The sequence below is a fragment of the Malaclemys terrapin genome, chromosome 1 (assembly GCF_027887155.1).
Source record: "Malaclemys terrapin pileata isolate rMalTer1 chromosome 1, rMalTer1.hap1, whole genome shotgun sequence".
Lineage (NCBI taxonomy): Eukaryota > Metazoa > Chordata > Testudines > Emydidae > Malaclemys > Malaclemys terrapin.
The window spans coordinates 39,135,237-40,288,669 of record NC_071505.1 but is presented as its reverse complement, the minus strand read 5'-3'; the positions used below and the strand labels follow the sequence as shown (position 1 = coordinate 40,288,669).

Sequence of the window (1,153,433 nt, the reverse complement as noted above, 5' to 3'; positions counted from 1 at the left end):
TTTAAACATAAACTACTAAAAATAAAGGGGACATTTTAAAAACGTAAGGAAACTGTGTTTGTTTCATTTAAATGAAGATGGTTAAAAGCAGCATTTTTCTTCTGCATAGTAAAGTTTCAATGCTGTATTAAGTCAATGTTCAGTTGTAAACTTTTGAAAGAACAACCATAATGTTTTGTTCAGAGTTACGAACATTTCAGAGTTATAGACAACCTCCATTCCGGAGGTGTTTGTAATTCTGAGGTTCTATTATATGCTAATTTTCTCCATCTGAGGATGTGGCCCTTAGTTTTTGAATAGTGTTGATTGTGACAGATATGATGAACACAGGCATATCTTTGAGACTATTTTTTCCGCTTTCTATATGTTATCTGCCTTCCTACCCTGGTCTGCCAAATTCCAGGTAGTCTTTGAAGACAAGAAGTACATCTTTTTTTACCTGGGCCCAAAACCTTATGTCTTGAGCATTTAAACAAAATGAAGGGTGATCATCTGGTTGGTGATAATTTTGGTGGTGCTTAAGTAAATGTGGGACCAGATTTCCAAAAGAGCTCAGGGCCAGATTTTCTAGGGCTCAACACCCACAGTTGGGGCCACATTTTCCAAAGAGATTAACTCCCTCTTAGGTATTCAAATAAAGACCAGATGTACTTTGTACACTGTAGACATTTTATTCCAAAACAGACAGCAGTGTTTCTGATGTTCACTTAACTTATTTGTTTATTAAAATATTTAGTCATATACTCATATCTTATTCTATAACCAAGATGTTTGGATGTCTTTACTTGACAAAACTTATCTAATGTGTTATCTTCATGTTTTCCTTTTGATAACTATTTGTCTAATTCACCAAGACATATACAATACATGTGAAACTATAAATAAAATACTTTTTATACAAGAACACATGTATGCTGAAAAATTAAATAAAAATCCCAGTGCAGTGGGGATTTCTGATTTTACTTACTCAATAGTACAAGTTTTTTGTTTGTTTCTGCTTAAAAATATGTTTTAGTTGCTAAAATTTCCATCTTATCCTTCCTAGCATACAAAGATTTATGTTCAAATTTTTTTTAAAAAAACCTTCTTTTTGTTTCAACTCAGGTACAATTATTTTTATTTATGAAAAGAGATTTTTATTGTATTGCATTGGCTGACAGATCACTGACATTTGCTAGACACATCACCTTCTGCTTCATCTTCCACCCAAGATTTCCTACTATGGCAGGATCAGTCCTATAATGAGGAGATACATTTCCAACCAGGGTGATCTCTTGTAAAATATCATGAACTGAAGTGACAAAGCAAATAGCTCCCTGCTGGAAAACAAAACACTGATATATACCTATTTGTAGCTGGAGACAACTACTATAAATTCATCGTGATATAATAACTAGTGTTCTTTCTCAAGTGAAATAAAGACACTGTGAAGAAGTTCAAAGGACTATGATTATTCATATTATTTACAGGCAGGCAGGCAGATCAGGTTTAGCTTTGTTTGAATTACCAAAGAACTGTTCAATCTAATTTTAATCAGTTTGAAAGTAAAGAATTGCTGAAGCGGTGTTAACACAAGACATGGATCTCAAGCTGAAAAGGAAAGAGTTTTCTTTTAGCAAGGTGTATTGACAGAGAGAAAACAGTGGCCATTTCAAATAAACAAGGACAAAAGTCAACTTGGAAAATAACATGGGATTGGGGAATTTGTTTTGTCTGATTTCAAACCCTCTTGAACTTCATTGGTTCAACCTGAGTGTTATTGCATTCATTTTAGACAGACTGCGGGGAAAAAAGGAACAAAGAAAAAAAAACAAATAGAAAAAATAAATGGAGATAGAGAGTGAAGAGTGAAAAACAAATAGAAAGAGAGACTGTGAAAAGGGACCAGAGATGAGGAATAAAACATGTTAATGAAAAAATAAATATAGTATACAATGCACCCATTTGTCCCAGTTTAGATTTTGGGGATTGGTATCACCCATACTCATACTTCATAACATAGGTTTCCCTTTAGCTAGAAAAGTATAAAATTAACTTGTGTTTTATTGACTTTCCCTAGTGAGTGTTGTATTGATTGTAAAATTGCCTCTTTCTTGGGGTGGAAAAACATATGGGATTGCATTATAAGGAGGGAAAGGATTAGTTTTGTAAATCTTGCAAACCCAAAACATTTTGAGAGGTTTGTGAACTGTCAAATTTCAAGCTGTTCAACCACCCCTACCGTAATGAGCAGTTGTATTCCTCGTGTAACTTCATTCACATCAATGAAATTACATCAGCAATTAATTTGACCTGATTTACTGTTTTGCTGGATGGTGCTAATGACTGCTATCAAGTAAGTCTTTGATCCAAAGACAATCGCAGACCTTGGTAAAGTCAATGGGTGTGCCATGCATTCTTTCATACTCAATGGAAGGAGCAATTACATAGTAAAGATAGCTACAAACAAGGAAAACTGTGCAAGGCACAGGGCATCAGGTCAGAACTAAGCCTTGTGATCTGAGGGGTTTCTCTGATGCAGATATAGGGGCTAGAATATTAGTTTGGTGGCAGACTGTGTATGATAGGTGTGTCTATGCTTTGAACTGTTGGTGTGATTCCCAGCTTGAGAAGGAGATATATTTATCTCTAGCTCTGACCGAATTAGCACACTAACTGGGGTGTAGTCATGACACCACTAGTAGCAGAAGGGGCCAGGTGCCCCGAGCTCATACCCGTCCAAGACACATGGGATGCACTCAGGGCAGCTATCCTCCCATGGCACCATGACCGCATTCTATTTTTAGTGTGCAAGCTTGAGGAGAGCTATTGCGGGTATGTCTCCTCAAGCTGGGAATTATTCACCCAGCTGGAACTGCAGACATACCCTTAGAGGCAGAAAGCCTGAAGAAGAATTGTGTCATCCTGAGAAGAAGCAGAGAATAAAGCTTCTTAGGGTACGTCTTCACTACCCGCCGGATCGGTGGGTAGTGATCGATCCAGTGTAGACGCGATAAATCAATCCCCGATTGCTCTGCCGTCAACTCCGGAACTCCACCGCATCAAGAGGCGGAAGCAGAGTCGACGGGGGAGTGGCGGCAGTTGATCCTGCGCCATGAGGACGCGAGGTAAGTCGAACTAAAATACGTCAACTTCAGCTACGCTATTCTCGTAGCTGAAGTTGCGTATCTTAGGTCAATTCCCCCCTCCCCCCCCAGTGTAGACCAATCCTTCAACACGGAGCTTGATGGAGTGAGTCTCGGAGATTTCTGAGCAATGAACTTGCCTTCTGTTGTTTGTTTCTACTGTGTTGAGGGAAACAGGACTTAGTGTGTATTTTCGCTGAATGAACAAGATTACAGCAAAGAATATACCTGACCTGACTAGTATAATCGATTTCTTATTCTAATGGAAACAACCCCTCAAATATCGGCTAACCTTCAGGCCAAAGGGCAACTATAATAAGATCTAACACAGTTCCCCTATTAGAGTGACAAGCTGCTGTCTCAGATTCACCTGCTACAAGAGGAAGGTACAGGGTTGTGACTTGCCAGTTAGCTAGTGAGAAAATTGAGTAGAGGATCATGTTTTGCCATTACATGGCAAGAATCATATTTTTCATCATGTGCCAATTAGAGAAATGAAAAAATAATACCTAGCTCTTATATAGTACTTCCATCAGTATTCCTCAACGTACTTTACAAAGGAGGTCAGTATCACTATCTTCATTTTACAGAGAGGGAAATTAAGCCACATGGATAATTTTCCCAAGGTCACCAGATAAACCAAATAAACCAACAGCAGAACTCAAGTCTGTTTTCTAAGTCCACTGAGCTATCCTCTAGTCCACAAGATTTAATAATTGCTATATTGCTTGATTACAATGTACTGCCTAATTAACTGCCTCAGAGGGAGGGAATTTGTACCAGCAGCAGGAGGGGAGCTGCCTCTGTCACCTTTTCCAATAATAAATAGATGATGTTCTGTTCTTAAACTGCCAAAGTCAGTATTCTGGGGACTGTATGTGGCTGTGCTCACCCACCAATAAGGAGACAATGAGATCATATAATGGGACTGGGGTCTTCAATTTTAATTTCCAGAAGTGAGAGTAGAGCAATAGGTGGGAGATCAAGCCAATCATTTGTATTTAATTTAAAGGAAACTCCTAGACAACATTTGAATGTTGCCCTTACTGCTGCTAGTGACACTGGCAGAAGGGTTACATGAATCTTCTGAACTCAGATTCACCATGTTCAGACAAAGCTGGGGATTTACATTTCTGCCTGAACTGTTCACGCACCTTAAATAGTAAATTTGGATAAAGCTTTCACAAAGGACAGTGAGGTAACTGAAGGGCACTCCTATTGATACACAAAGTGATGAGGAAAATTTAGGAAAATTAGCTAGAGTTTGAAGGGAATGACAAGAATTAATGGACAAGTACATGAAAAAGAGGTGGGAGAAGGGGAAGAGTACCTGAAAGTACAGTTGTTATCTGTCAGGTTTTCATTGAACCCCTTCCTGATTTTCAAACATTTGATAGGGCAATAACATTACCTGCAGTGGGGCCACCATGCAATTGCCACACTGGTGATGAGTATGAAAAAGGAAGGAACTTTTTGAGTTACATGCCAGCAGGATTTCTCAAGGTCAGCTCAGGGACGTGCACTGCTAGGTGGGAGGTAAGTAGATGCAGCTGAGCCTAGTTAGACTAGATATTTAAAAAGAAGCTGGGCTGCACTCAGGTGAGAAAGGGGTGGTTGTTTGGAGGCTAGAATAGGAAGGAGGAGAAGGGCTGCTCTGTTTATATTGTTTTGTGCTACTTTTAGTCAGAGTTCAAGGGTTTGAGGCAAGTAAAAGGAATTTCATTGGAGCCTAGGAGGGGGAATGGAATGGAGTGGAATGTTGTTTTGCTTCCACAACAGCCCTGTAACTATAACTTCAAATCCCTACACGTTTACACTAGGACTGTCAATTAATCGCAGTTAACTCACGGATTAACTCAAAAAATTAATCATGATTACAAAATAATAATCACAATTAATTGCAGTTTTAATCACACTGTTAAACAATAGAATAACAATTGAAATTTATTGAATATTTTGAATGTTTTTCTACATTTTCAAAAATATCAATTTCAATTACAACACAGAATACAAAGTATACAGTGCTCACTTTATGTTATTATATTTGGTTACAAATATTTGCACTGTAAAAATGATAAACAAAATACATTGTATTTTTCAGTTCACCTCATAAAAGTACTGTAGTGAAATCTCTTTATCATGAAAGGACAACTTACAAATGTATATTTTTTTGTTATATAATTGCACTCAAAAACAAAACAATATAAAACTTTAGCACCTACATGTCCACTCAGTCCTACTTCTTGTTCAGCCAATTGCTAACAGAAACAAGTTTGTTTACATTTACAGGAGATAATGCTACCCACTTCTTAATTACAATGTCACCTGAAGGTGAGAACAGGCATTCACATGGCACTGTTGTAGCTGGCGTCCCAAGATATTTACGTGCCAGATGCACTAAAGATTCATATGACTCTTCATGCTTCGACAACCATTCCAGAGGACATGCTTCCATGCAGATGATGCTCGTTAAAAAATAATGAGTTATAATAATGAGGAATACTGATGAAAGTACTATATAAGAGCTAGGTATTGTTATTTTTAATGAGTTAATTAAATTTGTGACTGAACTCCTAGGGGGAGAATTGTATGTCTCCTGCTCTGTTTTACCCGCATTCTGCCATATATTTCATGTTATAGTAGCCTCAGATGATGACCCAGCAAATGTTGTTCATTTGACAAAATGCAAAGAAGGTACCAATGTGGAATTTCTAAAGATAGCTACAGCAGTTGACCAAAGGTTTAAGAATCTGAAGTGCCTTTCAAAATCTGAGAGGGATGAGGTGTGGAGCATGCTTTCAGAAGTCTTAAAAGAGCAAAACTCTGATGCAAAAACTACAGAAACCAAACCACCAAAAAAGAAAATCAACCTTCTGCTGGTGGCTTCTGACTCAGATGATGAAAATGAACATGCATCAGTCTGCACTGCTTTGGATCATTATTGAGCAGAACCCCGTCAGCAGCATGGATGCATGACCTCTGGAATGGTGGTTGAAGCATGAAGGGACATATGAATCTTTACTGTATCTGGTACATAAATATCTTGCGATGCCGGCTACAACAGTGCCATGTGAATGCCTGTTCTCACTTTCAGGTGACATTGTAAACAGGAAGCAGGCAGCATTATCTTCTGCAAATGTAAACTAACTTGTTTGAGCGATTGGCTGAACAAGAAGTAGGACAGATGGAACTTGTAGGCTCTAAAGTTTTTATTTTTGAATTCAGTTATTTTTTGTACGTAATTCTATATTTGAAAGTTCAACTTTCATGATAAAGAGATTGCACTACAGGACTTGTATTAGGTGAATTGAAAAATACTATTTCTTTTGATTTTTACAGTGCAAATATTTGTAATACAAAATAAATATAAAGTGAGCACTGTGTTGTAATTGAAATCAATATATTTGAAAGTGTAGAAAACATCCAAAAATATTTAAATAAATGGTATTCTATTATTGTTTTACAGCACAATTTATCACACAATTAATCATGTTTAATTTTTTAATCACATGCTTAATCACAATTATTTTTTTAATTGTTTGACAGCCCTAGTTTATACTCTTATCTACTTATCTATCTATTCACCTATGCTACTTCTTATAATAATACCACAATCTGAACTGAAGAAGAGCTCTGTGTGGCTCATAAGCTTGTTTCTCTCACCAACAGAAGTCCATCCCATAAAAGATATTACCTCACCCACCTTGTCTCTCTAATATGCTGGGAGCAACATGGCTACAACTACACTTCATACCACAGTCTCTGATAACCTCAGACTCCTGAGAAATTTCTCTTCATCTCCCAAATCCTTGTTCCTGCCACAGCCAGGAACTTCTTTTCTGTTGAAAATAAACTTAATCACCATAGCCTTTCTGCGTATTAAAAATTCTTAAACCCATAGTCTCCCTGGCTGCTGTATGTTCTATATGCTCTCAGAGCAAAAATATTCATACCAGAGCTGGTTTCAAAATTTGAAAATTTTTGCCCTGCTCTAATTCCTCAAAAGTGAGAAAACTGCACCTGAGATTTCCGGGGGGAACTATTATAACCAGTGCCTTATGCAATATAAAAACCTCACAGATTTGATCTACATGCTATGTATCTTTTTTACTGAGATACACACCTGTTGATGACTACTTGATCCCTACTAGATGATGAATAGGAGATTTAGGGAGGAGTAGGCTCGGCCTTTAAATCAATAACAAAGTTCAGTGTTCATGTCATCTGCACACCTGTATGGAAAGGTTCTCAAATTACATGTAGATAAAGTAGTAATATCACATGAAACAATTAATTAGCAATCTTTTATGATCTAAAGACAATTAAAGTCAATGAGATTCTAGGACCATTGGCAGTCCTTTCCGGTCATTTTTACCAACAACTCAGTAGCACAGATCCTACAGCACATATTCTGTGCCCTGAGTGGCTGTTGATAGAAACTAGCAAGACCTCTTCTAAAAACACAGAAATATTAACAAGCTGAGTGATTTTTTTTTTCGTTATCTGAATGTCAGTTTGAAAGAGTTCCCTTCAACAAGTTGCTGCTTGAAGAAAGAGATGATGGATGACTGTAACGAGGGAGACTAAATGAACTGAAACTGATATTGTGGACATCTCATTTTCTAGCATATATAAAAATGGCTCTTTTGCTTCACCAGTAATTCAGAGAGAGTACGTGCCCTGTTTCCTAGTCTACAGATATTATTATGGAAATACCTAACTGTACATTATTTGCTGGAGCTACAGTTTACTATGTTATTTCAACAGGGAAAATCATTGTCTGAACTGATAGTAACATTTTGAGAAGAAAATCGTTGCATACCACTTTTACTCTTTAGATTCTTCAGATTGCTAGACTGCATAATACACCAAGCCCTACTAGGGCCTCCGGGTGCTATTGTAATACAAATAATAAAAAAAAACAACCTTCAACACATTCATCTTGAGATTGGTGAGCATCTCCTACAAATTTTTAGGTGTGAAAGTTGACACCAGTAAATTGTGTTATTTTTATTTAATAATAGAGAGAACTATTTATTTTAGGTTTGAAAGTTAACATCAGTATAGTGTCATTTTTATTTATTATTTTGTTATTTATTAAAAAATGTGTCCCTCGTACTCAAATAGCAATCTTTTTAAAACAGAGATGACATTAATTGTTTGGGTTTTTTTCATATAAAGTAAAAACAGTTCAAAAGTTGTATATCTGTAGCCTTTCCTCTTTCTTTTACCAGGAAGTAAAAGATTCCTGTCATATTAAAACAAAAATCTTCATCAAGGTATATAAAAGGATAGAAATTGCAAAAATGTCTGATAAATATCCTTATCACATTACATATAACTATATAGTAAATATCTTCTGTATCACTGAAGAACACAAACCAGATTTTCTTACTCCCAGCCCTATCCTTAACCACAGACCACCCTGTGACAGCTATGACAATTTCCTGCAATATCTTTGGGAGATCTTACTGCATTAAGTTTATGTATCATTGCGAGCCAGGGATTGTATGTAATTCCAAGGGGAGGGTGACCACATAGCTTTCAGATCAGTGGGACTGATTAGGCAAATTCACTCAAGTTGTAGCATCTCTGGAGAGGTATCACAATCTGGAGAGGCTCGTATAAACTGGTTCAGATTGGATTTTCCAGAGACCAACAGACAAATAGAGAATTTTTGGATAAATTTCTTGAGTTTAACTGACTCAGGGCCTTCAGCAAACAGACAGGGCCTTCTGTCCGAGGGTCACCTCACAGTGTTTCCTGGCAAGGGTTGGAAGGACTTTGGCCTACAAAAGCCTCAGAAGACTGTGGGTGGCCCTTGGTAAGTTTATTAGTGTGTGTGTGTGTGAATTCTTTTATTGTTTTTAAGGTTTTCTTTGCAGTACTTTCACCTGAAGAATAAATGTGCTTGCTTAGGAAGAACTGTGTGGTAGCTTATAACTGTGGACAATTACACTGTTTATAGCCTCCGAAGAGAGAGAGCAAGGTGCAGATGCTGGCCTGTTTAGGGTGTTTCACTTGCTCAGAATAACCAGGGTAGGCAGGGAACTGTGCAGCATAGAAAAACCCGGTCGGGGGGAAAGAACCATGGGTTTCTGCCCAAAAGAGGTGACAGCTGGGAGTTAAAAGCCTAGAGTGGGTGTAATTTTCTGGACAACAATTGCCCTAAACTGTAACCCACCCTTTTTGTCCTCTTTGGTGCTTGTGCTGCAAGTGGGGGGATGATTGATTGATTGTTTGATTTTTTAAAAAAGCTTTCAGATGATTTGGAACTGATTAGCAATAATTAACCTATGTAGGTGTGAGTTCATCATCATTTCCCTCATCCTCTTTGCTTTGCCCTTTTTCCACCTCTTTCCTCCATTAATCACTGTTGTGTTTTGTTTCAAAACCACATTGTAAGCAATTATGGGAAGGAATTGTTTCTACCTGTATTTTCTACCCATCACAATGGGGCATTTATTCTCATTGAGCATGTGGCACTGATACAATACAGATAGAAACTAATACTAAAAGAGTGAATATCGTACTTCCCATTGACTCTTCTAAACAACTTTACATAAACATGTTTTTACATCAGTTTTGGAACTACTAGCATAGTACAATGCTAGTACAATAGTACAACGATCACACTTATGAAGTCTTTCTGATTTGAACTGCTGGAGACCTATTTCCTAAAGTTAAAATGGGGTTTAATAGGAGCAATGATAATATCTCTCAAAACAGTAAAAGATGTTTATGGGCATGTGCTGTTCTTGTATTTCCAGAATGAGTATTGCAGTATCAGAGATATAAATTTCCTGAAGGTACGATCTGCATAGTAGCATTCCCATGTGGACATTGTGCTTTTAGGTATAGTGTCAATCTGAAGCAAGTCAGAATACCCGCGTGTGTGGGATGGGATTTAATTTTGATTTTTGCCAGAGGTCAGTTATTAAAATTCCAGCCCATAGGCAGACATAAGTAGACAGTTCTGTGCCATATCAAGTACAGCAGAATAAAGAAAAGAGACAATTCTACTGTGCATTTTTAATTTAGTATTCAAGTTACAGGATAGTGGATGTGGAGTCTCTTATGTTGATAAGGCATAACAGAATCATTCTTAATGCTTCACTTCTAGCTCTATTTCCTTCTATTTCTAGTCTTTCTGCTGCCTGAGTATGAGGAATTCTGAAGTGCCTTGAGCTTCTGACAGTTCCTATTCAATTTCAGTACATAGGTGGATTTCAATCTAGAAACAAATTCCATGTATCATGGTCGTAAGTGTCATATTTCAAAACCTAATCAGGATTTATTGCTGAAATACTAGTTTAAAGCCATCCACACACATATCTGTGTAGTATGTTCTGCCATTTAGTTCTGTGTGAGTAACACTTTACAATCTCTGAGGCATAGGTATGTTGACTGTGTGTCTCCGTTTTTATTATGATTAGGTAAAGCCAGGCTGGTTGTGGCACAGTTCAGGGCAACTGCACCTGTACTCCCACTCTATAGTCCAGCAAGGTTATCTATTTTAAACTTCAGTGTCACCTGGCTGTCATCTCTCTTGAGTGGTGACACGTGTCTCACTCCTTCTAACCAGGATTTCCAGGCTGCACAGTCCCCTGACTATACTGTGATATCCCAGCAAGAGACTCTGCCTAAGCAGACCTGCTTATTACTTTCTCTTCTGAGACAAATAACAGAGTAATTGCCCAGCATTACAATGTAATACACAGCACTTCCTGTGCAAGTCTGTTTTAGTCCTAAGGTAAAAGCATTACAGAGAAAATATATTAAAAATAATAAAAGAACCTACACACATGTTACTAAGCTTACCAGAGATCACCCCAATTTTAAGATGGGCTCTGATCGGATCAATACTTCAACGCCTCATTGAAGGGGTTTCCTTGTGGTTTCAAGTTCATCAAAGCTTCAGCTCAGAACAAGCCCACAGTCTTATGGGGCCTCAGTAGACCCAGTCCTTCTAACCATTCCCTAAGGTCTCAGGCTGTTCATGGACTAGAGGTCCTGTCCATTTGCAGGATCAGGAAGAAGGCCCTGAGCCTGTTTAAACCCAGGCCATTTATCCAAAACTCCTTTCTTTGTTGGTTAGTCCTTGGAGAACATAGTTGGAACTAGCATATGTGAACCTTTCCAGAGGATGGCTTCACAGGGCTAATCAGAAGATTTACATTAGCATCCTGCCCCTCTCCCCAGGGGAGTTATATACAGTTCCACAATAACACATACACTATTGCATTTTTAATACAATGGACCCCAGACATATTGAACCTAATTCAATAAGGCTTAACTTAATTCAATAAAATTTATCTTAATTCCATAAGCTTTCTCCGGGATATTGCAGGATATTGTCAGTCTGTTACGGGCCGTAACCTTGAATCTGCTCTCTTTCAAACAGCTTTTGATGTAATATGGCTAATATAAAGTTAATGAATTGTGTGGTTATTGATTTAGGTAATTTTCTACGTTTATCTCGAGAGGCATTTAAGAACTTTAAAAAGTTGCTTGTGGCTCTGGTTACTGTGAATTTAAATCAAGGCACAGGGATTTAATATTGACTGGTGTATATAATTAGAAATTTTATTTGTCAGATGTGCACGGAACACCCACAATCCTGTTCCAGGATGCACTGGTCTCAGTTTATATTTTGGGAAGGATTCTTGGATCAGTCTCTTCTTTGGTTTTTCTAAAATCCTGTACAGGTTTCTGAGAATATCTCCCCCTGAAGTTCATTATTTTCTTATAGGTGTCAGGCTTCTGCTTTAGTTTAAGGTTGAGTTTTGGTTGAACTTTTATAGCTTTCTGATGCAGCTTTTAAATTAAAACTGAGCAAACTACAAACTGAACTTTGAAACTTTGAATTAGCTTAGACGTAGGAAGACATAATACATGCAAGAAAAAAGGACATGCATAAGACTGAGGCATTAATGTTTTTCTCTCATTTACCTCTATTGTTCCAAGCCTTGCTCAGCTGCATATGATGTGAATGTAGACAGGAAATGTCTCTTTAAAAAAAAGATTTATGCCTCTTAGCCAAGAAATTTGGTTCAAAATTATGTATTTGGGATATTGCATGTATCCATCATTCTACAGGCCCTGATTTTTTTACAGTAACTATGTCTTGTTTCATTCAGTGATTTCAGAGGTCATGTGATAAAGATGAAAAAAGAGGCCCGGGTATAAAAAAACGGGAAGAGCTTCTGATTTAAGCAAAAAATGGCAACCTTTACACTACTCCCTTTGATTCAGTCTCTCCTTTTCTCTTTTATTCATGTTTAATGAGTCACCTTGAGCTCAGTAATATTTAAATTGGATAAGACCCCAGTTTAACATGGAAGTTACTATCCCATATCCTTAATAAACACAAAATGCAAGACTTTTTAGAAGCACTTGTTAAAAAACTGGAGAGTATGCTAATTATTTATATCATTTCTACAGCATTACATCAGTTTAATGATTATGTCACAAAATCCAAATGCTCCTGTGACAGATATGGCAATTTCCTGTTATAGCCTGGAAAAACTGTATTGAATTAAGTTTAAGTATCTTTGGAGTCAATTGTATAACATGCCAAAGTTATTTATTATTGTGGGCTGGGGTTGTAGGTAATCTCTCTATGTAGGGAGATGTGGTGTGACCCCTGGGAACTGTTATGAACTTCAGAGTACTGTACTGAACAATGTGCCAGACAAGAATGGAGTTTTGAAACAAAGAATGTCAAGTGTTTTCCTGGGGAATCTTTAGGGGCAGGTGAGTGCAAACCTCCCACCTCCGTATATGCAAAAACCCTGACTTTTGAAGCTACACCCTGAGGAGAGGACCTTTGTCTGCTGGTAACTTGTTCCTGGAGTCATAGAATCATAGAAGATTAGCGTTGGAAGAGACCTCAGAAGGTCATCTAGTCCAATCACCTGCTCAAAGCAGGACCAACACCAACTAAATCATTTCAGCCAGGGCTTTGTCAAGCCGGGCCTTAAAAATCTCTAAGGATGGAGATTCCACCACCTTCCTAGGTAACCCATTCCAGTGCTTCACCACCCTCCTAGTGAAATAGTGTTTCCTAATATCCAACTTAGACCACCCCCACTGCAACTTGAGATCATTGCTTCTTGTTCTGTCATCGGTCACCACTGAGAACAGCCTAGCTCCATCCTCTTTGGAACCCCACTTCAGGTAGTTCAAGACTGCTATCATATCTCCCCTCACTCTTCTTTTCTGCAGCCTAAATAACCCCAGTTCCCTCAGCCTCTCCTCATAAGCCATGTGCCCCAACCCCCGAATCATTTCTGTTGCCCTCCGCTGGACTCTCTCCAATTTGTCCACATCTCTTCTGTAAACTGGACGCAATACTCCAGGTGTGGCCTCATCAGTGCCGAATAGAGGGGAATAATCACTTCCATCAATCTGCTGGCAATGCTATTACAGCCCAATATGACTTTGGCCTTCTTGGCAACAAGGGCACACTGCTGACTCATATCCATCTTCTCATCCACTGTAATCCCCAGGTCCTTTTCTGCAGATCTGCTGCTTAGCCAGTCGGTCCCCAGCCTGTAACAGTGCATGGGAATCTTCCTTCCTAAGTGGAGGACTCTGCACTTGTCCTTGTTGAACCTCATCAGATTTCTTTTGGCCCAATCCTCCAATTTGTTTAGGTCACTCTGGACCCTATCCCTACCCTCCAGCATATCTATCTCTCCCCGCAGCTTAGTGTTATCTGCAAACTTTCTGGGGGTGCAATTAAACCCATCATCCAGATCATTAATAAAGATATTGAATAAAACTGGCCCCAAGTCCGATCCCTGGGGCACTCCACTTGATACCGGCTGCCAATTAGAGATCAAGCCGTTGATCACTTCCCACTGAGCCCGACAATCTAGCCAGCTTTCTATCCACCTTATAGTCCATTCATCCAATCCATACTTCTTTAACTTGCTGGCAAGAATTCGGTGGGAGACTGTATCAAAAGCTTTGCTAAAGTCAAGATATATCACATCCACTCCTTTCCCCATATCCACAGAGCCAGTTATCTCACCATAGAAGGCAATCAGGTTGGTCAGGCATGACTTGCCCTTGGTGAATCCATGTTGACTGTTCCTGATCACCTTCCTCTACTCCAAGTGCTTAAAAATGGATTATTTGGGGACCTGCTCCATTATTTTGCTGGGGCCTGAAGTAAGTCTGTAGTTCCCCAGGTTCTCTTTCTTCCCATTTTTAAATATGGGCACTATATTTGCCTTTTTCCAATCATCCAGGACCTCCCCCAATCACTAAGAATTTTCAAAGATAAAGGCCAATGGCTCTGCAATCACATCAGCCAACTACCTCAGCACCCTTGGATACATTAGTTCTGGACCCACGGACTTGTGCATGTTCAGCTTTTCTAAATAGTCCTTAACCTGTTCTTTCACCACTAAGGGCTGTTCACCTCCTCCCCATACTGTATTGCCCAGTGCAGCAGTCTGGGAGCTGACCTTGTCTGTGAAGACCAAGGCAAAAAAACATAGAGTACTTCAGCTTTTTACACATCGTCTGTCACTAGGTTGCCTCCCCCATTCAGTAAGGGTCTCACACTTTCCCTGAGTCTCGAGATCAAAAGGCCAAGCTTTATCAAGACTAAGGCCTGGTCCACACTAGAAAATCATGTAGGCATAACTACATTGCTCAGGGGTGTGAAAAATTGACTTTCCTGAGTAGTGTAGTTAAGCCAACCTAAGTCCCCATCAACCTAGCTACCACCTTGTCTGAAGGTAGATTACCTACACCAGTGGAAGAATCCATCCCATTGGTACCACTGAAGAGTTTTAGGTGTAGAAAAAACCTGAAATATTCATGGGTGTGGTAGTTCTGAGTTAAGGCTGTTATGAACTTGAAATTACAGAACAAACCCCTTGGTGGGGTTGGATGGACTGATTCCTACCAGAGTTCTTGTTGGCGTTGGAAGTGATTTCTGGTAAGCTTATTAGCTTAGTGTAGTTCCTTTTATTGTTTTTTATTATATTTTCTCTGTAATGCTTTTTACCTTAAGAATGAATGTGCTTGCTTAAAGAGAGCTGGGTAATAACTTATAATTGCTGACAATTACAGTTCATAACCTCTGGAGAGAAACCAAAGCACAGATTCTGGCCTCTTTAAGTCACCTGGGTTGCTAGGAATACTATAGTTTAATCAGGGAACTGTCCAGTTGGAAAAAAAAAACATTCAGAAGGGAGAAAAATGTAGGTCTCCCTCCACCCAAGAGAGGATGATGGCTGAGGAGCTGGAAGCCTACAGTGGGTGCCCTCAATGGACAACTTTGGGGGAATACAGTGCAGTTGCCCTGAACTGTGACAACACCTTTTGGCAATCCTGAAGAAAAGGCTTTTCACAGGGTGTGTTGGGACTACTTACATTTGGCTCTGTACATTCTGCCCTGGGATCAATTTATTGGATATAGAGATGGAAGGGTTCCTAAGCATTTCCTCCCTTCTTCCCCGGCTAGGACTTATGTTAAGGGTGTCTTTTTCCCCTACCCCTATTTGATATAGCAGGAAAATTCCTGAGGCCTGAAATAGGCACCTGTGAGAATCCAGGGCATAAAGCAGAGTTGCAGAGAATAAACATCAAATATCATTTGAAGCAAAGTGATTCTGATGCGGACCCCACATTTTTAAATATCCAGGTAACTGGATACTTGGCATACCTCTAAGAGTCTCTCTTATAACCTGGCCCATCTACTGAAAGGAAGGATTGTCTAGTGGTTAGACTGTAGAACTGGGATTAAGGATGTCTTGATGCTATTCATAGTTCTGCTAGCAATTTGCTGTGTGGCCTAGGAAAGTTACTTCCCCTCTTTGTGACTCAGTTTCTCCAAAGACAAATTGGGGACAACAATATTTCCCACCTTTTCAGATTTTCATATGAACATAATTCTATAAGTAAAGCAAATATGGAGCCCCATAAGCATTTTTAAGATTAGTATATTACCCAGATTAGTTTACATGCTAAACTGCCTACTAGTCTCCCAAACACTTTTCCAAGATGTTAATGCCAATGGGGGCGCCAAATGATATGACCTTTTGCCAAATGTACAAGTCCACTTTTAAAAGAGGTTTCGGGTTTTCTAATCTGAAAATATTTTGGCAAGAGCCTGGGGTCCAACAGCTATACACAGGTCAGAGATGTAAGTGCAAAAGTGGCTTAAAGCTTCACCTTGCACTACCCTGAGCCTCCTGCAGCTCTGTGAAGTGTTAGTTCCCTTGTGAATGGGTACAGTAACCAGAGGACAGCAATGCCACAGGCTGCACGAAATCATAAATGCAGCAGGGGATTGAAATTGTAAAGAGGCATCCCATTCATGATCTTTTGTCCTAGCCACACCTCTTTGTCTCCTCTGCTGAGCCATGCCATGGAGGCAGGGGGTGACCCTTGCTTTGTGATGATCCTTCCCAGGCCAATTAGGTAATTCCATTTTATGCTGGAGATGTGAGGCAAAGCAGCTGTATTGCACCAGAGACGCTGACAAATTATGTTACCATTTCCATCCTGCTATACTGATAATATGGAGACATTCTGTCTTCTGATAGGGGGAAACTCCTGTTATTATGAATACAGATGGAAAAAGATTTATACAGAGTGCCCCAGGTGAGCACTAACTATTCCCTTGTCTCCTTCATGGATCTCTGCATATTGTGTGAGCTTCATCAAACCTCAGTTTTGGCAAAGCCACCAACTTTAGCATATGTTGTTAGAGGTATTTGGGGCAGATCTCCTGAGACCCCAGCCCTAACTGCTTTTCTCCAGAAGAGGGCTTTGGGGAGCCTTTTTTGGGTGCCCTAGGAGCAAGTCCTTCAGAGGAAACCTTAGTTCCACAGAGAGAAGAATAACACAGTAAGATGGGGAGGATCATAGCCCTGGGAAAAGCCATGTGTAAAAAAAACCCAAGACTATATTCAAATAATCCAGATAATTTGAGACAACCTGATCTTTATTTTGGACTGTTTATTGACATTGATTTATTCATTTGAAATTGATACCTTGAATAAACGGGTGCTAAATATTTTCGGTCCTTCTCCACTCTGATTCTCTCTCTCTCTCTCTCTCTCTCTCTCTCCTCTAGAGGACAAATAGACAAACAAACCAAAATAGAGAATGAGACATGCTTAACTCAAAACTTTTAGTGATTTTTTTTACTGAGGCAAAGTTTTCTGGAAATAAACATTAGCCAGAAAATGCAAGCCATTTGTAGGAGCAATATGCCATCCTATCTAAAGTTTTCATGGACTGCAATCACCTAATATTATATATTTTGCACAATTAGTGGACGGTGAGCACTAGGAATGGAGCAATCTGAAAAAGTTCTAATCTGAATTCAGTATGATAAGCATCCCTGAATTCAGATAATTAACTGTTTAAAGTCCTGCCCCCAAAATTCACAGTCTCCACACAACAACTTCCCCTTCAGCTGGGTTGTCTATAGCATCTGTCACCACAATATCCAAGCGCAAAGAGTAAGGGAAGGTTATTGAATGTCAAGAGAGGTCTTTAAAAAGTTAAGATAAACATCTTACATATAGTCTGTGTCTACATTTGTGCACTTCCCATGTCTGTGTACTGCTTGCACATGTACCCTATATACTTGTGCTGCGGAGTCCTAAGTATCATAGGAGACACTCTGGGAAAAATCTTGCTGCGTGTTGCTGAACAATATGCTGTCTTCAAACATTTGGCAATGGCTGCTCCTAATCATCTCTCCCTTCCCGCCAAACTGTGTTGGAAACATGGAGCAAATGTATGATTATATGGTTCTGCTCCTGCTATTACTCACAGGACAAATGCTCATACCATGCAATACTAGATACTGAATGGAATCAGTCCAGAAAAATTTGAGACAGTAAAGATGGCTGATCAAGAGGGAGAATGATCCCACCCATGTGTACACAACTCCTGGTTCCCTGCTAGCCAGGAAAATTCATGAACTTTTGGGTTGACACTGCAAGTCTGTCACCTCTCCACTGCTAAGAGATATGCCGTGCAACCCCTGGAGCAGATGCTTCACCAGCTTCTACTTCTCCCAACCTCCGCAGAGCGTCTCAGCACAGGGAGAGGACAGACACCGGGAATGGTACAAAACATTTGAAATTGTCACAGGGAGAATGGACCACCTTGACCTTCCTTGGACACCCAAACAATTCCCTTTCCTTTCCAGAACCTAGTCAAGCCTGCACACGAGCCATCAACCCCTCCCCCACATTTCCCTTTGAGTGGTTCCCATTCAGAAGGAAAAGGAAAGAGAGGGATGAGAAATGGGAGAATGGTGCTGTTGGGTTTTTGCACAACCGTAAGTGTCACAAAACTGTTCTTTCTCCACCTGAGCCCTTTTAAAACCAGGCGACTTCCTTCCCCAACCCACATTTTGCTTGGCCCAGGGATTATTACTGTCAGGGCTGGCATACAAATTCACAGACACAGGGGCACAGTTACTGCTCAATAATAATCTGTTGTAGCTTCCATGAATGCTTTACAGTGGTTCATGGAATTTCAATAAAATCATTAATTTACAGCCAGGTGTTGCTTCAGGACCATGTCAAGAAGAAGCGGGGTGTGTGTGGGAGAGAAGTTGGGCTGAAACATATAGCAGTGGTGCAAGAGGGGGTATTGTCAGGGTGGGTGGGGGTCCACTGTAAAGCTTACGGGCATTGGAATCTGGTTCCTGCAGCAGCTGTAGTTCCTGAAGCTCCCCAGGAAGGGCTTCTTCAACTGGGTTCACCAGTAGAGGTCCAGAATCACATGCTCCTCTTCCTAGGGATTACTCCAGGATTTCCTCTGAGGTCCCCACTACCCCCACTTTCTGTGCCTCATCAGTATCCTGTCATATGATGAGACCAGCAGGGTTGAAGAGGAGGTTGTGAGTCACTTCAGGGTCCCTACTTGCAGCCCTGGAGAGCACACAGTCCAGTTCATCACCGCATGGAAATGTGTTAGGTCCCCTCCTGGAGCATCTGTTGGAGTTCTTCACCCTCCAGTACAGGAGCCTAAGGTGCTTCATGTGCTCCTGGCACTGGGACAGGGACTGTGAAATCTCCAGGTAGAGGTGAATGTTCCTGCCTGCACAGGCAAAGTTCTGGAGGATAGTGTATTCTGACAACACATTGATCAGCACCTATGTGCACTCCAGAGACCAAGTCACTGTGCTGTAAGACCATGAGATCAATGTAAGGGATCAATGCATTGTGGGAATGGCCTATCAATACCTGTGACCTGTGAAGGGGGTACACACTCCTTGCCCCTGTCCACCCTGTACGGTAGAATGGGCATGGGTCCATGCCACAGTAGAGACATTTACATACCCATACCCTTCATGTGTGCTAGCTTTCATGCATTAGACTGTCCTTCAGGAACATGCATCGGGGTTTCAAATGTGAACAATAGGGGGATTATGGTACGACAATGCTGTGATGGGGTGTCCACCTCACACTTGCCCTGAAGGGGTTAATGTTGGCCAGGTGGGCCATTTTACCTATTAGGCGACAAGCTGGGAGAATTAAGGCTCAGAGGAAAACCTTCATTAGGGGAAGCTCACCTGTGTGGGAACAGAGGGGCTTCTATGAAGCCAGGAAGCTGATAGCAGAAAGGGGCTGCAGGAAGTAGTCTGCAGTTACTCCCTGGGGGAAGGGAGGTAAGTTCGGGGGCCACAAAGGCAAGTAGTGCACAGTTACTCCCTGAGAGGAGGGAGTTGTGAGACTGGCAAACCCAGAGAGGGGGAAGAGCTAGAAAAGTAGGGAAAATCAGTAAGGTCCAGGAGGGACCAGGCCTTCACTGCTAACTAGAGAGTCCCTGCGTAGATAGCAGGCCCAAGTTCCCCCACCAGCCACTGGGGAAGTGGCACAGACCAGGCAGTGAGGAGTGGACTGACTGGGACAGTTTCCCCGAAAAGACCTTGATACCCCGGAAGGGGGAAACATGCATAGTGACCTGGCCAGAGGGCCAAGTCACAGAGAAGAAGCACCTGGAGTTGCAGAAAATGAGAGAGTGAAAGCAGCAACAGAGTGTGCAGCAAGCAGCAGAAAGGGACCTCTGACCTGGAAAGAGCAGATGCCCCAGAGTGGCCAGAAGGAGCCATCACCTGCAGTAAGTGAATCCTGTGACATGTATCTGTGTACAGTCACAAGTGTAAACTGACCCTTATTGTGTGCTCCCTTTGCCTTATTGCAGGTCTTCTTGGACAGTGATCAATTGTTCTCTATGTCCATTGTAGACAGGACAAGGAGTAACAGGCTTAATCTGCCGCATGGGAAATTTAGGTTAGATATTAGGAAAAGCTTTCATTAAGAGGCAATTGAACTGTGGAAAGATGTACATAGATTTACTCCCAAACTTTACACACTGCAACCAGATAAAATCATGGGATTATGTAAAGGCCATTAGAAGACCTCGGACAAAGTTTATCTGAACATTTCAAAGATTCAAAAAGGATTTTATTCCAGTTTGAATTTTGGATAGAGATGAGCTCAACCTTTAAAGTCCAATCTGGGCCTGGTTTCTGAATACCTAAAGTTACAGGTTGTTCACACCTGTGGTTTGGTTTGGCCCCATCTCTAATTACGGTCAAAGATTTGGGGTGTGCTTATTTCATATGAATTGGATTTGCTATTCCTAGTGAATACCTGATATATTTATTTCTCTTTCTGAGCACTGTTGAAAACAGTAGAACAATTAGATGTAACCAAAACCAATTTTATACTATCTCTCAGAAACAACATGCACTATGGAAAGATACATGCATTTAATAGGTCTGATTCATCACCAAAACAAATACATTTTAGCTATTGTTTTTCATTACTTCCAGACAAATATAAAAAGTGTAAGAGTTCATCTTTGATCTGATCAAATCCGAATCATTCTGACATTAATGAATTTCTTTCTACAGCACCCACTGTGAAAGCACACATTAATTATTTAAGCAGTCATTGTGATACCATCACAAAGGTGCTGCAGACTTCTTTTTCTGATATCTTTTCCTGGTAAATGTTAGAGGAAATGAGTTCAAATTACCGAAATAAGAACATGCTGGAAGTTCCTCCAGGTATTTTTAGTGAAAGTTTTGTTTTTTCCTCATGTAAGAAAATTGAAATAATAGATCCCCACAGGACAGCACACCACATGCTATCGCACCAAAAACACTCAAAATAGAGAGATCAAGGCTGTTCCACAAAGACCTGGGTGCCAGTGTCATTTAATCTATGCAAAATGTAGTATCTCAGGGTTTTTTTCGTGAGACCTTCAAACATACAGGATATTTAGATATTGAAGCTCTTATGGCATATTTTGTATGAATAGAAAATTATCCCTGTGTATTTGGACAACCTTTCCCATTCCTAGTTATGTTGTGTTCAGTGCACTAGATGCCTCCTGTCTGTTGTCTTTCACCAGAAAGGTGGCTTCATTTCAGTGGTAAATAACTTAGACAACTGTGACACATTTTGAAATATTTTGTGATAAAGTAACACCATCTAATGTAAAAATGGCTATGAAATGTATAAAATAGAGATTTTGCTACACATCGGACTTTGCTATGTCCCTTTCCAGGCTTCTCACCATTTCTACGGGTGTTGCTTCTATCAGATTCAGTGTTAGAAGTCTTGCTTTTCAGATATTGCAAAAGTGTTTCTGGAAGCAGAAACTTCTGGGAGCTAATCTTTCTGACAAATAATTTTTAGTAATGCATTCACTGTGGGCTGTATTACCTTAAAATGAACTCTTATTTACAGTGTAGATTTACTATGGCCCTTTATAAAAAAGTGACGATTTGATTTCTCCATTAGATTATCTGCTGCACATTTTTTTCAGTCCATTTGTTTAGGCCCCTATGTAGGGAATCATCCCTATTCAAGACAGCATATACACATGTGGTTGACTTTAGGCTCATGATTATATCCCATTAACTTCAATAAGAATTAAACACATGACTAAAGTTAAGAATGTATTTAAGTGCTTAAATGTTTTGCTGAATTCAGTCCAGAGAGAATTGAGTTCAATAAATACATAGTTTATTTGATTAATTTTGGACACTCAATTACAGACATAAAAGTCGCAATTCTTCAACAAAAAAACCTTAAAAAAAACAGACTCCAACGAAAAACTGCAGAACTGGAATTAATTCAAACTGGACACCATTAAATTAGGCTTGAATAAAGACTGGGAGTGGATGGGTTATTACACAAACTAAAAACTATTTCCCCATGCTAATTTCCCCCTACTGTTACTCACACCTTCTTGTCAACTGTTTGAAATGAGCCATCCTGATTATCACTACAAAGTTTTTTCCTTCCTGCTGATAATAGCCCACCTTAATTGATTTGTCTCGTTAGAGTTGGTATGGCAACCCGCATCTTTTCATGTTCTCTGTATATATATATATATATATCTTCCTATTGTATTCTCCACTCCATGCATCTGATGAAGTGGGTTTTAGCCCACGAAAGCTTATGCCCAGATAAATTTGTGTGTGTCTCTAAGGTGCCACAAGTACTCCTCGTTCTTTTTATTTAAACCGGGTTATATGGGTTTTTTTTTTCTATTCCATGATGGGTTGAACACAACTCTTATCATGGAAAGCAAGTTGAAAATTCACTCTTCAAGACTGCATGCTTAAAATATTCTGCCAGTGAGCATTCATAGTATTAAAACTCAATCATGGGATGTTCATCATGTCCTGATATATGGAATAACAGACACTCTGAAACAGTAGGCCCTTAATAAAGAAAACAATTACAAGCTACAGGCAGGCTTCCACACATTGAGTTCTAGCTTTGTCTCCCTTATTTACTAGAGACTCCACCATGTCTGGAATGATATATAGCACAGAGACATCAAATGACTTAATGACATGTTTTAAGAAAATGATATCATATCTTTAATGGCTGGTCCCAGTGGCTATTACAACCTACTTTCTCATACCGGATAGAGTTTATTCAGATAGTGCAGGGGAGAACTGGACTATAGGCACTGTTTCAGCAAAACACTTAAGCATGGGCTTAAGTATTTTGCTGCATAAAGGCCATAATATTGGACATCCCATGTTCAATTCACCTTGATGACTGTGATGTTTATATATAAATGGACACAGGTTATTACAGTGATGCAATTTGAGTTTTAGATAAATAATAATAATTAATAATAACCACCTTTATGACTTCAAAAATCCCTGTCCACCCAAGTACCATTCTAACCATGTATCTTGACTAGATCATGGCTAGACATTCAGTCCATGGTGAGTTGTGATCATCAAATTTCTTTGCTCTGAAGAATAACCAGAGGCATGATCTTCAATATGTTGCTCTGGAATGGATTCTCTGACCTTATTAAATGCAGTTGGCAAGACTTTGGCCAAGGACACATTCTGAAGTGTTTCTAACTCTGTATTTAATGAACTAGTGGTAGGCTACGTATCATTGTGTTATTTTGGTGGTTAAAGCTCTGAAATAGGAATGATTTTTCTGTCATGAAGAGTTGGATATGATTTAAAGTCAACAAAAAATGTCCAAGGACATTGAATGTGATGTGTTCTCCATTTCATCTGTTTCTCTTGGACATCGGGGAAAAAACTATTTGACTGATTTGCTACACAGCAAACTTAAAAATGAAATGGCAAGGGATAGCCACCAAATCAGTGATGCATTTTAAGTGGGAAGAGGAGGTGCAGTAGTAGTAGGGCATGTTTCTTTAGTGCTTTGAAACCCACCCCGATACTCAGCTGAGAGTAATTCACGAAAGCTGTTTATGGCCTCAGTTTGGGAAGCTTTGAGCATCACATTTTTTCCTTACCCAGAATTTTAGGACAAGCATGTCTTATAATTTAGAGCAAAACAGCACTGGCCACTAAAAATAGAAACAAACACATATTTCCTTCCTTCTTAGGAAAGATGTAGCACACTCATATTCAGCCCAACTTCAAATGCCATAGCCCTTGTGCCTGATTCTGACTTCACTTACACCAGTGTAAATAAGTTGAAGGCAATAAATGAAGTTTACACCAGTAAAAAAGAGTATGAATAAGATCAGAATTGAGCCCCTTACATTTGTATTGCTTTATTTTATGTGCTTTGCCTGTACACTGAGCACAGCATGCTGCCATCTCAAGAGATATTGCAGCAGTAAGTAGTTGGCAATATATGTCCCAAATGACAGCTGTTACTGTCCAGTGGTCACCATTACAAGTCATATTTGAAATATGACTGAGGTATCTCAGATTCCACTGTGTGATAACTGCTTCTAATTGCTAACTTTATAATAGTGACCATTAGACTTGTTGAATTAGTTTATTGCATATGGACTCAATATTTTCCCTCAAATTAATACTGAGGCATTGTTCCCTTTAACAGTTATTTTGTGTTTTCCTGATGTAGTCCTCAGCTGTTCAGTGAGGAAAAGCGGCTTGCCCTTTAAAGGCTGTGGAAAAATATTAATCCTAGGAAAATCCAAATGGCAGTTATAGTGCAGATCCCCATAGAGTTCTCAATCAGAAATATTTTAAGGGGCTTTTCATTCAGACCCCTCTTATTGTGTTAAGTAAAAAGGAAGGAACTCTGTTCCCTCAGCAACAAAATAACCCAAAATAAGAAGAGAGATGGCAGAGAATTATGACCTACTTAACTGAGACATTATTCTGTTCCTCTTAAGGCTTGAAAGAATCTCTTAAATGTTTCTGGAATAGAAAATATCAAACTGGAAAAGCAGGAGAAAGAGCCAATAGAACAGACTTTGTTTTTATGTTATATATAGACAGATCAAAGTTAAATCTTTCATGGAAGAATTTCCAATCTAATAAACCAAGCGACTTTTGGAGAGTCTGTGGCTTGCTGTGTTTATCACAAATCCATGAATGCACAGTAGGTAAATTGAGTATGTGAACTCTACATAGAGGGACTGCTGAATGTTATCTAGATAGATTAAGACACTGAATATGCAGCTGCTTAGGAATGATGATTACAGTTAATAAGCGTGAGGTTGTGTACCACCAATATAATACTGATTTCAGTGAGGAATAAGAAATTGAGAAATATATCTTTAGCGAAGATGTAAATCTGTATGCATATGTATCTTCTTCAAATACCCACTACTTTAATTCATGATGAGTGTGAATTACCACTTAGCCTACTGTAACAGGGTTGGGACTCACCACCGCGGCACTTCCTACTGGTTACTCCGGGAATTAGCTCAGTCCAGTGGAGTGTCCCCTCTCGGTGGTATCCCGCCTGTTGTCTTGCCCTCGGTTGGCTTCTGAGCCCACATCACTCACCAACTCACAGCATCCTCTTCAGGACCACTGCCCTCCGGCAGTGCCCCTTAGTCCTTCCACACCCCCTTCCAGGAGAGGGGGCCAATCAGCAGTCTCTATGTCCAGCCACCATGGTCAACCACATACCCCAAAGTCTAATCCCTCCTGTCAGGCCCACCCTCTACTCTGGGTCCTGACCCAGGGACCCTCTGACGGCAGCCTCACTGTCCTCCTTCTCTCCCCTCCCCTGTCCACTTCCCTGGGCCACTTCCCCTATGGCCGCTTGCACCCACTAGGCCCTTCCCTTCAGGGCCTGCAGCCTGGCAGGCTACGGGCTAAAGTGCCCTTTTGCTTCCCGTGCCTGGCCAGCACTGCGCTGTCCACGGTGCTAGTCTCCCTGCTGTGGAGACAGCCCTTCCCCTGTCAAAGGCCTGGGACAGACTGACTCACCTCTCCCTGAGCAGCCTTTTTATAGGGCTGAGCCTGGCCCTGATTGGTTGCCTCCAATCTGGGCCCTGATTGGCTCCAAATAAGCCCTTCTCCCATTGGCTGTGTGTCTGCGCAGGCCCACTGGCCTGCCGCAGCCCATACTCTCAGGGAGTGGGGCAGCCGCCCCACCTACCCTCCTTAAAAGTTATAAAAGCCTAACTGCTCAAGTGATGCTATAAAAATACAAGTCTGAGTCTGTGTGTGTCTATATACTCGAAAGAACTGTGTTAAAATAATATTATTAAGGTTGCAAAATCAAGCACTGAAATGTTATGGAATGCAAGAGTGGCTATTCAATATTTTGTTTACTCCTCATTTTTCAATGTGTGGCCCCAGGCCTTATTTACTGCACACTATGCAAACCCAGTTCTGAATACAGAATTATTAATTTCCTCTTGGGCTTTTCAGTAGTTGTCATCACTATAATATCTGAGTGCTTCAAAAACATTAATGAATTTATTTTCACAACACCTTTGTGAGATGAGGGGAATGGTATTATCCCTACTGTACATACAGGGAACTATCTATTAATTTTCAGTGCTCAAGTTTAGGCACCTATGACCTGATTTTTCAGAGTACTTAGTATTATATAATATGTTATATGTTCAACACAAAGTTCCCATTGACTTAGCTGGCATCATAGAGATTTGGCGGGATAATACATATGACTGGAATGTTGGTATAGAAGGGTACAGCTTGCTCAGGAAGGACAAGCAGGGAAAAAAGGGAGGAAGTGTTGCCTTATATATCAAAAATGTATACACTTGGACTGAGATGGAAAGTCTCTAGAAAAGGATAATAAACAAGGGTGATATCATGGTAGCGGTCTACTATAGACTACCTAACCAGAAAGAAGAGGTGGCTGAGATTTGTTAGTTGTTTAATAAAAAATTCATCCAAAGCACAGGACTTGGTATGATGAAGGACTTCAACTACCCAGACATTTGTTGGGAAAATAACACAGCCGGGCACAGATTCCAACAACTTCTTCGAATATATTCGAAACAATATTTTATTTCAGAAAGTGGAGAAAGCCACTAGGGTAAAGGCTGTTCTAGATTTGATTTTGACAAATAGGGAGAAACTGGTTGAGAATTTGAAAGTGGAAGGCAGTTTGGGTGAAAGTGATCATGAAATGATAGAATTCATGATTCTAAGGAATGGTAGGAGAGAAAACAGCACAATAAAGATAACATATTTGAAGAAATCAGACTTCAGCAAACTCAGGGAGTTGGTAGGTAAGATTCCTTAAGAAGCAAGTCTAAGGAGAAAACAGTTCAAGAGCGCTGGCAGTTTTTCAAAGAGACACTATAAAGGGCAAAAGAACAAACTATCCCACTGCGTAAGAAAGATAAGAAATATGGCAAGCGACCACCCTGGTAATTTCAATTATCTGAAATTCAAAAAGAGTCCTACAAAAAGTGGAAAATAGGTCAAATTACAAAGGTTGAATATAAACAAATATCACAAGTATGTAAGGACAATTACATTAGAAGCAAGAGGAAGACCAAGGACACAGCAGACCCATCAATGAGGGGGAAATACAATAACAGAAAGTGCAAACATGGCATAAGTGTTACATGACTTCTTGTTTCAGTTTTCATCAAAAAGTTAAGTAGCAATTGGGCATCTAACTTAATGAATGTCAGTGAAAATGAGGTAGGATCACAGGCTAAAATAGGGAAAGAACAAGTTAAAAATTACTAGCACTGTCAAGCGATTAAAAAAATTAATAGTGATTAATTGTGCGATTTAAAAAATTAATCGTGATTAATCGTGCAATTAATCAGGCTGTTAAACAATAAGATGATACCATATATTTAAATATTTTGGGATGTTTTCTACATTTTCAACTATATTGATTTCAATTACAACACAGAATGCAAAGTGTACAGCTCACTTTATATTTATATTTTATTACAAATATTTGCACTTAAAAAACAAAAGAAATTGTATTTTTCAATTCACCTAAAACAAGTACTGTAGTGCAATCTCTTGATCATGAAAGTTGAACTTATAAATATAGAATTATGAACAAAAATAAACTGCATTCAAATATAAAACAATGTAAAACTTTAAAGCCTACAAGTCCACTCAGTCCTACTTCAGCCAATAGCTCAGACAAACAAGTTTGGTTACAATTTGCAGGAGATAATGCTACCTGCTTCTTGTTTACAATGTCACCTGAAAGTGAGAACAGGCATTCGCATGGCACTGTTTTAGCTGGCGTTGCAAGATATTTACGTAACAGATGCGCTAAAGAGTCATATGTCCCTTCATGCTTCAACCACCATTCCAGAAGATATGCATCCATGCTGATGATGGGTTCTGCTCAATAACAATGCAAAGCAAAGTGGACCGATGCATGTTCATTTTCATCATCTGAGTCAGATACCACCAACAGAAGGTTGATTTTCTTTTTTGATGGTTCGGGTTCTCTAGTTTCCAATGGCAGATGAAATTCAATGCTGATAAATGCAAATTAATGCACATTAGAAAACATAATCCCAACTAAACATATAAAATGATGGGGTCTAAATTAGCTGTTACCACTCAAGAAAGAGATCTTGGAGTCATGGATAGTCCTCTGAAAACATCCATTCAATGTGCAGCAGCAGTCAAAAAAGCAAACAGAACGTTGGGAATCATTAAGAAAGGGATAGGATGGCTTCCATATGAGGAGAGATTAACAAGGCTGGGACTCTTCAGCTTGGAAAAGACACGACTAAGGGGGGATAGGATAGAGGTGTCTAAAATCATGACTCGTGTGGAGAACATAAATAAGGAACTGTTATTTACTCCTCGTATCATAAGAACTAGGGGTCACCAAATTAAATTAATAGGCAGCAGGTTTAAAACAAACAAAAGGAAGCATTTCTTCGCACAACACACAGTCAATCTGTGGAACTCCTTGCCAGAGGATGTTGTGAACTTCAAGAGTATAACAGGGTTAATAAAAGAGCTAGATAAATTCATGGAAGATAGGTCCATGAACGGCTATTAGCCAGGATGGGCAGGGATGGTGTCCCTAGCCTCTGTTTGCCAGAAGCTGGGAATGGGCAACAGGGAATGGATCACTTGATGATTATCTGTTCTGTTCATTTCCTCTGGGGCACCTGGCATTGGCTAGTCAGAAGACAAGATATGGGCAGATGGAACTTTGGTCTGACCCACTATGGCTGCTCTTATGTTCTTATGATGCCAGCAGGAGAGGTCACTGAGAGCACAGGAGAATAGTTAGATGGTTAATTCATTGTTACACAGCATGCTCTGCTACACATTCCTCAGGATACTTAAAGTATTTAAACTTGTTTTACTGATTCTCATATTATTTCCAGCTCCCCCCCTTTTTCTATAAATCAAAATCTGTCTATAAGTCTAATTATTAAAATGTTAATTATATAGTTTATTGCCAGAGATTTATGTCTGGAAACAGATCCTGAACCATTGCAAAGACTGCTTAACTATCCCCAAGATATTCTTTCCAGGGTAGAGTAACAGGCTTTCAGAATTGCAAAGACAGATCTCTTTATGCCAAATATGATATGCATATTAATATGTAAAGAAATACAAATATAGTACTTCAGCAATGTAAATGTGTCTTTATGAAGTTTTGGATTAATGCTTTATATTACAGACTAGTATACAACTATTAGATCACTCCACAAGTGAAACCCATGGAGAAGTGTACAAGGCCAATGAACATCAAATTTTCAAAGTTTAGTTACATAAATGTAGTTTAATACAGGTGATTCTGTAATCATGATTCCATGAGAAAATTCCATGTTTAATAACACTGCAAGTATCCAAGTGCTAACACACCTTAATACCTGTCCAGTGTTAGTAAAAGGGTATGTACTGAGAAGATACCGAAGGGCTCATGTATCATTATTATTATTTTTTATACATTACAATTATCTCTTGTGAGATTTCTTCTAAATCTGAAATCAATAACTTATTGTGTTTTTAATGAGAATGAGATGCACCATTACATTCTTTATTCTTCCCATATAGTGTGTACTTCAATACATTCATCCAAGAAGAGTCCTAATATGTCACTGGTTTAAGCACCAAAATATACTGACATTTGTACTAAAACAAAACAAAAAAGTGGAATTAGCCAATGTTTAGGACATGAACTATGACATTTCTTCACCTTCTTGAGTTTCTTGCACACCTAGCTGAAAAGAATGCAAAGCTGGTTTGACAAAATCTTTGGGGCACCAGATAAAAACATCAGTTGACCTGTCATAAGAACATTTCCTTTCCACAGAAAGATGTTCTTTTGAACCTGCTATAAGAAGATTAAGATGATGGATGATGACATACGGTTTAAATAGTATACAGTATTTCATCAGCCATATGTATAAAGCTGAAAGTCACCTGGAACTTTTCAATTCCAATTCCTGTGACTCTGATTCATATTGCTGAGACTTAGCCCCAGTGATTTGCCAAAGGTAAAACATCAGTATCAGAGGAATATAATTGATTGTGGGTTTTTTTTAATCTTTCATATCACATAAGAACAGAGCTGTCTGAATGTTGCAAAAATGTTCTGAGGATATTCATCTGAATTTTCAAAGACAGTCACAATGACACACATGCAATTAACTGGATTGTCAACATTTGTATATGATTTACTAAGCTGAGTGACTGCCTGTTCTTATTATTGTGAGTTTCACCTTTCTCTTCCCTTTCTAGCTCTTTCTTTGTCTGTTCACGACCTTCACATAAATGTAGGCCTCAGATCCTAGCCACTTACTCATGTGCTTAACTATATATACCCGAGTAATCCTTTTCAATTCAATAGAAATGCTCACATTTGTAAAGTTATATCATTGTGTGTTTCCGAATTGGGGCCTCAGATTGCACACTTTTTTGCGCGGGGACTGTGGCATATATTCTTTCAGTTACAACATTGTAAACCCAGAATGTGGCCTAGAAGAACAGCATGGTATCCCTTTAAATTGTTGTGAGTCCTTTAGTGGTATTCACAGTGTTCTGTGTTTCAGAAACTGACAGAATTCAGTCAGAGCAGCAGTAAGTATGTAGCTAGGCCTTGCATGTTTGTCTATAGTTAATACACACAATTATTTGGGACCCAGCTGTGCCTCAGTGGTTTCTTCATGTTCTTGTTGTGAAAAAGCTAAAACATAATACAATGTATAGTAAGTAATTGCATTGACTGACGTAAGTGAAAGCAGAATATGGCCCCATTACTTTGATTGTTTTTAAGAGGCTTCTAGAACATTTCTGCGTGCTTGAAAATCAATAATAATAACAATGATTAAAATATTAAGTATTTTCACTTCTCTTTTGTGTTTGGATTCCAATCATATTTTAGCATATTAAATTACTTAAAAGAATGTTTAAACAGTCAGCAAATTTTAAGGGGACAGTGCATAAATATTTACAGAATACAAATTTCCAATTTTGTAAACATAAATGTTTGCCTTGATTGTAAGAGTTACAGTCACCCAATCAGAGAAGAAACATTCTCTGTGGCATAGATATCCAATCAGAACAACTCAGATTTTAAATAATAATAATTAACTGTTTGTGAAAAACCTACACATTAAGAATTATTCACAGAAATTGTTCATGAAATAATTCTGAAATATGAATACATATGATAAAATCATGATCTGTTCTGGTACAATTCCTGAATAGAAAAAATAGTGAACTTTGTCTAATAAGTCAGTATTTGTCACTAGAGGTGATTGGAATTCCTTCCCCCGCCCCCATGTTCAGGTTTTTCTTTTTAATCAAAAACTGAATTTTTGATGAAAAAATCATTTGAAATTTGAAAAATTTCACCAAGCCCTACTCTTCAGTGAGCTACACATTACAAAGTCTAGATGATGCTTCCTTGGGGGCAGATGCATAATGTATATATTTCACCATGGGCTTAACTGCTTCTAATTAACAAAAGAAGGAAGGAAGAGAAAGGAAAACAATTCTGATGTGATAGGTATGTGAGGTTTGTGTCTCTTCATGGTTGGTAGTTAGTATCTCTGAAATGGGGATTTTACTATACATCGTTTATCTGCAGCTGCATTCCTTTGAGGCATGAAATTTGTTCTTTTTAACTTTAAATAGAGAAATAGATTTTGCAAATCACATTACAGTGTTTGCTTATAGCTTTGGAATATACTGTCTATTTTATTCCATGCTTATGGGAGAAAACACACTTTGAATTTTTGTCCAGCTAAATATCACCACTGAAAGCACCTCATTTAAAAAAGTAAGTCTTGATCTTTGCATTATTATAGCATCATAAATGAATTTTCTGGCTTGATGCCATTTTATCTTATTGTAGTGTCTTGCAAATATAAATATAAATACTAGTGACCCCTGCTGGAGTATGATGCACCTTTTACTATCTGACCTAGAAGATCTTTGGTTCGTTGTGGAAAGGTACTTTTGAAAATGAATAGTCAGAATATGAAACTTATTGAGATGTGAGTACATAGGTGCCAAAGACCCCATCCTGTGGGGTGCTGAATAGCCTCAAATTCCATTGGAGTCAGCAGGAGTTGAAGGAGCTTGACATCTCCCAGGAGACACTCAGCACGACTGAGCAGGATTTTTTCACCCAAAGAGAAGGAATACAATTAACACCATCTGGACAGAGCTCTTACAAAGCAGCCCTTCTGCATGGCATTACAAGCAGCAGAATGAAAACAGGTAGGATAATGCTATCACTATGCAGCTTGTACCCCATGGGGAATTGGTAGTGTATAAAAGCACTGTACAGAGAGTGCTAATTAACCTGGAGTACCATGCTGCAGAGGAAGAGGGAGAGAGAAGAAAAAACATTAAGGCAAAAATAGAAGAGGAGCAAGTAGGATGGAGGAAAAATGAAAAGCTGAGGAAATAAGCAGAACCAAAAATGAATAAGTTATCCTGAAAAAACAGGAGAGTTTGACACAATTGAGTGTCTCCTCAGAGAGGAAAAATACACAATTGATTTAAAAGGCACAGAACATTATAGAAAAAATAGTCTGACGGGAAATACAGTTTTTGACAGAGATGAAGGGAGAAATGGAAGCAAGAAGGAAAATGAAAGAAGAAGTAAAGCAAAATTGTCATCCGTAAATTAGCAGTCGCACAGTGTGATAGAGACACTTTGACGTGGTTTATTAATAATCTTTTCTCTAAAATATTGTACTAAAATGTGCAAAGCTGGAAAGAATGTAACTGGGGAGAGGGGAAATGTCAGGGAGGCAGTTCCAGATGCCTGAATGTTGGGGCTGAAGTTCTATTACTGGATCCTATATCAGGGGAGGATTTTTTGGGGGGTGCAGAACTGCACCATGCCCCCAAAGCATCCCCTGCACCAGTAAGGAGGCAGACAGGCAGGGCTTGGATGTGGTGCAGATGCACCTGCAGCAGTCCTCATATGCCAGGGGAATTCTCGACTGGGAATTGGCATGATTCCCTTTGTGGTACCTCAGTGGGGCAAAGGAGTCATAACCCAGCTAGAGGATCTGGCCTTATATTGTGTGTGTGTGTATACGCACATGTCTGGTAAATACTATATATACACAATACAAGATGAACTGTAGTACATCTTCATACATATGTATATAAATGTAAGTGCACTATACATTGCATTGTACATGTAGTGATTAGGACCACAAGATAAATTCATCTGTTAGTTTATGTAGTTTTCTTACATTTTAAACCTATCTGAAAGAAATATGCAAAGATTCTGTTTTCTTTGGCATTCATACAAGAATTGTTGGTTTGCTACCCTTGTAAATGTAAGATTGTAAAATCCACCTTGTTCTTTTTGTTGATATTATCATAAACAATGCATTGTAGTTATTATCTAGTTATAAAGAATCTCTGTTATGTTGGAGTGAGCTGATGGTGAATAAAATTGTACTGAGCCATATATTTATTGATACCCTGTAGCCAGTTTGGGAAATTACATTCCAATTATCTGACCTTTTCATGGGGCCTGATTCTGATCTCCATTGCTCAAGTTTTACACCTGACTTCACTAGAGTGAATCCTGATTTACACCAATGTAAGTAAAATCATGAAGATGGTCATAGCCAATGAAGTTTTTGTGTCCGTTGGTGGTGCTGATAGATGACTAATTCATAGTTTATGAGGTGCCTCCATGAGCTTAGGTAGAAAGGTCTCATATTCCATTTTGTGTGGTGTGGAGGGGAGTCAACATGAGTGGCAAAAGGGGAGGGTGATGCAGTAGACACAAAGTATATTCTGACTCACCAGCCTAGTTTGTGAGATTTTGTTTTGGTCTTACCTAGATACGCACATGAAGATGAGATGGATGTTATATTTTGGGAACCCCCTTACCCTTCTCTTCCTCCACAGTCCCCATGTTTTCTTACAGTCAAGCTCTCCTGGAGCCAAAAAGGTTTAAAATCAAGGGAACCTGAGGTGGAAGATAAGATTGTGGGTTTTGGGAGGTGGGAAAACAACTTCAACTCTTTTGAGGTCATGGAATCCAAGTCAGAAAAACCTACCAGCTCAACAAGGAAATGTTTTCCTACCTTATGTGGTCCAGCTACTTTAAATAGGAATTTTAAAAGTGAGCAAAGTAGCCCAATAAAAATACTAGACTTTTGAGACCTGGACAAGTGAAGCCAAAGGATCTGATGACTGTCACCATCTATGTGATAGATGGAAAATATCAAGTATAGGTAAAATAATGTGGAAACTGCAATGAGGCCACAGTAGGGTGACCAGATGTCCCGATTTTATAGGGACAGTCCCGATTTTTGGGTCTTTTTCTTATATAGGCTCCTATTGCCCTCCACCCCCATCCTGATTTTTCACATTTGCTGTCTGGTCACCCTAGGCCACAGGGAATGAGATCAGATGGGTGTTGGCCATCTGTCTGTTGGCAGTTGGATTGACGATCACAATCCACTGGATTAATCAACCTCAGGCAAGGGGTAGCAGCAGTGCATTTTCAACGAGTGATCTTCCTCAACTGTGAAAAACACTTCCTACATTAGCTCAAATCTTAAAGCCATCTTTGCACCAACTTGTGTGCTGTGCTGAATGGAGTTTGGATGTATCCATGAGTTTGACCCAGAATGCTTGGCACTGAAAGTCCAGCTACACGCTCTTTTGTTTTTTCTTTACGTGTCAGATTGATTCTTGATTATTAGGCTAATTTTAAAAATGCATTCTTTATGAACATTATTGTTATTACTTAGGATGTGCTTTATGGGTGATTCCAGTTCTCTCAAATAAGCCAACAGAGATAATAGAATGACAAGTGTCAAAGATGAAAATGCCTTCTACAGTGGGTTATCTGGTCTATCTCCAATCCAGTGCAGCATTGTCTCTGAGGTGGCTGCTTTCATTTGAATGTTTCACGGATTGAATAGCGATGGACTGAAACTGATTCCTCATCTACAAAGCTTCTGGCTCACATAATTTGTGTATGAATAGAACAGACTTACTGCTCCTTTGGGAATGATACTCCTCTGTGGAAGATACCTTGTGATAGCTTCTGATTACTTTCACTCCCCTCTGATAAAATGTATGCCTCCAGAAAATAGAACTCACTCTCTTCTTTAAAAGCTTGAAATATTCTTTTTGCATCTTTGTTTCCAGTGAATATTTTGCAATATGATTTATTTTATATTATTGGAAGGTAGATTTTTGTTTATTTTTTTCTCCCTGCAATTTTGATAAGAAATATTGCATCCTGTCTGCTTGTTTTGAATACTTAGCACATTCCATCTAATAGGCAGTTTTATCAGAAACTCAGTATAGTGTATAAAAAGGAGGTACAAGAAGGCTGACCAGCCATAATGAGCAATCTCTATCTCATACACATGTTGTATACAAAACAATACAGTCCACTTGCAGAGGAAAGCAAATGATAATTTATTTCATGCTGGAATTTCTTATGTCATTGTAATAAGATACCCACCCATTTCACAGAAGTAGCAGCACCTTCTTTATCAAAATAGAATCTTAAGGATTTCAGTGGGTCTCTCAAGACAGATGGATGGTGTATCTGTCAGATGCCAAACTGGTTTTCACTGAGATTGCACATTAATACTCTTTAAAGGTAACAAAATCTGGCACAAGTATTTCATAATTCTCTCTAGTAATTTAAAAAAAAGTTTCATGAAGTTAGTTTCAGGTTTTATTATCATTCTTTATTGAAATTTTTCCAAAACTATCTATCTATCTATCTATCTATCTATCTATCTATCTATCTATCTATCTATCTATCTATCTAAAATTAATACCCATGCAACAAAAGCAATGTCTCATTCCTCAGAGCACATTTATTTTTGTAAATGTCTTTATGATTTTGAACTATCATTGTGTTAAAGATTTTATATCACAAGCTAGTTTTTGTTCATTTACAAACCAAAAGGAAGGTGTATTCTTCTGAGGAAGTGAATATTATTATATATTATATAGGTCTGTAATTGACCTAGGTTGATGTGTTCTCCGACTAGTTTTTGAATGTTATAATCCTTGACATCTGATTTGTTTCCATTGACTCTTTTAAATAAATAAATAAATAAATTAATGGAGATATCCCATCTCCTAGAACTGGAAGGGACCTTGAAAGGTCATCGAGTCCAGCCCCCTGCCTTCAGTAGCAGGACCAAGTACTGATTTTGCCCCAGATCCCCAAGTGGCCCCCTCAAGGATTGAACTCACAACCCTGGGTTTAGCAGGCCAATGCTCAAACCACTGAGCTATCCCTCCCCCCTTGCATAAAGACTGTCCAGTTTGGCCAATATACATGGCAGAGGGGCATTGCTGGCACATGATGGCATATATCACATTGGTAGATGTGCAGGTGAATGAGCCTGCACAGATGAACAAGATGGTATGGCTGATGTGATTAGGTCCTATGATGGTGTCCCTTGAATAGATATGTGGACAGAGTTGGCAACGGGCTTTGTTGCAAGGATAGGTTCCTCAATTACTCAATTACAGACCTAAAAGTCACAATTCTTCAACAAAAAAACTTCAAAAACTGACTCCAATGGGAAACTGCAGAACTGGAATTAATTTGCACCATTGAATTAGGTGTGAATAAGGACTGGGAGTGGATGGGTCATTACCCAAAGTAAAAACTATTTCCCCAGGATAATTTTTCCCCTACTGTTACTCACACCTTCTTGTCAACTGATTATCACTACAAAAGTTTTTTTTTCTCCTGCTGTTAATAGCCCACCTTAATTGATTAGTCTCGTTAGAGTTGGTATGGCAACACCCATTTTTTCATGTTCTCTGTGTGTGTGTGTATATATATATATATATATATCTTCCTACTGTATTTTCCACTGCATGCATCTGATGAATTGGGCTTTAGCTCATGAAAGCTTATGCCCAAATAAATGTGTTAGTCTCTAAGGTGCCACAAGTACTCCTCGTTTTTTTTGCTGATACAGACTAACATGGCTACCACTCTGAAACCTGCCAGTGGTTAATATATAACAGTTAATCAAAAATCCATACTTTGAAAACTTTGTCTAAGCTATTCAAAAAATATGAACAAATTCCAAATACATTCTCCGCTGATAAATAAATCACAAAACAACTATTCCGATAATCTTGACGAACACTATTTAACCACCTCTACCATCAACTTGGTTCAGAGTCACATGTGCAAACTGATGATTTGGAGGCATTTAGCAAATTTGTTCTGTGGCAAAATGTTATTCTTTTAATGGTAAGGAATAAAAAAATCCTGCATTATTTGGCTTTCACTAATGCAGAAGAAAATACGTTCCCCTCCCCCCATAATTCTATGGTAATAATGAAAATCTTCACTCAGCTCCCTCATGGGGTTTACTCTGCCATCCTCCTGCAATATCATGCCCTCTGCTAACACAAATCTCTCACATCCTTTGTGAAGGGATGTTGGGTAAATGTGTAAACGTTTGATTTTGTGGGATCAGGATGGGACCATCTGTGATCACTATCATCTCCTAATCAATCAATGACAGCCAACATGCACGTGTATTCACAAAGGACTGGATTGTTCCAGGTAAGATGTTGGTCCACTTTTGGGGCTGTATGGAGGGTGGAATATGGTAGTTCTTACAATAAGAAGGTTGCTTTTATGGTTAAGGCAGTAGACTGGAACTCAAGAGATCTGTAAATCCATTTTGAACCATGAGAAGAAAGCACACCATCAAAAAAGTTGTATTTGTTTTTCAACCTTTATATGTTTCAAGGATGCAACTCAGCATGAGTAGGGATGGTAGACTTTGGGCCTTAACTTCTCTGTCTGTTTTCTCATCTGTAAAATGGGGTAACAGTATTGCCTATCGCCTACCACTGATAGGAAGAATTAATATTTGTAAAACACTGAGCAGTGATATCTAGTGATTCTTCAATCAAACAAAAGCCTGCAACAGGTGAAATGCGTGACTGCTTTCATTAAAGCATATCAAACTGCAGAGTGCAGGCATTAAAAATAAAAGAATCCAAATCAAAACAAACACAAGACAAATGCCTAGTCTGTGATGGTGCCTCATTTTTCAAAACCTGTTTCAGGTTTTTACTTTGTTCTCCATGGTAGTCTTCTCAAGCATTCTGGACTGTGCGATATTCATAACTAAAAATGCAGAGCCCTTTTAAATAAAACATTATTGCTGGCAGTATTCATCTTTGGATATGGAAGGTAACGCATTTTCTGCTAAGAAAAAGGCAACACAATGACAGCTGAATCTCTGAATCTCACAGGAGACAGACAGCACTATGTGAAACAGGCAATCCCTAATGAAAAAAAGATTGATGTCCTTTGTGACTTCAGTGCACTGAACCCTTCAGGTATTATTGGGATGTGTCTTATGGTAACTTATTTCAGTCGCATTTTGACTGACCTATACAATATCTGTGAGACAGATAGAAATACATGATGGCAGGATCCACTGTAGCCTAAAAGCAGCCAGCAAAGCAGTGGAATCTCAATTAGTCAGGTGACAATCAGATGGAATCCCAGAGGAATGAGCTACTATATCTGCTATGTGGAGCGCTTTACACTGGTTTGAAGAGCTTAATTGTGACATTGGTTACATTGATGGGTATTGTTTGCTGTGTTTATAGTGACTACTTGGGGTTACTTTTTCTGTCACTGTGTTTTTGTTTCAGAGATGAGATCCACTGTACTATGAATCTTTGAGTATGGTTTAGTTACAAAGAACCAGAGAAGATGAGTTGGGACTTAGCAAAAGAGAACAGAAACAGCAGGCTCATGCTTTAGTAACCTTAAATCTAGAGTTGCAGAGGTTCTCATTTTACATAATAGCAGCTATTTTAGCTCTAATGAGCTTTGGGATTTTGTTAACATTGTGGTGCCCTGTTATTTCTTAATTCACTCAGTGTTTTCATTCAAAACCTCTTTATCCAGGGTTTTATAACTTAGCCAAGTAGCCCAACTCTGAACAGAAACTTGGAATCTTGCCTTGAGTAATTTTTTAAAATATTTTTACCAAATATGGTTTGAATTAATTTGGATATATTAATACTGTAAAAATGTGGTGCCTTTGTCTATGATTCTTATGAGTGTCGCATTGAGAAATGGGCCAAAATTGGATGTAAAAATATGGCTTTGAGTTTTGAGAGGTAGGGACTCAAATCCCTAAACTTGCCATGAGTCAGATCCATACCAGAAGCAGCCTATTTTCTAGTTCTGGTTAAAATGCAGACAAAATTTTGACTCATAATGGTGGAAGTCATGAGAGATTTCACAACATTTTTACCCTTAAAGATGGCAAAATTCTTACAATACCATGCCGTGAGAACTAATCAAAACTAATACTGTCCTCTTGGAAAAAATAACATTTAATAGGATGAAACCAATAAAGTTTTATTGGAAGTAATGTAAAAGCTTGTTGAAATTAATAGCTGACGATGTATTTTTCAAAGATTTGTTTAATTCCATAGGCTGATTTTTAAAGGAGAATTATATAATTCACCTATATAATTATTTTGATTGTTTAAAATACTATAGAAAGATTATAATTATTAAATTCTATAGAAATTTTTGTTAAAAATGAATGCTACGTTTGACCCAGATTTCAACTAGAACCCAACATAAACATAACCAAAATCTAGGTCTAAACATTACGTCCTTGGCTCATAAATAATAGCAATAGTATTATTATTTGTTGTAATAATACTTTCCCCTATTTATAAAGTACCCCACACATTCCCTTTCCCAAGATGCTTGGACACTGTGGCATAGCAAATATAGATTGACATGAATAAGGTAGAACTGAACAGGTGTCTGGAATTTGAAAGAATGTTTGTGAACACTATTTTTCACCTCTTTGTCTATCTATCCATTTTAATGCACTAATCATTGGGGCAGGTGTATCAAAAGCCACCCAGGTCTATCATGATCAAAATGGCTACCTGGTCCTGTTTTAAAACCAGCATACTATATCTGATGATCCTGCTAACCAGTTTCAAAAGAAGGTCGGAACTCACATTAGCATCTGTGCAGGATGGCCTTGAAGTCAAGGTGTACCTGAATCTGAAAGGTCACTTAACTCCCCAAAGGGGAGGAAATAATAAACTTTCTGGCATCAAAACATGGTTTAAGGAGGGAGGTAGGGAGATCTGCATGTTTGTTGATAATATCAGTCCCCAGAAGAGTAGGTGAATGGGAAAAGATACATTACACTATCATTACATATCAACATTGCATTATAAAGATGTATTACAGATCTGAACTGAGAAAGGATAAACAACCAAGTATTATCAGCAATGAAAATATACCTGCATTTGGATATGGAGCTATGCCATGAGCATTTAGTAAACTGATTATTTTATCTTTGAGATTGAGGCCCAAGATGCCTTTCCTGGCTATATAGAGAAGGATCATATCAATTCTACAAGCAGTATTTGCAGAACTATGTAAGTAATATCTCAGCTTCAAACTGGCTGACTTTCTGGTAAATTCTGAAATATTATCTCCAGAATTATTACTCTATTTAATTATTAAGGCTACAGCAACTTTACCAAGGACACTCCTTATAATTGTAGATTAATTTAGTTACACACCATTTCACACCAGTATTTAGCATTAACAACAAGCTTGGTAAATGTAATTTCTTGGAGCCAAATTGAGATAATAAAGAGTTTCTGTATTTCATGCCAATCCACCCAAGCACTAGAAAATATAGCAGTGGGTTATTTTTTTTTCTCTCCCTAGAGACTTTACCATGTTTAATGAGGACAACAAGATTACAAATTATAAATTCAACCTTAAAATTATAATGGGAGTCAGTTATATTTGTAGTATTTCCCATTTTCATTACATTAATTATCATGGCAATAAGCTCATGTTCTGTTTCATGTTCTCAAGACAATTTGTCAGAGGGGTGCTGTATCAGAATGTCAATGCCTCACCTCAGCTATTCTAAACTACACTGCTCTGATTGTTTTGCTGTTGAATAATTTCATTCACTGGGCATTTCCTGTCTCCCTGATTTACAGCTACAATAACCTGGACGGAAGAGGTAAAATGGGCTAGTGATCAGATGAGAGAATATTGAAAAGTTTGAAGTCCCTGTTCATATGTCTATTCAATATTTATACATTTGTCAATGCTATTACAGGGCATCACAATTCAGATGTCTTATTCTTTTGACAATGATTATAATAGTAATGGGAAACAGGTTTTTTTCCTTGCTAAAGCCAGTTGAATTATTAGCTGAGAATAATTTAGCTGACAAAAGCTGGTATTCTTTTGTGTCATGTAAATTAATTGCAAATTATTCTTTTTCAAAAATCAACCTGCCATATACATGCTTGAAAATATTTGGTGAGAATTGACTCAAAAAACTTTTCACCTATCTTCAAATATATTTTCTCATTATTCAAGCAGTTTTTACTTCTTTTACCCCAATTCCTCTTTTTGGTCTACTAAATATGATTTTCCTGGCATAATATTAGTGGATTTATTGAATGCTGACAGTGCATACATCCATACAACTAATACTAGAGTTATGATTCTAGTCATATGGTACTCTTCTAGGCCCGAATTCAGCAAATCACTTAAGCATCCGCTTAACTCTGCACTTAAATCTTAGCTTCAATGGGAATTTAAATTGAGTTAAACCTGTGCTTTACTGAATACTGATGGGATTACTCAGATGCTTATCGTTAAGCATATAGTTATATAATTTGCTGACTCAGGGACGTTGTGCCTAATGAGAGTTACTTACTGGAAAAAACAAAGAACTAACTAAGAACTGTATTGTTTATCATTTTATATTATACACTATAAGTATCCAATCTGAGTCTTATTCAGTAGGAAGTAGGACCAAGATCAAGTTCAGATTTTGAATAAAGTCTTGCATATTGCACCAAAAGGGTTAAATGTTCCACCTAGCAAAAAGTAGGAATAAAATAATAATACCATCACCTGGCTCTTACATATATTCAATGCTTTTCTTCCATAGATTACAAAGTGCTTTACAGAGGAGGTCAGTAACTTTATTTCCATTTTTACAGAATGAAATGTACCATTTGGGAAAGAGATTATTTTAAGGCGAAAAAAAGGTGGACCAGAGTAACAGAATGGATGAAAACCTCATCGGACTCCACAAAAATGTATTGAAGCGAAATCATGGACTTGGAGAATTCAGATTGACTCTGATATTATCCTTCACCAGCAGAATGCTCTGAAGAGAGCACTTGTTTACCTTGTAGGATATTTCTAAAAACAGAAGTAGTATAAAAGAATACTGTATGTAGGAATAAATAAAATGGTTCTAAGGGCCAAAGGACATGCACCTTCTTACCGCAGAGCTGAATTTGGCTCAATTTGATGGATATATATAATTAGCCTCAACGTTAAAAGACCTGGAACTAGACTACTTGTCTAGACAGTGTTTTCTGTCAAGCACAATACATTGTAATGCTACACTGAGAATACAAGCTTTTTGTTTACAGCTCTCTGAATTATCTGTATTTATTATGGCTTCGTAGAACCTTCCACAAAACAAACAAACAAATAAAAACAAAAACAAAAAACCCATCACACCCTATAACAGTCAATACATGCAGTTTACTTACTGGAAATTATTGGGAATTGCCATATGTATTTTATGAACATTACAATTATTAATAGTTTCTCTACCTAAATGTGAAGGAAGGTCAATTCATACTTTATGATTCTCTGTTTCAATCTATAATATAGATTCAGAGTGTGTCTTTATAATTAAATACAAATAGCCAGACTGTGACTGTCCCTCTGAATGGGTACACAACTGATGAAGAAAGGGCCAACAGCCTTTCTCTTTTTGCCTCGGTGCAGTAGCTAGCCACAGTTAGTCTGGGTAGAGTCAGAAACAGTCACAGTGGGGAAAATAAATCAATACATCCTCCAATATTGTAGGCAAAGCCTTTTATTTTCCAACCCCACTCTAACTTCTCAAAGTGTCAAAACTTGGGTATGCATGGATGAAAGATATTTGAAAAACTTTCTAAATGTCATTTTGATTTTTTCAGGGTTTTTTTTTTAGCTTTTGTCTTTTAGGGTCCCTACCCCGTTCTGGTCAAAACAATTTGGTGAAAGCAACATGAATTCACAAAATGTTTTGGTGTCACTGAATTTGCATATTTTTGCTGAAAATAGTTTGGTTAAACAATTTCATGCATCTTTAGTGCTGATAACATTTAATAAACTCTCTTACATAGCTATTTTTGTGCATTATTTTTATATAAACGTTATATATTTAAACACCAGTTTGAATGAGCAGCTTCACTGAATCCAATAGTTCAGTTTGCATTTGATATTGTAATTGCATATTTTTGCACAAGCAAATCAACTCTATATCCACTATTCATACAGGCCTTTATGGAGAAAGTTTAGTCATCAATAATTCAAACAATTACATCTTTACACACCTTTCCTGTGTACTGGATGGTGGAGAATGGGTCGTTACTACAGCCAATAGTCAAACCTTGTTATAGCTACAGAGGGTCCTGTGGCACCTTTAAGACTAGCAGAAGTATTGGGAGCATAAGCTTTCGTGGGTAAGAACCTCACTTCTTCAGATGCAAGTAATGGAAATTTCCAGAGGCAGGTATAAATCAGTATGGAGATAACGAGGTTAGTTCAATCAGGGAGGGTGAGGTGCTCTGCTAGCAGTTGAGGTGTGAACACCAAGGGAGGAGAAACTGCTTCTGTAGTTGGCTAGCCATTCACAATCTTTGTTTAATCCTGATCTGATGGTGTCAAATTTGCAAATGAACTGGAGCTCAGCAGTTTCTCTTTGGAGTCTGGTCCTGAAGTTTTTTTGCTGTAAGATGGCTACCTTTACATCTGCTATTGTGTGGCCAGGGAGGTTGAAGTGTTCTCCTACAGGTTTTTGTATATTGCCATTCCTGATATCTGACTTGTGTCCATTTATCCTCTTGCGTAGTGACTGTCCAGTTTGGCAGAGGGGCATTGCTGGCAAATGATGGCATATATAACATTGGTGGACATGCAGGTGAATGAGCCGGTGATGTTGTAGCTGATCTGGTTAGGTCCTGTGATGGTGTTGCTGGTGTAGATATGTGGGCAGAGTTGGCATCAAGGTTTGTTGCATGGGTTGGTTCCTGAGTTAGAGTTGTTATGGTCCGGTGTGTGGTTGCTGGTGAGAATATGCTTAAGGTTGGCGGGTTGTCTGTGGGCGAGGACTGGCCTGCCTCCCAAGGTCTGTGAAAGTGAGGGATCATTGTCCAGGATGGGTTGTAGATCACCGATGATGCGTTGGAGAGGTTTAAGCTGAGGACTGTAGGTGATGGCCAGTGGAACTCTGTTGATTTCTTTTTGGGGCCTGTCTTGTAGCAGGAGGTTTCTGGGTACACGTCTGGCTCTGTTGATTTGTTTCTTTATTTCCTTGTGTGGGTATCGTAGTTTTGAGAATGCTTGGTGAAGATCTTGTCGGTGTTGGTCTCTGTCTGAGGGGTTGGAGCAGATGCGGTTGTACCTCAGCACTTGGCTGTAGACGATGGATCATGTGGTGTGTCTGGGGTGGAAGCTGGAGGCATGAAGGTAGGCATAGTGATCGGTGGGTTTTCGGTATAGGGTGGTGTTAATGTGGCCATCACTTATTTGTCCTGTGGTGTCTAGGAAGTGGAGCTCCCATGGTGCAAAAATCTCACATAACCTCACAAGCACATCAGCATAAACTCTCCCAATGCTATATTGTTTATATTTGGATTATAGATATTGGAAATTTTTGTAATGTACAGCTGTTACTATTTATTTACTATGTGAAACTAAGATCTAAATCTTTTTGAAATTCCAGGAATGGACCAATTAGGCTAGTATGAGGTAAATACTAGAGGAGAGATTAAGTCCAAAGCAGACTTCAAAGAGCTACAAGGGGATCTCACAAAACTAGGTGACTGGGCAACAAAATGGCTCATGAAATTCAATGTTGATAAATGCAAAGTAATCCACTTTGTAAAACATAATTACAGCTATACATATAAAATGATGGGGTCTAAATTAGCTATTACCACTCAAGAAAGAGATCTTGGAGTCATTGCAGATAGCTCTCTGAAAACATCCACTCAATGTGCAGCCACAGTCAAAAAAAGCAAACAGAATGTTGAGAATCATTAAGAAAGGGATAGATAATACAACAGAAAATATCATATTGCCTCTATATAAATCCACAGTATGCACTCATCTTGAATACTGCGTGCAGATCTGGTCGCCCCATCTCAAATATATATTGGTTATATATATATTGGAATTGGAAAAGGTTTAGAAAAGGCAACAAAAATGATTAAGGGTATGGAATGGCTTCCGTATGAGGAGAGATTAATAAGATTGGGACTTTTCAGATTGGAAAAGAGATGACTAAGGAAGGATATAATAAAGGTCTATAAAATCGTGCCTGGTATGGAGAAAGTAAATAAGGAAATGTTATTTACTCCTTCTCATAACACAAGAACTAGGGGTCAGTGAATGAAATTAATAGGCAATAGGTTTGAAACAAACAAAAGGAAGTATTTCTTCACACAACGCACAGTCAACCTGTGGAACTCTTTGCCAGAGGATGTTGTGAAGGCCAAGACTATAACAGGGTTCAAAAAAGAACTAGATAAATTCATGGAGGATAGGTCCATCAATGGCTATTAGCCAGGAAGGGTAGGGATTGTGTTTGCTAGTACCTTGGAATGGGCGACAGGGGATGATAATTACCTGTTCTGTTCATTCCCTCTGGGGCACCTGGCATTGGCCACTGTCAGAACACAGGATACTGGGCTAAATGGACCTGTGGTCTGACCCAGTACGGCCGTTCTTATGTTCTTATGAGCTACTGTAACGGAACTGCGTGGCTTTTAGAATGTAGAACTATTTCAGGTTTAATGCAAATCTGCCAGTCTGCTAAACTCATAGCCATTTTGCCACCCCTCTTCCAAATTTTACTTGTACTTTCAAAAGTCCTTTGAGAAATTCCCTCTCATAAGACTACTGACAAAAACTAAATAGTCTTGGTGTGAGAGTCAAAGTAAAATAATGGATCAGAAAATGGTTAAATGACAGAAAACAATGACTAAGACTAACCCTGCAGTTTCCATTATGACAAAATAACAACAGACTGCCATTGGGTTCCACACTAGGACTGGTGTTTAAATATATTTATAAATGATCTGGAAAGGGGAAGATTAGTGAGCTGGCAATATTTGTAGATGACAAAAATGATTTAGATTTGCCAAAACTGGAGAAGATTATGGAAAACTTGGGAAATCTTTCAATACCTTTTTTAAACCATTTGTTTTACACTCTGGTTATAGAATTCCATGGGATGGTGTAAAAAAAATGGAAAGGCAATATTTCTGTTAAATTCTACATATTTTAGATTAATTTCCTTAGCATCTTAATACATTTATTCAGAAGCCTACTGATTTCATCTCTATTACATCCTATATGTGATGAGCTAGAGCCTGTTGAGTCATCCCTGAGCCTGACTGTTCTGACCCTGATGAGTCGTTTAAAAGAAGTTACCTGTAAATTCTAAGGATACAGTCAATCCACAAGCACGGGTATAACCAGGTGATCCCAAGGAAGGTGTATAGCATTCTAATGAAAACAACAGAGAGTCCTGTGGTACCTTTAAGACTAATAGATGTATTGGAGCATAAGCTTTCATGGGTGAATACCCACTTCGTCAGACGCAGTGGGTATTCACCCATGAAAGCTTATGCTCCAATACATCTGTTAGTCTTAAAGGTGCCACAGGACTCTGTTGCTTTTTACAGATCCAGACTAACACGGCTACCCTTCTGATACCTAATGAAAACAGCCATTCCAGTCTGTTCATCGTCACTAAACTTGTTTGGGATGCTCCCTACTACCTGGTAGTTCTGTCAGACTGCTCCTGCCTTCCCCTGCCCCACCCCAGTCTGTGCCTGCTCCTGCTCCAGCCATACCCAGTCGTTTGGCTTCCCTGACACTATAGGGCTTTCCCATAAGGTGGTGATGGGTCAACACTGGAGGGTTATAACAGTAGCAACTGCAGTAAATGGATGTTGACCCTGTCACGTTACAGACTGATCAATCTTTTGAAACTCTCACCTGTGTCAGGTGACTGAAGCCAGGAAATAAACGTCAAGGTCAAATTCTTGCTCTCTGCTCTGGCTCCTCAAGCTAATATTCTTTTAATAGTTTTCTTCTCTTCTAGTTTTCTGATATTATAGCGTTTTCATAACAACTTCTGGGCTAAATGGCTTTGGGAAAGTTTACTAGACGCTGGCAATAAGGTTTAGTCCCTCTGCCCATAAGTATGTGAACTGGTGATCCCAACAACCTACTGTAAGATGCTATGTCATGTCTATTAAGTACGTATAGCAGGTCCCAAACAAAAAGTGAATGACAATCTGTCAAAATAATAGCTATACACTTGACCCTTCAATGGCTTACCAGGCCACTGCAGAAGGAGCACTATTGAAGGCAAGAAGTGGTTATGTGATCAGAAATCCCTTGAGATCCAGAGAAAGTAATTCACTAATGTCCACAAAGAATCAGAATAATTCTCTCAATGATTGAGGCCTTCAGTTCATCTCTCCTGACCTCCACCATGGAAGTCACTGTTTGTGCATTTTATCTTTTGCTGTTTTAGTTTGTGGTGGTTGTTTTTATCTGATATTGTGTTGGGCAGGTGAGAGGTTAAGGAAAAGTGTAAGAGTATCACTAACATTAATTAATTCGTATTAACTATGTCCTGAAAAAAAATTAGTTTCCTGTCAGCACTCCGGTGACTCATACCCTTAGTGCGGAGCACACACCACACCCACGCCACTCCAGCTTGAACTTCTCCTGAGCCCCCACATAAACTGATCAGACTTATTCCAGAGGTTCCTGCTCTTTGTACCCCAATGGAGCTAGCGGTTTAGTGGTAAAATCTGGACCAAAATTAGAAATTGCAATGTGTGCCTTTACTTTCTTTTATTTTCTTCTCAATGTCTGTCTTTTTATAAATGAGCTGTTTTAATAGCTGGCATTATTTACACTTTTCTCCAAAAGTGCGCTGATCCAGGCACATTGATACCAGACCTCATGTATATGTCATGGAGCTTAGACAAAGTTAAAAAGAAACAGCAAAGCTTCAAAGTCAGGAATCGTTCATCATCTCTTGCTAAGATTCATTTCTGCAGACATCAATCATTTTGTTCTTAAGATCCATAGTTTTTAAAACTCATTCAGGAATTGAAAGCCTACATTTTTTATAGCCTGGAAATTTGTATAAAATTGTCTCATCCAATCTTAAAAAATGTTTTTCTTTGCAGGTGCTAACCCTTTACAGACTTTGGAAGAAATATAGCACACAAATAGCACCAAGTCTAGAGTATATATACACCACCTAGAAGGCTAACAATGATCTAACTGGAAAGTTATGATTCCTTTAGATGATAGGAGGGAATTAACCTTTATCATGAGCAGCAAAATGAATCTAGACTGGAGATGAGCATAATGTATTCCAAATTATTTGGGAACTGTGAGCACAGCGCTGCTTGAGATCTCTTAACTGCACCAAATATTTTACTTTCTCTCCTTTGAAGCCACATCACCAGAGCTGCCTGGGTCATGATTTGCCAAAACACCACATTCCAGAATCACCTGATGGCACAGTCATCCAGAAATTCCACAGGTGTTGGTATATTTCGGGAGTACAGCAGAAAGTGAGTGTGATAGTGGGTGCCATCTGCACTATCATAATTGACTGTCTTTGCAAAACAATGTAATGGTGTGAATAATGCTACCCTAATCAAGAGAACTTCAGCAGGATTGGTTTTGGAGTCAAAAAGAGAATTGGTGAGTTATCATTAGGCATGAGTAGCATTAGAAGCAGCAGAAATGCAAGTGCTGCTTATTCATGACTCGATTCACTAAAATATAAGGGAATAAAATGTTGATTAGATTTATATGAACTACATTCACTGAAAGTTGTAACACTAAATAAAAAAGCCTACCTGGCTGAATGACTAGAATGTATTTAAAAATAACTAATAACACACCAATATTTTGAGGTAATAAGAAATAAAGCCATTTGTACAATACAGTTTAAATATGAGTACTTCTTGTGACAATCTATAAAAAAGAGAAGATAGACACAAACCACATAGTACAACTTTGAATTTCTTTTTCCGGTACTTAAATTCTTTCTTCTTGTTCATTTTCAAAATATGCTGTATAATAGTCAAAAGAAAAAAAGACATGGACTCTTTTTAATAATGGTGCTATTTTTCTGTGCTTTGCTAAGAGAGAAAAACTTGGAATTCTAGATTACCAAAGGCAGGTTTGGTCAAAGCTGTTATCGAACAGTCGGTTAAAAAAAAGCATTGTTCTCTTCTTGCAATAATACAGTGCTCTACTTCCCACATATCAAACAGAAAAGATTCATTTCCATAATGAACTGTCTTTTGTAAAACTGACACAATCATTTTGTACTATGTAATTGTAAAGAGTTTTAAAATATTTTATTAAAATAATCAAAATGTTCCTACAATCCTACTATATATTTCCATTTTATTTTACTTAATCCTATAGATTAACTGGCTGGAGGCCAGTTGTCTAAATAGTATTGAGAAAAATCCTATTGTTACTTCAACCAGTGAGGTGTTTTTTCCCCTCTGAAGTCAGAGAACAATTAATTGCACCACTAATAGCACATTCTAACTTCTGTTCCAGCTGAGCTGCTCTGAAATAACTCATTCTGATCAGGTGTTACGTGCTCATCCTTCCTGAATAGTCAACTAGCATATGGTAGGATATGCATCACAGAAATACCTGAATGTTCCCTGTAAGAGTGTCTTTTATCAGGTAGTAACACAAATGCTTTCTTGAAGAAAAGTTGAAGAATTTTATCTTCCTGGACCTTGCTTTTCCAGTAATATATTTTTGCACTAGAATTTTAATTCAGGGAATTTCTGTACAAAGTTAGCTGTGGCATTAAGATACTGTATCTTGCCTCGGCATTATACTGACTTCAATTGTGACTTGCTGTTGTTACCAGTGCATGCATTTGACTATTAGAAGAATGACCAAAAAGACAGATAATACAGGCTGAGGCCTGAAATATATTGGTAGCCATTGAATGAGGTGTGAATAGAAACTAAATGTGCAATAAAGTTTCTACTTCACTTCTGCATTATACAAAATGTTGAGAAACTTCTTTGTCTTACTTTGTATATGTTTTATAGGTCAATTTTGCATCAGAGTAATAATAAATGCACAAAAGTAATTGCCTGTTTCTGTCATAGTCATGTCTTCTAGGCATCATTAAGGGACTTATTTTTATCTCCTCGATATGTAAAGGAAAGAAATCAAACCTGTTAGTGACTGGCACCAGGACTAACTTCTGTCTGGAGAACCAAAGCAATGTCTGCCTTCAAAAGGAACAAAATAATGCATCTGGGAACAGCTCCTTATTTTCTTTAGGAAAAGTGGGGGGAAAAAACCTCTCACCAAGCATTAATAATAATCATCTTAATTTATTTATTTGTATTGTGGCAGTGCCAGGTCATAGATCAGGACCCTATTGCATTAGGTGGGCACTACACAAGCTGTTAACAAAGAAATGGTCCTCGCTCCCAAAGAGCTTACTGAAAGGAGCAATTATAGCTGGTCTAGGAGATGCACTGGAACACCTAATACATTTTTTGCAGTTCTTCCCTATACGGTTCTGAGATTCAGACATTCATTTCCCACAGTTGTCCTTTAAGGCATTTCCATAATCAATAGGGGTTTTTGTTCCTGTACAAATTTCTAATCTGATTCAGCCATATTTGTCCTCTTTTTTGGTCCACTTTTTGAGAATATTTGTGCAAGCAAAGGTAAATTTCAGTAAGTTTTGGTCCTTCCCTGAAATTCTTTTAATCAAGAAATTAAATTCATCTTGCTTTGAGGAAATAAAGGGTTGCATTACATACGATTATATTCTTCTCATGTTGATTCATTGATGCATTCAGTTTAATCAATCCCTGGTGTCACTCTGCTAACTTCAGTGGAATTATAATAGGGGTGAATTTGGCTTAGGATGTTTTACACTATTATTTTTATGTAATCACTCGTTTACCCAGAAGCCAAAAGTGTGGTGAGTGTTCCACAGCCCACAGACACAACACAAAGAGAATGTGTAGGAAAAGGGGAAGGTGTGAATAAGCAAAACAAGTGAGGTGATATTAGTTATACTTCTTAGTTCCATGATTAATTTTTTTAAATATAAAGTCTGTCTCTCATACCCCGCCTGACCTCCTAATTCTCCTTCACTAACCTGCAGCAGCTAGACATGGCTTTCCAACCCATTCCATTCCCGACACAAATGTGTCCTATGCCCTGTTGTATCCCCTCTCACACAATCCGTATGGGTGAGGAGTGAGGGAGTCAAAACACGAGCCACTAAAAAGTCCCTTTAAAGTAATTCACAAGTCTTAAGGGAGTCTCTCCTTTTATAGGTCAAAAGGTAGTATGCCTCCTCCCTGATTGTCCTTAGCAAGCAAAAAGAAGAACAGGAGTACTTGTGGCACCTTAGAGACTAACAAATTTATTAGAGCATAAGCTTTCGTGGGCTACTGCCCACTTCTTTGGATAATAAAGCTTCTTCGGATAATAAAGCTTATGCTCTAATAAATTTGTTAGTCTCTAAGGTGCCACAAGTACTCCTGTTCTTCTTTTTGCGGATACAGACTAACACGGCTGTTACTCTGAAACTTAGCAAGCAAGCAATTTCACCCTGCTCCATGTGTGGGAGGAAGGAGGAAATGTTCCATCCAGAACTCAGAAGTTTTGCAACCATTCTTCTACCAGTTGCCTGACTGGAGGTGGGACTTGGATCCTGCACCACCCAATGAGAAATCTGATTGCTGCCCCCATGTACAGGAGATGGAAGAGGACAAACACACTTAGTGGATCTGAGTATTAGGATAAAGGAAATGATTAGGTAAGAATACAGTTTCCAGTTTTTTCATGGTGAGTTTTAAATTAACACATAAGAGCTGAGATTTAATGACATCTTCGGGTCCCAGTAAAGCCTCCTGAGATTTTTCTCCCAGAGGGTGGGAGAACCTGGCCACAATCAGTTATTTACAGCAGGTAGCTCCAGCATGGGCCCCAGTTCTTTGCTACTTACAAGGGAGGCCTGCCCTTTGCAGGCCTTCTTAAGTCTCTTCAGATTGGGGATGGAAAGGAAAGTTAAATGTCCCAATGAATTCAAGGGTCCCCCCTTCCCCAGATCCCTCAAATCCAGGTGGAGAAAGGTCCACAGTGCTGCCAATGATGCAGCATCATGTAGTGTGTTGAGAAATCTCTCTGTCTGGGGTGCTGAATCGCACTTACTCTGTCTGGCTTACCTTGGCCATTCACTGAACTCCCCATAGGGTTGGAGTGAAGATCTGGCTGGAAGTTCTCTCTATGGCTTCAGGGATTACTCCAGCGGTCTCCTGCTTAGGGCAATATTGATCCTGCAACCCCGCTCATATGACTGTGGTTTCCTCCCTTTTAAAGCACTCCTCCCTACAATACATGATTGACAGGGCTGCATGGGTGCAGCTAGCCCTGCACCAAGGGCTCTCTGGCACCTTTCTCATCAACGTGGGGTCTATACACCACATCACAGTCCCCATTTTATAAGAAAAAATACAATTAAAAGCAGTGTCAGGACATATGGTATGTTTACATGCAAAGGGCCATACATTTCTCACATTGTTAGGAGCATGTTGCAAATATACAGCACACTGGAATCGGCCAAATGTTGTTTTCTCAGTGCCAGTAAGAGGACATTACAGGCACTTAACCATTCACAACAATTGCCAGAGAAAAATTATGTAAGGCCTATCTTAAAATAAGCCTTAATTGGGAACCATTTCTTGGTCATTCTGCCATATCCATCACCATTACACTGGATAACACCTAAGGAATGAAATGGCAACTCCCAGTTAATAATCTAAAGCAACACACATCACTTTTCAGTTGGGAAATTTTACGAAAATGAGTTACTTAAACAAGCTTTTGTGAGAGGAACCCATGTGCTGGCTGAGTGTACCTCATGCCAATCCCACTGTTGGAGCCTTTGGAAACAGAAAGCAGTCAGCCCATCTCTATTTGTATAAACTTGATTAATATTTTGGCTAGTATCTCCTAGACAACTCCCGGGAAAAGGCAAGTGCTTAGTGCTTTGAAAAATGTGTCTCATAACATTTTAAATTAGAAATGCTCTAAAATAACACAAGTAAAACACTAGTTAGTGAGGAGTAACTGATTATATGCCAAAACATACCAGGGCAAAGAATGCTGCATCAGTCAGTACCTGTTCCCTCATCGTATAGTGAAAGGCAGATCTTAGTCTTATTTTCATATATGGAAAGTACAGATTCCTCAATGACAATTTGACAAATTGTTCTTCCTCTGCATATATCTTGTAAATCACAGATTATCAGCCCAAAGCAAAAAGGGACTTTTTATTTAACTTCATTACACTTTAATACCTTCAGGTTAAAATGAATTGGCTTCCTACAACCATCTGCTCCTTTCCTTTAGGATAGATTTTTCCAGGTATCACCCTGCTATTTGGTCCATGTAATCTGTTGCAACCTCCAGAGTTTGGACTAAAATCTACAATTGATTACTAACCCAACTTTACTGGATTATTTTCCCAATTTAAAGAGATGGATGTTTTATTGCTACCAATTGATTACATGATGCTATGAAAAAATTAGAAAAATGACTAAAATGAAGTAATTTGAAAGGAGATGAATAGTAGCTATCATTATCTGTGCTATGTATAATGTTACCTTTGTAGCATAATTATTTCCAATGAACATTATGAATGATAAATGAATAATAAAACAAAAACAGGTAAGAATATCTTGTCCTTGCATACTGCAGATTAGGTAAAGAAGTTGAGCAACATGGCTTTCATGACCATTTCAGAAAGGTAATTTAAGGAAGAGAAGGATACCATGCAGCCAGCTCAGAGAGTAAGTTCTGCGAAAGACCTGGGATGGAATGTAAAGCTCCTTACGGGATTCAGAGTCCCCCCCATATACTAAAGTGGGGGTCTCAGTTCCCTGGGGAAAGAACCAGCTCCCCATGATAAATTAGGGGGTTCTTGTAAAGTGACCTCATTGTTCAAGTAGTTGGCCCGAGGCCCAGAGGGGGAGCTTACAGTACTACAACTCAGACACTGGCCTTGCTTCAAGCACATGGATTTGTGATAAACACCAGGAAATGCTCCCTGATCCCTTCCACAGAGATAGTTCATCTTGGAGTGGATATAGACACATTTGCGGCCAAGGTATACCTCTTCCTAGACAGATTCAAGCAAACCCAGAACCTGATATCCATATTCACAAGGAATAGAAGACTGTCCCTAGCTCAGAGTATTATATATAGGACTTCTGGTGTCATATATAGGAATTACACCATGGAGGAGATTCCACATTGGGTGTCACCAGAAGTTTCTACTGAAGATATGGAAACATATAAGATAGAGTGCTGATTCCAAACCAAACCACATACTGGAGTCCCTCAGACGGTGAACAGTCCCAGGGAACATCTACAGGGGTCTTCCTATCTGCCATCCAGCCCTTCATGAAGTAATTTGAAAGGAGATTTTATTCGACATTGGTGAGTCCTCATCTGGAATACTGTGTCCAGTTTTGGGCCCCACACTACAAGAAGGATGTGGAAAAATTGGAAAGAGTCCAACGGAGGGCAACAAAAATGATTAGGGTCTGGAGCACATGACTTATGAGGAGAGGCTGAGGGAACTGGGATTGTTTAGTCTCCAGAAGAGAAGAATGAGGGGGGATTTGATAGCAGCCTTCAACTACCTGAAGGGGGGTTCCAAAGAGGATGGAGCTCGGCTGTTCTCAGTGGTAGCAGATGACAGAACCAGTCTCAAGTTGCAGTGGGGGAGGTCTAGGTTGGATATTAGGAAAAACTATTTCACTAGGAGGGTGGTGAAACACTGGAATGCGTTACCTAGGGAGGTGGTGGAGTCTCCTTCCTTGGAGGTTTTTAAGGCCTGGCTTGACAAAGCCCTGGCTGGGATGATTTAGTTGGAAATTGGTCCTGCTTTGAGCAGGGGGTTGGACTAGATGACCTCTTGAGGTCCCTTCCTACCCTGATATTCTATGATTCTATGATTCATGACAGATGTCAGAATATTAGGGTGGGGAGAACATCTGGGGTACAGAACAGCACAGGACATTTAGAGCTTGCTACAGAGAAACAAGAGCTCAGAATGGTAAATCTAATCCCCTGAGCTACCACAAGGGCAACCATATCCTGGTCTAGTCAAACCACTTGCCACACTGGCATACCTCACCAAGCAATGGGGAACTCGAAGCTTGATGCTATATTCTGAAACAATGGAAATAATATAATTGGCAGAGGAGAATCTGGCTTTCATGAGAGTCATACTCATATAGGGAACACCAAACCAGAAGACATATTGGCTCAGTGGACACTCAGAATATTGTCTAAATCAGGAAGTCTTCAAACTCATGTCACAGAAATTCATCCTCCTGGGAGTAAATCTATTTGCCGGTCACAAGAAGAGAAAACTGGCATAGTACTTTACCATGGAAGTAGATTCCAGGTCACTAAGGATGGATGTACTAGCATGCAGGTTGCCAAAGGACTTGGTTTAGCGTTCCCACCATCTCCACTTTTAGGGAAGGTGATTCAGTAGAAAAGACAAGAGGAAGCAAAGTTCCCATCCCCCATCCAGACCCAGGATATGTCTAATTGATAGCATGGTCATTGAGAAGGAAGTGTTAATTGCACATGGATCATCTTTCAAAGTGAATGGGACTTGATTGTTCTCCAGACAGTTTTCAGTGCTAAAGGCTGACTCCTTCATCCGGTTATGGTTTATCTCATGGTGTCAAGAAAACAATAGAAACCCCCAGGCCTTGGAATGCTAGTTATTCTGGATTTTTTTTCAGGACCATATGGGACAAAGTACTTCAGCCCAGAACCATACATCATCAAGTTTCAGCCATAAATAGTGTGTTGCATGCAGAGTCCTCAGACTCCTCATCTGAAAAACTCAGCAGTTTACAGAAAAGTTGTAGCATAATCTGGATGTATGCAGTGCATTAAATACCTACCTCAAGCACTCTGAATTGACAAGAAGATCAGGATCCTTATCTGTATCCTTATCTCCAAAGTGTCATGGTCTTCAGGCATCCAAACTATCACTGACAAAATGGATTAAATTATGCATTGTGGAGACATACAAGACAGCAGGTGAATCTATTCCTGAAGGAATCAAAGCCCACTCACAAGAGCTTTAGCTCACCATCTCCATTGGTCATTACATGGGTGGGTGGAACCATGGCCTCACATTCTCCTCACCTCCTCCCACCTACTTTGAGATATCTCACACCCTCAGGGAAGCAGGAAGGATGCAGTCTACGTATTTCCTTCAGTGCAGGCGTACAATTGTGACAAGCCCTTTTGCAGATTATGCAAGGCAAGGAGAAATGTTACTTTCATTCGCTTCCTTGTACACCAGCATAAGGACCAGATACATTCTGGTCCAAGTTGCTTACACATTTAAGGCCTAATCCAAAATGCATTATGATTAATTGGAGTCTTTCTATTGACTTCAATGGGCATTAGCCTAGGCAGCTTATTTTCCAGCTAAAGATAGATATCACCAGTAACAAAGCCTTGAAATATGGATAAGGGTGGGATGATTAATTATTTGATATTTTCTGTTCCCCTGGAGGCACATTCTTTAGTAACTGCCTGACCTGATGCTCAGATACCATAACATAACCTCGCTTTCTTCAAAATATGACACCATTTGGATTAAAACAATTAGTTTTTCTTAATTTCCTTTCTTGTTAACAGAAAGTTAATTTAATCATTTGGTTCAGACCCTCATTGCCATTTTGGATAAACTTCTAATTAACTACAGAACAAACACTGACCTTAGATAATAGAATATGCAAAGAGGCTAGACATTAATTATATACACATGAAAGATCAAATCTGTTTTACAATAATATTGTAACCGAACTTCCTTGATTTCCAGATGGGAAGCGGCATATTTAATTTATATTCTTTGAAAGTTGTCATGGGTTGCCATCACTTGGTCTCTTGGACATTATCATTTATTATTATTACTACTAGATATTAATAATACTTTGTACTCATATATACCATAACCTTTCATCCCAAATGGATTTTACAAACATTAAGTCCTACTTCGCCCTGTGATGTAGATACTATTATACCCATTTTATGGATGGATACACTGAGGTACAGAAATGGTAAATTACTTCCCCAGTGTTTACCACTGAGTTGAAGGCAGAGCCAGAAATAGAATGTAGGAGAAGTCTAGATTCCAGTATGACGTTCTAACCTATAGATACATTTTCTCCTCCTATATGACTTTCCATCTCATCACCTTATATTAATTAACCCATTTTTTGCCAGTTAGTATAGGTTGTTTATTTCAGCATGAGTTATTCTGGTTTCCAAAATGCAATCATCCAAATTAAAGAATCTTAAAAACAGATAAAAATGTATCCTGCAACTTAAAAGGAATTGTTATTGGATGACACATATTGAAATTACTTTTAAAATTGCACTGGTGTATTTATATCTGTAAGTACCAAGTCATGAAAAGCGTACCCAGCATTGCCAAGAGGCATGCATAACTTTACACATTCAAGTGTTTGCATGTGCAAAAACCATTGATTTAAGTATGTAGACTGCATTTGCCCACATAAAATCCAACAGCACAGTTTGAGTAAACAAATGTAGACTGTGCACAAAAGATTTTGGACAGGCAAAAAGGTTGGTGTGAACAGCTACAGACATGAAATATTACATTCACAAGTTTAGAGGCTGCTTGTAAAATTTGGCCAGGTAAGTATTTAGATTTTGCTTATTTATTGGCAAAAAAGTAGATCAGCAGTGGATGTCAGTAATACAGTAATGCTGCTAGTCACATTTTCATGAATATCCCGCTTTTGGCAAGATCAATCTTTATTAATGAGTTCAGTTCATTCTAATTAGTTGAAAATATTGTTATATATTACATTAAGAAACTTATTGATTTTCAAATACAACTTTACCTTTTCTTCTATTAATGAATCATGCCAAAATTTCTCATTTCCGCTACAGCCATACTTCGTAAAGATATCAGCAACCTGAGTACTAAACTGCAAAAGGAGGAAAAAGAAATTCTGACACTCAGGCATCACACTTCACCAAGGAGCGAACACTACAAACTAGCTGATAGGAAATAAAATGGAAGTGAAATGCTGGGTGAGATGACACAGATGAATCATATGATGACACCTATACATAGTGAGTGTCTTCTGTGCAAAGCCATTTATCAGAATGGATTGGCTGAGTTCATAAAGCTCATGTTGAATATAAGGCACTGACATATGGACCAATACACAGAAAAATGACCATTGCAAACAAAGTTTAAAGCTCCCCTTGGTGCCAGGAGATGGCATTTATTTAGCTTTTCTGTGTTATTTCCAAAGTGTTTTGGCCCAAAATAATGTTTTGGAAGATCACCTGCATTTTCAGACCTTGATTGCGAAGGATAACATTTATTCATTCAGACTGTCTTGATCCCCAAATGCTTTCTGTCTATTTCAATTTTTGCTCGGACATGCAGGTCACTGAAGTACATTTTTCCTCAGCAGCCTTGCTTTTATACTGGTGGCTAGGAAGCACACACATATTTTATTGTTTGCTCAATTGAATAAACCAGGAGTTATAGCATCAACAACATTTGCTGCTGTCTTGAGAGATCTTTGTGAAAGATAGAGTAAGGATGCATTAATCAAATAGGAAATTTGCTGCAATAGTTTCTTCCCCTTGTAGACAATCAGGGCATTAATCTCCTCCAAAGATTTAGGCTGATTTTTTAGTATGCAAAAAAAGGCCAATTACAGCTGATAGCTACAGGAGATGCCTGGGTTTAACTGAAGGCAAAATTGCACCCAACAAATTCACACAACATGACTGTTACATGTCACATGCCCTCAGTCAGAGCCCATTGATATGCATTTGTCATAACTGCCATGATGAGATAAAACAGTGAAGTATGGAGTGGGTGGGTGAGAAGATAAGAATAACCAAAAGAGAGAGTCACAGGGGAAATGGAGGATCCATTCATAGTGAATGTAAAAAATGCTAATTTATGAGAATAATTTTTTAAAAAAATAATGAAAAATATGAAATAAAAGGTCAGACAATGAAAATATACATTCCAGAATAAACAACTCAAATTAATTTGTTGCCATTCGGGAGATTCACACTGTCCATTATTATTGAATATTCAGGGTTGTGCTGGTACGCATGAAACTAATTATGATTGCTGGAAGTTATGCAATTTTATACAGGAAGTGAATGATTTTATTCATCATTTGCTATTCATTATTATCCAGTTTAAAAAGTTCATCTGTGCAGCTAGGGAGCAAGAACAATACCTCAAAAGTGGGAACAATATAACAAATAATGAATAGTGGCCTATTTGCAAACAGGTCACAATGTAATCCATAGTCTGAAAATTATTCAACCAAACTATTCACCTACTACTGAATGAATGCATTCACACTGAACAGAACTGAATCACAAACCAGTTGTGAGGAAAATAATCAATATTTCTAGACTTGTAGGTTCAAAGAATGCAGTTTGACCACCTCTAATTTTTAAAAAGTCAGATGTAGGCAATTCAGCTTTTGCCATCAAAATTAATCCAAGATGTGCTTCATTGACAGAAGTAGCATTATGGACCCTAGGCAAAGCCCACTGAGTTCAAAGGAAAGAGTCCCACTGAAGTGAATGAGGCTTTTGATAAGGCTTTATACAAGTAATAATTAGGCTTGGAAGAATTCAATTTTTATTTTTTTATATTTTTGACAGATAATATGCGTATTTATTTAAAGCATTTTTTAGATTTGTATTATTTAAATGTTCACAGTTGTGGGAAATTATGGGGGCAGTCAGACATTTAATAGTAGATATTGAGATTCATGAGGTTAAAGCTCTATAACTGTTGAAACACAAATTGTCAAAATATACAAAGTAAATATCCTTAAATCAAACTCTAAGAAGTTTTCAAGCAGAATTTTACTTACTTTACCTATCTGTAAACTTCATTTATTACTGATGGGAATATTTTTGGTCCTGTTAGTGTGTGTACAGTGAAATAGATGTTTATTGACATGTACAAATAAAAATCTAATTATTGAAAGCTTAATAATAACATTTATAGGCAGGAGAGAACCTGATGGGATTTGGGAGTTTGCACAATTTTTCAAGATTCATAAAACACTTTTTCTCTTAACGGGATGACTAATTTTAAAATGTGTTTCTAAGTAAACAGTTGCCTGTCCTGTGCATATTATAAAGATTCTCCAATGACATTTATTCTTGTAAGACTATCCATGAAATAAATATATAAAATGATCATATTTTGCCAAAGCCAAATGATACTGAAACCTAAGAGGAGTAGATGGTTCAAGTCAAAAAATTCAGACCTTGGCCTGGATCCAGATTTTGAACACCTCAGAATCTGCAGGTGTTTGGGGTCAAAGTTTTAGTTCAGGCCTATTGCTACTATAATATTTTGAGTTCTATTTTAAATCCTGACCCTATAATTTTCAAGTTTGGCTAAACCAGTTTTCCCACCTTTAAATATGACAATAATTTTTTTATATTCCTACATATTGCGGTCAGGAAATCACACTCCACAATAAGTTTAATTAACATTAGACATATATACTTTTTAAAATCTTGAAAAAATATTTGCATTATGTAGTCAGGGCAATAAAAATCCACATCATTTGTGTTTTACTTTTCACCTGTCCTTCATACTGTATATTAGGGGAAAGGATTAGAAATGATTTTTCTATATTTTTATTTTATTATTTTGAGAGAGAGAAGGTCGGTAAAGTAATATTTTTTATTGGACCAACTTCTGTTGGTGAAGAAGAAAAGCTTTTGCGCTTACAAGAATGTTTTTAAAACTCTTGTGTCCCTGGTGTCAAACATTCATCAAAGTGATCACAGCATATCATGTTGCATTTTGACATCTCAGGTTAAAAGATCTTATGCAAAAGCTGTTCCCTCTTTGTCGATGAAACCCGATTTTCCGCACCTTGACATGTGAAGATGCCTTTTGAGCCAACCCCTACAAGTGGTCACTGGTACTAACTGTGATGTACCACATAGCACAGCAGGATATAGGAAATCAGTTTAAAGGAGGTAATCAGACTCTCCCTTCCTGATACAAAGGCAACAACCAGTCAGTGCAATCTACACTCAAAGAAAGCTTGCTTCTTACATTGCTAATTATCATGTAAATAGATGCAGTCAAATCACTCTACTTAGCTAATTCATCTTTATGGGGATACTTAAAGTCAGTCAAATTGATGCATTGCTCTGAACATTATGGTCTTATCATTACTAAGTAGACATCACACTTATCCCATTGCATGGAAAATGTGTTCAAACAGGAAGTTATGTACAATTATTTCAATTAATTTATAAGGTGAGCATGGCACACACAGAAGTTCATGTCAAAGGGCTAGTTCTTTAGCTTCAGCTGAGATATGCTTGACACAGATAAAGTGTGAGAGGACAATACAGATGATTATCAGCTATCTTTTCATTACTCCAGGCCTGGACCTCCCTGAGGTATCTTAAATCAGCCTCAGAAGTGCACTAAATTATGGTCAGCTGCCAGCAGCCCCAAGGGGTTGATCTAGTAGCCAGAGGTTGATAAGGATTGATGCCCGGGTCATTCTCCCTTGAATGTTCCCTGTGCCAGCGGCCAATGAGGGGCCTGCACAGAGGCACTATTCCCTATGTCCCCTGGAGATTTCCATTACAGAAGGGAATCTTCAGGGAGTTGGTGAAATGGCACGAAGCATCTAGAATTGGTCTGAGAATTGGGCCCAAAGTGAGATAAGTTTGTGGCAATGGTGAAGAATCCTTTTTGCTTGCTGCAGAGGTTATGATCCTAGAACTGCTTCTGAAATCTAACACCTAGAATTCTATCATTCATTGTATAGCAGTCTGCTAAAGAATCACCATTTTAACTTACAATTGGATCTTCTGAAGGTAACACTAACGGTTGTGTGTTCTCAAACTGCACTAAAATGTTAGGAATGAAAGTAAAGTTCTGTTTCACATTATATTCCATCTATAGCTCTCTGAAATTAGTATTCCTTTTAACTGAAAAAAAAAAAACACAAGGGGCTTAATTCCAATCCCATTGAAAGATTGAGTTGTAGATGAACAGTGGGTGAACTTGGGGGTCTCACAGTTCTTCTTAAAGTACTTGGTTTATCATAGATGGGGTAAAAATAGTACAGTAAGGAATATGATGTATTTTGGAAACCTCAGCAACTAAACAAGTATTTTTCTGATCCAGTAAAAAGCATAGACTAGCAAAAAAATGGACAAATAAACCAAAAGAGCCTCTTATACAGAGCAAATCTTGCAAACAATTAGAATACAGCAACAACATCTCTGTCATGTAAGATAATATTGACCCTAGTTAGCACTATCTGACGTGATCTCTGCTTCTACCAGATGTTGCTACAGACATTTCTTGTTTATTTAATTTCAACAGGCAATTAATTCCTCTAGACTTCTCCAAACAGTTACATGCATTCTAATATATATTTATTTCAGAAATAAAACAGTGCAAGAAAATTAAAAATAAAACACTTACATGTTAACCATAATATTTTTAAATAACATAAACATAACATGATCTTTTGGATTTCTCTTAAAATTGCAGTTGCTGTATTTTCATTTGGACTACTCAAGAAATAAGGTACTACTCAATGTGAGAAAGGGTATCACAATCTAACCTTTTATGAGGGTATTGAATGTTCTCTAGTCAAAATGTTTTGCTATTACTTTCCTCTTAAAACAGCTTTTATACTCCCAATTCTTATCTTTATCTTATCTAATGTCAATTCCCCAACATAAAACAAAGGCATTCTGATAGATATACATTATAATGTAATCAAATACCATCATAAATTATTTTTTAATTATCTTAAAATTTCTACCAGTCAATGGATGCTTGAGTACATTGTTGTTCAATCATCATCATACAACATGTTTCACAGCTATTACTGGAAAACTCTCTGTGTCTAGACTATTTGAGTGTAGGAATATGTCCATAATATTCTGATTGTGTAAGAAAGTTTTTTTCTCACAAGATCTCTTTTGAGACAGTATTTGTTTGGAAAAGACTTAATCACAAATGAAGAGATTTGAGGTCGCCAACCTGCACCAAAATCAGAAGAAAGCACTGGACATATTTGGTGCATGTTCTCAGCTACCAACACACAGACTCCCACATGAAGCTGTGAAGTGGAAACCAAGTGGTGTGAGGAAACAAGAAGAATCCTGAGCAAGAAGGGCACAATAGTTGATCTCATTACCATAGAGCAAGTGGAAGCAGCAGCAAATGACAGAGTGGAATGGAAGAGACTGTGTTCTGCCATGTGCACCAACATTGACCCAGGAAGGATGTTTATTTTTAATTACCTGGAGCTTATTGATAAATGATGCATCTTTTCTGCCTGCAGATACAGTCATGCAATTCCCATTGATTCCATTCAGTTCATATTTTGATACTCATTAGAAGACCATTGTTTCAGGAACAACAAGGAGTCTGGTGGCACCTTAAAGACTAACAGATTTATTTGGGCATAAGCTTTTGTGTGTAAAAACCTCACTTCTTCAGATGCATAGAGTGAAAGTTACAGATGCAGGCATTATATGCTGACACATGGAGAGTTATATTGTTTCAGGAGCATCCAGTCTTCCCTGACATTTATTACAAATCAATCAAATCTGCTTTGTTAGATAGATACAGGAAATGCAACTGTAGTCTGAATTTCAGCATTCCACCTGGATTTTAGTTCAACAGTTTGGGAATCTGACACTCAGTGGTATCATTTAAGGACCTCTTCCATTTAACGTAACATTTATCCACACAGAAAATGTTATTTGTTTTAAATACAAGGAGGTACAAATATTTACTGAGAAAATTTTACTGGAGACGTCCTAGAGAATAACAATATTGTGCTTGTAAATAAGATATTCCGAAGGATCTGGTTTTATTTATGATCTGGATGGCATGGAGTGTAATCCTAGCTCCACTGGAGTCAATAGGAATTTTATCATTGACGGGAATGGAACTAGGATTTCACCCGCAGATCTTCAGTAGGACAAAATGATTCCTTTCTTGGACAGATCCATTCCCCAGGACATCTCAGGTGTGGTCTGATGTAATTTCAGTACTTGGAAAAGGGAGACAGAGAAAATTACTTGGCAAGAGCCCATCTCTGCAGGAAAAAAACCAATGGATTATTCTATATTTGATGACTAACATATCACAATTGGTATCATTTCCATTTGTGTTGATATGGGCCTTATGTGTGAGAATTTAGAGAATATTAGCTGCAAGCTGGACACATACTTCTTGTCAATTATTTAATATTGTTAATTATTTAATATGATTAATTTTCAAGCTCTAATTTGCTTTTTCAAATTGCTGGCACTGGTTAAAAGAAGCCCAGTAGTCCACTGCCCCTTTGGAAAGTCTGGGTTTGTCTCTTTTCAAATCAAGTTGATTTCCATTATTGGTTAGTTTATTTTATAACCACACTATTGAAACCATTCACTGTCATGCACTTTCTGTGTAGAAATGTATGGTTGATGATACAAGACTAACCAATGTACCCCTTTAGGTGCAGTTGTTCACTTCCTTGTCTTAAAAAGCTGTGCCTTTTTAAGTACTGTTGCTGCTGCTTCCTCTTTCCTCACTTCTTTTTTGCTGTTCATTTCTCCTTTTCTGAGCCCTGTAAAAGTACCATTCATTCATTTTGTTTTTTTTCATATCATCTTATGATATTAATAAGAACACAAGGTTGATGTCTGTAGTGAATGCTGTGGCTCATCTTCATAATCTCTGTGGTTATCAATAAATTGATACTTTATTACTGCTCTTCTTTCCCATTGATTCTGCAATTCATATTTCCTATTGCTCTGCTGTTACACACCCATCCTTCCTTTGTGCTCTTCCTTTTGTTGGACCTTTGTTCTTCACCTTATCTATCTTAGACTCTGGTCCTTTGAGTTATCCCATGCAGACAGACTTCCTTTGATTTTAATAAGGCTCTGGACAGGCACATGAGTCTGCCTTGTTGTAGCGACGTGGGACTCACCCCTGCGGCGCCTCCTGCTGGTACCGTCCAGGAATTAGCTTTTTTACAGCCTGGAAGCGCCCTCTGTCGGCCGGTGTCCCGCTGCTGCTTGGCCCCCACGTCCCTCCCAGGACTCCGGTGCCCTGTTACCTGGGGTGCTGCCCCCTGGCAGTACACCCCTCAGTCTCAGGGTCTCCCTTCCCCAGGAAACCTCCACCCCCTATCCACCACCTCTTCTCTTGTAGGCTACTGCCAGTCACCAACTAGCCCCCACTCCCTGGGGCAGACTGCAGTATAAGCCACTCATCACAGGCAAGGGGGTTTTGACCTGCTGTCAGGGCTTGCTTTAGGCCGATTCCCCCAATTCCCCGAATCAAGCCCCGTACCTAAGAGGGACCTATGCCTAAGAGGGCCCCGCGCCCTAAAGAAGAGCGCCTAACTTAGGTGCCTTTTTAATTTTTACTCATCTGGCAGTGGTCCAGGTCTTCGGCAGCACTTCGACTGCAGGTCCTTCACTCGCTCCAGGTCTTGGCGGCAGTTGGCAGCATTTTGGCACTTCAGTGCCGCGGAAGACCTGGTGTGAGTGAAGGATCCGCCACCGAAGTGCCGCTGAAGACCCAGACCACCACCAGGTATTCGAATCGGGCCCCGCACTTCCTAAAGCCGGCCCTGCCTGCTGCCTTTCTCTGCAACCCAGTACTTCTATTGGTCCTTGGACAAGGCCTTGCAGCCTGGGGAGTTGCCAACCTGGAGCTCCCCTGCCCCTCTGGCCTTTCCCCAGCCCTGCCTTACTCTAGGTACTCTGAGCTTCCCAGCAGCCATGCCCCTCTCTCTCTGAACGCAGAGAGAGATGACTGCTCCCCAGTCCAGTGCCCTCTTATAAGGGTCAGCTGCGGCCTGATTGGGGCGTGGACCAGCTGTGGCTACTTTGCCAATCAGCCCAGGTTTTTCCCTACCACAACCCTGTCCCAGGGCTGTTTTAAGCCCTTCAGGGCAGGAGCAGGGTTACTGCCCCACTACACTTGTAAAACAACTTGCAAGATTTTGAAGTTGTGGATAAATGTGCAGACCCTGAGCTTGTAAGCACCACAGAGCAGCACAAACTCTTATTTATCCATAAACACAATGTACAGCTAAGGCATTGCAGAAATAATACTGCTCAAAGTGAGTTGCAATCCAAATTAGATTGTAGTTGTACCCAGCAGGGAAAGACATTTTCTTTAATTCTTTTTTATGTCAAGTCACATTAAAATACTTAATAATAAGTGTTTTTTGAAGATGTTGTGGAAAGTGATAACCAAGGGGATGAAAAAGACATTCCCATTCCTATGGCTCATAATTAGCTGGTGTTTAAATCAGACTGTAACGTAGATTAGACACAGTGTCTGTCTGCTACTGTAAGGTAAACTGGATATAGCAACTAACAGGTACAGAGCAACAAAACAAGAGAAAGGAAAAATGAAAACTTAGAAAACTTACCTGTCTCCCATAAATTAATTATTAACCTTAGCTGGTTACTTTTCTTGCGGCAAACAATTTATTACTTATCAAAGGGGTAGCCATGTTAGTCTGGATCTGTAAAAGCAGCAAAGAGTCTTGTGGCACCTTATAGACTAACAGATGTATAGGAGCATGAGCTTTTGTGGGTGAATACCCACTTCTTCGGATGTCATGGCATCCGAAGAAGTGGGTATTCACCCATGAAAGCTCATGCTCCAATACGTCTGTTAGTCTATAAGGTACCACACGACTCTTTGCTGCAATTTATTACTTGGATTTGGCTTTTTTTCCCCCTGTTTACTAATTGCTCAGGAACATCTCACAATTTTTATAAACATGTTTTTGTTGATAATTCTTTTAATGAATATAGTTGAGGCATGGATTTTCATAAACTGCACCAACCAAGGAATCTATCAAAAAGTCTGCACTCAGAATGTGAGCTTCAAGTTGTCTGATTAGTCACCAAAGTCACACGGTGTGGTTTCTGCTCAGATCTTGGATTACCTACCCCTTTATAAACAGGAAGTATGCCTGAAGAAACCATCTGGGCATTGACTCTCTCAGGGAGAGGGCAGGGAGAACTTTGGTATGTGAAATAGAGCCAGAGTTAAGCAAACCTCCAAAATGTAAGGACATTTTTAATATTTGCCTGTCACCTTTAGCTCAATGAAGAGTATATATTTAGCTGCATGGCATAGGTGGATCCCATCCCAGATTTTAAAAGACGTACATTGCATCCTGACTGATGGAGACAGAAAAATAGAGGCTATCTGGCTGACTATCAGACATTTCCTTTTTGACTGTCAAATAATGCATATATTAAGAGGGTCAGTTGACAGTGCATAACTCAAACATGTGTATTTGTACATGAATGCGCAAATTCACACACAAAAACCTATTTAGGCATAAACAAAATTCCCCAAACAGTTGTATGAACAAAACCCACTTATACTAACATTCTAGAAAGAGTGACTAAAATAGAATGAACATAATCAGATCAAACAATGGCAGAGATTTCACCAATATGGATGTGAATAATGTATCCCACTATTTGGCCAGCTCTGTTTTTAACCGAAAGTGAGATTCAGGAGAGAGAGCCCCAAAGGTACCATTGAGAAGTAGATCTAGAGATAGATAAGAGGAATTGTACAATAATAATAATAATAAGAAGAAGGATAATAATAATTAATACAGTCATAATAGAATTGAATGAACAAAAAGTGAAAAGGCCTTCAACATAATTACATGAAATGCTACTCACCAATATATAATAGATGAAACTCACAAATGAAAGAAAAGTCAAATAGATACAGCTGTCAAAGTGTATATCTCATGAAAATTCAAACATGATTCAAAATCAGGGACAGTAGTTTTATAATTTATCATCAAACAAATCACATCTTCATTTTTATTCACATCTTTATTCACATTTTCATTTTTCTTAGATTGTGCCAGAAAAAATATAGTACCATCTTAGCCATAAAACATATTTTCTCCCTTAACAACCATAAACAAAACCATAGCATTTGTTCACAGGGCAAAAAACGGTCTTTTATTTGCTCTTCTGTGCCTGTGTTCTCTGGGATATATATCATGAAAGACATGTATAACTTCTTCCCTTGAAAAAATAATACCATAGCACATAATTTTCAAATGGCATGCATGTCATAGACTTCAATTCTGATAGGGCAAAAAATTACAACAGACATATCATAAGAATAACTGAAAACGTGATCAGGATTTTTACGTTGCATACACTGACCCCTGCAGGGAGGTAACAGGCCAGGTGGGGCTCCTGTCTTTGCTCAACCCTGAACATGCATATTCTGGGACATGTCACCAGGAACCATATGACTGTGAGCTCAGACTGTAAGGGAAGCTTCTGGGTCAGTCTGGAGAAAAGAGTGGTAAGACAATACCTAAAATGAAGTAATCAGTCAAGAGAGCTGAGTAAATAGCCTGGGAGAGGCTGTGAGTTATGGATGTAAGAGTAAATTGTTAATAAATGAGATGCCACCAGCTGGTGCTCGAGAATATGCAGCATTGCAACTAGATTTTGAAGGACCAGTGAAATGGTTTGTGGCTGTACACTGCAAGTAGATTCTCCATGCACTTCTTAAAAGGCCCAGGGAAATGAGTGGAGGAGGAGGCTGTGGACAAAAAGAATAGAGAGTTTATGATGGGAACCAGGCACAAACTTCCAGTTTTGGGGCCCATGGCTGGATCTTACAGTCAGTGTCAAAGTGGCTGGAACTAGGGGTTCTATGGGTGCTGCTGCATCCCCGACTTGAAGTGGTTTCCATTATATACAGGGTTTACAGTTTGATTCAATGGCTCTCAGCACCCCCACTATAAAAGTTGTTCCAGCGCCCCTGGTCAGTGTGAAAGAGAGCCACCTTTTCACTCCTGTGTCAGTACAGGAAAGGCCAGCGCTGATCCTAGTGGAGAAAGGATTCCTGAACTGTGTGGCCTGGAGAGGGCAAACTACTTATATTATTAAGCAACTCTTTGTCAACAGGAACGAAAGCTGTAGCTCAATGAGTATTGAAGGACTATGGAGCAACCCTATATCAACAAAGCTAAAGGACTATTAAGCCTGGGGATGGCAAAGGATTGTTCTATGTTTGAATTTTTTTATTTGCCCAGGAAAGGGAGTACTTTATAGTTTGGCTGTAGGACCAAACTGCTCCACCAGCAGAGAAATTGAGGCATGAACTACTTTCTCGTCAGGGAGAGACTGTGGAATATGTGAAAACTGAGGCATAGACATGTGATCTGAGCTGGAAAGGTTTTTTACTGTCATTGTGTTTATCTATATGAAATTTTTATATTAAATCTATCACCATAGAGGTAAGCACTTCACATCATTAAAAAGGTCTTCTGTGGTTGCACATAAACAGACCTTGTGGGTGAAATCTTTTCCCCAGTGCAGGGCCGGCTCCAGGCACCAGCCGACCAAGCACGTGCTTGGGGCGGCACCTGGTAAGGGGCGGTCAATCTTGGAGTGGCAGGGGGGCGCTCAGGGTTTTTTTGGGGGGGGGTCGGTCAGGCGGTGCTGGGGGTGGGGTGGGTTGTTTTTGTTTTGGCGGGTGGGCGCGCGGGGGTTGCTGGGGGGTGGGATTCGGCAGCGGCGCTCCGTGGGGGGGTGGAGTGGCGGCGCGGCGCTCAGCGGGAGGTGTGTGTGGAGGAGGGGGTTCCGCAGCGCGGCGCTTGGCGGGGGGTTCAGCAGCGCGGCGTTCCGCGGGGAGGTGTTCGGCGGCACTCGGCAGGGGGTTTTGGAGGCACAGCATTCGGCGGGGGGGGTGTTCAGCTGCGCGGCACTCTGCGGGGGGCTGGAGGGTTCGGCGGCACTCTGCGGGGGGGGTGTTCGGCAGTGCTCGGAGGGGGGGGTTCAGTGGCACAGCAGTCAGCAGCGCTCCACGGGGGGCGGGGTTCGGCTGCGCGGCGCTCTGTGGGAGCCTGGGGGGTCTGGTGGTGCACCGTGGGGTGCTTGGGGGATTCGGTGGGGGGGGGTTCAGTGGCGCGGCACTCTGCGAGGGGGGGGTGTTTGGCAGCGGGGGGTTCGGCGGGGGTGTTCGGCGTCGCAGCGCTCCGCGGGGTGTGGGGGAGTGGTGTCGCGGTGCTGAGGGTGTGTGTTATGGCGGCGCTATGGAGGGCAGCACTCTTTTTTTTGCTTGGGGCGGCAAAAAAGTTAGAGCCGGCCCTGCTCCAGTGGCAGAACTCCCATTGACTTCAATATGGTCACAATCTCATGTGTGTATCTGACAGAGAGTGGAATTTGATCTAAAGCACCTATCCCAAAGTCTGATTCATTCAGCCCAGATACGCTCATCCAAGAGTTAAGGATCAATTGCATAAACATTTATCAGCTCAACATTGCTTCATAGTTCTGCAAAACCTCATCATACAGTAAATGTTGAAAAATTCCACCATTTAAAATATGTAGGAAATTACATGAAAAATAAATAGTTTTGCAATGAACAAATCTTGCAGAGTGAAAGTGGTAAGTTGTGCAGGCTTTTAATGATGGGCCTGACTCTATGACCTTGGAGAGGAGAAGTGCATTGTACATGCTGATTATGTCCTGGAGGACATAGAAGTTAGACGTTAGCAATATTGCCATGAGTCAGACCCAAAAAAACCATGAGATTTGCTTTAAAATCATGAGAATTTGAAAAAAAATATATGTGTGGGAGTTTTATTTGGTTTATCAACATTTAGGTTTCATTCAAGCCAAATCTTCAGGCTGCTTGCTGCATTCGGGAAGGATAGTAACCTACTTATCTTTTTTTATATGAAACCTGAGATGCACACACGTCATTCGAGGAGGTGGAGCTTTAAGAAAAGCACTAAACAATTCAAAACACAGATAAAATTGAAAGAGTTGTCAATGCAGGATTTGTGGAACATTTACAAAAGAATAATTTGCTGTATGATCATTTCCAGTACAAAAATAACTGAGAGGTGGATTTTTTTAACTACTCAAAAATCAGTTGGAATCATAGCTTCACAAAGGAAAACATACTTTGAAGCTTGTGAGCACTGCAATGCATTTCTACTGTTACCATCTGGAGCAATCAATTCAGCTCATTTAATATGCCTGCAGTCCAAATGAAGAGCAGATATTTCACTTCATTTAATCTAAAAACAAAAACAAAACAAAAAAGTGGCTCTTCTTTATAGTATAGTGTTTTTATCATTCTCACATTCATTGATTTTTATTAATTATTATTATAATAATCTCTCTCAACCTGCAGGGCCTAAATGTAGGAAAACACAGCATGATAAAGAACCAAAAAGAAGGGCACAAAAATGCCATTCATATAAAAAACTTTAAGTGTTGTGAGATTCACTTGATTAGTGTAAATTACTCCCTATAATATCAACAGAAGTTGATCCATTAAAAAAAATTACCTCACCCACCTTGTTTTTTCTATAATCTCAGTTTAATGATTTTGCATTTCTGATTAAATAATTTTCAGCAATAAGACTTGGGGGATCACAAATGTGTGTGGAATGTATCTTGGGTTTAAAATGATAAATGTCCCTTGAAAGAAGGGGAGGTATAACAATATATATCAATTAATGTTGCCAAAAGTATGATTACAGAAATGTTTCCCAAATCTGAATGTCAAGGACTGCGAAAGTTTTCATGAACTTACTTTATTCTTGGGGAACATAGGAAAAAAAATTAATGATTAAACAAAATGTAACTGTTGAGTCATAATTATATCCTCACATTTATAATTTTAAAAAAAACAGCAAGTATATGATTTATGGACACCCTTGTTACATACCTAGGATATGGAGGCAATATTATGTCACTTAAAGATCATGGCAATGCCTAAAGTTCATGTCATGCCAACCAACTCATTTAGAAAACAAATAAGGCTTCTGGCAATGACAGTGATCATCTACAATGGTACTGATTGAACCAGTCATTTCCAGCAATTAATATTTATAGATTGGCGCTATTAGTGTGTGTATTTATCTACCAAAATGTTGCCTTGGGCACTGGATTCCTGAACAGATACAGTTAGTAGAAATGCAGTAGAAGGATAATGAAGAGATTTTTTTTGTTCATTTTAAAGATTTACAATTTTTTGTTAACTTTAAAGATTTACATATTGATTATTGATCTCAAAACTGAGGAAACAGCAATTGTTTAACACATGCTCACAGGCGTGCACATGGGGTTAGTTAGGACTATAATTTAAATGTTGATTTCAGAATTTTCTTGTAACTTTCTAAATGTTTCAGTTGTTCACCCACTAAAATAAAGATCAGCATACTGAGTGTCCTTTTTCATATCTGAAGAGGAGTACAAGAGATGCAGCTGCCACAATCATTCATGTTATCATGGTAATCTTGGCTGGAATGCATTCCTCAGACTTATTTCATTATGTATCAAAAGGCCATATGTTATCATGATGAAAATACCGCAGACTCAGAGAAAGTACCAAACAATCACTTAATACACAAGAACTCTAACTATTATTCTTGGCATAAGAACAGCGTGCACATTAAAAAGGCCAAATCCTGTTTGCCTTAGTTTCATGAGTACTTTCCATGAAGTCTATAGGATTATTTGTGAGTATAAGGAAAGCAGTATTTGGATCTTTGTAGCTACATAAGATCTTATATTTAGCACTTATCCAGCACCTTTTATCCATAGATATCAAAGTGTTTTACAAGAGAGGCTAGTGTCACTATCCCCATATTACAGATGGAGAAATTGAGGCACAGAGTGGTAATGTGGTTTGTCCAGGGTCACGCAGCAGGCTAATGGCAGAGCCAAACATAGAACCCAGGTCTTCTGAGTCCCACTCCAGTGCTCTATGCACACTATCATAGAATCATAGAATATTAGGGTTGGAAGAGACCTCAGGAGGTCATCTAGTCCAATCCCCTGCTCAAAGCAGAACCAACACCAACTAAATTATCCCAGCCAGGGCTTTGTCAAGCCGGCCTTAAAAACCTCTAAGGATGGAGATTCCACCACCTCCCTAGGTAACCCATTCCAGTGCTTCACCACCCTCCTAGTGAAAGAGTGTTTCCTAATATCCAACTTAGACCTCCCACACTGCAACTTGAGACCATGACTCCTTGTTCTGTCATCTGCCACCACTGAGAACAGCTTAGTTCCATCCTCTTTGGAACCCCCCTTCAGGTAGTTGAAGGCTGATATCAAATCCCCTCTCACTCTTCTGTTCTGCAGACTAAATAAGCCCAGTTCCCTCAGCCTCTCCTCATAAGTCATGTGCCCCAACCCCCTAATCATTTTTGTTGCCCTCCACTGGACTCTCTCCAATTTGTCCACATCCCTTCTGTAGTGGGGGGACCAAAACTGGATGCAATACTCCAGGTGTGGCCTCACCAGTGCCGAATAGAGGGGAATAATCACTTCCCTCGATCTGCTGACAATGCTCCTACTAATACAGCCCAATATGCCGTTGGCCTTCTTTGCAACAAGGGCACACTGCTGACTCATATCCAGTTTCTGGTCCACTGTAATCCCCATGTCCTTTTTTGCAGAACTGCTGCTTAGCCAGTTGGTCCCCAGCCTGTAGCAGTGCATGGGCTTCTTCCTTCCTAAGTGCAGGACTCTGCACTTGTCCTTGTTGATTTCTTTTGGCCTAATCCTCCAATTTGTCTAGGTCACTCTGGACCCTATTGCTACCCTCCAGCATATCTACCTCTCACCTCAGCTTAGTGTCATCTGCAAACTTGCTGAGGGTGCAATTCATCCCATCATCCAGATCATTAATAAAGATTTTGAACAAAACCAGCCCCAGGACCGACCCCTAGGGCACTCTGCTTGATACTGGCTGCCAACTAGACATCGAGCCATTGATCACTACCCGTTGAGCCCTAGCCAGCTTTCTATCCACCTTATAGTCCATTCATCCAATCCATACTTCTTTAACTTGCTGGCAAGAATACTTTGGGAGACCGTATCAAAAGCTTTGTTAAAGTCAAAATATATCACATCCACTGCTTTCCCCATATCCACAGAGCCAGTTATCTCATCATAGAAGGCAATCAGGTTGGTCAGGCATGACTTGCCCTTGGTGAATCCATGTTGTCTGTTCCTGATCACCTTCCTCTCCTCCAAGTGCTTCAAAATGGATTCCTTGAGGACCTGCTCCATTATTTTGCCGGTGACTGAAGTGAGGCTGACCAGTCTGTAGTTCCCCGGGTTCTCTTTCTGTTCTTTTTTAAATATGGGCACTATATTTGCCTTTTTCCAATCGTCCGGGACCTCCCCCGATCACCACAAATTTTGAAAAATAATGGCCAGTGGCTGTGCAATCACATCAGCCAACTCCTTCAGCACCCTTGGATGCATTAGATCCAGACCCATGGACTTGTGCATGTCCAGCTTTTCTAAATAGTCCCTAACCTGTTCTTTCACCACTGAGGGCTGCTCATCTCTTCCCCATACTGTGTTGCCCAGTGCAGCAGTCTGGGAGCTGACTTTGTCTGTGAAGACTGAGGCAAAAAAAAGCATTGAGTACTTCAGCTTTTTCCACATCATTTGTCACTAAGTTGCCTCCCCCATTCAGTAAGGGTCAGTATCCTCCATAAATATACACCATTGGTCAGTGATTACTTTATAAATATTGTATACATTGTCCTGATATTTTAATCAGGACATTATTAAAAGATTCAAAGTGCTACTGCTGGTAATTCTGAAAATTAAGAAAACACACATATGCATTTTATTTGAAAATTCATACTGTCTGTCAAATGTTTTTGTTTTTAATTTTATGTACAATTCTAAATCCACAATATTTTATGGCATATTTTGTCAACTTGATTGGGTAGGGATACAAGGAGTGACTGCAACGGATAGAAAGTTGTAAAAATGGGAGTGGTGTTTTGTTTTGTTTTGGTGTGTGCAGTTGAGGTTCTTGGCATATGTTTCATGTCTTGAGAATGAACGTGATCTGTCAATGTTAAAAGCAAATCAGAATCAGCACGAAACAGAAGAAGCACTGTTCAGAATAAAGCAAACTGATAACAACTGACCAGTAGTTAATGAAAATGGATGTAAAAGAAATGGACAACAGAGAAAGAAATAACACAACGAAGCCTGCTCAGGCAGAGTCTCAAAAATGAAATAGAATTGTTTATTTTCTTCATTTGGAAACCTACTGTAAAATAGATGATAAACTTCACACACACTAATACTGTAAACAAATATAAATATATTTAATTTTTAAGTTATCCTATATACAACACTGACTTCTGTTCTAGAGTCTTCTCTTAGGAATATTCCTCCCTTTCATCACATTAAATACTTATTTCCTCCCTGTGTCTATCAACTACTGTGAATTTGCCCTAAAAATGTACAGAGCAAGAGCTATTACATTTTTTTAAATAGTAATTCAAATTGAGACTCTCTTTCATAAACTTCCTTTTATCTATTCCAATCCTTTTTTTAATTGTTCGAGCTTGTCACCTCATGTGTCTTTCCAAACTTGTTATGAATGTAATTACAATGAATTACTTGAAGAAAGACATTATTTAGAAATGTGTTATAGTTATCCAGAAACAGCTAGTTTTGTTTTAAGTATAGCTATTTGAAAGTAAAATTCCCAGCAGTAGCAGTCATTAAAACTGAAATCCATTTAGCTCTAATGCCTCCTGTTTCATGTGACCTTACTGTTTCTTCAGCATAGTAAGGGGAAAACAGGTTTTCTTTCTCTCACCATACTGAGCATATAATGTCACCTAATTTATCAAGTCTTCAGTACCCTGAAGAGAAATGTGTAGCTGGGGTTGCCCCTTGGCTTATTATTTTATGGCTGCTGGAGACTAGAGGGAAAGAGAAATAATAAAATATTTCACCCCAATAGTCTACTAGGTATTATAGAACTACTCTGTTATTGCTGCTCTCTTATGCTCTATCTTTTCCCCCTTCAAATGACAGTGTGTGTTTGGAATTTTTGTCCTAACCAATACAGAAATGTGTCACTCTCATAAATTAGGAGGAGAATATAGATACATTATCAACTAACTGTAGAGAGAGAATACCTTTCTAAAATTACTCTTAAAATGTTAGAGAGACAAGATGTGAGGTAATATCTTTTATTGGACCAATGTCTGTTGGTGAAAAATACAAGATTTCAAGTCTTCTTCAGGTCTGGAAAGATACTCAGGGTGTCACAGCTAAATATAAGGTGGAACAGATTGTTTAGCATAAGTAATTAGCACATATTGTTAGAGACTATTCAAGGCAAAGTAGCCAGTTAACACCTTTGCAGTCATGGACAAAAGAAAAGGTTACAGATTTTTGTAATAAGCTATAAATACAGTGTCTTTGTTAAGTCCATCCCTTTTAGCACCTAGCAAAATTATGAATTTAAGCTTCCAGGCTCATCTTTTGAAGGTGTTGTGCAGGTTTCTTCTGAGGATGAGGACAGAGAGATCAGCTATGGAGTGATTGGTTTGTAAAAAATGTTCACTTATGGGTGATACGGTGTTTTTGTCTTTTTTGTATGCAAGTTAATTCAACAGCATAGTGATTGTTTCGTTTCAGCCACATAGTTGTTATAGAAGCATTTAGTGCACTGGATGGCATGCATCACATATTGTGATAGGCATGTGTAAGGTGTGTTGACGAGAGTATTGATGATCTTGGCAGTGGAGAGATACCTGCAGGTTCTGCATCTGTTGTTCTGGCAGTGTCTGGTGCTGCTTTGAGTTGGTTTGTTCTTGTCTGTGAGGAGCTTGCTTATGATTATGATCTTAGCGAAGTTGGGGGAAGGGGGAGTATTTGAAGGTCAGAAGAGGGGAGTTGGGAAAAATTTCTTTCAGAATATCATCCCTGTCAAGTATGGGTTGTAATTGTTTAATGATACCCTGTAGAGCTTCCAGTGTGGGGAAAATGTCTCTAGCTCAGCTTTATTGAGCACCCACCTAGACATCATGAGCCAGTTCCAGAGCTGCTGTAGACTCACAGATTCACACCAGCACAGTATCTGGACTCTGAGGGAATACAAACTTGGTCATGAATTTTAGGAAGATCCTACTTATTGTCTAAGGAAAACAAACCACGTCAAAAAAAAAATGCTTCCTTGAACAGAGAGGCTATCTTGAAAACATCTTCTATGGAACTAATTTGCACTGCAATGCGGAAATTGGGGAAAACTATTTTGGAGATATTTTTCAGTGGGCTGGCAAATCTTGTTTAAAGTCAATATTAAAAAATCTGAACTTTCTAGCAGGTACCATGTATGGTGATTCCCATACTTTCCCCACTAGTATTATTTCTAGGCAAGCCTAACAAATGCTTCAGAGAAACTAAAACAAACAAAAAACCTAGAGCTGGTCAGAAATTTTCCAGCATAACATTTGGAAAATGCTGGTGCATGAAAATTGATCTATTCTTCAGGACAGAAACCTTTATGATGGAAACCTGCCAGGTTGACCATTTCTCTAGCTCCCCAACAGGTGAGCTGCTGAGGAGCTTAGGAGTAAAGGTTTCCAGGCTCCCACAGCATGACTGAGGGGACAGCTGGGTATCCCAGGGTGCATATTTTCTTTCGGACCACCAAACCAGTCCCAGTGCCTTGAAAAAAAATATTGCAGCTTTCAACTTATGCCAAAAAAAAATCAAGTTTTTGGCTTTTTGACCCATAGTTTCTCATGGAACTTGACTTCCATTTTCTGGCCAGCCCTAAAAAACCCAGCTATCTATGTCATTTGACAGTGGGGATCAATTTTCTTTCTGATCCTCAGGGGTGACCCCTCTTCCTTCTTCAGACATATTAATATATCTTATAATCTTCTAGGCAGAATGGTGCTTCTGGCCCCATTAAACAATTATACTCATCCTCAACTATTAGAATAACTATCAGAATAAAGAGGGGAAAGTCTCAATGGAAGCACCTATTATCCTTTGAAATGGGCAATTCCCATGGCAGGGGACCACACGCCCAACCCTTTATTGGGGGCAGGGTAGGATCAGGGCATGAAGCAGGTCTTCTCTTCCATGGCTGGTCCTGCTAAAGCCTCACCCTGGTACATCTGAGTGGCACACTTATTAACATTGATGTATGTCACATCAGCACTAAAATACCCTTTTTTATATTGTCTGTAGGAAAACAGTGATTTTCAATAAGTTTTATGTGCATTTATACCATACTGTTTAAGTTATGCAGTAGGCTTCACTTAAATTGGCAACCATTTGTGCATAGTTTTTATTTTAGTAACACCCACTAAGAAACTTCAGGATGCATTTTCCCTTAGTGGTTTTGTCCTCCATTTAGCTAACATTGATTTCTTTTCCCCCTGTGTTTTTAATGAAGCAGAAACCAACCCAGCTTCCTTTTGTTTACATTTTTGCCTATACATTAACAATAGCAAAAATACACGAAGGAATGCACATAGCTTTGGGATGAATGTTAATTAATGTTAGTGAAGGGCATGCCAAAAAGGGGAGAGATCATGGGATTTGACGGCTCATATAAACATGCTCACAGTTCTTTTTAAAAAGTTATTATTTCTTAATGAAATAGGATTAGGATTAGTTTCTAATATGGTTGTTAACATTAATTTTGGACTGTAACATGGCATCACAGAACTGTAGGGTTAGACAGGAACCTCGGGGTCATCTAGTCTAACTCCATATATTGCCTTGAGTCTGTGCATTCAGCTTTTATTGTCATTAGAGTTCCATCATGAATCAGGAAACATATATGGTAATATGAGAACCAGATACATCCTCATTGACTCATATTAATAGTTCCCAGGGGCTACAATGCATGAACTGATTCAGGACTTTAGGGTCAAATATTGGAAATCATTACACTGATGAGCAGGCAACTGGACTTTTTTTAACTTGTAGATTCTGATAACATTTTGAAAAGGGGGGTTATAGATAGATTGAAATAGGACTAAGACCTTGTTACCTTACTCAGGTGAGTAGTTCCTCTGAGAGTAAGGAGAACAGGATTTATTCCTTATTTCTATAAGATGGTAAAATAAAACATAAAATTATTAAAAGTTATTTACTGATGTATGACAAATATTGTACCTATCCTTAAATTTCCAATTTAAAAACACAGGGCCAGACCCTGCTTAACTTTTGTGTGAATATCCCCATTCTTGTGTGGTTCACTTTAGGGCTATGCATTAAATGGGAGAGAAGAGAGGTAGCCCATTTGCTGAGAGTGTGTTTGGCCCCATCTGGCCTTGTCACCTGGCTGTGCAGTGAGTGGGAACACAGCTGGAGTAACTGTTCTCCAGATAAGAGGAAAGTGTACTATAGGGATGGTGACATTATAAGCACACAGGGACAAAATCAGAAAAGCTAAGGCACAAAATGGTTAGCAAGGGACATAAAAGGCAATAAGAAAAGATTCTATAAATATATTAGGAGGGAGAGAAAGACCAGTGTATGTCTGCTATTTGACGGGGTAGGGGAGCTGATAACAGATGACATCAAGAAAGCTAAGGTGTTTAATGTCTGCTTTGCTTCAGTCTTCACTAAAAATGTTAATATTATTTGTGTTAAGTATCTGTTCACAATTAACAAGAAGGAAGAAGGAACATAAGCCAAAATAGGGAAAGAACAGGTTAAATAATTTAAATAAGTTAGATGTATTCAAGTCAGCAGGGCCTAATGAAATTAATCTTAGGGTACTTAAGGAATTAGTTGAAGCAATCTCAGAACCATTAGCAATTATTTCTGAAAAATCATGGTGGACAGGCAAGGTCCAAGAGGACTGTAGTATGGTGAACATAATACCTATCTTTAAAAAGTGAAACAAAGTGGACACAGAAAATTATAGACCAGTCTGCTTAACTTCAGAACCTGGAGAAATATTGGAACAAATTATAAACAATCAAGTTTTAAGCAGGTAGGGCTGGTCCACACTAAGCCCCCAGTTCAAACTAAGATACGCAACTTCAGCTACGTGAATAACGTAGCTGAAGTCGAAGTATCTTAGTTTGAACTTAAAGGTACTTACTGTGGGTCCACACGCGGCAGGCAGGCTCCCCCGTCAACTCCGCCTACTTCTCTCGCAGAGCAGGATTACCAGCGTCGATGGTGAGCACTTCCGGGATCGATTTATCACGTCTAGACAAGACACGATAAATCGATCCCAGAAGATCAATTGCTTGCCGCTGAACCAGCGGGTAAGTATAGACGTACCCTTAGAGCATAAAAGGATAATAAATAACAGCCAACATGGATTTGTCAAGAACAAATCATGTCAAACTAACTTAATTTCCTTCTTTGATAGGAATGGGGGGAAGCTGTATATGTGATATATCTTAAGTTTTGTAAAGCTTTTGACACAGTTCCACATGATATTCTCATAGACAAAATAGGGAATTGTGATCTAGAAGAAATAACTATAAAATAGGTGTATAACTGGTTGAAAAACCTTACACAAAGAGTAGTTTTCAATGGTTCATTGTCAAACTGGGAGGACTTACCTAATGGGGTCCTGCAGAGGTCTCTCCTGGATCGAGTACTATTCAATATTTTCACTGATGACTTGGAAAATGGAGTGTAGAGTATGCTGATAAAATTTTTAGATGACACTAAGTTGGGAGTGGTTGCAAGCACTTTGGAGGATAGGATTAGAATTCAAAACCACCTGGACAAATTGGAGAATTGATCTGAGATGAACATGATTAAATTCAATAAAGACGAGTACAAAGTACATCACTTAGGAAGGAAAAATCAAATGCACAAATACGAAATGGGGAATATTAGTATTACTGAAAAGTGGATCACAAATTGAATATGAGTTACCAGTGTGGTGCAGTTGTAAAAAAGGCTAATATCACTTTTGGGTGTATTAGCAGGAGTGTCATATGTAAGACCCGGGAGACAATTGTTCCACTCTACTCAGCACTGGTGAAGTCTCATCTGGAGTATTTTGTCCAGTTCTGGATGCCACACTTAAGAAAGATGTGGACAAATTGGAGAAAGATTAGAGGAGAGTAACAAAAATAATATAAGGTTTACAAAACTGACTTATGAGGAAAGGTTACAAAATTGAGGCAGTTTTAGTCTTGAGAAAAGGAGATTGAGGTGAGACCTGATAGCAATCTTCAAATATGCTAAGGGCTGAAATTGTTCTCCATGTCCACCGACAGTGGGACAAGAAGAAATGGTCTTAATCTGCAGCAAGGGAGATTTAGTTTAGATATTAGGAAAAACTTTCTAATTATAATGATAGTTAATCACTGGAATAGGCTTCCAAGGGAGATTTTAGAGAAAAGGTTGGACAAACATCTGTCAGGAATGGTCTAGGTATAATGGTCCTTCCTCAGCTCAATGGGCTGGGTTGATGATCTTCCAAAGTCCCTTCAAGCCCTACATTTCAGCAAGCAGTGGCACAGTCTAGCTTCCCCGAGTAAGTAGCGAGGGGGTCCAGGCAGGTTTTTACTTGAGTGGCTAACCTGTGCCACTACTCGATACTGCCTGTGCTATCACAGCTACACTACTATTTTTAGCATGTCAGTTCAATGACAGCTAGCACAAATATGTCTCTGTAAGTTGGGAATCACATCCCTAGCTCCAAATGTAGACGTAGCCTTAGATTATGTTTCACAGTGGAAGTGTCTGGGGTAGGTTAGTGAAATAAGTCCCGTATTAGAGATGCAAATGTGAGTGAATGTGTATTAGAGGATTATAAAATATTCATTATAAATAAAATGTTTTGAAAATGTTTCCTGTATTTGCATATCCCTATTGGTACCACACACAGGATTGTGGAACTGGGGTGGGAGTTGGCAGGTGTGCAAAGGGGGCAGCTTCCTGATGCAAGGTTTGGGAGCCTGTTTCCCTGACACACAAAATTTGGCACCAACACAAGCAGGGAAAAACGAAACACAGAATTTGGGAGAAAAGCCCAGGCCAGGTTCTCTCCCTCACTCATACCATACCTCTGGCCCCATGCCTAAAAATTCCTTCAGTGGTTTCCCCACCTGTGGTAGAAGTCTTGTAGAGGACAATGGCCTAGGCCTGGGGCCTAATTCTCCATTTCCCTGGACTATGCGCTATAATTAACATCAGTACAATGTGGGTGTAAAGCTCCGCTGACTTAGGATGCAGAGGTTTTCAGCCACTTTTTACCAGAGTAAATAACTATACAAAGTACAGGGCAAGAGGGAATCTGACCCCTGGCTTGTTCATGAGGAAGACTCCTATGAGTCATGCTCCACTTACACATGCAAAGTCTTTGTAACATAAGACCAGATGTTTACATGTCTTCCCCCCCCCCAAAAAATGTTGAGACAAAGTTTTAAAAACACTATAAATAGATAGATACAGACAGCTCATGGCACAGATTTTAAATAGAGGTTGTTTTCCTACATGAGTTAGTAGATTCCATTAAAATGACGATAAACATTACAAAGTTGAGGGGGTTTTTTTGGGGGGGGGGAGGAGATAATTACACACTAAACAACTTTCCACTCTGGATTTCTTCTAAACACTGTAAATTTTCATAAAACCTAACTCATTTCAGCTAGGAAAACATAGCCTATTCCTACAACCTATTAATACCAGTTAGTAAATATTAACCCTTTTAGTCCTTTACTTTCTGTATATTTGATTCATTTATATATTAACTATTCTTTAGAATCTTTAGGATATTAACAAAGCCCAGAATACAAGTCCATGTTCGATAATTCCTATTCAGAAATTCTATGTGTTAGACTGTACATAATAATCCTGAGCACCTCTATGTCCATAGAACTCCAGATAGTCTCGGAAACCATTCCCTTAAAGTATATAATTAGCATATATAAACCTGGCAAACTGATAAGGGATAATTGTCACAACAGCTAGAGAAGAATAATTAGGGGGAAGAAAGACCCACTTAAATATATTATCTTGTGAGTCCTCTTAGCTGCAAATAATCATACCTTGATACATAAATCAGGTAAACTGAGAATGTATAGAAATAACATTAGAACATGTTTTTTTTTGGCAAAAGACGTTTTCTTTGTTTGAAAATCCTATCTAATGACACTGGTGTGGGAAATTAGTTGGGGAATGAATCTCCCATGTCCCTCCAGATACAGTGAAGGAGAGAGACAGAGCTAGCTCTTGGTCTGATAACAGAGGGTATTAATGTCTCTATTGTCTTTGTATTCCATATGTAAGCAGGGTTTGAATGAACTCTCCCCTGACAGCTAGTTGGGAAGGGGGAGAGAGTTTAGGAGCAAACTGTATTTACATAAACATACCTACTCTGTGTAGATATCTGGCAGACAAGAGCTGTGTAGCTCCAAGTGACCAACTTCAGCTGGTATTGGGTTACAAATCACTTTAGTACTGAATGCAAGTGTAGTGAAATGTTGTTATCAATGTTGTCTTTATTGTCTGAGTAAAGGGGACCAGAACTGTGCTTAACTTGGCCCAAATGAGGGGGTCACCCTCAGCTGAAAGGACCTCATTAAGCCTGGGGCTCAAATGCCAGACCGCCCGTGAAAGCAGAGGGGCTGGGGACAGGTATTCCAGCCAGGAGATGTGGACGCTCCCTAAGGGTCGCTGGTCTGGTTTAACCTGTTCCTCCTCACTGTTTGAAACTAGAGCTAAATAGGATCCCTTAAGAGCCTTTGTTATTTTAAGTGCTTAAATCACTTGTGGTGGGACAGTGTTTCTGCCCAGACTGCTGAGAGTTAAAAATCACTAAGAGCTGACAATCACTAAGGGACTAACCTACAAAGGTCATAGAAGAGAGGAAGGTGGCAGCAGAAGATGATTGGTGGGAGCGGCTGGCGGCAAGCACATCTGGGTGGCCAGGCGGTGAGGATCAGTGGCTGGTGAGACGGCCAGTAGAGAGGAACAGCAGCAGGCGAGGAGGCCAGCCAGAGCAAGCCAGGTGCCTTCTTCCCTGAGTGGGAGGTGAACTCACACAGATGCACTTCTGAACCCAGAGCCCTCACTAACAAAGGACAACCACTGTGAGTGGGGTATGGTGAGGGAGCAGAGGGGAGCACAGTAAACAGAACTTTTGGTTGTAGAACTCAAGAACATGAGGCAGAAGAGACTGCCCCACACACTCTGGTGTGGGTGTCCTGCTCACAGTTTTATGTTTATGACTCTTGCTTGTGGCATTTTCCCTAATTAATGTTGGGTGACTTCTCTCCTTTCATTAAAAGTTTCCTTTCTACACTCAGATTCTGTGCATGTGAATGGGGAAGTATTGCCTCTCAGAGGCGCCCAAGGGTGGTGTGTAATTTTCTCAGGTTAGTGGGTAGGGGCTCAAGCCGGTTCTGTGTTGTATTGTTGAAAAGGAACACCTAGATATGGAACCTGTCCCTGGTTGCTGCCGGCTCCACCTGGCAGAAGGGTTACACATATAATGCTGCACTAATCTCTTATTGATAATCTTTGATTAAATAATTCCAATTGAGCCTGTTATTCAACAGACTTGAGTCGTCATTAACTCAGTCATGCAACAAATCTCTACTCAGGTAAAACTGCATTTCTTCCTCATGATAATGTTGCTCTGTCTTATTATTATTGTTACAGTTCATTATGTGTCACAACCAAGTTTAGTGCCTCACCGTACTATGCTTTTGCACACACACTCTTAAGAGATGGTTCCTGTTCTGTCCTTGTTCCGAACTGCTTACAATCCTAATAGACAAACATGAGGATAGGAACTATTAAGCCCATTTTACAGAATGGGAACAGAGGCACAGAGATATTAAGGGAGTTGACCAAGGCCACACATGTTATAGTAGTCTCGGATGATGACTAAGCAAATATTATTTATTTTAAGAACACTTTCGCTGCAGATTTGACAAAACGCAAAGAAGTTACCAATTTGAGATTTCTAAAGATAGCTAAAGCACTCGACCCAAAGTTTAAGAATCTGAAGCACCTTCCAAAATCTGCGAGGGACTAGGTGTTGAGCATGCTTTTAGAAGTCTTAAAAGAGCAACACTCCAATATGGAAACTACAGAACTCGAACCACCAAAAAAGAAAATCAACCTTCTGCTGGTGGCATCTGATGCAGATGATGAAAATGAACATGCATCAGTCTGCAGAGCTTTGGATCATTATCGAGCAGAACCCCGTCAGCAGCATGGGTGCATGTCCTCTGGAATGGTGGTTGAAGCATGAAGGGACATATGAATCTTAAGCACATCTGGCATGTAAATACCTTGCCATGCCAGTTACAACAGTGCCATGAGAACGGCTGTTCTCACTTTCAGAAGACATTGTGAATAAGAAGCGAGTAGCATTATCTCCTGCAAAGGTAAACAAACTTGTTTGTCTGAGCGATTGGCTGAACAAGAAGTAGGACTGAGTGAATGTGTAGGCTCTAAAGTTTTACATTGTTTTATTTTTGAATGCAGTTTTTTTTGTACATAATTCTACATGTGTAAGTTCAACTTTCATGACAAAGAGATTGCACTACAGTACTTATATTAGATTGAAAAATACTATTTCTTTTGTTTTTTACGGTGCAAATATTTGTAATAAAAATAAATAAAAAGTGAGCACTGTACACTTTGTATTCTGTGTTGTAATTGAAATCGATATATTTGAAAATGTAGAAAACATCAAAAAATATTTACATGGTATTCTATTATTAAAATTGTGATTAATCACATGATTAATTGTGATTAATTTTTTTATTGTCTGACTAATCATGATTAATTTTTAATCTCTTGACAGCCCTAATATTTTTGTCATCTAATACAATACCTTTAATGAGAGATTAAAATATACATTCATTTCCTCTCACATTCCATAGTGTGAGAAAAGCACATTTATTTTCCTCACTTTCTCCTCCCCCATCTTCTCCTTCCCTACAACTTCCTGTAGCTCTCCTGATTCAGGATGGGACAGATTACTAAATCGCTTCCCTTATTTGGTAGGCTAGATTAATCTCTGACAGCAGTTCAATTGGCCTTAATTCACACGAGGGATACATTTGTCCCAGCAACTCCTACACCACTGAATCCCCCTTTGAATTCCTAATTCAGTCTCCATCAGGAGATGTGGTGGTCCAATATCTGAAGCACTAATCAGCTTGATTCCACTGCTTCTGCCTTGTAATGTGAGATATTTGGCAAGGGGCCAATTCTGTGGCAATTCCTATGATCATTATGTCACTGGGACCTTGATTTCAAAACATTGGGAACATACAGTGAGATACTGTTTAATAGTGTAGTACACTGGTACCTTACGCTAAAACTTATACCTGGAAGAAGAGGTGGAAATCACACTGATATTTGACTATACTAATAGAAACAACCTTTTTGAGTATCAGAGGGGCAGCCGTGTTAGTCTGGATCTGTAAAAAGCAACAGAGAGTCCGGTGGCACCTTTAAGACTAACAGATGTATTGGAGCATAAGCTTTCGTGGGTGAATGCTTATGCTCCAATACATCTGTTAGTCTTAAAGGTGCCCCAGGACTAACCTTTTTGAGGAGTCTCTCTGCCTACCTGTCACATAATGGCAAGAATGATGACAAGAATCTTTGTGGCCACAAGGACACCAGCAAGCTAGAGGAGATCATATCAACCAGAGCAACTTATTTCAATAAGTGGAAGAGGTGGAGCTCTGATAAGAGAGGACACGCAGTTCATGCTTGCATGTACCACAGCCCAGAAAAGAAATCAACAACCAAGAGTGATCATTGCCAGAGCGTGTGACGCACCACAGCAGCTACATGAATATACCCATTACAAAAACTGTGGCCATAACAAGGTGGCTTGGCATTTATAACACTTCTCAGAATGGTTTCTACTTCAGGATAACTTTGACACACCTTCTCCATATTGGGCTAACATAAATATAAATAATGTAAATAGATGGTGCAGTGTCTGTAATTTTAGAAGAAATGTAGAATGAAGATTTGGTAATTTAACAATAGGAAAAACTGATGTAGCATTTAAAAAACTGTAGTTAAGAGTAGATATAGGTATTAGTATGCCTGTGGATCAGTATAAAATGCAATGGCATTTACTTGTGCTTAACATTAATGGTTTCATAGGGAATGGTCTTTCACAATTTGGCAGAACTGGCTTAACTAGATAAAACTGGAATGAATGTATTAGATCTGATGATGAAATATATATGTATGTGTGTGTCTGTGTGTGTTTGATACAGTCATGGAGTTAGTAAAAGTCAAAAAAGCAAACCTACTGGCAGCTAAAAATGCCATACTTCTATTTCTGAAATCTTGTTTGCTCCTTATCCCTTCTAAGAACCTGCAAAAAGGCAGTGTGATGAACTGGGGTGGTCTTCAGCTGCTGGAGCCTGTCTACTTTTTTAACTAAAAAACGCAAACACATCAGTTGGTTTTCCCCTTGAAATCTCCTTCACATCTGCAGTGAAGGATCCCCATTCCCCTGATTTGAATGACCATGTGGAGGATCCATGTTAAAATCTATATCCTGTCAGCCAGGCCTGCCACCGGGGGGGGCACCACTGCCGGCAGTGCAGTGGAGCTAAGGCAGGTCTCCTGCCTGCTCTCACTCTGCACCGCTCCCGGAAGCAGCCAGAATAGCCCTATGGCCCCAGGGCAGGGGGTCTCCATGTGCTGCCTCCACCCCCAGTGCTAACTCTGCAGTTCCCATTTGCTGGGAACTGCAGCCAATGGGAGCTGCGGGGGGCTGTGCCCCTGGGCCCCTCGCCTAGGAGCCACTGCCAGAGAGGTGTGCCAGTCGCCTTTGGGAGCTACCCGAGGTAAGTGCCGATCCCTTGACCCCCTCATGTACCCCAACCCCCTGCCCCAGCCCAGAGCCCACACCCTGCACCCAAACTTCCTTCCAGACCCCGCAACCAAACTCCCTCCCAGAGCCTGCACCCCGCACCCCATCCTGCACCTGGCCCCCTGCCTCAGCCAGGTGAAAGTGAATGAGGGTGAGGGAGAGTGAGCGACAGAGGGAGGGGGGAATGGAGTGAGCAGGGGGAGAGGCCTCAGAAAGGGGCGGGAAAGGGGTGTGGGCTCAGGGAAGGGAGGGGCCAGGGTCTTTGGGTTTGCACAATTAGACAGTTGGCAACCCTACCGGGAAGGCATGTGAAAGCCCTGGCCATGCTGGAAGAGCGCGCCCAGCAGTGCAGCTGGCAGCTCACTGGGCACCAGCCAGCGCAGGTGCAGCACCTCCCAAATGTCAGGCGGATTGCATCCGCATGGGCACGGCTTATGCATGCATGGGGGCCCATTGTCTGTTCTACCCTGGGGCCCGGAATTGCTGTCAGCGGGCTTGCTTGCAGCTGGGGAGGGTTGGACTGAATTCCCTACAGAGTCCATCAGCAAAGCTCCTTAATTACTCTATTTGACATTCACATTCCTGCCAATCAGTAAAGCAAGAGAGAATTAAACCCAGGTCTCGAAGATGGCACTGGAGGATGCTACCTCTAGGCCACTAATCTGACCTTGCCACATTTTCAATCACTATGTTACCAAGGGAAGGTTCTTATTCTTTTTAAAGAGTTCCAGGTTTTTTTCCCTTTTCCAATTAAGTGCTTGCAGCCACAATTAAGATATTTGTTAACACTGCTGCCAGTTATTCTACTTGATATGAGAACCTGATTGCTATCTTGGAGAGACAGTCTCCATAGGTGAGTTTTATAAGCAGAAAGCTTAGTTTAAAAGAGAGAGTCAGAAAGTCAAGTCAAGTAAAACAGCCATTGCAGAAAAAAATAGTGAAAGAAAAGATTCATCTGTTATAACAGAAAACCATGCACAAATAAGATAATAGTGGCATTTTAGTAATAATCAATGGTGTATTGTATTCTGTAGAAAGAGGAGGTTATTTTGTTATTAATGGGAGAGTTCTTGCTGCAAAAGAGTCTGGTGGAGAAAAGCAGCCAATAGTTTGGAAAAAGGAATTATTTTAAGGTAGAGAGATAATAGTGAGTGCCAAGAAGAAATCTAACATGCTGGAGAGAGATTATTTTCTGATGTGGCTGGTCCAGACAAGACTATCATAAATTCAAGTGGAATCGAGCAGTGGCAGGTGATATATTTAAAAAAGAAGCCCTGAATGAAATCAATTCATAAACAGACAAGCCAGGTAAACATTGGTAACTACCAGTGAAAATAAAGGATGAGCATCAGCCACAATATTCAGCCAGGAGAGACTGGATTTTGAACAGCCATGCATTTTCAGGATGTTAGGATCCAGGGCTTTGCTTTTGTCCCATATCTATATAAAAGAGAAATATATTGTTATTTGGGATGATTGATTTTCTTTTATACCAGTAGACTGAAAGTGTCAGGAGATACAGAGATGAAGCCTTTGTGAAATCAGATTATGTGAATCTGATGATTATACAAATTGAGTGGTAATGGAGTAATGGAAATGGGTGCTTTGGCTACCAAAACTATGAAGACAGTTTTCAGAGTGGTAGCCATGTTAGTCTGTATCAGCAAAAACAATGAGGAGGTGGTGTCCAGTTTGCAAATTAATTCCAGTTCTGCAGTTTCTCGTTGGAGTCTGTTTTTGAAGGGGTTTTTTGTTGAAGAATTGCCACTTTTAAATCTGTTATTGAGTGTCCAGGGAGGTTGAAGTGTTCTCCAACTGGTTTTTGAATGTTATAATTCTTAACATCTGATTTGTGTCCATTTATTCTTTTGTATAGAGACTGTCCAGTTTGGCCAATGTACATGGCAGAGGGGCATTGCTGGCACATGAGGGCATATATCACATTGGTAGATGTGCAGGTGAAAGAGCCCCTGATGGTGTGGCTGATGTGGTTAGGTCCTATGATGGTGTCCCTTGAATAGATATGTGGATAGAGTTGGCAACGGGGTTTGTTGCAGGGATAGGTTCCTGGGTTAGTGTTTTTGTTATGTGGTGTGTGTGGTGTGCATTTGCTTCAGGTTGGGGGGCTGTCTGTAAGCAAGGACTGGCCTGTCTCCCAAGGTCTGTGAGGGGTCTTTCTTCAGGATAGGTTGTAGATCCTTGATGATGCGCTGGAGAGGTTTTAGTTAGGGGGCTGAATGTGACAGCTAGTGGCATTCTGTTACTTTCTTTGTTGGGCCTGTTCTGTCCTACTACAGGACAGGCCAACAAAGAAATAACAGAACACCACTACTACACCATCAAATTAGACCTGAATAAGGACTGGGAGTGGATGAGTAACTACAAGAACTAAAAACTAATTTCCCCATGCTAATTTTCCCCTACTGTTACTCATACCTTCTTGTCAACTGTTTGAAATGAACCACCCTGATTACCACTACAAAAGTGATTTTTTTTGTCCTGTTGATAATAGCCCACCATAATTGAATTGTCTCGACCCCCCACATGGTAAGGCAACTCCCATCTTTTCATGTACTGCTATATATATCTTCCTACTGTATTTTCCACTCCATGCATCTGATGAAGTGGGTTTTAGCTCATGAAAGCTTATGCCCAAATAAATTTGTTAGTCTCTAAGGTGCCACAAGTACTCCTCAGTGTTTTTGCAAAACTATGAAGGGCAACTAGTTTAGTCTCATAGACTCATGGACTTTAAGGCCAGAAGGGAACATCATAATCATCTAGTCTGACCTTTTTCACATCATGGGCCGTAGAATCTCATTCATCCACTCCTATGATAGACCCATAACCTGTGGCTGAATTATTGAAGTCCTCATATCATGATTTGAAGACTTCAAGTGATTTGTCATGTAATTTAAAAACAAAAAGATAAAATCTCTCTGGGAAGTGGATATAGACACCAAAGCAAACACCATATAAAGCCGTATAACTTACCATGGGCATATTTATTAAAGTTGAAAAAAAAAAAACACTTGACTCCACAGTATCATGCAATGCATATGGAATAGTATATAGTCTCCTCAATCAAATAAACATCAATATAATCATTAACAATATACTTTATATGAGTGAATTCAAGTCCCAGTTGCATTCAGCCCTACAAATTTGAAGTAGACCTGATCCAATTGCATTGGAGTTAATGGAAGTCTTTCCATTGACTTCAAGGGGCTTTGGATGAGGCCCAAAGAATTTCAAGTCAGTGGGAATGCACAGATGGGAGAGATAAATTTGGAGAAATTTATCCAGTTATAACATCTGGAAGAGATATTAAAGGGATTCAGGGGAAATTTGCTTCTGTGGAAGGAAGAAAATGACACTTCTAAGTATTACTAGAGTAATTAATTCTAGCAGCTGAAGTGGCCTAAAAATAAGTATATCATTAGTATTGGTCTTGGTTTTAGCAATTCAGAGTTCAAAGTAGCAAGACATTGCTGCTCCATGAGACACATAATTAAGACACTTAAGTAAATAACCTCTTTTTATAAATCTTTCCATGAGTGTATATCCCATGTAATGGTCTTTTTCAGTGAAGAAATAACTGCTTTGAAATATTCTGAAGTAACTATTAAAAGTAAGTAAAAGAAAGTAATGCTTTCTGTTGATTTTTATAGATTCATAGATTTCAAGGCCAGAAGGGATAACTGTGATCATCTAGACCGGGGTCGCCAACCTTCGGCACTCAGCCCATCAGGGTAATCCACTGGTGGGCCGCGAGACATTTTGTTTACATTGACCATCCACAGGCACAGCTCCCCACAGCTCCCAGTGGCCGCGGTTCGCCGTTCCTGGCCAATGGGTGCTAAGCCTGCAGATGGTCAATGTAGACAAAATGTCTCGCAGTCCACCAGTGGATTACCCTGATGGGCCATATGCTGAAGGTTGCCGACCCTTGATCTAGACTGATCTCCTATATAAAACAGGCCATAGAACTTCCACAAAAAAATTCCTAATGCATATATTTTAGGAAAACATCCAAACATGATTTAAAAATTGTCATTGATGAAGAATCCACCATGAACCGTGGTAAGTTGTTCCAATGGTTAATTACTCTCTTAAAATTTTTATGCTTTATTTACAGTCTGAATTTGTTTAGCTTCAACTTCCAGCCGTTGGATTGTGTTATACCTTTCTCATCTACATTGAAGAGCCCATTATTACATATTTGTTCTCCATATAGGTACTTATAGACTATAATCATGTCACCCCTTAAAACTTTCCCTTAAATCTTTCACTGTAAGTCATGTTTTATAATCATTCTTGTAGCTCTTCTCTGAACCGTCTCTAATTTTTCAACATCCTTCTTTAATGGTGGACACTAGAACTAGATACAGTATTCCAGCAGCAATCACACTAGTGCTAAATACAAAAGTCAATTAACTTACTCCTTCTTGATATTCCTCTGTTTATAAGTCCAAGGATCACATTAGCCGTTGTGGCCACAGCATTGCACAGAGAGCTTATAAGAAGCTGATTATCCATCATGACCTCAAATCTTTTTCAGGACAGTTCTTCCCAGGATCGAGTCCCTGTATGTATATATTTACATTTAGACATATTAAAACACATATTGTTTGCTTGAACCCAGTTTACCAAGCAATTCAGATCACTCTGTATCAGTGATGTGTTCTCTTCATTATTTACCACTATCAGATTTAAGGACCTGCAGCAGTCTGCTTACCTGCTGACTTAACCACAGGAAGTCTTATAAGTGCAGCTGGGCCTCATTTGAGACACCTGATTGGCCAAACCACCCTATTGGCTGAGGGGATTAGCAAACCTGCTCTGAAGAGCAGAAGTAGGGCACTGGTAGCTCAAAGTATTATCCAAGGCAGCAATAACTCCTGTAGGTCCTTGTTTCCAGCCTTGCTTCTGCCCTGCTCCTGCCTTAGGCCCTGACCTTGCCTCACTCCAGGTAACCCAGTTCTGACTTTGGCACTGACCCTTGGCTCTGAGCTCTGACTTCAGTTCTTACTCTGGGCTCTGACTTCTGGTTCTTGATTCTGGCTGTGATCCTTGGCTCTGACACCTGACTCCAGACCTCTGCTCCAACCACTAGACCTTTCTCCAGATCCAACCACTTGGTACAACCACGCATGTCTTGGTCACTAACAACCATTCCCACAATTTTTGTGTTATCTGCAATCTTTATTTATGATGATTTTGTTTTCTTCCAGGTCATTAATACAAATATTAAATAGACTGGGGCTAAGAAAAAATCCCTTCAAGACCCTACTAGAAATACACCTATTTGATGAGGATTCCCTGTTTACAATTACATTTTGAGACCTATCAGTTAGATGGCTTTTAATCCATGTAATGTGTGCCATATTAATTTTATAATGTTCTAGTTTTTTTAATGAAAATGTCATGTGGTACCAAAGCAAATGCTTTACAGAGGTCTAAGTATGTTAAATCAATGCTATTACCTTTATCAATGAAACCTGTAGTCTCATAAACAAAAAAATTAAAATTTAGTTTGACAGGATCTATTTTCAATAGACATGGGGTTCTCAAACTGGGGATTGGGACCTCTCATGGGGTCACAAGGTTATTACATGGGGGGTTGTGAACTGTCAGCCTCCACCCTAAACCCTGCTTTGCCTCTAGCATTTATAATGGTGTTAAATATATTTAAAAGTATTTGTAATTTATAAGGGAGATTGCACTCAGAGGCTTGCTATGTGAAAGGGGTCACCAGTACAAAAGTTTGAAAACCACTGCAATAGACCAATGTTGATCGGTGCCAATTCTATTACTCTCCTTTTATTCTTTGTTAACTGAGTCCCATATCAGCCATTCCATTATCTTGCTTGGGACCAATGTCAGACTCATAGGCCTAAGGTCATCCCATATACCCTTTCTAAATAGTGGCACATTAGCTTTCTTCCAGTCTTTTGGAACTTCCCCTGGAACTTTTCAATATAAGGAAGTGAATACTGTTGCACAGTCTTTCCTTGAAACTGTGACATACCTCGCCACCATTCCAGTTCTTTATGATCTTCAGGACTGAGAGAAAATTCTCAATAAAATAAGAAAAAAAGAAAGAAATGTTTAAAAGGTCTCAACTGATGTTGTTCTCATACTAATTTCAGTCTTATTGTACCAAAATACAAAATAACAACAAAAAAAGATCTTGTGGTGTTTATAAAAACTTTTTGAGAAGAAACTATTACCGTGATAATATTTTTCTCAGCCAAACAACAGGTGAGGTATAAAGACAAATCATATATTTTCTAGGACAACATGATTTACTGACTTCTGGAAAACTGTTAAAAGTGAGAAGCAGCAAAAGAAATCAAAGCAAAAGAAAAGAAGCCTGAAAAATTTTCTTTTTCTCTGTATCGATTTAAGAGAATACTTTCTGTATTTTCATGAAGAACTATTATCTATACAATCAGATAAATACGCTAAAAGTAATAGTTGTTAAATCTAACAACCTATAGTTAGTTTAGCCTTTAAAAAAAAAAAGAGAGATTATTCCCGGTTAATCACTTTTTCAATAACTTTAGCCTCTTCCTTTCTCTTCATGGATATCAGTGAGCAGAACTTAATTTCCTTGCATTTATTTTGTGAATATATTACATATTTTAAATACTTTACTCTGTGTGATGATTGTAAAGCTTTGTGGCTTAGCTGTGATAGACCATATAACTAAAAATGCCTTGTTCCTTTTCCTGATTGGATGGATGAGTGTGCAAGCATTTCTGGGGCAAATATTTGCACTTTTACATTTAAAATTCAGTTTCCACAAATGTTCATGACTTTTTGAAATTTGCTTTAAAAAATAAACATATTCAGCAAAGCACATCACTTTAATGTGTGTGACATGGAACACAAAAAGAATGCATACATGGCAGAACAGAAAAATATTCGTTTATCTCTTTGCCTTGTTGAATGCATCTATGAAACACACTATATAAATATTAAATATTGAGGTTATTTTAAGAGCTGTTGTGAATAAATCAATTCGTGAAATCAATCTTCAGTTTAATCCTCATCTGCATTTTAATGATTTAGATGTGTCATCTTCTTATGTGACTGGAGGTTACGTATTTTACCTACTTCCTGCACAGTACTGTGGCTCTCCATCTCTGGCAGCAATAAATCTGAATAAACAGAACCATTATCAGTTTTTGTATAGGGTCAAATGCATCTATAACACTGGAAGTAATGTGTTAAGTTATATCTCAAGGATGTTATGTTGCTCTCAACTACTTATTAAAGTATCAGCATCAGGTCTTCACAGGAATGATTGAACACTCCTCACAATAGTTTTGCTTGCAGTGATCACATTTATATTGTATAGTGGGTTTCTGATAAATCATTACACTAAGGTTTCAGACTTTAGAGATTCTCACTTCAATTTATGAAATATGAAGGTAGCACTATACAGTTAAAGAAACAGTTTTTCACTTAAAGTAGTTCCTTTGATTAAATAATGTCCTGGAAAACAAACCAAAAAAGTTCAATCAAACTACAGCCACCCACATACTATAGATACAATGTTTCTTTTACTGTATACTTGTAATTGAGATGAGGCAGGGCCCAATAGTGTAAAAAATGTGGTGGATGCCATGATTATGATATTAAATTGTAAACGGTTTGGGGGAAGGGATTAGAAGAATATACGAATGGCCATACTGGCTCAGACCTATGGACCATCTAGCCCAGTAACCAAATGCCAGGTGCTTCAGAGGGAATGAACAGGCAGGTAACTATTCAGTGATCCATCTACTGTCATCCATCCCAGCTTCTGGCAATCAGAGGCTAGAGACACTCAGAGCATGGGGTTGCATTACTGACCAACTTGACTAATAGCCATTGATGGAGCTATCCTCCATGAACTTCTCTCATTCTTTTTTGAACCCTGTTATAGTTTTGGCCTTAACAACATCCCCAGCAACAAATTCCACAGCTTGACTGTGCACTGTGTGAAGAAGTACTTCCTTTTTTTGTTTCAAACCTGTTGCCTATCAATTTCAGTGACCCCTGGTTCTTGTGTTATGTGAAGGAGTAAATAACACTTCCCTATTCACTTTCTCCCCACCAGTCATGATTTTATCGACCTCTATCATATCATCTCTTAGTCATTTCTTTTCCAAGCTGAAAAGTCCCAGTCTTTTTAATCTCTCCTCATATGGAAGCTGTTCTGTACTCTTAATTTTTGTTGCCCTTCTCTGTACATTTTCCAATTCTAATATATGTTTTTTTGAGATGGAGTGACCAGAACTGACCAGGAAATACTTTGTTTTTCATTTGTACAGCACCTAGCACAATGGGGTCTTAGTCCATAACTAGGACTCCTAAATGCTATACTAATACAAATAAACTAATCCCTCATTCATCACAGAGCAGATTTGCAAACACAGGAAGTGGTACTGTTACCACAGAATTTGCTATTCCTGCATGTGCCTCAGAACTTGACAGTACTGCAGTCAGCCATTTTGTATGTTCAACCACTGTCAGCTGACATAACTAGCTAGCTAGGAAAACCTTAGGCTAGGATAGCTAGAAAAATCTTAGGCCTTTGTGAGGCAAGGTCAGACAGCTGCCTACTTACAGTTTATTAATCTGAAGGGAGGATGGGATAGAAAGTTGTGGAAGAGAGTGAGTGAATAGCAACCTGAGTTTTAAGTTCCCCTGACATATTGTTGTTATGACTAGGAATACTAGAAATGTTTTGAGATAATGAGTAGATTGTTGAAATTAGGAGAATTGGTGACTCACTATGTGCTTTGTTTAAAGTTAGCTATAAAAGATTACGTGAAAGACCATGCTTTGGACCAGTCTGAGTGAGCTTTTGTTCGGGCACAGAGCTGACATCTGAACTCCCCATCAGCTGGACAGAAAGAGAGCTCCAGGAAGCCTGGCTGCTGATCACTCAAAACCATCTCAGACTGTGAGTAACTATATCTGGGATGTCCTAAACCTATTGTGTGTGTGTGTGCTTAAAATTTAATTAACAGTAGATTTAGATAAGATCACGCTTGTTTGTATCAATCATTTATCAGAAGTATGAGCTGTGCCCCTATTGATCTATTCCTGATAAAGCCTGGAGAGAAACAGTTAAGTTACCACTGCTTTGGGTTCTGAGAAAGCCTGGGTAACAATACAACATCACCATTCATACCTGTCCATGGCTTGTTCTTACATTAAGTCCAGCCTGGTCATGTCCCTGCATATGGTGTCCTGCCATCTCATCAGTGATTGGCCTCTAGGTCAGACTGACCAAGGTTATGTTTGCATTATTTTCTTTGGCATCCTATAATCTATTTCTCTTCTGCAGTGTTCCCACCATAGTAATCTCTTTGATTGTACCCAATCCCATACCCTGGTTTCATAGTTTACTCTCCTTCATAGAATATCAGGGTTGGAAGGGACCTCAGGAGGTCATCTAGTCTAACCCGCTGCTCAAAGTGGGCCCAATTTCCAGACAGATTTTTGCCCTAGATCCCTAAATGGCGCCCTCAAGGATTGAACTCACAACCCTGGGTTTAGAAGGTCAGTGTTCAAACCACTGAGCTATCCCTCCTTCATTTGTCTTAATCATGCCACTTTACACCTGCCATCTTTTGAAGAATGCTCATCTCTCTTTCTGGTGTCTCTTTCATTTAATGCAGCTATTTCCAGAAAATAGAGTAATACTATTAATACACTGGTTTGATAAATTTTCACTTTTCTACCAAACAATGTTTCATCAGTCCATAGTTTCATCAGTTTCTGTGAAGTACTAGTAGCTCCTTTTAACCTCATCCTTGATGGAGCCATCTGCACTGATCAAGCTTCCTGGGGTCACATATGATGCTACTTGTTCTATGACTTCACCACTGCTGCATTTCAACTCTTTATCTATTGGCCCTTTTTCAAGAAGCAAGAACTTCATGTTCTTGGCATTTTCTGTAACTCAAAGTTAAGTACACAAATATGGGACCCTTGGGGTAAGTGGCTGTCTGTAGTGTGTGTTTGTGTTTGGGGGTTACTTGCTGTGTGCTGAGGTTGTGTTTGTCTGTCTGTTTGAAGGATCATGTGCTGTGGCCAGCAGTTGGAAGCTGTGAGCTTCTAACCAAGGTTTGAAATCTAGAAGCCTCTGTTCATTGGCTGAGCCTTAGTCAGAGGGCAGGGCTATTAGGAAGGCCAGGGCTTTATAAAGCAGTGAGCAAGTGACCAGGCAGCTTTGCGAACAGGGGCCGCTAACATGGAGTTTTGAGAGGGAGTTAGGAAGGGGGCAAGGTACACTTGCCATTCTTTAAAACCTTTAACCTAAACTATAATCAAATCTCCTTGATTTAAATAAAATCCCTATCATTAACCTAGGTAGCTGTAGGACAGAATGCAGGCACAAGCCCAGCAGCAGAGTGGGGGCTATCATGTTTATTACACTCAGTGTAGCATGTATGATTATCTGCCCTGTGGGTGGGTGGCATATGTGTGCATTCAGTGCAAGGAGCTCCTGGCCCTCAGACAGGGCCGGCTCCAGGCACCAGCCCACCAAGCATATGCTTGGGGTGGCACCTGGAGGGGGGGCGGCATGGCAAGGCGCTCTGGCCCGAGAGCAGGGCCGCGACTGGGCTCACCACCCTTCCCCCGGCACTCTGGCCGCCGGGGAGAGCGGAGAGCCCCGGCCGGGCTCGCTGCCCTCCCCCTGATGCTCCGGCCAGTCGGGGAGAGCGGAGAGCCGCGGCGGGCTCGCCGCCCTCCCCCCAGCACTCTGGCTACCGGGGGCTCTCCGCCCTCCTCCCGGCACTCTGGCTGCCGGGGAGAGCGGAGAACCCCGGCCAGGCTCTCCGCCCTCCTCCCGGCGCTCTGGCCGCCGGGGAGAGTGGAGCCGCGGCGGGCTCGCCGCCCTCCCCTTGGCGCTCTGGCCGCCGGGGGCTCGCCGCCGGGCTCTCCGCCCTGCTCCCAACGCTCTGGACACCGGGGAGAGCGGAGAGCTCCAGTCGGGCTCTCCGCCCTGCTCCTGGCGCTCTGGCCGTCGGGGAGAGTGGAGCCGCGGCGGGCTCGCCGCCCTCCCCTTGGCGCTCTGGCCGCCGGGGGCTCGCCGCCGGGCTCTCCGCCCTGCTCCCGACGCTCTGGACACCGGGGAGAGCGGAGAGCTCCAGTCGGGCTCTCCGCCCTGCTCCTGGTGCTCTGGCCGCCGGTGAGAGCGGAGCCGCGGCGGGCTCGGCGCCCTCCCCCCGGTGCTCCGGCCAGTTGGGGATTGCGGGCCTGCGGCCGGGCTCGGCGCCCTCCCCGGCCGCTCTGGGGGGGGGGGGGCAGCGGGTGGCTTTTTTGCCTAGGGTGGCACCTTGCCCTCAGAGACTGGCTTTGGAGGCCAGGATGGCAGAACTGGAAGACCTAAGGGAAGCAGAGAGGTATGTTGATGAGGCTTTCCAGGACACTGTAGATTTGTCCCACCTCTGGTCAGACAGCCCCTGCACTGTTAAGGAGGATGAAAGGCTCAGGGAAGGAGAGCAGTCAACGGGAGCAAGGGAAACCTTCCCATAATTGGGAACCTCCTTCCAGATAATGTTGGGGTATTTTCTCGCACTGAGGTTCTCTCTCCAGGGGAGGGAACTCCAGTCATTTGGAAAAGGCAGGTGTTATTAATAGGAGATTTGATCATTAGAAACATAGAAAGCTGGGTTTATGATGACCGGGAGAACCCTATGCTGACTTGCCTGCCTGATGCGAAGGTTGTGGATCTCTCAAGGCATCTAGATAGACTTATGTAGTGCTGAGGTGGAGCTGGTGGTCATGGTATATGTAGGTACCAATGACATAGGGAAGGGTAGGAGACGTCCTGGAGGCCAAATTTAGGCTGCTAGGAAAGAGACTGAAATCCAGGACCTCTATGGTAGCATTCTCAGAAATGCTTCCAGTCCCACGCACAGGGCCAGGTAGGCAGGCAGAGCTTCAGAGTCTCAATGCATGGATGAGACAATGGTGTAGAGAGGAGGGGTTTAGCTTTATTGGAACTGGGGAAACTTTGGGGATAGGTGGAGCCTATAGAGGAAGGATGGGCTCCACCTAAACCAAAGTGGATCCAGACTGCTGGCACTTAACATTAAAAAGGTTGCAGAGCAGTTTTTAAACTAAGAGATGGGGGGAAGCCAATTGCTGCAGTGGAGTACATGGATCGGACAGAGACTTCTCTTAGAGGAGAGTCTATCGATAGAGATTATCTAGGTTCTAGTCAGGAGGAGAGGATGGAAGAGGATAAAGTATGGGCCAGATCAGATGAAAAACATTCACATAAAAAATAATCTGACACATTAGAAAAGGGCAGACAAATAAACAGTGACAAGTTTTTTGAAGTGCTTGTACACAAATGCTAGAAGTCTAAATAATAAGATGGGTGAACTACAGTGCCTCGAGTTAAAGGAGGATATTGATATAATAGGCATCACAGAAACCTAGTGGAGTGAGGACAATCAGTGGGACACAATTATTCTGGGGTAAAAATATATTGGAAGGACAGAACAGGTTGTGCAGGGCCGGGGGGGAGTGGCACTATATGTGAAAGAAAATGTAGAATCAAATGAAGTAAAAATCTTAAGTGAATCCACATATTCCATAGAATCTCTATGGATAGTAATTTCATGCTCTAATAAGAATATAACTTTAGGGATCTATTATCGACCACCTGACCAGGACAGTGATAGTGACGATGAAATGCTATCAAAATAAAGAACTCAATAATAGTGGGGGATTTCAATTATCCCCATATTGACTGGGAACATGTCACCTCAGAACAAAATGCAGAGACAAAATTTCTTGATACACCTCTATCCCAATATAACGCTGTCCTCAGGAGCCAAAAAATCTTACCGCGTTATAGGTGAAATCGAACTGGTTTTGATCCGCTGGACTGCGCAGCCCCGTCCCCCTGGAGCGCTGCTTTACTGCGTTATATCCAAGTTCATGTTATATCGGGTCGCATTATATCAGGGTAGAGGTGTACTTTAAATGACTGCTTCTTGGAGCAGCTTGTTCAGGAACCCACAAGGGGAGAGGCAATTCTCGATTTAGTCCTGAGTGGAACGCAGGATCTGGTCCAAGAGGTAACTATAACAGGACTGCTTGGAAATAGTGACCATAATATAATAACATTTAACATTCCCGTAGTGAGAAGAACCATCTCAACAGCCTGATACTGTGGCATTTAATTGCAGAAAGGGGAACTATGCAAAAAGGAGGAGGTTAGTTAAACAGAAATTAAAAGGTACAGTGACTAGAGTGAAATCCCTGCAAGCTGCATGGACACTTTTCAAAGACACCATAATAGAGGCCCAACTGAAATGTATACCCCAAATTAAAAAACACAGTAAAAGAACTTAAAAAGAGCCACCGTAGCTTAACAACCATGTAAAAGAAGCAGTGAGAGATAAAAAGGCATCTTTTAAAAAGTGGAAGTCAAATCCTAGTGAGGTAAATAGAAAGGAGCATAAACTGCCAAATTAAGTGTAAAAATGTAATAAGAAATGCCAAAAAGGAGTTTGAAGAACAGCTAGCCAAAAACGCAAAAGGTAATAACAAAATGTTTTTTAAGTACATCAGAAGCAGGAAGCCTGCTAAACAACCAGTGGGGCCCCATGATGATCCAGATACAAAAGGAGCACTTAAAGACGATAAAGTCATTGCAGAGAAACTAAATGAACTCTTTGTTTCAGTCTTCATGGCTGAGGCTGTTAGGGAGATTCCCAAACCTGAGCTGTCCTTTGTAGGTGACAATTCTGAGGAATTGTCACAGATTGAAGTGTCACTAGAGGAGGTTTTGGGATTAATTGATAAACTTAACAGTAACAAGTCACCGGGACCAGATGGCATTCACCCAAGAGTTCTGAAAGAACTCAAATGTGAAATTGCGGAACTACTAACTATGGTTTGTAACCTGTCCTTTAAATCAGTTTCTGTACTCAATGACTGGAAGATAGCTAATGTAACACCAATATTTAAAAAGGGCTCTAGAGGTGATCCTGGCTATTACAGACCAGTAAATCTAAAGTCAGTACCGGGCAAATTAGTGGAAACAATAGTAAAGACTAGAATTGTCAGACACATAGAAGAACATAACTTCTTGGGCAAAAGTCAACATGGATTCTGTAAAGGGAAACCATGCCTTACTAATCTATTAGAGTTCTTTGAAGGGGTCAACAAACATGTGGACAAGGGGGATCCGGTGGACGTTCTGTACTTAGATTTCCAGAAAGCCTTTGACAAGGTCCCTCACCGAAGGCTCTTACGTAAATTAAGTTGTCATGGGATAAGAGGGAAGATCCTTTCATGGATTGAGAACTGGTTAAAAGACAGGGAACAAAGGGTAGGAATAAATGGTAAATTTTCAGAATGGACAGGGGTAACTAGTGGTGTTCCCCAAGGGTCAGTCCTCGGACCAATCCTATTCAACTTATTCATAAATGATCTGGAGAAAGGGGTAAACAGTGAGGTGGCAAAGTTTGAAGATGATACTAAACTGCTCAGGACAGTTAAGACCAAAGCAGACTGTGAAGAACTACAAAAAGATTTCACAAAACAAAATGGCAAATGAAATTTAATGTGGATAAATGTAGAGTAATGCACATTGGAAAAAATAACCCCAACTATACACACAATATGATGGGGGCTAATTTAGCTACAACTAATCAGGAAAGAGATCTTGGAATCATCCTGGATAGTTCTCTGAAGAGGTCCATGCAGTGTGCAGTGGCAGTCAAAAAAGCAAACAGGATGTTAGGAATCATTAAAAAAGGGATATAGAATAAGACTGAGAATATCTTATTGCCTTATCTTATAAATCCATGGTACGCCCACATCTTTAATACTGCGTACAGATGTGGTCTCCATCTCAAAAAAGATATACTGGCATTAGAAAAAGTTCAGAAAAGGGCAACTAAAATGATTAGGGGTTTGGAACGGGTCCCATAATAGGAGAGATTAAAGAGGCTAGGACTTTTCAGTTTGGAAAAGAGGAGACTAAAGGAGGGATACAAAATCATGAGTGGTGTGGAGAAAGTGAATAAGGAAAAGTTATTTACTTGTTCCCATAATATAAGAACTAGGGGCCACCAAATGAAATTAATGGGCAGCAGGTTTAAAACAAATAAAAGGAAGTTCTTCACACAGCGCACAGTCAACATGTGGAACTCCTTGCCTGAGGAGGTTGTGAAGGCTAGGACTATAATAGGGTTTAAAAGAGAACTATATAAATTCATGGAGGTTAAGTCCATTAATGGCTATTAGCCAGGATGGGTAAGGAATGGTGTCCCTAGCCTCTGTTTGTCAGATGGTGGAGATGGATGGCAGGAGAGAGATCACTTGATCATTACCTGTTAGATTCACTCCCTCTGTGGCACCTGGCATTGGCCACTGTCAGTAGACAGGATACTGGGCTGGATGGACCTTTGGCCGTTCTTATGTTCTTATGTTCCTTGGTAGTGAAAAATACCATAATTAATTAAAATGTGCCTGCCAATTGTACAGTGTCATCTGCATTAACTAAGGAACTTAACTCTAGATCATCCAATGTTACACCCTCCAATTTGTCTACAATTCTTAATGTCCAGCTTAAAAACATGAAGAAAAGTGATGGTGATTCCAACACTCCTTGTCTTACACCAAACTATGATTTGAATCAAATGCCTCTTTGAAGTCGCTGAAAGCAGCAAACATCTTTAAACTTTTTTCCCCTCAATTGTTGGAACATGAATATCAGACCAATGCAACTTTGGCCTGGTTTAAAGCCACACTGGTCTTCACCTGCTACTTACTCAAAAATTGGCCTTAATCTATTAACAATTACTTTCATAGTGATTTTTTCCAAGTATTGACAATAAGCTTATACCTCTATCATTATTTGGATTAGCAGGATCTCCTTTCTTCAAGGTTGGTACACCTCTACCCCGATATAATGCGACCAGATATAACACGAATTTGGATATAACGTGGTAAAGCAGCGCTTTGGGGGGGGCGGGGTTGCACGTTCCGGCGAATCAAATTAAGTTCGCTATAATGCGGTTTCACCTATAACACGGTAAGATTTTTTTGGCTCCCAAGGACAGCGTTATATTGGGCCAGAGGTGTACAACTATAGTCTTTAGCTAGTAATCTGCTCCCATATCTTCTTGTGTATTTTTCTAATGCTTTGAGTGTATCAAACTTTCCAGTTTTTAGCAGCTCAGCCGTTATATTGACTATTTCTGCAGATTTCCCATTGCTCTATTTCTTATTCTGATGGTGCTTTAGTGCTGATATATAGTCTGCCTTGCAAGCTGCCCTGTTCATCTAGCATGTCTAGAATGCTTGTGTCTGGATGAACTACAGGGTTAAACATTTTGTTAAAATGTTCTTTCCATACTTTCAACATGCGTTCAGCTTTGTTGTCAGTTCACCAGTAGCCTCTCTTACTGCTTGCATTATTGGCCTGATTGTGGTTTCATACGACGTAACCTTTTTGCATATTGTTTTCATATCTTGTTTGCTTGACACCTCTTCTAGGTGCTGAGCATTTCCTTTCCAAAATTTTTGCTTGTCCACTCTGTGATTTCTTTACTGCTTTGTGCAATGCTTTTACTTCTTTGAAATGGTTATTGGCCTAATGGATGTGGGAAAGAAGTAGACATGATATACCTTGATTTTAGTAAGGCTTTTGACACAGTTCCTCATGACATTCTCATAAGCAAACTAGGAAAATGTGGACAACATGAAATTACTATGAGGTGCATGAACAACTGTACTCAGAAACTACTTATCAATAGTTCACTGGAACTTAAAGGGAGTTAAACTGGGAGTTAACAATGTGATGCAATTGTGAAAAAAGGCTAATATCATTCATGGGTGGAGTAGAAGGAGTGCCAGATGTAAGATACAGGAGGTAATTATCCTTCTGTACTCAGCAGTCCAGTTCTGGGTGTCACACTTTAAGAAAGATGTGGACAAACTGGAAAGAGGTCAGAGGCCAGCAACAAAAATGATAAAAGGTTTAGAAAATCTGACCTATGAGGAAAGGTTAAAAAAACGAGGCATGTTTAGTCTTAAGAAAAGAAGACTGAGTGGGGACCTAATAACAGTCTTCACATGCAATAGGGGCTGTTATAAAGAGGATGGTGATGAATTTTTCTCTATGTGCAGTTAAGGTAGGACAAGAAGGAATTGGCACAATCTGCAGCAGGGGAAATTTAGGTTAGATATTAGGCCAAACTCCAGCTACAAGGGTGGTTATTCTCTGGAACAGGTGTCCAATGAGGTTGTGGAATCCCCATCAGGGGAGGTTTTTAAGAACAGGATGGACAAATACCTTCCACTGGTGGTCTAGGTTTACTTGGTCCTGCCTCAGTGCAAAGGGCTGGACTTGATAACCTCTCCAGATGCCTTCCAGCCCTACATTTCTAGGATTCTTCTACTTTCCCACCCGTCTCAGCTTGTTTACACTTTTCCTGTAATATTCTTGTTTTGTGGCTTGCCCAGCTTTCGTCTGTTTGCTTACACCTTCAAATAACTTAGTCCATTGTGTTTTGCTTCCTTGAATACTTTCCATCCGGTTTGTAGTGAGATTTCTTCATAGTCAAAAATTAATGGCCTGAACCTCCCTCCAAATGCCACCTTGGATGTTTCCGTCACAGAGATATACTTTAACCTATCAATTTTGTCTCTAGTTACCTTTTTCTTGACCTTAAACTTAATCTTTTCCATTAGTAGTTCATGATCACTGCCACACTTGGTACTTCTATAGATTCGGACATGCAACAGTAGCCATCTATGCTTTTAATGATAACAATGTGCTCAGTCAGGATTTTGGTTTGACTATCTGGTGAATTCCTTGCAACTTGATGCATGTCTTTGTGATCAAACCAAGTACTACCAATAACCATATTGTGCCTCTCAGACCAAATTCTTTCCCTATTATTGTTTGCAGTCCCAATGCTATGAGTCCAACATTATTCATTTGCCTACCATGTCCACTATCAACCTTTGCATTCATATCTCCTATTATCATGATAATGCCAGGATCAGAAATCTCATCTATGATGCTATCCAGCTGTTGATAAAATCCTTCCTTCTCTTCCTCTTCTACTGCTTCCATTGATGGATAACAGCAGATCACATTTATGCATAGTGTAAGCAGTAGTAAACCTTGCTATGACAATCTGCTTAGACACTGGTTTCCCACTGTTCAATGAGGTAACTGTTCTCTTGTCCACTGCTTTAGCAACCCATCTCTATGCTTCACTTGTCTGCTTGAACGTCTGAAATAAAGAAAAGGGTAATTTTCAACTGTCAACTTTCTATACCTAGCCAGTGTATCTCCTGCATGTCAGTAAGGGAAACTTGTAGTTTCTCAAACTCCTCTGCTATTAGCTCAGTCTGGCCTAGAGAGAACAGGGTCTAACTTTACAGCTCGCATTGGATGTAATATGTTTAGTTATTATCCAAAATCCATGAACATTTCCATTTATTTGTTCCATTATCTTTCCTGGTACTAATGTGAAACTGACTGGTCTGTAATTCCATGGGTTGTCCTTATTCCCCTTGTTAGAGAAATCAGAGTTCTCCTCGACAAACTTGCCAGAAGAGGTCATGCGTGCTTTTTCTGCTGTTTGAAATCAGAATTTTCCTTCTCCTAGATACTGTTGGTTTGACAGCAATGGCTCTCATCCTTTCCAGACTACTGTACCCCTTTCAGGAGTCTGGTTTGTCTTGCGTATCCCCAAGTTTCACCTCACTTAAAAACTAGTTGCTTACAAAATCGACATAAAAATACAAAAGTGTCAGAGCCCACTATTACTGAAAATTTGCTTACTTTCTCATTTTTACTATGTAATTATAAAAAAATCAATTGGAATATAAATATTGTACTTACATTTCAGTGTACAGTATACAGAGCAGTATAAACAAGTCATTGTCTGTATGAAATTTTAATTTGTACCGACTTCGCTAGTGCTTTTTATGTAGCCTGTTGTAAAACTAGACAAATATCTAGATGAGTTGATGTACCCCTTGGAAGACCTCTGAGTACATGTACCCCTAGTTGAGAACCACTGGTTTACAGAACTTTAGTCCATAATGTTACATAATATTTGATGTAACCCTTCTGGGTTTCCCAAGACAGGTTACCCTCATCCATTACCTGTCTGTTGCACTTCTACATCATTGTATCCCAGCATAAGTTAAATATTACTTAATTATTATTTTAATAATAATAATACATGCAAATGTGACAAAGTTCCTCTTCTGCCTTGGTGTGTCCTGCACTTATTGGCGGATTTGCTCGTCTCAGAGATTCATGGCAGCCCTCAGTCTAGCCACTTTTGCTAGTGGCTCAAACCTGCCGTTCACTCAGCTAACCTCATCACTGGCCAGCACAGGGATAGGGAGGAGAACAATCCCCACCGTCTCTGCTGACCCACCTCGTCGGTCAGGGGACAGGACAGGGACCCTCTGGTGGGACCCACAGTCCAGGTCAACTCCTTTTGTATCATATAGAGAGTTGGGGGGATGGGGGAAACCCAGGCCTGCCCTCTACTCCAGGTTCCAACTGAGGGCCCTGTGGATCGCAGCTGTTTACAGTGTCTCCTGTAACAGCTGGGTGACACTACAACTCCCTGGGCTACTTCCCCATGGCCTCCTCCCAACACCTTCTTTATCCTCACCGCAGGACCTTCCTCCTGATGTCTGGTAATGCTTGTACTTCTCAGTCCTCCAGCAGTATGCCTTCTCACTCTCAGCTCCTCTCACGCACCTCACTAACTGAAGTGAGGTCCTTTTTAAACCAGGTGCCCTGATTAGTCTGCCTGTCCTAACTGATTCTAGTAGCTTCTTGATTGGCTCCAGGTGTCCTAATTAGCCTGCCTGCCATAATTGGTTACAGGAACTTCCTGATTTTCTGGAACAGCCCATCTTACTCAGGGAAAAGGGACCTGCTTAATCTGGGGCTAATGCATCTCCTTTCAATCATTCCCCTGTAGCCCTCTTGCCTGACCCTGTCACACAAAGAACTACTCTATGAAGCCATTCATTGTGAGCATCAGGTGAAAGTATCACTGAAGGGGAGAAAGTAAACCATATTTATTGTGGACTCCAACAAATTTCTTCTAGGCATGAACTGTAGCTCCACTCACTTGAAGTAATTTAAGGGCTGAATGCACAATGAGTCTTTTCATAGATTTTAATGGGAGCTAGATCAGTCCTTTTTAAAGTGGAAGATTAATATTCACCCGTGAAACATAATGTGGCCTTATTCCCTGGCTAATAAACACAAAAGACGAAAACATCGTTCATTGCTACAGCCAGTTGAAAATTAAAAAATAATTTCCAAGAAAAATGTCAAAGGAAATTATACTTTTTGTTTCCTATCAATTTGTTATGGATTTTTTATTAATATATTTTTGTTATTTTATTTAAGTTTTCAAAAAAAAAATGACATTTTATTTGGGTTTTTTTCTGGATTCCCTTATTTCACAGGTAGGGGGAAAAATATCCCCTCCACCTCCCTTCTGCCCCCAACCAACACTGGGAGGAGCAGGGAAAGTAAAAGAGTGAGGAGGAGGGACCCAAAACCTGAAATCTAAAACTGAAGCAAAATTGTGGATTTACAACTAAACAAAATGATTTTTTTCTCTTTTGCTTAGGGAGTTTTGTGACTGTCTCTGCCATTTCTTCCTTGTCTATTTGGGAAAGAAAATGTAAATAGATGGGGTTTGTGATTTGTTCCCAAAGTCATGAAATCCTTGGTCATTCTAATGTATCCCAGGAAGGAATGTCTGACTTTGACTATGTTAGCCATTGAAAAGAAGGGAAAGACATTACTGATCTAATGAAACTGAATCCTTCCCTGAGTAGCACAGGAATTCAAAGAACAAAAATCCTGGAAGATGCTGATGGGTTTCTTTTCTTCCCATTGAAGACTCCATCCTGAAAGATACCAATTGGAAGGGGGGCACTTAGCACCTCTCAAAAGCTGCTCATTGCCTTGCGGGATCCAGCAAAAGGACATTTCGTCCAGAACATACACTGCCTGCAGTGTCAAGTGCCAGTCAGAAGTTATAAATAGTTATAAAGATTACCTTTGATTCTGGGCCTTGGGGCTGCATAGATGTTCATTCACTGGAATAAAGACATATCAGGCCCACTTTTCTTCTCACTTATGCCAATTTTAATGACTGCTGTGGAGCTGCTCCTCAGTTACACTAGTGAGAAGAGAATCAGGCCCATTATTTTTTTCATCACAATACAGTTTCAGTTGTGGAGGACATTACATACGTTTGGATGGCTAAAGATTTGGTTAGTAGATGAAGAGGGATATGATGATGACTCTGTTTTGGATTACAAAGAATTCTGGATAACTGAGATTTGGCTAATAATTTCTTAGTGTATTCAAGACTTCTTTGGGCCCCAGTTCAGCAAGATAATTAAAACTGTGTCTAAATTTAAGCATGTGAGTAGTTTCACTGAAGACTACTCATGTGCTTAATATGCACCAGCTTGACAAAATAAATGTGTAAATTTTTCTGGGATTCTGTGATGCATGGCTAGAAACGGTTAAACATCCTTCAAAATAAATAACCCACAGAAGATATGTGGGGAGATAATGTTTGCGTTTTTGTGTATGTACATATGTATGAGTAGGGTGGACAATGTAATCAACACTCCCTGTCTATGCTGTATTCTGATAATTCAGAGGTCAAAAGAACATCCTATCATGTAAATTAATTGTAAACGCGGGCTATCTCAGTATTCATCTCTCTTTGAAATGTACTGTGGATGGTGGAGGAACAAGCAAATGGCCTTATGTTAATTCGTATAGCTAAGTACCGGTGATGGACCTCCTTCAAAGTCATCCCAATTACCTTTTGTTCCCTGAGGAATTCCAATTTGTCAAAAGACATGAAATTGTATAAAAGATCCTTGGCTCCTGATTCTGTCATCTCAGATCTGCTTAGACTTCATCAGGGGAAGTTTGAGTCGCAAGACTGAGGTCCCAGTTACGCTGGTTCGCCCTGAATATGAGATTTGGACATTGAACTATGACTTATGAACTGAATTCTAAAGGAATTCTTTGCAACTATGTAGCTTACCATCTCTTCTATGAAGCTGTACCTCAATGAATTGAACTCATGTCTGTAGATATATGGATCTTTTAACCATACTCTCTTTCTTTTGTTTTTTAATAAACTTTAGTTTAGTTAATAAGAATTGGCTGTAGCGTGTATTTGGGTAAGATCTGAAACATTCATTAACCTGGGAGGTAATGTGTCCAATCCTTTGGGATTAGTAGAACCTTTTCTTTTATATGATAAAATAAAATTTACAGAAACTTTTATCATATTTGATGTGGGCACCTGGATGGAGGCCTGAGACTGGATCACTTTAAGGGAACTATGTTGTTTGGATTTCTGAGTAACCAGTAAGGTAATAAAGAAGCTGTTTTATGCTAGCTTGGTAAATCTAAGTATTGGAATATCCCCCAGTTTTATGGGGATTGTCTGTCCCATTCTTTGCAGTTCACCCTAATTGACTATAGCTGGCTCCCCACTAGGACCCCGGTCATAGACTCAAATTCACACACATGCATCACTTTTTGTCACTGGCTCACATTGGGGGGTCATTCATGGTCACTTTCTCTTCTTTTGCACTGTCTTCTGGGGTTTTTTAAATCACATTTTGGAGGGTGGAGCATTGACTTGTCTAGGTGGTAACAGAGGCAGTCTTGGTATGGAGCAGTGGAGGGCAAACTACGGCCTGCAGGCTGGATCCAGCCTATCAGGGCTTTCAGTCCAGCCCACCAAATTGCCAGCCCCTTGGCTCAGTGGGGATAAGGCAGTGGGGATACTGCCCTGGCCCTGCGCTGCTCCCGGAAGTGGACGGCACCATGTCCCTACAGCCCCGAGGGGGGGGGGAACAGATGGCTCCGTGCGCCTCCCTCGCCTGCAGGCACCACCCTCCGCAACTCCCATTGGTTGGGAATGGGGAACTTCAGCCAATGGGAGCTTCAGGTTTGGTACCCGCAGGCAAGGGCAGCGCGCGGTGGAGCCACCTGCCCCACCCCACCCCCAGGAGCCACAGCCAGACATGCTGGCCGCTTCCTGGAGTGACGTGGGGCCAGGGCAAGCAGGGAGCCTGCCTTAGCCCTACTGTGCGCCACTGCCACTCCAGAGCCACTTGAAGTAAATGGCGTAGAGCTGGCGCCCACACCCTGAACCCCTCCTGCACCCCAACCCCCTGCCCTGAGCCCCCTGCCACATCCCTTCTGCACCCTAACTCCCTGCCCTAAGCCCCCTAATGCACCCCACACCCCCCCTCACACCCCAATCCCCTGCCCAGGGCCCTACATTCACGGCCCTGCATACAATTTCCCCACCTAGATGTGGCCCTCGGGCCAAAAAGTTTGCCCATCCCTGGTATGGAGCAAGATAAATTAGTGATCAAGTTCTGTCTAAGGTACTTTTGTATGGCCCGATCACCATAGTATCTGAGCACCTCACAATCTTTAAAGTATTTATCCTCACAGCATCCCTCTAAGGTAGGGAAGTACTATTATTCCCATTTTACAGATGTGGGGCTCAGGGACGGAGGGTTAGATTCACAAAGGAACTTAGGCATGGTGCTGCTCAGTGTCACCATGCCAAACTTTTAGATGTCTAGAAAATCACTGGGATTCACAAAGCTTGAATTAAGATGCTGGGGCTCCCTATACAATGAATGGAGGGAGATAGGTACCTCAGAATGAGATTCACAAAATTAATGGGCAGCTTCTCACCTAAGCTAGCCAATGGATGATGCTGAGGAGAGGGATGTGTTCTAAGCTCCACCCCTCACAGAATTTGGCACCTATGGCCAGGCTAAAGGGAGGTCTCTCTCTCTATGTGGGATTCTTGGCAGCAAACCTCCTCTTGGTGCAAGACAGCAGCAGGAGGTGGACCTCCCTCATAAGTTTTAGCCCAGTTTTAGCTCACCTGGGATGTGGGAGACCTCCAGTGTCAGGTACCTCTTGTACATGGTGTTGGGATGGTGCCAAATCAGTGGACATACTGAATGAATGGTGAGAACATGGCTTGACATGACTGAACTGCAAAAGAGGATTCTGGGAGCAGAATCCTCCTCTTAGCATCAGACAGATAACAGAGGTGAAACTGACTGGTTCCATGCTGCATATATGATCAGTACTGATCTTTGGATCAGCAAATATGTCCAGCTGAGAGCAAACTACATGTGTAGAACATCCTGAGTGGAGCATGGGCTGACCAGGGCATCTCAACCCTGTTGAAGGATGTCATGCAGGAGGCTGAAGGAATGATTGATAAGGGAGTGAATGTGGGGTAATTTTCAGTTGCACCACTCTGCAGTCTCATCCTAAAAATACTAATTAGGTAAAAATTAGTAACCACATGCCCACTGGCATGCTTTTAAGACATGTGTCTCTTTTGAGGAAAAAGAGAATAAAAATCAAGCTAATTAAATTACTGTTGGGATTCCTTAATTAGCACTTGAAAAAGCAATGCTGTTAGACAGAGTAGTCAAAACTCTGCTCCGTGGACAGGGCTGACTCTAGGCACCAGCAAAACAAGCTGGTGCTTGGGGCGGCACATTTTTAGGGGCGGCATGGCCAGCGCCAGAATGCCACCCCTAAAAATGTGCCCCGGCCACCCTAGCTCACCTCCGCTGCTGCTGCCACGGCGCGCAAAACAGCTGATTTGCGCGCCGCTACTCGCCCTCCCTCCCAGGCTCTCAAACCTGGGAGGGAGGGGGAGATCCCAAGCGGCCATTTCGCGCGCCGCTGCTCCCCCTCCCTCCCAGACTTGGGAGCCTGGGAGGGAGGGGGAGATGCGGCGCCTGCGCCGCGGCTACTCAGAGTCTCCCCCTCCCTCCCAGGCTCTCAAACCTGGGAGGGAGGGGGAGACTCCGAGTGGCCGCGGCGCGGCGCCGCTTCTCCCCCTCCCTCCTAAGCTTGAGAGCCTGGGGGGAGGAGGCAAGGCTGGGGATTTGGGGAAGGGGCGGAGTTGAGGCGGGGCTGGGGGGTGGGGTAATTAAATAAAGGGGGGGGCGGCCAAAATTGTCTTTGCTTTGGGCGGCAAAAATCCTAGAGCCGGCCCTGTCCATGGGCTCAAGTAGGACTGTGAACCAGGCAACTGAGGCCTTGCCTTGGGGGAATCTGAGACAGGCCAGAGGGCTGAGAAGAACAGACAAGGAGAGAAGAAGCCATCTATAAAATTGCTAATCACCTTCTCTGCTTGCCAAGCAGGAACTGCGTGAGAATAGTGCAGGGCCTTTTTGTGTATGTTTGTGAAAGAAAGACTCATTAAGGGGAATGTCTAGCTCTTAATAAAAACATCGAGAAGTCTTTGTGGCACCTTAGAGACTAACAAATTTATTTGGGCATAAGCTTTCCTGGAATATAACCCACTTCATCAGATGCATGGAGTGAAAAATACAGTAGGCAGGAGTGAAATGCATGGAGTGAAAAATACAGTTTCATATACAGAATATGAAAAGATGGGAGTTGCCTTGCCAAGTGGAGGGTCAGTGCTAACAAGGCCAATTCAATCAGGGTGGATGTGGCCCATTCCCAACAGTTGACAAGAAGGAGTGAATATCAACAGAGGGAAAATTACTTATGTAGTGCTAACAAGGCCAATTCCGAACAGTTGACAAGCTCTTAATGTCTAACATAGGAGTTATGTGTTTAATATAACCCTTTATCGCTTGTGTAATTCCTTCTCAATAAACTGCTGTGTATTGAAGATAATTACTGGGGACCTCTTTCACTAGTATGACAGTAATCTGCTCCACCAGGAATCAGTAAAGATCCATTTCAGGGATAGTAGCTCCCCCTGTTGTCAACACATGGTAGGTTTCACGGCTGCTACTAGCAGGTCAGGCTTCTGTACCAGATACGGACTGAATACAGAGCTTGCTTCCCAGACAGATACATCAGTTGTGTTTACTGTGAGATCCATTAATGCACTACCAGGAATGGCTGTTGTGAGGTAAAATGAGAGATGCTATAGAATGCACCACCTAGTGACTGAATGGTATAATATAGTGTAGCATGTTATTACATCTCCCCCTTTAAGTTTTACCTTCCAGTCATTTACAAAAGTTAAGTCCCTTCTGCTTGAGGGGGAAAACAGATTTAAAGAGGGATCTATCACCTCTCAGATGAGTGCCCCAACTAGTTGGCCACAGTCTCTCCCATTGAAGCAGTTCCACTGTGGATAATTAATTAAAGAGACACAGGAGCAGAACTAGAGCCTGGGTCTCTCATCTCCCAAGTGAATGCTCTAACCAACAAACTATAGAGTCATTCTCATGTTTGTGCTTTCTCCCTTTCTGACCCAATGACTCTTTCAATATTTAATCCAGATTTGAAAACACTCCAACAGGAGAGACTGAGGGAGTCCCATTTCAGAATATTCTATAGGTCAGGGGTTAGCACAATTGCCTGAGATGTGGTAGAGCTCTGTTCAAATTCCTTCTCCCCCTTAAGTGAAGGGGGGGTTCCCACATCCCAGGACAGCACCCTAACTAGTGGGCTACAACTTAGAGGGAGGTCTTCCTCTTCTCCTAGCTACCCTTTGTGAGCTTGCATCTCGGGCCTAACACGGTAAGCAGCCTCTGAGTTTGCCAACCAGATGGGGCTCCACAGGTGAGTTAGGTAGAAGAACATCTTTTTTTGTGAGTTGCTCTGGGGTTTACATGTCTGGATGCCTAGAGAAAGGAGCAGTGCACATGCTCAGAGCCAGAAAGACTGCTGCCTAGGAAAATTTTACTGGAAAATTTAGGCACCAACAGGGCTTGGTGGCAGCTGAGCAGGGGTTTTGTGAATCCCAGTGGGACCTGATTCTGGGATTTAGGCACCTAAATCTTTTTGTAAATCTAGCCCAGAGAGGCTAAGCACCATACCCAGGGTCACTCAGGCTGCAAGGAGAAGCAAAAACAACAAGGAGTCTGGTGGCACCTTAAAGACTAACAGATTTATTTGGGCATAAACTTTGGTGAGTAAAAACCATTAATCTGGGCTTTAATAGGGACTGGGAGTGGCTGGCTCATTACAGAAGCAGCTTTTCCTCTCCTGGAATTGACACCTCCTCATCTATTATTGGGAGTGGACTACATCCACCCTGATTGAATTGGCCCTGTCAACACTGGTTCTCCACTTGCGAAGTAACTCCCTGCTCTCCATGTGTCAGTATATAATGCCTGCATCTGTAACTTTCACTCTATGCATCCCAAGAAGTGAGGTTTTTACCCACGAAAGCTTATGCCCAAATAAACCTGTTAGTCTTTAAGGTGCCACCAGACTCCTTGTTGTTTTTGTAGATACAGACTAACACGGCTACCCCCTGATACTTGACACCATGCAAGGAGAAGCAAGTAACTGAACCCCAGTCTCCCAAATCCCAGGCTAGTGCCCTGACCCCTAGATCATCTCTTCTCTCTGGTATATGATTATTATGGTAGTAATCACCATATGCTCGTTGCTTTCCAAATATATAACCAGATGCAGTCCTTGTCTCAAACCACTCATATTATAAGATGCCAAGCTCTATATGAGGAGTGAGGGAAAGTGAAGAAATATTAATTGTATAAACTATGAAAAAAGTAACATTAACAACACTCACTGACTCCCTATCATTAACATTCAGCAATTTCTTCTAGGCACCATGGTAGAAATGGATTTTGGAAAGGGATTTGAAGGAGAGGGCAGTGTCCTTATGTGCTAGTTCAGGGAAAGCAGTCCATATATCAGGGTAAGTATGAAAGCAAGTGCACAGAGAAGTGGAGTGAGACTCAAAGGGGAGTGACAAATGGCCATGATTAGCAAGTCAATTATGTGACAACAAGATAGTGAAATGATTATATGCTGAGATGGCTGGGGCAACTGGACACGACCATTAAAATGGCTGCAAAGAACAGATGCCTAGACTAGAAAGCAATCAGTAAAATAGCAGGGAGTCACAGATGGCTTCATTAATTAGAAGAAATTAACTAAATGTCCAGGAACTTGCATTTAGGTAGATCAATTAGAAACAGTCACTTGAATGGCTAGGAAGTTGTGGACGGTTGGTTAACATAAAAGCAGTTAATAGAATGGCTAAGAAGTCACAGATGGGTGGATTAATTAATAAGGAAAACAAAACAAAATAAATATCGGAGTCAGACAGGTACAAAAATCTGGGCAGGTGATCAAGAGCAAGTGTCAATGCAGGCAGGGATCAGGTGACTTCAGGGTGAAGACTGGAAAGATGAAGTCCAGGGAGAATGGCCCTATTCAACCACTGGAATAGTCAATGGGGGTGAGAGCAAAGGTAAACTCCTGACTCCTCTAGCTCCCCTAAAGTGACTAGTGCCACAACCAGGGAAGCGAGCCAGTTTTGCTTCCACTCATTCAAGGAAATCAGCCTGGCAGGATATGGGGCCAAAGATGCTATAAAAATGGCTTTAGGGAGGAGGAGCAAGTCCCTATTCATCCAGCCATTAGGATGTCAGGTAAAAGTTCAATAGGCAATGCCAATTAGCCGTCTGTACAGGAAGTATGCATGAACTTTTTCACTCCGGCACCTACTCTGATCTTCTCTACCTAAAAGTCAACATGCATACTCAGGAGAGAAAAATAGCACTGCTTCATTCTCCAACATATAAATGACCCACCACGCATTGTACCAGCTCAGCATGAAACATCATGCCCAGCAATAGCAGGATGCTTCTGTCAGATGCATGACTGATTACCACTGCTGTGCAGATGTTTTCTGCAATGAGAGGTTTCATTCACGTGGCCAAATACTCTGCTGGTGTATATTGGCATACCTCCATTGACTTCAGTTGACCAGCTGAATATCTGGCCCTACATTTGAGGAGAGTGATAAACAAAAAGAGAAAGGAAAGAGGTAAGTAAAGGGTTATAAGAATGTGAGCCCATGGGCCCAGATCTACACAGGTATTGAGGCTGCTAACTTCTACAGTAGACGTTAGGAGCCTCAATAGATTTGTGTATCTTGGCCATAGTTACTCAATAACTCATATGCAAATCTTGGTGTTTACACTGAGTTATTATTATGTTCAGAAAAGTTTTATTACCATTATTTGTATTATGGTAGCACCTAGGAATCCCAGTCATGAACCAGGATACCATTGTGCTAAGTGCTGTAAAAACACATCTCATCTCCTTCTGCAAAAAACTTAAAATCTAAGTATAATTAAAGTAATTAGCAGCTTCTTTCCCTCAGGCAACATGGAAGAAATGAGTTTTTAGGATAGATTTAAATGAGGAGAGAAAGGTGGTTTGGTGAACAAATTTTGATGCAGGGTTTCACCCAAGCCTAAGAGTCAACATAGTGCATTGGCTCTCAACCTTTCCAGACTACTGTGCCCCCTTCAGGAGTCTGATTTGTCTTGCGTACCCCAAGTTTCACTTTACTTAAAAACTACCTGCTTACAAAATCAGACATAAAAATACAAAAGTCTCACAGCCATACTATTACTGAAAAATTGTTTAGTCTCTCATTTTTAGCATATAATTATACAATATATTAATTGGAATATAAATATTGTATTTATAATTCAGTGTATAATATATAGAACAGTATAAACAAGTCATTGTATGAAATTTTAGTTACTGACTTCGCTAGTGCTTTTTATGTAGCCTGTTGTAAAACTAGGCAAATATCTAGATGAGTTGATGTACTCCCTGGAAGACCTCTGTGTACCCCCAGGCGTTTGTGTACCCCTGGTTGAGAACCTCTGACATATAGGCAGGTAAAGAAAAGGAAGTTGGAGAAGAAAATGAAAGGGGTGTTGAGGCCAGGATTCCTGGCAGAACAGCTGTGGAGAACGTAAAAAGAGACAATGTCAGAGAGAAGGTATACTATAAAAATGCATAAAGTGTGTATGTTTATTGGGATAGCGGGGGCGAAGCGAGGCAAGGGGAAAGGAGTTGTTTGATTTCTGTAACAACACCCTATTATGTTGCAAAGAAAATTGCAGAATACCAACAACCTGAGTCATGCATACCAGATGCAGTATTGTACTCCAAATGCAAAGAACATTCATTGAGTAAATCTTACTGTGAGGTAACTCTGAAGTAAAAGTAAATGTCTGAATGGTTCCCAGCAGATGCTAAATGAAGTCTGGCCCACTTGAAAAAAACCCAAAATAGCAACAGTAGAATGACTGCTAGATTGCAGTGATTGCTAATGTGAATGACTTGCATATTTGCAACTCCAGTGTTTAATTCTGTACCACAGCACCTTTGATAGTTCAAATATTGTTGTAACATAATGATCAATTTAGCAGTTAGGTAACTATAAAGAAGATTAATTAGGAGCAATCACTTGCTGCAGCTTGGCAAATCATAAACACCAACGAGTAAAACTTTAGAACTACATATTTAGCTGTGTAATGTCTTTAAGAGTGGGTGAGGACTGTAAACTACAAAAATCCATTTTTCATACATAAATTAAATCCATATTTTATGCCTTGTAAAACTGGGAGGGGGGGAGAACAGAAATTAGTATTTTGTAGTCTCTATGTAAATTGTCAACTTCAAATGAGAACTGAGACCATTTAAAAAAACAGGCCATGGAACTCATTTCTATAATTCTAAAGTTTTATGGTATTATTTAGGACTGCAGAAGGAATAGAGAAATAACCACAAAGAACACATTAAGGATTCCTCCCACTTTATAAATAATCAAAATAATTATTAGAACATTTACAATACATTCATCTGATGATATATAAAGCTTTTGATCTTTACTGGCTTCCACTCATTAATTCTCTAGATAATTATCCTTATTATAACCAAACCTATTTATAATATTACAAATGTTTAGCTCTTAAGAGCACCTGTATAGTAAAGATGAAATATTACTAACTTCCATCACAAAGCAAAGACTTGACTATAGAACTTATAAAACCCTTGTAGTTAATAGCATTAAGGGTGAGACAAAGAGCCACAAAATCAAAGAAATTCACTTTGTATTTGTACAGTGTCTATCACAATAGGTTCCTCGTCCATTATTAGGCACTAAAGTAATACTGGTACTAATAATAAGGCTGTTGTTATGATGCTGTAGGTAACTTTAGTAGTAGTAGTAGTAGTAGTACTTGGTATTATCATAGTGCCTAGGAGCCCAGTCATGGACCATACAAACACAGAACAAAAAGACAGTCCCTGTCCCTAATAGCTTACAATCTAAGTATAAGACAAGCGTCAACAGATGGATACAGACAGACAGATGGGGGAGTACAAGGAAAGAGTGAGACAGTGTTGATCAGTACACTAGTCAGTAGTTGCTGCACACCAAAGCCTAACCATTGTCAAGTTTTTGTAGGCATCATGGCACAGGAGGATTTTAAGGTGGGATTTGAAGGTGGATAATGAAGTGGCTTTGTGAATGATCTTGGGAATACCTCTCAAGAGTATGGGGCAGCAGGGGAGAAATCATAAAGGTGCTTGTTTGCAAATTTAACCAGTGGGCAATGGAGGCTGGCATTGTAAGTCTACTAGAAGTGGGAGTTGACCTTCCAATAGTGAATGAGAGACGACAGGTAGGAGGGAATAACCTGTGAAAGGCCTTGAAAATGAAAACAATACAATATGTTTGATACAAAGAGAAAAGGGAGCTAATGGAGGGATGCAAAGAGAAGGGTGATGTGGTCAAAGTGAAGGGCCAGGAAAATGATATTTGCAGCAGCATTCTGAATGGCTATGAGCAGGGCAAGACTACATTTGTCAAGGCCAGAATAAAGGATGCTGCAGTAATTGAGACGTGAAATGATCAGAGCCAGGAGGAGTTTCTTAGCTGCATGAATGGACAGGAAAGGCTGTATCTTAAAGATGTTATTCAAAAAGAATCTGCAAGACTTAGACACAGCCTGAGTGTGAGGACCTAGTGAGAGGTCTGAGTGAGATGCAGAATGGTGGTGTTGCCACAGTGATTGAGACAGGAGGTAGCATGGAGGGTTTTGGGGGGAAGTTTGAGATCTCTGTTTTAGCCATGTGGAGCTTGAACTGGCAGCTAAGAGGTGATGTCACAGAGACACGCTCAGATTCTAGTCTGAACAGAACAAGACAGGCCTAGAGCAGAGGGGTCCACATAGAGATGGTAGTTGAATTTGTGTTTGTGACCGATATTACCCAGACACAAGGAGCAGAGGGATAAGAGAAGGAGACTACAGGCGGAAGTGTGTGGAACCTGAAGAGAATGAGGAAGATCCTCTGAAGGACATGCTGAAGAAATAATTAGAGAGGAGACCCAGAAGAGGACAGAGTCACGGAAGCTGAGGGAGGGCAAGATTTCAAGAAGAATAGCATGGTCAAATGTGTTGAACACAACTGACAGGTGAAGAATGATGAGAATGGTGTACTGATTTTGAGATTTTGATAAAAAGTGTTTATTAGAGACTCTGGGAAGAGTGTTTTCAGTTGAATGCAAGGTGCAGAAGCAAGAGTTGAGAGAGTGTAGGATAGAATTGGAGGAGAGGAACTCTGGAGATTATTGTAAACAACACTTTCCATGAGTTTAGAGATGAAAGGGAGAGGGAAGATAGGCCAGTAGTGGGAGAGGCAAGTGAAAGAGCTAAAGGAGAGTGAGAGGTTAAAATGAATAAGAGAGGGGATGAGAGTGAACATGAGGCAGATCAGGAGATGGGATGGGGTTACTAGGGCCAGCGGAAGGGCTACAGGAGGAGATCAGATGAAAAACCTCTGCATCTGTGATATATAGGTATTTATCACAGGGCTCCCATTAGTGGGCAATACTAGGCACCAATTCTGGGAACATTTTCTTTCATGCTAAATGTAAAGCGTGCAAGTAATTCTTACATAGATCATACTGTAAAACTATTCAGTTCACACTATTTTTCACCTAAAGATTGTTGAGTATAACACCAATTTCTTTGTTAGAAGAGAAGCCATCCAAGTGACACTGAATGTTATAACATTTGTTAATGTTTCCAGGAATAGACTATGCTTTTCTATCAGTTGGCCATGCAGGAGAATGACACCCCAGCCCTTCTGGATTTTGGGTAAGGGTCTGCTGCTGAGCATGTCCCCTTCCCTCCAAATATTTCTCCTTGTGAGCAAGTGGATGGGAAATGGGTATGGAGCAGGGGGGAGAAGGAGGAGCCTTGGATCTGTTTCCCCTCTCACACCCACTTGGAAAGTGAGAAGAGTTACCTTCACTTTTACAATGACATCAGTAATTTACTTTTCCCATGAAACAGGAGAGGAACAAAGGAAGAATTTTTCTCAGAACAGTGTTTCAGTGGCAGGGTGCCTTCCGAGACTGTTCCTAGCATGATGAATTTTCATACCAGCCGTTGCTCAGGTCTGCCATCAGTTTTATGTTACTGCTATAGTTACATTGTTTTTTTTTTTTTTTTTAAAAAAAGGATAACAGAAGAAGAGAACACAGAACAGATGTTTGCACTGACAGGATAAAGTCCTGGCCTCATTGAAGTCAACTTCACTCATAGGATAAAATTATGGAATCTTAAAGTTCCACCTGTGCTGCAGTGGATTTCCTGCCTGTGAAACAAATTCTTTCAAGCAATGCTGAGATCCTGCAAACAAAACAAAAAAGGGCACTTCTTTCCCACAAGAAAAGGTCAAGGATTGTAGAATATAAAAACAACAACACTTTACAAACAAAAACAAATTATAGTCAAGGAGATTTATTTTTCCTTTTCAACACCATGCTATGCCATAACATTTATAACTGTTTTATCTTTTCTCTTATTTGCCTCCTAAAAATAATTTAGATTTTTCTACTGAATTTTCTGATTATCTGTCTACTGTTTATTTCGGCACAGATAAAATCATTTTCACTGTGGATTTTAATTTCTCTCTCTCTTTTTTTTTTTTTTCCATAGCTGCTGAGTTCTTTTTAAACTCTTTTAGATTGTTTGATTTGTTTTCAGGTGATTAATTTTTTTTCTCCTCATGAGCCTGGGCCACATTTTGGAGCTTTTAATCCCATGTGGATTAAAACTCTTAAATTTAAATATTAAGGACATTACCATCTGAGATCATGTTTTATTACTAGTATTAATGTATCTTTGCCTTTATTTTACCTTGAGAGTATGTCTACACTGCAAAGACAAACCTATGGCTGGCCCATGCCAGCCAACTCGGGCTTGCGGGGCTCAGGCTGCCGGGCTGTTTCACTGCTATGTAGACTTCCAGGATCAGGCTGGAGCCCAGGCTCTAGGATGCTGTGAGGTGGGAAGGTCCCACAGTTTGGACTCCAGCCTGAGCTCAGATGTCTACATGGCAGCGAAACAGCCCCACAGCCCAAATCCCATGAACCCAAGTCGGCTGGAATGGGCCTGCCACAGGCTTGTCTTTGCTGTGTAGATCAGTGGCTCTCAACCTTTCCAGAGTTCTGTACCCCTTTCAGGAGTCTGATTTGCCTTGTGTAGCCCCAACTTTCACCTCACTTAAAAACTGCTTGCTTACAAAATCAGACATAAAAATACAAAAGTGTCAGAGCACACTATTACTGAAAATTTGCTTACTTTGTCATTTTTACCATATAATTATAAAATAAATCAATTAGAATATAAATATTGTACTTACATTTCAGTGTATAATATAAACAAGTCACTGTCTGTACAAAATTGTAGTGTGTACTGACTTCGTTAGTGCATTTTATGTAGCAAGTTGTAAAACTAGGCAAATATCTAGATGAGTTGATGTGCCCCCTGGAAGACCTCTGAGAACCATTGGTGTAGACATACCCTTAGAGAATAGGGAACTTGCTGTTGACATCTGTTGGTAAACAGGGAGAAGAGCAGTCCAAAGTCGCTTGAGAACTCCAGATAGGAATGGGCTCCATAGGGAAGGGAGCTCTCTGTTGGCATCTGGTGGAGAGCAAGGGGAAATAACTGAATGGGCAAGGCCTTATTTACATTTCAGTTATGTGACAGTTAAGTTTTGAATATGGGGGCAATAAAATGCTATTATCCCTGATGGGGACAAGAGAACTGCACCTAATGTGTCAGAGGTGAGAGGTACCATGACCATGACTGAAGTCAGGCATTGTTGGAAAGGGGAGCTAGACTGAGTCAAAGGAGGAGAGAGAGAAGGGGAATCTATTTTCTGCTATGATAGCTTTCTGGTGCTGAGGATTCTGTTAAGAGTCCTATTTACTCATAGTGTCCTATATAAACTAGCTATTCCTCTCCTAAGACTCAGAACAGAGGCAGCTTCAAGACAGCAGATGGCTTTCTGCGGGACCAGCCACGCCAGCCACTCTTGGGTAGTCCCCAGAGCCAACTGGCCCCTGGCCTCCCAAGCAGCGGCCAATGCAGCTGGTCGTGGGGTGCCTGAGTAGGTGGCCCCAGGGCCAGTGGCTCGGGTGTCCCTGAAGTCATAGAATCATAGAATATCAGAGTTGGAAGGGACCTCAAGAGGTCATCTAGTCCAACCCCCTGCTCAAAGCAGGACCAATTCCCAGCTAAATCATCCCAGCCAGGGCTTTGTCAAGCCGGGCCTTAAACCTCCAAGGAAGGAGATTCCACCACCTCCTTGGTAACGCATTCCAGTGTTTCACCACCCTCCTAGTGAAATAGTTTTTCCTGATATCCAACCTGGATATCAGGAAAAACTAGTCAGCCACACCAGCCACTGCGGAAGTCACAGAGTTCGTGGAACGTCATGGAATCTGTGACTTCCACTACCTCTGTGAAAGATTTGCAGCCTAAGTTATAATAATTGAATCATAGAATCATAGAAGATTAGGGTTGGAAGAGACCTCAGGAGGTCATCTAGACCAACCCCCTGCTCAAAGCAGTACCAACCCCAACTAAATCATCCCAGCCAGGGCTTTGTCAAGCCAGGCCTTAAAAACCTGCTTTACCACCCTCCTAGTGAAATAGTTTTTTCCTATTATCCAACCTAGACCTTCCCCACTGCAACTTAAGACCGTTGCTCCTTGTTCTGTCATCTGCCTCCACTGAGAACAGCCTAGCTCCATATTCGTTGGAACCCCCCCTTCAGGTAGTTGTAGGCTGCTATCAAATCCCCCTTTGCCTAAATTCCAACCACAACCTGGGATGTGAGACTTTGTCACACACACAACGTGTGTGTTCTTTTCCTTCCCCACCTTATTTCTTCTTCTTCTCTCTCTCTCTCTCTCATCCGAAGAAGTGGGCTGTAGTCCACGAAAGCTTATGCTCTAATAAATTTGTTAGTCTCTAAGGTGCCACAAGTACTCCTGTTCTTCTTTTTGCGGATACAGACTAACACGACTGCTACTCTGAAATCTCTCTCTCTCTCTCACTCTCCTTTTGCCTTCTGTTTAATAAGAGTCTGCTATGGGCCTGTGACCAGAAAGAGGCACCCAAAAGCAATGCTCTAAACAGTCTGATGCTGGCACCAGTTTGCCAGGTGTTGCAGTGACTGATAAAACCCTGTGCTGTGCCTGTGTTTTTCCACCTGTGAGTTTGCAAGTGAGAGTTAACACCAGAGACAGAAGCTGCATTTTCTTTCTTTTCTGTTCTTTTCTCTCCCCTTTTATGTCTATTTGCCTTCTTTTGTTTTTAGGAAGCGGGATCAGTCTTTAATAACAATAGCTCCAGCCCATCTCAACTAACTTCTCTTTTCCCCTAAAAGGACAGTTATTATTATCTTTCATACCATCTAAAATACTTTCAAATAGAGGGAAAGCTTCTTTCTTAAAAACTTCCTCCAGCTAAAGTGAAAAGGAACAAGGGATGTTGTAAACTGTATTTAATATTTTACATTTCCAATCCTTTAACTGTTTTTCCTCCTCTTCTATAACCTTTCATAAAAGGTTTAACAGATTTTTATGATGTGTTTGCCATGGTACTAAGCAGCCTGAGGTCTCTGTACACCAAACTTTGTTTAACACTTTTTAGTGCTGGACAATAACAGGGTCATGTTAACACCTTTGACTCTTTGGGCCTGTGACAAGGCGTATCATGCCCTGCTGGGGTCCTTACTGTCCTACTACTCCCAATCCCAGGAAAAAGAGCAGTAAAGGTGGGTCTTTCAAACCTGCCTAGAAAGGGTGCAGAGAAGTAGCCAATCAGAGCTCAGCAGGCTTAGTTAAAAGGAGCTACAGAGCCTGGCTGGGACTGGAAGGGTGAAGAAGAACTGGAAAGCTGTGAAACTCCACAGGTAAAGAGGCTTGGGAGAGACCCTATTCAAGCAGAGATAGGACTGTGAAGTTCTCCAGGCAGAGAGACCTGGGAGAGACCCTGTTCAAACAAGGAACAGACAGAAAACCCAAGGTGATGCAACCGAGTGGGAAGCTACCAGGTAATCCTGCAGCAACTATTAAAGGGAAGCAGAATGTGTCTGCTGTTTATAGGGGCCCTGGGTTGGAACCTGGAGTAGTGAGTGGGCCTGGGTCCCGCCATCACTGGCCACTAGGGAAGTGACCTAAACCCCAAGAAGGGGATAAAATTTAGTACTAAAAAGTCTGAATAAGGGGCTAGAATTTAAACAGGCCCAGAGATAGGGTGAAGACCCCAGTAAGGGCAGATCATGTGTCAAACTTTTGTTACCCCAGAAGGGGTTCCTTCATGAGTTTTAACTGTGTGTAACTTAGGTGGAGGGCTGAGCCACTGAAGACACACATGACAAAGGCAACAGATGACAGGGGCACTGGGACCAGAAAAAAAGAGTGCAGGATTGTACCCAGGAGGTGTTCATGAGAGGTGCGTGCACTCTGTCACAGGGCCCATATATTCCATCTAAATTAACATGGAGACCCTAAAGTAGCCCAGGCAATACTTCCATTAGCAGCTGGGCATACGGAAGTTGCTAGAATCCATTTTAGCTACTCACAGCTGCAGAAGGAGGACTCAGGTTGGGACTATTGTTAAAGGGGGTAGGAGTAGGGGTCTTACCTCATAGATATTGTTAATTGATGAGTTTCCCAAGTTTATTCTATTGGCCTCCCCTTCCTCCCCTTAATAAAGTGTTCTTGTTTTACACCTCTGGACTCAGTGAGGAACTATTGCCTACCAAGGGTGCCCACATTATATTATATATGTCTCCCAGGTTTCTGAATGGGGGCTTGAGTCAACATCATTTACACTTTCAGGAGAAATGCCTAAAAATTTCAGCCTTTCTTGGTGTTGACAACACCCGGCAGGACTGTTACTTATGTGTCCCTCCCTCAGTTGTTTAACCTGAAGGAGAGGTAGTGCAGCCAACTCCCTGCTCAACAGTCAGCTAGCTCTACAGACTTGTGCAGGAACCATTCCCATGGCACTACCTTTCCCCACCACTTTTCAATGGGATTGTTCCCCCAAGGGTGCATATCTGTCCAGATAGATTCAATATTGGTGCCCACAACTGCGCATCCAAGAGTGAGAGAGTAGGCCCTCTGTTACAACAAATGTAGAGACTGCACTTAACCTTAGCCCTGATTTGTGGAGTTAGGGACAGGAAGGGGAGATGAGGTGGCATGGATGCATGTTTCAGTTCTGCTCCCTATTATGCACTCACAAAGACACTCTGGCTGCATATCCAGTTATGGAGTGACTTCAGAAATCTAGGCCTAATTTCTGTTCTTTTGATCTTTGCCCTTTAAGATTCTCCAGCAGTGTGTCAGTGAACTAACTCCATATTTATAGTGCAAACTACACTGTTAATTCCTCTTTTTATTCTTGTACAGTTCCAGCTTTTACTAAATATATACTGGAAAGGGGAAGTATGGATGTACCCATGCTCCACTTGGTTTATGTGGACACTTGGAGCAGGCATGGGGTACATGTGCTAGCAGTACATGGACAAGTACCCAGGGAAGCACGCAAGCATAGATGTAACCAAAGTGTGAATGGATTTTTCAGACTTGTGAAATTTCATGGAGGGGGATTTCAGTCATGTGATGACAAAATAAACTCATAAGATAGACTTGATTACTATAATATAAAATATACTTGAAATGCCTTTGAGCTCAGCACAGTTCATTTTGCAACTCCACATCATTCATTTTTAAGTGATTAAAATCACAGCTGCAACTATGATGAAAAGGGATTCTTAAGAGCTCTTCTAAAGGAACTGTATATAACTTGTAAAGACATTTTATTTAGTATCTTTAGATTTAGTTGCTTGTTTAATCTTAAACAGATTAATTCTCCATTATTTGCCTCACTTTTGGAAATGAGGAGCTGCATCCTATTCTATGAAGTACATCCCTGCTGTTAGCTATGGTTTATCAAAAGCATGTGCCTTATTTGACTTTATTTTAAATATGATATTGCACATTCGAAATAGTATTTTTAACTAATATGTTTTACTCTACACAATCAACAAGGGTTATACATTTTGGTCAGGGCAAACTGGCATTGTTCTCTTTGGATATAGCATAATTCCTCCTCCAGTTTCCTGGGCTGCAGAGAGAAAGTCAAACCGGATCTCTCTGATATGCCTATCCTGTCCTGTGGCCAATTGCCTTTCCCACTCCCCAGTCTCCTTTGTATATATGATTAACTTTTATAGTGAACAAGCTCATGAGAAGACTTACTCCAGGTTCCAAATACACTGATTAATTAAACTCTATTGAAATTCATATTGTAATGTGATTGGATATGGATGTGGCTACAAAGGGTTTGTAAAGAATGAAGCAGTGACATTTCTGCCATGTCCAGAACACCTATCATGAGGGCTCTGATGTGATTAAGGATTGTTTAATTTAAAAGAAAACTAGACTCTCCTCCTTTATCCAGATATCTTGGATGTATATTTATATCTCTGTCTCCTACCCGTGTCTCCTCTAAAGCAGTAGTCTGAAAATAATCTCTTTTTTTCAGTTTTTATTTGAGGTTCAAGAGTATAATATGTCAGTGTCACTGACAGAGAGGTGAATGAGAGGGGCTGTGGGTGGACTGGGTAGCAATTTGTGGACTGTGGATGAAATAACTTTCAGATCAACTTAAGGCGTGAGAGAGGATGTTCTGCACATCACAAATTGAGAACTGAAGAGAGCCTTTTACATCCTGATTTGGGAACATATAAGAAATGACCTTCTGAGGACCCCATATGGAGTCCAACTGGGAAGAAAGTGCTTCTTGTATATTTCAAAATCATCTTAGAGAGAATGGGAGTTAATATATGTTTCAAAGGTTTAGTTCATGCCAGTCTTACTCACTGGAATAATTCCCACCTGTGAAATCATAACAGGGCAACATCATTTCTATGCAGTTATAGACATGGTTTCTGTCAGCATCAGGAGGAGCAGTTTTAGGATGATAAACATCCATTGAGCCCTTTTGTATGATTTTCTGCCCTGGCATTAACCTGAGAAGACAGTTGGCCTGCAATTCCCCTCTTATGCTATCCTCTCCTGGATCCTAACCCAGCTTGCACAGCATCCCACAAGCTGCAGTATTATACTTCAGTGGATTCACCACGTCAGAGCAAGACAAATATATTCTAAAGACACTTTTAGTCTCAGGCTATGTCTACACTACCCACCGAATCAGCGGGCAGCGATTGATCCAGGGAGGGATGATTTATCACGTCTAATCTAGAAGCGAAAAATCGACCCCCAAATGCTTTCCCGTCAACTCCCGTACTCCACCACCATGAAAGGCACAGGTGGAGTCAATGGGGAAGCGGCAGCAGTCGACTCACCACAGTGAAGACACCGCAGTGAGTAGGTCTAAGTACATCGACTTCAGCTACGTTATTCATGTAACTGAAGTTGCATAACTTAGATCGATCCCCACATCCAGTGTAGACCAGGCCTCAGTAGAAAATATGCTTTTTGAGTAGTGTTAGGATTAACTTTTATAGAAAGAGACCATTTTGTAGTAGATCCTTCCTGATTTTATTAACTCTATCACACTGGGATTACTGATCTCCATGCCAGTAGTGTTTGTTTTTTTTTGCTTTCCCAGACAGCTATGGAGACCTATCCCAAGACATTACTTCCAGTATATTTCCTATTCTATTTCATTGACCGCATTTGCCCAAGGTGAATCTAATTCCATTATTTTTACTTAGCTTTTCTGACTTAGAACCTTAATTAAATTAGCCTTCTATTTACTAGCGTGAGAGGGACAAGGAGAGGACAGGAGCTGGCTTTGTGGTCAGTCCCTTAGGGCAGTGATGCACTAGTGGGCAGTTGGCTAGACCTCACTTCCTTGCACACTAGCTTGGAATCCTACCTTGCTGAGGGTGTGTAACCAGCTCTGCTTTGTGCTGAAAGTGAGGTTTGAACCTGGGATCTTCAGTGTATGAGCCTGGGCTGCTTGAGCTAGAAAACTAAGTCTATTAGTTGACAGCTGTAGTGAACTTGTTAACCACTTCTAAGGAAAACAAAGACCCATGGTCTCTTATGGTGAGCTACAGGTGCACTTGGTGTGTACAGAAAAGAAAAGAAGCCCTGGGAAGTTTTAGGCCTCAGAGCGGTACACAGGGTTTTAGTTATGCAACTCTCTATGGACTCTGTAAGGGTCACGTGGATAAACTCTGCTACATTATTTGAAAGTATACATCTCCCTCCTTCTCTATGCTACAATCACCTTAATTCTGTTTTTCCTTTGGAATGCACAATAAATAATACCTTTATACATTAGTAGTACCATTCGGGGGGGGGAGGAAGAGGGAAGAGAGGGAAAGGAATGGAATGCCAAAGCTACCCTAATGTAACATAATCACAGGAAAAATACACTACTAGAAGAGTAAGGAAATCCACACAAAACATGTCTGGTTTTTATCATAAAAAAGAGAGAATTTTTCTGCTAACACATTTTAAATTAAACATTTTGTGTTTCTTTCAAGATATTTACCATGTTGTACCCAGCTGTATTCTATATTAAAGCAACGCAGGAACTTTGCTGGCTACAACTGATTATATTTATTTCTGGGTAAATCAAGACTAACTCCTATTTTCTTTGAAAATCCAGAGTATGTCCAGATTGATATTAGTGTAACAGAGATCAACATCTGCTCCGATGAAGAGAAACGCAGAGGAGTTTAGGACAGGATCAGTCAATTTACAGTACTGTTTGAAGGAAGTGTGCATGAATTTAGGGCCCAAAACTGATAGCCCACTGGCTGTGAAACTCATTATTCTCAATGGGAGCTCTCATGCTGATAACATGTAGCATCAGCCCTTCTGTCAGTCATCTTCCCAAGTGACTATGAGTCCTTAATGGTCAGAACAATTTACATAAGTATGGTGTTCACAAAATATTTTTTTAAGATCCCATATCCACTTTATGACTAATTTTAAACTTAGTTGGCAACCAGAGCAACTGGGAGAAAATTAAAGTCACAAGATGAAGTAACTTAGCACCAAGCAAAATTCTGGCAGCTGTGTTTTGCACTGCTTGCTGCTTCTTAATCAAATGTGTTGGAATGCCAATAAATCAAGTATTATAATAATTGATTCTGGAGAACTTTAGAAACATAGATCAAAGTCTCTACATTTGAAAAGGGGGTGAAAGGCTGAATTCAGGAAATGTTTCTCTAGCTGTTAGAAAGCTGATTTCACCATTGCAGTCAAAAGGTAAAGCCTGAATCAATCAGAACACCAACATGCTGGACTATAGGTGATGAATGTATATTATTGCTATCAAAGTAAAAGAGCATGCAGGCTGAAACTGGTGTAGGAGAATGCAATTTTTATATTTATTGGGCAATCTTATATGTCCTCATGAAAACTTCATCAAATGGTAAGTGGAGGAGCATTTATGAAAAATCTTCAGATAAACAGATCTGTTTGTGTCAAACTGTATACAAACAAAAATACAATCAATTCACTCAAGGAAGAAATGTAAACATTTGATAGTAACAAATGTAGGCCTTGCTGGAGCCCTAGACATAACTAACAGTGTGAACCAAAGGCTGTGAATCAGAAAAGGCCTAGTCTTGGCAAAATAACACACTAGGTATTAGCTAACACCCAGTAAGCACGTTCCTGAATGGAGAGGATGGTACAAAAACCCACATCTCTCAAGTAAATACATAAATACATGCTTATGAGATAGTACAGGAAGACATTGACCCCTTGTAGAAGAAGGAGGGATGACAGGATAATGGATAAGGAAGTTTTCTTCAAACTAGAAGGTACAAAGAGAAAGGTTAGGGTTGCCAGGCTTCCGGTTTTTGATCGGAATGCCCAGTCAAAAAGGGACCCTGGTGCCTCTGGTCAGCACCACTAATAAAGCCATTAAAAGTCTGGTCTGCGGCGCAGTGAAGCTAAGGCAGGCTTCCTGCACAGCTCCCCAGAAGTGGCCAGTGTGTCCGGCCCCTAGGTGCAGGGATGATCAGGGAAGCTCCATGTGCTGCCCCCAGCACCGGTTCCGCAGCTCCCATTGGCCAGGAACTGTGGCCAACGGGAGCTGCAGGGGCGGTGCATGTGGGTGCAGGCAGTGTGCACTGTGCAGAGCCACCTAGCCATGCCTCCACCTAGGGGCTGGATATGTGTGCCATCAACCAGGAGCTGCCTGAGGTAAGCGCCGCCCTGCTGGAGACTGCACCCTGAACCCACTGCACCAGGTCAGAACCCCCTCATGCACCCTAACTCCCTTCCATACCCCACACCCCCACCCACACCCCACCCACTGCCCCAGGTCAGAACCCCCTCCTGAACCCAAACTCCCTTCTAGAGCCTGCATCCCCTCCAGCACTCCAACCCCCTACCCCAGTCCTGAGCCCCCACGCACACTCCAAACCTCTTGGCCCCAGTCCAGAGCCCCCTCCTGCATTCCCAACCCCTCATCCCCAGCCCCACTCCAGAGCCCACACCTGCAGCTGGAACCCTCATCCCCTCCCGCACCCCAACCTCCTGCCCCAGCCCAGTGAAAGTGAGTGAGGGTGAGGGAGCGAGCAACAGAGGGAGGGGGGCTAGAGTGAGTGGGGGCATGTCCTCAGGGAAGGGGTGGGATGGGTGGGGCCTCATGGGAAGGAGTGGGGCAGGGGGCAGGGCAAGGGTGTTTGGTTTTGTGCAATTAGAAAGTTGGCAATACTAAGAAGGGGGGTAACTAGCAATGTCTGGAGTGTAATACGTAACTTGTTCGTATACATGTATAAAGGGAGAAGTCCTAGGAGGGACATCTTTGGCCAGCCGCAGGGATAGCATCCTGGTGTGCTGCGTTGGTACCATTGTCACAGGCATACATGTGTTGGTGTACCTTTAGCTCCTATGGGGCACTAATACTGTGCTTTGTCAACAATAAATCTAGCCAAGCACTTTCACCACTGAACCAAGCCTTTGGTCTTTCTCATAAACAACATTGAGATTTGCTGAATTAACATGCTGCACTGTCTGCTACTGCAGCTGACATTCAGAGCTCCAACACTGCATCAGCAACAACAAGCCATAGCACTTAACAACAACAGACCTATGAACGTTCATGGAGGACATTGGAAAAAAACTGGGAAGGGAACAGACAAAAAACCAGCAGAGTGACACATATTGCATATGATCAGATAAATATAACCTAAAACAAGGAAGTGCTGCTTGTGTCAAACCATGGTAAGATTCCAAAGAATTCAGCATGAGTGACGTGGTCAGTAATGTCACGTGCAGCAGCAACAACCATTAATCCATGAGCTAATTAAAAATAAAGTATGGAGAAATAAATAATTCACAATCTTAATCACAGCCATCTCTCTCTCTGTAAAAGAAATTCCAACAATGTGATCATGTTTAGTTTGAGAAAAATTAGCAGCTCCTTATTTCTGCCCAACCAGGTGTTGCAAAAAGCCAATCAAATCATTTTGGAACAAGAAACCACACTCAACACTTCATTGGGTGAGCACCTCTCTTTCTGATAGGGTTGCCCACACTTTGTTAAGGCTGCATTGTATTTGGCTGACTGTGTCCGTACCACCAGAAATACTGAGAGGGGATAAAGCTGAGCGACACCAATTGTCAACACAGCTGAACATTTGAGTGTAGGTACAACCGGTAAGGTGAGATGATTGGTACAAACCATTTTAAGCAGTTGATCAGGAAATGGCAAGTGAGGTATGAAACAGTAACTGGGAAACAAGGCAATGCTTGTTTAGAAGAAGGTTTACGCTTACAGTAGCAGTATTTAGTAACAGTAGTGCTACCATTTCAGGGCAGCATCCCAGAGTCCTGTGTGTGTCACTGGAGACACTCTGGGAACTGACTTGTTGTGTGTTCCTGGTACTGTACAGTGCCTCCACACAATAGGTGACAGCAGCTCTTGCTCATCTCTCTCTTCTGCCAAATGGTTTTGGAGACCTGGAGCAAGTATGCAGTGAGGTGATTCTGCTCCTGCTGATACTCAATGGACAAATGTTCATGCTGTGCAGCACTAGATACTGGACAGAATGAGCCCAGAAACATTTGAGATGCCAACATGACTGACCGAGAGCAGGAATGAAAATCCACTGTGGTCTCAAGGAACAGGTGTTTTGAATGCTGGGATTGCAACAGTATGCCTATTGGTAGACCACCACTTCTGGTCCTGTACAAATCAGCACAGTGTGGTGGGACCACATCGTCTTGAAACCTGGGATGACAATTAATGCAGTCCTATAGTATGAGGAAGCAGACCTTCATTGAGTTGTGTTAGTAGCTTACACCAACCCTCCAGCCCCAGGCCACTCACTTTTGGAAACCCATACCAGTGAAAAAGCAGGTGGCTGTTGCCTTTTAGAAGTTGGCAACACATGACAGCTACAGGTTAGTTGCAAACCACTTCAGGGTGGGGAAGTTAACTCTTGAAACAGTGGTTGTACAGGTTTTCCACGTGATCAACACTGATGTACCCAAGGGTGGTTGCCATAACCGAAGTCCCTGAAATTATTACCAGAATTCAAAGAATGAGGTTTCTGAACTTCAAGCGCCCAGTAAATACAAAACCAAAAAGGTTACTATTCACTGGTTCTCCAAGGTTTAGTGGATCACAGGGATCAGTAAATTAATGTTAGACACACAGGTAAGATCTGTGAGACCAGGATGCTCAGGAGATTGGAGTTGTACCACAGAGAGGGAGAAAAGACTTTATTCCCCAGAAGTGACATGATAGATTATGGTGTTTCTGTGCAACACAACAAGCCCACTCCTACTTTGGTTCATGAAGCCATACCCTGACATTGCTGACCTAGGAAAAAGAGAATTCAATTACAGACTGAGTAGCAAGAAAAGGAGGGTGAAGTAAGCCTTTGGGTGGCTGAAAGCCTGTTGGTGATGCCTCCAGACCCTTTTGGATCCCATCATGGCAAATGCAGTTTGGATTATCATGGACTGCTGTACCTTGCACTATGTATGTGAGGCTAAAGGGGAATACTTCCACAGCAAGTGGGCACAAGACAGATCTGTTTTCAAAGCCTGTGCAGGAAGCCAGAATCTCACCTATGTGTATACAACATCATACATTTCCCTGGCCCACCAGGAGCTATGTGCTCATGAGTGGAATCTGCCTATATAGGCTATGAAAAACTATAGATCTGTCCTGTGCCTACTCGCTGTGGATGCATTCCCCTTTAGCCTCACCTACGTTGTGCATCATGGATCAGCGGGGAGCCAGAAGATGACTTGGGACTGCGCCAAGAGACACTATTGTGCTACTGAAAAGGCTCAATAGATTATTGTCACATACATCTGTTGTGAGACACCTTGGTGGGTTTTGATCCCCTGCAGCTGATGTTAATTAAAGATGACAATTGGGTGAGGGCCCTCAAGATTAATACCTTTGACTGTGGTTTTGTGCTAAGGACAGTTATAATGCATTTTAAGGGCATCCTTGCTCAATGTTTTTGTTATATGTTAACTGCTCAATTTTGAGTTCCTTTATGGGGGTCACTGAAGCATTGTTAAAGTAATTTTTAAAAAAAGTTCTGTAAAGTTTTGGGAGGGACTTCACACATTTCTTCCTCACAATGTTTTCTGATGTCTGCTCAGAGAACTTATTAAGTGCTATGTCTGAGTACTCCCATGGTAACTTTTGGGAGGGTAGGTTTAAAAGCACCCTCAGATCTCTTCAATGTTAATTTAGTTTTGTTTCCCTTGTCTGTATTATCACTTAAATCATTACCAAAGCCATAAATACGTTCAGTTAACTTGTCTTCTTGTCTTCTGTTTTTCATAGCAATAATTATTTCACAGCATACTGTGTTGTCATGAACCCTTTTTAAAAAATAGGAAATTCATGGGGGTGGGGAGAAGGCTTTTGGAAGGCTGCCCCAGAACGCAAGGTGCACACACCAGTGAAATTAATGGTAACTTTTATTTACAGCCGTAGATCATCATCATCTCAGAGTGATGGATGGAGTCATTCAGCCTCCAATACAGGAGGCTCCAGCCTCTGTGAAATCTCCCGGTACAGGTGAATGTTCCTGTCAACCCAGGCAAAATCATGGAGAAAAGTGTACTCTGACCATACATTGATCAGCACCCATGTATGTTCAGGAGACCAGATGGCTGCTTTCAGACCATGAGCCATGATCACCTGTACTGATGAACTTTTTCAGCAGAAAATTGTTCTGAAGTGCTCAGCACAGGTCACTACTACCACTGACCATGGAAGGTCAGGGGCCTTTACCACTTTGGGTAAGGGTCAGGTGGCAAAAGGATCAGTGCATTGTGGGAATGGCTATAGAGCAGTGGTTTTCAAAGTTTAGCAACCCGAGGACCCCCCTTTTGATTTAAAAATTTTCATGCATCCTCAAGCCCCTGCTCAGCCCCAAGCCCCCACTCCACCCCTTCCTCCAAAGCCCCACCCTGCCCCACCTCTTCCCACCCCTGCTCCACCCTACCCCTCCTCTTCCCGCCTCTTTCTGCCCCCTCCCCCAAGTGTGCCCCATCTCCACTCCCGCCCCCCCGCCCAGTGCCTCCTGCACACTGGGGAACAGCTGTTCTGCAGCGATCACAGGGCTGGCCTTTGGGAAAATGACACCCTGGCTGAACTTGCATTTTGGTGCCTCTGACCCCCATGGGCATGGCCCACACACCCCCATTGCCTCTGGCCCCCATGAGTTCCCCACCCTCCCTTCACCCAAACCCCTGCACACACCACTCCTGGGCTCCTAATTCCTGTATGCCCTTCACTCCTGCCCCCTGCATCCCTAACCCCTGTACTGTGCCTTCTTCACCCCAACCCCTGCCCCTCCTGCACCCCAACCCTTGCACCTCCCTTCTGCACCCCTAACCTCTGCACCTTCCTCCTGTACCCCAACCCCTGCACTGTGCCCATAGGCGGCGAGTTATATGGGCCCGTGGTACCCGTGCTCCACCAATATTCAGGAATGTGGGCCCGGTTCCACCAATGTTTGGGCTTATATTTTACATACATTTTGATATGAACAATATCTCTGTTCACAATTGTCCACTGAGCATCAACTTGAAGGGCACACTTAACCTTATTTTCATAGGCACAGGAACTAGGGATGTGGGGGTGCAGCACCCCTACATTTTACATGGAGTCCTGGCTGCTGCCCAGGGCTCCACTACCGGCCCCAGGCCCGGGGTCCCAGCTGCCGCCCGGAGCTCCTCTGCTGGCTTCCTTACCCCTGTCCGGGTCCCCCCTCCCAGAGACATGGCCCTGCTCCCGGCTGCAGCTGGGGTGGAGGGGGAGTGGACAGGGATAGGATATATATCGGCTTACAAGGCAGGTGTCGGGGGCAGGACTTGGACCTGTTCTGGGCACCACCAAAAAGTATACAAACCTGGTGCCCATGACTGTGCCCCCTTCGCCCCAATCCCTGCCCCCCTCCTGTGCCCCTAAGCTCTGCATCCCCCTCCTGCACCCACATGGGAAAACTGACCTGGATGCATAGACAGAGCAGCTGGCATTGCTGCTCGCTCCCCCACTGGACTGCTGCTCCTCTGCCCCACGGACACCTAGGGGACTGTGAGGAGGGAGCAATGAGTGACGTTGACGTCAGGGCTCCCTGCATCCAGGTCACTGTCTCTGCCTGGGCTGCATAAGGAGAGGGCAGGACGGGCAGCAGCTTCTGATGCCTCAGCACAGCCCAGCACAGGTGGGGAAAGTGACCTGGATGCAGGGAGCCCTAGTGTGTGTGTTGGGGAGACTGTGTGAGGGAGACATGTGAGTGTGTGTGTGTGTGTGTGTGAGATATCGATTCTGTATTGTATTGAGGGGAGTGTGTGTGTGCCTGAGTGAGTGTTGAGCACACAGTCTCTTTAAGAAAGCATTCAGGGTCAGGCGCCTAAAGGCTTGCTCAGACACAAGCATCTGCTGCTGCCAGACCCAGGGAGGCAGCAGCACACACAGATTCCTGCTGTCCCATTACCCCAGCTCAGTGGAGACGGGATACATGGGGTGAGGGGGACACCCTGACATCAGCCTCCCCCCGCACCTCTGGCACAGAAGATAGGAGGACAATCCCAGTCCGGAGTGGCCAGGGGCTCTGGGAGGAAGAGGAGCAGGAGACAGGAGCAGCAGCGGCTGCACACCGCAGTGGAGCAGAGGGGAGGAGTGGCAACCCTGCTTCAGAGAAGTCACCTCTCAAGAAGTCGGCTTTTCGTCCAACTGTTCCCTGCAGGTTGGATCCCTCCTCCCCCTTTCCTGATGCTGCTGCTCCACCTGCCTGCCTGCCTGCTGCCTCCACCAGCCCAGCTGGCTCTAGGCAGGTCAGGTAGGAATCAGGCAAACCCTACACATGGCGCCCCCTTTGGCGGGCTGTCCTGGGCCACTGCCCATACTGCCCACCCAGCGACATGCAGGAGGTGCTGGGAGTGAGGGGGAGGAGTTGATCAGAGGGGCCCAAGGACCCCCTAGAGTAGTTTGAGAAATGCTGCCTTAGAGGACCTGGTAACTTCCCCTTGCTTCAGTCCACACCGTGTTAAAGAACAGGTAAGGGCCATTCCACACCAGAGGGGTGTACAAATTCAGACCCCTCATGCTTTCCTGCACTAGACTGTCCTTCAGGAACATGCTTCATATTTGGGCAATGGGATGCGGGAGGTTGTGGCATAACACCACGTATGTATCCATGCACAGTTGCAAGGGTAGACACACCCTACTTGTGTGAAAAGCTCTTAGGGTATGTCTACACTACGAAATTAGGTCGATTTAATAGAAGTCGATTTTTTAGAAATCGATTTGATACAGTCGATTGTGTGTGTCCCCACTAAGCGCATTAAGTCGGCAGGGCCTATCATTATTGCTGCTTGCTGTGTGCTCCACAATATCTGTGACAGGAAGGGGGAGACGTTTATGGCGGGATGGGAGGTTGAGGCAAATCGCCTGGCCACTGATTACACGCAGCCAGACACCAGGGCAGTTAGAAGAGCGCAGCAGGGCGCGCTGTGCATCAGAGAAGCTTTGAAAACCATGACTGGCCAGGCTACAGTGTGACAGTTCTGTTTGTTTCTCCTTGATGAAAACCTGCCCCCTTGGTTCACTCTACTTCCCTGTAAGCCAACCGCACTCCCCTCCCCCCTTTGATCTCTGCTTGCAGAGGCAATAAAGTCATTGTTGTTTCAAATTCATGCATTCTTTATTAATTCGTCACACAAATGGGGGGATAACTGCCAAGGTAGCCCGGGAGGGAGGGGGGAGGAGGGAAGCACAGGGGTGGGGTAGTTGTAGGGGCACCCCCTAGAATGGTATGCAGCTCATCATAGAAGCGGCATGTCTGGGGCTCTGACCCAGAGCGGCCGTTTGCCTCTCTGGTTCTTTGGTAGGCTTGCCTGAGCTCCTTAAGTTCCACGCAGCACTGCTGTGGGTCCCTATTATAATCTCTGTCCTTCATGCCCTTGGAGATTTTTTCAAATATTCCGGCATTTTGTCTTTTGGAACGGAGTTTGGATAGCACGGGTTCATCTCCCCATACAGCGATCAGATGCAGAGCCTCCCGTTCAATCCATGCTGGAGCTCATTCAAAAGTTTGCGGGGCTTTTCCTGTCTACCTGGCCAGTGCATCTGAGTTGAGAGTGCTGTCCAGAGCTGTCCACAATGGAGCACTCTGGGATAGCTCCGGGAGGCCAATACCGTCGAATTGCATCCACACTACCCCAAATTCGACCCAGCAGGGTCGATTTCAGCGCTAATCCCCTCGTTGGGGAGGAGTACAGAAATCGATTTTAAGAGCCCTTTTAGTTGACAAAAATGGCTTCGTCGTGTGGACGGGTGCAGGGTTAAATCGATCTAACGCTGCTAAATTGGACCTAAACTCGTAGTGTAGATGAGGGCATAAACTCTGAAGAGCAGATTTGCCGACCTTCTCTGCTCCCTTTGCTCCAATCTGGTGAGACACCAGCCGCCCTGTTTCTCACACTGGGGATTGCTATGGTATGGAGGATGAGCCCAGCAGGCATACAGCTAGTGTAATTGTTGTATGCCACCCACCTTGCAGTCTCCAGTGCTGGGGGGAGGGATGGGCGTGTCTTTGTTGGGAAGAGGCATCCACAACTGGTGGATGGTCCCTTAGGGACTATAACTGGCTGGCACAACTAGGTCAGCACCAAGGCTGCTTTAACCTGCACTGGGAACTCTTGAACTGGATGGAGAATTAGGGAGTCACAATTGATGTCCTGACACCCCCTCTTCCCATCTCCACTTCACCTTCCATAACTGGGGAAGCAAGGAATCTTGCCATCAGTCTCCTTCTTAATCAAATAGTTCAGATGAAGGCAATTAGTGATTTTTATGCTTCCTAATTAAGAATTATGGCACATAACTGTCTGTGCCAGATAGGTTAAATTAGGGAATCATGTATTAATGATCTAACAACTTCTAATTACAGTTAAATACATTAAATAAAAGCTCTGGAAAAACATTTTGTACACTTATCCCCCTTTAAATGTTGTTTGTTGGACAAAATACTGATACACAGTTATTGTTAAAGATCTTAACCAGTTCTCATTTTTATATCTGGATTAAAGTGCTTTGCTTCCATCACATTTAATCATTTCCAAGCTATGTAGGGGCATGGCATGGAAGGCAGCAGGTCCATTTCAATTTGTATTGAACAAAGAGTGAAATTGGTCTGCAGCTAACAGGATACTGTACGTCGACTCAAGTGACATGATAACTGGCTATAACCTATTGCCATTCAAAACACACATAACACCTAACATTCTTTAACAAACTAGAGGGAATAATTAACAGAAAATAGTAGGCACAGTAGTTTGTCACTCGCTAGTACAGTTATATGTGACTATTATACTAATAATACATTTTTAGTACAATATTGCCATAGGGAAACAGTTAATACAGAGCCAGATTAAGCCCTGGAGTAAATAGACACAATTTCACTGGCTTCAGGAGAGTTGTGCAAGGGCTAAATTTGGATGAAAGTAAAATTGAACTCTTACTGGTACGGGGGCCGACTCCAGCCCCCCGGATTGGGCAGGGCCTCGGGCAGAAGGGAAAGGGATGGGGTCAGTGTCCCCCAGCCAGCCCATCCGCGCTCACTGGCCCGTGCCGCCTGGGGCTCCAGCAGAGATTTAAAGGGCCTGGGGCTCCGGCCGCTGCTCCTTTTGCTCCACCCCCAGCATCGGCAACCCGGGGTCGGGGGGCAAAAGGGGCAACAAATTAAAGCACTGCGCTTTAAGCAGGGTCCTTTGATGCGGCAGCACTTTAAAGTCAGCTGTACGGGCTGGTACCGGCGGCCCCTTTTTACCGGTACACCATACCAGCCCGTGCCGCCTTACTTTCACCCCTGCCTAATATATATAAACTTGTGCATCTTTGTAGTAAATTTGAATTATTTCTCAATCCTTTTGCCTAGCTCATACATTTGGTTTGCTGTGACCACCACTTTTCACACTCAGCAACTTTGTCTTAGTGTTACCTGGTGGTCCCCCTGTCTGTCAGTTGTTCAGGGGGTCCCCAGTATATGTCAGGGTTGCGTTCTTGAAAAGGGTGACGGATACTGAAACAACAGATACCAGGGAAATTTTCCCCATAAGAAATAATGGCCTGCCCCACCTCTTCCCACCCCTCTCCATCCCTGCTCCGTTCCACCCCTTCCTCTGAGCATGCCCCGTCTGCACTCCTCTCCCTCACTCCCAACGCCTCTTGAATGCCAGGGGAAGCACCCAAAAAAAGCCACACAAAAGGTGAGGCAATGTATATGCAGATCGGGACCAACATGAATCAGAACACGTTCCCCTATTGATAAGCGACGGTTGCTTTAGTTGGGGATTGGTCCTGCTTTGAGCAGGGGGTTGGACTAGATCAGGGGGTCTCAAATGTGCGGCCTGCAGGGCTATTTCCTGCAGCCCGCCAAGCGGCCCGCACCACCCTCCCCCTCCCAGCCTATCTCAAGGCCAGGAGTAGGCAAACTACACCGCGGGATTGCCCCCCTCGAGCCCCGCGCTGGCTGGCATCACGTCCCTGCGGCTGGGGGTGGGAGGGGCGGGGGAGAAGCAGAGGGCTCCGTCCGTGTGTTGCCCTGGCTTCCAGGCATGCCCCCCCGCAGCCCAACCCCCTGCCCTGAGGCCCCTGCTGCATCTCACACCCCTTCTGCACCTCTATCCCCTGCCTGCACCCCAACCCCCTGCCCTGAGCCCACTGCTGCATCCCACATCCCTTCTGCACCCCAATCCCCTGCCCTGAGCCCCCTGCCTGAACCCCAACCCCCTGCTGCACCCCAACCCCCTGCTCTGAGCCCCCTGCTGCATCCCATACCCCTTCTGCACCCCAATCCCCTGCCTGCACACAAACCCCCTGCTGCACCTCAGCTCCCTGCCCTGATCCCCCGCCACACCCCTCATGCACCCTCTGGAGGCAGGGAGAGGACGGAGTTGGGTAGGGGATTTCGGGGAAGGGGTTGGAATGGGGACAGGGAAGGGGTGGGAAGAGGCGGGGTCTCATGGAAGGGGTGGAGTGGGGTCAGGGCCGGGGGCAGCGAGGGTGGGGGTGTCAGTGATGCGGCCCTCAGGCCAATGAACTCGCCTTCATGTCGCCCTCGTGGTCATTTGAGTTTGAGACCCCCGGACTAGATGATCTCCTGAGATCCCTTCCAAACCTGATATTCTATGATTCTATGCGTGAAATGATGGATGAGGGGGAGACATATACTGAGGCTCTCCTGTACCCATGTATCCTCTCTTGTCCTATACTTAGATTGTAACTTCCTTGGGTCAAGGACTTTTTTTTTTATGTTTGTACAGTGACTGGCATCCCTACAATCTATTGCAATATAAATGATGTAAGCAGAGTCAGGATGAGCTCTACCCTGACATCTGGTGGTGAATTATGGTGAGTGTGGAAAAGAACTCCAGGGGCTGATCTTGTTTGCATAGGCACACCCACTCGCGTGGCATGAAACAACAGAAACTCAAAGTGGTTACTTTGGCTGGTGTGGGATCCCCAGTTTTCTCTGTTATTGGGGCAGGAAGAATAAAGTTTTGTTACCCTGATTCTGTGAATCAAGGCCAGTGGAACTGTTGTATGACAGAAGGACTGAGTGAGTCCTTCACCATTACCTAAGTAGCACTTGCTTGACAAGGGGCATGGGTTACAAAACCCAGTGAATAGAGAGAGGATGGGGACAGGTATTTGTACCTTGTGGGATGGACCCTCTCTAAGGGTTTGAAGCATCAATTGCACTACCTTCTCTCTTCACTGTTGAACGTCAGAGCTAACTTTGATTCCATTAGGAGTCTAGTTACAGGCTGCTGAGCTGAATTCACTTTGGGCTAATGGTGTACTAGCCCTGGGGCTCCCCTACTATGAGATGAAATTGCTAAGAGCTAAAATTACAAAAGAGCTAAAGTTATTAAGAGCTGAGATCACTGAGGCTGTATTAACTAGTGGGGGAGCCAGAAGCTATATTACTAAGCAGCTGGTGGAGCAGCTAGCAGAGTGGAGCCTCGCGGGGACGGTTAGAGCAGAGCTGAGCGACTCACAAGTTGGTGAGCGGAGCGGAGTGGCTGGAGGAGCAGCTAGCAGAGCGAAGCCTTGTGGGAGTGGCCCAAGGGACGGCTGAAGTGGAGCAGAGCTGAGCAGCTCACAGGTCGGTGAGTAGAGCGGAGCAGCTGCCAGAGCAGTTTGTGGGATGGCGGGAGTGGCTCGTGGTGAAGGCTGCAGCGGAACCCCACGGAGAGGCAGACGGTCAGCCTCGGATCACGTAAGGTGCCCCTTAACACCCTGCGTGCCCCCCCCCTGAACTCTGGGGCTGCACTGACCAGGGACAGAGACTTTGGGGGGTTGTTGGACTTTTGGGACTTTGGTGATCCTTGGGTTGCTGGACCCAAGAGACTTTGGGGTTGTTGGGCTTTTGGGACTTTGGTGATCCTTGGGTTGATGGACCCAACAGACTTTGGGGTTGTTGGGCTTTTGGGACTTTGGTGATCCTTGGGTTGATGGACCTAAGAGACTTTGGGGTTGTTGGACTTGTGGGACTTTGGTGACTCTTGGGTTGCTGGTTTCAAGAACCAACGGGAAAGGACACAGCCCAATTTGCTGGGGTGGGTTTTTTGCTCATGGTTTGTGTTATGAATCCTGTTTGTGGTGTTTATCCAATTTAATACTGATGTCGTTTACCTCATGTTATTAAACATTTTCTGTTACACTCAGACTCCGTGCTTGCGAGAGGGAAAGTATTGCCTCTTAGAGGCACCCAGGGAGTGGTATGTAATTGTCCCAGGTCACTGGGTGGGGGCTCGAGCCGGTTTTGCATTGCGTTATTGAAACGGAACCCCTAGATACAGAACCCGGCCCTTGTTGCTGCCAACTTAGATGGGCAGAAGGGTTACAATAATAAACATAATAATAAGCCTAGCATTATCAGTTACCTATAAATATAATATCTATCTATCTAACTAACAGATTTGAGATTATAAAAGTATGTATTTTCTGCAGCTTTGTTCTCATCTTTAGTTTTAGGACATTTTTGTAATCTTATTGGTTTCTATCCACCTTATAGTCCATTCATCCAGCCCATACTTCTTTAACTTGGCGGCAAGAATACTGTGGGAGACCGTATCAAAAGCTTTGCTAAAGTCAAGGAATAACACCTCCACTGCTTTCCCCTCATCCACAGAGCCAGTTATCTCATCATAGAAGGCAATTAGGTTAGTTAGGCATGACTTGCCCTTGGTGAATCCATGCTGACCGTTCCTGATCACTTTCCTCTCCTCAAAGTGCTACAAAATTGATTCCTTGAGGACGACCTACATGATTTTTCCAGGGACTGAGGTGAGGCTGACAGGCCTGTAGTTCCCCAGATCCTCCTTCTTCCCTTTTTAAAAGATGGGCACTACATTAGCCTTTTTCCAGTCAGCCGAGACATCCCATCGATCACCATGAGTTTTCAAAGATAATGGCCAATGGCTCTGCAATCACATCAGCCAACTCCTTTAGTACCCTCAGAAGCAGTGCATCTGGCCACATGGACTTGTGCTCGTCCAGCTTTTCTAAATAGTCCTGAAATACTTCTTTCTCCACAGAGAGCTGGTCACCTCCTCCCCATGCTATGCTGCCCAGTGCCGTAGTCTGGGATCTGACTTTGTTCATGAACACAGAGGCGAAAAAATCATTGAGTACGTTAGCTTTTTCCACATCCTCTGTCGCTAGGTTGCCTCCCTCATTCAGTAAGGGCCCAAACTTTCCCTGACCACCTTCTTGTTGCTAACATACCTGTAAAAACCTTTCTTGTTACTAGCTGCAACTCCAAGTGTAATTTGACCTTCCTAATTTCACTCCTGCATGCCTGAGCAATATTCTTATACTCCTCCTTGGTCATTTGTCCAATCTTCCACTTCTTGTAAGCTTCTTTTTTGTGTTTAAGATCAGCAAGGATTTCACTGTTATGCCAATCTGGTCGTCTGCCATATTTACTATTCTTTCTACACATCGAGATCTTTTGTTCCTGCAACCTTAATAAGGATTCTTTAAAATACAGCCAGCTCTCCTGGACTCCTTTCCCTCTCATGTTATTCTCCCAGGGGATCCTGCCCATCAGTTCCCTGAGTGAGTCAAAAACTGCTTTTCTGAATTCCAGAGTCCGTATTGTGCTGCTCTCCTTTCTTCCTTGTGTCAGGATCCTGAACTCTACCATCTCATGATCACCGCCTCCCAGGTTCCCATCCACTTTTGCTTCCCCTATTAATTCTTCCTGTTTGTGAGCAACAGGTCAAGAAGAGCTCTGCCTCTAGTTGGTTCCTCCAGCACTTGCACCACGAAATTGTCCCCTACAATTTCCAAAAACTTCCTGGATTGTTTGTTCACTGCTGTATTGCTCTCCCAGCAGATATCGGGGTGATTGAAGTCCCTCATGAGAACCAAGGCCTGTGATCTAGTAACTTCTGTTAGTTGCCGGAAAAAGCCTCGTCCACCTCATCCCCCTGGTCTGGTGGTCTATAGCAGATTCCCACCACGACATCACCCTTGTTGCTCACACTTCTAAACTTAATCCAGAGACTCTCAGGTTTTTCTGCAGTTTCATACTGGAGCTCCGAGCAGTCATACTGTTCTCTTACATACAATGCACCTCCCCACCTTTTCTGCCCTGCCTATCCATCCGTGACCATACTCCAGTCATGTGAGTTATCCCACCAAGTCTCTGTTATTCCAATCACATCATAATTCCTTGACTGTGCCAAGACTTCCAGTTCTCCCTGCTTGTTTCCCAGGCTTCTTGCCTTTATGTATAGGGACTTAAGATAACTCACTGATCATCCTGCTTTTTCAGTATGAGGCAGGAGTCCTCCCCTCTTGCGCTCTCCTGCTCATGCTTCCTCCTGGTATCCCACTTCCCCACTTACCTCAGGGCTTTGGTCTCCTTTCCCAGATGAACCTAGTTTAAATCCCTAGTTTAAAGGTATTAGAATCTTAACTGCAGCTCAGAGTCTTAAAGGTGCCTTGATTGATTTCAATGAGAGTTAGGTACCTAAATACATTTGAGGAGCTATAATTTAGTGAATAACTCTTAAGACTAAAGGAGCCGTAGATATATCTGATGATTGCAGCATACAGCATAAAGATGATCAGCAGCCTTCTAACGCTGGATATTTACATCAATGGAAGAATGGCCAAATATAAACTGAAATTAAGGCTGGAAAGAAAGAAGATCAATGAAGACCACTTTCTAAAACTAAAAGAGGATCTCTTCCTGCAATAAAAATCTCCATCAGGGGAACTGTGGACACCTTTCACATATCAGCTGTTAGCTACGGGGAATTACAAACTTTAGCTGGATTAGTGTCTCTGAGTGTGCATTTTAGTTGCTGGCACAGAGTGAAAGCGCTGTATATAGAATGTGTAAAGAATCCTTTTTAGGGAAACCAATTATATCAGTATGAATGTTTAGGGCATTCATGTTATATATTAAATTATTATTGAAATAAGAAGGTACTGGAAATAGAACCCAAGGCTCCTAGACCCTACTTTGACTTTTTTAACATACACACAAATTTTGCTGTAGAAGGATAGTCACAAACATGCAACTAATGGACCTTTCAATCACTACAGATCTGGCTCATATTTAATCTGGAAGCCAAGAGATAAAGTTCTCTGTGTGCTAATACCTATCCCCAGAACTTTTCAGACGTACCAGCATAATTTATTTTGACGATTAGGTTAGAATTTTTATTCCCTATGACTCCTTTATGCCCCTAGAACATTGCAAACCTTTATAATGTTTCCCCTACAGAGTCACATCCTACCTGGAGAGAGTGTCAGTTCCCATCAGTTGTGTTTTTTAACATCAGACTGCAAGAACAGCTTGTAGAATAAGGCTGATTTCAGAGTACATGCTGGGTTAGCTGCAGTGACAGCTATGTCATTGTGCCACTGTTGATACACCTCATGATCTTTTGTTCATAGTGCTGTTATCTGTTGGAGAGAATTATTCTGCAGTATGGAAGATAGGTGGCTCCATTTAGAGTAGCATATCCAGTTTGGACAAACTTTCAATTGCTTAAAAACTAGGCAGAAGTGGGACTTCTGGGAGCCACTAGTTGAGATGGTGACTGCATAGTTTTACAGCTCCCTTCCCCATCTCCTAAAATCCACAAGCATCAGCAATTGAATCACCTTTTTTCCATCTAATTTTCATCAAATATTAGTCTACAAATCCTTTCTTTTACTTTAATATAATTATGGATGCTGCTCCATCTCTAGACTTTTTGCAAAATCCTAAAAAGCAGAAGCTGTTGGACAGCCCTTTTACAGGTGGTGAATCATTATTTTAAAGAGCCTGGTAAAATTTCAAAAAATGATTATTGATCTCTTTTTGATTAGTAATAACCTGCCCTCATTCTGATTTGAGTGATACTATTTGGGACTTTTGACCTCTGACTTTAATTCAGTATGTCAGAATTTTCCCTACTCTCTCCCTTGACTCCCAGTGTACCACAAATCTCAGAAGAGCAGCAGGCCAGGTTGGCCTCACCCTTACAGTCAGGGGAAATAATCAAGGCCCTGAAAGAAATGAGTCTGGGCAAGACCCCTGGCCCGATGGCTTACCAATAGAATGTTATCAAATTCTCAAAGAAATTCTGGCTTCTAAGCTGTTATAATTTATGAAGGTGCCTTATAGAAAGGTATGTTGCCTCCTACTATGAGAAAAACCCTAATTACTGTACTAGTTAAGCTGGGTAAGGATGTACAAAAGGGTAATAACTATAGATCCATCTCTTTAATCAATATGGATATAAAAATACTTTCAAAAATATTGGCTAAGAAGACATCAGCAAATTCCCTAGAATGGGAGGAGGACCTGGGCCAATTATTCTCTGCTAACCAATGAAAACAAAGTTTAGCCAGTGCTCCTTTGGACCTCCATTCATGATTAATCCAGCAGAAAATCCTAGGAAGGATGCATTGGACCCCTCTCCAACTGTTCAAAACAGGTGCTACTAAATCAGACAAATGCTGGCACTCTGATCAGCAGGTACTAACTTAACCCAGATGCTCTGGGAATGCTCCTCCACCTGTATGTTTTGGGCAGAACTTAACTGAAAATTATTTTTTTCCTATCAAATAAAATTGTGTTGCAAGCTAAACATATAATTGTAAACCTAATGGATGTAATTGGAAATGAATAAATCTGAAAAACTTTGGCTAAACACAGAACTAATAATTGATGAAAGACTAGTACAACAAAAATGGAAATCCCAAAAGTGACCAACAACTGAAGACTGGAGCATAGACATCATAAGCATGGCCCCCAGGGAAAGAATTGTATACCATAAAAGAAATACCCAAGAAAAATTCTCTGAGAAATGGGATGTTTTCCTGGAAGTATCTGAATTATCCTATCAAATGCAAGGGGCCTCCTCTTTACCCACTTTTCCCCCTCCACATCTCTATGCCCCTCCTCTGAACTTTGCATCTGTTTTTTATCTAAACTTGAATTTTTTTCTTTAACTAGTTGGATTTTTATAAACAAATTTTATTTGTAAATTGAGTAATACAAATAATTGGCTTATATTTTAACTTTTCATGTTATATATGTATACATATATAATTAAATGTTTCAAGTATAGCTAAGTAAGGTAGCAAGCAGTTAGTTTGAGAAGTTTATGTATTATGAGAAGTTTATATCTAGTTGATTATGTTTATTTTATTATTAGAAAACCTAGGTAGAAGTAACAAGAACTGAGAGAACAATAAATCCTGCACATAAGAGCCAACAATATTCCTGTCTAGAAGTAGAACAAAACCAGTTGAGGTTCAGTGACATCCAAATAATTATTATGTAGTGTTCATTGAGTGACGTACAAATGTACAAGCAGACGTGATCCCTGCCCCAAAGAGGTCACATTCAAGTTAAATATAGTCTTTTCCTGTATCATTATCTCTGCATAGTAATGAAGGCAGTGATCATAGCAAAGAGCTGCTAAGTCTGGCATTCATTTATACGTTGCCAAATGAAAGCATATGTACTACTTTTTTGTCCAGATTTAGTTTTCATTTTTATCTTCTGCTCTGATTGTCACCCAACAAAAATGATGTACTATTTACTAATGCACTCCACTTTACTATTCCACACACATTTTGTGCAGTGTTCCTGGTTTCAGTTAATAAATTTTACACATTCATAAATGGTAATTGCAAATAATAAATACAGAAGAGGATTCATGCAGGAACATCATATTGTATACAACAGATGGCATAAAATATGTGGGAAAGATGTAAGTCTTGTAGAAACAGAAAATTATATTATAAAAATACTTGTGACAGATTGGCAATAACCTGCCATATCCGGGAAAAACCTAATGGAATTAAGATGAACTTTATTGAATTAAGTTAAATTGTACTGAATTAGGCTTAATGCCTTTGGGGACATTATATTAAAAATGCAATTGTTTATGTGTTATTGTAGGATTATATATAACTTTTCTAGGGATTTGACCAATGTAAAGTGTTAGGAACTTCAATGGACTTTTGGGACAATACATCTAACGTGCATTTCCTAGGAAATACTTGGGCTGGGGGAAGGAAACCAAATGACCTATTTCAAATCCATCCTTTTGAAGTTAAGCCCTGGGGAGAGAATGCACTTGTCTGCTAATTACCTTCTTCTGGAAACACCAAATCAAAGACTCCTGAACTGTATGAATGGTATCACATGTCATAAGTGGGCTTGTTCTGAGCTGAAGCTATACTGAACTTGAAACCAGAACGAAACCTCTTGGGTGGGGTTTTGAGAAGTGTTCCTGCCAAAACTCATGTTAGGTTTAGGATGATCTCTGGTAAGTTTATTAGCAGGCATGTAGGCTCTTTTACTGTTTTGATATGTTTTCTCTGTAGTGCTTCTGCCTTAAGAATAAAATAGGCTTGCACAATAAGTGCTGTGTGATAACTTGTAATGGTGAATAGGTGATTACTCCATTAGGAGTCTCTGAGGGGATAGTTAGCAGGCCTGGTTGGGCAGAGTCTTTTGCTGAGAATAACCGGGAAGGCAAGAAACTATTCAGCCTGGATATATTCTGGTCAAAAGGGACAGAGATGCATCTCTCCTCCCAAGAAAGGCAATAGCTGGGAAGCTGGAAGCCTGAGAGTGGTTGCCTTTGCTGTACCACAGAGGGGAATACAGGAGAGTTGCCCTGAACTGTGACAATACATATGTAGATGGCTGATTGAATGAGAATCTTTATTACTGCAAATCTTAAGGTTCATTGATAGAGTTGGGTGAAACCAGACAAATTTGTTTTCTGATTTCTTTTGCCAGTTTGGTTACCACGATTTTGCAGTTCCAACATTGTATGCGCACACACATGCAGTTTCAGGATAGTGGAAATTATTCACAGTTATAACTGTTCTGACCTTTTGAGTTCTATCCTTACCTAAAAAAATGTCTAGTTTTGCCTTAGTTAACTCAGTTAACTTTACCTCAGTGGATTACTACCAATACTGAGATAAAATTACTTAGTTAGTCTGGGCAAAATTTGAAAGACTATGACCATGACCCACTGTTACATTCATTGGGCCAGAGAGAGAGAAAGAGAGATTGAGAATGTCTCTACAGTGCACAGCACACTTCCTAGGAGACCCAGGTTTCAGGCCTTGCTCTAATGACTATTTAAGTATAGCAAACAGAGTATAACAGCTTCAAGAGAAGTGATTGTGAGGGACCCATTATGAAATACCCAATAGCCAAGTGGTTAAGGCATGTAGCTATGAGGTAGGTGATGCCAGTTCAAGTACCTGCTCTAAATCAAATGGAGTGGATTTGAGTCCTGTTTTCCCACAGCCTGGATGAGCGCTCTAACCTGTGGGTTATTGGGTATAAGTTAGGGCTGATGTGGCTTAGGCAGCTAACTCTAGGAGAGGGTTCAGGGCCGTAAATGCTGAGTGGAAATAGGTGCCTCACTCTGCGCCTGACTTCCTTTGAGGAGTGGGACCTAGGTTACACCCCTCTCTTCAGCATTTCCTACTGGCTATCTTAAGTGGCTTCCTGCTCAGCATGCTGGCTTCTATGAATCCCTTTTTGTGATGCCTAACTCTCCACAAGCACTGTATGGGGAGCCTAACTCTCCACAAGCACTGTATGGGGAGCCTGGGTGCCTAACCTGGGATTGTGAATTCCATTAGTTGGCAGAGTGCTTAAAAGTGAGTCATTGCCTGCTTGTGAATCTAGCCCTCTGAGAATCAGTTTTCATATAAGCAAATGAGGATAATAATAACATCCAGCCCTGTACAAACTTTAAATGCTGAATTAGATCTTCCCGGTGTTAGACGTCATTGCCCACATTTTGTAGATGTGGAAATTAAACTGAAAAAAAGTGTATGTTAGCAACATATCCAAGGTCACACCATAAGTTCATATCAGAATCAGGATGCAAATGCAGGTTTCCTGGCTAATGATGCCTAATCCAGTCAACCAGACTACCCCATAGGCAAGCTCTTTAACTTTTCTGCGTCTCTCCCCTCTTCATTGTTTATGAAAGCTGAAAATACATAGAATTTAAGATGTTCATACCCACTGGCAGATCAGTAAGTCTTCAGCGTTAGTGCTGGAATTAGGTCGAAAGAGGCCAAAGCAAATCCCTTTGAAGTTTGAACATAACATACTGCAATAATTCTGAAAGTGGAATTTGACATACTATATAAAACACATGTCAAAATTAACAGCACCCATGTGGCTCAGAGCCACAATCCCACCCTGGAGAAGGTGCAGAGGCATACCACCACCCCATAGGAGCTTCAGAAGGAATTGTGCCTTATCAGCCACAATGCCTTACTCATATCCAAGGCAGACAGCTGCTATGCTAACCGAGGGTACAGCTTCCAAATCTGTCTGCCTAGGGTGGCTTTATGGGATAAGGATGGAGTCATGGTTCTTTGCAGGCAAGGATTCCTTTGTGTTTGGTACCTATTCAAGGAGTGAAAACCCCGTTGGCCCTCTACTGGTCTTATATATGCAGGCAGGCTTGTGCACAACATAAAGCAAAGATTTCACAGTCAAGGACAAAATATTTAAGAACCTTGTTCCATTGATTTCAATGGGAATTAGGTACCTAGCTACCTTTAAAAATCTGGCCCCAAGTCCATTCACAGTCAAAATCCCCTTTAATGTGGATGGAATTTAGCCTGCATTGTACATGTACAGGTGTACAGGAGGACCGGGTCCTCAGTGTAGTGACTATGCTGAAAAATTGAATGGATCATATGTCCGTGGTCAGGTATTGAGTTTTTAAGTAGCTGCATACTTTTGCAAATGAACAATGTATGTATCTATGTTTCACTTACAAATCTATGCTCATTCTCTATACTATACATTGGCTACATTGAAAACATGATTACTACAACCAATGTTTGTCTTAGGGAAAACTCTACACTTGGAAATCAATACCTTACACACACAAATCAGTAATTAGAACTATACATAATTACTCAGATGTCATGTGTACTGCAACATAATACCCCTTAATACCTACAAAATATATGCAATGTGTAGGCTGGCACAGTTTCCTAGCTGTTAGAATAAGGGACAGGGAGTCAAGAAATATTTTATTCCTCACTTTATCACAGACTTGCTGTTTGACCCTAGGCAAGACATCAAGCCTCAGTTTCCCTGTGTGTAGCAATGTAAGAGAGACAAGGTGGCTGAGGTAATATCTTTTATTGGACTAACTTCTGTTGGTGAGTCAAACAAGCTTTTGAGTCACACAGAGCTCTTCTTTGTTTGTGAGTAGTAGGTTCAATTTTCTTGCCAAATGGAAGAGGAAAAGAGAATTTTTGGCCAATGTCCTTTTCTCTTTACCCTGCCATAGGCCCTACCTCCAAAGCACTGGTTCACAACATGGCTGAGCCTTCTCACCTGCACTGATATGACCTCCATCTCTTCATGCTTTAGTCTCCAGTGTTCAGTATATCTAACATTTAAAAATGTAAAATAACAGTCAATAATCATTAGTCCTTAAAAATCTCGCATAGTGATGTCCACATAAATTATAGAATACATGATATTCGTGATGGAAACATCATCTTAATGTCTCCAGCCAAATCACATACGATTGCAGTATCAGAGTAATTCAGTATTAGGGAGAGTAACTACTAATAGATGTTTTTTTTTTTTTCCCCCCAAACTATCAAGATAGCATGACTTCACATGGGTGACTAAATGCTTACAAAATACCGGGACCCGCATCTCCTCTCCTTTATGCTATTTATGTGTCAATATTTCTATGCCATTGAGTTCATTGGAACTATTCCTGACATATCCATGTAAGTAAGAGGAGAATCAGACCCCTTCTGTTTTAATGTTGAGCAATTATACTCTGTTTTTAGCTAGAACTGGACAAAACAACCCTGGAAAATTTGAAGGTTCTTTTTTCCCCATTCTAAAGCTGGAAAGTACTTTTTAAAATAATTTTAGACATGTTTATAAATCTTGTTTCTATGTTTGTATCATCTTTGTATTGTTAGTTATAGATATGTATAGTGTATCTGTATTTCAAAACTTGTGCTGTGTTTCTGGGTGACATTCCCAGACAGATTACCATCAGCACTAAGCTTGTTTGATGGCCCATCAAGGGTCATCAGCTGTATAATGAACCCATTGAATGGAGCCAGGAGATACACCTTATGAATCATCAGGAGTTGTAGGGGCCTAGCTATGGACAGGGGACTACAAATGTTTTCCATGTCATGTGCTGTCAAGCTTGTGTTTGGGACACAGAAAGTACAAGCCACATGGCAAAAGAATATAAAAGGCTGCTGCATCGTCTCCATTCTACCTTCAACCTGCTTCTTATCTCTAGAGTAACTTTTCTACAAATTGAAGCTCCGAACAGAGGACTGAATGACCCATCCAAAGCTGTGGATGTGTTCCAGAGGGAATTTCTGGCCGGCAAACTCACCAATATGGCTAAGAACCTGGTATATGGAATTTGAAGTCTCCGTATGTGTATCTGAGTGCTTTATCATTTAACAACTCTCTTCTTGTTCTTTCTTTTTTCTTTGTAATAAACCTTTTGTTTTAGACAGTAAAGGATTGGCTGGCAGTATGGTGTTTTGAGTAAGATCCAGACTAATATTGACCTGGTAATGTGGCTGACCCTTTGGGCTCAGAAGAACATTTTGTATAGTCAGCAGAGTTTTTAAATTACTTCTAACTGTACTGGACCTATGTGCTGATTGGGAGCAAGAGAACTTGAATGCAGTCAAGAGGGCTGTGTGATTCCTTTTTTCAGCTTCTTGATAACCAGCGGGGGGTTCACAAGAACACTTTGTGACTGGTTGGTGAGTTTAACTGCAGTGTTAACCACCAGTTTGGGGAGAGTCTGCTCGCCTTTTTGCAGCCTGCTCTGACCTTGGCATTTTCAGTTAGGGCTGCCCCAGGCACACCGGATCACACTAGGTCTGTAATTACTTTATAAATTTGTGAAATGCAGGAGGCAATTTCTTCATAGGTATGTGAGTAAATCAAATAATTATCACACAGCCCATTAAATTACCAGATTACATTCAAAATGGACAGAAAACTCACAGTGGGCCTGTGTACAATTTGGGGAATTTATAATTTATGAATTCCTGTTTCAGATTATGGTCTCTACATATGTATCTATCTCAAATTACAAACTGTACTTCCATTGCAATGCTGGTCTGCCTTCTCTCCTATGTTTTTACTTCTATTTTGGACTGAAACTCCAAGGGATAGTGACACAGGATTAACAATGCAGAGTAGTTAAACCTTGATAGTCATCCTTTAAATCCCACCCTTAAAAAAATCTTCAATATTAGGCAGAAATGAATTTGTCTGTATTTTAGACAGCACTTAAATATATATTTTCTCCACATTTCTTGAGATAAAGAAGCCTTAATTAAAGTTTGTAACATAGAATATTCTCTTAATTGCCATGAATTAAAGCAAATTGTCTAAATTTTTCAAGTAATCAGCAAATAGCTAATCTCATACAATTGACCTCAAATTGTGGTACATTGAGCTTTCTTTTATTCTTATAATTACTATTCTAATTGTCAGAAATAATAGACCATGTGGTGGCAAGTAACCATGCCCCCACTACAGTTTAGATAAAAGGACAGCTTTTTTTTTACGAAGCATATGCCATCAAGTGATTAGAAACTAGAATGCCTGAAGTGATGCCAAAGATTTTTTCAGCCTGATCCTACTGAGTCACCTAACAACTGCCAGCACTGCAAATCAAGTATTGATTTGTCGTATCCAATTTTTTGTTTTTTGTTTTGTTTTTCTCCCCCTATTTGTCTGTATCAGAGATCTCTCTGACACAGCAAACACTGTTTTCAACAACACCTTACAGAATCTGAAAAAAATGGTGCACTCCATGTATATTCATTGCATCATAAATAATTTTTAAAAAATCAGTATCTAGAGGAAATTATATTTGTCTGGAGGAAACAGATCTCAAAACTGGAGAACAAACATGGAAATAGTTATATCAAACAGTGAACAAGATGCACAGCTCAGTTCCTTCTGTGTCCTCTATCTGTGAGGTATTATTTCCCCACTGAAATACTTTTGTGTGCAAAAGTTTTTGTTAACTTATCTAAAATGAAATGAAGACGCATGGCAGGCACGAGTGGTTTTGGGTACTTAGCTTGTGGCATGTGCTGTTACTGTACATTATTTTATAACTTTCTATTTGTCTAAAGAGGATCTTATAATTGTGCTCATCATCATAGTTTAACACTATTTATCCTATTTCTTTTTCATAGTTCTGAATTTGAGTCTTTTTCAATCACTACAAAGATGTGAAGTTTTTTACTCAAATTAGACCTTAAATGAAAGCAAGAAACACATAACAGATTCACAATGCCTTGTTTATTAATTCTGAGCTCTGCTATGTAGTCCAATAGCTCCAATACTTTGCTGTTTGGTTATCTTTTCTAGATAAAAGTACAGACGCTCCCCGGGTTACGCAAACCTGACTTACACAAACCCACACTTACAGAAAAAGTTCCGTCCGTTCTGTAAGCTTTTTTTTTTTTTTGCGTATTTGTCGGGTATAAGTCCCCGATTTATGCAAAATCCGGAATGCCTTGCATAAGTCGGGGAGCATCTGTAGAAGCAAAGTGGTTGACACTTTATAAATCTACCTTTGCCTTCATATACCACAGTGTTACCAATTTCCATATTCCAAATCTAGATGGAAATTGTGGTGTCTCATTGTGTGTTACTGCTGGCTACTGCTAACTTTTTAATAATGGTTACAGAGTGTGGAATGATGTTGTGGAATGTTCTTTTCGCATCTCAAATGAAATCTTCACACTTATTTCTTTCAGAGTGGTAGCCGTGTTAGTCTGTATCAGCAAAAACAACTAGGAGTCCTTGTGGCACCTTAGAGACTAACAAATTTATTTGGGCATAAGCTTTTGTGGGCTAAGTGGGTTTTAGCCCATGAAAGCTTATCCCAAATAAATTTGTTAGTCTCTAAGGTGCCACAAGGACTCCTCATTATTTTTACGCTTATTTCTGTGACAATATAAACCTCATACTAAAGGACAGTAACCACAGAAAGTCTGCTTCTCAGATTATTTAAACTATTTATTGGCATATCAACACTTTGATATTGGTCATAACACTGTAGACCAGAGAGTTGCAAACTGGCATTTTTTTCTTTCCTAATGAGAATCTCAATAATGTACTATGTTCAGGATTAATAATACATCAAATAATCAGGCTCCTTGCTCTTCATAAAGCAAGCTGTAGTAAAATTGCTTTGTGACATGAGATTACACATATCCATCACTACCTATTGTATTCCACGTGTGTGTTTACTTTAGAAACAAATTCTTCATTTCAAACCAACCAAAAGAATAAAGTATTGCGTTTACAATAGATTTGTGAGTTATTTTTCCCATTCATTACTGTCATTGGAAAATACAAGAGATAATGCCATTTTTTATCCTTTGAACACAAATGACTTCAATTTGGTTGTTCTATATTCTCTGTATTTTTAAACAGTAACTATTATCCAGCTCAATATGCCAAATATCAATCTTGTCAAATTTCTCAGCACCCAAGAAAATGAATGCAATTACTTCCCCTCTGTAATATATAGTTTATAATTGGCTTCCCACCACAAAGCAGCTGGAATGGATTCCCCAACACTGAAAAAAAAAGAGATCATATAATCCTAATCCACATTGGCAAATTGGACAGATACATAGAAACTTCCCTGTGTACCTGATACCCTATCAAAATATAGTGAGCTATAGCTATGGCATTCACATTAAACAAGGGTCATTTTAAATATCTGGGGTTATCTATGTGCTCCCCACAGGTTGTAATATTCCAGCTCATATACCTGCAATGATATTTCCTCTAGAGAAATTCTCATAGAAACATTGGTAATGTTACTTATTTTCTTTGTTTCCTGCAGTGGAATAGCCTATAAAATTGATAAACCAGGTGCTTAGATCGCAAAGTGCCTGTTTTGCAAATCAAGAGAACAACTGTGCTCCCATAGGCATTAAAGATTTTCCCCTCTTCCTGGGAAGGATTCATTCATTTACACTTCCAGGGCTACCCTAAGGTTACAATTTAACATTCATTATCACTGTAAAAGAACTTATATTATTTACCTTTTCACACAGATTTTTTGACTTCTTAAGAAAAAGCATTCCAAGCTGGAGTTGGAGGCTCAACCCAAAGTATGCTTTTATGGACACTGTGCTTGTTACAATAACTTTAAGAGTGACACCTTATATAAATATATACATCACAAGTAACAATAAATTGTTTGTTGAGCTCCAGGTTACATGAAAAGGCAAGCACATGGTATAGAGTTAAAATAGCTACACCTTTAAGTGAAGAACCAATAGACACAAATCAGATTAATCTAATCCAGCTGGGAAGTCCTGGCCAAAATGGGCCCCCATAACCTGATGTTTCTGTAGGCTTTACTGTCACAGGAAACTTGTCTCAGACTTACACCAAGCTACTCACTGGCTCACTAATCTGGACTTGGTTATTTGAGTGTTATTAATCACCTCTCTTGACATATGAAAGAAGAAGAGAGGGAAACTAGGATCTGTCCTGATCCTCTGTCACAGGATCTTGACTGCTTGACACAAGCACTGGACTGCTTAGAGAGGGTACTACTAGGGATCTCAATGGCTCAAACTGGTATCACAGATTCACTCTGACTAGTCCATTTCCAAGTACAGTAGAGACAGAAGTTGCTAAGCTCACCCTCCAGCCAACTGCAAGACAGTGAGCAGAATTAATAGAATAAAATTAGTTTTCTGTAGGAATGAAAGCACAAATTCAGTTTCCTCCACAATTCTTGCTGCCACCCACAGGCCAGATGAGACAACTAGATCCAGCAGTCATGCCGCAATCCTGCCATCACTTGTGCATATGTTTAACTTCTAATAGGACTTTTGTTGGCAAAGTTAGACATGCATAATTGTGTGCAGGATCAAGGCCTAAATGTATTAAAATATTGGAGTCAGTAACAGATGTTCCCCTAATTGTGGTTCTAATGATATCGCAAGTGACTGGATATTCATGTGAACTATTCTTCCTATTTGCTGTTAGTAAAGTTAGTTCAACGCTGACTGGCTGACTGTCTCACACTGCAGCTGCTCCCCAAGAAACCTTAAAGATGCCACAAAAAATACCAACATTGCAATGATTTGGGGGAAATTGTATGAAGAGACCTGGCAGAGTTTTCCACTCGGCATCCGTCCTTCAGGTTTATCCCATGTCAACGACAGACACTCCTGGGAGCACAAATCAGCCCAGAAGGGGGAAAGTAGCAATAGGAAAGAACCCCTCAGCCCGCACACCTGGTCCAATACACAGGTGAAAAAAGCCACCGTGGTTAAACAGAGAAGTGCATGCACTCCCCCTGTGGGCTCATTGCTTTCTGGAATGATCTAGCCCTAAATATTTTTCTGCTATCCACAGGTAAAAGTAAGCAACACGTCTTTTACTGCAGACACATTTTCAGTTATAAGAGAACTGCAGAAGCAGTAGGTGACTGATATGTGTAGATGAAGAAAGACCAGCTCCATAATACTATTAAAATATATACCTGGGAATAAAAAGGGCAATTTCTTTTCAGCAGAAGTAGTCTGAACTAGTTGTTATTTACCACCTGGACTCCAGCCCCCAGACTTTGTTTATGTGAGTACTTAGGAGGTCTGTAATGACAAATACAGCATCTTGGAAAGGGTAATTGGCTTGCTGTTTTGAAGCTTGCAATTATCTTCTGTCAAAGACAGCCTTGTCTTTATCCATGCTATATTCTAGTGGTTCACACATAAAATAATATTTCAAAGTATCAAACAGGACATTTCCTTTGGGTTTAAAGTGAGTGTACTGTAGTCCTTTATTATAATATATTAATATAATGAATTTGATTTCTGGAGGAGAAAATAACATGTTACTGTGAATGTTTCAGGAGAGATCAATGTGGAAATAGCACTGATTTTGCATGCTAAGGCTCACCAAGACCTGTAGACTTTCCACATGCAACACTTCCATTGATTTCCATGACTAAATGTTAAATGACTGCAGGATCAGACTCTGAGACTATATCCACTCTAGTATATTGCTTCAGATTTCCCCTCCATTTTGGTGATAGCAACAGGGACAACTCCAGTGTTCATCTACCACCAGTGCATCTTTCTATGGGTATGTTTACACCACAAGCTGAGGTTAGTTTGCAGCATGCGTAGGCATACCCATGCTAGCTTTAATTTCACTAGCTTGGCTAAAAACAGTAGTGTAGATGCAGAGACACACTCTTCAGGATGGGCTGTACAAGCACACCAGGGACACTGGATACATACTAGCATTGCTAGCCTGCATTGAAGCCCATGTCACAATGTCTATACTGCCATTTTAAGTCATGCTTGCATAGGTCAAGCTAGCATGGGTATGTGTATCCGCACTGCAATCACACCTCAGATTGCAGTGTAGACTTACCCTAAGTATGGCCTGTGTTATCATATTGTAATCCCTCTGGCACCTCCGAGGGTACAAACTCAGGAACGGCAGCCTATGCTTTACCTCCCAAGATCCCGGCTCATTTTGCCAATTGGGTATCCCTGCTGAACGCCCGACTTCGCCCAGTGGTGATCTGGATTATTTGATCTGCCACTCTAATGGTGGTGCCTCCTGGGAAATGATGGGTAATCCACCCTAACAGTGGATACTGTCATAAACATGTACACAATTCTCAAATTACCAAACCACTCCAATAAACTATATATAAACAATAGAAATTATAAACACAAAAAATGCAAACGACAAGTCACATGAAATAAATAAGCTAGATTTTTAAAACCCTTAAGCACAGCTATCCATAGAGGATTCTGTAAACCCTTTTTTTTTCCCATTTTGGGACACTTAACACAACCACTCAAAGTCTCCCTGACGCCAGTTATTAAGTCAACCCTCTAACAAGCCAGTCCCAACTCCAGATCCCTGTCAGTGGTACATTTATAGATGTTCCAGGCACTGTTGTCTGGTGTGTGTATCTTGCTTGAAGGTCCAATGATCTGCAGAGCAGCCTGGCTCTCAGAAAAAGCTTTTTAACTCCCAGGGATGGTCTGAATCCTTCTTACACTGGGGTAACAAGCTTAGCTATAAGCTTTCCGCTTTTCCTCCTGGCTGAGGTAACTATCAGGTGGAGGCAGCGGAGATAGCCATCTGTCGGGCAGTCACTCCCTTCACAGTGGTGTGGCTGATGCTGTGGGAACCTAACTCAACAGAGTTTCCCAACTAAGGATTGGGAAAGTTGACAAAACATTCACTCTGTGAGGGGAGCTGGATGCTCACCTGTCTCTGGCTCTCTCTGCTACTCTCCCACTCTCTTCCCTTTAAATTGCCACCCCAGAGGAGAGGTTAGCTCCTCTCTCCCAGGCTTCTGGTCTCTGGGGTACCAAACCATTCTGAACCCCTCGTTCGGGCCATCGGGGGCTGCTGCTTTAGCTCTCTCCCTTCAGCCTCCTCTCTGCTTAAGGGAGAGTCACCTGGCAACAGGGCAACATTGCTTATGGGATGCAATCTTCAGCTCTGGCAAGTTTCATAGCGCCCATTATGATAAGAGGGCTGAGTTACAATACTATCTGAGATCCTCCCAATCGTTAATGTATTTACCCTCACAACATCCCTATTAGATATGAGAATACTATTATCCCTAATTTACAGAGGGGGAAGTGAGGCACAGAGATTCACACAGGAAGTCATTGGTGGAACAGACACAGCTGCAGCGGCACAGAAGCCAGCAAACAGAGCTGTAAACAGGGGAGTTTGAGTGGGGGTTTGCAAGGAGAGTTTAGGGGGAAGACTAAGAGGCAGGCAGAGGAACAGACAGGTTAGTGAAGGGAGTGTGTGGTGTTCTGGCAGTGTTTTGGTGCTCATTGGGGGGGTGTTGTTTTGCTGTGGGTGGTGGTGGTGTGGTTTAGTTTGTTAGTTTCCCGGACTAACAGGATTTAGGTGGGAAGGCTATGACAGATAGAGAGGCAGCAGTGGTAGTGACCTAAGCAGTGGAAGACACAATGAAGATGACTGGATGTGGAAGCTGCGGCATGTACATGATCCTAGAGGGCGTACCTGAAAAGAGTTTTGTCTGCATGAAGTGCCACCTGATAGAGCTGATGGAAGAAAAGATCCGAGGATTGGAGATGCAGGTGGAAACTCTGGTTGAGTTTAGAAGGGGGTTCAAGCAGATGATGGAGCAAAGACATGAGGAGTCTGAAGGGAAAAGCTCAGACTTGCAGATGGAAGCGGGACCAAAGAACTCTGAGGGGAGACTGCAGGGTGAGGAAAGTGGACAGTGGAAGCATATGACTAAGAGAACCAGGCAGAGGAAAAGACGGGCTAGTGAAGGAGAAATAGAGCTCAGGAACAGGTTTGCGGAGTTGGAAAATGAAGAAGGGGCACAGCAGGTGGTCGCTGAAGGTGAGAGGGCAAGGAAGAAGAGAAGAGCAGCCAGTCATATAGGAAGAGGGGAAGAGTCAATGGAGATAACAACACCAAATATGAGCCCCAAGAGGATACAGAATGGGTTGCAGAGGATTGCAAGGGAGAATAGGAATCGAGAGGACTTGCAGCCAGAGGGAACAGGCGATAGACTGGAGAATTGCACTGTCACCAGGAAAAGGCAGGTCTACGTGATTGGGGACTCCTCACTGAGAAGAATAGACAGGCCTGTAACCAGAGATGATCCAGAGAACAGAAGGGTGTGCTGTCTGCCGGATGCTAAGATACGGGATGTGGACCTGAGGCTGACGAGGATCCTAACGGGAGTGGGAAAGAATCCTTCATGTGGGAACGAATGATACGGCTAGATTCTCGCTGGAACATATCTAGGGAGACTGTGCCAGGCTGGGGAAGATGCTTAAGGAAATCGAGGCTCAGGTCATCTTCAGTGGGATTCTGCCTGTTCCCAGAGAAGGGCAACAAAGGTGTGACAAGATTATGACAATCAACAGATGGCTCAGGCAGTGGTACTATAAGGAGGACTTTGGGATGTATGGCCCTGGGAGGCATTTATGGATAGAGGACTGTTCTCTCGGGATGGACTTCACCTGAGTAGGAAGGGAAATAGACATCTAGGATGGAGGCTGGCACAACTGATTAAGAGAGCTTTAAACTAGGAAATGGCGGGAGATGGCTGGGAGATGTCTAGGTAATCTCAGATTTTAACATTGAGAGGGAAGAAAACCAAGTAAGAAAGGATACAGCCGGGGTAGGAGAATGGACATAAGGAGGAAGGGTAGTGTAGATACCAGTCTAATAGGTGATACTGGCAGTAGAATGTCTGGGCCTAATTGGGTAAAGAAAGTGAGCGAAGCCAAACAGCAAAAATTAAGTTGTTTGTACACCAATGCGAGGAGCCTAGATAACAAAATGGAGGAATTAGAGGAACTGGTGCAGGAAGTGAAACCAGATATTATAGGGATAACAGAAACATGGTGGAATAATAGTCATGACTGGAATACAGATATTGAAAGGTATGTGCTGTTTAGGAAAGACAGAAATAAAGGCAAAGGTGGTGGAGTAGCATTGTATATAAATGATGAGGTAGACTGTAAAGAAATAAGAAGGGATGGAATGGATAAGACAGAGTCTGGGCAAAAATCACTTTGGGGAAGAAATCTACTAGAACCTCCCCTGGGATAGTGGGGTGTGCTATAGACCACCAGGATCTGATTTGCATATGGATAGAGACCTCTTTAATGTTTTTAATGAAGTAAATACTAATGGGAATTGTGTGATCATGGGAGACTTTAACTTCCCAGATATAGACTGGAGGACAAGTGCTAGTAATAATAATAGGGCTCAGATTTTCCTGGATGCGATAGCTGATGGATTCCTTCACCAAGTAGTTGCTGAACCAACAAGAGGGGATGCCATTTTAGATTTGGTTTTGGTGAGTAGTGAGGACTTCATAAAAGAAATAGGTGTAGGGGACAACCTTGGTTAGAGCGATCATGAGCTAATTCAGTTTAAACTAAATGGAAGGATAAACAAAAATAGACCTGGGACTAGGGTTTTTGATTTCAAAAGGGCTAATTTTAAAAAATTAAGGAAATTAGTTAGGGAAGTGTATTGGACTGAAGAACTTGTGGATCTAAAGGCGGAGGAGGCCTGGAATTACTTCAAGTCAAAGTTGCAGAAACTATCAGAAGCCTGCAGCCCAAGAAAGGGGAAAAAAATCATAGGCAAGAATAGTAGGCCAAGCTGCATGAGCAAGCATCTCAGAGAGGTGATTAAGAAAAAGCAGAAAGCCTACAAGGAGTGGAAGATGGGAGTGGCACATGAAATTGCAAGCCCATTAGCAAGAATTTTTAATGAATCTGTAAACTCAGGGGTTGTACCGTATGACTGGAGAATTACTAATATAGTTCCTATTTTTAAGAAAGGGAAAAAAAGGGACCGGGTAACTACAGGCCTGTTAGTTTGACATCTGTAGTATGCAAGGTCTTGGAAAATTTTTTAAAGGAGAAAGTAGTTAAGGACATTGAGGTCAATGGTAATTGGGACAAAATACAACATGGTTTTATAAAAGATAGATCGTGCCAAACCAACCTGAACTCCTTCTTTGAGAAGGTAACAGATTTTTTTAGACAAAGGAAATGCAGTGGATTTAATTTACCTTGATTTCATTAAGGCATTTGATACGGTTCCACATGGGGAATTATTAGCTAAATTGGAAAAGATGGGGATCAATATGAAAACTGAAAGGTGGATAAGGAACTAGTTAAGGGGGAGACTACAACAGATCGTACTGAAAGGTGAACTGTCAGGCTGGAGGGAGGTTACTAGTGGAGTTCCTCAGGGATCAGTTTGGGGACCAATCTTATTTAATCTTTTTATTACTGACCTTGGCACAAAAAGTGGGAATGTGCTAATAAAGTTTGCAGATGACACAAAGCTGGGAGGTATTGCCAATACAGAGAAGGACCGGGATATCATTCAGGAAGATCTGGATGACCTTGTAAACTGGAGTAATAGTAATAGGATGAAATTTAATAGTGAAAAGTGCAAGGTCATGCATTTAGGGATTAATAACAAGAATTTTTGTTATATGCTGGGGATACATCAGTTGGAAGTAACAGAGGAGGAGAAGGACCTCAGAGTATTGGTTTATCACAGGATGACTATGAGCTGCCAATGTGATATGGCTGTGAAAAAAGCTAATGCGGTCTTGGGATGCATCAGGTGAGGTATTTCCAGTAGAGATAAGGAGGTGTTAGTACCATTATACAAAGCACTGGTGAGACCTCATCTGGAATACTGTGTGCAATTCTGATCTCCCATGTTTAAGAAGGATGAATTCAAACTGGAACACGTGCAGGGAAGGGCTACTAGGATGATCCAAGGAATGGAAAACCTGTCTTATGAAAGGAGACTCAAAGAGCTTGGCTTGTTTAGCCTAGCCAAAAGAAGGCTCAAGGGAGATATGATTGCTCTCTACAAATATATCAGAGTAATAAATACCAGGGAGGGAGAGGAATTATTTAAGCACAGTACCAATGTGGACACAAGAACAAATGGGTATAAACTGGTCATCAGAAGTTTAGACTTGAAATTAGATGAAGGTTTCTAACCATCAGAGGGGTGAAGTTCTGGAACAGCCTTCCAAGGGGAGCAGTGGGGGCAAAAGACATATCTGGCTTCAAGACTAAGCTTAGTAAATTTATGGAGGGGATGGTATGATGGGATAGCCTAATTTTGGCAATTAATTGATCTTTGACTATTAGCGGTAAATATGCCCAATGGCCTGTGATTGGATGTTAGATGGGGTGGGATCTGAATTACTACAGAGAATTATTTCCTGGGTGTCTGGCTGGTGAGTCTTGCCCACATGCTCAGGGTTTAGCTGATAGCCATATTGGGAAGGAATTTTCCTCCAGAGCAGATTGGCAGAGACCCTGGGTTTTTTTTGCCTTCCTCTGCAGCGTGGAGCATGGGTCACTTGCTGGAGGATTCTCTGCACCTTGAAGTCTTTAAACCATGATTTGAGAACTTCAATAGCTCAGACATAGGTTAGGGATTTGATACAGGGGTGCATGGGTGAGATTCTGTGGCCTGCGTTGTGCAGGAGGTCAGACTAGACGATCATAATGGTCCCTTCTGACCTTAAAGTCTATGATTCTAACAGAGACTCAAAATCACATCTCTTAAGTCTCAGGCTAGTGCCCTAGCTAAAGGACCATCCTTCCTATTGGTAACCACCACCTAGTGGTTACCACAGCCTAGGACACCAAATTCTCCATTTCTTGAACACCAACATTTATTCATGGAGAAAAAACAGGTGTAGGAAAGAGAGGGAGGAATGCTGTGTTCAAAGTGAAAATTCATGAGGAATCTACAGGAAAATTAGAAACCCAACTGATTTAATTAAGAATTAAAAATTGACTGGAACTGAGCTCAGTTGAAACTGAGTAAGCTCAGGGAGAAGAGGGAATGCCATTCTGTCCAGTTCTATAGAAATTCCACTCACCAGGCTGGCACATAAAGAGAAAAAATTACAAACTCATGCTTTATGCTCACCAGTTGACCAGAATGGAAGGGTGTGGCTCAGGTGCTAGCAGTCAGTGGCAGCAGTAACCTTATGCAAAATCACAATTTGCTGGGTGTGTCATACACCACAGAGCAGAACATTATTTCTATTGATTTGATAAGGGGTGAAACTGCAGCTTTGCCCCAGCCCCATGCAATGAATTGTTGTGCTACTCTAGAAGCAGCCTGGAAACCTGCTTCCTGGTTTCCCCCCTCCAGTATGTCCTGTACTAGTCCTATAACTGGAACAAAACAAGTCCCATGGTTTTCTCTGCCCACCTACTCCTTACTCACCATCACAGGAGGAAGAATAGCAGCTGTGTAGGATCAGCTTCTCTATACAGATCCATATCCATGATGCAGGTTGCTGGCACAGGAGTATAGTTTCCTCTACTTAGGAAACACTCCCTTACTCCTCTTCCAGGCAACAAGTTCTTAAAGAGCCCTATATTAATTGCAAATAAAATTCAGTACAATCAAATCAATAAATCTTTCATCACACCTGTCAACTTCTGTATTTTAAGCCCAACATACCTTTAGTATCACTTTTTAAATAGTTTGCACTTTCCCTTAGACTGTTGATGCAGATATTGAACCAGGCAAATGTAGCACTATTTTTGAACATGTAGCACAATTCTTGTAGCGCATAATGCATAAGTTGAGAGCACATATCTGTTCTAGATCTCCTTTACCATCGTCAGGCTGAGAACTGATACAATGCAGTTAAAATACAATTGATTTTCCTTAATATCTTTAAGGTTTGTCTACACATGAAAATTTACTGAAATAGCTTTTCCAGAATAATTATTTTGGTATAAATCCCTCTTGCAGAATAGGGATATTCATACAGTGGCTTATATCAAGTAACAATAGGAATTGCTATTTCTGTAAACTTCTAGTGAAGTCAAGTCCTTAGAGTTACATTACACTCATAATTTCTTATGCTGTTTTCTTTTTCTGTAAATGAATCACAAATAGAGTGCTCAATAAAATTAGCATAGTAGAAGCCTAAAGAAATCCAAAAACCTGTTATGAGCACAAATAACTAGGTTGTTTTGAGCTCAGGAGAAACTTATGAACAATGCAAATAATTTAATTAACAAACCTTTTAACAGAGTCAGTGAAACAGAAGACTACCATTAATAAAAGACCTGTGCCTGATACTATTTTTCCAGTCTGAGAGAAAGCCCTGACAGAAATGATTAAACAGACTTGTTTGTTTACTGTAATTATATGGTGAGATATAGTTATGATTTGCAGTGATCAGTCTAAATAATTCTGCACAGTGCTAAACACAGAATTAAGAAGGGCGAGAGGGTGGGGGTAAAGTGACTGTTAAAATGGATATGGGTTTTCACACAGAAGTAATATCAAATAAGAATTTATTTTAGCTAATTGAATACCAAACTGGAAACCCTGTCTATGATGGAATCCACTTCAAGACAGCAGGTGCAGCAGCAGCCTCACACCCCTCTATATGATTTTATGAAAGTATGCTGATTAGTATGAATATAATGCAACTGGAATATGCTTCATGTAAAAGGTCTCTTGTAAGGTATCATTACAAAGCTTATAATGTACTGAGTGTGGTCATCCTATTTGTATAAATGTGTCACTCTTGTATCTGAAACTAGAAATATGAAATATAACTCTGAGGGCCTATTGTAATTATGCAAAGTGTGGGCCATCATGAGGAATCCCCTAGCTACCACCTGAGCTGGTACAAGAGCTGTATCAGGGGAAAGGATTGTGCCCAGACTAGGAAGGTGTCCAGTCTGTGAAAGAAACTTATTGAAACATCTCTGAGGGTGAGATTCTATCTGTATTCAATTTTATTACTGTATTAGGCTTAAATTTGCATGTTTTATTTTATTTTACTTGGTAATTCACTTTGTTCTGTCTGTTACTATTTGGAACCACTTAAATCCTACTTTCTGTATTTAATAAAACCACTTTTTACTTATTAAGTAACCCAGAGTATGCATTAATACCTGGGGGAGGGGCACACAGCTGTGCATATCTCTCTATCAGTGTATAGCGGGTGAACAATTTATGAGTTTACCCTGTATAAGCTTTATACAGGGTAAAATGGATTTATTTGGGGTTTAGACCCCATTGGGAGTTGGGCATCTGAGTGTCAAAGACAGAAACACTTCTATAAGCTGCTTTCAGTTAAGTCTGCAGCTTTGGGGCATGTGGTTCAGACCCGGGGTCTGTGTTGGAGCAGACGGGTGTGTCTGGCTCAACAAGACAGGATGCTGGATTCCCAGGCTGGCAGGGAAAGCAGGGGCAGTAGTCTTGGCACATCAGTTGGCAGTTCCCAAGAGGGTTTCTGTGATCCAACCCGTCACAGAAGCCACTTCAAGCTAGTGGGTGCAGCAGCAGCATCACACCTCTAGTTCCATCACCTCTGGTGCCTCCTGGAATTTCCCAGCATTCAGAGGGAACGTGCTGGCTGCACCACCCAGTCAGCTCTGTGTGAGAGCACTCACGTGCACACCCCTTTTGGGGAATAAACCCAAAATGATACTGTCTTGTGCTATATAGAAAGATCTGCACAGAACAAGCTCAACAAAATTTGCCCTCTCCCTCAATGTGAAGAGAGATATGTACCACTTCTTGCCCCCGCCCCCATTTAAAAATTGCACAGACTGGATTTAATAATAAACAAAACAAATGTATTAGCTATAAAAGGCAAATTTTAAGTGATTTTAAGAGATAGCAAAGAGAACAAAGCAACTAAAACTGAGAAAATAAAACAAAACACACAGACCAAACTTAATACACTAAAGAAATTGGCTACAAATAGTAATTTCTCATCCTAAATGTTGTTTCAGGCAGATTTTAAATATTCTTGAAAGCCATCTGCACTGTCCTGCAGCTTGAAACTTCAGGTATTATTACTCATAGACTAGTCACCCTTCCACCCTGGGCTCAACTCTTCTCCCCACATTTCAGTTCTTGTTTCCAGGTGTTTCCCAGTGTCTCTTTGTGTGGGGAGGCAGAGGAAAACTTTGATGATGTCACTCCCCTGCCTTATATAGCTTTTGTGTATGACGGGAACCTTTGTTTTCCAGTGGAAAAACACTGGCATTCCAAGGTGAGGTCCAGTACTAGGTAATTCAGTCACATGTCTCTGCAGGGTCATAGCAGCCATTACTCGCAGGCTGTTTGGAGCATCCACAGGGAGACTACAGTCTTTCACAGTCCATTGTCTCTGCTGATGGGCCATCTGCCCTGTTTGAATTTTTCATTCTTGTATCTGAAGGGCTAGTTGTGGGTGTCACCCAAAGTAGCACTTTTAAAATACAGATACATAGTCAATATTCCTAACTTCAGATACAGGAGTGATACATGCATACAAATTGGATAAACACATTCAGTAGATCATAACCTTTTCAATAATACCCTACATAAGCCATCTTGCATAAAGTATATCTTAGTTATGCCATATTAATATCATAACCATATTTCTATGAAGAATATGGGGCGTAACGTCACCGATTTGTTTTGCAAACAGAACCAATACTAGGTTTTGTATGTCCTTTTATAAAGTACAACACAAAAGCCCCAGCCCCAGCCCCAGCCAGCTCCCTCCCCACCAATAGCCTTTGTACTTTGCATACATTTACAAGAACTGTGGCAGCCAGCTATAGGCTGGTGGTGGTGACCTTTCCCTAGAACCATTTCCCTGCCTTTTTGTGAGGCTCTTTAACCTCTGTTGACACAATGCAGCTTTACAAGTGGGGTTTGCAAGGGAAGAGAGTTAGATCACGAAATAGCATACTGATGCATGGCCTACTGAGGCTGGTACAGAGCAGGACGGGGGGATGCCGGGTTTTGGGTATGAGATTATGGCAACACAGAGAATGATACAGCTACACAGGCCTAAGGCTATCTCTCAGTGAATCATTATGTCCATTTTTTTCTACTGTTGTTCAGCCAAAGAGAAGAAAAAATGATAGAGTATCTAATATTTGGATCAGGTTAATGCCATCATTCCATGGTAACCATGGGGCACATAATGTTTGCACACTTTGAGAAATGTATTGCTTAAGGCACCATTGTGTAAGTCCTTTAGCAGTCCTAAGTAGAACCATTTAGAAGTATTATTCAAGAACCCTATCCATAATCAGTGTTTTCTTTGGAAGGCTCTCCTGGAAGTTTTTAGAGATCTATTATTTGATAGTTTGAAGGGATTTTCCTCTAAAAAATAAGTTACAAGGAGTCTTTTGTCATGGAAGTGTGCATTAGCTGTGATGGTGAACTCTTATGACCTATGTCCTGAAAACCTGGTCACTCCAATGCAACCCATATTAGGGCCAGGGCTACTGTATTATTGGCAAGAACAACTAACATCTGTTATTCAGGGATCTATATATCTATCTCAGGCATTTGTAAAGCAATCAAATACCTGAGTGCTTATAATGAATTCCAGATTTTATTTGTCGCTTCCCTTTGATTTTAGACCCTGTAATTCCCTTTTCTGGAACAGCAATTAAGACTCAAGGAAACCAAAAAAGTGCATTCAAACAGTTGGTCTCCTCTTTCATTTTTAGCAGCAAAGAGTCCTGTGACACCTTACAGACTAACAGATGTATAGGAGCATGAGCTTTCGTGGGTGAATACCCACTTCGTTGCATGCATCCGAAGAAGTGGCTATTCACCCACGAAAGCTCATGCCCCAATATGTCTGTTAGTCTATAAGGTGCCACAGGACTTGTTGCTGCTTTTACAGATCCAGACTAACACGGCTACCCCTCTGATGCTCTTTCATTTTTACATCCTCAAAATGCATTTTGTTTGGTTCTTTTTTGCTTCTTCCAGAACTAACTTTTCATTCAATTCTGCCTCTTTATTCCAATTCATGCCTGTTGATGCAGAGTGTTGAATCATGCTCAGCTTGTTACCACCAGTTGATTTTTATTTTGACTTGACATATTCTATCTCGTGTACTTTGAAGTTGTCCATATTTCTTCTGAACTGTTTGTTGAAGATGAATCTTACTCCTCCAGTGTCCCATTTTTCCTTTACTTGGGAGGAGAATAAAAACACATAGATGTACCGTTCCTTATTTCCTCCTCACCTCACTTAATCCAACTTGAGTACATCTCTGACCTTTGGTATCTCTAGTTCTTAGTCTTCTAACTTAGTAAATCCTAGCAAGGATTTTGCATTATATGCTGCCATTTATTTTATTTTATTTTATTTTATTTTTGAGCAGGCTTCTGTAAAGAGTTAGGGCTAAAATATAAACATCTCTCTTCTGCCAAGAGTTAGTGGAACTGCACCTCTAGCTTAGGTACAGATCACTCTCCAAAAAATACAAGTTTCTAGTTCCCCCACTGACTTCTTTGCCAGTTAATTGAATTAGTTGCTATGTGCATTTGGTCATTTGTCAAGATGGTGACTTAGAGATTCATAGATTTTAAGTATAAAAGGCACCATTGTGTTTATTGAATCCAAGCTACTGAATAATTCAGGCCATAGAACTTCATCTAGTACTTTACATATGGATCCCAGTCATGTATGGTTGAACTAAGACATATCTTTTTGAAAGAAATCCAAATTTCACTTAAGAACTTCAAGACTATGTGAATGTGAATAAAGCAGTGTCATAACATGACAGCATTTAATAAACTGGCCTTCTTATTTGTATCAGTTAATTCTGTGAGGTAGGACATATGGTACTAACAGTCACTGAGAAGTAATTTCAAACATACATTCATCATTCATTACCACTGCAAGTTACAGGCAGATACACAGAAGAAATAGCTAAGGAGTTAGGGATGCGATGCAGAATATATCTGAATCTAGACAAAATAATGTAAACAGGTGCCCAAAAAACCCATGAAGATATACTGTTAAATTATGTAAATAGGAAGAATCACTGACAGTAGCAGCGTTACAAATATCAGGGATATTAACCCTGCAGTTGTTACATTGAGTGTTAGAAAAGCATTCAGTACATTTTCATTGGAAGTAGCACTGTACTGTATAAGTAGACAGCAGTACATAGATTTGGAGTTACTGTGCAAATGCCACAATAGATAAGAACCAGAATAGTTTATGTGCATAGTGCCATATATTATCTAAAAATAATTGGCTAATTAACCTCATGTATGCTTACCCGTAAACATTAGAAAGGTCAAATATCAAAGCATAGACATTTTGATGTCTATTTGGCATTCACTAGCTATTTCTTTTCCATAAACACATGCATACAAACACATACACTCTTTAGAGTACCAGCAGGCTTTAAGAAAGAAAAGAGAGCATGTCACAAGACAAATAACAGACAGAATATACTAAAACAGAGAGAGGGGAGAGAGACATCGCTCCCTTCCCCCCTCCAACCCCGCACCCAGGAGAGAAAAGTGATACAGGAAAGAAGCACACCTAGCAGTTTATGAAAGGCAGAGAGATGGAAGAAGCTGCCTCATGAAGATGAGATCAAAACTGCCTTTTCCTTAAGATGAAAATCATCTGGGAAGGAACCTAAAGAGCAGATGCTGCAGTCACCCTTTCAGCCTTCTAACAATACCTTGCCTTCTGTTGATCAGTTATAACCATATCTATTCTACTTTAGCTTCTTACCTGATTTCCTTTTCTTCCTCTCTTTTTCTTTTCTTTTAGTTCTTGTTCCTCATAATTTGCACCTATTTCTCTTCTATGTGATCTGTATTATGTCCTCCATCACAACTGGTGGCACTTGCTTTTCTTTAAAGCAAAGTCTTTAAAAAAGTCAAAGTTTCAGACATCTAACTTTATATTTTATTTTCAGCATGCATGCAAGGTAGTACTTTTGATCCACTTCTAAGCTATCAGATGTGTACACAGCTCAGCTGCATTTTCATGCTGAGGAAATAACCCCCCTTGTCCTCTTCTGATGACCTCTTTTTGTCTCTTGCTACTCCTGCTGATCAAAAATATAATGAAACACACCATGCTGCCATAGCAATAATAGAAAATGCATCTCTAAACTTAAAAATCATCTTGTGTAGCTTACAATAACCTATGAATCCTCTAGCTAGATAGATCTATAGAAAGCATGCAAACTGGCATGTGCACAGCAATACAAACGAGAATCCTTCTGGAGAACAACGGGTCAGATTTTTTGAGATATTTAGGTGCCTAAAGATGCAGATAGGTGCCTAGTGGGATTTTCAAAAGCACCTAGATGCATAATTTTCAAAAGGATTTAGGCATCTAGGCACTTCTGAAAATCCCACTAGGTGCCTATGGACACCTAAATATCCTTACTAATTTGGCCCTATACCTCTAGCAAATTGACGAAGAAAGGAAGTGGAAAATGAAGGAAATAGTATGCACCAGGAAATCAAGGTCTTTCAAATCATAGAATTGTAGAATCATAGGACTGGAAGAGACCTCAAAAGTCATCTAGTCCAGTCCCCTCTACTAACATAAGCTTTCATGTATAAGATTATTCAGAACAGGCATATTCAATTATGTTGAGGGTCAATATTTATTATTCACCTTTGAATATTCTCAAAGAGCACAAGACTTAATTTAACAATGGAAGCCATTTCTAGGATTCAAGTTAACAAGAATTATTGCAGTATAGCATGGTGATTTCTATTATACAAGCTCTGTTAGCATATAACACCAACATTACATTACCCATTAATCTTTCTGCAAGAATATTTGTTTTATTATAGAATTGGGGAGCCCATTTTTAAATGTGCAAGGTCCTTATTCAACTATATTAGGTTTTATATGGTGGGCATCTACGAAATTTATCAACAAAAATAGCAGAGTTGATCAAATAGGCAAATTTCAGATGAGCATAGAATACAACTTCCCTTTTTTGTTTTTAATATGAGTGGTCATTAAAATTCTGCCTAAAGATCTGCTTCTTCCACGAGGCCAACAAACAGAAAAAGTTAACAACATTTTGATTAAAAAAATACAGTTCTCCAGTTTTGCATCTAGATCTTCTAGCAAAGCCTAGGTCTGAGCAGAGTCTCATGACAGCCATTGAGAGGTTAACCTGAGAAAGGAACCTAAGGTGGACCAAATGTTTACTTTTATGTGACCTTCAGTGCCTGGAGTATTCCAGTATTCAGGCAAAACTGATCTGCTAATTTCCAATCGAAAGAATCTGCTATTTGGCTTGGAAGAACTTTCAGTGAGCAATAACACTGCAAATTATACCCCCTCAAATGCAATAACAAAGCTCTCTTGCTAATGATGATTGTTCCTTCAGTAATTGTATGTATAGTTCCTGTAATTAGAACTGTATTTATGATGTTAATTTACTACAGTATTAACATTAATTATTAATAAATGTGATCAGAGTACTTGATAGTTTCAATACTTGATATAGTGGGAAATGCTGTGATCCATGTTTTAATTAAACTGTTATATGTTGCATTTTTTGGAATGTGGTCATGTATTTTTTTAATAAAGTGAGCTGTTGCTTGTTGTAAAGAAATATTCTAATCCTTAGAACAGAGACATTTCCAAGATTGTGAGAAAAAATAAAATATAGACCTTGTATTTAGCAAATCCAATGGAGACTTAATCACATGCTGAGTGCATTGATGAATCTGGGCCTAAATCTTCTATCTTGCAATTGTGTGTGGCCCTTGAGTAGCTGAACTAGGGGAGATAGTTGGAGAATGGCTCTTGCTCACCCCTTTCTGGCCAAGCCAAAAAAAAAAATTTGACCCAGTACTAATTGTACAGTATTTCCTACTGCCACCTAATGGTTCACATATACATATGCTCTACTAATTCATGGGATTTAGAATGTGCACAGTACAACTGCTACTGCTACAAATTTCTTGGTCAAGGTATAGTCAAGGTCCAGACTCCAGAGAAGAAGAAGAAGAAGAAGACGAAGTTGGGGTCTGTTCAAAAGCGTCTGGTGGTCCAGATTTGGCCTGTGGTCCACCTATTCACTACCTCTATGTTACTGTGTTTTATAGTCTGGGAAATATCTCTGTTCTACGAATTAAAATACTGCTGTGTAAAAATCAGCAGAAAAAGATGTAAGGGTCAAGGGACGGAATTAGTCCAGATTTACACCCATGTGACTGAGAGCAGAATTTATCCCAGTGACTTTGGAAAAGTACGTCTAAATTCTAATCAGGTCTAATCACCAGGATTAAAAGTTATATTGGCCAAATTAAGCCCGCAATTACACCTATTCATTATCCTCACATTGAGCCCTAGATGATACCTGCACATCCTGATTAACTTAAATGAGATTGCACACAACGCTGAGTAGCTCAGTAACTAGAATTTATTAAGTGATTCTGTTGCTGATTTCATAAGAAGGAACAGAATAATCCAGTTCACAACCTCTGAGCTGAATTTCTCTTCAGTACGAAGGAGGGTAAAAAATTAGTATTTCCACTAAAGCAAAGAGAAGCTATGACTAAGCATACACACGGAATGTAGAGACCTTATGAGTAGAAAAGTGCCATTTTTACCCAACACCACACTGTAAGTAACATGCTTTCGTTGTGGCTGACCTAGAGAGAAACAAGATTTCCCAGCTCCAAAATCTATACTTTAACCATTCGACTCTGCTTTGAAAAAAAAGTATTTGTTTTCCTTTTAAGTAACTGAAGATAAATTATACAGTAAAGCCAATGGAAAATGACACTTTAATTCTTCAGTATATAAGCTCTTGCTCTAAAAGTTGGATGAGTGAATTAACCTCTTGGGAATTAAACTAGGGTCTCTATTAAATATCCCAGTGTGGGGGCAAGCTTTCAAAGCTTGGCTGGTTGTCAGTTAACTTGGAAAAGAAATATAAAGAAGCTAGTGCCTGAAGGTATTGCACTCTTCCATGGCTGAGATAGGCTCTTTTCTGTAAATTGGCCAGGGAATGCATAAGAAATCAAGAAAGGGATAGGAGAGGCTGGGTAAACAAAGAAAGTGTCCAGGAGACATGAAAGACAGCTCTAAATGAGTCGAATAAGGTCAAATAGCGGTTATACCTTAAAGTGCCTAACTCAACACAAAATACCTTTGGCCCTACAAGCCCCAAAGACTGTGAATCTTGTCTCCATGGCATACCAACCTATTTAAACAGAAATGTCAGTCTGTCAAAGGAGTTCAAATTCCTGCAAAGCTGTGGAGATGCCCAAGAACTGGGAGCTAGCTTGATGAGTTCCCCAACCTTGTGTGCTGTGGTATTTCTGACTCGCAGAAACTTCAACTTTGTACCACAGCAATGCAGCAAGCTGGAATTCATCCAGTTCTACTAGGCAAGACTAATTCTCCTGCAGTGATATAGATGGCGGAATAGCTGCTCCAGGCCCGCCTCTTGTCCGCGTGCATTGGTTTTGTGGTTAGGAGTTCTCTGTGCAATGTGCACCTTTCCATAGTTGTTTGTCTTCTTTTTTTTTTAATCTTCATACCATATTCCCTCTTTATTGTTAGCCTCCAGACAAGAACTGACCACTGAAGAGTGAAATACCTTCAGGCTGTGGGCCCTTTCCATTGTTTTCTTCGGTTATGTGGCATCCAGTCATCAGTTCAGCTCATTGGGCATTTCACAGTTACCAGGGGGATTTTTCACTATGGATAAGGCCCAACCAAATTCACAGCTGTGAAAAATGTGTTACAGACTATGAAATCTGGTCGCCCCAGTGAAATCTCCCAGGAAGGGGCAGGACTGGGGGTTCCCCAGCCAGGGTTCTTACCATGCGCCAGGCTCCAGCTGCTAGTCCTGGCGGACTGCAATGGGATGGAACTTCCTCTTTTCCTGCAGGGGCTGCTCCCAGGTTCCACTTCCAGGAACCTTCTCCTGGCTGCAGGGAGCACTACACCTCCACCTCACTTCCTGCCCCATCGCTCCTTAGCCAGAGGCCATCGCTCCTTAGCCAGAGGAGGAGGGGTCATTGTACAGGGAGCAGCCACGGAGCTTCTTGCAACCAGGAGAGGTTTTTGGAGGTGGGTCTGACCTGGCCTGGGAGCAGCCCCTGCAGAGAAAGAGGAAGTCCCGTGCCTCCCCAGCCTGGCTGGAACTAGAAGCTGGAGTCCAGCACATGGTAGGAGTCTCTAGCTGGGGCGCCCCCAGCCAACAATGGAGGGGAGCCAGGGGGCCATACCCCAACTTTTTAACATGGGTGTTTTTGGGGTAGCAGGGGGCAGCACTGCCCCCCCAAATGCAAGTCTTGGGAAGATGTGGAGTAGCACTGGTAGGGTATGACTTCCGGTTCTGGGGCCAGTGCCCCCCCACTTCTACAAAGGTTCCAGTGCCCTGGCCCCCAGCCCTGCCCCTCCCCTGCTCTAGGCCCAGTGCTCTGGGGCTAAAGGGGCCTTGGGCTGGCTGCATGTGTGTGGGGGGGAACCACAGTGACCCCCCGACCATTGGGCCCTGGGAGGTCACCCACTCATAAGGCCAGCCTTGACCCCGCAAAAACTGATGACCCCCATACCACGCTAACTTCACATATGCAATGCCCACTGCTCTACGGCTGCCCAGCTCTGAAGGCAATGCCTCCATCAGCAGCAGTGCAGAAGTAAGGGTGGCAATACCGAACTGCCCTACAATAGACTTGCGATCCCCCCACAACCATCTTTTGAGTCAGGACCCCCATGAGTATATCACTGGGAAAATTCAGATGTAAATAGCTGAAACCATGACACTGATGATTTTTAAAATCCTATGATCATGAAATTGACCAAAATGGACTGTAAATTTGGTAGGGCCCTAACTATGGAATCATGATTAGGTTTTTTTGTTTTGTTTTGTTTTGTTTTTGTTTTTTTAATTATATAGCTAAGAACCTATGAATCTTCCCTGAGCCAGCAGATACAAAATGCAAAATCTGGCTGGACCAAGTGGAAAAATATCATAGAATCATACAATATCACGGTTGGAAGGGTCCTCAAGAGGTCATCTAGTCCAATCCCCTGCTCAAAGCAGGACCAATACCCAACTAAATCATCCCAGCCAGGGCTTTGTCAATCCTGATCTTAAAAACCTCTAAGGAAGAAGATTCCACTACCTATCTAGGTAACCCATTCCAGTGCTTCACCACCCTCCTAGTGAAAAAGTTTTTCCTAATATCCAACCTAAACCTCCCCCACTGCAACTTGAGACCATTACTCCTTGTTCTGTCATCCGGTGCCATAGAGAACAGTCTAGATCCATCCTCTTTGGAACCCCCTTTCAGGTAGTTGAAAGCAACTATCAAATCCCCCCTCATTCTTCTCTTCTGCAGACTAAACAATCCCAGTTCCCTCAGCCTCTCCTCTTAAGTCATGTGCTCCAGCCCCCTAATCATTTTTGTTGCCCTCCACAGGACTCTTTCCAATTTTTACATATCCTTCTTGTAGTGTGGGGCCCAAAACTGGACTCAGTACTCCAGATGAGGCCTCACCAATGTCGAATAGAGGGGAATGATCATGTCCCTCGATCTGCTGGCAATGCTCCTACTTATACAGCCCAAAATGCCACTAGCCTTCTTGGCAACAAGGGCACACTGTTGACTCATATCCAGCTTCTTGTCCACTGTAACCCCTATGTCCTTTTCTGCAGAACTGCTGCCTAGCCATTCAGTCGCTAGTTTGTAGTACTGCATGGGATTCTTCCATCTTAAGTGCAGGGCTCTGCACTTGTCCTTGTTGAACCTCATCAGATTTCTTTTGGCCCAATCCTCTAATTTGTCTAGGTCCCTCTGGGCCCTATCTCTACCCTCCAGCATATCTACCACTCCTCTCAGTTTAGTGTCATCTGCAAACTTGCTGAGGGTGCAGTCCACGCCATCTTCCAGATAATTAATGAAGATATTGAAGAAAACTGGCCCCAGGACTGACCCTTGGGTCATTCACTTGATACCAGCTGCCAACTAGACATGGAGCCATTGATCATTACCTGTTGAGCCCGGCAATCTAGCCAGCTTTCTATCCACCTTATAGTCCATTCAACCAGCCCATACTTCTTTAACTTGCTGGCAAGAATACTGTGGGAGACCATAGCAAAAGCTTTGCTAAAGTCAAGAAATAACACGTTCACTGCTTTTTCCTCATCCACAGAGCCAGTTATCTCGTCATAGAAGGCAATTAGGTTAGTCAGGCATGACTTGCCCTTGGTGAATCCATGCTGACTGTTCCTGATCACTTTCCTCTCCTCTAAGTGCTTCAGAATTGATTCCTTGAGGACCTGCTCCATGATTTTTCCAGGGACTGAGGTGAGGCTGATTGGCCAGTAGTTCCCTGGATCCTCCTTCTTCCCTTTTTAAAAGATGGGCACTCCATTAGCCTTTTTCCAATCATCCGGGACCTCCCCCGATCGCCATGAGTTTTCAAAGATAATGGGCAATGGCTCTGCAATCACATCCGCCAACTCCTTTAGCACCCTCGGATGCAATGCATCCAGCCCCATGGACTTGTGCTCGTCCAGCTTTTCTAAATAGTCCTGAACCACTTCTTTCTCCACAGAGGGCTGGTCACCTCCTCCCCATGCTATGCTGCCCAGTGCAGTAGTCTGGGAGCTGACCTTGTTCATGAAGACAAGGGCAAAAAAAGCATTGAGTACATTAGCTTTTTCCACATCCTCGGTCACTAGGTTGCCTCCCTCATTCAGTAAGGGGCCCACTTTTCTTGACTTTCTTCTTGTTGCTAACAGACCTGAAGAAAATCTTCTTGTTACTCTTAACATCTCTCGCTAGCTGCAACTCCAAGTGTGATTTGGCCTTCCTGATTTCACTCCTGCATGCCTGAGCAATATTTTTATACTCCTCCCTGGTCATTTGTCCAATCTTCCACTTCTTGTAAGCTTCTTTTTTGTGTTTAAGATCAGCAAGGATTTCACTGTTAAGCCAAGCTGATCACCTGCCATATTTACTATTCGCCTGCCATATTTACTATTGCTTGTATGTAGTTGGTTTTAAAGACTTCATTTTTCATTTTCAAAACAAAAGTACCTGTAAGACCATCATTCAAATTATGACCTATGAAAAAGTTTAAGAATGTGTTGTGTTCTGTGCCATCTGGCATCAGCACATCCTTCACATTGTCAACATTTTGTTGCCCTATGAAATAGACATAACAAGCTGATACTCAAAATTTTTAAAATGCATACGCAGCTATGGATCATAGCTTATAAGGCCAGAAGGGACCACTGTGACATCTAGCCTGATGTTTTTTCTTGAAATAAATTTTATTGACACAGATATTGATTAGATTAATCAGAAAAAAATAAATGAAAAGCTTTTAATTCTTCCTCCTGTTGACTTGCTTAGCCAACACATCAGCGGTGACGTGTGGGGGAGCATGCAGAGTCACATGCCCTCCTCCCAGATTGCTCAATCACATGGTGTGGCCAGGCCCCCTCCCTGCAGAGTATCTGAGCCAGCGAGCTCTACTGGGCACAGAAAGGCAGAGCTGCATGGAAGGGCTGCTGCTTTCTGGAATGGGAGGGTGTGACACCCTGGCACCCCAATATTCACCACTATCATGTAATTAGGGTATTTTTGTACAAAGTATACCTTGTAAGGTATCATTCTAAAAGTCATGATCTGCTAGACATTAATATCTCATTGGATTGTAGATGCTACCATCGTATGTGAAGTTATGAAGTTTGGTTATGTATGTGTTACTGAAACAAGTTGTGAGGTTGAAAACACCCACAAGCAGGCTTTCAGGTACAAGAGTATAAAGGCCAAACAATGTCAATGGCTTATTGCGGAAATGCACACAAGCACAAGGATTACCCCAGGAACTGTGTACAATAGAAACCTCTCAGAGATAGCACTACACAATGGGAACTCTTTGACCCAGGTCACAGCAAAAGAGCTTTCCAACAAGTGGGAAGAAGATATAAAAGGGGGACAATGACAGCATGAGGGTACCTCACTCCTCCTACAACAACCCCCCTGGAAACAACCTGAGGAATAAAGACGGAACTGTGGGAAGTGATGGTCCCCGGCTAGAGGGATTTCTAGCCTGTGTATGAAAACCTGGGAAATCCAAGCTGAAGAGCCAATACAGCTTGTGCTTTAAGAATCTGCCAGCCTGTTTATAATTCAAAATGCAATTTGCTCATTCATATCCTACCTAGCTAGTGTGTTAAGCTCAGTTTGAGGTTTTGTTTATTTGCTAGGTAATCTGCTTTGGTCTGTTTGCTATCACTAATAATCACTTAAAATCTGTCTTTTATAGCTAATAAACTTATTTTTGTTTTGTCTAAAACCAGTGTGTGGAAATTATAACTTGGGGCAGAAAGCTGTTGCATAGCTCTCTCCACATTGAGGGGGGGGGGGAATTTTATGAGCTTATGCTGTACAGTTCTCTGTGCAGCGCAAGGCAGTATAATTTTTGGTACTCCAGATGGGGGTGCGTGATTTAGGAACTGGGAGGTGCCCTAGCAGAGCCTTCCCATGCAGAGCTGATCTCAGCATCTGTATGTGTAGCTGCAGCTAGGTGTGTCCCTACCTGTATGTGTGCTGGTGGGGATTTGAGGGCCTGTCACAGCAGTACAGTGTAAAGGGAGCCTAGACAGATGGGCCAGGTGGGCTCAGTGGTACCCCAGTTCCAGGTGGCACCCCGGCGGGGGGTGGGGGGAACCTGTCACAGAGGAGAGGGGCTGTCAAGGGTGGGGGCATGACTAGAGATGTTCTGGGGTTGTGCCTGGCCCCACACTGTCATCAGGCACAATTAGAGAGGGGATGCGTTAATAGCACCATTACTTATCATTTGTAATAGAGTGCGGCTACGTGCCCCAATCAGAGCTGTATTAGATGTTGTACAAACACAGAGTAAAAGATGGCTGCTGCCTCATAGAGTTTCCAGTCTAATAAAGGAGTGTCAGACCAGTTACTAAAAGTTTTAATATATGGAAGAGATTACATATGATAAATATATACATTCAAATTGGAGAAAAAGAACAACAAAGGGAACTGTTAGGGCTCTCAAGAAGTTGGTATTTTTGGTAGATGTAACATTTTTTAGTTTGTATTGTGATAGGCACAGTTTATTTCATTGTTGGGTTGTTTGGATAGGCTTATGCATGTTGGGGAAATGGGGATGTTGCCTGCACTGGTTACCTAGCTTGTGAAGGACTGCAGGGGATGGAGACTGTTGAGTGAGGGGCATCAAGTAAAGCTGACATACAAGGAGGATTGATGTCCTATTGCATAACATGCTCAGAGGGAACTTGCTGTAACAGGGAAGCTGAGCCAGACTAGATCTGACATTGTTCTAGGAAGGTGCAGACCAGACACGCTGGAGAGAAGGAGTTCAGCTAGATTTGCCTATAGGAGGAAGTCATGTCAGATCTACCTTGATAACAGGTGCCAGACTAGGCCAGGCCAGCTGTTTTTGGGAGAAACAGAAAGGCCTGCCACAGGTCTGCTTCAAGTTACCCAAGCAGACAAGTCCTGTCAGTGGAGAGAATGGGTTATAAAGTGCACATTCTATTTGATTCTGAGTTGTGAAGCCAGGTGTGTCCCAGGTCTGTGATATCTCTGTGCCCCTCAAATGGGTATTACCTAGATGCAGGGAGTGATCCACCATGTAGGTATACTGTGCTTCTGAAATTTGTTGTTTTTACTTTAAGACACGTGTAGAGTGTATCTGTGTACTCCCTGAAGGGAATCAGGTCAAAGGTCACTGTTCTGTGGAAGATGGTGATTTAGTTACCACTACAGTTTCCCCCCTCGCATTTACCTCATGGACTCTTGCCAGTGCTCTACTTGCAAAACTTCAAGCCCCACTGTAACTAATGAGCCGCTTTTCCTGAAAATAGTCTCTCTGTTTCAGAGAGGGGGTACTTCTGAGCCAACAGTTCCCTAATTTGGGGCAGGTCTATGAGTGACTCATAGTTGGAATCTGTTCTTTAGCCTGGTCCTCTAACTATAAGGGCTTTAAAATGGAGTCTTCTTCAGGTGGCCCTTCCTAACAGAATGGAGAAGTGATTGGTAGCATTCAAGTGCAACAGAAATCCTCCACAAGGAAAGAACCTGCAATGTTAAGCACTGTCCCTAGGCTACCAGATAAATCAGAGCCTGATCTATGAGCTCTCCCTCCGTGCTTGTATCATTAGTATCCAATTAGGGTTAATTATCAGTCTCAGCTCTATCATATGCCAGAGGGTTTGGTCATTTAAGTGGCTAATTCTCTACAGTGATATTACCAAACTAAGATGCTAGGAAATAAAATGTCTTTTCTCAAGGATCACATTTACTTTAGTACATAACCTGGAAAAGATTGCAGAAGAGAGGATATTTATTTATCATACCATACAAGAATATTGGCAGACAGCAAGGATGAAAATATACATTCCATTTTCTCAAATGAGTATGTTCAGTAATTTCTCTTGAATGAGAATGTACAGCATATTAAACACAAATTCACTGAATGAATATGACAGGTACTTCTAGATAACTTCAGTAGACAGAGATAATTGCAACTCACTCATAAACTTTTTAGTTTTGCTACTGCTAATATATTTTGTTCTCTGTACAGCACCTAGCACTGATGTCCTGGTCCATGATTAGGGCTTCAAGGCACTACAGTAGTAATAGTACATGAAAGGCACTCAGATAGTATAGTGATGGGCAGCAGTTTAAAACCCAGTGAGAGATAATTTTGCAGTTATAGTATTACAGTACAATATCGGGGGGATAGCCCAGTGGTTTGAGCATTGGCCTGCTAAACCCAGGGTTGTGAGTTCAATCCTTGAGGGGGCCATTTAGGGACCTGGGGCAAAAATCTGTCTGGGGATTGGGCCTGCTTTGAGCAGGGGGTTAGACTAGATGACCTCCTGAGGTCCCTTCCAACCCTGATATTCTATGATTTGGTTCTAAATTGGCTTAAACCAGAGAAGATAAACTTAGTGGCAAATTTGCATGAGTAGACCAATCAAGAAGGGGCTTCATAATAGCTTGACTGGTAAGCAGTGCAATGCTGTATAGACAATCTGGGGTTCCAATTTTCTGATCAATAAGGAATGGGTGCCCTGAGAGAACAGGTGGTATTTTAGTAGGCAGAGTGGGTGCAGCATATCATAATCCCACAACTGGCTCTGGGAAAGGTTTTCTTGACTTCACAGTCCCAAGCGGAGCATTCGTGCATAGCATGTGCATCAGCTACCATATGTATAGCAAAGTTATAAAGAAAAGAGAAACACAAAAATAAAAGAATGGATGGAAATATTCAGTCACTGCCCCAGAAGGACTGGAGCTGTCTTTTGACATAGAAAAGAGGAGCAGAAAACTAATACTCTGAAAACTGGGCCCTTCTAATCAAAGGGCTTCAAAACCAAAGGAAGACCATTAAAGTACTTAGATCAAATGCTAGTGGGATATACAGAACATGTTTAAACCAGACACAGAGGCAAGAGAAAGAATGAAATGTTGCTAGTGCTTCAAAACATGTATTTTAGTACATCTCAAGTAAAGGTTAATAATAAATGTTTGAGATGGCAAAGTTCTATAGTTATCACAGCAGAGAAAAATCATAGTTAGATCTCTGCACTTTAGCATAATCTACTCTTTGGAAATTCTTGTGTCCCCTGTCCACTAGGTAAAATTCTTCTGACAGCTCATTTTATGAGAGGTCAGTAACATCATCATTCCACTGCTTATCTATGGCATGGCACAGATAAATTGTAAATGAAAAGTGGGCTTCAACAGACAAGCTAGAGAATGCACACAATGTGCCACACGAGAACTATGTCTAACTTGGTTTAATAGTAATTGAACTTCTTGCACAGGGTCATTGCTTGGTCCTCTGCTGCTTTCAAACAATATAAATGACCTACAGACTGGCACCGAAGGGAGACAAATCAAATTTGCTAATAATGCAAAAGTGAGGGGAACTGAGAGAGCATGGAAATTGCAGTGAGTCAAATTCAAAGGGATTTGTAAACAGGCTGATGTGGCAATACATACTAAATGCTGACAAATATACAGTAATGAATACTGGGCTTAAAAATAAACAGGCAGAGGTAGCAAACAGACCATAATGTGTCCCAAACCAAAACAAACTCTTGAACATGAGTAGGCATTGGATTGGGCAAGGGAAGGAATAAACAGGAGCACCCAGAGCAGAAGAAGAAAAGTTTCCTCACAAGGGCAACCAATCACACGCTATTGTTTTTCTGTATTATCGTAGAGCCTAGTAGTCTCAGTCCTGGATCAAGAGCTCGTTGTGCTAGGTGCTGAATAAACACAGAATAAAAAGACAGTCCCTGTTCCAAAGCATCTACAAAATAAGGGTAAGAGAAGAGACAACAGAGGGATACTGACAAACAGGGGAGTGTATGGAAACAATGGGACAATGTTGTCTAAATAGCCAAAACAGACTCAGGGAGGGGGACAAGCTAGCACACACCAGCAGGGTGAACAATGTGATCACAGAAAATGGCATGTTAGTTCTGTGGTTTTGTTTTGGGTTTTGTGGGGGTGGGAATCTAGGAGGGGATCAGCTAAATGGAAAGAAAAGGGAAGGGGAAGGAAGGAGAGGAGGGGGACAGGGCAGAGAAGGGGAAGGTGTGGAGTGAATCTGAGGTGAAGAGATGGTGCGGGGGGGAGCTGGCACAAACAGACAATTAGCACAGGGAAGAGAAAATCAGAACATTCTATAGTTTTGCCTGGAATGTCCAGAGGTCCAAAAGTCTCTGCTTTGACTGTTCCTGTTCCTACTGGCAGGAGTCTCTGGATGGCTGCTCTCTGCAGTTGTTCCCCAAGACACAGGGTAGCGGGGCAGAGGAGACACTACCTGAGTCCCACTGGCCTCAGAGTATGGGGGGTATTCCCTGCATTGTTCTGGATCCAAAGGGTGACAGGTAGAGAGGTGGCCCCAGTTGGGCCCCATTTTACCTTCCAGTGCAGCAGTCCCTGCCTGGCTGCTTCTGGTCCTGGCTGGAATCGCTAGCTGGATGCAAGAGATAACTCCACGCTGCTCCCTTAAAAACATGATGCCATTTTGTTACACATAGAACTATTGGATTTCTCCATGAATGAAGTTACTTTCTAACTGGATCCTATCTTTAACTACAGATGCAAAAGACAGGGCCAGTAGGGAGAGCTTGGTGACTGGTGCACAATTCTCCTGCCTAGGAGATAGGGTTTCTGATTCTCAAGAGTCATCAGAACTCTTTGGTTCTGGGATAGTTTGGTGAGGTGGAAGATTCATCATGTAATTAGCAATGTCATCCTCTAAGAGGCTGGGGGAAAGAAGCCTTCCAATTCATCGCCAGTGGGAAGGGGATAGTCTCCTTGATGTACACGCTAGTTGGAATCATGTGAGTTGAAGGAGAATGGACTGAAGCATTTTGCCACCATAAAAATAGTAAACTGGTACCCAGTCTTCCATGGTTAGCTTGTTTATTTATTTATTTGGGGGAACGGAGGAAGGAGAAAAGACTGGTAAAAGCCTTTCATTTGCATTTGAAAATGCATTTTCTTTCACTCATTTCTCAGAACCCTTGTCACTTTAAATTTTTGTGATGTGTCACATCAGGTTGCATCAGTCACATCACCTTACTCAAGTACAAAGTGAAGAGTTCAACTGGAGCAGAAAGTTTTGGAAGGTTTAAAAAGCAGCCTTAGGGTGACAATGGATTTGCCCTTTAAAAATACCTACATAGGGGCAGGGAAGCAAAGGAGGTGCTCTGACAGAGTAATTCCATCTTCTTCAGTTACCCATGCCAGTTTTCACATCAGTCATCATTATCACTCTGCAATAGAGTTGCCTGTATCTCTTATTAGGGAGCCCAAGAATCTGTAGAACTCACTCTCTGACCTATGCAGTCAGACTGTTGACCAGGAAATAGGAAAGAAAGGAAGAGCTTTACCCAGGAGGTGTGTGCATGCTGGATTTGGGCTCTGCATGTGGAACTAACCAATGCTATGAGATGGTGTCTTCTGGGATAAAAGTATTTTATAAATGAAAGAGTTTCTAATGTGCTGAAGTTAGAGGTATTGTAATATAGTGCTCAGCTGTACAAAGTGAAAGCTGTTGCTAAATCTCTCACCGTGAGGTATTACTCCACAGAGAGCACTCTGACTTTCCAGAAGTTCCTCTCTGTGTTGCAAGTCACCTACTACTTGATCCCAGAGAGGAATTGAATTAGCTAAAATGTACATTTCAACAGAGCTGTGAACATGCAGCCATTTTACTCCATTCCAACACACTTCTCTTGTACATATATAAATGCACACACTCAAAACTATAAGCAGAAAAGCTCCATCTCATGAATGAGGTGCCTTTCCCCCTTAGGAAAGTCTTTCAACTATTTCAGAAGACCATATCTTGAAATGTTCAGAAATGGTTGAGACTATGATCCAAATTCTCTCCTGTATCAATATCCAGTTAAGACCTAGAGGAGAGGGGGAGCAGGAATTATCATGGTGCAGCTGTGCTAAACCATCTCATCAGTGTAAATTAGAGCATCTAAGGGATTGTCCTTATTTACACCTTCGGTCTATGGTCCATGTGAGACCATAGGCCAGATGAGAAGTAGTAGAGAATGGATGTGCTCCACCCTTGCGTCCCTACACTGCAGTGCTGGGGAGGAGTTGCTATAGAAGCTGGCTATGCTGCTTTGTGCTTGCTGGGAACTTCCCCACACTGGAGGAATTCTCAGCTGGCCAGTGAGGGTCAGAGTCTGCCTTTTGTACTGCCTGGGTGGCAAAAGTAGATAGAACCTGGGGAGTGAATCTGGCTCCATGTCTCCAATCAAATCCTCCGTGCTTATTTCTTTCTTTCTACTTGCCCTTTCTGATAAGACTAGATGAAGCTCAGCTTTGCTGATTTAGTGAAAGCCAAAATGTTGCTCAACTGAACTACAACTGCTTCTGTGCTTTCCATAACCCTTCTTAAAGGCAAAAGTTGAAGCAGTTATATATGTATCGCTAGCATATTTAAGGAGATGACTGATTCAGTCTGGTAAATTTCCTTACTGAAAGGGTTAACATCATTCTAAATCCTATTGCTAGACATAATTTTTAAACTTAACCGTTGATTCCCATATTACTGACATGATCCAATAGGCACTCACAGCCAAAATACTTGAAGAGTTACCTAGAGGCTTAATAATTTACCTAAACTATTTAAGAGGCTGAAAACACTTTGGTGTCTGAATGACAATTCAAGTAGATATAGACCTTGAGTAATAAATATAATTGGTTAAATTCTGCTCTGTCACTCTAGTGACTTTAATGGAATTACTCTGGATTTATATAAGTGCTAAATCTGACCCAAGAACTTCCCCCAACTTTATGTATCTTGTACCTTTTGAGTAGGAAAGACCTAATGCATTAAATCTGTATGAAGTAGCTGGCTTGGAGCCAAAATCATACTTGCTGGGCTAATCGATGGGAAGGATTATCAAAGATATAGGGAACTGCTCTCCTGCTTTTACTTTACTTTGACACAAAGGAAGACCAACCCCTAGCTTTTGGTCAGGTCTCATTGAGGAGAGTTGGATACATTTTTCATGTAGTTTTTCCCTTAAGGAAAGATCTGTAGAATTCAATATAGAACTATAATCTTGTAATAAAAATTGTAAACCATCCTATAGGTTATACTTATAAAATGGGGGGCTCTATCCAGGGAAGCAGTGCTTCTGAAAAATACTTGGGGGGTCATGGTGAACAATCAGCTGAACATGAGCTCCCAGTGCAACATTGTAGCCAAAAGGGATAATGCAATCCATGGATGTATGAAAGGGGGAATATCAAGTAGGAATAGGGAGGCTATGTTGCCTCTATATTTGGCACTTGTTCAACCTTTACTGGATTACTGCAATTCAAGATGGATCTGGTATCTGTAATTCAAGAAGGATATTGATAAATTGAAGATGGTTCAGTGGAGAGCCTCACAAATGATTAATTATGCCTTATACTGAAAGACTCGAGGAGCTCAAGCTGGTTAATTTAAAGAGAAGGTTAAAATGGTCACTTTATCACAATCTATAAGTACCTATATGGGGAACAGAAATTTGATAACAGAGGACTCTTCAGTCTAGCAGACAATGATATGAGGTCCAATAGCTGGAAGTTGAAGCTAAACAAATTCATATCAGAAAGAAAGGGCAATTTTTCAATTGAACGGTAATACACTATTGGAACAATTTACCAAGGTTTGTGATGGATTCTCCATCACTAGCCATTTTAAAATGAAGATTGGATGCTTTTTCAAAAAGATATGCTCTAGTTAGAACAGGAATATATCCAGGAAACTCCTATGGCCTGTGTTCCTTCTAATGGGCATCTTGATTAGAGTCCCTTTGTGCAGACATTTTGTAATGCATTTCATTGAAGAGCAAGACAGTCAATATTATAGATTACCATCTTTCTTTCTTTTGAAGTGTACTTGTTAGATGATTGTTGAGTCACTACCATGTTGCTTTATTTCCTATATTCTGTTGGCTTGACATGTTGATTCAAATTTTTCTGGTGTAACCTTTGTCTTCTGGAAGTGTATTAATAGGGCTTAGATGGTAGAAGTCAGGAAAATTGTCGTGTTTAAGTCCCATGAACCAGTGGGCTCATGCCTAATAACATCACATATTATTTATTGTTTGTAATGCTCTTGCCCCTGGTTATAAACCAGGACTTCATTGTGCTAGGAGCTGTACAAATACAGAATAAAAAGATAGGCCATATATAAAAGAGCTTACAATCTAAGTATAAGACAGAAGACAACAAGTGCATACATCAGTGCATTTCTTTTGAGGGGAGAAGAGATTTCATTTTTATAGGTTCCATTACTTGAATGAGAAAATACATTGAAATTACTTCTGACAGGCCAAGGTTTAAGATATCATGGCATTTTTTGCCAAAGAATATGTTGTATGTTGCTTTGACTAACATGTCCATTCTCAATAAAATAAACTTTAAATGTTCAAGGCTTTGTGTTAGCTATTCTATTGAGCATAAAATGGCCACAGTATACACTTACAGTCTTTCTGTAACCTGCAAGTTCCTAACTTGGGGCCAAATTCTGTCATCCTTACTTACAATGAACAGTCCCATATTTTTTGAGTAGTCCCATTGGTTTTGCTGTTAGAATCTAGTTTTATATTCCACTAGACTTTAATATCACATATATTTTTATACAAAAAGTATCCTAAATCTTATTCTATTAGACTTTTAAATGTAGTTACTGGTAATGCGGTTGAATGAATACTGATCTGGTGCACAATTATAACCTTTTCTTTTCTCTTTCCTTTGGTATTTATGACAGTGATCAACATTACCAGTCCCCATACACAGTATTGTATCCATGAAATTAGATTTGCCATGAATTTCTAGTCTATTGTTGCTTGTATGATGTCTGGACTACTACACTTTATAGTCTTGTTATGTTCTAAATGACAATCTGTTAAATTTACAATGTAAAATTGGTCTGAATTCCCAGGTGTTCAATTCACCTGCCAGAATGAGTTCATTCTCAAGCACTGAATGTTAGGGGTCTACATGGTACAGAACACAGTAAAAGCCAGCCATTAAATGTTAGAGCAAGAAAATAAGCATGGGCCCAGATCCCCAAAGGTATTTAGGTGCCTAACATGCATTGATTTGGGAATCTTGTGTCCAGGAAAATAATCAGGATCTACAATCATTTAGTCAGGCAAGTTTTGAACTTAAAAACTTAAAAAGATGGTCATGTCCCCAGGCACACTTATTGTTGTTTCTCATTTAGGTTTCCAATAGTTTTAATACTTTTAAGTACCACCTGTTCAAAACATTCAAGTGTGTGTAAATGCAATTTCTGCTCAGTTAGGCAAGCAATTAACTTGTTGTATAATCACATCAATTTTTATTAGTTAAAATATTCCAGGTACAAAATAGACCTTCCCAATTAAATTTCAGCAGCACAAAGATACAGTATTATAGCACTTGTGTGGGAGGAGGGGGGAAGAGGCGGTCCTCTTAATAGTACATGCAAGAAAGTTGATAGGCTTATAAATAAAACAACCCCTTTTCCCAGTAGTAGGGAGGATTCACAGATACATGTCCTCCCAGAATCAAAAGAAGAGTGGGAGATCTATATAATAAAAGAAATACAAATTAGTATTATCAATCAAAGCATCACAATAAAGAGTATACAGTGGGATGTATTAATTTTAGTCAACTTCAAGGTTTCAAATATAGCCTGAGTGCCCCACCAGCTCTTTGATAGCACAGTGAAAAAGAGAGAAGAATGTCATTTCCTACATTTGGGGCTACCTTGTGACTTGGGCTACATACCCACACAAGTAATAAGAGTGAAGGAGAATAATTTAGCCCTTGCACAGACTACCTAGACTTTGGGTCAGGTCTAGCTATTTATGGTATTTATATGGTCCCATTACCGGAGTATCTGAGCACTTCTCAATCTTTAATGTATTTACTCTCACCATGCCCCTGTGAGGTAGGGAAGTGCTGTTATCCCCATTTTACAGATACGGCACTGGGACACAGAGAGGTTAGGTGACCTCTACAGGGTCAGACAGGGAATTTGTGGTAAAGCAAGGACTCAAATTGAAATGTCCTGAGTTCTAGGCTAGCAACTTGAACCATCCTTCTCCTCTTAAGTCAACGTGGCTCCACAAGCTTTTCCTCAATGGTGCAGAGAAGACATTAAAAGCAAGATTGAAGCTTAGAGCTCAGTCCATGTAAGGTTCTAAGCACTGTGATCCTGATCCTATAAAACACTGGAGCATGTGCGTAGTGCTACTGCTGTCATCTGCTTGAAGTTGTATATCTGCTTAAGTACTTTTGTGGTTTGGGGCACCAGATTCACAAAGGGAACATAGGTGTTGCAACACTCAGAACAAAGCCTAACTCTTAGATGCCCTGCTGCCCCGTGGAATTTAGCGCTGCAAGCTAGGTGACCAGACTCCCTGTACAATGCATGGAGGGAGTAGGAATGGGATTCTCAGAACCTAGCTAGCTGAGCAGGAGGCTGTCTAAGCCAGCCAGGAGTGAAATATAAGGTAAAGGAGCTTAGGGCCCAGTTCGTCTAAGGTATTTAGACACATAATTCCCATTGAGTTGGGCTTTGGTGCCTGACTGACGGGCCAGAAGAAGGAGACTCCCACTGCTCAGGCTTCTCAGCTGTGACCCCTCTCATGGAGTTAGGTGTTTAAACCAGATCAGCCGTTTCTCAAGAAAAAAAAAAACCCACTAGAGAGGACTCCCTTTAATTACTACAATTAGACCTGTGGTCAGGGCACTCATTCGGAATACTAGAGATCTGTTTCAAATACCTTGTCAGCCTGATTTGGAGCAGGGCTCCCATATTTTAGGTGAGCTCTCTAAACACAGAGATATTGGGTATTATTATATTGTAGAGTTCTTTCAATCTCTCCTGTTAGAGCTGGTCCACTGTGTATTAAAAATTAATTACTCATTAGGCCAGAGAGAGGGTGCAGTTGGTTGACTCTATAGCATGGTGGTTGGCCCACTCACATAGGATGTGAATGACTCAGGTTCAAATCCCTGCTCCAATAGGCATTTAATTATGTATACAAAGTGGAACAGCTCCTACAGAAAAGACTGAGAGATATTTTTTTTATACAAAATTCAGTTTGTTATCCAGAGTCTTTTAACAGTGTTGTCTTCACCAGCTTGATAGTCCAGCTACCTCTGTGACTAAATAGGACTGGAAGTAAAGAGCCTCAAGTGTAGTCCAAAATTCCAAAGGGCTGATGCAGCGTTATTTGAAGTCAAGGGGTGGAATTAACCTCTTGCATACAGGTGATGGTCTTAGAGGTTGTCAGAATATGCTTTAATCACTTAAAAAATCCGACTGGCGCCTGTAGGGGAATCTAAAGCAAATTACACCAGTTCATCCAATTTCTTATAAAATCCCAAGAGCCATTACATTCTGAACTTCTGGATGCTTAACTGAACCTTTTGACATTTGCCTATTACTAATCTTTGGTCTATCTAATCATGTCCTTCTATGTTTATCCACAGCCTGAAATACATACAAGAAACAAGCCACATTCTTCTTAGGAGCTAATGTGTCTTATAAAACTCACTGTTCTGTCCCACACATTTTTATGACAACATTTTTTTAATAAACTTTGTGGATTGAATCCCAGCCCTATGAAAGTCAAAGGCTTTAGTGGGGCCAGGATTTCATGCTGTGTGTCTATGCCTATTCCAAAAAAAGTTTGAGGTTTAGATTGTAATTTGAAAATGAGTCATAATTTCAAACTCATGCTTGAAAGATTTACAAGCATCCCTCTATGCAGGAACAAAAACCTCACACTTGCATTTAAAAAACTACAAGGGTGTATCCAGGCAAACATTTTTGCAGGCAACCACTTGTTTTGGCTTTCAAATGGTTATTTGGGAATGCAAATGTAGATTTACACAAATTTTGTACAGGCCGTTTAAAAGACTCCTCTAAAGTGTTGGCTATAAAAATCTAGAAAATAAAAAAAGTATATGTTACTAACTTATCCCTTTTATATGTGAGGAATGATAACAAAAGTGTAATCAATTATATGTTAAAATTATGCCTATCTGAAATGTATTATGATACTTTCTGTTAGACAAATATCTTTTGATTACTAAATACCACTTTCTTTGTCGTTCTCTCATTTTTTGCCTAAGGTCTTATCTTTCCTACTTTTGAAAAAAGATCATCTGGCCAGAAACTTCTGAACAACATACTAAACAACACTACCCCAACCTAAACAAGTCACTTCGGTAGACCGAAAGAGGGAAAAAAACATTATAATTCAATGCAGTCTGACAGATTTCCGTTCAAAGAATGGTTGCAGGAGATTTCCTTAATTAAGAAAATCTCTATATGCCATAGATTTGGGGGTTCTCATGTCTTTTGAATTATTTTTTTTCTCCTAATGTATATGCAAATATTTTAAATTTATAATGGCAATATTAATTAACAATTCTAAACATGATCATGATACTTATAATTTGGGACTGCTACTATAAGTGGTCTTTGAATTTTGTCCCATACAAATTGAAAAGTTTGTCAATGTACAAAGGTTCTTTACTGAAATCTTTCCAATTATGTATTCTTGCCCATCACTTCAATACCAGACTTAATTCTAATATTTCATTATTCTTAAGGTATTCCATTACAGGAAGATTTATTAATTATTATTATCAATTATTTTCAAAGATGAATTGCTATTTCCAGCCAAGGTTGTTTTTTTTTTTTTTTTGAAGTTAGAATATTTACACTGTAAACACAGTGTCTTCTTCCTCAACAGATCTGGTCTCAGGGGGTATTACAGCTCATATCCATTTACTTTATTTAACATAAGAAGTATTAGTTCTGTTAGCACTACAGGGACAATAGAGCTATGGTAAAGTGAACTGGCTTTTATTCTGACCACACCTCACCATCAGAATTGTCAGCATAGGGTCAGTGCATCTGCAATATGGAGAAAGCCTATGAAGGGTAGAGGAACCTCTGTGCAATTTCCTAGCTTAGTGAAAGAAGGGAGAATCTGCTCCTCTAGGAGTGGCCAGGGACGTTGGCCTTATCATCCTATACATCTGTGTGGCTACTACAAGTCTTAGGAGACAGGCCATCAACCTGGAGGCCAAATACTTCCAAATTCAACCTATATCCCCCAGTTCCCTGCCCGTGCGGTTCACTTAATGTCATACTATCAGAACCTCCCCAGGCAGCCACTGGCCATTTAATGGCATCACAGAGGGGAAGCATATCGAAAGTAATGCTGTCTCAGTCAGTATTAATTTAGGCAGTGAATCTCCATACTGTGTGTGCAGGGGGATGGAGGAATTAGATGGAGGAAAGGGGGAAGGACCAGTTTTTTTTTTATTTATTTTTAAATTTATTTTTATAGTTCTGAAGGGTTTTTCTGCTCCAGGCAAACATCCTTTCCCCCTAGCCAACCATCAACTGCACCAAACAGAACCTGCATTTTTTTAGTGCCCTAAGTGACTAGCCATATTCCCTTGTATTTTAGAGATAGCCTGGCAGTGTGGAGGGCAGGTATAATGCTAACTGTCATCCTAAATCTATCCTTCAGTGTTGCACCCTCCACTATCGCACCCATCTGCTGGATTTCCATCTCTTCTGCTGCTTCATATCCAGCCCTCACCACAACCACAACAGTAGTCTTCCCAGTGCTGTAAGGCAATGCTTAAGGCAGATCTAGAGAATTGCCTTTTGTCTCCTTTCCTAGTTTGGGGGTACAAGGACTGTAGTGTAGACTCTTCTCACCCTTATCTAAGCCTTTATACCATGCCCATCACAAGAATGTGGTCACACAGTATCTGAACCGAGGGGAAGGAGTTTACAGTGGATCTCACACACTCATTCAGGCCCGGGGAGAAGAGGTGCAGCAACAGATCTGCTTTTCCATCTACCCCGGGCCTAAGGATTTGTAATCCTCTTAACCAGCACCCCCCTTCTTCGTTCCACCTTCTCATCTCCCTTTTCTGGCTCCCTATTTTGCTGCGCTGAGTAGGGAATTAATGAGCAAAAGAAGCACTGAGACAGGAGAAGGAGCTATTTGATGCCCATCTGAGGAGAAGGATCAGTCTTGAATCCTACTCTACACTAGCTGTATGCAGATCTGTTCCTCAGGATACAATACAGGATCCTGAAGCCTGCCCTGTCTTACTTCAGCTGACAATATCCTCAAATAGCTGATATTGGCCGGGCACAGACAACCCCTGCCTACCTCCTGTTCCCCAAGTATGTCTCCTATGCCACAGATGAGAGGGTGATATAGTAACTGATACAACATCTCTATGCTCCTCCCACACATAGCCAGCTACACTGCACAACTTTGTGCTAGCAGTGTGAAGTACCACAGTCACCCCAGAGTGCAGAATTTAGGCCACTAAAATCCCATGTTTTATTCAAGGGATTATGTTTCCTATACACTGTATGATCAGACTAAGATATACTACAGCATTGCCGTCTACAAAAAAATAAATAAACCAAAACAAAAAACTATGTTACTCGGTATGCAGTAGAGTTGAAATACATGGTCCACATATACTTTAGTCCACAGATCCATGTATTCAATATACTTCACAAGACAAAACAGATCAATCATTCCAATTCTATTCTAAAAATATTTGTGAGGTCCACTAAATCATCACAGTGCAAGATGACAGTGCAGTCATAGAGATCTGACATAATGTGTCTTGGGGCTAGGTTCTTTCTGAAATCTTTTAACATTTTTAATAAACAATGTATAAAATCAACAGCACATTGCAAAACAAAACATGGAACGACTTTAAGACTGGGTTGGTTGGATAAACTGGAGGTGGTGACAGTGGGTGGTGAAGGGGACCTTAGAGGATCATCTTGACTCTGGAGACCAATGAGTTTTGAGAAATATAAGGAGAAGCAAAAAGCCATTTTGGTATCCATTTTCTGAGAAAACCTCTTGAAGGGTAAGGGGAACTCATGAAATTTTGGATCCTGGCTGTTACTGGAAACCAGCAGCTCAGTTGAAGCCTGTATCCTTGGCAGAAAATCTAATTTATTAAATAGGCAAGGTAACCATTAATAAGTGTAGACCTAGGATTGCATTTTATATTTTGTTTTACATGTGTAGCCATTCTGTTTTCATTTATTATCTTTATTCACTATCTCTTAAAATTTAACTTTTGATAATAAACTTACTTGATTTACTAGAAATATATTTCAGTGCTGTGGTGTTGTAAAGGATCTGATTCTGAGTTGTACCAGTCAAGCTGTGTGTGTTTATATTGTTCCCTTGGGAATAGCAAACCTGGTAATTACTGTGTGTTCAGTGACAGGGGCTGGACACGACACGGGGATGCTTCAGAGGAACCTGGGGACTGGCATGCACTAAGTGTTAACCTGCAAGGCAAAGTGAGGGCCAGCAAAGCCCTGTATAGATTGCTTGAGAGGCTAACAGATCCCTGACACCCAGTTTAGCACTAACATGGCTCTTTCATTGAGGCCGGGTGACAACGTGGTGACTCACTTTCCTGGGCACCCCCAAAAAAGTGACACACTCTGTAGCTTTAAAGTTTATTATTATAAGGAGCCTTAGTCATGGACCAGGACCTCATTGTGACAGGTCCTGTACAAACACAGAACAAAAGATGGAATTTGTATTACAATAACACCTAGATGTGCCTCTGTGCTAGGCTCTATATTGGGTCGGACAAACTTTTTGGCCTGAAGGCCACATCAGGTTTCCAAAATTGTATGGAGGGCTGGTTAGGGGAGGCTGTGCCTCCCCAACCAACCTGGCATGGCCCGGCCCTCCGCTTCCTATCTGACCCCCCCTGCTTCTCACCCTCTGAGACTCCTGCCCCATCCAACCCCCCGGTTCCCTGTCCCCTGACCGCCCCCGGAGCTCCTGCCCCGACTTCCCTCCATTGCCCCATCCAACCCCTCCTCTCATTCCTGACTGCCCCCCGGGATCCTTGCCCCATCCAACCACCCCTTCTCCCTGGCTGCCCCCCGCTGCCCCATCCAACCCCCTTCTCCTTCCTGACTGCCCCCCCCGGGACCTCTGCCCCCATTCAACCCCAACCTGTTCCCCGCCCTCTGACCGCCCCGACCCCATCCAGACCCCCGCCCCCTGACCACCACCCCGACCTCCCCTGCCCTCTATCCAACCCACCCTGCTCCCTGCCCCTTTACCGCACTGCCTGGAGCATTGGTGGCTGGCGGCACTACAGCCGTGCCGCCCAGAGCACGAGGACAGGCAGCCATGCTGCCCGGCTGGAGTCAACCACGCCACCGCGCAGCACAGAGCACCAGGTCAGGCCGTGGCTCTGAGGCTGCGCTGCCCAGCAAGAGCTCGCAGCCCTGTCGCCCAGAGCATTGCGCTCACAGCTCAGTGAACTGAGGCTGCGGGGAAGGGGGAACAGCAGGGGAGGGGCCGGGGGTTAGCCTCCCGGGCCAGGAGCGCGGGCGGGGTAGGAGGGTCCCGCGGGCCGGATGTGGCCCGTGGGCTGTAGTTTGCCCACCGCTGCTCTATATCAAGATATAGTGAGAGACAGTCCCTTCCCCCAAACACTTACAATCTAAATAGACAAGAAATCAAAGGATGGGAGAGGAAACAGAAGGAAAATGACTTGCCCTAGCAGAGGCATGACTGAAACATAGGTCTGCTGACTTGCAATCTAGAACCTCATCCACTGGACCGTGCTACTCATTCTCTGAGCTTTTTCAAACTTCCCAGAAAAATTCTACCCTGGGGACTGAGATGTGGCTAATAAAAATTCCAAGGGACGCATTTCTTTTTCAGGCAATCATAGCAGGGTATGTCTGAAAACAAGGCCATTCTGTAACATGCTGGGCACTTCTGTGAGCTGCTAGGTGCACTCTACTCCCAATTAAGATTTTAGGGTCCCTAGCACCTTAGAGGAGTGCTAGCAGGTTATTGAAGTGAGCTCACAGTGAGAAGCTAGTTTTGTCCCTAACTATGGCACAGCTACTGCTGGTTCATAATTTAAAGGCACAGTGGAAATTGCTTTGTTGTCTATTCAGGGCTACTATATGAAATAAAAATCAACATAACTCATCGGCCAAACATAATAAAAAAACAACCATTATAGCTTTCAGCAAACAATGCCAAGCTGGTTCCTGGACTAAAGAAATATGAGTACAGGCTGACAGACACTAAGCCAGAATATACTGTAGCTTTGGACAAAATGGTTAAGATGGGTTTAAATGAAGCACACAAAATCTCTAATGGCATATATCACATCAAAGCTTTTGATTTTTAGCATCCTAGAAATAATAGAACAAGGACATCATCGGAAATTAAAGGAAAAGTAACTCCAAGCAGATGTCAGGAAGCACTTTTTCATTAAAAAGATCAGAAATCTGTGGAACAGCCTACCAGGCAATATTGTTAAAGCAAAACCACTGGAGCCATTCAAAAGACAATTACATTCGATGGCCTCCTGAGGGGACTGGAACTCTCAAAGAGCAATAAGTTCTCTGAGTCTGAGGAGGCTACAAGTCCTAAACTTCATTCCAATAAAACTTGGATTGTGTTAAGTTGCTATGAAGATCTGAGATGCATACCAAGTTAACATAAAGGTCATTTTCAGCAATAGAATTGTTGGCTACTATAGTACGGTCTATCAATAAGTGTCAGTGCTAGATGGATTAACCTGGCCTGGATAAATTTGGGTTCCTTTTAACAAGTGGAAACTTAAAGGCCCACATGGTGAGCCTGGTATAGGACTATCTATCCAATTTAATACCTTAATAAAAATGCGCTAATTACCCCCACCCCCGTTTCCTTTCCTACTTCAAATCCTGCTGCTGATGGGTGATTGATGAAAGAGAGATCACCAGAGAGATCTTTCTGGAATGCATGGGGCAAAAACAGTAATGCATCAGTGACAGGAATTTTATTTATGAATAGGAAAAAAACAGAATAAAATATACAAAGCTATGCCCCTTCACACCAGTATTTGCCTTCTTGTTTGCTGTATCACCGCAACTCCACTTCCTTCCCCTCAATGGTCTTTCATCATTTTGTTTTGTTCTCAAGGTAACTTAGAATGTAAATTTCTTCTTTTATTCACCTCTAAATTGCCAGGCCCATCTGATATCCTGAAAATAAGTAATGAAATGCACAGCAGTTTTATAGAGGCAGAAGCCACACAAGGGAAGAAAACACCAATTTTTTAGTATCGCACTTTCCTACATGGGTCTGCTGAAGGGAAGTTCAATTTCTTGAGATAAATTTCCATTTCCATCATAAAGGGAACTAACTTTCATCAAGGAACTCCCCTCTCCAAAATTATCCCATCTTTGGAAAATTGCCAACATTCTTCAGAATACAGTTGTTCCCTTGAAATAACAGCTGTCATACACTCCATTAAATTCCGCTACCTGAATATAAATTAAATATGGATCATTTGGGGAGTAAGAGGATGGTTTTGTTTGTTTTATAATCCTTTTAATTAAAGAGGCACAAACTGTAAAGCGTATGGAAAGTATTTATACTGAAGTTCTGCCACAATCAGAAATCAAAATCCTTATTAGGCTTATTCCTGAGCTAGCTTGGATTAGTTTTAGTCACTCCCTGGTATATGAAATGGAATAAAAATGTGCCTTCTGGGTACATAAATATGATACAGGGTAACATTTTTGAAATCTACACACAAATGTTGTACTATTTTAACTATACTAATATACAATAGTTGAAGCTGGAAAAAAAGAAAAAACCACAGTTATATTGGTACCAAGGAGCTTAAAACATTGTAGCTAATCCCATAAGGAAGGGAAACCAACTACACCAGTGTAGGGTGCCTTTATCCTGGACGCAGTGTGGCCTAGTTGATACAGCACTGGACTGGAACGATTATTTATTATTATTACTTTGTTTTAAAAAAAATCACATCCCTAACCAAAATAGTTATACAAGTTCAAAGTGTGTGTGTACCAGGCCTAGAATGTCATTTTCACTCAGCAGCAGCCAGGGCGTGCAGCTCAACTATGCAGACTGCCTCAGGGCCAGGAACCTCAGGGCTTCTTGCCACAGAACAGATTTTTTTTTAGCCCGGATCACTGTGAATAAAGCAAAGGAGGAACTTGAATCTGAGTTGCCCATATCTGAGCCCTGTTCCCTATTCACCAACCTACAGAGTGAGAGAGTTAGGGGTTTTTTTCTCCCACCAATAATAATAATTAATGGAGATATCCCATCTCCTAGAAGTGGAAGGGACCTTGAAAGGTCATCAAATCCAGCCCCCTGCCTTCACTAGCAGGATCAAGTACTGATTTTGCCCCAGCTCCCCAAGCGGCCCCCCTCAAGGATTGAACTCATAACCTAGGGTTTAGCAGGCCAATGCTCAAACCACTGAGCTATCCCTCCCCCGAGAAGGGCCCAAAGAGCCCTGGGCCTGAAAAAAACTTAATCCAAACCAATAAATCTCTGCAAAAGACTTCGAACGAACACCAAATGTTCCAACCAACTCTATATACAATAGACCTATTGAAAGGTGGCAAAGCAGCTGTACCTGGGGAGGAACTGGGCCTCCATGAGCCTAAGTGCCTCTAATAGCTCATGCTGAGGCAGTGCCACTAATGCACAATTTTATCCAAAGGCCACACTGAACTACAGGTTTATATACTCTTACAAACTCTTAAATGCTGGGGATCAAAATATACATGCTCTGCTTCAATACTCCTCCGTAAATAGCGTGGTCAGAAAGATCAATGACACTATCAAAAGGTATAAACAATGCGGTTTATAGTAAAGGTTGTCATGTTGATGCACCAGCTGAACTGCGGACAATTTTGTAAATGGCTTTACTCCCATAAAACGATATTGCTTCCAATCTAAATACTGACTTTAAATTATGAAGTCAAAAGATTTGTAATGACAAAGCCAATAGAAGTCATTTGGGCTCCCAGAGCATATATTTTGCACATACTAACATAATGTGATTTTGTGAAATAGAAACATTGTATATAATTCAAGGACACTGTAAAATTCCTAATTACTCAGGCAAGTGAACTGGCATTAATATTGACAAAGTAAGGACTACACCATGACATGCCTGTACAGGGTAACACAAAACCCTTTTCTCTGTGGGCCACCTGGATCTGGGGACTGGGCACCCCACTGCAATATTCAAGGAACTATCCTGAGATTGTTATTTACCTACATACTCATGTCATTGCTGTAAGCCGCAGATTGCCTGGTGAGTAATTGCTACAGATTGCAGGGGGGTGGGGGGAGGGGAGGCCTCTGTGAATGTGGAGGATGGAGATATGGGGAGGAGAATTACTGAAAATGGATCATGTGGGAGAGCCAGCTCTTGGCTGGGAATGGGCATCCAGGCAATTTCTTGGTAGCTGGTCCCAGTGTTTCCCCCTTCAAAGGTTGATGCCCTGTGTGTTGATGTCCCCCTTCCCCCACCCTGGTTCAGTGCCTTGTCCCGTTCTCCACCCCACCCCACCCCACCTCCTTCTCCCAGGTATCTCTGCCTAGATCAATGGTGACTGGAAGCAGGGAGAGGAAAGTTATTCCTACCTGCTCTCTGTTGGCCAGACTGATTTCATGCACCATGGCAGCCACTCCAGTCCCTCCTCACACTCTCACCTCCGCCTTTCCCATCCAAGCCCCACCGTGCATGCACATGGGAGTGGAACATGGCCTGGTACTGCTCTTGCATCCACGAGATATTGGGAGAGAGGTGCAGTAATCATGGAGGGGAAGACACATACATCACCCCCTCCCCCGCAATATTTACATTTTGAGATCGGTAGCTCCCTGCACCTAACCACCAGTTCCGCAGCGCCTGCTACGCAAGGTTCATTTTACATTGTTCTGCAGGAAGACAGATAAGACACCAGAAATGTGATTTCACTGGGCTGCAGCTTTATTAGATAATACATCTTGGAACTGTCCAGCAGTAACTCATCCAGTGCAGCTATCCTTCCTTGGTAATCTACATCTGCTGGTGTAGGAGCTGCCATCAGCCCCCCTGCCCCGCCCTCTCCATTCCACTTGACCCCAGCACTGTTCCTAGGACCTGACTACTCCACCCTCATATGAAGATCAAGGGCATGGGGAAGAGGAGATTGACCACTTGAAGTATGAAACATTAGGAGTCTCATCTCTATTAACCAATTCCTTTAGGAGATACCGTCTCCTAATCCAACCTAACCTACCCACTGGATCCCTGGGATGCTAAGAGGAAGGTGAATAAACCCTACAAAGCCCAGGCTTATCTGGCAGAGACAGAATTATTCCTTCCCAGCCCCAAAAAGACAACATGATGCCCACAGCAAGGCCACAAAATCCAGTCCTACACTAATGGTAACAGGGTGGAGGTGGGAGCTTTTCTCCCTGCACAGAATAGCAGCCCCCAAGCAGGAGGACTGGTTTAGAAATCCTCTCCTTTGGTATGCAGGAACCAATAGGCTTATGTAGCACCCTTTTGTCCAGCCTATCAGGCACAGAGTCCCCGTCCTTCAGTCCACCAGGAGTCTGAGTGTCCACAAGGAGGGGAGGGGAGATGCGATCATTAAAGCTTTTCTTTCCTCTCCTGGTCCAGACAAAGCTGCCCAACCTCTGAGGCTGCTGAAGGACTCTGCAGCACCGTATGATCTAATTTCTTGTTCCATGTTTCCAGGGCACCTTTATAACAATCTAGGAAGGAATCTGTTTTGACTGACACAGCTAGTATCACTGACTTTAATCCTTCTTATGTCTACAGTAGCTCTTGCTCTTTAACTCACAAGGTGGGAGGACTTAACATTAGGTCCTTCATGTTGATCAGCTACATCACTCATTTATCATGCAGTGAAAAAGTTAATAAGTTATGGCTAGAACTTTCATAAATAAACTTGTGATTTTTCTAGACTATTTATGAGGTTCAGCAATATTTTTTGCAAAATACAGAAATCATCAAACACAAAACAGCAACTGCTACATACAAGCAATTCTTTGTGGGAAATGCTAATTAATTATTTTCAGAGAATGCTGGGTATTTTGTTTTATCTTAATATAAGAGACTTTTAGCTTTCTTGAAGTGCAGGAATTGTGCCTTTTTAGACTCATCTAATTGTTCAGTGAGTATGTGGCTGACTGTAGGAGTTCTTTGATCTCTTTATATATGTCAGCAAATAGTTATTTACATAGTACATCTAAGCAGAAAACAGCAATAGCATATCAAGCAGGCCTTTCTTTCTAAATAGGGAAACTCTGACTTTCATTACACAAAAGGTGATGTAAAATTTGCACGTGCAGTGGATGTCTGAATTGTAGTTTCCCTATGCATGTGCATCAGGCATATTACTTATGTCAAAGTCAACCTTCACCATTGTAGCTTTAAAATTAATTCGGGGTGCAAAATTCACTTGTCACTAATAAGATGTTCATTTTTTGGTGACATCTAAATTAAGAAGATGATTGGTCAGACACACATAGAGGATTTATGTTTTATTAATACCATGATCTATATAAGCAAATTCTCAGAACTAGAAAAACAAGATAAAAATAACAACAGAATCCGCACCACATATACTCACAACTCCATGGGACTGTGGGTTCTCCCGTTAAGATGACATTAAGCATAGACCTGTTATGCTGAAGTCCTGCTGATAGTTGGTTTGATTCCCTTTCTATGCACCTATTCCTTACACCAACATAAGAACATAAGAATGGACATACTGGGTCAAACCAATGGTAAACCTAGCCAAGTATCCTGTCTTCTGAAATTGACAAATGCCAGATGCTTCAAAAGGAATGAACAGAACAGGGCAATCATCAAGTGATCCACCCCGGTCATCCAGTCCCAGCATCTGGCAGTCAGACACTTAGGACCACTCAGAGCATGGAGTTGCATTACTGACCATATTGGTGAATAGCCATTGATGGACCTGTCCTCCATGAACTTATCTAATTCTTTTGTTAAATCCAGTTATAGTTTCAGCCTTCATGACATGGCAATGAGTTCCACAAGTTGACTGTGCATTGTGTGAAGAAGTATGTCATTTTGTCTGTTTTAAACCTGCTGACTTTTAATTTCATTGGGTGACTGCTGGTTCCATTTTATATGAAGAGGTAAATAGCACTTTCTTATTCACTTTCTCCACACCATTCATGATTTTATAGACCTCTATTATATCCCCCCTTAGTCATTTATTTTCCAAGATGAACAGTCCCAGTCTTTTTAATCTCTCCTCATATGAAAACTGTTCCATACCCTATATCATTTTTGTTGCCCTTCTCTGTATCATTTCCATTCCTAATACACCTTTTTTGAGATGGGGTGACCAGAACTCCATGCAATATTCAAAGTATGGGTGTACCATGGATTATATGGTAGCATTATGATATTTACTATCTTATTATTTACCCATTTCTTAATGGTTTCTGACATTGTTAGCTTTTTTGACTCCTGCTGTACATTGAATGGATGTTTTCAGAGTACTATCCACAATGACTCCAAGATCCCTTTCTTGAGTGGTATCAGCTAATTTAGACCCCTCACTTTGTATGTATAGTTGGGATTATATTTTCTAATGTGCATTACTTTGCATTTATCAACATTGCATTTCATCTGCCATTTTGTTGCCCAGTCAATCGGTTTTGTGAGGTCCCTTTGTAACTCTTTGCAGTCAGCTTTGGACTTAACTATCTTGAGTAATTATGTATCTTCTCCAAACTTTGCCATCTGACTATTTACCCCTTTCTACAGATCATTTATGAATATGATGATCCCAGTACAGACCCCTTGGGAAGACGGCTGTTTACCTCTCTCCATTCTGAAAACTGACCATTTATTCCTCTCTTTGTTTCCTGTTTTTTAACCAGAGAGGACCTTCCCTCTTATCCCCTGACTGCTTACTTTGCTTAAGATCCGTCAGTGAAGGACCTTGTCAAAGGCTTTCTGAAAATCCAAGTACACTATATCCACTGGATAACCCTTGTCCACATGTTTATTGACCCCCTCAAAGAATTCTAATATATTGATATCTTTACAAATGTTGTATTGACTCTATCCCAATGGATCATGTTCATCTATATGTCTGATAATTCTGTTCTTTACCATAGTTTCAACCAATTTTCTAGGTGCTGAAGTTAGGCTTACTAGCCTGTAATTACTAGGATCATCTCAGGAGCCTTTTTTAAAATTAGCATCTCATTAGCTATCCTCCAGTTAGCAGGTACAGTAGCATGACCTACTCTGTCATTCCTATATATTTTGTACCTGATATTATAGTGTCTCATTAACTGTCATCATTCCACCAAGTTTCTGTTATGCCTATTATGTCAATATCCTCATTTAATACTTGGCATTCAAGTTCACACCTATTTCTGAGACCCAGTTGATTAAGTCTTGGCCTCTTGTCCATATTTGCCATTCCTGCTATCCATTTGTGGGGGTTCCAACAACTGTCATAAGCACTTGTGTAGATAGAATGTTCTCTATGCAATGAAGTTAAGAAAGTCTGGCTAAATAAAGCCATACAGTCTACACAGCTTATGACAAAATATATATTGTTAATTCTTCTGACCCCAAGTTATTTACTAATACTAACTTGTATTCGTCCTAATGTGCCCTTATGGTAACTGTTACTACCACTAGTCCTCAAGGTAAATACTAGGCTTCAGGCTTACTCCGAAGCCCATTTTAAAATAAACTTTGAGTTTCTTTCCTTATTCCTACTTGCATCATAATTTTACTTTCATTGGCAATAATTTAGAAAGCATCTTAACTCTTTCTAAGATATATGGTATATGATTATTTACCTGGTCACACAAGCTGAGGTCAGGGGGCAATGGACAACACCATGGAAAACAGACTTGGGTAAAGAAACTTCAGAAGATTGAAAGTGACCTGGCTTCAGCCTTCTGAATCTGTAACCTCAGAGGAATCTTGATTGGAATAAAGTTAGTTTAGTAAGTTCAGGTGCTGGAAAGACTTTGGCAGAGCAGAAATTCACAATTATTCTACCAAACAAACAAACAAACAAAACAAAGACCACCAATTGGCCACCAAACAATGTGCAAGACAAATAGTTTAATATCCATGTTATATATCTCACTGTTGAGCATGTGTTGCAGATTCCTTCCTCAACACCCCTGTGAATCCACAGAGGGTGTGAGTTGGTATAACCACATTTACCAGCCAGGGCAATAACTAGATCTTGACACCATATCTGAGAGCAATATACCCAGATGGAAATAGTTCCAAGAATGATGTTGTCATACCACTTTGCTAGCTTTTGAGGATAACATCGGACAGTAGAGCAGGAGCTTTGGCAGGCACCTTGCTATTAAGAGGAGTACCTGCAGGCACTCAAGAGGATTCAGTAACAAAATACTTACACATTTCTATCTAGGACAGCATCACTTTGCTTAAGTGGGGAAACAAGATTAATTATAAAGAGATATTGCTGCATATATATATATATATATATTCCCTTTTCTGTTCTTGAATGTTGTGTTTTAATTAGACTTATTATTAGGGGAGATTTTAGCATGACCTTTAAATGAAATTCAAATACAAGACATAAATCAGAAGTAAGCACATAACAGCATTTCAGAATGAGTAGCAGTGCATGGTATATATTTTGCACGCAGAACATTCAGAAAGCAGAGTTTTTTTGTTGTTGTTTTTAACTGTGTTATTTGCATCATTTCGTTTATATTTTCTTGGCAAAACAATAAACATAAGCAGTAAATGAATCAAATTAATCTTACTTGCTGAGTAAACAAATGGCTTCTTTGTTTTCCCCATAATATTTGTGCTGTCATTGCCGAAGCTGCGTTTTTTCTCCTTTCTGCTTTTACATTCTGCCTGTTTCAAGGAATCACAGTTCATTTTCCTACGTGAAGAAATAGGTTCTGAAACACTGTCTTTCTAAACTATCTCCAGAACACACTTTCAAGGCAGCTGTCCAAAACACATTCAATGCTTTAGGCAATAACTTATAAACTACCATCAGTCTGGCATTTGAAATAATCACATTTTTGTTATTTTACCTTGCAAATTGTACATTTCATAGCTGTCATTCAGAGAAAAATACCCCAAATTCCAGATAAAACTAATCATTCTGTCATTCCATGTTCAGTGTCACTGTGGAGATGATGGTGACAGATGAAAAGTCTCACAAGGATTGATAACCTTTGCATAGCAAAGCGATAGCAACTTATTTTGTATTGTCAGATAACAGCACCAACTGTAGAAATGAAGAAATCAACATTGGGGCATCGTGAGAAAAGTCCATCACTTGATTTTCATTAGTGAGGAGTAAAGAGGAGTGTGGGAGAAATACCCATACATTTCTGTGTTTGTATGTATATAATATATACATTATACATACAATAATGTTTTTATGTATTATATACATATACAGAAAAGGTGTACACAATATGAATCTGAATTCTAACCTCATACTTACCTACTGGAAAATACATCATACTGTTCCCTGGTGTATGGATATCTAAGAGATGTATACTGATGCTGTTAAGGCTGGGAATAAGATTTTACATTGTAGTGTATGGTATGTATATTTTATTGCTGTGCACATTGGAGGCATATGGGACTCATTTAGAGATGGGACAAGTCTGACAATAAATGTGATGAATATGATGTGCTTAAAGCATGTTACAGAGTGATACCTTAACTGGAAGTTTCCTTGCTTTTAAGAATTTGTGTAAGTGTTCCCCTTAAGCAATATCAACTGGTTGTTAATGATAGTTGGTCTTTGTGGGAATACATATATATCACTGTTGAGATACCCAAAGCTTGCAAATGCAATGTAGCTCATTGTAAGCAAACATTTTTATTCAGCTCCAAACTTATTTTATCTCTCACACTCTCTCTCCTCTTTTGATGATGGTATGTTTCCTTTAAAACTAAATATATATCATCTGGGCTAAAGTTCAAGGATTAACTCAGCAGTTGTTAAGACTCATTGAGAAAACCGGAAGTCACTGAATCTCTGTCACAGAGATTTATTGTATCAGCCGTTTGTGGATGCTATTCTTAAGTTTGCTGTTTGATAACAATGTTTGCCTTTCATGTTAGCTGCAATCTCTCTCAACAATCAGGCAATTTCTCACTTCTGTGCCCAGGAGTTTAGTGTGATTTTTTTTTTAAAGAGTTTCCAGGGCCTAGTCCACTTCCTGGTCCTATTTGGCTAGCATTTCCAAAAATGTCTTCTCGTCTATACTGCTGACTTCCCACTGGTATCGGAATAGGTCTATATTTGGATGGGAGATGTTGAGAAGAAACACATAGGTACTAAAAAAAGTGATGATGTGATTAAGTAGGTGAACAATTGTTATATTGCCACCCGTATACTGGAATACAAAATGCCCTAGCATGCTAAAGAGTAACAAAATATTTTTTACATGGAAAATAAATAGTGTACTTTCTGGCCAGCTCTAAGAATTAGCTTCCCCTCTTCAACTGTTGTGTAACACTTAAGGCTGTTAAACAGCTGCAAATTTTCACCTCAGAAATGACTATATTTCAGTAGATGGTGATATAGCTCCTAAATAGGGCATGCAACAAACAAACAAAAATAGAAACCTACCTAAAGCAGACTTTTTAAAGCCTGAAAAAAAAAAAAGAAGAGACAGAGACACCAGGAAGTCCTCTACAGACTTCATAATTGCAAATCTATTTTACCTAGAGGGTGTTCAGATACTATTGTGACAGGCAGCAATATCAAATCAATAGAGATGAGATAGATTCTAAAACACTTGTGTGCTGGGAGGGCATGCTTACCAGTGGCATCACCTAGTGCTTAGATCATTGGGCCCTCAATTTCCCTCTCCCAAACGCTGGTGCCTCCCATCAGCAACTCCTACAGGACTGGGATAGCCTACCTTTAGGTGGGTGAAGACTTGGCTCTCCAATTTAGGTCACCAATTTAGGTCAACCCCCCTTTTCAGGGTAGCAGTGTCCAATGAAGTAGGGGGCTCTGAGTCCTTGAAACAGGGATGGACCCTCAGTCTGTCTCCTGGCCCCTGGAGGTGGCTTGTCCTTGCCATGAAGCTTTCAGTGTCTCTTGCTATTCATGAGAGTGGAGGAAATGAGGTTTATGTCCTTATATGGGAGGGTGTTTGGTAGGGGATCCTGGACACTCCTACTCCATGAGGCTTTGGCTGTATGAGAGGCTGTCAGGCACCAGCCTCAAGACTGCTTCCCTGGGTCACTTCCTACGATCTACCACCCTCTGCAGCCTCAAAGTCCAACTTAAGCTAGCAAAGGGGGGGAAAGAGTAACTGAACTTTAACATGTCTGAGCTCAGCTGTAGTTGTCAGTGGTGGCTTCTGTGGCAGCTTTGGTCAGGAGCTCTCAGGGTAGATCTTCCCTGTTCCCACCTCTGAGGTGTCTGGCTCCTTTTTAAGATGGAGTAGGCTCTACCCGTTTGGGGAGATGAACGCACTTAGGCCCAGAACTGCTACTTACCCAGTGCCGTATTATTGTCTAGGCAGACAAGGTCTAGGCCTAGGGCAGCAAATTTGCAGGGGCAGAAGCTCCCCTCCGTGCCCCGCCCCCCTGCTCCAGCTCACCTCCGCCTCCTCTGCAAGCACGCCGCCGTGTCCTGTTTCTCTCCCCTCCCAGCGCTTGCATCACAAAACAGCTGTTTCGCGGGGCAGGGAGGGAGGGGGAAAGAAGGGGAACGCCATGTACTGGGGGAAGAGGCAGGGCCGGGGGCAGGGCTTTGGGGAAGGGATCCAATAGGGGAAGGGAGGGGGCAGAGTTGGGGTGGGGACTTTGGGGAGGGAGTTGGAATGGGGGCGGGAAAAGGGTGGAGTCGGTTACTGGGAGTGTCCAACCAGCATGTAAAAGAAGCAGTAAGAGATAAAAAGACTTCCTTTAAAAAGTGGAAGTCAAATCCTAGTGAGGCAAATAGAAAGAGTATAAACACTGCCAAATTAAGTGCAAGAATGTAATAAGAAAAGCCAAAGAGGAGTTTGAAGAACGGCTAGCCAAAAACTCCAAAGGTAATAACAAAATGTTTTTTAAGTACATCAGAAGCAGGAAGCCTGCTAAACAACCAGTGAGGCCCCTTGATGATCGAGATACAAAAGAAGCGCTTAAAGACGATAAAGTCATTGCGGAGAAACTAAATGGATTCTTTGCTTCAGTCTTCACGGCTGAGGATGTTAGGGAGATTCCCAAACCTGAGCTGGCTTTTGTAGGTGACAAATCTGAGGAACTGTCACGGATTGAAGTATCACGAGAGGAGGTTTTGGAATTAATTGATAAATTTAAGATTAACAAGTCACCGGGACCAGATGGCATTCACCCAAGAGTTCTGAAAGAACTCAAATGTGAATTTGCGGAACTGTTAACTAAGGTTTGTAACCTGTCCTTTAAATCGGCTTCTGTACCCAATGACTGGAAGTTAGCTAATGTAACGCCAATATTTAAAAAGGGCTCTAGAGGTGATCCCAGCAATTACAGACCGGTAAGTCTAACGTCTGTACTGGGCAAATTAGTCAAAACAATAGTTAAGAATAAAATTGTCCGACACATAGAAAAACATAAACTGTTGAGCAATAGTCAACATGGTTTCTGTAAAGGGAAATCATGTCTTACTAATCTATTAGAATTCTTTGAAGGGGTCAACAAACATGTGGACAAGGGGGTCCAGTGGACATAGTGTACTTAGATTTCCAGAAAGCCTCTCTCAAGGTCCCTCACCAAAGGCTCTTATGTAAATTAAGCTGCCATGGGATAAAAGGGAAGATCCTTTCATGGACTGAGAACTGGTTAAAAGACAGGGAACAAAGGGTAGGAATTAATGGTAAATTCTCAGAATGGACAGGGGTAACTAGTGGTGTTCCCCAAGGGTCAGTCCTCGAACCGATCCTATTCAACTTATTCATAAATGATCTGGAGAAAGGGGTAAACAGTGAGGTGGCAAAGTTTGCAGATGATACTAAACTGCTCAAGATAGTTAAGACCAAAGCAAACTGTGAAGAACTTAAAAAAGATCTCAGAAAACTAAGTGATTGGGAAACAAAATGGCAAATGAAATTTAATGTGGATAAATGTAAAGTAATGCACATTGGAAAAAATAACCCCAACTATACATACAATATGATGGGGGCTAATTTAGCTACAACAAGTGAGGAAAAAGATCTTGGAGTCATCATGGATAGTTCTCTGAAAATGTCCACGCAGTGTGCAGAGGCGGTCAAAAAAGCAAAGAGGATGTTAGGAATCATTAAAAAGGGGATGGATAATAAGACTGAGAATATATTATTGCCCTTATATAAATCGATGGTACGCCCTCATCTCGAATAGTGCGTACAGATGTGGTCTCCTCATCTTAAAAAAGATATACTGGCACTAGAAAAGGTTCAGAAAAGGGCAACTAAAATGATTAAGGATTTGGAACGGGTCCCATATGAGGAGAGATTAAAGAGGCTAGGACTCTTCATCTTGGAAAAGAGGAGACTAAGGGGGGATATGATAGAGGTATATAAAATCATGAGTGATGTGGAGAAAGTAGATAAGGAAAAGTGTCAACTTAATAATCCAAACAGAGGTTGTACCTAGGACATATTCTTTATTCAGTTGTGCAACAACAATCAAAACTCCATCAGGTGAAATTCCTGGGCTATTAGCACACCTTGAGATTAAAAACCAATTTAAAAAACCCCATAATCTATTAAGCTATTAATATACGTAAGTAGTGTCTGTTTTAACCTATTTTAAACAAGAGTGAAAACTCTTTAATTACATGAGAAGATACACTTTTTAAGTCATTAGAAGTACAGTAGTCAGCCATCAATATAGTAAGTATTTACCCATAAGTAGTCACAAAGAAAGAAATTCTGTGGAGGAGCTATTTTTCAGTGGTGACCATTGTAATATGTAATTTTAATGGTGAATCTGAAGTGGTTTTGTTGAACACGGGCTCAAGGGCATCCAACCAAGTGTTTAAGTGACCTAAGTACTGAAGGTTACCTCCGAACCTAAAGTATTCCCCGACTAGAAGACTTCGGGCTTGGTATTCACCTTTGGCAGATTACTACGGTATCAGTCTGTAATAACAATTGAACAAGGGACCCCCTGATATTAGTAGTGTAGGCTACTACTTAACAACTAACATTTATATACTATTTTATCCAGAAAAATAGATTATTAAACCACCCTCCTCTAGAACTCAAGGAGGTAAGTACAGTGGCGGATTAATAATTTTGCCGCCCCTAGGCCGGGAAATAATTTCCGCCCTGGACAATCAGAGTGCATGTTCATCCTACTACCCCATCAACTATTAGCATTAATGACCTTCAATCAATGTTTCTCTCCTGCTTCCCCTTTAAATTATGATAAGTTCTATGTGTTAGATAAGTGTATACGGATGAAAACTCATGCTCCAAGGAGGTTTGTGTGCCCTTGATGGAAGTTGTTATGGATCTTTTAAGGTTAACATGATGCTTTTAAAGCAGGTGGTTCCCAATATTTAGTTCTCTTTTCCTCTTCTCTTCATGCACCTCTAGGGTTACGATATTCTGTGCCTCCAAATGGAGGACACTCCACGGCCCCCGGCCCCGCCCCCAGCCCCTCCCCAACCCCTCCCCCTCCCCAAAGTCTCCGCCCCCTCCCCTGCTTCCCGCGAACATTTAATTCGCGGGAAGCCTGAAGCAGGTAAGGGAGATGTGGGGGGGAGGAGGCGCGGCCCAGGCTGGCCCCCCGGCAGCTCCAGCCTGGGTCGGCTCGGGCCCTGGGGTGCCGGCCCCGGCCCCCGGCCGACCACCCCCGGCCCGCCCAGCACTGCCGGCCCCCGGCGGCCCGGCGCACCCCCCAGCTCCCCGGCTCCCCGCGGGCCCGGCTCCCCGCGGGCTCGGCTCCCCGGCTGACCGGGCTCCCCGCGGGCCCGGCTCCCCGCCGGCCCGGCTGATCCGGCTCCCCGCGGGCCCGGTTCCCCGCCGGCCCGGCTGACCCGGCTCCCCGCGGGACCGGCTCCCCGCCGGCCCGGCTGACCCGGCTCCCCGCGGGACCGGCTCCCCGCCGGCCCGGCTGACCCGGCTCCCCGCGGGCCCGGCTCCCCGCGGGCCCGGCTGATCGGCTCCCCGCGGGCCCGGCTGACCGGCTCCCCGCCGGCCCAGCTCCCCGGCTCCCCGCCGGCCCGGCTCCCCGCCGGCCCGGCTGATCGGCTCCCCGCAGGCCCGGCTCCCCGCCGGCCCGGCTGACCGGCTCCCCGTCGGCCCGGCTCCCCGCCGGCCCGGCTGATCGGCTCCCCGCGGGCCCGGCTGACCGGCTCCCCGCCGGCCCGGCTGATCGGCTCCCCGCGGGCCCGGCTGACCGGCTCCCCGCCGGCCTGGCTGATCGGCTCCTCGCGGGCTCGGCTGATCGGCTCCCCGCCAGCGCGGCTCCTCGCGGGCTCGGCTCCCCGCGGGCCCGGCTGACCGGCTCCCCGGCCCCGCCGGCCCGGCTGACCGGCTCCCCGCCGGCCCGGCTGACTGGCTCCCGGCCCGACACCGTGCCCCTGGCTCTCCCTCCGGCCCCGCGCCCGGCCCGGCACTGTGACCCTGGTTCCCGGCCCGGCACCATGCCCCCGGCCCCGCACCGCCGGCCCGGCCGAGCACCACCGAGCCCTCCCGATTTTCCCGGACATGCCCGGCTTTTGGGGATTTCCCCCCGGACGGGGATTTGAGCCCCCAAAAGCCGGACATGTCTGGGAAAATCCGGACGTATGGTAACCCTATGCACCTCTGAGTATGCCATGTTGTTCTACTTCCTCAGTGGTACTTGTCATTTGTGTAACATACACAAAAAGCTGGCTTGCCTTCCAGGATGTTGTGGATCTCAGCATTGTTTGATTTAGCTTTGGGAGAAATGCTGCTTGCCTTTCTCTTCCTGATGCCTCACTATTGAAAACGAAAGTTCCTGGAGCTTACTACTTGCTGTCACACTATAATGCCAAAACAAGAAAAATATTCCTTTCAGTACTGCAGTATGGTGGAACAGGTATCAACATTCATGGAATGTGTCAGGAATTTTACACGGAAACTTTGTAGGTGACTCCTCTGCAGATTTCATCAGACTATTTCTGAAGCCAGTGTAGCACACACCTAACTTTGCAGAATTCTTCTTACCATTATATCTAGGACACAATTGTGTCTGACTAGATACAGCTTTTTGCTGCCTTTACATTATTAAGCAGTAATATGGCCCAGTGAATGTGTTTTTCACACCAAACACAAGCCCTTTGTTTTCACGGCATAAGTGTAGCAATTTAATTCTACCAACAATATACTTTCCAAATTCCATGACATGACTCAGACATTTGGGCCAAGGAAATAGGTGAAATGGGCCAAAACGACAGAAAACAGTTCACAAATGAAAACTTTTCTTCTTATATATGCAGTATTTACCGGATGCCATTAGTCACAACTGCAGCTAGTGCACAGTGCATTTCACTTTCCAGTCTTAGTAATCATGAAAATCATGCATTAGACTTCTGCCAATTAGATGAGTTTGGCTCCCTTCTGAAGCTCACCTGAATATAAAAGAGGAAGAAAGATCCAATTGTAATGGAAACCAGGAAGCAATCCTCTCCTGCCCCCCTCTCCTCCTCCCCAAAAGCACCACCCCATGTAACCTTTGCTTTCTCAGTGAAAATAAATAAATTAGCATTAAGTTGAAGCTGTCATTGGAGCAGATGTGGCTAACGCCAGCAAGGGTATGTCTATAGTCCAGTTAGACACACGTGGCTGGCCTGTGCTCGGGCTAAGGGACTGTTTAATTGTTGTGTAGACGTTCAGGATCGGGCTGCATCCCCAGCTCTGGGACCCTCCCACTTCACAGAGTCCTAGATCCCAGGCTCCAGCCTGAGCCCAAACATCTACACCGCAATTAAACAGCCCTTTAGCCTGAGCCCTAAGAGCTGGCACAAGCTAGCCGCGGCTCTTTAATTGCAGCGTAGACATACCCCCAAGAGTTGTGATCATGTGATTATGACTGAATTTTTGGACCTGATTCTGATATCCTTTAAACCAACATAATACCGTTGGTTCAAATGAATGACTTTAAACACTTGTGTAAGAGAAATCAGTGTAAAACGGGTATAAGAGAAATCAAAATCAAGCCAGCCGGGACTGTGCTATTCCATTCCATGCTCAAGCTTTGCCCAGTGCAATTTTTAACAGACACTAGTTTGCAGAGACATATTTGTTTGTCTTAAGCTCACTGTACGGTGAGAGCCTATTTGCAAAAGTGTTACCATATTAAACCATCTTTCTAACTTAGTGGCTGACACGCTATTGCAATAAGCTGCATCATACAGGTGAATTTTAAAATTAAAGCACAATAAAGGAACACTATAAAAGAGACATTTTCTCTTTATACATCATACTATGTCCGCCACTTTCATATTCTGCTTGCAAAAATGAGATACATAAACAAGGTAATTGTATTTTAATACAACATATTTACAAATGTGAGATGTTAGAAATGTCTTCTATCATTTCTTCCCTTGGTTAGTGATAAAAATTATCTATTCATTGGGAGAGAATTGGAGCTATTCGTTAAAAACCCTACTGTGTAAATTGGTATTTAGGTATTTATTGAAAAGTGGATTTTTGACACAGTGGTCCATTATAGTTTCTACAGAACGTTTAACGTCGCTCTCTTATAAATCCTGCTTAATTTCTGGTTCATTGGCCTGATACATAGCACCATTAGAGTCCATTGTATCTATCCTGCAGTCACAAAAACACATTAAGGACCGGTATCTGATTTTCAATGTATAATGGTATAAGTCATGTGTCCTGATGAATTAGCTTCTGTGTGCACACATGCATGCATAGTAATTGAGTTTTTAAGCTATGGTCTCTCTCTTTTCTTCTGTGATCAGAATTGAGCCTTAAGTCTGTGTGATAAAGAACCCTTATGGTTTTTTTTATTTATCTTTGGGGGGGCTGAAAAAGTTACTGTGCCTATGTAGCAATTTATCTTTTACGCATTAAGAACTCAGATGAGGCGGTTAAATTTTTAGTACTTTGGAAATTGACTGGATTGAAATCACTCAAGACTGAAATGCTCTCTTTAACAAAAGCCCAAGTAAAGCATGGGCAGCCACAGTTCACACACTGCCTTGCTAATGTGCCTGAGCTGTGGTGTGAGAGGTGACTTCAGGGTCTGTGCTTATACAGCCTTCGGCCTCTCTGCTGAGAGAGCCTTCCAGGGGACCAATTAATGACAGCTGTGGTGGCTTCTGAGGTTAAAAATTAGGAATGGAATGTAGACTGACATATAGGCATGTGTCAGTCATAAAGGCCATATTGTGGCATTAAGCCCACAGCCTGGGCTGGGAGTGAGGCATTTGCAGGAGTGGGGCCTGGGTTCATCATGGACACACCCTACCCATATTCTGACTGACGTGGCAGGCTCTCTGACCCAGTTCCTCAAAGGCATTTAGACACCTATCTGCCGCTTTAGGTGCCTAAATCCACCACTTAGGCACCACTGACATTTCCAGAACTGATGCCCAGCTGCTACCTAGTTATTTAGGATCCTACATCCCCTAGGTGCGCATGTTTCCACCAGTCAGCAGTCACAAAGCTGTGTGAGCCCTGACACTACCCCATAGCTAACGAGCAGCTCAGAACCTCAAGTCAAGCCCTGGAGGTCCCAAAGCAGAATTCTCAAACCAGTGGCAGTCAGGTTTTGTAACAAGGTGGGGTGGGGAGTGATGGGTCATTAGTGGTGCTGCCCTATTCAATGGGAGAATTCCTCCTCTCCTTGCCAAAGGAGCACCAGCAGCACCGTCTGCCCAGTACTGCAACCCTCATCTTGGACTGGTGCAGAGGTGAGGCCCCAGCCTGGGATGGGGGGCGTCAGTTTGAAAAGTAAGATGACCCTGCATTCAACAGGCAATGGTGGCTCCTGTTCCATGAGGCTGAGCCTGGCTCCCCACTCTGGGCATTGCAATCTGGTGCACAGATTTGCAGCACCACTCAGGTTTGGCATGGCCACCCCTCCATCATGACAAAGGAGCAACCAGGCCAAAAGTGAGCGAGTGGTGCTGTGACAAGGTGCATGGGGTCTCAGTGTCATGTGGTCCCAAGCACCATGGCACAACGCCTGGAGCAGGGAGCCAGGTCCAGCCCCACAGGAAAGGCGATTGACTTGTATATGCTTGTGTGGTTTTGCTGGGTCAGTGCAGAGTGGGCTCGCTCTCCAGCTCCATGTGAAAAGGCACCACACATACTAAACATCACTCTGTCCCGCATTTTGCTCCACTACTGTCTCAAACTAGGCAGGGGAACACCTATCTCAGCAGTGGAGCCCAATCCTGTAGACATGCTGTGAGCACGACTGATACCTATCAGACCCTGCAACAGGAGGGCTGGATGCAGCCCACAGATGGGATGGTGGGTCAACACAGCATCCATGCAAAAGATAGCCAAGGGCACAGTGAAATGTAGAGTGAGCAAGAGACAGGTATTGAGTGTAAGCAAGAGAGAGGGACGTGGGGGGTTCGACTGCTAGAGCAGGGGTACCTAACCAGAGTGCCTAACTCCAAGAGAGGATTCAAGGATGAGGATCCTGAATGGAGGCAGGTACCTATTTCCAGCCCCTCATTCCAGCATAGCTGATCAACTACTTAGGTAACCATGCTCCTTGCTCCTCGCTCCTCTTCTCTCTCCTGTCCTTGCACTTCTCGGCATTTCAATCCTGACTAGAGTACAGGGAAGGGTCTTGCGGCCTGCAGCATGCAGGGGGTCAGACCAGATGATCATAATGGTCCCTTCTGACCTTAATGTCTATGAGTCTATGAGTCTAGTTAGACAGCTTCCTGTTCGGCTTGCTGGCTTCTGAGGATCTCTTTCTTGGATGCCTAATGCTCCCCATATGTTGTATGGGAACCTGGGCACTTAGCGTGGGGTTGAGGATTCCACTAGGCATCAGCTGACTGTGGGTTAGGCATTGCAACGCTGCAGCGGAGCAAGGCCTAAGTACCTTTGGGGACTGGGCTTTTGTCTCTGTTCCCCCACATTGGGTCAGCTAAAACAATTCCCTAACAGCCTGATTTTCAAGACTAAGCACCTGCAGAGCCTAGTGAAGCAATGGGATCTGAAAGGGTGCTATGCCTCTGAAAATCAGGCCAATATAAAATGCTTAGTACTCATTAAACACTAATTCACATGTAAGTAAAGGTCTTGTAAACACACACAATTTATGCACCTGAATTGCTCATGTGCATGAGTGATGGTGGGATCAGCTCCTAAGAATGCGTACATAATATTTAATGTAGCTCTCAGCGTAACCCTGCTAACATCGGTTTACACAGTGTTACTAGGTGAGAAAGCAGTGACCTACATTATTGATTAAATCACATGGATCCTGATCCAAAACCTATTGAAATCATTGGGGAAGCTTTTATGGACCTTAAAGAAAAAAAGATACGCTGAAGATGAGTGGAGGATTATAGTTTAGTATGTGTCTTTTACATATAGTGTAAACTTAATTCTTCACACTGTACCACGAGCAATTGGAACATATTATGCTATAATCATTGGCCAACATTCAGGTGTTAAATTGCCACCGCCCTTCGGTTACATGTGTTTGGGGGATACGTTCAATGTATACGCTTTTCATTTTTAACCTACATAAAACGTAAATGGAAAAAACGATTATGATGTTTTTAAATGCAAAGTATTTCACGCCCATTCTTAGGCTATACATGCCAAGTTTCATCCTGCAGTGTCTTTGTAAGGCTGTGTTAAATAATACAATTTATAATGAAAATGCTGACAGGTTTAACTACAGCTTCATGAATGGCGAGACCATAAAAGAAAGAGCAGAATGAGCTAGACCGAGAGAAGATGGTGAAAAAAGCAATGTGTTTGCTGTCTAAATGGAACAAGTGATGGTTAATTCCGAGAGAGAGAGAGAAAGGGAAAATGTGTGGAGAAATGAAGAAGCTGCCTGAGTATTCAAAGACACAATAAGCACAGATACTAGGGGGGTTTCTCTTATTGCTGTCCAGCTTCCCCCAATCTCCTGATAAAAAGGGTCCTGGTAATGTAAAGTAAAAGGTATGGCAGAAGTCATTTTTCCATAGCTCATTCCAGTCTATTCCCATGCACCAAAATTGTAGCAATTTTTTCTCCAACCCTGTCATGACATTGCTCTCTTTTTATTGAAACTCTTTTTAGGAGTAGAATTTTTATAGTGGTTAAATTGGGGAGAAAGAAACAAATAAGGTAAGAACAAAATAGTTGTTACAGCATAGCCATTGCAAAAGAAATCCAAAACCCCTTTCTTCTGTCTTGAGTCAGTTCACTAGTAATGGTGGCATATCTTTGAGAAAGTTGTAGAGCTCTTGTATGGACTCTATGCTGCACTACAAAACTTCCAGTAACATCATTGTGCATTCTGCATGCCGAGGTAAGCAGGATCTGGACCAATATATTTTAATAATGTATGGCACCCTTTGTTTTCGACTGACTCAGTGCAAGAATGAGCCAACAGAGAAGTTCCTTCCTGACTACTCTGGCCCCCCATTCAACAAGGTACATAAACACATGCATAACTTAAAAGTTCATGAAGTCAACAGGACTACTCACATTCTGAAAGTTAGGCATGTGTGTAAATAGCCTGTTGAAGTGAACCCACTACACCAGTAGTGTAAGTTAGACATTGCAGGCTAGATTCACAAAGGGACTTATTTTTAGGTGCACTGATGGCTGGTGGACTTCACAACCCTTAGTGAAGTGCTCAGGCTCCCTATACATTGTATCATGACAGCTAGGCACCTAAGAATGGGATTTACAAAAGCCAGCATAGTGAGCAGAGAGGTGCCTAAGGTAGACCATAGGAAATGGCAAGGAGAGGGTTATGATCTATGGCCCACCCCTCAAAGGGCTGGAGGGAGGTGCCTATCTCCACTCGGGATTTGCAACCATGAATCCACTCCTGGAGTCTGGCAACTAAGCCATTTTTTGCAAGAATGCTGCTAATGCTGCTACTCCACCCCACCCCATTTTTATAACTTTTAGCCCAGGGGACAGGACACTCACCTAGGATGCGGGTGATGCTGGTTCAAGTTCCCCCTTCTCCCTGATGTGGCGGAGCAATTTGAATTTGGGTCTTCCGCATTGCAGGAGTGTGCCCTAACCACTGGGCTAAAAGTTATAAAGGGGCTGCCTTCACTCCCCCGCCCACCGTCCCCCGTCCCCCATGCACATCTCAGCCAATGTCTGTGGATTTAGGCATGCTCTGAACATGCCTACTGCAGCAGGCCCCAAAGGCAAAACAGGCAAGGGGGGCTCAATTTGTGAATCCTATTGGGGCTTAGGCACCAAGCTGATGGCTGGTGTCAGGCTTTAAGATTAATGTGTGCATGCTCAGCTACTGAAATTTAGGCTCCTTATGAACTTTAACAGTGGAAATTTAGGTCACTGGGGAATTTAGGTGCCTCCAGGATTAGGCAGCAGCTGAGCAGAGGGTTTGTGAATGTCAGTGGCACCTAAGTGTTGGATGCAGGTGCCTAAAATGGCTGTTAGGAGCCCAGGTTCCTCTGTGAATTTAACCTTTCCTGTACTTTGGTATTTACTCACCTAGTTCAGTATAATGGGTGATTAACCATTAGAACAATTTACCAAGGGTTGTGGTGGATTTTCCATCAGATTGGCTGTTTATCTAAAAGCTATGCTGTAGTTCAAACAGGAATTATTTGGGGGACGTTCTGTGCTATATGAGAGGTCAGACTTGACAATCACAGTGATCCCTTCTGGCCTGAGAATCTAGGAGTGTGTCATTTAAACTATGGGCCAAATTCTGGTCTGAATTACACTGTCTAACCCCACTGAAATTAATGGAGTTTACAAAGGTGTAATTTAACCCTGTGTTTCTAAATGGAATGACATGTAAAATGCTGAAAATATTTTGCACCTTCACCCTTCTGCTTTTAATGCTCTCCTCCAAACAAAAACATTTGGCAAACCTATTTCAGAAAAATATTTTCTTTAGGCTGCCATAATATTGGCTTTTTTCACATCTCTGATGTTAACATGTTTGGCTGATCTGCAAACCCCTACTCACAAGAGTAATTCCACTGTGGGTAATGAATTGTAGGCTCAGTCATCATAACAACATTGCCTCTTAGTGTTCTTCTTCACAACAGATTAATGGGCTATTTCTTACTTTACCTGAAAATTCACTACCTTCAATCAGCATCGAATGCAGAGAACAACTTCAGGATCAGGCCCGTTGTTGATTGAGGGCTTCACCCAGCAAACACTCATGCAGATCTTTTGAGCAGGCCAGAAGACAACAATTCCATTTCATGACAACTTTCAACGTTTGTTTTCATTCTGCACTGGAATGAAATCAAAACCTTTTCAAGGTTTTCACAAACTGGAATTGTGTTGAAATGCCTGTTTACAGCTAGAAAAGATCAGGTCTTTCTCTCTCTCATCCTCCTGAACTTGAGAAACTGTCCCACTGAAACCTTAGTCGAAACTGATATATTTTGGTTTTGACACAGTGGTAGTCTCTGCAACTAAACTTTTCATCAAAAAGTTTCCAAGCAGCTCTACTGAACTTTAAACATGAGTACTGACTATTGACGCCAGTGGCACTAGTCGTGCATAATATTAAGTGTATATAAGTTTGCAGAGTAGAGACCATAGTATATTTAATGGCTCTCAAGCATAGTCAATAGAAAAAGTAATTAATCCCTGGTTCTTTATTTTTTTCATTTATAATTATTTTGTAGTTTGGTGAGTGGTCAATCATAAACATTTCAATTACACTATATTGAATGATACATCGTCAGTAACTCAGTTGTCCAAATATTGGGATAGATCCTTCCTAACTGTACTTTGGCAAAGTGCTTTGGAACATGGACATTCACTGAGGGGATAGGTTTCAGATTCACTGAGGGGATAGTTGACTGAAAGAAGTTTGCTGGCTGCACAGGAGACTAAAGTATGGCACTGTAACATGTAAGAGATTCAGTTTCAAACAAGTTTCAGAGTAACAGCCGTGTTAGTCTGTATCCGTACTCCTGTTCTTCTAGTTTCAAACAAATTAACCTTCCCTTATTCAATAATGTAATCCAGGGTCCACTGCAGCCTCCTTGGTGAAGATATGTTACAAAGAGATAGCGCCTATCGGAAAGAAGAACAATGAGCCATCCAGGCTAAATCAGCAGAAAGAACATTTAATAACAAACTGATTGCGAAGACCCATTGACTTGACGAATGGTAGATATTGTATAGAGTAGAAAAAGTCTCAAAGCACATCATAGACATTGGTGACAGAGCTGAAAGCCTCTAGCAGTCTGCTTTTAACTTGTCTAGAGTGGCTTATTAACATGATAGATCTCTACACTGGTTCCAATCTCTCTTGTTTTTTCTCTGTCTTTGGTAGAACCATTTCTAATGGCATGGCACCATTAACTACTGAATAATTTAATTCTGAAAATTAGAAGACATCAGAATTGTACTTGAATAGCCATTTCCTTTGATTTTGAAAGGTTTGATAAGTTAGTTCATATATCCACTTTACTGTTTTCCAAATATTCCCCTGATTCCTTTCTACGTTATTTCTAAGGCATCCATCAATAAGATGTGATTGCCAGCAATGGCAAACCATCATAGTTGATGGGGGAATATCAGCAACATAATAGCATAGTATAGGATAATAAGATTAACCTTTTATTTCAGTTTGCTGGTTCTGATTACTATAAGAAATCTGAGTTTTTAGTTTTACCATCTTTGTTATAATTGTCTGATAATTTTTTCAAAAGAAAAAAAAAACAGTTGCTGAATCATAAATGGTGAGCACAACATCAGGAATCCTTCATTTCACAAAATCTTATAAAATGTATTTACTTTGGGAAAAATTCCCACCAGCAATTTTAAAATAGTCACAATTTTAAAAACAAATAAATTCACCCACCTCAGAGAGCGCACACACACACGCACGCACATACAGACACCTCCATCAACATGCTTATACTTTACACTGCATTCCTCTGACACCATTATTATTGTTTTAATTATATCCCTCCCCCCCTTTACCGCACATTCTAAACAAACAATAGACAATATCGTCAGGACTTAAAATATTATTTGTTTTTTCTTCCTTAAAACTTCAACGAAACAAGTCTGAACATTTGCAAAACATTCCTTTATTATTAGAAATAAATTATTTTGTATAAAAATTTGCATGCGTCAATCATTGCATTTATTTTAGCACAACCCAGGGCTTCAATTCAGTCAGTCATCACAAGAAACAAATTCATCTTCTTATACAAGTTGAACAATGTGGGACAGGAATGGAAATTCTCACAATCACAAAAAAGTACTTACAAGTATAACATCAGACATGGTTTATTTCAACAGCATTTTTTTTTTCACAAGTTAACATTTGTTTTCCTTTTGTGATTTACTTCCTTTTGTGAGTAAACAGTTTAGAAGTTTGACATTCGGTCTGACTTGTATAAAACTGAGCTTTTCCCTTCCCCGCCCCTACTGCTTTTGGCTCGTTGTTAATCTTTGTCCATTAAGAGACTGACTGTTGAGTTGATTGTAGTCTACAGCTCTTTCCAAGACCGAGGTTTTGGTGGTAGTAAATTCATTGTTTGTTTTTTTTAATTTTCACATACTTCAGGTGTGTTTCATTTCCCTGCTCAGTTTGCATGGTTGCTGTAGCTGACATATGTTGTCTTGGTAGAGGAAGCTGCAAAGCAAAAAAAGAAGAAAAGAAAAGAGCAAAGTTACATTTCAGGTTTTGGAATCAACATAAAGCACTTTGTATAGCAATTAAATTAATTTAGTATTTAGTCAGCATTCAGCTGTATAATCAACTTCACCAAGGTCCCAATTCAAGAAACCACATAAGTGTATGCTTCAAGTTAAGAATATGCTTAAGTGCTTTTCTGAATAGCTTGCTGGAAACAGGACCCAAATACTGTGCTTTTGGTGACATTTTATTTCTGTGTGGTTTAGGGGTAACATGATGGCTGGTGGGTGAGAAAAAGACACACAGCTCTTTATTCTACAAACTATTGGGCATATTTCATATCTCTTGCTGGCTAGTTGTGTTTTTTTCAATATAATATGCTGTGCCTTAGTTTCAATGTTTTATTGGGCTAATTTAAAAAAAAATTAGCAAAATGCTGTAAATTCCTTTCACATCTGGGGCTTGAGTCACTCTCCAATTTCCACTGATGGAGGCTGGCTAGGCATCCACTGGTGGAACGGAGACCTAGGAGGGAGTTACAGACACGTAAGACATCCACAACTCCTGTTATATGATGGGAAAGAGGCCAAAGGTGGCTGATGCAGCCCTGAAAGTGGGTAATGCTGGCTGATGAAGGTATGTGACCAGCATTCTCAGGAGATGCTCTGACATAGAACATCTCTCCTCCAGGAAGTGTCTACAGGCGTGTTTACTAGAAAGCCCCGACTGTACTTTAAAACTGCCCTCCTGTGGTGATATTCCCCAGGCAGATTAATAGCATCAACAGCACCACCCTTTCTTACAAGTGAATTTCCCCTTAGTTCAGAGATTCTCCTGCTTGTTCAGAAAGGTGCAATATTTGAGGATAGTCAGCTCCTGGACTATTGTTAAGCTAAAATGGTGATAAGTCACTGAACCTAAATATAGTATTGGGCATGTCTACCTGGCAGCCACTGTTCCTTATTGTTGTTAGAGATGTAGGGCCCAGTTCTCCATTAATGTACTCAGATAGAGTTGGCAATGGTGGCTTCAGAGTGCCACAGGCAGCTCCCTGATCCCCATCTGCATGGACCCAGCAGAACTAGAGCAGTAGGGTGTTGACTCTGTCTTCCATCACTGTTATAAAGTCTGTAGAGCATCAAGTGCAAAGGAGCTCAGCTTCAGCACACTCCTTTCTGTCTCTAGCCTGCCTCTGACATACTCCATTTACCCCAGTGGGTGGTGGCAGCTGGCAGCACAAAATGAACTTAGTGGTCTAGAGAATCTGGCCCATATAATTCTATACGCTTGCCAATTTAAATCATGAGTAACTGCACTAATGTCACTACTCCATAAGACTGCAATTCTGCAAAGACTTAGGCCATAAGTAGTTCCATTGTCTTCACTTGGATGGCTCATATGCTTGAAGTTAAGTAGTGCAGGATCAGGCCTAAATATATAACTCCACTGAGGTCAATGAAGCTACACCAGTGTAAAACTGGTGTAAGCTCAGAATCAAGGCTAACCCAGTATCAATCAAGCTTTTTTTGCTTTTTCTCTCTCTGAGTACAGTCCTTTGCTATGTAGTATTGGATAGGAATCCACTGATGTTGTTACATAGCTGAAATAGGAAAAGACATCTTCACACTGTCTAAACCTGACCTAGGAATCTGACGGTGATGGTGGAAGAATAGAAATACAGAAGCAGGGAAATACAATCTTCTCTGACCCACCCCCCAGTCCCACTACATTATGTACAGAACTGTGTTATTGTAAGATCACTAGGTAGATATAAATAATGAAATATGCTGTGTAAAGTCCATGTTTGTGTTTTGATTTCTAGGGAATGTGACTCTAAGCCTGCAGTTGCAGCTTTGGAAGACACTAGAGAACCAGCCCACTGAAAGTCAAATCTGATTTGACTTTTTCCATTAGGATATGGGAATGCATAATCATGAGAACACAAACATCAAAACAACTGTCAAAGAGCTTGTTGTTTATCACCACACATACAGGTACCTCCAGTTTTGGAGTTTCAGAAGTATGACCCCTAAGAAGGTTTGGATGTGAATTCTAAAACTCAGCTCAGTGAAAACCAGCAAGTAAATTGTGTTGCTTACAAAAATAAGAGACCGGTGGCAGTCCCACTTCAAGAGAAGACTACTCTGAGCAGATGCGGAGCAAGGCCTTCATATGACTCTGCTTAAGGATCAGAGTACCCCATTCCTGACAGGAAATAGCCCTGCTCCTGGAGTACCAAGACTCTTTAAGCAAATATAGCCAAATTCATGTTTTTTCAGAACTTTCGCATGGAACATGAGACTCCTTTGTGAGCTCTCTCTCACGCTCCCACAGCTGGATTGTTGAAGAGATTGCTTTCACTCTGCCCTGTATTCTCCCATCTGGGAATACAATACGATTGCTGAAACTGGACCAATTTCTTTAGAACATAAAGTGATTTTGTTCCCAGTAAAACATGTGTAAATAAAACACACGTATGCAAATTGGACAGGTTCCTTTTTTGTGTCTGGGAAAAGAACTAATGTTGAATTATCTGCCAGACTGAATACAGTGCTTTGATGCATCTAGTGTTGGATGAATCAAGAAGAAGAAAGTAAAAATCAATAAGTAGGTGTATTCCTTATAATAGGTCTTTGGAATAAATCCAATTTTATTTTTAAAGTATTCCCATGGTGGGTTTATATAGTAGTTCACACTGTGATAACACTAATCCCACTGCCATACTGGAAAAATCAGACCACTGGCATATTCAGCTTTTCTCTTTTTATTTGATAAATACCTTACGTATCGATACAGTTTATGCTAATGAGTCTGCAGCTCCTGTTTGGGATTTAAGAGCCTCAACAGCTAGTTTATTGGGCTTTAAGACTGTGAACATTTCAGAGTTGTTGCATGGACCACACTCGGCAAGCTTATCTGGCCAGGGAGGGCAACAAACTTGACTCATCATGCTCCTGGAAATACCCTTTACAAACCCATTTATTACTCTGCTCTTGGAATGAGACAACAGAAGTAAACCAAAACAAAAGGATTTAGAGTTGTATAGAAACATTACCATGGGATGTCCTCTAAGTATTTAAAATAGGTGACATAGTTGTTTCTTCAGTTGACCCACCTGCACGTTTTTTTTCTTCACTTCCTGCCCTATACAGCTGTATAATTTGGTTTACGCTGGTAAATGTGCACCATACTCCACTCAAGAGGGACCTGTGTTTCAATGAGGGTGAAATGGAGCTGGGAAGGAAGGATGTAGAGAGCAGGGGTCTTGGATGGGAGATTAAAGGACTTCTGACCCCTGTCCCCCACTTCCTGAAAATGTATGCTGGGAGGAGATTCCCCAATATCCGTTAGGAGGGTCATCGCCCATTCCTTACGAGCCACAGGATGTTTGATAAGACCTGCCTAAGCACCAAGATTTAACCCACCACTCCCGAACTTTAAATGCCTCATTAGGACCACACCCAAACCCTCAAGCGCCTTAACTTGTCCCCTGCCAAGCCTGTTTTGGATCCATCCCTAGCAGAGGAATTATAAATTGATTGAGGTTCATTTGGGGCTCAGGAGCCAATCTGGTCCTTAGGAGTCTACTAAACCAGCTTGCAGAGTCCAATGGTATGTCCTCACTTTGAGCTGGGGGTGTGATTCCCATCTGGAGGAGAATTACTAGCTTTGGTGGAAATAGCATGCTAAAAATATTGTGTAGGCATGGTGGCACAAGTGGCAGGAGGGGCTAGTCCTACCAGATATGTACCCGTGTGAGACCGCAAGCACATACTCGGGGCAGCTAGCCTCTTCCGCAGCTTATGACGCAGTGGCTATACTCTAGTTTTAGAGTGCTAGCTCTATCAGTGCTAGTGCGGGTAGACATATCCCTAGAACCTAGCCTGTCCCACTGCTCCAGCTTGAAGTGCAAACATACCCTACATTGAATAGCGGTTGTGCTGCTTTGGGCTTTCTTTATGGTCATACACTGTAAATATAAAATATTTTTACAACTTCCACATTTTCCACATTCCAGACTAATACCACACTGAAGGCAATAATTCCCCATTTTTCATTAAGGGCCTAAGCCTGCAAGATGCTGAGGTGTATAGTACCTCTGAGGCAGTGTTCACTACCTGGCAGGATTTGACCCTTTGATTCCATGTGGCAGCCAACTCTCCAAGTGACATTAGAAGCAGAGCTAGCGTATCTGAATGCAAAAACTCCACATGCCCAGATCATGAAATTGGAGCACTTAAAACAGCGAAGGATAGGGTGATGACTAGGGCTCCGTATTTGTCACAGAGGTCACGGAAGTCACAGATTCTGTGATTTCCTGTGACCTCTGTGACTTCTGCAGTGGCTCTGCAGCCAGCCGCTTGGGCGGCTGTACAGCCAGCCGCACTGGCGGCTGCTCTGGTGGCTTCGGGCAGCTGGCTCTTGGGACCACCCGAGCAGCGGCCAATGTGGCTGCCCCAGGACCACCTGAGCAATGGTCCCAGGGAGGCCGGAGCAGCAGCTGGCCCTGGGGCTCCCCCTAGTGGTGGCTAGAGCAGCCGCTGGCTCCTCGGGGCTCCCCCTCATGTTGGAGACCAGAGCAGCCATTAGCTTCCTATGGCTCCCCCCATGGCAAGGGGCGGAGCAGCTGCTGGCCCCCCGGGTAGGGATGCCAACCCTCCAGGATTGTCCTGGAGTCTCCAGGAATTAAAGATGAATCTTTAATTAAAAAGATTATGTCATGTGATGAAAACTCCAGGTATACATCCAACCCAAATTGGGTACTCTACCCCCGGGACTCCCCCCCCCCCCCAGCGGCAACTGGAGCTGCTTTTGCCTCCGTGGGGCTCCCCCCCCAGCAGTGCCCCACCAGGGCTCCCTGCCTGGAGCTGGTGCCACGGGCCTTCCCCCCACCCTGGCAGCTGGTGGATTCAATCAGGGGTATTTATGGTCTAAGTAACGGACAGGTCACAGGCTGTGATTTTTTGTTTCTTGCCCATGACCTGTCCATGACTTCTACTAAAAATACCCAGCATTAAATCATAGCCTTAGTAATGACAAAGCAAAGCAGCACATCGAGGCCCTGATCCTGCATGCTTCCCCATGTGGTTCAGTCCCTGCACTCCTGTGGAACACCATGGGTGTGGAGATGTGCCCACATGAAATAGCTTGCAGGATCAGTGCCTTGGTGTAGAGACATCTATGCATGAAACAAATTATAAACCAGCATCCTGTGGTGCACATTTTCAATCCTCTACATGCAATTAAGGAATAATGGTAGGCTAATATTAGCATGAGTTCAGAAATATGGAAATCTAAGTGCCTTGTTTGAGAAATGCAATTTCACATCTTCATTTCCCAGGTTTTGAATGTTTTCATTCTTTTGAATGGTAAAATATAGCCAAACCATTGTTATGTGCTCGAACCTTAATGACAACTTAACTATAAAAAAATATCTGTGGGAACATATATTTGCATAAGAGTTTCACAGTATAGAGAAATAAATTTACAATTGTGGTTACCAATGAGAACCACAATATTATTTGGAAAGCAATTTAAAATCTATATTTTATTAAAACCAAAGGAAGGTTGTGCTAAGTCCAGTTATTACAGCTGGCCAACATTCTCCAAACATTGAGTTTGTTATGCAATTTTTGTAAAAAAATTTAATGAAAGTCAGTTTTTTTTAAACAACTCAACCTATGATTTAGCATATAAATCATCTGTGATTAAGTTGTCTTGGATGAAAGTTACTACATAGAGATACTGCGCTATCATTTATTTTATTTTCATACTGTATTACAAAACCTACACATTTCTTCTTCTTACTAGATATTTATCAGTAGCATCATTAGGCTAAAATAAGGGCATAGAACCCCTCCATACTTGTTTGAGTATTTTTTCTTTCAGTTTTACCAGGCAATGCCAATGATGGAAATTAGCATTGAATATTCAGGATTAGCTTTGTGAAAATAGACTGGGAATATATTAGTGGCTTTGACTCAATAGTTCTCTACTGAATACCAAGTTACTGATGGGCCCATATTGATTCCCACAGTTTGCTTCAGTTCACTGCAACTTTCTAGAAGGCCAGAAAGTGCTTGTTGTAAACACAAACAAAACAGAAGATGGAGTTTTGGGTCATAAACCAACACGGAACAAAAACAGAGAGTGAAATCACAAACATCAAACAGAGAGGGCAGAAAAGTAAACAAACATGAAGAAAGAAACAAAGGAATGAAACACAAAAGAAGGGAGGAGGGGGAACTAACAGAGAATGTGATAGTGAATCAGCTGATGCAAGTGATTGCTGAACAGAGAAGCTAATGGAAACAATCAGCATTGGAAAGGCCTGGAATACCTGGCCCCTTGGTGCCTGGAAACATGACGAGGGGTGAGGGGCACCTGAGATTCACTATTACCTGTTGTGGGAGAAGAAGATTCTCATATGAGCCAACTAGAGTACTCTGTTGGGCACAATGTGTTTGATCCCAGCCCAAAAGAAGCTAAAGTAGAGGACTGCTTGGCCTGCCCTTAATGGGAGTTGCATGGAAGCTTCAACAGAGATCATTTAAGCCCCTAGGTCATCCCTTGCTCTCTGCAAAGATCTGATGCATTTGGATGAATGGAGCTTGAATGAAGATTAAGAACTCCTGTTTAATCAAGCCACCTGGGGAGCCCTGTTAGGCAGTAACTAAACTCCAGTGAGTGATGCTGTAATATACGAGTTTTGTACATGACTGCAGACAGAGAGATCTCATTTACCTTAAGCAGTCGTGGTTTTTCCTTTATAGAACTGAAGGATAAGGGTTCTACTCCCAGATCTCTAGAGTAGTGTGTAATTTATCTTGCATTTTTTTCTCTGCTGTCTGAAGCAAATGGCTTTGGTACAGTCTATGGGTGAAATCCTGGCCCCATTGAAATCTGTGAGTTTTGCCATTAACTTCAAAGGGGCCAGGATTTCAGCACATGCCTAGAAGAGAGATTTTGACAGGAAAACAATGATTGGTGAATGGTCAAGCACAGGAGAGTAGGGGCATAGATTAAAAGAGATGGACCCAAAAAATTAAAAAAAAAAAAAAAAAGATATAAAGGACAGAGCTAAAGCACAGAATAAGGGCAGACAAAAGGGAAAAATAACAAAAGTGTAAATGGCTGTAGTGAGTAAAATATAAACAACACTCAGTAGATAAAAACCGTAGGAAGAAGAAGAATTTAAAGAGAGAAAAAGTGTGTATGGGGAGAGCGAGTAAGGAATTGCAAAGCACCAGAAAAGAGCGGGGTGAGGGAGAAAATGCAGCAGAAACAAGGACACTAAGAAAAAGAAAAAGGCAGAGAGCAAGCAGAAGAACAGAGAACAGAATAATAAAAAGGTGGACTATGGAAAAAATCAAAATATACAGGACAATGAAAAAAACAAAAAGGCACCTGAGAAAGACAGCCAGAATAATACAGATCTTGTCAGAGGAATCATCAGAATGAGAAGAGTAGGAGAAAAGAAAACAAATTTGGTGACTGTCTGGTATTAACCTCCTTGTGCCTCTGTTTATTACCCAGTGTTCACTTGACCACATGCTGACTTTCACTCTGCCCTGTCTGCTTACTCCCTGCTGGTGACTGATCAGGCACACCTGATCCCTGCTTTGGACCTGATCCTGCAGACCTTTTGAAAGAAAAATCTTCCTTTGATTTCAACAGGAATTACTTCTGCATCTAGGCGGCTGAATCAAGTCTTCTGGGTCAGATCTTGAACTGGTATAAATTGGTATATCTCCATCAAAGTCCATGTTTTACAGCAGTTGAATACAATCCTTTTGTAGTTATCCTGATGTATTGTGCCTACTGATTTCTCTCTGTTGCCCTCCTGCCTCTTCAAGTGGCAAATTTTGTCCTCAGACACATGCAAACAGCTCCCTTATAAATGAAATCAGAATTTGGCTGCATATCTTTAAATAAGAAATCCCAGAATGCACCCTTGATGCCTCCCAAAAATCAGCAAACAAATTCACTTCTTCCGGTTTGTGCTTTGATAGTAAGCTGTGGTTGTTGTCATCAGCATCAGCATCGTCGGTTAGGTAAGGGGCGGGAAACTTCTCTCTCCATTTCTGGAGTGCTAGTGAAACCCTGATTTCATACATTCTGTAACCTTCTCCATTTTTGGAGTGCGAGTGACAGCCTGCTATTCTCTAGGTAAGACTTACATGCTGGAACTGTGATCACCTAATAACAATTTGAGACTGGGTTACAGGTGTCAATTCGAAGAGACATTTTTCTGTAGTTTGGGGGTTATTACAGCTGATCTAGGGGAAAGCGTTTATTTTAATGTATCCTTCACTACAGCCTCAAACACTTTTTGACAATAGTTATTTTGGCAGAAAAGAGAAAAGTTAACAAAATCTAACGGTTATAGTATGTTTTTTGAAAACTAATAGCCCATTCTTTTAGCCAAGCCAGCTCAATTACATGAGGCTAGCTCTCTAGAATGGGAATTTGTTGATTTTTTTGCATACTTGCCTATGGAGCATAACAGTATATGGATCAAAGCCTTGAAGAGATGTACTACTGAGGCGCTTGAAAATTATCTAGGTGTGCTAGTGTTAAATCAGGTTTAGAATGCGGTAAATTGATACTTCCCTGCGTGCGTCACACTGCTGGAGAAAGCAGACTTGCTTCCAGTGGCAGCTGTTTTCATGAATTATGCATAGTCATAGTTAAAAGAATACCAGACACAGCATTTCTTCTTCATTAGGTACAGTTGATAAATCTCAGGTACACAGGGCTTTCTTACCATCTCCTTCTGCACCCCATTGTGGAACTATATTTGACCTTTTTCTCTGATGTTTATTATTTTGCCAACTCAGCAAGGAAACTCTCTTTCTTCCCCCTCTCTGTATTTTCTTTTGGTGACTTATGAAGAATTGTAAGAGATGTAGGGGTTTTCATATTTACATGCTGACATCTGATCTACAGAGAATTTCATCATCATTTCCACCTCTGGTATAGGTTGTAGTATGAAACTATGGAAATCCAAAGGCAGTGGCTTCATTGCTTCATCTGGTAGTTACACACTTTTGAATGGCCACAAGTTTAGCAGGTGAATTATTGAATTTTTAAAAGTGTTCAGTATCCTCCAACAAGTGAGTTATGGAACAAATCTAAGATCCTCACTCACTTTTTACACTATACTTCACTCTGGTGAACTCTGACTGAATTCATTAGGAGTTCCATGTGAAAGGATTTGGTCTAATAACTTTCACAATCCTATGTGCAGTGGTTTGTCGGTGTGCACAAGCAAAATATTATTATTTAATTTTCCTTAAACCTCAGGAGTAATAATAATTCAGAAAACTCTAGAGGATCTATTTGCAGCATAATGGGAGGAATTAGTCCTTAACCATAACAGGAACTACACCATTTCACTGAAGCTCTAACGCCAACATAGAAACTTATGTTCTATTACCACTGGATTTGGGAAAGGGCAATCATTGGCTTTATTCAAAAACATTTTATTTTATTTTTTTGTTCAGAAGTACAGTTAATCAGGCTTTATTACTAGAGTTGGGCAAAAAATTGATTTTTCAATTTGCTGGCAATTCCAAAAAAAAAAAAAAAAATTAAAAACAATATTTTAGGTTGACCTGACAAACAAAATTTTTGGTGAATCAAAGAATAAAATAAAATTTGTTTGGGGCTGAATGAAACATTATATTTTGATAAAATTTAAATGTTTCATTTCAGTTTTGACCATTTTATGTTTATGATTTTTTAAAAATACAATTAAAGGAAATGTTCAAATTAAAAGTCATTTCAAACTAAAAAATCAAAAGGGTCCATTTAGAAAATGTCAAAATGAAATAGTTTGAATTTTTTTGGTGATTTTTTAAATTTCCAAAACAATTTTGGCAAAGCCAGTATGAATTCACTAAATGTTTTGGTGTCACTGAATCTGCAATTGTCAATGAAAAAGGCAGAGTACAGAAAACATTCACTCAGCTCTATTTATGACATGCTGCTGTATGGAAGTTATAATAATTTAACAATTCCTAAGAGATGTGCCAGGATTCAAAGACCTTCCAGATGTGGAAAATATTCTCTTCCCACTTCTATCCTTTGGTAAATCTAAAAATAGATTTGTCTAATCTATATGTGCGTGAACACTTGGAACATAGATACTAATGTTAAATTTTTGTAAATTTAAAAAGGGATCCACTACTGTTTGTACAAAATAAAAAACTGTAGCAAAGATTTGGGTGATGGGATCATGCGGTACTTTTTGTTTTTCAAAAGTCCTCACCAGGTGGAGGCAGGCAGCCATTTTAGGACTACAGATAAATCATAGGAAATGCACAAGTTATACAAAAAATTTTAGTACAGGGTAGAAGGTTAAGGAAGGACTATTTTCACCCATGTCTAGTTGTAGTTTAAAAAATAATGTAGAATGTGAAGCCATATTTTTCAAAAGTCTTGAAAAGGACTCACCTAAATATATCCTCAGAAGTGTCAGTATATAATGAGACTGCCATAGTAAAACACGATGCAACAAATTAGTGCTAGCTAGGCCACATCATTTAAAAAGATGTGGGTTTTCCAAAATGTGTTTATTTTTGTAATCACCGGTTATCACCCATAAAAAAGATTTGCATATAGGCAAACCTTTGCTCAAAGGTACTTGAATTCTGACACGTCTCTGCATTCATGTAGTACAAGCAAAGAAAAGAATAACGTTTACAATTAAAAGTGAATGCATTCTTGCGAACGTACATCTATTAGGAAGTGTTTCCACTCTTGACCATGGGAAAGTCTACAGATGACTTACTGTTGGTGTCAAGACTTTCACACAGTTCAGTTTTGACCTCGCCATTTGGTCTGTCGTTTCCTTTTTGGATCAGTTTGCTTTGCATTGTGGCAGCTGTCACAACAGCCTTGAAGCTCCTCTTCCGTTTTTGAACATTCTGCTCTGGATGAAAAATGATAATATAAACCTTGGGCATGTAGAGCATGCCCAGAGATACTGAAGCACTTAAACTCATGGAGACAGTAAGTGTTGTTGTCTGGATGTACATCTGGGGGGAAAAACAACATGAAAACTAATGTTTGTATGACTGATAGAAAATACATAGGCAAATGCATTAATTGTCTTAAAAATATTAACTGAACATGGAAATGGTATCATGCTGTCACTTGACAGTGTGTACATTAGAAGGAAGCTTCACTCAGATTGTCTTTAATTATAGTCAAGTGTTCTTTTTTCTTCCACTAAAGAGTGGGTGGTAGAAGCAGCTAATGCTTATTAAACTCCATTCCCCTAAAAATAATTAAGGCTCTGAACCACCTACATTTTCAGATTATAAACAAATGTGTCTGTGCAGACATAATATACAACAAGGCTGACAACAAGGTTAGCCCTGTATCATCTATTCTAATAAACAGAAGCTTCTGGAATAATATGCCATTCACTGATGCACCAGTGCATGCAATACTGTTCAACTGGCAACATGCTTAACACAGAATCTAATGAGAAACATTTGATTTACTGTTTGACTCCTGTGCCTGGAAGAAAATGAGTTTCTCCACAGTGAAGCTTGAATACCATTTCTTTTAACATTTGTACATTACAGTTGAATTATAATCATACTATTAAGTGGCACATAACAAATACTCTTATATGCTATGGACTTTGTAAATAGAAAATTGGAATATAGTATCTCCAGGGAACCAGTTTGAAATAGACCTCTATCCCCTACAGACAAACAGGAAGAATTACCATCTCAAAGGGAGTGTTCTGTCTATCACTTATTACTATGAAAACCAAGCTATTCTGATCTTTTCCTGCCTGCCTGGGAAGAAAAGGTGATGATGGCTCCCTGGTAATAAACACAGAGGGCAAATATTTATTCAAAAAAAGCACATTAAAATACTCATTGTGGCTTTGTTCAACAGTTACCTCTCATAGAGGATTTTATATTATTAAACAAGAATTTTACCTACAATTCTGCATGGCTTACTCCAGTTTCTCTTTCCAGCTTGACAATACTGTGACTTTACCAGAAGGAACACTGAGCCCACTCTATGGGACAGAGTGAAATATATTCCACCTCCTGACAGCTCCACCAACATTTAATCTCAGTGTGGGATGTGTTTTTATGGCATAGTGACTATCATCATGAGATACGGTACTAAGAATCTGTCAATAATGTCAATCTCCAGATCAACTGTTTTCACTACAGCCAATACCCTCAGTAAATCAGACCTTAGCAGAAAATTAAAGATGTAATAAGCTGGCCCAGAATAACCCAAACAGTAGCACATTTTGAGTGTTCTTCAACTCATGAACAAAGTTTTTCCATCAGCTACTTTACCCTTAGAAATCACAAACAGTGCTATTACTTAAAGCACCATTACCTGAAAAGTGTAACAGATTTGCTTAAGTGGTGTGAACTCACACCATGGGGACACTCCACGAACTATCGGTGGTATTCTATAGATAATGTGTCAAATCTCACCAAAAAGCCAACAGTGCCCTGTGCAATTTACCACCTGGGTAGAGATCTAGCACTTTTAAACCTGACAACACTACGCACACTAAATGTAGAGTTGTCATTCTCCATGGAGTTATCTGCATGCAATTGTCAAGATAATAAGATCCAAAGGATTTTGCATTTTGTTACTGGAAGTGGTATGCAGCACTTCCTTCATTTAAATAATACATCACCTGTAATAGCTCCAAAAGTGGATAAACCCCAATTGTGTACTCACACCAGTATAAATCTGGAGGAATGCCACTGACTTCAATCCAGTTGATCTGGATTTACATTGGTGTAACTAAGAGCAGAGTTTGGCCCACAGAAGCCTTAAGATTTGTCCAGGTAACTTTATATGGTTAAAATAACTGGAAGGTTTTTCCAACCTTATATGGAAAGATGTTTGCACATATATGAAATGCATATTTTACATACAAATGGCATCAATGCCTGTTGGCTGCTTTAAATAGTGAATATAATCTGAAGACAAAGCACATTACAGACGCCATTCCTGCCAATAGGACTATTCAGCAGCTAATAATTGTTTTGTCCTTTCAGGTTCCATTTATTTGGTGCAACTAATATGCCCTGTGTTTTACCGACTGAGAAGGAGGCAAGGAGATTCCATTCATTGCTGGAGTAAGTTTAAACCCATTGTTGGCATAATTTAAATCCAGAGAGTTATAATTTACACTCCAAGGATCTTATTACTGTGGACTACATTGCGCCACTTAGACACAGCCCCGCAATGTGAAAGGGAAAACTCAGGATGAAATGTGCCTCAGGGAACCAATTTCTTCCCTGAGCTCCCAAGTACACAGTGTGGGTGTTCAGGCTGCACCATCCAAACTATGCCTGCCGCCTTTCTGTTTCTCCACAACTTTTGGAGGGAAGTGTTTATCCCCATGGAGAGAACAGTTCTCCTTTCCTTGTATGCTGGTGCAAGGGCCAGATAAAACCTGCCTATATATTATTACTTAAAACTGCAGCTTTAGAAAACATTTGCAGTAAAACACAAAATACATTAAACTTGATTTCACCTCTACCCTGATATAACACGACCCGATATAACACGAATTTGGATATAATGCGGTAAAGCAGCGCTCTGGGGGGGGAGGGGCTGTGCACTCCGGCAGATCAAAGCAAGTTCGATATAATGCAGTTTCACCTATAATGCGGTAAGATTTTTTGGCTCCCAAGGACAGCGTTATATCGGGGTAGAGGTGTAGTTTGAAATTAGCTCCTGATTCATCCAAAGCTTAGCTTTGACCAAGGTTTGTTCAAAACTGGGCCTCTTCTGTGGATTGAAATCAGGCAGTTTGTAGTTTCACATGGTTTCCATTTGGAACTAGGCGAAACTTGGCCCTTTTCACTGAGTTTTACTTTAAAGTTCTAGGTTTATTCCAGTCTGAAACTCAAAGTGAAACTCAGGGATGCAAATGTGCACAGAGTAGGACCAAAGACAATGTTGCATGAATCCACAAAAATGGAGCCACCTAGTTTTGCACAGTTCTGCTTACATTTAGAGAGAGGCCCAAGCAAACAGAAACACTCCCAGGTTTGGAGAAGGGTGGATCCAAACTTTGTAACGGGGGCCCGTCTTGTCTTATATCACTCATCTCAACATTAGTTCATAACCCAATTAGCCCAATTCTACTATAAGCAAAGAACATATAGGCATGGAGAAAGAAGGAAAGAAAAATAATAGCCTTCTGGTACTGCAACCAAAGACCATCAGAAAACTGTTTTTTTGCGTGTAATGAGAATGGATAGTGCTTGCACCAGTTCCCATTCCTATTACCATCCTTGTCACAAAAAATGGAATTTTTTTATTGTGATACTTTCTGTTTGTCCCATAAAGAACGCTGTTGCTAGGAGCTGCTATCACTGATTTGATTGCACTTGCTCTCTACTGTGTCACTGCTGTCCTTCTCCATTCCAAATGAAACAAACCCAGATCCCAAACTTTGGGCCTAATGCAGCCCCAGTGCCTTAAAATGGTTTGGATCAGGCTCCTTTACAAGATTTATCCATTGCGAAAATTGTGTCTGCCTGCAAGTTTTCTCTGGATTTTACTAATCTAAGCTTCGACTGAAAAAAACAAAGTTTTTGCCTTTCAGGTTGCAAAGATAAGTTTTAGCAATAAAGTATTTATAATGACTTTTGTGTTTTTGAATCAGACACCAGACATACTGAAACATAAGCACTAAAATAGGTGTGACCATAGCCTATTGTTCTTAATGATGAACTACCTCGGAAATTTAATTATGGCTACTTAAATGCTGAGATTGTCAAGCATTTTACTGCTAATTATTTTACCAGGAACATTGAGATGCTGTGATTAATATAGCGCTGCTGAACGTACCTGTCAAATTCTCATGTTCCATTAATAACAAGGCTTCATGTTTTGATTATGGAAACAGCAAATGATTTTTAATGAAATTGTTTGATTATTTGGTTAATATTAGGGTAAAGGTGGTGTCTTATATCATTTAAAATTTACTCCACTAACAGAGAAAACTGCCTAGAGCCCTGAGTGGAGGAATCTCGTGAACAAGTATGTTGTACCCATGATTTGAGTATTGCGCCGGCTTTCAATTAGTGTCTGGTTGACTTCAAGAAAGACATTGCTGAGGTGTCCTCTTCTTTGCAGGTCCAACCCTGCAAGGTGATAAGCACCAACTCCCGCTGGAGCCAATGGGAGCTGAGGGCACTGAACAACTTGCTAGACTTGTAAAGGCTGTCTCTTGATCACTTTACTGCATAGCCCCATTGCAGCATTCAGTTCAGCTTGGAGGCAGTCTGACAGCCCCTGTGCTTAAACACTCCAGGCCTGATTCCCTGTTCTTCTGCAGCTTGTACCATCATTTACACTAATGCAAAGCAAGTGCAAATGACTACACAAGATGAAGGGCAAAGGGAAAAGAACCTCTCCATGTCTAGTGTCAGACCTTTCTCTTATGAGGCTCTTTTCAATCTTTAAAATTCACTCCTCTGGCACCCTGCCAGAGCCCAGGTCCAGTGAGCTGCAGAACATTATATATTTGGTTTAACTTTTGTCTGACTCTTATCTTCTGTTTGATTTTATTCCTGACAAAAGGATAGTGGCTTTTTAATCACTGTGCATTGTGGGTAGTTTTATCCTTCTGTGTAAATAAATGGCTGGCTGCTACAGCAAGAGCTGCACTAAAAATCAATAAAATAAATGAACAGCAGCAAAGACAGTTCAGTTCAATAAGCTAGCAAAAACTAAATGATCCTCCGTGTGTCTCACAGTGGTAGCTAACCGTAAGATATAGGAGTCTAGGAGTTAGGCTGCCACCACTGGGGTAAGTTTAAAAGAACTACACACTCACTTAGGCCAGGTCTACACTACCACTTACTTCGGTATAACTTACATCACTTAGGGGTGTGAATAAGCCACCCTCCTGAGCGACATAAGTTACACCGACCCAAGCACCGGTGTGGACAGCACTATGTTGGTGGGAGAAGCTCTCCCGCCGACATAATTACTGCCTCTCACGGCAGTGGATTTATTATGCCTCTCTCCCATCGGCATAGAATGTCTTCACCACACGCACTACAGCAGCACAGCTGTGCCGATGTAGCACTTGTAGTGTAGCCTAGCCCTTTAAACCCCTCCCAAACTACACCCCTTTTGTCCAGCAAAGTCCAGACATAACTGAGACTGTTGTATCCTCACACTTGGCTGCTAAGAAGGAAGCTTCTTTTATGCATCCAAAGAAGTGGGCTGTAGTCCACGAAAGCTTATGCTCTAATAAATTTGTTAGTCTCTAAGGTGCCACAAGTACTCCTGTTCTTCTTTTTGCGGATACAGACTAACACGGCTGTTACTCTGAAACTTGTCTTTAAGTAGTGTATTTATATTGTGTCCATCACCATGGCATCTGAGTGCTAGCTCTGTAGTGTAATCCTCTCTGATATTTTAGGAACATATAGTATGGTCTGTGTCTTAGTATATGGGCAGTGGCTGTATTCTTAGCACCTGTTAGACGGTCTGTTCTAGATGGCTTGGAGGTGGGGGACTTTCCTATTGCCTCCTAATTGTTGTTAGGAGAATATATGACTGGATGGAGGTTTGATCTACTCTATCTGTCTTCCTGGCTCTATGCCAGGGGTTCTCAAACTGGGGGCCGTGACCCCTCAGAGGGTCACAAGGTGGTTACATGGGAGTCACGAGCTGTGGGACTGACAGTTTTGAGCCCCCACTAAATTAAATTACCTCCCCATTTTTAACTTATAAGGGGGGACAAACTCATAAGCTTGTTGTGTGAAAGGGGTCACCGATACAAAAAGTTTGCAAACCACTGCTCTATGCTATATGCCACCAACTCCTACCTGCCATCTGTAACTGCCACAGCGCCTCCTGCTAGTGCTCTTCTAGTGTCTGAGACTTTGAAGCTCTTTCCCCCTTTGTCCTCACTTCTCATAGACTGGCTTTATGCCCCTATCCGCGTCCATGGCTGCTGGGAGTCTCTATCAGACCACATCATGGCTGGAGGAATACTCGCCTTTCCTCTCTCACTGCAAGCTAGCACTTTGATTGGGGAAAGAAGGCACACAAGGCCCAGTCTCTCTGTAGCTGTGGAGCACACAGTATGACTCTTTTCATAGAGTGAAATCATGCATTCCCAATCCCTCCTGAAACAGAAAATAGACAGGGAAGGGAGAGAAGACCCAATCCAATCTCTTCCTCCTAGACTCAGATGAGTGCTTTATTCAACTGCACATGACCTTTTCTTTGAGGCTGTCCTTTGTTTTGTGTGGTGTTGCTTGCTCCATTGGATCATAATATCCAGGATGACACATTCTGACTGATGAATCAGAAAGCGGTACCATAGCATCAATTTCATAAGAAAGCATAGATGCAGAAGAAACCGGTCAAGCTGCAGGTAAATGTTTTATAACCCAGGAGGCCAGAGATTAAAGCCAGGTAGGGAGCAGCTCTAACTGGGGTCAAGTAGAACAGTTAATAAAAATATTCCACCTTCTCTGCAGAAATCCCTAAAACTTGGATCTGTAGATTTTTATTATTTCTATTCATGGTACTGTGAAAGCAAGATCCAGCTTTGCTTAAAAGAAAGCATTACAAATATAACCATTATAAAGATATCATGATTTTCATTATTTCGCCCCAAAATACATGAAAATACAAAGCCAGAGTGGACAAGATTTTGCTTCAAACTTCTTTGTGGGTTAGAAAATATGGGGAACTAATCAAATATTTTTTTATCCTTATTAAATATTCTTTTGCCAAACCTATCAATTAAAATCAGGCTGTGAGAGAAAACTGAAATCTCTCCCACCATATTCATTTGCTTATTATCATTAACAGTAAACATAGATTTGATTCTGTGTACTGTACAGGAGATTGGGAAAACCAATTCTGGCTTTCTTATCTATATATTTAAGTAGCTTTCAGATTTTAAGGGGAAGGAATGATCTGAGGGTAGATTTGAAATTAAATGTGCATGAATGCATGAATTGGTATAAAGCTGAGGTGATGTCATGAGAGCTATGGAAACCTATAGCCTCAATGGAGCCCATATGTACCTGCACTCCCCAAGATTAATGATGGTAATGGCTCCACTGTTCAGATATTTTTCATTTAAGTCTTATATCTATAAGCATCCCATTTTTATCTAAAAATTCTTTTGTTGTGACACGGGAATAGCTTCTGAATGGCTTCTTTATTTTCTTTTCATATTTTATTTGTTATTTTAAATAATGTAACAATATAAAGGGCTCGAATTTGCAACCCACTCTTGGAAGGTTGTATGTCCAGTAATTGTAGATGACAAATATTACATAGGTCATTGATATAATAAGTAACAACTACTTTTAACTGCTAGTACTTTCCCAAAAATGCTTTCCCACCAGGTGCCTGAAATTATTCTATGATGGGGCTCTCAAGCTAACTAAAAGAAATCCCAGAGTGTTCTTTCCACTTCAGCCTGCCACAAACTCTGGGTACATCTACTCTGCATCTGGGATGTGTAATTCCCAGTTTGGGTAGATGGACATGCACCAACTCTGCTCAAGCTTGCAGACTAAAAATAGAAGTGTGGCCACAGCGGCATGGGCAGCAGCTTGGGTTAGCCACTTGAGTGCATACCTAGAATCTCATTCAGAGAGCTAGCCCGAGCCACTGCCTGCACAGCCACAGCCACACTGCTATTTTTAGCATGCTCACTAGCTGAAGCAGAGCCTACAAGCTGGGAATTACACCTCCCAGCTGCTGTATAGACATACCCAGGGTGGCTTCCAGAGATAGTTTCTAATGAAGAGGAACCAGAACTTCAGATTAGGACAACTCTAGTCCAAACAAACATACTTCCTGGAACCCATTCAGTAAGGGACAATGAACTCCAGTTCCCTCACCTAGCCCTAAATATCCAGTCATGACCACCCGGCAGCACCCCTTTCCTGATTCCTCTCTGCCCAGACATGGTCATCCAATGCCCCCCTACAAGTTCCCTCACTTCATACACTACCATCTGTACCTTGCTTTCTCTACTCCAGTTCTGGTAAAGGGACCATCTGGACACCTTCTAATGCATCAGAGGAAAGGAGGGATAGCAGGCAGCTAGGCTTTCTCTAACCCTGAAAACAAATAAGGTAAAGGGGGGTCTGGGCTTCTAAGAGGAGGGCTGTGCAGGGAGACAGAGTACACAGCAGCATGAAAATTGCTGCAAACTCAATGGAAACGCAGCCCAGTTTCCATGAGTTGTTTTCATAATGAAACCCCAGAAAAGACATTTTCCCCTTCTTTCTGTTGTTGAAGGAAACAACAGAACTCACAAACATTATAACCTCTAGAGACCCAGCCTGCAGCCTGGTAGGTAACCTATGGTAAAGGAGGCTGTACTTAAAATATTGTATTACAACATATGGGAAAAATTAGTAAGAGACCTCAAATGTTGTGATCATTGGAAATCCCCAGAAAAAAAGCTAAGTTAAAACAGTTATGGTTCAGATTTGTTTAATTTATAATGGTTATTATGTTTTAGATAGAAAACAACAGATGTTTGAAAGTAATGCTGTTTAAAGTTTAAGTTCCTTCTACAACTACCTTAAATCTCCTCCTGCACCTTGGTCCATCCTCTCTAACATTCAAATGCAAGCTCACCCCACACACTCAGAGAAAACTCTACAGACTGGCTTGCAAAACTCCAGACTCACTTATTACTAATAGGTGGAAGGTTTGACTATTCTCCCTTCTCTTGACACAGATCAGATACTACAGCATCTCACAGACTACATTCCATGCACCACACCACTTCCATTCATTACACCATTGTGGATTGTCCACCCTACTGTAATCCATTCACCCCACAATCCATATTGTGAAGAGCCCCACTGTGTACACACTGGCTTGAGTTCAATCAATAAAATGCCCATTCTACACAAAGATCCTGATATTCAGAAGTGATACACACCCAAAACTTAACTTACACTCAGTGGGAGCTGTGGTTCACCCCATCTGAAAAATACTCTGCAATGCTCACCACTTCTGAAAAATCAAGCCACTCTGGGGTGAAAATCTCCAAACACCAGTCGCAACATTGGATTATTGGATTGAGATCTGCAGGCACTATAGGCCAGAAGGGTTGGTGCAGGTTATATAATTATACAAAGGAAGAACATATGTGCTAAAAGGCAGGAATTCCTACCATTAAGTGAGGGATGCATCGTGGGAAAATGGCAGAGTTCTATAAGAGTGAGGAGTTTCTTTGATATTGAACATTTAAGTTTTACTTTTAACCCAATTGCATTTTATTTGCATAATCTATAAAAGAAATATATTTTCAATCTTAATTATTTCAAACTGAAGCCTTTTTGGGAAAAGGGAAAAATGGGAAAGATGTAAAGATTATAGGGGCTCTGCTGCCTCAGCAATGCACAATGATATACATTTTTAAACTAACAAACTCTCTTACATGCAATTGAGGGTTATTCTCTGTTTTAAGACAATGTACATTTCAGATATTCACAGTGGGTGAAATTCACTCATGAGGAGAGGACAGCATAAGGCATAGGCTGGGAAGTAAGCAGTACATTAAGCCTTGTTCTGGCTTCCTACATTGGTATGAATTTCCCCTTTCATATTTCCAATTATGATATATATATAATTGTCCTTCACAGTCAATACTAGAGACTTTCCAGTACAGATATGTTGAAGTTTACAACTCATTTCCAACCTCTTTTCAAATACTTAGAAATGTACAACATGCTGTCTTCTGTGCTGTCTTGTTCAGACTTACACTATCTACCCGGATAGATAGAACTAAACAGAACACAACATGATTTAAAGAATTATTTTATATTTGCTCTTTTGGAATTTTACAGCAAAATATCCTTTTCGAGAAGATGCTGGTCTGTAATTAATTCAGTTTGCAGGTATCTTCTTTGAATGCAAAATGTAATAGCTGTCCAAAAGCTAAATCAACTAGCAAATGTGGCAGATGGGCAACTATTCAAAATAAATTAATGTATATTGGCACATCTTCAATTATAATCCCTTTGAAAATATGGGAGATGACATTTTGGAACATTCAAAACTCAAGAAGCCAGTTGGCAATGCCAAAATTGTCACTTTCATATGCATGAATGTCTTGTAATGGAAAAGAAAAAAATGTTGATTTAAGGAGAATTACAGATAGATGAGCTAAGTGAAGAAATATGGATTGAATTTGATTTCTCCAGCTTCAGGATTTTAAAGATGTGTGGTTTCCTACAGCATAAACTGACCCTTTCATTGATTGGCACAACCTTTAATCTGCATTATTTTAGCTGAACAGCAAAGATTATAATTTCTTGTTCAATTATGAAACATAAAGAATGTTCCTGTTCTGCATGTATTTGCTAAATGACCTAACCAACACTATTGGAGTTCCATTTCCATGTCTGAAAGACACAGAAAAGAATTATTAATCCTGCTGATACATAATGCTACTCACTACATTTCACTTCCTAATTTCCGAAACACCTAACCTGCAATAAAACTTGACTAAACAAATAATGGAGAGCACTACAAATACTATAAAACAACCTGGAGTCCGGTGGCATCTTAAAGACTAACAGATTTATTTGGGGATAAGTTTTTGTGGGTACAAACCCACTTCTTCAGATGCATGGAGTGAAAACAAACGTCTTCAAAAACAGATGTCAAAGAGAAACTGCAGAGCTACAATTCATTTGCATTGTTTTTGTGGATACAGACTTACATGACTATCTCTCTGATATAAAACAACCTCTGATTCTATAATAATTAACCTGCTAGTAGGCTTTTAAAATGTTTTTATTTATTTTAACGCATATGGCACAAGTGACAGAGTTCAAGTACTTGACAAAAAAAAAACATTAAGTGAAGTACATTTGTTCGGAAGATAATTTTATTTAGCATCTTTAAGCAGGGCATAATTAAGTTACTGTGTCATACAAAATGATTGAGGCTTACGTAAGTAACAGCTGGTTACCCCAATGGCTGTACAGCTGCAGGGCAGCCTTTGGCAAGAAAATCTGTGCAAACACAAATAATGTACTATGCTAATGGACACAATGTAATGAGCAAGGAAACAGCTAAAATGGAAAGACAAAAAGAAAATCAAACAATCAAACAAGTCCCTTTAGACCTCAGCATGCATTTCAACTGCAATTAGTACATGAAACTCTTACAGAGTACTATCCTTATTTGGAAATGTTAGTAGAGTTGATTTCTTACGTCAGCTGACATAAGAGCGCTTCTCAGCTGCTGTAAATTGATACAGTTTATTGACTTCAATTAAATTAGAAAGCTGCACCGATTGAGGTCCAATGATTATAGGGTAATTAGAATATTTTTCACAACTGTCCTCTCCCACCTTTTAGAAGAAAAATAAGCAAGCTGCAATTTAAACGGTCATAATTAGACAAAACTATGTGCATAATGGATTTATGCCAGAAAATCAAAAAAGAATCCTACAAAAAGTGCAAATGTGGACAAATTGCTAAGGATGAGTACAACAGAATAGCACAAGCATGTAGGGGCAAAATCATAAAGTTTAATGTTCAAAATGAGTTATACCTAGTAAGGGACATAAAAGGCAATATAAAGTTCTTTAAATACATTAGGAGAAAAACAAAGATGAAGGAAAGTGCAGGTCCTCTATTTAGCAGGGAAGAGGAGCTAATAACTGATGACATCAAGAAGGCTGATTTGTTTAATGCCTAGTTTGCTTCAGTTTTCACGAAAAAAGACAATAGTGACCAGATTCTCAGTATAATTAATACTGACAACAAGGGGGATGGAATGCAAGCCAAAAGAGGGAAAGAACACTTAGAAAATATGCAGATAAGTTAGATGTATTCAGGTTGGCAGGGCTTGATGAAAGTATTTTCATGTTATAGCAGTCTCAGATGATGACCCAACACAAGTTCATTTTAAGAACACTTTCACAGCAGATTTGACAAAACGCAAAGAAGGTACCAATGTGAGATTTCTAAAAAAAGCTACAGCACTCGACTCAGTGTTTAAGAATCCGAAGTGCCTTCTAAAATCTAAGAGGGACGAGGTGTGGAGCATGCTTTCAGAAGTCTTAAAAGAGCAACACTCTGATGTGGAAACTGCACAACCCGAACCACCAAAAAAGAAAATCAGCCTTCTGCTGGTGGCATCAGACTCAGATGATGAAAACGAACATGCGCTGGTCTGCTCTGCTTTGAGCAGAACCCGTCATCAGCATGGATGCATGTCCTCTGGAATGGTGGTTGAAGCATGAAGGGACATATGAATCTTTAGCACATCTGGCACATAAATATTTTGCGACGCTGGCTACAACAGTGCCATGCGAACACCTGTTCTCACTTTCAGGTGACGTAAACAAGAAGCAGACAGCATTATCGCCTACAAATTGTAACCAAACTTGTTTGTCTGAATGATTGGCTGAAGTAGGACTCCACTTTACATGCTAAAGTTTTACATTGTTTTATTTTTGAATGCAGTTATTTTGTGTACATAATTCTACATTTGTAAGTACAAATTTCATGATAAAGCAGTGGTGGGCGGCAACCTGCGGCCTGCAGGCTGCACGTGGCCCGTCAGGGTAATCCGCTGGCGGGCCTCGAGACAGTTTGTTTACATTGACTGTCTGCAGGTATGGCCGCCCGCAGCTCCTAGTGGCCAGTTTGCTGTTCCCGGCTAGTGGGAGCTGCAGAACGGCGAGCTGCGGCCACTGGGAGCTGTGGGTGGCCGTGCCTGTGGACGGTCAATGTAAACAAACTGTCTCGCAGTCCGCCAGTGGATTGCGCTGACAGACCATAGGTTGCCCACCACTGTGATAAAGGGATTGCATGACAGTACTTGTATTAGGTGAATTGAAAAATACTATTTCTTTTGTTTTTTGCAGTACCAATATTTGTAATAAAAAATAAATAAAAAGTGAGCATAGTACACTTTGTATTCTGTGTTGTAACTGAAATCAATATATTTGAAAATGTAGAAAATATACAAAATTATTTAAATAAATGGTATTCTATTCTTGTTCAACAGCGCGATTAATCGCAATACATTTTTTTCATCATGCAATTAATCGCAATTATTTTTAATCGATTAACAGCCCTACTATAAATAGTAATCATTAATCTTAGATAAAGCATTTTCTATGGTGCTATGATTCCTATGCTGGATTCAAACCCAGCACAGATTGCTCATTTCAAAGTTGTGCCAATGCTTTAAACCTGACAGACAAGCCTCTTGATTATGATTTTTCAGAATATTCGGAGTGCCTCTACAAATCTGTTGTAATGATTAAATAAGAAGACACTCCACCTCTCAAGGAAACACTGGTTCAGATGTGCTAGCAGGCTAATTGGTAAATTTCTCCCCCGTCCTCCCCACACACTCATTTTTAGAAATAATTAACATTTCTTCTCCCTACTTATGTTTTCAAACTTTAATTAACACTCCTAATTATATTACTGAATGTATAGGGAACTGTTGCATGCTACCACTTATATAATATCCCAATTACTATTTACTAAATAATGATTTTCTATCATTATAGACTATTAACAGTCATCTCTAGAATTATTAGTTACAGTTCCAAAGCAGCTAAATGAGAAACACGAGAGCAACCTTTTCTTTCAAACTAATGAGAAAATCTAGTGAATTTCACTCAAGGAACTGGAATGTAGAGTCTCAAGACTGCAAACTGGTGACTAGACAATGGAGCCAATCTAACCAATTAGCCAGTTCCTCTAACCCATCACAGGACTCACCCAAACACATTTTTCTTAGCTGACAGGCCACAATTTGTAAGTGCAATATTGAGAATGTTAAAAACAATGCCTACAATACATGACAGAAACAGAATCCCATATGATGGATTTGCCTGTTACTGTAGCCCAGGCTTAAATTTGGACTTTCAGGGTTCATAGGCCTTGGCTTGACTACAGGAGGAATAACGGAGCCTTTCCCTGCCAGTAGAGGTCAATGTAAGCTTGTTTCAGTTAGAAAATGCTATGCATGTATCAGGGAAGAAGGATAGTGCAGTGATTAGGTTGCTAGTCCAATACCTGGGTTCAGTTCTGTGTGTGATCTTAAGCAAGTCTCCTAACACCCAATGGAAGTTAGGTGCCTAGATGCCTATCTAAATGTTTTGGGGCCTAAATATCTTTAAAAACCTGTTCTTTAGTCTTTCTGTGACTCAGTTTGCCATCTGTAAAATGGGGATAGTATTACTTCCCTGCATCTCACAGAGGTGTAGGGATAAATTAAAAGATTCTGTGGTGCTCAGATACAAAGGTAATGGGGCCACAGAAGTACCGAAAACAGATGATAGCTTACACTGAGTTCTCTCCTACAGAATCTCACCAAACTCTTGCCTGACTCTGGTTGGAATTTTACAACATTTCTGCCTCTCATTCTTATTAAACCTGAAGGATTTTTTTAATTAATGGCTAATAAATGTGGACTGTACAGCAGACAACCCCAACATTAGTCTTCTGAGGAGAAGATGGGTTTTGTTTCATGCTCTGCAATCAGCACAAACAGCAAAAAGAAAATATTCATGGCACAATCAGATGTAAACTGTTATTTTATTATTCTTCAACTTTATCACAGTATAAATAATCTGGCTTGAAGTAGGAACAGTCCACCGTGGAATTTAGCACACTAGTGTTAGCAAATAGTGGTGGTTTGAGTAAATTGTGCATAGTGACAAACTGTACTACTGCGAGGCAATATTTCAGAGAGAAGTACCATGATAACTTGAGGTAAAATATATCTGTGGTGTAACGCAGCTAATAAGCATACTGTGTTCAGTTTATTGAGTTTCATTGAGAGGCATAATGGTACATAGTTGGCCCCTAAAGCAAATATCAAAAGTTTGACCCCCTTCATCCAGCAGCTTCCCACAGCCACCCTTTCTCCTCACTGGGACAACATGTTCACCTGACTCATGCCATTTTCTCTTGACTCCTTCTATATTAAACTTCCTTCCTACATTAAATCCTCCGGTGTCTACACCATTTCCCTTGTCTTGCTCCCCATTCTCTCTTTATTTCCTTATCTTGCTGTCTGTTTCCCCAAGTCTTTTAGAGTATTTTATATTTGTAATTTGATATTCAAGGCATGAGACTGGGCACCTAAGTTACATGGAATGGTATTGTCTTTCCCTGATTGGATTACTTAATTTATATAAACAGGAGCATTGAGTGACAAAATCATTAGTGCGCTGAGTCTTAGGGGCAGGGTGAAGAGCACTTTAGAGTGAGAGAAGCAGCGGGAGATAAATAGACATAAGAAAATTTAGAACATCTAAAATTGTTTCCTGTCCTTTTTTGCACAAGAGCATATCTGATTACATATGTGAACACTAGATTTAAAAATAGCTGAGATCTTTCCTCTCTGAGGGAGAATGAGAGCAAAATCTAAAACAAATTAAATGTCCGTCTAGCAGATTCTACATTCAGTTTTCTCCTGTCACTTTCTCACCAATTAATTACTCTTACCATAACATCCCTCAATCTTCCTCCTTGGTTGGTGCCAATGTTTGCCAGCTTCCCATTTCTCACTGGTAACAGCAGTGGGACTGATTGTCCTCCCCTTCGACATTGTGGTGATGGGTGACCATCTGGCTGTAAGTTGATATACTTCTCCCTGTACCATGGTAGATGCAGGCGATGATCCATTTCTGACCATATTGTCCTGAGTCTGGACCTCATGCAAAGTGTCTCTAGGCAAGGGACCTTTCTGCTGCTCATATTTTCATTCTCTTTGCCCACATTTTTCCCTCTCCTACTTACTAATGTTCATGTTGACAATGCATTGATTTTGTTTGAGAACACCAGTGATTTTAAAATAGCCTTCTTGTCTCATCTCTTTCTCTTATGCCCTGACTCACAAATATACAAAGCCAATGTGTATAGGAGCAGGCGTGGTAGGATGCTGAGTTGAAAACCCATATTTACGTGACTAAATGCTCCATCACAAACGTACTTAAATAAAAAACCAAATGTTTGGGGGAAAAGTGATTTTTTTAAAAAAAAGAGTATAAAGTTTGTGTTTGGATTGAATCAAAAGTCAGATTAAGTGAATACATTCAGAAATACATTTTTGTACTATTCACTCAGCTTTAAGTCTCTTAGCAAATAACATTTTGTCGCATAAGCTTGGAAATCCCATCTTCTCTCTAAATCGACATTCCCTCTGTCTTTTGTGTTTGACTTACACTGAACTAACAGAAGAAAGTGACAGTTAATGCTAAATTGCTCCTCCATGTGCTTAGGGATTGCAGGGGACTCCCAACAGCATGTGGTTTTCCTCAACATATGTGCTTCTTTGTCTTGGCCCAGCAAGACCAGAGAACACATTTCACAATTTTAAAATCTATATTTGCTATGTAAGCATTGGTTGCAAAGATTTGCTGTGTCTTTCCTTTCAGTGTAAACACTGCAACTCGATACAAATGCAAAAGTGAATTAGCGTGAGCCCAAACCCCAATTTATGTGTTTGTTGCTGACAGGCCACCCAGTTTATAAGTACAATATTGAAAACCTTACCCACAGTTTACTACAGGATATGACAGAAATTGAATAGCATTTAAATTTCTTGGTTTAAACGATGGGTGTTCAGTTCCACCCAAGTTTCATAGGACTGGACTGTAGTCAGTCTCTGTATGGGTGCACTGAGGAGGAAAGTGGGGTGTATAAGGAACATTCTTTCTGTATTGCATTAGGTTTGGGGGAGACAATATGCTATCATCAGGTATCGTATTTTTCCCCCTTCTTGTACCTCAGCTTACCTTTCAGCTTACCTTTCAGCTATGGTACAGGCCAGAGTTTAGTCTTTTCAGGACTTTAATATCTATCTGTCTATATTATACAGAATTAAATTTCTGTTAAGAAGGAGAGTGACTCAAACTCTCCAAAGGAAACTATTTACTAAATCACTCACTTACTGTCTCTCTCTCATAGAATCATAGACTTTAAGGTCAGAAGGGACCATTATGATCATCTAGTCTGACCTCCTGCACAACGCAGGCTACAAAATCTCACCCACTCACTTCTGTATCAAACCTGTGTCTGAGCCATTGAAGCCCTCAAATCATGGTTTAAAGACTTCAAGGTGCAGAGAATCTTCCAGCAAGTGACCCATGCACCATGCTGCAGAGGAAGTCAAAAAACCCCTAGGGCCTCTGCCAATCTGCCCTGGAGGAAAATTCCTTCCTGACCCCAAATATGGTCATCAGGTAAACCCTGGGCATGTGGGCAAGACTCACCAGCCAGACACCCAGGAAAGAATTCTCTGTAGTAACTCAGATCCCACCCCATCTAACATCCCATCACAAGCCATTGGGCATATTTACTGCTAATCAAAGACCAATCTCATTATACCATCCCCTCAATAAGCTTATCAAGCTTAGTCTTGAAGCCAGATATGTCTTTTGCCCCCACTACTCCCCTTGGAAGGCTGTTCTAGAACTTCACTCCTATGATGGTTAGAAACCTTTGTCTAATTTCAAGTCTAATCTTCCTGATGGCCAGTTTATATCCATTTGTTCTTGTGTCCACATTGGTACTGAGCTTAAATAATTCCTCTCCCTCCCTGGTATTTATTCCTCTGATATATTTGTAGAGAGCAATCATAGCTCCCTTGAGCCTTCTTTTGGCTAGGCTAAACAAGCCAAGCTCTTTGAGTCTCCTTTCATAAGACAGGTTTTCCATTCCTCGGATCATCCTAGTAGCCCTTCCCTGCACCTGTTCCAGTTTGAATTCATCCTTCTTAAACATGGGAGACCAGAACTGCACACAGTATTCTAGATGAGGTCTCACCAGTGCTTTGTATAACGGTACTAACACCTCCTTATCTCTACTGGAAATACCTCGCCAGATGCATCCCAACACCGCATTAGCTTTTTTCACGGCCATATCACATTGGCAGCTCATAGTCATCCTGTGATCAACCAATACTCCGAGGTCCTTTTCCTCCTCTGTTACTTGCCACTGATGCGTCCCCAGCTTATAACAATAATTCTTGTTATTAATCCCTAAATGCATGACCTTGCACTTTTCACTATTAAATTTCATCCTATTACTATTACTCCAGTTTACAAGGTCATCCAGAGCTTCCTGTATGATATCCCGGTCCTTCTCTGTACTGGCAATACCTCCCAGCTTTGTGTCATCTGCAAACTTTATTAGCACATTCCCACTTTTTGTGCCAAGGTCAGTAATAAAAAGATGATACAAGATTGGTCCCAAAACCAATCCCTGAGGAACTCCACTAGTAACCTCTCTCCAGCCTGACAGTTCACCTTTCAGTACGACTCGTTGTAGTCTCCCCTTTAACCAGTTCCTTATCCACCTTTCAATTTTCATATTGATCCCCATCTTTTCCAATTTAGCTAATAATTCCCCATGTGGAACCATATCGAATGCCTTACTGAAATCGAGGTAAATTAGATCTCTCTTTGAATACATGAGAGTTTACTTGTTTCTTGAAACAACTGTGAATATTGTCAATAACAACTCTTTGAAAGACAATGCTTTGGGGGAGGGCCCTCCCAATTTATAGTACTTGTTATTATCACAAATTCAAATGCAAAATATAATTATGCATGTGCATACCTTCCCAGGGCTCTTCTCTGGGAGGATTTACTGTTCTCTGTCTCTGAGGAACGCACAAGCTGCTTAAAGTCTGTGAAACAAATGATAGTCCCATGACTCCTTCAAACTCCCTCTGAGTCTCTGCAGTGACATCCTGAAGCAATTCTAGTTGTCTTCCTCTCTCATGGGGTGAGTGAGCCTGCAGTCTAAATCAGCAAACTGGCAAAGTCCCTGGAACACAATCCTGACAACAGACCCTTCTGATCCTTGTTGCACTGCTCCACTGCTGAGTGTTCCAGTCTGGCTCCCACTCCCATTTATAAGCTCCTCCCTCTCCCCTTGAGTGCCCATTCATTCCACTCTCAGAGAGTGACTCTGGATGTGTCCCGTCACTCTGCTTGCCCACAATGGAAATCAACTAAGCAGCTTTAAACAGCTAATAAGCTACTCCATCCAATTTCTAGCTCATCCAGTGGAGTCATCCCCACCTGGCTCCTGCAAGTCTGCAGGCACACAAAGTCCCACAAAACAAAGAACCAAGAACTATGTATCCTCCCTGTGATGTCCTGTCCCTTTAAGTGTTAAAGCACTCCTCCCTCCCCAGTGCAAAGCCTCTCTTTTATGTTAATTTCAGTTCTGCTGCCTGAACAATATAACTAACCATCGCAGCAGAGAGCTGTGTTTCTATCAGCTCCCTCTGTGTCTGTGTCTATCTCCTTCTTTGCTGGGTCCAAATATAACACTTCCTACTGTTTCGTCCCTTATTTACACCACTAAAAACTGCAATGCAAACATGTGGATTGCATTTGTATTTGCCTGAGCAAGAGGACATGTACCACTGAATGCTGTTACCAAAAGGGGTGGCATGGGGAGATGCTGGATCCATGGACCACCTCTCTATCTCCACTGTGGCCAGCAGATTACCAACTGCTGAGAGAAGCAGTCTTTGCACCCATTAAACCAGATTTACTACCTTTGCATATATGGGTACTATGAGAGGCTTTCTACTAAAAAGCCATCCATATGTCCTATGGTATTGCAACCCCACACCACCCTCAACTTGCCAATGGACAGAGAGGTGCTGGCCGCCACTTTCCGCAGTTCCCATTGTCCAAGAACAGCGAAATGTGGCCACTGGGAGCTGCGTGCGGCTGTGCCTGTGGATGGTCAATATAAACAAATTGTCTTTCGGCCCACCAGCGGATTACCCTGATGGGCCGCGTGTGGCCCACGGGCCACAGGTTGCCCACCACTGTTCTATATTGAGGGAGGAAGCCCTTCTATCTAGATTCTTAAACTGGTACCCATTATTGCCGTATCTAAGTGCCTGGAGACTCCTCAGTTTCTAATCTCTTACTGGAGACAATGTGGATTTTAAATGCAACTCACAAATTGCCTTTTAGATTTAGGCTCCTCTACAGAAATCTAATTCAGGCCCTGGACTAATTGCAAGGCCGCTAATAGTTTCTCAATGTTCACAGGGCCCCATGAAAATCATGGTTCTATCTAAATTCACTCTTTTTTCCACCGCCATTCAAAATAATAAATTATCATAAAAAATACACCCCAGAACAAACAAAAGAGCCACACCCTTTCCAAAAAAACAACAACTAACCCCTTCCCCCCACCCTTATTATTGCAATAGCATAAAATCACCTATGAACTTTCTGAAATTCTTGAGTTACAGAATCCCAAAATAACAGATATCTTTGCTGTCACTGATTACCCGATGGTACAAAATAAAAGTAAAATAGATTTTTATTTACACTAGTTAGCCAAATGGTGAAATCAATTTAAAATGAGCAAGAACAGGCAGCTTTTTTTTTAGCTATATATCTTCAAACTATTAAAGGATTAGTTTATATTTTAGTAGAACTCTTTAAAGTCTAATCATGTATGGCAATATATTTTAATTTCACACTTGTCTCCTTCTTGCTTCTCAGCCAAAACTTTTAAAGTTAAAATACTTCTGAAGATTTTTTCCCTAAGAAAATCATTCTGCGAAGTCTTGCTGCAGATTCTTTTGTAGTAGTAGTAGTAAAGTAATTTAACTTAATGAAAAGGAACAGTAACAAACTCATTTGAAAAAAAAACACCTCTCTTTATCATAACAAAGTAACATAGCAGACCACAGTCCTACAAGGAAATTATGTCAGTGGAGCAAGAAAATGAAAATATAGTGTTTAACAGGAAATGTGTTCTATTTCTTCTGAGAAAAATGACTGTAAATCATACTAACATTGCCTTCAAATGTAAAACCTAGAGAACCCAAAGTTTATGACTAACATAAGTGAACAGAATTGGTTTGATATTAAAAGTGTTTAGGGAAAGATAGTGTGGTACCGTAATTCTAAGGCCTGGTCTACACTAGAAAATTAAGTCAGTTTAACTGTGTTGCTCAGGGGTGTGAGGGGATTAGTTAAACTGACCTAACCCCCAGTATGGACAGCTCTGGGTCAACAGAAGAATTCTTCCATCAACCTAGATATCGCCTCTCAGGAAAGTGGATTACCTATGCCAACAGAAGAACCTCTTCCATCAGCAACGGTAGTGTCTACACTGAAGTGCTGCAGCAGTGAGATTTCACTTGCTGAAATATTCACTATTAAAACACCACTGAAATGCTTTATATGTGCAGTTACAGCACGTTTTATTTTCTATTTTTTCCTTGTGCAACAAAGAACTGCCATGTATTTACTCATGCATCACAGAGAAATCTCCTGCTTGTGTGCTGACAAAATATTTGTGGTTGAAAGTTTCCGTATGCTGCAAATACAGAGACAAGAGTCAATGCAAAATCCACATTCATGACACTGGTAAATGTGAAAATATTCTAGGGCTGGTCAAAAATGGCATTCCACAATATAACATGTAGTTTTTGAGTCCTGATTTGTGCTTGGAGGAGGTAGTTTCTGACCAGAGAAGTGGTGTCATTTTTGTGACCCTTGTGTCCACATCTAGAGTGAAGATTCAATCTACTGTGTGTTCTGCTGTGTGGCTGGGAACAGAAAACACATGAAAAAATCTCATGGGGGTTTGGATGGAAATGGAGGGGTAAGGGTGTCCTGTGTATTGTCATTGTCAACATGGCTATTAAAGTCTCCCAGAGATGAGTTTTGGGGATTCTCTGACCATTTCAGACAGTACTCTTGTTGGCTTTTCTAGAAAACACTTTCTGTGATAGCCTGTAGACCATTTCTCCAATGTTGGCCTTTTCAATGATTCATAAATAAATAAACTGACTTGCAGGACAGTGTTTTTTGTGGGGTCCTTTCTGATATGAGCTGGGTTGGTGTTGGTATTAGTCCATTACAGGATGGAAATACAAAAATAATCAATAATATGCAGAGAAGACAGAGTGTTTATTAAATATTTCTGTTCTGTAGCTGAGAAAAAACAAAGTACGTAGTCTCATCTTATGCTGGTGATAACACTCTTTCAATTCCAGTAGTATTGCTGGAGGCTGTTAAACAGACACTACTCAAGATAGATTTTAAATCAGCCAATCCAGATAACTTATAGAATCATAGAATATCAGAGTTGGAAGGGACCTCAAGAGGTCATCTAGTCCAACCCCCTGCTCAAAGCAGGACCAATTCCCAGCTAAATCATCCCAGCCAGGGCTTTGTCAAGCCGGGCCTTAAAAACCTCCAAGGAAGGAGAGACCACCACCTCCCTAGGTAACGCATTCCAGTGTTTCACCACCCTCCTAGTGAAATAGTTTTTCCTGATATCCAACCTGGACCTCCCCCACTGCAACTTGAGACCATTGCTCCTTGTTCTGTCATCTGCCACCACTGAGAACAGCCGAGCTCCATCCTCTTTGGAACCCCCCTTCAGGTAGTTGAAGGCTGCTATCAAATCCCCCCTCATTCTTCTCTTCTGGAGACTAAACAATCCCAGTTCTCTCAGCCTCTCCTCATAAGTCATGTGCTCCAGACCCCTAATCATTTTTGTTGCCCTCCGCTGGACTCTTTCCAATTTTTCCACATCCTTCTTGTAGTGTGGGGACCAAAACTGGACACAGTATTCCAGATGAGGCCTCACCAATGTCGAATAAAGGGGAACGATCACGTTCCTCGATCTGCTGGCAATGCCCCTACTTATACAGCCCAAAATGCTGTTAGCCTTCTTGGCAACAAGAGCACACTGTTGACTCATATCCAGCTTCTCGTCCACTGTGACCCCTAGGTCCTTTTCAGCAGAACTGCTACCTAGCCATTCGGTCCCTAGTCTGTAGCAGTGCATGGGATTCTTCCGTCCTAAGTGCAGGACTCTGCACTTGTCCTTGTTGAACCTCATCAGGTTTTTTTCTGCCCAATCCTCTAATTTGTCTAGGTCCCTCTGTATCCGATCCCTACCCTCTAGTGTATCTACCACGCCTCCTAGTTTAGTGTCATCTGCAAACTTGCTGAGAGTGCAGTCCACACCATCCTCCAGATCATTAATAAAGATATTAAACAAAACCGGCCCCAGGACCGACCCTTGGGGCACTCCACTTGAAACCAGCTGCCAGCTAGACATGGAGCCATTGATCACTACCCGTTGAGCCCGACGATCTAGCCAGCTTTCTATCCACCTTACAGTCCATTCATCCAGCCCATACTTCTTTAACTTGGTGGCAAGAATACTGTGGGAAACCGTATCAAAAGCTTTGCTAAAGTCAAGAAATAAGACATCCACTGCTTTCCCCTCATCCACAGAGCCAGTTATCTCATCATAGAAGGCAATTAGGTTAGTCAGGCACGACTTCCCCTTCGTGAATCCATGCTGACTGTTCCTGATCACTTTCCTGTCCTCTAAATGTTTCATAATTGATTCCTTGAGGACCTGCTCCATGATTTTTCCAGGGACTGAGGTGAGGCTGACTGGCCTGTAGTTCCCCGGATCCTCCTTCTTCCCTTTTTTAAAGATGGGCACTACATTAGCCTTTTTCCAGTCATCTGGGACCTCCCCCGATCGCCATGAGTTTTCAAAAATAATGGCTAATGGCTCTGCAATCTCACCCGCCAACTCCTTTAGCACCCTCGGATGCAGCGCATCCGGCCCCATGGACTTGTGCACGTCCAGTTTTTCTAAATAGTCCCGAACCACTTCTTTCTCCACAGAGGGTTGGTCACCTTCTCCCCATGCTGTACTGCCCAGTGCAGCAATCTGGGAGCTGACCTTGTGCGTGAAGACAGAGGCAAAAAAATCATTGAGTACATTAGCTTTTTCCACATCCTCGGTCACTAGGTTGCCTCCCTCATTCAGTAAGGGGCCCACACTTTCCTTGATTTTCTTCTTGTTGCTAACATACCTGAAGAAACCCTTCTTGCATCCAAGAGTTTTAAAAGTGCTGGCTGAGGGGCTTGCTGGACCATTAATGTTGATTTTCATAGACTCATAGACTATCAGGGATGGAAGGGACCTCAGGAGGTCATCTAGTCCAACCCCCTGCTCAAAGCAGGACCAATCTCCAGACAGATTTTTGCCCCAGATCCCTAAATGGCCCCCTCAACAACATAACTCACAACCCTGGGTTTAGCAGGCCAATGCTCAAACCACTGAGCTATCCCTCCCCAATTTCAATAAATCTTGGAACACTAGGGAAGTAACAAAAGACTGGAAGAAAGCTAATGATGTGCCAACTTTTTAAAAGGGTAAATGGGATGACCTGGGTACTTATAGGCCTGTCAGAGCTAACATCAATCCAGGAAGAAAGTGGAGCAGCTGCTACAGAACTCAATTAATAAGGAATTAAACAGAGAGTAATGTAATTAATGCAAATCAATCTGGGTTTATGGAAAATAGGTCCCTTCAAAACAACTTGATATATTTTTTGATGAGGTTACAAGTTTGGTAGACAAAGGTACTAGTGTTGATGTAGTACACTAGACTTCTGTAAAGTATTTGACTTGTACCACACTTTATTGAAAAACTAAAACAATATAAAATTAATATTTTTGTTTTCAATGTTGTAGCCATGTTGGTCCCAGGATATGAGAGAGACAAGGTGGGTGAGATAATATCTTTTATCAGACCGACTTCTGTGGGTGGAAGAGAAAGAGACGGGAAGCGGTGCGGGCGAGCGATGTGCTGGCTGCGGCTTCTCGCCGCCCCCATTGGCCCGGGACGGCGAACCGTGGCCAGTGGGGGCCGCGATCAGCCGAACCTGCTGTGTCAGCAGGTAAATAAAACTGGCCCAACCCGCCAGGGTGCTTACCCTGGTGAGCCGCATGCCAAACGTTGCTGACTCCAGGACTATAGTTTAACAAAGAGAAGGTTAATGGGTGATTTGATTACAGTCTATAAATATCTACACAGGGAACAAATATTTAACAATGGGCTCTTCAATCTAGCAGAAAAAGGTATAAAACTATCCAATGGCTGGAAGTTGAATCTATCTAGACTAATTCAGACAGGAAATAAGGCATACATTTTTAACAGTACAAATAATTAACCACTGGACCAATTTACCAAGGGTCGTTGTGAATTCTCCATCATTCACAATTTTTAAAACAAGATTGGATGTTCTTACAAAAAAGTGTTCTAGAAATTATTTTGGTGAAGTTCTATGGTCTTTGTTACACAGGAGGTCAGACAAAATGATCACAATGGTCCTTTATGGCCTTGGAATCTATGAAACTTACATTGGGCTTCTTGTAGTTGATATTTGTTTTAAAGGGATTGTTTCAGATGCCTGAGTTTGTTCTTACTACTGTTGCTGGGCCAGTTCCTTCTACCAAAGACAAAGACACTGAAGTATATTGGAAGAGAAGTGGAGGAAGTGTTGGAACTAGTGTTTTGGCTCGAAGGAACAGCATTTGTGTCCTGGGTGTTATGCTCATGTCGGAGCTGTTTTCCTCTGTCCTTTGATTATGAACCTCTTTCATTGCTGGTGTATGAGTGTGGCATTTTAAGAGATTGTGGAATTAGTGTTACCATGCTGATACTATACCAGGGTGAATCTGGCCTGCCAGCATTTTCTTAAATCAACATTTTACCATGCTATTGAACCTTGTTTTCTTGTTTTACACTGTGCTGCTGGAACTGATTTATTTTTTTTAATTTGCCAACATAAAAAGTGTTGTTAGGAGTTGCATCAGTAAAATGCAGAAACATCCATGTTGAAATACATCAGGCCAGGAATGTTTCATAGCAAGTTAAACTGGCAAAAATTGCAATAAAAATCTAATTATTATGTTAGAAAATCACTCCACATTATTTTTGTGATCATAATAATAACCTATTCTAAGGGTTAGATCCACAGGGATTTAGGTGCCTATCTGCCATTTTAGTGCCTACATCAAAAATGTAGAACCTCAAAATCCACACTCAGCAGCTGCCTAATCCTGTAGGTGCCTAAAGTCCATTTGGCACCTAAGTTCCCATTGCTAAAGCTCCTTAGGTGCCCAAAAATCTGCTAGTGGACATAGATTCATAGATTCATAGATTCTAGGACTGGAAGGGACCTCGAGAGGTCATCGAGTCCAGTCCCCTGCCCGCATGGCAGGACCAAATACTGCCTAGACCATCCCTAATAGACATTTATCTAACCTACTCTTAAATATCTCCAGAGACGGAGATTCCACAACCTCCCTAGGCAATTTGTTCCAGAGTTTAACCACCCTGACAGTTAGGAACTTTTTCCTAATGTCCAATCTAGACCTCCCTTGCTGCAGTTTAAACCCATTGTTTCTGGTTCTATCCTTAGAGGCTAAGGTGAACAAGTTCTCTCCCTCCTCCTTATGACACCCTTTTATATACCTGAAAACTGCTATCATGTCCCCTCTCAGTCTTCTCTTTTCCAAACTAAACAAACCCAATTCTTTCAGCCTTCCTTCATAGGTCATGTTCTCAAGACCTTTAATCATTCTTGTTGCTCTTCTTTGGACCCTTTCCAGTTTCTCCACATCTTTTTTAAAATGCGGCGCCCAGAACTGGACACAATACTCCAGCTGAGGCCTAACCAGAGCAGAGTAGAGCGGAAGAATGACTTCTCGTGTCTTGCTCACAACACACCTGTTAATGCATCCCAGAATCATGTTTGCTTTTTTTGCAACAGCATCACACTGTTGACTCATATTTAGCTTGTGGTCCACTATAACCCCTAGATCCCTTTCTGCCGTACTCCTTCCTAGACAGTCTTTTCCCATTCTGTATGTGTGAAATTGATTTTTCCTTCCTAAGTGGAGCACTTTGCATTTGTCTTTGTTAAACTTCATCCTGTTTAACTCAGACCATTTCTCCAATTTGTCCAGATCATTTTGAATTATGACCCTGTCCTCCAAAGTAGTTGCAATCCCTCCCAGTTTGGTATCATCCACATGTACACAGCTACCACATTCCTGAAAACCCAGGCATCTATCGTATTCCTAAAATGTAGCACAATCCTCAAACTAGGCATTCCTCCTCCTATTTTTTTTTTGCCTCTGTCTTCACGAACAAGGTCAGCTCCCAGACTGCTGCACTGGGCAGCACAGTATGGGGAGAAGGTGACCAGCCCTCTGTGGAGAAAGAAGTGGTTCGGGACTATTTAGAAAAACTGGACGTGCACAAGTCCATGGGGCCAGAGGCGCTGCATCCGAGGGTGCTAAAGGAGTTGGCGGATGAGATTGCAGAGCCATTAGCCATTATTTTTGAAACTCATGGCGATCGGGGGAGGTCCCGGATGACTGGAAAAAGGCTAATGTAGTGCCCATCTTTTAAAAAGGGAAGGAGGAGGATCCGGGGAACTACAGGCCAGTCAGCCTCACCTCAGTCCCTGGAAAAATCATGGAGCAGGTCCTCAAGGAATCAATTATGAAACACTTAGAGGAGAGGAAAGTGATCAGGAACAGTCAGCATGGATTCACCAAGGGCAAGTCATGCCTGACTAACCTAATTGCCTTCTATGATGAGATAACTGGCTCTGTGGATGAGGGGAAAGCAGTGGAGGTGTTATTCCTTGACTTTAGCAAAGCTTTTGATATGGTCTCCCACAGTATTCTTGCCGCCAAGTTAAAGAAGTATCGGCTGGATGAAGGGACTGTTAGGTGGATAGAAAGCTGGCTAGATCGTTGGGCTCAACGGGTAGTGATCAATGGCTCCCTGTCTAGTTAGCAGCCGGTTTCAAGAGGAGTGCCCCAATAGTTGGGCCTGAGGCCGGTTTTGTTTAATATCTTTATTAATGATCTGGAGGATGGTGTGGACTGCACTCTCAGCAAGTTTGCAGATGACACTAAACTGGGAGGCATGGTAGATACACTAGAGGGTAGGGATCGGATACAGAGGGACCTAGACAAATTAGAGGATTGGGCCAAAAAAAACCTGATGAGGTTCAACAAGGACAAGTGCAGAGTCCTGTACTTAGGACAGAAGAATCCATGCATTGCTACAGACTAGGGACCGAATGGCTAGGTAGCAGTTCTGCAGAAAAGGACCTTGGGGCCACAGTGGACAAGAAGCTGGATATGAGTCAACAGTGTGCTCTTGTTGCCAAGAAGGCTAACAGCATTTTGGGCTGTATAAGTAGGGGCATTGCCAGCAGATCGAGGAATGTGATCGTTCCCCTTTATTCTACATTGGTGAGGCTTATCTGGAGTACTGTGTCAGTTTTGGGCCCCACACTACAAGAAGGATGTGGAGAAATTGGAAAGAGTCCAGCAGAGGACAACAAAAATGATTAGGGGTTTGGAGCACATGACTTATGAGGAGAGGCTAAGGGAACTGGGATTGTTTAGTCTCCAGAAGAGAAGAATGTGAGGGGGATTTGATAGCTGCTTTCAACTACCTAAGGGGGGTGTCAGGACTGAGATCCCCACTTTGAACTTTAGGGTACAAATGTAGGGGCCTGCGTGCAAAACTTCTAAGCTTAACTACCAGCTTAGCTCTGGTTCGGCTGCCACCATCAATGGATTCCCTCCCTGGGAAGCCTTGAAAAACCCTCACCAAATCCCTGGTGAAAACAAATCCAAAACCCCTTGGATCTTAAAACAAGGGGAAATTAACCATTCCCCTCCTTCCTCCCACCAACTCCTGGTGAATCAGTTCCAACCCCCCCCTGGGATCTACAACAGGGAGAAATTAACCATCCCCCCTCCTTCCTCCCACCAACTCCTGGTGAATCAAGATCCAAAACCCGTTTGGATCTAAAACAAGGAAAAAAATCAATCAGGTTCTTCAAAAGAAGGTTTTTAATTAAAGAAAAAGGTAAAAATCATCTCTGTAAAATCAGTATGGAAATCAACCTTACAGGGTAATCAAACTTAAAGAGCTCAGAGGACTCCCCTCTAGTCTCAGGTTCAAAGTACAGCAAACAAAGAGAAACACTCTAGTAAAAGGTACATTTACAAGTTGAGAAAACAAAGGAAAACTAACACACCTTGCCTGGCTATTTACTTACAAGTTTGAAATAGGAGAGACTTGCTTAGAAAGATGTGGAGAACCTGGATTGATGTCTGGTCCCTCTCAGTCCCCGAGAACGAACACACTCCCAAACAAAGAACACAAACAAAAGCCTTCCCCCCCCAAGATTTGAAAGTATCTTGTCCCCTTATTGGTCCTTTAGGTCAGATGCCAGCCAGGTTACCTGAGCTTCTTAACCCTTTACAGGGAAAAGGATTTTGGAGTCTCTGGCCAGGAGGGATTTATAGTACTGTACACAGGACAGCTATTACCCTTCCCTTTATAGTTATGACAGGGGGGTTCCAAAGAGGATGGAGTTCGGCTGTTCTCAGTGGTGGCAGCTGACAGAACAAGGAGCAATGGTCTCAAGTTGCAGTGGGGGAGGTCTAGGTTAGATATTAGGAAACACTATTTCACTAGGAGGGTGGTGAGGCACTGGGATGCGTTACCTAGGGAGGTGGTGGAGTCTCCTTCCTTGGAGGTTTTTAAGGCCCGGCTTGACAAAGCCTTGGCTGGGATGATTTAGTTGGGAATTGGTCCTGCTTTGAGCAGGGGGTTGGACTAGATGACCTCCTGAGGTCCCTTCCAACCCTGATATTCTATGATTCTATCTCACCTTCAGGGCCCAATTGGTAGGCATTCTCAGATGCCGTCTAATAGATTGGGCCCCACACAAAACAGGGGGAGGAGTTGCTGCTCCCCATATCACCTTTACCCCAGTGAGCAGAGCACTTGCCCAGGACTCACATTCAATCCCCACCTCTGCTGAGGGGGAGCATAGACTTGAACTCACATCTCCCACTTGCCCCAGGACTACCTTAACCACTAAGCCACTGGGTGTTCTGCAGTAGGGTATTTTCAATCTCTTCTGTTGAAGCCATTCTACTTTGTAGCCCAAAAGAAACAAGTCCTTTCTACTCTTTCTGCCTCTGTTTCCCATCCCATTCTTTGTCTAACTTTTCTATTTAGATTGGAAACTCTGCAGCTGGGACCATCTCTTACTATGTGTTTCCCCAGTGCCTAGCACAACAGAGCTCCAGTTTTGGTTGTAGCCTCTAAGTCCTACCGTAATACAAATATGAAATAATTCATAATTATGTACACACCACACAATTCCCCTCCTCCCACACGCTTGTAATATTCCCATATTAGCTTTTCAACCAACGTATAGATGGAAAGTAATTGACAAGTGTTTTGTTGTTTTTTGGGAAAACTATCATCTCTTTACTCTGATTTGTTTGGAGGACATTCTCAACTTATTAAAAACAAAATTGAAACATGGCCCATGAACTTCAGTTAAAAGCACTTCAGTTTTAAAAGAAAAATAATCACATGCAAACTGCACTGAGTTTTCGTGGAGGTATCATCACTATGATACAATCTACTCAGACTCAGCTATAATGCTCATAAATTACATTTCAAAACAAGTCCCAGATTGCTCTGTGAGCTGTTATGGAACTCGGTGTAATTGTTGGTGCAGTATCATTATGTTTCCACTAATGGTCTGAATATAAATTCAGTCCAACCATGTGCTGAGTGCCATGCCATTTCACAGGAGTGCTTGGCAGTCAGCACCTTGCAGGACAAACTCTGTGTTCAGAAAAAAGAGAAGAGGAGGGACAACCTTTTCTTTCTGCAGTCTTTACTTCCAAACTTGCAACTAGGCATATCATTAGTAAACACAGTGCTTTCTCCTCATTTAAAAGGACAGGAAGAGGAGAAAGGAGTAGTACAGTAGTACAGAACTATACACAGGTAGCCTCATCTACGTGAAGAGGTATTCTGTAAACTGCTGATGCCTCAACAATTATGTCAAATTAGGGAATCTCACTAACTGTGAAATGTAAAAGCCTCTGTTAGGATGAAAAAAGTCAGACATTATGCACTTAAAAGGTATTAAACATTGTGACTTGCATTATCAGATGAAAATAACTTGGTAATGAGGAAAAATCAAGACACAAACTGGCAGTATTTCTCTTTAAGAAATACACTGTTGGTATGCAAGTGGAATATCACAGCAGGATTACAGATGCAGATTTACTTAGCTGCATGAATACAAATGTATTTAAAACCTTCAGGGACAACCACTATACATAGAGAAACACCTTTCTTGTTATAACCAGAGACACTTAACAAGGGATTTTTGCAGCACTTTATCTTTCACGCAGAATAAATGACCAGATCTCTCACATACAGAATAAGTGGAAAAAACAGATGGTGCACAAATTTACAAGGTTGCACATCAAAAGACAGTCTCAGAAGCTCAAGAACTGTAAGAAAACTGCCTTGGAGGTAGATCCTAGGAATGCCACACTACTATGAAGAGAGAGAGGCCAGAGACATAAGAGAAAAAATATTACAGTATCCAGACCAATTTATTTTTAACAGCTGGGAAAAAAAAACATATAAAATATTTTGTCCTTAAAATGTTTAGGAATGTATCAGCATAGGAAATGTCAAACTGGATCAGACACATGGTCCATCTAATCCCTGCTATCTCTGACTATTGCCAGTGCTGGATTCTTCAGAGGAAGATGCAAGAAACCCCACAGTAGGCTGACGGGGAACTTTTCATCCTAATCACTAATATTTAAAGAGTGCATTAAGGTCTGAAGCATGATGTTTTATATCTCTTCCAAAATTTGCACTCGCATTAAAAAATATGAACTGATATTCTTGTTATTCACTTAAATCCAGACCCTCTTTGAATTATGCTAAATTCTCATCAAGTGGGGGCAGGGAGTTCATTTTTTGTATAATTCTCAAATGATATAGCTCTGTTCTGAGGGCCTACCCAGTGTTTTAGCTGCAGTATAAAATGCTATTATGATGGGCATTAGAATTAAGAATTTGAGCTCAGTCCCTCACTCCTCGGCTGTCAGAATCAAGGATTACTGCAGCAGCAGCATGCTCATACCCCGGGTGCACAAAAAAACATATCTCACTCTACAACAATGAAGGCCAGCTCCTGAACTACTGATTTACTCTAGCTGAGAATCTGGCCCCATATTTTTTATCTTTCTATAGTCCTGGACTCTGGCTGATAAAGCCTTAACTGCTTGGCAATAGAGGCATAAAATCTGCATTGCTACAGGGGTGAGGGTAGCCCAAATAATAGGTGTCGTTGGATGTCAAAGGATGCAATTAATCTACACATCACCTCACCAGCCTCTGCAGTTGCAGGTCTCCTATGGAGCCAATAGTGAATTTTGGAGCTGTCCCCGTTTAGTGGAAACTCTAAAGAAGGGTTAAATCCTTCTCTGATGCAAAGAGGTGTAATTTAAGAAGAGATAACATTCATTCTTCAATTGTTTCATTGGTCTTATCTCACAAACAGCTTGTCCTATTATCCCATAGGTTTTTAGACAATCGCCTCTACTAGAGGACTACACCTTGTAATTTTCAGACAGTCTCGGTCAGTTTTGGTGAAGACAAAGGAGCGGGAGGTCAATGTGCAGCTTGTAACAGAAAGCTGGCTCCATTCTTAACAATAGAGGGACTGCTCTCTCTCTCCATAATACAAAGAAATGTGTCGCTAATGATCCTGCAGCATGTCCACAAGCCGGTTGCAAAGATGATTAGTAAAACGTGGTGTGAAATGAATGAGACAAACAGTAGTATCATAATACTTGCTAAAGTGTCTCCAGGATGCAAAGGCAGGGATAATTGCAGTGCTGACAGCCTTTCTCTCCAGGGGAAGGACCTGTGCTGATCTTATGTGTTTGCTACATTTTAGTCATCGGTCAACACTCACTACTGACTGTAGCCAGAGGCTGGTTTTCTCTTCTTTAGCTCATCTGGAGAATAGTATATGCACAACTGCCTCGGAGGAGGATTGTAAGAGAGGAAAAAAGAGAGGCCCTGAATGAAATCCTATTAAAAACGCTAACCCACTTGACTGCTGCACTCTCCCCTTTCACAGAATTGATAGAAGTAAAACCACCCAGCCTCCTATTATAGGCTGGGTCAATCTGGAAATAAAAAATAATCATATTCACATTCTAAGGTCATCTGCTTTAAATTACAGCCATGTTTTACAAAGCAAACTGCCCTGCTAGTAGCTGTACTTGTAGCATGTGGGTTTGTGGCAAAGTTGTAACCTCTGACAGTAAGTAGTAGGGCTGGGCAAATCTCTTTTGCAGGGAAAAGAAAACCCTGGGCAGATTCTGGGTTTTCTCCATAATCAGTGCCTCCCAGAGTTCCCAGGTGCACAAGGAGAGTATGCCCCTAACTCTACCACTGCTGGGGGCCTTGGGGATGGGGGGGTTGGGGATACTGAGTGCAGGATGCTGGCTGGGGATGCCTGTGTCCTGTTGCGGTTGAGCTGAGCAGCTTCAGGGGGAGGGTTGTGGATGGGGAGTGGGTGCCCCACACTGGGGGTGGAGGAGGCTGGGAGATGGGGAGTGGGTGCCCAGCCCTGGGGGTGGAGGAAGCTAGGAGAGGGCTGCAGGGGGCAGATGGGGAGTGGGTGCCCAGTACTGGGGGTGGAGGAGGCTGTGAGAGGGCTGCATGGGGCAGATGGGGACTGGATGCCGAGCCCTGGGGATGGAGGAGGCCGGGAGATGGGGACGGGGTACCCAGTATTGGGGGTAGAAGTAGGTTTACCATTCGTCCGGATTTACCCAGACATGTCCTCCTTTTTGTGTTTAAAAATAGCGTCCGGGGGGGGGAATTTGTAAATCACTAAAAATGTCCAGGATTTCCTCCCCATGCAGAGCGAGGCGCGGCTGGGAGGGCTGCAGGAAAGTCAGCCGCTCGCATGGGGCTCTGGCAGCCAGAGCCCTTCCCCCGCAGCTTGCCGGGCTGGACTCCGGAGCAGCTAGAGAGTTCCTCCTCCCCCCCTCCCTCCCCGCATTCTGAGCCGGCCGGCCTGCCCGGCCGTTTGCATCGGGCCTCGGCAGCTCCTCCTCCCCTGCAGCCCAGCGCCCCGCTCCGTGCAGGGGCAGGGACCGGGTTGTGTGTTGCGCTGGGGAGCGCAGCCACATGTCCAGCTCTGCACAGAGCCCAACACCATGTTCTGAGCGGCGGGGTAAGGGGGCCAGGGGGCAGGAGAAGAGCAGGGAGATTTTGGAGGGGGCAGTCAAGAGACGGGGGGGTCGGGAGTTCGGGGGGAGGCTTTTTTGGGGGGGTGGAGAAGGTTTTGGGCAGTCAGGGTACAGGTAGGGGGTAGGGTCCTGGGGGGCAGTTTGGGGGAGGTCTTAGGAGGGGGCAGTTAGGGGACAAGGAACAGGGAGGCTTAGGTAGGGGGTGGGGTTCTGGAGGACAGTTAGGAGCAGGGGTCCCAGGAGGGGGCAGTCAGGGGACAAGGAGCGGGGGGAGGTGTTTGGGAGTTCTGGGGGGGGGGGCTGTCAGGGGGCAGGGGTGGGGAGAGGGATCGGAGCAGTCAGGGGACAGGGAGCAGAGGGGTTTAGATGGGTCGGGAGTTCTGGTGGGGGCTGTCAGGGGGTGGGGAGTGGTTGGATGGGGCGTGGGAGTCCCAGGGGTCTGTCTGGGGGTGGGGGGGTAGATAAGGGTTGGGGCAATCAGGTTACAGGTAGGGGGTAGGGTTCTAGGGGGCCAGTTAGGATGGGGGGAGGGTCTCAGGAGGGGGCAGTCAGGGGACAAGAGGCAGGGAGGCTTAGGTAGGGGGTGGAGTCCTGGGGGGCAGTTAGGGGCAGGGGTCCCAGGAGGGGGCAGTCAGAGGACAAGGAACGGGGGGAGGGTTGGGGGTTCTGAGGGGGTGGGAAGTGGGAGGGGCAGGGGCGGGGCTAGGGCAGGACAGGGGCGGGGCTCCTCCCGTCCTCTTTTTTGCTTGCTGAAATATGGTAACCCTAGGTAGAAGAGGCTGGGAGAGGGCTGCGGGGGGCAGGTGGGAGGTGGGTGCCCAGTCCTGGGGGGTGGAGGAGAAGGCTGGGGGAGTGGCCCCTGATCAGAATTAATCTCTTTTGTCTGTTAGAATCTGTTTCTCCTAATCAGGCTAGATTTACTAGGGCACTCTAGTTCCTATGCAACATTTTGACAATAGAAAATCATTGTCAGCCTGTTTTGATCGGCCAATTAAACTGGGTTTACGGAGTGGCTCAAAAATAGCTGGAGCATACCAGTGAATTTTGCCCTTTATGGGGTAGGATCAAACCTTATCTGAATAGTGCCTGTGTCTTAGAGGAACTTAAATGTAACAGATGGTGGTGAGGGCTGGCTTTTTATCTAGCTCAGGTAACATTTCTATGTTACGGAAGCAGACATACCATAAGTGCCTGACTTAGGGCTTGTCTACCCAAGCATTTAGTTCACAGTAAGCTACGGTGTGAAATGAGCCCGCACTAGCCTGCTGCAGACTAACTGTTTAGGTGCACCTTGCTGGTGCACACTAGCAATCTAAGAGGACTAGATCAAAGCTCTCTAGCAAACTGTTAACCCACGTCAGGCTAACAAGGGGTAGATTCACACACCAGCATGCCACAGTCTAATTGTTCATGTAGATAAGACCTTAGTAACATAAAATGGACGAGGTATCATGATCTTTGAAAAGGATGGAGGATGGAGTTCTTTTAAGAGGTTTTTGTTCTGCTTTGTTTTATTTTCATGGCAGTATGGATCCCTGTGTTTGGTTTCTGAGACACAGAGACCCTCAATGGTCTGCCTATTTGTGACAATACTTGTTTGCATTTGGTGCCCAGGCTCATGATTGGTGAATGTAAAACAAATGTTGTTTGTGCTCAAATTGCAAAATTTTCCATAGCACAATGATGGGTTCAGTTATAAAGATTTGAGGCTTGATTCTCCATTGCATTACTCCCTTTTACAGCTGTAGGTCCATTTAGGTCCAGTAGAGGTGCACCAACTTGAAACTGGAGTAATCACCATGATGACTCAAGCCCTTGGACTTTTTGACTATCGACATGTGTGCTTTGGATGTGCCTTGCTACTTGGTTTAAAGTTTGGCATATAAAGGTTGAATTATGCATGTTTTATGTTGGTACAATACGTGCATTTATTACTAATATGTGAAGTCTCATAATTGCTGTTGTGCAGATTTTCAATTAGCTCACATTTACTGGAAAAATGTTAGTTATGTTGTGAATATGGGTGCTTTATCTTATGATGACATCACACATATTTATGTCTCGCGTGATAGAATGACCAACTTGAGATCAATTCTGCAGGGTTCCGGCACTACATGTGTAGATAGGTGGCAAAAATGTATAGACTGAGTCTGCATATCATGTTTGTGTAGGTATAAGATGGATATATTCTGATTTTCCAAGATGATAAAGGGAAGCAAATTTTTAGATTTTGGAATCAGGAAGGGGGCCCCTAATGTATTTTTGCAACCATATCCTCTGGGGCCTTGCTATGCCCCTGAAACCAATTACACGGGGAGGGTGAGTGAGGTCTGCACAGCCTGCATGTTGCAGATGGAAATCTCTTCCCTTATCAAAATGTCCTAAAGTATCTATAATAGGGATGAAACACAGAATTCTAGATACATTTAAAAGAGGTCTATAGAAATTACTGTAAAATCCTACACACCTTAATAGGGAATGAGATCCTTTCCACAGGTGTTATAACCTGTCCTATAGAATCCTATAGCACGGCTAGCATCCTGTATTAAATTCCCCAGGATAATCCAAATCACCTATAAAAAATTATCTGTTTTAGTTGGATATTTTATTCAATTGACTAGAAGTTTTCCATAAGGATGTGCTAGATCCACAGAGGCCCCACAGAGTGAAAAATGAGTTCATCGGATTTCACTCAAATCACATTTTTTTTTTAAAAAGTAAAAATTAGCATTGTGAATGTCTACCCTTCTGGCCTTAACAAAGCTGAAGCCACTAGCTCCTATCCATACCTTCTGTTCTGTTCTCATCCCATAAAACCATCTCCCGCTCAGGACCTGCCCCATTAGGGTTGCCAGCTGTCTAATCACACAAACCCAAACTCCCTTGCCCAGCCCCAAGCCCTGCCCTGCTCACTCCATCCCCCCTCCCTCCGTCGCTCATTGTCTCCCACCCTCACTCACTTTAACCGTGCTGGGGCAGGGGGTTGGGATATGGGAGGAGCTTTGGGGTACTGGCTCTGGGAGGGGGCTCCACCAGGGATGGGGGAGGGGGTTAGGGTGTGGTAGGGTGTGGAAGGGGGTGAGGGGTGTGGACTCCAGCTGGGCGGCATTTACCTCGGGCGGCTCCCAGTAGGTGGCACAGTGGGGCTAAGGCAGGCTCCCTGCCAGCCCTGGCTCCACGCCGCTCCCGGAAGCAGCCGACATGTCCCTGTGTCCCCTGCAGCCGGCCAATGGGAGCTGCAGAGTTGGCATGCGGGGTTCAAAACCTCCTGCCTGTTGATGCAGCCAAGCCTGTCATCTCCTCTTCTTCTAGCTTTCTGAAGGAACTGCACTCCCTAGTAACCATCTGCATATTCATCTGAAAATAATCAGACATGACTAGATAGCTGCAGACAACTGTATTATTTTAATAGAGCATAAGATTTGGCTGAGAAACATCCTTGCACTGTAGAGGTCCTTTAATATTCTATGACAAAAATAAGTAATTTAGTCTTTTTGGAAGTGACATTATCTTTTTTTTAGACTTAGTCCAGCCATCACTCATGTATTTTTCTTCAAAAATTGCTGAGTGCAAAATGGATAGTCCTATTAACATTAATATAAAAACAGATTGTCACATTTAAAATCTCTGAAGAAAAAAAATGCACTGGTTCTCCAAAATAAATTAAAGGCTCTGAAAAACAAAAGAATTGTGTATAAATTGAAACATGGATGAAATGCAATTTCAACAAGAAGGCATTGACCATGGGGTCGCTGTGAAAATATTCTTCACCCAAATGGATGGCTTTGTAGGAGAAAAAGAGTATTGCTTAGCAGGGCTGACAAGCGGGGGTGGGGGAAAGAGGAGGGCCTTGAGGAGAAAGAAGAACACTGGTGCACTGAAACGCATAGCTGCAGGCTAACCTGACAGGCTAGATCTAACTTACTTGCTTACACACTGTCATTTTAAACAGCATGCTAGTGCTAACTGCTGTAAAAATAGGTCTTGGCATTGACTTTGGGGCATTACATGTGTTGGAGAGGTGCCCAGTGTTTCATTTTGCAGCCGTAGGGGTCTATTCTCTGGTCAATGTGTGTGCGCAGCTCCCTTTAGCATTCATAGAAAATGTGTGTGAGTGCATCCATGGGTGAAGAGACCCCAAAGAGCTCACATTAGTATTCAGGTAGATTCAGGTAGCATAATTAATAAGGCAGAATTTATAATTTCCACTGTATAGATAAAAAGTCTAGTACAATTTTATAAAAGCTTTTATTTCAGGCATGCACAATAGATAGAAATTATTAATTAGGCTCATAGTTAAACAGTAAGGTTAGCATTTTCCATATAGTATTAGTGTATTCTGTGTGATGAAATCTACATAAAACTCTGCATTTATTAACTTTTGTCAAATGCTGCAGTAGCTGATCTATCTTTGCACGTAGTTAATCTCTAGTTACTGCAGCTCTCTTTAAGCACTAAGAATAATATCCCCCCCCCCCCATGCTCTTTTGTACTGGTGATTCCCACAGACTGGAGTAGAACCTACATGAATTTCCTCCTCTATCTTCCATCATACAGCAATGGCCAGTTTGGCCCCCAAACATGCAGATCCTTTTAAACCAGGGTGCTCTTGGGAGATCCACCAGTGGTATGGGCCATCCACACTGCTCTTAGACCGTGTATTGCTACACAGAGTCCCTGGCTTCCAACAGCAGCTATGTATGTCGGCTCCATCGGGAGCCATACCACCAGTGGCTTACCTGACCATGCTGCCCAGAAGAGGAGGTGTTCCAGAGTCCAAAGAGGAAACCCATACAAGCACCACAAGAGTCAATGTTTCTTGGCAGCATGTCTGTAAAGGGAAAGCATGGCCCGAAGAACTGCCATTCCCCAAGACTTGCCTCTTGCCACCACATCCCAACCTGCAGATATGGTGTCCCCTGGACCTCTTATGAAGGGGTTACCATAGAAGGAACAGGGAGCGTACCATGGAATTGGCTTTCCTACTCTTGTGTGTCTCCCATCTCAAACAGAGGTTTCGGCTGCCCTCCATTTGTAAAGTGGAGAGACAAGGAAACTCTATATTTTAAGGATAGGACACATTTAGTACTCTTTACTAGTAGGGATGTTTAGGAGACCAAACCTGCCTGGAGAGTAATTTGTATTTTATTTCTTCCTTTCTCAGATATAGCCAAGGTATATAGTAGTTGTAGTATACTAGTTGTGAGCAGAACTACAGGATGTTGCAGTGTACTTATTGAAAACATACAAAAGTATGGTACAATATGCTGCAAAGCAGCTATTGCTAAAGTTTGGTTAAATCAGATTCAAGCTCTTGGATTTTTATTTTCATGCTAGATAAACAATGAAAAATTCAAACTTTTCATTATTATTTGTTACTAGTATAGTGCCATTGGTGTGCAAAATGCTAGCACATAATTGAGACAGTTGTTTGCCTCAAACAACTTGTAATCTAAATGGGATGGATGTTTTGCAAACAATGAAAGGATTCAGACAGTGATAGGAAAAGATAGGGCAGTGACCTATGTCAATGGTAAAATTTTCATTGGCTTCACTGAGGCCAGAATTTCACTCATAGTCTGTCAACAATGGAAGGCTAAACAAAAAGAAGTGGGTCTTGGATAGATTTGACCATGGAAATGATGGATGCTAAGTGATCAGTGGCATGCCAAAAGCTTCAGAGGTTCAACAAGATTGCCAATGATGGACATAAACTGAATATACAATTAAACCACCTTAAGCAACTTTCAGAGTAGCAGCCGTGTTAGTCTGTATCCGCAAAAAGAACAGGAGTACTTGTGGCACCTTAGAGACTAACAGATTTATTAGAGCATAAGCTTTCGTGGACTACAGCTCACTTCTTCGGATGCATATCATCCGAAGAAGTGGGCTGTAGTCCACGAAAGCTTATGCTCTAATAAATCTGTTAGTCTCTAAGGTGCCACAAGTACTCCTGTTCCTTAAGCAACTTGTCACACATTGATCCAGGTGGCATCTGATTTCCAAAGAGGCCTCATCCTTATGGGATTTGCTATGATGGGATGATGGTGATGATAGGAGATGGGAGGAATGGAAATTGTTTTAACTACAGCATAAGACTAGGCATGAAGTTAGGAGTGGGAGTTGGGAATAAAAGAAATATTAAGGAGAGAACATTGAGCAGAGCATAGTGTCCATGAGGGAGAGTAGGATGAAAGAAGAGCTGGAATGTAGGCAGTGCTACATGTAAAGTTTAAAGATGTGGATTAGGTGTTTGGATATCATGGGGAAAGATGAGGAAACTATTGGCTGACATGGTTAGGACAACGGTAGAGGAAGGTTAATTAATGGTGGTATTTTGGATAAACTATAAATGAAGTGGACTGGAGACAAGAGAGGAGGATATTAGAGTAGCTGAGATGAGGGGTGATGAGAGCATGGATCAGAGCTTTGGCATTTGGAAGGAGGAGAGATGACAAGTCTCCCTAACTGCAAGGATAGTGCAGAGAAAATAGCAACTTAATCTGTAATTATGAAATCTGGAAACTGTTATGAAGTTGGATGACTTTTGTAACTAAGTGAAAGATTATCATAACAATTCAAAAAGGCATAAGACAATGCAATTTGGAGGATGTAAGCCCATTATATTGAGTTTTATCTGACCATATTGTACCTTGCATTGCATGCAAGATTTCTATTTCTACATCATGACTTCATCAGTTCAGCTTTAAAGGAAACATATGGTACAAGCAAGTCCCTCATAGAGACTGTCTAAAAAGTAATTTCAGGCTCGGAGACTGATTTTTGTAGCTTGTTCATTCACATGTGTCTCTTTGATAACTAGGTTAGGAGATGCATGCCTTGCTTGGTATGAATTCTTCTTTTGCTATGCCTCACACAATTACAGGTGCTTTTCTAGTAGAAAAAGACATTTGCAAAGTGTCTTATGCTTCATGTAGAGAGACATCTCCTTACATCTTGTTGTTGAACAGCGACTCCTGGGTAGTTCCCCACTTCTCATGCAACCTCAAACTTTATCTGGTCATATTTTTGTAGTTCGTTTTATTTCCTGACACAAATTGCCTGACACACGGTTGCCTTCAAATTGAGTGACTGTGGTTAGTACTTCTTGTTATGTATTATCTAGCACCACAAGTAATATTAATGGAGATTAACAACATGGAAAAGTACTTGATGTTAGGTAGATTATCTGGCAAATCTGTGAAAACTACGGGCCATATTCTCTCTGGTGTTACTTGGTATGAAATTAGTGGAGTTACATCAAAGATGACAAAGTTCCATGTCTTCCTTTCTTTCATTGTTCAGCTATTTTAAATTTTTTTATGGAACATCTTTCAGCAGCTTCACAGTTTATGTACAGGAGGAGCTTTCTTCAGAAAATTGTATTATATAGCTGGTATACAACTGATCATATCACAATATCTGATGGCACCTCACTCCATCCATATACTTCAAATATGTCAAGTGAACATTGACTTTGGTTATCATGAACACTGTCATCATGCCATTCTAGCGGATGGGTATTACAGGTAAACAATTGACCATGTATATAAGCCATCTATGAATCTTAAGGTCATGATCTTAGGATGCGAAAATCCAAATGATTTCCCATACTGAATGTTTTCTTTCTAGGATTTCCCACAATTAATCCATCTTTTTTCTAGATAATGTTAAAGCGTCCTAATAAGATGAAACTCTGACCCTCTTGGATTAGATGCTGTGGACATCTCCACCCTCATTTTATCTCTTCATAAGAGGGCTCCAAGGAAACTATGAAAAAATAAACTTAATTGAGCCCAGTTACATTTTTTTTTTTTTGTTTCTTGGAGGGTTGCCAAATATGGATTGGAACTACAGCCACTTGGCCATTTTAAAGGCATAGACTCTTTTTTCTCTAGTAACAGAGGAAAGAGTCTGTCTATTTTGACTACAATAGAGTAATAAGAAGTGTAAAATAGAAAAAAAAAATATTCAATGGTAGTAGTTTAATAGTAACACTATTCCTTTAAATAATTTTGTATTTTAATAGTAAATATAAAGCCCACACAGTGTGAGTGTAAATCAGATTTCTTTCATTATCTGACTCTCAATATTACCATCTTTACAATGAGTGTGAGATGTAATTTTAATGCCTGATATCTCCATAACAGACTATAAGTTTTGACTAGATTTGTAGAATCTGGACTAAAATACAGCATCATCAATACCCAATGAAACTCCAGGGATATATCTTGTATGTTAATTGGCTTCCTGCTTTAGCTCTTACAACTTCTTGAACATATAAATGGGGATGAATAGAAATTCTCAATTAATCAAACTGGACAATATTGACAAAATCTAAGTAGGCTAATTCAGTGTTACAAGGCATATATAGAATTAGCATTCTACTAGGGGTGGATAAAAATAAAAAATAAGCTGAATTTCCATGCACAATTGAGACAAAAGCTTTCTTTAATGTTTGAACCGTTTTCTCTTTTGCATTTTTTTACATGTGCTTTTCTAGTTATGACCAAAGTAAAAATATAAGATGCCACAAGGAAAGCTATTTCTGTTCTATTTCCAACTCAGCAGGAACTAAGAAGTACCAGACATCTCACAAGAAAGGCTGTTCCAGCAAGATTTCCATCCTGATTTCTACACAATAGTTTCTTTTAGATTTGCCAATTACTACTGCTAAAGCCATATTTTCAGGACAAAAAGCTGTTAACAAGATTAAAAGTGGTGCAAAATAAACCTATTCTTGTCAAGACAAAGAAGAATATGAAAGAACATACTGCATATAGGCCAAATCTTAAATCTACCCCCAAAGATGACTGGGGGGAATAGACTCCTTCCCTCAGGCAATGAAGCAGCTTTGCAGAACACTCTACACAGGCTTCATGAGACAATGCACGAAGTGTAGCAGCCTGCTTCGGTCCCAACACACTTCCTCTAAGGGCGAGCTGGAGGATTTTACATGAACATGAGCATTGCCCAACAGGAAGCTTCTGTGGAGATGGGCTCTGTGCTACGTTGCTGGATACAAACTCGCACATCCACACACATCTAGTGCTCACCTCACACAACAGAACTGCACTGCTTCTACTACCAAGAGGTGGGAACTGGATTTGCTCTTTAATCCATTTTCTTGACCTATGATACACACTTTACCAGGATCACCTTGACATTAATCAGCGCACACATTGAGGCTAGGCTTGCAAATGAGCAAAGGAAACCACATTTACTAAACTGTTAAAATTGCTGAATATCCTTAGATGCAGTGTGCAAGGGCGTGTTTGTCATGCCCTGACCACTGGAGCACAAAGTGATTGAAAATGAAAAGTGAGTTGTACTGTCAGGGCCATAGCCTGCCATTATTTTTTATGCAAAACTATCAGTGACTTTGTTGGCCATTCTGCTCAGAATAATGATAGGGTACAGAAACACCTGTCACAGCCAATATGGTTGTGCAGCTAGACACAATGTTATTACAATGGTTAAAGTTTTTACAAACCACTCAAGACTAAGCAGTGACCTAGTTGTTACCGTAAAAAAACCATTCCATTCATATATGTTGCCATAAAATGTTTGTCTAAACTTTCAACAGTTTTTGACTTTGTTTCTCACTTCATTCAGGCTATGTCTACACTATGCAACATGGTTGTGTCATTACAGCTGTGCTGCTAAAAGGCGGGCAGTGTAGCCGCTGTTTGTCAGCAGGAGAAAGCTCTCCTGCCGACAAAATACTTCCACCACCAACGAGCAGCGTTAGCTTTGTCACCAGGAGAGTGCTCCTGCCAACAGAGCGCTGTTCACACCAGCGCTTGTCATCGACAAAACTTTTGTCTTTCAGGCTGTTTTTTTAACACTTCTGAAAGACAAACGTTACGTCGTTCAGTTACCAATGTAGACATAGCCTCAAGCTGCCCTAATAGCCCTGCTTTCTCAGAAGCTATCTGCAGAGAGCTAAGAAGCTGGTGCCTAAGACAAAAATTTGGGCTGAATTCCACATTTTTGATCAACAAAGCCTTGAAGAAAACCACCCCATTCATTCAAAGAGCACAGTGAAAGGAACAATATATACTGCACGGGAATCAGGTGTATGCAGTGTATGCAGATAAGATGAAATTCTTGCCTATGAAGAGGACCAGCACATGGCCTATGTGCCATATACATCCCACTATGGATATGTCTACACTCCACAATTTGGATGAAGAGGGTGTGAACAGCAGTGCACACCAAAGTTCCATGCTGTAATTCCCCCTGTGGACAGTGCAGGTGCAAGCTTAAAGGTCCCAAGATCACATGGAGCATAAGCAGTGACTTACTGTCTTTCACTGGTTATCTGGATCGTGAGTGGGAGAGAAAGGGATAATAGCCTTGCAGTACTTCTGCATTCACTAGTTGAACAAGTGGACAGAAGCGGCTCTGATCCACAACTGCACAGGGGAGCTGCACTGTCTGACACATAAGGGGAAGTGTGCTGCTCCAGGTATAGGCCTGGAGCAGGGTACTTCCCCCACAGAGCTCATGGAGCCTAAATTCTGAGTCAGACCATAGTTCCCATTCTGCTCCTGGAGCATCGTAAAAAACACACAGTCCCTTGCTCAGCCCTTTGAAGATATCAAATGTCATGATTTATTTGAGATTACTAGCAAAAGTTTAAAACCGAATAACTATTTAATTAATAAAATACATTTCTGGAACAACAAAAAACTTAGGGCCTGATTCTCTTCTCACTTAACTGGTGCAAATCAAGAGTAATGCCACTGAAATCAGTTGAGTTCAACTGGAGCAAAAATAGTGAAAGTGAGAGGAATATCAGTCCCACAGTCTGCTAAGTGTGTACACTGATGGGTCTACCAAAAAAGCGTTTATCAACACTAGCTGAATTCTTAAGTGGTTTGTTACACAGGAGCGAAGGATTCAATTAAACTCAATACAGACATTAGTAACAAGATGAAAGAAATTTTAACATGATGAGTTCCCTTTCTCAAGGTCTGCTTTCTTTCTTTGGTGCTGAGATGTGCACACGATGGACTACCTTCAGAGACACATCTCTGAATATCATCAGGACTAGGGGGATGATATTTTGAGATGAAGAAAACTTGGAGTGCAGGCTGGTTCATTAGCAAAGTATGAACCATTATCAGACATTTTGCTTTCTTAATGTAACCTTCAAATCATTTTGAATTCATCATAAGTGAAATAAAAATTAGAAGAAAAATATTTGACCAACATCTCCAGAAATGTAGGGTGGGCAGAGGGAATTTACCTGCACCAGAGTTCTCAAGCTTTTTCATCGTTTGGACCACATTTTAATAGATAGTCTCCTGGGGTCGCATCTCCCTCCCATTGGAAATTGAATAATATCCTTATTACAAGTACAGCAATAGTTTGCATGGACAATTAGTATTATGAAATGATCAGATGTATTTTGATCTTCTTTTAAGTGACTTAGCAGCTGGTAACAAGTAGGAGAGCCATGTCATTTGACCAGCAAGTTCTCTGCACACTACCAGCTGTTACTCCATCAATCACCTTGGGTCTATGTACAACAGCTTAAGAACTGTGGGACTAGTAAGGTAGTAAGAATAATAATGTATGGGAACACTCATATGATCTGTTTATGCCATACTTTTTAATTTGCCTTTACTCCACTTGTTGGAGAAAAGATCAAAGTTGTAGGCATAGTTTGGAAATATACTGAAATGTTCCTGTCTCTTTAAATTACCCCTTGCAGTTATTTCACTGCTTTCGGAGTGGGGGGAGGAATGGGGAGACGGGAGAATGACTTAGTGTTTTCTCTGGGTCCTTTTTCCTTATCAAAAAGTGCAGCCTCCTTTCTTTTGCAAAATGGAAAACAAGTATTGGTATATTCACTCAAAACAGAAAAGTGCTAGGCTAATATAATAAATTATATCTTTATTATCTGAATGAACATGATTCATCCACCTGTCAAAACTTGTAAAACAAGTAATGCAAGGAAATTAAAGTAGATCTTTTCACCAAATAGAGATGTATTTTAGACAGTCATTTATCCTTTGCCGATTCTTGTGCAGTCTGCCGTTGTAACTTAATTTTACCCTGTGGTTCATAAAACATCTGTTTTAATCATTCAGCCAACTTCACTTTTTATTCTACAGCATTCCAACCATCATGACATTTTAAGAGATCTCTATTTCAGAAAATCCCAATACTTTAACATTCTGCCATACAAATGAGAGGTCAAAGGATATGCAGACTGGAATGCTATCTTGTACAGTTTTTCTGCTTTCCACTTCAAGCACCTCAGTGACATTTACTTCTGCGTTAAGGATATAGTGTTTTATGTCTTGAGGACAATTTTTTCCCATTATCCCAATATATCTTTGAAATACCTTTCAATGCTCTTAGTAGGTTTCCTTTTTTTATAATGGAAGACAACAGCATAATCATGAAGTGACAAAATGACGAAAGAGAAAGTCAGTCCAACAATACTCAGCAGAGTCATTACCCTTTTTTGCTCCTACACTTAGGCTCACGATGGAAACTGCTGATGAACAAAACCTGCATACTGTTCTTGTCTGCATCTGTGAATCCCGCTAGTAGCAACAGCCACAAACTGAAATTCTGCAGAAATGATAATCAGAAGAATGGCTTTCTTAGGCATGTATGTCGGTTTCATGTTCTGCTGGTTGAGATTCAAGATAACTGAAGTGTCTGGAAATTTATAAAAGTCATCAGACTAGGATCAAGAAAGGTTCAGAAGGTTTTTGTGCCTTTGCTTATTTGCTACTTTTTTTTCTCATATGTTTCTAAATCCTCCCAACTACGTTTTATTTTTACACCTACATACTTACAGATAACCAGAAGGTGAGTAGAAAAACGATCATAATGGGGCTATTAATTACAAGCTACATACCTTGGGCCAGAACTTGAACTGGGGTACATCAGCCTAGCTCTATTGACTTCAGTGAAGTTACACTGATTTCCACCAGCTGAGGATTTGGCCTAGTAATTATAATCTTGAATACCCACATAAACCTTTTCTTTTCCTCAATCTCCAGTGCCTCTTACATATGTCTAAAGTTCAATCCAGCATCTGGTTCATTAAGACACTGACTCAGCAGTCTACCCCATTCAGCAAAACACTTAAGCACATTCTTAACTTTCAGCATGTGCTTGAGACAATTAACATCAGTGCTTAATTGTTGACTTAATGGATCAGGGTCCACATTTTTTCTAATAGTTGTACATTCAAACTCAGCTTCATCCTGTCCAAAAACTCACTGGACTCTTACATCTTCTAGGATTTCTTCAAATACCACTAACGTCAATGGGCATCTTTCCATAGATTAATGGACTTTGGATCAGGCTTTCTGTTAGTTTCAAATAGCAAGCTGTTTAAATTACCTTGTCTCTCAGTTTATCCATGTAAATATCTTGGGAGTGTGTAGGGAGCCAGGATGGCTGCTCTCCGAGCCTGAGGGTAAAGGGCTGCTCGCTCAGCCTGAGTGGGCGGGCCAGGCCAAGCTCGCTCCACCCCCCGGAAGGGGAGGGGTGGAACAAGAAGTATAAAGGGCAGGGCCCTTATCTCAGTCAGTGCAGCACCAGGGAGGGAGGCAGATGCAGAACGTGGGCTGCTCCCTTCAGATCCTGCTGCCACGCCAGGGGAGGCCCTGGACCCCCAGTGGAAACCTCACCTGGAGGAAGGACTGGGGCTGCCGGAACTGCCTGCTGCCGAGTACCCAGAGGGACTGGAGGAGCCGGAGAGGGAGCTGCCAGCAGCCGAGGACCGGGAGGAGCTGGAGGAGCCTGAGCCCGAAGGGGAGCTGGAGCTGCCGAAAGTGGACTACCCCGACGCACTGGCGGGACCAGACGGATTCGGATGAGCAATCGGGTAGGAAGTAGCCCAGGGACAGAGCCCCACAGTGGTGAGTCTATATAGCGGAAGGACCCCATTGACCCAGTGGCGGGACCCTCGTCCGGCCACTGTCAGGACCCTGGGCTGGAACGCAGTGGGGTAGGTGGGCCTGCGTTTCCCTACCCGGCCGACCCATGGCGGGACCTTTGCCGGCGCTCCCCTGCCTGAGGGGCGTGCCACAGACCTTTGCCAGCGCTCCCCTGCCTGAGTGGCGCGCTACTGACCTTTGCCGGCGCTCCTCTGCCTCAGGGGCGCGCTACGGACCCTTGCTGGCGCAACCCCTGCCTGAGGGGCGCGCCACGGACCTTTGCCGGCGCTCCTCTGCCTGAGGTGCGTGCCACTGACCTTTGCCGGCGCAACCCCTGCCTGAGGGGCACGCCACGGACCTTAGCTGGCACAACCCCTGCCTGAGGGGCGCGCCACGGACCTTAGCCGGCACAACCCCTATCTGAGGGGCTCGCTACGGACCTTTGCCGGCGCTCCCCTGCCTGAGGGGCACGCTACAGACACTAGCTGGCGTCCTTCCCGCCACTAATTCCCCAGTGGCAGAGGCGTGACCCAGGCCAGCCAGTGACGTCGTAGCTCCCCACCGCCCCCTAGCGGGCAGGTGGACCGACACCGATCACAGAGTGAAAGAACAATAAGAAAATAAGAACATAAGAATGGCCATACTGTGTCAGACCAAAGGTCCATCCACCCAGTACCCTGTCTACCGACAGTGGACAATGCCAGGTGCCCCAGAGGGAGTGAACCTAACAGGTAATGATCAAGTGATCTCTCTCCTGCCATCCATCTCCATCCTCTGACAAACAGAGGCTAGGGACACCATTCCTTACCCATCATGGCTGATAGACATTAATAGACTTAACCTTCATGAATTTATGTAGTTCTCTTTGAAACCCTGTTATAGTCCTAGCCTTCACAACCTCCTCAGGCAAGGAGTTCCACAGGTTGACCATGTGCTGTGTGAAGAACAACTTCCTTTTATTTGTTTTAAACCTGCTGCCCATTAATTTCATTTGGTGGCCCCTAGTTCTTATATTATGGGAACAAGTAAATAACTTTTCTTTATTCACTTTCTTCACTCCACTCATGATTTTATATACCTCTATCATATCCCCCCCTTAGTCTCCTCTTTTCCAAACTGAAAAGTCCTAGCCTCTTTAATCTCTCCTATTATGGGATCAGTTCCAAAACCCTAATCATTTTAGTTGCCCTTCTCTGAACCTTTTCTAATGCCAGTATATCTTTTTTGAGATGAGGAGACCACATCTGTACGCAGTATTCAAGATGTGGATTTATATAAGTGCAATAAGATATTCTCCATCTTATTCTCTATCCCTTTTTAAATGATTCTTAACATCCTGTTTGCTTTTTTAACTGCCGCTGCACACTGCGTGGACATCTTCAGAGAACTATCCATGATGACTCCAAGATCTCTTTCCTGATTAGTTGTAGCTAAATTAGCCCCCATCATATTGTATATATAGTTGGGGTTATTTTTTCCAATGTGCATTACTTTACATTTGTGCACATTAAATTTCATTTGCCATTTTGTTGCCCAATCACTTAGTTTTGTGAGATCTTTTTGAAGTTCTTCACAGTCTGCTTTGGTCTTAACTATCTTGAGCAGTTTAGTATCGTCTGCAAACTTTGCCACCTCACTATTTAACCCTTTCTCCAGATCATTTATAAATAAGTTGAATAGGATTGGTCCGAGGACTGACCCTTGAGGAACACCACTAGTTACCCCTCTCCATTCTGAAAATTTACCATTTATTCCTACCCTTTGTTCCCTGTTTTTTAACCAGTTCTCAATCCATGAAAGGATCTTCCCTCTTATCCCATGACAACTTAATTTATGTAAGAGCCTTTGGTGAAGGACCTTGTCAAAGGCTTTCTGGAAATCTAAGTACACTATGTCCACTGGATCCCCCTTGTCCACATGTTTGTTGACCCCTTCAAAGAACTCTGATAGATTAGTAAGACATGATTTCCCTGTACAGAAACCATGTTGACTTTTGCCCAACAATTTATGTTCTTCTATGTGTCTGTGATGTTAGAGTTACTGGTCTGTAATTGCTGGGATCACCTCTAGAGCCCTTTTTAAATATTGGTGTTATATTAGCTATCTTCCAATCATTGGGTACAGAAGCTGATTTAAAGGACAAGTTACAAACCATAGTTAATAGTTCCGCAATTTCACATTTGAGTTCTCTCAGAACTCTTGGGTGAATGCCATCTGGTCCCAGTGACTTGTTACTGTTAAGTTTATCAATTAATTCTAAAACCTCCTCTAGTGACACTTCAATCTGTGACAATTCCTCAGATTTGTCACCTACAAAGGCAGCTCAGGTTTGGGAATCTCCCTAACATCCTCAGCCGTGAAGACTGAAGCAAAGCAAATAGGAGATACCAAAACATTTTCTACCTAAATTGTGTGCTCATTAGTTCTTGGAATGGGCAATTGCATATATGTATATGATCTTCCCAGAAAATATATTGGTTTCTGCTGCTTGTTGTGGGTATCAGTAACATTTAGGGGATAAGGAAGTGCCCATCAGGAAGCAGGGCCTGCAGCAGAGCCAGTCCCTCTGCAACCTACCCAGTGCAGCTGGCCTATACTAGGCTGCCTGAATGGCTACACCACCTTATTGGCTGGAAAAGTCAGCAGACCGGCTCTTAATCCCCATAGCAGTACCACCACCATCACTATCACCACAGTGACTGCTCAAAGCATATCCCATGGCTGCAAGAGCTCCTGTGCCTGGTTGCCCCCAGCCCTGCTCTGGGCCTGTTTCTGCCTTGGACCCAGCCTTGCCTGTCTTGCCTCATTCCAGGTTAACTGGTTCTGACCCTTGACTCCAATTCCTGACTTCTGACTCCAGCTCCAACTCCTGCTCAGGTCACTAGGCCCCTGATTCCTGCTCACGCCCCAGTCCTGACAGTACCCCAGAACACTTTCAGAGATGTTTTAACAATTTATTATTATTATTTATTATTATGATGATGAATAGGAGCCTGTCTAGAGATACAGATGCTGTAAAATACCAGTTGGGAATAGATTTGGGATGTAAAGACTGCCTTGCTCAATTTTATTCCCTTCAGCATTTCAAGAATGCAAACCTTGCTCTTATTCAGTGCTTTAAGTTCCCTAATTTATAGCTAGATTCCCTTTGAACAAACTCAAGCCACATAGCCAAATAAGATGAGGGCTCTAAAATAACTGCAGACAAGGTTCAAGGTGATGAGCCCCTCAGAAACCACCTCTTCATTTAATTTATCCCATCATTTCCTTATCAGATAAAAATAGGTGTACAAAAAGCAATTCCAATTACCATAATTCCAATTACCATATTTTATAGTGTATTAGCTTTCTTTAGAACATGTCTTTAGAAGTTCGATATTAACTGAGAAAACTACAAGTAACTTTGCCTGAGTATATTCAGACACTTATTATATACGTGAGCAATAGTCATTACATTTTTGTCCCATTTAGAGAAACAATTTAATTGCATGCATGCTTGAACTATTGTGATGATGTCCATAAGGCTTGGTGTGGAAACATGTTTTTATTTACAACAAAAAGCAGAAAGGCTGAAAGAATTATTTGAATTGCAAAACTACTGTATTAGCATTTTAATTTGTTTTTTCCCCTCCTGAAAGTCATTATATGAAGAACAAGAATAACCGATCATTTTTTAAAAATGCAACAACTAACTAACAGTTTAGTGCCAGAATCCAGGAGATTTAGTTATGTTCATATGTCCACTTTGGGAGTTCACATAAGAAACCAAATAGAGGGGTTATTATTCTCTTCTTTAGAAGTGGAGAGTGTGTCATCTCTTGCATCAAATAAATGTGGACCTATTGTATAAATTAAAAGTGATTGCGGAACCACCGGCCAAATAGCATTTTCCATTATCCAGAAATACATTTGTTTAGTCACAAATACCATCCCTTGCTAAATTCAGCATGCCTTGAATGGTAAAACATTCTCTTTCAAATAATACGTATTGCATCTCTATCCACACAAGTCTTTCCTGACTTAAACCTATACATAAAAACATCAGCATTTAAACTCTGTTCATACATATGATTATCAGCTAAAAGTATTTCCGTGTTCCAATTATAAGTGTCAGAATTCTTCAGCTTTACTTACTGCACCTACGCTGTGCCACTACCTTAGGGCTTAATTCTCCATAAAATATTAATGGCCTTTCATTCTGAACAAGGCCATGCAAGTCATGGCAGGTTACAGATCTTGGCTTTGTGGCAGTCTGACCTATTCAGCAGTGAGCGTGCTTAATGCTTTTTTTTTTTAAAGAAACCTGGGTGAAAGCCACATTGATCTATAGAAGTGAAAAAGATCATACTAATGAGCTCTGCTCCCCCTGAAAACTTTTACGCCTGAATCAGCAGGTGTTTTATTGAGTCACACAATAACATTTTGAATTTTGAAGCCAAGGGGGTTATGCCAGCTGAAAGCATGTAGCCGTTTCCATATACATTGATGGGGATAGATTCTGTAGTCCATTTTCTGGAAAATATTTTGGATATTTTAAAAAAATAATTTTTAAAAAAATCACCCATTAGGAATGGGAGCAGGAGGAGAATCTGGTTCAGGGATTCATACCCTACATTTCTGCTTTTCAAGATTTTTCCAAACCATCTTGGCGATTGATCTGTGTTTTATTGCTCTTTCCTAGTAGATTTGCCATCTTTCCCAATGTCAGCTGGAGACAAACTCGCATAGCTGACGTGTCTCTGTCTTCCCATTAGAAGCAAGAGAGATAGAGTTAAATGTTTGAGGCATTGTATATGGTTCTCCCTGACTGATAAGGATCTTGTCAACTGAACAAGGAAGAACTGACCTCTGAACATGTTAGACTGAATCTCTCATCAAAAGAGCTCATTTTCATGAGCCTAATTTCTCAAGGAGCTATTAATTAATTAACTGAGCCCTTCTGTAAGGTTTTATATGAGATCAATATTCAATTTACTGGGCATTTTTCTCCCCATATTTGTATTTATTTATTTATTTACTTACTTACTTACTTATGTGTGTGGCTGACAGGTAAAGGTAATGACTTTCATTCTACCCAAACATTCTTCTTCATTATTTTTGACAAGTGTAAATAGATCTTTGCAGCGTTTTGAAATCTATCTATCTGCATCAGTTCTGTGCTAGGCAGCAAACATTTATAACGTTTCATATAACAGACTGGAGCATCATGAAAGGATAATAATACACATTAGTGGAAGCAGTCATTTAAGGAAAAGATGTATCCAGAAAATGACCAAGTTATTATGGCAATCATGTCATAGTCAGATCCCAGATCTTGTTACAAAACCCAGGAAATGTACTTTTCCAAAGACACATGCCATTACCTTCCATTTCCTAATAGTCTAGGAATTTGTGTTCACATTCAGAATTAGTAATTTATAAGACTGAATTAATGTAATTTTACAAATATTGTAACTGAACAAGGCAGGTTAATATTTGATTCTTAATTTTATTGTCACTTACCTTCTCTGTGGACTGCGCAGTACCAAAAAAGATTGGAATAAAAGCTAACCAAATTATGCAGGTGGTGTACATAGTAAATCCAATGGGTTTTGCTTCATTGAAGGTCTCTGGAACCCCTCTTGTTTTAATAGCATACACAGTGCATGTGACCATCAAGAGAATACTGTATCCAAGGGAACAAATGAGAGAAAGATCAGAAATGTCACATTTGAGAACTCCCCTGGCATTTTCTGGATCAAGTGTCCTCTGCTCTCCATAGTCTACTACGATATGTGGTGGATCAACAGCAAACCAGACGAAGACTCCAAGAAGCTGCATGGATATGAGGCTGAAAGTGATCACCAACTGGGAAGCCGGGCTAATAAACTTTGGAGCTGTGACAGATTTTTTACCTTGCTCAAATATTCTGTGGATTCTATTAGTTTTTGTGAGCAAGGCAGAGTAACTGAAGCACATGCCGAGTCCTAAAAAGAGCCGTCGAAATGAGCAGATCACTGTGTCCGGAGCGGCGATCATTAAAAAAGTGATAGAGTAACAGAGAAAAATCCCAGTCAATAGCACGTAGCTGAGTTCGCGGCCAGATGCCCTGACGATGGGTGTGTCATTGTAGCGGACAAATGTCACGATGACAAAGGTGGTTGCAATAATTCCGAGAATAGCTATGAACACGGGCACGATGGCCCAGGGAGAATGCCATTCCAGTTTGATTATTGGAATAAGCTGGCAATCTGTGCGGTTGGCATTTGGTCGCTTATTAAATGGGCATAGTTCACAGGTGAGCTCATCCACTTGGTAATGGTACCCTTCACAGCGTTCACAGTGCCAACAGCAAGGCACTCCCTTTACTGTTTTCTTTCTTTCCCCAGGTTTACAGGGCAGGCTGCAAACAGATGCTGGATGAGTATGATCTCTGCTAGCCCACTGCATGTCTTCTACCTACGGGTATAAAAAATTAATGAGCCTTCCATTTTCCTTCATTTATAATATCCTAATCCTGGCCACAGGTTTGTCATAAATCATGGTGTGCTGACAGTACAAATACAGTTTACTATAATAAGAAACCTGTTTCTTTCCCTTATATTGACTTTATGAAAGTGTTAAATGATTGTGCCCAATAAATCATTCATGCCATGGGCTTGATGAGTGTCATTAGTTTCTATTTACCTCTTTACTGCTGACCAAATTGACATCTGTAAAGAGATTTATTGACTCCAGGCTAGTTTAAAAGCAAAAAGTCCTAAATAAAGAAGTTTATAAACTAATCACATGCAAGTATAAATACCAGTAGTTTTCAAACATTTAATTAGGAAATGTGGAGTATGTGGGTTTGGAATTAATTTCTGGTACGGCAAAAGGACAGATTGAAATCTCCATGCATCAACTCTGACAGAAATAAAAAGGACCAGGGAAGGATCCACTTCCATTTAGACATAATGCCATCTCTTCCAAGAAGAACCTGTTATCTGTTTATATGTTTTCATCCTTCAACTTTTGCTCGAAATGCATAAGAATATCTTTTCCCCCCCATTTCTAGTAGGTAAAAATATGATTAATAATTTAAAGAGATGTCACAGTTGCACTTCAGTCCTCCTGGTTTAAAAATTCCACTATCTTTTTATAGTTTAAAATTCATACACGCAGTGCAACCTTGTTTCAAAAGGCCCATCAATCCTGGATCTCTCCACAGTGACGTATAACAAATAGGACATCTCCCCCACAAAAAATAAAATAAAATCTGTAAAGAAAACTCATGAATCTAACAACGTTCTTGCTTAACTTCTGCACCTTGGCCCAGATTCTGCCACCTTTACTCAGGTTGAGTAGCACTTTGCTTCTCAAGGGGTCCCACAGATTTAAATAGAGCTACTTACAGAGTAAGGTCTTATTGCAAGGATGGCAGAATCTGGCCCTTCCCTTTGTGCCCCATCTTTCATGTGTACATTATTTCATTAGATTGTAAGCTCTTAAGTGCAGGGACTGGGTCTTCATACTTGCCTGTAAAGTGCCTAGCACAGTTTTGGATTTATAAATTGTATTTATAAGTAAAACAGCAATAATAAACTTCCATATGGCATAGGTGTTTTCACCTTCCGCTGGCAGAGGACAGAGTAAGGCCAGTATGGAAAGGGTGCTAATTTTGGCCTTAGCAGTTCCAGTTGTATTGCCACAAATTTCAGTGAGTGTTAGGCAGCTGCTTGACCCCCTCAGTCCCCTGCCTCCAAGCAGCCAAGCACCAACCATACAGCCATGTTGACTTGACAGTGGAGCCTCCGTTCTGCTCTTCTGTGCCATAGGGGACCTTCTGGTTCATTTTATTCTTCACAGCAAAAGTGCCCAACTATAATAATGCATCAAACATAAACACACTCATAAAGCCAAGTCTCTAGGGCCTAGATCTTCAAAGGGATTTCGTCATCTAACTCCCATTACAATCAATGGGAGTTTAGGTACCTAAATATCTTTGATGATCTGGGTCTAAGGGCCTGATGAAAACTTCACTCAAGTCTATAGGAGTATGTCTACACTGCAATATAACAGTTGTGCCTAACCTGTGTCAGCTAGGGTTGCCAACTTTCTAATTGCACAAAACCGAACACTCTTGCCCCGCCTCCTTCCCCGCCCCTTCTGTAAGGCCCTGCCCCCACCACATCCTGGCCAATGGGAACTGCAGAGCCGACGCTCAGGGTGGGGGCAGCACGTGGAGGGTCCCTGGCCACCCTGCACCTAGGGGCCGGACATGCCAGTCACTTCCGGGGAACTGTGCAGAGCCAGAGCAGGCAGGGAACCTGCCTTAGCCCCGCTGTGCCACTGACTGGACTTTTAAAGGCCCAGTCAGCAGTGCTTACTGGAGCCACCAGGGTCCCTTTTCGACTGGGCATTCCGGTCAAAAACTGGACGCCTGGCAACCCTAGTGTCAGCTGACTCAAGGTCATGGCAGTGTTCCGTCTAATTTTTCCCACATATGTATGGAATGGGTTTTATTATGTGCACCAATATGGAAGTGATGTGTGACACATCACCTCTATATCAGTTCACATAACAAAATTCATATGGTGGGGGTGGGGCCAATGGGTTCAGAGTGTGGGAGGGGGGCTCAGGGCTGTGGCAGAGGATTAGGGGGTGAGGGCTCCAGAGTGGGGCCATGGATGAGGGGCTCAGGGCTGGGGCAGAGGTTTAGGGTTTGGGGGGGAGGTGAGGGCTCTGCCTGGGGGTGCAGGCTCTGAGGTGAGGCTGGGGATGAGGGGTTTGGGATGCAGGCTGCCCAGGGGCTACAGCGGGGAGAGAGGACTCCCCCCAGCTCTTTCTCTTCACAGAGGCACCTGGGCTGGAGGAGGTGGGGGAGAGGCGCCTCTCCCCTGGCTGCGGCAGGTCCATGCCGGGGCTGGGGTGAGGCCGGGGGAGGGACTTGGCCACTGCAAGTCCGAGGCAGGTCCCTGCTGGGGCCGGCAGGAAAAGGCGCCTCTCCTCACCATGGCAGGTCCATGCTAGGGGCGCGGCATCTCTCCCTCCGCAGCCGTGAGCCCATGCGCAGTTTAGGGGGAACATAAGTCATGAGGCTCAGGCTACAGGACTGTAAAATTGCAGTGTAGACTTTTGGGCTCAGGTTGGTGCCCAGATTCTGGGACCCCACAGGTGGGGAGAGTCCCAGAGCCTGAGCTCCAGGCCAAGCCCAAACGACTACACTGCAGTGTTTTAGCCCCACACCCCGAGCCTCACGAGCCTGAGTCAGCTGACACTGGCCAGCCAACCCGGGCCAGCTATGGGTGTTTTATCGCAGTGTAGACATACCCTGGGAGTCTTAGGCTATTCTACAGTCCTCCTGATTCTCAAGACCAGCAATCATACTATTTTGGGCAACCTAATTCATCTAATAGGAATGAAGGAAAAGTGTTGCTATGAATTCTGAATGATAACTAAAAGTACGATATTAGCACTTTTACCTCACATCGGTGTTGTGAAGATAAATACATTAAAGACTGTGAGTAATGGTAAAATATCATTCATATATATATCACTCGAGTACTTCTGAGCGTTTCCCATGTTTAGCTGAGCAAAATGGGTACAGTTTCTTTTAATCTACAACTATGCAGTATTTTACAAAATTTCATCCAGCCCTTATCACTGTTCTTGAATGTCCCTCAAAACTCTTGCAGTTAGTAAATACATTTCAATGTCTCAAAAGTTACATGATCCAGTGACAACAGGGGTAATAAATGCCCATCTGGAGAAGGTCACTAGTAATGATTCATATTATAATTTTCATTCCAGTAGATCTGGCACACAAAATATATACTACATAATTCATATTATGACAATATAATGCTACAAATATTGGAAAAACTCACCAGAAGAGCAAACTTGCTTTTTTTTCTTAAAAAAAAAAAAAAAAAAAAAAAATCATTCCAGTCTTTTAAGCCTAGAATTATCTAAAACAAAGTGATCTTTCAAGGCTCAACAAATGTACATAAAAATAGGAAATATTCAATATTTGAAGCTGGGGAGGGTTGGAATGTTTTATCCCCCTATTTCAGTTTATTTCTCCCAAATTTTCCTGTCTGAGTGATTTTTTTTAGGCTAATCTCATGATTAGATTCATAGATCCAGATTGCCCCAGACATGGAAAAAAGGTCCCTAGCAGACAGGAAATTCTGTGAGTCCCTGCTTATGGGATTGTCATTGCATCATTAAACTTTAGGAGAAAGAGGAAGTTGTTCCCAAAGAAGAAGTAGTAAGCAACTGGGCCTTCTAAATCCAAGGATAACCAGTGATCTTCAAAGTCCTTTTCCCTTCACAGAGTGTCACACGTAGGGTGACCAGATGCTAAGTGGAAAATATCGGGACCGCCGCAGGGGTTACACTTACCCGTCTGGGTCTTCGGTGGCATTTCAGTGGCGGGTAATAAACCTTGTCACCAAAGACAGAAGCACCCGCCACCGAATTGCTGCCAAAAATGGGTGAATGTAAAAAAAAACCAAACTGAAACAAAATATCGGGACAAATGGCGTCCCAACCGTACTTTGGTCAGGACGCGGGACAAACTCCTCAAAATCGGGACAGTCCCGACTCGCACGCAGCACTGCTTCTATAGAAGTCATGCACTCTACCACCTCTTCCTCCTCCTCCCAGGGCCACCCAGAGGATTCAGGGGGCCTGGGGTCTTCGGTGGCAGGTCCCGGAGCGAGTGAAGGACCCACCGCCGAATTTCTCTGAAAACTCTCGTGGGGGGGCCCTGAAAACTCTTGTGGGGGCCCCTGCGGGGCCCAGGGCCTGGGGCAAATTGCCCCACTTGCTCCCCCCTTGGGCGGCCCTGCCTCCTCCACTGCCAGAGATCCCTGCAGATCACTCAGAGACCACTCCCATGGAGGGGGATGATACCACAGAGCAAGCGTTACTTCTCTTTGGGTGTCCCCAGACATCTGCTAGAGGTCCCCTTTACTCGCAGAAAGGGAAGCAGCGATCCAGCTCACATAAATTAAAGACTGAAAAGACATGTTGCTGTAGGTCATCTAGCTGAACCCCCAGGTACCTATAAACCTCCAGTATGCTATGTACTTCTTATATTTAAAAACTTTATTTTACTTAATATGAATGTACTGAAGTAACTCAGTACATTTCACAATGGTCAGAGTCTTTTACAACACTCTCAAAAGCCCTTGCAGTTTTTCTATCATAAAGTGAAAAATATAAAAATGGATTAAGCGCCCCAAACCTCAAGGCATAATCAACTCATAAATTAACAGTATTGCATTTTTCTCTGAATTTAACTGGAGACCCACTGGTTATAAGAAAGGATAGTAAGATACGAAAAGGAGAGAGGAGAAGAAATGGGACAAGACTTTCACAATTGTTTGCCTAAAGCTAGGTTCCTAAATCAACACTGAGGCACTTAAATAAATGTTCTAATTTTCAGAATTGTTGAATGTCCATAACGTCCACTGAAGTCAAAGGGAGCTGCTGGGTGCACAGCACTTTTAGTAATCAGGTCATTTATGTTGGTGTCTAAATATGGACTTGGGGGCAGAATTTTCAAAAGTGCCTAAGGGAATGCATTTAATTCAATTCATTGATTTAAATGCAAGTTAGTCTCCTTACATGCTTGGGTGCTTTGGAAACTCCCTCATGGCTCCTATCTGCATTTTTAGATGCCTAAATGCCTTTAAAAATATCTCACAAATCTCTCTTACACACCCATTTTTTAAAAACTTGGCTTAGAAGAATAAAAATAAAAATAAGGCAAAAAGAAGATAGGAGAGAGGAGAAAGAAGAGAAAGTGCCAGTCAGAAAAAATAATAATTAGTGTATCACTTCTGGGAGTGTTTTACCCACGCTGAACAAGAAGTAGTCCTTCTGTTGCTCAGAGTCTGCAAATGTTGGCTGAGGCTCACTCAGATTATTTGATAGTCCTTGGTAAACTTCATTTCTGGTACGCTCATTTTTGTTACTTATATTTGTGTGTGCCGGCTGCTTAGTGTTCTCAACTACAATGTCATCACAAGACCAGGCAAATTACTATCTTAAATCCATCCTAATCTGTTGCACATGTTAGGTAAGTACAGAACAGGCTCGCTCAGATTTTATTATTGGTAATAGTTTAAACCTGATTATTAATTTTATTTCATTGGCTCCTCTGAATTTTTAAACCAAACTTCTTGATGGATATATGTGCTACCAAGATGTGTCTAAAGTTCCCTTAGCAAAAAGGCATTAGATGATGAGCTGCCATTTTCCACTCTCCTAATGATTATCCGCATAATAACAAAAAACAGAGTATATAATTATTTCCTTAAATTACAATATTTGTTCGTTTTAGAACTAATGTGTTAGGACACAAGAGAATGTGCCTTCCTTGCTTTTTTAAACAGGAATAACCATCATAAAAATCAACTATGGAGGAGATGTGTGCCTGACGGAGTTGTAACTTGTTCAGATTACAGCCCTAAAACTCATATCAGCTAACTAGTGAAAACACAGACTGAACAAAGTTTCATAACACTGAGTAAATAGTGCCAGCCTTTTATGAATATTACAATTACATTTGTTCTTTAACCTCTAATAACAAAACTAAAAAATAACGCTGGGAGAGCTGGGTTAATACAAGGCATGATCTGTACATGCCACAGTACAACATACAGCAGGCATATTTACAATCCAGTACCTACATTCCTTTAGCTACTCAGCAACTAATTTAATTAGCAGTGCTCTTAGAAACTAAAGGGGACCAACCATTAATGTTATTAATAGGTTGCATAACAGATTTTTGAAGCAGAGTTTCCATCATTAATGAAAACATACAAAATTCTGCCCTTCCTCAGATTCTACAGTGACCTATGACAATATCAGAAGCTGGACACACAAAGAGAGAGAAACAGATTGATCTTATCGCTGGGGCAGCCCCACTGACTTTCCTGGGAAGGACAGAATCTGAAGAATAAATCATGGTTTTATAGGGTGTTCATCAGGGCTTTATCTAAATAATATTGCAAGGACCGTAAAATTGCTTCAGGATATATAATATTATAATTTATAATTAGGAAATTACCTTGTATTTCAACTATTTAAAACATTAGTTCAGAATCTGATATTTACTCAATGATAATTCAATAACAGAAAGCTATTTCTTTAAGGATAGTGCTGTAATGAGCTAAATAATACTAGCTATAAACAGAGGAAGTCATACATTAGTAGTATCTCTCTAGGATATAAATGGTGTATTCTGATGTCATTAATGGAACAAACAGGCTCTAGTCAGGCAACTCAGTTCTTCAGAAGCATCAAGACTTCTGGGTATCAGTTAATGTGGCTTTTAAAACATATTCTAATCCTGACTTATAAAAATGACCAAGAATTAAAATGTTACCCACAGCTCTTTCTAAGAGTTTTGCTTAGTTCTGTCACAGATCCCTACAATTATTTCTTTTCTGACTAAAAGTTCATCACTGAAGCGAAACAACTGCATGATATAATAAAATTTAGTCTAATATTTAGCCTTTTGCATTCTATAATGGATCCATAACTCCCAAAGTACAAGTTAAACTCTCTCATGTACCTTGTCCAACCAAGTAATTTGAACCATAATATTCAGAAATTAAAGTGAAACTGGTTCACCAAAAGTGAATGTAATTCATTACGAGCCTAAATATGATGATCATTGGATTTGGCCTGCCAGCCAGTTTTTATAGCTCCCGAGACAGGCAGGGTGTATTTACAGGCTGAAATTACAAATATTTAAGTATGGATGTGTAGACAGGAAACAAGTCAAGGGCAACCAATCCATCAGAATGCAAACAGAGTCAGAGATAAAAACTGTCAGGAATCTGGATTGCCAATGGCAGTGTCAAGTCAGTTTCATTACTAACTTCACCATGTTTGCTGTGAAATGTCGGCCCTTGACCGCACTGCCTGATGTTTTCCTGCACATTGAATATTGGTTGTCATTTCCTGGATGCCCAGGTTTAGACTTCTGCCTAAAGCTTGACAAAAATGTTAGTTTCTAGCTGGTCTTCTACTGTACTACAATCAGTTATAAAATAATCCAGTCCTAAACAAAGTAGACTGGATGAAGATTCTGAATGACAGAATCAAATACAATTATCACTAATGCACCAGCTTGGAATGTTGTGAGAAATGTCATTATCCCCATTTTAAATCTGGGAAAAGAGAGGCATGGAAAAGCTAAGTCATCACGTACGGAATCGCTGTTAGAACCAGGATGAGAGATTAAGATTCCTGTTAACCCACTAGCCCACAATTCTTCCTAGGCAAACCACTGAACCTCTCTATGGGTACATCTACATTTTGTGCTGCAGGTGTATATTCCAGCTCAAGGAGACATACCTATACTAGGTCTGACTGAGCTGGCATTTTAAAAACAGAATGTAGCCAAGGCAGCACAAGCTGCAGGAGAGGCCCCTAGTACAGTCTCATCTGGGATGCTAGGCATGTACTCAGGCTGGCTTGCCCACTTGTGCCGCTGTATTTTTTAGCACACTAGCTCAGTCAGCACTAGCATGGGTATGTCGCCTTGGGCTTGTCTATACTTACCGCGCTGGTTCGGCGGCAGGCAATCGAACTTCTGGGTTCGATTTATCGCGTCTAGTCTGGACGCGATAAATCGAACTCAGAAGTGCTCCCCGTCGACTCCGGTAATCCTGCTCGCCGCGAGGAGTACGCGGAGTCGACGGGGGAGCCTGCCTGCCGGGTCTGGACGGGGGTAAGTTCGAACTAAGGTATGTCGACTTCAGCTACGTTATTCACGTAGCTGAAGTTGCGTACCTTAGTTCGATTTGGGGGTTTAGTGTAGACCAAGCCCTTAAGTTGGAATTTACACCTCCAGCTCAAAGTGTAGACAGACCCTACTGCCTCTCAGTTTCACTAGATGTAAGATGGGGCAATGATATTTACCATATGTGAAATCCTGAAAATATATAAGATTTAAGATGTCCCCAATTACATGTAGGTAGGTCAATAGGAAGTATCCCCATTATATGGGGAGGGAGATACAGAAAGATGAATTGACAATAACATGTTCTAATGGAATTTGTACAGGACTGAGAGTCAATAGGCCTGGTTGTGTGATACTAGTTTTGAGGCTGACTTTCTTTGTGATCTTGGACAAATAATGTAACCTCTTTGAACCTCAATTTTCCCATATGTTAAATGGAAATTCTTACTCACTAGCCTGGGTGTGGTTTCACCAGGCTGGGAGCAATGGTCACCTTCTGAGGCTGGAGTAGGGCGAGAGGCCTCAAGTGGAAACAGCTAAGGTGTTGTTCCCCTCTCCTTCCCTTACCTCCATTTGCCGTCAACCTGTGGAGCTACTTCTTTTCACATCCCGCCCCTTATGCCCCAGGGCATGGTTCGGGGAAGGGAGGTCACATGCTGTGTCTGGGTCCAGGCTCTGGGGCCTGTCCTGTTTACCACTTGCTTCCATTGGGTGGTGGGGATGGGGATGGGTGATTGGCTCCCATTTGGTGGTGATGGTGAAGCGTGAGGGGGTTGTTACAGTTTGCTGTCTAGGTATGGTAACCATTGTGGGCTCCCTGTTTCAGTCCCATCCTGAATCAACCCAGTGGGCTGCCTCGGCATTGGTCCTGGGAACAGCATTGTATGAGGTGGTGTGCCGCTGTGCCTCACACAGCTTATGGCTCCCCTTATATTATTTCTCCTACCTCCGATGTGGAGCAAGGGAGAAGGTCAGGACTCTGGCTTCCTATCAAGGTCATTGGGAAGATCTGAGGGTTGCAAGAGAGCATGGCCTGCAAACCAACCCTCAGGTTTATAATCCACCAAAGCCTTTGGTGCCCATTGACATATGCATTGGAACAACCCTTCTGGGTACTTTGGGGTGGTAACTGCAGCTAGATAATAGTTTTAAATAAAGTTGTGGTCTCTGCATTTAACCATATTATGGTGTCTATGTCTTATTGTTGCTGTGTCCATATAAATAATAACATCTACCAACTTGACTAAAAATTATCTGTAAAGTTCCGTATCAGAACAAAAGTAATATTAAAGCCTGACAGAGAGAGTAATTCTGGACAACTTGACTCACGGTCATGTATTTAATACATTAAACCCCAAGGCCTCTGGAGACCACCATGTTCTCTTGACATTTTACAAAACTGTTTCTGTATTTTCAGAACCAAAATGATTTTCAATCTTTCTCTAACATTCCAATAGGTAAAAATAATGTGAAATAAAAATTGATTATTTTAAATGCTCCAATTTCACAAACTTTTTCTAAACTTATAAACAGAAAAAAATTGTAAAAACAACAACAAACATGAATTTGTGTAACAAATATTTCTCCCAATATTACCACAAAAGGGTAGATGGGGTAGATGAGGACAGTTGTGGTATTGAGGCTGCTGACAGGATATCGAATTAGAATGATAATTGAGTGTATTCATTTGACACATATATTCATCAGCTATATGGCATGTTACTAGAGGATATAAGGGGTAAATTGTTTTTGGTTGTTGGTATTTGTGTGGCTCAATTTTTTCAATAGATCCATTAGTTAGAAAAAATAATATGCTTTGCTTCATCTTATGCTCCTGCCAATTGTTTTTCCTTTGTTGCTGCTTGTTTGTTTTACAGTTACATTTGTGTGGGTGAAAAAAAATCTCTATATTCATTCCTCCCACAGCAAAATAACTGACTGCAAGTGTGCAATGAATATATTCTTCTGCATTCCACTAGGCAATGCATTTCCATTGTGTTTGAAACCCTTGCTTAGAAATCAGCAAAACACGTGAAAGGCAACTCATTTTGTTGAAAATAACCTGTGAGAAATAACTTTTTCCCTAGAAGTTACAATGGAATACAGAAAAAAGTAGTCATTACTCTTCATCAGAATGGCCATATTGGGCCACACCAATATTACATCTACCCCGGTACCCTGTCTTCTGACAGTAGCCAGTGCCAGATGTTTCAAAGGGGATGAACAGAACAGGACAATTTTGTGTGATTCATCCCCTGCCGTCTAGTTCCACCTTCTGGCAGTTGGAAGTTTAGGGAAACCCGGTGCATGGAGTTGCATCCCTGACCCTTTTGGCTAATAGCCGGTGATGGACCTATCCTCCATGAACTTATTTCTTTTTTTAACCCAGTTATACTTTTGGCCTTCACAACATCCAATGGCAATGAGTTCCATAGGTTCTCTGTGTGCTGAGTGAAGTACTTCCTTACGTTTATTTAAACCTGCTGTCTGTTAATTTCATTGGGTGATCCCTTAGTTCTTGTGTTATGTGAAGGGGGGTAAATAATACTTCCCTACTTACTCTCTTCATACCATTCATGATTTTATAGATGTCTAGGTTGACCATATTTTCCTAAGCTGAAAACGGGACACTGGGTAAAAGATGGTCAGTGTTCAGATGCTGACCCAAGCCTTGCCACACGGGGCTGGCCTGTGGCACCTGGTGTCGCTGCTTGCCTGAGCCGAGCCACTTGACATCGTGGTTTGCCTGAGTCCTGCTGCATGGGGTGGTGTCGCCACTTGCTGGAACCGACATCACAGATGCCACAACTTTTTTGGCAAAACTGGACATTTGTCCTATTTGCTCTTGCCTGAACATTCCTCCATGCCCCCCTCTTCCCCTTCCCCCCCAGAGCAAGACTAAATGGAACAAATGCCCAGTTTTGCCAAAAAAGAAGTCATAACTTTCAGGACAGGGCTTAAAAAGGGAACTGTGCTGGCCAAAATTGGGACTATGGTCACTCTATAGACAGGTGTGAAAGTAACGTAAGCAGGGTGGCTGGAGTCCTGAGCAAGGTGGGGGGGCAGCTCTGGGCCTCTGGACGGGGCGGGGCTGGGGCTAGATTCCCCCAGCCAGCCCTTCAGCGCTGCTGGGCCTGCACTGCCTGGGGCTCCGGTGGCGATTTAAAGGGCCCGGGCTCCTGGCTGCTGCCACTACCCCAGGGCTCTGGGAGCGATTTAAAGGGCCTGGGGCTCCAGCTACTGGCGCAGTAGCGGTAGCAGCAGCCGGGAACCCCAGGCCCTTTAAATCACTGCCGGACCACCGCGGTAGCAGCAGCACCGGGGCTCTGGTGGCTATTTAAAGGGCCAGGGGCTCTGGCCATTGCCGGAAGCCCTGGGCCCTTTTAAATTGCTAAGCCCTGGGGAAGCTGCCCCTTTTGCCCCATCCCAACCATCCCTATCAGCCCTGCCAGTACTGTCGGCTGTGGACTATACCGACATACTTTCATCTCTGCCTATAGATGTCTATCATAACCCTCCAGAGTAATCTCTCTTACAAGCTGAACAGTTCCAGTCTTTTTAATTTCTCTATCTATGGAAGGTATTCCATACATCTAATCATTTTTATTGTCCTTCTCTGTCCTCCTTTTCTAATATATCATTTATAATATATCTTTTTTGAGATGAGGTGACCAGAATCTTTTATATATTTATCCTTGCAACACAATAGGGCGATCCTATTATACCAATTCTAAAAATGGGGAATTGAGGCAGGGAGGCTAAGTGACTTGCCCAAGGAAGTCTGTGATGAAGGAAGGACTTGATCTTGGGTCTCCTACATCCTGTGATAGTGCTGTAACCACTGCCTGCTCTTCCTTCTGTGATCAACAGGGATGTGGATTGGTTTTAGTTTCCCCAATGCTCATAGGTGGGTCAAAGTGGTAGAAGAAGGAGTGAAGAAATATTAGGAGCAGGCGGTAATGGCATAGAGAAGAAAGGAGAGAACAAGGAGGAGTGGGCAGGGAAAGGGAAAAGGAGGTCAAAACTGCCATCAGGAAGATTGGTGTTGCGAAAGATGAGAACAGCTACCAAGAAGGCAAAGGAGGGTAGGTAACTACTAAGGAAAGTGAACAAACAGGAGAGGGTAACCACCAGAGAAATTAAGGGGAAGGGTGAGGTGCCTAGATAGAGAACCAGCCGGAGAGGACCCCAGATGAATGAGGCTTATATTACTTTTTTATTTTATTTTATTCATATTTTGACCCCTTGAGAGGTTACTTTGAAGTTTGCTTTCTGCTGCTTCTTGGTATTCAAACTGGATTGTGGTGATCTAAAGTAATTTCCCCAATGTTCCAGCATAAACTGGCAGGAGGAGTCTGGAGAAAAGAAAGCAGGGAAGTACATTACCTAGTTCTCGATGGAACTTCTGGCAAACCTTGGCCAAGTTTGGAGTGAACATTTCCAGAGTTATGGCCAGGGCCGGCTCCAGGCACAAGCTTCTCAAGCAGGTGCTTGGGTGGCCACTCTGGAGAGGGGCGGCAGGTCCAGGTATTCGGTGGCAATTCAGCAGACAGTCCCTCACTCCGCCTGGGAGTGAAGGACCTCCTGCCGAATTGCCGCAGCAGATTGCGATCACGGCTTTTTTTGGATCGCGATCGCGGCTTTTTTTCTCTTTTTTTTTGGTTTTGGCTGCTTGGGGTGGCCAAAACCCTGGAGCCGGCCCTGGTTATGGCTTGCACATTTGTAGTGAAACCTGATTAATCTGATAACTTCACACTGAAGCAAGCATTTGAGAATGGGGCTTCATAAAATAGACACAGAAACCTAGCAACTGTCAAATATTTGCAGGTTTGATAATTATGTGTGTGGCAGGCTGGCAAGCCCTAAGAACCATGCATTATACATTTTCTGTGCTCACTGGAAACGCATTGCTGGTGACATGCAGCTTTTATAATTCAAAGAAACCAATTATTTAAATTCTTAAAAGACGAGCAACGATTTCTCAAAAAATAAACACCAGAAACCAAAAAACACTGTATGTAGCATATTAGCTTCTGTTCTCATCAGAAAGACTCTTATCCTCTCCACTTCCCTTGCCCTCAGTATCCGCTAGGATTAATAAAGCTATATTGGAGTGCTGCTTATCTTATGTTCACAATAAGAAATGATTTTGATGAAAGAAGAAAGCTGGAGTTAAAAGGGAGACTAGAGTGGAGAAAGAAAATGTGGTGAACAGAAAGGAATTAACATGAGTCGGTGAAGGTACATCTCTCACACCCCTAAACGCCTACGGTGGAATCCTGGCCCTACTGAATCATAGAATCATAGAATATCAGAGTTGGAAGGGACCTCAAGAGGTCATCTAGTCCAACCCCCTGCTCAAAGCAGGACCAATTCCCAGCTAAATCATCCCAGCCAGGGCTTTGTCAAGCCGGGCCTTAAAAACCTCCAAGGAAGGAGATTCCACCACCTCCCTAGGTAACGCATTCCAGTGTTTCACCACCCTCCTAGTGAAATAGTTTTTCCTGATATCCAACCTAGACCTCCCCCATTGCAACTTGAGACCATTGCTCCTTGTTCTGTCATCTGCCACCACTGAGAATAGCCGATCTCCGTCCTCTTTGGAACCCCCCTTCAGGTAGTTGAAGGCTGCTATCAAATCCCCCCTCATTCTTCTCTTCTGGAGACTAAACAATCCCAGTTCCCTCAGCCTCTCCTCATAAGTCATGTGCTCCAGCCCCCTAATCATTTTTGTTGCCCTCCGCTGGACTCTTTCCAATTTTTCCACATCCTTCTTGTAGTGTGGGGCCCAAAACTGGACACAGTATTCCAGATGAGGCCTCACCAATGTCGAATAAAGGGGAATGATCATGTTCCTTGATCTGCTGGCAATGCCCCTACTTATACAGCCCAAAATGCCGTTAGCCTTCTTGGCAACAAGAGCACACTGTTGACTCATATCCAGCTTCTCGTCCACTGTGACCCCTAGGTCTTTTTCTGCAGAACTGCTACTTAGCCATTCGGTCCCTAGTCTGTAGCAGTGCATGGGATTCTTCCGTCCTAAGTGCAGGACTTTGCACTTCTCCTTGTTGAACCTCATCAGGTTTTTTTCGGCCCAATCCTCTAATTTGTCTAGGTCCCTCTGTATCCGATCCCTACCCTCTAGTGTATCTACCACGCCTCCTAGTTTAGTGTCATCTGCAAACTTGCTGAGAGTGCAGTCCACACCATCCTCCAGATCATTAATAAAGATATTAAACAAAACCGGCCCCAGGACCGACCCTTGGGGCACTCCGCTTGAAACCGGCTGCCAACTAGACATGGAGCCATTGATCACTACCCGTTGAGCCCGACGATCTAGCCAGCTTTCTATCCACCTTACAGTCCATTCATCCAGCCCATACTTCTTTAACTTGGAGGCAAGAATACTGTGGGAGACCGTATCAAAAGCTTTGCTAAAGTCAAGGAATAACACATCCACTGCTTTCCCCTCATCCACAGAGCCAGTTATCTCATCATAGAAGGCAATTAGGTTAGTCAGGCACGACTTCCCCTTCGTGAATCCATGCTGACTGTTCCTGATCACTTTCCTCTCCTCTAAATGTTTCATAATTGATTCCTTGAGGACCTGCTCCATGATTTTTCCAGGGACTGAGGTGAGGCTGACTGGCCTGTAGTTCCCCAGATCCTCCTTCTTCCCTTTTTTAAAGATGGGCACTACATTAGCCTTTTTCCAGTCATCTGGGACCTCCCCTGATCACCATGAGTTTTCAAAAATAATGGCTAATGGCTCTGCAGTCTCACCCGCCAACTCCTTTAGCACCCTCGGATGCAGCGCATCCGGCCCCATGGACTTGTGCACGTCCAGTTTTTCTAAATAGTCCCGAACCACTTCTTTCTCCACAGAGGGTTGGTCACCTTCTCCCCATGCTGTACTGCCCAGTGCAGCAATCTGGGAGCTGACCTTGTGCGTGAAGACAGAGGCAAAAAAATCATTGAGTACATTAGCTTTTTCCACATCCTCGGTCACTAGGTTGCCTCCCTCATTCAGTAAGGGGCCCACACTTTCCTTGATTTTCTTCTTGTTGCTAACATACCTGAAGAAACCCTTCTTGTTACTCTTAACATCTCTTGCTAACTGCAACTCCAAGTGTGATTTGGCCTTCCTGATTTCACTCCTGCACGCCTGAGCAATATTTTTATACTCCTCCCTGGTCATTTGTCCAATCTTCCACTTCTTGTAAGCTTCTTTTTTGCGTTTAAGATCAGCAAGGATTTCACTGTTTAGCCAAGCTGGGCGCCTGCCATATTTACTATTCTTTCTACACATCGGGATGGTTTGTTCCTGCAACCTCAATAAGGATTCTTTAAAATACAGCCAGCTCTCCTGGACCCCTTTGCCCTTTATGTTATTCTCCCAGGGGATCCTGCCCATCTGTTCCCTGAGGGAGTCAAAGTCTGCTTTTCTGAAGTCCAGGGTCCGTATTCTGCTGCTCTCCTTTCTTCCTTGTGTCAGGATCCTGAACTCGACCATCTCATGGTCACTGCCTCCCAGGTTCCCATCCACTTTTGCTTCCCCTACTAGTTCTTCCCTGTTTGTGAGTAGCAGGTCAAGAAAAGCTTTGCCCCTAGTTGGTTCCTCCAGCACTTGCACCAGGAAATTGTCCCCTACACTATCCAAAAATTTCCTGGATTGCCTGTGCACTGCTGTATTGCTCTCCCAGCAGATATCAGGGTGATTAAAGTCTCCCATGAGAACCAGGGCCTGCGATCTAGCAACTTCTGCTAGTTGCCAGAAGAAAGCCTCGTCCACCTCATCCCCCTGGTCTGGTGGTCTATAGCAGACTCCAACCACGACATCACCCTTGTTGCTCACACTTCTCAACTTTATCCAGAGACTCTCAGGTTTTTCTGCAGTTTCATACCGGAGCTCTGAACAGTCATACTCCTCTCTTACATACAACGCAACTCCCCCACCTTTTCTGCCCTGCCTCTCCTTCCTGAACAGTTTATATCCATCCATGACAGTACTCCAGTCATGTGAGTTATCCCACCAAGTCTCTGTTATTCCATTCACATCATAGTTCCCTGACTGTGCCAGGACTTCCAGTTCTCCCTGCTTGTTTCCCAGGCTTCTTGCATTCGTGTATAGGCACTTAAGATAACTCATCGATCGTCCCTCTTCCTCCCAGGATCCCATTTCCCCACTTACCTCAGGGCTTTGGTCTCCTTCCCCCAGTGAACCTAGTTTAAAGCCCTCCTCACTAGGTTAGCCAGCCTGCTGGCGAAGATGCTCTTCCCTCTCTTCGTTAGGTGGAGCCCGTCTCTGCCTAGCACTCCTTCTTCTTGGAACACCATCCCATGGTCGAAGAATCCAAAGCCTTCTCTCCGACACCACCTGCATAGCCATTCGTTGACTTCCACGATTCGAAGTCAATGGAGTTTGCTATTAACTGCCATGGAGTAGGATTTCACCCCAAGGCCCAGTCCTGCAATCCTAAGCCATGAAACTCATGGCAGCTGCACACTTATAAAGTGGAACACATCATGGGCATTTTACACAGGGAGCGCATCATATCACTGTACCATAATCTGCACTGTCTGCCTATTAGCTCCCAGGTAGAAATTGTTGGTTTTAAGCTGAATGGCTTGGGACCTCATTACAAAAGAGCCTGCTTTTCTCTTCATGTGAAAGGGAAACAGCTACGTGAGCAACAAAAGCACTTGAACTAACACCCTCTTGGTTTAAAAAGTAGGCGCTGGTCATAAGTCATTTTCTGGGACAGAGCCTCACTTTTGGAATGCATTCCCTTCTTCGGTCTGCCAGAAGCCAGATTTGTAAACCACCAACGGAGGCTGCAAGGATCATCTTTTCCCCTCAGGCTTCTGGGGAAAGGGCAGAGTGCAGTGTAATCTGGTGAGATGTCAGATAAGGGGTTACTGGTATTGCTGTAGATAAGTATTACTGTGGATTTTTATGGCATTCCAGGATGCATTTTTCTGTGTTTGTGTATGATTTATATTTTTGTAGTTGTAAATTTTAATTGCCATAAAAGCACCTACAGTGGGAGAGAGGTTCTTCACTTTCAAGGGAAATACACAAAATTACCCTCTTCTACTTAAAGCTTTTATGCCTCAGAAGTATCCTACTCAAGTTGCTCTCACGAGACTTTAACTTGGTACGTAACAGATTTCCCGTGAAGTATTCTCGAAGAAAATATATGACCGCAAATGAATCAGAGAGAGTAATTGCAAGAATGGACACATCTTTTCTATTATACTTCTGGGCAGGGGTGCTGGAACAATTTGCATAGTAGGGGTGCTGACAGCCACTGAACCAAACTGCAAACCCTGTATATAATGGAAACCACTTCAAACTTCATACTTAACTTTCACCACCAATTGAACTAACCAGCTACTACACCATCTTTATTTTTTTCACTTTTTTGGGGGGGAGGTGGTGGAGGGAATTGAGCTATTTATTTGTATAGTATGTTTCAACTTGAAGCATTTCACCATGCTAAATCCAGAGATTTATATATTGATATTACTTTAAGGTGCTATCAGCTGTCACTATAATAAAAGTAATATTTCTTTTTTTAACTATATGCCAGTTCTTTTTAGTGAAAAGTCAGATCTTCCTACTGTAATTAGCTCCTGATATGTCAGTTCTACATAGAAAAAAGAAAATCACATCAGCCTTTTAAACATGATTCCAGGGCTGGGTGAACAAACTGGATTCAAACATCTCAAAGCCTGAACTGGCTCAGAACTGTGAGACAAATGTTTGTTTGTATTTTGAGACTTCTAGCTGCAAAGGAAGAGCTTCTTTTCAGGTCTGTATTGCTACTTATAGTGAAGAGTCAATACATAAATTGAACATTTTACACTTAGTGAGCTGGGAACACAAAAAACAAGCAAGAGAAAATACTGTCAAGAAGATTTACTAGAAGAAACATCTTTTTGCTATGGATAAAAGACAAACATGAACAAAAAAGTAGAAAAGACTCAAAGCATAAAACATTTTGAGCTGCAATAAAAATTAAATAACACAGATGGGCTAGAGAAACAGTAGTAAAAGTAATACTTTCTGATGGCACATTGGAGACCCCCAGTTAAAAGTGTTCAGGCTCTGACTGCTGGGACACTAGAGACCAGATATATCACAGAGGTTGAAAGTTTTGTTTTCAAGGGGGAAAATAAGAGGGGATTGCTGATGATCACACCATTCCTTAAGATTTCCCAGCCACCTGATTATATTATATCAGAGATATCAAAAGTAGAGATGCTGGATTCATCCCAGTTGGCCAGAGGGAAAGTGCTACTGTCAGGGAAAGCAAAGGAAGGGCTCAAAGTAAATGAGAAGGGCCCCAGAATGTAGGCATGGTTTTACCCCTAATGGGGTAACCTGTGTACCTACATCCCACCCACAAATGAGGGGAAATGCATCAACATGTGTGTCTTGGACACATTTCAGTTTGAGAAATAATTAAGTGGGCTTCATATATGGTCCCATGTGAAGGAGCAAAATCCAATCTGGAGGTAATAAAGGCAAGGGCTACCATAGTGAATTCTGTGTCTGAATGTAGAGATCTTATGCATCTAGCAAGGAATAGATCTAAAAGGCACATTTGACTACTGAAATTCTCTGAAGTGGCATAAGGTGCACTGCAATTTAGTGAATGCATTGGGGAAAGAATGGAAAACAGCCTCAATATTGAAGGCATTAATCTTCTCTATGGTAACAGCCCTGTCAAATGCTTCCTCCACAACACTCACATCACCTCCCTCATATCCAGACTGAGCTTCAACTTCACTATCATTCAAGTACTAATCTGGAGAGATTCATAGATTCTAAGGCCTGAAGGGACCATTGTGCCCAGGGATTTGGAGCAATCAAATTTTTGAATTGCTCTGCTCCAGCTCCAGGAAAAACCTACTGGTCTGTGCTCCAGCTCCGGGCTCTGCTCCAAGGCCCTGATTGTGACATCTAGTTTGCCTTCTTGTATGACACAGGCCATAGAACTGCCCCAAAATAATTCCTAGAGCTTTTTAGTAATGGCCAGAATACACCCACAACACTTAATAAATTGTTCAAATGTTTAATTACTCTCATCATTAAAAATGTATGCCTTATTTCCAGTCTCAATTAATCCAGCTTGAACTTTGGGCTATTGGATCGTATTATACCTTTCTCTGCTAGGCTGAAGAGCCCATTATTAAATATTTGTTCCCCATGTAGGTACTTATTGACTGTAATCAAGGCATCTGTGAAGGAGTAGAGGAACGGCCGCCTGGCATAGCAGGGGTTAAAGAAAACCTGTGTGCTCAGCTAGCCCCGCCCTGATATACCTGCAGCCGATGCCAGGCCTGGAGGGGGGAGAAAAGATGGGAGCCTGGCTCAGTTGGGGACTGACTGGCGAGGAGGCAGGAGGTCTCTGTTTGCCTGCCTGAAGAGACAGATCAGTGGAGGCAAGTGGACGAATCAGTGGACACAGTCACTGGAGGCAAGTAAGCCTTCCCCTGCCAAGGGGAGCCTGCAGCTAAGGCCCATCTGCAGGGTAATTGAATTAGCGGGGCCATGCCCCAGGTTAAAAAGACTAATTGGATGTAGCCCAGGGAAACAGGTCTTGAACACTCTCCCGGCCAAGAGGCAGACCCATCTCCCCTGTTAAGGGGTTGAACTACACAGGTCCCTGGGGAGGGTCTGGGTCCCCCTCCAGCCCCTCTGACCAATGGTATAGCCACTAGGCCACCCGGTCACTGAATGCCCCTATCACATCATCCCTTAAACCTCTCTTGGTAAAGTTAAATAGATTGAACCCTTTTAGTTTATCACTATCAGGCATGTTTTCCAATCCTTTAATCATTCACATGGCTCTTCTCTGAACCCCTTCCAGTTTATCAAAATCCTTCTTGAATTGTGGGCACAAAAACTGGACACGGTATTCCAGCAGCTGTCACACTAGAGCCAAATACAGCAGTAAAATAATCTCTCTCCTCCTACTCAAGATTCCCCTATTTATGCATTCCAGGATCACATTAGTTCTTTTGGCCACTGTGTTACATTGGGAGCTCATATTCAGCTGATTATCCACCATGACCCTCAAATCTTTTTCAGAGTCACTGCTTCCCAGGATAGAGTTGCCCATCCTGTAAGTATGTTCTTTATTCCTAGATATATACATTTAATGATAAAATGTATGCATTTACAATTAGCTAAATTAACGTGCATGTTTGCTTGCACCCAGTTTACCAAGCAATCCAGATTGCTCTGAATAAGTGACCTGTCCTCTTCATTACTTATCACTCCCCCAGTTTTTGTGTCATCTGCAAAATTTATCGGTGCTGATTTTATGTTTTCTTCCAGGTCATAGAAAAAATGGTAAATGGTATAGACCCTAGAACCAGTCCCTGAGGGATTGATGATGATTCCTCAATCACAGTTACATTTTGAGACCTATCAATTAGACAGTTTTTAATCTATTTAATGTATTCCATGTTAATTTTATATTGTTCCAGTTAGTTATGGAAATATTGTGTGGTACCAGCCCAATGCCTTACAAATGTCTAAGTATATTATGACAACACTATTACCTTTATCAACCAAATTTGTAATCTCATAAAAAAAATACCAAGTTAGTTTGAGTGGATCTATTTTCCATAAACCCAGGTTGATTTGTATTAATTATATTATCATTCTTTAGCTCTTATTAATCAAGTCCTGTACCAGCTGCTCTGTTATTCTTGCCTGAGATTGGCTGATAATTGTTTTCAACTTTGTGAAACTGGCGCTGTTAAAGCACCAAGTATGTATAGAACTGGTCTGGACTTTATTCTGCTTGCACATTATAAATTGATCCATGATCACTTGCATATGAGCCACTATTAATTTTTAATCATGTGATCAGTTCATGTTTATCTGTTAGGACCAAATATAGAATTCCCCATGTTGATTTCAGCACGGCAGAACTAAGTGTCATCCATGTATAGCTGGAACTGCAGCTCAAATTGCCCCATAGTTCTATACCATCCCCTATTTCCCTACACCCCAGTGACCTCAGAACACTTCTGCTTTCCTAAATTCAGCTAAAGTTTCAATGAAATTTGGTATTCTGTCTTCACTTCCTACTCTAAACTGGAATGGTGTATAAACTGTTAATTAGTAACTATTTTTCCCAATGTTGGGTGGTTTCCAGAAATGCACAAAGGGATTATTTTGCATATCAGTTAATAAAATTTGCTTTGAGATTGATCTGGATGAAAAACACTATATAAATATACAAACATTAACAATATATTGTGCTATAAATTAGCTAATGCTACTGTGAGGGACATAAAAAGCCAGGGTATGATCAAGTAAACAGAAAAAAATATGAATTAGTAAATGAGCTGCCACATGATGGTGGTTCTCTTTTACAAGACTTTATCCCCCGAAAATTCCATTCCAGAATGTTTTCTTCAACGTAATGATTTTTCATTTAGTAGTAGAGTTCAGTTATTTAAAGCAAATGCACAACAAATAAAGGTAATTTAATCAACTACCCTGGCTGTTAACAGTAAACATTATACCTCCAGATTTAAAGTACAGTTTAATTTTCAGCGACAAAAGCAACTAATCAACCCTGGTGGCCTTAGCCTACTTTTTGCCCCATGTTCCACACTGCTTCCCAATTTACTGCATACATACTGTTGGCAACACATTCACTGAACTACTTGTTATACCTGAAAAGATGTTTCTGTGTGTCAAATATAATAACACTGACAAGTTCCATAGAGCAACTTCCGACAGTTGATGGCTCTTAGATGCTCTATCATTGCACAGTGGCCTTGAGTGTGAAAGAGGAAATACTTATTTTAAAACTGAGCAGAATGATTTAATTTATCATATGTCATAGGGGCTCTTTATATTTCTTGAAATGATCAGAAGTACACAAAAATAATCTGCAATCCCTCATGCTATGGCTATTAAAGCATAGTTCTTTCACAGCATAATCATTCCTGTATGTAAGGATCACAAACATGACAGAATACTTACTGCTGAAGCAAGAGGCTTGTGACAAATTCATAGTCAAGTTTTTCATCACACTTCCCAGTGTTGTACTGTGTAAGCAACCCCATACTTCACTGGAGAAACCTGACTTTCACTGACCCAGACAAGGTGAGAAAAATCTCTATTTGTCTTAGCTCTTGAGCAGAGGCAGTTTTATTGGCATCTGGCATCTTTCTAATGATGAACAAATGGTTATCCAAGTTCAGCATTTCCTCTGCATGTCGCTTTGTTTCCCCTGTACATAGCATTTCATGGAAGCCCTGACTTCTATTTCATTGGGGGGGAAAAGACTATTAATTCTGCCATACAGTAAGCTTTAAAGTAGAAGATATGGTGTTCTTTTTATGTATCTTTCTATTCTTTGAACCCTGAATCAAAGGTCTGTTCAGGTGTTCAATAATGTACCATATGCTTCCTAATCTAATAGAAGTACTTCTCCATACCAACTGATGTCTTTTCTACATTTGTATTCATTTTGCTTTTTTCTTCAAAGGTAAAATGTTTAAGAACATTGGGATGTGCAATCTCCCAATGCTACAAATGTTCCATTTCTCCCCTTTTTCCTAATTAGGAACTCACAGAAGTGCTGTTTTTAAAAATAATATCTTTTTGTCCCAACCTGCCTATTTCACAGACTGGCCCACAGACTGCATTCATTGTCTGCTGTTATCGATTGGGCTGTTAAGTCTGGCATCTGCACTTCCTGCAAAGAGGCTCCCTGATGTATTCAGACTCTATTAGTGAAGGAGAACATGAGTCATACTCATCTGTCAATTCTATTGAACACTCAGGTCTATTTTAGTGGAGCCTAGCAACTCTCCCCAACATTATCTAATGGTCTTTTCCTGCCTGGCTTTGAGCTACCATATACTACAGAGAAAGTCAATGGAACTTTTTCAGGAATAGTAGAGAAAATCCACTTCTTTGTCCATCCATTCAGTATTATTCGTAAGATAACCTGATCAATGTCATGATCATTTGCATTGTTGGAAAGCAAGGCTGAACTGTACTGCTATGAGATTATTTGCATGCAACAGTGCATCCATCAACCACCCTGGTCACCATATAGTAAAATATATTAGGATGATGAGGAGTGGTCCAACTTTTTTTATCTTCTATTCGGTGCTCCTACTGGGAGTTCTTGTTTTGTTCTTTTAAAATTTTCCACTGTTATTCTTTGAGTTTGGATTCAACAGTTTTTTATAAAATCAAATTTATATTAGCTATCAGAAGAAAATAGATTCTTTGGGTCCTTTAATGAAATTTAATGGCCTAGGGCAAGCCCTGAATCTCTTTTACTACAGGTAGAGAGAAAACATCATGAGCTTCTTATATCATTTGCTTTTCTGCTGTTAGGTAGACAGGAAGTCAGTATAGTTTTAATTCCGACTCATAAAAATTGAGGGATCTCAATTCTGATCCTCTCCTACAGGGTTAGACTTATAATTTGTGAGGCCTCTAGCCACTGGACAGAGACTGAGCACTGACACACCTCTTCTTGTGACACTGCTGCCAGAAGGTAAGTTCCGCCTGCTCTGTAGGGTTTCCAGTCTTCACCAGTTCACCAAAGCTTGTGCTTAAGGCCAGAACTGTCTTATGATTATGACCATCTCTGCTAGATCTTCATATCCACAAAGGTTTAATTGAACCCTTTCTTAGCTGAAAAGCACTGCAAATGAAGATGCCACCACAGAATAAAAGCCATAAACAAGTCACTTAACTTTCTTGTATACAGTTTCTATTAATCCAAGTGACCAGGCTTCTTCTTACTGTTAAAACAATCTTGTAAATCTGTAATGCTTTTTTTTCCTTCCGCAACTTCTATTCAGTGTAGGAGGAAAGAAATCTAATGTTAAGTACAGTGTTTTATAAATCTCCCGGTGTTTCACTGAAAAGTTTTATTGTGTTTAGATGTCTTCTTGTCTTGCTTCTCGAAGATGGTGATAATTCCAGCCAAGCCCCAGATATTAGCTGTCCTAAATTCTGGGTCAAACCAAAGCCCCAGAGCTCAACATGACCAACTTGGGAGAAGTTCAGATTTGGATCTGATCTTCCTGGCTCAGGAGTTTGTCTAGTTACTGCAGTTGAGAGAAGCTGTCAGTAAGCATTTCTAGCTAGCACTCATATTACAACATGTACTGCTAAGTGACCCAAGTTCTAAAAGGGGATTCATTATTAATCACAAAAGGAAGTACATTTGCCAATTCATAAATGCCAAGGACTGGTAGCTTGTTTTTAACAGCTTTCCTCCTGTGGAGATTACATGGCTGAGGGCTCAAATTTGCTAAGCCCACACATTTGTTGGGAAGTACTACATGTGACCTGGTATGCAGAGTACTGTAGCTAAATGAATAAAACATGATATTTTGGTGGAAATAAAACTTCCGTCCCTTAGGTGTTTCTTATTTGTTATGAATATGAGAACCTTTTTGAGGCAAGTATTATTTCTTTCAATGTTTGCTCTGAAATACCTTGCCTGCTACTAGTAATAAAGAAATGGAAATCACAAGCAGGCACGTAACTTATTGTCAAGGATCAAACTTTATAATAGCCCTAAATTTCTATCATCATAATATAAAAATCAAATGCTTTGCGCTTGATTGTTGTTTACACTGAGGCCCCTTTACAGCAGTCTGGGAGTGTAAAGGGATTTTAAAGTGGGTGTAAATGTACACTGCCAGAGTGGTAAAACCTGGCCTTATTGTGAATGAGAATCAGGCTCTTTGGGTTTGTGATATTCATTTGACAGCTTTAAGCATCTGCATTCAGATTGGTCTGGTAAAGGTCAAGTGTCTGATGTCTCTAGGCCAAACAAAATTCTGTTCTTGTGTTCAAGTGTATATATAGGAGCTAACTACGCTTTTTTTTATTTTGACTTCTATATTGTGTTTGCCAGCTGCTTTGCTTCCATATTAGCATTGTCAGGTTAAAGTGTTTATTCCAAGTCTGCTGACAAACAAACCTTTAGGGATTCAGATACAGAGTCTTTATCTAACTACTCTATCTAAATACTAGTGTTAGTATTTTCTGCCCAAAGGAAAAGCCAATATCACACCAAGAGAGGGACAAGTTGACCACAAGACCCTGAGGAACCAGTGAAAACTTCTGAAGAACCAAAGTCCCCAGCACACAAATCCTGAAGGTCCAGCTTAGAGTCAGGACCAGACGAGAGGGTAGTCTGATGCACTATAGCCCGTGTAACAGAGGGGACTAGCAGCCAAAATCTGATAGAAAAAATATCCTGGACAATCCTGAAAAAATCTCTAGTTTAATACGCCGCAACAGAGAATGTACTAATCCTTAGCTAAACTTAATAGTGGCCATTGATTGTTCACAGAGAAAGCCCTTAGAATACACACAACACTTTTATGAAGTTTCACTATCCTGATCAAAAAAATATAGTTCACTGAAGTATGGTATTTACTGAATAAAGTAGATTTATGAGAAAAGTGTATTAGCTTACAAAGCAGTTTGAAATGAAAATGTCGGCAGAAGCTGGAACAGACCATATGAACAGAAGTGTAGCATCATGCATCAAATGTTAGAGTGGCACAGCAGGGACCTGAATTCTAGTTTCTGGCCTGCTGGGTTCCCTTGGGCAGTATCCCCTCTGTAAAATGGGGATGCTGATACTGTACTGAGCTCCTTTGTAAAGCACTTTGAAATCTACTGATGAAAAGAGTTAGGTGTTAGATATTATAGATGATATTTGGTTAATGTTCATTAAAAATCGCAGACGTTTAACAACTGGGTATGTAATGTAGCTTCATTAAAAGGAAGGTATCCACTCTGGAGGGTGAGAAAGATATTGAAATAAAAAGGCATGTCCTTCATAGGTCAGTAATGTAAAAAGTTGGTCTGTTATCTTACACCAGTATATTGTCTTTGATACACCCACTGCCATCAATGGAAATTCCACTGGGGATCAAAGACCATAATATGGTTTGCAGTGTGATAATTAATAGTGCTGGTAATTATCAGTAAAGGTTAGCTGGTACCCAATAAATGTTATCTAGTGAAAGAAATATATTATTTTGTTACAATAGGTAATCAGTAGATAAAATAACACCCACACATGAACTAAGCCTGGTGAATACGGAAATAGAACCTAAACAAAATCTATCATCATCATCATTTATTTCTATTGTGTGAGTGAGTAAGGACCTAAACAGGGATTAGGACCCATTGCACTAGGCACTTTGCAAACACAATTACACAGAAGCAGTCCCTGCCCTAGAGAGTTTATAATCTAAAATTTAGACAATATGTGGCAGGTGAATAAGAAATCAAATAGGAGAGGAAGTAGGAGAGAAAGAGATGGGAGGACAAGATTGTAGCAGACACAGGTGTATAACTCAGTTGTAACAGTGTTTTCAGTAGTCCCTGGTACTTGCCAACCTAGCCTTATATTTCACATACCATCATAATTACCATATGACATACAGGCACTATATAGAAAAGAACAAACAACCAGCAACAACAGGACTGAAAAGCTAAAGACTGAAGAGCAGCTTTAGCCATCTTTTGAAGAAAACATGAATGCAGTTACAACTGAATCAAACAGAACAAAGCGCAAATAATTATGAAAAGTATAAATATTTAAATATAAATATTTCTCTTCACCAACAAGCTATTTCACATCCTACCAAAACAGTAGCATTTCATGGAATATGGAATCAATCCCAAAACTGTTATGAACACAAATTTAGTTTCAAGTTCTTGTTCTCATGTTTTCAGGAACTGGCTTGTACATTTCTCCTTATGCTGTTGAGCACTTCTCTTTCACCTCTCCTATTTCTCTTAGGGTACGTCTACACTTACCTCCGGGTCCAGTGGCAGGCAATCGATGTTCTGGGATCGAATTATCGGTCTGGTTTAGATGCGATAAATCGATCCCGGATCGATCCCGGAAGTGCTCACCGTCGACGCCGGTACTCCAGCTCGGCGAGAGGAGTACGCAGCATCGACGGGGGAGCCTCCCTGCCGCGTCTGGACCAGCGGTAAGTTCGGACTAAGGTACTTCGAATTCAGCTACGTTATTAACGTAGCTGAATTTGTGTACCTTAGTCCGAAGTGGGGGGTTAGTGGGGACCAGGCCAAACACTACTCAGCAGACTCATACAAAGAGGCACTCTCCCTTTCATAGAAGACTACCAGAAGGAGATAACATAGGCACATAACCTGTTATCAAAGGCTGCATATTTGTAGGCTTCCATTTGCACCCCAAAAATGAACTGATGGCATCTGGCCAAGCAGCAATAGAAACTAAATCGTAGATATGGTAAGGTGATTTATCAGAGCAGGGGCTGAAAAGGGGAAGCTATTATATGCATTACTGTTGGTACCACTCTGATAATTATTGCAAAGTAGTCTCAAAGGAACAATAATTTGTAAATACGTATAGCTTGTTTTTGTTATTATTTATTGTGTGTCTGTTATACTGAAAACCAGAGCTCTGTGAAACCAGCTCTTTGAGGTTTGCATGATATGAGGAAACACCAATGGGTGGATCCAGTCATCAAGCTTCACACTTCCTGAAGTGCATTTTGTGTTTCAGGTTTGCAGAGACCCAGTGCTTAATTTGTAATGAAAGAGTTGCTGGAGCTCAAGCAATTTTTTTACATTCATAACTGATGCAGCAAACCCAGAGGTGTTGGGGCTATGAACGGTCAAGCCTAGAGGTGCCGGGGCTCAGCCCTGACAAGCCCTGGCACAAATTAAGCAGTGCATAGACCCCAGACCAACCTCACACCAAACCCTCTAAGTTTTGCATGGTTTACACTGAAAGTGGTGAATTACAGCACCCTCCTCCTATGACCATAATTCCCCCTACTCCTTACATTGTGCTATTTTCTGAAGGAAAGGTGGTGCTCCAGGGCCAGCAGCCTCTCCCCTTTAGGTGGTGGCTATCTGCAGTTTTGGAATGTGCATAGCTGGCTCTACCCCTTGTTGTAGGGATTCCCCATTTCATATGGTGTTTTCTGATGAAAATATACTCCAGAGTGAGGTAAAGTGTCTTCAGTGTGACAGCAGTGGATCTGAGGAACAGTGGATCCAATGGTGAATGAACGGACAGGACTGGCTGCCAATTCACCTGCATTTTGTGGATTAGATTCCCACTCAAAACCCCCCCCCAAAAAAAACAAAAAACGTGGTAGATGGGGACAGGGCCGGCTCCAGCTTTTTTGCTGCCCCAAGTGGCGAAGCCAAAAAAAAAAAAGATAAAACAGCAATTGGCAGCACTTCAGCGGCAGCTCTACTGCGCCGCTTCATTCTTCAGTCCAAGAGGGACTGAGGGACCCACCGCCGAATTGCCACTGAAGACCCGGACGTGCCGCCCCTTTTCATTGGCTGCCCCAGTCACCTGCTTCCTTTGCTGGTGCCTGGAGCCGGCCCTGGATGGGGAGCAAGTCAGCCAATTTTCTGAAGATCTGATGGAGTGTGGAAAAGTCTGGTGGCCTTTTGCTCACCAGCAGAGACCACCAGGTAGGGATGGGCTTGGAACTGCCTGGATTAAGCAGGGTGCATGAAGGATATGAAGGGATTTGGTATCTATTGGGAGGGTGGATATAATTAGAACAGCATTCTCAATCAGCTCAAGTCTTCTTTGATGTTTCCTAAAGCCTGAACAGTGGTTTGGATTCATACTAAAACCCAGGATCTGGTAAAATTGCTCGCTTTCAGGTTTTGATGTGAAATGTTCCCACAGCCCAAATGAACACTATGTACAACAGCTACTACAGTAGAAACATATATTTTCATTTTATGGCACCTTAATGCATGAATCTGGGCTATTTATTGTTCTTGTTGTTGTTGTTGAAGTGTAATCCAAATTAACAATATAAACATATAGCCATAACTTCATTCCAGCCTCTCCCTTTTTTATGTTCAGAAATTAACATTTTTTCAGTCTGGCAGCATAGTAGCCCTGTACTTCACTTTCATGTGGGAGACCTGAAGTCAGGAGTGATTGTTGGACAAATCTGCCCTTTGACATCAAGGAAGTTTGCACCCATTTACATCAAGGACATGAGTGGTGTACATCCAATCATTTTGTGAAATAGCCTACTTATGAAAAAGAAACGTCCATTACGCCTAACTGGCTATAGAGAAGATTCTAAAATACAGTTTAAAGGAACAGAGGAACACAGGGAAATCTGTGCTAAAATACAAGATATTGTTTTAGCTCCCTTGCTTAAGAGAAAAATGGGAATTTTCTTGTTGCTGCCAATTATAAAAAATAATATATGTTTTTTAAACAAAAGCTCAAATGCTCTAACTTCTCATTAATGACAGCTATGTAATCAACCTGCTACTTACAGTTAGATGAAGTTGATTTGTCCAGTGACCAATTACTTTGTATTCTGCACTTTTGTTGGTCATTTGATACTGAAATATATCATAGCGCCCAGGCGCATCTCCATTTTCATTGAAAATAACAGGCGTTCCAGCACTCCCTACAAAAATGTTGAACAACAATTGAAATAAAGTTCCCCCAAAAACATTCTCATAAATCTATTTTAGCTTCTATTTTTTTCTTTAACATGTTCTGGAAAAAATGAGACAATATGATATGATCACAGCAAGCAAGTTTTCATGCAATGTTGCCAGCATTATAATAAACCTAAAAAGCTTGTAAAGAAAAGGCCATTGTGCGATGTTATTACTTGCATCACAATATAAACTGTCCGTCAGTGCCAGCTAACCTATGTAAAATTAATCAAACAAAATTACAAAGATAATTGTTCAGTTAAATGTTTAACACTGATTAACATTAGATGACTATTATAAGAAGCAGGGATAAAATCCTGGGCCTGTTGAATTCAATGGCAAAACTCCCACTGACTTCAATGGCGGTCAAAACTTCACCTCAGGACTAGAGTACAGTGTAAGAAAAGTGCAGGCAAGAGTCAGGCTGTGTCTGGTCAGCGGAGAGTTCCCCAGACATAGGGGAGTTCCCAGCTAAAGCTTGCATAGCCTGGTCTTGCACCACACACCCCAAGACCCAGCATATGGGGCATGCAAACAGCAGCAAAGGATTTTGCTGGAGTGCTACTGGACTCTTGCTGGTCTCAGCTAGTGAACAGTCACTTTGGGACAATTGCCAACTGGCATAGTTAAAGAACTTTAATTAAGTCAATAGAGCTAAACCAGCATAGAACGGGTGTAACTCAGTGATGAATTAAGCCCAGAGTTTCTCAGAGATTACAATTGTCAGGAGTGGTGTACTGAAGGTGTGGCGAATTCCAGCTCCCTCCACCCTAAAATTAGAAAATGAGAGACAGGGCTGGCTCTGGCTTTTTTGCTGTCCCAAGCCAAAAAAAAACCTGCGGCGCAGCCGGAGCGGCAAAGCAAGAAAAAAAAAAACCTGCGGGGTGGCCAGAGCCAGGGTGCAGGGGGACTCCCTGCGCTGCAGACGTGCCTCGGCTAGCGGGGGGCAGGGGGAGGGAGCGGGGGAGAGAGAGAAGGGGAGCGGCCAGGGCTTCAGCGGGGCGATCACCATGCAGTCCTGACCGCTGTGCCACCTGCCGGGAGGGCTCCGTGCCACGCCGGTCGACGGGGAGGGAAGGATGTGGGTTGCCCTGCTGGGCTTGCTACAGATCTGGCACCAGCTGGGGCAGATGGAGCGCACAGCCCGTTCCCAGCAGGGTGCTCCCCTCCTCCGCACCAGCGCCCCCTACAGGGCGGCCAGATCGGCAAACAAACAAACAAAAAAAGCAGTCGTGCCACTTTAGGATTGGGCAGAATGCCGCCCCGTAGAATCTGCCGCCGCAAGCACGAGCTTGCTCGGCTGGTGCCTGGAGCCAGCCCTGATGAGAGAACGGTCAAAGTGTTGGGGGAAGAAAGCAATGTGAGATTACACTTGCAGAAGTGGGGAGCTACTTGCTCTGGTATAATGTTAAAAGACTTTGGGGGCCTGTATCAGATCATGTCTTAGCTAGAATATCTTCAGCAAAGGATGAGGTTGGAGGTCCACATCTGGGAGCTGCCTTCTGGTGGACCTACCTGTATGAAATGACTTGGGTTTTGTGAACATTTTGCAATATTGCAAAGCTCATACCAAAAATCTCTAGACATTCTGTTCAAACTATAAACAATTGTTATAAGTTCAAAGTCATTTTGTGATCATTTGTCAGCAACCATTTAACATTGTATTTTAAAAGTAAGTAAGTGGGGGCTTTCCATGTTTTATCCACTTACAGTGTAGTTATGCTGCAATGTATTATTTTAACCTATGATTGACTCAGGTACTTATATGCAACATGTCACCATCATAACTATACTGAATGCTTCATAACAGAAGGTATATGGTAGAAATCTTAGGAATGTGAGAACTGGTTTGGATAAATTTAGAGCTTAGCTGGACCTTCACCTGTCTCACAAACAAAACTTTTTCTGAGGCTCAAATACATTTATGCTTCTTGTTGTCCATTTCTTACTCACCTTCAGAACCAAAAGTATCAAAATATTTCAAGAAAGTCTGTTCTTGCAGTACTTCTAGCCTGCCTGGAATCAGGAAGTACTGTAATCTCTATTCATAAGGTCTCCAGAATATTTTAAAAAAGCCCAAATGGGAAGTATGTGGAGAAGTAGTTCTAACCAATCTCCCCCATACACCAATCAAAAGAGAGTGGGGTGACTACACTGCAACCTCAAAGAAGTCCAGCAGATTCTCAGCGCAACCTCAATGCTTCCCACTGGGGGTGCAGTGGTACACCATCCCTTCTCTTAGGACTGTAGTTCAATGCCATGATATAGCCCTAAAGAGTGATAAAGAAGGACAAGCAGATGGGCTGCATATCTGAACCAGTATCCTGAGCTTTGCACATCACTAACATAGTCCCTTTTAAGTGTGCATTTGTCAATTTTTAGCATCCTTTTAAAGAGCGTTTCTGTGAATGACAATGCATATTATAAGGATTCTGTGGCCTCCTAATGTCCTCATACCAACTCCCTCAGAGCTCTACAGGCACAGTGGGGCTAGAACTCAGAAAACCCTCCCACACTTGAACAAAAGGAGTATCTTTCTTAACATGACACATCGCTGGGTAGTTCTGATTCCATCCAGTTGAAGGCAATGCATATCAGCCAGTTCAACACAATATAAAGGGAAAGATTACCATTTATTAAGGCTAAAGTCATACTTCGTTATCATAATATGAAGTAATAATCTAGTACTGAAAAATCCCACCCACCCTGGGTAGCTGCCAGCAGTTTTATAGCAAATGACTCTTTGTGGTAAACTAGCATATTAGCTAAACAGTATTAAAATAATGGCCTTCTGACCCCAATCATATGTGAACCCTTCAAAACTGAGGTCAGTTTAAACAGGGCCAACACTGTGATTCTGAAAAAAAAAATACATAAATGAGGTGCATGTATGAGAGAGGGGAGCAAAAGGAAGATAATATTATAGAAGTGTTTGATTTTTTTAAACCTTTTGGCAAGAAGGATTCTTTGTGGTAAACAATTGTTTTACAAGAGCGGTAGTTCTCAAACTTTTGTACTGGTGACCCCTTTCACATAGCAAGCCTCTGAGTGCGATCCTCCTTATAAATTAAAAATACTTTTAAATATATTTAACACCATTATAAATGCTGGGTGGAAAGCGGGACTTGGGGTGGAGGCTGACAGCTCACGACCCCCCATTTAGTAACCTTGCGACCCCCTGAGGGGTTCCGACACCCCGTTTGAGAACCCCTGCACAAGAGATTCCTTAGACATGAAAAATAAAGTCAGTGAAGGTGTAAAATATCACAAATCCACAAGCCCGATAAAGCTAGCTGAATATAATGTATGCCAATACATTCTGCAACACATTCTGTGTTAATATTACTGAATCTGAGAGGAATTAAAGCGTCCTTAATGAAAATGAATGTGTGGGGCTATGTGTGGAGGAAGCTGAACAGCTAGAAAAGCAGATACTGAGATAGTGGTTGACTCTGATAGTCAGGAATTGATTCCCCAGGAAAGGACCCTAAAAATAGAGCAGTGGTCAGCCTTTTAGAAATGTAATTGGCTTTTTAAGAAAGGAAAAATGCTAATTTCTATCAACAGTCCTGGGATTCCTCATATAGGGACGTTTAATGCTTCAAGGGCTTGGTGTAAATGCTAAAAAAAATGGTTGCGATGATAGGCTGAATCATGGCCACGTACCAACAATTCCAAACTCTCCTGTAGCTGATTCAGTACAGTGATTTCCATAATATTTCATCAAATCTCAACACCTTGCTATTCTCATGATACCAGCATATCAAACTGTAGCTATTTTCTTAAAGTAAGTGTTAATACAGAAAAGCCTCATTATTGACACCCTGATTCTGGAAGCTGATCCATGTGGGTGGATCCTTTTTTGCCACTGGAAGTCCCACTGAAAATGAAGACTCATTGTGGGGGTCTGCCCAGGTAGATCAGCTTATAGGACTGAGTCCTTTTGATGCATTCAAATACAGACAATAGACTGGTCTACAGAGAAAATCTCACAACGTACTATAGCTTAAAAAATGTGTTAGAATTAAGCCATATTGGAAGAATGTGGCAGTTTATAGGATCATCAGTCATTATAATTAATAATCAGTTTTGAGTGCTAAGGATTTTTGTATAGCTTCTCTTTTTAATTAACTGTTAAAAACAACAAAGAAAATGTCTGATGTACATTAATTAAAATGTGATTGGGGAAGTAGCAAAGGAAAAGTTTGTATTTGAACTGACAAGACTTAGAAATCCCAAAAGAGAAGGAAGTATCTTTAACATTTAAAAGGAACTATTTGTCACTGATATGCCTTTCAACAAGACAGATGAAAATAGAAGGTTTAAATGAAATCAACTCATAGAGAAAAGAGGAGTTGTTAAAACATTTTATACTTGGTTAAGGGACAGAAACGGCAAAGAATTATCAACAATTAAGTAGAACTGAGGGAGTCTAATTTGCGAATGTTAGGCTGGCAGACAAAAGAGCAATATGCACTGTATCCAGTTATGTAAGGTTCAGTGATAAATGCAGCTATTATCTATGCAATCTCCATACAGAAGATCATATTGAAACAATGAACAATATGTTCTCTAAAATAGCAAACAATTATTGTCCTACAGCTATTAAAATTTGCATCTTCAAACAAAGATCTTTGATAACACCACTCTAGAATTACTGATCATAAGCTGAAGCCAGTGAAAGATTCTCCCTTATCATGGACCAAATTCTGGCTGCTCTTATATAAGTGCACCAAACAGAGTTAGAGCAGGATTGTGAGAGTGCAGGGGTATGTAATATGCTGATTTTGTGTGTTTGTGAGATGATATTGTTGCCAAGTGGCTCGCTCACAGAGAAGATATGGGGCCCAGGTACTACAGTTCATATTGTAGAAGCCTATTTTAGGAGGTGCTGGACAAATCTAGTTCTGATTCCACAGAGGTGAGTGTAATTTGTCTGGTGTCTGTTGCCTGCAGCATGTAGATTCATTATAAACCTGCTGCCCATTACATTTTTGCACAAGAGACAGCCAGAATCCCACACCTTGTATTCCTGTGCAGAAAGGGGAAGTGTTAGTGGCATGAGGTGGTACCAGACGTCCAGAAGGGAGTAGACTAGACCTACGGCTTCACTGGGAAGAGCCCTCTGCACCGTATGTGCACAGAGTGGCTGATTCACACGTGCTTCCTTCTCCCAGCAAACCCTGAGGCATTCTGCCCGTTCTCTCCATAATGAGGAAGTGTATCACAGAAGCCTATCAAGCTTACAGCTGGACTGCACAGCAAGTTAAAGGAGAACTGAGAGAGTCACACATTAAGTACATTGCTGTATTCCTATGAAAATGGAAACATACAGAAGAATCCATTAAAAAGTCAACATTTTCCCACCCACATAACTTCTATTCTATTTATATAGAAAAACAGTGGCAATCTCAGCTACCATGTGACTGTTGGCAAATCACATGGATACAGTGAGATATCAGAAAATATTCAGTTTTGGTGCAGCAACCACAGAACTAGGATGCAACAGAGACACGATGTTGCATTTGTGTGAAAGAATAGGCTGGAGTCAAAATGTCCGTGGACAGATAACATTCTTTTTTTTAATGTAAACAAATACACAACGATTTTTAAAGTTTTTTTTTTTAATATATCTTGCACCTTTAGCAGTTGCTGATGTATTTTTCATAGTCCTTCTCAGAACAGCTTATGTTCCTGATTTTCTGCTGAGGGAAAATGAGAGCTCTTTTGCCTTAATGTATGCTTAACTGAGTGAGTAGAGAAACGCTAGGGAGCCTCTGTCACAAATATAACTGAACTTCATTTGCAGCAGTGTCACCAAAATAGTACATAAAGCTCAAGAGAACAGTAGAGTTGTCACCAACTCCCTCCCCGCAGAAATCACATATCCTCCCTAGCTCTCACTCCTCTACCATCCTCCCACACTCATTTTTCCTGAGCCGCCTTCCTCCTCCCAGGTCACATTACCAACCTTCACTTTTCCACTGTTTTCTTTCATGCAGCTCCACCCCACTTACCTAGAAAGATACACTTATTGTACCATGATTACTTCTTCACTGCTGGCCCTCCATTGCACATGCTATGTTGTCATTCCATTAGGCCATTCCTGTCATGTTCAGCAGCACAACAGGTGGATTCTCCCTAGAACACTTGGTACTAATCAGGAGACGAACATGATACCCTGATGACTTAATTTATAGCCAAGCCATTCTGGAGTAGTGGTGGCATTGCAAAATAAATAAATAAATGAAAATGTAAAAAGGAGGGGGCATAAGTGTGGACCTTACAAAGGGCTCTATATGATGTTAAATATCAACTCATGATTTTATAAGACTTCTTCATCTTCCATTGGTATCTGGATTATTTCCTCTGAACTGAGCCCTTGTGGTGGGTTGTGCTGCATAGTGTGCTTGCAATGTCACTTTCATTCTACACCCTATTTTTGACATGCACACACACCCTTAACTTTGCAAATAAAGGCTTATTGAGCTGAAAATTGGTAGAATGCTTCTTGGGCCAAGGTAGAATGTTTCCTACCAATTTACAGAGATACTGAAAGTGGGGAGAGGGGGTTCTGGAATTACTGTCTCTTCAAATACGGGGGTGCCTATCGTTTGAAAATTCTTCTCTCTTTTTTTGCTTACTCATAATTTCAATATTACAGGTGGTGCAGACATGACACACACCTATCGGAGGACTCCCTTTGGGCACACACTAGTGCCAGTATCAGACCAATAGAAACACGGAAAAAAGATCGTTCAGATTATTTTGGGGAACAACCTTTGGAAATGTCAGCAAACAGGAAGTTATTGCACAATCACAGGAAGAAGAAATTTCTTCTCCCGATTCCAGAAAGCATGGCATGGGGAGCCAGGGAATTGCCAGTGTGTGTTGTGAGGGAATGGGAGGGGAGTAGAGATATGGGAGTACATGAAGCACTCAGCGGGGAGGTAGGGGGCACAAGCAGGGAGCTGAATCATGGAGAGGGTCACAGCACAGTGCATGGGGCTCAACAAGGAATTGAAGCAGGCGGGAAAGTTGTAGATGAGATGGAATCCACAGAGCTATCTATAGCCACGTGGTATTGCCCAGAGATGAGATTCAGCCTCCTGAGTAGCACTTCCAGGCTCATGGACACCTGGAGGCTTGCAAGAGCATAGCTGCTCTCTGGTGAATCATGGTGGTTTTCTAGAGGGCGCAGCTACCTGTGGTTAAGAACCACACCAGTGTATGGAGCAATTAGCACCATTGGAGTCTGGCAGACAGTTAAAGTAGCATTACTGGGAGGACCTAAATGTCCTCCTAACATGCCTCATTCCCACTACCTGAGCTTCTACCCAGTCTCCAGTGATACCCACTGCCTGTGAGTCCAGGTCTTCAACCTCCCTGCCAGATGATCCAGTCTGATGAACCAGCTCTTCAGCAAATTTCTACTTTTATCTGCCAGCCTATGGGACAGCTAATGGTAGCTGGGGTCTTGACAAACCTTCAGCTATCAGGCTCCTCCTCTCCTCCGCGCCCTCTAACCAAAACAAAGGACAGGAAGGCGTGAGTCAGAGGGGAGAAACTAATAACTGAAACTCTGTCAGGGCCATTAGACTCTCCTAAGCCATGACCACACCCTTTGAAGTATGTACACACTACTTTAATTTCATAGTTTTGTTAGTACTTGTCATAACTATAAAGGGAAGGGTAACAGCTGTCCTGTGTACAGTACTATAAAATCCCTCCTGGCCAGAGACTCCAAAATCCTTTTACCTGTGAAGGGTTAAGAAGCTCAGGTAACCTGCCTGGCATCTGACCCAAAGGACCAATAAGGGGACAAGATACTTTCAAATCTTGGGGGAGGGAAGGTTTTTGTTTGTGCTCTTTGTTTGGGAGTTCGTTCGCTCTTGGGACTGAGAGGGACCAGACATCAATCCAGGTTCTCCCCATCTTTCTAAACAAGTCTCTCATATTTCAAACTTGTAAGTAAAAAGCCAGGCAAGGCGTCTTAGTTTTACTTTGTTTTCTCAACTTGTAAATGTACCTTTTACTAGAGTGTTTATCTCTATTTGCTGTACTTTGAACCTGAGACTAGAGGGGAGTCCTCTGAGCTCTTTAAGTTTGATTACCCTGTAAAGTTATTTTCCATACTGATTTTACAGAGATGATTTTTACCTTTTTTCTTTAATTAAAAACCTTCTTTTTAAGAACCTGATTGATTTTTCCTTGTTTTAGATCCAAGGGGGTTAGATCTGTATTCACCAGGAGTTGGTGGGAGAAAGAAGGGGGGATGGTTAATTTCTCCTTGTTTTAAGATCCCAGGGGGGTTGGATCTGTATTCACCAGGGAATTGGTGAAAGGTTTCTCAAGGCTTCCCAGGGAAGGGAATTAGCTTTTGGGAATGGTGGCAGCGGACCAGATCTAAGCTGGTAGTTAAGCTTAGAAGTTTTCATGCAGGCCCCCACATTTGTACCCTAAAGTTCAGAGTGGGGAAGCAGCCTTGACAGTACTTACATACAAGGAAGCATGTATTTGATGGCATATTTACTCTGTCTGTCCTGTCACTCCTCTCGAAAATTACACTGTAAGGATTAAAAAAAAAATCACTAAGGAAATTTCAGCCCCCCAAAATTATGTTACAATGAAGTTGAGGTTATGGCCATCGTGCCCTTCCTCAATGCTTGTTTAAATCCTTGAAATGTTAGGACAAATCAGGAAATAGTTAACTTCCCTTGCACCAATCCTGTACAAAGTTTTAGAGATTTTTGTTTTTTGAAAATACATCAAATGTGAGAAAAACAGGAAATGAGGAGATGTTTGAGAAGAATAAAACTAAGACACTGATGTAGCCTTAATTCCTCCTCCTTAAGGGTGCTGCTAGAAAATTTGAACGTTGCATCAACTTAGCCCATTGTAACAAACATGTCATTTTTCTGTATGTCCACCACAACTCCAAATGAGGACTCCTGTACACACAGTGCAACAGGATCCTAGATAAGAACAATGTAGTACCGTTAATCTATGGATCAACTGCTTATGGTTCAGCAAGATCACATTAGACACACTGAGCTATCTCTCCTTGTTTCCAGCTGTACAATAATCTGTGCAATAATTAAACAGGCTAACAATACATTAGGAAATCTCCTAATATGATTTTCCAGTAGTTGACACAGGTCACAAAAGGCTCCATTTTCTAACTATGCTGGAAGGAGGACAAGAGAACTGGATGTTGTTTAATTAGGCCACAACTTTATTCCTAAATCGATGGCAGAGTGCTCTCCGGTCGACGCCGGTACTCCGCTGGGAATGAGAGGAGTAAGATAAGTCGATGGGAGAGCATCTCCTGTCTACACAGCGCAGTGTAGACACAGCAGTAAATCAACCTATTCACGTAGCTGGAGTAGCGTAACTTAGGTCGACCTACCCCGGTAGTGTAGACATGGCCTACATGAATAACGTAGCTGGAGTTGACATAGTTTAAGTTGACTTACTGCGATATCTACACTGCACTGGGTCGACAGGAGACGCTCTCCCATAGACTCACCTTATTCTTCTTGCTCTCGGTGAGGTACCAGAGTCAACCAGAGAGCACTCTGCCGTCGATTCAGCGGGTTTTCACTAAACCGACTCCCAGTGCATTAATCGCAGCAGCATCGATCCTGCAGTAGTGTAGACCTAGCCTAAGTTTCAGAGAGTGCCCAGGCAATTAAAGTGTACCATGCAGGTAATTCCATAATCATTTGCATATATCTGGGGGGGGGTTCTGTCAGCCCTCCCTCTTTTACCCATCCTGGTCCCCAGTCAACACGTTGCTGAGACCTCACCATACCCTCTTAAATGAGAGTTAAGGGAGCTATAAAGAAAGGAGAATTCGGCTCCCTGCCATATCAATCAGAGGAGCCCCAAACACCTCATGTTTCTACTCCTTTAAAGAATACCTCCTTTAAATCCTTTACCAACCCATGTTATTTGACCACTGTCTCCATTCCCTACAGAGGACCTGCACTGGACATTCACCACAAGAAGGCACCAGCAATTAGCTTGGCTGCCATCCTCCCTCTGTCCCCCCTCCCCCTATATCTAGCTAGGTTTTCAGACTTCTACTAAGGGCCCTCTTTAATATGGACCAAAAAGGTGTGAGCTCCCAAGTCTGACAAGTAGACCCCATCCTCCCTGAATAATTCTGGTGCCCCATATGCTATGTCCAGATGAAAAATTACTAGCCCCCCTCCCCTTTGCCAACTATAAATTTGGCCACCTCCCTATTTACATACCTCTTAGCCTTGTCAACCTGAGGGGACTTCACAGCTCCCTGCCTCACCCATCATTGCAACATGTCCAACCAAATAATTTTTACTCATAGGAAAAGTTCCAGGATCTGCCCCAAGTCCTTCTGAGCTCTAATAATTAAGTCCACTACTTTAAACGTTCACAAATAATTTTCCCTGAGATGAACCACAATCATATCAGGTGTAGGCTCAGGGGCAACAATGGTGTACAGAAGGGGCAAGAACTTGTCTCAAAACATGCCCCTCCTCCCACACCAGTTCAAGACTGCTTCACCACTGAGACCCAGCAGTGAACCTCCCGACAACCTGGAAGCCTACCTATGAGCCCAGTAAACAACGGTGTGCCCGCATGTGCCCAGTAAACAACGGTGTCTGGCCCATATGCCAGCATCTGGAATGGAAGCACAAAGGAAAATGAACGCTGATTCCCCTCTGTATCCGATCCCTACCCTCTAGTGTATCTACCACGCCTCCTAGTTTAGTGTCATCTGCAAACTTGCTGAGAGTGCAGTCCACACCATCCTCCAGATCATTAATAAAGATATTAAACAAAACCGGCCCCAGGACCGACCCTTGGGGCACTCCACTTGAAACCGGCTGCCAACTAGACATGGAGCCATTGATCACTACCCGTTGAGCCCGACGATCTAGCCAGCTTTCTATCCACCTTACAGTCCATTCATCCAGCCCATACTTCTTTAACTTGGTGGCAAGAATACTGTGGGAGACAGTATCAAAAGCTTTGCTAAAGTCAAGAAATAACACATCCACTGCTTTCCCCTCATCCACAGAGCCAGTTATCTCATCATAGAAGGCAATTAGGTTAGTCAGGCACGACTTCCCCTTCGTGAATCCATGCTGACTGTTCCTGATCACTTTCCTCTCCTCTAAATGTTTCATAATTGATTCCTTGAGGACCTGCTCCATGATTTTTCCAGGGACTGAGGTGAGGCTGACTGGCCTGTAGTTCCCCGGATCCTCCTTCTTCCCTTTTTTAAAGATGGGCACTACATTAGCCTTTTTCCAGTCATCTGGGACCTCCCCCGATCGCCATGAGTTTTCAAAAATAATGGCTAATGGCTCTGCAATCTCAGACCCAGGACCCAGGACCCAGGTACTAGTTTGCTGTTCCTAAAAGCTCAAAAAAATACTACCAGAAGTGTCACCCCGAACAAGGTCACCTCTTGTTCATAACAACATACGGGCTGTAGAATCCATACCTTATCCCTAAGCATATTACCTGCGATGGGATGGGTATCTTCTCTAGGGCTGGTGCGTCTACTCTAGACCACCCTGTCAGAAACCTCTGAACTAAAAACCCACTAGTAGGAGCTGGGTAACCATTCAGCCTACTGGCAAATGTAAGGGCTGCTAGGCAAGTGGAGATGATTGTCAGGTTGCTAAAGGGATGTACTGCAGCACCCATTCCTCCATAAATTTTTTGAACAAGGTCAGAAAGGGGGCCACCAGGCTAACACGCTTATCCAAAGAGCAGCAGAATACAGACCCTGGACTTCAGAAAAGCAGACTTTTACTCCCTCAGGGAACTGATGGGCAGGATCCCCTGGGAGGCTAATGTGAGGTGGGAAAGAGTCCAGGAGAGCTGTTTGTATTTTAAAGAAGCCTTATTGAGGGTGCAGGAACAAACCATCCCAATGTGCAGAAAGAATAGCAAATATGGCAGGCAACAGTCTTGGCTTAACAGGGAGATCTTCGGTGAGCTGAAACACAAAAAAGGAAGCTTACAAGAAGTGGAAACTTGGACAGATAACTAGGGAGGAGTATAAAAATATTGCTCAAGCATGCAGGGTGTAATCAGGAAGGCCAAAGCAAAATTGGAGTTGCAGATAACAAGGGATGTGAAGGGTAACAAGAAGGGTTTCTACAGGTATGTTAGCAACAAGAAGGTCGTCAGGGAAAGTGTAAGACCCTTACTGAATGGGGGAGGGAACCTAGTGACAGATGATGTGGAAAAAGCTGAAGTATCAATGCTTTTTTTGCCTCGGTCTTCACAGACAAGGTCAGCTCTCAAACTGCTGCCCTGGGCAGCACAGTCTGGGGAAGAGGTTAGCAGCCCTCAGTGGTGAAAGAACAGGCTAAGGACTATTTAGAAAAGCTGGACATGCACAAGTCCATGGGGCTGGATGCAATGCTTCCAAGAGTGCTTAGGGAGTTGGCTAATGTGATTGCAGAGCCATTGGCCATTATCTTTGAAAACTCATGGCGACTGAGGGAGGTCCCAGACGACTGAAAAAGGGCAAATATAGTGCCCATCTTTTTGAAAAGGGAAAAGGGAGAATCTGGGGAACTACAGACCAGTCAGCCACACCTCAGTCCCTGGAAAAATCATGGAGCAGGTCCTCAAGGAATTCATTTTGAAGCACTTGGAGAAGAAGGTGATCAGGAACAGTCAACATGGATTCACCAAGGGAAAGTCATGCCTGACCAACCTGATTGCCTTCTATGATGAGATAACTGGCTCTGTGGATATGGGGAAAGCGGTGGCTGTGATATACCTTGACTTTAGCAAAGCTTTTGATAGGGTCTCCCACAGTATTCATGTCAGCAAGTGAAAGAAATATGGATTGGATGAATGGACTATAAGGTGGATAGAAAGCGGGCTAGATCGTTGGACTCAACGTGTAGTGATCAATGGCTCAATGTCTCGTTGGCAGCTGGTATCAAGAGGAGTGCCCCAGGGGTCAGTCCTGGGGCCAGTTTTGTTCAATATATTCATTAATTATCTGGATGATGGGATGGATTGCACCCTCAGCAAGTTCACAGATGACACTAAGCTGGGGAGAGGTAGATATGCTGGAGGATAGGGATAGGATCCAGAGGGACCTAGACAAATTGGAGGATTGGGCCAAAAGAAATCTGATGAGGTTCAACAAGGACAAGTTCAGAGTCCTGAACTTAGGATAGAAGAATCCCATGCACTGCTACAGGCTGGGGACCAGCTGGCTAAGTGGCAATTCTGCAGAAAAGGATTTTGGGATTACAGTGGATGAGAAGCTGCATATGAGTCAACAGTGTGCCCTTGTTGCCAAGAAGGCTAATAGGATTTTGGGCTATATAAGTAGGGGCATTGCCAGCAGATAGAGGGAAGTGATGAGTCCCCTCTATTTGGCACTGTTAAGGCTACATCTGGAGAACTGCGTCCAGTTTTGGGCCCCCCACTACAGAAAGGATGTGGACAAATTGGAGAGAGTCCAGCGGAGGACAACAAAAATGATTAGGGGGCTAAAGGACATGAGGAGAGGTTGAGGGAACTGAGCTTATTTAGTCTGCAGAAGAGAAAAGTGAAGGGGGATTTGATAGCAACCTTCAACTACCTGAAAGGGGGGTCCAAAGGGGATGGAGGTAGGCTGTTCTCAGTGGTGGCAGATGACAGAACAAGGAATAATGGTCTCAAGTTGCAGTGGGTGATGTCTAGGTTGGATATTAGGAAAAACTATTTCACTAGGAAGGTGGTGAAGCACTGGAATGGGTTACCTAGAGAGGTAGTGGAATCTCCATCATTAGAGGTTTTTAAGGCCTGGATTGACAAAGCACTGGCTGGGATGATTTAGTTGGGGATGGTCCTGATTTGAGCAGTGGGTTGGACTAGATGATCTCCTGAGGTCTCTTCAAACCCTAATCTTCTATGAGTTTATGATTATATGAATTCACTCTGCCTGCAAACAAGAAGTCAGCTAAGTAATGCACTACCTGCCGTAAACCAACTTTTCACATCACTGCCCAGTGTAGCATTGTACTAAATTTCTCAGATGCTGAACAGGATATTGCACATTCCATGAACACAGTTTTATCAAAATATAATTGTCCTTCAACAGAGAAATCCAAAACATTAAAGTCAGTATGCACCGGCAGCAGTGGAGAAGCAGACTTGATATCACACTTGGCTATCAGCGCCCCTGGGCGACAAGAACTAACCATACGCGCAGCCTCATCAATGGATAAATGCAAGGCTGGGTCTATTCCATCATTAACTGATTTACCTTGGTAGACAAATGGTATGACAAATGGTGAATTAAGCGATATTCTCCCAGAGCTTTCTTAGGGACCAAGCCTAAAGGAGAAACCTGCAAGTTCTGTATGGGTAGATGACATGCTACCCTAGTCTACTTTATTTCTTGTGTAATCTTTTTCTTTACAATTTCAACCATTCCCACTAAGGATATCAATTATGTGTACATCACATGACTTCTTTCCCCCAGAAAGAAGATCCTAAACCCTGCCGTGAACCCATCCCACAAATATGCCCCTTTCATCGCATCAAGATAATCCCACAAGAGCACCCTTAACACCTCCACCTTAACTGGAGATGGTACTCTTATCCAGCCCCCCTTTTCAGCTCACCCTCCACCCCTTTGTCTTGGCCCCATACCCTGCTCCTGATCCCATGGATCTATGGGCAGCGCCTTACTTATCCCTTTTTCTGTTCCCTCCTGAGGCCTTCTGAGGTTGCTGTGGAAATTGCTGGCTGAATGCTCCCCAGAGCATATTTCACACTCATGCCTACATCTGCAGATGCCATGAAAACAACCACTTTTATTAAATGCCCAGGAAATGTCATTACGAGCCTCGGGCCTCTGGCAGGCTTGCTGCAGAATGAACAGGACACTATCAGCATGGAGACCAGGCCCCTATGGTGTCATCCACTCTAATCACAGTGTTTAATGTGGTTTGTGCCACCGGATCCTGGTTTGTGAGGCCACCCTCTATCTAAATTGTTTGTCATAGTTAACACAAATGCATTATATGCATATATTTGAAGAACACTGGGCTTCTGTCTGGGTAGGCTTCTGCACTAACACCCTCCTAAATCAGAATGGCAGCTTCCAAATTTTCTGATATTCTAGCCTCCCTGGGCTATTTGGGCATTTCATTGCCCTGCTTGCTCTGTCCTGACTTACTATCTGTTGTTACCTCCCTGTGCAACAGTGACAATATGTCTACATATTCACCTCTCAAAAATCTTAGTAGTACTGTGAAGGTGAACTCCCATTGGGTCATCCACTCCAGCATACCCACACTCAAACTAACCCATTGGGGCACCCTCTGTGCTTTGTTGCCCTCCAGCAATTCTATCTCACAAATTCACACTGCGTACCAGTGGGTGAGTTGTAGGGCGCTCATAAGTCACCCCCACACTTACATTAAGGGGTATCGCCCCCTGGTGAGAGATTTGCCCCACTTGACTATTGTCTGTTTCCTAAATTCAAGCCCAGGCTGGATTTCCATTACCACCACCACCCGTGGAAGCTCCCAGCTGCTGCAACAACTGAAGGTTAGCTTGTAACTGCTATGTAATGCCATTAGCTTCTGTAAAAGGTGTGTGTATCCCAGACAACTCCAACACAGGTCCTAGGACACCAGATTCCTACTCACCCACCCCCACACCCCATAGCCTATTTGCTAGTTCTGCTACCGTTAGGTTCAATGTCTCCTGAATTCCATGTGGGGAGGGGTAAGTAACCATCCTCCCCTCCCACACTTAGGTCCTCAAAAGGAAAAGTGGGCAAGTTCCCTGAACCCCAGCAAGGTCATCCCTTCAGACACCTATTGCCGCACTGGGCGGAAGAGAATCACTTTCACACCCTGCCCCTGCAACCTTCATCTAGTGTTGGGTACACTCTCCCCTGCTAGTCATGCCACTCTCCTATCCTGCAATCTGTTCATTCAACTTTCCTGGCTCTGGTTGACACACTACATCTTGTAAGCCTTGTAGTGCTGCAGAAACAATTAACAAAACAACTTCACAGATTACTTGAATAAATTCTTTCCTGGCTCCCCTACCCCCAATGCAATTGCCCCCCCTCCCCACCAGGAGAGTTTGCTTCCCCGTGATCCAGCTTACTTCCCATTTGAGGGGAATCCATTTGGTAGACAAACAGAGTACCCTGGGATCTGCGCATCCTGGTCCTGGGGCCATCTTCTTGCCCATGCGGCAAGGATCCTATCTCCTGGTCTCCCAGGGCCCCTTGAGCCCCATTCCATCCACCCCCTCAGCTGGGTTTGGAACTCCCTCCCCATCTGCTCTAACATACATGTTATGACTTGCTGGAAGGAGAGGGACACCCTGTTTTCACTGGTCTGCTACAGTCCCGCACCAATGAGTTTGAAACTCCCTCCTGTTTTCCTCTTTTGCTACAAAATACCCGCTTCTGCCTCTGTGGGCTGGAAGGGTGGGTGGGAGGCTTCCCCCCGCCTCTCTGTTCTCACCAATCTGCTATGGCTCCAAGCTGAGTTTGAAACTCCCTTCTCTGTTGCCAAATGCCTGCTTCTACCACTGCAGGCTGGAAAAGTGGGGGAGGGCGGTCAGAAGTGGGACTGGATAACAAGGGGATGGATCACTCTATAAATTGCCCTGTTCTGTTTATTCCCTTTGAAGCATCTGGCACTGGCCACTGTCAGAAGAACCCTCAAAACTAAAAACTCTCTTAAAAAACCACCCTTCTACACAAACTCTCTCGTGGCTGGACTTTACAAAAACTAGACAAGCCATTCACAATACACGCTTTTCATCTCTATAGAGGAAAAAGGACTTTAAACTATTTAAACTTCTACATGCCATAAGGGGCCACAACAGTGGTTCCCTTAACTCACCTAACAATATTGTTAATCTATCCAGCTATACTCTTAGCCCAACAGAAGAGTCTGTCCTATCTTTGGGTCTCTCCTTCTGCCCCACCGCCCCCACAAACATGATACAGTTCTGCGGTGACCCAGAATCCAACTTTCTACATCTCCGACTCAAGGAATATTTCCAACACACCATTGAATAGCACACTAACACACAGGAAGCTTCCTACCAACACTACAAAAAGAAGGATTCTGCGTGGACTCCTTCTGAAGGTCGAAACAATAGACTGGACTTCTACATAGAGTGCGTCCGTCGATGTGCACGAGCTGAAATTGTGGAAAAGCAGCATCACTTGCCTCATAACCTTAGCTTCACAACACAATCCACAGCCTCAGAAACAACTCTGACATCATAATAAAAAAGGCTGACAAAGGAGGTGCTGTAGTCATCATGAATAGGTCGGAATATGAACAAGAGGCTGCTAGACAACTCTCTGACACCACATTCTGCAGGCCATTATCCTCTGAGGATTACCAAAAGAAACTACAACATCTGCTCAAGAAACTCCCTAAAGAAGCACAGGAACAAATCTACACTGACACATCCCTGAGTCCTGACCAGGGGTATTCTACCTCCTACCCAAAATCCATAAACCTGGGAATCCTGGATGCCCCATCATCTCAGGCATTGGCACCCTGACAGCAGGATTATCTGGCTATGTAGACTCTCTTCTCAGGCCCTAAACTACCAGCACTACCAGCTATTTTCGAGACGTCACTGACTTCCTGAGGAAACTACAATCCTTTGGTGATCTTCCAGAAAACACCATCCTAGCCACTCTGGATGTAGAAGCTCTCTACACCAACATTCCATACAAAGATGAACTACAAGCCATCAGGAATAGCATCCCCGATACCATCACGGCAAACCTGATGGCTGAACTTTGTGACTTTATCCTCACCCACAACTATTTCAGATTTGGGGACAATTTATACCTTCAAGTCAGTGGGACTGCTATGGTTACCCGCATGGACCCTCAGGATGCCAACATTTTTATGGCTGGCTTAGAACAACGCTTCCTCAGCTCTTGTCCCCTTACACCCCTACTCTACTTGTGCTACATTGATGACATCTTCATCATCTGGACCCATCTGGAAGGAGGCCCTTGAGGAATTCCACCAAGATTTCAATGATTTCCACCCTACCACCAACCTCAGCCTGGACCAGTCCACACAAGAGGTCCATGTCCTAGACACTACAGTGCTAATAAGCGATGGTCACATAAACACCACCCTATACCGGAAACCTACTGACCACTATACTTACCTACATGCCTCCAGCTTTCATCCAGACCACATCACATGATCCATTGTCTACAGCCAAGCTCTAAGATACAACCGCATTTGCTCTGATTCCTCAGACAGAGACAAACACCTACAGAATCTCTATCAAGTGTTCTTAAAACTGCAATACCGACCTGGTGAAGTGAAGAAACACATTGACAGAACCAGAAGGGTACCTACTACAAGACAGGACCAACAAAGAAAGTAACAGAATGCCACTAGCTGTCACCTACAGCCCCCAACTAAAACCTCTCCAGTGCATCATCAAGGATCTACAACCTATCCTGAAGGACGATCCCTTACTCTCACAGACCTTGGGAGACAGGCTAGTCCTTGCCTACAGACAGCCCCCCAACCTGAAGCAAATACTTACCAGCAACTATACACCACACAACAAAAACACCAACCCATGAACCAAACCCTGCTACAAACCCCAGTGCCAAATCTGTCCACATTTCTATTCAAGGGACACCATCATAGGACCTAATCACATCAGCCACACCATCCTGGGCTCATTCACCTGCACATCTACCAATGTGATATATGCCATCATGTGCCAGCAATGCCCTTCTGCCATGTACATTGGCACAACTGGACAGTCTCTAGGCAAAAGAATAAATGGACACAAATCTGACATCAGGAATCATAACATTCAAAAACCAGTGGGAGAACATTTCAATCTCTCTGGTCCCTCAACAACGGACCTAGAAGTGGCAATTCTTCAACAAAAAAACTTCAAAAACAGACTCCAACGTGAAGCTGCAGAACTAGAATTAATTTGCAAACTGGATACAATCAGATTAGGCCTGAATAAAGATTAGGAGTAGTTAACCTAAACCTAAACTTAATTTCCCCAATACTAATTTCTCCCCACTGTTACTCACACCTTCTTGTCAACTGTCTGTAATGGGCCACTCTCTTACCACTTCAAAAGTTATTTTTCCTCCCTTGGTATCCTGCTGTTGATTTATCTCGTTAGACTGACCTCACACTTGGTAAAGCAACCCCCATCCTTTCATGTAGTTATACCTGCTCCTGTATTTTTCACTTCGTTCATCTGATGAAGTTGGTTCTAGCCCACGAAAGCTTATGCCCAAATAAATTTGTTAGTCTAAGGTGCCACAAGGACTCCTCATTGTTTTTGTCAGAAGACAGGATACTAGGCTAGGTGGACCACTGATGTGACCCAGTATGGCTGTTCTTATGTTTAGCAAGTCTCTCTCTGGTTTAGCCCTTAAAGGGACCCCATGCTTTTCCTACAAGCCAGACAATAGCCTCAACCACTTAATGTGCAGTGCAGTCACTCTCCAAAGAATGAATCTTGCATTTTGTTTGAGAAGTGTAACTTTTAACTCTGCCTTTTCTAGTTTTCCATGTGTTATTTTAGATTTCATTTTGTCTCTAATGTTCTAGCATGAATTTTGTATAGGATCTTAGCTCAACCTTTTCTGTTTCTCCAACTTTTCAGTTGGACAATTTAAACTCTTATGTCCAGGAAGAATGAGGAAGACTTTAAGGAACTATGTACCCACACTCCTAACACCAGCTTAGCAAAGCATTCTGTACTGGAATAATGTTCTATATCAGAACCTGTATTTCCTTTATAAAATCTATACCTTAAAGAAACTAACTTTTTTAAAAACTAACTTTAAGGTTATTCCTTAATTATGAAGAAGCATATAATAGGGTTACCATATGTCCGGTTTTTCCCGGACATGTCCGGCTTTTTGGTAACAGTGGTCTACAATTTTTGAGAAGTCGTCTGCTTCAGAGATAAAATGTGCTATTTATTATGTATTTTGATGTGCTGAATTCAAATATGACAATTAAAACAACTGATTGGCTACTGTTTTTAAGATATTTAAGTTTTTACATTTTATGTCTATGTATATTGTGTAGATAATAGAGTTTTAATCATAAATTGTAAACCTAGGTCTTTTCATGTGTTTATGGTTGCTTTACTTGATAATATTTCACCTGTCCTGTTTATGTAACACTTTAAAAATCAGCAAAAGGATTATATAAATAAAATGTATTATGAAACAAAAGGCAAAAAACTATTATGTACATAGTTTAGTCCTATTCAGTGTCTACTCGGCGCTTCTTGGCTTGTCTCTTGTATTCATTAAATGGAGCATCTCTTGTCACTGTCCAGCAATAGTCTGCAAGGATTGATGGGCTCCATTTGCCCTGATAGCATTTCTCCGTTGTTGCAATGTTCTGGTGAAATCGCTCGCCGTGCTCGTCGCTCACTGCTCCACAGTTTGGTGGAAACAAATCTAGATGAGAGTGCAAAAAATTTATCTTTAGTGACATGTTGCAACCAAGGCTTTTGTATGCCTTGAGGAGGTTTTCCACCAACAACCTGTAGTTGTCTGCCTTGTTGTTTCTGAGAAAATTTATTGTCTCTACCTGGAAGGCTTCCCATGCCGTCTTTTTCTTGCCACGCAGTGCATGGTCAAATGCATCATCTTGAAGAAGTTCATGAATCTGAGGACCAACAAAGACACCTTCCTTTATCTTAGCTTCACTTAACCTTGAAAATTTTCCACGGAGGTACTTGAAAGCTACTTGTGTTTTGTCAATTGCCTTGACAAAGTTCTTCATCAGACCCAGCTTGATGTGTAAGGATAAAATCTTCCTTGATTCAACAAGTGGTGGATGCTGAACACTTTTCCTCCCAAGCTCCAATGACTGTCGGAGTGGCCAATCTTTCTTGATGTAGTGGGAATCTCTTGCACAACTATCCCATTCGCAGAGAAAACAGCAGGACTTTGTGTATCCAGTCTGCAGTCCAAGCAAGAGAGCAACAACCTTCAAATGGCCACAAAGCTGCCACTGATGTTGGTCATAGTTTATGCACCTCAAAAGTTGTTTCATTTTGTCATAGGTTTCCTTCATATGGACTGCATGACCAACTGGAATTGATGGCAAAAGATTGCAATTATGCAGTAAAACAGCTTTAAGACTCGTCTTCGATGAATTAATGAACAGTCTCCACTCATCTGGATCGTGAACAATGTTGAGGGCTGCCTTCACACCATCGATGTTGTTGCAGGCTACAAGATCACCTTCCATGAAGAAGAATGGGACAAGATCCTTTTGACGGTCATGGAACATGGAAACCCTAACATCACTTGCCAGGAGATTCCACTGCTGTAGTCTGGAGCCCAACAGCTCTGCCTTACTCTTGGGTAGTTCCAAATCCCTGACAAGGTCATTCAGTTCACCTTGAGTTATGAGGTGTGGTTCAGAGGAGGAGGATGGGAGAAAATGTGGGTCCTGTGACATTGATGGTTCAAGACCAGAAGTTTCATCCTCTTCCTTGTCTGACTCAAGTGAGAATGATTCTGGTGCATCAGGAACCGGCAGTCCTTCTCCGTGGGGTACTGGGCGTATAGCTGATGGAATGTTTGGATAATGCACAGTCCACTTTTTCTTCTTTGACACACCTTTCCCAACTGGAGGCACCATGCAGAAGTGACAATTGCTGGTATGATCTGTTGGCTCTCTCCAAATCATTGGCACTGCAAAAGGCATAGATTTCCTTTTCCTGTTCAACCACTGGCGAAGATCTGTTGCACAAGTGTTGAAGCATATGTGTGGGGCCCACCTCTTGTGCTGATCTCCAATTTTGCAGCCAAAATAAAGGTGATAGGCTTTCTTAACCATAGTGGTTATACTGCGCTTTTGTGATGCAAAAGTCACTTCACCACAAACATAGCAGAAGTTATCTGCACTGTTCACACAAGTACAAGGCATCTCTGCTCACTTTGGCTAAACAGAAATGTGTCCCTTTGCAAAATCAAACACTGACAAATAAAAGAGCATGACACTGTATGATTTCTAGAGCTGATATAGGGCAATTTGTTCAGCAGAGTGATGTAAGCTTCGTTATGATTGCATCATCCATGACTTCTAGGAATAACATGATGCAATTCATATAATGTATGATGCAATACCAGATTGCATCATTCATTGTTTTGCCTAAAAAGCAAGTACTGTCCAAACCCAGTCATAGATTTATTCATAGATCCAGTCAAAGATGTATTTTAATCATTTCTGGTTTAAATTGAGATCCCTTCCCTTTATAACTCACTTATCCTCCGCCATTCCCAAGTCAAGGGTCGTATATACTGACCCAATAGCATGTCTTGAAAACTAGAGCCAATCAACAATTTTAAGCATCATTTTCGTTCTCAGTGACCCAGAATTAGTAAAGTTTGACTACATTTATTTCAGAAGCATTTTGGCTGTAGAGCAGTGTAATCAAACCCCCGTCCGGGGGGAATTGCCAAAAAGCCGAACATGTCCGGGAAAAATACCGCCAGCCGGGCACTTCCCTTCCTGCGGCTGCTGTGCTCTCTACCTTACTCTTCTGCTCTGTTTAAAGCCGAGCTGCCCGAGCGCTACCGGCTTCGAGCAGCCCCCATGCCTCTGGACGCTGAGCCGCCAGCCGGGCACTTCCCCTCTGGCTGCTCTGCTCCTCCCCTGACTCTTCGGCTCTGTTTAAGAGCCGAGCTGCCCGAGCGCTACTGGCTTCGGGCAGCCCCCATGCCTCCGGACCCTGAGCCGCCGGCCGGGCACTTCCCCTCATGGGCTCCAGCTGCTCTGCTCCAGCTGCGCAGGGTCCGGAGGCAAGGGGCTGCCCGAAGCCGGAGCGCTCGGGCAGCTCGGCTCTGAAACAGAGCCGAAGAGTCAGGGGAGGAGCACAGCAGCTGGAGCCCGGGAGGGGAAGTGCCCGGCTTGAGGCGCAGGTTCGGAGGCAAGGGGGTTGCCCGAAGCCCGAGCGCTACCGGCTTCACGGTTTGCCGGGCAGCCTCCAAACCCTGCGGCCCCAGCTGGGCGCTTCCTCTCCCCGGCTCCAGCTGCGCTGGAGAAGCATCGGCCGGGGGCGCAAGGTCTGGGGGCTGCCTGGCAAACCGTGAAGCTGGTAGCGCTCGGGCAGCCCTTTTCGTGTGGCTTGGAGGGAGGAGGGGGAATGCGGGGTGCTTAGAGGAGGGGGCGGAGTTAGGGCAGGGACTTTGGGGAAGGGGGGGAAAGGGCGGAATTGGGGCGGGGCCGGGGATGGGAAAGGGGTGGGGCCAGAGCCCTGTGGAGTGTCCTCTTTTTTTATTTTTTAAATATGGTAACCCTAGCATGTAAAGAAGTGTCACACTGAGATGTCCCTGTTTGAATCAGTGCTTCATTTCTCACAAAGTATCCAAGGCATTATGTTCTCTCACTGCCACATGTCCTTGTCATGTCTTGTTTTAGATGTTTCAGAAATGTTACGTTTTCTAACATGATTCAGAATTAATATCTTTTATTCATTCTACGTAGTATTACTTGTGTCATATGGACAGGGCAGACACCACAGGAGCAGATGTTGAGACGTTTGAGGTACTGCATTCAAAAGTAATAAACTAAAGTAATAATAAAAATAAAAACCCTGAAATGCCATAGTCTCTCAGCAGTTACTGCATTAAAGTGGGGCTTTATGCAGCTAATAATTTATGAATTAGAGACTAATAACAAATCATTTCTGGTTTTAATAATCTTGTTTCTTTGCAATTACAGCAACTGTCCATGAATAATTGGTTAGTGTAACAAGTGCTAATTTACTGGTTATTTCAGGCTGTATTTGTAATTCCCAAAGACAAAGCAATATTCAACCAATCTATAAAACATTAAAATGGCATTTTAATTTACAAGGATTTGGAAATACATTATTGGTTACAGCTTTATTTATGAACTGACTAATTTGGAATGGTGATTGTTTTATACATCTATCAGCTACAGACTCACTCCCTCACCTCCAACCTTTGTGGGGGGAGGAAGAGGTAGTTGCGGAAGATGGAACTCCTGCTTTGGAGACTGTCATGTTCCTTTGTGAAATGAAGTCTTTAGAGCTAAGTCTGGAGAAGCCTATACAGGTGTTACCATTTTGGCGTTGGTGTATATATACTGAAGGACATGCAGCACAGCAAAAGTAGAGATACACGGGCAAGTAATCTGCTTCCATCCACGACAAATGCACAGAACTGTTTTTCAACAGCAAACAGATGGATGTGAGAGTGACTGTGCCTCTGAATACCTGTTAACAACAGTCTGTAGATTGCCATTCAGTGGAACTAGCTGAATAAGGTTCTTACCCTTACTCAGTTTACAATATCCGAATGTGCTTTGCTCTGCCGTCAACATATGTTACATTGTTAATGCACTAAAGACAGAGACTGTGAGTTCAGGAATCATACGCTACTAATCTTAGGGCAGGTCTACACTAACCCCCCAATTCGAACTAAGGTACGCAACTTCAGCTACATGAATAACGTAGCTGAAGTTCGAAGTACCTTAGTTCGAACTTACCTCGGTCCAGACGCGGCAAGCAGGCTCCCCCGTCGACCTCGCGTACTCCTCTCGCCGAGCTGGAGTACCGCAGCCGACGGCGAGCACTTCTGGGTTCGACTTATCTTGTCCAGACAAGATGCGATAAGTCAAACCCAGAAGTTCGATTTGCTTGCCGCCGAACTACCGGGTAAGTGTAAACCTACCTTTAGTCTCTACCATACCCCCAATTTAACCTTTTGTTTTAGACAGCCATATACAAATGGCGTTACCAGGAGGAATAATAAGCCAGCAACGTTACCATACCATGCAATTTTATTGCTAGTTGCACAATATTTGATATTTGTCTGATAGTCTCAGGTCCTGAAGTCATGTGAATTTGTGAGAATCTCAGTTTTCTCTAACCCTCATGGTTGCAGAGAAAAGCTTAAAAATTTAACCCACATGTACACTGAAGACAAAAATAGAACCCAAATAAAAAGAGTCCACAATGGTTTGTTTGTTTTTAAAATATCATGATTATTCTCTAGTTTACAATTAGTATGTACAGTTCAGTATTGGATACTGAAGGCAAATGTTTATTTTCTAAATTAAGAGACTACTATGTATTTGTAGGTCAGGTTTGCCACCAGGATATGCATTCTAAAACTTCACAGACAGATGAAGTCCCTACATCCTTCCACTGTACGGTGAATGTCATATGTTACTACGATTCGAAATTTCTTTTGGCACAGTCATCCCGGATGTTAATAATATACATATTTAATTCTGTCATATTTGTCCTAAGTCCTAAAGAAAGTGTTATCACAACAACTGAAGGAACATCTGTACAGTAATAATATATATCATCACTGTCTGAGTTTAAGCACATACACAGCAATGACACTGCCTTCATGACCTGCTTGTCAAAATAGATATGTTTCAGCTGACATACATGTTGCTTTAGGTCTATCTGAAGCTTCCAATACATTGGATTACAGGGCAGTGTTGAATTGCTTGGGGAACAGATCAAATGTGTTGAATTGGGTAAGGTCATACCTGACAGAAGAGTCCCAGTCAGTGATACTGGATAATATCAGCCTGTTTTGCTTCTGTTGCTTTTAAGAAAATTTATATTATATTATATTATATTATATTATATTATATTATATTATATTATATATTATATTATATACACACAAAATCACAAGCTAAAGATATAGATATGATACCCTACCTTTGGAGAATGTACTGCGATTAGGAATGTATGATTTGGGGATATCATTATTATGCAGATAATACCCAGACAAATATTTCTTTATCTTCAGAGTCTGAGAGTAATATATGGTACCTAAAAGTCTACATTGCTGAGATGGGATGTCTAGGGACCGGCTAAGATTGAATCCTAGCAAACAAAGTAAGTAGATTAGTTTGAGTATGAACAGAAACATGAACAGAGAAAGATTTTACTGGGTTTCACAATCTTTCATCAGGTGTTGTTTCAGAATGCCAGTTTGAAGTGTGGTGAGGTCCATAACTTGTGACGAATATTTCAGCATTGTGTGTCAACATAATTTTGTGCTTTAAAAATGTCACTGGAATGTAGCCCCTCCTTTCCTGGTAACTCTAATGCAATATCAAGATTGTGTTACTACAACAAGAGCTTTTGAGGCTACCCAAGAAGCTGACCTGCCACCTGTAGACATACCAGGATACACCAGTTTGATTATTCTCAGGGGTAGATACTGGGGATTTTGCATGCACACAACTTCCCTACTATTTCCTTCTGGGCTGGCTTGCTCTCAGACCACAAACTAAACATACAGTTTTGGCTATAACTGTACAGTCCTAAATAGAAGGGATCCCATATACACCCTTACGCCCTCTTGCTCTCTAACTTTGAGGAAGTAGGTCCCATACATGGGCAGAGCAGATACATCTCAGATCTTTGCCTCTGCAGCCCTCTTTCTTCAGAAGATGCCATAAAAACTAAAATATGATCATCATTAGGTGTTTCTATTGACCAAGAAACAGGACAAATGCAATGGGACTGGTCTTTTTCAATATGCGGGGCCCAGTACTGTTCCCAGATAATCACAGACTTCAATCACAATTGGACTGTTTTTTCCTGGGGTTAGAATTAAGCTGAAAGAGCTCAAGATTTATGATTTGTTGATCCTGCTGTATATATATTTCATGCAACTTTAGCTAATGCCATATCACATCAGCACGTGAGAAGACTAATATTCTTGAGCTGACTTTATAAAATGATAGCCACAAGGTAATTAACTCCACATAGTATCCTGGAAGGGTTAAAGCCTGGGAGCCAATTTTTTTGAAGCTGGCAAATAGAAATGTAATTTGCATGTCCCAGCATGAGCCTGGCCCAAGGAGGGGCCAAACCCTTAAGAAGAGAAGACAGTGATGCTGCCACCTTCCTTCTTCCAGGGAAGGAGACCCTGGAAGAATTCCACCATGATTTCAACAGCTTCCACCCCACCATCAACTTCAGCCTGGACCAATCTACATGGGAGGTCCACTTCCTAGACACCACAGTACAAATAAGTGATGGCCACGTTAACACCACCCTATACCGAAAACCCACCGACCGCTACGCCTACCTTCATGCCTCCAGCTTCCATCCTGGGCACACCACACGATCCATCGTCTGCAGCCAAGCGCCAAGGTACAACCGCATCTGCTCCAACCCCTCAGACAGAGACCAACACCTACAAGATCTTCACCAAGCATTCTCAAAACTACGATACCCACACAAGGAAATAAAGAAACAAATCAACAGAGCCAGACGTGTACCCAGAAGCCTCCTGCTACAAGACAGGCCCAAAAAAGAAACCAACAGAACTCCACTGGCCATCACCTACAGTCCTCAGCTTAAACCTCTCCAATGCACCATCAGTGATCTACAACCCATCCTGGACAATGATCCCTCACTTTCACAGACCTTGGGAGGCAGGCCAGTCCTCGCCCACAGACAACCCGCCAACCTTAAGCATATTCTCACCAGCAACCACGCACCGCACCATAACAACTCTAACTCAGGAACCAACCCATGCAACAAACCTCGATGCCAACTCTGCATATCTACACCAGCAACACCATCACAGGACCTAACCAGATCAGCTACAACATCACCGGCTCATTCACCTGCACGTCCACTAATGTTATATATGCCATCATGTGCCAGCAATGCCCCTCTGCTATGTACATTGGCCAAACTGGACAGTCACTATGCAAGAGGATAAATGGACACAAGTCAGATATCAGGAATGGCAATATACAAAAACCTGTAGGAGAACACTTCAACCTCCCTGGCCACACAATAGCAGATGTTAAGGTAGCCATCTTACAGCAAAAACACTTCAGGACTAGACTCCAAAGAGAAACTGCTGAGCTCCAGTTCATTTGCAAATTTGACACCATCAGATCAGGATTAAACAAAGACCTGTGAATGGCTATCCAACTACAGAAGCAGTTTCTCCTCCATTGGTATTCACACCTCAACTGCTAGCAGAGCACCTCACCCTCCCTGATTGAACTAACCTCGTTATCTCCATACTGATTTATACCTGCCTCTGGAAATTTCCATTACTTGCGTCTGATGAAGTGGACATTCACCCACGAAAGCTTATGATCCAATACTTCTGTTAGTCTTAAAGGTGCCACAGGACCCTGTGCTGCTTTTTACAGATTCAGACTAACACGGCTACCCCTCTGATACCTTTCTTTTAGTTTCTCAGCTGTGGAGAGGTGCTTTTAGTTACTGTCAAGGTCCGAGCTCCATCAGTGTAGCCTACTAAAACATTGCAGCCCTCCTGCCATACCCCCCCCAGCACAAATATATCTGTAATAGCCAATCATTATCTCTTAATCCTCAAATAAACAGAAAAAATAAAAGCTGAATTCCAGTTCAATTAAATATAAAAAGCTTTTTTTAAAATTCTCAAATCCTTTGACCTGAGCAGTTAGCCAGTATTCACAACCTTGCAGTTTTGTTTCCATTTGAAAGATAAATTGATTATATGAGTCACATATTTCAAATAATTTACACAGGGTCCCGTTTCCCTTAACACAACAGACAAACAACAGCAGGCAGTTTCCCAGCTCACAGTTTCCAAGTCTGTCCCTCCAGTCAGTTCTGTGCGCCAAGTTTCTGACTCTGCTCCTTCACAGGGCCATACTCATGAACGCTTCTCTGACTGTCTGCTCACATTTTTCCCTCTTTAATACACACACACAGCTTGCCAAACACCCTAGCACCTTCGCTTGCAACCAGGGAACCCCTTAACCCACTTGGCTTAGGTTGTGTCTTGGACAGAGGCTTCTATTGTTTCCATCTATCTCACTGCATAGAGGGGTTGAATTGCTCCTTCATTTGAAGCTGAATGAAGAGTGGTTAGCCCACCCATTGACTTTAAATCAGGTCTGTGATTGTCTAATGGTCAAAGACCCGCTTGATGACAACCATTAACACCTTCCAGCATACCAGTCTAAAAAGTTGCTGCCCTCCTCCCGCACATCACATACCCCGACACAAATATATCCATCATAATCCATCACTATCTCTCATCGTCAAATAAAGGAAAGAAAGATAGGCTGAGTTCCAGTCTAATAAAATAAAGCTTTTTTAAATTCCCAGATCCACAAATTTCTAGAGTTTTACTGTAGCTATTTGTATTTGTGCATGGGAGGGGGAGAGAGGGTTGGCGGCAGCCAATGTTTGAAACTGATGACCTTGAAAAGATGACTACACTGAGCTCCTGTTAGAAAATGATGACCAGTAAGAACCCTGACAGCCATCCTCAGGACAGCAATTAATCTCAGTAAAGTGGTGATATATGAGCTCTTTCTGATTACTCCTGGTACTCTTTTCACTTACATGTCTTAACTTGTACATCAGTACAACCTCAGTAAAGTATCACTTTTCCAAGCATAATATTGATTTGGTTGGTCACTGCTCTGCATTACTTTGGCTTTGATATTCAACTGTTAGTCTTCAGTGTATACTGTAGGCCAGGGATCGGCAACCTTTGGCATGCGGCTCGCCATGGTAAGCACCCTGGCGGGCCGGGCCAGTTTGTTTACCTGCCGCGTCCGCAGGTTAGGCTGATCGCGGCTCCCACTGGCCGCGGTTTGCCATCCCAGGCCAATGGGAGCTGCAGGAAACAGCACGGGCTGAGGGATGTGTTGGCCGCCACTTCTCACCGCCCCCATTGGCCTAGAGCGGCGAACTGGCCGTGATCGGCCAAATCTGCGGACCCGGCAGGTAAACAAAGTGGGCCAGCCCGCCAGGGTGCTTGCCCTGGCGGGCCGTGGGCCAAAGGTTGCCGATCCCTGCAGTAGGCTTTCCACAAGCCATTCACATTCCTTCAAGATTTACTTGCATTTGTGATTTATTCTCAGAGTTGCTATTGTCATAACTTCTTTATGACCACTGATTAAGAATTATGTCCTTTAAAAAGCAGGCCTCTGCCTCCTCTGTAGCTAGACAGATTTTAAAGTATTCAGCTCCTTTCTGCCTCTGTCTTACCTTTATACTAGGGGCTTGTCTACACTTGAAATACCAGTTACTGCGCCGTTGTAGTGCTTCATCGGAAAGGCTACCTAAGCTGACAGGAAGGGTTCTCCCATCGTGTAGGTAACTCATCTCCCTGAGATGCAATAGCTAGGTTGATGAGAGAATTCTCCTGTCAACCCAGCACTGTCTACACTGGGAATAGATCGGTTTAACCACATAGTTCAGGGGGGTGGATTTGTCACACCTCTGAGGGCATGGCTACACTTGCAGATGTAGAGTGCTTTGAGTTAAAACAGCCTTCGTAGAGCGCAGTAGGGAAAGCGCTGTAGTCTGTCCACACTGACAGCTGCCAGAGCACTGGCATGGCCACATTAGCAGCTCTTGCAACGGCCACAGAGAGCAGTGCATTGTGGTAGCTATCCCAGCATGCAAGTGGCTGCAACATGCTTTTCAAATGGGGGGGAGGGGGTGGAGTGTGACAGGGAGTGTGTTGTGTGTATGTGGGGGGAGAGAGAGTGGGTTTTGGGGGGGCTGAGAGCATGTCAGCATGCTCTCTTGTAAGTTCAGACAGCAGCAGACCTCCCCCTCCCCCTCCCCGCTCCCCTCTCTCTCTCTCACACACACACACACACAGCATTCCACAGTAATGGTTGCTTTGTCTCGGAGCAGATAAGCATGCCAGTTGTCAAACGGAGCTTTCAAAGTGCATATCCAAAACAATGACAAGAGTGGCCACTTGACTTAAGGGGATTATGGGACGTTTCCAGTGGCTCTTCAGAGTGCAGTAATGCAACACCTCGTTCACACTGATGCTGGGGCGCTCCAGCAGGGGCACAGCAAACGTTATTCTACTCACTGAGGTGGAGTACCAGGAGCGCTCTAGCCGTGGAGTCAGAGCGTTCTACGTGTCTTGCCAGTGTGGACGGGTAGTGAGCTAGTGCACCAAGGGCTCCTTTAATGCGTTGTAACTCACAAGTATAGCCAAGCCCTCAGTGACATAGTTATATCAGCCTAATTTCCTAGTGTAGACTAGGCCTAGGTCTGAAAGGCAGATATTTATAAGCTTGATGTTTGATTGCATTTCTTCACAGAATTATTGAGTATTCCCAGTGACCAAAACTAAGGAGAGAAAAAGCAATGGCATACTGGTGTATGTATTTGCTTACATGACTCCTTCTATGGAGTGTGTGATACTTACTCTCTATATGTGCTATATCAGGGGTTCTCAAACTGGGGGTCATGACCCCTCAGGGGGTCATGAGGCTATTAGATGGGGGGGTCACGAGCTGTCAGCCTCCAAACCCTGCTTCACCTTCAGCATTTATAATAGTGTTAAATATAAAAAAAGTGTTTTTAATTTATAAGGGCAGTCACACTCAGAGGCTTGCTGTGTGAAAGGTCACCAGTACAAAAGTTTGGGAATCATTGTACTATATAATTTAGTTAAAAGCCAATTTTTAATTTTGGAACTATTTGCTTATGGTTCCAGTCCAGCTCCCACTGAAGTCAGTGAAAGGTTTTCCATTGGTTTCAGTGGATGCTGTCTCAGATCGTGACCTACCATAATATCTAAGAATAGCAAGATGGTTTTGCAAGTATAGTATGGCTCTGTGTGATGGGGCGGCTGCCCCTGACTGGCAGAAAAGGGGTTAAAAGCACCCTAGGGAGGTTGCACCGGAGGCAATTAGAAAGTGGCTGAGAAGAGTAGCCAATCATGGCTCATATAAGAAGGGCTGCAGAGCAGAGGTCAGTAGGTGACTGGAGCTTGAGGGGAGAAGACAAGGCTCCTAGCAGAAGGAAGAAGCCCCAGCACCTGGGACAATTCAGTGCTGTAAGCAGGGACTGGGGGAGCTAGACAGAGCTCCTGGTCAGCTGCTAGGGCCTTCAGGCTGAGACCGTGAGGTAAGGGCAGAAAAGGGTGCTGGAACCACATGGGGAGTGGCTCTGGAACAAAGGATTGTAATTGCTACTGTGGTAGTGGCTGGACAGAGATTGCAGGTCCCCCGAAAGGGGAGAACACAGAGTGTGGCACAGCCAGAGGGCAGTGTCACTGAAGAGGACGCTGCAGTCCTGGGAGTGGCGCGGGACCTGGAATGAAAGTGACAGTGACGAGGCACCACCAGAGGAAGGTGCCCTGGTGAGCAGAGCTAATCCTCAGGACAGCCAGCAGGAGGCACCGCAGTGGTGAGTTGCACCCAGTCTTCAATTTCACTCAGCTAAATTGAAGATGGCGACTAAATGAAGATTGCATACCCCATCTTTAAGAAAATCCTGGAGCTTCAAGACACTGTAGATGAAACTTCAGAAGGGATTTATTGATGGGGTTATTTTACACAATTATTAAAGAATGATCATCCCCTTGAGAGATGTGGGGTGGAAATCCAGGGTAGTAGTTTATATTTAGTCAACTGAAGTATTTTATCAGAAAGCACTAGTTCAAATCTGTGCTAGAATCTTACCTTCTCATCAAAGAGGAATTGTAAAATAAGGGAAATATTTTAATGCCTCAGTCCCCTAAGCTTCTTTCTCCAACTATTACACACACCTTGCAGTGTGCACATGAGATTAACTTAAAAAGAGCTGAATCAAAGAGAAATAATGTTTGATGGCTTGATGCTGATGGACAAATTGGATCAAATTAATAGAATCATAGAAATGTAGTTCTGGAAAGGATCTTGAGAGGTTATCAAATCCAGCACCCTGTGCTGAGGCAGAACCAAGTAAACCTAGAACATCCTTAACAGCTGTTTGTCCAACCTATTCTTAAAAACCTCCCATAATAGGGATTCCATAACCTTCCCTCGAAGCCTATTCCAGAGCTTAACTACCCATATAGTTTTTCCTAATATCTAACCTAAATCTCCCTTGCTCCAGGTTAAGTTCATTACTTCTTGTCCTAGTTTCAGTGGACATGGAGAACAACTGATCACTATCCTCTTGTAACAGTCCTTAATATATTTGAAGACTGTTATCAGGTCTCTCCTCAGTCATCTTTTTTCAAAACTGAACATGACTAGTTTTTTGTAACCTTTCCTCATTGGTCAAGTTTTCTAAACCTTTTAGCCTTCTTTTTTCTTTCCTCTGGACTTTCTCCAATTTATCCACATTTTTCTTAAAGTGTGGCACCAAAAACTGGACATAGTACTCCTGCTGAGGCCAGGACAATTACTTTGCATATCTTACATATAACTCATCTGTTAATACACTCTAGAATGATATTAGCCTTTTTCACAACTGCATTCAGATTGTTTACTGGTATTCAATGTTTTATTCACTATACACAGCCCCCAGATCCTTTTCAGCAGTACTACCATCCGGCCAGTCATTTCCCATTTTGTAGTTATACAATTGATTTTGCCTTCCTTGGTGTAGTACTTTGCATGTGTCTTTTTTGAATTTCATCTTGTTTATTTCAGATCAACTCTCTAATTTGATCAAAGTCGTGAATTCTAATCCTGTCCTCCAAACTGCTTGCAACCCCTCCCAGGTTGGTATCACCTGAAAATGTTGGAAACATACACTCAACTCATTATCCAAGTCATGAAAGCAAATACGGAATAGTACTGGCCCACGACTGTAGGGCCTCACTCAACACACTTCTCAGTTTCACAGTGAACCATTGATAACTACTCTTTGAGTATGGTCTTGGACATTGTTAGAGCAACCATGCAGTAAAATGTTTCTAGAGTATAACTCAGGTTTTCTAAGTGGTAGGCCCTAGCCTTTATAGCCTATGAGGCTATTTAACCTAGCATACAGTATATTGGAATGGGGACAGAGGTGTTACTCTAAGCTCTTTACATCATCACAACTAATAAACATTTAATAGCAATAGGATATGTTGAATATTCTAAGCCACCAGAAGTATTTGCCATAAAAACCATTATATACCTAGCAGTCATGGATATATTTCCTTTGGTGCTGTTTACTAAGTGTTGCTATTTGTTTACTGCACACACAGGTGTCACCATTTTCACTGTGAGTGGTAGTCACAGAGAACATTGCCATTTGGTACCATTCCTATGCCACTCCCTGGGCAGACTGCAGTGTAAAAGCCACTCATCATAGGCAAGGGGGTTCAGACCTGCTGCCTTCCTTTGCCTCCCAGTATCTCTATAGGACTTGGACCAAGCCCTGCAGCCTGGGGAGTTACCAGCCTGGAACACCCCTGCTCCTCTGGCTCTCCCCAGCCCTGCTTCAGTTCCAGTACCCTTTCTGCAGGCAGCCAGGTCCTGCTCTCTCCCAGCCTGGAAAGAGACTTCTGGGCCTCTGGCTCACAGCCTTTTTATACACACCAGCTGTGGCCTGATTGGGGTATGGCCCAGCTGCAGCCACTTCCCCAAGCAGCCCAGTTTAGCAGTTCTCAGCCACAACCTTCTCCCAGGGCTGACTTTAACCCTTTTTCCGCTGGAGTGGGGGAGCCGCCCTACTACACTACAGTAAAAAGATAAGTTACATAAATAAATTAAAAGGGCTCCTAAATAGTTTTTTTCAAAAATCAATCCAATTTAAAGAGCTGGTAGAAATATTTTTATTAAAACTTTTTACTCAGAAAACAATGACGTTTTGATGAAAATGGATTTTTTTTTCAGATTTTCTTCTGTTTTTGGAAAAAAAAAATCTGAATTTTTACCTTTCGGTTTTTCAATGAAAACCAGAAAAATTGTATTATATTTTTTAACAAAACTTTTTTTTTAAAGTTCAGGTAAATCCATCTATTTAAATTTATAATTAAAGCTTTATGATTGAATGATGGTTGGGTAGACTGGTTAGGAAAAACAAATCAGAGCCCCTTTCCCCCAGTATATGTACATTTCTAGAAACAAACAGTAAATAAGCCCTTTTAAAATTCTAAAAATGTTTGGATATTTCACGTCCACTTTGTGGCCATAAATAGAAGTGAAATTGTTGGGAACCTTAAAAAAAAAAAAGCCTTTTCTCTCAGGATTTCCACACCAGTTTTTCAAAATACAGAGGTCTGGATAAGCGCTAGTGAAGCAGCAGGACCTTTAGAAGCTTATTAGAACCAAATATGATATCTACATTTTTAGAGGTTTATGTATTAGTAATTCTAATAGCATTAAGGTGCTTTAGGGTATGATTTTCCCAGCCCATTAATATACACCTCAGATGGTTGAAGGCATGAAGCCATATTTATCAGGCTCATAAATACCTAGCAGGTATGTATTAATGGACCATTACGGTATGCCTGTTATGACTTGTTACATTAACTCACTTTATATTAACAAGGATGTCATATGTACAGTACTCCTGTAAGAGTTCAAAAAAATCAATTTCTAGTATTATCCTAGTGTTGTGGAGATTGAAATAGCACAAAAAAGGTGTGAAATGTTTTTAGAAGTGGCTCAAACAAATCATTCTACTTCAGAATATAGAAATAGTACATTCATAAATTGAAGTAATAGCCAGCATATGGAATTTTAATTGAGAAATCCAATTTAAGGAAAGATCTTTAGTACCTTCATTATATGCAGTGGAATTTTAAATGTGAGATAACTATTTCAAATGGTCAGCTAATTATAGACATTTTTTATCAATGTTCACCCTGTGGATTATATGTAGATGGTGTAAACAGACAAACAGTAATCTCCTTGACAGTCTTTATTTTGATGTTATTGAACTAATATTTAATATTAAATTGGATTGAGAGACCTACGAAAATATATGCAAGATTTATACAGATACCAATCAAATGAATCCTAGTTAGTTTAAATGTGGAGGATACCTACTGCATTCAAAATTGTGGGATTGTTCAAAGGTTATCACATTTATGTGTTTTACAAATGGATTCTTGTGGCATGATGATACAGAGACATCACCTCAATAATGAGCACACATTGCAAAGATATCCTGGGAATTTATCTTTGGGTACAGTAAGGGGCATATTGCCATCCTCTAGATTATGCTACAGAGAGTAGCATATTTGTAGGAGTGCCAGTAGCTGAGAGAAGAACAAAGAAGCATGCCTGGGGCTTTGTAAGAAAGACCCTTACACTGAGACTAGGATGCTGTTCAGTCTGAATGAGAAGGGCACAGTGAATCATTATGAATTTCCAGGAGAAAACTATTGGTTCTTAAACACAGTCTACATCATGCTGACCAACACCCCTGTGATTGACCCACAGCTCTTCGGAGAGAGAAAACATTGCATGAGGCTAGAGCTGATCTGAATATGTTGAAAATTGTAATGACATGACTGTACAAACTATACATGCCTTAATCGGATATAACATATAGTAGGTTTTAGAAAAATACTAAATCTTCAAAAAAACCACAAAAGTTTTGGTTTGATTTGATTTTTTATAAACACCAATAAAATAAATCAGTTGATATTTTTATTTATTTACCAGTGTAAATTTCATTGCAATAGAACAAAAGACACTTGTTATCCATCGGCATCAAGCAGTATCTTTTATAAATAATAAAAAAGTTGATCATTACTCATTAAATGTATTCAGAAAGGTGAAGTCTTTACAAAACCAGATAAAACTCATAGCTCGGGACAATTCCTGGCAATATTCATTACTGAATGCTGCAACAGAGACTTTTCGACATTGAGTACTACTGGGTTAATTTAATTTATCATCTATGGCCTAGATTTTAGATGTATACACTTGTCTTAGTACTTATCCCCATTTGCCTCCAGTGTGTGTGAGACTGGCCCAACCACTCAGCAAAGATTATATGACATTTGCACATTACTCTGAAAATAAACATCTTGGGGACTGAAGTTGGTGGAATTTTGATTGACATTTACTGATTATTTTCAGTATAGGAAAAGTGCATGGAGATCTATACTTAATGAGTCACTGGCAACTTAAATTTGTTTAAAATATGTTTCCATATTTTTTACAATTTCTTTTAACATTTAAACAAATAAACATTATCATAGAATCATAAAATATCAGGGTTGGAAGGGACCTCAGGAGGTCATCTAGTCCAACCCCCTGCTCAAAGCAGGACCAGTCCCCAATTAAATCATCCCAGCCAGGGCTTTGTCAAGCCTGATCTTAAAAATATCTAAGGAAGGCGATTACACCACCTCCCTAGGTAACCCATTCCAGTGCTTCACCATCCTCCTAGTGACATTTTTTTTCCGAATATCCAACCTAAACCTCCCCCACTACAATTTGAGATCATTAATCCTTGTTCTATCATCTACTACCACTGAGAACAGTCTAGATCCATCCTCTTTGGAACCCCCTTTCAGTTAGTTAAAATCCCCCCTCATTCTTCTCTTCTGCAGACTAAATAATCCCAGTTCCCTCAGCCTCTCTGCATAAGTCATGTGCTCCAGCCCCCAATCAATTTTGTTGCCCTCCGCTGGACTCTTTCCAATTTTTCCACATCCTTCTTGTAGTGTGGGGCCCAAAACTGAACACAGTACTATAGATGAGGCCTCACCAATGCTGAATACAGGGGAATGATCACGTCTCACAATCTGCTGGCAATGCTCCTATCTATACAGCCCAAAATGCCATTAGCCTTCTTGGCAACAAGGGCACAATGTTGACTCATATCCAGCTTCTCGTCCATTGTAACCCCTAGGTTCTCACTGCTGCGTAGCCACTGGTCCCTAGTCTGCAGGAGTGCATGGGATTCTCCCTTCCTAAGAGCAGGACTCTGCACTTGTCCTTGTTGAACCTCATCAGATTTCTTTTGGCCCAATCCTCCAATTTGTCTAGGTCCTTCTGGATCCTATAACTACCCTCCAGCATATCTACCACTCCTCCCAGTTTAGTGTCATCTGCAAACTTGCTGAGGATGCAATCCACGCCATCCTCCAGATCATTAATGAAGATATTGAACAAAACCGGCCCCAGGACCAACCCTTGGGGCACTCCGCTTGATACCGGCTGCCAACTAGACATGGAGCCATTGATAACTACCCGTTGAGCCCGAAGATCTAGCCAGCTTTCTATCTACCTTCTAGTCCATTCATCCAGCTTTCTATCTACCTTCTAGTCCATTCATCCAGGTCTCTCACAGTATTAACTTGCTGGCAAGAATACTGTGAGAGACCGAATCAAAAGCTTTGCTAAAGTCAAGGAATAACACCTGCACTGCTTTCCCCTCATCCACAGAGCCAGTTATCTCGTCATAGAAGGCAATTAGGTTAGTCAGGCATGACTTGCCCTTGGTGAATCCAGGCTGACTGTTCCTGATTACTTTCCTCTCTTCAAAGTGCTTCAAAATTGATTCCTTGAGGACCTGCTCCATGATTTTTCCAGGGACTGAGGTGAGGCTGACCAGCCTGTAGTTCCCCGGATCCTCCTTCTTCCCTTTTTTAAAGATGGGCACTACATTAGGCTTTTTCCAGTCATCCGGGGCCTCCCATCAATTACCATGAGTTTTCAAAGATAATGGCCAATGGCTCTGCAATCACATCAGCCAACTCCTTTAGTACCCTCAGAAGCAGTGCATCTGGCCACATGGACTTGTGCTTGTCCAGCTTTTCTAAATAGTCCTGAACCACTTCTTTCTCCACAGAGGGCTGGTCACCTCCTCCCCATACTGTGCTGCCCAGTGCGGTAGTCTGGGAGCTGACCTTGTTCGTGAAGACAGAGGCAAAAAAAGCATTGAGTACATTAGCTTTTTTCCACATCCTCTGTCACTAGGTTACCTCCCCCATTCAGTAAGGGGCACACACTTTCCCTGACCTTCTTCTTGTTGCTAACATACCTGTAGAAACCTTTCTTGTTACTCTTAACTTCCCTTGCTAATTGCAATTCCAAGTGTGATTTGGCCTTCCTGATTTCACACCTGCATGCCTGAGCAATATTTTTATACTCCTCCCATGTCATTTGTCCAAGCTTCCACTACATGTAAGCTTTTCTTTTGTGTTTAAGATCAGCAAGGATTTCACTGTTAAGCCAAGCTGATCGCCTGCCATATTTACGATTCTTTCTACACATCGGGATGATTTGTTCTTGCAATCTCAATTAGGATTCTTTAAAATACAGCCAGCTCTCCTGGACTCCTGTCCCCCTCCTGTTATTCTCCAGGGGATCCTGCCCATCAGTTCCCTGAGGGAGTCAAAGTCTGCTTTTCTGAGGTCCAGGGTCCGTATTCTACTGCTCTCCTTTCTTCCTTTTGTCAGGATCCTGAACTCGACCATCTCATGGTCACTGCCTCCCAGGTTCCCATCCACTTTTGCTTCCCCTACTAATTCTTCCCTGTTTCTGAGCAGCAGGTCAAGAAGAGCTCTGCCCCTAGTTGGTTCCTACAGCACTTGCACCAGGAAATTGTCCCCTACACTTTTCAAAAACTTCCTGGATTGTCTGTGCACTGCTGTATTGCTCTCCCAGCAGATATCGGGGTGATTGAAGTCCCTCATGAGAACCAGGACCTGTGATCTGGTAACTTCTGTTAGTTGCCTGAAGAAAGCCTCATCCACCTCATCTCCCTGGTCTGGTGGTCTATAGCAGACTCCCACCATGACATCACCCTTGTTGCTCACACTTCTAAACTTAATCCAGAGACTCTCAGGTTTTTCTGCAGTTTCATACTGGAACTCTGAGCAGTCATACTGCTCTCTTACATACAATGCAACTCCCCCACCTTCTCTGCACTGCCTGTCCTTCCTGAACAGTTTACATCCATCCATGACAGTACTCCAGTCATGTGATTTATCCCATCAGGCAGGGCCAGCTCCAGGCACCAGCTCAGCAAGCAGGTGCTTGGGGCGGCCAACGGAGAGGGGTGGCACATCCGGCTCTTCGGCGGCAATTTGGCAGCAGGTCCCTCACTCCCTCTCAGAGCGAAGGACTGTGGTGTTTAGATGCTGCATGTGATTATTAGAACTGGGAGCACTGGCTGTTGGGAGTCTGAAAGGACAGGAAACAGGAAGGAGGGGGGAGGAGTTGAGGCGGCTGAGTGAGAGTTACAGAGTGTGCAGCTACAGCTTGGTAAAGAGATTTCTACTGTAAATAAAGTTCTGTTGAAGTTTGTTAATACCTTGCCTGGGTGATACAACATTTTGGCGACGAGGCTGGATCTTCTGCCTCTGAACCCACCTGCACCCTTTCTGCAAAGCCCAGATGAGCCTCCAATTGCTTTTACTGCCTGGATCCATATGTTTGAGACTTGTCTGCTTGCAATCAGTGCTACAGTGATTTCTGAAGTAAGAAAGTGTGCTCTGCTAATCCACTGCCTTGGAGCAGAAGGGCAGCGTATATTTTACACTTTTCCCCTTGCAGATGATAAATATGAGACTGCACTCACTGCATTAAAGAACTTTTTTGTGCCAAAAGTGAATGTAGTAGCTAATCGCTACAGATTTCGCCAGTGTGAGCAGAAACCAGGGGAGACTATAATGCAGTATATTGCTTCCCTGAGGAGTCTGATTGTAACTTGTGAGTTTGGGAATATGGCAGATGAGATGATTAGAGACCAGCTCATTGAGAAAACAACCATGCTTCGTGTAAGAGAACGCTTACTTCTAGAGCCACAACTTACACTAGAAAAAGCAATAACCATTGCTACTCAGATTGAGTCAGCTATAGCTGAAGCCAAAATAATGAGCAAGGGTACAGGAGGCCCAGTCCAGCCTGTGACTCCTTTGCAGAAAAGTTCACTATCACTGCAGACAAACAATTGCAAAAGGAAAACTAATGAAAAGCCACTGAATCAGCAAATGCAAAATACAGTAAAAGCATGCTTTCACTGTGGATCCCCACAACATCTTGCAAGCTACACAGGATGTCCAGCAAAAGTAGCTCAGTGCAATCACTGCAAAAAGATTGGGCATTTTGCCAAAGTATGTCGCAGTAGCCAGCTCAATCAACAGGTGCATGTTACTGTGCTGAGTGTGGACAAAATCACTACTGCACATATTCCAGAACAGATAAAGTGCACTGTAAATGTTTCTGCCATACCCTTAGGCAAATCACACTCTATTCAGCTAATGTTGGACACTGGCTCAGCAGTATCTACACTACCTGATTCCATCTATTTGTGTTACTTTAAAGATGTGCCTCTTACTGAACCCAAACTTCACTTGGTGTGCTATTTGAAAAACCTTATTCCAGTACATGGCTGCCTGCCAGCAATAGTTACTTTTGGTGATCGCTGTGTAACTGCGGACTTCTACACTGTCCACAAAGGCACTCCTATCCTTGGCAGAGATTTATTAGCTGCTTTAAATCTCAGGGTAGTTAATGGACGAATTGATCTTCCTCAGCAAAACACTCTTGTAGTACACACACCAGTTTCAGCTGGGACCCAACTCCAGGTTGAGGAGAAACTCAGCTGTGCTTATGGGTTTCTGAATAAAGTTAAAATGCGGAACAATGTGATGCCTGTACGACAGAAATTACGGCGCTTACCATTTTCAGTCAGGGAAGCTGTTTCAGAGGAACTTAGAAAACTTGTTCAAAATGACATTATTGAAGAGATTAACTCCTCGGAATGGGTTTCACCTATAGTAGTGATGCAGAAGAAGGGTGGAGACATTCGCCTTTGTGTGGACTTAAGGGAGCCAAATAAAGCTATTGTGATTGACAGCCATCCTCTTCCTCACATAGAAGAAGTATTTGCAGAACTCCATGGAGCAAAGATGTTTTCTACTCTTGATTTGCAGAGTGCATACCACCAGGTTATGTCGCATGAAGATAGCAGAGACCTCACAGCATTTATTACACATGAGGGACTATTTCGTTTTAAACATGTTCCATCAGCCCCAAGTGCCTTCCAAAAAATGATGTCATTGATTCTGAAGAATCAACATGGAGTTCAGTGCTATTTGGATAATATTATTGTGTTTGGAAATACTACTGAGGAGCATGACAATAACCTGCAGTCTGTACTAAACTGCATCAGCAAAGCAGGCCTCAAGCTCAATAGGTCCAAATGCAAATTTAGACAAACTGAACTCTCCTTTCTGGGGCATACAATTTCACAGGCTGGACTAAAACCTGATCCAGATCATATCCTGGCAATTTCAAATGCTCCTCCTCCAAAAGATTTGCAAACCTTACGTTCCTTCTTGGGTCTTACCTCCTGGTATGCAAAATTCATTCCAAATTATGCTTCTGTCATTGAACCGTTATGAGAATTACTACGGAGAAGTTCAACCTTAGTGTGGACAACAGATGCACAAGCTAGTTTCGAAAGGACTCTCAAACTGAAGCACTCATAAAATCCTGTGTCACTTGCCAAATGCATGATAAGACAGCAGTGACATGTAACCCTCCATTACAGCCTGTTCCTCTTCCTGAATCTGCATGGGAAAAAGTGGTGATTGACATTGTAGGACCCTTTGATACTGCTCCAATTGACTGTCGTTATGCCATCACTTTAATAGACTATTTCAGCAAATGGCCTGAAGTAGCGTTTACATCGCAAATTTCTTCTGCTACAGTAATTAAGTTCCTCTCTTCAGTTTTTAGCCAGGAAGGTAACCCCAAAGAACTGGTTTCAGATAATGGTAGTCCATTTACTTCCCTGGAGTTTGAAACTTTTCTAGCAGCGAGGAACATTTTACACAGGAGGTCATCCCTATATTACCCTCAAGCCAATGGGGAAATCGAACGGTTTAACAGAAGTTTGAAAGAGAGTTTGCAAACAGCTAAACTGGAAGGGCGATTGTGGATACCCTTCACTACTGATTTCTTGCAAGCATACCGGGCTACACGACATGCCACAGCACAAAGATCACCCGCAGAGTTACTGCATGGGAAACAGCTGAATACTAAACTGAACATTGCTGGATTGTTAAAGGCACGACCTGATGCCCCAAACAAGGATGATGTGAGAATGACAGTTGAACAGAACCAAGCAAAGTCTAAGGCTTTCACAGACAAACGGCAGAGTGCTAAGGAACTTGAGTGTGGTTCCTTTGTTAGAATACGAAAACCTGGAATCTTACACAAAGGGGACCATAAATTCACAGCTCCTCTTAAAATCATAGAGAAGTGCCCTTACACCTATCGACTTTCTGATGGGTGGGTATGGAATGCTTCTTATCTTGCACCTACCTATGCACCAACAGGAGATTATGCCAACACCCAGTCTGCATTGGATGACTTCACAGTAGAACCAACACAACAAGACATTGCACTGGAACCGGGGCTTGAGAGACAGCCTGTCAGACTCAGACGACCACCTGCCTGGACTAAAGACTATGTTATGTAGTATCTACAGTGTTTTCAGTGTAATATTCCTGCCAACAGTCCTGTGGTTAGAACAACAATGTTTATTTTAATTTGGAAAGTTTCATAAGAGAGGAGGGAATGTGGTGTTTAGATGCTGCATGTGATTATTAGAACTGGGAGCACTGGCTGTTGGGAGTCTGAAAGGACAGGAAACAGGAAGGAGGGGGAGGAGTTGAGGAGGCTGAGTGAGAGTTACAGAGTGTGCAGCTACAGCTTGGTAAAGAGATTTCCACTGTAAATAAAGTTCTGTTGAAGTTTGTTAATACCTTGCCTGGGTGATACAACAAGGACCTGTGCCGAATTGCCACCGAAGAATGAAGCGTCGGTGGTAGAGCTGCCGCTGAAGTGCCGCAGATCGCGATCGCAGCCTTTTTTTTTTTTTTTTTTTTTTGCTGCTTGGGGTGGCAAAAATCCTGGAGCTGGCCCTGCCACCAGGTCTCTGTTATTCCAATCACATCATAATTCCTTGACTGTGCCAGGACTTCCAGTTCTCTCTTCTTGTTTCCAAGGCTTCTTGCATTTGTGTATAGGCACTTAAGATAACTCACTGATCGTCCTGCTTTCTCACTATGAGGCAGGAGTCCTCCCCTTTTGCACTCTCCTGTTCATGCTTCCTCCTGGTATCACTCTTCCCCATTTACCTCAGGACTTTGGTCTCCTTTCCCCGGTGAACCTAGTTTAAAGCCCTCCTCACTAGATTAGCCAGCCTGCTAACTTTCCTTTACTGTGTCTGAAACCCAAACATTCCCTTGCAGCCTGCTAACATTCCCTTGCAGTGTCTGAAACCTAAACATTTCAGTATTAGAAGACTGCAAATGAAGTAACTAAACAAAATGGAACCATTGGTTTTCATTGTTCAGCACTGAAAGAAATACAAATGAATAAACAAAGACAAGTACATTGGATTTTTTAAAAAATCATCTTCCTTTAGGATCAGATTGTGATGGGCTTTTACACAGGTGCATGTGGTAGAAGGGGAGTGCAAGGATGGTGCAACTTGTGCAGTTCCTCTCCACATCACTGGGGGGGGGGGAGGCTTAGGGGAAGGAGTAAATTGTGCCCTGGGTTCTAAATGGGGTACTTTGGCTCCATGCTATACGTTACCCCACTCCCCTGCACAGGCCAGTGGCTAAATACCACTAGACCCATAGTAATTAAAAGTGTTATGGATGGCAGAGATAAAAAATGTTTTTGTCATCAACATACAGATCTTGATTTTTGGCTGCATCTTCAGAGAGACGCTGCACAAAAGGTGCAGACCAAGAGGAGAAGGGGAAAGGTGGCTTTATGACATTTTTGCACTGCCCAGTTGTTGGGATGCTGATGGAGCCAAAATGGTCACCAGTATAAGTCAGAGCAGTCAAACAGCTTACCCAGAATCCAAGAGCACTCAGGCAGCTACTACACCATGTGTAACATAGAGTAGCTCTGAGGCTGTTCTGAGTAGACCCAAAGACCAAATCAGTTTCCAGACAGACTCAAGTTCAGGGAAGGAGTAAGGTGATGTACAGCCACCTTCCTATCTCCCCCCCCCCCCAATCCTTATATCAAATTCTGCACCAAGAGCACTTTAGCTGGGCCAGAGGACTGGGCTTTCTGTTCCATGATAGCTTTGTTGATACCATTGTAATAATGGTACAGAGTCAAATAATTATAATTTAGAAATGAAAGACTGTAAGAAAGCCATGTTGGTTTGTGCTTTTAAGGAACACAAGAAAAATCTAAAGTTTGCTATTGTGTTAATGATATAATGTTAACCCATATAGTTTGCTACACAGTACAATTTCAAGGTGCTATACAAGAAAAAACAAACAGGAAGGGAAAGAATACTATGTGCTTAAAGTGATATTAAAGCTCTGAAGAGTAAAAATAACTTTACAAAAATAATTTTGAGTTTACTGTATGTCTCACAGCTTCTAACTGCTTCTATCGGTCATTTTAGAGCCACAATTACTTTTGTCCCACGTAAAATGCTGTTATCTCAGTTCTATAATGGCAAATTGGCAGGGAAATGGACAGGATGATCTAATAGGTCTTTCCATCACTAACGTCTTCAGCGAAATTTATTTATACTACTAATGATGAATCATGGAACTGAGGTCAAAGAAAATGTTTTTCTATACCAAAGGAATTATTCCCACACTGTTTTAAGCTTCCTGAACTATTGCTTTTCTTTGTGCTTCTCAGCTTGCATCTTTGCCTGAAATCTAAACGGTTACTGAAGGATGAGGGGCATGCTATTAACCATTTCAATATCATTAAACTGGATCTTTGTCATGGCAGAAAACAGAGTAGTAGATTCATAGATTCCAAGGTCAGAAGAGACCACTGAGATTATCTAGTCTGACTTCATGTATAACACAGGCAACAGAACTTTCCCAAAATAATCCCTAGAGCATATTTTTTAGAAAAACATCAAATCTTGATTTTAAGGTGGTCAAAGATGGAGAGTACACCATGACGGTTGGTAAATTGTTTCAATGGTTCAAAACTCTCACTGCTAAAAATTTAAGCCTTATTTCCAGTCTGAATTGCCTCGCATCCATTTGTAGCCTGATCTATAGCTTACATAATTATTATACTGATTACTTAAGAATTCCCTGTTATTACTTTGAGGGTTGACAAATTCTTGTTCCAAGATCAGGCCCAGTTTTATTCAAATTATTGTATAGTTGGGAACCCCGATGTGCACAGCTACAACACTCACACTGTAGGAACTCTTCTATATTTACAAATATTTTATTAATATATTTATCACAGTCAGAAACATCCCAACTCAGTAAGGTAGATATAGGTACCTTATACCAGAATGTACATCTGTACATCCATATACTCACACCATCCCTAGCAGAACAACCTGAAATATTAGCCATCATCTTTTTAATTACTATCACCTTCCCCCTCATCACCAGTGGCCAACATTCTGGCACCTCCCCAGGGCTACATCTCTCTCTCTCTCTCTTCTACTGCCCCTAGGCTGGGATGCAATTTTGATAATATGTTATGTTGACGCCACTGTCAGATGCATATTCAGTAAGGGGTTTTCCCCTTTTCCTTATTTGTATTTCCTCACCTTACCAAGGTTGGAGTATCCTTCTCCTATAGTTTAGTATATCAATGATCTCAACTTATTATCATATATGTTAATTCATTGACATGGCCCTCTTGTGGTTGGTCTCATGTTCCTATGGTCAAAAGTTCCCCTTAAACACTTTCTTTTCAGCTCCCCAATACTTGGGGTTTTCCATCGGGCCATATATTTGTTTCAAATTCATAGGCCTCAAGCCTTACGGTAACTTGCTGAAGCTAATGTCTTACAGGATAACAACCTGTAGGTTCCTTGTATTACTGCTGAATATAATAAAGGCAATCTAGCACTACAGGCTACACACTGGATCATGTTATACTTTTCTCTACTAGACTGAAGAGCCCATTGTTAAATATTTGTTCCCCATGTAGTTATTTATTGACTGAAATCAAGCTCCCCTTAACCTTTTCTATGTTAAGCTAAATAGATTGAGTCTACCACTATAAAGGCATGTTTTCCAATCCTTTAATCATTCTTGTGAATAGAAAAATACAATAACCTATGGCTTTGTCATAGCAAAAATACAAAAGTAATATTTTAAAGTTTCATGGCAAAATATTCAATTAATATTAAGTTTTTTGTTTTGAAAAAATGTTGAGATGACTCATATAAATGTTTTACAATAATGTTTATCTAAACTATTTAATAGCACTTAAGCAGAGTCTGAATGAGCTCTCCCATAACATCTAGTGATGAGCTGGGGGAAAAGATTTCAGGAGCAGACCATATTTGCATAGACACATTGATTCTGCCTATGTGTGCAGAATGATGGAGTTGCTTTGCCAAAATGACCACTTTTGGCCGGTGTTGGGTTACAAATAACTTTAACATTGAGTGCAGGGTAATGAAATGTTGTTATCCTTATCATATGAATAAAGGGCAGCAGAACTTTACTTAGCATGCCCTGACTGAGGGGTCCCCCTAAATGGAACCTCACTCACTAAGCAGGGGCCAGTGATGCCATCTCTCACTAAAGGAGAGAAAGGTTGGGGTTGGGTGTTCCCACCTGGTGCTGAGGGTTCTGCCCAAGGAGTCCTAGATGCCATTTGGACCAATCTGACCCTCTCCACTGTTTAAAGACAGAGCTGATTATATTCAGCTGAGAGTCCTTGTTTTGTTCAGTGATCACTAGACCTGTAACCAGGTGCTGAGCCTTAGACCTGGTATGGGATAGTGTTGCAGTGAAAGACATTGCACAGCCTGCACTAGTAGTGAGGTTGCCCACTATCTGCTGAAATCACTAAGAGCTGGATTAAATGGTGGAACCTTGGACTGCAATGTTGCGGCAGCAATACAGAGGGAAGTGTCAGAGTGAACAACAGCAGCGGCAGCTGCAGCAACTGAGATGTTGCTCAGTGCCTCCCCATCCCCCTGGGATAGGAGGGGAACTCACATGAATGTACCTCTGAACTGTGGGTCTTGTTTGTTGGACTTTCACTGACCACACTGAGCAAAATTGCTGAAAAACATAGGCCAGTGTTTCATTTACATGATGCACAGAAACACTATAGAAAACACATGAAATAATGAAACAGTATAATAATATATTGAATTACTTTAATATGTCTACCCTAATAATTTCCAGTACCATTGGAGGTACATCCAATAATATAAATATGAGTTCCCAGCTTCTCAATGTTTGGCTAAAATCATCATTGGGGGTGGGGGTTGGAAGTTGAAACTAGACAAATTCAGATTAAAAATAAGTTGTACATTTATTATAGTGAAGGTAATTAACCAGAGGAAGATTTTACCAAAGGTTGTTGTGGATTCTCTATTACAGGCAACTTTTAAATCAAGATTGGATTTTTTTTAAAAGATACACTCTAGTTCAAACAGCAATTATTTGGGGGAAGTTCTAAGGTCTGTGTTATGCAGGAGGCTAGACTAGATGATCACAATAGTCCCTTCTAGCCTTGAAATCTATAAATCATCAAAAATCAATCTACAATGAAAAGAGTCTACAAAAACTCCAAATTGGGGGGGGGGGGGGATTGGTCAGCTCTTGGTAGAAACCAGATAACAGTGGTGTCTTATTATCATTTAAATATGTAGTTTATACCAAATGTTCTGGATTGCAACCCTGCAAAAGCCTGCCTCCCATAGCCAATTTTAACACTAGGCATTTTGAAATGTATATACTTAATATATGTGCAGTTGCATTGTGCAGAAGTAAAATGAACATATTGGTGTTAAATAATGTGGAAAATTAGTGTTGCTTTCTCCATTCAGAGAGATGTGGCCACCGATCACTTGTGCTAATTCCTCACAATATTACTTGGAATAATGTAAATTTAATTTGAAAGCAAAAACAATATTAATTAATGCACTCACTTTAGCAGAAAACCAAGATATGAATGTCTTAGACATACTTTTTATCCTACAAGATAAGCTGTTTTCCTTCTCACTATGTTCTCCTCCGGTCATATTGCAAGCACAAGGCATATTTATCTGCTTAATAAAGTAAAACTGGATTATATCATTTGTAATCGCAGGCTGAGAATCTGAAATCTGCAGTTTGAAATCTGGGGTGCAGATGCAAATCTGAACCCACTGAAACACCATGTATTCATGTCTCCCAAACTAATCCCAAATTATTGCAAATTCATATTTGGTAAAAAGAAATGTCATTGCTGTCAAACATAGAGAAGATGTCACCCAAGAAGTTTCATGCTGAAGGAGCCTATCTCTGGGCCACAGACATAAAAAAGAGGCTTTGTCTGAGCATTTGTGGTTAACACAGTTCTGAACCCAAACTTCTGGTTTGCCCTTGTCTATCTTGAAGGAACATTGGGACTGCAGATTAGAAAAGTAAAATCCTTATCTCCAGTAGTAACAACAAACTTTCTGTGAATTTGGGCCAGCCAGTGCCAATGGCTTGAGCTTGAGCTTTTCCTTATCAGGCCATAATTGAGTAGGTCTATTCAAGCTAATTAAATTTGCATTTATATCAATGGAAACGTATTTTCTCCACAAAAGATACACCTACAGGAAGGTTCTCTTAAGCTTCTGAGGGGATGTCACATCACATACTCTATCCCCTGCTCTGAGATAAAGTTGCCTTGTAGATGATATGGTATCCATGAACTGCAGCAGGGAAATCCTTCTAATGTTGCTAATCTGTAATTCTTATACCCTATGAGTGGTTCTATTACTTGCAAGAACAGAGAAATATTTCTAATTGCCTGTAAATGTTTGCCCTAAATGTTTGGAGAATACATTGTTTGTTTCCAAAGGCAATTCCTATATTTATTATCTATATAAATAAATATGTGTTTATATATATAATGTATAAACAATATATATATTCATTATTCTTATTAATGATCTTTGCCCAAAAAGTATTTGCTGAAATGAAATTAGCTGATGATACAAAGTTGGGAGGCATTGACAATACATAGGGGGCTTAGAACAGCACATCGGAAAATCTGGATGACCATGAACACTGGAATGACAGAAATGGGATGAAATTCAATAGTGCGAAGTGCAAGGTCATGTGCTTTGTGTCTAATAACACTGGTCTACAATTTTTGAGAAGTCATCTGCTTCGGAGATAAAATGTGCTATTTGTTATGTATTTTGATGTGCTGAATTCAAATATGACAATTAAAACAACTGATTGGCTACTGTTTCTAAGATATTTAAGTTTTTACATTTTATGTCTATGTATATTGTGTAGATAGTAGATTTTTAATCATAAATTGTAAACCTAGGTCTTTTCATGTGTTTATGGTTGCTTTACATGATAATATTTCACCTGTCCTGTTTATGTAACACTTTAAAAATCAGCAAAAGGGTTATATAAATAAAATTTATTATGAAACAAAAGGCAAAAAACTATTATGTACATAGTTTAGTCCTATTCAGTGTCTACTCGGCACTTCTTGGCTTGTCTCTTGTATTCATTAAATGAAGCATCTCTTGTCACTGTCCAGCAATAGTCTGCAAGTACTGATGGGCTCCATTTGCCCTGACAACGTTTCTCCATTGTTACAATGTCCTGGTGAAATCGCTCGCCGTGCTCATCGCTCACTGCTCTGCAGTTTGGTGGAAAAAAATCTAGATGAGAGTACAAAAAATGTATCTTTAGTGACATGTTGCAACCAAGGCTTTTGTATGCCTTGAGGAGGTTTTCCACCAACAACCAGTAGTTGTCTGCCTTGTTGTTTCTGAGAAAATTTATTGCCACTAACTGGAAGGCTTTCCATGCCGTCTTTTCCTTGCCACGCAATGCATGGTCAAATGCATCATTTCGAAGAAGTTCACGAATCTGAGGACCAACAAAGACACCTTCCTTTATCTTAGCTTCACTTAACCTTGGAAATTTTCCACGGAGGTACTTGAAAGCTGCTTGTGTTTTGTCAATGGCCTTGACAAAGTTCTTCATCAGACCCAGCTTGATGTGTAAGGGTGGTAACAAAATCTTCCTTGATTCAACAAGTGGTGGATGATGAACACTTTTCCTCCCAGGCTCCAATGACTGTCGGAGTGGCCAATCTTTCTTGCTGTAGTGGGAATCTCTTGCACAACTATCCCATTCGCAGAGAAAACAGCAGTACTTTGTGTATCCAGTCTGCAGACCAAGCAAGAGAGCAACAACCTTCAAATCGCCACAAAGCTGCCACTGATGTTGGTCATAGTTTATGCACCTCCAAAGTTGTTTCATGTTGTCATAGGTTTCCTTCATATGGACTGCATGACCAACTGGAATTGATGGCAAAAGATTGCAATTATGCAGTAAAACAGCTTTAAGACTCGTCTTCGATGAATTAATGAACAGTCTCCACTCATCTGGATCGTGAACGATGTTGAGGGCTGCCATCACACCATCGATGTTGTTGCAGGCTACAAGATCACCTTCCATGAAGAAGAATGGGACAAGATCCTTTTGACGGTCACGGAACATGGAAACCCTAACATCACCTGCCAGGAGATTCCACTGCTGTAGTCTGGAGCCCAACAGCTCTGCCTTACTCTTGGGTAGTTCCAAATCCCTGACAAGGTCATTCAGTTCACCTTGTGTTATGAGGTGTGGTTCAGAGGAGGAGGATGGGAGAAAATGTGGGTCCTGTGACATTGATGGTTCAGGACCAGAAGTTTCATCCTCTTCCTCTTCCTTGTCTGACTCAAGTGAGAATGATTCTGGTGCATCAGGAACCAGCAGTCCTTCTCCATGGGGTACTGGGCGTATAGCTGATGGAATGTTTGGATAATGCACAGTCCACTTTTTCTTCTTTGACACACCTTTCCCAACTGGAGGCTTTCTTAACCAGAGTGGTTATACTGCGCTTTTGTGATGCAAAAGTCACTTCACCACAAACATAGCAGAAGTTATCTACACTGTTCACACAAGTACGAGGCTTCTCTGCTCACTTTGGCTAAACAGAAATGTGTCCCTTTGCAAAATCAAACACTGACAAATAAGAGAGCACAACACTGTATGATTTCTAGAGCTGATATAGGGCAATTTGTTCAGCAGAGTGATGTAAACTTCTTTGTGATTGTATCATCCATGACTTCTAGGAATAACATGATGCAATTCATATCATGTATGATGCAATACCAGCTTCAGATTGCATCATTCATTGTTTTGCCTAAAAAGCAAGTACTGTCCAAACCCAGTCATAGATTTATTCATAGATCCAGTCAAATATGTATTTTAGTCATTTCTGGTTGAAATTGAGATCCCTTCCCTTTATAACTCACTTATCCTCCGCCATTCCCAAGTCAAGGGTCGTATATACTAACCCAATAGCATATCTTGAAAACTAGAGCCAATCAACAATTTTAAGCATCATTTTCGTTCTCAGTGACCCAGAAATAGTAAAGTTTGACTACATTTATTTCAGAAGCATTTTGGCTGTAGAGCAGTGTAATAAGAACTTCTGCTATGCACTGTGGGCCCATCAGTTGGAAGTGAAAAAGGAGGAGAGAGACCTGGGTGTATGGGTGGCTCATAGAAGCCACCAATGTGATGTGGCTGTGACAAAGGCAAATGCAATCCTAGGATGTATCAGGTGAGACATTTCCACTAGCAATAGACAAGTTTTAATGTCATTGTACAAGGAACTGGTAAAACCTCATTTGGAATGCTGTGTACAATTTTGGTCACCCATGTTCTAGAAAGATGAATTCAGACTGGAACAGGAGCAGAGATGAGCTATTAGGATGATATGGGAATGGAGTGTTTAGCTTATGAGAGCAGACTGGAAGAGCTGGGCTTCTTTAGTATTGTAAAAAGAAGACAGAGGGGATGAGAGTCTCTATAAAAACATCAGAGGGATAAACAGCAGGAGGGACAAAGGACAATGTTGGCAGAAAAACAAATGGATATAAACTGGCCATGAGCAAACTAGAAATTAACAGAAAGGTTTCTAACCACCAGAGGGATGAGGTTGTGGAATAGCCTCCTAGTAGGAGTTATGGGAGCAGACAACTTAATTAGTTTTAAGAGAAAGCTGGACAAATTTATGAGTGCATTTATATGATGAAGTTGTGCATGGTGTTAGGGGGAAAGGTTCAGCAGCCTTAGGGCTCATTTCTAGTTTATGTCTTATGTTCCCAGAATCTCATGTTTCAGGGTTTCAGCTGGCCACCTATGGGGACAGGAAGGGATTTCTTTCCCCAGTGTATTTTAGGGTGGGGTTTTTTGTCTCCTTCCTTGAAACATCAGGGGTAACCACAGTTGTAGACAGGACATTGGACAACAAGGGACATGGCTCTGATGTGGCATCAAGAATTGTCTCTCTCAGGTGCTCAGCTGGGTGGTTCTTGCTCACATGTTCAGATTCAGACTAACTGCCATATGTGGTATCAGGAAGGAATTTCCCCTCAGGTCAGACTGGCAATGACCTTGATGGGTTTCACATTCCTCTGCAGTGTGTGGGTGGGGGGTCACTTGCCAGGATTATCTGGGTATATCTCACTTAATCATTTCCCTGCCATTGCAGGAGCCTCAGGCATTGTTGTACCTCAGTCCCTCCAATTCTCTCCGTGTCACAGAATAGTTTAGTCTCTTGTGAGCTGTAATACTTTGGTTTAATTTCAGTCCTGGGTTTAGTGTGGGGGTTCCAGGTGGTTTTGGTGGCCTGTAATCAGGGCCGGCTCCAGGCACAGCGGAGCAAGCACGTGCCTGGGGCAGCACATGCTACGGGGCGGCAGAGTCCGGGCGGCTTTTTTTTTTTTTTTTTTTTGCGGACGGCGGCAGTCCGAGCGTTTTGGGGTTTTTTTGGTTTTGCTTGGGGCAGCAAAAATGGTAGAGCCGGCCCTGCCTGTAATATATAGGATGTCACACCAGATGATCTGGTGGTCCTACTGACCTTAAACTATATGACTCTATGACTTTATTTAGGTGTCCACTCAGACCTACACAGTATAAGTGATTGGAATAGATGGGTTATTGTATCCAGATCCTGGTCTAAAAGTGGGACAGTTGTGAAATTGTACCCCAAGTCAGGTGGAGTCACGATGTCTAACATCTGAGGTGGGGCACTCAGACAGACCATGGAAAAGACAACAGAGCTGCAAGCTGCCCCAATCTATGACAAAGATACTGTTATTTTGTTCTCTGAACCTGGCACGACACTCAGGTATTTGAGTGATGCATGTGGTACATGAACCTACATAGCTAGATAGGCAGATAGATAGTAATAGGCATGTCACACTGCATGTTTTATAGATTCAGTGATTTTAAGGGCAAAAGTAACCATTGTAACCATCTAATCTAAATAAGTACATTGAAAGACTGAGGGGCTGAGAAGGTATGGTAATGGAGGTACCCAATGTAGATAGATGGTTAGTCTGATCTCCTGCATAACACAAGCCATAGAATTTCACCAAGTGATTCCTTTATCAAGTCCATAACCTCTGGCGGAGCTAAAGCATGCCTTTTAGAAAGAAATCATTAGATTTAAAGACTTCAAGTGATAGAGAATCCACCAGCCCCCTAGGAAATTTAATGTCCAATTACACTCACTTTAAAAGGTACACCTTATTTCTAGTCTGAAAGTGTCTAGCTTCAGCTTCCACCCACTGGATATTGTCTAGCCTTTGCCAATGAAATTAAGGAGCCCTCCATATCATATGGGAAATCTTCTCCCATGTAAGTACTTACAGACAATGATCAAGTAACTTCTTAATTTTCTCTTGAATAAACTACATCAATTGAGTTTCTTAAGTCTCTCACTGTACGGAAAGTTTTCCATACCTCTAATCATTGTTGTATCTGTTTCCTGAACCCTTTCCAATATGTTAACATTATTTTAAACAGAACTGAATGCTGTACTCCAGTTGTGGGCTCACTAATGCTGTACACAGTGATATTAACACCTCTCTACTTTTGCACAATATTTCCCTGTTTATACACTGAAGGTAGAGTGACCAGATGTCCCAATTTTATAGGGACAGTCCTGATATTTGGGGCTTTTTTTTAATATGGTCTCCTATTACCCCCCACCCCTGTCCCGATTTTTCACACTTGGTATCTGGTCACCCTAACCGAAGGATCACTTTTGTTCTCAGCCACAACATCGCACTGGGAGCTCATGCTCAGTTGGTTATCCACCATGACCTCTAAGTCTGTTTCTGAGTCACTTCTCTCCAGGATGCAGTCCCACATCCTTAATGTATTTTTTTTTCTAGGAGTGCGTGGGTGGTTAATTTATTTATTCATTTAGAGCCCAATCCAGAGCTCATACCCAATGGGGTTTAGATCAGTTCCTTACCCTTTAACATTTTTTTCTAAAACCTTTATATCATAGTATGGAAAATATTTAATTAAGATTCCTGGTTTAATTGGACAACTTGGGTCTCTGCATGACGCACAATAAGTATTTCATACAAAAAAAAACAAAACAAAAATGACCCAAGAAGAATATTGCAAACAGCTATTTTTTGACAGTGATAATTCTGTTTGCTTTACTTCAAAAAAGCAATAATAATAATTCCAATATTATACAGATGTAAGTATAAAAAGTTTAGCTAATACTGATGCATCTAATGTAATATAATTGTTTTGTGTACTTTTACTGTAGCTTATAATCACCATGAAACAGATTGGGATCATTTCAGTGTAATAAAACATTTTAAATAACCAGATTATTCAACATTTTATATCACTTAAGCTTCCACTATAGATTCATTTAATGTACTATATACAGTATATTCATATAACTATGCTATTTTTATACCAGGGCAAGTTGGGAAGTCAGCTCTTTAAAAAAGTTTCATAGATTTCTAAGCCTAGGGCAAGTTTAATTACACTCAATGAAGGATTTTAAAGTGACAAGAAAATTAAATAGTAAGAAATGGGGGAAAATGTCTACCAATGCATTTGAAAGTTGTCCAGGAGAAGTCAAAAGGGTCAAATGTAAATGATCATTGATTTAGAGGGTGGAATATGTTAAAGGTAAGAAAAGGCAAATGGAAACTATTCTTAGGAAACCTGGTTTTAGAATATATGTATTGGGCTGGGGGGGCCAGTGGAAAAGGAATTTTTTGCTGAGAGTGTACAATGGATTTGCTAAGAAAGCTTGTGTATTAATATCTGGTGCTTGACACTGCAGGAAGAAAGGCCAAAAATATTACAAGATCTTGTGTGTTTCTTTGATTTCCCATTGTATCCCTTAATCTAGTCATTATCATCTTTGTCTGTATGAAATAAAACTCAGCCAGGTGGTGGAAAAACAAACAAATGGACCTTTGGTTGAAACAAACAGTTATTTTTAAGTTAGTTTATTCTGACCATTATCTTTTCTGTGTATTATGGTATATTCCTCTCAGGAAGGATAGAGTTCTTTAATTCTGTTCTCATATCTTTGGACACCTTTTCAGAGGATTTCATCTTAGGTGTTAATTTTGAACTGAAATGACATATTCTCCTTCCTCATCAGTATGAGAATCTATTTCACCACCTGTGACAGTATAAGTAGCTAGAGTTATGTGAAAATATTCTAATCTCTGTAAAAACTGGTGGAAAATCCCATTATCATAGTTTCTGTAAATTGTTTTTATCCTTCAATTTTGCAGTTTCCCCTCAAATATTTACACTGCCGTGTATAAAATAAATGGTATTTTTCACAGGTAAAAAAAGAAGTGCATTTTGTTCACAAGAACAGATTACTCTATGAAAAGACAAACTTTCTTCCTGGTGAAGCCAATAAGAACCACAAACATCTAATACAACTTCTTTTTTCATTCTGGGTATGCGAAGATAGCAGGTTTTACAAGGACAGAGGGAAGGCTGTTCAAGTGACATTAGTGGTACATTTCCATCATTCCTATAATTTATTTTATTTTGTATGACAAGTCCATTGAATGGACGGTCAAAGCAGTGCCAGTAGATTAGCAATCAGCTGTTACTGCCCCTAGCAGTGGCCAAGCCAGGTATTTCAAAATCAGCTGTTTCACTCTTCTGTACAGTTGTTGTTTTGCGTATTGGGTTGGTGGGAGTAAGCTTTTCTGCTTTCTGATAATTTTGGTTATTTTTGCTACACTGCACTCATCTGTGGACTAAAACCAGGCTCAGCTTTGATACAGCCAGTGATAATCCTCAACCCCTCTCTTAGCTCAATATTAATTAAAATGTCATGTTGTATTATGATCTTCTTTCTTTATGAATTTTATACTATTTTTAAATCCTTGATTCCTGAATAAGCAATACTAATAAATATGAATGTCAGACCTACTGAATATGGAAGCCTCGTCTCTCCTTATCAGCATTCCCAGATGTGATGAAAATCTCCTCCCTAAGAAGGCATAAATTTCAACAGCTGCAATCATTTATTACTAAGGCACCAGATCCTATATCTTTTAGGATCCAGGCAAAGGTTAGATTTCATGCCGCTTTAAAGTAATCTTTCACCACAGAGTTCCACCAACAGTGCATGTTTTCTCATGTGCTTTAGTGGCAAATAGCAATCTCATTTGTAGTTGCATGTTAGCAGATTGTCTGTCTATTCATAAAAAAACAAAAGAAAACTTTAAATATTGTCAAGTTTTGGTTGTGGATTTTTGTTTGTTTGTTTGGTTGGTTGGTTAGTATTTGTTTTGTTTTGTTTTTTGGCTTTTTGTTTTATTTTTTAATGGAGGTAAAAGTAATATAATGTTAGGAGTTTCAAAGGCACCTCCTGGGATTTGGCTCTCCAATCCCTATTAGAAATCAATGAGAACTGGCCATCCAAATCCCCTAGATACTTTTGAAAATCCTACACTAAAAATCGATGAAAAACCACAAACCAGAAGAAATGCAGGCTTAGATGTGCAGGATAAACTAAGAGCATCTGACCACATAGATCAGTAGTTCTCAACCAAGGGTATGTATACCCCTGGGGATACGCAGCAGTGTTCCAGGGTTCATCAATTCATCTAGATATTTGGCTAGTTTTACAACAGGCGACATAAAAAGCACTAGCGAAGTCAGTACAAACTAAAATTTCGTACAATGACTTGTTTATACTGCTCTGTACACTGAAATGTAAGTACAATATTTATAGTCAATTGATTTTATTTTATAATTATATGGTAAAGTGAGAAAGTAAGCAATTTTTCAGTAATAGTGTGGCTGTGACACGTTTGTATTTTATGTCTGATTTTGTAAGCAAGTAGTTTTTAAGTGAGGTGCAACTTGGTGGTACGCAAGACAACTCAGACTCCTGAAAGGGGTACAGTAGTCTGGAAAAGTTGAGAACCACTGATACAGACTATGGCAAATACATCCCAGTGTCTATGTCTACTATAGCAAAAGTTACACCATCCAGACAATATAGATAGTGATCTACTCTATACCTGGGGATTGGGATTGTTCAAAAGTCTTCCTTATATTATTCACACACCAAAGCCTGTAATACTTTGTCGCTTTTGATCAAAGAAAATGACCACATAGCTAAACTGTGATTGCAATATCCTCTCTGGAAATATTAGGCATCAAAGCAATCCTATATGCAATCTTTGGGGTACCCACATTTCCAATTACAAATTGATATAGCAAGTCAGCAGGCAAGATTGCAATCCAGAACAGGAGGTGGAGAGGAATAATACCTGAACAGGCATATTTACCAAGTATACTGAATTTATAACAGATCCAAAGAATGAGAGTATTTACAGGGTATGTCTACACTGCAATTAAACATTGTGTCTGGACTGTGTCACCTGACTTGGGTTCACGGCACTCAGGCTGCAGGGCTATAAAACTGCAGTGAAGATGTTTGGGCTCAGGCTCTGGGACTCTATGAAGGGGAAGGTTCTCAGATTCTGGGTTCTAGCCTAAGCCAGAATGACTGTACTGCAATTTTATAGCCCTGCAGCCCGAACCCTAGAAGCCTGAGCCCGCTGACATGGGCTAGCCACGGGTGTTTTATTGCAGACATAACAACAGTGTCCAGATAACTCAATTATACATGGAAATACAGTCACCCAAATGACTATTATAGACGTTTTGTTCCATTAGTATTTGATCAAAGTTCTCTGTTGTTCTTTTTGTACTTCACCCAATCCTGAAAAGTTATATGAAGACAATGACACTGAGACAGGATAGGGATTTAGGCCATTAGCAAAGAAGCCTCCCAGAGAGATGATTACTTTACCTTTGCCATAAATTGATGGAGTGATTTAGAGTAGCCTTGACAAATAAAAATGCTATGAGTTTTCCTCCTTCCTTTCTTGGTTAATCTATTAGAAAGTATATTTGCTTTCATCTATTTTTTCTCGCCTGAGAGCATATGTTGAATTTTGTAAGGATGAATGTTGCATACCCTTTTTGGTCCCCCTATTGGTCTCTCTCTCTCACCGATTAGCGCCTGGGATCCTGTATAAATTCCTTTATAAATAAAACCTGATGGGGAATTTCTGATGTAATCTTCAGGTTTGCTCACCTCTTTCTTTTATCTTTACTTTTGTATAGCATCCCATTGTGGTACAAGAATGTCTCATTTTCTTCTGGTCTCAGTGAAGGTATTTATTTATAATCACAGAGCTTTACCTTTTTTTGATTTTGTATGCCACATTAATTGTGATTGTGTTACTATTACACAGTACCTACTGAATCCAATGAATAATGAATATTGCAATTTTTATCTGAAGCTCACATTAGTGTCTTCTGAATACGTATAAATAACAAAGCTAAATAAATTTCTAAGAACAAAATATTAAAGAATTTTGAAGAGATGTTGCACTTGTCTTTTCTTCTCCTCCATTTGGTTCAGATATATGAGAGGGCAAATTATACAGATCTCCCAAAGTTTATCAAAATTGTTATTTTGGTGGTCAGCTCTTACCCTACTCTTGTGTCCTGTTTCATCTTTTTCTGCTCCTTGTATGTCATTCTATTACTTTTATAGTTCACCATCTTTTTGGTTGGTTCCTGTGCTTGGAGCTATATGAATTTCTTGCTAGCTCAAGAGCACAATTTTCACTGTCTCTTTAGGCTCTGTCGTCATCACGATTTTAACTAACATGCTTCTCCAGGCTTGAGAGGAAAAGCAAATCTGCCATGCCAATGGCAGTAAGTCCGCAAGGGGCTTTATAACCAGAGATTGCAGCTTTTTTAGTTTTTATGTTATGCATTATAAGGAGCAATAATAAATATGATGCCACAGCAGACTATCCAGAAGTAATGGAAAATATGCTTATCACATACACTTGATCTAATTCCGCCCAGAGACAGAAAGATGTTTTTCATGCATCATATCATCTGAGTTGACTAGTGCGAGGAAGCAGATTAGACTGTGTGGGGAGGGAAATGACTGGTATATAAGCCACGTTATGACATCATGTGAACACCAATATTAACACCAGCGCAGATATTATCCAGAGGTTTACAATGGTGGTTTTACTTCAAATATAGTGAATCTAACTAGATAGATACAAGCAATGTAGCAAAAGAGTGTTGCAGTATTGATGCTTTTTTAGACAGACATCACACAAAAGAAGTTCTTAGGATTATAGTGGACAGTAGCCCATAGCAGGAGGCCACCCTCAAAGCCTGAATGGGAAAGTGGGTAAAAGTGAATGTCCCTAATGTGTGGAGGGAGAGGGGGGTAGAGATATCCAAAGGTAAGCAATGGGTGATTTGGCCCTGCATGGAGAGAGGAAGGATCCTGCAGTTAGAGATGGAAAGGTGACTGTAAGAGGGGAAGATGTTCTGGGATAAGAGAAAGGGGACTCCCAGAGATGTATGGGGGAGGGTGGGACGGGAGAGTGTTCTTGAGATGGGGAGTGTTACAAAAGGGATGTTTAAATCCACAACTAATTGGTCATTGTGTACCCTTTTGCAATGAATTAGTGTACAATCATGATGATTACTCACACAAATTATCCATGTGAACTTTTACACAAAAATCTTAAACTGGTTCCATGTATTACATTTGCTCAATCCTGCTCTATTGAGCTCGCATTAAATATACCAGTTTAAAAGAAATGTCAGTGTATTAAGAAACCAAATCACGATTACCAATGTAAATTTCCTATGTATTAATCTGAAACACTAAGTTTTATCAGGATGTCTGGCTTTTAAATCTGAAGCTAGTGGAGTAGCCCAAAGTAACCATTAAATTTATCACTGGAAGATAAAATGTAGATAAAAAGACCATTATTTAAAATAGAGGAAGAAAACATAGCATTGATCCTAATTTTAATGCCATTTAAAGTATTCTTTGTGGGAGGCAGCAGCTTGCAGGAAACATCTGATGATTTTGGCCTCTTATCCCTTTTGTTTGAAACTCACCATGATACCAAGAAGAGTATATTAAACTTCATATTTAGAGAACATCATAATTTAAAGACAGCAAGAACTAAATGTGACTCATAAATACTTTGCTGTTTTATTACTGAACCTACAAAATACTGTGAAGAGTGAATCATATGGGAGCTATTTTTTGTCTAGGGAGCACCAGAATCTTAACTACTCTAAATTCCCCTACTCAGTATCCCAAATATGACTTGAGGGCATTAAAATGGCTATCCGTATTAATAAAACTGCATCTAGCATCTTGCTATTAATTTGAATATCCAGGACCGTAGCCAAGTTGCAGCTTTTGTACAAGTCAAGTATTTCCATATCTAAGCTACTGATTACCAGGAAATGTTCTGGCCCAGCTCTGCCTTTGTGTGCTACGATATCTTGTTAAGTTTACACACCTGAGGTGAATAAAGTGGTTGTCATTTCTGCCTTAGGAAAATGCTTGTATCTTAGAGAAATTGGCAGTTCTTTGAATGGTATTACATAACCTAAAATACAGAACAGGAATCAGGCAGAAAGCTGCTTAATTAGACCTGATTCTATAGTATGTGCACACAATTCCCATTAAAGTCATATGTGAAAGTACTACAGGTTCAGACCCCAAAATGCTACCACAGGCAGCAACCTATACTTTAAACTGGTGTACCTGCATTGACTTCACCAGCATTCTTCCTGGTTTACAGTGGTCCAAGATCAGAAGCAGGCCAATCTGCATTTTCTTTGTAACCTTACTTTAAACAAAGCTTATTAATGCTGCAGTCAGCACTGACAGCTGTGCTGTAGCACTGTCCCGAGCAGCTCAATGCTGGAGGAATGCCTCACATCTTTCTAGACCACCAGGCCTTATGGAACTTGAAAGCAGGTAAGCGAATATGTAGGGAATGGATGTAACTTTTCCAATAGCAGTTGCTAAAATAAAAGGCAATCTCATGCCTGAGAAAAATTCAGGCAAAACATGCTTTTTTCCCCAGTTTTGCCAGAAATGTCTCCCCGTCCCCGAACGCTCTAATCCTAGGTATTTTACACTTCGGTACCCAGATGATGATTCATTCATAGAATTATCTTCACTGCTATCTCAACATCAATTTGTCATAATATCCCCAGCTTCATTTCATATACAATGTGTGCAATCAATAGCCATTACAGCATTCACTTTGTCTTTTAAAAATGCTTAGTAATCACTCCAGTGACCTCACCTTGTGTATCAGAGAAGGAGGGACTTTACTTTCAATACAGTGAACTAACAACATTAATTAACCATAAGCCTTGACAAAACACATGATTTTTGCCCAAGAGCATAACTTCTCCAACAGAGAGAAAGGGAGGGGGGAGTAACAGCAATCTGGAAATCAGAAAAAATGCAGCTAATTTAATGTGTTTCTGGAGGAGACATGGTCAGATGAAATACAATTGGCACTGTGGAGATCTAGACTGCATTCTTGAATTTAGTAGAGTTACTCCAGGTTTATACCAATGTAAATGAGATCTGAGTAAGGCCATTTGAGCCTCAATTTATCAATGTGAAATATATGTGAATTCAGTACAAAATAGGTGTGAAGTATATATGCTTTGATATGAAACAACACAAATCTGTTAGCATAATAAACTCAGACTTAATCTTTTTCACCTTTCACCCACCTATCTCTACCCTCCATGACAGGTCTCCTGATTTTTCACTTTGGAAATACAGTCACCCTATTATTCTTAATGTCTTTAAAGGCCCAATTTTCAGCCATCCTCAAAACCAGCCTTTGAGTTTAAGCATACATGGGAATATATGTGGATGTAAATTTGGTAAGTGTGTGTCACATTTTCCAGTCAGCACACACAAATTCTTGGCCATCTAAATCCTCAAGTCTAGATTTTCCCCATGGAAATGATGGATGCATTTCTGAGGTTGTAAGAATTAGAAGGTGTCATTGAAAGTATGATCCCATGTGACTGTGCAACTTAAAGAAAGAGTTTTAAATGTGCCACCTACGTTGGACCTTCAATTTTGTTCTCCATGCATCAGCTGCAAGCACAGAACTTGAATTTGTTCACCTTGCCAACAGTTTGCATGAGCAAATATGGATTTTGAGGGTGCAGAGAATATGCAAGCAAATTTCAAACACATAGCTTCTATGGCTATATTCCTTAGCATGTTGATGCTAGTGATCCCCTGGGATTTTCACATTAACTACACACTAGACATAAGGGGCACATTCTTCTCCAACCTCAGTGTACAGACAGTTTCAATGGGAAATGGACTTTTTTCCCTTTCCACTTCCTGCCCCCAAGAAGACCTCTTGGACTGGGAGGACAAAGGCCTTATTTGGTACTCATCCCACCTCTAGCAAACACTAAGGTGAGATCCTGAAGACCCCGAGACACCGTTCCCTTAGGGTCCAGGAAAGAATAAGTTGGGTGGTGGTGGGGTGGAAGTCAAGCCAGTGAGACTCCTCAAGAACACAAACAGAGGTTCTTAATGACTGGAATGCAGCTTGGGATGCCTTGGAAAGACAAGGGGTGGTGGTGGTTTTCTTAGGGGATGTAGGATTTGAAGAACCCAGACCATCAATGGAACTTGTACAGGTGAGTTTAGAATATATTCCTTCAAACGAACCTTCCAGCTTTTGTTACATGTAATCCATAAAAAACAAGTATGATGAGTCACCAGGGCCTGTAGAAAGAGAAAACTTTAGGGCGTGTCCTATAGAGGAGGGATGAGGCACTCTTACAAACAAGCAATGTTTTGTCTAATACCAATGTAATACCCTACATATAGACTGTGCCTAATCTGTCACCCCATGTGTCCACCAGCCTTTGATATTGGAGGGGGGGACTATCTCCCTCTTCAAAGTATATTCTTAAATTAAACTGAACATATATTTTTTCTTAAAATCTAATATTAACTCCTGGCAAAGAGACTGACCACATGCTTCCAAGTCCAAACACCTTCTACATTTTCTGAGCCCACATTTAAGATTGGTGGATAGAAAAGAACCCCATTCAAATTAAAACATTAGCAATGATTGTCCATTATCCATCATTATAATGTGGATGTAATTACAGCAAATGCAAACCTATTTTTCAGATACACTTCAACTATTTTCATGAGGGGTAAGGACACATGCTTAGATCTGCATTTTTGTTTTCCTTGAAAAACAAAAATGCTCAAAGTCCTATCTACATATTCTCTCACTAAACTAGGTTTTTGGGATAACAAATGCAATAAATCCTGTAAAAACTATAGAGCACAAAAAAAGAAAGGCAATAAAGAAGATTATTAATGGTGATGGCAGCCTAACAGTAAAGTGCATCTGTTGGAAAGCACTCCCTACAGAAATCCAATATGCTATTTTATTTAAGTAAGTCTGTCTCTACCTCTGCAAAATAAAAGCAAAAGTCTCTTAAACTGTCCACCTAAGAACAATTGATGCTTCAAGGATATCTGAAATAATTTCCTTGCAATTAACTATGACTTTTTTTCTTTCTTCTTCTTTTTTAATGCTACCTTCCTAGAATTAACATGTTTAAAAAATTTAACACATGCTGTCAAGACTGAAGTTGTCTTTTAATGATGTTATAATACAGTATATTATAGACAATCTGTTGCATTGTACAGAAGGGAAACAGTGCATGATTATATTTGCCAGTGCATCAGCATTATCAGGATGAGGTCCAAAGAAATGTTTCAAAAGGGTGATCTCACAGAGAACTCAGTCTTAATTGCTCTTGTTGCATATTCTCCAAATGTTCTGGTGCTATATATTTAGAGGAAATGCTGGTCAAGCATAATCTATAGAATAGATTATGCTATTATGGACACAATCATTTACCTCTGTCTAGTCATTGTGAATTTTGTTTAACTGATGGATGAGTGTCACTTCACATTTCTCTTTCTTTTCCCTTCCCTCATACACATGCACATTTAGAGCTTTGTTGACTGTATTAAAATTCTCCTGTCACAGAGATTGTCAATATTCAACTTGAACTGTTTTTGACAGGTGGATTGGCTTTAATGATGGTAACCCTGATAGCTGTGAACATGATTTTAAAATTATTTTGCTTTTTTCATTTCAGCCTTCTTTTTCCAGCCCAACCCAATTATGGTCCTTCATTACTCCATATACATTAAATGAGATATGAAAAGTATAAGACATTACGAGGAGAGGACCTTTCATTAGTGAATGGTAGACCATCAGGGAAATTTACAAACCTGGAATAAATACATGTTAGCCACCTTGCTTGGTAATGAAATACTATTTCATGCCACTATCAAGCTGCAATATCTTTTTGCCTTGTAGTTAGATTCCAGAGTAAACAACCAACGGTGGGCTTAGGAAACATAAGGGTTCCATTTTTTCTTGCTTCTAACTTCTAACTGGAGAATTCCATATTGTATAGCTACAATAGTATGGGCTTGTCTGGATTTGGTTTCATATTTAAGCTGAATAACCTTTGAATGTTGAGAGTATTTTTATGCTATTTGTCAATATATTCTATGTTCTTCTTTGTGGTGGAATGATTTTAACCAACCTTAAGACATAGAGTTTGATCTTGGTGAATTAACATAGAAGTGTTTTCTATTGACTCTGCTAACAGTTCAAATTGTAGAAAGCATTTCCTATATAAAATGTAATCACCTGTACAAAAAATACACACTTCTTTTTAATTAGGTGGCATCAATAATGTGAGTCCTTGAAAATAAGTGGGTCATGCCTGGGTTAAAAAAAAATTCTCAGATCCACACAGATGATCTTGACTCTAATATTCTGGGAAATCTATTTAAGCAGGGAGAACAAAATGCCAGTATTGAGATAGTCTGGACAGGCAATAGTGGGGAGTTTTGCTCTAAAGGTCTGTTTTCAGAAGTACCGAACAACCACAACTCTATCTGAATTCAGTGGAAGCAACAGGAGTTCTGCACGTCAGACAATCAGGCCCTAACTATATCATCTCCAGCACTGAAGATGTCTAACTATGCCTTTCCCACCACTGTTTCTTCTAGGATTCTTTAAAGAAGTTCAAAAGACAAATATTTTCTATATGAATCTGAAGCATTTTCAAACCATTCACTATGTACATCAATTCTTCTAAATTAGATACATTAAATAACTTATTAGCTGGCAACTATATAATATTTATAAAAACAACCCAAACATTACCCAGAAGAATACATAAATAAGGTAAATATACCTGAATTGAAGCATTTCTAAACAAGTAAATGCAAATGATATATATTTTGTGCAAAAACCCCTGACACCAACATACTGATTATTGAAATTATATTGATAATGCTGCACAATTAGGCTGCTAAAAGTACCTTGCATGGTGAAGATATACCATTCAATACTGTCCATTGACTATATATCGCTATATGAACAACAGCTCTAGCAGAAGACCACAACGTACAGCAAGCAAAGCAACCTATTTTTGAGACGTATCAGAGGGGTAGCCGTGTTAGTCTGAATCTGTAAAAAGCAACAGAGGGTCCTGTGGCACCTTTGAGACTAACAGAAGTATTGGGAGCATAAGCTTTCGTGGGTAAGAAAAGCTTATGCTCCCAATACTTCTGTTAGTCTCAAAGGTGCCACAGGACCCTCTGTTGCTATTTTTGAGACATTTCTCTAAAAACTATTTGACCTCTTTATTAAAAACTATGTCCAGCTACCTGCTGATACTTGACAACAAGGGTATTTATTTGCTGATAGTATGAACAAATGAAAGATACAAAATGAGTACCTGAATTTTTAATATAAAAAATAGACTCTGAGATAACCATTTGAACACAGGAGCATATACAACAGGTATTTCTGCTGAAGGATATAACATGGCAGTTAAAAAAAGTCATTATCCCTTACAGTTAGAGTCATATATTGCAGGTTAATGTGCTGTAATTCTGATCTAATGAAAAAAAATCTCAACTATTTTCAGTTTTAAATATTTGGAGACTCACAATGTAATGTGCTTGAAATGGAGATTGATTTGCAATACATGTGCTATTAAAATGTTCCACTTTTCACATCATACCCAGCAGAAGCCTGTCTGACAAGTTTTAAAAATGATCCTGGATTAGACTTCAATCATAATCACATTGAAAACCCAAATTCTTCAATGTGTGAGGTGAGCCCAGGGGAAATATGTTACTCTGCCCAAACACTGCCTTTTCTTTGTGTTAGAATTTAAGGCTAAAATCTGTGCATTTGAGGCCTTTCAAAATTATAAATTAATTCATGTCCCTGCTTTATGCATCCAAATTTTGTAATTGGCTTCAAGCTGGTTTTCCATTAATAATAATTATATTAATGTATTTGTATTAGAGGACCGCCCAAAGACCCCAGTCAACTTCAGCGGGACTCTACAAGGGCACAGAGGCCTGCTCATGCAATTCTCTTTTAAGGATCAGGATCTTACATTCTAAGACCCTGATGCTGCAACTGGAACATTACAGGTGTACCTTTAACTTTGTGTGAACTCCCAGTAATGTGCACATGACTGAGTGAATCCAAGGCAAAATATATTTTTGTTTGGTAGCTTGTCTTTTTAAATAATAAATAAGATCATTTGACTGTATTATCAATCTCCATTTATTCCCGTCAGTCTGTGGGTGTGTGTATGCACACTTGTAAACTCTAGCTATTGCTGTTGATTCGCACATCTTTTGTTATTTAAATGTTTCAGATGAGTCTTCGGGTGACTGTTCCTAAAACCACATAGAGAAGCCTTAATTATTGCCAGAACTTTTTCCACATATCCTATGTCATCGCTTATTACAATAATAGTTAAGGTGGATTTTTCAGGACTTGCTAACAAACTCACCACTTGAATGCTAACATACAGTAGCACTGAGGACTGGATCCAATGAAGCACTTGAGAACATAGGTAATGGGTTCAATGGAATTACTCGCATGATTATATTGTATGCAGGTGTTTCTGTGCTTTTCTGGATTGGGGTCTATAAACTTGGCTTCTAAATCTTGTTTGATATTACCTTCCAGTTCATTTTGCACTAGCATTGAAAGTTTAAGCTATTTACAAATGTGGTCATACAAATTATTTTAAGAGATAATGGTATCAGACTCAAGGATTGCCTAGGAAGTGCTAGTAGGTAATTAATATAGTAGGTAATAATGTCAGGTGAGTGGTTTTTCTTTTCTCTTTTAAATTGTAGGTAAAAACAATATTACACATAGGATCCTCCCTCCATTCTCTCCACAGACAAACTATCATCTGGACCAATGAGGTTTTGCTTGAATAAATCAAGGATTGGGCCTATAATGTACTTTACCAATATATCCAATTTAATATCAATGCATTCTTTTAATAAATCTCAGTTCCCTCACATTTTACATTGAAATATAATTACTTTGTGAGGAAAAATAAAAGCCAGATTCTGCCCCTCCAACGATCTCTGAGTAGCACTTTACTTGGCAATTAGTTCTATTGAAATCAGTGAGCACAGTAGTATTCACCATATGTAAGGGTGGACTAATCTGATCCCATGTAAATACAAAATCCATATAACAATTTCCTGTGACATGCTGATGTGATTATGATGAGATTATTATTATTTCTGTAACGCTTCTGCCCGTCAGAGTTGGCAGCAACAAGGGCGAGGTTCAGTATCTAGGGGTTCTGTTCCACTAACAATGCAAATCCGGCTCGAGCCCCAACCCAGTGACCTGGGACAATTACATACCACCCCCCTGGGGACCTTTAAGAGGCAATACTTCCCCTCTCGCAAGCACAGAGTCTGAGTGTAGCAAAAGCCTTTTAATAAAGGAGGGAAACAATGTGGCAATATGTTGGGGAAACATCACAAACAGGATTCATAACACAAATCATGAACAAAAGACCCACCCCGAAGTAAGTTTGGTAGGGTCCTTTTCCCCTCAGGGTCCCTTTCCTCTCTGCCAGCCACCCTGCTATCCGCTCCTCTACACTAGCCGCGCCTCTCCGCTAGCCGTCCTGCTAGCCACTCGCCAACTTGTCTTCAGCCCCCCCGCCCCCCCAGCTCTCAGTGATTCAACTCTTAGCAACTTCAGCTCTTTAGTGATTTCAGCTCTCCGCGATTTCAGCTGTTAGTAGGGGGGCCAGTGCTGGCACACTCAGAACCACTCACCCAAAGTAGGTCTAATGCTTAGACCTAGGAATCAGTGATTTCAGCTCTGCAGCACCTAACAAGACTCCTAACTGAGTCAAAATTAGCTTTATTACACCATGGAGAGAGGAAGGGTCCATGTAGTATTGAGGGCCCTCACACAAGGCCCACACTACCAGGTACACTCGCCTGTCCCAACCTCTCTCAATTCACTGGGCTTTGGAACCCATGTCCCTTGCCTAGCGAGTGCTACTTAGTTGAGGGTGAATCCTTCCATCATAAAATGTCAAGTACAGTTCTACCATCCTTGATTCACATAACCAGGATAACACCACTTTATTACTCCTGCCCCAATAACAAAGAGACTGGGGATCCCACAGCAGCCAAAGTGACCATTTGGGCAGGCAGTCCATCATGCTAGGTAGGGTGGGTGTGCCCATGCAAATGAGATCAGCCCCTGAAATCCTTTTCCACAGCTCACCACCAGATGTCAGGGTAGAGCTCATTCTGACTCTGCTTACATGTCAATACTTCAAATATTTTTAAAAGCAGTGGCAGCAACATAAAGAACCCTTCAACCAGCCCTAAATGGGTAGATAAGTATTCCCCTGGCATGGATTCCCACCTCCCTTTGGAGTAAGGGGCATATCAGGAGTGGAAAGGGGTTAAGAAGAGGCAATTCAGGGCAGGAGAGGGACAGGACAGACATATATGCTTCAGTGATCCTGGGCCGCTGGAAGAGTCCTGAGATGACCATCCCACTTGGCATAAGTAAGAACAGCCATGTGGCTACACAAACACGTATCAGGGGCCAATATGGCCTCAGGAGTAGAGGAGAGTAGAAAAAGTGGCTTAGAGCTATCTTGCCTTTCAGCTGCGGCTTAGAGCTACCTTGCCTTTCAGGGCAGCTGAGGGTTCAGCTCTCTACTTTTCCATCTGAATCACTGGTGTAGTTTATACGAGGATGTTATGTAATTATAAATGATGCACTAGCCCTAAATACCACATTGTACTTTCAGGAATATTAGTACATTGTCAGAAATGATTATACCTTTTAGAGGCCATACTTTGGGAATAATGGCACAGTTCAGTACATTAGGCAGGGGTGATGGAACTAGGGCTGCTGGGGGTGTGGCAGTACCCCTTGGCTTGAAGTGGTTTCCCTGATATATAGAGTTTACAGTTTTGTTCAATGGCTTTCAGCATCTCCACTATAAAAATTGTTCCAATGCCACTGACAGTAGGATGATATTGCAAGTTCAATTGTACCTCTTTGGGGACTATCGAGTGCTGATGGCTATCAAGTATTACTGTAATAGTGCCTTCTCTTGTTTGTACTAAACTGTGCTTTCAGCATTAATTTAGAAATTAATTACAGCCCCCACTAGATATTATTACTGCAACAGAAATCTAAATCTCAGATTAAGTTTTGCCACTGCTTAACAAGGAATTATTTTTTAGTTACAGTATTAATTGTGACTCTCGTGTTAATATGAAATTCATTAAGATGTCTCTAGATAATACAAGTTCAATCCAGTTTGCCAACAGCCAGTGCCAGTTTTGAAAGTAGTGCTTTTCGCAAATCTTGGCAACTGCCCTATGTGATAGAAAGCACGTCATATTCACACCTTACACACCATTGTAATTATCTTTGTACAAAATAGGCCTTGTGAGGTATCATTTGAAAACTAATAAATCACTGGTCAATATTATCATGGTGAAATGTATATAGCAACATTATAAGTAAAGTTATGAAATCCACTTGATGATGTTATTAGCACATTTTCAAAACTACACAGCCCTGCCCAGGCAAAAGGTGTTAAACAGGTCTATCCTAAACAAAGGAATGTGTATTTACCTCAGTTTACATAGAAGTAAAGTAATAGTTTCCCAAACAAACCAGAGTAGTTTCTCAGTTTTAACCTATGTCAGATATAGGGTCCTCAAGACAGCAAGGAGGGAGATGGCAGGAGACGAATCAAATTTGCATTTCAGCAAACATGGGTGGGGCAAAAGAGCATGGAGCGGTCTTCACCACCAGACTCCATGTCACCTTCTTTACTGCTTGAATAAACTTTATTTTGAAGGCTAACACTCAGAATCCACTTCAAATGTTCACTGGACTATAAAAGAGAGAGGGGGAAATCCCAAATTATTTCTCTTTCACCTAAAAAAACAATGGCACCAGTACCTTTGTGCCTCTGGGAAAGATTCTGACCAAGGAAAAGGTCAGTTACCATCTTACTGGGAGTGGAGGGGTAAGAAAGGCCGTTTTAAACAAAGCCTTGAATCAAAATTTGCTAGATTAAATTTTAGACTTGTAGATGCATGTTTTCACTTTTATTTGCTTGTAACCATTTGCAACTTTCTCTCTTATACCTGAATTCACTTAAAATCCTGTCTTCTCTTGTTAATAAATTTGTTGGTTTTTTTTAATCTAAACCACTCCAGTGCTGTTTTTAAACTGAAATGTATGTTAACTCCATATACAGTAAAAAACTGCTGAATATTGACTCTGTACAGGAGCAACAAACCTTAATATCTGAACTGTCCAGGAGAGGGCTGGACATTGCGGAACACATGTTTTGGGGAAAATTTGGGAGTATGTTGCGGTGACCCTGCAAATAGTAACCATGGCTGGTGGAAGCCAGAGTGTGGCTGGTGTGTCACTGACAGGCTGCTAGGGTCAGCGCTGCTGGACCAGGGCTGCAAATATACACAGACACTCGGAGTGTGACCTGCATGCTGGCAGACTTTTGCTGAGTGGTCCAGATTGAGAGCTACAACAGCAAAGCATTGTGAGGCAATCAAAGTTACACGGCAATAACATAAACCTGGATTGTTTTGCTGTTGGCAAACTGGATTGAACTTGTATTATCTAGAGACATCTTAATGAATTTCCTATCTGGATTGTACCCCACAATGTGACACCCAACTCTCCATCTAGCTCTCCATCAATTTCCTAATCAGGCCACTGAACTAAGTCATGCCAGACAACCTCTTACTAAAGCAGTAAATTAATCTCTCCTAAAACTTCCAGACTTACACACATTTTCTATATCAAGGGTTTTTACATACTTTACTCATAATATATTTTATTCTGTCTAGGAAATGCCTAGCCAGTTAGACTGGACAGACAGATGCTATTATAATGGAGTGGGTGAACACTACAGAACAATGAATTATATAGCTAATATTTTCATCTCACTTCAATAGACACAGTTGTCAGGATTTCTCTCTTCCTCAGCGATATGTTGACAACTTTCAAGGTGCAGACAACTAAAAAATTAATGTATCATCCCTTTGGTTTCCGAATAGGCTCCAGAATTAAATGAAGAGCATTTCTACCACCATCTCATTCTGTTTCTCAGATAATATCCCTAATATATGAAGTTCCTGAATTACATATAATCTGACAAATACTATCACTAGATTCCATAGCCTACCTCCCCTTTTTCTACCTTTATTTCTCCAGTCTCATCAATGTCTACAATTTATTGCTTGATTTATTCCTGTAGCTATTGTATCTTTTCTGCAAAGACCCACTGCATTTACAGGGTTTTTTCCCCACATCCTGCTCTATCCTTTGTCCTTTTACAGGCTCTTTTCAAGGGTATAATTTTTATATTATATTTTTAAGATTGGTCCTTTCTCCCCTCCTCCTTGGTGCTTTTCTTGTCTTTAACCTTTACAAGCTCCATCTAACTTTTTAGAGGCTCTAAAAGGCGTGTTTGCACCGCTACAATTTAAAGTAATTTTTAACCAACACATTATGTCTTAGTCAGCATTGATGTCATTGTAGTGTCAGCAGCTTATCTCTCATGATACTATTTTGCTGAAATATATTTTAGTTAAAATTAACACGTTGTAAGAACGTGAATTTTTAGGAAAGAACCAAAAGTGTGTCAGAGAGAGAGAGAGAGAGAGAGAGAGAGAGAGAGAGAGAGAGGAAACCCATACAGAGACATTCTCTCTTTCACTATTTTTAAAGCAGCAATTTGTACCATCAAATATTTTCCCCATTAAATACTAGACTAATTCCATGTTTAATTAATTTATGCTAGTTACTCCTCTCAATAATTTGATTCTTATATTAACCTATTCTATATTCTTGTTGTGTCTGTTCATTCCTTAGCTTAAATTCATGCCCCTTTTCTCTTTTATGTAGCAATTAACTCAGATATCTTAGAATATCAATATTCTTTATTCCTTTCAATGTTTTGTGTACCTCAATGACATCCCTGCTTAATCTCCTTTCCTCCCCACCCCCGAAAGCAGAGTTTCTCTAACCTTTATGAATAAATAAGATCCTCATGTCCCTGTATCTTTCTGGTTGCCCTCTATTGTGCCTTATCCTTTTTATAATATCCTTTTTTATAATAAGGTGAACAGAACCGCTCAGAGTACTCCAGATAAGATGTTTCACAATGCTAGAATAAACTAAGCCTTACAGCCTCTATCTTTGTTTATGCATCTGAATATTGTTTGCTCTTTCCCCTTCTGTTAAGCATTGTGAATAAAGCTTTAGAGTTTCAACCAGGATTTACACCAGATCTATCTAGTGTTCAATATTTGCCGTATTCACTTGTTGAGGGTATAATCCCTCCCCTTGCAGTTTGTGCCTAGCCTTACTACTTTACACTTCTATACAATGAATCATGTAAGTCAGATACCAGCCTCTAACCCTTCTCTATGCAAGTCATGCTCATTTGCTCTCATCCTCAGTTGTCTGCCCACATTTTTGTATCATCATCAAGTTTCATTATCTCACTAGAACTCCCTCTCTGGCACCCCATTATTAAATATCAACCTGGCAATTCAGACCAAGGTCTGTGCTCACTTCTATTAAACACTCCATTACCAGTAACTAGCAAGTCATGGCCACCAACATAAAATATTTTACATTTTCAAAAATATTCTGTCATTGCTCTAGATGTTATGGGTTGTGCCAGAATGTCTCAAAGGGAGCACGGGATGTTAAACAATTGTGACTATACCAAAAAAGCATATATAATTTTTACGAACAGCTTTACAACACAAGAGGAGTAGCAGATGTATAAAGTCAGTCCAGAAGATATTTAAGTGGAGAGTTAATATAAACAGGGCTAGATGTGCTTTTCTGCACAGCCCTCAGTAAGGGATAGTGCATTGCTGCATCACCCTAAGGGTAGCCCCAGAATATATACCTCACAATTACTATTCCCTCACATGGCCACTACGTTAGGCACAATCTATTTATCTTCAAGACTTTTATGGTCCCCATTTCCAGAGTATCTGAGCGCCTCACAGTCTTTAATGTATTGATCCTCACAATACTCTTGGGAGGTGGGGCAGTACTATTATCTTCATTATACAGATGGGGGACTGAGGCACAGGGAGGCCTAATGAGTTGCCCAAGATCAAGTGGCAGAACCAGGATACAAATCCAGGTCTCCTAACTCCTAGTCTAGTGCCTCAACTACTGGACCATCCTTGCTCTGCTCTTTCTCTGAATATGAATACTAAATTCACTGTGAGTAGTTTCCCAAACAAACCAGAGTGGTTTATCAGTTTTAACCTATGTCAGACAGTTAGCAAATAAAAATTAAGCCTCTTTTTTAAAAAGTGGCATATGTAGGTATTACACTGGCTATTGACTGATAATGAAGCTTACCAGATTATAATCAGATCTGTAAGAAGACTGTTTTAAAGCTGAAACATCAGTGCATGTACACATTGCCATTATGCCAATATAATTCCACTGGCAGGGGCTTATGCTGTAGCAAAAAAGGCAATAACTATGCCTGGAGATTTTTTTCAGTAGACGAAAGATTTGAGTGTTGTGAGCTCGGCCAATACAATTGATTACAATCTTTGTCATAGCAAAGGATTATTGTGTGTGGTTATTTATTTTCTAGCTGCAATATTTACCATAAAAATGGAGTACAAGATATTTAGGGGCTTGTTTTTAAAACCTGAGAAGCCCAGAGTCGCGCAGGAAAACACACACGCAGATGCATGCCTAATATAAATGTGAAATTACATAATTACATGTACAAATTGCCATTTAGTTATTTCACTAGCAATTTGCAAATTCAAATACAACTTGCATGCATGAAAAGTCAGATTTAGAATTGCATATACATTTTCCACATGGTCATAGACATCTCAAGCCTCGTAATCAATATATTATACAGATTGATGCAATTCTATTTAGACATTTGTAGTATTTTATTTTCATTCCTGGTGTAAACATAATACATATTTATTTGTACCTTATGAAGGCAAAAGGGGTGCTCTGGAAGAGATAAAATTGATGAGGAGATTTCATTACAATGAGTCTGTATGCTCTGACCAATATTTTATTAGATTTGAATCACATAATGATTTCTTACATGGTAATAGAACCATTTTTATTATTAAAAACTAATGGACTTCAGAAGTGTGTTAGTAATGGAAAATCCCATAAACCACATGAAAGCTCAGGAAAGATAGCTTTTTGGATATTCTCTGCTAGCAAACCTGACATCAACAGAATACATTAGAAGCATATATGTGGTCTCTTGGCTGCATATATTCATGGCCATCTGATCACATGGCATTGTGGTCACTCATACGTTTTTCAGACCCTTGCCATGAGATACGAGAGTCATGCAGTTCTGGGGTAAATGGACTGCTTACATAGCAATACAAATGCCATTTCTTTTATATCAAGTCTTTTCTTTATGCCCATTTGGAAACATTGCTTCTACTTCTCTTCTGGCACTGGAGTGAAATGTTTGATATTTATGTGCAAAAAAGGAATGACTGGCCACTCCTGTTAGGGGTTGGTCTACATAAGAGAACTTGAACCACTTTAACTGAGCCTTCTTACACAAGTGTAAATCCATAATGTAGATGCACTTAAGATGGTTTAAATCAGTTTAATATAATTCAGCAATTGACTGATTTTAACTACATCAATTTAAGGAAGGGTTAAATGGTTAAAATCCATCCACATTAGGGGATTGATTTAAAATCGATTTAGTTAAAGCAGCGCATTAATTTTCAAAATTACGAAATTAAACTGATGCAGATAAGTTCTTAGTCTGGCCCTATTAAATCTACTTTGCTGATTAAGAGTTGCAAAGCAGATTAAAAGGCCTCCTGAGGATTTTCCTGGTATAGGGTTCTCCTCCAATGATGAAAAGAAAGCATAGCCATCCCAATACCGCTCCTACTTGGTGAGCCCACAGCACAGCGGCATCTGGACTATTAACTCTTTATGTCAGGGATTTCCTTTTTACTATGTTTGTACAGCACCGAGCATCACCTCTGATTGATGCCTTTACTGTAATATAAATAATAATAATAATAAGAGACCCATTGACATCTGTTGTAGCTTGAAATAGTCTGGCTGGCCCAAAGACTGGGGAAAGACAGGAGGCATACAGACACCTATGCCTCAACCCTTCATGTACTGCACCAGGTGGAGCTTAGATAGACCTGAGATCTGAGCACTTATGGGCACTTGTGATTAATCAGCTGAAGAGCCTGAAGCACCTACGACTGCCTTGAAAAGCTATGGGGCTGTCTTGAGGAGTGTCAAAATATAATTAAAATGAAGTAGTGTGATAGTGTGTGACAGTAATCCAATGACACAGAATCACCAGGAGACCAACTGAACCTCAAAGAAATAATAGTGAATCTCACAAAGTTCAGGGTTAGCTATGGAGCAAAGCAGATAAAATAAGAAACCACCTGAACCTCACTCAGCCATAACTGGAACCACATTTATTAGAGCTTACAGAAAAATTCCGTGAATATTGTGGTGGTGTTTTCTTTTTTCAGGAGCCTTTCTACTCCCTAATGGTCAAAATACTCCAACAAGGGCTCTTCTCACATTACTTTCCAGATAACAATAAATAAAGCTCTACAAACTTTCCAATGAGTCTTTTCTCATGAGATTTTCTACTTAGTTTAATAGGCTAGAGGGGTTCAGATGAGTAAGATTTAGAGAAGTATTAAAACTTTTGTTTATCCAAACAAAGTGTCTGAATATTTCGCTCAAGATATACAGTACATTTTCCACTGAAGGGACATAACCACAAGAGAAACAAGAAAGTGTGTAATGCATCCTTTCAAAAATGTTGATTATGGATGGCATAGAAATGGTGCCAATAAACTTTTGGCTCCTGACTCAGGATTAGTCTGCATTGGAGCCAATACAGGGAAGTCCTAAAATGGCTGCAGGGCCAAACAAGAGGAATCAAATGCTGATCCAAATGGAGCTCAGTGTGCAGTAGTGTTTCTTCAGTGGTTATTTCTGTTTGCTTAGCCTTCTAGTAAAATGTAAGTAATGCAATATTAAAGTTCTAGTATTATCATTTTATTAAACATAGACAGACTAGAGAATTTCTATTTAAAGGGTGTGGTCAGTAATATATGGCAGATCTCCAAGGAAATAAACACACACAGGGCAGCAGGAAATGATGCATCATCTTTCCATCTGCTGTATCTGTACCGACACTATGTCATACAAAGCCAAACCGAGATCCTCAAAAGTGGAGGGTTTTTCACTTAAAACATTCAGCTCCCAAAGGAACGTATCTAGTGAATAGCAAAGACTATCACTCAGTATGTCTTTAACAGCATCTAGCACAATGGAACCCAGATACTGATTGTGCCCACTACACACTACCAGACCACAAATAACAAATACCACGAATGTGTGACATAGAGCAAGTCTCTGAACATAGGCATGTTCTGAAGCCCGCAGATAGGTCAGTAATTATTATACTTCTCTGATCATTTCCATTCCAGTGTGAATTGTATTCTTGTACTGATTTGTCTAAGCATTAATTCCAATAGTGAAATTACAGACAGAGCTAGAAGACTAAAGGCAGGTGAACTACTAATTATGAGTAATATTAATTATAAATTTTCCCCTTGTTTGGTTAGCAACTGACCTTGATTTTCTTTAAATTAATTCATTAGCAATATTTGACCAAATAGCTGGAACAAATTATCTTTAGACTGTGGCTTATTTACTTTGTCTGTAAAATATTCATAGTGGGTGATATCTTGAACCAAGAAAGTTAACAGCAAACCTTCTGCTGACTTTAGTGCGGCAGGATTTCACCCAGAGTGTAGTTGGTCAGGTAAATTAAATGGTATTGTGTCATTTCCCTGACTGGATGAAGGAAGCTTGTTAATCAAACAACAAATAACACAGTTTGGGTATCAAGTATCAGAGGGGTAGCCATGTCAGTCTGTATCCACAAAAACAACAAGGAGTCCGGTGGCACCTTAAAGACTAACAGATTTATTTGGGCATAAGATTTCACGGGTAAAATGCATCTGAAGAAGTGGGTTTTTTACCCACGAAAGCTTATGCCCAAATAAATCTGTTAGTCTTTAAGGTGACAGTTTGGGTATGATTGTCAGACAAATAAGCATGCTTGTTAAAATCTGTGAAACTCATAGGATTTGCAAACATTTTCACAAATACTCAATGACTGTTAGAATAACCACGAGTATCACGACTTCTCACATTATACAAATTGAACTTGATGTTTTTATTTCTGAAAATCTTTTTTTTCTATTTACCAAGCTCTAATCACAGCAATGGAAAATATGGATTGACTAATTTACAAAATATTCTTTAAAAGCATCATCTCAGAAGAAGTTATTTCAAAATGACAAAAAGATGCCATATCCCACTGGTTTGGAATGGTTCCAAAACAATACCAAATTTGGACAACACCAGAGAACATTAGCCCGTACCCAGTATGATATTTTCAGTTTGTCTGTAACTTTAGGACAAAAAGTATAAGATGAAGAACTTTCTTGAACTGATCATTTAAAAATCTCCTTCCCTTAATAAAAACAAAATAAAAATCAGATTTCCTTTTATGTTGCTTGTATTGTATAGTACTGAGGAATGCAGAATGCAATTTTTTAAAAAAGAAATTAAAAATCCTCTAGTATTTAAAATACATGATCCTTTTATGTTAGCATGGCATCTAACATTTTATTCCTAGTTTAAATAAAATAAGAGAAGTTGATGGAATAATCAGCCATCATTATTATACAAGAACTATCAAAATGCAGTGGTTTGATTTTTATTTATTTATTTAATGATAAGTTTTAATTTTCTCCTTTAGGCTAAAAATCTAATCATCTATCGGTGGTTCATTTCACCTTGACTGAATTAAATTTTCCTATGGGACAGTGCAAAATATCATATTTATAAATTGCATTAGATCCTCAAATCATTTAAACATAGTGCTGACCCATTCCCAGGCTACAGCATGTCCTGATGTAATTCTACTGCTGTAAAATGTAAATTATATATTTTAACTTGATTGTAAACCCAAAATATTACAGGCCTCATTGGGTTTTTTGTTCTTTATTTTCACATACTGAAATTTAAGAGCACATCACTCATTGCTGATAGTGAACATGCATCAAAACTAGTGCAATAAAATACAACCAACCCTGCAGCCAGTCTAATGCACAAATGGCAGTTAGTTCACCCTTACTTCTGCACAAGGCAGGTGAAAGATCTTTTTTCACCAGATGTCTGTGAACTTACATATTTTATTTTGATGTTGGCTGGGAGTGGGAAGGAGGGGATGGAATTGTGCTGATCACCTCTGCTCAGATTCTGCTTTCACCGAATTTAAAATGCCCTTCGTTGACAGTATAGTCCCCAAATATCTTCATAACACAGAGGTACATTTTTCTGTGCCTCCTCCCTTTCCCCTCAATTTTTGAAATAAGGTTAATTAATTGCAGTCTTGGCTAGGGGCACTAACAGGCTAAATCCACAAAGGGACCTAGGTGTTGCAATGCCTAACTTTTAGTTGCTCTGCCACCTAGTGGAATCCTCAGCCATGAGTTAGGCCAGAGGTTCTCAAACTGGGGGTCGGGACACCTCAGGGGGTTGTGAGATTATTACATGGGGGGATCGCGATCTGTCAGCCTCCACCCCAAACCCCACTTTGCCTCCCAACATTTATAATGGTGTTAAATATACTAAAAAGTGTTTTTAATTTACAAGGTGGGGGTCACATTCGGAGGCCTGCTATGTAAAAGAGGTCACCAGTACAAAAGTTTGAGAACCACTGAGTTAGGCACCCAAGCTCGCATACAATGCATGGGAACAGTTAGGCACTTAAGACAGGGATTATCAGAAGCCAGCAAGATAAGCAGGGAGCTGTCTTAAGCTAGCCAGTAGGAAACACAGCAGTAGCTAGCTACCTGTCTTTGCTCAGGATTCACAGGCATGAACCTCCCCACTGGAATTAGGTGCCGAAGCTAGGTCAGCTCTTTCTCATGGAAAAACCAGAGAGAAATACCCACCTCATTATAGCCCAGTAGTTAGAGCACTCGGCTGGGATGTGGTAGGGCTCTTTGATTCTCCTCTCTCAGCCACATTTGGAGGAGGGACTTATCCCAGGGTGATCTCCCTGACCACCAGGCTATTGGATTTTCCAAAGTGGGTCTCTGAGATGTTCTACTTTGAGAAAAGGAATTTGAAAACAGGTCTCCCACATCCCAGGTGAACGCTATAACCACCCTCCTATTGGATATACTGGAACAGAGGTCCTCACCCAGGGGTATGTGTACCCCAGGGGGTACACAGAAGTCTTCCAGGAGATACATCAACTCATCTAGATATTTGCCTAGTTTTCCAACAGGCTAAATAAAAAAGCACTATCAAAGTCAGTACAAACTAAAATTTCATACAGACAATGACTTGTTTATACTGCTCTGTATACTGTACACTTTTGAAATGAAATGTACATACAATATTTATATTCCAATTGATTTATTTTATAATTGTATGGTAAAAAGAGAAAGTAAGCAATTTTTCAGTAATAAGGTGCTGTGACACATTTGTATTTTTATGTCTGATTTTGTAAGCAAGTAGTTTTAAGTGAGGTGAAATTTGGGGGTACATATGACAAATCAGACTCCTGAAAGGGGTACAGTAATCTGGAAAGGTTGAGAGCCACTGTCCTAGAACACACACAGCCAACCCCAAAATCTCTTGAACTGGTCATCCCCTGGAAACGTAGGCACCTACAGAATTTAGGCACCTAGAGAGTTAGGCAGCAGCTGAGCAGGGGTTTTAAGGATATCAGTGCCACCCAAATGTTGAACTGAAGTGCCTAAGTGGCAGTTAGATGACTAAGCCCTTCTGAGGATATAGTTCTAAGGGCTCAGGCCTGTAATCATTGGTCACACTAAGGTAAATGTGAGTTTTCCCAAAGTAAGGACTTCAGATCAGGGCCCTGAATTTAATCTTATTTTCACAAACATTTCTACTTTAGGTTTGTGGGAAAATGTATGGACCAATTATGCTCTATCTTAGCAAGAATGAAAGATGACAGGTTCAAAATTGGATAGTTTAAAGTAGCATTAGCAGAGTCAGAATGAAACACACCAGCCGAATCACCTGAATTCCAGCATGCTGATGTGGAACATTGATTCCTGATGGCACAATTTCCCTTTGGCCACTAACCCCTACTAATGAACTCCCTAGCCTACAAGGGATGCATCCATGGTCATAGTTCTTATCAAGAGCGAGGAACTGAATAGAACTGTCCTCCCACCAGCCAACAAAGTCCAGGACCCTTTGGGGAAGCAAAACTAGCAAGTTGAGATTGTCTGCCCAGGGCATACACAGCTCATAACCATGCTTGCAGGAATCTGAAGTGGAGCCTCATGAACAGGGTCATGTAAGTGCTTGTGCCCACATAACCCAAAAAGCCATTTGCTCTATTAGTCCACTGATGGCTAGAAAGAGATTGTCTGGCAAGTATTCCTTGGCCATCACTGCATCCAGATGCACCTCAATTAACTCTATAGTTAAGTCAGTTCCAGGGTGGACTTCTCCAGCTTCACCCAAGACCCAGTTTCTCAAAAAGGCCTAGGAGCATAGCCGATGCCCCCCATGCTTTCTGGCAAGATCATCCTTTTAGGAGCCAATCCTCCGAGTTGGGGTCGATTACTGCATCCTGCCAGTTGTCACCACCAACAGCATGTTGGTGAATACCCTTAGCACAGCGGAGAGGCCAAAGGGGAGCACTTGATACTGGTAAGTACTTCTAGCTAGTGACAAGTGTCAGGAATCTCCTGTGTGCTGGATGGATGTCTATGTGGAAATAGGTGACCTTGAGATTGGGCTCAGTCCCAGACCACGAGCACCGAGGAGGAAGGGATAGGTGCTGATCCTGTAACCCTTTATACTTTGGAGTGGAGCAGAAGGAGAGCAGGGGCACATGTGTGACTAAGCAGACACTACAGGGAAGAATTCTCTGGTCCTGGAGTGCATGTGCAAGCTGAAGAGCACCACACATAGGGCCAAGCACTCGAAGAAGAACTATTATTTCTGAAATGGCAATTTCCCTTTTGGCCATTTCTGAAGTTGCAGCTATTGTAATCAGTGAACACAGAAGAGGGGTAATTATGAGTTTTTAGAGTTTGACACATTAGTTTAAAGTTTTGCACCCTGACAAGCGGAATGGTATCCTTGAGGTTTGTAAGGCAGAGTCACAGAAGTCAGCACTATAAAAACTGTTTTATTTCTCTGACAATCTTATCTTTACAAAAAAGTCCAACTACTAGCAAATCAAAGCAGCCTTAGTATTGTAACAGTCAAACTGACAATGTTGCCACTCATTAGCTGAGCTGTAACTAACAAGGAGAGGCACCCTTTTCAAATTCACCCAGTTATGCAGGCTTCTATGGCGGAGTTTGAAAGATTTTGGGCCTGCAACTATAACTGCTAATGAGGAGGCCTCTATATTTCCCACATTTCAAACTAATTTCTTAATTAAACTTAAACATAATTATAAAAGTTAATAACCTTAAGAAATTAGCATCGATCGAGTCATGCTGAAGTGAAACTCACTAGTGCATAATTATCCTGATCATGTGCTACCCATGGAGGTTATAGAATTACAACCAAATCCTTGCTTCAGGGTGATTTCACTTTTAATCATGTCAGTAACATTTGATTAAGGCAGTAATAGAAGACCTCGGAGAGAAATCTCCTCACTAACTGAAACAGGAAGCTTCAAGGACTTTTTGAGGCATATAATTTTTATTTCACGGTTAAGACGATCAGGTTTGCCTAAACCTCTGGTGCCCAATCTTCAGGTCCAGTCAAGCTATGCTCAGTACAGTTCCTAAGCTGGAGGGTTGGCAAAGATGGCTGGATACCACCTTTATGAACCTCTATTCTATGACAAGGATGCTTTCTCCCATTAAATAAATTAGAGCAGATTCAAGGATGTCCTAACTTACCTTTAGTTACAACAGACCCCATTTAGCTACTTCAACAAGTACAACTACCAGAGCAAAGCAACATTCTGGCCATACCACTGGAGAGTGCTGTGAAGAGGGTGGCAGCTTCATCGGGCCACCTATACTAATTCTCCACCACGTAGAACACTAGGCATAGAATTCTAGGTCTCTTACCCTAGAGGAATCCTCAAAGGCCCCAGAAGCCAGCTTTCAGACTCCGTTCTGACACCGGAGAAGTCATAGATCTGGCTGATAGACTCTTGGGGGGACATTTTCAAAAGCCCCTAAGTCACACAGGAGCTCTTGAAAATGTTACCTTTGTTTCCTGGGTGAGCCAGGTTGTTTCGTTAAGTTCTCTTCATTTGATCTCACTTGAGATCACATCTGGTAACAAGGTTAGCTAAAGTGGGGTGAATAACTGATTTTTCAGTTCGCTGGCAGTTATAAAAAAGGGGGGGGAGAATTCAGTTCAATCTGAACTGATTCTAACATTTATTCAGAATTTTCAGTTAATTGAAAAAAGTCAGTTTCAGGTTGAACAAATGTCACTCTCTCCTGTTGAAGCTGTTTCACTTTGTATAAATAATTTAATATTAATTGAATCATAGAATATCAGGATTAGAAGGGACCTCAGGAGGTCATCTAGTCCAACCCCCTGCTCAAAGCAGGACCAATCCCCAGACAGATTTTTACCCCAGTTCCCTAAATGGCCCCCTCAAGGATTGAACTCACAACCCTGGGTTTAGCAAGCCAATGTTCAAGCCACTGAGCTATCCAAATGAATTGGAATTCATTGGAACTTGGGTATCCTACATCAGTGCCCTAACCAGCAGGCTAGATAGTCCTTTTCACTCTCATTCTCTCTCTCTCGCTCTGCTCCAATGACTATTCAGGTATTTAACACAAAGTGGAAGAGCTTCAACAAGAGAGATTCAAGGAGACCCACTCTGGACTACCCTATGCCCAATGGTTAAGACACTCACCTGGGAGAGGGAAGACTTGGGTTCAAATCCTGCTCCAGTGTGGGGATTCAAAACTGGCTCTCCTGCATCCCAAATGCCCCAATCACAGGACTAAGAGTTATGAGGGGGTGAACCACCTCCTCCTCTCTGTGTAGAGAATAGTGCCTAAAGGTATGTCTATACAGCAAAGAAAAACACATATCTGGCCCATGACTGGACTTTCAGGGCTTGGTTTGCTGGGTTGTTTCATTATCGTGTAGACTTCCAGGCTTGGGCTGGAGCCCAAGCTCTGGAACCCTCTCAACCTGCTGGGTTGTAGAGCCCAGACATCTACACAGCAATGAAACAGCCTTGTGAGCCCAAGTCGGCTGGCATGGGGCAGCCACAGGTTTTCCTTTGCTGTGTAGCAGGGATCGGCAGCCTTCGGCACCCGGCCCACCAAGGTAATCCCCCTGGCGGGCCAGGCCAGTTTGTTTACCTGCTGCGTTCGCGGGTTCGGCTGATCGCGGCTCCCATTGGCTGCGGTTCACCGCTCCAGGCCAATGGGGGCTGTGAGAAGCCACAGTCAGCATTTCCCTCGGCCCGTGCCACTTCCCGCAGCCCCCATTGGCCTGGAGTGGGAAGTTTTTATTACCAGACTGAAACTCAGTTAACTGCTAGTAAATACTGAAATCCACAAGAGAAGTTAAAATTAAATAATGTCTAATGTCTATTAATCATACATTTCTTCTAGTTCCCTCTGTAATTGTTGCTCTAGAGAATTAAGTCTACCTGATTTCTCTGTCATTCACTTTAAGATTGAGAAGCTGCTATTTTCCTCTTCAGAAGGAAATGTGAGAAGACGTGCCGAGTTTATTTCACTGTTGGTGACCTCCTTAAAGGATGGCCTTTCAATTTTGTTGAACTGGTCACCTATCAGTTAATCATTAACATTTTTACACAAATGACCTATAGATGAAGGCTAACATACATATCCCTATTTTAATGCATAAGTGAGAGTTATTTTTAGACAATGAAAAAGGCCCATATTACTCTGCTACATAAAGAGATATAGATACTGAAAATGTGCATTTCCCTTGTGATTGCCCTCCTGACATGAGCAAGTGTTGCCTTCTCAAATGGGGATATGATAGATGGGGGATATGACAGAGGCCTAGAAAATCATGACTGATGTGGAGAAAGTAATAAGGAAGTATTATTTACTCCTTCTCATAACACAAGAACTAGGTGTCACCAAATGAAATTAATAGGCAGCAGGTTAAAAATAAACAAAAGGAAGAATTTCCATATAACACACAGTCAACCTCTGGAACTCGCTTCATGAACCAGGTCAGCTCTCAGACTACTGCACTGGGCAGCACAGCATGATACAGTCTCCCACAGTATTCTTGCCGGCAAGTTAAAGAAGTATGGATGAATGGACTATAAGGTGGATAGAAAGGTGGCTAGATCGTCGGGCTCAACAGGTAGTGATCAATGACTCCATGTCTAGTTGGCAGCCGGTATCAAGCGGAGTGCCCCACAGGTTGGTCCTGGGGCCGGTTTTGTTCAATATCTTCATTAATGATCTGGAGGATGGTGTGGACTGCACCCTCAGCAAGTTTGCAGATGACACTAAACTGGGAGGAGTGGTAGATACGCTGGAGGGTAGGGATAGGATACAGAGGGACCTACACAAATTGGAGGATTGGGCCAAAAGAAATCTGACGAGGTTCAACAAGGACAAGTGCAGAGTCCTGCACTTAGGAAGGAAGAATCCCATGCACTGCTACAGACTAGGGACCAAGTGGCTACGCAGCAGTTCTGCAGAAAAGGACCTAGGGGTTACAGTGGACGAGAAGCTGGATATAAGTCAACAGTGCGCCTTTGTTGCCAAGAAGGCTAATGGCATTTTGGGCTATATAAGTAGGAGCATTGCCAGCAGATCGAGGGACATGATCATTCCCCTCTATTCAGCATTGGTGAGGCCTCATCTGGAGTACTGTGTCCAGTTTTGGGCCCCATAGTACAAGGAGGATGTGGAAAAATTGGAAAGAGTCCAGCAGAGGGCAACAAAAATGATTAGGGGGCTGGAGCACATGACTTATGCAGAGAGGCTGAGGGAACTGGGATTGTTTAGTCTTCAGAAGAGAAGAATGAGGGGGGATTTGATAGCTGCTTTCAACTACCTGAAAGGGCATTCCAAAGAAGAAGGATCTAGACTGTTCTCAGTGGTAGCAGATGACAGAACAAGGAGTAATGGTCTCAAGTTGCAGTGGGGGAGGTTTAGGTTGGATATTAGGAAAAATGTTTTCACTAGAAGGGTGGTGAAACACAGGAATGGGTTACCTAGGGAGGTGGTGGAATCTCCTTCCTTAGCGGTTTTTAAGGTCAGGCTTGACGAAGCCCTGGCTGGGGTGATTTAGTTGGGGATTGGTCCTGCTTTGAGCAGGGGGTTGGACTAGATGACTTCCTGAGGTCCCCTTCCAACCCTGATATTCTATGGTTCTATGATGTTGTGAAGACCAAGACTACAACAGGGTTCAAAAAAGAACTACATAAGTTCATGGAGGATAGGTCCATCAATGGCTATTGGCCAGGATGGGCAGGGATGCAAAACCATGCTTTGAAGTGTCCTTAGCCTCTGTTTGCCAGAAGCTGGGAATGGGTGACAGGGGGTGGATCACTTGATTACCTGTTCTGGTCATTCCCTCTGAAGTACCTGGCATTAGCCACTGTCGGGAGACAGGATACTGGGCTAGATGGACCATTGGTCTGACCCAATATGGCTGTTCTTATGTTAGGACTTAGATAAATATATGAAAAGAGAAACATACTGCATAATCCCTGCTTGCTTGATTCATGGGATCAGAGTTGATTGAGAGGATTCTTACAACTTAATCTATCACTCACGCATTTTGCTAACAATAAGTTTGGTCCTGAAACATCTTGAGGATTCTCATCTCAGCATGAAGGGTGCTCAACAACTGTAAAGCACTTAGCACCTAAGAGAATTGTACCCAGCCTGAATAAGACACTTCTTAAATTTGCCTAAGAAAAAGATGCCATTACAGATGCACTTCTTTGGTGCTCATAAATCTTCTCTCCATATGAGGTGGAGATTAATATTCACTGTCCCCAAAAATGTGGGGCTTTAGTCCTTCTGGTGATCACATAGGGACAATGTATTTTAACCTGGTTGCATTCCAAGTGACGACTAATGGATACATTTCAGGTTTTGCATACTCATTGTAACCAGTAAGGACTGTTCTCTATCACCTCTCCTTTATGCATCAAGTATTAAACAGTTGCTGAGAGAGTTTGATGCTGTTCCTCCATGAAATATCATGTGGAATATTAGGTAGGTAGGTAGGTAGGTAGGTAGGTAGGTAGATAGATAGATAGATAGATAGATAGATAGATAGATAGATAGATAGATAATTCTGCATATAATCAATGCTGCTTTTCATATCCATCCTTAAGAGTTAATAAAATGTTTTATGCTGTGCCCCTCTATCACAACCTATCATTCTAGTCATCTAAGTTCATTAGATATCTAGTCATCTAAGTTCATTAGATATCTAAGAATCTAAGAATCACGGTGTCTCCCTGTATGAGCTTAAAACCTCACGTTACATAAAACCAGCAAGAGGGATTCAGACCACTGAACAATATTAGCCTCTTGTATATCCAGCTAGATTAATTCCATTACAGAAATTAGCATGTCAGAATTGAATTTATTTGGAATCACCCCCTGCCAATAACGTTTTAAGAGATCTAATCCTTATCCAATTTAGCACAGAAGGACAGAAAAACTGGACATCAGGCTTCTGTGATACAAGCTAATAATTATAGTAATACCACCTTGCTCTTATATAGTGAAAAGGAAAGGCTGATACAGAATTACCTGTCTCAAGCGCTCCAAAAATCAAAAGTTAGATACACACACCCCCAAAAAATCAATGAGATTTAAAATAATAATACATTTGGGGTCCTTTTTATTTGCCCTCTGGTTTTTGTGTTTTCAGTTTACACACCAGTCATACGTTCCAACATTTCTCTGCAACCATAATGGCTAGAAACATAAAAAAACAAAAAAACACCCCTTAAGTTAAATTTCTTACGTAATCAATAGATTCCAGAGCTGGGGCTTTAAAAGAACACTCATCACCACAAGACTGGTGATAACATCACAAGTGTTAGTTCCACTGCTAATAGACATTCCTCCTCCACTGCTACTTCACCATCCTGTGGTCCTCAGATTTCCCTTTGCTTGTCCAGTATCCAGGGTACTGATTGATTCAGCTGATGTTTGGCACAAGCCAGCAAGAACAATATGGATGATCCTTTTCCCTGTTACCTTGTGGTTTCCCATCTGCCTGTTGTACCCACCTGTGGTCTCCCATTTTATACTTAGATTATAAGCTCTTCAATGTCTAACATAATAGGACTGTGGGCACTAGGAAAAAATGAACTACAACTTAATAATGACAATATGAATAAAATCTTTTCAAAAATATAGACTCTCGGTATCCTGAGCTGCCACAGTAAACCTTTATTTCTGTAGTAGTAACTCTTTTTGGAGCTGGATTTTCAAAAGTGCCTAAGTGAGTTGGGAGCACACTGATTTTCAGTGGAACTTATACTCCTAAATCACGTACATGGTTTTGAAAATCCCATCACAGAGCCCAATCGTATGAAATACTAAGTATCCTCTGCTCACACTAATTTCACTGGGAGCTAAGATTACTCAGCACCTCCAGAAGGCACCTGGCATCCTGCAGAACTTGGCCCCAAACATCATGTGGATTAATTCTTCCACTGTGCTACATTTTCTTCTTCAAAAATCAATGTATGAACTTTGTTGTTTTAAAACCATGATTTCCTCAATATTTCTTTTTTTCAGTGGTGTCCTTTTCACATTAGAGCCTGATTTCAGACCCACTTGTGTGTACCGGGCAAATTAGTTGAAACAATAGTAAAGAATAAAATTATCAGACACAGAGAAGAACATAAATTGTTGGGCAAAAGTCAACATGGTTTCTGTACAGAGAAATCATGTCTTACTAATCTATTAGAGTTCTTTGAAGGGGTTAAAACAAACATGTGGACAAGGGGGATCCAGTGGACATAGGGTACTTAGATTTCCAGAAAGCCTTTGACAAGGTCCCTTACCAAAGGCTCTTACATAAATTAAGTTGTCATAGGATAAGAGGGAAGATCCTTTTATGGATTGAAAACTGGTTAAAAGACGGAGAACAAAGGGTAGGAATAAATGGTAAATTTTCAGAATGGAGAGGGGTAACTAGTGGTGTTCCCCAAGGGTCACTCGTAGGACCAATACTATTCAACTTATTCATAAATGATCTGGAGAAAGGGGTAAATAGTGAAGTGGCAAAGTTTGCAGACGATACTAAACTGCTCAAGATAGTTAAGACCAAAGCAGACCGTGAAGAACTTCAAAAAGATCTCACAAAACTAAGCTATTGGGCAACAAAATGGCAAATGAAATTTAATGTGGATAAATGTAAAGTAATGCACATTGGAAAAAATAACCCCAATTATGCATACAATATGATGGGGGCTAATTTAGCTACAACTAATCAGGAAAGAGATCTTGGAGTCATCATGGATAGTTCTCTGAAGACGTCCATGCGGTGTGCAGCGGCATTCAAAAAAAGCAAACAGGATGTTAGGAATAATTAAAAAAGGGATAGAGAATAAGACAGAGAATATCTTATTGCCCTTATATAAATCCATGGTACGCCCACATCTTGAATACTGCATATAGATGTGGTCTCCTCATCTCAAAAAAGATATACTGGCATTAGAAAAGGTTCAGAGAAGGGCAACTAAAATGATTAGCGGTTTGGAACAGGTCCCATATGAGGAGAGATTAAAGAGGCTAGGACTTTTCAGCTTGGAAAAGAGGAGACTAAGGGGGGAATATGATAGAGGGATATAAAAGCATGAGTGGTGTGGAGAAAGTGAATATGGAAAAGTTATTTACTTGTTCCCATAAGAACTAGGGGCCACCAAATGAAATTAATGGGCAGCAGGTTTAAAACAAATAAAAGAAAGTTATTTTTCCACACAGCCCACAGTCAACCTGTGGAACTCCTTGCCTGAGGAGATTGTGAAGGCTAGGACTATAACATGGTTTAAAAGAGAACTAGATAAATTCATGGAGGTTAAGTCCATTAATGGCTATCAGCCAAGATGGGTAAGGAATGGTGTCCCTGGCCTCTGTTTGTCAGAGGGTGGAGATGGATGGCAGGAGAGAGATCACTTGATCATTGCCTATAAGGTTCACTCCCTCCGGGGCACCTGACATTGGCCACTGTCGGCAGACAAGATGCTGGGCTGGATGGACCCTTGGTCTGACCCAGTATGGTCATTCTTATGTACATGTCTGTTCATGCACTTCCCCAGAACTAACATCTGTGAATGCCAAAAGTAAAATCCAGTATTAACTGAGGAATCCACTGAATCTTCCTACAGTATGTATTAACCCATGAGAAAATGAAACTTGATTTGGATTTTCAAAGTTTCTGCATTTTAAGCCAAGAGTACATTTTTACGCCTAATAAGAACACAAATATTGGAAAACAATTTCCTAATGAAAAATCATGTATTGAGTGTACTTGAGGAAAGCAATGGAGGGTGAAGATTTATCTGAGAAAATTTTTGACATGAAGTGTGATCTGCATATTAACAGTAAATGAATTTCAAGATTCAGGTCAATCTAGTAGTAACTGGAAGTAATTGGAGTGGCATAGGAATTATACAAACAGCTGATGCTATAATTATGACTCACTTGTTGGTTCAAAATCCTTTCTGAAATTTCTGTCTTCATTCATTAAAATCTGTCTTCTGTAGATGAATATTTACTTCATTTTTTCTAAAAATACATTATATAATTACTTTTTTTTTAATTAATTCCATGATTGCAGCCACAATTATATGTGGGTTTGAATATTCATGTACATTCTTGACTTCAGTCTTCAGTCACTCACCATTTTAACGTTTCGGGATGAAATTTTCCATGTTTGCTTTTTTAACAAAGGATGATCTTTTGTGCATTTGCTGACCAAATTAATTAAATAAATACCTTCAGACAAAAGATAATTTACCATATTACAAAATCTAAATCAATAAAGATATGCTGGCCCACTATAACTAAGAAATTAGTGCAAGTATAAAAGAATAAAGAAATGTTACAAGATTCTACAATTGGTTATCTAAGGTTGTATTATAAAAAAATATATATTGTTTGGTATTGCATTATATTAGTAGCCAGTTACTCTTCCCTTATGCACTGGCTCATCTTGTTATGCTGGCAGAGTCAATGCTCCTCCCATTCCCTGTTCCTTCTGACCTATTCCCAACCCACTCGTGAAGGAGGCAAAGTCACAGTTCTTTGGAGGCTGATCTCCACCCATGCCATGACCCATTGGGCCATTAGCCTATGCAGGGGAGTAAGGAATATCCTTGCATTCCTGAACTCCCATGCGTGAGCATGCAGGTCAAGTCATGACCTTACCTTAATGATTGTATAATTAAACACTCTACTGTAAGGCTTGCATAATGGACTGAGTTAAGGTGCAGCCATAATTTTTGCATTTTCTGAGTGCTTAACCATGCAACTGTAACATTCCTGTAATATAGTTTTCTGCACTGAATATATGAACACTTAAATTAAGGTGGTTAGCAAAGAACAGTTCAATTGGTCCATATAATAATAGTACACTAACTATGAAGCTATAGGAAGACTGAACATTATTCTATTCTTGAACCTGATAATTAAAGAAGTTATGTTAAATTTGGGAATTATGACTTTATCTTTAGGGTGACAGCTACATAATTCTAGCTTTATTTTTGCCAAGGAACAGCAATGAAAGAAGACAATCTGATCTATGCTATGTGTGTATGTTTTATCATTGCCCAAAGGAAATATCCATTGCATCCACCTCCTGCTTCTCCTATATGTATGGCAGAAGGTTCACAGATTAATTACTTTAAAAAATGTTTCAAAATGTCCTCAAAAATGTGTATGATCCTGCAAGGTTGTGATTGCCTCCTCCTGACTTCAATGGGAGTTTAGCACCTTGCAAGAGACACTAAGTACGTCACAGGATTGTGCCCTTCAAATTCCTCTGCTTATTTTGTAGAATGCAGTGTTGTTGTAGCCTTGTTGGTCCCAGGACATAAGAGAGAAAACGTGGGTGAGGTAATGTCTTTTATTGGACCAACTTCTGTCTCACCAATAGAAGTTGTTACAATAAAAGATATTACCTCACCCATCTTGTCTCTCTATTTTGTATAATACCAGCCAACAAAGTTTTATTGAAATGATGATACTAAAGAAATGTAATGTAAGATGATTTCATGCCATACTAGGGTTATATCATTGTGCACATTATTATAGTGGAGTAGTGATCCAAATATGGGGTTCTATGACAAAAGGGTTCCTGAGATACAGCCTCCTGAAATAAATAGCTTTTCTAAAGTCTGGTCTACATTAGAAAATTAGGTAGGTTTAACTATATCGCTCAGGAATGGGCAATAGGGGAGAGGACAGGAGAGGTTGGAGAAAGTAAGGGGGAGCAGAGGAAGTTGGGAGTTTAGGAATGAGGGAGCCTGTCAACCCTGAATCCCTTCAATGTATGTGCTGTGATCTGGGGGAGCCCTACTCCCCTGCAGGCATCTGAACCCCTCTCCCGGCCTGCTGTGTTTTCTGGGATCTGCGGGACTCTGTTGTTCTTGGGGGTCTGAGCTCCTCTCCCTATCCCTGCATGTGAGCCGAGATCTGGGGAGTCCTGTCCCTCATTAGGTGCCTGAGCCTATCTCCTTGCCACCCATGTAACCCCAGATTTTGGGGGCAGAGGACTGAAAGTAACTCAAATTTAAGCATGTGAAAATGAATAGTTAAGATACACATCACCCCTGTGTGGGATGGGGGGCTGGCCAGAGGGTGGGGAGAAGGGGCCCAGTTTGGAGCAGGGGTGGATTGGCTGGACCTGGGACATGGCTGGAAAAGCCTGGCTGAAGAAGGGGCAGGAGTCCCAGCCGGCGGTGGGTAGTAGGAATGAGGGGAATCATCAGATCAGCCTCCATAAACAAGGAAGCATGTGAGCCTCCAGTAAGCTGCCTGAAATATGTGTATGCAGCACCAGGGGGCAGGAGACAGCAAGGAGCAACTTCTTGCATGTGGCTCCTACAATGCCAGCTAATGGCTTAATAGGATGGAAAGGGGAGGGAGAGCCAGAAATGTTGAGGTAGGGGCTTTGTTGCAGGAAATGATGAGACAGAGGCCAAACAAGGAGAGACACACACCAGTCTTTTCTTACTTGCTCAAAGCTACTGTAACCACCAAGTAATAAAACTGTCAAGTTTTGGACAGAAGAAGACCACAGATAAGATTTCCCTCACCTGCCCGGTCAGCAACTACACATTGGAAACATGTCAAAGCAGGACCATTATCCCCATTCCACTATAACAAAATGTACTGGAAGAGGGAAGGGCATTTAGCAATAATATAACAACCCTTTGGCCTAGTGGAAAAATAACAGGATGGAACTATTCCTAGCTCTACAACTGACCTGCTGGGTGACCTTGGGTAAGTCACTTCACCTCTCTGTGCTTCAGTTTCCCATCTATAAAATGGGGATAATGATGTAACATTCTTTCATATCTACTGACAAAAAGCACTATATAAAAGCTTGGTTATATCATGTGCAAGAACTACAACTGCCTAGATGACCACTAACTCCTACCAATAAACATTTCTCTTTCTGTTTAAAAAGTTAGGAAATGAAATGGCAAAAATCTTCATTAACACAAAGTTAAGGTTGTCTGGTAATATCCTGTGCCATTGCAGAACACTGAGTTCAGCAAAACTCAAACTTCTGAACTCAGGAAATACAGAGTTAGGGTAAACTTCCACGCCACTTTAATTCTGCCCTTTTTGGGTGATGCCCTCAAAACATCCATAACACACATAGTCACACTCTGCTTTTTTACTCTAACAGACAGGTACTATCTGCACCTGCTCTATGCCCAAACACTGAGCCTACTCCCCCGACAAAATACCACACTTGTAAAATTTAACAACCACTTCATACTCTTGTCCAATCCCTTCACACTTGCACACAGGATACTACCTAAACCAATACTTTCCCCTACAAATTATTAAATCCACAGACTGCTCTCATAACCCACCTTATTATTGACAATACCTACAGCAAGAAGATAGTGCCCTGCAATTCCAGCCCACCCAATTCTGTACTGAAATTGGTATTGTCCATGGTGATTTTTATTTAACTCAATGTTCTGGAAGGGCACAAGCTGTCACCAGGCAACCTTAACACTTTGTTAACTAAGGGCTGTTGGTTGGTTGGGTTTTTTTTTTCCATTTATCATTTACATGCCTAATTAAGAGTAGAATACAAACAGAGATCAAGTCTTTGCTTCTAAAAAAATTAAAGATAACACCATTTCAAAATAAAGATATTATTTACTTTGGAACAGAAAAACTGGCAAGGACAGTATTTGAAATTACTCTGGATAGGAAAAAAACCTAACAGAGGGAATAAGTGTGGAAGGCAGGAAACCTTTAGGAGGGTCTCCTTATGGAGTTTTCTGTTAATTGTTTCTTTGTGGGGATTTGGCTAGAGGGCCTGTAATGACCACAGAGAGTGAGAACTTCCAAGCTTTGTTCCTTGAGGATCCTTGGGAAGGACCCATCAATTTATGAAGACAAAAGCCATAGGTCCAGATAGTGTCTGACTCTACTTGCCTTGTTTGGTTCCACCTTTTACTGCAGCGTGGCTTTTGCAGGATCCATACTGCTAGTGGCTGGGCCAGCAGTAACCCCAGAGAAGACCCAGGGGATATATATGGTATAACTTGGAGCTGTATTATTTCCCTCCCAAATGTATGTATAGAAACTGGGGATTGCGAAGGGGACAGTGGCCATAGAGCCCAGCCACCACCCTCTTTCACCCTTTTAGATAGCTACTGAAGGTATGTCTACACTAGGATGGGAGCAAGCCTTCCAGCCCAGATAGACAGACTCACACTTGAGGGTTCGAGCTAAAGTGCAAAAAATAGCAATGTGGATATTCCAGCTTGGGCTAGAGCTTGGGCTTTTCAGCCTAAGGGGTCAAGTGTGGTGAGGGCCCAAGTTTCTTCTTAAAAGGGCTAGAGCTTTTCACATCATCATGAGACAGATTCCAGAACCCGCCAAAATCCATCACTAGTCAAAAAATTCACAAGAGTTGGCAATACTGCAATAGTTTTGGCCTGGAGATAAAACAGTGTTCTTAGGATTTTACCAGCTTTCACAAACTCTACATTTCCAGATGACACTACAAAATGCTGTAAAAATATAGTTGTTCAAGGTTCCCCTATCAAACCAAATTAACTGCTAAACTGCCACTATATATGAAAAGCAATTGATTGTGCTTTCAATATAGCTTGCTTTGTTTGGTAGGTGTCCCAAGAACCAAATATAACAACAACAACAAGAACAAGAAGAAGAACAAATACCCACACATGCACTCCAGAAAAGATTGAACAATTCACTAAGGTGGATTCATGTGCAAAAGCTGACACATCCATCAAATTTCCTCATTCCCATTACAAGAGTAAAAGTTCTATCCCTATTAAGATCACGTTCTGCTATGTGATATTCTGGGTTTAAAATATAACTTGTGGAAGTTCATCTAAGCAGAAACTAATGTCATATCAATTACATCAATACACTGTGCTTTGGAGATTATGATGACCCTGCTGTCATGAAAGTGTCACAGACTATTACATGGATGAATCCTTCAGGGGAATAAAATCTTCTTTGCAATATAAATATAAGTAAACAAAGAGGCGTCAAATATAAGCACTTTTAAGACTGATTACCCGCATTCAAAAGCTAAACAATTATCTCCAGGTAACAGAAAGTTATATTCTTCCCTGTTCATCAAAGCTTTCTGGGTGCTGTGAAGGTATTCTTCATATCATCCATTATGTTTAATCAATTTTAACAAAGCCATGTCTATAGGATTCAATGTGACAATATAGTAATAGCAGTTACACCCATGAAATCCCACTGAGGTCTATATGGTTGCATGGGAGTAATCGAGAGGAGAAAGTGACCCAACATCTAAACATCTAGTCTGGACAGAACAGAGCAGGATACTCTGAAGCCAAACCAAAAAATAATGTACATAGCTGGTAAAATGCTCATTGTCCCAGCTATTGAAAATTGCTACATTCTTGCAAAACCAGGCCTGATTCAGTCAGCCTTCCCAGCAGGAAGGGTCATCTGAAATCAGTGTGAGCTGTACATTGGAGAGCTTGCAAGTTCAGACTCTAACTTTCTGCCTTTTCTCCCCCAATGTTGCTTTCAGTGTATTTATTTATTATTTACCAACAGGAACACTGGCAATTTTTATGAAAATAACTAAAATACCACCTTTTATGCTTGTGGATCATAAGAACACACCTCTGCATCTTATTTCATTAGTATTTTATAGGCTGTATTTTGTCTGAATGTGAAAGGTACTTCCCCACACTGCCACCATCATCACGAGTGACCTCCTCTCAGATAAGAGGCTAGCAAAATCCCTTAGAGATATGTGCCATTCGCTTTTTACCCCTTTTCCACCCATTTCCTTACCCTTATTAAAATATTTACCAACTTTTTAAGGCAGAGTGAATTCCCTATGACCAACTCCAACATTCATTTCTAAGCTTTCTAGAATCAAGAGCTTTAATGCAATGGTACATTGAGGTTAGCAATTCCAATGGAAGTGCACATGCACATTTATTTTGCACTTACTGGCATGGGCACTTCGTTACATTTAAATTCTTGTAGTTCAGACTATAATGTTTCACATGTACATATCTCTCAGCCACAACAGAAGGTCCATGAAGGTGTCTGAGATGTGTTACTGGTCAAAGTGAGAGCTCAGCAGCCTACATGCATGTAGGGAAGAGCCAAGTACCTTCTACAGAGGCTCTGGAGCTTTTCCAGTGACTGAGACTTAACAGAATCATAGAAAATTAGGGTTGGAAGAGACCTCAGGAGGTCGTCTAGTCCAACCCCTGGCTCAAAGCAGGACCAACCCCAACTAAATCATCCCAGCCAGGGCTTGGTCAAAGCATGTCTTAAAAACCTCTAAGGATGTAGATTCCACCACTTCCCTAGGTAACTCATTCCAGTGCTTCACCACTCTCCTAGTGAAATAGATTTTCCTAATATCCAACCTAGGCCTACCCCACTGCAATTTGAGACCATTGTTCCTTGTTCTGTCATCTGCCATCACTGAGAACAGCCTACCTCCATCCTCTTTTGAACCCCCCTTCAGATAGTGGAAGGCTGTTATCAATCCCCCCTCACTCTTCTCTTCTACAGACTAAATAAGCCCAGTTCCCTCAGCCTTTCCTCATAAGTCATGTGCCCCATCCCCCTAATCATTTTCGTTGTCCTCCGCTGGACTCTCTCCAATTTGTTCACATTCTTTCTGTAGTGGTGGGGGGACCCCAAAACTGGACGCAATACTCCAGATGTGGCCTCACCAGTACTGCGTAGAGGGGAATAATCACTTCCCTCGATCTGCTGGCAATGCTCCTACTAATGCAGCACAATATTCTGTTAGCCTTCTTGGTAACAAGGGCACACTGTTGACCTATATCCAGCTTCTCGTCCAGTGTAATCCCCAGGTCCTTTTCTGCAGAACTGCCACTTAGCCAGTCGGTCCCCAGCCTGTAGTAGTGCATGGGATTTTTCCATCCTAAGTGCAGGACTCTGCACTTGTCCTTGTTGAAGGTCATCAGATTTCTTTTGGACCAATCCTCCAATTTGTCTAGGTCACTCTGGACCCTATCCCTACCCTCTAGCATATCTACGTCTTCCCCTAGCTTAGTGTCATCTGCGAACTTGCTGAGGGTGCAATCCATCCCACCATCCAGATCATTAATGAAGATGTTGAACAAAACCGGCCCCAGGACCGAACCCTGGAGTACTCTGCTTGATACCGGCTGCCAACTAGACATCGAGCCATTGATCACTACTCATTGAGCCTGACAATTTAGCCAGCTTTCTATCCACCTTATAGTTCATTCATCCAATCCATACTTCTTTAACTTGCTGGCACGAATACTGTGGGAGTATCAAAAGCTTTGCTAAAGTCAAGATATATCACGTCCACCGCTTTCCCCATATCTTCTCCAGACCAATGGTTGTAACTGCTTCAGGCCCTTATTCAGCTTTCCCTACTACCACCACCACAACAGTTAAATGATGGAAAGATCCATACAAGAACAAGTCTTCTGGTCGTGGCCCACACAGTCTTGTGTCCACCTTTCCCCTGCACAGTACCCTCAGAACCACATCAATTCCACTTCCTAGGGGAACTCTACAGATAGGGAAGAGGCTGAATTTGGTCCTCAAATTCTGCTGCACACTGTTTGTCTGACTTCAGTATGAGTTCCACAGTCCAAAGGACTGAAAAGTGCAGTTTACCTTTAATAGAGTATGTGGACTAAACCAATATGAGGGATTAATTAACACAATTATTTCTTAGGGTTTGAAAAATTGACCTCATCTGCATTTTTTCCCACTTCTGATAAATCACTAATGTAAAAAAAAAAGATAAAATGTTCTCATCAGTGTCCATCATGATACTTATAAAGCATGCTACGTTTCATCTCCTTGTATTTACAGCAACAGTTACAGCAGACCAGAGAAATCACAACAGGTATTAATCAAATACATCAATCTTTAGGGTGAGAGTGGTTTGAAATAAATGTACACCTTATCTTTTTATGCTAAACTTCTACACCAACCAAATGAAAATGGATCACTTTCTTTATGCCTTAACAACTTAAATTCAAAAGAATATTTATTGGAAACATCGGAAACATCATTGCAAACTTACAATATGCTGCATACTTTGTCATCGTAACATTCCCCGTTTGTCAGTTACCTATTTTGCTCAAGGTTTTCTTTAAAATCATTAAAGAATCATTCAAACCGTCTTGAATTAGACAGGGATTCCCTGTTCAAGGAAATGTCATAGGATGAAAGAAAAAATCTTTCTGGAAAGCATAAATATATTGCAAACTACGGACAATGTTCACATCAACCAAATGGTCTGGTTTATTACCTGAAGCAAAAACAGCTTCCACTTTGAAGCTAAATTGAAAATGACCTTGTGCTGTTTTATAAAAGGCTGGCAGCTGAGGTCATTGGAGTATATTGTGATAGACAGTGCTACTCTGCGTATGGTTAGGAGGCATGTCTGGTATGTGGCTTACAGCCAAATGGGGGTGTGCAGGGTGTGAGGGGGGGGATTCAGTAAAGAATAATGTATCAATTCATCTGAAAATAATGACAGATGTAATCTACAACAATTATGACTTTCATGAAAGAACATACATTTTCAGTAACTTTGTTTTGCCATGAAGTATGTTCTGCTCTTTTCAATTTAATACCTATAAATTAAGTATATTCTCTAATAGCCTCTTCTGACAGCGGCATAAGCAACCGTAACTATATTTCTCCAGCAGGCAGATCCCAGCTGCATAGCAGTTTATGCAGTGTAGGTTGTTGTGGTGGTGGTTTTTGTTGGGGTTTTTTTGTTTTGTTTTTTTAGCACCCTGCATGGCTTAAAATTGACTAAATCACTGAATCAAAACCAATGACATAGAACAGGACCCAGAACACATAGCAATTATTTAATCAAGTTTTAAATATGTAAATACAAAGCAACCTCCAAATTATTCACTATTGTAGGAAAATCATTAAACTGATTTTAAAAGAAAATAATTTGCAAAAAGACATTTTCTACAATTCATTCCCTAACAAATGCACAAAGAAGCACCATCACAGGAATTTAATCTGTCAATAGGACTGCATGAGTCCTCCAGTTGTTTCTATAATAGCAGTTTTCCACCAGAATAGCGTGATTGACAGATTCTTATTTTTAAACGTCTGCCTCTTTTAGCGGCAGCTCAATATTACGATGGGGTTTCAAAGCAGGTGGAAAAACTCACACTTCTGATTAAAAAGAGAACTGCTTCTAATCCTGTGTTTTCCACTGTGCCTGAAAGTGTCCTATATATAGAAGAAATCCTGTCACTTCTGAAGTATTTAGAGAAGAAGAAAAAAATGCTTATAACTTACCGTTAAAGTTTACAGCCCGGATATAACTAAGTAGCTCTTTACCATCAATCGTGCTCATCCTTGGACACAGACCAATATATCCAGGACAGAGCTCTTTATGCATGCTATGTAGTGCATAGGCCATGGAATATACAGCATCAATTACAAACTGGACCTTTCCTTCTTGCTCATAGGCTGAATCTCTTGCAATTCTTTCTAAGCCTATGGAAAAGAAAGGGAAAAAAGAGTCAGATCACTTTGTGCTTGTGCGTATGTGCATAATCCTATGTGCATTCCTAGAGTACATCATAAACAATTAGAGTCAATTGATCGATCAAATTAGGGCCCAGATATCCATCAGTGGAACACATTAAACAAGATAAAATATGGCCATCTGGTTTTACCGCTAATCATTATTTACTAAGCCAGGTTTATAAACTGTATATTGAGTTCTGGGCTGGGAAAGAGGAGAAAATATTTGATTATGATAAAAATAGAAAAAATATATAGATTTGTATTTCCAAAATCTCTCTTTCTGGCTTACTGACTCCCATTGGACAGCTGGTTACTGTTATTTATAGGACACTTTTACAGCAGCCTGCCATTCTGGTTTAAATGAAATTTAGTGAATACATTAATTTTTATCTACATCTATTGTTTGATAAACATTATTTAAACATGTTGAAAAGAAGGTGAATATTTGCCAAGTGCTGCTGCCATCTGTCTCTGTGTTTAAGAAAGCCTATTTTGAGGTCTTTTCCCTATATTTAACACTAAGTTATTCCTCAAATTGAGAATCATGTATCTTATTCTAATTTATTTGCTTCTTTTTCTCATAAAGCCTTTATTTTCCATAGAAAAAAATTCAGACCAAATGAGTGCCACACATGGGTCACATGAAGTAGCTTGAGGTATGGGTGGTTAGGATGGGCAGAGCACACCTAACCGAGAACAAGAGGTGGATGATGTTTTTTTAAACAACTAACAAAATCATCCAAAACACAGGACTTGGTGGTGACGGGGGACTTCAGCGACTGAGACATCTGTGGGGAAAATACTACAGCAGAGCACGGATTATCCAACAAGTTCTTGAAATGCACTGGAGATAATTTTTTATTCCAGAAGGTGGAGAAAGCAACTAGGGGAGAGGCTATTCTAGATTTGATTCTGACAAACAGGGAGGAACTAGTTGAGAATTTGAAAGTGGAAGGCCTCTTGGGTGAAAGTGATCATGAAGTTCATGACTCTATGGCATAGGTGCAAGAACAAGGGGTGCTGGGGGTGCTGCCGCACCTCCTGGCTTGAAGTGGTTTCCATCATATACAGAGTTTACAGTTTGATTCAATGGATCTCAGAACTTCCACTATACAAATTGTTCCAGCACCCATACTCTAAGGAATGGTCGGAGGGAAAACAACATAATAAAGACAATGGACTTCAAGAAAGCCAATTTTAGCAAATTCAGAGAATTAGTAGGCAAGAGCCCATGGGAAGCAGGTCTAAGGGAAAAAAGAATTCAGGAGAACTGGCTGTTTTTTAAAGAGATATTATTAAGCACCAGAGCAAACTATCCCAATGAGAAGGAAAGATAGGAAGTATGGTCAGAGACCACCCTGACTTAACCAAAAAATATTCAGTGACCTGAAACTCAAAAAAGAGTCAGACAAAAAGTGGAAACTAGGTCAAAATACAAAGGATGAATATATATATATAAAACAAGCAAGTAGGGATAAAGTTAGAAAGACCAAGACACAAAATGAGATCAAACTAGCAAGGAATATAAAGGGTAACAAGAAAAGATTCTATAAATGCATTAGAAACAAGAGGAAGACCAAAGACAGGGTAGGCCCATAATTCAGTGAGGAGGGAAAGACAATAAGAGAAAATACATCAATGGCCAAAGTGTTAAATGCCTTTTTTGTTTCAATTTTTACCAAAAAAGTTAGCAGTGATTGGATGACTAACATAGTGAACATCAGTGTAAATGGGATAGCATTTAAGGATAAAACAGGAAAAGAACAAATTAAGAATTACTTAGACAAGTTACATGTCTTAAAATATGCAGAGGCTGCTCAAATGCATCCTAGAATACTTGGTGAACTGGCTGAAGAGATTTCTGAGCCATTAGCGATTATCTTTGAGAACTCATGGAGGATGAGAAAGTTCCCAGAGGACTAGAAAAGGGCAAATATAGTACCTATCTATAAAATGGAGAATAACGACAATCCAGGGAATTATAGAACAGTCATCTTCACTTTGATACCCAGAAAGATAATGGAGGAAACAATCAATTTCTAAGCACCTAGAAAAAATAAGGTGACAAGTAACAGTCAACATGCATTTTTCAAGAACAAATCATGTCAAACCAACCTAATATCCTTCTTTGACAAGGTAACAAGCCTTGTGGATGGGGGGAAGCAGCAGATGTGATATATCTCAACCTTAGTAAGGCATTTGATATTGTGTCACATGACCTTCTTACAAACAAACCAGAGAAATATAGCCTAAACAAACCTACTATAAGGTAGGTGTGCAACTGGTTGGAAAAGCATGCACTGAACATAGTTATCAATGGTTCATAATTCAGCTGGAAGGGAATATTAAGTAGGGTCCCGGAGGGATCTGTCCAAAATCTGGTTCTATTCAATAGCTTCACAAATTATTTGAATAATGGCATAGAGCATACATGTATAAAGTTTGTGAGTGATACCAAGCTGGGAGGGGTTGCAAGTACTTTGGAGGGCAGAATTAGAATTCAAAATTATCTTGACAAACTAGAGAAATTATCTGAAATAAATAGGATGAAATTCAATAAGGACAATGCAAATACTACTGTTAGGAAGGAATACTCAATTGCACAAATACAAAATGGGAAATGACTGCCTAGGCAGGAGTACTGCAAAAAAAGATCTGAGGTTTATAATGGATCACAATCTAAATATGAGTTAACAGTGTAATACTGTAAAACCCAAACATCATTCTGTGATATATTAACAGGAATGTTGTAAGCATGACACAAGAATGAATTCTTCCACTCCACTCAGCAATCATAAGGTCTCAACTGGAGTATTTTGTCCAGTTCTGGGCACCACAGTTCAGAAAAGATATCGACAAATTTGAGAAAGTCCAGAGGAGAGCAACACAAATGATTAAAGGTCTAAAAAACATGACCAATGAGTTAAAAATGAAAAATCCTGGGTTTGTTAGTCTGGAGATGAGAAGACTGAGGGGGGATGTGATAACAGTCTTCAGATGTGTAAACGGTTATTATAAAGAGGTGCATGATAAATTGTTCTCCTTAACCACTGAGCACAGGACAAGAAGTAATGAGCTGAAACTGCAGCAAGGGAGATTTAGGTTAGAGATTAGGAAAAACTTCGTAACTGTAAGAGTAGTTAAGCACTGGAACAAATTATCTAGGAAGTTGTGGGAATCTCCGTCATTGGAGGTTTTTAAGAACAGGATAGACAAACACCTGTCATGGATGGTCTAGATCTAGATAATACTTAGTCCTGCCACAGTGCACTGGACTGGACTAGATAGCCTATTGAGGTCCCTTCCAGTCATACGTTTCTATGATTTCTATGTTTTAGACAGAGATTGATATTTTAAGCAAGAATTAGCAAAAAATGGAAGGGAAAATTAGTTAACTTAAGTAGATATCAAGATGTCATGAAGTCTATTGAAATTTTGCCATTGGCATCAAAGGAATTAGAATTTCACCAAATACCAGGATGAAATCCTAGATCACTGACATCAATGGCAATACTCCCGCTGACTTCAATGGGGCCAAGATTTCATCCAGAGATCTGTTAATTACCAGCATATTCAGTCAGTCAATAGACTTGTGTGGGAAATGTGGGTACCCAGTACCTCTGAAAACCAGCTCACTACTTTCTTTATCTACTAATGGAATATTAGTGAGAACATTGCAATTTCTGCAAAGGTACTAGTTCTTTGAAATAACATACATTTGGGGCACGTTTTGGATTGATTGTAAGCTATCAGATAGACATTTTCCAAGCTGTGTTACTTAGTGACTTGAGGGGTAAATCACATGGTACTGCACCTGTTCTCTGACTGGATGTGTTTACAAGCTCTTGCTTGCAAATACTCAAGCATGCACATTTAAAATTTATGCTCTAGAAATAAATATTAGGGCATAAAACATTGAAATTCACAAACATTTTATGCAACTAAATCAATGGCACAAATGTGCAAACAGCAAACTTTCTTTTTGCTAAACAATTAAAGAAAAATATGTAGTCCCATTCTCCTATCTTAGATTACGAATGTTCATTATTCAGAGATCTAGTTACCCATCAGTGCACATGGGATTTATATAAACAGCCCCTATTTGCTATAAGCTTTCATTTTTATTCCTCATAAATATGTGGTCATAAATCACTTTACCACCATAAATTTAGAAACAGCTTTATTATTTTAGTAGTACTTTAGTAGTAGTATTTTCTTAATTAAAAGGTGGGAGAATGACATAACAGGATTACTCTGTTTCAAAGATGCTAAAGATCTTTAGCAAGTAGCTCTTAAACCAAATATTTTACACCAAAGCTCTATGCTTTCCATAATTAAGTGCAAGAGGAAAACTGCAAATCAGGTTTCTGTTCAGGTCATTCTTCTTGAGATTTTCACCAGTTTTCTCTTTCTAGCATTCTCAAACACCTAAAACAGTAATTTACAAAGATGACAGTGACTCATCAACTTAATTGGCTGTAAAATTTGATTATGCTGTACTTCCCAAAGTAAATGTTAATGTATAGCTGTAAAATGGTGCATATCGTCAATGTTATAAATATGGCAACCACCCACAAAAAAGTCACACCTTTAGTAGTCATTATTATCAAACATTATTTTTATTTATCCACGGGTATCAAGTTACAACATTTTCATTTATAGCTAGAAACTAAGGTTTAGAACTTTCTACTTAGAATAGAGCCTTAATGAAAGAATACAACACTATAAATCTTGCAGCAGAATTTTTTAATAATTTCATTAACAAGCTCTACAGTTTGTGATCTTGCATTGTATATTCAGGCAAAATTCCCATAGAACTCAAGAGGACTGCAGAACTTTATCTTCATACAGATAACAAAGCAAATACAACTTGGACTAAATAATATAATGTAGGCTAGCATATTAAGTTGTTCAGATATTAAGGTGATGATAATTTTGTTTGTTTTTTCTAATAGAATACATCGTAACAGAGTTAGTATGTTGCCTGAGTAGGTGACTAAGTTCACAAATAGCCTCTAAAAGTGCTGGCTCCTTCACATAGGAAGGATGCCAAATAAGAAGCAATTCCGAAAGGAAGTTAAGGGTTGAATTTGTTTTTTCCTGACTTGTTGAGAGGGAAAATTGGGAAAGTAACAGCAATGCAAGCAGAAGGATGTGAATGGACTGAGTATTCTCCATCAATCAATAGATGTGGTTCTTTGATTTAATGAACTTGTGTCTGCTGTAACTTTTATTTTTTTTAGAGATTGCCTGCTTGTGCTATCCCACCAAATAATAGACTGTGAGAACACTTCACAGTAGAGGAGGACAGGAAATGGTTTTCCCATCCTGCGAACATTTTTGAGATTTCAAACATTTTCCCTATTCGGAATCAGGACAAAAAGTCAAAATCTCAAAAATATTTATGAACCTAATATTAAAATTAGTTCAAGTCAAGCAAAATGTTTCCCTTGGGTAATTTTGAAACTTTTCATTTCTATTTTGACTATTTTTTTATTTTTATTTTTGTACTATAATTGGCTTAAATTTCAAAACCAAATGTCATTTGAAATCAGAAAAACAGATTTTTTTCATTTCAAAAAATGTCAAAATGAAATGTTTCAACCATTTCAAAAGTTCAAGCTGAAAAATTCATCAAAACTAACCTTTCCTTCAAAAAGTTTTCATTTTGATAAATTAGCATATTCCAATAAAGTCCTGTTGAAAAATTCTTGATCAGTTCTAGTTAGCAGTATATACAGTAGTTTAGTTAACATAGCGTACTTCTAGACTCATAGCTTTTATTGTTTTTAATACTGTATGTGACATTATTAACAGTTTCACATTTTGTAATCATGTAGAAATCCACAGGAATTCAAGTCTCATCACTGACATGATCATTTATTTTTTTCAGGTTCTCTTCACTTTCTAAGACTCTCTGAAGGTTTCACCTTTTCTAGTTATCTGCTTTCATTGTTAACTGCAGCCCCCAAAACACTAAACCGCTGATTAGATTGATCATAATTAAGGCTACGATTTAGTCATGGAGGTCACGGCAGTCATGGATCCCGTGACTTTGCTGGACCTCTGTGACTTCTAGGGCTTCAGGAGGAGGTGGTGGTACTGTGTGCCCCTGCCCTGCAACTGGGGCTGGCTGCAATCAGGACCCTGCAGAACTCAGGACCCGGCTTCCCAGGCTTGGCGGAGGATGCAGCTCGGGCTGCACACCTCAGACCCGCAGCTTCCATCAGGGGCTGCAGCTGGGACCGGGCTTGGTGGGGACTACAGCCAGGGCCGTGCACCCTAGCCCTGCGGCATCCTGGGCTTGGCGGCACTGCAGCTGGGGCCACACGCCCCAGCCCCACGGTGTCCTGGGCTTGGTGGGGCTGCAGCCAGGGCTGTGCGCCCCAGCCCCATGGCGTCCCTCTGGCTACGCAGCTCTATCCCACAGATGGGCCAGCTCTGGAGCAAGTGCTGTGTCCCCCCGATGCTATAACCCCCTCTGCGGCCACTGGAGTCGGTGCTGTGCCCCCTGCCATGGCAGGGGGCTCAGCCTGTCAGTCTCCCCCTCCATGGAACTCCAGTCCTCCCCCCCAACCTAGCCTGGCCCCCGGTTATTTTTAGTAAAGTAATGGACAGGTCACAGGCTCCATGAAGTTTTGTGTAATGCCCATGACCTGTTCATGACTTTTACTAAGTCACATGAAAAAATTTTAGTCTTAATCATAATAAACGAGAATATAACCCTTGATGTATTCCAAACCCCTGCATCTATCATATCCTACCCACTGTTGAAATGCAGTGAAGAAGAGTGATCGGTAAATTGGAAATTCACTATGATGCATATACTATTTCTAGTAATAATAAATGTGTTCAAATAATAGTCTGTCATCACCATATCTGTTTGATACATTGTCTTGAGTGTGAACAATTGTAAATCAATCTATGAAGTGCATTACACATAAATTGTTGAAATTACAGTGGGTCAGACTACGCCACTCTTATTCACATTGATTAGTAGTCAACAGTCTGTTTTCTTCAAGGAAACTACTCAGGGAGTAAAGTACTACTTACTGATTGAGAGTAAGAACAGCAGAATCTTTCCCTGTGCCTAAAACTATAAATAATGGAAATGTACTTGTTATCAGTAAATTGTAGCCATTGAGCTACAGGCATAGTGTGAAAGATACCTCCAATAGATTCCTCACAAAAGGAATGTGCCCCTGAAGTTTATCAATATATTTCTATATTTCTAGGGTAGGAAATACTGTACTTTGTGCCTGATACAGCATATTCACTCCAAAAATGTGTACAGAAGCCATAGGAGATACTGCCGGAGTGGGTTATAAAGTAAAGAAGAAGTTGGATTACACGGGAGGGAGTCATAGCATTAAAATAAATCTGACATCATAGAGGGCAGTTACAGTTTTTCTCCAGTTATTATGCCAGAGAGCTAACTATCATCAAATTTGGTGAAACTGTACTTGTAATTCAATCCATGCCCCCTGCAGCTTTCTTAACTATTTGCATAATCACTTAAACACCACCGAATCACATCTTGTTTCCTCCATTCCTGAGCTAGAAAAAAAGACACTTAAATCAGAGATTTGTATCTCCATTCTGATTAAGGGCCTTGGTCTTGCAGATTTTATATCACAGGACACTTAGAAGAGTGTTAATGATTCATGGCCTCTTTCATTCTTTCTTTATTCCAGGCCTTAATGCACATTGAATTAATCTGACTGATGTGGATCTATATTATCATGGTGCTACAGTTCTTTAGCCCTCCAGTTATCACTGCTGCAACTTCTATGAACATAAAAGTTCAACCCAGGATTATAAATTTAAATAAAAACTGAATCAAGTTTCACAACTGTCATATTTAAGAATATTATGGAGTAGTAGCAATCACTCTATACTTAGGTTGCTGTAACTGAGTTTCTATTATAAGCCTCAAGTTGAATCTCCTTTCCCTAATAGTTACCAAAAAAAGGAATATTACTCTCAAAATTAGTAGGTTTGGCATGGGAGTGAGGTAATTTTTTTAACCAAATATGAAGTGAAATGACAGAGAAGTTTTTGAATTGTGACAATCTAAAAATAGATTCTGCCTTAATTAATAATACCTCAAAGCTCTTTTTCCCCCACTTTATAGCAAACAGAAAGAAAGAAAGAAGGCCTGGTTTGCTAAACTCATTTACTAACACTGTCCAGGAGCAAAGATAAGTTGATTAAAGACCCCCCAGAGAAAGGTCACTAAAGAAGATTGCAGCATTTGGCTACAGTAATGGCACTGGTTGGTACTTAGGGGATTGTATGGGTTAGGCACACCCTTTAGTATGGCTGGTAAACCCTAGAGAAGTAGACTACACCTGGCTGAGGCGATTCTGTTTTGCAGAGATTCTAGACAGAATATTCAGGTAGGCTTTAATGCAAAGTCTCACCTGGACTAACAGCACTTCACTATAATACTAGTACCCTCCACCAACTACTCAGTAGTTTTGGGTCCATTTCTCACTGTGAGTGAAATAAGTTATGCCAGACTCCTTGTATTTTCTCCCTATTTTAGGCAGAAAATGTACATAACTATTGTTCACCTTGAAAAGATATGGATGGCAAAGCTACACATAGATCATCCCCTTTGTAGAAATCCAGCTAAGATACTGCTGAGCTAGACTCACAAAAGGACTTAGGCATCTAGCTGCCACTGTAGGCATCTAAATCCCAGAATCAGGCCCCACTGGGCTTCATAAACCCTCCTCTCAGTTGAGCAGGGGACTGGATCCTGCCTCTCCCACCTCCCAGGTGAGTGCTCTAACTCCCAAGCTACCAAGTCACACAGTGCAAAAGCTTCAACAGGAGAAACTGAAGAAGTCCCACATCAGAATATCCCGTAGCTCCAATGGTTAGGGCAATTGCCTGAGTGGTAGCAAAGCCCTGTACAAATCCCCTTTTTCCCTCAGGTGGAGGGGGGACTTGAACCATGAGACTGCCACATCCCAGTGGAGTGCTCTAACTACTGGGAGAGATTGAGGGAGCTCTAATTTAATTCTCTTATTCTGTTCGTCACAATGGTTCCGGGTTTTTTTTGTTTATTTTTTTTTGCTTTTTTCTTCATTGTATACAGCTGTGCTGTGCTACTGCGTACTGGTGTCTGCTTCCTTCGCATACTGGGATAGAGAGTCAAATCCAAAAGGAGACCATGGTATACACATATAGTTACACACGGTAATTGTGTGGTTACCATGAGAAAAATACAGTGTCCGTAGTGTTTGTATTAACTTTCAGGACTGCACACTATTGTTATGGAGACAATGGCTTGTGGTTAATGCAACTTGTTACAAATGATCTCAGCAAAAATTGCAATAAGAGTCAAAATAGAACAGAATAGCATCTCACTCTGGATATACAACTAAATTTGGTAACTGATCTGTCTTAAAATAAATGCTTAGTCCATACAAAGGTAGCTGGTCTCCAGGAGAACGGCACCAGTCAATGCCTGCATTCAGCAACTTGGGAGGAAAGAAATGGCAGAGTGAGAGTTAAGCACTTGAGGATTAAAGGTGGTACTTTTGTCAGGAGGAAGAAAAGGGAGGGTGAAGAAGAAATGGTCAGCTGCAAGCAGGGCCACAAAGAGGTTTTGGAGGACTGGTCGACAGAGTGGCGGCTGGGCCAAACCTGAGTGATTCTGTGCCAGGTTGCAAAGCCATTAACTCAAATTCCACATGCTTGAGGGCCTTCTCCAATGGGGAACCTGGGCAAACTGTCCCTTTTGGTCCCCCTTCTCCCCTCCTGGGTTTCTCTGGCCAAACATGGGAGTAGGAAGGATGGGTGCTTGTCAGAAGACAAAACAGGAGCATTTGGTGCTGGTAACTTAATTATAAAAATTACTAAATTACAAATATTTATTTACAATACTTTAGAAATACTGATAAACACAATTATAAGATAACTTTTCTATGCACCAAAATCTTCCCACTCCTGATTCTAGGACCTTAATATTTTATAAAAACTGGAGCTTAGTGGGGGGGAAAAATCAGCATCACTGTTGCAACTAATAAAAAATAAAAATAAAAAAACCCTACAGTTTTGTGAAAATTAAATTAAATTCTACCTTTTCACCTGAGGGTTTGGGGTTCTTTTGTGTTTTTTTTTTTTTTTCCTCAGCTTTCCATAAAAAGGAAGGCAATTTTTGAAGGCCAAAATGGGAAACTTTGTAACAAGAGCTGTGAATGATTCCAGGGTATTCTTTCATTATTTATTGCAGCAAAAATAAATGCATCTGCTTTGCTGGAAATGGAGAAATATCACTCATCTCCAATCCAAATTAACACATTTTCACAAAAAACTTTGAAATAGGCAGTTTTTCACATGTGAATATTCACAAAGTGAAAATCTGCAATTTCTCTGCAGCTCTAATTAGAGTTATTTTTTTCATCTCTATTTAAAGTTATACTTTGGCTTAAATCTAATGGACTTGATTCAGTGCCACAGACTGCATGCCTCTGGTGGAAGACATTTTGTTCAGATTGGTGCATATTGGTGCAAACCACCCACAAATGCTGCTCTGCCAAAGGGCCTGGAGCTAGCTAACGCTACTCAGAAAGTGATTAGGGCTGACTGGGAAGGGTTTAGGTTTAGGGTTAAGGCAAACAGGAGATGTGCTGATTCAGTGCGTCTCCTGCAGTTTCCACTGGCAGAGCTCTTATGGAGCCTTGGCTATAAATTTAAGCTGTCCTCCCTTAGTACTGCTGCCTGCCCTGTCTTGGTATAGAATTCCCTTCATTGGCACAGCTGTCCCTTTCAGGCACAGAGGGTCAATTTGCATCCCCTGTTCCCTTGTTGATGAATCAGGCTCATTATCTAGAAACAATGTCATTTACAATAGAGAACGCAAGTTGGTGTTTCTCAGGGCTGGCGATGATGTGCTGGCAGAGTGTTTGCAGCAAATTTGAGAATGATTTGTCTGAGACCCACTGAATAAGAGGCTCATGGATCAACACGTCCTCAAATAACACATGATTTGAACACTTAAAACTGTACCTCACTGTACCCTGTTACTGCATTTCCACCTCTTGTGCATTGCTACTAAAATTAAACAGTATTGACGTTCACTGGTCTGCTCTTTGCCAGTACTGCGTTCTTGAGAGAGGGCTCTGCAGTCTGGGATCAACTACTTTAAGCAGTTTACCAGAAGCTTAGTTTGGTGACTATTTGAATGTGACGCGCAGGACCGGCTCTAGGCACCAGCAAACCAAGCACATGCTTGGGGCAGCAAAAAACCTAGACTCGGCCCTAGTGACGCAAGAGGCTTCTGTTTAATCTTACCTTACCTTTAGTGTGAATGGGGAAAGGCAAGTTTGGCAGAGGGAAAAGTCTGGGTTATTTACAGATGTTGATACCAGTTGTCCAACTAAATTACCCAGATGTATGTAGCAGGGACGGTCTTTTAGTTCTGGGTTTGTTTAATGCCTAACAAAACAGAGGTCTTTGACAAATAAATACATTATTAATAATAAATAAAAATAATCAGCGCAATACACAAAATACTGTTAAATGAAGTATGATCATTCACTTGATGCAATGTACCCACAGTGTTACATTTTGCATATTGATACCAACAATACTTGTAGAATGAGTTACAGCCAGCTGCACCATTTTAAACTGCTATACCAGCATGCAGTGCATTACTGGATTGGAGCTGTATTTTTATCAATGATTTCTAGAGCTAGTATGAACCAAAAAGGCTAATCTTTAGTGGCTTGTACATATCACAATAAACTTGAGGCAAACATACAATCTTAGCTTATGGACAGCCTCAATCTACTGGGTTTTTCTGATACATGGAGAAATCAAATGAAAAAGGACATGCCACTTTAGACTTTCTGATGCTTATGTCTGCAGGAAAAGACAGCTTGCTATAGTCAATCTGATACTATACACTAAGCAAAAGCTGGTTAAAAGTCAACTTTCAGCTTGTTCCTGATCTCATTTTGAATTTCTCTTGCCACTTTCATGTAATGCATTTTACTTCTACTAATAGTCTTTTGTAGAACTCCTCAGAAAAATGTCACCTTGTACAGTTCATGTTCCAATTTAGCAAGTGAAACTTTGTCTCATTTCCAACCTTCTCTTTTCACCTGTCACTTTACTTCCCACCATTCTAGCCTTCCATCCTGTTTGGTCCTGCTCCCTGAACTCCCACTGCGGGATCACCTATTCCAGCTGTCTCTAGCAACCAGAGAAATCCTAGCTTGTTTTCTTCTACTGGCCAGCTGCCACTGCTATTCCCCAGAATTCTTTGTTCCTGTCTGTCGCATCAGGAGCACGCTGACTTTAAGCCCCACACCTGCTGTGATAAAAAGAAGCAAAGTATTCTCAGCCATGATAGCTAATCCAGCTTTGGAAAACAGACCATGGGGCTCAGCAATACAGGTGGCAAGAGTTAGACAGACAAATGAAAGTAAGAGAAAAAGACAACTAGGGGCAAGTCTACACTACAGTGCTACATCAGTGCAGCTGCACCAATGCAGCTGTGCCACTGTGGTGCATTTGGTGAAGATGCACTATGCTGATGGAAGTAGGGTGACCAGACAGCAAGTGTAAAAAATCAGGATGGGGGGGGGGTAATAGGAGCCTACAGAAGAAAAAGACCCAAAAATCGGGACTGTCCCTATAAAATCGGGACATCTGGTCACCCTAGATGGAAGAGCACTCTCCCATTGGCATAATTACTCCATCTCGGCGAGAAGAGATTTTTTTTTTTTTTTGGAAGATGTGATTCATGATCTTTGAACACTTAAGGCAAAGTTCTTCAGCTGGAGTAAATCAGCCCAGCTCTATTGAAGTCAATAGTCCTGGACTGATTCATGCCAGCTGTGGATCTGTCCTCATAGCTCTCAGACTGCACTATGTGACCATGTCTGGAATGTCATATTGAGAACTCTAATTTTCAGGAGAGATGAAGTAACTGCTTTCTCTTGCAATGCAAGATAGTGGAACAATTTCTTTATTTTCTTGAGTGTTTGTTTTTAAATCAGAGGCCCAGAGAGACAGAAAGAGAAAGAAGTGATGGAAATTCAAATAAATTCAAATACAATACCTCTAGAAATAGGGTAGCTCAGAGAAGTTTTGGTGACTCTCTCACTTAACACCCTCAATTCTAATGTATCTGTACGTTTAGATATAGATATATAACTAATATGTAATTCACAATACAATCATCAATGTAAACATGTCAGCCAAATTATACTTATTTTGTAATTTCAGTTTCCTGAAAGCTACAGTAAAGACCAAAATAGGTCTAGTAATGTTCAGAAAGAACAGCAGAAAGGGATGGGAGTGAAACACAGTAACACCGTAATTACTATTCAGGGTCCAGAACAACTGAGACATTTTTCCTAGTTGTAATCAGTTTATAATTACAGTCCTGCAAACGAGGCAACACAAAGAAACTGCTAGAAAGTACCAGCCAGCTTTCATGCTATAAATTTATAGTCTTTTTAGACTCTTTATCTTCACTGCCCTGACAGACAACTGGAAATCTGCAGTTTGGGGGCTAGTGCTCTCTTCATTAGTAACAGCATCCAGATGTACAGGTTAATGTTCTGGAGAAGATAATTTATAAAAAAAACTCCATGGAATATTACAAATAACACTCTTTTTTAAACATATATATTTAGCAAAGCATGAAGAAAAAAGAGATTTCCTATTTAGTATGTGACATCTAACAAGCCTGAATAAAATGAAAAATGTTTTTCACAAGATGAAGTTATTAACAGCAACCATCAGGTATTGCAACTCATTCAGTCAAGTTAAAATGGAAAGGACATACTGCCATTTTCTGTCGATGATATTAACTCCTTCAGTGTCATGACTCTAAGAAAGGCATGTCATTTAAATGGGGTTACTAATATTTTCAACTGGTCCACCAGTTGAATTAAATATATTTGCAAAGCCATTTGCTGGACTAGTGTTTATAGATGTTATATGACTAAACTCTGAAGGAATTAATCTCAATGAAACCTAAGTGGCATCCTCCCATATATCTTAATGGGAGAATTATCTGTTAGCAACTGCAAAATCAGACCATGGCTGGAAAAATCATTTGCTTTATTTACTGATAGACCAACTCATTGCTGGCTATCATTATTTAGTTAATATCACCATTGCTTACAACAGATAAAAAATGACAAATATATTTGACACGAAGGATGTTAAAAGTGTGTATGCTGATGACCATTTAAACAAAACAAAGTTGTTTTTTTACACATTTGTGCATTTCTATGAAAAGGAAATCTTAAATCCTATTATTAGCATTGTGGAACTATGAAGTAGGATGTTAAACTTAAATATGTCTGGTCTATGTTCCAGAACTGGATAAAAAAATACATTGTAAATAAAGTCTCTGAAATTTTTTTTCTCTTTCTGTTCACAAACTCTCTGGGAACCAAAGAGATCTTCTCTAAGTTCCAGATTCTGCCACTTTTAATCACCAGGAGCCAGATACTCCGCTGGTGAATGTGAATGGAGCTATGCCAGTTTACCCCAGGTGAGGATTTTGCCTTTTCAGTAACACCTTGCATAACAAATAATCCCATTTAAATGAATGCGACCACATGAGGAAGGAACTACTCCACTTGAGTAAGGATGGCAGAATCTGGCTCAAATTTATTTCTTTGAAATTATTTGCCAAACAATTTTCAGGAAATAATTCTTGGTTTGCTGTTGATGCATGAGCCGTTCATTACAACAAGAGCAAAGCAGCTTTAGCAGAACCAGCCAGAGGCAAACGTGCAAGAAGGCATGGGATTACAGTTACACTATGTCCAGGCTGATCTGGTAAAATGAACTGGAGAGGTTGACCACCATAGACAATAGAGTTTCCCATGTTATGAACAAGAGCCAAATCAACTTGAAACTTGCTAATGATAGGATTTAAGGGTCTGGAAAAATGCCTGGGCAGGAAATTCAGAAGTCTACATACCATTCTTGAAGTTAATAGAACAAAGGCTCCCAGAAGGGGGAGATCAGACTGTCCCTATTCATATAATACAGAAGCATACTCGATTGGAAGGGAAATCTTTCTGGGAGGCTTATTTGAACAATTAATATTATATCTCAAATGAATGGATTGAGAGAGAAACAAAAGAGTATTGTATCTACATTAAGGGTCAAAACCTCTCACCCAGTTCAGGAAACAGGCTGACATCATACTAAAAGAGCAGCGCTTGAGGGTTACCCCATAAATGTTGCTTAAAACTAGGGTTAAATAAGGATAATGGGAGTATGGCAGGAGGATCCTTAAATAGAGACAGTGGGAATATTGCAGCTTAAAATTTGATCTTTAAATGCACACCTAGAGTGGACTGTGGCTCAAATATAACAATAATTACATGAGATCTGCAAAAAAAAATGTGATAGAGGGTCTAGTATTGAGCTGGTTTCAAATGGAGACAGTAGCAAGGAGCTCATACCAATCTAAAAATTGTATATAAGGACTGGACATCTGGGAACTGAGCAAAAGGTTTGGGAAACAATTATAGTAGATGAACTGGGTCTGGGTTTCACTGTATCTGATAAATACCAGTAAAGATGTCCTGCACATTCGGTCCAGAGAAATTCCTTTTAAAGATGGATCCCAGGGGAAACAAATTCTGTGTTACTGATTAATCTGAAGTGACCCTGTTGTAATTCTATTATAAAATAAAGCATAATCTGAGTAACTTTCCAGTGAGGGAAAGATGGGGCTGTGTTCTGAAACACAGAATTTTGATATAGCACTGGGATGGGCACTAAACAGAAAGTACCCAGGAAGATTGAAATATAACTGCTAAAAGTGCTTCTTAATTTGTCACATTCCTATTAGTTCCTTAAGTGCCTCCACTCACTGATTAAGATTGCTTCTGCCTTACGAGGTAGAGTTTAGCCTATTTTTCATCCAGATCCCAGTTTCTTTGAGACATTAGCTCAGCACTATCTGCACTTGAGTGAAAGCGATGAAACATTGGGTGTCACCAGAACACTGGTAGCATTGTAATCCAATGCATCTCACAATCTCCTTCAGCAGCCTCACATATATAATAAATAGGACAGATAAAATTCAGCCTTGTGAGATTCCATACATGAGGGTTGTCAGCAAAATGATTGTATGTTTAAGAAACAAAATATGGTAACCACCTTTGCATCATGTTTGTAGCCCCTAAGGACCCTTTACATTATTCTAATATTTCTCTTTATTTCTTATTTCCTTAAAGTTGATAGGTTCTATGGCACTCCTTTTAAGTCAATGGGTTCACACCAGCTTAATGTTACCCCTTTTGACCTGAGCGGCTAGCCAAAATTTTGGGACTTATAGGTTGTTCCGGTTAGGAGATGAATTGGTGAGAGTCAGGTATTTCTTTGATGTATTTTTACTTAGTTACGTACGAAGTCTCATAGACTCAGAGACTTTAAAGTCAGAAAGGACCATCATGATCATCTAGTCTGACCTGCAAATTGCAGGTCACAGAACCTCACCCACTCACTCCTGTAATAGACCAAACACGGGAGAAATCAAACAATGGGCAACAGTGTCCTTGGTCACAGGTCCTAGCCTCTTTCCCCCTGCACTGTGTGCCTAAATAGTTTTCTTTCATGGCCACATTACACTACTTCTGTTACTGTCTGTTGACTTTCTTTCTGCTTCTGTCTCACCTACAGATAGGGTACATCTACACTACAGTGAGAACATGCTTCCCAGCTTGGGTAGACAGACACGAGCTAGCTCTGCTCGAGCTATTGCACTAAAAATAGGAGTGTAGCCAGGCAGTAGCTCAGGCTAGCCACCCAGGTACATCAGGGTGTCCTGGGTTTGTACTCAGGTGGCTAGCCCAACCTGCTGCCCAGCTACACTGCTATTTTTAGTGTGCTAGCTCAAACAGAGCTGGTGTGTCTGTCTACTGCAGTTGGGAAGCACACTCTGAGCTGCAATGTAGACATACCCAGAGATACAAACAGTTCCACCAATCAAAGGCATAGCCCTCACATTTGAAACCCCTTGGGCCAGATGGTTCAGCTTCTAACTCAAGTGTTTCCATGTGCCTGTGTTTTGGGTGCACTGTTTTAAGCACTTCTTTACATTTATCCTGAATAAAAGGTAGAAGTTACACTCAATTCACAATGACAAGGTTTAACCCAGCCCACAACAGTAACAAAATGAAGGATCTGGCCCATAGGTTTGGGGGAGGAGGGTTAATTTTAAAAGAAATGTTAAATCTGTTTGTGTCCATTTGTTCTACTTCAGCTTCTGCTGCTACTTCAGTGATTTTGGATCTGTGACAGAAGAACATGAGGACAACCTGCCAGTTCAGATGGTGTCAGAAAACAAAGACATTTGACCAGACAGAAGCAGCTAATTGTTCCTGCTCGGCTGATGTTTTACTGGATTAAAATTTACTGCCATTTTTTTTATTTGAACTCCTATAATTCACAAGAGCAAGGAGTCTCAAAAGAGAAAATCTGTTTAGTCTCTTTTTGTCATCAGAATGACACTAGATACATAAAACAGCCTGTGGCACCGGCTGAGTTAATTATCTACATTTTTTTCCACTAGGATACTGCCTTGAAGAACCAGCACATTAACCTTGCAGATTGTCTTCTCTTAGACCTTCTGCCCAGCATGGGATTACTACTAGTCCCAACTGGTTAGTGTTAGTTTTCCTGATGTCCAGGGTAATTCTCCCCAGTGACAAAGATTAATTTCCCTCATAGGGACAGGGTAAGTTTAAGTTAACAAATACTATAATTTAACTGAAGACACTTATTCTGAGAGAGATACCAGGTTTCCAATAAACAATGGAACAGTACCTATTATGGTGATTATTTTATTAATTAAAAATAATTGATTTACAGTTTATTTTTAAAAGCTATCAAATATTACTTTTGAACAAAAATCTCCAACTATTTGTATTCTCTGACACTGGGATTTAGTATGTACAGATGCTGTACACTGCATTGCAGAATCCTGGTGACAACTGACAGTAGCAGTTAGCAACACACAATTCTGTGTCTGCATGGAAAACAGTGAACAGTTGCAAAAGAAAAAGAATTCTGTAACTAAAGCCTTAGGGCCTGACCTTGCAAAGTGCTGAGTGACTTTGGTTCCCACTACAGTCAAGAGGAGTTTAAGGAATCCAGCAACTCTCAGGATTGGGCCCTCACACAGCACCTTGACTAAACTATAATTCTGCAGCAGTGCCTCACAGTCATTGTAACATTTCACTCACAGGTGACATGGGCATCTCAGCTAGTTCACGCTGGAATTAAACTGATTCACACAAGTTAAAGATTTGGCCTATGTTTATGCTTTCCTCTCAATCCATCAACCAGTCCATCAATATTTATAGATTAGTGACTAATCAAGATAAAAAAATCAGAAATAACTAAAGGAATATTTTACCTATTTTAATATGACAGTAAAGGTAGAAATGCTTTTCAAACTAATTTCATTATCTTTATTTATGCTGTTTTATCTTTGCACTTCACTAAGATTGGAGGCAAAATTGGATTAATCAATTTCACACTCTGGTTCTCAGCACCAGCACAACACTGTTGAATGAAAACCTGTCCCTTTTAAGTCATTGGGAAGCTTTGCTGGTGACCTTAATGGGGCTAGGATTTCACCCATTTTGTGTATGTTTGCAGTTCTTCAGTATAATGTTTAAACGTTTAAAAAACATCTGCCCTGATTTTTTTTTATTTTATAACATCTTTCATAATTTTTGTAAACTTTTTAAAATATACAGAACCTAATTTTTGGTCTGAACTTGGCAGCATCCTTTTAAGCAGAAGCGCTATACTTTGGATTTGCTGAACTCCAGATTTATCACCTTTCAGAAACCTATTAACAATCTCTTGGTATTGGAGTGGAATCTCAATGAAAACATGCCAGTATTAAAGCCAAAAGGCTCCTTAAAAAAACATAGTTTACAGAATACTGTCCAAGCCAAAAGCCAGCATCGTTACGAACATGTCATGGGAGGATTTATTCAAGACATCTGACCTTAAGAAAAAATGATGATCTCCTGAAAGATATATTCAACAATCCTCACAATGCCCCAACAAAAGAAGACGTCTTTGCAATCTTCACAGGCTATCATTCCCCTTCTCTCCCACACGCACACACACACACATAATTTCTGGGGAATATAAGGAGATTGACACACTTTGCAAGAGACTTAACATTTCGCAACCAGACTAATGAAATTATTTGGGCACCAACACCTCCACATGGCTGAATAATCTCCTTAGGCTGGCTGAGAAAGTTTATATCCGGCCAGTAAAGTTTTGGAATAAGCACAATCTTAGCTTTACAAAATATTAGGAGGGAGAAATTGTGAAGCCCTGCACCACCTGGGGTTTCCTTGCTGGTCTCAATCACATCAAAGGGCCGCCTAGCCTCTGCTGTGCATCAGTATGGAACCTAACAAGCTCACAGCCAAGCTGGTGTAGTTCTTCTGTCATGGATTAGGCAACACAGCAGTTGAAATCACAGCAACATGTACTTACTAGCCATCTGTGGCACCTAATCTAGTAGGTGTGATGTGTAAGAATTTTTAGCCTTTAATAATCATCCCAGTCCAATTATATTCCTTTTATAATGCTCAACATTATTACTAATGGTGAGCTTTTCTCTCACCTTCGTTATGACACTCAAATTAATACTTCCAGTTTGAAGAAACCCAATTCAATTAAGCTTTTTGTTTGTTTATTTGTTTTGTCCTGAAGGCTAAGTCAAAAGGTTGGTCAAGCCAGAAACAGAAGTAGATCTTGCTTCAGGAACTCTTATAACTGTAATTCCTTGATATCAAAATCAGCAAATTTGGTTAGATGCATATGACTCCCACTACATTAGGTGGAAGTTAGCATGTTTATGAGTGGCAGGATCAATTAATATATTAGCTGCAGTACTAAAGCAGAAGGTGTATTTAATCTTGTTACATTTAAAAGCACAAAAATCGTTCTGAACTGATAGTCTGAAAGATCTCAAAGTGGCTCTTTATGAAAAAGTAGATTTAATCAATGTTTTGCTTAAGTATTCCAATGAATAACTGCTCCAAAATGTTCCCGTGAAGGAAAGAATTTACCAATTGAGGATTGTGTTTTTTCCTGTCTAAACAACATATTGTTAAGATTTGTAGTCTGTCCATGTAGAATTCGAGGCCAGATGCTCCAGTTACACAAATGTAAATCCAGAGTAATTCTATTGAAGTAAATGGATTTCTACTGGCATAGCTGTGGCCAGAAGCTGTCCCTTGCTATCTATTTCCTGGTAAATCAGAATATATCCTGTAGGTGGCATAACACTAATAGTCCCTTCCTGCTATATGTTCCCTGTCTGCCAACTCCTGAGAACTCAATCAAGAGAAACTGGATTTCTAAAGACAGGCATTCAGGGGTATTGTTTACTATGCTCCTTCGCATTTCTCCTCGTAATGAAAGATTCATATTACTGAGGTAAGCAAAGTGCTTTCTTGAAAGGATATAGTGCAACTATGTTGGAATTATTTACCTGGCTCATTAGTTGCACTTTCTCCTGACTTTCCTTTTGACACAGTTCCCTCCCATCATCTACAGTACACTAAACATCAAATTCAGTCCTTTGCATGCCTTATAGCAAATAACCCTTCTAATCAGCACGTAATTCAGCTGGCCCTGATTATTGCTCAAGTATCTTCAGCTTCCAGCCCTCCAAATCTTCTGGGGGAGTTCGACTTCTTTGGTCCAAAAAGAATAAGAGAGAATGAGAAAAAGAGCAGGAGAGAGAGATTCCTCTAAGAAAACAAAGACTTCAATTATTAACTGCTTGGCACATAACATTGTCAAAGTTAAGATTAACAGGGATTGCTCAACTTTCATGGCTTTGCCCTCTAGGTAAACCTTTTCCTCCATTATGTCCCGCGAAAAATAATTTCAGATCCTTAGAGCAATGTCAGGTCATTAAATCAATTACACCTAAATATAATTTGCTATGTGATGTAGGCTTAGTGCTCAGTTATCTTCGTAAAGTTGATAACAATGGCTCTTTGAAAGATTTACCAGGACCAAAGGACTATAAGTGACATATGAAGGGCAACCCTTGCTCAGTTATTTTCACTCGACCACTTTTTATGCTATTGGTGTCAATAAAATATATCAATTGTCACTTTAAAAAAAGTAATACTCTAATTAGTGTGCTATTCTTTCCAGTATGTCAAAGGTAAGGATATTTTGGGGGCATAGAGATGAAGAGAAAGCTACAAGGTTGTCACAATTAAACTTCCCTGGGTCTCAGCAGGCTGACCCACTGTTTCCTCCCTTGACCATTCTGGCACATTTTCTGCAAACCAACTCGCAGTCTATTCCCTTAAGCCCTCAGGACCAGCAGTGACCTCCAAGATAGCTTTGTAGCTTAAACACACCCTCTCCCAGAACTCTACCTAAACATGTGACACTTCTGGTTTATCCAGTTGGCCACGTTAAGTGTAACATACCTCAAAGTATCAGGGGGTATATAAGTGTCTCATAAAGACATTCTGCACAGAATTCTAAAACCATTGTTCTTTACTTAACAGATAAATCACAACAGAGCACAGATCATGTAGAAAACATGAAACATCCTGAATACAATGCCCCTCACTCTAGTTCACTCTTCCCTTGGGAATCCCTGGGGTCCACCTGTGTTCCAGAAGGCAAAGTTCCTTCTACCTCATCAGGCTCCTACATGCAGCTCTTCTCAGCTTGAGCTAGTGAAAATGGCCAAAAAGATCAGCTCCTCTCCTTTCAGAACCTTCCAGGCCCCCTGTCAGGAGGCCTCCTGGACAGTCAACAGCTGAATTCATTGCTAGGCAACTTCTCTCCTTCCAAACTAGTTCCGCTGGGCAGAAGCTGGCCTTGTGTCTAGAGTGATTACATTTCAATGGTCACGCACTTAAGTCAACGAATCTCTTTTGTTAGCCCTTTACCACCCACCTCAGAACTTCAGTTGAACGTGAGGGCAAAAGCACAAAAAGACAGCCACTAGCCTTAATATTCAAAATGGAGTGTATGCAGTTTGGTAAAGATCCATAAACTTTTATCTACCCTTGAAGCTACAGGGTGAGCCACAGTTCAACTAGACATACTTGAACTAGCTCTCATTGAGCTAGCGTGCTAAAAATAGTATAGCTGTGGCGCAGGCTAGCCGCCCAGAATACGTACCCCCAGGGTCCTGGCGGGTTTGTAAATCAGGCAACTAGCTCACCACTGCCCGTGCTACCCCGGCTATACTATTATTTTTAGCGCACTAGCTCGATGAGAATGCGCCTGAGTAAGTCTTCTTCAAGTGAGAATCACACCCCTAACTCCAACTCTCCCACAAGAGTTCCTAATCTCACATATGAAGTATACAGATCGTTATCTCAAATCATCATAGTGGCTTTTTCACATAAAATATGGTAAATTAGTATACTCATTCTGATAATGTAACACACATTCTAGAAATTGTGACAGGCGCACAGAAGTGGCAGGGTTTTGAAAATCTGAGTAAGTTTCCCAGACCTGAAGAAGAGCTTTATGTAAACTCAAAAGCTTGCCTCTCTCACCAACAGAAATTGGTCCAATAAAAGATATTACCTCACCCACCTTATCGCTCTGACTCTAAGAAGTTCAGTTATGTGACCCTAACTTCAGTTGTGTTTTTCATTAGTTATAAAGGGTTGTGTTGACCTATCAGACCCTTCAAAAACAGGTTTCAATTTAGCTTTGTGAATTACTGACTCCTGCTCAACTTGTTGTCAACTCATCCAGGTCTCCTTGTATCTTTATTTCTGAAATGTATCATTTTGGGTGGCTGTCCATAATGATATTAGAACAATTGATAGTATAGATTGGAAAAGACACATTAGGTCACCTGCCCATCCCCCTGCCAATGCAAGATTATAACTCACAGTTATTTCTCAAGGAGAACCAATTGCCTACGAACTAACTACCTTTCCCTTATTTAAATTAAAGGCAGATTTATTTTCACCAGCTTTTAAATTATTTAATTATCATCCTGCAAGGGGGGGTTAATTTTCAACTGTATTTATTTTTATTTATTATTATTATTGTAAAATGCCTCACATTCCTGTTAAGCTATGCAAATATTTAAATTGCTTTTGGCACAGTGTGCATTGTACATGAAGGACCAGGTCCTTTCACATGCAAAACTCCTATCGACTTCATAATCCAGTCATTGTGTATTCACTGCTTTCCAGTTTCAACCTCTGTGTGTAATAATCCAGTTATTAGATCCTAAGAAGGCATTTTTTCCTTTAGTCATGAAATATTATAGACTCCTGTTTTTTAATCTGTTTACTAAAGACCCAGTCCTGCTCCCATTGAAGTTTTGACTCTGACTTAGATGGAAGTGGGTTGGGCCATGATTTAGAACAATATTATTTCCTTGGATCTGACCTGAGGCTCTTTCATCTGCAGTGTGGACCTTACTGCACATTCTGCACTCGATCCCCAAATAGAATTTCCATGGAGATTATATTCGCTTCGCGATAGAATATGGAGAGGGTACAATGTGCTCCAACAGCTGAAATTTGTCCTTTAAACAGAGGCACATAGTGCTCACACTGAAAGGGCTCTTCCTCCTTGAGAATTATCCCCAGTTACAGAGCTATTGCCATTTGAAGCATACGGAATCTCTGGTACAATTTTTCAAAAAGGCAGGAATGTTCAAAGTGTCACCACTTGCACGTAAAGGCTTTGTCTCTTTGTCTCGTTCCCTCCACTCTTCCCAGGCCAGGCACTTAACCATCCCTTTTGCTCCCGCCCACTCTCATTATCATTGTTATCTTATATTTGATCACCTTTCCCTACCCTGGTTGGACTCCCTTTCAGATCCAGTCACACGTGATTCCTCCTAATAGCATGCTTCTCCCTAAAAGACCTATACGCCCTAGTTCCCTCAATTCTCCTGAAACAGCATCATAACATGCATACATAAAGAAATAACCTCCAGGATGCATGCATTGGTAACCAATCAACATGATCTTATCTTGTCCTCCCTTTCCCCTTCTCCTGAGTGTTTATAATCAGTTCTTTTAGTGTCATGTTTCCTTAACTCAGGACTAGATCATGCTCCATTGTAAAGCTAGTGAAAAAACTCAGACTGACTTCAATATGAGTAAGATCAAGCGCTTAGACTGTAAGCTGTTTGGAGGGTGAACACTGTTTTCATTGTTTGTACAGTTCCAGACATGTATATTCCACTGTTAAAGTAATGCATTTGACTGCAATGTCACTATGCATCTCAACTATTAAAAGAAGTAAGCTGAGATTTGCAAAACAATCTATGGAATATGGATGCCCTATTCCCATACCTTTTAATGGGGATTGGATATTCAAATCTCCAAAATAGCTTTTAAAATCTCAGCCATAAACCACAGACAGTTATAGTGCATGGTATTTCCACCATGCCCATTCTGTACTTGCAATGGATCATTACTGTAGCGTCAACACAAACTAATGGAAATGAATGTTTAAAAGATTGAATTTCAACAAAGGAGCTGAATTAAGGGGTGTATTTTTAAATAAACATTACAAAAGGAAAAGAAATAGACACAGTGAATCTATCCTGCTCCTCAGTGCCTCAGTCTCTGTCATTTCAGTGAGATAGGCACTGAAGCAATTCATTGTGTCACCTTTACATTACTATATAAGCTCATAAGTTCATTCACCAACGGAAAAAAGGAACACAGATAAAATCGAAAAAATATGAGGTCCAGAAAATGATCATTTGTAGATAAAATACTGCAAAAAAGAGATGGCAATAGTGAAATCCTGAGTGTTACAATATCTGAAGGTCAAACAAGAAGTGCTGATCCCCTTGGCACCTGGTACTATCAGCACTAGCGCCCAAATACTTTACATTTAGGAATTCAAAGTGACAATTTATTTTAAAAAACCACTGGGCTAGCTCTGTCTCTTTGCATCACTGAGCATGATTGTTGTTGTAACCTTCTCTGCCTTCACTGCATATGATGATTTAAGCAGAAGGTACAAAGGAAGTGGGATAAAGTTTCAAAATCTTCTACCAGAGAAAGAGAAATAAAACCAGAGATCATGTTAGAAACTGTCTAGCCAAGGGAGCAGTCTATTAATACCTTAGACTGTCTCAGTTAAGCTAACACCTGACCATTCTACTTTTGTCCACACTGCTATCCACATAAATTTAATCCCTGATAATCCATAGATGATTTATCTTGCCCATGAATTACAACATAGCACCAATAAATACTACCAGAGCATTTCAGTGATATTCCACCTACACTGAATGGTGGCTTCTGAAGCAATCAGGAAAACAATATCAGGCAATTGGAAGAGATTGTCAGAAGGGAAGGGCTGATCCAGAGTTGAAAAGGGGCAAATCTAGCTAGAGGTAGCAGCATGTGAGGAGAAGAAGATCAGCTTTGGGGTACAAGGCATCAGGGGACAGAAGAGAAGAGGAAGAGCAGGGTCAATGGGGGATGGGCATGGGAGTGAGAGGAGTAGCAGCAGCAGCAGTAAAGAATGGATAAAGGGTGAATGAAGTAGCAAAAAGGGAGAAAGTTGCAAGCTTTTGAAGGACATGATTCCAGGTATTGACTTGAATCTATGTATTATATAAAATAAACAAGAGGAACATTAGTATTGTGTTGTAAGTCCATGTAAGGGTTTGAGTGACTGCATCAAGCACTGGTGCTTTACTGTTGTGATTTATACAGTGACTAGAACAGGAAAATAATAGAATGACATCGACTAGGAAAAATTGCTCATGATTAAGGACTTGGTCCTTATTATTTATATTACCATAATACCGGGAAGTCCCAAACAAGATCAAGACTTAAATTTCCCAAAGTGCCTAAATGACTTAGGAGCCTAAGTCCCATTTTCAAAAGGGACTTAGGCAGTTAGGGCTAGAGTTTTTAAAGTATTTAGATACCTAATGATGAAAATAGGTGCACACTGGGATTTTCAAAAGTACCTAGGTGCCTAACTCCCAACGGGTGGCTTTTGAAAATTCCCCTAGACGCTTACTTGCATTTTTCCCTTTGGAAAATGTTACCCAGGGACCCATTGTGCTAAGCAATGTTCAAACACTTGGTGAGATACATTCCTTATGCTACAGAGCTAACAGGTTAAATACACAAGACAGACAAAAGGTTGAAGGGGAAATAGAAAGGCAGTGACTTGGCCAAGGCCAAACAGTGATGTGAAATCCAGAAAGAGAACTCAGCTATCTTGAGTTCCAGCCCTGAGTCCTATCCATTGGACTTGCTATTTCTCAATGGGAAAAACTTTACTGATCTGGGTAGTCCCACTGAGTTCAAGGGAGCCAGGCCAGTCAAGTTTCTCACCTGGATCACTGTATACAGGACAGGATCCTAGACGTGAACAAATGTAGTAGGTCTTAGTATCTCTCATTTCATTTGTGTGTTCATTTTTAAACAAGGATCCAGGATCACTGCCAAGAAGGCAAGTGATATGATTTTCTAGTGTTTTAGAAGACAGACAAATTTGAGGGGGAAAGACAGTTTCTTTGATTTATTGTTTATGATTTTACCGAATAGACATTGTAGCAGATGAAACATTCAATTCAAATATAGAAAAATAAGTGGTACAGGCTGGTAAAAATCAGGCCACAGAAGCAGGAAGCTTTAAAATGAAAAAGTTGCAGAGCTGTGTAAACTTGTCAAACCCCTCTTCATTATTGAGCCACATCAAAAAAATCCTGATGGCAGAGCTTATTTTTAAAAAGTCCCCAAATTTCTGAGCTGAAGGAATGATAATTAAAATCAATATACACAAATAAAGTAACCACTCATGAGGGCTTTTTTGAGGCTCACAAACCATTGGCATATCAAAATAAGATTACATTGGGGGGATTTTGCTTTGTTTTCTGAACTTTATTTTGATGTAATTTTATGTTGATGTATATTTTGCTGCTTCTAGGCCCAAGACTGCAAGGTGCAGAGCATCTCCTGTGAGGAGCTGAGACTGTCATTGCACATTAGCGAGAGTTTTTAGATAGACATAGTTATAGGTATGAATATCATTAAGGACATTGGGATGTCAGGGTGCTAAGCATCTTACAGAATCTGGTCCTTTAAGAGAAAAACAAACATTGAAGACAAAAACATGACTTCATTGAGCAGTCTTGGATCAAGGTATAGGAACTATAGGTCTGTGCCTAGTGCCCCAGATTCTGGAGTCACATAATGAGATCAGAATCCCTACTTTCATTAAAAATCTTGTTCTTAGTCTTCATGGATGCAAAGAAAAGCTTGAAAACAATGACTCAAGTGACTGAGTCTGCAGATAGCCTGGAATAATAACTTCAAGGTGTGTGAACCAAGTCATTCATTTTAACATTGAAATCAGCACCTGCCCCAAAGAGAAACAGGGCCATGCCCAGGAGAGTTGGTTCATGCAAAGTTGGGGCAGAGCTTTGAGAGCCCACCATAAAGGGTACTTAGACCCTTGCATTGCCTTAATTTGGTCCTGCCTACATGAGTTATTCTGAATTCAGTCCATTCCTACCTCTGTCTTCACTATCTCTCTATCTCCACTGCTTTTATAATAATAATTGCACTTGAAAGTGCTATTTTCAGCGTTCTGATTCTCAAAGCACACTTCTTTCTCCTCTCTCTTTCTCAACTGTTGATTTCTACATGTTATAGCTGAGTTGGGGAGTGAGTAAGCTTTAAAAACACTATATTCTTTCTGTGTGTTGGGGAAGAAGGAAGTTATGGTATTGTAGATAGAAGGGAAAGTGAAGATTGTGGGATGGTAGAGAAAAAGAAAAGAATCCCATACAATGAACAGGGGAAAAGAACTAAAGAAGACAGAAACAACAATAGGAGAAGAAAATAAATTCCTCAAGCCCTCAAAGTTCCCCAGGTCAATCAAAAAGAACAAGCAGCAGGTGAAAATGGGTTATCAGCAGTAACTTCTGTCCTTATTCTGAATCACAAAATGCATTGAACTGCATTGAACTGACCCACATAATGATATATATCTGTGTTTGCAAGAGACAGTGTCAGTGCAACACATCCCCAAACTGAATGGGACTCGCAGTCATCGCTTTACTTCAGGGATCAGCAACCTTTGGCACGTGACCCTGGAAGGACGTGCCGGTTTGTTTACCTGCTGTGTCCGCAGATTCGGACGATTGCGGCTTCCACTGGCTGCGGTTCACCGTCCCAGGCCAATGGGGGCTGCGGGAAGTGGCGCAAGGCGAGGGATGTGCTGGCCGCCGCTTCCCACTGCCGCCATTGGCATGGGATGGCAAACCGCGGCCAGTGGAAGCCACGATCAGCCGAACCTGCAGACGTGGCAGGTAAACAAACCGGCCCAGCCCACCAGGGTGTTTACCCTGGCGGGCTGCATGCCAAAGGTTGCCAATCCCTGCTTTACTTGGTACTGTAATTTCACCATTTTCACTTGAATTTTCCTCCAGTTTCATAAGCAATATCTAAACAAAACTTGTAAAAATGATTTTTAATGAAAAAAGCTCAAGGAATATTGTATACTAAGTGGTGGCAAAGATGATCAGAATTTTATGGGATTTAGCCACACAACTAAGGCCTCAGCCTTGCACATGTGCTTAATTTTCCATACTGTGAGTAGACCCATTGAAGCCAATGAGACTATTTACAGAGCAGGAAGTTAAACATATGCACAGGTCTTTGCAAGGTAGGGTCTAAATGGGCCCTATGTAGCTAAGCCCTATGCAATTCTTTGGAAACAAAGAATGGTTCCAATTCATATGTTTTCACTAATGCAGCAGGGAGAGTAAAGCACCAATGAAACAATGTGTAGGAGGAAATGTCTAAGCATCATTGGGTCAACAGGCCTGTCTCACCTGCACAATAAAGTTTGATATTTGAGATGATGTATGTCAGTGACCGGGACATGGCTGGTTGTGCCTAGTGGTTTGAGCACGAGTCAGTCAGGAATCGGAGTCCAGCATCAGAACCAGAGTCAGAGGCCAAATTCCAGAGCGAAGGGTCAGAGACAAAGTCAGAAATCAGAGCCAAGGGTCAGGACGGGGTGTGCCAAGACAAGGGCAACGCGAGAGCAGAGCTGGGAACAAGCTGACACAGGCACCATCACACGCAGGGGCAAATGCTTTGAGTGTCCACTGGACTGCTACTACTGCTGGGCTTAAGAGCTAGTCTGCTAACTCTTCCAATCAATCAGGCAGCGAAGCCAATCAGGCAGCCTACTACAGGCCAGCTGCAGACCATGCTTCAAGACTGGGTCTGCAGAGGACCCTGATTCCTGACAACATATAACATTAAACTTGGGAATTCATTGCTAATGAACTTTAGAATTCATTGCTAATGAACTTTTGTGAGCCCTCTGCACCCATTCACCTCAGATGATCTTAGTCATGCTTTTTTAAACAAATAGAAAAGAGAAGAAATTGGGTCCAAGAAGAAAGTGTACTAACCAGAGACAGAAACAGAGACAAACATACCTCTCCCAACTCTGCATGTATAACCTCATAAAACACAAAGTTAGTTTGATTTATTAAGTAGTGACAAACTATCATTAGTGATAAACTAGAGCCTGGCTTGCCACTGATACACAAAACTATTACTGACATGGGTGGGAGTGCCACATGATGAATGATGGCAGGATCATCCCCACGATGCAAGGAACTCTGCACACTTTTAATCCCAAATAGGCACTATACAAGGGAAGTGAGCAGAGCAGCCACATAGGGGTGTCAGCTCATCCCCTCTGCATCACAGAAAGAGTTTCCGTGGTAACTTCGCATGAGCCAGAACAAAAGGCCATGATAGAGAAAGACTGACCAAGGGAGGGTCAATAAGATCCATATTTACAGACTCCCAAAGGTTCCAATCCCCTTTGTGTGGGGAGATTCCACCTCTCCAGCCTTACCACATTCTAACTACAAAGAGCCTGAATACTTTGCATTTATGCAGGTGGACTGGATTTCATCCGTGAAGATTTAACTTAACTGCCATTCCTTATAACTGCATGAATCACTGGGACAATTTAAAATCAATAATAAGCAAAATCAAGGGACTGAAACCAAAGAAACCTCAGGAATGGACAATGTCCATTAAGCTTCCCTCCCCTCTTGCCTAAAGCCAGGAAACTGTTTACACATGAGCTCTTTGATGGTCTGGATGTGTGAGTTCTTTTCATTATAAACTAATAGGAAAGCTCTCTGAGAGGGCTGATCTTCTGAAGCAGCTATTTATTCAACACAAAATTACATCCAAAGGAAAGCAATATTAGCTTTGTGTTAGCATTCATTGTAAAGCAATGAGATATACCAAATGAAGCTTGCTGCCTGCTCAGGACAAGGGGCATTAATTCGATTTTTCATTTATCTGCTCACATAAGTAGATGTATTTATTTTTTAATGGGTTTTTGGAGGAAAAATAAGCTTAATTTGCCTGAATCATTATTAGTTATTTTACAGCAGTCAAAAATGTGCTAAAAACCACATATAAAAAGACATGTATTAATAGTTTACAATCAGCCCTGACTCAGTAAACAAGTCAACAAAATAGTAGGGTAGGCTGGGAGGTTACACTACTTTTGGTTGCAAAACATATGTGGAATGTAACCCACATCCCTTTTGATATACAGTGGAACAGATCCACCTCTCAATTTCACCCAGGGAATATCAAACAAGGGGATTAATGGCTGTATTGACTGAAAATTTGTCCATGTAATATGAACCTGGACAAAAAAGTACCATATCTAGCAAATATATATTACAGTCATTTGCAATAAGAGACAGAGGGGGTAATGCTCAATCCATTGAGTTCAATAGATATTTTACCATTGAGTTCAGCACAGCTAGGATTTCACCCAAAATGTTAGAGAATCATAGAAATGTATGGCTGAAAGGGACCTTGAGAGGTTATCCATACTCTATACCCTCCATACTCAGACAGGAGCTTATATACCTAGACCACCCTTGACAGGTGGTTCGTTCAACCTGTTCTTAAAAACCACCAATGACAGGGATTCCACAACATTCCTTGAAAGCCTATTCCAGTGCTTAACTGTCCTTATAGTTAGAAAGTTTTTCCTAATATCTAACCTAAATCTCCCCTGCTGCAGACTAAGAGGATTACTTCTTCACCTGCAATCAATGAACATATAGAACAATTGATCACCTCCTCTATTTGAAGACTGTTGTCAGGTTGATCTTCTTTCCTCAAGATTAAACACACCCAGTTGTTGTTTTTTTAAACCCGTCCTCATAGATCAGGTTTCCTAAACCTCTTATCATTTTTGTTACTTTTCTCCAGAGCAGTGTTTCTCAACCTTCTTGATACCAGGGCAAGACCGGCTTACTGCCTTCCTAAACTGTGTCAGGGAGATCTCAGGGACTGACACCAGTCCATGGATCAGTCATTGGGAAAACTACTCTAGACTCTCTCCAATTTGTCCACATATTTAAGTGTGGCACCCAAAACTGTACACAGTACTCAAGCTGAGGCCTCACCAGTGACAAGTAGAGCAGAACAATTACCTTCCATGTCTTATATATGAAGGTCTTGTTAGTAAATCCAAGAAAGATATTTGCCTTTTTTCAAAATGGCATCACATTTTTTATTTATATTCAATTTGTGGTCCATTATAACTAGGGTTTCTCATTTTCAGTTTTAACCACAAACTCTGATAAAATACCCCCAATTAAAAAAAAAGGAATCAGTATTTATCCAATAAACACCAGAAAAACACTGAAAATGGTTACTTGTATCTATGGGCTTTTCTACACAGAGCAATAATACACAGGTGTTGATTTTTAAAGAGCACTAATATGTTGTGCATTAACTGCCCTATAAGACCCTTCTTGTGTGCATTGAAGATTCCCTAGTGCATTTTAACACAGTGCTGTATGAAATATGTTAAAATGCACTGGGGACCATTACAAAGAGATTACTCATTACAGTCCATTGTATATTATATACAGTATACAAAGAGAAAGCCTCAAAAACCCAACTTTTGGACATCCACATAAAAATCAAATATTGCTAAAAATGACCCCCCAGAAAGGAAATTAATAATCACCCCCCAAAAATCCCTTAGTACAACTCCCAGCTTCTTTTCAGCGTAGTACTGCTTAGCCAATTATTCCCCATTTTGTATTAATGCAATTGATTAATGCAATTGTAGGACTTTGGACTTGTCTTTATTGAATTTTATCATGATTTCAGACCAATTCTCCAATTTATCAATGTCTTTTTGAATTCTAATCCTATCCTCCACGGTGCTTGCGATTCCACCCCCCGCCACCACGACTTGGTGTCATCCACAAATTGAATAGTATACCCTCCACTCCAATATCCAAGCCATTAATGAAAATACTGAGTAGCACCGAACCCTTCCCTTCCTTTACATTATATTAAAAAGTCATGCCCTAGAAATCATAATTACAGCTTGGGCAAAACTGGTGAAAGATGTTTTGTGAAAATGAAAGATCTGTGAACTTAAAGATATGCATGTTTCAACCAAAACAATATCAACAACATTTTATTACCAATGTTTTGCTATCACTGGTCGTAAGTGACAGGCAAACAGAACCTTTGCTGTGAAGACTGTAATTTGAAAGGATAGCTGCTTTGTTTTTGCATGGCTGTCTTTAAAAAATTACATTTTAATCTATCAGGTTAGTCTCTCTGCCAAACATTGTCCGCAGGCAATTCAAACAAATAAATGCAACTATTGGATTAAACAAAAGGCATAATATAACTTTGAATACAGTCCAGAGGAAAAGTAGTAGTTGAACTATCCGTCAATAACATGTTATGATCACAAATGCATTCTTCATCTTCATTACAGCAAAGTCCCTTCATAGCACTAACCATTCTAATCTTAACATTAAATGAAGTTGATAGGCTTTCTTCAGACATAATGACTGTAATCTAATATTTTATTTTACAAAGGTAGAATACTGAAACATCAATTGAGATCACAGTGCATCTGGAGAAAACTGAAGTAGCTTCCAAGCTCTTTGTGTACTTTCCTGTGAAGAGTTCAAGTTGTCCTTTCAAATCGGAGTGGTTGAAACGGCTATTGTTTAAAGTAAATCCAAAGCGAATAGTTTTATTTGTAGTACTACTCATTATTAAAATAGTTAGGTCTTTTTCCCTGCACTTAACCATGTTTTAGAAAGCAGATCAATTAACTAAAAACAATTGTTCAGTACATACAGAGGTAAGCTAGTTGTTCTTCAATGGTGTCCTTAAAAATGTAAGCCAGTCTGAGAACCAAAGATTAGTTCTATAGAAAAGGTTTTCTGTGAGCTGTTCCTATTTCAATACATTCAAAGAATGAAAAGGAAGCCCATCAGATAACAGTACTAGAAAAGTTTTATCTGTATGATTGGTTAGGTGATAGAAAATAGGACATTTAGCTAAAAGTATTTAAAATTAAAATAGTTTTTAAAACAATGAAATAGTGAGGATTCTATTTATGCAATAAATATCACTATTATTTTAGAGTTTGGTTTATAAAAATAATATTGAAAGTACTTACCTTGGAACACATGATAGGTTGCTTGTTAATGAGATATGAATACGGTCCCATAGCCATAGGAAAGGAAACAATAAATCCTTAGGATACAAAAAAAAAATGGAAAGGCACAAGGGACTAATTTTTTTTCTCATCTAACTCCACTGAGTTCATAACTTTTGATCCTTGCAGTTGCTAAACATATTGTTGTTGTTGAAGAAGTGAGTTTCAAATAAGAGGTTTCCTTGTGGAGCATATTCTCAATTTGCTAAGCATTTGTAAAAGCAGCAGACATTCCAAATCAGTGCTTGAATTCATTATAATTCTATAGACTAACACTTTTTAAAATAGTAATCTTCTCTTGGAATGCTTTCGACATCAGAAAGGGCTGGGCAAAAATTTTCCATCAAAATTGGGTTTTGGTGGAAAATTGGAGTTTTCACTAAATGAAATTTTTTGTTGAAAGTGTCTTCTTGTGGTGAAGTTTCACTTTTTACTGAAAAAATAAATCTGAATATCTAAATGCACTGGGCAAAAATTTGTATTTTGATGTGCTGCTGTGGTGCCTCCTGGGAGCTGTAGTTCAATTGTCTCATGTTCCCCTTCTCCTCTGTGGAATGGGCTACACCCAGCTACACATGATCTCCCATGATGCACCACCATAGCCATGCAAATCCCAGGCTACACTGCCTCTCCTTGCCAAGGGGGGAGACCATGTTGTAGTCCAACCATAGAACTCAACACACACAGGAGAATGGGAGCATGAGGCACCCAAACTACAATTCCCATGAGACATCAAAGTGGCATCTCTCTATCAATATATTTCTGTTTTTAGCTGAAACATTTCTATTTTCAATTTTTACCAATAAATCAAAATTTTTCATGGGAAAAAACAACATTTTATGATGAGCTCTAATGTCAGCACTACATCTTCTTCCAGGCTGAAAGAGTCCACCCTGTTAGCAGATGTTGACTCAGGGGAGAATTATAAGTAGGTTCTGCTCACATACAAAGGCAGGTTATTTGTTACCCCATTTAGACATTGGGGATGTGGCAGTAGTTGTCTACACAAAGAGGATCTAAGTTGTGGACTAAGCAGTCCAAGGAGCAGACAAGCCTGGATAAAAGGTTTGAGCAGAATTTTTTCTTATTTGTTAATTCCAATTTTAATAAACAAACTCCCTAGGAATAAGTGAGTTGAACTCTACATAGTGAGTGAAGTGTTAGCAAGAAAGCTGGGAAAAGCACCTGCTCACATGCCCAGTGTCAGGTTGCAGCCCTCCAACAATAATTATTGAGCTTTGCGTCAAATTCTTTCCTAACTGTAATTCCATCGACCTGTCTTAGATGGAACAATACAGAATTATCATTCAGTTTCTCATGTAAGCATAGATTCAGGAAAGTGCGTAAGCATGTGCCAAACGTTAAGGATATTAATAGTCCCACTGAAGTCAATAGGACCACTCACCCACTAAAGTACCTTGTTGAACTGGGATGTTAATGGATAAAGAACTTATCTGACAACCACTAGTAACTAACTAGTTATTTACACTTTTTTTCATGCTGCAATTGGAGAATACACCTTTTAGTTAGATATATTTTGAAGATTTCATTTAATTAAATTACAAATTTTAACTTCCCATCATTCTGAAAACATGCTTGACAAGGAAACTTCTTTGACATACACCCATTTCTTCAACTTGGGTAAGCCATTTTCAGCAGCTGTAGAGATCATCACACGTTATTTACAAATGCCTGTTCTAACAATGGAACTACTTTTTTGGAGGAATGCTTTGTGACACAAAGATTATATTTGCCCTTTCCTGAACATTTAGGGTATGTTATGCTGCACTGTAAGTCCCAGGGTGGAACCCAGGCTCAAGCCTAACTCCTCCTTCCGTCTACATACAAATCATGCTAATCCAGAGTTTAGACCCAGGGTTCCAGGACCCTACAGGGGTGGAGGGTCTGAGCATGAGTCAAGCTGGGACCCAGGGTTCAAGACCTATTGCTTTTTAGTGTAGCTGCAGCCCCACTGCACTTATGCTCTGGGAGTCTGCCAGAAGCATTTCACAATCCTGGTGGAGCCTACTTTCTTTGTGCTCTAGACTGTCAAATTTGGGGGACAGTCAAGTTTTCCCACACTGCATCACAAACAAAGGGCTAGAGCAGTCACATTTTGGGAGGGTGACAGGGAGTTTGGAACATGGGTGGGTGACTCGGGTCTGTATAATGCAGTTTAGATGCTGCAATTTCAGGTTGGGATCCAGTGTTCAGCAGTTCCTAACCTGGAGTTACAAATACGTATAGATTCTCAAGCCCTAAATTAACAAACCAAAGTCTGCTATCTCAAGTTCTATTACCCTTTTGCTTACACTGCAATGTAAATATATCCGGTGGGTACATCTACACTGCAATAAAAAACCTGCAGCACCGAATGTCAGAGACCAGGTCAGCTGATTTGGGTTTGTTGAGCTTTGGCGGTGGGGCTAAAAACTGCAATGTGTAGACATTCAGTCTGGAGTCCAAGCGCTGAGATTCTCCCACTTCAAGGTATCTCAGAGCTCAGGCTCCTGCCCAAGCCCAAACATCAACACTGCAATTTTATAGCTCTACAGCCTGAGACCTGCAAGCCCAAGTCAGCTGACCCAGGCCAGACATGGCCATACTGTGGGTCTTTAACCTACGTGTTCTGACTAGTGCCAGGTGTTGCTTTAAAAAGTCTAGCAATCTCATTCTGCCAGAGGACAATTATTGCACACCTGATGCTGAATGGTTTCTGGTAAAACCTAGGTGATGAACTATTGAACATTCAGTTCATTAGCTGTCAACCAGCTTGACATCTCCATCTTTCAAGCAGTATTGCAGAAAATCAAAGACCCACAGGGCCACATTTAAAAATCTGCAAAGGGAGCCATCTCTCTTAAAGAAACGGAACCGTGAAGGGCAGGGGTGCTGGAACAATTTCTATAGTGGGGGTGCTATGAGCCATTGAACCAAACTGTAAATCCTGTATATAATGGAAACTACTTCTAGTCAGGGGGTGCTGCAGCACTTATGGTGAAGGTGATCTCTAATGGAATGTAAAAGATAACAATTACCAGATAGAAATCATGACAGAATGATCATTGCAATACTAACATGTGCCCATGTAACTCCAGAAAATAACCAACACAGTAAATGCAAGTACAGTGAATTGCTTCAAAGATCTTTTTTGTATTCTGGTATTGTGCTATGGTGCCTTTTAATGTCTTATTATGGAGGCATAATACTCTATATGCATGGATACGATAGATACCGTGACAATTTATAGACAGCTTCTTGCAACAGACAAATCTAAAAGATTATTCTTCATCAACCTAAAAATCCTGCATGGTACGATTCTCAGACACTATTACCACCATATAAGCAAAGGAAATGATTACTGTTCACTCTTTCTGGTGGGCTGCCCACACAACATCAAACTAAAACTCTTATTTCTATGTTAGGGAGGCTTTTTTCTCTTCTTGATGTTTACGCAAGCCTCTAGTTAAGACTAATGGAAAGTTCTGTATGTCTATTTAAAAAGATATTTACCCCTAGAATAAGGCAAAAAGATGCTTTTGATAAAGTTTAAATAGCTCGCTCTCCTCAGCATCTCCAGCTTCCAGACTCTGATCTGATCACCTTACTCAAACGGGGTAGAATCATACTCCAATAATAATCCCATGGACTTCAATGGGACAGTTGGTAGAGTATTTAATATGAGCAGAGAAATCAGAATCTGGCCCTAAGACGGTGAGTGGGCAAAAGCACATCTCATCTTGCAAGCAACCACAAGGGACTAAAAGGGCACAAGCTGTCCCCTTATTCCCTTATGCCAGTGCATCCTAGTGCTGGTCCCTGTGCTTCGTGCCTAGCAGGCCCTGCAAAGCCACGGCATCCTACCTGCCTGCTTGCCTGCCTGCCTGCTTGGTGTGGCTCTCTGTCCCCCGCTAGTGGCACCTAGATTCTAGAGCAGTGGTGGCCAACCTGCATCTCGGGGGCCACATGTGGCCCATCAGGGTAATATGATTGCGGCGCCCGAGACATTTTGCTGACATTGACCGTCCGCAGGCACGGCCCCCCACAGCTTCTAGTGGCTGCAGTTCACCATTCCCGGCCAATAGGAGCTGTGGGAAGCAGCAGGCCACGGGGACATGATGGCTGCTGCTTCCTGCAGTTCCCATTGGCCGGGAACAGCAAACTGCGGCCACTGGGAGCTCTGGAGGGCCATGCCTGCGGATGGTCAATGTCAGCAAAATGTCTCGCAGCCTGCAATCAGATTACCCTGATGGGCCACATGCGACCTGCAGGTTGCCCACCACTGCTCTAGAGATCGAAGAGCATGCTACAGCCTTGGTTAACTGACATGCATCTTTTAGCTCATGTAGTAAAGGCTTATGCGTTAAGCTGCAGCGGTCCCAGGTTTGATCCCAGCCAACAACAACCAGAGTCTGTTAGCATTACATAAGCATATCAGGGATCCTATACTGTGACAATTATATACCTGTTGCAGTTTACTCCTTCCCCAAAGCAAAGGGAGCCAGGGAATTAGATTGTGACGTTCCATGTCACGGAACAACAGAACAATAATGTGCTGCCCCTTCCTAGGGGCTAGATCACACACTAATGAACTAACTCAATATGAGCAAGGCAACTATTACAACATATTAAACAAATACAAATAATGAGTGACTTTTTTCTTATTAAATCAATTTCTATTTTGTGCTGAAGGCTGTTTTCTTGAATATTATTTGAAGTAGTGTTTTAAAATTATTCCATATTGAAATATTTGCTCTCTCAGGAGTAGTTATTTTTTATTTTGAAAAAATAGGTTTGTTTGCTTTTTTAGTCTATCTTGAAAATTTATTTCTTAAACTAGTTGGTTCCTTGTGCTTCTCTATGACTATAGGGATGAGTACGTTATTATTTTTGGAAAGGCTGCTTTTAATATATTTTCTTATTACTTAGCTTAGTGCCTTAATCTTTTTTGGAGGAGGGTTGGGTGCATCCTCTTTTCACTATGTATTTTTTTCTTGTACAATATGTTCTTCACTTGTAGATCTGGAAGACATTAATTTTACTAAAATACCTTTTTCTGCTTTTTCAATTAATTGCTGAAAAAAATGGTTTCCTCTAGCAAATACTTTAAAAATTCCTCACCACAGACTCTCTCCCATAAGCAAATTACCATAAAAAACATTTTCCATTTTCATATTATAAATGAAAGGGAATAAAAGACAGTCTATGTAATAGGTGTTTTGCAATTTTTTTCTTTAAATTTTTATAATGTAAGAAAGCGCACTAATTTTATATTATAAATGGAATTACAAATCTTATTTATGTATTAGCCACCAGATCAACCAAGCAATTTCAGAGGAAGAGCTTAGAAATTTCATATAGAAGGTATATATCATTTTTAGGGAATATTCATGTGTGAGAAGATTAAGAATACTGCAATGCATGAAAATGAAGCCTTTTGTTTGCAGTAATTATCTATGGAGTCATACTCAGTGATAATTACAGAGGTGTGAATATTCCATTCAAAGTCCTCTACACCACTTATCTACCTGTCTACCTACTTCCTTATCAGTTTTCTTAGGGTACATCTACACTACAGGGGGGAGTCGATTTAAGATACGCAAATTCAGCTACGTGAATAGCGTAGCTGAATTCGACATATCGCAGCCGACTTACCCCGTTGTGAGGACGGCGGCAAAATCGACTTCTGTGGCTTTCTGTCGGCGGCGCTTACTACCACCTCCGCTGGTGGAGTAAGAGTGCCGATTCGGGGATCGATTGTCGCGTCCCGATAAATCGATTCCCGAGAGGTCGATTTCTACCCGCCGATTCAGGCGGGTAGTATAGACCTAGCCTAAGGGAACTAACCAGCATAGTATTCAAATGCCACTTAATCTCCAAGGTGCAGATGTGTGGTCTGGCTGCACATGAGGGGAAGCCCTCTGAATCCCTGACCTCCATGCCACTCACACATATGCCAATGTGGAGGGTAGGTTGAAAGACAGGTGAGGAGAGACGACATAGCATCTACAAGTATATAATTCCAATTATCCTAGCGCTCTGGGCCAGTGAATGGGGTACCTGCTTTCCCAGCTGCAGGAATGAGATGAAAAAGCAGCTGCAGCTCCATGCCCTGGCCCTGATGCAGTTTGCCCCATAAAGTCTGATTAGCCATGTTATATCCTTGGGGGGCAACAGTTTTAGGAAGAAATCACATGAGACGCAGAGAGCTGTAAACCTTGAAAAGCAGCCATTTATTGCCACACACTGAACTAACCAAAAACCAGCCAAAACTGGTTGGGCTATCCCCTAATAATCTAACTCAGTTACCACAGCAACAAGAAGATTCTATTACCACGACAACCAAATACACAACATATTCGTCCCCGCTGAATGAGACCATCCCCAAAATAAAACAAACACTAAACTAGAGAAGGAGGGTAGACTGCCTCCGTTCCCGGCTAAATCCCAGGGATTATTTTCCCTCGTAACCATGGGTTCACCCTAGCTAAAGATCCAGCCATTGAGGAGGCCTTCTGTCTCTAGGTGGATTACTGCGGACTGCTGGTGTTGTTGCACTCGAAAGTGTCTTGTGCACAGGCCTGACAATGGGCTCAGGGTTTATAGCATGAATGGGTGAGGATGTGTTATCAGTTCATTCCAGGCAGGGGGGTATCTCTGCCACCGGCAGTAATGGAGGGGGAAAGTCAAGAACAGGTGACTCTTGATTCGGTGTCTTGCTGGAAGTGGTGAAGTCAGGCAACTCAACTGAAAATGTGTCCTGAGGATTGGTATGACCTGGCAACAGCTGATCTACATGTCGCCGCCAGGTGAGACCCTGTGCAGTCCGGTCTGTGTAGGAAACAGGTCTTGTTTGAGTGATGACAGTGGCAAGGACCCATTTAGCTCCAGAAGTATAATTCCGAGCCAAAACTGGCTGTCGCAGGCTAAAGGTTCGGTCTTTTGCTCTGGGTGCACGCCTGATGACTTAATCTTGCTGCTGACGTTGCACAATTTGTCAGGGTTCAGAAGGTTTCAGCAGATCAAAGCAAGTGCGCAGCTGTCGTCCCATCATTGGAAAGGCCGAGGATGCCTTGGTCGTAGCATGAGGTGTGTTTCTGTAGGATAGTAAGAAGGTGTCCAGATGCTTTTGAATGGATAATTGTCCCCTTGCTGATTTCATAGAATCATAGAATCATAGAATATCAGGGTTGGAAGGGACCTCAGGAGGTCATCTAGTCCAACCCCCTGCTCAAAGCAGGACCAATTCCCAACTAAATCATCCCAGCCAGGGCTTTGTCAAGCTGGGCCTTAAAAACCTCCAAGGAAGGAGATTCCACCACCTCCCTAGGTAACGCATCCCAGTGCCTCACCACCCTCCTAGTGAAATAGTGTTTCCTAATATCCAACCTGGACCTCCCCCACTGCAACTTGAGACCATTGCTCCTTGTTCTGTAATCTGCCACCACTGAGAACAGCCGAGCTCCATCCCCTTTGGATCCCCCCTTCAGGTAGTTGAAGGCTGCTATCAAATCCCCCCTCATTCTTCTCTTCTGGAGACTAAACAATCCCAGTTCCCTCAGCCTCTCCTCATAAGTCATGTGCTCCAGACCCCTAATCATTTTTGTTGCCCTCCGCTGGACTCTTTCCAATTTTTCCACATCCTTCTTGTAGTGTGGGGCCCAAAACTGGACACAGTATTCCAGATGAGGCCTCACCAATGTCAAATAAAGGGGAACGATCACATTCCTCGATCTGCTGGCAATGCCCTACTTATACAGCCCAAAATGCCGTTAGCCTTCTTGGCAACAAGAGCACACTGTTGACTCATATCCAGCTTCTCGTCCACTGTGACCCCTAGGTCCTTTTCTGCTGAACTGCTACCTAGCCATTCGGTCCCTAGTCTGTAGCAGTGCATAGGATTCTTCCGTTCTAAGTACAGGACTCTGCACTTGTCCTTGTTGAACCTCATCAGGTTTTTTTTGGCCTAATCCTCTAATTTGTTTAGGTCCCTCTGTATCCGATCCCTACCCTCTAGTGTATCTACCACGCCTCCTAGTTTAGTGTCATCTGCAAACTTGCTGAGAGTGCAGTCCATACCATCCTCCAGATCATTAATAAAGATATTAAACAAAACCGGCCCCAGGACCGACCCTTGGGGCACTCCGCTTGAAACCGACTGCCAACTAGACATGGAGCCATTGATCACTACCCGCTATTTCAAAGCTTGTTTCATTGTCTGCACAAATCTTTCAGCTAATCCATTGGTGGATGGATGATATGGTGCTGAAGTGATGTGGTATATCCCATTTGCCTTCATAAAATTTTGAAACTCCTGAGAGATGAACTGCAGTCCGTTGTCGCTCAAAAGTTGTTCTGGAGTAGTTTTTGGCTAGTACTCTTTGCAGTAGTGGACTGTATTATAGAGACTTTTGGACATTTAGAATGGGTGTCTACCACTACCAAGAACATGCCTCCTTCAAGTGGGCCAGCGAAGTCAACGTGAAGATGTTGCCATGGGTTTTCAGGCCAGTCCCATGGGTGTAGGGGTGCCCACTCCTCACACCCTGACATGACATACAAGCTCTTGCCTTCTCTTCTATCCAATCCAGGCCACCAAAAATAGCTTTGTGCAATTTCCCTCATGTGCACAATTCCACAGTGACCGGAATGTAGCTGTTCTAACATCTGTGATCTCAGTGGTGGTAGGATAATGACATCTCCCCCACAACAAATAACCAGACTGGTTCGATAACTCCATCCTCCTGGACATGTAGGTAACAAGGTTGGGTGAGCCCAGAGAGGCTCATCAAGATGTTCCATGCATCACCAGGTCCATAACTTGAAACAATACTGGGTCAATCTGAGTTGCCTTCTTTACCTGAGTAGCAGTGATGGGTGTATTCTCTACCTGTTGAAAGTAAAAGATTTCCTTCTGGGCAATATCTTGATGTTTGATTGGCAAACGCAGCCTTGAGAGACCATCCGCATTACCGTGCAGAGTGGATTTCCGATTTTTTATTTCATATGTGTGCACGGAAAGCAACAATGCCCAACGTTGCATACGACTAGCAGCTAATGGGGGAATGCCTGTGTGGGGTCCAAAAATTGAAGTCAGAGGTCGATGGTCTCTGAGAAGAGTAAACTTCCATCTGAACAGGTACTGATGAAACTTATGAATTCCAAAAACGATTCCCAATGCCTCACATTCGATTTGGGCATAATTAGTTTCTGCTTTGCTTATAGTGCATGAAGCAAAAGCAATAGGTCTCTCTTCTCCCGAAGGCATAATGTGTGACACGACTGCTCCCAGTCCATAAGGGGAGGCATCGCAGGCCAACTGTAGGGGTAAGGATGGATCAAAGTGCATCAGAACTTCAGAATTTAGCAATGCACCCTTAGCTTTGTTAAATGCAACATCACGCTTCAGTCCACTTCCAGGCCTTGTTCTGCCCAAGGAGTTCGTCAAGTGGTTTTAGCAACTGTGAGATGAACTTTCCATAATAGCTTAATAGTCCTATAAACAAGCGAAGCTGGCTAACATGTTGAGGAGGGAGAGCCTCCCCAATAGCCTTAACTTTTGCAGGGGCCTTACGAAGACCCGTACCATCAATGATGTGTCCCAAATATTCAACAGAGGTCTGGAAGAATTCACACTTGTCTTTGCAAACTAGTAGGCCTTACTCTTCCAGTCTTTGTAGGGTAGCCTCGAAATTCTTTAGGTGATCCTCCTCATTCCTTCCAGTGACCAGGATGTCATCCAGATAGCACTGGACTCCTGGCAAGCCACACAAGATCGGGTCCATAGCTCTCTGGAACATGGCAGGAGCAGCCATTATTCCAAAGGGTAGGCGACAGTATCGATAAAGCCCTTTATGCATCACAATAGTCAACAGCTCTTGGGACTTTTCATCGACGGGCATATGTAAATACACTTGACTCAGATCAATCTTACTAAACTTTTGTCCCCCAGCCAGGCCGCGAAGAGGTCATCAATGCGGAGAAGCGGGTATTGCTCTGCACACAACACCGGGTTGACAGTGACTTTAAAATCACCGCAAATCCGGAGGGAGCCATCTTTCTTCACTATAGGAACGATAGGAGTTGCCCATGGGCTATGGGTAACTTGTATTAGGATTCCATTTGTGACCAGGCGCTCCAGGTCTGCTTCAACTTTTGGCCTGATGGCATACGGCACAGTTCTGGCTTTCAGATATTTTGGTTGACTGCCAAGTTTAATGTTCAATGTCACAGTGATTCCCTTCATACTTCCCAGATCCTCTCCAAAAACAGCAGCATATTTCCTTTGTATAGCGGTCAGACCGGTTTCTTCTTTAGTCATTCGGTGCACTTCTGCCCAGTTCAGCTGAATCTTCCTAAGCCAAGACCTACGCATTAAGTCTGGGTAATTACCTCTCTCCACAAACAGTGGCTATTTAGTAGCCTGCCCATTGAGCTCCGCCTTAACATCAGTAGTGCCCAACACGGGCACAGTTTTTCCCATATACGTCTTCAGAACAGTTTTTGTTGCCTTAAGCGGAAGATGCTGTAGCTTTTCTTTATACACAGTCTCAGAGACCAGTGAGATGGCTGCACCGGTGTTCAGTTCCATGCGTATAGGTTTGCCATCCAACAACGGGGCTACCCAGTATTCATGAGAGCCCACTACCAAAGACAAAACGTGGAGTGGCACTTCTTCTTGTGATGAGGTGTCCCCTTGGTCATCCTGGGTCTGCTCTAGGGTATGTAGATTTCCCTTTTTGGTCGGCCAGACCACAGGCCTCTTTTTCTTTTGTTTACAGGCACACTCAATGTGTCCCTTTTTGCCAGTGTTGACACACCAGGTCCTTACAACAGCATTCTGATGCATGGTGACCCGGCTTACCATAGCGATAACATTCCTGATTCCCCACAGTTTTGTGGGTAGGTTCTTGTGACACCTTATGCACCCTAGGAGATGCACCGATGTATTGCGCCTCCTTTGTAGCCAGTTCCACAGAGACCGCAATATCAACAGCCTTCTGTAAGGTAAGCTGAGCATCTGTCAATAGGTGCTTCCATATAGCTTCACTGTGCAGGCCACACACTAACCTGTCACATAGGGCGTCATTTAATATCTCCTTAAATTCACAGTGTTCCGCAAGCTTTTTTAAACTTGCTACAAATTGTACAACTGTTTCATCTTCCTTTTGGTCTCTTTTGTGGAACCTATATCTTTCAGCAATTACCAATGGTTTTGGAGAAAAATGGGACCCCAGGATTTCCACATTGTCACTGTAAGATTTGGTGTCTGGCTTAACAGGGTATAGCAAGCTGCGTAGCAGGCAGTAGGTCTTAGCCCCTACAACACTTAAGAATATTGGCACCTTCTTCTCTTCTGTAATGTCATTTGCAATAACAAAAAGATCAAAATGCTCAGTATATATATGCCATTGCACTATAGTCTCCTGGTTCCAGCGGCCCCGTAAGTGTAGCCATGATTTTAGTTTCAGTTTGCACAGTCAGTGCAAACAAGCCAGTTCTCACCTCCTTCCAACCAGGGCCGGCTCCAGGCACCAGCCCACCAAGCTTATGCTTGGGGCGGCACCTGGAGGGGGGCAGCGCGGTGCTCCGGCTCTGGCCACGGGGGAGAGCGGAGCCGCGGCGGGCTCTCCGCCCTCCTCCCGGCGCTCTGGCCGCCGGGGAGAGCGGAGCTGCGGCGGGCTCGCCGCCCTCCCTCCGGCACTCTGGCTGCCGGGGAGAGCGGAGCCACGGCGGGCTCGCTGCCCTCCCCCCGGTGCTCTGGCCACCACTCCACCCTCCACCCGGCGCTCTGGCCACCGGGGAGAGCGAAGCCGCGGCGGGCTCTCCGCCCTCCCTCCGGTGCTCTGGCCGCCGGGGAGAGCAGAGCCCTGGCCAGCCCTCTGCCCTCCCCCCAGCGCTCTGGCCGCCAGGGAGAGCGGAGCCACGGCGGGCTCTCCGCCCTCCCTCCGGCGCTCTGGCCGACGGGGAGAGCAGAGCCCTGGCCAGCCCTCTGCCCTCCCCCCGGCGCTCTGGCCACCGGGGAGAGCGGAGCCCCGGCCGGGCTCTCCGCCCTCCTCCCGGGGCTCCGGCTGCCAGCGGAGCCGCGGCAGGCTCGCCGCCCTCCCCCCGGCACTCTGGCTGGTCGGGGAGAGCGGCCTGCGGCCGGGCTCAGCGCCCTCCCCTGCCGTGCTGGGGAGGGAGGCGGGGGGCGGCGTGAGGCTTTTTTGCCTGGGGCGGCAAAAAAGCCAGATCCGGCCCTGCTTCCAACAGCAAAAAGGTTTTTCTTTTGTACCTTGACTTCTATTTCCTTCTGTTGTTGGGGCAGCACAGAAATCCCATCCTCGTCGCCACATTGTTATATCCTTGGGGGCAACAGTTTTAGGAAGAAATCACTTGAGATGCAGAGAGATATAAACCTTGAAAAGCAGCCATTTATTGCCACACACTGAACTAACCAAAAACCAGCCAAAAATGTCTGTGCTATCCCCTAATAATCTAACTCTGTTGCCCTAACAACAACAAGATTCTATTACCACGACAACCAAATACACAACAAGCTAGGCTTTATTGGTAGCACAGAGTATTTAATCCATGTTGTATACTACAGCCTTCTATCATTTACGCTAGTGACGATCCTCTAGACTGAAAATCAACTCAACTTGTACATCAGCTCAGTGTTGGGCCTTTTCTTACTTGAGACTCTCAAATTCATTGTGTGGCCGGTAGCGAGTGGTACTCCCCATTAAATGTAATGCCCTCCTTTAAAATAGAGTTAATATAGGAAGATAATTACATTTAGTACCTCAGACTGAACTCTAGGCTCTATAGTTCCTGCACTTGTCTAGATGCCTTTCTAGCTAAGACTGAGCCCAAACTAGATCATTTTTTCCAAACCCAGCAAATTTGAGTGTATAAAATATGACCTGGACACCAGTTTTGATTTTAATTTCCTGAGATAAAGTTCATTAAACTAAAACCATTCCCAGTCACGTCCATCACGTCTAAGAAACAAATTCACATTGTCAAAGTATCTTCCATTTCTCTTCTGGTTAGTGCTGCTCCTTAGGCCTCAGATCTCTCACGGATCTATTCTGCTTTCCCTGTGCCAGATGTAATGCAGATGGAAGAGACAGGATATGGAGATATACTTCTGGAGGGATTATGAGCAGTGGTGTAGCAAAGCAAAAGAATCATGAAATATTTCCAAATGAACTTCATCACAGAAGGACAGAAAATGTCTAGGTAGGAACTTCCTTTGTTCATGTACACCTTCCTGAACAAGATTTTTGACACTGAACATTTTTCATTTTTCATGGCCTGAACTAAAGAAAATATGGGTATCAAATCTATAAAATCCTGATGGGAAGCAACAGACTTTCATGTTAGAAATGAATTATTTTTAATCCCATGCTCGATCATGAGGTCAGCCCCTTTAGATCATCCCTGCAAATTTTCAGGAAAATAACAACTGCGGAGGTAGAGATCAACTCCCACCCCCTAAAATTGGTTTATGGCAAACATATCACCCATAGTAAATGTTGTCTGAATGAGACATGTGAGTGGGAGATTAGAAATTGTAATGATCATTTACTATGAATTTATGTTTCTTTTTAAATATATGAGATTTGGTGTCACTGAAAGTATGTACACACGCACTATGTACAGTGCACAGTTCACGGGAAGTGATAAGCTTGTTATTTTGTTTTAGTTCATATGCTAGGTAATAGGTAACATTTTCAAAAGAGCCTAAATTCCATTTTCAGAAGTGACTTAAAGGCCAGATTTTCAAAGGTATGTAGGCACATAAAGATGAAGGTAGCATATAATAGGATTTTCAAAAGCACCTAAGCCAGTTAGATGCCTAACTCCTACTGAAGTCAAAGGCAGAAAGAATCCGGCCCTTGTTATTCAAATGTACTAGGTGCCTTTCAAACACAGGGAAAACATAGTCCCTGCTTAGGGGGACCAGATAGCAAGTCTGAAAAATCAGGACTTTTTTGGGGGGGCGGGGAGAAGGGGAATATAGTTGCGTATATAAGACAAAACCCCTGATATCAGGACAGTCCCAATAATATCAGGACATCTGGTTACCCTATCCCTACTCCAAAGACCATATAATTGAATGTTTTTTGCCCTAGCAAGATTCAAACACAGAACATTTGATATTGTAAGCTAGGAGCTTTGGTATTGATATTGATAAGTTAGCAATTATATTTCTGGTGGATGAAGTTCAAACAGTTATCTACTCATTCTTGGATCTTGTACATTCAGACAGTAAAAAAAGAAACAAACAAACCAACTACAACAAATAGCCTTTATTTTATCTCTGTTTTTAAACAAAAGCACTGTGTTTGTGTTTACTTCAGGCACAAATAGTGCCACCTGCTACTCTTAGAACCCTGACATTTGGTTCTTGTTAAATGGACTTCTATTATCAACATCTCAGTAATAAGGTATTGTACCCAAGCACTGTTACCATGGATTCTAATGCACTCAGCATTCCACAAGGATTTTAGCACAGCATAACAATTAAGCATATCTCTATGTGAACTCTTGCTAAGTCCATGGTACTATTACCGTACACCCTGAATGTTTGCTACAGCCTGTGTAAATACTATTATTATTGCTAAAAGTATTTATTAATACATTTTAATATCAAGTTGCTGTATAAGGGAATCAAATTTGCAATTCTAAACACACTGGCAGAGTTAATGGGAACTAGTCACACAGTCAAGCTACAAAGGAGAATGAGACTCAACTGATCAAACATACCCCATACGTTAGCTGGTCCTTGGTATTAGCCGCAGCATAAGAGACTAACGACATCTGTGAGTTGAAATAGGCAAAAATATGCAGCCTTCTAGATCCATCTAGGATGCTGTTTCCTCAGAGAATAGCTACAAAGAAAACTGGTGCAATGTATTCGTTTCAACTATGCATTATTGTACTTAGAAGTACACTGTGACCATATTATAGTTTATATGGTGTGTGACAGAGCAGATCTAGCCCAAAGGCCAAAGCCCTTGACAGAGGGGCATGAAAGAGCCACATCTCAATCAGCTCTAAAGAAAAAGGGAGTGATGGAGAAAAGGAGAAGCTCTTATCAGTCAAGGGAAGACCCAGTGCCTGAGGTTGAAGGGACCTATCATTGCAATGAGCAACAGGCAACATGGCACAAAACTGAACACTATAGGCCAGGCATCTGTAAGTCCATGGTGCTCTCTCAGGCCACCTCATGACTTAATAACAAATAGTTAGCGTTTATATGATGCTTTGCACTTTCAAATCACTTCACAAAGATTAATTCATCTAACTAACATGGCCTCAGGGAAGAAATAAAGAAAGGACAGTATAAGAGTCTGACTCAATCAGCATGAGAACTGTCCATTACTCATTGTTTGGAATCATAAGAGATAGGGACTAAATCCGTGTATTTGTAACGTCGACAGACCCCGGTCATCATCAGGATTGAACCTGGGACCTCTGAAGCTTGTGTACGAGCCTCTACTCCATGAGTTAAAAGCCATAGCCTTAGCCAAGGCTGTAGCAGACTCATCAATCTCTAGGTATTCTAGTGCCACTAGAGGGGGACAGAGCACCATGTCCAGCAGGCCTGGGTTACATATAGTTTTAATCGACCCCTTCACTCAGTGGGGAAGTGATAAGAGAGACAGCTGCTGGTAGGGACTGGATATGTCTGATTTAGAAAGTAAAATATCCTCTTTCTGACCTGCAAAAAAATTATTAATGAGCAGTACTCTATAATGCATGGGCTGATGTATCTATCGAACTGTGCTGGTACAAGTAATTATCTTAATAAATATCATGCCCTAAAATATTTCCATTCTGGGCATCTCTTTAGTAGCACTCTATAAATCTGCTGTCACTTTGTAATCTTGAGGGAATGCCTGCATCTTAATAATCAAATAAGTAAAGTTACATTGGAACAAATGTATGACTACAGTGCATACATTTTATATGTGCTGACTCCCAAAATGTCCTTTCTTAAGGTAGCAAAGTCTACACTGACCTGACTATGGTCTTTTCCCTACTTGGAGCTCTGAGGTCTGAACTCAGCTCTGTCAATCACTGGATACTCCACTTCCACTGAAAAGCCTGCCAACTGAAATAAGTTCACATCTGTGAGGAAAACTATGCCCATCCAACTGAATAAATTCTTACTTGGGGTAACACATGAATTATGTGAATTGTGTGAACTTATCTGTTGCATAGCATGAGGACTTTGTCGCTCACTAAGCTACTGAAAAGCGATCTCTCATTTTCCCCAGGGTACGTTACAACTGTGGACCTTACTACTTAAAGAAAGAAAATTTTCCAGTGTCCATTGCATGAGAGATAGGCAGATTCTAATGTCTGGAGTAACCTGTCACAAAAAGGCTCTCCATAAATGTGAAGGGTTGGTTTTTGCTAACTGCCAAAACAAAGCAATTTTGTGTGTTTACAAACTGAAGAGAGAAGATTGAGGGATCTTCTGAACAATAAGAACATAAGAACGGCCATACTGGGTCAGACCAAAGGCCCATCTAGTCCAGTATCCTGTCGTCCGATAGTGGCTAACGCTAGGTGCCACAGAGGGAATGAACAGAACAAGTAATCATCAAGTGTCGCCCATTCCGAGCTTCTGGCAAACAGAGGCTAGGGATACCATTCTAATAGCCAGTGATGGACCTATCCTCCATGAACTTATCTAGTTCTTCTTTGAACCCTGTTATAGTTTTGGCCTTCACAACATCCTCTGGCAAGGAGTTCCACAAGTCGACTGTACATTGTGTGAAAAAAATACTTCCTTTTGTTTTAAACCTGTGCCTATTAATTTCATTTGGTGGCCCCTAGTTCTTGTGTTATGAAAAGGACTAAATAACACTTCCTTATTTACTTTCACATCAGTCATGATTTTATAGATCTCTATCATATCCCCTCTTAGTCATCTCTTTTCCAAGCTGAACAGTCCCAGTCTCATTAATCTCTCTTCAGACAGAAGCCGTTCCATACCCCTAATCATTTTTGTTGCTCTTTCCAAGTCCAATATATATTTTTTGAGATGGGCTGACCACATCTGCATGCAGTATTCAAGATGTGGGCGTACCATGGATTTATATAGAGGCAATATGATATTTTCTGTCTTATTATCTATCCCTTTCTTAATGATTCCCAATATTCTGTTCGCTTTTTTGACTGCCACTGCACATTGAATGGATGTTTTCAGAGAACTACGCACAATGATTCCAAGATCTCTTTCTTGAGTGGTAACAGCTAATTTAAACCCCATTATTTTATATGTATAGTTGGGATTATGTTTTCCAATATGCATTACTTTGCACTTCTCAAAATGGAATTTCATCTGCCATTTTGTTTTCCCGTCACCCAGTTTTGCAATCTAGACTTTCAAAATTAATTGGTGTATCAACTTTTTGCATCTGATTAATCATAATAATTTAAAAGTGTAATATATGTGTGTGTGTTTATATATATAATTACAGTATTATCATCATCTATGTGTATTTATTAGATATATAAACACCCACATGGGGTCCCACACTCTGGGAATATTTTATGCAATGATCATGTAAACAATTATTTTTTGTGAGCATCAGTAACCTTCTCCCATTCCCATTATTGTGCTTTCTTCCTTAGCACTGTCTAATTCAGAAACTGTCTCTCTCTGCTGAACTGCCATACCACTTAGTGCTCCTTCTTATCATTCCTTTAAGCAAACTCCTTTTATTCGGACTTTCAGCAATGTCCTCATAATGATTTTTGTACCAACTCAAGTTAGTATCATCATTTGGTGGGGCCATATCCTCAGCTGCGGTTAACCATCACAGATTCATTGATGTCAATAGAGCCACACCAATTTACGCCAGCTAAGGATCTGGCCATTAATATGTCTGAACTAGATTATAAATTCCTTGGGCTAGAGCTCTGAGCACACTGTCAGTGCTCATTAAATACATTTTAAGAATAGAGATTTTATTTAGGGATTGATTAACCTGAAAACAAATCTGAACCATCACCCAAAATTCAAACAAACTTTTTGCTAGAAGGTCAAACTGTGGCATGTTACCATTGGTCCAAATAAAGAGCAGTGCAGTGCCACATCGCCTCATGGACAACTCAACGAGGGTATGATGGGGTGTTCACCCCATATGCAAGTGGAAGGGGTGAAGGCAGGGCCCAGGGTCCTACCATACCCTGTCCCAGAAAGGAGCAGTGGAGGTGAATTCTCCAAGCGGCACAGAAAGACTGCATGGAGTGCAGCCAAATAGAGAAGTGCTGCAGAAAGCAGCCAATCCAGGACCAGCAAACCCATATAAGAAGAGTTGCAGTGCAGAATGGAGGCAGTTGCTGCTGGGAGCTCAAGGAGTGAGGACTATGTATCTAGCAGGCTGAGAGACCTGTGGTACCATGGACAGAGCAACTGCTGGTAGGAACTAGGTGAGCAAGAGGGAGCTCCTGGCTGGTTGTTGGGACTGAGTAGTTGTATGCCCTGAGGCAAGGGTGAAGAAGGTTCTGGAGCTGTGGGGAAGTGGCCCAGGGAGACAAAGCAGCATTGGGAGAAGCAAGAGGCTGCTATCTATAAGGTCTTTGGGTTGGGACCCAGAGTAGTGGACAAGCCCAAATCCCCCCCACTCACCACTGAGGAAGTGGCTGGATTATTAGACAGTGATACCCACCCCACTCCCAGGAAGGGGGAAATACAGAGTGACCTAGTTGGAGGGCTGAGTCGTGAAGAGGAAGCGGCTGAGAGAGAAGCTATGGGCCAGATGGGGAGCCAGAGTGATGGTGTACAAATCGCAGATGGGGGTGTTGACCTCAAACGAATCCACAGAGTGACCAGGAGGCGGCGTCAGCCCAGCGGTGAGAGGTTCCCCCATGACAGAGGGACTGACCATGGGGACAATGAGAATGACCCACTATGCAGGGGAACTGTGCAGGATACATCATCTTTTATGATGCTGCCACTTGCTTCCTGCAGTGTGGCTGACAAACTTCACACCCTCAAGGTTCCTTCCCTTCCCTGTTCCCTTCAGGGAACCATGTACAAACAATGTCTACTAATGGAACAGCCCTTGCACTCCCTGTTACTTTACTGAGTGCAGGAACTGCAACTACAAATGGAAATTGCACAAAACTCAGGGCATGCTCACCTCCAGCCCTAGATACCCACATAAAGGCTTTTTCCAAGCTCATCCAATAAATGTTACTTGTTTTCAGTTTTAAGACATCAGTGCAATTTCCTGGTTTCATACAGAAATGCCAGCAGAGGCATCAAACGATCATGAGAGAGATCCCCACCAGACCTCTAATCTTACAGGAAAATCAATTTGAGAAATGTCCAGACTGGCTGTTAGACCCAAGAGGTTCAGGTTTTGTAGTGACAAAATCTACAAAATTTCTGTGGTTCATCTATCAGTGAATAATTCACAGTGAATAATTTATTTAATGAATTTAGCCCTTTTCTGTTCCCAAATTGTCTGAGAGATGTTTACCATTTTCTTATTTATTATTGATTCAGAATTATTCACCAAAACGGTCTGAGTCATTTCTGATCTGCACATTGTTTTTTCTCAGTATTCAGTATCTTGAAAATCAAGCCATGTTGTCTAGTTTTGACAGGACACACATGATGTCATTTGTGTTCTTAGATCGGAGGAGCACAACTCCTAGAATCACTTTTCAATTATGAAAATAGCTTACTGCAGACATTTTGGGCAGATGCCAACATTTTCATAGCCAAAGTGAAACTAGTAAAAATCAAAATCTGCTTTCTGTGTGAAAAAATCCACAAAAGCCTACAGAGCTCTTTGTTTTTCATATTTGCAGGTTTTGTAAGTAATTTTTTCGAAGAGAGCACTGAATTGCAACACTGATTTTATACTTTCCAAGGCAACACTTATACTATGACATTCCTAAATACTACTGTTTTTACACTCTTCAGTACCCCTTGATGACTTAACAGGAATACATCAGACTACTGAACTAGAAACAAATTCATCGGAGACAACCAAAAGCCACTGCGAAAGACAAAATAAACAAATAATTCAATAATGCCACCTTGAGGCACTGCTGCAGCTGCTGCTAGAAGTGAATTTCTCACCTCAACCTAAGAGAATACTTCTTTCTCTTTGTCTATATGAGATTCCTTAAAGAACTCCTCTGTTGAGGATATGGCACAAGAATTTTTTTTTACTAAGAGCCAAAACTGAGCAGTGAGAGTGAAATACACCCTGATGGAGATGACCAGCACAAGAACTATGCATCACTTCAGTCCCATTTGACCCCTAAAATGGATTTTAAAAGCATTTGTATAGAGGGTCAACACATTATTATCATCATTTATTTGCACTGTGGTAGCACCTAGGAACTCCACTCATGGACCAAGACCCCATTGTGCTAGGTCCTATACAAACACAGAAGAAACACATCTTCCCTGCCCCAATGGGATTACTTACAGTTTAAGTGTCAGACAAGGGACAACATCTGATTACAGACAACAAACATAGAAGCAAAGGGGAAAATGAGGCAATATTGGTCAGCATGACAAGCAATGATCTCAGCACACCAGCTGTCTAATCACCATTGAGTTGTTATTAGGCCTCTAACCTATGGACTACTTAAATCCAATTTAAAACCTATGTTGAGTGGGACTTATGTGTTGCATAGGTCTGCAGTGGCCTTCTTCATGGAAGGGGTGAATTCCAGTGTGGGAAGTTAACAAACCCAATAATACTTTTCTTGACTACCTCCACTTTAAGAGACGTTGCAGTTGTAGAACCAAGTAACATAAGCCACCTATTGTGTATTAAAGTGCTGCTGAAGCTATTAACAGTATAAGCACATTACCTTCTTATAATGTCACTTTAATAAATCTGAAAGTGAGTTACTCTTTGCAAGATATGAAACATATGATGTCAGAAGAGTAGCTGTTCTTATCTAAGTGGCAGACTGCATTATACAGGCACGTCAAAGTCTTATTTTGTTTACCTCCTGGGTTTCTCTCATCACTGGGTAAAGTGACCACAGCTGGGAACACAAAACCATCATCTTAGAATCTATTAATATTATAATGAATGTGGCAGTCCAAAGTAGCACTTGAAAATGCACATCCACTGGGAACTTTTTGTGTAGTCCACTAAAATGCTACATACTGAACTATTTTTGGTGTCATCTAAACCCAATATTCTCAAACTCTCTGCTGTCACATGGTGTTGGCTCTTCTCCTTATTTCCAGCTATTAAATTGCATTAAATGAAGCTAAAATACATTAAATATTTTTCTGATATTACCCTTCCATAGAGGCAATTGCTGTAGTTCCCGGGGGGATGTTATGTGATCACAAGTGGGCCAGGAGAGGGCCTGCTGAATTAGCAGAGTGGTGATCCATATAATCATGAATGGCAGGAGATGGTGTTGACAAGACAATCTCTCTACTAACATGTAGCCCACACCATGAGAAAGTTTGACAAAATAAATAACATAAATCTTGATGATAACGTGCTGGAGAATAGTCACCATATAGCTAATGAAGTAAAATTATGGCTAAATACACCCTTCATACAAAACCTGGGTTGGGGAATGAACTGTATCCTAATTCATAAGCTGGGCATGAGATAGTTAGACAGGCCCTGACCAGCTACAAATGGGATTGCAAGTTCCACTATGGCCATCCTAAATCTATGTACATTGAATCTGTGTAATCATCAACCCAGTAGACACCTCACACATTTCCCCGGGATTCTGACTTGAGGGCACCCAGGAACTTCCAATCTGAGCTTTTCTATTGAGACTCTACTATCATGTTTCAGTTGCTAAGTAGTTTAAAGCTTAAGTTGCCTGTTTCAAATGTTTTATTCAAATATTATTCAGAACAATTTTTGAAATATTGAAGAATAGTTTATTAGTGACCCATTGGGGCCAAATTCTGATACCCTTTCTCATATTGAGTAACACTTTAGAATGCCTTACTTTTCGAAAGGCTTTTGATACTGTTTCACATGACTTTCTCATAAATAAAGTAGGGAAATATAGCCTAGAGATGAACCTACTAAAAGGTGGGTGCACAGCTGGTTGGAAAACCATACTCAGTGAGTAGTTATCTATGGTTCACATTCAAGTTGGAAGAGCGTATCGAGTAGGATCCCACAGGGATATGTCCTGGGTAATTTTTTTTATAATTTCATAAATGATTTGGATAATAGCATAGAGAGTAGTTTGTAGACAATACCAAGCTGGGAGGGGTTGCAAGCACTTTTGAGGACAGAATTAGAATTCAGAATGATCTGGACAAACTGGATAAATGGTCTAAAATGAAAAGGATTAAATTCAATAAGGACAAATGCAAAACACTATACGGAGGAAGGACCTGTCAACTGCACAAATACAAAATGGGAAATGACTGCTTAGGAACAAGTTCTTCAGAACTCTTTACGGATCTGGGAGTTGTAATGGATCACAAACTAAATATTAGTCAATAATGTGATAGTTGCAAAAAAGCAAACATCATTCTGGGATGTATTAGTGGGAATGTTGTAAGAACGGCATGAGAAATAATTCTTCCACTTTACTCAGCAATGAAAAGGGCTCAACTAGAGTATTGTGTCAAGTTCTGGGCACCACACCTCAGGGCAGATGTGCACAAATTTGAGAAAGTCTAAAGGAGAGCAACAAAAATTATTAAAGGTTTTAAAAGCATGACCTACGAGGAAAGATTGGAAAAAATGAGTTTGTTTAGTCTGGTGAAGAGAAGACTGATTGGGGAAATTATTATAGTCTTCATGTACATAAAGACTTGTTATAAAGAGGAGGGTGATACATTGTTCTCCTTAACCGTGGAGAACAGGACAAAAGATGGGCTTCAATTGCAGCTAAGGAGATTTAGGTTAGACAGTAGGATAAACTTCCTAACTGTAAGGGTAGTTAAGCACTGGAACAAATTACCTAGGGAAGTTGTGGAATTGTCATCAATGGATGTTTTAAGAACAGGTTAGATTAACACCTCTAAGGGATGGTCTAGAAAATACTTAGTCCTGCCTCAGGGGATAGGACTAGATAACCTATCAAGGTCCCTTCCAATCCTACATTTTTATGATTCTATACACACTGTCCCACTGATTTTAATGAGACTGCTCATGCAGTAAAGTGCTACTCATCATGAGGGCTAGAAAACATGTATTGCTGTTTACAAAGGACCATTGTGAACACTTCACCCTTATGGGTGAGTAATTACTCATCAGTTCAGTCTCATTGAAGTCTGTACTAAATATTATTACAAGTGTAATTTAAATATGGATATTCTTTGGATATCAGTGGTATCTAAAATGAAACATAAATCTGAATATAGAAAAAAGTTTGCTTTCAAAATGTCAAGAAAAATAGGTAATAAGAAGCTTAAAGAATTATCTTTTTTCTTTAGTTCATAATATTTTTTAGAGTAGTTGACATCCTACAAGTAAAACATTGTTTAATAAAGAGAATGTTGTACAGTATGAAGCAACAGAGGGTCCTGTGGCATCTTTAAGACTAACAGAAATATTGAGATCATAAGTTTCATGGGTAAGAACCTCACTTCTTCAGATGCAAGTCTAGGTAAGCACACTATTTTGATGGCTGTATGATTAACCCTTATTCTAAGGGTGTAGCTAGCAGGTTGGGTGGTATGTAATGAATACATAATAAACATAATATTTTATATATACACTGGAACCTGGAATTCTTGGACAATACCATGTAAATATATGAAACTAAATAGTATAACAGTTTAACAGTTCCTCTCACGTGGCTAGATTGTGATCCTGACTATGTACCCCCACAGAGGAGAAATACAGAGTAAGAATCCTCCTTAAACCTTACAGATATTGTTACCTTGGGTTTCTCATAACCCAAAGCAGTGATAACTTAACTGTTTCTTTCCAGGCAGTGTCAGGAATAAATCAATGGGGGGCACAGCTCATCTGTCTGATAAATAATTGATACAAACCAGAAGTACTGTCATCTAAAACTACTTTTTTAATAGATCTCAACACACACACACATGTTGTCATGGTAGGGTTAGAGCATTTCAAAACTTTTATAGTTACCCAAGTTAAGAAATGGTTCCAAGGGATCAGCAGCCAGGCTTCTGGAGGGTCCTGCCTTCTGGCTAGCTGCTGGGGAACTTAGCTATCAAATCCTTGCCCAAAGAAAGCTTCCTTGGACTGCTCCAAAGCATATTCTTTCACCTAATCTTTTATAGCTAACTTCAAACAAAGCGCACAACCTGTAGTGACTCCTAGTGCATCACCGATTCTAATTTTAGCAAAACTACTCATCTCTTATCATCAAAACATTTCTAGTGATAACAACAACATGTCAGGGCACTTAAAACCAACATGGCTATTCACTCACTCTCTTCCATACTTGTTAACTTTCTGTCCCATCCTCCCATTCTGATTAACAAACTGCAGGTATGCATGCAGCTGTCGGACCTTGCCTCACAAAGTCCTAAGATTTTCCTAGCTATGTGATGTTTGGTTTTTCAGCTGGCAGTGGCTGAACATATAAAATGGCTGATGCAGTACTGTCAAATTCTGGGTTACGTGCAGGAATGTCAAATTCTGGGGTACGTCTACACTGCAACAACACACCTGTGGCTGGCCCATGTCAGCTGATTCAGGCTCACAGGGCTCAGGTTGTGGGGCTATAAAATTACAGCATAGATGTCCAGGTTCAGGGTGGAGCCCGAGCTCTGAGACCCCAGGCCCCAACATCTACACTGCAATTTTATAGACCCACAGCCTGAGCCCCGTGAGTCTGAGTCATCTGACATAGGCTAGCCTCAGGTGTTTTATTGCAGAGTCAACATACCCTGTGTGGACTATCTGAACCTTGGGTCCAGGCATGAAGGAGTAAATTGTAGTTATTCCAGAGGGATGGGTAGAAAGTGTGTGAAGATGGGTTGGGAATGGTCTGGGACAGGGGCTCCTTCCCTTCTATTAGCACCTGGTCAGAGTAGCTGAGAGCATGCTGGAGGTGAGGGAGCAATTTACTACTTATCCCCAGGAACAAGGAGTGAGAAAGGGAGGCATTGTGAGATGTGTCTGAATTACAATGCTTCCCAGGGCCATGCCTGAGATGTTACACTTACAGCCTTTGCTCAGCGCTGTGCTTAAAGTAACAATTGGCCTAGCTTTCACCAGTCTTGCAGACTAGCTCTGAAGAGAACAGCTGGAATCAAGCATTCCTGTCTTTATGAAGTACTGTATACATGCATGTTCCAAGTATTCAAGCCACAATTTGTCATTAAGAATATCAGTTTTAAATTGGTAAGATCAGCTGTTTTCCAAATGCTTGTGTAATGGGGCATGGCTCATAATGGGGAAATTACAAATCTAAAAATGCTATGTTTACTAACAGGCTTGAATTCTTGGTCCTGAATACAAATTGCACAGAAAGAAACAGCAACCCTTTGTTTTGTTTTAACATATTAGAATAAAACTTTTTGAAATGTTATTTGTAACTGAATCTGAGGCTTGAATACTGTGTCTTACAATGAATATATATTGGACCAAGCCTAAGCAACCTTTTTCCAAATAGCCCCATGCACTATAGTGCCAAAAAGGGGGCCAGTAAAGTGTGGGCTGAATACTGAGGTCTGTAAATGTTCAGCATTTCATAGAAATCATAGAATATCAGGGTTAGAAGGTACCTCAGAAGGTTATCTAGTCCAACCCCCTGCTCAAAGCAGGACCAATCCCCAGACAGATTTTTGCCCCAGATCCCTAAGTGGCCCTTAAGGACTGAACTCACAACACTGGGTTTAGCAGGCCAATGCTCAAACTGCTGAGCTATCCCTCCCCCCTTCTCAGGGCATCATGTTGTACTGAACTCACACTAGCAGTCCCTGGTATTAAATATTACTCAACCTGGGTAAGGTTTGCACAATCATGCTCAGGATTTGCCACTCAGGGCAGAGGCTTTGCTGATGTACTGTTTGTGACTGACTTGTGTCAAATATACATTTACTGTGGAACAAGCATGTTCTCATTTAATATGGTATATTTCAAAGTATTCTGTTCTATTAAGGCTTTTATAGAAGAGAGATGATGAAAACCTAAGTATCTGAATTCTGCTGTTTAACTTCCCACCATCATGAGAGAAAACCAGCTAAACAAACATTCTGATCTGAAATGGGGCACAGGGGAGTCCACATTACAATCCTTTTTTTATTTTGACAGACTGCCACGTTCTTAAATGTCAGCCTTCACAGTTGGATAGCAACTTTTCATCTGGAGTTTACTGCCCAGGCTTCTGAAATTGGGAGCCAGACAACATCTGCCAACCTGGTGAATTTATGACCCAAAATATAATGCAGTAAACAGATTAGGCTCTAATTAGATTATCAGAAGGGTTGGCAGGGCCACTTGGGACATGATCTGTTGTAGAAAAGGCAAAGTTAAATGCTCTCCAGCTCTATACATTACTTAAGGATACATTTTACATTAGTCATTTGATTTAGTGTTACATTAGGCAGCATGGGACCTCTGCACCCTAAGTGCCTCTGTCTAACACCTATTTTTTAAAAAGTCTGAGATAATATCAAAACAAGAGTAGCAGGCAGTTCAGATGAATCCAACAAATACCCCAAATAGCACCCCCCAAAATCCTGCTTATTGCAATAGGGTGATAGCTATGACGACTATAATTTAGTATTACTTCACAGCACACAAAGGTGCAATAGACATTTTTCAGAAAAATACAGAAAGAGAGGTCCTATCTACAAAGAACTTACAATCTGAATGTCAGACATGATACCCAAGAGTATGACAAAGAATAGCAGAGCAGGAGGAGTAAGGGCAGATACAAAAAATGATAATATTAGCCAGGCACAGAGTGAAGTCAGGCAAAACTGGGAAGCCTGTGCACCATCCTTCTGTATGCCAGAAAGCTGAGAGGGAGAACTTCCTGAGCCATAATGCCTCTTGAGCAAGACCACTGTGCAAGTTGCACACAATTTAGTCCTCCCTGAGCGACTATATGGTGCTTTTCACATTCTGGGTGGTTTTCATTCCATTGTAAAGCATACTTAAGAAGAGTACATTAAATAGGATTGGAGCTATTACCCAAGTTAAATAGGCAGCAACTATGCACTAAGAAGGTTTACATTCTGTTAGTGAACTTTCTAATGTGTCCTACAAATTTCTCAGATCATGGCTCAGGACTGTGATACCAATGAGTAAATCTGTTTCTTTTCTATTAATATTCTCAGGTTGCAATTGCATTCAAAAAGAACTTAGTTAAAAGCAAGGAAATTTAACTAATGCATGTCTAAAGTTCACAAATATGCAATAAATAGATTTAAAATCTATTATACTGCACTGTGAATTTTCAGTGAAACAAATAACCCAGTTTGATAGAGCAAATTCAAATTTGCCTAATTTGCACAGGTCTCTATATGCTTCTGGAATCTTTTCTCCCATCTCTATTTTTAGCAGTGCAGTCAGTCATTATAGGTATTTAAAGGCTGATTAGGTTTGCAGAATAGTTAAACAAAATACTAACCGTACAGAAACAGAAAGATACTTCTTCTTTAACAGTAAAAGTTATGCATGAAAGAACCCTTTTAATTAACATTGCTGTTGAGATATGTATTAGAGAACCAGATTTCCCTGTTCAAAAAGACTTAAAGTACTATGTTAAATGCTGGCCTGGACGGGACATTATGGGGCAAATTCAGACCTTGAATCTCAATGGAGTTGAAACCTCTTATGTCATGTATGAATTTGGCTCTACAATTCGATCCATTGAAACATAATACACTGCTTTTTACATTAGCCTACATTAAATTGCTGGATATATGTACTAATGGTTTCAGTTAAAGTAATAACCATTACAAACTTCTGTCCATCCCTAGAACTCAGTCAAGTCTAAACATCAATTTCAGTTAACCCCAATCCCTTACCTCAGCCCTTTCAACCTTTAATGGTAGTATCCTCTGCTGTTGCACTTCGCATCTTCCTCATTAGTGACTCCCAGGATAGCCAACCCCGAGCATTCAAAAATCATGAGACAGGTCCCGCAAAATCACAAGATTGGATTAAAAATTGTAAGATTAAAAATAATAAAATTTGGATCTTTTTATTGCCTTCTGGGTTTGGGTCCTTTAAATTCATGTTTTCAAACTTCATCAGCCACCTTGGCTGCTAGAAACTTTTATTTTTAAATGAAAGCTGAGATTTTCAAATAATAACATGACTCCAGGAGCCCAGGTTTTAAGCAAAATATCAAATTTCATGACACTTACCATTAAATTGGCAACATCAGACATCTCACAATACACATTGCTCCCAAGTTGTCCTAAGTCTTCAGTTACCTGGGACTTCTTCATAAACCTGTAGCCTTCCAGGTATTTCAGTTGGAAAAGCTCCAGATTGTAATATTCAAAAGTGGGGCAATAGGCCGATTACCTCTGCCACTTTCTGCTACTGTTGTGGGGAGGCACAAAGCTTTCCTCCTGAAGGATGTGGGTGAGAGGAGGGTCTCAAAGCCTCTCTACCCTAAAAAAGATAACCTGTTTAAAGTTACATTTTGAGATCTATCAGTTAGCCAGTTTTTAATCCATTTAATGGGTCCCATGTTAATTTTATTAACATCTATTTAGCATTCAATCTATTTAGCATAAAAAAAGAAAAGGGTAAGGGGTGACTTTATTGCAGTCTACAAGTACCTATGTTGGGAAGTTCTGTGACTTGTGCTACACCAAAGGTGAGACTAGATGATCACAATGGTCCTTTCTGGCCATAGAATCTATGAGCACATTGAGTCTCTCTCTAGAAGGCAGGTTCTCTAATTCTTTAATCATTCTCATGGCTCTTCTCTGAACGCTTTCCAATTTATCAACATCCTTCTTGAATTGTGGACACCACACATAATATTCTAACAGCAGTTACACCAGTGCCAAACACAGAGGTAAAATAACCTCTCTACTCCTTGAGATCCCCCTGTTTATGCATCCAAGGATCTCATTAGCCCTTTTGGCCACAGCATTACACTGGAAGCTTATGTTCAGCTGATTATATACCACAACATTCAGAGTGATTGCTTCCCAGAATAGAGTCCCCCATCCTGTAAGTACAGCCTACATTATTTGTTCCTAGATACATACATTTACATTTAGCCATATTGAAATGCATATTGTTTGCTTGCACCCTGGATTACCAAGCACCCAGTTTACCAAGCACCCTGGAGTACCAAGCAATCCAGATCGCTCTGTTTCAGTGACCTGTCTTCTTTATTATTTACCACTCCCCAATCATCTGCAAACTTTCAGTGATGATTTTATTTTTCTACCAGGTGATTGATAAAGATGTTAAATAGTGTAGGGCCAAGAACTAGTCCCTATGGGATCTCACTAAATGAGGATTTCCCGTTAACAATTACATTTTAGGACCATGCTGTTAGCCAGTTTTTAATCCATTTAATGTGTGCCATATTAACTTTATATCTTTCTAGGTTTTTAATCAAAATATGATGTGGTACCAAGTCAAATGCCTTACAGAAATTTAATTATATTATGACAACATTATTACCTTTATCAACCAAACTAGTAATCTCAGAGGAAAAAAAAAAGATATCAAGTTAGTTCGACAGAATCTATTTTCCATAAACCTATGTTGACTGGTTTTCATTATATTACCCTCCTTTAATGCTTTATTAATTGACTCCCATATCAGCCTCTCCGTTATCTTGCCCAAGATCAGTTTCAGACAGACAGGCCTATAATTTTCCAGATCATCCCATTTACACTTTTTAAATATTGGCAGAACATGAGATTTTTCCCTGTCTTCTGGAACAGCCCCAGTGTTCCAATACTTCTTAAAAATCAGCATTAATGGTCCATACACTTCCTCAGCCAGCTCTTTTACAACTCTTGGATGCAAGTTATACAGTCTTGCTTATTTAAAAGTGCTAATTTTAGTAGCTGCTGTTTAACATTGTCTTGAGAAACTAGTGGAACGGAAATAATGTTACCATATAATGTGACCATATCATCTGTTTTTTTTCCCAAATACAGAACAGCAATATTAATTGATCACTTCTGTCTTTTCTGCATTAGTATTGATAATGATAGAGGAGCTTTCCCTCATTCCACCCTCTCAAATAAGACTCTTATGTGTAGGAAAAACAGCTGCCAAGCTTCTCTGACAGAATCTTCCCTTCCAAAATATTGACTTGCTGGGAAAGAAAAGCTTTGCTACCTTAATGAATATGCAAAATGGTCTCCAGATAGCCTTCATGTGTGGGTCAAAACTGTGAATTGCACAACTCCTGCACATGAAATTACAGCAACAGAAAGAACCATCTTTATGCATGACTTTTCCTTCTTTCTTTGAAAGGATTTACGGATAACTTTGTAATTATTGTTTCATCCATACTAAGTTAATGGTCTGATTTGATAACTTTTTATTCCAGGAAGGTTTTTACAAAAACAACCTCATATCCTTCAATATACCATTCTAGTCACTATCACTTGATTTATACATACAAACACTTAGAGTCCTGTTGCTAAAGTTAATAGTAAGAACACATAACTATTTTTTGCAGTATCTAGGTGAATGATTGCTGAATGTGAGGTGGCCAAAAAAGGGCAGTATATTATCAGGAAAACTCCACTAATTTCACTCAGCTCAGACGCCTAAAATGTTTAAAAGGTAAGAAAACAATAACAAACATGAATAAATAGTGAACTGCATCTGAAAACAAAGGCTACTTTTTAAAAATGCAATTGTTATTAAACAGAGTATGATCTAGTGAACCATAACTACAATTAATAAGAATAATTAATATTATTAGAGCCCTGAGGGAGGCAGGAAGCAGTCTGAGTGGTATATAGTCTTTTTAAATATCCTCTCTCTAGATCTGAATGGACATCTGATTTTTCAGTTTGCTGCCAATTCTGAAAATAATCCACAATAATTTGTTTTGAGTCAAACAATCAACTTTCTTTGGAATTTTCAGCAACTTGAAAAAGTTTTAAAAAATTAATTTTAGGTCAAGCAAAACACATTGTTTGACCCAAAAAATTTTGTTCCCAGGCATTTAATGAAGGTCTACATTCACAAAATAGGAGAACAGGTGGTAAAGGAAGAGCCTCCTTCACCTTCTTATAACCTGTAGCACAGTAGTTAGGATGCTCACCTAGGAAATGAGACACCCAGCTCCAAATCCCCACTCTAAAGCAGGGATCTGAAGCCAGGTGTCCCCCTTTTCAGATGGGGAGGGGGTGTCCGAACCATCAGGCTATTAGCTATTCTAGAACAGGTTTCTCAATCTTTCCTGGTGCAGTTGTTCCATTTTGTATTAATAATTAAATAGTCATTGGAGCAGGGATTCAAACCTATGTATCCCACATCCCGGGTGAGTACCCTAACTAGGGGGCTACATTTTATGGGGTAGGGGGCACCTCATCCCCTTCTCCTCCTCCTGGTTCCATTTTGTGAATGTTGCCTAAGTCCCTTTGTGAATCTAGCCCTCGCCAATGTTCCCTCTAATTTTTTCCATCCATGTGCGGAATACATTTTGTTATGTGCACTGAGGTATGTGCGGATGTGTGCCACCAGTAGAAACAAAAAACCTAGATATAATATATATTTTTAAAAAGTTACCATGGGGATAATTACTTCAGCTAGGACAGGTTAGCATTTTAGAACTCACTACTCAAAGAATTAAATTTAAGTGTAAGAGAAATAAAAATTATGAAATGCATAGATCAGTCAAAAAACTAAAATAATACACTTAGAAAGAATAAAATTACAGAGAATATATGTGCATTGCAAGAAGTACCAAGAAGTAACAACAACAATAATACAAGTATATGTTGGGAGGTAAGTGTGAAAGAGACAGAGAGTGTGTGTGTGAGAGAGAGAGAGAGAGTGTGTGTGTGTGTGTGTGTGTGTGTGTGTGTGTGAGACAGAGAGTCAGATAGACAGACAGCGTGTGTGCTGGCTGCTGGGGAGGTTTCTGAGAGACGCTGTGCACTGTCTCTTTAAGGCACTCACTGAAAGCTCTCCTGCTCCGTCCTGAGCTCTGTCTCTCCTCCCCGACTCTATGGAGATGGGGTGCATGAGCTGGGGGGAGGAGGAGGAAAGAAAGAGACAGTGTGTGTGCTGGCTGCTGGGCAAGTCTCAGAGACTGGGCACTCACTCACCTAAAAAGCTGATTCAGACCTCAGACCACAGCAGCTCTCTCCTGCTCCGAGTCCTAAGCCAGGCTGTCCTGTCTCCCCTGCTCTGCGGAGATGAGGTACAGAGGCAGGGGGAGGAGGACACCCTGACAATCAGCACTCCCCTCCCGCCTAGCTCTGCACAGCCAGCAAGAAGTTCCCAGAAGCAGCTGCAGAAGCAACGTGGCTGCAAAGCAGCGGGGGGTAAGGACACCTGAACACACCCTGCCAGATATGTGCGGCTCTGCTAATCAAGTGCGCGGCACTTGAATCACTCTTGGGTGACCGCCCAACCGCACAGCTTAGAGGGAACACAGCTCCAACAATTTGGCTGAAACTATGTAGTGAATGTGTGTCAAATTTGCGATTACTTTGGAGTTAGCCAAAACTAAATTTTTTGTTGAATAAACTATTTGTCTGAAATATTTCACCCAGCTCTATATACCACAATTGTTATGTAGGGAAAATCCTAATCAGGAGAACTGTTCCAATGGTAGACCTGGTGAATCCAGTTTGTCTTTTTCTGGGTTACAGTTGAGTTTTTTTCACTCTGAAGTGGTTTCTATTAACTTCATGGATCCAACTATTTGGATTTGGATTAGATTGGCAGAGGCCTTGGTAGCAGACTGATGTAATATAAATCTGAAGCCTGGGGAGGAGAGAGGATGGGGCACGCTTGGGGGAGGGGTAGAATGGGGCAGGAAGAGCGGTGTGCAGCAGAGGTGGGAAGAGGCGGGACAGGGATGGGGTCTTGAGGGAAGGAATGGAGTGCGGGGCAGGGCCTGGGTCAGAGCAGAGGTCAAGCATTCCCTGGTACATTAGAAAGTCGGTGTCTCTGTCTCTAGGTACTTCAGGCTGTGAGCTGATAACAGGGCCAAACCCCACTTGGGTTGTTAAAATAGTGTGGGAACATTTATTTCATTATTGGTGGAGACTATAGATGCTTCCCCTCAGAAGAACAAAGCACTCACATCTCTTAAAAGAGAGAATGATCAAAGGCCTGATAGCAAAACCATCTTCTGATAAACTTGACACTTATCATCCTGCCGGTAAACTTCTTTGTTGAGGAAGATTATTGAGAGGGTTGTGTGGAGGCATCACTGGCTATATCTAGAGCCCTCAGATTTACTTGACCCATCCCTTTCAATGTAGCACTGGGCATTGGCGTGGCACAGAGACTGGGCTGGTCCCTTTGGTGGATAGTAGACAGAGATCACATATGTACAGCCTACATTTGCAATATGGCAAACTGCAGCTGCATCTGCTTATCTCAAATTTGAAGGGACAGCTAGCAGAAAAACAAGAGGGGGAAAGTTTCTATTGAAGGCAAGACCAATGTAAACAGGGAATAGTTCCAAAGGGAAGAAACTGAAATCCTAACTTTGTGCTGGGGGAGGAGGGACAAGGGATCTAGGTAAAAGCTATCCAAAGATTTTCAAAATTGAAGTTTTGCAAAAGTTGTGTTCATATATTTTCCTTTGATATTCTGATTCTAAAATAAAACTTGGTTTAAGACATTAGCTGCTTTTACTGCTTTAACATTTACCACCATTGTATCAGAACACACTTGACCATGAGGTATTGTTAACACATCTCTGGACCTGAAAAGGCTTAGATGAAGTCATGCTTCAGGTACTCTATTCTTTAGTTTCTGAGAGGACCTAGAATATAGTAATGTGCTATGATTCATTCCCTCAAGAGCTCTCTTATGGGGGGTAACACAAGATTCTAGTCTCATACTTTTTCTGCATTGTGCATGGGAGGCCATAATGAGACAATGAAATAGTGTGGGCTGCAGTGCCACCAGGAAGCTGTTCTGTGACTCATCAGATCCAGATGGACTGGTCATTCAGCATTCCCAGTGTCTGGCCAAAGAGGAGATTTCTGCCCCTTGATATGTATAACCAGGAGTTATAACTAAAAATGTCCATAGTCTAGGGGCCCTGTTAGATCTTTGTCTGTTTCAGGATGCGCAGACAATATTGGTGTCCAAGGATACTGCTTTCCACCTTTTGCTTAGGAGGGGGAGGGATAGCTCAGTGGTTTGAGCATTGGCCTGCTAAATCCAGACTTGTGAGTTCAATCCTTGAGGGGGCCACTTAGGGAGCTGGGGCAAAATTAGTACTTGGTCCTGCTAGTGAAGGCAGGGGGCTGGACTCGATGACCTTTCAAGGTCCCTTCCAGTTCTAGGAGATAGGATATCTCCATTAATTTTAAAAAAGAGCAATTCTGTTAGAATGCAGAATGTGAGGGGTACTGTAGCAATAATTTACACATGGAGCACATCACAATTGTGCTCCATAAACTGCACTGGCTCCCAATTTGTTTCCATTTGGATTTATAAAGACATGGATAGCCTGTATCCTGTGCATCTCAGAGACCAACTTGTGGTGCTTCAAATTCATAAATGTGATGAGCTGGGACACCTGAGCTAATAGTCCCTGGTTAAAATTAGAATCATGCACTAGATGCATCAAGTTTTTTGTTCAGTGTTCACAAGAGTATATCAGAGAATGACCATTTCCTTCCCACAGGGAGCTTTTTATTCAGTTCTTACTCAGTCCTTAAACACAGTATATAAACTGAGTAAGGACTTCAGGATCTGACCAAGAGTGAATAAGACAAGTAATCTTACTCATAGCTTACATGTGTCAAGCGCGAAAAGAACATCAGTTTTGTCTTCATTTTCATTAAGAGCATAGGTATACATATATATATTGTTTGAAACAGTATATATTTGAAACAGTAGTTCAGTGAAAAATAAGACCCAGTCTGAACTTCAGTTCAAATATTCAAACCTGAACCATCTTTAGATAAATTAAATACCCATTTTTGCTCCCCAACAGGCCTCCTTTTGCCTTTGCTGAAACTCATCACATTTTCTTTGCAGGTGTAGCAATCGCTGCTGGTGCAGTCTTCAAATCTTGTAAGTTCCATAGGGTAAAAGATATGGTGCTCTCTTAAAGTGAGACATGTTATAAGGCTGGCTAACAAACATGTGACTAAAGCAACACCCTAATAAGAGTTTGCAGACTCCAGTATAGACAAGAAGGTATTAGAATTTATATTTCAAGGTGGAATGAGATTGGTATAAGAATACAATGAAAGCAACCACTCAAGGGACCAAGCAAGTTTCTTACCAGTCTGTCCTGTAATGGATTACAAAGAATTTGAAGAAAATTTCTTATTCTAGTGTGTTACCTGTGCATTTCTTGATATTGCTGTTTCTTTTTCCATGTGATCCTAACTTGCATCTAAAATTCTCCTCCCAAAATTCTGCAAACCACACATTTCTTCGATTATTAGCAAGGGTACGGCTCCGAAAATATCTATCGAATCCTAAAATTAAACAAAAAATTTAAAAAAACATAAAAATATAACACAGGATGCAGAAGAATATATTTATAAGTTTTTGGTGGATCTGTTTGGATTGCATAACAAGAATGCAATGCATATCTTGTGATATAAACTACCTGAATACAGATTTTTTTAAAAGAATGAAGTGGTATTTGGGAAATAAAAATAACTACATTTGCTATTAATATTTGTTTTGGAAAAAATGTTCTTGAAACTGCTATAACAATTATTTGATGAAACCAAATCGATAATGCTGCTGTGAAATACTATAGCTGAAGAAAATGCAATGCAGGTGGTCAATAAACTCTCCAATTCAACATCAATATACTGTAAAGGCCCAATCTTGCAAGGTGCCAAGTGCCCTCAATTCCCATGGAGGTCTGCATTGCATTCAATACTGCATGAAGTAAATGGGAGATTCTCATCAACTAAATATAAATCTTAAAGTGTGTCTTTTGTGTCATTACTATAAGTTCTTACCATCGATAGAAGCTCTTTTGGGCAGAATGGTGACTGCTCCTTCTGCAATCTCTTCCTGTTGGTAAACAGGTGAAATTTTTGACCCCCAACTATCTGAGCCAATCCAAAGAAAATGTCCGGTTTGATTAGTTTTTTTGGCTGCTTCTAATATTCGCCTGCAAATAAACAAACAACTAATTAGATATAAAGCATTTACCAAGAAATGTTACTGACTAGAGTCCCCCTGCAGCATTGGTTCTGGCTATACATAAATAGCCTGTCTTTAACCAATTAGTCAATTGTTCTGACAGTCTAAAGCATATTTCTCAAAAGACACAGAGTTCAGCACTCAAGCTACAGTACTGTAAATATTAATTTGCCTCATCCTTACCCTTAAACATATTATTCTGTCTATCATTCTTATATGTTTCATCTCTTTCAGTCCTCAAGTTACAATATACAGCATTTTCAGGCTTAGTAACTAAGAAGTTTTGGGGTCTCTGTGGAGCAGTGACATAGCATATGGCATAATGGCAACCTTACATTAGATTGAAATCTGTTAGGAAATCAGACACGGGCTACCAGAAAGGGACTTTCTGCAAAGAGGTGACTTCAACATAAAAAATTAAGAAAACAAGCACCTAATATCATCCTCGTTTGCAAACATGATCACTGCTCGAGCATTAGGAGTTTCCAACAAGCGCTTGATGATCTTGTCAAATTCTCCCAGTCTTGGTTCACGGGGGATTTTTAGCGACTGAGCGATGCAAACGCCACCTGCATGTGCGCGCACACAAAAAAAAGCAAAACTAATTAATTGAGGTGAAACTCTGAACTGTTTATTAATACTTAACTTAATAAACCTATGGCAAAACAGACAAGGAAAACAAGATACCAGTTTGATTGGAGGAAACAGTTCAGCCAAAAAAATTATCATGTCCAGAGGGAGTGTCTAACTCTTCTAACCACTTGCAAAAATCCGCAATGATTCCATGCAACTCAAAGCTTAAACATGATGACACCTGGTGCAAGTTACCTATGTGTTTGTCATTCACTGTATCCAAAACTTAAAAGAAATATCAGGCCAGATCCTCAACTGGGGTAAATCGGCATAGCAGTGATTTACACCTCTTGAGAATTTGGCTTGTCATTTTGTCACAAGATTACATTTAGTCTAGAAAATACCTGTGGGTTGACAGTTAACCTGCCATCAAAACTTCTTTTCCAGCGGTGGGTAAGCAGGACAATGATTAACAGTAAATATTGTGGTTAGAGGAATGAGATAGCAAACTTGTAATCCTAATGGGAACCATACACTGAATTTTTCCAATTGCTATTACAGCATTTTTAATTAAGTTGTCTTAATCATTTAACCATCTGGGTTGTCAATAAAAAATCTAAATTACTAATGGCTGAATAAACACAAACTCAGAGGCAATATTTATGTTTTTTTCCGTGACAGAAGCAGGAATTGGAGCTAATTAGACCCTTTACATTTTAACTGTTCTGCAGGAAAGGATCCTTAAACTCAATGTTATCCAATGGAATAAATCCTGCAGTTTTGGAAACTCTCTGCAGCACAGGTGGAATTTTAAGACACCATGGTTATATACATTTTGAGAATACTAGGCAAGAAATTCACTGAGAGCCTGTCTTATGGCACACTTAGTCAGGAAGGGCACCAAATCATTGTAGCTCAGGGTTTTCAGCCCTTATATTTTTGTTGGGGTTTTTAAAATATTATTTGCCATAATTACTTTCTCCTTAAGAACAAGCTACCTAATAGCCTTCACTCCAGTCCTAGATCTTCTGAAACACTTCATTGTGAAGGTGATACAGTCCAGGAGTAATGGAATCTGAAGAAGTGCAGGATCCCAACAGTGACACCTAAGGTTTTCTCATGTTAGGGAGTTTTAAAGAATAATTTTTAAACCTTAAAAATAGGTTATAACATGGTGTTTTTTGCTGAAATACAGGATCCAGATTTGTATTTGGACCATATACACTATCCCATTAACCTCAACTGTTCTCCACTCAGGTAGATCACAGTGCAGGGTCAGGATTTAAGCAAGTCACTAGCAGCTAACGCAATTGTCATGAATAAAAATAAAAGTTCTTATGAAAATCAGTGGATTTGGTCAAGGACAAAAATGTCACCTTTTTCATCACTGGTCACGGACTTCTTTATGACAACAATCATAATTTCACCAGTTTGGTGAAAGCAAAACACCGTGTTTTGCTTTCAACTTTTCTCTATTTCACATTAAAACAAAAACACATTTTTGCAAGTGAAAACACCTTCCATTTTGCTGCAAAAACAATGTTTGTGTTAGAAATAGGTTTGGGGTTGTTGTTTTTGTTTTCCTTCTGTAAAGAGGGTAAAGATGTAATAATTTACAATTTATTTTATTTGTTTCCAGTGGGATGTTACCATTTTTGCTGGCAATAATTTTTTCTCTCATAGCTGTATTAGTAACCAGGTTCTCCACAAAAGACTGCTATTTTGTCAGTAACAACAAGTGAGAACAAATACTAGGTGATCCTAACATCTACCAGGTATTTATGATGATCCAATGGTGATATAAATGACATAATGCTATGAAAATGTTTGGCCAATATTTCTAAAAATAAGATAACCTATTCTAACATACAATCAGAAAATAATCCCTCATTCTAAGCTATTTCTGAGTTAACAGATTTGCACACCTGACAATGAATGCTAAAAGAAATATTGAACAGATGTACTGTAAATGTTTGTCATTTAAGTAATAACAGTTCTCTGGTTTAAAAAAAGTAAAGGCTTGAAAAAGAACATTAAGCTCTCAACAGTAGCCAAAGTCATCCAGACATGGGAATGAAAAATGACATAAAATAATAATAATTTGTTACCTCATAAATTTCTTGAGTATAATTTTGAAGCCTTTCTACTCATGCAGTGGCTCTTAGGAAAAAAACATTCTCTCTACATGAAATGCAACCTCAAATATTACAAATGCATATATATTATATACTGCATATTGCCATCTACATGGAATGGATATCAAGGAATGAAAAACTACAGTAGCTGAAAAGTTATTTTCCTGGAGTCCAAATGGTGTAGCAAAAACACCTTTCCATCATTATAGCATTAAATTCAATCCTGACTGCACTGTGCAACTTAACATCTCTACACTGAAGATCTATTAGGAACAAAACAAAATGCACTTCAGCCTTATTGTTACATTTATAATGATTTCTGCAAGCTATTTTCTGACATATAAAACATTTTGTGTATATCCATATCTATTTATTACTTATACTGTTGTGGCAAACAAGTAACAGCATATCAATGTATAGTTAATGATCAAATCTCCAGTTCCTAAAGCATAACAGAACAACATTAAGGTGACACCCAATTGTGTATAGGTATTGCAGATTTGATCCTAAAAGGCAAATATCCACACTTCATTCATTTAAGTCCAAAACAACATTAGATCACTGTAGTATTTTTGTGTATTTCTTATGTTTTGTTATGTTTTTAGTATCCTTTAATTATGAAAATCTGAAAATATCAATCTGTTAATGGACGAATTGCCAGACTCTTGGGGTGATTTCATGTAAGGTAGTCTGCACTGAGTGTCCACAAGTCCTATTGATGTCAAATGGAAGTTTACTTATTTGATTTCCTCAGACTTAGATAAGCACATGCTCAGAAAGCTAAAGAATGCCTTCTCAGGCCTGCATGTGCCCTAGACAAGAATTCAAACTACAATTATTAAAATGCACAAGTCTCTTAGTTTTTCCTAACCAACAGTTGCCAGACAGAAACTAGACCCTGAAATTGAGTTGCAGGTGCTCACCCCCTTTAGGATCAGATTCTAAACTGGTTTCTGCTATTGTTGAGGAAAAAGCTGAAGGAGCAAATTATCTAACTAGCACAAGGAGTCATTTCAGACATGCATATTTATGCCTCAATCCTGCAGTGAGAACCGCAGAGGGGAATCCAAACAGAGCCCCAATGAAGTCAATGGAACCACCCTAGAGGCTTTCAGTGCAGGACTGATAACTTAATAAAGAAATGCCAAACTACAATCTGTGAGAACTATCAGTATGGTCAGTGAATTATAATAGCTCTTCTGAGCATGTGAGCAACTTGGTCACTTACAAGCCCAGATCCATAAAGCTATTTAGGCGCCTCTCTTCCATTGATTTCAATTGAAACCTAAATACCTTTGTGGATCTGGGCCTTCCTCTCGCATTCACTAACTATTATGAGTTACATAGCTGCTACCTAAAATGTCTAAACCAATGACTTATCTTCCCATCTTGTATTTATTAAAAGCATTTGTGAAGAAAAGCTGAACAGTTACAATTACTGCCTGCCATACTCAGGAAGAGGCCTTTATGCAAGGCATACAAATCATGTTTCTTTCATGACACAGGCTGCTTACTTGTATATCCTTATGTTTAAGCACTCTCTTTACCCAAGAATTCCTCCCGCACAGAAATTCTCACTTCTCTAGAGAGAGATGGAGTTATATTTTAATTAAATTTACAACATACTATGACAAATATGATTTACAATATGGCCTTGGTAATGGTTTTCTTAGAACAAAACCGTGATGCCTCTTGATATACTGTAGTTGGCTGTAAATACAGCTGGGTGCATAACAGATTTGGGTTTGCTGGCAATTCTGGAAAAAACTGTTTCAGGTCAAATCAAAAACAAAATTTCTCAAAATTTTCACACATATTTTCAAATCTAGTCCCCTATCTCGCAATCTTTGCACGTGTGCTTGACTGTACACCCATGAGTAGTAAATTAAAGTCCATAGGGCTGCTTGGGTGTTTGAAGTTATGCAACTGTGTGAGTGTTTGAAGAACGAGGGCCCTGGATACAAACCACAGTTCAGCTGGAGCCTAAAATTTGCTAAAACATTACTACTGATATTTCTCTCTCTCTCTCCTTTCATAATATTAATATATAATAAACGAACAATACATACTATGTTCAGAATATTTCATTTATAAATAAAGAGCACTAAACCTCAAGAGCAGGTCCTCAAGGAATCAATTCTGAAGCACTTAGAGGAGAGGAAAGTGATCAGGAACAGTCAGCATGGATTCACCAAGGGCAAGTCATGCCTGACTACCTAATTGCCTTCAAGTGGAGTGCCCCGGGGTCGGTCCTGGGGCCGGTTTTGTTCAATATCTTCATTAATGATCTGGAGGATGGCATGGACTGCACTCTCAGCAAGTTTGCAGATGACACTAAACTGGGAGGAGTGGTAGATATGCTGGAGGGTAGGGACAGGATACAGAGGGACCTAGACAAATTAGAGGATTGGGCCAAAAGGAACCTGATGAGGTTCAACAAGGACAAGTGCAGAGTCCTGACTTAGGACAGAAGAATCCCATGCACTGCTACAGACTAGGGACCGAGTGGCTAGGCAGCAGTTCTGCAGAAAGGGACCTAGGGGTCACAGTGGACGAGAAGCTGGATATGAGTCAACAGTGTGCCCTTGATGCCAAGAAGGCTAATGGCATTTTGGGCTGTATAAGTAGGGGCATTGCCAGCAGATCAAGGGACGTGATCGTTCCCCTCTATTCGACATTGGTGAGGCCTCATCTGGAGTACTGTGTCCAGTTTTGGGCCCCACACTACAGGAAAGATGTGGAAAAATTGGAAAGAGTCCAGCGGAGGGCAACAAAACTGATTAGGGGGCTGGAACACATGACTTATGAGGAGAGGCTGAGGGAACTGGGATTGTTTAGTCTGCAGAAGAGAAGAACGAGGGGGGATTTGATAACTGCTTTCAACTACCTGAAAGGGGGTTCCAAAGAGGATGGATCTAGACTGTTCTCAGTGGTACCTGATGACAGAACAAGGAGTAATGGTCTCAAGTTGCAGTTGGGGAGGTTTAGGTTGGATATTAGGAAAAACTTTTTCACTAGGAGGGTGGTGAAGCACTGGAATGGGTTACCTAGGGAGGTGGTGGAATCTCCTTCCTCAGAGGTTTTTAAGGTCAGGCTTGACAAAGCCCTGGCTGGGATGATTTAGTTGGGAATTGGTCCTGCTTTGAGCAGGGGGTTGGATTAGATGACCTCCTGAGGTCCCTTCCAACCCTCATATTCTATGATTCTATGAAACCCAACATCTAATAAATTAACATTTCCCGTCTTCTAATCATCTTCTGATTTTAAAACCAGTGTTGTTAAAATGGTCAATAATGTTGCTATACAAGTGGGCTTTATATAGGTTGCACTGATAGACCTATACAGATGCACACAGTTTGTACAGCAGAAATCATGACTCATCCTTGGTGCATTATGTGCCTCCATGGAAGTATGAGAAGGCGCCGTCCCTGTGGTCCCTTGAAGAGAGAGAAGAGATGCCTCTATCCACCCATGTAGTCTCTCTTTCTCAGTTTTCCTATCTGTAAAATGGGGATAATACTGAACTACCCAGAGAGGTTATTGTGAGTGGAGCTGACTGAAACTCAGAATTTCCAGTTCACAGGAAATTTTTACTTTCTGGTTTCAGCAATTTTTTTTATTTTTATTTATTTATTTATTTATTTATTTTGCAAATTTTGAAATTTCCTGCAAAGTGGAGATTCCAAAAAAGTTCACTTCAGAAACACCAAAACATGGGGTTTCTGAAACAAAATATACTCCCCATGATCTCTGGCAGAAGCTGAACCACTCACTGTTCCTGAGAGATGGGCAGCCGTGAAACTGACAAGAATCATGTCAATTTCACTTTGCAGCTACCAGGGATTCCAGCCCTACCAAGGGTGGCCAGTTGTCTCCCCAGTCTGGCAGCCTAGGGAGTCTGGAAGCCTAGAGACTCAGGAAGTCTAAGGAGCCAGCAAGCCTGAAAATCTCCCAAATTAGTATGAGGGAGTCCAGAAGTCCTGTGAGCCTCAACTACAGGCGGGGTCCATGGCCCCCATGGCCCCTGGCCTGGGGCAGTCCACATGAAAAGGTTTGCCCTGGAGCCTAGGACTCTAGAAACCTGGGCTGTCCAGACACCTGCCTGGGGAAAAGGCAGGTAACCAGGCAGGGATCCTCTCAGGGACTGTTGAGTCCAAATTGTTCAAAAACATTTTGGGTTCAATGAATTAGCACTTTTTGAAGAAACTGTTGTGTTGGAGAATTTCCGACCAGCTCTAGTTGTGAAGATTATAGCTGGTTAATGTTTGAACAGTGCTATGTAAGTGATAATTACTATCTCGTTTTGTCTTTCACTTAACAGCTGATAATCTGTGTGCTTTTAAACACAGGATACAGTTAGACCTGGGTTTACAGACAATGCATTGTTTAGTTGTTTTGTTTGTTGTGATTAAAAATCATGTCCTAAAGAAATTGTTCAGTGCCAGACTTGGCCAGTTTACAGGCACTATGTATAACAGCTGTGGGAAACATGATATCAAGCCGGCAATGCATGTTCGTGAGATACTGAGTACTGTAGATTTAGAAGATAACACCAATACTTGAGATCAATAGCTTTTGCCTTCCTTTGTGCTTCTATAACAAGGCAAAACTCTGATAAAATGGTAGTACAATGCCTATGTCATTTTGGAGGTTAATCTTATGGTGTGTTAGAATGGTAAATACTTATTTTACCTCTCATGGACAATTCACAAGGTGGAATTCTCACTGTAAACAAATATTCAAGCAAATAGAAGTGGATGTTGGTGGAAGTGATACTAAGTGGGTATTTAGAAAATAATAGCAGACACTGTTGTAAACTTGTGACTCCAAAAATAAACAGGACACAGGGAACAAGCTGAATGGCTAACTAAGGGACACAAATTTCTACCATTCTGAGCAGTACCTAAGCACTGCATGCTTTAGACCAACAGCACTGAGATCAATGGGAGTAAACTATTGCTTCAGGTAGGGTGGCAGAATATAGTCCTGAAGTTCACGTTTATTCAGTTTTGGGACCACAACCACCCAGCTCTAAACTATTTAGCTTTTTAAACTATTTTATTTTCCCATTTATACAGTCAACAGTAACACTGTAAAAATGAAAAAGCATAGATCAAGATCTGTACTTGCTTTGACATAACTTCGTTTCTCAGAAAATAGAGGCATTTGTCTTATCCCTCAATCATCACTTATGGCACACAGTTTTTTCACAACAGCTTTGCAGTAATCCATATTGTTTCTTACAGACTCACTAGAAAATAACAGAAGCATTATTAAGGGCAATCCTACCCTTGTATGGCCATCCTTTGCCCTCAATTGCTCTCAATTACTCCTTTTTATTTCTAAAATAATTTACAGATCATAGATCTGCATAGAAGTAGACAAAAGAAGCCAATAAATTCTTAATACATATGTATGGATAGTTTCCAGGTAACTCTTCATAAATATATAAAGTCAAATTCCAAAGTCCTTGTTCCAAATTGAGGAACTGGCAGCAGGGACTCAGAATAGGCTTCAGCCAGACACCATTTTCTAAGACAACTGGTCCCTTATGCTGAAGGCTTTTCACTAGATTTCATTGAATGGTGAAGATTTGGGGCAAAATGAAGTCAATAGGATTGCATGTAGGCACAGAATATGCCTGCTGAGAGGTAGCTGGATGGTGATTTACAGAGACTAAAAAAAGGTAGGAGAAATTAAGGATTATCATCCCCGTTATCCAAATGAGGAATTGTGACACAGAGATTAAATGACTCTCCCACAGTAAGATAAGAAGTCCACAGCAGAGCCAGGAACTGAACCCAGATGTTCTCAGTTTCTCTTGGGGGTTATATTATTGGGCAGAGGTTTGCCTTAATTTCTGTTAAAAACCCCATATTTTAATATATACAATTATTTTTCTACAGCCCTTCAGATGCGAGGCAATGGACCATATCCACTTCCCTGCAAAATTACACACGTACCTATTTTTTAGGTCAAACAGAGTCAGACCTGCAGGAACAACCAAGCTGTTACGGCAAGGCTCAGTGTTACCCTATGCAATGATCTTGGACTGCATGGACCCTTGAAGTAGGGAGACCAGACATCCCGTTTTTAAAGGGATAGTCCCCTATTTAAGCCCTCCTGCAGGTGTCCTGACTCTTTCTTAAAAACGAACAAATTGTCCCGTATTTGATGTCTCCCTGCGCCCCATCCCCCTCCCAATCAATAGTGGTAAGTTCCACCAGCCACTCGCCCACCAGCGGTGAGTGCGGGGGTCCAGTGGTCGACGATGGGGGTGGGTGTGCAAAGCTGATATCAGGGCAAAGATGCAGTGCTTGGGGCCAACCGCTCCCCCTACTGGTCTGTCAGCGCAGCCCCCGCTGCATGTTGGCTCTCGGCCAGCAGGGCCCTGCCCCTCGTCCCATTTCCAGCTGGCACTGGCTGCGCACTATGAGCTGCGGTGGCTGGTGAGTGCAGGCAGGTGACAGGCAGCGGTCAGTTATGTGTTGCCTCTGCAGCCCGCCCATCAGCCCTTTACGTTCTCCCCCTCGTGCTGTCCTCTCCCTGCTTTGCCACTTCTCTCTCACACACACACACACAGAGCCCTGCTGCTCCTCCATATCTCCCCTTTTTCTCGCCCCCCTCCCCCCAGATGGGGCGCATCCCACTCCCAGCACTGTGCGGAGAAACAGCCCCCGGTCGGAGTGCTCAGCTCACTACCAGCCAGGCTGGCAGGCTTCTTCCTTCCCCCACTGCTTCTGGCTGGGCCAGTGCCCCAGGAAAGCCAAAGACCCTCCGGCTCAGGGTGCTAGCCAGGAGGAGCCAAGCCCTGTATAAGCCCCCCACAGTGCTGGCAAAAGGAAGCTTCTCCGCCCCTCAGCTAAGCTCTGGTGGAGTGGCCAAGGGGGGAAGCAATTTCCAGCCTGTTCATGTCCCGAACCTGTAGGCTCCACAGAAGCCCCCGGGGCAGGGGCTTAGCACCGTCTTCTCCCACCTCCCTCACCCCGTCCCTGGGTCCTTCCCCCAGGGAGCACGGGGATGCTCCGTTCCCTAGGCACCCTCCCCTCCTGAGCCACCTCTCTGGCCAGGTTCGCTGAAGCCCCTGCAGTCAGATTCCCTGGGCCCTGGTGCACAATGCATCCTTAGGGCTTAACCCCATTCCTGCCCGCGCTGTAGCCGGGGGACAGGAGGCAGCTGGGTTATGTAGGTGGCCAGCAGCAGCCCGGAGATGTTAGCTGTGCAGGCAGAAAGGGACAAGCTGCTTCCAGCCACAGGTGCGGGGGAGGAGGCGGGAGAAGAAGAGATGAGCTCTGCAAAAACACAGGCCAGGTCATCCCTCTTCCCTCTCCCCACCGCATCCGGAAGCAGCTCCTATCCCTTTCCTCCCGCACAGTGTCGAAAGTCTGCTACTGACCACGTTTTGGAGTGAACCCTGGCAGGAATCTTGGGAGGGGGAGCATGTGACCCTATGTGGCACAGCCCCACCCACATGTTGCCTCAGGAAGACGCAACCCCAGCTACCAAGAGAGGCGCATCCGTCCTGGGGGCCCAAAAAGGCATGGAGGGCAGAGAACACTGGGCAGGGAGGGTCAGTTCAGTCAGTCACCCCTCATGTGAGAGAGGTGTATGGGAATGTGTGTGTGTCACCTCTTCCCATGCGTGGGAGGGGTCGGGGGGTGTCACCCCTCCCTTTGTGAGCCTTAAAAATAAGGTAAATAAAAATAATCCAATTCCGCAGTATTTCTTTTTAACGGGCTCAGTCAACTTGATGTTAATTTGAATGTTTGTACTGCATAGTTCCGATAGATTGCTGTTGAACTCACTTGAATATGAGTAATTTTACCAGGTGTCCCATATTTAACATAGGGAAATATGGTCACCTACTTTGAAGGCCTTCAGTTTAAGCAGGCTGTTCAGATCTTGAACAGTGAGGATGCTTAGAATTTGAATATTAGAAGGAGGGCAGGCAAGTGACAGTTCAGGGTAGCAGTTATTCTCCTGCTTTCACTGCTACCAAGGCAGGGTACCTTTAGGAATTGTCTTATGGTCATTTAAGTTGCAACCACTTGGCTAAAAATCAGCTGTTTGTATCTATCTTCGCTAACCCCAACCATTTTCTATTGTAATTTAAATTTGCAGTTGTTCAAGTCTAGATGGATAAATTTACAAACTAAAGATTAAAGTTCACAGGTTTATTTTTCAAAGTAAGTGTTTTGCTTCTTTTAAAATCAAAAATCTTGTGGCTTAGCATTCCCACAAATTCCTGCACAATACCCCAGCAGACAGCTACAACATTAGCTGATTCTGCAGTCCATCATGGCAATGTTCTTTGATGTAGGTAATAGAAAGAAAAACATTTAATAATTTATAATACTTTGCTTTGAAAGCTTCAAGCAGCACTCAGTGTCCAATATACTAAAACATATTGTGTTTTGATGGATGATATGAGATTTTGTTGTGATCTATTAAAAGCCAGAAAGGGGGGCATGTTTAGACCCACATCAAGTTACTGGGGTTTAGTGAAAATGCAAGTATTCTTTTGCAGAAATCTTTAATAGCTGAATGGTAGTGTGTTCAATACGTACATGAAGTCATTAGCTCCCCTACTCGTGGCTAACAACAACAGAGAGGTCAAAGCTTGTGTCAATTACTCTCTCTCGTTGTTTCAGTAGATGGTCTTTTAAGGATGACTTATCAGCTTTTCCATATTATTTTATGGCTTGTGGTATTGGAAATGTTTAAAAATGTATTTGCTTAAATTGCATGTAGTCATTAAAGAGCATCCACATTTCTGATAGGTGTGAATAACAAACCAGAAAAATAGATATCAATAGCTGTAGGTATCTGTCTATCTAGATATAAAATAATGGGCAAAACCAGTTTTAAACCTAACATTTAAAGAAAGGAGGGGGGGAAAGTAAAGGCTCAGCCTTGCTCCCATAAAAGGCAATTAGCCATTGACTTGTGAGCAGAATCAAGCTCTAATATAACATGAAGAAAAGGGAAGTGTTTTTCTTTGTACTTTTATTTTGAATAGCAAAAGTTTCTGCAGCAGCAGTATTGAAAAGTGTGCCCAGCACCATCATCCGCCCCCGCACCGGAAGAGAAATAACTTCAAGGGATTTTATCACCATAAGTGAAACTAATGAAAAATCTCATTTTTGCAGGTTTGCAAAAAAAGCAACACATTTTTCATTCTTGCTTTGACTCTTCACTGCTATTTGTGAAAATGAAAGCCAGCTTTTATAGTCCTGGAAGTGAGAGGCTGAGAGAAGAGCTCATCTATAGTAAGAATACTTATGAATGGGTGAATATCACAACCTGCCAAAAGACTGAATAAATGGTTTTTTCAAAGGGTTGCAAGGTTGTGGGCATGGAATTTTCCCTACAACTATGAATCAGGGTCTGCAATATCTACATAGCTGGACTATAGTGGACACAGGAGGCTATGCCAAACTCAGGCATGGTCTGTGGCCAATAGATTCTGATTGCAATTCATTTTCAGTTACAATTGCTATTCATTTATTGCAATTTTTATGAGTCACGTTGTTTTTTGTAGACATAATAGCTGATCTGAATGTCTCTTCCTCAGGATAAGTGGCACTTTCTACTGCTAGTAGATTTGGAAATTGGAGAATATGTTGTTCTTGAATATGGTATGTAAATAAAGGGACAACGCCACTATTTGTGGTACCACTTTCTTATTGGACACTGGTAATTTTTTAGTAAAGCAGGGAGAATGTGGTTTATTTAGTTTGTTTTTAGGGGGTAGGGAAGTTGTGGACAGCAGGGATTTCTAATTCCCCTACATTTAAAAGGTTTACAAAATGTATTGGACTCAAACCTGATATAATCAAATCAGATCAAAATAAGGCCTTTGGAAATGTATGAATCATCTTAGTCTTAATTTAAATCATTGTTCAACTGTGTAAAGATCAGGCCCTTTCTTTTCCACTCCTCCCCCCTCCCCACACTTTTATGATTATTAGAAGAGATGTGTCTAAGTTATAAAAATCAGATCTGGATCCAAACTTTCCCAAAGTTTCAGGGAATTCAGATCCAGGGTTTTGATTTAATCTATTACAGAGAACATAGTCCAGGTGAGGAAAAAAATCATTTCCAAGCCTTTTGGTTTTTTTTAAAATCCATCATCTCCAAGTATAGAGGCGATCAGAGCAGGTGACTCTACATGCTCCATTTCATTTATTTCTGACACTGTTCTTTATTATCTGGCCTCCTCATATGACATGGGACTAGGTTGCAAAAGGTGAATATATCCCTGTCACATGGGGTCAGTATCCTGCCACCTCCATTGGCTACTGTACATTCCTCAGCATACACACTAGCTAATTGACAGGCCTCTGGCTGATAGAACATGCACAATTGGTATCATAGGCCTGACACAGGGGCTTCTAGCATTCCTAGAGCTGTTTGCATGTGGTTTCCCCTACTTCGGAAATGTCTGGATTTTGCTCAAAGCCTTTAGTTATAAAAATGTACTCCTTCCCTCCTCTAAGCTAATCCATCCCCTGCAAAAATCTTTGGTTTAACATTTTTTTTTTAAGTTTCATTTCCACCCCCGCCCTTTATTTTATTTTTAATAATTAATCAATTACGGATGAGGGCTTTGTTGCTTTCTTAAAGCCTCTAGACTGTGTGTTATCAATGGCTCCTTGGTGACCCATTTTCCCCTGCATGCTTCCTCTTGCTGTTGTGATGGTCAGAGACTGGCCTCAAATTGCCTGTTGTATTTTGTATTTTTTTCAGTCATCCAGAGCTGTTTTTTCTGATGCTTTTAACAAAAATAACTTTCTTGTTATTTTGAATCTGTTTGGCCTGTTTTTCACAGCCTGTGGCTTCCTTTAGGTAATAACCACCAGAGACTCCAAGCACCGAGCACTCAGTCCCCATGGCCTTGCTTCTGCCCTTATCGAAATAACAGGACTGTAACAGATGCATTGCTTATAGTGGGTTTAAAATATAGCAAAAAAGCCCCCTCTATCTCACTGTGTTCAGTTCTCAGCCAGTCATTTCTGGCATGCAATAATCCAAGATCAGACCCTGTGTCTCCATCTGGCTTCAGGTGTGCATTGCTGGAGTCACTAGTGGTGAAATATTACAAGTAGGACTGTTGCTTAATTGCAGTTAACTCACGTGAGTAACTCAAAAAAATTAATTGTGATAAAAAATTAATCGTGATTAATGGCACTGTTAAACAATAGAATACCAAGTGAAATGTATTAAATATTTTGGATGTTTTTCTACATTTTCAAATATACTGTTTTCTATTACAACACAGAATACAAAGTCTACAGTGCTCACTTTATATTTTTGATTACAAATATTTGCACTGTCAAAATGATAAAAGAAATAGTATTTTTCAGTTCACCTCATACAAGTACTGTAGTGCTATCTCCTTATCGTGAAAATGTAACTTAGAAACGTAGATTTTTTTTTGTTACATAACTGCACTCAAAAACAAAACAATGTAAAATGTTAGCACCTACAAGTCCACTCACTCCTACTTCTTGTTCAGCTAATTGCTAAGACAAACAAGTTTGTTTACATTTATGGGAGATACTGCTTCTTATTTACCAAGTCACCTGAAAGTGAGAACAGGCATTCACATGGCACTTTTGTAGCCGGTGTTGCAAGGTTTTATGTGCCAGATGCGCTAAAGATTCATATGTCCCTTCATGCTTCAACCACCATTCCAGACGACATGCTTCCATGCTGATGATGCTCGTTAAAAATATAATGCATTAATTAAATTTGGGACTGAACTCCTTGGGGGAGAATTGTATGTCTCATGTTGTTTTACTCACATTCTGCCATATATTTCATGTTATAGCAGTCTCAGATGATGACCCAGCACGTTTTGTTTTAAGAACACTTTCACAGCAGATTAGACAAAACGCAAAAAAGGTACCAATGTGAGATTTCTAAAAATAGCTACAGCACTAGACCCAAGGTTTAAGAATCTGAAGTGCCTTCTAAAATCTGAGAAGGACAAGGTTTGGAGCATGCTTTCAGAAGTCTCCAAAGAACAACACTCCGATGCAGAAACTACAGAACCCAAACCACCAAAAAGAAAATCAGACTTCTGCTGGTGGCATCTGATTCAGATGATGAAAATGAACATGCGTCAGTCCGCTCTGCTTTAGATCGTTATCGAGCAGAACCCATCATCAGCATGGACGCCTGTCCTCTGGAATGGTGGTTGAAGCATGAACATAAGAATGGCCATACTGGGTCAGACCAAAGATCCATCAAGCCCAGTATCCTGTCCTCTGACAGTGGCCAATGGCAGGTGCCCCAAAAGGAATGAACAGACAGGTTATCATCAAGTGATCCATGCCCTGTTACCCAATCCCAGCTTCTGGCAATCAGAGGCTAGGGACACCATTCCTGCCCATCCTGGCTAATAGCCATTGATGGACCTATCTTCTATGAATCCATCTAGCTCCCTTTTGAACCCCATTATAGTATTGGCCTTCACAACACCCTCTGGCAAGGAGTTCCAGAGGTTGACGGTGTGTTGCATGAAAAAATACTTTCTTGTGTTTGTTTTAAACCTGCTACCTATTAATTTCATTTGGTGGCCCCTTGTTCTTGTATTATGAGAAGGAGTAAATAACACTTCCTTATTTACTTTCTCTATACCACTCATGATTTTATAGACCTCTATCATATTCCCCCTTAGTCACCTCTTTTTCAAGCTGAAAAGTCCCAGTCTTATTAATCTCTCCTCATATGGAAGCCGTTCTATACCGCTAATAATTTTTGTTGCCCTTTTCTGAACCTTTTCCAATTCCAATACATCTTTTTTGAGATGGGGCAACCATATCTGCATGCAGTATTCAAGGTGTGGGCATACCATGGATTTATATAGCGACAATATGATATTTTCTGTCTTATTATCTATCCCTTTCTTGATGATTCCCAACATTCTGTTCGCTTTTTTACTGCCACTGCACAATGAGTGGATTATTTCAGAGAACTATCCACAATGACGCCAAGATCTTTCTTGAGTGGTAACAGCTAATTTAGACCCCATCATTGTATGTGTATAGTTAGGATTATGTTTTCCAATGTGCATTACTTTGCATTTATCAACATTAAATTTCATCTGCCATTTTGTTGCCCAGTCACCCAGTTTTGTGAGATCCTTTTGTAGCTCTTCACAGTCTACCTGGGACTTAACTAACTTGAGTAGTTTTGTATCCTCTGCAAATTTTGCCACCTCACTGGTAACCTCTTGTTCCAGGTCGTTTATGAATATGTTAAATAGGACTAGGCCCAGTATAAATCCCTGCGGGACACCACTATTTACCTCTCTCCATTCTGAAGGACATATGAAACTTAAGGGCATCTCACACGTAAGTATCTTGCGACGCCGGTTACAATAGTGCCTTGCTAACGCCTGTTCTCACTTTCAGGTAACATTGTAAACAAGAAGCGGGCAGCATTATCTCCAGCAAATTGTAACCAAACTTGTTTGCCTGAGTGATTGGCTGAAGAAGGAGTGAGTAGACTTGTAGTATCTAAAGTTTTACACTGTTTTATTTTTGAATGCAGGGTTTTTTTTGTACATAATTCTACATTTGTAAGTTCAACTTTCATGATAAAGAGATTGCACTGCAGTACGTGTATTAGGTGACTATTTCTTTTGTTTTTTTACAGTGCAAATATTTGTAATAAAAAATAAATATAATGTGTACACTTTATATTCTTTATTGTAATTAAAATCAATATATTTGAAAATGTAGAAAATATTTAAATAAATGGTATTCTATTATTGTTTAACAGTGCGATTAATCATGATTAATTTTTAATCATGCAATTAATCGTGATTAAGAGCCCTAATTAAAAGAAATCATTGGTTTATAGGAATTTTTTTTAAAAATCTCTTCTGCCCATTACCATCTTCCAGGCTACTAACTGACAAAGATTTTCTTTATGTATCATCTTATCCAAGCAATTCAATCTCAGCAAGTCATTTAAAAAATTGTCCAAGCAAGGATTGATGCAGTTTAAAATGCTTCGTGTCAATATTTGAATTGGGTTAAAATGGATGGTTTGGTTTTGTGCACATAAACATTTCCTTTCATTTCAATAAATATAGGTTTGTGTTTGCACTGTTGAGTTACAATTGGAGTTCAAATGCCATTCCAAAACTCAAAGTAAAACTCAGTAAAAACCACTCAGTTTCATCTGTTTTTTTGTCAAAATCATACAAAAACAAAACTTTGCATGATTTTGATTCCAAATCATCAGACCTAATCATAAAGAAAATCCACCATTGATTGCAAAATTCTTTCACAACCCTGGATTTGATTTGAATTTGTAATGAAATCTGTTACCAGCTAGACAAATTTCACATAGAGTAGTTCCAAGGTCTGCTGTAAAACATTTCATGTGGGGCCAACTGCTGCCAGTATATGGTTTCTCCAAGTAACATTCCTAGTATGCTCACTTACAGGCTTGTACCCAAAAGATCCAATCTGCTTTCACTGATGTTATTGTCAGACGGGATCAAGCCCTAATTGCTCTTGAATGTCATATTTATCTCCAGCAGTGCTAACATTTAAGCCATAAGTGTGGTTCTCTGTTCATTTATTAGTTTAATAAATTCATAGATTTTAAGACCAGATAGGAGTACTGCGATCAGATAACCTGACCTCCTGCATAACTAGAGCTGGGTGAAGAGTTTTTGACAGAAATTTTCCTTGGAAAATGCAGTTTCACTGATACTGAAATCTTTCATAAAAATGTGTTGATTTAAAAAAAAAATGGAAAACAGCAAAAGAATGGTTGACTTTCTTGTTTTGTTTCAACAATGCTGAAAGGTTTCACTTAGGTAAAAATGTTTCAATTTGTCTTTATTATTTTGATTCATTGTGTTTAGACTTTTATATTCTATTCAAATATTAATATATTTATATATACACTTCATATTATATTATGTTTCAAAATTATCAAAACTAAACATTTTGACATTATCAGAATGAAACAATTTGACATCATCTAAACAAAACATTTTAAGTATCTCAAATGACATTTTGGAGAAATTTTCATTTTGCAGAAAATTATGAAATGTCAGTTTTCATTTTGAATTGGAACAATTTTTTTCTGTAAGGTCAGAATTTTCTGTCCAATGGAAATTCTATTTTCCAACCAGTCCTATAAAACAGCACAGGGCAAAAAGCCTCACCCAATAATTTCTGCATCAAACCCATAACTTCTATTTCAGTTATAAGCATATATTTTAGAAAGATACCCAGCCATGATAAAAACTTCAAGGGATAGATAGTCCACCACATTCCTACATAAGATGTTCCAATGGTTAATAATCCTCACTGTTAAAAATTTGTTCTTTATTTCTAGTTTGAATTTTTCTAGCTTCAGGTTCCAACCATTGGATCTTATTATACCTTTTTCTTCTAGATTAAAGAGCAATCTACTCTCAGAAATCTATTCCCCACATAGTTACTTGTAGACTGTGATCAAATCACCTCTTTACTCTTTCTTGGATTAACTCAATAGATCAAATTTCTTTAGTTGCTCACTGTAAAGCAGGTTTTCCAGCCTTCAGATCATTCTTTAAGCTCTTTTCTGAACACTTTCCAATTTTTTGAAGTGTGAACACCAGGCTATACTTTACTTCAGTTTACAATACTTTCTGAGCTGAAAATTTGGGTAATAACCCCTTGAATCTAAATATGTTAGTGAATTTTCCTCTGCCCACTTCTTCCCATTGTGAGTTATAAAATATGAAGAGAATAAAACTCAACCTTGTGTATTGCTTCATTTCTTCATATTTCTAGGCACTATCTGAGAATTTAATGATATTAAGAAATAGCAATACTTCTTTCATAATACAACAGCAAAAGAGAGGAATGAGTTATTGAGTGGGTAAAGGAGGCATTCAGTACCCTTTCACCTAAATAATCCTACTGAAGCCTAACCATAATTTTAAAAACATAATCAAATTGGAGCAGGCTTCATCATCACTGCAGTTTTAAGAAAAGCCTGCATGGCTTTGTTATGACTTTTGGTTCAGAGAATAAAGTTTGTGAGCGGATTTGGTGTCTCTAAGGCTATGTGCAGGTCTATACTTACCAAGGATCGACACTGCTGCGATCGATTCACCGGGGGGTTGATTTGGCAGGTCTAGTGAAGACCCATTAAATCAACCGCAGATTGCTTTCCCATTGACTACGGTACTCCACCAGATCTAGAAGTGCAAGGTAAGTCGATGGCAGAGCATCTCCTGTTGACGCAGCATGGTGTAGACACCACAGTAAGTTGACCTAAGTTACAACGACTCCAGCTACATTATTCACATAGCTGGAGTTGCATAATTTAGGTCAACTTACCCCCATAATGTAGACAAGGCCTATGTCTACACTGCCCTGCAGTTTGGACTACAGAGGTGTGAATAGCAGTGCACACCAGAGTGCTGCACTGTAACTCCCCTGTGTGGACTCTACGGGCATAAACTAAAAGATTCCTATTTTGCACTTACGTAGTCCTGTTTGAAGAGCATTACATTAATGTGAACTGGGAGCCTTTTGGCTGCCACCCACAGCATTCACACAGGGAAGTTACAGTGCAGACTTTGTTATGCATTGCTATTCACACCCTCATAATCCGAACTGCTGGGGCAGTGTAGACAAGCTTACATGTTTAATGCGAGGAGGTGAAATATCCCTGGGGAAGAAGTTTAGAAGTGAGTGGATCCACTAATTAGACTCAATTGTGTCTTGTGTGATGAATGATTAACTTAATTAATAAAGCCCTAAGAGTCTGAGGCACTAGTTGAAATACGGTGAATGAGGAAACGTGTTTTTGGAAGACTATTGTGATTTCCATGACTTAGAGGCAAATGCATTAGCAGAGAAGTATTCAGGAACTCTAAGCATGGTATCTTTGAGAGAGCTTGTAGACTGAAGGTAACACATGGTAGTGTGCTTTAAGTCGTGAAGTGCCATTTTAGAAAAAGAAGGCTTTAGATCGAGTTTTCCAGTGAAATGTTTTAATCATCCCTATTCCTGGATGAAAAGCACCAACACTCAGATCCTAAATCAATGGAAGTTAGGAGCCTAAGTACTTTTGTGAATCTGGGCCAAACTGTAGAAGTGCACAATAGAATGGGGCAAATGTAGCAGTGTTTACTCAGACAAAACTGCCATTCAGTTTCTACTCTTAAATGTGGCAGTGTAAGTCTGAGTAACTCAAAGCAAGATACACTCAAGGGAGAGTGACTCTACATAGCACAGACTCAAACCCCAAAGAAGGAAGATGTGGGGAGAGTTTGCCACTTACCAGCCAGGAAGATATTGAGGATGTGACAATCTGGCCCCACAGGGTTACAGGAGTGGACTTGGCCCACCTCCCCAAGAAGATAGCAAAGGTAAAAAGGGGTGACTTAGAAGGACAGCTTAGAGGGAAGGAGGAAAGAAGAGGGGTTTCTACCCAGCTAGGCCAAACTGTTGTTTATGGACCTATGCTGACAATGGTTGGTTTAGGCCTAATCTTAGGGGAATCCTGCCAAACCAATTCAGTGACCTCAGGTGAATGTGAGGAACTGCAAGCAGAATTTAGCTCAAAGGTATTTTTATTGTGAAAATACAATAGGTAGGTATTTTAAATGCACAAGAACAATTGATTAATACAGTAGAGGTGTAATTCTGAAATTGTCTCCTCTCTCTATTTTTGCATGGATTTTAATTTGTTAAACAGGCAGGAGAGTTGTAAGTGCCCTGCTCCCTCCATGCAAATGACTGCCATGCTAGAAGGCACATTTATCAGTAGGAAGAAAGGAAGGCAGCAGTTTGTGTGGTTGTTCTGGGATAGGCTATAGGCTGGAGAAGTAGCAGTGGTATAACAGCAAAGAATCTTGGTGTGACCAGTGACTGGCCAAAGACTCTGCTGCCTTTAATAAACCGCTAACCAGAATCACCACACTCTGTAGACAATGAACCCAGAGATGAGCTAAGGATCTGAAAAGCCTGCAATCACTAGGTATACAATTACTTTTAGAACAGAATGTGAACACTGTGAATTCATGAACACAATTTTTCCTGTAATTCATGCTGAAATAAAAGCCTATTTTACTGTGAACCTAATCTCCAGGCAGATCTTTTTACCAACTACTCCTCTTTTATACTCATCATCTGATGGATAGACTATTCTCCATCCATACTACCAGGTTGCTCGGCTGGTTACAATAATTTGACATCTCTCCCTTTTTGTTATACATAACACTTATTAAACATTCTTATTTAAAAAAAATATCAAATTATACTACACAGAGGTCTATTATACATGGAGCATGCACATTCTGCTCATTATCAACACAAAAAAATGCTGATCTGCATAGGTGCTGGAACTGGGGGTGCTACTGCACCCCCTAGCTTGAAGTGGTTTCCATCATCTATAGGGTTTACATTTTGGTTCAATGGCTCTCAGCACTCCACACACTATACAAATTGTTCCAGCACCCCTGCAGATATGTACCTGTTTTCAGCATTATTAATTCTACAAACATATTATCCATTCAACCTTGGCACAGAGGTAATGGAAGAAATAATAAGGTACTTCAATTTGCCATGTATAATACATTGAATAAAGAAATATGATTAGCACAGTGGACTCATGAGAAAGAAGTTCCATGTTGCAAACAGTAATAAAAGTCTATCCTACCTTACTAGATGAAGTTAGGGGGTGGAGATGAAAAATGAAGATAACAAAAGAAATAAAAACAGCCAGAGCTTTCAATGTTCTGAATAATGCACAAATAAAGCACTGGTCCTAAAATAAAACCTTCACCAATTGCTTAGCATTTCAAACTAAAATATTACCATTTGAAATATTATGCATTTGTTTGCAATGCCTTAACCTTAATCACTGTCAGATTTTGAAGTGGAAAAAATATTAGTTGGACTGAGTCACCTTGTTCTCAAAAAATTCTACATAACTTTCTCCCTTTGCTTGTTCAAGTAGTTCCATACCATAATGCCAACAAATCTGTACAATGCACAGTAGAGAGAAATAAGTACTGCACAAGGGCATTCACCAATACACTTGCAGCTAAAACTTGCCTTATCAATTTGTTGATATCTGTGACTTTTTCTTTGCTTCCTTACTCAGGAACATTTGAGTTAGAAATTTCTTTTATCTTCAGGTCAAGTTAGTGGAAATGTTCTAAATTTAGAAAATTTTCCTTGAAATCCCGTCCAAATTTTGAACATTGAGGCAAACAAAACACACACAAAATTCCTTCCCCATTTTTGAAACCAGTTCAACATATAAGGGCACTTTCCAACAGTTGAACATGCACGCACGCTCACGTGAAATAATATTCAAGAGTATTCTCATTTGAAGCGCTCTTGTGACCATTTTGAGAGCTCTTTGTGGGTTGGAAGCTGGAAGGGCAAGGGGGGAATCAGGCCATCACAGAGGACCAGGAGACAGCATTTTTCAAAATTAAAAATGAGCAAAAGCAGGAGCAGATGAGATTATTCTCGCCCATCTTTTTTTAGATCATGTACACAGAGCAGTGGTGGGCAACCTGCGGCCCGTGGGCCACACATGGCCATCAAGGTCATCCACTGGTGGGCCACCAGTTTGTTTACATTTGCACAGCCACCCACAGCTCCCAGTGGCCACAGTTCACCTGGCTAATGGGAGCTGCGGGAAGTAGCATGAGCCATAGAGACATGCTGGCTGCTGCTTCCCGCAGCTCCCATTGGCCGGGAATGGCGAACAGCAGCCCTGGGAGCTGCAGGCGGCCATGCAAATGTAAACAAACTGGCAGCCTGCCAGCGGATTACCCTGATGGGCCACGTGCGTCCTGCGGGCCGCAGGTTGCCCACCACTGACACAAAGGGATCTAACACAAATAAATGGTCTCCAGGAGAAAGGCAGCCTGGATTCTCTATTTCACCCCTGTGCAAAAGACCAACATAACATCTACACACTACTTTAGTCACGTGACCCCTCTTCCTGAAGACATAAATGGATCACATGCTTGTGGTGGCCCCCTGCACGGGGGTGACTATAACCCAACATAAATAAAACTGTCAGGTTTTCACCAAGAAACACATTTTGGCTTTTGAAGTTATCAGTGGTCTATGTTAACCTCCTCCTTTAACCCATCTTCTATGTTATTGTGGTCTTCTCTGTCACTGCTAATCATATGATTTGGCATTCAGTTATTGATGGAGTCAGGTGTTCATTCATTCTAATGAACCACAACCACTCCCCATTGCCTATGGACTGGCAGGTATGCCTGTTGGAGACAATAATATATGCTATGCTAAAGAAGTGTTTGAAGCAGTGATACTCAGACTGAGGCTCGCAAATGGCTTTTTAATGTCTCTCCTTTGGCTCTTTGCAGCACATGATAATAAAGCACTGTGTGGTTTAATTATTAACCAATCAAAGTTATTAACCAATCAGGATGCTTTTACTATGTTATTAACTAATTGTAGTGGATAAAATAATAATACTTGATCAGTCATTTTGCTGTGAGAATATATATTATATATATTTATATAACATATAATAACCTAAATATTTCCTGTCATTCTGTTTAAAATGAATATATAGTACTATATATTTTTGGGTAATGCTGATAGCTAATTTGGCTCTTGAACCACTGAGGTCTGAGTAAACCCTTATGTGTGGGGAAAGATATGGGGAGTACAGTCTGCATTACAAAACTATGTGAAATAAAACCAGCCATAGACCCTTCTTGAGCTGCTAATAGAGTACGGATCTGTATTGGAAGATATAACAATAGTGTCCTACAGATATCCATCCACCATCTGAGCAGCCCCTAGCTTCAGCTCAGTCCTCCAGGGGAGTGGGCAGCACCGTCAAGGCCAAAGTGCTAGAGACTTTCACACAGGGTCCTCCCCATTCTTAATTACCACTGGGATGCTGCTGTTGCACTTCTTTCTGAGTTGCATGTCTCTACTTGGAATTTTGAGCTGGGTCCTGGCAAATAGGCAGTAAGAGTGAGATTTAAAATCAAAGCCACTGGATTCAGTCCATATCTGAAATATGTGCATTGTTTGCTGTATATGATAAGGGAGAGTACCAGCTGGACAGAGCCCCCAAAAAGTTTCAGAGGGGTAGCCATGTTAGTCTGCATCAGCAAAAAGAACCAGGAATACTTGTGGCACCTTAGAGACTGACGCATTTATTTGAGCATAAGCTTTCGTGGGCTAAAACCCACTTCATCAGATGCATGCAGAAAAGAAGCTATTAAACGAAACAGAGAAGGATCTAGTTGAAATGAGCATCATATGTAAAATCTGATGGATAGCAAATAATAGCTGAGAGACAGTTTTTGAGAAATCCCTTGGCTGGAAATTATTTTTACCAAATATTGATTGACCAATTATGAATACCCAACAAATTTATAAACATCAGAACCTGTTTGTGGATAATTTGGCCGCCGAAATAAGGGTAAATTCACTGAATAGATTTGTTGCATATTGTTTACCCTCCTCTAGTACAGAATCACAGCTTCAGAGTCATTCTTGGTAAAAGCCTGAATATTGAAAACTTTTCCCTTCTGTTAAAAGTGCATGACTGAGACCACTGAGGACAGAAGATTTCTGTTCCCTAACTAGTGACTTTCTTCACACAAGGCATTTTTCAAGAGTTGGCAGCTTTTCTGTGTAATCCATGTTTGTTTTCTTGTTGAGTCTCATCATAGGGATTTGGCAACATGTTTCCACTCAGATTGGTTATTGTAACATATTTGAGCCCAACAGTTCTGTGACTGATGTCAGTTTAGTTCAATCTTCCTGACAAAACCCCATTCCATTCTGGCAGCGATGCTCCAGACTTGAATGTTTCAAAACACTCACGTTTTCATTCCATATCACAAAACTCTGAATCTGGCAGTCTTTAAAGATATATTTTCTCCTGGCTTTCTCCATTATTATAATTTTCTACTCAGCAGCTGTCAGTCACTGTTTAACTCTGCTCAGCAGTGATCAGGTCTGTCAATTCTGGCAGAGAGTTTTCAGCTCTCTCTTGTAACAAAGATGGTACCCCATGCATCCTGCATATAAGCATTATATATATTTCCTTTAGAGAGCACATCTGCAAAGTGTATATATTTGGAAGCATTTCTGTTGATTGCCTCAAAGTATCTGAGTATGTCTAAAAATGGGATCATAATTTTGTGCACACATTTATGAGAACATGGCAAAAGACTCAGAAGAGGGAATAAGATCTAATAAATTATGACCTAGATTCAAAGCTATTCAATCACTTTGATCCAAAATGGGACTTTGCACAGGGTCTGTGCCAATAAACAAGGCTGATGGTAAAACATGCTTAACCAAGAAGTCCTGCAAAGATGGAAAGATTATTATGAGTTCAGATTTAACCATCTTGAAGTGACTCCATGTCCAGCTCTGGATGCTTTAGCAGTAGATACAATACCTGAACCCAAAACATGTATAGATCCATCTACGTTGGAAGAGGTTCACTCTGCCATAAAGAACCTGCAAAGTGGGTGTACTGCCATACCTGACAGATATAACATCCAAACTTCTCAATTGCTCCACGGAGCCCATAAGTGTGGTATTACACCAACTTGGTCTACTTGGTCTCCATGCTTGGACTACTGGAAAGATACCAATCGAGTGGAAGGAAGGAATCATTATCCTGCTCTAAAGGGAAAGGCCCATAAACTGAGTGCAGTAGCTATAGGCCAATAACTCTGCTTTCTGTTCCTAGAAAAGTCTTCACACACATCCTACTCACCCAGCTCTAGCCTCCCCTTGTGAAACATCATCTGCCAGAGCAATCAGGCTTCACAGCCAGGTGATCCACAATGGATGCTATACTTGCTCTCTGTCTTTTATCTGAGATCCATAATGAATTTAGCCATCATGAATTTAGACCTAATGGCAGCCTTTGATTCTGTTGATAGAGCTGCCTTGTGGAATGCTCTATGAAGTACTGGTGTTCCCAACATCTTCCTGAGACTAATTCAAGATCTACATAATGACTCAGGGGCATGGGTACATTGGGAGACCCATATGGCTGACAGGTTTTATGCTCTAGATCAGAGGTGGAACATTGATGTGTCTTGGCCTCAGCCCTGTTCTCCCACACAGTGGACTGGCTCTTTGAACATATCTCTGCAAATATTGGTATAACCACCAGTTCAACCTCTTTTACCAACCTGGATTATGCAGATAATGTTGTCCTCTTTGGACAGGATGCAAATGATCTCAAAGCTGCAGTAGAGAGCTTCCAGCATGAAGCAGCTGCCCTTAGGCTAAGGGTTTCTTGTGCAAAACACAACAATCAGAGTGTCGGCGCAAAAGTTGTGACACAAGACATCTGTGCTTCCATACAAACTGTGGAATTAATGTATGACTTCATCTACTAGGCAGTAAATGGTCATCAAATGGGAACGGCCAGCCAGACATCCTAAGAATTGGCTTAGCAGCCTCTGCCATGAAGGACCTGCATAGGATCTGGAGCCAAAGAACTATAAACAAAAGTACAGATTTATCAAACTTCTGTACTTCCGATCCTCATATGGATTTGAAACACAGATACTGCATAAACAAGACATAAGGAGGCTGCAGGCATTTTTTGTGCATTTCCAGCAGCAACTACTGGGTATAAGATGGTTTGACTTTATCAGTAATGTGGGAGGGGATCTATCACTGAGAAAAGGCTTTGAGCGGACTGAACTCATCATTGGCCACCACCTGCTGGCCCTTTTTTTTTTTCGTGTTGCCCACTTCAGGAACGAAATCCCCACACATCGAGCCCTGAAGATCAGACTTGAAGTTGGGGGCGGGGACACTGCCCAGTCAGGACTGGTGGAGACCACATGGGGGCCCACGATTAACCTGGCTGCACCAGATTAATAACAATCCTGTGGAACCCTTAGACGCACAAACTGTAGTCATGGACACTCAGCACTACAGACCTTCACCATCTAACCATATTCTTGGTGGTGTTGTGATGTGTGTTCATACATAACTTTTCATGCTCTCTCCCCTCCACCCCCCCAAAAAAAAAACCTGGCCATGAAAAATAGCACAAGCAAAAATTTGAATGCAGAGGCTTTAAAGGCTGGATGGAAGTTCTTTTAAAATACTGGCTTTTACAGTCTAGTAGACAACATATATGGAGTGATCCTATATGGTAGTCAGAAAGTTTGGTGCTCTAACACAGCATTAAAGAAGTGGGAGAACCATATTTTTATAGAGGCCTGAAAATAACAGTCCTAGAATGGTTTCAGAGCTATTCTACCTAGTTTATTAAGGATAGTCCATCTCAGAGTCAATTCGGCTTCTGACAGTAACCAGCCTTTTTCTATTTCCTTCGATTTCTATTAACTTTACTAATGTTTATCTATTTCCTGCAAAAATCTACTTTCCTTTATATATCTGCAACAACTGTGCTCTTTATACAGTTCTCATATATGATACATTTTTGGTATCCTTCTCCCCTGTAGATGGGAGGTGACTACATCTGTAACTATCAACTACAGAAGGTGAAATTGTTTTCCAATTTAAGTGCTAGGTAATTTTATAGGCAAATTACCAAATTTATTAAAAGCTTGTTACAAGGGACTAGAGCTGGTTGTAATTCTTTCCATCAGAATGATATTCTGGCAACAATGATCTTTTTGCAAAACCAATCTATTTTCCATTGGGAAAAATCATACTGGTGACTCTTTGGCTGCCTGCCTGGAATATTCTTGTGAATTTCACTTTCTGCCAGTAAAACTGACAAAACTTTCCTGGATCGCTAGCTCCAGGGATGGCAAAGCCAACAGCCAGAGCACTCAGCCTCCCTTTCAGCTCCAGGGGATGGAGAGACAAAGAGCCTGGATATCCAGGCTCTCTGCCTCTCTAGCTCCCAGTGCTGCGGGTCAGGCTGAGTGCTTGGGCCTTCCACTGCATGGGATTGGAAGGCTCTCGTCAATTTCACAAATGAAACTGACTAAAGCCTTCCAGTGGGCAGCCAGGAAGCTGAAAAAAGTCTATTTAGGTTTTCCTGAAAATGCTTTTTAAAAAAAAAACACTCATTTTTTGCAATAAATAAATAAATGTTTTGGCAATTAATCCCAGTTCAGAATAATTAAAAAAAACAAAAAAAAGCACAATTTTTCACTGTAAAGGGTTCCTCTTTTTCAGCCATCTGTAGTAGGGACCACATTTTTCCACCATACCATGTGAGTAGCTCCACTAAGGTCATTGAAAAGGCTTGATTTTCCTTATTAGAAAAATTAGACTGTCCATTGCTATATTAGATAGGATAAAAATGGTTATACTGGGCATTAAACTCTAATACTACAGACCACCTAACCAGGACGAAGAGGTAGATGAGGTGTTTTTTAAACAATTATCCAAAGTACAGGACTTGGTGGTGATGGGGGACTTCAGCTACTCAGACATCTGTTGGAAAAATAACACAGCAGGGCAGAGGTTATCCAACAAGTTCTTGGAATGTATTGGAGACATTTTTTTAATTTCAGAAGGTGGAGAAAGCTACTAGGGGAGAGGTTGTGCTAGAATTGATTTTGACAAATAGGGAGAAACTGGTTGAGAATTTGAAAGTGGAAGGCAGGTTGGGTGAAAGTGATCATGAAATGGTAGAGTTCGTGATTCTAAGGAATGGTAGGAGCGAGAACAGCAAAATAAAGACAACGGATTTCAAGAAGGCAGACTTTAGCAAACACAGGGAGTTGGTGGGTAAGATCCCATGGGAAGCAAGTCTAAGGGGAAAAACAATTGAAAACAGTTGGCAGTTTTTCAAAGAGACATTTATAAGGGCACAAGAGCAAACTATCCCACTGCATAGGAAAGATAAGAAGTATAGCAAGAGACCACCCTGTTTTGTCCAGGAGATCTTCAATGATCTTTCAAAAAAAGAGTCCTACAAAAAGTGGAAACTAGGTCAAATTACAAAGGATGAATATAAACAACACAAATATGTAGGGACAAAATTAGAAAGGCCAAGGCACAAAACGAGATCAAACTAGCTAAAGATATAAAGGGTAACAAGAAAACATTCTACAAATACGTTAGAAGCAAGAGGAAGACCAAGGACAGGGGAGGCCCATTACTCAATGGGGGTGTGGGGGGGAGGAAAATTTGGAAATGGCAGAGGTGCTTAATGACTTCTTTGTTTCAGTTTTCACCAAGAAGGTTGATGGCGATTGAACATCTAACATAGTGAATGCCAGTGAAATTGAGTTAGGATCAGAGGCTAAAATAGGGAAAGGACAAGTTAAAAATTACTTAGACAAGTTAGATTTCTTCAAGTCATCAGGGCCTGATGAAATGCATCCTAGAATACTCAAGTAGCTGACTGAGGAGATATCTGAGCCACTAGCGATTATCTTTGAAAAGTCATGGAAGATGGGAGAGATTCCAGAAGACTGGAAAAGGGCAAATATAGTGCCCATCTATAAAAAGGGAAATAAGACAACCTGGGGAATTACAGACCAGCCAGTTTAAACTTCTGCACCCGGAAAGATAATGGAGCAAGCAATTAAGCAATAAATTTGGAAACATCTAGAAGATAATAATGTAATAAGATAATAAGGTAACAGTCAGCATGGATTTGTCAAGAACAAATTGTGTCAAACCAACCTGATAGCTTGTGGATGGGGGGGAAGTGGTAGACATGGTATATCTTGATTTTAGTAAAGATTTTGATGCTGTCTTGCATGACCTTCTCATACAAAACTGTTTATTCTGAAAATTCTGTTCAATGTTTTCATCAATGATTTAGATAATGGCATAGAGAATTCACTTATAAAGTTTGCAGACCATACCAAGCTGGGAGGGGTTGCAAGTGCTTTGGAGGATAGGATTATAATTCAAAATGACCTGGACAAACTGGAGAAATGTTTTTAAGTAAATATGATGAAATTCAATAAGGACAAATGCAAAGTACTCCACTTAGGAAGGAATAATCAGTTGCACACATTCAAAATGGGAAATGACTGCCTAGGAAGGAGTACTGCAGAAAGAGATATGGGGGTCATAGTGGATCACAAGCTAAATATGACTCAACAGTGTAACACTGTTGCAAAAAAAGCGAACATAATTCTGCGATGTATTAGCAGGAGTGTTGTAAGCAAGACATGAGAAGTAATTCTTCCGCTCTACTCTGCGCTGATTAGGGCTCAACTGGAGTATTGTGTCCAGTTCTGGGCGCCACATTTCAGGAAGGATGTGGACAAATTGGAGAAAGTCCAGAGAAGAGCAACAAAAATGATTAAAGGTCTAGAAAACATGACCTATGAGGGAAGATTGAAAAAATTGGGTTTGTTTAATCTGGAAAAGAGAAGACTGAGGGGGGACGTGATAACAGTTTTCAAGTAATAAAAGGTTGTTACAAGGAGAAGAAAAGTTGTGCTGCTTAATCTCTGAGGATAGGACAAGAAGCAGTGGGCTTAAATTGCAGAAAGGACGGTTTAGATTGGACATTAGGAAAAAACTTCCTGTCAGGGTGATTACACACTGAAATAAATTGCCTAGGGAGGTTGTGGAATCTCCATCATTGGAAATTTTGAAGAGCAGGTTAGACAAACACCTGTCCAGAACAGGGCCGGCTCCAGGCACCAGCCGAGCAAGGTGGTGCTTGGGGCGGCAGATTGAATGAGGCAGCATTCCGCCCAATCCTAGGGCGGCATGGCTGCTTTTGTTGTTGTTGTTGTTCTGCTCCGGCCACCCTGTAGGGGGCGATGGCGCAGAGGACGGGGGCGCCGTGCAGCAAGCCCAGCAGGGCAGTCCTCGTCCTTCCCTCCCACTGACCGGAGCGGAGCCCTGGCGGCAGGCAGCGCGCGGGGGAAGGGGCCGCATGGCAGCACCCCGCTGTAGCCCTGGCTGCCCCCCTTCTCTCTCTCTCTCTCCTGCCTGCTCCCTTTCCCTCCCCCCCGCTAGCCAGTCCCCCTGCACCCGTGCTCCAGCTGCGCCGCAGGTTTTTTTTTTTTTTTGCTTTCCCGTTCTGGCCGCCGCGTTTTATTTTTTGTTTGTTTGTTTGTTTGTTTTGCTTGGGGCGGCCAAAAAGCCAGAGCTGGCCCTGGTCAGGAATGGTCTAGTTAATACTTAGTCCTGCCATGAGTGCAGGGGACTGGACTAGATGACTCTCAAGGTCCCTTCCAGTCCTATGATTCTACAATTCAGGGCATAAGCCAACCACTAACTCAGTGGTCGCCAAACTTTTCACGGTCGCCCCCCCACACGCTCTGTGCCCCCTTCAGAGCCAGGACTGGGAGGGGGGATGTGGACAGGGGTAAGGGCGCCAAGGCTGGGGCCCTAGCTGCGGGGGTGTCTGGGGGTGAGTAGGAGCGAGGCTGGGAAAGAAGCCGCAACCAGGAGCTGAGGCTAGGGGCAGGTCTGGAGTTGTGAGCTGGGGTCAGGAGCCGGAGTCAGTGGTGCTCCCTCCCTGCCCCCTATGGGGACTGACCCAGGCTCCGCCACACCCTCACAAACATTCCTCTATGCCTTCCCCTGGGGGGGGGGCGTGCCCCACAGTTTGGGGGCCTCTGCACTAAGTGATGGATTTAGGAAAAAACTTCACTCATAGGCAAATTATTTCAAAACTGAACACTACTAAATTTCAAAATCTTTACTATATCTTACTCTGCAGCATTTTCTGCTGTTAGAGACGGGATACTGGACTAGGAAAACTACTGCTCTGATTTGGTATTGCAATTTCTATGCCCATATGCCTGCTCTGGAGCTCAAACATCCCGTGATGCTGACTGTCTACCTACATCCTGTTCCCAGCACTCTGCTGCACGCTGTGTTCTCTCTCCATCCACACCCAGACTCCACCTAGGCTTCTTTGCGGGCTCAGGTATCAATCAGTTCAGCTAATCATAATCTTTTCCACATACTTCGCACACTCAGGCAGGAGCTGCGCATCAGTTCGTTGAATTTTACACCTCCTCCCATTTCTTAAAGACAAAATGACAGCTTTGTTCTCATTTTCTTAAGCCATCAGGTATATTCTTCCATTATTCTTTGCACCCAACATACACCATCATGCTGCACCAGCTAAAAGTAAGACTGTAAATTATTCTTCCTCCTTCATTTGCATGTTGACTTCGATAGTTGTATCATTGATCCAAAGCATGGAAATGTGCAATGTCAAACTATATTGAGCTAAATTATCCAAAGCTTGTATTAAATGAAGATAAGGGACATCCTTTTTAAATGTAAAAAGATTAAGCATATAAAACATGTAAGATTATCAAATTTGCTCTTAATATGCTTTTGCAAAGAAACTATTGGAAGACGCAAAATCTGTCATTCACTGTAGATGCTGATCAAAGGGCCATTACAGAATTCCAGGTTTAATTGTTTCAAAAATGTTCATTAGTCAGGCTGTCATTTTTAATTCAAAAGTTCTTTTGATTTATTTTAGTATAATTTACAGTACATGTACATTACTATTTAACACCATTAGATCTCCACATCAACTTTTGTGATTATATCATTGAATTTCCTAAGTCACTCCCCTTTGGATGTGTCTCACTCCTGTGAGAGACACTGGCACTAACGCTCAGATACTCCAGTGATGAGCATGGTATAAGAATTGAATAGATCACTAGATGGAGAACAGTCTTAAACACTAGCATGAATCTGTGCAGACTGCACACAACAGTAAGATGAGAGCACCTCACCCAGCACCATTAAAATCAAAGATCCTGAGTTGAAGTGAAGTCCTGTGTACTAGGAAAAAGTGTCAGCTGAAAGTGGATCTATCTGCTCTTGGAGGCTGTTGCTCCTCCCATTTCCCTCAACCAAAGCAAGCAAAGTGGGAGATTGGGGGAGGGAGAATGGGCCATAAGAAAAACAACACAGGCGAACAGTCTGGAGGAAGCAGAACGAGGAGGGTTGACAGAGAGCTTTTTTCGGCCTCATGCTTCATCCTACTGCCCCTTCAACCAATGCTCTCTCCACACTGGGAAGGAGAAAAGAAAAGGAGACAATTTTAACGGGCCCCAAAGCATAAACTGCTTGCTAACACAAAAATACAGAGATTCCTGTGCCAGTTCATGGAAGTTCTGCCTGTCTTGCTGAGAGAGAAAAAAAATATTGCTCAGATATAGAACATGGATTTAATTCCTTTGGGTGCTGAAGTGGACTGTGCCTGTGGGGCTGACTAACATGTTCCAGTTCTTGAAACAACTCTGTTTCTGAGATAGCCAAGTGACCCGGATATGTACCTTAGCTGTGTTTGTGAGTAACTACCCACTGTCCCAGCATAAGCAGCCTGCAGCCATAGGTCTACTTATTTAAGGCCTTATTCTTCCACCTTTATTTGCATTGAGAGGTACCTTTGTCCATGAGTAGTCCTTACTCACAGAGTAGTATTTTAGAGGCTTTTCAGCAAAGTGTCCCAAGGATCTTTAGTAAGATCAGTTTTGTTTAAAATAATTATTATAGATAATAGGGAATGGGGATACATAGTGTTGAGGCAAAATTTGAAGATAAAAATTATTAGAGTAGTCAAGACTAGAGAAAGGCTCTGAGGTCCTAACTAAGGTAGGTGGAGGAGCAGGATGATGGCAGATTAAATTATTTCTTATTTTGGTGTAATGAAGGGCTCATTGAAGTCCTTTTCCCCTATATGTTCTTTAACATACCTACAGTACTGGTGATGAGCCCTTAAATCCAACATACAGCTAGCTCAACAACAGGCTATATATATATATAGCTGTATGTTGGATTTATATATATAATCACCATGACCACCACAATTTATCAAAAGTCAGGTACCTTGTGTTGTGTTTCACAGGTGGGAAGGAAGATGTTTTCTCTTTACCTCCCAGAGATGCATAGGGAGGTGCAGATGTGCCACTTGAATCAAAGTTAACTGTGATTCATCTTACAAATCACACCAAACAAAATTATTCAAGTTTGCAACCTCATTTTATTCCACAATAGTCACAATCCTGAGAAATGTATAGTACACGGAGAGAAAGAGCTTGAGAATAAATAAATTTAAGACTGCAGCGCAAAAAGTATATTGATTCACAATCCATTTCTCTCTGAAGTTGTTCCACAGCAAACACGTATTGGAGTCACGTATAACCCAGACTTAAATTGTTAAGTTTTACGTTGTCATAATACACAAAGGGAGTCCAATACAGTAGGTCTGCTTCTAGAAGGCTGTTGGTAATGTCAATGTATTTTAGAATAATTGATTTATACATACTGTGTTTTAATAACTCACAAATTCCTATTGCAACCAAGTCTTCTTTAGTAAGTACTTGCTCAGAACACATAATTTTTGAATACCTGTCATTAGAAGAAATAATGCTATCTACAGTAACCGGCTGAGCTCAGCCCTACAGTAAATGTCTTCATTTAAACCATGTGTATCATCTCTATCCCTCTTCATGGATTTGGCAGGTAAGGAAAGGCAGTCCTGTTCATTACACAGTAGACTACAGGAAGAGTATTCTACAGAAAGAATGTCCAAAATTCACTGCATTCTCAATCAACTTTATCGCCACTGTCTGCTCAGATTCCAATTTACCTCTATTGTCCATAATGTTGGCATTATCCAAGATCCTGAACTTAGCTCTTCTTCCCAGCTCTTCCTATGTATTAATATGGCATATAACTAAGCATGTGAATAGTCCCATTAACTTCATTGGGACTACTGGTGTGCTTAAAGTTACGTACATCCTCATGTACCTTGCTGCATGTGCCTAAATCTGCAACATTTTCTTTGAATGACAATGCTTTGACCTGATTTGTGTTGAAATCCTGATACATGCCTTCATCTCCGCTAATCTTCACTATTGAAACTTCTTTTGCAATGGCTTCAGCAAGTCCCACCTTTACAGACTCCAGCATATGTGAAGTGCTGCTTCCCATCTTCTCCCATATTAAAAGGAAGAGCAGCCACAAGCAAAATCTGTCTTCTAACAACATTTCTGGTTCTTCATTCATTTGGCAGGCAGGGCCAACAGATGTAATGACTTTTGAGGGAGGGATGGATGTTTTGTGTTCAAGACAAAGGCCTGGCACTCAGGCAATCTGGGCTGTATTTTTAGCTCTGCCATACACATCCTAAGTAATTCCAGACATCACAACTTCTATCAATTTCAGTGCTTCCATCTGTAAAATGGGTGTAATATGTGTTTATGACTTCACAGGGGTGCTATGAAGGTTAATGCCTTAAAGTTTGTGACAATTTCTTACACTATGGCTATGAAGATCTACAAAAGAATAACGAATATGAGAATTCAGTTCAAAACTGGCTGCTATGTTTTTAAAACCCTTCACACACTTTCTCCAGTCTGCTCTGCAGATCTTTGCCCAGAGTAACCACTATGCTCCAACTGCTTTGAGTCACTAGATAAATTGATTAGATGAGCCAGGTTGATGGCTGTTTGCATCACTGAGCAACACAAAGCATACCAGTGAATCTGGTCCCTTGATTTCAATGGAGTTGTGCCTGTGTATACCAAGAGTGAATTTGGCCAAAGTATTACTAATTCTCTGACAGTACCCTCTGCTCATCTAGCACTGTCTTAGAACTTTTGGGAACAAGTGCCTTCTCATATTTCTGCCACGTGGAATAGATATCTTATCTCAGAACCTCATTAACTTGCTATTTCTTCTAAAATTTCATTTCCCCCCATGTCTATCACTGTTCTCTCCCTCTCTCTCTCAGCTGTAGCATCTACTCTCATATAAGCTGCACTACAAAACACACTGTAAAGATGCTATACAATATAAGGGCCTGATCTGCTCCCAACTAACTCAATGCAAGCTTTGCCAGTGATTCCAAAGGGAGCAGGATTGCATCCTCATGTTCTATATTAGATGTGGGAAAACTATTTTAAATTAGTGCTTTGTATAGGAATATAGGTGACACCTTTTTTGACTATATAAAGCTCATATCATAAAAAGGAATGGACATTTTACAGGGTACCATGTTGTGATGAACTGGGGGTTTTGTCTGCACCCCTTCTGAATTGTGGATGATTTAGTCAAATTGTATAATCAAATTACGGTGTCCTAGAAAGTCAATATGGATGTGGATCCACTCCGACTTAGCAGAGTTGTGTCAAGTTTCTGCCAGGTCAGAAACAACAGTCAGTGATCAGCACTCAATGATTGTCTACTGTTTGGACAATAGGTTTGCTTTAGCTAGGAAAAGTCGTTCCCTCCTCTTGCCTGAAGGGATGGGGGCTTGGGGAGTAATGGAAACCCACCAGGACAACAGTGATCAGGTGATTAGGAGGGACTTAAAACAAAGGAACATATGGGGCAGGAAATGTGAGGCAGGATATAGCAATATCATAAAGCTGGGTCAGGGGGTGCATGAAAGAGTGAGACCAACTAGCATGCAACAGCCTGCATAAAGAGGGGATGCCTTGCCTGCCAGCTTTCCTGAACCCAGATGGTTCGCCAAAGACCAGGGCCGGCTCTAGGCACCAGCAAAACAAGCTGGTGCTTGGGGTGGCACATTTTTAGGGGCGGCATGGCCAACGCCAGAATGCCGCCCCTAAAAATGTGCCCCGGCCGCCGTAGCTCACCTCTGCTGCTGCTGCCACAGCGCGCGAAACAGCTGATTCACACGCGGCTACTCGCCCTCCCTCCCAGGCTCTCAAACCTGGGAGGGAGGGGGAGATCCCGAGCAGCTGTTTTGCGCGCTTGGGAGCCTGGGAGGGAGGGGGAGAAGCGGCGCCCGCGCCATGGTCACTCGGAGTCTCCCCCTCCCTCCCAGGCTCTCAAACTTGGGATGAGGGGAGACTTCGAGTGGCCGCGGCGCGGGCGCCGCTTCTCCCCCTCCCTCCCTCCCTCCCAGGCTTGAGAGCCTGGGGGGAGGAGGCAGGGCTGGGGATTTGGGGAAGGGGCGGAGTTGAGGCGGGGCCAGGGGTGGGGTAATTAAAGAATGGGGGGGGCGGCCAAAATTGTTTTTGCTTTGGGCGGCAAAAATCCTAGAGCCGGCCCTGCCAAAGACTCCTAAGGGAAGGGTGAAGGACATTGCTTTGAGGACACTTTATTGTTTTGTAGGGTCGGTCCTCTGCTGTGCTTTATCTGTTAAGTAGAGCATAAAGTTGTTAGATTATGCAAGTGTGTGTGTGTGTGTGTGTGTGTGTGTGTGTGCGCGCGCACGTGCGCTGCATATCCCTGAGAGTTAAGCTGTAAACCAGAAGCTTCACCCTTTTGGTGGAGATCCGGGATAGGGGTGTGGCTAAGTACTGGGGATTCTGAAGGCTCTGTGCTGTGACCAGAGGGGCTACATGGCTGAACAACAGGTTCCAACACTCAGTGCCAGATAGATGGTATGCACCATGAGAGTGTGCCTAAGGACCCCGAGATTGGGGCGTGGCTGGACTCCATTCAGACCCCAGGGACCCCAACACAAAGGCTCCCCTCCGAGCAGTCCTAGTGGGTGGCCAGGAAGGGGCACTCACTAGGATCTGTGACACATGTAAAAAGCATTCATGAACCTATGGGAGTCACAGGAAATGTGCAGGTCAAACTGTCCTAGTGCAGCCTGCAGATTCCAATGCTCCTGATGCAGCCATTTCTGACCCTGACAAGCTGTTGCCTTTATATACTGTGCTGCAAGTGGTAGTCAAAACTCTTGGGAAATAGGGTCTTCTCACCATGAGGATAATCCACCTTTTGTTCCACTAAAAGAACAGAACTTTTCCTAGACAACAGCCACAACCACTACAGTAATCCTAAAGGGAGATAACCCCAAAAGAAGACAGAAGTGAGGAATCAGATTCTGTTCTCCATTATTAAAGCTCTTGGATGTTTTGAGAGGGAAGGAAATACAAGGGCAATAGTGTTTTGCTTACATGATCATTAATAACTGTGTTAAAGAAGAGGGGGGAAAGACATGTCTGCTCAGTGTTAAATAGAAGTATTGGCTTCCTAATTAACTGGAGACTATTCAAAGCTAGCCCAGCAATATGAAAATGACTTTTGAAGATCCAAGTGATAAGTCTTAGGGGACTAAATATTGCTCACCCTATGCATGCAAAACTCCCACTGTAGTTAGATGGGAGTTTTGTGTCAGGATTTGGACTGTGGTCATCGGCTCACTTGATGGTGGCCATACACCTGTAAAAGCCATCTCTAAAATGGTCAATTTGCACATCAGTTTTTCTCAAAATATCAGATCTATTTTCATGGGCCACTTTCCTCTCCCCTTCTCCTCCCCTTCCCTCCCACCCACCCCCCCGCCTTTTCTTCATCTCCTTTTTAATATGTTTTATTCCCACCCACCCCACCCCAATCGTCCCATTCTCCTTTTGCATGGTTGGCAAGTTACTTGAAATGCACACAAAATCCTAGGAGAGAGAATACTAGCGCTGCATAATTTAAGATAGGCAGTCATTATACAGCCTCTTCATATCAATTGCTTCAGCTTCTTATGCACCGCAAGGCATATGTGGGATCCAAATCAAAACCTAACAGTACTACTCACACTATATTGCTCTCTTTTGAATGAAATATCTTAACTTCCACAGAGTTAAACTAATAAATCATAATCAAGCAAACATCAGTTCTCAGGGAAAATACCTTGTAAATTACTCTGGCTTTACAGTTTTGTATCACATATTTACAATAAATCTTCTCTTCAGTATAGCTATTATACCTGCGTCTATAATGACTAATTTTAATCATATTTATTTTTCCAGCAGTACTTATTAAACTTAAAATAACCACTGCCAGCAGCAGACAATGCAAGGTATAAGACCTCAGTGCCATTTAATATGTTCATCGCCAAAAGCAGATTAGAGATTTATGTGTTCTCTGTGTTATGCTCTTTTCACTACCACGTTTGCTTTTTATGATAGTCAAACATTTAGGGGCAGGATAAATACATTCTAGTTATTAATGGTAGGCTAAAAATGATCTAAAGCTTTGACATTGTTATCAGAGCCAAAAAAGATGGCTGCAAAATGTTCAATGTCTCCTATTAACCCTTTGATACCAGTGCTTTCTGCAGGTCAGCTTCACAGAAAGAGTACTGTGCTGGAATTACCTCACTCCAAGCACAAAAAAGGATCTAAACATCAAGCAAACTCCCCTTGGTGAGACTTTTTAGGAACTAAAAGGCCAGAACCTCAACTGGTATAAATCAGCATAATTGTACTGAAGTTAACACTGCTACATTCGTTCACACTAGTTGAGGATCTGGCCCACGATTTTTTTTTAAAAACTATGCAATGGCTTGTATTGGTCAAGATTTTCAGAAGTACTAGTGATTTAGGGTACCTTTGTTGCTTTATTTTGAGACACCTTAAAAAGGGCTTGAAAACTGAGGCACCCAATATCACCAGTTTCTTCTTAAAATCTTGGCCATTGGCTTTACAGTCACTTCACTGTATTAGTTTGGGGCGATCACTATAACAAACAAAAAAATAACTGACAAGCTGCATTCAAATCTTGCACCCAAGCCACCTCCTGCTGTAATTTTGTTACATCTCAAAAAATAAGCAGGATCCCTAGGGGTCAAATTTGGAGGGAATCTTTCTGGAATTTCTGAGTGGTGAAGGCATGGGGGCCTATGTGCTGCATAGGGGTGTTGAGAGGATTAATGAACGTTTGCAAAGGGCTTTGAAGAGAAAATATCTCCAGAATTGTTCACCGAGTTAAACCTCAGAAAGTCAATCTTATTAAGGTCACCAGAACTGCTTTGAGTGCCAGAATTCGTCCCCAAGTAATATTAAGAAATCAGTAATACCTTGCCACAGATCTAGGAGGCTGTTTGATACTGCAAATCGAGGTAGGAGAGGATGCTTGGCCCAGTGCTTAAAAGGTGCTAGCTTGGGATTTGAGAAACTTGGGTCAGTTCCATGCTCTACCACATGCTTCCTATATGACCATGGGCAAGGCACTTAGTTTCTCTGTACCGCAGTTCCCCCTAGCTGTAAAATAGGAAATAGTCTTCCCTACCTCATGCAGTGTTGTGAGGATAAACGTATTGAAGATTGGGAGGTATTCAAATACTGTTGTAATGGGAGCCATATATATAAGTACCTTAGATACAAGTCCCATATTGCATCAGACATGTAGATGTAAAACTAAAGTCCTGCTCCTATGAAGTCATTAAAGATCCTATGTTACTTTTCTAATCGTTCGCGGTCCTGACCAAATTCCTGTTTTAATAGTTAATACTTTACCCACCTAAATTCATCCTGTAGCTTCACAGTTAGGTGCTGTATTCTTCTTCACTTCCTTCCCAAATGTTAGCTAGTGTTTTTGTATTTTGTTAAATGCCAGTTGTATTTTACCTACTGGTGGGTGGTTTGGGATGAATGGCACCATAACAAAACCAATAAAATATAAATTGAGATCAATAAAAGGCTTATTGAAGAAAACTGATTCCATACTGTCAGTAGATTTTATTATACTTCTTGGGTACAAAATAAATATTGACCAAAAAGTAATATTTACATAGTAGTTCTGTGACTATATTCAGTAGTCCCCATCCCTCTTTTTTTCTCCATATAGGTCACCAGTCTTGCTGCATTTTATTCATTTAGCTTTTTTGATATCTCATTGAGAATATTGTACATCCAGCTTGTTAGCTTAAAATTTATAGAACGGCTCCAGTGTTAAACTTATTATTGTAACAGTAGGCTCAGTTTTTGGTTTATTGTAAAAGCAGAAGTAAAATACGAATCCCACTGGGGTGTTTCAAAGGGTAATTCTAAATTAGACAAATGCAATATGAAAGGCCAAGATCTTTTTTAAGAAAGCTTATAGATTGGTGGCAACTGGCAAGCAAGGGAAGGCCTTGGGGAATGCAGGAAAAATATACTGCATTCAATAGTCTCCAGAAGAGAATGGGACAATATGTACTTACACAATGGTATATTCAGATTAGAAATGGTCCAGACCCACACCTGGGTCTGGATTTCAAACATCCCATCAAAGAAATTGAGGTCAGCTGAAAATGCATAGATCAATCTAGGTCTGAATTCCAAGCCCCGCCCCTCTTCACAAAAGTTCAAGGATTTAGTGTTTTTGGTTTGAGCCCATCTCCAATTAGTATCAGAGTTTAAAAGTGTGCATAGTGGTAACCGCAGGGAGCAAATCCTTTCCACAATCACTTGTGCAGTGGTTACCTTGGAAAAGTGTCCTTTGTAGTTTGCTAGAGTAATTCTCACAATAGGACTTTTTTCCTTGTTAGAATCAAAAGTCATTTACCTTGGGCCCAGTTCTGTTAAGTGCTGCTTGCCTCCTGAGAGGTGCTTGTCCTGAGCACGCAAAACACTCGCTGCTAACAAGTGCAATACAGAGCATTCAGCACCTTGAAGAATTCATTACTTTTTTCCCTTAATCGTGTGAGCTCTATCAACGTTTTTATTCTGCTTAAATAAGCAATTTCTTTGTGCTACAAAATTCTGACTAAATTCTTTAATCAGCCTTTGTTCAGAAACTGTTTATTGCCATCTGAATTACAAATGTAGGATTTAAACAATCTCTCAACACAGCATAATGCAGCCAGGGATCTTGTCAGTTTGTCCTGTCCTCTCAGGGATACAGATACTGTATTCTGTACTTCTGAAGAAAGGAATTAATAGGATTAGAAAAACACTAAGGTCAAGAGGTTGTCAAACAAAAGAAAGCATACTGCAGTTCTAAAGCATTTTCATCCAGTATTGGGAATTGTAATCCATTTGTGCTAAAGACTTTGCTTCTGCTCATTATACAAAAAACATGAAAGCCTGCTATATTTTGATACTGCAGTTTGGCCTACTGGGAACCATAATTAAAACACATTTGAGCAAATGCAATTGTAGTCATTATTAAGCAACCAAAAGTACAGTCAACCTAGCAAATATGGCATTATCTGAGTATTACAACATGTGAGACAGCAATCAAATAACCTTAATAGGTTCTATATTTATACAGCATATCAACTATTGCTAATATATAATGCCCAAGTGGTTTACAAAAGCAGTTCTATGCATCGATGAAAGAAATGTAAGAATGTAGTCAAGAGTATCTAATTTTTAAGTGCACTGACAGCTATTATGTAGAACTCAGTTCATTATGCAGATAAATAGCCTCCATTATTTTGCATAAAACTCCAGGCAAGTGTTTTAAATCTATATATCTAAAGCCTTCTTTTGTAGCTCCAATGGACATTGGTTTTTTTAAACCTATTTAAGCAGCAGAATAAGCACATTATACATCAGATATTCATTATAACTCATCACAGCAGCTTTTTGCTCCCTGAATTTCTTCATTCTTTGGAGATATGTATCAGTTTTGTTTTGACAGCTTTTTTGCCTTACTATAATTTCATATACCAGACTAAATAAGCATTCACTTGAATCTCTTTGTTCTATTGAAACAGAATGAAAGTGAGAAGAATAGACCTTCACTGCATACAAAAGGCTAAGCAAGAAAGGTGAAAAAAATGTGTCTGACCTTGTAAAAGGCTCTACTTTCTAATTGAAACCTATCCTAAACAAGCTCAAAGTTGGGAAGAAATTGAGCACAAACAATTCCTTACTATATTAAAGATTTGCCCTTCTCTCTCTCTCATACATTTGTAACCACCAAGCTCCGCGTGAGTGAGCTGCATTTAAGTACAGGTAGGAGAATCATTTGCAAAATAAAAATAAACCCACCCACACTGAATTTTTGTTATTTGTAGAGGCAAAAATCAAACTAAACTTTTTATAAGATTCTGAAATATTTAATTAAGAGGTTGTGTTATTTTTCCTCCGGCTTCTGATTCCCTGTCAAGGTCAGAACCAAAAAAAAATGAAATACTACAAGAAAGATTTTTCATCATTGTAATTCTGCCCATGACTGGAGCAAGCATGCTGGAAGTCTCATGAGAAAGTCTCTCCTCATGGGATGTCCAGCCCAATCATAGAGGCTCAAAAAGTTTAGTTAACTAAGATGATCATCCACTGTTTCTGAGGTTACCTAAACCAGCCCCAATTCTGAATCTCTTGAGATTCTATCGCCACGATCTTTGACCAGGCCAACATACATATTTTAGAGGTAACATTTATTATTCTGAGAATGTATTTTTCCTTGTTATTCTAGAGTTCTTGTGAGCATTAGCCTGTCATACAATAATATCAACCTGACTTAGGTGCATATCTTCCTCAGTGTACATTCAAACTGGGCTTGTGCAGTTATGGGTGTGACGCTGACAGACCAGCTCAAGCCAAAGACGTAGGCCAGTTAACCATTCTTTGATATTCACATACAAGTTAAGTGTATTAATGTGCATACAGTGTTAAACTGCATAATTCACTTGTATGCTAATAGAAATCAAAGTTGTGTCAAAAGCTATTGTAGTGTAATCAGGCCAATTCTTGTGTGTTAGTTTAGTTCAAAGGAAATGTTAATGGTAATGTCTTCACTTATCTATAACCTGTTGATTGCCATCACATTACATTATGTATATGCCTGTAACTTGTTAAACCTAGATCAAAAGTGTGTGTTAGTGTTAAGATGAGAATGTACTTGATGTATAAACTTCATGAAAACTAATGAAGGATTGTTGTTTGCTATTACATTATCTTTTACATTGTGTATATATATCCCTGTAATTAAAATTACCCATCAAACTCAATTGGAGCCTTGGAAATGTAAATGAAGAAGAGTGCTAACTTCAAAGCAATTGGTCATTCTGAGTAAAACACTTATCAGATTGTTGTCTGGAGATGAAACTGATTCAAAGGCAGATCCTTTATCTCTGACTGTTTGGACTCTTACAGAGAAGATACCAAATGCAAAATAGCGATCCCCAGAAACATCTGGATTCCCTGAAAAAAAACTTTTGGGAAACTAGCACTGTATTACATGAACTGCTATCATTTTGGACTTACAAACTTTGACTCACCTGTTCATATATTTTACCTGCTTTAACCTCTCAATAACTCTATTCTTTTTTCTTAGCTAATAAGCCTACAGTTAGTTTATTAGAGAATTGGCTGCCAGCGTTGTTTTTGGTGTGAGATCCAGAGCACCAAATTGATCTGGGATGAGTGACTGATCCTTTGCGATTGGGAGTAACCTGATGTGGTGTGACTTATGGTTTATATAACCTTTTATCATGAAGTCTAGATTGTCCAGCTGGCAAAATAAACTGGAGAGTCAACGAAGTGGGTATTCACCCACGAAAGCTCATGGTCCAATACGTCTGTTAGTCTATAAGGTGCCACAGGACTCTTTGCTCCTGTGACTCCATGGTAACACTGGTACAGTGATCCAGGAGTTCACCTTTGTTATTGGCTTGGTGAAATCTAACTACAGAACATACCACCAGTTTGGGGTGTCTGCCCTTTTTTCTGACAGTCTAGCTTAAGACTGGCACTGACTGTTGTGAGCCACTCCAGACAGCATGACAATGTGTATGCACAACTCTGGGAGACATACATGAATCTAGGATGACTGTGGGTAAAAAGCAAATTCACACCCTTTTACACATATCCATTTGAAAATCTGGGCCCCCGTGTCTAGGGTCTTCTATTTAGAGTGGTAGATATAAGCAAAATTCATCCATTAGAGCAGTGGTCTCCAAACTTTTTTGATCGTGCATCCCTATCAGTAAAAAAAATATTGAGTATGCACCCTCTGCCACGCCAAATCTACCATTTTTGCCAAAGCAAAAAAAAAAAAAAAAGAAAAGAAAGCGCTCCTCCTGCCGCGCACTCCACTTTGGAGACCACCGCATTAGAGGAATACAAAGCTACCACTGGAACCTTTGGGGGTATGTGTGTGTTTCTGAGGGAAGAATTTAATCTCTAAGGTGAACACTGCCCTGTATTATTTACTTAGAAATGACAATACAATTAGAAAAAATACACCTACAATTATGGCTGTCTTTTCAAAGATTGTACTATGTACCATGTACCACAACAATAGTAAGCCTTATAAATTAAAAGCTTCTTTTCATTTACATAATGCACAATGTTTTCTGAACAGGAATTTGTGCATGCCCATGTGGTGTTAGAGGTGTGCATTCAATCTGGTTGAAATGATGGGTGGTACCTATTGAGATGGGCTGAACCTCTTCTTTTACAAGGTAGGCTAACGGTGGAGATTGGACTGGAGCTTCTAGCTTTTTGCTTGAAAAAAATAAATTTAAACTTAAAGGTGGAATTTTCAGAGTCTTTCCGCACTGGCCTAACTCTGCTCCCACAGCAGTCAAAGACCAAATTTCCATTTACTTCAACGGTAACAGAGGAAGGCCAAAAGTGAGCGTTTTTAAAAATAGTACAGTATAGGATCAAATCCTTCCTGTAATCACCAATCATCAAATTGTGTCATCAGATGCTAGTGCGTGTGGCTGCCACTAAAGCCACTAGATTATTCAGACACGCATCTAAGGGCAAACTGTGGCTCAAAGGAATATATTAGAATGCGGAGTTTTCATAGTGAATGCTCTCAAGCTCTGTTCAGCCAGCTGTTGTAACTTCCAGTGCCCTTCATCACTGAGAATATTATTGCATTAGTCCTAATTAGCCCAATTTTCAAACATGGGTCCTTAATAGAACATTCAAAGCTTACATTTCAATGCTACAATTGATTTTAAGTGTATAGATTCCAGAACTGAAGTGCCAGGCTGAGCATCCAAATGCAGAATGTACAAAGCCTATTAAAGCGCCCATATATAAAAATTGGTCCCTTTTGATTCCCTTCAAGGGAAAGTCAGTCAGTTGGGTGCTCAGAGTTCTGATAATAGACTCCTGTCAAATGATGAAGATGTAAGGCTTTACAGAGCTGTATCACTGTGGCCTCTTTCTCCACTGCCTTGCCTATTGCGTAGTCATGCCTGTGCAAAATGAGTGTAGATCAGAATGGTAGCCTTTTGCAAATTTGCACAGATGTGGAGGACAACACAAGGTCAAGACAGTGGAAAATCAGGCCACACAGATTTAGATTCAAACTTCCCCAAAATATAAGAATCTGGGTTCAGAATTTTGGTCCAGTCCATTATAGACATAGGAGACTAAAACTGTTGTTTTCCAGATCTGTGTCAGAACTTCCTCAGAGTTCAGGGGTATTTGCATCTGGGATTTCAGTTCCAATCCAAGTCCAGATTCACAGAGCCAGATCCTCAGCCCTGCTAAAGTTGCTTTGCATGGCTCCATTGGTATAAAGAAGCCTTAAACCAACGTCTCTGAGGATTCCGCTAATGTGAATCCAGCCCCACTCCCCATCTAGAGAAAGTATGGATAGAGAAAAGGGGATGTGACTGGTGCTTTCTGGTGACCAAAACAGCCCTTTCAGGCAGTACATTTTGCTAGAGAAGTAGTATCCAGAGACCTGAGTTTCAGGACCGAGCAAAGGTGGCTTGCATCTGCCCTATCCTTCGCTGCTCTAGGTGCTGAAAGACTGGACCCTAAGATCTGGCCTACAATATCAGCAACATCCTTCCAAAACGCTCATCGAATTTCTTAGTTACTTCCTCTAATTGATAGCCTCTAGATCATATTTTAATCCAATCTCAAAGCATCTATTTTGTACATCAAGTTCATTTGAAAGCTTAAATGCATTTTATGGCCTCAAATGCAGTGAAATCTAAGCAGGCAGGTCCCTGTGCCTGACTGAACTCCCATTGACAGGGATCTGCCTGAGCAACGTTGACCAAAGGACAAAGACCTAAATTAGTGGCCTTTCCTTACTCACACTTCTGGAAGCCCGAAAGAAAGCTCCTACAATCTTTCCTCCACAGGACACTGAAAGAAGCCAAGCAAAAAGCCAGACAACTGCTTAACAGGAAGTTCATAATAATACTTAGAAGTGAGTTAACCTCTTATGATCTAGTGATGTTAGTTACAATGTAGTTACACTGCAACTGCAGTGCAATTACACTGTAGTTTTGCTTTTTGATGCATAGGATTAGCACTACACTAGTCACACTTACAATATTTCTGACCATTTGAGAGACTTAAAAAATCCATTGGAATTCCTTATTATGGGCCTGATTTTTCAGAGATGCTGACCACTTGCAGCTTCCATTGACTTACACTGGATTTATAGGTGCTCAGCATGTCTCAAAAATCAGGCTCAAGATGTATAGGAAATACCTCTTCAAATAAAAACATAGGTGTGTTGCCCAGTTTTAAAAAATGGACATCCTGGAAGCGTTGAGAGATGTCTGATCCAATATACATGAAAGATCCCAGCCACTTTTGGCTAGTGAAAGCCAGGTATCATAGAATATCAGGGTTGGGAGGGACCTCAAGAGGTCATCTAGTCCAACTCCCTGCTCAAAGCAGGGCCAATCCCCAGACAGATTTTTTTACCCCAGTTCCCTAAATGGCCCCCTCAAGGATTGAACTCACAACCCTGGGTTTAGCAGGCCAATGCTCAAACCACTGAGCTATCCCTCCCTCCCCCCATAATAATAATTAGGCCCATCACTGCCCCCAGATAATCGTCGTTCCCTCTTTCACAAAAGGGAATCTACGTACATCTGAAACCAAAACTTGATGCCAACAATCTCATCATCTATCATTTATTCATTAATCTCTCTTTCCTAAGGAGAATCACAGATTGTTGATCACCAAACTCCAAAAGCAACTGACCTCTGTCAATGTCTCAGCCTTTTCACAAGCCACAAAAAAACAAAGGCTGGAAAAAAATAATTTAAAAAAATCCAAATAAGAATGGTGATCTGAATATAGATGTGGGGATTCAAACCTGCATTGGCAGCACTCCAGCTGGGTGGGGCATCTATACTGCCACAAGGCAGCTTTGGCAGAGCTCCTGTCAATGCACCATTCATCCTGGGAGACCAGTCACTGCAGGAAGTGCCATCCACAGCATAGATGACCTGCAGCCCCTCCCAGACCTATTATTTAAGCCTGTTGTAGCAGGTAATTGTCTGTGCAAAAAGACAGATCCCTGACCTGTTGCTGAAATAGACCCTGGCCGGCTCCTGCCTCCTTACCCTGCCCTCTGGTTCCTGGCTATTGATTCTAGACTCCAGCTGCCACCTCTGACTCAAGCCCTCAGGCCTGATCACCTACAGCTTTAACCACTGGACATGACTGTCCATGTCCCTGTTCCTGACAGCAGGGAGCAGATCTCTTTATACACATATGCAAGCCAAATATTTGTTTCAGGTGACCAGGTACAATGGTAGTGAGTACAATAGACACACAGGAGATAAAACAGATTGGGCAAAACAGTAGAAGAGAAATTAAAGAAAGGCAAATAAAACTCTGGGTTTAGAAGTTCCCAGCCTTGGTCAAACTCTACACCCCCTGCAGTCAAAGGTAAAACTCCCATTGACTTCACTGGAAGCAGAGTTAGGCTAACACTGAAGATATGTCTACACTATAATCAGGATTGCAGCACGGATACCCAAGCTAACTTTGAGCAAAGCAGCTCACTAAATATAGCAGTGTAGCCATAGCAGCATGGCTAGCTATCCAAGTACATACCTAGGGGTGATTGTGTCCAGGTGGCTCTCTCACGCCACTGCCTGTGCCACTGTGACTACAGCTATTTTCAGAGCGCTAGCTCCACTGAAGCTAGGCCAAGAAAGCCTACACATGCTGCAATCACACCTACTGATTGCAGTGCACACATATCCCAAGTACTCTGGAAAATCACACCCAACAATAGGGTGGCTTTTTTTAAAAAAAGAATAACAATATTTTGAGATGTGAAGGAAATAATAAAATAAGAAATCACACAGAAATACAAGACACTGAATCTTTCTCACCCACTCACATGCCAGGCGATCTGTAAACTAACACTCTAAAAATTAAATTAGCATGGAAAAATCCCACTGTCAACCAAATGCAGCATACAGTGTACAGTTGCTTCAGAATGATGTTACATCTTTTCAGTCAAATGAGAGAAATTTTGTATAAAATCAGGATGGTCATTTTGTGCTTTCTGTGGCATCATCATAAGGCGTCAGGATGCTACCCAGGTTTTCTGCAAGATCCCTACTGTCGGTGTCAGGGTGAAAGAGCCTCTTCTTCATTATTCTATATGATTGCAAAAGATCATTAATAGCCTGTATAGGTCTGTTGTTCAGAGTCACTCAAGACAGAGCTGGTGGAATTCCATCTGGTTGGCACCTACTGTATCTCTTCTTTGAGCTGTTGCACAGACAGATTCTTTTGCATCTGCAATTGTTGGAAATGTTTAGGATAACAATGTAAATGTGGGATGTGTCTACACTAATTTAAGCTCCTTAAGCTCAAAACACACCTTTTGGAATCTTTTTCTAATAAATTTCTCTGTCTCTCCAGTTTCTCTTCAACCTTCTCTCTCCCACATGAATATAAATAAAAGGCTTTTGCTGCTAAATTATTCTGCTCACTGACAAAAACAGAAGAATCACAAACAAGTTTAGCTGTAGCTTAACTAATTGTGTGTGTTTCTTCTGATTCCTGCCCTTCGCTCCCTCCCCGCCGCCACTCTAGTTCCCACGTACATCACGATCTCTCCACTGAGACAGAAAGTGTGGGTGATTATTTACATTCACATATAACATTTTATAACCCTTCTCAGGGGCGGCTCCAAGCACCAGCGCACCAAGCACATGCCTGGGGCAGCAAGCCACCGGGGGCACCCTGCCAGTCACTGTGTGGGCAGCAGTCAGAGAGCCTTCGGCGGAATGCCTGCGGGAGGTCCGCTGGTCCTGCGGTTTTGGCGGCGGGTACGCCAAAGCTGCGGGACCGGCGGACCTCCCGCAGGCATGCCGCCAAATCCGCGTTACCAGCGGACCTCCCACAGGCACGCTACCGAAAGCCCCCCTGCCTGCCATGCTTGGGATGGCAAAATACATAGAGCCGCCCTGACCCTTCTACCAAGTGGAGGCGGTAGCAACAAGGGACAGGTTCAATACCTAGGGGTTCCTCTTAATCATACAAAACAGGACTGACTTGAGCCATCACCCAGTAACCTGGGAAAACTTAACCCATTCCTGAGCACCCTTCTAAGGGGGCACAGAGAAACATTCAGGTGGGCACAGGGGGGCACAGGCCAGCCCCTACAAGGCAGCCTCGCTCTGCCCCCAGCTCTGCTCTGGCCCCAGCTGGTTTAGGGTGACCACCTCAATCAGGGCATGCTCAGCTCAGTTCTGTTGCCCTTTACTCATACAATAAGGATAACGACAGACTATTACTCCTGCATTTAAATACTACTTTGATTTGTAGCCCAAAAGCCCCCTAAAATTGATTATTTTGGCAAAGCAGCTCCATCTGCTGCATACCTAGGTAAAGTAAGCATGTCTGAAATCTTTCTCCCCAAGTTCATCACTAGATATCAGGGGGAGCTCATTCAGACCCTGTTTACATCCTTCTCGCAACCAAGAATTCGTCAGCCCGGCAAATCACTCTCCATATTATACAATTCCACTAGTTCTCCCCAAAGGGTTTGAGGACACCTACTATGGCTGCCACAAGCCTGTGAGCTAAGTGTATTGTTTTTTTCACTAATCACCCCCAATAAATAAGGCCAATACATTAAATGACAGATGTCTAGCATTCTACTTCAGCTTTCATCACAAAACTAATTTTGATGATGGGCCTGAAATTCATTTTTTGGTGAAAATTCATACAAGCAAAGCTCCATTCATCTGAATGTTAGTGAAAAACAAACACAAAGGGGGGACAAATTTGGCAAAGCAAAATGTATTTCCTAATTCTTTGAAACGCTTATAAAACAGTTTTCTGACTCTGGTATTTGTCCATCTCTACTTACACACAAACTCCCACTGATTACTTATATAATTGTAAGCTAACTAACACATTCAATGGGAGAGCTGATAGACGAAGATATGTGTAAGTGGGGGAATGGTCCCGCTATTGTTGGGAACTTTCCTGGCTTCTGCACTACCCCGGTGAAGTGGGCTAGCGAAAGGATCTGAGTCCTCGCTCCCACTTCCTTTACCCAGAGGCCTCCCTGCCCTTGAGGACTCCCCTTCCACTCTCCTGTCTGGCAGAGTCCTCGTAAACCCCAACAAGGCTGGGCCCAGGATTCCTGGGGGGCTCGACCCCCAACCCTGCTGTGGTCACCCACTCCGGGGTACTCTCTTTGCACTGGGCACCTCCCTGACCCACTGATCATTTCATACAATTTAAAGCAAATACAAGTTGTTTAATTAACAATTAATTTAAAAAAAGAATAAGGAAAAATGGGAAAGGTTAAAGGAAAACATCACCCCGCTCTGTGGCAGGGAACATTACAAACAGTGTCTCTGGAACGTCAGGGCAGTTCACAGTCTGTTCCTTGTAGGTCCCAAGCCTCCTTCTCAGACCTTGGCTGTGCTGCAGAGACGCTGTGGGTTGGACACTTGCTCTGGCGGTGGCCACATGCTCTCAGGCTCTAGGTGGCAGGACCCTTTTTCCCAGCGTCGCCCCTGCCCGGTCGGGGTTACGATCCCCCTCCAAGTCTGGCCTGCAGAGCCTCTTGGCTGAAGCGTCTCCCTGTGCTGGGCCCACTGCCCAGGGTCCCCCTCCTCTTCCCGGCTGCTCACCGCACCCAGCTCCGAGACTGCTTCAGCCCCAGCTCCAGCTCCACTCGGCCTCAGCATGGCTGCTGCTGCTGCTCTGCCTTCAGCTCCCTGGTCTGCTTGTCTGACCCCTCTAACTCTGGTTGCTGCAGCTCTGCTCCCAGGGCAGGTCTGCTCTCTCTCGGCTGTGCTCTAGCTCTGGGGCTGCAGCTCTGCTTCCAGCAGCTTAGCTCGGGCCCCTGCTCTCTTCTTAGCTCGGCCCCACTCTAACTCAGGCAACTCAAGTTCACACAGAGGACGGGACCCCCCTGACCTCCTGACTCTCTGATTAGCCTGCCGCCCCGTCAATCAGGCTGATCTGGAGCATTGGCCTCTCCCCATTGCTCCTGGGGACTGTCAGTCTCAGGCTCCTGATTTGCCATCGACCCTTCCCCTTTTAGTGCTGGGAGGTAGCCAACCAAAACACCCCCACTGAGTGTTAGTAAGGGGGCAACAGTCCCCTTACATATGCAAGCCCAGCTTCTATAATATATATGCCACATAACAGTTATCAGTTAGAGGACCACAGGGGGATGGGACTAAATGACTTCTTGAGGTCCCTTCCAGACCTAGATTTCTATGAGTCTCTGATACTAAGAAATGGAATCATCTTATTTTTAGCAGCTTGCACTCTTTTGAACTTATACATCATAAGGCTAGAGTGTATCCATTGAGCTACAGAACTGTGAGGAGTCCTTTCAATGCTGATAGATAATCTTAATTATCACTGTTATCAACATGTCAATACATTTTTCATGTTTTTATTAATCTGTTCTTTTATACCAATTGATTTCTACATTAATAAAGGCCTGGTCAATATCAGCAACACCCTTGTGATTCTTTCAGAGCAGCCCCATCTCTCTCCCTGATACACTAACAAAACATATTGATTCTTAAAGCACTTAGAGCACAACCCTTCATTTTGAGGATAGAGTCATCACACACATTCGGATGCCGCAAGTCCTGTCAATGTCTGGGTTTGGAAGATGGGTGTTCAGAATTAAGATTTACCCTTTGCATTTTGGATGGGAAGCAGCTTTGCCAAATGCCTAAGTAATTACGGTAACTCAATGCATCTGGAAATATTGGATTTGGATGTGAATGGTTCCCTACTGAGGCTGCTGGCTTCCTACCTCGGATCCTGCTGAATCAGCACTATCTCCAATGACAATGCTTGTCAGAGGCAGAAATGTTTCTATACATGCTGATTCACCATGACAGGGAACTGAATGCCCAGGGGGACATGTAGGAGATCTTTAAATAGTATTCAGTTACTAGCTTTATTAATTAAAATGGCAAACATATTTAGAAGGAGGGCTCAGCTCGGGTGCGGGGGGGAAGAATTGCTGAGGAAAGGAGTATCTTACTGTACTACACCCTTATCATCTGCTCCAGTGCCAGTATAAAAATCTGAATGTTCCATTAACAAAATCTGCTTTAAAATAATGTTTTTTTTCTCTCAAGGCTTATGATTTGCATATTTTCCTTTCTTTTCTGTACAGCAAATCTAAAGGCAAACATCAACTGGCTGCAAATACTACAGAGAATCACTAAATATAGGACAACATGGAAATATGTTGAACACATTTGTCAGCACTGTATTAGAACAGGGCTGCACAGCAGAAAGATTCCCATACTGTTCATAGCTACTGATTTCAGCACCTTTCTTAAGGTGTGAGCTCCCACATGGATTTTATAAAGTGAGGTTTTTGCAAATTGGTTCAGGGATCCCCCTCCTCCACCCCAGAAAATGCATACCAAAAACCTGTTAATGCAGGCTACATCAGTTCTTCATATTATAATATTTTCAGAAAATAATTATTTCATTTCAAACTAGGGAAGTCTGAATCTCCTTTGGCGGAAGTATTGCCAGCACAGCTGCATAAAACATTTTCAGATTAAACGTGAGCCACAGCTAACAGTGAATGACCCCAGCTGAGATTGTCCACAGCAAGTAAACAATTGCAAACTTCCACATTTTTTCTGCAATGTGAAGTCAATGCCCATGACATTATGATGTTATGTAGCAAGGGACATCAAATGTAATATGTCACATCAGCAGAAAATGCAGAAATAGTGGGGGGGGAAATACTTTCACAGACTATTTTCAGCCTTCACAGGAAAATTGCTGTGAAACTGTATGGGAGAGCTCACAAATACAGCAGCTTGCAACCTACCTATCCTAAGGCAAAAATGGAACAGTGCTATTTAATGAACAGCCTTTCAACCTTCAGCTGCACAATAGTTCAACAGAATAGAAGAGGGTCCGAGAATCTCTATGATCCCTCAACCAATGGGTATTGCTAATGAGATTACTCCATCACTGATCTTTTCTGTTCTTTTTCCTGTGAGGCTCATGTTATTTCCTTAGATCCTGTCTTGCATCCAGAGCAAAAGTGACAACTTTTCCTTCTCCAGTTTGCTCCTGTTGAACCAGGTTAGTCAGTTTCATTCCTTACAGAGAACAAAAGCAACAGTCTATTTGCCAAGAAGGCCAACTGTTGTGAGTGGGGAATAAGGAAATGACAGATTTAAGTAAAGCCAAATGAAAGTAGATGAGATCTAAATGAAGTAGATCTAGATGAAAGTAGCCTGTGTTGCCATCAAGAAATAGATAACGAGAGGATAACTCAGAAGAATAGTAATAGGCTATTGCAGCTTTGAATCATTGTCTTAAATCTAGCCCTGATCTATAGTGCCTGAAAGCAATTACAATTTGATGACTGTGTAAAATGAGTTGGTAGTTCCAATTTAGTGCTTCATGAACACATCACATCACGCAACCCCCCACCATGACTATTATTAATCATGTTTTTATAGCTCTGCCTAGGGGCCAACCAAGAACAGGGCCCCATTGTGCTAGGCATCATACAAACACAGAATAGGAGACAGCCCATGTCCCAAAGAGCTTACAATCTAAATAAACAATACCGACATAGTTTAAGGTAGAACAAGTGGAATGAAAAGTAGGATGGTGGCAAATGTATTGTCAGTTCCATAATTATATTTTTGGTTGGGGTGGGTTTAGTTAGGAAGGGATCGACTACATGGGACAGGAAGCATCCTTGCTGGAAGTCTCACTAGACAGAATAAGTGCCAAATGGGTGTAAATATCTAGGGCTTGTTTACATGGCTCTGCAGTTCAGTCTATGGGAGTATAATTTTGCTTTTTAAAGGGGGATTACTATTTCATATCTACCTGTATTCACATATGATCAAGTGTAGACTGAAGTTTATTCAGAGATTTTCTGCCCATAAGTAATAAAATTATTTCTTCCAATGCTGGAAGAGAATGATGAAGTGTATAGTTTCTGGAATGTAAAAAAAGCAACAGAAATGTATTTATCCATTCACTAACCTGGGAATCTGAAATGCTATTTTGTTTGTTTGTTTTTCTGTTTTATACATTTTGCTGGTTTTTCAGCATCTATTTATTTCTGTGTTGCAATCAAAAATAATGGACCATATTATTTTCTTCTTGACTTCAGTGTATCTGCACAAATTTATACCAGCAAAATTTTGGAAAAAATGGCCCACTGTAAGATCTTTTTAATCATATCAGTTATCAGCCAGACTTCTGGAAGACAGAAACTGAGGTTTCCCTTTCCATTGGCTTTCCTTATAATGAAATGGCCATATAATAGGGTTACCATATGTCCGTATTTTCCTGCACACGTCTGGCTTTTTGGTTCTTAAATCGCCGTCCAGGAGGAATTTTTAAATATCTAAAAATGTCCGGGATTTTGCCACATCGGTTGGGGCGCCCTTTGTCCCGATATCGGGGACCACTCACCTCACCACGCACACCAAAGTCCGAGGGCTGGCGGTGCTTCCTGGGGCAGCTCCCAGCACCTGCTCGCTGGCAGGAGCCTGCAGTGTGGGCAGCCCCTAGGAGGGGGTCTCCGCGTGCTGCACCGGCTCCTTCCTGCCCAATCAGAGATGCGGGGGTGGGGCTTGCAGGCGCCAGCAGCGGGCAGCGAGCCCTCCGCCCTCCCCCCCCCGGCCCTGATCTGACCCAACCCTAGGAGCCAGAGGGACCTGCCGGATCTGCCCCAGGTGAGCACTGCTGGGACTCCCTACCTCGCCCCCGGCAGGTCCCTCCTGCTCTTAGGGTCAGGTTGGGTTGGGGGAGGCGGAGGGCTCTCTCCACGCTGCCAGCGCCTGCAAGCCCCACTCCACAGCTCCGGCAGCTCCCATTGGCGCTTTTCCCGGCCAATGGGAGCCACGGAGCTCGCGCTTCTGGCGGCGCAGCACATGGAGACCCCTCGGCTGCCCCGATCCTAGGAGCCTGCGGCAGGAGGGGTGAGTAGGCGAGCGGGGCGGGGTGAAGAGGCGAGTGGTGAGGGAGCCAGCAGTGGGCGGGAGGGTGAGGAGGCCATATCACTTTTTCTTATATATACACTCAATATAGACGACATGTAGCGCACAGCATATATAACAGTATAACACCACATTAATACAACGCGAGTTGGCAGATACTGGTGTTGGCGTCACTAGGCATAGCTACCAGGTAACTCGGGTGGGGGGATGGAAGGCCATAAGTGCCGATGAAACCCCCCTGCTCTGGGTCTAAGTGAGCCACAGTAACTCCATCTTGTGAACTTTAACCAGCCTCCATGCTAACAGCCTAAATGCTGAAGCAGAATATGTAACAGTCAGCTTTTTTAGCAGACAGCTGCAGTTTCGCTCACACTAGCAGAAGCAGTAGTGATAAGGAGGGAGGAAGGGGGAGGGAGAAGCCTACTACATCTTAGCTTGCAAGGCCAAAGATAAACATGCGGATGAGAACTTTTCTAACATGCCACAATGTAATGCCTGTTGTAACTGCTGTCGGGAAGGGAGGAGTAGGGGGAACAGAACAAAGGCTTGCACACAAACAGCTTGGCATATAAAATGGGAAACTTGCTTGTATTTGCTGCGCTTCTGATTTGAGACATGCTGGTCTCCTGAGTGCCTTTTCGAGATCTCGAATAAATTTGGTTTGCTTCTCCACTCTGGTGTGTCTATTGGTGCGACGCACACCAGGCAACGAACCCTGTTGTCCCCTCGGGCCCTCTGGGCGGGCAACACTGGTGCAAATAAATACCACCACACACACACACACACCCGTGGAGTGTCCTCTTTTTTGAATGTTCAAATATGGTAACCCTACATATAAGCCTGGTTTTAGCAGGTACCTACACTACTGATTTCATTTGTTTGTTTTACATTTAGATCAATAATCCTCTGGAATCTAGGTAGTGTACATGGGTTAACCGGGGCAGCGGGGAGCCACACCGGCTCACTAACCGCAGCTGACATTTGGGGAATTAGTCTGTCTGCGGGGTCTCCCTCGGCAGCCTTTGCGGTAACTGAAATACGCACCGTAGGCCCAGGCCCTGGGTCAGGGTGGGGCAACAATGAGTAGGGGCTCAGGCCCTCAAGCAGGGCTGAGCAGTAGCAGTAGGCCCAAGCCTCCACTGGCCTCGGAGAGGGGGAGCCCTCCCACTCTACTGCGTCCCAGCCCGGGGCCCTAGCAATGGCAGAAGACCCACTGCTTAGTCAGTGGGGATCCTGGCTGCAACACACTGGCATAGGCTCTGGCAGTGCTGCAGCCAGACTGGGGTCGGCTGCCCCCGGGCTACTTCCAGACTCCCGCTCAAATAGTACCTGGGTCAGGGTGTTGTCCTCTGGGGGGGTCCAGCACCATGGGTTCCTCGGGGTAGTGGGCAAGCAGCAGGCCCAGCAACTCCTCCGGGTAGCAAGCACAGGGTAGGTCTGGCAACTCCTCCAGATAGCAGGTGCAGGGCAGACCCGGCCAGTCCTGGCAGCCGCCTTGGGCTGCGGGGTTTTCCCAGTCGCAGGCTAGGCTGGAGGCATCTGGCCTCTCTGGCGACTGGGGCCTTACTGAGCTCTGAGGGCGAGACTTTATACTTCCAGGTCGCCGCCTGACCCTCTGAGGGGCGGGCTCAGAGCTTCGTAGCTCCGCCCTCTCCAGCCTCCTGATGGGCTCATCCCCTTCCGGGGCGGTGGGGAGCCACACCGCCTCACTACAGTCGTCATACTTAAAAAGCTTACATATCTCTGCTAATTCACAAAAATGAGTAACATAATAGAAATGCAATGCTATCACAAAAACCTTACAGATATAGCGACATTTATATAGAGATGGCATGGTCAGTGTCATGTCCAACCTTTGGGCTAAAAATGGCTTATCCTATTATCTGATTTATTATTTGAATTCCATCTCTAGCATGCACCTTGTTTAATTCTCTGAATGCCTGCTAATCGAACGCATGCACCAAGGGAACTGATACCCTCCAAAAGGAGAGAAAAAAAGATAAATCATGTGCTACAACTGATACTAAATTCATCTTTTACTTCTTTCTTCCACCTCCAGTTTGATCTCCTCTGATGGTTTTCTTCATACCGATAGCTAAGAGCTCTATTGTCAAAAAACATGAAATTAAACAAAGCAAGATGAAACTTCCTAAATACCTCATGCCCCTAGATATGAGGAGGCTACAGTACTGAAGTAACTCTACCCCAGGAATATTTTAGCTCACACTGTCTCTGCTAGCATGGAAAGGCTGCCTTGCTTTTATTCCCTCTAGAAGAATCATTTCTATGAAATATCCCTTTGCAGAATACCTTTGACTGTTTAATACTTTGTTTCTTGCAACTTTTTTCCTCTGAACAAGCTAATATAAATTTCTGTCCCCACTGAAATGAGTCATCTTTATTTTTCCATCCTACCATCCTCCTCCTCTATTTTTGATTACAGTACTATTCTTTTATTCCTCCAACTTACTCTCAATTTCTGCAATCTTAAAAACACTGCTTTGTCACTGGTGAATTTTCATTCTATTTTCAGACTGCAGCACAACCTGGGAAATATTACAAAGTTTATAAAAGGTGGGGGCCACTAATTTCGTTCTGTGAGGAATGCTCAGGAACACGTCATCTGCTTTACAACTACGAGGAAGTTAGCAAAAGTGTTTTGATATCAATTACAAAAGAAGCAAGAGATACTGTTCTTCAGAGCTGCACAAAAGGGATTTGTAGAACGCTCTGGTATATGATACTTTAATGTTAACCTCCCTAATTAAATGTTAGCTTTTCAATTATAGAAATTATTAGATTAAAGATGGGGTGATGAAGAATTTAAATTTAATTTGGCTATTACTGAATATGAGAGACATGCTATTCAGAATCAAACCACAAGTACTTAAAATTAAGGGCAGCTCAAGAAATGCCACATCACATTTCAAGCCACAGTTTATTCTGCGTATGTTACCTACCTTACTGAGAGTGAAATTCTGCCCTTTTGAAAAAAATGCATATAAGAAAAATTTCTGCTGATCTCTGCAGGCTATGAGAGCAATAAAAGTTATATAGTATCCTGTCCTTTGAATTTTCACCAGTCTAATTGCAAGTTACATGCCCATATCCATGCTTCTGGTACATATGGTTTAACCCATACCTATACCAATGCATATACTTAATCATTTGGGGGTGAAATTTCTCCCTGTGCAGAGGATCAGTCCAAAATCTAGGTACAATTAAGTGTATCATCAAAATAGGGCATAAGTGGTACATTGGGCTTGTGCTGGGTCTCTGCACAGTGGAGAATTTCACCTGTGTGTGTCAACCAACTCCTTGTTCAACATATACAATATCTTCACACTAACCTATGCAGAGGGTTTTTTAAATAAAGGACATGGGCAGACTACTTCAGCATTTCTGTCTCGATTTAGCTAAGTATCTATACAATAATACAATGTGCAGAGTACACTATGAGGGATGCTTTTCATTTGAAAACATATTCAACGGTGAGAGAATTGTATCCCCATAAAAGAACTAAATATGTATACCTTAACTAATGACACTGGTCTACAATTTTTGAGAAGTGGTCTGCTTCAAAGATAAAATGTGCTATTTATTATGTATTTTGATGTGCTGAATTCAAATATGACAAAACAACTGATTGGCTACTGTTTCTAAGATATTTAAGTTTTAACATTTTATGTCTATGTATATTGTGTAGATAGAGTTTTAATCATAAATTGTAAACCTAGGTCTTTTCATGTGTTTATGGTTGCTTTACATGATAATATTTCACCTGTCCTGTTTATGTAACACTTTAAAAATCAGCAAAAGGGTTATTTAAATAAAATTTATTATGAAACAAAAGGCAAAAAACTATTATGTACATAGTTTAGTCCTATTCAGTGTCTACTCGGCGCTTCTTGACTTGTCTCGTATTCATTAAATGGAGCATCTCTTGTCACTGTCCAGCAATAGTCTGCAAGCATTGATGAGCTCCATTTGCCCTGATAGCATTTCTCCATTGTCGCAATATCCTGGTGAAATCGCTCGCCATGCTCGTCGCTCACTGCTCCGCAGTTCGGTGGAAAAAAATCTAGATGAGAGTGCAAAAAATGTATCTTTAATGACATGTTGCAACCAAGGCTTTTGTATGCCTGGAGGAGGTTTTCCACCAACAACCTATAGTTGTCTGCCTTGTTGTTTCCGAGAAAATTTATTGCCACTACCTGGAAGGCTTTCCATGCCGTCTTTTCCTTGCCACGCAGTGCGTGGTCAAATGCATCTGGATCGTGAACGATGTTGAGGACTGCCATCACACCATCGATGTTGTTGCAGGCTACAAGATCACCTTCCATGAAGAAGAATGGGACAAGATCCTTTTGACGGTCATGGAACATGGAAACCCTAACATCACCTGCCAGGAGATTCCACTGCAGTAGTCTGGAGCCCAGCAGCTCTGCCTTACTCTTGGGTAGTTCCAAATCCCTGACAAGGTCATTCAGTTCACCTTGTGTTATGAGGTGTGGTTCAGAGGAGGAGGATGGGAGAAAATGTGGGTCCTGTGACATTGATGGTTCAGGACCAGAAGTTTCATCCTCTTCCTCTTCCTCGCTGACTCAAGTGAGAATGATTCTGGTGCATGAGGAACCGGCAGTCCTTCTCCGTGGGGTACTGGGCGTATAGCTGATGGAATGTTTGGATAATGCACAGTCCACTTTTTCTTCTTTGACACACCTTTCCCAACTGGAGGCACCATGCAGAAGTAACAATTGCTGGTATGATCTGTTGGCTCTCTCCAAATCATTGGCACTGAAAAGGCATAGATTTCCTTTTCCTGTTCAACCACTGGCGAAGATTTGTTGCACAAGTGTTGCAGCATATGTGTGGGGCCCACCTCTTGTCCTGATCTCCGATTTTGCAGCCAAAATAAAGGGGATAGGCTTTCTTAACCATAGTGGTTATACTGCGCTTTTGTGATGCAAAAGTCACTTCACCACAAACATAGCAGAAATTATCTGCACTGTTCACACAAGTACGAGGCATCTCTGCTCACTTTGGCTAAACAGAAATGTGTCCCTTTGCAAAATCAAACACTGACAAATAAGAGAGCACGACACTGTATGATTTCTAGAGCTGATATATGGCAATTTGTTCAGCAGAGTGATGTAAGCTTCGTTATGATTGCATCATCCATGACTTCTAGGACTAACATGATGCAATTCATATCATGTATGACGCAATACCAGCTTCAGATTGCATCATTCATTGTTTTGCCTAAAAAGCAAGTACTGTCCAAACCCAGTCATAGATTTATTCATTGATCCAGTCAAAGATGTATTTTAATCATTTCTGGTTTAAATTGAGATCCCTTCCCTTTATAACTCACTTATCCTCCGCCATTCCCAAGTCAAGGGTTGTATATACTGACCCAATAGCATATCTTGAAAACTAGAGCCAATCAACAATTTTAAGCATCATTTTCATTCTCAGTGACCCAGAATTAGTAAAGTTTGACTACATTTATTTCAGAAGCATTTTGGCTGTAGAGCAATGGGAACTGGATTTGGCCCTAAGTGAACAAATGAGCAATTAGTCCATACACCACAATGGTTCCAAATACCACATGGACATTCTCAGCTTAACTGTGTAACTGGTATACTTTTGAAAAATTATTTTTGCATTACATTTATGGCAGATTTGACCAAAAGCTAGGTAATTTGCTTGCTCATGTTCGCACCCAATCGAGTGCATCTGTCAGAAATCATTTCACACCTATTTTGGTTTCCCTCATTTTTCCTTTTCCTTTTTTGAAATGGTGCCACATGGAGTAGCTGTTCATTTCGTTCACTTAGGGCCTGATCTTAGGGATCTATTGAAGTCAGTGGAAGTTCAATGGGAGTAATTGTGTGAATAAATACCACTGAACATAAGCAAGAGTTGCAGAATATACTTTTAACAGTTTAACTGGAGATGAGCTAAAACAAGAACATTGGATCATAGTCGCATCAAATTTTGAAAAGTTCAGAATCAAATCCTTGAATCTGAACCCACCTTTCCTATGAATTCTGGATCTGATCCAAAAAGAAACTTGAACCTGAATCCTAGATCTGATAGGGCATCAAACCCAAACCCCAAATCCTAGGGTAAACTTAATGGATAACCCAACCCCACATTCTTAGTTTATGGTTTGAGTGAATTTGCTTTTAAAAAAGTTTTTACAAACATTATCAAGGAATTTGGGATGCGGTATAGTTAGAGAATTTAGCAAAATTCCCCAAAGACCATAATGATAATCAGATGCGGTGAACTGGATGAGATATGACTAACTGTCTACTAGTATGTTAATGGAGAGATAGCAAGAAGAGAGAGATGTTATTTAGGATGGTCCAAATGGGGAGTAATAGGGTATAGCAGGGCAATTACCCCGCTCTGGTTTAGAAGAGGTTAAAAGCCAGCCCTTGGAGAGGGCTGGGAGCCAATCAGAAAAGGCTGGGAGGCAGCCAATAAGGCCCAGGCTGGGCCCTTTAAAAGATCTGCAGGGACAGAAGGCAGTCAGTCTCACTCCAGCTTTGGAGAGAGATGGACCTGGCTGCTTGAAGGAGAAAAGAGTTACTTTGGACAGAGTAGTGCTAAGAGGAGCTGAGGAGTCCAGCCTGGCAAACTCCTTGCCTGAGGCTTTGCTTCCAAGGCCTGAGGAGGTACTGGGGCTGAGGGGAGACAGCCAGTGAAGGAGGAGGCAAGAGGTCCAACCCCCTGGCTGATGAGTGGCCACTTCAGACTGCAGTTTGCCCCTGAGGGAAGGGGCTAGATGGAGACTGGCAGTGGGTCGTTGAGGTGGGATTAGGAGATTGGGGTTCCGTGGGGAGGGGAAGACCCTGAGTGTGGGGGTACTGTTGTGGGGCAGTACCCAGGAGAAGGGGCACTGCGGGCTGGGAGGCACGCAGGACCTGAAGTATAGTGGTGGAGATTGATAATGAAAAGACAAGTAGCAACAGCAGGAGGCACTCCGAGGCTGGGATGAGCTAATTCCTGGATGACCAGCAGGAGGCATCGTGGTGGTGAGAGCACAAACTGTTATATGGGGTAACATCAAAAGAAATGTAGACTGGATGTCAGGAAAGATTTCGTAACACAGGGAGGTAATAAATTGTAGAATGGTCTCCCAACAGAACTAGCAGAAGCAGCATGTCTTTAGTGTCTGGAAATTACACTAAACAAATCAGTCTTGCTGTGGGAGAGAAATGGACATGATCCTGTAAAAGGATTTTCAAGTGACCTTGACTTGGTCTCCATTTGTGTACATGCAAATACTTCCCCTTTGTCATATATGTGGTGAGAATGCTGAAAATGCACACACAAGTGTTGTGCAGACAAAGTTGTACATGAAGTTATGGAAGCCTTTTTTTTTTTTTTTTAAAGTTTGCCAGCTCTGATTTATAAGATATTGTTTCTTAAAAGAGAAATCTGTGGATGTGTGTGCATGCAAACACTGAAAAGATTGTGTTAATTAAATACCTGTTTGATAAGCAGTCAAAAATGTTCTGCTGGCCAAGGCTAATGTTGCTTCTTCATTCTACAAAATGGCACAACTTGAATTCTCAAGAGGCCAGAATTTTTGACATTGCTCCATGGTTCTTTTAAGGGAAAAATGAAAGTAACCGTAGAAGACCATAAATCCTTACCGAAAATGAGAATTGCGAGTCTTGGGAGGTAAAAGCAGCTATGTGGCAGATGTTCAAATGGTAAAAATTAAGAGCTTCGTTATGTGGCAACAGCTTGTTGTGCACTGAAATCATATATATCATACAGTGCATTTTCTTTCCCTCTTTACCTTCCCATCTGTCTCTTAAATTCATCATTGGTTATTGGGCGTTATTGCCTTTTAGAAATTTTCTGTGTCATTATAAATTTTATGCAATTCTCAGAAGCCTACGGAGTTGAACCTATTAAAAAATAAACATTTATTCACATTATTACTATTCTAGTACCAAATCCTGAGGGACCTAGCATGCTCATGGAAGCTTGAAAAAATGTGGGACTGTTGGGTGGGGGGCGGGGAGAACAGCTAAGGTCTCATGCAGTGGATTCTACATTCTTTTGTACGTGATGGAGATCTGTACAGCATGTTGTGGAGTAGGAAGGAATGTCAACATTTTGAGGTTGCAGAAAGGGGCATGGCCAGTGGGTCCATCCATGCAGAGACTCATGCCAGCAAAACAGACATAGGGAAAGAGCAGCCAGCCATGCCCTCTATTCCTCCCCATAACCTGTAGAAGGTAGCTGTGTGGGTGCACCATACAGGTTCTGAGGTGAGGATTCTATCCCTTTCAGCACCCTCAATTTCCACAAGAAAAGAAATTATAAATTGTACTTAGTTCAAAGGCTCAGACTGGGTTCAGTGTTATTATTTTGTTCTTTCCTTCCTCTCTCTTTTCTCTTTTTTACTTCATCTATTGTATCTCCATTTCTCTCTCTCTCACTTCAACTAAACTCTTCTTCTTTTCCTCACTTAACTGTTCCTTTTCAGTGCTAAGCTCACTCCCCCCCCCTCTTCCCACAATAAAATCCACACACAAAAACCTCTGACTCAAGTTGGGAGGTGCTTAAAGCCCAGACTACTTCATTGTTTGGGGGCGGGGATAAGGGAAGAAAAAAGAATAAAATTGTAACTGCTGCCCTCTCTTGCACTCCCATCTCATCTTTCCCATAATTCATTGTTCTCCTTTTCTTCTCATCCAGAATTATCCAAAGTACCAGCTCCATGTCATAGAGAGAAGATAGCTTTAAAAGTGTTGAAAATAGCTTCTAGAAACAGACAGTTGTGATATATACGGATTATTGCAAAATATAGGCAGGTTATCACTCCTGCAGTTTTTCAAGACTATTGCTCATGAATCTGCCTCTTTCATAGAATCATAGAATATCAGAGTTGGAAGGGACCTCAAGAGGTCATCTAGTCCAACCCCCTGCTCAAAGCAGGACCAATTCCCAGCTAAATCATCCCAGCCAGGGCTTTGTCAAGCCGGGCCTTAAAAACCTCCAAGGAAGGAGACTCCACCACCTCCCTAGGTAACGCATTCCAGTGTTTCACCACCCTCCTAGTGAAATAGTTTTTCCTGATATCCAACCTGGACCTCCCCCACTGCAACTTGAGACCATTGCTCCTTGTTCTGTCATCTGCCACCACTGAGAACAGCCGAGTTCCATCCTCTTTGGAACCCCCCTTCAGGTAGTTGAAGGCTGCTATCAAATCCCCCCTCATTCTTCTCTTCTGGAGACTAAACAATCCCAGTTCCCTCAGCCTCTCCTCATAAGTCATGTGCTCCAGACCCCTAATCATTTTTGTTGCCCTCCGCTGGACTCTTTCCAATTTTTCCACATCCTTCTTGTAGTGTGGGGCCCAGTATTCCAGATGAGGCCTCACCAATGTCGAATAAAGGGGAACGATCACGTTCCTCCATCTGCTGGCAGATGGGATTTTATTATCATGCTATTTGCTATAACCTAAATAACTGAATGAAACAATTGTCTTATTTAACAAGTTTAATATATACATGCTGCAGCACTAAGTAAGAGCATTCTTTCCTTTGGACAAACATGGCACCAGCACACTAACTTGTCTTTCAGCAATTTTCTGGACAGGTGGCCTCTGGTCAACTTCCCATCTTCAAACAGGAGATCTCATGCTCCCTAATTCCCATACAAAGATACTTGAATGGATTTATAACATTATGGCATCCACTTGAAATGTCAAAATTTTAAATCTGGAATGAAAAAAAAAAACTACAGTTCTGAGCACCGTTTGTACAGTGACCTAACCCCCAGTGTTGATGCAGCTAGGTTGCTTCTGTCAACCTGAATAGTGTTATTTGAGGACACTGTGTTCCTACAGTGACAGAAAAACCCGTTCCATCAGTGTAGACTTTCTTCCATGGGGTTATGCCAGCATAGCTACTGTGCCATAACTGTCCCAGTATAGTATTGGTAAAGTAGACATATCCCGTGTATACCAAATTTCAAGGTTCTAACTCAGTGGAAATATAGAACTATATTGTAATTAAGTCAGAGACCTGTTATAAACATCTGTCTAGTATTAGATACATCCTTTAATCAAGATGCACTTTATTAGGAAATCTGCTTAACTCAGGATGTCTCTCAAGCAGACACATTTAAGCCCAATGATACTTATTGGCAATGACTGCTTCTTAATCATAGAATATTAGGGTTGGAAGAGATCTCAGGAGGTTATCTAGTCCAATCCCCTCCTCAAAGCAGGACCAACACCAACTAAATCATCCCAGCTAGGATTGTGTCAAGCCAGGCCTTAAAAACCTCTAAGGATAGAAGATTCCACCACCTCCTCAGGTAACCCATTCCAGTGCTTCACCACCCTCCTAGTGAAATAGTGTTTCCTAATATCCAACCTAGACCTCCCGCAGTGCAACTTGAGACCATTGCTTCTTGTTCTGTCATCTGCCACAACGGAGAACAGCCTAGATCCATTCTCTTTGGACCTCCCCCTTCAGGTAGTTGAAGGCTGCTATCAAATCCCCCCTCACTCTTCTCTTCTGCAGACTAAACAGGCCCATTTCCCTCAGCCTCTCCTCGTAAGTCATGTGCCCCAGCCCCCTAATCGTTTTCGTTGCCCTCTGCTGGACTCTCTCCAATTTGTCTACATCCTTTCTGTAGTGGGGGGCCCAAAACTGGACGCAATACTCCAGATGTGGCCTCACCAGCGACGAATAGAGGGGAATAATCACTTTCCTCAATTTGCTGGCAACACTCCTACTTTCCCCTTTTTTACTTTAATTAATGACCTGGAAGGGGGGATTATATATAGTTTCTACTATTTCAAATAACCTGTTGGGACCAGTCAGTATTCTCTGGAACTACCATTCTTCCTCCTGACTTTTGTGAAACTGGGTAGACCATGCTAGACTCATTGGTTATATATCTTACTGTAAACATCTAGATATTTTTGTTTTTTATTTCTCACCATTTGTATAAATTAGACTTCAATACTGTTTTGGGATTAGATTGGAACAAAATAAATGGTGGTACTTTCCCAAACTCCACCCTCTCAGGACTCCAAAATGAAATGCCACAAATAGTAGATTGTGAAGTTCTTCATCCTATATTTTTTGTGTATGTGTTTGATCAGCAGTGAAATAGGTAAGAATACTGACATTTAAGTCGTCATTATCAGGATTCAGAGATCACACCCCATCAAGATGAATAAGAGCAGTTGACACCTTTCTCAGAGCTATAGTTAGGGTTGCACAAAACCAACACGCCAGCCCCGCCCCTTCCCTGAGGCCCCACCCCCACCCCGAGGCCCCATCCCCACTCATTACATTCCCCCTCCCTTGGTGGCTCCCCCATCCTCACTCACTTTCACTGGGCTGGAGCAGGGAGTTGGGGTGCGGAAGGGGATGAGGGCTCTAAACTGGGAGTGCAGGCTCCAGGGTGGGGCTAGAAATGAGGGACTCAGGGTGCAGGAAGGGGGTGAGGGCTCTAACTGGGAGTACAGGCTCTGTGGTGGGGCTGGGGATGAGGGGTTTGGGGTGCAGGAGGGGGCTCCAGGCTGGAGGGGGTGAGGCCAAAGGAATTTGAAGTGCAGGAGGGGGTTATGGGTTGAAGCAGGGGGTTGGGGTGCAGGGGGGATGAGGGCTCCAGCTGGGGGTGCAGGCTCTTGGGTGGGGCCAGGGATGAGGTGCTGGGGTACAGGAGGGGGCTCCAGGTTTAGGGGGGGCATGGCACCCGGTCAGTGGTGCAGCGGGGCTAAGGCAGCCTCCCTGCCTGTCCTGGCACCGTGCTGCAGCCCGGAAGCGGGCAGCAGCAGGTCCAGCTCCTAGGCGGGGGGACCAGGAGGCTCTGTGCGCTGCTCTCACCCACGGACACCGCCACCCCAGCTACCATTAGCCACAGTTCCTGGCCAATGGGGGTATGGAGCCAGTGCTCAGGGCAGGAGCAGTGCGCAGAGCCCCATAGCCCCCCCGCCTAGGAGCCAGACTATGTTTGCCGGCTGCTTCTGGGGCGCAATGCGATGCCAGGACAGGTAGGGACTAGCCTGCCTTGTTCTGCAACACCCGTTGACCGGACTTTTAATGGCCCAGTCGGCGATGCTGACCAGAATCACCAGGGTCCCTTTTCGACCGGGTGTTCCGGTCAAAACCTGGACACCTGGCAACCGTAGCTATAGTTTCGGTCAATCTGCAGATTCAGGTAGACATCAATGCAGTGATCGTTAGTTCATGCTTACAAGTTGTTTTGGTTGGCTTCTTTATTTTGGTTTGTTCTTTGTGAGCCAGTCCATTTCAACCCTTGACAGCGTCCTTTCAACGTGCGTTGATTGTTTTATACAGCCCAAAGCAGTAGTTCCTTAACATGCAAGAAATAAACTCCTGTTGCTTCATATTCATCCCAAAATCCTTGTGTAATAAATACCCACTTCAGTTTCCAGTTTTTTCCATTCCTTACAAAAAATTTATTATGGAACATGAAAATCAATTCCGTGCATATTAAACACCATTGCCCCCACTCCCTAGTCTGTGCTAAACTTTGATCGGCATTTCAGAATATAGTCCAAATCAATATGTTTGCACCCTATTCTCATTAACGTTAGGGAACTGAAATACTTTTCTGATTTATTACTTTTACATTTCCTTGACTGATTACAGTAAATTCCTGGATTCAAATATTCCAATGTCCCATGACTGCATATGAGAAATTTCAGGAGGATTACTTTACTTTGGGGAGGGTCAAAAATCACTCTTGTATGGATAGCTATAGTCACTCACAACCTTCACTATAGACCATATCTCAATAATAATACTAACAGGTCCTCTGTCTAACATAACTTATATTGTTTCAATTTTACTGTAGTTTGCAATACCAACCAAAGGCTTGAAGCTGGGAACCCACAGGTAAAGCATCTTTTATGAGAGGGATAAATACTTGGGCTTCAAAAATTAAGCAGTGTCAATTAACAGGAAAAGTTCTCTCAGAATCTTCTCTTTCTACAAATAAGGAAACAAACACAAAGAAAACACAAACTATTCCATACACATTGCTGGAAAAAAAAGTAAATTTCTCAGTAAAAATATAACTACATGTGCCATACTGTAAATGCTTTGCAAGGCTCCTTCTCGGACTTGGGTGTCTGATAGCTGCTTTGGAAAATCCCAACCATACGATGTATGTCTGAATGTCTGGGTTTAGTCTATACCCTTAGGCCCAATACCAGTTAAAAATAGGACATCCCTCCTCAGAATCTTTGGTTCAGAAATATCTACTGAACTTATAGAAAAAGAAGACTGCTAAAGAGTAAAGTAAGCAGCAACTGGGCTAATAACATTTCAACAGTTGAAACCAGAGAAGAATTTGCACAAACTAATCAAGGTTTCATGGTAATGACAGAAAGACCTTCAATTTCAGTTGCTCAGGACTCTGTCCTGTGAGGTTCTGAGCATTCTCACCTACCAAGGGACCTGAGGGTATTGAAGAGTTATTAAACATCACACAGGAGTAGGACCCTACTTGGCAAAAATACTTCCTTTACACTACAAATCCTACACTATAATTACACTGCTCTACAGCCAAAATGCTTCTGAAATAAATGTAGTCAAACTTTACTAATTCTGGGTCACTGAGAACGAAAATGATGCTTAAAATTGTTGATTGGCTCTAGCTTTCAAGATATGCTATTGGGTCAATATATACGACCCTTGACTTGGGAATGGCGGAGGATAAGTGAGTTATAAAGGGAAGGGATCTCAATTTAAACCAGAAATGACTAAAATATATCTTTGACTGGATCTATGAATAAATCTATGACTGGGTTTGGACAGTACTTGCTTTTTAGGCAAAACAATGAATGATGCAATCTGAAGCTGGTATTGTGTCATACATGATACGAATTGCATCATGTTATTCCTAGAAGTCATCGATGATGCAATCATAACGAAGCTTACATCACTCTGCTGAACAAATTGCCATATATCAGCTCTAGAAATCATACAGTGTCGTGCTCTCTTATTTGTCAGTGTTTGATTTTGCAAAGGGACACATTTCTGTTTAGCCAAAGTGAGCAGAGATGCCTCGTACTTGTGTGAACAGTGCAGATAACTTCTGCTATGTTTGTGGTGAGGTGACTTTTGAATCACAAAAGCGCAATATAACCACTATGGTTAAGAAAGCCTATCCCCGTTATTTTGGCTGCAAAATTGGAGATCAGGACAAGAGGTGGGCCCCACACATATACTGCAACATTTGTGCAACAAATCTTCGCCAGTGGTTGAACAGGAAAAGGAAATTATGCCTTTTGCAGTGCCAATGATTTGGAGAGAGCCAACAGATCATACCAGCAATTGTTACTTCTGCATGGTGCCTCCAGTTGGGAAAAGTGTGTCAAAGAAGAAAAAATGGACTGTGCATTATCCAAACATTCCATCAGCTATACGCCCAGTACCCCACGGAGAAGGACTGCTGGTTCCTCATGCACCAGAATCATTCTCACTTGAGTCAGACGAGGAAGAGGAAGAGGATGAAACTTCTGGTCCTGAACCATCAATGTCACAGGACCCACATTTTCTTCCATCCTCCTCCTCTGAACCACACCTTATAACACAAGGTGAACTGAATGACCTTGTCAGGGATTTGGAACTACCCAAGAGTAAGGCAGAGCTGTTGGGCTCCAGACTACTGCAGTGGAATCTCCTGGCAGGTGATGTTAGGGTTTCCATGTTCCATGACCGTCAAAAGGATCTTGTCCCATTCTTCTTCATGGAAGGTGATCTTGTAGCCTGCAACTACATCGATGGTGTGATGGCAGCCCTCAACGTCGTTCATGATCCAGATGAGTGGAGACTGTTCATTGATTCGTCGAAGACGAGTCTTAAAGCTGTTTTACTGCATAATGGCAATCTTTTGCCATCAATTCCAGTTGGTCATGCAGTCCATATGAAGGAAACCTATGACAATGTGAAACAACTTTTGAGGTGCATAAACTATGACCAACATCAGTGGCAGCTTTGTGGCAATTTGAAGGTTGTTGCTCTTTTGCTTGGTCTGCAGACTGGATACACAAAGTATTGCTGTTTTCTCTGAGAATGGGATAGTCGTGCAAGAGATTCCCATTACATCAAGAAAGATTGGCCACTCCGACAGTCATTGGAGCCTGGGAGGAAAAGTGTTCAGCATCCACCACTTGTTGAATCAAGGAAGATTTTGTTACCACCCTTACACATCAAGCTGGGTCTAATGAAGAACTTTGTCAAGGCCATTGACAAAACACAAGCAGCTTTCAAGTACCTCCGTGGAAAATTTCCAAGGTTAAGTGAAGCTAAGATAAAGGAAGGTGTCTTTGTTAGTCCTCAGATTCGTGAACTTCTTCGAGATGATGCATTTGACCACGCACTGCATGGCAAGGAAAAGATGACATGGAAAGCCTTCCAGTTAGTGGCAATAAATTTTCTTGGAAACAACAAGGCAGACAACTACAGGTTATTGGTGGAAAACCTCCTCAAGGCATACAAAAGCCTTGGTTGCAACATGTCACTAAAGATACATTTTTTGCACTCATCTAGATTTTTTTCCACCGAACTGTGGTGCAGTGAGCGACGAGCATGGAGAGCGATTTCTCCAGGACATTGCAACAATGGAGAAACGCTATCAGGGCAAATGGAGCCCATCAATGCTTGCAGACTATTGCTGGACAGTGACAAGAGATGCTCCATTTAATGAATACAAGAGACAAGCCAAGAAGCGCCGAGTAGACACTGAATAGGACTAAACTATGTACATAATAGTTTTTTGCCTTTTGTTTCATAATAAATTTTATTTATATAACCCTTTTGCTGATTTTTAAAGTGTTACATAAACAGGACAGGTGAAATATTATCATGTAAAGCAACCATAAACACATGAAAAGACCTAGGTTTACAATTTATGATTAAAATTCTACTATCTACACAATATACATAGACATAAAATGTAAAAACTTAAATATCTTAGAAACAGTAGCCAATCAGTTGTTTTAATTGTCATATTTGAATTCAGCACATCAAAATACATAATAGCACATTTTATCTCTGAAGCAGACGACTTCTCAAATTGTAGACCAGTGTTATTAATGATGCCTAATAATTGTATTTCCTGAAGAATTTGCAGTTTGGAGAAAGCTTCTCATAAAATAGCAAGACAATGTGAATGTCTTAACTAAGCCCTTTATTGTTTCAAACTATTTCTATCATGTCATCTTTTATTGCCCTCTCTAAACTAAATGATCCAAATCTCTTTAATCACTCCTCTTATATAAACCTGGCCTAACCTTTCACCATCATATTCCCCTTCTCTGAACTTTATGAAGTTCAATAGTGAGAAGGCCTTGTTTTCATTTTCAGTAAGGCCCATAAAGCAGTCTTTGAAGTGGGTATAAAAGGAAGTTACACCTGCTTTAGAGCCTTTAGGCTAGGTCTTCACTGCACAGTTAACCAGGACGACCAGTAAACCTAGGCTTGGTGCGAGCATCCCACAGCAAAGCCCTACCTACCTTACTCTCTCTTCACTGTTTCTGAACTCAACCACGTGTGTCTGGGTGCATGGTTCTGGGTACTGAGACACCCAAGGGTTGGAGTCAACTGTGACAGTCACAGGAAAACTTGTCTGTCCTTCAAGGGGAATTGTGGGACTATCAGCACTCGAATGATTTAGCCTACATCTTCACAATAGAAGTGGGCATGTTGCAGCCCAAGTTAAACTGGAGCATGGGTGCTAATCTATATCCCCAGCCAGGTAAAAATAGTCTGGGTTTACAGCATCTCCCAGTGGATTTTGGTGGTAGTGGGGGGAGTGAGCTTGGACTAAAACCTGGGTAAGAGCCTGGTTTAACTGTGCATTGAAGACATACCCTTCCACTGCCAGAGCAAAGTAAGAGAGCTTAGTCTAAATGAGAATCATCCCCATTGTCTCACTTGCGTAGGGTTGCAGGCAGCGTGAGACAGGTGCTGAGGAGGCTTGCTCTGTCTTTGAGGGGGTGATTCTAGAATTAGCTATTCTGATGGTCAAAATACCAAGCTCTGCCTGCCCCGCAGCCTGTGGATTCTGGGGCAGTTCCAGCTCTACCAGGACTCCCCAGTGGCAACAGGCGCCATCCCCTGCTATATTCTGCCACACTATGATGTGTCCAACTGCTGCCCAATTATTTGATGAACGTCTCAGTATTTTTCAAATAATGTTACAGTTCAACAATTATTATTCAACTAGCTCTACTGCTGGAGCATCCCATTCTTACCAGTCATCCCTAGCTGATGCAGGGTAATATTCAGTTAACAATTTACAGTGATTCACAGCTCCCTTTCCTGGAGAGTATGATATAGTTTAGGTCCCAGCAGCATGTACTCCAATTTCAAACTATTTCTTAATACCCTTAAGGCTTGATTTGCTATAACTATTAAGTAAGGGATGGCAGGTTGCTACACTGCCCCAGAAATAGACTAGGATCCAGACTGTAAATTGTTCCCTAGATTCCCCCTTGCTCTAGGAAGTGAAGATAGTGTATTATTCCTACACCTGGTGCAGATGATTTTCCCTTCTGCGCTGGCTCAGCTGATGTGTCCAGTGCTTTGGATGGTGGGGATGGGAGGTAAGGCAAGGCTCTACCTATTCTTTATCCCAGCCTGCCCAGGTCCTGTCCACTTCTGGGGAATACCAGACCCATGAAGGCTCTTCTCCCATTTGTGCTATGTGTGAGATGTCCCCTTACTCCCCTGTGTGGGCACCTAGGGTAAGTTACAATGTCACACCTAATTTGTTCTGTTATTTAGAGGCCTAGTCATCACTGATCTTTCAATCCTTTTGAAATTCCTGTCACCCAATTTTGTGACCACCCTAAGTGATCACAGTAACAATTACCATAATTGCTGTCAGATCCTAGTCAGAGGAAACTTGCAATTTGAATACCAGGCTTTCCAAGTGCGGTAAGCATGCAGCATTGTGTCTGAAGAAAATTACATAGCATGTTCATCAGTACAGTAGAGAAGGAAGAAAGCAGCTGTGTTACACGCATCAGTAAAAGTGCCTGTATTATTCGTAGCAGCCTCTGACTTTTGGAAACATTACAGGCCATTTTTGAAAAAGGAAACAAGATCTGCAGTCCTTGTGCACACATCTTCAAATGCCATCTACGAGCACTACATCTAGTGATATAATGGCCTATAGAAATACACGGCCCCTTGACAATCTGAGATAACCAAGAGCGTATTGATCCTCAATCCCTCTCCTCAGCTAAGCAAAAAAGAGTGAATGATAAAGAGCTGCTGTTGAGGTAAAAAACACTAAAGAACTTATAGCAAGTGTTACACATGAAAACACTGAGCACATGATTATCTGTGCTGTAAGTTACGTTACAGATTCTCTCTAGGCAACATCTATAGATGTTTTTCCTCAACCTGCCACTGCCACCTAAATATATGACTGCTGGCAAGATAGCAAAGTTAAAACCAATCATCCATGTCCCACATATGCACAGCAGTACCATGTATGTGTCATTGCTGATCCCCATTGCAGATGTTGGGATAGAGATTTATTGGGGAATGCAGAGGCCTGGATTCTCCTTTCACTTAAGTTCTTGTAAACTAAAAAATAATGCCACTAAAGGCAATTGAGTTGCTTCCGTGAAATTCAGGTGTAAGTAGAGCGGGGTGAATAACTTATTTTTTTGGTTCACTGGCACTTCTGAATAATAATAATAAAAAGACAGTTTGGGTTGAACTGAAAATTCCAAATCCATCAGTGAATCAAAAAAGCCCATTTCAGATCAAACAAAACACATCATTCAACCCAAAACATTTCATTCTCGGCATTTTCAAAGGTCTAGATCAGGGATCGGCAACCTTTGGTATGCAGCTCGCCAGGGTAAGTACCCTGGCAGGCCGGGCTGGTTTGTTTACTTGCAGCGTCCGCAGGTTCAGCCGATGGCAGCTCCCACTGGCCGCAGTTCAACGCTCCAGGCCAACGGGAGCGTCCGAAAGCGGCAGCCAGCCCATCCCTCGGCCCACGCCGCTTCCTGTGGCCCCCATTGGCCTGTAGCAGCAAACCACGGCCAGTGGGAGCTGCTATTGGCCAAACCTGCAGACGCGGCAGGTAAACAAACCATCCCGGGCGGGCCACAGGTTGCCGATCCCTGGTCTAGATTCACAAAATGTTTGGAGGAGGAGACACCTCCTCCCCTGATAACTCTGTAGTAGAGCACTCACCCGGGCTGTGGGAAGCCTGGGTTCAGTTCTCTCTTCTGTCTGATATGGACAAGGGATTTGGACTGTGGTCTCCCCCTTAGCAGGAGTGCACCCTAAGTCCTGGGCTATAAGATAGTCTGGGACATATCTCTCCTATTAAAGCTGTTTCACTTTGTGAAGGTAATTAAATATTCATTGGAGCACAGACTGGACCCTGAGTCTGCCACATCCCAGGTGTGTACCCTACCTGCCAAACACACTCTCCATCAGTCTCAATATTCAAGTATTTTATACAAAGTGGAACAACTTCAACAAGAGAGACTGAGCAACCCCTCTCCAGGCTTCCCTTAGCACTCTCTTACAATGTAGGGAACCCAAGTGCAAAGCCTCTCTCCTCATCAGGCAAAGCAGCCTCCTCCATGACTATCTGGCACATTCATGACTAGTTCTGAGTTGACCAAACTGCATTTTTTTTTTTTGGGGGGGGGGGGGGGGCAAATAAACTATTCATGCAAAATATTTCACCCAGCTCTAGGCATGAGTGAAAATAGAATCAGGCCCAGTAGCATCTGCAGCATGTATTTATTCATCTCATTGTTCTCTTGTTCCATTTGTCTCCTTTCCTAGCTTCTGTTTTTTCCCATCAGTTTATTGCATTGGGAATGAATGCTGATGACACAGTATATGGTTAGACTCCATGCACTGATGTTTGAGCAATTAATACTTGGCAGCATATTAAAGCAGCACGTAATGGTTCTGATTTTCCTGACTAGGAAATAAATTACTAAAACTCAACTATAATATTAATTTATTGTCAAATTGTATTGGGATTTTGCAGAGAGGTTTCTTGTAGAAGGGCCTGATTCTGCAAGGAACTAAGCACTTCCTAGAAGCATACCCTCTGCTCTCATTAGTTTCCCTGGAAGTTAAAGTTCCTCAGCAGATTCCAAGAAGTATTCAGCACCTCAATGGATCAGATGGCTAATTTATTGTCTTCTCTAACTGATTGTGCATAATTTCATAGACAATTAGATCACTGAAGGCTGGATTAGTGATGGCATGAATAACACAGGATGGTTTAAGTAACACAGGATAGAACTGGGTGAAACATCAAAGAGATGCACATTAGCTTATACTACTTTGCATTGTTATAGTGCCTTCCGTCTGAGGAGCTCAACCTTCTTTCCAAACATTAATTAGTTAAGACTCAGAACAACACTGTGAGGTAAGTATTTTTGACCCTTTTTAACTGACGCAGAAACCAAGGCACTGAATGTTTTAATGACTTACATGTGGTCACACAAGAAGTCTGTGCAGAGCTGGGAGTGACTATAATCCAAGGCTCCTGGCTCTTAGTTGTGTGCCTCACAAAAATACAATTCTTTTTGTGAAGATTATAGGAATTTCTTAAGATTTCTGAAATTTCATATATTCAGAGAGAAAAAAAAAGGTGGAAAAGATAATTAGGTCACCTACTGCATCCTTTTACCACTGTATAATTGTTCCCTGCAACATATTTCCTAGTGTTTTATCCACTCTACCTTTAAATGTTTCTGTGACGCAGCCTCCAGCATTGCCATTAGGCCACTATTCCTTAGTCATAAAGGGTTTGTCTACACAGAAAAGAAAAACCCGAGGCTGGCTCATACCAACTGACTCAGACTTGGGCTGTAGGGCGGCTTCCAGGCTCAGGCTGGAGCCTGAGCTCTTGGAACCTCCCGCCCCACAGGGTCCTAGAGCCCGTACCCACAAGCCCGAGTCAGCTGACACAGGCCAGCAGTGGGCTTTTCTTTGCTGTGTAGACATACCCAAAGATTTCTCAATTTTGCAATTTCATTTTACAAGGTGAAACATGGAGGGCCAGATTTTTCAGCCCCCATCCATCGTTTCTTCATATATGCTAACATGTACCTGCATGTTACAGTAGCAACCACTTGCATACACTAATATTTGTATGTTCCTTTTATACTTGCCTTGCATTTGTGCAGATGGTAACATTTTTACTTCTATACCCATTAAGGATCTAAGTGGTTTTGCAGATGCAAGTTCTAACACCTTCTCCTGCACAGGTTATACTATTTAGGAGGGCAAGCATAGAGCTAGAATTTTTAGCAAGTGCAAGCTTGTGCATGCACAATGTGAAGAGAGGATGGAAAAAGGCTTGATAGAAAATGTACCCACCCCCACAGAAATTTCATATTAACAGCGTTGCTCTTGGGCATTCAATAATGCAAAAGGGAAGAACCAGTCAGCGTCTTCCAAAGTTACATAAATATTTAAGCACAACCCTGTTCATCATAATGAAAGAGAAGACAAGTGACAGGTAGGGAGCCAAGATGAAGAGACTAGACCAGTTACAGAAAATTATATACATAACAATTGCAGACACAGTGCTTGCAAAAGCTGCTGGTGAAGACAAGCAAAACTTCACCAGTGAAAAGTGACTTGTATTTTGGCTTTTTGAAAACGTAGCAAGAAGCCAGAATCTTCCACCTTTGTTTCATGTATGAAATGGTTCCACACAGTCCTAATTAAAGAGAGTATGGAACAGATCCTCAGCTGATATAAGTTGTCATAGCTCCATTTATTTCAATGGAGTTATGACAATTAATAGTAGCTGAGAGTTGGTCCTAATATTTTGGGAATTTCTGGTTTGGACAACCAGATTAGATCATTTGTCCATGAAGGTTGGTCTCCTGCTTCTGGCAATAGTCAATACCAGCTGTCTTAAGAAGGAGAAAAATCCCAGAGAGACATATTTTTATTATTTGGGGTTTTATTCTTAATGGTTTGTAATTCAGAGATGTAAAAGCAAAACTCAGCTGTCTGTATAATATACACCATAGAATTTCACCCAGTAATTTCTGCATTGAGCCCATATCTTTTTGTTCAGATACAGAAATTATTTTTAGAAAGATATCCAATCTTGACTTAAAAACTTCAAGCGAGACTATATAATATTACTTCCCTTAGCAAGTTGTTTCAGTGATTAACTACCCTCACATGTAAAAAAATGTGCTTTTTCCCCCAATAATCAATTGGGCTAGCACCAACTGCCAGCCATTGGATTTTGTTATGCTTTTGTCTGCTAGATTAAAGAGCACTCTAGTAAAAGAGATCTTCTCCTTGTGTAAGTACTTACAGACAATGATCAAGTTGCCTCTTAACCTTCTCTTCAATAAGCTAAGTAGATTTGTCTCCTTAAGTTTCTCATTGTAACATATATTTTCCAGACCTTAAATCATTCTCACCTCTGAATTCTCTCCAATTTTTCAACATGTTTTTACACCGTGGACACAAAAACTGAACACAATACTTCTGTCATCAGAGCCATGTGCAGAAGTAAAACCCCTGTTGCTGTTCCTACACAGTGTTACTCTGTTTATACATACAATGATCACATTAGCCCATTTAGCCTTAGCATCTCATTCACAGCTCGTGTTCAGCTGGTTATTTCCCATGATCCCAAAGTTCTTTTCAGAGTCACTGGTTTATTTGATACAATCCTTCATCTCATAAATGTGACTTGCATTTTAATTTAGCCAAATGCAAGGTCACATATCTAGGAACAAAGAATGTATATTGTGTGATTGTGCCCATCTCAACCATGTGATCCAGATCATTTTGTAGAATTGAGCTGCCCTAATCAATACTGACCACTCCACCCATCTTTGTGTCACCCTCAAATTGTATCAGCCTTCCAACTCAGAAGTTTCAAAATATACCATTTTTTCCTTCCACATTTGGCAAGTATTTTTCTTCTCTGTTTCCAGTGCAACTGAAATTAAAGTGGCTCTCTAAAAAAACAACAACTTCCTGACTTTATTGGGACTATTCACTTGAGCAGTTTGGATTTGGTCCTTCAGTTTATACACAGTCTTCCTCATTATGACAAGGCATCTCTGTAGATTAGCATCATCAGGTGATGCCAGCACAGCTCTCTTGCAGTACTGGACAGCTAACCAGAGGTGCAATATAGGACTAGTCTTCAATAGGCCCTTAACCAAGTGGACAGGAGAGAAGAATGAAAACGGCATGCCTCCTCTTGTAGGGCTTTCACAAAGGTCTTCCACAACTGCAGTCCCTGTTCCAAGGGAAATGCAGGGTCTATTCGGAGGAACTAGCCCTCTCTGAAGTATCCATTGCTTTATGCAGTTCTGCACTGCTCAACTCAGGTGGGTGGCTAAGTCTCACATGTGTCCCCTAGAGTTTTTGTAAAACTGGGCATATTTCTGCACTCCTTCCTGAACCAAAACATTCTTTGAACTCAGTGTGCATGTCATCTGAATGATGGGTGCAAGTTCAGTTGCTATTTTAAAAGAAAAGCCTTTCACTTGAGTGGTAGATTTAAAAACAACAGTGCTAGCTATTCAGGGTCCGTGGACTTTCACCATCCGATACACAGTAACTGGTGGTCATGTGTGGGCTCTAAAGTCATGTCCATGAACCCTTTAAGTTTCAAATTATTAATTTAACATTTCAAAGCAACTCCCGCTCAGCAGCCACCTGCTTTGATTATTTCATCAAGTGAAAAACTGTTAAATTGAATTTAGGAAGAGAGATCAAATAATCTGGTTGGCTGTCAAAAGTTCCATATTTATTACTCGTGTTTATCTCTCTCTGTTTGCACAGCTCTGTGTGTATTGGTTAAGTATTGCTGGACAGCCAGCAGAGCACTCCCAGGAGAACATTTTATTTTTGTAGGTCCTACAGGAGCACGGGAAATAGCTTTTCAAAATAAGAGCATTTGTTGATTCAGAGCTAAATCTGAAAGGCTTAAAAACTGAGCACTTATTAAGCGATTATGTAGTTTTCTGAAATGAAGACACTTCTGAAAACACCTGTGATTTTGAACAGCCTGCCAACTTGCTTCATCAGAGCAATTCAGATTGGGGAAAGCAATTGCACTATGAAAGCTCAATCCTGCAAGGTGCCAAGCACCTCCTGTGGAGCTGATGAACATCCTCAACTCTCACTGAGGTCAATGAGAGTTGATGATGCTCAGCACCTTGACAGAAATGCTCAGCACTCTATAGGATTGGCCAGTGTCTCCCCTGCAGCCTATTATGTGGATATACAGAGCTAACAAACTGAACATAAACAACTGTAAATAGAAATGTAGAAGGGAAAAATAATCAGAAAAAGTAAAAATAAAATACCTTTTTCTGAGGTAATACTGCTGATTATGTAAAAATCAACTTTGTTTAACACACACACAAAAATTTAAGTTGTATTCACTTACACATACTTCTAAATAACCACTTTTTAAAAAACAGTAGTAAGTTCCAGGATGCACAATGCACAGGAGTTTCCTGTGTCTCCTGACATGCTTCATTCCTAATCTTGCTGCTTTCTTTATCAACTTCAACTTTTGCCCTACACTACTAGCATTTCCAAAAGCAACATATTTAAAGACATTTCCATTTTATTATCTTAACCGCACTGGAAACTGCCCACAAGTTGCAATGAACAAAACACCAACACCTCAGTTAGGTACTAAGCTCATTCCTACTTAACCCACAGTGGCTTGAAGATGTTGCGAGGAAGGCAAAAAAGTCCCTAGTCCTCTGCCAATTGGCCAATGAGAGAAAAAATTCCTTCCTGAGCTCCTAAACATGTAATCAGCTACACCTGCAATATCTGTCAGGCTGGGTTCCCATTCCTAGTTCGGGTGGTCTGCTGGAATGGAGACAAAAGAGATTCCACATGGCCCTCACACTGGGTTAAATCCTGGGAGCTGGGGAATGCTGACCAATCAGCACCCTTCTCCCCCAACTAGCAAATGGATGCCAGAGACTCCCAGGGGGAGAAGCTACCTATTGTCCTTAGCGAGTGTCTCCTTTCCTTGCTTCTGGGACTGTCCCACTTTCACCACTGGCCCTATCAGGTTCCCTCACCTATTAATGCAGGTGGTGGCATTTGGGCTACAGATACCACAGCATGTATACATTATGTGGGCTAAAAACACTCTTGTAATCTTGCTATTTTAGTACGTTAAAGACAATTAAACCCTATACTCTGTTAATGTTCATTTAGTACCTTAATTTTGGGTACTTAAAAAAAATCAATAACAATCTTAATTCCCACTACAGATAAGTGGTCCACGTCTTTAAGTATGTATGACCCTAAGAAATTTAAGCAAATATATAAAGACAATTTGACTCACTACTTCTTACTCCATTTTCCATATATGTTTTCCCTGGAGGCTGTCCAGTTTTTTCAATGAAGCTAGTGTTTTTAATTGACAATCTTGCCTTGTAGGCAATTCCACACATTTCTGAGCTCTGATTTGGAGTGGGGAGAGAAAGTATCTGATTGTTATGCTAAAAAACAGTGACTCCAAACAACTCTCTCAACAAATCTGGATACATTATATGGTCTCAGTGCACTGAGAAACCCTTTACTGATTCCTGGACTACCACTAATACCTTGAGAAGTAAGTTGCAATCTTCTGGCATTGTTGGGATGTTACAAATATGTTAACACCAGGAGGTTTGTGTTCTCACTTCCATTTAGCCAGAAATACTAACTTTTGTACTGTGAATCAGTCAGCAGAATTACTGATTCATCAAAAAGTGACATGAAAGATTCTTTAGATTGCACATGTAAGGGGACTGTTGTCGATGGGAAATCAGAACCCTGAGACTGACAGTCCCCAGGAACAATGGGGAGAGGCCAGTGCTCCAGGTCAGCCTGGTTGACAGGGCGGGCAGGCTAATCAGGGAGTCAGGAGGAAAGCAATCAGATCCAGAGGGGCCAGAAAAGCAGCCCAGGAAGCAGGCCAGTGCTGGGAGCAAAGTCACAGAAGCGGCCCACAGAGCAGACCTGTGCTAGCCAGAGCAGAACTGTAGCAACCAGAGCCAGAGGGGCCGGAGAAGCAGCCCAGTGAGCTGGAGGCAGAGCAGCAGCAGCTGCCGTGCTGAGGCACAGTGGAGCTGGAGCTGAGAGAGTGCTGGAGCTGGAACTGGAGCTGGGGCTGGAGCAGTCCGGAGCCGGGTGCGGTGAGCAGCTGGGGAGAGTGAGGGGGGATCCTGGGCAGCAGGCCCAGTGGAGGGAGATGCCCCCAGCCAAGACGCCTTGCAGACCAGACTTGGAGGGAGATCATAACCCTGACGGGGTGGGGGCAACGCTAGGAAGAAGGGTCCTGCCACCTAGAATCTGGGGGGGGGGGTGGCCACTGCCAGAACAAGTGTCCGACCCGCAGCATCCGTGCAGCACAGCCAGGGCCTGAGGAGGAGGCCTTGGACTTGTTAGGAACAAACTGAACTTCCCTTACATTCCAGAGATGCTGGTTGTGATGTCCCCGTGCCACAGAGCAGGGTGACGGGTTTTCCTTTAACCTTTCTGATTTTTTCCTTATTTTTTAAATTGGTTGCAGTTTAATAAATTGTATTTGCTTTGAACTGTATGTAATGATCAGTGGATATGGGAAGCATCCAGTGCAGAGAGACCAGAATGGGGACACCCTAGCCCCTGCCTTAAGTGACCACGACAAGGTTGGCGGTTGAGCCCCCCAGGATCCTGGGCCCAGCCTTGTTGGGGTTATGAGGACTCTGCCACACAGGAGAATGGAAGGGGAGCCCTTGAGGTCAGGCCGGTCTTTGGGTAAACGAAGTGGGAGCAAGGACTCAGATCCTTTCGCTAGCCCATTTCACTGGGGTAGCGTATAAACCAGGAAAGTTCCCCACAATAGCGGGACCATTCCCTTGTTTACACACAGTTGAGCACTTAACTCTGCTCTCTTATTTATATGCATTATGATAAAGGTACATTCAGTAACTGCCAAAAGTTTTACATATGGAGCTCAGTTTTTCAAGGTTTGGTCTTTACTAAACATTGAATATTTCTGGCAACTCTGAGCCCAAATTATTTGACTGCTTTTGAGTATTAGAAGTTTTACATGGCTTGTTGTAGAAAGGGCATGCAAATTGCTCTAACTGAAAAGTACTTTTGATTGTTATAGAATCATAGAGTTAGAAAGGACTGCAAGGGTCATCTGGTCAAACCCCCTGCCAGATGCAGGATTTGTTGTGTCTAAATCATCCAAGACAGATGGCTGTCCAGCCTCCTTTGGAAAGCCTCCAGTGAAGGAGCTTCCACAACCTCCCTAGGCAGTCCGTTCCATTGTGCTACTGTTCTTACAGTTAGGAAGTTTTTCCTGAGATTTAAACTAAATCTGCTGTGTTGTAGTTTGAACCTGTGACGTTGTGCAGTCTATATGGTTTTATAAAAACTTGATAATAAGTCAATATAATGTAACTGGGATGGTTTTAGAGAAAATACGGTAATAAGTGAATGTAACGTAACTGGGATATGCTTCATGCAAAAGGTCTCTTGTAAGGTATCATTACAAAGCTTATAATCTACTGAGTATGATCATCTGATTTGTATAAATGTACCACTCTTGTATCCAAAACTAGAAATATAAAATGTAACTCTGAGGGCCTATTGTAATTGTGTAAAGTGTGGACCATTAATGATGGTTTGGAATCTTGATGACTCCCATTGTCTGCGGATGGCTGTATTTACCTGTGAGTCTTTCTGTATATGTGTGTGCTGGCAAGTGAGTAATGAAGTCTTGCAGTGACATGTGATCATGTCACCTGAACTGGAATCCATCTTTAACCTGGTGCTTTTCCAGTGAGGGGGGGTGGAAACCCAGATAGACAAAGAGTTCCCGCCTTATGCAAAAGATATATAAAGGGGGGAAGAGAACATAGAGGGGGAGAAGCCATCATGAAGAATCCCCTAGCTATCACCTGAGCTGCAACAAGAGCTGCACCAGGGGAAAGAATTGTGCCCAGGCCTGGAAGGTGTCCAGTCTGAGAAAAACTTACTGAAGCGTCTCTGAGGGTGAGATTATCTGTATTCAATTTGATTAGGCATAGATTTGCGCATTTTATTTTATTTTGCTTGTGACTTACTTTGTTCTGTCTGTTACTACTTTGAACCACTTAAATCCTACTGTCTGTATTTAATAAAATCACTTTTTATTTAGTAATTCACTCAGAGTATGTATTAATACCTGGGGGAGCAAACAACTGTGCATATCTCTCTATCAGTGTTATAGAGGGCGAACAATTTATGAGTTTGCCCTGCATAAGCTTTATGCAGGGTAAAACGGATTTATCTGGGTTTAGACCCCATTGGGAGTTGGGCATCTGAGTGCTAAAGACAAGCGCACTACTGTGAGCTGTTTTCAGGTAAACTTGCAGCTTTCGGACAGGAGATTCAGACCCTGGGTCTGTGTCTGGAGCCAGATGGGAGTGTCCGGCTCAGCAAGACAGGGTGCTGGAGTCCTGAGCTGGCAGGGAAAACAGGAGCAGGGGTAGTCTTTGCACATCGGGTGGCAGCTCCCAGGGGGGTTTCTGTGATCCAACCCGTCACAGAACCCATTACCTTTTGTCCTGCCCTCTGTGGCAAGAGAGAACAGCTTTTCTCCATCTTCTTTATGGCAGCCTTTCAAGTATTTGAAGACTGCTATCATGTCCCCCATTCATCTCATCTTTTTCAAACTAAACATACCCAGTTCCTTCAGCCTTTGCTCATATGGCTTGCATTCCATCCCTTCAAGCATCTTTGTCACTGTCCTCTGGATCCTTTCCAGTTTCCTACATTCTTTCACATTGGTGACCAAAATTGGACACAGTACTTCAGCTAAGGCCTAACCAGCGCCAAGTAGAGTGATACTATCACTGCCTATGACTTGCATGCTATGCCACTATTAATGCAACCTAAAACTGCATTTGCTTTTTTTGAAACAGCATTGAATTCCTGACTCACGTTGAGGTTGTGATATACCACAACTCCCAGATCATTCTCAGCAGTGCTGCTGCCGAACCAGTTTCCCCTCATTCTGCATTTGTGCATTTGATTTTTCTTCCTTAAGTGTAGCACCTTATATTTGTCTTTGCTGAATTTCATTTTGTTGTCAATAGCCCAGTTCTCCAATTTACAAGATCCCTCTGAATCTTAGCTCTGTCCTCCAAAGTGTTGGCAAATCCCGACCCCAGCTTCGTTCATCTGCAAATTTGATCAGTATGCTCTCTATTCCTACATCCAGATCATTAATAAAGATGTTAATCAACACTGGACCAAGAAAAGATCCCTGTGGAACCCCACTTGAGTCCTTCCTCCAACCCCTCATCATTCCATTAATAGTTACTCTTTGTTTGCAGTTGTTTAACCAATTCTGCATCCACTTAATGGTGGTTCTGTCAAGCCTACATTTCTTCAGTTTATTTATCAGAATGGTGGGACTGTGTCAGAAGTCCAGGTCTATTAAATCCACCGCTTTCCCCCATCCACCAAACCAGTTACCTTGTCAAACAAGAAAATCAAGCTGGTTTAGCATGATTTGTTCTTGGTAAATCCATGCTGGCTGCTAGTGATTACCCCTTCATCCTTCAGGTATTCGCAAATTGAATGTTTTATTCATTGCTCTATTAGCTTCCCAGGTATCAATGTCAGGCTGACTGGTCTATAGTTTCCCAGCTCCTCCTTTCTCCCCCCCCCCCTTTTAAAGATGGGCGCTATGTTAACATTGTTCCAGCAAAAAATGGATTTGATAGGACAGAAATCAAATTCAGACCTCATGCTTTTGCAATAACTGGTACAGTTTTGGAGAGACAAAGGTTATACTGTTCATATATATATATGGAATGAACTAGGGCTCCATATGAGCCTTTCCTCATTCTGATCCTGGTCATTCTATTGATTTCAACCAGCATTAGAATCATAGATATCAGGGTTGGAAGGGACCTCAGGAGGTCATCTAGTCCAACCCCCTGCTCAAAGCAGAACCAATTCCCAATTAAATCATCCCACCCAGGGCTTTGTCAAGCATAGAAACAAGAGGGCTGAGTTAAGGTTGCACATGCTACTTTAATGTGACGTTTCCTGACTTTTTACTGCTCAGCTGTGTAATCTAAAGACTCTTTAATGTCATTTTTTGAGAAATATTTTATGAAGTCCCCCATTTCAAGTACTTTGAAGATATTTTGTTATTTATTATTTATGTTTGCAAATTTTTGTTCATGAAAATGAAGATTAGTAGCAACTCACAGGAATACAGATACAGAAAAAATATTGCTAGTTGCTATACAAATTACCCCTAAACATTTCTGCCAGTGTGCCCCAATCCTAATCCAAATTACCCCTGCTAGGTCAGCCCCAACATAAGTCTGTTTTCAACGAAGTTTAATCATGCCAAATACCAGACTAATTTGCTACACATGCCCAGAATGGGAGTACTAATTCATTTGCACGTGACCTATATATATTTTGAACCTGGATCTCTAAAGATGGAAGCCTAGTACATTTCAGCATATCATCTTTTATACCAACCCTTCAAATCATAGCAATTAGACAGAAAAAATCATTGTGATCTTAGCTTTTTTACCTGCAAGTACTATTTTTTTCCATCTAGCACTGTGTATGCTGTGCATAGATTTAGAAGATTTAAATGACTGAGGCTTCTACCACTTCCATTAAGAGTAAGTTTGACAGTCTAGTATAAGAAGCCTCACTGAAGGAAACGTTTCCCTAATAGTCAGCCTAGATTTTCCTATGTTGTGTCACCTGAGTGCTTTTTAGCTTACCCCTTTTAGGGCATATTAATCAATTCTGCACCCTCAATTTTAAACACAATTTCAGTGAAATTCACCTCACAGATAGAAATGGCTTGAAAAATGGAATTTCCAGCTCACAGGAAATTCCAACCTTACAACATTTGTTTTCAGGAATTGGGATAAAAAAAATGAAAATGTTTCAAAGAATGGAAATCCTGAAAAAAAAAATCTATGTGGGAAATGCAAATGATCTTGTCAAAACATTTCATTTAGATAATGTTTAAACATTATAATAGAATATATGTATATATTTTAAAATTAATGTAGTAATAAAGAAGTCTAAATAAAATGAAACTAAATGAGGAAGTCAAAACAAAAATAAAAAAATCCAAATGAAACAAGAAAGTAGGAAGATGCTACTCCATTTCAGTTCTGAGGCTTTTCCATCAAAATGGACATGTTTCCATTAAATATTTCAGTTTCAACACAGCTGCATTTTGTTCCATTAAAACCTGTTCCATTAAAAAACAAAAAAAACACACACACCCACAACCTTTGACTAGCTCTCACAATTGATGAGTTTGGTTATTTTATTCTTTCCCCCTAAACCATTCCCTTAAGCACCTCATTCATTTTTTATTTATTTAATTTATTTATTTATTTGCTCTTCCTTGAATCTATTTTGTTGCCATATTTTTGGTATAAAGATGCCCAGGACTTTATGCATTTTATTATGTGTAGTTTTGCATGACCATACAGAGAAGGGAAATATCTCCCTGTTCTAAAAAGGGAATCCTCTAAATATGCTAAAAGCAACCGAGGGTCCTGTGGCACCTTTAGGACTAACAGAAGTATTGAAAGCATAAGCTTTCATGCTCCCAATACTTCTGTTAGTCTTAAAGGTGCCACAGGACCCTCTGTTACTTTTTTACAGATTCAGACTAACACCGCTACCCCTCTGATACCTTCTAAATATGCTGCATCTCTAGCCTGCACTGGCTTTTTGCTGCTATATTGCATAGCAAACTTATATCTAATTGTCTGTTATTGCCTATAGGACTTTCTTCCACATTATTGATTTCCATTAATCTTCTTCCAGTTGAATATCTGTGTTTTGGGATTATTTATCCCTTGATATAATCAATCTTATTTCATTTCCTGCCCATATTTCAAAACCTCTCTAAGACTGCATAAAATAATGTGAAATGCTGTATCAATTGTTCTACATGACCACTCCACATTCTCTTTTGCCCAATTCACCGCTGTTTAAAATTATTATTTTTTAGTTCTTTGCATGAAAAATAAAGATTTTTTTACTGATTTGGGGCCAGATTGTGCCATCCTTACTCAAAGCAAGTGATCCTTATTCTTCAAGTAGTTCAGTTGAAATCATGGGAATTACTCCAGGTGTATCACAGAATGATAGAATTTAAAGGCAGAAGGGACAATCAGATCATCTATTCTTACCTCCTGAACACAGCAGCTTACTATACCCCATCCCATTACCCCTGTAAAATATGCTCCATGGGAGTAAAAATGGCACAATCTGATCTTTCATTTGTCAAAATTTCCATGGAGACCTGATATATGACAGTGTTAAATCAGCATTGCATTTTTGTTGTTGAGGAACATTCTTTGAACGTTATTTAGCTGTTGTGCTACATACTCTACACATCTTGTAACTGTGCATTTTTACGCAAATAGTACCTGTATAATGCAAGAAATGGGTTTTATGGGGTTTATTTAATCTGTTGCTTGATGTGGCAATGGAACTTTATCAGGGTATTATTGTGGTCAATACTGTGCTGCATCAATCTTATTTTATTTGAAAACTTCCTATTCTAACGTCCCCTGTAAGTGTGACTTGAACAAAAAGGTTAATCTTTTCTCCTTTATTTCCGTTTTTCATTTTCCTTGTGACTTTGAGGCCTAGAAGTTATTTTTCAGTAATAAGGTTTCAGAACCTTCCATGGGAAATCATATTTCTAATGCTCAAGATTGTGACTTACAAAGCAGTATAAAAATCTAGTGTGAGTAGTTTTCATACAGATTTCCATTGTGAGGTCTCTGTTATGATTCAAATCATTTTAAAGAATTTAATAATAATATTAGGCCAGATTGTGACTCACTTATGTCAAATAAGGTACGACTCAACGTAAAGGAAGCACAGTCTGTTCCATATGGAAGATTGGTATTAAATTTTGTTAACAATATTGGCTCAAATACGGTGAAAAACTCAATCTCTGCAGACTGCTTTCAAGAGGCTTCCATTAAAAAAAGAAAATAGAGAGGACATTTTTTATGCTATTATCTTCCATGCTTCCCTGGCACATGGGACACCATCCTTGATATAAGAAAAACCCCATAAAGTGGCTCCTTCATCTCTTCCTTCAAGTCCCTCCCCAACAGGGCCGGCTCTGGCTTTTTTGCCGCCCCAGGCAAAAAAGCCTCCCGCCGCCCCCCCCTCCCAGCGCGGCAGGGGAGGGCACCGAGCCCAGCCGCAGGCCGCTCTCCCCAACCAGCCAGAGTGCCGGGGGGAGGGCGGCGAGCCTGCCGCAGCTCCGCTGGCAGCCGGAGCCCCGGGAGGAGGGCAGAGAGCCCGGCCGGGGCTCCACTCTCCCTGGCAGCCAGAGCGCTGGGGGAGGGCAGCGAGCTGGCTGGGGCTCCGCTCTCTCCGGTGGCCAGAGTGCCGGAGGGAGGGCGGTGAGCCCGCCGCAGCTCCGCTCTACCCCGTGGCCAGAGCGCCGGGGGGAGGGCGGAGAGCCGGCCAGGGCTCAGCTCTCCCCGGCAGCCAGAGTGCCGGGGGGAGAGCGGAGAGCCCAGCCGTGGCTCCGCTCTCCCCGGCAGCCGGAGCCGGAGCACCACGCCGCCCCCCTCCAGGTGCCGCCCCAAGCACAAGCTTGGTGGGCTGGTGCCTGGAGCCAGCCCTGCTCCCCAAAACCCATTTTCACTCTACTATGTATTGAGATATCTGCCAGCCAGGGATGTCCTGGTTGGGCAGCCCTTGGGGACCAGATGATTTTAAGTTATTTTTAAAACATTCATATTATTTGGAACAATCAAGCTGTGCATATAGTTAAAGTTTCATGCAGATAGGCTACATAGCCTTCATTTAATTATCCTCCTCTGCCCTTCCCTTGCCATTATACCTTCCCTATTTGTTATACTCATGTCTTTTATCTTGTTTCAAGAGAAACTTAAAGCTCTTGGGACAGGAGCTGCATCTATGAATGTGTACGGTGCCTAGTATTAGACGAGGCCAATCTTGATTGAGCCCCTTGAGCACTATTAATAATACTACTATAACTCCTTTACAGAATTGAAATGCCACAAGGTACAATTATACAACAGTCTAAGAAAAGGACTGAATTAATTGACAGACTAAGGTTCTAAGGTGCGCTGACAAGGAACAGACAGAACTCCTTTCTTCCTCATGGCCAGTTCAGAGGATAGCCCAGAATAGGTTGGAAGCAGAAAGGGAGTTTATGAAGAAGTTCCATTCCCTTTTGGTCTCTCACTGCAACACTAGTCTTTTCCTCTCCATCCTCCTTCACACCCTTCCATTTTGATTAACATGAAATGTTGATTTTTGATCCTTCTTCCAACCAAAGTCTCAGGGATGGCCCAAGAAGGTATGCTTTTTTAATAACTCCCAAACCAGAACAAGCAGCATTAGTATTTGCTATTCACTATTCTAGTGTCCTGCTGGCTATCTTAAGTATTTTTAACACATCTTTAACCTCAAGGTCTGATTTTCCACTGTGTTCCCTGATTCACCACGACAATGAAACCAATGGAATTTCAGCAGTGTAGAATTGGAATAACACAGCAAAGAACCAGACCATCAATAAGTAAAAATGCTACTTTGGTATCTAATCTAAGATCTGATAGAATGTCACACCACTCTTATGGTAAAAATATAATAATTTGGATACCTATGTGAAGTTTCCTGAGGAATATCATCTCCCCTGACAGGTAAAATTCAGAAACTTTGAGTGGATGTGACAGCACAGATGGGAGCAATGTGTTCTCAGGAGCACCTTGGGACAAGTCTACCAGATGTCCTCAATTGCCTAGGATAACCTAGGAATAATAGCCACTGTTCTGGGAATATGCAGGCTAGGCCACATCAGTGTCTTGGAGTTTTAAATAACTGGCTCTTGCACAGAGCCCTGTCACAGTAGCTGTTCAAAGAAGAAATCCTGTAGGTGGTCATAAAAAAAAAATGGTTGACAATTACAGTACACACAGGACCTGAATTTCAGACGTGCTGGGCACCTGCAACTCCCAGTGACATAACTCAAGTCACAAAATGTTACAGATCTGGAGTTTTATTCCTGTAAGATGAAGATACATTCCCTTTGCAAAATGTAGGAGCTGGATCCAGGTCTGGCTACCTCTTTCGAAAATATATATTTTAAACTACAGAGTTATATGTAGCCTCTCAACCAATCTTTTCCATCCCCCAGGCAACACTGCCCATACAAATGATTAAACTATTACTTTTAAAACTTCACAACAGGGACTCCTAGGCAAAATCTGTTTTGCCTGTAATTCATTTTTTCTAAGTATATTTTAAAAGGTCTAGTTTTTTTTTTTTTTAAACGTGCTTACAATTTTGCTCTCTAGACTCCATTACAGGAAGAATTACGTTTTTCATTACATGGTAACAGAGGTCTATTGCCTGGAGGATGCATCACTCAAGCAGCTTTACCTAGATGATGAGCATAAGCCTGTTCCCATGCCACACTAACTCAGCAGTGAGAGCCCTAAGCTGCCTCTATACTACGAGCGAGAGGTCTGATTCCCAGCTCACATACCCGTTCTCATGCTAGTGCCAGTCTAATAGTAGCATAGCCACTGGAACATGGGCAGCGACGGCACAGCTTTGCCATGCCGAGTGCATATCCACAGGGTTGAGCTGGGTTTGTATTCGGCCCAGCCAAGCCATGCCGCTGCAGCCTGTGTATACTCAAGTGAACTCTCATTGAGTATGTGTACCTGAACAGGGAACCACACGCCGAGCACGTAATGCAGACATAGCCTTAGTGTCATACTGTACAACTTCAACGGATGATCCCGTACGGACCACAAAATGCTCAATCTCATGTTGCAAAATAGTTTGAGTGAAATGAGCCCACTCTGAATGGGGAGAAACCAAATTCCCAGGGCCAAATTTTCAACTCTAAAATTAGGCCTGCAAATTTTGCATATTCTCCCAAATGTATGAGCAAACCAGGTAATTACATGTCTAACTACTCTATTTGTATATGTAACAGATGTGGGCTTAACTTGTGCAAATGCTCACTGTTGTGTCCCTTTAGGTAGACAGGGAAGGGGGTGATAGTTGTATATGGTATGGAAGGGAATTATTATTATTATTATTTTTAAGACTAACAGAAGTATTGGAGCATAAGCTTTTGTGGGTGAATGCCCACTTCAGACGCAAGACTTACGTCTGAAGTGGGCATTCACCCACGAAAGCTTATGCTCCCAATACTTCTGTTAGTCTTAAAGGTGCCACAGGACCCTCTGTTGCTTTTTACAGATTCAGACTAACACAGCTACCCCTCTGATACTTATCTATTATTATTTTGTATCACTGTAGCACCTAGGAGCCACAGGCATGGAAGGGTAGTACATTACATTGCTTTTTTTTTTTTAACACCCATTTCAGTGGCATTTGGAATAACCTGCACATCGAAAATATCAGCATCAGGAAAGCCATCTGGATCATCATCATAAACTCACATCGCACTGCAGTTTTCTAAAGTCAGTAGGTGCTCAAGGTATTATTCGCATTTTGGTAGAGCCCCGGGCATGCTGTCACTGTACCATGGCATATATACAAACACATTTTAACATGATCTCTGCCCCACTGACCTTATTATCTAAGACAAGACAAAAAAAACAAACCACAACAGGCAAAGCGTGTGGAGAGAGGGTAGAATATGCATGCAAAGGCTGGAGCCCTCGTGTTTGTTTTATATAAGAAACTTGGATTTATTTAATTATGTATTGTTTGTATTGGAGTCAGAACAAGGGAGTGGGGAAAAGGACGAATGGGGTGGAGGGACACTGAGGGAGAGGAAAGAATGGAGAGAAGAGGGTTGAGATGGATGGAGAGGAACATAGAACAGGATTGTGGAAGAGAGGGAGATGGGCAGAGGCTGGGGCAAACAACCAGCCAGCCAGCAGCAATCGTTTCTAGCACTGAAATTACACAAAAGCAATCCGCTGACAACAGCCGAACTGTGAAAGCTCTGCTTCCTTAGCCCACGTGGCTGGGAGCAGGGGAGTTGCTGTGAACAGAGCCCCTGCATAGAGAACCTACAGAACAAGAGGTCCCATTTCTAATATCCATGTCCTCATGGGGTAGGGAGGCAGGGCTGGGTCTCTCCCTGCTGCTCCCAGGGGCTAGCTCCAGGAGAACTGAGTACAGTGACAGTGAAGCTTTTGATGTGCTGCTGCAGTGAATCATGAGCCAGCCGTGCCAGAGCACTAAGAAGAACATTTTAAAACATATTGGATATTCTGTGCCTTAAGCACTTTCTTAAGGATGTGTCTGTGCTCTCAGTGAGGGCAGAAATGGAGCAATGGTACTCAGGGTGCTTAAATTCCCGCCACCCATGGTAACAATGTCTTATTTCAATTCTGCATTTTCCTTTCACAATGAAGGGTTTTACTGTACTGTTAGTGCAGTGAGATGGAAATAAAATCTCCATCCATGGACAAAGCACACAGATGGTAAAGAACTTTCATACAATGCAAAAATGTTTATTTCTTCTTTGCTTTCTCTGTTACTAACTTCATGATATGTGATTGTGCTGTCAGTGCTGTGAAATGAAAATGAAATTAATGGCAGTTGCCGGTGCACCAAATTGCCCAGTGTACCTATATACCACAGACCTTTAAAAAAACAAACACTCAATAAAAATAATATATTCCCCTTTCGCCTTTACTTTGTATTAAAGTATAACTAGACTTCAAGAAGCCACTGAAACACCAAAATAAGAAATACTTGTCCAGAGAAGAGACTGATGGCATAGAAGCCATGCTGTGTAACTGCACAGTTAAGTGGTGTCAACTGAGCTGGTGATGTGGCCATGTCTGGAACAAAGTTTAATCTGGGTAATTTCACTCTGCCTAACTAAATTTTTTCACTTCCAGCTGAATGTAATATGTTTCTTTCCCTAAACTCCTGTATAGTGTTGGTAGGAACTATAAAACTGTTGTTGTGCTCCACCCCAGAAGTGGCTGCATTCATCTAATTGGTTCCTTTGTGTGCATTTGTGTATATATAAATACAATCTCTCTCAGACATGCCCTTTACAAGTGCTGAAGCTCTTTTAGGATGAAAAGAACTTTATAAATGTAAGATTTTATATATTGCTGTTTGTAATAATATTCATCTTAGGCAGCTAGAAGACCACCACGTATAGATGTTGTCATAACTATAAAGGGAAGGGCAACAGCCCTCCTGTGTACAATACTATAAAATCCCTCCTGGCCAGAGACTCCAAAATCCTTTTACCTGTAAAGGGTTAAGAAGCTCAGGTAACCTGGCTGACACCTGACCCAAAGGACCAATAAGGGGACAAGATACTTTCAAATCTTGGTGGGGGGAAGGCTTTTGTTTGTGCTCTTTGTTATGGTGGGAGTTCGCTCTTGGGACTAAGAGGGACCAGACATCAATCCAGGCTCTCCAAATGTTTCTGAACAAGTCTCATATTTCAAATTTGTAAGTGCAGCCAGGCAAGGCATGTTAGTTTTATCTTTGTTTTCTCAACTTGTAAATGTACCTTTTGCTAGGGTGTTTACCTCTGTTTGCTGTAACTTTGAACCTAAGGCTAGAGGGGGTCCTCTGGGCTCTTTAAGTTTGATTACCCTGTAAAGTTATTTTCCATCCTGATTTTACAGAAATGATTTTTACCTTTTTCTTTAATTAAAAGCCTTCTTTTTAATAACCTGATTGATTTTCCTTGTTTTTAGATCCAAGGGGGTTGGCTCTTGATCCACCAGGGAATTGGTGAAGAGTCTCTCAAGGCTACCCAGGGAAGGGAATTAGCACATTGGGAGTGGTGGCAGCGGACCAGATCTAAGCTGGTAGTTAAGCTTAGAAGTTTTCATGCAGGCCCCACATCTGTACCCTAAAGTTCAGAGTGGGAAAGGAGCCTTGACAGATGTCCAGTAAAAAAAACTTTTTAAAAAGTTTGTTGTTTGGTTTTTCTTACTTCTGAGTAGAAACAGAGGGCAAATAACTGATTTTCCAATTCCTGGGCAATTTTAAAAAAATAATGTTAAAACTTTTCACAAAGAAAAATGTTTCAGATCAGACAAAACATTTCATTTTGATTGAGCATTTTGAATTTTTTAAAGGAAATTATGAGGAAAGAAGTCATTTTAAACTGAAAGAAATCAAAATATTTTATTTTGAGAATGTCAAAACAAATATTTTGATTTTTAATATTCCTCAAAGTGAACAATTCAGTGAAACCAACAGAAATTCATGAAATGTTTGCATCACAATCTCCATTTTTCTCAAAATAACCCCCAAAGATTGTCAAAATTTCCACCCAGCTTTACTTCTGAGCTTTTAAAAATGTCTTTTGTACAAAGTTCTTCTAGTGCTAGTTAATGCACATAATCCATGCCAACAGATGTAGTAGCAGAGTAGGAAACACTCGGAATAGTAAGATATCCTCTTGATCTAGACACACAAGGTTATGTTTAGAGATGCCCAAATATTTTGACATGCCAAGTCCATTTTCAATTAAAACCGTATGCCATTTCACCATCCAAATCTGTACAACTCCACTATTCACTTCTTAAACCCATGTGGCTTTAATATAACATTACTTACACGCTAAAACAAGAAATCCATAGTCACCCAGGGTTTTCTTTGCATGTCTGATCCAATCTTTGTAGCCCTTATTCATTGTCCGGCTGTCTGCTTTAATAGCTCTCTTGTTTACAATGGTCTTGGTGATAGTGAAGGGAATTAATAATCCATCATGAGAATGGGAATTACATGGTTTGTGTTCTCAAATATATTTTAAGAAAAAGAGCATAAATAAAGCTAGTGAAGATTGGCAAACAGCAAAAGTTATGTTAGGTTTCAACAAAGACCTTGGTTGTGTAAGCTAGCCTTTGTTTAGGGAGGGCAGTCTCAGTTAATTAACTGCACTAAGTTTCAGAGGACTCCAGATTGCAGTTTCAGACAATTTATGTTTTGTATGGTTCTCTTCAGATGAATAGATGTCACACCAACAGGTGGGACACAGTAATAACAAACATGCAGGCCGTCCCTCAGAGACTTTTCAGGGAAAGAGGGAAGTATTTTTCTTTCCTCCAATATTTTTTCTCTTAGAAGTCTCCTTTCAGCAAATATAATTATTTGTAATTTATCTTGACATCAAAAAAATAAAAATGCATCCACCCATGATTCGAAGAACTTTGGGTATTATTTAAATCCAAAGGATGAAATCTTGGCTTCCATGGAAAACAAAGGAAAAACTCCCAATAACTTCAATGGAGCCAGGATTTCATCCACAATTATTTGTTTCACCGATGCGTCATATGGTCAGGCAATAAATAAATAAAGTTCCACCATTCATTGCACTCAGTCCTTGCTCCTTCTTTCCCTACCACCCTCAACACAGACATCTCTGAAAGCCAGGGAAAATCTTTGAAGCAATTCCTTTGAAACAAGGAGACAGAGAATTGCAAAGTCTAAAAGCTCCAACAGAGAACATCTCACCAGCTGTCCCCCTCTTCTATACCAATGGAACTTCAGATTGAGTGGCTCCACTTTGTCTATGGCCCAGCCATCTTGGCTTGTTGTTAAATTCAGATGGCAATCTTTTAAATGTTCTGCCCTTACTTTGCTCTACACCAGATGCAGGGCAGGACAGAAACAGAAAAAGGAGTTCACAGAAACCATACGATACCCAGAGAACTGCCATGGGCAGGATCCTGCCTTTGAATGTGCTAGAAGGGGGCATAAAGGAACTTTTCCCTTCCCACCAACCGATACAAGCAGCAGTGTAGAATATTTATCTATCACACAAGAGAGGGGATGGGTGAAAGACATGTTTCTGAATACTGATCTTGCCATGACTCCCCATGGGTCCTTGCAACTCGCCTTATCTGCACAGAAGAGCCATGTCTTGCCACAGAATCAAGGGTGAGTTATGCCAACATCAGTATGTTAACATCTGCAACACAATACTTACCTTGGATGTGTGAATTGCTATTCTCATTACTTTTCAAAAGCATTTCCCAAATAACAGAGAGGATAAAGAGCTTGGCACATTACCAGAAAATTGAACAATGGGTGGGTGGACAATTTTGGTTAGACTTGAGGCAGAATTTGCTCTGATTCTTATCATGTAGCAACATCTATACTACGCTTACAGATGCTTCAGAACTGCTGACAGTGGGCAAAATCACAGCCCCTAGATATGAACGTTGAGCTTGATTTCAAACACCCATCTTAACTCTCCCAAATTTCGGTGTTTTCAGATTGTGTGTGTGGGTTTTGACTCAATATATAGGTTCTGGGCGAGCAAACTTGGATCTCAGTGGAGGTTCAGATCAGGCCAGCCTCTACAATAATAGTGTGGTTTTTAGTGATCCCTTTAGTTCTAACAACTTACGCTTAGAATTGACCAACTTCGACAAAACCCAACAGCTCAAGGCCAGTATAAGACTTGGTTCAGATATAGTCCAACTGAATCTTTAATACCTTTTCAAGCTCACCAGAATGCATAGTTCTTGATCATACCATCATCTACACAGAGATGTTTTTATGGCTCAGTTATAAGTTAGCCCCAATCGAGACTTTCTATTCATCATCTCCATTTTGTTCTTTGCATCTAAACCATGTTGTTTTAACTCAGCATTATAGGCTTGTGAGGCAGGGACTGTCTAGTGGGTAGCACAATGGGCCCTGATCCCTGACTGTTGTTTCTAGACACTACTATAATAGAAACAATAATAAAAATTAAAATTGCATCTGCACAAAGCGCATGCTAGGAAACCATTTCAGTCTTAATTCATGTTTGTGCCAGCGTTATCATCACCGGGTATCAAGATGTGTGCTATTTGTTTGACTGCCAGGAGGTGGCAATTTATTAGAGTTTGTATTTTTCCAGATTCTGTGTCAGTTCTACGTTTAAATTTAGTCCCAGTTCATGCTCTGTAGTCAAGAGAGAATTTGTTCTCAGTGATTCCGTGCGACAGCTGCGGCACATGACGGGAAAGTGTATGCTGACTACTGTAATTGCCCACAAGAAGAATAAATGCTAAGAAATGGCACAAATTTGCAATTTATATAATTGGCCATTTGTATGAATGACAGAAGTATTAAATGCAATGAAATGGTTGGAATTTGCAGTTTATTTAGTTCTGCAGCTCTTTGTTCTGGAGCAGTATTGCCTCACACAACCCATAGTTTAACTAATTTGGGGTGCCCCCAGAGCAGTACCTATATAAATCATATTGAAACTGTAACAGTCACAATATGTGTCATTGAATTAATCCTCAGGAAGCCACAAAATAATTAAATCACAGTGTTCTGACAGCATGTTGTGATAACTGCATCCTAACATTACGTCCATCAGTAGAGCTGGACAAATAACTCTTGAATAACTCAATTCCTGAAGATTGATTTCTTCTGCCACACCAACAAGGAGCTAGCTTACACAGTGATCTATTTACAACTGCATTTATTTATCCTGTAGATGAACTGCCCTCATCTGTGAATGCAGGAAGGAGGAGTAAGATGTGTAAGAACACTGGAGGTGCCCCATGCTGGGCACTGTTGTGGGGAAACAAATGGAGAGAAATTAATTGTGACAGGAGTGAATGGGGGGGGGAGAATTGAGTGAATTCAACCTAACAGCAATGTGTAGCAAATAAGGTACATGCCTGTCACCCTGATTGTGTTGCCTGTGTGTTATGCCCCTTTCTCTTTTGTGTGTCTTTGGCTTTTTATACTGGATACTCTTTGGGACAGAGACTGTTTCTTCTTCTATGTTTAGAAAGCACCGAGAACATTTTGAGTTCTACCGCAATTGTTTTCTGTGAATAATTCTCAATGGTTGCTTGCTCATGAGCAGTTCACTGCAAGTAGCAGAACACCAGGGTTTCAACAGGCAGACAGAATGGACAGATTATTCAATGTTCTTTGAGATCAAATGTTTCCAAATTGGCCCATTTTCAATATGCGATAACTCCTTTACTGAACTGTCCTTCATGTCATTCTTACGGTCACCAAAACGTCATATTTGAAAATAAAGCAATACAGGTGTCTGCATTTTAACATGCACATCAATGGGAAGGAAAATTAATGTCATATGCCCCCTTTTGGGCTGATACCAATTTAAGTGATGTCATTGCTAGCTTCTTCCCCGTTGCATCTGAGAAGCAGTTATGGGACATGTCTTATCTCAAAGGTATGCATGGCACTAGTCATGAAATACTCCAAAACCTCTCAGTTTTTTATTCTCACTAATGGGTTCAGAAAGACCTCTCCTCTCATGAACACAGTGGAACTCTTCATTTTGGTGCACATATGAAGATACCACATTGGCACAGCTGGGTCCCAATCATGCAAGGCCTAGCAACATACATACTGCTTCTATAACTGGTTTTTGGCAGCTGCTAAAACATAGAACACAATAAATGCCATTACTGGGCTCACAAATTATTTCAAGGGTTAATGTCATATTCCTGTATACTACAAAGTAAGAGGATAATCAAACCTTGTAAGTTTGAGCCGTGGAGGGTAAGAGTAGGAGCAGCATTGGTTATGGTAATGCCCATGCCCTACACTTGACTTCTACAAGCATAATGTCACTAGAAGTACTGAGCAGAGCACACTTACTAGCAGCACTTCTACATAGAAATAGATGACAGAACTGAAACAGTGTGTCAAGGGGATGGCTGACATCACAATCCCAATTATTAACTGCCTGTTTTTTTGAGGCAACAGAGTTCTTATTCACAAGAAAATCTCCACCCCTCTAAAATACCACTGAAGAATCCAAAACAGACTCAGTGGCGTTCAAGTGGGCAGATCCCCTCTGCCTGTCTGCTCTAAGCCAAGAAAGCTCATACCATTAGATCCTGCTTAAAACTCATGGCTACATGGTCCAGCTCCACCAGTTCAGCTGCTGCCCACTCCAGTCTGGTCCTATGAAGTCATTTCTGTCACCACTGGTCTGGTCTTGCAAAATCAGCTCTGCTGTTGGTCAAGTCTGGATCTTCTGAAGCAGCTGTACACAGAACTCAGTCTCTGGATAGAAAACCCAGAGCAAAACAAAACCCCAAAGAGAAGCCCATGTCTTTGCAACAGAGATGCCTTGTTGTTAAATATGAATTCCCTATCTAACTTGAGTCCATTACTTGTCAGCTAGAGGTAACGCAATTTCCCCACTTGCATACTTGCCATATACCATAGATTTCCAAAACCAGACTAATTCACTCCTAACAGTTAGAACTGGTTGGCAAATTTCTGACAAAATGGGTTATTAGTTAAAAAATGCTGATTCATTGAAACTGACATGTTTTGTGGAAACCTTTTAGTTTTGAGGGACTTCCACTGAAATACTGGCAGGGTTCCAAGGAAGGAAACCAGGCTTCCAGGGTCGGTGGCGCTGGGGCAGCCATGGCATGCAGATTGCCCTGGGGCCAGGGACCCCAGGGATCTTAGGACCGGTACCCGGTTCCCAGGAAACTGAAAGCCCTCGGAGCCCCAGCCGTCTCAGAGCTTCTACACTCCCTGTTCTGCAGTGGAGGACTCTCCTGACTCCTGGAGACTCCCCGGGAGTGGGGACAGCCTCCTGCTCCTTTTCATTTTGGAAAAATGTATTGAAAACCTTTTAATTTTTCCAAAATGATTTTTCCCAGCATTTCCCTCCTGCAGGATATTTCAAATGTTCAAGTTTTCATTCCAAATCAGATTGAAAAACCTTTTCAAAGCTTCAGAATTTCCTAAAAAATCCAAGTTCCAAGTTTCAACCAGCTCTACTAACTATACAACAAGAGAGTTCAAAAATGCCCTAGGGCACAACTGTAATTCATATAAATGAAGCCTAGCCACTTTCTTTCTTCCTACATGGAGAGTAAAGTTCCTATTCCTTTAAAGCAGGGGTGGGCAAACTGTGGCCCGCGGGACCATCCTGCCCAGCCCCCGAGTTCCTGGCCCGGGAGGCTAGCCCCTGGCCCCTCCCCTGCTGTCCCCCCTCCACTGCAGCTTCAGCTCGCTGCAATGCTCTGGGTGCCGGGGCTGTGAGCTCCTGGGGCAGCACAACTGCAGAGCCCGGCCTGACTCAGTGCTCTGTGCTGTGTGGTGTGGCAGCACGGCTGTAGCACCGCCAGCCACCGGTGCTCTAGGCAGCGCGGTAAGGGAGCATGGAGCAGAGGGGGTTGGATAGAGGGCAGGGGAGTTTGGGGTGGTGGTCAGGGGTGTGGATAGGGGTCGGGGCGGTTGGGGGAGAACAGCGGGTTGAATGGGGGCAGGGGTCCCGGGGGGGCAGTCAGGAAGGAGAGGGGGTTGGATGGGGCGGCAAGGGGCAATCAGGGGCAGGAGTTCCGGGGGCAGTCAGGGGGCAGGAAGAAGGGGTGGTTGGATGGGGTGGGAGTATCGGGGGCACTGTCAGGAATGAGAGGAGGGGTTGGATGGGGTGGCAGAGATCCGGGGGCGGTCAGGGGACAGGGAGTGTGTGGGGGGGATGGATGGGGAAGGATTCCTGGGGTGGGGGGGGGCAGATAGGAGATGGGGGCTGGGCCACGACCTCCTCCACTAACCGGCCCTCCATAAAATTTACGAAACCCGATGCGGCCCTCAGGCCAAAACGTTTGCCCACCCCTGCTATAAAGCCTTCTAGCTCTGAGGCTTACATTTAATTGGCCAAAGACACAAACACCCTCTTCCACCAGGAACAGAATCTGGCCATCCTCTGATGTAACTGAAAACAGAACCTGCATCTTCTGCATGACACTATAGAACAAATCAGTAAGCTATAAGACCAGGCAAAGAGTTGGTTATTTTCATCTATTTTAAAATCTCAGAATATTTTCCAATTACAGTTAGATATCACTTAAAAAGGGATAAAAACCTCTTTAAAATGCTTACTTGAGAAAACTGATTGAGGTCATCAATATTTCTTTGACTCACCTGAAACAGATTTCTCCTGAGAAATCCTAATGACGCTGGTATTTCTGGCCAAATCTCTCATGCTTGCCCAGGAAAATTGCTGCTACTTCACTAAGGCCAGTATTGGGTCTTCATGACATATGGAAGACAATACTGCTCAATTCTGTTTATTGGTTTGTGCAACACCTTATCTCGTGAAAGTATAAGGGTCAGACCATTGCAAAAATAACAGCAGCTCATTACAATATCTCATGTAGTGAAACAGAAGTAAATAAAACCACGTGGTTACCTCTTGCCTTTGGGATTAACACTCAACAGGCAGGTGGCAGGCAGAGAGGAGAGAGGGCAGATTGTGTTTTGTGCCCTCTGGAACCCAGGGTAAAGAAGGAAAATGAAAGCAATATGAAGTGCAGTTTTGGAAGTGGACTTACTAGTGCTGCAGAGGTACAGTTTTTCTCTATAATACTGGAGAATTAAAGGCAGGTGGGAAAGGGATCCTACAAGAATGATCTGGATGGAAGACAATTCTGATTCTTCATCAATAACCTGTGCTGCAATAGGAGAGAGGTAAACACTAATACAAACAAAAGTGAATCCCAGTTTCTCTTGCATGGGCCTCACTGATTAATATATTTGCTCATTAAAATAGTGGCTGAATCAAACATGCATAACTAAACTGGTGAGGAAGAGCACCCAGGTTGTGCTTAATACATTGCTGAAATTGTTCCAAGACAGCGTTATCCTCATGAAAAATGTGTCCCATTTCTTAGAGACATGTGTTACCTCTAGCTTCTATGTAAACAGTGCTGCATACATTAGAACTGATAATGGAGGAGTCAGTCAAACTTGTCCTGGTCCAAATTCTGCTCGCTATTAAAATTCTGCAATTCCACTGAAGCCAATATATTAACACAGCAGGTGCCCAGTATGTATTATATATTTCTCAGTATTTTAAGCACCTTTAATATTTGTGTGCATTTTAATTTTTTGACAAATGCATTTATAAAAAAATATTATATTTGTATCCTGAAGACTTTGAGCATAATCAAGAAGAAAATCATAATATTTCAAATTACATTGCAGCAGTGACAATTTGTTCAACTGTGTTGTTATACTTCTGTACATGAGGGAGTGACGTTATCACAGAAAACCATTTCTCCTCTTCTTTTTCCTCATTTTCTACCCCACATTCCTTGTTGCATACCCCAAAGCTACCTACTAACTACTTCATCCATTGAACAGCATCAGGTAAACTATGTTGACGAATCCCTTCGTCATATAACTTCCTGGGGAGATGCTAATTACATGCCTGTTCCAAACAAGTTATAGAAAACCCATGGTATTGTGGGTGCAATTAAAACTTGACATTTACTACACACAGTAGGTAAAGTTACTGTGGTATTTACAGTATGCCACATTCTGAGTTTAGGGAACACCACAAATACCATGGGGAAGGTAAATACCGCAATGCACCAAATATGATTGTAATGGAGCTCAAGTTATATATGGTGCATAATTCATGATAGTCAAATCATAAATTAGGTTCCTCTATCCTTCCTTATCCTTGTAGAGATTAGTCTCTTTTTCTTCCCCAAATAAACCTTGACTTCCAAGAAAAAAAAAGAGTAGTGAACATTTTGAATCAATCTTTCATTTTTGACCGAACAGTTCTGACGTGGGGGAGAAAATGGATAAAAAAGAGGCTGTTCATTTAGCATTGCAAAGTAGATTTTGACACTGTCCTTTGCACACATTGATTACCTTAATTGGTTTTTCTTTAATGTTCAGAAATGGAAATCAGCAGTTTACTTGCTGCGTCCCAGGAGCTAGTGAAAACACCTGATGATTGTTCTAATCAAAATGATCTTTCACTTAACAGATCCCTTTCAAACATGTTATATAATCACCTATGAAAAATAGCTTAGGTATTTAGTATCACTGTACTTTTAAAACAATATCATCTCTGGTATTCTGTATTCATATTTATGATGTTAAATGATATTTTTTCAATGGACTCAGCTACAATTTCTAGAGGAAGGACTATCATCAAAATTTCTTATTCTATCATGGAGTTCATATGGTTTCTTATCCTAAATCATCTATTTTCTCTCTTTTGTCCTTATTCCTCTCTCCTTCCTGTGAACCACACCACCATCTTAGTTTTGCCTGAAATAATTCAATAAGCAGCTCTCTCAGCAACAAAAGTTTTAATTTACTCAAGAACCTGATGGTAAGCATATAGTATTATACGCCATCAGTGGCACTGCAGTTTCCCCAGGGTTTTTTCCCATCATTCTTGGGACTAGGAGCTCTGCATCTAGTCTCAACAGGTGCCATTCCCCACCCCACCCACACTAATTTTAATGATTCCTGCAATAGTGACAATGCATCTAAATCATTAACTGAAATCAAGAGTTACTCAGTGCTTAGAATAACTAGCAGAGGATGCTGTAATAAAACCTAATTTCACTAGCTGTGAATGCTGGAAAAGCTCATTCAACAATTAGCTTGATTTATGAAAATACTGCAAGTCTGAAAAATTCTTTTTCAGTCTCCTTTCAGAAGACTGTCTGTGATGCATGAGCATAATAGTTCAGCTTTGTGCTTTACCTCTCAGAAGTTCATTTAGTTTAATGCTTCCCCTTTGTTTTATAAGGCACTAGCCTATATGGGGGGAAAAACCTTACTATCAGGGTAATTAAGCCCTGGAACAAATTGCCTAGGGAAGTTGTGGAATCTCCATCATTGGAGGCTTTTAAGAACAGGTTAGACAAACACCTGTCAAGAATGGTCCAGTTATTATGTACCCTGTACCTTGAGTGCAGGGGACTGGACTAGATGACTCTCGAGGTCCCTTTCAGTCCTATATTTCTATGATTAGATGCCAGCAACTGAAAATGCAGTTAGACAAAACTGACATTTTTATAATAAATCTAAATTCAATCAAAATTAGTATGGGGACTCTAATCTGTTTTAGCATTTCTAATGTTCCCATCACTTTATTATCTAGGGACCCAAATACAGGAGCAGGGCTTCTCTATATTAGGGTTATAAGTATTTATCTAGTACAAAAATTATACTGTCATCAGCCCTCTGAGGCTGGCTATACCATGGACAGATTGCTTTCTCTTCAGTTTGATCAGTGGTGAACATTAACTTGCTAGATCAACATTTTAACTCTCAGTAATGATTAGCAGAGAAGGCTGAGAATTCTTATCTGCCATAGCCTAGAGCCATCAGTATCATTTCCATTCCTTCCCTATATATTATAAATATATTTATATAGATATGTGAGAGGGACTGGACTGGGATTGTGCATGACTTTGGGGCTTATGGAAACAGGGCATTAATAATGTTGGGTATGCTAAAAGGATAGGCAGCATATAAAAACTTTCCCACAACACCTTCAATAATGCACACCACAGACTGCTAACCATGCTGAATTGTGCAGTGATTTTATTGCAAGAGCAACTATCCAATCCACCCATAAGGCTTGCAGAGCACCAAAACCTCTTGACTTGCCACCCAAAAGGGATTTGAACCCATTCCCAGAAGTGAAAAAAATAGCATACTAAGTAACCCTTTATAACACCAGTGAGTTGTTTTCTAGGTTTAAAAATCTTAGCAGAGATTAACAGGTAATTCAACAGAGCATTCTGAGCCAAAATTTGACTTATCCTACATTCCATGTAACTGCACTGATCAATAAGAAAATGCTATTATTTGTATTATAAAGATCAATGCTTCTCTAAAAAGTGATTAAGTCAAAAAGGCACCTTGTAACTCAACACATCTGCTCCTTGGTTCTATTCCCGGGTCTCATTTCCTCATTTCAGTGACACAGCCACTCGTGCGCACTGGGAACAGCCAGTGTTACCCACTCTCACCTCACCCAGATGAGTATGTGGGTGATTTCAACAGCCACCACACTGACTGGGCTTAGTCATAGCCAGACCCAGACTGATTACTCACCTGACCTCTGCAGGGAGACATCACTAAATGGTCACCCCCAATCAACATTGTGTGTGGTCCTGGACAACTTTCCACATAGTCAACATAGACCATCACTCATCCCTGTGAGCTGCCCATTGTTAGAAACTTTAAGAAAAGAAGATGGAATTTCAGTGAAACTCTGGAATGAAGTACCATTACCATCCCATCACATTCCGTCCCAATCAACGAAGCCTACAACCATTTCCATCGTTGTCATCTTCAAGGTAGCCTGTGTGTCCAGGCTATCGCCCTGTCTACATTCCTTGTTTAGATGCTATATGTTCAGAACTATTGAAGCTGTATAACTGGAAATCCAGATATTGCTGACCACTTAGAATCCTTAGATGCTGTGAGATGAGCAAGATGGGAAGAAACAACAAGGAATACAAATTTCACCTATTCCAGACAGAAATCATGAAACCCTCTGGGTCAACTTGCACAACAACCACCAGTGCTGCCCTGTCTGCTGTCACTCCAAACCAAGTTGCTAGCCACTTCCTTCAGGTTGCAAAGGTTCCTCTGAATAATCTCATAAAACAGCAGATTTGCAATGAGTGGTAGCAATTCAGATGATATAATCTGCTTTGTCAGTGCATAGCACTCTTCACAAGCACTGAATTAGACACTGTACTAAGGAGCATCAAACCCAGAATGGCAGCAGGATATCACATAGTTCACCAGAGTTCCTGAAACACCTTGGAATCAATGCCCATCAAGGACTATCCAAATTCCTAATGTGGGTTGTTAATGAGGGTAACCTGCCAAGGATCTGGAGGATGTCAAAAGTGACCGCCCTTTTAAAACCCAGAAAGGACCCGCACACAACGCGGCAAGCTACCAACCAATCTATCTGCTATTTGTTGTCTTCAAAATCTTTGAGCGGCTTATGATGATGGAAGGGCATGAGCAGGATTTGTGAATGTAGGCTTCCTGCAGGCTCAGCTAACTCTTGAAAATTCCCTATGGTTTACATGTTTTAGGCCAATCTTGGGGCCTAAAAGACTTTGCAGTTCTTCCATTCTTTTTATTTGTGTATATTTATTGTACTGAAATAACACACACACAGTTTCAGAAGGAAAAAAAACTCACATTACATACAGATAGCTTTTCACTAATCAAAATTACAGTGAGTCTAAAAATAAGATAAAAGAAAACAGAATAAAGAAAGGGGAGGGGGAAAAGAGGACATAAATAAGGAGAAAATGCCAGGATCAATCTTCTTATGACCTACTGCAGCACCTAGTTATAATTTGTGTTCCGCATTTTAGAAACACTTCCTGGAATCTCGGCTACATTTTCCGAGAGAATGATGTTCTAAAGATTTTTCTGAGCTATAGGTAAATTCCTTATCTCTCCCCTATATTCATTTTGACAATGTGGTTCTACTCTGGTATCATGAGGTTCAGCAGTCATTGGCTCTCAATAACTCCAGATCAAGTATGCTCTCTTTCCAAGTACATATACTTTGTCTTCTGGCAGCTCTGCAAACTCTGAGAATCAAGCCTGGTTCATTCATTCTTGCCTATCTCCACTACTAACCCATTATACCCTTTGTTAAACCTATGAATCTCCACTCCCTTCATATTATGTCCTTGTTGATTCCAGTGGGTTATCTCAGAAGTAACTGACTGGAATTTAGGAAATAGTCCTTCTGGTGATGCACGAGGAGAACCAGATTCCAGCTCACTTTCTCTTAGCTGTTGTTGGCTCTGTGGCGGCAACAGAAATAAAAACACAGTAAAAATGTGCTTTTATCACTTCTTCTAACATTTGCAGTGCTTGCTAAGCCACCCAGCAGCAGCTTCATCTGCACAATGAAGGGTCCTAAGGCCACTATGAAATCTAGCCAGTTGCCACTTGTTGACATGTGGCATTGACTGACGAAAACCACAGTGACAAAGTGGATCATCATGTGTAGAGGTTGGCTGCACATATTCCTTGGCAAGTTTGGAACCTGTTCAGCAGAATCCAAAGATGATGTGGCAGGTGAAAATCAAGCAGTTGATTGGTCAGATCAGTGACAAGGAAACCTTTCCAAACTTCTTTAGCCGACTTCTCACCGCACCATAGGGTTGCTTCTGACAGATTCCAGTCTGGAAGTTGAGACCACAATGGATGCTTCGACATAAGTCATGCTCTGGGGTGAATGGAAATATCTGTGTATGGTGGGAGACCTGGATTGGCGCACAGCTTTTCCACCAGTCTGGCTGTAGACTCTTGATGATGAATGTGTGGAGGGGCTATGTTGCTCAGAACTGCTAGCTATGGGATAGGAATGTGACGCAGGGTATCTATGATGATACAAATGGTCGAGTTCAATTCAGCATCAATCAAATTTAATCTGAGGTGAACGACATTACAGAGGGCACAGTATTCCACTGAGGTATAGCACAGCACCACAGCCGATCTGCAAAGTGTCTCTGCTCTTGTGCCCCATGTTGAACTGGGTAATTTCCTGATTAGATTATTCCTACTACTGACTTTGGCAGCAGCCTTTTTTAGATGATCATGGAAAGTCAGAGTAACACCAAGGTAGACCAGTTTTGCCTCATGTTTCAGTCATTTTCCATTGAGGAAGACATCTAAGTCACACTTACATTGTGGAGGTGGAAGACTCTCAAAACTGTCTTAGTCATGCTTGGTTGGAATCACTAACTGCTACAGCAGACTGCTATCTTGGTCAGCGTTCAAGATGTTCTCCAATTTGGTGAAAGAGCTTTACTGCAGCAGGTGTCATCTGGCATAGATAAACTTGCATGACTGAGTCAGGTCATTTGTGTACAGATTGAACAGGGTGGGCACAAGCACAGAGCCTGGGGGTAAGCTGTTGGATTGTGTTCTTCATGAACTTGTTCTGTCTCCCATATGTACCTGAAAATGCCTGTCACAAAGTAGAATTTCAACAACGTCCACCACCATGCTGGGAGAGCTCTTGACAGTTTTACCGGAAGACCAGTATGCCATACTGTATCGTAGGCTGCTGTCAGGTCCAAGAAAACAGCTCCTGTCTTCAAGTTCTGTTGAAACCCATTTTCTATATATGTAGCGAGGACCAGGACTTGGTTGTGTGTGCTTCGACCCTTCCAAAAGCCAGCTTGGTTGATGCTGAGAGTTCTCTCTGCCCATAGGACTGGAAGGGACTTCGAGTGGTCATCTAGTCCAGTCCACTGTACTGAGGCAGGACTAAGTATTATCTAGACCATCCATAACAGGTGTTTGCCTAACCTCCTCTTAAAAATCTCCAATGATGGATATTCCACAACCTCCCTAGGCAGTTTATTCCACTGCTTAAAAATCCTGTTAGGAAATTTTTCCTAATGTCCAACCTAAACCTCCCTTGCTGCAATTTAAGCCCATTGCTTCTTGTCTTATCTTCAGCGGTTAAGAAAAACAAAATTTCTCCCTCCTCCTTGTAACAACCTTTTATGTACTTGAAAACTGTTATGTCCCCTCTCTGTCTTCTCTTTTCCAGACTAAACAAACCCAGTGTTTTCAGTCTTCCCTCATAGGTCATGTTTTCTAGACCATTAATCATTTTTGTTGCTCTTCTCTGGACTTTCTCCAATTTGTCCACACATTTCCTGAAATGTGGCACCCAGAATTGGACACAATATTCCAGTTGAGGCCTAATCAGCACGGAGTAGAGAGGAAGAATTACTTCTCGTGTCTTGCTTACAACACTCCTGCTAATACATCCCAGAATGATGTTCGCTTTTTTTGCAACAGTGTTACCCTGTGTGACAGGTTAGATCACAGAACCCCCCTTGGGAGCTGCCACCTGATGTGCCAAGACTACCTCTACCCCTGCTTTGTCTGCTAGCTCGGGACCCCAGTACCCTGTCTTGCTGAGCCAGACACGCCCATCTGCTTCAACAAAGAGCCAGGGTCTGAATTACTTGCCCCAAAGCTGCAGACTTAACTGAAAGCAGCTTACAGAAGTGTTCTTGCCTTTAACACTCAGATGCCCGACTCCCAATAGGGCCTAAACCCAAATAAATCCGTTTCACCCTGTATAAAGCTAATACAAGGCAAACTCATAAATTGTTCACCCTCTATAACATTGATAGAGAGATATGCACAGCTGTTTGCCCCCCCCACCCCCGCGCCCAGGTATTAATACATACTTTGGGTTAATTAATAAGTAAAAAGTGATTTTATTAAATACAGAAAGTAGGATTTAAGTGGTTCCAAGTAGTAACAGACAGAACAAAGTGAATTACCAAGCAAAATAAAATAAAACACGCAAATCTGTGCCTAATACAGTAATACAATTGAGTACAGATAAAATATCACCCTGAAAGATGTTTCAGTAAGTCTCTTTCACAGACTGGATGCTTTCCTCGTCTGGGCACAGTCCTTTCCCCTGGTACAGCCATTGTTCCAGCTCAGGCGGTAGCTAGGGGATTTCTCATGATGGCCCCTCTTTTCTCTGTTCCACCCATTTATATATCCTTTGTCCCTCTGGGTTTCCACCTCCCTCCCCCTTCTCAATGGAAAAGCACCAGGTTAAAGATGAATTTCAGTTCAGGTGACATGATCACATGTCACTGTAAGACTTCATTACCCACTTGCCAGCACACACGTATACAGGAAGATTTACAGGTAAAACAGAGCCATCTGCCGACAATTGTCCTGGTTAATGGAAGTCATCAAGATTCCAAACCACCATTAATGGCCCACACTTTGCATAATTACAATAGGCCCTCAGAGTTATATTTCATATTTCTAGGTTTAGATACAAGAGTGTTACATTTATACAAATAGGATAATTACACTCAGTAAATTATAAGCTTTGTAGTGATACCTTACAGGAGACCTTTTGCATGAAGCATATTCCAGTTACATTAGTATATTTTCATAAAATCATATAAAGTGCAACGTCACACCCTGTTTATTCATATTCAGCTCGTGCTCCACTATGACCCCCAGACCCTTTTCTGCAATACTCCTTCTTAGGCAGTCATTTTCCATTTTGTATGTGTGCAACTGATTGTTCCTTCCTAAGTGGAGTACTTTGCATTTGTCCTTACTGGATTTCATCCTATTTATTTCAGACCATTTCTCCAGTTTGTCCAGATCATTTTGAATTTTAATCCTATCCACCAAAGCACTTGCAACCCCTCCCAGTTTGGTATCAGCCGCAAACTTTGTAAGTGTACTCTCTATGCCATTATCTAAATCATTGATGAAAATATTAAACAGAACAGGACCCAGAACTGATCCCTACAGGACCCCACTCATTATGCCCTTCCAGCATGACTGTGAACCACTGATAACTACTCTCTGGGAATGCTTTTCCAACCAGTTATGCACCCACCTTATAGTAGCTCCATCTAGGTTGCATTTCCCTAGTTCAGGGATCGGCAACCTTTGGCATGCGGCTCGCCAGGGTAAGCACCCTGGTGGGCCGGGCCGGTTTGTTTACCTGCCACGTCCACAGGTTCAGCCGATCGCAGCTCCCGCTGGCCACGGTTCGCCGTCCCAGGCCAATGGGGGCTGCAGGAAGCGGTGTGGGCCGAGAGATGTGCCTGCCGCCATTTCCCACAGCCCCCATTGGCCGGGAGCAGCGAACCGTGGCCAGTGGGAGCCGCGATCGGCTGAACCTGCGCACACAGCAGGTAAACAAACTGGCCCGGTCCGCCAGGGTGCTTACCCTGGCGAGCTGTGTGCCAAAGATGCTGATCCCTGCCCTAGTTTGTTTATGATAAGGCCATGCGAGACAATATCAAAAGCTTTACTAAGGTCAAGATATACCACATCTACCGCTTCCCCCATCCACAAGGCTTGTTACCCTGTCAAAGAAAGCTATCAGGTTGGTTTGACACGATTTGTTCTTGACAAATCAATGCTGACTGTTACTTATCACCTTATTATCTTCTAGATGTCTGCAAATTGACTGCTTAATTATTCACTCCATTATCTTTCTGAGTACAGAAGTTAAGCTGACTCGTCTGTAATTCTCCGGGTTGTCCTTATTTCCCTTTTTATAGATTGGTACTATATTTGCCCTTTTCCAGTCTTCTGGAAAGACAAAGGAATCTGAGAAGGACAAAAGGAAGCTGAAAAGTTTAGCTCCAGTTAAACTAACGAGGTTTTAATGTGCCTCATTGTTTCATGATGCTCACTGTGAAAAACTGTTCATTTCTAAGCCCGTTCTAATTAGGAAGCTGTACTACATCTGTGCTGACCACTTTCTGCCAGTTGAAATCTTTCTGTTCCATTGTGTTGTCTTTGGTCCCAATCTTGCAATGAAGTCTGCATGGAAGGACACCTATGCTCTTATAGTGTCCCCATTGATTTTAATGGACTGTGTAGGCATAAGCATTGGTCCATGTAGATCTGATTGCTAGGCTGGGGTTTGCGGATTGCTTCAGTTGAGATTTTAAAAGACTACTAGGAGATTTAAAATACCTCCTGTATAGCACTTTACATCAATAGATTTCAAGCCCTTTACAAAGGTGAGTATCATTATCATTATTTTATAAACAGGGAAATGGAGGCGCAGAGGTGAAGCAACTTGCCTAAGGTCACTCAACAGGCTAGTGGCAAAGCTAGGAATAGAAACAAGGGCTCCTGTTCCCAGTCCAGTGATCTATCTACTAGACATACTGTGAGGCAACTCCCATTACTTTCAACACCACTTGTATGGACAAATCTCCTACTCAAACACTGAAAATCTCAATCTTTCTCCCCTGCACCAGTTGGCGATTTTGGAAGTCACATCACAGTTATGCATATATTTGCTGTTTTCTCTAGTGAACTGAACACTTGGAACACCTTGTGTTAATCTGTTTAGTTGTAGGCAATGGCGCCCTTTGAACAATTCAGGCTAACAAGCCCCACCCTATCTACCAGTTTACCTGGATGTCGACTCCCACATTCCATTCTGTAAACTGATGGTACTTGTTCACTTCTTCCTCAGGTACCTCCACCTTTCTCCCAAACAGCCCCCAACACCTGGGGAAAACTCCTTATCAAAATTCATATCCTTATCCTCCTTTGACCCTCCTCAAACTTTCTACTGGGATGCCTACAAATCACTCCCATCTGTCACTGGTTGGCCAAGTAATGAGTTTTAATTTTCTGGCAAACTGTCTATTTCATTTTCATCTCCTCCTCCCCGCAACTCATCCCCACCCCAATTTGTATGTTTCATCCATTTCTGGCATCCTGTCTCTGGGGCAGGGATTGTCTTTGCTAGCTCTCTGTACAGCACCTTATAAAAGGGATCCTGATCCTTGATTAGAGTTCCTAGATACTACTGTACTACAGCTCACTACTACTGCTATTAAGCTAGCTGGTTACATCCTTCCAGCACTGTGAAAGAGACATTATGCAAAATGAATTATCCTCAGGCAGTCAACAAGATTAAACTGATGAAAATAAAATACTTAAAGTTATCATATTCCCCACCACCATTCCCTTAGATAAGCACTAAAATTAATTAATGCGACAAATAGCTCAAAACCACAATGAAAGGAAAATTAGAGTTTGGCAAACCCTGCCAACTGAGCACTATGCACCTCATTAAGTGCATTAACATACCTGGTAAAAGCACTTAATACCATATCACTCAATTTACTGGACTTACCAAATGCTGTAACACATCTAGTTAGAGATCTCATTTGCAAAGCAACAGTTATTACAATAACCCAGCTAGTGTCTGCCTATTAGATAGACTTTCCTTTAATGGCTAGAATCGGAACTTCTCAATTGCTAGGCAATTGTGGTTTTGAAAGACAGGGATTTGTGTTCTATCCCTGCTGTCCCTGGGAAGTTCCAAATAGCCATTACTTGCAACACCAACAACTACGAAGGCCTAGAAACTGAGGATTTGTTACATTATCTAGCATTCCATTTTGCAAGGCAAGATTTTCTTGGTTCACAGTATCCATGCCACGTCTGAGCTCTAAGTTTAATAAAACTAAGGCTTTTCATTTCTTTGGACCACAAAATATCCTCTTCTTTCATCCTTCAGGGACCTTTCCAGGAAGATGACCATTGTCTGTTTCTCTACATCTCAAGTACTGATGGGTGACCCTCAGTAGGAACAGAGTTTGAATTTAGTTCTCTCAAACATCATAGATATGAAAGTTTGACTATTTCAGAGGTTAGTGGGTTCACATATTGCTTAGGAGAGACTTACAAAATCAGTGACAAATTAGGAAGAAAATGGTGCAGAGAGCAGGCAGAGCACAAGAGAAATATTAGGACTGTGAAAAAAGGGGGAAAAGAGAAGGAGATAGAAATACCAAAACAGAAACAAAACATAGTACTGAGTAGCTAAGATAACACAGCTGTTAAAACATGGTGTCTCAAATAGCACTGGGCGTAAATATGGACTCTTTAAAATGGTGGACTTGTGTCCTCCTATTGTTTTGGTGAGAGGGTAGTTAAGGGCTCTTCCTCTAATCCTAATTATAGCACAGGTTTCAGAGCAAAGTAATTAGGTCATTTTGTTTATGTTCTTACCTCACTTAGAGCTTGATCCTACAAACACATATGCACATGCTTAACTTTAAGCACATTGACGTCAATGAGACTGCTCACATGTGAAAGTAAAAAACAAGTGTTTGCAGGATTAGGGCCTTATTCTTATTTATGGAAGTGACTGGACATCTATTTTTTCTATCTGCTGTAATTACATAGTCTGCCTCCACATGGGGAATGCAATGAACTGTCTCACTTTAGAAATAAGCAATTTCCTTGTTGCCATCATTTATGTACTTAAAATTTGCTCGGCCTCATGGGATACACCTTATTTTTGTAAGGGAGCCAAGAAGAAGCAGCAATACAAAATCACTTACGTGTACTGTACTTCTTACATATAATCTTACATACAATATATATTAGGCTGCTTTCTACAGGTATGGTCTCCAATAATGCATGGGGACTTACCTGATTGACAACCACTGCTGTTCATGGATATTATTTTATAACTCCACTTCTTGATTAATTAATTCTATAGTCCAAAGGCCCTGCTTGAGTTATTGGAAGTAAAAGAGACAGGCCAATATTTCTGGTAGAATTTCAGCAGTTGAAACAATTAGTTCCAGTTGAGTTTCTTCTAAACAGAAATCAGAAGTCACTAATTATTCCATATTAATGGGACACTAAAGAGAGAACAAACAGAATGGCCACAGCAGAAAGACTAAAAGAGAAAGGATTTTTTTGACTAAAGAAATCATTTGTGTGTTAGCAAGGGATAAAAGCTCTCTCTCTCTCTTTTTTTTTTTAAGTTCTACAAAATATGCATACTGCTGCCATCCCGATTTATAGTGATGGTATCACAGCTTGTAATTTGCATTTAAATCAGGCATCTTTTTAAAAAAAATAGGTGTAGCAGTCTTTCCAAATATTACTGAAGCACACACAACTGCCCATTTTTCCTGAATGAGTAATAAGTGATGCAATTATTTTAGAATTAGCCATAATTCTCTGAAGTTCTGTGTATAGTTAACTAGGTAATGGAAATTTAAGGGACATGTGGGTAAATAAATAGGTTATACCAAGTCTCTCTCTCTCTCTGAGAGACTTGCTATAACCTATTTCTGTGTGTGTGTGTGTGTGTGTGTGTGTGTGTGTGTGTGTGTGTGCGCGCGCGCGCTCCTGAGGAAAGGAGCTGTATAAAGACAGCTTCCACAGCCCAGGAGGCAGAGGAAAGAAGCCATTTCCAGGAGGAAAAGGCCTGGCTGTGAGTCTCTCACCTTTGAGACATCACCCCAAGGCGTGGGAAGAACCACATCCAGGGCACCAGAGGGTTACCTGAATCAGCCCTGAGGGCTATAATTGAACAGCGGCCACTTCCAAACTGAGGCATGGGTGGGGAAGGAAGTGATGCAGGGGAAGATGAGCAGGAAGTAGGCCATCCCATGCTGTCACACTTTCAGGACCCTGGGCCAGGATCCGGTGAAGCTGGAGGGCCCAGGTCCCCACACCCACCCCAGATTCCCCTATGCCAAGCCCTGGGATGGCAGGAAAAGAGAGTTATCAACAAGGAAGCTGACCCAGCTGAACCCTGTTCAGGGGGGGCCCAGACATACAGATCTAAAAGACTGAGGCAGCAGGCCCTGACCACTGGGACTGCTGATTAAACAGACAATCCTGCCACAATTGCACATAGAAGAATTCTTCTATTAGTGAAAGGGGGTAGCTCCCATAGACTTCAACAGCAGACTTGTACCCACTCTGACCCAAAGCAGAAGTTGGCCCCTCGCTCTTCTCCATAAGAAAATAAACAAAATGAAATGGAAAACAATGTTTTGACATTTCCAACCAAACACTCTAATCTTGTAATTTTACAAGAGCATTGTCATCATTGCAGCATTCAACTCATTCAACCGTTCTATATCAAGCAGATGAGCAAAACTGAAGTGTCTTGTATTAGCATATAATGTTAAAAATAACAGTCAGTGACAAATTTCTGCCAATCCCTACAGGCCCTAGATTCTCGTCTACTGTAAAAAAAAAGAGAGAGAGAGAGAATGTCAGGAGTGCAGAGAGCCATAAAGAAACAAGTTAAGTTCTGTAAAACTAGGAGTGACGATCACAACACTGTGGGCCTTTATCCGTACAGGAAAAGTAGCGATAGTTATGTCCTTTTGCTAGCCATGGGGTATTTTTGTTTTGTTTTTATTTACACTATCAGTCCTTGCCTCTCAGATTAAAGAACACTAGAGAACTAATTGGGATGCTAAATTTGGCATGTGCCAATAGATTCATTCAATCTTGAGGCAGCTGCCAAGCAACTCAGACACTGCAGGCTGCAGCAGTTTGGCTAGGGTACATCCTGTTAAAGAGGACATAGCAATACGTCACAGCGCAGCACATGCCACATTGTAGTGTGTGTAATGCAACATGCCATATTATGCAACGAACCCACAGGGGTACTGTAGCAAAGAGGCGTGACCTCCCTTAGGGATTGACAGTGAGGGACGGCCAGACGCCCCTTGGTGGGCAGAACCAGGAAAGCCACGCTCTCCACGCCGGAAGCAGAGGGGTGGGACAGGAACAGGAAGTATAAGAGAGCGGCCCTTTAGTTCAGTTGGGGAGCAGCTGCCAAAGGAGACAGATGCGTTCTCCCCACTGCTGATGCAAGAGCCCGCAGAAAACTTCTGCTGTCCCGAGGAGGCCCCCGAGCTACCCGAACGGCCAGACACACCTGACACTGAGGAGTTGCTGGGACTGCTGCTCACAGTATATCCCGGGGAGACGGAGGACGACCCTTGAAAGCAGATACACCGGAGGGGGAGTATAGGAAGCAGTCCAGTGGAACCAGACTACCATCTGGCTATGGTGCCACCAGCATGTTGCAGGTGGATTCCCCGCTGACCCAGTGACAGATCACTTTGCCACTGTTAGGGCCCTGGGCTGGGACACGGTGGAGTTGGGCAGGCCCATGTCTCCTCTACCACCCCACCCCTAGGATGGCAGTACTCCTGCCTGCTGTCCTCAGACACCCGTGCCTGAGCCCCAGAGACTGTGGCTGGCACTCACCCCTTGCCTGAGCCCCAGAGACTGCAGTTGGCATGCGCCCTTGGGTGGGCTCCTCAACTGCTTGGTGCTCGCCCCTACCCGAGGGCTGGAGCACTAGACTGCAAGGTGCCCCACCCTGCCTAAGGGCCTGGGCACCTGAACTGTGCATTGTTCTACCCTGCCCGAGGGCTGGAGCTCTAGACACTTTGGTGCCCCACCCTGCCTAAGGGCCTGGGCCCCTGAACTGCTGTACCCTGACTGCAGGATTGAGCCCTAGTACAGACTGCCGTTCCAGGTGTGTGACAGCAAAGAGGCGTGGCCACCCTTGGAGACTGACAGTGAGGGACAGCCACTCACATTTTTTTTTCTGTTCTGGTTACCTTTTGAGGATAAATAATTATCTGAATTAATAGCTTCCCAACTCTTAAAACTAGTAGTTTTGTACTTAAGGTGGCATGACATGCTCGACCCACACACCAGATTTATTCATCATTCTAAGAACATAATTTTGCCCATGACATGGAGAGGAAGGATGGTCCAGTGGTTAGGGCTGGTCAGAAATTTGGGGATAACAGCATAGATTCTAGGACTGGAAGTGAACTTGAGAGGTCATCGAGTCCAGTCCCCTGCCCTCATGGCAGGACCAAATACTGTCTAGACCATCCCTGATAGACATTTATCTAACCTACTCTTATATATCTCCAGAGATGGAGATTCCACAACCTCCCTAGGCAATTTATTCCAGTGTTTAACGACCCTTACAGTTAGGAAAAAGTTCCTAATGTCCAACCTAAACCTCCCTTGCTGTAGTTTAAACCCACTGCTTCTTGTTCTATCCTTAGAGGGTAAGGTGAACAAGTTTTCTCCCTCCTCCTTATGACACCCTTTTAGATACCTGAAAACTGCTATCATGTCCCCTCTCAGTCTTCTCTTTTCCAAACTAAACAAACCCAATTCTTTCAGCCTTCCTTCATAGGTCATGTTCTCAAGACCTTTAATCATTCTTGTTGCTCTTCTCTGGACCCTCTCCAATTTCTCCACATCTTTCTTGAAATGCGGTGCCCAGAACTGGACACAATACTCCTATTGAGGCCTAACCAGCGTAGAGTAGAGCGGAAGAATGACTTCTCGTGTCTTGCTCACAACACACCTGTTAATACATCCCAGAATCATGTTTGCTTTTTTTGCAACAGCATCACACTGTTGATGCATATTTAGCTTGTGGTCCACTATAACCCCTAGATCCCTTTCTGCCGTACTCTTTCCTAGACAGTCTCTTCCCATTCTGTATGTGTGAAATTGATTTTTCCTTCCTAAGTGGAGCACTTTGCATTTGTCTTTGTTAAACTTCATCCTGTTTACCTCAGACCATTTCTCCAATTTGTCCAGATCATTTTGAATTATGACCCTGTCCTCCAAAGCAGTTGCAATCCCTCCCAGTTTGGTATCATCCGCAAACTTAATAAGCATACTTTCTATGCCAATATCTAAGTCATTAATGAAGATATTGAACAGAGCCGGTCCCAAAACAGACCCCTGCGGAACCCCACTTGTTATGCCTTTCCAGCAGGATTGGGAACCATTAATAACAACTCTTGGAGTACTATTATCCAGCAGTTATGCACCCACCTTATAGGAGCCCCATCTAAATTGTATTTGCCTAGTTTATCGATAAGAATATCATGCGAGACCATATCAAATGCCTTACTAAAGTCTAGGTATACCACATCCACAGCTTTTCCCTTATCCACAAGACTCAGTATCCTATCAAAGAAAGCTATCAGATTGGTTTGACACGATTTGTTCTTTACAAATCCATGCTGGCTATTCCCTATCACCTTACCACCTTCCAAGTGTTTGCAGAAGATTTCCTTAATTACTTGCTCCATTATCTTCCCTGGCACAGAAGTTAAACTAACTGGTCTGTAGTTTTCTGGGTCATTTTTATTTCCCTTTTATAGATGGGCACTATATTTGCCCTTTTCCAATCTTCTGGAATCTCTCCCGTCTCCCATGATTTTCCAAAGATAATAGCTAGAGGCTCAGATACTTCCTCTATTAGCTCCTTGAGTATTCTAGTATGCATTTCATCAGGCCCTGGTGACTTGCAGGCATCTAACTTTTCTAAGTGATTTTTAACTTGTTCTTTATTTATTTTATCTGCTAAACCTACCCCCTTCCCATTAGCATTCACTATGTTAGGCATTCCTTCAGACTTCTCGGTGAAGACCGAAACAAAGAAGTCATTAAGCGTCTCTGTCATTTCCAAGTTTCCTGTTACTGTTTCTCCCTCTTCACTGAGCAGTGGGCCTACCCGGTCTTTGGACTTCCTCTTGCTTCTAATGTATTGATAAAAAGTCTTCTTGTTTCCCTTATTCCGATAGCTAATTTGAGCTCATTTTGTGCCTTTGCCTTTCTAATCTTGCCCCTGCATTCCTGTGTTGTTTGCCTATATTCATCCTTTGTAATCTGGCCTAGTTTCCATTTTTTATATGACTCTTTTTTATTTTTTAGATCATGCAAGATCTCGTGGTTAAGCCAAGGTGGTCTTCTGCCACATTTTCTATCTTTCCTAACCAGCGGAATAGCTTGCTTTTGGGCCCTTAATAGTGTCCCTTTGAAAAACTGCCAACTCTCCTCAGTTGTTTTTCCCCTCAGTCTTGATTTACATGGAACCTTACCTATCAGCTCTCTGAGCTTACCAAAATCCGCCTTTCTGAAATCCATTGTCTTTATTTTGCTGTACTCCCTTCTACCCTTCTTTAGAATTGCAAACTCTATGATTTCATGATCACTTTCACCCAAGCTGCCTTCTACTTTCAAATTCTCAACAAGTTCCTCCCTATTTTTTAAAATCAAGTCTAGAACAGCTTCCCCCCAGTAGCTTTTTCAACCTTCTGAAATAAAAAGTTGTCTGCAATGCAGTCCAAGAATTTGTTGGATAGTCTGTGCCCTGCTGTGTTATTTTCTCAACATATATTTGGATAGTTGAAGTCCCCCATCACCATCAAATCTTGAGCTTTGGATGATTTTGTTAGTTGTTTAAAAAAAGCCTCTTCCACCTGGTTAGGTGGCCTGTAGTAGACTCCTAGCATGACATCATCCTTGTTTTTTACCCCTTTTAGCCTAACCCAGAGACTCTCAATACTTCCGTCTCCTATGTCCATCTCCAGTTCACTCCAAGTGTGTACATTTTTAATATATAAGGCAACACTTCCTCCCTTTTTCCTGTCTATCCTTTCTGAGCAAGCTGTACCCAGCCACCCCAACATTCCAATCATGTGTATTATCCCACCAAGTTTCAGTGATGCCAACAATCTCATAGTTGTATTTATTTATTAGCACTTCCAATTCTTCCTGCTTATTACCCATACTTCTCGCATTTGTATATGGGCATCTAAGATACTGGCATCTAAGCACTTCCTACCTCATGGGGGTGTTGTGACAACAAATGCATTTAAGACTGTGAAGTGCTCAGATACTATGGTAATGGTGCCCTATAAGTATTCTAGATAGATATATAATGCAAGTTGTTTTGAATTAGAATAGAATTGAATCAAATGCAATTGTAAATTATGTAATCAGAATTTACACAGAAGATACAATAAGTAAGTGATAGAATTTCCCCTCCACTATCCCCACCCCACCCCCCGCACATACAATGTAGAACTTCGAAAACAGAGCATAGGAAGAAATGGTAGATTTTAATATGGGAAAAGGCTACCAGTACCCCAAGGATCCCTGCTATGATTAGTGCTGTTGATCAAGAACAAGCAGTGAGGTGGCCACATCTGCAGAGTGCACAAGATTATCTAGGATTTAGGAGAAGAGTGAGAAACTCTAAAGGACATTCACAAACTAGGTGAATGGGCAAATAATGGCAGATAAAATTCACTATTGACAAAAACTAGGCAGTACACATCAGAAGGAAAACCGAACTATTCATACACATCACTAACTTCTAAATTATCTGTAGGCATTCAGCAAAAAGATGGGTGCTATTGCAAACAGCTCAATGAAATCCTTTGCTCTGTGCTCAGGAGCCATCAAAAAGCTAGCAAAGTGTTCGCATGTATAAAAATGGAATAGAAAATAAATATGAGATTATAATAGCATTATATAAACCAATGGTATGGCCTCATTTTGAGTACTGTGTTCGGTTCTGGTCACTTTATCTCAAAAGAGATAACTGAAAAACAGAAGGGGGCCAAAAGACAGATAATGAAAATTATTAGAGGTATGGGGAAAAGTACTGTCTATGGAGAGACTGAAAATGTTGGGACTGTTTGCTTTAGAATGAAGGCAAATAGGAAGGAGTGTTATGGAGCTCCTAATTAACCCTGTCTCATAATACCAGAACAAGGGGACAATCAATGAAACAGAAAGGTAATAACATTTGAAACTGATGAAATATTTTTGTGGCTAATGCATAACTAACCTATGGACAGAGGTGAATTAAGATTTCCCAGGGCCCTGGGCCAGAGGAAGTGGGCGGGGGCCTCCCCAACCCTTCCACCTGTGGGCCCACCCCCATTCGGCCCCTTCCACCTGTGGCCCCACCCACAGCCCCACCCTTTTCTGCCCCTTCCCCAGGGCCCCACCTCTGTTCCACCCAGGGCCGCACCTCTGTTCCACCCAGGGTCCTCCCCCATTCCACCCACCCCACAACCCGTTTGCTCCTTTCTGAGCCCCCCCCATCCCTCCTCCCCGACTGCGGCCCCAACGCCAAAGAAGTTCTGTCCCCACATCATGGCCCCAGGGCCACAGCAGGGAGTAAAAGCTCCTGCAGTCCCAGGACTGCAGCAGGGATCTGTGTGCTGGAGCTTCCCCCAACACCCCCGCACTTCTGCAGGGGACCAGGGTCGGGGCGCTGAGGCTTCTCTTGCCCCACTCACTCGGTGCTTCTGCCGGAGAGCAGGGTCAGGCGCAAGGGCTTCCCCTGCTACCTCGCAGCTTGAGTGTGAGTGAGAGTGAGATTGAGTGTGTGTGCGCACATGTGTGCAGTCCCTAGCACAAGAGGATCTCTTCTATGGAGAGCTGGGCAAAAACTTTTGCACAAATAATTTACATGCAGAAAAATGCAGTTCCATTCAACCCAAAATGAAATTTGTCAAATTTTTTAGATTCAGTGAATTTTTTTTTTTTTTAAGCACTTTTGGTTTTGGTTCAAGTCAAACTGATTTTGCTTTTTTTAAAATTTTTTGGAAAAAAAAAAGAAAAAGTTATTCGCCCAGTTGATATATGGAGATATATGTATCTCATAGAACTGGAAGGGACCCTGAGCAGGCCAATGCTCAAACCACTGAGCTATCCCCCCTTCCCCCCCCCCAGTTCTACTCCTAGGTGAAAATAATTGGAGGAACATTGGAGGAACTTAATTTCTATTATGATTAAGACCTGACAAATACGTAGGCATTAATATTACTTTATTATAATATATTTTGAAGCTAGAAGAGATGATTTTGATCATCTAGTCTGATCTCTTGCATATAGGGTGACCAAATGTCCCGATTTTATAGGGACAATCCCAATATTTGGGGCTTTGTCTTATCTAGGTGGCTATTACCCCCCCAGCCCCATCCTGATTTTTCACCCTTGCTGTCTGGTCACCCTACCTGCATAACATATGCCATAAATAGGGCCCTACCAAATTCATGTTGCATTTTGGTCAATTTCATGGTCATACGATTTAAAAAATAATAAATTTCATGATTTCAGATATTTAAATCTGAAATATCACAGTGTTGTAACTGTAGGGGTCGTGACCCAAAAGGGGAGGATGGGGGGTCCCAAGGTTATTGTAGGGGGAGGTCATGGTATTGCCACCCTTCCTTCTGTGCTGCTGCTGGTGGTGGCGCTGCCCTCAGAACTGAGCGGCTGCTTCTGGCCAGGAGCCCAGCTCAGAAGGCCACGCCACTGCCAGCAGTAGTACAGAAGTAAGGATGGCATGCTATGGTATTGCTACCCTTACTTCTGTGCTGCGGCCTTCAGAGCTGGGCTCTCGGCCAGCAGCCACCACTCTCTGGCCACCCAGCTCTGAAGGCAGTGCAGAAGTAAGGGTGGCAGTACCACAACCCCCCTACAATAACCTTGCAAACCTCCCCCCCTCCCACACACACACAACCCCTTTTTGGGTTGGGACACCCAGTTTGAGAAATGCTAGTCTCCCCTGTGAAATCTGTATAGTACAGGGTAAAAGTACACAAAAGACCAGATTTCATGGTGGAGACAAGATTTCACGATCCATGACGCATTTTTCATGACCATGAATTTGGTAGGGCCCTAGCCATAAAGTTTAACCAGTGATTCCTGCAACTAGCCACCATTTTGTAACTAAAGTAGAGCATATATTTTAGAAAGATCTCCAGTCTTGATTTAAAGACCGCAAGCAACGCATAAATCACATCTCTTAATAATTTGTTCCAATGGTTAGTTATACTAAATGTTATAAATGCCCATCTTATTTCCAGTTTGAATTGCTGACTTCAATATAGACACTGAATCTTGTAATCTCAATTCTTTGTCTACTACATTAATGAGCCCTTCATTTTCAAAACCATTTTATGAACACATTCAGTATTAAATACCTACACACTATATTTCAACTAAACCACACTTTTAATCTAGTGGCAATATTTGCTTAAAATTAGCATTAATATATGGTTAATTTAGTGCAATTAAGATTAAGAATTTTGAACTAGTTAACAGATAAATTATAATGCTGTACCAACAAGATATTGCATTTAAAGTACCGCTAAAATAAATGTTTGCTTTCTTTCCACTTGACCTGTCTGTTGAATTTGCATTAGTTATCATCGTTGTATTATCTGATGTTCAAGTGACTTAAAAAGAAAAACTATTGCCTTAATCCTGCAAGCACATGCATGCTTAACTTACTCAAGGGAATGGCTGCAGCTCTGGGTCTACTTACATGAGTCAAGTTAAACACATGCATAAGTTTTTGCAGGAGTGGGGGCCTATATATCATCATCATTTAACATTTATATTGTGGGAGCTCCAAAAGGCCACAACCAGGTTGCACTTCATTGTGCAAAGGGCTATACAAACATAATGAGAGTCCTCACTCCAAATAGCTTGTATTTGTCATATCACGTCTACTTCACACTTGATGAAAGTTCACAGTAACTTAAAATCTGAAGCCAGCTTCAAATCCAATATGGTATAGGAGCAATTGGAAATCAGTGGCATCTGCTGGCTGTTCAGAGGGCCAATGTGAAATTAGTTGGTGGTCTCAGATTTGACCACTGTCCACATCATAGCTGGTATCCTTGTGGGCAGTCTCAAAAGATAGGCCAATGATTAAATACAAATGAAGACAAAGACCCACAATTCAGGAAAGCACTTAAGCACATGCTGAAGTCCCATTGTAAGCAGGTATTCAAGTGCTTTCTTGAATAGGGATGTTTTCCTGAATCAGGGTCTCAATTACATTTTTTCTCCCCCAAAATGAACAGGAATGAAACCCAGTGGTGGGGAAGCAAGGAAGCTTGCACTGCTGATTCCTCTGCTGTACATATTCTGTGAGGACTAAGTCTCCAGGGTACCCATTCTGGCAGCTTTCATGACCACCGAATTTACTTTGAAATTAATATATATTTAGAATGTCACTTGTAAGGACATCCTTATGGTGTTGTACCAAGGAGAAGATGTAGGATAACACTGAACAATGGGGAAAATGTATATAATAGTTTTAAAGTATGTCATGATACTATGGTTTCCTTACGTAAAGAGCCCATGAGAAACCAGTGTCTTTGGAGTTTTATTATTGGTGAGTCATCTATCTTCTGTAATCTCGAGAAAACAGATATTGCTACTTAATTGGAAATGTATTAAGTTGGTTGGAAAGAATTAAGCACTTTAAACTGAACATAACTCTTTCAAGCTTGTGAACATGTCCTAGAACATTCATTGTGTGTCTTTTGCTTGTTTACGTGGGACGGGGAAAGGGGCGGTGCAAGGTTAGTTATGTTGCCTTTATCAGTATAGTACGATTCACAATTTTCTGTTTGGGGGAGGTATAAAAACAGTCTAGCAAGCTCCGATTGTAGTTAATGGGAGCACTACATATAAACTGCTTTCAGCATAGCATCTTCTTGTGCTGCATTTATCAAACTAAAACACATCATAAAAGCAAAAAAAAAATATTTTTGAGTGAATAATATACATAATTTTCTCTGGAACTGGAACATAAGGAGAACACATTCAGCATAGGAAGTAATGTTTCCCACAATTAATGGTATTTGGGTCTCTAAATCCCTTAGGCAACTTCTAAAATCTTAGCCATAACATAACATTCATAGAATGTAGGTAGAAATCCAATTAAGTTGGCCACAAAAATGTAATGTATAGCAGTAGTGAAGGTAAGGAATTAAAATGGTACCTTCATAATAAGCGATACTTTATCATGTTTTGTAAAAGTTGTGTAAAATTATTTTTAAAATTCTATAATTTTTATAGATTGCAATATTAATGCACCTACAGTATGATATTGCAATTTTCCAAACATTATAAGCTTTTGTTGAGTAATAGTTAGTACTACAGTTTGCAAATTGAAATGCAGTATTATCAATACAGTTCAGCTGCATAAATATAAACATAAAACTCAATTGAATTAAAATATTTCCCTTTTGTGATATTATGATAAAATATTGTTAGTTTTATAAAATTAATTTGTTAAGCTTGAATCCATTTCTAAAGCAGCAAAATTCTCTGAGAAGAAATAATACAATATGAAATGTAACCTCTTTGTCTTTGCACTGTTTTTTTTTAATATAAAGTCAGCCACATACTTTCCAAGACCAAAAAAAGCTTGATATTAAAAGATAACTGCAGGAAATATGAATGCAAGCAGTCTTGTTTATTTCTAAGGCTCCTGTTGCCGTGGTAGCTAAGGGCAATAAGAATCTTCTAAGTGGAAGGGAAGGATTGGGATTCTCTGCGATATTATTTGGATACCGAACAATTTCACAGATCAGATGACAATTTAAATAGTTTGACAGGTTGTTTGTGTGTTTGTACATAGAGAGAGATTCATTAAACTTTGTACCTTCATTTTTTAAGCAGGACTGCTCGAGTCCAAGAGATGTTAAAAGGCAGAAGACAATACAATAGTTTAGGAATATTTACAAAGCAAAGATACAATGTATTCACATGGCCATATAAACCGTTTGCAAAAGACAGATGATCCAACAATTTATGTGCATATCTTTTTTTCAATAGGCCATTCATTAAGATTAGGAAAATGTAATAACTCATCTATGTCAGTCGGTCTTTGAAATTACATAAAATGTACATATCAAATTTTAAAAATACACAAAAACTGTAGCTTCATCCATTAATTAAATATGTACAGTGATCGATGTGATTATCATGACACCATTTTTCATGGTAAAAAATTATTATATGAAGGACCACTCTCCAGTCACTGAGGTCCCTCGCAGAAGAATGTTATTTTACCACAAGAATCTATCAAGATGAAGGGAGTAGATAAAAATTCCACCAGCAGAATCCAGTCTTAAAACCAAATGAACAGGGTACCCATCAGAACAAAGGGCAGGATCCTCAGTTGTGGTAAATCTACATAGCTTCATTCAGTTCAGTGGAGCTACATCTATTTATCCCAGCGAAGATTTGACCCCATTGGTGGTGGGTATCCGAGTCCAGGGAAGGCTAAGCCTCCCCAAAGAGCTGACCACTGCCTTGGGAGAGCGTCGTCACCAAAAGGGCACCTCGGCTGTGGCCCTACCTGTGCTCAACCCCGAGGCCCCGCACTCCCTCTGCCTCTTCCTGTCCCCACTCCTCCCACATGGGGGTCTCGGGGGAGGGGGCAAAGAGGTGCATGCAAGTAGTGGCTGGCTGGCCAGCGGGAGAGTGGAGGGGACGAAAAGGCGCGCGGGAATGGTGAGTGTCTGGCTGGCAGGTGGGCAGAGGAGGCCTGGGGGAGAGGGTGAAGAGGCACGTAGGAGTGGTGAGCAGCCGGCTGGCTAGCAGGTGAGCGGGGGCAAAGAGGTGCAAGGGAGTAGTGAGTGGCTGGCTAGCCAGCTGGCGGGTGGGGGGCCTGAGGGAGGGAGCGAAGAGGCGCGACCAGTGAACAGCCAGCTGGCTGACCAGCAAGTGGCAGGGGATCTGGGGGAGGAAGTGAAAAGGCATGAGCAGTAGGACCCTCATGGGAAGAGGCATGAGAGGTGGGCCGGGAGGCCCCGGGAGAGGGGGCTGAGCAGGACTGGGGTTGAAGCATGGGCAGGGCTTCAGAAGGAGGAGGCTGAGCAGGGGTGGGCCTTGGGATGGGGCCATGGTCCGGGCATGCCCAGCCTCCCCAAATAGGGCATGCACTGCCCATGTTTGGTTCTACATTTCTCTGTCTCTCCCCCTTCTCTACCCTCTCTTCCTGGCAGGATATATATGCTATTCTGCGACTTATGAGCAAAGGGAGACAAAATTCTAAATGGTTTCATCTGTCCTTAATAAGCTACAGTTTCCTGCTTTTATCATTTTTATCTTCTCCTTTAATAGTTTGCCATAAGAAACAGATACTTCCTATCAGGATGCATACTGATGCTTCATTGGCCACTAGTGGGGATAAACATATCCTCCAGCATTCCACATCCCATTAAGGCATCTGAGGAGGTTTTGCAATATGAACAGGGCACTAGCTAAACCAAGCAAGAAGTCTGACCCCAAAAGAGACTTTTCTTTAATCATGTATACTGCCATACCCTGGAAAATGAAAGCCCCCCGACAGTTGCCTCTCTGATGGTGAATTTGTGATCTGACTAGGAGTGCACTATGCCTAAGTGAATCCAGCAGAAAGATGAAGCTTATTAGAGAGAAGAAAGCCTTGATTTACCAACAAACATTTTGGGAAGCAGCACTGATGGGAAAGGAAATACAAAAAAGAAGTACTGTGCCTGACAGCTTAATGGGAACTTGGTAAAATATGTTTGCTTTTGTAAAGTTGCCTTGAGCAAGTCAGTGATTTCTTAAGCATTATATTTTTATATCAGTTCATTCTTGGGGCAAGTATACTAACATGAACTGAACTCAACACCCTAAATGATAATATCATTGGGAAACTTTGTAATAAGAGAACCAAATAATAAAACTCTAATACATTACCTTCAGATGATAAAGTGCAGTAAAAAAGTTAGGCCTGGTCTACACTATGAGTTTAATTCGAATTTATCAGCGTTAAATCGAATTACCCCTGCACCCGTCCACACAATGATGCCATTTCTTTCAAAATAAAGGGCTCTTAAAATCAATTTCTGTACTCCTCCCCGACGAGCGTAGCACCGAAATAGATATTGTCATTTCGAATTAGGGTTAGTGTGGCTGTAATTCGATGGTATTGGCCTCCAGGAGCTATCCCACAGTGCCCCATTGTGACCGCTCTGGACAGCAATCTGAACTCAGATGCACTGGCCAGGTAGACAGGAAAAGCCCTGCGAACATTTGAATTTCATTTCCTGTTTGCCCAGCATGAAGAGCACAGGTGACCACAGAGAGCTCATCAGCACAGGTAAACATGCAGGTCGATAATGGAAAAAGAGCACCAGCATGGACCGTACGGGAGGTACTGGATGTGATCACTATATGGGGAGAGGATTCAGTGCTAGTAGAACTTCGTTCGAAAAGACGAAATGCCAAAACTTTTGAAAAAAATCTCCAAGGGCATGATGGAGAGAGGCCACAATAGGGACTCAGAGCAGTGCCGCGTGAAAGTCAAGGAGCTCAGACAAGCCTATCAGAAAACAAAGGAGGCAAACGGTCGCTCCGGGTCAGGGCCACAGACATGCCGCTTCTACGCTGAGCTGCATGCAATTCTAGGGGGGGCCGCCACCACTACCCCACCTCTGACCGTGGATTCCGAGGCGGGGGTAATCTCATCAGCCACACCTGAGGATTCCGCGGACAGGGAAGAAGAGGAGGAGGAGGAGGAGCTTGCGGAGAGCACATAGCGCTCCGTTCTCCCCAACTGCCAGGATCTTTTTCTCAGCCTGACTGAAGTACCCTCCCAAGCCAGTACCCAAGACCATGACCCCATGAAAGGGACCTCAGGTGAGTTTACCTTTTAAAATATAAAACATGGTTTAAAAGCAAGCGGTTTTTAATGATTACTTTGCCCTGAGGACTTGGGATGCATTCGTGGCCAATACAGCTACTGGAAGTCTGTTAACGTGTCTGGGGATGGAGCGGAAATCCTCCAGGGACATCTCCATGAAGCTCTCCTGGAGGTACTCCAAAAGCCTTTGTAGAAGGTTTCTGGGCAGTGCAGCCTTATTCCGTCCTCCATGGTAGGACACTTGACCACGCCATGCTAGTAGCAAGTAATCTGGTATCATTGCATGACAAAGCCTGGCAGCGTATGGTCCCGGTGTTTGCTGGCATTCAAGCAACATCCGTTCTTTATCTCGCTGTGTTATCCTCAGGAGAATGATATCGCTCATGGTAACCTGGTTGAAATACGGGAATTTAATTAAGGGGACAGAGGTGGCCCTTCCTACTGGGCTGTTTGCCTGTGGCTGAAAAGAAATCCTTCCCTGTAGTAAGCCAAGCGTGGGGAGGGGGGTGGATTGGCGCTGAGCTTTTCACGTGTGGCTAGCAGGGATCTTCCCTGATACCAGCCACGCGATGGGGGGAGGGATAAAGCGATCATCCCAGAGAATTGGATTGGGGGGGGGGGTTAGTTTGTTTTCTGCTGCTGAAGGTTAACAGGAAAACCGCAGCACTCAACCAGCTTTGCTTGGTATGTGGGAAAGGAGGGCGCAGAAGCCGAAAGACAATGGCTTACCATGGTCGCATGCAAGTCAAATTCTGTTGCCCGGACCTGCGTCTGTGACCTCTAGCAGCAAAGCCACAGGCACTCAATATTAAGAGGCAAAATGCGACCTTGCACAGAAATCACATGTGCTATGTAATGTGAATAGTGTTGTTCACCGTGAAAGAGTATAAGCACTGTTCTGTAAAATGTATCTTTTTAAAAAATTCTCTCCTTTTTTCCCCTCCCTCCAGCAGCTGCAAATTTTTCAAGCCTCCCTCCTCCGTCCCGAAGGCTATCTCAGATAAGGCATCAGAAAAAGAGGACGCATAACGAGATGTTCGCAGAAATCATGGAATCCACCCGCAATGAAAGAGCTCATCTGAATGAGTGGAAGGACACGGTTTCAAAGTATAGGAAAGATGCCAGTGAACGTGAGGACATGAGGGATGCTTGAGATGAGAGGTGGCGGCAGGAAGATCAGAAAAGGCAGGATGCAACGCTCAGGCTGCTGCGTGAGCAAACAGACATGCTCCAGCTTCAGGAACGGCAGCAGGATCACAGACTGCCACTGCAGCCCCTGTATAACCACCCTCCCCCCTCACCATGTTCCATAGCCTCCTCACCCAGATGTATAAGAACGCGGGGGGGGGAGACTCCGTGCACCCTCCCATTCCACCCCAGTGAACAGCCCAAGCAAAAGGCTGTCATTATTTTAACTTTTTTTAGTGGCCTTTTCCTTCCCTCCGATCCTCCTCCCAAACCCCACCCGGGCTACCTTCTCAGTTCTCTCCCTATTTTTAGAATCAATTAATAAAGAATACATGATTTTTAAATGATAGTGACTTTATTTCCTTTGAAAGCAAGCTGTAATCGAAGGGGGAGGGTGGGTTGCCTACAGAGAATGAGTCAATAAAGGGGGTGGGTTTTCATCAAGGAGAAACAAACAGAACTTTCACACGGTAGCCTGGCCAGTCATGAAACTGGTTTTCAAAGCTTCTCTGATGTGCTCTTCTAATTGCCCTGGTGTCTGGCTGCACGTAATCAGCAGCCAGGCGATTTGCCTCAACCTCCCACCCCGCCATAAAGGTCTCCCCCTTACTCTCACAGAGATTGTGGAGCACAAAGCAAGCAGCAATAACAATGGGGATATTGGTTTGGCTGAGGTCTGAGCGAGTCAGTAAAGTGCGCCAGCGACCTTTTAAACGGCCAAATGCACATTCCACCACCATTCTGCACTTGCTCAGCCTGTAGTTGAACAGCTCCTGACTCCTGTCCAGGCTGCCTATGTATGGCTTCATGAGCCATGGCATTAAGGGGTAGGCTGGGTCCCCAAGGATAACTATAGGCATTTCAACACCCCCAACAGTTATTTTCTGGTCCGGGAAGTAAGTCCCTTGCTGCAGCCCTTTAAACAGAGTAGTGTTCCTGAAGACGCGAGCATCATGAACTCTTCCTGGCCAGCCCACGTTGATGTTGGTGAAACGTCCTCTGTGATCCACCAGTGCTTGCAGCACCATTGAAAAGTAACCCTTGCGGTTTATGTACTGGGTACCCTGGTGCTCCGGTGCCAAGATAGGTATATGGGTTCCATTTATCGCCCCACCACAGTTAGGGAATCCCATTGCAGCAAAGCCATCCACTATGGCCTGCACATTTCCCAGATTCACTACCTTTCGTAGCAGCAGCTCAATGATTGCTTTGGCTACTTGCATAACAGCAGCCACCCCACAGTAGATTTGCCCACTCCAAATTGATTCCCGACTGACCGGTAGCTGTCTGGCGTTGCAAGTTTCCACAGGGCTATCGCCACTCGCTTCTCAACTGTGAGGGCTGCTCTCATCCTGGTATTCTGGCGCTTCAGGCAGGGCCAGCTCTGGCTTTTTTGCCGCCCCAGGCAAAAAAGCCTCTGGTGGCCGCCCGCCCCCACCCCCGCATGGCAGGGGAGGGCGCCGGGGGAGGGGAGGGTGGCAGGAGCCCCAGGGGGAGGGCGGTGAGCCCCTGCCAGGGCGCCGCTCTCCCCGGCGGCTGGGGGGAGGGCGCCGGGGGGGAGGGCGGCCGGAGCCCTGGGAGGAGGGCGGAGTGCCCGGCCAGGGCTTCGCTCTCCCCGGCGGCCAGAGCGCCGGGGGGAAGGCGGCGAGCCACAGCCACGGCCCCCCTCTCCCCGGCAGCCAGAGCCGGAGCGCTACCCCCCTCCAGGTGCCGCCCCAAGCACAAGCTTGGGGGGCTGGTGCCTGGAGCCGGCCCTGGCTTCAGGGCAGGGGAAAGCAAGTCACAAAGTTCCATGAAAGTGCCCTTACACATGCGAAAGTTTCGCAGCCACTGGGAAACGTCCCACATCTGCAACACTATGTGGTCCCACCAGTCTGTGCTTGTTTTCTGGGCCCAGAATTGGCGTTCCAGAACCTGCCCCATCAACAACATGATCTCCAAAGTGCCAGGACCCACAGTTTGAGAGAAGTCTGTGTCCATCTCCATGTCCTCATCACTTTCTTCGCCACGCTGCTGTCGCCGCCTCCTCGCCTCGTTTTTCTAGTCCTGGTTCAGCATAAACTGCACTGTAGTAGGTTTGGGTCGCGGTTTGGCCCTCAGCGGGGCTGTGGGGTAGCCCACCGCCTCGCTACAGTCAGAAAAGAGCCCCGAGCCCTCAATCAGGGCGGGGCAGTAATCGCACAGTCAGGCAAATACCCAGGTCTTTAAGCAGGGGCTGGGTCAGAGTTTGTAGCAGCCCAGGCCCTAGGTCGGGGGCGGGGCAATAATCAAATAGTCAGGCAAATACCCAGGCCTTTAAGCAGGGGAAATGGGGGGAGTCTGCCACCCAAGGAGTGGGTGGCAGGGGGGACGCAGGCCCTCCCACTCTACTGCGTTCCAGCCCGGGGTCCTAGCAGCGGCAGAAACTCGCTGCTGACAGTGGGGATCCTGGCCGCAACACACTGACATTGGCTCTGGCAGTGCAGCAGCCAGACTGGGGTCGGCTGCCCCCGGGCTACTTCCACTCTCCCCCTCGTATGGTACCTAGGTCGTGTTAGTGTCGGCGGTGCTCTCCACCAGCATTGGCTCCTCTGGGTAGGTAGCAAAGGGCAGGCTCGGCTCCTCCTTGGGGTAGCTGGCACGGGGCAGGCTTGGCTCCTCCTCGGGGTACCTGGCACGGGGCAGGCTCGGCCAGTCCTCCTCAGGGTACCGGGTGAGAGGTAGGCTCGACCGGCCTGGTGAGTCAGCAGGCCGGTCGCGGCCTGCGGCTGTTTCCCAAGCGGGAGCTCGGCCACAGACATCTGCTCTCTCCGCCAGCCTGGCCTCCACTGAGCTCTGCAGGCGGGCTTTTATACTTCCGGGTCGGGGCCGTGACCTCGGAGGGGCGGGCACCGGACCCGGTGGCTCTGCCCACGTTGGTATTAGGGGAGGTTCGGCCCTCAGCGGGGCTGAGGGGTAGCCCACCGCCTCGCTACATGCACAATAATGCGTGAGGTGTTTATAATGTTCATGACTGCTGTCTTGAGCTGAGCGGGCTCCATGCTTGCCGTGGTGTCTGCTGTGTTCATCCAGGAAAAAAGGCGCAAAACGGTTGTCTGCCATTGCTTTCATGAAGGGAAGGGTGAGGCCGTACCCAGAAATACCTGCGACAATGTTTTTTGCCCCATCAGGCACTGGGATCTCAACCCAGAATTCCAATGAGCGGGGGAGACTGCGGGAACTATGGGATAACTACCCACAGTGCAACGCTCCAGAAATCGACGCTAGCCCCGGTACATGGACGCACACCGCCGAATTAATGTGCTTAGTGTGGCCGCATACATTCGACTTTATACAATCTGTTTCCAAAATTCAAATTCTGTAAATTCGGATTAATCCCGTAGTGTAGACATACCCTTAGAATTACTACCTTTTCCCATTCCAATCATTGTCATGTAAAATATTTAATTTTCAGCTATATTTTGTACCAGATATTACATTTGTCATTAAAATGAGAGAAGATTTTGATACTTACTATATTCTGTGGCATATTAGTGTGGTACCACTTTGACTTTTCATTATTCTTCATTTCAACTGAGAGGCCATTACTCCCTGTCTGCGCAAGTTAGTGACTATGGAGCAGAAACTGAATGGACAGCCAATCAAATTAGAAAATAAAAAAAAACTGTAAGAACAGGAGATTTTTGGTAGCCCAGAGCCCAGTAACATGCTTAAACCACTGCCAGCAGTGGGAATACCAATTGTTATAGCTTATTGCTAAAGCAGCTAGAAAGGTCATTTCTGAGATCTTAGCATGACTAACAGACCAGGTGGGGAGGGAAAAGTGAGTGACCATGAGGAGTAAACATGACCATGTGAGCTCTTGACTTGAGCTTTTTGCTGAAGCATGCAGTTGTGCAAGATGGGAAGTCTGGCAAGAGTTAACTATTGCTATGCGAAATACATCGGGTTAACTGATGGAAAATTCCCCGCCTGACAGGCTGGAAAATTCCACACTTATCCCAACTGCTGAGCAGAAGTTTTTTGTTTTGGTTTTGATGAACAAGCTATGTAATACAAACAAATAGGGTAAAAAGGGGGGGAAGAATCTGAACTTTGGAACACTCAGGACATTTTAGACATTTCTTGGACACCTCTCAAGTTCCCCTGCAGATGGAAGGCTGGCCACTGGAAGTCTACAGATATCCACTCAAGACCTTCAAGACCTTGGGTAAATATTAATCTGGGGTTAATTTGGGGTGCTCTGCTAACCTGCTGCGGATGCGTGTAAGTGCTGGAGACTAAATAAAGTTGAAGCTTTGAGTGACTTATTTCCTGCCACTACTTCGCAAAAAGATTAAAGTTACCAAGAGCTTTGGGTTCTGCAAAACCCCAGGTAACATAGCAACAAACCAAACACTGTTATAACCAACAGATATACAAGGCACTGAAAATATTTTTTATTTTAAGAAGATAAAAAAACACCACCACCACAGCACTTCCTAACTCCATTCTTATTATGGTAATTCTTTCCAGACTGGAGAAAATTTTATTTAAAAAATGGAAACTCATTCTAGTTTAGAGTTTGATGACTACAATCTCACATATTCCCTCTGGTGCTGAACTTCTAACAGTAATGAAGACAACAATTTGTCTCACATTCTTTCCACAAATTAATAATTTTCCTCTACTGCATAATAGTCTTATTACTGTTACCACCCTTTGTATCTATACACCCACTTTGCCTCCAACTGCTACTAACACTTACCAGTTTTAAGTTAGAATGTAAGCGATTCCAGTTAGGAATTGTGTCTTTCTGAATTCAGACATCACCCAGCATAAAGGGTCTCAGAGTAACAGCCGTGTTAGTCTGTATCCGCAAAAAGAAGAACAGGAGTACTTGTGGCACCTTAGAGACTAACAAATTTATTAGAGCATAAGCTTTCGTGGACTACAGCCCACTTCATCGGATGCATATAGAATGGAACATATATTGAGGAGTATGTGTGTATATATATCTCCTCAATATATGTTCCATTCTATATGCATCCGATGAAGTGGGCTGTAGTCCACGAAAGCTTATGCTCTAATAAATTTGTTAGTCTCTAAGGTGCCACAAGTACTCCTGTTCTTCTTTTTGCATAAAGGGTCTGTACAAGAGTCACTATCCCAGAGTGCCCTCTTGCAGCATAGTGTGGCACTGCAGTTGCTCTGACTTAGCTTCCTCACCACACTTTTTGGCCAGCTCCAGTCATAAAGATGACTTAACCCTCCAGCCAAGCTGCCTTAGAGAGTTCCATCCCTTCTGGGGTAATGGAGTCCTCTAAATGAAATCCAACAAAATCCTAAAACCAAAAGGATTCAAATGGGCTCAATATCCAGCCCCCTTCTTTCAAGGCAGACCCCAGCTGTCTGTCTACCCACTAATTGGTATCTAGGCTCAAGTCAACCAATCCAGTCTAGGCTCACCCTTCTGCAAAAGGGCTCTGGACAGCCACAGTCCTCAGACAGCTCCTGTCCCTCAACCAGGCTTCTTGCCCCAAATTATGAGCAACTTGTCCATTCTTCTCCCCAGATCAGCCTTCAGCTTCTTCTTCTTCTACTTCTTGTATTTAATAGTGTAGCAGACTCACATTCTGTGACCACCAAAGGCTGGATTTCATGATATATTGTTACAATCTGTCTTGTCACAGTATTTTTTAAAGAATTGTAATATTGTTTTCTGAATGGTGCCCCGTATCCCTAATGCTCTTAACAAGGTATTTTAGTGTGAACTTTGTCACTTTTAGGTATTTGAGTTTCTCATACAAAATCCCCCTATTGCTATTGCACTCATTACAACCCCAGAGGTTGTGAGTAGCTATTTCTTTGACCTTGTATGTCTCACATAGCCCATCGTTGTATCTGTTAATTAAGTCAAAGGGTACGTCTATACTTACCTCCGGGTCCGGTGGTAAGCAATTGATCTTCTGGGATCGATCCCGGAAGTGCTCGCCGTCGACGCCGGTACTCCTGCTCGGCGAGAGGTGTACGCGGAGTCGACGGGGGAGCCTGCCTGCCACGTGTGGACCCGCGGTAAGTTCGAACTAAGATACTTCTTCTTCAGCTACGTTATTCATGTAGCTGAAGTTGCGTATCTTAGTTTGAAGTGGGGGGTTAGTGTGGACCGGCCCATTGTTACTGTTCAAGTCAGTGTCCAGTAGCTACTCAGAGTAAAGCTGTCTCATTCTCTCTCTCTCAGGTGCTTGCAATATATCAGCATTTTTAATTCTAGGGCATACTTCATGACATCTTTTCCCCTTTGTTTCTTTTGTCCATACTTCCTGCAACTCCTCTCTTAATTAGATTTTTAGTTGCCTGTTTACTTAGAGGACTCTGTCAATTTTTGCATTTTTACAGCATGTTTTGCTACTTTTTCAGCCACGTCTTTTTCTGATATCCCAACATGCTATTTCAATGTTTATGCCCATCTTTGCCAGTTCTGTTAGTAATACCATTTCTACTATCTGAATCCCATTTTTCATAGCCAGTAGTCCTGATAGTGAATCTGACAAGATAAAACTGAGGTAGGTCACACATCTAGTATACAGCATAATGCCAAAATTATTCTTGCTAGTTTGGCCATCCTAGTGGTTACAAAATTTGATAGTCTTATGGATTCCTTTATTTCAAGTGTTAGAACAGAGAATGCTGGCCCCACTCTCCTGTTTTTTCCCCTCTTTAGACCCATCTATAAATATTTAGCAATGTTTTCCCCATGTATCATTATATATAGAGAGATTTTCTAAATGTAATACATTTAGCTCTCCTTTTAATTTCATTATATAGTTCCACATTTATATCAGGGGTATGATTTTACATCCAGATTGCCATGGAAAATGCATTATTTGCCAATTTCTTTTAGCTCTTTCCTTTCTCTTAGTTCCTTTGTCTATACTTTAATCCTATTCACCTGAAGTATTTTGGGGTCCCTCACCCCATGTTGGCCACTGAATTCCCAGGATTCTTCATATATTTGTCTAGTGTTTCCATCTTCTCTGTGACCTTTGGGTAAAAGATGAAGTCCAGTAACTTCATTCTTAACACAACAGGCATTGCACCAACTCCTATCTGCCATATACACACAAATGTTGTGATGAGGCAATGCCTGGGCTTGGATTGAATCTAGCTTCCTCAGGTTCATTTTTGATGCTGAACTAAACATGTGGCATCCATAGTCAATGTTTTGTCTTATTGATGCTCTAAAGCATAACCATTTCTGTCTTATCAGTGCCCCAGGTGATTCCAGAAACATTGTTAAGTAGACCGAGTTTACTATTACTTTTATCTACAATATTTTCAGTGTGATCCTTCCACGTTAGTTCATTATCAAATGTCACACACAGGAATTTATAGCTTTTAACGATACCTATTTGCTGTCCAGTCTATGAGTCTCCAATCTTCTTTAATTTTCCTTTTACTGAATATCATTCCTTTAGTTTTGCTTATTGAAAATGTAAATACCCTCCTGTTTCCCCATTCAGCACTTTTCCTAAGAGCTTAATTAATTCACTTTTCAGTTATTTCCTGGTTTCCATTTTTAGTCCCTTCGGCACAGTCATCTGCAAACAAGGAAAAGCCTACTTCTGCACTCATCCTTTTTTGGGAAATCATTTATCATTACACTGAATAAAGTAGGGCTGATGGCACTCTGCAGGGGAGTGCCATTTGTGAATGTGTATATGCTAGAGGCGGATTTCCCTACTCTGACTGCATAGTTCTTTTACTTAAGAAATCCTTTATCCACCTGTATACAGCCCTCAGCTGATGGGCTTTCTTTCTTTTAAGTCCCACATCCTGCACAGGTGGAGTGGGGCAGGGCTAATTTAATTTAGTGCTGGCTGGCCGAATGTCTCCTGCCCTTAAAGTTGCAGTCCACCCCATTGCAGGCTCACAGTTCTGATTAGGGCCTCTGAGTGTCACCATACAAGGATTATTAATTAATTAATTAATATTATTATTATTATTATATTGCCATCCTTCGCTATTATCTGGAGAGTCTCATATTTAGTAGTTTTCTTATAGCCCAAGGTCCTGGAGCCCAGTGATTATGTGAGCAGTTATGTTTTCATTTTTAAACAAAAATGGTTCTATGGCTGCGGAGAAAAGCCAATGTCAGTAGCAGATGTAGAGGTGTCAGGGCAGGGGTATTTATATCCTGTGGGAATTCCAATATTTTAAAATCATGTAATTAGTCATAAAATGAAATATTTGATAGATTTCACTGACCTTACGTAAATATTTCAGGTTGATAAAGTCAAAACAAAATGTTTCAACTTTATCATTTTGAATCTTATAAATTATAACATAACAAAATGTGTCAAGCTTATCAAAACAAAACATTACCATGATTTCCCATTGAAAATTTGGACAAAAATCAATATATTTCCATGAAATGTTTAGCTTTTGTCCAATCAGCATTTTCTGACAGAAAAATGTTCCATGGCACATTTTTTGACTAGCTCTAGGCAGTATTTCTATTCCAAATTGAATAGATTTTGACAAAGAATTTTTGAACTCTTGTGCTGTGGCTATGTTGGAAACCAAGAATGATTTCTTGTCCATCATAGCATCCACGAAGTCTTGATCAGCAGAACAGTACTAAGTGGTAAACAGCCTGATGAATCTTCACTTGGTTACAGAGACAAATGTTTATCAGCAAGAGATTTCTGTCCACTGTGCAAACAAGATAACCTGGACTAGGAATGATTTGTTGGCCTCTGCAGTGGTAGAGCTACAATTGGGGTGGACAAATGTAAAGTCATGTAAAGGAAGACTGAGAAAGTTATTCTGTCGATCCCAAGAGTCAATGAATTTCCTTTCAAACTAGTTTTATACTAGTACATGGCAGGGAAACTGCACTTCTATCTAATACACACATGGGATGTAGGTCAAACGCCCATACTGTTTCACTTAGATCTACCAGCTCCCTTTGATATCATTGACAGAGAGTTGCTGTTAATGCGCCTGTGGCCCCTGGCAGATAAACAGTACTGCTTGAGTCACTCTGTACTAGTCTTTCCAATAGAAAGTATTAAGTGATTATGAACTGCAAGGGCTCTCTCATGTGGGGATCCTGCTGCATTTTCAGGTGCTAATGGAAGTCCACATTGCATCACTGACAAAGAATGTTCTACTATTAGTGCTTAGTGTGAAAATTGCAGTATTGTCTTTTGAAAGCAGACCTCACCAAAGTCAACCATGCCTTGGCCCCCTCTTGATCAATTAATTGGAAAGTACTTTATTTGGGTTGACATATGAAGAGTGTACTGAATGAAAGTGGTGTAGTTACTTACTGATGGTTCTCACATGGATCATTATATACTGTATAGAGTGCATGGGATACAACACATTTCAGGTTGTTGATCCATAAGGCCCTCTATGGTTTGAGCCCTGGGTAGCTAGGAGATGCCTCTCCATTTGTGCCTTACCTAGACAGCTGGGAAATTCAAGCTGATGGTCTCTAGATCTGTATGTGGAAGTTGGGGACAGATTGGAGCTCCTGCTCTAGAATTCTCTTCTCTCCTCCCCCCACAATTTGTCCTGTTGAGCTTCAAGGCATGCTGCAAGCCCAATAAATTAATCCATGCTATATGGGGAAGAATAGCAAAGCTGTTTGAGGTTTTTGTACAGTAGAAGTGTTATTTGTGTTAGTTAACATTGGTTTAGTTAGTGAAATATCAATACCAGACATCTACTTCTCTCTCCTTCATACCACCTATTACTCCCCTCCTTGGAGTCTAAAATCCATTGCTCCTGAAAAACAGCCAATTTTGCAGGCCAGAAATAACTACTGCACTGAGGAAAGATGAAACAGACCTTAAAAATACTCCTCATCATATGCCAATGTTTATATAACACATTTCATGCTGAAATAAAAACAACAACAAAATTTATAGAATTTTTAGAGCAGCAAGATTAAAAACTCCATGAACAACAGTGAGAAAGATTTGCCAGGACTTTGGGGTCACAAGATTAGGATTTTCTAAAAACAACTCAATCATAACCTCTCTGGCTACAGTCCAACTGCCATTTTTTTAAAAAGGATGACAATTTGATAACATCTAAAATGACCATATTATATCCCATTTATCAAACCTGTAGAGTCTTTAATTTGTCAAAGAGCTTCCCCTTTTTAAAGTGGGTGATCTTTTTGAATTTCTTGCCTTTGTCAGGAGCTCTCCTTCCTAAATAAGCACCAAAGTGTCACCTTGACAAACCCATGAACAGCAAAATCATTCATAATATTCTCCACTTCTCTCAAGAATACAGTCTAGGTCATGCATCTGTAGGAGCTCTAATTATCCCACATAGACCAGACAGTGCTTAGCGATGCTCAGACTTTAGTAACCTGTCAGCTATAAATACAAAATCTGATAAATGTACACTTACCAATTTCCCTCGAGATCTGAGTAAATGCTTCTACACCACTCTCTCCATAGTTTCCCTCTGAAGCCAGTGTTGACACGTAGTTCCATCCAAGTGCTGTCACAATATCGACCATGGCTTGGGCTTGATATGAGTCAGGTGGAACCACTCGAGAGAAAAAGTCATACCTGGTGTTATCACTTAATTCTGGAGCTGTAGATGCATAGCTGACTTGAGGTATCTGCAAACAAAATGACAAGTAATTCAAGCCAATCTAAAATAATTTTCAGTTTAAAACAGATTATGCACAGGAGCAGCACAGAACTGAATAGCTTGTCATAATTAAAGCAACTAATCAGAAACCATTTCAGATATTGTAAAATGTCAATTAAGTTTCATTGCATAATTTCCGCCCCCCCACCCCCCAGTGAATAATGAATTCTGCTATTCCCCAGATGTCATGAGTCATGACTCCTGATGACATACCAGAACAACACTTTCCCCCATTCCAGCCATATTAAGAACTGATGCAAAAATGAAGGAAGAAAGAGAACTTGTACAATTGACAAATCAAGAAAAAAGGTCACATCTTTGAGGAGCTTAATGTTTAAATGTTAAATGTCTTCCAACTATCAAAGTAAGATTTTTTTCCCTCTTTCATGTTTTGTTTTGATTTTTCATTATTTAACACAACATCATTCATAGCATCACACAAGAATACAAAGCCTAAGTAATTGGGTTATGCAGGAAGATCTTAAAAAAAAAAAGATATTAGCTGTATACCTATATAGTAAAAATTAGGGCCTTAGTGACTTTATACAGCCGGTCATCACAATTATTTTGCATGCAAAGAGCAGAAGAGATTTTAAATAACTGCAAAGAAATATGGTTATGCTATTTCTGAGGACTAGTTAAAATATTTAAAGAAACATCTACATTGCATTTATGCATCTAGAAAAGCCTCAAAATAGGTAACCTGATAGGGTTCAGTCATAACTTTGCTTTCTGAAATAAGTAAAGTATGGGGAGGTTAAAAAGTTATTGTCTAGAGGTAATGTTTATTGTCAATTCTTTTGCAAAAATATTTAATTATAATTTTTTTCACCAAAGAATGTTTTTGATATTTTATAATGAGTATGATTTGAAAACAGTGGTGATTGGATACACTCGAAATATTCACCAACTAGTCATGAAAGGTACCAGAAAATACTTTGAGTGGGAATGTGGAATACCAGCTAATTACCCCAAAATTATTGTCTGAGGTCCAATGAAATATTGTGTCATTAGCACAAGAAGGAAGGATGATTTTGTGATTAAGGCAAAAGGAATGGTATTTAGGAAATCTGGTTTCTTATCCCAGCACTGTCAGACTTTATGTGACTTTGAGCAAGTTACTAAATCGCTTCTTACTTAAGTTAGCCGTCCCTTCCCTCTGCTGCTATTAAGGTCTAGTCTAAAAGGCAGGTTACTAGTTTCAGCTGGCTAAGGGAGACAAAACCATTTAGAAGATGGGCAGAAGGACAAAATCTCAAAAATGTAAAATACAGGTGATCTCTCAAAGAAAATGCTATTATCAACAAAGCAAAGCTACATCAAGTGAAAGGAAATATAAATTCCTTCATGGGATGTTCTGAAACATTTCTAGCACTTTAAAAAGCAATAGGGAGATATTGGCTTGTAAACATGTTATAACGTTTAATGTTCCCCTTAATATTTGCCATTTTGCTCTGTGAAAAGTTACATTTATTCATGGGGGGAGGGGAGAGAGGAAATACAGCTTTAATCATTGGTTTTCTCATGTTGGCTCTCAGAATGCCACCTTGCAAATCTTCAGGGGAAGCTTCTTCATTGAACAGTTACTCAGTGGTCCTCATTATAGTACCAAGCTCAGTAACCGCTGGTAATTTTAACCTAGTGATGGCTTTGTTGTTACAAATCCTAGGAGTAGGACCCATACCACTTATAGCTTTCATTTCCTCAGTTCTGGTTTCCCTGCTGATATAAGGCAAGTGTCAAATTCTAACGACATGTTTGTTTAGGAGCTGATGGTGTCATACAGTGACATGAAGTTTCAGCCCAGACAACGGAGGTATGTTTTGTGCATCCCTGATAGAGCCACTGGGAAAAGCCAGAATGAACAACCATTTTTCAAATACCTAATTGAAATGGGCCCCGTGCTCTTTGTCTGACACAGAAGGGTACAGTGCAATGTTGCACCAACAGAAATACTTACTGAGCTTGATTCTCCACTGCCTTACATCATGTATACCCATTTACAGTAGTGCAAAGTGGGTGCAAAATGCCACTATTTTGATTTGGCAGTGTTTTACTGCCAACTTTACACAGATGTAAGTAACTATGATGGCTCAAAGGCAGGGGAGAACTAGGCCCACTCTAGCCACTTAGCCATGAGACAAAAAACAGCCCAGAAGTCAAGAACACTTAAATAAAACACTCTTATAACTCTTTTCCTTAATCGTTAGATGTCTCCCCTGTTTCTTTTTCTATTAACCTCTCAGGATGGAGCCCCTGAAGAAAGCTCTGATTCAATTTTCCTCTCCCCAAATGTTCGTAATCTCTATCCAGGAGTATATTGTAAATTTTCCTTAATAAAAGTCTATTTTGATATTCTGAAGTTACCAGGACGAAAGAATTAAATGTGTAGCTTCACGCTCTTATTTTCAAAAGGAAACAAACTCTTTGTTTCTTGTAACCTGAACTTTTGTATGCAGGAAATCAATGAATGTGGGCTAGTCACTCAGGTGCTTTCAAATACAGAACTAAGAGGTCTAAGGTTTGGGGGATGTTAAAAGAGGGAGGGAAAGTAGCTAAAGAGAGACACACTAACTCTTTTTCAACAAAATTAAAAAGAATGTTTGGCATGCAGGCAAGTTGTTAGAAGGCACTGGATCAATAAACCATGAACTAAGAATTTATACTTTAACTGTAACAACTTTGGTTACGGACTGTAGATTTAATAAACTATATTTTACATATCCCTAAGAACATTTTTACATGACAGAGCACAATGCTTCCTATGCAAAGGAGCGGTTATGGTCTATCAATTCAATAATATGTATTTTCAAAATTCCCTAAATATGGTCTGTATCTACACTATAGATCCTACTGGTAACTGGGGTTAAAATCCCCTATGGGGATTTTTTCTTATATTTATCCTTTATTATCCTTTAAAATTAAACACAAATACATATAACAATATCCACATTGTATTCATACAACATGCAGTCCTGATAATTGAGGGGCAGTAGTTTGTTTTTTACTTTGCTTTTTGAGAAAAAAATGAATAAATGACTGCATAACTGTGTTGAAACCAACTGTAGGGTTGTTATACAAACTGCCAAAAGCTACACTTTTTAACATGAGGATTCATGCTCCCATCCTAATTGATGGGATACTCCCTCCCCCCACCCCACCCCAACATCTGCCTGCCCCATCCCGATTTACAGTAAGTCAGATTCTGCTACTTTTACTTGGGGAATGGGGTAATTCAATGTGCATAATGGTGACAGAACTGAACCCTCTGAAAGAAGGAGAGACACACGGGGAAGCCTTACTATAGAATTTGTTAGCTTGGGCTGATTTATGCCACAGCCTTAAAGTTATTTAACTATATCTATATTTCTATGTTCATTCCTTAGTACTTTGTCACTTAAAGCTATAGTGTACCATTTTGAAAGACCCACAGGTTTTAGTATGTATGGTCTTAGGTCTTGATCCTGCAATATGCTGACCTACTCCTCCTGGAAATACCAGACACCCTCACATCAGCATGAGGAGGACAACATAAGTGCCTCAGACAGCTATCAGAGATACCAGTGAAAGGTCTTATCCCATTAGATGAAGAAGACACGTGAAAAAAGAAGCCTCTTAGTGCCAGGAGCATAAGACTAGCACCTTTTATTTATTTTCGGGCAAGTGGTGATCCATGTCTAGAATCTTCCTTCTGTGGAGAACACACCACCACTTTCTGATCCAGAGACCACTGAATAGGAAATGTTACTAATGAGTTTATTCTGGTGTTCCCAACATAGGGTCCAGACTAACCTAAGGGAGGCCCAGGACAGAGAAGAACAGTAGGGAAAACTGCATGACCCTTAATTCTGTACTTCTCCAATGCAAGTGTCTAATGGACACGTTGCTCCTAAAAGTCCTTCCCTTCTGCACCTGTTCAGTTCAAGTCTTGGACAAATGTTCAGTGGGTTCTTGCCCACTAGATTTGTCAATTTAAAATATTAGCCAAAGGTTTCATATGAAATCTCTCTATATCCTTTCAGGTAAAGACAGATGACTTGGGAGCAGTTTACCAGATGTAAGGAAGTGAGTTGAGATAGAATGATTCTATGAACAGGCAGCCAAGAATCTTGAAAGTTGTTGATGAGGAGTTACACTGACATAGCTATAATAGTCACTGATGTAGCTGACTTCCATCCCGTCCCCAGTATATCAGCAATGACACTTTAAAAAAAATAGTTATTATAGCTAACGTTGGCAACAGTTCAATTTCAACTGGCATTTTGCCACCTACTAATAAACAAAACAATTTTGCTAAGGAGTATAAATGCTTAGAAAGAAGTTTGCATAGTCAAACATTTTCATATTGGTGATTTCTCATGTTTTATGTCTATCATTAATCATTAAAAGCCTTGTCTTTTCAAAATTATCACCACCTCTTCTGTACAGAAGAGCTTTGTGAGCACAAAAGCCTCACTGAAGTGAAATAGATCCTTAGGGCCTAGATATTGAACACTTGCTGGATGAGAGCCGAGGTCATTGTCTTCCAGCTATTAGTCACATCTGCAAATTGCCATCCGTCAGATCATCATCTTAGTCTCCCTTCACTGAATAAAAGCTTCCATGGTATGGATAATCAAGACTCAAGTGTTTGATCTGCGCTAATACCATCTCATTATGTGATCAAATAAGGTAAACAGGGTTGTGTGTTGTTTTACTACTTTGATCAGAGATCTCAAATCAACATTTTGGAGATGAAGTAAGTTTTACTAGTGATCCAGTAGGGGACATTCTTCCCAATCAGACAGTAGTAAACCAGTCTCCCTGCGCAGCTGCAATGGGGTCAACTCACTCGCTGCTATACCTTGGTAGTAGGGAAAGAAGGCAATCCTAACCCATCTGCGAAGGGGTCGGCTCACCACTTCTGAGGCATCAGCTTGTAAAATGAACTTGAGGAGTTGGAACTGAACAGGACAGACTCTTTACATAAGAGGTCTTTCAACGTCTGAAAGGCCTTTTTGCAGGCCTTGACCACTGCACCTTCTTGGGGTGCCTGTCCTTAATTAGGTCTGTGAGAGGGGCTGCTATTGCTAAAAACCCAGGAACAAATCAGCAGTAGCAGCCTATGAGCCCCAAAAACCTTCAGACTTGCTTTTTTGTGGCTGGATATGGGCATGCTTTGAGAGCCTGGAGGTGTGGCCAGGCAGCTCTGCATGCTGCCTCCCCTGCAGGAACCACCTCCACAGCTCCCATTGGCCGCAGTTCCTGGCCAATGGGAGCTGCGAAGCCAGCACTCGGGGAGGAAGCAGCACATAGAGCTGCCTGGCCACACCTCCCCCTAGGAGCTGAGCGAGGGAGATGTCGCAGCTTCCAGGGAGCCCCCAGGTAAGCGCTGCCCAGAGCCCACCTCACCCCATCCTGATGCCCCAACCCACTGCCCCCTCCCACACCCAAGTTCTGCTGCTTCGGGGGGGGGTCACGGATCCAGGTAGGGAGTCTGCCAGCCCCGCCAACCTCCTGCCCCAGCAACAGCGGGGGCGGGGAGAGGGGTCCTGGGCCATGTGTCGCTGCCCCCCCCCCCATGGCACCTCCGGGAAGCCCCCACCCCCACCCAAAAAAAGTTTTAGTCGGGGATATATAGTAAAAGTCACGGACAGGTCACAGGCCACAAATTTTTGTTTACTGCCTGTGACTTTTACTAAAAATACCCATGACTAAAACGTAGCCTTAGTTCTGAGTCATTGATTTGAGGAGATGATCTAGGTCCATGTTGTCTGACCTACCAGCCCATGTCTCTCGGTCAATGGTATTTGACTGTCTGGTTCAGTCAGTCCTCGCCCCCGCCTCCAGGGTGGGAAGGACGTCCACTTTGTCCACCAGTTGTGAAGGGCTCAGCCCAACTCTGGCATCTCCTCGTGGCCAGACATGGCATGGCAGCTCTTTCTCTCCACTGGGGTCTGCTGCCACTGGCTGCTCCGCGTTTGCGGTGGCCTGCCTCTTCCTGTGACTTGGCCCTCCAGTCAGGTCACTTCCAAGTCTCTCCTTGTAACGATAGTGTTGTTCATTAAATTACAAACCAGTGAATGGGAAAGGAATAAAACTTTAATAAAACAGACTGGAGAGCTTCTGTAGTAAACTGCTGCACACAGCCACATGATGTTCCCAAATCCTGCCTCCAGGGCACATCTCCAAATTCCTATGTTCATAATACTGTTCATTATGAGGGAGCATCTCTAAATTATAATCTTCTACAAACATATCTCTACACTCTCCTTCTGGGTAGTCCATAAGACATTAAGATAACACAAACAAACTGAGTTAGTGAGAGAAAGGGGAATGCCTCCCTCTCAGGATGTATCAGGATTAGGGCACCCCTTCCCTCAGGGAGAGACCTTCAGGCAGTTGTTGGGAAAGCTCCTGGCTTTTCTCAGCAGCTGAGGGTTGAAGGTGTGGTCTCTTCTCTGGTCTGCCCACAAATGAGCTGTTCTGCTCCCTTTTTAGCTCCTCCTCCAGCCTGTGCATGCCTTGCAGGTGTGGTGGGCCAGGCCAAGGCAGGCTGAGCCCATAGAAGTTCCTTAACACCTTGTTGTCCAGTGGGAAGTTTGTACACCCCATTACACCATCCCACACTTTAGTAATGCAACCTCTGGCCCTGGAGCAAGGCAATAATCTAGGTTTTTCCTCCAAACTCTACTGGATTCCAAAGATTCCTTCTTCCGTACAAACACATTCCCTCTTCCTGAGGGGAATCACCCCGGAGTAAAGCAAAGCTTCCAAAGCATGGCACAAGCAGTTTCTGGATCTTCTGTTTTAAGAGGGTGACTAAAGCTTTCACAGGCTAGAAAATAAACATCCCTGAGATCCTTTCCTTAAAAAGAAGACTAAAAGCCCTCAGGGGGGCTGAATGAAAAAAACAAAAATGAAAAACCAATGCCTACACAAGTTTTTAAACCATCTGTACTCACCTACTGATAGCCACTGATACCTGCTTCGTGATTGTTTCACCTCTGCCATTAAAGATCTCGTGTCAGGTTAAAAATCGTATTTTAAAGACTTTACCTGTGTTACTCATGACACTTCCGATTTTTAAAAGCTGAGATAATTGTAATGATCTAATTTACTTTTCGAGTTGTGTTTCAGCCTTTCACTCAGCCTGTAAAATAGCCTCACCAGTTTCACTGTTGTGTAGTCAGCTTTTGTTTCTCACGCAGTATAACATTAACAGTGCTCTGTTGCTTGAATTGTAGACATTGAAAGGGCAGGGGTGGTTTGGTTTTTAAATTGGTTTCCACAGAAATTAAAGAAAAATTGATTACAGCCGTGCTGCCTACCCAGTCTAGCTTCAGGCTAACCCCTCATTCAGATTGGATCCCCAAACCTGCTCAGGCCAAGTCTTTTTCCAGGCACAGTTTTATTCTTCAGATACAAAACTTAAGCAAAACATCAAAAACAAGAGCAGTTCCTGTGCCCACTGTGGGCTACAGCTTTCAGGGCTCTTCCCCTTGACTTTCTCAGTGCTGAAAGGAGACCACACTCTTCGATGCTCTTTAGCAGTTGTAGATGCCAGTGCGTCTGAAACCTAGATAGGAGCCAAATTTGACTTGACAATGCCTTTTAAAATCTTTCTGAAAGGGGCTGAAGAGTCTCTTTGCTCACATGAGACCCTTGTCAGAAGTAACTTATCCTGCCCAGGTTAAGACCACTCTCTTGCGGCTCCACACACTCATAGGTACGGGGCTGAAGTAGATTAGAGAAGCACCCAGTGGTAGTACCACCGGAAAAGAGTGACCAGAGCATCAACACAGAGCCTTCCCTTTAGGATGCCTGGCGTGTCCTGCTGCATAGACATCTATGATCTGTAATGCCCCCTGCCAACTCCAGGGACCACAAAACCCTCCTCCCATTAAGAGATACGTCTACACTTCAGGCCTCCTTCTATGGGTTTTACAGTGGGAGCAGGTAGTCTGTCCCAAGGATTTTTTAGAGATGGATTCCCTGTTGGTAGAGCATTTATATGTACATTTTAGAAGTACAGATATTGACTGTTCATCTAAGTTAAGGTGTGTGACATAGTTGGCAGGATACCCATCAACCACAGAAGTAATTTGGGTGTCCAATAATGCATCTGGTTCGAGAAGTCATTATACATTTACTATGAAAAATATTTTAACAATATTAGCTAGAGCAAAAAATAGTTATGACCCACATTCACTGACTGCAATTTAAAATCCATTTTGGTTAGAAAAAATAAAGTTTAGTAGAACTTACAAGTATTTGAAAACTGAAGTACAAAAGTATAATCTATAGGCTGCCATCAGCTGGTTCTAAATCACTCTGGTTCCCGTTAGTTAGCAATCCACACTGTCCTGTTTCCTGTGAACAATAATGTCTTGTACATCGGTAGTTAAGGATCAGCTACTTTCAGGTCCTCTGGAAGGTCCCTATGCACGTAAGCGTTGCTATGTAAAAATAAAGTTTATGCTAACATAAAATGCCAGGCAATGAAACCTTTGCTCTTTATCAGTAGAACAAAAAACTTTTTTCTCTAAAAATGAGGATATGATTTGTAACAGTTTATTTTGAAACTCCAATAAAATTTGTCAGTTTGCATTTGGATACCCGTATGGGAGTAGAACAGTTTTAAATATGTGCTAGGTACCTCACAGTACACAGAAGGCAATGAAGTTCCTGCCCTGAAGAGTTTCCATGTAAGGACCTGATCCCTCTTTCCTCACTCATGTACCATATCTTGCTATCAGTGCCATTAATTATGCATTAGCCTCTTCGTATTGTTCTGTTGCCCTCCTCCTTTATCGTCTCCTCTATGGTCCAGTTTTTGCATCCTTATTCATGTTGAATAGCACCTTACAGCTCTGTTAGACCCATGAGTTTCAGGACATAAGTGACAGCAAAAAATTCAGCAAAGGCTCATGTGTAGTATGGTGGGGCAGAACATTTCTGTGCATGTGTATAGATGTTGGCATCACTTGTGCAGGCATCATGAAGATGTACATCGTGCTCTATCACATCTTATATGTTTTTGAGGTAGGAAGAGTACGTCATTACTACATTTCTTTTCATTATCTATTCTCTTCCCTGGCTTCCCTCCAGCTGTTTTGACTAATGGCTAACCCCAGGTGTCCCTGAAACTGAGCAGGGGTCAGCTTTTAGATGCAACACTGTTGTTTTCATGAACACAGAGCAGAATTAAGACTCTTAATGGTTGTTTGCTAGTAACAGTATTATTATTTCTATTATTTCTATAGATGTCCATGGCACATCACAGAACAAAAGGGAAAACACAGTCCCTGCCCAAAAGGCCTTACACGCATAAGGCCCATCATCCACATCCTTACTCACATCAGTAGGTTTACTCAAATAGATAATGGTCTGTAGGATCAGGCTCTTAATAAAATTAAGATAAACTTATTGAATTTAATATGGGTAATTGTTTTGCAGGCTGTGGGTAGCAGAAATTAAGATACTTAGCACCACCTGAGTTTTATCCATTAGCTAAAAAGTACCTTTTAGTAAGGTTTAATAAATGACATTACGGGAAAACATGTTAGTTTTCATCATCTGCTGTGCCAACATGGTATAGTAGGATATAATCAAGAAGGTTATCTTGTACAATATGAAGTGTTAAAAATTTGGAAAGTAGTTTTTTTCTAATGGGTTGAAGGAGGTCAGGGACTCATTAGAAGTCATTATTTGTAATTATACACAAGGGATACCACAAAGGAATGTAATTTGATACCAGAATCTTGAATCCTATGTAAGATGCAGCACCTACAAAACAAATCAACCAATCCTGAAACATACATGTTACGATGTTGCACTTCATATGCCTTATGAAAATATGCTTATGAATGTGAATATGTTGTAACTGGAATATGCTTTATGCAAAAGGTCTCTTGTAAGGTATCATTACAAAGTTTATAATCTACTGTGTGTGTTCATCCTATTTGTTTGCATGTATTATTTCTATGTCTGGTTAGGAGAATAAGATATAAACTTGTATCACTGATATAAACATATTAAGTGGAGGCCATTAAAGGTGCTCCAGAAACAATCAGTTGTAAATGGCCTTAGTTACTTGAAAGCCTTCCTGTGTACATGTGGGCCAGCCCAGGGGGAATGGAGACTAGGGGTCTTACAGTGACATGTGACCATGTCACCAGATAATGAAATCCATCTTAAATCTGGTTCTTTTCCATTTAGAAGGAGGGGTTTCGGACCCAGAGAGACAAAAGATTCCCACCTTGTGCCAAAGCTATAAAAGGGGGTGGAGCAGGACAAAGGGGTGGCCAGTCATGAGAAAACCCCTGCTTACCACCCGAGATGTCTGCTGGAACTAACAAGGACTATACCAGGGGAAAAAATTGGGCCCAGACTAAGAAGGAGTCTAGTCTGTGAAAGAAGCTTATTGGAACATGTCTGAGGGTGAGATATTACCTGTAAACAGTTTCTTAATGTATTAGGGTTAGACTTGCGTGTTTTTGATTTATTTTGCGTGGTGACTTACTTCGTTCTGTCTGTTATTACTTGAAACCACTTAAATCCTACTTTTTATACTTAATAAAATCACCTTTGTTTATTAATGAATCCAGAGTAAGTGATTAATACCTGGCGGAGCAAACAGTTGTGCATCTCTCTCTATCAGTATTATAGAGGGCAGACAGTTTATGAATTTACCCTGTATAAGCTTTATACAGAGTAAAATGGATTTATTTGGAGTTTGGATCCCATTGGGAACTGGGTGTCTGGGTGCTGGAAAAGTAACCTGCTGAGCTGTTTTTTTTTTAAAGTCTGCAGCTTTGGGGGCATGGCCCAGACCCTGAGTCCGGGTTGCAGCAGGCTAGCATGTCTGGCTCAACAAGGCAGGGTTCTGGAGTCCTATGCTGCCAGGGGAAACGGGCTCAGAGATAGTTTCAGCACATCAGGTGACAGTCCCAAGGGGCTCTCTGTGACTGAACCCATCACACACCTCTCTCTATGCACTGTGATGCACTAAAGGGAAAACATTAAAAAGGTACTTATGCATTATACACATTTTTACATCTGAAGCAAATCTTGTCACGCTTAGCACTGCTATGGAACTCCAGGAGGATGAAAATCCATCTAAGGACAGCTTTAACTGTCAGTGTTGTATGCAACAAAAATCTATTGATAAATGTTTAACGGTGGCATTTTCCCAGTAAGGGAGCTCCACTCTGATATATTCACATCACTTTACATCATGTCTCTTGCCTCTCTGAATACCAGCTACATTAAGTTATCCCACCATCTGTAAGCAGCTTTCTAAATATTTTAAACCCAACTGAGGTTTAAACCCAGCCTCTGTATGATGAGATGAAGAAACTGTAGATCAAATGGATAATATTCATGCTGAAATCAGAGCATATGGGGAGAAGATTTGAGCTTGGGAATCATTTAATTCTTCTTTTGCTGTTTCACACATTCTCCAATCAGTAGATCAAACAGGAAACTAAGAATGGCCAGACAGCCTTAGGGACTTCTTAACCCATTCAAATTCCTTTTCTACTTATTGGGGGGGCCCAGATTTAATTATGTGCATCAGTTTGTTCATCTTGCTCAGAACTCTGAGCTCAGTGTGAGCTCTGATATTTCAAAGCCCTCTTAGCTGTATTTACTTCATTAGGGTCTGTCAAGTTACCCAGTTTTTCAAGACGTGTAATTGCTTGTGATGAATTATGAGAATATATAAAGAGAGATCAGTCTCAGGATGAGGTAGCACAGCTGCTTTTTTAATTCAGGGACAATAAAGTTACGTAGTAGCTGGAAAATTGGATTCTGCTCCAGTCGGCTCTCTCTTTTTAAATTCATTTGCTAATTAGTCCTACAGAGTATATAGCTAGTAATTTAAGGGATGTGGGATCTCAGATTGTCAGCTGGCAGTTTATTGACTTAAGAACATCCTGAAGAAGGGGGAAATCTCTTGCTTTATAGGCAATTCTGTTTATTTTAGTCAATACAAGAATGAGCTGCCCTGGTGGTTCTACTCACCAGGGGCCAAATTCAGCACTGAAGTCGCAAGGTAGAATCTCCACTGAAGTCAGTAGGAGTTGCACCCACTTATGCCAGTGACTAAAGTTGCTGTATTGACCCTCTTGCTGCTGCCAGATCCCAATCAGAGACTGGAAAATTTCTGGAGCTAACCATTGGGATGATTGTCCTTTCTCTTCCCCTGCCCTCACCTCTCCTCCCACCCTATAGAAGTGAAAACAGATTGTGTATCATTTTCACACACTGTTGATCATGAACTATTGGCTAGGTGGCAGTTGTGCTGGTACAGTAATGACTGAAGAGAATATAACTGGGGGAGGTGGGAGAGAATTATAAGTCAAGGTGAAAAACATAAATAAAGTGTTAGTATTAAACCAAGTCAGATCACCCACTTTTAAAGAAGTGTTTGAAGCTTTAAGAGACAATATACTCCCTTAAATGCATTCTAGTTGCCTCCTAGCTTCCCCAGCTAGCACTTATACACAGATGTAACAACCATCATCTTGGCTGTCGTCATGGATTGAAGAGCTAAAGTATAAGCTTCTACAGTTTGAGCTACAGGACTAATAAGGGACAGCTATTTAGGCACCTAAAGATTCAGATAGCAACCTTAGTAAATCCCACTAGGCACTAAGCAGGGTAGGTGCCTAATTCCCATTGACTTCAATAAGAGTTAAGTACTTAACTCACTTAGGTGAGTAGGGGGATTTTCAGACATACCCATCTTCAGATGCCTAAATACCGATGTAAATTTGGCTTCAAGTCCTCTAACTGGGAGCTGTAGCACACTTACAGTCAAAAAAGTTAGTATATTACACCCAAAAATTGAAAAAAAATGGTTTCTTTCATGTAATTCAAAACTTTTCTGTGACTTTTTCAAAGTTTTTTGCCCCTTTGAAAAATTCCTGCTTCTCACCAGTGAGAAGTTAGCACCGAATTAAAAAAAAACAACAACAACAACAACAACCACCACCTACCATCAAATAAAAATGGCAGCATTTCACAGACAGTTTGCACTCACTGTGCCCAGGGGAAATTATTACAGCTACTCTGTGACAAGAACTGTACAGAAAGGAAGGAGTTAATATTTACCAATCCAGTCTGGATAGCAGAGTCTCGCTATACGTATTCAGAACTAGCTGTATATATAGCATGGTTGTTTACAAGTTAGAGAACATTCTATAGGTCACTCAAGGCTAAACCCACCAATCAGCTTTGTCTCATGTTTTTCTGTATCAGCTTGTTCCTTTCTTATCTCTGCTTTGGATACCACTTTCTAGGCACCAAGGGTCTGTAAAGCCGTTCCCTGCTTGTACAGGATGTAGAATGAACCTATCTCGTCTCTGACAGATTTAGTATTTTAGCTTTGCAAAGTGTTATGGGATACATACCTGAGCATGGGTGAGCAGGAGTAAACAGCATTGTGGGGAAAGCATAATAGAATTCAGTTAACACAACTACCCTATGTTCATATATGTCATAATGTATACAATATTAATATTTAATATTGTAAAACCCCATATTAGTGGGGTGTGCCTATATATATATATTGACTAACCACACTACATTTTACCTGCCATTCTTCACATCTCTTGCCTATATTTTCATCCCGCTTAACCGTAGCTCCATCATCACTCCTTCCATCCCGCCATCTGTTCTCTGCCCCTTTTAACTTCTCCCTCCATTCCTTATTCCTGGTCTCCCACACCCTTCACCACTTTCCCCTGGGTCCTCCTTTCTCAGTCACCACAGGCTGAAGTAATAAAGCAGTGGCATGTGCTGAGGTGTTGACATGTGCTTCACTGTTTCCCATCTCCCGTTCACGGATGCTACGTGTTTTCACTGGGACCAACATGAAGGGCAGAGGATAGTGCTGTGCTGCTGCTGAAAAATAAACCTGGACAGGGCCACTCTCCAATGGACTATTGGCTAAGGCAGCTTCCCCCTGCACACATGCTCTTGCTGTCTGCCTGTATTGGGAGTGCCTTCATGATACCAGAGAGAACAATACGCAGTGCAGGAAGGAAGCAGTACTATATGTTCAAACCAACTCACAGAATTTCTATAAAATTCCCCTTTCCCCTATTTTCATTCAAAGAATTCCAAACCACCTGAAACCAAAGTCAAACTGTATGCATCACCCTTCAGATAGACTTCCGCTTAAGTGCGAGGCTCAGCCTGATCAGTAGGCTGAAGGTTTCCTCCTTAGCTGGGATTCCCATACATGTATGCATATGAAAGCACACGCACAAAAAGTAGCTTTCAGGTCATTGATTCAGGTGCACTTTTGAGGGCTTCTTTAAACATTTTGCCAGGTTATCCTGACCCTGCCAGTCTGGCTTTCCTGGAAAGCACAAAGCAGTACTGTACTTCTGTAGCTCAGAAGCATCCCCATGTGATGCATACATGTGTTCCAGTAGCCATAGGCACTATTCATTGTGATAACCTGAATGTCCTTTGCTCTGAAGAAATAGTTTGTCAAATCTCCTCTGCCTTGCTTTTGTGCATATATGTTGGCATATCTTGCCTCCCTCCACTCCTCTTAGGCAAGATGGAAACATACAACCCATTTTGTCTTTCATCCCAGAGGATCCCAAGAATGCTATAAACCATACACGTAAAGGAAATCACATCTCTGAAATGCAACCACCTTTGGGATGGAAGTTCGTAGCCAGGGAGATGACCAGAACACGTAGCATGGCATATCAGAGGAGTGAGAAGGAATGCTGGTCAGGGACCTCCATGCAAACCCCTACCCCAATAAGGTATCATGATAATTTTCCTGATCACTCAGAGAAGACAGAACCTAATTGGTTTCAGGATATCCACACAGTAAACTTCATGGAATTCCTTTTCCTCTACTTTTGTAGAATAAGGAGCTGTTCTGGCCCTGCTGTGATTTAAACCTGCAGGAGTCTACAACACACTTTAACAACCTGCTAAAAGTTTTGATGGATGAAGGATAACCAAATTTCTGAACACAATTTTATCATCACTCTCTGTAAAGAGACCTCACACAGGATAGCTTATGTCTGACTTTGCTAGTAGATACACTGTGCCAACAATCTGCATCTCTCTATGCCAACAATCTTCATCTCTCTAAAGAAGTATTTCTGTACACAGTGCACAGTTGATTTGTATTAGGGGCTCTATACTTTTACGTTTATGAATACCACAGCAGATTTTGATGATCGAACATCTTTTATTTTGAAATGCTCTTCCTTCAGTCTGTGGCTGCATATGCTAAAAGAACTCAGAATAAACAAGATGACACCAAACCAAATTTAAATGTGCCAATTGCATTGAATAAATTTTGGAAACATCAAATTCCCAAGTGGTGGCTTCTGATGACAAGTCGGGTTAGTAATGCTGTCACAACCCACTGGCCCCCTCAGTCATGGGGTCCCCTGGGGAGGCAGATCAGCACTGTATGTTGCTAACGCTTTTGCAAGCATCACAAGGCATTTTCGGAAGGGTCACAGCGGACCCTGGATGACCCATGCACGGGACAAGAACTCCCATCCACCCTTCTTCTTACGTTACAACCAGGCTTGGCCAGCGCAGGTGTGTGAGTATGAAAGTGGGTTAGGGCTTGGGGCATTAACGCTTTCTTTCTTCCTGTGAGTGACGTGGGAGCATTCCCAGTGCTCGGCACTGTTATTTTATTATTTTATTAATAAAGCTTTAAAACTTAGACACTTGGTGTGCTCCGTCAGCTCCTCCCCTAATGATCCCGCCTGATCACTGACGCCTCAGGCAGATTGGTAACAGAAATCTGTCACAATGCCAAGACAACCTGTGTTGATGCACATACAATTTGATTTTCACTTGCTAATATAAATTAGTCCCGAGTGCATTTTTACATTTCAGTTTCACTTATCCATTTTCAGTGGTCACCATAAAACTGGTTGAAATTTTTCAGAAGAAAGTTTTCCCATCAGAAAATCCTGATTTGACAAGATCAAAAATTTTTCCAGGAACATATTGATTTCATCAATAAATAAATAAAGATATCCTATCTCCTAGAACTGGAAGGGACCCTGAAAGGTCATTGAGTCCAGCCCCCTATCTTCACTAGCAAGACCAAGTACTGATTTTGCCCCAGATCCCTAAGTGGCCCCGTCAAGGGCTGAACTCACAACGCTGGGTTTAGCAGGCCAATGCTCAAACTACTGAGCTATCCCTCCCCCTTATTATTGATATGCTTCATTTTGATTTCTTTGTTTGATTTTTTAGATTATAAATAATAATAGAAAAGCCTCAATGAAGCATGTCAACCTTATCAAAACTAAAAGATTCAATAAGGCCACTTCAATATATTTGAAATGAAACATTTTGGAATTTTCATTTGCAGGAAGTTTCAAAATTTTGATTTTTTGTTCCAACTCAGGACAACAGGAAAATTCAAATTGTCAGAATTTCCTGCATACAGGAAATTCTAGCTCCAGTCAATCAACTCTAGTCATCAACCTACACTAGCAAGCCTAGCCATTCACGAATGAAGTTGTTTTCTATAGACTTTTATGTCACTCAGTCTTTATAAATGTATGCTACTGCTGATGCAAGTCTTTTCACACTCCATAATACATATCCTTCAAATGGGCTTAATTTGGCTGCAGTATACTGAAACAACTATTAACAATAAAATTACTAAGGAAAGATGAAAATGTTGGCTTTATAGAAGCAGATGTCACAACAGTCGGATACTAACAAAAAGACTGGCTGGCTTCAAACATACTCTTAGCATTCAGTTTAACAGATGAATACAGTGTGCCAGACATGAGAATAAAATCAGGGCTGTGTAGCAATAATCTCATTCCATTCACTCAGTTGCTTGCTACACTAAATGGTCTCCAAAAGATGAATACATTACTCGGTGATGTAGATATTTAAAATACATTTCCTTACACCTAATTGTCATAGCACTGTAGTTCCAATTTCCCCCAGTTCATGGAAAAGCTTTTTAACTAGGTTTCTGTCACAGAGTTTTTTCTGTAGTGGAAATTTAAGAGTTCTTTACATTTACATCTACAGGTATTCATAAAGTATCTATTAAGAATAGAAAAAAATATATATACTTTATTCCCCAAAAACTGGTATTTAATTCCGTCTGAAAAGAGCTATAATAAGCGAATGTAATAGTTGCAGGTTTACACACTTAAAGTGTCAGAAACTTACAAAGTTAAAGTTGCCAATGCAGTCTTGATTCTGCCCAGATCTCTTGCCAGAGCTATGGATAGGTGAACTATACCGTGAATAAGTATAAAAGTATTATGAAATAGTCTTTAGTTACATTATTACATTTGTCATATACTAAAATAGAGCTTCATATATTCTTTTCTACTACCTTAGATTCACACATTTACCATCTTTTTCATTCTTTTGTATTTACTTTATTTTTATTGCCATAATGGTACAAAGTATCTTTATTGACCTAGGTCAAATTTTCAAACCTGGTGCTCCAATGTATACATGGCCTCATTTTCAGAAGTGGAAGAGCACCCATAAATCCCACAGAAATCAATGAGAGCTGCAAGAGATGAGAGGCTTTGAAAATCAAATCACTAATATTTAGGAACGTAATTATAGATTTAAGATCCTAACTTTATACCCTACAGGTTTTGAATGTGTTGGCATTAGGGTCACTAGGATACACTCTCTTTGTGCTAAGGTATGTATTTTAATAACATAGCTCAATTTTGCCTTGTAGATACAAACCCATTTTGCAAGAGAAGTCAACACTCTAGCTAGAGATCTGGGAGACAGATCTGTTCAGGGTGTGGGGGAGGCTTCACTCACTGCTGCATCCCTAAAAGGGCTGCAACATATGCTGCCCTACTGGGCTGAGCGCTATTGCTGGCAAATGTTTTGAGTGGCACAAGGCTATGGTCCCATCTCTCCTTCTTAGATGGTAGCCTAGTGGTGCTAACCCTGCACAGTCCTTTCATACAGATTAGCGGAAGGAATGCATCTCTGGACAGTTCCCAGGGAGAAGGGGTGAGCTAAAAAAACAGAAGAAACATTTTTTACTCTATTCTTCTTGTCCACCCATAGAGACACTGGCCACCATCTCCCATTGAGACAGCAACCATGTATTATACAAATTAATTTCAATCAGCAGCATGGCCATCCTTAGAAGATGAGGCAATTAGCCACAAAAATAACTTACCAACAATTTTGGCGATCTTCTTATGCCAGCAAGTTTTCACCATTATTCCATATTATATACCTACTATGCAGTGTGTTGTGTAAGAACAGTACACCATGTACTCTTCACATACACAATTTTAATGCAATGTATCTGACATACGTACAGTGGTAAATAGTATTACAAGCTGCTTCACATATGTATTAAGAATGTAGATTTTTTTAATGAAATACTATAATATTTAAGAAATAGTATGCGATGATGTAATAAAAAACTGAATTGCAGGGCATACGTGCAAGGGAGAAGAATTAAGGCTGTGCATGCATATTCCCAACAGTTATTTTAAATGGAATTTCCTAGGTTTTCTTTAAGAGGAAAATAATTACTCTGTGGTACTATTTAGCTAGCCATCACCAGAACACCCTATACCAAATATCTAATCAGGTTCACAGAAGAGAACCTTAGAAGGCCTGCAGCTTTTAAATTGCAAGACATGCAATAAATAAGTTAAGGCTTTCAAGATTTCATGGAAGCCCTCACTTCATTCACTGCACTACTTCACTAAACTTTTCATTGATACATACACAGAATACAATATTCTCTTCCACAAGCCTTAACTCAGTCAAAATAAAGCAGGTGTTTCTGGAATACTTGAGGTCATTTCCCCTCAATCAAGGCTGTTTCCATGCTAGATTTTAACTCTATCTGTAGCAATTTCAACACAAAAACTGTTCAAAAAAAGGTTACAAGAATTTGTTTTTTTTAATAATGTGAGACTATTCCCCCACCCACCCACCCACCCACCCACACACTCTGACTATATTCTGCTCAAACTTTGAAACAATAATCTGCCTTTGACCAGATACTAAGGTGAGTAATCCTGTCCCCATGGAAACCAACAGAAGCTTTGCAATGATTTCCAGGGGGGTAAATGTGGAAAATCTCAAGGTGAATATCTGAGGGAAGTTACAAGAGATAGATAAAATCTAAAGTCTTGGCTAATATTCAGGTTACATGCCATCACCACTTTATTGAATTTAAACCATCATATTTCTGATGTCATGTAAATTCACATTACATAGTATGAACACTTAGAAAATATAAGGACCAAGGCCCCCATCCTGCAAGTTGTTCTTCGTGGGAAGACAAAAGTGAAAAGCACCAGCGAAGTTAATGGGGCTCCCTGCAGGCACAGAATTCCACCTTTATAGAACATAAGAATGGCCCTACACTGGGTCAGAGCAAAGGTCTATCTAGCCCAGTATCCTGTCTTTCAACAGTGGCCAGTGCCAGGTGCCCCAGAGGAATAAACAGAACAGGTAATCATCAAGTGATCCATCATCTGTCGCTCATTCCCAGCTTCTGGCAAACAGAGGCTAGAGACACCATTCCTGCCCATCCTGGCTAATAACCATTGATGGACCTATCCTCCATGAATTTATTCGTTCTTTTTTGAACCCTGTTATGGTCTTGGCCTTCACAACATCCTCTGGCAAGTTCCACAGGTTGACAGTGTGTTGTGTGAAGAAATACTTCCTTTTATTTGTTTTAAACCTGCTGCCTATTAATTTCATTGGGTGACCTCTAGTTCTTGTGTTATGAGAAGTAATAAACACTTCCTTATCCACTTTCTCTACACCAGTCATGATTTTATAGACCTCAATCATATCTCCCCTTAGCTGTCTCTTTTCCAAGCTGAAAAGTCCCAGTCTTATTAATCTTATTAATCATTCTGTTTACTTTTTTGACTGCTGCTGCACATATTGTGGATAGCTCTCTGAAAACATCCACTTAGACTCCAAGATCTCTTCCTTGAGTGGTAACAGATAATTTAGACCCCATCATTTTATATGTATAGTTGGGATTATGCTTTCCAATGTGCATTACTTTGCATTTCATAGAATCATAGAATATCAGGGCTGAAAGGGACCTCAGGAGGTCATCTAGTCCAACCCCCTGCTCAAAGTAGGACCAATCCCCAGACAGATTTTTGCCCCAGCTCCCTAAATGGCCCCCTCAAGGACTGACCTCACAACCCTGGGTTTAGCAAGCCAATGCTCAAACCACTGAGCTATCCTCCCTGCCTTTATCAACATTAAATTTCATCTGCCATTTTGTTGCCCAAATAGATCATCAGAAATTTGATCTTCTGACTCTGTCATAATAGACATAATTCTGTGAATTCAGCTTTTATCTTTGTTTTATTTATTTTTACTTCTCAACACACTCCCCCATGTTCTGAGGAAACAAAAGCACTTGAGATTCTTCTCACATGCATCAAAACACAAAATTGCATCAATTCCCACATCTCATCTCACTTCTTGTTCATACATACAGCTGGAATGAAATCTAAGAAGCCAGAAAATAAAAATAATATGTCAAAACCTACCAAGCAATCATCAGTTTTGCCTACATATCATGAATTTATTAATTCTATTCTTGTTACTCCAGACTCAGAAAGCATCAGGTGAAATAATATCAAATATTAAATCTTTGTCCAAATGTAAAAAATTATGTTATCCCTTCGATTGACTATCCAAAGAACTGTTACATAAAACTATTCCTGCTTGGTAACAGTCTACATACATTGTATAGAGTCCAAACTTACGTGCTCCTTAGGTTTTGGCTTTATTGTTAATTCAGACAATAAGCATATAATATAAGCCTCAGCTTTCTCCCCAAACTTGGCTATTCATAGGGTTTCCTTACAGGGCTTCCTCTGTCACAACATCTAGTTATATCTGCCTTGACAGTCCTCAAAATTTGTTATATCCCAATTAAGTTAATGAGTTCCACCTGCTTGCATTAGTCACCAGTTAATAATGCTCTCTTTTTATGGAGGTTTCTAGCATCTGAGCTGAGGGTGAATTCAAGAGAAGGTTAAGAGGGGAACTGATTGCTGCTTATATGCACCTAGAGGGGAACAAGATTTTTGACAGTAGAGGGCTCTTTAATCTAGCAGACAAAGTCATGACAAGATCCAGTGGCTGGAAGATGAAGGTAGAAAAATTCAGGATAGGAGTTGCAATTTTTTAACAAGGATGATAACTAACCTTTGGAACAATCTTGTCGGTTCTCCATCACTTGAAATCAGCTAGGATTTCTTTCTAAAAGACATGCTTTAGGTCAACCAGAAGTTACGGGCTTGCTGAAGGATTTAGTAAGTAAAATTCTATGGCTTGTGTTAATCACAAGATCAGATTAGATGATCACAATGGTCCAGGGGTGAAAGTAACATTCAACACTTACCAGTACGGGGGTCGGTTCCGGTCCCCAGAAGGGGCAGGGCCTCAGGCGGAAGGGGTAGGGTCGGGGGGGGTCAGCATCCCCTGGCCAGCCCATCCGCGCTACCTGGGCCACGCCACCCAGGGCTCCAGAGGCAATTTAAAGGGCTCGGGGCTCCATCCCCTGCTACAGTAGCGACAGCCGGAGCCCCAGGCCTTTTTAAATCGCCGGCCCTGGGGCAGCTGCTCCTTTTGTCCCCCCCATCGGTGGCCGAGGGGCACAAAAGGGGCAGCACTTTAATGTTGGCTGCGTACGGGCCAGTACCGGCAGCCACTTTTTACCAGTACACCATATCGGCCCATACCGGCTTACTTTCATCCCTGCAATGGTCCTGCTTTAAAATCTATTAATCTGAATCAACAGGAAGCCTTGCATTCCTATGTAAAGTCCTAGAAAATGCCATCCTACTACAGAAACCTGCATATCAATAGTAGGTCTTTTGCAGGGTTATATTTATATTTAAAATAATTGTATCAATATTGAGCTAGTGGACACATTTTCTACACAAAACCTCTCAAATATTCAGGATATATCACCAGCCAGCCAATATCTGGCAGAATTCACACTTGAGTTTAAATTTTAAAAAGTAAGCAGGAGTCACCAGATTTAACTTTGGTCCTTTTCTAAGTCTTTACAATAGACCAGGGGTCGGCAACCTTTCAGAAGTGGTGTGCCGAGTCTTCATTTATTCACTCTAATTTAAGGTTTTGTGTGCCAGTAATGCATTTTAACATTTTAAGAAGGTCTCTTTCTATAAGTCTATAATATATAACTAAACTATTGTTGTAAAGTAAATAAGGTTTTAAAAATGTTTAAGAAGCTTCATTTAAAATTAAATTAAAATGCAGAGCCTCCCGGACCGGTGGCCAGGACCCGAGCAGCGCGAGTGCCCCTGCAATAGACAATACATCTTAGTCAATGTTAAACATACTAGATTCAGTGCATCAGCAGGATCTGTGCCAATGGAAGAAGCTGCAGCTGTTGCATCCTTCATTTTTGCGTTTGGTTTATAAGGGCATTTTCTTTAAGTCTTTCTGTACAAAGAAGAGCAAGTAAATTTTCATTCAGCAAGATACAAAAGTTCTAGAGAAGAGAGTCACAAAATGCTGCCACGTTGCATTGTACACATCAAAAAGGCCATGTACTCCATGAAAAAAAATTGGGAACTTCTCAGCAGTGTGTGTAAGAAACTCATCCTGAATTAGCACAGCAGATCTGCTTTGCATTCCTCCAAGTAAAAATCTTCATGAACTGAAAGGTGGTGTGTGCATGCACACACAGACACAGGACAGAGAGAAAGAGAACAGTGAAAACTGGGGTCTGATTCTCCATTGTGCTAAACCCCCTTTACAATACTCTGGTGGTACAAAGGCTCATAGAAGAGGGTAGAGTTACACAATATTAATATAATACCCAGGGAATGTTCCCTGTGTAAGTGCTCTCTTTCGCCAATGTACAACTACTGTAGCAGACCTTGACCGGCCCTGCTCCTTGCCCCCAGCACAAGGAGCATATTGGGGCAGGTCAGGGCACATTGCACTCTGCTAGTCTCTGCATCTTTAGGCTCAGATCCATGAGGTTACTCTAAATGACACTGGGGGCTACACCAGCTTCCAGGAACACAGGGAACACAAACCCACCTTTCCTAATCCCTCTGTGCTCAGCACAGATATGGATATACTGAGAATTAGGGTTCTTGCCTTCAAGAGAATTCAAGACATTTTGGCAACATATATTCCTTACATATCTGTAACAGAGTATCTAAAATGCAGTTATCTAAAATCAGTTCCCTTAAACAGCTAGAAAGGTCAATGTCACTTCAGCAGAGAATGATGAAAAACCTTGTCTGCATTTCTGCCCTTTCCCACAGCTTTTTGAAGATGGCTCCTTTTCACAAAGTCCATCTCTTCTAATCAATTTCTTTTCCTCAATAAAGCTACATTAAACAGCTATCAGATAACTTTTTGCATTTGATTAACTTTCATTAGCATTCTGCTCTTAATGAAGACTATATATTTATTTTTCAGTTTTATTCTGCTTCCTAACAGCAGCTTTTGTTGTTCCTGTTCCGGAACAATTATTGGTCCAGTTCCATGCATCGAGGCATTCAAGCCACATATCAATGCCATCAATAGATACTGTAGATGGACATCTACAGTCTTCCAGGTCCTCTATAGTTAGAAATGTGTTCATTTTAATTAATTTACTCCCTTTAGGATCAAATTATGGCTGATTTTGCCCAGGTGCATTGGAGTGGGACCCATAACTTGGCTGCATGCCCTGAGTAATACAAAGGGAGATGGATTAGCTCTGCCACCAGCACTTACTAGCACACAGAAATGTGTCTTGTTGGAACACAGGCACTGCTGTGGCCCCATTCCACCCTGAACATTAGGAGTCACTGGCAGGTCTGCACTGTGAAGCACAGGGTGCTATCTCTCTTTAAAGGCGCACAAGAGCTAGCATTCGCCATTCTGTCCACCAGCAGCACTTATTATGCAGACATAATACCTCCTCCCCCCTTGCACATCCCTTAGGAATGGTAAGTGCGCCCTGCCAGAACCCATGTTGCCCACATGACCCTAATTTGACCCATAGTAAAGACACTTTGTAAGAGATGTTTAAAGAGCTCCGAAAACATTGGCACTAGAAAACAAATTTCTTGTAATTTTTTTCCCCCGTAAATCAACATATTAAGTATGCTACAAATAAAGCTAATAAATTACCATTCTTAATTAGGCATAACAAACAATAATTAAACAGATGACATTTTAAATTAATTTTCTCTATTGGAGAAAACATTGCTGATTTCAATACTAGCCATGTAGATATTACTTCAAAAACAATGACATTCAAAACCAGCGCAACATTCACAGATAGTGTTTCTATTTTTGTAGCATTTGAGTGTGGTTTGGGCCAGGTTTTAGCAATTACCAAACTTTCTTTGAACTGCTTCTCAGTTTTGTAGTTTGTTCGTCTCCATAGTAAATAATTGCTGAACAGCTGCACGGTCATACTAACCAGTGATAACAAGACTATACAAACATCTCAGCAAATCATATTCATATCACATAGTATTTGAGGCCTCAGAAAATCAGTAGTACTTCAAGGCCAAGTTCTGAAAATAGGACAAGAGAATCCTAAGAGAGACTATAGTAAATGCTGTAGCAGCAATGAAGCATGCAGCTGTATGAAACTCAACACACATAGAATATATTGTTAAATTCCCTGATTTTGACTTTACTCTATCCCTTAATAAAAGGATTACCTCCCAGTGGCTGTTCCAGTAAGAGGAGAAAATACTGCTCTTTAAGGCCCCAATCCAGCAAAGCACGTTTCACTCTGAGCACATAAGTATTCCCATTGACTTCACATGCCTAAATACCTTCCTGAATCAGGGCTTAAAAGACAGTTTAGTCAGTCAGCAGTAGAAGCACTAGTTTCCTACTTCTAAAGACCTTGGCTTGATTCTCCATTCATACTGGTTTAAATCAGAAATGACTCTATTGAAGTTAAGGGACATAAGCTCAGTATGAAAGGAAAATCAGAGGGAATGCACTCACTCATACGTTTTTCTTAGTAAGAATTGTCAACAAACAGTGCAATTTTTCTAGACAGAACTGAATGCTAGAAAGGAAGCAACAGAGTTTCAGACTCACTAAAAAGTGACTGACAAATTTAGAAACTCTAGTAAAATGTAATTGAACATTTCACCAGCTAGCACTGGAGAAATATGAAGCCAAAAAGTGGGAACATTGATCTTATTTGTGTTCCCATGGTTGAAAGAGCCAAATATATGGTGCTATGCTCCTGCCTTGATTATATGCACAACTCCCATTAGCGGTAATGAGAATGATGCATGTGCACTGAGGGAGGAGTAATTAAATACTGCGCTCATAAAATATATGCTGTTTGGAGGGAGGGGTTCTGCTTCAGTTGAAAGAATTGATGAACTGACATGACCATTTTTGTTGCTGGTACACAGTTAAAAATCCTAAGTAGAGGAGACAAGGTGGGTGAGATAATATCTTTTATTGGACCAACTTCTGTGGGCAACAAGACAAGCTTTCAGACTTACACATGGGCTTTCCTTGCTTCAATATAAAAATAAAAACCCCTTTAACTGCACACCCCTAGTTGTCACCTACTACTCCACACTGGAGCCCATGCAGGGTGCCAAACAGCAAAAACTCATACACGATGGGGACCACATCCTGAAATAAATCTTTCCTGAACCCCCTCTTCTTGCCTTCAAACTCTCCAAGCTCATCATCAGAAGCAAGCTCCCCCCAGACCGGGACACACCAACTCAAAGCTGCACTAGACCCTGTCAGAACACTAGATGCAAAACCTGCAGACATATCTCCACTGCTACAATGATCAACGCCCCCCACCACACACTTTTCAAGATCCATGGGTCTTGTGGAGTACCTCCTCCAATGTACTACATGCCCCAACAACAACTATATGGGTGAACACACACAAGAAAATGATAAAAGACTCAGAAGAAAGGCTCTTTGTAAGCTTGACACTTGTCTCTCTCTCTCCAACAGAAGTTGGTCCAATAAAAGATACCAGAGAGGCAAGGTGGGTAAGGTAATATCCTGAGACCAACATGGCTACATCACCATTGCACACAACTAAGTAGAGAAGGAAGCCAGAGCACCCCAGTGTGACATGGGGTAAATAGGCACTTTCAGGCTATAACTATTCTATGCTGCAACATTTTTCTTGCAGAAAAAGCATGACACAAATCATACAAAAACAGAATATGCTTTGAAAACATCAAAGATATTATGCCATAAATAAGTCCCCTGCTAGGGAAGAAAGCCTCAGGGGAATACAGAAAAACCCCTGAAAGAGAAAATGCTTCTAGGGAATGCCTCTCTAGACAAATCTCCTGCTAAGTAAAATGCCTCCGGCAAAACGCTCTTGGTAAAATGCTTCTGAGGGATGCCTCCCTTGACAAAACCTGTGCTAGCTCTCTGTGACCTCCCAGAGTAAGCCTTTCATCATTGCAACCAGATCCCCAACAGCCCATCACTGAACAAAGTCTTCCTAATAGTAATACACCATCTCGGTGGGACCCAACAAATCAAAAACAGACCCAGATTCTCTCTGTCTGTTTGACTACTGTAATCATTGGTGACTAGTCTGCCACTATGATTACAGCAGCCAATCAAACAAGTGATTTCTATAGTCACACTATGGTTATTCAGCAATAACCCTAATATGATTATGCAAATGCCTGGGCTCTGATTGGCTAATAATGGCAAATAACTATCAGAATTAAGGGATTTACATACAGTAGAGTTATTGAGAAATAATCATGCAGAGATTATGCAAATCAGACCCCTTCCGCCAATCTGGCTGCAGGGATTTGCATAAAATGACAAAAAATATACAGTTATGCATCAATAACTGTATAGTAACCTTGGGCTCTGACTGGTTGAGACACTACTATTACAGTATAAAGCTGAGTTGACTGGACAAATCCTAGTTATTCTTGTAGTGAAATGCACTCTTGTTCCTATCATCTCTGCTTTCATTAGCTATCATAAATATGCCTGTTAATGAGTGTACTAGCCTCAGAATTACAATTCATATGCCCCACAACAAACATTGTAAGTCTTCAGCAGTCCATCTTCTCTCACCACTTCCCTCCTGCCCCACTATGGCTCTTGGGGGAAAAAAAAGAGCCTAAGAGTAATTCGTTTTTTAAATTCAAATTATACATAATATCTGGGACTAGGTAAGAGCACAGAGTGGAGAGGGAGTCAGAAGTTGGAGAGGGCCATGTTTATCATGGGCATGTGAGCAAGGAGTTCTCTGTACAGGGCATATGCACTCTATAGCTGTTCAGAAAATGCCATTTAGTCATTACTTAGGCAAATCAAACCTCCTCAGCCAGTCAGATTTCAGGGCGTTACTGAAATGAGAAATAAGTGGGATAGTAACAATTAATTATCCTAGTATTCCATTTAGCTAAGGAGAGTCAATTTCAGTTTAATAATATAAGCTATACCTATACATTATATTTAATAGCAGCCTCTATATTCAAATTAGAGCTGGCAGTAAAATGGAAATCTCTTCCCACAGAAACTTTCAGTTTTGCAAAAAGACCATTTTTCCAATGAAAAAATGCAACCAGCTCTCATTCAGATGCGTCTTTCTTCCACAGGTTTATATCTTTGAAAACATTATTATTTTGGTGAAGCAAGATAATGGGGAAAAAATCAAAGTACGTTTTTAACAACTATATTTCCTGGTACAGTTACAAATAGTACTGTTCCTACGCATGGCATTTGGATTAGGGAGTCTGATTTTCATTTGTTGCTTGCTTTATTTTAGTTGTGCAGTTTCTTTCTGTTGTGGATGCAGGGATACAGAGGCAGAAATTATAAGCACAGAAATCTGTGCAATTAGAAATACAGCTAATGACAGTTGAAGACAATTAAAAGACCCTTAAGGAAAATTCCCCACATTGGAGACAATGAATAAAATATTTTCAGGCGTGTGTATATAAATATCTGTACATCAGGTGCTGGTATCCTACTCTTTTTATTTTTTTTAAATTGTTAATGCAAAGGGATCATTTGTCAATCAAAATTAAATTACAGGTGTTTTCAATCTATGGTACTAGCTCATTATAGCTAACTAATTAGATAGTCAACTTAATAGCTCACAAACTAATAAGGTCTCCCCTTATAATTCTGGTTAAAAAAAAAAAAAAGGCAAGGGGATTAGTTCACTTCAGAAAACCTTATCCTACTGTGCACATCAAATCACAATAATCACAAGATCAAAATGAACTTATTAAAGGGTGTGCTATATAAGACAACGTATTAGACCCTAGTAGAAAACACTATGTACTTAGTCTAATATTAGGACACCATTCCAAAAATCACTCACCTATTTTCCATTTCATTCATTTATTAAGTATAAACTTAATCTAATGCTTTATTTACAATCCCAGCAAAAGGCTGGTTTGCAAGGACATCAAAAGCTCTTTCATTCAAGCCACTGGCACAAAATTACAAGCAATGTGATTGATGCCAAAATCACAGCAAGAATAATATTAATATCCATAGGTAGTTGTAAATTGCTGGGTATTGCAAATGGCTGTCAGTTAAGTCTGTCCATTTATCCTGGCACGTGAAAGAGACCAAACAAAAAAGGTGGTATCCTTCAGTGGAAGAAAAACTAATTTTTGTAAAGGAATAGCTAATGTAAAGGAATATGTATTAAGACTTAAAAATCAAGTACTCAAAAGTCCGTTAATGAACAGCTAAAGTTCAAAATTTAACTTTAACTCTGCTTCTGTGTGTGACTCTCTTAAAATATGCTCTCCTTTTGCTAAGTAACACTATGTATAATGTAATACAACATTAACTTATGGTACGTACAGTCTTCAGTACTTGCTTGGACCCACATTTTCAAATTTGTGTGCACAAAACTAGGCATCTAAATACATACTAAGGAACCTAGATAAAAGCGCTCTGCTTTGCAGAAATGTTGAGCACCCACAGCTACTATGAGCTAGGAGTGCAGAGCACTTCAGGAAATTAGACAGGTTTTATTTAGGTACCTATATTTGTATTTAGGCTTCTAATGGTGACATTTTTTTACTTTGATTTTATGTCAGAGACAGTGCAATCTGCAGAACAAGCCAGATTTCAAGAATCAGTATTTTCAAAGGTAAGAATGTTTGCAGTTGAATGGTCCAGAGACTAAGGCCCTCCTGAGTTTGATTCTCAACTATAAGAAAATGATCTCTGTTTTGTGACAAACTTCTATTTGTGAGGTGTCAGATTAAGCGTGGCCCAAAGAAGGATTCTCAGGTTTGATATAATCCAGAGTTTGAGACAGGCCAGAGTTTAAGTTATTCACAATAGTTTTGAATCAATTTTAAAAGGATTATGAAAAAAATTTCAAATTGGTAACTTTAATTTCCGTAATTTAAATTATTCCTAATTTAAAAACTGAAACAAATTTCTTCAAACTGAGTTTTTGTATTGCCCTGTGGTGACATTAACAGAGGATAAATGCAGGTGGGGGGGCACAGAAGCCAGCTCTGTCTTTCCTGGGGACTGCCCCATGCCTGGGGAATCCGCATTAGGATACTTGCAGCCAGGGTCCCACTCCTTTTACACTACTTGAGTGGTGTAAAGTCTAGTCCCTCATTTGGAAAACCTCACTCAGTAAATTGCACAAAATTCACTCTCTCTCTCAAGGATGAAGGAATGAACCAAACTTGCCAATATTTCAACCTGTGGCACCAAAGAGGCTAAATATTTCAAACCTGGTGCCAACCCATTATTTTTCAAAACAGAACACCCCACTCAAATAGATTCATAGATTCTAAGGCCAGAAGAGATCATTGTGATCATCTAGTCTGATCTCCCCTATAGCACAGGCTATAGAACCTCCCAAAAATAATTCCTAGAGCATTATTTCACCCATACATCCAATCTTGATTTAGAAATGCCAGTGATGGAGAATCACTGGAGAATTGACCACAACCCTGGGTTAATAACTCTCACTCTTAAAAATTAACACCTTATTTCCAGTCTGAATTTGTCTAGTTTCAGCTTCCAGCTGTTATACCTTTCTATGTTATGTAGGAAGAGAGCAATATCAAATAGTTGTTCCCCATGTAGGTACTTATAAACTGTGATTGGCATATTTCAAACCTTCTCTTTGCTAAAATAAACAGATTGAGTTCCTTGAGTCTATCCCTATAAGGCATGTTTACTAATCCTTTAATCATTCTCGTGGCTCTTCTCAGAATCCTCTCCAATTTATTAAAATCCTTCTTGAACTGTAAACACCAAAACTGGATACAGTATTCCAGCAGCAGTCACACCAGTGCCAAATATAGAGGTAAAATAACTTCTCTTCGTCTACTCAAGTTTCCCCTGTTTATGCATCCAAAGATCACATTAACCCTTTTTGGCCTTACATTGCACTAGGAGCTTACGTTCAACTGATTATCCTCCATGACCCAAAAATCTTTTTCAGAGTCAGGCTTATCTTAGGCCCAGCTGTAGTAGTGTGTGTATATATGATGTCCAGTCTGTTCTACTGTAGCAGCACATCATAAGTGAAACACATTAACCTTGAACCCATACACAAGGAAATAAGGGACATGTGATTGTCCAGCATGAGTCTTGTTTTCTGGCCACTGCTCCCTCAGGTGTCTCAGCAACTGCTGCTATTTCATAGTGACACTTATTTCAAATACTGAGTAGAAGTAGATTCTCAGGCAGGCTGGGGCTGATGGCCAGTCACTTTGGGTAGCATGGAATGCTGGGTATCTGCTCTTGAGCCCAATCCCAAATACATTGTCTTTTCAGTCTGTGTAGGTTATAGTAGTTGGGGAGCTCATTGGGTTGGCATAAGGACTGATTTAGTATTGAGCACCCCAGTATGGACTATGGAATTGGGTTTGCTCCATACAACAAAAATGATTACTCCCCTAGAATGGTGAAAATGGCCTGCCCCAAAGGGCATCAGTATATGTATTTAATTTAAGACAAATGGGACCCGATTTTCATGGATACTGAGCACTTACCACTTCAGTGGGAGTTGTGTGCACTCAGTACCTCTGAAAAATCAGGCTGGGATGTATAACCAGATAGGATAAAGCCATGGGTCAGAAATGTTTTTTGAGTCTGTTTTTCTTTTATCTGGGTTTCATCTAAAAATACTTTAAAATATCTCAGAAGGTTACAGATCTGCTGACCATAGTTATTCACTGCTATCTCTAGGAGCTCATTTGTGAGATACTTTTCTGTGGCAGCTTGTCTCCTAAATCTTGATGCTAGCATGAGATTTGTTTACAAGACAAATCATATCTTTGTTTTGTTTTTTCTTGTATAACTCCTATTGCAGTCCTGATAAAATTTCAACAAACATAATAGCGCCTTAAACTCAAGTTAGAAAAATAAGGTAATGCGTCATCTGGTCCATTACACTGATCATTCCAACCACTGAAACTTAGTACACATTCACTCAGACATCACATATGAAAATCGTTTTAATAGGTGCTCTATTAGTAAATGAATTATAGGCAAATTGTAACACCTTCCTCTTAGCTTCATGATAAAGTAAAATCCATTACATTATCTTTTTCATAAGCTGTAGGTCTCCCACATCACAGGGGAGTGCACTATCCACTGGACTCTAGGGTATTCCACTCCATATCAGCATTTTGGGAACCGTGCCTAAGGCTTCTTGTATATTCTAGCTATATAGGGAGTGTTTTCTAGTCCTTATATGTTTTATTAAAAAGTTGCATTTTCCTTTTCCTCCAAATGTTTTCATGTAAATTTGACTGCTGCTGAGACTGCCAACAGGGTGCCAGTTGTGGGCACTGCTTTGTGATGTGGACATCTGTCCCCTGAAAATTGGACCGAAATCACCAAACTCATTTCATATATGCCACCAAATAGCCTAAGGCTAAGAACTTTCATTCACTACTGAAATGAGCTGAATTTGAATTTAGAGGTGAAAGTGTCTGTATCCCATTACAAAGCCCTAAAACATCCAGGGGATTTTATTAACATTTTCTTATAACTCTCAGTCAATGTCTACGAATTCCTAGAACAATATGGACACCCTCTGGTGGCAAAATAGTACCTTTAAATTCTTGTGGATTTTAACCGTAACCAGTTAGTCTAGCAGAGTGGTTTTCAGCCTTTTTTCTTTTGTGGACCCATAAAAATTTTTGAATGGAGGTGCAGACTCCTTTGGAAATCTTAGACTAGTCTGTGAATCCCCAGGGGTCTGCGGACCACAGGTTGAAAACCACTGGTCTAGCAGATATAGGGCCAGATTCTGCTCTGTTACATCAGTATAAATGTAGAGTAACAATATTGACATCAGAGTTGTTATTCTGGATTAACAGCTGGTGTAAATGATAGAAGAATCTCTTATATTTCAAAGGTATTGGCCCTAATACTGCCCTCAATACATGTGTGCACCTCTCATTTAGTACAATATAGGGGTGGCACCCATGTGACGGAGGCAGATTTAGGGCTCCACAGTTCAAATCCAGCTGGAATGTGTATGACACACACACACACACACACACACACACACACACACACACACACACACACACACACTAAAAACCTGCAACCTATCTCCTCTCAATGTCAAGTGCAAAGTATATTTTCACTACTTCATTATCTCTATCAAAAATACTCTTCATTTAAAAGAAGCAATATTTGTTGATATTAATCCTTAGAATGTTGATATTTTCCAAAGGGGGAAAAAACAAATGATTGATTAGGAATGTGTGTATGTATAGAACGGCCAGATTGTGAAAGGCTCTTCTACAGGGGATGGTCACGCAAATAATATCCTCACCTCCCTCCATATTCCATGGACAAGGGTCAATCACATTAGCTGTCCCTGTGATGTAACACACTGCTCAGCCCTTCCTGCCTCCAGAAAGCAAATTGCTTGAAATGGGGCCAGGAGTATGGCATGCTGAGTTCTACTGTGAGGAACAATCTATGCCATCCCATGTGCCAGGTGAGTGCCTTCCCCACCACTTTGTAGTAATACTTAGATATCCATTGGTCCAGATAAAGAGAGTGAGAATGACTATAGTTTGGGGTCTAGTGCACTTCCCAATGAAAGGTAACACCCAGGATCTAGTCCCTGCTCCAATTAATAGTTAATTATTAATACAAAGTGGAACAGCTTCCACAGGAGGGATTGAGAGAGACTCATTCCTCATCACCCAGTGGTTAGAGCATTCACCACCTGAGCAGAGATTCAAATGTAGGTCTCCCACATCCCCGGTGAGTGCATTGCCCACTATACACTGCCATATCAGCATTTTTTGAATGGTGCCTAAGTCTCCTTGTGAATCTAACCTGGAAAATCTAAAAGTTTAACTTGACCTGAAATGTCAATTTTTTTGGTTCACTGTCAGTTCAAAAAAAAAAAAAAAAGTATTCACACAGCTCTACTGAGCAGCTCCAGGAAAGACTGTGCCTCCTGAGGTACATGGTGTCCTCGTACTTCCCTATGGGTGGTGTGGTTATGCAGTGTCCTGTACACCGGCCTTTGTGCAAATTGCACACTCTAATCCTCTATGTCTACGGCAATCTGCTGTGGAAAAGAAGTATTGGCCTTTCCATAGGGGCCTTTCCATGGAGGCTGGGGATGGAGCCAGCCCCACTCTTTGGTTCCCCACCATCACCTCCTCCCATCCAACACACTGGACAATGGAACTTGCCCTTTATCGGGAGAGAGGCGGGGAAGCAGACTGCACTCCTGGAAATGGCAGCTATTGCCCATCATGTGTTCCCTGGAGTTCATAGAGGCAGGCATGGGGTTTGATCAAAAGCCAGCTGAAGTCTTTGGAAGTCTTTCCATTGGGATTTGGATCAGGTCCATTGTGTCTAAATCAGATACAGAGCCTCTAGAAGCTCCTGCTGGGTCAGTGGTACTCTGTTCTTCCACATTACAGGGTTGTGTTTGAGGAGTCAACTAAACCCTAACTCTATGAACTCTATAGCCAGCGTTTATTTTTGTCAGGATAAATATATTAATTTTATTCATGGACCTAAATGGGCTTTGCCTGGAGGCTGATTTTAGCCATATGACTGACATTTTTGATGTTGTCATTTCATTGCATTCTCTCTTACCTTTTCTCCATCATTGCAATTACAGATCCTTGCTATTATTTTAACCAAATAATAGAAATGACAGTTAAACGAAAACATTTTGTAAGTAAAAAAGAAATTCAGTTCAGAGAAACAACAATTCAGACATAGAAAAATGGGCTGAGCTAGAAAAGCACCTGTGTTAGAACAGGGTTAGTTATTTCAAACGTCAAATTAAATAAGAGACAATTAGGGCTAAGGAGGTCTTTTCTCATCTATTCCAAGCTACCAACTGCAGTGGTTAAAATAGATTGAAATAGGATCTCCCTCTTCCAAGAGAAAGTAAATGTCTATCCTCCAAGCTTAGTACTTATTCTCAAAAGTAGCCTAATCGCTCAGTGAGAATGCTCTTTTGAGTAAGATTTGTAGGAATGGTTTGTATGTTAATCCCTATTTTTATTTTTAATTTTTTCCATTTAAACAGGTAACCTTTTTTAACATGGCTGCTTTTGTCACTATATGAATGAACCACTTGTTTTTTGAACCACTTGCATCTGAAGAAGTGAGGTTCTTACCCACGAAAGCTTATGCTCCCAGTACTTCTGTTAGTCTCAAAGGTGCCACAGGACCCTCTGTTGCTTTTTACAGATTCAGACTAACACGGCTACCCCTCTGATACTTGACACTTGTTTTTTATTTAACTTGGGTCCAAGATTCTCAGCTGGTGTAAATCAGCAACTAAATACATCAATTTGTACCAGATGGAGATCTGACTCATGGATTTTTGTGCATGAAAAATATTTTAAATCAGAGTTGTGTCTCTCTAGATGCAATTACTTTTTAAAAGAGCCAAGAATAGTCTAGGAGTAAAAACAGAATGACAAAGTGAGAGTAGGTAAATTTTGTGAACTTTAGTGTCTATAACAAATGAATGATCTTGCATTCAACTGGGCATTGGATAAAATATTATAATTGTCATCTGTCAGTGCCATTCATTACATTAGAGGAGGAGAACTTTATTTCACTTTGAAATGCAGTTTTTAATATCTTACCACTGCATGACTAAGATTATTTTCTTCTGTCATTCCAGCAAAAAAATATACATTAACTATGCCTGCAAATCATTGAATACTGTACAGCAGATTGAAAGAGTGAGCTGTGACAATAAGAATAAACATTCATGTATGTAATTCAGTCTTGTATTCTAGGAATTAAACTCTGCCATCCTGCAGCTACTGGTCTGTTAATCAGAGCGGAAGCCCTGAACTAATACAAATGGAATATATAGATTGATAAACTAAATAAAATAGTAGACATAAAAATTACAAATCATTTTTGTTGCTAAAAACTGGTTCCCAGATGATTTAACAGTTCAATACTAGTTACTTCAAATGGTTCGCTCTTTATTCTGGAGCATAAGAGATGATTCCACAGCCAGGGCATCGCCAGTTATGAAACTTGGATATTTTAGAATACTTTCTTGAGATCAACCCAAAGACAGAGGCAAATTTTCCATTGACTTCAGTGGAACTAGGATTGGACCCATTGAATCAGTGAACATTGAGAACTTTGAGTCTGCTGAATTCAGCAGCATTTGCTGCTTTTTGATGCAGTCATTTCTTGAATCTTATAGAAACTTGTTATCCTAGTCTATGTATGCAAAAACAGAAGACTTCTGTATTTATTCACAAGTAGTTTTGTTTCACTTGATACTAATAAATCCTCATCCTTTGTTTAGAAATGTTCTTTATTTTTATATTTCCCAATAGAAATAGAAGTCCCCATTTTAGTTTCAATATATCCTTTATAGAAAAAGGAATAATTATTCTGTATTTAATTAAAAAAAATCAAGTAAATCCTGAAGTCCTTACTTAGGGCCAGATTCAGATACCCTACTTACACTAAGTAGAAGCTTACTCCACAAGCAGTTCCACTGACATCAACGAGACTACACATGATGTAAGGTACTACTCATTGGGAGTAAGAATATCACAATGAGGCCCTTAGTATTTGTTCAGTTCCTATTCAGGCAAAACTCCAATGGGTAAAAAAATTGAGTAAGGACTTTAGGATTTGGCCCAATTAATGGGATTTTTTTAAATGTCTATATTAATATTAATGTTTCTCAAAATGTCCAAACAAGTGTCTTTACTGAGGGCTGATGCAGATTTTAAATCAGTATTTTCCCCCCCCTAATGAATCATTTTCCCTAAAACTCAGAAAAAGGGGGAGTGGCAGATACAAATTCAAAGAACCATTTAAGGCTTTATTTTTCCTGACAGAGCGGAGATGACATTTTTCATTAAATGTAGCAGCCATACACAGAGGTCACATTTGGGAGACTATCTTTCTGAAGGATATATGGACACAGTCACCTTCAAATAATTGCTACATCCCCAGGAATACCTGTAAAAGCCTTCCTCATTTCTGGCCTGATCCAAAGCATGTTCAAGTCTTTGCAAAGACTCAAACTGACTTCACTGTGCTTTGTACCAGACCCTTGGATGAGTAGGTTTGTACTAGTAATAAATATATTATGGTAGCCCTGCCCTAAGCTCCAATCAGAGTCAGGGCCCCATTATGCTTGGTACTGTACAAAAACACAGAAAAGAGCCGATTTCTGCCCTGAAAAGCTTACAGCCTCCTGTGGAATCTCAAAGTTTTAGTCTGGGAGTTTCCTTCAAAATTATTGCTGGAATTATCTAGCCTAACCTGCTGTGAATACCAATGCATCCTTCTTTAAAAGTGATACGATGATGGTGCTACAGAGGACTTGAAGTACACCATTCAGTGTCCAAACACACTAAAGCCCCCAATCCTGTCCTCCTGCCTCAGGCCAATCTCCCATTGAAATGAAATTTTACCTGAACAACAAAGGCAACGTTAGGCCTTTAAGCAAGGGCCCAGTGCATTATTGTAGCTGAGACTCCAGCTCGGATCTGTGTGGACCATAGCAGGTGGCACTCACAGATGACACAGTGACAGCCCTCTGGCTGAATCATTAAGAGTTATGCTAAATTAGTAGTTGCTCTTTGCATATCGTACAACAGTTTAGCAGGTACATAACACTGATACTGCAGTTTGGATGGGTTTTCTTAGATACCCTTTATTGTGAACAGATATTTAGGTTACTCCCGAATGTAATCTGTTCTTTTTAAAGTATTGTTCAAAATGTCACACAAGGAGTTCGCTGGGAGACTGTTTCTTAGACAACAGACTATGAGTTTAGCCAATCCAAGCAATCCAGACTCTTTTAGCTACACAAATTTGCAAGTGTCTCTGCAGCAGCAGTTCTGAGGTTTAAAGTGCATTTCATATTATGGGACATCTGGATGCACTGGCTACATCTGATGTCATTGAAGGAACCAAGTTCTCAGAAGTACTTGCTCAGGACATGCAGGTAAATGAAAGTCAGACACTGCAGCAGGCCACAACTTTACTAACTTAACATTGGGCAGAGGCGGTATATGCACACCCATCTCACTTACTAGGCATTTCACTGGTTCCAGCGCAGGTTTACAGGGCCCCTTCCATATAATCAATATCTCACAGTAGACCCTCCTCGGCCTACTGCCCCAGGACTCAGCTCACTTCCGAGTCCTCTAGCCTTGCCCCCCACACCACGTAAATAGAGAGTACCGAGGGAGATCCCGGTATGCAAAGACTTCAGGATTCCCCTTATGTGCACAAGGTACACCAATAAAAATCCCAGGTCTCATTTATCTCTACAAGCTGATCCTTTTAACCTTTACCTGCATTCAACACTGGCCACAAGTTGTGACAAACTAAACATTCCCATATGTTCTCATATTAGGCTTCTAAATCCTATTCTTCTTTACACCAATGCTGCGACGAAGGCACAAAAACCCAGCAGACTTCAGCCAATTTGACCCAGTGGGAAAAAAATTCCTTCCTGATCTTGCAAAACCAATGATCTGTCAGGCCCACAGCATCTGGAAGCTCACTGCCTATAGCTACAGGGAGGGAGGACAGGACAGCTAAAAAGGCAAACTACTGAAGCAGCACAAGGAAAGATTTAAATTATTGGCGGGGGAAATAGGAGAGTGGGAGCCAATCAGTTACCATCCTTCTCCCTTGGCTGGCCAATGGGATGCACTGATATTTGAGTGGGAGGGTGACTTCTGCAAGTGCTATTCTACTTCCCCATCCTCTCCCTTCTGGGAGCAGCACATCTCTTTTCTTGGCCCAACCCACCACAATCCCCTCACCCAATGTGGCAGGGGGAAGGCATTTTTCAAGTTCCAACTCTTCTCCCTCACACATGCTTCCTTTCCAGGGACAATACAGTCTCCCTGCAGTCTGACCAAATGCCCCCACTCCTGAATTAGGGGAAGGGAGTACTGTTATGTCATTTAGCATAAAAAAGGTCAAATGAGGTGCATGCTTTAGAGCATCCACAGCTGGTGTTGCCACTCTCTAAGTTGAAGTTTTCCTATGCCTTCAGTTATAACCACTGAGCAATGCAATACTTTATATCTGAACTAAGTGACTTGAACAGAAAGATAATTCAACTTTTGCCTAGGTTTTCAGCTCCACACAAAAAAGCAAAGCCAGTATTTGATTTAGAAAAGCGTAAGAGTCTCTTTTAGAAGGAAGCATATACCCTGCTTTTAGTATATGGGACTACAGTGTCACCTGTCTTAATTCTCTGAGAAGATACTCCTGCTTGTAAGTCAGCGTTCAGGATAAGAGTGCTAGAACAACTGAGAGTTGGAGTTCCTTCCCTCCTTTTTTGGAATCTATTGTGATCGATAGAAATGCTTCTTTTCACATCCTCTCTTTTTCCTTAGCTTTTTTATTATATGTAGAGCCTCAAGCCACTCAGATTAGGAAACGTAAAAAGCTTAGGTATTAACTTCTTAAGAATTAACTTCTTAAGGTTTAACTTCTTAAGACCATATAAATTTAGAGCCTCTGCTTTGACGCTACCCCCAACAAACTCAAGTAAACCCTCTGATAAAAAAAAAAATCAGCACAATTCATAATGTGAATTATCAAGCAATAAACTCTCCAGCTATACCTTCTAGTCTCTTTCTTTAAATTTCCATATAAGATGCTATTTCATTCATCTCTGATAAAATCTCTATTTTGTTAGCAAGGTGAACAAACTTACAGCAAAGCTGATCAACAATAGGAGTCTTCCACACTTTATGTTTCGCCCACAGCGCTATACACTGGGTCATTAAACAAACAGAAGTGCAGAGTCGACAGTCTCTTTCCCCTCATCATGACTCACAAATTCTTCTCTAATCTATTAGAGATATGCACGTACCTTCTGTAAGAAACTGCTGTCAGTGTGCTGGGAGACTGTAAGATGAACAAGAGCCCAGGACAAATGCTCTCAAATAGCAAAGAAATTAGCCTGTGTCACATGCTGATTTCAGATGCAGAGGCATCCAGTGAAAAGCATTTTAAAGAAGTGGTTTATTTTCACAGAAAATCTGAAAGTTTAGCTCATTTTCATTTCCTGTTCGATACATTTTCCTTTCAGGAAGCAAATTCACAAGCCTTCCTCTTTTGAATCTAACCCTTTAAGACTTGAAATGGTTTACATAAAAGATGAGAAGGCTGTACTTGAGCATGATTGAGTGTAAACACCCTAAATACGGAGGAAACGTGCCTGAACTGAATGAGGGAAGCAGAATAGAATCGTAGGAGCTTATTCCATCCTCAGATATGCAGGTACAATCCCCACTGACTTCAACAGAAGTATCATATTGAATTGTAGAATCAGAAATGTAGAAATTAAAGATGAAAAACATCCATCTTTACTAATAATAATAATTAGTATTATTACTATCCAGTCCATCCTCCTGCCAATATACGATTATTCCCTACAGTACAACTTCTAGTGCTTTGTTCAGTAAAGTTGTAGATATCTCAAGAGAGGGGATTTCCATGCTCTGTTTGGGAAACTAATTTCCCCCTAATAACATCACAGTATTAAGATAATTTGCTTGATATTCAAGGTCAATGTTCCATTTTTTGAATTTTGTCTCATTACTCATTATAAACCCCCTGCCACATTAAATAACAGCAGGTTATATCCAAATACATAATGGGTGGAATCCTGTCTCCACTGAAGTCAATGCAGAAATTCCCATTGACCTCAATGGAGCCAGGATTTCACCCAATCTCTCATTTTGTAATTATCTTTTAAAAAAAAATTCTCTCCTCCCCTGTTTACACCTTTCAAATATTAGACTATCATCCTCTCTCACCCTTCCCCAATATCATCACCTTGCAAAATTACAGATAATGGGCTAAATTCAGCCGTGGCATAACACACTTTCCTTCTGTGTAGTTGTATGGCTGATACCAGGAGTGAACTCTGGCCATTAACTTTTAATCTTATTTTTTATACAAATTTCTGCTACTCTTCTCTGAATTGTTCCTTATCTGTAAATATCTTTTGGGGTCAGAGGTGCCCTGAACTGAAGGCAATATTGCATTTGCTGTAGCACCATAATATAGAAATGGAATTATTATTCCCCTGCTCTGTGACTTGGTGCCGCTGCACATTCAGTCCCAAATTGCACTGGCCTTTTTCGCTCCCTCACCACATTGCAAACTCACATCAGATTTCCTGTCTACTCTCATCCTGGATCTTTTTCTATCTTAAACCTTTCTAGGTTTCTCTCCCCCTATGGAATATTTGTACATTTGAACATATTCCCTGAAATGGGCTAATTTGCTTTTTTACCAAATTACTCACTTTCATTTTCAGCAATTAAATCTAGACTTTCTAGGTCCACTTGCATTATTTCTCTATCAGTGATGTTTGTAAAACTTACCTTTAGGGCTTGTCAAGAAGTTCCCATCAAAACTTGTTTATCATTTTTGACAGAAAATGGCTTTTCTGATTAAAAAGAAAAATTCATGAAAGAATGTCTGTTTTTATTTTTAAAAGGTCAGATTTTTGTGCACATTTTTGTTGGGGAAAATGTATTTTTCAGCCATCTTTAACTCTTGTCTAGCTATTGGTATTTATTACAGTGACAATTATTATGATATCTGAGTGACTCCCAAATCTAGAAATGTCCTGCAGCATAATTCTCCTACCTAGTTCCACACAGCAGTTGGGCAAATATTTCTATTTTATTTCTTGTTTGTTTTATTTTTCCTTGAGTTTTTATTTCCATCTCTTTGTCATGATCCATGGGTCTCAAACGTGAGTCTGCAGGAACAGGCTCCCTCCAACCCTCCATCTGGCAGCCTGCTCACCTGGAATCCATGAAGTCCAGCCCCAGTTTGAGGCTCCACCCCTGCAGTCCTATTGGCAGAGTCCCAGGGCAGCCGATTGGCCTGCTGGCCCTACTTAAGCCAGCAGCAGGAACAGGAAGCTGTCTGACCAACAGGGCTCCACCCTGTACTGAACTGTGTGCCTTGTGCTTCCTACTCCCACTCCTCTAGCTTGCTTTTCTGGCATCCTGACCTGGCATGACTCCTGGCATCTGATTTTGTGGTTCTGATCTCCTGGTTTTCACCTGGTATACTGACCCAGCTACTAGGTCTGCCTGCCTACAACCCAGCTGACGCTCTCTCTTCTCTGCATTTTCCTACTATTCCTTCTTATCTCTCACTTCTTGCCCTCTACATTCTCTTCTTCCATTTATTAGCATCATCTGAAAATATTATTAGTTTGGTGTTTGTCCCCTCTTCTAGACATTGGAGATGTTACATAAGATAGGGTTTAATACCATTCCCTGTGGCATTCTGCTAGACAACTCCTCAATTCATTACATTGCCAATTATTATTGCCTCTTGTTTATGGTATAGCAGATACGTCTACATGCCAGTTCTCATGACTCCAAGCCAACTTGAATTTGCTTTGAAAGTAAGATTTCATGGGACATTACACAAAATGGTTTACTAGCATCCGAACACATCATGTGCCACATTCCCTTCATCCTCATTGTGCAATCCTATCAAAAACAGCAATCAGCTTTATGTGGCAATTGTTGGGTTGGGGGGGAGGGTGTTTTGTTTTTGATTAACCTGAGCAGTAAATTGCTCCTGGGCCAATAATCTTCTAGCTATTTAGACTTAAACTTTAGATTCCACTGCTCAGTAGCACTGGAGTAGCCAGGCTATACAATGGGTATCTCAATGGGTGCTGGGTAGAAGGAATCTGCCTCCATAGTGTGCACATGGCTGCTACTTCTGTCTCAGAGAGGGTGGGACCTGAATGAATGGATGGTGGATATGTTTAGATGTAGATACAGCTGCCCGGCCCTATTCCTATCCTTCATGCTGGGACACAGACCTTCCCCATGGAATAGGGACTGTGCATCCTGCTGAGGCCTGGGGTGTATAAATCCTGTCTACAATTCCTTTGGATTAGTATCATACTAGTTCTAGTGGTTCTGCTAGTCTAGGACTAGGGTGACCAGACGGCAAATGAGAAAAATCAGGATGGGAGTGGGGTGATAATAGGAGCCTATATAAGAAAAAAAGCCAAAAATCAGGACTGTCCCTATAAAATTGGGACATCTGGTCACCCTATCTAGGCCCTTCTTATGCTCCAAAACTAGAGATAGTAAGACAATAAATTTCTAAGTCACAAATCCTATTTGTTCCAATATTTTCCAAGAAATAGAATCATAGGGGTCTTATTCACCATTCTCTTACCCATTCATGCCTCAATTGAAATCAATGATGTTGCATGCCTGTAAAACTGGAGTAACACAATGGTGAATCAAGCCCATGGAAGTTAGAGCTGGAAAAGACCTATTGGATTATCCCGTCCATCTCCCTGCCAGTGCAGAAAGTTACAACAGTGTGTTTTTTTGTTTGGTTGTTTTTTGTTTTAGTGTTTTCTCTGGCCTAATGAGTACCAAGCAATTGAGCTCTCTCTCAGCTGATGTCTCATTCTATATGTGTCCTCTTTCTCTTTTGTTTTTACATCTTTTAACTAAACAAAGTCAGTAATTGTATTCCTTCCATTTAGTCCCACTTAACCAAGGTATACATATTTAGCTTTTTTAATCTTTCCTCAGAAGACTGTCCCTCTAGACCTCTGATCAGTCTTGTTGTTCTTTGACTTCCCTCCAATTTTTCAATATCTTTCTGATATTCTGAATAAAATATATATGAATAATTATACAAAAGTATAGACACAGGAATGGTTACCTTCTTGCGGTGTAGTATAATGACATACAGACTAAAAGTTTGCATACAGACTAAAATCACAATGGCCTTTTTCTGCTGTTTTATCATATTGCAATCTTATGTCTAATTAGCTGTCCTTATTGGGTAGTAATTGCCATTATCACTCTTCTTTCTTTGTCTTGAGGGAGTAATATTTTTTTTCAATCTATGATACCATCTACGTTCTTAGTGACTTTTCAAAACAGTCAGATGTTCAGCAAGTTTGTTTGCCAATTCCCTAACATGCTACATTCATGTAACCAGGAATGATTGATTTGCATCTATTGAAATTTTCCAAGTATTTGTTTCCCTGCTTTTTAACAATAGCTAATTTACAAGGTCTTCATTATTTCCTATTTAAGCCTTTTTTAAAATCTTTCTTGTTAAAGACAGAATAAGAAAAACAGTTCAATATCTTGGTTATTTTGAGTCATCAAATTGCATCCTTCTCTCTCATCCACCTCTTTCTCTGACAAGATCCAAGGACATCAATATTATCCAGCAAGCATTTTCTTCCTCCTTGATCCTATACCTCTCATATCTTCCATCCTATTTTCTTATCCTTCAGCCCCATCACTGATTCAGAGGTTTCCCTTATGCTGTTCACTTCTAAGTCTTTGGCTTCTGCCAGTGTTTTCTCCTTACTGTGTCTTATCTCAGTTCTCCTGTCTTGCTTTCACAGCATTCATGCTGCCTCCTAAGCTTGGAAGAGTTCTCCAGTTCCTGTCCACCTAGTGCCCTAAATGACTTAGTAACTAAAAAATAAGGCTAAGCCCATCTGGCTAACTCAGTGGATAACCGTAAAGGCTGGGGAAATTGTATAAGGGGCCACAAATCTCACTCACAAAAAGGAGAGAACTGGGTATAGCATCTACTTTTAGTGAAGGTTTTCTCCAAACCACTTCTCCCATGCCTCATCATTATCATCTGATTCTCTAGCAAATAATTGCAGACCCCAGGTTTCCTTGCTTAAGAAACAATAGAATTACCTTAAAATACCACTGGTTTGGACCAATGCTACAAGCATACACTAAACTATGCATTTTCAATAGTTTTCCTGTCATTCCCTCGCCCTCATATTTCAGAGCCTCATAGTACAGAACCACATCCCCTGTTATATTTCTCCATGTGTTCTACAGTTTTCTCAAAAGTAATGTTGTCATGGGTGACAAGGAAATTGGCAGTGCTGGTTGGCTGCCTGTGCTAAGGGGCTCCTAAGCTGGATGAGAATGATGCATTTGAAAATTCCATCAGTAATGTTATAGCAGGCATTGTTTTTACATTGGTTTGGCTGAGGTTCATTAACAGCATCCAGACTTTTCCCCCTAGATCCCACCTCACATAGATCTCCCCACAGACACATGGTCCATACCTACCCCTCCACAACCCCATACAGTGTGCTCTTCCCCACAAAATGGGGAAGGTGCAAACTGGGTTGGCTGAGGGGAAGAATGGCACACATTCTCTCTTCCCATTGTCAGGAGACTGGGTCAGAACAGAAGCCCAGCCTAGGGGTCAGAATCCAAATGCCAGAGCCCAGGCTCAGAGTCAAAGGTCAGAACCAAAGTCAGAGTCCAAATGCCACAGCCAAGAGTCAAGACAGAGTCAGAGCCAGGAATCAGAGCTGAAGGTGAGAACCAGATGACCTGGAGCCAGGGAAGGCAGGGTCTAGGCTGGATGCAGGACAGGTGCAAGGCTGGAACAAGGCTGGGTGCAGGGTTTGCAGTGAAGCACGCACAGGGAGGTATAGAATCCACAAGTGTATGCGTTGAGCAGCCACTGACTCTCTGCAGGTGCTGGGCTTAAGAGCAAGCCACCTAACTGCCTGAGCCATTCAGGGAGTTCTCCTGTGGCACAACTATGTTTGTTGGCTGCCTGATGACTGAGCAGGTGCAGCTGCAGGCCCTCGGTCCTGACATGCAACCCGTGCACCTTAGGTGAGAAAGATAACAATCTGAGGTCTATTAGTTATTTCTACAAGTGAAGCACCCACAGGACTGCCCTGGCTAGACAAGGGTCCAGAGAAAGTGGTACAATATACAAGCGTCGTGATCAGGATGATGATGGGTTCAAGTCTTATTAGAACATCCTTTTTCTCCCCTGTGTTTTAGTTGTGGTACGAAAGCACATTTGTTGCTGAAAACAACATCCATTTTATCTGATCAAATGCTTGTTGGTAGCTGTTTAATGGAGATGTCACAGGGTTTTAAGCATCAAATAAAATAGGTAATCCCCCTATTTGTAGAATATATTGGCCCGATCCAAATTCCACTGGAGTCTATGAGAGTCTTTCCATTATCTTCAATCAGCTTTAGATCAGGTATTGTAAGTACAAATGAATGCTAAATATACCTGTAAAATAAAAAACCCCAAAGAGACCTAACAAACAATGAAAGTACATCAGATCTGCAGACTCAAGACAGATCAGGGGGAAAAAAAATGTAGGAAGTATTGGAAATGTATGCAGTAACATGTCTCAAAATCCAGCTATCATGAGCACTATTATGGGCAGGGATCTATGAGAAAAGTTCAGTAAGGCCTTTTTTAAATGATGAGGGAGATAAACATAATTGGTTTATTTGAGATGGAGACACACCAGGGAATGAACCAGCCGTTATGTAAAGTAGAGATTGTGGAGTAACACAGTGCTGCTAGTTCAGAGAGAAATTCTTTTGACAAAAAGAGGCCCAGACAGTTCAGTGAATAACATTTCACAATGAAATGATACATATTATTATAACACAGTCTCTCTTGAATGCTTTGGTACATTTCATCTGCTTTTTGCTTAGCAGAGACAAATCTATTTTCAGAAAGATACTTTTTAAAGGAAAAATATACTCATCATGTCACAGCAGTCAGTAATTTTAATTTCAAACCTGTGCTCTTTGACTATCTGAAGGATCAAAGCAACACTCCTACCGCTGATGTCAGAATTCTAATATCATTTTTATTATTATTATTAGAAGGAAGTAAACCAAAAATAACGTTAGTTTTCTTAACATTTGCAGACTGGAAATCACTCTATTTCTCTTTACTGCACTATCTATCTCATCATTCCCATCTTCTCTCTCCCCCTGCTACTTATTTCAATCTACCTTGCCAAGAAAATACCCATCAAAACCCTTAGGGCTGGTCTTGTGACATTCACCCTTTCCTGCCAGTTGCTATTCAGCAAGTAATCTGTAACATCTAGGATTTCAGCACTGTACTCATCCAACAGCTAAAAGCCCTAAGTATTCCCATGTCTCTAAAGAGGCAAGCTGTCTTTGACTTGTGCCTTTTCTTAAATCATCATATAAACATTAGGTTGAAAGTGGCTGAAAGCAAGTACTTTGTAACTCCTTCTACATGAGCTGAATCACCAAATTTCGATCTCATTTCCAAAATTGCCAGTACCATAATACTTGGAAACGACATGGCTCTTCCAGGAATGCTAGCTGACTTTATGGCATAATCCCTGGAAGTAATACTTTCCTGTGACATCCCAGAGCAGTGTCCTCAGCAGTGGTGTTTTAAAGATACCTGTGGACATCAGCAAGTAGTGGCTATTTTCTGACTCATCTCTACAAATTGGTTTATTTATTAACTGCAAGGAACCCCAAAATCTTGCTGCTGGTGATGTTCTCCATAAACAACGGTAAATCTCAATACCTGTGTACATGACGATTCATCTCAGAATACCAAAATCACTTCATTTAGAATCAGTCTAGAGGGAGGGGACATCCTTATTTTCAAGTCAATAAGGAAGGTCTATGACATTCTGTCTCATCTTCTTCTCTGGCAAGTCTGATTCTGTTGCTTCATTCTGCAGTGATTTGTGTACACATGAGTAGTGGGACAAATGCCCTACAACAGATACTTTTCTAATTTTCCTAATATGTTCTTCTAACTCCCAGGGCCGCCCAGAGGATTCAGGGGGCCTGGGGCAAAGCAATTTCGGGGGCCCCTTCCATAAAAAAGTTGCAATATTATAGGAACATGTATTTGGAAATGTAAAAAAACCAGTGAAATACATTCAAAAATTAATTTTTAATAATTTGAAAATACACGAAATACATTATTTAAAAACATTAAATTCTTTAATGGTATGTATACATTTGCAATTACATAATGGGCTGTCGCTGGATGATGGTGATGATTGGTGCCAATGGGCTGTCGCTGCCTGGGGGTGGCACGACTGTTGCCCAGGACTGGGTGGGGAGCTGGGCTCTGGGTCGGGGGGTGCCCGGCTCAGAGGGCTGGGCTCAGAGCTGGGGGTCAGAGCTGTGGGGGTTGGGGTCGGGGAGTGTCCGGTTCAGAGGGGCTGGGCTCAGAGCTAGGGGTCAGGGCTGTGGGGGTGATGGGGTCGGGGGGGGGGGTGTCCGGTTCAGAGGGGCTGGGCTCAGAACTGGGGGTCAGGTTTGTGGGAGGATGGGGTCGGGGTGGGTGTCCGGTTCAGAGGGGCTGGGCTCAGAGCTGGGGGTCAGGGCTGTGGGAGGATGGGGTTGGGGGGGGTGTCCAGTTCAGAGGGGCTGGGCTCAGAGCTGGGAGTCAGGTCTGTGGGGGGATGGGATTGGGGGGTGCCCGGCTCAGAGGGGCTGGGCTCGGAGCTGGGGGTGCCCGGCTCAGAGGGGCTTACCATGCCACTTACCCCCCTCTCCCAGAGCCTCATTGAGCCGCGTCCAGGAGCTGCTGCCGCTCGGCCCACCAGAGCTCACAGCCCCGCCCTCTTAACACGTGGCTCTGAGCGGGAGGACCTCAGGCCCCACCTGAGCGACGCTGCTGCAATGCTGTCCAGGGCTGCTCCTGGACGCGGCACGCTGAGGTGCCGAGAGATGGGGGAAAAACGAAGGCGGAGGTGGGGGGGAGCTTCCAACATTCTCATGGGGGCCCCTGCGGGGCCTGGGGCAAATTACCCCACTTGACAGCCCTGCTAACTCCTGCTGACAGCCCTGCACACACAGTTGTTGTCAGCTAGTAAACCACTTTGGACAGACAACACTGGAGAGAATTTTTTGCAGATACTTAGTAGGTCAAGTCACCTCTCAAAATGGGTAATTTCTTCTAACAAGTGGCCAATTCAGAAGCTATTTTTACTTCAGCATATCTGTTTTAAATGTGCTGGGCCAAGGGTAGCACATTAAAATCAACTTCTGGGCTTGCTAAAGGGGGAAATATTTTTGCAACTTGTTTTAATTTTGTCTTAATATAATACAGGCTACAATTCATCTTTCTTAACAGGTAAAAGAATATCTGAAATGATGTCCGGTTGTCTTATTTGACTTGAGTAAATGGGAATCAAAAGCCCATGTTTTAATGATTTTCTATGAAGACACTAGTTTTTTTGGATGAAGCTTTATATTTTTGCAGCTGGGGCTGCGATTTAAGTCTGGCCTGAAGTCTTGAGTATCCTATTGAAATTCTAGCTCAGTCCCAAAGCCCAGCCACCAGGCAAAAATTCATGCCGTTAGATTTACTTAGGAGGAAAGCTCAGACTAAGGTATCAGAAAAAAAGAAATCTCTTCTGACCAAACAAAAGAAGAGACCCCTCCCATATAGTTTTATCTCATCTGATGGCTTTAAACACTGATTCCACTGCACGGGGAGGGGATAAGTATGTGAATAAATGGAGAATTTCAACTTCCTGTGCCCTTAGCCTTCTTGAGACCATATCTTCCAAGAAAACATAAACCTACATAATAAAAAAGGATCAGTGTTCAAACTGTAGCTAATTACACAATTAATTGAAAAATTGCCTCTCTTAAAGCCCTAATCTGTTCTTCCTATTTATATTTTAACCAATAACTTACTGCAGATATCATAACCCTGGTACCTTCCTCGTATAGTGGACATTTACTTGTTTCAATACAATTACCACAACCAATAAGTTAATATAGTCTCATAAGAGAGATGCCATCATTACACAGATTTATGAGCAGAGCACTAAACATAAAATTGAAGTAATTGCTTGTGTGCTTCCCGGCTATTTTGCCAGTTAATATAAATAATATAATTCTCAGCATGAGCCACCAAAAGGACATCAGCCTTAAAACTAATTCCTCCCCTGCCTTTGTCAGGTATTCTCACTATAAACTTGACAAAGAATGTGTTGCTAAGTGATACTGACAACCATATATTACCAGGGAGAGGTGGTTTCCTCAAGAACCCCAAACAATCTGTTGTTTTGGTTTGTTACCACATAACATTGATTTAAGGCTGCAATTTTCCATTCCTCTCTGGAGCATGAGCTGCTAAATTTATTAGTGTCACATATACTGAAATTTCTACTTTTTCATCCCTGTTAAAATTTCCATAAACAAACTGATCAAATATGTATTTTGTTTTGCTTATTTTAAGACACACTTAAAAACAATTATTATTTAGCCACTGCTCCTGGTATTATTGTACATGCTAAGCAAAGCAATGTAGAACGCTGTACAGATGATCCAGATTGTGAAATGCTATCTGGGGCACACAATATATATGTGAAGTGTCTTTTTCTACTCCCAAATAAAGATTTACAAAAGCATCAATACATAAGAGAGGAAAATATGTCTATGCTGGCAAACTATGCAACATTATTTTGAATGGCTGACAAAGTGCATTTAAAGAACTGGAGTTTCATTTAAGAAATAAGAACAGCCATAATGGGTCAGACCAAAGGTCCATCTAGCCCAGTATCCTGTTGTCCAACAGTGGCCAGTGCCAGGTGCATTTAAATCTCACCCTAACTTTTCTTCCTTTGCAAATTCCTGGGCGGGGGGGAAGGCTGCATAGCTGAGAGAACAAATCCAGTGTACTGGTTTTTGGTCATTTGTTTTGTTTTATCTTTTTTTCCCAGAGCTGATATTAACTGTAGCAGAACTGGGCCCTGAGAGCTCAGGAGATTTAGTCTGTGACCTATGAGCTTTTTACCCAGCAGATTCACGGTTTATCATGAGTCTCAATGAGTCCATTGAGGGCTCACAATGAAGAGCAGCATAAAGCAATGGAAAAAATTGTTGCCAGCGAACCAAGGGAAATTTCAGACTTTATCAAGAATGAGGGCCAGTGGAGCTGCTGAACAAGATCACTGTGTCATGATCTCATTCTCCACGAGTGTTTTCAGTACGTTTAGATGAACCTAGGGCTTGCCTGATGCCTGTGCTAAAAGTAATAAATAATCATAACAGATATTGCATGTATATTGTATCTGTCTTCCAGAGGGATCCCAAAGTGCTTTAGAAAATAATTAATGTGTCGGCTGGCTGCTTCATCCTCTTGTGATATACAGCTGCCTCTAGAGTTGTCCATGATGCTTTATAACACAACAGCTTTCAGGAAAGTTAAGAAGTATAAATACCTTCCATTAAAACTGTGGATACAAATTTGTAGGGGTCCTTTGACTCCACCTGGGTGCTAGATCGGGCCCTATGTAATTACTCCTACTGAAGATAGGCTAGGACAGTGCAATTAATAATATCCCAACCCTTGTAAAATGTCCCATGGGGGGTTTATTGACCAGATGTGATTTAATCCCCAATTTTACATGGCAACGTCCATCCTTGAAATCTCTCAAGTAAAGTGAATAACAATAAAAATAACACCTCAGAAGAATACCATTGATTCTTCCAGTAAATGTGCATAAGTTCAAGGCAACTAATTTTCAATGAAGTAATACATCTGCCCAAAAATGTAACGTGGACAATGTTTGTGGGAAACATTAAGTGTGTATGTTCACATCTATCCATTCCCTGTGGTTCTTCATAATATTATGTTTGACAATAAATAAACTCAGCTTTGGTGCAATTCTGGAAATACAGTGTTCCCAGCCTGAAAAGCCTTTTCTGAGACATTTCAAGTGCCGAGAAACATAGGTTTTATCAGTCCAAGAGTCAAGACAGCAGAGGTAGGATTTCAGGTAACAAACGCATTATGGCCAATTAATCCTTTAATAGGAGCGACGGATTGGAAACCTGCATAACACTATTATTGTGATACTGAGGTACCATAAGGTCATGTTATATATCCTGACTGAAAATACATCTATTTTTAAGAGGAAATTTAGAACTTTAATTGCAGCCCCCTGTTCAAATAGTGCTAATACCCACTTTCACCATACCAGCCTTCTTTCTCTACTCCCTTCTTCCATGCCTGTCTTTCAAGAATATTTTCTATGGAAGAAGACTAAGTCCCAGATCTACCTCCTGACTATTCTTCCCCAACCTTGTATTTCCTATTGACCTTTAGGGTCAAAGCATGAACTAAGCAGTAGATAATCTCCTAATCTCTTGATAAACTATCACGTTTTTTGGATGAGCTCTCCAGAGGACAATTTGAGCACTATCCTTCCCGTAAAGCCTGCTTTTGCTTGATCAATTTTTTTTTAAATACAAGTAATATAGCTAGGTCATTAAACTACGTTCAGCTGCATACACACCCCCGCCCTGGCATAGCATAAATACTCCCAACTCATAAATCCCACTTCCTCAGACGGATAAAGGTGTTTCTCTCTTGAAACAATTCAGAAAACGCAGCCCACTGGATTCAAATCTGGGAGACAACAAATTCAAACAATGTACAGTAATACATGTTGGGGAATAGCTTCCTATGTTGATACCAAGTATCAGTCACAATCATATGGAAAATAAGAAGTAGAGTGCACTTTTGCATTAACAGAGAGTCAAATAGAGGACGAGGCAGTTCAGACAGTAAGTCTATAGCTTAACCACATGGCCCACCATCAAGAAACTACAGAATGCCAACACAAGTGCCTGAGGATTCTGCCAAAGAGATAGATGCTCCTGCTGGAAGAAAATATTTTTTCTGGGTTTTATAACCAACCAAAGGGAAAGACTTGGAATGGCAAATACAATGAATACCTAACTTGATAATTTTAAATTCAGGGATAGAGGAGGAAAAAATGTTTTTTTTTAATATATACTGTATAACTTGAAGTTAGACTCTTTTGAAAAACACAATGACAATGTTAAAAAATAATATTCCGTCCACTCCAAATTTGTCATGTGTGTAATTTCTTCATTAAAGTTTGGGAAGACAGTGACACTGATAGATGATGCCCTTAGCTAATGTGCACTTTTCATAGCTGGTTTCATAGATTACATGAGATAGAAAATGAGCATTTTTTAATGAATTGTTATGCTTATATTTGAAATGAAATGCATGAGTCTGGAGCATTTGTAGGTTAGCTACATGTTCTGCAAATTATAATACTGCAGATAACCAAAACGATACCACAAATGTATTCCTCCTATTCACAGTGGGGGAACTGTAATATTTTACTTATTATTCTTTTTTATATATTTTTCAAAGTTCTTTTTGCTCCTCACTATCTTCAGCAGAACTGGGTTGGCTTTGTTAGACTCACTGCTCCTATTTTTCTGGGTTTTACAGTTTGGGCGATGAAGAAAACTTTTTGTAACTTGTCTATAGCAATAAGGGTTTTTTCTCCCCGCATACTTATCTTCTCTCTCTTATTTTCTCCATTCTCCCATGGTTCCCTCTGTCTACTCCTGATTATATTCTCTTTCTCCCTGCATGCTTTCAGCAAGCACATGGGATTTTCAAGCAAGATGTCAATCTCCTTCAGCACTCAGCCCCATGCCAGTTGTCCTCCCTGTTCCAGTCCCCAGGGACACATTCCAGGAGAGTTTAGAGCAGGGGTTCTCAAACTGGGCGTTGTGACCCCTCAGGGGGTCACAAGATTACATAGGCGGCGTGAGCTGACAGTCTCCACCCCAAACCCCATTTTGCCTCCAGCATTTTTAATAGTGTTAAATATTCTTTAAAAAATTAAATTTATAAGGAGGGGCCGCACTCAGAGGCTTGCTGTGTGAAAGGGGTCACCAATACAAAAGTTTGAAAGCCACTGGTTTAAAGGATAATCTGACTAGAGTACATCATCTTCTCCAGCCCCACATCCATGGGAAGAGGCTCCTGATGGCATGTAGCTATGGGAAGACCCTGCATTTGCATATGCCTGCCCCTGCATTTCTGATCTTGTGTGTAATCTCCCTTGCTGATATAGCAAAGTAACTTTGAAATATCTAAGCTAGATAAGATCTATAGATGCAAAGAACCCTGGCAATCTCAAACCCCCAAACACCAGCTGACATGAATATTGGGGAATGGCATCCAAAAGGCCCAAGAATGAACCCTGGTGAGTCTCTCAGATCAGGGGGAAGCAGCCTCCTCTTAAAGTTCAGGCAGATATTGGCATAGGAGCAGTGGCAGCAGAAATTCAGGACAGGGGATTTTGTAGTGTGACCCCCACCAAGCAGAAGCTTATTCAGCTAAACCTAAAGCCATCATTGACCCCATTGCTAAGAACTGAATAAAATACCAGTCATTAGGGGTTTTCAGCAAAGTGCTGACAGTCCTTAAGGCAGCAAGTTAGGATTAGCTCAGCACTTCACAGAATACCATGCGGTACTAACAATTCCCTAAAGAAGTCTACATGTTTCACATCAACACCTTTACAACCAGAAGTATAATAAGTTCATTTGACAAGAACTACATTCCATACATCCATATTGACCAGCATTCATTAAATTCCCATGCTTTAATTCTTTATGGATGGCATCTTATATCAACTGTTCCATTATTTTGCCCAGGACTGATATCAAGCTAACCATCTTATCTGTATCTAAGGTTTCAGAGTTGCAGCCATTTTAGTCTGTATTTGCAAAAAGAACAGGAGTACTTGTGGCACCTTAGAGACGAACAAATTTATTTGAGCATAAGCTTTATGGGCTACATGCATCCGATGAAGTGGACTGTAGCCCCTGAAAGCTTATGCTCAAATAAATTTGTTCGTCTCTAAAGTGCCACAAGTACTCCTGTTCTTTTATCTGTATCCAAGTCATTCCTTTTACCATGTCTATATACTGGCTTTCTTCCAGTTGTCTGACTTCAGCTGAACCATTTCCGAAGTAAGCTAATACTCAGCCAGAATAAAGGAGGCAGATTCGGGTCCTCGGTGGGTAATAGACAATGGGGAGTAGAAACAAAATTCTATAAATTACAAAAAATTACTGAGGAGTGCCTGACTCCACCCCTTTCCACCACTCCTGCATAACAAAAGGAGTGGAAGCTCCTAAACTCCCAAATGGAGATTCTTTCTGCATGGAGGACTTCCAAGTGAGCATAGAGCCAGTACAGCCTGCTCCTATGCCCCACATGTAGGTTGAATGAGAAGAGGTGGGGAAGTGATGCAACCTGAGCACGCTACACTCCAGCAATCCCTACTGGCGCACGGTCATTTGTGGACTACAGCCAATTTGCATGAATTAGAGCAGTTTGGGCTAGCACGGATCAACCCATAAGCTCAGGGAACCATAAAAGGCGCCACCCTCCTCTTTGTTCCTGCATCTACTGGATCCTAGTATTAGAAAGAATCTGGGTCAAAATATTGTAGGATGACAGAACACCAGTTTTCTACAGTTTAATTCATAGTACACAGTTTTCTCAACTAAATTACACTGAACGTTGAAATATGTAGGGCATAAATGACAGGGGAAAAGGAACCTTATTATTTATGTTCCAAGTATTCCTCTCTGGTGAGTAATAAAAGAGCATGATAAACCCCTGAATCATAACATTTGCAAAATGTAATTGAAATCCAAGTGCACAAATTGTGTTTATATACCTATTTCTTTGCTTTGCTAATGTATAATAATTGATATCTATCTACATATGCCTCTTGTTGCATTGATTTATATGGTTACATAAGTATGTTCTCACTGTCTTAGTGAAAGAAAGGTTCTAATGGAATAAATGTCAAGATGATTGCTTGGATATCTGCTCACACCAGGATTTGATCTCTTGCTTATGTTGTTTAATATTCATAAATTATGGCATATGTTTCAGGAACAAGTAATTACCCTCATCATTCTGGGTGTTAAACTTGTAAGTACTTTGGAGTGAACTCCATGATAGATGGCCAGTTCAATGATCATTTAATGTAATGCTTTCAGATAAGGGACAAACACATGTAGCTCTGTAAAATGGTCAGATGTATGGGACTATTGTTACTGTCTGCTTTCCAACTCTTTACTAGCAAAAGAATTGTATGACAGTATAAAGTTAAACTACTGCTAGTGTCTATTCAATACTCCCATACTTAAAAAAAAAAATACAATATTCCTGAGCCTTCTAGCTGGATATTTTCCAAAGTATGGTGAACTTGTCTTAGTGACGCTGTCAGTTTCAATATCTGTTCACTTGCTTTTAAAAGAAATTTTCAATTCTCAGAGAATGAAAGTCTACCCTATTTAGGTCTTAAATTGGATTAAGCAGTGTATAGGTCTTGTGTTGTCCTAATGCAGAGGTGAATTTCATCCAGACTGTACTGTATTTCTTTAAGTACTAGGTCAAATGCAAAAAGTTATTTCTTAATTTACACCATCCTAGAACTCTTTTGTAAATTGCTTTCTAACAATAACCAAATGAAGCAATTTGCACACATGGATGGCAGTGTGTCTTAATGGACCACATTCTTCCCTCAGACCCACTTCAACTCCCATGGAAATCAGTGTTTAAATGCTTTCTAGAGCAGAACTAGTCTCAAAATACTCAGAGTGAAATCTTGCCCTGAGCAAATCCCGTGGTATAGTGCTGGAGGCTTGGCTAGCACAAAAGACAGACTGACATTGTCAATAGGATGGGCAGTTTCTAACATGTTGGTTTAGTATGGGCAGCTCAAAATATCAAATGGCATATATTGCTACTTCTCTGAATGGTAGCAATGCCCGCATTTAATATTCTGCCAGATGGTATTTGCTAGTAATGTATCATTTGTATAGGCTGGTTTACGGCCTAGGATATCTCCATTTTCCCCATGACCACCACACCTCAGGCCATGGGCTCACCATCTTGTTAGCTATTTCTCCTACTGCTCTCTCAAGGGATTCTGGGTGGCACCAGACACTGTGTACAGCACTGCGTGGGTGCTGGTTTGGGACTACCACTATGATGTTCCCTCTTTCCCAATATGTGCCCCAGTGCAAGCAAGGGCAGCAGTTAGCTTTTACCAAGTAGGAATAAATATGTATGTAGCATTTCTTAGCAAAGTCTTTTCCTTAATCTTTTCAATAGGAGATTTTAGTAACATCAGTGAGATTCATTATTATTGACATGTAACACTGTAATTCACGTTTTTAGTCATTGGGCCTGAAAAAGTATCCCAATTAAAGTTATAACTACTATATTCTTTCACTGGGGCTTCCAAGATGATGTTAGTTACAGGGAGTATCTTTGCCTCCCCATGTCTCTGTGTCATGCTGCCCCCAGAGTTAAGGAATGCCACAGACTTGTGCTGTTTAGAGAGAGAAATAAGCATCTTTATATGAAAAAGCTTTTGGCACAGCCCAATTATTTTATTTATCCATGTGGCATTTTTATGCTTCACTTGCTCTGTGTTTTAATATTTTAATGCTTTTAACTACGTTACTTGGAAGTGGCTGAAGTGCTGCAGCAGATAATGCCACACTTTAGTTTGATGCCTATTTATTATCATTATTACATTGGTCCACCTAAGTGACTTCAGTACCAAGTCACAATATCCTAAAGCAAGGAGGAGCAATAGCCTGTCTATGGAAGGTCCTATAATACTGCATACTGGAACTGGAGAAATCTTTATGGTCCTTATAGAAAGCTGTATGTAAAAAACAAAGCCAAGAAACTTTAGAGTCTTATCCTAAGAACATGCAACATCTACATTTATGGAGGGGGTAGTTATGTACCTACGGCTCAACAATGCAAGGTGCTGAGCACTCTGGCCATGATACAGCAAAGCGTATTAGCACATGCATAGTTCTACTGAAGCCATGGAATGACACACAATCTTACAGTTAAGCAAGTGCTTTAGTGCTTTCCTTAATTGGGACCAGGATGCTCAGAACCAGGATCAAACCCCTTACACAAAATGTGGTCTTCAGAAATGTTTTTCAACATTTTCACTTGAGTACCAAAAGATAGTCTCATAAATCCATAGTTAGGAATCTAAATAAGTGACCTGATCTCCAGAAGTGTTGAATCCAGAATCTCCCCTGGGCAATCAGTTAGTTGGATTTCTTTTATGTGCAGGCTTTTCAATGGTTCTGGTCACTACAGTACCCGAGTACCTCTCATGCACGCATGATTTTCTTAACATGCACACGCACACACACCCCATAAGCAACAGAAGGAGAAATGAGGCACAGAGAGACTAGGGCCCCAATCCTGCAAGCTAACCCATGCAGGCAGATTTTACACCCACGTGGAACCTCATCAGAGCTAAAGCCCAAAACTGATCTAGAAAGGGTTGTTGCAAGTTCCAAGACCCATTTTAAAGTAACAAAAAAAGAATATGTTAAAAATTAAACATTGTGGATGTATTGTATTTATTTATTTTCAGTTTCAGGGTGCATTACTGTTTGAGCATAAAATATTACGGTGAACTTTTTCAAAAATGACAAGTGATTTTGGATTCCTCACTTAAAAGGGCCTGATTCTCAGATTGGTTAGCTCTTGTGACACCCAAAATCACTAGTCTTTTTGTTTGTTTGTTTGATATTGGCTTGTTTTTGAATGGGTGAAATGTGGAAAGTTGGTTTGCCAAAAAAGATTTAGAGATAGCTTAGCTAAGCAGCAACTATATGGGGAGATGACAAGAATCTACAACTCCTGGAAGTGTTTACACACCAAGGATGAAGAAAAATCATTTAGGATATAGCATACAAGGGAGTATAGTTAAAAATAATAAGATGAACTAAAGAAAAGGACCATTTAGATCACAGGAAAATTTCTCATTTCCATGATTCACCTTATTCACAGTCTGCACCCACTCTTTCTTTTCCAGTTCTGAGTATTTTCTGACCAGACACTATTAATAATACTGGATTGTGCATTTTGCAAGTTAATTGGCCATTTAGTTTCCTTTTTGAAAATCCAGCCTCATTCATGTTCAAAAACAAATGTACCAAATCATGGCTTAGCTATATCACAGCATTCTGGACGATTGCACGCAGTACCTTTGGCAACCATATTGTATTAAGTGTATCAATGGTTTAAGTATCACTGTTGCCCTGGGAATGTATGCATCTCCAGTGGGGAACAGTCACCACAGCTCTATCAGGAACTAAGAACGGAGACAGGTGGGGAATTAAGGTGAAGCACTCAGGTTGTAAACACCTCCAGAGAGGTACCATCCCCTGGGAATGCTTGCTAATACAGGCCCCAGCTGGGTTTTCAGAGGCCAACAGACAACAAAGGGCTTTGGGCATAAAAAAAACTGCATTTGAACTGACTCAGGGCATTTTTTTCTGATCCAGCAGACAGACAGGACCTTCTGTCCAAAGGAGGACCAAAACTTGCAGAAGCTTTGTCAAGATCTTGGCCTACTAGGGTCCCATAAGACTGATGGGTGACTTCTGGTAATCTTTTAGCATGCATGTTTTTATATCTTTTCTCTGTAGTGCTTTTACCTTATGAATAAATGTGCTTGCTTAGAAAGAATGTGTGGTAACTTGTAACTGCCGGCATACACTGTTCACAGCCCTAGAAAGAGGAAGCAGAGCACAGGCACTGGCCTTTGGGGAAGACTGGCTTGCTGGGGATATCACAATGTCAGACAGGGAGCTATGCAGCTTTAAAAACCCTGGTCAGGAGACAGACAGACAGACACATCCCTACCTTGCTCCAAGAAAGGTGATATCTTGGAGCCAGGAACTCTAAGTGGGTTCCCTCAAGGGAGCACAAAGGGTGAATACAGGTTAAGTTATGCTGAAACTGTGACAAATGGCTATGATCTTATGGACAGATTCTGGCTGGTCATATGCGGGTACACAAATCTTTTTCCTCCTTAGGTTCATAACATAGACAGATGATAGTGAACCTGGGGAATGCAGGTACTGTACACAGATAATGCTGCCAGTGTCTCTAGCCTCCTGAAGAGTCAGAATAGGGTGAGCCATTGATGAGGTGATATATCCAGGTATATGCAGAATGATTCTTCTGCGACACTCATTTGGAGCCCTCAGGAAAAATTCTGGCTAATTGAAGTCTATGGAATTGAACCCATTTACACCAGCTCTCAATTCATCCCCATATTCCTACTTAAAACATCTGAGACAGATTTTTTTAAGGTAAGGTGGTTTCTTGCGTCCGGTATTAGATTTTGCAATTAAAGTTCAATTATAAACGGTGAAACAAGAACAAATAAAATAGTCCAGCTTTTATTTTTCTCAGGAAAGCATTCACATTGTTCTGCAGCATGGATAGAGTACAACATTCATATCCTGAAAGCACACTGACAATTAGCAGCCAACATTGTAAAGGGCCCCCTCACCTGGCAATGGCAACATATACAGCAGCTTTAAAGTTGTGCACCTGCTCTTTTGAAAGCTATTTCCCAGCTTTCTCTCTCTGAATAGTATATGATTAAGGGCCTGATCTTGCAACAGCTCTGAGTGCAGAACTCCCATCTGCTTCAACGAATATTCTGTGCACAAAAGACTTATGTGATGAGACCCTATATAAGACAAAAAGAACTAAGATGCTGGAATTTTGTTATGAAGTTTGAAACCCTGCTACACTCACCTGGTTTCAGATTTCCTTAAAAACCTCACACCACCAACTATTTTAATCTAAGAACCACATTTTTTGCTGGTATAAATGGGCACAGAACCATTGACTTCAATGGAAATTTCCATGGAGGGTTTGGTCTTCCAGTCTAGTTTTGCAGATGCGAAAATTTCAGAAGGTTCAGATAATGTTTAAGGATTGCCCTTTAGTAGCCTGACTAGAGTGGGTCAACATTTCTTGAATTTTGAAATTTTGCTGAAATTTGTTTTTTAATTCAGAACTTTTTCAAACCATTTTCCCATTAATTTCCCCCCATTTTTCCAACAGCTACAGAAATTCAACCATTAGAAAAAGGGAGGAAATTTCTGAAACAAACTGAACACTAGCTTTTGCAGAAGTGGAGGAACTGGCTTTATTCTGAACCCACTAGATTTCTGCAGGCCTGATCCAAAGCCATCAATCCAAATCAATTGAAAGAGCCTCATTGAGTTTGGCGGGCTTTTAATCAGACCCTAAAACAAAATCCTCTTGTAATCCAGTTTTCAACTGCCCCTTCAGTTCTACCAGTTCACCCAATACTTAGATGGAATAATAGGCACAGGGCTTTTCTCAAGATGTGAATATGGAATCCACTTTTAAACAAGCTCTGAACTGTTCCTTAGTTGATGTACAATTCTTTCCCAAATGGATAATTAATGGCTAAAAGAACTATATAGTGAATCTGTCATTGATCATATAGTAGTTATTATGTCCTTTTCCCCCACAGTGTTAATGGTTATTCTTAGTAGACTGAGCACTCACTGTTTCAGTAGAAATATATCTGTTATGTTGAATAGGTTGAGCTAGATTGTGCTCTCCCACCCTGTCAGCCTAGCACTGTCTACACTGGATATTAAGTCAGTTTAACTGCATCGCTGAGGGAGGTGGATTTTTCACACCCCTGAGCGATGTGGTTATATCGACCTAATTTCCTCATGTAGACCAGACCCTAGTTACTGATGCATTCCATTCAGACTGGAGCAATCAGTCATTTGACTTCCTTGGGCTATGCCCTACAGGGATTCATTCCCCAGATACAGAAAAGCAAACAAACTTTTAGTGAAAACAAAATATCTTTTTTTTAAATGTTTCCTAAGGCACAAGAGTGAACTTGAATAATTGTCATGAAAGTCATTTTCAAATCCAATTTGACTGTCATTTTTCTCAAGCATTTAAGAAAAAAATAATCCACTTGGCTAGGTAGAATTAATGTAAATTCCAGATTCTATCTTAATCTTCTTTTATCACATAGTATTTAATATCATGCTTTGTTGTGGTAATGACAGCCATTTGTTCTTCCAGTGATTTTAATATAAATTTCAGCACTGAACTTTAACAATTTTAATTTTTCAGGGGCAGTAATCTGAATATTTTTTTCCTGTCAGTTGAGCTGTTTTTCTTTGATTGCCATGCTTTTCTCTTGGGGATATACAATCTGTAATTACAGTTCAGGCAGGATTTCAATATTTGCTTATAGCAACTGATAATTTGCACATTAAAACCCTATAGTGGGTCAGATCATCCTTTCCCACAGGAAAACCCATGGTAGTGGGCTGTGGAGGAGGAGTCTCTTATCAAAATCTTTCTATCTATTTTAAGTACTTATATGACACCCATCACCATAGTTATCTGAGCACCCAACATTCTTTAATGTATTAATACTCATAACACCACTGTCAGGTTGGGAAATATTACCTCTATTTTACAGATGGGAAATTGAAGCACAGAGAGAGGCTAGGTGACTGTGTGATGAAGGAAGGAATTGAACCTGAGTCTTCTGAGTCCTAAACTAGCACCCTAACCACCCATATCATCCTTCCTCTCCAGGTACAAAGCATCCCATCAAGGAGGAAGTAGTTTGCCCCATTCAGAGAAAAGGCTGCAAGGCCTGCCCTCAAAGCAAGTGAATCCTTTAGAACCCATGGGCTATCAGCAGGATGGCCCTTTGTTTCCTTGTGGGCACCCCACACTCCCTTGCCAATCACTCCTCCCTTACCAGATACAAAAGGTTTTCAACTATAAATGGATGAGGAAATAAAATAAGTAAAACTTGAACTGTGGATTTCAGATGCTTATCACCAAAATGTAAGTCCTTCATTATTGACAGTAAAAGTTATATGTATATTAACTGGCCTTTCCAATCAGTGATATACTCAGAAAATAATACCTTGATTTCAGGACTTTTTTATGACATTCCAAATGGGCAGCTCTTTTGTGGTTCTTCCCCTTCCTACCCCCAAGTTCTATGATTAACTATCCCCTCTGTACTCTGACAGTTCTAGTTACATTTGGACATTTCCAAGAGCAGTCCCAGGCGTAACTTCCACCACAAAGCACTGAAAAAAATCTTCCCATTATACACACATTCCGAACCATATATTTTTTCCTCAGGTTACTAGTCAATTTGTCTTGAGTCTCCTACGTATCTGTTTTTCGTATTGTTGTTCAGTTGGTGCTAAAGACAGCGTCCCTCTCCCCAAAATGATAAATTTTTGTTTTTCAGAAATTTCTAGATATAGTTGGCCAAATTGTTGCCAGTAGGTTGATCCAACACCATTAACTTCAGTGAAGTTGCAGAGGTGTAACTGAAAAAAGAATATAGTCCTTTTTTTGTAACACTAAGAAAGACAAAGACACATTGTTAATGAGATCAACACTTAAATGTTCAAAGGGTACTATCATATACTATCCAGCAAAGAGGACTTACAGCCTGGTTTCTTCTTTCATGCTTTATAATAGCTTTAACTTTCATTATAAACATTTCAGTTCTGCCTCAGTAGAGCACAAAGAGAATCAGTCCTTTAATCCTCCAGACAATATGTATTGCCTTCAGACTTTGGCAAGTAAATATTGCAGCTGGTAACTTTTAAGTCCTGGGCTTTGTTATGGAAAGAATCTCATTCAGAATCCAAGTTAGAAGTGGAACAGACCAGTCACTCACCTAGACCACTTTCCAGCCAATGCAGGAATGTTCCCTACTTGCCATTTTTGTAATTTTGCCTAGTCTAATTTTAAAGATTCTAAGCAAATAGGTTCCCACCTCTTCTCTTGGGGGACTTTCACACAAGCTATTGCAAATGAACAAAGCCCTAGACAATGTACAATAGGGAACATCCTGGCACATTTTTCCCCCGGTTTTCAGCCCAAAATTCTCCTTTCTTAACTTGTGTACAGTTTATTCCTAGTCACCCCATATATTTTACACTAATTCTTCTTCCTTTTTAGGATTATAACTTTCAAATATTCATATGGACCAATGCAAACACATTAGAAAGAGAGAGGAGAAAGACAACACACAATTAGATTGAGGTGAGCTCAATTTTGCTCTGAAACACAGATGGAGCTCCCTATGAAATAAATGAGATCAGAATATAGGCCACGCATCTTTTATCTAGCCCATAGTACAAAAGCCATTTCTGAGGTGATATGTCCTTGAAGTATACACTAGTCATACTACTCTTACAGGACCATCAGCTGCCCTTCAGAAATAAATCAACATCTGCTCCCAAAGGAGGCATTTGTATCCCTCTCAGCCCAAGATAAAAGGAAGATTATTAAATTGTAGCATGATGAAATAATGAAGGGCCTACTTCTGCTCTTATTGCACTTATTCACATAGAGTAGAACCTGACTATGCCAGTAGTCTCACTGAAAGCAGTAGAAGTTGAGTGCTATTTTTCATACTTATACAACTTGCCTCTGTTATCCTGATTTTTCTCTCAAATCCAATTTTACATCAGTATAATTCCATTGGCTTCCTTGAGGTTACTCCTGATTGACAAGAAACTCAGACTCCGTATTTGTTTTGACTAACCGGAATTTAAGAAATTACTGTTCTATCCAACCAAGGAGGAGCTGAGTTTTTTATGCTAGCTGCCTGCTGCTTCAAGCCACCTACTCTGCTGAGGTGCCTCTCTTGTAGTGTAAAGCTGGATTGGCAGCTCAACAGAGAAGTTCTGACACAGCAGCAGGCACGGGAGAGAAGACTAATTGCCACTTTTCACCTGGCAAGCTGCTCCTCCTGTGGAGTAGAGAGAAGTCTATTCTGTTCCTATTCCACCATTCTGGGTTAGGAAGTAGGAGACAGTGCATGAGACAATGGAAGATGAGGTATAGTAAGCGCTATTTCCCTAACACTCACCCAAACTGTTTTGCTACATCTCAGAAGCCCCAACTAAAAGTAATTCTCTTGTGGTAAGTGTTAGAGAAGTTACAGACAAGAGAAAGTCAGATTTCTCCCTTCCTCCTTTCTCTCCATTAGCAGTATCATTCTGACCCAACTCCCCATGGCAGGCCTAAGTGAAAATCTTTTATCTCTCTGTCACATGAGGGCCCAATCTCCTCAAGCATTAGTATTTTCCCTCACCCCCATGAAGTTGCCTTCCCAGTATACTCCACTCCCAGCCCCAGCACGTCCCCCTCATTACCCAAATTCCAGTTCCTCCTCCTGAGATTCAGCACCTGGCTGCCTCCACAAGCTGAGACCAGGTACAGCAAGGGTGAGCAAATTTTTTGGCCTGAGGGCCACATCTGGGTATGGAAATTGTCTGGTAGGCCACAAATGCTCATGAAATTGGGGGCTGGGCTGTAGGAGAGAATAAGGGCTCTGGCTGGGGGTGTGGGATCTGGGGTGGGGCCAGAAATGAGAAGGTAGGAGGGGGCTCTGGGCTGGGGCAGGGGGTTGGTGTGCTGGGGGGGGGGGGGCGGGGAGAAGAGAGAAACAAGGCTCCGGCTGAGGGCGCGGGATCTGGGGTGGGACTGGGGATGAGGGGCTTTGGAGTGCAGGAGGGTGCTCCGGGCTGAGACCAAGGGGTTCAGAAGGTGGCGGGGGGGAAATCAGGGCTGGGGCACAGAGGTGGTCAGGAGTGCAGGCTCCAGGAACCACACGGAGCTGGGCAAGCCCCTGACCCTGTTCCCCGGTGGGAGCTTGAGGGCCGGATTAAAAGGTCTGAAGAGCCGGACGCAGCTCTCAGGCCATAGTTTGCCCACCTCTGAGGTAGAGCCTCACCCATTTATCAGAGCAGGGCCAGGGAACATTTGCCTGAATGTGAATGGAGAATGTTGACGGGAGTATTCTCTTGTGAAGGTGCTGGGAATTGTGGCGATAAAATAAGGTTGTCTTAAAAAAAAAAAAATAATAATAATAATAATAATAGGAAGAAGATGACAGAAGAGGGACCAACAAGAATCTTCTGGGGAAGGAAATAGATGATGGATTAAGAAACAGGCACCCGCCTGCCACATCAGTGCATAACCTTCCAGTAAGTATATCTAAGACCTTCTTTACCTTTTATGGTATGGAATCTCAGGCTCTGCTCAAGCCCTCCATGTGTGAAGAAGTTCTGCATGGGGTGGGGAGCAAGCAGAAGAAACATCCATTCTCCTCTCACAGACAGCATAAAACTTTTCTGGTTAGGGTCCATAATCTGATCATAGCCCAGAGAAGCATTTTGATGTTCATTGTTTAATTAAACCAAGTAGAAATTGTGCCTTTCAGTAAGACTCTTGTATGGCTGACTATTGTTCACTGATAAATGCTACCAGAAGAAGAAACATTTAGCTAGTTAGAAGCCAGTTTATTCCTAAAAGCACGGTGTGCTTCAGAAAAGAAAAACAAAAAAAAACCCTCGGTTATTTTACTAGTTGGCTGTAGCACAAAGTAGTGCTTGTTCTCCAATGACTGTCAGAACACAGGAGGTCAGTAATAATATTGTACAACTGTCACTCTACTACAGCTGACATCCTCCAGAAAAATAAGGCTTCATCTATATCTATCATTTGGGCTAATAAAAATAAAATCATTGCACTAAAACACTGTCACAGGATCAATGTCTCCTTTAAAAATAAATGTCTTGGCTTCACCTCACGTTTATGTAGCAGCAGGAGACCTCTATACTGAGAAAGTGTGTATTCTATTGACAAAGTCTCTTAAAAAGCTTTCACCGTGGGATTCATGTTCCAGTTCAGATGCTGGCCCTTAGTGGACTCTGTACCTTAGCCTTTGGGCCTTGTTTTTGGAATTCTTTGTGAAACTAGCATTTATTTGCACTGTTAAAGAAAATATAAGTGACAGGGGGAAATAATTCAGTGAATTGTGCTGTATCTATGTATTTTTATTATTATGGACAGGATCTCATGGAAAAAAAAGTCAGCTTTGAAAGAGTATGTAATGAGGTGGCACCCACCTCTCACAAGTGGCCCCTGGTCGACGGTTTGCATGCCTGCAGTTTTTCAATTTCTCAGCTCACCATGCCCCTTGTCAGCCACTGCATTTGTCAGGCAGGTCTCCGGTGACTCAGTCCTCTGGCTGAGGCACCCACAGTCCATGTGCAAACAAACCCCTCCTGGAGTTCCCTCTCCAGGACATCTTGCAGCCCTCACTGGGCTCAGTCCTTTAACAGTCCAACCGGGTCCATCATGGTACCCCTCTGTTGGCAACATCTCTTTAGCTCTCCCCGGGCTCCAATCCTCAATCTGATCAACAGGACCTATCTCAGAATCCTAGCTGGCAGCTTATGTGCATCCTGCTCTGGGGTGGAGCCCCATCCCACAGGGCTTCCTCCCTGGAGGCTTTTCACATGCCCTTTAGTCCTCTGACCCCACCAGGGCACCTCTCAGTTAAGTCCCTTTCCAGGGGGATAACAGGTCCACATGCAGTCACTTCCCTGGGCCTGTCTAAACTCCCTTCTCTCAGGCACAGCCACTTCCCCAATGGCTGTAGGGGGGGTGAGGGGATCCAGGCCCACCCACTACTTTGGGTCCCAGGCTAGGGACCCTCTAAGTAGCAGCAATGGGCCATGTCCCTTTAACTGCTTTTCCCAGGTCCACTTCCCCATAGCCCATCTTAATGGAGTCCTAGCAGCCAGCCAGAAGCTATCCCTTTCCTTCCCCAGTCCATGCCAGCAACTACCTGCCTTAACCTGTACAGCCACCAGGAGCACCTCTTGCTCCCCCAATCCCTCCTAGTAGACTGAACTCACTCTAGCCCTGCAGCTTCTTTTATATGAGCCTGCTAGCCCCTCATTGGCTGCTTCCTGAAGTCTCTATGATTGGCTGCTTCCCCTACAGCCATTCTAGCCTGCTTGGAGGACCTCTCCACTGCTCCTTTCTTGGGATGGATGTGGCAGGACGCTGAGCCTTCCAGCAGGGGGGCTTTGGGCCTAGTCCACTCAGTCACAAGGTAAAAGCACGCTTTCCACCTATGCAGAGCCCTTCATCTGAGAAAAGAAAAACAAAACAAACCACAGTGTCCCATTTGCCCAGGGGGAGTCGGAAAGAAATTAGACCATTGGCCTCTCTTTACAACCTCTTTGTAAGATGTTCAGATCCACAGGTTGATATACACATGGAATGATATAGAAACCTGAACATCTTAGCTTTATTTACAACAACAACAAAACCATTTTATAAAAATGTATTGAGCCTCACATGACCTTTCTATATTATTAACTATTATAGAGATTAGGAAAGTGAGGCACAAAGAGGTTGAGTAATTTGCCCACAGTCACATAGTGAATCAGTGGCAGACCTGGGAATATAACCCAAACTTCCTGACTGCTAGGCCTTTTCTGTAGCCACTAGTCATTACTACCTTCAGCTATGGGTAAGAAATATTAGAACTTTAGGAGCATATTTAAATTACTAATATACCGTAAAATACAATGTATTGGGTTGATTTTGCACTCCCTTGCCTTGAACATCTTAGCACAAATTAAAATTGATGCTAATCACTTTGAACAGTTTTCATGGAATCTGGAAATCCATTATTTCCTCTGGCTGCAGTTAAAATATTTCTGAACTATTTCATTATTGATAGTTGTAAAGTATTTGCTGTACACTTCAGTTATCTGTACTGTTGCCCTGGTATTTGCTTTCTCGCCCATGACACTTAAACTTGTCACTGACAGCATAATCATAGTTGAATCTTAGGGTTTTCTAAGGTGATCCAGGTATCTATTACCATGGAAACATAAAGAGATATAAAAGCTGTTTTATGTAATGGTAGCAGAACTGTCAAAAACAAGGGGGCGGGGAATCAAATTGTTTTCAATGTCATGTTCTAACCAATAATAGACAAGATGTTCAGGCACTGATAGATATGGGCTTGTAATAAAGTAGAGAGAAAATACTGTAAAAATAAAAGATGTGTTGGCTATTGTTTCCTTTTATAATTAAATATTTTCAGAAATTGAAAATATCTAGAAAACAACTAAAGACAAATCTGTTAATCTTAAAAAGTTAATTTTAAACCCTTTTTTAAATGGGGGGTGGAAATAAAGAAAAATTTTCTCACATCTCCGATAAGATTTTTTTCCAACTTGGTTTTAACTATAGAGAGGAAAAAAATAATCTCATCCTAATTAATTTTAAGTGGCTAATTATTTCAACTATTCTGCTGCAGAAAATATTAATGACAAATACAGGCTGATACAGTAAACTGAATGCTAGTATGGTTTAATCACCACATTTTGATGAGTATGCCAATGTCTTGGGTAGATTTCTAGAGCTTGCTCTTACTCCCATCAAAGTTAGTGGCTAATCTCTCCTTGACAAGAGGAGTAGGCCTTTTATAAATTTCAGAAACCATGACCTTAATATTGTAGCCAGGTTTGGATGGGTCTGGCACCTACATGGAGTCTCTGAAGTCAATGAGACTTCACAAGGACACAAATAACCCTCCTGTGGATTCAGGATCAGGGCCCACACAATTCAAATTGCCACCAAAAGGCATATATTTTCTTCAAACCAACTTCTGATCAGGAGAACACACACACAGGACATCCAGATCTATTGATATCTGGGCCATATTGGGCAGGGCGCTATACAGGGTGCTGTCCCTATGTTCTATTTAGTTCAGGGACTGCTCCTTCCTATCACTCATTGGGGACCTGCCTGAGCAATCAGGGAGGGATGAGACACTGTCCTGATTATTGTTCCCTCTGTGACTATGTGCCCAGTGCAAGTGACAAAAAGTCACAAATGAGTCATTTGAATACACACACACTCACATATCATGCATGTCTTAATCAATGTCACAGTAGGAGCAGCACAAGGCTGACAGCTGAGGGTATTCATGCGAAACAACACAAGGCAAAGAAATTGCCAGAACATGCTTGGAGAACTGCAATTTCAAGCTTTGTGTTTATTTGCAAAAAAAACACCCCCTGAATTTCTGGACAATTATGTGTAAAACCAAAACAGAAGCTCCTGAAAATCACCTACATTTTATAGATACGTATGCATATAATCCACATAAGGTAAACATGTATAAAGTAAATATTATGGGCCAAATTCCTCTCATACAACAAGAGGCAACTGAAGTCAATAGGGTTGCACTAGTGTAACAAGGAGAATTTGGCCATACTGGGTAAATAAGGCTTCCATTGTTTAAACAAAAATATTTTAAAGGTATATTTTGGCAAAAAAAAATAGAAAGCCTAACATCCCAGTTCTCCAAGCATACTGTCCACCCGTCTTGATTCACACGCAAACCATTGTCCCTGGGCTGCTCCCACAGTGACATTGACTAGGAAATGTGTGAAAGTGACAGATGGAGTGGCGCCGGGAAGATTAAAGAGAGCTTGAGATTTTTAGATGGGAGGAAACCAGTGTAGGCAAATGTCTCTATTTTCCATCAGACTTTAACCATTCAATATAGATTCAGACATTTTAAGGAACACTAGACTTAAATGCATGGAAACACAAGGAGGTGAGCTGAGCTGAAAGATTAAACCTACTGTTTCCTCTGCACCCAGTCCCGAGAAAGTGAGTTTAGCTTGAGGAATAAGAGCTGTCCTCATGTGACATGAGGCCATGACTCAGTCCAGCCTGATTGCCATATATGGCAGCCAAGCTCTTAGAGAGGCAAAGTCAGGGGTGGGACTGAGCATGAGCTGTTTCTTCCAGATGTTCCAACAAAAGCCAAGTTCCCCCCATCTAACTGGCAATCAGCCCAGGAGAGAGACAGACACTAAATGGTCTTTATAGACTGCATAGAAGCCTCCATGGCAGACAGCTGAGAAATGGAGATTTTGGCCTGGAAGAAACAATGAGCCCAAAGATATCTCCTCCCATTAACCAGGGAAACTAGTGACCTTTGACCCACCAAAACAATGGAGGGACCCTGATCTCCTCCCATCTCCCCAGTTTCCCCAGCCACCACACATGGGAGCTGCAAAAAAAGTTATTCTAGCCAGCAGCTCTGGTGGCAGCCTCAGCTGGGGAACGTCTGCACTGGGATCCATAGGAGTAGGTAGCTGCGCAGCTCATTTACTCTATTGCCTTGAGCACGTCCTTGTCTGCCACTGCAGGTTGTCTCCTTTCCCCATTGTGTTCACAAACAGAACATCCCCAGCATCAGTTTACACAGCCATATGGAGCTATCAAACTCCTTATTACCATGGAAACCAGGCACAGGATTTGGCCCTTTGTGTGCAAGTAACACATGCAAACAGCCAGGCTGACACGTGCTTCAAGATTCACAATGTTATATAAGTTCCCTACAGCTTGCCCAGAGATGGAGTGATAGAGCACCTCTCAGCAGCGAGGAGGCTCTGGGAGAGGGATAGGCTATTGAAGATCCTGTCTTCATAACAGCCAGAAGAGTCTGGAGGTGGAAGAAGGAACAGAAAGCTCTTTCTGTTTTACAGCTGCAAGAATGAAATGGAGCTTCAAGTGTTTCCAATACTGCCCAGCCAGAGGTTGCTATGGGAGCTGGAGCCACCATGTAGGATGCTGGACAGCAGCCACAGAGAAAGTCCAATACCTTTCCCTACTCAGCAGCTGTGGATGGTAGGAGAGATTCCCTCATTGGTAGATTCCCTAACCTCGCCTTTTGCATCTCCCTACCTCTGTCTGGTAAAGTTTTCAAACTCTGTGCAAATTTGTTTTCAGTATAAAAATTGAGTTGACACCTAGATACCCCACATTTGAAATCCTCAACAGAGATGCAGAACCCACACTTTTCTGTTGGAAGAACAGGGGATGCTGTGCTATAAGGCAGAAGTACCTGCCTTATACCTGTAGACAATAATAAGACCTACCCTTACCACTAGAAACCCTAAATCTTAGAATAAAAAATAAATGCATGCTGTGCCCTAGTCTTCACTCAGGAGCCATGACATCATATTGTTGTAATCCACCCTTCTTCTCCTCACCAACAAAAAAATCCTCTCTAATATTCGTTATCCCACTCTGAAGCTCTTTGGGGCAAGAGCCATGGGTGAGATCTTCGCCATCACTCCAGACATTTTATATTGAGTAAAAGAGCCAAAGTAGCCTACAATCTGGAGGGTGCATAGGTGACTTAAATCCATTTTAGGCCCACCTCCCCCTGAGTTGTGAGTTAGGAGGAGGGATAGCTCAGTGGTTTGAGCACTGGCTTGCTAAACCCAGGGTTGTGAGCTCAATCCTTGAGGGGGCCACTTAGGGATCTGGGGCAAAATCAGTACTTGGTCCTGCCTAGTGAAGGCAGGGGGCTGGACTCAATGACCTTTCAAAGTCCCTTCCAGTTCTAGGAGATGGATATCATTATTAAAGATGCAGTTTAGAATCTCACCCCATGTCATATTTGTACTTTGAAATCCCCAGCCAATTTCAGGAACTGAAAAAGAATAAATAGATAATTAATCCTGATCTAAAAAGGATGTTGATATATTGGAGGGGGTTCAGAGAAGAGCTAAGAGAATGATTAAAGGATTAGAAAACATGCCTTAGATTGTGCTTTTGGGGTCTATCACTATATTTACATAACAAAGATGGTTAAGGGGTGACTTGATCACATTCTGTAAGTACCTACATGGGGAAAAAAATATTTGATAATGGGCTTTAATCTAGCAAATGAAGGTAGGATACGATCCAAAGGTTATGTTAATAAATATTAACGTTTTATAATTTTTATATGTTAAGCTCTCAGAATTCTTATATATGTTAACCAAAATCCTTTTTATGTTGTGTATCTATAAATTTAGTCCCCTGAACTTATGAAGCTGAAAAGTGTTGTCCTTAAACTGAATTTAGGACATGTAATTAAGTACTGGGCTGCACCTAAATATCCCCTGCACCTCTAAGTTTGTGAGAGTCCAGACATCCAGGGAAAGAGCCCTTCAAAACTAATGAAGGGACCTACAAAAGTATATTACAGTAAACTAGACTGGGTAATTAATAAGAGGGTGCTTGTAACCCAATTATGCTTTGTAACTGATAGGGGATATTTATTACCACAGATGTTTTCTGTGATTTATGAAGTGATGACCCATTGGAAGATGCTAGGATGTCTTAACACAACAGGTGTTTTGAATACTAATGGAATTGGAAGTCCTTTAGCCTATCAATCACATCACAAAAGAAATTCCATTAATAATTAGGTCAACTGAGATACTGAAAACAGTATCTATTATGGGAAAGTAATTTTTTTTCTCCAGCAGGAATTTCTTTGCCTCACACCCTATAAAAGGAAAGAGGTTTAGAGAGTGAGATTGGGAATGAACACTAACAGAATTCCTCCAGTTACAGAGGGAAGGAACAGAATGCCATCCTTTCACCATTCACAGAAGGTGGTGAAGTATGTTTTCTTTCTGTGTCTTGTGTAGTGCTCTATTAATCTTTGATTAATAATTCCAGCTGAGCCTGTTATTTTTGACATCTTGCATTGTTATTAAAGTCAAGCATGCAACAGTTGGAAGTTGAAGCTTGATAAACTTGGGCTAGAAATAAAGGCACACATTTTTAACAGCGAGGGTAGTGAACCATTGGAACAATTTGCCAGGGTCCTGATGGATTCTCCATGACTGGCAATTTTTAAATCAAGATTGGATATTTTTCTAAAAGTTAAGCTCTCGTTCAAACAGGAGTTATTTTGGGGAAGTTTTGTGGTCTGTGATATATAGGAGGTCAGACTCAATCAGTGACCCTTTCTGGCCTTGGAATCTATGGGTATGGCTACACTTTAAGCTGGGGGATGATTCGCAGCTCGAGGAGACATATTCCTGGTAGCTCTCAGCAAACTGGCACAAGAATGGCTCCTTGGTCTGGAAATCACACACCCCAGCTTGAAGTGTAGATGTACCCTATGTTTCTAAACATCATCTTTCACATCTTCTCCCTCCCCTTCCTACAAAGATAAAGACAAGACAAAGTTTGCACCAAGCACCTTGATTAGTATAGAGTGTCACAACAAGCAACCTCATTGCAACAGCTGGAATCTAACACCTAGTTCCTTGGACAAACAGCTGGCAGAAAAGAAAAAGAGAAAAAAAAACATCCCCATATGATATTGGTGGAGATATACAAACATAAAAAACCAGAACTGTAGCTTGGCTAACTTGTCAGGAGACTGGCCGAGGATCAGGGCCTCTCTCTTTGGTACCCAATTTGCTTGCTTCTTGCAAAGGAATTGAGACAGAAGGATCCTATGAATATTAATCAGTTTATGCTGCCAACCAGATTATCAGCTAGGCTTATCGACCCGTGTGTTTTATGTGGTTGAATCAATATTTTTTTTTAAATTGAGCAACAGCAGCATAAAAACCCCAGCTACTGTTCAGAATCTTTTTGTAACCACTTTATACATATATTCATACTTGGACTATCTAATATATGGCCCATAATTTCATCACAGATTTCCACTTGATAAATTGCACATGCAGATCTAGCAAAGTATGCAACCCCTGCATTTAGTAGCTCCAGCGTATACATTAAAGTAATATTGGACTTCAGACTACAGGTTCAAGCTGTTAAATAGAACTGTTATGGTTGGAATATGGGTGAGTAACATGTATCTTGAAAATAGTGTGGAACACAGATTTGTATGGTGGTGATCACCGACTTTAATAAAGCTACATAGATTTCATCAGCTGAGCATCTGGCCCCATATGTAGTGACATTCATTGAGCACTAATTTCTTATCTAGAGCACAAACTTCTTGGGGCAAGGATTATGGGCCTTATGCTCAGCTCTGGAGCTACGTGGATTTTCACCAGCTGAGAATCTAGCCCCAAGACTTCCTGTAAAGTATCTTGAACCCCTATGGTGTTATATTAATGTTAAATATTAATAATTATTATGTTTCTATTCTGCTTGCATAAAATCACTGGGAATATTTCCTAAAATGGCACTGAAATAGGGTCTGATCCTGAAGCCTTTAATCAAGCAAGTTGTCCCACTCATGTCAATGGGGCTACTCATGTAAGGGTCGCAGAATCAAACCTTCTGAGTCCAGTCCAAAGTGCAAACATTAAAAATCATCCTATGTAATTTGTACATTAAGGGCATTTGTGCAGGGTCTATAATTAAATGTAAGAGAGATGTCTCCTTCTTTCACCAGCAACTGTGTTACATCAATTGAATGAGTAAATAGGAGCTTTCCCCAGAGGGGTGCCATGTGATGCTATATTGATTAAGTCTGCAGCGGAACGTTATTTGCAATCTTATTGCATAATGGAAATCAGGAGTTAGCCGTCATGGCTTCAGAAGACAAATTACTGGCATCTGAGACAATTCATAGGTTTCTTTCCTTCTTGCTGCTCTCAATTCACAGCTAATACATGTCTTACAAGGCTTAGTTTCTTAAATCAGTCTACTACACTGTCTTCAATAGTAACAAAGAGTGGAAGTGGTAATCTAGGTGACTCTGCATTAAGAAAGGCATTAAAGTGACCATTACTTCAGAGCTATGCATTATTTAATAGGTTCACCACTTCAAAAAGTGCATCAATTAAAAAGAGATACATTCAACAGCTAGTGTGATTATTACCAGTAAAGACAGGAATTCAACCAGGCATAACTTAAAAGAATAAAAGGCTGTTATCAATATAGAACATTTTACAATCTCGTTTGTGTACCTTGACTCTCAGAGTTAGCAAATAATTTAACTGGTGCAAGTCTCACGCTCTCAAATTTTCATAGTGACTGTGGCCTGAAATCAACCCGTTTCCTACAACACAGACTTAACAAGTCTCCAGTGCACAGGCTGCTTCTCAGCTGAAGTGTAAAGCCAGAAGAAAGGACAGAAAGAAATCCTCCTTAAAACGATTGAAAACATATTCTACTCCAGCTTCAGAGTGCCTCAAGAAGACATTCAAGTTCTACTAGGGTGACCAGATGTCCCAATTTTATAGGGACAGTGCTGATGTTCAGGGCTTTGTCTTATATAGGTGCCTATTATCCCCCACCCCCTATTCTGATTTTTCACACTTGCTAGCTGGTCACCCTAAGTTCTACTCAAATTCCTTCCTTTCTTATGATTTTTTCAACAGTCAAACATGCACCAAAATTAATAAATAACAAGGAAGATAATAGTTTTCAAAATGATTATAGTAAGCAAATTGTTGTAGCCATGTTGGTCCCAGGATATTAGAGGGACAAGGTGGGTGAGATAATATATTTTATTGGACCAACTTCTGTTGGTGAGAGAGACACGCTTTCAAGCTACATGGAGCTCTTCTTTGGGTCTGGGAAAGGTACTCAGAGTGGAGAGGGCCCTAGAGCCCATGCTCCAGCCTGAGCCCAAATGTCTACACTGCAATTTTATAGCCCCAGAGCCCGTGACACTCTGGCTATGTCTATGTTGTGATAAAAGACCTGCGGCACCGCTACACCGGCCCAGGTCAGCTGTCTGCAGGGCTATATAACTGTGGCGTAAACACTTGAGCTCAATAGTCTCGATAGTACACAAGTGCCCGTTCCTGCACCACTGAACTCAGTGGGTTTATATGGGTTTCAATGGGCACCAAGTCTTAAGGAAATGAGATAAGACATTTTAATGGAAGGAATCAGCATGAATATTAACAGACAATGGAACAGTAACAGTTTCAGACAGAAGCTACAGCCACTGTGTGTACTGGAAGCATCTAGCATTCAATTTACCATTATCTGTTTACCATCAAGCAGAATTTAAAATTAAATGTTAGCTGACCAATCACTTCCAACTGAGTTTATTGATTAGAATTCATTCATCCGTCCATCCAAATTGACAAGTGTAGATGTGGCAGGCTCACCTTTCAACTGTTTATACTGTAGAACATAATAAAGCACACTGAAGACAAAGAATAGTATGTCAACACAACTCTTGGACTGAAGTGATCTACCAAAACTGGTAACTAGTCTGAATAGAAAAAATATCACCTTGTGAAATGTACAGGAGTGATTAAGATTTCAAGAGAAGAGACAATGCTTCGTAACACTTCATTTGACTAGACATGCAAATCAAATCACTAGTTTATTACAAGCATATTTTCCCATTTAGAGAAATTATCTGGTCCTCCTACAAATGGATTTATATTTAAACGTTTCATTTGATTATCTTGGAAATATGCAAAGTGGGTCAGATCTAGTATTGAAGAACATAGAATTAAATACAGAAAAAAGATTAGCAATGACAAAAAATAAAGAATTAAAACATAGCCAACATGCCATTCTCGCCTCATTCCAACAGACTTTATTTTTCAGTCATAATCAGTTTGACAAAGTACTACTTGTAATGTTTTGGGGGTGCTTGTCACAGTAAGACATCATGGGCCTGATGGTCTATTGTCTTGCAGCTTTGCGTAGTCATTTATACACATGCGGAGTGAGTGCAAAATGGTATCACATCAGAATGGTAGCATTTTACAACCACTGTGCACATACATAAATAATACCACAAGGTGCAAAGCAAGAGTGAATCTGGCCTGAGTATAACTTTCATGTTATTTTTATATTTAACCTCCTTTTTTCACTAAGACCAAATTGAAAATATTTCTAGAAAGGTTATTGTATCCCATTAGGTGAAGATATGTACCCTCTTTGCATATTGGGCCTGACCCAAACCCTTTGAAGTCCATGGAAGCAGGCTCATTTTGCATGCATAATGTATAGCTTGTTATATTTTCAGACTTTCTGAGTCAAATTCATCCATGGTGTAATTCCATTTAAGTCAGGGGAGTTAAACCGAGGACGAATCTGGAAAGTATAAGTCTGTAACTAGTTAAACAAAAATTGGACTCATTATGTCCATCCAACAGCTGTGAAATTTCACAAGTTGAAAACATCAGTGGACTTTGGAATAGGCCTCATGTGAGAAGGGGGTCATATTATCACTAGCATGTGACATATCTCATTGAAGCTAAAAGGCACAGTCCCTAATTCAGCAAGGCACGTCAGCACATGCTTAAATATGTAAGAAATCTGACATCTATTCACTATTAACTTTAAGCAAATGTTAAATGTCAATCAAATGTCAATAAAACTTCAGTCCTTAATCACTTTAAGTGCTTTTCTGAATCAGGCCATAGTGCATACCTCATTTTTATATATAAGTATGTTTATGCCAAGAGATATTTCTTCCATTTGGAATTTTTAGCACAGTAGATTTTAATAAACTGTATGGTATCACTTTAAATAGCATGACATATGAGGATGTGAATATATCTGTCTCAAACTGCTCCCCAAAAAACTGTGGAACTAAAGTACTCAAGAGTATATGCCAAGTCTATCTTACATTCTTGACTGTAGCTGCTTGTGTTTCAATTAAAACCCTTACTTTAACAAATACATGTCTGCAGATACATGTATGCAACATTTACAGTAACTGCACCACAGCTGAGGACGATGAGTAAATATTTCAAGTGAACTGGCCTAACATTTATCCCAGGCTTTGAACAGTGAGTTCTCAGCTAGTGGGGCAACATAGTACAATTGTCCCCTTTTTTGGTCAAAACGCTTCCTAGATGAGGATCCATTTGTCCCAATGTGGAGCAGATACACATCCAATATAAAACATTGGCCTGTGAAAGTATCCCTGGGATTCCCTGTTACGCCTTTCAGCTCTCAGATCCGATGGTAAAATAATACAGGTGTGATAGCCAATTTATAAAACTTCATACCCTTAGAATTTTTGTTTTCAAAATATCCAGCATGATTAGCCTGATTTATGGTCTAGTTACTTGTCAGATACTCACCCCAAGACAGAAAAAATTCTTAAAAGGACAACTCTGTTTTCTTTTAGAAAGATCATATATTTAATAATGGTCCTAACTTCTAGCAGATTAGATGAGACTCTATATAGGGGTATAACTCCTGACAGAATTTTCCCTTTTAAGAAAACAGTTTCCCTGAGATTAAATTTAACTACTGAGTTCTAGATCCTTGAAAATACTAAATTATGAAGCAAACGTTGACAACCCTGGGCCAAATCCTGAGCATCTTACACACATGAGAAGCCCCTTTTGCTCTATTGCAGTCAGTGGCGCTATATATGTAATCTGTCCACTGGACTAAACAGTAGGGCAGTCATTATATTAACAAGTACACAGTTTGAGTGAAATCCCATAGTGTTTGCCCAGGGCTGATGTACTGAATGATTCCTGCAAGATGCTGAGAACTTGCAACGCCTAGTGTAGCCAGTGAGAGTTGAGAGTGCTTAGCACTTTGCAAGAGGCACCCCACATCTCAAAGAATAGTGCCTTCTATCATTGCTCAATGCTTTGTTTGAGAAATAACTAGGCAAGAACTTCTGATTTTGGCCCTTTATTTATGAAAATGGAAATGCCACAGTCATATTACTTATTATCATGATGGTTGGTATTTAAATGAAGAGTAGAAAACTTTACCTACCTTAAAAAGTCTTAAAATATTAGCAACCATGATGGATACAGAACTTGCAGCAGCACCTATTACACCTGATATCTTGTCTGGCTTAGTGAAAATAGGTGGGTCTCCATTAGCACATTTCACATCTGAACCATCTTTCTCTATCAAAGCTTGCACAAACGTTAAGGACTGCTCCAATGCATAAGTGTCCCTGGAACAAGTATCTAGGATCCGGACACCTAAAGTGATATTGGCAAGAAGATCGGGGTCCTTATTGATCTGATCTATTGCATATAGCATTGCCTCTAGTCTGTGGATCCCCTTCTCCTTCTTCAGCTCCCCACAAGGCACCCCTCTATCCCCTTTTGCATGGACAGGGAACAGTCCTCCCAAGATGATGTCCCCATCCAGTCGAATAGAGTGGGCATATTCCTGGCCATGAGTTCTTTGCATCATACTGAGTATCCAGTAGAATTTGGCTGTTAATAGGAAGAAACAATGGCAGGAGACGAGCCGCTTTCCTTCGTATACCATTTTTCCCCGCAGACGTTGTTGCTATCCAAGACCCGAAGTTCCTTCTTGCTAAAAGAGGAGGTGGACCATTTGAAGCAGCACCTTCTGAAAGCTACCATCGGTGCCCAATAAGTAACAATATAGAATTGTGCCACAAGTAGAAAATAGATCTCAACAAAAGTTCTTAAAATATGTTTTACAAAAAACGTCCATCAGTACCATGGGTTAATTTGTTTTGTGGTGAGGTGTTTTCAGCTATTGTAGATTGAAGTTGAAATATAGATTAATATCTATGGCTCTGATGCTGGAAGGAAGTCAACGACTCATGTCCTTGCATTTTGCCCTGCAGCTGAGGTACTCCTGAAAAATCAGTGAAAAATATTATTTAGTTCAGCAGTTTTGTGCTTGTCAACAGTATTTACTTTGGAATATGAGTTACATTGCATAGGTTTTACTTTCCACATTATGTAAGGGACTAATTCTTGGCCCACTGTGAATTTGAACACCTGGTTGCACTGTACTAAAAGCTGAGAGATTGATGATAGCAGCAAAGCAGAAGCAACACTGAGGTAACAAAGCCTAGCTTGATACTCAGTCAGATCAGTAATTTTTATTTACAATTGCACTGCATGAAACATTTAGATACAAAGACTATATACCTCTTTGGGTTTTGTTCTGCAATATATTAAATCTCACAATATATTGTATTGGACCCATTCATCCTATTACAGTCTAAGGCTCTTCCCCTGCAAAGATTTACACTTAGTAGTCTCATTGAATTCAGCAGCCTACTAATGTGCATAAACTTAAGCACACACTTGAGTTTTTGAAGCACTTGATAGTAATGGTGTTACTTCTCTGGCACAACTCATTTTCTGTTCAGTTCCATGTACATCTATAGTGCTCCATAAACAATAATAATTTCAAACTCTGAATATAGTTAATGGGAAAATAATAAGTTCCCAAGCCAAAGTTTCACAATATATTTGACCAGATAAGGTATATATTTTCAGTTATATTTTACTTAATTTGAGGCCCGACATTAACAAGGCCTCCGTTTTGTGCTTGGATTTGAGTGTGCAAAATTGGGGTGAAATCCTTCTTCACCAACACCAATTGAAAAACTCCCATTGATTTGAATGGGGCCAGGAATTCACCCTGTATCTAAAAATCAGAGTGACACTATCTTAAATATTTTAAGGTATCTATTAGCTTGGTATCTAAGCACCAGTAACTAACTTTGTTAACTTGATTGTGTTAGTTTTTTAGACATTTAAATTACCTAATTAGCACTCGTATTTTAAAAAGTCTAGCACCAAATGCATTTTGTTACAAGTACCAAGGATATCATATTTGGGGGGAGGGGTTAAGCCCCTTTTGTCTTAATATGACTTGCTATAATATAAATAAAAATGTGATTCTATAATCCCTTAAACTGATCATCTTCCACTAAATATTATTTTGTTCCTCAATTTTCTCAAAACAAATTTTACTCAAATCACAGAAGCTACAGAAGAATTCTAAAATAATGGATGTTTGAAGGCCTGTGAAAAAGATTGGTTGTAGAGTGTCATCTACGTAGAAGTAGCTCACCAAGATTGGTAACAAAACAAAGACTTGAAATTGAATCATGTATAATTGCTGTGAATAAAAGGGAATATTAAAGTGCCGAAGTGCATGAAGCACAAAACTTTCAATGCCTCTAAATATTTAGTTCGTTTGAATTTACTTGGGGATTGAATCTAAATGGATCAAAATCTGTGCTGATTGACATAATCTCATTGGCCTCTCTGTAAATATACAAGATATAAATGAGTGCAGGCTTTAGCCCAATGAGTTTATTTCCAGCTTTAAAGACAGTAGGACAAAATTTGCTCTCAGTTACCCAAGTACAAATCTACATTGGAGTCAGTTGAGTTGATCCTGATTTACATCAGAGTAACTGAGGGCAGAAATTGGCTCAAAATATATTGGTGAGTACAAGAGAACCATTAACCAATCAGAACTGATCATCTTAACCATCCAGAGACAAGAGCGTCTCTACATCTAAAGTAATCTACAGAGATACTTCTTTACTGATCCCCTATTCATTATGAACAGCCACGTCTTTAGACTATACATACTAGCACCACTTTTCAAGGATTTCAGAATCAGTTCTTTGAATTAACAAAATTTAAAACAGCTCATATTTAACAATATGCTGAAATTTTGGAGGCAAGAGTAGAGAATTTAAAATGTCTCAGAATATTCATAAGAAAACTGCTGCTTTTTTTCCCATGTGTCATTTGGCTGCATGGTTAGACCAAAGTCCATTTCTAATGAAGAATATTCTACTCAGAAATTGAAGCGTCAGAAATAGGTATCAATCCTTATACACATGTACAGTGGTAGGTCAAACACAGTGGACTTGACTTCTAAAGGATTTTTGGGAGTACAAGTAGGCCCAGTAGCTTATCTAGGATGAGTAAATTTAGAATAATTGGAAGGTTAAAAAAATCTCATAATAAGCATTTTGCAATACTACATAATACTTGAGTATTAGTCATCATGCATTCTATCGTTCAATATTGTTAATTTTCAAAAAGAAGTGTGTATTTCATGATGTTAATGGCCATAACTTGCCTATAAAATGGAAGGGAAATTCATTATAAAGCATTAATTTTAAATTTTAATAGATTTAGTCTTATTGTATGTCTTCTAAGAAATCAAAGCTTTTATTATATTGCCTAATTTATTCGTATCACATCACTTTGGCTATATTGATTAAGTTTTACAACTATGTTGTTGTGAGCCTGTATAGCTAAGTAGAAAGTTTTATTTAAATTCATTTCATTTTTATCAATGATTTTTACTTATATGAAAAAATATTAACCTTCTGTGCTATAAATCCAGACAATTGTGTTTCATGTTCAGAGTTTCCATTCAAAGTACAATATAATCCCTTTCTGACTGACCATAAAACTGGATTAATCCAAATGTGTTCCCAATTTACCAGGTTTTTTATAGTGGTAGTCAGTGCTCACTGGGAAATAACTTCAGAGAAGAAATGTACACATCTCCTCAGCACTGAGCATATAGATTCAAGAGGAAGTGCAACACACAGCATCACTTCAAGTCAACATAAAAGATCACAGGTTGCTTGCTCTTAATTGCCTTAAAATTGTATCCGGTAGTAGCTGAATTTAAGTGCTTTTTAAAGCAAAGTTTACATTACAAATTTCCATAGATTATCATGTACATTCATTTTAATACATAAATAGGTGTGGTGAGGGGGGAGATGGAAGCTTTTATCACGGAACTAGGATAATGTTTAACTTCTGAAAGTACTTCCTTCAGCAATCACCCAGATCTTTAAGAATATTACTATTTCTTGTTTGGTAAAGCATGGTTATAGAAGATTCGAGCTCAGTACACTGGAGTTCAGTGTTGTACTAAGCAAGGTCTCATGAATACTGCAATGACAGTGTGCGCACATGCGCACTATGTAATAAGACAGTTCATTATTCTGATCACAAACTCATTACTTCTACACTAGTCAGTCTCGTTACTGGAGTTCATTAATATAAAGAACTCTAAATAATAAGCTGAAATGATAAATAATTTAATGGGTTAGGCAGTGGCTTTATTTTGGTAACAAAACTACTGAAAGACTGACCTTTAATTTACAGTAGTGTCAGTAAAATGAATACAAATATATGACGAGATCCTCCCACAAAAAATATTCTTAAAATCACATATGCCCACGCTGTGATTTCAAGTAGCACTCTATGCATTACAAATAGGGAAATATGTTTCCTCTAGTTCAGTGGTTTTCAAACTTTTTTTCTGCTGACCTAGTTGAAGAAAATTGTTGATGCCCATGACCCAATGGAGCTGGGGATGAGGGGTTTGGGATGTGGGAGGGGCTCAGAGCTGGAGCAGAGAGTTGGGGTGCAGGGGTGAGGTCTGCGGGGTGGGGCTGAGAATGAGGGGCATGGGGTGCAGGAGGGTTGTCTGAATTTGGGGGGCTCAGGGCTGGGGCAGAGGGTTGGAGTGCAGGAGGGGGGTCAGGGCTCTGGGCTGGGGGTGCAGGCTCTGGGGTGGGGCTGGGGATGAGGGGCTTGGGATGCAGGAAGGGGCTCCTGCTTTGGGGGGGATTCAAGGCTATGGCAGGGGATTGGTGCACAGAGTTGGGGTGCAGGATTACCTCAGGCAGCTCCCGGTCAGCAGTGCAGTGGGGGTACTAAGGCAGGCTTCCTGCCTGTCCTGGCACCGCAGACCACACTGCGCCCCGAAAGCAGCCAGCAGCAGGTCCGGCTCCTAGGCGAAGGCATGCAAGCAGCTCCCTGTGGCTCTTGCTCGCACTTCCCGCCCAGCTCCCATTGGCCAATGCTCGCAGCAGGGGCAGCGTGTGGAGCCCCCTGGCTCCCCCGCCTAGGAGCTGGACCTACTGCTGGCCGCTTCTGGGGCGCAGCGTGGTGTCAGAACAGGTAGGGACTAGCCTGCCTTATCTGAGCAGCACTGCTGATGGGACTTTTAACGGCCCGGTCGGTGGTGCTGACCAAAACCACCGCGACCCAGTGCCTTACATTCCGTGACCCAGTACTGGGTTTGAAAACCACTGATCTAGTTTCATGGATCTCGATGACCTGTTCGACAGTTTAAAGACATGACTCTTTACTGGGACTGTGTGAAAAGAGCAACTTTTTTCTATAAGAAAATATTGACGATTATGTTTGAGGCAATTTCACATTTCCCGGATTTCACTTTTCACAGCATTTTGAAGAGCTGATGAGGTTTTCACTAAATCATATCAAAGTTTTGTTTTTAAAAAACAGTATTTTTGAGAAAAGGAGAGGCTATTTTTGCTCAAATGTATCTTCTTTTCAAGTGATAACCCACAAAATTGTTCAGATTTATGAAAAATTGATTTGGTTTCATAAAACGAGAATGTAAAAACCTTCCATTCCAAAATTTGGGGGAGAGGATCTTGCAAGTATTTTTGACTTTCCTCTTTGTAATATGAAAATAAGATATCTATAGTAACAGACTGTTATCTGCCTAGTTTTTATGCTAACACCAGGGCCGGCTCTGGCTTTTTTGCCGCCCCAAGCAAAAAAAAAAAAAAAAAAATCCTGCAGCGCGGCCAGAGCGGCAAAGCAGGAAAAAAAAAAAAAAAAACCTGCGGAGCGGCCGGAGCCAGGGTGCAGGGGGACTCCCTGTGCTGCAGACATGCCCCGGCTAGTGAGGGGGTGGGGGAAGGAGTTGGGGGGGGAGAGAGAGAGAGAGAGAAGGGGAGCGGCCAGGGCTTCAGTGGGGCACTTGCCACATGGCCCCAGCTGCCACGCCGCCTGCCGGGAGGGCTCCGTGCCGCTCCGTTCAGCGAGGAGGGAAGGACGCGGGCTGCCCTGCCGGGCTTGCTACAGACCTGGCACTGCCTGGGGCAGACAGAGCGTGCAGCCCGCTCCCAGCAGGGTGCTCCCATCCTCCGCACCGCCACCCCCTACAGGGTGGCCGGATCAGCGAACAAAACAAACAAACAAAAAAAAGCGGCCGTGCTGCCCTAGGATTGGGTGGAATGCCGCCCCGTAGAATCTGCCACCCCAAGCACGAGCTTGCTCGGCGGGTGCCTGGAGCCAGCCCTGGCTAACTCTCATATTTTCCTGGGAAATATTTTCTCTTACAGTGCACTATATTCAGTGATGAGAAAATATGTGAAGAGAACTATATATCATGTAAAGGTGTTGCCAGTTAAACACAACAATTTGAATTTCATATAAAAGCAGATTCTTTTTGTTAACAATGTAAGTGGATTGTAGAAGTCTTAGGCCCTCACTCTTAAAACCCTAACTTGAAGGAGTACCTTAGGTTCTGGAACTAGAGGTGCTGCCGCACCCCCAGCTCCAAGTGGTTTCCATTATATACAGGGTTTACAGTTTGGTTCAATGGCCCTCAGCACCCCCACTATACAAATTGTTCCAGCGCCCCTGAGGAGTACTCCTTATTTATAGTAGTCCCATTTACTTCAGTCCTATGAGTAAGGATTTCATCACTTCTTCCTGCTGAGGGTACCCTTTACACAATAAAAAAACCAAGGCAAGTCACCATCAGCATCCAGTCCATATGAACTATTTTTTCATCATACGGCATGGGAGAAACGTCTCAGATCAGTCTATTTCAGACTCTTCTCAAGGCAACTTCAAGTATCGCCAGAGCTTCTGCCTTCACATCCTACCCTGTGAATCTCCATCTTTTAAACAAGCTATCTTTAAAAGCCAAAACAAATCCTCTCCAAGTGTGGGCCTAATAAAAGGTTAAAGCTAATACACAAATCTTCCAAAGGAAAATCATAGTAAACATTTCTCTCTGTCCCTGACTGATCTTACAACTGAACAAACTCTATCAATATTCACACCTTTCAGTCTTGATTTTTCACCCCTGGTCTAACAGGTGAAGAAGACCAGTGAAATTTTCCAGGTCAGCCTAGAGTAGTTTCTTCACCAGAGTTCAAATCTCTGGCCATCAGCTGTAGCTGTAGTTTAGAGCAAGATTCCGTGCTTCAACCAGGACCTGGAACACCCTAACAGGGACAGTGGGGAACTCAAATGTAAGTGCAGAATAGTGGGGTTTTTTTGTTTTGTTTTTGTTTTTTTGTTTTTTTTGCAACAGCTCTGAGAAATATATTTGTCCAAGAAAAATAATTAGGTGGCACAGGAAAGTTAATATTAAAAGGAAAATCTGCTTGTGCCTAATACACTGTCAAAATTGCTCAAGAATAATTTCATCCCAACATAAAAATTACCATCCTAATACTGCCAAGGTCATTGTCAGCTTGGGTTACGGGCTGTATAAGTGCCAATACACAGTCAAAGCTGCCTATCAGCAGGTTTAATTTGCACATCCAATATCTCAGTTGAAACATTCAGCGTCCTCATTTGCTTTCTTTGTGGCAGATCTTTCCTTTCCCTCTTCTTTACTGGCTGCCTTTATATTAATAACGATACTCTTTACTTCTGTAGCCTTTTTCATCCCAGCACCTCAAAGTGCTTAAACATTAAGTGGATCTTTTAGACTAGTTCCACCTGGAAGGGTCCTCTACTGCATAGTGAAAAGGTCCAGTAACCATTTCAGCAGTGAAATAGGATAAGCTGCATTTCACCAATTTTTCCAGCTAAACTACACAAAAATCAACCATTATCTAGGGTGTTAGCCTTCTTAGCAGGGAGCCCTCTATTGTTCTCTACTTTTACTTAACTAAGCCATTTTTATCTTCCCACACTCACGTCTACCATACCAATTTGCTTCTGTTTTTGAGGAATTCTATTAAAACACTAAGCTAAGCTATCCCCACTATTCCTGGCGTCTTTCATTATCATTAGCAGCTGTAGTATTTTAACTGTTTTACTACCCACCAATCTTCCTTAGAACCCAAATAGTGGTGTGCAAGGTAGTTATGCACATGACCAGATTAGAACCAAATGCTCCTGTTGTTCATTACCGTTAATTAAAAAAAAAAAATCTAACGTGAAATAAACAAACTTTCCGCTATTTGGTTATACATGATCAGCAGCCTCTATGCACAGCTACAGGCGATTTCTTTTTCTCCTTAAATTAAGTAGTCACTTTTAATGGGACAGGTTATTATTGAAGAAAAAACAAATATTATTTTAACGAATCCCCAATTCCAAAGGTCAGAAGCTTTCCAACGCCAAATGCCCATCCTGTGCCGAGTCTGCGTGCAATTCGGATCGGTTAGCGATTTTCATTGGTGGTTGGGGGGAGGGTTATGCGTTATTCACGCAGCCCTTGCAAACACTTATGACTCTCACATTAAACACATGCACAATGCTGTGAAAAGACTCATCATCCAGTGGGAGAGCTAACACTTCCCAAACAGAGGTGAGATTACTTTGGAGAGGTGCAGATTCCTCTCTATTAACAGCCATATTTTGGGTTGAGTATTGTGAGAAACATCAAGGAAGTAGAGGGATCCCCCCCACACACACACACACCGTGCCCCCCTCATATCTATCCCCCCCGCCAGGTACTTGCAACCGGATTGAAGTAATTCATGTTGGCTGTCAGGGGGATCTGTTATATCTTGCGCAGTTTGGTGGCTGTTTCATTGACACAAGCCGGCACGTGCCAGCCAGCCAGTATCTTGTGGGGTTCTAGTATATATTTTCAGCAGCTTCGAACAGGCTGCGAGGGATCTTCGCGCTGTTTCGCTGAGCAGATGGATTTGGGTTCTGTCTTCTAACAAACATTCCGCCCGGCTCCTTTCTGGTAGTGCCTGGGGTTCGATTTACCTAACGCTGGGGAAAGGGGACAGAATCAGGCTGCTTTAAAAAAAAAAAAAGAAAAGAAAAAAACAAAAGCTACTGAAAATAACAGAAAGAAGGGAATCCTTGGTGCCCTTACCTACGCGTCCCAGCCCTAGATATCCCCACCCTGCTAGAATAGAAGTTTGTGGCAGCAGCTTACTGCACTCATCCAGTGTTTATTACTATGCATTTAATAAACAGGTTAAATACTTTATGTGATTTTATCCGCCCAGCGCGCAGAAACCGAAACAAACAAGGAGGTGGAAAGCTCGGGTGCTTCTAAGGGAAAACTTCCCCTCGTTGTGGTTTATAATAGGATGCGTTTAAAGGAGGAAGGGGGGAATCTTGAAATTCAGGGCTACAAATGTCCTTGCTAGGATAGTTCTTTGCTCATTGTGTTTTTTTTTTTTTTTTTTTTAAACGTGCCGTTTAATTCGAGCTGGTTTTAGGAGGCAATTGACAATAAAATCCCAGGCTATTTCAAGCCCCACAGATCAAGCAGATACTAGTCTCTAGCAGAAGATATTAACTAGGACAAAACTTGCATTGACGCTTATTTGTTGACTTCCCTCTCTCCTTCTCCCCTGCCCCCCCCCACCAAAAAATGGTACAAATACCTTGAGCCTCCATTCGATCAAAAATAGTTGCATGTCCGTATTGCTGAGAAACGGTGGAAGAAGTCCCGGGAATTAATCAAAGCCGCCCTAACCTACCGTTGGGAAATAGCATTCGGTAATTACCCTACAATCCGCGTCTCAGCGATCTTCCCCGGTACAGTCAGCTGAAGGAGCCGCTGCTCAGACCGGGACAGGTAGCCAGGAGAGCTATTTCAATGCTGCTGCAGAACACTGTAGAGCAGCCAAGCAAAACCAACCCGGGTGCCTCCTCGCCCACCAAAAACACCCCGGAAAAAAACTTTTAGGGACCGCTTCGAGCTCAAACCTCAGTGCTGATCTCTTAGCCCAACTGCTTTGCCTTTCACCCGCAAGGGCTGAGCTCTGGGTTGCCCCCTCTTGGCATTTGAAATGAATCTAAGCAAAGGACCATTGTTCGCCTCTCCCCAATCGCCAGCCTGGGTTTGGATACCCCGATTAATTTCCTCCCCCTCGCAGTAAATCAAATCACCAAACTCCAAGAACGGGCCAACTTGATGCATCCAACACTCGGATAAATAGCTGCAGCCCCCGCGCTCTTAGCATAGTGGGGGCTCTGGCTCCCCGCACACACACACACTCCCCCCGGGTCTTACCCTGGCTCTGGAAGAAGCTGCTGGGAAGGAGCCGGCTCGGTGGCTCTCAGCCCCATTTCAGTGCATGCCGGCGCGCGAGGAGCTGCACTTGTAGCTGTTCTTGGTGCTGAAAGAGGCAGCGATTCCAGAGCACGACGCGAAGTCTCTTCCATGTGAATAACAAATACACCCACTGGCAGCCGCTATTGGTCTGTCTAACTCTCCTCCTAATCCACCTCTTATCAGGCACTCAGCCTGGCCAGGGGCAAAGGGAGCTTTCCCTGCTCGGGATCTCGCAGGATAATCCCCGCCGTTTAGCGCCAAGCAAATCACATCTGGGATGCAGAACAAACCAACCCCGCCGATAGGAAGCCCCCTGGATCTGGCTATGAAGGCTCAGACTCGGGTACCCCGCCTCCCAGGTCTTACAAGCTTTCGCCTCCTTTTGCACACACCGCAGTTAACACATACACACACCTTTCCCCAGGGCGGCGGTCTGAGACCACAACGTTTAGGTAAACAAGGGTTTCTATCGGGTTTGAGTTGCAGTAAAAGCCAATTATGGTTGGGGGGAGGGAGGGAGATAAGGCGGGGGAAACATATGGGCTCCTAAGGAACATGGCTGTTAGCCCCAGCCCAGGGAAGAGATGTTAAGTCATTCAGACACAGCGAGGGAACCCTTTGGGCGGGGCATTCCTGAGGCTCCGGGTGGTGCTGGTGCTGGTCTGTGATCAATAAATAATAATCACCGGGCCATCGAGGAACACGTGGCCCGCGCGTGGAAATTAACAAGCAACTGGCCGCAGGCGGCTGTCAGAACATCACTGCTCTCACCTCAGTTGCCCATCAACGTTTGCAGATACCTTAAGTGGCCGCATCTTGGCCTCTGTACCCAGAGGCTCCCCTGGGGGTGAGGGGCTTTTCTCCAGCACCAGCGTTAGCGGGGAGGAGGGTGCTGGGACAGACGGGGGGGTTCTCTATCTTGTATCGCGGCCCCCCGCCTCTGGTGCTTGTGCCCGCTTGGGGGGTGAGGGGCAGTAACGGGACGCCCCAGCTTTGCTTTCCTCTCGGGATCGGCGTTCAGGGTTCCCGGGGGTGGCAGGCGTCGGGCGAGTCGGGATGTGTCAGCTGGAAGCCCCGCGCCAGGCTGTTCCCCGCCCTGCGCGCTGCTGGGGTTTCTCCTGCTCCCGCTGAGCGGGCCGGGCCGGGCCGGGCCGGGCCTGGTGAACAGGCTCCATCTGGAGGCAGCGGCTGGGAATTGCAGGCTCCGGAGCTGGGTGAATGTGACGCACCGAAGATCCCTCCCTCCCTCCTGCCACAGAGCCTGGGGCTGACACGCACACAGGCGGGGCAGAGGCCGAGCTGCGCACGGGACGGAGGCAGCGGGACAGGGCACCACGGAAATTAAAGAGCAGGGCTGAGCCAGGGGGCAGAGCAGGGGTTATGGCAACAGGACAGGAAGAGGTGCAACGGGCCCGTGGAATTAATTACAGCCCTCCTCCCCCGTCCCTTGTAACTTTCTGTTTCCTTTGGGTTCAAGTGAGGAGCAAGAAACCTTTATTAAATGCTGGTGCTCAAAGGCCTGCTGGTAGGATGACCAGACAGCAAATGTGAAAAATCAGGAGGGGTTGGGGGGTAATAGGAGCCTATATAAGAAAAAGACCCCAAAATCGGGACTGTCCCTATAAAATTGGGACATCTGGTCACCTTACCTGCTGGGAACAGGGTGCAGGGCTCAGTTCCAGGGTGGTCTTGCATGCTGTGCATATTGGGAGTGCGGGAGAAGGGGGGTTTTATATATAATGCTGTAATGAGGCCAGCTGAGGCTGTCATCCTGGGCTTTGTCATTTGTTACTGCTTGGCTTTGTGCAGTAATGGCCTGCCCCAGGCAAGCTGGAGGGCACTGCCAGCCCTTGCTGGGTCTTCTGAGCCTGTAATTGCTATCCTGTAATGGTTCACAAATATCGCCCTGGAAACTTCATGTACTGTTATCCTGAATATGCTGTGCCATGCTGTCATGGAGGATTTGGGTGTTGGGGAGGGTGTTAATCCTTTGCTAACAATGAGAAAATCAGGGTGGTGGGCTAGCTTCTGTTAGTGATGCCATGTGTTAGAAATCTAGGACATACTTACATGGGCTAAACTAGCATTTCTCAAACTGGTGGTCCTGACCCAAAAGGGAGTCAACAACGTTATTGTAGGAGGAGAATTTTTGTATTTCTGTTCTAGATATTAATACCCACACGCCATCCTAGCAACAACTAGGAATCCATCTTGGCTGCCTTTCTTCCCCCTCCTTAGGGATAGTTTCCCGCCCTTTTTGCCAAAAGGCGGGCAACCGGGCAACCATGCAACATGCAATCTGCCCAGTAACAGCAGGGCATATAAGGGCTAGCACATCTAAAGGAGGGTGCTGTCCATCTGAGTGGCAGAGTGCTGTACTCAGGTTCATAAGGCAGAGCACCACGCCTTAGGGTTGTGGGAGGGTTTAACACATTTGCACGCAAGGGTGAGCTGCCACCCTCTCATCTGGATCTTACTTATACCCACAACGCCGCAGGGAAGAAGGAAGAAGAATCACCAGCACTAAACAGAGTTACCACCTATCTGTTGCCTGAGGTCCACTTCTCACCCTGCCGAGTCACCTGGTCGATCCCGATCTGCTCCGTGAGGTCAGGAGGCTCCAGATAAGCTGCAAGATATAGTAGAGACCTTTTGAGTCCTCCAAACCGCTCACCTGGAACCCATCTTGGGGAGGAAGTAAAACCTTTTGGTCACAGTCAGTATAGTTATAGTGTCACCTTTGCCTATTTACTTTACTTACCTGTGTTGGGAGTCCTTTATAGCATACCCAGTTTACTTACCTTGTTGAACTGTTGTTAGTTTAATAAATGTACCTGAGTTTTACTCCTGCACTCTTGTTGGTTTTTATTTTGGGCAAGCTTAAACTGCGATGATAGATGTGGATAGGGAGATGAATCTCTCGACTGATCTCCGGCCATCCTAAAATCAGTCAATAGCGGTATTGCCACCTTTACTTCTGTGCTGCTGCTGGCGGCAGCACTGTCCTCAGAGCTGGGCGGCTGGAGAATGGCGGCTGCTGGCCGGGAGCCCAGCTCTGCAGGCAGAGCCACCGCCAACAGCAGTATAGAAGTAAGGGTGGCATAGTATATGGAGTTGAAGTGGTTTCCATCATATACAGGGTTTACAGTTTAGTTCAGTGGCTCTTAGCACTCCCACTATAAAAATTGTTCCAGCGCCCTTGCCCTTATAACTTTTAGCCCAGTTGTTAAGGAACTCCTCCAGGATGTGAGAGGCTCCGGCTCAGTTCCCCCTCTGCCAGATGAGGAGAAGGGAACATACGTTTCCCAGACCTCAGTGAGTGCCCTCGCCAGTGTAATAAGCAAACATACAAGTACAGAGCTGTTTACTAGATTTCTCACAAGTAGAGGCACAGAAGATAAGGTTTCCTACCTTCTATTTTTCAGAAAAAAATAAGTTACAATGGTTTTGTTCAGTGAGGTTGAATGATAAATTCTGCCTTTTGTATCTCTAACTATTTGGACACACACACACACACACACTCATCCAGCTTCTATTGCAGCTAATGGCAGATGGAAAAAGGCTTTAGTTATTAGTAAGTTTGGGCAAATCTTCTCTTTGCCTGATTCAAAGGAGGGATTTGAATCCACATCTCCTATCTCCCAGATGAGTGTCTTAATCGCCCAGCTATAATGTCATTCTCACTCTCGCCTTCTGGCCAATGTGTTTATACAAGAACGTAAGAACGGCCATATGGTCAGCTCAATGGTCCATCTAGCCCAGTATCCTGTCTTCTGACAGTGACCAATGCCAGGTGCCCCAGAGGGAATGACCAGAACAGGTAATCATCAAGTGATCCATCATCAGTCGCCCATTCCCAGCTTCTGGCAAACAGAGGCTAGGGACAGCATCCCTACCCATCCTGGCTAATAGCCATTGATGGTTCTATCCTCCATGAACTTATCTAGTTCTTTTTTTAACCCTGTTATACTCTTGGCCATCACAACATCCTCTGGCAAAGAGTTCCACAGGTTGACTGTGCGTTGTGTGAAGAAATACTTCCTTTTGTTTGTTTTAAACCTGTGTCTATTTATTTCATTTGGTGGCCCCTAGTTCTTGTGTTATAAGGAGTAAATAACACTTCCTTATTTACTTTTTCCACACCAGTCATGATTTTATAGACCTCTATCATATCGTCCCTTAGTCATCTCTTTCCCAAGATGAAAAGGCCAAGTCTTATTAATCTCTCCTTATATGGAAGCTGTTCCATACCCCTAATCGTTTTTGATGCCCTGTTCTGTACCAATTCCATATATCTTTTTTGAGATCGGGTGACCAGGACTGCATACAGTATTCAAGATGTGGGCGTACCATGGAGAGGCAATATGATATTTTTTGTCTTATTTTCTACCCCTTTCCTAATGATTCCCAACATTGTTTGTTTTTTTTGACTGCCACTGTACATTGAATGGATGTTTTCAGAGAACTATCCACAATGACTCCAAGATCTCTTTCTTGAGTGATAACAGCTAATTTAGGCCCCATCATTTTATATGTATAGTTGGAATGATGTTTTCCAATGTGCATGACTTTGCATTTACAACATTGAATTTCATCTGCCATTTTGTTGTCCAGTCACCCAGTTTTGTGAGATCCCTTTGTAACTGTTCGCAGTGTGCTTTGGAATTAACCATTTTGAGTAGTTTTGTATCATTGGTAAATTTTGCCACCTCATTGTTTATCCCTTTTTCCAGATCATTTATGAATATGTTGAAAAGCACAGGTCCCAGTACAGACCCCTGGGGGACACTGCTATTTACTTCACTCCATCCTGAAAACTGACCATTTATTCCTACCCTTTGTTTCCTTTTAGCCAATTACTGATCCATGAGAGAACCTTCCCTCTTATCCCATGAGAGCTTACTTTGCTTAAGAGCCTTTGGTGAGGGACCTTGTCAAAGGCTTTCCAAAAATCTAAGTACACTATATCTACTGGATCCCCCTTGTCCACATGCTTGCTGACCCCCTCAAAGAATTCTAGTAGATTGGTAAATTAAAACAGCTTCAACAGGAGAGATTAAAACCTGGTCTGCACCTAAAACGTAGGTCAACCTAGCTACATCGCTCTAGAGTGTGAAAAATTCACACCCCTGAGAAACACTGTTAAACTGAACTAATCTCTGGTACAGACACTGCTAGGTGGAAAAACAATTTCATCATCTACCTAGCTACCCCCTCTTGAGGGTGTGGATTTACTACATCGATGGAAAAATCCCTTCCATTGCTAAAGCAAGTATTTATACTGCAACATCGCCACTGAAGCGCATATAGTGTAGACATACCCCGAGAGCAAACCACCTCAGACTAGCCTATAAGTCTGGTGTATAGGACTCATCTGGGAGGGGGGAGATCTGAGTTTGTATCCCTGCTGCACAGTTGGGATTCAAACCTGGGTCTCCCACATCCCAGGCAGGTGACCTAATGACTGGATTAAAGGTTATAATAGACAAAACCATGGATACACAGTTTTCTGAAGCCCAAGACCGACATTTCTGATTGGCTGACAAGTTCCAAACCTTTTAAGAATTGAACTTTCTGATTTGCTGACATTCCAAACATTTTTCAGACAGAGGTGCTGGAACTATTTTTATAGTGGGGGTGCACTGAACCAAATTGTAAACCCTGTATATAATGGAAACCACTTCAGGCCAGGGGGTGCTGTAGCACCCCCAGCACTCCTAGTTCCAGCACCTATGTTTTTAGATAATATTTCAGGCACCAAATATTTCCCGATTTTTCAGTTTTCTGGCCAAACTGAAATATCAACCTTATGCCCAGCTCTATAAGTGCAGGGGATTTAACCATCCCGGTAAATTGGCTACCCACCTGGGTGAAATCCATTCCTGGGTTGATGACCAGCACAAGGCCTATGTTCCACTTAAGCATTACTTTTGAGGACATTTAACTCCAAGAAGGCCCTTAATTACTTTGTGCCTCTATTTACCCTCCTATAAAATAGGTATCATACCTACTTACATCATAATGGTAGTTAGCATTGATCAATTCATGATTATAAAACACTATTATTATAAGGAACTCAGTGCTAACTATTACTAGGGCTGATTTTTACAACCTGAGATGTGCTCACTGATACTAACTCCCTCTTGAGTATCTTTTATGAGATTTAATTTTTCAAGCAAATATCATTATGTGAGCAGGAAGATCGCAGCATCTGCAAACTCAACACTTGTGTATTATGTATTCTAACAAATTAAGTTTTTCTATGAGATGAAGCATAACAATAAAAATGTTTAAGAATTTCAAAGTAAAAAAAAAAGAGGAAAAAGCATGGGATCTATACCCCGAGTGTGGTATCTGAAAGCAAAGGAAGCACACAGTCTTCTAAGATAGAATATATAGAGAGAAAACCTTGATTGTGACTCTTATTGCAAATAATTTTTTCAGAGATGACTGAGATACCAGAGTTGGGAGTGTGAAGCAGGGAAATAGTTATCAGGTCGCAGAGGTGTTGAGCACCACAAAACTGAATCAAGATACATGAATGAAATAGAATATTTTTAGTGCCTAACTCTCAAACTTGAATAGCCTACAATCCACAGCTATTTAAAGGGTTCAGCTATTGGAAACTATCCCTCTATTAGAAAAAGCAAAAATACACTTGAGCCCACCATTCAGTAAACAGGTTTTGAGATTCTGATGTATACTGGAATATATCCATGCCAGGATCTCTGGGTTTTAGTTTGTTTGTTTTAAATGCACATCACTAGAGTCAGACTTGCCATCTTGAGCACTGTGACGTAACTTGATGCATTTTCTTGCTACAAAAGTGAGGATTTTAAACATATGCCTCTCCATATGGTTTAAATCTGAAGGAGCGACCTCCAGAAGTAGAATACAGTGGGCTCATATGAATACAAGTGTAAGATGCATGAAGTTTATGGATCAAACCTGGTCCTTCCAGAAAATGGGAGTGTCACGAACTAGTTAAATCATCTCCAACACAAGCCAGAACTCTGCACTTTTATTTTAACCCCTATAAGTACTAATGAAATGAGAGCCAGATTTTGAGACTCTTATTTCTCTTAAATACTATCTTACTCCGCAAGTGGTCCTATTGAAATCAATGGGTCCACCTGGAGAATAGCAGAGTTCTCAACTGGGGGTCCGTGGCCCTCTGGGGAGCCACGAGCAGGTTTCAGGTGGTCCACCAAAATAAACTAGAGAGTAGGGCCGGTGTTAGAGTTGCTGGGGCCCAGGACAGAAAGCCGAAGCCCGAGTCCCGCCTCTTGGGGCTGAAGCCGAAGCCGAAGCAAATTAGCTTTGTGGGGCCCCCTGTGGTGTGGGGGGCCCCACGCAGTTGCCCTGCTTGCTACCCCCTAATATCAGCTCTGTCTTTTAATCTACTGGATATGCAGAAAAACAGTTGTTGTGGCACAGGTGGGCCAGGGAGTTTTTATAGCACATTGGGGGGCCTCAGAAAGCAAAAGGTTGCGAACCCCTGTAGAATAGGGCGCTGTTCAGTAAGAGGATCAGAATCCAGCCCTAATTAATTAAGCATCACAACACCCATGTAGGGAAGTACATATTATATCTATTTCACAGGGACTCTCCAGTCCAGCTCCCTCTAGGGTGGGGCCGATGTGGTTCTATATACATTTAATAACTTCTCTGTGTATGAACCAACTTCTGTAGCTTCTGAAAACAGTCTCCCATTTTGTTTTTATACTAGTGAAAAAAGGAAATATTGATATAGTGATTTTCATCCCTGAGCACTTCACAAAATGACATAAAACTAGAGAGAGCGTTTCACTCACCACTGAAATGCAGCCATCCTTGAAGCGAGACTCAGCAACAATTTATAAATCAGAGAATAAAGCTACATTATTTTTTCCCACATGTGGAGTCTAACCTTCACTTTTAAATGGCATCAGGTGGGCAGCGCTCCATTCCCTGCCCAAAAGAAAGTCACTGTAGATTGCTACCCTTCACTGATTTTCTCATCTAACATGCGCTTCAGTTGAACACTTGTGAGCAGGGCTGGCTCTGGCTTTTTGGCCGCCCCAAGCAAAACAAAAACAAAAAAAACCCCCACCCTGCGGCACGGCCGGCGTGCGGGTGCAGGGGGACCGGCTGGGGGGGGGAGCGGGCGGGAGAGAGAGAGAGGGGGGTGGCCAGGGCTACAGCAGGGGCGCTGCCACGCAGCCCTTCCCGCTGCACCGCCTCCTGCTGCCTGCCGTGAGGGCTCCGCTCCGATCAGCGGGGAGGGAAGGAAGAGGACTGCCCTGCAGGGCGCTCTGGTTCTCCGCGCCGCCGCCCCCTACAGGGTGGCCGGAGCGGAACAAGAACAAAAAAACCCAAACAAAACAAAAACAAAAAAAAAGCAGCCGTGCCGCCCTAGGATTGGGCAGAATGCTGCCTCGAACAATCTGCCGCCCCAAGCACCAGCTTGCTCAGCTGGTGCCTGGAGCCGGCCCTGCTTGTGAGCCTCTTCCCTCCCACCAAATTCTGCCGGAGAGTCACTGACCCTCAGTGGTTCCAGCTGCCTCTTAGGATATGACCTCAGCTTGGCTTACGTGCCTTAGTATTCCCATTGAGGTTAGGAGCAGGATTTGGCCTGCAAAGGCATGAAACTACCTAATATTCAAGCCTTGCGTTCTTGTAAGTCGTGTACATAACAGAATTTATCAGAAGATTGTTTGCTACTCTAAGTGCACAAAATGCCATGTTCTTTCAAAATGGAAAGTGTACTTATCTCAGTATGAGATAAACTAGGTTCTACTTTTATTACTGCCTATTCAATGGCAAGAAATCTAACATAAATCTGTCAAGTACACTTTGATGCACTACACTGCAAAACCAAACATTACTTTTCATGGCTTTGGTGGGTGAGGTAATATCTTTTATTGGACCAGCTTACAGTAAGCTCAAAAGCTTGTCTCTTTTACCAACAGAAGCTGGTCCAATAAAAGATATTGCCTCACGCACCTTCTTTTTTTAATATCCTGGGACCAACTCAGCTACAAAACCACTGGTTTTTGTAGATTTTCACACAAGCAGTAGAAATGTAATTTCAGGTATAATTCAAACTCAGGAATTCAGACTCCATTTAACGTAATAAAATACTGTAGAGAAAGTGATTTTTAGTTAAACAGCACAGATCCCAGTCACCTTAGATCACAACTGTATTGAGGTGTGAACATCTCTTAGCTTCTTAGGCCTACTCTTGGAAATTAGGTCAGTATAACTATGTTGCTGAGGGGCGTGCAAAATCCACTGAGTGATACAGTTAAACCAACCTAGCCCCCAGTGTAGACCGCACTAGGCCAATGAGAGAATTCTCCTGTCAACCTAGCTGCTACCTTTCAGGGAGGTGGAGTACCTATGTGGACGAGAGAACTCTCCCATTGGTGTAGGTAATGTCTTCACTGAAGCTGCACCATTGCAACAATGTACACAAGTCCTTAGTTGGGAGGTATATTTAAAACTTAGGTGCTTTTCCTCAGCTACACATATTGCTTAAGTGGGGGTGTGTGCAAGTGCAGGTGCAAGTGCAGGTTCAAATACTTAGGGTGACTTAAGATATTGGCCCTGCTCCTGGGCTATATCTGAGCTGCTCTATTTACACCATCTTTACATCCCAGGGTCTTGAGGCTAACCAAAGACCAGCCTGGTCCCTGGCATAAGCTAGAACAGCCTCAAGTCTTTTAGTAGTTTCTAAACTTCTCCAGCTGTGAGTAATACAGTCTCACCATATCGATTTAGCTTCCAAGGTCTCTTTTGAAGTTCAGTACCTTTCCTCAATAACTTAACAAGGTCTTCCATAGCCAAATCTTAGTAGGAGAGGTGTCTGGACACCACATTTGTGTCACACACAAAGCAATCTGCAGTCACTGGCTCTTCATCTTTCATGCAGAGGCTCAATAAGAACAGCTGACTGGAATGCTAGAAACAGACATTATTGTGATTTGATTAAACAGTATTAGTGCTCAGCCTAGAGTCTAGACGATGGGGTGAATTTTTTTTAAGAAGCAAAAGTTACTTCTTGCAACAATGCCAAATATCAGAGCAGACCACACGTGTCCTGCCACAAAGGAAAGACATACCTCCAGATGGGCAGTGGAGGGCCTTGGAGACTGAGGACAACTTTTCCCCTCCAGACTTCCTACTCAACTGGATCTCATCATAGGAGACTACTAGGAGACATTCACCTAGGAGCAGAGGTCACCACATTGGTACAGGCCAATTGGCATTGTCCTCTTCTCTTTTCGTATTGTCCTTTGTTTCTTATTCCCACTCCAAATAAAACTTTATAATATGTGTGCCTAAAGCCAACATCAAACCCATTATATCTGAGAGCAATAGGGTTAGATATTGAAAGAGAAAAATTTTTGAAAAAACATTTGTGTAAGTTTACAGATAGACCCGTTGGAACTGACCAGTCCACTCTGACCAGCAACCACAGCAAAAACTAGTCTTCCTATGGTCCAAATTACTTGCAAAACAAAAATCTTTGCTAGACACTAAAAATCATGTACTGAATAGAAACACTGGATTTATGCCTCATTACAACAATCTGTAACCCACTAACCCTCGCCTGCCCCGCCCCCCCCCCCCCCACACACACACAGGTTTTTTTCCTCCTCATTTCCCCCTATGACTGGAGAATTGTTAACAGGCCACTTCACCTTGAATGGTCCTTTGAAATATGTGTTAACTACTGTGCTAAACAATCTGTTCCATCTTGTATTTAGCTGTGACAGTTTATTTCCCAGACCTGAGTAAGAGCTCTGTGTAAGCTCGAAAGCTTGTCTCTCACCAACAGAAATTGGTCCAATCAAAGATATTACTTCATCCACTTGTCTCTCTTGCAAAACAAATGGTTTTTTTCTTGCCTTCAGGTGAGCGAGTCTCACTTGTTTGTTCCCTGTTCCTTGAAACTCTAGAGCCAGTGACTTTCACAGCCTCTCTTCTAAAGCCCAAAATCCTCTTACTTAAGGGAACAATCATCTCCACCTGAGGTCAGTCCCATTCCCAGTCTCTACAAAGAAAGCAAATAATTTTTATGCTAACATTTTTTTTTCTCCCTTGAGATTCCCCTACTCAGGGATAACACTTCAAACCCTTTCCCAACCAGATAGGAGGGTCTATACAATGTATCCTCACCCATAATAATTCTTCTTCTATCTATAAGAGAAAGGGAGAGCCATGTATCAATTTCAATCTCTTTTCTTCAAACAAATAACATAGTTTTTCCTATGTAATTTCTAGAGAGAGAAGCCATATAGCCTAGTGGAGCACAGGACTGGGACTCAAGACCTGATTTCTATTCCCAGCTCTGTCACTGACAAGCTGCTGGGTGACCTTGGGCAAGTCACTTCACCTCTCTGTGCTTCGGTTTCCCCATCTCCTTTGTAAAGCACTTTGAGATCTATGGATGAAGAATGCTATAAGAGAGCTACATATTATTGCTACTGACGGGACAACATGATCCCGTCCTATCTTAATCCTTCTTTACTACAGTCGCAAGAGACACTCATTTCCCTTATTGTCACACTTGACATTTACTATTCATTTGAAAATGCATATACATACACATACGTCCCCTCTCCCCTCAGTGGTCTGATCTTGCACTCCTGAAATAAATAGGAGTTTTACCATGGACTTGGTGGGAGCAGGAGCAGGCCCATCATGAAACAAAACTCATCTCAGAGTCACAAAATCTGTTCAATTTATGTTCTGTATCCACAAAACACTTTGATAACTCTCATTTGTGAACGATATGGTGAATTCATTAAGCTGATGGTTTTCTACTTAAACTTTGCTTTAAATACAAAACAATCAATGGCCAATTGTAATAAGTTGCTACAATGCAGGCATTTTTTCTTCTAACAAACTCACCGAGGACATTTAAAAGCCACTCACTCTTGTGGTTGGTATTAAGGCTAATGATTCTTGCCTTATTGTGTTTCATTGCTTAACTGTGGGCTAAAAAATGGTAATCACCAATAGTATAATTAAAGCATTTAGACCAGCTATTTACTGAACAGGAACTCTTCTGTGGTGGAAACATTAACAATTATTAACTGCTACTTCATCTGTCATCTTAATGGGACATTTTATGACTGACGGTTGATGTGTTGCTGTTTGATATGAACTCTATCTGCTATAGCAGTAGGTTAGATTTATATTTTTTTCTATGTACTTTAGCGTTCCAAATTATATTTAGCTAGGAAACAAAGAGAACCCCTCGGGTAAAGTGTTCATTAACATGCTAACAGAAATAATTCCAAGTAGGCCATCCACTCACACCGAAAAAGGGATGTGGGGGATCCTTAGAAAGATTGACGATTTTGTACGCACCTGAAAGGTCTCCTCCCTTAAATGAGTTCAAAGAGTTTTTTTGAAATGGCTGAAAGATCTTTGAAATGTACAGAAATATGCAGTCTTCTAATTCGTATATGTGAGTCTGAAGAAAAAGAATAGTGAACGGAATTGTAGCATGGCGGGTACTCACTGCTGCGGCGCCTCCTGCTGGTCATCTGGGAATTAGCTCAGTTCCTGCTTCGGAGCACCTCCTGCTGGCCGGTGTCTTCCTACTGGTGCCTGCTTCCTCCTGATCTCCACCACTTATAGCACTTCAGGCCCTGCGTCCCTCCCAGACCCCGGTGCCCCTTACCTTGGGGTGCTGCCCCACAGCAGTGCCCACACTCTGGGTCTCCCCTCCCCAGGGAACCCCAATCCCCTGAGCCCACGTCACCTCAATGACCCACTGCCAGTTCTCATCTAGCCCCTTTACTCAGGGGCAAACTGCAGTCTGAAATGGCCATTCATCATTGGCTAGGGGGTTGGACCTGCTGCCTTTCCCTGCAGGCCCAGTACCTCCTTAGGCCTTCCTGTCAGGCCTCAGCTTGGGAGGTCACCAGGCCTGAGCTTCCCAGCTCAGCCCGCCCCTTCCTAACCGGAGCGGGGTGACCACCCCGCTACCGGAATCAAATGTGTCGTAACCTTAACCTACAATTTTCCTTGCACAGTGATGTCTGGACTAAATTATTAGAGCTGAATGAAATTTTTTGAACCAGTATTTTATTGAAAGCTTTCTATTTTCCAGCATTGACATTTTTAATGAAATTTGAATTGAAATATTTCATTTATTTTTTACTCTTTATGAAATGAGAAGAGAGCCAAGTACCATGCAGTAGATTAGACCTGCTTACAATAATCTACCTAACCATGAGAGGGAATCAGCAATCAATCAGTTGATTAAATAATTGATTTATGTGTCCTTTATTCTTGCCCTTCAGAAAAAAAAATTCATCACACTATCATCTCACTACAAGGAGTAATTTTAGCAGGACCTCCCTCAAAATCCCCATTTGTTTCTATATTCTCACTCACCAAATCAGGGGTAAAAGGCGTCACTGTATCAGTTTCCACTTGGCACACGTTCTGAAGGTTATCATTGCTATACTAAGGACTAGAGAGTAGATCAAGAGACTTGTTTTAAAAGCAAGCTTAGACTCTGGACCACAAATGGGTACCCTCTTCCCCGCCCCTGCCCCCTTCATTCTCCCCCCCAAAAAAAACAATTTACTGAAGTGCCATAAGCCAGCCTTGTTTGACTCCTGCTGAAGGGGAAGAAGAGATTGAAGCATCATCATGGGGATGCCTCTTGGTGCTTTTTCCTGACTGGTTTATGAGTGCTCTTATTGGAGGAAAGCATGGAACTTCTGGAGGCAGTGCTGAATAATGGGCCAGCACGAGCACATAATAATGACACTTCATAAGGTTCCTACTTCCTGCCCATTAGTGTTGGTGGAAAACTAGGCCGGGGGATGGGTGAGAAGGGAAGAAGTCTGCATTTTCCCTTTTTTTTGGTCAACATTTTGTAATTAAAGGTTTGACCAATACTTACACTGCAGACACTCAACCAATAGTCTCCTGGACAGTGGGAGATAGTGTGAAGATAAGTTTTCCCCTTCCATGACAAGGTTCATTATTGCAAATAAGGAAATCCAAGCCCTCCCTTTACTCCAGGCTTTATACAGAGAAGCAGCCATCTGCTCTGGCTTCCATCTACTACTTCTCTCTTCATTTCAGGAAGGCTTCTTACCCGCAGCTGTCACAAGCCTCTTTCCCCAGCTCCCTCTTAGCCATAAACCCAGAGCTGGTCCTCTTCAAACCCTGCCCCCTCTCATGCTCTGATATCTTCCAGCACGCCGCTATTCCCCTCCAAATCCCCTCCTCACACACACACAGACCACAGGCAGCTTCCGCCAGCGGGTTGTGCTCATGCCCAGTCACATGCTCCCATTCAATCAGAGGCTGTCTCTTATAACTCTGAAAGTGCTCTAAAATCCTGGCCTTAAAGGGGCTGATATGCCGTAAGAGTAGGACGTAAAGTGTCTGTACAGCCTGTACTTAAAAGTAGGTGATGAAAAAAATGCAGCTAGCCAATTGTACAGTACGGTATAAAGGGGGATTACCAGCCCTGAGCCAATAATGAGCTTTGTGTAGGCAGCCCTATGCAATCACACGTTGCTCACTGCAGGATCAAAGCCCATGGTGGTATGGCTGCAAGTCTATACTCACATGCCACTCAGCCTAGCACAGAAATGAACACATTCCCTACAATTAAAACATAACAGTTCTATTTTTATAGTCTGCCTAACACATTATTTAATCTGGTTATTTCTTGTACGAATGGCAGCATACATTATAGTGATACTGAGTGATTCACAAGAATATTGTCAGATTGCTTGTCAGAAATAAACTTCTTAGTAAGACTTAAAAAAATAATGTCTTTGAGTTAGCAAGCGGATTGATGTCGCCAAGAATGGTCGGAAATGTCCAAAGCAGTTTCAAGTTGACACTGAAGGATGGTCCAGTGGTAGGAATGCTAGCATGAAATTGGAAAAACAGGCTTCAATTACCTGCTTCTCTACCTCATGTGTGACCTCAGGCAAGTCAAACATAAAATGGGGCTAGCAGCAGTTCTCTATTTCATCGAAGTGTTGTGAGACATTATACTATGGTAATGAGACCCGTAGAAACATTTAAGATAGGTGTCTGATAAAATGGAGATTCATGTTCTATTAATGTTTATACAATCAGTCCATCATCACAGTCCATTTGGCCAGAAGGCATGGCCAACACATTAATCAGTGTCTGTATAGATAGTGCACTACTAAAGCAGAAAAAATAGCAGTGTTCACTATCATTGATACTTAGGTTGCAACTAGGGGTCCCCTTCAAAATAAACAAATACTTATACCAAACTACCACCTAGAATCCTGTTCACATCTACAGGTCCTAGGAACTTAAAACTATAATCATGGTCACCGTAACAGTATACCTTCTCCATTCAACAGGCATACAGGAGTCTTGGGGAATGTAACACAACTATTTTAGCTAGTGGAAAAACAAACGTGTTGATTAAAAAAATGAAATTAAGTAGAAACCCCAAAGTGTGCAGGAGGTATGGCAGATTCCAAAGTATTTGTTAGAACTTGTTGACTAGTTCATCAGGGACCCTGAAGTTCCATCTCAACACAAAATCCTCACCTAAATCTTAAATAGAGCGGGGTCGGCTGGAGCCTCCAGCCGCCGGGGCTGTGTGTAACTGACACAGTGTCAGTTACACAGAGCCCCAGCCGCTGGAGGCTCTGTTTAAGAGCCGGGCTGCCCCAGAGCTACCGGCTTCGGGCAGCCCCGTGCCTGGAGACCCTGCGCTGCCGGAGCCCGGGACGGGAAGTGCCCGGCTGGGGGCGCAGGATCTGGAGGCACGGGGCTGCCCGAAGCCGGTAGCGCTTGGGCAGCCCGGCTCTTAAACAGAGCGGGGGCGGCTGGAGCCTCCAGCCCCCGGGGCTCTGTGTAACTGACACAGTGTCAGTTACACAGAGCCGCAGCCGCTGGAGGCTCTGTTTAAGAACCGGGCTGCCCGAGCGCTACCGGCTTCGGGCAGCCCCGTGCCTCCAGACCCTGCGCCCCCAGCCGGGCACTTCCCCTCCCGGGCTCCGGCGGCGCAGGGTCTGGAGGCACGGGGCTGCCCGAAGCCGGTAGCGTTCAGGCAGCCCGGCTCTTAAACAGAGCCGCCATTTTCCCGGACATGTTCGGCTTTTTGGCAATTCCCCCCGGACGGGGGTTTGACTGCCGAAAAGCCGGACATGTCCGGGAAAAAGAGGACGTATGGTAACCCTATTATTAGGCATACAGCAACACTACACTCAAACTGGCCTGGCTCAAGCACAAGGCATTTTGGCACAGGTTGATACCGCAATTCCACATCACGTCACGTGCTACACCATGTGTATACATTTTTCTTAGCTACTGACACCTTTACTTCTTGAATCTAATTGGTTTGGACGTCGTATGGATCATGTAAGGACCAATCACTTAAGCTTGACATAAGGGGAGGACATATCAGTTCAGGGTTTTCCCACTTAACAAGTCCAAAAACACTGTCTCAGATCATTGTTCACAGTTTAAGTTTGCACTCACATCACCCTATATGTGAGTTTACTCAATGCCCAACAAGATCTATGCCTACATGGTGGACCCTGGAAAGTGAGTGGGATCCAGGGAGAGACTGCAGAGGAGGCAGGACCCTCCTACAGAGGAGAGTAGGCTCCTATGGGGGAGAGGCCCTGAGCTAGGGCCTGAAGTAGAAACAGAAGACTTCAGTAGCCCCAGAATTACTTGGATTAGTTTTGAATTGTTTGTGAGGCCCCAGACGGGATTTGAAACTTACATAACTTGTCTGGAAAGCCGAGCCACAGAAGACCAGAACCAGCTGCAGATGGCTTGCAGGAGGTGCCCGAGTTGAGCATACCACTGATGCACAGATGCAAAGGGGGTGCTCCAAGGGTGAATGTTTCCCCTCCCAGGCCCCATAAGGCTGATGGGTAACTTCTGTTGAGCTTTTAACATGCACATAGGAATGTTTATTGTTTTCTGTATGTTTTCTCTGTAATGCTTTTACTTAACAAGTGTGCTTGCTTAGAAAGAGCTGTGTGGTAACTTGTAACTGCTGGCAATACCATAGTCATAGCCCTTGGAGGGAAAGCAAAGCACAGGTGCTGGTGTTTTAGACCAACTGGCTAGCTGGGGATATCATGCTGCAAGGCAGGGGGTTGTGCAGCCTTAAAACTCCCAGTCATGAGAGAGTGAGGCTCTGCCCAGCAGTGGTGACAACTGGAAGCCAGAAACCTTTAAGTGGTTGCCCTCAAAGGACTACAGGGGACTACAGGTGCTGTTACCTTGAAACTGTGACAGTCAACACTAGTGGAATTGTTTGAATTTCATCCCCAGTGTAATGCAGGATTCTGAGTTGGACCTTTCTTGCTGGACTCAGAACCCATAGCAAAGCAAGACTCTTGGTGAGAGTCTCCATTCTCTCTTTTAACTGTTGAACTTGGGTTCAACTATCCAATCTAGTCCATGGGCTATTAAAGCCGGGTGTCCAATGGTCTCCATATGTTTAGTTACATAACCAGTTTAACACACATTCCTATGAACAGAAAGACACTCCTAGTAATACAATTTTAAACACTTTATGAGGATATTGTATTGAAGCAAGCCATAATTCTACAAATTAAACCTCCTAGAAGCTAGATGCCCTTCCAATATCCCCCTTATGGAATTGAGGCAACTACAGGATTAGGTGGCAGCTCAGCGGGGGTTTTGAGGATCTACATTTTGGACTTGGGCACCTCAGTCCTTTTAGAGATCTAGCCCTTAAAATTTTAAGGCACAGAGAGACTGAGTGACTTGCCTGTGGTCCCACAGGAAAGCTGTAGCAGAGCAGTGAACTCCCTAGACCAGGGGTGGACAAACTTTTTGGCCCGAGAGCCACATCTGGGTATGGAAATTGTATGGCGGGCCATGAATGCTCACAAAATTGGGGGTTGGGGTGCGGGAGGGGGTGAGGGCTCCGGCTGGGGGTGCGGGCTCTGGGGTGGGGTCAGAAATGAGGAGTTCAGGGTGTGGGAGGGGCCTCTGGGCTGGGGCAGGAGGTTGGGGTGTGGGTGGAGGGATGAGGGCTCCAGCTGGAGGTGCAGGAGGAGATTCTGGGCTGGGACCGAGGGGTTTGTAGGGTGGGACATGGATCAGGGCTAGAATAGGGGCATGGGAAGGGGTCAGGGTGCAGGCTCCGGGCAGTGCTTACCTCAAGCGACTCCCAGAAGCAGTGACATGTCCCCACTCCGGCTCCTATGCAGAAGCGTGGCCAGGCAGCGCTGTGCGCTGCCCCGTCTGGAGGCACCGCCCCTGCAGCTCCCGTTGGCTGCGATTGCCAGCCAATGGGAGCTGCGGGAGCCATGCAGAGCTACGGCATACAAAGAGCGGGGCAAGCCCCGGACCCCACTCTCCGGCAGGAGCTCGAGGGCCTGATTAAAACATCTGAAGGGCCAGATGCAGCCCCCGGCCTGTAGTTTGCCCACCCCTGCCCTAGCCCCAGGCTACCACCCTAATGACTGGACCATCCTTCCTCTTACCTGTTGTGACTAAATAAGAATGACAGTTTGAAAATCAAGGGAAACAGGCGATGCTGTCCCACCACATGATGTCTCTCTCTCTCTCTCCTGAACATCCCTGAGGAGAAGCCGGAAGAAGGCTGGAGTGAGCTAGAGATGGGGAGAAGGATTTCTGATTTCACAGCTCAAGCAGTACTGACACACTAACAAATACGCTCGGTGTGAATTTATCATTGAATTAGCAGGAAAGGGAGCAGTAACAATGACAATACATTTTTTTAAATGGGGTTCTGACATCCAGACAAACATGTCAGTGATTTATTTTAAATGTTGAAGGCCTGAACACCGCAGAAAACAAAGACTGGTTAGGTGTGAACTAAGGTCCACCAGCCATTGCCCCACACAGAGTGGGGTTATCTAATTTAGAAAAAGAGGTCAGGGTTAGCCAACAAATATTAATTAGACCACATGTAGACGTTTAGAGAGTGCGCCTCTACTGGCCGAACTAGCATTAGCTCAATGGCAGTAGCAGACCTATAAACCTCTCTATGTGGTCAAGCCACTAGGGAAGAAATGAGCCACCCCATGTTACCGTGGGTCATACCTATGTTAACTAGCCCCAACCTAACCTCAATCACTTTCCTTAGGCAATGTTTACACTTAAAACACTACAGCTGCACCGCTGTAGCACTTCAGTTACACACTCACTACAAAGACAGGAGGGGTTCTCCCATCAGTGTAGGTCAGGGGTTCTCAAACTGGGTGTGTGTGACCCCTCAGGGGGTTGCGAGGTTATTACTGGGGTGGGGTGTCACAAGCTGTCAGCCTCCACCCCAGACTCAGCTTTGACTCCAGCATTTATAATAGCGTTAAAGATAAAAAAAAGTGTTTTCTGATTTATTGGAGGGGGGGGGTCTCACTCAGAGGCTTGCTGTCTGAAAGGGGCCACCAGTACAAAAGTTTGAGAACTACTGGCGTTGGTAATCCACCTCCCAAGAGGCAGTAGCTAGATCGATGGAAGAATTCTTCCATTGACCTACCGCTGTCTACATCAGGGGTTAGATCAATGTAGCTATGTCTGTTGGGGGGTGGTTTTTTTCACATCCCCGAGAGACACAGCTATGCTGATGTAAGTTTTCTGTGTAGAGCAGCCCTTAATCTAGACAAATCCAGCGAGGGTATAGAAATTCTTACAGCCTCAGGGCTGTAGTAGTAGTAACATAGCCCGTGGAAAAGAGGGTCTTTCTGCCAGGGCAGGGAAGAGGAACAGCATCCAGCTTTGCACTGGGAACAAACTGCTACCATTATTCCACCCAGATGTCGTATTGGTTGCTCATAAGGTTGGATTATGAAGACCTCACGACTTGTATAAAAATGAACCACTTGTCTGTGCCTCCCCTTCTTTTTTTGTACTTTACACCAGGCCTGTGAAAATTTCTCTATACACAAACCTAATAACAAAATTGAAATGTAAGCAAGCTGACATAAGTGGCTCACGCTCTTAAATCTCGAGATGCTTGACAGTACAAGCACAAGCATCTGGGGGGTTGAATTTTCCTCTAGGGTTCCTAGAGGATTCCCAAAGCATGGGATCTCTCTAGTACTTCCCATGAATCGGTTCTTTTATAGATAAGGTTTTCATGTCTGATGTTCACAATTCTAACAATTTCACTAGAGTATTAAAATCAGGACTCTGAAATGCTTGTATTTCCAAGATGTTGTACTTAAAGTCATGTCACATGGACCATGAAACAGAACCTAATTAAATGAAAGCAAATTTGATATTTTAAAAACATATTTACTAAAAGAAAATTAATCTGACGTTCTCTTTTAAAAATATACCCATTATAATCCATATTAAAGCCCATTGATTTAATTTGGATAATTTTTGAAAATCTTTACTTAGTGGAGCCCATTTAATTTTTTGATTCAATGTACGGCTAATATCACCATTCAGACTTTTTTTCCCTCATACATCTGATGTTTGCTTAAGAACTTTTCATAAGAATCCCATATAAAATAATAATGGCTCAATGAATATTCAGACTACATGTGACTCATTAAAAATGTAAAATAAGCTCTGGGTTATATTCACATTTATTAATGCCTTCTTTCAGAGATTACTTGCTAGAATAGCATGTTTTCATCTGATGGCAATACTTGCTGTGAGAATAGCTACAGGCATGTTATTGATATTTTTAGCAATAAAAAAGTAATTTACAATCAGCAGCTATTGTCAAAATGCAGGTAGCTAAAACTTAGAGAAATTTTTCACTTGACCAGATCCACGCATTATCTTTTATATCAAAGCACTTAGGCCTGGTCTACACCGGGGGGGGGGGGGGGCGGGGTGTGTCGACCTAGGATATGCAACTTCAGCTACGAGAATAGCGTAGCTGAAGTTGATGTATCTTAAGTCGACTTACCTCGCGTCCTCACGGTGCGGGGTCGACTGCCACCGCTCCCCCATCAATTCCGCTTCTGCCTCTCGCCGTGGTGTACAGGAGTCGACGGCAGAGCGATCGGGGATCGATTTATCATGTCTACATTAGACGCAATAACTCGATCCCCAATAGACTGATCACTACCCGCCAATCTGGCGGGTAGTGTAGACGTACCCATAGTATACCTAACTTCTTGGGTGTAAGGAGGCATTACACCAGCAGGGTGTACAAAAATGTCGGGAAAGGGAAAACTTGGTCTGAGAACACATTCTTCTGAAAATTATCAGAATGTTCCCACAGAGAAGAAACTTACCTTTTTCTAACAATTTAACCCACAAATGTTAAACTTCATAGTACTCAAGTTGGCTGCAATATCTTGGAAGGCTGAAGAACTGAGCTGATTCTGGCATGATTTGTTTAGACCATCATTTTCCACATCCAGTACTCAGTAAAGTTTTCCATGCATTGGTCAGTTTCAGAACTGCCAACCACAGTCAGTCAAAAATCATAATTGGCTTTAGAATTATAAGTTTTTTGTTTTTTAAATTGGGAGTTCATTTTATTTGTCATCTGGTTTCTGCACCTTTTAGATATACTCAGTTCATATTTTCAAGCTGTTCTCTGCAACCATGAAGGCTAGAAACTTACTTTTAACAAAATGAAAGCTGGGATTCTCACATAATCAAATGAATCCAGTAACTGGTGCTTTAAGAAAGGCACCAAATATATAATGATACTCCCAATAAAATACTGAGGATTGATAACACTGCAATTTACCTGCTCCTCTGGTCAACTTTACATGGTGTCCAATTACAAATTAAATAATTTGATAATTAGAAACTTTAAATGGATGAATTGTTATTTTATAGTTCATGTATTTAGTCTATGGTGCACTGAGGAGCAGGAAGAAGGAAACTATTGCAAGTTATAGCACATACAGATCACTTAAGCAGGGCCCAGAGCCAGCTGAAAATACCCATGATATTCCAAGCTATACAAGCCATAGAAAGCCGCCAGTGCCAAATCACAGTGAAAACAATTCTAGCTCTGCAGCTGCATGTTACAGAGTTAGCGGTGGAAGGAAGGAAAGATTATGCCAATCTGCCACCCCCTCCTTTACCCTCTTTGTGCCCATGCAGGCCACACAAGATTGTACAGCCATAAAGCTGGAGAAATCGCCTTTCTTGGATGTTCCTAGGGAAAAAACAGTAATTCCTGAACAAGGCTCTGGCTGGCCAGATTTACAAATAAATAAATCATCTAAACATGTTGGGATTGGGTTTAAAACTTCTGTGCCCTCAACCCTGAAAGCAGGTTAGCAGTGTTGGACTCCTGATGATCGAGGCCTTTGCCCATTGCTGGTTTGCTTAGAGAGCATGGGTCAGGTAATTTTCAAGAAAGCATGTCTAACATGTCCCAGAGTTCAGCCCTAATCTGTACATTTTGTATAGAGTCCAAAGTATCCAATTTTAGTAGTCTGAGTCAGCCTCTGTATTCCATTGCCTTCAATGCATCCAGCCAAAAATATCACCATAAAGAATAGGTATGAGGTCTTTATACTCCTGTCACAGATAAATTACCAGGGTAGAGAAATCCCAGATGAAGTTATACAAAATTGTATAGTTGGGAATTCTGATATTTCTTCTTCTCATCTATGTCTGCTGATCTAAGAGTCTTACCATAGGTGATCCTCCCTCTGAAGTGAAATCCAATCATAAAACAGAATGGTAAACATTAAATTTTAGTTCTGGGGCAGAATAAATAGAATAACAATTCATAAGGAAAGCAAAGTGACAGAAGAAGAAATCCAACAGTATTAAGGGCAATAAGTAGTTATTTTAAGTATATGAGGAACAAAAAAACAAAAAAAATCTTGACAATGGCATTGGTCCATTTATTAAATGGAAATGGTAGAATTATCAATAATAATGCAGAAAAGGCACAAGTGTTTAAATGTTGCTGTTTCTGTTTTTTTGGGGGGAAAACGATGATATAATTTCACATGGTAATGATAACTCTGTTTCCATTCCATTGGTATCTCTGGAGGATGTTAAACAGAAGCTACTTAAGTTAGACATTTTAAAATCAGAATCTCCAGATATCTTGCATCCAAGAGTTTTAAAAGAGCTGGCTGAGCTGCTCCGTGGAAGATTAATGTTGATTTTTCAATAAATCTTGGAGCACTGGGGAAGTTCTAGAAGCCTGGAAGAAAGCTAGTGTGCCAATTTTTAAAAAGAGTAAACAGGATGGCCTAACAATTATAGATTTGTCAGCCTGACATTGATCCCAGGCAAGCCAATAGAGTGGCAGATATGGCACTACATTAATAAAGAATAGTAATGTAATTAATGCCAATCAACATGGGTTTATGGAATATAGATCCAGTCCAACTAACCGGATATCTTTTTTTGAAATTGTAAGCTTGGTTGAAAAAGGTAATAGAGTTGATGTTATATATTTAGAATTTTTGAAGGTGTTTTACTTGGTACAGCATGACATTGTGATTAAAAAAACTAGAATATAAAATTAACCATGGCACACATTACATGGATTAAAACTGGCTAACTGATAGGTCTTAAAATGTAAATGGGAATGGCCATTGAGTGGGTGTATTTACAGTGGGGTCCTGCGGGGATTATTTCTTGGCACTACTCTATTTAACATTATCAGTGACCTGGAAGAAGGCATAAAATCATCACTGATAAAGTTTGCAGAGGATATAAAAATTGAGGGAGTGGTAAATAATGAAGAGGACAGGTCACTGATTCAGAGTGATCTGGATCATTTGGTAAACTGGGAGCGAGCAAACAATATGCATTTTAATATGGTTAAATGTAAATGTCCACATCTAGGAACAAAGAATGTAGGCCAAACTTTCAGAATGGGGGACTCTATCCTGGGAAGCAGCGACTCTGAAAAAGATTTAGGCATTAAGGTGGATAATTAGCTGAAAAGACAGTTACCTTTTCCGTAACTGGTGTTCTTCGAGATGTGTTGCTCATGTCTATTCCACAGTAGGTGTGCGTGCTCACCAAGTGCACCGGTGCCGGACGTTTTTCCCCTAGCAGTACCCGTAGGGGGGAGCCTGGAGTGGCACCTGCCTGGCGCGGTATAAGGGGAGCTGCATGCTCCCCCCACCCTCAGTTCCTTCTTGCCAGACAACTCTGACAGAGGGGAAGGAGGGTGGGATGTGGAATAGACATGAGCAACACATCTCGAAGAACACCAGTTACGGAAAAGGTAACTGTCTTTTCTTCTTTGAGTGATTGCTCACGTGTATTTCACAGTAGGTGATTCCAAGCTATATCTGTGGGAGGTGGGTAGGAGTTCACAAGTTCCCAGGATGGCCCTGCCGAACCCGGTGTCCTCCCTGGTTTGGGAGACAATCGCATAGTGCGAGGTGAACATGTGAACTGAAGACCACGTGGCAGCCCTACAAATGTCCTGGATGGGGACGTGGGCTACTAAGGCAGTTGACGAGGCCTGTGCCCAGGTCGAGTGTGCCTTCACAATGGGTGGCGGGGGAACGCCCACCAGCTCATAACAGGACCGGATGCACGAAGTGATCCAGTTGGAAAGCCTCTGGGTGGAGATCGGCTGGCCCCTTGCACGCTCAGCCAAGGCGATAAACAGTTGCAAGGACTTCCTGAATGGCTTAGTCCGCTCGAGGTAGAAAGCCAAGGCCCACAGCACGTCGAGCGTGTGGAGGCAGTGCTCCACACTGGATGCGTGAGGCATAGGGCAGAGGACCGGCAGAAAAATGTCCTGACCCATGTGGTATGCGGAGACCATTTTAGGGAGGAACGTGGGGTGTGGGCAGAGCTGGACCTTGTCCTTGTGAAAGTCCATGTACTGGGGTTCGGAGGTCAGGGCCCTGAGCTCCGAGACTCATCTAGCCGACATGATAGCAAACAGGAAGGCCACCTTCTACGAGAGGTGAGACCAGGAGCACGTGGCCAACAGTTCAAACGGGGGCCCTGTGAGACAAGCTAAGACCAGGTTTAAGTCCCACTGTGGAACCAGGGGCCTAGAGTACGGGAAGAGGCGTTCCAGACCTTTAAGGAACCAGCCAGTGATAGTGTGGGAGAACACTGAGTGTCCTTGCACCGGCGGATGGAAGGCTGATATGGCCGCCAGGTGTACCTTGACCGATGAGGGCACCAGGCCCTGGGCCCTCAGGTGGAGGAGGTAATCAAGGATAAGCTGGATAGGGACAGACACCGGGGAGACAACCTAGTCCGCCGCCCACTTAGAGAATCGTGACCACTTAGCCAAGTAAACACGGCAAGTGGAGGGTCGCCTGCTTTCAAGGAGGACACACTGAACCTGTTCTGAGCACGCCCTCTCCTCTCCCCCTAATCATTGAGCAGCCACACCATGAGATGGAGAGCCACTAGGTTGGGATGGAGGAGGCGGCCCTGGTCCTGTGAGAGCAGGTCCGAGCGGAGCGGTAACAGCCACGGCGGAGCTACTGCCAGGCTCATGAGGGTCTCTTACCAGTACTGCCTGGGCCACGCCGGGGCAATCAGGAGGACCTGGGCCTTGTCCGACTTTATCTTTTCCAAGACCCTGCTGATTAGCGGGAACAGGGGAAAGGCGTAGAGAAGCCTGCCTGACCGCGACAAGAGAAAGGCATCGGAGATAGCGCCCCTTCCCAGGCCCCCCCGGAGCAGAACCAGGGGCATCGCTGGTTCTGTTGAGTCATGAACAGGTCCACCTGGGGAGTTCCCACCTTTGGAAGAGCAGGTGGGCCACTTTCAGGTGGAGGGACCACTCATGTTGCGAGGAAAAGTCCCTGCTTAGGCGATCCGCCTTCTTGTTCTGGATGCCCGCTAAGTGGAAGGCCTTCAGGTGGATATTGTGGGCTGTACAGAAGTCCCACAGCCTGAGGGCTTCTTGGCAGAGGGCAGAGGATCAGGCCCCGCCTTGCCTGTTGATATAGAACATGGAGGCCGTGTTGTCCGTGAGGACCTTGACTATCTTGCCCTCCAGGCACGAGCAGAAGGCCATACATACCAGCCGCACAGCCCTGAGTTCTTTGACGTTTATGTGTAGGGTCAGGTCTTGAGCCGACCACAGACCTTGGGTCTGAACACTCCCTACGTGGGCACCCCAACCCAGGTCTGACGCATCGGACACCAGTTCCAACGATGGGGCCTTGTGCCTGAACAGGACCCCTTGGAGCATGTTGCTTGGGGTGGACCACCACCTCAGGGAGGTGATCACTGAGTGTGGCACTGTGAGGACCTTGTCCATCCCGTCCGTGGCCTGGGAGAAATTCGAGGCCAGCCAGAGCTGGAGAGGCCTCATCCTGAGTCTGGTGTGATGGACCACGTACGTGTACGCCGACATATGACCCAAGAGCTGCAGGCAAACCCTGGCTGTTGTAACCGGGAACCTTGTGACCAAGTCAATGAGACCCTTCCGAGTCTTGAACCTGTCTGGCAGGAGGGAGGCCTTGGCCGACACTGCGTCCAGGAGCACCCTGATAAAGTCTATGCTTTGGACCGGGACTAATGTGGACGTGGTGTTGTTTACCAGCAGGCCCAAGGCGGTGCACGTGGACAGGAGGAGCGCCACGTGATTCCTCACCTGCAGCCGGGAGGTGCCCTTGACTAGCCAATCGTCCAGATAGGGAAAGATCTGGACCCCCCGCCGTCTCAGGTAGACCGCTACTACCAACATGCATTTTGTAAACACCCTGGTGGCAGTGGATAGTGGACAGTCCAAACAGGAGGACCGTAAATTGGTAATGATTGTGTCCCACCACAAACCAGAGGAAGCGCCTGTGCCCCTTGAATGTGGATGTGGAAGTACGCGTCCTGTAGAGGGGATGATGGAGGCCAGGGAAGCCATGTGGAATTTGAGCTTCACCATGTGCTAGTTTAGGCCCCGTAGGTCCAGTATGGGTCTGAGCCCCCCTTTGGCCTTTGGGATAAGGAAGTAACAGGAGTAGTACCCATTGCCCGTGAACTCCGCAGGCACTGCCTCTATCGCTCCTAGTTCCAGGATCCGCCCCACCTTCTGCTCGAGCAGGGCTTCATGCGAGGGGTCCCTCAGGAGGAACAGGGGCGGGGGGTGGTTGGGTGGGGAGGAGGTAAACTGGAGGGTGTAACCTCGGGAGATGGTATTGAGGACCCATTGGTCCGAGATGATCCACGACCATTCCGGGAGGAAAGCACACAACCGTTTGGAGAAGGGAAGCTTTATTGGGGTTGGATCCCTGACGAGGACTGGCAGGATGCCCCCGAGCGTCCCGTCAAAAATGCCTTTTCCCCGCCTGTTTGCCCTTAGAGGGCCCAGGCTAGGGGGCAGATCGAGACTGCCTATGAGGGCGTCTCTTATAGTCCCGCTACTTATGGGCAGCCTCATACTTCGGGAGGGCAGCCGGGGTAGAAGTCTGCTGCAGCTTAAATTTAGGTTTTGCCGGAGCTGGGACATATAGACGCAGTGTCTGGAGGGTCGTGCAGGAGTCCTTCATGCCATGCAGTCTTGTATCTGTTTCCTCTGCAAACAAAGCTTTCCCATCAAACGGGAGGTCCTGCATGGAAGACTGCACCTCGCTGGACAGCCCAGAGAGCAAGAGCCATGACGCCCTTCTCATAGACACTCTGAGGCCATCGATCACGCAGCCATATCCGCAGCATCTGAGGCAGCCTGCAAGGAAGCTCGAGCTGCCGATGTCCCTTCCTCCATGAGCACCCTGAACTCCTTCTTAATACGCTCCTGGAGGGAGTCCTCAAACTTGGGCAGAGAGCCCCACAGATTGAATTCATACCGGCCCAGGAGAGCCTGATGGTTTGCCACCCGTAACTGGAAGCTCGAAGACTAACAAATTTTCCTACCGAAAGAGTCCAGTCTCTGAGAGTCTTTGTTCTTTGGGGTCGGGGCTGGCTGACCTTGTCGTTCCCTGTGGTTGACCGACTCGACCACCAGGGAGTTGGGCGCTGGGTGGGTATATAGGTACTCATGCCCCTTAGCACGTATGAAGTACTTTTGCTCAGCCTTCTTTGATATAGGGGCCAACAAGGCCGGTGTTTGCCACAGGGCATTTGAAATCTTAGCCACCCCTTCATGGAGTGGCAAGGTCACCCTACCCGGTGCCGATGGGGACACAACGTTGAATAGGAAGTCCACAGGTTCTTCCATCTCCTTTGCCTAGAGGTTTGCTGCCACCCTCTTTAAGAGTCTTGGTGGGCCCTGAAGACCTCCTGTGGGATGGAGGGGGGCGGGGCCGCAATCGCCTCATCCGGGCGGGGCAAAGAGGTGGGTGCGGTGCTCAGGGTGTCGGCTGGCACCAGAGGATCCACCACCTGGACGGACTCCGGGCCCAGTGCCGAGGACATGTTCCACCGACTCCTTTGTCAGGGGTCTGGAGATGGAGGCCAACAGAGCCTCCGTAGCTCCGGCCACCGAGGGCTGCGCCAGAGGCCACAGTGCCCACTGGTATCACTGGGCTGGCCACGACGCTTGGTGCCACTGCACTTGCTGTGGAACCAGCGGGCCAGCTGTCGGAGTTGGCCATTCTGGCTCGTCGAAGGGCGGCTACGAATGGAGACCTGGCTGGCGTAGGATCCACTGCTGTCTCTTGACCGAGAGGAGCGGCGGTGCTGGGATCTGCGACGGTCACAGGATCGCAATCTTCACATGGAGGACTGGTATTGACGGTAATAGCTGCTCCGCAAATGGCCTCGACGGGCGGATCCACGATGGCGAGACGCCGGCGATCGATGCCCGGGGCTGCGATGTCTCGGCGGAGACTCGGAGCAGGAATGGTGTCGATGACCATGCCATGACCAACTGCGGTATCCTCTCCGGGACGAGGACCAAGGACAACGTCTGCCGCTTTCTGAGGCGGACCAGTGCCGGGAGTCCCGGCCGGCCGGAAACCAGCCCGACAGTCTAGTCAGGGGCGATCCACATGGACTCTGCCCCGAGCGGACGCTGGGTAATGATTGGCGTCGGGAACATTCCCTCGACCAAGACCGGTATCGAGCCTGGGGCAACGGCAGAGATCCCAACGGCGGCTTGCCTCTGGAGCATGGGGCCAACATCGGCAGAGCTTCGGGCACCGGCATAGACATGATGTCCTGGGCCGCCTGGAGGGCTTCGGGTGTGGAAGGCATCCGGAGAGGCCTGTTCTGAAGGGGCCGGGCTACTCCACTCTACATGAGTTGGAGGCCTGGGGCCCAACGGGGATCAACGACTGCCTGACATGGGCCTAGCCTCTTTCCCAGACTTCCCACGGTGCTGTTGTGAGGAGGGAGTCTTCTTGGTCCTCATTGCATGCCCCATGGATGGGGAGCGGTGCCGACTAGTTGATGGCACTGGCTGATCGCCGCGTATCAACACCGCGGTGCCTGGTACCGGCTCGGAGAGGCGTCCCGGGGTCAGCAACGAGTCCATCACATTGGCCCGGAGCCTAATGTCTCTTTCCCTTTTAGTCTGGGGCTTAAATGATTTGCAAATTTTGCACCTTTCACTGATGTGGGTTTCTCCCAAACAGCGCAAACAGTCTGCGTGCGGGTCACTTCTTGGCATAGGTTCATGACAAGAACCGCACGACTTAAATCCTGGGGCATGCCCCGGCACAGGCTCACTGACTGACTAAAACTAACTACTCAACTAACTACCTACAGGTACTAAATGAACGAACAGTTCTGGGGACGAGCTATAGCAAAGCTGGAGCAGAGCAGTTCCGACGCACCTTCACTGGTGGCAAGAAGGAACTGAGGGTGGGGGAGCGCACAGCTCCCCTTATACCGCGCCAGGCAGGCACCACTCTAGGGATTACTGGGGGCACTCCCTCCTAAGGGTACTGCTAAGGGAAAAACTTCCGGCACCGGTGCAGATGGCGAGCACGCACACCTACTGTGGAATACACATGAGCAATCACTCGAAGAAGACGACGAGCTTCCAGTCTGATGTGGTGGCTAAAAGAGCTAATGCAATCCTGGGATATTTAAACTAGGTAATTTAGAGTCGGAGTAGAGAGGTTATTTTACCTCTGTATTTGGCACTGATGTGACCTCTGCTGGAATACTGTGTCCAGTTCAGGTGCCCATAATTCAATAAGGATGTTGTTAAATTGGAGAGTGTTCAGAGAAGAACCACAAGAATGATTAAAAGATTTGAAAACATGCCTTATAGTGATAAACTCAGGAAATTAGCTTAACAAAGAGACGGTTATGAGGTGACTTGATTATGGTCTATGAGTATCTATGTGGGAAATAAATATTTAATAATTGACTCTTCAGTCTAGCAGAGAAAGATATAACACGATCCAAAGGCTGAAAGCTGAAGCTAGACAAATTCACACTGGAAATAAAATGTAATATTTCAATGGTGAGAATCATTAACCATAGGAATAATTTATCAAGGGTCTTGATGGATTGTGCATATTGACAATTTTTAAATCAAGGTTGGATGTTTTTCTAAAAGCTATACTCTAGGACAGGGGTTCTCAAACTGGGGGTCAGGACTCATCAGGGGGTCGCCAGGTTATTACATGGGGGGTTGTGAGCTGTCAGCCTCCACCCCAAGCTCCACTTCATCCCCAGCATTTATAATGGTGTTAAATATATAAAAAAGTGTTTTTAAATGTATAAGGGAGGTCACACTTAGAGGTTTGCTGTGTGAAAGGGGTCACCAGTACAAAAGTCTGAGAACCCCTGCTCTAGGAAGGATTTTGGGGAAATTCTATGGCCAGTGTTATACAGTAGGTCAGATTAGATTATTACAATGGTCCCTTCCAGCCTTGGAATCTATGAAACAATGACGTCAACACCTCAACTTGAAACCAATGGGAATTTTGCTAATTTAAACTACTAGATCATCTTCAGCTAAAGGAAAACAACAAGCATCTAACACTTCAGTTATAATTACTTTTCCCCATGGTCTTCTGTGGGATTGCACACATGTTTACCGAAGGAAGAATTTGATCCTGTTTTTGGATGTATCAATATTTAAACCTGTCGCTTCATAAAACCAATACCTCATGTGCACGTAAATTCATAGTGTGTTGTTCAACTGTCACCCGATAGATAGTCTCACTCATTATACAGCATGAAAAATAGACAGAACAAATATGATTTGATAAAGAGTTTGATATTTTTGGCAATGTGTGCATTTTTAACAGGGCTTGTTTGGAAAATTAATAATTACTGAATGCCAACTCTGTCCCAGTGCATAGAAACAAGAGATAATCCTTGCCCTGAGATATCTACTGTGCAGGAGGCCAAACGGTCATCCAGTGCTGTGTCCATTTGGTAGAAATACTTAGTAACGCAAAAGTTTTGTTATTGTCTTTTATGAACCATAACTCTCCTTCCTTCTTACAGTTTTAACAAAGGAAGCTTAGTGGAAGAGCTGCATTTTGAATGGAAGTAGTGAGTTTTATTATAGATTTGTCATTTTTATATTTTAAATAAATATTTCAGGTTTCTTTTTGTTCCAAGCGTATTAAAATATTTTCTTATCAAAGAGAAATACAGTTTGGATATGGTCAATAGAAATATCTATGACAGATTTTAAACAGATGTTGATTTGATTTTAATCATGTTTACTCTTCCTCTCACGTTAAAATTTATTGTGGACCATTGCTCCAGCTCTTCCCTAGTGTATTTTATAGCTGGGAATAAATCAGGCCAAAGTCAATACCGATTTACTTCCAATGAAGAGTGTTTTGAATCAGCACAAAAATTTAACCCCATTTTCAGCTCAATCCTAGAACTATTCAGATTTACACCAGCTGACAAGCTGGCCTATTATCTCCAATTATGTGATCTGGACCTTTTTCGTTTTCATTCCTACATAAAATGGACCCGAGTCTTAATTACATTAAGGCACTGCTAGAACAGTATCAAGGAGCCTTAACAGAACTGAGAATAAGGATCCCTATGTTTTGGGGTACCTACTTAAAATTCCACGAAGAGAACATGAGTAAGGGAGGCAGATCTAAAGAGCATCATCTCAGATTTAAAATCAGTCATTTTATAAACATAGAATGTAACTTCTACAATAACATTAATAAATTGTGGAAGATGTTTCTGGATCTCCAATCCACAATAAGTTCACCAACACATAGCAATATATATGGCCTCTACAGCATTTCTCAACCAATGGGTTGCGACCCCCCAGTGGGGTCACAAATGACAATCAAGGGGTGTGGCAAGGATTAAGTTTTATTACAGTCAAAAGCAAAGAAATCTTGTTTCCCTGTTACCACAAGAACAGACTCAAAAATCCCAGAGTAGCCCACCTATTGCTTACTTCCAGGTTCCCAAGATGTTGGCCTATTAATCTGTTCCTGCAAGGCCAAAGGAGGGGGCCTGTAGAATTGCCAGTGTTTATCAAGAATCTCCCTGTGCCCTTCCAGAAACTCCCCAGAACAGACTAGATCTGTTCACCCCTGGAGGACATGGATACAGCCCTCCGCTCAAAGGATGACACCCAGGCAGTACTTTTCCAAAACAAGGTATTTTCTTTATTTAGTGTAACCAACCTTTCCTAATACAATTCATCTAAACCTAAATTAAAACAAACAAATCTCTTAGCACAGGTATACAAGTTAAAATACCCAAGACTGTAGTGTCATACAGTTGGAATAGCTTAAGTGATTATGTTCTGTACATGGTGATCAGCCATGTGCAGGACTCTGACAGCAAACTTAATAAACCCTAAACTTCATACATAGTAACACACCACAGACACTCATCTTTATTATCCCAAATACACACATTCATTAACTCTATTTCTATTCTATATCCTATACTATGACTGGCATGCTTACTCTCTGTAGTCTTCTGTCCCTCTGTTCTGTCAGGGTCTTTCTGCTCAGGTCCAGCAACACCGCTGCTGCTTCCATCTCTCTGCAGTTGCTTCTGATTCCATTGCTCTTTTAGGTTTCTTCTGATCTTTTTCTGTTTCTCCTTCTTTTCTTGCTCCTAACTGGACTGACTTTTGTCTGTTTGCTCTCTGCCTTATATACAATTTTTGGCCTGTTCTGATTGGCTTATTTTTCATTGTTTGCATTAGCATGCCTATCCTTCCAATCACCTTCAGTCCTTCGCTGGTTAGTCCATACTTGACTAATCACAACTGCTAAATCTGTCAATTAAAGCTGTTGCACAACAAATTTTAGTATTATAGGCTGTTTACTATTATGGGATGTTGAGTTTCACCTAGTTTTGCCTGCCTGACTGACCCCTCCCTGAAGTTTCTGGAGTGATCTTTTCCTAACCTCAGTCCACACTCTGCCTACCAGCACACAGGCCATAGGTTCAACTTCTTAAAACTGCCATCTCACTGTCCCTTTGCTGTGTGCCAGCATTGTACACACACTTAAATTACCAAACTTTTAAACTATAAACCATCATCTTATTTCTTTAGTATATGCTTAATAGTTAACTTATGCACCTTATGGTCTACTGCTGCCACCCCATTTCCTACCAATTTAATTAACTTTACTTCATTTTTTCCTCTTGTGACAGGTAGCCAGAAAGGATTAAGCAGCTTGCAGGCTAATTGACCCAGAGTCAACCTTTAGAGACATGTTAGAAAGGTATGTAAATTGTAATTAGGCCGATTCCATGTTAAATAGGCTAGAACTTTGAAATGCAAACCTATATTGTTAGAAATTAAAGGTGATACTAATTGTATGTGTTTACTTATCTGTTTAATGATTAACTATGTAAACAGACAATTCCTATAGTCACTGTAGCTATTAATTCAGAGATCAAAAGAGATTATTAACATTTAGATGAATCTTGAGTGAATTATGTTATTGTCTATATGTCTTTTTAAAGTTTGTGATAGACTGCTTAATGGATAAAGTATCTTATATTAATTCATGTAGTTAATTACCAGTGAGGTTTGGGAAACAGAAGATTACATCAAAAGCCTATTGTTCGCCCAGGACTGTATGGTTAAGTTGCTGCTAGAAAACTGTATAAAGATGTCTTGGGTCCCAATCCTTTTTTATCTCAGATCTGCTTGATGCTTTATGCAGGGGAAGCTTAAGCCACAAGGTTGAGAGCCCTGCTCTGACTGGACCACCCTGAACATAAACACTTGGACTATAACCTGTGAACTAATTCTGAAAGAACTCTTTGCAACTACAAAGCTCACCATCTCTGCTATGAATCTGAAACTCAAGAATTGTACTTATGTCTGTATGTATACTGATCTTTTAACCAATACCCTCTCTCTTTTCTTTAATCAATTTTAGTTTAGTTAATAAAAATTGGTTATAAGCATGTATTTGGGTAAGATCTGGAACATGTATTTGGGTAAGATCTGGAATATTCATTACCCTAGGAGGTAATGTGTCTGATCCTTTGGGATTGGTAGAACTTTTTTATATGATGAATAAGAGTTTCAGTAATCCTCATCATATTTGACTTCGGTGTCTAGGTGGAGGCCTAATGCTGGGTTACTTTAAGGGAAACTGTGTTGTTGGCTTCTTGGTAGCCAGTGAGGTATTACTGTTTTGTGCTGGTTTGGTAAATCTAAGTATTGGAATATCCCCCAGCTTTGGGGACTGCCTGCCCCTGGGATCCTTTACAGTTCACCCTAATTGAGGGACCCTAGTCAACCCCTCTTTTCAGTTAATGGTGGCAGATCAATGTTTTCCAGTGCTGTGCTTAAGAAACAAAAGAGCAGCTCAAAATCCTTTGTATCATCCCCCCTCCCCTGTCCTTCAGGATCCAGTATTCTTTGTCAACTTCTCAAAGCAGACTCAAATTACATATAGTTACCATTTATACTTCTACAGTAAATTGGGGGAGGCTGAACATTTTTGACTTCAGATCAGGAATAACCAACCGGTAAAGGTTGTGAATGCTTCTATAAGGAAATAGGCATACCTTTAATATAACATTCTGTTACAGGGCCCTCTGAGGAATTCAACAGCTTTCAAAAGAGAGAAGCATTATCCTTTATTGTTCAGCTAGGGAAACAGAAAGGTTAAGGTCACACACTGAGCCAGTGAAAGAGTTGGAATGTGAGCGCAGGTGTCCTGGCTTTGGTCCCTGTTCCATGCTGCCTCCCTTATGTTAACCCCCCCCCTCTCTTTTTCCCCCTAGTTTGAACATGAAGTGATTGTGGGCAGTCTTGCCAAGATCACTTCAGGAAGTTAAAGATGTTTAACCAGGGGAGGATAGCTCAGTGGTTTGAGCATTAGCCTGCTAAACCCAGGGTTGTGAGTTCAATCCTTGAGGGGGCCATTTAGGGAACTGGGGCAAAAATCTGCCTGGGGATTGGTCCTGCTTTGAGCAGGGGGTTGGACTAGATGACCTCCTGAGGTCCCTTCCAACCCTGATATTCTATGTTCCAGCCCAATCCAATTCTTCAAATTACAGTCAATCAAGTTTAGTTCCATGTCCTTTGGGAAGTTTTTACCTGGACCACATTTCTGTACTGTGTATGATTGAGTGGAATGCAACTACCTGTCAAAAGGTTACTCAGCATCGGATAATAAAACCTGTGAGAACAATTCATAAGGCCTTGGGGTTCCTTATGGATTTAGAAGTGTATTTTCTTGAGCTCATTCAGGGAACAGAAAAGTTTTGCTGTTTTTTAACAAATCTTGAAATAGTGGGGAAGGAAGGACGGACTGGGGAAAGGTAAGTTTGCTAATTAAAACGGATACATAAGCTAGTGAGTTTGACCTTGCTCCTGGAAAAAATCATGGAAAGGCTGATATGGATGCAAATCAGTAAAAAATTAAAGGCCTGTGGCATAATTAATGCCATTCAATGAGGATTATGGAAAACAGATGTCTCTCACATTTTTTGATGAGATTAAAAATTTGGATGGTAAAGGTACCTGACAATATAATTACTTTGGAAAGATATTTAATTTAGTACTGCATGACTTTCTGATTAAACAGTTAACATTATGCAAAAATCACTGTAGCACACATGAAATGGATGAAAAAATGACAGATCTCAGAAAGTGACTGTAAATGGGGAATCACCATCTATTTAAGTGTTTTTAGTGAGATCCTACAGCAATCTGTTCTTGACCCAATGCTATTCAGTATCCCTATTAATGATCTGGATATAAAATCACTACTATCACAAGTATGCAGATGACAAAAAATGGTGGAGTGGTAAATAATAGGGACAAGTCAGGTGGACAGAGCTATCTTGATTGCTTGGTGAGCGGGGCTCATTAGAACAGGTGCTTTAATACAGCCAAATAGCAAGTCAAATCTAGAAACAGAATTCATATACTTTCCTATAAACCAGTGAAAAGGATTTAAGTTCACAGTGGATAGCCAACTGAACATGAGCTCCAACTGTAATGCTGTAGTTATGAGAACTATCGTTAACCTTGGATGTGTAAACAGGTGAATATTGTGTAGAAGCAGGGAGGTGATATTATCTCTGTATTCAGCATTAATGAATGGTGCTGGCTGGGGAGTTTCATTAGAAAATAATGATTTGTTGAAATCAAAACTGTTCATGGGAATGGGCTGGTTTTGAAGAAATCTCTCAATTTGGAAAACAAAAGTATAAGTTGACAAAACATCCCGTTATGATATTTTCTAAACACCTTTTCATTTCACTATATTAATTAATTTATACTAACAAGGTAAAAAATAGGTTGAAATCTAAATAAAATATTTCAAAATTATAGGTATGAAACATTTTCATTTACCCAAATCAGAAATTTTTCCAATGATCACTTCATGAACATTTGAGATTGATGGAGAGAAAATAATTGAAAATCTTATTCTTGCGAGGGGGAAACTGTTTTCCACCCAGCTATTAATAAGATCATTACTGGAATACTGGAAGTGTGAGTCCACATTTCAAGTAGGATGTTGAAAAACTGGAAAGGTTTAGAATAGAGATGAGATCTGGCTTATCCTGGAGAAGATTTAAGAGGTGACTTGATCTTTGCCTTTAAACTCTACATAGTGTGATTTCATATAGAAGATGGCTCTAATCTAGCAAAATAAAATCCAACACTGGGAAGTTGAAGCTAGAAAAATTCAGACTAGAAATACAATTTTTAACAGTGAGAGGAATTAGCCATTGGAAAAACTTACCTAGAGATATGTTGGATTCTCCATCACTTGAAGTATTTAAGAGTGGATGTTTTTCTAAAAGAGATGCTGCAACTCAGATAGAACTCATGGGCTTGATGGAGGATTTTACTAGGTGAAATTCTATGGCTTGTTCTATGTATAGAAATCAAACTAGATCAGCATTTCTCAGATGCGCACACCAGTGGCTTTTCTTGCAGCCACAGCCTCCTGGGCTACGATTGGGAGGAAGGGGGGGCAAAGCAGTAGCTCCTCCCCCTCCCTGTTACGCCTGGATGCACTGTCGATGGGTACGTCTAGAGTACGAAGCGATTTTATACAATTGGTGTTGTGTCCCCCCACTAAAGCGCGTGAATTCGGTGGAGTGCGTCCACAGAACTGAGGCTAGCATCGAATATCGGAGCAGTTCACTGTGGGTAGCTATCCCACAGTTCCCGCAGTCCCCGCCGCCCATTGGAATACTGGGTTAAGCTCCCAGTGCATGATGGGGCAAAAACATTCTCACGGGTGTTTCTGGGTGTGTGTCATCACTCACTCCTCCCTCCGTGAAAGCTACAGCAGACGCCATACTGCCAGCAGACGGTGCAGTACGGTGCACCGCCTGTCTCCCGGTACTATGAATCCACCTCGCATGTCCTCATCTTTCTATCTACTCTTATCTAACCATTTCTCGCCGTTTTTCGGCCATTGTGAACTGAGCCGCACAGCTTCCACTGCAAACTCTGCTCTCCCACTCTTGCAGCTCTAGCGAGCTTCCCACCTCCGTGAAAGCTACAGAAGACAACCATTTCCTGCCTTTTATCGGCCATCTTGAACCGAACAGCTTTCCTATGTTTCGCGCCCTTTTTCCAGAATTACCTGTGCAGGTGCCATAGCGCGGCAAGCATGGAACCCACTCAGATCTCCGCTGCAGTTTTGACCATTGTAAATACCTCACTCATTATCCAGCAGTATGTGCATTACCTGCAAAACCAGGCAAGGAAGCGACGACAGCGCGATTACTATACTGATGAGGACATGGACACAGACATTCCTAGAAGCCCGGCATGTGGCGATTGGGAGATCATGGTGGCCTTGGGCCAGGTTCATGCCGTGGAACGCCGATTCTGGGCCCGGGAAACAAGCACAGACTGGTGGGACCACATAGTGTTGCAGATCTGGGATGATTCCCAGTGGCTGCAAAACTTTCATATGCGTAGGGCCACTTTCATGGAATTTTGTGATTTGCTGTCCCCTGCCCTGAAGCGCAAAGACACCAAAATGAGAGCAGCCCTCACAGTTGAGAAGTGAGTGGCCATAGCACTGTGGAAGCTTGCAATGCCCGACAACTACCGGTCAGTTGGGAATCAGTTTGGAGTGGGCAAATCTACTGTGGGGGCTGCTGTGCTGCAAGTAGCCAGCGCAATCATTGACCAGCTGCTATCAAGGGTAGTGACTTTGGGAAATGTGCAGACCACTGTGGATGGCTTTAATGTGCTGGGGTTCCCTAACTGCGGCGGGGCAATAGACGGAACGCATATCCCTATCTTGGCCCCGGCACACCGGGGTGGCCAGTATGTAAACTGCAAAGGGTACTTTTCTATGGTGCTGCAAGCACTAGTGGATCACAAGGGACATTTCACCGACATCAATGTGGGATGGCCGAGAAAGGTGCATGACACTTGCATCTTCAGGAACTCTGGTCTGCAGGAAGGGACTTACTTCACAGACCACAAAATTACTGTTGGGGATGTTGAAATGCCTATAGTTATCCTCTGGGACCCAGCCTACCCCTTAATGCCATGGCTCATACACAGGCACCCTGGACAGTAGTAAGGAGCAGTTCAACTATAGGCTGAGCAAGTGCAGAATGATGGTAGAATGTGCTTTTGGATGTTTGAAAGCGCGCTGGCGCAGTTTACTGACTCAGTTAGATCTCAGCACAACTAATATTCCAATTGTAATCGCTGCGTGTTGTGTGCTTCACAATATCTGTGAGAGAAAGGGGGAGATGTTTATGGCGGGGTGGGAGGTTGAGGCAACTCTCCTGGCGGCCAATTTCGCACAACCACACAACAGGGCAATTAGAAGAGCGCAGCAGGGTGTGCTGTGCATCAGAGAAGCTTTGAAAGCCAGTTTCATAACTGGCCAGAGTATGGCGTGACAGTTGTGTTTGTTTCTCTTGAAGTTACCTGCCCCCTATATATATATATATATATATATATATATATATATATATATATATATATATATGAAAGGAAATACAGTCACAATTGTTTAAAAACCGTTCTTTATTATTTGTTGCAAAACACATTGAGAGAAATCAGAAGGTAGACCGGGGGGGAGGGGTGGTATTGGGTTAGGGGGGTGAAGGAGGAGGGAAGGACAAGTCCAGAAACCAAATCAAAAGTTCGCATATGCCAGCTCTCTGCTGCTTGGGCGATCCTCTGGGGTTGAGTGTGTAGGTCCCCGTAGCCTCCCCTCTCATGTCCTTGGGCGTCTGGGTGAGGCGGCTATGGAACTTGGGCAGGAGGGAGGGTAGTTATACAGGGGCTGCAGCGGCAGTCTTTGGTCTTGTCCCGCATTAGATCCACCATACAGTGCCGCATGTCAGTTTGCTCCCCCATGAGCTTGACCATAGCGTCCTGCCTGCTCTCATCACATGCGTCCCTCCTCTCTTCATGTTCATTTAACGCATTACAGGACTCCGCAATTGTTTGCCTCCATGCATTCAGCTGGGCCCTATCAGTGCAGGAGGACTGCATGAGCTCAGCGAACATGTCGTCCCAAGTTCGTTGTTTTGGCCTTCTAATCTGGACCAGCCTCTGGGACAGAGTAGATAGGGACCGCGTTGAAACATTTGCACCTGCAGGAGGAGAAGAAGGGAGGGTAGTATTTTAAAAAGATACATTTCAGAGAACAAAGGGAACACTCTTTCTCAGTGAAACAGACAATTCATAGTACACAGCACATGTTCTTTCTGTACAAGTTAGCATTTTGCCTCTTATACTGAAGTGCCTGCCACTTTGTTGTGAGTAAGCCATCACACACAGCCGGGCAACAGATTTCAGCTTGCAGGCAGCCACAGTAAGCCCTAGGGGCACGCGAGGTTCTGCTTCTTCCACATTCATTTCAATGCTTTCAAACTGCCGGGCCCCGTTTCCCATAGCAAGAAATGCCTGGTGGGTTTGCCATATAAAAGGAGGGCGTGTGGGCTCTCTGGGATGATCGCTTCACACAACACCCCTCTCTCTCCCCCCCCACCCACCGCGTGGCTCCAATGAGGCTCTGAGCAGGGATGAGCCCTTTAAACTAAACGCAAACAGCCCAGTGTGGCTGGGTTTTTCCCCCCTCCCGCCCCCCACCACATGTCTCCGATCAGACTCTCACTCACCAGAAGTACCTTCTCCAGGGTCACGGTCCGGGAGCCCACCTTGGGAGTGGGGGGAGGCTATTGGCTCCAGCATTAAGAATAGTTCCTGGCTGCTGGGAAAACGGATTCCCCACTTGCCGCCTGTGCACTGTCCTCCTCCTCCTCTTCTTCCTCCAATAACTCATTCTCCTCGCTCCGTGCAACTCCCCCCTTGCAGGTGACCACGGACGGCGGTGGGGTAGTGGAGGCCTCACTCTCCATAATTGCATGCAGCTCACAGTAGAAACGGAATGTATGGGGCTGTGACCCAGAGCATCCGTTCGCCTCCCTGGCTTTTTGGTACGCTTGCCTGAGCTCCTTGGATTTTTGTACGACACTGCTCTGCGTCCCTGGAGTAGCCTCTTTCCGTCACGGAGACTTTAGCGTATGTATTTGCGTTCTTTTTGGAATGTAGTTCTGCCATAACAGATTCGTCTCCCCAATATGCGATGAGATCCAGTACCTCCCGTTCAGACCATGCTGGAGCTCGTCTGCGAATCCGGGACTGCGTGATCTCTTGTGATGGTGGACCGTGCTGATAGTCACCAAACAGGAAATGAAATTCAAAAGTTCCCGAGGCTTTTCCTGCCCACCTGGATAGTGCATCGGAGTTGAGAGTGTTGTGCAGAGCGGTCACAAGGGAGCATTCTGGGATAGCTCCAGGAGGCCAATAACATTGAATTGCGTCCACAATACCTTTAACCCAGGATTGGGATCTTGATTTAAGCGCTACTCCACTTGCCAAGGTGGAGTACAGAAATCGGATTAAAGAGCCCTTTAAATTGAAAAATACAGTTTGGTCATATGGACGGAATTATTTTTTTCCCCAAATTAACTCTGCTAATTCCGAAATAACCGACTAGTGTAGACCAGGCCTTGGTGTTGCCTGCTGGGACTGCGAGGGGTTGGGCCCTGCCCCCCTCTGGAAACAGCTGGGGCACAACACTGGAGCAGGCGGCAACTGGTGAGTTCCCCACCTTCCCGGGGTGGTGGGGCTCAGGATTTGGGCTTCACCCCTGCGTTGGTGGAGTGGCAGGCTCCATCCCTGTTCCCTGGCCACGGGTCTTTGGGTTCTGGTCCCCCAGTTTTCCCCCTGCAACTCCATCACCCCTCGCCCCTACTGCCTACACCAACCCCCCCATCCAGGGCTTAATTTGTCCCCAGGCTTGCCGGGGCTGAGTAAGTCTTCTGTGAAAACTGTGATACTTTTATGTTTGTTAATATCACTTTTTACAACAGAATTACTACCTAGCAATAAACAAATTACAATGATTTTGACGTGTATATGTGCATATTTATTTGTTTTTCTTAAAGCTAATGAAGTATTTTAGTGTGAGAGCAACCACTAGCAAGAGTTGGTAGCCGCACTCTGAGGCCACCAAAAATAGTGGCAGCATTAGGTCAACAGGGATGTAGTGCAAGTAAAATTGGGGGGCTGTACCCCAGCAATAACCAATGAAAAAGGTCAGCAATATTTTTTTTAATGTTCATACATCAAATTCTAAAAGCTACCCTCTGAAAAGGACCAGGTGGCTGGAAAGATTCAAGTCAGCATCTCAGCAGTATGCTGGGTGAGGTGGGTGGGGGGTATGACAACTAAGAACTGTATTCTTTAACAAAAAAGAATCCAAACCAAAACACAGCAAGCAGTAAACATCCAACATAAGAGTACATCCCCCCTGATATCAGCATTCTCTCTCCCAGGTCCCACTTCGTATAGTCACCTGCTCTATATAGGTCAGACTTTTTATTTATTTAAGTACAACAGTAAGCTTGAAATTCCTGGCTTTCTGATCTTCTTAAACAAGCCTACAGTGTTAATCTTCACTCCACTTTAATATATTTCATTGTAAATTTTTCCTAGATTTTTAAATATATTCAAATTACTCACACTATAATGTACATTCTGGTTCTGAAATAGAAGATAGATTTATCACTATCTTTTGAGAAGTGTTCTGTGACAAATCATAAGTAAACAGTCTCTAATTTCTGGCAAAAACTATTCTTAAACAGATTAGGCATAAACAGACTTTTGCATTTCAAATACCAGGTAAGCAAACCTTCTTTTAGACCTAGCTGAAATTCAGTAAAGATACCTAATCTATGTCTATTTGTCTTGTCTGACCAGAATCTGTGAGCTTCTCAGCAGGGACTGTTTCTTCTAGGGCTGTCAAGTGATTAAAAATCTTAATTGCTATGTTAAACAATAATAGAATACCATTTATTTTAAACATTTTGGATGATTACTACATTTTCAAATATATTAATTTCAATTACAACACAGAATACAAAGTGTATAGTGCTCACTTTGTATTTCTTTTTTATTATAAATATTTGCATGGTAAAAAACAAAAAAATTTCAATTCACCTCATACAAGTACTGTAGTGCAATCTCTTTATCATGAAAGTTGAACTTACAAATGTAGAAATATGTAAAAAAACCTGCATTCAAAAATAAAACAATGTAAAACTTTAGAGCCTACAAATCCACTCAGTCCTATTTCTTGGTCAGCCAATCACTCAAACAAACAAGGTTGGTTACAATTTGCAGGAGATGCTGCTGCCTACTTCTTGTTTATGTCACCTGAAAGTGAGAACAAGCTTTCGCATGGCACGGTTGTAGCTGGCGTTGCAAGATATTTATGTGCCAGATGTGCTAAAGATTCATATGTCCCTTCATGCTTCAACCACCATTCTAGAGGACATGCTTCCATGCTGATGATGGGTTCTGCTCGATAACAATCCAAAACAATGCAGACTGACGCATGTTCATGTTCATGATCTGAGTCAGATGCCATCAGCAGAAGGTTGATTTTCTTTTTTGGTGGTTTGGGTTCTGTAAAGAGCAACACTCTGATGTGGAAACTATAGACTTCTAAAAGCATACTCCACACCTCGTCCCTCTCAGATGTTGGATGGCACTTCAGATTCTTAGATCTCCTTTGCAGTTTGTCAAATCAGCTGTGAAAGTGTTCTTAAAACATACATGTGCTGGGTCATCATCCGAGACTCCTATAACATGAAATATATGCAGAATGCGGGTAAAACAGAGCAGGAGACATACAATTCTCCCCCCAAGGAGTACAGTCAAAAATGTAATTGACACTTTTTTTTTTTAAACGAGCATCATCAGCATAGAAGCACGTCCTCTGGAATGGTGGCCAAAGCATGTAAGGGGCATACGAATATTTTGCACATCTGGCATGTAAATACCTTGCAACGCCCGCTACAAAAGTGCCATGCCAACACCCGTTCTCACTTTCAGGTAATGTAAATAAGAAGCAGGCAGCAGTATCTCCTGTCAATGTAAACAAACTTGTTTCTCTTCACAATTGACACAATAAGAAGTAGGACTGAGTGGACTTGTAGCCTCTAAAGTTTTACAGTTTTGTTTTTGAGTACAGTTACATAACCAACAAAAAAAAATCTGCATTTGTAAGTTACACTTTCACGATAAAGAGATTGCACTTCGGTACTTGAATTGAAAAATACTATTTCTTTTGTTTATCATTTTTGCAGTGCAAATATTTGTAATAAAAAATAATATAAAGTGAGCATTGTGTACTTTTTTCAGAGTAGCAGCCGTGTTAGTCTGTATCCGCAAAAAGAAGAACAGGAGTACTTGTGGCACCTTAGAGACTAACAAATTTATTAGAGCATAAGCTTTCATGGACTACAGCCCACTTCTTCGGATGCATATAGAATGGAACATATATTGAGGAGATATATATACACATACAGAGAGCATAAACAGGTGGGAGTTGTCTTACCAACTCTGAGAGGCCAATTAATTAAGAGAAAAAAAACTATTGAAGTTGACAGAGCCAGACGAGTACCCAGAAGTCACCTCCTACAAGACAGGCCCAACAAAGAAAATAACAGAACACCACTAGCTGTCACCTTCAGCCCCCAACTAAAACCTCTCCAGCGCATCATCAGAGATCTACAACCTATCCTGAAAGATGATCCTTTACTCTCACAGATCCTGGGAGACAGACCTGTCCTCGCTTACAGACAACCCCCCAACCTAAAGCAAATACTCACCAGCAACCACACATCACTGAACAAAACCACTAACCCAGGAACCTATCCTTGTAACAAACCCCGATGCCAACTCTGTCCACATATCTATTCAAGTGACATCATCATAGGACCTAATCACATCAGCCATACCATCAGGGGCTCGTTCACCTGCACATCTACCAATGTGATATATGCCATCATGTGCCAGCAATGCCCCTCTGCCATGTACATTGGCCAAACCGGACAGTCTCTACGCAAAAGAATTAATGGACACAAATCTGACATCAGGAATCAAAATACTCAAAAACCAGTGGGAGAACACTTTAACCTGTCTGGTCATTCAGTGACAGACCTGCGGGTGGCTATATTACAACAGAAAAACTTCAAAAACAGACTCCAAAGAGAGACTGCAGAGCTAGAATTGATATGCAAACTAGACACAATCAACTCCGGTTTGAATAAGGACTGGGAATGGCTGAGCCATTACAAACATTGAATCTATCTCCCCTTGTAAGTATTCTCACACTTCTTAACTGTCTGTACTGGGCTAGCTTGATTATCACTTCAATAGTTTTTTTTCTCTTAATTAATTGGCCTCTCAGAGTTGGTAAGACAACTCCCACCTGTTTATGCTCTCTGTATGTGTGTATATATATCTCCTCAATATATGTTCCATTCTATATGCATCCGAAGAAGTGGGCTGTAGTCCACGAAAGCTTATGCTCTAATAAATTTGTTAGTCTCTAAGGTGCCACAAGTACTCCTGTTCTTCTTATTGTGTACTTTGTATTCTGTGTTGTAATTGAAATCAATATTAAAAATGTAGAAAAAAACAAAAATATTTAACAAATTTCAATTGGTATTCTATTGTTATAAGTGCGATGAATCGTGATTTTTTTTTTGAGTTAATCACGTGAGTTAACTGCCATTGACAGCCCTAGGCGAGGCCTACACTTAGGGGAGGGGGGTTCGACCTAAGATCAGTGTATCTTAGGTCGATTTACCTGGCCGTGAGGATGGCGGCGAGTCGACTGCTGCCACTCCCCTGTCAACTCCGCTTCTGCCTCTCACCACAGTGGAGTTCTGGAGTCGATGACAGAGTGATCAGGGATCCATTTTATCCATCTCTGATAGACCGATCACTACCCGCCAATCCAGTGGGTAGTGTAGACGTACCCCTAGTTTCTTCCTGAATGTCTTTTATTTATTTTAAATTTTCAGTGGGCAGGGACAATGGGTACTATTAGAGAAGCAGGAAAATGGACCAGAAATCAAAGCAATGCAAGGTCATCATACTAGGCCACCAGCCCTCATTTTTCAGCTTCTAATGGAAGCATAGTGCCTGGTATGGAAAATCATTTTAATGTGATTGTGGTTTATAACAGCTTCCTGTAAGCTTGACCTATAACATATCTTAAATGTAGGATTTTTAAAGTCCCAATACAGAGAATGATGGACGTTTTCTCTCTAAACATACACACCAAGGCTAACACACACACGATCAATCCTTTTTCCACACTGGAAAAAAAAATCTTAAGACCTTATGAGGACAGCAAAGTAATTAACTAAAGATTAAGGGAACTCCAAAGGTATGGAGGATGATGGAAAATGACAAGAGGTGCAGGAGAGAGGTAAAAAGAATATAATAAAAAGCTGGAAAATTAGAAAGAATGAAATGAAAAATGGAAAGATTAGTCTTTAATTCCAGATTGGATGTCTTTCTGAAAAATATGTTCTAGCTCAGCCAAAAGCTATGGATTTGATGCAGGAATCACTTTGTGAAATTCTGTAATTGTGTTATGCATGACTAGGATAATCATAATGGTCCTTTCCGGCCTTAAAATCTATAGGAGGGAAAAAGATTTAAAAAGTATCTGTGTGAAAACAGAAGTAAATATTAAAGTAAGGCATAAATCAAGAAATTATGATGAAACCATGAAGAGCTAGAGTTATGTCACTATGATAAAACTAGGGGGTCTCACATTTTGTAGCTTCTGTCAGCTGAGCTCTTTGCACATGCCACAGGCTCTTGCGTTCCTCCTTTCCACCCCTCAAGCTCTCATTGAGCCAAACTCCCCTTTCCCTTTATTTCAGGACTCTGTGGAACTCTGCCAATCCTTCCCCTATTCCAGGGGCTATCTCCACCCCCTCAATTGCCTGCTCTGCCATATGCCAGGGACTCCATGTGTCCCCCTCCATCCTCTCGTTCACCTTTATACAAGGGAGTATTTCCCCCTTCCCTCCTCTTACCCCCATGCCAGGAGCTGTATCCCCCATTCCATCCTTTACCCATACTGGGGTCCCAATTCTCCCCCTTCCCCGCCCCCCAATTCCGTGATACCAGGGCTCTGTGCGTTCCCCTCCCTCTTCCCCCCTTATTATTTCTTGTCTATCTGGGAGATAATCATTCAGGGCATCAACATGTTAAACTGCAGTGGAGTGATGGACAGAGCCTAGACGGGGAGGGGGGGGATTGTTACAGTGGTAGGTGTTAATGACAGGTGCCTAGATCATTGCCTCAATTCTTGGAAGTGACTGAATGAATGCAGCATACAAAAGTTGTCATGTTACAACCAAACAGCAAACAAAGAAATGCCATCAAGTTGAACTCAGAACCAGCTTTGTTTGGCCAATAAAAACAGAGGTAGTAAATCGAAAGAGGATAGGCTGTTGCTAAGTGCAGATAGAAAGAATTAAATATTAATACACAATATAAAGAGAGAAACTCAGGCCTGGTCTGCACTAGAAAATTAGGCCAGCTTAACTATGTCACACAGAGGTGCGAAAACTGCATGTAGACAGCACTAAAATTCTTCTGTCAACCTAACTACCGGTACTTGGAGAGGTGGATTACCTACATCTGTGGGATAACCCCTCCCATCAGCATAGGTAGCTCTTTACTGTAGATGCTATAGCAGCTGTATCACTGGCATTTCAAGTGTAGACAAGCCCAAAGGATTTGAAAGCATGAAGCTAGTATACAGGAAGAAAATTAGAGCTTGCCTAGGCTAGGGAAGCACAACATACACTGGTGAAAACCCCTCACTTAACCACACTACACCAATACAGCTCAAGGCTTCCACTGGTCTGACTCTCCAGTAAATCACTAGCGAATCAGTTGGACTGGTACAATCCCCATTATACACTGGCATATTGCATGTGCACCTGAGTTTTGCACTGGTATAGCTACCCCCTGGGCAAGTACAGTCAGAGCCTTTGCAGATAGGGTAGGGAGAGTATGAAGTGGACAGAACAGAGCAGACACAGAGGCAATCAAAAACCAAAAGAAGAAAAGACCATGTGGTAGTCAACAATGTCCCTTTGAATACCACAAACTTGTAATATTTAAATTGTTTCACTTAATTATTAAAACCATCTTCCCAGTTCAATTAAATCACAGAGGATGTAACTCAAAATAGAGGGTAGACAAAATGAAATGGAAAGATTGATGAAAATTATACCCAGGCTATATAAAAATCTATACTTCAGTATCATGTAAGGTGAACTATATTTTGTATAGGCTAGAAAGTGTTAGTTAATCACACAGCTAGCAGCGAACACGGGTTTCCTATACTGCAGATAAAGTGGCCACCATAAAAAAAGCAAGCATTTGCCAATAAGCTGAGATACCACAGGTTTTCCCTGAATAACAAACTGTAGTAAGTGCCTAGTATTTCTTGGCAGGTGTCAATTTCTTAATGGCAACCACAGTAAATACATTACCAATTAACCCACAAGTGTACGACAGATAAGCGGGTGATGCAATGACAGTTCAGTAGTTACAGTATCTCAAGGCCCTCTCTATCCCACAATTATGCAGCTGAAGCGCCCTTTCTTGTGAAATTTCGGCTTACATTCCTATTTGTGCTTCAGAATTACTCTCCCTTCTACCAGGCAGGTATCAGGGTGGAGAACGTCTGTTGGCTTCCTCAATGCCATCCACTTCAACTGCTCTTAGGAAAAAAAAGTTGCTAAATATTGTTACCCAGAAAACTCCTAGGCTCCTCAAGAAATGAATTGCCATTTGCAGAAATCTATATACTCCTTACCAGTGCTTACTTTGTGCCACGCCTGAGCACCAACACTGCATGGCAGTTCATAGCCCCAACACCTCTGGGCTTGCCTCATCAGTTATGAAAGTTGAAAAAAAAATAATAATAAAATAAAAATTGCTTGAGCCCCAATACCTCTTTCATTACAAATTAAGCACTGCTCCTTACTGTGGGACCTCCCATCTTATTAGCAACAATGAGCAACTGGACGGGGGGAGAAGCAGATAGTTCTAGCTCCAACCTGGTAGCAGATGGACACTAGCTTGTCACAGGCAGGAGGATTGAAAGGAAGCACTGGCTCTTTTACTAGGTGTGGCTGGGAAAGACGCATACTCATGTGTAGAGTACCTCTAGTTGGCTTAAGGGCAGCAAAGTGTAAATTTCTAGTTGAGACTTTTTCCCCCCCAAAAAGGAAAAACTTCTGCATTTTGAAAGGGAGATGTAATTTTGCTATTTTAAAATGCAGAGATTAAAAGGTAAATGAAGCTTGGAGCTGGTAACAGACACTGATAAAGTGCAATTCATATGCTGATATTCACTAAGGAATTATGCAGCACCACTGTCTTTAAACTGAGATACAGCACTGATGACAGAATGAATGCTGTTAAGGCCTGCCAAACATCCCAGACCACAAATCTTGATTTTTGGAGAGATGTCAGTCATGAATTTCAAATGCCACAATTTAGAAGATGTTTTCCATAAGCACATTAATGACTAACTTGTTTGTCAGACTCAAGCACCATTGACCTTTCTAATGTAAGTTTTCTTCCCTTTTAGGTTGCTCACCTTACTTTTAAGAAAGTGTAAGTATATATTATAAATATAACAGATGGGGGAAATCTATAGGAATTACATATGTCTGAAAAATAATGAGGAGTGCTGCCACCTTTTGGATGTATAAAAGGGTGACATGCATCAGTAATCGTTTTATGTGAATTAGTTGTATAGAAGACTACTATAGGAATTTACAGTATAGCAACCCTCAAAGGTTCTCTCAATTGTCACTTGTCTGTCACCCAAGCCCATAATATTGGCTTCATCTTTCACTCAGTCCTCTTTCGATCATGCATCCAGGCCATTTCTAAATCTTGCCACTTTTTCTGCACAACAGCTCCAAGACATGATGTTTTCTCTCTGTTCACACAGCCAAAATTTTTGTCCAAGCCCTGATTATCTCCCACTTTGAGATTCTCCTACTCCATTACCAGGTGCTGGACTTCAATACCCTGAATATCAATTGTTCTTATCCTTCAGGTCCGAGATTGTGCACCAGAAGTTTTTCTTTAGGGAGTCTGTGACTAGTCATGTAAGGTGATCAGACAAAACATAATACTCTTTATTTCAACAATAGAAACTAAGGCTTTTGAGAAAAGTCTACACACATCTGTCTACCTTACCCTACCCATCCTTCAATGATGACCTAGGCAGGCCTAACTTCTCCAGAAATACTAGTTAGGTTCAGGGAACAATTACTCCCTCTGTCTCCTGAGGGTCCCTTTTAAGCCCATGGGAATTATTTTGTTCCATATTTCCAAGTCTTCTCCTGTTCCAGTCCAAACCAATTTGTAGGTTGACTTGACAAAAGGGGAAATCAAAGCTAGTAGTTGTGGCATTGTCCCTTAACAACTTAAGTATTTGACTGAAGATAATAAGCCAGCTCTCAGCATTCTCAGTCTTGATGAGCTATCCCAATATAGTCATACAAAAAACACCCCAACAAAAAGGCTAGCACACAGTATTCATAAAATTACAGAGGAACTCCAAATCTGTCACAGTACCATTGATAGAGACTTCAACTCTTGGAAATTGTAAACAAAAGTGTAGTACATTTGCTCAGTACAACTGTAATGTTTTAATGGCAATTACACCTGAGAAAATATACCTCTACCCCGATACAACGCTGTCCTCGGGAGCCAAAAAATCGTACCACATTATAGGTGAAACTGCGTTATACTGAACTTGCTTTGATCCGCCGGAGTGCGCAGCCCCGCCACCCCGGAGCACTGCTTTACTGCGTTATATTCAAATTTGTGTTATATCGAGTCGCGTTATATCGGGGTAGGGGTGTATTTCTGTTTTTGTAAAAACAAATCTCATTCATCAGCTGAAACGTAAGTGTTTAATCTCAAAGCAAAACAAGATTTTATTACTTTTAGAGTGTATTATACTCTTTTGCTATTATGTACTAATGTCACAAATGTCAATTCATGAATAATTTAAAATTGAAAACCATAAAAACTTGGCAAACTAAGCATTTTCAAAAAATCTTAAACGGAACTTTTTGAAAGATTTTCAACTGCAGTGGGGAACATAGATAAGTGTTTTAATACAGCTATACTACAGTAAAGGACAGTCAGCATTTCTACTATAGCCTCATGTTTCCAGGGGTTTATCACTTATCCATTGTTCACACAACGCTGAAACTTGGCCTAGACTCCAACATCATATTTCAGTTACCAACATACTGAGATTATAAAATTGGCACCAAGATATAAAACCAAACTCGTTTCTCTGTGTTTGACTTTTAAGCCGTTTTAATGTCAAGGATGCTAACTGCTGCTTTGTTCGCTGGCCAATTTCTTCAGTGTTTAAATCCATAGCCTTCAGCCATGTAACTCAGAATAGTTTCAAAGAACTAACCCGGCACTTTCCAGGGTAAAACTCCCTTTGCAGTATGAAATTTCTTTTAAAGGTGACCTAACCTCCTCCCTGTGATTACCTGATGCCACATTGTTGCAACCAGCCAGGTGCCTCTCACTGAAATCCAAAACACAACAGAGGACAAGGGAATCGGGTAGGAGAAATTGCACACTTCAATATAATTGCAGCTGGAAAGCAACTGACTACCATGAAAACACTTTTTTCAAAAGCTAAAATTTGAACAAAAATTGCCAAACTAATGGAAATTTGACTCCAATATAATCTCAAGTAGCAAGGCAGCATAGACGAAGCAAGTCTTATAAAATTAGGACTGTGCAACAGTAATACTAATTAAACTGAGTATCTTGGAACATTGACAGAGTAACAAATTGCAAACACCTCATAAATTGTATTTAGACAGCATGCAACAACAGTGCCTAGCACAATGGAGCCCTAATCCTTGATTGGCACCGCTAGGCACTATCGCAATAAAACAGAACAGTCCATTAAATCTTTAAAGTGTGAAAGAGTGGACCGCTTGTGAAGACTGGAAGAGTTAGTAATTTTCCCATTTGCTGTAATTTGTTACGAGTTCCAAGCATATATTTTACATGACCTCCACAGCAACTAAGCAAATATTCTCATTTAAGAATCCACAATATCAAACAATTTGTTTGGTTTGGGCTTTTATAATAGTAATGGTGTTCAGAAATCCTTCACCATTATGGAAAGCATACCCTCAACTCTATCCAAAAACCCCAGCGAACAGATGTCTTTTGCAGGGTGCTTGAAAGGTCACCAAATTTGGGCTATTTCAGACAAATGGGGAAGCAAGTTCCAGAATCTCAGAGCACATGTACTCAGCACACTTACGGTGGTGTGGAGAGTACATACACCGCATGCCCCGTTCCCCTGACACAGGCATAAGTAGCAGTGTAAATGACAACACTACATGAACAAGTAGAGACATGCCTGAACCCAGTGGGTATGTACCCTACAGGGCTCTGTACATGCCCAAGCAGCACCTCCCCCATCTAAACTGTTTTTAGTAGGGTAATGTCCCAGTGCCAGAGCCTTTTCCCACTGTCTCCTGCTGCCAGAGCCTTTCACCACATGCCACTGCCAGGGGTGTGCAGTGTAGACATAGCTTAGAGCTCGCTGCCAGTCACACCCTCTCTTTTGTAACAAGGAGAATCCTATTCAGGCACCCCTTCTGACTACAGCTATGGTATTATGCCATGCGTGAGGCAGTCCATCCAGTAGGCCAGTCACAGGCATTAAGGCTTTATAGGTCATAACACCTTAAACTCCACCCAGAAACGAACAGGCAGCCAGTGCAGATTTCAGATCACTGCTGTTATATGCGCCTAGCAAGATGCCCTGCTCAGTAAGCTAGCTGCTGTTTTCTGAACCAGCTTCAGTTTCTGAATGGCTTAAGGGTGTAGTCCACGTAGGGCCCATTGCAATAGTCCAGTCTTGAGATAACAAAAATATGAACAATGGCAATGACCACATCAGAAAGGAAAGATCTCAACCTTTTAAAAAGGTGACTGGCTTACTGTTTAATGCTTCTTTCAAAGCAATAGGTGGTGCCGATTATCTCCACAAGCAAGCGACCCAGTAATTCACCAACTAGGAAGGGCATTGCTTCAAAGACTGAGGGACAAAAGTTCTCGCAACATCTCAAGTGCCTCAGGGAGCACCAGTTGAAACTCTAGCAGGCAAGACGTTGCCCTTATTCCTCCAAGATTTTTCTCTGCCACCACAGACAGTCCATCCATAATCTGATTAATTTTTTCTGCAAAATGACTAGCAATTTGCTCACAATGTGGGGCAGTCAGACTAGTGACTGAGCTGAGACTGTCTTGATTCACCAGATTATCTAACAGCTGAAACAAATCTGTAGTCTGAGTTTTTGTGAATATTGTGGTGGAGGAAAATAAATTTTTATTTGCCTCCTGGACAGCCACGTAAGAGTTTTTAAAAATTCTTTATGCTGCAACTGATCAGCCTTATTACGAGACTTCTACCACCAGTACCATAGCCATTTTCTCTCTCAATTCATCACTGAACAGCCACAAACAAGGGTGACCTATGAAAATGAAGTCAGAATTTCAGAAAATGAAGAGAATGCCTAGGAGTCACCTCATTAATGGTGGAGGACAAAAAGTATATTGTTCTACTAGCCCACAGGGAGGGTCTTTTAGTGAAACAAGGTTCTCCCTCAGAGCAATCTGGATCTTTTCTTGTTCCATTAATCTGAGGACAAATCATCAAAACAGGTCCTTTACCTTGACAACCTCAAAGCACAGGAGTTAATTGTTGATCCTTGACACAAGCTTAACAACCAATTGTCTAACCTCCAATCTCAATCCAAAAACCAGATCCAGAGTGTGGCCAGCTATATGAACTGAGTCAGTAACTACCTGGAACAAGTTTCTCTGTATGTGTGTATATATATCTCCTCAATATATGTTCCATTCTGTATGCATCCGAAGAAGTGGGCTGTAGTCCACGAAAGCTTATGCTCTAATAAATTTGTTAGTCTCTAAGGTGCCACAAGTACTCCTGTTCTTTTTACCTGGAACAAGGTCATAGTGACCAGGAAATCCTGAGCTACCCCAAAATAGTCATCTACATGCAAATCGAAATCAGAAAACTATTAAATTTTGCCAATCTAGCAATCAGTTTAGTCAGTTCAAACTGACATAGCAGTGTAACAGGTCAAGCAACAAACTGAAACCAGTCCCATCTTAATCCCGTCCTGGGACTTTCCTACTAAGTGAACATACTATCAGATCCAGTTTTGGAGAAGGAGACCTCATTAGGCTGGATGCAATCAGCATGGGCGTATCTCCTCCCCGCAGAGTCCCACTAGATTTATAATGTACCAAATAGCATAGTTAACACCACGTGGGTAACACTAGACTAGCAGAAACATTTACCTTGTTTTCAGTGATACACAGGATCAGGAGTTGAAGCTTTTATTAAAGCACAGACTGTTGATGATTTATTTCCCTCTAAGAGTTTTCATCATCAGGAACTGAAGGCCAGGAACCTTGTCTCTTGACAATTAAGCCTCCTGAGGTGACACCAAAAATAAACAGAAATTAAACATCTTGGTCCTGATTTCTCCTTACAAAATTACTTCCCCCCCCGGCAATTGTCACTGAGATCAAGGAACCAAGCCCTGCAACCAGACCCCATCCTGGGCTTCCATATTCCAGCATACAGCAGCACTGTTCTGTGCTTTTGTTCATTTGACAGTGACCTCTAAAGGAATTCTGTTGCTGCAACTAGGTACTCCAAACAGCAAACCCCAGGGCTAGCTGTAAAAGACATCTTAAAACAAACTCTTCCTAACCCATCATTACTTTGCACCACAATTCACTACTTCACACTGACGGTCTCTTGCATCTTAGGGCCCCCCCGCACCCTATAATGCCATCCCTCTCAAAACATAAATCCCCTTCATCATTTCAACCTATTGTCTCCCCCCACCATAGTCACACTCAGTGCAGCTCTGCCAGAAGCCAACGAGTAAGGATAGTGCCCACTGTTGACAGCTCTGCAGTGAAACCTGCTACACTTGGTGAGATCATTTGGCTTGTATGGGGAGACTATAATGCCATCTTTCCATTCATAGAACCATAGAATATCAGGGTTGGAAGGGACCTCAGGAGGTCATCTAGTCCAACCCCTTGCTCAAAGCAGGACCAACACCAACTAAATCATCCCAGCCAGGGCTTTGTCAAGCCTGACCTTAAAAACCTCTAAGGAAGGAGATTCCACCACTTCCCGAGGTAACCCATTCCAGAGCTTCACCACCCTCCTAGTGAAATTTTTTTTCCTAATATCCAACCTAAATCTCCCCCACTGCAATTTGAGACCATTATTCCTTGTTCTGTCATCTGCCACCACTGAGAACAGTCTAGATCCATCCTCTTTGGAACCCCCTTTCAGGTAGTTGAAAGCAGTTATCAAATCCCCCCTCATTCTTCTCTTCTGAAGACTAAATAATCCCAGTTCCCTCATCCTCTCCTCATAAGTCATGTGCTCCAGCCCCCTAATAATTTTTGCTGCCCTCCACTGGACTCTTTCCACTTTTTCTACATCCTTCTTGTAGTGTGGGGCCCAAAACTGGACACACTACTCCAGATGAGGCCTCATCTATGTCAAATAGAGGGGAATGATCACTTCCCTCGATCTGCTGGCAATGCCCCTACTTATAAAAGTCCAAAATGCCATTAGCCTTCTTGGCAACAAAGGCACCCTGTCGACTCATATCCAGCTTCTCGTCCACTGTAACCCCTAGGTCCTTTTCTGCAGAACTGCCGCCTAGCCATTCGGTCCCTAGTCTGAAGCAGTGCATGAGATTCTTCTGTCCTAAGTGCAGGACTCTGCACTTGTCCTTGTTGATCTTCATCATATTTCTTTTGGTCCAATCCTCTAATTCGGCAGCAGTTCAGGTTTTTTTTTCTAGGTCCCTCTGTATGCTATCCCTACCCTCCAGCGTATCTACCACTCCTCCCAGTTTAGTGTCATCTGCAAACTTGCTGAGGGTGAAGTCCACGCCACCCTCCAGCTCATTAATGAAGATATTGAATAAAACTGGCCCCAGGACTGACCCTTGGGGCACTCCACTTGATACTGGCTGCCAACTAGACATGGAGCCATTGATCACATTCTGCTAGCACTTTACCCTCTGGTTTCTGACTCAGCTGCATCAAGAATTTAACTGTTGTTTCATGTGGCACACATCAATATCAAAGCAGCTTTTGATTCAGTCGACAGGTCTCCACCTTGGCTTATGCCAGAAGGAGTTGGTGTTTAAAATGTTGTGCTAACTCTGGAGCACAACTTTCACACCAGCACCAATTCACAACTTTTGACATTAGGACTTGCCACGCCACACATTGGAACCAAGACTAGTCAAGAAGTGTTTACCGACCAAGACTACACCAGTGATATCACCCTGCTTGCGGAGAAGTCAGAGAATTTCAGCCCTCCCCTTCAAGACACCACCTGCACTATGGGGTTGACTATCTCATGGCACTTGATCAAGGTCCAGAACGTCAGAGCTGGGCTACCAGAACCCCAGTGCAGGTGGAATCGAGTACCATGGAGAGCATTGATGAATTCATCTACATAACAAGCAGAGTTCAAATAGTAGTAGCAAACCAGATGTTCAGCAAATAGGTCTTGCTGCCTCCTGTATGAAGTATATGTCTCGATTATGGATGCAAAAGTGTCTTTGCACTGAGATAAAGTTCAGGATCAAGCCTGTACTACCTGTATTCTTACAAAGGTCAGAAACCTGGACCCTCCTACAGGCAGATTTGGAGCACCTACACGGAGCCACCTGCAGGTCTGCCCCAGAGATTTATGGATTTGTAGGATCTTCACTTGTGTAACCCCATCACCCATAGTCACTCTGGCTGTTGCACTGATCCCTGGCAGGTCTATAAATGTGTGCATCATCACTCTGCTGCTATTGCCAAATATGGAGAGCAACATCAACACAATCACCCATTCCTATTGTCTCTGCATCCCAGTCCAGCCAGTCCCACTTCCATGAAATTAGCTGAGAGAATTCAAGATCATCCCCACCTCATAACCCCAAAAGACTTGTTCTCATAATGGTACAAACCCTTTCATCCATCCTCTCAAATTTCAAGACTCACTCTCAAAGAGAAAGACTGCACTCAAGTTTATGACACCTCTTGGCCTCTCACACGATACTGCACACATTTCTGATCTCATTATCACCTATAACCAGCGTCCCTGCCAGAGTTTAGACCAATAGGTATCTCACCAAGGGAGTCTTACCCAGGGCCGGCTCCAGGCACCAGCGAAGGAAGCAGGTGCCTGGAGTGGCCAATAGAAAGGGGCAGCACTCAGTCCGTTATTGGGGCAGCACATCTGGGTCTTCGGCAGCAATTCGGCGACGGGTCCTTCGGTCCCTCTCTTCCTCGACGGAGGCACTTCGGCAGCAGCTCAGGTTTTTTTTTTTCCTTCACGGCTTGGGGCAGCAAAAAAGCTGGAGTGGGCCCTTCTCTTAGCTTAATGATTTCTTATCCTGCTGACCTCTCACCCCAACAGGAAAAAGAACACATTTACAACATACTACTTTTCCTCCATCTAAATCCTTCAACATAAATTATCCACTATTAATACCTTTAAAAAAAAGTAACTGCCTAGCTGACTCTAGAAGATAATGATTTGATTAGGTTTAAACTTATAAAATGAGTTAGGTGTATTGGAAAAATATTCACAAAGTAATCTCCTGAATAGTACATATAGTTCTGAGAATACTGATACTTTTAAGTCCTTGGAATCGGAACAAGAGACCAGGAAAGGCAAGAAGAATTATTGAGATATTTATGGTATAGAAGAGGGAAACTGTACTGGAAGGAGGCTCTGGGATAATAAATCCTATTATAAAAGCAAAAGGAATACGTAAAATACTTAATACAGAAAGTTTCCTGTATTAAAGTGCATGTTAAAAAACACAAGATCTATAAAAATCTTTATGAAACTTCAATTTTTTCTTCTTAAGGCAGACGAAGGATGTAGCACAGTAAAGCACAGCAGAAACACTTAAATAATACGATGTTTAGAGCAAGAGTGAGAAGCAATGATGGGGCTATACTTTACAAAAAAAGCTGTCTACCTCAAACCAGAGAGTAAACTATTATTGGTTTGTTTCAAAACACTAATTGGCAAAAAAAAAAAAAAAAAAAGACTGCACGGTAACAAACATAATTAAAGGTGCCAAACCAGGAAGAACTGGCTCTCTTGGAACACAATGGTTAATTCTGAAAGACTTGGGGCCCAGTCCTGCACCCCTTCCTCTGATAAATCCCCCCTGTGAATTCAATACACGTTTTGCAATGGTAAAAATAGGTTTTGAATTTTTTTTTTTTAAACACTAGTTTAAAATATTGACCGTTTATAAAAAGATTATCTAATGTTCCACAATTTGAAGTTAGAAAAATGTGTTGCCACTCCACATTTTGTTAAGCTGGAAGCTTCATTAAGTCTAATGCTGCTACTTCTGAAGACTTCTGTCTGCACTTGGTTATGGTTTTATCTCACTTCAGAATAAATTTGAATCCCACAGGGGCCTTGCATTAAGATTTAGATGACCACAAAGCCTCACTACAATGCAACATCTGGGGAATTTGCACACAGAATAATTAGAAGATACTGAAGTTTTGCTATGGGATCTACAAAATCCAACCAGAACCCAAATAGGCAAATTTAGATTTGTGTTCATAGGCTATTTCAATCAAGACCAGGCAAATCCAAAATGAGATATATTGTACCTAGGACTAGACCTGTACATGGCAACAGCCTCATCCATAACTCACGTCCAGACCTGGCAATGACTATCTCAAGCCACCACAGAAAGTGATAAATATCCACAGTGGCTATTGATCACATTCAAGTCAGCATTATTAAAAGCGCTTAAATGTTGCTATTTCAACATTGAGAAGGGAAAAAAAAAAATACCTAAACAAGTTTTGTGACCTTCCATCCCTCCCAAAATCTTGAGTGGCAATATAAACTCAAGATTCAGTAAGTGCAACAAATCTTTTATACAATCTAGACATACTTGTTTATTTTCTTTGCTTGAAATAAAGGAGATAAAAAAACCTCTATGTAATCAGAAGGAAAAGGAGACTTGAGCTTCTGAAAGAGCCAAACAATGGACCTCACCCCACCACAAGATAAAAAGGAATCAATTGTTGAGGCAGTTGCTGGCTATTATACCTCATCTCTAAGTAGAAACTAGAGAGCAATTTAGTAAATCACCTATGAGCTAGGGCCATTTTGACCTACCACATATATATGGACCACGGGTGGAGATCTGTTATATGAGACTTACCTTTAAAAAAAGGGACGTAATTCCACCTTCAAGTATCTCAGCAGCAGACTTTAAATTTATCCAAGATGGAGTCAGTAGAAATACTAAAATTAGCTGAGTAACCTCCCATCACTCTACCACCACTCCTGCATTTTATTTTCCTAATCTTAACACAGAGAGATCCAGGAATAGGTGTTAGGGAGCTGGACACATAAGGGTAACCTACTTTTTAATATATTAAAATCATAAGCCAACAGTAGGGGTTCTCTGTGCATATTCTAACCAAATGAAAATGGGTAACTGTTACAAAAGCCTCCACCATTCTTTAATATAATAATAAGGATCCTACCTTTCCTATAAAAATCTACATTCAGTCTTCCTGAGCATCAGTATTTGATTCACAACACTATTAGCAAGGACCATAACAAAGTTTTGCTTAACTAAAATCAAGACAAGGATAGTTTTTAAAAGTGACAAAAAACTAAGATTAGACAAGGATTTCTTAATTACATAATGGAGGTCACTATAAGTGTAGAAGAAAAGGGTTCAGTCCAACTGCTAAGTTTCTCATAATGCAAAAAGTATTTTTAATTCCAGTGGAATAATACAACAAACCAGACCCAATGATAGAGAAATAAAGTTTATAGAAATGCAAATGTTGAAGTGTAGCTGCTGGTAGTAATTGAATTGATTTATGACTGAAGAAAGGCATTCCAGTTTCACTAGAATACACCTTTTTGTCTAAGCACACTTTGTTAAAGTAACTTCCAGTCTGATTTATTTCCAAATACAGTACATTTATCCAAACAAGAGCATGTACATTCAATATAGAACATTTCCAGCAACAGTTATAGTCCAGTTCCCATTCACAGTGTATTTTTTTTAGTGCAAAGCACTAAAAAGGCCAAACATTTTTCTATCCATAAAAGCATTTTTTTTTAATTCATGACCTTGTGATCAACATTTTTAGATTTTTTTTTATACAAAAAGTATATATGACAAGGTGTCTCCCTAAGCAAGAGAGTGAACCTATATAAAAACATGGTATTTCTTCTGATGTACAGTACCTTTCAAATTGTGGCAATTTGACACAAATCACTAAACAAAATATCTTCTAAAAAGTAAAAAAACATTGATGCACTGAAGCCTGCCAAGATTTCCATAATGGCAGGTGTGCTACTGTTTTGCTAATATCTTGATTATAAAATAGACAAAAGGATCAGTAAGCATTTTGCAAATCCTACAATAAAGTCAAGTGCTACCTAAAGTGGTCATTTAAGATCTTGCAAGAAAAAAATATTCTGAGTTTGTCTCACACTATCCTCCCTTTTATTAATATTTAAAGAAATAAAACTAGCATTATAAGAAGTGGTTGTGCATGGATTGTCTGTGTCTATAAAACATCAGAAAATATTCACTACCTTCATATTAACATTAGTGTGTTTTTTTAAAACAATAACTGCAACTATCATTAAAGTGCTTGTGTATAAAATTTAAACAAAAAATTAAAGAATATGGAATAGGGAATGTAGGTGTTTTTGTAAACTTCCTAAATGTTTACAAATGAAAGGTTGTCCTATGAACCATGCATGGAAAAAAAAAAAAAGTATTGGCAATATCTTTGCAGCAACTTTAGTACAGTGAAATTCAGTATACCCAAAAGTTGGGAAATTAGTCAAACTGAAAAAACTGAAGTTATGACAATTACTAAAAATTAGAACAATTCATCCAATATACACTAATATGGTGTTTGCTCTTATACATTCATTTGTAATAAATTTAAAACAGTACATAAAGCAAAAGTTTGCCAGCCAAGTAGAATACCACATAAAAAGTCACAGAATTGGTTCATCAGCATTAGCAGTACTAAGGCCAGTAGCTGTGGTGACCTCTCAAGTTGATTTCCTAAATGAAAAATAAGTTTTCTTCCAAAAAATGCTTTTTGTAAGGGGTTTTTTGTTTTTAAAGCACAGAAAGTTCATTGTCTATTGATAACTTTGCTGGACTGCATAGAGACAAGGGTAGTTAACTGCTAGTCTATAGATGCATGTTGTGCATTGCAAGTCAACAGTTACCTGACAGTGTTGGGATGAGGCACTGTCATATAACAAGCCATGAGAATAGTTATTAATTTAGTAAGAAAACAATAGTTTATGAAAGTATTTCCTCATTTTTCTTATGGTACCATTTTCAAGATATTAGTGGTTCTAACACCAAATTAAAGTCTTTCCACTCAAATGAACTCCAAACTTTCCGTACACCACTTGAAGTTATCTGAGGAGAAATGGGAATAAATTAATATTTTGAGTTTACCAATACAACTTGTTTACTAGTTATACAACAGTGAAACCATTTTTAAATGCAAGGTGGTACCTAAAATTTACCACAAACAAAAAATTTAAAAACACTCTCTTCCTTAGACAAGATTAGTGTGATTTTTAAGAGAGAACCCAGCTCATTGTTAAGTTGCATTTTCTTTAGCAGAAAGTGGTTACCAAACCACTGAAAACCCACCTACACATGCCTGACTGGTAATCCACTGCAGAACGTATACCGAGACAGAGTTGCCTTCGGGAAGAGAGCACTTCCGAGTTGAAGTCAATAGCAGGTACAGGACACGGTATATGTATTTAGCTTTAACAGGTATTTATAATAAGGAGCGAGTTCCAAAGTAATAATTTAAAGACTGCTTCTCCTCCCCACACCCAAGCCTGTTTTTATTACAAAACTCTGCAATATCCAAAAAGCCTTCATGATGATTCTGAAATCTAAAATGGCCATCTTTAGGTTATTTCCATTTAACCAAGAAATAATATTTTATAATTAGAAGACTACCTGTGCCACCATTTTTTCTATGAAGCAGGACTGCGGAAAAACAGTAAGTCATCACAATAAAGAAAAAACATCCATATTTAAGGCGCTATCCTGGAAACTCTTACTCATGCAAAGAGATGCTTTTATACCATGATGTTGGGAGAGTGAGGGAAACTTAATAGAATAAGTTAAAAGAAAAATAATAAAGTTTACTGCTGGCTGCTCATTCCAAGTTAGATGTAGAGATTTATTTACTCTGCTGTAATTCACTTTTACATCAGCTATAGAAGTACCATAATATTTTTGTAACTATCCTACAAATGTGTACATTAGCAGGATAAACCATGTGAACAAGTACCAAACAAGTGCAAAACTAATTTTAAAACGTCTACTGTAAACATAAGCCAATATAAATTGATTTTTAGAATATTAAAACAGTTTAGAAGAACTGTACAGCCTAACTGTATTAGGTTGCAACTTCCTGCAGAAGAAAAAAGTTTAGAAATTGACTTGTCTCCAAGCCACTGAAAACATATTTTGCTGAAGAGGCAAATGTGATAGCCACGTTACTTTTGTATCTCCTACACCATCGTCTATTGGAAAGCATCTGTTCAGGCAACAAAATAACAGATTTTGGGGGAAGGGGGCTTGTGGTGTTTGTTTGTTTGTTTGTTTTTAAATAGAGGCAAAACACTAGTTGTTTCTCACCAGACAAGAGCTTTTGATCTTGTACTTCTGCCTTTGGTTTTGTTTTCTTCTGGTGAATGAGATGCATTTGCCTTGTGAGTTTTCTTATGGTGTTCTAGAAAAGTCTTTTTGGCAAATGCCTTTCCACATTTATTGCATCTGTGAAGAGAAAAGTTTTTTGTGACTTTTACTTCTATGCCAACATCAGCTCCTTCAAACTTTTTACTCGGTGAGTTAGAGGCGACATCCTGTTTTGAACCAATCTGTCTTGCTTCATCCCTCTGAGGGCCTCTTTTTGCCACCTTATTTAGAACAAAATCAATAGGCTTTTTTATTGCTCTGATTTCTAAACTTGCAGTTATTTTACCAAGGTAACGTGATGACTTTTTATGAACTACAGTTATATGCCTTATCACATCACGTTTGCGACGTGTTTCATAAGTGCAGAGAGGACACCTGTAGAATTTAACATAAATGTTATTTCCATCTGTGTGCAACTCAATGTGTTTTGTCAAGTTCTGTTTAGAAGTAAATTGGCGTTTACACAGTTTACAGTAAAGCTGCTTGAAGTCAAAGCCAGCTGAAAGTTTTGGCTTCCTTGTTTTTTGCTGGCCACCTGCAGCAGATGGATTGGTTGATTTAGGGGTTTCAAGGTCTCGCTTAACTTTATTTTTCTGTGCTGCTGCTGTGTTCTTTTTCTCATTTGAATGACTTGTTCCCTTTAACTCATTCTGTGGAGAAAGGGTGATGGAAGGGGTTGAAGGTTCCACAGAATCTGCTGGTTCAACTTTTACTTTTATTTCTGTGCCGTTGGCAGTATTATTGGGTCCTTTCTCTCTTTTAGAGTTCTTTCCGGAAAGCGTTATCTTGTGAACAATTTGCATGTGCCTTTTAAGCATTATTTGTGAACTATATTTTCTCTTGCACAGAAGGCATTTGCATGCAGTTAAATTGTATTCAGCCTTTGAGGAAGACTTTTGTTTTCGGGTCTTAAAAGATTTTTTAGCAGAAACTGTATCCAAGAACAAAGGTTGCCCAGGCTTTGTAGCTATATCAGGAGTAATGGAATCCCTCCTTAACCCCCTATGAACTTCATCAAAATGCCTCCTTACATTGGCTTTTGTAGCAAATGATTTATAACATACAGGACAACTTCTGCCTAATGTTACAAGCACATTCTTATTTCGTCCTTTTGTGGAGCGCTGATTTGGTTTCTTTTTTGTTTCTATGTACTTCTTTAGTTCTTCCATCTTTTTTTTGTGTACTTTTCTAATGTGCCGACGTACACTACGTCTGGAATGAAATTCTTTTCTACATAAACAACAAATCAACTGGTGGCCAAAATCAGAATTATCAGAAGAGTCCAATTCAGGATTTAATGCTGGAGGTTGTTCGTCAGGAGTCGGCATTACATTTATTTCCGCATCAGCAGGTGGCAACTCTAAAGTTTCTGTATCGGGAGTTGAAACAGTTTTGGGTTGCTCAGTGGTAGGTTCCTGTATTTGTAATGGAGCTTGATCAGGACTATTGCTAATCTCAATATTCTCTTCTGGGTTGTCAGTTCTTGAAACGTACTGAAACACAGCATTCTGATTTGTTTCTATAGGTTCTAGCTTAATTACATATTCTTGTTTGTCCACTCTAGGATAAATGGCTTCCAGAAGATTATTTACAGCTTGGCTTTGTTTATCATTGACATCTGGGAGGTCTGTAAAAACAAAAGGTTATTGTTTAATCATCTAGAAATCTCAAGTTATTATATTAGTTTTTTAAATGTCGAAGTCAGCCTTGAATATCAGCCTAATCATTGAATTATGTGCCCACAAATTTTGATTTTAATTCAAAGTTCATGTTTGTACTACTTTTCAACAATTGCTAGAATTACAGCCAGCCTACTAGGGAGAAATCTTGCTTAATTTGCCAATTGAACCACCAGTTACCATGTCCAGTAGTGGATTTTCTCTGGATAATCAACAAATATTTTTATTACATCAGTGTAGATGTCCTTAGAATTATTAAGGAATTTTGTTTACCTCAGAGATTAACTAACTCCTTCTGGTATACCTGACCTGGCAGCCCCCCAGTTTAAGATGTGCTTTGTGTCTGTAATGAATTTCTTTTCTAGGAAAACAACAAACCAACAACTGGCCAAAGTCAAAATTATCAAGATGCAACACCTGACCTTGTTCTTCATGAGTGTTACCTAGTGTAAAATATCATTAGGGAGAGCTTTTCCTGGGGCTAGAGGTAGAGTAGTCTCAATGAAGGACCTGCAACTCTGGATGTTACTTCTCCCTGACACCCTCCAACCCTCAACTTTGTCCATCGGATCCCAGATGTACTGACCTTTAGGACACACTACAAGGCCTATACAACCACAAGTTTTCCATAAGGGAACAACATAAATAGGGTATGAGGATGAAAAGAGAATTTCATTTGTGGCGGGTTGGGAGTTTCATTGGCAGAAAGAACTTTTTATATGTTTTTATAAAATGGGAAATGCCTAGGGAGCTAGATGGGTGCTTGGTAAATTGAAAAAAAAGATATACATAAAACAGAAATTCGATCAGCACTTTTCAAAATAACCTTAATATGATTAGCGTTCAGATCATTTAAATCTGTATAAAGAAATCAAAAATCTTATTAAGCTACTTCAAATTTTACTTTAAATGTTTCAATTTTAAACAGCTATATTAATGTTAAAATAACTTGCAATGGAAAGGTCAAGGAAGCATAAGGTGTTTTAAGATCAGATTAGATTTAGCTTGTAAATATTCATGACAGACTAAAAAGGATACTTATTGATCCATCTCTCCAAGTGAAATTAGTTATATGTTCAATTTATAATAAGCCCTCAACCAGTTAACAAAATACTCCTGGTATGCGCTTCAAAATGCATTATCTTGAGAGTCTTACTGAATCACCAAAACAAAATTAAGAACTGAGACACATTTTCCCTGCAATTCTATTATTTCCAGGATATATTAATATCTGCATTTGACAATATATTAGAATATATTATAAACTACCTCTAAGATGCTTTTAAAAAGAATTGTCAATAACCTTACAGTTAGCTAGAGATAAAGCTCTATTAGATCATGCAGACAAGACGCAAGTTACAGTTCTTGATATAGGATATGAACATTAAATCAATACTAGGTTTCTTAGTCTCTCTCAAATCCATTGACTAGCTAACACCTTTCCTAAAAACAATCATTAGATCAGTCAATCGACTTCACTAAAATGGCTGGTTGTGAGAGGTGACCAAAATAAAATGGCTAACTGCAGCCTATGCTCTGAAGCCTATGCAAAGCAACCTGCCTCCATCAATTCCCAAAACCTACTAAGCTCCCCCCCAAAAAAGAGATCACAAAGTTGCAGAGGATGGATTCTCCAAGAATATCTGAAAATGTAAAGAGACCTTGTTCAGAAGAGTGTTTCTGGCAGCATGGTGGGACTTCTCAGACTCCAAGTGAACACACGGCAGCCAAATCAGGCAGAAATGCCAGGGCTGAAGAAAATCAAATGGCTTCCAAAGTAGGCATTCTGGAGACTATCTCAGAGTATAATTCCATCAGAGATGATATGACGACCAAGCTTCTTGCAGTCAAGAAGGAAATTACTCACTTGGAATAGCGAGCCCTACGCTAGAGACTGGCCTAAGAGAAGCAAGTGAAGGTAGGTCTACAGTGCAAGTAGATACCCACAGCTGGCTGGCCTGTGCCAGCTGACTCAGACTAAGGGGCTGTTTACGTGCTGAGTAGACTTCCGGGCTCAGGCTGGAGCATGGGCTCTAGGACCCTGCAAGGTGGCAGGGTCCCAGAGCTTGGGCTGCAGCCCAAGGCCAAAAGTCTACACTGAAATTAAAAAGCCCTTAAGCCCAAGCCCTACAAGCCCAAGTCAGCTGGTGTGGGCTCACCAAGGGTGTCTAAATGCAACGTAGACATACACGGAGAGAAACAGACTTGCAGTGCTGGAGCAGAGTGTGATTCTGTTTATACTGGATTACATAGAAAACAGAGTGAGAAGGAACAACATCAGAATTAAGGAATTGCCTGAAAATGCTGAAGGAGGAAACCCAAACCGATATGTAAAAAGTTTAATTGTGGAGTCATTACAGCTGAGCTGTCTGTAAGAGGTAAAAGAGGAGAAAGCACACAGGGCACTACTGCACCCCTCCCACGCCCCACACACAAACCCGGGCCTCATAATAATAAATAAATAAATAAATAATAAACCCAGAGACCTAATGCTGAAATGTCACAATTATCAGCAGAAAAAAATAATTATGAAAAAAAGTCAGAGCATTCGGAGCTCTAACTCAAAGGCCATGACCTCTCTGCCCCAACTTTAAAAAAGAAAGAAAAAAAAGCAGCACTGGGAAAATTACAGCAGCGCTCAGGAGGGCAGACATACACTGCAAAAGGTGACTCCCACTTAGCTTTCAAAAATCAGTACTATACAGAAAAATAGTTTAAACAAGGAGAAAGTACATTCAAGATGCTTGGGATGGAAATCCAAATCTCAAATGTACAAGAAGACTCTCCAGAGGTAGTAACTACAAATAAGCTGCTGAAAAACCCTTGGCAAATGGTTCAGAGTAACAGCCGTGTTAGTCTGTATCCGCAAAAAGAATTTGTTAGTCTCTAAGGTGCCACAAGTACTCCTGTTCTTCTTTTTGGCAAATGGTAAAACTCAGGAAAAGGGAATTAGGAAAAGAAAAAACGTAAGACTCTAGAGACCATACTGGCAATGTCAGAAGTGAAACTGAACAAAAGAACTCGGATACTAGAGGAGTAACCTAAAGACTAACCAGAAGAGATGTGGGAGTCACCAGGAATGACCAATTGAACAGTAACTATGTTAACATTACAAAGAAAACAGTATGAAGTATGCTTTAATTGGGATGATCAGTAATAGCTGTGTTCTGCATTTTAAAACATAGATCAGGAGTGGACAAACCACGGCTTGCAAGCCACATGTGGCTCTTTTACAGTTAAAGTGTGGCTTGTGGAGTCGTCCTCCCCCCACACCCCATTTTCCACCTAACAGACTGGGGGCAAGGCTTGGGGCTTCTGCCCTGTTGCAGAGTGGTGGGGCTAGGGGCTTCTACTACCCACTGGGGAGGAGGAGGATTTGGGGCTTCAGCCCCACAAGGCATGCCTGCCAGGGCTTAGGGCTTCAGCAGGAGCAGGGCTGAAGCCCAGAGATACTCCCGCCCCCTACAGGGCTGAAGCCCCAAGCCCCGGTAGGCGCCTCGCACAGGGCTGAAGCCACGAGATACCCCCCAAACTGAAGCCCCGAGCTCTGGCAGATGCGCCCCATGGGGATGAAGTCCCAGCAGGCGCACCCCAGCTCTCTAACGTCTGAAGATTTGTCGTATGCGGCTCGGAGGGTCTGTAAGTTTGGCCAGCCCCGACATAGACAAAATAACGGACTATAAGGGGGGGAATGGGGGTGGATCCCAAGGATGAAAGAGATTGGAAAAAATAGAGGAGGGATGGGGAAGAGCCTTTAGGGGTTCTGTATAAATTTTCCTTGTAACTCAAATGATGAGATGCTATTTAGATATCTGGTTACATTTTTTCAATACTCAAAGTACATTCAACCTGAAAAAAAAAAAACAGCACTCCTGCTTTTTTTTTTTTTTTTTAATATTAGTATTTGCTAGACGAGCCTGGTCTGTTATATCTCTACAGAGATTTCACTCAGTTTGATCAAACCACGAGAATCAACAATAGGCATTGCAATGATGCTCCGTCTGTAACATAGTAACACCCCATTAAACAGAAAGATCTGATGACTATATTCCTCATTAAACAAAAGCTAATTGTTGTAATGATCGTTTTGTTTCTGATATTTAAAGATTCGTAAACTTGTTAAAACTTTCTAAATGAATAGTTTTTAAAAATAGCTGGTTGAAGGTTCACAGATTCTTTACATTTGTGTTATACCTTCATACTCGCGACAGTAGCTTTTAAAGTTTGTTTAAAAATTGAGGTTGTTCATATGTATACCTATAAAATGAAACAAGGACTTAACTCTATTTAATAGAGTTAAATATACTACACAAAAAAGGCTGTTGATAGCGCTTGCTTTTCCTGGACAATAAGTGCAGCAGTCTTTTGCTTGGGCGGTTTGTTTTGTTTCAGTGGGATAACATACAGTTTTAGATAGAATGGCAGAGATAAAATTTAAGTTAGTTTGATTTACACTTTTCTAACATTAAAATCGACAATCACAAAAATCTTATTCATGCTGACTTCCTCAGTATGGATGGGTCAAGAGAAAATTCAAAATACTGTATCTTACTGATGTATACTTTTCTTCTCATACTTTCTCACTCATTTTTCACTTGCATGCAAGGACTCAGATTAAGAAATTTGTCAGTTTATGAAGATCTCTTCATAAGAACTTAAGTAACATTGTAGACACTGTCCAAACATTGTGAAATTAGTTTCTGCATTAGGATAGAATATTATTTTTAGTTGGTGCACAATAGGGGTCTTTCAAATGCCTTTATTCATATAACATAATAGATGTCAAAGCTAACCCCCTCCCCACCCGCAGTTAAATAGAGGACAAAACACCAAGGGCTAGACTATAGCTTTATAATCTACCCTGAATAAAGAGTGGTGAATAGCTGCATCTCAGAGCAGACCAGAAAACTAATTATGACTTAGGGTCACAATTTCTCTCCTGCTCAGAGGAGGAAGCAAGTTACTTCATCCCTTTCCATGGAAAAGCTTATTCACCCCATGTGACTGACCAACTATTTTGGCCAATAATTTAAGTGGGAAGCCAAGTCTACTCCTAGGCCTCACCCCCTTCTTGTGGGGAGAGAAGTATCAGAGAAGCAGTCCCTACAGGCTTTCTAACTTCCTCAGCCACAATCTGAACAGGGACTAGTAAAGGAGGCCTTATTCTTCACTTCCTTATATGATCAACAAGTACGGACTGTGACAATCTAGCATAAAAGGGACTTTTGGCTATTGGAAAAAGATTCTAAGCTTTGAAGAATGTTTTCAAATATCTACATGTTTTTGAACCATCCAACCCTGCATAGAAAAATATTCAAGAGCAACAGAAAAGCAATCCCCAAGGGCATATCTACACAACAGACTTAGAGGTCAACTTACAGCCACCACAGTAATTACTGAGGTGGCTGATGTCCACACCACCCTCCTTCTGTTCATGGTGCGCATCCTCACCAGGAGTGCTTCCACAGACTCAAGAGGGGCAGTTTGGGGGCCTGAGAACTCCATGCACCTCTCCACCGGGAACCCAGTTTCCCCCTGGACTCTCATCTCTGAGAATGGGGGACAGCCACCCGGGCTTCTCATCTTCCCATCAGGAGTGGGCGGCAGCCACCTAATCTTCTCGCCTTCCTGCACAGGGGACAGCTGGGCTTTAGCTGCCTGGCTTTCTTGTTAATTTTACAGCTCCAGCATGCTCAAATTTGAGTACATCTAACATTATGCTCCTCTAAAATTTAATATCTACAAAATATTTGCCCATCACATCTAATTCAGCAAGAAGGATAAGTGCAACAAAAAAAGTTTTAATCCAGGAATACTGCCAATTACATTTGCTCAATGTGTTTTCAATTTCAAATCAAAATCTTGATAGCATGGTTTAAAAAACATGCTCGGTAAAAATATATTTTAAAAACTGATAAACTGCCAACGTGTTCATTGCTGTAAAGAGTATAGATATGGTCCTTTCCCAAAAGGTTTTAATAAACTGTTAGACAAGTGAGCTGCAAAATTTTAATAGCTCAATTCCATATAATTCTATGGATAAAAGTTACATAGAAAACAAAATTAGATGGTGGAGTCCAAAATATGTTCTTTCCTAAACTTTTCACTCTTCTCCCTTTATTTTTGTCTATTTTTTTCCAATTCAGTCCAGAAAGTATGAGAGAAAGTTAATGCCATACACTTGCATGGTAATAACAGAAGTGCCTTACCCACATCTTCAGTTGCTAAATGAAATTTATTAGAACATCATCAACCCATCCTTGTTACTTTAATGGAGCAGCAGGCACAAGTAAAACCTCTGTGCAGGAGTATAGCTTTAAAGTAAGATGGGAATGAGGAAGAAGACCATTAGCTGGTCAAAAAGGCACTGTAAGCCAATCGGTAGGGCATAAGACAAATACTTAGGCCTGATCTACATTAGGAATTTACTTTGGTATAGCTACATCTCAGGCCTTGGTTACACTTGAGAATTCACAGCGCTGCCATGGCAGCACTGTGAAGCGCGAGTGTAGTCGTGCTGCCAGCGCTGCAAGTACTCCACCTCTCCGAGGGGAATAGCTTGCAGCGCTGCGAGCAAACGTGCAGCGCTGCAGGCGCTGATTACACTGGCGCTTTACAGCACTGCACTCGCTGCGCTGGGGGGGGGGGGGGCATTTTCACACCCTGAGCGCAGCAAGTTGCAGCGCTGTACAGCGCCAGTGTAGCCAAGGTCTCAGAAGTGTGAAAAATCCACATAGCTGAGAGGTGTAGCTATGCCACCCTAACCCTCAGCATAGACCAGCGCTAGCTCAATGGAAGAATTCTTCCGTCAGCCTAACTACTTCCTCTCAGGAAGCAGATGACCTACACCAACGGGAGAAGCCCATGTCGGCATAGGTAGCATGTACACTGACGCGTTACAGCAGCTCCACGGCAGCATTTTAAATGTAGACATACCACTAGGAAACCTGGGTTCTATTCCCAGCTGTCACTAACCTGTGGTGTAACACTAGGCAGGGCAATTTACCTCTCTATGCATTCATTGCCCCTTCCACGCTTTGTCTGGGCTATTTAGGTTAACATCTCTTGGCTCCAGGAGTTTTGTAACACCTAGAACAATGATTTTCTCTCAGCTCAGGCCTCTGGCTACTTACTGTAGTATACGTTATTACTATTTCTATCTAAAAGGGTTTTTTTAAAATGTTAATCTTTTTCCTTCCCCTACAGGTCACTAAAAGTGATTTAAAACATGCTTTTACTCAGAGGTATTGTGTCAAGGTGTTAGACCTAGAACTTAGCTTGGCATAGGTTATCATATTTGTAAGTTTGTCTCCCCCATCTCCATAAGAACAAAACCAAATTCAGGTTGTCATCTGGGTATACATTATTTTAAATTAGGGTATATTTTGTCATAATATACTAATAATTTTTAACAGCAAATTATGTGTCAGTCCATCAATAATCTTGTGTTTTTCTCACTGCATAAAGGATTGGTTGAAGGAAAACAACAAAAATCTTAAGAGTTCAAGGAAGAATATGCTAACAAAAAGGTAAAGGTGACCGACTTTTAGATTTTGAAAGTGTCCTTTTAAAATTATTAATAAAATACGACTACTTGTTCTACAACATATCAAGGCCAACATGAAAATTACCTAATAGCATTATGATGTGCCATACAGTATCAGCCCTGGCTCTAGATCCCTAAAGCAGAAATCTTCAAAATCAACATATACAAGACCTAACCTCTTTTATATTTTCATTTTCTCACTCTCTCTCTCTCTTGTAGAAATACAGGAGTTTTCAACTACACTGAATTTCATGACTTGGATCATGATTCTGCAAAAAACCGAACACATTCATAACTTTACTCATGTGAGTAAAACTTACACACATCCTTTGCAGAACCAAGGCCTTAAATTGCCACATGGCCCAAATTAATATCTTTGGAGCATCGATTGCCCTCATTCTCTGCACAGAAAACTCCCATTTGACAGAAGAGAGTTTCAGACAGATTGAAAGAATGAGTCTGAAAGTGACAAGCTAATAAAAGTGAAGTACTTCATTGCTTCACTGATCCTCTCATTTACCTGTTAGATTAGTTACATCTTGTTTCTGATGGTGTTTTTACGTACAATATAAAAGGGGAAATTTTCTCAATTCTAGGTTGTTCGATTAAATATTTTGGTGAATAAAACTTACTGTCATCCATCTGGAGACTTGGAGGACAATAGAACTTTTTATGAGTAATTAAGTTTGGTAATCCTCTGAAGAGACTGCGGCATATTTTACATTCAAAAATGGTGTCCACGTCTTTTAACAAGATATGTTTAAGTTGTTTAGTTCCTGGAACAAAAGAAATGTTACACTTAAAATAAGGTACTTTTTTTAAAGTCACACTTTCTCATTAAAGCAAAAATTTTCAAATCAAAACAAACTTCAGTGCTAAAGCAGGAAATAATGCAAGACAAAATGCCATTATCACTGTCATTTGTAAGTTAGCTACATACATTCTGGATTACTACATAAAGACTAGGCTGAAGAAAAAAAAAATCAAGATTATAGATATTGTTAAAAGTAAAAGGACTGCAAGATTTAAGATTAAAACCAACAGCTAAATTCAGAAGGGGAGCTTTTGGTTAATGAGTTATAATTGCCTATCAGGTGGAAGGAAAGAACAGCCACCTAGTCATTTAAATCATTATTTAGCACCTTTTCAAGCTCCTCAGGCAGCGCTGAGGATGTACAACAAAGCACTTTCACTCAAAAAGACTGACAAACAGGGCAGAAAATTGTGAAGAACGCAACAAAATGAAAAGAGAATAGTAGACAAATTCTAGACTGTTACATGAGGGTACCAGAGATCAATGTAGTTGCACTTATATTACAGAGCAGAATTTGGACTCTTATCTTTAGTCTGCCTATTGTCTTCCTCGCTGAAGAAAAATACAAAATTTAAGATTAATTTTGAATTAGCACATTGTGTCAAGTGTAGAGTTTGTGTTTGTAAGCATGCAAACATTATAGTTTAAAAACCACATACATAAAGTGCAGATGTGCCTTGCTAATGTACTCCAACCTTGACTTTTCCTGAAGAGCCAATTAAAGTGGTGAGAAAATAGCTCATGCTCCAAATCCATTCCTTCATCGGCCTCTGTGCTGAAACTGCTAACAAGAGTGCATATAGTGATGGTGGGTTTTGTAACATGGACACTTGTCCACTACAAACTTTAGTAAGACACTGATTAATCAAGATGGGGTTTTACTGAGTTTTTATTTCAAATTTCTTTAGTATGCTAGGTCATTAAAAGAGAAGTTTCCAAAAAAAATGGAGCAAGATTACCAGTTAATGTCAATCTATTAGATGTAAAATGATTAAAAAAAAAATTTACATAACTACTATGGCTGTTGATTAATCGCAGTTAACTCACGCAATTAAAAAAATTAATCTCAATTAATCGCAGTTTTAATCGCACTGTTAAACAATACCAATTGACATTTATTAAATATTTTTGGAAGTTTTTCTACATTTTCAAATATATTGATTTCAATGACAACACAGAGTACAAAGTGTACAGTACTCACTATTACTTTTGATTACAAATATTTGCACTATAAAAATGACAATAAATAGTATTTTTCACTTCACCTCATGCTAGTACTGTAGTGCAATCTTTTTATCGTGAAAGTGCAACTTACAAATGTAGACTTGTTACATAACTGCACTCCATAACAAAACAACGTAGAACTTTAGAGCCTACAAGTCCACTCAGTTCTACTTCTTGTTCAGCCAATCACTAAGACAAACAAGCTTGTTTCCATTTGCGGGAGATAATGCTGCCTGCTTCTTATTTACAATGTCACCTGAAAGTGAGAACAGGCATTCACATGGCACTTTTGTAGCCAGCATTGCAAGGTATTTACGTGCCAGATATGCTTCGACCACCATTCCAGAGGACATGCTTTGATGCTGATGATGCTCTTTTTAAAAAAAAAAAAAAAAAAAAGTGTTAATTAAATTTGTGACTGAACTCCTTGGAGGAGAATTTTATGTCTACTGCTCCATGGTTTTACCCGCATTCCGCCATACATTTTGTGTTATGGTAGTCTTGGATGATGACCCAGAATATTTTGTTTGATTTAAGAACACTTTCACTACAGATCTGACAACACACAAAGAAGGTTCCAATATCAGATTTCTAAAGATAGCTTCAGCACTCGATCCAAGGTTTAAGAATCTGAAGTGCCTTCCAAAAATCTGAGGAGGACGAGGTATGGAGCATGCTTTCAGAAGTCTTAAAAGAGCAACACTCTGATGCAGAAACTACAGAACCCGAACCATCAACAAAGAAAATCAGCCTTCTGTTGATGGCATCTGACTCGGATGATGAAAATGAACAGGAGTCAGTCCACACTGCTTTGGATTGTTATCAAGCAGAATCCGTCATCAGCATGAACGCATATCCCCTGGAGTGATGGTTGAAGCATGAAGGACAAATGAATCTTTAGTGTGTCTGGCACAAATAACTTGCAATGCCGGCTACAACAATGCCATTCAATCGCCTGTTCTCACTTTCAGGTGACATTGTAAACAAGAAGCGGGCAGCATTATCTTCTGCAAATGGAAACAAGCTTGTTTATCTTAGCGATTGGCTGAACAAGAAGTAGGACTGAGTGGACTTGTAGGCTCTAAAGTTCTACATTGTTTTGTTATGGAGTACAGCTATATAACAAAAAATCTACATTTGTAAGATTTGACTTTCTGCAGTGGAAGTCAAGAACTCAACAGTATTTCCTCTAGATTTAGTATAACCAAATGATTTGTAACAGTCTACAAAACTGAACAGCTGAAAATAAGACAATATACAAGCTTTTGTGTGGCTTACATATCTTCTTACACAATTATGGGACTAGAAAAGAAACTTGCTATAGTCCCACAATTTAGCAGTGGGAGCCGCGATCGGCCAAACCTGCGGATGTGGCAGGTAAACAAACCGACCCGGCCCACCAAGGTGCTTACCCTGGTGGGCTGTGGGCCAAAGGTTGCCGATCCCTGCACTAGGATATTATGAGTTACTTAGTTTAAGGTAGAAAACAGAAGTTTTATGTGAATACTATCTAAACCATAACATTTAATATCAAGGCTGGCATTGTATCTGGAGATCACCTCTGTCTACATACTGCAGTTCATATGAAATGTATAAGTATCACTCGAAGTCCCCAGTCAACACTATACATACACATACATATTGCAAGTGCATCTACGTACACACTCAAGTCACACAGGTTAATCTATGTCTTAACTAGTCAACAGATGAGGAAAGGGCATTATGCACATCCATGAGGGAAACCAGACAGCTCTTGCCGACGGGTGCAACCTGTAAGTACATGGTCTAAACTGCCTACTACGACAAAGCAGGGAGTCAAAGGCCCCCACTTGTAGTTATTAGCAGCACATCTGACCATTCCACATCTGAAATGATTGAGCTTTATCCCAAGATGGCGTGAAAGATCAAAACCAGGATGCTGATCTGATGGATTTGTCATGATGGGCATTAGCTACATTTGAAGCTCGAAAATAGGAATACAGCAGAACACTGTTTATCCAATCTAATTGGGACTGGGGCCAGATCGGACAATCAAAAATTCGAATAATCTAGAGAATAGCAAAGTGCGAAGCTGCAGCACCATCTAGCAGCCACAGGAGAGATCACCCACTTCTGGACCTGTGGGCGCTGGTTGTTCAGTTAATACTGAGAGCTGGATAATGGTGGGTTGGATAAACGGGGTTCTACTGCACTTGTGCCTGGCATCTAGACCAGGCAGAAACACTCTCAGTGTAGGTAGTGACTGTCAGCACTTGGTCACAAGTACTGTGGTTTGGTCTGAAACCTGCATGGTCTACACAGGATTCTCATCAATAGTTGGGGAAATTCTCTGAAGGATAATCCTTTCAAATAATTTGCACACATAGTTTAGCAAAGAGATGGGTGCTAACTTGTTGCAAATCAGTAGACTCTCAGGTTTTAGCAAGGCTATTACTTTTGCTCGGTGACCGATCTTAGATATTTTATTCTCCTGGATGACTAAAGAGAAACATGACTAGCCACTGTCTGCTAGTTTTTCCAGGGTTCTTCAGGAATTCAGGGGAGATGTTATCAAGCCCACAGGCTTTACAAGTTTCAGTGTTTAAACTGCCCCTTCTATTTCATTTGTGGTGAAAGGCTGGAAGTCTTTTTCTGTTTCTGGTATGCACTGTTTGCAGTACTACCATTTCTTCTTCACCTCTCCTTCAAATGTTTTGCCCCTGTCCACCTTTGTACCATTTATCAGGCAGGTAGCAATACCATTTGTAGGAACTGGGTAATGGTGCTGTGCTGCAGGCTTCTGAGCACCACCACCAATAACTAGGCACAACAGGGGGAGTTAAAAATGGCAACATTATTTCCCAAGATATTAGCTTTTAGAGAGTTTAAGACAAACTCTATTAACTGTAATGTGAGTTTTCTTGTAAAGAGAGTTGAAAAATGAAAAGAATCTTTCAAGAAAGTGCATGTGATTTTAGACATTTTTATAAAAATATAAAAAACTTTAATCTTTATAGTTTCTTGGATTTTTATAATCTACTGTGGCAACTTACTCAAGTACTTTAAAATAATACAATTTAAAAAAAAACTAATAAAACATACAGGAACTCTTTAATTAAAAGATTAGTATATTAAGTAGTTAGGAACTATCTGGAGACTTTTTTGGGTCTTTGGCATCAGGGAAGACTGGCCCATAAGTTAGAGCAGTGTTTCACAAACTGGGGTCTGCAGACCCCTGGGGGTCCCTGAGGGTACTTCAGAGGGTCCGCAGGCCCCGCTGATCAACTCCTCTCTCTCCGGAGGCACAGCGGGACTAAGGCAGGCTCCCGGCCTGCCCTGGCTCCGTGCCACTCACGGAAGCGGTCGGCACTTCCCTGTGGCCCCTTGGTGGAGGAGCAGGGGGTCTCCACGCTCTGCCAGCGCCCAAGCACTGACTCCGCAGCTCCCATTGGCTGGGAACTGTGGTCAATGGGAGCTGCAGGAGTGGTGCCTGCGGGCAGGGGCAACGCCTGCGGGCAGGGGCAGCACACAGAAACCGCCTGGCCCCCCTGCCTAGCAGCCGCTACCAGAGAGATGTGCCAGTCGCTTTCGGGAGCCGCCCAAAGTAAGCTCCGCACCCCGAATCCCCTCCAACACCCCTACCCACTGCCCCAGCCCAGAGCCTGCACCCCCTCACGCATCCAAACTTCCTCCCAGAGCCCGCACCCCCTCCTGTGCCCCAAACCCCTGCCCCAGCCTGGTGAAAGTGAGTGTAGAGTGATGAAGTGAGCGGGGGGAGGGAACAGGTGTAGTGGGGTGGGACTTTGGGGGGGAAGGGATGGAGTGGGGGTAGGGCCTGGGTCTGAACGGGAGGCTTGGCGGTCCCTGAAAATTTTTAAATCAAAAAAGGGGGCCCTTGGGTTGCTGAAGTTTGAGAATCGCTGGGTGAGAGCACTAGCCTGGGACGTGGAAGACCTGGGTTCAATTCTCTGCTTCACCAGCATTCCTGTGTGATGTTGGGCAAATCATTTACTTTCTCTGTGCCACAGTTCCCCATAATATAAATCAAAGGGGTGTTGGGAGGATAAATATATTAAAAAGTGTGAGATTCTCCGAGACTATGGTAACAGAGGCCATACAAGTACCTAAGATATCTGCACTTTATCCACAGCGTTCACATAAAACATCCAGTAGAAAAAAAATACTAGTTTACTTAAACTGTTGGTGTAGTAAAGCACCATACTACAGGATCATTCATCATACAATGCAATATCTCAAAAAAATATATGCTATGGTTAATTTCAGAATCCCAAGTCAAAAATATTGATGTAGTCAGACAGGTGTTGTCGTCACATCCCTTAACATCAAGATATTCTCCAAGTTGACATAGAATGCCAAAAAAAATTAATCAGGGCCCACCATAACACTTCACTGAAGGGTTCCCTTCAAATAAAAGTTCTAAGTTAGAGTCCCTTGAATCAAATTTCTTCAAATACTTTTTTGATATACCTATAATATATTTGTAATAGCAATGATTTTTTCTGCCATCACTTAAGCATTTTGGGGAATGGTGTGGAAGATAGGGGAGACTGGTTTAAAAAACAATACCAACTCAGACACAGAGTTAGTTAATAGCAACTTCAAACTAGAGAAAAATGTGCAAAAAATCCCTTCCGAGGGCAAGCTGTTTATCTGGATCTCATCCAGAAACAGTTGAATTTTTGCACAAAGTGGAACCACTGAGGAAAACATACCTAAATATATTTGAAGAGTCTCTACATACAGACAAAATTCCACTAAGTTCAGTAATTAGTGTAGGGAGGGGAGATCTCCAATTTGTTAATGGCACCTGACAAAAGATTTGCTGATCAGTGCAGGTAGCATGCCTCTACCACACTAGCAGCGGTGGAATGAAATTTACAAGGAAATTGTCAATTTCACTGATACTACTGCCCAAATATGTACTATGCAAGAGTGAAAATAACCAGATTCCTGTGAGTTTAACTGTAAAGTTTTGGGAAACTGTCAGCAGAAGAGAGACAACCTCCCATGCTGTTGTGGGCACACTGCAGGGGAAGAGGAGGAGGAAAGATCTCATTCAATTTTATGGGAAATGGGGATGGATGCAATGAACACTAGGCTTCTCAGGAGGCTGCTGCCTCTCAATTCTACTGAAGCGTCTCCATCTTTTATATTTATTTTTGGCTAGTAGGCAGTTGTCAGCTTATCAAGGTCCAGCAATATTTTGAAACTATGAAACTAGCTCATCATGAAGCCTATAGAAGACTGGCACAGTTCTTCAGCTAGTGCAGATACTCCACTGACAAGAAGCACTGCAGTAGTCATAAGAATCACAATGTTTGTGTATCACATATGCAATTTTATCTTTCAAAACTTGTTCTCCTGGTATAATAGCATTCAGCATGCATACTCCCTTAACAATGAGGACAAAGCCATGTGTATTTTTTATATGTAATATTATTAGATTAGGAAAAACCTCTATTGGAACTGCTTATTAAGGGTAAAAACATCCTGCTCGCTTGTCCTATTTCACTTAAAAGCTTAATGAAAGAATCAAAGGTTTCTTCCATAATGAAGTCAAGTATCAGAGGGGTAGCCGTGTTAGTCTGGATCTGTAAAAAGCAACAAAAAGTCCTGTAGCACCTTATAGACTAACATACATATTGGAGCATAAGCTTTTGTGGGACGAAGTGGGTATTCACGCACGAAAGCTTATGCTCCAATACATCTGTTAGTCTGTAAGGTGCCATAGGATTGTCGCTTTTTCCATAATGAAATGTCATTTGTTCAAAAGTGGTAACTAGTAAAACCCTAGTCAAAAGTTGTTTTTCTTTCTGACCAACTCTCTTGATGCAAATGAGAAAAGAGAGGGAAGTAAGCCATGAATTTATGGCGTGCCAGCAAAGATATTCTGGAACGGCCTGGGGACAAATTACTTGAAATTAGGTCACTCTGCTACCCAAGGAGACTCCAGCTAATCTGCTTCAGGTGGGAGAAGGGCACACACACAAATTTGAGGCCTTAGGCAATTCCATCCAAATGTTCCATCTCCTTATAAAAGGTCACAGATGACACATTTCAGTTCCCATTTTCCCTCTGGTCACTGTATTATATGTTTCTTAAATACAAATGAAGGGAAAATACGGAAGTCTCATCAATGACTTTTTTCCCCCTGGCAGACATCATCCTCGTACCGAGGATAGCCAACAATGATCAAACAGATCTGCAGGAGCTAGCACAGCCATATTTATTGGTAGTTCTATAGTAAGAGAGATGATTCACAAGTCTTTCAATCACACACATAACTCTGTTGCCACAGATCTAAAAGGAAAATCTCTAAATAAATTTAGATTTTAGCATTAAAGAAATCTCCTAAAACTTTAACACTGGTACTGAATCTCTATGGTTTTATGCTGTGAACTATGGAAATAAAAATGTACTTTAGTACATTTCAGATGGGTCTGCCCTTGTAATGGGTCAAAGTTTTCTAACATTACCTATATTGAGCACGCTCAACCAAAACTCAGTTTTTACTGTCAGATACATATATTCATTGTCATGTACTGGCACTTGTGATGGGGTGTACCAATCCCGCGCTGGTGGGCAAGGGTTAAAGAGCTACTCTAGATTCAAGAGGCTATACCCCCTTCCCTCTGCTGGGCACGATCCCAGTGGAGGGAGCATTTAAAAGGGTGCAACTCAGCTCAGTCTGGGTTGACTGAGGAGGAGAGCATTCAGGTGCAGCAGCCTCCTGCTGGAAAGCCACCGAGGCTCTACACCACCAGGACAGAATCCCATAGCCAAGCTGCTGGAAGCTAGTCGACCGCAGGAGCCGAGGGTGGTGACTCGTTATGGCCCATGGAAGAGACTCTGGAGACAGATCAGAGAACACAGGAGGTACCCCAAATCCAACCTGTGATGATATCAGTGGAACTGAAACAAGGGTAAGAAGTGAACTAGAGAGTGCACTTAGAGGTTTCAGGCCCTGAGCCCTGTGCAAGGGCCACTGTTTCGGAGGTCAGAACCCAGTGGAGTAGGGTGGGCCCAGGTTCCCCTACCCACTCATCAGTGGGTAACACTACACTGAACAATCTGAACAGTGGCCACTAAGCCAGCAGTTCTCAAACTATTTACTATTGTGGGCCGCATATGCAGCTCGCTCTCTGTTAAATGGGCCACATCCACACTATCTATCTATCTACAGATAGATAGATGATATAGATATCTTATTATATATATATATATACACACACACATACACACACACCACCCCGTCTGCTGGGGCTGCCCAGTCGGGTACATGTCCCTTGACGCCTGATCCCAGACAGTCAGGGATAGGGCAGATCCCACCCACCAAGCCATGGGGGACCCTGGCTACGAAGCCACCCATGGGACACATTTCCACCTCACACCAGCTCTCCCCCGCAGATGGAACTTACACAGCAGCCTCCTGCTCTGACTGTGAGCTCCAGGTCAGGACATGGCCAGCAGGAGACAGGCAGGCAGGCGCTATCTGGTATAGGCAATTCAGGGTGCACTGCAGCCTGGAACATGCTCATTCCCCCAGAGGTGACACATAGCTGTGGCTAGTGAGGGGACATGTTCCCTCCGCCCCCTGATTTCTCCGGACGCCTCTGGCATGGACGCCCAGAAGTGAGGAGGCAGCGCTCACCCGGCAGTGGCACTCACAGTCATTCCCTTCTCTTCCCCACTGTCACCTGCCCCTATCTCACTCCCCATCCTCTATCTCTTCTCCCTCCCCCTTCCTCTTCCCAGCACATCCCCTTTCCTCTTCACACTGTCCCCTGCCCCACTCCGTCCTGCCCCATTTCCTCATCCCCTTTTCTTCACCCTGCCCTACCCTGCCTCGTCTTGCCCCCATATGGGCACTCCCCATTGTACAGAAACAGAACCCAGCACACAGAGGACGACGACAGGCACTAGGAACCAGGAGGCAGTGTCTTGGAGCTGACAGCTCAGCTGGGGAAGAGGTGCTGAGTGAGTTGGCACAGCATGGGAAGGACAGAACCTCCCCCCATCCTGCCTGCACCGGCTGAGCAGAGCAAGCCCTGCTCGGTGCTGACAGAAATCAGGGTGGGAAAGGGGGGGCAATGCCCCTCCAAACTATGCCCATGGGTGGCGTGAGTTGATGACCCAGCACCTCCCCCTATCCTGACAACCCTACAGTGTGTCCCTGCAGCCTGGGAGCACCTCCCCCGCCACAGAGGGCTGCTTCACCTTCCTTGCTGGCAGGGAGCATTCTAGCAGGGCTCCTCCTCAGCCAGCCTCGTCAAGGAGCAGCAAACTTTGAAATTTTTTTAGCATATGTGTGCGCTAACTGGGCCACAGGTTGAGAATCACTGCGTTAGGAAAAGCAGCCTTTGAACTCTCGCCAGTGGGCAACACTACCCCGAACTATTTCTGCTAGGCAAAGCGGCCTTTGGATTCTCCCCAGTGGGCGACATTACCCTAAACTGTAACGGTCGGGGAAATCGACCCTTGGAATCTCACTGGTAGATGCTACACTTCAGAGTATCACCATTAGGCAATGCTGCCGGCCTGGAGTACACAGCCAACCCACGACAGTACTGGAGAACACACAAAAAATCCTAGTATTGTAATAGCAGTGCTGTTACACTACTATCTATATAACAGTGCAAGATGGACACTAATTTTTTTTTATTCTCTTTTCAAAGTTTAAGAAAAAAACATCAAGAAAAGGTGATACATGGGCATGGATCCTTAGCAGAAATTGTATCTGAGATAATGACAATTGTGCCGCAAAAGCAAAATGACTTGAAACTTTCTGGTTTTAAGAATATAGCACGTATGTATGAAAATACTTCCTACTGGAACTGGTGATCTCACAAGAACAGAGCTTAAATCTCAGCCAAATTTGCAATTACGTGTAGAAAATTGGTTCTATGGAATCAGTAACTTTACTGACACACTTGTATTATTACATATTTAGAAGCAAGGAAATAACTAAAAAAAACAAAAACAAATACTCATACCTGATCGAAAGCACTCGATAATTTGTTGAATACCAGATTTTGACATCTGCAGAGGTTGCTGTAACAAAGGAGGATCACCAGGTTCTAACAAATACACTGCAAGACATCAAGGATGACAGTTAGAGGAGACACACACACATTTTATATATCTCAATAATTGAGGCTGGTTGAAAAACAGGACAAAGTCATCAGGAAAAATTTTGTTCCCTTTTTCATCGAAGTTGAAAGCTAATAAAGGTGACTAGCCCTATTCCTTGTAATAATAATATGGGCTTAGGGATGGCATTTGGAATTTTGCATTCTCACCTCCTTGCTGTTGAAATTAATTTGAAGAGTGACAAATTTTCTATCAAAGCTGCTTATTTCAGGCAATGTGTTGTGATTTTGATTAGTTTGTTTTATATTTATATTCACATAGTCCTGTGTATGATGTTTCATAAACATGGATATGAATATGTACATACACAAAAATAGAAGAGAACTGTAGATAACTTAGTGGTCTCTGCCACTTAGACTATTCACTTCATAGAATTGCCTGTTAGATTGTGCCTTCACAAAATCCTCGTCTCATTTTTCGGTGCAAGCAAAAACAAAATAAGTATGTGAAAAAAAATTAAAATGCTGAATTCAACATCTGCATTCATATGGGCAGATCCCAGTGACTTTAATCGAAGGTATGGATTTATATTCAAGGGTTGACTATGCCCTCAAAAGAAGTATTATTTAGAACAAATGTACTAAATAAGTATGAACATATCTACTTAATTTTATATTTCAATTCTTATTCATTTTATATTCAAGCATTTTTTTAATCAAGCAACTTCAGAAATGATATCCCACCTAAAATGACACTTTTTCTAAATTTGATTTAGATTCATTTCCCATTCTTTGTAAACAATATTAAAATATATTTACAAACTCTAGTGACAACTAAAAAGCTAAGACATCCCCAGGGGTCAAGATAGTCATATTTTAAGTGGAATATACTGATGTATAGCATATATCCATATTGATATGGACACCATAACCCTGATCATGCAAACACTTACACAGATGAATCATTTTACACACAGGAATAGCCCCATTTAACTCAATGAGGCTATTCCAACACAGTTACTTATGTAAGTGTTTGCAAAGTCAGGGCTCAGATCTCCTTAGGTATTTCTACACTGCAATTAGACATCTGCAGCTTGCCTGTGCCAGCTGACTTGGACTTGCAGGGCTCAGGCTGCTTAACTGAAGTGTAGATGTCTGGGCTGAGACTGGCACCTGGGCTCTAGGACCTGTGAGATGGGAGGGTCCCAGAACGTCTACATTGCAATTAAACCACATATATTTATATTAAAAGGTTCAATGCACAAGATAAAACTATTTCTGAACATTAAAAAAATAATTTAGACACATTTCAAAGATAAAGAGAAATACTGCCCTAGAATATGAGCAGTTATAAACAAATTCAAACTGCAATGATAACGTTAGGAAAAAACAGCCTAAGAACAGTAGACTTTTTATTCTATCCAACTATGCCCATACCTTAAGCACAAACATACGTAACAACCATTACAAATTATCTCATTGCTTGGTGATATCTAGCACAATGACATATTGTATCCTACTAACCTACTTGCCATTCTTAATTAAAAAAAAAAAAAAAAAAAAGTACACTTTGGGCTATATACTGCCTCTGATATAGGTGTGCGACTTCCACTTGACATCAAGGGGAGTTTCATAGGTGAACTGGACAAAATGCATGGCTTTAAGGCAAGAATTGTATATTCAATCTATTTTTTTAAAAATTACAGTAACTTGAAAGTTTCTATTTAGATAGAAAGATTTATTGTTGAGACGTCAATTTATTTCTCAAACTACCTTTAGCTAAGCTACAGCTACACTTTCAGAGTTGGTAAACAACACTTTCCCCCAATCAGTCCCAAAAATTCATGCCATTCATACTTTAAAAAAGGAGGATTGGGGGGAAAGAGACAAAAAAAAAAAAAAAAAGAGGAAACCTCCTCATAAACAGCCCTACCACAACAAAGCAATAGAGAAAAAGAAGAAGAAATTGGTGAGGAAACAGATTTATGTTTGAAACTTCCAACTATAAACATTAAGTAAAACAATAATGAAAAGACTCTTAACAAAATGATGGTTGGACTCCACAGAGCACACTTTCACCTTTATAAGTGACATTTTCCATGTTATTATACAAACCTAATTTCAAAACAAGCTAGTGGTAGTTTGGGTTGTTGTTTTTTTTCCTCAAAAACAAAAGCTATGACTTTGTCAATATTTAACAGATAAGGTATAAAGTAAATACATCCTCTTATATTTGAGCATAACAGAACGCAAAAGAACGTACAGACTAGGAAAAAAATCAGAACACAACAATTTTAAAAAATGCAGATACAAGGTGACTGCTCTTAGTATCTTGCCTTCCCCTCAGTTCAGTGCACACAATGCCCATGTGAGCTTGGGGGTTATTATGCACCCTGTAAGAACTGAGAAATTGATCTTCCTGAAGTAATTTACTGTGACAGTTTTAGGATATTTAAAAAACATTTTAAAAACTGAAATTAGGAAACTTCATATTTGCTGATGTAATGGCTTCATTATTACTGCACATTTCTGATGTCACAGCCAGTTTCTGAAAGCTTCTTAGAGGACAGAATCAATTAAAAAAAATGAAGTATTACATAGCACTATACCTGGTTCACAGCACCCATGGTGATGATGGTCAGTCTGACAACACTTATCCCTTAGAGGCATTTTCTGTGTGCACGACCTACTTTCCTTCTACATCCAGCAGCTTGTTTCTGCTAAAATAAGCAAATTCTCTGTCACCTCCCAGACCATAAGACTTAAACAACACTAACATCATACCCCCGCTTCCTAAAGACTAAAACAGCACTGAACCCACTCAGAGGTCAACTGTGCCTTTTTTAAGATAGAAAGTCTATGGTGTTTATCAAACATTTTCAAATCTAAAAAATCTGTCTACTTCCATGCCTTTCAATGAAGGGCAAAAGCTTCAAGAGTTATAGAATCAAGGAAACCCTTCTTCCTCCTAAATTCCAGTCACATCCCTAAATCAAAAGACAAAATAACCAACATTATGAATCCCTGTCTACCACAAAAACCAAACTTAGGCATGTGTAAAAAATAAGGCTGCACAAAGATCCATGTTTTGGAGGGCCCTTATGTTTGTCAACACCACTTTGCCCAGCTGTAGGGACTTAACCCATCTTTCAGTTATTATTGTTTGTACTACCATAGCACCCACAATTGTTAAAACCCACCTAGACTCCTAGTAGTTGATGAGATTCTTCTGACTCATCTCCCAATAATAACAAGCATCCATACAGTTGTGAAAACCAAACTATAACTCCTATTAACAATATTGACCCACACAGTTGCCAAATTTTCAACTCCATTGCTGCTCTGTGTAGGGTACTGAAGTGTGACTGAGGCACCATTTACTGTATGTTACTTCATGAATGGCCCCAGCACAAACTCTTTTCACCTCCATACTAGAGACAGGAAAGCCCTACCGCGTCCACCTCGAGGAACCGGTCCCACCCCTCTGCCCCAACAACAACATGAACCCTGCCCTCCCCCCCGCCCCCACAGCGCCCCCAACAGAAACTCTGCCCCCTATGCTCTCCCTGGCCCAGTCCCGCCCCAACCCACCAACCCTGCCCCTCCGCCACCCCCCAGGAACCCAGCCCTGCCCACCGCCCCTTCCATGAACCCGGCCCGGCCCTGCCCCCGGGGGAATCCGACCCGGCCCCGCCCCGGAGCAGCGCCCAGCCCGCGGGGAGAGCGGGACAGTCGGGCGCCTGGGCAGGGAGAGCCCGCCCCGCACACGGGCAGCTTGCGCTGTCCTGTCTCCCTGGGCAGCAGCAGCCCCGCGGGGGCCAGGGCTCCCGCCGGCCGGGCTGCACTTACGCAGGCTCCCGGGGCGGAGTGCGGGGCAGCCGCCAGCTCCCGTCCCGGGGGGGCGCGGCTCACCCACGAGCCCCGCGGGGAGCGGGCGGCGGCCGGGCTGAGCCGAGCGGGTCCCGCGCGGAGCCGGCAGGTGACAGCGGGCGCCAAAGCAGCGCGGCGGCCGGAGGCAGGGAGCGGGGCGGGACGCTGCGCCCGCGCAGGGAGCCGCCGCACCAGCCGCCGCCGCCGCCGGGCGGACTCTTTTCCCCCCTCCCTCTCCGAAGTAAACTTCACCGTCCCGTGTCCCGCCGGCGCAGCGGGAGCGGCGACCACTGACCCCGGAGGCGGATGGGCACAGGGGCAGGAAGTGACTGCGGCCGCAGCGACTCGGAGCGGTGCACTGCGCAGGCGCCGCACCCGGCTTCCCCCTCGCCCCGCCCATACGCACAGGTGCCTGTAGGGCGCGCGGGCGGGTAGCGCTGTAGCTGGCAGGAGGAAGCCGGGCTCGCGGCTGGGCAGCCACCCACGTGGGCGAGTCACGAGCTGCTTCCCTCCTACCCCCGCGCTGCTGGGCACCGCTGCACCATTGTAGCCTATCGCACCATTGCCGAGCAGCCCGCTGGCTGCGCAGTGCACAGCTGGAATAAAGCAACCGGCGCACCGGTGCAGATGCTTGGTGGCAGCATAAAGTGCAGTCGAAACAGGGCACGCTGCCCAGAGCATTTTGCGCACGCACTATAATGTGCACGCTTGTGGCATCCCGCACGCCTACACCACAGCCTCCTGCACAGTTGCAATATAATGTACAATTACTCTGTGACACACTGCGTCATTGCACTATAGCAGAGGTAGGCAACCTATGGCACGCTTTCCGAAGGCGGCACACAAGCTGATTTTCAGTGGCACTCACGCTGCCCGGGTCCTGGCCACTGGTCTGGGGAGCTCTGCATTTTAATTTAATTTTAAATGAAGCTTCTTAAACATTTTAAAAACCTTATTTACTTTACATACAGCAATAGTTTAGTTATATATTATAGACTTATAGAAAGGGACCTTCTAAAAACATTCAAATGTATGACTGGCACGCGAAACCTTAAATTAGAGTGAATAAACGAAGACTCAGCACACCCCTTCTGAAAGGTTGCCGACCCCTGCACTATAGGATACTACACTATGTACAGTAGCAACACATTGTACTAAGAAGAGGAGTTGTGAATGTCTCCTCGGCAAAAACGGAGGTAGCGGCTCACTGGGCTGCATTCCTTAAAGGCAGAGATGAGGTGGAGGAGGCAATATCTTTTATTGGACCAGCTTCTGTTGGTGAGAGAGACAAGACACGCAACCCTATCCCAAGTCTCTCTCCAGTTCTAAGGCTTGCCTTGTCTACAATTTGCTGAAATTCTCCCATTCTTGTGCAAACACCAGAGACAGCTTCACCTGTACAAGAAATGGTGGAAGAGTGAGTGTAGCCTGACAGCTGGTATTTCTACCCTTGTGTCATCTAGGGCTGCTCTGAACAAGGTTAAATGGCAGTGGTAAATGCACCACTGACAGGACATTACTACTGCTCTAAACACTGCTAGCACCAGTGAGAAAATTGTAGACTGCCCTTATGGGGCTGGAGGTTTCTGCCACTTGTATAAAAAAAACAGTGGGAGGACCTGTGACGTTGTGCAGTCTATATGGTTTTATAAAAACTTGATAATAAGTCAATATAATGTAACTGGGATAGTTTTAGAGAAAATACGGTAATAAGTGAATGTAAGTAACTGGGATATGCCTCATGCAAAAGGTCTCTTGTAAGGTATCATTACAAAGCTTATAATCTACTGAGTATGATCATCTGATTTGTATAAATGTACCACTCTTGTATCTAAAACTAGAAATATAAAATGTAACTCTGAGGGCCTATTGTAATTGTGTAAAGTGTGGACCATTAATGATGGTTTGGAATCTTGATGACTCCTATTGTCTGCAGATGGCTGTAGTTACCTGTGAGTCTTCCTGTATATGTGTGTGCTGGCAAGTGAGTAATGAAGTCTTGCAGGGACATGTGATCATGTCACCTGAACTGGAATCCATCTTTAACCTGGTGCTTTTCCAGTGAGGGGGGGTGGAAAACCAGAGAGACAAAGAGTTCCCGCCTTATGCAAAAGATATATAAAGGGGGGAAGAGAACAGAGAGAGGGAGAAGCCATCATGAAGAATCCCCTAGCTACCACCTGAGCTGCAACAAGAGCTGTACCAGGGGAAAGAATTGTGCCCAGGCCTGGAAGGTGTCCAGTCTGAGAAAAACTTTCTGAAACATCTCTGAGGGTGAGATTATCTGTATTTAGTTTGATTAGGCATAGATTTGCGCATTTTATTTTATTTTGCTTGGTGACTTACTTTGTTCTGTCTGTTACTACTTTGAACCACTTAAATCCTACTGTCTGTATTTAATAAAATCACTTTTTATTCAGTAATTTACTCAGAGTATGTATTAATACCTGGGGGAGCAAACAACTGTGCATATCTCTCTATCAGTGTTATAGAGGGCGAACAATTTATGAGTTTGCCCTGCATAAGCTTTATGCAGGGCAAAACGGATTTATCTGGGTTTAGACCCCATTGGGAGTTGGACATCTGAGTGCTAAAGACAAGCACGCTACTGCGAGCTGTTTTCAGGTAAACTTGCAGCTTTGGGACAGGTGATTCAGACCCTGGGTCTGTGTCTGGAGCCAGACGGGAGTGTCTGGCTCAGCAAGACAGGGTGCTGGAGTCCTGAGCTGGCAGGGAAAGCAGAAGCAGGGGTAGTCTTTGCACATCAGGTGGCAGCTCCCAAGGGGGTTTCTGTGATCCAACCCGTCACAGGACCAATCTGATGGATTGTAACAAATAATTTTGCCAGTTTGTGATACATATCCAGTCATATCTCTACAGTTTGTTGTTTAAGCTGTTAGTGTGTGTTTCTGTAGGTGTACCATTCTCAACCTCCTTAGTGCAATTTACAGGTTGTTATTTTCATCTCACAGTAAATGAGAAAATCAAATTCCCTCTCTTTCAGCCAAAAGGAAATGAAATGAGCAAATCAACAGAAAGTTCCCTTTGTGTGCACCTTTTGCTGCCACTTTTGGCTTTGATGAGGAAATGTGTACAATAAACAACCTGCTCTCCACACCATTAGAAAAGAGACAATATTAAAAAGTAAACAATCTCTCAGACAATTGGCTTGGTTAGTGGCTCAGTCACTTCCTGGGTAGAAGTTCATGGTAGGGCTCAAGGTCATAAACCAAGTTTTGGAGTCATATTCAATGTCAGCACCATAATACAATCACATGCTGTTTAGTAGTGCCATTCTGCAAATCAGATGGGATAGTAAACAGCTCTTGTATCCATCTCTGGCCAATATATTTTATACAACTAAATTCGACTTTTAAAAATATAGAGATTAGTTTTTCACCAAATTATTATTTAAAGAAATTTTATTAGCATTTACAAAAGTGACCAGGTACCTTGATTTGTATATGCTCCATGTACATCCTACCGAAGGCTTCTCTCTCCTCTTCACATCTCCAGGCTCCCATTCCCCAAAGCTCCAAGCCCTCACATCCCAGTAACTCCTACACTGAAACTACTGCTCTCTAGCTCCCCGCCCAGCTTCTGGCCCCCATCACCAAGCCCTCAGTCCCCAACAGTCCCCTTTCCATAAGACTTTAGGTCCCTGCTCCTCAGATTCCAGGTCCCTACTCCCATTCTCCTTTGCCCATCAAGTTTCTTGGACCCCACCTTCCCAAGATTCCTACTAGTAAGGCTCCCAATCTCCACTAGTTGTTGTGCATTCAGATTTCACATTTCCTTGGCTCTCTTATTTTGAGAAAATACAAATAGGTCCTTTTCTATACCATTTATTATATATTTGTCAGATCCCCTATTATTTGTCTTCTCTCTAAATTATTTAGCACTAATTTTAAACCTGATTTCCAAATAAATTCTGCTAAACAGTTGTATGCAAGATTTTTTTATAGATGAATCTACAGTAAATAGTGTGCTTTTCTAATGTCAGATTAATTAACATGTTCCTTCGTCATAGCTTCAAACAGATTTTTCTAAGCTGTTTGTAAAGGCATTAGTGTCTCAAAAGTGGTTGAAGTTTTTTATTTTCCGTAATAAATATCTTTATTTTAATCAAGTTGCAAAAAATGGGAAATATCTTATGGTATATGGTACAAAGGTATAGCCTCTAGAATCTTGACTGGATTATTGTGCCTGGGATCTCTTGGGTAGGGAGTCAATATAGTAGAAGCTCAATTTTATGCTTTTCATAAAACCAACAGGTCATGTAATCTATCATCCACTCCTAGGCTGAGGGCCAGAGAGTAAATTTTTGTTTTGATTATGTAAGCAGCCACTTCAGAGGGACATGGGGTAGTAACCAGTGCAAAAGGTGCCCCAAGCAGGTAAAATCTAATGGCCTTGACTGCCTATTTTATTGCTAAACTCTCCTCCTCTGTTACCAAACAGTTTCTCTCTAAGGGCAGAAAGAAGAACAGGAGTACTTGTGGCACCTTAGAGACTAACAAATTTATTAGAGCATAAGCTTTCGTGGACTACAGCCCACTTCTTCGGATGCATATAGAATGGAACATATATTGAGGAGATATATATACACACATACAGAGAGCATAAACAGGTGGGAGTTGTCTTACCAACTCTGAGAGGCCAATTAATTAAGAGAAAAAAAACTTTTGAAGTGATAATCAAGCTAGCCCAGTACAGACAGTTTGATAATAAGTGTGAGAATACTTACAAGGGGAGATAGAGTCAATGTTTGTAATGGCTCAGCCATTCCCAGTCCTTATTCAAACCGGAGTTGATTGTGTCTAGTTTGCATATCAATTCTAGCTCTGCAGTCTCTCTTTGGAGTCTGTTTTTGAAGTTTTTCTGTTGTAATATAGCCACCCGCAGGTCTGTCACTGAATGACCAGACAGGTTAAAGTGTTCTCCCACTGGTTTTTGAGTATTTTGATTCCTGATGTCAGATTTGTGTCCATTAATTCTTTTGCGTAGAGACTGTCCGGTTTGGCCAATGTACATGGGCAGGAATTTTCTGTGGAACATTGTAGAATGGATGTAGGACGTTCTGCTCTCCATTCTCTTGCCCCTGCTAGAGAATGGCTCCAAGATCCTGCTCAGAGGCATCCATCTGCAGGATGAACTCCTCATGAAGTCTGGACTATACAGCACTGTTCACTGCAGAGGAGCCGTTTGAACTGCCCAAAGGCATTTGCACAAACTGGGAGCCAATGTATTGTTCCTTTTTTCAACCCATGTGGCTAGTCAAAGTTTGGGACCCTACGGGTGTTTCAGTTGGGGGTAAAAAACATTGATAGTGTGGTATTTTTTTTATTTGCAATCTTGTTTATTTACCAGGAATGTACAAGTTCTTCTCTGACACAGGAGGAACCAGAAACAAAAGAATAGTTCCTTAGCTTACAGCCCCAAGCCTCATTAGCCAACAGGAGACCTAAAAACTCTCTCTCTAGCTTTAAGCAGCGTCATATGCTGAGTTCACAGGCTACTGCTTGGCTAAGTTTTCTGGCTTTTTACCTGTCTCTCTCATATGTCTTCACTACCAACATTAAAGCGCTCTCTCAGCGCTGTTAAAAAACCCACCCCCACGAGGGGAGTAGCTCCCAGCGCTGGAAGCCCGGCTCCCAGCGCTGGTGCACTGTCTACACTGCCACTTAACAGCGCTGAAACTTGCATTGCTCAGGGGGGTGTTTTTTTATTAGTTTCTGTTCTCTATTCTCTCACACAAGAACACTTTACCCAAAACAATACTCAGCAAAAGCCCCTTTGCCCACTCAGTCTAAAAACTCCTGGGTGGGTTCACATAACCCTTTTGTCTTATGTGGGCGTTCATGATTCTTAGCCTTACTGTTATGCTAATCAAAGGATGTGTTCACACCCATCAACCTCACTGAGATTAACTCAGTCCAAAACAAGGTTTCACCCAGTGAATAACAGTACCTTCTGGGATGCCTTATGGTGCGAGAGGTCAGCTAAGGGAGTAGCTATCATGGAAAACTGAGGCACAGAGCATTGACCATACCTTGCTAACCTCAGAAAGGATGTGAGCTACCATTCCGTAGAGGGGTTCACAGATTCTAGAAGGATCGTAACCTTGCTGGCCAGAGGTTTGACCTGCCCATTCCCCAAGATGTAGTCCAAATATTTCATTTCTGCATTGCCAATTTGATACTCGGCCTGGTTGGCTGTTAGTCTCGTTGCCCTAAGGGACAGTAGTATTGCCACACCCCCTCAAGATGTTCCAACCAAATGGTTAAATAGATCACCACATCACAGAGAGCCCACAGAATATGATTGGTGACGTAAAATCACCTTATCCATCAACCACTGAAACGTGGCTTGGGACCCACGGAGCCCGAATGGAAGGGTCCAAAATTGGTGTAGTCCAAATGATGTTATCTCCCTGGACTCTGGAGTAAAGGGTGTCTGCCAGAACCCCTTGCTGTGGTCCAGGATTGTTATCTATGTAGTAGCCTTTCCTTTTCTATCCAACAGCCTGTCCATGGGATAGGTGTCAAACCTCAACACTGCATTTGCCTTCCTGAAGTCAATGCCGAACCAGATACTCTTCTTCGGCTTGGGACCAGCACATTCAGGCTGCACCATTTGCTTTGGGGCTTCTTACTACTACCCCTGTACTGACTACCTTATAATAAGCCAAACAGGAGGAACCCATAGAGGCCTGTGGGACCTCTGCGACTGTGAACAATAAGCATGATATCATTTTACTCCAAATTTTGAGGTTCAGTAGTAACAAATTTTTGCAGCATTCCCTTTAACTTAAAGTTTTAGTGCTCTGTTAGCCCATCTGTCTGCAGATGGCAAGCAGGGTCCTGACAAGCAATCATATATTAATCTAGGAGATATCTCCTAGATTAGCCAGCACATGAACACAGTGTTCTGATCACCCTTGGAATCCCTAAGTGGGAAAATACTTTAAGTGCCTCATTAGCTATATCTTGTGCTGATGCCAAGCACAAGGATGCATAATCTCTGGATTTCCAGTGGCGTAGTCCACAGTTCCTAGGATAAATCAGCAACCACTCAGACTTGGCTTTAGGGGTCCCTCCAGGTCCGCCCCAGTCTGATCAAACAGAGCTCCCACCAGCAGAGAGAGACTAAGGGAGCCTTGTGGGCATGTCTGCCACCAACTGGTATTCAGGTCAAGAAGCTCAATAGTCTTTAATCTCTTGGTAGATTTCCAGCCAAATGAATCAACCTGCCACCTCTCCTGGATCATTTCTTCCCCTAAATGGCCTGACCATAGTGCATGACAGGCCAAGTTCAATACCTTTCTCTGGTCTGGTTTGGGAACAAGGAGCTCGGTTCAGCTATTTCTGTCTGACCTATCCAGGATGTTCCCCTCAAGTCCACAGTAAGAGTACCGAGAATCCCAGGCAGGGTCGACTAATACCCCATTCACACTAGCCAGTTTTCCAGACAGCCAATGAAACACTGCATCATCCCTTTGGCTTTGACTGACTGGACTGAGCATCTACCACTGGGGTTGGAGGGGTCCTGTCCTTACAAACGCAGAATGTATGGTTCAACATTATATTGCCCCATTCTGCCTTTCCCAGAGGCTGCTGGGCTCTAAAAGCCTCCCTCCTTGTATGATGACATTCCCTTAGAGATTTGGGCCAAGGACCAAAGGGTTCAAAATCAGAGAATAGAAAGACCCCCCCCCCCAATGGCCAGTTCTCCTCTAAGTGTTGATGATGGTTCTGGGTCTATCTCAACTGATTCCATTCAGAAACTGGCTATGGGGCCATAGTCATGGGCCAAGCCCACCAGGTAAGCTAACTGTCTAGCTACAGTATTCCAACCTCCCATGGACAACCAAACCTTGGCCACAGGATAGGGCTGGATATCCCCATGGATGAAGCCTATTCGTCTATGGGGTTATTAGCTGGTTCTGCACAACTGTCTCCCAGGAACCTAAATCCACCAGGCCTGACTTCTCTGGTCCATTCACTTTGAGTGAAACTATAAAAGACTTGTAAATAATCACCCTACATGGGGATGGTCTTGATACTCTGTGGGCAGAAAGGCCAGGCAGAAGTAAATTAGGGACTCCCCAACCCCACCATGGAATTCCCCCTTCCTTTTAGTCAGGGACCCCTTCACCAACTCCAGACCCAAAACTGGGGTCTAATACTGTGTGACACCCTGTACCCCATATGCAGGGCCTGCTCCAGGCACCAGCGGAGGAAGCACATGCCTGGGGTGGCACATGCTAAGGGGCAGCATTTCGTCCATTCTTGGGGCGGCATGGTCCTTTTTTTTTTTCTTGGGGCAGCAAAAATGGTAGAGCTGGCCCTGCCCATATGACACCCTATACCTCACATTCACCACTTTTCATATATTTTGTACAACGTATGCCATATGAAGTTTCATTTGAAAACTCATAATCTGCTGAGCATCATTGTCCTGTTAAAATGTGTGTACATTGTACATGGAGTTATAATATTTTGCTATGTTTGTTACTGAAACATGTTTCAATTCTGAGGAACACCTGCAGATTCGCTCTTCAGTGTCAACAAAGGACTGACCAAGGAGTTAGAAAACTATTGGCTACTGAAGCAACCATTTGCCATTGGGAGGGAATATAAACAAAGGATTTGCATGTCATCCCTCTGTGACATTCCCCTGGTGTTATCTAGACCGGGGATCTGCTAGGTTACTCCAATCCTTGACTATAACATCACTATAACAACAATGCTCAGTGCATCATGAGCCTTCCGAAGACACCCAACATGACAAATGTTGCACTGGATACCACACAATCATTTTACAAGGATGAAAATGGGGGGGCTGGGTGTTCCCACAAGGTACAGAACTTCACACCCTCATGTATGCAGAAGGCATGAACAAGAAATTTACAATTCACCTGGAAGGAGCTTTTGAATCTCACATACACCACAGACTGATTGTCTGGATCCTAGTGGAAGGAGTGGTAATCCTCGAAGAGAGAAGGAGGGTATAAAATAAGAGACAATGGCTTCCCCATTACTCCTCTTTCCCTACCTCTACTCATAGCAGCAAGATTGTTTGAAAGACAAAGAACCATTACTGAACGGTTGCGGAGAGGGGGGTAGGATGGTCCTGTCTGGAAAGCTTTTCAGTCAGTATGGTCTGCTGAACGTTTTTGGGTGAGAGACACCATTTTGCTTTTTAATCTTACTTAGCATGGTAAAGTTTAGGAATTAGATTGCAGTTTTGTCTTTTATTTCTTTGGTAACCAATTCTGACTTTTATGTCTATATCCCGTATAATCACTTAATCTATCTTTCTCTAGCTAATAAACTTCTTTCAATCTTTTATGTAAACTAATGGGTTTTGGCTGAAGTGTTTGGGGGCTCTCTACTCAGTTTAACAAAAGCTGTTGCATATTCATTACTCTTTGATGGAATGACAAACTTTTAATGAGCTTACACTGTTTGGGTCGGGGGGTCCTGAGATGCACATTTCTGGTGTGCAATGCTGAGGTTGGGGAATTTGTGGGTGTTGCCCTTTGAGTGTCTGGGAGAGCATTCATGTAACTCAGCTGGGTGTGACTTTGCATGCTGGTGACTGTGAGTGAACAGAGCCTGAAGGGGTTTGCTGTTCACTGGCAAAGCATTGTAAAAGACATGCTGGACTGGAGAATTAAAGGGACACAGCGGTTCAACCAGGGGTACTGGCACAATTTGTACAGTGGGGGTGCTGAGAGCAACTGAACCCAGCTGTAAACCCTGAATATGATGGAAACCTCTTCAAGCCAGGGGGTGCAGCAGCACCCCCAGCACCCCTAGTTCAAGCACCTATTGCACCCAGGGGAATTCACACCCTGGTCTTTACCTTCCTGGGGGTTGTAACCTGGCCCCATGACCGATTGGGACCTTCTCAGTAGAACCCTGTGTATCTCCTGGCCACAGCCTCAGTCTCAGCCACTGCTGGCCTCACTCTCAAAAGGGAGACCTGTTTCAAAGGTCTGTCAATCATCCCATAGTCCAGTTCTGCCACCAGGAAGTTCTGTATGAGTCGTGATGCCTCCTTCAGGTATGTTACCTGATGGTGGCAGATCCACTTTTTGGGCCCTCCTGGTAGGATCTGACAAAACAGTCCAGTGCCATCACCTCCACAATTTCCTCAAAGCACTGTACATCCTCCTTTGCCATCAAGGGCAGAAATCCCATAGCTATTGCCACTGCTTGAGGCCAAGAATCTAGAGAAAACTGTTCCCATCTAAACTGGTTTTCCGTCCCTGATGAGCCCCAAATAGCCCCAGATGTCTGCTTTCAGCACACCATAGTCCTTTGCAAAGGTCCCAAAGCACAATAGGCAGCTGGGGACTCCGTTGTCAAGCATGGAGCTATCGTGCTAGTCCATATTTCTTGGGGCAATTGATGACCAGTTGTCACCTGTTCCAAGGTCTCTAGAGAGGCCTCCGACTCCATCTTAGAGAAAAATCCTCCTTCATCCAGAGGTAACTAAGGGCATGGCTACACTTGCAGATGTAGAGAGCTTTGAGTTAAACCAGCCTTCATAGAGCACAGTAGGGAAAGTGCTGCAATCTGTCCACACTGACAGCTGCAAGCGCACTGGCAGTGCCACATTAATAATAATAATCGTTAATGGAGATATCCCATCTCCTAGAACTGGAAGGGACCTTGAAAGGTCATCGAGTCCAGCTCCCTGCCTTCACTAGCAGGACCAAGTACTGATTTTGCCCCAGATCCAAGTGGCCCCCTCAAGGATTGAACTCACAACCCTGGGTTTAGCAGGCCAATAGCAGCTCTTGCAACAGCCACAGAGAGCAGTGCATTGTGGTAGCTATCCCAGCATGCAAGTGGCTGCAACGTGCTTTTCAAATGAGGGGGGTGGGGTGGAGTGTGACAGGGAGTGTATTGTGTGTATGTGGGGGGGGAGAGCATGTCAGCATGCTTTCTTGTAAGTACAGACAGCAACAGACCTCCCTTCCCCCTTCCTCCGCCTCTCTCTCTCTCACACACAGCATTCCACAGTAATGGTTGCTTTGTCTCGGAGCAGATAAGCATGCCGGCTGTCAGAAACGGAGCTTTCAAGGGGCATATTGGAATGCCTGCAGTGATTCCAAAACAATGACAAGAGTGGCCATTTGATTTAAGGGGGTTATGGGACATTTCCGGAGGCTGATCAGAGCACAGTAATGCAACACCTCATTCACACTGACACCCGGGCGTTTCAGCCAATGCGCACCAAGTGTTAATCTTCTCACTGAGGTGGAGTCAGAGCGTTCTACTTACCTTGCCAGTGTGGACGGGTAGTGAGCTAGGGTGCCCGGGGCTGCTTTAATGCGCTCTAACTCACAAGTGTAGCCAAGCCCTAAGAGTATGTCTACTTTGCAATATAAACCCAGGATCAAACTTAGGGTCAAGCCTAACCCCTCTTCCATCTACACACAAATCACACTAACCCAGGGCTCAGACCCAGGGTCCCAGGACCCTATGGGGATGGAGGGTCCAAGCTTGAGTCAAGCCAGGACCCAGGATTCAAGCCCTATTGCTTTGCAGTATAGACACAGTCCCACTTGACTCGTATCCTGGGAGTGCAGCAGAAGTATCCCACAATCCTATGGACTAACTTCCTTAGTCCTCTCTATCCCAACAATCTCTGATCAATGCAATTGAAAATGGAAGCCACCTCCCTTGGTGTACAGCAGCAGCTCAGTGAGTCAGACTCAGCATTAACCACTCCATTGTCTTCTGATCACTGAGCTGCAAGCATACCATCGGAGAGCGTTCTGTGTTTGCAGTGGAGATTGAACAGAACAAGCCTTTTGCAAAGTGTGCTGCTTCATAGTCACAGGAGCACAGCCAGATTTTGGTAAACTTCTGGTGTGAGGTCAGTAGAACTGTGAACTTTAGCAAAAAATACCAGCAATGACCATGCGTACCAACAGACAGCCAAAAAGCTGGCAGCTTTGCAAATTTTCCAGACTGGAGACCAGTGCACGGAGTGGATTAAGCAGCTCTAGAGTGATTACCAGAAGACCACGGACCAGAACCACACCTCGGGCAATTCACTAATCTCATGCCCTTTCTATGAGGAGTTTGACCAGGTACTGGGCCCTGCACCCCGCACAGAGCCAACCAGAGTGCATGATGACCTGGTCAGCTGAGATGGTGCCAGGCTGACTCCTGAATCTATCGTGGGAACTGATGGGAGCCAGCAGCAGACTTCAATTGAGGAGCAGAAAGTGATTCTGTTTCTGAAACCAGTCCCAAGCAGGCTGAGGGACAGCAACAGCAAATTCTGGATCCCATACTTAGAAGAGCTCTTTGATGTCATCCCCACTGCCGAGCCTGCAGAAAACCCAGAAGAGACAGAAGCCGCCCTTGAGCCTGGTAATTTTCTGACTCCAGTATAAAGTTTATTACTACAGTAATGGCAGGGTTTTCCGCTCTAAGAACCAATGCAACAGTTATGAGAAGCCCCGCTACCAGTGTATATCCTCTAATGGTAGATTGTATCCCAGCACCTTGGCATCCCCTCTCCCTCTCCCCACCTTGCCCCCGCACCACATAGAGTTCAAACTGGCGATCAGAAAATACAAACAATAAAGAACAGCTTTAAAGAGTATTTTTAATTGAAAGGCACAAATTTTTGCTAGGGCCATTCCTGTTTCTTAAAAATAATAACCTTACATTGCCGTGCCTGTATGTATGCCACTCTATAACTGCTTAACAGTCTATGGAGCCATCTGGAAACAGTGAACTCAGCGTGTGTTTTGGAAACTGTATTCTATTTCCAAATCCAGTCCATTTCTGGTAGAGGTAACCCATGTAGTAGGCAGGTAACAAAATCATTTCTCCCAAGTACGACTGGGGTGTTGATTTTTGTCCAGAAATGTGCCATGATCAGGGAGGAGGAAGGCTGTGGAGTTCTGCCTGTTTGCATGCAGTCACAATAGGCTAAGCCATGTGGAAGCTAACACAGCATCCTGTTAATTCCCTCATGGATTCTGACCCAATCCTGGTTGCTGGTAGCTGAAAACCTTTCATGAAGCAGGAACTCCAGATAGGTAGTCACATTTCGGAGAAGAGCGTATTTTCTAGGGCCATCTTGATAGCTGATCAGCCCACTCCATTAACAGATGTGCTGTTCAGTCACTCTACGTTTGAATACTTCAGCTGCATACGTTTCAGGGGGTCCCACCACAGCTTGGAATAACATCTCCCTTTGTCAGTCAGGCACCGCAAGAACATTTATGTCCTCCAAAATGTGAAAGGCCTGAAATGATAGAAAAAGCCTTTTGTAGCAAGGCCACTTGCCACACACCCCAACAACCCAAGTACTTATGCAATTTTTATAAAACAGAAAAAGCTTACAATTTTAAACTTACCATTGTCTCTGCACTTTTGTAACTGCAATTAACCAAGCCGTGTTCAGAGGGAATCCCTTTCCCAGGATATTTTGGTTCAATTTTTAAATGTAACATTGTATGTACTTGAGATTCCACAAGAACTAATTCTGTGCTCCTCCACTGAGCTGTTTGAGACAGTAACCCTCTGTTTATTATACTATTTCAGGACCCTCGACTTCCACTGGCTGCTGTACATCCAGAACTTGAGCCCTGGCCCAACGTACCTTCACAGACCATTCGAAGTGGAAGGGTTTCCGTGATGAAGTTATGGTCGAAGTTCTTGAGAGGGCTGACATGCAGGTCCATTACCAGAAGCAGAGGGACTTAAGACTGAAGCACTGGCGTGCTGAGAGTCAGGAGGAAAGGGTGGGTCTTGCTGCGCAGCTGGAGGACAGGGTTTCAGCAAGGGAGCAGGCACTTGCAACGCAGTTCCTGGAACAGGAATGGTGGCTAAGGAGGTGGACAGAGCGCAATAAAGAGAATTGTTTGAGTGACTCCTCTTCATCATAGCCGGTAAAGCACTGGCTCCTGCTGCCTCTCCCACACCATGGCCTGATCCCCCTGCGATGTACCCTCAGTCCAGAAGTAGCTTGGACAATTCAATGTCATCGTTCATGGCAGCGTTCAAGCCCCATGAGTGGCTGGGCAGGGCAATTAACCCCATGCAGCCTTTCTTCTTGAACCCCTCTCCTGTGGATACCTCTATCCCCCTACCCCAGGACCAAGTGCATGGAAAATGGGGAAAGAAGGGAAAGGAGAATGTGGGGGCAGGGGACAAGCAGTGGTAGGGGGGTTGTGTCATGTTTGCACTGGTTCGTGCACTTTTATTTTATTTATTTTTTGTTTGGTTTGGAAATGTTCTTCTGTTACTTGTTTTGGGGTGTTGTAATGGCAGCTGGCCTGCCTAGCAATGGGTGACTGTTGTTCTGTTTTAATACATGTTTACAAATAAAGCCTTTTATGTCATCAAGAAAGTTTATTGCTATCAGTGCATCACATCATAGAACCATGACTTGAGATAATAAAGCTAAAAATGTGATCAGGAGCAATTATACATTACTAGGCAAACACTATTTCTCTATGCAGTTAGGTACAGCAATTCACACTTCAATAACTTCCATACTGTGATTCACCCCTCCTTCGCCCTCCCTCTCCAAATCATTATTCACTATGTCATTCTAAGTATATTGCATGGCTATCAAGCCCACACCCATCCCCAGCCTCGGACCCTCCCCCCAAATTCATTACTCTCTTTTCCCCCACAAGCACATTCTTACAGGTACTATTCCTCCTCGTGCATTGGGCCAGGCAAGTTCATAATGTGAGAACACAAAACATCCCTGACTTCTGTTGTACGCGTGCAGTCAGCTCCAACTGAGGTAGATGCACTTTCTGGCTGAGGGCACCGATTCAGCAGCCCTTCAGTGGGAAATGACTCACCTCTGGTTTCACAAAGATTGCGAAGAGCACAGCAAGCCACAGTAATGCAAACAGCATCAACGATACTGGCATCCAACCTTCTGTTGCCAGGGCCTCTGAAATCGGGACACGGTTTCATAAGCCAAGGCAAAAGGGAGTACACAGGGTCCCCCAGAATAATGGTGGGGACAGTAACGCCATGTATGACAATGTCATTTGATGGGAATAATGTCCCAGCCTGTCCATTAATGTAGACTCCCAAGTGGTGAAAAACTCTTGCATCGGGAACTTTTCCAATGCAGCTCACATTGACATTCATAAATCAGCCGCTGTGGTCCACAAGGACCTGCATAACAATGAAGTTGTACCTTTTGCAGTTTACGTTCTCATGTGCTCCTTGAGGAAGGCAAAATATGGGCACATAGGTCCCATCAATGGCTCCAGAGCAGTTAGGAAATCACATTCTCTCAAAGCCAGCAGTTACTTCAGGAATATCGTTAATGCCCACCACCTTGGGGTAAATCACATGCTAGGTTGCCTCAGAATCCTCCGCCACCACTTTACGCACTGTCGAATTCCAAACACCAAACTGGTCGGCAGTGGACCTGTAGCAGTCTCGGGTAGCCAACTTCCAGGCAGTTATTGCAACGTGCTTCTGGAGCAGCAAGGGTGACCTCCTGCATGTAGCTTTATGCTAGATGGTGGGGTAAGCAGATCACAAAGCTCCAGAAATGTGGCTTGCTTCATGCAAAAGTTCTGGACTCACTGCTGGTCATCCCAGGTCTGTGTGATGATGCGGTCCCACCAGCCTGTGTTTGTGGCCCTGTGCCAGAAACGCTGGTCTATATAGGGGACATCAGCAGCTATGCTGATTGTACTGAGCAGCATCTGCCAGTGCGAGTTTGGCATGCCAGGGTACTCTTCCTTCTCTGCCTTCTCTGTCTGCTCCATCATTAAATCCATCAGGTACCTTTGATGGGTCAGAAAACACTGCAAAAATGTCCATCAGCACCTCACAGAAGCTCTGTCCATTTCCTGACACAGGAGTGAAAGTGCAAGGAAGAGAAGTTCTTCAAAAGGCACCTCCATGTTGCTGGCTCCGGTAGCTGGGAGCACACAGACCAAAATGATTGCTTGGCGGGCTGTGTTAGCAGGCTGTTCAAATTTCCTGTAACATGCAGGGTTGGCTGCAAAGTTTTCCCGCAGTGCTTCATGGTCAAAGGGCTAGAGCGGCCACATTTCAGGAGGGACTCTGGGATATGGTTGGATTGACTCAGGTCCGCATGCTGCAATGTGGATGCCAGAACCCCAGGTTCAAGCCTTGGTTAGAAAAGTCTTAATATAGGGTTAAGAATCAGTATAGACTCTCAAACCCAGGGTTGTCTAACATGGGTCAGCTGACTCAAGTCCCACTAACCCTGGACTTACACTGCATTGTAGACATACCCTAAGGCACCACATCAGTTTGTGAGTCTCAACCATCCTGATCCAATAGTTCCTGTTTCTGCTGAAATGGCTGTTGCTGTAATTGTAACTGTTGTTGCTGCAGCTGCTGATGATGTTCCCTCAGCCATTTTAACAGCACTTCTGGATCCAGTCCTATCTTCAGGCTGTGGCGACTGACCATATTCTCCACCAGATATAAGGTGTTGGGCTCTCTCACCAGCCCAAGAAAGAACCAGTGCCAAACTCAAGCCCATTTCTGTCCCTTGCCTCAGGGTACAATTTATTGTTACTCAAGCACATAAACTCATGCAGTAACATCAAAGAAAGCTATTCCTTTGTCCTAACTAGACTGCAGTTGCCAGAGGCCTTTCTCTCAGCCCCAGAAAGAGGACATGCCCTTCCTTAAATACCCTGCTGAGACATGACAGTCAGGTTGCCCTTAACCCATTCCTGCCTGGTTTCACCCTGTCACAGACTGTACATGTGGACAAGGAAGAAGGGGAAAAGGTTTGAGAAAAAACAAGGTAGTCTATAAACTAAATCAAATAATCTCCTAAGTGCCAGGATCATGGCATGGTGCAAAGTGACCATATATAAATGCTACTGATGCCAATGTAAATGGCATCACACTTCCTAAATCAAATATAAATCTTTTGGAGATAAGCCAGGATTTAAAACTTTTGATCTCCTCCTTGCCCAAATTTGGTAGTTCAGACAAAATGAAACCTATGTCTGAACCACCCTAAATGTTATTTTTATTTAAGCAAAACTGAAACCTGACTGATGTTGTTTTGCAAAAAGCAGAACATCCCCACATTTCCTGGCATTTCTGTCGAGGCATGATAGAAACTGTATAAAACTAAAGCTTTCCTTCTGAACCCATATTTCCCCCTAACCACTGCCACCCCCAACAAAAAGAGATAGCTTGGATAAAGGAACCTGGATCCAAACTACCCTTGGGTTTGAGTTTGGTTTTTAAAACCAAAACACAGAAGATGAAGTTTCACAATATTAAAAAAAACAGCTTCCTGCATCAGTCATAAAAATTGGTGGGTGCTAATCATTTTATCCTAAGCTACGTAGTGTTGAAATAAATCGTGTTGGCTTTTGTTTCCTGTGTAGGGGACATGATAAAGCCATACAAAATAATAAATGGTATAGAGAAGGTACTTCTCTTCAGCTTTTCTCTCAATATAAAAACACGATGACATTCAAAGAAACTGAAAGGCAGCAAATTTTAAAATAATAAAAGGAAATAATTTTTCACACAAAGCACAATTAGCCTGTGGAACTGATTGCCAAAAGAGATCAGTGAGACCAAGCATTCATCAGCAAAAAGGACTGGACATTTATATGGATAACAAGAATTACAAGACTTACAATAAGAAGTAAAAAATAATAATATCTAGATCCACCCAGCTAAAGAAAGAGTTAATTCAGCTTGGAGGGGGGGGCGGTTCTTAATAGCTCAGAAGCAAAATTCCCAGGGATTGCTTTCTCCCATCATACTTAGGCTAAATAGCCTCTAATAGGAGTGAGCCTTGCAAAACCAGTAGTTTTAGGCCTGGTCTACACTAGGAGGTTATGTCGAATTTAGCAGCATTAAATCAAATTAACCCTGCACCCATCCACACAACGAAGCTATTTAGTTTGACATAGAGGTCGATTTCTGTACTCCTCCCCAACGATGGGAGTGGCGCTAAATTCGACATGGCCATGTCGAATTAGGGTAGGTGTAGATGGAAATCGATGCTAATAGCTCCGGGAGCTATCCCACAGTGCACCACTCTGTTGACGATCTGGACAGCAGTCCGAGCTCGGATGCTCTGACCAGCCACACAGGAAAAGCCCCGGGAAAATTTGAATTCCTTTTCCTGTCTGGGCAGTTTGAATCTCATTTCCTGTTTGGACATCGTTGCGAGCTCAGCAGCACTGGCAACGATGCAGAGTTCTCCAGCAGAGGTGACCATGCAATCTCAGAATAGAAAGAGGGCCCCAGCATGGAATGATCGTGAAGTCTTAGATCTGATCGCTCTGTGGGGCGATGAGTCCGTGCTTTTAGAGCTGCGATCGAAAAGACGGAATGCAAAGATCTACGAGAAGATCTCAAAAGCCATGACAGAGAGAGGGTACAGCTGGGATGCAACGCAGTGCCGCGTGAAAATCAAGGAGCTGAGACAAGCGTACCAGAAGACCAAAGAGTCAAACGGACACTCCGGATCCCAGCCCCAGAGATGCCGTTTCTATGAGGCACTGCATTCCATTCTAGGTGCGGCCGCCACCACTACCCCACCACTGACCGTGGACTCTGAGGATGGGATATTGTCAACGGCCGCTTCCTCGGAGATGTTAGCGGACGGGGAAGATGAGGAAGGTGAGGAGGAGGACAAGGCAGTCGACAGCGCTTACAATGCTGATTTCCCAGACAGCCAGGATCTCTTCATCACCCTCACAGAGATCCCCTACCAACCGTCCCCAGGCGTTAACCCAGACCCTGAATCAGGGGAAGGATCAGTCGGTAAGTGTTTTAAACATGTAAACATTTATTCTGAACAGAACAGGAATATTAACAATGGGTTTTTCATGATTTGTTTGCCCTAGGCGCTTAACATTTTAGTCCTTGGCAGTGCAACTACTGCAAAAGAATCTAACAATGTCCGGTTTATCATGATTAGTTTGCCCTAGGCGCTCTACTTTTTAGTCCTTGCCAGTGCAGCTACTGGAAAAGAAGGTCTATATGTCCGGGGATAGAGCTGAAATCCTCATGGGACATCTCCACGAAGCTCTCCTGGAGGTAATTGGAAAGCCTTTGCATTAGGTTCCTGGGGAGAGCGGCCTTATTGTGTCCTCCATGGTAGGAAACTTTTCCTCGCCAGGCTATCATCAAGTACTCTGGGATCATTGCCTTGCAGAGCATGGCGGCATACGGCCCTGGTTTTTGCTGACTTTCACGCAGCATGCATTCTTTCTCGGTCTCAGAAATTCTCAGCAGAGTGATGTCACTCATGGTGACCTGCTTAGAATTAGGGGAATGTTACTATTGGGACTGCTTGCCTGTTCCTTTACAGAACTGTCACCGGCGGTTTACAGCCACGCGGTGGAGGCAGGAGAGGGGCAGCACACAGGGATCTTTCCCGGGGACAGCCGTGAGGGGGTGGGACAGGGGCAGAGTTCATGCTTGCTGGATTGCCGGCAGCCGGAACTGGCCAACGATAGGAGCATTGCTTTGAACGTGAAAGGAGGGCACTGCTATAATTTAAGTTTTAAGCAGCCAAAAGTCTACGGCTTACCATGTCAGCCTGCTACCCGAATTCCGCTGTCCTGCCCCGCTTGTCTGATCTCCACTGCAAGACCCCAGGCACTGAATGCGAAGGCTGAAAATTCGACCTTGTCCTGAGTGCACGTGTGATAGGTGCTGTGCATGGTCTTGTTCACAGAGAAAGACTATGTTCATTGTTCACAAAAAATTATCTTTGTGAGGAATTCACTCCCTTTTTCCCATCCCACAGCTGCGAATGTCTCCCGACCTACCGTGGCAACCCCCTCGCAGAGGCTGCCGCAGATTACACGGAGAAAGAAAAGGACACGGGACGACATGTTCTCAGAACTTATGGGCTGCTCCCGAGCCGATGGGGCCCAGCAGACCCAGTGGAGGGAGAACATGTCACAATACCAGCGAGCACACAGCGAATGGGAGGAGAGGTGGCGGCAGGAAGACCAGCAGGCGACTCAAACGCTGCTTGGACTAATGAGGGAGCAAACAGACACGCTCCGGCGCCTTGTGGATGTTCTGCAGGACCAGAGGCAGGAGGACAGAGCCCCGCTGCAGTCTCTCTCTAACCGCCCTCCCCCCCACAAACTCCCATACCCCCCTCACCCAAAGTCCCAAGAAGGAGGGGCGGCAGGGGCCATGAAAACTGTCACTCCACCCCTGCAGACTGCTCAAGTACCAGAAGGCTCTCATTCCCAAAAATTTGATAAGTCCTTTCCTTCCCGCCTCACCCAAGCCCCCATCCCAGTTTCATCCCCTAACTGTGTAGTTGCTAATAAAAGATATGTTTCTGTTAATTACTGTTTCCATCATGTTATTTTAGGGGAGAGTGTGTTTGAAGGGGGGAAGGGGGTTGGTAATTGGAGAGGACAGTCACCTTTACCAGGGTACAGACACGGGGGCAGGTTCAGCAGAAGGTCACACACACATTGCAGTCACTAGGCACACTGGTCAGTCTGGGAGGTGGTTTTCATGTTCTGGGGGGGGGGCATGTGACTTTGTGGTGGGGAGGGCGGATAGAGATCTTATGCAGCGGTCCTTATCCTGGATCACAGAGCCACGCAGCAGGGGATCTGTAACTGTCCTTCCCCGCCACAAAGTCAAATAGCCCCCACACACAGAGTCACAAAAAGGAGGGGTGGCAGGCTCCGTTGAAACAACCAGTCCACCACTGCGGACCACTCAAGGAGCAGGAGCCTGTCATTCCTCGAGTTTAGAAGCATTCTTTCCATCACTACGCCCGCTCCCCACTACAGTCTGCATCCCAGTTTCAACACTTTACCGCGAAATCCGTAATAAAGAAAATGTTTGTTCATTAACAAAGTTCCATTTCTTTTATTTTTAAACGTGTGTTGGAAGGGGGGGGACGGGGTGAATGGGGTATGTAGCTGGAGAGGATAGTCAACAGTAAGTGGGTAAAGAAACGGGGGCAGGTTCAGCTTCTCTTTAAACAAACTTAATAGTCACAGGTTACCCTGCTCACTGAGGAACCTAGCTTTCAAAGCCTCCCGGATGCACAGCGCGTCCCGCTGGGCTCTTCTAATTGCACGGCTGTCTGGCTGGGCGTAATCAGCGGCCAGGCTATTGGCCTCAACCTCCCACCCCGCCATAAAAGTCTATCCCTTGCTCTCACAGAGATTGTGGAGCACACAGCAAGCTGCAATAACAATGGAGATATTGGTTTCGCTGAGATCGGAGCGAGTCAGTAAGCTTCTCCATCTCCCCTTGAGATGTCCAAAAGCACACTCCACCACCATTCTGCACTTGCTCAGACGGCAGTTGAAGAGTTCTTTTTCAGTGTCCAGGGCGTCTGTATAGGGCTTCATGAGCCAGGGCATTAGCGGGTAGGCTGGGTCCCCGAGGATCACTATAGGCATCTCCACATCCCCAACAGTTATTTTCTGGTCCGGGAAGTAAATACCTTCCTGCAGCCGTCTAAACAGACCAGAGTTCCTGAAAACACGAGCGTTATGATCCTTGCCCGGCCATCCTACGTTGATGTTTGTAAAACATCCCCTATGGTCCACCAGTGCTTGCAGCACCATTGAAAAGTAGCCCTTTCGGTTAATGTACTGGCTGGCCTGGTGGTCCGGTCCCGGAATAGGGATGTGAGTTCCATCTATAGCCCCACCGCAGTTTGGGAATCCCATCACGGCGAAGCCATCTATGATGACCTGGATGTTTCCAAGGGTCACTACCTTTGACAGCAGTAGCTCAACGATTGCATTTTTCTACTTGCATCACAGCAACCCCCACGGTAGATTTGCCGACACCAAAGTGATTCGCGACTGACCGGTAGCTGTCTGGCGTTGCAAGCTTCCAGAGGGCTATGGCCACTCACTTCTGGACAGTCAGGGCTGCTCGCATCCGGGTGTCCTTGCGCTTCAGGGCAGGGGACAGCAACTCACAAAGTTCCCTTCCGCATACGAAAGTTTCGCAGCCACTGTGATTCATCCCAGACCTGCAGCACTATGCGATCCCACCAGTCCGTGCTTGTTTCCCGGGCCCAGAATTGCCGTTTCACAGCATCAACATGACCCATTGCCACCATGATGTTCACGGCGCGGGGTCCCGTGCTTTGTGAGAGGTCTGTGCCACTCTCAGACTTCATGTCCTCACCGCACTGCCGTAGCCTCCTTGCCCGATTTCTCAGCATCTGCCTCTGGAAAAGGTGGATGATAAGGTGCGAGGTGCAGCGATGGTCGCAGCGGGCTTCATGCTCGCAGTGCTGTGGCGTCCGCGCTATCACTCACCAGAAAAGTGCGCGAACTGATTGCCCGCTGGTGCTTTCACGGAGGGAGGGTGGGAGTGACGGTTGGATGACGACGGTTACCCAAAACCACCCTCGACACATTTTTTTCCCCAGAAGGCATTGGGGGCTCGACCCAGAATTCCAATGGGCAGCGGGTACTGCGGGAATTGTGGGATAGCTGTCCACAGTGCACCGCTTCCAATGTCGACGCTTGCCCCGTTAGTGTGGACTCACAAAGTCGAATTACCGTCCTTAGCGTGGATACACACGTTCGACTTTGTAATATCGATTCCACATATTCAATTTAAGTACAATCGAACTACTCTCGTAGTGTAGACATACCCTCAGTGTTCTTTCTGATACATGACTTAACATGTAATGTTAAAACACCTTGACACCTAGGTGCAGCAATTATCAGCACTGCTTTCAGCTTCGTAGGCAAGCAATAATGCAATGCTATATTTGTTAGTGGTATAAGTCATAGAGTTCAAGGCCAGAAGGTTCAACCAGATTATCTAGTCTGCCCTCCTGTATATCACAGGATACTAACATCACCCAGCACCTGCACACCAAACCCAACAACCCAAATTAGACCACAGTATTACAGCCCACAGGAGACTAAACTATTATGTGCCACAGACACATGATAAGTAAGTGCTAAATCCAGTGTCTGTGCTTGTATTGAATGGGATGTAACTGCTGTTGCTGTTCCTAGATATACATGGATTGCCGAAAGATGCATGAAGAAGCAACGAACTTGAGATTCCATCTGTGTAGGCACAGAAGAAGAGGACTGTGCATCAGTTCTTTAACTAAGATTGGGATGAGGGACGGTGGCTTCTGTTATTGGGTCATATTTTATCCCCATTCAGAAAAACCTATCAGAGAGGAAAGAGAAGATCTAGGATACTTACCATGATTCAGCTTAGCGTGTTTTTGAATAATCCTTCATACAGGGGATATGGCCACCCAAACTTCGGGCTCAATTTTGCTAATGACATTTATGTTCAATGTCCAGTAATAAAGTGATGAGAGTAGAACGAGAGAGACAGAGTGGGACATTTATTCATAAGGAACCAGACATTAACTTTTCTCAACTGGTTCAGACACTATAGAACCACTAGCCAAACAAAGGCAATAGTAAGTAAAAGTAGGAAAATCATTAATGTTTTGGTTGCACAGAAGGCTTTTCAGGTCTATCAGTCAGTTTCTGTTTTTTCTGCAGCCTGGATGCTAACCACAAGAGCTCTAAGTGTTTTAGAGATTGAAGGCTTTCATCCCTCAGTAACATAACCAGTACTGCAGAGATAATATCTTTAACTCATACCTAAAGCTAACACTGTAGCTGAACCATCCATACAAGACTTTTTTCTCAAGAAAAATCAAGACAAAGAGAGCTCATATTTGTGGAAATGAATAAAGAGGGTTCACAGTGGATCTAAGTGGTAAAAATTCTAGCAGCCAACAGGAGAAGTAAAATATACAACTGCACAAACAACCTTAATTATAGCATTTCCTATCTTCTGAGTGCATAGCTTAGCAATTTTAATATTCTTATAACAAAGTTGCTTGTAATTTGCTTGGTTAAAAAAAAAGAAAAGAAAAAGAAAACTGCCCCAACCCCAAAATTTAATCAAGTGGAACCACATTGATCCCCGCCCCCCATATGGATCATCAATAGAGCTGGAACCCAGAACCTTTAGATGCACAATAGAGACATTTATATAGAAGATCAAGAAGAAACACTAGTTGTAGTAGAAAGAAAAGGAGTACCTGTAGCACCTTGGAGACTAACAGATTTATTAGAGCATAAGCTTTTGTGGACTACAGCCCACTTCTTCGGATGCATATAGAGTAGAATAAATATTGAGGAGATATATATACACACATACAGTTTATGCTATCTCCTCAATATTTATTCCACTCTATATGCATCCGAAGAAGTGAGCTGTAGTCCACAAAAGCTTATGCTCTAATAAATTTGTTAGTCTCTAAGGTGCCACAAGTACTCCTTTTCTTTTTGCGGATACAGACTAACACAGCTGCTACTCTGAAACTAGTTGTAGTAGGCTATTAAACCTTATGTGGATGAGAAGGGGATGCAACACATATTTTGACAGCACAACTATTTGCTAGACAGCAGAAAAATGATGGGATTTAGCAATATTGGGTCCCATTCCTCATAGTTGAGAGCAGAGTGGTGTAGTGGCTTAAGGCTAGCCAAAAACTTTCCATGAGAATGCTTTTTTGAAGGAAAATAAGATTTTTGATTACAGATTTTTTCCCCTGAAATATCCCAATCTCAGTGGAAATTTTTGGTTTTCATTGAAAAAAATAACACCCCAAACCTGAAATATTTTTATTTGACTATGCTGCCTGAGGGCCTCACAGCTATTAAAGTTTCGTTGCCTCATGTCCTTACTCTCCTCTGTAGGACTACATCTCCTAGCTAGACTACATTTCCCATGATGATGCCCAGCCTATGCATGAGGCACTTGAACTACAATTCCTATGAGGCACTGCAGCATCATTTCTGAATTGAAATATTTCAGATTGTGGCCAAAATATTTCAGTATTTTAATTTTTATGAAATTTTATGGGGGAAGAAGGGGTTGGTGTCTTTTCTGAGCAGCTGTGTAGTGTCAATAGTCGGCACAGATAGAGTACATTCCTACATTCTTTCTGAAATACACTAAGATATGGGATCATGCTCAATACTAAGTAGTTTTGCCAACACTCATAATTTTAATCACAAGTCTTATGATTTGGGAGGGGGTGTTCACCTGATGGAATCAGTTTATTACCTGAGAATCTCAGCTTTCATTAAGAAAGGCAAGTGTTTCTCGACCTCATGGTTGTGGAGAAAAGCTTGGAAACTTGAGCCTACAGACTTAAAACCAAGAACGCAAATAAAAAGAACCCTAAAATTATTAATTTTTAAAGTTCATGGTTTTTAAGTCACTCTTGTATGATTCTTTACCATTTGGGATTGGCAATACTGAATAAGGGCTATGAAGTGAACAGAATTAACACCATTCAGTGGAAGAGCTGAGACTAGAATTCAAAGTCTCCTCCTGGCTTTCAGCCCAGTGCATTTTCTCTTAGCCAAAGGTGCAGGGAAGGTTTGCATTCTTTCTCATCCCAACCAGAGCTCTAACGTAGGCTCAGTGAAGGCTGAGGCCATGCTTACTTCATTGCACATATAGAGAGATCTATGGGGCTGAAGCACGCCTAATGCAAATAGCATGTCCAGAGATTTTAGCAGCAAGTATTTAATAAGCTCTACTGAACATGGGCAAATAACAATTTTCAAAGACTTACAAATTAACCAAATCTGGATTTTGTTTAATATGGACAGCCAAAGAACAACTCTCTGCTGAATTAGAGATGAAAATTTTTAACACAAAAGTTATTGCACCCAACATGAAGTAAAACTATTTTGGACCTCATTTTGATGGATAATGAAGAATTAATCATTGGACTAGAAGTTGGTGGTCGCCTATGAACCAGTGATCATGACATGATTCCATTCAATACGGGCAAACAAAGGATAGTCCCAATCAATAATTATATATATTTGGTGCTTTCAAAGGGCTAATTTTGAAAAGTTGAAGGAAAATATAAGCAACATTGATTAGAAGGAAAAATTTAGACAGAAAAATTTAATGAAAATTGGGAGTTCTTTGAGAAGAATTTACTAGATAGCTAAAAAAGCCACAGTTCCATAATCAAGAAAAAGGACAACTTTGGCTAAGAGTTCACACTGGTTCAGGGGCGAAGTAAAGGCAGCAATTAGAAATAATATATATATATATATATAACAAATGCAAAAGAGGGGAAATAGCTCTCAGTTAGTATAAATTAGAAGTCATGAAATACAGAAAATTGATAAGGGAAGGACATCAGGTAAAAATGCATATCTGGCAGGGCTAAGAACAAAGAAGATTTTTTTAAAGTATATTAGAACTAAAATAAATGCTAGCAATGGTATAATAGGCCCACTACTAAATTGGGATGGTAAAATTGTTAATAATACAGAAAAGGCAGATGTGGTCAATATATATTTATGTTCTATTTTTGGAGAGAAGCAGGATGATGTACTCATATCACATGAAGATTTCTAGTCCAGTAGTAACTGAGGAAAGTGTTAGACAATATCTACTAGGGATAAACCTTTTTAAATCAGCAGGCTTGGATAACTTGCACCCAAGAGTCCTGAAAGAGTTGGCTGAGGAGCAGGGCCGGCTCTGGCTTTTTTGCCACCCTAGGCAAAAAAGCCACCCACCCCCACTCCCCGCCCCAACCAGCGCGGCAGGGGAGGGCGCCGAGCCCAGTCGTGGCCCCGCTCTCGGGCCGGAGCGCCCCACCACGCTGCTCCCCTCCAGGCTCCGCCCCAAGCAGATGCTTGGTGGGCTGGTGCCTGGAGCCAGCCCTGCTGAGGAGATCTCTGGCCCACACATGTTAATTGTTAATCAATCTTGGAATATAGGGGGAAATTCCAGAAGACTGGAAGAGTGCAGTTTCTGCCACTATTCAAAAAGGGCAGCTGGGATGACCTGAATAACTATAGACTAGTTAGCCTTACATCAATTCTGAGCAAAATAATGGAAAATCTGATATAGGAGTCAATTGATAATGAACTAAAAGATAGGAATAGGATTAGAAGAGAGTCAACATGATTTTATGGATAAATTGCTCTTGTCAAACAAACCTGATTTCATTCTTTGATGATATTACAAGTTTGGTTGATAAAGGCAACTGCATAGATGATGTTTTCTACACTAAGACTTTTGTAAAATGTTTGACTTATTACCACACAACATTCTGATTGAAAATTTCCACTATACATTATTTAAAAATCACACATTAAGTGTCTTAAGAACTGTGTGATGCCATGGCAAAAAGGGCCAATGCAATCTTTGGATGTATGAATTGGGGAGCAGTGAGCAAGGGTAGGGAGAAAGGCTAAATTAAAGAATTTTAATTGTGCACTATGGCAGTTGGGGCCCTCCCACTTTCCCTGTCCGCAGGGGGTCATTAGAGAGCAAAACCACCTCACACTCACCCTACAGTGGTTGGGCCAACTTCCCCCTGGCCCATTGTCTCATTGCACAGCATGCAGATGGGGCCCCCACCCTTTCCTAGTCCTGGGTTGGGGTGTTTCCCCTCACTGGTGATCGGGGTCCCCTGTAAAATGAGGGCCCTGTGCAAATACACCAAGTGCACATTGGTTAATCCAGACACGAATGGAATGATTTTACCTCTGAATAGCCTTGGTGAGACTAATACTGGAATACTATGTCCAGTTCTTGTCACCACATTTTTAAAAGGATGTTGAAAAATTGGAGAGGGTGCAGAAAAGAGCCACAAAAATGATTTGATGGTTGGAGAAAATGATCTTCAGTGAGAGACTTAAAGAGCTCAATTTATTTAGCTTATCAAAAAGAAGACTGAGAAAAGACTTAGTTACAATGTATAAGTACCTTAATGGGGAGAAAATACTGGGAACCAAAAGGCTTTTTAATCTAGCAGAGAAAGGCATAACAAGAACCAATGGCTGGAAGTTGAACTCAGACCATTCAAATTATAAATCAGGCACAACTTTTTAACACTGAAGGTTATTAACCATTGGCACAAACACCAAGGGAAGTGGTAGATTCCCCATCTCTTGAGGTCTTTGAATCCAGATTGAATGCCTTTCTGGAAAATATGCTTGAGCCAAAAACAAACATAAGTTACTGGGCTCAATTAAGGTGACCAGATGTCCCTATTTTATAGGAACAGTCCTGATATTTGGGGCTTTTTCTTATATAGGTGCCTATTACCCACCACTACCCCCGTCCTGATTTTTCACACTTGCTATCTGGTCACTGTAGCTCAATACAGGACTTACTGGGTGAAACGTAATGGCCTGCAACATACAGGAGGTCAGGCTAGGTGATCTGATGCTCCCTTAAACTCTGTGAATCTCTATTTCCTGCTCCAAAGCCCTGAGACACTAGAGCTCTACTCAGAAATGTTTTGGAGAAAATTTAAGATTGTCAAAACTACATATCTTTACCTCATTTCTGAAATGGCTTAATTGTTATCAATTAAACTTTCCTAATTATTTTAGCCTGAAGCAAACAGCAAGCAGGGAAAATTTCAGCCTCAACAGTAAAAGTTTGGCAAAGTGATAAGCAACTGAAAAAGGGCTTATAATGGAAAGTGTTAGGCGACATTAACTATAGATGTTCTCTCATATATGGATCTAATACTTTATAAATATAAATAAACATAAAGGTTTCAGTTGTGCTTTAAAGCCACAATCTGCAGGGCAGGCAATACCAGTTTCTACCCATCCAGTGGTTGCTCTTGTATTTTGGGCCTCTGCTCCTAACTTCTCTAGGTTTCTTTTTATTATTTCTCTGTCTTCATTGATATTTGCAAATCCTCCTAATTTATATCATCTCTGAGTTTTATTAATGTTCTGTTTATTCCCTCTTCTACTTCATGAATAAGGATATTCCTCCACTAGATATTTTTGCTCAGTCTGATACTTTGCCTTTAACAAAATCCTTTGTTTACATTCCAGTTGCCAATTTATTATAACCCCTGGTTTATGATCCTTCAACTTGTTTACATAAACTTTTGTGTATAGTCAGCCAATTTTCAGTCCACGCAGCAGAATATTATACTATTAAATACCTTATTGTACTAGTGCCACTGTTGAAGTTATGAAATAACTTCAAACAAATTAATACTGGTGTTACAAACTAATGATACTCAAAAAGGAGGTAAGTCCACTTTGGGACATACATGTAGCTGGATTTGGTGGTGTAGCACATAAGCTGCTCTATCATTCCTTTCCAACAGGAACCAGAGAGTGGTAATTGCTCCTCTTCCTCAAGGATCCTGGAGATCCAACACTCATGTTGTATCCCCTTCTTTGCAAACATCTATATGAGTCTATTTGGCAAGATAATGAGACAGCATTATAACAAGATCTCTCTCATTGTCCACAGATGCAATCAAAGTCACTGCTAAGATGTCAGATTGCCTACAGGAGATCAGATCCCAGGTGAAGAGCGGCTGTCTTAAATTCAATGCAGGCAAAACTGAAGTGGTACCGGTCAGAAGGAAGAAAATGCTTTGGAGAACTTGCTGGAACACTGTCCTCCCCTTCCATCAAAGGCATCAACCTCCCTCCATCCCACCGCCCAATTTGTTAAAGTGCAGGAGTCTAAGCAGTCCTGTTTAACTCCATCACTGACTAGTAATAGTAAGGAAATGTGGGATGGGGTTTACAAATTACACACTGGAGAATAGGAGATTAAAGAGCAGCTCATAGCCCACTCAGCCACACCTGCAGGCAGAGCTTAAAAAAGGGAGAAGAGCAGCTCAGAAGAGGGGCAGGAAGTGGAAGGGAACAAATGTGGTCTGTGGCTCAAAGTATTTCCCTAGGGGCACCTTGCCTGAGGTCTCCCTGCATGGACCCGAGGAAAACCTACAAAAAAGAAGTGACAGGATGTGCAGGTCAGAGACTCAAAAGAAGGGTTTTATGCTGGTGCAATTGGCAGGGGCTGAGATAGGAAGTGGTCCAGGGAGGATGGAGGCCTGATACGCCATGGCCAATTGTAGCTACCCATACCCACTGTTGGACCCTGGATCGGCAGTTGGTGGAGAGGGTGGGCCTGGGCTCCCCTATCCCACCCAGCAGATAGCACAACAAGGGGGGCCTTTGCCTGAGGCCTACTAGAGCAGACCTTGATTATTCGAAGTCCCAGCCCCCACTATCTCAGTGCAGGAAGGGAGAGCTAGAAACTCATGCCTGATCATTGGGCAGCACTGTGGGCGGTGCCACACTGTTTACAGAATGCCTGTGGCAAAAAATGCCTTTCACCTGCAACTTGCTATGAAACTCTACCTCTTCCTCCTGGACAAGGACCAGGCTGTAAAGATCCATGCATTTGTCACCTCCAGACAGGATTACTGTAATTCAGTATAATGGAGTCTGGCTTCAAGACACACTGCAAGACCTTTCTCTTTTTCCACAATAACTGGAATGAGATTAACAAATGCAAGAGGAAAAAAATAGACCCTAAGCAGAGCTTTCCATAACCACAGAAAAGGGAAAACTGAAAACAACACTAAGACCTCACTGTGCTGACATAATTAACATGGCAAGCCCTTAGATGCTAGAGCGTTTGGTGTTATAGACAACCTTAAGATAACTAACTTCATTTTAGGATAATTTTATGCACAGTGTCCGCATTAATTCCAGTCCTCTTTATCTGACATTTCTTTCTTTACAGAGACAAGGTGGGTGAGATAATTTCTTTTATTAGACCAGCTTCTGTTGGTGAAAGAGACAAGCTTTTGAGCCATACAGAACTCTTCTTCAGACCCGAAGATGAGCTCTGTGTAAGCTCGTCTCTCACTAACAGAAGTTGGTCCAATAAAAATATGACTTCACCCACCTTATCTTTCTAATATCCTCTGACCAACACAGCTACAACAACACTCCATATTCATTTCTTTGGCTTTTTAGGTTCATTTTAAGGGCTTGATTATAATCTCAGATATGATTGCAAGCACTGTGTACTGAGAGAAACTTCCTACTGCACTCAGGGTCAGCTCTAGGCACCAGCTAAGGAAGCAGGTGCCTGGGGTGGCAAATCTGAAGGGGCAGCACTCCATCTGTTCTTGGGGCGGTGCTCCGACTTTTTTTTTCCCCCTTCTTCGGTGGAACTTTGGCAGCAGCTTTTTCTTTTTTTCTTCCTCAGCGGCAGTTCGGCGGCAGCTTCTTCTTTCTTTTATTCTTCGGCAGCAGTTTGGCGGGAGCGTCTTCATTTCTTCTTCTCTGGCAGCACTGCTGCGGCCACTTATTTTTTTGTTTATTTGTTTCCTTTGCTTCACCGGTTGGGGCAGCAAAAAAGGTAGAGCCAGCCCTGACTGCACTAGCTTGTTCATTTGAAGTAATCACAATGCTCTTCAGTAGATACATGAATATCTGAAATTAGAACCAAGTCTTAGCTTCTTCTTGCCCAATAAACCACATGATTATAGCCTAGACCTTGGCCGCTTGTCATCTCCACATAAACCATGCAACTGGAGCCAAGACTTTCTTGTTTCTCCATGTAATAAAGCCTTCTGCTGCTTTCCACTTCCCCATCCATGCAGTTAGAATAATTGTACCCAACTCTCTTTTCACACCCATTTTACAGCAGTTTAGTTCCTTTGATTTAGCGGAGCTCCTCCTGATGTTCATTAGTCTGAGAGGGAGGATGAATATTGATGAAATCCAGCACCTTCCGCTGCTGGCCCTCCATTGCTGCCCTGCAATTAGAATCTAGGCATCAGCCTCTATTTTAGCCTTGCAATTAGACTCTTGGCTCCAGTGGCTGCTGCCTTGTTTCAGCCGGGCATACTTTTGCATCAGTTTGAAGAGTGTGTTCTCATCTTTATCTCAAGGATTACACAGTGAAACATTTGAGGTTTTTCTACCATACAAATCAAAACTTGCAACTTAAAATAATTTATTTTACATAATTTCCTTTTAAAAAAGGCATCCTTCCACATAAATATTTTTCTGTTTTTATTATATGTCCCTGTTGCCTACCTAGGTTTGACAAAAAAAAAACTTATCAGGATTAATTTTTACAGGTAAGTTATTCAAATTGCCTACAATCAAATCTATTATGGAAAATCAAAATGGTTTGAGTAACAATTAGAGACACTTACAAAATTACAACTTAAATTGTCATCTTCTTACAGCGTTCAGATGTTCAGTTCAGTACACGGTGGGTTTTTTTCTCCTGTACAATCTACCTACAAAATGAATATAGAAAAATATTGCTTTAATTCATGTTCTCAAAACTGATTTATATATCTCATATAAAATAGTGACTAATAATGTAACACAATAATACCTAGCTCTTCTTTAGCACTTTTTGTCAGTGGATCTCAATGTGCTTTACAAAGGAAGTCAATATCATTATCCCCATTTTACAGATGGGGAAACTGAGGCATGGAATGATTGCGTGAACTAGACTGCCTGACATGAAATGAGGATATTGATATAATAGGCATTGTGGAAACTTGGTAGAATGAGGATAATCAATGGGATGTGGCATTACCAGTATGCAAAATATATAGGAATGACAAAGTAGGATGTGTCACTGGGAGAGTGGCTATATGCGAAAAAAAGCATAGAGTCAAATAAAGTAAAAATCTTAAATGAATCAAATTTTACCATAGAATCTCTGTGGATAGAAATTCCATGCTTGAACAATAAGAATATGGCAGTAGGAATGTACTACTGATAATCTGACCAAGATGGTGACAGTGATCGTGAAATGCTCAGAAAAATTAGAAAAGTACAAAGGTAAAAATGCAACAATATTGGGATATTTCAACAATCCCCATATTGACTAAGTCTCAGGAAGGGAACCAGGGAACCGCTGACTCAGAATGCTTTTCAGAATTGGGGGACTGAGCAATTAATGCTATCATTCCAAATTAGCATGTACATTGCAAGATCATTCTTCTGTGTAGGGGTTAATGGTGGGTACCATTACTGTACTATTCAACTCTGAATAGATTCATTCTAATGTTGCACGTACCATTTGTCTTAGTTGGAGAAAGGTTTCAAGGTGCTTCATCCCTGCCTTATGCAACTCCTCTTGACTGACTTCACATTCTGCATCCAGCACCAGCCCAGCAGCCAAAGGAGCTGTGGGCAAGCTCTTTATTCATGAAGGAAAGTAGAGATGCACGTACGTTAAATAAAAAAGGATAGGACAAGGGAGTGTGCTAGTTCTTCTTTCCTTTTAAGGTAAGCCAGCATGTGTCAGAGAAGCGCAGAATAGATCAGAGGAAGAATCATTCATGGCTGATGGAATAGACTGAGGCAAGTCAAGGCTGACTTTATCAGGATCATAACTGAACAGGCCAAGTTTGAATCTTTTAACACTCCAGTGAAAAATACCCTTGAGAATCAGAAGGACTTCTTTTTAATCCTCCCACTCAATGCGAATAATCCTTTGCTATGCTTAATGTTCCTTGATTACATGTGCTGTTACTCCTTTTTGATGATTGGCAGTGATATTGTTGTGCCAAAAAAGGTTTAATGTTTTAGTAATTCACTCCTTGTTGCAGCCAGCTAAGATCAAGTTCTTTGATTCTCTTCTCTTTGATTCTGGTAAATGTGGTTTATTTCGCGCTATTGTTTTCATCCTCTTAAAAAAAAAAGGTTTTCTTTCGATTTCCTTTAGATGTCTCTTAACGTTTTCTGGCATCCCTTCTTGTCGTGCTGTACTAGACTGTTTCAGAAGATAGTTTTCTTAAAGAATTGACCCGTGCAACTGTCTGTAATGCCCTTATTATACGCTCATGCAAACTAGAAGGATACGCAGCTACCCAAAAATAAATCAAATAGCTAGCAAATAATTGTGATTTACTCTGCTTCTCTTCAAATGATTTCATAGCTTGATGTTGGAACCTCAAAGGTGACATACAAAAGAGATTTTTTTAATTGTGTTTGTTCCCCTTATTGTTTTATTACAATGTGTTAAAGAAGCCCTGAAAGGTGTTTTGTTTTTAAATCCTGCTTGGTTTTAACATGCAAATAACAGAAATCTCATGTTGCTTGGTTATGCTGGAGGAGCTTCCTGGGGATTTCAAAGCTCTCAAACCCTACTTGAAGGGTTGGCAGTCTTGTATCTTTATCCAAAATAATCATTCATCAGTGGAAATAAGTAACTAGGTGTTAATAAAAACAGTTTTAAATAGTCAGATTAAAAATCCTTTCCCCACTCAACTGCTCAATTTTCAGTCTCAACCCCACAATATAACTTTGTTTGTTCGCTGGTCTCTATAGAGCTTTCCCAGCTACCCAAGTTGTAAGCAGAAATTAAAGCCTTTTTCTTAATAAATAATACAAAAAAGAGAGAGAGAGAAAGACATTTCAGGCTTTCTTTAACAGTCATAAAGAAGCAAAAATGGCCCAGGTCCAATTTTTCCCTTTGCAGGTCATCTTTAAGTAATGTGTAGACTAGGTAAAGGATTTTCATCTCAGTTATTCTGAGCCAGTTTTTCAACTGGCATAAATTAGCATAGCTCCACTGATGTGGAGGTGGCCCTCTGCATTCTATTTGATTTTTGGAAGATAGCTGGTACAAGAGGTATCCAAGGAAAGGAAATTATCTCACCATAACTTACACCTACAAAGTATTCACCGCTTGATCTGCATTTTTATATGTGTACATTCTGTTACATAGTCTGATGCTGTATGTGATGGGGTATACAAACCCCACACTGGGCCGGAACAGGTTAAAGGACATTACTGCACCCAGGTAGACTTGCCCTTCCAGCTCTGCAGAGCCTGCTCCAACTTGAAAAGGGAGCAATCTAGCTCAGAAGGAGGAAGACTGGTGAGGAGGACAGACCTACCCTGAAGGGTCCTAACAAGGGTTCAAGAGAAGTCTCCATGAGGGAATAAGGCTATATGCTAAGCCTTGTTGGGGCTGATGGTTTGGTTACCTTTTTCTTTTCACCTTCCCTGGTGCTGGGAGAGAACAGCAGCAGTAGGAAGTGAGCCAGGGAGAGTAACTCAGAGGACATCTTCAGGTGCCAGACACTCTTGGCCCTCCTAGGGCCCTGGGTCAGAGCCCAGTGGAGTGGGTAGGCCTGGGCTTCTCTACCACTGCCCCTACTACATAAGGGACCCCAACACACCTGCCCACCTCACCACACCTCTGAGTAAAGGAGGACCAGGACTGTAAGACATACTCACCGGGAGGAGCCACTAGGTCTGCTAACCACAAGGCCCCCTAATCCACCAAGGGCACTAATACACTGTACTAAATGGTACTTTACACTTTTATTGAAAGTGTCCAGGACATCTTTGTCTGGACTTTGGGCCTTCAAACAGACAACCTGCTATATTGCAACTGAGAAATAAAAATAACCTAAACTCTGTGAAAGTGCAAGGAAAGAAAGAAAGATTGGACCTGAACCCCATTCCTCCTCTGCAAAATAAAGAGCTGGATTCTGTATTGTAAAAAAGAAAATTCAGAGGCTTACTACTGTGGGCAAGGTAACTCCATTGCAAATCCCTTCCTTACTCTGAATCCTGAGTTTAAAACTTCTAGCTATGCTTTTAGCATATGACAATGAAAAGGGTTTGTACCTTCATCCCCCTGTATGTGCCAAGCTACATTTTGCAATCCCTTCCACTCATGCAACCCCATTTTAGCCAAATTTACATGCAGCCAAACAGTTTCACATGTGTGACTGGTAAAAAATATACTCAAACAAATTTTAATCTCAATCACCTGAGCAAGATCTGGGCCTGACCTCTAGCTTACTTTTAAGTGAACAGCAGGCTTGGTAGACTCCTTATATTGTGGAAAGTATGCCATCCAGGTCTCGTAGTTGAAGAAAATAAATAAATGGCTAAAATCAGGGGCATGTGAGTGTTGTAGAGAGGAGGACACAAAGAGAATGGTGAATTAACAGTCACGTGGTAGAGGGACAGTGGAATCGGGGACAGAGAGTCAGGGAGCTAGCAGGGGTTTGACTCAGCTTGGATAATGCCAGCTTCTGTCCAAATCTATGGTAGGATAAGAGCCAACATTAGCAAGTGGGCTGTGGGTAATTGCAGTGATACAAGGGGATGACAACCTCCAATCTGTTAGAGGACCGGCTGACAGAGAGTGCAGCATCAAAAGTGGATGGTGTTATCTGGCAGGAGATGTGCCATAGGTAGCTTAGTGCATCTGACAGGCAGTTTCTGTCAACAAATTTTGTATGGAACCCTGGGCGAAGTTGCTTTCTCCCAGCTGAATATTTTTAGGGAAGGGAGTTAGTGCAAACATTCCCTCCCCTACCTTGGGGCTGAGTCCCTAGGGTTACAGCACAAGCTACCCCTGCTGGCACAAGGAGGGTAAAATGTGTAGACACCTATACCAGTAGCCATGAACTATGCCAGAGTGTTCACTGTGCAAGAGGGGGATTGGTACAGTGTCACTTTCCTTGGGTGAAGAGGCACCAAGAATGCAAATTTATTTAATAGCACTTGCGGGGCTTTTTAACTTATTTTGTAAAATCCATTGGATAAGTAGAAGAAAAACCAAAGTTAGATAACCTTAGGATAAATATATACATGTCTTAATGATTAAAACTTGTGCTATAGAGTCCAAGGTCTGGGGTTTAATTCAAATTAGAGAGGCATTTATATGGTCATCAAATGTAATAAACATACTTCAGTATTGGGCCTGAAACCTTAAACATAATAGAGCTATAGCCATAACTATTAGACCTTTCTGCCTTCAGGTGACAGCTCTGACTTCTCCAGTAAAGGTTATGATGGTGGTAATCCACATTCTGTGGTTTTGAACTTGTGATTCTGGACTCCCGTACAGCTCTAATAATTAGGCTAGTCAGCCTAAAGATATCAGTTCTGAATGTTCTGAACTTATCCGCTGGCTTCAACCAAATAAAATTATAAAGTACATATAAATATTAGCCAAATCGTGTCCACATTCCCAAAAGACCTGGAATCATGCTATCCTATTCAAATATGTTTACAATGGATGTTTTTGGTCTCGGTTTTCAGTCAAGTACCAGAAAAGAGAGGAAATATTCCCACACCCTTCTGACTTTGAATTTCCTATATGCAGTGTTGTTGTAGCCAGGATATTAGAGAGACAAAGTGGGTGAGGTAATATCTTTTATTGGACCAACTTCTGTTGCTGAAAGAGACAAGCTTTTGAGCTTCGACAGAGCTCTTCTTAAGTCCTGTAAGCTCGAAAGCTTGCCTCTCTCACCAACAGAAGTTGGTCCCATAAAAGATATTTCCTCACCCACTTTGTTTCTTAACTTACTGTGGTAAACACATGGTGTACGTGTCAATCTCCGTTATCAGAACCTCGATTATCCAAAACTCCCTATAACCTGAAATCTGACCATCTCTCCCAATGTCTATTGCTTATGCTAAAAATTCCTATGATTTCCCAGAACTATTCATTTTTCTCCAGTCGAGTTGGAGTAACAGACATTTAGGGGTTTGAGTGTTCCATTCCCTCTGGAATAGGAGTCCCATACAGTTACTACCAATTGGTTGCAAACAGTAGTGCCGTAGTAAAATGTAGGGGTTGGTGGTGATTGTAGGAAATTCACAAACTGTAGTTAAGAGCTTCATTGCACTAGTGTCAGTAAAGAAGTCATCAGTGTTATAGTCATACAGTTTATAGAATTAACTCTTGTAATTTCCACAGGTTATTCTTTTTTAGTCTGCAGTTTAAAAAAAAGTTGTATAAAAAAATATCATTATCCCAGAGTCATGACTAAAATTTAGCCCTTAATTCATCCTGTTGGGATTGTCTAACACAGTGGTCTCCAACACAGTGTCCGCGGGCGCCATGGCTGCAGGCTGCAGGCACTGGTGTTCTCTGTCCCCGGCAGGCGCGGGGCCGCGGCTTCTCTCCGGCTTCTCTCCGCGCTGCCCAGAACTGCCAAAAAAAAAAGGCAGCTCAGACTGCTGCCATCCGAACTGCCAATGCGCAAAAAAAAAAAAAACGCCTGAACTGCTGAAGCAAAAATAAAAACCCGCTCGGACTCTGCCGCCCCAAGAATGGACAGAATGCTGCCCCTTAGCATGTGCCGCCCCAGGCACATGCTTGATCCGCTGGTGCCTGGAGCCGGTCCGGTATGTATGCCCCATTCACACATACAGAATGGGAAGAGACTGTCTAGGAAGGAGTATGGCAGAAAGGGATCTAGGGGTTATAGTGGACCACAAGCTAAATATGAGTCAACAGTGTGATGCTGTTGTGAAAAAGCAAACTTGATTCTGGGATGTATTAACAGGTGTGTTATGAGCAAGACACGAGAAGTCATTCTTCCGCTCTACTCTGCGCTGGTTAGGCCTCAACTGGAGTATTGTATCCAGTTCTGGGCGCCACATTTCAAGAAAGATGTGGAGAAATTGGAGAGGGTCCAGAGAAGAGCAACAAGAATGATTAAAGGTCTAGAGAACATGACCTATGAAGGAAGGCTGAAAGAATTGGGTTTGTTTACTTTGGAAAAGAGAAGACTGAAAGGGGACATGATAGCAGTTTTCAGGTATCTAAAAGGGTGTCATAAGGAGTTGGGAGAAAACTTGTTCACCTTAGCCTTTAAGGATAGAACAAGAAGCAATGGGCTTAAACTGCAGCAAGGGAGGTTTAGGTTGGACATTAGGAAAAAGTTCCTAACTGTCAGGGTGGTTAAACATTGGAATAAACTGCCTAGGAAGGTTGTGGAATCTCCATCTCTGGAGATATTTAAGAGTAGGTTAGATAAATGTCTATCAGGGATGGTCTAGACAGTATTTGGTCCTGCCATGCGGGCACGGGACTGGACTCGATGACCTCTCGAGGTCCCTTCCAGTCCTAGAATCTATGAATCTATGAGTATTCTTCCACTGCACTGATACTGCTGTTTTCTTGTGCTTTGTAATTTATTATTTTTTTAACATTTTGTCCCAAAATGAGTGGTTCAAATAAAAGACAATGTACATGTTGTTTCAACGCAGAGTGGGAAGAATCCTATGGTTTTATTGAAAATAAAGGGAAATGTGTTTGCTTATTGTTCAGGGGTGCTGTTGCAGTGCCAAAAAAACATAATGTCGAACGCCATTTCCAAACTAATCACAGCTCTTTTGACATTAGCCATCCACTTAAATCTGAGTTGAGAAAGGTTTGATTTGAGTTGATTAATTTTCTTCTATCTGCCCAGCAATCTGTTTTCACTAGACAAGTGGTAAAGTCTAAAAGTGCTACTATTGTTTCCTTTAAAATTGCTCATCTGCTTGCAAAAAAGAAAAAACCTTTCAAGATGGTGAATTGTTGAAGGAAGCATTTTTGACTGGTGCTGATTGCCTGTTTCAAGGATTTCCTAACAAGCGTGAGATTTTGTCGGCAATACAAGACTTGCAGTTATCAGACAACACAGTTACGAGGAGGATACATGCGATTTCAAGCGACATGCAAACTCTGCTAAAGGATGACTTGGAAATATGTGACTGGTTTTCACTGCAGTTCGATGAGTTGACAGATATATCGGATACAGCGCAGTTGGCAGTTATGGTGAACTGTGCATGTCCATAGTTTTACTGGAATTTGTATTGTCCTCTCGTGCATATGGTTCATACTGCTAATCCATTTAGTCTATAGGCCAGATTGGGATGTGGTATAACAGATGCAGCACCAATGATTTCAAGGGTGAGGTTTGTCTGAATTAGGTCTGGTGGATCAGGTCTTTGGATAGTCAGGCAGACACCAGTTTTAAGGTTAAAATTGTTTGTTTGTTTTTTCCCTCATCACATGGAGATCATTGATGTCTAGCCATGTTGGGAGGAAGAAGGCATTCCTTTGAATTCATTTTTTTCTGCTCCAGCTTGTTTCCTTTTTTATTCTTTTTGCAAGCCACTTTATAAAGAAATTTGTCTTCTCAGCGAGAGAGAAAATGGTCTTCTGGTTAAATCACAGGTCTCAGGAGATGGATTCTAGTCTTGCTTCTGCGGCAAACTTCCTGCATCACCTAGGCAAGTCATTTACCTTCCCCTATGGGTAGGGAGGGATGCTAATACCATCTATACCGGATTATTAGTTTATTAATGTTTGTAAAGTGCTTTGAGATCCTTGGATAGAAGGGGGTCTGTGGAATTGCAAAGTAATAGTAGTAATAATAAAGGAATTCAGTTCTGATCACACACAGTGAAAACTGAAGGACCAAAAATCACAAAAGGATTCAGATCTCTGGGTTTGAAATCAGGCAGATGGCAGCTCCAGAAACTATCATGTCCCAGGCAATCAGCTAATCTCATTTGTATTCAGTTGAATTCCTCCTTCTAGAGTTTCATCCTAAATCAAAAGAAATCCTACTGAATTTCCTTTTTTTTTATAAGGACTTATTTGTTTTATTTTTACAAATGATCAATGCTTAAGATTTTTGTTGTTCTGTTACAGCATGTTCTTGGAAGCCTTCCCAATGACAGATGGTGAATGTTTTCCATTTCTAGGTTGCACTCTTCACAGCCTTGCTTTTGGCCTAAGTTTTTAGGAGAATTTTGAGCTACTGTTTTGTGAACAGAAAAATAGCACCAGAAATTACAGACAGAAGCTTCCAAGGAAGGCGACGCTAGATCAGTAGAAATGTTCACATATTAGTCATCATTATTTGTATTGCAGTGGCATGTAGGAGCCCCAGTCATGGACCAGGCCCCCATTGTGCTAGGTGCTGTACAAACACAGAAGGAAAAAATAGGCCCCGCTCCACAGATACTTAAAATCTAAGTATAAGACAAGAGACAACTGGTGGATACAGATGGAGAAGCACAAGGAAACAATGAGACAGTATTAGCATGACAAGCAATGGTCTCAGCACACCAGCAACCTAACTGTTATCAAGTTTTTTGTATTTGTTTTTCCCTTTAAAAGGGCCGGCTCCAGGCACCAGCCAAGCAAGCTGGTGCTTGGGGCGGCAGATTGAACGAGGCAGCATGCTGCCCAATCCTAGGGCTGCACGGCTGCTTTTTTTCGTTGTTGTTTCGCTCCGGCCACCCTGTAGGGGGCGGTGGTGCAGAGGACAGGAGTTCCCTGCACCAAGCCCGGCAGGGCAGTCCTCGTCCTTCCCTCCCTGACGACTGGAGCGGAGCCCTCCCGGCAGGCAGCGTGTGGCACGGTGGGAGGGGCCATGTGACAGCGCCCCGCTGTAGCCCTGGCCGTCCCCCTTCTCTCTCTCCCTCCCCCCCGCTAGCCGGTCCCCCTGCACCCGCGCTCCGGCGCACAGATCACTGGTGGGGGGTGGGGGTGGGTTTTTGTTTGTTTGTTTGTTTGTTTTTTTGCTTGGGGTGCCAAAAAGCCAGAGCCAGCCCTGCCCTTTAAGAAGGGATTTGAAAGACACCAATGTGGTAGCTTTGCAGGTGTCTACAGGAAATTCTTCCCAAGCATGAGAGCAGCATGGGAGAAAGCACAAATGTGCTTGTTTGAAAATTTAACAAGTGGCCAATGAAGGCTGGCATTGTGAGCCAATCAGAGGTGGGAGTCAAGGTCTCAATAGAGAATGAGATGATCAGTAGGGTGGGAACAGGCCATGAAGGGCCTGGAAAGTGAAGACACATACTTGTTTTTGATGTCATGGGGAGGGGGGAGCAAGTGAAGTGATTCAAAGAGAGGGGTGACAGGGTCAAAAGGATGAGCTAGGAAAAGGATCTTTGCAGCAATATTTTGAATGGATTTGAATAAGACAAGATGGGATTTGTCAAGCCCAGAGAAAATGATGTTATAGTAACCGAGATGTGAGATCATGAGCACTTGGATGAAAGCTTTAGCTATGATAGGAAAGGCCACAACTAGGAGAAATCAGCAAGACTTAGACAGTTTGGACACAAAGATATAGAGCTGCGGTCTCAAACTCCATTTACCTTACGGCCAAATCCTCCCAGCGGGCCAATAATGTCATTCATGCCACCCAGAACCCACCCCTCAAAACTCCGCCCCCCCCCAAAAAAAACTCTGCCCCCCCAGCTGCCTAAGGCTCTGGGCTGGAGTTTGGGTGCTGGGTGCAGGCTCTGGGCTGGGGCAGGGGGTGGGAGAGCAGGAGGAGGGGGTGGAAGGTAATAGTAAGGTGAGTAGTATCAAACCAGGTCAGATTTTATTATGCTAAATATTATTATAAAAAGTCAAAGTATGTGTTTAGTTTGTACAGACAATACAAAGGTGTGAAATGATCATAAGCTGTAAACAACCTTTTTTGGAAAGATATGGCAAGTGGTTCATGTAATATTAGACTCACTGCATAAATAATACTACAAGTAGTTAAAGAAATCAGCACACTTTACTCACTGTCTTCACAAAAATGGTATTATGATGGTGTCTTAGGCACTAGCACTAGCAGACTGACTTGCATGACCGGGACCTAAACAAGCACACCGTAGCTGAAATGTGATTCATGTGATGCATGAAGCTGAAGGCTGGATGACTCCAGCTCCTGAAAATGACATCTTTGTAATCACCCACACTAGAGTGCATTATTTCACTTACTAAATTATTTTGTAACTGTTTTATCTAATGGTAGGTGAAGATGTTGTTTTATAATTACACAGTCTATCTCCTTCTCTGACAATTGGGAAAAATCAGATTTAACAAGGTACATAAGTTTTACTAGAACACCCAAAACCTAATGGCTGTCCGCTACATTCCAAAGAGAAAGGTAACATTTTCCCAATCTTATTAAAAGAAAGACGTGAAAACCAAATTACATGGGAGAAAGATTGGACAGGAAAGGGGCCATTCAATAGCTGCATTTTGTTTTGATTCATTCTGTCTGAATGTGATCACAAGTCATAAAATGTACTAGCACGTCCATAATGTATCTCCTCCAAAACTCTACAGAGGCAATAGTGTGCACAAGCACAGAACAACAATGACTAGAGAAACTATTCATCCAAAAGTCATTCCGCTCCTCACCTCATTCACCAACCCTCCTAGAACTCTTCAGAGGGATTACTCAGATATACTACAGTGAAGGGCAGATCAGATGTGAACATTTTTATCCCACATACAGAGGACACTGTATTAAACTGTAGCATAAAAATAATATAGGTATGGATTCTGCCTAGCCCTTGTGTAGGAGCACAAGGGAGGATCCTTCCCCCCTTGCACTCCATATGCCTGGGCTAGTCACAAGAGCAGCCTCTATACTCCCCTGAACAGAAGGATTGTTTGGGGTTAGATAGTGATGCTAGGATCAAAAGTGGCAAAGCAGCGGTGGGGGAAAGACCCTGCCCCGCTCCACATTGGCCAGCAGAGACAGGTGTGCAAACTAAGGTGTATGGGAGCAGTCATACCGCCTCCGGCACATCACAGATCTGTGGCAGCCATGGTGGCAGAATGGGTTGGAGGCAGGTAGCTCTCCATCCCTCCCACAGTGGGTCAGTGCATATCAGGATCAATGGAGGCTACCCGTTGTACTACACAAATGTACTTTCTCAAAACAAAAGTGGTTTGTATCTGCATTTGCTAAGTGAAGAGATTATTTTTCCGCATATAAATGTGCAGTTCTCATTTCTGTTAAATGGATTACATGCTCATGTCAAGAGAATAGGGCCCATTAGTACTGTTAAACTGTAATTAGCACTAATGAACATGAAATGGTCAGAGTTAGCAGATTATAAATAGCCCATAGGCTAAAAATTGTTCAACCAAGCTATTTGGCAAATAATAGATACATTAGCAGAAATCAGGATCAGATGGCAAATTATTTAACAGACAAAAAGGTTTATATTCATAACATAGGTTTTTCACAATGTGCCATTTTTTGCCACCCTTACTTAGGCAGAGCAGTACCTAAGCAGTTTCATTGAAATCAATGGATCTATGGACGCACACTACTTATAAGTGCTATTCAATGTGTGTAATGGTCTCAGAATCTGGCTGGGTGCATATTATTTGAAATGAAACATTTGACTGTGAGGCCAACTATTACAACTTCTCTCTGGCTTTCTGAACAATGCTTATAGTTCTGACTGTTTTGACTAACAACCCACAGATTCCAAACAAAGCACTACTTTGGACACAGTTTCTCTGGAGCAAGTCCTCTATGTCAATTCCAAATGTGATTCCACATATAAGAGAGACAAGATGGGTGAGGTAATATATTTTATTGGACCAACTTGTCTCTCCAATATCCTGGGACCAACTTGGCTACAAAGATTGTATCCCCCATATGACTCATGTAAGAGAATTACTTTCAGAATTTTCTGAGAAGATGGTTTGTCCCTTCACCCAGCCCCTTAAACACACCAGAAAATCTTCTGAAGTAGGTCACAGGAAATTTATATCTAGGTATATTCAACCTCTTTTTCATTTTCTGAGTAATAATATTTGGAGAGTTATGTGATTTTTCTACAAATCATAAGAAGGAAGATACAGAGGAGAACTGCACCTTTGGTACATACGTGTCTGTTACTCTGTGAAAAGAATCAGATATGTTTCCAAAATGAAACTCAGTCAGCTTTCTTACACCTTTAATCAGCTAAAACTCTTGCTTCCTAGTTCTACATAAAAAGGAGAGGCTCTGTTGTGCAGGTCCTTTCTTCTTTCCACCCATACAGAGGCCAGATGAGTAGCCTGCAGAGACTATTGTGATCGTGGGACTGGCACTTCTGCCCAAGCCAGATCCTGGGTCTAGGATATGCCTCTTCATGCACAATTAAGACCCAATCCTGCAAAGACTTAAGCAGCTGAGTTACTTAAGTCAATGCATGATCAGATCCTGAAATTGCCAAGAAAAACTGCATACTGAGGATATGCAGTACACTATTTACACTTGAATAGCTAATGCTGTGAACACCATTTTTATTTAAACTTAATAAAACACATATTTCTATTCAATAATTATGTCTATGCTAAGTCTGAAGTGTTAAATCCAAACCAGTTATGAGTTATCCAAGTCAAATAAAATCTGAACAATTCTCTGAAAGAATAAAAATCGCAGGGTTGTCATGATATTCAGGTAATTCAAGAATGCCTGAATTGATTTCCTTGAAACATTTTAAAAATGTTCACATTGGAGTGAACAAATATGAGATGTTTCAGCTTAACTAGTCCTTTTAGGGGGAGATTTAATTACTGAAAACAAAGGCTCAGAAGAAAAGTGCCATTTTACTCAAAGCTTTGCTGCTGCAACACAAATATAATAATAAGTCACACAGCCAGAAAGTAAGAAGTCAAGCATAAATGAGATGAACTAGGCTCCTATTCTGGAAAAGGTACTTAGTATGTGCATTTAGTTTAATTACTTGAGCAGTCCCTCTGAGTTAAACTACTTATGTGCTCAAGTTTACATATGTGCTTAAGTACCTTCCTTGATTCGCAGCCATAATCATCAAAACCATATAAAATAAGTCACTTAGTTACATGCCCAGGAATTGTTGTAAATAGTAAATCTGTGAACAAAATCCTTACTTACAAAGTAAATTACAGTAAGTAGATACTTAAAGATAGAAAAGAAATGTCTGTAAAGTGAATTAATGAACAAACCTATTACCAAAATGACTGAAGTTTCCATGTAGCTAAATTAACAATGAACAATGCTCGTAGTTTCAAATGTGACCTTTGTTATATGGCAATTTCAGTAGCTCATAATAGAACTGGCATCTAATCTTTATTTCATATCAGGAACAAAAATTACATGCTTTATTGAAAATTATTTAAGTAGTTTTCAGAGCTTTGTTTCAGAGAGTGGAAACTTGGGGACAGTAAGAGTCGCTAGTTTCGCTGACATTAAAGAGGATTGAACTTTTCCAAATTGTGTCATTTTGATAGCTTTTACTGTTCAGGAATAGTTGGTTGCTATCAGGCTGATCTACAAGGAATAATTTAAAAAAAGAAAAGACCTCAAAATAAGGGTGAGACTTGCCCACAAGATGTGCTCAGAGTGCCACAGTGGCAAAAAAAAATTGATCTATAGATTTGTTTATTAAAAATGCATTTTTCCAAAAAAAGCACTGAAAAAATGTAACATGTGTTGATGCTTCTTCATAGAGTTACTTTGTAGCATAAGTACTATCTGATCTGGCAATTCTTAGGGCTTGTCTCCACTTACCGTGGATTGACGCTGCGACGATTGATCCACCAGGAGTCGATCGCTCTCCCGTCAACTCCAGTACTCCACCGCAATGAGAAGCATAAGATAAGTCAACGGGAGAGTTTCTCCTGTCGATACAGCGCGGTGTCGACACGGCAATAAGTCGACCTAAGGGACGTCAACTCCTGCTACATTAGTCACATAGCTGAAGTTGCGTAACTTAGGTCGACTTAACCCTGTAGTGGAGACCTGCCCACAAAGTGCCTTCCTATTCTTTATTAAACAGTAAAGCAAACTGGTGGTGAGTAAAGTATACATATATTGTCAGAGCACAAATGTCTATTGCCTCCATGTGGTTGCTTTTATAGTGTCTCAATGTTTTCAAAAACTTCCGTTGTCCTATGGTGAAATTTACCGTGAGTGGGGAGAACTAGCACAAGCACCAATTAAGTCCTACTTTACCTCTCAAAACAGGGCTTTGGCTAGGGTTGCATTTCATCCCTAATACATAAAGCACTGTGATGGGGATCCTGCCCATTTGGTACCAGGGAATAGGAAAAATTACAGCAGACCTCTCAGTTTATGCACTTACTGCAAGGACCAGTGAGGAACCAAACTATGGAGAGGTGGAGAAGTGAGAATATGACTAGGTTCAGCTATCATTTATTGCTGCACCAGCTAAAGGAAGCAGGATCTGATTTCTCAGTTTGTCTTGACCTGACGTGATGAGAGAACTGGCCTTAACATAACTGCAGCTTGGATTTGATATGACTCGCAGCCACCTTGTGTACTCAGCTAACTACCATAAGCTGGAAGCTGGACACCACATAGTAAAAATTTGCTCTTAGGCTGACAAAAACAACTGCCCAGCTGTAGCTTCAGTGTTTGCTAACAAGGATAGATAAGATGAAGTGACAGATTCATGGGAATGGAAGGGAGTATGGAGGGCTGACCTTGAATGTGCATACCTTTGATTATAAGTTTTGCTGAGCAGCTACTTTGCTGATAAGTAGAAATTAAGAGGGTTTTTTTTTTTTTACTGTTGCTAGGGAGTAGTCAGCCCAGTAGGGGTTATTAGGAGTCGTTGCTTTGTCTTAAGTTACCTATACAAAGTTTAGTCAGAAAAGGCATTTTGGAGAAGTTTGGATTGCTGCAAGTGTAACATCGACAGACCCCCGTCTTCATCGAACCTGGGACTTCTGAAGCTTAGTGCATGAGCTAAAAGACATATGGCTGCTAGCTAAGGCTGTAGCAGATTCATTAATCTCTAAGTGGTCTTGGTGCCATTAGAGGGTACAGAGCACCACACCCAGGAGGTGTGTGGGTTACACAAGCAAGAAGACACTGACATCTCTCTCTCCAGCAGCAAGGAGGAAGGCTGGCTACCAGAGTCCTGCTGCTGTCATTCGATACCACCTCAGACGTTGGGTAATTATATCTGGGGTGCTTCCAAACTATTGCTAGGCTTGATGCATGCTTTAAACCTAATGAAAAGGATTTTGGGTGAAAGCACTCTTGTGGGTACCAATCATTTATCAGACAGAGGAGCTGTGTGATAGAAATCATCCTCAAACCACTCACCACACAACTTCCTCCAGGACACAACCGACTTCTCCAGAAATTCCACAACATTAACAACCTCCCTTAGAAAACCATCCTTGCCACCACGCATGTAACCTCCCTATACACCAATATCCATCACAATGTCAGCATCACAGCCTACCTCAAATATTTGCAAGATAATGGACAGCCCTCAGACATCCACCCCAAACACATCACCAAACTCATCCATTTCATCCTCACCCATAGCAATTTTACATTCAACTATAAACACTTTATCCAAACCATGGGAACAGCCATGGTACTAGTATGGCTCCCCAATATGCAAACCTCTTCGTGGGCCATCTTGAAGAATTTCTGGACAAATGCACCACAAAACCAATGATATACCTGAGATATATCGATGATATTTCCATCCTCTGGACAGATGACCTAAAGTCCCTCAAAGATTTCCACCACAATTTCAACAACCATCACATATCCATTAAACGCTCCCTCAAACACTCCCAAACAGCAGTGGCTCCAGGCACCAGTGCTCCAAGTGTCTGTCTGGGGTGACAAGCTGCGGGGGGGGCGCCCGGCCAGTCCCTGCGAGGGCAGCAGTCAGGCAGCCTTTGGCGGCTTGCCTGCAGGAGGTCCGCCAGTCCCGTGGATTTAGCGGCAATTCGATGGTGGGTACATCTACATTCACAGGTCCAGTAACCTAAGTTCCCTTTAAACTGCACAGCCATGCAGCTGCCTATTAAGCCCCACGCAGGGGCTCAGGGCTGCAGCGGGGAGAGATGCCTCTCCCCCAGCATGGACCTGCCATGTCAGAGAAAGGCACCCCTCCCTGCCAGCCCCAGTGTGGACCTGCTGTGGTGGGAAGAGAGGCCTCCCTCCCCGTCAGCTCTAGCACGGATCTGCTGCAGACGGTGGAGAGGAGCCCCTCCTCCACCCCAGCCCAGCCCTGCTAGAGCTGCCGCATCAGGGGAGAGGTGCCTCTCCTCCAGCCCCGAGTTGCTGTGGGGAGAGAGGGCTGGGGGGAGTCCTCTCTCCCCACCACAGGCCTGAGGCAGCCTGCACCCCAAGCCCCTCATCCCTGGCCCCATCCCAGAGCCTTCACCCCTAGCCAGAGCCTCACCCCCTGCACCCAATCCTCTGCCCCAGCCCTGAACTCCCTCCCACACCCCAAACCCTTCATCCCTAGCCCCACCCCAGACCCTTCACCCCTAGCCAGAACCCTCACACCCCTGCACCCCAACCCTCTGCCCCATATCCCTGAGCCCCCTCCCACACTCCAAATCCCTTGGCCCCAGCCCCCTCCACATGAATTTTGTTATGTACACCAATATGAAGGTGATGTGTCACACATCACGTCCATATTGGTGCACATAACAAAATTCATTCCGCACATGGACATAAAAAAATTAGAGGGAACACTGCCAGTAACTGTCCCAAACACACCAATAAATCCATTATCCACAGTCAGGCACTCAAATACCACAGAATATGCTCCAAGAAGAAAGTCCATGATATAGAATCGTAGAAGATTAGGGTTGGAAGAGACCTCAGGAGGTCATCTAGTCCAACCCCCTGCTCAAAGCAGGACCAACACCAACTAAATCATCCCTTATACAACTTAACACACTGAAAACCATTTTCACCAAGCAAGGGCACTCCACCAAAGTAGATCACATCATGGAACCGAGCACCTGAATACTCTGAGAGAACCTGCTTCAATACAGAAATAAAACCCCCTATGACCACACCCCTCCCATTGTCACCTACAACCCCACACTGAAACCCATATGAGGTACCATCAAACAATTACAGCCCATACTGAGGAGAGACCACATCCTGAAAGAGAACTCCTGGACTCCCTGTTCTGGCCTTCAGACAACCCCCCTCAACCTCTCCAACCTCATCATCAGAAGCAAGCAGTCCTCATTATCAACAGAAATCTGCACAACACCTTCAAAAGACAAGCCTGGGAGCTTAAAATTCATAACTTTGCTAGATACTAAAAATCATGGACTCAAAAGAGTCACTGGATTTATGGCTTAGTAGAACACTCTATAACCCACTAAATTCCTGACAGACACACACATTTTTTTTCCTTTACCCCCTATGACTGGAGAGATGTTAATAGGCTACTTCCATGGTCCCTGGAAATGTGTGTTAACTATTTATGCTAAACAATCTGTTTCACCTTATGTTTAGCTGGGACACTCTGAGTAAGTTTCCCAGACCTGAAGGAGAGCTCTGTGTAAGTTGGTCCAGTAAGAGACATTATCACACCCACCTTGTCTGTCTAATATGCTAGGACCAGCAGAGCTATAGCAACACTGCATACAAGCTTAACTGAAGTCAATTAACTAGTTTCTGTTGAGCATTACTAATACATGAGTGGCAATCAATGGACTATTGAGGTAATTGGCTGAGTAATTGGGAGGATATATTTAGGATGAACTGGAAAGTAAGGGAGTGAGCTGGGGAGAGGATAGAAAGCTGTGTAGAAGTCTCCTGCTGTATACCTATGGTTCCTTCTGATATGCTTTGAAACTAAAAATTAAAAGCATACATGATGAAAGGGAAACTGTTTTTGTGGCTGGGAGACCACTAAGAATAGGCTACGTAGTGGTACTCAAGGGGTAGCTGAAGGTCCAAGCTATTTGGGATAAAGTCTGAGATATTAACCCTCTCAGCTGTGATAAGGAGTCTTGAGGGGTGACCTGTGCAAAGGCAAGAAATCCAGGTACGATGGACGAGATGCTGTGTTAGCTGGTGGAACAACAAACAGAGAGAGAGAAAACCCAGCAGATGAAGAAGCATGCATTGCTGGGTTGGCAGGCGGAGCTGCAGTGGACATGGCAAGAGTTTGTTAAGGAAGCAGGTACAGCAGCAGCTCCTACAGAGGCTGGTGAGTTCCAATGAGGGAACTAGAAATCAGATGGTGGACCAGGGACTATGTAAGATGGCCCCGGGGGATGACCCCAATGCCTTTTTGCTAACTTTTGAGCAGAGTGGCTACTAGTGCCGGATGAGAGAAGGATGTATGGACACTTGGCTAGCCCCTTACCTAACCGGCAATGCTCAGGCAGCTTATATAACCCTGAGTGAGCAGCAAGCTAGAGGCTATGATACACCAAAGGCTGCTATTTTGGACAGGATGGGCCTGTCGGCGGAGAAATACTGCCAAAAGTTCAGAGCTGCCAGCTGGAGTGGTGGGATGTGTCCCAGGGCTTTTGCACAGAAATTGTCAAACTGGGCCACTCAGTGGTTGACACCATATACTTAGATCATCAAAGCCCTAACAAACTCAATTATTCTTGAACAGTTTATACAGAGATTCCCTGAGGCTACGAGCGTCTGAGGCATCAGCTGGAATTGTTAGAAGTCACTGTAAAATTAACAGAGGAGTATGTGAAAGTAGACTTTCCACTGAGAAAACTCTGTTCCCCTACAGCAAGGGATGGGGGAGAAAGCTTGAGGAACCTCATTCATGAAAGCCCAGGAATTGGATGCAAGAGACAAATTGCCTGCTCAGTGGTTTGTTACCAGTGAGGGGGTAAAGGTCATATAAAGAGAGACTGCCCCTACATGGACTGTGGGTTTGTGGAATTCTGTGGAGGGACAGACATAAAAGGGGGACCTGGGATCAGAAGCACCAGAATAGGGGGGACCAAGTAAACAGGCCTGGCCCATCCACTTACCACCATGTGCCTGGCCCCATGCCTCTCCTCTTCCCCCTGATGCCCTGCCCTCAACCAGGCTGGAGCCCAGCCCAGGCAGGTGTGGGGAGCTGCAACCCTCCACCTGCCTGGGGTCAGGGGAGCCCAAGAGCAGCCCCCAGCCCATGTCCATGCCCCCCCAGGTTCCCCACCCAGGGCAGATGGAGGGTCCGCAGCCCCCCACAGCTACCTGGGTGTCTCTTACCATGGCTCAGCTGCAGCTCTGAGGCCAAAGGCGCCGACTCTGTGGGTGCTCTGGGACTGGAGCACGCGGGGGGGGGGGCGAATGGTGGGTGCTCAGCACCCACTGGCAACCCCCCATGAGCTCCCCTCCACCCCACCCCAGCACCTCCTTCCCGCTGGTGGGCCCCGCCGATCAGCACCTCCCACTCCCTCCCCTCCCAGCACAATCAGCTGTTTTGTAGTGTGCAGGAGGCTGGGAGGGGAGGAGGGAGGAGTGAGGACGTGGCATGCTTGGGGGAGAGGGCGGAACGGGGTGGGAAGAGACAGAGTGGCAGAAGCGGGGGTGGAAAGAGGTGGGGTGGGCTGTGTGGCATTGAGGAAAGGGGTGGAGTGGGGGTGGGGCCTGGGGCAGAGGCGGGGGGTCAAGCACCCCCTGACACAATCAAGTCATCGCCTGTGCCTGAGCCCCCGCCCCCGGGCCAGGCCAGAAGCCAGAGCTGGGTCGGCGGGGTAAGAGCAGCACAGGAAGCTGTGGTGAGCCGTGAACCCTCCATCTTCCCTGGGCAGGGAGCCTGGGGGGCAGGGACATGGGCTGGGAGCTGCTCTCAGGCTCCCCCACCCTGGGCAGCTGGAGGGGCCCAGGCTCCCCAGCCTGGCTACAGCTTTCGGCTTGGCCAGGGGACAGGCCTTATGGGGAAGAGAAGGGGCAGATGCAGGGCCATGGGGGGGGGCGTGTCTCGTGCCCCCCCCCCCCACACACACACACACTTTTAGGAAGGCTCCATTGCCCCTGCCTGGGATAAATATAGTTCTCCAGCCTACTTTGATGGGAATTGTAAATGGTGATGTGGATTCAGCACCAGCATGTTCCCTTGTACGGAGCACCTTGGTTTAGGCTGCAGTGGTGACAGAAGGCAGTGACAATAATGATCCACTGTGTATATGGGGAAAAGAACACTTATCCCATGGTGGCTGTTCCTTTGGGACTGGAAGAAAAGTTTAAGTGGCAAAGAGTGGACATAGTAAGGTTGCTGCCCTGCTCAGTAATGCTGGGAATTGACTCAGTTTTCCTTATGTAAAATGGGCAGAGGATGGAGGGAGCAACCCCAACAGGTGGGTCTGCATGAGGAGTTCACAGCTGTAGACACTCCAGCTAGCCCTCAAAGTCCTGTGTATAATAAGCCTAGATGTACCATAACCAGTTTGGAAAGAACTGACATGCTGGAGGACTTGGGTGGGAAGGGGGGAAGAAGAACTCAAAAAGAGCAGTGAATCAGGGAGTGCTAGATCAGAACACCTAAAGGAGCAGCAAGGCGGAGGCTCAGCCAGCTCCTAGAAGCAGCAAACTGTAGGCAAGGCACATTAGGAAGGGCATGCTGAAGGGGGGTGGGGGAGTTTCTGATAATGAGACTTAGGTGAAAAAAAGGGGGGGAGGAATGAGCATTGGCCTGCTAAACCCAGGGTTGTGAGTTCAATCCTTGAGGGGGCCACTTGGGAATCTGGGGCAAAATAAGTACTTGGTCCTGCTAGTAAAGGCAGGGGGCTGGACTCAATGACCTTTCAAGGTCCCTTCCAGTTCTAGGAGATGGGGTATCTCCATTAATTATTTTTTTAATTATTATTTTTTATAGGTGAACTTACCCTAGTAGTCCAGAGTCAGGGGCAAGGTACGTCAGGTGAAGAGAGGGATCCTGATATGGAGTCTCTGGGGGGACAACTTACTCTGGTAGATACAAGCCAGAGGCAAAGTATGCTGGAGGAAAGCTCCATGGGATGTGTTTGGAATGGTGATCTATGGGCCAAGGTGGAGGTGTGTGGGGAAATGTCTACCTGCTATGTGTACCTTTTGCGGATAGAAGGCAGGCGTCCCTTACTGATGGACCATGGAAGGCCAGTCTCAAAGGACATGGAAAGCCCAGGTAGAACCCCAACCCCATAAAGAGGCTAGGCTGTGGTAGCAAAGAAGACCTCTTCTGGAGGCAAGAAAAGGTCTCAATTGAAATAAGTGGAAGTGGTATTGACAGGGTGCTATCTGTAGTAGCCTGGTCACTGAAGTTGCTATAACACTGGGAAGACTGCAAACTTAACTGAAGTCAATTAAGCAGTTTCTGTCAGGGATCACTGGTCTACAATTTTGAGAAGTCGTCTGCTTCAGAGATAAAATGTGCTATTTATTATGTATTTTGATGTGCTGAATTCAAATATGACAATTAAAACAACTGATTGGCTACTGTTTCTAAGATATTTAAGTTTTTACATTTTATGTCTATGTATATTGTGTAGATAGTAGAATTTTAATCATAAATTGTAAACCTAGGTCTTTTCATGTGTTTATGGTTGCTTTACATGATAATATTTCACCTCTCCTGTTTATGTAACACTTTAAAAATCAGCAAAAGGGTTATATAAATAAAATTTATTATGAAACAAAAGGCAAAAAACTATTATGTACATAGTTTAGTCCTATTCAGTGTCTACTCGGCGCTTCTTGGTTTGTCTCTTGTATTCATTAAATGGAGCATCTCTTGTCACTATCCAGCAATAGTCTGCAAGCATTGATAGGCTCCATTTGCCCTGATAGCGTTTCTCCATTGTTGCAATGTCCTGGTGAAATCGCTTGCCGTGCTCGTCGCTCACTGCTCCACAGTTCGGTGGAAAAAAATCTAGATGAGAGTGCAAAAAATGTATCTTTAGTGACATGTTGCAACCAAGGCTTTTGTATGCCTTGAGGAGGTTTTCCACCAACAACCTGTAGTTGTCTGCCTTGTTGTTTCCGAGAAAATTTATTGCCACTAACTGGAAGGCTTTCCGTGCCATCTTTTCCTTGCCACGCAGTGCATGGTCAAATGCATCATCTTGAAGAAGTTCACGAATCTGAGGACCAACAAAGACACCTTCCTTTATCTTAGCTTCACTTAACCTTGGAAATTTTCCATGCAGGTACTTGAAAGCTGCTTGTGTTTTGTCAATGGCCTTGACAAAGTTCTTCATCAGACCCAGCTTGATGTGTAAGGGTGGTAACAAAATCTTCCTTGATTCAACAAATGGTGGATGCTGAACACTTTTCCTCCCAGGCTCCAATGACTGTCGGAGTGGCCAATCTTTCTTGATGTAGTGGGAATCTCTTGCACGACTATCCCATTCGCAGAGAAAACAGCAGTACTTTGTGTATCCAGTCTGCAGACCAAGCAAGAGAGTAACAACCTTCAGATCGCCACAAAGCTGCCACTGATGTTGGTCATAGTTTATGCACCTCAAAAGTTGTTTCATGTTGTCATAGGTTTCCTTCATATGGACTGCATGACCAACTGGAATTGATGGCAAAACATTGCCATTATGCAGTAAAACAGCTTTAAGACTCGTCTTCGATGAATCAATGAACAGTCTCCACTCATCTGGATCGTGAACAATGTTGAGGGCTGCCATCACACCATCGATGTTGTTGCAGGCTACAAGATCACCTTCCATGAAGAAGAATGGGACAAGATCCTTTGGACGGTCACGGAACATGGAAACCCTAACATCACCTGCCAGGAGATTCCACTGCTGTAGTCTGGAGCCCAACAACTCTGCCTTACTCTTGGGTAGTTCCAAATCCCTGACAAGGTCATTCAGTTCACCTTGTGTTCTGAGGTGTGGTTCAGAGGAGGAGGATGGGAGAAAATGTGGGTCCTGTGACATTGATGGTTCAGGACCAGAAGTTTCATCCTCTTCCTCTTCCTTGTCTGACTCAAGTGAGAATGATTCTGGTGCCTCAGGAACCGGCAGTCCTTCTCCGTGGGGTACTGGGCGTATAGCTAATGGAATGTGTGGATAATGCACAGTCCATTTTTTCTCCTTTGACACACCTTTCCCAACTGGAGGCACCATGCAGAAGTAACAATTGCTGATATGATCTGTTGGCTCTTTCCAAATCATTGGCACTGCACAAGGCATAGATTTCCTTTTCCTGTTCAACCACTGGCGAAGATTTGTTGCACAAGTGTTGCAGCATATGTGTGGAGCCCACCTCTTGTCCTGATCTCCGATTTTGCAGCCAAAATAAAGGTGATAGGCTTTCTTAACCATAGTGGTTAGACTGCGCTTTTGTGATGCAAAAGTCACTTCACCACAAACATAGCAGAAGTTATCTGCACTGTTCACACAAGTATGAGGCATCTCTGCTCACTTTGGCTAAACAGAAATGTGTCCCTTTGCAAAATCAAACACTGACAAATAAGAGAGCACGACACTGTATGGTTTCTAGAGCTGATATAGGGCAATTTGTTCAGCAGAGTGATGTAAGCTTTGTTATAATTGCATCATCCGTGACTTCTAGAAATAACATGATGCAATTCATATCATGTATGATGCAATACCAGCTTCAGATTGCATCATTCATTGTTTTGCCTAAAAAGCAAGTACTGTCCAAACCCGGTCATAGATTTATTCATAGATCCAGTCAAAGATGTATTTTAGTCATTTCTAGTTTAAATTGAGATCCCTTCCTTTTATAACTCACTTATCCTCCGCTATTCCCAAGTCAAGGGTCGTATATACTGACCCAACAGCATATCTTGAAAACTAGAGCCAATCAACAATTTTAAGCATCATTTTCGTTCTCCGTGACCCAGAATTAGTAAAGTTTGACTACATTTATTTCAGAAGCATTTTGGCTGTAGAGCAGTGTTACTGACACTTGGGTGGCAATTGATGGGCTGATGAGGCAATTGACTCAGTAATTGGGAGGAACTGGGCAGTAAGGAGAGGCTCGCTGAGTGAGCCAGGAATGGGAGAGAAAGCTCTGTGGAAGTGGCCTCCTGCTGTACACTTTTAGGATATGTACTGTTCCTTTAAGAGCCAACCACATGCTAGAGAGAACCTGGTTGGAAGGAGTCCAGCTTCCCCAGTTACACAGCTAGGAGCACATGGCTCACCTTTGTCTTATGTAACTCAGTTTTTAGTTCTAATAAATCCTTACATGTAAGAGTCCAGCCTGAGCCTCCTTCATATGAATCCACAAGACAACACCTATATCTGTAGTTCCTTCTGATATGCTTTTCATCTTAGTTTCAAAGCATATGTGGTAAAAGGAAAACAGCCTGTGTGTCTGTGGCTAGGAGACCACAAAAACAGGCTAGGCAGTAGAAATCACAGGGTAGATGAAGGGATGCCCTGGGGCGCAGCCTGTCCTGCAGGGAAACACACAGGTGGAGTGAAAGATGGAAGCAGTAACTACTGAACTGCAGCAATGACATCTGCCAGTATTACTGGCCACCCTGCATATTGGTTTTCAGAACATGGCACAAGAGAGAGCGAACTCTGGTAGCACAAAGAGGCAACCTCCTCATAGCTATGGCCACAGGCACAATCACACTGCATCCACTATTAGATCTGTGAAGTTTTAGTAACCTGCCTAGCTGGAGTAGATGGTAAGCACTAGAATGCTGTCAAGTATCAGGGGGTAGCCGTGTTAGTCTGTATCTACAAAAAAAACAAGGAGTCTGGTGGCACCTTAAAGACTAACAGATTTATTTGGGCATAAGCTTTCGTGGGTAAAAACCTCACATGCTTCACTTTGGAGGAGCTGGGCCACTAATCTCCCATAATAAGTACTTTTTTATTTAGGAGGGCACCACTGGCCTGAACAAATCTCCTGCCCCAGGGAGATTGAGTATCTAGCCCTTAGTCACAATCAGCCTACCTCCATTGACTGCAGTGGAGCCACACCAATTTATAACAGCAAAGAATCCAGCACTAAGGAACCAGTGGGTCCAAAATGATATGAATGAGTGCCATATAGGTGAACACAGAGTGGGGTGCGGTCAGTGCAGCTAGAAAGTTTTATGGAGTATGTGGGTAATCAGTGAGTCTACAATTATTTTCTGCTGAGAATGTATGATTAAAATCCAGAGGGAGCTGAGAGATTCACTAATATGTTCCCGATCAAGTAGTACGTTTTGCCTGACCCTACATCCAAGCAAGTCTGTTCCTTAATGCAGTTTATGGTTCCAGTCACACAGATATCAAAGAATTAGTTCCCTGGTAAAGCAAACATCTTGTCACCTCCTCAGCCCTTTAATTACTAAACAATACTCTAATCTTACATCAGTCTGAATTATCAGCATTCAATCAGATTGGCACAAAATAAAAGAAATACTACTGGGTTTCTTTGTTTTGCAAGAAAAGAGTCCAACAAACTCCAGGAAAGACAACACTCTGAACAATTCTCAGAACCTTGGGCCTGATCCTGATTTTACAGTAGTGTAAATGAGATCACTAGTAATTCCACTGAAGTCAGAGAGACACTGGTGTAAAACTGAGGTTTAAAACAGCCCCTCTGATTCTTCAACCACAAATATTTCTAACTATAATACAGTAGTCCCCAAACTGTGGGACACACACCCCCTAGGGGGACATGGAGGAACATTTGTGAGGGGGGTGCGGTGGGGCCTGTGCCAGGGCCACGGAGGGGCAGGGGGAAGTGCCACCTAGTCGCAGTTTGCCCTCAGTCCAGCTCCAGCCCCAGCTCCATTCCATCCCCAGCCCAGCTCTGCCCTCATTCCCTCTCCGCCCTCAGGCCAGCTCTGCCTCTAGCCCCAGCTCCTCCCCCATCCCCAGTTCTGCCCCCAGGCCCACCTTCAGCCCAAGCTCCTCTGCTGAGCCACCTGTGCAGTAATGGATGGGGCACAGACAGATTCCATTAGTGGTAAGAGCGGGTGCGCAACAGGAAAAGTTTGGCACTACTGCTATAATGGCACAAATAAATTATTTTAAAGAATAATCACATTGTAAAGAACATGTGTTTTGGTGGAGATAATTTATCCATCACATACCAGACTTCTACTACTCTCTCTAAAATGTATTGTTGTCATAACTATAAAGGGAAGGGTAACAGACCTCCTGTGTACAGTACTATAAAATCCCTCCTGGTCAGAGACTCCAAAATCCTTTTACCTGTAAAGGGTTAAGAAGCTCAGGTAACCTGGCTGGCACCTGACCCAAAGGACCAATAAGGGGACAAGATACTTTCAAATCTTGGTGGGGGGAAGGCTGTTGTTTGTGCTCTTTGTTTTGGGGGTTGTTCGCTCTTGGGACTGAGAAGGACCAGACATCAATCCAGGTTCTCCAAATCTTTCTGAACAAGTCTCTCATATTTCCAACTTGTAAGTAAACAGCCAGGCAAGGTGTGTTAGTTTTTATCTTTGTTTTCTCAACTTGTAAATGTACCTTTTGCTAGAGTGTTTATCTCTGTTTGCTGTAACTTTGAACCTAAGAGGAGTCCTCTGAGCTCTTTAAGTTTGATTACCCTGTAAAGTTATTTCCCATCCTGATTTTACAGAGATGATTTTTACCTTTTTCTTTAATTAAAAGCCTTCTTTTTAAGAACCTGATTGATTTTTCCTTGTTTTTAGATCCAAGGGGGTTGGATCTTATTCCACCAGGAGTTGGTGGGAGGAAGGAGGGGGGATGGTTCATTTCTCCTTGTTTTAAGATCCAAGAGGTTTGGATCTGTATTCACCAGGGAATTGGTGAAGAGTCTCTCAAGGCTATCCAGGGAAGGGAATTAGCTTTGGGAGTGGTGGCAGCGGACCAGGTCTAAGCTGGTAGTTAAGCTTAGAAGTTTTCATGCAGGCCCCCACATTTGTACCCTAAAGTTCAGAGTGGGGAAACAGCCTTGACAAATATATAAGAAACATTTTATTTTAAAAGTTTTTATTTCAGTGATATTTCATAAGTTTGCTGTGTAAGGGTGTCCTTGTTAAACATTTCTCTCTCCAAAGAGTCTTCTCTTCTCCCCTTAATGGGTTTTCCTCTTGGCAGACTATGTCCTGGACACTGGCTGGGTCGCTTGTATGCCACACGTCTTCTTTATTTTATAATGTTTCTAAAAAAGAAGTAGAAATAGAGATCAAGAATTACAAAGATCAAAAATAAAAATTCATACAGATAAAGAATGGATCACCTACCTCATGATTCAGCCTTATAACGGTAGATCTTAAAATAGCCTAGAATCATACTCAGAGGTTAAAAGATTTGGGCCTGGACTCTTGTTTCCTGCTACCTTCTGTCCATCATGAAAGCAAGGATTTCTTCACACTCCTTGAATCTGTTAACATCACGCATATGTTTTCAACGTGGAAGTTTCTCCTCGGTGGTACACACTAAACTCCACTCTGTGACTTCCAAGAGGGAAAGGATATATGGATTATATAGTGGAATGACATTTCCTTGTTTCTCATGTATTTTTTTCACTGAAAAAAGTATTTCAAATGCTTACCTTACATAGTCAAATAAAGGGGAATCCTCGGGCTTACCATTTTTCAAATTTCCTGGTCTTGTACAGTTCACATCCCTACAAATACCATTACTTTTCTGAAAAAGTATGATAACCAAAAAGGAAGAATACTATGGAGAGTATACACCACACCCTACTTGAGGAGACAAACACAAGCTCTGCACAAATCAGTCTGGATCCCAACTATATAACTCAATGCAAATTTATTCATACTTCATAAACATTTGTAATATACACCTCTACCCCGATATAATGCGACCCGATATAACACAAATTCGGATATAACGCGGCAAAGCAGTGCTCCGGGGTGCGGGGCTGCACACTCCAGAGGATCACGACAAATTCGATATAACGCGGTAAGATTTTTTGGCTCCGGAGGACAGCGTTATATCGAGGTAGAGGTGTATTTCCATTTTGTATTACTTAGAGAAAAATGCCTGCTAAATAAAAGTATATTTTGCTTTTCATATGCTATTACTTACATTCTTTTGAATGTTATTGATCTTTAGCTAGTTAAAGAATCACTTATGTCAATACAGGATATCTAATTATAAATCTAACTGGTATATTTGACAGAATTTTCAGCATGAAGTTAACTTCTTTTTGCTTCTTAATATGAAGAGCTTCTTTATCTCACCAAGTGCATTGTGCTTTTAAGAAGGCCACAATATAGTGAGAACAATTAAAGAGACTACACTGTCAGAGTGAAGTATATACAGTTTGAGGATAGCATGCTTGGAACCATAAGGACAGAGAAAATGGATGAGAAAATAAGTCATTGACATATGAAGTCTTGAAGACTAAAGAAACTAAATGGTTAAGGGCCTTGACCCGCTATGGGCCAGAATCTGTGCCAGAAGAGGAAGAAAAGATAGAAGAGTCATGGGCAGTGGATGAACCACTGGCTACAGGAGGCTAGCCCCCGGCCTGGACCACCTCTTCCGCCTGAAGCCCCCCTGCCCCCTCCCAGCCCCAGAGCGCTGGGTTGCACGCGGCTCCACTTACAACCCCGGAGCACCGGGCAGGTGGGCTGCACACACACACACCCCCAGTCCCAGAGCACTGGGCAGGCGATGTGTGGCCCCCAGAGCTCTGGGCAGGCGGACAGGCAGCACACGGCCCCCACCCAGCCCCCCAGAGCACTGGGTAGTGCGTAACTCCCAGCCCCGGAGCACCGGGTGGCGCGCAGCTCCCTGGAGAACTGGGCGGATGAGCATCCCCTCCCCAGAGTACTGGGCGGGTGGGCGGTGCGTGACCTCTACACAGCCCCCCAAAACACTGGGCAGTGTGCACCCCCCCACCCCGAGCATCAGACGATGCATGGCTCCCCAGCCCTGGAGCAGTGGGCAGCGTGCAGACCCTTCACCCCCAGCCTTGGAGCGCTGGGCAGCATGGCACCAGTGCCGGGGGGCCCCCCAGAACTGGGCAGCCCCAGCTACCCCAGACCCAATCCCAGCAGGCTTCTTGTCCCAGAAGAGGAGAAGCCTGCCTGGGCTGGGGCCAACTAGCAGCAGAAGGGGGCCTCCGGACAGATTGTGGGTGGGGCAACATGTGACTGTTTGGGGAGGCACAGCCTTCCCCTGCCTATTAGACATGCCACCCAGGGGAAGAGTGAATACACTTATTACAGAATGTTGACCTATGAATAGCTGAATAGTTCAGGTGGGGAACCTGAAGCACTAAGTGTTTAAAGGGATTGGCAGCAAAGCTATGGCAGAGCAGGGACATAACCCAGGCATCGTAAGTGCTACATCCTTCAAATGGATCTGCATGGCTGCAGGGATGTGCCCATGCAAATATACTTGTGGGAGCTATCCAATCCTGACCATGTTTTCTTTCTTAATGACATACATTGAGAAGTGAGCTAGCAGCTTCCAAGACGCACCTTATTTGAAAAGTGCAGGAATTTGACACAACTAGGCTGAGGATACACAATCATTTTTAAAAGTTGTATCTATAGCAACGAAAATAGCCTGTGTGCTAATGGGGGTGAGGGATGGTGAGGTGTAAAGCATGACAGCATAAGCCTGTCACTGTATAGACAACATCTTTCCGTGTCCTAAGGGTTTTTAACTACCATCACAACAGCACAGGGAAATACAGTGCTAAAAGTTCTTAAGTCATTTTTGCCACTCCGGATTATTTTACCATCTCTGTGACACAAGCACAGAAAGATCTGGTCTGCAATCACTGCACAAAAGGCCCACGGATGTCAGTGAAAGTTTTGCATGAGTAAGCTCCGCAGGAGTAGGACCATAATGTAATGGTAATGCAATTTTGCCATAGGGAACCTCTGCAGGTATCATTACTATGACAGCCAAGCAAGTAAATTGTAAATAATTTGACAAATTTAGCATCTTTCTGTTTAAGAATTGTTGATGTTTACTCAAGTGTATTTGTCATTCAGAGATACTCATTGGAGAATTCAGTAGAACAATTCTTGCTATGAAGGTAGTATGTCAACAGAGTGTCTGCTTGCTTGTCAACAAAGTGTCTATCATCTGAAATTTGAACTGTCAGTTGGACGCACATGGTCATATGCTATGGTTTCAGATTCCTGAATGCATGAGTAAGTAACTCTCAGAATCAAGATTGTAATATGAATATTTTTGTTTACAAAAAGTCAGTTTTTGACACATATTTTCTGACATTTTTGCTTCAAATTCAGCAGGTCTGCAAATATTCTTGCCTGCAAACTCATTAGCTAGAACCCTATAGAAAGAAAACACAAAAGAAGCATAAACACAAGTAAAACAAATCAATTTTTATTTGAGCAAATAGTTTGTTGTGTTTGCCTTGTCCAGGTCTAGCTACCATTTTTTTCTATGGAATGAAGAATAAAAGTGATTCAGATATACCTCAGCAATGAGTGCTGCACCCTCATTAACCCCTTAAGACTGTCATGCAGAACTTCTCCTATTAAAATAATACATTTCCCTTCATACCCATTTTTCTGACATCAGCTACTATAAAATAAGGTCACAGGAGCAACAAGAGGGAAACAGCTCAACATCTTAGATGTTTACATACAAATGTATGGGAAACAAAGCGGAAGTCTTAGTACATAAGCTAAATTATGACTAAGGCTGCGAGTCTTTCACAGAGGTCATGGCAGTCACAGATTCCGTGACTTTCCAGGACCTCCCTGACTTCCACAGCTGCAGCGGCTGGTGCGGTTGACCCCAGGGCCACCCGAGCAGCTGGGGCAGCCTGGGGCCAGCCACACCAGCCGCTACTCGGGCAGCCCCAGGCAGCTGGTCCCAGGTGTGCCCCGGGCCACCCCTCCCAACAGGGGTCCCAGTCCGCCCACCCTGGAGGAGGAACAGCAGTGGTGGTGCCCTGGCCCACCCACCCACACAGGAGGAGCAGTGGCAGTGGGGCCCCGGGCCGCCACCCCTCCCCACATCAGGAGCAGTGGCGGGACCCTGGGACACCTCCCTCAGGTGCAGCAGCGACCGCTGGAGCATCTTCCTCAGAGCAGCAGCGTCCCACTCCCAGAGCAGAAGCGCCCCTCCTCCCCCAGCACCTAAGATTTATTGCCTGTGACCTGTCCATGACTTTTACTAAAAAAAACCGTGACTAAATCATAGCCTTCATTATGACTAAACTGGAATCATTGAGACATGGTGGGATAAATCTCATGACTTGAATATTGGTGTGATGAGGGGCCTGCTCTGCACTTGTCCTGAGAGGGTTAAAACCAGCCTAGGGAGGCTGAGCAGCAGGTAGCCAAAGGAGTGGCTACAGGGGAAACAACCAATTAGGGTGGTGTCTGGACCACCAATCAAGGCCCAGCTGGCCCATCTAAAAGGAAGCTGCAGACCAGAGTGGGTTGGTCTGGCCCGGGGAATAGAGACAGTGAGCTGGAAGGAAGAGGCAGCAGGAAGCTGCTGTTTGCAGGGTCCCTGGGTGGGGCCTGGAGTAGTGGGTGGGCCTGGGTCCCCCCACTATCTGCTGAAGGAGTGGCCTGGCTGTGGACTGCCAAGCTGCTGCAAGAAACGGCTGGACTCTTGTTGGAAGAGTCCCCTGGAAGGCAGGGAACTGGATGGTGACACGGCCGGAGGGCTGTGCCAAAAAGCAGACGCCGAGAGAAAGGAGCCATAATGAGTCTGCAGGCGGAGGCGAGAATGGGAGAGCCACCACCTCCTGAGGGCGTACCCACTGGGACTGAGCTAATTCCTGAAATGCCCAGCAGGAGGTGCCAGTATGGAGAGTGACCCTGTGACAATTGGTATAAAGTGGTGTAGCTTATTCAGGAAGGACAGGCAGGAAAAAAGGGAGGATGTCTTATACCTCAAGAATATATATGTTCATTGTGAGGTCCAGAAGGAGATAAGAGGCAGACCAGTTGAAAGTCTTTGTGAAGATAAAAAGGTGTGGGGGGGAATTAAAGGGGCAACATCATGGTAGGGGGTCTATGAAAGACCACTAAATTGGGAGGAGGAGGTGAATGAGAATTTCTAGAACAAATACAGTAACTCCTCTCAACGTTGTAGTTATGTTCCTGAAAAATGCAACTTTAAGCAAAATGATGTTAAGCGAATCCGATTTCCCCATAAGAATTAATATAAATAGGGGGAGTTAGGTTCCAGGGAATTTTTTTCACCAGACAAAAATATATATACATACACACACACAATATAAGTTTTAAACAAACAATTTCATACTGTGCACAGCAATGATGATTGTGAAGCTTGGTTGAGGTGGGGAAGTTAGAGGGTGAAAGAGGGAGAGATATTTCCCAAGGAATTCCTTACTACTAAATGATGACCTAGCATCAAGAGTTAACACATTGTTGTTAATGTAGCCTCACACTCTACGAGGCAGCACAAATGGAGGGAGGAGAGACAGCATGGCAGACAGAGACACTCTCCTGTGTATGAGAGCGAGAGATGCACATTGTCTCTTTAAGTTCACTTACACCACTGCAGGTCCAGGTATTCGGCGGCAATTCGGTGGATGGTCCCTCACTCGCGGCTTTTTTTAGATCGCAATCGCGGCTTGTTTTTGGGTTTTTTGGGTTTTTTTGTTTGTTTTGGCTGCTTGGGGCAGCCAAAACCCTGGAGCCGGCCCTGCACCACTCTAAGTACATTGCCTTTAAAAAGATCAGTAAGTTGAGACAGCAGCTGCGGCCAGCAAGCTCTCTCCGTCCTGAGCCCTGTCCTGTCCCCACCCTGCTCTATATGGAGAAGGGGCAAGGGGGGGCAGGAGTAGGGGGGAGGGGAACACCCTGACATTAGCCCTTCTCCTCCCCCCTCCCCTGCACAGCAAGCAAGAGGCTCCAGGGAGTAGCTCCAAGGCAAAGGGAAGGAGCAGCACACGGCAGTGGGGGGAAGGACAGGTGAACTGCCAGCAATTGATAGCCTGCTGGGCAGCTGCTGCACAGAGAACTTAAGGGAGCGGGGAGCTGATGGGGGGAGGGGGGCTGCCGGTCCACCCTGGTTCCAAGCCCCCACCAGCTAGCTCCAACGGGCTACTCTTCCTGCAAGCAGTGGACAAAGCAGGCGGCTGCCAAACAACGTTTTAAGGGAGCATTGCATAACTTTAAACGAGCATGTTCCCTAATTGATCAGCAATGTAACAATGAAACAATGTTAACTGGGACAACTTTAAGTGAGGAGTTACTGTAACAGAAATATATATATATTTTTTTTTAAAGACTTGGTGATAATGGGAAACTAATTACACAGACAACTGATGAAAAAGTAATATGCCAAAACACAGAATCTTCAGTAAGTGTTTTGAATGTATTGGGGATAACTTCCGGTTTCAGAAGATGAAGGAAGTAGCTGGGGAACTGCCATTTTAGACTTGATTCTGACTAACAGGGAAGAATTGGTTGTGAAGGCAATTTGTGTGAAAGTGATGATGACAAGATAGATTTCATGATTCTAAGGAAAGGAAGGAGTGAAAGCAGCAGAAAAGGGGCAATGAACTTCAAAAAAGTAGACTTTATTGCACTCAGAGGAGGTAGGTAAGGTCCCATGCGAAAAAAAAACTAGGGAAAAAAGTTCAGGAGAGCTGACAATTTCTCAGGCAGAAAACAGGTGTGAGAGACTGACAGTTTCCTGAATGAACATTATTGAATTAAGTTAAACCTTATTGAAAAAGTGTTAACATCTTTGGGTTCCATTCTATTAAAAAGACAATTGTGCACATGTTATTGTGGAATTGTATGTATTTTCATGGGAAAGGTAAATAAGAAAATAGCAGAGGGCCGTTAGGTAAATTCAGTCAGGTTGCAAAATCTCAAGGGAAGCCACCCCCGGCGAGGTTCGCATATACTGGTTCGAAGGGCATTTTCCAGGCCCAACAGACAAAGCAAGGGTTTTTGGATAAATAGCCTGATTTTAAACTGGATCAGAGCCTTCTTCTTGATTCAGCAAATGAATAGGACCCCTGGGTCCATAGAGGACCCCAATCCTTAGTATAGGGTTGGAAGGACTGGGCCTACTGAGGCCTAGGGTTGCCAACTTTCTAATTCCACAAAACCAAACACCCTAGCCCCGCCCCTTCCCTGAAGCCCCGCCCCCTGCTCACTACATTCCCCCTCCCTCAGTGGCTCGCTCTCCCCCACCCTCACTCACTTTCACTGGGGTTGGAGTGCAAGAGGGGGTGAGGGCTCTGGGGTGGGGCCAGAAATGAGGAGTTCAGGGTGCAGGAAGGGGCTCCAGGCAGGGAGTTGGGGTGCAGGAGGGAGTGAGGGCTCCGGTGGGGGGGGCCTCTGGGGTGGGGGTGGGAATGAGGGGTTTGGGGTGCAAGAGGGGACTCCAGGCTGGAGATGGGGCTGAGGAATTCAGAATGTGGGAGGGAACTGGGGGTTGAGGCAGGGGGTTGGGGTGTGAGAGGGGTGAGGGCTCTGGTCTGGGGGTCCTGGCTCTGGGGTGGAGCCAGGGATGAGGGGTTTGGGGTGCAGGAGGGGGCTCCGGGTTTTGAGGGGGGCTCAGGGCAGGGAGTTGGGGTACGGGCTTACCTTGAACGGCTCCCGGTCAGTGACGGAGCAGAGCTAAGGCAGGCTTCCTGCCTGTTCTGGGGCACCGTGGTGCGTCCCAGAAGCGGCCAGCAGGTCCAGCTCCTAGGCAGGGGAGCAGGTGGCTCTGTGGCACACGCTGTTTTTGAGCTTGTTGTTTTGAGCTGAAGCTGTGATAAACTGGTAACCACAAGGATTTCCCTGGGGTAGAGAGGCTGAAGGACTGGACCAGTCAGAATCCATGTTAGGGTTGGGGTTGATTGTGGTAAGCTTATTGGCATGCATGTAGGTTCGTTTATTGTTTTTAATGTTTTCTCTGTAATACTTTTTACCTTAAGAATACAATAGACTTGTATAGAAAGAGCAGTGTGGTACTTATAACTGTAGCAGTTACATCTGTTAACTGCCTCTGAAGAGAAAGCAAGCAGGTGTCCTTGGTCAACCTGTCTGTGCTGGAAAATGCACAGTGAAGGTAGGGAACTGGGCAGCCTGGAAATATCCCTGTCAGAACCAGCTCTGCTCACAAGTGCATGGAACTTGGCCTTTGGAACATGACTACAGAACTCGTCTACATGGTACTAGAATGACCACAAATCTTATCTCAGTAAGAAGAACGACCTATTTACATTAATTTTCCCACAATAGCATCTCTGACAAGGTTTGATTGTTAATAGGAATTTAACACCTCTCCAGACATGCACAACCTTTACTACAAACTCTCAGGGCCCAATCCAACATCAACTGAAGTAAATGGAAAATCTCTCTGATTTCAATGGGCTATGGACCAGGTCTGCAGAGTGAGTCAAGAGGGAGAACTGTAGTCCTTTGGATTGGTTTATTGCTAGTGATAATTTTGGCTGTACTTAGATGCCCAGGTGACTGATGTGGTGTTATTGGGGCAGTTGATAGCAACCCCTATTTTAAGTTTCCTAACACTTTCCATTATAAAATATTCTTGTTTGCGGGAGGCCTTTGAAATTCAGCAGGGAAAGACCCTGGGCTAGAAAAGTGCCTTTGTTTAGTTCCATGAAATTCTCAGATGTGGCTGAGACATAAACCATTGAAAATTGCCATTTCCCTTGTTTTGCTCACATTCCTCAGCAAAATGGGCAGCATGCCAAATTAGTAACTGAACATGAACTTTCTAAAGAGCTGTGCCAACAACCACTGCCAAAGAACTGCAGCACATGCTGCACTGGAAAGGCCTGGAAGCTTTAGTGGCAGGCATAAGGTGAGAGAGAGCCAGGGCTAAGCCCTCCCTGACTGCATCCTGCCCCAGATCCAGCACATGGCCCCAAGATCCCATCCTTCCTCTAGGACAGCACATAGACGGGAGTGCTCCCCTTCCTGGATTGGGGGGGGGAAGAAGGAGAGCCAGGCTGAGCCAAGCGCCTTCCAACCACCTGTCTGGACCCAGGCCCTGGTGCCAGCAACCCATTCTCCTTGAAGGGGTGCTGGAACTTGGGGTGCCGCAGCACCCCTGGCTTGAAGTGGTTTCCATCACATACAGGGTATACAGTTTGGTTCAATGGCTCTCAGCACCCCCACTATACAAATTGTTCCAGCGCCACTCTCTCCTCGGATCTCCTGCTGTCAACTAGGCAGTCCTATAGCTCATTTTTAGCACATAACTTCTGCCTCAGTCAGTGCAGAGGATGGACACACAAGGAGTCAGAATTAAGGTTACATGGGCAACCGTAAATCTGGGATTTCCCAACTTTTGAGTGTTTGACTTTAAAAACATTATATAGAGTTTGCACTTAGTTTTGTTGTATGTTATAAATACAGACTGAAGAAACTGTTTTCATTGTCTTTTGGTTCAAAATGTGAATCCCTGTATTCTATGCTGGTTCAAGAGGCAAAAAAAGAGCTGTATTGTGTTATAGGTTGGAAATAAACAACAAGCATGTAAATCACCCTTTGTATTTCATGCATCTGAGAGCCTGCAAATGTCTCACCTTCAAGCAGTGATCTTGTTAGGACTCTTAACCAAAGCAGCATCAGGTTGATCACTTCTCGGATAGGAGACCAAGAAAAAACTAGGTGCTACAGAAAGTTGCCTTGGTGATTCACTAAGTGACATTCATCCCCATATGTCATTGTGCGTTAGCATGGGGGGGGTGTTAAGGAGCCAGCTTTCAAGCAAGGGGCCTGTTTTTTCTCCCACTGAATTAGTGGCAAATATTCCACTGATTTCAAGAAGAGTAGGCTGAAGCCCAGTATATCAAACTGTCAGAAAACAGTTCTCTTTGAAGAGTTCTACAGTACACTTTGCAAGAATATTAATAATGGTATCTTTGCTAAGTTGCAAACGAACAACTGTATTTCTAGTCACCCGATGAAATGTCCTTGTTTCACTCGGATAAGCGTTCTTTGGCTAGGTCTACACTATGGGCTGGAGGGTTGACCTAAGATATGCAACTTCAGCTACGTGAATAGCGTAGCTGAAGTTGCATATTTTAGGTCGACTTACCTGGCTGTGAGGACAGTCTGCCGTCGACTCAGTTTCCACCTCTTGCTGCGGTGGATTTCCGGAGTCGACGGCAGAGCGATCAGGGATCAATTTTATCGCGTCTTCACTAGACGCGATAAGTCGATCCCCAATAGATCGATTGCTATCTGGCGGGTAGTGAAGACATGCCCTTTTCTATTCAAGAGAATGTTTGTGTATGCTGCTTCTGTGCCTCCACCCTAGAAATAATCATTTATATGATGAATAAAGTGATCACTCCTGTACTTGTGTGTACATATACACAACTCGTCTAATATACTTAATCTTTGGATGAGGGTGTTCTATAAATCCCAATTAACAATAATGGTTTATTCAATTCCTTCTGTTTCTAAATAATTTCAGTAATATCAAGATGAACACATAACAGGAGCTTAAAATAAAGTTTTTTCTGATGGCTGTTAGTTGTAAGATATATTTAAAAAAAAAAAAAAAAATCGCAGGAATAACAGAAACCCAGAACAAAAACCTCTAACTTGACAAATAAAACTTTGTTGCAACATTTTTCTTGTATTAATGTAAATGCAGTCATTGAAAGAACAAAACATGTAATTTCACTCAGGATAGTGACTGCACTCTGTTGTATTCTAGAGCAGGTATTCATTATAGTAAAATGCTTTAATATTTCATTTTGGGTTATAGAATAATTTTCTCACTTTCATTTGGACAATTTAATCTTGAATATTGCTTTAGAAAAATATGAAGAAATGTTGCATTAATAAAGCAAAACTAGTTGAAATACTTGTACAAACTGTGATTAATCTAAGAGGAAAACAAGACAACGAAAATAAATCAAATAAAAACCAGTTTTGATAAATAATGAGTTAGGTTCCTCATATTGCATTTACATTCTAGGGCAAATAATAAAAAAGCAATTGAAAACTTGCCAGAATAATTAACAGCCTTTAGCCTATTTAAATAACAGGAACACTGAATTTCAAGAGTCTTGGTGAAAGCATTTAGACTGCTGTTTTATCTCTATTAGAAAAATTGTGCCCTAGTACTGGGTATTGATAAAAAAAGTAAACATGTTTTCTTTTACTTCTCAGATAAGTCTTTCCTTGGGGGATACAGATGCTCTTTTTTACACAGAGCATGCCAGTTATGGTGCCATACCTAAAAACTAAGCAATGAAAGACGCCTCAGTGGCTCAGTGATGACCATTTAAGATGGAAATAGTATTAAAGGGACCCTGTGAGTGATCAGGCTACAAAGTATCTCCCTATGATTTTTTGAAAAGTTTTTACAATAGGAAGGGGACAATCAGCCTTCCAAAATGAGAGCAGCCATAGTGTTGAAATTTCAGCTCTCAGGCAGATTGGCCCAACAACAAACTGTTTGTACAAGGTCCTGGAACACTATTACAAGCAAGTATGATATCAGTAGACATGGATCACATGCAAGACTACAGTGTGAGTAGGATTTTTACTGATTTCCATGGGGGTATATTAGACTAGCAAATCTCCTAAAGCCATGCTAATCTTTGAGCTTACTAGTCATACAACCATTAATATCAGCTGCAATAAAACTTTGCTTCACATTCCCCTACCAATCAATACCTTGCAGAGTCAGCAGTATGGAGCAGGCCCAGTGAACAAAGGAATGGCACGGTGCTTCCACTGCCACAACTAACAGTGATTTAGTCATTTGTGAAAATGGGTCTATGAAGGTGCAGCCAATTCCTGAGCACCCCCTGGCAGACCTGTGTGACACTGCAGGTGTAGCCCACGTTAATTTCCAAACAGATACCACTTTAACCATCCAGGGCTAAGATAAACTAACATACTATTAGCAAAATACCATGTCCCCTTTTAAGTCAGCTTTCACAACAGAAATCATTGTAACAACAGTTCACAAGAACCCTGGTTTAGGGCTCACAAAACAGAGTCCACACCCAAAGTCTCTGAATCCTAAGGAAAGGAAGAAAGGAGTGAAAGCAGCAGAAAAGGGGGTCTCTGAATCAGGCCTCCGGGTGCCAGAGAGAGCAACTTCCATCTACTGCAGCCTGCCTACCTTCTTCCCCACTGCTCTGCTTCCTGTTCCTGTTTGTTTATATAACTCAGCCTGCAAGACAGAGCTGTAGGCTCCAGCCTGTCCCGTAAAGGAATAGTATCTTTTTTCCAACCCATTTTCACAGGGTCAAAAATATAATTGGGCAAATAATTCATAACAAATAGTTTGATTATTTCTCCGGTTTTGGTTCACGAACCATGTGAGATCAGATCACAGTTTTCTTTCATTTGTTGTTCAAAACTATTTGCCAAATGGTTTCTGCTAATGATTCTTATGCATGGAGACCATTCAATATTTGAACTCTGCAATGTATTGATTGGACACTTAGGTCTCATGGAATGTTTCTGTTCCCTAATTGGATGAGCATAACTCTTAGAACCAGGTTTCCAACCTGTAGCTTGAAACTACAGATTTCATATTCGCTTTCTATTAATATTCCGCAATGCTCACTTTAAAGTCTCTTTCTGTGTTCCTGTCAGTAAACTCTTTCTAGAATATTCACAGAACGTGACCACAAAAATGACACCAACAGGGTCAAATTTCAATTACTTCAAATAAATTTCAATAAAGCACATTTTGCATTACTTCCACAGCACTATAGTGGTGGTGGCGGTGGGGTTTTAACGATATTACAGCCCTTCTTTTAGTAAGAGTCATTTGTTAATATTTGGACAGTGCTGTAAAGATGTAAACCACTTTCTCTATAAAGTGTTAAGTATGATTAAAACATAACAATTTTTATAGTGTTGAGAGGGGTTACAAAAACATTAGGGCCTCAGTTTAGGAAAACACTTGCACCACACGCTTAACTTTAAAGCATGTGGTAAAATCTCATGGTTAAACATGTGTGGAAGTGTTTTCCTTAATAAAGATGCTTTTCTGAAGTGGAGGCTAGGTGAGATTGCATTTTAAGCATGGCAGCCTTGACAGTGTTCCTCAGAATATATCACTTTTAGGTAGAGGATAGATCAGATTCATCTCTGGTGTAACTCATTGAAATTTGGTGTCATGTATTTAGAACAATAACATACATACATTTGTTCATGTTATTTGCTCAGATACACATTTTTGTACAGAGAAAATGACATTTGGCAATGGTATTTATAACATTCAGACACTACTGTAGCAAGAGCCATACAAGTATTTAGCTAGATTAGTATGATTATTAGTATTCAATACATACATTGGACAGAAAATATTAACTGTAAAAGGTATAATATATTAAATTAAGTTAGATGTTCTGTGATGTACATGTGCAACTCTTATTGATGTCAAAGAGAATTGATATGCAGTCTGAGGTCATAGTATTACATTGCTTTTAACTGATACATAAAAGTAAATCAAATCAGCAAACCAGTAGCTGCATAGTACATATTGCAAGTGTTGTTCCACATTCTTCACTGGTCTGTTTTTTTTGTTTGTTTGTTTTTGTTTTTTTAAATAAAAGTGAAATAACACTGAGTTACTTCAACATGTTTTATGGAATTACTATTATTCATAAGAACCGAAGTGACATCTGATGGTGCAGGAAAGATTCAAATTCAGAACAAACCAATATTTAGCCTATACGGGGGTCCACTCTGATACTGAGCAGTGCTAGATGTTTACATGTAAGATGTTCCCAACCAACATGCAATATTCTATCAACTGTGTGTAAAGGGATCAGTCTTCTTCTAACCCTCTTTGAAGGTCTGATCATGCCCTAAACAACTAGTACTGATAACCCTTATATTTTTTATACTTGCTAGTATAACTGTAGATGTTATGCTTTATAAGTATCTTTCCCATTTTGCAAAAAGAACAGGAGTACTTGTGGCACCTTAGAGACTAACAGATTTATTAGAGCATAAGCTTTCGTGGACTACAGCCCACTTCTTCGGAGCGGTTTACCTCAGTAATATCATATAGCATGGAGTGTCAGTATAAATGCTTTTTTGCTCAGTGATACACACAGCTACATGTGGAGAGAAGTTCCAAAAGTAGATAGAAACAGTAAAGGAAGCCAACATGAGCAAAGAAGCTAATACTCTGCTTTTTAGAAAGTGTTTTGTTTATGTATGTTCAAACCAGCCCACAGCTATATCTAGTCCATAAAACCAGCACTTACATGGCCATTAATTCAAACTCTTGCTGACCTTGGTAACATAATGAGGGTGTTCTTAAACTGTTTAGGGCAAGTATGGGCTGCACAAGCATCAGCAATATAGATCTGTTTATTTCACATATTTCTTTCCAAATGTCTATAACAAGCAATGCAATGAAAATTCCAATTTGCAGTCAACTTTCATTTTTCCTATGTAGCCTTTTCATAATATCCTATGGTACTGAATGCAGGATTTCTCTCTCTCACTCACACACTTTATAGGATTTCCTTTCAATACTATGCCAATGCTATGGAGCAATCTATAGTGAATTGAGATGATTTAAGAAGAAATAGTGCTTTTCACCTGGGTATTATAAGGCATCATACCAGGCCTCCTGACCCCAGTGTGTGGCATCAACAAGCTACATAATCTCATGGAGTAGGCAGCTGTGCTCAGTAGTGATAACAATTTGTTCTTAACTGTTACATAATAGTAAAGGCCTTTTGTAGTTTGTGCAAGCGGTTAAGACTTGACCGATAATTTTAATATGGAAATGAAAGACTCTGTGTGCCCTGCACAATGTCATAGTTTGGAATATCTTCTTAGTTACAATGAAGACCTGTAAAAATGACCTGAGTGGATCCTAAACGCTCAGAAGACAAAAAGAACCCCATTTTATTTTTATTTTTTTTAAGTCATGGCTTTTAAGCCAATTTCATTATTTTTGGAGTCTGAGTCATGGTCTTTCACAGACTGGGGCTGGCCATATTACTATCCTGTCTCACACAGCAACTCTGTCTATAACAATGAAGACATGCTATAGAAGTTGATCAGATCATCAGTCAAATATGTCCAACCTAGCTAAATTTTCTCTGACTGTCAGACTCATTCGGAGATACAGCTCTCACCTACAGGTCACACCCACACAAACAAAACGCTATTTGATGCTGCAATGCTACCCACATTATCTCCATGCAGGAGAGTCAGGCTCAGTCTCTGCCATACTCTCGATTCTTTGGCTAGGAGTTTTACAAAAGCTGTGTGCTTATCCTCAAAAGGACAGGATGCCTTGTGTTGCTCCAGAGTGACCCTTCCAGTCAGTGCTGTAACCAGGAATATGAATGCCATCCTGTGCCCTCTGCAGAAGTGTGCTGACTGTTACACAGGACTTTGAAGATGGGAGTAAAAGTGTGTGTGTGTGGGGGGGGGGAAATGGAGGCGTATCCTCTGAACTCTGCCAAAGGAAGTTGGCATCATCTTCATCCCAGGAGAGAAAAAATCCAGCATATTTGCTGTTGCAGATATGAAATATATAAATGACAAGGGCCACTAACTTCTCTCCCTGTAGTTAGGTTAACTAACATTTTCCATTATAAAGGATTCTTGTGATCTGTCCTCCATTTAATACCTCCATAGTCTGTAGCAGGCCTGTGATATTTGGCAGTGAGAATGTCCTTGGGCCAGGGAAGTCCCTTTTTCTTGTCCCATGGAATTCTATTCAATATTGCTGGTATAGAAACTATTAAAAATCACCCTTTTCCTCACATTCCCAAAGAAAATGTTAGCAGCATGTCAAAACAACTAGGTCCACCAACATTCCCAAGTGCTGGGCTTATGCTGCCACCAAAGAAGCAGGAGGAGGGACAGCAGCAGCCTCCTCTGTACCTGGGAGCTGCCAGAGTGGTTGTAAAGGTTGAGGAGAGGAGATATAAGAACTGGGATGCAGTTGAGAAGCTGGGCCAATTCCTGTCCCAAGTGGAGTCCCCAGAAAAGGGCACTGGGCAGCAAGGCCCTACACTGGACCCTCCTGTCTCTGTTCCCCCCAAAGCTCCCCCTCCTACCACCTCCCCATTATAATCCTGTCTCTTCCCCCAATCCCCACTCCCCATCCCAATCTCTTCATCTAGCTAGTCCAAGTCTCCCCAAGTCTCTCTGCCCAGCCAGTCCAAGTCTCCTCCTTACTCCTCCAGACTCTTTGTCTCAGTCTATTCCCTCCACTGTCCCCTCCCTCCAGATCTGGCTCTTGTCGAATCTGCAGTCAAGTCAGGAGGCTTACTCCTCTATACTGCTAAGGCAGCGGTTCGCACCTTGACCCTCTTCTGACAAAATTACTACAGAACCTTGGGGGGAGGGGCGGAGCCTGAGACCCAACAACCCTGGTGTGCAGAGATCAGGCCAAGCCCAAGGCCTGCTGCACCAGGTGGGGGTGGAGCTCTGGCTTCAGCTTCAGCCCTGGGTTCCAGCAAGTCTAACGCTGGCCCTACTCACCCCATTAAAATGGGGTCACGACCTACTTTAGGATCCCTACCCACAGCTTGAGAACCACTATGCTAAGGAATCAGCATAGGGAGCATTGAGAGCATAGGAGTGAAGCCTTGCTGCTCTCAGCTCTGGTCCCTGGCACTGCAGTGGCATGCAGCTACTGGACGAAGCAATTGCAAGGAATCTCTTGCTCTGACTCTGCAGCCCTAGGCTGAAGCGTGCTCAGTGCAGTCAGAATCTTTAGAGAATTTAGTTGCCAGATAACACTGGTCTACAATTTTTGAGAAGTCGTCTGCTTCAGAGATAAAATGCGCTATTTATTATGTATTTTGATGTGCTGAATTCAAATATGACAAAACAACTGATTGGCTACTGTTTCTAAGATATTTAAGTTTTTACAGTTTATGTTTATGTATATTGTGTAGATAGTAGAGTTTTAATCATAAATTGTAAACCTAGGTCTTTTCATGTGTTTACGGTTGCTTTACATGATAATATTTCACCTGTCCTGTTTATGTAACACTTTAAAAATCAGCAAAAAGGTTATATAAATAAAATTTATTATGAAACAAAAGGCAAAAAACTATTATGTACATACTTTAGTCCTATTCAGTGTCTACTCGGCGCTTCTTGGCTTGTCTCTTGTATTCATTAAATGGAGCATCTCTTGTCACTGTCCAGCAATAGTCTGCAAGCATTTGCCCTGATAGCGTTTCTACATTGTTGCAACGTCCTGGTGAAATCGCTCGCCGTGCTCGTCGCTCACTGCTCCGCAGTTCGGTGGAAAAAAATGTAGATGAGAGTGCAAAAAATGTATCTTTAGTGACATGTTGCAACCAAGGCTTTTGTATGCCTTGAGGAGGTTTTCCACCAACAACCTGTAGTTGTCTGCCTTGTTGTTTCCGAGAAAATTTATTGCCACTAACTGGAAGGCTTTCCGTGCCGTCTTTTCCTTGCCACGCAGTGCATGGTCAAATGCATCATCTTGAAGAAGTTCACGAATCTGAGGACCAACAAAGACACCTTCCTTTATCTTAGCTTCACTTAACCTTGGAAATTTTCCACGGAGTTACTTGAAAGCTGCTTGTGTTTTGTCAATGGCCTTGACAAAGTTCTTCATCAGACCCAGCTTGATGTGTAAGGGTGGTAACAAAATCTTCCTTGATTCAACAAGTGGTGGATGCCGAACACTTTTCCTCCCAGGCTCCAAGGACTGTCGGAGTGGCCAATCTTTCTTGATGTAGTGGGAATCTCTTGCACAACTATCCCATTCACAGAGAAAACAGCAGTACTTTGTGTATCCAGTCTGCAGACCAAGCAAGAGAGTAACAACCTTCAAATTGCCACAAAGCTGCCACTGATGTTGGTCATAGTTTATGCACCTCAAAAGTTGTTTCACGTTGTCATAGGTTTCCTTCATGTGGACTGCATGACCAACTGGAATTGATGGCAAAACATTGCCATTATGCAGTCAAACAGCTTTAAGACTCGTCTTCGATGAATCAATGAACAGTCTCCATTCATCTGGATCGTGAATGATGTTGAGGGCTGCCATCACACCATCGATGTTGTTGCAGGCTACAAGATCACCTTCCATGAAGAAGAATGGGACAAGATCCTTTTGACGGTCACGGAACATGGAAACCCTAACATCACCTGCCAGGAGATTCCACTGCTGTAGTCTGACGCCCAACAGCTCTGCCTTACTCTTGGGTAGTTCCAAATTCCTGACAAGGTCATTCAGTTCACCTTGTGTTATGAGGTGTGGTTCAGAGGAGGGGTATGGGAGAAAATGTGGGTCCAGTGACATTGATGGTTCAGGACCAGAAGTTTCATCCTCTTCCTCTTCCTCGTCCGACTCAAGTGAAAATGATTCTGGTGCATCAGGAACCGGCAGTCCTTCTCCGTGGGGTACTGGGCGTATAGCTGATGGAATGTTTGGATAATGCACAGTCCATTTTTTCTTCTTTGACACACCTTTCCCAACTGGAGGCACCATGCAGAAGTAACAATTGCTGGTATGATCTGTTGGCTCTCTCCAAATCATTGGCACTGCAAAAGGCATAGATTTCCTTTTCTTGTTCAACCACTGGCGAAGATTTGTTGCACAAGTGTTGCAGCATATGTGTGGGGCCCACTTCTTGTCCTGATCTCCAATTTTGCAGCCAAAATAAAGGTGATAGGCTTTCTTAACCATAGTGGTTATATTGCGCTTTTGTGATGCAAATGTCACTTCACCACAAACATAGCAGAAGTTATCTGCACTGTTCACACAAGTACGAGGCATCTCTGCTCACTTTGGCTAAACAGAAATGTGTCCCTTTGCAAAATCAAACACTGACAAATAAGAGAGCATGACACTGTATGATTTCTAGAGCTGATATAGGGCAATTTGTTCAGCAGAGTGATGTAAGCTTCGTTATGATTGCATCATCCATGACTTCTAGGAATAACATGATGCAATTCATATCATGTATGACGCAATACCAGCTTCAGATTGCATCATTCATTGTTTTGCCTAAAAAGCAAGTACTGTCCAAACCCAGTCATAGACTTATTCATAGATCCAGTCAAAGATGTATTTTAGTCATTTCTGGTTTAAATTGAGATCCCTTCCCTTTATAACTCACTTATCCTCCGCCATTCCCAAGTCAAGGGTCGTATATACTGACCCAATAGCATATCTTGAAAACTAGTGCCAATCAACAATTTTAAGCATCATTTTCGTTTTCAGTGACCCAGAATTAGTAAAGTTTGACTACATTTATTTCAGAAGCATTTTGGCTGTACAGCAGTGTAACAAGTCTCAAAGGAACATGTACAAACTGAGATTTTTCAAAGGCTTATAACTAGGCTAAATTTGGGTGTTTTTTCACAAGGATAGGAAAAGGCACATCACTGTCATCATGGCATCACCTGATATATTTTTCATGAATCTCATTCCTAGAAACAAATCAACCATTTTTGCTGAAACTTAAAAAAAAAAAAAATCCACCTGGCATGGAAAATTTCAGCCCAAATGGTTAAAATTTGGTAAATGTATAAGTAACTGAAAACCAGGTCTTATAAGAAGTAGTGTTGGGCAACTGTAGCTATAGGCATAGCTACTGCACCATCTATAATATATTATGTAAAGATAGACAAAGTTTATGTCATTCTTGCTGTCAGCCTATTTTTAGGGTAGAAAAAGGGATCTGGGCCAAACTTTTCAAACCTGGACATCTAAAATTATTCTCTTAAGTCCATATTTAAGCATTTATATGCTTAAGGCCTGACTTTCAGATTTGCTGAACACATACAATTCCTGCTCAAATAGAGCTGGAGGGTTTCATCAGCATTAAAAAAAAACAAAAAACAAAAAATCAGGCCACTTTTGTTTAGGTGTCAAAGTATAGACTCAAAAGCCTAATTTTAAGCACTTAGGTTTGAAAATTTTGACCTTGACATTTTGTGGTGATTCATAAAATCCTGGTCAAAAAGAGCTGGTTATATATGCCATACTAGTGTGATATAAATGTTGAAAAGATGTATTTATCATCAATAAAAATATTTGTTAATATTCAAACACTAATAAACACAAAATACGAATGCAGTTTTTTCATTATGTTTCATTATGTTTTAAAATGTGACAGTTATTTAGCCACTATCCTGTGAAGGATCTGGCCTGAACCCTATAAAAGAGAAGACTAGCTTTTTTTAAAAAAAGAGGTAATGTAAACATGAAGTATCAGTGCTAGTAGCCAGAGTTTTCCATCATTACTTTATACTCTTCGTTTCCATCCCAAAACACTTTCATTATCTGCTGCAGGAGATGAGCTTTGTTTCATTTTGCAATTTGCAGCAGGGTTATAGTTCTGAATGATGATTCTAATTTGTTTCATTGCCTAGTTCACAAGAAAAAATGTTCTTTACTTTCAGGCAGTGGAATGCTTTAATTCTAATGTATTTGTGTGTATTTTATAATATTCACTAAATCAAAGCAAAAGTTTATAGCAGATCCTAAAAATTAAAAATGTACTGCAAGGCTGACACCTGTTGGTTAGACATGTGCTGAACTGTAACAATCTCTTTAAAATTCTACTTTTAAGGGTTAAAATACATTCTACCTCAGCCTACAATTAATACCTAGATCTCCACATCTGAGTCATCTCTCATTTTGAGAAAATGCTAGATACAAACCAAAATCAGAACACTGGATCACCTGAACTTTCAGGAAGATTTAGTTCCTTATCTAAGCTTTGCAACTATGGTCTATCCCCAGTTATAACAAATCAGAGTACATGTCATTCATAGCAATTACTTGTTTTCAGAGTTATTTAATATAGCATTTCATTGCACTAGGGCCCTGATCCAGCAAAGCACTGACAAACATTCTTAAATTATTCCCATCAGTATGGATACAATTTTGTCACAGCAAAATTATGCCTAATTCATGGCACAATCACAGTTTAAAAAAAAAAAAAAATCAATCAATCATTTGATGCTATGGTCAGAGCACCAGTGTGGACCCTGCTGCCATGGATTAACAATTAATTAGTTTACTTTGATCTTCGCGTTGATCTAGTCCAAATTGTTAATGTGCAGGAGCAGGGTCCATATAAATGGCAAAATTCACAAAATCATAAAAGGTCACTGCTATTGCAGAAGAGCTGAAATAAATGGCAAAATTTTCCAGTTCCATGATAGTGGTGACCACCATGACTTAATTGTATCTTTAGACACTGTATGGTGGAAAGTGAAAACAAAACACTGCTGCTCAGGTCAACAGCAGTGATAGCTGTTTAAGAGAACATCAGCAGTGCCAAGGGGCTTGCGCAAGAGGGGGCAAGCAGCAGCACAGCCCCCCCCCCAATCAGTGTGGGGCACAGAACTCCTCTGGGGCCAAGGCAGGGAGAGCCAGCTCCTTTGGCCTTGGGTGGCACAGAAAGTTCCCCTCCAAAAGTGGCCAAATTTTTGTTACTGTGCACGGCCCTGGTGCAATGGCTTTTCCTCTGCCTCCCAGCTTGCATAGGAACAACCTTGCAGAAGCAGAATACAAATGGGTTAGCTGGGATACACAAAGATTAAAACTATGTGCAGTGATATTCCTCCCACCACATACAGCAGTAGATAGTTCCTCCATATGAACAAAGAGTAACATAAGAAACTGAGGATATAACCAGCTACAGTTGTCAAATGCCACTATGCAGCAGTTCTCCTGGTAAACCAATATAACAATGTGCCATGTTCCTACTGTAGAGGCTGGTCCACATGAAAGATAAAAACCTACTACTACCACTACCGGAATTACTCAAGGAGGTAGTGACCTATGATTTTGGAGTTGATGGTTCCACGTTCAATCCCTCCCCATGATGATCCTCCAAGAAGGGAACAAGACTCTTTTAGATCAATGGATTACATTAACAACTGCCACATAAACCGCTATTGACTGGAGCAGCAGTGTTTCATTTTGTGCTCTACGATTCCCGTTGCACGGAGTCACAGAATGCTGCTGGCATGGGGGAACCAATGGCAATATTGCAATTATCAGTCATGCTGCCACTGTGTGTCAAGGGAAGGAGCACCAACAGAAGACAACTGCAAGGGAACTTAGAGCAGGTTCTCTTACCTCTTCCTGTCACAATGCAGCCTTGTCTTAGCTTCCCTGCTAATCACTAGCATCCCCGTCACGGGACAGGTAAATTTAGCCCTTGGCTGCATTAAAAATACTCCACCCCTTCCTGGGTAAACAAGAGTTCAAACAAAAAGTCTTCAACCACTTGCATTACCTAGGCCATAGTCCTCTACTCGGGGTCTGTGTGACCTTCTTCCCTTGGTTGCAGGGATCTACACCTTATAAAAGGGGGCCATCAAGATGTATGGCACCACAATGCCCTCCTTTTACCCCAAACTCCAGCTCTGAAACCCTAAAGTCCATTCCAGACTCAGATGTTCACTACACTTTTCCCTCAAAGATACCTCCTATGCCAATCTGCCTCTTAGGCCTCCTCCCTAGTCTTTCCACAGACTTCTTCAGCACAGTACTTTTCAAGTTTCTTCCCTGCTTCCTCTCAGTTGTGAGCACCTGGGCAGGTCCTGCCTTGACCTCAGTCACAATCCTAGCAGCAGCCTGCTGCTTTCTCTAGGAATCCTTCATTGTGTGACAGGGTGCACCTACCCCGCACCAGCCCTGAAAGGGTTAACTGTGCTTTGCAGGCTGAGGAAGCCCCACCCCTCCAACTCTGCTGGGCATGCTCAGCCTGGAGGCAGAGTATAAAAGGAAGCAACTGTAACCAATGATTTTAGTTTATTATCCATTTATTGTGTGATGTTATGATTAATCACTATGTTACATCATATATATTCATTGTATGTTAATTAGAATAAATTTGTATGATTATAAATGTATAAGATTGATCAATATTTAGAGGAACCAAGTATTAGACGTGAGTAAGACAAGCTGAAATGCACAAACCTGTAGGCTGCGGCCTGCAAGACTTTAGCTTAGCTATTTTAGCCTTGGAGACAAGAAATGATGACGTAAGTGACCAGAAAATAACCTGATGCCCTAAGATTATGGGAAAATAGGTACCAAGTGGTAATATTGTGCAAAATTACCCAGGAGATTAATATTAGATCATAAAAATACTGTAAAGGTGCATCTGTCTCCGACATGTGTCTTTACCACAGGATACAGATTGTACATTAATGCTAATGAGAGTAAAGGGAATGTACACAGCCTATAGAAAATTGGGGTCCCTTAAGTTTCCCGGGAAACACAGACCAATAAGAGAAAAGAGGGTTGACACTTCTATGGACGTGCGCAGAATGTAGGCATAGACAGAATCACATTATAAAAAGGAGATGCCCAGAATGGGAAAATGAGCTCCCTATGGAAGACTCCAGCAGGAACTATCCCTCTACTGATAATCAAGCCATGAAAGACCCATCAGACCCCAACATTGTTGTTAAGGATGTGAGTATAACTATATTTGTAACTTGTGCATAGGTCTGTATAGAATTTCTGTATGCTTGGGTAATCATAACATAACATTAATAAAACTTGTAAAACAGTCTAGACCTTGTACTTGTGAATGTCTGTGTGGTCACTACCTTTGGTCTCTATACGTTCCTAGGTTTCAGAGTGGTAGCCGTGTTAGTCTGTATCAGCAAAAAGAACGAGGAGTACTTATGGCACCTTAGAGACTAACAAATTTATTTGGGCATAATCAATTAAAATGGGCTATTATCAGCAGTCCTTGCTTACAGACAGCCCCCCCAACCTGAAGTAAATACTCACCAGCAACTACATGCCACACAACAAAAACACTAACCCAGGAACCTATCCTTGCAACAAAGCCCGTTGCCAACTCTGTCCACATATCTATTCAAGGTACTCCATCATAGGACCTAATCACATCAGCCACACCATCAGAGGCTCGTTCACCTGCACATCTACCAATATGATATATGCCATCATGTGCCAGCAATGCCCCTCTGCCATGTACATTGGCCAAATTAGACAGTCTCTACGCAAAAGAATAAATGGACACAAATCAGACGTCAAGAATTATAACATTCAAAAACCAGTCAGAGAACACTTCAACTTCCCTGGTCACTCAATTACAGACCTAGAAGTCACAATTCTCCAACAAAAAAAACTTCAAAAACAGACTCCAATGAGAAACTGCATAATTGTAATTAATTTGCAAATTGGACACCATTAAATTAGGCTTGACTAAAGACTGGGAGTGGATGGGTCATTACACAGAGTAAAAACTATTTCCCCATGCTAATTTTTCCCCTACTGTTACTCACACCTTCTTGTCAACTGTTGGAAATGGGCCATCCTGATTATCACTACAAATGTTTTTTTTCTCCTGCTGATAATAGCCCACCTTAATTGATTAGTCTCGTTATAGTTGGTATGGCAACACCCATTTTTTCATGTTCTCTGTTATATATATCTTCCTACTGTATTTTCCACTGCATGCATCCGATGAAGTGGGTTTTAGCCCACGAAAGCTTATGCCCAAATAAATTTGTTAGTCTCTAAGGTGCCACAAATACTCCTCGTTTTTTTAATATGTTCCTAGAGACTCTAACTCTGAAGCAAGTAGCACAGGTGACTTTCACTCTGTTAAGCTTGAAACTGTAGCCGCCAGAGCCGAACCCACGGTGGTATAATGCCACATTACAAAATTCACTTTAAATAAAATAAAAGGCTACTCAGCCCAACTCAGTCTGAGCAGGCTGCTGAAGGGGGAGGACGCAGACTGCAGGCTCTCTCCAGGGAGCTGCTACAGGCTCCGACTACAGAGCGACAGCACGCAGAGTTCCAGACGGACTCCAGGCTGCCCAACGAACCTGGAGAAGAGACCATGCCAGCAGGAGCTTCGCCATCCAAGGACCCCAGAGACCTGGGGGAACCATGGAGCATCACTGAGGGAGAAAGGGTACGAAGCAGCCCAGGGGACTTAGACTTTTCTCCAGTGAGTGAACCAGAGCACCAGCCAGCGTGTTTCACAAGGATCCTAGCTGACTCAGTGGTGAGCACTCCCACCACCTCCCGGACCTTGGGCTGGGACTCAGAAGAGCAGGGAGGACCCGAGTCCCCCTACCCTGGGTGCCACAACCCGCTGAGTGGTACCCCATTTCCCCAATAGGCCAATAGGCCACACAATCCCACAGGAGGTGGGCTACTCTATTGACTCCGGCCATTAGGCCACAGTGCCCTGGTGAAAAGGCTGCTTATTGACTCCAGCCAATAGGCCACGCTGCCCTGAGTAGAAGAGCCAATTATTGACTCTGGCCAAAAGGCCATGCTGCCCTGAGTGGAAGGGCTGCCATTGAGCCACCCATAGTGTAATTCCATTGACTTCCAATGTGTGATTTATCTGGGGGAAATTAAATATGTCAGTCATTGTGTATTGCAGATCAGTAGGCCTTTGTATTGCTGAATATTTATCTGCATTTTTAACCTTACTTATTTGAAACCTTTTTTCATCTGACCCATCTTTGTGTCCCAAGTCAGTTCTGAACTATTGTGTTCTCCTAGATTTACGTTTGATTCAGTGTTGCAAAATGTAAAATTAAATGTTTAAAGTTCTTTGGTCTGTTATTCAGCCATCTATAGTCTAATCTGATTTTCAAGGTAGTAAAACAGGCAACAGGTAGGTGATGTGATGCCTGGGCATTATAATAAAGAGGTATATTATGCTTGCACCTCTTGTACCGTGCAGCATTGGAAAATTAACTTGATACAGTAGCTTAATTTGCATTCATGAAAATATTAGAAATTAGTACTAATGGATTTAGAAGGAAAAGCAACTGTGGAAAAGACAAAGACAATAGATTTTTGTAAGTAGTTCTGACATTCACTCACAATATGAAAAAGAATATTAAAAAATGATTTGTTTAATAAAAATAAATAATTAGCTGTAAGGGGCATTGTGAAAGCCGTTTGTTTGGAGATGCCCAAGATCTGTCTAGTGATTTGAAAAAATTTAGGAACTGGATATTTAAAACTGTCAATGCTGATTAAGTAACCTCCTGACTTGAAATAAATTGAGAGACAAGGTGGATGAGGTAATATCTTTTATTAGACCAACTTCTGTTGATGACAGAGATAAGCTTTTGAGCTTACACAGAGCTCTTCTTCAGGTCTGGGAATCTTACTCATGGCAGGTCTATGCTTAAAACACTGCAGCGGTTCATTGACGATATTACTCCACCAATGGGAGACCTTCTCCCATTGTGTGTGTAGTTAATCCACCTCTGCAAGAAGCAGTAGCTTCTTGTTGACACAACGCTGTCTACACCTCAATTTTCCTGTCAAATGTGGCTAAGGATTTTTCTCTCTTTTGGTAAAGCACTTTGAAATCTATGGATTATTATTAGTGAGGCTTGCTTACAGTTAGGAGCTACTTTTAGCTCCCGATTTGCTCCCAGATTTGCAAGTGATGTCAATGGTCAAATACACGTTTTTTCATCTGCATTGGCAAGAAGATTGCAACCCTTTCACTTGGCTGTGGACCTTGCCACAGTTAGACATGCCTATGTGGTCTCCAAATTGGATTACTACAGTGCGCTACACATGTGGCTAGTTTTGAAGACCACCAGGAAGCTACAGTAAGCACAGTATGTGGCTGCCCACCAACTTAGCAGCATCTGCTGCAGGGAGCACACTCCAACACCACTGCACTGATCCTCCAATGCCTATGGGTTCAGTGATGGTGTCATTGCTCTGTAAAGTCCTGCCTGCCGGAGAGACTGCCTCTCTGAATGCCAGATAACTGAATTGCTCCTGCTAACAATCCCTAGATCTGAATGACAGGGCATTCTCAGTGGAGTCCTCCATAGTGGAACTTCCTCCTAGAGCTAACCGAGCCAAAGTCTGTTCATCACTAGGGCACAGTGGAATGCACATCAATTTTCTCAGACCTTTGCTGCAACAGTTGATTGTTGGGCTTTGTATACAGGGCAACTGTGATCTATGTATACTGCTTAACTTAGGGAGTGAGAGTTAATGTGGTGTAATGCCCCTAGCAACAGTGGTAATAGCTTCATTATTATAAATTGGATAACATTTAGGGGTGGGAGAATGAGCTATTGCTGGTAAAAATATTAGCCAGCAAATGAGCAATCACAGCCTGTCCTGAGTATATTTGCTCTTCTATTAGAAATCGAGTAAGTGGCTGCTCACCCTGGACCCCTCCCCATGTTGCGTCATAGTTCCCACATAATATTCCCTGTTCTTGACGGATCTCATTCCTCGTGTTACTGATAACTGGCATTTGGCCCCTCTGGCTTCTCTTGGATTTATTTTCTGCTGAGCTACTATTTATTATTAGAATGCCAAATTTTGAGCTCAGTAGTGTGTGTAAACAGGGATAACTCCGCCAAAGTCAATGGAACTACTTTAGGTTTACACAGATGGAACCAAAATTAGAATTTGGCCCATAGTTCTTATAATTTACCTGCTTCTTTTTTAAATTCTTCATGGATTAATTTAGGTTTGTAGGGCTCAGGGCTGGATTTTAATATTTCTTTTAAAAAGTGGAGCTAGCTCACTAGATGGGTTTATCCATGATCTCACAACTCAAAAATCTGATTTACATACACCCTAGTTTCTCAATAAGTGTTTGTAATAGCAAATCAGATGGAGCTGGGGCAAAGAGGAAGAGGAGAAGGAAAGAGAAAAAGGCAGCTATGTCAACCAAAAGTTCAAGGTGCTTTCTAGCATACAGCCCAGCTCCAAAACTAATATGGGGAGGAGAACCCAGAGAAATCATTGTTTTCTAGTTTCCTTCCATTCTTGTCTATTAAAACTTCCAGCAACCACGTCAAAGCTGTGCTTGTGCTTACAAATCTCTGCAATCATCTGCCCTAGCAACAGCTATGAAATAATTTTCATACAGCCTTTGATGATGATGTCTTAAAGTATTTGCTGCTTCACAGTATTGCACAGAAAATAATTCTCATGCTTTGGACACACTTCCTCTAAGGAGGTTTTTTTCCTTGTGCATTTTGCAGTGCAAGGAGCATTGATTAATGTGAATGTTTTAGCTGTAGTTGTTGTTTGTGTATAAACTTTTGTTAAAACAAGTACTACAGAATAAATGACCTTTATACAGACACCTATTAGGCACTAAAAGGCTTGGGTACATTCATTTGAGACGCGTATACATAACGATTGGAACAATAAAGGGATCAGCAGCTGCAAGGGGGTTGAATTGAATTCTTTAACAATAGAAAAGTTTTTCAGGCCCAAATACCAGCAAAGAGCATTTTTTGCAGATAATCCAAGAGAAAGAAAATAATAAAAAAAAATGCTAGCCAACTTTGCAGCAGTTAGCATAAGGTTGCCATCTGAAACATGTCAGCTTAAGAGTGGCCCACAGTACCATTCTTTTACACAGCCACAGTCTTCAGAACTGTTTCCCCAAATAATCCCAGATGGCATGCCACAAAATTTCAATTCATTTTAAAAGCTTTCTTTGCTGTTATTATGTGATTGAAAGTGCAAAAGCAAGTTGCCATTCTCATGGCACTATTTGCATTGGCTATTATCCCCTAAAATCCCCTTTAAACAGCTACATTGTCAGCCTATAGGCCTCATTTAGGACTACAAAAAAGGCCAGATTAATTCGATCAAAGGGAGAGCCAAGTACAAAATGCACTTTTCAAACTGTATCAGAGTAGGTTCCCTTTACAGATCGCTGCATGGCAAGCGCAAAAAAAAAAAACCAACTGAAATAAAACTTGAGCACAGACAGAAATAACTATGCATGGCTCATATGGAGCCTTTGGGGATCTTCCAGCATAAAGCTCCTATTACAAATGATTAGAATGAAATATATTTAAAGACAGACTCAAAAACTAAGTAGCAAGCATCAATCTGTGCACATTAGGCTTTCTGCCACTATTTACAAGAGGCAGTTTGATGCATTGCATGGGTTACCTAGCCAGCTATAGACATTTCTGAAGTCTTTATGCACTGGAATTTTTACTCCATTAACTAACATTTTTCATAAAGTTCCAAGTAGGTACAGGTCCCCCTCCACGCCTCCCCGGGCATATTTTAGTCACTAGATAGCAAATAAAATTCAGTACAACAAAGGGGGAAAAAAGGCTGGTGTTATTTTTATAAAATAACCTATTTCAACGTTCAAGTTGAATGCTCTCAAGTTAAGCATAATGTAGGCCCATATTTCTACAGCCAAATTGGCTCTAATGGTTTTATAATCTCACCTGGGGGTCTGGAGGTCGGAATAAAGCTGAGGTGAGCCAAGCTGGTGTATTTGTCTCTTACAGAAGCTCCTTTGGATATCTGAGCACGGTTATCCCTCTCTCTCCCTCTCTCTCTCCTGGAGGTTGCTTAGCAGTGCTGCCCTTGGTTCTCTTACTCTCACTCCGAAGCCGTTGCTTCAGCAGCTGCTTTTGCGTACTGAGAAGAACATTTTTCAGAGGGAAGGACTGCTGCACAAAGGTAGAGCAACCAAATGTGCGAAGTGATGTGCCATTGCCTCTTAATGGATACATCCGGCCAAGAGAGACTTGCTGGAAACTGAGCAGCTGCAGCAAATATTAAAGTTATTGGCTGTCACGTGGAGGTGGCTAAAGTTTTAGTTAGCCATTTCCAACCAATCTTTGGCTTTTTAAGCATTACTGAGTAAGTTTACCGGATATTATCTAACATTTTTTCACTTCATAGAATAAGTGCTTTGTGTTGTATTAATCTTTTGAGACCATAAATGCCATGTTCCAGTGGAGAATTGCTACTAAATAGCAATAGCTCATACAGTGAAAATGGCCTTGAAATTATTTGCAATATATTTAATGCTATTTAATGCAGACGTTTTTGTGACACCTTCACTACTATTTAAGTGCTGGCCCTGACTTCTTTCTTTGAGTTCTAACATCACCACCTTGTGTGGGTGCTGTTGGGGACAAGGGGAGAAGAAGAGTAAATTTAGAATTAAAAAAAAAGTGTTTTATTTTTTAAACTGTTGTGTTTACAATGGGAAACAAATGGCACATTTACATTTAGGGATGTGTTCTTGTGCTTGGATATAGGGCTGAATTAGAGTTTAAAAAAAATCTATAAAGACTTATTTAAATATATATCTCCCTTCAGATGCCCGCTGTTTATCTCTGCAGTTCATCTTTCTTATGTCTGTCAGATCCCTGCAAAAAGTTTTACAAAATGCAGTAAAAAAAACCTCACATAAGAGGCTGCTCTTTTCTTTAAAAAATACAATAATTTCAATAAGCATTTTTTCCGGCTGTTCCTCAATCAAATGGTATATGAATTACTAGATGAGTCAGAGCACTAAAGACCACAGGAGTGGTTTACATCCAGGCAAAATATAAAATGGAGGCACTTTTGATGAGTTTTTTAATTCCTACAGAAATGGGCCCCCATATTGCAAACACTTATTCAGATACTTAACTTTATTACAACCTGCTGGGACTACTAACAATAGTGAAGTTATGCATGTGCATAAGGGTTGGCAGAATTAGGGTCTTAGTGGCTAACTAGTGTACCTCTTACTGGCTTCAGAAGGTCTCTGCAAGATGCTGGACGCAACACTTTCTTTTCCCCAAAGCTTGAAAATGATCTCTCCTGTATGTGCTCAGAAAAGATCGGTAATAGAAATGTCCGATTTTTCTATCCTTTAATGGCACTCACATGAGACTCGAACACCTCTGCTCTGTGCTGTCCAGGTTAACCGAGTGATTTTTCAGATTGTATGATAGAATAGAATAGTAGATTGAAAGGAAATTGAAAAGATGTGTGACAGTGTGGGGGTTTCCTTTGATTGGGTACTTTCCAGACAGTGTGCATGCTAGAAAGCCAGTGACTGGGCCCGAGTCTGATCTTATACCAGTGCAAATCAGGAATTCCTCCTTTGAACTCAGTAGAATTATACTGGTACACATGGATCTGACTCAGGCCTACTTTGTTTTCAAGTCCAGTAATTTTATCCTGATTTCATTCATGTTTTCCAAAGATCCAGCAACTTCAGGGCACTAAATTCATCCTGATCTTCTGAACTTTGATTATCTCTGCTGGGGATGCTCATTATTTCTTTCTTTGCAATTGTTACTATAGCAATTCTTTTTGGAAAATTAGATTTCCTGGTCTCAAAATCTTGCCGTTTCCTTTGACTGGCTCTGTATATACTTCTGTATTTTGCGAAAGCCCATACATCTGAGAAATCAACAGTCCACTGCTTTGCAAAAAGTAAACTTGCACCAATTTCATTAAGTTTGTTCACCCTGTAGACTTTTAATAGCCTTGTGTCTTCAATCACAGCAATCAGAACAGGAAATCACCTGAGGGATGTGGTCATCTGTTCAGGCGAGAGATATAAGGGGTCGAAGTAAACTTCGCTAAGTAAACTTCTGAAACTACTAACACCTTTCTCATATGAAATTTCTAATAGTTAGCTATAAGCCACCGTACAACATGTGCAGTTTCCTTATTATTTATTTGTTATACTGTCCAGAATACACCAGGCAGATTGCCCCTCTCAAAAGGAATTTTGTGATGGAATATCCCTTACACCATGCTACTATGTTACAGTGATTAATACTGCAACCTTGGTCTGGGTTCAATCTAACTTGGAGTCTGCCACCTTCACCTGGAAATCTCCAGGAAATAAACAAAATCAGGAGTTTTGAGGCATCACATTGGTAGGAAATGTGGGAGGAACCGGGGATAGATAGCAGTTAAAGTAAATTAAAACAGGAAGGGGAACCTCTCACTGCACCAGCCAAGGAGGAGAGAGAGTTGCGGGGAGACTGCCTACCCAAGTCAGGGTGAGAAGTGTGAACTGCCCTCTGCTTTTAACAAAGGGTGGAGGAAGGGCGCTATGCTTTCACTCCCTCCTTCACCTTATCCCAACATTTCCCCCTGAGAATGAGGATAATAAACTGGAAATAGAATTGTGTTAAAGGATGTGTACAGCAAATGAAATGAATAACCAGTGTGGCAAACAAATTACAGCAGGACCCCAGGCAGGACCCTCAGATGCAGCTTGTCAAAATACAGCTGTAGCCAGAGACCATGAACGAGGAACGATCATCCAGTGGCCAGACTGGTAGCTGGATTTGGGGGACATGAGGTCAATTTCCTTCTCCACCAAAGGCTTCATGTGTGCCCTTGGCAAAGTGCCTTTGTCTCTTGGTTCCCCACCCGTGAAATAGGGATCAGAGCACCTCCCTGCCTGGGGTGAGCATAATTCCCTGAAAGATTGTGAGGTGGTCAGATACTATGGGATCTGTGTAGGTACCTTGGTGAGGCTTGATGATGCTGATGCAAACACAATGTGACTCGTCTATCCAGCTTTCCCTTAACAGCCCCTCTCTGGAAATTCTCCTAAAATGGATGCCAGTGGCCTCCTCTCCCACCCCTTCCTTGACCCCACTCCTCCCTACCAGGGGCAGTCTAGCCAAAACAAAGCAAGTCACATGAGTGAAGCTCCCTTGAAGTCTCCACTTCTTGTTCCATTCAGGTGCATCTAGCAGTGGAGCTAAGGTGACAAAGCAGGAAGCCTGGGTTACTCACCCCTGGTAGGGAAGGTGTTAACTCCCTTCAAAGAGAGCTCAGGCAGAAGATCTTCTGGCTAGCAAGAGGGAATTTCCACAGAGGCAGCTGAAATTTTCAACTTTTAGGTGCCATTTGAGCTCCTCAGAGCAGGTCTTTGTGATGGAGTCCCCCACATGTCTGACATAAACACTAGGCTATAGAGTCACTCACTCTCTCCAGAGCAGGGATTCAAACCCTGGTCTTCTACAACCCAAGTAACTTCCCTAACTGCTAGGATAAAGGTTATTGGAGAAGTAGAAAGGGAGGAAGCTGATCAGTTCCCAGGTCCAGTCCTGACCAGTGGGACAGAAGAGTCTGAGACACAGACTGTGTAGTCACCCCGAGAGATATTCCTCCCTATCCTTATATAACTTAGAGAGACAAGGAAGACTACCAGACCATGGCCAAACAAAAGGGACAGAGAACTTGAACCCCACCACTTTGTTTATATCCAAGCATTGCACTTTGCTCCCGAAATCCAGGAGGCAGCAGAACTAGAGGCACTGAAGCTGAGTTGTGAATAGGAGGTATGAGCAATTGTGGAACAGACTGAGTAACTGTCCCCAAACACCTTCAGCTAACACTATTTTGCCTTGATTTTGATTGTTTGTGGCTGAAGTGCGCCTATTACAGCTGGCAGTGAACTCCACTGGGGAATCAAGCGGAGGAAAGTCCTGGTATTCTTTTTCTATACGATGGCCAGAGGTAGCAGGCTGGGGCTTAAAGGCACAATGTTCTATTTTTCCTTTTGAGGTGCTTTGCCTTTATTTTTTGGAGACTGACACTACAGTCCAGGCCACTCTTTATACATTTATAGTTTAACTACACAAGACAATCCAGCGGAACAATGTCCATTGCTTTGATTTACTGCTAGCTTATTCTTTGACTGTCCGCAAGAACAATCTCAGTTGCCTTCATAGGGATTTTTATTCTGGTTAGGTTCTTATACTGCATTCATCCCCGTGGTGTCTGAGTTTCTGTATGCAAAACTGTTTTTCCTAGTTGACATAGTGAAAGAAAGTCAAGTGTCCAGACATTTACTGAATGAACCATCTAATCATTTCTTACCCACAAGCTCCCTGAGAAACACAGAGCTGCCTCCAAATTGGCAAGACCCATTCCATACCGTAGTGCAGCTGGGCAAATAATTGGTGGGGGGGGGAGTTGGTTCATTGGCAGTTTGGAAAAAAATTGGGGAAAAAATTAGTTTCACCCAAAACAAATACAAAGATTTGGAGAAATTTCAGTGAATTGAAAAAGTTGACAAGTCCATTTTGGGCTAAACAAATGTTTTGTTCCATCCCAAACTCTTGTTTCCAGACATTTTTAAAGGGCTAAATACAGATAAGGGGGGAGCGAGAGGTATCCCCCCTGTGATGGTCCACGCCCCTAGGGTCAGGGTAGTTTGGCCTAGCAGCCAGAGTCTATAAAGCAGCCCTTTGGTGCAGGGCAGCATGGCATAGCGGCCAGAGTCTGTAGCCCCATCCTTCGGTGCAGGGCAGCGTGGCCTAGCGGCCAGAGTCTGTAGCGCTATCCTTCGGTGCAGGGTAGCAGGGCCTAATGCCCAGAGTCCATAAAGCAGCCCTTTGGCACAAGGCAGCGTGGCCTGGTGGCCAGAGTCTATAGCATTGGCACGCCCCTTATGGGGTGTGGCAGCCCCAGTAGGGGGGCCAGGGCCCACCCAACTCCACCAGGCCCCGACCCAGGGCCCTAACAGTGGCATAGCGGCTTGCCACTGACTCAGCAGGGGGGTCCTAACAAAACACACTGAGTTTCCCTGGGTGGGAGGTACCACTCCATCACCCTCCCTGGATCACTTCCTACCAGAGTCTGTGTTGGGGTTTCCCATGAGACGTCAGGTCTGCTGTGTTTGGCAAGGCCAGTCGTCTCCAGGGTTTCCTCCAGTTGCCAGGGTGCAGGCAGTCCATGGACGGCTTCAATTCCCGGTACAATCAGAGTCTGTGGCTGGCCCTCTGCAGGCACTTCCCATGCAGGTCCTTCCCCTGCAGCCTCCAGCCTAGAATGATCTGGTCTCCCTCCCTTTATACTACTAGAGCACTTGGAGCATGCCCAGTCTTGCCAGGGAGGTGGGACTTCCGCTGTCAATACCATGGGCTTAACCCTGTCTGGGCTAGTGCAGAGTAAGCAGACCCTGTCACACCTCCTGATAACTTTTTAGCCCAGTGGTTTGGGTAGTTAGTTGGGATGGGTAGTTAGTTGAGATCTGGGTTTCAATCTTAACTTTAGCGAAGCTTTTGATACGGTCTCCCACAGTATTCTTGCCTGCAAGTTAAAAAAGTGTGGAATGGATGAATGGACTATATGATGGATAGAAAGCTGGCTAGATTGTCGGGCTCAATGGGTAGTGATCAACGGCTCAATGTCTAGTTGGCAGCAGGTATCAAGCCGAGTGCCCCAGGGGTCGGTCCTGGGACTGGTTTTGTTCAACATCTTTATCAATGATCTGGATGATGGGATTAATTGTACCCTCAGCAAGTTTGCAGATGACACTAAACTGGTGGGGGGAGGTAGATACGCTGGAGGGTAGGGATAGGATCCAGAGGGACCTAGACAAATTAGAGGATTGGGCCAAAAGAAATCTGATTTGGTTCAACAAGGACAAGTGCAGAGTCCTGCACTTAGGAAGGAAGAATCCCATGCACTGCTACAGGCTGGGGACCGACTGGCTAAGCAGCAGTTCTGCAGGACCTGGGGATTTACAGTGGACAAGAAGCTGGACTGAACAGGAAGCAATGGTCTCAAGTTGCAGTGTGGGAGGATATTAGCTATTTCACTAGGAGGGTGGTGAAGCACTGGAATGGGTTACCTAGGGAGGTGGTGGAATCTTCATCCTTAGAGGGTTTTTAGGCTCGGCTTGACAAAGCCCTGGCTGGGATAATTTAGTGTGTGTTGGTCCTGCTTTAAGCAGGGGATTGGACTAGATGACCTCCTGACATCTCTTCCAACCCTAATCTTCTATGATTCTGTGATTCAATCCCTACTTTGGAGAGAGTGAGAATGACTCTATACCCTAGTGGTTAGGTCGCTAACGTGGGATGTCCAAGTTCAAGTCCCTGCTCCAATGAATATTTAATTATACAAAATGGAACAGCCTCAGCAGAAGAGATTGGGAAAGCCTCACCTCAGAGGACCCAGTAGGTTGGTGCTTAGGGCACTCACTAGGGAAAGGATTGAACATAGGTCGCCCACATCCAAGGTGAGTGCCCTCACCCCAGGGCTACTGGCTGTAAGGTGGACACTATCTCCCCTGCTTTGTGAATAGCACCTAAGACCCCTTGTGAATCGAGTCCCCCTAAAATTGGCCTTGGCCAAAACTCTTCGTGAATAGTTTCAGGTCAACCACTACTGCACATTTTTTAGTGAATGAACCATTCACCTGAAATATCTTGCCCAACTCTATAGTGCAGCTCAGCACATGATTCTCTCTGCTGGCTGCCACAGAGGAAGCATAGTGCCAGACAGCGGCAGTATGTACACCTCACTGAGCTAAGTGGCCCTAGGACAAGTATTCTCAGGCAGTGGTGCACACATGACTGAGTGCTGCAGGAACATCCAAGCAAAGTAATATTTCTCTAGAGCACTGTTTCTCAACCTGGGGGTCAGGAACCCCAGCGGGGTCATGGGACAGCTTATGGGAGGGTCTCGTGCAGGGCTGGCATGGCCCTATGGCCCAGGGGCCTGCGCAAAGCTAATTTACATGCTTGAGCATGGCAGGGCTCGGGGCTGTCAGCTCCCCTGCGGTGAGGCTCGAGTTTCGGCTCGAGCCCCCCTATGGCCAGGCACAGGCCTGTCAGCTCCAGGTAGTGAGGCTCGGGCTCAGGCTGTCAGCCCCAGGGCTGGACTCAGGGCATGCAGCGGGGCTTGGGTTCAACCTTGAGCCCCCTGCAGCATCACTTCAGCTTGAACCACCACCCACTGCAGCAGGGCTCAGGCTTGGGCCTCAGCCCCAGTGGCAAGGCTTTGGTTTCCGGTGGTGGGCTTGGAAAGGGAGCACGATCTCCACCCCCTGACTCACCTCAGCAGGCCACCCATCCTGTAGGTCAAAATGCCTTGGCACCCAGCACTGGGTCCACCTCCAAAGACAGTTGCATGCGCCTTCGGTGGGGTCCCAGTGAGTCTAAGGCTGGTCCTGCTTCAAGCCAGCACGTGACTCCACAGAACCACATAAGTTCACTGCTGCTTCCTGTCCAGACAGTGTGGTTGTTCTTCGTGGTTAGCAAGTCGTACTGTATGCACACTTTTCAACAAGGTCTTCTTGTGCAATGGATAAATGTATAAAGAGAGCTCAACCAAGTACTTCACAGAATGAAGGAGTGAAGAAAGCGAAGTGCAGAAAATACAATCACAGCTATTTCATGAATGGTTTTACTGCAATCGAAAATAAACCTCACTGTGTTGTGTGTGTGTGTGGTGAAGTGTTAAGTGCATGAAACTTGCCAAATTAATTCAGCATTTGGAAAGTAAACATCTACAATTAAAGAACAAGCCTCTTGGGTTCTTCAAGAGAAAATTGAACTGCTTGAATAGCCAGCAAACCCTGATGTGGAATACAAGTAATGTCAGTAAGAATGTTCTTGAAGCTTCATATCTCGTGTCACTTTTTATTGCCCAGACATGTAAGGTACATACAGTAGCTCAGACTCTCATACTTTGTGCGGCATTAGACATGGTTACAGGCATGCTTGGCCATGGAGAGGCAAATAAGCTTAAAGCTATTCCTTTATCAAATGATACTGTTTCGAGGTGTATTAATGAAATGGCTGACGATATTCGTGAGCAGTTGAAAGAAAAGTTAAAACGATTCCTAGCTGTTCAGTTTGATGGATCAACAGATGTCTCAGGCTCAGCAAAGTTATTAGTTTTTGTTCAATATAATTCAGATGCTTCTGTTGAGAAAAATATGCTCTTCTGTAAAGCACTGCCTAACCATATGACTGATGAATGTCTATTTAACATGTTCATTGAAGCTACCAAATACTTTGAAATCGACTGGCAAAAAAGTATTGCTATATGCAGTGACGGTGCCAAAGCAATGATTGGAAAGAACAGCGGGCTTATTGCAAGATTAAAAACCATTATGCCACATACAATTTGGACCCATTGCTTCTTACGTCGGCAAGCACTCACTGAAAAAGGAATGCCTTCTGAGTTGTGTCAGGTGCTTTGTGAATCTGTAAAAGTTGTGAATTTAATAAAAGCTGGCCTCTATCAGCTTGTCTGTTTGCAGTTTTATGTTATCAAATGGGCGCACTTCAGAAAAGTCCAGTTTTGCGCACTGAAGTGAGGTGGCCCACACATGGAAAAGCGTTAAGAAGATTTTTTAAATTACGAGCTGAAGTACTTATGTTCCCATAGGATCAAGGGACTTCTTTTGCTAAATCGTTCAGCGATCCATCATGGCTTCTTCAGTTGGCTTATGAGCTGAACATGAGTTTTTAAGGATGACACAAAAACATAATTGTGTTGGGAGACAAAGTGAGACCCTTTGGAAAGAAGCTTGGAGCCTGGTCTTCATGGCTTCAGAGTGGAAACTTTGAGTTATTACCTCTGAGTTGTGAGTCCATCAAATTGATTGCCAATGACAAGAGTATGGACATTAAACAATTAAAAAACATTATGATTGAATATATACTTAAACTTAAAAAACAGCTCCAGGATTACTTTCTGCCTGACAACGAAAAACTTGGCAAGAGGTGGATAATTATTCCATTCAACAAAAGAGTAGTCAAGTCTGCCGAATTTACAGGAAGCCTGTAAGATAAACTGATCGAACTTTCATCTGATAAAATACTTCAATGTTGTCCATTTCCTTCAGAAGACATGTGCATGTTTTGGATGGCATAGAAGCATGAGTATGCTGAATTTGTAACTGAAACTTTGAAAGTTTTAATCCCGCTCACGATGTCATACTTATGTGAATTGGGATTGTCATAGATGGGTGTGAATGAAGACTAAACCCAGGACTCATGGGGTGGGTGAGATCAGACTCAGGACGGTGCAATACTTCACAAAGGGTCATATTTTTGGAGTTTAATGTACCCACCCTACACACGCATCATTTAAAAGTTTATTTTATGTACATTTAGATGAGGTCTGAGGTGGAGCTGTCAAGTGGTGCCATAAGCCTGTAGACCAGGTGAAACAATGGTACCAAAATGAGAAAGCGCCATTATTTGCACAGTTGCAGAAACACTGCCATAGGACTATGAGTAACATTTTTACTGTCTACATTAATTTCAAAACCTTAAAGTGGCATTTATTGGTCAAAGCCACCATGTGACAATGTATTAAAAGATTTTTATTGGTTTTACATGGACACTTATTTTATTTAAAAAATGATCAAGCATGTGGCAAAAATGCCAAATATCAACATTTTGTGATATACTAACAGGAATAGTTTTCACATCACCTTAATGGTCAAAGTATCTCACGAGTGATAATAGTTTTCTATATTTTCAACTGAAATTTGCTGATCAAGCCAGTCTCATGCTGACGGTTGTGCACCAGTAGCAGCAAATTAGATGCCCATAATTTGTATTGCGTAGTGGGTAGATATAAATGTACGTAAATTCTTGATGTAATGCTTCTCTATTTGTAAACTTTTGTATACACCAGGGGTAGGCAACCTATGGCACGCATGCCAAAGGCGGCACACGAGCTGATTTTCAGGGGCACTCTCAGTGCCCGGGTTCTGGCCACCGGTCTGGGGGGCTCTGCATTTTAATTTAATTTTAAATGAAGTTTCTTGAACATTTTAAAAACCTTATTTACTTTACATACAATAATAGTTTAGTTATATATTATAGACTTATAGAAAGAGACCTTCTAAAAATGTTAAAATGTATTACTGGCACGCGAAACCTTAAATTAGAGTGAATAAATGAAGATTCGGCACACCACTTCTGAAAGGTTGCCGACCCCTGGTATACACAATGCAACATCTAGTCTGCCTGGTAGAAGATTTTACTTCGTAATTGCCTATGCATGCAGTGCTAGCCTTTGAAATATTCTAGAAACTAGATTTTTAATTCAATGACACTTATGCACAGATCAGTATTAGTGTTAGAGATGACAATACACAGCTTCACATTATGAATATGCAAAAGCTAGGAGAGAAAGAAGTGGCCTAACAAGAAGCAGTAAAGACAAAGTGCACAAACAAGTCCTCGCATCTCCACTGAGGGGGGATGAAGAGCATATTACAGCTCTTACCAACCAATATGACAAACCCATTTGACCCTGAATCACATCCAGAGGTGCTCACTACTGCTTGGGTGCTCCCTGAAGCCAGCCACACCGGTTGTTGCTCAGGCGATCCCCAGGGCCACCTGAGCAGCAGCCAGTGCAGCTGGCCCTGGTGTTGCTCCAGCAGCAGCCAGTGCGACTGGCTACAGGACAACCCCTGAGAACACTGCTCGGGTGCTCCCTGCCCCTCCCTCCCCACCAGGGATTGCTACTCGGGCGCTCCCCAGGGCCAGCCACACCGGCCACTGCAGCTAGGGACATCATGGAGATCACTGAAAGTCACGGAATCCAGGATTTTCCACGACTTCCCTGACAGAATCACAGCCTTAACTATGACAACAGTAACTCTACTTTCCAAAAATGGAACACACAGATAACATGGATTGAAACAGGCACCATTACCAGCACAACTGACAAGCGTCACTTTATTCCAGTGCACGCAACTTGTGACACACTCACTCCTGACTTCTACAATCTACTTCCTGCTGTACACACATTAATCGGATGTGATTCTCTGTCATCCCTAGTTAGTACTGGGGGAAAAAACATGTGTTTAATGTTATCAAAGCAATGGGAGCTTACTGCTTCAGAGATCTTGCCAAATTGGAAGAGGGTGATGGACAAGCCGCAATTACTGCTGCAAGGAAGCTAGTAGCAGTTCTGTATGACCAGAGTGAGAAAGAAAAGGAGGACCACAGAGACCGGAATTGCTTGTGCCTCACTCTAGCCATCAAAAAGGACAAATGGCTGGCCAAACTCCCACCTTGTGAGGACAGTTTTGAAGGGCATGTCAGAAGAGCATCTTGGCACATAGGTAAACAAGACAGTAGATCACCATTGCAACATGGATGAAAAAATGTGGATGATGAACTCATTCCTGTATTCTTCAAGGGCCCAATGGCATCTGAGCTTCTACAAGACCTTATTTGTGCCTGTACTGCGAGGGGGTCATTGTATGATTAAACGTGTCTGTAGTCAGAACAATCTTTCCTGCACAGAACTGTGTACGTGCTAGGCCAACGAATGCTGTCATAACCCATGCACTCTTGACAGAAATCGTAATGATGAAGATGATGTTAACTAGACATGGCACCAGTGCTATTATGTTTCAATGATACCTGTACACATTTATTATTAGATTTTGTTTTACCCTTAGATTGTTGTTGCTTTCAGGTGACAAAGAAATCCAATTTCATGTCTTGAAATAATAGATAGAGTCATTAAGCTAATATAAATGAATGCAAACATTTCAAAGTGGTGTTTTTAATATTGATGGTGTCATTGTTTATCCCTATTCCTATGGTAATGGCACCACTTGACAGCTCTACATCAGATCTCATCTTAAAGTAGACATAGCAAGCTTTCAAATGATGTGTGTGTAGTGCCATAAGTTGACAAAATCAGGCCGTGTGTATGTGTGTATAGAGAAAGGGTATCATAAGTTAACAAAATCAGGGGTGTCTAACGCTTGCCTATGTTGTCCCAAAGTGTTTTACATTGAACAGATGATTGAGTGCTGATCACTCACCCTAGTCTCTGGCCTGGCAGAGACAATGAACAAGCCCTGTTAACTCATGGGGGACCCACATCCATATAGGCTTTTCATGACACAGTAATTTCATTATACAATTTCATAAACTCATCCACAATTCAGCAGTGGCACAGGCACCACCCCTGGGGCTTTGTCACAACATATACGTACACACTTACCTATTATGAAGGACTGGACACATCTGGGTTAGACTCTAAGTTCCCTGTAAGCTTTGCAGCTGCGCAATAGCCTATTTAGCACTGCACAGGCACTTAGGGAACACACCTGGGGTTCCCTCCCCTGGCCCCCACCTAGCCCAGCTCCCAACCTGCCGTGGGAGGTCCCAACTCATCCTGCAGCCCGGACCCAGGTGCAGCTGGATCAGGCCCATGCGTGGCCGGGTGGTGCGGTTGGAGCAGCATGGACCCAGCCGTGGCCGGATCGGGCCCAGGCACGGCCGGGGCGGCGCGGCCTAGCCCGATCCCGGAGCAACCCAGACCCAGTCATGGCCAGCCCCAGGCGCAGCCTGGACAGCCCTCCTCTGCCCCGGACCTGCTGGGGCTGGGAGAGGGGCGCCTATCCTGCAGCCCCAGCCCCAGAGCTCCTGCAGCAGGGACAGGCGCCTTTCCCCCCCAGCCCAGGTGCTGCTGCGGGGACAGAGCGCTGGGGGGAGGGGGGGGAGTCCTCTCTCCCTGCAGTAGCCCCAGAGCACACCCTCCTGCACCCCAAACCCCTCATCCCCAGTCCCACTCAAGAGCCCGCAACCCCAGCCAGAGCCCTTACCCTCTGCACCCCAACCCTCTGACCCAGCCCTGAGCCCCTCATCCCTGGCTCCACCCCAGAGCCCACACCCCAAGCCAGAGCCTTCACACCCCTGCACTTCAACCCTCTGCCCCAGCCCCAAGCCCCTTCCCCACAAGAACCCCTCGGCCCCACCCCCACAACATTAATTTTGTTACTTGCACCAATATGGAGGTGATGTGTCACACATCACCTCCATATTGGTGCTCATAACAAAATTCATTCCGCATATGGGTGGGAAAAATTAGAGGGAACACTGCAGGGTGTCCAAAGATAGTCTGCTGACATGCCCTCTGACAAGAGTGCTCTATGGCTATGTCAAACTGCCTCAGCACACATATCTTACCTAACATTCCAGCTGTGTCCAGTCTGCAGTAAGTGTCAGAAAGACGCAAACTTCAAGCTAGGAGAGGAGGACCATATAATCCATCATCGACATGGATGGAGATTAATATGAGAAAATAAACACTGGTTCTAAGGGTAACACATTATGAAGGTGCAGTTTCAAAATGTGGGGATGACACAAAATTATTTAGATTAGTGGAGACTAGAGGAGGCTGGGAGAAACCACAGAAGGACCTAGCTACAGTAGAGGTGGATTTTGATAAATGCCAAAACACTGACCCATATTCATTCCTGGTTCATGAGGAATCTATAGCAAATATGTTTGCTTTACTCTCTGTCACTCACAGAATATTAGCTAGGCTAGGAGAATCTCCAGTAGCAGGGATAGACTGGGTCCTAAAGCAAGTGCCAAGTAGGCTGGTTCCTGGGGATAGCTGGAGGCTCACTCCAGGGTACGCACACTGAATACCTTGACTGTGAAGGATTAGAGGCTGCCACTTCACTCTGGCTGGGTCTGAAAGGGAGTCCCACAGTACCACCTAGTGGCATCTAATACACATTACAGTCAGGAATCATTATAGAGCAGGGATCGACAACCTTTCAGAAGTGGTGTGCCGAGTCTTCATTTATTCACTCTAATTTAAGGTTTCGCGTGCCAGTAATACATTTTAACATTTTAGAAGGTCTCTTTCTATAAGTCTATAATATATAATCAAACTATTGTTGTATGTAAAGTAAATAAGGTTGTTAAAACGTTTAAGACGCTTCGTTTAAAATTAAATTAAAATGCAGAGCCCCCCAGACCGGTGGCCAGGACCCGGGCAGTGCGAGTGCCACTGAAAATCAGCTTGCTTGTCGCCTTCAGCACACATGCCATAGGTTGCCTACCCCTGTTATAGAGTGTTATCAAGTATTGCATTTTTCAAATTGGGTCTGTGTTAATTAGTTTTGTTTGGGCACAGAGATTAAATATTTCTGGTCAGACTGGCTGAGAATAAGTGGTACATCAGGTCTTTGGTGCAAATTTTTGTGTCTGAGTCAAAACATTCCCCAAATATTCTCCAATATTTCTTTAAAATATGCTGTTTCTGCAAAATTACTCTTCAGAACATTCGGAAAGCAAGAAATGAGATGAGGGCATACTTAAATTCCTTCAAAGTATCAAACACATAATCACGGAAAAATTTAACAAAAAGCTGCCAGTTGTCCAAAACATTTTAAATAACCAGTGTGACTATGTACTGAATTTGGCAATCTTTTGTAATATTTACATTTTTATAACTATTCAATCAGCTCTACCATAATTGTATATTGATTTTTCACTCCTTTTAATTGGCCATCTGATTTCTTATGCTGTTGGTGCTGATTACAAGAGAAGGAAGAAAAGCAAATTCTGCAAACCCAAAATCACTGGTTTGTGCAGGGAGGTGTGTTGTATTAATTTGAAGGGTCAAAAGATTTAAGGTTGTTATAAACTATTTTATTGTCCCACATAATACAAAGCAATACAAAGAGATCCAGGGATTTTTTGTTTGTTTATTTTCCTCTGGAGAGACCTTGCTTTACTCGATTTCTTGGCAAACATCCAAGAGCATTCATTCTAAAGTTGGAAGTTTATTGATCAAACACAAGAACGAACAAGAACTTAAAACAAGCATTTACATTGCAACTGAAATTGAGTGATTATGTGAAACAAACTCAAAACCTTTAAAGTCTCTCTCCTTTCAGAAACAAAATATCAGTCTCTTATTTTCAAAACAACCCAGTGATTTCCCTACACTGCCCTGAATTTCCCCAACACCCCCCCCCCCCCCCCAGTTTTGTGAACTAGTTACATGCCAATTTAGTGACTGTTTGGACATTTGAATTGAAAGTGAAACATTAATACACACTTTAAAAGCATATACAATGTATGATAAAATACGTATATCTGAAAAAGTATAATAGATTTGAAAAGTATGAACATAGACTAGCTTCCTTACACAGCTGTTGTTTTTTATGACAATGTCAGTGAATTCATTTCGGTGATGTTGGCCAACCTAATAATTTCAAATTATGATTTGTAAACAAAGTCTAAATGAGCTCTCCCTGACAGCTAGTGATGAGCTGGGGCTGGGGGAAAAGGCTTCAGGACCAGATTGTATTTACATTCACATCTAATCTACCTAGGTATCCACAAACAGAGCTGTGTTGCCCAAGTGATAGATTTTGGCTGGGGTTGGGTTACAAATCACTTGAATGGGGGGGGGGAATGAAATGTTGTTGTTCTTATTGTATGAGTAAAGGGCAGTAGAACTGTACTTAGCCTGTGCTAATTGAGGGCATCAAGAGAGAGGGTGGGGACCTGTCCCTCTCCACTGTTTAAAGACCGAGCTGATTAGGATCCATAGATAGTTTTTTGTTCTGTTAAGTGACCACTGCAGCTGAAATCACTGATAATCAGGTCTAAGTGCTTAGTCCTGCTGTGGGACAGTGTTTCTGTGGAAGAGACAGCCCAGCCTGCACTAGCAGCGAGGTTCCCTCACTGAGAGCGCAGCTGAAATCACTGAGAGCTGGGTGGAATCTCAAGAGACCAACTCACAGAGGTCACTGTGGCAGGTGGCAGCAGAAGGTGACTGCGCAGGGCCATTGGCAACAGAATGGTGGAGTGAACGGTGAGATAACAAACAGCAGTGGCCAGAGCAAACAGTGAGCAGCTGGAGGAAGGAGCATGGTGCCTTCTTGCCCCCCACCTGGGAAGTGTACTCATGTGAAAGTACCTCTGAACTCTGAGTCTCCACTGACCAAGGACAACACCGGTGAGTGGGGTGCAGTGGAGGGAAAAGTGAGGAGCACGGTAAATAAACATTTGTTTGTTGGACTATATTTTAGTGACTTTGCTCCAGAATGCTAGATTTGTGACTGGGAATGGAAAATTATATAAATATGTTTCCTAGTAGGCCAAGATTTTTAAAATGCATTATTTGCCAAGGTTGTTATCTCACATCGTTGCTATCTTGAGAGAGCATTATGTTGGGGAGTTTCTGTACTAAACATTTTTATTATTTTAATTAATTTTTACATAAGAATGGTCATAGTGGGTCAGACCAATGGTCCATATAGCCCAGTATCCTGTCTTCTGACAGTGGTCAAGGCCAGATGCTTCAGAGGAAATGAACAGAACAGGTAATCATCAAGTTATCTATCCCCAGTTGCCCATTCCCAGCTTCTGGAAAACAGGCTAGGGACACTCAGAGCATGGTGTTGCATCCCTCCCCATCCTAGCTAATAGCCTCTGATGGACCTATTCTCCAGGAATTTATCTAGTTCTTTTTTAAATCCTGTTATAGTTTTGGTCTTCACAGAATCCCCTGGTAAAGAGTTCCATGGGTTGACTTTATGTTGTGTGAAGCAGTACTTCCTTTTGTTTTTTTAAAACCTGCTGCCTATTAATTTCATTATGTGACCCCTAGTTCTTGTGTTATGTGAAGGATTAAATAACACTTCCTTATTCACTTTCTTCACACCAGTCAAGATTTTATAGACCTCTATCATATCCCCCCTTAGTCGTCTCTTTTCTAAGCTGAAAATTCCCAGTCATTTTAATCTCTCCTCCTGTTTCATACCCCTAATCATTTTAGTTGCCCATCTCTGTATCTTTTCCAATTCCACTATATCTTTTTTGGGATGGAGTGACCAGATCTGCACACAGTATTCAAGGTGTGCACGTACCATGGATTTATATAGAGGCAATATGATATTTTCTGTCTTATTATCTATCCCTTTCTTAATGATTCCCAACATTCTGTTTGCTTTTTTTGACTGCTGCCGCACACTGAGTGGATGTTTTCAGAGAACTATCCACAATGACTCCAAGATCTCTTTCTTGAGTGTTAACAGCTAATTCAGACTCCGTCATTTTGTATGTATAGTTGAGATTGTTTTCCAATGTGCATTACTTTGCATTTATCAACATTGAATTTCATCTGCCATTTTGTTGCCCAGTCACCCAGTTTTGTGAGATCCCTTTGTAACTCTTCGCAGTCTGCCTGGGACTTAACTATCTTGAATAGTTTTGTATCATCTGCAAATTTTGCCACCTCACTGTTTACCCATTTTTCCAGATCATTTATGAATATGTTGAACAGTAAGGGTCCCAGTACCGACCTCTCAGGGATACCACTATTTATCTCTCTCCATTCTAAAAACTGATAATTTATTCCTACCCTTTGTTTCCCATCTTTTAACCAGTTACTGATCCATGAGAGGACTTCCCTCTTATCCCATGATGGCTTACTTTTCATAAGTCAATTTAAATTAAATACATTTTTTTTTATTATATTTTTTTAGAAATCTAGACCTGTTATGTGTTTTGGTGTAACTTGCATTATCCTAACAAAACATTTACTTTATTCAAATCTCTTTTATATGTTGCAGGTCAAAGTGAAAATGAAAAGACAAAAAACAATCCAACAATTTTTTCACTCAAAGGCCTCAAAAACTAATGAAGGTCAAGAACCCATCAAGAACCAAGAATATATCAACATGTCATCTGAAGGTTCAAGTAGTATATTTACATCCGACCAGCCCAAAGCACAAATACAGCTACCTACTGAAGAAACAGTGTCTAAACCTAAAGGCAGTTCCCGATGTTTGTCGGTCAAAGTGTTCCCATTTATTGAAGTTACAAAAGATAGCTACTGGTGCACCTCTTGCAAAAAAGCTTACGAACAAGGAAAACTTCCCAATGCTATAATTGGTAAAAGTGGAGGAGCTTGGTTTGTGAAACCGATCAGCAAAGCCAATGCTGACAAACTACATGAAAAGGCTGCAAAACACCAGGCCTCTGGAGTGCATCAACATGCAGAAAGCCTTATAAGCCCACTTTCAAAGCCAATTTTAGAAGCACTTAATGAGGCTATTAAGAATGCTGGAGACACAACACAGTTCATGTGAACAAACATGGCTGTGGCATCCTACTTTCTATTTAAGCAAGAGATACCACACACTACAAACTGGAGGCCAATGTTAAGTTCATTGTCACTTGTTCATCCTGAAGTTGAACACTGGTTCCGAACAAGACCAGCAAATGCTCACTATCTTTCTGCAAGAAACTCAACTGACTGGCTAGAAGCATGCGGTGCAACAGTTAAAGACTCAACAGTTGAAAAAGTGAAGAACTCTCTCACCACATTCAAAACATTTGCATACATGGCTGATGAATGCACCGATGCAAATTAGCATCAAGTATAAGTCATTATGTACGTTATCTTGATGTCAGGGGTAGGCCAGTAGATGCATTTCTAGATGTTCAAGTTATAGAAAACACATTGGCTGCATCTGTGACAACCCACATCTTAGAGTTAAATGCTTGTCAATTGGACCCCAAACAGATGGCTGCTTGTGCATTTGATGGAGCTGCAAAATTCTCTGGAAGACATGGTGGAGTACAAGCTTTGCTCAGAGAAAAGTGTAACCCTAATCTCTCCTATATACACTGCAGAGGCCATCTTCTCCATCTAGCACTAGTACGAGCTGCAGAATCTTCAAAAGACATTAAAAAAGCTATAAATTTAACGTCTTCATTATATTCTTTTTTCAGCAAGAGTCCAAAAAGACTGAATATCTTGGAAAATATAGAAGATACACTGGGACTGAAGTTCAAATTGGTCCAACCTGGGAAAACCCGCTGGCTTTCTCATTAGCAATCCTTGGTTGTTGTCTTAAAATTACTCCGGCCATTATTACTGGCTTTGGAAAGTATCTACCAAGATGGGATGGATCTAAGTAGTGAGGCTGGTGGATTATTTTTGCTACTACATTCAGAGAAGACTATTGCCATTGTTTCTCTTGTAAGTCTACTGTTGAAACCACTTGGGTCATTAAACAATGCCATCCAGGCATCTGCAACAACAGTAGTAGATCTTTGTCCAGCAATAGAAGCTACATTTGGATCAGAGAGCTATCCATTGAAAACGTACTGGAAGAAGCAAAGACTTCAGTCCAGAAGTTGACTAATGAAGGCATTTATATTGAATCCTTAAGTGAAGAAGGCAAGAAGTGTTTGTTAAGACAACTAAAAAAGTGCACAGACTTGATTCTTAAAAATCTACAACAGAGACTTCTAGATTCTACTCAACCTCTACGTAGCTTTTACAGATGCCTGTCCTATAAAACACCAACAGTTGAGTGGAGTGAGGCACTACCAGCAATGAGGCTGCCATATGAACAGGACAGAATTGAGAATTTGAACACAGAGTGGAATATCATACGACAAATGAATGAAGATTTGATTTCAACTTCTTTTTTATCATCACTAGTGGCTCAACACGATCTTTGTGTTCTGTTTTCTGGGATGAAAGAAGTAGGCATTCATCTCTTGCTACTCCCAGTCACAATAGCTACAAAGTTGAGCGTTCTTTTTCATCATTGAATAGAATTTTGTGTTCTGAAAGAAGTCGCCTTCTGCCTGATCATGTGAATGAACTAATGAGCATATCAATTGAAGGAATGGAAGTACCTGACACACGAGAAGCCACCAAAGATGAACGCATTGCATTCAAGAAGTTCATTAACAGAGTTGTGCAAAACTATAACAAGAACCCAAGAAGGATGTAGACATAGTGCTTCATGGAAGGCTTGAGTAGCCAACTTTAATTTGTGTGATGATTTTAAAACATGAGTTTTAATAAATGGTCATGAAACATTTTTCAGTTTTTACTATAGTGCCATATAGCCCACCTTCACCCTCACAGTCTCACCCCTCATCGGCCCTGACACACACACCACTGTAAATACGAACATCCCTTCTAATTTCAATTCCTGGGGAAACCACTGAAACAACCTTTCTTTGATGAAGAGGAAAGAGTTAATTTTACTTTTAGTCCTGACAAACAGACACAAGGTGGAGGAGAGAGAGGATAAAACAGGTTGGGGAAATAGGGCTTCCGTTGATGTCTTTAGATACTGGATGACTGGTAAGTCATGAATGGATGCCTTGGCTGGTAGGTCAACCACAGAACTTGTTGCTTGGACTCTGGTTCACATTGTTGTCTGGGAAATATGCTTGGGTCCTTTCTCCTTACGGGGGCAGGCTTTGGTGGGGGTAGTTTAATTAATTTCCAGATTCCATGAAGAGAGAGAGAGAGAGAGAGAGAGAGAGACGATAGGAGAAAAGAAAATAGAGGGACAGAAATTAACACAACAGGGAAGGGAGGCAAAAAAGGATCTGATGTGTCTCTGCAGGGCTGGCAGTTAGGGGGACTGGATGTCATGGTGATTTTCATCACTTGTAGATGAATATGACATTTCTTAAACAAGAGCCAGGCCAGCTGACCTTCCTCCTGGAAGAAAGTCTTTGGTCTGATCTGCTCCTTCTATCTTGCGGTTGGGGAAGATGAGAGGAGCTCTGATGCAAAGTGGGATGGGAGAGGAGAGAGAGAATTTTTTCCTCACAGTTTATTTTTAAGGAACTCAGCAAGGGGGGAAAATGAGCAGCAGTTATCCCTCTGGTTATTTTGTCCACCTGTTAGGCCTAATATCCATCATGCCAATTTTGGCATTTTAACTGCTGGTTCCACAGCTTCTGTTTACTGAGCATGATTTCAACAGACCTTGAATCACATCAACAGGTTTTTTTTGTTTGGACTAATCCCGCTTCTTGATCTGGTCTTCTTGCACTTGTTTATAATATTCACTTATTAAAAACCTATTTTTCATAGTTAATTTCCCATTAGGCAAAAATTATAGGTAATTATAACAGCTTTTGAACTTCCACCCACATTTTTAGGTTCATAATCACAATTGATGCAAGTGTAACCTACATGCTTGCATTGTAGCACAGTGGTGTAAATAAGGGAAGGAAAAGTGAGGTGAATATATAGTTCTTGGTTTTGTTTTGGGGGACTCTGTGTGCCTCCAGACTTTCCAGAACAGGCAGGGTGACTCTGCTGCCTGGGTCAGAATCATCCAGATATTTGGTCTGCTGGGCACTAGGCATGCTCATTAGCATGACTGGCCCTATATCAAATGGCGACCCAGATGAGGAGCATCTTCGATGTGCCCCCTCCATTTGTTAAACTTTGAATGCCTTATTTTTATTGCATTTGTAGCCCATTTCATGACTTTGATGAATGATTTATCCCTGTCATATAAGATGATACATTTGCATGCTAGGGTCTGTAAGTCTGTATTTATTCGTGCCATATAAGCAAATAAAGAAAACCTCATTTCCTTTAAGCTCATAGAAACTTTTTAGTTTTAAGAATACCCAAAATGTACTAACATCAAGAAATTGAACTATGCACCACCATTGGGTGGACCAGTATTAAAGAGTGTTACAATAGGTGACAGCTTTAGAATGTTAACCCTAGTCCTGTATTTCAAATAGTCGCTTTTCTCGCCTTTGCGAGCTCCAGCCCAGCATCATAGAGATCCAAAGATTGGCCAATGGCATTTTCAAGCGATAAAATAGCAAGCGATGTCAGTCTTTCCTCGGCCATTGTTGATTGAAGAGATGTTTTAATGAGCCTGAGCTTCAAAAATCTGCACTCACCACTCGCGACTGTGACTGGCAGTGTGAGCAGGATCCTCAGAGCTATCCACACATTAGCAAAAAAGTGTCCGTCAGCTCTGCATCATGAATGAATTGGAGAACTTGGAGTGGAGAGTGCTTCCCGTGTGGCAAAATGTGACAGATGTTGTCCAATTCAACAAAGAGGTCTTTACCATTAACGTCTGAACATTCCCCATGTGTCAGCATCCAGTGAAGGTCCATAAATTGTTCAAGAGTGTTTTCCTGTCTGCCCAGGTCTTTTCGTGGTGTTTCATTTATCCGAACCTTTCTTTGATGGATACTCGAGCAATGTCAACGAGTGAGCAGAAAAACTCCCTCTTGAATTTTTCTTCCAAGCTTCTTAACTTCATCTCTGCCCTTGTAACCAAACTGTCTCTTTTTCCGATGAATACGAGTTTCTTTGAAGGCAGGCTCAGCTCCTAAGTTCCATGATTTCTTTGACAGCAGTGATGGCATCTCTGTAGCCCACAATAAAATCAAGGTAGCTTCTCATCAAAGTAGGAGCGGTCACGATGTCCATCAACTGAGTTTGTAATGTCTTGCTTATAACATTTACTTGGAACATGATATTGTACCAAACCACAACTGAGACCAGAAATTTAAGTCAGTGATTGGTTTGCCAGCCTTTGTGCCCAGTGTCAGATTCTGGCCTCGATTTTACTCAACTGTGGCAGTTCCATCAGGGCATCATAAACCTCAGTCACTTGGTACCTCACTGGCCTTATGCTGTCAATGCAGCTCTCCCAGTGAGTGTCACTTGGTGGCTTCCTGATCAGATTTATAACATTGTCCATGAGGATCTCCCCCTGATTGTTGATGCTGAAAACAGGACATATATCCTTTGCAGTACTCCGAAGAGAAATACTTAATCTAAATAAGACAATGCTGCATCTCACACAACCAGGTTGGGGGAATGGGAACCACAAGTCACAAAGAAAGTTCTTGGATTCAGCATGAGGATCCTTGCCTGGATGCTACTGTTTCTTCCTTTCAGGTTCACGCCATTGTCATAGCCTTGGCAGCAGCAGACCTGAAGTTTTATTTTATTATCATTCAAAACGTTCATAAACAGTCCTGGTAGGCCTTTTTCAGTTGAATCATCCACAAACCAGAAACAGATAAAGAGTGCCTTTACGTGGATACAGCCATCCTTGTTGTCAACAAATCTTACTGTAAATGATAGGGAACAGGGAACTGCAGCCAATGGGAGCTGTGGGGGCGGCGCTTGCAGGGAGGGGCAGCACGCAGAGCCACCCTCCCCCCACCACCACCACCACCACCCCCCAGCCGCAGGGACATGCCAGCAACCTCTGGGAGCAGTGTGAAGCCAGGAAAAGCAGGGAGCCTGGCTTAGCCCTGCTGCGCCGCCACCCGAGGTAAGCACCACCCAGTGAGAGTCCGCACCCCTCCTGCTGACTGGGTAATCACTCATATACTAGTCAGGCTTTTGATCAGGGCAGGACAGTAGACGATCTCGGGTCCTAGGCTGGAGAACTGGGGGTATTTTGAGGCTGGAGCCTCACTCTATTGTCACTCAGTTGTTGAGTGGCTTAGGAGAAGCATTCATGTAACTGCAGTTGGGTGTGTCCCTGCCTGTGTGAGTGCAGGACTGGGAGTGGTTTGCAGTTTGTCACAGCAGGACAGTGTGAGAGGGAGCCCAAGATGGTCAGACAGGGAGCTCAGTAGTACCCCAGTTCCAGGTTGAACCCCTGGAAGGACCCATCACAAATAGGAACTGTGTTTAATCTGCTGCTACTTACCCCTGAAGGGCATCCAAGTCCTAGTGTATCCAGTCCTAGTGCATCCCAAGATATTTCCTTGAAGGCTGGACTAAATCTGCAGGTCCTTAGTAGAAGGTCTCAACTACCCATTTATGCTGTTGTGGCCTCTTACCAGTGCAGCCTCTCCTTGGCACATTTTCTGTTAAAGGGAGCCCTGTGCCATGAATTAAACTTGCAGAGGCAGCTGGAAGCCAGCATCTACCAAAGGTCAATTTAGCCCTAAAAGGCTTTGTCATAACTATAAAGGGAAGGGTAATAGCTGTCCTGTGTACAGTAATATAAAATCCCTCCTGGCCAGAGACTCCAAAATCCTTTTCCCTGTAAAGGGTTAAGAAGCTCAGGTAACCTGGCTGGCATCTGACCTAAAGGACCAATAAGGGGACAAGATACTTTCAAATCTTGGGGGGGGGAAGGCTGTTGTTTGTGTTCTTTGTTTGGGAGTGTGTTCGTTCTCGGGACTGAGAGGGACCAGACATCAATCCAGGTTCTCCACATCTTTCTAAACAAGTCTCTCCTATTTCAAACTTGTAAGTAAATAGCCAGGCAAGGCGTGTTAGTTTTCCTTTGTTTTCTCAACTTGTAAATGTACCTTTTACTAGAGTGTTTATCTTTGTTTGCTGTACTTTGAACCTGAGACTAGAGGGGAGTCCTCTGAGCTCTTTAAGTTTGATTACCCTGTAAGGTTAATTTCCATACTGATTTTACAGAGATGATTTTTACCTTTTTCTTTAATTAAAAACCTTCTTTTTAAGAACCTGATTGATTTTTCCTTGTTCAAGATCCAAGGGGTTTGGATCTTGATTCACCAGGAGTTGGTGGGAGGAAGGAGGGGAATGGTTAATTTCTCCTTGTTTTAAGATCCAAGGGGTTTGGATCTGTTTTCACCAGGGATTTGGTGAAGGTTTTTCAAGGTTTCCCAGGAATGGAATCCATTGAAATGGTGGCAGCCGAACCAGAGCTAAGCTGGTAGTTAAGCTTAGAAGTTTTCATGCAGGCCCGTACATTTGTACCCTAAAGTTCAAAGTGGGGATCCAGCCTTGACAGGCTTGTTCTTCAATTCCATCACCTCTAGGTGCAGCTCTTCTTCCTGTAAGGGCTATTTTATCTGTTGTGCACATTTGGAGAATGCCAATGAAGTCATCTAGTGCTAAGGTCTCTTAAATTACTGGGATTCTGGGGTGGGGCATGCACCCCCTGGAGCACCCCCTGGTAGCCAGAGGTAGCATTGCAATTACATATTTGCCTTAGTGTCCCCAGTGGGCTTCAATAGGTCCAGTGAGGACTATGTATATTGAACAACCCCCCTTCAGGGGTCTAGTTTATTTAACTCAAATGTAAAACATCATAGAAATATGCTTCCACTTCAGTATCTCTAGCTGGAGGAGAGGGATGAGTTAACCATATGTCCACTTATGTCCAGGTTCCTTACCAGCAAGGCTTTCTAGGCCCACGATCCAATTCTGGAGCCAGGGCCTCTTCTCATCAACGGGGAAAGGGCCCCAACAGATGTCAAACTGCAACCACCCTTCCTCAGAACAGCATATAATTCCTCTGGTCTGGGGCTTCCGCTGCTACCTGGGGAAGTCTTTCCATTGGGGTTAGGTTACACCAAAACTAGGCATTCATAGCTCCTGCCTTTCAGAGCCTCTCTCATTCACAAGCCTCTGTTCTGTAGCCCAGCCCCCCTGGGAGTAGCTTCCTTTTATCATACCCAGGTGTTTCCCTGCCTAATTAACTGCCTTCCAGTTACTGAGGGAGTTAATTAGGCCCAGGTGAACTGAGTTGCCTCATCTCCCTTGTGGAGCCCATCAGAGCTAGGCTGGCTTCCTGATCCCCTAAGAGAGCTAGATGTGGACTTGGATGAGAGGAACAAGATGGCTGCTGAATCAGGAGAGCCGGCAGCTATTCTGCAGCTCCGGAGTAGAGACACTGGGGATTTGCAAGGAAGGTCTGACTCTCTTCTGCAAGGCTCTCATTCAAGGGAAGAGGAAGAAGAAGGGAAGAGGAAAGAAGGAGGCATTGGGGGGGGCTGTAGTAGTGGAAGGGTCCAAAGAGGAGGTTATGGAGAGCAGGTTGGGACAGTCCAGAAGGGCTGGAGCAGGAGAAAAGGGGCCTGTCTCCCAAGTCTGGGGGTGGGGAGAAGGGCTTCTCTGGGGAGCCTGCCCCACCAGGCGTTCTTGCAACCAGTAAACTAGAAGACTCCTGAGAGCAGTGAGCAGGACAGGGGAGGATGTTGGGGTTCAGGAGGGCCAGCAGTTTGGAGAGGTTGGGTGAAAAGACCCAGGAGAAGGCAAAGAACTGCAGAGCAGTAACAGCCACAGGATTGGGTAGGTATTATTCAGTCTGGTGGCTGTAGCAAATTCCATAGAGGAGAAGGAAGAGCAACAGAACCAGGTAGAGCTAGGGAGTGTGGAAGAACAGAGATGCGAGCCAGGCCCCTCTCTCTCACCCCTGGTTGTGGAGATTGAGTCTGGCAGTAACTGCTGATGTGGCTGCTGGAGGAATCCATAGGAACGGAAGTGGCAGATGAGATTGGTTTGCAGTGCTAGAGGAAAGGCAGAGGCCTGAGGTGCAGCGAGCAGCACATCAAGTGCCCAATGAGTGACCAGTGAGTCACTAGGGGTACATCTACACTACAGGGGGGAGTAGATTTAAGATACGCAAATTCAGCTACGTGAATAGCGTAGCTGAATTCGGCGTATTGCAGCCGACTTACCCCGTTGTGAGGACGGCGGCAAAATCGACTTCTGCCGCTTTCTGTCGGCGGCGCTTACTACCACCTCCGCTGGTGGAGTAAGAGCGCCGATTCGGGGATCGATTGTCGCGTCCCGATGGGACGCAATAAATCGATCCCCAAGAGGTCGATTTCTACCCGCCGATTCAGGCGGGTAGTATAGACCTAGCCTAGGAGAGAGCCTTGTATGGGGGTGATGGTGAAGGCAGTCACTACTCATATGGAGCTTGGATTGAGGGCTGCACCGCGGAGGGATTTGGGTGTGGACATGGAGCAGAGGAAAGTGAGTGGGTTGGGATGAATCAGAGTGGATATAGAAGGGAAGGAGGAGGATTGGAGAAGATTGTTTGAAGAAGATCTGGACATACAGGATAATCTTCCTGACTGGGGAACAAGAGTCACCCAAACAAAAGTGGAGGATTACTAAAATACTAAGCACTCAGGAAGATGGAGATGAGACAGGCAATTCTCCTGCTCGGACTCTCTGGGTCAGTGGGACAGCTACAGAGGTTGGTGTGGAATGGACACAACCGTCCACAACATGCATCAGTATGGTCTCTGTTTTGGCTTTTATGTGTTCTGTGTTTGTTGTGTTGTCTCGGCTTTGTTGTTGTTTTGACGGTTGGAGTGTTTAATAAAAGATCTCAGAGGCACAGCGACCCTCTAGTAGATTCCAATAAGCTAGGCAGGAATCCTGTGAAAATTTTCAAGATTTCAATTTTTTCCCCATTTGCATTAGAGACCTTTTCACAAAAATCTGGAATAGTCAATAGCCTGGTGGATAGGGCACTCACCTGGAATGTAGGAAACTTGGGTTGATCTCCATAGTCTGCCTACTTTGGAGCAGGATTTTGAATCTGGATCTCCTTCTTCCTGGGTAAGTACTCTAATATTTGGGCTATGACGTATGCTAGGCTTGTATGCACTTGCTTGTGCTCTTCCTCTGCCTGCCCCCAACTCTAGATTCCAACATGTTCCACATTTAAGGATCAGACTTGTCCGGTTCTATGCTAGTGCATAACATAGGGAAGAAGGTTCAGCAAATCTTGTTCTCCATCCCCCATCCAAGGCATCTGGTCAGGATCTTCCCCCCCCTCCACCCCAAGAGTTCTCTAGCAGGTGGGCTCAGCTGATGACCGACCTGAGCACTGTATCAAAAGAGAGTGTGGTCTGTAGGCAAAGTGGCATGCAATATTATGATCCTAAGAGCTCTTCAGTGCCAGCTGGCAAGGGGGTTACAAGAATCTCCTGATTCTGGTATGTACAAAGAATGTAATTTGAGGTCTTAAATAAAAGCTAGGGTCACACTGGTCATTGTAATTGTTGTGAAATGTATGTACACATACTGTTTATGGAGTTCTCTATGGGTACTGAAAACATTGTCTTAGAAAATCTATATCACAGCAGAGGCGGAGAAACAGGTTTCCCGTCAGACCTGTCTCTCTGTCAGCTGTAAATTTGCATTGTAAACCAATACAATGAATGCCCATTTACATATGAAATTATTGAAGGAATGTGAAATCAACAGGGCAGCAGCACACAGGAAAACAAGCCACAGGGATTATACTCTGAGTACAGACAATGAGTGGGGGAGGAGCGTAAGTAGAAGGCAAGGAAGGTACCCTCTTAGCCTGCACCTAGAAAATAAATGGACAGTGCATTTACATTCAGGCAAATAGGATCCCAACCAGCCTTGGCTGCAACGCTACAAAGCACGTGGGGGTGAAATAAACTTCTTTAGACAGGAGGTTAGCCTGGTATATTAAGTTAATCTCCAAAAAGTGTGTTATGATTTTGTTAAGTATCAGAGGGGTAGCTGTGTTAGTCGGAATCTGTAAAAAGCAACAGAGGGTCCTGTGGCACCTTTAAGACTAACAGAAGTACTGGGAGCATAAGCTTTTGTGGGTAAGAACCTCACTTCTTCAGACGCAAGATGATTTTGTTGTATAGGTAACCCTTTTGCTTCCATTATCCTTACTCACTAGCTCTTGAATCTTTGATAATAAATTTATTGTTGTTAAATTAATGGAGATATCCTATCTCCTAGAACAGACCTTGAAAAGTCATTGACTCTAGCCCTCTGCCTTCACTAGCAGGATCAAGTATTGATTTTGCCCCATGATCCCTAAGTGGCCCCCTAAAGGATTGAACTCACAACCCTGGGTTTAGCAGGTCAATGCTCAAACCACTGAGCTATCTCTCCCCTGACTATAAATGTCTCAGTACTGTGATATTAAGCAAGGTGCTGTGTGACAGGTTGGATCACAGAAACTTCCTTGGGAGCTGCCACCCAATGTGCAAAGACTACCCCTGCTTCTGCTTTCCCTGCCAGCTCAGGACTCCAGCACCCTGTCTTGCTGAGCCAGACACTCCTGTCTGGCTCCAGACACAGATCCAGGGTCTGAATCACTTTTCCCAAAGCTGCAAGTTTACCTGAAAACAGCTCACAGTAGTGTGCTTGTCTTTAGCACTCAGATGCCCAACTCCCAATGGGGTCTAAACCCAGATAAATCCGTTTTACCCTGCATAAAGCTTATGCAGGGCAAACTCATAAATTGTTCGCCCTCTAGAACACTGATAGAGAGATATGCACAGCTGTTTGCTCCCCCAGGTATTAATACATACTCTGAGTAAATTACTAAATAAAAAGTGATTTTATTAAATACAGACAGTAGGATTTAAGCGGTTCAAAGTAGTAACAGACAGAACAAAGTAAGTCACCAAGCAAAATAAAATAAAATGCGCAAATCTATTTCTAATCAAACTAAATGCAGACAATTTCCTCACTGGTTCCAGAGCCCTCCCTTTTACAGGCTAATCTCCTTTTAGCCTGGATCCAGCAATCACTCACACCCCCTGTAGTTACTGTCCTTTGTTTCAGTCTCCTTCAAGTATCCTGGGGGGGCTGGAGAGGCTCCTTCGATAGCCAGCTGAAGACAAAATGGAGGGGTCTCCCACAGGTTTAAATAGACTCTCTCTTGTGGGTGGAGACCCCCCTCCTCCCTCCTATGCAAAGTCCAGCTCCAAGATGGAGATTTGGAGTCACCTGGGCAAGTCACATGCCCCTGCATGACTCAGTCTTTGCAGGCCGACGCCATTGTCCACATGGCATCTTGCATGTCTCCAGGAAGACTTCTCATGTGGATTGGAGCATTCCAAGATGCATTGTTCCCCAAGTGTCTCCTGATCAAGTACTTAACCTGGCGAATTCCTTCCTAAAGAAGCTGACCAAATGCCTCCCAAAGCTTACTTAGAAATCAAGCAAGCATACAGCCCATATTCTTAACCTCGAGTAGAAAATGATATATATGTACAAATAGGATGAATAGATATAGTAGACCATAACCTTTATGGAGATATGTTACATGGCACAGGCAGCACAAAACATATTCCAGCTATGTCATCCATACATTTATAAGCACCCCCTCCCCATAAAGCCTTGTGGGGTACACTGTCACAAGTATTGATTTTGCCCCTGATCCCTAAGTGGCCCCCTCAAGGATTGAACCCACAACCCTGGGTTTAGCAGGTCAATGCTCAAGCCACTGAGCTATCCCTCCCCCAACTGTAAATGTCTCAGTACTGTGATATTAAGCAAGGTGCTGATCCTAAATTGAATTATAATGTAAGAACCCAGCGCTGCACAGCCCAGGGTGGCTGATATTCCCACAGTGCCACCAGGAGGCTATGCAGAGGTAGAGCCAGGGAGCACTGTGGAGAGTAGGTGCCATGGGAAGTGTCACCCATGAGCCTTCTGATTGGCCAAGTGCCCCCACTTAATCTCAGGGGTTAGCCCTGGAAGTTGTCTGGGCAATCATACAGACTTTGGTCTGCTGCAATGCCAGACTTTGCCTTGTCTTACGATCTCCAGTCTCTGACTTCAACCCTGACTCCCGATTCTTGATTCTAACCTATCTCTGGTCTTTGACCCTGGCTTGACTCTGACTCAGACACTGACTCTGGTCTACAGGACCTGGGCTTGTGATTCCTCCAACTCCTGCCTGGTGACTCTCATCCCTGGTGGGCAGACCTCAGCCCAGCTGTGACCGCTAGGCCAGACAGCCTATGCCCCACTCCCTTACACATACAAGCTGGTATGTACACTGTTCCCTTGGATTTTTCTATGAGTGTTCAGTGGAGAAGGGTCTTCAAAGGGACTCTGGGACTAGCATACGCCAATTATTAACCTGCAAAGCAAAGGGAGGGATGGCATAGCTGACAGGAGATTGTTTGGGTAGCTAAAAGGCTGATGGTGTCAAGGAGCTGACATCCAGTTAAGCAAAAGCAAGTCTCCCCCTCACTGTAGGCAGGGTGCCCCAAGAACCATCACAGTTATGACCCCCAGATTGCAGTGCCCTGCTTTCCCTCTGGAATCCCTGTGCCAGAGGATTCACCCAGCTACATTTCTGCTCTCCCTCTTTGGCTGAACTTGGCCTTTAAGGAATTGTGTATACACACTGTAACATATGGTGTATGACAAGAGACTCTCCCCGCCCTGTTTTCATTCTGTGTGCAAGCCTGGCCATTGTGTACAACAGTTCAGCCAAGTCCCAGTGTAAACTCGTGTACGGGGGTGGAGGTGGGGAGGGGAGGTGGTCTTTCTTGTGTAACCAGTCTGGCACATGAACTCATCAACTGTGCCTCAGACAGCTTGCTAAATCATGTATGGCTGAGAAGCAACAAAATTAGTAACGTTAAAGCTTGGCAGACCAAGTGCTCAGATAACAGAGATGGGGGTGGTGTAAGAACCAGAATAAGACTAATAGGGCCTGAGTTTACCTTCACTTACACTGATGTAAATGTGGAGCAACTCTTCAGAAATCACAGGCGTTACAGCAGTGTAAAACCAGACGGAGAGAGATGAGAATAAGGCCCTAAATATGTATGGTGGCATGTGTTTAAATGTTCCAGTTATTGCTTGATGTTTTCCCTTTGCTGAACATTTTTTTCTTTTTCTTAGCTGTACGAGTGAGAATTTATTATTTGTACTATGGTAGCACGTAGGTGCTTTAATCATGGATGAGGCCCCCATTATGCTAGGTGTTATACAAACACAGAACAAAAATATGGTCCCAGACACAAAGAGCTTACAATCTGAGTATAAGACAGGAGACAGCAGATGGACCCAGACAGACTGACAAGTGAGTACAAGGAAATGATGAAACAATACTGGCCAGCATGATAGGCGGCGGTTTCAGTAAATAAATGAGGAAGAGTCAGTGACTAAGGATTATCCCTGGAAATTTGAGGCCAGATTTTTCAAGAGAGCTCACTCCCCAATAGCTCCCATTGTGGGTTTGTAAAAGGCTGCCAGATTTTCATAAATGCTCAGCATTCACCGGAGCAATGGAAGCTACGAGGTGTGTGGCATATTTGAAAACCTGGCCTCTTCATTAGGTGCCTAAATAGAAGTTGGGTTCTTTGAGTGTAGCTATACACATGCATGCACACACAGTTCTACTACCTAACACAGCTCTCATATTTGAGTGGTACACGACTTTTTTTTGGTAAAACATTCCTTAATTCTGCACTCATAGTCAGACCCATCCTGATGTGACTAGATACCTATTAAACGCACATTAATCTCATATGACATTGTACAGTTCAAAAGCAAGACTAAAAACCCAAAGAGTTTTATTGTGGAATAAGAGGTATATTCTCCCCACTGATTATTTTAAAATTGTAATGTTTCCTGAGGACTTTGTCTGTCCCAAGAATCCAGTCAGACAAGTAAGGACAATGCTCCTTTCAGGTGCCACATGGCAATTCACCGCTGTCCTGAAGATCAGCTTTTGATATTTCATAAGAACCACATCTGCAATCTGCAAATTACAAGGATGAATTCCAGATTCAGTGCCTTTGTAGGCAAGCTTCTGGGACAAATAGTCATTATCAAGTGGTTGTTATAAATTGGTAATCTGATTCAAAACTTTTTTTGATTATTATATAGCGGAGAGAGGGAGCTCTCCTGAGCATGCGGCTTCTAGACTGCAAGTTCTCTTTATGCAATAGTTGAAGTAGAGTCAAGGACAGTTTTACAGGGGGGAAAGCAGGACCAGAAATTATTAATGGGCAGTCTCATTTCAAGCTGTGCTATGGATTTCCAGGTACATGAAATGTGCCATAGCTTGACCTTTCCCCACTCATCCCTCAATCTTGGCACCAATGATTTTTTTAATGATTCATGTTAACTTCCTCTTGGAAGCCATTGCCACCAGTATTGTGTCAGTCAGTGGAAATCTTTGACAGATCTTTGATATGGTACCTCATAATGATGTAGCCTGTCAGGCTCTCCTGCAAAGTAATCTACTCCGATAACTGTCTATGTAAAGTCCAATTACTTATGACAGTGCTTCAGACAAGAACAAAATGTTTAAAGTAGCCAGGCAGGAAAATAATTTGGGTTTTGCTAAACTGTTTCTTGCATCTTTTAAGATTAGGCAAAGAAAAGGTTTTGATTGAGAGATGGAATTGAACATCTTAATGCTCCACAAAGCTGAAGTGATGGTGGAAATCAGAGGTCCCATCTTTCATTTTTTCTTTGGAAGTTGCCAGTTATTTTTTATTTTAAAAAATTCTGTAGCTTGCTGGAGATGTAGACTCCTGGAATATGAATTAACCTTACAGTCAGTGTTTATCACTCTGAATATGGTTTAACTGCTCTTGCCTCTAGCTGTGTAAATATTTTGTCTGATGCCATTTGCTTGAACTGTGATAACAATGGTGTGTTAAAGGTTTGGATTCTTTCTCTGTTTTGTCTTCTAGTGGCCATATTCTGGCAAAGGGGTGCAAATCAGTTTTATTGGACAGTTCTGTGGCTCAGAAATTGAGGTAATTTGTTACAACTCCAATAGCTATTAGAATGTAGAATATGACTCATTTTTAGCATTCTCCCATTGGCAAGCCCTGTTGTTGAAGGCCCTTATTTTATGGTATATCAGGAGGAAAAAAAGAACCAGGGTCCAACCCTGGGTTTTTAAGTACCTTTGCTGCATGTAGGAAAGGCTTTTCTCCATCCAGATATGTGCAAAATGTATCAAGGACGTGCTGGGGGGAGTATAGGAGCTGTCATTGTGACCAACCCCTGTGCAGCCTCATGTGCACCTTAACTATACCTGACTTTCAGAGGGGTGAGTGCTCAACACTTTCTGAAAATCAAGCCCTTTTAGGGCATTCTCAAGTTGGGCACCCTAAATCACTGCCTACATTGGAAAAGGTAAGCCCATGATGATGGGATTGACCTGGCCTAGTTCATTGAAGCCAATGGCAAAATAGGAGTAGGATTTAATTTTGTGAGAAGAGGGAGATGTGTGAAAATGTTCAACATTTGCATGCTAAAAACATTATCATTGTTTTTAGGGATCTGTTCTTAATCGTGGAAAAGACAGTGGAAAATAAACCAACTCTCCAGGTCACATGGTGGGGCCCAATCCAGACCAATGAGTCACTTGTCCTGTAACTGGGTGCCTTAAAATGTTCTGCTGCTGTAGCTCCCTGTCTGGGCACTAACAGCCTGCATACAATCACGTACTGGGTGTCTGTGTGATAAGCAGCCCTGGTTCAGCAACTCTGACTCCAGCAGCTGACTTGTTATACCACAGCCACACTCTGGTCTCCACCAGCCTTCGTTACTACTAGCCAAGTGACACCAACACAACCTTACTCCGGAACTTCTGCGAAACAGTCCACCCTGAAATATCCAGCCCTCTCTTGAGCATCCAGGAGAGAAGTATTAAGCTCTGAGGCACTGTAACACAGTGGGCACTCACCGCCACAGCACCTCCTGCCGGTCAGTCTGGGAATTAGCTCATCCAGCCTCAGAGCGCCTCCTGCTGGTCATTATCTTCCTACAGGTACCTGCTCTCCACCACTTGTAGAATGTCAGGCCCTGTCCCTCCGCCCCCTCAGCTCCCATTGTCCGCAGTTCCTGGTGCCTCTTACCTTGGGGTGCTGCCCCACAGCAGTGCCCACACACTCTGGGTCTCCCCTCCCCAGGGAACCCCAATCCTCCAAGCCCACCTTACCTCAGTGACCCTCTGCCAGTCCTCATCTAGCCCCCTTCCCTCCAGAGCAAACTGCAGTCTGAAGTGGCCACTCATCACCAGCAAGGGGGTTTGGACTTGTTGTCTTTCCAGCCGCAGCTGCCCCCCTGCAGCCCTAGTAACCCCACAGGCTTTAGCAAGGCCTCAGCCTAGGGACTCACCAGGCCAGAGCTCCCCAGCTCTACCTGCCTTTCCCCAGCCCTACTCTGCCTCAGGTACCCTACTTACTTTCACAGGCAGCCTAGTCCTCGCTGCTTCTCAACTGGAGCAAGAGTCCTCTCACAGTCTCTCAGCCTGTCCTTTTATCAGGGTCAGCTGTGCCCTATTTGGGTGTCACCACACTGTGGCTGTTTACCCAACCACCCTCCCCTGGCTGCTTTTATCCCCTTCCTAACTGGAGTGGGGTGACTGCCCTGCTACAGGCTCCTTTAAAGTAGGGTGACCAGATCACCCAAGTCAAATATCGGGGCATGGGTGGGGGGGGGGGGCAAAAAAACAAACAAACAAAAAACCACACCCTTCCTCCACAAGCGCTGGAAGGAGGCCCGGGAGACACAGGGGAAGCCTGAGGCCAGGGTGAGTGAGAGTCCGGCCTGGCCCCGAGCAGGCAGGACTCAGTTGGGTGGTTGGGAGAGGAGGGGGGCGGCCCGCGGGGCCAGGCGGCGGCTGTTCTCCCCCCTGGGCAGCGGGACTCGGGAGCAGCCGCTGCTGCAGCTCCCACTGCCGCGGGGGGAGGAAGCGGCCATGGCGCTCGGTGGCTGCGGCTCTGGCGCCCGGGCCCAAACCCCCCGAGCCCCGGCCTGCTGGGGGGACCTAGCAGCGCGCACGCTGGGCCCAGCCCCTGGCCAGTCGCGTCTGGGCTGCTGCCCAGCTAGTGCTATCCCGTGGCGGCCCCGGAGTGGGGGCTGCAGGCCCCAGCCCCCCCGTCCCGCTCGGGTCCCACAGGGGAATGAACAGGCCTGGGCTGCCGATGCGTCCGCCCCGGGGCCGCCGCAGGATTGCACTAGCTGGGGAGCAGCCCAGACGCGACTGGCCAGGGGCTGGGCACAGCGTGCGCACTGCTGGGTCCCCACAGCATGCCCAGGCTCGGGGGGTTCGGGCCCGGGCGCCAGAGCTGCAGCCGCAGAGCTTCACCATCGGCCACTTCCTCCCTCCGCGGCAGTGGGAGCTGCAGCAGCGGCTGCACCCCAGTCCCGCTGCCCAGCGGGGAGAACAGCCGCCGCCTGGTCCCACGGGCTGCCCCCCTACTCTCCCTACCGCCCAACTGAGTCTTGCCTGCACTGGGGCCAGGCCAGACTCTCACTCACCCCGGCTCTGCGCTTCCCCTGTGTCTCCGGGGCCTCCCTCCAGCGCTTGTGGAGGGAGGAGGAATGGTGAGCCTGGGGAAGAGGCGGGGACTCGGGGAGGGAGCCAATGGGGGAGAGGAGGGGGCAGAGTCGGAGAGGGGAGGGGGCGAGCACTTCCAGGCTCCGGAGCATTTCCTTATTTGTCCAGTGTCCTGACCGCACATCGGTCGGGACACGGGACAAACAAGGAAATATCGGGACAGTCCCGATAACATAGGGATGTCTGGTCACCCTACTTTAAAGAGACAAAAGAATGGCAGCTAGAGTTAATAATCAATTCAAACACAGTAGTAGGTTAATTTAGAATACAAGTAAAACAAATTTATTTAATGTAAAAGAGGAAGGTTTTTAAGTGAGTTCAAGTATAAAGAATAAAGTCAGGAATGGTTACAAATAAATAAAACATGCATCTAAAAACCTAAAACTTAATCTAGCAAGTTAGTCTTTATTCAAGATGGTTTCTCTCTCACCCACAGTCATCTTTCCAGCTTGTTACTAGCTGACCTGGCCAGTACCCATCATAGAGATCAAATCATTTGGGTTTTTTTTGTCTCCTTAATGTGAAGGATAAAGCTGGAGTCTCTCTCTGTTCCTTACATTCCCAAAGGGATAGTCTTTGTCTTGCAAGTCAGGAAGGCCACTTGGGAATTCGGCTTCCTGTATCTCTCAGGCATGCAGGATCCCATATTAATTCTCTGTCTCTGAAGTTCAGACTCAAGAGAACTCCACTGATTTAGCTTGATGGCTTGGTTTATGGCAAATGTAAATTGAGGTAAATCCACATTCCTTTGTCTAGGACAAACCTCTTTAGGCTATATCCGCAAAAAGAAGAACAGGAGTGGATACAGACTAACACGGCTGCTACTCTGAAACCTCTTTAGGCTAGGCTGTCTTTATTTTAAACATGTTCTAGCAACATTATGCAGAGGGAATTCATAACTTCACATGTAAGGTTAACATGCAATTTACAGTTATATTAATAAACAGCACATTATTAGTTTTCAAATGATACCTCATACGGCATATTTTGTACAAGTATTGTTGCAGTAGGATGTAAACATAGGGGTGTCTAGGTTCACACTTCATGGTTTCATCTCAAATGTTTTCCTGGTGTCTGGTGAAAATGGGAACATTTATTTGTCACAACCAGGACTTTTTATTTTAGGCAAATAAATTGTTTAAGAATTTTTATTACATACTTCTGAAGAAATGCAAGAAGTTCTTACGGAACCAAATCATCTGGTGTAAGTCAGTATAACTCCTTCAAAGCCAATTGAAACTCAGCTTAGCATCTAGCTCATGAGGTCTAGACTCCGCTCAAAGCACCTGTTAAATGCTATTGTGCATACACATTAAGAGTATTCACCCTTTTGAAGATTAGATTTCTATCTGTTCAGCATCACTTTGCTGCAGTATTGAAAGATAATCATAAATGACTTGATTCTCCCTGCCTTGCATCTTTTGTAATAATTTATACCTGTGCATATAAAGTGCTACCACCTACTTTTTACAGGTATAAAATAACTAGGCCGGGTACAAGACTAAATAAAGAATTGGGATCAAAGATTTTTAGTAAGTGTAGTTTAATATATTTACACTAGATGGCAGTGTGGCAACAGGAACAAAATTCCAGACAGACTTTCCAGAGCCACACTGGAACTTCTCTACTCTTTATTTGATTGCATTTTTAATAATAAATCTTATCATTTAAAATCACATCAAAATTAATATTCAGGATGGGTTTCTAAGGAAAACCCCCACAGGACAAGTGTTCAGAAAGGAGGCAAAAATCATTAAAACATGCAATATTAAAAATAGCCTAATGATTAAATAATGAACATTTTGTCAAAGGTTGTTTAATAGAATGTACATTTTCAAGCTATCTGATCAGAAAAATATTAGCATTCAAAGAGACCTTAGTGAACTCCTAGGAAAACTGTAGGATGCAGTGAATATAATTCTGCATGACCTCTTCTCCCTTAAAATAAGAGAGAGATTATTAAAAAAAATTATGACACTCAATGGGAATCATTCCTTCTCCTGTCTGAATAGTCTATATCTAATCCCCTCTCTGCATATTGTCTCCCTTCTGTCCCACTGCCTCCCAAGTCCCCAGTCCATATATACAAACATTATCCAATGTAAACTCTTTTATGGCCCTAGTGTATATCAAATGTGTAAGACTACAAGCAAATAACGCCTGTTTCCTATGTATAAAGAGCTCAGCTAGTTTCATTTATGAGTCATAGAGCAACCACTGTCAGATACTCCGAAGAACCAGGGCAGTTTAAACTTGGATATGTTGCATGTCACGTATCAGTATGAAGACATTCTGTTGTCTTTTAAATTACAGCAGTGATAACTGTGTTAGGGAATCTCAAAATTAAGGTGAGCCAAGAGTTTTGTGGTAAAATGCTGACCCCAGGATACGAAATATTGTTTATAGAGTGAGACAATGTAATCCATTCTGGAGCCACATATGGTCTCCTTAATTCACCGAAAAGGAACTCATTGCAAATATGTGGTAACTCCACAGCACTAGGAACTGGAAAATGTTTAACTTTTGAATGCCACTGTAGTAATATTAGACCAAAGATATGTCAGTGCTAGAGCCCCATGCTCCTCCCACACTCACTGCATTTACCATGGTGTATCTCCACTGACTGCAATCTACATCTGTGTGAGAAGGAGGAAACCTAGCACTGTAGGCGATGCTAAACTTCTGCCTAGTAAGAGGTCTTTTTCTTACATTTAGAGCAATGTCTGGTGGTTGGATAACTGAAAAAAAAAATTATAGTCTACTCAAACCACAAGTCCCCAGCCAGGGTAACTGGAAGAAGCAACTGAATCAGCACCTTATCTTTAAATGCAACCAGAAAATATGGTTTAGCAGGAATGAGCAGATGGTGGTGTTAAACATCATCTTAAAAGTTCTTTTTCTTAGCCTGTAAGCGGTGTCCAGTCTTTGAAGAAATGCTATACTGTTAGACTGTGATTCACTTTCTTCAGGGGAACTCTTGCAAACAGTGAGCTTGCTTTCTCCTTCAATCTCTCTAACTGGAGTCAATTCTTCGAGCACAGTTGTTTCCTGGAAACTAGACATTGATGTATGAGCTGAGATTCCTGAAAAAGAGATTTGCCTGCATGCCATTTGTGACCACCTTTGTTCAGAGACTGGTGTATATAAAGTAAGAAAACAAGTTGCACTAACAAAATACCAAGACTCCGTGTCACAAATTTCTGTTTTAAGGGAAAACCAATCTGCAAATCCCCCAAACCTGCAACTACTTAAAAGGGCTACACTACAGTAACCTATGTTCACTGCCATTAATAGATGTTATGTGAAAGAAAGGAATATACTGATAGACTTACACTTTGAATTCTCCTTTCTGCTGTGCTGAAGTGTTTCCACAGATTCACACAATAGCCATCTGGCTACCATCTGCATCTTATCTGCCATGATGGGACAATTCCAAGTAACTAACACAGCCAGAAATTCAGCATCCAGAGCCTGAGTAGAAGAGAGCACCTGGAAGAAATCTATGCCCTAACATGAGAGCCCTGTGCACCCAGTGTACAGTTCTCTCAGATTCTTCACCAAATAGCATCCCTGAATATTTAGCCAGAGACATGTAGGCATAACTCTTCTGAAAGCAAGGGAACTGCACCCACATGCTTCAGGTTGAGCCTGGCCCTCATTCCTCGAGCCGCATTTGTACCAGTTGGTGCTGGGTCAGAAATTGCAGCTTCTGACACTAGTGAGACAGGCTGTACTGTCTGGGGGAAGGGCTTCACTATTGGGGGCCTTTTACCACCACCTTCAGGGGAAGGCAACACTTGTTTGCAGCTGAGGCTCCATAGGCATCCTGCTGTTGAAGGGATGCACTGAAACAATACCTCCTCCCGCCTCCCTGGCTATGCATTTCTGCTCTGCAGCACCCGACTCTTCAGGCTGCTCTGATCCCTGTGGTTCCCTGGCACTGGCAGAGGACAGTTTGGAAGCCTTATACTTCCAAAGCCTGCCCTCTAGCCATGTGCCTTGCTACCCAGGGGTGAGGCTAGCTTAGTGCCAGTGATCGCATCTCTCTGGGGCCATTGGTGCTTAAACAATGGGTCATCCCCATCAGATGCAAAGAAGGAGCAGAAGAATCTGTAGCATCTTTTGGTAGCTTGCCTGGGTTGCAGCTGCTGCTGCTCATTCTGCCTTTCCATTTTTCTTATCTCTTGCTTCAAGGACCATCAAAAGACCCTAAACACACTGATCCATCATTAATCGGCTCATCCCCTAACTGGTCCTATTAAGATTCCACCACAAGCAAACAAACAAACAAAAAAGTGTAATTAAAAAACAAATCAGCTGTCCTAACTTTGACTCATTCTGTCCTTTCCCCACCCTATCTGAGCGGGAAATGCCAGCAATCCAGTCCAGTGTCATTAACCTGGAGTGTGTACATAATGGGCTTGTTTGAGAGTGTACATAATGGGCTTATTCCTCTATCTCCATTGAGGTAAATGGAGCTATGCCAGGTTAAACCAGAGGAGGATATGTTCCCACACCTACCATGGTTTCTTACCGTGCTACCATCCCTTTTGGAGCCCAGACTGAAAATATGTAGATAATGTCTCCACTCCATTTACTTGAGCTAATGATGTCCCATTATGTCAATGCTCTGAAGAGATGGCTCTGCTAGAAACCTGTGCACTTGTCTGTCTGCAACTGTGGGAAGAGTAAATATATCAATGTGCAGCACTAACGGACTCATGGCAGTGCTGGTGTTAGCCCACTGGGGGCCTGAAGTGCTGGTGCTGGCCCATTGGGGGCCTGAAGCAGGAATATTTGGGGTGTCCCACCACACAATGCATACTAATAATTGATAGGGGTCCCCCTTGAGCTGCTTGGGACCCTAAGCAATTGCTTAGTCTGCTTATGCTTAGCACCTGCTCTGCGATAGTGGGAAGGAGCAGGAAGTGCCTCATTCCGCAGGTGCTAACTTTTGTTTTTGTCAGAAGGTGCTTCTCTCTGCTCCCTTCCCCTAAGCAAGCAGCAGGCAGGGCCAGGGGCAGCTCCAGACACCAGCGGCTCCAGACACCATGCCTGGGGCAGCAAGCCATGGGGGGCAGCCTGCCCGTCACCGTGAGGGCGGCAGTCAGGCTGCCTTCGGTGGCATAGCTGTGGGAGGTCCGCCGGTCCCGCAATTTCGGTGGCAATTCGGCGGCGGGTACGCCGAAGGCGCGGGACTGGCGGACCTCCCGCAGGCATGCCGCTGAATCTGCGTTACCAGTGGACCTCTCGCAGGCACGCCACCGAAGGCTGCCTGACTGCCATGCTTGGGGTGGCAAAATACATAGAGCCGCCCCTGGGCAGGGCCTTGGGGTGGAGTGGTGGGCAGGGCCTTGGGGGGAAGAGGCCAAGCAGGGACAGGGGCAGGGCCATGGTCCAGGCAACGGGGCCCACAAAAGATTAATCCAGCCCTGTGGGTACTGAGCACCCCTATTTTTTTTTTTTTTTTTTTTTTGGTGGGTGCTTGAGCCCTGGAGCAACCACTGAGTTGGTGTCTATGCCTTATTCCAATTTGACGATGTCTTTATCCCTGAGACAAACAAGTGTTATGGCACTGGTCAATTGTATTGGGTCCGTTGTTGCAGTTGTGTGGGCTAGAGATGGGCAAACTGATTTAGCTAAAATAAGGAAACCCACTGCCACCTCAACACTAAGGTTTCACTCAATATAAGAACTGAATATATGCTGGAACCTTTTTAAGAGGTCCTGAAGGGTATAGTTAAGTTCTTGTTGCTTCTGATTTTCAGGCAGGACTGTACCTAGACTCTACCCAGCATGTTTGAAGAAAGCCTGTCCTTGCAGTATTCCTAGCCATCTTCCCAGACTGGATTATGGGAGATCAGGCCCATCATCATGCCACCTGAAGGTGGTGCAGAAGAGACCAGCTGCAAGAGAGAATGGGAAGAAGCTGGCTGGCTGACCCCTGAAGAGATGGAGAAAATGAGGTCTGCTCTGAAAGAATCAAAGTAAGCCTTTGTTGACATCCTGGTAAGGAGAAGTGGCTTGTTGGCTACCCTGTGATGTTGGTGAGCGGGAGTCAGACCGCCGGAGAACTGGAGAATGATGGAGTTGATCCTGCCTTGAGTGCAGGGGACTGAACTATTGAGGTCCCTCCCAGTCCTACACTTCTATGATTCAATTTATTCCCCTCTGAAGATGCCAGGAAAAAGGTGGGTCTTCACACTACCTCCTGAAGATAGTGCAGGCTGTAATAAAGGATCTGGGATTTTGCAGTTGGGGTAGATTAGTTGCATCTTTATGAAAGAATAAATTGCAGGCTATCTAATACTTCTGACAAGCTATAATCGTTGAGATCCACCCAAAGGTTCAGTTTCCAACTGAAAAACCATGCTGCCAAACCACTGTATTCCCAGTCTAAAAACAAAGATCTTGTGGGCACCAGAGTTTACATTTATTATCTTAAAGGAAAGCAAAAACATTCTTTATGAAAGGAAAGTTCTTTGCCAGAAAGAAAGAAAAAAATTAAACACATTTGAACTCCATAAAAATTACCTCTCTCTACCGTGATTTATGAAAGCTATTTAAAAAATAAATAAATAACCCTTACAGATTTTCTGACATTTATGATGTCAGCGATGGGATACGTGACAGTGGTGAATTCCTGTACGTGCCAACAGCAGACGGAAAAAGCACTGAGAAAAAAGTGTCACATAGTCTTTTTTGGAAAAAAAAATAGCAAAAAAAGACAGAAGCAGGAATTAGGAACCACTTAAGAAACAGGTTTCAGAGTAGCAGCCGTGTTAGTCTGTATCCGCAAAAAGAACAGGAGTACTTGTGGCACCTTAGAGACTAACAAATTTATTAGAGCATAAGCTTTTGTGGACTACAGCCCACTTCTTCGGATGAAACAGCAGCTGTTGAACTTGTCTGAACACTAAGATTTGTCTGCTGCTGAGTTGAAGAGATTGGAGGTGATGAGCTATGCTGTGCTCAGTCTGAGGCAGGATGGGACACCCCCTCCAGATAGGGGACCAGGAGAGCTCCCTTTTCCTCCTACAGGATATGCAGGGGACTTAGGAGACAGTGCCACAGATAGTCCAGCAGAGGTAGAAGGCAGTAATTAGAGGTCCAGAGGTGTGGAGTGGAAATGCTGCTTATGCAGGAGAGACAGGTGGAGCTGGAGGTATAGCTGAAGCATGAAAAGCTTTCTGGCCAAGACAAACACCATGGCTGGCACAGGAGAAGAGGGTCAACTGATGTCCGTGGACCCTGGAGGACAGACGTGAAGGTGTATCTAATCAGGAACTATCAGGCAAACAGGCATGGGTCACACAGGTGCTGACTTTTCTTTTTCTCAATAGGTGCTTCACCCCCATTCCACCATGAGACCCCGCCCTTGCACCTCCTCTTCCTGCCCCAACTCCAGCCCCTCCCCCAAAGCTCCCCTGCCCACCGCTTGCTCCTCTCCACCCCACCCCTCCCTCAAGCACCTCCCACCAGCTGCTTGTTGATCGGCGGCCAGCCCTGGGGACCGCAGAACGACTATGGCAGGTAGGTGCTGAGCACCCCCTATTTTTTTTCGGTGGGTGTTTGAGCCCGGAGCACCCACAGGGTCGGTGCCTATGCCTGGGTGTGATAAACCCCGGAGATCTGCCTGTGGCCTGAGTCAATATGGACACCACAAAAGGTTCTGGGAGCCTGACTGTGGAAATACGGGATTCTATGTCTTGTACTTTCTTCTACAGTGAATACCTTGAAAACTGAAATGATTCAGGGTAAAAAAAATAACTACAAGTCTTATTAACTTAAGGCAGTGGGAAAGTTTTTCTATATCACTTTAAGTGGCCCTAGCTGGCAGCATAACTGGGGGGGGAAATGGAAAAGCAAGGTGGGTGATTTGATAGCTACTTTCAACTACCTGAAAGGGGGTTCCAAAGAGGATGGATCTAGACTGCTCTCAGTGGTACCAGATGACAGAACAAGGAGTAATGGTCTCAAGTTGCAGTGGGGGAGGTTTAGGTTGAATATTAGGAAAAATGGAATGGGTTACCTAGGGAGGTGATGGAATCTCCTTCCTTAGAGGTTTTTAAGGTCAGGCTTGACAAAGCCCTGGCTGGGATGATTTAGTTGGGGTTGGTCCTGCTTTGGGCAGGGGGTTGGACTAGATGACCTCCTGAGGTCCCTTCCAACACTGATATTCTATTATTCCTTTTTAGAATTTTCTTCTGTTAAATGTTTTAAAATACTGGAAAAAGTGTGTGGGTGGGGCTCACAATTCAGGGTGACTGCACCTATATTCCCCCCTTGTGGTCCATCAAGAGCAGCCACTCTAAGCTCCCAGCTCTGTAGCTGGCACCTCTCTTGGGCAGGGACCCACATCACTCTCCCTCCTGACTGGGGGATCTTGAAGGCTGCACAGTTTCTTCCCTATATTGATATTCCCACCAAGCCAGACTGCCTAAACAGGCCAGCACCTGGGCTTTGCTTTCTCTCTGAAGGCTATAACAGCTCTTTCTAAGCAAGCACATTTATTCTTGGTGAAAGAATTACAGAGTAAACATAATAAAAGAACCTACACATATGCTAAAAAGCTCCAGCCTCAGGCTTAGGTATGACTGGGTCCCTCCTCGGACAGAAGGTCCTGTCCATTTGCTGGATCAGAAAGAAGGCCCTCAGGCTACATCTGCTGAGAGAAATTTATTTAAGGTCAAACTGGTAAGTATTTGGGTACCGACACTATAAAAAAAGATTCACTGAGCCTGATTCTCCACTGCTTTGCCCTTTGAGCAGAGCTAAGAGCACAAACCCTAACCCAAGTGCTCTGGCCCTTGTATTGGCTCTTCACTGAATTGAGTCAAGTTCTAGTTTTCACTTCTTCTCTTCAAATCTCCATGAGATTGATTCAGGCTACCTCACTCATCAAGATCTTGACCTTCTAAAACAGCCATGTTCATCTGAAACTATGGATGTCAACCTCAAAAGTAAGACTGATGTCCTCGGGATACCAAGCTTTCTTGGCAACCAATTCTTGGAACTACCACAAACCTCAGCACCTTCAGCTCAAAATGTGCTGAGGTTTGTGGTAAACCTTCCCACAACAGGACAAAACGAAGAAATGAAGAAAACAGAAAAAACTCTTCATCAACCTGGTAAATAGGGGAAGAGAATGTTAGGGACACTTTGTGTTTGTTTTTGGAAATTTTAAGATGCTTGGATACCACAATGAAAAGTGTGGTATAACTGCAAATATAGATTACATTAGATAGACTATGCCTCTCAGTTATTTTTTCAGGCTCTCTCTCTTCAGACTCTAATATCACACCATCAGTCACTTTTGGGTCACATTTTAAAGGTTTTCTTTGCAACCATAAAGGATAGAACAGTTTAAAAAATAGAATCTTAGATTCTGATTGGGATGAGGAGGGAAAGCCTGCAATAGTTTGGATTCAGATAAGCATCTATAATGTTTAAATACTTATTCAAACCAAATCCAAACTGCCAAGGTTTAGAAGTTCTATCACTGTGTTATCTTCCTCTTCGGTTACCATTAATATAACCTATTATTTTTCCCTTCCTCAAAAAAATCATTGCTCAACAGACAGGCAGGACTTGGGGGGAGGGATAGCTCAGTGGTTTGAACATTGGCCTTGCTAAACCCACGGTTGTGAATTTAATCCTTGAGGGGGCCATTTAGGGAACTGGGGTAAAAATCTGTCTGGGGATTGGTCCTGCTTTGAACAGGGGGCTGGACTAGATGACTTCCTGAGGTTCCTTCCAACCCTATGATTCTATGACTTTGGTACATTTCTGTTGCAATGCTACCACTTCCTTGTGCATGCTACAAATATAACATCTCTCCAGGCTACAGATCAGATTGATGTTTGGGAGTACAGCTCGTAGTCACAACCTTGAATGTGTTTAGAGTGTTTATTGTAGAACTCTTCTGTGCTTTACCTTCTCTGTGTGACTGTGGCTATGAAGTTTGAGATGTGTTATGACTGAACCTCACTCAGCACAAGGTGAAAAAAATCTGCTTACTGGCATTAACGTTGCTTGGTTGGCAACAGATTTTCATGACAGAGCTGATTTTAAATAGTGTTTACTGTTTCTTCTTTCAGGTCATTAATTTACAGAAAGTTATTAATGTTCAGATCAGATCTCCTAGCCATCAAGAATCCAGCATTGCTACATGTTCACTAGATTCAATTCCCAACACACATTTTCCCAATATGATATCAATTTAATAGTGGGTTCACATATGCAGAATTATTTCAGCATCAAAAATAAGATTCTAAGGAACCATTACAAGAGTCAACGTATGATGCCTGCTTCCTTTCTCCCTGCCTTGCCTTTGTCAGAGTAAAGACTACTGTCTAGTCTACTACGACAAATAGAGTGATTTGTGGTTCTCGGACTCTCAAGAACATGGCAACTACTGAGAGTGATTTTTCTTTTCACATTATTTTAGACATCCCTACACCTGGTGCTTGAAATCTTTGCGATCTCAACTTATGTAGTAGATTAGATGCTATTTATAACTCTCTGAATCTTCAACAGTTTTTGATGAAAGACAGTCAGCATGTGTTGTATGCAGTGTAGCTAGTAGCTGTGTCGGTCCCAGGATGTTAGAGAGACAAGGTTGCTAAGGTAATATCTCACCCATTTTATCAGTCAGCATCTGTGTCACACAGATCATCCCTCATCCCACAGTGTCAGTTTTAGAGGAGACAAAGTTGGCTTTTTTATGCTGCCTCCTCTTCTTGCCACGTGCTTCCTGCCAACAGACAGCCTGGTGTTTTTCTATAAGAGGCAAAGGAATTTAGGCTATAACTGCAACTCCAAAATGCAGAAATAATTGGAGAGTAAATCTCCAACTGTGAGGAGTTGGAGTCAGTTTCCTCTTTGGGTTTGGTAACTGTAACCCGTACTGAGGTAACAATTTTAGGAGTGGGTATATTGCGCATTATGTTGAGTGCACTCTGTGGTACCATTGTCCACAACTTCAGCCAATCAGCTGAATGTCCTAGGAAATTACTATGTGTAGGCCTAGTCTTCTCTTGTTGTTTATGAGCCAGCGACAATTTCCGACATACAAATGGACGAAAGGGCTTTCCAAAAATCTATCAGAAATAATGTCTTCCAGCTGTGGACTGAGGACATTTGACTTTAACATCTTAAAAAAATTAAAATCAGATTACTGCATTCAGAAACCCCACAAAGATGTTCTAACTGGGAGGCTGGATTTGATCAATCTCTCTACACGCATTCTTGCTTCATTATAACCCAGTAAAAAAACAATCAATAAGTAAGAACTCTCCCACAGCGTGGGGTAGCCCTCTTGGATAGTGTATTAGGCTGCTAGTAGATATGTATTGTGTTTGAAGAGTAGTGTTCTGGGAGTGGGATTAGGGTTGTTGTCCTCACTCCACAATGAGAGCAGAAGAGTTGACATTTTCTCAAGGCTCCAGCTGGGAGTTTTACTGAGTCATTTTTCTCAAATGAAGTTGTATTAAAACAGAGTAAAATCTATGTAAACTTTTAAAACTTTTCTCCAGATCACCCACAGCAGGTTACTCATTTCTTAGCAGCAACCACAGCTGCTAAGAAATGTGTAGTAGTCTTATATTCTTCCAAATATACAAAGTATGTACTGTACTTCATGGACCTTCGTCTACAACATTTCCCATAGCACACTGGGATATCACAGATCCACCACATGGATTGCAAGAGTAGCATTTAGGATATTGTGGACCCAACTGTACTCCCGTGTAAGTATTTGATTTCAGTGAGGGAAAGCCTTGCTCTGTACATGTGGAAATATATTCCCTGATTAAAGAGTAGAAAGAAGGGTGGGAAGTCAGGGGAATTGTTTTTTCATCTCATTGGGCCTATGGAACTGAAAGTTTGGTTTGCGGCAGGTTGCTACAATTGACATAACTAATACAACTATTTTACATGAGAATTTGCAAGTCTTTCACTACTGATAATTCATATGAAACTCCCCGTAGGCCTGATCCAAAGCCCACTGAAGTCAATGGAAAAACGCTCATTGATTTAAACTGGTTTTAGATTATGCTTATTATCCCAGTGTCCCTACCTTGCTACTAGGGTTGCCAACCCTCCCGGTTTCACTGGGAATCTCCCAGAATCAGGCTCTATCTCCTGGAGGCTACTGAAGCCAAACCAGGAGATTTTAGGCCATTAGAAGGGCAGCGCGCTGTCCCCTCTGTGTGCTGCTCCCAGAAGCGGCCCCCGCCCCAAGTGCCGATTCTGTCACAGTTTCCGGCCAATAGGAGCTGTGGGTGTGGTGCCTGCAGGCGCGGGCAGCGTGCAGAGCTCCATGCCCCTCTCCCCCTCAGGGGCCACAGGGGTGTGTTGGCCACTTCCAGGAGCGGCATGCAGAGAGGGCAGCAGGAGGAGCCCCCTGGCCCCGCTTACCTCGGGCGACTCCCGGTCAGCAGCACAGCGGGGTTAAGGCAGGCTCCGCCCCCTCAGCTCCCATTGTCCACAGTTTCTGGCCAATGGGAGCTGCAGAGTTGGTGCTCAGTGCACAGGCAGCACGCAGAGACCCTTGCCCCTGCCCGCCGGGGCCACAGGGACGTGCCGACCAATTCCAGGAGTGGTACTGAGCTAGGACAGGCAGGGAGCTTGCCTTAGCCCCGCTGTGCTGCTGACCAGGAGCTGCCTGAGGTAAGCACTGTCCAGCCAGAGCCTGTACCCCTCCCTGCACTCCAACCCTCTGCCCCAGCCCTGAGTCCCCTCCAGCACCCAAACTCCCTCCCAGAGCTTGCACGCCTCATCCCCTGCCGCACCCCAACCCCCTGCCCCAGGCTCAGCTCAGAGCCCCCTCCCATACTCTGAACCTCTTGGCCCCAGCCCAGATCCCACAGCCCAATCCTCTGCCCCAGCCCAGTGAAAGTGAGTGAGGGTGGGGGAGAGCAAGCGATGGAGGGAGGGGGCGGGGCCTCAGGGAGGGGGCGGGGCAGGGGCAAAGCCTCAGGGAAGGGAAGAGGCAGGAGGCGGGGCAAGGGTGTTTGGGTTTATGTGATTAGACAGTTGGCAACCCTACTTGCTACATCCGAAATATACATACACTTATAGAGTCAAAAGTTACCGTGGGGCTTGGATTGATAATAACTCAAACAAAACATAAATTCCAGCCAAAGCCATCTCCCCAGTTTTGGCTGCCCTAGAGTTTGTCCCTTAGGACCTATGTATCCCAAACCCTAACTTCCTTTCTAGAAAACTATTCTCACTTTCTTTACATGCAGGGTGGAGTTTAATGAGCCTCGCTTGCTCTCTGACGGATTCCAATACCTGTTATCAAGCTGGAGAAATAGCAAAATCCAGCTATTCTGTCAAATCCTTTTTTATATAGTTGTTTTTGTTTTCTGATTACACTGTCCACTGTATATCAAAGTGAGAATGTATTTGCTCTTTCCTGTGTAGGAATAATAGATGGAAGAGAAATAGAGTTAGTAAATCAAAAATACTGTATTAAATTGCAAATTTGTGCTCATGCAATATGTCAGGAAGACTTTTCCTAGGAAAGTGAGGATTTAAATTTGAACTAAATCCTGTATTTTCTGCAAAATGTTTCTGGTGACTGCTAGGATAAGGAAAAATCCTATTTTCTTTCAGCTGATTCAATGTAGCACCATAGTATAAAGAAGCATTTCTTGTTGTAGTGCTTGGTTAGACTTCAAAAGAGAAAAAAGAGAAGAGAATAAACAGTGACCTTGAATCATAACCATGATATGAGTCAGGTTTGCGAAACTATGGAATAAAACTTTTTTTTTAGCTCTGACGTGTGGGTGGATAAACAAATACCCCTATCTGTACAGAAACTTGACTCAGAAAAATTGGGTTAATTCAGAGAACAGCAAGAATACTAGGGTAACCATGGCACCATATGAAAATCCATTGTTATTTGTTTTGTGGGGCATATTCTACACTAGTCTTGAGGTCACTAGAATACACTTGCATTTATCTGATAAGATCTTGAATGGTTTTGCTCAGAAACATATCAACATATAAAAGTACCAACTTCTTCTTTTGTCTAGGCCAGGCTTTAGAGGTCCGATGTTAGCATATGTCAGCTAACATGTACTATCATCACTTGAAATCCTAATCTAGACAAAGCTTAGTGGCTCCATCAGACTTGCTCCACATTTAAAGTCACCTCCCCTAAAATGTTCTGGGAGCTACTCAGCTGCAGCTGAGATTCTGGGGGTCTTTGAGTCTCTTCCCTGACTGCTGGCAAGATGCGCTCTTGTGTCCCTGTGATCTGAAATGGGCTTCTATTTTTCCTTCCTTCAGCATTGCTCCTCGTGACCCAGTAAGTTGGAAAACCTCCAGTTTGTTATCCAGATGTTAATGCAGTATATAATGTTAAAAGCTTTTCCAGACCAATTTGAAAAAATAAGGCCTCTGAGTTTTGCATGCATATGTTAATGATCCACTGCACTATCATTCAACCATTTTTAATTTTTTGTGGGCTCTTTTCTTTCTGCCTCCCACTTGTCTCCCAACTTTCCTCTTTTACCAAATCATTATTTTCTGGGGTGATGTTTTCCCCCTTCTTTTGACTGTATCCAGGCTGTAGCCACTACTGTCATAGAGGTTGCTTATGTATTTTTATTCCAAACCCCTATATTGAGTACTTATAACTTTCTGAAAATCTTAAGGTGGGGCTGAAATTTTCCAGCCTTGGAACAGTGACCTGCCTGAATATACATAGATGTATTTTAAGTTTCAGCAAAAATCGGTTAGCCTTTTTGAAACAGAACAGCAGAGGAAGAAGGAAATTTCCCCATTTAAAAAAAAAAAAAATCTTTAAACCTATATCTGAACAGGTCTAGTCCTGCAATAGCCGAGAATCAAAAGTTTAAATTTGGTGTGGGAATGGTCCTCCTTGAGGAAAAGTGCTCTTGAATAATCCAGTGGACATTTGTTCTGTTTGATTTGACTAGGTAATTAGCTTCTGAGAACAGCATTTTGGTGAGTTCACACTACAGATATGAAAATTTTATCAGCATTTGGACTGTGGCATAGGCACGCATGGATACCTAGCTGCATAGTGAAAAATGAAGTATAAATGCACAGCAAATGAGTCAGAGGAGCAAAGTCAATAACCCTAATTCTTTTTTCTTTTCCTTTTTTATCCCTAGGATTCTGTTCTGCAAACACAATAGGCTCCTATCTGCCTGACATAACACCCAACAGGATGGCATTGCTCTGTGTTAGGGCTTATTGATTCTTTGCAGATATGTGCTGCCAGCTATACTAAGCAAGAACATTTCAAGTTAAATTGATCACATCAGGCTTGAAAGTTAGAACATCTTTGTGGGAAGTCTTAGTCCAACGATCTGATTTAAAACTTTTTAGTTTTTGTCAATAGCCTGAGACCACAGCTAGAAGAGATTATTTTCATGGACCTATGACTTTATAAAAATCTTTTGAAGTGTGTGTTGAAATCTTTACTAATAGGATTGAGGCAAGCAGATCTGGGATCTCTTGCAAAGTTGTCTATGATCGTGGCATCTTTGTGCAAAGTCTAACATTCAGTGTGACTTTCTCAGCCTGGCCCAAATGCCTATGCCATGCATGGTCAGAGAGAGGGAGGGATAGGTGTTCGGTCCCTTTGGAAGGAAGATTTGATAAAGAATAGCACATTGGGTGTGACACTGCACCCCATATTCTTCATAGTTGTATGATTATGATATAATTATGATGCATTTTGTATAAGACAGGGCACATAAGGTGTCATTGGAAAAGTTATGATTTGCTGAATATGATTATCCTATTTGTATGCACGTATCATTTTTATATCTGAAGTTATGAATATTGACTAGGGATCTGTATTTCAAATAGGCTTACTCTAGAAAACTCCCACAGCCAGCCTTTCAGGTACAACAATCAAGCAGCCAGATGGGGCTGATGGCCCATCAACAAAGGCAATGGAATACCTTAACCTTCCTGTGGGCGTTTTGGCCAGCCTGTAAGCAATGGCTGCTATAACACTGCAAGGACCTGTGACCAGACTCCATCTTGGGATGTCAATATTTTTCCACAAACCAGTCTGGGAACCAAGTTTTGAAACGAAGGGTTCCCACCATATGCTAAAGCGATATAAGGCAGGGAGTGACATGAATCATTCTTCACTCCCTACACAAGAAGACTCCTGGAAACATCTGAGGAACGCAGACTGAACTGGGGGAAGTGCTGGACCCAGGCTAAAGGGATTTCTAGCCTGTTTATGAGATGTAGGTTGCGTTTTTGTTTATTTGCTGGGTAATCTGCTTTGATCTGTTTGCTATCACTTATAATCACTTAAAATCTATCTTTTGTAGTTAACAAACTTATTTTTGCTTTATGTAAACCAGTGAGTTGGAGAGTGAAGCGTATAGGAAATTGTAGCTCAAGGGGCAAAGGCAAAGGGGGGGGCAATTCTATGAGCTTATGCTGTACAGTTCCCTGTGCAACGCAAGATGGTATAATTTTGGGTTTATTCTACAGAAGGGGTGCATGCCAGGGGAGCTAAGAGTTACCTTGGCTTTAGCCTTTCTATTGTTGGTTTGTGCAGTGGCTAGTAAAAGAGCCTGCATGTAACTACAGCTGGGTGTGTCCCTACCTGTGTGAATGCTAGTGAAAGTGAAGGATTGGAAACGGGTCTGCAGCTTGTCACAGCAGCACAGTGAGAGAGGGATCCCAGGCTGGTGGGTCAGAGGGCTCAGCGGTACCCCAGTTCCTGGTGGCACCCCAGGGGACCCCATCACACTGAGTTTTCCTGTTATACAGGAAGCTGGAGACCTCCATTGCATCCTTGTCAGGGTCAAGATAAAAAAGGGACTCTCACCAATTCCCCAAAGGGCTCAAGTTGTCATTGTAGAGCTGAAGTGGCATAAAGTAGCCTGTACATCATGCCACACAGTGCTGGGCCATGAATAATAAATATCACACTAGTAATGGGGGAGCTATAGTATATGTAGAGGAAAGAGAACAACTCCAATCCAGTTTGTATTTCAACATACAAAATAAAGCCTATCTCTTGCAAGCTCCTTATGCGCTGAGTGATCACTGAGCACCACACTTCTGACCTGGGTGGGTTAGGGGTGCAGGGTTGCCAGCATTGTCTGAACCAGCCTTGATCAATGATTCATAATTGAATTGAGACTGATTAGTTCAAAATGGGCTGGATGTGCACAAGGCTAACCCCTCAGAGAGATTGTAATTCACCAGTGCCACATGCAAGGTCAACATTTGAGGTGGAACCCTATCATTTTTATTATGGTATTGTGGTGGAGCCCACCATATGCTAGGTGCTGTCTAGACTTATTAAAACCCAATCTGTGCTCTAACCCTCCTGACCCACAGTGTGCTCATTAATTAAATACACTCACCAAAAATGCCCTTTAACTCTGCCCTTAGTAAACAGCCTGGTTGCAGGCACAGCAGACAGTTTCCCTAAATTCTGCTGCTGCTGCTATGGAGCCTCCATTGGAGAATTTGCTACACTGAGTGGGGCACTGGGGCTGTTACTCACCAGGATACTATAACCTATGCATTGCAAGTGTAGCAGCTGTGATTGGCACACGGAACTGCAGCAAAGACATATTTATTATACTTACACTTCTACCTTTCCAGTTGGGACAGAAGCAACAGACCAACAGCAATAAAACTCCTTAACTTTCACCTAGTTAAAATGTATTCTCATAAAATATAAAGTAAAGAGCATATGCTGAGCCTGGGAAAGAAAGAAAAAAGATATTTGTTGGTAGATAAGTGGTGGACTTTGCTGGCAACACACAGGATATTCAATATGCTGACTTCAGCATTTACACAGTAGGCCACACGTCAGATTGTACAATTTGGCAGGAAACTATGAAGAGCCTGCTTGGGTTCACTGGGGAGAGAAGAAGCAGAGCGGAGAATCCATGCAGGGAAGTGGGAGTGAATCAAGTGGTGTGAACATAATGGAGCTATAAGAATAGCATGCTGGAATCTGTAAAGAGGGGGTGTGAGCATGCATCAAAGGTCTAACTACTGAGGGTTTAAGAGAGTCAGGGGTGTGTGGCACCTCCTTCTTCTTGTCAGCCTCAGCATTTCTCCCTTTGGTGGTGGGGGTCCAGGAGTAAATCAGTCCTACTCTGAAGGTTGTTTTAATTCTTAGCTTTGGTTTATTTTTCAATATTTACAAGGTGGGCCTGTAGGTAGGCCCAAGGAGTCCTCTTAAGCAAAAACAAACTCACAGCCATAAGCAATGCATTGGGGGGGGGTGCATGCAGCGCCAAGTGCCTCCCAAGATTTCTGCTCGGCGTGCTGGGAGGGTGAGGACGGAATTGGCTCTGTCTTCCTCCCACTGCACTTTCTGTCTGGCACGTTCAGCCCCTGTCCCTGGCAGCCGGGCCTGGGTCAGGAGCAGAAGGGGCAGGATCAGCCGCTTCTCACGTCAGCTGACGATGGCCGCTCTGGGTGGCTGCTGTGTGGCACAGCAGCTGCCTGCGAGAACGCAGCTGTGAAAATGGTGGCGGCCCGCCCCAAGAGTGCTGGAACAATTTGTATAGTGGGCGTGCTGAGAGCCATTGAACCAAACTCCAAACCAGGGGTAGGCAACCTATAGCAACCTGATTTTCAGTGGCACTCACACTACTTGGGTCCTGGCCACTGGTCCGGGGGGCTCTGTATTTTAATTTAATTTTAAATGAAGCTTCTTAAACATTTTAAAAACCTTATTTTCTTTACATACAACAATAGTTTAGTTATATATTATAGACTTAGCCTTCTAAAAACATTAAAATGGATTACTGGCACATGAAACCTTAAATTAGAGTGAATAAATGAAGACTCGGCACACCACTTCTGAAACGTTGCCAACCCCTGCTCTAAACCTTATTTATGATGGAAACCACTTCAAGCCAGGGGGTGCGGCAGCAACCCCATCACCCCTAGTTTCAGCACCTATCCTCGCCCCCTCTGCGCCCCACCTGGGCCTGGTTGCTGGGAACAAGGGCCGAGCAAGCTGGAGCCCTCCCACCCCCCTGCACATTTCTGGTTCACTCAGTCCATCCCCAGGAGCTGGGCCTGGTTGGGAAGCTGAGGAGGTGGGCCACCACTGCCTCCCCAGCCGGGCTCTCTCTCAGGTAGCTGCCACGCTGCACAGAGGCCCCAACCTGGAGCTGCCACCTTCAGCCAGCATAAGAAGTGGCTCCCTCCTGCTCCCCACCCAGGCCTGGCTGCCAGGGACAGGGGCCGAACATGCCAGGGAGAAGGTGCAGCAGAAGAAGGACAGATTCCCCCTCCCGCAGGTAACTCTGGTGGGGCAGGGAGAACATGGCGATCCCAAGGCTGAGGGGTCAGTAGGGAAAGCACTGGGAACAGGTTCCCTGGCGTCTGCACAGCCAGAAGAAGGGACATTGCCCACACCTAGGGTGACCAGATGTTCCGATTTTATAGGGACAGTCCCGATTTTTGGGTCTCTCTCTTATATAGGCTCCTATTACCCCCCCACCCCCTGTCCTGATTTTTCACACTTGCTGTCTGGCCACCCTACACACACCCCGTGCCTCCCTTGCTGAGGTGTCCGTGAGCTCCAGGGAGACAGTGGTGCTGTGAGTCTCCTCAAGCCAGGGCTGGCCCCAGAGGCACATACTCCCCGCCCCTCAGGAACCGGTGGGATTGACTGCCCTGGCCCAGGGAGGTGGGGCTGGAAGTTCCTCCCAGAGGCAACATGTGGGGCGGTCACATTCCTCCCCCCATCAGGAGGCATGAGCCATCTATGCTCATAGCATGAAAGAAATGCATTTCCCTGTCCCCTCCCCAGAGCTTTGTCTTATTACAATCCTTCCCCACACAGAAATTAATCCGATTGTTTCTCCTAAAGTGAGGAGAGCAACCTTCCACCTAGGAGAAGCCTTTTCTCCCTGTTGCCACTAACCCTGCTGCAGCTTGTTTCTCATTCATTCATTCATTCATTCATCCATCCTTCCTGCCTGCCTCTGCCTCTCTCTCTCTCACCACAAAAGGGGGTTTTAAAAGTCATCATCAGCCCTTAATTGAATTCAAGTGTCTTGAGTTAACCTGAGATAACCTCTTCAGTTGGCAGGGAAAAGGGCCTTTACCATTCTAGGCTTGATATACAGTACACCTTCGCTATAACGAACCCCTGGAGATCCTAGCCATTTGTTCAATATAGCCGGGGGTTGTTATAATGAGGGGTGGAGGGACAGATACTCCAGCCCTGGGGCCAGGGTAGAGTGCTCCTCCAATCCAGGGGCCACTGCAAGAGATGACAGAGTGCTCCTCCAGCCTCAAGACCACGGCCAGGACAGAGTACTCTTGTCAAGGCTCCTTCCCCACTCTGAACTTTAGGGTACAGATGTGGGGGCCTGCATGAAAACTTCTAAGCTTAACTACCAGCTTAGATCTGGTCCACTGCCACCACTCCCAATGTGCTAATTCCCTTCCCTGGGTAGCCTTGAGAGATTCTTCACAAATTCCCTGATGAATACAGATCCAAAGCCCTTGGATCTTAAAACAAGGAGAAATTAACCATCCCCCCTCCTTTCTCCCACCAACTCCTGGTGGATCAAGATCCAACCCCCTTGGATCTAAAACCAAGGAAAAATCAATCAGGTTCTTAAAAAGAAGGCTTTTAATTAAAGAAAAAGGTAAAAATCATCTCTGTAAAATCAGGATGGAAAATAACTTTACAAGGTAATCAAACTTAAAGAGCCCAGAGGACCCCCTCTAGCCTTAGGTTCAAAGTTACAGCAAACAGAGGTAAACACTGGGGGGGAGGGATAGCTCAGTGGTTTGAGCATTGGCCTGCTAAACCCAGGGTTGTGAGTTCAATCCTTGAGGGGGCCAGTTGGGGATCTGGGGCAAAAATCAGTACTTGGTCCTGCTAGTGAAGGCAGGGGGCTAGACTCAATGACCTTTCAAGGTCCCTTCCAGTTCTAGGAGATAGGATACCCTAGTAAAAGGTACATTTACAAGTTGAGAAAACAAAGATAAAACTAACATGCCTTGCCTGGCTGTTTACTTACAAGTTTGAAATATGAGAGACTTGTTCAGAAAGATTTGGAGAGCCTGGATTCATGTCTGGTCCCTCTCAGTCCCAAGAGTGAACTCTCATGAAAAACAAAGAGCACAAACAAAAACCTTCCCCCCACCAAGATTTGAAAGTATCTTGTCTTTTGGGTCAGGTGTCAGCCAGGTTACCTGAGCTTCTTAACCTTTTACAGGTAAAAGGATTTTGGAGTCTCTGGCCAGGAGGGATTTTATAGTATTGTACACAGGAGGGCTGTTACCTTTCCCTTTATAGTTATGACAACTCCTCTGGCCCTGGGGCTGCCACTGGGACAGGACACTCTGTCCTGGCGGCGGCCCTGTAGTGAGAGGCGCACTCTGCCCCCCACCAAGGCCCTGGAGCCAGAGAAGCATCCTGCCCCCACTTGCAGCACTGGGCTGGAGGAGCTGTCAGCCTCCTACCCCTTGGAGCCCAGGGGCCGAAGAAGCTCTCAGCCCCCCACCACAGCAGGCAGTGCTGGAGGTGGGATCTAGGGACCACATTCAATATACCCCAAGGTTCACTACTGTGAAGGGCATTATAGCGAGAGTCTACTGTACCTGCTTTCCACCACTCTTAGCTGTCAGCTCTGACTTTGTCACAGGGGATATAGAACTGAACTGGGATTTTATTTGAGGAATAAGAACATGCATAAATGGAGTTTTTTCCCTTTTGGAGGAAGAGAGTTAGGGAGGTATTGAGCTACATAGGAGTTCCTATATCATTGGGAGTCCTTGGGGATGTGGGGAGTTCATGAGAACATCACATATCTATTGGATCTATCAAGATTGAGCTAGTACAGATCCTGAAGCCTTGAGGAATATACAGAAACATATCCGGTCAAAAGTCTGAAGAAAGAGAAATAACGTAAGCAAGTAGAGTGGCCTCCTCATATGGAAACTTGTGCGATATGCTGTGAAAGCTGCTAGATTTTTTTCAGAGCTCATGTTCAGCCAACACCACTAATAATCCAGCAAACAAGAACAAATCCAGTTTATTAGCCAGGTGTGCACTATTTTCATTCTGCTAGGTGGCCACACAGACCTTATAAGATGCAGATTTGCCAAAATGCATGGCCTCCGTCATCCTTTGTTAGCAAATTTTCTTGACACTCAGAATTTTCTATTTGTCCATCTCCCCTCAGTTATCTCTTCACAGTCATATTAGTTTTCTGACTGTTTTTTGTTGTTTTATTTTATTTTAACCTTCCCTTCTCTTGAACTATCAGGAAATAGCTTTCAAAAAGCCATCTGCACTTATTCACTGCCAACACTCAATAAGATTTTAATAAGCATTGTGTGGTTTCTGGTTTGACACTTGCTTCCCTCTGTATAAAAAGCTTATTTCCTCAGCTGCCACATAGTTTGTCTGTTTAAGAAAATTTCCCAGTTGCTTTCTCAGCTTCCCAATTTATACTCTCACTTTAAGCATCAGGTTAAACCTGAGGACAAGAGCAATACAGACATTTCTCTGCACCAGCCACTGGCCACTTGCCTGGAACATAGAAGCTCTAACTGCCCACTGATCAGAATCCTTTAGAGGTGGACCGAATATCTTTAAACTGCTCATATGTTGTAAAAAGTGACTGTAAAAATGGTATGGTGGGGTTCAATGGCAGAACAGCTCAGTGACTTCCAGATTAAATATGCACATTTTACAAGATGCTGTAACAGACTGCCATATCTGCAGCCTCATCTGGGATCTGAAAGTAAAACTTGGCTCTTTTCATTCTCACACATCATCATTAGTAGTAATAATTCTTGGTTCTATTCATGCCCTTTTTAGGCCTCGATTCAGGAAGCATCCTTGTTTTTGGGAGCACTTAAACATGCCAGTCTCACAGGACTTCAGCATGTGCTTAAAGTTAATCATGTGCATAAGCGCTGTCCTGAACACAGATGGGTTTAACCATGTGCTTGAGTGATTTCCTGAATGGGAGTCTTTGACCTCTGCAACCCCATTGTCTTCACTGCATGCCAGTGACTAGGCAATGAGTGTGCCAAGAGTCAAACAATTGTATTACTGCTATCTTGTCTACCCTTACCCCACCTCTTTTCTCTGGTCTGATACTTAGATTGTAAGAAGTTTGGGGGTAGAAGTATACTCACTTTTGATTACACGTATGCAGAAGACAGTGTTGCGCAGTGGATAGGTCATTGGGCTGGAAGTCAGGAGATCTGACTTATATTCCTAGTTCTGCAATTAAACTGCTGTGTGACTCTGGGCAAATCATTTGATATGTCTGTGCCTCTGTTTCATCTCTCACCCTGTGTCTCAACTGTCTGTTTATACTGTGAGTAATTCAGGCAAGGGACTAGCACAAGGGAGCCCTGATACTTATTTAGGGCCCCTAGCTGCCACTGCAATAAAAATAAATAGCAACAGCAACAACTGAGGGCAGAGTATTGTCCTGAATTTGGAACTTAATTAACAACTCTGATGATATAGGTGCCAGAATAAAATCCAAGTCGAGAGAGTTGATAAATCGGAGATTCCTGCAAATTTCCATTTGATACAGGTCTGAACACTGACAGAATATTTTATCTGCCAGCCTAATTTCACCTTATGCACATATACAAGGCTTTACAATTGTGTGGCTAAAAGAAATCCATTTTAGATATGTGTTTTAAACCCTCACATGAGTGTTTAAGTGACTTTGTAAAAACAATGTTATCGGATCCTACATTTATCATGTCATTGATTTTTTCATATCAAATTTGTTCAGTTTGCAAGTAAAAAGATGAGTGAGTTCATGGGGGAATCTCCAGCTCTGCTCACTGTCCCTGGGCTTGGGAGGGTACACTGAGTTCTTCCTCTGATGCTACAGTAATAAGTGTGATAAATGCCTAGATGGCTTCTGGCCCAACTTTTATCATCTGTGGTGAGATTCTACAGGTCAAATCCTTCCCCCATATGCACCTGTGTAACCAAATGCCTTCTGTGAGATAGCAAGGCTGTAGCTGAGGGTATAACTTGAAGACAAGAGGGACACATGGGGGCCCTGCAGCAGGAATTTACTTCTATTGATGCATGAGCCAGAAAAGAATGTGATTCGTCCTCCCAGATTTTGCAGGGTTGATTATAGTTAAAAATAGTAAATACTTGCTTTTTCTACTAAAATCAGCTGATCTCGCTCTAAGTTCAAACAAGGAGTGGGTCTGTTGAGTAAGCTTGTTTTTCTACAATCACTTTTCAAAGCAGAACCACACTTTGAGCTCCATTATAAATAAGGAACTTTGTGGCAGAATAACTTCCTATGCTAGCCACACCTCAGGAACTGATTTATGTCCATAACGGAATGAGTAGAGCTCATCAGAATTTGAAAGAGAGCTAGACAGCTCATAAAAGGGCAGTCAGGATTGGAGGACAGAAAGCTCCTGAGTAGAGGCTTGATAGGAGCTTTGGCTATAGGAGAGAAGTCTGCAAGCAGCATCTACCCTAATTCCTAGAGGAGGAACCAGCCTTTCCCTAGCCCTAGGGAACTCTTCAGTCCATTGTCTGATAGATCATTTATGATGCTTTCTGATCACACTCTGGACTGACTGAGGGCTTATCTACACTGGCAAGTTTTGTCAATTAAATTCCTGTCAACACAAAAAAATCGACAAAAGCAAAGTCGCCAAAGCGTGTCTACATTTGGGGCACCATTGTCGACAGCATGAGCGATGGACAGTGGGTATGTATCCCACAGTGCCTGGCGACTCCATCTGTCGCTAGGTGTTGTGGGAATGTGGAAACGGAGCGCGGCGCATCCTGGGACGTGCAAAATGTCCTGTCATGCACCGCTTTGTGTCCCACCCTCCAATGGTTTCTGGCTTCCTTTGGTCCATTTTTCCAACTGTCAGTCTTTGTAGTGTGCGCCAGCATCTGCAGTGAGAGAGGATGGATCCTGCACTTCTCTTCTATGCTCTGTTAACTGTCATGAGAACATCGCGCATGGCAGCACAGTTACTCGCAGAGTTACTCGCAAAGTTACTGACAGAGGATGAATTGCAGGCACCCAAGTGTGTTATGGACACACTTATCAGTGCTTTGTGCATTCTCAGAGCAGCTGCCAGGGGCAGCTCTAGGCACCAGCAAAGCAAGCAGGTGCTTGGGGCAGCCCATTTGCAGGGGCGGCAGGGATCCAGCATGGGAGCTAAGAACCAATAGGGGGCCCTGGGAGCTGTAGTTCCTTGGTTAGCTCCCTGCCTATAGAGCCAGCCCTGGAGCAGGGAAAGAACTACATTTCCCAGAATTCCCTTTGCCACTATGAACAGGAAAGAGGGGGAGGGAGTGAGGAAGCTGAGACCTCATGCTGCAGCCTGCTGTGAATGAAGAGCTGCACTGTAAGTAGGGATACCATATTTTAACATTCAAAAAATAGGACACTTCATAGGGAGGGAGGGTAACCCCACCCTGCCACCATCCACTCCCTCCAACTACCCGCCCCAGAAACCCCAACCCATCCAACCCCCCCTGCTCCCTGTCCCCTGATCACCCCCTCCCAGGACCCCTGCCCCAACTGCCCCCCCAGGACCCACCCCCTATCTAAGCCCCACTGATCCTTGTCCCCTGATTGCCCCCTCCTGGGACCCCAGCCCCTATCTAAGCCTCCCTTCTCCTTGTCCCCAGCTGCCCCCTCCTGAGATCCCCCCAACTTACCCCCCCCAGGACCCCACCCCCTACCTGTCCCCTGACAAACCCCTGGGACTCCCATGCCTATCCAACTGCTGCCTGTCCCCTGACTGCCCCCCCCGAACCCCTAACCCATCTAACCCCCGACCCATCTAACCTCCCCTTCTCCCTGCCCCTGACTGCCCCCCCGAACCTCTGCCCCATCCAACCCCCCCGCTCCCTGTCCCTTGACTGCCCCCCTGTAACCTCCTACCCCTTCTCCAATCCCCCAGCCCCCTTACCGTGCCACTCAGACCAGCGTGTCTGGCTTCGCGCAGCGCCAGACACACTGCTGCATACATGCTGCCATGCTCCCCTGCGGAGCCACAGGCCCCACCCCTGCCCCAGCACCTGCCTTCCAGATTTGAACACCTCAGAATTCAGGAGTGCTCAAGCTCAGTTTGGGCAGCTGTTACTTCATTTCTCCCAAATCAAATATACTGATCCACTGTAACTTGCTGTAGAAAAAGTAGGGTAAAATTGAGCAAGAAATGCTTCCCAGTGGTTATTAGGACTGGAATTGCTATTTTCAACAGCCATTGCCTTTTTGTTTGTTTGTTTGTTTGTTTGTTTGTTTAAAAGGAAGACAGTGATATTGCATTGGCAAATTCCCCATAGAAACAAAGAATGGAACAAAAGAATAATAAAGGCACCTCAACTTTTCCTCATTTGTGTAGGACAGTCTTATAATACACATCCAGATATCCTCCAATCACACAAGCTGAAAATTGTTCCCCTTTACTGCAGTTCTGTAACCATATCGGAACCAATCCTGTCTGTGTTCTGTGCACATCCAAAATTCCTGCTGAATGACCCGCCCTGGGAGTGAGTTACCAGTGACCCAGGGCTGCCGTGGAAGGAGGGTGCAAGTGGGGGGGGAGCCCAGGGCTGGGGCGGGAGGGGGGTGCGGCGAGGAGCCCAAGGCTGGGACAGGGGGCAGCCAAAAATTTTTTTGCTTGGGGCGGCAAAAACCCTAGAGCCAGCCCTGGCAGCTGCATACGGTAGACCGTCACTTTTGGGCTAGGAAAACAAGCACTGATTGGTGGGATCGCATTGTCATGCAGGTGTGGGATGAAGACCAGTGGGTACAGAACTCTAGGATGCGTAAAGCAACCTTCCTGGAGCTATGTGCTGAGCTGGCCCCCGACCTGTGGTGTAAAGACACCAGCATGAGAGCTGCCCTTTCGGTAGAGAAGAGTGTTGCAATCGCTCTGTGAAAGCTGGTGAATCCAGACTGCTACCACTCAGTTGCAAATCAGTTTGGAGTGGGGAAGTCCACTGTTGGGGCTGTATTACTCCAAGTGTGCAGGGCAATAAATCACATCCTGCTGCGGAGGATCGTGTCTCTGGGAAATATGCATGAAATAGTGGATGGCTTTGCAAAGATGGGTTTCCCTAACTGTGGCGGGCCGATTGATGGCACATAGGTTCCAATTTTAGTGCCAGACCACCTTGCCTCAGAATACATCAATAGGAAGGGATACTTCTCCATGGTGTTGCAGGTGCTTGTGGATCACCGGGGGCGTTTCATGGACATCAATGCAGGCTGGTCTGGAAAGGTGCATGATGCACACATTTTCAGGAACAGTGGCCTGTACAGAAAGCTGCAGGGGGGGGACTTTCTTTCCAGACCACAAGATCACAGTGGGGGATGTGGAAATGTCCATAGTAATCCTGGGAGACCCGGCTTACTCCTTACAGCCCTGGCTCATGAAACCTTACACAGGACACCTGCATAGCAGCAAGAAGCATTTTAACAACAGGCTGAGCAGGTGCCGCATGGTAGTCGAACGTGCCTTTGGCTGTTTGAAAGCTCACTGGAGGTGTCTCAATGGCAGGCTAGACCTTACCGAGGATAATATTCCTGTGGTCATACCTATGTGCTGCACGTTGCATAATCTGTGTGAATCTAAAGGTGAAATGTTTGCTCGGGTGTGGAGCACTGAGGCAAAGTGTTTGGCTGTACAGTTTGAACAGCTAGATGCTAGGGCTGTCAGAGGAGCCCAGAGGGCTGCTATTAACATCAGAGAGGCTTTGAGGAACCACTTTGACAATGAGGGGCACTAACACATGTCAGCTTTGGAGTTGTTTCCTGGTGCATCCATGTACAATTTTGGGGCCCAAGATCCATGCAACTAAATGCTTTAGAAGCCTGTTCCCGAGAGTGAATTGATTGCTATACGCTTTTGTAGAACACAGAATAAAAATGCTGTACCATTAAATACCTTCACCTTTATTTATTGTTAAAAAGGGTTAAACCTCAGAACTGTGTATAGCTCCAGCTAACATTGTGCAAGCTGTGAGAGGGAGTGGAGTGATGGGGAAACTCAGGAGTGCTGTGAAGTGAAAAGGAATGTGTGGGCATGGAGAGGGGTAGGGTTGGCAAAGAACTGTGCATCTGCATGTGCTGCAGTGGAGGTCGACCACGGATCTGCTCAGTCTGCAGTTGTATCAAAGACTTGAGCATCTCTGACTGATCCTCCATAAATTTATCATCCGCTCTGTCGCTTACCTAGCAAATGCTGCATTCTCTTTTCTGTCCTGCCTTTTGGCTTCCCAGCACTTTTTGTGCTCCCTGGTCTGTCTCTCATTGCGCTGGAGCACCTCCTGGAACATGTCTTCTTTGCTGCGTCTAGGGTTCTTCCTTATCTGTCAAAGCCGGTTGGCAGAGGTGCATGGTGTGTTCCTCAAAGTCTAGGTTGCACTGAAGAGGGATTGTTACATTCCAGCAAACAATTGAAACATTTCAGTAACAAGGGCCTTTTGCTAGTAGCAATCATTTTCGGACTGAGATTCTAGGCAGGCACACAGCTCCACAAGCACCCCAGTCATGGTGAGTGTTGGGACTGGGGGGAAGGCAATTGTGTGTATGGACAAAATGGTCACGGCTTGCAGGACACTTTGCAGGGAACTCATTCTAAAATTATCATACGCTTTTTCTCAGGTGGCCAACCTGCTGGCTGACATCTCGCTGCTGTGGGTAACCAGGGAAACCAGGGCACAACTACTGCATGCTTGCAGCTTTCACCCCGGTCTATATACAGCTCAGCTATGTGCCGCTTTTGTCCCAGCTCCAGTGATTGCTAAATGGCATGGTATAGTTGCCTACAATGGGGGAACTAACAAGGCTGCAAACCCTTGGAATCTGCAGCAGAGGATTAAAACTACCTCTTGGAAACATTCCCGAGCCTCTCTCTGGAGGATTCCCTGCAGGTCTCGATGTCCATTGACACCCTGCTTGACCATACAGATTAGCTACACAGAGCAATGTCCAGCTCACAGAAAACACTACCTGCCTCCCACTTTTCAATTCCCTACACAAGCCACAGCAGCTTACCTGGTGTCTCATCTGCTTCCTGCTCTCTGTAGAGCACTTCTGGAGTAGAGACAAGTTCCTGGCTGCCGACCCCACCGGGCGACCCCACTGGGAGCACCACATCCTCTTCTAGCTCGACTTCTTCATCTAGAATTTCAGCCTCCGGGTTACCCCCTCTTTCTGCTGCCTCTGAAGTATCCCTGGGGCTATTGGCGATGGAGGTGGGGTCACCACCGAGCATAGCATTCAGCTCCTTATAGAAGTGGCAGTTCTTAGGTGCACCACTGGAGTGATGGTTTGCCTCCTGTGCCTTATGGTACGCCTGCCTCAGCTCCTTTATCTTCGCTCTGCACTGCTGTCCCGATCATAGCCCCTTTTGCTCAAGCCTTGAGAAATTTGCCCATATGTGTTCCGATTCCTACGGGTCAATCGCAGCTGCAACTGAACAGACTCCTCTCCCATATGCTGATCAGATCCAACAACTCAGCAGTGGTCCAAGTGGGAGTGCGTTTAGTGCGATAGCTAGCCATGCTCACCTGGGAAGCCACCTGGAAGCTCATCTGGGAAGCCAGCAAGCAGGAAATGAGATTTAAAATTCCTGGGGCTTGCAAGGGGGAGTGGCGGGTTGGCTGCAGGGCAGTGGAGTTCAAACCACTTACCAGAGTGGCAGAATGGGAATTGTGGGACACTTTCTGGAGACCAATAAAATCGAAAAAAAAGCCGTGGTGTCTACACTAGCTGTTTGTCAACAATAAAGGGAGGGGGAAAGACAAAAGTCTCTTGCATGGGTGGAAGTTTTTTGTTGCCAAAACTGGGCGTTTTTTTTCTTAAAAAGTCACATTGCAGTGTGTACGCTATCGCTGTTTTATCACCAGAAGGTAGTTTTTGGCGACAAAACTTGCAAGTGTAGACAAGCCCTGGGTAAGTGGTAGGAAGTGGCCCTGGAAGGCAGCTCTGAAGCACTCTTTGGTATTTGATATCACTGCCTCTAGTAGGGCTCTGGGCCAAAGCCTGATGGAGAGGGATTGCGCAGGCTTCCCTACCAATCCCCCTCCCGCAAACGGGGCACAAAGCCCTTCTTCCCTGAAGCTAATGGGGATAGTGACATTGTAAACCCTGATGCAAGGGTGCACAGCCTACAGAGGCCTGCACGGCGGGCCGAAGACTCTTTCCTTTTGAGGGGACATTAGACTTGTATATATTTTGTTGGACTCTGTTAACCTCTCCCCCACACCCAGCCTGTCAGCTTTTTCATTGTTGCATCGCGGACAGTCTCTCTCCCAACTGCTGGCCTAGCCATTGTTATCTTAACTCCTTTGAAGTTGCTACCTGAGGCTGTCTTATCTGTCATTGTTTTACATTTCCTGTTCAGTTCCATAACACCCCTTTTACAGCCTCCTTTGATTTACCCCTATTCGTACAGGCTCTACAAAATTGAACAGGGAAATCGACTCACCCGTGATTTCACTGAAATAATGTAGATAGCTCCCAGTTCATCCATCACACTGGACGTGGTCAAAATCAAACAAGAAAGCATCAGAGCACAAGATGTCCTTTACACAAGAGCAAAGAAAGCACCAGAGATGGGAAAGAGATTAGAAGCCTCACAAACCGCAATCCTTTCATTAGACTTCCCCATTTGGTTACAGACAAGAACTTGTTTTCACTTTTGTTCCTGAAGAAGCATCCCTTTCCCTCAAGCATCTTATCCTTAGTTAACATAACTTCCCATTTATCTTCAGTTATTAACACAGTTTTTAAACCTCCTGCTGTTACCTGACCCTCTGACACTCTATTACTCAGGCATTTGCAGTCTGCTCTCCTCTCTGATCTAAATTTCACACAGTATGTCCTCTCTCCTCCACTCACTGGGAGCTGAAGTAGACCAGACATGTTTGGTTTTTTAAAAAACCAACACTTTAGTTCCTGTCTTGTTATCCAGCCACAGTGTCTAAAAAAGGAAGTTTTGTCAATTATTTTCATTCACACTTCATGCCAATACCCATGAAATTCATATGGGAATGTTTCCCTTAATTTCTTCATTATGTTTATCTCTCTAATCACTGTCACACTTTCTTTTAACACTTTTCATTCTCCCCAAGAAGACTGTATTGTCCATATGTTAGAAAGGAATCTGCATTTTTCCTCTTGTTGAATGTGATATAGGCCAACAGTGATTCTTCTATTTCCAGACTTGTTGAGAGAGTCTTTTTGCACAGGTAATAAAGGAGGATTTATGAGGCATTGACTTACCAAATTTTCATTCACATTTTGTAACAGCTCATCTCATGAGGACAGCTTCAGATCACCAAAATCTTTCTTTAAAATGCTAATGCTGTTCTGATAATTTCATTTTTTGTTGTTGCTTCTAGACATTTAAACTGCATTTGATAACATTAGTGACATTTTCATGAGCCTGGTTAACTGTATATTTTGTACAGTTCTGTGATGTCAGTTGTCTTTAGCTAATGGCACACGTGCCTTTAAATGTGTTTGTGCCAATTTCTCTCTGTGATACTGTTGTTTACAGTAAACAAGGCAGGATTTCATTATCTGAAATGATAACTCAATAAGGTAATACAATATTTCCTTACTAATGTGACAGACACCATGAGGCCGACCATTTGGCTATTCTGGGCAAACAGCTTGAAGCTGTCACTCCGTGTTTACTAATGCAGTTGTAAAAGCCAAAGAAGCCTGAACAAAACTGTTATTTTCCAGAATAGCAAAGAATAAGGTAAATAGCTGGGAATGCCAGATATTTTCATGGCCAGCTTATTACATCAGACAGATTGCCCATTACTGAGACACCATCTGACCTAGTCCTGCAAGATGCTAAGTACCTCCCACACTCCCTTTCTAAGTGATTATATCACATGCATAGCTTAAGAGTTTATTACTGAAATGCCACCATTGTAACGGCTTGAAGAAAACCTTTTTGAATATTTCTTGTTTCAAAGACTGTACACATCTTCACAAAAGTGCTAAGCTATCTCTCTCTTTCACACACACACAATCTAAGCCATGTTAGTTTATACGTACAGTCATGTCCTTCAATCCCTGTCATGATGTGCATGACAGGGAAACAAAGCTAAAAGATTATTTGTAAAGCACAGGCTAGATGTGTGATTTTAATGTCAGACCCAGTGATCTTGGCTGCTGTCTCATCTCATCAACCCAGGACATCAGTTGATAAGGATACTTAAACTCTTGCTCATGCAAGATCAGTGACTAACAAGGTATGTCTTCCATGACTTGATTATGGATGAAGCCCAACTTTGCAGGAATATCCAAAAACTGGCTAGATGACACGGCCGAGTTGTTAATGGCTCAGTTGCGTGGTGGACATTATTCAGTTCAATATGAGCCTCAGGAGGGCTGGGGAAGGTAGAATGTTTTTTCTAGTTGCATCTGACCTTACTAACACTTACCATCATTCCAAAGTTTTTAGTCTTCATGTTTTCTCTAACTGTGACTTTGCCTCTTTTCCTGGAAGCAACTGCCCCTGTAGCAAAAGATGCCAGTGAGGTGAAACTGTAAAACTGGGCTATTTTTTTGTTTTTTAATAAAACATCAGAACAAATCAAGCACATTTCTGTATGTTTGTTTATCTGACAATGGAATAAATGCAGCCCAAGATTTCTGGGGGCATCCCTTACATTTTTTTCCCTCTTTGCAAAGGAAGTCAGTTTTTTAATTGTTGAAGCTGAAATGCTTTAAATTACACCAGATACTGATTTGTAGTTCTTAGAGACAGATAATTAGCGCAGCACATACACATTTAAAAACAGTAGCTTTGATGCCAGAGAGTGTCAGAGCTGATGTCCTCTGCTAGCTGCTACACATGAACCTCAGTGACCCTCACAGTATTGTTAGCAGCATTTTACTATTTATTTATGGAGACAAAAAATGTAAGGGATTAACAGATTAGTAAAGAATCTACTTTGTTTACTTCATCAGATTAAACAAATACTGAATGTGTGCACCATGGTTGAGGATGGAAGTACCTCTTTAAAAGCCCCCTTCAGAGTGGCTAAAGGGCACCAGAAGAAAGTATATGTTTAAAGGAACACCACCAATTTGAAAATCACGTTTCTATCTTTAAATATTGTAATTACTGTTGCTACCTGTAAGATTACAACAGCTGGAAAAGAAGAGTGTTCTTCTTCTCTATTTTTTTCCAGCTTGTTTACTTTGTCTATTTGGTAGCACTTCAGGACTTGCTATTTAAAGGGTTCTCTATCAAAAGACTGAATTCTTTTACAAATAGTTTATTTTAAAAAAATCAAGCTAATGGTGGCTTTTCAACACCTTCCATTATAGCTGATAATAAAGAAAAGCACAGAAGGTGATTGCGGAAGACAACGATCTGACACCACAGTTGCGACTGAATTTTCAAGCATCTGAGTTAATACCAAGTATGATGCTGTTATAACTACATCGTATACTATATAGCCAGGGGCAAAATTTGCTCTGAGCAAGTAGGTGAGTTGCCCCCACCCCCATATTTTTCAGAGGTCTTTATACTTCACTTCTCCTCCTCCTCCACACCGACTTTGCAGGATATAAATTATTCACTATAGGTAATGTTCTATATGCTGATGTAACTTTGTCCCTCCTTAATTTTTGTGTAATGACACCCCTGTATATAGCTTCTCTCTTTTTCCCCTTATTCAAGCACTGGACTTTTTACCTACTTGTGTAAACAATCAATTTATATGGCTATCAATGTAGAATCTGATCACCTAGAAGTCCTACTCTTGAAAACTGTAAAAACAAAAACAAACACAAACAAAACATACCTTTTGTTCCTAACAACTTTAGTCCACTGTTTTCTGGTTCAGGAAAAAACAACAACCTGTTCTTGGTTTAAATCCCTGAGTTATTTCTGCACTTTTGTACCTTTTTGGCAAGTGTTCCAACACAGTAAGTTGAAAGAAATGAAAACCTTTCGTATAAATTATTACTAAATGACTCTCACTTTTATCAAATAGAGAAGTCAGAGCTAATGTGTTGAAACTACATTAAGACCTACAGCCAACAGGCTTGCATCTGTTTACACCAGATCTTAATTGGGCCTAAAATGTGTATCTATTTGCTATGCACTCTCTGGCTCCCCCATCCTACAATGCTAGCACTTGAGCAGACTACGGTACCCATGAGCAGTCCTTCTTATGTGTTTATTGACTTTAGTGGGGCTCTGTACCGGCAAAGCAGTCTGCCATCATGATTTCAGCTTCAGGATCAGATCCTGTATATGTTCTAAAAATGAAAAGATTATTTACAACAAAAGCATAATTATTTTATCATCTTTATTGCCTGTCTGGTTATATAATCTCTATCTCCCTCCCATCTCCATCAGTTTCTAAGGGCTGATACTACAGCACTGAATTCAATGGGAGTTTTGCCATCAACTTCAATGGTGTTCAACAAGGCTCCTAATAATATCTAGGTGCTATAAACACAACTAAAAAGAACATTTCATGTGCAAGGCTCTGATGTTCCATCTCTCAGCCTCATGTAGACACTTGTGAACTGGCAGTAAGTCAACTCACCAGAAAACATTGCCTCTCTCTGATTATGGAGAGCAGACAAAAAAAAGTAAATCCTCTTACTGTGTTTGAGCTTTTATTTTCTCGTACTAAAATCCATCATCAACTATCTAATTTTATTTGTTGCTGAATCCTACTTACTCATCCAAGTCTACCAAGGGCGTATTATACAGTGATATATTTATTATGCTATTCCAAGATACTGCAGCCTTGATTCTCCTCACCCTTGCATGAGCAGTGTCATTGATTTCCAATGGGATTTACACCAGCATACAACAGAACGGAGAATCTTTATTGTGACATAAAAAGTGAAAAATCTTGCAAGAACACAGTGCCTGAGGTTCTTACTCCAGCAAAATTCTTAATGCCTTTATTGGCTTCAATGGACCTTTTGCCTGAGTAAAGACTGAAAGGTTCTGATCCAAAGGTGGGACATGGACTGATGGCTATGAAAGTCAGATGTGTTAGTGGGTAAATAAAAAAAATGGAAAATGCAGTCTGTTCTGTATGTTAGGCATGTTTTCTTTTGTCTTCTCTACCTTTAGTAGCTAATTCACATGAGCCCAGGAAAGGGTGAACCTGAGAGAATTTTGGATTTTGTGAAAATTTTAGAATTTTTACGTTTGGGGTTTCCCAATCCTTATATATAATTTTCCTCCTTCATTTAAACTACAGATTTCCCTTGGGGGAAATATTTAGGTTTTTCTGTAGTGCCCATCACCAGAGTACCTAACTGATTTAAAAAAAAACAAAACTTGAAATTCTAAGCAAATGAAAACTGGTTTGAAATAATTTCTTCTCTTCTAGCACAAATGAGAAAATAAAATTTTAAACAGTAAACAGCTGCCTCCAACTCACATTTTTGCCAAAGCCAATCAGAAATTGAACCCCAGAAGTTCTAATTTCTTTAGAACTTTTCAGATGGTTCTATGTTTGGCAAAATCAGATCTCTTACCAACATTGTTCCTTTCTTTTGCCTTTTTCTGGTGCCTTCTTACATACCTCTTTGTTTCTACTGCTAGTCGAATAGGTTAGTGACTAAATGCAATACATACCTGAGGATGGAACAAGCCAAGGAGTGTAACTAACATGGAGGGTGGAGCTGTTATATTTGCATGAGCTTGTTTGAATACAGAATCCAGTTCAGCCCTGCTGCTTGCTTAACTCAACAAAAATATAGCAATCTCTTCGTTTTGTCTTTTTCTGCCTTTATTATTTCCCTTAATTACTACCTATTCTTGCAGACCGATCACCCAGAGTTTGTGTCTCTCTTACTACATGCTTTACATGCTTCTATTTCTTGCTAAAAAAAAAAAAGCCATCCCACTGGAATGCTCTTAGATTGGCAGTGCAATTTATTCACATAGAAGGTAACTATAAATAATGTAAATCGGGGAATACCACACAAGTGGAAGGGACTGGGAAGTTATGTTTAAGGAGTTATATTAATGTCTGAAGATTATACAAGACAATCAACGTCTTTGGCAGGTGATTAACTGCTGAAACGAAGCAGTGTATAAGTGCTTATGGGAGGACAGATGGGTAAGAAGAAGAATTAGAAGAACAATTATTAGAAGAAGCAACTGAAGAACATATGGACACAACTGGAAATGAATGAGAAAAAAGAGATTAACACCGTCATTCCTCTTTTTCTGTGAATTTTGGGGAGAAGAGGAATGAAACTGGGAGGTGAATGAGTAGGGTTGCCAGGAGAGATGATCAGGTGGGTAATGACTTGGTGACAGGTTCTTAATCAGAGCACCTCAGGGAGAAGATTGAAAAAGAGAATAGTGGGAAGGAGGTGGAATGGGAGAACTGATGCATTGAAGATAGAGGGACCAGGAACAGAAGTAAGAGGAGGAAACAGAGGAGGGATAGCTCAGTGGTTTGAGCATTAGCCTGCTAAACCCAGGGTTGTGAGCTCAATCTTTGAGGGGGCCACTTAGGGATCTGGGGCAAAATCAGTACTTGGTCCTGCTAGTGAAGGCAGGGGGCTGGACTCCATGACCTTTCAGGGTCCTTTCCAGTTCTGAGATAGGTATATCTCCATATATTGTTATTTGCGGGGATGATAGCTCAGTGTTTTGAGCATTGACCTGCTAAACCCAGGGTTGTGAGTTCAATCCTTGAGGGAGCCATTTAGGGAACTGGGGTAAAAATCTGTCTGGGGATTAGTCCTGCTTTGAGCAGGGGGTTGGACTAGATGACCTCCTGAGGTCCCTTCCAACCCTGATATTCTATGATTCTAAGATACAGGAAGGAAGTGGGGATTACAAGCTTTTGGTGGAAAATAGGCAGAGAAAAGAACAACAGGGGAGAGGTGGGGCAGCTAGGTGGAAACAGGGTGACTACAAGGGATGGGATGGTTGAAGTATGTGAAACCAAATAGGTAGAGAGATTTGACCAGGAGCCAGCTGAATGGAACACCTGAACAGTCCAACCTAGGCATTCAGCTGACCAGTGATGCTTGAAGAAAGGTGTTTATTTGGATTGTTACTAGATGCCCAGAAGCAGCAGCATGCCTGCCAAAGATCTCCAGGAGTGCTGTTTTGGTGAAAGATGTAGCAGGGGAAATCATCATGCTAGGATTTAAAAGAGGACTGTCCAGTTACTTGAATGCTATTTTTATTTATTACTTGGTGACTACAGGCTGCATGCTCAGCACTGTCCAGAACATGGCAGTGCATGGACCCTGACAACAGTACAATCTAAAGCAAACATAGACGACAGTTCAGACACTCCAAGCACTGGGGACCAGGAGATGGATTCATCACTTTGATTCATCGTGGATTCATGGATGTGCATCTAGTATCTTCTTTCACTTTTTATAATTAAATAGCAGCTCTTCTTTGGGTGGTGGATTAGAAATGAAAAAGTTCACCTAGGAAGTAACACCAATTATATTAAATGTCTTTATGGCAATTCTTGCTCACATGCACTGGGTTAAATCAATAATCAAATTTGGGGTCAAGTTTTCCTAGAGGCCTATTGGCAGAAACATTAGTAGTGTTTTTACTTCCTGTAGGTGGGGCATCATTCCAGTAAAATTCAGAGGTTGGTGGGGGGGAGTTGTGTAAACATATTCAATATTATATGTGATTATATTATATCCTGCAAAGTCGGGGCAGGGTGGGGAGGAAAAGTGGAAGACATAATGGAGCGTATGGACCTATGAAAAGGTTGGGGGTCGATTGTCCCCCTTGGTCCATAGCTGATGATGCCCCTCCCTGTAGGGTTTAAAGGGGAATCATCTGGTAGATTTTGTAGGATACACACAACTGATCCTATTTCCTTCAGTTGAAGATGCAGCATTTGACTTTGTTTCTCCAGTGGACGGGACATTGATTTTACTTGGATATTTTGTGTCTTTGCACATGTGCAGAGAGCAGGGCAGGACAACTCAGTTAGAAGGATACAGAAACTTCCAGAAATAGGGTGAGGTGTATGGTGCTCTCTCTTTGAAATTGACTGGGAACTATTAACCTCTATTTATTGGGTTTTACATAGAACACCCCTGAGGTTTAACTCTGTGAAATGCTTTCTGAAGAGTCCTGAAAAGAGAACTCTGGCCTGTGCTTCAGCAAAGAGTTAAGCTGAGGGGCAGGAAGAGGGGGAGTATATAGTCATTAGACTATTGCCTGAGCATTCCCTGTTATAAAGACATAGCGAACAGGTCTTCTCTTTCTGTGCTCCTGTAACCAACAGGCCGTTTATTGGAAGAATAGGTGTAAGACAGGAACTTAATTTTTTTATTCTATGTTACAACAAGAAAGCCACAACTAAAAAATGGGCTGGTCTAGGTGGCTGTTTTATAATTTTGTTTGCTTGTTTTTTGGCTTTGTGAGTAACTGCTGCTGGTGGTTTCTCAAGTTTTCCCCTCACATCATCTTGCAATACTTACTGTGAAATGAAGCCTTTCTCCCCCAAGTCACCACTTTGTTATCCAGTTCATGTTGGTAGTTACTGAATGTTATTTCTTTTTTGGTGGGGGGGAGCTTGTCAGTGGCTTATATAAAATAAATGTATAGCCTCAGGCCATTTGCAACTGAGTGTTGTCCACATTACAAACAGTCTTATGTCATGAAACCATTATGGGAAGGAGAATGAATTACCCTCTCTTCTCTACAGATGGTGCCTCTAAGTCAGGGTTGGAGCACATTGGTAGAGCAAAGCAGTATTTGTTATCTGCTATACTTGATGCATGGATAATAGCGGGTTTGGTTTCCAAGCACTGTCAATACAGCACCTTTCACAAGCACTAAAAATCTGGGGGTTAAGCATTTTCTGTACCGAGATAAATCCAAATCCACCCTAGACTTTTATCAGCTAAGACTCTACATATAAATTGTTATAATTAATTTGAAAATTTGGGGTTATCTGAAAGTGAGAAAGAGGCTAGGCAAAAGAAATGATAGTATTTGTACAATGCTCTGAAGGAATCAAGCATTATATCTACATTACAAATGTTATGGTCTCACATGATTGCAAAGAGTGAAGTTAAGAATGATCATGTAAGCTTAAGCTGGGTTAGTGACATAGCAATGAATATGATTTGCCCTGGACTAGACTGACCAATCAGTTATATTCATCATGGTGTTTGCTAATACAGTTCCTTGCAACTATGTCTGAACACAATAACATTTTGTGAAGCAGCCAGTGGGGCCTCCTTATGTTTACTGCAAATTTCACACTAGTCACAGGCTCTTCCAAGAAATAGTTTGCATTAGCCTTTGTTAGTAAGCGTCACAATATTTCACATTAAAAAGCAGCTGTCTGTGTTGTAAATAGCAATAGAATTAAATTTTGCAAGTGTTTTTCTTTTCATACCACACTGGGACTTCTATCAAAGGAACAGCCTGAACTTCACTGCTTCTGTTTTGCTTATTAAGACTCAAGAAGCGAACTGGATATAAATATCCCCATCACATTTCTCAAGATGACTCAAGAAGTGAAATCCGGCAATAAAGTAAATTCTAGTGATGACAAGGTACATTAGTGGTAGACTTTAGACAACAGCTTTTTCAAAAAGGAACTTCAGTTATTATTCAGAACTGTGCATCATCCAGTATCTGAAAGGGAATTCTTAGAGTCAGATATTGACCTCATTGGGGTAGCACTAGGCAATAATGGGGACAGAATGTGGCTATTAGACTGTATTATGTTGGAAGTGTGCACAATCCAAACATATTGCCAAAGAGTTAATTTTCACATTTCCTAATTAAACTGATATTTGAACGTGATAATTTTTCAAAATGTGACAAATGAAATTATTCTGCTATTAAAGGGATACTGCCAACGTAATCTCAAATCTGATTTTTTTCAACATATTTTTGTTACAATGACATCTACAGAGATTATAACTAAAAAAATTGGAGAAATGGGCAGAGGAGCATATACTAGCAGATCTCAGTGAAGGATCTGGGCCATAGTTAGGCAGCTTCCCCTGTTTGTGTTGATCTGTCACACAACATGTGGATGGAGTGGTAAAATCATTTTAAGAAGAACAGGAAAGTTTGACTGTAAAACCACAAACTTTGGCAGGGGAATTTGGTAGCAGGTATAGCCCCTGAAACGACCTTTACCATTGATTAGATTTCAAGTCAGTGTCCTTTAAATTTTCTACTTTTAAATCTATTCATTTAGAGGCTGTAGGCTAGGAAATGGAGGCAGTGCACAAAAGTGAATCAACACAACTGAGGCCTAAAATTGTATTTGTGTCCAATAGTCTTAAATTATTAATCTCAATGTGCTAAAGAGCTCAGACAGTTGCAGCACTCGAAGAACATTGCAATAGCTTCTTTTCGCAGAGAAAGGCTGGTGTTAGACATGGGCTGGATAGGTGGCCAGCTTTGTTACCCGCACAAAACTTTCTGTCACTTGCACACCTCTACCTAGTTCCTAGGGCTCAAGGAGTAACCTTCTTAATTTAGGCACCCACCCTTACCCCATTCCTAGGGCTCAAGTGTAACCTTACATTCTAACTTTATCCCCCCGTGGGCTCTGGGCTCTACTCCTCCGGGCTCTGGGTAAACACCCATTCCCTCCGGACTCAGGGCTTAATCTTTTGCAGGTTTGCAGGGTCTTTTACCAATGAAAGAGCCTTACACAGTAGTATCCTACTTAACCTCTAATTATTAACAATCACCAAAACAGAACACGCCTGCTACACATACTGTGCTCACCACTTCCAATAAGACACATGAACATTTCTTGATGGTCAGTCAGGATCAGATCATCTGGGGGACTCTGGTTTCTGCACGGTGCTGAGGACTGGCAGCTCCATGCTTGGAGCTGTGTCCTAGAGTTAGTTCGCAAAGAGCTTCCTTTTGGACCCCAGTTTGTATAGTGAAACTTGAGTCTTGCTTAGCTGTACCTTAACCAATCATTTTACTAAAAAATTATTAACCAATCTTAACATATTGTAACAAATTTTTCTAACCAATCATACCCCACCACCTTAATTAATTTACACCTAGCAAAATTAATTATGTAACAGACAGAAACAATTAAAGAACCAGACAGAGCTCATACAGATAAACAATAGGGAAGTGGGGACCATAAAGATAAAACAATAAAGAAATGAGGATTTCACAACCACAAGTATTGGTAAGTGATTTCTTGCCAGACAGAATGCTATCAAACTTTTCTTTAACCATCTTAAGATCTGTTTCTTCATCTGGTGACAGTGGGTGCCATTAGGACAGGATCTCCTTCTTAACAGTCTGATATTACATTGGTTTAATGGCATTTAGATAGAATGTGAGGATGTGACTTCCTGCTTCTTAGCTCATGGCTACTGCTCTCTTAATATGGCTGCAGACGAAGGCCTCAGACATTACAGCCACCTTCGTGTTTTATCATGAGTTTTGCAATATTTGGTATGTTTTAGAGCAGGTCAAAACTCAGAATTTCCATTCAAAGGGAAATTCTGTCATTTTGATAATTCATTAATTATCAATAATAATTATTATTTAATAATAATTCATTCCCAGTCAGAGTGAAGACTTGAAATTTCTCACAAAACAAAATTTCCTCCAAAAATCATCTTGGTCAATCACAAACTTTTGTTTTTATAAAATCAAAATGTTTAGCTTTGATTTTGACTTTTTAATCTATTTTAAATTTTAGTTTTTTATTCTATTTGATAAAATATATCTCAGCTTCCATTAAAGAGTAAATTTCTAGCCTTTATGGTTGCAAATAAATACTTAAAAAAATGGCTCAAGTGCATCCTTGTCATCAGGAGGCTGCCTCTCCTGTCCCCAACTGGCCTCAGGGTAGCCCTGGAGGCAACCCCCTGTGAGAGAGGCACAGTTGGTAGTATTTCAAACCTCCCTTCCCCCCAAGGAGGGAAAGGGAAGTGGTTCAGAAGCAGAAGGGGCGCAGAAGGCAAGATGGCAGACATGCAGTGGACTCAGGAAGTTCATCTCCAACTCCTGCAGACCCAGTGGGACAGTGAGGTGGTCCAGCTTGAGGAGGAACAGCAGCAATGGCAGGAAGACCACCGTTGCCAGCAGGTGAGGAAGGTCCTGTTGTGTTTTAAGGGTGGGGAGCCTGGACACAAGTGATTTGAGTGCCCCGGATGGCATTATGAGCACTGGCGCGAGGCACTGGAAGGGCCCATTGAAGTGTTTTAAATGTGGAGAGTTGAGGCACATCAAGAGGGTCTGCCCCTTTAAGAATGGCAAAAATGTAAATGAAAAGAAAGCTGAGCAATATACCAAAGCAGGAGACTCCTTTAAGAGGTGTGCCCAACCAGTACAAGAAAGGAAGAAGAGCCCCTCTCAGAGGTGTTTCAGGTGCAGGAAGGAAGAATGTATTAAAGACTTGTCCTGATGGGCTCCAGCAAGGAATCCTGAGTCTTCAGGGAAAGTCTCCAGAGAGGGAAGGACTGGGCATATGAGCATGACGAGAACTGGAAAACTTTTGGGGAATGCTTTTATTATTTTAATAAATGTAGCCCCAAGGAGGGGTATGGCTGAACCAGGGAAGAGTTGTTTGGTAGTTTGATTTAAAGAGCTTGAAAAATGGGGAAACTGAGGCAGGGTGCCTGCAGAGTGACCTCAGGACATGAGGGTGGTTGGTAAGCAGCCGGCCCATTCACAAGCCAAAAGCCTCAGAGACAAGAAGGGAAAGTAATCCCCTCCCCCCCCAAATTTATCATTTAAAAAAAAAACGTCCTGATTTTTATATCATGATTATTTGGGACCTGACTCATGATTTTTAAATGTTTGGGGCTGGCACTATTTCACACCAAACGCTAGTTTTGCAGGGGTGGTTCTGACCCATATTCTGCTCCAAGCACAGCTTTCAGGGGAGTCTGCTTCTTAATGGCACCCACATATATGCCGCAGCTGAGAACCAGAGCTGAGAGCTACTGCACCAGCAGAGCCTCGCCAGCTCTCCCTACACAAAAGTAAGTTTCAAGGGGACATCTAGGGCAGCAAAATATGTAATGCTGGAGCTGATTCTACTTGATCAATGCTGGTGCTCTCTCAGGCTGCCTTTTTTTCTCCCCCACACATACTGATCTCATCATTGCATGCACTAACCCTTCTGTTACATATGAATGGCATGTTAAATATGTGCTGGCTGGCTAGCCAAAATTAGCTGCACTCAAGCAGTGCTCAAGCCCTAAAAACAGAAGTGCTGGGCCCCAAGAGACAGCAGAAGCTTTCTCTGAATGTGGGGGTGAGGTGCATACTGGAGGGGCAGTGGGAGCCCCAGCAGGGAGCAGGAGGAGCTGGAAGGTAGTGCGGGAACTGGGGTAGGCCCAGGGGAGCAGGGGATAATTCAAGCAGAGCCCATCCTGCCCCTGCCCACCCGCTACCTGTGCAGGAACTAGCGACCCCCGCCGCTCACCGGGACGCGCCACTCCCCACCGCCTGCACCGGCCTCCGCCTCCCACTCCACTCTGAGCCCAGCCCAGCCGCCTTTAAAGGAGCGGCTGAGCCAGCACCTCCTGCAGCCCCCCGGGGGCTCAGCCTGCCTGGCTGGGAGAGGCACCCCTAGGGTTACCATACGTCCGGATTTTCCCGGACATGTCCGGCTTTTTGGGCTCCAAATCCCCGTCCGGGGGGAAAGCCCAAAAAGCCGGACATGTCCGGGAAAATCGGGACATGCCGGCCGGCGGTGCGGGTGCTCGGGGATCGGGCCGGGGGCTCGGGCCGGGCCCGCGGTGCGGTGCCTGGCCGGGGGCTCCGGGGCTGGGCGCTTGGGGGCTCCGGCGGGGCCGGGTCGGGTCGGCCGGGCCGGGGCCTCCGGCGGGGCCGGGTCCGGTCGGGCTGGGTCGGCCGGGCCGGGGCCTCCGGCGGGGCCGGGTTGGGTCGGGTCGGCCGGGCCGGGGCCTCTGGCGGGGCCGGGGCCGGGTCCGGTCGGGCTGGGTCGGCCGGGCCGGGGCCTCCGGCGGGGCCGGGGCCGGTCGGGTCGGGTCGGCCGGGCCGGGGCCTCTGGCGGGGCCGGGTTGGGTCGGGTCGGCCGGGCCGGGGCCTCTGGCGGGGCCGGGTCCGGGGCCAGTCGGGCTGGGTCGGCCGGGCCGGGGCCTCCGGCGGGGCCGGGTCGGGTCGGCCGGGCCGGGTCGGGTCGGCCGGGCCGGGGCCTCCGGCGGGGCCGGGTCGGGTCGGGTCGGCCGGGCCGGAGCCTCCGGCGGGGCCGGGTCCGGTCGGGTCGGCCGGGTCGGGGCCTCCGGCGGGGCCGGTCGGGTCGGGTCGGCCGGGCCGGAGCCTCCGGCGGGGCCGGGTCCGGTCGGGTCGGGTCGGCCGGGCCGGGGCCTCCGGCGGGGCCGGGGCCGGTCGGGTCGGCAGGGCCGGGGGCTCCGGTGGGGGGATCGGGGGCGCCAGCCGGGCCGGGGACTCGGGGGCCGGGCCGGCGGTGCCAGGCCGGGCCGGGGGTGGTGGGCCGGGGCCGGCACCCCAGGGCCGGGGACAGCCTGGACCGCGCCTCCTCCCCCCACACTCCCCCTTACCTGCTTCAGGCTTCCCGCGACTCAAATGTTCGCGGGAAGCAGGGGAGGGGGTGGAGACTTTGGGGAGGGGGCGGAGTTGGGGCGGGGCTGGGGGCGGGGCCGGGCCCCTGTGGAGTGTCCTCCTTTGGGAGGCACAAAATATGGTAACCCTAGGCACCCCAAGATTGGAGGGGGGAGCCCTTCACCCCCCTGCAAGCCGCCTTGACCGCCCTCCACACGCTCCCTCCGGCTGCCGATTTTTGGGTTTTTTTTTTTGCTTCGGTAGTCCGGCCACCCTTTTCTTTTTTGCTTGGAGTGGCAAAAAAGCTAGAGCTGGCCCTGTCCACTTGGGCCCAGCCTCAGCAGGTGCCAGCAGCCAAGGAGAGAGAGGGGCTGCCTGGCCCCGGATCAGCTCCCTGCACCATACCACAGAGGCTGGGAAGTGGGTACAATGAGCAGAAGTCCCAAAATGCTGTTCCACAGAAAGTGCTGGAATGGCTTTCCGGAGTGTTCCGGAATGATTCAAGAGTTGACTTTGAACTTCCTGGAGCTATTGATTAATATGGCTCTGGCTGCCAGCCCCCCACTCATGACAATAAATGTGCTGCACTTCTCTTTTCTTAGCATTCTATCAAACTTCAAACGGTTATACTGAACAGTGGAGCAAAATGAGCCCTTCCCAACATAGGGGCTGTCTTTATGAGTTGCTGGAGGGTCCTCAATCCCTGCTATGCCCTAGACCCAGCCCCCACTCCACCCCTTCCCCCAAGTTCCCATCCCTGCTGCTCCTCTTCCTGCCCCTGCTCCGCCCCCTCCCCCAAGTGTACCCCTCTCTCACTCCTCCCCCTCTCCCCCAGCACCTCCTGCTGAACAGCTGATCTGCAGCAGACTGAAGGTGCTGGGGGGAGGGGGATGAGCAGATCGACAGGGCTGCTGATGGGTGCTGAAGCACCCACGGAGTTAGCGCCTATGCTTCCCAACCCCATCTGCAATGAAATGCTATGATGCTGCATGGCAGGTGCACAAATACAATTCATGTAGCCAGAATGGAGGCAACATTTTAAAATGGTGCTCAACTGATTAATCAGGAGACCTGACTAACAGGAGCCTGCAGTAACATTAGCCCCATGTTTTGAAGTGCACTGAATGTGTTAAGAATGATCTGTGTATCATACAAGGATTAATACAACTGGGGATTTTACTTCCTTTTCACTTTCTAAATGAATTTGGTGCCTGTGAAAGTGAGTTTCTTAACACCAACTAGAGCAAGGCATAATGAAGCTAGGATGGATGCACTGCCGCCTTCTCCCTCCCCACAGCTGGGCCAGTGAATCTCATTCCGCAATCACATTACTCCTGCTATGCCAGTCCAGATTCTTTTAAACAGGGATTTCATTGTACAGTAGAACCTCAGAGTTACGGACTCCTCGGGAATGGAGGTTGTTCGTAACTCTGAACAAAGCGCAGTTCGGGCTTCAGATCCAGCAGCTGACACTCCAGGCCAGGCTCCAGCAGCAGCTGAGCTCCCTCCTCAGCACCGGCAGTTTCCTGGCCAGCAGCTTCTTTACCTGGGTCAGACTGAGTTTGCAAGCTTGTCCCCCTTCCAGCCGGAGGTGAGGGGGTAAAAACAGCGTGTTCCCCTCCTGGGAGGGGTGAAAGCAGCACTGACCCCAATGCTGCTCCTGCTCTGCTAGCTCCAGCTACCTTGGGATGGCAGCCCCAGTGTCCTGGGCCAAATTGCCCCAAATTTCCTGATGCCCTACGCAGCTGCATGCTGCATCCAGCTCCAGCGGCCAGCCTGATCCCCCAGACCGCTGAGCCAGCCCCTCGTGGGCTGCGCACAGCAGGGCCCAGGAAAGCTGCCTCCGCCCCTGCCCCACCCTTTCTCCTCAGCCTTGCCCCTGCTCCGCCCCCACCCCTGCTTTGCCCCAGCCCCACCCCCACTCTGTCCCTTCCCTCCCAAACCCTGTCCCCTGAGCTATGCGTCCCTGGGGACTGCAGCAGGGGTCGGGATCGGGGCCACCCTGCACTCACTGGGTGGTGGGAATTGGAGTGACCCAGCCCCAGCCCTCTTCCCAGCCGCACCACCGGTGAGTGCTGAGGTGGAGGTGGGGACAAGCAGCCCAGATGTGCCTATCTTTAAGATGCAATACAGAAACAGTACAGTATTAGCTTCTTTTTTTTTTATCTCTGTTGCTGTCTGATTGATTACTTCCATTTTCACATGGTGTCCGGGTTGACCAGTCAGTCCGTAACTCTGGTGTTCATATCTTTGAGTTTCCACTGTATTGAATTATGTCACAGGATGTTACCCCTCTGGGTCTCATGAGACCCCTGAGTAGTTGGGCCTCACTTGCTACCATATCTATCTAGATACTTATAGGGCTTATATCACTATAGTACTCAGATTTCCTTTCAGTTACTGCAGAGTCAATCTTCCCCAGAATGACCCAACCAGCCTCAGTACTTGTTTCCTTCTCCTATTTATACCCAGAAAATGAACCTGAGAGGTTAGTTAGGGTTACCATATTTCAGCAAGCAAAAAAGAGGATGGGAGGAGCCCCGCCCCTGTCCTGCCCTGGCCCCGCCCCATCCTGCCCTAGCCCCGCCTCTGCCCCTCCCACTTCCCCCCCTCAGAACCCCCAACCCTCCCCCGGCTCCTTGTCTCCTGACTGCCCTCTCCTGGGACCCCTGCCCCTAACTGCCCCCCAGGACTCCACCCCCTACCTAAGCCTCCCTGCCTCTTGTCCCCTGACTGCCCCCTCCTAAGCCCCCCCCATAAATGCCCCCCAGGATCGTACCCCCTACCTGTACCCTGACTGCCCCAACCCTTATCCACACCCCCACCCCCAGACAGACCCCTGGGACTCCCACGCCCCATCCAACCACTCTCCACCCCCTGACAGCCCCCCCCCAGAACTCCCGACCCATCTAAACCCCACTGCTCCCTGTCCCCTGACTGCTCTGATCCCTCTCTCCACTCCTGCCCCCTGACAGCCCCGCCCCCAGAACTCCCAACCCCCCCCACTCCTTGTCCCCTGACTGCCCCCTCCTGGGACCCCCCCCAAAGGCCCCCCAGGACCCTACCCCCTACCTGTACCCTGACTGCCCAAAACCTTATCCACACCCCCCCTCAGAAAGCCCCCCCCAGAACTCCCGACCCCCCCTTCTTTTGACTGCCCCCTCCAGAACCTCCCTGCCCCTCTCTGACCCACTGGCCCCCTTGTTGTTGGCCTTTCTTCGCCTAATGTCTCTGTGAACTTGCTCAGGAACTGCCTGAGCCGCTCGTCCCGGCACGCTGGGCAGCAGTGGGGGAGGAGCTCCAGACTGCCGGAGACGATCTGCGAATGCAGGGAGGGTGGGAGGGAGTGAGCTCTGCTGCAGGGGGGAGGAGGAGGAGGCTCTCTCTGGCTGTCAGAGCCCCATGTAAGTGGCACCATCCGGCCAGCTGCCCTGTTAGCCGCGCGCGCTCTGCATGGGGGGGGGGAGTCCGGACATTTACAAATTCCCCCCGGACGCTATTTTTAGCTCAAAAAGCCGGACATGTCCGGGGGAATCCGGACGAATGGTAACCCTAGGTTAGTGAATTTGGCTCACTCCTTAACCTTTTGTGTCAGCTTCTATACCTGTACCAACCTGATGTCATCCCCTGTCTGATTCTCTATTTGCTCCCAGTCTTTATGACTACGTCACCAATAAAGCCCTATCAACTTGACCCTACCTACATCCCTGCTTTCATTTTCCTTTCTGCCCCCTCCTGCCCTACCTGCTCTTCTAAATTATTTGTGTTATGGTTCTTTTCACCTCATTTTCCCCATTCAGCTTTGTGCCCCTGCACCTTGAACCTGTCCTCATCCATCAAACCCCCATTTCTCTTCTTTCAAATCTCTCTGAAACCTGCCTCTCCAAACAGTCCCTCCTCCCTTCATCAATAATCCCACATCTTTTCCCCCTGAACAGCTGTCCTGTGTCTTACCTTGTGTTTGTTTGAGTTCTCTCTCTCTCTCTCTCTTTTGTTTTTTAACATTGCTAGCTCTTCAAGGCAGGGAAAGTGCCTTTTTCTGTATATGTAAAATGCTGTGCAAACCTAGGGGACTCTATAAAACAAAGTAATAAAAAGAATGTTGCTTTTATAAACAGAGTCAAGACACAGGCTTCTTATCCCCCAAGGGAATATAATTCAATAGATGGCCATTGTGGGTGACAGATGAAGCAAACACAGGGATTATCCCTGCTCAACTTCTCCTTCCCCTTGTTCACATGCTCAAGGGAAAGACTACAAGAATTGCTGTTTAGGACACAGAATGGAGAGAATACCATTCGGGAGGATGTATACTCTACATCTCATGACTTGGCTGAACACCAGGCTGGGGAGTTTGTTATTTTGGATTATGTTATTTTATTATCAGTGCTAATCCTTGAGGAACAGACCTTGCTGACTGTGATCTTTTTGCTGAGTCATTCCACCAATTTACATTCAGCTAGAGACAGATTGTAAAGGTATTTGCGACAATCATGGTCCAGACACCTCAGGGGGAAAACAAAGGGTCTGATTCCCAAAGAGTAAGCAGTTTAATCAAGTGATTGCATATGATATTACAGCACTATAAAAGTGTATTGACTAAGGTCTTTTATGAAAGCTGGTGACACATTGATGATTAATGTCATTGGAAAAGGTATGTATATGTGGAATTATGGATACTTACTGATATTATACTTTAAAGTCTGTGACCAAAGAAAGGGACAAACAGGTTTTCTCCCAGAAAGGAAGGAAGGCAGCTATATACCTGTCTCCAATGTAAATTAAATAGCGTGGAATCAAAACAAAGTAGCCTTCCTGGCTCTTGAAAAAATAAACAATGAGCTTTGGGATGATACAAGGGGGGCAAAAAGACATTCGAGTTATCCACCACTTGAGGAACTAAAGAGGCCAGAGCTCTTGAAATCACAGAAGGATGGATCCTTCAGCCAAGGAGGTTGAAGACTGTGGGAACTGAGTATAGGTGAGAAAACTGCTTAAGCAAAGATTATAACTTGCTGAAATTAAGTTTTAGTCTTAGAAGTCTTTTACTTTTGTTGGTTTGCAGCCGTTTCTGTCCCAATTACTTCTACCTGGTATTGCTTAACTGTCTGTTCTTTAATAAAATTAATCTTGTTTTCCTGCACAACTCTCTCAGTGCAGTGTTTCAAACTGAAGAGTAAAATCCTTAGCCCAGCTAAAAGGCTGGTGCTGTGTATTGTCTCTTTAAAGAAGCGGCAAACTTGATAAGGTTTTATAGTTGCTGGGGCTGAGCACTGCAGAGGTAAACAGTGTTGGGGTGAACTGGGAGGGTGTTGGTATCACCTTGCAAGGAGAAACCAGCTGGTGGAAGCCAGGGTGAAATTATTGTGCTGTGAACATGCAGTTGGTGCCAAAGCAACACAGCACAGAAGAAACCAGGGTTACAGGGCAGGTGGTGACAAAAACCCTTTAGTGGTCTGGGTTGGACCCCAGAGCCTCCCAGTATTGTTGTCCCTTTTCAACCTGCTAGGCAAAGTTTAGAGCCCTGTGGATGTGCCAGCTGGGGATAGAAATTAGTGGTAGGTATTTCTTTGATGCAGTTTTGTTTATTTACAAAGAATGTGTAAAGTCCTGTCTCTGAGAGAATCAAATAGCAGGAAACAGCTGCTTTTGCTCACCAGCAACACCAAGAGCAGCCTTTTCACCCTGCATCCCAATCCAAAAAACCTCTCCCCAGATTTCTTCCAGGGTCAGGCACATGCTTTCAGCTGCTCTTTCAGCCTGTCTCTCTCACTCAGGCCTTGTCTACACTACAGAGTTTTGTCGACAAAAGTTGTCGACACTCAAAAAGCACTATAATAAAAATCGGTATTGCATGTTCACACTCACTCCGTCAGCAGAATGCGTCCACACTTGGGGTACTAGCATTAACAGTGTGAGTAGTGCACTGTGGGTACCTATCCCACAGTCCAGCTTGACACCTTCTGCCGCTAGGGTCTTGTGGGAAGGCAGAGCGGATCATGGCACATCTTGGGACCAGGCTCAACGTCCCATGATTCATTGCTTTCTGTCCCAGCATTTCATGGGCTTCCAGCTTTCTTTCATGGCATTTTTCAATGGCCCTTGTTTGCTATGCACCCCAGCATCTTTGTGAGAAGGGATGGATCCCGCACTGCTCTCCTATGCTCTAATAACTGTCATGATGACATTGCGGATGGCAGTGCAGTTAATTGCGAAATTCCTAATGGAAGAAGACTCCCAATTGCCTGACATGCTGTGTGACATGGATAAGAGCAACTTTAGATTGCTTTTGGCATTCACAGAACAGCTGCAGAGGGTGGACCATTGCTTTTGGGCTTGGGAAACAAGCACTGAATGGTGGATCATATCGTCATGCAGGTGTGGGATGACAAGCAGTGGCTACAGAACTTTTGGATGCAAAAAGCCACCTTCCTGGAACTGCGTGCAGCGCTTGCCCCAGCACTGCAGCACAAGGACACCAGAATGAGAGCTGCCCTATCGGTAGAGAAGTGTGTGGCAATCGCTGTGTAGAAGCTGGCAACTCCAGACTGCTACTGGTCGGTCGCAAATCAATTTGGAGTTAGGAGGTCGACTGTTAGGGCTGTGTTAATGCAAGTGTGCAGGGCAATTAGTCACATCCTGCTACGAAGGACTATGACTCTGGGAAATGTGCGTGAAATAGTGGACAGCTTTGTAGAAATGAGTTTCCCTAACTGGAGGGGCGATAGATGGCACACAATTTCCAATTTTGGCACTAGACCACCTTGCGATGGAGTACATCAATAGGAGGGGGTACTTCCCCAAGGTGTCGCAGGCACTTGTCTATCACCATGGGCGTTTTACTGACATCAACGTGGGGTGGTCTGGGAAGATGCATGATGGAGAAAGCTACAAGCTGGGACTTCCAGACCAGAAGATTACAGTGGGGGATGTTGAAATGCCCAAAGTGATCCTGGGAGACCCAGCGTACCCCTTACAGCCGTGGCTCATGAAACCTTACACAGGAAACCTGGACAGCAGTAAGGAGTGGTTCAACAACAGGCTGAGTAGGTGCTGGATGACTGTGGAATGTGCCTTTGGCAGTTTAAAGGCACCCTTGCGATACCTTTATGGCAAGTTAGGTAGATACCTAAGTAGATACCTTCAACAAGGATAATATTCCCATGGTCATAGCCTCATGTTGTATGTTGCATAATCTTTCTGAAGCTAAGGGTGAAAGGTTTGCTCAGGGGTGGAGTGTTGAGGCACACAGCTTGGCTGCTGATTTTGAGCAGCCAGATACCAGAGCTGTCAGAGGAGCCCAGAGGGAGGCAATTCGAATAAGGGAGGCTTTGAGGCAACACTTTGGAAATGAGAACTAGTAACGGATATCTCTGTGATTGGTGCTGCCATTTTACATTACAGGTAGTTTTCTTAGGAAGCAATGATGATATTTGGGGCCTTACATTCCAGTAAGCTAATGATTAAACTGCCTGTGCATGTACTGGTAGTGCCTGCTATCTCAATTTGTAGGAAACAGATAAAGATAAGTTACCATTCAAAAACTTTGCTTGTATTGCACAAGAAACCACACACACACACACACACACGCTTGATGGGAAAGGAGGTACCAGGGAAGGGCAGACTTTCAGAGCTGTGTGTAGGTCCAGCTATCATTCTGAAAGTTATACAAGGGGGTGGAGTGAAGGGAAAATCGAGAAGGCCCAGAAAGGGGACAGGACTGTGTGGGCAGAGTTTGGAGGGGGCATGGAAAAGAGTTCTGAATGTGCTGCAGGAGAGGGCGGGCACGGATCTGCTCAGTCTGCAGCATTATTAAGGACTTCAGCATCTGTTTGCTCCTCCGTGACTTTAATCATCCACTCAGTAGCGTCCTTAACAAACTCCTGATTTTCTTTTCTGTCCTGCCTTTTGGCTTCCCTCCACTCCCTGTGTTCCCTTTTCTCTGCATTGGAGAAGTGCAGTACCTCCCGGAACCTGTCTTCTTTGGTCTGTCTTTGGCGCTTTCTTATCTGGCAGAGACACACGACCGGTGTGTGTGGGGTGTTCCTCAAGGCCACATCTACTGAAACACAAGGAACAATGCACAGAAGCATGGTTGTTAAGTTCATGCACAGCACTGAAACATTTCAGTAAAATATATCTTTTGTAACATAACAATCACCTTCTCACTGACCCTTGACAAGCACACATCTCTGCGAACACCCAAAGCATGGTGAGTGTTGGGAGGGGTGAGGGGGCACTCTACATGGGGAAAAGAGCACTCTGCAAGGGTTGCAGTGCAGCCGACTAGGGAAAAAATTCTAACATTCTCCTACACTTTTCCACAGGTGGGTGTCATTGTGGCAGATATCTCACTGCTGGGGGTAAGCAGAGAAGTGAGAGTACATCTACTACACGATTGTGGCTTCCGCCCTGGTCCCTATGCTGCCTGCCTGTGTGCCACTTTGGTCCCTGCACAAGTGATTGCCAAATGGTGCAGGAAAGTTTCCTACAATGGGGGAAGGAACAAAGCTGCTCTGCCATGGAACCTTCCGCAGAGGATTACCGAGTATCTCCAGGAAACTTTTCTAGGGATCTCTCTGGAGGATTCCTGTGAGATCTCGGCATGCATCAACATCTTGTTCCACTGTACTGATTAGCTACACAGGGCAATGTCCAGCACACAGAAACACAGCCAGCCTTGTACATTTCTATACCCTGAACCCACCTCTGCACTACACAACCCACAGCCACTTACCAGGCATCTCCTCTCCTGCTTCTTGCTCACCGGAGAGCAACTACTGAGACTGGCTAGACACCTCTGGATTGGTGAACAGTTCCTGGCTGCCTGCCCCACCGGGCGACCCGGATGGGAGCTCCACATCGTTGTCTAACTCCACCTCTTCATCAATGACTTCGTCCTCTGGGTTAGGTCCTCTTCCTGCCACCTCACGGCCCGCCGAAGTATCCATGGGGCTCTTGGTGGTGGAGGTGGGGTTGCCACTGAGAATAGCATCCAGCTCTTTATAGAACCAGCAGGTGCAGCACTGGAGCGACGGTTTGCCTACCTTGCCTTATGGTACGCCTGCCTCAGCGCTTTTATCTTCGCTCTGCACTGCAGCATGTCCCGACCATAGTCCTTTTCGCACAAGCCTCAAGAAATCTGCCCCTAGATATCAAAATTCCTATGGCTCAAGTGCAGCTGGGGCTGCACAGCCTCCTCTCCCCATATACTGAGCAGATCCAGTATTTCCGTCCTGGTCCAAGCGAGAGAGCGTTTGCTGCAATACCCTACCATGGTCACCCGGGAAGATGCAATGAGACCTCTCCATGCTGAGCAAACAGGAAATGGAATTTCAAAAATTCCCAGGGCCTCTAACAGGGAGGGGAGGATGGTTGTTTACCTGGCTGCAGGGCAGTAGAATTCAAACTGCTGAACAGAGCGGTCACGATGGGCATTGTGGGACACCTCCTGAAAGCCAACTGAAGTGCTAAAATCAAGCGTGATGTCTACACTGGCACTTTGTCGACAAAAATTTTGCTCAAAAAGTCTTATGTCCCTCGTCGGGGTGGCTTTATTTTGTTGCCAAAACAGGGCATTTTCCCCGCCAAAAGTCGCATTGCAGTGTGTACGCATCCACTGTAGTGTAGACAAGGCTTCAGTCTGTGTATGTTCTCTCACTCACCTACACACACCTACCAAAACAATACTCAGCCCAAAAGCTCCTGGGTGGGTTCACATACACTTTTTGTTTTAGGTGGGGCTTATATTAACAGTTGTTAACTGAAGCAAGAATTCACACCCATCACCCTCAATGGGGCTTTAACCCAGCTCATAGCTAGTTTTCACCCAGTTCATAACAGTATTTAGGCACCTAACTTCCAATGGGAGTTGGTTTCCAAATACCTTACAGATCTGGTCCCTAGTGATTTGTCTTCTACACAGAAAACTTACAGTGCACATACTTTTTCAAATTGGTACTGTTATACAAAGCAATGTAAATGTTTGTGCTTGGCGATTTGATTTTACAGCCTGGTTATCTTTTCAGACAGGACTTTATTAAATATAAACCCCTATGATCACATTTCTCCAAGTATTTTGTCCTAAGCTTCTAAAGCAACCATCATGTGACTGGCTTGTTATAGATAAATTTTCCCTGATAGAATGAAGAAAACCTGAAACTCTAGGAAGTGAAAGTTTTCTGACTGACTGTTGTCTGCATATTTTGGATTTTACAGTCTTTCATGTTCCTGTATAAACAAATTAAAATTATTTCCTTGGCAGATTATCAGTATATTTAATTTTTTAATCTGACAAAATACTTCAAGACTCTTTAGTTTATTTTAGGTAATCCTTGAATTTCTAGCTTCTATTAGATAATCCTTGAAATATCAGTTGTCTGCAGTGGTAGAATTATTACTTACTTTACATGTCAGCTCCACTGATATAAGGCAATTATATCACTTCTGAAGTTGCTCTCTCGAGGCCCAGCCTAAGGAGTCAGTCTCTGTTCAAGAAATTCATCTGACTCATTCCATCCTAGTGAGGAGCTCTGTGGCAAGGCAAATCACTTTAATTATGGAATGTGTATATCAGTGATCACTAGGCAACTTCTTTAAAGGGACATACAAAATCTAATCATGAGCTGTATATACTGACATCATTCAAAATATCATTGTAGGGACAGCAACTCTATTGGGCAGGGGGACTGGAATAATACCACCATGTGGAGGTTCAAATTCAGGTCCTGAGTCAATGGGGAACACCGAAGAGGCAAAACATTGAGGAACTGATTCTGTGAGGTGCCTCCTGTGAAGTATACATAGCACATCTCAGATCCATGGGAGTTGAAGGGGCTTACCACTGACAGGAGACACTCAGCACCTTACAGAATGGGGCTTTAGATGTTGAGGGAAGGGGATCTATGTAGGTAAATCAATCACTAGTAACACTTGTAAATTCCTAGAGCAACAATCTTCTGTGGAGAGAGTCACATACACCCCTCCTGTGTCAGAGGGGACATTGTTGGCAAGGAGCACAGCATACACAAATCTGTATTGAATAGCCAAGATCTTTCATTGTATTTAAACAATAAAGTAAGGGGTGAATATTGCAGTTCTTAGGAGTTTGGCCTGTATAAAGACAGCAGGATTTGGCCATTTATCCCTAAGAGGACAGCTATTGGATTGAAAAACAGAAATGTCATGGTCGTGTTGTCACACCATTTGGAATCAATAGCTACAAATCCAACTGTTTGCATTATCTCTCCTGAGCTGCAGAGGGGAAAATAGACTGTGTTTGTGATGTTCTGTGGGCTACAGTTCATGTCTAAACAGAGAAAGGATGTTGTTTCTGTGAAGAAATGCAGCAGTTATAAAACCAAGGGAAGGTTGAAGCAGCAAGATGTTGAGAACTGTACTTATTTTTAATTCTGTAAATAATATATTTCATAATGAAATGATGAGACTGAGGTGCTCACCTGAAGGGGACCATATAAGTGCCTAGGCAGTTGATATTACAATGTGACTCAGTTAATGTTGCTGTGGGAACTAGAATATTATACATTTCCTGATTATTGTAGTATGATGCTGTATGGAATCTGGGAGACACTTTATGATATTGTTGACACTAATATTATAAAATTGCAAGGAATCTGACCAGATATGCTGTGTAAGATATCTGCAAAAATTTTATAATTTGCCAAATATGATAATCTTGTTTCTATGTTTGTATCCCCTTTTGTATTATGAGTTATATGTATAGTATATTTGCATTTCCAAACTTGTGCTGTGTTTCTGGGTGACACCCCCAGACAGATTTGCATCAGCCTGTTTGATGGCCCACCAAGGGTCATCAACTGTAGAGTGAACCCATTGAAAGGAATTGGGGGATACACATTATAAGTCATACACCTTATGCGGTATGCCTTGGACAGAGAACTCTAAGGCTTTGCCATGCCATGTGCTGGTCAGCTTGTGTTTGGGACACAGGAAGTACAAGTCACATGGCAAAAGGAATATAAAAGGCAACTGCATCATCTCCATCTTGTCTTCATTCCTGCTACATACCTCTGGAATAACTTTTCTTCAAACAAAGGACTGAATGACGCATCCATTCAGGGGGACTTTCAAGCCAGCAAACTGACCCATATTGCTAAGAACTTGATATATGGACTTTGAAGTCTCCATATGTGTATCTGAGTGCTTTATCATTTAACAACTCTCTTCTTGTTCTTTATAATAAACCTTTAGTTTTAGACACTGAAGGATTGGCTGGCAGCATGGTATTTTGGATAAGATCCAACCTGGCAATGTTGCTGGCCCTTTGGGGTCAGAAGAACATTTTGTATAGTGAGCAGAGTTTCAAATAGCTTCTCACTGTACTGGACCTATGTGCTGATTGGGAGCCAGAGAACTGGAATGCAATCAGAGGGGCTGCATGATTCCTTTTTTAGCTTCTTGATAACCAGGTGGGGGATCAGAAGCACAGTTTGTGACTGGTTGGCGAGTCTAACTTCAGATTAACCACCAGTTTTGAGAGAATCTGCTTTCTTTTTCCAGCCCCCTCTGACGATGGCATTTTCAATGAGGGCTGCCCCAGGCACACTGGGTCACATGTAGCCTAAAATTCTCAGACATAGGTGGGCAGTATTATTACCTCCATTCTACAGGTGAGGAAGTGGTAGCAATAATAATACCCTATCCCCGGGCTTAAATTTTCACCTGTTGGCCTCTCTATCATAGGCTCATTTCTGGCTGTTGTAACTTCGGCAGATTTTTTCCTTGCAAAAGTCCCCAACATCTCCAAATTTTCCCTCAACTGGATCATGTATTGCACCACGTTGATTGTTTTTGGGTTTTGATGTTGCCACATCTCACAGTAGTTTGAACGGGGAGAAACTGGTAGATGCCTGCAGCACTTCACAGATGGCAAACAGGAGGCATGGGAGCAATTGGTCTCAGTGATGGGGATCTGAGGCCACCAAACCTCCTTAGCATCTTTCAGCATCTTATTAAAGCGATTGACCAGCCCATTTGTCTGAGGGTGGTAAACCAATGTCTTTACGGCTTTGATTTATAAATGACTGCACAATTCCTTCATTACCTGAAGTGAAGTGGTCAGTCAGTATTTCCTTTGGTATTCCCACCCAAGCAACAATTTGTAGCAGTATGGGAGCGATGGTCACTGCAGTGATTGAAAGAAGGGGGATGGCCTCATGGTACCATGTAGTATGATCAGAGATGGCCCATACCTGCTGATAGTGTGGGGGAAGCACAATTTAAAGGTTCAGCCGCCCCTGGAACAACTCAAGTCACGGCCCCCACAGGCAGTCCCCCTCATGGAAACCAGCAGCCCCTCCTGGCAGCTCCCAGCTGTTGCTCCTGCCTCTCCCCGGGGGGCACAGCTCACTGGCGCCAGCAGCTACCACACAGGGAGTGGGCATATCACCAATGTGTGTTGATATCCAGCTGCACTCTTTTCCAGCGCTCCCACCAGATCCATACCACTCCTCTCAAAGCGTATTCCAACCACCAGGAGAGGCACTAGTGAGGCCTTTGGGAATCTTCTTGGGCCTACCCACTGACATTTAGGGCATGACATACAGTAGTCTCTAACTTGTTTATATATGCCCGGACAGTAAAACCTGAGGGACACCCTTTCAAAGTTCTTCTCTTTCCCCAAGTGTCCCCCACAAGGTATTGCATGGTTCAGCTGTAATACTTTCCTGAGGAATTTCTTTGGAACCAAGAGTTGTACCCTCACTTCTCAGCTTTGGAGGTTCTTTGCCACCTGGTACAGCCACTCCTCTCAGTTCAAACTGGGGCGACTGCTTCATCAGTTGTGGATCAATTGCTTTGCCATTCACACAGGCTAGTTGTTCGTACAATTCAGGGTCCAACCAGAGTCAGTTCATACTTCTTTTAGCTTACAAGGCTGCAAGCAGGCCTAGGTCCAGGGGTTGCAAGATCCCCTCATTTCCTGATTACTGGGGTGGGGGGGAATTGGTTCCTGCCAGGAGGTGCCTCCACGAGGGTCTTCTGTTTCTCCAACCCCAGCTAACTCTACTGGTTCTTATGACTCGGGGCCTCTATGGGATGGTCAGTCCTTTCAAGATATTCACCCCATGATTTTATGACTCCTCTGAAAAACTTTCAATCTCATCCCTGATTCATTGGGTAAGCTAGAGACAGAGCCAAAATCACTCATACTGTACCTGTGCAATTTCCCACAGTTAATGGTATTTTCTTTGTGAGATATGGGCATACACCCATGTACGCACTGAAGACAAATGGTGCTTCCTGGGCCTGGTAGTTGTTCCCTAATCAATATTTGGCTGCAGTCTGAGCCTGTTAGTGCCAGCACTTCTACCCCATTGACCTGTACTGGCACCAACATCTTTGCTGGTCCTCTTTTCCAAGCCCTGATGTCCACTGTCCATGCTTGCCTATACTTGCACTCCGTGAAGGGGCAGTTGTGGCGGAAATGACCCCATTGTCCAAATGAAAAACAGCTTCTGTTCAAGGAAACCGCCCCATCCCCTGACTAACTCAGGGAGAGCTGAGTGCTTGGAAAGGGCTTTCTCTTGGGTTCAGGCTTTTCCTCAGCCCTTTGGTTCACGTGGGACCAGGCTTCACAGCCTTGCTGTAGCTGCTGATAGTCCAAGGAGTTGGGCTAGGTATTATGGTTTCCCAGAGGCCACCCTTGTCTGGACCATAAATCTGCAGTCGGTGATCCCTTGGAACAAGCAACTTCAGATCTTGGAGTTCCAATGGCTGGATCTCTGACTGATGTACAATTTTCCAATCAGCCTCCCTGCATCAGCCAATATCTTGGGCCTATGCTGGAACACCCACTCTCATCCCCTAGCAGGAAGGATCTGTGTAAATTGTTCTAGTATGATCTGCTTGATTCGCTTCTCAGGTTGGAGCCATCGCTACAATGTTCTTTAAGGCTTTGGGCCACTGCTCAAGGTGAGGCCCCTGCTGGGTATCTTTCCCAGAAAAAGCGCTGTCACTGAGTCTCAGCTGTGATGTTGAAGACATCTCAAATGGCTCTTGACCTCTGTATCATCTTGTGTGGCTACAGCGTTGAAGCCCTGATATAGAGCTTGGGCTAGCCGCATCAGGTAGGATGCCAACAAAATCCCATCCCATCCCATCTCCTAGAACTGGAAGGGACCTTGAAAGGTCATCGAGTCCAGCCCCCTGCCTTCACTAGCAGGACCAAGTACTGATTTTGCCCCAGATTCCCAAGTGGCCCCCTCAAGGATTGAACTCACAACCCTGGGTTTAGCAGGCCAATGCTCAAACCACTGAGCTATCCCTCCCCCCAAAGAGAAATGATTTGCTTAAGGTCACCCAGTAGGCCAATAACAGAGCTGGGAATAGAACCCAGGTCTTCCAAGTCCCAGTCCATTGTCCTATCCCCTAGGCCATGCTATAGCTCAGTATTCAGGTGGCCACAGTGGTGACCCACTTGAAGGTGACAAGGAAGGCTTCTGGGTCATCTCTGGGCTGCATCTTTGTGAATGATCAGAAAGTCTGGGTCTGGAGTGGGGTTCAGAGGCCCTGCCTCAAGTTTGTGTTCACCCCCAATGGTTGTAAAAGAGTCACCATTTGCTGGACCAGGCATTGTTGCTGTACTGTTAACTCCCAAGTGAGCTGCCGCTGTGCGGCCATTTGTTGTAACATCTGGTTCTGCTGCTGCTGTTGGGCTGCCTGTTGTTGGCAGTCCATCAACCACTTTAACAATTTGTCTACATCCATCTCCTTTTCTTTCTCTCCTTCCCGTTTGTGATCATTTTTGTCTTCTTTTCTTTTTCTTACAGCAGACCTGGGACACTGCTTACATTCTCCACCAAGTTGGGTCAGAGGAAGCTAGACTTACTGGTGGCATTGCCTAGTGGTTAGGTTGCTGGCTTCCACTTCCTCTCCTGCCCCTCCTCCCATCTCTGCTGCCTCTTTCCAGGAATGACTCTAACACTGTGACAGTGTTCATCCCCTTCCAGGGTAACAGAGTCCAAAGAAATCTATGGAGTCCTACATCCTTGCAGCAGGGAGGTCCTCAAGTCCACCTCCTGATCCCTGCAGGTCACTTGCCCTCATCTCAGGACTTTCAGCTTCTCTACCCTCTCCTTACTTCTGAGAGGGGGAATGTGAAAGGGAGGTTTATGCCCCCACACAACAGGGGTGGTTTGAGAAGCCCAAATTCACCAACTCCACCAGGCTCCAACCTAAGGCCCTATGAGAAGCAACAATATCAAGCACTCTGGAGTGCCTCTAAACTGCCTCCCTGGGCCACTTCCTACCATTTGCCTCCCCCAAAAGTCTCAAAGTCCAACATAAGATAGAAAAATAACTAACTGAACCTTCAGCCAATCTGGGTTCAACTGGTAGTCTCTCTCTGACAGCACAGGCTTCTGTCCTCAAGATAGGTCTGTCCTCCATTCCTGTCTGCTGCCTTCTGAGCTTTCTGACAAACTTGTAAGCTCCTCCCCTACCTGGAGCAGGCTCTACAAGTATTGAGGGGCGGAGTCTGTCATGCTGTCTGGAGGTGCTTATGACGGTGAGTGCCTACCTCAGAGCAGACTGTCAAAAACAGCGCAGACACCCCAAACTGGTGGTGTGTTCTCTAATTAGAATTCACCAAGTCAGTAACAAATGTGAACTGTTGGATCACTGTAACAGTTTTACCATGCAGTCACAGACAGTCCCCTTAGACTCTCCAGTCTATCCTGCCACCCAGACAAACTGGACTTTGTGATAAATGGTCACTTACTCCAAAAATCACACTGCATTCAGGTCACCAGTCACTTACCCTGATCAGTTGGTACACTAGATCTTACACCAAAGGCAATGCCTGTAGCCAGTCTTGTAATAAACTATCTAAAGATTTATTAACTAGGAAAAAGAGATAAGAGATATTTATAGGTTAAAGTAAGCAAGCATATCACATAAATGAGTTACCATCTAAATCCTAAGAGTGACAGAGCTGCAGTGATCTGTCAATTCAAAGTGTCTTTCAGGGCAGACCCAGGAGGCAGCCCCTGGGGATCTCTGGCTTCAGTTTAGAGTCTCTGGTCCTTCAAAGGTCAAACAGCCAAAAAGATGGAAAATTGTCCTGTGACTTGTTTTCATTTCCTTCATTCAGCTTCCAAGCTCACAGGATGAGCTTCCTGGCATGTAGCATTTCCCAGGACAGGGCCATTAACTGATCTTTGATATTGCAATGATCCTTGATGACCCATCTGATTTTGATAGTCCTTTTGGATATGTGGGGAGGATGATTCCTGTGCCTGAGTTCACAAGTTCAGAACAAACATTTTCAAAGTTATAAAGCAAAACGTACATATTTTCTTATAGCATGAAATGCAGCTATTACAAGTGAGATTAATGCATGAAGCAACAAGCATTTCATAGAGTCTAAACACTAAATACATTCTTATAACACTAATACCGATTTTGAACAAAACTAACATTCAGGTGACCTGGGCTGGTCTCCAGCTATGAGATGTCTGTTCTTAGTTAATGCAGACTGGGCAAGAGCTGGCATCTGGCCTGCCAGTGTCACAGAATCCTCTGGTCCCAAAATTGCTCCTTAATCCCTTCAGTTCCAGTGTGGGGTTTATATACCCCATCGCACCAAGTCTTTAGATGTTTGAGAAGAGCCCAATCAATTATATGGGAATGAGACCTTTCTGCTGGCCTGGAGTTTAACAGACTTCTCTTGCAGCTTTTGTACAATGCTGTCCTTTAAGAAGAAGCACTGTTAACTAAATGGACTGCCAATATCTCTGCACAGTTGATTGCTTTGGTATTTAAACATCCGGACTGAAGTGAATGTGCTTTGAGGATGACAAGGAGAAGGATTATTGGTTAATGAATGACAATATCGGTGGATGCTAGCAGAGTTGCCTCTGTATTTTTATTAGAGCAGAACTCACCTCTGAGCTAAGTTCTCTTGCCATCATTGATTTTTCTTCTATGTATTACGGAATATAGAGTAGTCTAACTATGTGTTTTGTTTCTATAGATAATCAGACTCTGGTTAACTGGCTGCCTCAGGGGATTGGTAATAAATAGTTTCTTTCTTCTATGTCTCTGCTTCAAATCCAACCCAAAAGCTATGGCCTGATCCAAAGCCCATTGAAGTCAATACTAGTCAGCCCCTAAAGACTAGAGAAGGCTGTGGTTTAATATTGCAGAATCAAAAGCAAGTATGCTTTAGACCCAGCTTCCATTTCATCCACAGGTTTAGTGGCAGTGGGGGAAAATTCTGATCAAATATTTTTATTTCAAATCATTCTACCAGAGATTGAAAGTGATTATTAGCAAGTACCATCCAAGAGCAATTTGGTGAAGTGAATTGATTGTCTAATTCTAGTTCTAATGGACAGATATCCAGGTGACAAAAGAAAAAAATACTTTCCCTTTTCTCTCCCTCCCCCCCAAAAATTGTTTACCTAGCATCTTGTGTTTCTATTTTGACTCAGGTGTGAATACTTAACCATGCATTGATTACAGATGGAGGCTGTCTCACTCAATTGTTCCACGTCTGCTCTGGTCTATTGCCAACACTTCACATTGTGTCCAGCTGTTGTTCCTTTGCTTGATTGTCTAGGGCTAGGATAAGAGAATTTCAGTGATTTCTGTTCTTTTCCTTAGCAGGCTGTTATCCCCCTCTGCCTGATGCACAAAGAGACTAGCCAGAAAAAGCATCAACTGCTTTCACTGGCTGGGTCACAGGCTAGAAAGGAACAAAATGATGTGAAAGAAGCAGCACTCATTTCCTCTCCATTCTTTTCCCACCCTGCCTTAGAGGAACATTAGGGGGGCAATTTTCTTGCTGGGAAAAGAGAAATTTTCTCTCCCTGGCTGCAGGTGTGGGGTACAAGAGGTTGCTAAAATTTAATGTTAGCTCTGAAAAATATATTTTTAATAGATGCTTTTTTGCTTAAAATTATTTTCTTTTACTATAAGATGTTTTGCTTTTCTTTATGTAACTTTATAGCAAACATTTCAGAGCAACAATGAGTCCTATTCACGTGCTGCTCTACACATTGAAGACTATAAGAACATAAGAACTGGCATATTGGGTCAGACCAGTGCTCCATCTAGCCCAGTATCCTGTCTGGCCCATGCCAGGTGCTTCAGAGGGAATGAACAGAACAGAGCAACTATAAAGTGATCTATGTCCTGTTGTCCACACACAGCTTCAGACAGTCAGAGGTTAGGGACACCCAGAGCACAGGGTTGCATCCCTGATCATTTTGGCTAATAGCTATTGATGGACCTCCATGAACTTATCTTATTTTTTTTTGAACCCAGTTGTAGTTTTGTTGGCCTGGTAATGAATTCCACAGGTTGACTGTGCGTTGCATGAAGAAGTACTTGCTTTTGTTTGTTTTAAACCTGCTACCTATTAATTTCAATGGGTGACCACCGGTTCTTGTGTTATGAGGAGTAAATAACACTTTCTTTTTCACCCTTTCTACACTATTCATGATTTTATAGACCACTATCATTCCCCCTTAGTCATTTCTTGTCCAGTCTTTTTAATCTCTCCTCATACAGAAGATGTTCCATACACCTAATGATTTTTGTTGCCCTTCTCTGTACTTTTCCCAATTCTAATATATCTTTTTTGAGATAGGATGATCAGAACTGCGTGAGGTATTCAAGGTCTGGACATACCATTGATTTATGTAGTAGCATTATGATATTTACTGTCTTATTATGTATCCCTTTCCTAATGGTTCCTAATATTCTGTTAACTTTTTTGACTGCCCTGCACATTGAATGGATGTTTTCAGAGAACTATCCACAGTGACTCCACAATTTCTTTCTTGAGAGGAAACAGCAAATTTTGTACATATAGATAGGATTATGTTTTCCAATGTACATTTATCAACATTGGATTTCTCCTGCCATTTTGTTTTCCAGTCACACAGTGTTGTGCGATCCCTTTGTAACGTCTTGCAGTCTGCTTTGGACTTAACTAGCCTGAGTAATTTTGTATCGTCTGCAAATTTTGCCATTTCACTGTTTATCCCTATTTCCAGATCATTTATGAATATGTTGAACATCTTTGGTCCCAATACAGATCCCTGGGGGAAACCACTATTTACTGCTCTCCATTCTGAAATGACCATTTATTTCTACCCTTTGTTTCCCATCTTTTAACCAATTACTGATCCACAAGAGGACCGTCCCTCTTATCCCATGACTGCCTACTTTGCTTAAGAGCCTTTGGTGAGGGACCTTGTCAAAGGTTTTCTGAAAGTCCAGGTATACTATATCCAAGGGATCACCCTCGTCCACACGTTTGTTGGCCCCTCCCCCAAGGAATTCTTATAGATTGGTGAGGCATTATTTCCTTTTACAAAAACTGTATTGACTCTTCCCCAACAAATTGTGTTCAGCTATGTGTCTGATAATCCTGTTCTTTATTATAGTTTCAACCGATTTGCCTGGTACTGAAGTTAGGTTTACTGGCCTGTAATTGCCAGAATCACCTCTGCAGCCTTTAAAAAAAATTGGTATCACATTAGCTATCCTGCAGTCATGTGGTTCAGAAGCTGATTTAAAGTGATTGGTTACATACCACAGTTAGTAGTTCTGCAATGTCATATTTCAGTTCCTTCAGAACTCTTGGGTGAATACCATCCAGTCCTGGTGACTTCTTACTGTTTAATTTATCAATTTGTTCCAAAACCTCTTCTATTAACCTCAATCTGGGACAGATCCTTAGATTGGTCACCTAAAAAGAATCGCTTAGGAGTGGAAATCTCCCTCACATCCTCTGCAGTGAAGACCAATGCAAAGTATTCATGTGCTATTTAAAGGTCTTCATATTCAGTGAAGCTGAGTCTGAAAACAAATTTTACTACACAACAACCACTCTTATCAGTTGTTAGTGTAGATTTTATCTTCAGTAACAAAAGCACAGGCCTCTACCACTTGAGTTAAAGGGACAACTCCATAAGCTGGTAGCAGTAGTAGGCTCATAGAGCCCAACCCTGCCAACACTTAGGGCTTGTCGTCACTATTGAGTTAAGTCGACCTAAGTTATGCTACTCCAGCTACATGAACAACATAGCTGAGTCGATGTAGTTTAGGTTGATTTACCCCGGTGTCTTAACTGCGCTGAAGCGCTCTCTGGTCGACTTACCTTACTCTTCTTTGGGAGCTGGAGTACCAAGTCTCTGGGGAGCGCTCTGCTTTCGATTAAGCGGGTCTTCACTAGACCCACTGCATCAATTCCGGCAGCATTGATCTCCCTGGTAGTGAAGACAAGCCCTTACACATAAGAGTACTCCCAATTTGTACTCCAAAATGTATTTAAAGTTAAGTACATGTGTAAGTGTTTGCAAGATCATGGGCTTTATTCTGCTTGGGTACCAGCCACTAGAGTACGACAATACACTAAGTCAGAGAATTAAAAACACTTAAAGGGACACAAACTTAAAAAAAATTTCAGACAAGTTTTATTTTATTTTATTTTATCTACTATTGTTGCAAATAATGCCCAAAGCAACTAACATTAAACTATTGGAGAAACAAAATTTTTCTTTATTTTTTAATTTTGTTGCTGTATTTGACAGCACCTTGACTAACGTCAGTTTTCCTGTGCGGTCAGCTCAGGACCAGATGGCCCCCATTTATGTGAGTTTTTCACACAGCATGAGGGGACAGAAAAACAAACTTTTTTTAAAATAGAAAAGTATGATTGTAAAGTCACAAATTTTGGCAGGAGATTCAGGAGCAGGTGTAATACTTGAAACTATTTTTTAACTTAACAACAACAACAACAAAAGACTAGATATAAACACCCCTTTAAAATATGTGGTGTAGCCACCTTTTGAAATACTAAACCTGAATCCTCAACACTTAAAATACATCATTGCTCCAGGTAGTGGCAGCCATTTCAAGTATGACGCAGTTCCCAGCTACAACGAAGCCTCATACTCTTTGATACTCCCTCCTGCTATTCCAGCTCCAGCCCTAAACTCCTTTCCACTAGTCTCCATCCCTGCAGCATTTGAGATTCACTGAGTAACAAAGACAAACTCTTCAGTATTCCACAAGTCTAAAAAAGTGGATTCACCTCATCGCTAAACGTGCTAAATGACTAATATGACACTTTGCTGTACAGTGGCTGCTATTAAAAAAGGCATCCTTTGCTTATAGTTATCATAGTTTCCTTATGCTTAGAATAGGAAATACCTGTGGCTGGCAAATGTTGACTTCTTAAGAATAATCACTGTACTTCTTGTAGAAGTGCAGAACATCTATACTTCTTGGTTATTAGAAATCAAACATGCTAGAGGTATTCAGGTATCTGGTATAACCACACACTGCACTTGGTCCTATAGTATTGCTTAGATAATATACCTGTCATTGTAAGAGGCATGATAGGATCGCAATAAGGCAATCTGAAAGGAGGCCTTATTTGCCTCTTCACAGCTCTCTGTTTCTCAATTACAATTCTCTTGCTATTTCACATGTTCCACTCTTTCCGGTTTGTGCTGGCCCATCTGCTGCCTCTGTTCCCTTTTAACTCATGGGAACAGGGGCAGATGGCTGCAGGTGGTTGTACACTGAGCTGTTACACTCTGTTGTAGCTGGTGTGCAGAAAGCTCACTGTATGACTATTTCACCTGCACTATTGAATATAGTGCTGGTCCTGGACATTGGACACCCTTAAAATAAATAAACAGCAGAAGCACAGATTATTGAGGACAGAACCATTTTTTTTTCTTCACAGTAAAGTATGGGATTCTTTTTCTCTGAGGAAAATAAAAACTAAAACAAAAATGTCATTTGTAATATTGTTTATTAAACTTGTCCATCAACTTAAATCACAGAAGGAGAAAAAGGGATGGGTAACAGCAAACTAAAAGAAAATTCAGGAATACAAAGGACAAACCTCTATGCTGTTAGTGCAATGTAATCTGTACTTCATTAATCAAGATGAAGCAGCTGGAATCTTCTATGATTTTTCCATACTAACAACTAGAAAGTTTTGGAAACCTTATCTCTCAAGAAAGACTGGAAAAGAGCTAACACTTCAGAGGAATAATACACAAAAGTTGCACAGTGCTCAGTAGTTGTTTGCTACCTCCAGCCCTCACTGACATTTTCTACAGCCTTCTCCAAGACTCAGTGCTTCCCCAACTGACTGTAAGGAGAGCCCCAGATCAGATACTTCCCCCAGATCTCCTTTCAATCTGAGACTTGGTATGTACTAGTATACCTATGTCACCACCCAAAACAAAGGCACAGGCATGACCCATGTAAACGGAGGGATTTTTGCTGGCTATTGTTTTGTACGTCTGTGAAAGAGAGGCAGAAAGAACCAGAGTAGCTGAGAGAGAAGATAGCAGGGACAGAAAAGCTAAAGGAACAGCCTGAATAAGGTCCTGAGAAAAGCCTGGAGAGAGAGAGCTTTTTGGACTGCTTGGTGGCTCAAAGAAGCTTGGAAATATGAGCAAAGAAACTATCTCCTATTGTTTGATTCCTACTGTGTTCAGGGAAACAGGACTTTGTACATTCTCTGTAAAGTAACAGGACTGCACCAATGAAACACCAGACTCTATCACCAATTTCTCTTCCTAATAGAAAAAGCCCCCAAGACCCCAAAGTTTTGGCTAACCTCTACAGTAAAAACACATAACACTCTTTCTGTAAGAAGTATTATTTTTTTACTCCTAAATTCACGTAAACAAGTTGTAGCGGTATAAGCAATTTTATACTAATACAACTGTTTCCACACTCGAGGTGGAGGGGCGGGGAGAGAGAGAGAGAGAGAGAAGTCCGTGCCACTTTCGTTATACCTGTTTAGTTAATGTGGTATAATTCTCATGTAGACAGCCCCATCCTCAGTCACATGGGTCCCTCTTAATCTCACTGTCCCTGTAGCAGCCACAACCATCCTAAATGCTTGGCCTTAAAAGCCCCAGTAACAGGCAAACTGGCAGCACCTACTCTTACAAGGGTCAGCACAGTCTGTTATACTGTTTAATGCAGAGTTAGATAACAATGTCAAAAATGCTTACACTTCAGCTTCCCTAGTGGTTGCATTGGTGGAGAAAAATGCTCACATATTTTCCTTCTAAAGACAAGACCCAAGTGATTACACATGTCAGAGCTGTGACCATATCACAAACAGTCCCACTCTCCTTGGAATTTCTTATTCCACTCAGAATGTGGTTAGTGACTGAGTGAAAGGTAACAATCAAGGTTAATAGTTTGAAACTAGAATGCTGTTGTCGATGAATCATACGAACTGGAACCTTAATTAGTCTCTTATTTTACCCACTGGCTTCTGTGATGCCTCCTGAGGTACCCAGAGGTATAAGGCATCTCACTCCCACCTGCCCTAAGCAAGAGGAAGGCTTATCTGTGCCTGCCAGGGGTCAGCTCCATGACTCCACCAGCCCCAGGCAACACAAGCACTGCCCTCTCATCCCAGGCAGGCTCTGCTGTCCCTCTGCAGGTTAGCAAGAGGCACACTCCAACCCCCAAGCATCCCCCTGGAGTGCCCAGGTTCTGCTCCACTGGACACACAAAATTCACAGACCCGCTATTCACAAAGGAACAGCACACCCCAGATTATAGGTTACACCTCAGGATCACCACTTCACACAACTCACAGCCCTTAGATATGTTTATAGTCAAAGTATAAAATTGTAAATAGAGATTCAAAAACAAACAAGTAGCATTAATGGAAACAAATTGTTATGTATAAAATAAACCCACAATATGCTTTCTAGAGCCTAAACGTAACTAATAAAACATTTTTCAATCTTATAAATGTTGGCTCACCCAAAGTCTTTCTCCCAATATTAAAGATCCAGTCAGCTGTGATCCTCCATTCATAAGAAAAGCACATTGGCAGCTTGTCCCCTAGGTGAAGGATACCAGGTACACCCATGTACCCAGAGATATATTCCAGAAATCCACAAACAGGATGTCCCTCCCCCAATTGTTTTTTCCTAAAGGATTCTTTCTTTCAGATTTTGCGTGCAGATAGGCACAGTACACACCTGACCAAACAGACAGTGAATGTCTCCTAGCCCCTGCCTGAACAGAATCTGTCCAAGTCCTGTCACCTACTGATGACTTGCTTTTAATTTCAATGCTGTACGAATATAATTTCCAAAATAGATCCATAACTCCTTAAATACCATCCAGTATACATCTCACAGTGATTTGGATGGTCAATACTTTACTGGCTGTGGGTAGAGACCTCACATGCCACCCTCCGGTGCACTACCATGTAGATATTGGACCCAGGGGATCCTTGTAAACCCCTATGCACCTCTTAGGCCCTCTGCCAGTAGGCAGCAAAGGATCCCTGGGTCACAACTTGTGCGCATTTTGTAGTAGTAGAACAAGACTGCTTTGAAATTCTGGGGGAAGGAGTACAGAGTGGCAAGTGACTGGAAATTCTTTTAGTAGTTCTTTTACACATGCTTGCCCATTAAAAGTCTTTTTCATACTGATTTGGACATCCCAGACACCAGTACAAAGCTCTTGATTTGTGGATGTCAGAAGTGGCATTCAAAAACAGTCATCAAGTTACCATCTCCCAAGAGCAACATGGTATCCACATGTTTTACGGAAAAGGCAGTGTGTTGACTTTGTGCATTGCTCCTGAGGAGAAGATGCACTATCAAAGCGATAAAGAGCAGCAAATGATGTTAAGTATGTGAAATTTCCCACTGATCACCTCATTCCACGTCCTTCTTTTGGCAGAAACAGATATGACTTGATCTTTTCCCAGTTACTGTGACCCAGAATAACCACTCTTAAAAAAAAAACAAAAAATAACCAAGGCTAATGAGGTAGAAAAGTACAACAAAAACCATTCAAAGACTGTAAATATGGACACTGAAATGTAACAATGACATGCAGAACCACAGTAAATGACACATGATTTACTGATAGGCTCCATCATATAACAAACCTCAGCTAGTCATTTACAATGCTCATATTAGATCTTGGAACTCTTCCTAGCAATCAAAAGGTAAAATGCAACCTGCCTGAAGCCTTGAGTGAGGAGAGGAGTGGACCAGCCCCTGGACAGTGGTGTCTTTGGAAGCACAAGGCATCAAAGGCGATGAGGTGTGAGGAAAAAAGTGTAACAGCTGAGGCATGTCTGTAAGGTAGCGGCGGGGCCTGCTGAGCCTAGCTGAGCTAATGGTTTGATATTTTTGTCCAGAGATTCCAAGGCCAGAAGGGACCATTGTGACCATCTAGTCTGACCTGTATAACACAGGCCATAGAAATTCCAAAATAATTCCTGGTGCATATATTTTAACAAAACATCCAATCTTGATTTAAAAATTGTCAGTGATTGAGAATCCACCATGACCCTTGGTAAATTATTCCAATGGTTAATTACTATCACTTAACAATGTATACCTTATTTCCAGTTTGAATTTGTCTAGCTTCTACTGCCAGCCTGTTCTACTGTTATACCCTTCTCTCCTAGACTCAAGAGCCCATTATTAAATATGTTTTCCAAGTAGGTACTTATAGACTGCAGTCAAGGAACCCTTTAACCTTCTCTTTGTCAAGCTACATAGACTCAAGGAGCTCAATCTATCATTATAAGTCATGTTTTCTAATCCTGAAATTATTCTCGTGGCTCTTCTCTGAACCCTCTCCAATTTATCAACATCCTTCTGGAACTGTGGGCACCAGAACTGGACATAGTATTCCAGCAATGGTTGCATCCATGCCAAACACAGAGGTAAAATAACTTTTTTACTCCTATTCAAGATTCTTTTGTTCATGCATCCCAGGATCTCAATTGTTCCTTTTGTCAGAGCCTCAGACTGGGAGCTCATGTTCAGCTGATTATCCACCATGACCCCCAAATCTTTTTCAGAGTCACTTCTTCCCAGAATATAGTCTCTCATCCCGTAAGTATGACCTACATTCTTTATTCCTAGAGACATACATTTACATTTAGCTGTATTAAAACACATAGTTTGCTTGCACTCAGTATACCAAGTGATCAGGATTGCTCTGAATCAGTGACTTGCCCTCTGAATTATTTACCACTCCCTCACTTCTGAGGCCCCAGAAGGGGCTGGACTTAGTAAAGCAGTCTGGCTCCTGCAGCTGGAGTAGGCCAAAGGATAGTGGGGGAAAATTTAAGCAAAAGTTGTTGCAGTGCCACAGCCAGCCAGGAGGGGATGTGTTGGGGCTGCAGCTTTGCCACACGGGGTGTCATCCGGGATCTACTGAGACCCCCTCAGAAATAAGGAAAAGCAGAAAAATGGAGGAAGTAGTCTGCCTGGTGCAAGCGCAGCAGGAGCAGATCCAGGTTCTGCTCCTGCAGCTGCTGCCAGGACAACAAAAGCAACAGGAAACGCAGCAGCTGCAGCAGGAATATTTCCTGCAATGTATGGAAAAATGGACCCCAGGGAATGGAGCAGCTCCTTCGGAAGAAGACCCCAGGTAAAGTTAGGGCCAGATGAAGACCTAAAGGCTTTCTTACATGCTTTTGAGTAGGTAGCAAGTGCAGCATCCTGGGCAGTCGGGATGGCCCTGTTTCTGTCAGGGGTCCTACTGATGAGTAGGCAAAATAATATCTGATGGTCAAAGAAGCTATTTTAGATCAGTTGGGGCTGACAACTGAAGCCTATTAACACTGCTTTAGAATGGAACCATTCTGCTGAGGAGTATGGTCCAGGGAGGTATCTCAGTGACTCCAACGCCTGGCATTGCATGGGCTATGGCCAAAGATGAGTTCTGTATTGAGAACTGTGGATCAAATCATCCTAGAACAATTTTTGCAGGTTCTGCCAGCCAGGGCCCAAAGTTTCTACCTGCACTGCAGTGGAACGATCAGAGGCCTAGTTAGAGGCAGATGGTACTAAGCAATCTGACCAGCAGGCCAGATGGAGAAGATCACCACCAGAAAAACAGGAAGATGTAAAACCTGGTCTCCAGAGGCTGGAGGAGATTACAAGGGGAGAAGTTCCTGGGTGGCTCTAAGTTTTGAGGTCTGGGAGCTATTGGCACCCCAGACTTTTCCCAAGCCCAGTGGAAGCACTTTGGGAGGTAGCTGGGAACTGTGACTGATCGTGATATATGAGACAAGACTGTTCCCTGACGGAGTGTGACTATGTGGGCTGCTGTTTATAACCAGGTTTGTGACTTGGGATGCTCTTTAAACTGGGGTCAAACCCCACCACATGTGGTACTGTCAAACAGGTTAATGGGCTTGGGTTGTGGGCAAACTCTTTATCTGTGGAAGTGGACTTCCATCTGGTCAGATAAACCAGCAGCTGCCAGTCCACATATCCTTTGTGTATGGAGAGACTCGAGTCTACCCAATGGCTGTGGTGGAGTTAGAAGTACAAGGCTGAATAAAAATCAGAGTAGTGAGGAGCCTTCCATGGCCCATGATTCTGGGCAGAGACTGGCAGGGATTCCCAGCCCTGATGCAGCAGAGGACAGTAACTGAGCCAGCAGAGGAGAAACCTATTCAAGGTCCTGGGGTGTCGGTCAGCAATAGGGATAGGATGAGAAGTTGTCGGAACAATCCAGAGGCGCAGGCTTATTTAAGGGGATGGCGATTGAGAAAGCAGTGATAGAAACAACAAGACCACAGGAAAAGCTGACAAAGGTAGAGCAGACCCTGCTGGAGGTTCACCAAGAAAGGCATACTTAGAAAAGGAAAAAAGGGGGTTGGAATTCTATGCGGAGCTCTTGGACAATGAGATGGATTCTAGCAGGGAACCCTGTGGGAGAAAGAGATGATCTATTGACATTATGGTATGAAAAGGATGAGAAGCGGGCCAAAGTGGGGAACTCCTCCCACACTCCCCTTAGGGTCCCACACACCCTGGCTTGGTGGCTATTGCATCTGTCCTTATACTGGGCTTGTCTCATGGTAATTAGCCTTTTCTCTGTTACTCATAATCCATTCAAATAAAGCTCATTTCCTCCTAAGTAACTTCCTCCTCCTGCCCCCTAAAGATTTGCGGAACTAACATGCTGTTTGTTGCCAGTACATTGGTCACTCTGCTTGTGTGTTCTAGCCTTTCCCCCACCCTCTGTTTGCCTTTGTCTTGTTTAGATTGTAAGCTCCTTTGGGCACTACTTTGTGTTGGTAGCATACCTAGGGGCCCTAGCATGGGGCCCTGTCCTTGGTGGGCCCTCAGGCACTTCTGTAATAAACATGATTAATTAACACATCTTAAATATGCAAAACTCTTAAGCCCTTACCGGCTCTCTGAGGCTGTACTCCTGCTCCCCCGGCACTTTTCGGAAGGGGGGGGGGGGAGAATGGACCAAGTCCATTTCTTACTGGTCAGGCTGGGAGAGCTCCCATCCCCGCCTTGACCCAACTAGATCCTACTTAGTTTAGGAGAGCCCTTGTGAGCAGAACATAGCCTTAGGGAACGGGTAGACTGCGGCAAGTTTCCGCCCCACCCCCATGCCGGGCAGCGGGCAAAGTTCACATTTCAGAGTGGTTACATTGTCACCTTGTCACACACGGGAACAGGTTGTTCTAGTAGGTGTAGCCGACGCTCCAGAGCTTTGCTCTTCCCGGCCCTGATTGGCGAGCAGCTGGGCTCTAACGACCCCCGGGAGCTTCTCCCTGCCGGGCAGGCGATTGCAGCCCCACCTGGCTCCCCGCCAAGAGCCAGCAGCTTGGCGGGCAGCTCCCTGGTTGCACGGAACCACTCTCCCCTCTGCCCGTGGGGAAGGCGCGTTAAAGCGAGGCGGGCAGCGGCTCCGCTCCATAGCCCGGCCGGCTCGCGGCTGGCCCCCGGCCATCCCAATGCGCGTTTCAACTCGCAAGAAACAGTTAACTCCCCCATCCCAACGCCCCTCGGCAAAGGCCAGGGAAGGCGTGGGAACCCGCTACCTTCCGCCCGCGGGGACCAACCGCGGCCAGAGAGACGAAGCTGCTTCACTGTCTCCGCTCCCCGCCAGCAGCACGGCGCACAATACCTCCGATCACCACCATTAGCCCCTGCCCCCTCCTGCAGCCCCCGGGCACGGGATCACCGGCCTCTCCTGCAGTTTCCGGGCACGGGATCACCGGCCCCTTCTGCAGCCCCCGGGCACGGGATCACCGGCCCCAGCCCCCTCCGGGCACGGGATCACCGGCCCCTTCCCCCTCCTACAGCCCCCAGGCACCATATCACCGTCTGCAGCCCCCGGGGAACGTAATCACCGGCCCCAGCCTCCCGCCGGGCACGGGATTACCGGCCCCAGCCCCCTCCTGCAGCCCCTGGGCACGAGATCACCATCTGCAGCCCCTGGCGCACGGGATCACCGGCCCCAGCCCGCGGGGAGCAGATCACCACCTCCCCTTTCCCTCCCGCAGCCCGCGGGGAGCAGATCATTAACCGCAGCCCTGGCCCCCAGCGCCAGCCCTTCTCCCCAGGGACATTTAGCCCCAGGCGCGCTGCCCGCAAGCCAAGCCCCTGGCCCCCAGGGCGAGCCCGGCAGCCTGCTGGCTGGCTGCTGCGCTGAGGAAGAGGGGCGGGAGGAAGAAGAGGGTGATTAGTTGTTGTCTGTCTGGCTTTCCCGGGAGGAGAGGCGTGTGCAAGCGGATCCGGAGCAGAGGCAGGGGGTGGGGACTGAGGAGGAGGACAGTGGGAGGGGGAGCCTGTCTCCCCCCCTTTCCCTGGGCTGTTTTTTCAGTTTCCTGTCTCGCCGGGTGCGCACGGCGGATATGTGCAGCGCCTACAGGTGTGTCTCTCCCTCGCCGCTCCTCTGGCTCCCCGGCGCAGGCGGCAGGAGCGCGTAGGTGGAGGCGGAGGCTCAGGCTCATCATGTGATGATTAATTGGGCTCTGGGTGGTTCCTTTCGCTCTCTCTCCTTCTCCCGGGCGCGGCTGCCGGGGCTCAGACTCGGGCTGCGGCGGGCGGCTCCTCGGGAAATGGGCAGCGAGTTGGCTGCTGTCGCTGCGCGGTGGCTAGGGGGGATGCTTGGCTGAGCTGCTGTGAGATGGGAGGAGCCGGAGCCGCGGCAGCCTGAGCTGGGATCTGCTGCCGAGCAGCAGGGCGCAAAGGCGCTGCCCAGCCCTGCTCTCCAACTTGGGTAAGTTTGATTCTCCCCCTCCCTCTGCCTTGGGGACTTTTCCCCACGGTGGCTCCACCTGTTGAAGGCAGCGGGGCCCTTTTGTGCTTGTTTGTGTGAGGGGGAAGGATACACAAATCTGAGACTAATAAATCAGTTTCCCCTCTTGAAAGCTCTGCCTCCTAATTGCCTGTATGGCAACTTCCACTGTTCCCTAGTCAGCATGTGGTTAACCTCCGAGGGAAAGGGAGAGCCAAGGCATGAAACAAAACGCGCAGAGCGCTCTCAGATGAGACCCAGTTTGAATCTCACCTCTAACTGGGTTCGGAGGAGTCAAAAACTTTAAAATGAGCTTTGGAGCGTGTTCTTCCCTCGCTCTGAACGGCATATGGCTTTCATTAAGGCAAAACCCAGGGCTTCGTAGTTGAACGTTGTCGCGTTGAACGTTGATTGCGCTTGTTAGCCTGCAATCTAAACAAATCTGAAAACTTTCCTTTTCTAAATGCCGATGTAGCGAGCTACGTGGATTGCGATTGTATCAAACCCAGCGTGTGAGAGTTAAACACAATTTTTATGTAAGAGAATAAAAAAAATAAAAGCTTTGTGATCTTAAGCAGAAATTTGAGAAACATCCTCTTGTCCAGAGAGATTTTTAGCTCCAATATTCTGGTATATAGCACTGGATTTATAGTTCATTATTAACCTCGAGTTTTGTAATTATCGTTTCACGACAGAATAATTGTAACCCATTCTCTCTTGTGTGGCTAGCACTTGGTTAAGAGCCATTTTGACACTTGAGTTCTTCAGACCACTAGCTTCAATTCAGAAGCTAATTTGGATTTTAATGCAAATGCCTTGTTTTATTTTGTTAGTCTGCTTTAAACTTTCTCTCCAAACACTTGCTTTTTTTTTCTTTTAAAGAACAATCACTTGCATGCACTATAGGCAAATGAAACTTGCAGTTTCTATAGGGTTTGTGACTCATACTGTTTGCTTTGGAATTGTGTAAAATCTTTGCTGTGCTTGGTTATGCTGTAATTCAAGTTACTGTCTCTCTCAGTCCCTACTTATGAGCTTTCTGTAATGTCAGTTTTTATGGCAGGCTATGACAAAAATGATCACTGAATCAATAAAGTAACTTGTGGGTTAACCAAAGATTGGGGACAAATATCCAGAAGGTGAACTGTCACATTACCTCTTGTCAATCTGTTGGCAAAAATTATTAGTCCGTTCATTGTGTGCTAGGGTACTATGGTGCTATCCATAACTTTTTTTTTAAAAATGACTTCTGCTGAAACACTAAAAACCTCTGTAATTGTGTTAATGTTTCCTTCAATGTGATGATTCCTGTTTCTTCTGACAAAGATTTTCTTAATTTATTCTAAACTGCATACGGCATTTAACAGGTAACACATCCAAGATAAATGTTATCAATTTCCTTATTTGTATCCAATTTAAAGTTGGATTAGAAGTATGAAGGGGTTAAGATTTAGGATTTACTTGGGATTTCTCTACCATTGGTGTAAAGGGACACTAAGGTTGTCAGGCCCAAAGCTGAATTTAAGAATTTATTCCTTTTTCTCCTTTCATTACCCTTCTGGGATGAGGATTGTGTACCATGCTGTAGATAAATCAGGTGGGTGATCCATTAATAATGAATTTAGGGTGCTGTGTGTGTAATTACCTATGCATATGGGGCCCATCCTTCTACTCTGCATTCCTCTTCAACTGTCAGAGAGCCAACTTCTTGTAAATTTCAGTACTGTGCCTGCTCCCTAGAATGGAACAGAGAGCATGCCTGCAACCACAAGCCAAAACAAAGCTAGCAGAGGAAGTCTAATCCTAGGCCTACCACCCGTGACCTCAGCCCTTATGAATGTTTGTATCTCTAAAGGGCTTTATGGGATTTTTAACTTGAGTAGTAGGAACTAGAATTCAGAGTGGTGCTCTCTACTCAAGAAAAGAGCATTTGAAGTAATACAAGAACTAAGTGAAAGCACTGTTTGTGAAATGGTATTTCTGGACACTGAAGCCCTCTATACAGCCATTTTTTTGTGATCCAGAGACCCACAAGAACCTGCACTAGGATCACCAATTAATTCTGCATAGCTGGAGTCATATTGTAGAGTAGTAAAAAGCTCCCATCCAAAGCTTTGATTGAACACTCTGACAATCTATTAGAAATGTGCTAATTAATAGACCTGTCAGTTATCCCAAGATTGCTACCAACTTGGGAAAGGCAATATAAGAAGAGTTTCCCATAATCTGGGAAATATTTCCCAAACAGAATTATCCCAGTAAATGTCAATGCACACTGAAAAGAATTATTTCCCCACTGAGAAGCTACTATACTACAGATTTTTCTGCACAGTGAGTTTGGTTGTAACAGTTTTTCACTGCTTTGCTGAATCTGTTTCTTATGTTTCAAAAGAAACTACTGGAAAACTTAACTGAACAGTCCTTGATTTTGGCCATTTAATGTTAGAATGCATACTTGAGAATGACCAGCAATATATTTTTACTTTTTAGAAAATGCACATAGCAAATGTAACAAAACAAGGGTTAATGTTTGTAAAAATCTCTGAAATCTAAGAAGATGATGAATTAAGAGCATGATCTAGCCCCCAGTGAATCTTTCCCTTGACATCAGTGGGAGTTGGATCAAGGCCTAAAATCTATTTATAAACTTGGATTAACTTTTAGGAAGTTTGTCCAAAAAGACACAAACAAAATAAAATCCACCAAATTTCTTCCAGTTGAGTTACCATCATGTTTCAATAATTTGTTTGAGTCCAAATGACTTGAGGCCAGTATGTTGAAACTTGTTTGGATCTTAGCCTTGGGGACTGAGGAAATGAAAGGATTCATGCTCTTACTTTCTTTAAAAGCTATGGTGGTGACAAAGGAGAAATCACTCTTATTGATTCTGATAGCTCTATAGCAAACAAATAAGCCTTTATGTATTGGAAATTTGAAAAACCTAAATGCCTATAAGGTTGAAATAATGATATTTAGACTATTGTGCCATTTGGTGTGTTAAATATTGAATTGACAAGTAAAAAAAATTACTGTGCCAAGCTTAATTTAAGTTTTGCAACATTTGAAGTATTGCCAACAAACATTTAATGGCAACATGAAACGATAGTAAACTAATTGCTGAACTTATATCACTATCACTTTCCTCTTCCCATTTCCTTCTTCAAACAGAAAATTCTGAAGGCATGTAGCGAATATTATGGAGTAGTTTGGCATTGCCTCTTGTGTAAGTGCTCATCAATTTTATAGAACTAGAATGAGTATATTCCAATGTAAAGTTGGTTAAACGTACCTAAAATAAACAACAAGCCTAAATTCCTTGGGTTCTGAAGCTGCAAATACGCATGCTTAATTTTTACTTAGTAACTAGTTCTGTCAAGTTCAATGGGACTACCCAATGAATAACAGGTGAGCACATGCATAAATGTCTGCAGGATCAGGACCTTAGATGATTTAATCCTCTTCTCTCCCCCTCACTTCCCAATATACTTGTTTCTTTTGCCTTTTATTTGAACCAAAAAAAAAAAAATCAAGTATTCAGTTCATTTTTGTTTAAAAATTTTACGTGCAGGCTCTGTTATGTTGTCAGGTTCGGCTTGCAAATACTGCAGGGGAATGTTAGTGTGTTTAAAAATAGCTGGTTCTCTTGGAACTTTTAAAAGTGAAAATGCTTCTGTTATAGTTAGGTTTCGTAGAAGCTTACTTGCATAAAAACCTCAATGAGGCCAACTTGGACCTGACACGGGCCCTCTAATGCCTTGCTAAAATAAATAAACCCAGTTTAGGTTAGCTGAATAGATCAGTTTAAAGAGCAATATTTGGATACTAAGGACCCTGACCTTTTATTCCTTCCTTGGCCAAAACTCACATTGACGAAGTGGAAATAGTGAGTTGTGTAAAATTAGGGTTACCATATCTAACAAATAAAAAAGAGGACCCTCCATGGGCCCTGGCCCCAGCCCCGCCCTAACTCCACCCCCTCCTTCCCCCCACTCCCAGCCACGTGGAAAGGGCTGCCCGAGCGCTACCGGCTTCACGGTTTGCCGGGCAGCCCCAGACCCTGCGCCCCCAGCTGGGCGCTTCCCCTCCCGTGCTCCAGCTGCGCTGGGGAAGCGCCCAGCCGGGGGCGCAGGGTCTGGAGGCTGCCCGGCAAACTGTGAAGCCGGTAGCGCTTGGGCTTCAGGCAGCCCCCTTGCCTCTGGACCCTGCACCCCCAGCCGGGCACTTCCCCTTCCAGGCTCTGGCGGCGCAGGGTCCGGAGGCATGGGGGCTGCTGAAGCTGGTAGCGCTTGGGCAGCCCGGCTCTTAAACAGAGCCGAAGAGTCAGGGGAGGAGCAGAGCCGCCGCGGGAGGGGAAGTGCCTGGCCAGCATTTTCCCGGACACGTTCGGCTTTTTGGCAATTCCCCCCGGACGGGGGTTTGAGTGCCGAAAAGCTGGACATGTCTGGGGAAAAAGAGGACGTATGGTAACCCTAGAAATGGCTGTTCTTCAACAACCAGCTGCTGTTGATCACTCTTCACCTGACAAGTAGTACAGTGGCATACCAAAATCTAGATTGCTTTCCCCATTCATAGCTCTGTAGTTAAGGTATGATCACTGGAAACAAACTGAAAGTTTTGAGCTTCTTTATGTACAGTGAATTCTATTTTTATCATCTTCCTTCACCCAAATAAAGAGGTGGATAGAAGATTTGAAGGAAATTATTATTAGTAATTATTTGAATTGAGATTCAGATTTGCACTGATGTAACCAGGAGCAGAATTTGGCCCCTCAGATATATGGCAGTGGAATTGAAGTAAATAAGAGTGTGGAATATGAAAAATGCTAATTATGTCAATACACTTCTTGTTTTGGAACTACAGCTTTTGAAAAGCCAACCATTGGTGCCAGACCAATTTAGTAATTAGCTACATTGCCTCTGGATGTTTGGAATTCCAAGGTCTTGGGTAGCACAGATGGCTAGCATAGTCCATCCAACACATTCCAGGTCTGTTCCTGTGTTGGTTTACTGGTGTGTTTAGCCTCCAAGTTTCTGTCTTCATGCTGGACATGCATCCCTCTCAGCTGGAACAATTGACAGTTATAGAAATGAATGGAACTACTAACTTTGTTTACATGTGTACAATTCAAAAGATCTATTTTAGATCATTAAAATCCCGTTTCCAACGTTCCAGCCCTTCTCTGTCGTTGGCATCCCTGTATGGTTACACATGAAGAATACAATTCACTTTGATACTAATAGTTTCCTTTAAGCTAGTTTTGAATAATGTGACCTTCATAGCTTCCTTTCCTCAGCAGAGGTCTGTATGCATCTTCACTTTGAACACTTTGTGGTCAAAATGTACACACTTAAAGTTGTTTAAATGTGTCATCCGTTTTATATACAGTAAGAAAATCAGAACTATGTGGAAAAACTTTGGCCTCAAACACTGTTGCTTAATACACCTATGCCCTCCCTGATCCTTCACCTGGGCCTATATGGGTTTACGCCTGTTAAACTAAACTGATTTTAAAAAGTTCCAGTTAGGCTGGTGTGATTTTTTTTTTTGTGTGTAGATGTTCTAGAGGAAAGTCTTGATAATCCTGAAGGTCCTTCTTTCTGTGTCTGAAGAGGCAAATAATTGGGTCTCTTTTGCAGAAATAGTGTATAAATCACGACTTTCGTCTTTTGTATCTTAACTTTGTATCAGCAATAATTATGTGAGGACTTAAACTGTAGAAAAATAATTGATATAACATAATCCTAGGGTATTTTATTAATTTAAATTTACGTACACTGTCCGTAGCAGGGTGGATTTGATTTATATCAAATTGTTTTAAGTCGTGATTTAAATCACTAGCCAGGAAGACTCAATTTAATCATGGATTTCTACATAAAAGTGCATTCTTGTTGGTTGTTATAACCTTAATACATATTCTTCACAACTCAGAGATAGATGTAGGTTTCATTTTTAGAAGGTACACCCTATACATTTTTTTAAATGATTTATTTTGAAAACTTTTCAGACTAGTTTTACAGCTATATCAGAAAATGAATGATTGGTTATTTCATTTACCAAAGGTAATTGAAGCAGATATTTATGATGTCACTGGGAGGTGAACTATCTCCAATTCAACAGATTAATCATTAATATTTGGAGGATTTTCTTGCCATGCTGTATGAGGAGGAGAACATCACTGGACAGATATTTAAATTGTTCTATTTAACTAAAACAACAATGTTAAGTATTCTGGATTTTTTTCTTCAACAGCAGACAATATTTTAACAAAACAAGTATATGAATTTTTGAATTTAGTTAAACATTCAAGTTTTTTAAAATAGGTTTGTTTTTGTTAAAATTGTTAACTAAAATAGTTAAACGAAATAGTTTAAAAAAAAAATCAACTGTCAGCCAGATCAACATGAGAAACTTGAAATATTGGCTTCTGCAGCTAACTCAGTTGTCTTCACCTTCATTTTCCTGTTTGTTCATAATCTGGAAAAGAAAAACAAGCTTTCCTGTTTTTTTTCCAGGTCTCAAACAATTTCTCAATTTGGAATGAGTTAGTCCAAAGGAAGAAAATATTCTTTCTACACAAGCAGAAGAAGCTACTGCTGTTGAAAGTGAGATTATCACTTTAACAGTCTCTGAATCCAAGTGCTTAAGTGACTTCCCCCAGTTCACTGGTGTGGCTTTCTTTAAAACATCATCAGCAAACATATATTTCTTGAATGGTTCACCCTTCACTCTGAAGTTTATTATAGTTGGCATTCTGGAGGGATGGTTGCTGGATGTCCATGTCGTAGCCAACTCCTCTTCTTCAGCAGTTAAGGTTTGACCCTGGTACCGAGTATTGAGAATATTTGCAAGAAAATGAGCTGGAGATAGTGCTTGTCCCATTCATTTTTTTAATGGTTGTAATTTAACTCTGTCATTGCATATTTCTCTTCTTAAGATCTCACTTAGTTCCTTCCAAATTTCAACTGCATTAGCAATAAAACAGCTATTTCCCTGATTTTGTTCAAGGCTACAGAAATAGGCTTCAGGGTACTCAGCATGTGTTCAACATTTCTCTTAAGCCCAATGTTAAGAACTTTGCTTGTGACAGTGCCATCTAGTTTTTCACAATTTTGTTCACAAACTGTCATCAGATTAAGCCAGTTTTGATATAGTGCTCAAAACAATCCACTACTGAGTTCCATTGCATGTCTTGTGAATTAGCTTGGTTCCTCCCACTTTTTTCAGAGCAGCTGCTGCAAAGTGATTGTTACGGAGGTATTTTGCAATTTCAACAACATTTATTTCTGGAACACTGAAGTCTTTGTCTAAGAGGTACATCAAATGAGCACTGAAACTGTATGTTATTAGCTTGGGACTCTCTTCTAAATAATTTCTTCTCATCTTGGATTTATTTGAAGCATTGTCTGTGACCAACCTGCGTAGTAGACATTTGAATTTTTTTCAGTTTGTTATAGATGTTACTGCTACTTCTTGTAAGTATTCTGCTGGGTGTGCATTTCCTGATGTATCAATTGTTTCTGTAAGGAAGACATTCCCTTCTTCTGTTGTCACACCAGCACATACAACAGGATCGTTGTGGACGTTGCTCCATCCATCAAGATTCAGGTTAACAATTTTATCCTCTAGACCTTTTGCATACTGCTCAATTTCTCTTTCATTCACTTTATCCAGCAACTTGCCTGTGACATCTGCTCTGTTGGGTGGACTGTATCCTGGTCTTAATGACTGAACCATGTTAAGGAAGTGTGGATTCTCAAATCATACAGAAAGGAGAGTTTGTTGCATAAACAAACCGGGCAATTTTCATCAATTATCTCTTTTTGTAATCTGCTGGTCTTATCACAAACTCATCTATGGTTGTTTCTGGATGATGGAGATTTTTTTTTTCTTTTTGCTACAGGTGATAAAACTGTGGCTATGTGACATACAGAATGTGACTGAAACACTATCATTGGCAGATAACTCTGAAACTATAGAAAATGATGGTGATCTTGAAGGTGGATAGTCTTCAGAATCCTGTATGTTGAGGATGGATTCTCCTAAACAAAATAAGTCAATGCAGTTATTTAATTATTGTTACCATACTGCTCATTTAGTATTACTCATTGCATTCACTGACACTTAGTACTACTTTAAAGGTGAAATTATAGAAGCAAGATCTGCCTATTTCAGCTATTTTTTTATCACAACTGCATCTAAAATGCTAGTACCATAGAGTAACAACTATATTTTTTGCTCAAACATGAGAATTCAAGAATAGTCCAGAAGGAAGACAGGCAGTCCTTAAGAAGTATGAAATAAAAAAAGTTTACCAACCTGGAGATCCTGCATGTTCAGACACGTTCCTTCATCATCTTCAATGCAGCTTCCTCCTGTGAAGGAACACTTCTCATGATGTTGTTTCATTCAGGCAACCAGGCCTTGCATTTCTTTGTTGTGCTGTTTGCATTTTGCACACCTGCCTGTCTTACCCACAGGTAGAGGAACTTCATTAAAAAATTCCCAAACTGGGTCTCTTTTATGGCCTGCTGCCATTATAGGTTTTCCCTTCTAGTGAGAGAATGGTATGGTAGATCTCAAATCAATGAAGGTTTCACTCGGAAATACCTCAAGGCTTCTGGAATATGCTGCTCAACCGGTTTCAATTTTGTTTCTACTGCCTGTCCCTCCCTTCTCACATTTATCTCCAGACTTCTTCTCCTTGTCCAGATCTAGTCTGCCTCCAACAATCTTCTATTAATTGAACTTTTTGAAACTTTGCACTTTTAGAGAGAGGTAAGGGATTGACACTCTGTACACAAATTTGCAGGGACAATAGGGTAGAGGTCTGTTATTTCTCACCTCTATATATTTATTTTAAATTTTTTTTTTTTTTTCTGTTTACAAGCATGTTATCTCTGGAGCCACAAATCCACAGTTTGAGAACTGCAAAACTAAGCATCTCTCATGGTATCTTCTAGACTGAGCACTGAGTCCCATTGGGTAGAGAGAGAGATTAACCTAAAAAAAAAATCTATACAGAAGCCCCTGGAACCCCATAAGATTGGGTCTCTAATCCATGAACTATTGAAACTCCTTTACAAAACTTTTCTTAAACATTACATGAATATATTGTCTCATACTATAGAATTAGAATTTATAATCCCTATTACATTATAGCTCAAAGATATCTTGTCATGGATCTTAATTAAAACTATCCTTAGATAGGTGTCTTCCCCCCCCCCCCCACACACACACACAAAAAAAAAAGGCATTTTTTTTTTTAATCATTGATTTTTTTTTCCCCTGGTCTGTAGGCATTACTTTATTCACCCCTGAAATGCAGTCACTTCTTGGGTGAAAAATGGCAAATATTCCAAAAGTGCCTAGCAACGGGAGGTGGAGTGGAAATTTTTTGATCTGATGAAAACAGAGTACAAAACAAAAAGCAGGGTGAAGTCTCCGAAGCTTGTTAAAGATTATGAATGTCAGGAATCTGACAAGAACTTGGATACATTTCTACTTGGGCTTGTGTGTAAGGGCACGTGCCATTGACCTAAGGATACTTGGTAAATATTAGCCTTTCATCTTTTGTGAAGATGACCTCTGAGTGAAGTAAAATAGTGCTAGAATACTTTCTCCTCAAATTTGTCCTAATTGTTTAACTGTTCCCTGTTTTTATGTTTTCTGTGGGAGGTTGGATCTGTTTACATTCACCACAGCTGAAAGTCCAGTATATGCCGTTCCTCTCTTAAATACATCAGCAAATTGTTAATTTTTCATGTGGTTCCACAATGTATGTTAAAACTTGTCTGATATGATTGTGTTGTGATTGAATGAACTTTAGTGGGTAGAAATGTAATGCTTGGACTACTGAATATTAAGCCAATAAAAACAATAGATTTACCTCTTCTATTTCTCAGCCCTGTGGGAGTAGGGAGTAAAAGAAAAGAGCGTTGTAAAACTTTAATATGCATATTGTTTCACATCAGTAACTGAACTTTCCCCATCCCTCCCATAAATTTATAGATTTCAAGACTAAAAGGACCACCACTATGATCATCTATTCTGACCTTTTGTATAATACAGGCCATAGAATGTCCCCAAAATATTCCTAGAGCATATTTTTACAAAAACATTCAATATTGATTTTAAAATGGTCAGTGATAGAGAATTAACAACTCAATGTAGATTCCAGTTGGTAAAGGCAGTCAAGGCAAGGCCCCTTGACACTGATGGCCATTCTATAACCTCTGAATGGACAATAGACAGCATAAGCCTCTTTCATAATGAAGGAAGAAGCCCTGGGTTTCCTCTTCTCCCCTTCCTGGAGCAAAGCCTTGCAGAAGAGACTGCTACCCTACAGCTATAATAGCTCATGTTTAGGGCCCTACCAAATTCACGGTCCATTGTGATCAATGTCACGGTCATGAATTTAAAAAATCATTAATGATTTCAGCTATTTAAATCTGAAATGTTAGTGTTGTAATTGTAAAAGCCTTGTCCCAAAAAGCAGTTGGGGGCGGGGAGGTGTCACAAGGTTATTGTAAGGGGCGGTTGCGGCATTGCTACCCTTACTTCTGCGTGCTGCAGGTGGCAGCACTACCTTCAGAGCTGGGCAGCTGGAGAGGGGCTGGCCTGTCTCCCAAGGTCTGTGAGAGTGAGGGACTGTTTTCCAGGATAGGTTGTAGATGGTTGATGTGCCGGAGAGGTTTTAGCTGGGGGCTATATGTGATGGCCCCGGTGTTATTTTCCTTGTTGGGCCTGTCCTGTAGTAGGTGACTTCTGGGTACCTGTATCACTCTGTCAATCTGTTTCCTAACTTTCCCAGGTGGAAGTGAGGAAAACTTCAAAAACACACTTCAAAGAGAAACTGCAGAGCTACAATTCATTTGCAAACTTAACACCATCAATTTGGGCTTGAATAGGGACTGGTAGTGGCTGGCTCACTACAAAAACAATTTTCCCTCTCTTGGTATTGACACCTCCTCCTCAATTATTGAAAGTGGACCACATCCACCCTGACTGAATTGGCCTTGTCATCACTGATTTTCCATGCGTAAGGTAACTCCCTTCTCTTTATGTGCCAGTATATTTATGCTTGTATCTGTAATTTTCACTCCATGCATCTGAAGAAGTGGTTTTTTACCCACAAAAGCTTATGCCCAAATAAATCTGTTAGTCTTTAAGGTGCCACCGGACTCCTCGTTGTTTCTGTTACTGAGGCATGGCATAAGATGTTTTTGCACACAGTGCTAAGGAGTGATTGGCTTACTTTGCCACCAGCAGAGATGGCCTTCTGGGGGCTTTCATGCTCCAGGCATAAAGGTAAGTAATGAAGCCTAAAACTAAATGCAACAATTTTATATAAAAGTATGGGGAATGTCTTAATTCTCTTGGACACTCAGTCTGGGGTTCTGTGTTAATGTGTATTTTTGCATATAAGGGATGTGTTGTAATTTGATATAAAGTAACTTGTGCATGTGAATCATCTCCAGGGTAATCTGGTTATCAAAACATAGTAACTCAAGTGCAGAATAATACTTGTTAATTACAATTTTGCAATCTGCATTGTTCATGCCACTGTTGTTCAAAGATTAGCATGTGCAGGTGTACTCGGTAAGATTTGCCAATTTACTTTTCCCAGTTGTAGCAATTAGTCACTATCATTTCAATCTTGAGGCCTTGTAAATAAATAAGTAACGTTTCAAAAATGTAAACAACTTCCAAACTGATGGTGATATTTTTCACCTACAGCAATGATAATTTGCAGAGGCAGCCAGTTTTTGTCAGCAGTGGCATAATTAATCCATTTGAATGACAGCCCTAATGTCAGAAGAAGGTTTAGAAACCTTGGAATCAGAAGCTTGCAAATTAGTTTACAGTGAGAGTTGATGCTGTGGAATGTTCTTGTGCATTACTTATCTCTTTGTTTCCTAAGCAGCCTTAGTAAGCTATTAGCAAGGGGAGGGCCAAATACTACTTTCTATATTGCTTCCCCATTTCCTTAAAATTATTCTGTTCTAATACACACACTCCCTGTGATAAGTCAGCTTTATTTTTAGTTCTAGTATTCTTGCTTGTGTGCGTTTTCCTATATCTAAAATCATGGTAGTACTGCACCACAGTAACAACTCTTCCTACAGTTAGCATAGTAGTACTTTATAGGCTAACAGATGGATTGGAGCATAAGCTTTAGTGGGTGAATACCCACTTCGTCAGACGCATGTGGGTATTCACCCACAAAAGCTTATGCTCCAATACATCTGTTAGTCTATAAGGTGCCACAGGACTCTTAGTCTGGATCTGTAAAAAGCAACAAACACGGCTACCCCTCTGATACTTGACACAGTAGTACCTGTCATGCATAGTGAATCTGCCTCTGCAAGCATCCTTACAAAGGAGGCAGGGCTGTTCTTGGATCTGGATTTGTGTCTAGAAGGTAGTATGGTCCAGTAGATAGGGTCTCTTGACAGTTGATCCAGTGCCCTAGGTTCCATTCCTGCCTCTGTTATTGACCTATGTGACTTCTGGCAAATTAGATCACCTTTCTGTGCCTGTTTTCTTTCCGATTACCTTCCTTTGTAAAGAACTGCAGAGCCCACCAGCCCCTTAATTTTGTCTCCGGGGGTTGTTTTTAAAAAGGTCTTTAACGAAAAAGTTCCTAGCAAGATTTAAACCCACCCCGCGGGCCATGTCATTGTTCCACTCCCTCTAGTCTCCATGCATGTTAGCTTCTGAAGTAGGAAGTGTGGTGTACATAAGTGCTTGAAGAGGGAATGAAAGAATAGGCCAGTCTTCACACCAACTGCAGGTTTGATCTACTTAACATTGTTCACTACCTGAATTAGGGTTACCATACGTCCTCTTTTTCCCGGACATGTCCGGCTTTTCGGCACTCAAACCTCCGTCCGGGGGGAATTGCCAAAAAGTCAAACATGTCTGGGAAAATGGCAGCTCTGCTCCTCCCCTGACTCTTCGGCTCTGTTTAAGAGCCGAGCTGCCCGAGCGCTATAGGTTTCAGGCAGCCCCCTTGCCTCCGGACCCCAGCCGCCGGCCGGGCACTTCCCCTCCCGGGCTCCGGCGGCGCAGGGTCCGGAGGCATGGGGGCTGCCCGAAGCCGGTAGCGCTGGGGCAGCTTGGCTCTTAAACAGAGCCGAAGAGTCAGGGGAGGAGCAGAGCCTCCAGCTGCGGCCATGCCGCCGGAGCCCGGGAGGGGAAGTGCCCGGCTGGGGGCGCAGGGTCCGGAGGCATAGGGGCTGCCCAAAGCCCGAGCGCTACCGGCTTCACAGTTTGCCGGGCAGCCTCCAGACCCTGCGCCCCCGGCTGGGCGCTTCCCCTCCCGGGCTCCGGCTGCGCTGGGTCTGGGGGCTGCCTGGCAAACCATGAAGCCGGTAGCGCTCGGGCAGCCCTTTTCGCGTGGCTGGGAGTGGGAGGGAAGAGGGGGCGAAGTTAGGGCGGGGAAGGGGTGGAGTTGGGGCGGGGCTAGGGGTGGGGAAATGGGTGGGGCCAGGGCCCGTGGAGGGTCTTTTTTTTTTTTTTTTTTTTAATAATTAGATATGGTAACCCTACCTGAATGGCATGCCAGCAGTAAGCCAAGCTAGTAGTACGGTGTTAACCAGGTATATAGTCATTTCCTTTTTCTTCTTGCCTCATTTTGTAAGACTTTGCTTTTGAATCTTGTAAATGGGGTGATAACTAGAGGTTGTTTACTTTGAAATTTTCTCTTGCCCAGAGGGTATGCAAAGTAAACAGAGCAGCTAGGAAATTAGTCTTGCACCTTCTCTCATATTGCAAGGCAATCCAAATCTTAGGACATCTGTTAACTCAATTAAAACAAAGAAGTAATGAATAAAAATGTGGTAATGAGATTGTTATACTGATACAGCATTTTAATGTAAGGAGGCCATTGCACAGATCATTCCTTAATATTCTTAAGGAGCTTTAGAAACCCTGAGATGTGGCTTTTTTTTTTTTATGGTGTTTTTTATTAATCTGAGTATTAAGCAAAAGCCTTTCCCTTTTTTTATCTGGGCTTTCAACTTTGATGTCCATCTGGTTACCTTGAACTTTTGTCACAGGGGCATATAAATCTATGGATAGTGGGTTTTTTTCTTTTTCTTCTCTCCATTTTAAAATCTTCTGTGTAGTGAAGCAAATTATTTTTATCCAGATATGAGTTGAAAGTGGAAGGGGGAAAACTATCCCTAACTACCAGGGGATCCTGGAGCAATTTTAGGATTTAAAAAAAATACTCAAAGTACTCCAGCGTGTGCCTGCATAGATGCTGGGAATGTGTCTCCCAGCCTGGGTAGACAAACATGCTAGCTCTGGTCAAGGTAGCACACTAAAAACAGTGCTGTGGGTGTTGTGGCATGGGCTAGCTGTCTGAGTACAAGCCTATCTGACCCCATGGGTCTGATACGGTGGCTAGCCCGAGCCACCACCTGTCACATCCATACTGCTATTTCTAGCATTCTAACTTATGTCTGTCTACCCAAGCTGGGATGCACGCTCCTAGCTGCAGTATAGACATACCCTCAGATGCCAGCCTGTCGTTAATATATCTGATCTTAATGCAATAAAAATGTAGGGCTAGATCTGTAGAATTGTGGGTACCTAATTTGCAACATTTTGTTTACTTGATTTGAATACATATTAAGAACACCTGCAGAAGCACAGCTAGGTGTCAAAGTGGTCACTTATGTGCTATCACCATGGCTGCATGTGAGCAGGAAGTGTGTGCAATTGCACAAATCTGACTCTTAAACTACTGTATACCAGACAAAATAATGATTAACGCTGAACACCTTTTATGTTTAAACTTTAAAATATAAATGGCAAAAAAATCGTTAATGCAGAGTTAAGGGTGTCAGATAATAGCTCGTATCCTTCCAGAATGTCGAGCTAGCAAAATTCAAACCATTGAAAACCAGGAAATACAGAGTGAAGGTAAATGCCCATGCAACTGTAACTCTGCCCTCTTGGAGCTCACAGTCACCATTGGGAATTGTCAGCATGTGCTCCAGTTGCATTCACTATGTTAGGTGTAGCTGTATTGAATGGTGGAGGAATAAGTTGGAGCAGCTGGAAAGAACTGTGATTGTAATATGAGAAGGTTTGGGGATTAGTCTGCAGCGCATCATAAAACTGGGATTTTGAAGAGATCAGGATCTGAGTCTTCCCCCTAGTTCCACATGTGTCGTTAAAGGAAAGCGATACATGTGTACCTTGAAGTTCCCAGTCTGCATCAATTCAATTCAGAACTGTGTGGGTTGTTACTAGCAGGGCACTGGAGTCTTCTTGCTCTGGGTAGTGTCAGTAGTGAAGTGGGTTGTGAGAGTAATCTGTGGATTTAATGATATGTAGGGTTAGGTGGTATCCTCTGTGAAGGGGCTGTAAAAGGGTATGGAGTGGTTGTTGAAATCTACATGTCTGGTATTCTGTGAGGGCAGTAGGCTCCATGTTTGAGTGTAGAGCAAAGCACCCGGGTGAGTGTTAAGGGTGCTTTGGGACATCGCTCCAAGTGGACAGAGTTTTAAAGTTGCATGTGAGTTTACCCTAACTCTGTATTTTTTGGGTTTCAGTAGTTTGTGTTTCACTGAACTGAGTGTTCTGAAAGGGCACAAGCTATCATTAGGCAACTATAACTTTGCATTATTGACTTTTTTTTTTTTTTTTTTTTTTTTGCAATTTAATTTCCTAGCTTTTTAAACAATTTTTTTCTGGTAGGTGGTGGTCATCTAAGCAGTGGTCAGCAGTGTGATTAAAACCAAACTTATAAGAGTAGACCAATCCCTAGCTTTTATACTGTACTTTTCATCAATTGATCTCAAAGAACTTTACACCATTACCTGTATTTTACAGATGGGAAACTGAGGCACCAGTTCAGTGACTTGCTCAAGGTCACCCAACAGGCCAGTGATAGAACTAGGAATAATCCCAGTCCAGTGGTCTTTCCACACAGTTGCTATGTGATTCCTAAATGCTTCTCTCTATTCCTGTACATTTTGTTATAGAGGAATGGGAATGATGGTCCTGGTTTGAAGCATGTAGCTACAAACAGGGCTGGTGGAAGAAATCTCATCCAGGGGCTAAATCCCCAAACCTTAAGTTTTATTTCATGGTTGTTACAGTAACTTTAAGTGTATGAGAAGACTAGTGTGTGTCTTTCCTTCTCCACCCCTGCCCTGCCATTCCCTGTATCATGTAGCCCCCCACAGCATTGCCAGCTCCCTTTCCCATCCCATTAAACCATTAGTTGCACTACAGAAGCCATTAACATGTAAGAAGTTGCTCTTTGCTGTTTCCTGCCCTCTGCTGATGCATGCACATATTGCAGGCAGCAGCTTTCTGGAGGGTTGCAGACTTCCTTGGTTATGGAGCCCAACCTGCACACTGAGCGAGGCCTCTCATTCCTACTACCCATCACCCCCTGGGACTCCTGCCCTTGCCTCAGTCAGTCTGCCCCTCCCCCAGACTGTATCTTAACCTCTTAATTTCTGGATTTCAGATGTTTTAAACTTGTTACCTTCAATCCCTCTCTACCCCAACCAGATTCCAGCTCATGTGGAAGGGAGAGGGACTGTTGCCTCCAGAGAAGGGTCCCCCAAGATTGCACTACACACATGGAAGGGAAGATTTCAGGGTTGACAGCCCCTTATCCCCCAAACCTCCAACTTCTGCTACCTCTACCTCACATTCTACAACCTCTCCCATCTTCTCCCTACCTATTCTGCCTTACTTGAGCCCCCAGTCCCTTTCCCCTCCCCTATTACCTATTCCCATGTATTCCCTTCCCCATAATACCCCCCGTTCTTCCCTGTAGGCCCAAACCACTCTTCCCCTGTTACTACCTGCTCTTGCATCCTTGTTCACTGGGAGGGGAGGGGTGATTAGTTACAAGTGTAATTTATTTTCTTTTCAAAAATAGTTTGGGTGCCTTCTGAATATTCTTCTGTATTCAGATTACATTTTAAAAAGCCTTCACTGATGCAATTCTTCCCCCTTCCCCCCCCCCCCTCCCCCAAACACATACAGCTCATTGTCCGCTTCTGTCCTGGGTGGTTTTCAAACTTCAAAGATACTTGAGTAATCATCACCATCAAACACATGCAGTCTACTGAGGACTGTTGTGCCAGCCATAGTGACCCTGGTTGATGGTATTGCACCAGGCATGGTAGAGTGAAGTTCCTATGAATCCACAAGTCTCTGGGGCAGTTCCGTGGGAAACACCAGCTAGGGTCAGCATGCATCTATGGAGAATTGGAGGAGCATGTGTTGAGCTGTCTTTGTCTATTGTGACAAAGTTCCTCCACTATCTTGGTGGGTCCTGTGCTTATTGGTGGATTTTCTTGCCTCAGAGATTCACCATGTGGGTTGGGGAACACCCCAGAGACCTTCCCCTCTGGAAGAACCCACAGTCCAGGTCAATTGGGAGGTTTGGGGGGAACCCGGACCCGCCCTCTACTCCGGGTTCCAGCCCAGGGCCCTGTGGACTGCAGCTGTCTATAGTGCCTCCTGTAACAGCTGCATGACAGCTACAACTCCCTGGGCTACTTCCCCATGGCCTCCTCCAAACACCTTCCTTAGTCTCACCATGGGGTCTTCCTCCTGGTGTCTGATAATGCTTGTGCTCTTCAGTCCTCCAGCAGCACACCCTTTCACTCTCCGCTCCTTGCACCTCTTGCTCCCAGCTCCTCACACTCCCACCACAAACTGAAGTGAGCTCTTTTTAAAATGCAGGTGCCCTGATTAGCCTGCCTTAATTGATTCTAGCAGCTTCTTAATTGGTGCCAGGTATCCTAATTAGCCTGCCTGCCTTAATTGGTTCTAGCAGGTTCCTGATTACTCTAGTGCAGCCCCTGCTCTGGTCACTCAGGGAACAGAAAACTACTCATCCAGTGACCAGTATATTTGCCCTCGACCAGACTCCTGTACCCCACTGGTCTGGGTCTGTTACACTATCCTGGTGACATGGCCGAAGAGCATCTAATTTCTCTTTAATTTAGTGAGTGATTGGGGGAACACCTCATCTCTGTGGGATTGATATGTCACACAAAGTGAGATCACTTTATGTTCAGGTTGTGGCACTGACAGTGCATATGGAATGTCTCTAGTCACCCCAAGTCTGCCTATAAGAGAGTCCAGGTTTCTGAACCCTATAGCAATATAGGCAGTACACAGGTTTGGTATATCCTGAACTTTGTCTCAGCACAGAGATGTTTGTGTCCATAAGCGAGATATGGACTTCATGCAAAAGGCAGCAAGACCTAGTTATCGGAGGACATCTGATTGGCTGCGATTGTTTGAACTCTGTTTGCAGCCTAGGTGGATAAACTTATCAGTGCTCTCCATGGTGCTCCACCCCACCTCTACTAGGATTCTGGTGGCCCAGCTCTGAGGTTCTGGATCTAGGTCTTCTGCTATGAGACATGAAACCCTCTAGTGCGGGTGGTGTCTTGGGAACCTTGAATGGCAGGGCTTCTCCCCAAGCAAGGCAGGGTCATCAGCGTAGTCTTGGTTAGTGAACACTTCTTGAACAATCTTGATTCTGCTGTATGGAATGGTAAGTCCTAATAGCCAGTCAATAGTTCAACAGAGTCTGTGAACTGAAAGAAATACCGTTTGTTTGTATTTTCTAGCTGTATCTCAGGAACCCCTTGCTTAAATGATCCAACATTTGGATAACTAATCTACCCAACACTGCCATAAGGCATGGCAAATTTCAAGACAATCTGTGTACGCATGTAGATGTTAAAGTACGTAGAAGGATTGCCCTTTAAATGGGAAGGGCTTCCCAACCTTAGCTGCAGCAGAGCTGGTACTCCACAATAACATTGTATGAAATTCAGGCCAAATGGAGAGGAGGGACTAGCTCTACACATCTATCAACATAGAGGCTCAGAGAAGTGCAAAGTGAGTCCATTCATCGCAGTGAGATGTTCTCAGCTGAAAGAGAATACCCAACGGAGACAATTACAGCCTGAAACAGTAGCTCTGAGATGTGTGAACTGCCCCATTCATGTCAGTGGGTGTATCCTATTCCCCTTCTTTAGCACTGGACAGTTTCTGGTATCCCCTCAGTCTCAGCAGCGTATTCTTGGTGTATGCCCCAAGCTAGCCTGTTCTAAGATCCCCACCCAGGGAGGCTTCCCCAGATCCTGGGTCATATGGGGATAAGGGAGGGATAGGCTCAGACCTTCTTACTAGGATAAGGCATCCCAGCTCATGAGCGGTGGTAGAGAGAGGGGCTCAACACCCTCAGAAAGGCAAGCCGCTGCATGCCCCCCGCCTCGGCTGTCTCACATATGGAACAGAGATTGGGGGTGGGGGGAGTCAGACCACGACAGATATGTTATAATAGAAAGCTAAAGTACAGCCCTCTGTCACTTTGCTACAGCAGAATCTTTGTTAAATGTCACTAACAAGTATTCCTCAACCGTAATGACAAACATGAACAAGGCCAGACGACAATTCTGACAACACCTGCTATAAAAAACTCGGATGACCCCACCCCACAGTGTATCCAGGAGGTTAAGGATATTTTCAAATCCTTCCTCAAACAACTCCGAGAGAAACTTTACAAACTTATTTCCCAGAAACCCACCCCAGGGACCTTCTACATGTTTCCCAAGATACACAAACAAGACAGCTCAGGAAGATCCATCATGTCTGGCCACGACACTCTTACTGAGACAATATCGGGACTCATAGAAACCATCTTCCAACCACTCGCCACACACAAGGCCAGCTTCCTCCAGGTCATAATCAACTTCTTCCACAAACTCTACAATATTAACAACTTCCCTGAGAACACCATCGTTGCCACCATGGATGTCACTTCCCTATACACCACCATCCCTCACAATGACAGCATAGCTGCCTACCTCAAATATTTGAGACAATGGACAATTCTCAGATATGCACTCCGAACACATTGCCAAACTCATCTATTTTATCCTCCGCCATAACAATTTTACATTCAACAACAAACACTTTGCCCAAACCATAGGAACAGCAATGGGTAATAGGATGGCTCCCCAATATGCCAACCTCTTCATGGGTCACCTTGAACTACTTCTGGACAAATGCATCCTGAAACCAATGATATACCTGAGATACATCGATGATGATATCCTTTGGACCAGGGGTGGGCAAACTACGGCATCCGGTCCTTGAGCTCCTGGAAGCAGCGGCATGTCCCCCCCTGCCCCCCCCCCCAGCTCCTACATGTAGGGGCAGCCAGGGGGCTCCGCACACTGTCCCTTCCCCAAGCACGGCCCCCGCAGCACCCATTGGCCGGGAACTGTGGCCAATGGGAGCTGCACGGGTGGTGCCTGCAGAGCTGCCTGGCTGTGCCTCCATGTAGGAGCTGGAGGGGAGACATGCTACTTCTGGGAGCTGTTTGAGGTGAGTGCTGCCCAGAGCATGCATCCCTGACCCCCTCCCACACCCCAGCCCTGATTTCCCCCTCCGAACCCTCGGTCCCAGCCCGGAGCACCTTCCTGCACCCCCAACCCCTCATCTCCAGCCCCACCCCAGAGCCCGCACCCCAAGCCAGAGCCCTCACCTCCTCCGCACCCCAACCCCCAATTTCGTGAGCAATTTCCATACCCAGATGTGGCCCTCAGGCCAAAAAGTTTGCCCACCCCTGCCCTAATAGGTCAGACCATTGGTCCATTTAGCCCAGTATCCTGTCTTCTGAGAGTGACCAATTCCAGATGTTTCGAAGTGAATGAACAGAATAGGGCAGTTATTGAGTGATCCATCCCCTATTGTCCAGTGCCAGCATCTGGCAGTCAGTGGCTTAATCATTTTGGCTAATAACTGTGAATGGACTTATCATCCCTGTGATCCAGCCTCTAGAGGATCGCAAAGCTATATACACTCTTAACCAGTATATTGTATATTCTCCAAATCAGACAAAAATAAGTCCTAAGTGTGTGAGGCTTACAGGAAATCAGTCAAGTTACAATCTAATGAGGCCTTAAACAAAACTGCAATCTAAACTTGACAGATGGGGCATCAGGAATGAAACATAGGAGCTCCAGTTCCAAAAAAAACCCCCTTCATTAGAGTTCTTAGGGCAGGTCTACACTACAGCCGGGATTGAGATTGATCCACCGCCGGTCAATTTAGCGGGTCTAGTAAAGACCTGCCAAATCGACTGCAGATCGCTCTCCAGTTGACCCCTGTACTCTACCCACGACGAGAAGACTAAGGTAAGTCAATGGGAAATTTTCTCCCGTCGACCTCCCGCAGTAACTTGACCTAAGGTACATAGCTGGAGTTGCATAGCGTAGGTTGACTTACCATGGTAGTGTAGACCTAGCTTTAGTCCCAGTGTATGCAACATTATAATATCTTGTAGTTACGTAGTATTTCATGTCCGTAGATCTCTGAAGTATTTCACAAAAATATCACTGTACTTTTTTTTTAATTGATCGGCAAACATTTAACATAAAATGCAGCAACGCTGCATTTGTTATCAAAAACAGTGCTGTGACTTCCCAGACTTCCTATCTGCTTTAACAACTTTCCCTCAAGAAACTGACGGCAAGCTTTATAGAATCTCATGAGTGGCACAGTCATTAAATTAAAAAACCTTAACATTTTTGTCTTCTAGAATATAACTAATGTTCTAGTGCCAAAAACAAAGCAGTGGGTAGAAATGCAGGGAACTAGCAATCACGTATTAAGAGTCTATAGAATGCAGGAGTTTTTAAGATAGATGTAATCCTGAATTCTTGTTATACTTATACTACTGAGGGGAGGGAAAATATTTCTATGCAAGTGAAGTAACCAATTTTCCAATCACTAATCTTGTAATACCAGTCGCAAACAAAGTAAGGATGGTATGTGCCTGCAATACTTCATTTTTAATGGCAATGAAGCATGAAGACAGACATTTCAAATCACAAGACTATTTTTTTTGCTCTCTAATTCAAACAACTAAAAAACTAGCTCAACTGGTTTTAGTGAAATTGTGTGTACTCTATTCAGCCCAACCTAAGAGATAGATGGGGTAGCTGTACCCTTTTCATCTAACTGGGATACAGCAGCACCTTTTTGCCTCAAATCTGAATGTGTGTCCACTTCATGTGTGAATCATGGAATAAGATTAAAGTTGATTTATAAATGTTGCCAATGCAATGTGTTTTAAAACTCTACTAAATCATGGGGATTTCATGGATGGTCCTGCCAACCAGAGGAATATCCTAGATATCCTGTTTCTCAGTATATGCTGGCTGCCATAATCTTCATCTCATCATTGAGGGTGGTAACTTCAGCATTAAATGAGGCAGAGGCTCCATCTCACTGAGCTGTCTTGTCCTCATAGACTAATAACTCAGATGAGATTGCAGACTCTTTTTGACCAGTCTGCTGGTTGCACTGTATTTTTCCCTTCCTCCATGGCCAAATAGGAGGTTATGATAAGCTCTAGTCCTCTGTCGTCAGTATTTTGGTGGCTGAATATTCTCCATCTTCCCTCCTCTGCCACACCTTCTCAACCTCACAGGTCACCAGTATATTGATGAAACCTAATTAAAGGAAACTGGAGTCCAGGGGTAGAAATCTGTCTGACCAATTAAAGTCATGAATTTTTGGAGGTTCTATGCAGGGACTGTGGTGAAAGCACAGAGAGCCTTCTTTTACTCCACCATAGCACCTGTGAAATCTTGACCAACAGAACTACCCTGGTGACCATCTTGGTGAATGGGAGCTATCTTTTAAGACAGAGAATTCTTCACAGTAATGAAATGGCAACTGCTTTGTGTACAAACTAGATGAGACTTGGGTTGGATTATGTGGTGGCAGGGCTGTGTCAAGAGGAAGCAAAACATAATGACCCCTGCATTTTCATCGTTTCCTTCATGGATCTGGAACTGCTTTGAGACCTATGGCCTAAAGTTTGTGAGATTGACCAGTGTCCCTTGAAATTAACAGCCCATTATGTGAAGACAAGATGCTGGCTTCATTTAAGTGAGCTCTCATCCAAACCGTGCTCATAAAACGATCAGAGAGACCACTAGTGCCCTGTCTCTAATCTACTCAGAAGATTTGTGGCAAAAAAGCTGTGATGTCCCCTGATTGTTTCATAGTGTCAAAGGTCAGGAGTGTGACCCAATCTTTTATTTGTATAGTTCGTATTCTCTCTGTATCATACAAATTTGGTGTCTTCTCTTGCATTATTGAAAATCATTTACATCAGAAGTAAAGAATTGTGAAGCTGAGGCTGTAGTGAGAGGATTTTACCCCCAAATGAATAAATCCTGCAGCATGTTAAGCTTTCTGTATGAACAAATTTTAGCCCTTAACAGGTTGAGAGGAATAAGTACAGGACCTCTACGCTCAACTATACTCATCGAACTGCAACTGTACTAGCTCCCAATATTTTTCAGGAGCAACTAAAGGTGTTGGTTTTAGTCTGTAAAATCCTGAATGGTGTGGGCTCTAGCTGGTTTAGAGACTGCCACTGCAAGTGATTCAGCCAGGATGCTCTAGCCAACCGGCCCCAGATTTCAACTTGAGGAGGCTGGAGACAGGAATGAAATTCTTACTCTGACTGATAATTGCAAAAATCCCATTCATTTTTATAGAATCAGAACTTCACTCTTGATGTTCTCAAGTGGGGCCCTTGAGTTATTTTCTGCATTGGTCCAGAGAGGTCTGAGAATTGCTTGGCCTTTTGGGATGCTTTCAGGGCCCTATATGATTATTCAGATAATCTGAATAAGTGGTGTGAGGGGAAATTAATTCTTCTGATTAGGTTTGGGGAATTATTTTTATATGTAATACTTAGCTCTTAGGCTTTTTCATGAGTAGATTTCAAAGTGCTTTATGAAGGAAGTCAGTATTATCTCCATTTTCCTGAAAGGGAGACGGAGTCACAAAAGAGAAATGATTTGCTTAAGGTCACCCAGTAGGCCAATAACAGAGCTGGGAATAGAACCCAGGTCTTCCAAGTCCCAGTCCATTGTCCTATCCCCTAGGCCATGCTACCTTCCTCCTTAAGGTATTAGTTATTCATTGATTCAGTTGTACAATTTAACTGCTGTCAACGCATTCAGATTACTAACAAGTTCATATTTAACCAATAAAATAGAAACCTGGCTTTTTGAGCTGTGGATTTGCCCAGCAAGGTCTGATTGAGGTAAAATGGTATATTGTGAGTCTCGGGAATAGAGATATGCGAAGTACATGGTCCAAAACTGTTCAGGGATTCTTACAAATGACTGCTTTAGCTTGCATGCTAGATCATCCTGCTCTTTCAAGAGCATCCAAATTCATCTACCATTTAAGAAAAGAAAAGGGAATTGTAACTGGTTTGGACAATATCACTGAATTGAATAGCTATTCTCAATATTTGTCCTTTTTTTTTTAAAGTGACTTCAGAGTTACTCTTCTGTCTGTAATTGCAAACATAGTTATATATTTTTGGAAAGTTCTGACAAGTTTCTCCCATGTGTAATATTAAACAGTCATACTCAATTCCTAATATGAATGTGGTGTCCTGCACGGATTTGCTGACAACTACAGCACTGCTTGAGAAGGACATTTGGTAGAAGGCTAGTATCTGAACTTGTTTTGTTAATTTCAATTTCAGGGATAAGCTCTTTTTATTTATAGGAATGCCAGAAATTCTGCAGACTTCCAGCTGGAATGTGCCAGCTGGTTTGGACTGAATTTTATGGAGCAGGGGACAAAGCCAGGCTTCCTCATAGGAAAAAGAACACAGTAGTAGAAGTGTCTGATGTACTGAGAAAACTTACTCACCAGGGATGGGATATTGCTTTCAAAGATGGGATTGCTGCACGTGAAGACAGGAAACTCGAGGGAAAGCATGTCAATACTCCCTTTTCTTTTCAGTTTTAGTACAGCTGCTAACCCAACTACTTCTATATCTAGTTCCCCCACCCACTTCTTTTTCTTTTACCTCACTCACTCACCTGGTTGCCTTGACGGTAATTTTCCATCCTGCAGCAAATACCAAACACACAGACACAGCCCATCTCAAGGTTTGTGGAACCCTGTGCAGCCAGACACATGAACTAGAGGGAAAAATGGAGATGGCCATTATCAGTTATGTTTTGTGTAATTCATATCTGATGTTCTAAGAAGTGGTGTGCACGGCTTTCTTAAAATAACAGGCATTGATTTGCCAGTGGGTGCTCCCCCCCACCCTTGTGTGAGCAGCAAGCGGGGCTTTGGGGCAGAGTAGTGGGCGGGGCATCGGGGGAGGGAGGGAAGAGGCTAGGGGGGGAGCTTTGGGGTGGAGTGTGGGAGGAGCAGGGCCATGGTCCAGGCACCGGCGCCCACAAAAGATTAATCTGGCCCTGCAATTGCTGAACACTCCCTATTTTAATTCAGTGGGTGCTGGAGCCCCGGAACACCCACTGAGTTGATGCCTATGCTGGAGATAATGAGTGGTTGGAACAGAGGCTCCTGTTCTCGGTTCCTCTCTAATGGTGTCATCATGGATTTTTTTCTGCTAAAACCTGACACTGAATGAGGCCATTACATTATATTTCTGTATGTTCCAGTATCTATGATGATTAAAGAGAGTAAAGATCGTGTTTCTCCTTCTTTCCCTACTCTTGTTTTCCTTACAAAATGGTATAATTATATAGAGGCTATTGTTACTTTACAAATGGCTTCTATATAGGAATTTTGCATGCTGCAAAATTTGTTACAGTAAGTTAAGCCTGTGACATTCTATCCTGTGAGAAATGTTCCTCTATGGAATGTAGGCATCTAATTCATCAAAGTGTATAACTTGAACTGTTTGAGCCATGAATCCGGAATAGATTTTGGAAAGATGTTTGCAGAGGAGTCTAATCTTTTATGCTTCATGGACGGGAAAGGTTAAAAACTGTTGTTGCAGAATTAATAGAAAGCTATAACATACATAGTAACTACTTCAAAATATGAAAAATGTGTCCTTTTAAATAGCAAAGGGATTAATATTTAATTAATCCAGCACTCATGATTTTCTTAAATAGTCTTATTTGCATAATAATACTTTGCACCTGCTGCATTTTCAAAGCACTTTACAGATATTAGCTGATTGATCTTCATAACCCTGTGATGTAAAGAAGTACTATTATCCCCACTTTATTGATGGGGAAATGAAGACCTAGAATAGTTGAAAGCAATGTACAGTCAGTGACTTAGGTGTTCTGATCCTGACTATCTCCCCATCCCATGCTGGCTCTTCTAGATCTCACTGTTGCTCACAGCATAACAGGTTCCTGATGAGATCTCGATCTCTCTCTCTCTCTCTCTCTCTCTCTTTCTTCTACCCCTCCTTCCACAGTTTTTTTTAAAGAAGCAGAAACTTATTCCTACATGTTTTTTCTTTTTTTAGTAAATGATTGCTGTGAATGACAAGAATCATCCTACACAAAAATAAATTTAACATAAAACAATTTCTTACTATCTCCATTATTGTCCATTGTAGAGATACTAGTAATGCAGCGTAAATGACTTGTTTGTTTTTAATGTGCTAATATGAAGCTAGTGTTACTTAAAGGGATGATGTTAGGTCAAATTTGGCCCTAGATTTTTGCTTTGTAAGATGATTTTCAAAGGCCCATGAATTTTTCATGTGTCTTTTTAACAACAATAGAGATTCTTGTTTCTCAACATCTTCTCCTGCTCAATTTGCAATGCCGACATTGTTGCATTGTGCATTAAAGATCAGTGATTTTTTTAAATTTATTGTCTAAGGTAAGACGTGATTAGAGAGGGCAGTAAACACATACCATAAATGGAGAATTAAAATAGATGATGATGATTCTTTCCATCTTTATAATCTGAGATGGTATTTCTATACAAAAGGATGTTTTAAAATATATATTAGTCCAACATGGCCAGATTTTAAAAATTGCTATGGATTTGTTTTTATAGATGTTTCAGTGGTATTATTTGAAAGCAGGAAAATAAATCTTTTTATGTGATAAGCTTTTGGTATATCAGCACAGGTCCTTCTTAAATCTTGGAAAATGCCAAGACTTCAGTAAATACTGTTCCAAACACTGCATTTTGAAAACCAAATAAGTTTGTCTTGCAAGGATTGTAGCAGTATATTAGAATTACGTAAACAAGTTGTATACACAGATTGGCTTTACGTACTTGCTTTCCCCTCTTCTTAGTCAAACATTACTATAAATTCCTTTGTACAATAGCTACAGATGGCCTGTAATATTTTCCACATCACAAATTACAAGGTTTACAAACCATAAATCTTTGATTATTTCTCACGCTTAAATATCTCTTCTTGAAATCAATGTCTGATCAAGTTACATGTTGATCTAGCTTCAGATAAGGCCACTGTCACTTTAGATTCTTTGTCCTCCATCTACTCAGCCACTCCCATTTACGTATCTCTAGATTATTTTGTAAAAGGAGCTGACCTCATGAAACTGTATTTGGAGAGAGGGAGAACTTGGGACATAACATAGAGAACATGCAAAGAGCAGCCTAGGATAGATGGGGATGGTGGAACCCTGTTTTGCACCCCAAGTGACATTTGACAGCGTGGGAAAGATTCCAGCTTCCTTTCTGATTAATGTCTTAATGATGCATTGAAAATTAGGGCTATAGAATAAAAAGCTGGATCACTTCTAGAAACAGACAACGTGTTCCATGCTGGATGGAATAGTATCATACAGTGTGGTAGATAAGGTTGTACTGATATAACTTTTGAGCTTTGGAGTTCAGGGTTTGGTTAGAATGTTTGGTGATGGCATGCTTCCTTGGGCTGTGACACACTTCTCAGCGCTACCTAAGGTATCTGGGGTGGATCACTACCACTACCTCACAGCAGGAGGGAGCCTTGTCTGTGCCCACTGGAGGAAATCCTCCCCAACTAGCAGCTGTTGGCAACACAAGCACTCTGCTCTGTGCTCCATGAGCCCTATTCTTGCCCAGTGCACGCTAGCAATTTACACTCCCTGCTTTGTTCCACATGAGTGCCCAGTATCTTGTTTCCTGGACACCCAGAGTGTAAACCAATCTGCTGCCTCCGTGGAAGCAGTGCATCCAGTTGACTGGTTCCACCGCAGTTCAACACTCCTTAGGACAAAGCACTTTAATTTGGTTTTACAATAGACATGTCTATTTAACAGCTTAAGATAGAGCTTCCAATAAAAGTAAGTATAAAGGTTTGGAAACATAAGTCTATATCTTTTACTTATTAGCAAGTTACTTTCCTCTCTAATAAGGTATTTCTCACCCAGTGGTTAGTTCTTGCAGTGCTTGTCCAGTCCAAAAAGCAGGGATCCACCTTTCATGAGACACCTACAATGGCAGAATGTCTCCTCTGTAATGGATAACTTGTGGTTTTTCTGCATCTCTTATGTAGGTACAGACTACTGTCTCTTATCCCTGGAGGTCCCCTATCTGTAGACTTTTCTTTGGGGTTCTCTTGTCCTCAAGCCTGCACCTGGTCTAGACAGTAAACACACTGTTGTCAACATTGATTGAATTAGCCTTGATACCCGCCTCTCCTCAGGTGATAGGTTTCACTTCTATGTGTTACATAACTGTAAAATTATTTTCTGTATAAACATCACACGATAACCATGACAATCAGCTAATTCTTAGTTTTTGGCAATGACCATGCATGACTCCCTTTGGTGAAATATTGAGAAAATGGTCAGACACAGGGGTGCTACCTTGGAGCTATGGTCAAGTGTAGTACCTACCTGGGCATGTCCATGTCACAGGCTGTACCCTCAGTCGGATCTCACTCTCACAGGCTGTAATTGGATCAGGGCTGGTCAGTGCTTGGGAAACTACCAAAGAAAACCTTATGTGCTTCAGGAAATGGTGTTAATGAATAAGCAGAGGATGTTCTTCGCTCTGTCAGTGCTTAAGAAATGCACCAACATGGTATTAGCAGCCACTGTGCTTCTGGAAGCTCTATCTTCTAGGTTTGACCAGAGTATGCTCGTTTGTGATATGTTAAAGATCCCTTATCTCTTTTTATAAGTGTCCTATTAAACTGGAATTTGGACAATTGCCATCTGTCTACCTAAATGTCTCTTCTACTTAGATAGATAGCATTGACCTTTCTGCTTTCTTTCTATCTTCAGCTATTGTACAATTTTGTTCCTCTATGGGAGAGAGAACTGACATGATTAATGTTTTGGAGAAACTGATCTGGGGTGACTGATTTGCTTACTATTTAAGCAGCATGGATAAGTAGCCTATGAGTCAAAAATTGTTTTCTCTCCCCCTCCCCTCCCCATAATAAACTAATGAAAGATCTGTGTATTAAAATGTGTGTTCACCCCAGCAACCATCTTGTGTCTGGGTGTTCTTTTAATTGTTTAATGTGGTGTTTTTATTCATAGGACATAAATAGCATTCAGATGGCTTGTATATGCTTGCCCTGTGAATGTGGTTCAGTCTTGAACTTCAGGCACGACTAGGGCAATTCATCCTTCATGCTCATTCAGTTTTTGGTCCAGTAATATCAACAAAATGTGATAGTGGACTTTTGCAATATGGACACAGCTGTTGGGAAATGGATTGAGACAGCTGCCTTCTGTGTAGACTGCACATCAACCATTGGAGGGTAATGGCTTCTAGTCACTTTCAGCTTGGGCTAAATTTGAATGGGTAACCTAGAAGTGAAAGTCTGTCATGGTCTGTCACCCACTTTTTAAAATTAGAATCCATTTTTACCTACTTTCAGACACTTGAAAACGAGATAAAACGTGCTTTTAAACCATTTTAGTTACTCTTCATTTGCAGAAAACAGAAATGTACTGTGATGGGTTCGGTCACACAGACCCCCTTGGGACTGTCACCTGATGTGCTGTAATTACCTCTGAGCCCACTTTCCTTGCCAGCTTGGGACTCCAGAGCCCTGCCTTGTTGAGCTAGACACACTAGTCTGCTGCAACACAGACCCAGGTCTGGTCCACGCCCCCAAAGCTGCAGACTTGAACCAAAAACTGCTCTGCAGGTTACCTGACTCCAGCACCCAGACACCAACTTCCCAATGGGATCCAAACCCCAAATAAATCTGTTTTACTCTGTATAAAGCTTATACAGGGTAAATTCATAAATTTGTTGCCCTCTATAACACAGAGAGAGAGATGCACAGCTGTTTGCTCCCCCAGGTATTAATCACTTACTCTGGGTTTATAATAAATAAGTGATTTTGTTAAGTATAAAAAGTAGGACTTAAGTGGTTTCAAGTAATAACAGACAGAACAAAATAAGTCACCAAGCAAAATAAAGCAAATCACGCAAGTCTAAGCCTAATACATTAAGAGATTGATTTACAGGTAAAATCTCACCCTCAGAGATGTTCCAATAAGCTTCTTTAACAGACTTAGACTCCTTCCTAGACTGGGACCAATCCTTTCCCTGATACAGTCCTTGTTAGTTTCAGCAGACATCTTGGGTGGAACCTAGGGGTTTTCTCGTGACCTGCAGTCCCCTTTGTTCTGTTCCACCCCCTTTATAGCTTTGGCACAAGGCAGGAATCTTTTGGCTCTCTGGGTCCCCACCCCTCCTCCTAAAAGGAAAAGCACCAGGTTTAAGATGGATTTCAGTATCAGGTGACATGTTCACATGTCCTGTGAGACCCTAGCCTCCATTCTTCCAGGGCTGGCCTGCACATACCCAGGAAGGTTTGCAGGTAAATAAACTATCTACAACCAATTGTTCTAGTCAATGGGAGCCATCAAGATTCTAAACCATCATTAATGGTCCACTTTTTGCATAATTTATATATATAAATATGCCTGCATCTGTAACTTTCACTCCATGCATCTGAAGAAGTGAGGTTTTTGTTACCCACGAAAGCTTATGCCCAAATAAATGTTAGTCTTTAAGGTGCTACTGGACTCTTGTTATAATTGCAATAGAACCTTAGAGTTATACTTCATATTTCTAGCTTCAGATGCAAGAATGATACATGCATACAAATAGGAGGAATATATTCAGTAGATAAGCTTTGTAATGATACCTTACAAGAGACCTTTTGCATAAAGCATAAGCATTTTTCCATAAAACATTATGGAGTGCAACGTCACACTGTGTACTGTGTGTGACTTCTAGACCACTGAACTTGGGTTTGCATCAGTTCAATAGACTCAATAACTGGCAAGGTTAGCTTAGTACATTTTCCAAAACTTCTCATCTTTTAAAAAACATTTGCATGCAGGCCCTGGTTACAAATGAAGTTCTATGCCTTTCTCCTTTGTTTAGTTTTTAGTAGGAACAAAAATGCCTTTGAGGGCCTTTCTCTCTTTGTTCTGGTTGATTCACAACATGGTGCAGCACATTGGAATAAAGAAACTTCTGTTTATTCAAACAAGTTTTGAGGGTGGGGAAGAAGAGGTAAAAGGATGCCTCCAGTTTGCCCAGCCCTTTTTGGCATTTAAAAAAAAAAAAAAAAGTCAGCTCAAGGAATTTTTCTGGTGTGTCCACTACAGTTGGGTCACTGCAGCACCTCAATTCTGCGGGCTGAGGGATGTGCTGGCCGCCACTTCCTGCAGCCCCCATTGGCCTGGAGCGGGGAACCGCGGCCAGTGGGAGCCGCGATCGGCTGAACCTGCGGATGCGTTAGGTAAACAAACTGGCCCGGCTCGCCAGGGTGCTTACCCTGGCGAGCTGCATGCCAAAGGTTGCTGATCCCTGGTTTAGTGCCTGGTCCTTTAGAGGAGCACATATATCTGTTTCTTTGGTGGTTCAGTATTTTATTGTTAAAGATCGAGGTGGCAGGCAAAGTGGTCAGCATGATATCAATGCTTTATTTTAGGCAATTCATTTCTCTGTATACTGTAAGAAACAATGCATCCTCTTGGCAGGTGTCACTTTGCTTGTTGGAAGTCTCAAATCTGAGGTGTTTCAGATCAGTTGTTTCTACTTGTCCTTAATGGAAGCCAGCAAACACATTTCATAGACTTTAACTATTCTGATAATTTTAACCTTATTGTTAGCCTTGTAACTGAAAGACACAAGCTTAACTCTGTTAGTAGAGAGATTAAATTGTACTGAAGTGATATTACCTAGTCTAGACATGAAAAATAAATGGTTAGAAATGGGATTCCATCCAAAATGTGATCCCTCCTAGAAAAGAAAACTACTTATTGCAGTGCTTTGCTACATGCCTCTGTGCCTTTCACGGTCCCTTTCCATACTTCATATAGATGAAAGAGTTAGCTAGGTTGTTACAGAAATACATTGTTACACAATACGAAGGCTCTTCCAGACTGATGCATGGAATTGCCTTGTCTAGTAATAATCTGACACTCTCAATGTCTGCTATAATCTTTCTGGTCCTTCAGGTCTCCATTTTTTTTTTCTCTTCAAATTTTGTTACATATGAACATGGGTAATGGTGAACTCTTCTGTGAATTATGAGAAAAGGGGTAAATAAAGTGAATTCATCTCTCACCCAATGTAACTTGGTGGCTTGCCCCATGGGCTAGAGAGCCTGGGGCTAAGCCACCCTGATTAGAGGATCAGCCCTACCTGAGAGGGAATCAGGTGATTTCAAGTACAAAAAGGGCAGAAAGTTACTGTGAAGGGGGGAAGCCCAAGAAACTGTAGACAAATCTCCTGCAGAGACCAGGGTCAGCAGGAAAAAAGCTCAGGAAGCAGAAGAGAGTGAAGAGGGCTTTCCATGTGGGGAGGTCTGGGAGGGACCTTGTCCAAACAGGGGAGAGACTGAAGGCCCCGTTGAAAAGGCCCGTGGAGAAGGACAAACTCCAGGTAGTGGGAGGTGCTGGGAAGTCCTTCAAGATGGGGTTGTGCTCTGCTGAAACTGGAATGAAGACTGTGTGAGTTCGTGTTCTATTTTTGAAAGACTGTGTGTTATTTTGGATTATCGGGTGAGAGACACTGAACTGGGTTTGGGACTAGAGGGCCAGTGTGCACTTAAGGGCTCAATAATTGGATCCTAGGAGGGAACTATGTGAACTACCTTTGAATTGAGTGAGTTCTTAAAGGGCATTGAAGAGAGGGGGGAAAACAGAGGTTGCTATAGAACAACCTCTGGTCATGAGGGAGCATTCTGGAGGTGGCTTCCTGTGTTACAAAACAAAGTATGCCACTAAAATAAGAAGCTGATTAGTTGTGTGTGTATCATCTACTATAATCGCACAAATGAAATGAAGCTTACCATTCCTTAGTTTTCCTGCCCATTAAGTAAAAATTTAATTGGGGTATTGCAGAGCTCTCTCCCAAACATTCCTGAACTATAAATGATGATGCTTCTGAAAGCTTCAGTCTTGCCTGTGGGGGAAAAAACTTTAATTGGGTCTAACAGTAGATGAGTAACCTAGCTATACACAGCTCCTTTCAATTAAGGTGCACTCAACATCTTATTCCAACTGTTCCACTAAAATTGAGAGGCAATCAATTTCCAGACCTCCTTGTTCACCCTGTGACGTGCAGTCTATATGGTTTTATAAAAACATGATAAGTGAATATAATTGGGATATGCTTCATGCAAAAGGTCTCTTGTAAGGTATCATTACAAAGCTTATAATCTACTGAGTGTGATCATCCGATTTGTATAAATGTACCACTCTTGTATCTAAAACTAGAAATATAAAATATAACTCTGAGGGCCTATTGTAATTATGTAAAGTGTGGGCCATTATTGATGGTTTGGAATCTTGATGACTCCCATTAACAAGGACCATTATCCGCAGATGGCTGTGTTTACTTGTGAGTCTTCCTGTATATGTGTGTGCTGGCAAGTGGGCAATGAAGTCTTGCAGTGACATGTGATCATGTCACCTGAACTGGAATCCATCTTTAACCTGGTGCTTTTCCAGTGGGGAGGGTGGAAACCCAGAGGGACAAAGGGTTCCTGCCTTATGCAAAAGATATATAAAGGGGTGGAACAGAACAAAGTGGGGAGAGGAGCCATCATGAAGAACCCCCTAGCTATCACCTGAGCTGGAACAAGAGCTGTACCAGGGGAGAGAATTGTGCCCAGGCCTGGAAGGTGTCCAGTCTGAGAAAAAGCTTACTGAAGCATCTCTGAGGGTGAGATTATCTGTTTTCAGTTTGATTAGACATAGATTTGCACATTTTATTTTATTTTGCTTGGTGACTTCCTTTGTTCTGTCTGTTACTACTTAACCACTTAACCACTTAAATCTTACTTTCTGTATTTAATAAAATCACTTTCTACTTAGTAATTAACTTAGAGTATGTATTAATACCTGGGGGAGCAAACAACTGTGCATATCTCTCTATCAGTTTATAGAGGGTGAACAATTTGAGTTTACCCTGTATAAGCTTTATACAGGGTAAAATGGATTTATTTGGGTTTAGACCCCATTGGGAGTTGGGCATCTGAGTGTTAAAGACAAGCACACTTCTGTGAGCTGTTTTCAGGTAAGTTTGCAGCTTTGGGACAAAGGATTCAGACCCTGGGTCTGTGTTGGAGCAGATGGGAGTGTCTGGCTCAGCAAGACAGGGTACTGGAGTCCTGAGCTGGCAGGGAAAACAGGAATAGAGGTAGTCTTGGTACATCACGTGACAGCTCCCAAAGGGGTTTCTGTGATCCAACCCGTCACACACCCTTTCTTGATTTTCTTCTCTTTGGCCTTGTGCGTGGCATTTCAAGAGCGATCACTGTGCTAGGGATGTGTGTGTGTTTTATTTCTGCACTTAAAACAAAATCTGTTAAGGTCCATTAACTCATTTCTGCTCCATCTAGTGTTTTGGCTAGAATCTGGGAAATGGGGACTCAAGATTATTTTCAAACAAACAAACAAAAAAACCCCTAAATATAAATAAAATGTTCCATAGTAAGGAATTATTGTTGATAGTTGTTTTTTTTTTTTTTTAAGTTTTGGTCCATTCCAACGTGCAGGTGGGTCAGCATTGGTTAAAGTAGGGTATCTTGTTTCTCGTCAGCCTACCAAAAAAGAAATGGGTCTAATTAAATACAAAGAGAGGCTGAAGGATCACTGTGACTCAGTATGCAACTCCATTCCACAACTGATAGTGAGAGTAAGATCTGGTATTTGTAGGCAATGACAAACCCATACTCTAAAATGTAGGAAAGCTTTAGATTCTGTAGATGTACAGATGCTAGCAAAGGACCAATTGTGAAGTGTGGATTCCTCTTAGGAAACATCTACAATAAAAAGTTAGTCTGACCTTTGATAATGTAGTTAAGTCGGGGTGGGCAAACTACGGCTGAAGGCTGCATCTGACCCTCCAGATGTTTTAATCTGGCCCTCTAGTTCCCGCCAGGGAGTGGGGTTGCGGGCTTGCCCTGCTCCACGTGGCTCCTGGAAGCAGCGGCATGTACATCCTCCAGCTCCTATGCGTAGGGGCAGCCAGGGGGCTCTGCACACTGTCCCCGCCCAAAGCACGGCTCCCGCAGCTCCCATTGGCTGGGAACCGTGGCCAATGGGAGTTGTAGGGGCGGCACCTGTGGACAGGGCAGCACACAGAGCTGCCTGGCCGCACCTCTGCATAGGAGCTGGAGGGGGGACATGCTGCTGCATCTGGGAGCTGCTTGAGGTAGGCACCTCCCGGAGCATGCACTCCTGACCCCCTCCCATACCCCAACCCTCTGCCCCAGCCCTGATCCTTCTCCCGGCCTTTGAACCCCTTGGTTCCAGCCCAGAGCACCTTCCTGTACGCTCACCGCCTCCCCCCCCCCCCGCACCGCAACCCCCAATTCTGTGAGCATTCATGGCCCACCATACAATTTCCATACCCAGATGTGGCCCTCAGGCCAAAAAGTTTGCCCACCCCTGAGTTAAGTTAATCTTAACCCCTTGTGTAGACCATGCTAGGTCAATACAAGAATTACTTCTCAGGGAGTGTTACCCGCCCACTCTAGGGGCACCCACCTTTACCCACTTCCTAGGGCTCAAGGCATAACCCTTTTTAATTTAGGCACCCACCCATACTGTTCCATGGGTTCAGGGCATAACCTTACACTCTAAGGGTTTGTGAGATCTTTTACCAGAGAAAGAGCCGTACACAGTAATATCCTTAATGTTTATTTATTAACAATCACCAAAACAGAATACACATACTAAGCATACAATGCTTGCCACTCCCAATAAGGCAGACACATTTTTTTTCTCGGCCTGTCAGGATCAGATCATCTGGGGACTCCAGCTTCTGCATGATATAGTTGGCAGTGTGTTGAGGTTTGGCAGCTCTGATCTTGGGGCTGTGTCCTGGAGTTGGTTCCAAAGAACTTCATTTTGGACCCCAGTTTAGATAGCGAATCTTGAGTCCTGCTTAGCTGTACCTTAACCAATCATTTACTAAAGTATTACAAAATAATTCTTTGTCCAATCCTAACATTGTGTGAAACAATTCTTCGTCCAGTCACACCCCACCACCTTAGTTGATTTAAACCTTGCAAAATTAGTTATGTAACAGAGACGTAAACAGTCAAAGGACCAGACAGAAACCATGCTGATAAACAATGGAGAAGTAGGGACCATAAAAGCAAAATAATAAATAAGTAGAGGTTTCACACCCACAACTCTTGATAAGTGATTCCTTGCTGGATAGAATGCAATCAAACAAAGTTTTCTTTAAACATCTTAAGATCTGTTTCTTTTTCTGGTGGTGGTGGGTACTATTAGGACAAAATCACCTTCTTACCAGCCTATTATATTGTTTTAATGTAATTTTTAGATGGAATGTGAGGATGACTTTCTGCTCTTGGCTTATGGCTGCTGCTCTCCTAATGTAGTTGCAGAAAAAGGCCTCAGACCTTACAGGAGGTGGATTAACTAGGGTTACCATATTTCAACAATCAAAAAGGAGGACGGGAGGAGCCCCGCCCCTGTCCTGCCCTAGCCCCGCCCCTGCCCTTTCCACTCCCTCCCACTTCCTGCCCCCTCAGAACCCCCAACCCTCCCCCCCCCACGCCTTGTCCCCTGACTGCCCCCTCCTGGGACCCCTGCCCCTAACTGCCCCCCAGGACTCCACCCCCTACCTAAGCCTCCCTGCTCCTTGTCCCCTGACTGCCCCCTCCTGAGACCTTCCCCACATCCTAATTGGCCCCCTAGGACTCTACCCCCTACCTGTCCCCTGACTGCCCCAACCCTTATCCACACCCCCACCCCCAGACAGACCCCTGGGACTCCCACGCCCCATTCAACCACTCCCCGCCCCCTGACAGCCCCCCCCCAAAACTGCCAACCCATCTAAACCCCTCTGCTCCCTGTCCCCTGACTGCCCCCTCCTGGGACCCCTGCTCCTAACTGCCCTCCAGAACCCCACTCCCTACCTAAGCCTCCCTGTGCCTTGTCCCCTAACTGCCCCCTCCTGAGACCCCCCCACCTGTTCTCTGACTGCCCAAAACCTTACACCCCCAACCCCCAGACAGCCCCCCCCGAACTCCTGACCCATCCAACCCTGCTCCCTGTCTCTTGACTACCCCCCCCAGAACCTCCCTGCCGCTTCTCTGACCCCCTGGCCCCCTTACTGTGCTGCAGAGCAGCGTGCTCGACAGCGGGGAAGGGGAGCAGGGTCGGAGCTCCAGACTGCCGGAGGCCGAGTTGAACGGCCGGCCGGCGAATGCAGGGAGGGGGAGGGAGGGAGAGAGAGGAGGGGAGTGGTGTCAAGTTGCAGGGGAGAAGAGGGGGAAGTGGAGGACGGGCTCAGGCTGCCAGAGCCCCGTACGAGTGGCAGGATCCGGCCGGCTGCCCTGTAAGCCGCGCACGCTCTGCATGGGGGGGAAGTCCGGACATTGACAAATTCCCCCCGGACGCTATTTTTAACTGAAAAAAGCCGGACATGTCCGGGGGAATCCGGACGAATGGTAACCCTAGATTAACACAGCGACAGGAGGGGTTCTCCCATAGCTATAGTTTGCCTACACTACAGCTCTACAGCAGTGCAGCATTTCTCATGAAGACGTATCCTCAGTGAGCAGTTACTCACAGGAGTAATCCCATTTAAGTCAATGGGGCTACTTGTGAGGCAAGGTGCTATTGAAAGTGGGTAAGGGGTTAAGAATCTGGTCTAATAAATTGGAGCTCACTGCTCATGGACTGCTGTTAGGAGAGAAGTCTGCTGGTGTGGGAGTTACTGCGGTTACACAGGATGTTATAGGAATCTGCTGCTCTTGAAAAAATGTTTTGATTGCAGCACTTAATGAGCAGGTATTATAGCTCTGGGGAGCAGTTATCTTGCTTATAAGAGGGAAGTTCATTCTTCAAAGTGATTACTTGCTAGTAGGAGGTGGGGGGGTGGGGAGGGAGAACAAGTATGTGGTGATGGTAGAATTCAAAATTAAATGCAGAGGGGGAGGAAAATAAAGATTTCATAGATTTTCCTCCTCCCGCCAAAAGAGGGAGCACATGGGTGATGGGTCAGCCCAGGTGTTGTTAGTTTGATGTGAGAATGGCTAAGTTTCCTGCTGGTTTAGGTAATATACTTATTAGCTTGAATAAAAGATTAAAGATGGCAGTTTAGGAAATACTTTTTTCTGTTTGGCTTAACAGAGCTGATGCCAATAATCCTTATATTCTTTCCTCATTGGTGTGGGTTGAATCAAATCAAGACTTGCATGCATCAAAACTACATGGAACATCAGGGTATCATGAGTACATGCTTAATAAGTTTCAGAGTAGCAGCCGTGTTAGTCTGTATCCGCAAAAAGAAGAACAGGAGTACTTGTGGCACCTTAGACTCTGTGTGTGTGTGTGTGTGTGTGTGTGTGTGTGTGTGTGTGTATATATATATCTCCTCAATATATGTTCCATTCTATATGCATCCGAAGAAGTGGGCTGTAGTCCACGAAAGCTTATGCTCTAATAAATTTGTTAGTCTCTAAGGTGCCACAAGTACTCCTGTTCTTCTTTTTGCTTAATAAGTGCGTTTGCTGTCTGTACCTGTGATTCTACTTGATGTGCTAAGCAGTGAAAGGTTCACAGTATTGTGTTAAGAGGTCATAATTAGGCACACTCTAGTGCTGTTGTTCATATCTTTTGCCTATAGATTCAACAAGACAGCATACAGTGTGATTTCAGTCATTGCGCCACCCCCCCCCCCCCATCAAAGGGACTAGAAACACTGTTATGTATGCCAATTCTTTTATTCTCTCCTCTTGCTGTTGGATCTTAAGAGTTGAGCTATGACCCACTCTTTCTCCCTTAAGGATAAAAATAATTCCAGTTTCCTGTTGACCTGTAGGGGTATACTCCAGAATCGTCTATACCGATGGACATATACTTAAAAGGAGTTCTAGGCAGTCTAGAGAGAATGCTGGGGTGCAGTAGAGCCCAAAAGTTGCCAGTTCACATACTGCCTCGTTGAAGTACCACATAGTCATCTTGCATTTTTTTCTTCCCTCCATATGTTTAAGGGTTTGAATTAGTGTGTGCAACTTCTAAAAGATGTGTGAGAAAACTGCCAGTGGACCTACTGTATGTGTCGTAACCAACTTGAATGACCTTGGGGCACTGAGTCAGCTAGGACTTTGTGGCTAATTGACGTATTCGAGATTTCAAGTTCAGGATTTGTTTTTCTTCCACAAGCATTTCCCAAATAGCGTTTCTGGGAGAGCTACTACTCTTGAAGCAGACATGTGGTCTGGCTGAGTGACATCACTTCTAAAGATGGAGCTTCCAGGACTGTGATTGCAGAATACCAGGACTTTAGATAGATCATCATCTGTTTTGGGGCTAACCTTCATTAGGTGTCAACTTCCTACCCTACAAAGTTTTATAGAATTTGAGAGGACGTCAATATCAGTGTGTGACATCTGTTAAACTTAGCTCTTTGGTCCAGCTGTTGGGAACGTTGGCATCTATTGTTCGTGTTAGAAACCTTTTCGGAAAATAGAATTGTAAAATAGTCTGCAGTTACTTCACTGCATGCAGCAGCCTGTGTTAATCCAGCCCCATATTCACATTAAGTCATTCCCATGAAACATAATATTTTGCATGAAGATCCTCTACTTGCGGAGGGGCGGGGAGACCTCTTGTTTTCAAACCTGTTTTTATATAGGTATCGGTTGCTCTTTAAACACGAGCTATGTAACTGTCAGATTCTTTAATATATAGTATGTAGTATTTTTCACTGTTACTAGTCAAAAGCACAGTGCTCATTTTTATTAAGTTGATTCTAAAGAATCTAGTGTTGAGTACTTTGAGATCTGTCTGCCTGTTTTTTCTGCAGATTCCTGGTGACAATGGAAGGAAAGCAGTTTGAGTTCTCCCAGACATTACTGTTCTGTTAGGAAATTCTTCCACCTTCAAACTTTTGATCGGTTGTGAAATGTGTTACTTGGAGGATGTTACTAAATCTGTTAGTCTTTAAGGTGCCACCAGACTCCTTGTTGTTTTTGTAGATACAGACTAACACGGCTACCCCCTGATACTTGGAGGATGTTGGTTTATCTAAACCGGTGGTTGAGAGATGTTCCCATCTGAATGCAAGGAGTCAGCAGTATTCCATGCCAGCCTCTTAATGCAGTAGTATGAAATTGGCTGAAGACTTGAGGGAAAAGAGGAATAAAGGGGAAATTACTTCTTCTCTTTAGAAGTATGTGTGTTGTTTGCATTTCTGTCTATAAAGTTGTAACATTCCATTTGTCAGTATCTCTCAATGAGTATCTCTCTTGTTGATTGGTTTTGGTTATCCAAGGCCTGTGGAGTATGTTCTCAGGAGAAACAATATCACTTTAGACAGACAAGCCTGTGAATACATCCTCGAGGATCAGTGGCTCAGTTACTTCCAATAACGCTGTGGCAGTCAGACATGAGAATTCTTTTGAAGCACTTGAGGCTTTTCCTCTGAGTCATACAATACTGTTAAATAAAATAAAATTAAACAAGAAATGCACAAGCAAATGGCAGCAAGTGTTTGCAAGAGCGAGGTTGTCTACCGTCAGGTCTACACTAGAAGCACTGCATCGGTGGAGCTGCAGCACTGTAGCGTGTCTGGTGAAGATGTGCTATGCTGATGGGATGGGGTCTCCTGCCGACATAGTGCCAGTGTGGACAATGAGTGATGCAAGCAAGGGGGTGTCTTTTTCAGACCCCTGAGCGACGTAAGTTACATCAATTTAAGAGGTAGTGTAGACCTGCCCGTAGACGCTTACAGCCTTAGCAGCTTCCCAACTACTGTACATTTAGGGTCAGGTCATTGACTCTGCTTTTAGTCATAGAGGGGTGATACTGGATATCAGTCCAGGCTGATACAGGACTGAAGTGACTAGTAATGGCACAGAGGAGAGTGCTGGATCTAAGTAATCTGTCTCTCCCATCTTCCGTGTTTCTCCCACTCCCAAAACAATCTCACATCACTGCCTCTTCCCCACATCATAGCAAAGCTCCCAGATAGCTGCTCTACAAAAAATAATGGGCTCTTTATATATAAAGAGCCCCAGATTCATTATTTTAAAATTCTTATGGCTTTTTAAGTCATTCTGATAACTTTTGCAGCTTAACTCATGATTTGGCAATACTGTTGCCTGGACTGTCTTCTGTTTTGTTTATTCAGTGCCTAGCACAATGAGTCCCTAGCCCTGATTTGGGGTCTTCAAGTGTTACCAGAGTACAAATAAATAGTTTTAGATGTCTAGTCTAGACAAGGCATGCTGCCATCAACATGTGTTAAGATAGTCAAGTTACCTTCCTTCCCCTCCTCAAACCCAGGCTTTTATCCCTGCTGACACTGGTCCTTTAAGCCCTCATTGATACAAGATGTGAGTAGTGTTTAAAATTGGGCTTTTTAAACATTCCTTTTTCCTATAATAGGTGCAAAAGTCACTTAAAAAAAGTGTTGGCTATTTCTTAGGCTTGTCTAGATAAGCGAACTCTTTGCTGGTGTAATTAAACTGATTTACTGATCCTGGTATAAACAAAAGCTAGTTGGGAATTTTCTGATGAAACTAGTGTGGTGGTTTTTTGTTGTTGTTGTTTAAATTCTCTCCCCCACTCCCTTGAAAATGCTGATTTGTGGAAACCAAATCTTTTTTCAGGAACATCCTAGTTTGAACGAACCTTTAGTCAGTCTGGTCTAGTATGGAATTTCCACTCCCGTTTGTCCCTATAAAGACCCTGAGTCCCCACCCCAGAATCACCAATAATCTGATGGTTAGAGCATACACCTGGAATGAGAGAGACCTGGATTCAAGTCCCTGCTCTGAATCAAGCAGAGTAGAGACTTGAACTTGGGTTTCCCACATCCCAGCTGAGTGCCCTGACACCTGGTTTGTTGGCTAGTCTGTGGGCAGGCAGTGGGGGGTGTCTCTCTTTCTCTGACTCTTAACAAAACACTTTGAATGATCTTGGTTTCTTACACTGCAAAATTGGAACACTTGTGTAATCTCAAATTTTGGTGGGCCCGGAAATCTTATTTCCCACCCAGCTCTGGTGTCAATCCCTAGTATAGATGGATTGTACTAATTCCAATAGAGTATGGGCTGATGCCATTTGTCCTGGTAAGTCCCGCTGTCTTACACCAGTGCAGTGTATCAATGCTAGAGGTTTGTACCAGTGTAGCTATATTAACGTAAGTTTGTACTTGGTGCAAAATAAACCAGTTTAAACGGAGTCCTGGTCTAGATGTATGCTGAAGGAAAAGCTACTTTCCAAAAGAGGAATACTAGAGTAGAAAGATAAATAGTCTACCCTGCCATAGTAATTCCTAAGTAACCTAAAATGAAAGCAGCTACTCTGAAACCAGAATCCTATAATATTTAGTTTCTCTGCTCTACTCCATTAATATTGGGGTTTATAGTTAACCGTGAAAAGACTTTTATCATCATCTTTAAAAAGAATCATACATACACTGTTACCTTGCCTAGAATCTCCTCAGGAAGGCATTAAATCTTTCCTGGCTCACCCAAGTCAGGAGTCTTTACGTAAAAGCCTGAAAGCATCTAGCTCCTATGAAAAGATATTAATGTAGTCTGTCCTCTCCAAGCGTGTTTGCCATATCCTAATCTGAGTAGAAAGATCCAGCAAAAGCTATGAGAAGCTGCAAAAACTATGCCCTTGGCTCTAGAGGCCTACGATGTCAAATTATCGGCTTTAAGCTGTGTGAAATGTTAAATAACTCGTGATTTTTAGGTTTTTAGTTAAAAATAAAATCTTAAATAGGCATCTCCATCTATGAATCATCAGCAGAGGACGGAGTCTGCAGCAAGAAGAGAGATCTGGGAGAGGGTGCTTTGGAAATAATCCCATTAACGGTGGGCCATGAAAATCCAAACATTCATTTAGCCTCATTCCAGAGCAGTGAACATCCTTGTCCTGACATGCTTTTACACTTCCCTGTCTCCAAGTAACAGTGACACATTCACTTCAGTCATTAAGAAAAAAAAATATTTTAAAGCATTTGATTATGAATCATACAAAAATGTTTTGTCTGGGACCTAGCAAGAACAATGAAGCACATTATTATCTGCAGTTAATAGAAGTGTATAGCAGTAAAATATTGGGACCTACACTAGTCTGCAAGCCACTGTATAGCTTTGCAAGCTTGGCAGGAGTGATTTCTCCCAGCTTGTCAAACATTGTACGTTTTGAACTAATCTTCTCCTGTTTATACAGAATATTACCTGTCTGTCACAGCAAGCAGTTTGTTCATTCATGGAATAATCGAAGCACATCTGTTTTTGTCTCCTCATGTCTATATTAATCAGCAGAAGAAAATTACAGGTGTGGATCTCTCTGTAAAGATTAGGAGACTTTTTGTACATAAAATAGAAAAGTTGATGCATAGCAAGTCGTGCTAAGGGGGAAAGAGAAACCACAGTCCTGCTGCGGTTCCTGAGATACAGATATAATACTCTCCTAATGAAGCAATCATAACATGGTGATAGAAAGCTGTCCTGATAGGTCCTTGGCAAAAATGAATTTGGAGAATTCAGTAATTGCTTTAAGAAAAAATATCTATTGTGTAATGCTCTTACCAATTCAATTTCTTATAACTGATTTTCTTGCAGATGGGAGAATTAACAACCTTCTAAGTGTGCTTACAGTTTCCTTGCTTCTTGGAAATTATTCCAAATATGGTGTGATAACGGCAGGAGTAAAATGTTACCTTGATGGCGTTCAAATTATTAGAGTAAATTACAAGGTTAAACTCTGTATGTATGTTCGGACTGTTTTCAACAACTAGATTCCTGAAGTACTCGGTACAGGTTTTTGTGAGGAAAAGAATATTTAAAAAAATAAGCTAGTGTTGGAAATAGTGGCCTCTCCACAGTAGCATTGTATTGAACAATGGTTGGAGAAGTGCATTTATAAAACGGCTTCTGTGAAAGCTGAAAACAAGTGGTGGAAGAGAATTGCAAACCTGTGTAACTATCTCCCTGTGGATACACGCTCTGAGGCTGTTTCGTCAACTAGTATTAAGTCTCTGGACTTTATCATGGGTCTTGTAATTCTCTCTCTCTCTCTCTCTCTCAGCCCCAACCCCTGGTGTCATGTTACAAAGAAACCTGGCTTTCAACTTTATAAAAAAAAAAAAAAAAAAATCCTAGTCATTAGCAGCTCAAATACTGGAATGCAATTAAAATGAACTCCAAATAGATCTACCACTTGAAATCTCATGATTTTAAAACAACCCTGCAGTGTTACTGTTTGGGTTTTTTTGTTAACCTTACTCATGATGATTTAACATTTGGTTGGTAAGATTTCAAACCACTGTGCCACTCAATGAGGTACATTAGTGTAGATTTAAAAACAGTTTGAATATTAAACTGTTTTTAAGCTTCCTTTGTGCTCCTCCCCCCCACCCCCCTTTAGGTGTCCAAGTTGCTGCTCCATTCCATAAAGAAAGACCTGACCGAACTCCCATTGATGTTAATAAGAGTGTCTAGTTTTTTCCCCTTTTATTTTTAATTGGAGATGGATTGGACATTTCAAATGTGGGTGCCGTGTTCAGCCTTTCTTTCCCCCCTTCTCCCATACCCATTTCAGAATGACTGTACAGCCTTGTCTGAGACTCCAGCACTAACATATCTCAGTAAGTACCCCCACTAGGTCAGACCAGTCTCGCTGATAGTCATGCGACTCTCCTTATTTTATTTTTTTGGTAGCTGTTTTTAAACAGTTAAAAGACTATAGCTTCTTGTAGTGGTGCTTTAGTATCAAAAGGCCCGGCTCAGTAGCAGCAGCCGCCACCATGGAGATGCTGGAACCGAGTGTCAGGCAGGAATCCGGACTGTTCTTAAGCATTGTACAGCTTGGGGAGGAAAAGTCCGTATGAGTACACGAGTTAGCAGGGCTGGAGGTTTTCAGGCTAAAAGTCTCTTTGCTTAGCAATGTCAACTGCTTCATCACCACCTCCCACATGGAATGGCATCATCAGAACAGCAGACTTATGGGGGAAACTAGTCTATTGAAGTGTCTATAAATCTTTAATTATGCTAATTTTAAAAAAATAAACTGAGCTCAATTCTGCCCTCACTGACCCCCATGCAGTCCATGAGAGCTGTGTGGGTGTCAGTGTCAGTGATGAGAGAATTTGGCCCACTTTTGAAAAGACAAGATGCAATAACATGTCTATATTAAGTGAACTTGGATTGATAATGAATAAAGCTGAACTGGCTTTTTTCCCCCTTAGATTCTAAGGCCTGAAGAGACCATTGTGATAATCTAGTCTGACCTCCTGTATAATACAGGCCATAGAACTTATCCAAAATAATCCCCGGAGCATGTCTTTTAGAAAAACATCTAACCTTGATTTAAAAGATTGTCGACGATGGAGAATCCACCACACAACCCGTAGCAAATTGTTCCAATGATTAATTGCTCTCACTGTTATAAATGTATGCCTTATTTCCAATGTTAAGTCTTATGCCCCACTCTGCACTGGTCCAGCACCATTATAGTAGAGTTTTGCACACGCGTAGCTAAGACAGTCTGGTTACACTGGTACATCAGGCCTCAAAATGTGTGGGAGGTCGTTTAAAACTTGCCATTAGATGTTTGGGAGGGGGAAAATACATAACCATTTAGGTAAATGTGATCTCAGACTCTAGGGTGTGAATGCATTAATCACTATACATACCTGTGGTGTGTTGAGGAATTCTTGGCACACCCAAGGTGTGTGTGTGTTCCATCATCAATACACACCCAGGGTTCTGTTGCTGCTTGTCTACACCACAAACGTCATTCAAAATTTTTTTTAAATACTTCATATTGCAAATTAAATGATTTCTCACTCAAATTCATTTAGCCTATTAGTACATAATTCACTTAATTAAAGAATGTAATGACCATAATCTCATTTAACTAAATCAGTTAAACACTTACATATTCTAAATGGTGTACGTGGGATATGTGTGAGTTAGATGTTAAAAGCCTTGTTTTTGTATATTGTGTGTACACACTTACTATTCCCATAGCAAAACCCATCAAATTCCCTCATACAGCTGTTTCATAAGTAATTGAAAGAGAATCACTTAAACACTCAAATGGGAAAAAGTCAGTACCTTGGAATTGCAAGTTGCAAACAGACTATCTGTGAAATTCAGTGAAATACAAATCTGAAAGAGAATTCTCAATTCCTTGGTTTTATATAGTGAGAGACATTGAAACTCTTTGGTGAATTAATTTTGGGTGGTGGTGGGGGAAGTGCAAGAGGAAGGATAGATTTTTATAAAAGGGTTTCCCAAAGAGAGTTACCAAAATTTAATTGTGTTCTTCTGTTTTGCATATTTTTCTAGGGTTGGTTACTGTTTCCAAACACCCACTCCCCTTCCTCAAAATAAAAGATGTCCAACCCCTATAATTTTAAAACCTTTATTCTCTATATGAAAGTACGTGATTATTACTGCTACTGCCAACTGTGTCAAATCACTGACACTGAATTGGAGGCTGTGGGAGGCATAGATGGAAATGAACCTGAAATATTTCTCCAGAAAAGTCAACCTAACCTTTTAATAACTATTCACTTCACTAACACAAATCTTATACAGGGGGAATGATTTGTGGACACTGATAACCAATCAGCTTAGTAGTGGTAAAATAAAGCTTCCTTGTTGTGCCCCTTTTTGAGCGTTTAGAAAAGCTTTTCAAATTTGTGTAGTTTCCATGTGCAATTACCTAGAGGATTGGCTGCTTATTTTTTTTGAATCATTCAGCAGAGTAATACCTTCATGGCTTCTAAAATTGTACCTTCATGATAGCACCCACTAGTAATTATTATTCTGAGTCATCAACTAGTGCTCATTACTGCTTCATAGTAGCATTTATAATTAAAGTAATGTGCCCTATTCCAGTAGAGATCAAGTTAAAAAGCAGAAGACGTGTCTTTACTCATATTACTTGGACTGCTTTACTATTCCTCTAATAAGGCATATCTATCTAATCCTTTCTAAGTACCTCCCAAGTATTAAAAATAGAAATAATTGCATTTTCTTTCTTCATTACCAGCCTGTAGGAGGTACATCTTGATTAGTCTGCAATCTGGTGTGTGCAGAAATTATTGGAGTAAAGCTAAGTCACTCAAATAAAGGAGTCCTGTTTAATTCTGGTTAGGTCCTGCTCCTGTGAAAATTGTCTCCTACATTCATAGATGTTTTTTATTATTATTATTTATTAATTATTATTTTAAGGCTTGAAGGGCCCACTACAATCAACTTGTCTGACCTCCTGCAGACATAGACAGACCATAGAATTTCACCAGGCAATTCTTTATCGAGTCCATAACTTCTGGGTAGAGCTTTCCTTTTAGAAAGGGAACAGATATTGATTTTAATGACTTCAAGTGATGGAGAATCTACTCCATCCTATTTTAATGGTACCCTCATTGTTTAAAAATGTGCACTTTTTATAGTCTGAATTTGTCTAGCTTCAGCTTTCAGATACTGGATCTTGTAAAGCTGTTGTCTACTAGATTAAAGAGGATTCTATCAGAAATCTTCCCATGTAGCTACTGACAGATGGGGGATCAAGTAGCATCATAAACCTTCTATTGGGATAACCAAATAGACTGAGCTTCTTCTGTTTCTCACTGTAAGGCAGGTTTTCCACAACTCAAATCACTCTTTTGTATCTCTCTTCTGAACCCTTTCTAGCTTGTCCCCATCCTATTTGAAATTGACATCAGAACTGGCTGCACCATTCTCATAATGGTCTTGCTAATGTTCTATACAGACCATAACACTCCCGGCTTGTGTGGTACTCCGGTTGTTTATAAATCCAAGGATTGCATTTGCTCTTTAAGCCACTGTATTGCTCTGGAAGCTGATGTTCAGTTGTCTGTCTGCCATGATCCTGAAGTCCTTTTTAGTCACTGCTTTCCATATCAGTCATCCAGTTTACAAGTGTGACCTACATTCTTGGTTCCTAGATTTATATTCCTGCATTTAGTTGTGTAAATATAGTTGCTCCTTTTTGACTTGAATCGTTAGTCAAAGTTCAGGGCCCTGAAGGAGTTCCAGATGGAAGTAGAAATTGGTGGAGTCTGGTATTTTCTTTAATGCAAAGTCTGGCTTGCCCAAATGTAGGGGGACTCAAGAACAAAAAGAAGCATTTTCTTAACTTACAACCCCAACCCTAGTTAGCCAAGAGATCCAAAAACATGCTTTCTAGCTTTTTCCAGGATCCCTCTATGCTTACAGGTTGCTGCTTGGCTGTCTTCTTGCTCCTCCATCTTTGCCAGTTGAGGGGGGAGGGAAAGAGGAGACAGAGACACGTAGCTTCTGATGAACTCAGAGTGGTAGTTTATATTAATTGAAGGCTGAATTCGCACCCAATCTCAGAGGTTTGTGATTCATGCAGTCACCAGTACCTCTCAGCATAACAAGTAAGTGAGCCCAATTTACCATGAGACCCAGATCACTGTCAAACTGACCTGTCTTTATCAGTATTTGCCACACTGCTAATTTTAGTCATAGGCAAACTTTACCAGCACTGACTTTTTATATATCGTTCCAAATCGATGATAAAGATGTTGGGTGAAATCCTGGCTCTACTGATGTTGATGAGGGCTCTGCCACTGATTTTAGGGGAGCCTTGATTTCATTTGTTGAATAGCATTGGCCAAGAACAGATACATATGGGGCTCTACTAAGACACCTCCACTTGATGATGATTCACCATTTATAGTTTGATAGTTTCCCCATTTGAATTTGATAAATTACAGTTTTTAGAATCCTGTAACGCGCTGCATTAATTTTTATATACTGCTATTTTTAACTAGTATGTCATGTGACATTAAGTAAAATTTCTTGTTGGAGCCAAAGTACGTTATGTCAACATAGTTACCTTTGTCAACCAAACTTTTAATCCCAGCCACAAATGAAATCCAGGTGTTTGAAAACACCTATTTTCCATAAAACCATGTTGACTGGTAGTATGTGCCATACTTTTTCTAGGCCAATTCTTTCAATACTTCTGAGAGCAAATGATCTGTTCCTGAAGATTTTAAGATGTTGAAATGTAGCAGTTCCTGTTTAACATCTTCCCTCAGTACGGTGGGAATAGAAAATGCTTGTTTCTATTCATGAGCCTCAGCCTTTTTGTTGATGGATTTGTAGTTAGGTGGAGCCTGGCTGTCCCTGGAGGTCACGGACGAAGCTCGGAGAGCTAGAGCTAGCCCCACGAAAGACTCAGAATGTCAGGACAGACTTCAAACAAAACTGACCTATGGGGAAGCCAGAACAGAAACCAGAATACCAGTCTGTGTTCACAGTAACATTATTATACCAATTGGAGCTTTTCAGGATGTGTGGTTTCACTTAGAAATATTGCAATAACACAATCTAGATGTAATATAATGTGACCAGGTCTGTGTCAAAAAGGGTGTGTTACGGCTATTGCTATTTGCACATCCAATTGTTGTATAGTCTAAAAGGAATCATATGGCTGTGGATTGACACAGTTTTAATCTGAGGCTAGATGTCCTCAATATTGAAGGATATTTATAAAGTTCTTTGAAGTGCTTCCATCTTGCTATCAGCTTTGCTTCAATCTTGCTAGATGCTTTTTATCTATGTGTTACCTTCAGCCAGCCAGTAGAGCTGAATGGTGGTGATTATATTAGTAAGTAATATTTTGTTCTCAGAAATCAATGTAGCTATTCAATTTCTTGCTTCTCTTCCATTGCTGTTCATGATTCATACTGTTTAACTGGGAGGCAGAAAAGGGGAGTTTGAAACAAAGAAAACTGAACTGGCCCTGCTGCCTTTTGAAAAATCTTGTACCAATTCTAACTATCAAATAATTACATCTTCTTGTGTCCTTCAATCATAGTTTTTCCAGTGTTGGGCACATGATGTGGCCTGGTCTGTAGCCCTGGTGAGATTTATTTTTTTTGTTTTGTTTTTTCCATGGTGTGCGATTCCTCCTGGAGCCGGCAGAACAAGAGGTATTCTGTGGTTTGTGTTTCACCACAGCCACGAGTATCTGGGTTATTGGAATAGCCCCATGTCCATATATTGACATTTGACCAGCCAACTTTTGTTTAGAGGCAACTAATACACCTACATGTTGACTAAATCCTTGTCTGTACCTGCAGGAAGCCATTCAGCAACATTAATGTACATTTTGACGTTGTTGTCAAGTATTTTGAGCCATGTGCACCAGATTTCCAGTCGTGTAGCTGTTGGTGTGTTTTTTTTTTTTTTTGTAATTAGTTCTGTTGCCGCTAGGTAGCTTTTCTGCTAATGCAGGCAGCTAACTGCTGCGGTGTGGACATATAGCAGATGACTAGTATCTTCAACCTGTCATAATCATTCCGTTTTGCTTGTGCCTGCTTTCCTGATATCCGGTGGAGCGATTCCAGCAAGCACATAAAGACTGTTCACGTTTGTTGGTCTTAGACATTTTGTGAGGTAGCAGCAGCTGTTATTCAGTGCAGGATCCAGCTTCTTTGCCTGAGCTGATCTTTCCCTCACCTGAAATAAATAATTACAAGACACTCCCACAGTATTTTAGCACCACAAAGCACCTCTCTTCCCCCTCCAGCCACATCCAGACCCTCCTAGTTTAAGTGTTTGGCAGTCAGCTCTCTCTACCAAGGTGTTAAAGAAGACTGAGGGTACGTCTATACTTACCTCCGGGTTTAGCGGTAAGCAATCAATCTTCTGGGATCGATTTATCGCATCTTGTCTAGACGCGATAAATCAATCCCGGAAGTGCTCGCTGTCAACACCGGTACTCCTGCTCCGCGAGAGGAGTACACGGAGTCAACGGGGGAGCCTGCCTGCTGCGTGTGGACCCGCGATAAGTACATTGTAGTTCAAACTAAGATACTTCGACTTCAGCTACGTAGCTGAAGTTGCGTATCGTAGTTCGAACTGGGGGGTTAGTGTGGACCAGCCCTGAAAGAAGGGGGAGCTTTCATCACTTCAACCAAGGAGCGGGAGCAGTGCTGTCTCAGAGCTGGGAAGAAGAAAGCTGCTTTCCCTTACTCTAATCTCAGCTTTCAGCTAACAAAGTTCCTTTGTGGGTTGATTTGTATTCTCCAGCAGGGTTTTATTGCAGCATTTTATTTCACTTTAGCCTAATCCCTCACCAGTTCCTTAAAGAAGCAATAGTTTTTCCTGTCACTTTTTAAACAGGCAGTGCCACATCTTCCTTTGTTTTAAATCTAGTGCAGGTGATTGCAATATCATCTCCCTCTTTTTCAACCTTCCTAAACTACTGCTATAATTCAGACCTAAACCACTCAATCCGATTGTACCACAGGTTTCTTAAGGTAAAAGTTGTTGTGGCTAATGTATGAAAGAGCCTGTCGTCTCAGTTTAGATCCCATTCTTTTAACGAGAGAAAATAAAATTGTCTTAGAGCAGAGCAATAAGGGAGAACAAGTAGTCTCTATTACTTATGCAAGTACAAGCAGCAAGTAGGAGGCACAACCATATACAAACAAGGCGCTTCAAAGTTAATTAGCACTTGCCATCTCGATGCAAATGCTGTATGTTGCCAAGCAAAATCGGTATTAAGGGAACCTGATTTTTTTCAAAGCCTATTGCAGAAAAGAAAAGAAACATGTTTCACCAAAAGTGGTGTGCAACATCTAAAGAAGCTTTGCTTCTGGGTGGTGCTTAGCAGCCGTTGTTTTGTATTGCAAAAGCCTTAAAACCTGGAATTATAAAAGAAAAATTGAGACCAGCTAGAGCTCTAATCCTGTTAGAAGTTTCAGTGACAAGTCCTGCTCTTATCACCGCTGATGTGCAACGTGCTTAGGTGAAGTAAGAATTAAACAGCAGTTCCCTCCACAGCACACAAGTTCAGTAAAGAATCCTCTTCCTATCTCCATTTGAAGGAAGGAATTGGGTGAGGTGATGCTACATGGCAGCTGCTCCTTTTTCCCATCACCTGCTCATATATCCTGCTGGAAAGCACTTATTTTAATCCTTTCGCTGTCTCCTACATGTGATCTTTCTGAACTTCCAGCAGTTTCTCAGCTTGACTCCCCTCACCCTCCTGCGTCCAGAATTTCACGTGTTCTAGAAGGATTAGTGGTTTCAGCACAGTCTTAATTCAGTGACAGTAGGGCCCAGCAAGATAGCTGCTGGCTTCTCCCTGGAGACTCTCCTCTTTTCCCACCTCTCCGTAAATGTTGCTGAAGTGTGGAAGGGCTTAGAGAGAGGCCCTGCTTTTGGATCCTCAAAAGTAGGGAGACTATTGAGGGATTAGGTGTTTGATTTCCGGGAAGGAAGAGAAATGTATGTCACTAAACAAATGCAGCGTTCTACCTGTGTAGATTCTTAGAGTCTCTATCATCAGAATAGCTGAGCACTGTGTGTATATTCTTGCAATGCTGGTGTAGAGTAGAGAAATATTATCAGCCCCTGTTTTAGAGATGTAGAAATGAAGTGTGAAGAGTTTTTTGCACTAGGTCACACAAGAAATCTGTTGTAGAGCTGATAATAGAACCGAGATCTCCTTACCCACAACACCAACCTTCATCTTGCAGTGGGGTTTGTGGAGGGAAAGTAAGGGGCTAATGAGAGCATGGATCATGAGTTGGAAACCTAGGGAAAAACAAGAAAAATCAGGAGGAGATCCCATTGTGCTAGGCACTGTACAAATACATGAGAAGACAGTCCCTGCTACAATCTGTGTACTCTGGGATTTGCCCCAAGACCTTCCATTTTCCTGCTACGTCTGGATTTCACAACCTTCAGTAAATCCACTTCTTTCTCTTGGTATCTCTCTACTTTACTGCCCTTGTTTGTATTCATCTGATGTCATGCTGGTGCCTGCCTTCAGCTCCCTGCCACGGCTTTTCCAGGAGAGACCTCACAGGGGACCAAACAGTCAATCCCTGACAGAAAGCTGTCTCTTTTTGGTTATGCTTCCCTGATCCTTCCACATCTGAATTTTCATTGTGTGCGCTGCTGACTCTGGACATCCTGTCTTTGCATGCACTTGCTAAGCAATGAGAATTCTGTAAGTGAGGAAACAAAGTCTCTGGCTTCCCAAGGGTGTGGTTTGACCAAAGGTCAGCCCTGTTTCTTTAACATCTTTGTGAACTGTTATTTTAATTGCTTTTTAAGAGTTTTTGGACTATGTAAGACCATGTAATTTGCTGCATTTTTGGCTGATAATATGCTACTTTCTTATGAAGCATGGTAGCAACTGATAAATTTATTTAAAATAAACTTAAACTCCAACTTCATAAAAGTCTTGTTTAGTACTCTAACTTTTTGGATGTTTCATGTAGGTGTGGCCTTTAACTTCATGTGAAGGAACAAAAATGGAAAACACCTGTCCCCTTTCTTGCTTTGGAAAGTGGGTGGGTGAGTGGACTAGTCTAAACTAGAAATGCTACATTGGCGCAGCTGCATTTGGTGCATCTGGTGAAGACTCTATAATAATTCCGCCTCTGCAAGAGGTGGTAGTAGCCGTCTCACTGACATAGCACTGTCCACGCTGACACTTAGGTTGGTGCAATTTATGTCACTGGGGGGTGGAGCTTATTCACACTCTTGAGCAATGTAAGTTATATCGAAGTAAGTGGTAGTTTAGACCTGATTTCAGATTGAAGTCTTGTTGTCTGGAAAACTGTTGCCAAAATGGTGCTCTCGGTGACCCTCTTCTCCGCCTCTTCCCCCCCCCCCCCCGCCTCCTCCCCAGCCCAGGCAGCATTGAGGGGGAAGCTACCTGATTTGAATGCAGAGGGGACAAAATCTGGACCTAGAGGGATGGGGGTGTCCTGGATCACAAGATCGGTGCTACGCTCCCAGCTTTGGAACAGTCTTTAGGAGGAACCCCTTCAGACCCTCAATGGGTCTCACTGCTTCTGCACAGGGTAGGTCACCCAGCCCCACCACCTCCTTAGATTGTACCTGTGGGACTCCAGCCTTCCTGCTTCACACTATGATCTCCGTTCAGGAAGTCCAGCTGAAATACTCATGGTAGAGACTTGTGCACTCTTTAGAGATTAATGCATTTCACCAAACATTTGCAGTTACACTTGAAAAATATCAAAGGAGTAGAGTTTTAGTCAACTGGAACACAGCATAGGAAGTCTTGAGGTTAGCATAGAGAAAGGCAGGTGAAAATATAGTCGGCTCTGGTTAGCCCAGAGCCCAGCCAAGCTGTAGTGAACCTTGTTGTTCAAGCTCTGTCTCTCTGTCTGACCAATTTGGTCCACTAGTTAGAGCCCCGATTCCTTTCAGCAGCAGCTCTTATCTTCCCACCTTCCAGCCCTTTGCTTTTGAGCTGTGGGATTGTGCTCAGCTTCCCTACTCAGAGGTGGGGAAATCCATCTCCTGCTGGGTCATTTTGTTGTTGGGTGTCAATGTCCTGGTGATTGGATTTGTCATTCTTCTTGGATTCTCTGATATGGGGTCTGCTTCAGCCAGTCCTCCCCCCCGCCCTCCCAATGACCCATTTAAGCTCGGGGTAAGTCTAAACTTAAAATGCTGCATCGGTGAAGCTGCGCCACTGTACTGCTTTAATGAAGACACTCGATGCCAACAGGAGAGAGCTCTCCTGTTGGCATAGTAATCCACCTCCCTAAGAGGTGGTAGCTATGTTAGTGTGAGAAGCTCTCCCACTGACATAGCACTGTCTATACTGGGGATTTGATCAGTATAACTACATAGCTATGGAGTGTGGATCACTGAGGGCTAGCTTACACTGGCAACGTTAAAGCGCTTTAACGTGGCTTATGTAGTCACGGAAGAGCGCTGGGAGATAGCTCTCCCAGTGCTCTAAAAAACCCACCTCCATGAGGGGCGAAGCTCCCAGCACTGGGAGCACTGTCTACAATGGCGCTTTACAGCACTGAAACTTGCTGCGCTCAGGGGTGTGTTTTCACACCGAGAAAGTTGCAGAGCTGTAAAGTGCCAGTGTAGGCAGCCCTGAGTCACTCTCATTTGTGTAACATTAAGATAAAAAGGTACAGGTTTTATCTGTGTAGCCACAAATCCCTGGTGAATCTTCAGCCACTCTTTAGTCTTCTACTATATTTCTATTCTCTCTTCTAGACTTGGTGGTACTTTCGACTGATCCTTTTCCTTGAGGAGGAGGAAAGTTTTTTCAATCTATTTGAGTCCCGTCTACGCTACGGAAATTGGGGGCTCTTAATTCTCCACCAGTGTAATTTAGTTGGTGGTACTAATAATAGAGGCTGTGATGTTAACAGGAATAAATGTCCATATGGCATCCTGTTATTATGTCCAGACAAATTTATTAGTGACTATCACTAACAGATTTCACTGTATCCTATTTCAAATTTAGTAAGCAATATACTGTCCATGAGACTCTCAGGAGGCAGAGATATGTCCCTATCTTTGTTCAGCAAAATTGCTAAAACCTCTACTCAGAGCATATGAGGAAAACCTGAAGTCTGGTATGCAACAGTATATTGATCCTTATCTACTACATATTCATGCATTACAAATAATAAGGCAGCTGTAAGTCTATACTCAAGGGCCCAATAACATTAGTGAGGTCTATAAAATCAATTATATTAGAAATTATTCCCAGACAAACTTCATTAAACTGGATTTAAGATTGTAAACACATGAGTTTATTCTGTGTGTATGTAGAGGGGGAAGAGATGGTCTTGCAGTTACAAATAAAAATTAGAACAGGAGTACTTGTGGCACCTTAGAGACTAAAATTTATTAGAGCATAAGCTTTCGTGGACTACAGCCCACTTCTTCGGATGCTCTCGGGACTGAGAGGGACCAGACATCAATCCAGGTTCTCCACATCTTTCTAAACAAGTCTCTCCTATTTCAAACTTGTAAGTAAATAGCCAGGCAAGGCGTGTTAGTTTTCCTTTGTTTTCTCAACTTGTAAATGTACCTTTTACTAACGTGTTTATCTTTGTTTGCTGTACTTTGAACCTGAGACTAGAGGGGAGTCCTGTGAGCTCTTTAAGTTTGATTACCCTGTAAGGTTAATTTCCATACTGATTTTAGAGATGATTTTTATCTTTTTCTTTAATTAAAAGCCTTCTTTTTAAGAACCGAATTGATTTTTCCTTGTTTTAAGATCCAAGGGGTTTGGATCTGTATTCACCAGGGAATTGGTGGGCTGTAGTCCACGAAAGCTTATGCTCTAATAAATTTGTTAGTCTCTAAGGTGCCACAAGTACTCCTGTTCTTCTTTTTGCGGATACAGACTAACACGGCTGCTACTCTGAAACCTGAAATAAAAATTAAAATCCAGAAAATTGAAAGATCTAATTGAACTTTAAAACACCCAACAAAGTATAGCAATGTAGAGTCCAGACCCTCCCAACCACATTATCTCTCAAATTTCACACCTGCCCATTTTTGTGGTTTTCAGAGTCATGCTTCCCTGTTTAAAAGAAAAATGTGTTTTCTCCTCTGTGGCCCTATGAAAGACCCACATGAATAGGGGAAATTACATTGCAGAGAAATGGGCTATTCAGAAAGTGTTGTCAAATGCTGCACATCAAGAAGATGAAAGATTTTTCTTCCTACTCTTTCAATTATCTTGGTTATTACTGAGTCAGATTATTTTCAGACAGAAGTAACTGCTTTTAAAGTGGATGGTGTCCCTTTCAGGGGACACAGTCACCATTATTTGATTTTACTGAATTGCAGTTGTGACAATCAACTTCACTTTTTAGAAAAATGAAGGTCATGAAGAATAGTTGGCCATTTTTGGTCTTGTTTTGGGCCTGCCTTTTTTCCCCCAGCATAAACCTTAATCCTGCTGGAAGCTCCTTTATATCATCCACAGGAGGCATGGTCATCAACAGTACCTACAGCAGCAGTTGTGGCCTGTGAAGAGAGGCTCTTGTAACTACTGCCCTGGTGAAGGTTAGTACTCTCAGGACAGATGAGGAAAGTGGGGAGCTGGTGTGAGGGAAGCAGAGTAAATGGCCTGGGTGAGAGAGGGCGGAGGGAGCACTGATACTAGGAGCTCAGTTGGCCAGGCAAATAACCTCCTCTCCACTCCTGTTGAACTAGGCTCTCCCACCCATAATTGGTTCAGTGACTCAATCTGCCTAGGAGACACCAACCACTTTGACACTCTTTTCCCTGCCCACATTTTAAATGTCATTCAGACACTTATAAATTTTCTTTAGCTTTCAGTTTCACAGTTATACAGGTGGTAGTTAATTCACAGAAACCATCTTTGCTCTGATTTCTGGGATCAGAGATTGGCCCTACCATACAAAGATGGACTCCTTCCCGCTACAGTGGTGTCTTTAGGAACTAAAGTGAAATGGAAAGAATGGTTTTACAGTTGCTCATAAAGAGTCTTTACTGTACTTGTACCAATTTTTAGCTTTTATCCCCTTGCATCATGCTGTGTAACTTTGATATTTGTGATAACATTAAAAGATGGTTGTCAAGGCTGTATCCCCACTTTGAACTTTAGGGTACAATGTGGGGGCCTGCATGAAGACTTCTAAGCTTAACTACCAGCTTAACTCTGGTCCGCTGCCACCATCTCAAGCTAATTCCCTTACCTGGGAAGCCTTAAGAAACCTTTCACCCATTCCCTGGTGAATACAGATCCAAACCCCTTGTATCTAAAAACAAGGAAAAATCAATCAGGTTCTTAAAAAGAAGGCTTAATTAAAGAAAAAGGTAAAAATCATCTCTGTAAAATCAGTATGGAAATTAACCTTACAGGGTAATCAAACTTAAAGAGCTCAGAGGACTCCCCTCTAGTCTCAGGTTCAAAGTACAGCAAACCAAGATAAACACTCTAGTAAAAGGTACATTTACAAGTTGAGAAAACAAAGGAAAACTAAGACGCCTTGCCTGGCTATTTACTTACAAGTTTGAAATAGGAGAGACTTGTTTAGAAAGATGTGGAGAACCTGCATTGATGTCTGGTCCCTCTCAGTCCCAAGAGGAACGAACTCCCAAAACAAAGAGCACAAACAAAAGCCTTCCCTCCCCCCCCCTCCCCCCCCAAAGATTTGAAAGTATCTTGTCCCCTTATTGGTCCTTTGGGTCAGATGCCAGCCAAGTACCTGAGCTTCTTAACCCTTTACAGGGAAAAGGATTTTGGAGTCTCTGGCGAGGAGGGATTTTATAGTACTGTACACAGGACAGCTGTTACACCCTTCCCTTTATCGTTATGACAATGGTAATAGTGAATAAATTAAATCAAATCTCGTCACAGATTGCTCCACTCTGATTTTGTTTACAAAGATTCATAATGTGCATAAGAAATCTGACAGATTTAGTACAGAAAGGAAAGAGATGCCACGGCAGCTTTTTCTTGAGGTTTAATATTTCTTTTAAGCCACCTAAGATGACGTGGCAGTGTATCTTAATAAAAGTAGAGAAATGTCCTTATTTCATACTCTATCGTGGCATTTTCTCATTCACTGTTGCTTTAGAACTGAAAATATAATGTCTGAGGCTTTAGCAGCTGGAACAGGAAAAACTTGCCTTTCAAAAATGAGGAGTTAAAGTCTCTATAAAAACAACTGGGGTTTTCTTTAAATGTTGACTGATAGCTCCTGCCAAATACTAGATAAAGAATAAAAAGAAGCATATGGCAATCCCACAGGAGTGAAAAGATGAGCTAATCCAGGGACCAACAAGCCTTTGGATGAGTTAAAAAATAAAATAAAACATCATCCGGTATTTATCATGCTTGATAGTACCACGATTGTTAGAAGTCTGTCACCATGTTGATTATGAACCCTTACCCCCTGGTTTCTATAGTCTAGTTGAAACTTGGCATATTGGGCTGTGTTGTACAGAAGGATTAAATTTACTGCGCAAACTTTAAAGAAACTAGCCATTGAGAGGCTTTTTTAATGCCCTTACTGATGTACTTTTGCTCATAACTCATGCTCTTTGAATCTAAAAAATTGGCCAGCGGTCAGTGCATAACATGCTCTATTTATCTTTGGGATGGAAAATGAAAATGGTCAGGATGATGAGCCAGCTTGCTTGTATAAATTGTCATGTAAGGCATCTGGGTTGGATTCCGATCTTGATTTCATGCTCCGAAAGTGCTGCAGAGTTGGCATGCTCAGCATGTGGAGTGGAAGAAAGCGGCATTTGCTTCATGCTGCCTCAACAATGACCCTGAACTGACCTAATCCTTCTTTTTTTTTAACATGCGTGTGAGTGTACATAGTCCCAGGGTGAACGAGGAGACAAGAAAACTCTGGTTCTTCCTCTCTCAGCCCTCTCTCCTATACTGCCCTTCTTGCCCCATCCCTGACGTTTCATATGCAATTAGGAATGAGGCTGGCTGTAGAGAAGGTGCAGCACTTCTCAATCTGACCTGTGTAATTATTAGACTACTCATGTTTTTGGAGATCCCTAGTTAACCCTGGGCATGCGGAGATGCTTGACTAGAGTTTGGAGAACTTCCGGCTTGATGAAGTGCTTGTCTTGCCTCCTGGATTCAGGGTGGGATGTGACAGGACATAAGTGGAAGGTGCAGCAAGCAGTCTCAATGGCAGGACTGCCAGGCAGTGGTTAAAAACAAAACCAGCAAATAACTAGGAGAGGAGAATTTCATAGCTTTGAGGATGAAAAAAACCACAAGGGACAGAGGCACGAAAACAAACAAATGCTAAATGTGTTCGGCATGTGTATTAACTACTTCTGAGGAAAATTCCATGAGGACTTCTCCTGGCTTTTCTTACTGTGCATACACCAGTCCTAGATGCATACTGTGGTGTACTGAGTAAATATGGTATCTTCAGGTGTCGTCTGATGCTGAGTGGTCTTTCCTTCTTCTGTCTCTTTGCCCTCAGGTCCTATATGAGGGCTAGCAGCCCTTCCCCTGCCCCGTTCCCACTTGCAAAACTCATTGGGGGAGGGGGAGAATTATGTTCATACGTGAGTGTTTCCAAATCTCCCTGTTCTCAGTGATGGGATAGCCAGCAACACTTGTGAAATAACTGAACTGGAAAAACATTCTGGGTCTCTGCATGCAAATTATTAGGCTGACATCTCATTTTGTATATTGAATCAGTCAGACAATGAGCTTTATACATGAAGGCAGGGTTTCCCCATGTCATTACTAGCAATTTCATATTTTAAATAGTTGTGACTACTTTTTTAAAAATTATTTATTATCTGGGTTTGAAAAATCTCTTGTCTCGGGCAAGTGGGAAATCTAGATCATCAACTTCTGGAGAATCAGTTTTCATTAAAAACAAATTTAAAAAAAAAATCCTTAGTTTTTAGGGGGGCGGGAGGGAAGCAGTCATTCCAAATCTTAATGCTGCTTAGAGTAGACTACAGACATGCCCTCTTCCTGAGCCTGAAGCTAGCTCCAGTCACTTTGCTGCTGCTCAAAGCCAGGAGCAGCAAGATGAAATTACACAGCTAATCAATTTGACTGCTGCTATGTGAAACCCTGCCTGCAGCAGTGAAACTGGCGCGCAAAAAAAAAAAAAAAAAAAAAATGTCAGTTACATGCTGCTGCTATCTGGAAAAGCCATGAGATACAGCAGCCAAAGGCTGGAATTGGAAGAGGAGTTATTCACTGGACAAGATGACACTCAGGAAAAAAACAAGAGGCTCAGGAAGGAATAGAGTAGCAAAGATTCTTCCCACTTGAGTCAACCAGCAGGCTGTGTGGAGGTGGTGGAGGAATGGAAACCTTCCATTTTCTACCCCTGAGGGCATTCTGCACCAAAAAATTAAAAATTCTGTGCCAAAAAACAATTATGTGCACAGTGGTTTAAAATTTGCCAAATTTTACTTGTCAAATAAATATGGAGGCTTCAGAATGGCATTGGGGAGCAAAGACCACGAGCTGCATAGAGGTGGGAGATGACTGTGCAGTCCCCTTCCCTCCTCCCCCCTGGACATGGACTCAGCGGTGAGGCTGCACCCAACCCCGACACAACGCAATGACTGGGCCTGCCCCAGAAACACCCCAGGGCTCTGCCCCTCTGTGCCAGGTGCACCAGGTATGGGCAGGCAGGTTCAGCAAGGCAGGATCCTAGAGTGGGGGGGATCCAGGTATAGGTTGAAAGGGTTCTGTGTGGGGCAGTCTGGGTGCAGGCGGCTCAGTGGGGGATCTGGATATGCAGGGGCTTGTTGGGAAGTTCTAGGTACAATGGTAATGGAGGTCCAGGTGAAGGTGGTTGGGGCTTAGTGTGTGTGTGTGGGTGTCTTGGGGTGTGTGTGGGGGGGAGATAAAGCTCAGCAGGGGGTCTGGGTGTGGCAGTCTAGATGCTGGGGGAGTGGGGCTCAGTGGGTTGGGGATGTAGGTGCAGCTGGTTGGGGCTTGATGGGGTGGGGATCCGGGTGTGGGTAGCTTGTCAGGGTAGTCCAGGTGCAGGGGGAGTGGGGCTTATCGGAGGGGGGGTGGTTCTGAGTGCAGGGGGGGTGAAGCTCAGTGGGAGGTTCTCGGTATGAGGGGGTCTGGATGCCCAAGGGTTCAGCGGATGAGGGAGCAGCTCCCTGTACAGGGATCTCTCTCCTTGCAGCTGAGGAGCGATCAGTGGGGGGGAGGGCAGTTTCCAGAGCTTCCTGAAGCTGGGACAGAAATCTGGGGGTGGATCTGATCTGCCCCAGATGCCATGCAGGGGAAGAGGAAGTCCTGTACTCCCCTGCCCAGCTGGGACTAGTAGCTGATCCCAGCACAGGGTAGGAGCAACCAGCTGGGTCTTCCCCAGTCCTGAGCCACAGTGATTTACCCCTCTGCTGGCTGCCCTGGGCACACAAAGCATACTGCTAGGGAGGGTCACATGACTGCTTTTGTGGCTTCCCTGTCAGAAAGTCCTTTTTCTGAGGGGAAGCAAATAAATCTGCAGGGGACATAAATTCTGCGCATGTGCAGTGGCACAGAATTCCCCCAAGAGTAAGAATCTTCATGATAGTCAGGAGGCTGTGGCGGCAGGAGAAGAAACAGCTCCTTTCTCCCATCAGCTGGAGGAGGGGAGGATCTTGAAACTTCATTATACACCAGTTAGAAAGTTACAGTACAAGATGGCTAGGAATGATGAAATCTCCAAATAGGGCCCAAGCACAGCAACCTGGTAAAAATCCCCAGTACTTGCCCAGCTCCCCTGACATCAACTGCCGATTTTCCCACTAGGGATTGCCCTGGATCTTGTTGGTGAAACCACTTATGCACACACCTTGTCTCCTGTCTTTACCTCTGATTAGTAGGTGTCTTTTTGAATTAATAAATAAATCCATGTTTATTAGATGGGTGCTAAAAATTGTGACTACACGTGAGGAAGCCACATGTAGACGGTTGCAGTTCTCACCATTAATAATGTCAAGGACTTTGAATTGGCAGAGGGCTGTCTTGTCTTGTGCTGGTACAGTGTCTGTACACTAAAGATGTGTATCAGTGCAGCTCTGTCAGTTTGATCTCACTGGTGTGAAAACCCACTGTGTAAATTGATGTATCCTGCTTTAAGTAATGCTGATGTAAGGCACATTGGTGCATGTTACTTGTTACACCAGGGGTGCACTAATGTAGCTACACTTTAAAATAAATAAATAAATAATCCAAACAAAACTGCCTAGGAGCCCTTACCTTGTAACAAATTCGTAATTTTCAAAGTTGTGTCTAAAAGCATGACCACCTTCTTCCTATTTGTGCTGTAGTATTGCAACATCCAAATAAAATCCCTAATTGTGGGGAGAAAGCGCCAACAATTCCTAGGCACAGAAAAGTGGGTAAAAAGTAGAAATTCTAGGCTTGGGTGTGAATTTTCCTGATGTGACTGCCTGAGTTGGACACGTTAATTTTAATGTAATCATGGAAATGTTTTTGAAATAATAGTTGTTGTGTCAGTCAGAAGAATAGAAACCTACAAGGATAATTTCTGCTAAGAAATATCAGCTAGAGTAATCTAGGGAGTTAATGCACAGAATACATGATCTTGAGCTCTAATAACTGGAATTTCATAACAAGCATATTTTAGTGAGGAGGATGTCAGATTATATCACTACTAGTGTAGAGTTCAATATATTTACAGGACTTCTCCCAAGAGAGCTGAAGCCATAAGGTGGGGGGGAGGGGCGGGCGGGAGCAAGAAAAGGTGCCTCTAAAACTGGAAGTGGAATGATGAGTATTCTAAGCAATGACATTGCTAAGTATGTGTATCTATCTCGCTATGAGATGTGTGTGTGTGTGTGTGTGTGTGTGTGTATATATATATATATAATAAAAATATATATATATATAGAGTGTGTGTGTGTATGTATGTATAAATTATGGCACAGTTCTAAAAAATGAAAAACACTGCAGGGTTTCCTCTCCATTTTAACATACCCATTTTTTTTTTTAAAGGCTTATTTAAAAAGAGAAATGTTTGATGCTGCAAATGCAAGAAAACGGCTAATAAGCTGAACTGTCATCTCTCCTGAAAGGGAAGTGTAAAATTGGCATTTAAAACCAAAAGACTTCTTTATAAAAGTAGATTCTATTTTCCACACCAACTGCACCTTTTCCTTTATAATTAATTAATTGTTTTAAGATGGTAAATTTAAATCCAAGAGTTGTGTTAGGCTTCTGCTGCAAAGTGGAAATTAGAAGGTGTTTTCCTTCTAAAATTAAAATGAAGCCAAGGGAGCAAATATTTTAATTAATGGGGAAAAATTAAAAGCCTTCTTTTTAATGAGATTGTTGCTTGGTGGCTTCCTTTTGTGATGAGCTTGATGTTCTAGATTGAATAACTTCGATTGTCTTTATTTAGTAATCAAAACCATACTCACATGCCCCTGATGTACAGGCACTAATCTTTCAACATATCAGTCTATGGTACTAGTATCACACGTGTTGGCTGAAATAATTTCTATATACCAAGTTGCTGGCTGGCTTGTCAAAAGTAGCTGAATTAATCAGTCTTTCATTTTGTATGTATAAATGCAAACATATCTCTGTTTACAGGGGTTTTGGAAGTAATGTACTGTATACCAGTAATTTTTTAACAAGTAGATTTTGCGAAAGGTAGTTTCTCTGAATCCAGTATGTCTGCCTATGTCTAATTTCTCCCCGGCCCCCCTCCCCAGGATACAAATCTGTGTCTTGCATAGTTGAGAGCAGGTAGGTGATCACAATACACACATAGCAAAAGGATCTTCTGATTTCTTATAGAGGTTGTTGCAGTCTGCTACAATCCATGCTCAGAGCTCCTACTGGAAGTTGGAGAGGCTAAATAACAATTAAATGCAGTGTATTTATATCTTGGCTGTGTCAGCTGCTGTTTGCTTTGAAGTATTTGTGGGGAAGACAATGGTGTATGGAGGAGGAGGGTGGTGGGTGGTGGTATATGTGGCTTTTAAAAAGGGGTGTTCTAATAAATATATTCATTGTGTGTTTGTGCATGTGTATCACAGCAGTTGCCCTTATCTAATCTTTATAACTGGAAAATTAGAAGAAGGACTAGTCTACACTGAAAAATTACACCAGCATAGCTATGTGTGTGAAAAACTGTTTATAGGCTTTGTAGGCTCATTATTACATCTTTCCTTTGGAAGATGGACCTCCAGAGCCAACCTAGAGCATTTCAATGGACTCAGAGGAGAGAAATCCTTCTAATGAATCACCATTATCACTACCCTTTGTGACTTGAATGTTCCATTGGTGTCTTACCCAAGTAATGATCAGGCCTGAGCCTGCTTATATAATGATATCGCAGGCTGAGGAAGTATGGCTGCCTCATTGTTCTCCTAGATGTCGGAATACATCAGAATGTTCTTTTACCCTTGGTTTTTGGACTTCTTTCACAAGGGATTGATAGTTTGCTTCCTCTGTATTTTAAAGGCGACTTCCCTGCCCCTCAAGCCTTTCTGAAGAATTGCTGAGTTTCCTCTAGGGTCTCAACCACGAATCTCGTGTGTTGTTTGCAGGAGGATCTGCCAATGTTGGACATAACTTCAGTGGTGTGGTTTCCCCTTGGAGACTCAAGAAAATTGCTTATTGTCCTGTTGAGCCTACAGGGACTGTTCCAATTTCTCCTTTCTCAATTTGTGTTTGTTTTTATGGGGGGGTGGGTGGGTAGGGGGGAAATGTTACCTAATTAATATCTGTTCTTCCCCAAAGTAGCCTAATGGGGAAAATTCTCTGCCTATATTTTTAGGTTTTTATACCTTTTCTTAAGTTCTGCTTACCAAGCACTAGCATTCTTTAAAATTGTCAGACACCAGCTACAATAAAAGACTTCCGAAGTCCCTTGACTAAAGACTCCTAATTAGGTTTCCACAGCAGAGATTTTATCTGGAGGGACATTTCCCTTGAACTTTAGTCACCTTTTATGGACTGAGTAGTATTCAATATCTGCTGAAGAAGTATGTAGCCCTTGTTACCAGTGTGGGGTTGACCTTTGCAAGTATCTCTTTCAAACAAGTTGAGCAAAAGTTGTGATAGTTGAGCAATTTCTACTTCCTTCTTGGGTCTTAAATTTTATATAATGGTGGGTGTTTGGTCCAGCTTCACATCTGAGTGGTAATAGTCTATGTGGAAGTTCACTTTCAGTGGTTGCAAAAAGAACAGAAGTACTTTTGGCACCTTAGAGACTAACAAATTTATTTCAGTATAAGCTTTCGTGGGCTACAGCTCACTTCTTCAGATGCATAGAGTGGAACACACAGACAGAAGATATTTATACATACAGAGAACAATCAATTGAGATGAGCTATCAGTAGCAGCAGAAGAAAAAACTTTGAAGTGATAATGGAGATGACCCATAGAAGGTGTGAGGAGAACTTAACATGGGTGGAAAAAAATTCAATTAGTGTAATGACCCAACCATTCCCAGTCTCTGTTTAGGCCTAAATTAATTGTCTAATTTGCATATTAATTTGAGTTCAGCAGTCTCTCTTTGGAGTCTGTTGTTGAAGTTTTTTTGTTGCAAAACTGACACCTTCAAGTCTGTCACTGAGTGATTAGAGAGGTTGAAGTGTTCTCCCACTGGTTTTTGAAGGTTGATTCCTGATGTCAGATTTGTGTCTGTCTATTCTTTTGTCGTCGAGACTGTCCAGTTTGGCCAATGTACGTGGCAGAGGGGCATTGCTGCCACACGATGGCATATATCACGTTGGTAGATGTGTAGGTGAATGAGTCCCTGATGGTGTGGCTGATGGGGTTAGGTCCCATGATGGTGTCACTTGAATAGATATGTGGACAGAGCTGGCATCGGGCTTTGAACCTATCCTTGCAACAATAGTTCTCCTCACACCTTCTATGGGTCATCTCAATTATCACTTCAAAGTTTTTATCTTCTGCTGCTACTGATAGCTGATCTCAATTGATTGTTCTCTGTATGTATAAATATCTTCTGTCTGTGTGTTCCACTCTATGCATCTGAAGAAGTGAGCTGTAGCCCACAAAAGCTTATGCTGAAATAAATTTGTTAGTCTCTAAGGTGCCACAAGTACTCCTGTTCTTTGTGCGGATACAGACTAACACGCCTGCTACTTCGAAACCTTTCAGTGATTTGTTTCATCTTATCTGCCACCCTTCCAGTCCGAACTCTGGTGAAGTTGACCTAGGGAAGCTTGTGCATGTGTTCTGTTCTGTCTAGAATGGTGTTGCAATTGGGAGTGCTGTTGTGCAATGCTTCATTTGCATGTCTGTCGTCTACCTTGTTAATCGCTACCACTCTTTCTGAAAACTGCATATTAGTCTATGGTTGGTTACTTGAAGGCAGGCTGAGCCCAGTGTATGTGTTGGGCACATTTCATCTGTCTCACTCTGCACAGGTTGGTGACTCTAATTTTTGAGGGTACCTCAAAATAGGTGCTGTGCTGTCCAATGAGCATGTATTACCTTAGAATAACATGTGACTTCTTATGGCTCATGGCAAAAGGGATAGATTTTTTTTTTTTTTTTTTTTAAGGAATGCCAATAATAATAAAAGCTGCTTCAAATATGGTCTGAGTTTCTTCACTGTGAGGGGGAAATTATGTAGATTACAAACCCTGAGATGTCTCTCTGATATTTAATATCCTGATTAGAGGGTGTGAAAGTCTGCTTGAGGGCTTGGCCAATTGAAACTACTTGAGCTTTACAGCTGAATGACTTCAGGTAGTGCTTGACAGCTGTGTTTTCTAGCATTAAGGGCTCAATGTTTTTTCAGAAGATGTAGTTTGTTTTCTGTTGTAACTCTTATCTCATTTGCCAGTGATGTTTGTGCTAATGACTGTTTTTGGAGAGAAGGGATGGATGAGGGGTTATGGTTTTACTAATTGAATTCCAGATTGAAATTATATGATTGAACATGGAGGAGGCATTTTGTGATTGCATTGTGGTTTAGAGGCATGCATATATATAAAGTATGATATATTGGGCATGTAGAGAAATCAAAAAGGCGTCTTAAAAAGTTATCTGTAGGAGCCATATTCCGTTAGCTTCCACTACGCGTTGTAGTCTTTTCTGTGTGTATTCACATAAAGGCAACATATATGCTACATAAGTGAAGGTGATAACTGTGTGACACACACATTAGTGGGCCAGTACTGTGGACATAGCCATCTGATGCATATATATCCCCACATTACTGGCCCATGCATCTATCTTCTTCTAACATTCCAACCCCTAGTGACTTCAAACAGCTGTCTTAAAAACAAAAAACCCGCCTACTAGGAAACTTCACTTGCACCACACTACATTCTTCAGTTTCTCCTCCAAAATCAAAGCTTGTCCCAGGACATCCAAAATCATTCTGGGATCAGGGTGGCCAGGATTCTGTTCTTACTCTTCTTTGTTAGAAGAGGGAGCTGCAAGTTAATTACTGCTGATTCATTGAGGCCTTGGCTACACTGGCCCTGTACAGTGCTGCAACTTGCTGCGCTCAGGGGTGTGAACCCCCCTTCCCCAAGTGCAGCGCTGTAAAGCGCCAGTGTAATCAGCGCCTGCAGTGCTGCACACTCGCTCGCAGCACTGCACGCTATTCCCCTCGGAGAGGTGGAGTACTTGCAGCGCGCTGGCGGCGCGACTACACTCGCGCGCTGTGAATCCCCAAGTGTAGCCAAGGCCTTAGGCTCCGAGATGTAAAGGATGTGAGAGTAGCCCTCGAGCAAAAAGCAGCAGGTGTCTGGGCTAGACAAGTTCTGAGGGAAGGAACCGTAGGAACAGCCAAGACTGGGGAGACATAATTAGTGTCTAAATGGCTACTAACACGGACAATGGTGAAAAATATTGCTTCTTTTGGTGTCTCTTGTGTCTGTTGTCAATTCTCCAGGCAGCCATTAACTTCCATGGTAAACAAGATCTCAATTTCTCTTGTAAAACTAGCAGTATTTTTGGTTTTGATAGTGTGAGAGTGGCCACTTTTTTTTCTAAATCATCAAAAAAGGTGCAGACTATTGTATTTTTTCCTTTGCAGGTCACCTTTATGTTTTTGTAACTCAAATTTGAGTGAACTTTCTAAATTACATGGCATTTCCCCCATGAAATCAATAGTTTGACATCTTTGACAAACTATGCTGGCAAATCTCATTGCCTTGAGACACAGACACCTTCAGCCTTATAAAAATATGAATAAAGTGGATTTTTGTGCACCAACGTTTGGCTCTAAAAATAATTTGCAACTGTTAAGGTTTGTTGGATCAGTGAATTTTCTTAATGATAATTCTAAGAAGGCCTCGCTTATAAAATGTCTCCCAAAGAGCAATTTAAGATTTCATGTATCAATCTATATTTATTATTTGGAATTGTAAGAATTTCATACCTGTAGAATTACTAAATAGAGGAATTAGAGAATTAAAGCTACATCACTAGATGCTTCTATTTTGTAATAATAGGGGAGAAAAAAGTCTAGCTACCTTTTTAGAGTCTGACTCAAATACGCAAGGGCAAGGAATAGAGATTCCAGGTTTAGAATCGTACTCAATCATTTTCTTCAGTTCTTTTGCATTTGTAACTTCCATTCAAGGAAGTGTAACTAGTCTTGAGGCTTCCAGAATTGGACATATTCTTGCCACTCCTATGGGGCTAGCTGCACCGTTGACCCCTCTCTGGTCTCTGAGTTCACCCTGAGGTGTTAGGCCTCTGGCTTTTTACCTGTGCTGGGGGGAATCCCATGAGTCTCCCACTCCTAAACCTGGCTCTCAGGCTACAGCTCCCGAGTACCAAACATGATTATTCAGCAGGCCCAACTGGAATTGGTGCCCACAGGACTTGCTTTCGGGAGCTGTGGCCGGTGGTTAATACAGTGATCAGTTTCAGAGTAACAGCCGTGTTAGTCTGTATCCGCAAAAAGAAGAACAGGAGTACTTGTGGCACCTTAGAGACTAACAAATTTATTAGAGCATAAGCTTTCGTGGACTACAGCCCACGAAAGCTTATGCTCTAATAAATTTGTTAGTCTCTAAGGTGCCACAAGTACTCCTGTTCTTCTTTTTACAGTGATCAGACAGCTTTCTGAAAACAAAGGAGTGTGAAATCTTAGCAGCAGGAACACAGCAAAACTTGAGAGAGGATTTTAAAACAATAGAAGAGTCTATACTCATATCCATCTTTCCTAACTTACCATCTTCTGGAAGCTTAGGAATCCAACTGTTTTTCAGACCACTTCTATAGGGTGTGAGAGAGCACCGTGTCCTCTCAAACAACCCTGACAACTGCCTCTCCCTCTTCACGCCCCCCCCCCCACACTTTGTAGTAGCCATTTCAAGTCCTTTTCATCTGTCCCCACCCTTGGCAAAACAGCTGTGTAATTGTGGGCTGGAGCCAAAATAGCAGCTTCTTCATAGCTTAACTTGGCATTGTTTCTTAATGACCCTCTGCCTTGTTTATCAGGGTGCTGCTTACCTAGAGACATTTTGTTGCCAGTTCCCAAAGAGCCCTGCTAGTGAATTGAATCCACATATGCTTACAGTAAGCCTTTCAGTAACACACTACATCCATACAGTTACAATCTGAAAAACCAGGTCATACACAGTATTCATAATTGATCACCGATCAATCCCACTCCTTCACAGTTTTCCATCAGAATCCTTGGCCTGCAGCCTGAAAGTATGCAGTGTGTTTGAAAAGGCTTCATTTATTTGCCACCCCCCTCCCCCCATTGTACTGGCTCTGGCAGGCCTTTTCACACCATTCTCCATCATATGTGGGTGGCTAGACAAGCACAGCAGTGTCGTAATCATACTATCATCGGGAGCTGTTTTCATAGAGCGAAGTGTAGCTCTTCTCAGTATGTAGATTAAGAATAGCTATGTATGTCATTCTTAGCCTGCAGCAGCCTGTGAAAAATTATCTATTATGGGTCCCTTTCTCTCTCCCCTCCCCACCCCCTGCAAAAAAAGAAGCTATGGGAAATGTTAGGCTTTTATTTAACCCTGCACAAAAATCATGTAATAATTTGATATTTGGCTTGCTTCTCCTATTCCCTCATATTTTAAATATATCTGTGTTCACCTATATTTTCTAATTGAGTATTTTACAGCCACTTTACCTCAGTCATAAACTACAATTATTATTCTAAAATGAAACTTCACATTCAGGCAAATCCCCTTCTTGGAAGATGTTTTTTCAGAATAGCAGGAAGAGGATTGGTGAACATTCAAGGTAGTTTTATGGTGGAGTGAAAGGGACAGAGTACCCTGTGGATAATAGTACAGTATTCTAATAGCATTCCTTGTTCAGTCTTGGAAGAAAGGTACCCTGTGATTCTTTACTATTATCATGTGACTTTTTTTTCTTCTTCTTCTTCGAGATACAGAAGGCATCGGGAGGCTGATTCTCCCTTCTCTTATACTAGTTTTAAGCAAATGTTACTATGATAAATTAAATGGCATTACTCCGGATTTGTACTGGTGCAAAGAAGAAAAGAATAAGGCCCAGATCCTTTCAAAGAGAAATGAACAGGAATGTACATAGACTATGCCTAGAAAGGGAAATGCACAGACTTTCAGTTTCTAGCTTGGTTGTTTTTCTAGCTTTTTAGACATGGTAGCTATGCTGCACAATTTGCCATTTTTAATTTTTCTTCACTTTTTATATTTTTATGTTGTTGCATGTTTGTATTATGGTGGACTCAGCAGATTTTTTTTGTTTTGTTTTTGTTTAATCAATCCCAAATCACTTCAAATCGGGCAGAGCAGGGACTTCCTCATTCCAGGACATTACCATAACCACCCAGCTGTTATGGTATTCCCCCACCTCCAAAAAGCACAAGCCCCCCATTCCCTGTGAGAGTTTCATGGAAAGAGAGATGGTTCTGCAAAACACTTTGTATTGGTAGAACATCCTATTTTGTCCAAACTTACCTTTGTGGGGGTCCTTGCTCTTAATTCGAAGAGGACATTCTGGAGGTAACTAAAGTATTGCAAGATATGGTAAGGATCCTAAGATTTGCTCTGTCAAGAAGAGCCAGCAGAAGTAGTAAAAGTATCCATTAGCTACACAGTCTTATTTTTCTAGATGTCTAGATATTTCATTTTCTCCAGATTCACTGTTGGGCAGGATGATTTCTCATACTAATTTCTAACCTAGAGGTGATCTCAAAACTACCAAGTTGATGTCCGATAAGTAGCCTCTTCTGTGAGAAACACCTTTAAAATATACCCATAGTTATAGGACTGGCTTTTGATTTCTATCCAAACAGGAGGCAACTTATACCTTGAAATGTGACAAGCTCACTGTGTGGTGTTTTTAATCAATGAGACGTTTTCAATTCATCTTCATATAATATTTATGCTTTACAAGGTAACGTTGGATTGAAATAGGGCAGCTATTTCATTCCCAATGGAGAGGTTTGGAGACGGCGTAGTAAGTATACACTGTTTAACAGGGATGGGTTATAAACCCTGGTTTGTGGGCAGAATTCTGTTCTCTGTTACATTATTAATCCAATCGGATGCTGATGGCAGGAGGCATTGTTACCGTCATTACCTGATTTAGCCTTCTGAAAGGGAGGCAAAAAGTGAGAATAGGGATAGCGAGACACTCTGAAGGAAAAAGCTGCTCCCTAACCCTCTGAGACCTACCTTTTTAAAATGGAGCTCTTCCTGATGCTCCTGCCTGATTTGTTCTAATATTTTGGACATCATTTATCTCTATCCAAGGTAGGTTTGCACCATTCTTCACTGTGTGTACAGTTTCCTTTCAATAACTACTTTTGACTGGGATTCAAGTTTAAAACCTCACTTTAGCACTGCGTATTTTGTCACCGTTCGACACGTAGTACAATTTACATCACCAGAGACAAGTGAGCCCTTTAGAGGGATGTATATTTTGCAGCTGTGGGATGAAGTTATCTTTAAAGATTCTTACTGAAATATATTCCAGATAGGAAAGCAGCACCTATATACGTTGTACTGCTTTCCGATCAATCTTTTGTGTGTTTGTGTGTGTGTGTGTGTGTTCTATTTCAAACTTGTACTTCGTTTTCTAAAATTTAGTCAATAAATATGAATTAGTGTTCTTATCAGAAGGCACTCTTCCTTTTTATTTTATTTTTTTAAATACTAAGAAGCAATGTGTTCATAAAAGGAACATTGAGATCACTTGAAACTTCAAAGATGAATTTGAAAGGCAGAGAATGATTGACTTGTATTTATGGGGGTGGGAGGAGAGAGGGAGAATCTTTATTACCAGCTGGAGAGGAAACCGGACTGGCGCAAAAAAAAAAAAAAAAAAAAAAAAAATCTTAGAAGCATTTGTTCACATTAGAACAGTCTAGTCTTTTTGGGTTTTGTTAGGGGTAGAGGAATTGATTTTAATTCATTTATCATACTGTATTAACAAGCAGAGATTAAGGGTAATAGGATCCAGTTTTTAAGGTTTCTAACTGGGCTAGCACATTTTAAAATTCCATCTTGGCTAAGGCTGAACAAATAATTCACTGGAGAAGGTATTAAAAATGAACATCTCTTTGCTTATGGTAAGTTGGGGTACATAGTTGAAATGTTCCGTACATTTTCTGCACAAAAGAGGGCTCTTCATTTTGTCTTGAAAGTATGGCTAGAATTTTATTTAACTCTTTGAATCACATGAGCAGGGATGGAGGTGAGGTTTTGCCACACAAATTAAACTTTATAAATATTCCAACTTTAATATCTGTTTTTCAGACTTGTCTTAGACTTTTTCCTCTCAGTGAGGACCAAGGCCTTTGATACATGTTGAAAGAAACTGTCATTTACAAGGAATGAAACTTACGATTTCATATGCATACTTTTAATTATTTTAAATTGTTTGCATTTTATATGGGGCTCTGCAGGTCAAAATAAACACATTTATCACAGTAAAATAATTTGAATTTATGGAGAGAGAGAGCCCTCTTTAGTCATATGGCTTTCAATTTTTTTAATCCCACCTGGAGACCAGTTACAGCATAGAATACTAGCTGAATGTAATCCAATAAATAGAATTGGTGACCTTGGCTGACGTTATTTTATCCAAATTGGAGGAGGCCTAGCCAACATCAGACCTCATGAAAGATACTAATAAAACTGTTGTAAATGTACGTGATCTTCTAGGGACAAACATGACAGCAGTGTCAAATTTCAATGTTTGTTTTTTATTTTTGTAATCGGCAATGCATAACAAATAGATGTACCACATTCAAGACTGTAGCACTAAAGGCCATGTGCATATTTGATATCCAATAAAGACTGATTACTTAGCATTCATTTTTATAGTCCACATTGACTTTTTTACAATGCATTAATACTTCTAGTAAGGCTTAATTTAGATTCAGTAAGACAGTAATTATATGGTAAACCTGCACTAATTCATCTTAAATACTTGTTGAAGTTTAACAGCGCTAGGTGTTTCCCTAAATATCCGTCAGTTCTATTTGAGGATTTATTGTATGAATAAAACAAGCAGTCCAGTTTCCAGGCTTTGGCTGGCACCATTCACAAGCACTGTTGATTGTAAAAACAAAAAATAAAATAGCTTGAGTAATTGGTACGATGACTATTCTATTAAATGGGTGGGAGGCACTAGAGGAATTTGACTGTACCGTCGTAGGAGTCCATTGTAGGGATTTCATAGATGTATTTGATTTTCATATAATCTGAAAACCAAAGCATCATAACATCGCTGTTTTCTACGAATGTATTCTCCAGTTCAGAATTTTGATGCCGATATGTGGTCAGACTTCAGACAAAGATAATCCTGAGCTAAACAAATGATTAAACTTTCAAGAATGGATGCAGAAAGTAGAAAAAGGAAAGGAATCCGCATATAAATTTATTCCTACCTCCCCCACTCGGTCTCCAATTAAGGGGATAGTTTGGAAATATGGAATACTTAGCAGCAGCATGATAGGAATGCTGTACATAAGAGGTCAAGTATCAGAGGGGTAGCCGTGTTTGTTGCTTTTTACAGATCCAGACTGAGTCCTGTGGCATCTTATAGACTAACAGACGTATTGGAGCATAAGCTTTCGTGGGCGAATACCCACTTCGTCAGACGAAGGACACCCACGAAAGCTTATGCTCCAATACGTCTGTTAGTCTATAAGCTGCCACAGGACTCTTTGTTGCTTTTTGTAGATATGAGGGACACCCTTTCTGCCCCAAAATAAATACTTGGGCATGACATTTCTCACACCTGTTCTCCACCTGAGCTTAAGTTTCTTTTGTAAATTTCACTTAATCTGTCTTTTGAATGTTGGCTTCCTACTTGTTCTGTGTGATGACTAAGCTATGATTTGACTGGTGTTCAGAATTAGCTTGTAAAAGTATATCTAGTTCTCAATGCAACATGCATATTTTTGGGAAGTGTGTTGAGAGGTCCTTAATCTGTTCCAAGTGGCCATCAGGGCTACTTTTGCTATTTTGGGAGAAGGGGCAAGATAATTATTTAAAGGATCTTTTTCTCTCCCTCTATATTTGCTCTACACCCAAATCTTTGGGTGTCTCTAACTTTGTCTGTACACACACTTGCACTGGTTTAGTTATACTGTTGCAACCCTCTGCGTGGACGCTCTGGCTATGTCTACACTAGAAACTTCAAAGCACTGCCGTGGCAGCACTTTGAAGTGTGAGTGTGGTCATGCATGAGTGCTGGGAGAGAGTTCTCCCTGTGCTCCTGGTAATTCACCTCCACGACGGGAATAGCTCCGAGCACGGCTCAGAGTGCTTAAAGCGCTAGCGTGGACAGGCTTTAAAGCGCTCAAACTTGCTACGCTCAGGGGGGTGATTTTTCACACCCCTGAGCTAGTGAGTGTCCACACCAGGGCTGTGTATCAGTTTAACTAAATACGTTTAAATTCACACCTTTAGTTAAACTCGTATAACTGTCAATGTAGACAAAATCGTAGTAGTAGTAGTGCTTTGGTGTAGACACAACTGACATTGAAGGGAGGGGTTCATCTGTCATTTTAGGTAATCCGTGTACCTGAGAGGCGGTAGCTAGGTTGATGGAAGAATTGTTCTGTTGACCTAGCATTGTCTCTGCTGGGGGAAGGGGGTGAGTCGGCATAGGTACATCTCTCAAGGATGTGGATTTTTCACACCCCTGAGAGAAGTAGCTATGCCAGTGTAAGTTCCCAGTGGAGACCAGCCCCAAGTCTCATTATAAATAGTAACAGGAAGTCCTTGGACTGCTTCCTCTGGAGCAAGTTACAAAACTTAGAAAAAGTTTGAGACCTTTCTCCAAATAAGTCAGGTAAATCCCCTAGTTCAGCATGCATGCTGGTAACTTTAAGTTGTCCTAATTGTAGAAAGAATATCCAGCAATATAAAAGCAGGTTATCAAAATACCTGTTCCATCCTTCTTCCCGAAAATTGATACAGTGTATTTCCCCTGGCAGGAAACCCATATCTTACTGTATCTTTATTCTGTGTTGTAAAATCCTAAGGACGTTGGGCTCTCCATAAATGACAGTGAAGGCTCAAATGCTAATTTCAGTTTACGGAGATACTTAAACATTTAACTAATTCTCACACCATAATTCAGACACCGAAAATGGATATCTTTGTGCTTCTTAGCTAAGATTTGAGTACTGTAGACATTTTATCATGTTCTTTTCCTCTTCTTTGCCTTGTTATAGGAGTCAAAGTCAGCAGATCTTGTTCTCCATCTACAAATATTCTTGTCAGTGCATCTTCTGGCCTGACACCACCCTTCTTCTTGTCCTCCGCAGGAATTTTGGGATGTATAATCCTTTATTTGTGTTAGCAAATAAGCACATTTCAAATTTCAATAATCTGCAAATGTTTTCATGGTATTTAGCATGAACTAGGCAAATACTTCATATTTCTGTGTGTGTGTGTGTGTGTGTGTGGAGAGAGAGAGAGAGCGATTTGAAGCAGAAAATATCATCCCAAACAATAGAGAAATTCCGATTATAGAAAATATTCCTGATGTGAATTTACCAGTTTGGGCCCAGTTTTAATAATAAGCCTAGAATGTTGCTTTACCATTTATTTCCAAGATGAGGAAAATCAGTACATATTGTAGAACTTGCATCAATTTTTAGGTTTCTTAATTTTTTTTTATTCAATCACCTAAGTGTGTCAGTAGCTTAACCACACACTTTTTAATCCTTTTAGCATTCCGCTATTGTTGTAGAATTCCAGCAGGAGCAGTACTGATAATTTTACAATGTTTGCTTGGTAACAAATCAGGCTGAGAAAAATCCAATTGTCAGGCAATCCAGGACAGTGAAAATCTCAGTCTGGACAAGTGAAATTTAATTACTTACTGCCCAGACAAGTGTAAAGCAAATTTAATTACTTACAACACACAAGCTGCTGATCGCCACTTAAAATACTGTGTACATAGACTGACTGGCAGGTCTGAGCTGAGACTGAAAAAAGAAATGGCCTTGCTTTCCTCATAAATGACACACAGCTGTAGTTGCAGCCTGTACTGCCCTTGTGGCGGAAAACACAAAGTGCGGGGATCTAACACATATCTAAGTGAAGCCTAAGGAAAAATGTAACAAAGTAGTGGCCTAGGCAATATGAATACTTCTAAACTTTCAGAAGTGCCAAACTGATTTTCGTAGGACGGGTGTCCTGCATTTCTGGAGGCCAGCCTTTAAGGTTGGATAACTAAAGTTTTAGAATCTGTAAAATAGTGTTGGTGGTTTTTTTTAAATTTAAATAAGTATTTTGTGACAAGTCAGTTGAGTTCTATGGAATAGAAGATGCACTTACCACTTCTCATTGCTATGGTTCTTGTCTTAACGCTGGATCATAGTTGAACTTCGAAACTTAGCCTTTAAATATTTTACTTTATTTCAGTGGCAGAAGTTTGCATTGTGCTTCTCTTGGCAAATAGGTTTGTTTGTCTGTGGAGTCTACAACCTTAGTCAGGGGTTCTCAAACTGTGGGTCGGAACCCCAATGTGGGTCGCGAACCCATTTTAATGGGGTCACCAGTGCTGGTGTTAGACTTGCAGGGGCCCAGGACCAAAGCCCAAGGACTTCAGCTCTGGGTGCCAGGGCTCAGGTTACAGGTCCCCCTCCTAGGGCTGAAGAGCTTGGGCTTTGGCCCCTCCCCCCCCCACTTGGGGCAATGGGGCTCAGGTTTTGGCCTTCCCTGCCAGGGTAGCAGGGCTTGGATTTTGCCCCAGCCTGGGGCAGTGGGGCTTAGGTAGGCTCAGGCTTTGGTCCCCCCCTCCTTGGTTGTGTAGTAATTTTTGTTGTCAAAAGTGGGTTGTGGTGCAATGAACTTTGAGAACCTCTGACCTAAGTAGTTCTCATTGAAGAGTATGACTCTAAAGTAAAGCGTGGAGCTTTGCACAAAGCTCAAGCACAGGGATATGCTAGGGTAGAGCTCATTCTTAAGTTTGAGGGAAAAACATAGATGGAAGTTCTAGCTAATGCTAGAAAATTACCCCAACTAGACATACACTGTCTATTTCAGGAAATGTGAGATGCTCTGTCCATGCATCACAGATTGATGTTTTATATATGGAAATAGAAACCTTGTACATGTGTGTTAATAAGCAGAAAGAGGCCCTAATGATTTAAGATAGCCTTGGTATTATCACTGTGCAATCAATACAGCAATAGAAAGTTGCAGATGAGCTCCATTTCCTATTCCTGTAGTCTTCTGACTGAGGCTCTGAACCTGCCACACACATGCATGGACTAAGGATTACTCACATGATTGAAGTTATTAAATTCAATTACTTTTGTTAATGCATGTCCCTTGTGGTCTGATTGTTTGGAGGCTCAGTGGCTAAACTTGTAGTTTAATTTATTACTATTCATATGCCGGAAATATACATAAAATACACAAGATCTTCAACTTTGTACTGTTGTCGCTGTAGGCACCTTAAATATTTGCAGTCCTGACTTTTAATTTAGCTGTGCAACATTAATGTTGCACTAAGTGTTTTTGCATGTACAAATACAGTATCTATTTTTGTGTATGACTGTAAATATATACACAATATAATTATTAAATAGGTTGTATATCTATGTATATACCTATCTTTTCTTTGCATGTGTGTATCATATCTGAGTTTTGCTTTCTACATTAAGAATAAACTGCACAATTATGGGTCTCTTACATCTTGATGACTCACTGATGAAAACTATAGTACTCAAACTGAGGTATGCAAACTGGGGGAAAACAAAACTGCATAGATCTTCTCACTAAGAAATATGTGCCTCTAGGGAAAGTGGGGAATTTTATAGCCCATCTATTGCAAAGATTGCTGATTTTGCAAGGAGGCAGGGATAATTGTGATGTCGGCTACCTAGAGAAAACTGCATCTTTTTTCCTTCACTGAAAATGAATTCGCCTGACTCTCCAGAAGGAAACCGCGCACTTGGAAAACAACGCTTTCATTTTTAAAGGAGCCATATGCGGAAATCAAGCATGGAGGGAGGAGGGGAAATACTGACCTCAATATTGTTGCTATATATAAAATCAGTCATTTTGATATGCCTGTTCCCCACCCCCATGCTTTTATTTTAAATATACAGTCAGCAAATTTTGGTGGCACATTACTGGTTTGGGGAGGGTAACATGGCATCTTTGTAATGAGTTGCAAAGCAGCTTTGTCAAACACAAGGTGCGGGGGGAGGGGGGAGAGAGAAGAGGGGAAGGCGAATTCCCACTGAAGTCCTTAATGTTCTGTGTGGGCAAAGATATCCTTGTGCATGCATTTATTTGCAGGATTGAGACCTTCCTGAAGAGGTATGCTGGCAGAGGTTGCCTTAGTCCTTGGACAGGTAGCTGTTGGGTATGTTGTTCAAGCTGTTTGGACCGTATGAAGGATATATATCCACGAGGCTGCTGCTCAGGATTCACATGAGTGACTGAACAGTGTTTAAGAAATGTGAAAAGTGTTTATTGCTGGCAAAAAAAAAAAAAAAGTACGAGTCAAAATCTGAAAACTCTCCATTGTATATTTTGGCCAGTCTACCAAGTATTTTCTTCCCTTGGGAATAGGTTAGTCTCCGGGCTAGTTTAACTCAACATGAAGCATGGTTTTTGGCCATAGAGAAGGGTGATTAAAAATAATCTTGTGTTTAGGCTAAATGCCCCCTATTGTTAGTTGACAATACTTTTAAAAGTATGAAGAGCATATTTAACTTTCTGTTAACATATGTTTTAAATTTTGGCTGTTGTGGTTCTGAAAGTCTACCCGCTCTTGCTGCTAGTACAGTATAAATTATCGGCTTGGTTTTGGTAGTATTGATGTATTTTCCCCTCCTCTTTAAGACTGTTATGGGAAAGCATGCATTTTGGGCTTCAGAAGAGCTCAGATGGGATAAGAGGGCTATTTTGGGTTGACAGGCCAGGAAACTGCAGTAAAATTTCATACGCTTAACATGCTTGCTACTTCCCCATAAATGTTCCTTCTCTCCAACTATACAGCACTTTGACCGCTTAGGCACTGAAAGGATGTGACACAGCATTACAAATGCAGATTCAGAAATATAATTGGGTCGATCAGTTCTTTCTCTCTCTGCAGAAAATATTGTAAGTAGAATCTGACGCTTTCCGATATGTTGTATACATTGTTACTGGTTTCCCCTTCCTAAACCATATGAGAGATGTGGGGGGGATTTGTGGGCATTCAGCACATATGTTCGAAGTTCACTACAGTGGAGTCGCAGCATACGTGCATTTAACTTACGCAAATTCAACTATATGCGCGCAATGAGTGTATGTCCCAGAGTGAGTGTGAGATGGGAGACATGAATCTGCTGTTCCCTCAGTTGGTCTCAGTTCCTGTGTGCCTCTCATATTGTGAGCATCTTGCTGCGCTGAGTGTGATTCTAGTGTTTAAAGATACATATTTTTTGTACAACATGGCCCCTAACCGCAAGCCAACTACTTCATCTGGTGTTCAACCGAAGAAACAGCAATCTGTTCCAACGCTGGAGGAAAAACTGGCTGTGTTGGACTTACTGAGAGATGGTATGTCGGTCTCCAACATTGCATGTAAATATGGCTGCAATGAATGTAGCATCCATGCCATCAAGATTCGAGAGAGAAATTAGTCAAGCCGTGGCAGCAAGTGCTCCAATAACTGCTAAGGTGACGAGCCAGGTGCATGATAAGACCTTAGTGAAGATTGAAAAGGCATTAAACTTATGGCTGGAAGACATGAACTGTAAACGTGTGCCTATTGATGGCAACACGTTGCAAGAAAAGGTTCTTAGCCTCTACGCGCTGTTCAAACCTCCCACCGAAGAGGGACAGCCTTCTGATGAGAAGGAATTCAAATCCATCCAAGGTTGGCTTGACAGTTTTAGGAACCGCTTCAACCTCAAAAATGTGCAGACTACTGGTGAAGCTGCATCTGCCAATGAAGAGGCAGCAAAAGCCTACCCTGAACAATTAAAGAAGATCCATAGAAGAAAAGGGCTATCTTCTGGAATAAGTTTTTAATGCTGATGAGACTGGGCTGTTCTGGAAAAAAATGCCCAACCACACTTTCATTTCGAAATCAGAAGGACAAGCCCCTGGCTTCAAAAGAAGCTAAAGACCATGCGACTGTGTTTTATGGCAATGCGGCTGGGCATTTAATAAAGCCGGGCTTGCTCTACTGGGCTGCAAATCCCCGTGCCCTAAAAGGCAAGAACAAAAATCTCCTGCCTGTGTTTTGGCAGTCAAATAAAAAGGCTTGGGTGACGGCAGTATTATTTCTGGATTGGTTCCACAAGTGTTTCATTCCGGAGGTCAAGCTGTACCTTGAAGAGAAAGGACTTGACTTTAAAGTGTTGTTGATAGTAGACAATGCTCCTGGCCACACTGAGGCACTCTGGTTTGCGCATAACAACGTTGAAGTCATCTTTCTCTCTTCTTTCCCCCCCCGCCCCCATACCACCTCCAACCTCTTGACCAAGTGTGATTCGCTGTTTTAAGGCCATGTATATGAGGCTTACATTCTCACGGATATGTAGCGCTATGGATGCTGATCCCAATCTTAATGTGATGGAGTGTTGGAAGTCCTTCAACATTGCCGTTTGGATCACTTACATTAAACAGGCATGCAATCAAGCCTGAAACAGTCAATGCATGTTGGTGAAACCTATGGAAAGAATGTGTGAATGATTTTAAGGTTTTCCCGACCATGGACAAAGAAGTGAAATGTATTGTTCAGGTGGCTAGGCAAGTGGGTGGTGGTGGCTTCGTCGACATCCTTGAGGAAGAAATTGAAGAATTAATTGAGAGCCATAGAGAAACATTGACTAACAAAGAGAGGAACTGATAAAATCGTCTACAGAAGACTAAGATGATGCTGGCTCTTCCTGTTCGTCATCAAGTTGGAATCTTCATAAATTTGCTGAAGTGTTCCAAGCAGTGAAACACTTGAATGATTTAATTTTTGAATACGATCCCTCTATGGAACGAAGCCTCAAAATCACACGAAGTAGTACAAATGATTTGAGACCGTATCAAGAAATGTTTGAGCAGCTCAAGAGACAACAGTGACAGTTGCCAATCACCATGTTTTTCAAGAAAAACCAACCAGCAGCAGATGAGCTTGGCCTATCATCATCATCTACTGGATCAACATCAAGCCCTGACGACCCTCCTGTAGTGTCATCGTTGTCGTAGACTAGCGAATATCCAGGATAAATGGTGAGTGGTTAGGTTTACTGTTTTCTTTTTATTCTTAAAAATACAGTACTGTAAAATTATATTTTGCATCTGTACTTTGTTATATACTGTATGTTACTGTATACATTATACATTTATACATATTACTGTACAGGGTTGTATACTGTACACAAAACCATGTATACTGTACTTTATGGGCAATTTAAGGGATTTTCAAGGGTAATTTTGACTATATGCGATTTTCACCTTACACGCTGACTTTAGAACCTAACCCCCATGTAAGATGTGACTCCACTGTATTTTAATAAATATTAGTTTACTCTGATAGCCTCTTGGTACTTCCAGGTTCATTGAAAATTTGCCTGAATGTATCCTTACCAGCAACCGCTACAGATTTCACAAATATAAATAAGAACAAGTTAATTAAAACGTACTCCTGTGCTGAATGTCCTTCGCTGACTTTATGGGCAAAATTATTCCAATGAATTTGAAGCATTACACATTTTCTTAGGTACATTTCTCCTCCTCACCCCCACCCCTTTGGGTCTTTTCCAAATCAAATTAGCCAGCAGCAGACACACACCTACTGTTCATTTTTGTTTAAATTTTCAGCTTTGGACCCAAGCTGTTTAAACAGATTACACCCTACCTTTATCAGAGAGAACTTCCTCATGCACTCATCAAAGCCAGTAGGGTTATTTGACTTATTTATTATCTCCTGACACATTGTGTATTACAAAGGAGTCGTATGTTAAATGACAACAATGTGCTTTGAGTCATAAAAGGGATGGATGGCTGGGCATATGCATACAGTTCCTCATGGGTTCAGCAAAGAGAAGACATCTGGGGCTGAAAGCTCAAAAGAAGTTACTCAACTTCGGCCTTGGCTACACTGGTGCTGTACAGCACTGCAACTTGTTGCGTTCAGGGGTGTGAAAACGCCCCCCCCCCCCCCGAGTGCAGCGCTGTAAAGCGCCAGTGTAATCAGCGCCTGCAGCGTTGCACGCTCGCTCGCAGCACTGCAAGCTATTCCCCTCGGAGAGGTGGAGTACTTGCAGCACTGTGAGAGAGCTCTCGCAGCGCTGGCGGCGCGACTACACTCGTGCTTCACAGCGCTGCCGCGGCTGTGCTGTGAGTCCCCAAGTGTAGCCAAGGCCTTCTTTTTAGGCTCCTCATTTCCATTGAAATGAGGTTAGGAACATAACTCCTTTTGAGCATTCAGCCCCTAACTCCTGTTTGTTTTTGAGGATTCTGTAGCAGCCATTAAAGTAGTATGTAACTGCTTTAAATTAGTACATTTTGAAATAATTCAGTTGCAGAAGTGGATTAGGTGTGAGCATATTTGAGTTTGAGTAATAGTATTCAGTCATAACGTGTTGTCTCCTAGTCCTAGTGTTTTGACTCGAGGAATAATTCCTTACAATTCTCATGTACCTTGAGCCTAGATTGTTAATACATGGCAAGATGGCATAGCCTTAGACCTGTGTTGGGAGCAACCTTGGTATTCTCTCTCCCCCAGACTAGCATGCGAAGCTACTGTGCTCCGGAAGGTTTGATGATAAATGACCACCCTTTGTAACTTGGCTCAGAGAGAGGTATTGACATCTGCTTCTGAGACCATATGCTACATTTTCCAGGTCAGAGGCAAGATGAATAATGGCCTTCCCAGTAGAGGGAGAGAAGTAAAAGATGCATGAGATAAAGTGAAGACCCAAAGAATGTCTCAAAAAGCCTCTTAGTTGGCTCCATCTATGGAAAAGGAGATTCAGTGTCTCCGTGACTGGGAAGACTCCCATGGTAACCCAGGGCATATCTACACTGCATGGTTACAGTGGCAGCACTGCAGCTATGCTGCTTTAGCGCTGTAATGTAGATGCTTCCTACATCGACAGAAGGGGGTTTTCTAAATTTTAACTGTAGACAAGCTGGAACTATCAAGTGACTTTTCCACCATATTTATATTTAAAAAAAAAAAAAAAAAAAAAAAGGCAGCAGCTCCTGACCAACAGTGTCAGCAAGATTAATTCACAGATCAAGATAATATGAGGAGTAATGGCAGTTTTTGATCTGAAACCTACATCACAATATTAAAATATATATAGCTCTGTAAAAAGAGCTGTTTAACAGTAACCATAGCAATTCCATCCATTGATGGAGCATTTGAGACCTAGCATAACATTTCTTTATTAAAGTTAATTATTGCATTTCTGTAGGAAACACAGTTGAAGATTAGTGTTGCTGTATTAGATTGTGATGTGTTGCCTGCAGAGGCAATTGCATAGTTATACAGGTGCCTGGAACTTAACCTCTGGATGCATTTGGATTATTTATTGTTTTTTAAACTTTTCTTTGAGTACGAGAACATGTGGCTCTTTGATACAAAAATTGTATCTGCTTATTGGAGCAGTGGATAAAGTTAGCGTATAAGTGATTAGTGAGATGCGATAGAACACCCTTTGCCCTATTTGAAAGTGTAACAATGAAAATGATGATTTTTTTTTCTTGTATACAACTCTTCACTGTAGGAACATAGGAGCCTGTTCTTCACTTGACATGGGTGCTTAACTCCTATTGGTTCTTAATGGGAATCTTGTATGTATGCTGAAGTGGAAAAACTGACTCAGAGGCTTTATGCATTTCATTGACTGTTGAAATGTTTTGAGGACTGAGATGTTTTGGCAATGGTATGTTGAAATGATGACTGCAGTATATTATCAACAATGACTAAAATTATAATCGGCTCACTTAACCGTGGCAAGCAGCCTTTCTGCTTTTTATCAAAATCCCTTCCAATTCTGAATCTGTATACAGTGTGAATTCCTACAACCTTGTTAGCTTGATCTCACGAAGTGCTCCCTCTGTATTAAAATGATGCACCCTAAATCTCAATCATTTTTAAACAATCTAGGCCTGAAAAGATGAAATGAGCAGCACTCCCATTAGGTTACAACACTTTGTGGAGTAGAGAGTGACTTCAAAGGCCTTAAGTCTATATTTGAGGAATCTTACTTTAGAAAAAAGTACTCCCTATTTGGGGAAAAAAATATAAAAGCTTCTTTGCATAGTGGTGAAACTAGGGTTACCATACGTCCGGATTTTCCCGGACATGTCCGGCTTTTGGGGGCTCAAATCCCCGTCCGGGGGGAAATCCCCCAAAAGCCGGGCATGTCCGGGAAAATCGGGAGGGAGGGCTGGGCCGGGGTCGCGGGGCCGGGCGCGCGGTGCCGGGCCGGGAGCCGGGCCGGGGCCGCGGGGTCGGGCCGCCGAGGGGGTGCGCGGGGCCGGGGGGTCGGGCCGGGAGCCGGGCCGCCGGGGGGGTGCGCTGGGCCGCGGGGCCGGGAGCCGGGGGGACGGGCCGGGAGCCGGGCCGCCGGGGGGGGTGCGCGGGGCAGCGGGGCCGGGAGGTCGGGCCAGGAGCCGGGCCGCCGGGGGGGTGCGTTGGGCCGTGGGGCCGGGAGCCGGGGAGTCGGGCCGGGAGCCGGGCCGCCGGGGGGGTGCGTTGGGCTGCGGGGCCGGGGGGTCAGGCCGGGAGCCGGGCCGCCGGGGGGGGGGGTGCGTTAGGCCGCGGGGGGGGGGGGGGTGCGTTGGGCCGCGGGGCCGGGAGCCGGGCCGCCGGGGGGGGGTGCGTTGGGCCGGGGGGTCGGGCCGGGAGCTGGGCCGCCGGGGGGGTGCGCTGGGCCGCCGGGGCCGGGAGCCGGGGGGTGCGCTGGGCCGCCGGGGCCGGCTGGCAGTGCTGGGCGGGCCGGGGGTGGTCGGCCGGGGGCCGGGGCCGGCACCCCAGGGCCGCAGCCGACCCAGGCTGGAGCCGCCGGGGGGCCAGCCTGGGCCGCACCTCCTCCCCCCACACCGCCCCTTACCTGCCCAGGCTTCCCGCGAATTAAATGTTCGCGGGAAGCAGGGGAGGGGGCGGAGACTTTGGGGAGGGGGCGGAGTTGGGGCGGGAGAGGGGGCGGGGCTGGGGGCGGGGCCAGGGCCCCGTGGAGTGTCCTCCTTTTGGAGGCACAAAATATGGTAACCCTAGTGAAACATTTGAAGTCACTTTATCCATCTGCATGCAAACCAAACCTTTAAAGAAAGTGTTTTGAAACGTGTTTTTAAAAACAAACAAACAGGAAAAAAAAGCAAAGGGAGCTCTTTGGGGGTTTTTATAAGATGAAAGGTCTAAAACCCCCAAGCCCTCTTAGTTGCCCAGTTTCCCCTGCTCTCCCCTCCCATTCCATTACAGTCAAGTCATCTGTCAGTGCTTGATACCTGCTCTGACCATATGATCCTATCGTCTTTCTGTAATAAGACTTCACTCATTGTTTATGCCATATTTGAAAATCTCTGCTCACCTTTCCAAAACATATATGTCTATATTAAATGGAGGCCAGGCGCGAAATAAACTCCACTGCAAGATACAATAAACAATCCATTCCCAACCCCCCACAAGCTTGGAAAGAAAGCAATCCACGAGTCTCCTGCAGAGAATACCACAGATGTGCTCTGGCATTCAGTGAGAGGAAGAGCAATCCAGAGTTGGAGGCCTTCCAGTGCTTCATCAGATTGTACCTAGGGACAGTTAGTATTTCCAGCTTCAGCAGTCCTTATTGGTGTTGCAAGACTTTTAGCGACAGGCACTCTCTCAGGTAGGCTGGTTGAATTTTAATAATGATTTAAATACTAATAGTAAAAACTGTGAAGTATAATGGGAGGCCCGGGAAGAGTGCAGGCTGTTCTGATACTTTTTTTTTTTTTTTTTTTTTTAAGCGGCTGTGGGGTGTGTGTTTACTTGAGTCACTTTTGACAGTTGCTTTGTTTCCACACAAATCTAAGCTATGGCAGGGCTTGTTTTGCACAACTAGTACCAAATGGGTGATCCAAACTGTAAAAACCCACTTCATTTGACCTGTGCCTTTGCATGGTGACAATATCAGTAGAATTACTTATCACCTTCAGCTGTTCTGTGTATTTTTACTGGAGGGGAAGTAAGGGAAGAGGAGTACATCAAAGTAAATGATTTAAATAAATATTTTCTTAACACCAACTGTGTAAATATTGAGTCAGCGTTAGCATATCATGTCCTTGCAAGCCTGAGCAGGTTCAGGTGAAAAATAAATGTTTCCATATTAGGTCAAATGTCAACTAGGAAAGCAAAGGAATAAAAAAAAATTAAAAAAAAAAAAAATCCTCAGGGCTGCAGGTCCAAAAATACATGCTAAGGTAAAAAGTATCATGAAATGGGAGGGAAACTTACTCTGACACATTCTGTTACTGTAATTGGAAGAATCTGGAAACAGTAACAGGTGTGAAAACTGGCATTTCTCCCCACTTTCACACCTTTTACTTCCTTCCTTTTCTTTCCAGTGGGAAGGAAGCTGAAAAAAGTAAACTGAGAAAAAACAGCAGGAGAACCCTCCCAAATCCCAAAATCAAATAAGAAAAGTGAAGCTTTTGGGTTCCAAAAATCAAAATGAAATAGTGTCAAACAAAACCATTTCATTTTAACATTTGCAAAAATTTTTGGAACTTTTCACTTTCTGAGAAGTTATGATATTTTGATATCTTTTTTTGGGTCCTGATTCTGGATAAAACCACTCTTTTAAATATGAAAACCATCCAGAGGATGAAAATTCCATTTCTCAATCAGCTGTACTCAAAACCTACACCTCCTTGTGCTGCCTCCCCTTCAAGATAAATGCACATTGCACCAGCGTGCGGGAGCTGTCCTTGTTGCTGGCTGGCTGTGGCATATCAGTTAAGTTAAAAGAGGATTTCAGCCTCCTAGGATATTGTATTGGATTTCTCCTGAGTACTAAAGTCACACACATCTTCCATTAAAAGCAAATTTTTCACAAACAAAATCCCTGAGATGCTAATCTATCTATTCAGGCTTAAGCCTTTACAAGGTGCTTATCACTGTTATTTAAACACTATATTTATATACATAATCAAGAATAGTGTTGAGGGTGCCTTAAATGGAGAAAATTTCCCATCTGTCCTTGTTTTTGGCTGTATGGTTTGTTTTTGTATTTATTTTCTTCTGCGTCACTCTCCTATAGTATGTCCAGTTGTGGTTGGCCAGTCATAGGAAGGGGTCATAAGGATGGCATTATCAGAGGCAGGGCTTGGATTTAGACCTGAACATGGTCAGACTGATCTCCTTCACTGAGGCGTTCTATAGCTGACGAGCACTCACTGAAACAGCCCCTTAAATCCAAGATGCCCTTATTCTTAGGTCAGTCCATTTTGTATCATCCCTGTCAAAAGCACTCTGCTTGGGACGGTTGCAAATATTTTTGTAGTCATAGCTTGTGTATGAGGCCTTGGCTACACTTGCAGCTGTAGTGCTGTGAGGTCAACCTGTCTTCGTACAGCTGAGTAGAGAAAGCGCTGCAGTCTGTCCACACTGACAGCTGACAGCTCAGTGGCGTGGCCACACTTGCAACATTTGCAGCTGTGTTGGGAGCGGTGCATTATGGGCAGCTATCCCAGCATTCATGTGGCTGCAATGTGCTTTTCAAAACGGGAGGGGGGTGGGGTGAAGTGTGACAGGGAGTGTGTGGGGGGAGAGAGTGCTTTTTGGAGCGTGTCATCACTCTATTTTGCAAGTTCCGAACTCCCAGCCCCCTGCTCATTCATTCATTCGCTCACTCAAAGCAAACAGCAAACTGTTTGCTTTTTCTCTGTGGTAGGAGCTTTGAAACTGGCTCTTCCGCATTACTGCAGCCAGAGTATAGGCCAATTGACAAGGTGATCAGTACAGCTTTGCAGGTTGATTCCTGGTACACACTCACAGGGGAGAGTCGTAGCCACTCTGCTGTATCTCTTATGCTTCTCGGGGAGGTGGAGTACCTGCAGCGGTGTACCCAGGGAGATACAGCGCTGCAAGTGCCCTGCCAGTGTGGACAGGGAGTGAGTTACAGTGCTGGGGGAGGCTTTACAGTGCTGTAACTCGCAAGTTTAGCCAAGGCCTAAGATACCCTATCTAGGTATTTATCTGGCCATCATCACCATAGAATCTGGGAGGAGAGCCTGGCCCTCTTGCAAAATGCACACACTTTTCTCCCTGTACTCTATCAACTTCTGTAAACTTTCTTTTAAGAGAGCCAGATGTTGTCAGGATCCGCTTTGTGGACAGAAGTGATGGCTCATCTCCCTTTCTTAGGAAGCTGTTTGTTGGACAAACTACCATTTTGCTTGTCGTGACTTGCAAAAATGTGTGTCCTCTCTCTGCCTTTGTAGAAGTTCTCTCCCCTTATATTAAGCAATGGAATAAGGAAAAGGTAAATTTCATCTGCCTTAGGCCATAGTAAATTAACCTTCTCCCAACATAGTTCACTAGAGCCTCATAGTTAGATCTTCTAAAGGAAGTGCCCAGAGTCTGGCTTTATAGCCGTAACACTGTCACAATCAACTGACAGACCAGATCTGCTTAGGATTTTAATATACAATCCATGGTACAAAGGGCTTTTATCCCCTCTCCTAATGCTGTAAACTAAAATTGAATTTTAAATTAACCCAAGACCCTATGCTGTTTCCAAATTTAGATAAATAATTTGCCTTTTTCCTTTCTATAAGAATATATCTGATACCTTAAAGTGAACTGCGTTTCCAGCATTGACACTGAATGTGTTCTGCTTGTCCTTGCCTTCCCTTAGAGGAGAACACACATACTGTGGTGCCTTTAAATTACTGGTGGCTTGTCAGCAATCTGCCAGTTTGTTCTTGTAGTTTAAGAATTCTCAGCTTTTTCGGTTTCCATTTCTGTCTGATGACCCTTCTATTATCTTAGTACAGGTGTAAAATGATTGGACAAGGTACCAGACACTGGAGAATCTGGGTCAGTGCTGCTTAATCTGAAGCCTCATGATGTTCGCATAGACCAAATCTCCCTGAAACTTTAAAGATAATGTAACTGGGGGGAAAATTGGGAGAGTCAGATCTGTATTTTTGAAATTAAACCTTCTGAACCCACTGTAATGTGCTGCCAATATCTTAACAAGGGTTCTGTCAAACCTATTTCCCCATTACCAAATGATAAATTGGGTGTGTGGGGGTGGGGCGGGGGGGAGATTGTCTTTTGGCAGAGAGCTGCAATGAGGAATTGTTCATTCCCTGGCCCCTTGTCTCTTCCCTTGTAAACAGAAACACTTCTCATAACCATATCCAGGAAGCTAACACTGAAGGAAATCCTCAGTGGGCAAATAAGCCTGCATTCAGTGTTCTAGCTAACTGGGCAATGTTTGTTTTTATTCCTGGAAAAATATACCAAGTATATTGATAGCACACGGGACAATGTGTGTATTTTGAGATGAAGGGTCAGGAGTATTGTCCGCCAGGGACAATACCTGCCATTTTGGCACAGTCCTGTGCGTTCCAAAGCAAAGCTCTTCAGAAGTAATTTGGTGAACTCTAGGGATAAATATCTCTGCCTAGGCTGACTCAGTAGTTGCATCCAGATCAGGAGTGAATTCTAACGGGCTAAAGAAAAAAAATCACCCTGAGTTTCACCTTCAGTTTTGGTGGTGTGATTTTTAACAAAGGACTTGTGACAGCCATTGCAAGATCCCTGCTTCCCTTTTCTTCCCCATCCTCTCCCCACGCCTGACAGCTGATTCATGCCAGCAAGAGCCAGGCATCTGACTCCGCTTTGTTTTCATTAACAAGTATAGAGATATTTGAGGTATTCCATTTCCTGGCCTGCATAAATGAAGGGAAAAACCGTCTTAAATTGTGACCAGAAGTTAAGCAGGCCTCGACTGACTTCCCAAGAAGCTTCCCTTAGACAAAAACAACGAGGAGTCCGGTGGCACCTTAAAGACTAACAGATTTATTTGGGCATAAGCTTTTGTGGGTAAAAAAAACCCTTCAGATGCCTGGAGAGAAAATTACAGATACAAGCATAAATATACTGGCACATAAAGAGAAGGGAGTTACCTTACAAGTGGAGAATCAGTGATGACAAGGCCAATTCAGTCAGGGTGGATGTGGTCCACTCCCAATAATTGATGAGGAGGTGTCAATACCAAGAGAGGGAAAATTCCCTTTAGAACACAGGCCTTAGCTGTTTTGCCCCAATTGTAGTGAAAAGTGGTCTTAAAGTCACCTGATAACTGACACACACAAAGAGCAATAGGTCCAAGCATAACATTTTTGTCATCTCCTCCTTTACCATCAGGAGGTATTTGAACATAAGTGGTTTCTTTCTGAAGCATTTACACAAAGAAGGTGCAAAAAGAAGAACAGGAGTACTTGTGGCACCTTAGAGACTAACAAATTTATTAGAGCATAAGCTTTCGTGGACTACAGCCCACTTCTTCGGATGCTTAAAGAAAAGAAGGTGCTCTGTCATAGGTGACAATCTTTCTGATCAAAAGCACTTTAGTGCATTCAGATAATTCCACAAAGAGAGTAGACTCTGGGAAAGGCCCCAGCCTTAAAGTACATTATGACATCGGTGACAACAGGGCCGGCTTTAGAAGGTGCGGGGCCCTATTCGGATACCCGGCAGTGGTCCGGGTCTTCGGCAGCGGGTCCTTCACTCGCTCCGGGTCTTTCACGGCACTGAAGCACCTGCCGCCGAAGTGCCGCCGAAAACCCGGAGCGAGTGAAGCACCCGCCACCAAAGTGCCGCCGAAGACTCGGACTGCCGCTGGGTGAGTAAAAATTAAAAAGTTAGGCACTCTTCTTTAGGGCGCGAGGCCCTCTTAGGCACAGGGCCTGATTTGGGGGAATCGGCCTAAAGCCAGCCCTGGGTGACAAGGTCATTCCCAGTATGCAAAGAAGCCAAAAAGAAGTAACTCCCCAATTAAAATATCCACAAAGGCATCTCTAACAGAAGACATTGAAATGCCATCTCTGCACAGTAATATATTTATCTTGAATTTTATCGTTCTTTTCAAATGAGGAGCATAGTGTTTGTGTGTGTGGGGGGGGAAGGGGGAATAAACAGAAGATGCTATAATTCTGCATCTAAACATTTTTTTTAAACATGAACCTTACATAGTGCTTTATACCGTTAATAAATAAAGGGCTCTGTTATCTCTTTTCTGTAGGGCATTGAAAGTGTGAGCTTGGGGGGAGGGGAAATGCAGGGTACTTGGAATTGAATTTCAGCCAGAATATATGCCAACGAGATTAGGTTTCATCTTTGGTCCTGGGGAGAGGAGAGTGTAAGTGGGTTTATCATGGGGTTTTCACTCACTGTCATTTCCCCCTTCTTTATATGTCATTGCTAGCCTTCTAATTTTTCCAGACAACAGTGCACACACCCCTGCAGCTGGGCCTGCATAATGATCACCTACTTCTAGACTGACATCAGTGTGGCTGCATAAATCTGAAGCCATCGGGGTGCCTATCTTAGCACTCTCCCCCACCTTCTTTTTCTGAAGAATAAGTGTCCTCTCTGCAACACTCATTTACCACCCGCTCGCGGTACCCGCCGAGCCAAGAAGCTGTTGGTGACTATTCTCCTGCCTATGCTAAATGTCTGGAAATTGTTCTTTTCTAACAAATATACAATTATTTTTTTTCTTTTCCAATGACAATTATTAGTGTAAATTGAAGCTTGTTCATCGGCTGTATTTGACACAAACACTGTACAGTATGGCATTCAGCTTCTGTGATAAGCAAAGCTGACTCTCTTGATGTTTTGAATTAGGGAGTTGGGAATATGAAGAGCTTTTAGGACGAAGAATCTTGTTGGCTGAAATACTGGTTTTTATAAGATCTTAAGCTAGATATCGCCATATCCTCTGAGGCCCTATATTAATTCTGAATGATTGCTTCAAACCTTTGAATGAGGGCAGAGCTCTTGGCTTCCCAGCTGCCGAATTCATCCAACACATTGGCAGCTTGTAAATCACAAAGGGCTTGTGGACTATTTAAAAGGCATTATTTTACAATAGGTCTCTTCCCCACCCCTCAACCCACAATGTACAATGTGTATTCAGAGGGCAGCAGCTGATATTCAGGAAAACTAAGGTTTTTCCTCTTGCCTCCTACGATTGGCACCCAGAAACAGGCTGATTGAAAACAAAACAAACAATAATGCAAAATTGGTTTAAAAGAGAACATCCTGAAGTATTTTTTGTTCTGCGCTCAGGATCTAAAATTCACAGAACAATTATGCAATGTACAATGTTAGCACGCTTTGCATACGGTTGAGGACCCATGCACCTTCATTTGCCTATGGTAGTTAGAAGTGAAGGCTAGATCTCTGGTGTGTAGAAGGGATATAAAATTAATCAGTGAATTACTAACAATCTATCCTTTAGTGTAAGGAGGATTGAAGACTTGTACTTCCAAGAGACTCTAGGGCAGTGGTGTGCAACCTGCAGGCTGCACGCAGCCCATCAGGGTAATCCGCTGGTGGGCCATGAGACTGTTTGCATTGACCGTCGGGAAGCACAGCCACCCCCAACTCCCAGTGGTTGCGGTTCGCTGTTTCCAGCCAATGGCAGCTGTGGGAAGCGGCGGCCAGCACCTCCCTGCAGCCCGTGCTACTTCCTGCAGCTCCCATTGGCCAGGAACGGCGAACTGCAGCCCTCGGGAGCTGCCGGCAGCCCTGCCTGCGGACAGTCAGTGTAAACAAACTGTCTCTCGGCTTGCCAGCAGATTACCCTGATGGGCCGCAGGTTGTCCACCACTGCTGTAGGGCAATGTCCACACTTCACGGTTTTGTTGACATAAGGCAGCTTACCTCGACCTAACTAATGGAGTTGTACACACGGCAATGTTCCTCCTGCAGCTTTAACTCGCCTGCTACTCTGACATAATAAAAACCACCTGGATGAGAGGCATAGAGCTTAGGGCGTCGTACTTAGAGCAACAGTGTCAGTGTAAACACTGCATTGTTTGTCGCTCTAAGTGGCCTGCAGGAGATTTCTAGGGTGACCAGATGTCCCGATTTTATAGGGACAGTCCAGATTTTTGGATCTTTTTCTTATATAGGCTCCTATTACCCTCCCCCCACCACACCTGCCTGTCCTGATTTTTTCACACTTGCTGTCTGGTCACCCTACAGGTATCCCACAGTGCCCACCCTGACTGTTCTGGTCACAGTTTTGAACTTGGCTGCCCTGCAGCCAGGTACACAGATGAATGCCCCTCCCCTGTTAAAGCCCTGGGAAGTTTTGAACTTGCTCTTCCTGTTTGCTCCGTGTGGAGAGTTCACATGGTAACTGCCCAGCTGAGCATGACTGCTCCAGGCAGCAAATGCACTCCTGCCTGGAGAGCATGGGAGGTGGTAGATGTCCTGGGTCAGAGGGGAGAGGAGGCTGTGCAGTCACAGCTCCACTCTAGCTGCAGGAACTTGCTGGGGCATAAAGGGTATTGGCTAAAATAGGAAGACACAGCTGTGCCATGTAAAACTCAGAGCTGTAGCAGGCATAGCAGAAGGCAAGGGGAAGCAAATAGTTGCCTCTGGTGCAGAGCTGCTGATATGCTGTTTCTACAAGGATGGGACTACGGTCAGGGTGGTGAATAGCCAGCCCCCCCCCCCCCCTTAAGTTCTTCTTACAGCCTTGTGTTCATAACACACAGCGCAATACTGAAGAGCAGTGCAGGATCCATGATTTCTCACACAGATGGCTGGTTTGCACGTTACCAGGGCAGTAGAAAAGCGGCTGGAAACCTAGAAAGATGCCCATGGAATGATGGGACTGAGAAACTTGCATCATGTGATGCTGAGCCTGCACCCATGAGGCATTTCAAACCCTTCCCAAAACACCTTGTGGCAAGTTGTACAATGGGATAGCTACCCACGGTGCTCTGCTCTCTGATGGAAGAGCTACGACTGTGGATGCACTCTGCTGACACAAGGACATGCAGTAGCAGTTTAATTACAGCGGTGGATGTATGTCAACATAACTTAAGCCGACTTAGCTTTGTAGTGTAGACCGCCTAAGAATTAAGTGGGTTGTTTCTTAATAAAGAGAAAGAAGGTAGGTGAGTTAATATTTTTTTTTTTATTGGACCAACTACGGCTGGTGGAAGGGATAAACTTTTGAGCTTCATAAAGCTCTTCAGGTCTGGGGAAGATAACCAGAGTGCCTGAGTTAAATACAAGTCTGGACAGATTGTTAAGCATAAAGGGTTCGCACATGCTGTAGGAGACTACTTAAAATGAAGTGAGCAATTAACAGCAGGCAGAAGAATGAATTACAAATTGTAATGAGCCTTAAAACCAATGCATCTGTTTAGTCCATGGTTTTTAGTGTCTAGCAGAATTATGAATTTAAATTCCCAAGCTCATCTTTTGTGTGGGTTTCCTTTGAGGATACGGACTTGAAAGGTCAGATATGGAGTAACCACTTTGTGAAAAGTGGTTGCCTATGGGTATTATGGTGTTTTGTCTTATCACTTTTCTGTGTGCGTTCATTTGAGAACTTAACTATACATAATGCTGTTTCCTTACTTCTGACTCATGATGACTCGTTGCAGCCATGAGAAAGAGGCAAATCCAGTGTGATTGTTTGTGTGCAAACAGAATATGGAACTGGATGCCAGAAACAAATACCCACATGAATTCGGCTTATTAGGTTGTTTCATATTTGGGCTTTGTTTGTAACAGAGATAGCACACAAGACCCTATGGAAAGAGGAAAGCTCTATCGCTTTTCAAAGTATGCTCAGTGTTAATGATTTTTTTTCTGCTTTGTAAATGCTCTCAATTGACTGTAAAATGTAATAAGTGCTAGCGTGTCAATGACCTTTACCTACCCAGCTGGAATAATAGGAGAGAGCTGGTCTAAGACATGTTGCAGTCATCGCTGACAGGTTGCCTCTACAACCAAATCTGTATAATTATAAAAGGAAAACACGGGCATGGGTGACAGTGGTTGTCAGTTGTAATAGTTCTTACTTCCCTTGATTAATTTAAAAAATCAGTGTCATAAGATAAAATATCAATTTGTCCTGTTACCTACATGATCTTTTAATTGAGGCTACAGGGTTATAGGTTCAGGCCTTGATAAGTAACACCAGCATAGGACCCCTCCACCCCCCTCTCTTTTTCTCTAGGAAAGCAAGCAGGGGTTATTAGCTCATGTTGACTTGACATGAACAACTATTGGCCAATTTCCTATGTATTTTCCACATAATACACAAGTATAGCATTCAGAGTAACAGCCGTGTTAGTCTGTATCCGCAAAAAGAAGAACAGGAGTACTTGTGGCACCTTAGAGACTAACAAATTTATTAGAGCATAAGCTTTCGTGGACTACAGCCCACTTCTTCGGATGCATATAGAATGGAACATATATCTCCTCATTATATGTTCCATTCTATATGCATCCGAAGAAGTGGGCTGTAGTCCACGAAAGCTTATGCTCTAATGAATTTGTTAGTCTCTAAGGTGCCACAAGTACTCCTGTTCTTCTTTTTAAGTATAGCATTATAATGGATACATTTGGGAGCTCCCATACCTGTGAATTTCTGTGCAGAAAACATATGTAATAGTAGAGTATGTTGCAGTAGTTACCAATTTTGAGACCATTCTTGCCTGATATTTAAAGTGATTTAAAAAAAAACTTACTATTGATTATTGTACATTGGGTAATAACAATCTGAGTAAATGCGTATGGGGATAGAAAAAAAAATCTTTCTCTGATAGTCAGTCTGTCATCAGACTTTTGGATCTCCAACTGTTTCTAATTAACACTCAACCTACAAACATTGCAATACCACTGATAGAATTTGATACTATAAAACAGTTATATTGGACCAGTCTGCGAATGAAACTGTAACTCAAGACCAATAACAATGTGCAATAATCTCAAGCTAGGCGAATCTGGACAAAATCAACTCTTCCTGTAGCTGTAACATGTCTGTCCTTCTTCCCTATGTAGCATCGCTGCTCCTGAGCAGAGCTAGCAAAACCTGATTAGATTAGAATTTGAAAGGGTGAATGTGCACTCTTTTCTTCACATTTGAGATACTTGCAGTAGAAGGGAAGTGGAAGAGTTGGAAAAAATGACCTATCCATTCCTCTCTAATAAAAAGAGTACTTAGAGGTTCTTTCTGCGGTGCACAAGCTCTTCATATGCTTTTCTTAATCAAGCATAAATATATTAGTTATCTAAGGACTGCAAAAAGGGTTCATGAGAACCTTTGTTTTCTGAGTGTCTCTCAGAAAGGAGGCTTTTAAGTGCTTAATAAACCTGCCAAAGAGCAGTTTAATAATTCAGTTTGAGTAAAATATCAAGCCAGGGCAAAGCTCAATGACTTGTTAGCTTTGTGTGTCATTATGTAGGTTTCTGAGTGACCCCTGAGCCTTTTGCCCTTTGTTTGGCACAGGGTGGAACAGAAGCATTACTGAGAGCAGTGTTGCAAGCGAGGGGTAAGAGGAGCAACGCTGATTCAATTTCCTGTAAGCCCTTGGTGTGACAGCTGTGTATGATATGAGAAATAAGAGATGGATTTTTGTTTTTAATTTAAAAATACACCCTGATATAATTATCTGTGACGCTTAAAGGGTTACTGAGAAAATATTCATTTTACAAAGCAAATACTAGCAAGCTTTATAATGCCATGAAGCATAGTAATAATTTTAAAATTCTTTGCTGAGGTTACCTATGTAAGGAGCTAGAATTTTTTTCCTTGGTTTTCATCTTCAGTTAATTCCCCAAAGGATTTATCTGTAACAAGGGAGATTTTGGTTACGTATTAGGAAAATCTTTAATTTTTAAACTATATGGGTAATTAAGTTCTGGAATAGGCTTCCAAGAGAAGTTGGAATCCCTGTTTTGTTGGAGGTTTTTAAGAACAGATTGGAAGGTCTAGGGATGGTCTAGGTTTACTTGGTTCTGCCAAAGCATAGATTCATAGATTCTAGGACTGGAAGGGACCTCAAGAGGTCATCGAGTCCAGTCCCCTGCCCGTATGGCAGGACCAAATACTGTCTAGACCATCCCTGATAGACATTTATCTAACCTACTCTTAAATATCTCCAGAGATGGAGATTCCACAACCTCCCTAGGCAATTTATTCCAATGTTTAACCACTCTGACAGTTAGGAACTTTTTCCTAATGTCCAACCTAAACCTCCCTTGCTGCCGTTTAAGCCCATTGCTTCTTGCTCTATCCATAGAGGCTAAGGTGAACAAGTTTTCTCCCTCCTCCTTATGACACCCTTTTAGATACCTGAAAACTGCTATCATGTCCCCTCTGTCTTCTCTTTTCCAAACTAAACAAACCCAATTCTTTCAGCCTTCCTTCATAGGTCATGTTCTCAAGACCTTTAATCATTCTTGTTGCTCTTCTCTGGACCCTCTCCAATTTCTCCACATCTTTCTTGAAATGCGGTGCCCAGAACTGGACACAATACTCCAGTTGAGGCCTAACCAGCGCAGAGCAGAGCGGAAGAATGACTTCTCTTGTCTTGCTCACAACACACCTGTTAATACATCCCAGAATCATGTTTGCTTTTTTTGCAGCAGCATCACACTGTTGACTCCTATTTAGCTTGTGGTCAACGATAACCCCTAGATCCCTTTCTGCCGTACTCCTTCCTAGACAGTCTCTTCCCATTCTGTATGTGTGAAACTGATTGTTCCTTCCTAAGTGGAGCACTTTGCATTTGTCTTTGTTAAACTTCATCCTGTTTACCTCAGCCCATTTCTCCAATTTGTCCAGATCATTTTGAATTATGACCCTGTCCTCCAAAGCAGTTGCAGTCCCTCCCAGTTTGATATCATCTGCATGGAGGGCAGGAATTAATGAGTTCTCAAGGTCCCTTCTAGCCCTACATCTCTATGGTTCTATAAATGGGAGTTGAGGTCAAGGTCATGGATCTTCAAAAATTGATGCCTATAAATGAGTTCCTGAAGTCAGCTGGAGGTGCTTAGGTGTTGGTTGATTTTTAAAATCGGGTCGTTTAGTAAGGTGCCTTCTCTAGGTATCAATTCTTGAAAATCTTGGCTCATCTAAATTTATATACATATTTTAAGCCTAAATTTGGCTCTCATTAATAGTACACTTATGTTGAAACAGATTAGAAAAGAGGTCCGTTTATGGGGTGGCTCAAGGAGATAGTCTCTAGAGTCTGTACTGTTAGGTCATGATTCAAAAGCAACCCTGATTTGTTGTGACCCAAGAGTCATCACCATCTGAAAAGAGTTGGTGACCTTGGTCCAACTTCACATGCAGAATCCGTATTTACAAACTGGGATAAAATGGCAACTTTGTTATCCATCTGAGAGATTATGCAACTACCCTTTTGTCCTTAGAAATGACACCGCCAGATTGAGAGAGACAGGCAGGGAAACTTCCTTGTACTCTGGATATAGAAAACTTCAGTTCTTTTGTGTTGTAAAAGTTCTGTCCAACATAAAAACAGAAATCTACTAAAAGAGAAAAGTACCCAGATTAAACAAAAAAAAAGTCAAAAACATCACCTGCTGGTATCAATCTTAATAATGGCTGCTTTGAATCTATGGTAGGTTGGGTTATTTAAACAGAAAACAAATCTAAACATTTATCATAGTTGCATCAGATGTCTGACTCCAAAATGTCTCCTCACATCTATGTTGTGAGAGACTAAGTATTCCTTTCTTTCCCCTTACAGGTAGGCTGATCACAAGGCCAAGACTTGGTTCCAGGGCTTGTTTTAGCTCATCGGCGTTCAGCTGAAAAACCTTTCTAAAAGGCCAGATACTTACACCATCCCATCTCCTTCCTTATTCCCAGCTGGAGCATATTATCATATTCTACGCAGTGCTGCAGTGGTGTCCGCACATATTTTCAGATGAATTTTATTTTCAGGTAAGTGCACATTTTTAATAAATAGCACACTATTTTCCATTTAAAGTGTATATGTTCCTTGTCAATTTATATAACATACTTTTTTTTCTAAGCAAACTACAAATCACATTTTTATTGCTATTAATGGAGAACAACTTGTAAGAGTTGATTTTTGGAAGGGTAGTGTTTAAAAAACAAACAAGTGGTAGTGGTTCCAGTATCCATAAATCTATGTATGGAGGGAATGTTTTACCAGAACAGGTTTGTGCCAATATCAGCAACATGCTACAACCTAATAAAGTGTTAGTGTGTTAACCCTGTTTTTCTTTGCTTTTATTCTGAGTCTCCTGTAAGGGACTTAAACAGACAGTGTGATCCAGTGAGTCTTGTGAGTATGGCATTATGACTGTGTCCCTGGGGGCAAACAAATAGATTTAGGATTGTTCTGCTCTCAAGTTTGCTCACATTGATTAGTGAACACTGGTTTGGCAGGAATCATAGCAGAGACTGCAGTCAAAGTCTCTTCCCACTGTGAGTTTGCTTCATTGTGAAGTGTCTTAAGACCGTGTTTATCTTTTTGATGCCATGGACTGGCTTGCTGCCTTCCTAAACTGTGTCAGGGAGATCTCAGGGACTGGCGCCAGGCCACAGACCGGTCATTGAGGAACATTGTCTTAAGAGACATAAGGTTACTGTTGAGATTAATAGATTGCACATACATGGCTTTGGGTGAATCTTTTACTTGCAAACTGACTTGAAACCATGTAAAGAGAGCCTGCCAGACATTTTGACCATTCCTGCAAGTTCTGACTTCTGGAGAGGTACTTCAGGTTTTGCATCAACATGAGAGAAATATGAGGTTTGTAACTATTTTCCTATCAGTGGTGTAGCTCAAATGTTGATCTCTTCTTACCAGTAATAATTGTCCGTAAGTGATACTTTTTCAAAGATAAGACCTTACCTTCTTAAGAGTCTCTTAAATATATCCTGCATTAACTTGAAAGACATTATAACACAACAAAATGGAGAAGAAAACAAGAGTAAAACAGATAGATAGATACACTTGCTCATTGAAGATCAGTTAGGCCAATTTTCCTAATTTTGCATCTCTCACTTAGCTGACATGCAGCCAGTTATCAGCTATCTTTTTACAGATGGTGCAATGCAATTTTAAACTTCCCCCTAGGAACTAGAAGAAATCATCTGCATATAATTTTACAGATACCTGTTCAGCAGAGTGAATTGAAAACATTGAAAATGCATAGACTGATTATAAAAAAATCTTCAGATGTGTGTGATATTTTCCCCCCTCGAAGTATAGGAAAGAGTTTTAAAGCAGCCACTATTTTAATTGGTCTAAAGTATAGGTATATGTGTGTGTTGGCAAGAGTATCTAGAATAAGATGAATGTTAGTACATGATTAATTTTCTTGTGATATTTTTAAACTATGCTGCATGCTGTGGTTTATATTTTTTTTAAAAACTGTTTAATGTAGTGGGCATCTCGCCGATCACTTTTTTTTAGTTTTAAAAAAGTGAAGTTTTACTACCAGCTGAAAAATGTTAATGCTCTCTTTTAAAGTCAGAGACTAGTAAACTTAAGTGCTTGGAATTAAGTTACTCCATGTCACAGTACTAGGTCAAATAATGGAATGTAAAATCTATTTCATGGCCATTAAAGATTGTGTTGTTCTCTACTGTCAGAGTGGGGAGTATTGACCTTCATGTCATGGTTGAATTCCAGGTAGGGTAATTACATTTTCTGAAGCTAAAATTTCCCTTGTAGTTTTCAGTCAGGTAAGAGATTCTTCCTCACTTCCAGTCCTAATCCTATATTTGTCCAAAATAAGGGATCTGCCTATTTTCTGAGCCATGATACCTGGGTACTACGGAGTAGTAGTTCAGCTCTGGCTCCACATTTTCTGACTTTCATGGACCCTTACAAGATGAAAAAATAGGTCTGGGAATAGTCTAAATCTGACACCTTTCTGGATTTGTTGATGCATCTGATTAGAACATAAAGAATGGCCATACTGGGTCAGATTAGTGGTCCATGTAACCTTGTAGCCTGTCTTCCGACATTGGCCAATATAAGAGGCTTCAAAAGGAATGAACAGAACGGGGCACTCAAGTGATTCATCCCCTGTTGTCCAGTCCCAACATCCTGCAATCAGAGGGCTAGGGACACTCTGTTCATAGGATTGCATTCCTGATCACCTTGGCTAATATTGGTGGACCCATCCTCTCTGAATTTATCTAATTCTTTTTTTAATCCAGTTATAGTTTTGGCTTTCACAACATCCCCTAGCAACGAGTTCCAAAGGCTGACTGTTGTGTGAAGAAATACTTCCTTTTGTTTGTTTTAAATCTGCTGCCTATTAATTTCATTGGGTGGCCCCCGGTTTCTCTGATTACAGAAGAATATTTTAAGCATAGAAAACATTCCATCTAATTGAGGGTTAGCCATTGTAAAAGCTCACATTTTAAACAATTAGACCATTACCAGAATTAATATGCAAGTTCCAGATAATAGCTGGACTGAAGAGGTTAATTTTTTTAATTTTTCAGAAGCCTTAACTGAGCTGGTAACTGTTTTGTTGAGATCTCTTCCTTGCAAGGAGAGATGGGCATCCCTGTGATTTTATAATATGTGTTAAGTAATAAAAATCCGTAGTCAGTAGTCTGGATAGGGGTTCAGAATATGCCTCATTAGTGTAAGGGATCTGTGGGATAGTAAATGTGAATATTAACTACTCTCATTCTTATTAACAGTAGAAAATGCTAAAGGAGAGAGAAATGGTCTAATTTTGTAGCAGTTTTATGAATTGTGTAAATCTGTATTTTTTAAAAAGGTTTATAGGTTGTCCAGTCTGGTTTTATGTATGCACCACTTCATAAAAAAGAAAAGGAAAAAAAAACAGCTTTGAAATGCTGTAAAATTAATATATAATGAAAAATTTCCTGATATATACACAACACTATCAGACGTAGAAGCAACCTCTATTAGTTTCCAGCTTTATTACATTTTCTTCCCTTGACCGGTGGCCAGGACCCGGGCAGTGTGAGTGCCACTGAAAATCAGCTCGTGTGCCGCCTTCGGTTGCCTACCCCTGTTATAAGCATTCTTAAAATTTGATACTCTTAACATGTTTCCCTTTCCAGTGGCTAACATAAACATTTTTGACAAATTCATCTCTTTATCACCTTTCTTTAAAATGCCCAAATACATCTCTACCTCGATATAATGCTGTCCTCGGGAGCCAAAGAAGCTTACCACGTTACAGGTGAAACCGCATTATACTGAACTTGCTTTGATCCACCGGAGTGCGCAGCTCCCCCACCCCCGAGCACTGTGATGTGTAAAGTGTTCTAAAAGCACATCAAGCTTCTTACACACAAAGATGATATGCTGGAAGGTGTTAATGGTAGCCATCAATCCAGACCTGGTAAAAGTCAATGGGTGTAGTAAGCACCCTTCCTTCAGGCTATAGCAGTGGTTCCCAAACTTGTTCCGCTGCTTGTGCAGGGAAAGCCCCTGGTGGGCCGGGCCGGTTTGTTTACCTGCCACGTCTGCAGGTTCGGCCAATCGCGGCTCCCAGTGGCCGTAGTTCGCTGCTCCAGGCCAATGGGAGCTGCAATTGGCTGAACCTGCAGATGTGGCAGGTAAACAAACCGGCCCAGCCCACCAGGGGCTTTCCCTGCGCAAGCAGCGGATCAAGTTTGGGAACCACTGGGCTATAGGAAGGAGAAATTAAATGCCCCTTTGTTCAGTGATAGCTGAAACAATAGAAGTCACTGCCTGAGGTACAGATCAGCATGACAAGGCGTGAGTGAAAGCTAAGCCATGTGGCCTGGGGAGTTTCCCTGGCAATTGATAGCAAACTGACTGAGACATTGATTCCTTTGCAACTGTGTGTGAAAGGAATGAGAGAGTGAGCAGTGGTGCATGGCCCTGGGAAAAAGCAGAGAGCAAGAGAGAGCATGAACTGCTTTTGGGTAGAATACTCGCTGAGAAGGGAGACTTGGATTTCTGAGCAAGGAAACCGGCTCTTTGTCCATTTCTGCTGTGTTCAGAGAAACAGGGCTTTGTGCACATCAGTGGTGGGCAACCTGCAGACTGTGGGCCGCACGCAGCCCATCAGGGTAATCCGTTGGTGTGTCGTGAGACAGTGTTTACATTGTGGGCAGCCGTGCCTGCAGACAGTCAGTTCCCAGCGGCCACGGTTTGCCATTCCCGGCCAATGGGAGCTGTGGGAAGCGGCAGCCAGCACGTTCCCCTGCGGCCCACACCGCCTTCTGCAGCTCCCATTGGCCGGGAACAGTGAACCACGGCCCCTGGGAGCTGCGGGCAGCCGTGCCTGCAGACAGTCAATGTAAACACTGTCTCACGGCCTGCCAGCGGTTTACCTTGATGGGCCACAGGTTGCCCACCACTGGTGTACATTGTTTGTAAATAAACAGGATTGCCCCCAAAGAAATACCTTGTTCCCGTAATCAACTTCTCCTAATGGAAACAACCTGGCAAGGCCACAGATATTGACTAACCACTCGGACCAAGAGGCAACAGTATTAACCTACATTAATGTACATGGTTTATTGGTCCTGTTTACTAAGGCCTGCTTCAAAGCCCATTAAAATCAATGGCAGTCTTTTGATTGACTTCAGTTGGCATTATCCAGTTAACAGTTCTGCTACAAAGTTCTATATGTGCAAGAGTCCAGGCTGCACATCTGCAAAGGAGTATGTCGTCACTAGATTAAATGGCATCATTTTCATGCTTTTGTGCAAAATAATACTAAATGCATTGAGAACAAGCTGTTAAGGTACCTGATCTCCTGCAGCTCATAGGACTGCCTACAGGGTAATTCACAGCAGCTCGACTGAATTGAGAAAAACAGCTCACTGGTAGCTTAGGTCTCTAAAGAAGTGTCACAGCAGGAAATTATTTCGTTTTGAGCCTGAGAAGTATTTCAGCCAGGTGACAGCAATCATCAGAAGCAAAATTTGACATTGTTAAAGAATCCATAAATATACAGTGTGCTCTGCATTAAAGGCTGCCCACCTACAGGGAGAAAGTTCTGTGGAATGCTATGTTAGTCACAACTCATTCCTATGAGAGTTTGAGCAAATTAAAAGGTTTGTAGAAATCAATAAGCATTAGAAGTGGGCCAGTATTGAAAGCCCTGGCAGCTACTTACATTGGTATTTTGCTCCCACACCCTATCCACTCTACTCAAGCTGCTTATGAATTCCCCCTTTGTGTCCATTTCTCATATCTACATCAGTGCCTTGTTTCATGTGGCCCCTGTTCCTAGAGCTCATGCATCTTCCCTTCTAAATCTCTTCCCAAAACCCACTTGTTTTTCCTTGAATGATAGTCTTGAAAATCCCAAACCTGTACTACATAACCATCAAGATATGTTCACTGCTTAAGTGACTGACTGCATGATTTGATTGTCTTTGATTCATATGTTCATCTGTTTCCCACACCAAAAAAACCTCAGTCCCTGTGTTGTTGACTTCTGTTTTTGTCTTAACTCTGGCCTTGATCCTGCAGTTGGATCTGCACAAATGCACATGTGGTAGTCCAGCAAAGTTGGAAGAGTGAGGCGGGGTCGGGGCATGACTGCATGGCACAGAGGTCCACCTGCGTATATCCAATTTCAATGGATATACGCTCTTTGAACCTGGCTGCAGACAAAGGCTTCAGGCTTTGCAATATGGCTATAGATAAAGGCCGTATCCTTACACAGGAAAGACTTTGACTTATCAGTGGTGCCTGTCTCAAGTCTTCACAAGAGCGAATATTGAGACTATTTTAAAAATTAAAGTGTTTGTATCCATAAGTCATTCTAATAACGTTAAGAAATGTAATTAACCGTAGCTGAATTACTCTGATGTTTGCATAATGAAGGAGTGGGAGACACAAAGTCTGCTTACACTGAGATATCCAAATCATTATAATAAGTAAACTTCAAACTTTGGAAAACTTAATCACAGATCAACTTTTTAAAAGCCAGCTACCTTTTCAAGAGTGTCTTACTGGAGTATGGAACAGAATTTGTAATGAACAAAATACTTCTACCAGTTAAAGCCATACAGCCCATAGACTAGGGCAGACATGGGCAACCTACGGCCCGTGAGCCACATCCGGCCCACGGGACAGTCCTGCCTGGCCCCTGATCTCCCGGCCGGAGAGCCTAGTCCCTGGCCCCTCCCCCACAGCCATGCCGCTGTGCGGGCCGCACTCTGGCCCGCCGCTGGAGTGCAGCTGGCTCTGGCCGGGTGTTGCGACTGTGAGCTCCTGCTGCTGGTAAGGGGGTGAGGAGTCCTGGGGGGGCAGTCAGGGAGGAGGGGGTGGTTGGATGGGGCAGAGGTTTTGGGGGGGCAGTCAGGTGATGGGGAACAGGGAGGGTTGGGAGTGGGAGTCCCGGGGGGCCTGTCAGGGGGCAGGGATGTGGATAGGGGTCGGGAGGGCAGTCAGGGGACAGGGAGTAGGGGGGTTAGATAAGGGGGTGGGATCCCGGGGGGCAAGCTAGGGGCAGGGGGTCCCGGGAGGGGGTGGTCAGATGATGAGCAGAGGGTCGTTTGATGGGGGCGGGAGTCCCGGGGGGGCTGTCAGAGGACAGGGGACTGGATAGGGGTTGGGGCAGTCAGTGGACGGGGGGGTTGGATGGGTTGGGGGTTCTGAGGGGAGCAGTCAGAGGGGCAGAAAGTGGGAGGAGGCGGATGGGGGCGGGGGCCAGGCTGTTTTGGGAGGCACAGCTTTCCCTACCCGGTCCTCCATACAGTTGCTCAACCCCGATGTGGCCCTCGGGCCAAAAAGTTTGCTCTCCCCTGGACTAGGGCTATTGTTGATACAGTATCCGTTGACATAAGATAGCATGCAGACTTTTAACCGCTGTCATGGCAGGCATTCAAGGTGCATTGAAATCCCAAAGTCACTGATAAAATCATATCTGAGAATTCTGGACAGATTATTAGCGGGAGGGAAGCCACTCTGACAAAGACGGTCTCTCCCCCCCCCCCCCCCCCCAGTGAATTTATTCTTCTGAGCTTTCTTATTCAGTTAAGTCTTGTCTAGTCCATACACAAATCTATTCACTTTCAGAATGTGTTGTAGTTATAGAGAATTTAGATTGTACGGTATGCACAAGGTAAAGGTTTTTGTTTCTTATACGGAGAACCACCTAGCAGAACGCTATTTTTGTTAATTGGAAGAGAATACAAGTTCCAAAGGGCAATAGTTAGATAGCAGATAATGGCAGAGGAAAAATTCATTGGCAAACAAAACATTTTCTAGATGGAAACTCTTTGTAGAAATGAGTCTGCCAATTCCACTTCATTTGCATCTTTATTAGTAAAAACTATGAAATACTGCTGTTTAATTCTGAACATGTCCATTGTACGAGCAGAGGGGACTTGGTGTGATTTGTAAAATTGGATTCTGCTTCTGGAGAATAGTGGTGAATGTGTGTGTGGCAATCTGAGTCTATTCCTTTCAGTTCAGTGGTGTCCACTCATTTTAGTCAGAGCGCTAGTCATCTTATTTCAAAAAGACCAAGGAGCTACAATCAATATTTTGATGGTAGATTTCTCTTCCTTGTTCCACTCCCTTTCTGTCACTCTGGCAGCAGAGTGGAAGGGACTTGCAAGCCCTCTGCTGCAGATATTCTTGGCATGGGGATGTACCCAGCAGGTGTAGAGCCTGTGTACAGAGCATCCTCTGTACCTCCCAGTCCAGTGTGTGGTTCAGGGGCATGATAAATGGCTAGCGAGGAAGTGGCTGGTGTGCACCCTGCTCACACTGTTCCCAGCTGGGACATGCCCCCTTGTGATCCATTGTCCATAGGTGCACATTAAGGCAGCCTTTGGGCAGAGAATCAAGGAGCTGTCAGTGGTTGTGGGTTCTCAGCATTTTTTTTTTCCCCTCTGCTACAGCTGCCCTAGGGGTAGCTGTGTAGGAAAGAGGAAATAGCCTTTGTTAGACACTTCTCCTGGCTCAGGCAAAACCAGTCAAGTTCCCATCCTGCTCTCCTTGGGGGTCCCACAGCCCACCAGTGAAGCAGGAAGTAGTACAGCCAGAACTTCTGTCCCCTGTGATACACCTGGTCACCAATTCTGCTGCTGAACAATTGCTCAGAGTACTCCTGGCTCATACCAGAGCTGTTCCTTAAACTGCTAGGAAAGTGAGGGAAGGCAATTGGGATACCTGTTCAGCTACATGTAGAAGTGGGGCTAATTCAGACATGTCAATTTAAGAACCACGGTGTGGCTCAGTGAAAACACTTTGAAATCATGTACAAATACAACATTTCTTCTTCCATAAGGTTTAATTCAGTGCCTTACAGGCCACAGGTTGGACATCTCTGCTGTAGCCCCCAGAAGTAAAATTATAGTTCTACAGAGCTGGGACTTAGAACTGTAGTGAAATTGTGGGCAAGGAAGCAGTGTTCCCTCTAATTTTTCCCATACATGTGTGGAGTGAGTTTTGTTATGTGCACCAATATAGAGGTGATGTGTGACACATCACTCCATATTGGTACACATAACAAAATTCACATTGCGGGGGTGGGGCAGAGGTGTTTGTTGTGTAGGAGGGGGGCTCAGGGCAGGGGCAGAGGGTTGGGGTGTGTGTGGGGGGCCCTGGGGTAGGGCTGGGGATGAGGGGCTTAGGGCTGGGGGTGCAAGCTCTGGGGATGAGGGGTTTGGAGTGCAGGCTGCCCCGGGGCTACAGTGGGGAGAGAGGACTCCCCCAAGCTCTCTTTCCCAGCAGCAGCACTTGGGCTGGGGGGGATAAGAGCCTCTCCTCCCGGCCTGGTCCAGACCGGGGGAGGGATGCTCTCCCCTGGCTGCGGCAGGTCCAGGCTGGGGCTGGGTTGGGTCCAGGGGAGAAGCATCTCTCCCCACCACAGCCTGAGCACCTGCATAGCGCTTAATAGGCTGCTCCGCGGCAGCACAGCTTAGAGGGAACTTAAGCAGGGACCAGATATGTAGACGCCTGGATTACATCCGCTCCTTAAAACTGAATTCAGGTAAGACCAACATTCTTCTAGTTGAAAGAGGGAAAATGGGGTTCTTGCCTGCAGACTGGCAGGTTGCAATCAGCACCAGGCTCTGGTTGCTGTTGCATTAGTTATGTAATGGGTAATTGAAAATCTTCAATAGCCTCCATTAAGGGAGCCTATTCTGCGCCCCAAAAATCTTATTACAGCTGCCATCATTCCAGCATAGAAGAACTGGGAAAGGAGGTCTAAACCACTTCTGAATGAACTCATGACTTAGCAATATGAATCCGTTGGTCTTTATTGCTAGCAGGGCCAGCTACAGGCACCAGCCCAGCAAGCAGGTGCTTGGGGCGGCCAAGGGGAAGGGGCAGGACGTCGGGCTGTTCGGCAGCAATTCGGCGGGGAGTCCCTCTCGGAGGGAAGCACCTGCCGCCGAATTCCCACCAAAGAAGAAAGCGGCACAGTGGAGCTGCCGCGGGAGTGCCGCCGATCGCAATTGCGATCGCGGCTTTTTTTCTTCATTTTTTTTTTTTTTTCCCGCCGCTTGGGGTGGCAAAAACCCTGGAGCCGGTCCTGATTGCTCGTCTTTGCCCCCTGGAATTGAGCACTCGTCCTTCCATATTTTTTGTTCTTCAGTGACTGCTGGCAAAAGCAGCAAGAAAGAGGCTCTAACCAGGCCGCCTAGGCTGCAGTACAGGGCTCTACTTTCATAGCCTTCTTTCTTTTTCCCCATTTCTCAGTCCATTGTGCCTGGAGCCTGAGCTACCACTATAATTTAAAACTGAAATTACAGAAAGATGATTCCAATCTCTGTGTTAAACTCTAACTGAGCAGCTCCAGACTAAATATTATTGTAAGACTAACTAAATATTGTTGTTAATGTAGGATTGGCGGAACCAAGTTAGAACAGTATTGTTGCAACCATAGGTCTAAGCCCATGTCCCTATACATAAGCAAGAGCATTGGGTTTTTAAAATACAGTTTTGCCCTATTCTAGCTGGCTGGCTAAAATTAAAATGAGTTTAGAAACCAATTGAAGCAGGGACTGTGTGTTTTAAACATGGTTTATTATGCATTAACTCATTTTTCAGGGCACTTCTCTTAAGGCCTCAAGCCAAGATTTTCAAAGTGACTGGTGATTTTTGGTACCTGAATTTTTGGATGCTCAGCTTTATACTCCTTCTAAAAGAGCCTGGTTTTCAGAGGCTGAGCTCAGCACTTTCTTCAAAGTGTCTGAAGTTGGGCACCCAAATATCATTAATCACACTTCAGAATCTTGGCTTCAATTCCTATTTTTAAATGCAGGCAATTACCGTATGAGATGTTAATGTGTTGTCTTGCTGGCTGGCAGTACCTTATTTCATACCAATTAAATGTGGTTTTGTAAAGTGGGCAGGCTCTGGAGAAAGGCTCTCTACTGCAGTGCCATTCTTCATTGATCATAGGCTTCAGTTTGGCCCAGGTGAGATGTGACACAGATGTTCATGTATATGGATGTTTGATAGCTCACAGCGTGTGAATTATTAATCTTCATCCTGTTTTGGGTGCCTATATTTAGGAAAGGAATACTTAGCATAGATGGCAACTACTGAAGGATGTTTCAGACGCTGAGGATTGTTTTGTGTCAGGAAATTATCAGCCAGAGGGAGGATGCTTGTGCAGTTACTGCCTTTTTGCTACCTGTTCTGTGGAGAAATAGATCACTTCAGTTTATCTTCCAGTGCTTTCAGCATCTTTCACAACCCCATATTTACTTAATAAGTGTACATTATGCACATTTGTTGGAGTCTCAGAACTTGGGAAGAACAGCAATAAAACGAAATAGCAAACATGAGCTTCCACTCATTCTACACGATTCCTCCCTCATGTTTCCCCACTTCATTTTCCCTCTCACCTCCTTGGATGATTGTCAGGCAAACCTGGTGTTGGAGTAACATGGAAGGTGACCTGAGCCTGAATTATTCATTTTGCTATGCACGAGGTCGCCCAAGATAACACATTGACAAATGAGGGATAAGTACATATGGCAAACCTCCTTTTTGGGGCAGAGCGACACTGAACTCCACAATCTGAACTGTTTGCAGGCTTGTGCACACTAAGCTTTAGTTTTATTTTTGGTTAGTGACAAAATTAAAAGCAACCTGGGATCACCTGTATTGGCCTCAATATGCTCAGAACTTTTGTAGCTCTGCATTAAAATAATGATTATAATGAAATCTCATGCTTCAGGGATTCAGCCAGTCATCTGTGAGGGATAGGAAGTTTTCCCCCCCGTTGATGCATAACTAGTTGATGTGGCTGTTTTTTTTTTATTTTTTGTTATCTTCTGAAGCACTAGAGATTGGCCACAGCAAGAGACAGGACACCAGATGGAGGTGGGGACAGTGGAGGACTGGTTCTAAGGTGGAACAGAGAAGCCTCTTTTTCAAATGCCTGCTAATGTGTCTTGCTCACGCACTCGGGCTTATGCTGTTCACCAGATTTGGGATTAGGGAGGAATTTTCCCCCAGGTCAGATTGGCTGTGACCTTGGAAGTTTTTCAACTTCCTCTACAGCAGGGATCAGCAACCTTTGGCATGCGGCTCGCCAGGGTGAGCACCCTGTTGGGCCGGGCCAGTTTGTTTACCTGCCGTGTCCGCAGATTCGGCCGATTGCGGTTCCCATTGGCTGCAGTTTGCTGCCCCAAGCTAATGGGGGCTGCAGGAAGTGGTACGGGCCGAGGGATGTGCTGGCCCCCGCTTCCCGCAGCCCCCATTGACCTGGAGCGGCGAACCGCGGCCAGTGGGAACCGCGACCGGTCGAACCTGCGGACGTGGTAGGTAAACAAACCGGCCTGGCCCGCCAGGGTAATTACTCTGGTGAGCCGCGTGCCAAAGGTTGCTGATCCCTGCTCTACAGCATGGGGTGTGCTTTGCCTGCTGAGAATATCTGTGTATATATCACTTAGTCAATTCCCTGCCATTGCATGGGCCTTGGGCATTAGTGGCACCTTGGTCTCTCCATTCTCTTCCTGTGGTGCACAGTTCAGTTTCCTGAGGACTGAAATGTTGTGGTATAGCTCAAATCTTTGGGCTTAATATAGGAGTATCTGGGTGTAAATTAATGGCCTGTCATGTACAAGAGGTCAGACTAGATCTGATGGTCCCTTCTGGCCTTAAAATCTATAAAAGTATGAAGTTACCTTATGATAACTTTTGATTTTTATTTAACATTTCTCAAGAATTGAAACACCCAAGTAAATAAGAATATAATAATATATGGAGATATATCTATCTCATAGAACTGGAAGGGACCCCGAAAAGTCATAGAGTCCAGTCCCCTGCCTTCATTAGCAGGACCAAGTACAGTCCTTAATTCATGAAATAGTTGAATGAAGTTTGTTTTCAGTGCTTTGAGAGGTGAAATGTTTCTGGAAACTTAAGAAAATTCTTCTGAGGTTTCAGAAGCCAAGTGTTCCAAAACTTTTCTTGCTGATAATGGACATGAAGTCCTGTGGGAGATTGTTATTTTGAAAAATATTTATGGCTTTACTGCTGACACGAACATGGTTGTTAGAATATTTCAAGTGCTGATAGCATAAAGTGGCCTTGACTGGAATTTTGGTAATCTTGAGTGAAAACACATGTTAAACCCTTTGTTGAGCTATCCTGCAAAGCTATGGTTGGTAGTGTAATGTGCTTAGGAAGGGGTTTTTGTGCTGGTACTTCCCTGTATTATTTTCAACTTGAAACCCTTTGTACTATTTTGAGGGGAATGGGAGTTAAAAGAAGAGTTGAATGTACAAAGGATGGTCCTACACGTGTGTGTGTGTGTGTGTGTGTGTGTGTGTGTCCCCATAGGAAAATGTGGTATTTGAGTGAAAAGTTGCAGCTGAATCTATAGTAAAACTGCAAATTTGTACTGATTTAATTGCAGTGTAAAACCTCATTATTATCCTGTGAAAAGCACCAGTGATGCCCTGACTTCCTTGATAACATAAGAATCTGTTCGTGGTAATGACCATTAACTCACTGACAGGGTGATAACGAGATTACAGGGTTCAGTTTCCTCCTCTTTATAAAAAAAAATGGTTAGTGCACGTGCTACCCAGGCAGTCAAACTTCAGTGTATGTTGTAGAACAGCCAGAGAGGTTTGCACACTTTTTTTGTTTTTTGACAATCTAATCCCTATAGGACACTAGGTATTTTCTGTTTCTCTCTACCTCCTCTTACACATCAATTGCATGAATGTTTTGCTAATACCCTGGAGTGATGCATTTGTGATTTGTAACCCACATTGTTTGATTTCTGAAGTGGTAATAGACTTGTAGAGACTCTGCTAGAGGTCACCCTTTTTTCATAACTACCACATTTTTAACAGATTTTTGCCTACAGAACGTCACTCACTTGGGTAATGGAGTAAAAATAGCTTGTGTTTAAAGTTAAAATAATCCAGTTAGTCTCTAGCATGGACCACCAATGACTTCTGATACTGTCATCCCAAATGGAGTAGCTCTGTGCACAGCAATCATGTACTCATCTATTTCATCAGACACCTCTTGATAACATTATGAAAAGGTAATTTTTTTGGCAGGTTCTGAGTGATTTAAAGGAAATGGGGACCTGATGAAAACTCAGTGGAAAACATTTGTTTACATGCAGAGCTGGTACAACCTCTCAGAGGCATGTACTGATTCCCATAAAACAGCATATTGACAAAACACCTGAATGCTGTCATCAGTGATCCATGTCTTAAAGATCACCGATATAGGAAGTAATGAGACCACCATTTCAGTGCAGGAATATTTAGTTAATGTTCCTATCCTGAATATCAAAAAATTCAAGATATTGTTACCAGTCTAATGGCTAAACGTTAGTCAGCGTGATGTCCAGACAACTGCATAATATTTCTATCTATGGTATTAGTCAGAACCTATACAGCAGTAGCAGAAATACAATACTAAGTCTCCTAACTGACCATTTAAAAAGCTGCTTTGTTTGTGTAGCTTTTGTCTGCCTGCTTATACCTGTTCAGTTTTGTGCTAAAAGTTTATTTTGCTTTTCCTTTTATTTTGCTGATTCTGCTGTCTACTTGCAACAGTTTCCATTGTTGCTTCTAAATAATTATTTGCCTTTAGTTTAGTGTCACTGTACCTTTAATATTATGCATCCTATATATACTCAACTTGTGACTCCTAGGATTACAACAGAAATATAGACAAAGACTATAGCCTTGAACTATGTGGCACATTAGCCCTAAGTTATGCAGAAACCTCTTATCCTGCTCTCACCACCTACCCAACCATGTACATTCATGTATGTGGAAAGGCTGTACTGACTTGAGTGATGGCAGAAGAAGAGATGAGAGGAAAAGTAGTAACTGAAGGCTACACTGGTGCTGTACAGCGCTGCAACTTGCTGTGCTCAGGGGTGTGAAAACGCCCTCCCTCTCCCCCCCGAGCGCAGCGAGTACAGCGCTGTAAAGGGCCAGTGTAATCAGAGCCTGCAGCGCTGCACGCTCGCTCGCAGTGCTGCAAGCTATTCCCCCGGAAATGTGGAGTACATACAGCGCTGCGAGAGCTCTCTCGCAGCGCTGGCCGCGGCAGCGCTGTGAAGTCCCGAGTGTAGCCAAGGCAGGAGGCTGTCATCTGGGGCTGTTAAGCCACAAAGAAGCCAAGCTTTTTCAGATTGACTGCTAAAGTCTGTTGTTCCTTATACTGAGCAACTGAGAGAGAATACCAGTACGACACATGTATCCCTTATGCAAAATAAACTTATCACAAGTTATTTGTGTGTGACAGCCACCATCTTACCCAATGTTGGAGTTGAAGTGGAGCCTCTATGGCTAAAATTGCAGGTATGTCTACACAGCATTTTGGAGTAAGTCTCCCAGTCTGGGTCGACAGACTTGGGCTAGCAGGGCTTGTGCTGGTGCTGTAACAGCAGCTGTATAGACAGCACTTGAAGTTGTAGCTCGGGTTGGAACTCAGGCTCTAAAGCCTTCCGCCTCCCCCCAACCCCATGCTTCAGAGCCCAAGTCACAACTTGTCTACACAGCTATATTTTTAGCACTAGCATGAGTCCCGCTAGCCCAAGTCTGTTGACCCAGGCTGGGATGCTCGATCCAAAGTGCTGTGTAGACCAGGGGTTCTAAAACTGGGGTTCTGGGACCCCTTGGAGGTCATGAGGTTATTACATGGGGGGGGGTCATGAGCTGTCAGCCTGCACCTCAAACCCCACTTTGCCTTCAGCATTTATTGCATGGTGTTAAATATATAAAAAGTGTTTTTAATTTATAAGGGGGGGGGCCGCACTCAGAAACTTATGTGAAAGGGGTCACCAGTACAAAAGTTTGAGAGCCACTGGTGTAGACATACTGCATACCGTATCTACAGCTTGAGCTAAAGAACCAGGCTCTGTAACTTGGGCTGTAAAAGACCTACATGCTCTTTAGATGGGGCACAGAGGGAGATGCTACACACTGATTAGTGGGCTGTACATGCAACATGTAATTTATCATTGCTCTCCCTGAAATCCCAAATGTGATCTACCTTAGGGCACTAGGAGCAAAGAAAAATAAAATGGTTCAGAAAAGCTCCAAAAAGAGAGGAAGGGGAAGGATAGGGAGTGCCAGTGACTCTGTGGTGTGGGCCTAGGGGGACCTCATCATGACAACTCTGTGGCTTAGGGGGGACATGCACATTGTGTCATGCTTTCTTCTGAAACCAGTGGAGATACTTCTTCTTTTTTTTTTTTTTTTAACTAAAGAGTGAGTTGATGCTTGTAGATAAACTTTAAGGCCAAAGAATTTGAAGCTGACTAGTAACAGACCCCAGTAAACTGCGGATGGTTACTGTGAAGTGTCTGCAGTGGCTCACAACTGAGTGTGCCTCCCTCAGACAGCGTGACCGTTACATACTTGCAAAACCAGTACACTTTTAAAAAATGACTCCTGATTTGGGAGGCTTCAATTTTGGGGTGCCAAGATTTGACACTTTTTAAAGTATCCACCCCCTGAAAATTAGGCCTCTTTAAGGTGTCCCAAAATGGAGGTCCCAAAATCACCAGGGCCTAAATATTCCAAAGTATCTAGTGTATATTTGTTTTGTTAGATATATTAATTTACCTGTTGTCTCTATGCTTGCTAAATCAGAAGTTCTTTAGATCCCAAACCAAAAATAATTCTCAATAATACATATTTAGGCATGGGTAAATTTCCAAACAAATGCTTAATAAACTAAAAATTCTCGCCATACTTTTATTGCTGATTTACCCTCCTGAGATGTAAACTCCTCTAAATCATGAAACTAGTGGGTGATTTTTTTTTTTGTTTTTTTTGTACACAAACTCACATGCTTGCTTTAGTTTTCTCGGCGTGTAGCACAATGGAGCCTTTCACATATCTGAAGGTATTTAAAGGTGGTGGTTGATGAAAGGTGATGGAAGTTCTACCCTTCCTTTAAACAAATAGTCCATATTAAAACCTAAGTACTTTCTCACAGAGGTCCTTACTTCAGTTTGCAAAATTGGTCTGTGAGGACCTTTCTTCCCCCAACCTTGGATCCCTGCTCTAATGTGAATTTGGCCACAAAAGTCTCTCTTTAATCTTCGAACTTTTAACCTTTATATTCCACCTTCTGCTGCAGCTGACTCTGGTGGAGTGCACCACTTCAAATATTAGTTTTTCATGTCCCACCGCCACTTACTCTCCCAGGTATATCTTGGTATTGCTGAAACTCAACATATTTAAAATTGCATCATTCCAAAATGTTAGACTTTCAACTTGGAAAACAGCTCATGGGTTCAAAGTAGGTACACGTTCTACACCTGCCCTGCTGTTCCCTAGTCATTTTTTGTGCTTATGTAATCATGGTTTCCTATATTTTTTTTTTAAAAAAGGGTTCTCTCTCCTGTTACTGTCTGAAACATGCGCACACACACACAGAAGGGGAACTGGTGAAACTGACTACACACACTATATTACCAAATGCACAAATGCTTTTCTAACATTACTCTTCCCCTGCAGGACTATGCAACTCAATCTGTTGGAACAATTTTATTTTTCATTCTCAATTAAATAAAATGGAAAATGGGTAATACAAAAAAGACCAAGATAGATTAGATTTCTGGCCACTGAGAATCTTTATTTAGACCTGTGTTTAGCCTTCTGCTCTTCTAATCTCAGAATACCAGCAGAAGATGATTTTTATCTTCCTTGTTTTTATGAAAACATTTGACAGTGTCCACAGAGAAGTCCTCTGGAAGATCCTGTGATACTATGGCATTCCAGCAAAGATGGTTAATTTGATAAAAGTTTTGTATGATGAATCTGCTCGCTGCATTAGGACAAAGAACAGAGACACAGAATGGTTTAAAATAATCCCTGGTGTAAGGCCAAGTTGTGTACAATCCCCATTTGTCTTCTGCATTGTTATAGATTTTGTGATGAGAAAAACTGTTGCTGAGGACACTGATATTGTTTGGGCAAGAGAGAAGCTGAGACATTTAGATTTTACACATGATATAGTCATACTGGATACCAGTTTGGTTGGAATGAAGACTCTTTATGAGCATAAAAGCAGAAGCTGCTAAAATGGGACTTTGTATCAGCATGCAGAAGACCAAGACCTCGAAGGCAGAAGAAAATAATGTCCATGTCAGCAGATGTGTGATTGGCGAAGAATACAAAAGAATTGGTCACTTTTTCTGTCTCAGAAGTACAATATCTGCTAATGGCCAGCTTACTAAAGAAACAAAAGAAAGAATTGGTAAAACCAGTGGATCATTTTTCCATTTGTGAAATATCTCTGGAAATTTAAGATGATACATCTAAACACTTATAATGAGATTATACAATGCTATTGTCCTTCCAACGCTATTAAATGCCTCAGAAATGTGGCAGATGGTGGAAATATAAAACAGTAAGGTGAATGCATTCCACCAGCATTGTTTAAGAAGAATCTTGAGAATTTATTGGAGAGGTGATGTAACTAGTGTGGAAGCATTGTGCCACATGGGTCAGTAGACTGCAAACTTAATAATTAGACAGAAACAGCAACAGTGATTTGGCCATGTCACCAGGCAACCCCATGGCAGAAGCCCGAAGTACATCTAAGGCCTCCACCTGGAGAAAAGAGAAGGCATGGAGGGCAAACTCTGACATACTGCAGGATGATCAAATGTCATCATGAAGACAGCTTCTGATAGAATCAAACATCTTGCTATGGAGAGAGAGCATTGGGGAAAAATGGGTTGCCTCATGTGCCCCGAGGCACAGAGGTTCTAAATAAGTTAGCTTTCTGAGATGTTTCTTCAGCAAAAGTGGCATACCTATTTATAGACAGAAGTTTTTAGGCTTTTCAAAAAGGTAAAAGTGGAAAAATTGTGTGTGTAAAATCAATAATATGCTATGTAAAAACTGCCATCCCACATCAGATTAATGGTCAATCTGCTCTTGTGTCCAGTCATTGTTAGCAGCTGGTATCAGATTTTTCACAGAAGGTGCCTGCAGCAGTAGGCATTTACTAGTGCCTATTGGAAGTTGACTTATCCCTGAAGCATGAGGGGTTATAGCCTTTAAACTTTTTTTATTTATTTTTTATTTTTTTATTTTTAATCCTTGCTATTGTAACTTTGTATGTGCTTGTTATCTATCTATATGAATATCCAATCCTTTGATGAGCTGTTGGCCTTGATTATATCTTGTGGCAATGAGTTGGCTAATTGTGCACTGTATAAAATGTTTATTAGTTTATGTATGCTGACTTCCCGTTTCACTGTATGTATCCTTGCTCTTGTATTTTGTGAGACAGTGAGAAGTTCTCAATCAGTATTGTTCGTTATTGAATACTCCTTTATCATCTTCCCTCTTATTCAGCCCTCTTTAAAGTAAACAGCCCCATTCTTTTCAATTTCTTCATATGGAAGCTTTCCATAGCAACATTGTTTCTGTTTGATTAATAATTAATTATAAATAACAATTTGCAGAGTCAATATCATTATTCATTTAGAACTGGAAAGCAGTTTTTCCAGAACTACAGTCTAAATGTTTGTCTGGTGACTAAAATTAGTAATTGTTAAACCTTTAGCCTCAAGGCAACTTCGGATGCTGTCAAGAGTTCTTAAAAAGCGTGCAACCAGATAAGAGCACTGTGAGTACAGCCATGAATACTGCGTAGTTTGTTTCAGTTTCTTCTGTGATCCGAGTAAGAATTTGATCCTTGGGCAGTACTTGAATGAGAGACGATATGGTCTCTTAGCCAGGAGCGCGCACGCACACGCGCACACACACACACAGTATTGCACTGCACACAAAACATTTCCTCTGGAGAAAATGAGATGGCGGGGGGAGAAGAGGGAGAGAGAACAAACCAAAAATGGTAGATGTTAGGCCACTTATTACACCATTGGAAGGTGCACAATGCTACAGTGATGAGGGCAGTATAAGAACATCTAGAGAATAGAACAATATAGAATTGGCACAACTTGAATAAGGCACTATAAGCGCATTTAAAAAAATATGGAAGGAAAAGCCTATTGAGGTCCTTTCACTTTTTGTTAAGAGTATTGAACTAGTTTGATTTGTTTTCCTCTAGGTTTTTTAAATCTGCCAGTTGAGGTTATCTTTCTCTTAATAGTTTTATTATTATTGCTAATTACTGCTGTTTTATACAAAGAGAATTCACTGTGCTTATATACCTGTCCTTCCTCAGTCAGTCTACAGTCTGTGTTTGTGTAGTTACTTTTATCATTATTGTGTCTAAACATCTCCCTAGTATGTTTTAAAACAAACAAACAAAAAAACCCTCCAGCTCCTTTCCTCATCAGTATGAGGAATAGCATGATTTTATAGAATTCTTAGTTCCTGAGTTCTTATAGGTTTGATTGTGTGTATGAAGAAATTGAGGGAAGTCACCTCTGAAGAAATGAATATTACACTTCAGTGTAATATTCTGCCATTCTACCTCCTTGCAAGAGGAGAGTTCCATAGTCTATGGCCGGTTCCTGTGAAAGTTGTCTTCTGTTCTTATGAGCCTTCCTTTCTTGGTAGGCTTAAATATGGATTGTCTAGCACCCTTTCAAGTCAACGAAAATGATTTTCGCTCTGGAATGAGTCTGGTGTATAGCTCCAAGTCTGCCCTCTTCTGACGAGTATAGATGTGAGATTGCCAACCGCTCCAAGTTTCAAGGGTCCTTGAAACTTCTCAGCGTTTTATCACTACATTATTGCTTTAGTGAGCTGACCAGGGTCACATTGGGCATTCCTGATATGGGTTCTCGTCCCTTGATATTGTGCTAGACCAGCTTCCTCTGACACTGTCTAGTTTTCCCTACAACTCATTACTCCCTACGGATTGTTGTGGGTTTTTTTTCTTGTTAGGCAGTCTTCATTCCACAGCATGCAGCCTACCATAACTGAAACATGGTGGAGAAAAGCTAAATCTGTAATGAATACTAATAAGAGTGTATTTTTATCATCCCCCATAAATAGCATGTCACTTCAAGTTGTCAGCTGACTAGCTTTCTCAAGTCACTTTCACTATTGATACCAAACTTTCACTGCTTTCTTCCCTCCGGTAATATTCCATAGCAACTTCAATGGGATCTTTTAGAAGTTGAAAATATTGAAACCTGCTAAATCTAAAAGATGTGACGTTATTGATATAATCTGGGACCATATAGAACATGGTTGCAACCAAAGTCCTGTAGTGGCACCAAATCTTGTATAAAGGGGGTCAAATGAGGTGTCTAAGACAAGGTTATGGTTTGCTGGTTATGATTACGCTGTCTATATGGATGTATCAATTGTGTAGTTGAAGTTATGAATATTGGCTCTATACTGTCTGTATTTCAAACTTATGCTATGCTTCTGGGAAACATCCCAGACAAGTTGGTGTTAGCTCTGCCTAACCTGCTTGATGGCCCATTAAGGACCATCAGCTATACAACTGACCCATTGAGAGAAGGCGGATACGCCTTGTAACTCAGCAAACTATGCAGAACTTGCCCATGTGACCCCAGACTCCATTTTGCTGTAATTTTCCACAGTAAGAACAAAAAGGTGTTCTTACACCTGGAAAAGACCTATAAAAGACTGATGCTTCTCCTTCATCTTGTCTTCAATCCTGCTTCTTACCTCTGGAGGGACTTTGCTACAAACTGAAGCTCTAAACAAAGGACTGAGAACCCATCCCAGCTGGGGATGTACTCCAGAGACTTGATTTTGAACCTGCAGTTTATTTCATCACTGCTACAAGCCTGAATCAAAAACTTTGCCACTACTGTATGTAATTGATTCCATTTAACCAATTCTAACTCTCATCTGTCTTTCTTTTTATGAATAAACCTTTAGATTTTAGATTCTAAAGGATTGGCAACAGCGTGATTTGTGGGTAAGATCTGAGTTGTATATTGACCTGGGTCTGGGGCTTGGTCCTTTGGGATCGAGAGAACCTTTTTCTTTTATTGAGGTATTGGTTTTCATAACCATTTGTCCCCATAACGAGTGGCACTGGTGGTGATACTGGGAAACTGGAGTATCTAAGGGAATTGCTTGTGTGACTTGTGGTTAGCCAGTGGGGTGAGACCAAAGTCTTCGCTGTCTGGCTGGTTTGGTTTGCCTTAGAGGTGGAAAACCCCCAGCCTTTAGCTGTAACTGCCCAGTTTTAGCAATTTGTCCTGAATTGGCACTCTCAGTTGGGTCCCGCCAGAACCAGCATCGTTACAGACCCGTTTCTATAAACTACGGGCTAATTCCTAAGGTTATTTTACTCATGCAAATTTCCACTAACTACACTGGATGTTTTCCTGAATAAGGACTGAGTAAAAATTTAAGGACTTTGGGACATGGGATGATGTATGGAAGATGGCAACCATCTGGTTGCTATGCTGTCTGTGTTCTATGATACAATTGCCTTTTGGTCTATTTTTGCTTCCTAGGATAAAGATAAAATTTGATATTTTGTTTTGAATTAGTAGTAATAATATTGCTTCTTTTGTCAAAGCAGAGGCATTCCTGTATATACAGGAAAAAAGTTGAGGATGGATTAGATATTTTTGGATGCTGGCTAATCTAATCCAGCTGCCCTTTTTTGTTTATGAATTGGGAGATCAATGGAGGTGAATATACAATTTCAGGAGGATGAGGAAGAGAATTCCTTAGGGAGGTACAAATTAGGTTGTTAATATTTTCTTAGTATAACAAGAGAGATAATTCTACTGCTGTATCTCTTATTCTGTAATACAAAACATTTGTCTCCCTACTGGTGTATCAGTGATTATTTATCAATTTGGTATGTGTATCTGAAAAAACCCAGGGGATAACTCTATCCGGTTAACTATCTGTGTACCAACCCTTACGTCTACAATAGCGGTTTACTTAATTTGTAGATATGATCATCAACCTGTTTGTAAATTACTTGTATGGCAAAAGGTAAATTTAAGGTAAGGGGTAAGAAAGCTTATGCAGAACACTATTGCTGCAAAGCACACAGACTTTGCTCATAAATAGATATCCCATAGCCCCTAGCAACTGCACATTAGGGTAGAGATTATGGGCCGTCTGCCTGTACATGGAAACTGATGACCACGCTAGTCGAAGATGAGATAGTGAAGCAAGAGCTGAAAAAAACTGTATGGGGCTGTGCATCCTGTTTTACTATGCCATAGACTAGAGTTAACACAGGAAGAAAGAATGGTTCAGTAGTTAGGACAATGGCCTAAGATGTGGAAGACCCAGGTTCTGTTCCCTGCTCTGCTATGGACTTCCTGTGTAGTCCTGGGCAAATCTCTGTGCTTCAGGTACAGAAGACCAGGGTGGGGTAGGTGAATAAACCTTGCATGTCACCGCAATTAAAACAAAAATGAGGAGAGAACCCTGGGCTCAAGGGAGCAGAGTACGTGGGGAATGCTTATGGAGGGATGGGTTAAGGATGGTCCTTGGTGGCTGGGTTACTTTAGAGCCCAGACTTCCAAGCAGATCTGCAGGCTTGTGAAGAGGAGCACATGTTATTTTTATGGGCCTGAACAGTGATAAAACAAATCATTGTATGTTGTGTATTTTTGTTAGGGGAAGAAAGTGATCGCTACTTGGGAGAGGCCCATTCTTCTTGTGCCCTCGGGAGAATATCCATTAAACATCAGAAGACCCCCCCCATTTCTTTACAGTTTTAAATTTCCTTTAAAATGGTTTGCTTCTGCTATTCTAACCCTTGCACTAACTGAATTTAGGGGAAATAGGTGAAACATCTTATGTTAGAAACATTGGTAGCAAAGTCAATTGTGTAGTTTCCATAATTAAAAGATGGGAAAAATCCAATCCAGAGATGATATAAAAAATGACTTTATGCCATCGTACACACATCTTGTTTTACAGTGCTCTGAACTCTGTCGGTAGTGTCATTTATTTAATATACCAAGGTAAATCTAATTTCCAAATCAAATTAAAATTGTCAGTAAAGTCCACACACTGCTGTCAGCTCCAGAGACGTTTTTAAGGTCTCACCAAAAGTTAAAGCTTGATGGAAACTTAACTATGGACCCATTATTAACACCAGCATGATGGAAGCGAGGAAGTTGTACAGCTGATGTCTGCTTATTACCCTCCTCTTTTGCTTTTTACCTTTTAAAATCATTGCTTTTTTTACCTCACAGCAGAAGAGAGAGGATATGGGAAGATCTGTAAGTTAGGGTGCAGGATGGGACCTGGCAGATCTGGGTTTTATTTCTGCCTGTATCAGGTTGAACTGTGTAACCTTTGTGTCTGAATTTAAAAAGGGAACAAAACCTACCTTCCACAGAACGGTGTGAGGCTGCTCCACGTGTTGATATATAGCACCTTAGGTGGAAGGATAAGTGCTATTAATCAAAAGTATTGTGAAAAGCTTTCTTTAAAGAAAATTGTGCTTGACAGCTAAACGCTACGTTGTCCATGTAATCCCACTAGTGGTTTCCAGCTCCTGGAGCTCTGGTCTGAGCCTCTAGGGACCCTACCAAAAGGACTAAAAATAAAGTGGCCACCTAAGCCCTCTGACCCCATTCCCAGCATGCTTGGAGTCAGGGATGAGAACAGAAGAAACTAGAAACCCTTCCTGGAGCTAATTAGGGAAGCTTTTGCCTGAGTGATCAGAATGAGAAGTCCACTGGACCAGCGACAAGCCAGGGCTGTGCAGCCCCAGTACGTTAACAGGAGAACAGCTGGGCAGAGAGTGTTTTTTGAGTTTGGAAGCTGGAAAGAGGAGGAGTCCCTGCTAAATTCCCCCTTCCCCAAAGGGAGTTGTACCACTCTGAAGCTCTGTTCGCAGAGATCAGGCAGCTCCAGTGTTGTAGTGACCAGTTTTCAGAGAGAAGGGAGATGATCCGGCACTGGCTAATAAGAGCCACCCAAGGCCCTAGGAGGATTCCAGACCAGGGAACAGCAAGCCTGGTTGGAGTCAGGAGAGAACCCCTCCCCCTTTCAGGGGTGAAGAAAAAGTAAAGTGACTTATTTGAGCGGTCCAACACCACAGCAGTGCAACACTCCATCTCAGCGCATGCAGCCTCTGTTTTCCATCTGCCTTGACATGGTGTCAGGGAGGGAGGTGAGATTTGGAGAAGTTTGTGAGTGTTTGGAGGTGGAGAAATTGACTTCCTTCCTTCCCACATACATAGTGTCCTTTTCCCAGCAAAGTCATTCCCTCCATTACACTGTTGTCTTTTGATGTAGCAGGAGGCATTCCTTTGCTGGTGTTTGTTTTAATTTATTGTCCCCTGTGTACTAGGTGTTTACACTCCTGGCTATATAGTAGTGTTGTCATTGATTTTTCTGAAGGGACAGCACTCCTGCCTGTCTGGCACACTGAGGAGTCGCTTTAAGTGGAGGCACCGAAGCACAAAGGGGGGGGGGGGGGACACAACAACCCAGGAGCTAACTGATGTGAGATGAGACAAGCTGCTCCAAATATTGGTGATGGCAAGCCATCTGGGAGGCAAAAAAGGCTTTTAGGTCTTGTCATAGTGAAGTATGTCTCATTTCTTTGTCTCATTTGACAGTGAATGGGTTAAACATCTTATGATTGACTGACTTACTTTTGAAGGCCTGCTTCGTAATTAAAGGTGGAGCTCTCTTGGGAGGCAAAGATTGTTAGGTATATAGGGCACTCTACTTAACATTTCCATTTACAAGTACACCTCTACCTCGATATAACGCTGTCCTTGGGAGCCAAAAATCTTACCGTGTTATAGGTGAAACCGCGTTATATCAAACTTGCTTTGATCCACTGGACTGCGCAGCCCCCCCCCGCCCCCGGAGCACTGCTTTACCGTGTTATATCCGAATTCGCGTTATATCGGGGTAGAGGTGTATACTTCCAAGATTATTAATCCACATAAATCACCTAGTTTTTCAGGGATGACTGAGTTTGTTTCAAGCTTGCTCTGCATGATACCATGTTGGAGAGGAGTAAACAATGAAATTTGGTGTTGAAGTAAATTAATATATTTTGGCCAAATGAATATATGTAAAGGAAATAAATGACAATTTGCAGATATGTTGATACTGTATTCAAATGTTTGTTGAAATATAGATCCACACTTGTAGATTTCAGTAAACTGCAGTAAAAAACAGTAGGTTTTCTGGTTGTCTGAAATGAACTATTTTTCAGTTGATTTCAGTTAGCAATATATGAGTTTAGATAGCTGGAAAAATGAAAACAAATGGTTAAATATGACTTCAGCTAACTGGCACATTCAGATTTAGAGTATAAATACAGAGGAGGGATTTGAAAGTGATTTCCAGGTGCCATGAAGAAGTATGTGTCTAACTATCTGGGCAAATTAAAGAATTAATTGAAAGAGAATTTTGGCTTGTTAGCTGAGGGAGCTAATGCTAAAAAACCTGCCTTTTTGGTTTTTTTTAAACTTTTATGGTGAGTCTTAAGAATTCTTAGTATAAAATGACATTTTGAAATGCAACCTCTTGATAGAGACAAGAATTCTGAACAATTGCCAGATTCCTTATGAGAGAACTACTTCAGGCTATTTTCAAGGACCAGACCTCACCACACAAATTGAAATTTTCCATGAATTAAGAGGTAAACATTATACTTAAAGCAGACTTTTGTGTTTTGGTTAAATATTGTAAGAAATCCTGAATATCTGCCATGATTTGCCTCTTCCACATAGAAAAGCATTAATCATTGAAGAAGATGTACAGATCTTCAAAGGCAAAAGGAATATTTTAAAATGAATTATCTAGGCAAAACTAAATTGATTACCTTTATGAGCGCAAGTGTGTGTGTGTGTGTGTGTGTGTGTGTGTGTGTGTGTGTGATTTTTTTTTTTTCTCAAAATACTGGCACATAAAAAAAATTCTAGTAGTATTGCCAGCCTGAGCAGTCAATAATAATGAATCAGGCCCCAAATCATGAATTTGACTTTAAACATCATGAGATTTTAAAAAATGTAATAAGTTATTTTTACAATCTTTTTTTTTTAGCCTTTTAGAGTTAATGTTTGCAAACTTTTCTCCAGAATTATGAGGGCTAGAAACTTTTGTTAACACAAGAGTACCAGCTTTTAATTTATCATCTGACTGCAGGAGCTGAGGGGACTCAAACTTGTGAATTGGTAACAGAGCCACTGCTGTATAGCTGCCCTGATAGACCAATCCATAAGACATTAGCTGGGGCTGACTTCCAAAATTTGAGATAATCCCAGTTAAACAAGGATTGTTGGCTGAGAGGGAAATATATATTGCATATAGTGGAGGAAAGTATTTGCAATACTTGTTTTTATTTGGAGGCTAAATCAGATTGAAATCTGTGGTCTATGTGCACTGTACAAATGAAACCAAATGTGTCTGGTGCAGGTTCTAGGGTTGCCACCTTTCTAATTGCTGGTAACTGGACTACCGAGAAATTGCCCCTTCTCTATCTCTCTTCCCCCAAGGCCCCGCCCCCTCGCTCACTCTTCTCTCCCCCCCCCCACTCCCCTCGCTATCTCCTGTCGCTGGATTGTCTCCACCTCCCTCTGCTCCGAGGCTAGGATGGGAGCTGCTGCATCCTGACAAGGAAACCTGCATGTGGGTAGGAGGCGGCACTGGCTGGGTAGGGGCTGGCACAGGTTAATGACCAGCGGCTCCCCGTGCCCTGCAGTAACTGAACTTTGGGTATCCAGTCAGTACATCTTTCTGGACATTACCCTGTCCCCTTTTCGACTGGACTTTCTAGTTGAAAACTGGGCACCCAGCAACCATAAATGGCACCCAGATACACAAGCTAAAAGCAGGACTGTCTGGGTAAGACCTGGACAGTCCATAACCCTAGATTTAGCACTATTTTAGTATGATTATTTTTCTCTTATTAATAGAATATGAGATACTTTTAATAATGAGCACATCAGAATTCAATATTCTAAGTCTATTCCCAAATGTGCTATTTCTAGGTTTATAATCTGTTCTCAGTGGGCTGGTAAAGGCCTAATACAAATACTGATGCAAAAACTAAGAACAGATTATTCTTGGTAGTGCTTGAAAGAGAGAAATGAAAGTGGAATAATAACAGACTTCAAAGTAAGATCTGGCCTCCTGACCACAGGTCTTTGAATAAGTGGGTACAAACTGAGTCTTTTTTTAATTTCACATTACGAACTTGCATTAGCAACTATTCCAGAAGAGAAGACTGAAAATGCTATTAAATACAATGCCTCTCACCATTAATTTACCATTTTTTGACCATTACAGATCAACTCTAAACATGCCATTCTCTTCCTTGAAATGAGCTGAAAACCACGTACTGCTTAAGTGGTTCTGTATAAAATGTTTATGCATTTAGTGTTCATCACACATTTGTCATTGGAAAACTATGTTCTGTTTAATGTTTACTATTGAAACATCAATGCAATCATTTGGTCTTATAAGTAAGTGCAGCAAATTATTGCTTTTTTTATAAATACTCCTGCAAAATTCAGTGTCTTTAATATGTTCAGCTCTTATATGTGTATTGTGATCGAAGTACAGTTTCCTCTAAAATTAAACTTCTAATTCTTAAGTGGTTGATGTGGAAAGAAAAAACAGTTATCTGTTTCATTAGACAAAACACAAACTGTGGAAGTCTGATTTTTCTTTTTGCTAAATTGTGCCCTTGGTAAGGTGGAGATTTTAGAGGCAAAAAGACAAATGATTTTTGTCTACTTAGGTTTCAGTAAAACATTTTACATTAGTAATCTGGGGAACATGCAAAATGAGTACCTTCTTTTAACATGCTTATTAATTAAATAAAATTTACATCTTTATTAGGATACCTTTTGTGGGGACACCTTTTTGCGTTTTGAAAATAGTATGATCCTGGACAGCATCTAAAATGTGTTCTTTATTCCATTTTGACCTCTCATTAGTACCTGCTGGAGGACAGGCTTTTTACCTAAAATTGTGTAAGCTCTCAGTACCTGTCTTGTGTCTTTCACATCACATAGCTACCATTGTGTGTTTTGCCTCTGCAAAACTATACTTCCCTTCTCTGCTGTCCTACTAACAAGTTTGTCAAGTGGTTTGATGATCAGTGGGGGAGATGCTGTGTTTCTTAAGGGAGGGAATAGACAAAAACTGACACATCTCTTCTAAAGATAATCTAATTTAATGTTTTTTTAAAATTGCTTGACCAGGCATAATTGGCTTGAGGGAGCATAATCCCCCAGGAGCATTTACAAGTATGCCACCTTCATTATTTGTTGACATTTATTATATTAAAAAGGAAAAAAAATATTATTGATCTGCTGCATTCACCTCTCTGCAGAATGAGAGGAGTCTACTGTGATAGGTGGAGGAATCTAGAAGTACTTACATGCAGTTTGTGAGGGTGCAATATTGAAGGAACCGTGTCTAATTAAGCTTTTCCCATCCATCAGATTAAAACTCCATGTTCTGCTGAAATAGGGAACAAAAATTTGTAGCCGGCTGTAAGGGGTTGAAATTACTCAAAGTAAATACTTCGGTGCTTTCTATCCAAGTACTGTTTAGTATAATGAAACTAACTATTTCATGCCTGGCTCAGAATTAACCGGTGTTGGAATGGTGTGAATTGTTTCATCAAGAAGACAAAAGAGGAAAACACAAAATCATCTCTGATAATGACTAAATGTATACCTCTAGGAACAAAGAATGTAGCCATACTTACAGAATGGAGGACTCTACCCTGGGGAGTAGTGACTCTGAAAAAGATTTGGAGGTTGTGGTGAATGATCAGCAGAACACGAGCTCCCAATGTGACACTGTGGCCAAAAGAGTTAATGCAATCTGGAAATGCATAAACAGGGGAATCTCTAATAGGACTAGAGAGGTTATTTTACCTCTGTATTTGGCATAGGTGTGACTGCTGCTGAAATACTATGTCTGGGTCTGATGCCTACAGTTCAAGAAGGATTTTGATAAATTGGAGAGTGGTCAGAGAAGAGCCATGAGAATGATTAAAGGATTAGAAAACATGCTTTATAATGATAGACTCAAAGAGCTCAATCTACTTATTTTAACAAAGAGAAGGTTAAGGGGTGACTTGATTAGTCTACAAGTATCTACATGGGAAACAGGTATTTAATAATGGGCTCTTCAGTCTAGCAGAGAAAGGTATAACACAATCAAATGGCTGGAAGTTGAAGCTAGACACATCAGACTGAAATAGGCATACATTTTTAACTGTGAGAGTAATTAACCATTGGAACAAGATCATGGTGGGTTCTTCATCACTGACAATTTTAAAATCAAGATTGGATTTTTTTCTAAACGATAATCTCTAGGAATTATTTTGGGGAGGTTCTATGGCAAGATGATCACAGTGGTCTCTTCTGGCCTTGGAATCTATAAGATCAGAGCTGACTGTAGCATTTTGAGGTGGACCTACAAAACATGCCTCCTCCTAACACAACCCCAAATTTAACTACTTCATCCCCTGTAATCTTACAGGACAGTCAATGCGGAGGTGCTGTCTCACGTAACCTGTTTAACTTATTTTGTATAAGTATGTGGTGTACAGTTGAGAAAGGGATGGAATTTTTGCCTGTAGAAGTGGCGCCCAGTTACTTGTGGTGGTGATTAATGTCTAGCTAATATGGTTATAAAATTGTTTCAAGGGACAGCTCCCAAATAAACTGGTAACCAGGGGGCCACTGCAATAATTTATGAATTACAGGAATACCAGGTTATTTTGTCTCCCCTTCTCCTTCTCCTTCTCCTCCTGTACCCTAAATCACTTAAATACAGAATCCAGAGCAGCCAGAAATATTAATATACAGCAAATGCAAAAAAAATTATTTCATTCCTTTGACTTCTAAACGAGAGGTATCGAAGTATGTCTGACAAGGTAACATAGTAAAAATAATGAAGCAGAAACTCATTTAATTAACTCAGCTAGAAGGTGTCTTTTCTAGTGTATTTCTTCTTTCCTTTTTTTCTCTCTCCTTCCAAGTCTAAATCATTCTCTTTATTTGATGTTCATATAGCTCTTGTCATTGTAGTTATCTGAGTGTCTGTCATTCTAGATCTCCATTTCCCCACTCTCTTCTATTTTCTGTCTTTATGCTCGCCTGTCTCCTTTCAAGAGCAGCATTTTCTCTTGAATAGGGTATTGCCATGAGCCAGCCAAATGGTCCACATTCCTTTCAGGATACCAGTCTAGTAGTGCCTCAGTCAGGTAATTGTTCTTCATAATTTTTATTCTTAAAGCAAAACAGTCAATTTACACAGATGCAGAATGACTTGTAATGTGCAAACCTCTAGAACTAGCAGTTCAAAAATGCCAGCCCCTATCCAACACGTTACTGCTCTCTCCAGTGTTATGCCTGTTGCTATTGAATGTATAGGGACTCTGGTGAGTATCTGACTCTCCTATCATGTTAGCTTATAGCTTTTACATTTGCCATATTAGGAAATACTTTGGTGGAATGTGACCCTAATTGTCTCTCAGCAACTGTGTTATGTTGACTGATGTTGAAGTGGACACGGTTATCCAAATTGGCGCTATTAATAATAATGCTTAGCACTTTACATCTTCAAAGTGGCTTAAAAACATTAACTTGCCATTAACCTTCAAATAGCTCCCTTGAGATAGGGCAGAACTGTTCTCCTATACCGTGCCAAGTACACTCATCACTGAAATAATATAATAAAAATTTGATGATAAAATGGACAGACATTAAGTGGCTTGCTCGAGACCATGATAGTTCGGATTAGAACTCCAATTTCTTTCTTAAGTTGAAAATGCTTTGAGGCAAGGATATAATAGCAGGACTGTGTATCTAGCACAAGAGTCTCAATTTTTGACTGGGTCCTCTAGGCCTGTTTTAAAAAAAAACAAAAAACAAAAAAAAAAAACCACACACACACTCTCACGCACAGACAGTAGTCCTAGTCTGTGCTGAGTCTACTAGATGCTGCTGCCTGTCATAAAATCACATTTACAAACACCTCTGTCTTGGGCCTGGTCTTCACTAACCCCCCAATTCGAACTAAGGTACACAACTTCAGCTACGTGAATAACGTAGCTGAAGTCAACGAACCTTAGTTCGAACTTACCGCGGTCCAGATGCGGCAGGCAGGCTACCCTGTCGACTCCTCGCGCCGAGCAGGATTACCGGAGTTGACGGGGAGCACTTCTGGGTTCGATTTATCGCGTCCAGACAAGACGCGATAAATCGAACTCAGAAGTTCAATTGCCTGCTGCCGAACCAGCGTGTAAGTATAGACAAGCCCTTAAAGAATCCAAACAAACCGTACGTAGATAGACTTCAAGGTACTTAGTCCATTCATTCCCTTGTTTGGTATTATGCAGTTATCAATAACTGTTTCCTGATTCTACATTCTTTTCTAGAAATATCTGCCTCTATATAACCATGTTCTTCACTACTTGCCTTTAACTGTGCTGTTGTTGTGTAGTGTTGAATAGCTGTCACTTTTCACCTCAGAGGTGTGTGAACATACATAATGTTGTTCAGAAAGCAATTTGGGAATCTTTCAGGCTTCCTGGCAGTAGACATACATAAAGTTACTATTATTTTGTCTGTCCTTTAGAGGCAGCAACAAATTCATGTACCTCCAATCACCACCACCCTGTTGTAATAGTTTTTGAAAGGACACTCATAGACTTTAAGGTCAGAAGGAACCATTATGATCATCTAGTCTGACCTCCTGCACAACGCAGGACACAGAATCTCATCCACCCACTGCTGTAACAAACCCCGAACCTATGCCTGAGTTATTGAGGTCCTCAAATCGTGGTTTAAAGACCTCAAGGTGCAGAGAATCCTCCAGCAAGTGACCTGTGCCCCACGCTGCAGAGGAAGGCGAAAAACCTCCAGGGCCTCTGTCAATCTGCTCTGGAGGAAAATTCCTTCCCGACCCCAAATACGGCGATCAGTTAAACCATTTCCAAAGTGAGGAAGTGGATGAGAAGCTCTAGTGTAGCATAACCAATCATGCTGACCCTCTGCCACAGTGGTGGCCAACCTGCGCCTGGGAAGGAGCCAGAATTTACCTATGTACATTGCCAAAGAGCCACAGTAATACGTCAGCAGCCCCCTATAAGCTCCCCCCCCCACCCCGCCTGCCAGCAGCCCTGCTGATCAGCGCCTCCCCTTCTTCCCCATGCCTCCTGCAGGGAGCAGGAAGGAGCAGGGACCTTGAGGGAAGGGGTGAAGTAGGGGCAGGACCTGTGGCAGAATCAGGTGTTGAGCAGTGAGCATCCTCCGGCACATTGGAAAGTTAGCGCTTGTAGCTCCAGCCCCGGAGTTGGTGCCCTATGCAAGGAGCTGCATATTAACATCTGAAGAGCCGCATGTGGCTCTGGAGCCACAAGTTGGCCACTCCTGCTCTACGGCATAGGACTCAGTAGGGCTGATTTCACCTTTGTACATAAAGGCAAATATTTCTCTGTATTTGAAATAAACTGCATTTTGGTCAAGTGCAATGAACGCTGCAGTTACATTTCTGAGATGGACCTTTCCCCTTTCTCTCCAACCTCTTTCACACTGTCTTCTATCTTCTTTGTTTCTGATCTTAGCTTTTTTGTAGGGAAGTGGTGGCCCATTAAATTGCATGTTTTTTAAGCTAAACCAAAGTATTTGACCTACTATATCAGTTCTGTTATAATGTTTAAATGGCCTGTGGTTTTATAATAAATTTCAAATGACTTTAATCGTTTACTGCTTTCAGAATGTAAACTGACCCGTGTCTTGTTAAGATCTGCCATAGATACTGAAAATTATCTTCCTAGGTACTTTGACAGGAGAGAGAGCATTTTATGCAGTGCATACTATCACGTGAAGGGATAGTTCTGCCTAACAGCTCAGATTTGTCTGCTTTTATAGCAGAAATGAGCAAGTGTTTCTCCTATTACGTTAATACCACCAAACCTTATATTAAGACACTGGGCAAATTAGTGTTCTTTGTTCATTTTTTGGCAAGAAGCTTTGTGAAGAACAGCTTGCCCTGTCTGTGGGGGCTCTCAAAGTTTATCCATAAAGCCTGAATAAACATACTTTGAGCAGGAGAACTATGTGGAGATTAAGGACATGGCGACAGATTCCATACTTGAGCCTATGGGTAGGGCATGGAGGTGCAGCTACCTCCATGACTGCTACTAGGGTGGGGTAAAGGCTACAGCTCAATATGAGAATTTGAGGCCATTTGAGCTATGTAATTGCAGAACCATTCTCTGGCTACCCCCTGCATTTCCCTTACCTGCTTCCCAGAGCTATCACACAGCACAGCTGTGCCCTGTCTACCAGCTTCAGAGTCACTCTTTCAATCCACTACTGTGAGTATCAGAACTAAAGTGCATTGGGGGGCGGGGGGACTTCACTTTTAAATGCATACATCTTGTATGTACATAGACATCAGCGATAGCGTACTCTTCTTATTCTCCATGTCAGATTTGACATGAAAATGGAAGAGAAAATAGTTTAAGAATACTGTCTTGCATTGCATGTTTTACCACTGTCAAGTGTTCTGTATAGTTTTCCATTTCCTACATATTTTCTTTCCATCCTAGCAGCATTTTATTTCCCCCTCCTACCTGTACTTTTTATGGTGCTTAAGGCACATCTTTCACTTCTTCGTGTATCAGCATCACTGGTGGTCTAATAAAATCTAGAGTAGTTTTGTTTAATGTCTGTATATAGTGGCTGGAAAGCAAAGCTTGTTTCCAGCAATCAGTATGAGCTTACTAGTGGGTCACAGCTGCTGTATACCTGATTAATATTCCTTGCTCAAATAGTGACTTCACTTGCAGTTCTATGTCGTAATTTATTCTAAACACGGGGGGTGTGTGTGTGTGAGAATTGATGATCCTGGAAACTTAGCATTTTATAATGATCAAGCAACACTGCTTTGTTTAACAATCTATAAAATACACCTCTACCCTGATATAACATGACCCGATATAACACAAATTCGGATATAAGGCGGTACAACAGTGCTCCGGGGGGGCAGGGCTGTGCACTCTGGTGGATCAAAGTAAGTTCGATATAATACGATTTCACCTATAACGCGGTAAGATTTTTTTTTTTTTTTGGCTCCCAAGGACAGCGTTACATTGAGAGAGAGGTGTACATGGATGTGGTTTTGGTAACTTCCAGTTTCTGAAGAAAACTTTTATCTTATTTCAACTGTTGGTGTGTAATAAAGTTTGTGTAGGCTACGAGGTAATTGCCTGGATGGGTTTATTTGGAACTAGATAATTTCATGTTTTTTTCACTCCGTTACTGAATAGGAGACATAAGAATGAGAGAGACTGAGTAGTACTGATATGCTTTAATATACAGTGCTTAACTTTTCTTGCCCCTCTCCCTCCCCAAAAAGTCATCGGCACATTGTTTGAATAAATCTAGATAGCCCACAGAATTTTGTTTTTATTTTTTGTAATATTTTGACAGATGATCAGTGTTTAAGCATTTTTTTTGTGTGAGGGGGGTCAGACAATTTCTTAATGAGATTCAAAAAGTTAAAGCATTATAACCATTAAAACACAAATTGTCAATCACACGTCAAAATATACCGAGTAAATATCCTTAAATCAAACTCCCAACAAATTCTCAAGAGGCATTTTTCTTGCATTGTCTATCTATAAATTTCTGTAATTATTGATGGAAATATTTTTGTCATTGGTTTGTGTATGTATTGTGAAATCATTTACCAGTTAAAAATCCAGTCCTTCTAAGCCCATTATCGACAGTTGCATTATGAAAGGTACCTGGGTCCAGCAGTTATTTTCTGACAGTTTGACCAAACATGTTTTTTCCTAGAAATACTGTACCCAGTAATAATAATGGAAAGCGTATTTTGAATACCCTTTTCCACTTAAGTTGTTGAGTACATGATTGATCTTTATCATTCATGTGAATAGAAAGATGGAACTATAAATTTTATACCAAGATGATCGTAGCCATTGGTCTTAAAACTGTTTTGTGGCATCACTATACTTGGTACTGTGATATAATGCACCAGTCTTTCAATTCAGGGGGCCTATGTTTAAATCCTAGTTGACTCAGAGAAGGGGATTGTTTTATTATTCACATAGTGGATGAAAATATAAATAAAAGAAACACTTCACTGCAACAATTTCTGTTTAGGAGAGGCCCTGACTTAGCAAATGGCTGTTGCAGACTAGGCTTTGAAATGCTTTGTTATAGCCATCAGGCAGGATGGAGTGAGGTAAATCTGGTTTAGTCTAACCACACAATGCCTGTCCAATGTAACTTATTTTGAGGGGCTCATAACTGCCTTCTTAAATAAGCACATCTCAGCCTCCTAATACTAAAATCTAGATAATAGATTCTCAGAGTCGAACTGTGCAACCATTATGCACACTAATGAGTGCTCACGCAGGAGAGACTAAGGGACTATCTACACTGCCCTGCAGTTTGGACTGTAGGGGTGTGAATAGTCATGTACACTAAAGTGCTGCCCTGAAATTCCCCTGTGTGGATGCTGTGGGTGTGAATTAAAATGTTCCTAGTTTGCATTAATATAATCCTGTTTGAAGAAGACTACTTTAACATGAACTAGGAGTCATTTATTGCCGCCCTCTGCATCCACATAAGGAGTTACAGCGCAACACTTTGGTGTGCACTGCCATTCACACCCCCATGGCCTGCACAGCAGGGTAATGTAGACAGACCCTGAGGGTAAATACACACTATAGCTTACGTGGGTTTAAGTTATGTTGCTCAGGGGTATGAATAAGCCACCCCTAAGTGACGTAAATTACACCTACTTATGTGTTGGTATGGACAGTGCTATGCTTCCACTGAGATCGCTACTGCTGCTTGTGGGGGCTGGAGTAATTAAGTCAATGGGAGGGTTCTCTCCCATAGGCTTCAAGGATCTGCTCTAGTGGCACCACTGTAAGCTCTGTAGTATAGCCAGATCCAGAGGAAGTGATCACCAGCAGGAGTAAAGTTTGAACAAACCAGTCCACACTGAGGGGCAGCAACTGGAGGAATCCTGAAAGAGATTCAATGTGATCAAACCAGAAGTTGCAGAAAACTTTATACTGAATTTTAGCATTTCTGATGCCATAACTTGCTGAATTGTGTATTACCTGCCTTGTGTGGGCCAAAACTCATTTGGGTAGGTCAGATTTGTTCGTAAGGAGCAGTGCAGTTGAAAAGCAGGCCAGGGAGACTAGAACCAGAACTACTTTTCATTTGTTTTATGATTTGACTTCGAATTAAAGAACTTTGATTAAAAACATCCTAGCCTTTACAGGAAGTTGGTTCAGATTATAGAGCAACACTAGAAACTCCACAACTAAGGCTATGAGTAGCTTTCTGTTATATATCTGAGATTAGAACAGTTTCTAAAAAAGCAGGTTTTGAAGTCACTCCATGTATAACTTTTTTTCAAGGTAAATATTGGCTAGGGCTACTGTAGATTATTCCTTACTCTTATGACTGCTAAACAGTTGCAACATGAAATAAATATTTTTTGAGGTTTACATTTTTTTAACCATTTCTTTGAGGTAAATGGATATAAAAATAAATTGTGAGATTCTCTGTGGATAGAACTTATCATTTGATCTCTTTGCTCCATATGGTGTCCTTTCTCTTCCTTCCTTTGTCCTAATAGTTCTGTGTTCTTATGCATTTCTCACTACTGTGGTATCTTGTGTGTGTGTGTGTGTGTGTGTGTGGTGCGGGGGTAGGGAGAGGGGGAGAGAGAGAGAGAGAGACAAAAGACGCACTTTGAATATATTTGTCGTAACATGAACCTAAATATTATAGGGTGATGCCTTTCCCTTTAAATGTGTATGCCAAGGAAATATTAAATGAACATACTGCTTTGGAAGTTTGATCAATGTTCTGGATTATTACAGTAATCGTTTCATTTTAATGATGAAGAAGAAAGACAAATCTGACAGCTTTTGGAACACCCAGAAAACTCTTTATCTGCCTGAGAAACTATTGAGCACCCATATGGCAGAGTGAAAAGTCAACATGTTAATTCCTTGAGCAATACAGTCCTTAGCAAAAGGCTATGTTGTGTTCAACAACCAATGTTTATCTTCCATCTACTTGTTGTTTGATGAAACAAAACCATTCAGGGACGCTGTTTTACTTGTTCTACCACTTCCTATATATTTCCCTTTCTGCTTTTGTCTCTTCATACACATTCTGCTGTTGTTCAGAACTTGTTTGTGGTGAATCTGCCGATAAGTCTCTTGTGCACAAAAGAGGAATATTTGATTTGCATTGTTATTTCTAACTTGAGTCAGTGTCCAGTATCTCTAGTGCGTGATTGCCCCTCCTTCTCTTGCAGTCCAACATAGCTCTAGCTGTTTTCAGATGTACAGTACTATGTAAATGCAAAATTTTACTTCAGGTGCTGTTTCATCCTGTACCCCAGAACAGCAATTAAAGATCAACTGAGAGGCTAGTTGTTCCTGGGGTCATCACGGATCTGGTCATGAGCCCTGTCGGCAGCTCTTCACATTGTTGGGAGGGGACCCAGCCACTGGGGATCTCATAAGTTTTTTAAGCTTGCCTGGGTGACTTTAAGCAGGCTACAGCAGTGTTTTCTCCCATGGCCCCTCTGGCTCACTTTCTGAGCACCAATTCTGTCTATTGCCCCCAGACCAGCGCTGATGCCCAAGATAACCCCCCTAGCTTAAACACACCCTCTCCCAGAACTCCTGACAAAAGTGTGAGCCTTCTGGTGTGAAAAATCCACACTTCAGAGCAATGTAGTTATGCCAGCCTAACCACCAGTGTAGATGCAGCTAGCTCAATCTAGGTCCCTTGTGTGGGGACCTACTTCCTATTGCACCCTTCCGTTGGTGTAGGCTGTCTATGCCAGTGGTTCTCAACCAGGGATACATGTACTCCTGGGGGTAAACAAAAACAACAAGGAGTCTGGTGGCACCTTAAAGACTAACAGATTTATTTGGGCATGAGCTTTCGTGAGTAAAAACCTCACTTCTTCGGATGGGGGTAAACAGAGGTCTTCTAGGGGGGTACATCAACTCATCTAGATATTTGCCTAGTTTTACAACAGGCTACATAAAAAGCGCTAGTGAAGTAATAAAAGCTAAAATTTCATACAGACAATGACATTTATATTGCTCTATATTCTATACACTGCAATGTAAATTCAATATTTATATTCTAATAATTTTATTTTATAACTATATATTAAAATGAGAAAGTAAGCAATTTTTCAGTAATAGTGTGGCTGTGACACTTTTTTGTATTTTTATGTCTGATTTTGTAAGTAAGTAGTTTTAAAATGAGGTGAAACTTGGGGTACACAAGACAAATCAGACTCCTGAAGGGGTACAGTAGTCTGGAATGGTTGAGAGCCACTGGTCTATGCTACGGGGTTGTGCCTTCATAGCTACAGCACCGTAGCTACTGTCCCTGTAGTGTAGATATGACCGTAGCTCTTTATTTATTTTTTTTCTTTCAGATTTTTTGTTGCTGGCACAATGTCACAGCATGGTTTTTAATATTTCTTTAGGCTGTTGGCAGGGTTATATAAGCAACAATTTCAAACTTTTTGAAGAGGGTGCCAGTCTAGTGCTGTGAGGGGTGCTCTGTAAAGAAGCACAAAAAAAGGTAAGATTTTGTTCTTTAGTGTGTCCCAGATGTGTGATCTGCACTGGTCCGAATGAATGCAGAGGAAAAATAGGAATGTAATCTTTGAAACAGAAGATTCTCAGTGCAGGCAGAACTTCACTTGCCCCAGACTCTGGATTCTGCTGAGGGTACAAGAGCAAGCCAGTGTGATCATTGATTTATTATGTAAAGTAAGTCAGCATGGATTTGTCGAGAACAAATTGTGTCAAACCAACCTAATAGCTTTCTTTGACAGGGTAACAAGCCTTGTGGATGGGGGGGGGAAGTGGTAGATATGGTATATCTCAACTTTAGTAAGGCTTTTGATACTGTCTTGCATGACCATCTCAACAAACTAGGGAAATACAACCTAGATCAGTGCTTCTTAAAGCCGGTCCGCCGCTTGTGCAGGGAAAGCCCCTGGCAGGCCAAGACGGTTTGTTTACCTGCCGTGTCTGCAGGTTCGGCCGATTGTGGCTCCCACTGGCTGTGGTTCGCCGCTCCAGGCCAATGGGGGCTGCAGGAAGGGCAGCCAGCACATCCCTCGGCCTGCGCCACTTCCCGCAGCCCCCATTGGCCTGGAGCAGCAAACCACGGCCAGTGGAGGCTGCCATCGGCCGAACCTGCTGACGCGGCAGGAAAACAAACCGGCCCGGACCGCCGGGGCTTTCCCTGCACAAGCGGCAGCCCGACTTTGAGAAGCACGGACCTAGATGGAGCTACTATAAGGTGGGTGCATAACTACTTGGAAAATCGTTCCCAGAGACTAGTTACCAGTGGTTCACAGTCATGCTGGAAGGGCATAATGAGTGGTGTCCTGCAGGGTCTGGTTCTAGGTCCGGTTCTGTTAAATATCTTCATCAATGATTTAGAAAATGCCATAGAGAGTACACTTATTAAGTTTGCGGACAAAACCAAGCTGGAAGGGGTTGCAAGTGCTTTGGAGGATAGGATTAAAATTCAAAATGATCTGGACAAACTGGAGAAATGGTCTGAATTAAAGAGGCTAAAATTCAATAAGGACAAATGAGAAGTACTCCACTTAGGAAGGAACAATCAGTTGCACACATACAAAATGGGAAATAACTGCCTGGGAAGGAGTACTGCGGAAGGGGATCTGGGAGTCATAGTGGATCACAAGCTAAATATGAATCAACAGTGTAATGCTATTGCAAAAAAAGCAAACATCGTTCTGGGATGTATTAGAAGGAGTATTGCAAGAAAGACACAAGAAGTAATTCTTCCGCTCTACTCCATGCTGATTAGGCCTCAACTGGAGTATTGTGTCGAGTTCTGGGCGCCACATTTCTCGAAAGATGTGGACAAATTAGAGAAAATACAGAGAAGAGCAACAAAAATGATTAAAGGTCTAGAAAACATGACCTATGAAGATTGGAAAAAATTGGGTTTGTTTAGTCTGGAAAAGAGAAGAATGAGAGGGGACATAACAGTTTTCAAGTTCATAAAAGGTTGTTACAAGGAGGAAGGAGAAAAAATGTTGTTCTTAAGCTCTGAGGATAGGACAAGAAGCAATGGGTTTAAATTGCAGCAGCTGTTTAGGCTGGACATTAGGAAAAACTTCCTAACTGTCAGAGTGGTTAAGCACTGAAATAAATTGCCTAGGGAAGTTGTGGAATCTCCATCATTGGGGATTTAAGAGCAGGTTGGACAAATACCTGTCAGGGATGGTCTAGATAAGACTTAGTCCTGCCTTGAATGCAGGGGACTGGATTAGATGACCTCTTGAGGTCCCTTCCAGTTCCAGTTCTTTGATTCTATGTTTGAGCCTTGCTTTTTTAACTTCAAACCTTGTTGATGAGAAATAGTCCTTTTCCATATTTAGTATCTTTTAACTATGCCTGTGCCATCTGCAGCTGCAGGAGATGTGTAATCTTCCCAAATAGTGAGGAGCCAAGTCTGTCTTGCTCAGCTGAAACTCATCCTTAATAAATAGAATTCTCTTGATCCCCAAAGGGGCTCTGTTGCCTAATAATCTTCTACTTTCCCTGTAGTATTGCCACAAACAAGGAGTCTGATCTACTTCTTTCCAGAGTGTACAATAGTGTATGTAATGTTTCAGTGACCGAAGAGATTCTGCTCCTTAACGAAAGAAGAATGTACCTTAGAATCTCTGGTATTCCTTGCTGTATGGAATACTTCAAATAATGGGTTGATGTCCCTTCACTAAGGAAATCTGCATGTTTTTTAAGGGAAACGATTATGCTGTGTGCATCATGATAGTATGAAGGCAAGAGGCTTCCCTCTTCCCCTTCTGTCTCTGTACTGCTTGGTCTCAATAGCAATCTGGTACAGGACATTGCCAGTACCAGCCATGGTTCCTCGTCCTTACTCGCCTTACCATCACCATTTAAGTCAGCCTTTGAAACTGATTTGGATGCACCAAAGCAAATATCCTATCTTTGTTTTCTGCTTCCTACTTGCCTGGGAATCACTGAGTTGCTTCAGTTAAAGCAGAGGTTCTCAAACTGTGGGTCGGGACCCAAAGTGGATTGTGACCCCATTTTAATGGGGTCACCAGAGCCAACATTAGACTTGCTGGGACCCAGGGCTGAAACTGAAGCCCGAGTTCCACCTCCACCCGGGGCAGCAGGGCTCAGGCTGTGGCTCCCTCTCCCTGCACTTGGGGCAGCAGGACTCGGGCTCCGCCCACCCTCCTGGGGTCATGTAGTAACTTCATTGTCAGAAGGGGGTTGCAGTGCAATGAAGTTTGAGAACCCCTGAGTTAGAGGCATATGGTGCAGAGAGATGAGAACCTCGTTTAGGAATACATGCATCTGATCCAGTATATGTGACTTAGCCTGGTCTGGCAGGCTTTTGGGAGCATGTTGGCTGCTTTTTCTTTTTTGCCTTCATAGAATATCAGGTTGGAAGGGACCTCAGGAGGTCATCTAGTCCAACCCCCTGCTCAAAGCAGGACCAATTCCCAACTAAATCATGCCAGTCACGGCTTTGTCAAGCCTGACCTTAAAAACCTCTAAGGAAGGAGATTCCACCACCTCCCTATATAACCCATTCCAGTGCTTCACCACCCTCCTAGTGAAAAAGTTTTTCCTAATATCCAACCTAAACCTCCCCCACTGCAACTTGAGACTATTACTCCTTGTTCTGTCATCTGGTACCACTGAGAACAGTCTAGATCCATCCTCTTTGGAACCCCCCTTCAGGTAATTGAAAGCAGCTATCAAATCCACCCTCATTCTTCTCTTCTGCAGACTAAACAATCCCAGTTCCCTCAGCCTCTCCTCATAAGTCTCCTTCATTTAAACTTAATGTTAAAGGGTCACTTCCCTCCCCCTCTTCCGCCTCTTCCCACTCCAACTATGATACTTGTACTTGCAAGTAACTAAGAACTGTCTGCAGTATTGCCAGATCCAAGCCCCTACATCTCATTCCTTAGGTCTTACAAAATTATGAATTTGGCTTAAAAGTCCTGAGATTTTAAAGATGATAACTTTGGAGTTCTTTTTATTTACCTTCTGGTTTCTGAGCCTTTAGTTTACACTCCAATCTTGTTTTCAAGCTTTTCTCTGCAATTACAAGGGCTAGAAACTTCCTCTTTTTTGTAAATGAAAGCTGAGGTTCTCACCTGATCACATGCCTTTGGGCTGGGGCTTTAAGAAACATACAAAATATTGCCAGACTCATGATCAAATGATAAGAGTTGGCAACATGGCTGGAGATTAAACCAACAGACTCCAATATGTGGCTCGATTAACAGAACCAACAAAGAAGTTGCCGTAAGCCCTTGTTTGGGGTTAAAGCAGACCCAGCTTTCAGTGTGGCACCAGCTGGAGCTGCAAAGTGCCAGCAGCTACCTGCATGTATTTGGCTGACCTCCAAAGGTTCTGGTTTGCTGTGCAGAGAGCAAAGGAACCACAATGAAAACACAGATCTGTCTGTAATTATCCCAAGCCCATTACTTCCTTCTAAACCCTCTTTATCCATGTATTGTATTGTATTGTTCTGTGCCTGGCCACTTTCTAGCACTGAGCACACAGTACTCCTACTCAATGCTTCCCAGTGAAGTAATAAGCAAGGAATGTGAACATGTACATCGTTCCTCCTCTTGGCAAGGGCTTTCAAACTGTTTCCCACTGTTCACCCTGCACAGACACCTCTGGCTTCTGGATTTTTAAAACCTGTCTGTCACCATATAAGCTCAGTTAAATGTACAGAACTACTGTGAACAGGCTCAACGAAACAATCCCAACCATTGCTAGAATTTCCTCGTATTCCAGTGGAAGTGATAAGCTTCCCAGTAAACATCCAGCAGCCATATCCTCTTGCAGCTTCCTCCTTATGAACTGGTTTATTGGTTTCCTTATTTGTGTAAACAAAAGGTAGACCCGGTAATGGTGCAATAGAAGGATAAATATCCTGTACATCGGGGCTCTCACACTTTCCTAGTTTGGCCTGCGTCTCAATCGAGAGAGTGTCTGTTTTGCAAACCAGCCTCCCTCCTATCTGTGATCACTTAACATCCATGCAGTCATTACCGTAGCCCATATCTCTGCACCACAAGGTGATTCCTTAAGGTGTTTGTCCTCAAATGCCAGATTTCCCTTCCCTTCCCCTCGTGTGCCCATGTGCCAACTCCTTTGGCCACAATGGCTGTATTTCTCTCCATGTTCTAGGCCTGGAACATGTGCAGAGAGTTTCTTGAGTGGAAACTTCATGTTGCCCATGCTATGTCTTGAGTAAAGCTTTATGGAACTTTTCTGAATTTAGAATTTTCAACATTTTGGAATTCAAAAACAGGAATAAATGAAAATCTTGTGGATTTTTCCTTCTCGGCTCTCTATGAGCTGAGGGGTGAAAACATTATCTACTATCCGCTCAGGTTTTGAGCATCTTCCCCTTCTCTTTTAATTTGTTCGTGTTCTATTTTAAGAATATTTGTTTTGTCATTATTTTTTCATTTCCTCCTATAGTCTCACCCACAAAGCCAGTGAATAGGGGATGACCCACCCATCTAATCCAGGGTGAATGTGTGTACTAGTAAATATTAATATTTCTCCACATCAGCGCTCCCTCACCACAAAATTATCTGTATAAGAGAACAAAAAAGGGTGCAAAGTGACTGACTCAAATCAGGACTCTGAACTTGCAAAACTATTAATGAATATATTTGGGTGAATTTTTTGGGGCAAAACCTTTTTTTTGCTGAAAAATGCAGATTCAGACCAATTGAAGCGCTGTGCAAATTTGTTTTGATTTTGGTTAATTGTTTCAGTCAGAAAAATACATTTTTTGGAAGTATGAAAATGTTTTATTTTGACATGTTTGTAATGAAATGTTTTGATGTGTTGGGTTAGATTCACAAGAGGACTTAGGTGCCATTCACAAAAGTGATGAGCAGGAGGAGCTTTCTCCATCATACCCTATGGTTAGGGCACTCATCTCAGAGGTGGGAGATCCAGGTTTGAATCTCCGCTCTAGAGCAGAGATTTGAACCCATGTCTTCCCTGTCCTAGATGAGTGTCTAAACCACCATGCTATTGGCTATTCTGGGGTAGGGCTCTCTGTCTCTCCTGTTAAAGATGTTCAATTGTGTATAAATAACTATATTAACTGGAGCAGGGACTGGAACCCAGGTGTCCCCCTCCTAGGTGAGTGCCCTATGCTAATCATTCTCTCTCTCTGGCCCAATATAAATGGAATTATTTTAGCAAAGTCAGTTTAGCAAATGACAGAAATCTGCCCAGGATTAGTGTAAAGAAGCAGAGAGACTGCAGCTAGGGTTAAAGAACACCTGTCGGTTCAGCTAGCCCCACCCTGTTATACCTGCCACCAATGCCAGGCCTGGAGGGGGGAGCAAAGATGGGAGCCTGGCTCAGTCAGGGGCTGACTGGCGAAGAGGCAGGAGTTCTCTGTATGCCTGCCTGAAGGCACAGACCAGCAACCTGCCTGCCAGCGCAGCAACTGGAGGCAAGTAAGTCTCCCCCAGCCAAGGGAACCTACAGAGAAGCCCCAACTGCGGGGCAACTGGACTAGCGGGGCCATGCCCCAAACTAAAAGGACTTGCATAGGGAGCAGGCCAGGAAAACAGGCCCTGAACCCCCCTCTCCCCCTCACAGCTGGGAGAAAGATCCATCTCCCCTGTTTAGGGGTTGAACAACACAGGACCCTGGGCCAGGGCCTGAGGCAGAAGGAGGGGTCAGGTCCTCCTTCAGCTGCCCTAACCAGTGATCTAGCCACTAGGCTGCCTGACCACTGCGTGCCCTGTCACAATTAGCTTCAACTTGTGCCATTTTTTGGGGAAACAAATTCACAAAATCTTCAAGTTTAATTATCCCCATTTTTTGTATTCATTACTGTCCTTCATTCCTCTCTTATAAAAGCTGAAAGGTTGCTGGGACCCATGTGACTATTAACTGCAAAACATAGATACAGTATAAACAAGAACCTTGCATTTTCTTATGGCCCTCTTATTAAGTATCTGACAGTGTGAGAGAATACTTCCGGGGATGTCAGTATCAAGCCTCGAGTGTTGAATGATTTAGCTGCTCCTGCTTCTGCCTCTAATTTTTAACTGTGCCTTGTATCCTAAGTCAGTCCCTCCTGAGCATTTTAATACCATGAATGAACAGATTTCTCCACCCAAAACGTGTTGACACATCTGTTTTATATTGTGAATGCTTGTTTTCTGCTAAATCCTCAAGCACAAAGGAGTCCCTCTCTGAATAATTTATTCTGCATTCCAGGTCAGAGGTATTTGCCGGGAAAACAGAAAGTAGTGCGCTCTCTCCTTTATAAAGGACTTAGTACCTTTTGGAATGCAAGTGCCTTTTCTAAGGAGCACATTTGAAGGGCAACATTGTAAAACAAAAAAAGTCAGAAGATATGAAGCCTGTTAAAACTTGCAGGAAGGAATGACTTCATGAGTATGAAATCTGTTTTCCTTCACTTCGCATAGTAGTTCTTGCTGGCCTCCCGATCTTCTAATATTTGTTTGTTTCTGGATCTTACTGATTGCAGTGGGCTAACTACTGGAGGATAGAGTTCATAAATCACTTTTTGAAGAGGTGCGTAGTGCATCTTTGTGGACACACGAGTATTGTGATTTCAAGAAATGTTTTCTAAAAAATTGATGATGGGTGTCTGGCCTCAGTCTCTGCTTTTGGGTATGGTAGGTGATAAAAGTGTGAGTTTCAGGGTTCTATGTCAGAACAATTTTTCTAAATAGAAAACTCTTTTGCATTGGTTAACATGCTAGTTTCAGAAATGTATTTGCATCATACAAATGTACTTCAGGAAAAAAAAGGTTTAGATAGGGTTCTCTATCATAGAAAAATGTAATTTAAAATAGTTCCAGTGCGTATCGATGTAATTTTAGTAAGGATTTTTTCCTAATAATTTTGTTTCAGGCTCCAGATGCTGAAATACTTCTTCTTGCAATCTGTTACTAAGTAAATGTTCACTTTAATATTTAGAAATGTGTTTACTTGGTAACTGCCAATTTTAACCAGGCTAATTATTCTTCTTGCCAAATATTTTTTTTTCATTCTATTGTATCCCACTTCTAGATGATGTATCAGCAGAAAACCAGTAATAGTGTTTGAACTAAACTTGCTGGAGGGAAAAGATGAGAAAACAAAAATGTCCATATAGTTACACCAGGTTTTTCTGTAAGTGATTCATACTAGTGTGCACAAAGCAATACAAACCAGGTTTTAATTAGCTAAATTATAACAATAGTCTGCCTGAACTGTATCTACATAATTTTATTACCAAATATAAAACCTGCAATTTCCCTTTTAATTATGAATTGACCAGAAACGCTTCTCATATAATGTGCATCACACTTAAATTAATTTATTTTTCCTTCAGAAACGCCTGCAATTGATAAGAATGTACTGTTTTTACTCTTATTTGGTTTTGATTTATATTTTTTTCTTCCTGCCTTTCTGAGCTCACCTCCTTAATTATATAGTATATAAAAAGGCACACAATGTACACCTCCACATTTAATCAGCAACTTCTAGAACATGGTGGCATCCTAGCGAGATCGATATTTCAGGCACATGATCTAAGCACAAAAAAAGGGGGTTCCAATATGAAACCTTTCAACAGTGGACCTCCCCTAATCTCTCAAGTAATCAATATAGTAATTACGTTCTCCTTCCCCTCTCCTCCACTCTCTGTTCCACTCTGTCTTGATTGTGGAAGAATTTTGTTGGATAACATAAGATATCTCCTTGTGGCATGTGCCTTATAGGCTCTTACAAGGTACGTTATGATTAAATTTCCATGTAAATGTACTGAATAGAATAACTTCACAAATGTGGAAAAAGTAATTCTCCACATGATTTTTGTCATACATTTTGTTCCTTCCTCTAAGACTGGTGCATAGTTGGCTTTATGATACATGATAGGCTATGAAGCATGTAGACCGATTCTGTGATCTGGTTGGCTAGACTGACAAGGAATCTGAAGGTGCCAGACAGTATGCAAAGCAGAGAGAAAAGCTGCAGCAGGAACATGTGCCCCGGAACATCCACTGAACCCAAACTCCAAAGAAACCAATCCTTAATCAGCTAGCTTGTGAAATCTACTGCATGGCTACAGCATAATCTTCATCGAAGTCTGAAAACCATTTTTTAGATCTAAAGCAAACCTAAATATAGTGTGCATCTAAT

At 42.2% G+C, this 1,153,433-nt stretch overlaps 3 protein-coding genes and 1 long non-coding RNA gene across 10 annotated transcripts in view; 1 reads left to right on the top strand and 3 right to left on the bottom strand.

Annotated features, from left to right (window-relative positions):
• Nucleotides 1-222,726: 222,726 nt before the first annotated feature.
• On the bottom strand, nucleotides 222,727-719,454 carry GRM8 (glutamate metabotropic receptor 8). Its single transcript, XM_054022770.1, has 11 exons — nucleotides 719,318-719,454; nucleotides 709,277-710,125; nucleotides 630,623-630,839; nucleotides 490,453-490,588; nucleotides 489,833-489,987; nucleotides 489,197-489,334; nucleotides 419,980-420,180; nucleotides 319,274-319,410; nucleotides 288,699-289,634; nucleotides 235,057-235,303; nucleotides 222,727-224,258 (listed from the first exon to the last, which is right to left on the bottom strand). The coding sequence occupies exons 2-11, from the start codon at nucleotides 709,784-709,786 to the stop codon at nucleotides 224,209-224,211; spliced, it is 2,727 nt and encodes a 908-aa protein (XP_053878745.1). The 5' UTR covers nucleotides 709,787-710,125; nucleotides 719,318-719,454; the 3' UTR covers nucleotides 222,727-224,208.
• A 39,175-nt stretch (nucleotides 719,455-758,629) lies between these two features.
• On the bottom strand, nucleotides 758,630-773,945 carry LOC128830520 (uncharacterized). Its single transcript, XR_008443596.1, has 3 exons — nucleotides 773,379-773,945; nucleotides 759,701-760,493; nucleotides 758,630-759,172 (listed from the first exon to the last, which is right to left on the bottom strand). It is a non-coding gene; the product is annotated as an uncharacterized LOC128830520 (long non-coding RNA).
• A 4,982-nt stretch (nucleotides 773,946-778,927) lies between these two features.
• Nucleotides 778,928-806,456, bottom strand: ZNF800 (zinc finger protein 800). 7 transcript variants are annotated; one of them, XM_054022757.1, is made up of 6 exons: nucleotides 806,087-806,164; nucleotides 804,847-804,957; nucleotides 802,142-802,237; nucleotides 791,743-791,886; nucleotides 781,826-783,512; nucleotides 778,928-780,577 (listed from the first exon to the last, which is right to left on the bottom strand). In XM_054022757.1, coding segments are annotated over exons 2-6 (1,989 nt in total). In that variant the 5' UTR covers nucleotides 804,908-804,957; nucleotides 806,087-806,164; the 3' UTR covers nucleotides 778,928-780,576. The 7 variants fall into 7 exon arrangements, with proteins under 7 accessions (XP_053878732.1, XP_053878696.1, XP_053878686.1 ...); XM_054022721.1 differs by lacking the exon at nucleotides 806,087-806,164 and adding an exon at nucleotides 806,403-806,456 and having other exon boundaries at nucleotides 778,928-783,512; XM_054022711.1 differs by lacking the exon at nucleotides 806,087-806,164 and adding an exon at nucleotides 806,360-806,436 and having other exon boundaries at nucleotides 778,928-783,512.
• Nucleotides 806,457-1,005,383: 198,927 nt separating this feature from the next.
• PLXNB2 (plexin B2) overlaps nucleotides 1,005,384-1,153,433 on the top strand; it is a 337,927-nt gene continuing 189,877 nt past the window's right edge. The window contains exons 1-2 of the mRNA XM_054022660.1: nucleotides 1,005,384-1,005,715; nucleotides 1,105,536-1,105,732. The gene's annotated coding sequence lies outside the window, so the exon portion shown is untranslated. The remainder of the gene's footprint in view (nucleotides 1,005,716-1,105,535; nucleotides 1,105,733-1,153,433) is intronic.

Excerpts from the sequence above, each read along its gene's own strand:
- GRM8 (XM_054022770.1), bottom strand. The coding sequence starts at position 709,786 with ATGGTATACGAAGGAAAGCGGCTCGTCTCCTGCCATTGTTTCTTCCTA. Across the intron at positions 489,335-489,832 it reads CAAAAGAGCTTCTATCGATG|GATTCGATAGATATTTTCGG; the intron begins GTAAGAACTTAT and ends GTTTAATTTTAG. Across the intron at positions 420,181-489,196 it reads CAATATCAAGAAATGCACAG|GCTTAGAAAGAATTGCAAGA; the intron begins GTAACACACTAG and ends TCTTTTCCATAG.
- ZNF800 (XM_054022721.1), bottom strand. The coding sequence starts at position 804,907 with ATGCCTCTAAGGGATAAGTGTTGTCAGACTGACCATCATCACCATGGG. Across the intron at positions 791,887-802,141 it reads TATCGAGTGCTTTCGATCAG|GAACTAAACAACTTAAACAT; the intron begins GTATGAGTATTT and ends CTTTTGTTCCAG. Across the intron at positions 783,513-791,742 it reads AAGTCTCCAGATGGATGACA|ACCTCCCAGATGTCAATGAT; the intron begins GTAAGTTTTATT and ends TTGTTTTTACAG.